The sequence below is a fragment of the Phocoena sinus genome, chromosome 1, assembly GCF_008692025.1.
Source record: "Phocoena sinus isolate mPhoSin1 chromosome 1, mPhoSin1.pri, whole genome shotgun sequence".
Taxonomy (NCBI): domain Eukaryota; kingdom Metazoa; phylum Chordata; class Mammalia; order Artiodactyla; family Phocoenidae; genus Phocoena; species Phocoena sinus.
Genome location: NC_045763.1, coordinates 141,348,114 through 142,501,546, shown reverse-complemented (window position 1 = coordinate 142,501,546; position 1,153,433 = coordinate 141,348,114). Strand labels below are relative to the sequence as shown.

At 37.3% G+C, this 1,153,433-nt stretch overlaps 8 protein-coding genes, 1 long non-coding RNA gene and 2 pseudogenes across 14 annotated transcripts; 6 read left to right on the top strand and 5 right to left on the bottom strand.

Moving 5' to 3' along the window:
* The first annotated feature begins 62,707 nt into the window (after positions 1–62,707).
* On the top strand, positions 62,708–70,448 carry PTGS2 (prostaglandin-endoperoxide synthase 2). The gene is made up of 10 exons (XM_032643408.1): positions 62,708–62,884; positions 64,302–64,418; positions 64,535–64,678; positions 65,364–65,507; positions 65,933–66,114; positions 66,746–66,829; positions 66,942–67,188; positions 67,443–67,729; positions 68,211–68,358; positions 68,506–70,448. The coding sequence occupies exons 1-10, from the start codon at positions 62,833–62,835 to the stop codon at positions 68,913–68,915; spliced, it is 1,815 nt and encodes a 604-aa protein (XP_032499299.1). The 5' UTR covers positions 62,708–62,832; the 3' UTR covers positions 68,916–70,448.
* Positions 70,449–101,866: 31,418 nt separating this feature from the next.
* Positions 101,867–196,706, bottom strand: LOC116759549. 2 transcript variants are annotated; one of them, XR_004351470.1, is made up of 7 exons: positions 196,511–196,706; positions 194,212–194,380; positions 150,345–150,403; positions 134,108–134,253; positions 112,717–112,850; positions 107,714–107,782; positions 101,867–102,389 (listed from the first exon to the last, which is right to left on the bottom strand). It is a non-coding gene; the product is annotated as an uncharacterized LOC116759549 (long non-coding RNA). The 2 variants fall into 2 exon arrangements; XR_004351472.1 differs by having other exon boundaries at positions 194,235–194,380.
* Positions 196,075–237,796, top strand: PDC (phosducin). Its single transcript, XM_032643433.1, is given in 7 exon segments — positions 196,075–196,126; positions 231,967–232,051; positions 234,341–234,492; positions 237,269–237,439; positions 237,441–237,545; positions 237,547–237,621; positions 237,623–237,796. Coding segments are annotated over 6 exon segments (738 nt in total). The 5' UTR covers positions 196,075–196,126; positions 231,967–231,990.
* On the top strand, positions 199,076–200,481 carry LOC116759541 (telomeric repeat-binding factor 2-interacting protein 1-like). Its single transcript, XM_032643422.1, has one exon. It carries the CDS (start codon positions 199,076–199,078, stop codon positions 200,264–200,266), a length of 1,191 nt encoding a protein of 396 aa, XP_032499313.1. The 3' UTR covers positions 200,267–200,481.
* A 40,192-nt stretch (positions 237,797–277,988) lies between the features above and the next one.
* ODR4 (odr-4 GPCR localization factor homolog) lies at positions 277,989–319,723 on the bottom strand. 3 transcript variants are annotated; one of them, XM_032648255.1, is made up of 15 exons: positions 319,587–319,723; positions 316,703–316,823; positions 314,364–314,498; positions 310,664–310,759; positions 307,972–308,078; positions 306,911–306,947; positions 305,867–306,007; positions 304,757–304,852; positions 303,855–303,923; positions 300,012–300,140; positions 299,257–299,346; positions 293,204–293,240; positions 292,107–292,292; positions 283,375–283,485; positions 277,989–282,167 (listed from the first exon to the last, which is right to left on the bottom strand). In XM_032648255.1, exons 2-15 carry the CDS (start codon positions 316,799–316,801, stop codon positions 282,100–282,102), a joined length of 1,401 nt encoding a protein of 466 aa, XP_032504146.1. In that variant the 5' UTR covers positions 316,802–316,823; positions 319,587–319,723; the 3' UTR covers positions 277,989–282,099. The 3 variants fall into 3 exon arrangements, 2 of the variants coding, with proteins under 2 accessions (XP_032504146.1, XP_032504157.1); XM_032648266.1 differs by lacking the exon at positions 293,204–293,240 and having other exon boundaries at positions 299,256–299,346; XR_004352150.1 differs by lacking the exon at positions 293,204–293,240 and having other exon boundaries at positions 304,757–306,947; positions 319,587–319,722.
* Positions 319,724–319,861: 138 nt separating this feature from the next.
* Positions 319,862–384,955, top strand: TPR (translocated promoter region, nuclear basket protein). Of its 3 annotated transcripts, none has more exons than XM_032633097.1 (52): positions 319,862–320,004; positions 320,370–320,678; positions 322,211–322,315; positions 324,237–324,310; positions 325,863–325,959; positions 327,060–327,163; positions 327,498–327,662; positions 335,098–335,190; positions 335,631–335,711; positions 335,792–335,879; positions 336,615–336,755; positions 337,164–337,255; positions 337,689–337,886; positions 340,007–340,114; positions 341,115–341,341; positions 342,008–342,171; positions 342,614–342,747; positions 342,836–342,984; positions 344,003–344,165; positions 345,693–345,827; positions 346,339–346,479; positions 347,446–347,611; positions 348,645–348,811; positions 349,802–349,954; positions 350,374–350,490; positions 352,278–352,481; positions 352,592–352,776; positions 353,228–353,375; positions 354,962–355,099; positions 355,201–355,332; positions 358,474–358,604; positions 359,798–360,008; positions 361,460–361,603; positions 361,971–362,169; positions 363,152–363,357; positions 363,564–363,625; positions 364,304–364,512; positions 365,606–365,878; positions 366,735–366,883; positions 367,543–367,626; positions 370,264–370,461; positions 371,280–371,411; positions 371,623–371,713; positions 374,243–374,427; positions 375,637–375,705; positions 375,817–375,911; positions 377,871–377,977; positions 379,219–379,314; positions 379,455–379,611; positions 381,297–381,415; positions 384,034–384,129; positions 384,752–384,950. In XM_032633097.1, the coding sequence occupies exons 1-52, from the start codon at positions 319,935–319,937 to the stop codon at positions 384,805–384,807; spliced, it is 7,317 nt and encodes a 2,438-aa protein (XP_032488988.1). In that variant the 5' UTR covers positions 319,862–319,934; the 3' UTR covers positions 384,808–384,950. The 3 variants fall into 3 exon arrangements, with proteins under 3 accessions (XP_032488988.1, XP_032488997.1, XP_032489006.1); XM_032633106.1 differs by having other exon boundaries at positions 319,883–320,004; positions 375,820–375,911; positions 384,752–384,948; XM_032633115.1 differs by having other exon boundaries at positions 319,975–320,034; positions 335,631–335,879; positions 384,752–384,955.
* On the bottom strand, positions 384,151–405,324 carry PRG4 (proteoglycan 4). Its single transcript, XM_032633127.1, has 12 exons — positions 405,249–405,324; positions 402,220–402,342; positions 400,804–400,923; positions 392,810–392,956; positions 392,163–392,276; positions 388,944–390,725; positions 388,290–388,367; positions 387,594–387,730; positions 387,161–387,317; positions 386,504–386,701; positions 385,906–386,031; positions 384,151–385,103 (listed from the first exon to the last, which is right to left on the bottom strand). Exons 1-12 carry the CDS (start codon positions 405,322–405,324, stop codon positions 385,006–385,008), a joined length of 3,156 nt encoding a protein of 1,051 aa, XP_032489018.1. The 3' UTR covers positions 384,151–385,005.
* A 54,602-nt stretch (positions 405,325–459,926) lies between these two features.
* Positions 459,927–492,159, top strand: LOC116739470 (elongation factor 1-alpha 1-like). The gene is given in 4 exon segments (XM_032603799.1): positions 459,927–460,121; positions 490,764–491,436; positions 491,439–491,461; positions 491,464–492,159. Coding segments are annotated over 4 exon segments (1,587 nt in total).
* A 73,415-nt stretch (positions 492,160–565,574) lies between these two features.
* On the bottom strand, positions 565,575–1,087,281 carry HMCN1 (hemicentin 1). The gene is made up of 107 exons (XM_032606174.1): positions 1,087,014–1,087,281; positions 977,446–977,516; positions 960,282–960,440; positions 959,353–959,475; positions 907,703–907,874; positions 905,831–905,937; positions 895,094–895,214; positions 893,879–894,142; positions 892,424–892,568; positions 888,422–888,543; positions 883,335–883,610; positions 860,386–860,527; positions 859,163–859,290; positions 849,070–849,183; positions 843,970–844,128; positions 830,988–831,182; positions 828,254–828,349; positions 826,930–827,057; positions 825,434–825,578; positions 821,480–821,592; positions 819,398–819,557; positions 818,599–818,767; positions 815,443–815,570; positions 813,342–813,614; positions 812,262–812,357; positions 809,519–809,713; positions 808,442–808,572; positions 808,129–808,276; positions 806,053–806,179; positions 803,526–803,680; positions 794,208–794,486; positions 793,411–793,692; positions 792,581–792,689; positions 791,095–791,264; positions 789,766–789,920; positions 785,926–786,049; positions 769,979–770,080; positions 768,910–769,086; positions 768,215–768,366; positions 766,945–767,068; positions 762,463–762,638; positions 760,001–760,097; positions 756,564–756,686; positions 755,645–755,806; positions 752,872–753,153; positions 750,047–750,214; positions 745,746–745,859; positions 745,102–745,188; positions 736,477–736,668; positions 732,791–732,964; positions 731,398–731,511; positions 730,396–730,541; positions 725,670–725,820; positions 724,135–724,329; positions 722,531–722,644; positions 718,045–718,232; positions 716,387–716,483; positions 710,464–710,625; positions 709,621–709,734; positions 709,303–709,505; positions 708,928–709,009; positions 708,687–708,818; positions 707,826–707,975; positions 702,909–703,068; positions 700,685–700,809; positions 700,268–700,451; positions 699,597–699,694; positions 698,428–698,706; positions 692,551–692,747; positions 686,074–686,155; positions 684,343–684,479; positions 680,286–680,427; positions 679,103–679,247; positions 678,591–678,718; positions 678,155–678,311; positions 676,330–676,451; positions 675,964–676,128; positions 674,029–674,136; positions 673,451–673,588; positions 673,202–673,336; positions 669,728–669,997; positions 660,707–660,897; positions 656,536–656,749; positions 655,261–655,395; positions 654,667–654,857; positions 653,012–653,093; positions 648,881–649,150; positions 647,905–648,075; positions 647,601–647,771; positions 631,927–632,097; positions 631,583–631,753; positions 630,777–630,947; positions 630,438–630,608; positions 621,402–621,551; positions 620,974–621,111; positions 619,679–619,800; positions 618,830–619,067; positions 613,503–613,565; positions 611,959–612,078; positions 610,942–611,076; positions 601,409–601,522; positions 594,858–594,983; positions 586,531–586,659; positions 584,263–584,613; positions 580,549–580,668; positions 568,704–568,830; positions 565,575–567,171 (listed from the first exon to the last, which is right to left on the bottom strand). The coding sequence occupies exons 1-107, from the start codon at positions 1,087,279–1,087,281 to the stop codon at positions 566,805–566,807; spliced, it is 16,908 nt and encodes a 5,635-aa protein (XP_032462065.1). The 3' UTR covers positions 565,575–566,804.
* On the bottom strand, positions 690,602–691,223 carry LOC116740531 (annotated as a pseudogene).
* On the top strand, positions 1,079,619–1,079,994 carry LOC116740539 (annotated as a pseudogene).
* Positions 1,087,282–1,153,433: the final 66,152 nt, after the last annotated feature.

Genomic DNA, 1,153,433 nt, shown 5'->3' with positions numbered 1-1,153,433 from the left:
ATTTAACAGACATGTTCTTTGTTAGGTATGTTTTTTTATTCCTAACCTGTGGTCTTACTTTTCTTTCTTTTTATTTTTAATAGTGTCTTTTGAAGAGACAATGTTTTTAATTTTCATAAATTAGAATTTATCTCTCTTTCATTTTTTAAATGATTTTGCTTGTGGTGCCCTAAGAAATCTCTGCCTGCTTCAAGGTCAGTCAGTTTTGTTTTGTTTTGTTTTGTTTTAAGTTTTATAGTTACAGCTTCTACACTTAGGTCTAGAATTTATTTTGAGTTAAATTTTGTTTAAGGGAGTAAGATAAAGGTTGATGATTTTTTTTTCCATACAGATATCTAGTTGATCCAGCACCATTTGTTGAAAAGGTTTTTCTTTCCTATTGAATATATGTTGCATTTTTGCCTAAAGAGAAAGGATTATATATGTGTAGGTGGAGTCTAGTCTGTTCCACTGATTTAGATGTCTATCCTTTCCCTCAGACCACACTGTCTTGATTACTGTAGCTTTACTGTAAGTCTTGATACCAAGTGGTATTATTATTCTAACTTTATTCTTCCTTTTAAAAACTGCTTTGGCTAGACTAAATTGTGTTCATATTCATTTAGAATTAACTTGCCAATTTCTATTTTAAAAGCCTGCTGAAATTTTATTGGAACTGCATTAAATCTCTACATCACTTAGGTAGAATTGACATCTTAACAATATTGAGTCTTCTAATTCACAGTCATGGTAAATCTCTCCATTTATTTATGTAGGTCTCTTTAAATTTAATTCATCAAGATTTGTAGTTTTCAGTATATAGTTCTTGCACATATTTTGTTAAATTTATCCCGAAGTACTTTGTTTCCTCATTCTATTGTAAAGGAAATTGTTTGTTACTAGTATATAGAAATACTATTGATTTTTATTTAAAATTTTTGAATATTGTGTCCATGTTAAATTAATTTAGTTTTAGTAGACATCTCGAAGGATGGCTTTTACCAGAAACACAGTGGAAACTATAGGACCCCAACCAAGACAGGACCCCAACCAAGACAGGACCACCAAGATCTCAGATCCTACTGGAAAGAAGGTTTTGGCACCCCCATCAAGTAAAGTTCCTGACCAGCTGAGATCCTGGCAGCAGGAATAAGTGGTGGAAGAAGAAATAATTTATCAACTTAAATCAATTAGTGAACTTGTGGCCAGCTACAAAAGCAACAATAGCTGCTACCTTTTACGTTAATTGTTTTTTCACACCTCTCCACCTTTTTTTTAACTACTTTATTTGAATAGCACTAGTGTAGCTAATATTTTAAATTTGAGATGAGAATATGACAAAACAGCCATCATCCTACACTGATATGGTGATAGACTTTTCTATCCTGTAGATTGAGGATGTAAATTCTTCACCCAGACAAGAATTGATTATGAGCAACAAAAGGGGTTGGAATGGACATATTCAGCTACACTCTGTATCCTACTTTTTGCCCAAGGAATCTGACCCAAAAGGAGTGACTGGGTGGAGCCCGTGGGAGGCACTGGCAGAGATACAAAGGGTGTGAGAAAAGTGAACTTACGGTAGTTTTCTCTTGGGTTTCCTCCATACTAAGTGGTCTCAAGGAGACTGCTTTCCTTTAAAGAGGGCCAAGCTTCTCTTGAGTGGCCATCTCTACATAACTCTCTCGGGGTCCTGATAATTCCTTTTATCCCTTACCTATCCCTTCAGGCTGAAAGATGATAAAGGCTCCCCACAGTATCGCACACACCTTTTTGCTTTTCTGAAACACTGCCCACATATTTGTAAATGGTCCCTTTATTAGACTCTCCTTCAATCACTCACTTTTATCAGGTAATCTCTTACTGTGACCCAGCTGATATGCAGATTATAGTTTTGTGCCTTAACAACAATTCCTACACGTAGTTCAGCTCACAAGTGTCAGCGTGTGTGTATTTATGTGTTTGGGAGTCTGTGGGTGTGTTTAGGGGGTAGTCATGGGTCTGAAGCCAATATTCAGCTGCTTCATCTCCTAAAGGGCAGGTAATTCTGAGCCCAAGAGGTGGGAGCTGGCAGGTCAGCGGGACTCTGCTAGACTCTGTCTCTGTCGAGGGGTTTTTGAGCCCAGGTTGCCCTTGCAGGGAGGCCCACTGCTGCCAGTTGCCAGGAGGTCCCAAAGGAATAAAGCTGAGTAGTCAAGGCTTTCTAATATCCAGGGATTTCAGTGCATTGGTTGCTTTGGTCAGTTTTACCGCTGATACAAATATAATAGCTTCTATCATCTTCTTTAGAATAAAGTTAAGAGTTTATTGAACAAAAATTTAATTATTAAATAAGTTAATAAAGTTATGCGAGTAACTAGAAAACAGCCAAAACCAAACCAACAAAAAAGCAGAAATACGACTAAGACTTGAAGTTCTATTACGTAACTGATGCATAAATGCAACAAGGCCAGAATGGAAAACTGTCAGAAATCTGCCAGTGCCTATCCCAGTTTCTGCAATTGCAAATAAGCACAGTTAGCATTTATTGAGCAGTTATTACATGCCAGCCACTTGTTCTAAGCATTTTGTGTTAGCTCATTTAATTTTCACCACAAGAAATTGGGACTCAGAAAGGGTTTAGTAATTTGGTAAGTGGTAGAACTCAAATTTGAACCCAGGTAGTCTGACAGTAGAGCCTGTGTTCTTAACCACTGCCCCATGCTGCTTTTTTCACCTGAACAGGGAGATGGTTGGTGTAATGATCTTCCAAGTTCTCTTTTAGCTTGAATTTTCTGTGCCTCTGAGTCTGTTTCATTCCCTACACAGAAAGTTAATAATTTCCCTTTAACATCAAGAATAGCCTAATTTCTCACATCACCAATACACAGTGCAGTGCCAGTGAGTGCATTGGGCCCCCCACTCTTCCCCTACCTCTATTGGGGTCACCCATTACACTGTGTAGTAATTTGCACTTGAAATCACTACTAGTAGATTGTGAATCTCTGTGGTCACGGACTGTTTATCTTCTCTGAAGCTCAATTCAGAAAATGCCCTTAGGCACTTACCCCAACTCTTCCTACAAACCTTACCATTCTCAGAGGTAGACCTGATATGACACCAAATTTCCACTGGAACCTAAAGGTCTAATAATTCCATGATGACACAAATGCCTGTCATACCTGTCATACTTCATCAGTGTCCAAATGTAGTTAGTATGGAATATCCAAATCTTTCCTGTTTACTTTATCTCTTCCTCTTATAATGCCTTTCCACCTGCTCCATTCTTCCATTATTTCCTCCTCCAAACCTTTCCACATGAACCCATAAGATTCTCCACTCAGGTGAACAAATTCTCCTGCCTTCTCAATCTCAGTGGAGTAACTAATTTTTTGAGATCATCTTTGACCCAAAGCTACCCATATGCTGTAAAAAGTGACAGCAGAATTTCTGGAGAGGTGAAACTAGCATTCTGATGGTAAGATTCAAGTGTGGTGGACCATTTTACAATGAATACAATTGTTCTTTAGAGACTAGACGAAAAATAACTGGCTCATAGATTAAAATAAATATACCTCTTTCTTGAATAGAGCCAGCCTTTACACAAGTGCCCCAGCTGAAATAGCACTTTGGAACTTGATGCCTCCTGGAAAATACAAATGAGCAGCCAGCTCTTCAGTCTGATCATACTTGAGATAAAGGAAGCATATTTAAATGTGAACAGATGGATCTGTTATCAGAGCGTCATGAACAAAGGCTATCATAGATTTTAGAATGATTAGTTTACATTCTTCAAGTTTCTTTAGATGTGTGGCCAGTGCTAGGGTACTCATCTTTCAACTCTGGTGGAAAACTACGTGCAGCATGTGCTGTAATATCTAAAATTTTGTTCAAAATAAAAGTTCAAGAAATGATGGTTGCTTGCTGAGGACTTTCTATTTTGGAACCCTTGGTTATGACTGTTAAAGAAGAAAAATCTTTAAGTTCTATCAAGAATTATAATTTTTTTGTTGTTGTTTTTGTTTTGTTTTAAATTTATTTATTTATTTAGTTTTGGCTGCGTTGGGTCTTCGTTGCTGCGCACGGGCTTTCTCTAGTTGCGGCGAGCGGGGGCTACTCTTCGTTGCGGTGCACAGGCTCTAGGCGCGTGGGCTTCAGTAGTTGCAGCACGCAGGCTCAGTAGTTGTGGCGCACGGGCTTAGTTGCTCTGCGGCCTGTGGGATCTTCCCGGACCAGGGCTCGAACCCGTGTCCCCTGCATTGGCAGGTGGATTCTTAACCACTGCGCCACCAGGGAAGCCCCAAGAATTACAAGGTTTTAATTAACAGTCTTCACCCATTTGCGTCTTAGCTTAGGTGAAGTGTGAATTCCTCGAGAAGTAAGTTAACTTCATTTCATTAAAACAATGTTGTTAAGAATATCCTAAACTCTAACTCTTTCACTAGACTCTTTTCCAAAGCATAGTCCAAATTTACAGAGTATAACATTTAATAATATATTGATCTACTACATTAATGGGCATATATTTAGTGGCACCCATTATGGTTAGGAATGATTCTAGGACCTAAGAACACAGGAGTGAATAAGCCAGGATGTGAGGGTCATGTTGGAAGAGACCTAGCTATACTTAAATTTGCACACGGCAATGCGTGGTGAATGGGCAACACCAATGGATAAAGAAAATGGATTAATAAGTCACAATGATTAGGCAGATGCAGGGGAAGCTAGAGAAAGTTGCACACAAAACTGAAATGTTTTAGGTAAGTTTTGAAGGATAACTCAGAGCTCTCCAGTTGGACAAAAGGGCTAAGAACATTTCAGATGGAGAGAATCCATGCATCCTGTGAAATTAGATGGCCCTTTGAAACCAAACTTTCTGATTCATCCAATCAGCTTTCCCCAGTATGAAACTAGGTATTCTAATAAGATAAAACACTTGGCCCTTGTATTCCAGTTCTGTGAAATCAAGGGGGAAACAACTCAACGGAGTCGGAAAGCAAATGCTTGTTTGTACAAATTGTTTATCTAATAGAAATTAAAATTAGTTGAGACTGGGTGCTCCTTTAACCGAGGACTGCATTATGACTTCCATTGCACCTAAGCACTTGCCTCTGTGGACCCCTCCCTCCATTAAAAAAGTGCTAAAAATTCTATTTTACAACAGTGCTAATAAAAAGACATACGTTACTATCACATATTAAAACATTTTTCTAAAAATTCATTTTTTTCTTCTGATTTTAGAGGAAATTAAAACATTTTCTTGGGACCCTAAGCACTATGGCTACTGAGCCTAGTGATAAATCACCTTCAGGTATCCTCTGCCATATTCCATTCTGCATTTTGTTGCCAAAAACACTTCCAAAATTTTCCCTTTCATTGGATCACAGAGAACCTTCCAGGACAGCCATTCAATGTCGTGATCCCAGATCCTCTGCCTTGAACTCAAGGCTTCACTAAGTCCTGTTTTGCCTGGCAATTCAACCTGACTCCCAAATGTACCTTAGACTTCATCAGGCCAGTTCTCCTAGTCCAATGCTGTGATTTGAAGTAAACTAAAGAGATATTTTTTAAAATTTTGTTTTGTTTTAAATTCTGCTTCCAAAACCAATCAAATCAGAATCTCTGGATGTGGAACCCAGAAAGCCATACTTTTTAAAGCTTCTCAGCGATTCCAACTTGCATACAGGTTTGCGAACCAGGGCTCTGAGTAACAAAAAAAGATAATCATTCTCATGTAATGTGCTCTATGCATGTATGTATGTATCATATTGCGTTGTAATAGCTTGTTTACACATGAATCTCTTTAGATGGAAAACTCCAAGCATCATTTCTCAATCATTTTAGTTTGATCAACCACCTAGTTCAATGACTAGCATCCAGTAGACACTCAGTGAAGGTTTTTATTGAATGAGTAAATGGGTGAGTGAAATGATGCAGGCACTTAAACTGTTACTTTCCCTTTTCCTTTATTCTTCTTCATTGTCTTACTCCAAGCTTCTCAACCCTGCCTGCACGTTAAAATCACCTGAGAGCTTTCTAAAACAATCCTGGACCCCGCCCCAGGCCAATTAAATCAGAATTTCAGAGGGTGAGGCACAAGGAATCTTTAAAATATCCTTAGGCAATTTGAACACACAGCCAGGGTTGAGAATCACTGACTAAGATTTACTCACTCTTAAAGGCCCTCTTTAAGAGCCAACTTTTTCAGGAAACTGTTACTCTGCCACATGTATCTTTCAATTTCTTAAATTCTGGTTCTTAAGAGAAAACTATGTAATTTCAGTCTTCACTACTTTCTCGGTGCATCCATGTGTATGTTCTCACTTTCAAGCTAGCATTTGAGGGCAGGACTCACGCTTTGTATAGCTTTGCTTTCCTGGGAGACATGAGAACCGTGCTGGGCCTAAATTCTAACGCTTGGTGACGCAAGGCAGGTATACAGGGATTTTATGTGGGCATATCATGTTTCTTAGATCTTTAGGTGATCAATAAATTGCTAGACATTTTCAATGTGCTGTAATAACCAATTAATTTTCTCAACTTGTCCCTGGTTTAAAAAGCTTTGATTTAAACTATGACTTGAGTTTGATACCACACTGATGGACAACTCCCTCAAAGGCATTAATTCAACTTACTTTTCAAATGAGGATCAACAGACTGAATTCAGTCTATGAAGGAACAAGGCAAAGAGACTCAAAATTCAAGTTACATGGCAATCCTTGATGGTTCTAACCCTTAACATATTTTCCCAGGGGAAATAAAGGTAGTATAAGAATTTGGGAGGCACCTTTTAGAACTCACCTTGGGCATGTGAACACCTGATTATTCTTATGACCAAATCAGAGAATACATTAATGCTTATTAAAAATGCTGATTTTTTTTATTAGTCAGCATTACTGTGCTGAGTGGTATGAATTTGGTAACAGCAGTTGATGAATATACATTTACTAATGACTGGGAACAGTTTCAGTGCAGGATTTTATATACATATTTCAGCTATATATTTTGTAGGACTCTGATGTTTTGAAATTTCCCTTGTCTGTTTTTAAATTTAGAAATAAATATTTAACAAATAAGTGGTTTCCCAACCAGGAAAAATGCACGTGCTTCATCTGTATTGGAGAAGCAGAAGGCAGACAAAATGAATATGGGGATTTCGTCATTCTGTGATGAATGGACAGTATCTGACTCTTGCGGGGAAAAGTCATACATTTATAATTGCATAATGTAGCTGCAAATTCTGAGTTAATTTTAGCATCCAAAAACTTAACTTACATGAAACTCTTGCTAAATAAAATCACTAGAAATGGTGACTTTCATAAACCTCTGTAGTGTCTATAAGTTCTCACCAAAACCAAAGAAATTATAACTTTACAAGAGGAATTCAGTGAGACATTTCTTTTTACAGTAAAGATACCTGTTTTCCATTTATAAATGTTGTTCTTAAAGTTAGTTTAATCGTAATAAGTACAAACTCTTGGATGTGGTTGATGAACATCCGCTTGGGAAAAAAAAAATCTGTTAAGTACCAAATATTTGTAAAACACTCAAACCCACACAGATATACACAGACATGCACAAACACAACCAAAAGAGGGGTTTTGGTTTATATTCTGAGATCCAAATGAAGAAATGAATATATGATAAAAATTCCAGTTTGGCACTAATTATGCAGAAGTGTTTGAGTGGAAATACTAATTCAAATGCCTTGTATTAAGTTAAATATTTAGAATCCTGTGTCTGTGCAAACCCACAATTTTTATATACCAAAGCAAATAATGAAAACATAGAGATTTGTACTGAGTCACTCATTTCAGTTTTCTTGAAAGAGATTAACAATAGATGGTTTTATTCATAATTAAAACAATTCAGCAATTTTTTTATTGGTATTTTACTCATATGGTTTAGGTGGCAATAGTCAGAAAAGAAGATGAAAAGCCAATTTCTTCATCCTTCTGTATGTACCAGATAATAAGAAGACCCAACATGTGCTTTACCTTTTTAAAAGCATTTTAATAAACATTGTTTTTTATTTTCCTTACAGTGACTTATAAGATTTACATATTTTTTCCTTATTTGTCAGAGGTAAGGTAAATTAGATTCACAAAGTTTTAATGACTTTCCCAAATTTTCACAATCTTCAAACTCAATGCCAGTTAAGTTTATATCTATTATGTACACAGCAGCTTTATAACAGACAGATAAGAAGATAACATATTTTAATTCTCTGTCATAAGAAACACAATACTGAGACTTCCCCTGTGGCAGAGCGGTTAAGAATCCGCCTGTCGGGCTTCCCTGGTGGCGCAGTGGTTGAGAGTCCGCCTGCCGAATCAGGGGACACGGGTTCGTGCCCCTGTCCAGGAAGATCCCACATGCCTCGGAGCGGCTGGGCCCATGAGCCATGGCCACTGAGCCTGCACGTCCGGAGCCTGTGCTCTGCAACGGGAGAGGCCATAACAGTTAGAGGCCCACGTACCAGAAAAAAAAAACAAAAACGAATCCGCCTGCCAATGCAGGGGACATGGGTTCGAGCCCTGGTCTGGGAAGGTCTCACATACTGCAGAGCAACTAAGCCTGTGTGCCACAACTACTGAGCCTGCTCTCTAGAGCCCACGAGCCACATCTACTGAAGCCCGTGCACCTAGAACCCGTGCTCCGCAACAGGAGAAGCCACCGCATTGAGAAGCCTGTGCACCACAACGAAGAGTAACCCCTGCTTGCCACAACTAGAGAAAGCCCACGAGCAGCAATGAAGACGCAACACAACCATAAATAAATAAATAAATAAATAAAATACTGATGAATTAAAAAAAAGAAACACAATACCATTTGCTTTCAGATCACAGCCTGGCCACTTTATTATATAGTCAATACCTTTCACTACTTTCTGAAATACCTTGAGATGAGAAAAACCTTTCACCAAGATTCTCAAACACTCCTGAAATGTTTAGAAAATACTGGCTGCCTTAGCTCTCTCATGAACTAGTAATTGCTGTAGTCACTCCTGAATTAAAGTCTAGGTAACCCCGTAGATGAGAACAAAGCCCATTCATGCTTAGTGTCAATGAGTCCCTTCAGCCTCAAGAGTTGGCATGAAGTTGGCAGTATTTCTACACAAAGTGGTTTTTAATAAGTGTTGGTTCCTAACATCATGGTGGTTGTAAATGCTAATAAACTTCCTACAAGGGAAGTAGAAGTGGAAAATTTTATTTGTTAAACAGTTTATCGCTGTACTTGGTTAGCATGGATAATTACCCCAGTTCCCTGAGGCACTTATTCCCTGAGTGTTTAGCAGTTAATGAATATAAATAGTAGCAAACCAGCAATTTTCAAAACCATAAATAATTTTTCCTCTGAAAGCTCCTGCCAATGGAAAAAAAGTAAATGAAAAAAACTAACATAGCAAAAATATTACTTATTAACTTAAGGCCAAAACTGAGGTTCAAAACTTTTCTAATTGTACCATCCCAGGACACTATAAATCTATTCAATTAATTCACAGGTGAAGCTTTATAAATGTAAGTTTCTTTTCCATCTACAATATTTATTCTTTATGGAAGTCTCTAAAAAATAGACTATAATAAAATGTCCATCAGCAGGATACTGTTCATTGATGATCAATAAATTTGTCTGGATTGATATTTCTAAAATAATTCTTTATTACATTTTTGAATTTAAAATATTCCTTTAAGAATACAAGTTCATGGGGAATTCCCTGGTGGTCAAATTTTTTAGGACTCAGCGCTTTCACTGCCATGGGCCTGGGTTCAATCCCTGGTCAGGAAACCAAGATCCTACAAACCGCTGGGTGCAGCCAAAAAAAAAAAAAAAAGGAATACAGGTTCATATAGCAAATCGAACAAAGAAGTAAACAAAGAAAACCTAACAATTTCCCACTTCTTGACTCTCCATCAATAAATGCAGTCATTGATTTAACACCTTACATTAACATAGCAAAGTATCAAAAACATATTAAAACAGCACATTAACTCAGGATTTATTTTTGAATTTTTAAATTTTATTTTATTTATTTTTTATACAGCAGGTTCTTAGTAGTCATCCATTTTATACATATAAGTGTATATATGTCAATCCCAATCTCCCAATTCATCCCACCACCGCCCCACCCTGCCCTGCTTTCCCCCTTGGTGTCCATACGTTTCTTCTCTACATCTGTGTCTCAACTTCTGCCCTGCAAACCGGTTCATCTGTACCATCTTTCTAGGTTCCACATATATGCGTTAATATATGATATTTGTTTTTCTCTTTCTGACTTACTTCACTCTGTATGACAGTCTCTAGATCCATCCACGTCTCTACAAATGACCCAATTTCGATCCTTTTTATGACTGAGTCATATTCCATTGCATATATGTACCACATCTTCTTCTTCTTTTTTTTTTTTGCGGTACGTGGGCCTCTTACTGCTGTGGCCTCTCCCGTTGCAGAGCACAGGCTCCGGACGCGCAAGCTCAGCAGCCATGGTTCACAGGCTCAGCCGCTCTGCGGCATGTAGGATCTTCCCAGACCGGGGCACGAACCCGTGTCCCCTGCATCAGCAGGCAGACTCTCAACCACTGCGCCACCAGGGAAGCCCACGTACCACATCTTCTTTATCCATTCATCTGTCGATGGACATTTAGGTTGTTTCCATGACCTGGCTATTGTAAATAGTGCTGCAGTGCATATTGGGGTGCATGTGTCTTTTTGAATTATGTTTTTCTCTGGGTATATGCCCAGTACTGGGATTGCTGGGTCATATGGTAATTCTATTTTTAGTTTTTTAAGGAACCTCCATACTGTTCTCCGTTAGGTCTCCATAGTGGCTGTATCAATTTACATTCCCACCGACAATTCCACTGCACACCCTCTCCAGCATTTGTTGTTTGTAGATTTTCTGATGAAGCCCATTCTAACTGGTGTGGGGTGATACCTTATTGTACTTCTGACTTGCATTTCTCTAATAAATAGTGACGTTGAGCAGCTTTTCATGTGCTTCTTGCCCATCTGTATGTCTTCTTTGCAGAAATGTCTATTTGGGTCTTCTGCCCATTTTTTGATTGGGTTGTTTGTTTTTTAATATTGAGCTGCACGAGCTATTTATATATTTTGGAAATTAATTCTTTGTCCGATGATTCATTTGAAAATATTTTCTCCCATTCTGAGGGTTGTCTTTTCATCTTGTTTGTAGTTTCCTTTGCTTTGCAAAAGATTTTAAGTGTTATTAGGTCCCATTTGTTTATATTTGTTTTTATTTCCATTACTCTAGGAGGTGGATCAAAAGAGATCTTGCTGTGATTTATGTCAAAGAGTGTTCTTCCTATGTTTTCCTCTAAGAGTTTTATAGCGTCCAGTCTTACATTTAGGTCTCTAATCCATTTTGAGTTTATTTTTATGTATGGTGTTAGGGAGTGTTCTAATTTCATTCTTCTACATGTAGCTGTCCAGTTTTCCCAGCACCACTTATTTAAGAGACTGTCTTTTCTCCATTGTATATCCTTGCCTCCTTTGTCATAGATTAGTTGACCTGGGTGCATGTGTTTATCTCTGGGCTTTCTATCCTGTTCCATTGGTGTATATTACTGTTTCTGTGCCAGTACCATATTGTCTTGATTACTGTAGCTTTGTAGTATAGTCTGAAGTCAGGGAGTCTGATTCCTCCAGCTCCATTTTTTTTCCCTCAAGACTGCTTTGGCTATTAGGGGTCTTTTGTGTCTCCATACAAATTTTAAGATTTTTTGTTCTAGTCCTGTAAAAAAAATGTCACTGGTAATTTGATAGGGATTGCATTGAATCTGTAGATTGCTTTGAGTAGTACAGTCATTTTCACAATATTGATTCTTCCAATCCAAGAACATGGTATATCGCTCCATATATTTGTGTCATCTTGGATTTCTTTCATCAGTGTCATAGTTTTCTAAGTATAGGTCTTTTACCTCCTTAGGTAGGTTTATTCCTAGGTATTTTATTCTTTTTGTTGCAATGGTGAATGAGATTGTTTCCTTAATTTCTCCTTCTGATCTTTTGTTATTAGTGTATAGGAATGCAAGAGATTTCTGTGCATTAATTTTGTATCCTGCAACTTTACCAAATTCATTGATTAGCTCTAGTAGTTTTCTGGTGGTATCTTTAGGATTTTCTATGTATAGTATCATGTCATCTGCAAACAGTGACAGTTTTACTTCTTCTTTTCCAATTTGTATTCCTTTTATTTCTTTTTCTTCTCTGATTGCCATGGCTGGGACTTCCAAAACTATGTTGAATAATAGTGGTGAGAGTGGACATCCTTGTCTTGTTTCTAATCTTAGAGGAAATTCTTTCAGTTTTTCACCATTGAAAATGATGTTTGCTGTGGGTTTGTCATATATGACCTTATTATGCTGAGGTAGGTTCCGGCTATGCCCACTTGCTGGAGAGTTTTTATCATAAATGGGTGTTGAATTTTGTCAAAAGCTTTTTCTGCATCTATTGAGATGATCATATGGTTTTTATTCTTCAATATAATAATATGGTGTGTCACATTGATTAATTTGTATGTATTGAAGAATCCTTGCATCCCTGGGATAAATCCCACTTGATCATGGTGTATGAGTTGTTGGATTCTGTTTCCTAGTATTTTGTTAAGGAGTTTTGCTTCTATATTCATCAGTGATATTGGTCTGTAATTTTCTTTCTTTGTAGTATATTTGTCTGGTTTTGGAATCAGGGTGATGGTGACCTTGTAGAATGAGTTTAGGAGTGTTTTTTCCTCTGCAATTTTTTGGAAGAGCTTGAGAAGAATGGGTGTTAGCACTTCTCTAAATGTTTGATAGAATTCCCCTGTGAAGCCATCTGGTCCTGGGCTTTTGTTTGTTGGAAGATTTTTTAATCCCAGTTTCAATTTCATTACTTTTGATTGGTCTGTTCATATTTTCTATTTCTTCTGGTTCAGAAGAAATATAAGGTTATACCTTTTGAAGAAATAGAAGGTTATACCTTCTATACCTTAGCAGGTTATACCTTTTGAAGAATTTGTCCATTTCTACCAGGTTGTCCATTTTTTGGCATAGAGTCACTTGTAGTAGCTTCCTAGGATGCTTTGTATTTCTGTGGTGTCCATTGTTACTTCTACTTTTTCCTTTCTAATTTTATTGATTTGAGTCCTCTACCTCTTTTTCTTGATGAGTCTGGCTAAAGATTTATCAATTTTGTTTATCTTCCCAAAGAACCAGATTTTAGTTTTATTGATCTTTGCTATTGTTTTCTTTGTTTCTATTTCCTTGATTTTTGCTCTGATCTTTATGATTTCTTTCTTTCTACTAATTTTGGGCTTTATTTGCTCTTCTTTCTCTAGTTCCTTCAGGTGTAAGGTTAGATAGTTTATTTGAGATTTCTCTTGTTTCTTGAGGTAGGCTTGTATTGCTATAAACTTCCCTCTTAGAACTGCTTTTGCTGCATCCCATAGGTTTTGGATCATCATGTTTTCATTGTTATTTGTCTCTAGATATTTTTTTGATTTCCCCTTTGATTTTTTCAGTGATCTCTTGGTTGTGTTGTAACATACTGTTTAGCCTCCATGTGTTTGTGCTTTTTACGTTTTTTTCCCTGTAATTGATTTCAAATCTTATAGCGTTGTGGTCGGAAAAGATGCTTGATATGATTTTAATTTTCTTAAATTTACCGAGGCTTGATCTGTGACCCAAGATATGATCTATCCTGGAGAATGTTCAGTGTGCACTTGAAAAGAAAGTGTAATCTGCTGTTTTTGAATGGACTATCCTATAAATATCAATTAAATCTATCTGCTTTATTGTGTCATTTAAAGCTTGTGTTTTGTTATTAATTTTCTGTTTAGATGATCTCTCCATTCGTATGAGTGAGGTGTTAATGTCCCCCACTATTATTGTGTTACTGTCGATTTCCTCTCTTAAAGCTGTTAGCAGTTGCCTTATGTATTGAGGTGCTCCTACGTTAGGTACATATATATTTATAATTGTTATATCTTCTTCTTAAATTGATCCCTTGATCATTATTTAGTGTCCTTCCTTGTCTCTTGTAACATTCTTTATTTTAAAGTCTATTTTAACTGATATGAGTATTGCTACTCCAGCTTTCTTTTGATTTCCATTTGCATGGGATATCTTTTTCCATCCCCTCACTTACAGTCTGTATGTTTCCCTAGGTCTGAAGTGGGTCTCTTGTAGACAGCATATATATGGGTCTTGTTTTTGTATCCATTCAGTGAGTTTGTGTCTTTTGCTTGGAGCATTTAATCTATTCACGTTTAAGGTAATTATAGATATGTATGTTCCTATTACCATTTTCTTAATTGTTATGGGTTTGTTTTTGTAGGTCTTTTTCTTCTCTTGTATTTCTCACTTAGAGAAGTTCCTTTAGCATTTGTTGTAGAGCTGGTTTGGTGTTGCTGAATTCTCTTAATTTTTGCTTGTTGCTAAAGGCTTTTTATTTTTTTAATTTAATTTATTTATTTATTTTTATTTTGGCTGTGTTGGGTCTTCGTTTCTGTGTGAGGGCTTTCTCTAGTTGTGGCAAGCGGGGGCCACTCTTCATCACAGTGCAAGGGCCTCTCACTATCGCGGCCTCTCTTGTTGCGGAGCACAGGCTCTAGACGCGCAGGCTCAGTAGTTGTGGCTCACGGGCCCAGTTGCTCCGTGGCATGTGGGATCCTCCCAGACCAGGGCTCAAACCCGTGTCCCCTGCATTAGCAGGCAGATTCTCAACCACTGTGCCACAAGGGAAGCCCTCTAAAGGTTTTAATTTCTCCTTTGAATCTGAATGAGATCCTTGCTGGGTAGAGTAATCTTAGTGTTGTTTCTTCCGTTTCATCACTTCAAATATATCATGCCACTCCCTTCTGGCTTGTAGAGTTTCTTCTGAGAAATCAGCTATTAACCTTATGGGAGTTCCCTTGTATGTTATTTGTCATTTTTCCCTTGTTGCTTTCAATAATTTTTCTTTGTCTTTAATTTTTGCCAATTTGATTACTATGTGTCTCGGCCTGTTTCTCTTTGGGTTTATCCTGCCTGGGGATTTCTGTGCTTCCTGGACTTGGGTGACTATTTCCTAACCATGTTTGGAAGTTTTTGACTATAATCTCTTCAAATATATTCTCAGGTCCTTTCTATCTCTCTTCTCCTTCTGGGACCCCTATTGTGCGAATGTTGTCGCATTTAATTTTGTCCCAGAGGTCCCTTAGGCTGTCTTCATTTCTTTTCATTCTTTTTTCTTTATTCTGTTCTGTGGCAGTGAATTCCACCATTCTGTCTTCCAGGTCACTTATCCGTTCTTCTGCCTCAGTTATTCTGCTATTGATTCCTTCTAGTGTATTTTTCATTTCAGTTAGTGTATTGTTCATCTCTGTGTGTTTGTTCTTTAATTCTTCTATGTCTTTGTTAAACATTTCTTACATCTTTTCGATCTTTGCCTCCATTCTTTTTCCGAGGTCCTGGATCATCTTCACTATCGTTATTCTGAATTCTTTTTCTGGAAGCTTGCCTAGCCCCACTTCATTTAATTGTTTTTCTGGGGTTTTATCTTTTCCTTTCATCTGGTACAAAATCCTCTGCCTTTTCATTTTGTCTGTCTTTCTGTGAATGTGGTTTTCCTTCCACAGGCTGCAGAATTGTAGTTCTTCTTGCTTCTGCTGTCTGCCCTCAACTCGATTTTATTGATGTCCTAATAGCTCCTAGAGAAAGAGCAGCAATCAGCTAAATAAAAAAACCTGGAATGATAGCTAGACAACCCTTGTAGAATATTTAAATTTGTTCATTATTAAAGGACATTTGCTGAAGTATGTGTACCAGACTCTAATATTAGTTATTATATCACCAGAAAACAGATTTCAATTATGATTACCAAAGAAACAGGGTTATAATATTTTGACAAATATCTGCAAAGTTGTAGGAGACATCAAACTAGAATTCAGTGGTTTTTATTTAACATAATCTTTTTCAAATTTTTAAAATAGTTTTAGCGTTACATAAAAGTTGCAAAGATAGTGCAGAGAATTTTCATATATAACACTTCCAGTTTTCCCTATTGTTAACATCTTACATAACCACAGTACATTTGCCACAGCGAACCAACATTGATATGCTACTATTAACTAAACTCCAGACATTATTCGTATTTCACTAGCTTTTTCTTAATGTCCTTTGTTCCTGGATCCCATTCAGGGTACCACATTGCATTTGGTCAACATGTCCCCTTAGTCCTCCCTAGTCTATGGCAACTTGTTTTATTTTGATTTTGATGACCTTGGAACTTTCCCTGGTTAGGTAATTTGTACAATTTCCCTCACTGTGGATGTGTCCAGTGCTTTTCTCATTGTTGGACTGAGCCAATGGGTTTCGGGGAAGAATATCACAGAAGTCAAGTGCCATTCTCATCACATTATAGCAAGAGTACATACTATCAACATTGCATCACTGAAGGTGTTAACCTTGATGTTAAACTTAAGGTAGTGTCTGCCAGGGAGTTCCCCAGTGGTCCAACAGTTAGGACTGGGCACTTTCATTACTGGGGCCCAGGTTCCATCCCTGGTTGGGTAACGAAGATCCTGCAAGCCTCAAGAGCATGGACAAAAGATAGCATATGCCAAATCGTTCCACTCTAAAGTTACTTTTCCCTTTTCCCATACTCTATTCTTTGGAAGCAAGTCACTAAGTGTAGGTCACACTCAAGGAGAAAGGAGGGATGGGGGGTGGGGTGGATTCAATATCTTTTTGAAAAACTCTCCAGATATATTTGTCCAGTTTTCCTGTAGCAAGCATAGGCAATAGAAATCAAGTTACTAATCTTTGTCTCTGATTAGGAAGTTGGAATTCTCTCCCCCTACTCTGAGGAGACCTTTATTTGCTGCCTGATTTTGAAGAGAAATGGAATGATCCAAGAGGAGATAGGCATGGAAGGAAGGGAGAGAGGAAAGAGAAAGAGGGGAAGAAAATTGAGATATTGGCCTAATTTTACAGCTATGCAATGCAAACCTCAGTACATTGAAGATGTTTTTATTAGGGAGTGTGTTTGAAATGGAATTGGAGAAGTATTTGGGAAAGGAGATAAAGAAAAGTAAGCATTGGTTGATGTAAAAAAATCCTTGAGGTTACTATGTGACTACAGAATTTTACTGCTCTCTAGTATTATTTCAGAAGCCAATAGCATTATGAAAGAAGCAATAATGTATGTAGCATTTTATTTTGTATATAATTTGAGTATTTATTTATTCACATCCTTATTCATTCAACTCATATTTACTTAACACTCAGTGTATATTAAGCATTATTCTGGGCACAAAGCGTAAGGGAGAGAACAAGAAGTCACATCTTCCTAAAAAAAAATGTTGCTTTCAGGAAGCAACAATCCTTGGGAAAAAGAAAAGTAGCAGGACCACAGAGATAGACAATAAACAAGCAGGCAAATAAATGAACTAATTTTGATGGGCAAAAGTCTGAAAAAGAACTCCGTAGATCAGCAGTCCCCAACCTTTTTGGTACCAGGGACTGATTTTGTGGAAAACAATTTTTCCACGGATGGGGGTGGGGGGATGGTTCAGGCAGTAATACTAGCAGTGGGGAGCACAGATGAAACTTGCTCACCCACTGCTCACCTGCTGCTGTGCAACCCATTTCCTAACAGGCCTCCAACTGGTTGGGGGTTGGGGATCCCTGCCATAGATAATAAAACAGGGATGGGTACGGGGAGGGGCTAATTTATGTTGAGCGATTTAGATTCTGATAATAAGTTCACAGTTTGTGCTGGTTTTGCCAGTGTTCTGGTTTGTCTGTTTGTGTTTTGGTTTGCAGATGTTGTCAGTCTTGTCTCATCCACTTCACTGTGCTGCGGCACAAGTTCTAGAACAGAGGGGAGGGAAGTAGGAAAAGGCAATACAAGCAGAGTGGATCCTAAAGTGAACTCTACCATAAGATTTCTCAATCTCATGTAAATGAAATGATCAAAGATTATGCTCTGAAACTGGGACCCCACTATACAGATATTTAAAGAAGTCTGCATAACCATAAAGAGGTACAAGGATTTTTAACCCTAGTACCAATGCATTCAAGTGAATATGTGGTGGTACATGAATCCCCTTAGCATATTAAACATTTACTGAAATGATACTGTACTACTCAAAATTCCCAAAGAGGACAGAAAATTTTGAACAAGCAGCGAATAAACTCTATAGCCACCAAAAATACTTCTTGGGAGGGACCAATATACATTTAGATGAATAATTTCTGGTAATTTGCTTTTTAAAAATGAGTTCTCTTACTTTGAAGTCACTCTTCATATTCTTCTATAAACAACTCCTAAGACATTTTAGAGACCTTCCGCTTTTTATATTTTGTTATTTATGTCATGCTGTATGGCTATGCTCAACCTAGCAAGAGTTTTTATAGCTTTAATTATTTTTTAATTAATTAATTAATTTATTCACTTTGGCTGCATTAGGTCTTCATTGCTGCGCATGGGCTTTCTCTAGTGTGGCGAGCGAGGGCTACTCTTCGTTGTGGTGCGCGAGCTTCTCATTGCAGTGGCTTCTCTTGCTGCAGAGCATGGACTCTAGGTGCCTGGACTTCAGTAGTTGTGGCACGTGGGCTCAGTAGTTGTGGCTCACGGGCTCTAGTGCGCAGACTCAGTAGTTGTGGCACATGGGCTTAGTTGCTCTGTGGCAATGCAGGGGACATGGGTTTGAGCCCTGGTCCAGGAAGATCCAACATGCCACAGAGCAACTAAGCCCATGCACCACAACTACTGAGCCCGCGCACCACAACTACCAAAGCCCACATGCCCTAGAGCCCACGTGCTGCAACTACTGAAGCCTGCGTGCTCTAGAGACTGCATGCTGCAACTACTGAGCTTATATGCTGAAGCTACTGAAGCCTGCGAGCCTAGAGCCTGTGCTCCGCAACAAGAGGAGGCCCCGCTCGCCACAATTAGAGAAAGCCCACACGCAGGAATGAAGGCCCAACACAGCCAAAAATAAAATAAATTTTAAAAAGTATATATATATATATATATATATATATATTTTTTTTTTTTTTTTGCGGTATGCGGGCCTCTCACCTTGTGGCTTCTCCCGTTGCGGAGCACAGGCTCCGGACACGCAGGCTCAGCGGCCATGGCTCACGGGCCCAGCAGCTCCACGGCATGTGGGATCTTCCCAGACCGGGGCACGAACCCGTGTTCCCTGCATCGGCAGGCGGACTCCCAACCAGTGCGCCACCAGGGAAGCCCTAAAATATATTATATAAATCTTTAGAAAGGCTAAGGAAACCAATTCATACTTCTTGATTCCAATAAAAACATTTGGTTTCAGTGAAGCCTTGGACAACTTTTCAGTTAGTAGATGTGTAGAATTGAACTGTTCACATCTCATTCCCTTAGTTAAGAACTCTTCCATGAAAAATTTAGGAGAATTACAAGCTATCCATTGATAAGGTATTGTTGAGATGGGCGTGGCTGACTAATGACAGCTGCTCACTAATTTGCTTACATGACTTTGGGCTGTTCTTCTGCCCCCAGGTAACCGGCACACCTAAATATTCTATTAGAAGCTCATTTTGGATTGTCCTAACAAGCTTCTCCGAATCTTAAGTAAACCAAATGAGGTAAAAACATTAGTCTTTGTCATCCAAGGATGCGTCATTGTTACTTGCTAGACCTGGCTACTCCCTGTTATATCCTTCCTCTTTTTTCTTTTTCCACCTGGCCTTCTGGCACAAATGATAGGCAATTCAATTAAATTCTTCTAGCAAATATCGTCCAAAATTTGGCAAATACTCTTTGCCAGTTACTGTGCAAGGTACAGCAGTGATCACACTCAAGTCTGTCCTTGAGGCATATATGGTTTAGAGGAGAAGACAGATAAGTAAAAGGGCAACTTCAAAACCTTAGGATGAGTATAAAATCACAAGTGTGATATAGCACACGTTAGGAGTCCTTAATCCAGTTTTGTAGGATCATGGAAGACTTCTGAAAGGAGATAAAGTCTAAACTGAGACCTTAAAGTAGAATCTAACTAGCCAGGATCACCATTGTCCTCCATGGTGCTAAACCTGAAGGTCAGTTCTCAGTCTTCATCTTACTTGACCTGTCAGCAACCTTGACATAATTGTTTGCTTCCATATCTTTGCAAAGCTTTCTTCACTTTACTTTTACAACATCACATTCTCCTGGCTTTCCTACTATCTAATCTCAATCTCCTTTGTTCCTTAGATGCTCTGAGGAATATTGGTGTACTTCCAGGCTCAGTCCTTAGACTATTACTCTTTTATTTCTACATTACTCTTTTATTTCTTGATTATGTATCCAGTTTCATGATCTTATATTTCATCTATATGCTAATGATTTCCAAATTTATATTGCCAGTCATGAATCCAGACTTGTCTACTGAACAGTCTACTCAGACTCTCCACTTAGATTACAAATAGACATCTCACACTTAACATATTAAAAAAATAGACATCTCACACGCCCTCCCCAAATCTGCTCTTTCTGCAACCTTTCCCTCTTAGGTAATGATAATGCTATACTTCCTGTTACACAGGACCAAAACCTTGATGTAATCTTTGATCCCTTTCTCTTTAATCTCACATAAATCTATTAACAAATAATATCCTTAAACATACATCTACAGTGGAATCATTTCTTACCAACATCATTACAACAATCTTAGACCAAGCTACCTTCATTGCTCGTCTGTATTATTTTAATAGCTTCTTAATTTGTCTGCCTGCTTTCGTCCTTGGCCCCCTTCAGCCTATTATTTAAAAAGAAAGTAGGTCACGTTATGCCTTTAAGACCTGCAGGCCTTCCCATGGCTTCCCGTTTCATCCAGGGACCTTTGTGATATGGCCCTTCCTTACCTCTCTGACCTTACCTCTACCTAGTCTCCCTTTTGCTCACTCAGCTCCAGCTATAGGGATCTCTGTGTCGCTCGGAATTTTTTGACAAGACCTAATGGTTGATTTGGATATGGATGGACGAGGGAGAGAAGGAATTAAGGATAAGACTGAATTTGTGGCTTGGGCCACTAGGGGTATGGTGATGTGTTCACTAAGGAAGGGAGCATGGTTGCAAGACTGGCTTTGGAGTTGCCGTACGTGGGCCTCTCACTGTTGTGGCCTCTCCCGTTGCGGAGCACAGGCTCCGGACGCGCAGGCTCAGCGGCCATGGCTCACGGGCCCAGCCGCTCCGCGGCATGTGGGATCTTCCCGGACCGGGGCACGAACCCGTGTCCCCTGCATCGGCAGGAGGACTCTCAACCACTGCGCCACCAGGGAAGCCCAATGAGCACTTTTTGAAAATGTTGAATTTGAGCTGCCTCTGAGACACCTGTGGAGATACAATAGTCATTTTAAATATGCGTTGAGCTCAGAAGAGAGATCTGTGTTATACATTTATATTTTGAAGTCATTATTATACAGTAATTGGGGCCATGAAACTTGATGAGGTGACTGGGGAGTGGGCCTAGCAGTTATGATTCCCTATAAGCCAAGGGATGGACAGTGCTTGAAGCACCTTCAAATATGACAAAGAGGAGAAACCAAAAATACAATAAAAGAAAACTAGGACAGTGAGAAGGGTAATTTAGGATGCTTTCAGTGGAAAATAACAGAATATACTACTAGATATAGCTTTAAAGGTAGGGGTTTATTATCTACAAGACAACTTATCTGGAAGTGGGCATTTCAGTGGCTAATGATGCCTCCAGAACCCAGACTCTTTCCCGCTGTCTACTCTTCACTCTATTGGCTTTTGTCCTCAGGTATTTTTTAACAAGTACCCTATACCAGTCCCACTGTTTCAGAAAAATTAACTTATTTAAGCCTCACTTTAACCCTCTTAGCCAGTTAGAAATATTATCATCATTTCCAGTTTACAGGTGGGAAAGTCAGTGCAGAGAGATTAAGTAATTTACCCAAGTTATAAAATAGCATACTGGGGAACTGGAATTTGAACATCGGACTCCAGAGTTCATACTCTCAACCACAGTGTCATACTGCCTCTCCTTTTTACTTATAAGATGACAATCAGACATCACTCCTTCACACAACTCATTCCAGGGTTGAGAGAGCTTGCCAATAGCCCTCTACCACAGATCTTCTTATACCTTATAAGCCAGAACTAGGTCACATGTACTCTCCTAAATCAATCACTGTTAGTAGAAAATGGGATAACTTTGCTTGAATACAGCATCAGCAGATATTTGGGGAAAAATTCAGGTTCTGTTGAAAAAGAAAAAGTATGTGTTGGGGAAGAGACACTAATATTATGGAAATCTAGGGAGGACTGTGCTTTAAAAAGAAGGGAACATTTAAAAATTTGAAGTGTTACGGTGAGGTTAGATAAGGCCTTAAAAGTGTTAAGAGGATTAAGTGGCAAGAACCCTTCACTGGTGACCTTTTTGACAATAGTCTCTAAAGAGTTTGGGAGCGCAGTGGTTGAGAGTCCGCCTGCCGATGCAGGGGACACAGGTTCGTGCCCCGGTCCGGGAAGATCCCACATGCTGCGAAGCAGCTGGGCCCATGAGCCACGGCCGCTGAGCCTGTGCGTCCGGAGCCTGTGCTCCACAACGGGAGAGGCCATAACAGGAGAGGCCCGTGTACCGCAAAAAAAATTAAAAAATAAAAAAAAATAAAGTACACGTGGAGGAAGTAAACATCAGGTAGTTACTCTTCCATTGATATGAAGGAAAAAAGAAAACATATGTAGTTTTAAGAAAATTTGTAAACATAATGTTAGGACTTTGAGGTGGCTCCTGTTTAATGACTACACTTGCATCCAGGTGGCAGTTTTTAAGGTGGCAGGGCTTTTCCTAGACTTGGTCCAAAAGTAAGAAGTATTGTGGGAGCCTATTAAGACCGCTCATAAAAACACTCACAGGGGAATTCCCGGGTGGTCCAGTGGTTAGGACTTTGTGCCCTCACTGCTGGGGCTCTGGGTTCCATCCCTAATCGGGAACTAAGAGCCCACAAGCTGCATGGCCAGAAAAAAAATCCCTGCAACACTTATAAGATTGATTCCAGTAGAATGCAGCACCTCAGATCTCAGTGACTTGCTTTATCACAGATAAGTCTTTAGACACATTCATTTAGAACTTAATATAAAGATAACTGTATTGTCATTTTCACTTTTTTGTATTGTGTGTCATGTGTGTTCCTGATTAGATTTTCATCTCCTCAAAAGTAGGATTTCTTTTTGTCAGTTCCTAATACTGGACTATGTAACTAGTGAATGGCCAATAAGGGTCAACTGATGAGTGACAGTGATAATGCTGGTTTTAGAGTAAAAATATGACAGACTTTATAACCCTTCTTTATCATGCAGGTAGTAATGGAGAGGAAATGCCCAACTGACCTTCATATTTTATTTATTTATTTATTTGGCTGTGCCGCATGGCATGTGGGATCTTAGTTCCCCAACCAGGGATCGAACCCGTGCCCCTCACAGTGGAAGCACGGAGTCCTAACCACTGGACCACCAGAGAATACCCTGACCTTCATATTTTTCAATAACCATTCTGGGTTGTCCACATAAAGGTTAGAATTTTATAAATTAATTTTACCAAGTGCAATAAATAAATTCCTACTGGCAAGTAGCCATAATACCTGTGATTTATGGGCAGACAAAATTGGGCAGTGTCAGAACTGGAAAAGTTATTCCAAAAATGATAGGTCATCTGGGTGTAGCACATCTCTGAATCACCTAAGGGTGCCCACCTGAATCATCATCAACCAAAAGTCAAATTATGCCCAAATAGAAACAGTAATCTTTAAACAAGTAGGATAGGTGGGAATGAAAGATAGGTGAAACATACAAGTAAAATTTCTCCCTATGCAAAACTAATCATACGTCATTAAATGTCATTGGATAATTGATTGATTCCAGCCCCGTCATGTTCCGAATTTAATTTTAGTGTAACAATTGGAGAAGACGCTTATTGTTCTACTGGCAAGTATGCCACTTCCAGCTCTAAAACAGACAGGAAGCGTAACATTCATTCATTCCCTTATTCACTGATGTTGTGTTGATTCAGCAGACATTTAGTGAACACCAAGTATACACCAGGAACCAGGAATTCAGACAAACGTGGTCATGAACTTTGTCTTCAAGCAATTCACAAGCCAGTCCCGTACCTCACAGTCCAGCTGTGAATGATTTTAACCGGACAGGAGCCATTTAATTAATAATTTCTTCTTAAATGATTCGTTGCTCTGAGCTTGTTTAATTAGTAAAATTCTCCAAAATTTCTGTTATTTTCATATTTGTATAAAGTGCAGATAAAGAAAAAAAAAAGCCAATGTAGAATGTGGGTTTTAAAAAAGAAGGGTGCTGCCCTTTCAATGATTGTATAATTAACTAAAAGACATTTGCATTCCTTTTCTGGAAAGAAATGCATAAACCACTGTGAATGATGTACATGAATTATTTTAGGTATGAGGCAAATCTCATATATATAAGATGCCTAAAGAACAGTTAAAATATGCAGAGAAAGAAAGAATTAGATGAATGGCATTGGCAGACCTCGAGATAAAAAGCAACTGCACATAGGCTTTAATACTCTAGCCTATTCCTGGAAATGTTTTCTAAAATATGTTAAATATAAAGAGTATTTCAATGAATTAATTCATCTAAACCAAATCCATTTAGTTTGATGTCTCGTATTTTAAGTGAATTCATTAATCTGAGTATTTTTTCTGCTTCTGAAATTCAAATAACCATTGATATTTTCTGTGCTTACCAGTAACCATAGCTAATTAGCTATGAATTAACAATCAGGCACGGTGATAATATTCCTCCTATTTTTGTTCTTAATTATTTACCTAAAAGTGCAACTATTTTACAACTTTTTTGGCTTATAATCCTCATTCATTTGTTTAAACAATATTATTGAGCATAAAATATATGCAAGGCAGTATGTTAATCAAATTTAAGAAATAAGAGATGCTTTGTTTTCAACAAGCTTATAATTTAACAGAGGCCATAACTCATGCAACCACATTGCCACAAACCAAAAACAGAAAATGCAGGAAGTCATGACAGAGATTTAATGTATAACTTGAATTGAGGGGAAGGGAGATTTATACTGAAAGGGAAGCAGGAAAGAGAGAAGGCTCTGAAGAAGCTGCCCTTGAGCTTGATGTTGACAGAGGTGGATGAAAGGATATCCCAAGTTGAGGAAAGAGCATGTTGGGAAAAGATGAAGTGTTCTAGGATGGCAAGAGCATAATATAAGATAGAAGATTTGGAAGGCAGGAGTGGGCCAAAGAATTGATTATATGAATATTAAGTACTAGAATTTTGAGTCTAGGCAATAGAAAATAAATTATAATTGAAGAAGAGAGAAAACTCTTCCAAGTTCAATCAAGGAAAACAAGTAGGGCTAAAAACATCATTTTTCCACTTTGCAAATAGGTGTCTTGGTTTTAAAAATACAGTTTTTCTTATTGCCTTCCCCCTGCTTTTGAATCCTACAAAACAGTAGACAACTACACAGGGACCATCATTAATCACCCAAAAGATGCTGCTGAAGGTGTGGTTGGTGTCTTTTTTTTTCACGGAGTACATTCATACTAAAATTATTCTAAATCATTGCAATAACTACATGACAGGACTCATCTCAATGATTCAGTGTATGAGTCATAGCAACTCATTTCATGATCGGTGTGTTTTTCATTGCAAATACATGAAAATTTTCATCAATAGAGGGTATTCAATGCAATGGTACATCCATACAATGGTTTATTATGTAGCCATTGAAAATAATGATTTTTTAAAAAATAGAAAATAATGATTTAGAGCTATACAAATTGATTTAGAGGGATTTCCTCAAGGTGACATGGTAACAAATACTAATTACTGACTGCTTAGTATATGGCAGCATTTTCCATATATTATTTAAAATCTTCAACCAAATCCTACTGTTGTTATCTCATTTTAAATTTAGAAATTATGGCAGAGTAAGGTTAAGAAATTTGCCCAGGATCACACCCGTAGTAAGTGACAGAACCAGGATTAGAGCACAGGCGGTCTGCCTCTATAGATTCCAACCTTTCAACTACCACCCACTTAACTACACTGTTGTCCAATCTAGCGTTGTGTTTGCTAAAATTTTTTATGAGGCTAGTCATGTGTTTTGTTTATTTACTACCAAATGGCACTATAAGAGCAGTAAATATCAGGCAATGTCAAGAAGACATTCTGTTTTTATGGAGAGCTTTTTAGCTTTAACCCTCACGTTTAGGTCTATGATGCATGCTGTGAGGTTCCATAGGGTTAGGGTTAGGGTTAGGTTTCATAGGGGTATACAGTTGCTCTAACACCATTTATTGAATTACATTGGCACCTTTGTAAAAAAGTCAAGTGTTGGTATATGTGTAAATCTGTTTCTGGACTCTCTGTTTTTTTCCGTTGATCTATTTTTCTATGTATAAAGCCAAACCAATGACTTCATAGTAAGTCTGAAAATATGGTGGTATTAGTTCTCAACTTTATTCTTCTTCAAGCTTATTTTGCCTGTTCTAAGTCTTTTTTTATTTCCATATAAATTTCAGCATCTACTTGATAATTTCCATTAAAAAGGCTGCTGGTATATATACCAATATATATGTATAAAGTCTGCTAGGATATATATCAATATATCTATATATCTAGATCCAGATCTTCCTGATAGATTGTCCAGTTCTATTTTTCATCTTCTCATCCTCTGAGCCACCTCTTCTTGGTAGGCACTCCTAAGAGAAGAGAAGCTCCAAATGTTGGAATTATTTCTCTGTGTTTTCTTCTCTCAAATGTTGGCCCTACATATTTTCAATGCTTTGTTAGCTTTCTCATGTCATTAAATTAATAATTTTAAAGTATTTTGGCCATGCTTTCTTGTTGTTCTCAGTGAGTAAGTTGGTTCCTTTTCCTACCCCATTATTCCTGAAAGTGGAAACTCCTCCCAGAATGTTATTGTTTTCCCTCTTCCATTCACTAGACTGCCTCTGATTCCTCCAAGGTTGAAGAAGGGATGGATAGAGAGCAGAAACAAGAGGTAGGAAAAGTCTTACTTGACTGACACCAATATAATCTAGTATTAGTTTCTCCTATCTGATGCCAGAGTTACAAATTGTTTTTTTTCCCTCTTGAGCACTCTAGTGGACTTATCATATTGCACCCGACTTTGATTTAGGCAACACTCTTCAGCTAATAACGCATGACCTTTTCAATTTACGATTTTTCTGCTGAGGCTGCCTGGCCCCTTATAAGAAGCCTTCTTCTGTGGGATCTCTTTCAAAATAATTCCAGGATAAAATTTCTACTTCAGATTCCACATCTACTCCCTAAAAAAAAACCCCATGAGTTGTTGACCCATTCTCAGGGAATGCGCTTCCCAAACACTCCTCAATTCCTTTGCCATTGAGAGTTTAAAATTGGGTAAGAAAATTAAGAAATAAACAAATGTAGAAGGACTAAAATTAAGAAACACAGTAAATTAAGAAAATGTGTTTTATATATTTGACTTAGAAATAGCATATATTTTGAAACTTCTTCAAACTGTTTCTTAAGCTGAAAGTGAATTTTCTGCCTGCAATCTAGTCTGTTACACAGTGGGTGAATTACATCAAATAATATTTGTCTTTGTCTTCCCTGTGTTCTCACAGTCACAGTGCCCTCTTTATCCTTTCTCATCTCCATTCCCATGAACTCACTAGTTTGATTCAGCGTGACCACATTCTGCATTAACAAAGTAACTTCCTGGTTGATTTCCAGTTCTAGTATTATCCTCTTTCAATTGTCCCTGAACTGAACGCTGCTTACAAGACTAACCTTAGAGCATACTGTTTTAATCATATCACTCTTTAATCCAAAAAATATACCAAGACATCCTCCTTTTTTTTTTTTTTTTTTTTTTTTGGCTGCACTGCACTGCTTGTGAGATCTTAGTTCCCCGACCAGGGATTGAACCCAGGCCCTCAGCAGTGAGAGCACAGAGTCTTAACCTCTGGACTGCCAGGGAATTCCCAAGACATCCTACTATTAGTTTTATCTCCTGGGAGAGGTAATTAAGGATAAAGCCACTAATTTTTGACTAAGCATTTGCTAGATACCTGCAAAATACATAATACAGACCAACAAAATATATTCTACATTTTTATCTTGAGTCTTGGATCAAGTCCCAATTTCAACCTACCCTAATGTAGTTTTGTTCCATTTAGCCTAGACAACTCAGGTCCACACAGTATTTCCCTTGGCCTCTACTCTTTTCCTCCTTAGTTTTGCAAGAACAGGAATCATCACTCTGAACAGGAACCTACCCATTGACTGCCTACAATTCCATAAGAATTCCATGAGACAGAAATGCAATAGAAAGACTTGGGGAAAAGACCCTCAACTCAGTTCTGTTTGTAATTCCCTTACTACTCACCCCCCAAAACTCCAGACTTAACAGAGGCTCGTGTTTCCCTGAGCTCCCCCTGAAGTTCAGAGCATTCATTAGCATTTGTTATCTACCAAAACAAATTCACAACTCTCATGGCACTTAGAGAGCAGACCATGTTAATCTCAACATCATTTGCTTGCAATTGAATAGCAGAAATACAAGTCGAGTACAGAAGATATTTAAAAGTCTTCTTCTAAATTTTAAAAAATATTTATTTATTTATTTGGCTGTGTAGGGTCTTAGTTGCAGCGCGTGGACTCCTTGTTGTGGCGTGCAGACTTCTCTCTAGTTGATGTACATGGGCTCCAGAACACGCAGGCTCAGTAGTTGTGGTGCGTGGGCTTAGTTTCCCTGCGGCATATGGGATCTTAGTCCCCCAACCAGGGATCGACCCTGCGTCCCCTGCATTAGAAGGTGGATTCTTAACCACTGGACCACCAGGAAAGTCCCAAAAGTCTAAATAATTAGGGAAAGGTTTGATTGATTGTTTCATCCTTCATTCAATAAATGCCTTGGGCTGGAGCATAAATACTGCCTTTCAGTTTTAGCAGAATTGTCTTTCCAATAGGTATAAATTATAGGGACAAGTAGAAATAAAGGGCAAATTATATAAGTATCTGGAAAGGGGAGTGTACCAAAGAAAAACATCTTCAAACAATAAAGACTCAAGTTGCCTGTTTAATTCATTAATTTATTCATCCAGTCAATATATTTTAGTGCTTTTTTCAAAAGTCATTTGACACGAGGATTGAACAATGAACAAGATATGACATCTGCCCTCAAGAGATTAACAATCCAGTGATAGCTGACAGATGACAAGAAGGGCACCACGTGAAAGATAGCAGAAAGAAAAAGGAGACAGGTATTTCAGAAGAACGTGACATTTAATTGAAATTTAAAGGATGAATAGATTTAGAATAGTTGGCAGTAGGGGAAAAGGTTACTGGGTGAGGTCATGTAAATGTATCATTGATGTATTAAAGACCAATAAATAAACTGGAAATTTACATTTTAACTCCAGTAAGATTTTTATTACAGAATTTTTTTAACTTCCGAGAAAAGTTAGGAAAGAAAAATCTCTCAAATGCCTCTCCAGTGGCCCCAAATGATCTGAAACAAAATAGAAACTCAGAGGAAGAATACAGAGAAGGAATGGGGTACATTAACAATAAAATTAACAATAAAATTTTCCTATTTAAATTATGATTTGGGACATCTTTGATTATTGCTATGGTATCTTAAGGGCCTCAAAAAAAAATTCCAGTCAAATTCAGTTCATACAATAAACAAGTTTTCTTCCACCCATACAACCTTGTAAATAAGCTAATTCCTTGTATTTGTAGAGATTTGAAAGATCTTACCTTGCACATAAGAAAACAAAGAGTCTTATCTTGCACATAAGAAAACAAAGACCCAGTGAAATTAAGTAAACAAAGTTACACAGGAGTTGGTAGCAGGGGCAAGTGAGATATAATTCAGTGCTTCATCTACCATACCAGACTGAAAATATCAAAATATGGCAAGAAGGAAAAATTATGCAGAGCTTCATTTTCTTTCCACAATCGTTATGTTAAGCTAAGCTTTAAAATTTCCCTCCACTACTTATAAGAACTGCTAGAGCATGTCAGCAGCAATAAATCTTTGAGAAATTTAAAAGCACACAATTTTAGTTAAATAGTTTTTTAAGAAACTATCTCTGAAGATTTGGAATTTTCCACTTTCCAAGTTCTCACCATGTTCAAATAAGAATGGAAAAACACAGATTCATTAAAAATCTCTTCACAGAAATAATGCATTCTCATTCAAAATATATAAAGTTGGGCTTTTTCATGTAATTTTTGTAAATTATAATTCAACAAAGATTTATTGAGCACTCAATGTGGGTAAGGATTATACCAAATGCTAAGGATAAAACAGTAAAAACAAACATAAAATGGACCTATATCTTATTCTTGTGGCAAAAACAATCTTGTGAATAATGTGTCTCAGAAACAGTATGTTTTGAAAACTATTTATTTCAAGCATAAGTCTGTGTTGCCTTTCAATGTTTCAATAGTTTTAACTGAAATTAAGGAAACAGGTTCTCTAATTACAGATTATATCCTTGCCCTCAAAATACTGACTTTAATTTTTGACAATCTGATGACTATAAATGGTATAGCATTGGGTTTGTAATTTGCATATACCAGATAACTAAAGAGCTGGAGATTTGCATATATTTATTGGCCATTTGTACTTCTGTGAAATGTCTGTTTGTCCCTGTGTTTACTGAATTTTTTTAAAATAAATTTATTTATTTATTTATTTTATTTTTGGCTGCGTTGGGTCTTCGTTGCTGCGCGCGGGCTTTCTCTAGTTGCCGCGAGCAGGGGCTACTTTTCGTTGTGGTGCGCGGGCTTCTCATTGTTGTGGCTTCTCTTGTTGCAGAGCATGGGCTCTAGGCGCGTGGGCTTCAGTAGTTGTGGCACGCAGGCTCAGTAGTTGTGGTTTGCGGGCTCTAGGGCTCAGGCTCAGTAGTTGTGGCGCATGGGCTTAGTTGCTCCACGACATGTGGGATCTTCCCGGGCCAGGGCTCAAACCTGTGTCCCTTGCATTGCCAGGCAGATTCTTAACCACTGTGTCACCAGGGAAGCCCCTGTGTTTATTGAATTGTTGATCTTTTTTTCTTTTTGAGGTTTAAGAAGTCTTTATATATTATGGATAGTAACCCTTTGTTATTATTTATATTCTTATGTATGACACAAAAGGCTGGAATGCTTGATTTTGCCTGTGTTCTTTAGTGAATCCACTCTTGCCTATGTGTTAGTCTAAGCTGCTCTTACCTTTACATGCTCAAATTACATTTATATTCTACCCCAAAGTTCTTGTCCTGAATTTGCCACCTACCATTAAGGGACATTCATCCTATTCTAGAAGTCCTCATAATATTTCAAATCTATTATGACATTACTGTATCCCCATCATCTAGAGGAGTGTCTGACACCCCGTGGTTATTTAATAGCTTAGATGAATGAATGAATGAATGGCACTAACTGTCCAGGATCTGCATCTTCCAACGTTGGGGCTACTTTATCATTTTTTTCATACAACAAACATATGTTTATTATTTACTTATAATAAGTAATTCAGAAACTAGAAAGATAAATTTAAAAATCGATTCAAAGCCTTGTGGAAGAAATAAGACATTAAAAATTATTCTTGGGGGTTCCCTGGTGGCTCAGTGGTTAAGAATCCACCTGCCAACGCAGGGGACACGGGATTGAGTCCAGGTCTGGGAAGATCCCACATGCCGCAGAGCAACTAAGCCCGTGAGCCACAACTACTGAGCCCACGCGCCACAACCACTGAAGCCCACATGCCTAGAGCCCAGGCTCCACGACAAGAGAAGCCACTGCAATGAGAAGCCCGCGCACTGCAACGAAGGCTAGCCCCCACTCGCCACAACTAGAGAAAGCCCACGCGCAGGAACGAAGGCCCAACTCAGCTAAAAAATAAATAAATGAATAAATTTATTTAAAAAAATTATTCTTAGAGTGATAAGAATGATAGTAGGATGGAATCATTTGCTTGATTATCTCCTACTTCTTCCTGCAAAAGATCCAAGTGGGGTTTTCAGGAAAAAAAAAAAAACTAGAATAAGTGTAAAATGTAAATATGAATTAAAAAATCAGAATCCAGTAAATATGAATGAAATTAGTGTGTCAAAATCAGGAACCCAAATATGTAGATCATGAGATTATACACAATTGATTTTTCAGATTTGATTTTAAAGTTACTGGCAAACAAAGAAGAAAGGGATATAGTATCAATTTCAGATCTTTGATTATCAAAATGGAGAACACGTAACAGTGTTTTAGACAATATTTTTCTAGAATTTAGCTCTAAATAAATTTCCCAAATGGCATTATTGGAAGCAATAAATAATGTCCTAGAAAATGTCCTCCACACAGTCATTCACGGTGCAGCAAAGAGTTGGGTAGAGGAGGAGAACCTTCTTGTGCAGATAATAGGTACATACCAGGGGCTTTGGGAGAATCTGGGAGAAGTTTACCCACTCTGTCAACTTCTGTCCAGGGGATGGGGATGGGTGAGAGGAATTCCAAAAAGAGTAATAGGTTCAATTTGAAGAAGAAAAAGGGACAGATCAAGTGCCAAAACCAACTCTACGGATTGAAGATAGAATAGGCAGAAGCCCAGCTTTGACAGTAGAAGAACAAAACAAATATAAGTACAAGTGAGGACAAGGATCTGGGTTGTGTGGAAATCTGAGGTCAAGGAGATGATAGATCAGTTAGTGTAACAGGTCACCAGGGCAGCAACTTTGTTGCTTCAGGATTTCTTTTGAAGTCTCTATTTCACGCATTGGCCTACCCAGGGTTTAAAGATGCATGCTTCAGAATATGGAAACCACTGGTTCATCCCATTCTCCACTCCTCAGAACTAAGCTGAAGAAGCCAAGCAGTGTTTGAGAGAAGAGGACAAATATTTTTATTCACTGACTTCCTATCATGTGCCAGGCATTTTTGATATATTATGACATTTAATACTCAATCTATTCCTGTAAAGTATAATCTTCATTTTGCAAAAACAAAAAACAGGGAATGATAAATTTATAGTTATTTAGTTAAGATTACTGTGAAGAATTCAAATGATATAAGGAAAGCTAAAGAAGGATAAGCTACTTGTCTGAAGTGACTGGCTCGTGACCTGGTGGAGCCACGGTTCAAAAATAGGTTTTATCATGTTGAACAAGTATGACAGGGTTGATTCTGCATCAATCCATTCTTAATGGTAATCTATCCCTGACCTTGTGCTCAAGGTTTTATAACTAAACTTCTACTTTGGACCAGAGTTTGCCTTCTAATAAGAAATATTAGAAGGACACACCACCCCCCACCAAGCCTCAGGCTCTACTTTACCTTTAATAACCATGCCCCCTTCTCAGTGTTATGATCCTGAGAGATTGCCCACTAAGTGAATTAAAGCCTTACTTCTTCCTTTCTGATTTTCCTGCACTAACAAGTTGCTAGGCAGCCAGGATTTTCAAACACAGCATCACTTAGAGTTCCCGCTTATTATTCACTCCCCATCATTAGGATCTGGGGTTTGAAACTGTGTTGTTTTTGTGAAAAGCTATGCTCTCATATCCTATGCTTTGAGCATCACACCTTGCCTAAAAATTGAAATTTTTATTAGTGCCTCTAGAAGAACAGTGTCTCCCTACCCCATAGCTAACATATGCCACAATAAAACTCACTCCAAATTTCATACACAATAAAAACTATTTTTAAAACTAGTTTTCTTACTATCATCTAAGAAATCTTAAGGAAGATATATTTTCTTAGATATTGAAGACTCTAAGAAGTTAGAACCCAGATTAGTGAGCAGTTGATAAATATTATGCAGTGAAGCTGTTGAGAGACTAAATATTTTATAGTCTATCATAATCTCTTTTAATGTAAAATTAAGCCATAATAGGAAAAAAATATCCATACTCACCTTTACTATTCAATAGTATGATATTACATTCTTTGATAATGACCTATTAAACATTTTAGTATATGTAAGATATTTTGTTTGATTCCTCTTACCAGCTTTTTCCTCTGCTTCATCATTTCTTTTTTTCAATTAATTAATTAATTAACTAATTTGGTTGCACTGGGTCTTAGTTGTGGCAGGCGGGCTCCTTAGTTGTGGCTTGCAGACTCCTTAGTTGTGGCACACAAACTGTTAGTTGTGGCATGCATGTGGGGTCTAGTTCCCTGACCAGGGCTCGAACCTGGGCCCCCTGCATTGGGAGCACAGAGTCTTATCCACTGCGCCACCAGGGAAGTCCCTGCTTCATCATTTCTGATGAATGACATTTTTACATAAACTTTATCTTGAGATTAAGGTCCCATTAGAACAACCACACCTGAGAGAAAATTCCAGCTGGTTTACTGAATTGAGTTCTCTATTGAGGATAAACTAAGTCACAGGAAATTTGGTGCCTATCAGCTGAGTCAGATAAACCTTTCTTTTTTTTTTTTTTTTTTTTTGTGGTACACGGCTCTGAACGCGCAGGCTCAGCGGCCATGGCTCACGGGCCCAGCCACTCCGCGGCACGTGGGATCCTCCCGGACCGGGGCACAAACCCGTGTCCCCTGCATCGGCAGGCGGACTCTCAACCACTGCGCCACCAGGGAAGCCCCCAGATAAATCTTAAAGATCATATTTCCAAATGTTTCTTTAACTATGACTTATCTAAACAGTCTGTCTTCTAGACTTTGTTTGAAAATAGATATAGAACTTAGAGGAAATTTTTCAAAAGTTTCAACTATTGAAAATGTTCATAAAAAGCTGTTAGATTCTTGGAGATGGTAGTAACTGATCTGAAAAACAGCTTTCTTCACAGAGGGCTCAAAACTTTGATTCTCTGTTGCTGATAACCATCGATTTTTTAAAAATTACAATACTGATTTAACATAGAGACCAGAGCTACACTTTAAGTAGTAATATAGTTCAAGGTTATCAGGTAACTCCTGTCCTCAAAACTTCAAGAACTTCTGAAAAATCTAAACATCTATGATTGTGAAACTCTGGTCTTTTAACCAGCATGTCACAAAAATTGGCAACTTTAGTCAAGGGTTCCCTTCTCTCATATTCCTTATAAATTTAGTATTAAATTATGTTACTGGCTCATGTGAAATGTCTAGTACTCATCCCCTCCCCAGCTAACTTCCTTCTTCATTCTTTATCTAGGAAGGATGTAGCTTCTGTTTATCTCAGGGCAACTAATGTTCTCAGAAAACAAGGATCCATATGTTTAATTATTTTAGTGCATGACAGGAATTTTCTTACCATTTCAGTTTTAAGGAAGAACGCGGGACACACATACCTTAGTTTGTATTTAGCTCTCTGAAAATAAATGATATGATGATTTGTGAAAATGTACCTAAATGCTCATTTAACCAGCCTGTTTCTAAAGTCCTACAAAATGCTTACTGGTGAGAGAATTTAAAAATGTAAAACTGCCTAATCATTCATTAAACATACACACACCCACTCACATGCGTGTGTGTGCGCACACACTCTTTTTGTACTAGAATAATACCTGATTAAATGAAAGTGTAAGGAGTCATATTGCTTTGTACTTACAATTTATCTTACTGGTAATGCTTTAGTCCTTAATTCTTGAATTAATGAGAGGTGACCATATATATATATTTATTTTTTTTGCAAGATTAAAAAACCCATATAATACCACCTTATACTGATGTGGCATTTCATATTACTTTCTCTCATTATCACAATAAACCTCATGAGAAAATCTTGCAATCTCATGTATTATCTGTGTTTGACAATTGAGGAAGCTAATTGAGGAAGCTAAGACTCAGACCACTTAATAAATTTGCCTAAAGCCACAAAGATAGAGTGTCAGAAGTGGGAACTCATTCCTGGTCTTCTGTCCAGAGTCTGATACTACTCAATCCATAAAGGCTGCCTCATGTTTCCTATGTATGGCAACTTCTCATATATCATCCTAGAATCTCCCCGTGGTACAGAACTTGAGCAAGTTACCAATAGTACATTTTTAAATGAGTGAGAGAGAAGATGTTTCACAGAATAATAAAGAAAATGAGCTTTGGAGTCTATTAACACTTGATTCACACCCTATCTCCTAAATTTACTAGCTGTGGAACCTTGGACAATTTATTCATCTTTTCTGTACCAATAATTATGGAATTATTGTGAGTAATAAAAGTAAAGTACCTGGCTCATCACAGGCACTTATTAAATGGCAGTTATAAAAATAGTGAAATGCCCCAGTAGAGGTCGAAAAGTTTGGCTTACCATCAGAATCACCTGTAGAGCTTTGGAGAAACATACATCTTTGGGCCCCAATGCAAAACTGTAGAATCTGAATCTTTGTAGATAGAGCCTGAGAATTTGTCTTTTTATAAAGGTTCCGAGATGATTCTGATGATCAGCCAGATTTGGAAACTTTGATTAATTCATAAAATATAAATGTTTCTTTTTATTTGTCATTAAAAAGATAATGGAACATAAGGGAACCACGTTAAATTTCTTCTATAAAACAGAAACCAGGCCAGCCACTTGATAGCAATTTATCACAGAAACACGAGAGAAAAATTATTTTTTTCAAGTTAAAGAAAACTGACACTTGAAGAATTATGAAAGAGGGAGCCAGAATTGGAAGTTGTCTGTCTAAATTTTTTCACTCCACATATGTCTACATATTCATGTTTGCTACAACTATGACATATGTTGTCACTGAAGCTGCTCTCAAAGTTAATGTGATTATGGCAATGACATACTTCTGAACCATCAAGTTGTTGATTCTGATTAATACCACATGAGGGGAGTAGAGTGGAAATACACAGCATTGTGTAAATTGTTAGATTTTCTTTTTAAGGGCCATGGTTGTTTACTTATTTCTCAAGATTGGCCTTCTAAATATAGATCATTTGACTGAAGTGAATCATCTCTTTTAATGATATTTAGTATAGATGTAATTTTCAAGTAGAAAATTCTGCAGTTCAACCCTTTCCAGTAAAATCCTATCTTTTATGCAGAGAAAGCTCATCAACACAAAAAAGTGTAGTTGTAAATTTACATACAATTCATGTTGCAGGGTATTCACCATTTTTGTAGGAATTTTAACTGTTACAATGAGACATTTGCAATGTTAAGCTTCAATATGATACTTTAATACGTGGATAGAACTCATAGTCATTTAACATCCATTCAATTATTTATTCAATCTTTAGATGGATCATACAAATTATGTTAAGAATACAAAGGTGAATAAAACCATTGGGGTCCTTCTTATGAAGCTTACAGTCCAGTTAGAGAGAGGGTGCTTACTCAAATAATCACACAAATAAGTGTAAAAAATGTAACTGTCATAGCACCATGAAGAAAAGGTATACAGTGCCATGAGGAGTGTGATGGTTATTTTTTTTTTTTTAAAGGGCTTCAAATGCTTGGCTTTTTATTTATTTATTTATTTATTTTTGGCTGCATTGGGTCTTCATTTCTGTGTGAGGGCTTTCTCTAGTTGTGGCAAGTGGGGGCCACTCTTCATCGCAGTGCATGGACCTCTCACTATGGCAGCCTCTCTTGTTGCGGAGCACAGGCTGCAGACGCGCAGGCTCAGTAGTTGTGGCTCACGGGCCTAGTTGCTCTGCGGCATGTGGGATCTTCCCAGACCAGGGCTCAAACCTGTGTCCCCTACATTAGCAGGCAGATTCTCAACCACTGCACCACCAGGGAAGCCCATGATGGTTAATTTTATGCATCTACTTGACTGGGCCACAAGATGACCAGATATCCAATTAAACATAGTTGCTAGGTATGTCTATCAAGGTGTTTCTGGAAGAGAGTAACACTTGAATTGGTTGATAGAGTAAGCAGATGGGCCTCCCCAAAGTGAGTGGGCATCATTCAATCCACTGAGGGCTTGAAAAGAACAAAAATATGGAGGAAGGTTGGATTCACAGTCCCTCTGCCTAACTGAGCTGGAATATTGATCTTCTGCTGTCCTCACCACTACTGGTTCTCAACCCACCACCACCTTTCTTGGGTCCCTGGCAGATCATAGGACTTCTCAGTCTCCACAATCAAGTGAGATAATACCTTATAATAAATCTCTCTATATATCTTATTGGTTCTGTTTCTCTGGAAAACCCTGACTAATATAAGGGGTTATAATTGGAAGACTTTTACGATAAAGTGACATTATTAAATGAGGTCTGAAGGATGAGTAAAATTTATTAGGTAAAGAGAAGTAGGAATAATATGCCAGGCAAAGGGAGGAGTCTGTATAAATGCTCAGTTCTAAGAACCAGAAAAATGTGAGTGTGAGTAACAGAGAGGACGCTGGAGCTGGAAGTAGGTGAGACCAGGTTATGTAAAGCCTCACAGGCTGTGTGGATTTTTCTATATGCTAAGAACATCTACAAACACCAAAGCATTGTAAGTGAGGGGATAATTTGTCAAATTTTTATCTGAAAAAGATCATTCTGGCTGCAGGGGGGAACATACAGGAAGAAAACAGAAAGAAGAGGTAAGTGAGAGGAGATTATGGCTTGAGCCAGGATAGTGGTGGTGGATATGGAAAAAAATTACACAAATACAAAAGATATTTCGGAAGTAAAATCATGAAAGAAGGCTTTTCTAACTAGATGGATCATGCTATTTTTCATCAAAATGGGAAAAAAGACAGGCAGATTTAGTGAGGTGGATAGAAAGAGGGTAGAGGAGGCTACATGAGTACCATTTTGGACATGCCAAGTTTGAGGTATCATTGTAACATTGAAGGAAAAAAAGTAGGCTTTTAGATATTCAAGTTTGGAGCTCAGAGGAGAAGTCTGAGCTAGAGATATAAATATGTGAGGCATCTGCATATCATGGGGCTTAGGGAGAGGGCAAAGAAGGGAGAAAAGAGGGCCTAGGATCAAGTGTGGAGGAAGAACAAAATAGGACAGGTGAGGATGAAGCTAAAAAGATGAGTGAGTTAAAATAAAATAATAAAATAAAATAAAATAAAAGGATGAGTGATGAAGAATCATCAAAGATGACGGAGAAAAACCATGAAAGTGTTATTTCCAAAAGTCGAGGAAAAGGGCAGTTTAAAAGAGAAAAAGGGGCTTCCCTGGTGGCGCAGTGGTTGAGAGTCCGCCTGCCGATGCAGGGGACACAGGTTCATGCCCCGGTCCGGGAAGATCCCACATGCCGCGGAGCGGCTGGGCCCGTGAGCCGTGGCCACTGAGCCTGCGCGTCCGGAGCCTGTGATCCACAACGGGAGAGGCCACAACAGTGAGGCCCGCGTACCCCAAAAAAAAAAAAAAAAAAGAGAAAAAGATCATTGGCCACTTGTGCTGAGGGAGTTAGTATCATGAGGTCTGAAAAATGTCCAAACTTGTTATGTTTTTACTCCATCTTCCATAATATACGCCTCTTGTCTTTTATTACTTTAAATATGTATATACATATATTTAATTTCCAAAATATTCTGTGGCTAACCAGGCATGTGAAACTTTTGTAAACAAGGGAATTGTTTTGGATCCTGAGAGGTAACAACCAAAATAGAAAGCTATGCTTCCAGATTATACTTCTCAAATTAGACAATGAATTGTTGTCACTAGGTACTAATAACATGCACACATAATCTTAGAACCACTGAACTGTAAAATGTGATGTGGAAGCAAAAGCATCTTGGAAAGAGATTTCAAAATTCCTCAGAGCCAAGTGTATTTGTTGTCTAGAAGTTAAGCAAGAGGTGTATACCGCCAGTTAGATCATAAAACAAAACCTTTCTATGCAATATGTAAAACACATGTCTTAAAAAGTTAAGGACAACCAAAAGTTAGAGAACAGGAAATAACATGGCAGGCAAATGCAAAGAAATAGAAAGTACTGGTCAAGATATTAATATGAAACAAAATTAAATACAAAACAGAAGAAAATGAAGAAAAAAAAGGAGAAAACTTTATTATAGCAAAGGCCAAGTAAAAATGAAGATCCACTTGTTGTGAATCTTTATACGTGAAATAAAATAGTATTGAAAATTATAGAACAAAATTAAAATACATTTAATACAAGAATGAATACACAGAAAGCAATGTTAAGAATTTTAACTTGCTTTACTGTATTAGTTTCCTAGGACTGCTGTAACCAAGTACCACAAACTGAGTGGCATAAACAAGAGAAATTTATCTCACAGTTCTGGAGGCTAAAAGTCTGAAATCAAGATGTCAGCAGGTTGGTTCCTCCTTAAGTCTGTAAGTGTGAATCTGTTTCATGCCTTTCTCCTAGGTTCCAGTGGTATACCAGAAATCTTTGGTGTTCCTTGGTTTGAAGTAGCATAACTCCAGTCTTCAAATGGCATTCTCACTGTGTTCTATCTCTGTGTCTAAATCTACCATTTTTGTAAGGAAATAGTTATGCTGGATTTAGGGCCTCTTCTTACCTTGATCATCTGCAAAGACCCTATATCCAAATAAGGTCACATACACAGCCTCTGGAGGTTAGAATTTAAACATCTTTTCAGGGGAGACAAATTCAACCGATAATACTTACCCAAGCTATAATAAATAGGCTAAGAATATATAGATACTATCTAATATAATTAAATAACAAAAATAAATACAGGGGAGGGGGAAGGGTAAGCTGGGAGGAAGCAAGAGAGTGGCTTGGACATATATACACTACCAAACGTAAGGTAGATAGCTAGTGGGAAGCTGCCGAATAGCACAGGGAGATCAGCTCAGTGCTTTGTGACCACCTAGAGGGGTGGGATAGGGAGGGTGGGAGGGAGGGAGACGCAAGAGGGAAGAGATATGGGAACATATGTATATGTATACTGATTCACTTTGTTATAAAGCAGAAACTAACACACCACTGTAAATCAATTATACTCCAATAAAGATGTTAAAAAAATGGTTTTCAGAAAATATAAATACCATGTTTGAATCAAAAAATAGGAAATTCAGACTGACTTTAATGGAAAAAAAAATGAGCAAGAGGTCAAACACCTACATCCTAAAATGACATCAAATCTACACGGTTTCACAGATAAACACAGATAAATTATATCAGTTACTCAAATAAGTAATTTCAATAATATTTTACTTATTCCAGACCTTACAGAGAAAAAATAGGCTTCCTGTTTCTCAAGGGCTGGGGTCTTTGTTTTTGTTAGTCAACACCGGAGCCCATGTCAGTGACTGAGGATTCTCTATTCACCACACAGGCCATTTCTGCAATAGAAACCAGAAGAGCCAGACACACACTTTCCCAGCCTCCTTTGCAGCCAGAGCTGGGCACAAAACCTAGGAATGTACCCAGGAGGGCCTGTGAGTCAGCCGGCTGCTCAAGAACCAGAGCCCCTGTCAAATAAAATCTGACAACGGGTATCAGAATTGGTTTCAGCCATTCATTTCCAGAGATAACAGTGACGGCAGACCCAGTGATGCCATTGGGAGGCCTGTGTTCATTGAATGGGGCTGTTCAAGTCACAATATGTGGTGCTCAACAGCAGCAGAAGTGCTGTTTTCTTCTCCTCCATACCAGCCTGGAGGGTGCCTGGAGGGTGCCTGTGGGGCATCGATCCTGACAATGTAACTTCCTAGTCTAGTTCTCAATATTTTAGAGGTTTTCTGAGCCTCCTAAATTCTTCCATGAATCCATTTTACTACTGTTAGTTAAAATAAGTTTCCATTTATTCCAGCTGGGAACCCAGACTGACACACAATAAAACACTGGCAACAGAAGCTGAGAGAGATAATCTTTTAAAAGTATAGCTCCATCTCACACGTAAGTATCCATGTTAATGTAAAAATCATTTAATAGAATCTGGCAGCTTATAAAAAGAATAATTTACCATGACTCAGAGGGGCTTTCCCAAAGGTTTTTATTATTAGGAAATCTACTGCTATAATTAATGTAATTAAAAGGTCAAAGGAAATAAGCCATTTAATCATCACTATCGATGCCAAAGAGACGTGATAAAATTAAACATCCATTACTGATTCAAAATTAAATTTCATAAAACTGGAAGGATAGATTTTTTCAACATAATAAAGTATAAATTTTTTCAAACTCAAATTACAGCATACCCAATAGGGAAACTATATTCATAGTCTCACTAACATCAGGCACAAGATAAACGTGCCCACTACCTTAATTATTGCCATAATTTTTGAAGAACTGGACAAAGTAATTAGAAAAAGGAAGAGTCCTCAAAAACTGAAGAACAAGAGAGAAAATGTCACCTATTTCACATGGTACGATTGTATATCTGTAAATTCTATCAACTGATATTCAATTGCAAGCTAAGAAATCATTTAGCTGGCTAGATACAACTTAATATACAAATATCAAAGTCAGTGGCTTTCTTACAATGACTTTCCTTACAACCCGTTAGGAAAATATATTAAAGAAAGAAAAGGTCTTGATTTACAATAGCAACAACAATAAAAATATCTAGGAATAAGCTTAAATGTGTAAGAATTATGTGATGAAAACTTTAGCCAAAGATACATTTAATAAAGTTGAGTAAATAGTGACATATACATTTTTTTCAGAAAAGAAGTTTCATTGTCATAGTTGCATTTATTTTCCTTACGTTATTTTATAAACACAATGCAATCTCAATAAAAGTATAAATATGTTTTTTTGAGGGAACAAGAAAAATCTATAAAATTCATGTAGAAAAATAAAGATAACAGGTAAAGAAGCGATGAAGGCCTAGTCCTATCATATATGTAAATCTGTAATTACAGTGATTAAAGCAGTATTACATTAGCAAATAAAAAGATCAGTACAATAGAGGCATTCATAAAGAGACCCAAAGAGATGGAGGGATTTATATATAACAGGGCAGCATTTTGCAATAGTGGAAAATGGCAAACTATTCACTATATGGACAATTTGGCTATCTGTTTGGGCAACTGTTTAGCTATTTGAAAAAGAAAAAAACAAACTGTACTCCTATCTAATTCCTTAGACCATGATAAATTCCAAATATATCAAATATTCAGTGTAAATACCATGAAAAAGTGAAAATTTCATATAAAAACATGAGAGAGGGCTTCCCTGGTGGCGCAGTGGTTGAGAGTCTGCTTGCCGACGCAGGGGACATGGGTTCAAGACCTGGTCTGGGAAGATCCCACATGCCGCGGAGCAGCTAGGTCCGTGAGCCACAACTACTGAGCCTGCGCGTCTGGAGCCTGTGCTCCGCAACAAGAGAGGCCGCAATAGTGAGAGGCCCGCGCACCACGATGAAGAGTGCCGCAACTAGAGAAAGCCCTTGCACAGAAACGAAGACCCAACACAGCCAAAAATAAATTAATTAATTAATTAAAAAAAAAAAAAAATGAGAGAATTTTACTGGGGAGGCCTTTCTTCATATTCAAACTGTAGAAGCCATAAAAGCATTTGACAAATATGAATGCATTAAAGTGAAACATTTCTAAAAAATGACAACAATGTATATACAAATATAAATATGGGTATATATACATTTTATATGGGTGTGTGTGTACATGTATGCATGTATAAATGCCAGTAACTGTGTCAGATAAAAACACATTGAGAGCGAGTCTGGCAGGAACTTACCCTGAGAAAGCTTAAGCCACTCAAGTGGCCAACCGCTGGCTGGGGTAGAAAGGAAGATAATGAAGCTCATTCTCTGTCATTCTCTTCCCAGCATCTTCCCGAGGGGGAACATGAACTATCACACCGCCCATGAGAAGGAGGTAGCAAGAGCACAAGGAGAGCAGAGGCCCATTCAAAAGCCTCAAGCTCCAGTCTTAACTGTCTGACCCTCCAGCTCCAGTGTCCCTGCTGGGTACAAATAAACAGTGCTTTAGCTCAGGGTCCTCAGGAAACTGCCTCTGAGATGGAGACTTTCACAAAGGAAGTTTACCTAAATATGCTCTGGGGAACAACATCCTTAGAGCAGTTCCAAGGAAGTGGTATTGGGCAAAAGGGAGTCACTGAACTTCAGGAAACTTAGCAGTGGGGTTCACCACCACCACTCCAAGCAGCTGAGGAAATGAGTTCCTCAGTCCTGCAGGGGTATCCAGGCAGTGCACTATAGCATCTACCACAGAGAGCAAGAGTGCCTATGAAATGCCTTGCCTCAGGGCAGAGGTGAACAAATGCTGAATAATTATTTTCCAGATATGTAACTTTTGTCATTCCAGTCTATCGAATGGTCTCAGATTTGTATTTTATTCACTGCTATATCCCCATACATACATAGATACACATATGAAACAATTCCTTAGATACAACAGATGGCCAGATAATAGTATTAAATGAATGAATAAATAAGACAAATTTTGATTTCCTTAAAACATAATGAATTCTTTCTACCAGTTGGCCAACATCTATCAGTATTTTAAATGTATAAGTCCTTTGGCTTTATAATTGCATATCTAGAAATTTTTTCTGTAGTTATAGTCACATAGATGAATAAAATATATGTGATAGAATATTACTTGCACCATTATTTAAAATATTAAAAGACCGGAAACAATAGAAAGTATATAAATATGGAACTAAGAATGAATAATAGATGGATACAGTTGAACACCATGCTGTTCAAAAGGAGGTTATAGGATGCACTGAAAACAAATTATCTCCTATGCATATTTTGTAGTGATAAAAAGTGTGATGAAAACAGTGGGTATAAAGTTCTCATGTTTGATAAAAATAAAAAATATACATACATAAAAATCAAAATCAAGAATATAATAAAAACTAAGGCTCTGCAAAATATCAAAAATATTTGTCATTAAAAAAATTAATTAATTTATTTATTTTATTAGTTTTGGCTGTGTTGGGTCTTTGTTGCTGTGCACGGGCTTGCACGGGCTTCTCATTGCAGTGGCTTCTCTTGTTGCAGAGCACGGGCTCTAGGTGCACAAGTTCTACAGGCTTCAGTAGTTGTGGCTTACAGGCCCAGTTGCTCCATGGCATGTGGGATCTTCCCAGACCAGGGCTCGAACCTGCATCCCCTGCACTGGCAGGGAGACTCCCAACCACTGTGCCACCAGGGAAGTCCCTGTCATGTTTTTTAACTTCACCTATTAAAAGGGTTTATAGGGGCTTCCCCGGTGGCGCAGTGGTTGAGAGTCCGCCTGCTGATGCAGGGGACATGGGTTCGTGCCCCCGTCCGGGAGGATCCCACATGCCGCGGAGCAGCTGGTGCCGTGAGCCATGGCCGCTGAGCCTGCGCGTCCGCAGCCTGTGCTCTGCAACAGGAGAGGCCACAGCAGTGAGAGGCCCGCGTGCCGCAAAAAAAATTAAAAAAAAAAAAAAAAAAAGGTTTATGACTACCTCCCTTCCAAATCTTATCAGAGTAGGGAACTCCCTGGTGGTCCAGTGGTTAGGACTCCATGCTCTCACTGCTGAGGGCCCGGCTGCACGTCTCAGCCAAAAAAAAGTATTCAAATCCTATCAAAGTAGTTTTTCTGAGTAGCTTTACTACTTTGCCAGGCAAAGGGGGACACAGTGCCTGGAAAAACTATGTGTCCCCACCCAGGATGCCAAGGGTGGGGTTGCTGACAAGGTTAGGGTGTGTGCAGGGCCTCAGGTGGTCTCCTAATCTTAATGAGCTTCTTGGTCCCTTTAATCTTACCTCACGTGGTTTCTTGGCTGTTCCTCCCTTGATTAGCAACTGTTCGAACCTGCCCTTCAGATCTCAGGGAAGGTCATAGAGGCTGGAGTCTTGCCTACAAAAAGACAAAAAGGCCTCCGTGCCCAGGAGCCCCACAGTGCCCCAGCTCAGTTTCACTCCCTGCTTTTCTTTGATACCCCTCACTATCAGAGTAGTTACATCATACTTAAAGTCTACATTTGTAATAATCATCACTGGTTAGGGGCATTCTTTAACTTCAGCACTCTTCTAATTTCAACTTTACAAATTAATAAATAAATGTCTTGGTATTTCACAGTATATATAACCAATAGAGTTTTTCTTAATTTACATAAATTTTCAAATGTACTCATTTTTAATTTGATTATTTACTTTTTTTTCTTTTAATGGTCTACTGCCTAGGAATAGTTTTCCTTGAGCAGATTACATTTATTTATTTATTTTTTATAAATTTATTTATTTATTTATTTTTGGCTGCAATGGGTCTTCGTTGCTGCACACTGGCTTTCACTAGCTGCAGTAAGTGGGCTTCTCATTGTGGTGGCTTCTCTTGTTGCAGAGCACGCGCTCTAGACACACGGGCTTCAGTAGGTGTGGCACACGGACTCAGTAGTTGTGGTGCACAGGCTTAGTTGCTCTGCAGCATGTGGGATCTTCCAGGAGCAGGGATCGAACCTGTGTCCCCTGCATTGGCAGGCGGATTCTTATACCCTGGGCCACCAGGGAAGTCCTGAGACAGCATCACAGACATTTTTAAAGCTGAAAGAAACTTCAGGAAGCCTTTTAGATATGAGGAAATTTGAGCCCATAGAGATGAAAAACATTACCGAAGATTCAGCCCTAGTTAGTAGCAGAAGCTGCGGAACGCCACATGTCTGACTGCTGTCAAGATGTTCTCTCTAAATAAAAACAATCTTTTAGTTAGATTTCATCTATCATGAGTTTTCAGATCACGTGAGACATCTAAAAATATATTGTGACTTGGTGAAAAGAAAATATAAATCATCTAGTATAAATTTATTTTCAAAGATAGTATTTACAACCAAAGTAATCATTTATCATGTAGTTTATACCTGGGCTAACTAGGGTGATTTTTCCAGTGTGGACCTGCATAATATAAACCTCCTGAAGAAAACTAAGAAAATTTTTCTAGTAGGACTTTATTAAATAAATCCTTATTTAAATGTTCCTCAACATCTTTTCTTAAAAGAATTTATATTTCTGTTTAAATAGGATGTTTGAAAAATGTATGGAGTGGTGCTGTGATGAACTGGGAGATTGGGATTGACATATATACTAATATGTATAAAATAGATAACTAATAAGAACCTGCTGTATAAAAAATAAATAAATAAAATAAAATCCCCCCCCCCAAAATATATATATAAAGCCTTCTCTAAAAAATCTGCCGGGACTCAAGGTTTACTTTATACTCAACAAGAAGTTTTTGCCCTTTCATTTGATCACAGTGGTGAAGAGCACACACTCTGGTGTCAGATTGCCCTGGTTCAAATCCCAGTTCTTCCACTTAATATATGTCTGACCTTCCTTGTACAAATGAGGTGGTCTTTCTGCACCTCAGTGTCCTCATCTGTAAAAGGTATATGATAATACTAATCTCTACGAGTTGTTTTGAAACTTAAATGAGTTAATATAAAGAAGCTCACAATAGAATCAGTTAGATTGTAAGCCTATGTAAAAGTTAGCTGTTTTTATGAGAGAAGCAGCCATGCTCTCGAAATTCTGCAGTAATAGGAGATGTCTATAGTGGTCGAGATTCTTCCCCTTTCCTTTTTCCAACCTTCTTCAATAAAAATGTATCGAGCACCTACTTGGTTCAATAGACTTAACACCCTTGGGACAAGTGTGCTTCTGTGTGAGGATAACCAATTGTGTAGTCTTCCTCATGACTGAAATGAGAATGAGAGCCATGCACAATCTGTCATTTGCCAAATATCTACTGAGTACTTACTATGAGCCAGAGATTTACAACTACCCGCATTGGTATGTTTACTCATAAAAGCAGGCCATTGATTTGCTTGCTTCAAAACCAAGCTCTGAATTTTGACTCTGTTATAAACTTTGTATCTCCTACCCACAGAAGACACCTAGTAAGTATTTTGTGAAAATATATACAGCAATAAAAAAGAACAGATATTGCATTCAGTGACTATAAAATAGATGAAGATTTAGCTTAATGTATTAGGATTACTCAAAGTTAAAATTTGAAAACAAACAACAAATGGTCTAGTAAATATTAATGCACCCATTAAGCCACTTTACGTTTTGTTTTGTTTTTCTAAATTCTGTTTTACATAAAACTTTGGTAAGGAAGTTGGGGGCGGACACCTTCTTTAAATAGATTTTTTTCCATTTGCTTCTAAAATAAATTACATGTATCACTTATAAGTGAAAATAGCTGATTTACAGAGTAAGGTTTTACTTAAATGCTAACTGAAGAATGTAAATTTATAAACAGTATTTGCAACTATTCAAATAATAGCGAAATGGAAACAGCTTAAACCACAAAAAGGAGACATATTCTTTTTTTTTTTAATGGATGACCACAACAAAAGCAACAATGATTGCAATTACCAAACACGAAACACACTCATACTATGTCATAATATTGACATTCAGTCCAGTAATCCTCCACTGTAACAGCTCCTTTACTTTGCAGTGAAAATTGATTTGTATACTTTTTGCCTCTGAGTCCTTGTGGAATTTTTTTTTTTATTCAAACAGAAAGTCACAAAAATTATAATCATCCTCATCAGTTCACTCAGTCCCATGTAATTAATTTTTTTCATCTCGACCTTTTGTTAGCATTTTTATGAATTCATCAGTTTTTCATTAGAGTTCTGAAAATGCTTATTCATTTAGTTCAGCAGTATAGTCAGTTACCAGAAACCTGTACTTGTCAGAGTCTTGTCCATGAATTCCTTGAAGATGAAACCCTTTCATAGGAACATTTTTGCAAAAGCATCAGAGTACACCCAGAACTGTCTGTAAATGACAAAAGACTTAAAAATGACCATGGTTAAAGATTTGATGAAAGTTCATAATAATGCAATTGACAAGGAAATTTAGTTATTTCTGGGGAGACATATTTTTGATGTTGAATGTCATATCAGCCCTGTGATCATCTCTGCAGCAGATAAAAAATTTTAACAACAGCCAGCAGCCCAAGGATTGACCTGAGAATAGTTCAAAGTATAAAATTAGAAAGATGAAAATGGAAGAGTGGAAATGCAAAGGCATGTGACATCTCATGGCAGAGCAGAACAATGACCAAATTGCGTTTGAAGTAACGGATTTCAGGAAGCCTAGATGTCCCGGATTTAGATGTCTTCTGATAGTTCAAGGAGTTTATATGTTTTACATATCTTCATTACCAACTTATGAGTAGATGAAGAAACTGAGGAATAACAAATATAAGACTGGGCTTCCCTGGTGGCACAGTGGTTAAGAATCTGCCTGCCAATGCAAGGCACATGGGTTCGAGCCCTGGCCCAGGAAGATCCCACATGCTGTGGAGCAACTAAGCACATGTGCCACAACTACAGCCTGAGCTCTAGAGCCTGCAAGCCACAACTACTGAGCCCACATGCCACAACTACTGAAGCCTGCATGACTAGAGCCTGTGCTCCGCAACAAGAGAAGCCACAATAATGATAAGCCCGCACACTGTAACAAAGAGTAACCCCCACTCACTGCAACTAGAGAAAGCCCACGAACAACAATGAAGACCCAATGCAGCCAAAAAAATAAATAAAATAATTAATTAATACAAAAAAATAAATATAAGACCTGTCCAAGGTTGTAAGATCAGTCTCTCAAATTAAACACTCCTTTCATTAAACTATTTTGGAAATATTGATGGTGTCTTGACATAAATCAGTTTAGATCACATCAAATTAGGCTATGTAAATAAGGAATACATAATAAAAGGATATTTATTTTTATTGAAATACTTATCCCTTATTATAAAAATAATGAGCATTTATTTAGAAAATACAGAAATAAAGATTAGCAAAAAGATGAAAATAAAGATTACCTTAGGGGCTTCCCTGGTGGCGCAGTGGTTGAGAGTCCGCCTGCCAATACAGGGGACACGGGTTCATGCCCCGGTCCGGGAAGATCCCACATGCCGCGGAGCAGCTGGGCCCATGAGCCATGGCCGCTGAGCCTGCATGTCTGGAGCCTGTGCTTCGCAACGGGAGAGGCCACAGCAGTGAGAGGCCCGCGTACTGAAAAAAATAATAATAATAAAAAAGAAAAAAATAAAGATTACCTTAGTCCCACCACTAAGAGATAGTCACTTAAAAAAAATATATTAAGTGCCTACTAACTACCAGATCCCAATATCTCTAAGATTTCATTTTCTAAGAGCTCCTTGACTGCCTTTCTACCAGGCATACTGGCCCTCTTGCTGTTCCTTGAACATTCTGACAGTGACCATTCTCATTCCATTACAGTTATGTATGTCAAGATGTAAAAACATTAACAATTATTGGCATATAGTGATAATTCAATACACAAACACCATTAATAGTATTTATTTATTTTATTACTAAATTATTAATTTCTGAGCAAAATGATCTTTTGATTTTATTTGCAGTTCTTTGCTTCTTAGGGCAAACTATTTTTTTCTTATGATTACTAAGCAATTCTATATTGAATTAATTCATCATGGCTTTTGCTTGTTTACCTACTGGTATATTTGATTTTTAAAATTCAATAAAGCGTTTTTTGTTTAGTAAATGTTATAATTATTTGCCAAAAGAATTTCCTTAGTGTAATTTTTCTTTTTCATTTTGATTATTGTGGGCATTTAAAAAAATAAATAAATATTTTAAATGATTTTATCTAGTCCACATTTCTTATATAGTCCGCATTTTTATATAACCTCTTCAGCATCACATATTTTTATTGTTCAAGAAATATTTTGAGCACAGACCGTGAATTAGGTACATGTACTAGGTACTGTACTAGGTGTTAGAGATACAGCAGTGAACTGAAGAGACAAGGATTGTCTTATGATGAGCACATTTGAGAGAGGGAAGGAGATAATAAGCAAGTAAGTAAATAAATTTTAAAAATTAGATTGTAAAAAGTACAATGAAATAAAAAAGCAAGAATATATAATGGAGAGAGTAACTGGGGGAAGTAATATTGGAGCTGATCACTGAGAATAAGAAAAATCCAGCCATATAGAGGAAAACCACTCTGAGTAAAAATAACATCAAGTGCAAAGGCCTTTGGGCAGCAAAAAGTTAGATGTGATTAAGACACTCAAAGCCCTGTATGACTGGATCACAGTGAGGAAGAGAGTTGTATAAGAAAGTTGGGGAGGTAAGCAGCACCTTAGAGGCCATTGTAAAGAGTTTAGATTTTATTTCAAAAGCAACAAGAAGCTGTTAAACTTGATAGATGAAACATGATGTCTGACATCCTTTTTAAGAGTATACATGTTTAAAAAGTGGGAATATAAAAATTGGCAGATGTTGAATCCAGCTGCTTATGTGTAGCTGTTGGAACACATTAACAAGAAATCCATAAATAAGGGAAACTCCGGGGGAAATCATTCAGGACTCCATCTCAATAACACCACCAAGGACTCAGGTTCTTTTTAACATTCCTTTCTTGTATCATTGATCTGTTGACCTGTAAAAAGGGCCACAGCAGTTCCTGGTGGCAGGGGACTCCAGCAGTTCCTGGTGGCAGAGGACTCCAGCAGTGTCAGCCATAACCATTGCACTTAAAAAAAAGCTTTAACGGACTTCCCTGGTGGCGCAGTGGTTAAGAATCTGGCTGCCAATGCAAGGGACACCTGTTCGATCCCTGGTCCGGGAAGATCCCACATGCCTCAAAGCAACTAAGCCCGTGTGCCACAACTACTGAGCCCACGCATCTCAACCACTGAAGCCCGCACACCTAGAGCCCGTGCTGCACAACAAGAGAAGCCACCGCAATGAAAAGCCCACGCACAGCAACAAAGACCCAAAGCAGCTAAATAAATAAATAAAAGCTTTAAAAATATAGATACCTTTGATTTGGAAATTCAAATTTTAGGAAAGGACTACAAGATGAAATGAAGGTCATCTAATTATTAAAGCTGATTTTGAATCCAAGCAGGACCCTGTGGGGCTCCTGGGCACAGAAGCCTTTCAGTGTCTCCGTTTCTTGCAGGAAATAGACTTCAGCCTCCATGACCTTCCCTGAATTCCAAGGGGCAGATTCAAACAGTTACTAATAGGGAAGGGAGAAAATGCAGAAACAAAGGAGGAGTAGGCAAGAAACAATAGTGCACTGGTAAAGCAGGGTCTTGGTTCCTCTGCAAAGGATATGCATATCTTTGAGATCTTCTTTAGGAACTAAGGCCCCCCACCTCAGTGGAGGATGGCAACTTCAGGCTGAGCACAAAATTCCTGGGACACCACACTATTGCCTCATCACCAACCAGTCAGAAGAAATTCACATGCCCTTCAGCCCACACCCCAAATTTTGCCTTTAAAAACGCTTCCCCCAAACCATTGAAGAGTTCAGAGTTTTTGAGCATGAACTGCCTGTGTTCCTTGCTTGGTCCTTGCAATAAACCTCTCTCTACTCCAAACTCCAATGTTTCCATTTATTTGGCCTCACTGTGCATTGGGCACAAGAACTTGGGTACAGCAACATTTCAAAAAAGAGAGAAAGAGGTCTACATGAATACAATCTCTGGATATGAGAGGAATGAGGGAAGGAATAAATTCTTCAGATGTTCACAAGGGAATTATTGTCCCTAGGGTAGAGTGATATTTTAGTTGAGAAATGACCATCTGTCATTTTTCAGCCTGCAGCATTCAGCCTTGAAGATTTTTACCAATGATTATGAATAGTCGTCAAAAAAATATGCATTGCCTTTAGCAAAACAGTCTTGTGGCTCATATGGTGGAGGTTGTTTTCATACACCACTAAAAATAAAGTGAAACGTGTCAGGAGAGTAGAATTAATACATGAACAAGTGAAAAAGAAACAGCTAAAATCAAAAGCCCTTATTTATGGGCTGAAGTTTTGTTTTTTTCTTAATTGATAAACTTTATTTCTTACAGCAGTTTAAGGTCTCAGCAAAATTAAGCACAAAGTACTCATATACCCCCTGTCCCCACACATGCACAACCTACCCCACTGTCAGCATCCCTTACCAGAATGGTACATTTGTTACAGGTGATGAACATAAACTGACACAGCATTATCACCTAAAGAGGTTATTCTCGTTCTCTTTTTTTTTTTAATATAAATTTATTTACTTAATTTTGGCTGCGTTGGGTCTTCTTTGCTGCGCGTGGGCTTTCTCTAGTTGCAGCGAGAGGGGGCTATTCTTCTTTGCAGTGTGTGGGCTTCTCATTGCAGTGGCTTCTCTTGTGGAGCGTAGGCTCTAGGCACATGGGCTTCAGTAGTTGTGGCTTGCAGGCTATAGAGCACAGGCTCAGTAGTTGTGGCGCACAGGCATAGTTGCTCCATGGCATGTGGGATCTTCCTGGACCAGGGCTCAAACCGGTGTCCCCTGCATTGGCAGGCGGATTCTTAACCACTGTACCACCAGGGAAGTCCTCTTCTCATTCTCTTGACAGTGTCTTTCACAGAGCAGAAGTTTTTAATTTTAGTGAAGTCTATATTATCAGTTATTTCTGATTTCACGGATCATGAAATGGTGTTGAATCTAAAAAGTCATTGCCATAACACAGGTCATGTAGATTATCTCCTATATCTTCTCTTATATCTTTTATAGTTTTGCATTTTACATTTAGCCTATTTTGAGTCAATTTTTGTGAAGAAAATTAGGTCTGTGTCTAGATTTTTTTTTTCTTGCACGTGGATGTTCACTTGTTCATGTCCAGTATCATTTGTTGTAAAGACTGCATTTCTCTATTTTTTCTATATTTCTCTATATTACTTTTGTTCCTTTCTCAAAGATCAGTTGGTTCTATTTATGGGTTCTATTCTGGGCTCTCTATTCTGTCTTATTGATCTATTTGTTCTTTTGCCATACTGCACTGTCTTAGTGATTGTAGTTATATACTGTCTTGAAGTCAGTGGTATCAGCCTTAAAATCTTGCTCTTCTCCTTCAATAGCTAAATAGCCTGGGTCTTTTCCATTTCATAATCTTTAGAATCAACTTGTCTATATCCACAAGATAACTTGCTGGGATTTTGATTGAGATTGCATTGAATCTATCAAGTTGGGAAGAATCGACACCTTGACAATAATGTATTTCTATCGATGAACATGAATATTTCTCCAATTATTTAGTTCTTTGATTTTTTTTCCCCATCAGAGTTTTGTAGTTTTCTTTATATAGATTTTGTACATATTTTGTAGATCCTAGCTTGCATACTTGGAATAAATTCCACTTCATTACGGTGTATAATTTTTATACATTGTTGGACTTTGCTAATAATTTGTTGCAAATTTTTGCACCTATATTTATGAGAGATATTGGTTTGTAGTTTCCTTTTCTTGTAATGTCTTTGTGTGGTTTTGGTTTTTGTTCTTTTTTTTAACATCTTTATTGGAATATAACTGCTTTACAATGGTGTGTTAGTTTCTGCTTTATAACAAAGTGAATCAGCTATACATATATCCCCATATCTCCTCCCTCTAGGTGGACACAAAGCTGGTTTTGGTATTAGGGTAATGCTGACTTCATAGATTGAGTTAGGAAGTATTCCCTCTTCTTCTGTTTTGTGGAAGAGACTGTAGAGAATTAGTATAATTTCTTCTTTAAATGTTTGGTGGAAATTGGTAATGAATCCATCTGGGCCCAGTGCTTTCTGTTTTAGAAGGTTATTAATTATTAATTCAAATTCTTTAGTAGGTATAGGTCTATTCATATTTTCTAACTCTTCTTCCTTGAGTTTTGGTGAATGTGTCTTTCAAGAATTTGTCCATTTCATCTAGGTTATCAAATTTGTGGTCAGTTATTATTTAGCCTTTAATTAGCCTTTTAATTTCCATGGGATCTATAGTAATGTGCCCTTTCTCATTTTTAATATTAGTAATTTGTGTCTTCTCTCTCTCTCTCTCTCTCTCTCTCTCTTTTTTTCTTAGCCTAGCTGGAAATTTTGATTTTATTGATCTTTTGAAACAAGCAACTTTTGGCACATTGACTTTCTCTACTGATTTCTTATTTTTGATTTCACTGATTTCTGCTTTAATACTTGCTATTTCATTTCTTCTGCTTGCTTTGGATTTAATTTTCTCTATTTTTTTCTTTCTCTTTTTGGTTTTGTTTCCTCAGGTGGAAACTTAGATTACTGATTTTAGATCTTTCTTCTTTTCTAATATATGCATTTAATGCTATAAACTTATCTTCAAGCACTGCTTTGGCTAAATCCCACAAATTTTGTGTTTTTATTTTCACTTAGCTCAAAAAATTTAAATGTCCCTTGTTATTTCTAATTTGACCCATGTGTTATTTAGAAGTGTGTTGGGTAATCTCCAAATATTTTGGGATTTTCCAGTTATCTTTCTGGTTATTGATTTCTAGTTTAATTCCACTGTGGGCTGATACATTATATGATTTTTATTGTTCTAAATTTGTTAAGGTGTTTTTTTTTTATGGCACAGAAGGTGGTCTATTTTTGTGCATTTTCCATGTAACCTTGAGAAGAATGTGTACTCTGTTGTTGTTGGATAAAGTACTCTACAGATGTCAATTATATCCAGTTGACTGATGGTGCTGTTGAGTTCAACTGTGTTCTTACTGATTTTCTGCTTGCTAGATCTGTCCATTTTTGATAGAGAAGTGTTGAAGTCTCCAACTATTATACTGGCTTCATCTATCTCTCCTTACAGTTCTATTTCTATCAGTTTTTGCCTCATGTATTTTGACACTGTGTTGTTAGGCACATACATATTAAGGATTGTTATGTCTTCTCAGAGAATTGACCCCTTTACATTATGTAATGTACTTCTTTGTCCATGGTACGTTTCCTTGCTCTGAAGTCTGTTCCATCCGAAATTAATATAGCTACTACTGCTTTCTTTTAATTAGAGTTAGCATGGTATATCTTTCTCCATCCTTTTACATTACATATGTCTTTATAGTTAAGGTGGGTTTCTTGTAGAAACCATATAGGTGGGTCTTCTTTTTTAATCCACTCTGATAATCTCTGTCTTTTAATTGGTATATTTGTACCATTGTAGTTTAAAGTGATTACTGATATAGCTGGATTAATATCTACCATATTTTTTTATTGTTTTCTACTTGTTGCCCTTGTACTCTGTTCCTATTTTTGTCTTCCATTCTTCTTTTTCTGCTAATTGTGGTTTTCATTGAGGATTTTATAAGATTCTATTTTCTCTTCCTCCTTAACATATCAATTATACATAACACAATTTTTATAGTGGTTGCCCTATACATTTACAACTAATCCAACTCCATTTTCAAATAACATTACACCACTTCATGGATAGTGAAAGTGCTTCATGACAAAATATTCCTAATTCCTCCCTCTCATCCTTTGTATCATTGATGTAATTTACCTCCTATACATATGCTATCATCCTCAAATACACCTTTGCCATTATTATTTTGAACAAACTGTAACCTGTTAGATTAATTAAAAATAATAAGAATAAAAGTTTTTATTTCACCTTCACTTATTCTTTGCTAATGCTCTTTGTTCTTCTGTAGATCTGAGATTCTGACTTATGTCATTTTCCTTCTCACTGAAGAACTTCTTGCAAGGCAGATCTAATGGCCATAAATTCCCTCAAATTTTGTTTGTCTGAGAAAATTTGTTCCTTCACTTTTGAAGGATAATTTCCTAGGTTGATGATTTTAATTTTTTTGGTTTCAAAACTTTAAATATTTTATTTCATTCTCTTCCTGCTTGCATTGTTTCTGAGGAGAAGTAGGATGTAATTCTTATCCTTGCTCCTCTATATATAGTAAGGTATTTTTTTTTCTCTAACTTCTTTCAAGATTTTTTCCTTTATATTTTATTTTCTGCAGTTTTACTATGATACGCCTAGGTATGGTTTCATTGGCACTTTCCTACTTGATGTTCTCTGAGCTTCCTGGATATGTGGTTTGGTGCCTGACATTAACTGAGGGAAATTCTCAGTCAGTACTGTTTCTGTTTCTTTCTCTCTTTCTTCTCCTACTCTATTCCCATTATACTTATGTGAGACCTTTTGCAGTTCTTCAACAGTTCTTGACTGTTTTTTATGTTTTTTACAGTATTTTTTCTCTTTGTATACTTTTCCTTTTCAGTTTTGGAAGTTTCTACTGACATATCCTCAAGCTCAGAGATTCTTTCCTCAAACATGTCCAGTCGACTTAGAAGTCCATCAAAGGCGTTCTTCATTCCTGTTATAATGTTATTGATCTCTAGCATTTCTTCTTTATTTTTTCTTAGAATTTCCATCTCTCTGCTTATATTACCCATCTGTTCTTGCATATTAACTACTCTTCTATTGGCACTCATGATCTGATTACTTCCAATATCTCTGCCATATCCCTGAGTCTGGTTCAGATGCTTGCTCTGTCTTTTCAAACTGTTCTTTTGCCTTTCAGCATGACTTATCATTTTGGGCAAGGTGTACTGGGTGAAAAGAACTCTGGTAAATAGGCCTTCAGTAATGTGGTAGGGAGGTGTGGGGGAGGGGAAGTCTTCTAGGGTCCTGTGATCAGTTCTCAGTCTTTTAGTGAGTCTGTGCCTCTGAGCTGTGAATGTCACAAGTGCTAAGTGGGACATGGCTAGAGGGTGATGGAGTTGAGTATATCCTTCCCCCTAGGTCATTTAGGCTCTGATAAAATTCCCATAGTTTAGGCTCTGGTAAAATAGTTTCTTTTGAGTGTAGGCCTAATTAAAAAGAACATAATGCTCTGGCATATTTCAAAATGGTTACTTCCCCCCCCCACCATCCCCCAAGGGGATTTATTTTTTTCCTGATATTGACTGTGGGAACCTGGTAGAGTTTCAGGAAGTAAAACTCACAAAAATGAATGGACCCCCTGGAATTTTTAACTCTCAGATTTATGCAAGTTGAGCATCCAGCAATTCCTCAATTACACTTCGACATTTCCTACATAGGCACTGGTATCTATGGAGGTTTCTGCCTGTGGCTTTCTGTTCTGGTAAATTGTGCTTCTCTGTATGGCCAGTCTCTCCAATTTTGAGGGCAGTTTTTTATCCTGTCACCTCACTTCTTTGAGGGATCTAAGAAGAGCATGGAGTTTTCAGTTTGTTCAGATTTTTATTTGTTAGGATAGAGAGGCAACTTCCAAGCTCCTTACAAGCTGGGTCAGAAACTGGACATGCTAAACCTGATATTTAATTGGTGAGTGTGCTCTCATCACGCTGGCCCTAGCATACCCTACTCACACTCTCTTGCACTTCCTTATCCCCTTTTGGGATTCCTAGCTCCGACACAAAGACCATGTTCAATCTACCTTGGCTCACCTTAGTAGCTATGATATACAACCATGAAAAGTGAATTAAAAGAAAAATCTATCAGGGAACTGAGTAGAGAAAAAGAAGATAATTTTCTTTTTATAAAACTCAGAAGTAGATATTATTTGGTATTTCTTCATTGGTTTATTTTAACAAGGATTATTTTTAATTAAAAAAATGTTTATCCTTGTCAACTGAAAAATCAAAAGCACAACCTAAAAGTTGAGAATTATGTATTATTCGGTGGACTTAAGCCCAGGACACAAAGGTAAGAGAGGAGCCAGGATAAACAGGAGTTTTTGCAAAAGACAAACAAATAAACAAAACCAAACCAAAAGAAAAAAAAACCAAATCCCAGGTAGTGGAACGTCAAAAGATTCCTGCTAACTGAAGAACACCAGACATCTCAAGTTAATGAATTTTGTGCTTTCCACACATGGGAAGATGCAAGAGTCTGGTTTATTGAAATTATTCCTTTGATAGGGCCACTATCCTATTTTTCTGCACCCTGAATCCCCTCAGGGTACACAGTCAGTGCAGTGGAAGCCTGTTTATCTCCATCCTGAATTCCCCTCGGGGTGCACTGTCCTGCACCATGGGGGAGGGGAGTGGGTCAGTGGCTGAGGGTTTTACATCCTTTGTTTACTGAAATGATAGGTGATTCTTTGTCCACATGCTCTTGTTTTTAGCTTTGAAAGTGTAGCCAGGAATGGGTATATAGCAAGGATTTACTAAAAGACTAAAGTAAGGGTCTTTTATGGGTATTTTTTCTGCCCTTCAGGAAACAGACATACTCTGTGGCATAACCTTGCTAAAATGTCTCTTAAGGCAAGATGCAAGATAGCAAAGCTCTTTTTCTAGCCAGCCTGTCATGAATAAAAAAGACAAGTGGGACTTCCCTGATGGCACAGTGGTTAAGAACCTGCCTGCCAATGCAGGGGACATGGTTTTGAGCCCTGGTCCGGGAAGATCCCACATGCTGCAGAGCAACTAAGCCCGTGCGCCACAACTACTGAGTCTGCGAGCCACAACTACTGAGCCTGCGTGCCACAGCTACTGAAGCCTGTGCACCTAGAGCCCGTGCTCCACAACAAGAGAAGCCACTGCAATGAGAAGCCCATACCACAACGAAGAGTAGCTCCCATTCGCTGCAACTAAAGAAAAGCCCACGCGCAGCAATGAAGACCCAACACAGCCAAAAATAAATTAAAAAAAAAGACAAGGGGCAATCGCCACTCTCTCTGAGTGAATCACTAAATCAGCCAAAGGAGAAGGGAGGGAAATAGAAAGAAGCTCCATGACTAAGACAGTGGATATGAGCAACCTTCCACGTCTGAATGGTAGAATCCTGCTCAAAGCAGTAAGATATATCTCCCTTGAAAATGTTAGCCCATTTAGAATTTTGGGTATTAATAGCCTTTATTGTTCATTTTCTTTTAGCTCATATGAATGGCTTATCATTTCAATTAACACATATTTCATTCCTTTTTAGAATATTCATGAAAGTTAAATTTCAAATGAACACTGCATATGTGGACTTTTAAGAACATTATAACATCACTCACAAAATCTACTTAGTGATTTTCACAGCAATCAGAGAGAAAAAGAAGTTGATAAAAAATGAAGCAGCAGAAGGGGGCAGTAAAACTCAAAAGAACGCTCTGGAAGATTTTTAATATGCTTTCTTATTTTCGCTTTATACAGAGAATTTCCCAACAAATTTCAGAGACTAATAAAAGAAATTTTATATAACAGATACATATATTTGTCTAAAATGTACACAGAAACACTAAATATATACCCAAATGAGAGTTAAAATTTTTACATAATCATAACCTTATTTTTTATGGTGTGACATACAGCATAATAATCATAGTACTTTTCTACATAAGACAAGTTTAGCCACTTTGATTTGGTTTGGAACATTTAATATTCCCCCATGACCAGCATCCCCAAATATACTTTCCATTTTATTTTATTGTCTCAGACTTGTCAAAATTAATAAATCACTATTGTTTTTCCTGAAGCCCATAATTGGACTTCCTTTCTAAACTGCACCCATCCTTAAAATGTCATTTTCTCCTTGAACTATTTTCTGACTGCATAGGTACATGTAACTCTCTCTATTGTGCTACAGAAGTTACAGATTAAACCAAGTACTTTAACCAAATAGATGTTTTTTAATTGAATTTCCACTATGAAATGGAGTTCAATTTCTTTAAGTTCCAAGTAGTCTAAACGTGATTATTCTCTACACTGTTTTGTTCTCGCCTTTGAATTCAGCCTCTCTGCAAACAGAACACACTTATATACACAGTAGGTATATATACTTATATACATAGTAGGTATACAATTAAGCTCTGATGAGGACAATGATGATGACTTCAAAATGAATTCAGGATTACAATATAAAATTTTAGTATACTTAAGAATTCAGGGCTTTCCTGGTGGCACAGTGGTTGAGAGTCCGCCTGCCGATGCAGGGGACACGGGTTCGTGCCCCGGTCCGGGAAGATCCCACATGTCGCGGAGTGGCTGGGCCCGTGAGCCATGGCCGCTGAGCCTGTGCGTCCGGAGCCTGTGCTCCGCAACGGGAGAAGCCACAACTGTGAGAGGCCCGCGTACCACAAAAAAACAAAAACAAAACAAACAAAAAAAAAAAAAAAAAAAGAGAATTCAGAGTATGAATTCTTCCCTTGCATCTAACCAAGCTCAAATTAGTAGTCTTAAATATCAACTTAAAATTTGAGTAGATACATCCTACTCACTTAAAATGAAACAGGAAATTGGAATTATTAAAAGAAATTATTGGGCTTCCCTGGTGGTGCACTGGTTGGGAGTCTGCCTGCTAATGCAGGGGACACGGGTTCGAGCCCTGGTCTGGGAGGATCCCGCATGCCGCGGAGCGACTAGGCCCGTGAGCCACAAGTACTGAGCCTGCGCGTCTGGAGCCTGTGCTCCGCAACAAGAGAGGCCGCGATAGTGAGAGGCCCGCGCACCGCGATGAAGAGTAGCTCCCGCTTGCCACAACTAGAGAAAGCCCTCGCACAGAAACGAAGACCCAAACACAGCAAAAATAAATATAAATTAATTAATAAAGTGTCTCAGATTGATGTGTTTAATACCTTAAAAAAAAAGAAATTATTTTTTTAAATCTATGCTCTTAGTTGAAATTTCATGTAAGACTCAGTACAATAAATGGGAGTGTCACAAATGGAATGATTAACTACGTCTAGAGGAGAAAAGCTTCCTGCGTGAGATGGAATTTTAGTCATTTGTGTCTCATGTAGAATCAGATAACGTGTACATTAAGCAAAATACTTTTTTTAAAAATCCAGTGTCTTTTTTTAAAGGCTCTACAACGCTGCTACTTTTTTTTTCTTTTCTTAGCATTTTACCCTCACACACCCTCCCAGCCACTACCAAAAGATAGATGTTAAACAAAAGCAAAGGATGATGAAATTCAAAATTGTCAAAATCACCCTTTTACATCCGTTCCATCCAAATTCTTCATCAAATTACCTTCCAAAATGAGAATAGAAAATTGGCCCTAATAAGCCCAGACAATTGAAAAGTAAACGTAATGTATTTTAATCCTTTGTCACAACTCATTATCCTGGAAAAGTAGGCAGAAAAGACAAAAAAGCAAACTTTAAAAATCTACTTCCTTCTATTTGTATCTCCTGTGAAGGGCTGGCGACCCAAACACTGGAAACCAAGCGGCAGAGAAAGAAATGCATTAAAGCAGAAGTTTTGGACGTTTAGCATCCCTGCAGATCCTAGTCACCTCCGCTTCCCTGGTTCATCGGAGAGGAAAGTTTATAGCGGTGACCCTTCGATCCCAGATTGACGATTTACAGGATAAGAACTCAGGATCGGTATTGAGGAGAGGAATTTACTTTATTTCCCCTCTCCAAGAAGCAACGTCGGGGTGGTGGCGTGGAGAACAGCATTTATGTTAAAAACAACAGCTATAAAGAGAAGCTACAGATATGTATGCTGATTATAGCTATCACATTTCATTAGGTCAAGTAAAAATATTTTAAAAATTTAAATGTATGTATGTGTGTGCTGAACCTACACGAGGCTGAGTGGTCACTGAAATCATGACACGTCTGAAATACACGACATGAGTAAAACATGTCAGCCTTTCTTGGACCCACTCTCCCCAGTCTGTCCAGACTGTGTCTTCTTCGGCCCCCCAAAGCCTAGGGACCAGACCAGGGGGCGGGGGCGCGCAAGGGGATTCCCTGCGCTCCGGAACCTCCAGGCTCCTCTGATTCCGGGAAAGGAAGACCAGGGGGCCGCCCTTCCCCCGCAAGAAGATCTGCCTCGGCATCGGGTCTTGGAAGCCTGGGTCAAAGACCCGAAAGAAGGAAAGGAATCTGGCGCGAAGCCCGGCGCCGAGGGCGGAGAAACCCAGGGAGGGAGGGGCTCAGGAAGATCGAAGTGGGGAGGGGGCGATCCGCTTTGCACCCACCTTGGGGAAGCCGAGCGCAACCTCCCAGGTTTCCGATTTTCCAGTTTCCGTGGATAAAAAAAATCCTACCCCGACCCGGGCGGGTCTTACGCAATTATTTAAGTGGAGAGACGGAGGAAAAGTTTTGGAGGGGGGGAAGGAAAGGCGGAAAGAAACAGTCATGCCGTCACGTGGGCTGTTTTCACGCATAAAAGGAAGGTCCTCTCCGTTAGCTTCCAGTTGTCAAACGACTCGCAGCGACCGTCAGAGGACGCTCAGGAACTCCGTACCGCGCCTTCCTCCAACTGGACAGGCGGGACTCACACAACGCATCGCCTCTGCCGGTCCCGCGCCCCTCCCGCAGCCGAGATGCTTGCCCGCGCGCTGCTGCTCTGCGCCGCCCTGGCGCTCTGTGGTGCAGGTGAGTGAGTACCTGGGCGCCCGGCACCTGGGACTCCGCGGCTCCGTACACCCGGGTCGAGTTTCCGCTCTGACCTCTCCAGGGAACTCTAGGTATTCTGAATACCCTCGGAAGACAGAGGCTGTATGGCTTTGTAAAGAGGCTGGACCACTCGAGTCCAAATAAACTGGACGGACAGCTCAGCTTTGCCATCAGCTCTGATCATCATGGGTCACTTACTTAACCCGTCCGAGTCTCACTTTTCTCATCTGCTAAATAGGAATAGTGATACTAATTTGCAGGTTGTCATAAGACAGAATCTGATCAATATATGCGAGATGTTTTGTTTTTAATAGTACCTACTGTTATTGAATGGAAATAATTGTGTGTTAAATGCCCTAGTTAGTGCTTTCCTGCCCCAGGGAAGTCCAGATTGTTTTTTCAGGTAAGCAAAATGTTTAAAAATGAAGCTGTTTTTACTTTGAAATTTTCTCTACTTTTTTTTTTTTTGGCTGCACTGCGCAGCTTGCGGGATCTTAGTTTCTTGACCAGGGATGGAACCCAGGCCCTCAGCAGTGAGAGCAGTCTTAACCATTGGATGGCCTGGGAATTCCCTGTTTTGTTTTTGTTTAATGTAAATTAAGTCATGCCACTTTAATACTGTAAGCCATTCAATGATTTCCCTTGACACATGGAATAAAACCCAAATTCCCATAAGACCCACATGATCTGCCTTTGCCTTTTCTGAACTCACCTTCCACCTCTCCTCCTAGCTTTGCTTCTGCCACACTCTCTCAAACACGCCTCAGGGCCTTTTCACTAGTTTTCCTCTCAACTTGGAATGTTCTTTGTCCAGATCTTTCAACAGCTTTGAGTTCTGACAAAAACAAAAAGGAAACAACAAAAAAAACACTTAAATTTTGATTAATGTACTAGATCAATTAACTTTAATTTTGGAAGTCCTACTTCTTTGAGCCTCTTAAAAAGGCTAATTTGAACATCTAAAAAGTTACAAAGAAAAGCTTAGCAACATTCCACCAATATGTCTGGTGGAATATTCTGTTACCTTTATTTAGAATAGGAAGTTGGTATTTCTACATTATAACCATTCTGTGAGGCAAGCCAAAAAAAAAATTGTTTTCCCATGACTACCTGTATATTTCTTGAACTTTTTTATCATAAAGTTGAATCATAGTAAGTAAAACAATTAAATGTTTAAGTCAAGATTAAGACACTGAAGAATGATTTACTCACTGTCTTTACTTTCTTTTTTTAAAATTCGGGTATAGTTGTTTTACAATGTTGTGTTAATTTTTACTGTACAGTGAAGTGGAGTTCCCTGTGCAATACAGCAGGTTCTTATTAGTTATCTATTTTATACATATTATGTCATATATATGACATATATATCAATCTCATTGTCTTTACTTTATTGTAGCAAATCCTTGCTGTTCCAGTCCATGCCAGAATCGAGGTGTATGTATGAGCATAGGATTTGACCAGTATAAATGTGACTGTACCCGAACAGGATTCTATGGTGAAAACTGTACCACACGTAAGTTTGTTTTTGGGTGCCCTCATTTGGAATGGGGATATATACAGTTATCATTTTACAGAATTGTGTCTTATAATGAGGTCCCATTAATTTCTCTCTTTTTTTTCTCTTTGCAGCTGAATTTCTGACAAGAATAAAATTATTCCTGAAACCCACTCCAAACACAGTGCACTACATACTTACGCACTTCAAGGGAGTCTGGAACATTGTCAATAACATTCCCTTCCTGCAGAATATGATTATGAGATATGTGTTGATATGTAAGTACAAATCACTTTCTAGGGCTTTCAGCGGCCTCAAAGAAAAATGTACTTTATAAAACTTTAGATTTTTAAACTTAATCCAAAACATTTAAATATACCATTTTAGTTTACCTTCTGTCTTAATGGCCAGAAATATTGACATCTGAATCCCTTCAAGTTTATAAAGTTCTGTCTCACAGTCAGAATTCTACTTAAAATCCTGCATACCTGCATACCTCTTCTAACCTTCACTGTTCTTGACAGTTTGTGAAGGAAGTGTGGTCTAGTTGTTTATTGAATGCCCATGGGCCACAGAATTGCACCCATTAAAATAAATGGACAATTTGGATTGGGGTCAGCAAGAAAATACCTTTATTTCTAAAGTGAGTGTCAAGCCCAGACATTCCTCATAGGCCTCTTCAGCAGTAAGTGGATGGTTATTTGAAAAATCAAGATGGCTGGACCATACTGTCTTCTGTAAAGTATATATACGTTATCAAAGATGCATGTTAATGAATCATTCTTTCCTCTTTTTTGAGTACCAGTGGCCGTTGGCTTTAAAGTATAACTGCTTTAAAATAGAGTATCTTTGTTGGAATTAAATTCACTCTAGTGCCACTTTGCATATTTTACAATAAAAATGAACATTGATTTGCCTTGCATATGGGAGCAAATAATGTTTTTTTTTCCCCTCAAATTTCAGCGAGATCACATCTGATTGACAGCCCGCCAACTTATAATGTGCACTACGGCTATAAAAGCTGGGAAGCCTTTTCTAACCTGTCCTATTACACCAGAGTTCTTCCTCCTGTGCCTGATGACTGCCCAACACCCATGGGTGTCAAAGGTGAGTGAGAGGAAGCAGTTAGAGATGTATTAACTGTAACTGGGATTGGATTGCTACCTAGAAAATTTGACCATAAACTATGATTTATTTGTTAATAAAACCATTTTTTCCTTATGGATATCTCTGGAGATTTTTTGAAAGTGTGAGTCCATGTAAACTACTCCATGAAAGTGAATGGGCATTTTGGTACAATGTCATGATGTTTTCAAATTCTATCATTAAAACTGAATTAATATTAAACAAAATAGATTAAAATATTCAATAAGAAGTTGTTCCCCTGTGTTTTAGAACTTCCATTTATATTATGATCCTGTTCAAAGTTGTACTTCTCCTGTAAGTGAAAAAGTCCCTGGTTAATTGACAGTCACTCTCTGCTTCCTTGAATATATAGATGGATTCTTACCTTAGGCTTTCTCATTTTTCAGGGAGGAAAGAGCTTCCTGATTCAAAAGAAGTTGTGGAAAAAGTACTTCTAAGAAGAAAGTTCATCCCTGATCCCCAGGGCACAAATATGATGTTTGCGTTCTTTGCCCAGCACTTCACCCATCAATTTTTCAAGACAGATCATAAGCGAGGACCAGCTTTCACCACGGGCCAGAGCCATGGGGTAAGACAGAGTTAAATCAAAATTAGTAGCAAATCATAGTTCTATCTATAAAAACCTTAAATGGAGTTTCCATTTTAATTCACTGGTTTGGTAAAAATACAAAAACAAACACACAGACACACATACTTACATACATATATACAGATTATTATTTGTAGTTTGGCTCTTATATTTTTAGTTTAAAATATTGGCACTGCAAAAGGTTGTCTTCAAAAACATTTGTACCCTGATTATGCTGCCTTAAATATTATAAGGTGAGATTTTTGCAGCATTATTATCTCTTGGATTTCAGTGACATAGCTTCAAGTTATTGATAAGAATTTTATATCAAACATTTTCTGCTTCTTTTTAAAAGAAATACCATATAGTTATAGTGAAACTTATGATATAAGCTCCATATGAGACACTAATAGGTGACATATTTAGGAGACATATTTAGGTTTGTAGGTTTTAGTAGCTTCAGTGGATAAACAAGTTAATTTATTATTTTGTGGCTGTGAAAAATGTGTTATTGAAAAATTTTAATTAAAGCAAACTAAATCATCAAGTTATTTAGTGATAAATACATCATAGACACTTTACATAAGAATAAACAACAGCAACAAATTAAAAATTTTCCATAATCTTCTAGGTGGACTTAAATCATGTTTACGGTGAATCTTTGGAGAGACAGCATAAACTGCGCCTTTTCAAGGATGGAAAAATGAAATATCAGGTTTGTTCCATTTAAAAATTAAGAATTAGTTATGACTCACTACCCACCTATGTTCAAAATCTCTTATGATTAAAATTTGTTTCTTACCTCTTTTGTTACTGTTATTTTTTAGATAATTGGTGGTGAAATGTATCCTCCCACAGTCAAAGATACTCAGGTCGAGATGATCTACCCCCCTCATGTTCCTGAACACCTGCGGTTTGCTGTGGGGCAGGAAGTCTTTGGTCTGGTGCCTGGTCTGATGATGTATGCCACAATTTGGCTGCGGGAACACAACAGAGTGTGTGATGTTCTTAAACATGAGCATCCAGAATGGGACGATGAGCGGTTGTTCCAGACAAGTAGGCTAATACTGATAGGTAAGCAAGAAGGGCAAATCATTTAAATAAAATCCTCTTCCCCAGAGAAAACTAACTTTGCTAGGTTTTCAGTAATTCTGGGGGAATGTAGTACGTGTAAAATCACCTGCTCCATATTCATTCAATTCCTGAGCTTTTGATGGTAAAAAAGAAAATATAAAAGTGAAGGAATGGCAAATTAACAATTGCATTTTGGTTTCTTGAATGTTTGTGAGAAGAAATTCATGTTCTAAATTTTTCTTTTGTGCCAATAGGAGAAACTATTAAGATTGTGATTGAAGACTATGTACAGCACCTGAGTGGCTATCACTTCAAACTGAAGTTTGACCCAGAGCTGCTTTTTAACCAACAATTCCAGTACCAAAACCGTATTGCTGCTGAGTTTAACACACTCTACCACTGGCATCCCCTTCTGCCTGACACCTTTCAGATTGATGGCCAGGACTACAAGTATCAGCAATTTGTCTATAACAACTCCCTCTTACTGGAACACGGCCTCACTCAGTTTGTTGAATCATTTACCAGGCAAATTGCTGGCAGGGTAAGCATTATTATTGAAAAACAAAACAAAACAAAGGACTTGTCAGTAACTAGAATTTCTGCTGCAGAAATGATTTTTCTTAAACTTACTAAAAGAGTAATTATTTGCTAGTAATATTCTTTCCTTGAAATAAGAAGCCTAACATATAATCTCGATTATAATATAATGTTACCATTATAATCTAGATCATAGAAATATTCTATAAATATTCCAAACTTACAGTTTAGGTCTCAGCTGGGAGCTGGGGCATCAGTCTTATGTACTTGGTACCCAAGGGATGCTTTTAAAATAGAAATCTGGGAATTCCTTGGTGGTCCAGTGGTTAGGACTTCACACTCTCACTGCCGAGGGCCCAGGTTCAATCTCTGGTCAGGGAACTAAAATCCTACAAGCTGTGCAGCACGGCCAAAAAAAGAAAAAAAAAAATCTTAAATATGCCTAAAACTCAATTGTGTTCTACAATGTAATTCATTTTCAACAGGTTGCTGGTGGTAGGAATCTTCCAGTTGCAGTAGAGAAAGTATCAAAGGCTTCAATTGACCACAGCAGAGAGATGAAATACCAGTCTTTTAATGAGTACCGCAAACGCTTTCTGCTGAAGCCTTATAAATCATTTGAAGAACTTACAGGTGAGAAACAGTTTCTAAACTTCTTCAAAGAGTCAAGGGGCAAATGAAAACAGCAGAAGTTGAAAGGAAATTGAGCAAAGGGTAAGACTTTTTTTATTTTGTAAAAGTTTTACATTGGTTGTATCTCTGTCCTTGTCACCTTCACAGGAGAGAAGGAAATGGCTGCGGAGTTAGAAGTGCTCTACGGTGACATTGATGCCATGGAGCTGTATCCTGCTCTTCTGGTAGAAAAGCCTCGACCAGACGCCATCTTTGGGGAGACCATGGTAGAAGTTGGAGCACCATTCTCCTTGAAAGGACTTATGGGTAATCCTATATGTTCTCCTGAGTACTGGAAGCCTAGCACTTTTGGTGGAGAAGTAGGTTTTAAAATCATCAAGACTGCCTCAATTCAGTCTCTCATCTGCAATAATGTGAAAGGCTGTCCTTTTACCTCATTCAGTGTTCAAGATCCACAGCTCACCAAAACAGTCACCATTAATGCAAGCTCTTCCCACTCTGGACTAGATGATATCAACCCCACAGTACTACTAAAAGAACGTTCAGCTGAACTGTAGAAACTGATTGATCATATTTATTTATTTATATGAACTATTTCTTTTAACTTAATTATTTAATATTTATGTTAAACTCCTTGTGTTACTTAACATCTCTGTTAAGGAGAAAGGGGTCATACTTGTGAAGATTTTCATGTTGATTTTAAAGATGTCTTCAAGTTAAAGGGGGAAAACAGTTTTCATCCTTTTGTACAATCCAATGAGAAATGAGTGTGACATCTTTTTACTTGAATTTCAACTTATAATAAGAACAAAAGCTAAGATGTTTGAACATTTAAATGCTGTTACAAGATGACAAAATGCTGCACATTTCTTTCTACACTATCGATATTTCCAAGGTGTCTTCCATGATGTGTGAGAAGCAGCTACCTACTCAATGATCATTTTATGATCTTTTAGCCATTTTCTGATCAGTTTACTTCTATTTTGTTTTCCTGGTTTTAAGGTCTGAGTTTGTCTTTCTTTGGACTCTATACTTTCTTACCTGAACTTATGCAGGTTTTCAGGAAAAGCTCAGCTCAGGACTACTACAGAAGGCCTTTACAAGAAGGTATACACTCATTTTAAGTGAAAGGCAGAGAACTTTGTGAATAATTTAAAACCAAAGTAGCCTTGTAGAGGCTAATAGCTTAGAACTGTAGGGGGTTCTCACTTAAAAACAAAACTTAATTGCTGAATAGTTCCCAGGAAGACAATGCTTCTTTTCCACAGCTCATTGTCAGCTGACATTTTCTGGTACTGTATATTAATTTAATTTATTGAAGACTATTATTTATGTCTTCTTAGGATGGTTATTATAAACTGGGTTTAAGGCGGCATTGATTTTTTTTTCTGCATTATATCAGAATCAATGTATCTTTTGGGATTACCTCTGAATTATTAATACAAGATAAGTAATTGGCTTAAGATTTGTGAATACATTTATTTAGGAATCCAACTTTGGTATACTTAGATGTAAAGTTGGAATTTGTCTTTAAGGTTTACCTATACACCAGCCCACAGAGAATGTTGTGTCTCATTAGCCTGGATGTGCTATAAGACTGATATTTTGTACATTTTTGAGGGACCTGTGGACGTTTCATTAATTCATTGACCCATAACTTGCTGGGGGGACATTCCGTGCAAAGAACTGTGGGTTTTAATATTTTTAAATCAAGCACTGACTACAGACAACATCAGTATTTATGTAAATAATTGAAAAAGTATGCCTCAGGCAGAGGGAGAAAATAAAATTTCATTAAAGATAAATAACTCAGGGGAACTTTTAAGGTTTTATGTTATTGTTAAGAAAGAATCAATAGTAGATGGGCTTGTATAAAAAACTGTTAACTTGATTTAAAAAAACTGATTTGTTAATATCTGAATGACTGAATCTGGGAATTTGGAATATGTGTTGAATGTTTTGGTGCCTCAGACAAATGTATGATTAAATTAATTTATGTAAACTGTATGTGTTGAAACAAATGTCTGTTTATTTTTGTACTATTTAAGAACTGAAAATCTCTTCTAAAATAAACTTTGACTGTTGCTGTATATCTTTGTCATGAGATGATTTCTGTAAGGCATTATTATTCTCCTATCTCCAAACTGGACTGGCCCTTAATGAAATGGTTCTGCCCTCAGTCATACAGAGGCTTCTTAAGGTCACTATAATCTCTCATTCACGGCAACACTGTATTAGAAAATGTGTGCTCTGTGCTATAGGGGATAGCCACAGATTTGTTTTCATTGCCTAGTCTTAGGAGAGGAAAAAAAAAAAAAAAGTATACAAAAGGCAAAGAATAAGAGAAAGTTACTAAGGAGGTACAAAATTTTTTTTTTTTTTTGCGGTATATGGGCCTCTCACTGTTGTGGCCTCTCCCGTTGCGGAGCACAGGCTCCGGACGCGCAGGCTCAGCGGCCATGGCTCACAGGCCCAGCCACTTCGTGGCATGTGGGATCTTCCCGGACTGGGGCACGAACCCGTGTCCCCTGCATCGGCAGGCGGACTCTCAACCACTGTGCCACCAGGGAAGCCCAGGAGGTACAAAATTTAACAGGAAGTTCAAAGAGGGAAAGATTATGTTCAGTTGGGTAAATAATTGAAACCTGGCTCATTGGCTTCTGTCATTCCCTACTCTTGACATCTTGGTAATTTCAATATCCACATAGACTGCATACTTAACATCCTGCTTGGGCTCTCTTGTCCTCAACTCCAGTATTGCCTTCTTCCATAGTTCCTATGGTCATACAGACCTTGATCTCATCATTAATTACTGCACCATTTCCAAAATTTTCATTTCAATCATCTTCCTTTATTCCCAACACTTCCAGCTCACTTATTTTAGTACTTACACTCTAACATCTAACTTCAGTTTCACTGAGCCTATTGATTCACCAAACCTCATCACTATCTTTCACCTCTTATCTCCTCATTTCCTTCCTTATGCATCTGACTCAGATTCCATTGCCCATGTTTGGACTCCCTCATTTCTTGGTCTACTCTCCACTGTACTTAACTGGCACAACTTAACTTCATCCATAAACAGATTATTTGACTTCTCAGTAGCATTCAACACAAATGTCTAGCTTCTTTACTGAAAGATTGTTTTTCTTGGCTTCATGGTTTCATACTCTCATCTTTCTTCCCTTTCACAGTGTTACTATTCAGAGGGTTGTTTGGTTTTTTTAATATATTTATTTATTTATTTTTGGGTGCTTTGGGTCTTCGTTGCTGCAGGCTTTCTCTAGTTGCAGCGAGCGGGGCCTACTCTTCGTTGTGGTGCGCGGGCTTCTCATTGAGGTAGCTTCTCTTGTTGTGGAGCACGGGCTTTAGGCGCACGGGCTCAGTAGTTGTGGCCCACGGGCTTAGTTGCTCCGGGGCATGTGGGATCCTTGTGGACCAGGGCTCAAGCCTGTGTCCCCTGCATTGGCAGGCAGATTCTTAACCACTGCGCCACCAGGGAAGTCCCTATGTAACATTTTCGAACTAACAAAAGTATAGGGATGGAGAATCGATCAGTGGTTACCAGATTAGGGATGGTGGGATGGGTAGCTATAGCTATAAAGGGGTAGCATGAGGAAGCCTTGTTCTGGGATAAATGAAACTCTCATAAATTGCTAATGGGAGTATAAAAGTATACAGCCACTTTGGACACCAATCTGGCAGTTTTATATAACGTTAAACATAAACATACCCTATGATCCATTCATGGCTGCTTTATTCATAATAAACTGAAATTCATTTTAAAAATGCAAACAACTCAAATTCCATCAATAAGAGCATGGATAAATAAATGGGTGTATCTCCATACAATGGAATACTTCTCAACAATATAAAGTAATGAACCACTGATAAATTCAACAACGTGGGTGAATCTCAATTACATAAGGAGAAAAAAAAGTCACAAAAGAGTACATACTGTGCAATTCCAGTAATATAAAATTCTTAAGAAAGATAAAACTAATCTATAAGGAAAGTAATCAAGAATCAAGGCTGGGGGAAGAGGGAGTGGCAAGGATTACCTGGAAAAGTACATAAATAAGCCAGCTTTCTGCAGCAGTGGAATCATTTTATATCTTGATAATGGTATAAGTGACATGGACATATTCTACTTTAAAAATGTATTATAATTGTACACATAACTGTGTACATTTTACTGTATGTAAATTATAGCCCAATAAAAAGTGAAAACATAAAAATACACTGGGACTAAATGATAGATCCCACCAATGCTTTCTTGTTCTACATTTATTTTCCACTCATATTTGCTATCTATTATAGTAATCATTTTTCTGTAAATTGTATTTAATTTAGTTTGTATCATAGTCCTATGGAGAAAATATAATTATTTTATTAATATGGAAACTGAGGCTTAGAACTTTTATTTATTTTTTCGCCACACCTAGTGGCATGCAGAACTTCCCCAACCAGGGATCCAGCCCACGCCCCCTGCACTGGAAGCTTAGAGTCTTAACCACTGGACCACCAGGGAAGTCCTGAGGCTTAGAACTATTAAGTTATTTACCCAAGGACCAAATCTGTCTAACTCCAAAGCTCTTTCAATCACAATGTTGCAGAATGAACAAAACCAATCCTTTATGAATATTTTGAGGGTTTCACAAATATTTCCCCGGCTGAAAAACATCAAATTTTTATCTTGCATTTTTCACTTCTTGAGGGGTATTACAATATATAACCTTATTACTTTACTAAAGATAACCAAATAAAACAATTACATCCTCTAGTCACTGGATACATCACTTTAAAACTTTGTCTAACAAGAGACTTGCCAGTGCTCAAACCACTTCCTTTTATTTTGCCTTTAGAGATATGAATAAATAGCTAACAAGGAATGTTGATGAAATGCGCAGTGAGTGCAGGAGTCCTAACCACTGGACCTCCGGGGAATTGCCAAAAGGCAATTTCTTTTTGATTAGGGTACTTGCTGATAGCCTGGTAATTAGAAAGATGGAGAAAATAGAAAAGTAAATAAATACACATCCCAAAATTTAAATCTAAGTGATATGTGGCAATTACATATTTCACATTTTTGAATGATCACTTTAGTAATCAAGAAACTGCTACTTATCATTTTCAAACTGGATCCCCTGATGTTTCCTAACTTTCCTTCGTCCCATAGATATAGATACAGATAGCTTTGGCACGTGTTGTAACTTATTTAATAATTATATTTTAACAACTTAATATCACAGACTTAGGAAATTCAGTGCTTTTTTTCCAAAGTTGATATTTAAAAAAAAATTTTAAAATCACAATTATCCCCCAACTTGACCTCCGATTCCAATGTATTATTAAGGACTCAAGCTTTTGCAGAGCTTAGCCACAGTCTGGGTTTGAAGTAGAAGGAAGTAGTTTAAGATGAATAGTAAACAGTTTGGAAAATTATTCTGTTTTTTAAACCAGACAAAAGGCATTACTTCTAAGGACCCTCACTAAATGCAATCGGCATTCAAAAGTGATCAGATAACAGTACTCTCACTATAATAATTAATTTAAATGCCTTAAATTAAGTAGAATGTATTTCAGCATTCTATGTAAAGTTGCTCAGAAAAATAAACAGCCAAATTACCTGTGAGATGAACCCATGAAAGAACTTCAGAAAATAGATTGTTATTTGATAAAATAAAGAACACAGGAAGTTACCTTCCGTTTACTTCCCAAACAATTTCCTTCCTAAATGACTCATCATTGAAACCAAATGGAAGAAGCTTGAGATTTGGGTGGGTCTTCTGTGTCTTCATTCAAGTGGACTCTGTCCAGATAGCATCCACTTGCCCTTTCATGTTCCTGATTGTTCCTAATAGGTGATGTGGAAACATCACGGTGTGACTTTCCCTGGCTATTATTCAATATCTGTTCAAGATGGCAACATTCACAAAACACAGGGTGGAGTATATTTTACATGCTCTTGAAGGAATGGAAAACACGTACATCGTAATCTGAAAGAAGCAATGAAGAATGGCCAATGGGTAAAAAATCTTATCCTCAAACAAAAAATAGTTGGAAATGATGCAAAGGAAAAGAATGTTCCTTTCACCCATGCCCTGAAATCTACTATTTAAAATGTATGTTTTCTATAACGTTATCATAGTATATTTTATTTAGACTTGACATTGCTGTTGAGAAATGTTTTAAGTATTGAGTTATCTGAAATGCTGTTTCAGTTGGAAGATGCCTCCTTCAAAGAGAGAGAGAGAGAGAATGAAAGGCTTTGAATGTTAGAAACAATATAATTGTATTAAAGCTCCAACTTTGGAGAGTTTAACACCAAATAGATTGCTGCAGCTCTCCCTTTTCTCATATTAATTCTCTTTATTCATTTAAAAGATGACACATATTATAAATATTCTTAATAAAGTGAATTCACATAAATAGGCTCAGTTAGAGTATGACTTCTACTTTTACAGCATTACTTGAAATGATGTTATGTCCTTAGAACATAACATCATTTAGAAATCTACAGCATCACTTGAAATGATGTTATGTCCTTGGGAATTATAAAACAATTGTGAATTTCTTTTTTTTTAATATTTATTTATTTGGCTGTGTTGGGTTTTAGTTGCGGCACACAGGATCTTCATTGAGGTATGTGGGATCTTTAGTTGTGGCATGTGAACTTCTTAGTTGCAGCATGTGGGATCTAGTTCCCTGACCAGGGATCTAGAGTGTGGGCCCCCTGCATTGGGAGTGTGGAGTCTTAGCCACTGGACCACCAGGGAAGTCCCAACTGGGAATTTCTAAGCTAAATTTCTTAATTTAGATCCTACAAGTCAAGAACAGGACTTTTCACATTCCTGATGATAGTTGCCTGGTGGTGGACTGGCTAGATGCTTGCAGCCAGGGCATGGGCTTTGGAGCTGGGCAAATGTGGCTTCTGCCCCTTCTAGCAGTGTGTTTAATAAGAGTCCCATATGCCTTATCTTTCAAAGGTAAAACGAGAACAGTAATGACTACTATATTCCTAGCTCAGGATTGACGTACAATTTAAGAAAGCAATTTTTCTTTTTTTTTTTGGCTGTGCTGGGCGACTTGCAGGATTTTAATTCCCTGACCAGGGATTGAACCTCGCCCTTGGCAGTGAAAGTGCAGAGACCTAACCACTGGATGGCCAGTGAATTCCCAACAATTTTTATTTTTCTATTTCAAACTATAACTCAAGGCAAATGACTTTTCAAGAAGTTTTTCATTTCTCCAATCATATAACAAATGTGTTGATCATAATATTGCATTGAGAAAATAAATCAGAGACAGTGGAGGTAACTAGATGTTCTAACATTGGTTTTCTGTGATATCAAGAACTAGGAATCTCTCTGAGTTTCATTTGATTCAGTTATACTATAAGAAGTTTTAGAGGGCTTCCCTGGTGGTGCAGTGGTTGAGAGTCCGCCTGCCGATGCAGGGGACACGGGTTCGTGCCCCGGTCCAGGAAGATCCCACATGCCACAGAGCGGCTGGGCCCGTGAGCCATGGCTGCTGAGCCTGCGCTCCGCAACGGGAGAGGCCACAGCAGTGAGAGGCCCGCGTACCGCAAAAAAAAAAAAAAAAAAAAAAAAAAAAAAAGAAGTTTTAGAGAGGGCTACATAATTCCTCTTCTCATATATGACTACTGAATTAACTTAATATTAACGCATCCTGTGGTAACTTAATATGGTTCTTTGTTTCTCAGTTGGTTTAACGGGTATAAGAGACAGAGGATAAGAAACTTTACAGCTCAGGAAATGTCTACCTGTCATGCTGTGACACAAAACATTAATTAGGGCGTTTTTTTTTTTTTTAACTTCCTAGCTGTATTAGACAGAATCATGTCCTCCTACCCAAAGTTGTCCAGGTCCTAATCCCCGGCATTTGTCATATATTATATAACAAAGTAGAATAAAGGTTGCAGAGGGAATTAAGATTGCTAATCATCTGACCTTTAAATAAAGAGTTTATCCTGGATTACCCAATGTAATCATGAGTTCTTAAATGTGAAAGAGGATGGCAGAAGGGTCAGTGTCAGAGTGATGCAACCTGAGAAAGACCGGACCAGCTATTAATAGCTTTGGAGATGGAAGTGGCCAGGCATGCAGGAATGTGGGCAGCCTCTAAGAGGTGGAAAAGGCCAGAAAACTTGCTCTCCCCTAGAGTTTCCAGAAAGAATGCACACCTCGATTTTAGCCCAACGTGGCCCACTTAGGACTTGTGAACTACAGAGCTATAAGATAATAAATTTGTATTGTTAAAACCACTAAGTTTAGGTAATCTGTTACAGCAACAATAGGAGACAAATATAGTAGCTAACGTGAATAAAAGAAGAATAGATTGGGAGTGATGGGACCCACCTCCTGCAATGGGAAGTATACGTAAATCACTCAACATAGATAAATACAACAAACCATATAGTGCATTTTGAGCTCTCATTAAGCATGTTAATGTTATGGTCCTTTTCAGACCTGCTTCTGGCATCCCACATAGACTGCCAGGTGTGTGCTTTTTGCTTCAAGGCCCTTATTACTTATTTCTCTTAGGTCTTGTCTTATGCCTTTGCTTTAAATACAGTCTTTAAATCCATAAGTCATCACTGCATTTTTTCAGAGATTTTCCCTTTTTCTGAATTTTCTGTGCAAATACTAGCTATAGAGTTGATTCATTAACTTTCTTACCTATGTGTTCACGCTCTGCTCTATCTTTGCTGGGATCCACTCTAGTCTATACTGTGTGTATATTGGATTGGAGGGAGATTTTAAAGAAGAATGTGTAATTTTCTTCTCGGAATTAAAATTGAAAATGAAAGCCTCAACTTGCAAAATAATTGGGACATCACTAAACTTCTTCCTTTACCCAACACAATGTTAGCTCACAATGAGAAAAAAAAAACTGGTTGGATACTTCATGCCCAATATCCTACAGCTTTAATAAGATCCAGAAGGAGGGAGCAAATCAAATTGGGGATAATCATGGCATGGTGAAATGAAACAATAATAGGTTTTGGAGTCAGAGAAACTTGTATGTTCAATAAATTTACTTCTCTACAGCTCCTCCTTATCATTTTGTCTTTCACTAAGTCTTTATTACAGAATTGTGATATTCATTGTTTCATTCTTAGCATGAAGCTCAGTACTGGGAGCATCCAAAATACTCCTTACCGGTTTTTGATTGAGTGGATATGCCTCATCTAGTGTCGAAAGAGACTTATGAGTGAGAAGACTAAGTCGCTCTGATAGGATACAGAAAATTACTGTTTAGTGGATGGACACTTTTGTTATCATAGATTATTTTGAGGATCTGATAAAAGCTAAACACCTAAAACAAAGAATAACACAAAAATTATCATAAAACGTCATATAGTTCTCAAGCCCTTGAACATGATCCAAGTTAAAAACCTAGGGCAGTGGATCCTCCTTCAGTAAAAGGGAATTAGTAACAACTTGGAAAAGACTGAAGAGAATTATGCAAGAAAAGAGGGCAGAAATGTCATAGAAAGAACTTTCGAGCTTCCCTGGTGGCGTAGTGGTTGAGCATCCGCCTGTCAACGCAGGGGACACGAGTACGAGCACTGGTCGGGGAAGATCCCACATGCTGTAGAGCAACTAAGCCCGTGAGCCACAACTACTGAGCCTGCACTCTAGAGCCCATGAGCCATAACTACTGAGCCCACGTGCCACAACTACTGAAGCCAGTGTGCCTAGAGCCCATGCTCTGCAACAAGAGAAGCCACTGCAATGAGAAGCCCACACACCACAACGAAGATTAGCCCCCGCTAACCGCAACTAGAGAAAGCCCATGTGCAGCAACGAAGACCCAACGCGGCCAAAAATAAATAAATAAAATAAATAAATTTTTACAAAAAGAACTTTCAACTGAGAATCAAGTAACTAAGAGATCCAGTTTTACCAAGAATTTACTTTATCAAGTTATTTTAAATGTTTTGATAGAAAAATCAGAGGAAGGGTTAATCTTAACAATCTTTAGGTCTCTTTTCATTTTGAATTTCTATCATTCTCTCTGATCTGTTTTTACTTTATAAAATGAGGGTATTAGTGTTCTGGGTTAAATGTTTGTGTCCCTCCAAAATTCATATATTGAATTTCTAACCTCAAGTGTGGTCGTATTTACTTCTCAGGAAGTAATTAAGGTTAAATGAGATTATAAAGTCAGGGCCCTGGATAACAATAAGGTCCTACTGTATAACACAGGGAACTATATACAATATCCTGTGATAAACCTTAATGGAAAAGAATATTAAAAGAAAAGGGACTTCCCTAGTGGTGCAGTAGTTAAGAATCCACCTTCCAATGCAGGGGACATGGTTTTAAGCCCTGGTCTGGGAAGATCCCGCATGCCATGGAGCAAGTAAGCCTGTGCACCACAACTACTGAGCCCGCGCACCACAGCTACTGAAGCCTGCACACCTAGAGCCAGTGCTCTGCAACAAGAGAAGCCACTGCAATGAGAAGCCCGCACACCACACCGAAGAGTAGAGAGTAGCCCCCACTCGCTGTAACTAGAGAAAGCCTGTGTGCAGCAATGAAGACCCAACCCAGACAAAAAAAAAAAAGACTATTTTAAAAAAAGAATGTATATATGTATAACTGAATCACTTTGCTGTACAGCAGAAATTAACACAACACTGTAAATCAACTATACTTTAAAATAAAGTATAGTATATAGTATAGGGCCCTGATCTGATTACATTACTGTCCTTGTAAGAAGAGACACTACATGGTACATCCAGACAATGGAATATTATTCAGCACTAAAAAGAAATGAGCTATCAAGCCATGAAAATACATAGAGGAAACTTAATAGCATATTACTAAGTGAAAGGGAGACTTCTATAAGCCAAGAAGAGAACTTTCATCAGAAACCGAATTTGCCAGCACCTTGATGTTGGATTTCTCGACCTTCAGAACTGTAAGAAATAAATTTATGTTGTTTAAACCACCTAGTCTGTGAAATTTTGTTATGACAGCCCAAGCAGACTAAAACAACTGGGTAATCGCTAAGGTTCTGGTATTGTTTCTATTTCCATAATGTTATAAATCTCTAATTAGTCCAATTTGGGGACCATTATAAGAAACAACTATGGATGACTTTCGTTTGTATTATGAGATAATACATCTAAAAACAACATTTTTTTTAAAAAACACAGTCTTGAACCATGCCAACAACTTTGTGTTATAAAATGGCTTCAACAATTAATATGTTTTTACCTCTCTATTGTTTTTTAAATTTTAGGTATAGAAATTTTATTAAAAATTTCCAATCCAAAGACAAAAACTGTCCAACTTCCTCAATAAATCAGTAAGTCTAAAGGATATCCATATGCTTTAGACATTCACTAAAATAAAATATTTTGTTTGTTGTTACCTATTTGGGTGAGATATTGTTAATTTTATAATGTCTATTTTCTCAATGAAAATGAGAAAAAGAATACAATTTCACACACAAAATTATAAAATCACTAATTATAAAATCATATTCATAAGAATAAATATAAAAGTCATGTCAAATGTTCCTGACTTAAGAGTTATAACCATGCATAAAAATGATTAAAGAAAAAGTGAAAAAAGGACACATAGCTTTAGGCAATTTTAAGTTTGTTGGAGGAATCAAGTGTTAACAGTTTTATTCATAAATATTCATATAATTTAATTTTTGTTAAAAAAAGTTGTTTGACTTTGTTTTATCCTAATATAGAAGTTTTAATATACATGGTGTAATATAGATCTACACATACTTTATATGGAATTTTTACAGTCATTGATTTAAACTCAACATATTCCCAAAGACAATTTGATATTGACTATAATAATTAGGAATAATGCAATTTTTTCCAAAATAATTAACAAATGAAAACCAAATAATGCAAGTCTAAAGAAGAAACCAAGAAAAGAAAGACAAAAAATTTTTTTAAAAATTGAGCTAACTCTACTCTTTGACAGGATTTTTTCAGGGTGTTTTTTATTAAGTGTTTTGGGATGGGGGTTTTTTTTTAATTTAAAATTATTTATTTATTTTTATTGAAGTATAGTTGATTTACTATTAAGTGGTTTTGAACAACCTAATTTGTGATGGCCTGTAAAATAATTGACAAAAGACAAAGAGATTGTCCAAAGATGACTGTTGCCTAGAAAAGTTCTGAGTGAAAATCATCCACATAATATTAAAATATATTTCTGTGGGCTTCCCTGGTCGCGCAGTGGTTGAGAGTCCGCCTGCCGATGCAGGGGACACGGGTTCGTGCCCCGGTCCGGGAGGATCCCACATGCCGCGGAGCGGCTGGGCCCGTGAGCCATGGCCGCTGAGCCTGCGCGTCTGGAGCCTGTGCTCCGCAACGGGAGAGGCCACAACAGTGAGAGGCCCGCGTACCGCAAAAAAAAAAAGAAAGAAAAAAATATATATATATATATTTCTGTTAAAGCAATTTGATCCAGAACTAAAGTTGTACAGCGCAGGTAAATAGACAGATCTCCAAGAATAAATATTTCTAGATTAGGAGCAGGTTGATGTCTTTCTCAATTAAATGGGAAAGTGAAACAGGAGGGAAGGGGGCAGGGCACAACCTTTGAAAGAATGACATAGCCCAAGGACATGACATAAACTGATTAGCACCAAATGGGTCCAAGATGGCAGACAAGTCGACTTCCACTAAACCTTGAGCCTCAGTACACACTCACTAAAACACATCAGCAAGCTAAATGACACACCCACAGACACCATGACAGTTCCAAGGTCAACCATAAGGATCAAAAACTGGGCAATGACCCAATTCCTAGAAATCCCCCCCCTTCCCAAAATAGCTTGAATACTCCTCCCACTCTTTAGCCTATGAAATTACCCACCCCTGTAAAAACGAACAACCCCATACCCTGGTGCCTTTCTCACCTCCTAAGATGGCCCACACTCCGTCTGGGGAGTGTGCTTCTCTCTAAATAAATTCAGTTCTTACCTATCACTTTGTCTCTCACTGAATTCTTTCTGGGATGAGATATCAAGAACCTGAGCTTCATTAAGTCCTGAAACCAGGTGTGTGATCTCAGTTGGAAGACTGTGGGTTTTGGCCGGGTTTGAGTCCCGGCACATGGGTTCAAGTCCTAACCTGAGGTGCATGGTTTCACAAGGAGTCAAACCAGAATAGGATTCTGAATTGTAATGAGATATCGACTTTCTGTAACATATAAATCTTTAAGAAATAAATATGCCTATGATGCATGCCAAAATTTACCAATGCTTTACGCTTATAAAGCAGCAAGTAACATAACAACAATAAAGTAACCCAGGGTTTTGTGAGTCAAATTTGTACCCTTCTTGTATTAGTCAGGGTTCTCCAGAGAGACAGAACTAGTAGATTTATCTATATCTCCTACAATGCCAGTTAATTTTAAGATTCTATCAACCATAAAATACTAATTTCTGGTATATTAAATGCAAATATAAAATGTACATCTAATAATCTATAAAATACTGTTATGAAATTCATACTTATTGTTTGATATTCACTACCTGCAGAAATTATTTCAGGAAGAAGACGACAAGGGCCTAGAAATCTCATAAAATATGGCAAAATGTGAAAGAAACTTGTGACCTAGTTGATGCTTCTAACTTACTGAAGAGAATATGTTAACCAAAAGGGTGTGCTCTGTTTGTAGTTTAGAAAGAGGTGACCCAACAAACAAAAATGTGCCTGCACCCTATCTATGATTCAGAGCTATTTTTTTTTTTTTTTTGCGGTACGCGGGCCTCTCACTGTTGTGGCCTCTCCCGTTGCGGAGAACAGGCCCTGGACGCCAGGCTCAGCGGCCATGGCTCACGGGCCCAGCCGCTCCGCAGCATGTGGGATCTTCCCGGACCGGGGCACGAACCCGTGTCCCCTGCATCGGCAGGCGGACTTTCAACCACTGCGCCACCAGGGAAGCCCCAGAGCTATTTAATTGTTAAAATTCTTGACGACTGTGCTCCTCAATTCAATTACAAATTTAAATTTTAAAAAATGTGCCTGCAGCACCGTTGACACAGTTTTATAATAAAACAGAACTCTGTTCCACTGGGGGATTATATTCTCATAGCACCAGGTTAATATCAGTAAATGTTCCTGAATCTGTGAACTGTTAAGCAACTCAAGCTCACATTTTATCACAGAAAAATACAGTTACAATATGGAAGGAATACCAGCAGACTATTAAATTTGTAAGTTACAGAAGCTAAAAAACATTAAAAAAAAATATGTGTACGTGTGTGTGTGTATTACATATAAAAACCAGTCTGCATTTTCGTGATGGGGACTAGAAGTCAGTGGAATTGAAAGAATTCATGTATCAGATGTTCTCCCCAGGATGTTTCCTTAGTTTAAAGCAACTGCTACTACTTAAACTGTATGTGTTCCCAGGCCCCATTAGGGAGAATCCTAGTTAATACTGAGTGAATATTAAAGGACTATGGGGACGGAAGAAGAAACAGACTTCAGGATTGAATGAAGGGAGGTGTATACTAGCAGGATTACTTTTACTGCATGTCATAAGAGGAAAAAAACAGTTCTAAAATCTATACCAATTATGGGCAATAATCACAAACATTGCACCACCCATGGAGAACTAGAAAACAAATCTGTTTCATTATTACTTTGGTGGGGTTTTTCGGGGGGTGTGGGCTGAGGGAGGCGAATATGGATGGTTTAGGTAAAGGGTAGGAGTGGAAATGTTTATAAAGGAACATAAGTAAAATGAGGGTTTTATTTTCATTTTTGGGGGGGTGGGTTTTTTGGCCGCGCTGCACAGCTTGCAGGATCTTAGCTCCCCAACCAGGGACCCAGGCCACGGCACTGAAAGTGCTGATTCCTAATCACTGGACCACCAGGGAACTTCCAAGAGTTAAGTAACTTCCTCCAAATGAACCTGACTAATCTTGCCAGTGTTTTCTTGGCATCCGAGTAACCTTTAGCAAACCAGGAAGTGAGTTAGGCAGACCTAAGGTAGACAAGACAATCAGTTGGTATATAAACAATGGAAAGACTCTGTACATCAGTAGGGGACGTGTAACATTTCTTAGACTTAAAAGGTTGCTTGTCATATGTCCGAGTTTCTCCCCACCTTTTCATCTTCCTTTACCCTGAATTCACTGATACAATTAGGTATGCACACAAATTAAGAGGTTGAAATATTAAAGAACAGTCAGTTTAGTAAGAAAGCGGAGATTTTAACACTATATAAAATGTCTACTACACAGATGAAGCTAAACAGAAGAGAGATATAGTTGGATTAAGCACAACATAATGATCCTTTGTTAAAAATATGACTCCTCCTAGGTTGATCCTAAGAGTTGCCATTTATGAATAACCAGTTTTAGATTCAGGTGAGAGTATGATGGAATATTTCTTTGAATAAAGTAGCAAATTCTAGAGGTGTGGTCTACCAGTTCCCTAGTCTGTAATATCCTTGGACAATCCTTAATCAGACATTGAGGGTTTTGATAATGGCTCAGACTCTTGCACTTCCCCACAACTCTGCCCACCTTTTAAAAGATTACAGGGATTGTATAGCTAATCTCTTCAATGGCCCATAATTTTCAGCACTACTCCATTTCAACCACCATCCACCCATTTCCAAGGCAAACTTTATCACCATTTAGCACTGTACTAGCTCATAACATTTAACTTATTTCCATTCACTTCTGTACCAACTGTTATCTCCCACCTTAACTCATACCTCTTGTGGACCTAATTCCTTATTCCTCTATTTTATTTCAGTCAGTCTATCTTCTTTGGAGTTTTCTTTCTTCCCTAGGATACATTCTCACCATCCAGAGACAACTATTCCTAATATTTTGGTATATAAGAACATCACAATATTATCTTAACTTGAACAGAAATTTTGTTTTATGAAGTCAAAACTATGAATTCCTTGTTATTTGTGATTTTAAACCTTGTTGAAAACTTCTTCACTCTAAGGCCTACATATTATTCTACTAATTGTATAGTTTTGTGTTTCACAATTAGGTCTTCAGTACATGAGGAGTTCACATTTGTAAAAGTAGAGTACAAGTGAAAACTCCTTGAGGGGCTGATAACTGAGAGGCAGCAGGGAAGGCAAGAGGCACAGATTAGGTAGATTTGCTAACATGCACCCACCCTCTGTAGCCAAGCTACTACTCAACTCGTCCCTCACTTAGCACAACCCCTACCTTAATTAATATGTTCAGAGGAGAAACTATGACATTCTTAAAGCAAAAGACAATGCTATGAAAATGAGCCAATTATCAAATAAAGAAGCTAAACATAACTAAACATATGATGCTAAAAGTAAAGAACTCAGTATGCGTAGAAACTCAAGACAGGGCTTCCCTGGTGGCGCAGTGGTTAAGAATCCACCTGCCAAGGCAGGGGACATGGGTTCGAGCCCTGGTACGGGAAGATGCCACATGCTGCAGAGCAAATAAGCCCGTGCACCACAACTACTGAGCTTGCACTCTAGAGCCCACGAGCCACAAGTACTGAGCCCATGAGCCACAGCTACTGAAGCCCGTGTGCCTAGAGCCTGCACTCCACAACAAGAGAAGCCATGGCATTGAGAAGCCCGTGCACCGCAACGAAGAGTAGTCCCCGCTCACTGCAACTAGAGAAAAGCCCAAGCGCAGCAACAAAGACCCAATGCAGCCAAAAATAAAAATATATTAAATAAAATAAATTTTAAAAAATTAAAAAAAAAGAAACTCAAGACAATCTTCTGGAAAGTAGAATAAAAGATATGTGAGGGAAATGGGAAAGAAAAGATAAAAGGATTAGAGAAATACAGGAGGGCCAACTTCTAATACACAGGAGGTTTAGAAAGATAAAACAACAAATGTATAGGGGAATTTTGTTTAAATTATAATAAAAGGTGCTATAGTGGAAAGAGGTTAGTTAGTACAGGCCTAGAAAATGAAAACAGACCTGAACCATAATGTTATGAAATTTCGGAACATTTAGTGTGTTTTTCCAAAAACATGACACTAAAATCAAGTCAGATAAAGGATGAAAAGTAAGTTACAGTTAAAAGAAAAAAAGTTAGGTAGCATTGGACTTCTCAGGAGCAGCACTAGACACCAGGAACCAGTGGAAACATACCTTTAAATTCTGAGCGAAGATTATTTTCAAGATGAAATTCTATAGGTAACCACATATGCAATCAAATGTGAGGCTAAAATAAGACTTTTTTCAGCCACTCAAGGACTAAAAAAAGAACGAACATAAAAAAAAAGTGGACCTCTTGAGTATTTGTTCACAGGAAGCTATTAGAAGATGCTACAGTAAAATAAGAATGTAAAACAAGAAAGGGGAAAATAATGGGTCTTGTTAAACAAGGTATCCAATATAATAAAATGATTAAAATTCAGTTCTACATGGATGGATAAGCTTGAAGAACCAGGACGAGACACTCAGCAGGCCTAGAAGCAACTGGTTAAATTGAAATAAGAGGACAAAGGGGTTGAAGTCTGGGTATCTAGAAAAAATATGGAATTGAGAGATTATCTGACATGTTTAAGATTTTGGAAAATAATATTGATAACAATTTAACAGACATGATGGAATATTTGCAAAAATGAAGCATAGATGTTAAGAAAAAAAAGGAAAACCTAAGCAAATGAAAAAGCTAAGTAAATTTGAAGGAAAGAAAAGCTAAATTTGGGCCAAATAAGGAAAGGTAATCAAGATTTCAGTACACTGCTTTGTTTGGAGGCTTTTTGTACAGTCCCAATAATGTAAGCACTGTGGATATGACCAAAACTTGTGATAAAGTTACATTAGGATGATGGAAGAGGAGGTGAACAGAGAGTAAGAGAGTAAAAAACTCATTTGCATTATAGGAGATTAATAGAAAATATATAAAACTGATAAACCAAGAAATAGTATAAGGATAATATCTAGAAATAAGAAGATTAATCCTAAAAGAAAAATCCAAGAGCTTTTTAAAGGGGTTGTTTCTGTGGAATAGTAATGGTTCAGAAAGGAAGACAGCTTTTCTCACTATGAGACTTCTTATTTGATATTCAAACTTTGTACATTTATAATTTCAGTAAAACCTATACTTAATTTAAAAATGTTACTTCACATATCTTTCCATTCATCAGATGGTGAAACCTGAATATATCACCCTAGAGGTAATGTAGAAGGATGAACAGAGGCAATTTTGAAGGAATGGTGATGATTTCATTTTAGGGCATGTTGACAGGTTGGAACTGTTGGACATGACACTAAAATCTAAATCTGCAGACCATGCCTTTGACCTTCAGCCTCATATGTCTGCTGGCCATATTTCCTTGCATGTCTTCTTTACCTCAAGTCAGTCTTGCCAAAACTACCTTTGTGATTATCCCTGCCTCCACACCACCCCCTCTTGTATTCTCTCTCAGTTGGTAGCATTATCATCAACCATTCACCCCAACCCAGAAATATGGAGTCATCCTTGACTCTTCCTTTAACTCACTCCTGACAGACATTTCCCAAGTTCTGCTGATATTACTACATAAATTTTAAAAATATGCACCTTTATCCATTTCCACTTGCCTAATTCAATCTTTCATCATTCAAAGCCTGAATTACAATAGTCTGTTTACAGTTTTACCTCCCTTAATTCTTTCCTTCACTTAAAGTGATCTTAACTACATTTACCTCTCTACCAACTCAGTAGTTCTTACACTTGTGTGTGTGTGCACATGAAGAATGTTAGGAAAGGAAAATGTTTAGTGATGTTAACATAAAATTTAATAAACTCAAGGAACTTTGAAGAATTCAGCAATAATTACAAATCAATTATTAACACAATGCCACACTGAAGGTCACAATTACATTCATTCGTTCAAAGAACAGCTGTTTTTTTTGGGTTTTTTTTAATTTTATTTTTTGGCCTTGCATCATGCAGGATCTTAGCTCCCCGACCAGTGACTGAACCCATGCCCCCTGCAGTGGAAGCGTGGAGCCCTAACCACTGAATCACTAGGGAATTCCCCAAAGAATAGTTTTTGAGCACTCAGCAGATGGTACAGGGAATCTGCTATGGCCAAAGCAATAGAGTTCTTGCTTTCACGGAGCTTACATTACAGTGGAGAGAGACAGACAATTAACAAATAAATAGGTAGTGATAAGTACTATAAAGAAAACAGCACATAAGTTCAGGTAGGTTGCTTTATTTAGGGAGGGCAATAAAAGCTTCAGTGATTTGTTGACAACTGAAATGATACTATACATAGAGAATCCTAAAGATGCCACCAGAAAACTACTAGAGCTAATCAATGAATTTTGTAAAGTTGCAGGATACAAAATTAATACACAGAAATCTCTTGCATTCCTATACACTAACAACGAAAGATCAGAAACAGAAATTAAGGAAACAATCCCATTCACCATTGCAACAAAAAGAATAAAATACCTAGGAATAAACCTACCTAAGGAGGTAAAAGACCTGTACTCAGAAAACTATAAGACACTGATGAAAGAAATTAAAGATGACACAAACAGAAATTAAAGATGACACAAAATTAAAGATGACACAAACAGGTATAGAGAGATATACCATGTTCTTGGATTTGAAGAATCAATATTGTGAAGATGACTCTACTACCCAAAGCAATCTACAGATTCAATGCAATCCCTATAAAATTACCAATGGCATTTTTTTTTTACAGAACTAAAACAAAAAATCTTAAAATTTGTATGGAGACACAAAAGACCCCTAATAGCCAAAGCAGTCTTGAGGGAAAAAAACGGAGCTGGAGGACTCAGACTCCCTGACTTCAGACTATACTACAAAGCTACAGTAATCAAGACAATATGGTACTGGCACAAAAACAGTAATATAGATCAATGGAACAGGATAGAAAACCCAGAGATAAACCCATGCACCCAGGTCAACTAATCTATGACAAAGGAGGCAAGGATATACAATGGAGAAAAGACAGTCTCTTAAATAAGTGGTGCTGGGAAAACTGGACAGCTACATGTAAAAGAATGAAATTAGAACACTCCCTAACACCATATACAAAAATAAACTCCAAATGGATTAGAGACCTAAATGTAAGACCAGACACTATAAAACTCTTAGAGGAAAACATAGGAAGAACACTCTTTGACATAAATCACAGCAAGATCTTTCTTGATCCACCTCCTAGAGTAATGGAAATAAAAACAAAAATAAGCAAATGGTACCTAATGAAACTTAAAATCTTTTGCAAAGCAAAGGAAACTACAAACAAGATGAAAAGACAACCCTCAGAGTGGGAAAAAATATTTTCAAATGAATCAACGGACAAAGGATTAATCTCCAAAATATATAAACAGCTCATGCAGCTCAATATTAAAAAAACAAACAACCCAATCAAAAAATGGGCAGAAGACCTAAATAGACTTTTCTCCAAAGAAGACACAGATGGCCAAGAAGCACATGAAAAACTGCTCACCATCACTAATTATTAGAGAAATGCAAATCAAAATATAATGAGGTATCACCTCACACCAGTTAGAATAGGCATCAACAGAAAATCTACAAACAACAAATGCTGGAGATGGTGTGGACAAAAGGGAACCCTCTTGCACTGTTGGTGGGAATGTAAATTGTAAAAGCAATCTAAATGTCTGTAGGCAGACGAATGGATAAAGATGTGGTACATGTATGCAATGGAATATGACATGGATGGATCTAGAGACTGTCATACAGACTGAAGTAAGTCACAAAGAGAAAAACAAACGTATGTTAACGCATATATGTGGAACCTAGAAAAAGGGTACAGATGAACTGGTTTGCAGGGCAGAAATATAGTCAGATTTAGAGAACAAACGTATGGACACCAAGGGGGGAAAATGGGGTGGTGGTGGTGGTGGTGGTGGTGGTGGTATGAATTGGGAGATTGGGATTGACATGTATACACTAATATGTATAAAATAGGTAACTAATAAGAACCTGCTGTATAAAAAATAAATAAAATAAAATTCAAAAATAAACACAATCTGATTAAAAACTGACAAAGGATCTGAACAGAGATTTTCTCAAGGAAGACGTACAGATGGCCAGTGTACATACGGGTACATGAAAAGGTTCTCAGCATCACTAATCATCAGGGAAATGCAAATCAAAATCACAGTGAGATATCATCCCACACCAGTTAGAATGGCTATTATCAAGAAGACAAGAGATAACAAGTGTTGGCAAGGATGTAGAGAAAAGTAAAAGCTTATACATTGTTGGTGGGAATGTAAATTTCCCACCAATAATGTATAAATCTCCATAGCCACTATGGAAAACAAAAAACTAAAAATAGAACTACTATATGATCCAGAAATTCCACTTCTGGGTATTTATCTGAAAAAAATTAAAACAGTAACTCAAAAAGATATCTGCACATTTTTTTGAAACATTATTTACAGTAGCCAAGACTACTGAATGGATAAAGAAAAAAATATATATATACACATATATATTTGTTATTCAGTCATAATAAAAGGAAATCCTGTCACTTGCAACAATGTGGATGGACCTTGAAAGCATTATACAAAATGAAATAAGTTAGAGAAAGACAAATACCATATATGAGCTCACTTATATGTAAAATCTAATAAAAACCACTGACCTCATACATAAAAAGAACAGACTGATGGATTCCAGAGGCAGGGGGTGGAGGGTGTGTAAAATGGGTTAAGGTGGTCAAAAGGTACAAACTTCCAGTTATAAAATAACTATGTCCTGAGGACATAATGTGCAGCATGGTGACTATAGTTAATAATACTATATTGTATATTAAAAGTTGCTAAGAGAGTAGAGCTTAAAAGTTCTCATCACAAGAAAAAAAATTGTAACCATGTATGGTGGAAAAAAGAGATACAGAAATGTTCCACCAGCATACAGTAACTTCGCATGCTCTTCTTTTATAGTCATACGTTCCCACTCCTGTCCCAGTCCACTCATCTATTCTCCACCTTCATAGTTTTGTCATTTTGAGAATTCTATGTCAATGAAACCATGTACTATGTAACCTTTGAGACTGGCTTTTTTCACTAAGCATGAGTCCCTTGAGATCCATCCAAGTTGTTGCATGTGTCATGTGTTAACAGTTCCTTCCTTGGGCTTCCCCGGTGGCGCAGTGGTTGAGAATCCGCCTGCTAATTCAGGGTACACAAGTTCGATTCCTGGTCCAAGAAGATCCCACATGCCACGGAGCAACTAAGCCCGTGCACCACAACTACTTAGCCTGTGCTCTAGAGCCCGCGTGCCTCAGCTACTGAAGCCCACGCGCCTAGAGCCCATGCTCCACAATGAGAAGCCACCGCAATGAGAAGCCCGTGCAGCGCAACAAAGAGTAGCCCCCGCTCACTGCAAAAGTTGCAGCAAAGACCCAGTACAGCCATGCGCAGCAGCAAAGACCCAACACAGCCAAAAATAAATAAATAAAATAAATTAAAAAAAAATAGTTCCTTCCTTTTTATTACTGAACACTATTCCATTGCTATAGATTCCACTGTACCAATGTTTCCTTAACCACTCACCCACTGAAAGACATTTCAGTTGTTTCCTCTCAAATTTATTTTTAAAGAAGTAAACATTTGCAAACCTTGGGTCTTTCACTTTTATAAATAACTTAAATCTGCCTCAGGAGTGATGATGAATTCACTGATTAAGAATCTCTGAACAAGAGGAATGCAGTCAGAGGTAGGAGCAGGTGGGTCATGAAAGCTGCTATTATTTGTAATGAGCATCGCATGGGATGTCTATCCAAATAAATATGACTTTACATGGGTAACTTTTAAAAGTATCTAAGCATTAAGCAGTTGATAGCTTAATCCTAAACTGTGTCAAGTCTAAGGAGACCATAGGGGGAGGGGACCAGAGATGGTGGGCATGATGCAAAGACGGCTGGCCCAGTTGAAATGTTATACAGGAGTGAGGAGGAGGGGTGACGGGGAAAATGGTGTGCAAAGGAGTGGAGCATCACCTTTCCTGTGGTTTTGAAACAGGAAATGGAAGTCATTTACATGGAAGTCATTTACACTTCCCATTTCCCTCAAGTTCCCAGTGGCTGGACTGTCACTGCCACTTACTACCATGCCCCTTTGAGCCTGCTCTTATGTCTGGTGATAGCCATTTCATTACCAATTTTACAAAACCATATATGGAAAGAAAACCCACGCCAAAAGCCATGTTCTGTGCTACAACAAATTCAGGAGAATGTGTCTTCTTTTAAGTTAACTAAGTTTCTGTTCACTTGAAGTTAGTTTTAGCTCATATGGGGTGATAATTTACCCTATTCAGAACTTCTGTTGCTCTACCTGCCAAACAGGATAATTGCATCTTATCTTCCTGAAGGCAATGAATTTACCCTATTCAGAACTTCTGTTGCTCTACCTGCCAAACAGGATAATTGCATCTTATCTTCCTGAAGGCAATGAAACCGGTCAAAAAGAAAATTCTTTGAATTGCTATTTTTATTATTTCATTAAAATAGTGCTGTATCTACCAAAATATTCCACAGGAAAGAGGTTTTGTGAGGCTCTAGGTGAACAAAAATATATTTTATATGCAGTCTTTGCTCTCAATGCGCTCCCAATTTAACTCAGTGGAGAAAACAAACATTGAAATTATAAAGCATGGAGCTATTGTAGCAATTACAAACAAATATATCACGGTTCCTTGACATTCTCTTCTTCAATAAATTTTCCTCCACTCTTCCTTAGTGGTCCATTTCCATAATCATCACCTAGACAAAGTCATCAGGCTATTAAGTCAAGCATCTTGCTCTGTGACCATATCCTTCTATTCTTCCAGATTACTTGCTTGATTAATCTGCTCCCCCTTCCCATGGGACCACTCCTGGATCCCCTTGGGCTCTCCAGTGCTTTAGCAACTCTACTGTATCTCTTCTTCAGCTCCCTTTTGTCTTTTGTTCCCTGCTTTCCCGGAATAAATGGTCCATCACCTCAATAATTCTCTTGCCAAAACATTAAGCTTTCTCGTCCCTCTTTTCATTCCTTTTTTTATGGTAAAATCCCTGGAAGCAACTAAATATTCACTTTCTCCACATTTTCTCCACACTCACTCCATACTTTCCTCATGCTTTCTCGACACTTGTTCCATACTCACAGGAGACAAAGCTGGCATCCTTACAAATTCATGATTACTAAATTAAAACGTGACTTCAGTATTCCTAGGGATTCCATTGAGTTTCCTCTCCTTCCTTTCCAAGAGGGCTTTTTCACACCTTCTCTCTCTTCAAACTTCTGCCCTGGACCCATTCTTCCCCTTTCTCCCTGAAGATGACCTACTTCCACCTTAACAGAGAAAACAGAGGCCAGCATAGGTGAACTCCAACAAGTTCATCCTATCATACCTAGGAAACGTCCCTGCACCTGGGTCTACTATATACTCTTTCACTCCTATTTCAGCAAATGTGCCCTTCCTCCTATTCAAGGCCTAGCCTCAACCTGGATTCCCATCCCCTTGTTAGCCCAACACCAACCATTGTCTTTTCTTTCTCTGGTCTCTTTACCTCTTCCCATATATTAGTCCTTCCTATCAGCACTTAAACATGCATGTCCATTTTAGAACCAACCTCCTCCCTTAATCTCACTTCCTCCTTACAAGTTACCATCCTCCTTCCTCCTTTCCCATGGCGGGGGAAAAAGAATTGTTTTTTACTATGATGACTATAGTTTTTGTCTCATAGCTGTTCACTAGTGTCATCTTCCTTACGTATCCCTTTCCTAGTAAAAGACCCAGCTCTCAGCTGCAGAAGTGGGCTTATGTCCCAGAATTGACCAACTGTGGTCATTCTCTAGACTCAGCAATTAGTGATCGGCTCTGTGACCTGTGTATCTCAGGGACCAAGAAAGTAAACAGAAACTACACTGGGTATTTCAAAGAGAGAGGAATTAATCCAGGAAACTCTTTTCTTAAGTATGAGAAGGTTGAAAGAGCAAACAGGAGGTTAATAACTGCTAGATCTGCAGAAGCAAAAAAGGGATGAGGGGTAAGGATGTAGGAATTCATGGGAGGAGTCCTGTAGATCTGTTGCTCCAAGTTTTAGGGGAAGACTCTCCACTACTGGGGTGTGGACTTTTGCAGAGGATATTTGTCTGGGCAGATCGCCGAATGGCCTGGAAGCTACAGCCTAGTAGGTGACGTGCATCAGAACTGTTACTCCAACTGAAAGGGGATATGTCCTGGTAGTTGCTGGTTCCTCTAAGGAACACAATAAAAGGGGGTGCTGGGTGTTCAGAAAGGAGCTGGAATCTTGCATCACTTTCCCCTGCTGCTGAAATGATGAGATAGGAACAGAAAAAGGGGAAGAAATTCCTTTTTTCCCACCTCTTGCCCTCTAATTTTCCTCTCATGCCTCCCATTGATAGACCCTCATAAGAAACCAGCTGACAAAGAAGTCTGAGAGATGTAGTCCCAGACCCAGCATCACAAGACAGAATATAAAAGTTTAGAGTTGGTAAAAACCTGGAATATGACCTAAGTGAGATTCGGCTTAGAAATCCAGATCAATAGGAACCTCTTTTTCTCCTCAACTTCTGGTGCTGTGCAGGCAGCACTCTGCCAAAGAATGGCAGAATGAATCAAGCAGGAATAGGTGATTTCCAGCAGTATCACTGCCCAGCTTCTAAGTCCCTGAAGCTCTGAGACGTAACAGCAAAGGAATAGGATCTCCATCAATTTTCATCTAGAGGTAGGGGAAGTTTGCCCTATAAATAAATTTTAAAGGTTCTTTTAAATAATAAATGTTTACAGATTTTTTGTTGGTGGCCATTCTGACTGGTGTGAGGTGCTGGAGAGATTGTGGAGAAAAGGGAAACCTCTTGCACTGCTGGTAGGAATGTAAATTGATACAGCCACTATGGAGAACAGTATGGAGGTTCCTTAAAAACCTAAAAATAGAACTACCATATGACTCAGCAATCCCACTACTGGGCATATACACTGAGAAAACCATAATTCAAAAAGAGTCATGTACCACAATGTTCATTGCAGCTCTATTTACAATAGCCAGGACATGAAAGCAATCTCAGTGTCCATTGACAGAAGAATGGATAAAGAAGTTGTGGCACATATATACAATGGAATATTACTCAGCCATAAAAAGAAATGAAATTGAGTTATTTGTAGTGAGGTGGATGCACCTAGAGTCTGTCATACAGAGTGAAGTAAGTCAGAAAGAGAAAAACAAATACCGTATGCTAACACACATATAAGGAATCTATAAAAAAAAATGTTCATGAAGAACCTAGGGGCAGGATGGGAATAAAGACGCAGACCTACTAGAGAATGGACTTGAGGACACGGAGAGGGGGAAGGGTAAGCTGGGACAAAGTAAGAGAGTGGCATGGACATATATATACTACCAAATGTAAAATAGATAGCTAGTGGGAAGCAGCTGCATAGCACAGGGAGATCAGCTCGGTGCTTTGTGACCACCTAGGGGGTGGGATAGGGAGGGTGGGAGGGAGGAAGACACAAGAGGGAAGAGATATGGAGATATATGAATAAGTGTGGCTGATTCACTTTGTTATGAAGCAGAAACTGGCACACCATTGTGAAGCAATTATATTCCAATAAAGATGTTAAAAATAATAATAATAATAAATGTTATGTCTTGATCATGGCAAGAAGCAGGCTTGTTCAATGTAACAGTTACTTCAACAGCTTTGAAGAGGAGACTGGAGGAGGAAAAGTCAGGAAACGAGACAGAGAAGCTCTTGTCAAGGAGGCAAGAGAGATCAAAACAATGTCTTAGAAGTCAAAAGCAGAGAGAGTTTCAAGAGCTGGAAAAAAATGTCCAATGTCCCATATCCAATGAATTACTGAGTGATTTGATTAGGCTAACACTAGTTGTAGCTATTGGTCCCATGCTAAATTTTGCAATCAATAATTCATTAATAAGTGCCCCAAACCCCCCCAAAAAACCCTTTTAAAAAATTCTTTCTGGATTCCTGAATCAAATTGAGGGCAATATTCTTGGTTTATTTATAGTTTGCAGAATTCACTTCTCCTATTGGAAAAATCAAAGAATTAAGTTAAAGAGTGACGGGACTTCCCTGGCAGTCCAGCAGGGTGGGCATTCAATCCCTTGTCAGGGAACTAAGATCCTACATGCCGCGTGGTCTAGCCAAAAAAAAAAAAAAGGTGAGTACCAGGACTTCGCTGGTGGTCCACTGGTTAAGACTCTGTGCTTCCACAACTATAGGTCAATAAAATGGACAACCGGGAAGAAATGGACAAATTCTTAGAAAAGTACAACCTTCCGAGACTGAAAAAGGAATAAATGGAAAATATAAACAGACCAATCACAAACACTGAAATTGAAACTGTGATTAAAAATCTTCCAACAAACAAAAGCCCAGGGCCAGGTGGCTTCACAGGCGAATTCTATCAAACATTTAGAGAAGACCTAACACCTATCCTTCTCAAACTCTTCCAAATTATAGCAGAGGGAGGAACACTCCTAAACTCATTTTATGAGGCCACCATCACCCTGATACCAAAACCAGACAAAGATGTCACAAAGAAAGAAAAATACAGGCCAATATCACTGATGAATATAGATGCAAAAATTCTCAACAGAACACTAGCAAACAGAACCCAACAGCACATTAAAAGGATCATACACCATGATCAAGTGGGGTTTATCCCAGGAATGCAAGGATTCTTCAATATATGCAAATCAATCAACGTGATACACCATATTAACAAATTGAAGAATAAAAACCACATGATCATCTTAATAGATGCAGAAAAAGCTTTCAACAAAATTCAACACCCATTTATGATAAACCCCCCCCAATAAAGTAGGCATAGAGGGAACTTACCTCAACATAATAAAGGCCATATATGACAAACCCACAGCCAACATAGTCCTCAATGGTGAAAAACTGAAAGCATTTCCACTAAGATCAGGAACAACACAAGGTTGTCCGCTCTCACCACCATTATTCAACATTGTTTTGGAAGTTTTAGCCACAGCAATCAGAGAAGAAAAAGAAATAAAAGGAATCCAAATTGGAAAAGAAGAAGTAAAACTGTCACTGTTTGTAGATGACATGATACTATACATAGAGAATCCTAAAGATGCTACCAGAAAACTACTAGAGCTAATCAATGAATTTGGTAAAGTAGCAAGATACAAAATTAATGCAAAGAAATACCTAGCATTCCTATACACTAATGATGAAAAATCTGAAAGTGAAATTAAGGAAACACTCCCATTTACCATTGCAACAAAAAGAGTAAAATACCTAGGAATAAACCTACCTAAGGAGACAAAAGACCTGTATGCAGAGAACTAAAACACACTGAGGAAAGAAATTAAAGATGATACAAATAGATGGAGAGATATACCACATTCTTGGGTTGGAAGAATCAACATTGTGAAAATGACTATACTACCCAAAACAATCTACAGATTCAATGCAATCCTTATCAAATTACCACTGGCATTTTTCACAGAAATAGAACAAACAATTTCACAATTTGTATGGAAACACAAAAGACCACTAATAGCCAAAGCAGTCTTGAGAAAGAAAAACAGAGCTGGAAGAATCAGGCTCCCTGACTTCAGACTACACTACAGAGCTACAGTAATCAAGACAGTATGGTACTGCCACAAAAACAGAAATATAGATCAATGGAACTGGATAGAAAGCCCAGAGATAAACCCACGCACATATGGTCACCTTATCTTTGATAAAGGAGGCAAGAATATACAATGGAGAAAAGACAGCCTCTTCAATAAATGGTGCTGGGAAAACTGGACAGCTACATGTAAAACAATGAAACTAGAACACTCCCAACACCATACACAAAAATAAACTAAAAATGGACTAAAGACCTAAATGGAAGGCCAGACACTATCAAACTCTTAGAGAAAAACATAGGCAGAACACTCTATGACATAAATCACAGCAAGATCCTTTTTGACCCACCTCCTAAAGAAATGGAAATAAAAACAAAAATAAACAAATGGGATCTAATGAAACTTAAAAGCTTTTGCACAGCAAAGGAAACCATAAACAAGAAGAAAAGACAACCCTTAGAATGGGAGAAAATATTTGCAAATGTAGCAGTTGACAAAGGATTAATCTCCAAAATTTACAAGCAGCTCATGCAGCTCAATATCAAAAAAACAAACAACCCAATCCAAAAAGGGACAGAAAACATAAATAGACATTTCTCCAAAGATATACAGATTGCCAACAAATACATGAAAGAATGCTCAACATCATTAATCATTAGAGAAATGCAAATCAAAACTACAGTGAGATATCTCATACCAGTCAGAATGGTCGTCCTCAAAAAATCTACAACACTAAATGCTGGAGAGAGAGTGGGGAAAAGGGAGCCCTCTTGCCCTGTTGGTGGGAATGTAAATTGATACAGCCACTATGGAGAGCAGTATGGAGGTTCTTTACAAAACTAAAAATAGAGCTACCGTATGAGCCAGCAATCCCACTACCGGGCATATACCCTGAGGAAACCATAATTCAAAAAGAGTCATGTACCACAATGTTCATTGCAGCTCTATTTACAATAGCCAGGACATGGAAGCAACCTAAGTATCCATCGACAGATGAATGGATAAAGAAGATGTGTGACATATATACAATGGAATATTACCCAGCCATAAAAAGAAATGAAATTGAGTTATTTGCAGTAAGGTGGATGGACCTAGAGTCTGTCATATAGAGTGAAGTCAGAAAGAGAAAAACAAATACCGTATGCTAACACATATATATGGAATCTAAAAAAAACAAAAGGTCATGAAGAACCTAGGGGCAGGATGGGAATAAAGATGCAGATCTCCTAGAGAATGGACTTGAGGACATGGTGAGGGGGAAGGGTAAGCTGGGACAAAGTGAGAGAGTGGCATGGACATATATACACTACCAAATGTAAAATCGATAGCTAGTGGGAAGCAGCCACATAGCTCGGTGCTTTGTGACCACCTAGAGGGGTGGGATAGGGAGGATGGGAGGGAGGGAGATGCAAGAGGGAGGAGATATGGGGATATATGTATATGTATAACTGATTCACTCTGTTATAAAGCAGAAACTAACACACCATTGTAAAGCAGTTTTACTCCAATAAAGATATTTAAAAAAAAAAAAAAAAAGACTGTGCTTCCATTGCAGGAGGCACTGGTTCGATCTCTGGTTGGGGAAATAAGATCCTGCACTGTGTGGCCAAAAAAAAAAAAAGAGTGAGTGCCTAATAGATGCTATTACCCAGGGAATGCACAAAAAAGAAGAACAGGGTTCAGCTTCTTTTCTGAAGGAATTTACAGGCCAGCCAGGGAGACTCTTATCTAAATTGAGGAGCTCTGCAACTTCAGCCAACTTCAGAAGAAAGTCATATATTTTATTCTGTACAGGGAATAAAAAAAATAATATTGGGAATTATTCTTTTAAAATATAAGAAAATATGAGGTCATTTTAAATTTCACACACTCTGCATTAGTTTGCTAGGGTTGCCATAACATAATACCACACACTGGGTGACTTAAATACCAGAAATTTATTATCTCACAATTCTGGAGGCTAGAATTCTAAGATCAAGGTGTCGGAAGGTTTGGTTTCTCCTGAGGCCTCTTTCCTTGGCTTGAAGATGGCTGCCTTCGGCCAGTGTCCTCACCTGATCTTTCCTCTGTCCATCTGTGTTCTAATCTCTTCTTATAAGGACTTCAGGCATACTAGTTTAGGGTCCACCCTAATGACCTCATTTTACCTTAATCACCTCTTTAAAGGCTTTAACTCTAAATATAATCACATTCTGAAGTACTGGGGGTTAGAATTTCAACATATACATTTATTGGGATACAATTCAGGCCATAACACCCTGAAAACCTATTCTTCATAAATGCAGTGATTTGTACAGTCAGTTAGGATGATTCATAAGAGCACTAGATATTCCACATGGATAGTTTTCTAATTCAGCAAAAAAGTTATTTTTTCACATTACTTCAAACCAAAATATTAAGAAAACTGTCTAGAAGGAAATATCATCTACCTAATAAATATGAACACTTATAATGGTGTTCCCATAACTTTCAACCTGTTGACATGAATCTTCTGGTCCTGGGTTAACTCCTTTGATTTTCATGGCAACAGTTTGATGTGATATCTGCTGTTCTCATTCCAATCCAGATCCTTTAAACAAGAGCCCCAGGAGTGTGTATACTGTTCACTTTTTTACAGCCTTGCACGGCAACAGGATTTTTTTAAAAGCTCCTTTCCATGCCACTCACAAGGCCGTGTAGGAGAAAAACATTTTCCACGTATTCTGCTTATGTATCTTAGTAGCTGATTATACCTGTGTGTTTGTTTCCAAAACACTGCTTGTTACAGCTTGCATAACTTGGAAGCAGGTATATTATGCAAAAGTCTACATTTACATGAAAATTTGTCTCCCTTTTCCTGCAGGCATCAAGTTGCAGTGCCCTGCCCTTCAAGTCATTCATAGGCTTGAAGCCCCTCATACATCATTGCCCTGGCTGAAGAACTGGCTGGTCTTAAGGCTCCCCAAGGGAAATTATGTGTCTTCTACTAGAAGGCAGGGAGGGAACCTTACACCTCTTACTCTAAGAAATTCCTTTGGAGAACTGGATGATGCTATAACCTGCCACATAGGATGAGACTGTGCCTAGAAACAGTGAAAGCCAAACAAACATGTAAACAAAATCTTTTTTAATGGCAAATCATGACACTGATTAACATCAAAAGTGAATGACTATGTAGATAGTCATTCTACCGTATATGTTTTTCTACCAGATTTCTGTTAAGTTCAAAGTTGCAAAGAGCATGAGGTTTGTACTCATTAATAAATGCTTGGAGTTCAGTTATTCAATGATGTGTATTAAAAGAAAACCCATAGAAGTGCTAGAGGCAAAGTTGAAATTCAACAACGTAATTTTAATTAGGTCATAAATCTAAATAAAAGAATACTGAGTTTCCAAATAAAAGTAGATGCCTGGGCTTCCCTGGTGGCGCAGTGGTTGAGAGTCCGCCTGCCGATGCAGGGGACACGGGTTCGTGCCCCGGTCTGGGAAGATCCCACATGCCACGGAGCTGCTGGGCCCGTGAGCCATGGCCGCTGAGCCTGCGCGTCCGGAGCCTGTGCTCCGCAACGGGAAAGACCACAACAGTGAGAGGCCCGCATACCGCAAAAAAAAACAAAAGTAGATGCCTAAGTCAGTATTTTATTTTAATAAATATATCTTACCAAAAAAATTCCATAAAATCTTATTTGCATTTAGCCCCTTTTCAAAGTTTGCTTATATGAGTGATGAGAACGTAAGTCTAGAAGATTTGTGACATCATCACTTTCCTTCCAAATTCCCAAATTAACATTATACCAAACACTAGTGTCATCTTGGACTTAAGGAAAATTACATAGCTTTTCTAGCCCTTGGTTTTCCAATCTGTATAATGAAACTGATAATAGTACCTACTTCATAGAGTTGTTTTGAGAATTTAGTAAAATTGCACATATAAGGCAATGACCAAAGGCTGTAGCACAGAGTAAATGTCCAATAAGTGTTAGCTGCTAATGTCACTATTGTGATTATTATTATGATAATAATCTTTAATGTCATTAGTCTGTCATTATCTTTTCCTGGTAGTCTTTTATAAAAAAAATAAATTTAGTTAGTTAGTTAGTTACTGGCTGTGTTGGGTCTTCGTTGCTGCACACAGGCTTTCTCTAGTTGTGGCGAGCGGGGGCTACTCTTCGTTGCGGTGCACAAGCTTCTCCCTACGGTGGCTTCTCTTGCTGCGGAGCATGGGCTCTAGGCGCGTGGTCTTCAGTAGCTGTGGCACGCGGGCTTAGTTGCATGGGTTTAGTTGCTCCGCAGCATGTGGGATATTCCCGGACCCATGTCCCCTGCATTGGCAGGCGGATTCTTAACCACTGAACCACCAGGGAAGTCCCTAGCCTTACATTTAATACCATCTCACCTTTCAGTTTCTTCCAACATTTTCGTAATTCTTCTGCAATTTCAGCCATGAGAACTCTGAGTAATATCCAAATCATGATGATGATGATGATGACAATAACTCTTATAATGAGGACAATAAAAACAAAGTCCCCGGGCTTCCCTGGTGGCGCAGTGGTTGAGAGTCCGCCTGCCGATGCAGGGGACATGGGTTCGTGTCCCGGTCCGGGAGGATCCCACATGCCGTGGAGCGGCTGGGTCCGTGAGCCATGGCCGCTGAGCCTGCGCGTCCGGAGCCTGTGCCCCACAACGGGAGAGGCCACAACAGTGAGAGGCCCGACTACCGCAAAAAAAAAAAAAAAAAAAAAAAACCTACAAAGTCCCCAAAAGCTTGTTATGAGAGATCATGAGAGTTTGGAGAATCCTTAAATGGTATTATTGCCAACAAACCCCAAAATTCTTCAGTCTAGTCTTTGCCCACTCTTCCCTTCTCCCATGATTTCCACAAAGAAGAAATATGCACAAGGATCCAAGGGAAATGGCAAAAAAGTTACCATTTATTATTAAGTGGTCCTGTACTTAAATTCCAATGCAGAGATATCTGGTTAGCCAGATTAGAAAATGTGACCTGGTGAAAAGGATTACTTTAAGTGCCTTTCTCACCAGTTTAAGTATAAATCCATACCTCAGGGTATGGATTCAGGTTGATCACTTAGTACAAAAGATTAAAGAGATGAGAATGTTTTGTGGATGCTAAGAAGGGCAAAGAAGGAGAGTAGGATGGCTAGGATTACCTTTGGAGAAGATCCTTTGAAAGTTTCTGTGGCTCTTGCTTCAAGGAGCAAAAGGAAGAAGAGAGATTCACAATTAGGTGCAGGACCTTTCAATACACCATAACCCCATCCACAGGTAGATGTGGTCCAACATGTCTGAGACTTGGATCCAATCGGATTAATATTCCTTTGGAAGGTTAGTATTTCTTTGGAAGAAGGAATAAGAGCTCCTTCTCAACTCTGTTTCCCAAATAGTGGTTCGAAAACACTTTGAGCCTATAAATAAAGAGAAATTAAATGTCGGACTACAACATATCAAGAAGTGATAATTGCTCAAAAATGTGTGAAAAATAATAATGAAATTTTGAATTCTTGACTTTTAAGTACTCTAGAAAATTATGTTTTTAGGAACTAGCTAGAAAAGGCCTAACATTTCTGAAACTATGATCTTTCCCTGGACAAACAGCTCTGGATAATAGAAATGAATAGATTTTTAAAGATCTTGTTTATTGGTTTAGCTCTCAACTAATCAGTGAAATACAGTAATTAATCATCAATTAATATTTCTATATACACAAAGATGAAAGACTTCCTCCATGACAGCATGAAATTCAAAAGAAAGAATAGAAGTTGAATATTTTGGTGAAATCAACATATGATACCTGACAGCAGCTAAAAGACTATGAAGATAATAAACAACCAAGTGGAAAAATATCCTCCAAGGCACTTGGTCTCTTAAAATCTTCTGGCCAAACAACCACCTTAGTAGCACATAAGCAACTCTTAACTGTATCTATAATTGGCGATTTTATTCTAATCTTTTTATTTCGAACATTAGATATATTTCCAGAAGTCCTATAGACTACAAGGCATAACCTAAGATTTTCCTTGTTTAATTACAGAGAATAAGAAAAGAAAATAAGAAGAGAACCTTTCTGTCCATTTTTGAGTTGGTGCTTGTTAGGGTTGAATCATAATAGTTGGTGTTTCACAGACTTCTGGAAATATCAGTTACATTTCAATAGTTCAAACTACTTTTATATCATAAAAGGGAACTAAAATTGGCTTAGACTCCCTCATTCATTCATCCATTCAAGATATGACCCTCAAGAATACACAGTCTATGGGGCAGAGGATTGTTATGTAAGAAGGTAATTAGTGCAATGTTAATGTAGAAAGAAGGTATTATGGGAGTAGAAAAGAGGGAACAACTCACTCTGCCTGGGGGAAGGGGAAGGAGGTGTGGGAAGGATTCAAAGAGAAGATGCAAAGCTGTTTTTAAGTGTGACTAAGACAACCGGGTGGACAAGGCAGAGTATGAGGTGTGGCAGAAGTGGAGGAAAGGGCATTCTAGGTGCAGGGAAAATCTGTACACATGCATGAAAGTATGACAAGGTATGGTATGTAGGGGGAGTTGACAATCCTTTTGGCCTAGAAATCATAAGAGAAATGAAAATAAAATGCAAGGGAGAGAATGATGGGAGATGAAGCTAGAAAATTAAGCAGTAAACAGATGGTAAAAATAAGCCATAGTAAAGAGTTTGAAACTAATTCTCTGATGATTTCTGAAGGGGGAATTACTGGCAGTTTACTTGAAGAGTATATTTTTTAAATAGAGAAAGAAGACTAATAAGGAGGCCGTTATAAAGAATTCCCTGGTGGTCCAGTGGTTGGGACTCCATGCTTCCACTGCAGGGGACATGGTTTTGATCCCTGGTCCCTGGTTGGGGAACTAAGATCGTGCAAGCCACGTGGAGAGCCGTGCCTCCCCCCAACCCGCCCCCCACAAAAAAAGAGGCCATTATAAAAAATAATGTGCAACTGAACTTTGACAATGGGAACAGAGCGAAGGAAATGTCTAGGAGATAAAAGGATAGAAAAACAGATTCGATGTTGAGGATGGAGGAGAAGGAATCAATATAAGATGTATCCCTAGTATGATACTAATTAATGAATTATAGAAATACAGGGAAGACTAAATTAGTGGGGAAATCTATGAGCTCACCTTTGTGTATACTGAATTTGAGATGCTTCTGGGACAATGATGAGAAGTTGTTCCATTGTCAATTATGTAAAGGAGTCTGTGGCAAGAGAAAGCTTTTGCCAAGGGATAAAGATTTGCAAGTCATTGACAGTAAGTTGGTAGTCTAGGCTATGGGACTGGAAAAGACAACCCAGAGAGAAAGTGTAGACAGAAGAGAAGTGAATCACTCTCATTGCCACTGCATAAGAGGTGAGTCATCAGATGGGATATCAGGTCTGTCTACTGATTGTACTTTAAAAAGACTCGGGCAGGGTTGGATTGTCCCAAAAAGCAAGGAGTGATCTCTTTAGTGCCCTGCTGGTAACGGTGGAGAAGTTAAGTTTCCTGATTTTTTTTTTTTCTTTTGAACTCTTCCCATAGTTTCTATCCATTTTGATTTCATGCTTCTTCCTGGTCTACTGGTCCCTTTCGTACCTGGTCTCTCTACATAAGCCTCTTCTCCAATCCATCCTACACATTGTTTCCAGATCAGTCTTTATAATCACCACTTCACCACTTCCAATCATCATGCTCCCCCCTCCCATACACACACCTCTCGAAAATGGCCAATAAATAAATTTCAGACATTTTGCAGAAAAGGCAGTGCTTCAGAGTGAAAAGAGTCAAGCTTTGGAACTAGACCAATCTGAAATCAAACCTCAGTTCATAAAAATAGAATTATGTAGAACCATATACAACCTCCATTTTTGTAGGCTAAAAATGGTTGAATATTGGTACTGAGCAGGACCCTGTGGGGCTCCTGGGCACAAAAGCCTTTCTGTGTCCCCCATTTCCTGATTATGAGAAATAGGCTTCATTCAGCCCCCATGACCTTTCCTGAGTTCCAATGAGCAGGTTCAAACATTTGCTAATTAGGGAAGGGAGGGGATGCAGAGACAAGGGAGGAACAATCAAAAGAAACAACAGTGCAGCCTTGGGGTAGGGTCCTGGTTCCCCCACAATAGATATACATAACAGTATCTTTGAGCCATTTTGCAGATTCTGAGACCCCCACCAGGTGGGGAAAGTTAACGGTAGGATGTTTCCAAGCACTTAGAGCCCAGACTGTTGGAAACAGAAGGTTGATGATGCTGACTCCCACTTACCACCAACCAATCAGAAGAATGTCCATGAGCTGATCATGCCCTCTTTGAACCATTCTTATAAAACTTCTCACTACCGCCTCCAAGTTGGGACACACAGTTTTGAGGGCATTAGCCCGCCATGGTCCCCACTGCCTGGCAAAGCAATAAAGCCGTTCTTTTCTACTTCACCCAAAACTCTGTCTCCAAGAATTAATTCAGTGTCAGGATACAGAGGTCAGATTTGGCTTTAATATCAGCAGTTCATATGATCCAGGGCTCACTAGCAAGTCAAATTAATCTACCAGAGCTTAATCCCCATTGTCTCCTGTGTTCACAGAGCCAGTGATCTCTGTCTCAAAGGTGCATTCCCAGGTCAGTTTGCTAAATTTGGGAGGCAATGAAAGATGGCTTTAACCAGTATGATTATCAACCCCTTCTTCCTTGGGAAGAAAACTTCCTTCTCTTTAGGTTGAGGCAGAAATGTCAGGAGAGGAGGAGAGAATCTGGGGCCCCAAAAAAGTAATCTGATGGATGCATTTGTTTAAGTCTTCCTGTTCAGAGCTGAAGATGGAGAAGTTTCTGTCTTTTATTTTTCCATGGTCTATTACTAATCACCCTATCCTTTCTTCAGTCTTTTTTGAGGGGCACGTTATTTCTTTAGAAACATAAATCTTATGGACTTTGTTGAGTCATATATTATTCAGACCTGAGAACCATCCTCTTCCAAATAATTCTGCCTATTTCTTACCTCATTCCTTAATTTAGATTTCATAGATTAACTCTCAGAAATCAACTTCATTTCCAAGTTCTTGGAGACAGCTCACTATTTCTCATGTACAATTTATACTAGTGGCTTTTGAAAATTTTTAAAGCAGGAGTTCTGGAGAAAGAGAGTGAGAGAGAGAGAGAGGGAGGGGAAGATAGAAAGAGAGAACACCATGTAAAACACATAAAAGGAGTTACTCTAGTTGATTAATAGGATTGGGAGGAATAGGATTGGGGACAAAGAACCCCCTGACCTGAAGCAGGAAGGAAGGGCACAGGGCACAACCTTTAGAAGAATGACATAGCCCAAGGACACGACATAAACTGATTAGAACAAAATAGGTCCAAGATGGTGGACGAGTCGACTTCCACTAGGCTTTAAGCCTCAGTATACACTCATTGTAACACATCAGCAAGCTAAATGACACACCCACAGACACCATGACAGTTCCAAGGTCAAACGGTGGGCAGTGGCCCAATTTCTGGAAATTCCCACCCTTCCCCAAAATAGCTGGAATACTCCTCCTACTCATTAGCCTATGAAATTACCCACCCCTGTAAAAACCAACAACCCCATACCCTTATCCTGGTACCTTTCTCACCTTCTGAGATGGCCCACACTCTGTGGAGTGTGTTTCTCTCTAAATAAATCCACTTCTTACCTATCACTTTGTCTCTCACTGAATTCTTTCTGTGACGAGACGTCAAGAACATGAGCTTCACTAAGTCCTGAGATCAGGTATGTGATCTCAGTTAAAAGACTATAGGTACAAGTCCCAATCTGGGGTTTTGTTGGTTCAAGTCCCGGCTCATGGGTTCAAGTCTCAGTGGTTTCAGACCCACCTCTGTCTTGCCCGTGATGCACCCAGGGTTCCATAGAATATACCATGAACCCTGTAGTGATATCTGAAGATCTTTCAGCTTACTCTTTTGATTGAATTTCTACCAAGTGTATGTGTATGTATGTGCATGTGTATGTGTATGTGTTTATGTGTATATGTGTTCATGCATATTTTCCATAGACCCCAATCAGAAATTGGTAGACAGAATCCGTTGATAAAACAATTCTTTGTCCAATGACCCCTTAAAAAATGTTATGATACATTGAAGAGCTATTAATGATGAAAAAACTTGACAAATTTAAAGTCAAAAAACCAGAGTATTATTTACTTTAGAAGTCTGTCTATAGTTACTGTTCATTAAACTTTCCAAAACAGTGTTCTCTCCAACTCACATCCTGACTATAGCTACTGTTTACTGGTTAATGTTAAGTTGTTATGCAACTGTTCACTGATGAAGGAATCTACAAATACAGGCTTCTATAGTGGTTGTTCTTAATCTTATATGGGTTATGGGCTTTCTTGGGGAACTAGATAAAAACTATGAACAGTTCTCTACCAAAAAAAAAAAAAAGAAAACGAAACTTGCATGGCCAAAAACCTCAAAATATTTTGTATAGTTTAAGGAGATGACAAACCCTCTGAAATCCTTTATAAGGTATTAAGAAGTCCTTTCTATAGTGAGGAAAGTCCATCTATGAACTGAACAAGATTTCATGGTAAGAGGGAGAGAAAACAGCTTCTAATTGTGCCCTCAAAGATACTGAAATTAAATGCTGGTTTAAAGTTCAATTACTACATCAGCAGAATGTACTAGGTTATGCTGCATTAACAAACAACCCTCAATCTCAGTGGTTTAGTACAAAACAAGGTATATTTCTCACTCACCTGTGCGATGTAAGTTGGTACATGTCTTTGGTAATCACTGGCACTCAGAAACAGGCTGATGGGGCACCACTGTCAAGGCAATATTTTCTGATCACTAAGATAGGAAAAGCCAGTGCAGTTTATCACACTCTGACTTTCAGAGTTTCTGTGTGGAAATGACATGTAATGTATCTACTCAAATTTCATCAGCCAAAGTAAGCGATACAAAACATACAATGTAACTTTAAGAGGTAAAGAAAAGGAGAGTGAGAAGTAAAGTACTGTCTTTGTTTCAAGAGTTGGTTTTATGTGTTATTCACTATTTCTGAACTTATTTTTTTTAAGTTAATTTATTTTATTTAATTAATTAATTTTTAATTTTTGGCTGCGCTGGGTCTTCGTTGCTGTGCGCGGCATTTCTCTAGTTGCGGCAAGTGGGGGCTACTCTTCATTGCAGTGCGAGGGCTTCTCATTGTGGTGGCTTCTCTTGTTGTGGAGCACGGGCTCTAGGCGTGTGGGCTTCAGTAGTTGTGGCACTTGGGCTTCAGTAGTTGCGACAGGCTCTAGAGTGCATGCTCAGTAGTTGTGGCACACAGGATTAGTTGCTCTGCAACATATGGGATCTTCCCCGACCAGGGCTCGAACCCGTGTCCCCTGCATTGGTAGGTGGATTCTTAACCACTGTGCCACCAGGGAAGCCCTATTTCTGAACTTCTATGAACATGATCTGTCCTATTTCTTTTTTTTTTTTGCGGTACGCGGGCCTCTCACTGTTGTGGCCTCTCCCGTTGCGGAGCACAGGCTCCAGATGCGCAGGCTCAGCGGCCATGGCTCACGGGCCCAGCCGCTCCGCAGCATGGATCTTCCTGGACCGGGGCACGAATCCGTGTCCCCTGCAACGGCAGGCGGACTCTCAACCACTGCGCCACCAGGGAAGCCCTGTCCTATTTCTTTGTAATCAAAGATGTTAAGCTTTTAAAATTGATATGCTTCATAAGGATTCTCATCAGATATTGTTTATAATTATGCATGGGTTCTATCAAAGAATTCTTTAAATTCTTCTTTTGAGCTATATTCAGACTCAAACCTTCCACAATTGGAAACTTAATCCCTCAGCATTATGGAACTCCCAATATAAAAACATGCTACCATAGTTTGGGGAGAGATGCACACTCTCTGTCAATTTCTATGAAGTAAAAATTATGTAAAAATCGCTGATAATGTAAATTACTGATAATGTAAAATTTATCAGTGTTGTGGTGCCTACTTTTTACCACTCTGATGGTGTGCAGGCACAGGTAAATATTCGACTATCATCTCTTGCTGAAGCCATCCCTGGCCCTCCAATTCTCCCCATAGGACTCTGTATGCCTTTTTGCACTCAATTCCCTGGCCCATAATTGTCTACATGCCTTTCTGTTCCATTGACTGTAATCTCACTCATTCATTCAGTAAACAAATATTTAATTTTAATCTACTTTACGTTTCTGCTCTTAACACAGGGGCTAGTACAGATGGGAGTTCATAAATTATAACTGAATTAATGAATAAATGTAAGAATATTATTGTTAGAGATAGTGCTATTTTTATAGTGGCAACTACTGTTTATTGAAAGGAAAATACGTACTTTTTATACATTCTGGGTTTTGTATTAAATGTTTTACATGTATTATCTTCTTTAATCCTTATAATAAGGTGATAGACATTATTATCCTTATCAGATGACTCCATTCTCCAACTCAGCCACTCTATTTTCAACTGTATCTAACTGGTTTTCACTTCCTTCCTGAGTTTGGGAGTTTGCTATTAGCAACTTTCTACCCCTTACATCTAGGAATGTCACTCTATAATGAGTTGAATTGTGCCCCCTCCTAAACTGATAGGTTGAAATTCTAACTCCTGAGAACCTCAGAATGTGACCTTACTTGGAAATAAGGTTATTGCAGATGTAATTAGTTAAACCAGATAAAGTTACAAGAGTGTATGTAGACCCCTAATCTGACAGGTGCCCTTCTAAAAGCAGGAAATTTGGACACAGACACACAAACAGGGTGAATGCTGTGTGAAGACTGGGGAATTGGTGACAAAGGGACAGATACTGCAGAGTGAAAATTTAGGGATACTTGTGGCTTTGCTCTTGTTTTTGGCAATGCCACGCAGCTTGCAGGATCTTTCAGGGACTGAACCCAGGCCAAGGAATGCCCTAGGGATACTTGTTTTATACTGAAAAAAGCTTTGGTAGAACTTGTAACAGCTTGCACACAAACTATATGCTAACAGAGTCTACAATCCAAGTGGAAATAATTGGAAAAACTTATAATATCAGTGTGAGTCAGCTGCTTCTTGCCTGTTACCAAAGTTGTAAGAGAGTCATGAATGCATGCTAGCTCTAAGAGGTGGTTCTGGTTCTAGAGAGGTGGCACAGGAAAAAAAAAAAAAAAAAAAGCTGTAGCCCAGCCTTTCTCAAGGATCCCCATTAAGACTTCCCAGACAGGACCTCCCTGGTGGTGCAGTGGTTAAGAATCCGCCTGCCAATGCAGGGGACATGGGTTCGAGACCTGGTCCGGGAAGATCCCACATGCTGCAGAGCAACTAAGCCCATGAGCCACAACTACTGAGCCTGCGCATTAGAGCCTGCAAGCCACAAGTACTGAGCCCACATGCTGGAACTATTGAAGCCTGTGCGCCTAGGGCCTGTGCTCCACAGCAAGAGAAGCCACCGCGATGAGAAGCTCGCGCACCTCTTCAACGAAGAGCAGCCCTCACTCACCGCAACTAGAGAAAGCCTGTGCGCAGCAACAAAGACCCAACCCAGCCAAAAATAAATAAATAAAATATTAAAAAAAAAAAAAAGACTTCCCACACAGATAACTGGAACTTGCTCATGGTGAAATTTATCCCTGGCAAGAAGATTCTGGTTGCTACCTTCCTACTCAAGGCTTTTCTTCCAGACAGCTTCAATTTAGGGGTGAGTGACAGGTGTGGATAGAGCACCAAGGGCAGGAAATTAAAGACCAGAGGTTTCAATCACCCTATGCCTAGATGATAGGCTTTGCTGTGGTTACCTGGAAACACAAGAAACCTATTAAGGGAAATTAACTGCTAAAAAGAACTTACAGGCTGGCTCACAAAAGCCTGTGATTTTTTGATCTCTAAAGCAACCTCCAGTTCCCAAATCTGCACCAACAATAAGCAGGGTGAAAGATGTTTAGCCTCCTAAGGAGGGCATAATCCCACTACCCACTTTAAATACAATCACAGAAAACAGAAATCCCTTCCAGAGAGCAGAATCAGGGGTTGAAAGATAGAGTAACCAAACCTACTTTATAAACTCAAAATGGATTAAAGACACCTAAGACCTGAAACCATAAAATTCCAAGAAGAAAACGTAGGCAATACTCTTAGCAATATTTTTTGGATCTATCTCCTCAGCAAGGGAAACAAAAGCAAAACCAAACAAATGGAGCCTAACCAAACTTAAAATCTTTTGTATATCAAAGGAAACCATCAACAAAATGAAAAGGCAACCTACTGAGTAAGAGAAGACATTTGCAACTGATATGTCTGATAAGGGGTTAATATCCAAAGTATATAAATAACTCATACAATTCAATATAAAAAAAAAAAAAAAAAAACGAAAACAAAACCCAAATAACCCATTTAAAAAATAGGCAGAAGGGCTTCCCTGGTGGCACAGTGGTTGAGAGTCCGCCTGCCGATGCAGGGGACACAGGTTCGTGCCCCGGTCCGGGAAGATCCCATATGCCACGAAGCGGCTGGGCCCGTGAGCCATGGCTGCTGAGCCTGCACGTCCGGAGCCTGTGCTCCGCAACGGGAGAGGCCACAACAGTGAGGGCCCCGCGTACCGCAAAAAAATAAAATAAAATAAAATAAAATAAAATAAAATAAAAATAAAAAATAGGCAGAAGACCTGGAGAGATATTTTTCTAAGAAAACATACAGATGGCAAACAGGCACATGAAAAGATGCTCAGCATCACTAATCATCAAGGAAATTCAAATCAGAACCACAAAGAGATATCACCTCACAGCAGTCAGATGGCTATTGTCAAAAAGACAAGAACTATCATCAAAAAAACAAGAAATAATAAGTGCTGGTGAGGATGTGGAGAAAGGGGAACACTGTGCAATGTTAGTGGAAATGTAAATTGGTGCAGCCAGTATGGCAAACTGTATGGGGGTTTCTTAAAAAATTAAAAATAGAACTACCATATGATGCAGCAATTCCACTTCTGGAGTATTTATCCAAAGAACACTAATTCAAATATATATATGCACCCAATGTTCATAGAAGCATTATTTTCAACAGCCAAGATATGGAAACACCCTAAATACCAATCAACAGATGAACTGATAAAGATTTGGTATACATATACAATGGAATATTACTCAGGGTAGGGAGTTTTTATAATTTCTGCTAGTGGGATTTAAAAATTGCTAGAGATCAGTGATTTTTATGCATTTCCAGTTCTTTCACTTTCAAAATGCTTCAGTTTGTACTGAACTTATTTGGTTCCCATCCTTTCTTTGTATACTGGTTGGGGCAGACGTTTGTGGAGAAAGCATTTCTTTTAGTTTACAGGTCATTGGATCATAAGACATACATCCCATCCTAATTGAAGGACATACATCACGCAGAGATATTGGACATCACCCAGCAATCTTGGACTTGAAGCGAATGCCCTACAGATAATATGCAGGGACTGTCTCCCTGTCATAGGGGTGAATGTTCTATGTATGAAAAATTGGTACACTCAGATTTTTGGGTCACCAAAGTGGTTTTGGCAGAGGTTGTTAGTTGTGCCCTCGATATCTGTTTTCCATTTTATCTGTAGTAATAAAAGTTTCAGGTAGGAAACTTCTATTAGGCTGCTGAGCTTAAGATTCTCTCATAGCTTCCTTTGTAGCTAGGCGTGACCACGTAACTAGGTTCTGTCTAAGGGATGTGAGCAGAATTAATGCGTGTCACTGTTATTCATGGGTTTAGAAACAGAGTATACTCACCCTTCTCCTCCATTTCCTGCTGGTCAAATGTGAAACAGTCACCTTGGAACTGCAGCCACACCTGAGGAAACTGCGTCCTTGGGTGAACTTCATGTGCAAGCTGCACTCTTTGCCAGGAACCACCTGTTAAAGAACTTCAGATGAGAGAGAAATTGTTACCTGAAAACTGGATTCCCCTCCTGGTTGTTGTTGAGCTGAAAGACACAACCTACTCAAAAAGCTGGAGAAAGGAGGATTTATTACTTGCAGCAAGTAAGGAGAACACCAGGGATCTTTCCCAAAGAAGCATCTATCTCCCCAAACAGCAAAATCAGGGACGTTTTAAGCTAAGGGTACATGCATCTTCATGAAGGGTCCTGAGCAGAGGAAAATTCAGCCTAGAATTGAGACAAAGGTCAACAGAGTCCATGCTTTAGTTGACTGAAGTCACGAGGGTCAGAAGAGGTCAACATCATCATCCCTTAGGTTCCGCTTGATCTGGTGGTTGAGCACTCAAGGGGGCTTAAATTCTGCAAAACAGCTCAAGAAAGTGCTTCAGGTTAATCTTTGCCACTGAGACAGAACTGGGAGTCTTTACAAGTGGTTGTTATCTTTGCTATTGTTACTTCTCTTGCGTAATAACAGTCCTTTGTTTCTGCATTCTTTTGTTCCCTTAAGATTATTAATTACTGAGACCTGTTCAAGGGCAAGCTAATTATGGTCAGGCTTAGATCACAAAATTGCTTAAGCCGAAAATGGCTTCTTTTATGTCAAGAAAACCATGCCTGTTTCTCTTCCTCAAGGGCGGGCCCAGGGGTGGGGGTACCCTATCTGCTTACAAAATGAATTGAACCTGATTAAGTCACTGTTACCTTAGCCTTTGTTACAGAATTAGAAGCAATCTTTTATCACCCAGTGCCTTCTCCTAGTAATTCCTCTTCCCACTACTCTGTTCCATTCTACTCACAGATCCTGCTAACGTTTTTAAAATTTCCCTTCCTTCCATACTGGTTTAGATGTGACTCCCTTCCACCAATGCCCACTACCACCTAAGGTTTTATTCTGTTACTCCTCTTGTGTAATTCCATATAATAATATTCAATTCACTGTATCAATTTTTTTTTTTTTTTTTTTTTTTGCTTTCTTAGCTATCTTCCTCACTACAGTATAACTCCTTGAGGCAGTAGGGACTATCTCTTGTTTATCATGGGTTACTAGTGATTACTGCCAGGGATGTAATAAGCACTGAATACATAGATGTTAAAAGGAAGAAAAAGCCCATTTTTGGACCTAATCTACATTTCTCAGATGGCTTTCCTTAGACACTGCTTCACTCGTAACATGTTTCTACTGCATTGACCTGAAGCATTGCAGTATAACAGGATTAGAAGGTATATAGGGTGTATTAGGTAAGTCTATAGCTGAACCTTAGTTTTGTATGCAGGCCATGATAATCACTTGTTTTTCAAAAAAGAAACAACTCAATGAATGCAGAGATAAGAACATGGTGTTTAGGAAAAAGCCTAAGGACCTTCAGAAGACCTGGGGGTGCATCTCAGTGCTATCACCTACTAGTCTTGGGTAAATCATCAATGATTATAGTAACATCATTACCTGATAGAAACCAGTGATCTCTCTTACACAGGTCACAGAGTTAGGAAAACTGTTTAGCACTTTGCTTTTGTTTCATGCTCTCTTTATTTTTTGAACATATTTGCTTTAGAAATAATATGATAAAAAATCTGAAGGGAAAAACGGACTACTAAATTATTAAATTGCATTATGAGCACATTCATTTATTCCCCTTAGATTGATGGGGGGAAAAACCTGTTTCCACTCTCAGCTTTATTCTCAGTTATATTTTACACTGAATTTAGGCTCTTCAATCACTATATTAAAACTAATAGAAAGTACTTTGAGGTCTATATATTTTCTTGCTGGCTTCTATAAAAATGTTGTTTAAACAAATAACCTGTTTTGTATTAGAAAAAGAAGTTTGTTTGGCAAGTAAAATCATAATGAAGAGAAAACTCCAAGTCTTTCTAGGAGAAAAAATTAAATAAATGGTTTGAAAGAAAAGCTAATATGTTCGTTAAGAGTCACATTGCATCAAAGTGAAAAATTCCTGTTTCCGCAAACAACTATAGTGAATATATAGAAAATGCAAATTAGGCAGAAGTTTTTATTAATTTTGATCCAAAACTGTGCAAAATACACAAGATGAGTCTTAATTTGTTGAAATTTGTTCATTATTTTGAAAGTAAAAACTGCCATCAAATGGATTTTCCTGATTAAACCAGTTACCTGATTCATTGTATCAGTGTTTGTTTTGGTATCATGTAGATAAGGAATTTCAGGAAAGGATTTAAAATCTGAAAGAGTCATTACGGTCTACTCAGAAAAATTCCCGGCTTGTTTGAGTATAAATTTAGGACCAGAGGTAGAAGGGCCCTGGCATCTCCTGGGGGAACACATGAACAGTTCTGGCTTCTGTTAATGAAAGCACAAATGAAGTAGGTTGTATAAACATGCTGAGTAACTGAAAGTGGGGTTGCCCTAAACTAGAAATAGCATACCAGTTTTACTGAATATCCCAAAAAGGACAGACAACATTAAATGCCTCTAATTAGCAAGGGTTAATATTACAATTAGAAAAAAAGTTATTTTATTCTGAGAGGTACCACTCAAACAAGGCATCTATAAAGTGATTCCAAAATGATTTTATAAGCAGTGGCAGAAGGGTATATTGAAAATGCACAACCCAGATTGGGACTTGAACCCACTGTCTTTTGAGATCACACACCTGGTCTCAGGACTTAATGAAGTTCAGGTTCTTTATGTCTCATCGCAGAAAGAATCAGTGAGAAAAAAAAGTGATAGGTAAGAAGTGGATTTATTCAGAGAGATACACATTCCAGAGACAGAATGTGGTCCATCTCAAAAGGCAAGAATGGCTTTAGGAGAAACACATCCACAGAGTGTGGGTCATCTCAGAGGGCAAGAGGCCCTGAAATATGGTGCGGTTAGTTTTTATGGGCTGGGTAATTTCATAGGCTAATGAGTGGGAGGATTATTCCAACTATTTTGGAGAGGGGTCAGAGATTTCTGGGAATTGGGCCACTGATCACTTTTTGGCCTTTATGGTTGGCCTTGGAACTGTGATGGTGCTGGTGGGTGTTTCATTTAGCATGCTAATGCATTACATTGAGCGTATAATGAGGCTCAAGGTCTACTGGAAGTCAGATCTTCTGCTGTCTTGGATCTAGTTGGTTCTAACCAGTTTTTGTTGTGTCCTCAATGGCTATGTCATTCTTTTAAAGGTTGTGCCCTGCCCCCTTCCCTCCTGTTTCAATATGAGTTCACAATCAGAAAAATTATTGAAAATAACTGCAGCCAAGTTCAGAGACCTGGAATCACAGCTCTGGGAAGTAGTAGGTATGACTATTGTTCACTGGCCTAGACTAGATTGTGCCACGATTTTAATACCTCTATGTTGCTAAGAAATAGAGAAAGTATGGAAGAAAGTTTTGCTGAACCATAAAACCAAACTGGGCAAGCGGATAAGAGAATTGTAGAAGCTCGGTTGAAAAAAAGACATCGACTCAAAAGAAGCTTGCTTAGAGTTTTATCCTTGGAATGGCTACAGAGAAAAGGAAGGAAAGAAGGGTGAGAGGTTTGATGGTGCAGGCTTTGAGAGATTGGGGCTTCAGTCTGTTCTAGGGAAGAATGGTAATTAAGACCTTTCTAAACCTGTGACTCTTAAATGGTATGATACTGAAAAAAAAAATCTAATATAATTTGCTTGGACTATTCCTTGAACTTGTTGCTTAAAATTTTGTAAGCTGATAGGGTAGGGGGAGCTCCAGAGAAAGAGAACAAGGGATGGCTGTCTTGACATAAGAGAAGCCATTTTTGGCCTAAGCCATTTTGTGATCTAAGCCTGACCACAATGCTTGCCCTTGAACAGGTCTCAGTAATTAATGATCTTAAGGGAACAAAAGAATGCAGGAACAAAGGACTGTTATTGGGCAAGAAGAGTAACAATAGCAAAGATAATAAACCACTTGTAAAGACTCCCAGTTCTGTCTCAATGGTAAAAATTAGCCTGAAGCACTGTTTTTTTAAAATAAATTTATTTATTTATTTTGGCTGCGTTGGGTCTTCGTTGCTGCATGTGGGCTTTCTCTAGCTGTGGAGCGGGGGCTACTCTTCATTGCGGTACGCGGGCTTCTCATTGCAGTGACTTCTCTTGCTGTGGAGCACAGGCTCTAGGCGCGCGGCCTTCAGTAGTTGTGGCACGTGGGCTCAATAGTTGTGGCTCGTGGCCTCCAGAGCGCAGGCTCCATAGTTGTGGTGCACGGGCTTAGTTGCTCCGTGGCATGTGGGATCTTCCCGGCCCAGGGCTCAAACCCAGGTCCCCTGCATTGGCAGGCGGATTCTTAACCACTGCGTCACCAGGGAAGTCCCCAGTGTTAAATTCTTAATATGTATGCCAGCCCTCTGCTAGACCTGCGGCAATTCTATGCTGAATTCTCCTTTGCTTAAACCCCTTCATGAAGATGAATGTACCCTTAGCTTAAAACGTCCCCGATTTTGCTGTTTGGGGAGACACTGCTTTGGGAAAGAGCCCCAGTGTTCTCCTTACTTGCTGCAGGTAATAAAGCCTTCCTTCTCCAACTCTTTGAGTAGGTTGTGTCTTCTGGCTCAATACCCGCCAAGAGGCAAACCCAGTTTTTGGGTAACACTGACTATAAAAAACCCAGTTATGAATTATTCTGAGTACTATAAATTACCTCTTTAAAACCAAATATCCCACATGATTTTATTGTCCATGTTTTCATTTGTGCTTATGATCATGTTGTTACAATGTGGAACTATTTTACTTATCACTGGCTTTATCAGACAGAAGGTTCAGAGAGTCAGGACCGTCAGGGATCTATCCATTTGTCTGTCTGGGTATCTATCTATCTACCTACCTATGGGATTTGAACTTACATAACTGTGGAAGCTGTTAAAGAAGCAGTCTCAATTAAGTCTGTTATCTTTCTGTGTGATGCTGGAGCTTAAAATCCATGAGACAGGCAGGCAGGAAAAGAAAATGGATGTAAAGTCAGGGAGACCAAGAATAAGCTAGAACCCATAAGCACAAGGTGGAACCTGCAAGGATGGACTGAAACTGGTGTCAGTTCTTGTTGCCTCTGTCCTTAGAGGTATGGGTATCCTGCAGTAGTCGGGGCTTCTCCATGGAGCTAAACAAAAACACCTCTCCCAGGAGTCAGAGAAGCTGTTGGAGGATCCAGGGGAAGGTGGAGGAGTTGCAGGCTCAGCCACTGAGTGAGGTGAGCCAGCTGATAAATGATAATGTGTGGGAGCTACAAAATAATTGCTGGGTTTCCCTGGTGGTGCAGTGGTTGAGAGTCCGCCTGCCGTTGCAGGGGACACGGGTTCGTGCCCCGGTCTGGGAAGATCCCACATGCTGCGGAGCGGCTGGGCCTGTGAGCCATGGCCGCTGAGCCTGCGCGTCCGGAGCCTGTGCTCCACAACGGGAGAGGCCACAACAGTGAGAGGCCCGCATACCGTAAAAAAAAGAAAAAAATTGCTGCTTCACTTCTTTTTTTTTTTTAATTAATTAATTAATTAACTAATTTTTGGCTGCATTGCGGTGCATGGATTTAGATGCTGTACGGCATGTGGGATCCTCCCAGACCAGGGCTCAAACCCGTGTCCCCTGCATTGGCAGGCAGATTCTTAACAACTGAGCCACCAGGGAAGTCCCTGCTGCTTCAGTTCTGCCCTCCAAATCTTGCACAAGAATATCTCTTGTGGCTTACCCTAACGAGAAACATACAAGGAAGGTCATTCTGAGAAACAGATTTCAGGCTAGCCAACTTGACACATTGCAAAGTCTCACACAAGCCTACGCAAATTAAATTATAAATGATGCGTGTATGCCAAATGACATCACAGCCTGGTTTATAAATAGAAACACAACTTTTTGAATATTTTCTGTGTTCTATTCTTTGGGCATTAAGTCATTGAATTATCACAACTCAATGCTGTAGGGGCTATTTTTTCCCCATTTTCCAGATGTGGAAACTGAATCAAAAATAGTTAAGTAACTCATGTAAGGCCATAGAGCCAATAAAAGCAGGATTTAAACCACCCAGACAGTCTAGCTGTATAGCCTCTGCCCTTACCTGCTACCTCTCTGCACCTTCCAAGAGACAATGTAGGAAAGCTCTGGCAGAATTGAGTCAAAAGGGGATACAATGTAGTCTAAGCCTGATAAGTGCAAAAGGACTTGGGCCATAGCAGTCAGCAGGGATTTCCTACTGTGAGCAGCACAACACTATACACCTGATTAAATCGATGATTTAAATTTTGCTTGAATTTGCTTTTTACAGATTTCTATCTGCATGTATAATTTTTTTTGTTTTGCTGCAAGTAATTAATAGCAATACAGCTCTTAAATAGTGAACAGCTTAACTCATCTGGGGACCAGTTGAACTGTTTCTGATAGGGAAAGGGGATGTATGAGGAACCAACAACTCTTAGAACATCAGTAATAAATTAACGAGGGGCTTCCCTGGTGGCGCAGTGGTTGAGAATCTGCCTGCCAATGCAGGGGACACGGGTTCGAGCCCTGGTCTGAGAGGATCCCACATGCCGCGGAGCAACTAGGTCCGTGAGCCACAACTACTGAGCCTGCCCGTCTGGAGCCTGTGCTCCGCAACGAGAGGCCGCGATAGTGAGAGGCCCGCGCACCGCGATGAAGAGTGGCCCCCGCTCACCGCAACTAGAGAAAGCCCTCGCACAGAAATGAAGACCCAACACAGCAAAAATAAATAAATGAATTAATAAACTCCTACCCCCAACATCTAAAATTAATTAATTAAAGAATAAACAAGTGCATTAACTATAAATGAATGAAGCATTAGTTAAGGCCATAGAGAAATGTTTTTTAAAAACCCTCAATCCCTACTAAATGAGAGATGCTTTTGCCAGATATATTAAGTTCTTGAATTAAATGTGCATGCAGTTTTCCTCATCCATTTGCAAAACGGCAGATTTTCACAGCAAAATGCTTCCTCTTTGTCCCTGGAGGAAGATTTTTTTAAATGTCCCACATATGTTCTTGGAGGGAAAGGCAGTGGGAATCGAGGTACGTCAGGATGATTATGGCTGTCTGGCTGGAAGCTTTCTGAGACTGCCCTTGTGCAATTCTGTGTGTAATTCAGCATGTAAAAATTGAAACGCATTTGGAGTTTTCTGTGACAATGGCTTTGTATTGCACAAGTCCCGAACTGCTTTCAATCACTCAACCACTTCCCCCTTGCATGGACGGCAGGCATTTCCTTTAGGGCATGCTATGCTCTGGGAAAGGCATCTTGTCTATAACACATGTCTCACCTGCCAAACACAGCAGAACCACACTTGGCACCGAGACCACTCCTCACAGATGTTCAGCGGCTCTCTCCCGAAAAGCTAATTTGTGTGAAATCCTGAAACTACAACTCTCTACTTTACATAAAGTGTATTTTCCCAAAAATGGTTCATGAAAAGCCTTGTCTGCAGATCATCTGCTGGCCCCGGACCCAGAGCATCTCCTGGTCTGTGTTGGACTCTGACGGCCACACAACCACGGGTGCCACCAAGTCTAGGAATCTTCTCTCAACCTCTACTGAGTCCTCTGAGTCCCTATCGATTCCCCACAAAACTCTTCCAAACTTTTTAAATTCCCCTAAATTAAATCAGCTTTCTCTCCTTCTCACCAAACCCTGACAAGTCCCATCCACTGTCCTCTATCTTATTTCAAACACTTTGGATGTACCCGTACTTTTTCAGCCTTTATTTTAGTCTCAAGGAACTAGTGAGCAGCTCAAATGCAATCCTTTCCTGACTCCACCAGGGAGTTAATTATTTTTCCCTCAATGCTTCCACAATGTGGTTTAGATTTCTTTTTTTTTCTTTTTTAATATTCATTTATTTATTTACTTATTTATTTGGCTGCGCGGGGTCTTAGTTGCAGCACACGGGCTCTTCAGTTGCGCATGCAGGATCTAGTTCCCTAACTAGGGATTGAACCCAGGCCCCCTGAATTAGGGGCATGGAGTCTTAACCACTGGACCACCAGGGGAGTCCCCTAGACTTCTTTTTCTTTCATGTTCTGCTTTTATTTCTTATTTTTTAATGACACTAGGTACTACTATGGCCTCTTGGGGTTTTGTTTTTGTTTTTGGCTATGTCGGGTCTTTGTTGCTATGCACGCGCTTTCTGTAGTTGTGGTGAGTGGGGGCTACTCTTCGTTGTGGTGTGTGGCCTCTCACTGTGGTGGCTTCTATTGTTGTGGAGCATGGGTTCTAGGTGCGCGGGCTTCAGTAGTTGTGGCTCGTGGGATCTAGAACGCAGGCTCAGGATTAGTTGCTCCGTGGCATGTGGGAACTTCCCAGACTAGGGCTCGAACCCGTGTCCCCTGCATTGGCAGGCAGATTCTTAACCACTGCGCCACCAGGAAAGCCCTATGGCCTCTTGTAAAAGATCAAAGCTGTGGATTCCAGTTCTGCCTCCTCCGCTAACCATGTGACATTGTTCAAGTCACCTGATCTTTCTGGTACTCAGTTTTCTCATCTGCAATGGGTTAATAATAATCATGATAAAATATAACAATAGTTTTAATAAGATCTAGCATATACAGTGCTTCCTATGTGCCAGGAACTCTTTTAAGAGTGAACATACATTAATTTTTTAATAATGCAGAAGCATGATTAAATCATTTTTAGCAAATCCATACCATAGAGTATTAGGTAGCCATTAAAAATAATGAGGTATAATAACATTAAACTATGTCAATGATATAATATTAAGTGGAAAGTATTTGTCTCTCACTCTTTAAAAATATATTCACAGACACATATATGGTTTGAATTTTTAAAAACAGGTGTTTATATATCTGTATAGTTTAAATTTTTCAATGAACATTTTAAAAACAAAAGAAATAGAAAAACTTGACTAAAAATAAATTATGATTTTAACGAATATACTGGAACTGGCAATTTAAGTAAATTAATGTTACCACTCATGAAAGTAGAAACTGCTATGTATTATTCCTGTTCCAATCACAATTTTTAAAATATTTTGATATATACCTTTAAGAACTGCCAACTAAACAGGATTGCAGTTTTCTGAATATCCCCAGTGAGAGTATAGATTTCTAATTTGGGGACGTTTGATATTTTTTAACAGAAAATGATTATTTGCCATCATGCCTGATGAATTAAGTTGCTAATCAGGGTGGGTAATGTTGATTTTAGTCAAAACTATCACAGACTTCTCTCATCCTAAGCCCTGTCATTTTAAAAAAGATGTCATAGGGGCAAGAGTTCACTCCTTTCACAGGATATGGAGCCCCCAAAATGTTTCCAGGGTCTATTTCAAAATAAGAAGCTTAATTATGTTTTGTAGGAAGAAATCTGCACACATCAAAATTATGCTGCTCAGGTTCCATTCTTTTAGTTAGCTGCCAATTGGAACCAATCTCTAAAACTTTTCAGTAATTTCATCAGTCCTAGAAGTTACTAGATAAATGCCTTATTAATCACGTTAGAATTTTTTTAATCTTCTTTTTATAATACACTTCTGTCATTACTTCATCTCTATAATAAATTTTTAAAATAAATTTATTTATTTTATTATTTTTGGCTGTGTTGGGTCTTTGTTGCTTCACATGGGCTTGCACGGGCTTCTCACTGCTGTGGCTTCTCTTGTTGCAGATCATGGGCTCTAGGCGCACAGGCTTCAGTAGTTGTGGCACGTGGACCCAGTAGCTGTGGCTCACAGGCTTAGTTGCTCCATGGCATGTGGGATCTTCCCGGACCAGGGCTTGAACCCATGTCCCCTGCATTGGCAGGCAGATTCTTAACCACTGTGCCACCAGGGAAGTCCCTATAATTTTTTTTTAACATCTTTATTGGAGTATAATTGCTTTCCAGTGGTATGTTAGTTTCTGCTTTATAACAAAGTGTATCAGCTATACAAATACATATATCCCCATATCTCTTCCCTCTTGCATCTCCCTCCTTCCCAGCCTCCCTATCTCACCCCTCTAGGTGGTCACAAAGCACCGAGCTGATCTCCCCGACCTATAGGTAACTTTTGAATGTAAAATATCTCACTTACATACTTTACAACTTATTCTTGATTTGAAATGAAAAAAACTCTTTTAGTTTTGCCTGTAATTACTACCATCACAATGAGTAGCAAATCTTAAAAATGCTGTTCCTTCAAGCTGAAATCCAATGCAGCAACTTCCTGCTCCACCTCCAACAAGTAACTGGCTCTGCACTGTGGCTTGTCTACATCTCTTTTATTCAGTAAAAGAGGGGAACTTCTCCTGCCCAAGATAAATGCCTCAGCCCACTCTCAGAAACTTGCTCCACCATTTACATTAATTCATCTTTCTCATCAGCCCCTCTTTTCACCCAGATTTTGCCCCTCAGCACTTAAACAAGTCAAGTCTCTCCCACAGAGACTTGAGAGAGAGAAGGAGACAGAAAGAGAGACAAAGAGACAAACATGGAGAGAGAGAGAGAAAACACTGATCCCTAGGTCTCCTTCTAGCTTCTGAACAATCACTGGACTCCGTCTTTAAACCAACCTTAGTACTCTGTTAAATTATTCACTCTCACATTCTTCTCAAGCCATAGCAGTTAGGGTTTTTTCCCAATCACTCCAATGAAAGTATTAGTGATGGTCACTAATGACCATCCAATTGTCCAAACCCAAGGGATCATTTTCAGGCATTGTACTTGAATTCCTTGGCATTGTACATTTCGTCACTCTTCATCACTTCTTCCTTGAAACGTTTAGTTTGTCTTCTGTGAAATCACACTCTTCCTGTTCTCTTTCTACCTCCTGTTCCTTTTTTTGTGTATTTTGGAGACTCATTTAAAACTTGATGCTCCCCAGAATTCCATCATGGGTCCCTCTCTCTTCTCCATCTGTACACTTATCCTTATCATCTCTTCTTTGTTCAAGGCCTCAAATAGTACTTCTGCCTGCTGCCATCCTAACCTTTGGGCCTAAACTGAGCTTTGTCCACAAGTGTCAGTCTGAACTCATCATGTGGCTCCACAAACCCTCTTATCCTCTGTGCTCTCTTTTTGGCAAATGGCACCACCCAGTTGCACAAATAAAAAACATGGAGTCCTCCTAGGATTTTTCTCTCTTCCTTATTTTCCACATTCATTGATCTTCAAGCCCTGCCAACTCTATTTATTAAATGCGTCTTCAAGTATTCATTTCGGGCTTTTCCACTTCTTATCTAGATTCCTATCATAGCTTCACTGCACTTCTCCCTTTAGTTTCATCTCTTCCGGTACAACCTCCCCAATGCCATCAAAATAAAGGTCTAATACACAAATCAGTAACTCCAGATAAAACCCAAACCTAAGGCTTTAGGTAATCTGGTTCCTGCCTGCCTTCCCAGTCTTACCTTCTCTGAACTCCACAGGCATCCTGAGATCTGGCCACACTCAACAACTGCAGTTTTGTAAACATGTCATAATGCTCTTTTCCCACACCTTCCCATTATTTTCCCTCTCCCTCTTTTCTTCTCAGCATTGCTAATTATTACTTCCTCTTGTAAAACATCTCAGTTTCACTTCTATCAAGGTTTATCAGGGCCTCCCTGGCGGTCCAGTGGTTAAGACTCTGTGCTTCCAGTGCAGGGGGTGCAGGTTGGATGCCTGGTGGGGGAAATAAGATCCCACATGCCGTGCGGCGCAGCCAAAAAAAAAAAAAAAAAGATTTATCTTATCTGAACTTTTCATAAAATTGCCGAGAATTGAAATAAGTGAGCTTCCCTTGGGGATCCGTAGATCTTTGTCTCTCTTATTACGTTTATAATACCAGGCCTCTTGTTCACCTGTTCTGAAACTAAACCCAAATCAGATTTACAAATAGGCAAGGGATTACCATAGTGAATGTATTAAGTAAAAGCTAGTGGAAAAGCCCACGAAGTGAATTTTAAAGAATAGCTGAATACAGTGGCTTAACCAATGTCCTCAGGAGTCTGTGTATTTTTTCCATCTTTCTCTTTATTTTTCCCTATATTGGCCTTATTCTCAGACAGGCTGTCACTACATGGTAGCAAAGAAGGCTGTCAGCTTCTTTCTTGAAATTTCTGTCAAAAATCCTAGGATGAAAAAAAAAAAGAAATCCTAGGATGGTTTCTCATTGACCTAACTGTGGCCACATGTCTGTTTTACTGAATAATTGCTTTGGTTAGGACAATGAGATAACTTGACGGGCCAGGCCTAGGCCACAGGCCCACCGTAGGTGCTGGGGTAGTGGGTAGGGTCATAAACTGTGAATGGGAGAAATGATTCCTCCAAATAGATGCTGGACATAGAAGGGTACATATGTCTACTGCAACCCTTCTCATACTATAATAATACAGTGTGTTTGTCTGCCTACTCACCGATTTGTGAGCCCTTTCAGGGTAGGTATAGATTATATTTTCACATATGTAACCCAAACACAAAGTATACCACATATCAGTGTTCTTGTGAGAATTTCATGAAATAATGTACTTAAAGCCTTTAAAGTATCCAGCCATAAAAAAGAATGAAATCTTGTCATTTGCGACAACATGGATGGAAGTTTAGGGCATTACGCTAAGGGAAACAAGTAAGAGAGAAAGATAAATAGATCTCACTTATACATAGAATCTATAGATTCTATAAAACAAATCTATAGAATCTATAAAACAAAACAAAATAAACAACAACAAATAACAAAACAAAACAAAATAAAAGCCAAGCTCATAGCTATGTACAGAGAGCAAACTGGTAGATGTCAGAGGTGGGGGAGTGGACAAAATGGGTGAAGGGGGTCAAAAGCTACAAACTTCCAGTTATAAAATAAATAAGACACCAGAATGTAATGTACAGCATGGTGACTATGGTTAACAATGTTGTATTTTGTATACTTGAAAGTTGGTAAGAGAATAAATATTTTTTTATACTTTTAAAAATTCTTTTCCATTATGGTTTATCATAGGATATTGAATATAGTTCCCTGTGTGTAGGACCTTGTTGTCTATCTATCCTAGATATATACTAGTTTGCATCTGCTAATCCCAACTCCCAACCCTTCCCTCCCCCACCTGCCCTCCCCCTTGGCAACCACAAGCCTGTTCTCCATGAGACTCTCTCTGTTTCATAGATAGGTTCATTTGTGTCATATTTTAGATTCCACATATAAGTGATATCACGGTATTTGTCTTTCTCTTTCTGACTTATTTCAGTTAGTATGATAACCTCTAGTTGTATCCATGCTGCTGCAAATGGCATTATTTTGTGTTTTTTTTTTTATGGCTGAGTAGTATTCCATTGTATATATGTACCACATCTTCTTTTATCCATTCATCTGCCAATGGACATTTAGGTTGCTTCCATGTCTTGGCTATTGTGAATAGTGCTGCTATGAACATAGGGGTGCATGTATCTTTTTTTCAAATTAATTAATTTATTTATTTGGCTGCATCAGGTCTTAGCTGTGGCACTCGGGATCTTTGTTGCGTCATGCGGGATCTTTCATTGCAGCACACAGGCTCTTTGTTGCAACACACGGGCTTCTCTCTAGTTGTGGAACGTGGGCTCCAGAGTGCATGGGCTCAGTAGTTGCAGTGCCTTGGGCTCTCTAGTTGTGGCACAAGGGCTTTAGATCTAGCTCGCAGGCTTAGTTGCCCTACGGTATGTGGGATCTTAGTTCCCCAACCACGGATCAAACCTGCCTCCCCTGCAATGGAAGGTGGATTCTTAACCACTGGACCACCAGGGAAGTCCCACTAAGAGAATAAATATTAAAAGTCCTCATCACAAGAAAAAAAACTGTAACTATATATGGTAATAGATATTGACCAGACTTATCGTGGTGATCATTTTGCAGTATATACAAATATCCAATCATTATTTTGTACACCTGAATCGTATATATTGTTGTATAACAATTATATCTCAATAAAGCATTTATCACAAAGTCAGATATATAATAATAAATATTAGCTATCATTATTGGTATGATTTCATATACAGAGTGAAGAAGGTAGTATGAAATAAGCTTTATTTGTACAGTCAATATACTGAAAAGGCTCATATGCACGATTTTTTTTTTCTTTTTTGGCCACACCTCGTGGCTTGCAGGGTCTTAGTTCCCTGACCAGGGATTGAATCTGGGCCCAAAGCAGTGCAAGCTCAGAGTCCTAACCACTGGACGGCCATGGAATTCCCATCGTATGCATGATTGTCATAAGAGAAAACAGTTTCACCTCCAAGTAACAGAAGAGCCATCTACAAGTGAATTAAACTTACGAGATTTATTATCTCACATAGCAGGGAGTCTAGAAACCACATGGCTATAAAGAGATGGTTAAATCTGTGGCTAAAAGAAATAATCAAAAATCCAGAGTATTTACATCTTTCAGTTTTGTCATGCTCAGAGGGTAAGCTAATTCTCTTCGTGGTAACAAGAGATTGTTGAAGCTCCTAGCAGTACATCCTCACATACAAGTGGACTAAAGGCAGAAAAAAGGAATACCTCTTCCCATGGTTCTCTTTTTAAGAACAAAGAGTTTTCTCAGAATCCTCCCTGTCCCCAGCCAATTACTACTATATATCTTTGGTCAGAATGGGGTCAGAGTGAGATCACTTTGATTCTCATAGATCAAGCAAGGCTTTTTCAAAGGAGGAGGATGTGCTTTCTAACACTGTTGGGACCCTGCCTATATGGAGGGGGGTGGGGATACAGCTATAGTGTTGGCAAAAAATGAAGTCTGCCACATGTTGTAGCATTTCCAAAGTAATATGTGCTCACTGTTGCAATTCAATACATCAACAGTGTCTACAGCAAAATTACTATTCTCCCCTTTTGTCCCCTGATTTTATCCCTTGGTATACATACAGTTCACAGTTTGGGGGACTGGGTATGATTCTTACTTTCATTTGCTCCTACAAAAATAAGAGCATATTGGTGAGTTGGCTCCCCCAAATTGAAACATGCTATATATATTCTACGACATTTTCTTTCTAATTCATGCACATTCTTTCCATAGTATAGTGTGTCAGCTATTGACTTATTGCCTTTTAATTCCAAATCCACCCTTCTTTGCCCTGTTTTGTGATTCCGGAGCTGTTTTTTTAAACATTTCTCCTTTGACACCTGGCTCAGTTTTAGACTTTGTCAATAGAGGGTGCTGGAGGGGCACCACAAGGCCAGCAGGAGGAGGGGCTTCCCTTCCTGCATCCAGAGTGGTATTTTTGGCATGGCAGCCAGTTGATGGGCCTGGGAGAGGCCTAGTAGTTCTTGCATTATCAGCTCTGCTCATAGACACTCTGAGAAGTTTTTCTGCCACTCTGCAGGTGAGTCCTGTGGACCAGCTGTAGCTACACCCTCAGCAAGTTTCTTGCCACCAGCAGGCTGCATGTTCCTTTGGTAGCCACACCCTCTCCAGAGGTCTGAATCTGTCTTGGGCAAAGGGAGGAGAGGTCTTCTAGATTCTTACTTCCTTCCTTCTTCGAGATTCTTTAGCCCAAGGAATAGTAAATTCTTTCTGTATTTGCTACTTCTGTACTTAGACTTTTATTTCCCCCTTTTACTAGTTAACCACCTTTTACTGGTTAACAATTTTTCATATCAAATTTTCTCTGTTCAAATTACCATTGTGGTTTCTTTGACTGGATTCTGTCCCAGTTCACTCAACATTTATGGTTTTGTTTGAGTGTCTTATTTTAAAATTCATTACTTAATAAATATTTATTGAGAATCTATTATGTGCATATTAGTTTAGTATTAGTTTGAACATATTCGTTTAAATACTAGGAATAACGTGGTGAACAAGACAAAATCCTTAATTCATGGAGTTTACAGTCTAGTGCAGAGATTCAGGTGATAAAATTAAATAAATATAAAACTCAAGATAGTGATCAATACTATAAAGAGAATATGACTGTTTATGAGACTAGAGAGTAAAAATAAATCAGGGGATAGGAGACCGTGAGGGTAAGCATGATCAAGAAGGAATTCTCTGAGGAGGTGACATTTGAGCAGAGATCTGAATCATGGGAAGAAGCTGACAGTTTGAGGGACAGCAAACATCCATTGCGGCTGGAGCATGGTGTAAAAAGAGTAGAGTGGTAGTGTATGTGGTCAGAAGCCAGCAGATAATGCAGAACCAATTAGGTAATGAAAAGTTTAAATGTTATTCTATGTATGGTGGGAAGCCATTGGAATGTCTTAAACGCAGAAGAATAAAACAAACTACTTTATGTTTTAAAAAATGCCACTTTGGCTGCTGTATAAACTCACTGGAGTCAAGAATAGAGGTAGGTATACAAATTAGGAGGCTATAACAGTCATCCACAGAGAGATATTGTTGACTTGGGCTAAAATGGAGGAGAACAAATGTAAGATAGAGCCTACAGATGTTGCTGATTGACTATTTGTGGAGAATGAGAAGAAGTGAAAAATCAGAGATAACTCCCAGGTTGGGGGCTGAGTAAACGGTTAATGTATGTGAAAATTTGTGGGCTTTACATCAGCAGTTCTCAACATTTTTGGTCTCAGGACCCTTTTTTACTTTTAAAAATTGAGTAATTTTTAAAATGTTTTCATGTATAGGGAATACATATATATTTATTATATTAAAATTAAAACAAAAATATTTAAAATACATATTTATTAATTCTTTTAAAATAAAAATAATCCATGGCATGTTGGCATAAATAGCATTCCTTATGAAAAATACTATATTTTAAGTAAACTATTCTACATAACAGAAACTGTTTAGTGAGAAAAGAGGCATAGTTTTATATTTTTCAACTCTCAGCGTCTGGCTTAATAAAAGACAATTGTGAGGACTTCCCTGGTGGTTCAGTGGTTAAGACTCCGCACTTCCAATGCAGGGGGCAAGGGTTCAATCCCTCATTGGGGAACTAAGATCCCACATGCTGCACTGTGCGGCCAAAGAAAAAAAAATTTTATTCTTAAATCTGCTTTCTTATTCAATCTGCTGTGATATATTGTTTTAGTTACACCACATGAAAAAAACCCCACCTCACACAGATATGTAGTTAGAAAGGTGACGGTTGCTTTAATAGCCTTTTCAGATAATTACAAATATTCTTCTTTGACCTTACACTAAACCTTAAGAAGTGTTTCTTAAAGATGATCTGCAATGTGGACTCTGAAACCATATCAAAGAACTTTTCATGCTGTTATGTTAAAATCTACTGGTCTACTTGTACTTCGAATGAATCTTTTATCTATACATGATTTTGACTTCATGAATGCCCAGAAATCCCCAGAACACACTTTGAGAACAACGGGGTAACATAACAGTATTCATTAATTTAACACATATGTATTGAGCTGTTACCATAGATCAGCCACTGTTCTGTAAACAAGAGATACAAAGAAATGATTTAACATGACCCTTTCCTTCTTACATAGTTTTGAGCACATTATCTTTGAGGGCTCTAGGCCCTATGACGATACCAACTGGGGGACAGTTTCTTTCCCAAACGGTATTTTGTAAGCCAAAAATTTCAATTCCAAACGATACTAGGGAGTACTTACTCTACAAAAAAATAAACAACAACAACAACAAAAATAACAACAAAAACCCTGGCACTTTCTCAGGGATGCAGCTAAATGTAAGGCAGTAAAACATGTTTATACACATACTTCCTGTATTGATTTGTCACTTCCACCATCATGATAAAATACCCATATAGATTACTAACTCTAACCTCTTCACATGTTAAAGTCAGATGTCAACATCTTGCTTTCCAAAAACTGCAGAATCTCCTGTATCACCCTGAACGTTCTTTATTCTTCCAGATACAAATTCACAACAAATTATTACTTCATAAAGTGACTTCATGTCAACTCCTTGAACTCTGTTTACATTAATGAAGCCAGATGATGTGAGATTAGGGGAAATCCCATATACTTTCTGTAGTTGATGACTTCTTTAGTCGTGCCAATTTTTTTTTTCTTACCTTAGTCAACAGTATGATATAATTACAATGTTCAACTACAGTACAGCTTCCTAATCTGGATATGAAGATGAATAGCTTAATCAGAAAAACAGAAAAGTTGGTTTCAGGCTATAATCCTTAAAATTTAGTCACGAAAATATGGATCAAACATTAATATTCAGAAGAGAAACTGCCTGATACTGGAGAGCAGGGATTATCTTTGTGATCATATTTGCAACTACTACCTTTTCTACTTTAATTAAAGCAGATGCTACAGTAACTTTTGTCAAGTTGAAAACAAGAGGGGAGTCCAAATATAAGGAAACAGCTTCATAGCTTTAATTGAAAAGTTTAGAGATAAAAACTTATCTAGCAAGAAATTACACTAAAGATGGAAATGACATGAAATTGCTAGTCTCATTAAAGGATAATCTTTAATAAACCTTTGAAAAATAATTTCAGTTCTTCCTATTTAAAATGAGAGAAGCAATACCTTCCAGCTCCAGCTGTTAAAGGACTAAGTGAGATATTGGATATAGAGCACCCAGTGCAGTTCTGGCACATCCTGGGACTTGACTAATGTTAATACCTTTCCTTTCCTTCTTTCTGAACCTCCTTTGCAAGGATAATCCTTGGAATAAACTATTCTTGATTGACTAGAACAAAATACTAAACATAACCATGCTATTAATGAATCTAAACTTTTTTGAAATGTTTTTCTCTATGTTTTTAAAAGCAGGAGTTTTGTAGCAGCATCTCTTTCCCCAGTGAATATTTACTGAGCATCTACTACATGCCAGGTGCTGCCAGGTCCTGGAGAGATGGCTTTGAACATGTCCAATACAGCTCATGAGGAAGACAAGCATCCATGAGGAAGACAAGCATCCACCAAATAATTATGCAAATAATTAATTATAATTATCCCTATTTCTTATTTTTTCTCCTTAATTCTTCTCACTGAGTAACATACAATATACTTGGCCTACTTACCTAGTTTATTGTCTGTCTTCCCCACTAGAATATTTGTTTTATTCCCTGTTGAGTCCATCAAGATTAGTACTTGACACACAATGGACATTTAATGAATATTTGTTGAAAGAAATGTATGAATTATAATTTTAATAATCACTTTGAAAAAGTTAAGGATGCTATGTGAGCCTATAATGTGGAGGTTAACCTTGTGTTTCATATCAAGGATAAAAGAAAGAGATTTCACTGTATATGAAAAAGGAATAAAAGGACTGGTCATATAGAGATATAAGAAGATAACTGATGTCTTCAGTTTGAGAAGCCATAAGAAACTTGCTTAAGTGCTGAAGTTGAGTTTAGAACACAGAGATTCAGGATGAGTGAAAAAGTTTATAACTTAGCACTGGTATGAAAAACTGAAAAGGAAAGGTATAAGTAACTCACTAAACATTCAGAGGAAGATATAAATTCTGTATGTTACTTTGAAAGGATCATACCCTCTAATGAAGCAAGTAGTGAAAGAAGAAGACAAGCCTATTTGACCATTATTTTAATTAAAAACTTATTTTTAACAGGCTAAACACATAGTTGAAGCAATTTCTTAAATATCTATCTTGGGGGGAAAAGATGAACCCTTTGGCCCAAGGAAGTCAACGGTAAGCTGATAGCTCCCTAAGCTGTTTGTATAGCACCTGAGAGTCAATAGTCAATTTTTATAGGGCTGCACTTAAAATGGAAATTAATGCTAAACACACACATTACTATACCTAGTCTATGTGAATCTCAAGAAAAGTACACAAAGGAAACCCGGGACAAACAGGAATGTGTTACTTTCTCTAAAAGTTCTGAGGAAGTAATGTTCAAAAACACATCTGCCTCTTAATGTCCCCAAAGGGAAATGTTCACATATAACAATCCACCCTGTTATTGAGAATTTTATTAAATACGAGGCTGTGTCTATATAATTAATCAAAATCTATACAAATTTTTGAAATGTGAGAAAGGCTCCTTTCTAATAAATTCATTTAGCTGAGAGCATTATTTATTGTATAATGCATCAAAGCTGATTCATCATTTAAGCCCTTATGGTAAATATAAAGGACAGAGTTCTATAATTTCAACATAAACACAGCATATTCTTTGTGTGGTCAAACTTGTCAAAGAAAAGGAGAGACTATTAATTCTTTTTATTTGTTTGCTTCTGTAAATAGGCTTCTGAGTCACATCAGAAGATCTTGGAAATTAACAAGATATGTATCTGACACCATGGATGGATGGGACAAACAGAAAACTAGTTGACACCGAGGCTTATTCTTTGTGCAAATGATCAAACAAAAGTAAAAAGCTTGCATCTAACATTATGTGTATTTACTGTGAATATAAAATTTTCTCTTCTTTTAGTCTAGACCAGAAAATTATTTACATGGAAGGAGAAACCATTTAACTTATAGTTGGGCCATCCTCTGCAAGGTTATGAAAATAAGAATAATTAAAATAACATTAAATAACATTTACTGAACACTTATTACGTATCAGCATTTGTGCCGAGCCTCATATTATTATTATTGACTTTTCACAGAAATTCTTTGAAATGGGTAGAATTATCATAAGCCCACAATTTTTTATTTGGTCTTAATTAAAATTCATCAAAGAGCACAAATTTTAATAATATGAATTGTGTCAGCCTGAGAAACTAGACTATGAAACTTAAAAATTAAAATTATAATGCACTGAACTAGCTGTGATAATCTTCTTGTATAAATACGGGTAAAAGCTAGAAGATATTTATATGACTGATACTTTGAAAACCTAAGAATATAAACGTTTTAGCCAGTTTAGAGATGGAAGTTCTTTCTTATGAGATTATACTTATCTTTATTATCATAAAAATGAGTTGTTTATTCATATGAAATTCTTTTGAAAGTGTTAGTTATTAACTAACACTGAGACTATAAATACTTGTTTAATTTCTTGCCTCTTTTTTTCTTTGTTTGTTTGGCCACACTGCGCAGCTTGTGGGATCTTAGTTCCCCAACCAGGGATTGAATCTGGGCCCTCGGCAGTGAGAGTTCTGAGTCCTAACCACTGGACTGCCAGGGAATTCCCTTGTTTAATTTCTTGAAGAAAATTATGTTTACTCATGGTATTGAGCTTTCTGATATTTACCCTCCCAGCTATGATTTCTCTGATCTTACTATAATTAACTTGAAAAGCACAAAATCTGTCCAAGTTCTTTTGGAGTTTGGCAAAACTGTTTTCCTTTTTATCTCAATTAAGGTATAAGTAAAAATACATGGTGCTTATGGCAGAAATACTCTCAAACCACAATAAAGAATCTTGACTTCTTTTCAACATAACATTTAACATTTATTAAATCCTGAATTTATAAATGTTAAATTACTCACCTCGTTAGAAAAGGCTAAGAAAGGGAAAGCTGGTGTTTGTCCCAGGGCTGCTTTGCTCCTAAGCCCTGACTGGTATTAAAAACCACTGGACTGCCAGGGAAGTCTTGGAGAAAGATTCTTATTAAGTTTATTTGAAGTCTGGTAACCTGAAAACGAAATGGCAGTCAATAAAGTTTTATACTGGATACATATTCCATATATTTAATAAGTGCTGACGAAGTTTATTACAGCATTTGAAGTCATGATATATATGATTGCACCGAGTGATGCCTGTTTCATGCAATATCTAGTTTATAGGTTTGTAACTCCATGTAATAAATACAGCAATGGTTAATTTTAGAATTGAATGTTGAACATAGATTAAGGCAAAAATCAATGTCTACAAATATTGCTTTGGAACGCTAACTCTTGAATGTAATAGAATTTATATCCTTTTTTAAAAAAAATACAGGGACTTCCCTGGCAGTCCAGTGGTTAAGATTCCGTGCTCCCAATGCAGGAGGTCTGGGTTCCGATCTCTGGTCCAGGAACTAAGATCCCGTATGCCACATGGTGCGGCCAAAAAAAATCAATTAATTTCTAAGGGATTCAACTCTAGTGTGTTGGGGAAAATGTCAAAGTATGATATTGGAATAAGCAGGTGGATGTCATATTATTAAAGTCCTTTGCATGCCATATATATATTAGAAAACCAATGAAGTTCGAGAAACCCTCAAGATGGTGGAGGAGTAAGACGTGTAGATCACCTTCCTCTCCACAAATACATCAGAAATACATCTACATGTGGAACAACTCCTACAGAACACCTACTACTGAACGCTGTCAGAAGACCTCAGACCTCCCAAAATGGCAAGAAACTCCCCACGTACCTGGGTAGGGCAAAAGAAAAAACAGACAATACAATAGGGATGGGACCTGTACCTCGGGGAGGGAGCTGTGAAGGAAGAAAAGTTTCCACACACTAGGAAGCCCCTTCACTGACAGAGACTGGCGGGGGGCGGGGGGTTGGCGGGGGGTGGAAGCTTCGGAGGAGAAGCACTGAGGAGAGCGCAGCAACACGGGTGCAGAGGGCAAAGTGGAGAGATTCGCACACAGAGGATCGGTGCCGACAAGCACTCACCAGCCCGAGAGGCTTGTCTGCTCAACCGCCGGGGTGGGTGGGAGCTGGGAGCGGAGGCTCGGGCTTCGGAGGTCGGATCCCAGGGAGAGGACTGGGGTTGGCTGCGTGATCACAGCCTTAAGGGGACTATTGCACCACGGCTAGCCGGGAGGGAGTCCGGGAAAAGGTCTGGAGCTGCCGAAGAGGCAAGAGACCATTGTTTCCGGGTGCGCAAGGAGAGGGGATTCCGGTGACTACCTACGCGAGCTCCAGAGACGGGCACGAGCCGCGGCTATCAGCACACACCAGAGACGAGCATGAGACGCTAAAGCTGCTACTGCAGCCACAAAGAAGCCTGTGTGCAAGCACAGGTGACTATCCACACCTCCTATCCCGGGAGCCTGCGCAGCCCGCAACTGCCAGGGACCTGTGATCCAGGGACGACTTCCCGGGGAGAACACATGGCGCACCTCAGGCTGGTGCAACGTCATGACAGCCTCTGCCACTGCAGGCTCGCCCCGCATCCATACCCCTCCCTCCCGCCGGCCTGAGTGAGGCAGAGCCCCCGAAGCAGCTGCTCCTTTAACCCTGTCCTGTCTGAGCGGGAACAGACACCCTCAGGCAACCTACACGCAGAGGCGGGTCCAAATCCAAAGCTGAACCCCGGGAAATATGGGAAGAAAGAGAAATAGAAATTTCTCCCAGCAGCCTCAGGGGCAGTGGATTAAATGTCCACAATCAACTTGATGTACCCTGCATCTGTGGAATACTTGTATAGACAACAAATCATCCCAAAATTGTGTTAGACTTTGGGAGCAATGATGTATATTTTTTTCCTTTTTCTTTTTTTGTGAGTGTATATGTGTATGCTTCTTTGTGTGATTTTGTCTGTATAGCTTTGCTTTTACCATTTGTCCAAGCGTTCTGTCTGTCCATTTTTTTTTTTTTGGTAGTATAGGTTTTAGTGCTTGTTATCATTGGTGGATTTGTTTTTTGGTATGGTTGCTCTTTCTTTCTTTTTAATTTTTTTTACTTTTAATAATAATTAATTTTTATTTTAATAACTTTATTTTATTTCGTATTTTTCTTTCTTTTTTTCTCCCTTTTATTCTGAGCCGTGTGGCTGACAGGGTCTTGGTGCCCCGGTCGGGTGTCAGGCCTGTGCCTCTGAGGTGGGAGAGCCTAGTTCAGGACACTGGTCCACCAGAGACCTCCCGGCTCCACATAATATCAAATGGGGAAATCTCTCCCAGAGATCTCCATCTCAACGCTAAGACCCAGGTCCACTCAATGACCAGCAAGCTACAGTGCTGGACACCCTATGCCAAGCAACTAGCAAGACAGGAACACAACCCCACCCATTAGTAGAGAAGTTGCCTAAAATCATAATAAGGTCACAGACACCCCAAAACACACTACTGGACGTGGTCCTGCCCACCAGAAAGACAAGATCCAGCCTCATCCACCAGAACACAGGCATTAGTCCCCTCCACCGAGAAGCCTACACAACCCACTGAACCAACCTTAGCCACTGGGGGCAGACACCAAAAACAACAGGAACTATGAACATGCAACCTGCAAAAAGGAGACCCCAAACACAGTAAGTTAAGCAAAATGAGAAGACAGAGAAGAACACAGCAGATGAAGGAGCAAGGTAAAAACCCACCAGACCAAACAAATGAAGAGGAAATAGGCAGTCTACCTGAAAAAGAATTCAGAGTAATGATAGTAAAGATGATCCAGTGTCTTGGAAATACAATAGAGAAAATACAAGAAATGTTTAACAAGGACCTAGAATAACTAAACAGCAAACAAACAATGATGAAAAACACAATAAATGAAATTAAAAATTCTCCAGAAGAAATCAATAGCAGAATAACTGAGGCAGAAGAACAGATAAGTGATCTGGAAGATAAAATAGAGGAAATAACTACTGCAGAGCAGAATAAAGAAAACAGAATGAAAATAATTGAGGACAGTCTCAAAGACTTCTGGAACATTAAACGCACCAGCATTCGATTATAGGGGTCCCAGAAGAAGAAAAGAAAAAGAAAGGAACTGAGAAAATATTTGAAGAGATTATAGTTGAAAACTTCCCTAATATGGGAAAGGAAACAGAGAATCAAGTTCAGGAAGTGCAGAGAGTCCCATACAGAATAAATCCAAGGAGAAACACACCAAGACATACATTAATCAACCTATCAAAAATGAAACACAAAGAACAAATATTAAAAGCAGCAAGGGGAAAACAACAAATAACATACAAGGGAATCCCCATAAGGTTAACAGCTGATCTTTCAGCAGAAACTCTGCAGGTCAGAAGGGAGTGGCAGGACGTATCTAAACTGATGAAAGGGAAAACCTACAACCAAGATTACTCTACCCAGGAAGGATCTCCTTCAGACTCGACCAAGAAATTAAAACCTTTACAGACAAGCAAACGTTAGGAGATTTTAGCACCACCAAACCAGCTCTACAACAAATGCTAAAGGAACTTCTCTAGGCAGGAGACACAAGAGAAGGAAAAGACCTACAATAATAAACCCAAAACAATTAAGAAAATGGTAATAGGAACATACATATTGATAATTACCTTAAATGTAAATGGATTAAATGCTCCAACCAAAAGACATAGATTGGCTGAATGGATACAAAAACAAGACCAGGAGACACAAGAGGGAGGAGATATGGGGATATATGTATATGTATAGCTGATTCAATTTGTTATAAAGCAGAAACTACTACACCATTGTAAAGCAATTATACTCCAATAAAGATGTGAAAAAAAAAAGAAAAGCAATGAAGAATTACAGTGTTGAAAAATCTTGGGCAGGGGACTGATTACAGTTTGCAAAGTAGAAAGAAAATGATGAAAGCAATATGGTGTGAAAGTTGATTAGGAGTAATGGAGAGAAGTGTGGTTCTAGATTAATGGTATCACTAGACTAGAGGAAGCTAATAAATAAGGTATTTAGTAATGAGAACCTGAATTAAGGAATTGCTATCAGAAACAAGGCTGGAGCATATCTGGGAAATAATTAGATATATAAATACGTATTTTTTGTTAGAATCTACATACATAATTCCTTTCATTTAAAAAAAAACCCTGCTAATTAGCTATACAACCTTTATCCTCTTTTCTTATTATACCCCTAGAGTCTTGCTTCCTCTCTGCCACTCCTCAATCGTTCTTTTTTGACATTCCTGGTTTCTAATTCTTCCCAGAATGTTAATACACTACTTAGCTACCATGATACAGGAATACTATACACTCTTTGAGGAGAAGAGCCAAGTTTTGCTTGTTCGTCATCCAAACATCTGTCAATAGTCTCTAGTACATAGTAGGCACTCATTATATTTTTGTTGAATAAGTAAATAGATAGCTTCCCTTTGATGACATTTGGAAAGTCTACTGTATGTATCAGCTGAAGTTCTTTGTTGCTAAGTACAGAAACCATCTCTGAAGGGACAGTGAGGATGCAAGACTCTGGGGTAATAATAAGGAAAAAGGTAAAAGTCCCATGCTTGATTAATGGGTTTTTTTCTTTTTAATATTTATTTACTTGGCTGCGCCGGGTCTTATTTTCAACATGCAGGACCTTTGTTGCTGTGTGCAGGATCTTTGTTGCAGCATGTGGAATCTTTAGTTGCAGCATGTGGAATCTTTAGCTGCGACATGCGAACTCTTAGTTGTGGCTTGTGGGATCTAGTTCCCCGACGAGGGATCAAACCCGGGCCCCCTACATTGGGAGTGCAGAGGTCTAGCCACTGGACAACCAGGAAAGTCCCTAGCAGGTTTTTTAAACTAAGCAGTAGGAAAATACTGGAAGGCCAGTGGGAGGTTACGAAACCTAAAGAAAGGCTAAGGCAAACTCAGGAACCAAAGCAAATCTTTGAGGTCTAAAATGTAGGAAATATACAAACTTTCTGGGTTAGAGCATTAAAGCATCATTAATGGAATGAATAAAGTTCAATACTTTGTCACCTTGTTCAAGATCAAATTACAAGGTAATAGCATCTAATTGGCAGAATTTGTGTGAAATGCCTAACCATAATTAAGGCTAAAAATCTAAAAATCTGGACACCTAGGATGCAGCCTAGACAGAGTGAAGTCTCAACAAACAGTTGTTCAATGTTCAAAACATGCTCGACCTTTGGTTAGGGAGGGCAAAGCTGATGACTGTCCAATCAGATTATATCCAAAGGGGAAAATGTTAATTCCCTAAAAGCAAATCCCTTGTTAGAAGTAGAACAAGATATTGGGCAGCCACAAACCAATAAATATTCGCCATATCTAAAAACTGCTAAGAACACACAGCTTTCATTATATTCAGAGTAGTCAGGAAATCCTGTAACTAACGCTAGGAAATCCAGTAGCATTAAAAAAAAATAAGGAAATTGGTGAGATTAAATTATCTTTATCAATAAAGTTGGGGTATAAAACCATGATTCCCCCCCCCAATTTCTCTATTTCCTTATTTTTTGATTTCCTTTCCTATTTAGTGCGAAATTAAGGCAATGTGACTTCTGAGATACTACCTACATGCCTTACTTTGTTATTACTCTTTGCAGCTGTTCATACACTCTTTATTCCCTATTCTCCTTCCTCCTTGGAAAGCAAGGAAAGAGATTATTTTCTAATCTGATGATAATTTTTCTCATGTCATTCTTTCTTTCTCTGTTTACTTGCTTCACTCTGGAATTTATCTCCTCCCCCTACTCTAACCCAGCCCCAGTTTATTAACCTTCAAGATATGGTGTAATACTAAACATTTTCTCAACTGAGTCATGTAAATAAGGGTAGTTTTTACTATCAAGTTTAACAATTTGCTATTTGTAAACCTTTGACCTTTGCTAGATCCACATAATATGGGATGTGATCGAATATTATGAAGAGTAAAATTCCCTTTTTACAGAAATAAAAATGTGTTCTATTATTTTAATGTATCATGTGTGTGGTGTCGGTATGATAGCCATGAGTTTTATCTAAAGCCCGGCAACTACTGATTATTATAATGTCATCTCTACCTTGTTGAAAAGCAACACGAGAGGAAATGAGAAAACTCATAATGATATTCACAGTTCAGGATTTTTTCAGAAAAAGCTCCCAGTGAATAATTCTTAGAAGTAGTTATTACAGGCTGACTTTCAGGCTATGAAGAAACAGGGCAGAGTGAAAGGGACACAGTTAGAGTTTAATGGTGGAAGTGTCCCCCAAGTAGTATCCTTGAATGATGTGGAGAATTTGATACTTCCAACAAATCGGAATGATCAAGTATTGTATCTCAGAACAGTGGAAAAGAAAAATGTAGCAATACTGACATTCTGATATACCTGAGACACTATTAATGACTTGTCTGACTACAGTATAGCAATGGTTATACAAACTTGGGTTAAATTCCGCTCTACTATTTATTAACTGCATGGCCCTGGGTAAGGTTTCACTTCTTTTTTTTTTTAATTGTATTTTATTTTATACAGCAGGTTCTTATTAGTTATAAGGTTTCACTTTTTAATCCTCAATCTCTAACATGGAGGTAATAATGCTCTCTTTTCAGAGTTGTTGAAGGAATTAGTAAGACAATATGTGTAACGCTCTTGTCAAGTTACTGACGCATAAGAACTTCATAATAACATGAAGTGAACATTTGTTTTCAGAACATTATCCACGGAGATGTCCAATGGACAACGTGATTTAACACTAAGGACTGAAGAACTTCCTACATGAGAAGATAAAACTTCCAGCTGTACAACACTGAAATAAAGTACATCAATGAGAAAGTAATTTTTTTTAAACTAGAGTGTAATTTCTTTAGAACTTCTAGAGAATGCATCAATTGTCTATCATGATTCTCTCTTGATTTGGGTGAAGGAGAAGTGGCATGATTCTCTTTTTTTATTTAACTTGATTCTGTGAAGATAATTATATATCTAGATTTTAAAAATAGAGCAAATGGAACATTTCTCCAGATTAAAAGAAGATAAAAGGCCATAAAAATAGTAATGAAATAGCACGTCTCTGCCTCTGTCTCTCAGCCACAAGCGGAGGGGCTCTATTTTCTCCCAATTTGTGATTGGAAGCATCTGAGTTCATCATATTTGTGCTTCACAATTAGCACACACACAAGACTTTTCCCTCCTCTAGTCCTTGGTTTCTGTTGTGTCATCTCTGAGAGTGACATCCTCTCCTGCTTCTTTTCCAGGTATTGTGTCTGGTCCATTACTCAATGTGCTCCAAAATCAACCGCAAGTTGAGAAATGTCCCTTATTCTACAGCTTTCCTCCACTCTGTTGCATAGGAACAGAAGGATACAAGGAAGTGTTTCCTTGTCCCCTCAAGTTCTTAGAAACATTGATTTTTATCATCTCCTCTTTTGGGGCTCTGGCACAAGTGTCTGGGGACAAAGGTAAAATAAAGGGGCAAGCTCAGCAGCAAATCCTCAGCTTTACTCAGAATTGCCCTTCCATTATGACACTGATCCTTTGACTTGGGACTGACTCACATTCTCTTAGAATGAGTTCTGTTCCTGGTGGTCCCTCAGTCACTTATGCAAATAGACTCTTTTGGGTTTTTCCAACCCAGTCTTACAGACAACTCAAATATGTCTAAAACCTATGGGGAGCCCAGAAGAAAGGTTCCACTAACAAAGATATTTTTTGCTTCACAGAAAAGGGAAAATTCCCTACAGGATGCCCAAATGCCAGTATAGGGTGTCTACCTTCTGATTACACTCTTGCAGACCATACTGAAGAGCCCTTATTGTCTGATTCACTGGGTCTTTTCAGTTTTCATCTTGTTTGACCTCAGTGTTGTATACTTGGCACCATCTCATTGAAACTTTGTTTTCCCTTGTCTTTGCCAAAGCCATTCTCTCCTGGTTTTCTTTCTGTTTTGTTCCTCGGATAAGAGTGATGATTTCCATGTCTCTAGTTCTGGTCCTGATCATATTTATAACAAGAAGGACATTTATTACTATATCTCTAACTGCTTATTGTACATGTAAAACTGGGTTGTTCCAAAGCTTCTGTCTTACATTTTCAAAACCAGCTTCTGTTTCCTTATTCATTCAGTTCTGTATTTTGTTTCTGTTAATATTGCCATCCATGTACTTCCCTGTTTAAAGACCTCAGACAGCTTCAACTTTTCTTTCTTTTGCTCCCAACATCAGACTCTCATCAGTTATTACACAACGGTGATTATACCCCCAAAGTGCCTCTGAAATACAATCCTTCTTGTGAATTCCACTGTTGTAGCCTTAGTTTGGTCACTCATCATGTCTTAAATAATCAACAATAACACTTTTTGGCCAGCATCTCCCATTCACAGACATCCTTCACAGTAACCCTAAAGTTATCTTTCTAAACACATATCAATTTGGGTCCCTCGATTGGTTAAAAACCTTCACTAATTTCAGTTGCTCATGATCGTTTACAGTGTTTCCAACCAGTATTTCCACCTTCATATCATTCAAGTTTCTTACATTCTAGTTAAAAGAGTCCATCCACCATTTCCTGAATATACTATTCACCTTTCTTCATACTGGTAACTACCCTGGAATGCCTTCTTCCCTTTTTCTATTACATATCCTTATTCAACTTTGTATTCAAATTCCATTTTATAGTCTCTGCCAATGTGCTTCACAAAGTCCATGCTGTCAGAGATTTACACTAGTTTTTGCAGCAAATCAGGCCTACACATTATTTCATTATCTTTGTCTAGAATGTAACAGCATCTTGTTCTTATTGTCTGGCACACACCTGGGAAAGGATAAAAACAAGATGGCAAAAGCAGACTAAACTGAAGATGAAATTTTAAAATAAAAGTATATACTCAATATTTTTGTTAATTGATTAAACAGTGGTTTTCTCAAAATAATAGCTTATTTAGGGTTTTCTATAAACTGTGCCTATTAAAAGGATCTGGATTTAAATATTAAGTGCCAGTTTAAAAAATAAAATCTAAATTTTCTATGGATACCATGATTGTAATGTTAGATTGGCATAAATTAGATGTAATACTCAATAATTGAATTGTTTATGCTTAGATGAAGTAATGACAATTCTTTTGGTTATAAGTAATGGAAACTGACTCTGACTGATTAAGCAAAAAGGGGACTGTATTATAAGGAATTAGTTTTCTTACTGAACACAGGGACAGGCTATGGCTGGCTCAAGCACAACTGAAATGGGAATTTAACTCAGTCAGGGTCTCTCTCAACTTTTGTCTTTGCTTATCTCTGTGAAACTTCACTGGTCTCCTTCTCTTCTCCTCTCCTCCCTCCTCCCCCCCTTCTTCTCTCTCTCTCTTTCTCACCTTTACTCCCTGTTTTCCCCCTTTACTTTTCTTGTTTCCAAGCGCATGTGACAGAAAACAAAACTGCCAACAGAGCCTAAGGTTGAAGTTTAGTCATTTAGTGAGTAACCGTTTTCCCTTTTTCTGACAGTCTAATACCATATTCTTTTTGACCCAACTTGGGTCAGGTGGCTACCTAAAATCTGACAACCGTGGCCAAAACCAAAAGAAAATCAAACAAATCAAAAGCTAGAGCTACAAGTAATTAGCAAAATAAACTGCTTTAGGTTTTATCTCTTCACCTATGATTTAGTTGAAATGACTTGTCACGATTAGCAATATAGAATAGATGATGGTAAAAGAGATAGGATATCTTAAAAGTTGGCCAATCAGTACCTGAATAAGCAAAAATTGACAGCAGAGCAGAATTTACTGAAGGGAATTCTTTGAAACACTAATCCAATCAAATGTCCCAGGGCAAAATTGTTCCAGCATCAATGACATTTTGAAAAATCAGTGTACTACAGCCCTCTACTGGACAGTCACAATACGTATTTATGTTCTAAGGACTCTGGAAAAATAATTCTCTATAAACTCCAGGAAATTGTTCACATTCTAAACTTATTCCTTTTTAATGATTTTTGAAATTATTGTTTTTCTAGCTACCATTTTATGTTATCATTATGATTATTTCGGTTGAGCTGCAAGCCCTTTTATGCTCTTAAGTCCCTGGATATTCTCCAAACTCAGGATGGGTAAGGGCTTGGTTTCCTTAGACAATTTCCAAGAGTCTAGAGCAAGCTGGGGAAGCTAAGAGAAGCTGAGTGTGTTCACTCAGGGGCAAGGTCATTGTCATCACTTTTAATCAACCCTTTGTCAGACTCTACAAATCCTATGTCATATAAAGTTCTGGATAATTTATTATCCTTGTTTTATTATAAAGAAACTAGGATTTTGGAGAAATCTGGTCCAATTTAGCAAAAGAATATTAAGTCAGTTTTCAGGCTTAAGGGTTAAAAATGTATCTAGGTATATTGTTTGTAAGATTGTTAAGTTTACTTTTGTTTTGGACAAAGAATTTATTGTCCAAACTTTGGAAGTTTATTTAACCATTATTACGTGTAATTCTTCTAAGATATAGAAAAAACTGTGGCATAAATTATTTTTATAGGGAAAGTCAGGGGGCAACAGAATCATCCACTAAGTTCTGAATTTTTCATTAAACTCTTAATTTTGATTGGACTTTCCAACTCTTCACCCTCCCCATAAAGCTTTATTTGTAAAAACTTTTTTAAAAAATTAGTTACCCTGGAAGGTGACATATGTTAAAGAGTTAGGCATACATTGTATTTCAACATATATTAAGTCATCATATTGTACAGCATGTTGACACAAAGCCTATAGTGTCATAGGAAACTAAGAATTAATGTATTTTGCATAAGGAGGAAGATGGAATTTTTCCAAGGCAGCTACAGCTGCAAGACAATTTTATAGTTAGGCTGAGTAGTTTTTGCTTTACTGGTGTTTGGGTCTAAAATGTTACTTGTGAGTCACCGAACACAGAGAAGGATCTTAGTGACCCTGAAAACACGCCCTGCCAGGAGTTTTCTGTGTCATTTAAAAAAGGGTCATGGGGCCATCCTACAATGTAATTATGTAATTATGAGAAATTTAAAGGGAAATATTTGAAGATTAAAACTCGGAAAATCCCAAATGCTTCCACTGTGATGGAAAAATCCCATGAACAAATAAATGAAGGATGTATCCAAACGGAAGTCACAAGTAAATTATCAGCATAGGTGTAAATCATGCCCATGTAAATACTGTAAAACAGAGAAACCCATGGGTAGGAGGCAGGGAAGTCTTTCTAAATAGAAATATATTTGCAATCAATAAGAAAAAAAGGCAATTTTTTGCTGTAATCTATACATATGGCTCTAGAATAAGAAAGTATAGAATTAATTGCAAAAACTATTTCAGAATAAGTATAACGATTCCTATGGAATCCTATGACTTCCTTCCTAACGCATTTAGAAATACACTGAAATGGCTAGATTTTATCTGTCTCCTGTATTTTATCTGTGTTTATTTTATGAGAACTTTAATTAAGCTGTATTCTTTTTGAAAGTGAAAATTTGGCTAAACTTCAGAAATTATTTAAACTTCATCTGCGTCTGAATCTAGCAACTTTTTATATTCAGGTTCTTTATAATCTGGGTGTCGGAGAGTAGGAGAATGGTTGGGAAAGCAATTTCCATTTATTTTTACATTCAAACAAAACAAATATTTGTTAGGTCTCTACCAGTCAATTACTCTCTATCAGTCAATATTCTTGGCACTGTGGAAATGGAGGTGACAAGAGGGACAAGTCCCTTTTTCTCACAGAGCTCACTTTCTATTAGGGAGACCAAGCAGTTAAACAAGTAACAAATTTAGACAAGATAACTAAACTGTGATAAGACCTAAAAAAGAGACAAATAGGATAATATAGTAGCATACAATATCTCTGAGACGTGATGTTTGAATTAAGACACAGCTCCAGCCACTTGAAAAAGCTTGGGTGAAAGGGTTTCATTTACAAAAAACAGCAAATGCTAAGACCTCAAGAAGCAAGAGTTTGAATTTATTCTAGGAAAAGAAGAGATTCCAGGGTAACTGCAGCATCAGGAGCAAGGTGACTGGTGTGAAATGAGTCTGATGATGAATGTAGAGCACAGGCTATTGCAAGGAGTTTGTATTTTATTGTAAGTGCAGTGGCAAACCATTGAAGTTTCTTGGTTAGACTCAGTGAATAACATCATAAAACAAAATCATGAGTACTTCAAGACATCAATTAACACTTAGATTATGAGATTATGAATTATTTTGTGAAAGATTTTTTTCCAATCACGAAATCTAACATTTGTCTTCTATATTCTAGGTCATTGCTGAAGACATGAGTGGATCTTTGTTATTAAGTATAGCTATTATTTTAAAGGATATCATTTGGAAAATTAAGGGTTTACCTTTCGAAATGATTAATTTTATAGATCATGAATAAAGAACAATCTAGGTGGAGGAAATGGTTATGGGGTAAAGAGGTAAGAAGGTTTAAGAAGTTAATTCATTTTTATTGTTTTGAGATGAACTAAGGAAGGCTTTCTGAACTAGAGGGTAATCATATTTATTATTTTATATCTGAGTAAAAGTTCATTAGATGCTAATTTTAGTGAATTTGGCAATTACAGAAAGGTACAAAGAAGAAAATAATAATCACCATAATACCATTACTTTCCAGTCTTTCTTAATCATTGTGATATAGATTAGACAAAACTGAAATTTTATAGGATATGAAGTTTTTCAACCCAATTATTTTCACTTAACATTATATTTTTGGTAATAATACCAAAAATTATTGATTGATTCTGAATTCAAAGTGCAATTCCCAGCCAACAGAGAAGTCCTATATTTCTGCTTGCCAAGGATTGGTCCCATGTACCCTAATGTAATGGGACACATTTTAAAAGTAAATAACTGCCATAAGTAAAAAGATCTTTCTGGAGAGAAAAAAAATAATGCTGGAGTTTTTATTAGAGTTATCTGGCTTTAGTCTAAAGGTCAAATGCCATTTATATATTTAATAAATATTATTTATCATGTACTATTTGCCAAGAAAAGTGATCTCTACCCTGATGGAGCCTTCGTTCTAGTGGTGAGACAGGTATCAATCAAGTAATCATACGAATAAACAGTTACGGAGTGTCTTAGGAAAGACACTCAGCACTAGCAGTACTATGAGAAGGACTAACAAGGGACTTGACTTAGCCTAGAGAGGGTCAGGAAAGCTTTCCCCAAAAATGTAACATCTGAGCTGAGATCTGAAAGAGAAATAGAAGTTAACTAGGTATAGAGGAAAACCTCCCAAATAGGAGGGACAATAAATGAAATACTCATTGCTTGAATAAGAACTGTTACGAATCTTGGGAAGGAAAATTTTTCACTAGTTCAAACTACTACCTAAGATTTCGCTAGAGCCTAGTCAGTTTATTAGTCATATTTTATGTATTTACATTAAAGGGCCATGTCGTTTACTAGGCAACCAGCACTAACTCCAAACAGTGATATATAAATACTAAAAGATAATAAGAAATAGCACTGGTTTTTCAGTGCTCTCTTACTTGAAGTATTTGAACCAGAGCCTCAATTAAAATAAAGACCCATGCTTCATACTGTATTATATGTCATTAGGGTATAATTGTGGGGAATGGGAAAGTACAAATACAATTCACCTATTGCTTTCTTTTTTTTTTTTTTTTTGCGGTACACAGGCCTCTTACTGTTGTGGCCTCTCCCGTTGTGGAGCACAGTCCCTGGACGTGCAGGCCCAGAGGCCATGGCTCACGGGCCCAGCCGCTCCGCGGCATGTGGGATCTTCCCGGACCGGGGCACGAACCCGTGTTCCCTGCATTGGCAGGCGGACTCTCAACCACTGCGCCACCAGGGAAGCCCCACCTATTGCTTTTAAAATGGTTTTAGCTGCAAAAATAAGTTATTTTAGCTTTTTACCCACAGTTTATCACATCAATTAGAAAGAAGCCAAATTGCTTAAAGACTTAAATATAAGACAGGATACCATAAAACTCCTAGAAGAGAACATAGGCAAAACATTCTCTGAAATAAATCATAGCAATATTTTCTTAAGTCATTTATCAAGGCAATAGAAATAAAAGCAAAAATAAACAAATGAGATCTAATCACACTTATAAGCTTTTGCACAGCAAAGGAAACCATAAACAAAATGAAAAGACAACGTACAGACTAGGAAACAATATTTGCAAATGATGCAACCTACAAGGGGTTAATTTCCAAAATATATAAACAGCTCATACAACTCAATAACAACCAAAAAAAAAACCCAATCAAAAAATGAGTAGAAGACCTAAATAGACATTTCTCCAAAGAAGACATACAAATGGCCAATAGGCTCATGAAATTCATTTTTTCTCTCTCTCTCTCTTTTTTTTTTTAACATCCTTATTGGAGTATAATTGCTTTACAATGGTGGGTTAGTTGCTGCTTTATAACAAAGTGAGTCAGCTATATGTGTACATATATCCCCATATCCCCTCCCTCTTGTATCTCCCTCCCACCCTCCCTATCCCACCCCTCTAGGTGGTCACAAAGCACCGAGCTGATATCCCTATGCTATGTGGCTGCTTCCCATTAGCTATCTATTTTACATTTGGTAGTTTATATATGTCCATGCCACTCTCTCACTTTGTCCCAGCTTACCCTTCCCACTCCCTGTGTCCTCAAGGAAAGATTCTTGACATCGCTAATTATCAGAGAAATACAAATCAAAACTACAATGAGGTATCACCTCACACCAGTCAGAATGGCCATCATTAAAAAGCCTGCAAACAATAAATGCTGAAGAGGGTATGGAGAAAAGGAAGCCCTCATACACAGTTGATGGGAATGTAAATTGGTGCAGCCACTATGGAAAACAGTATGGAGCTTCCTTAAAAAACTGAGGGGCGCGGCCAGGAAGGCGACCACCTCCTTACCCGTCATGTATCACGTGTTCTTGGGGAACCTGGTGCTAAACCATTCGTAGATGACTTGCTTCTGGGTCAGGGTTTCATATGTAGCAGGGAAGCTCCCTAGCTGCGATCTATTGAAAGTCAGCCCTCGACACAAGGGTTTGTTTCTTTTTAAGTGTAAAAAAAAAAAAAAAATTTTTTTTTTAATTCTATTTTCAGGGAAAAAACTGAAAATAGAGTTACCATATGATCCAGCAATCCCACTCCTGGGCATATATCTGGAGAAAACTCTAGTTTGAAAAGATACATGTACCTCAATGTTCATTGCAGCACTACTTACAATAGCCAAGACAAGGAAGCAACCTAAATGTCCTCAACAGATGAATGGGTAAAGAAGATGTGATATATTTATAGAATGGAATATTACTCATCCATAAAAAAGAATGAAATAATGCCATTTGCAGCAACATGGATGAACCAACAGATTATCGTACTAAGTGAAGTCAGACAGAGAAAGATAAATACTGTGTGATATCACTTACGTGTGGAATCTAAAATATGACACAAATGAACTTATTTACAAAATATAAACAGACTCACAGACACAGAAGACAAACTTATGGTTACCAAAGGGGATAGTGGGGTGGGGAGGGCCAGGAAGAGGGGAGATTAGGAGTTTGGAATTAGTAGATACAAACTGCTATACATAAAATAGATAAACAGCAAGGTCCTACTGTATCACACAAGGAACTATATTCAATATCTTGTAATAATCTATAATGGAAAAGAAAAAAAATATATAAATCAACTATACTTCAATAAAAAGAAAGAAAGAAGCCAAATTGCAAGTCTTTGTCATGGATAAGTGTGTCCAGAAATATGCTTATGATTATCATCAACATTAGAAGTCCTTTGGTATACATTTTAACCAAAGTATCTGAAACTGCCAATAAATAGAAGGAGAATTAGGGTTAGTAGTAGTAGTAGTCGTAGTAGTAGTAGTGTTAGTAGTAGTAGTAATAATAACAGTAATAGTAATAGCAGCAGCATTGTAGTGGTGGTGGTAGTAGTTATAGTAGTAGTAGTTGTAATAGTTACTACTTTATTTTGAATTTACCAGGTTAGTGATTTATTGCAAATACTTACAATTACTGTCAAAGACACATATTATGATTTTTGCTTTACAGAAAATATAGTAGTTTAGGTTCAGAGAGTTTAAATGAGCTATGCAAGATCACACAGTGAGAAATGGAGTGAAGACTCAGCCCTGGTCTCCCTGGCTCTCTGTTCTCGATGAATGTTGCTTGGAGCCAGAGGACTTACCTGGTTCTCTTCTAAGAACGTCAATTTCTTTCAGGGTCACTCTCTGACTGTTTTCATAGCTGTAAAACAGTGATGCCCCGTTTACATTCCATGTAAATTAGGTTAGAGTAAAGCAGAAAATTCACTTAAAAATTATAAAAAATTTCTTCCAAAGTGCTAGACCAATGCTCAAGAACATGTTTATTAATAGAATGTCTGAGGAAAGATATATAGATGTTTCTGGTACAAAAACAGATAAAATGCTCTACAAAAAGGGTGTTATTATATAAAAATAACCAACAATATTTGCAAGAAGTACCAGCACAGTAATGCTTTTGATAATCATTTCCTTAATTTTTGAAATCTTACCTAGTTCCTATAATCCCCAGATAATGAGGACCATTTTCTAAACAGAAACAACAGTTAAAGAGATATTAGATCTTATTTTCATTGAGCCAGAAAGGAGAGAATTAGAAATAGAATGCTGCAGAAACTTATTATAATGTAATACTGGATTTATTAGCAATAAGGGTCATATCCAATTCAAATTAAAAGACATTTTCTATAAAAAATTACAATGTAATATCCTTTCAGCTGGGGAGTGATAGAACCAATGATTAAAACCATGGGACTTGGAAGTCTAGAGACTTCCCTGGTGGTCCAGTGGTTAAGACTCTGCCCTTCCAATGCAGGGGACATGGGTTCAATCCCTGGTTGGGGAACTAAGATCCCACATAGCCAGAAAAAAAAGAAAAAGAATGAAGAGAAAGGAAAACCATGTGTCTAATCTGGGTTTGCTGTTTTTTATCCATGTCTTTAGTAAATTTTAGACTAAGTGACAGGCAGATTTTATTGGAAATAGATGAACTAAATTCCTCACACATGTACAAACTTAGCAATGTCACATAATTTAGTCTGGGTAAGGGTAGTAGGTGAAAATACAGTTATATACAAGGAAAGATGAAAAAAAAACAAGCATTAACAAAATTCTGTTTCCTCTAGGTAAAATGGAATATAAACAAAAAAAGGTTATAAGAAGATACAGTTATCATAAAAATTATATTAGGAAGTTTTACCATCATTTCTTGAAAATCACTAGTGAAGGAAAAAATTGCCTTATCTTTTCTCATTTATACAAAACCAGTATGAAAATGAGACCATTGCTCATGCCAGAACCTGAGTTTGATCTGGTAATTCCCTCTCCTTCACATTATGCAACAGTCCTGCCTGTAATAATCAGACTGAGAGTAAGAGAGAGAGAGAGAGAGAAAGGAAGAGAGAATAAGACTGAGTATATCCTAGTAAGAATTTGTCAGAATTAGGCTGTTAAGATAGTTACATGCCATAAAGAGAAAGCTTCCTCTCTATAGGACCTGACTACTTATCCAGGGCCACAATCTGACTTAAGTTTGAAAAGAGGCTTTTTATTCTGACAGTGCTACACAACTGCAAAAAAACTTACCCAAGCCAGTTACTTGTATTAATAAACATAGACCTTTTTAAAAATTGAAGTATAGTTGACTTATAATATTATATTAGTTTCAGGTACAATATAATAATTTGCTATTTTTATAGCTTATACTCTATACAAAGTTATAAAATATTGACTATATTCCCTCATAACTTATTTATTATGCATTACATCCTCATAACTTATTTATACTATACATAGAAGTTCTACCTCTTAATCTCCTTCACCTATTTTGCCCCTCTCCCACCCCTCTCTCCTCTGGTAGTCACTAGTTTGTTCTCTGTATCTCTGAGTCTGTTTCTGTGTTGTTATATTTGCTCATTTATTTTATTTTTTAGATTCCACATATAAGTGAATGAGTCAAGAATATACAGTGGGGAAAAGACAGTCTTTTCAATAAGTGGTTTTGGCAAAACTGGACACCTACAGGAAAAAGAATGAAACTAGAACATTCCCTCACACAATATACAAAAGTAAACTCAAAATAGTTTAAAGTCCTAAATATAAGACCTGAAACCATAAAACTCCTAGAGGAAAACATAGGCAGTATGCTCTTTGACATTGGTCTTAGCAATATTTTTTGGATTTGTCTCCTCAGGCAAGGAAAACAAAGGCAAAAATAAACAAGTGGGACCAACTCAAATGTAAAAGCTCTTGCACAGCAACAGAAACCATCAATGTAATGAAATGGCAACCTACTGAATGGGAGAAAATATTTGCAAATGACATGTTCAATAAGGGGCTAATATCCAAAATATATAAAGAATTCACACAACTCAATATCAAAAAGGCAAATCACCCAGTTACAAAATGGACAGAGGATCTGAATAGGCATTTTCCCAAAGAACACATATAATTGACCAACAGACACACGAAAAGATACTCAGCATACTAATCATCAGGGAAATGCAAATAAAAACCACAATGAGCTATCACCTCACACAGTCAGAATGGCTATCATCAAAAAGAAAAGAATAAGTGTTGACGAGGGTGTGGAGAAAAGGGGACTCTTGTGCACCGTTGATGGGGATGTAAATTGGTACAGCCACTAAGGAAAATAGTATGGAGTGTTCTCAAAAAATTAAAAATAGAACTGCTGTATGATCCAGCAATTCCACTCAACATAGACTTTTATTCATAAATCTGATCATTAGACATTTGAAGAAAACAAAATGAAGAGAAAGATAAGATAAACTAAGAGAACAGTGAATTCAAAAGGAAAAGATCATGTAAAAATAAAAGAAGGAAAGTGTTGAATGTTTAATCATTGTACTCAGAGAAATTAGAGAATATTGCATTCATGAAATAAAAACAGTATTACACTAAAGGAGCAATCAGAGAAAAATAAACAGATTTTAGATAGTGAAATATTGACTAAAAATTAAACAGAAAGGCAAATTAAGAGAATTAATAGGCTTGAAAAGCCGAATTATTAACTGGGAAGATAAGGAAATATTCCAGAATATAGAGCAAAATAATGAAGAAAATAGTGGGACTGTTAAGAAACAGGATAAACATAAAAGGCCCAATTCATCTCCAAGGTTGCAGGATACAGGTTAATATACAATAGTCAATTGCTTTCCTATATACCAACAATGAACAAGTAGAATATGAGACTAAAAAATACAATACCATTTACATTAGCATCCCCCCAAATGTAATGCTTAAGTATGTCTAACGAAAATGTACAAGGTCTATATTAGGGAAACCAAAAAACTCTCAGGAATGAAATCAGAGAAGAACTAAATAAGTGGAGAAATATTCCAAAGTTATGGATAGGAAGACTCAATATTCAATAGTGTCAAGATGTACTTCCCAAGTGTCCTTTAGATTCAGTGCAATCCAAATAAAAATCTCAGCAAGACATTTTATACATATATTGACAAACTGATTCTACAGTTTATATGAAGAGACAAAAGACCCAGAATAGCCGACAATATTGAAGAAGAGCAAATTTGGAAGACTGACGCTGCTTGACTTCAAGACTTAGTTTAAAGCTACACTAGGAGGAGCTTCAAGATGGCGGAAGAGTAAGACCCGGAGATCACCTTCCTCCCCACAGATACACCAGAAATACATCTACACGTGGAACAACTCCTACAGAACACCTACTGAACGCTGGCAGAAGACCTCAGACTTCCCAAAAGGCAAGAAACTCCCCACTTACCTGGGTAGGGCAAAAGAAATAACAGGGAGGGTGCTGTGAGAGAGGAAAGCTTTCCACACACTAGAAGCCCCTTCGCGGGCGGAGACTGCGGGTGGCGGAGGGGGGGGAGCTTCGGAGCTGCGGAGGAGAGCACAGCAACAGGGGTGCGGAGGGCAAAGTGGGGAGATTCCCACACAGAGGATTCGTGCCGACCAGCACTCACCTGCCCCAGAGGCTTGTCTGCTCACCCGCCGGGGCGGGCGGGGCTGGGAGTTGAGGCTTGGGTTTCGGTCGGAGCGCCGGGAGAGGACTGGGGTTGGCGGCGTGAACACAGCCTGAAGGGGGCTAGTGCGCCACAGCTAGCCAGGAGGGAGTCCGGGAAAAAGTCTGGAGCTGCCGAAGAGGCAAGAGACTTCTTGCCTGTTTGTTTCCCGGTGAGCGAGGAGAAAGGATTAACAGCGCCGCCTAAAGGAGCTGCAGAGACGGGCGCGAGCCGCAGCTATCAGCGCAGACCCCAGAGACGGGCCTGGGACGCTAAGGCTGCTGCTGCCGCCACCAAGAAGCCTGTGTGCGAGCACAGGTCACTGTCACACTTCCCTTCCCGGGAGCCCGCCACTGCCAGGGTCCCTGGATCCAGGGACAACTTCCCTGAGAGAACACACAGCGCGCCTCAGGCTGGTGTAACGTCCTGCCGGCCTCTGCCGCCGCAGGCTCGCCCCGCACTCCGTACCCCTCCCACCCCCGGCCTGAGTGAGCCAGAGTCCCCGAATCAGCGGCTCCTTTAACCCCGTCCTGTCTGAGCGAAGAACAGACGCCCTCAGGCAACCTACACACAGAGGCGGGGCCAAATCCAAAGCTGAGCCCTGGGAGCTGTGAGAACAAAGAAGAGAAAGGGAAATCTCTCCCAAGAGCCTCAGGAGCAGCGGATTAAAGCTCCACAATCAACTTGATGTACCCTGCATCTGTGGAATACCTGAATAGACAATGAATCATCCCAAATTGAGGAGGTGGACTTCGGGAGCAATGATATATATATATATATTTCCCCCTTTTTCTCTTTTTGTGTGTATCTGTATGCTTCTATGTGTGATTTTGTCTGTATAGCTTTGCTTTTACCATTTGTCCTAGGGTTCTCTCTATTTTATTTTTTTTATTACTTAAAAATCTTTTTTTAATAATTATTTTTTATTTTAATAATTTTATTTTACTTTATTTTATTTTATCTTCTTTCTTTCTTTCTTTCTTTCCTCCCTTTTGTTCTTAGCTGTGTGGAGGACAGGCTCTTGGTACTCCAGCCAGGCGTCAGGGCTGTGCCACTGAGGTGGGAGAGCCAAGTTCAGGACACTGGTCCACAAGACACCTCCCCGCTCCACATAATATCAAACGGCAAAAATCTCCCAGAGATCTCCATCTCAACGCCAAGACCCAGCTCGACTCAATGACCAGCAAGGCACAGTGCTGGACACCCTATGCCAAACAACTAGCAAGACAGGAACACAACCCCGTCCATTAGCACAGAGGCTACCTAAAATCATAGTAAGGCCACAGACACCCCAAAACACACCACCAGACGTGGACCTGCCCACCAGAAAGACAAGATCCAGCCTCATCCACCAGAACACAGACAACAGTCCCCTCCACCAGGAAGCCTACACAACCCACTGAACCAACCTTAGCCACTGGGAACAGACACAAAAACAATGGGAACTACGAATCTGCAGCCTGTGAAAAGGAGACCCCAAACACAGTAAGTTAAGCAAAATGAGAAAACAGAGAAACACACAGCAGATGAAGGAGCAATGCAAAAACCCACCAAACCTAACCAATGAAGAAGAAATAGGCAGTCTACCTGAAAAATAACTCAGAATAATGATAGTAAATATGATCCAAAATCTTGGAAATAGAATGGAGAAAATGCAAGAAAGATTCAACAAGGACCTAGAAGAACTAAAGAGCAAACAGTGATGAACAACACAATAAATGAAATTAAAAATTCTCCAGAAGGGATCAATGGCAGAATAACTGAGGCAGAAGAATGGATAAGTGACCTGGAAGATAAACTAGTGGAAATAACTACTGCAGAGCAGAATAAAGAAAAAAGAATGAAAAGAATTGAGGACAGACTCAGAGACCTGTGGGACAACATTAAATGCACCAATATTCGAATTATAGGGGTCCCAGAAGAAGAAGAGAAAAAGAAAGGGACTGAGAAAATATGTGAACAGATTATAGTTGAAAACTTCCCTAATATGGGAAAGGAAATAATCGAGTCCAGGAAGCACAGAGAATCCCATACAGAATAAATCCAAGGGGAAACATGGCAACACATATTAATCAAACTATCAAAAATTAAATACAAAGAACAAATATTAAAAGAAGCAAGGGAAAAACAACAAATAACACATAAGTTAATCCCCATAAGGATAACTGCTGATCTTTCAGCAGAAACTCTGCAAGTCAGAAGGGAGTGGCAGGACATATTTAACAAAATGAGGGAGAAAAACCTACAACAAAGATTACACAGCAAGGATCTCATTCAGATATGATGGAGAAATTAAAACCTTTACAGACAAGCAAAAACTAAGAGAATTCAGCACCACCAAACCAGCTCTACAACAAATGCTAAAGGAACTTCTCTAGGCAGGAAACACAAGAGAAGGAAAAGACCTACAATAATAAACCCAAAACAATTAAGAAAATGGTAAAAGGTATATACATATCAATAATTACCTTAAATATAAATGGATTAAATGCTCCAACCAAAAGACATAGATTGGCTGAATGGATACAGAAACAAGACCCGTATATATGCTGTCTACAAAAGACCTACTTCAGACCTAGGGACACAAACAGACTGAAAGTGAGGGGATGGAAAAAGATATTCCATGCAAATGGAAATCAAAAGAAAGCTGGAGTAGCAATTTTCATATCAGGCAAAGTAGACTTTAAAACAAAGACTATTACAAGAGACAAAGAAGGACACTACATATGATCAAGGGATCAATCCAAGAAGAAGATATAACAATTGTAAATATTTATGCACCCAACATAGGAGCACCTCAATACATAAGGCAAATACTAACAGCCATAAAAGGGGAAATCGACAGTAACACATTCATAGTAGGGGACTTTAACACCCCACTTTCACCAATGGACAGATCATCCAAAATGAAAATAAATAAGGAAACACAAGCTTTAAATGATACATTAAACAAGATGACTTAATTGATATTTACAGGACATTCCATCCCCAAACAATAGAATACACATTCTTCTCAAGTGCTCATGGAACATTCGCCAGGACAGTTCATATCTTGGGTCACAAATCAAGCCTTGATAAATTTAAGAAAATTGAAATCGTATCAAGTATCTTTTCCGACCACAACGCTATGAGACTAGATATCAATTACAGGAAAAAATCTGTAAGAAATACAAACACATGGAGGCTAAACAACACACTACTTAATAACCAAGAGATCACTGAAGAAATCAAAGAGGAAATCAAAAAGTACCTAGAAACAAATGACAATGAAAACATGACAACCCAAAACCTATGGGATGCAGCAAAAGCAATTCTAAGAGGGAAGTTTATAGCAATACAATCCTACCTTAAGAAACAAGAAACATCTCAAATAAACAACCTAACCTTACATCGAAAGCAATTATAGAAAGAAGAACAAAAAAACCCCAAAATTAGCAGAAGGAAAGAAATCATAAAGATCAGATTAGAATTAAATGAAAAAGAAATGAAGGAAACAAGAGAAAATATCAGTAAAACTAAAAGCTGGTTCTTTGAGAAGGTAAACAAAATTGATAAACCATTAGCCAGACTTATCAAGAAAAAAAGGGAGAAGACTCAAATCAATAAAATTAGAAATGAAAAAGGAGAAGTTAACAACTGACACTGCAGAAATACAAAGGATCATGAGAGATTACTACAAGCAACTCTATGCCAATAAAATGGACAACCTGGAAGAAATGGACAAATTCTTAGAAATGCACAGCCTTCTGAGACTGAACCAGGAAGAAATAGAAAATATGAACAGACCAATCACAAGCACTGAAATTGAAACTGTGATTTAAAATCTTCCAACAAACAAAAGCCCAGGACCAGATGGCTTCACAGGCGAATTCTCTCAAACATTTAGAGAAGAGCTAACACCTATCCTTCTCAAACTCTTCCAAAATATAGCAGAGGGAGGAACACTCCCAAACACTCCCAAATGGATTAAAGACCTAAATGTAAGGCCAGACACTATAAAACTCTTAGAGGAAAACATAGGCAGAACACTCTTTGACATAAATCACAGCAAGATCCTTTTTGATCCACGTCCTAGGGAAATGGAAATAAATGATGGATATATGTCCAAACCCATAGAATATATAGCACTAATAGTGAACCCTAAGGTAAACTGAATACATTAGGTGATTAAGATGTGTCCATGTAGATCATTCTCTGTAAAACTATACAATTCTGGTGAATGATGTTGATAATGGGTGAGGCTCTACATATGTGTGGGCAGGATAATCTCTGTACCTTCCTCTTAATTTTATTGTAAACCCAAACTGCTCTGAAAAACAAACCAACCCACAAAAGTTCAATTTGAAAAAGCCCAAAGTGCCAAGCAAGGTGAATGAAGAAAAACCCATACTGAGGTGACCAGGCCTGTACTCCCCTCTCAAGGTGTAAGCCCTCCTGTGCTTGCACCATCTTTTCCTTCTTCCCCCCCTCTTAGAAAGGAGGATGCATCCGTCCCCATCTCAAAAGCTAATCTCCCCACTTGTACCCTGGTCTGAGAACTCACATCTGCTCAAGGTTTACCCGCTCAGTGAGCCCCTTTCCCTCCAGCTGTATTATTTCCATCAATGGGCAAATATGTTGTAGAATTCTTATCCTAAAGCAACAACAAAAATCCTCCCCTTACTTACATTCTATTTTATATCCTACCTCATTTTTCAGCTCTTCTTGGGAGCTTCCCTTTGCTGTCAAAATGTTTAAAAAATAAGAGATAATTTCTTCCCTCACTAATGTATATTTTTAAAAAAAGAATTGTATTTCCTCCAGTTCTTCATTTACCACCCACTTATCAGCCCACTTCTATCTGGATTCCACTCCCGGAAGTTCACTGAAACTACTTTTTTAAAGGATACTGGAGGAGTTTGAATTGGAGTTTGATGCAGCTGATCACTCCTTCCTTCTCTGAAATTTACATGCTCCTGACTCTTAAATAGTTGGCTTCTCTCCTTCACAGTCTCCTTTGCTGATTCCTTCTCCCTTACTAAACCCCTAAGTGATAGATTCCTTCAGATCTTACACTCTTCCTGATGTCTTCTCTTTCTCTGCTCTTTCTAGTTTATCTCATAATCCCCATGGTGTAGCTTCTACAGGTGTGCTGTCAATTCCCATATCTATATTTCTAGAGAGACTTCTCCACTAAGTGCCAGACTTACATATCCAGTTTCCTCCCTGACATCTCAACCTGTATATCTTACCAACATTTCCAATTTAAAATGTTCAAAACATGAAATGAAATGAAACCTGGTTCTCACCTACAGCTCAAAGCTTCCCTATCTCAGAAAATGAAATTACAATATACCCAATAGCTCACATCAAAAACTCTGAGTCATAATTGATTTCTCCCTTACCCATACTCTCTATATCCATTCTATTCTTCCTCTAAGATAGATCATCACCCTTCCCACCTCTCTGTATTTCCTCTATTATAAATTATCTATTATAGTGACTTGTGGAATTATAGTCTCATTCAGTTACACTGTGATGTTTATAAATATAATCCCATGTAATCTTCATAATAATCATGTGATGTGGAGTAGAGAGAAAATGGACTCTTATTCAAGGTAATTAATTTGACCAGGTTCCCACAGTAAGTGGTAGTGGTGCAGATGAAACACAAAACTAGCGTTTCCAAGTATGTGAACAAATGATAACTAACATTTGATTACCTGCTGTGTGTTAAGCATTTTCCATATTTTGTCTCATTTAGTGCTTAGAAAAAGAAGGTATAATTGTTATCATTTCTTAAATAAAATTCAGATGCATTACATCAGTTGTCCAAAATTAGAGTTCTCTGCTCCCAGTTTCAACTTCCTCTTTTCCATTCTTCTCAATCCTATCATAGACAATTGTCAAAACTCTGTAATGGTTCAGAATTGGCTACAGAATAATATCCTTCTCATGGCATTTAGATGCTTTTATGACCTGGCCCCTGCCTTTCTTTCCAACTCCATTTGTTACTACTTCTCACCACATCTCCTGGATTCCAACCATATCAACCGCTTTAGAGATTCGGTTTGAACATTCTGTACTCCTTCTTTATGTCTTTATCTGAGCTATTTTTTCTGCCTTGAATGTGCTTCCTACATATAATGGCCATTGCGGTTGCCTTGCTACCATCTGTTTTGTTTCTTTCTGTAGCTATTCCTCTTTCTGTTTAAATATCCACACTTCCCTAGTGATATAGATTAAGCTTGGCTCAACCCTAGCTAAAAAGCATGATTTTATATCCTGGTTACAGTTCTTCATTCAGATGAACCAGTTACAGACAGTGAGAGATAAGATGAGGTTTATGTGAAAAATATTTCCTGACTCTTCCGAGGGGGTCTTGAAATTGACATTCTTTCCTCCTCTCCTGCAATTGATGTGTAGTGTGTAGCTGTCTTATGAACCTGAAGATGAATGAGTCTTAAACTGAAGCTTGAGTCTTTGGAAGGCAGAGGAGAGGAAGGATTATATCGGGTCCTTCCTTGGTGATGTCACTGAGCGGCTGAAACAAACCAACGCCGAAGTTCACTTTGTCTCTTGACCTTCCAGTTTTGCTGATCACTTTTATTGACAGATCTTTCTGCTACTTGCAAGTGAAAACTAATGTAGCTAAAAGTTATATTACATTTTATCATATAAATATCAATTAATAATAGGCCTCCTTTAATTTCTCAGTCTAAGTTAGGTATTCTTCCCTCAGTGAATGTTCCTTCTGCATAACTCTACCAAAGCCTATACTACATTGATTTACTTATTAGCCTGCTTCCCCAGGAGACTGAACATCTTCAGGAAAAGAGTTCATGTTATATGCTGCTCTATCAGTTTGTTATAAGACAATGTGCACAGAAACAGCCCACCATCCCTCCCCCAAACATTCTTTTTTAATACAAGGTTATCAAACTCAGCACTATCGTTATTTGGGGCTAGATATATCTTGATTGTAGAGGGCTATCCTGTGCAATGTATAATATTTTGTAGCATCCTTGGACTCTACTCACTAGAGGCCAGTAACACTACCCCTCCCCTCAATTTGTAACAATAAAAAATGTCTCCAGGAATTAACGAATATCCCCTGGGAGGTAAAACTGTCCCTAGCTGGGAACTACTGGCCTAACATAATGACCAACAGTTTAGATTTTATTATAATCATTCTCTTGGGGTTTTAAGCCAATGGCAACTTATAGAAGTTAATCCTTCAAGGATCATATTATATCCACCCTTGAATATAGACAGAAAGGTGAAGGGCCCCACAAAGGGCAAAGTATATTGGTTTCACATGAAACTATTGGTTTCGTAAGTAATAAAGGAGTGCTAGGGTAAACTCCACCTTTACTGGGCACAGCATGTGATCTCACACGCCAAACCTGCTTTTCTCATAAGCCAATCCTTCTCCAGAAACTTCTCATTCCAAAGGGATAGGTCACTTTCATCATTGGAAAAGGAAGAACCAAAAAGAGGAGAAAATTTCCTATATATAAGAAATACTATACTAGGCACCTATAACAGAATTTGGCACCAAACTTCTTTCATCACCTCCTCATTTCTTACACATACCCAACCTAATCCCTAAATTGTTTCTTCCCACTTACAGTGAGATCTTTCAAACTGTTACTAATTATAAATTCCTTCAGAGTTGAGGTGTTTTCACTGAGAGTGAACATGCAGGTTCCTGAGCCCACACAACCTCCTTGGCCTCAGGGCAAGCACTTCTGCCTTGAAATGCCTTCTCTAATAGACAGGATGATGAAAACGGAAGCTGTAGAACTGAGTGAACCAAGCCAAAAACCTTGTTTGAATGATTAAGTGTTCTCTAATATATAAAGGATTCAGAGATGGTGCAAAATGAATGCACCTGGCTATGATCTGACACAATAATCTGTAGTTCTTATCTTTATGTCCAAGGTATGTTTGTATTTCTACCAAATCACTACTTGAATACCTCATTTTGATAAATGTGAAAATTAATTATTGTAGGTGAAATATATAACTTATAAACATACATTCTGACTCTCTTTTCCCCTATTAGGTTGATGCAAACACAATGTTTGCCTTTGAACCTAGATGTAGATTTGAGATGTAGAAAATATTAATTTTCATATATATGTTTATTTAAAAGTTTATAAGACCTCAATTGAAAGTCTTAATTCCATGCACAAGGAAACAAATGAAAAGCAGAAAGTTATATATAACATTAATAATAAGGTCATCGATGTACTTAAGAATGATAGTAATGTATGGTATGGTTCATTCCCCAGATATTCCAGGAAACAATATAATTTTGGCAATTGATCTAACCATAGATGGAGGTTCTTTCTGTAGAACAGAGATTTTACATTGAAAAAATTAGGTCACAACCATAAAATAATTTCCCTGGAACCTGAAATGGAAGACTGTAATGGGCATTTTTATGGTTTGCTTTGTAGAAGACAAAATTCTTTAGAATTAGCTTGGGGGTAGATGTCTAGTCTAGATATTTTTACTGTCCTAGAAACCTATGAATATTTTGAATAGTTAACAGCACCAAAATATTAACTGATATAATAAATTCTCCTATTTTATTATGATTCTATATCCTGATTCATGTGAAGGCACTTTTCTCTAGCTTTATATCCTGTCTAATAATAACCATCCTATCTACTAAATTCTTATAATATACCAAGAATGCATATATTATGTCAATTAATTACTTTCCCCCCAAATAATTCTGAGGTTGTACTATTATTTCTATTTTACAGATGAGAAAACTGAGCTTAGAGAAGTCAATAACTTTCCCAAAGTCATAGAGCTTGCAAGAAACAACAACAAAAAAGAAAGGCAATCAGTATCTTGTCCATCAGATAGACTCATAAGCCAAAAGGGATCATATGAGTCCTTGTGTTCCACTGAAAGAGGAGTCTTACTTATCAGATATGTAGATGACATAAAGCCGGAAGTGAAATCTAATAAAAGTTACAATGAACATAGCAAGCTAAAAAAGCAGATCCAAAGTCAGCAAGATGAAATTATTATAAAGGTGGATGTAGTGGCTTAGATTTACCTCTAGAAAACATCCACAAAGAAGTGAAGAATGAATGATTAATTTGGGGTGAAGCCCCATCTTTTAATGCTCATTGGTTATGGGTAGCTTACCACTATCACTTTGTCAAGTGTCTTAGGCCACTGGAGTCACATGGTGTATACAGCAATCCCCTCATCTGTCAACCTAGTAACCCTAGCAGAAATAAAATTGATTTGTTTAGTAAGACTTGTTCTTTTGGAACTCATGCTGGATTCTCACTGGAAATTACATTACCTAAGTTTTCCTAAGCTATCCATTTAATAATATATTCTAGAAAGTTTTCCTAATGATTGATGTGAAGTTGACTAGCTAGAAATCTCCTAGCTCTATCATCTTCCTCTTAAAAAAATCAGAACAACTCTTCTTCTCTAGACTTTGGCTACTCCTACACAATATTTTAATGACAATCAATTGAGAGCTTTATGGTCACATCTCTAGTACTTTCAGACACCAGGATATTATTCAACTGGTCCTGTACTTTGAACACAGGCTAAAGTTATTAGTTATTAGTTACTAGGTTAGGAAATGAAGGAGAAAATTTAAGCATCCAGTAAGTTTCACGTATTATTTCATTTGATCCTACCTTACTAATCCTCAAGTAGGTATTATTTCCACCTTAAAAATGAAGAAAATGAAACTTTAGATACCACTCAGCTTGAACAGATCAAATAGATTGCCTTGTCATGTACCTAGTAAGGCATAAATTCAAACCCTACTTTAACACCAGACCCTATATTTTGCCATTATTATATACTGGCATTGTTCCTCTTAGTCTCCTTCCTCAAATTTCAATTTTCTCCTTATAATCACCAATTAACATATGTCAGCATGTCAGTTTAAATATCATTTTCTTAGAAGAAGATGAATGCAAAATAGTAATGGAGTGGCTGTGTTTTTTTTCTGTGATATGTTAAATTTAGTTTCCATCCCGAAATAGTAGACCGAGCTCTGTATTACTCTTCTTACCCTGAACAGAGAGAGAGAGAGAGAGAAGAGAAGGAAGAGAGAGAGGAGAGAAGGAGGGAGGGAGAGAAGACAGGGAGGAAGGGAGAGAAGAGAGGGAGGAAGGGAGAGAAGAGGAAAAAGACAGGGAGAGAGAGAGAGAAAGGGAGAGAGAAGAGAAAGAAAGAGAAGAAACAAATTTTTATTTATCATCATTTTGCAGTTCTCCATTGACATAGACATATTCCCCCAAGTTCCATGTTATTCATATACTTCTCAACCAGTTCTTCCTCATCATTATTAAGTCCAGAGAGGTTCTCTTATCAATTCCATGTAAGACATGTACTTTTTAAAAAAAGTCAATAATTTTTATAAACTACTTTAACTCTAATCATAATGACATAAGATACCTGATTTAGTGGACATTGCCCATAAACACTATATCTTGTTTATATATAATAGTGTGTAGCAGTTAGAGTACCTCAATGCAGAGATTGTGTTTCAAAGTCATCTTAAAAACAGTCAGCTCACTCATAACATGTTTTTACTTCCAATAACCCAGGCACAGAACCAAGAAACCAAGAAATTCTGGTGCTAATAGGAAAGTTAAACAGGCCATTCACCAAGAAAACATTTGTGATTGGTTAGTTAGTGCAAGTTTTCCCTTAAAATGTATCTGTTTTTTTTTACACTTGTAAGGAAGAATTTACCCATCTTTGTCACAAGATTATTTTAAAACATCTGTTTTAGAGGCAACATTGATTTAACACATCATCTGGGAATGGCTAATATTTGACGTATGAACATGCTACAATAGCTGGCCATTTAAAAATACAGTCACTGTTTAATAAATTCTGAAATATAATTTGAAGGCAGTGTTTGGGGAAAAAAAAAAACAGTTGTGTTTCCTCCTTTCCTGTGTATCCACTCTAATTTACTAGGTTATTTCCTGCCCCCAGCCACCTCTCACATTAGAACAAATACCTCTTCCTCACTCCATTCTTCCAACAACCAAGAAACAAGGAAGATTATCCTGTTTTTTTGTTTTGGAAAGATTTCCTGTGCCAGAACTTCTTTCCCACTGACTTGATTTAGCTCTCTCAAAATCTCTCACCAGGATAATAGAAATGGTCTTTAGTTGGACTCCTGCTTAACAGTATTTGTCCATTGCTGTCCAACATCTACACTGCCATATCTGATATCTTTCTTATTTTAATCCACTGGATCTCTATTGCCTTCAAAATAAACTGGTGCTGGAGTTCATGACTGGCTTCCAACAATAACTTGAGCCACATATGACCCCACCCCTACTCTCCTACCCCTGGATAAAAAGCAGATAAAATTCTCAGGAGCTGTGAATGCATCCTCCCCTGAATATGCCATGTTCTTTCACAGCCAGCTACTTTTTTTTTTTGACATCTTTATTGGAGTATAATTGCTTTATAATGTTGTGTTAGTTTCTGCTTTATAACAAAGTGAATCAGCTATATGTATACATATAGCCTCATATCCCCTCCCTCTTGTGCCTCCCTCCCATCCTCCCTATCCCACCCTTCTAGGTGGTCACAAAGCACCGAGCTGATCTCCCTGTGCTATGTGGCTGCTTCCCACTAGCTATCGGTTTTACATTTGGTAGTGTATATATGTCAGTGCTACTCTCTTACTTCGTCCCAGCTTACCCTTCCTCATAACCCCTGTGTCCTCAAGTTCATCCTCTACGTCTACATCTTTATTCCTGTCCTACCCCTAGGTTCATCAGAACCATTTTTTTTTAGATTCCATATATATAGGTTAGGTGGGAATGTAAATTGATACAGCCAGCTACTTTTGATTAATTTTGCTCAGCCTAGAAATGTGTTCTTCTTCTCTTCTCTACATATATCTTCTGATTCTTCAAGCCCACTATAAATGTCACTTCCTATATGATTTGACTTTCTTCCTCAGTAAAATTTAACCATACTCTCCTCTTAGCCCATAGCACTCTATGCATAGCACTCATATAATATTAATTTCAACAAATATTAATTTCAAAATGATGAGGAAATCACTCTGATAGAGATAGATAAATCATATAGACTGGCAAGGAGAAAGGAAAAATTAGCACTTGGTCTCCTGAGTCCTGTAAGCTATGATGAGTTCACTGAAGACAGCAACTTGGATTTATTCATTATCCATTCACTTGTATGCATTATTGACACACTCTGAGTGTTCAATATATTTTTCTTAAATAGTCTCCTTCCAAAAAAAGTTAATTACTAATCTTTACCATTGTTTTAACGTTGGATTCATGTACTTACATTTTTTTTCAAACTGTTTAATGTGTACAAGCTTAGTCTACCCAATAGAAGCCTGTAAGGTCCTAGAGGTGAGGCATCTAAAAGATTCATACTGAATTAAATAATAATATTAACAAACTACCTTTACCTCAACATTAGCTTCCTGAATTATGGTTTCTGTCACTTCTGTATAAAAATACCAAAATTTGATGTCATCTGTTATGTGGCCATTACTCAGTCTACTTGGAATATGATTTGAATATGTTAATAATTTGGGGAATTTTTTCCACACAGATGACACATGAGGTGGATGAGTATCACGGAGTTGACACAACAAATCAGAATCGCATTTAAAGGTACAGTGGAACTACCTTTAGTTATTTGAATCTCATTAGTTATATGATAATCTAGAATAAAGCAGAAAAAGTAGCCAATAAACCACACCATTTTAGAGTTTCCAATGTTACCATTATTTATACCATTTTAAAACCTTAATAATATCCTAACACTCTGTGTATGCTTTTTGTTCATTTTTATAATATAAAACCAGGTAAATTCTATTATTTTATGAACTTTATCTAAAGTTGACAGATTTTAATCTTTTTAAAAATCACTGGAAATAATTTAAAATGACTCCCAAGGTGGCTTGGGCAGTTTTTAGTTTCTTTGATGTAGGTCTATGAGAAATGTTATTTTCAATAATTTAGAATTTTTGATTATTTAACTTTGGCTGAAGAATAACTTAGTTTCCTTGACACCTAACACTCCTAATTAGAGTCACTTGTAATGTGAAGTATCTGATTATATAATTACATTGTCCAACATCTAAAAAATAAAGTCTGCGATCTATCCTAAGGAAACAATTCCAAACTATAAAAAATATGCAAAGTCGTTTATCACATCATGATGTGTACTACAAAGTTAATACAGCTTCAATTTCTAAAAGTAACGTACATTTTATAAATATTAGACTGGATGTAATATTACAGAGTTTAAAAGGCTCTGTAGCAATGTGAAAAATGATTGTGTGAATTAAAAAATTTTATCAGAATATAAAATTGTATGTTTATTATGATTAAAAATATGTAAAAAGTTCACATATTTGTAATGAATGGTTGGGGAACTTTCAGGAAGAGACTTCAAAATCAGATAGTTGATTTACAAATGTTGTGTTAGTTTCTGCTGTACAGCAAAGTGAATCAGTTATACATATACATATATCCACTCTTTTTTAGATTTTATTCTCATATAGGCCATTACTGGGTATTGAGTAGAGCTCCCTGCGCTATACAGAGGGTTTTTTTTTTATATACAACAGGTTCTTATTAGTTATCTATTTTATACATATTAGTGTATATATGTCAGTCCCAATCTCCCCTGACTACTTCTTAGCAGTGTCAAGCAGTCTTCCTGTTTTCAGCTTCACCTTCACCCCCACTTTCACAGGTACCTGGTGCCAATAATTTCTGAGCCTTTGGGGATCCATAGTGAAAAAGAAAAAAAGATTTCTTCTTGGATTTCCTCACTGCTAGTTTAGGATTCAGGTTTCTTGGGTCTATTAAGTGAGCTACAACTCATAATATGTTTCATTATTTCAACTTTTAAAATATTGCACTCCTGCCACCACTTCCTTCTCCTTCTTCTTCTTTCCCACTCCCTTTCTGCATTCCCCCCACAATATCTTGTTGTGAAATAAAATAAGCACGCCTAAAGTGAACATGTATCTGTGGTAGGCAAATAATGACCCCAACACATCCATGACCTAGTCACCAAGACCTGTGAATATGTTACTTTATATGGAAAAAAGGACCTTATAGATGTGATTAAGAATCTTGATATGGGGGGAATTCCCTGGTGGTCCAGTGGTTAGGACTCTGCTTTCACTGTCGAGGGCCCGGGTTCAATCCCAGGGTGAGGAACTAAGACCCTGCAAGCTGCGTCATGCGGCCAAAAAAAACCCCAATTCTTGATATGGGGAGTTTATCCTGGATTATCTAATATTGGCCCAATTATAATCACAAGGGTGCTTAATGTGAAAGAGGAAGAAAGAAGAGGAGGTAGGAATGATGTTGTGTGAGAAGCTGTTGCTGGCACTGAAGATGGAGTAAGGGGGCCAGAAGCCAAGGAATGTCAGTGGTCTATAGAAGCTGGAAAACGGAAGGAAATCCTCCCCAAGAGTCTCCAAAAAGTAACACAGCCCTGTTGATTCCTTGATTTTTGCTTAGTGAGGCCTACATTGGACTTCTAATTCACAGAACTATAAGAAAATAAATTCGTGTTACTTTTAGTGACCACATTTCTGGTAATTTGTTAAGGAAGTGTTAAGAAATGAGTACAGCACAATATAAAAATAATCAAAAGTTAATAACCATCATCCAAGCCAAAACATAAAACATTGCCAGGCCCTTAGCAGCAACCTTCCTGCCATATATCCCTTCTCCAATGTATCTCCTTTGTACTAGATGTAACTACTGTCTTGATATTTGTTATACTCTTCCTTGCTTTTCTTTATATTTTTACAACCCATGTATGCATGCAAAAATATAGTTAAGTTTTGCCTGTATTTTTAGCTTAACAAAGATGGGATCACACCATATGCATTCTTTTGTGTTTTACTCCTTTAGCTTAATATTTCTATATTATTCATACATGTTGTTGTATATAATTCATCATTGTATAATTGCTGTGTATTTTTTATTAACATGTATTTTATCTGATATAGTTACACTAGCTTTTTTTGACTGGTTTTTATGTGCTACTTAATTTTTCCATCCTTTTCAAATTCTGTCTCCTTATGTTTATAAATGTCTTTTTTCAACAGCCTACAAGTAGGCTTTTTAAACAGTCTGATAATTATTCTTTTAACTGGCACATTTAATCCATTTATACTTAATGTAATAAATGATAGATTTAAATTTAAATCTACCACCGTATTTATTTGTACCATCTGCTCTATTCTTTTCCTCTCACTCTCTTTCTTGCCTTTTTTGGTGGGTCAGTCAAGGGAGTTACTGAGTGTTTTTTGTATTACTCCATTTTTTTCCCCTCTATTGGTTTGAAATAAGGCACTCTTGTTCTTATTCTTTTGTTGTTGCATCCTTAACTTATTCAAGTTAAATGTCTCCTAATAAAATAATAGATGTTATCAATGGATAAAAATGCTCATGGAAAACTGGACAGATCAAGTGGACATCATCTGATCTTAGCTTCACCAAATGCTAGCCCAGACATATTCTCATGGCATGATAAAATATGAAGCACAAGAGTTTCACCTTGTGCAATATTGTTGCCAATAACCAAAGCCACTGAACTGAATTGCTATGGATTGAACTGTTTCCCCCAAAATTCATATGTTGAAGCCCTAACTCCCAATGTTATGCTATTTGGAGATGGAGCCTTTGGGGTGTAACTTGGGCTAGATGAGGTCATGAGGGTGTGGGCCTCATGATGGGATTAGTACCCTTTTAATAAGGCACCAGAGACACCAGAGAACTTGCTTGCCCTCTCCTTGTGTCCACAAACAAGAGGTTATGTGAGCACACAGTGAGATGGTAGCTGCCTACAAGCCAAGAGAAGAAGCCTTAGAATGAAACTTATCTTTCCAGCACCTTCGTCATGGACTTCCCAGCTCCCAGAAGGGTGAAAAAACTACTATATATTATTTAAGTCACCCAGTCTATGTTATGGCAGCCTGAACTACTTACTACATTTTCTTTTATTTTTTTTTCCCTTCATCCATCTCCCCAGCATGTTATTTCATAGATGCCAACATAACCAGTATGGGGATAAACAAAAACTAGACTTTTTAGGTGATCAAGATTTACTTTTATCTCCTGTAATGGAGAAAAGAGATTCAGAATACTATAATGACTGTATGAATCAGACAATTAATCATTACTATAACCTAATCAAGTGTTAACTGTAAGTGAAAGTATTGAATCCAGAAAAAAGTAAAAAGTAACATTTTTCCAAATTAAACCCATTATCTGTCTTTTAATGACACTATTTGTTTTTGCTCTCCCAGATTTCCTTTTGACCTCACTCTCTCCATCTATATAACAAATACTAAAACATATATTCAGAATTAGTTTTAAACAATTTATAGTGGTTAAAGCTTTCAGACTCGCAATATTATGAAAATCTAAGGATTACTAAGAAAAGTAACATGGTCCAGTGACAAGAGCTATGACCTCTGACTCAGAAGCTGGATTACTGAGGGCTAAGTGACCACAAAAAGGTCACTTTTAAGTCCACAGTATTATAATTTCTCATTCTATAAAATGGGGGTAATATAGAATATATATATACCTAACATTAATGTAACTAGGATAATATTGTAATCCACTTCAATTAGATTCACAAATATTTTTGAGCTGCCTTTTATATCCCAACCATTGTTCTAGATACAATAAAAAAGATGTGTATGGTCTCTAACCTCATGGAATTCATACGAGTCTGATGGGCATGATGAGTCAAAAAAAGTATGATGGGGACTTCCCTGGTGGCGCAGTGGATAAGACTCCGCACTCCCAATGCAAGGGGCCCGGGTTTGATCCCTGTTCAGGGAACTAGATCCCACATGCTTGCTGCAACTAAGGAGCTGGTGAGTTGCATCTACGGCGCCCGCCTGCTGCAACTAAGACCTGGCGCAACCAAATAAATAGTAAAAAAAAAAAAAAAGTATGATGAATGCTATCAAAGGAATGGTAAGAGCTGTAGAGCAAGGGAATTTACTTATTTTTAAGAAAGCACTATTTTTTTTTCTATTTTTATTTATTTATTTTTGGCTGCATTGGGTCTTCATTGCTCTACGTGGGCTTTCTCTAGTTGTGGTGAGCAAGGGCTACTCTTCTTTGTGGTACGTGGGCTTCTCATTGCAGTGACTTCTCTTGTTGCAGACCACAGGCTCTAGGCACGCAGGCTTCAGTAGTTCTGGCACGTGGGCTTCAGTAGTTGTGGCTCGTGGGCTCTAGAGCGCAGGCTCAGTAGTTGTGGCACACGAGCTTAGTTGCTCTGAGGCATGTGGGATCTTCCCCGACCAGGGCTCAAACCTGTGTCCCCTGCGTTGGTAGGTGGATTCTTAACCACTGTGCCACCAAGGAAGTCCTGAGCAAGGGAATTTAACTATGAAGGGAGTCTCCTGAAGAGATTAGAGGCTAGGGCCTAGGGAGAGGTGGGTAATGAAAAGAAGGACTAGAGTCTTTAAGAATGAGCAATCTGGCTGCCTACAGGAACAATAATAGTAAGCAGAACTTGATTTATTGAGTTTTGGAGTGCTTAAAAAAATTTACTGCCAACATTTAAGAACTTGGAGATTACCAGAAAAAGAAACCAGATTTCTTAAAAAATGAGATCTAACACATGGCAACTTTCAGCAGAACCAAGGAGCAGCTGCTTCCATGAGAGTATGTGTGATCCAATTTGCCAGATACCATCAGTCTACATTTGTTTCACTTTACCTTACTCTGCTTCTGTGTGTATTTGGGTTTTAAATATCTGATCTAGAAAGAAGACTGTACACTGAAGAACAGAAGTAAGTCCTTTGTGGCTGATGCACAGAGACAAAAAAAAAATCAGATTGGAAGTCCAAGATGGAGTGGTAAGTATGTGCCAGACTGGGGCAAACCTGGTAGGTTTTGGGTCAATGGAAGAGCCACTAAGGAGTCTTAAGCTGGAAAATTACATGCTCATATTTGAGTTTTAAAAATACTTTTCTGGATGCAAAGTGAAAAGGAGATTTCAAAATATATTTTAAAAGCTGAAGACTAGGGGACTTCCCTGGTGGTCCAGTGGCTAAGACTCCACACTCCCAATGCAGGGAGCCTGGGTTCGATCCCTGGTCAGGGAACTAGATCCCTCATGCCACAACTAAGACCTGATGCAATGAAGACCTGACGCAGCCAAATAAATAAATATTTTTTTAAAAAAGCTGAAGACTATAAAGTATCAATCTGGCTTATCTTGTCAAGTTTCAGATGGAAACCAAGAATGAATTTTAAGTTTTGTGCAGAATAGGTTCCATTCTGATAGAAGAAATCCATCGTGACTCTTTTAACTTTTTCTAAAGACAATAAAATAAAAGTTACTCATACCTTGAAAAAAAACATTGACCAAAATTATTCTAACATGAAGGGGGAAAAAAAACTTGCATAAAAAGTGAAAAACCAGACGATAAAACCTGAGTGATAAAAGAAAACTTTCCCGTATGTTACAGAAAAGTCTTCCCCTTGCTCAATATAGTACATCCTACTATTATACAAATAAACATAAACTCATACAGACACACTGAAAAAGTTATAACTCAGAATGACCCATGGGGCTTATTTCCTGTGAGATTCTGTGTCTGGTTCTGCTCTCTAATTCTCTTTGAATACATTTCAACAATGATTCATTTTGTCAGTCTGCCAATAGTCTTTCCTACTGAGTGAGTAGCATGTACTTCACGTACGTTAGCCGAAACACAATTGAGAAGTTTGCTCAGATTGCCCACGATTACCTTATTTGCTATTCAAAAATGTCATGCTTTTTTTTTAATCAGTAATATGCCTAAGACTACATATCATATGACAAACAGTGAAAGTTAATTTAAAACACCAAGGGAACATTTATCTAGGAATGACTTTGACCTGCATTTGGGGGACCTGGCCTCCTTCGGTGAGGCCCACTGCCTTGGATCTGCGTGGAGCTTGCCTCTGTTGCCCAGGGTAAGCCACTACTTTCCAAATCCAGCCTGCCCCACTGGGCACCATGGTGTGTCTGACAACACACACACACTCCTGTTTTTGTGACTCTTGTGCCCTAATATATTTGTGAGATTTTAGTCAAGAACATTATTTCATTATTGTTTTCTCACCTACTCCTTGTCACCCCCATCTCCTCCTCAAGGCTCAAGTCTGAAGTCTGTGAAGAGCTGAGCTAAAGAAATAATAATATTAGCTAATATTTATTGACTCACTGTGTGTCAGAGACTGTTAAGTGCTTTGTATGGATTAATTCATTTAATCCTCTCAACCACCCAATCAGACAAGTAGGAAAGTTATCCTTTTTACAAATAAGGAAACTGGACCATACAGTGGTGAAGGTGGAATATGAACTCTTGCTATTAACCATCTACAACTATAGCTCTACAACCCATATTTTTAACCTCTATGCTACAAACATTTTACTGTACTCAGATTCACCTTTTTTTCTATAATATTTAAGACTGTATTAAATGTGCTTTTTCTAGGAGGCTTCTAGGCTCCTGGTAGACACATCCTATCAGTCTACAAGTCCCACCAGACATAGCTGGGTAGAAGTGGCCCCAACTTAGGCTCAAGCTGGGATCCCAACTCTCCCCAACTCCTGGGTAACACCAACCCACAGATCTTTCTTTGTCATCCCTTCATCTCCATCAAGTCAGACTGACAGCTTGAATTTTTTGCTTCTACTTAATGCCCATATTGGAGATAGCATTCCCTCTTCAATTGGGGATGAGCACATAAAAATCCTCTCTCTTTACTGAGTCAGAAACAAGAAACAGAAGGAAACCCTATTATCCATACCAGTGTCTTATGGAAGCTTGGCTGTCAGCAAGGACCAAGTCTTCCTAAGATCAAATTTTCCAGCAGCAACTATTTCCCTCTAGAGAGAGCTGATTAGGCCAAATCCAGAGTCATCTCTTGATCCACCCTTTTCCTAAACCTTCTCACTTCCTTACAAGCAGCACTTTTAAATTGTTGAATTCATCCATTTCCCTCAATACTCTCTCACCTAAATTGCTGAAAATATGTTACCTGGTTTCCCAGACTTCTCTATCCCTGACAGTCCCTTTCATTTTTCACACTCTAGCCAAAGAATCTTTGCAAATTGCAGACCTAGTCAAGTTACTTCCATGAATAAAATCCTTCAATGACTCTCCATTGCTCTTAGGATAAATTTAAAAGTTTCAACATTGCATTAGTTCATCTTTCCAGATTCATCTTTCATTATCTTTCCCAAAAGTGACGCTACATTCTCTTCCATCCCATCATTCATAACTTCTCTTCGTTTCACTAAGGTGATATATTTCTTGCCTACTGGTGTTTACATACCTTTTCTCCAATGCCTCTCATTGTTCCTTCTCCTTTGTCAGGCTAACCTCTTCAGGTTTTTTGTGCTTCCATATCTCCCTGTATTTCTTCATTGTTTTCATGGCTGGTTGAATTTTCATTGCTATTGCTTGTATAGTTTGTATCTCTAGCTAAACAGTAAGCTATGCAAGAACAGGAACCACTTTATTTTGATTATTATTGTGTCCCCAGCAACATTTTACAGTGCCTGGCAAATAATAGGCACTTGGTAATCATTTATTGAATAAATGAGCATATGAGTAACCTGCTACATTATGAGTTAAATAGGTTCCCATGTTCCCATCAGTCTATTTGAAACCTAAACTTTCAAATTAACTTCTGGAACAGTTTGTTAATAATTTGGGATTTAGCTCCATTTTGTCCATTTGTTTATTTAGAAAAGGAATGTATTTTACACAATCATCTCTCCCCTTCCTCTCTAATGATTGCTTCTAAATCCCATATATTTGTTATTCAATCAGACAGGAATATAGAGTAAAACCATGATCCGAGGTAGAGAAGTTAGAAATGGCAATAAGAGAACTAGAAAGATTGGAAAATTAAAAAATTAAATGTTATTTATAAAGTTGTGTCAAATTACATAGTGTTGATTAAGTGCCTAACAAGCACGGTGCCTAGCACTTAGTAGGCACCCCCAAAATGTATGTTGACTTTCTTAATGAATGAAGCAACTTTTCAGAGTTTTATCCCAATGTCCTTGATAGAAGTATCAGCAATGCATATACCTACAGAATCAAGTCTAAGTATTGACTTTAAGAATTTTATTTCTAGCACTCTTGTGAAATAAGTTCTTTTTTGTGGGATCTCCCCCTACAAAATTACAAGCTATGTGTAGGACAGAGTGAGGCATTGTGAGTCTTAACAAAGGTTTTGGAAATTCTCTTGTCATCTTTCTGGGAGGAGGAGTGGTTGTGGGAAGAGTTAGGTGTGGCCAGAGCTGGGAGCTAGAAGTAGTAGACAGACAAGAGGGGTCAGGTTACCCTGAGAATATGGGGGCAGATGCTGGTAGCAGCACTGCTATTGGGACACTGAGCCCTAGGCCAGCACTGAAATATCGAGTTGAGCCTAAACTCTCAGTGATCCAGGATTGTTAAAGGGAACCATAGTTGTCCTTAGCTGTTGGAACTACTTGGGTATCAGCAGAAGCGCAGGTGAATCCTCTCCACTCAAACAGTTGTCTAATTTAGACTCGCTGGAATGTCACATAGTTAAGATTAGGCAGTTCATCACAATCAAAGGTTACAAAGAAAACAGCAGTTAATATTAGTCAGTAAAAACAATAAACAACAGATTTAGACTCCCAAGATTTTTGTATATATTTATAAGATAAAGAATTTTGAGCAAATATGTATGAAATGTTTAGAGAAATAAAAGATTCCATTACAAAGATAACCAATTAAAAGTTATGAACCCTATATTTGAGGGGAGAGTGAAACATCTAAAAATTAAAATATAACTGTTGAAATTAAAAAATCAATGGCTAAGCAGTAAACACATCTAAAGAGAGAATTAATGATGATGATATTTCTTGAGAAATTACACAGAATGCATCACAAACAAGGATATGAGAAATATGAAAGAGATATGGAGGACAGAAAGAAAAGATTAACATAGACCTAGACAGAATTCCAGAATAAGAGAATAGATAGAAAGGAGGAATAACAAAATTTAGAGACATCATGGCTGTAATTATTGAGATTTAATAAAAGCACAAATCTCTACTGATTCACGAATCACAATATGTTCGAAGTAGGTTAAATTGTTTTTTAAATCCTGGAAACATGAGACAACATAGAAAGAAATGACAGTCAGAATGACAGCAACAGCACTAATAGAGGGAGTGGAATAATGTCTTTAAATGGTTGAGAGACAAAACTATCAACGTAGAATTATGTATTCAGCAGAACTATCTTTCAAGAATGTCTAAAATAAAGACATGCTTAGCTTAACTCAAACTGACAAGCTTTATTATTAAGAAATCTACATTATAGGGATGTCTAAGAAGAAGGAAAATTAACCCAGAAGCATGATCTGAAATACAAGAAGAAATGATGAGCAAATAGAGTAGTAAATGTGTCTGTGTCTGTGTGTGTGTGTGTAAAACAAAGCATATATTGACTATATAATTTAGAAATAGCAATGTTTAAAAAAAAGAAATAGCAATGTTGAATATATGGGGCTAAAGAAAGGACAGGATTAAAATCCTGGACAAAATTAGCATATAAGTGCAGGGAGGAATAGAGTTAAAGTGTTCTAAGGTTTTTTATATTTTAGGGGTTAAGATATTGATTAAATCTGATTTCTGATAATGATATGTTAGGTTATTCATATAAAATCCTTGCTAAAAAATAATGAAAAGTGTTCAATAAATTATAAATAAAACAACACATTTTAAGTATTGAATATCTTAAAGACAGTGGCTAATTTGGAGAAGAAAATCTCTAATTGGAGAGATTGAAAATACTGCATTAGGGGCTTCCCTGATGGCGCAGTGATTGACAGTCCGCCTGCCGATGCAGGGGACACGGGTTCATGCCCCGGTCCGGGAAGATCCCACATGCCGCGGAGCTGCTGGGCCTGTGAGCCATGGCCGCTGAGCCTGCGCATCCAGAGCCTGTGCTCCGCAACGGGAGAGGCCACAACAGTGAGAGGCCCGCGCACCGCTAAAAAAAACAAAACAAAAAAACAAAAAAACAGCATTAGATCACGAAAGCTGTAAAAGCTATAACCAGTATGTGGTAAAAAATATCCAAGTGGGCTAGACAAAAAACAAACAACAACAACAACAACCCAAGAAACAGAGGCAAAAAAAGGGCATGAATTTGCTCAGTAAATAAATATTTACCATGCAGTTACCATCAGGAAGCACTATTTTTGGTGTTAGGGACTGTTCTAGGAGTTGCAGAAACAAGACAACAACAGCAACAAAAACAAAATAGACATGCAAAGCCTTCAGATGTTGGGACAATCAGTCAGATTTTAAAACAATGGCACTTGACATATTTAAGGAACTAACTCACAAAGTTACAAACACCTGTGGGAATCAGGAAATCATGAAAAGTGACCTATCAGATGTGAGAAAAAACCAAACAGAGTGTCTAACTGAAAAATAAAATAAGAGAAATTTTTTAAAGCAACGGAGATGGCAAATAAGCATATGAAAAGCCACATCATACTCATCAGGGAAACATAAATTAAAACAACGAGATACTACTACATACCTATGAAAATGGCCAAAATGTGAGACACTGACAATACCAAAGCTGGTGAGGATGTGAACCAACAAGAACTCTCATACATAGCTACTGGAAATGCAAAATGGTACAGCCACTTTCAAAGACAGTTTGGCAGTTTCTTATAAAACTGAACATACTTTCACCATATGATACAGCAAAACGTGTTCCTTGTTACTTCCCCAAAGGAAATGAAAACTTATGCTCACACAAAAACCTGCACATGGATATTTATAGCAGCTTTTTTCATATTTGCCAAAACTTGGAAGCAAGCAAGATATACTTCAGTAGATGAGTGGATAAATAAACTGTAGTCCATCCAGAGAGTGGACTGTTATTCAGCATTAAAAAGAAATGAGGGGGCTTCCCTGGTGGTGCAGTGGTTGAGAATCCGCCTGCCAGTGCAGGGGACACAGGTTTGATCCCTGGTCCAGGAAGATCCCACATGCTGCGGAGGAACTAAACCCATGTGCCACAACTACTGAGCCTGCTCTCTAGAGCCCATGAGCCACAACTACTGAGCCCATGCGCCGCAACTACTGAAGCCTGCGCGCCTAGAGCCTGTGCTCCGCAATGAGAAGCCCGTGCACTGCAACAAAGAGTAGCCCCCGCTCGCCACAACTAGAGAAAGCCCACATGCAGCAACGAAGACCCAACACAGCCAAAAATAAATAAATAAAATTAATTAATTAATTTTTTTAAAAAAAGAAATGAGCTATTACACCATGAAAAGACAAGGAGGAAACCTAAAAATGCATATTACAAGGTGAAAGAAACCAATCTGACTACATACTGTATGAATCCAACTATATGACATTCTGGAAAACGCAAAATTATGGACACAGTAAAAAGATCAATGGTTGCCAAGGGTTGTGGCCAAGGGGATGAGGAGAGAGAAGTGAATAGGCAGAGTACAAAGGATTTTTAGGGCAGTTGAAAATACTCTGCATAAAATTATAATAATGAATATATGCCATTACACATCTGTCCAAACCCACAGATTGTACAACACTAAGAGTGAACCCTAAGGTAAACTATAGACTTTGGGTGACTGTGATGTGTCATTGTAGGTTCATCCTACATTCTGGTGAGTGATGTTGATAAAGGGGGAGGCAGTGTATGTGTGTGGGCAGGGATTATATGGGAAATCTCTTTACCATCCTCTCAATTTTATCGTAAACTTAAAACTGGTCTAAAAAGTAAAGTCTTTATTAAATAAAAGTGACCCTATGTATCTGTATGTATTTGCCTGGCACAGATAAAGAGATGAAAAATACACACCAAACTCTTAATGTTGGTTACCTGAGTGCAGGTTTAGAGAAAGGAGAGAGATGAAGAGAAAATAAACTTTTTCTTTATATAGAAAAAAAAGCATAGCTGGCAATGATTGGATACAATAGAAGAAATAACAGTTGGTGAAGTAAAAGAGAAATTTGAAGAGATCAAGAACACAAGATGAAGAGACAAAGATAGAATGAAGCAAAAGTGAATAGGAGGTGTGAAGGTGACAATGAAAATGTCTATCATATGTTCAATTGGAGAACCACTAGAAGAGGAAAGCAAAAGTGCAGCAGATTCATGGTTTGAAAAGATAAAGGATGACAATTTCACGGATCTAAAGAAAGATAATATACCACAAATTCAAGAAGCCCAATAAATCCCAGAAGACAATTATTTGAAAATACACACTTAAAAGCATCATAACAAACTATCAAAACTCAAAAACCATAAAAAGTTTTCAAAACCAGTCCCCCAAAATAAACAGTTACCTTCAAGGAGCCACAGGTCCCCTGAAGCTGACTTATCATCAACAGTAATGAAAGGAAGAAGGCAATATCATTTATCTCCAAAGTAATGAGGAAAAAAATATCAATCAGGACTTTTACAGGAAAAATAAAAGTGAGAGTGTTGTTGCCAGCAGGCTTTCACCTGAATTGAAATTCTAAAAGATGAAATTCAGACACAAAGAAAGTGATCCTAGATGGAATGTCTGAGATGCAGGAAGTAATGAAGGGCAAAGAAATTGGTAAGTACATGAACAAATTTAAATGTACATCAATTGTATTTTTAAAAGTAATAATAATATCTTGTCACTTTTGAAAAAATATTAAAATACCAGATAGTAATGTATTAAGTGGAAGGTAGGGATGCTAAATGGAATTAAAGTGTTAATTAAGGAGCTTGACTTCTGTGTTAACCATTTCTAAACTAGCGAAGAGAAAAACAATAAAAGTATAAAAACCAATTTGACAAATTAAAAAAATAAGAAAAAGAAATATAAACACTTGGGACAAATAAAAGGTAGAACATACAATGGCAAAAATGAATTCAATTATATCAATAACTACCTTCAATGTACATGAACTAAATACCTTAGTTAAAATGAAGTTTGACAACTGAATAACAAAAAAAATTATATGCTGTTTATAGAAAGATTAAAAGTTGCAGGATTGAACAAGATACACCATGCAAATTCTAATTAAAAGAAAGCTAGTTTAACCACATAAATATGAAAAAAAAACTAACTTTAAGTCAAAACATTAGTACAGAAAAAGAAAGTCAAAATGATAAGAAGGTTTAATTCATAAGGAAAATGCAAGTCTAATTTTGTATGCTCAAATGCTATGGTCTCAAAATATATCATTTATGAATAATAGCACTTTTATTTTTCCTTCCAAATCCTTACTTCTTTTGTTTGTTTTCATGTCTATTTGCACTAACTAAACTATCTAGTAGAAGGTTTATAGAAATAGTGAAAACAAACATCCTTGTCTGATCCTGGGTCAAAAACAGGAAGTCTTTAAAAATGTCTTTATCAACTATGAGATTTACTGTATGTTTTCATAAATACCCATTTTTGTGTGTGTGAGGATAAATATATATATTTTTATTTTTAATCTTTTAAAAAGTTAATTATTTAAAGCAAAAAAACATGTAGAATGTGTTGTGTGATATATAACAGATGTCCAAGTAAAATGTATGTATTCAGTAGCACAAAATATAAAAGTGTACCGTTACAATATTTTAATATACCTGAAGTGGTGTATTAATTTTTTTAACATATTTATTGGAGTATAATTGCTTTACAATGGTGTGTTAGTTTCTGCTTTATAACAAAGTGAATCAGTTATACATATACATATATCCCTATATCTCCTCCATCTTGCATCTCCCTCCCTCCCACCCTCCCAATCCCACCCCTCTAGGTGGTCACAAAGCACCGAGCTGATCTCCCTGTCATATGTGTCAGCCTGTGCTTTTAATGGATATTTCTATTTTTGTAGAAGAGACAAATGGTTCTAATTCTCCATTCACCAGGGAAATTTCAGGAATTAAAGTCACTATGAATGCCCAAATTAGAGAACATGTGTTTCCAATATAGGGAGGCTTCTGACAATGTTCCCAGAAGAATTATATGCGCATGTAATTGCTTATACTGTCTCACACTGTTTATAACCCATTCATTCCCTCCTTTCACTCACAGCTCTGTTCCAGCCATAAGCATTAGTAATAGTTCAGTAGCATTTTACACTTTTTTCCTAGGGCATTTTCTTCTGCTGTGGGCCTTAATCAAAATTGGCAGCTTTTCGGGTTACCTGGTAAATGGCTAAATCAGGATACATTAAGTGGGTATTGGGCCAAGGTGTGCCAAGTATTGGGTCTCTTTCTTAATAGTACAGGGCCAAAAGGCACAGCAAGTTGTTTCTCCCTTTGGTGGAGCTATCTTGATATCTCCCAAATGCACTTTTAGTGTTACCACAGGATCTGACATCAAAGTTGCCTGGTCTTCCCTTCATTCAAGGGGATCAGATAGTGTAAACAATTAGGTTAAGGAACTGGCTAAAGGATTTGATCATGAATTCTTTTCATGGCTTAAGTCAGATCTCTGTTTACTTGACTTGGAGTTTTTATTTGGTTTTATATTATGTGGTTGCTCCACTCCCAATTTTTTTCTAAGGAACTCATTCATAAACAAGTAGGCATAGCCAGATAGCGCGTCCAGATAGTCCAGTCTGATGATCATACCAGTCTCACTGCCTATGATGGTCTTGCCTCATCTCAGCCACCCCCATGCTGCTGCTCATTTCCAGTGCAGTATTTCATACCAGCATTTCTGGCCTATAGAGGACAGCTATTTTAAGTAGATGTTTAAAAACTGATGCTTTTAAAGATATTGGTGATTCCTTCAATACATATTTCAGGTGTTTGTTGAAGAGACTATCATCTAAGACCCCCTAGATGGCCATTTTTATAATTTCTAAAATAAGATATATCTAAAATTCTAGTATCCAACTTTCATTAACTACTGAATGCATTTTTAAGTGTGTGTTTGTGTACATGTGTTAACCAATTTAAAGAAAAAACTGTTAGTTTTCTCAACCCAGCTAGTCTAGTTCATATAGAATCTCTGATACATGAACCACATTGACAAATTCAGTAAAACTAAAATCATGTTGTACTCTGCTTAGTCAAGTATCCACAAAATCATTTCCCACATATACTTCCCACATTAGGGTTAATATACACTGGCATGTTCCTGCCTGCTATTCTTTTGTTATGTAAAATTTTAATTTGCCTAGGTTGATCTGAGGCATGCCAGGGTATAATTCTGATTAATGGTCTATGGATGAAAAGATATGGGGCATGAGGAAGATTGCTGACTACTTTCTCAATGTGAATTCCCTCAGATGAAGGTATACAGGCATCTACAAGCATGAAAGGAAATAGCTTTTCAGACAACAGGGAAGAGTTGCTCTTCTGTCAAGGAAAGTTCAGGGGGGATTTACAGGGGCTTGGAGGTTCGAATTACTCTGATGCCTCTAGTTCACGTTTTCCTAATGGATGTCTGAACTTTTGTGTAAGAAATCTAGCAAAGTTTTGATAGTGATCATTAGTGCTGTCCACCAATTATTTCCAGTTCTCATACTGAGCAAAACTGTACCTCCTTGTCCCTTTGAAGTTATGAAAGGCCATATGACTTGCTTTGGCCAAATATATATGAGAAGTGATGTTTTTCATTTCCCTTCAGAAGCTTTAAGAGCTAGTTCACAATTCATCACACTTTCTTTTTTGCCTTCTGCCACAATCACCAGCAATGGTCCAGATAGCAGAGGCTATATCAGCCTGAGTAGTGGAGTGAAGGTTATGCAGAGCAGAACTGCCAACCAACCTGCAATGAATATGTAGTATGAATGAGAAACAGACCTTATTGCTTTAAATCACTGAGATTATAGGGTTGTTTTGTTACCAAAGCATAACCCAGGTAGCCTATCCTGACTGATACAACTCTGAAATGGTTAAACACTGAGTTTGATTCTTGGCTATTTCAATCCAATATGTGCAAGATATAGGAGATTCTTTCAATATATTCATATAAAGTCCCTGAAATTATATCCATTTTTTTAAAAACTGATACTTTAATATTTTGAGTCTATAAGTCCTCTGTTACCATTCATCCAGTGCCATCAGGAGCCTCCCTACCCTGCCATCCTCGAATTCCTCACACTCTTTATGTTGTTCCATGATAGAAACTATTCTAAGCCCCCACACTGTATTGTTTATTGAGAAATTTGTTTTTCCAGATAACTTTCTTAGCTGCTTCATCAAAGGGCACAGTACTTGATATCTCCCCTTCCCTGAGGATCTGTATCTTGAGGTTCATCATCACTTATGTTCCTTGGTTGAAATTAGCAGACACTGACTCTGTCTAACTTTCAAAAGGGGAGTTTATGGGAAGGATATTAGGGTCTTAAAGAGGAGACAGGAAGTTAGAGGACCAAACTTGGCAAGGGAAAGAAACTGGGGCAGCTCCAGAAAAGAAAAAATGAAGAATCAGGAGGAAATAACTACCATAATGCTGGAATAGCTGTTGCTGCCAGAAAAGATCTCTGGCTGTTCTTTCTGACCTTGCACCACCCCCTCAGACTTCAAAATCTTCCAATTAGAAGGTCTTAGATCATAATCTCACCCACTAGCAGTTCTAGGGAGTGGGAGAGGAATGGTCTAGCCTTTCAAAGTTTCACTGTTAGAGGCATAGGCTTGAAATTCCCTCCCAACATGATTATACACAGTGGGAGAGAGGTAAATCCTCAAAGAAATCAGGTTCTACCAGGGAGAAGAATTGATGCCAGTCAACAACACCACCAAAAAAGATAGTCATCTAATAGGGAAGTGAGAAAAGGAGAGAATAATATAGTACTTTTTTTTTGGCCACGCCATGCAGCTTGTGGGATCTTAGTTCCCCAACCAGGGATCAAACTTGTGCCCCCTGCAACGGAAGCATGAAGTCCTAACCACTGTACAACCAGGGAATTCCCTAACATGGTCCTTAATAAAAGAAAGGTTTATGGCTACATTATCTTTTTAGGTTACTGTAGGAACTCTGGAAGTATTCACTTATGAAATTCATTTTTTTTTTCTTGCAGAGTCATTAGTTGAAGGCACTTTGGAATGATAAAAACCCTAATTCAAACGAGGGTCTGTCATTTACTAGATATTTTGGGGCAAGTTCCTTAATTTCTTTGAATCTCCATTACCTCCTAGAGTTATCTGAGGATTTTGAGTTAATATCTAGAGAAGGCCTGACACACACCCTGCACTAAATAAGCATTAGCTTCTATCCCCTGTGTATTAGAGTTCTCCAGAGAAAAGAACCAATAGGATGTGCTTATATGTAGAAGGAGACTTATTTTAAGGAACTGGTGATTATTCTAAGGATCACACAATTATGGAGGCCAGCAAATCCAAAATCTGCAGAGTGGGCCAGCATGTTGGAGACCCAGAGAAGAGACAATGCTGAAGTTCAAGTTCGAAAGCCATCAGGCTAAAGACTCAGGAAAAATCCAATGTGTTGAAGTTCAAGTGCAAAGGCTGCCTGTTACAGAATTTCTTCTTGCTCAGAGGATGTCATTCTCTTGTTCTATTCAGGCCTTCAACTGATTGGATGAGGCCCACCCACATTATGGAGAACAATCTACTCTGCCCAAAGTTCACCAAGTTAAATGTTAATGTCATCCAAAAACATTCCCACATAAACATCCAGAATAATGTATGACTACATATCTGGGCATTGTGGTCCAGCCAAGTTGACACATGAAATTAAAAGTGGTCAAATAATAGCAATTTCAGGGATGAGATCACACCCTGAGAGATGCTATTTTTCAGGAAAACAGTTTTCCTTCTTTCTCTGCATTCACTAAAGCACTTTATAAGGCTGTTAAAACCAGCTGGGGAAGGGCTGCCTGTGATTGGGCCTATGGGAATGATAGGGATGGCAGGTGTGAGACATGAAAATGTAGGTCCCAGAGGTTAGGTACTCAAGCTTTAGAAGAGGCTCACCCCCACGGAGACCTCTGCTGTGGCAAGAAAAAGATATGGTTAGACCCCCAAAGAAAATAATAACGTTCATCAATACCAATTCCTATCAGCAAATCTTGAACCTGATCAAAAATGAGTTAATCGTGGGCTTCCCTGGTGGCACAGTGGTTGAGAGTCCGCCTGCCAGTGCAGGGGACACGGGTTCGTGCCCTGGTCCGGGAAGATCCCACATGCCGCGGAGCGGCTGGGCCCGTGAGCCACGGCCGCTGAGCCTGCGCGTCCGGAGCCTGTGCTTCGCAATGGGAGAGGCCACAACAGTGAGAGGCCCGCGTACCACAAAAAAAAAAAAAAATGAGCTGACCATCTGCAAGCTTGTGACTATCTACTCTTAGAACAATGCCAGAATAGCGCTTTGGCACACTGCCCGTGGACACATATAAGCAAAATATTTGTGGCCAATATTCAAATCCTCATGATGACATAGGTGAGAAAGATAAGATTTCTGCAAGGACTTCTCAGAAGATAGATTAAATGCAAAGAGACTAATGGCTATATGTAACATGGCACATACCTGGAGATGAATGAATGTTCAAAATTAAGATTCTCATGAAACACATGCCCAGGCTAAACACAGACAGTGTCCACAAGAGACTGTTGGATGACCATGCTGAGGCTACCTGTGCTATGAGGAGCAGCTACAGGCCAAGAATGAAAAGATCATCCAGACTCTGTCCAAGAAGGAAGAAATTAAGAAATAAATCTCCTCTTATCTGTACATAGTAGCCTCAACAATAGATGATCCAAAAAACTCAATCCTTTACCTGGGGAATAAATGGTTAAAAGAAAGAGACAGAACATCTAAGGAATTTAATAAGTGACCAGAATAATATCACTAAATAAAAATTAATTTAATATTTAGGTTTAACCGTATGAAATTGCTATTTTTTTAATTAAATTAAATTTTTTTTGGCCACACTGCATGCAGGATCTTAGTTCCCTGACCAGGGATCGACCCCATACCCCTGCATTGGGAGTGCAAAGTCTTAACCACTGGACTGCCAGGGAAGTCCCTGAAATTGCTATTATTTGACCACTTTTAACCTACAACAATGGCCATTTCTTATGGTTCTGTTTAATATGTGTAGGAGTCAAGGTGAAGTCAAGATACAATCAGCAAACAGGAAAACTCTGCCCTATAAGTTATTATATCCTCATTCTAAGTCTAAGGAGATATAGCTGCTAATTGTGAAAGGGAAGCAGAATTGAAAATTTTGGTTTTATTGTTTTTTTTTTTGTTTTTGGCCACGCTGTGCGGCTTGCGGGATCTTAGTTCCCCTACAAGGAATTGAACCCTCACCCTCAGCAGTGAAAGCATGGAATCCTAACCGCTGGAATGCCAGGGAATTTTCTGAAAATTTTAATACTGACAATTCAAAATTATAAAATCAGGGCCTTGAGATCAGTAGAACAGCTATTAAAGATTATGCTGGTGCAAAGTGTAATATGTATCATGCATAGTTATACAATGGAAAGAACTCTTTTCTCTTGCACATAGGACAAGTGGTTTGGCTAAACAAAGATAAGATTCTTTGAGGGCAAGGGCTGGGGGTTGGGGGAGAAAAATACTTATGCATGTATATGTATATGTAGGTGTACGTGTGTGTGTATAAATATAGGAGTGTGTGAGTTTATGTGTGTAAGTGTATTATGTGTGTGCATACTTATGTACATGGGTAGCTATGTATGTGTGTGTAAGTGTAGGTATAGGTGTATGTGAGGTAAAATTTTCCAGTCATGACATTTACAATATTACAAAGAAGAGAAAACTTAGTCCTCGTCATCTTATTACTGTAGGTCTAGGTGCTGTACTGACTAGGTGTATGTGAGGTAACCTTTTCCAGTCATGATATAAATGAGATTCCAAAGAGAAAGGTTATGCCTCATTACCTCATTACCGTTGGTCTAGGTGCTGTCCTAAGGTCTCCCCTGGACATCCAAGACATTGCAGAATTGAGAATGATGGGAAATAGACTGAAGTCTGAAATAAGTCCATCTTCCTCCTTTCACCTTCCCCTTGCCATTTCTTCACTCTCTCTTTTCCTCCTCTCCTTTCCAGAAGTATGGGAGTAGGGAAAACCTTTCATATGGGAGATGCTGACTGCCCTAAGGGAGAAGCTGCTCCTGCTCTAGTTAACTCACAAGTTTTGCATCTTCTCCCTTGGCCTATGACTTCTTCTGGAAACTGATGCACTAGCTCCTCCTGGTATATGAAACCTGATGGGATTTACCAGGATAACTGCTTTACCAGGTTTTGTGTGTGTGTGTGTGCTTTGTCACCCAGCTTTCAATTTTTCTCAGTTGTGTATATTCATTTCAAATAAGGAGGCTTAATTTGTAAATTGTTAATTAACCAAGATAAGAAAAGAATAATTAATTCTACAAAGCCTAAAGGCTTGAATCTAAGGTATTCTTAAGAACTGTATCATATGTTTCTCCAAAGCACTTATCATCTAAGCTTATTACTTCACAAAGATCTTTTAAGCTTTGCAAATATCATTCACAAACTGAAAGATTAGATTCAGGGAAGTAGAGAATGGCCAAAGTCCAAGAAAATATCCTTGATCTGGATAACTCTACAATGTTTTGGAAGCAGTACAAAGAAAAATGCATAATACTAGTGTTGGCCTACAATGCCCAGATTATGAGTCTGATTACTGCCTTAATCACCTCACTTTCTATTCATACTATTAGGGGATATTTGACAAAAATGAATTTGAATTAATAAAAGGTGTAACAAATTCAAAAGAGGCAAACTTCTTTTTAACTTAACAAGTATTTAGCATCTAATATACACCAAGTAGTGCAGGAGAAATAAAATTAATATAAAAGAGTAAAGCTTTAAGGAGTTCAAAATGTTTTCTGGGAAGTGGAAATTCCAATTTTGGTAGCATCCCTATGAAGTCTTGGTTCAAAAAGTTCCACCAAAGCCAGACATTCCAACATACTTAACTCATGGCTTTTGAGACTGCTTTAAAAACACCTATGCCAGGAACATGAACACACCTACGAAAGAAACAAGGGAAGTAACCATCAAAGAAACCTTGTGGACCCCTGCTTGGGTTCTGCAAATATTGAAAAAACAACCACCTTGAGTTCAAGGAGGACAGAAATGAGTACTCTCTGAACCAGTCTGTCTCAACACGTAGGCGTTCCAACCCCAACCTGCTCTTGCAGCTCTCCTTCCTTCCATCATGATCCTGGATCCTAGATTACTCAGCCAACACTGCTTCCCTGGAAATCAGTCCTCTTTGGCATAATAGGCTGACAGGACTTGATTTTGCTACTACAGGTTTCCTTTCCCTTTTGATTCCACAGATTTCCATCACAGCATCTGATTCTACTTGAATGGGCATGCATTGTTGGAAATTTGACACTGGAGGCAAATAAATAGAGATGGCCTGGTGCCTGGTCAACAAAACTACCCTGTTGTCCCTGAATAGATAGAGCAAGAGAAACTAAAGATTTGGCTTTTATCCTTGAGGAGCCTACATATAGAGGAGAAAAAATATGTGTACATGTATTATTTTACATTATATATAAATATGAAAGAACTCAAGTATAATTAGAGGAACAAGAAATAACACTGTCAAATAAAAATTGCCATGGAAAAGGGGGTAAAAGAATGATCAAAATGATGTGAAATAAATATGAGGAGGCTTCCTGAAGGAAGAGAAGTACATTCAAGGTACAGAAAATGGGGCTTCCCTGGTGGCGCAGTGGTTGAGAGTCCGCCTGCCGATGCAGGGGACCCGGGTTCGTGCCCCGGTCCGGGAAGATCCCACATGCCGCGGAGCGGCTGGGCCCTGTGAGCCATGGCCACTGAGCCTGCGCGTCCAGAGCCTGTGCTCTGCAACGGGAGAGGCCACAACAGTGAGAGGCCTGTGTACCGCAAAAATAAATAAACTGTTAAAAAAAAAAAAAAAAAAAAAAAGATACAGAAAATGGGTTGGGCAAAAAGGCATGGAAACATAGTTCATTAAGTTTTAGGCAATCATAATTTTTATATTCTTAAAAAGCATATAGGGCTTCCCTGGTGGCACAAGTGGTTGAGAGTCCGCCTGCCGATGCAGGGGACACGGGTTCGTGCCCCGGTCCGGGAAGATCCCACATGCCGCGGAGCGGCTGGGCCCGTGAGCCACGGCCGATGAGCCTGCGCGTTTGGAGCCTGTGCTCCGCAACGGGAGAGACCACAACAGTGAGAGGCCCGCGTACCGCAAAAAAAAGAAAAACAAAAGCATATAGCAGTTCTAGAATAAAACAAATTCTGGAGAAGGATGTTTATTTATTTATATTTCTCTTTGATTTGATGGAGAAGGAAAACAGGAATAATACAGATATAGAAGAGAATTTTAATTCTGAGTAGTAGTTTTGATTATGAATCCTAGATTTTAAATGAAATCAATATTGGCATTATCTAAGTCTAAACTCATGAATGTCACTAAACCTGTAGCTCTGGCACAACCTTAATTTGGGAAGAATGCTTATTTTACTCCTCTCCCTTCCTTTTTAATAGTATCTTAAAAATCTAATAAATATTTATGTTGTACATTTTATAAAAATAGATGGTTATGTGAAGAGCATAAATTTCATCTCATTACATGGACGAACACTGTAAGGCTTAGAACAGTCCAAAGTGAGGACTGCCACAGGATTGAATAAATTTCAATCTACAGGATTGAATACACTTCCATTAGTGGAAATGTTCAAAAATGACTATTAAAGTCCTTATTGAGTCTGTTACAATATTGCTTCTTTTTTTTTTTATGTTTTGGTGTTTTGGCTGCAAGGCATGTGGTATCTTAACTCCCCGACCATGGATCAAATCCGCACCCCCTGCACTGGAAGGCAAAGTCTTAACTACTGGACCACCAGGGAAGTCCCATTAAGGGCACTTCTAACTTTGATCCTGTGATTTCATGGCTCTAGCTGAGAGATTTCCATATGAGCAATCATCTTTATTCATGCAGAGTCTTCAACAGAGGTAAATATTCCACTTTATTCTAGCAATGAGCTACATAACCGTCTATGTCCTTCCCAAGAGCACCACCAGGGATTCTCGGCATTGCCTAGCATTTCACAAAGTTTGGCTCTGGAAGCATCTGTGTCACAGTTGCGGGAATGATTTCTAAACTTTTAGATTCCTAGGCCCCACCTCAGACCTACAAAAGAATCTTTATGGGTGAATCCCAGACATCTACATGTTTAACAAGCTTTCCAAGTGACTGATGTAACACTGTAATTTGTGAACCATTGCTTTAATCTTTGACATTCCTGCTGTAAAGGGAGACCAGTGAGGACTATTTGCAGTTATGGTGGCAGTTGTAGAGTCATCCGTTCCTTAAGGAGTGAGTTAAGCTTGCAAATATCTCAAACATTATTTAAGCATTCAACCACCTTTGGAGAGTAAACTTACAGCATATAAAATGTTCCATGGTCTTTTCCTTACAAAAGACAATTTTCTACTTTCATGGACATTACAATTACTAACAGTAATCTTTCTCAAAATTCTTTTTCTCACCAAAGAACATTGAGTGAATAAGGCCTCAATTATCAGCAGTGTCTGGTCAAGATTTGAATCTATAAATATTTTAGCCTTTTTCATTTCTATTTGATATCAGAAAAGAACACAGTATTCAGATCATATTTGCAACCTAAACCACAGAACACTAGTTAAGAAATCCAAGGAAATCACCTCACTTATCTCCATTTCACTGTAAAAATAATTAGCTATTTGGTTGTATTACCAAACCATAACTGCTTTATCATCTGTCCTATAGTTTATAATGGCATTAGCAAAATTGAAGATCCTAGACTCTCACCTACTATTTTTTCCATTACAGTTTTTTTAACTATATGGCAAAGATTTAGCTATTAGTAGTAAAAATATGGCTAAACTGGGCTAATTGAGAGAAAGCTAGTCCAAATTAATTTAAAAATTGATCATTAAGCCTTTTATAAAATATTATTTTCAATAATATATATCAAATTTAAAATATGAAATGCTAATAGTGAGCATAAATAATCTTTTTAGGCACATGAAAGTAAAGAAAAATAATTAATATTACTTAAGTTTTTGCAGATTTATTCTATAAATAGACCAGGTCCAAATCCTGTCTAAATTATCACAAATTCCAAATAAAAGGTTTTGAATTTGTACTATGTATCTGTCTTTTGGATATTAATCATCAAATTATTGTGTAGATTAGTTACCTTTCATGCCTACCTCAACTTATCATCTAAGGATATTTTTTATTAGACTAAGAGTTAAAATACTCTTTAGACAGAAAATGTATTTTTATTCTTTAAGTAATTACTATAATACCCCTTAGGTACAAATTAAACATAAAGAAAATGTTAACATTTAAAGGTTACAAAATTTTCCCACAGGAAATATTTGAAAAGATCACTTCAATTTATAAGAATACATTTTGCCAAAGTTAGAAACATAATTTACAAATTCTAAATTTTAATTGGCTGCTGAAACCTAAGTTTCACTTATTCTAGAAAAGGAGTAGTTTTGGTTTGGGAGGCTAAACAAGATCATAAAAGAAAATAATTATTCATAGGAAATACTCTATTAGAACCCCATTTTAGGGGACCAGCAAAGTAAAATATTCTGAAAAGAATATATGTTTTGTTAGAAGTGTGTTAAAATATGTCCTAAGTAAATAACTAGTGTTTCTTTGGTTATATAACTTGATTTAACCACTCAGATAATGACAGAACTAAAATGGGGCAGAGAGTAAGGTAGTGTAGTATGATATTGGTAGACAAAATCATACAAATCTTGGAGGCAGAAAGCCCTTGTTTGGGCATGGACATATATACACTACCAAATGTAAAAGAGATAGCTAGTGGGAAGCAGCCGCATAGAACAGGGAGATCAGCTGGGTGCTTTGTGACCACCTAGAGGGGTGGGATAGGGAGGGTGGGAGGGAGACGCAAGAGGGAGGAGATATGGGGACATATGTATATGTATAACTGATTCACTTTGTTATAAAGCTGAAACTAATACACCACTGTATAGCAATTATACTCCAATAAAGATGTTAAAAAAAAAAAAAGAAAGCCCTTGTTTGTAATCCTACTCTGTCACATGACAGCTGTATCACTTTGGACAATTTACATCATCTCTCTAAGTCTAGGTTTCCCCCTTTGTAAATAGGGATAAACAGTATCTACTTTCTAGAGTTTTTATGGAGACTAAATGAAATAACAACCTCAATGCACTTAGGACCAGATTTACTGTATATGAAGCCTTCAATATATATTAACCATTATACACACACACACACACACACACACACACACACACACACAAATATATATGCCTGTGCGTGAAAACTCCAGAAAAAAATATAAAGGTATACACAATAAATTGTTACTAAGTTCTGAGAAATAAAAAATGAATTCTAAATAAATCCATGTAATAGAATATTATAGACATTACATGGTCATTAAAAATCATATTTTTTAAAAATAATAAGTAACATAGGGAAATGGTAATGTTATAATGTTAAGTTAAAAAGCAATACATAAAGCCATAGATTCTGTGAAAAAAATGTATGCATAAGAAAAAATATTGGAAGGAAATGCCTCAAAATGTCCAGTGGTACTCTCTCTTTGGGGCATTACAGACAGTATTACACATGGTTGGATTTCCATCATCACGGTCACTGTCCTTCTGACATACTCCTGTTCATTCAAGTCCTTTAAAAAGTATTGATTTTTGATGCCCCAAATTGACCATAATATTCCACATGTGTTTTAATACAGTAGCCACCAACACATAGATTGAAGCCATGAGAATTTGTGACGTTGGTAAAAGTGAGTATGAATAAAGAAGCAAGACTATGATCCACAAACAGAAAAAGGACAAGAACCTCAAAAATATGCATTAGGGATGTAAAAAGCAAGAGGCGCACACAAATAAAAGCTGAAAAGAAATGATTAAAAATGTAAAATAAAAACCAAACTAGAGCTGATGAAGAAGCCCTGTATGGAGCTTTTAAAGAAGGAAGGGGGTTGACGGTGCTAGATGTCTAGTAAGGTAAGACATGCAACGAATTCAAGGCAAGGATAAAGGACACAGCACACACTGCTGATAGGAATATGATATAATTCTCCATTTTTTCCTATCAACCTGGAATAACTGATCTCCCCTTTCTTTACGGCCCCATTTTATAAAACCTATAACATTTAATTGCATTTTATACTCTTCATGTATAACTCTCCATTTGGTGTACAAGGTTTCTGAGGATAGGGACCCAGTCTGACTAGTCTCTATTCTCATTAGTCTCTAGCTTCCATCACAGGACCTGACTCATGGCAGGTACTTAAAAGATGTTTGTTAAATGAATGCATAAGGACCAGACTTCCTGTTCCAATACATGTTATTCTAGCTAAAATTGACAAAATTCACCCCAAATTTGAATGTCATAATGCAAAGAAATTAAGCCAGAAGAAATTATTTCCTTTATGAAATTCTGATAATGTCTGTGTAATCAGATATAAAAGTGGGTACATATGCTATGCATATCATGCATATCCACAAATATTTATGCTGTCCAGACGTTCCTTCTATTTTGTTATTTTAATTCTCTCAGGGTATTTTCCTTTTTTCAAGTCTCTACTTATCACTTCATCATTCTTTGAATATAAATTTTAAAAAGCTATCCAAAGCTGCCTAGTCAGTTTAAGACAGTCACACCCTCAGCAGTTCAGCTGGACATATGACTAAAACCATGTCTAACAAGTTGATTGAAATTGATGAAAGTGGAAAAAGTATAAATTCAGTTGGTATTTGAAGAAGTGGGAAAGTAAAACATGAGTAGGCTTTAAAGTATATTTTTAATGTCTTCATATTTCCTAAACTGTAATTTTAATGAATCATCAGAAATTATTGTGTCTGTATGTACTATTCAGGGAATCTCAGGAAAAGTACAGTCATCACTGGGCGGTCGGGAAAACAGGTATAAGATTTTATGATACCTCTTCCGTGAGAGCCAACGTACCCCCAGTGTCAGCATTACGTGGTGTGATTCTTCCAGGACTGAACACCACCTGAAGAGTGAACCAAGCAGCTCCTTCAAAAAACTTGACAAGTTTCTTCAAATATGCCAAAATTGCACCATTATTCTTTTGTTTGCTCCTGAAAATACTGAAATGAAGACAATTTCTCTTATTATGCATTACTACCCTTTATGTGCTATATCAGTGGTACTCAACCAGGGCAATTTTGCCCCCCAGAGGACATTGGCAATATGTGGTGACATTTTTGATTATCACAACTCAGGGTGGTGAGGAGGGCTGCCACCAGCATCTAGATGATAAGGGCCAGGGATGTTGCTAAACATCCTGTAACGCACAGGATGCCCCCACCCCAACAAAGAATTATCCAGTCCCAAATGTCAATAGTGCTAAGGTTAAAACACCCTGTGCTCAAAGATAGAACGTGTACAACATTCTGAGAACCCTATCCATCTCTTGAGGCTCAACTAAGCTACCAGCCCTGTCATGAGGCTTTCTCAGATCAATTCACAATGACACCTTCACAGCTTAGACTTTCCATAATTTAGGTTTCATTTGATGATGACCCATCTCAAAGAGTTTTCTGAGGGATCAAATGTTCAGTATTCACTGCTGTTACATCTTACTCGCCTTTTCGTAATTTGCCTGTGTTCTATGACAATAGTACTAGATAGTTTTATAAATCAAGAGACTCACTATTATGTTACTTTCTCTTTCCAAATTGTCTGTTTTGTTTGCTTGTTTTACTTTCCCAGGATCTTTACAGTAATACTGGTTTCAGAGATAATAAGTTTTGAAGTGGGAAAGAGTAACTAATTATCCCATTGTTTTTCCAGCTAAAATGTTTGGGTGATATTTCTAGTAACCCATATTGTTAATGTCTATTGTTTGGTGATTCAAATAAGAATAAAAACAAACAAAAAGGCTATGCTTTTTGGCCTCTGATCAATCATGTAATTCTCCTCCAATTTAAAGTTTGAAGATTTGGTTTGTTATTTCAAATACCAGGAATTCACACCCCCATGGGCCAATAGTGGTAGGAATGGGAGACATGAAAAAAAAAGTTCTGAATTAAAGTCAACAGTTAAATAGAATTCATTAGCAATACTCTTATGAAATATGTGATTTTCTTGAAAAAGAAAGGTATTTTAATAAGTCACTGCCATCTTTTTTCCCCCTGATTCTTGAAAGTCCTTTAATGTGTTGGTCATGTACAACCATAGAACGTCTAAGTGCACATGGAAGTTTGTCAAGGCTATAAATCGTTATGCAAGGTGATAGTAAGACTTACAATAATTATTCTCAACTCACTTACCCATTTTTTTTTTTAAGCTAGCTAGATAGCCAGGTTACTTGGTTGTACATTTCTAAGAAAGGAAAGGCCAGGATGAAAAGATCTCAATTTTGCCTAAGACTGAAGGGGATGGTGGTAGAGTCATTAGCAGAGGCCAGCTAGAAGATTTCAGTTTTCATACTGAACTGAAACCTGCTTTCCTGTTACTGCCATGCTGCTCTCCTTCTGAAGCAACCCAAACCAGGTCCAATCAGTCTTCCACAGAAAATTCCTTCAGATACTTAAAGACAGCTGCCCTATTCTTCCCTTCTTCTCTTTGAACTCATTTTGATACATGAAATGTCTATTCTAACAAAAGACAGAACAAATTCAGAGAGCCAGTGCTCTGTGGTGCTGACACCTGAGTGTTACCCAAGAGTGAGCAGTCTGTCTTTCAAGATTTAAGTGCAATTTGACTTGAACTACAATCCCCATATGTTGGAGGGTGCCACCTACAGCTGCCTTCGGGGATTCTTAGATGGGGAGGGGAATTGAAGATTCACTTTTCTCCTGGTTACCCCTGGCTCTGAGCTTATGTTTTCAGTGAGTATTCAGTCTTACTTGATTATCACCTTCTGTGAATGTTCTTTCTCTTCTGTCTTTAGCACTAATTCTAAAATTAAATAGTAGACATCCTTGTTCTTAAAAGTCCTTTCACCCTCCTGTTTAATCCTCTGCCCTTTTAAATGCTCTCCCATAGATTTCACCCATTCTTTTAGCTCCAGCATCAACACATGACATTCGTAGCCTTGAACTCTAGCCTGTCTCATTACCTCCTATGAGACAGGGTCCAGTTTCAGCACATTTGCATTATCAACGGTACCACTACCACATTCGTCAACTTGGCTCAAAACCACTTTAGTGCATTTAGGTATTCCTTTCTTTGCCATCAAGTACTGCCCATTCTTACTTTAAATTACAACTTACATATAACCCGACTCCTTCATTTGCAAATGCTGGTTGTCTTTCACCACATATGTGGCTTCTGCTTTCAGTCTGTGTCTGATGGAAGCCGTCACACCACTGCCGGATTCAGCTTTCAAAGACAGGGCATCCATAGTCCACCTCTGTTCCAAACCTCTGACCAGATCCTGCTGGTTTAAGTCCCACCTCTTTCAGGACAGTATCATATCAGCTTGCTTCTCCAACAAGCCAACTCAACATTTCCCAATACCAAACCACTATTTTCTTATTAGTCCTCCTCCAAGGAAACACATATTTCTGCTTCCACACTTGGTTCATAATTTCCCCCAGTGTTAGCTTGCTAGCACTACCACAACAAAGGACCACGAAATGGGTGACTTAAACAACAGAAATGTATTTTCTCATAATTCTGGAGGCTAGAATTTCCTCTTCTTATAAGGATAGCAGTCATATTGAAGTAGGCCCCACCCTAATGACCTCATTTTAACATTATCTCATTAAAATCCCTATCTCCAAATGTAGTCACATTCTGAGGTTTTGGGGGTTAGGAGTTTAACATATGAATTTGAGGGGGATACAATTCAGTCCATAACACCCACCTAAGTTTTCTTCTTCCTCCTTCTCCTTTCCAAATCCCAAACAATATTTAAGGCCACATTAAAATCCCACTTCCAGTTCTTTACCACTTAATCATTCTAGCTCAACTTTCTTTTTCCTCTAAGTTCCAACCTCATTCACTCTGGTACTTGTATAGCTTCACCTTCATGGGTGCAGGTCTTCTATCTCCAGAAAGTTTAAGCTCGTTTAAGTTCTCTTAAGTTCTTGGTAAGTGCAGACTGAATTTGGATTCGGAACTCAAAAAGACTGTTTCCTCAATTTGAATTGTCTTTTTGTTAAGGTTTTTTCAGGTCTTATTTACTGCGATATTGCTTTCATTAGTAACAGGTGAGTTCCTGAGTAGGAAGGAGCCACTACTCTGTTACTGACTAAAAGGTACTGGTTCAAGACTTTGTGAAGAAGGGAAATTTCTCTTCCACATAAGCACTCGTGAGACCTCTCCCCTAATTTACACTTAAACTTAAATTTCTTTTCGTTAATATTTTTGCTCTCCTCTTAAATAGCTTCTTCAAACGTATTTTTTCCAGGATCATTATGACCAACGACCATAAAATACAGTGTAAGCATCTCACTCAAATGCTTTCTTGTGTGCTGATACTCAGTTGAGGTCTTTTAACTTGAAAAGGTCAGCATTTACCTCATGAATATAATCCAAATTAACATTTACATTGCACTTACATGTACTGTATATGTGTATTAAAATTGGTCATTTCATCCTTAACAAACCTATGAATGCATACTATAATTCCCCCTGTGTTGTATTTGAGGAAATTAAGGCATAAATATGTTAAATAACTTGCCCAAAATATCATGGTAGGTTAAGACAAAGAAGTCTGACATTAGTGCCAAATGGCTTAACTACTATGTATGGTTCCATGCACAGACAGGAAAGACATCATTCATTCTTCCACCCTGCCCCCCCACCCCTTAAACCCTAATTTAAAATTCATAATTACAAATAATTTTCTAATGCAAATCACATATTCTTTGGATAAGGATTTTCAATTATAGAAAAATAACTGTTCTTTCTAATACGCTCACCTTGTGTTTCAATCAGTTGAGCAGTGTGTATGAAAAAAAACTTGACCTGATTTTCATGTTCGTGGGCTCTGTGGTTTGCTCTGCAATCAGTTCTTCCTTGTTAAACCAGACATCAGGTCTGTACGTATGTCATTATGCTGCGCCCAAGTGACAGATATTGTGAACTGCAAGTAGGGTGGACTGCTAGCTGAGACTATGAAGCTCAACGCAGAGGAGCTGAGAGTAGCTACCCCACAACTGTTCACTGACCACTTTCAAACCCACTTTTACCTGTGACCTCAAAAAGCCAATGCAGTTTTCACATGTAGTAAACTTGTTTCACAGGAGAAACAAAGTGGGAGACTATTCAATCAGTGCAGGTATTTACAGTACTGTGCATTTACAGGTTTCATACGCATTTTCAATTCAGTAGTAGGAAACATCAGAAATGCTCTCTCACAATCCTGCAGCCTGTGGAACAAAAACCACATTCACAGAAAGATAGACAAGATGAAAAGGCAGAGGGTTATGTACCAGATGAAGGAACAAGATAAAACCCCAGAAAAACAACTAAATGAAGTGGAGGTAGGCAACCTTCCAGAAAAAGAATTCAGAATAATAATAGTGAAGATGATCCAGGACCTCGGAAAAAGAATGGAGGCAAAGATCGAGAAGATGCAAGAAATGTTTAACAAAGACCAGAAGAATTAAAGAACAAACAAACAGAGATGAACAATACAATAACTGAAATGAAAACTACACTAGAAGGAATCAATAGCAGAAAAACTGAGGCAGAAGAATGGATAAGTGGCCTGCAAGACAGAATGGTGGAATGCACTGCTGAGGAACAGAATTTTAAAAAAAGAACGAGGGTCTCTGTACGCCGTGTGCTGGCAAGACGGCACCTTCTTCTGGTGCTCGGCGTGAGCTATGGCTGAGGCGATGGATTTGGGCAAAGGCCCCAATGGGCCAACCCATTCCTCGACTCTGTTCGTGAGGAAGGATGGCAGCTCCATGTCCTTCTACGTGCGTCCCAGCCCGGCGAAGCGCAGGCTCTCGACGCTCATCCTGCACGGAGGCGGCACCTTGTGTCGCATGCAGGAGCCCGGGGCCGTGCTGCTGGCTCAGCCCGGGGAGGCGGCGGCCAAGGCCTTGGGCGACTTCATTTCCACGCAGTACATCCTGGACTGCGTGGAGCGCAACGAGAGGCTCGCGCTGGAGGCCTATCGGTTGGGCCCGGCTCCAGGGGCCGACCAGGCCCCAGAGACGAAGCCCGGGGCTCAGGCTGGGAGCACCGCCGCCACGGAGCCCAAGCTGCAGCCACAGGCGGGGCAGATCGTCTTCTCGGACGTGGCCATCTTGAACTATGTGAAGGAACATGCCTGCTCGCCCAGCTCCGTCACCGGCAACGCCTTGTGGAAAGCAATGGAGAAGAGCTCGCTCACCCAGCACTCGTGGCAGTCCATGAAGGACCACTATCTCAAGCGCCTGCGGGTCCAGGAGCATAAGTACCTGTTGGGGGAGGCCCCAGTGAGCCCCTCCTCCCAGAAACTCAAGCGGAAAACTGAGCAAGACGCCGAGGATGCTGATAGCGGGGAACCACAGAATAAGAGAACTCCAGACTTGCCTGAAGAAGAATTTGAAAAGGAAGAGATCAAGGAGAATGAAGAAGCAGTCAAAAAGATGCTTGTAGAAGCCACCCGGGAGTTTGAGGAGATTGTGGTGGATGAGAGCCCTGATTTTGAAATACATATAACAATGTGTGATGATGATCCACCCACACCTGAGGAAGACTCAGAAACACAGCCTGATGAGGAAGCAGAAGAAGAAGAAAAAGTTTCCGCACCAGAGGTGAGAGCTGCCATTAAGATCATCCGGCAGTTAATGGAAAAGTTTAACTTGGATCTGTCGACAGTTACACAGGCCTTCCTAAAAAATAGTGGTGAGCTGGAGGGTACTTCCTCCTTTTTAGACTCTGGTCAGAGAGCTGATGGGTATCCCATTTGGTCCCGACAGGATGACTTAGATTTGCAAAAAGATGATGAGGGTACCCGGGATGCACTGGTCAAAAAATTTGGTGCTCAGAATGCAGCTCGGATGATTGAATTCCGAAAGAAATAATTGGCAAGATAATGAAAAAAAAAGCTTTGGCAGATAAGGCATTAAAAAAATTTTTTGTGACTATTGAACTTCAGAGATTTTTACATTGGAACTGACACTCATCTTTTGACCAAATGCTATTGTTGCTCTGTGAGTCCTAGATTTTGTAGCCAAGCAAAGTTGGAGGATGAAAATAAAAGAAATTGGATATATTTAGAGCTGTTCCTGGCAGTATCAATGTGTTTGTAAAAGGAAAATCAAAAACAGAGAGGTTGGTTTACATAGTAATAACCGCTTTCTGGAATGGAATCCCTGCTGTATTGGTGAGAGGAGCTAGTGACAAAGTCAAAGGCGGAAAATTAGATGGGTCTTTTCAGAAAGCATAAATAAAGAGCCTCCTATCCTTTGGCAGAAGCTTCTCTAGATTATGATAGATTCCAAATCAAGAATCTAGGAATGTGGAAAGATTTAATTACAAGGCCTTGGAACATGGACTGTCCCAAACCCTTGCATCCCCCAGTGAACTCTGATTTCTGGGCTGCTTTGAAAACCCCGTATTCCTTTTGCCAACTTATATTTGGGGAGCCTGTTTGTTGGCTGTTCTTTTCTTCAAGTCTGTGTCAGTTAAGTCTCTAGCATGTGTTTCTTTATCTACCATCCAGTTTTGTTTAAAACACAAAAATTTAGACAGTCTTGGGAAAAGTCTTACTTGGTTACTAGTAATGTGTTTCTATTTATTGAGGATAGTTTTGTGCTAAGAATAGGTTAGATTTAAAAATTAGAGGATTAATTCCTCTTTGTTGTGTTGATTTCATTATTGAAAATAAATAGAACTTTGTAAAAAAAAAAAAAAAGAACAAAAAGAAATGAAGACAACCTAAGGGACCTCTGGGACAAAATTAAACACAACAACATTTGCATTATTGCACAACATTTGCATTATTGCACAACAACATTTGTACCAGAAGGAGAAGAGAGAGAGAAAGGACCAGAGAAAATATTTGAGGAGATTATAGTTGAAAACTTCCCTAACATGGGAAAAGAAATAGCCACCCAAGTCCAGGAAGCAGAGAGAGTCCCATACAGGATAAACCCAAGGAGATACACGACGAGACACATAGTAATCAAACTGGCAAAAATTAAAGACAAAGAAAAGTTATTGAAAGCAGCAAAGGAAAAACGACAAATAACATACAAGGGAACTCCCATAAGGTTAACAGCTGATTTCTCAGAAGAAATTCTACAAGCCAGAAGGGAGCGGCATGATATACTTAAATGGATGAAAGGGAAGAAACCACAACCAAGATTACTCTACCCAGCAAGGACCTCATTCAGATTCGATGGGGAAATCAAAAACTTTACAGACAAACAAAAGCTAAGACAATTCAGCACCACCAAACTAGCTCTACAGCAAATACTAAAGGAACTTCTCAAAGTGGGAAACACAAGAGAAGAGGACCTACAAAAACACCCCCAAAACAATTAAGAAAATGGTCATAGGAACATACATATCGATAATTACCTTAAATGTGAATGGATTAAATGCTCCAAGCACAAGACACAGGCTTGCTGAATGGATACAAAAACAAGACCCATATCTATGCTGTCTACAAGAGACCCACTTCAGACCTCGGGACACATACAGACTGAAAGTAAGGGGATGGAAAAAGATATTCCATGCAGATGGAAATCAGAAGAAAGCAGGAGTAGCAATACTCATATCAGATAAAACAGACTTTAAAATAAAGAATGTTACAAGAGACAAGGAAGGACATTACATAATGGTCAAGGGATCAATCCAAGAAGAAGGTATGACAATTACAACTATATATGCACCCAACATAGGAGCACCTCAATACATAAGGCAACTGCTAACAGCTATAAAATAGGAAATCGACAGTAACACAATAATAGTGGGGGAATTTAACACCTCACTTACATCAATGGACAGATCATCCAAAATGAAAATAAATAAAGAAACAGAAGCTTTAAATGACACAATAGACCAGATAGATTTAATTGATATTTATAGGACATTCCATCCGAAAACAGCAGATTACACTTTCTTCTCAAGTGCGCAAGGATTATTCGCCAGGATAGATCACACCTTGGGTCACAAAACAAGCCTCAGTAAATTTAAGAAAACTGAAATCATACCAGCATCTTTTCTGACCACAACACTATGAGACTAGAAATCAATTACAGGGAAAAAAATGTTAAAAACACAAACACATGGAGGCTAAACAATACGTTACAAAATAACCAAGAGATCACTGAAGAAATGAAAGAGGAAATCAAAAAATACCTACAGACAAATGACAATGAAAACACGACGATCCAAAACCTATGGGATGCAGCAAAAGCAGTTCTAAGAGGGAAGTTTATAGCTATACAAGCCTACCTCAAGAAACAAGAAACATCTCAAATAAATAATCTAACCTTACACCTAAAGGAACTAGAGAAAGAAGAACAAACAAAACCCAAAGTTAGCACAAGGAAAGAAATCATAAAGATCAGAACAGAAATAAAGGAAATAGAAACAAAGAAACAATAGTAAAGATTAATAAAACTAAAAGCTGGTTCTTTGAGAAGATAAACAAAATTGAAAAACCATTAACCAGACTCATCAAGTAAAAGAGGGAGAGGACTCAAATCAATAAAATTAGAAATGAAAAAGTAGAAGTTACAACAGACACCACAGAAATACAAAGCATCGTAAGAGACTACTACAAGCAACACTATGCCAATAAAAGGGACAACCTGGAAGAAAAGGACAACTTCTTAGAAAGGTATAACCTTCCAAGACTGAACCAGTAACAAATAGAAAATATGAACAGACCAATCATAAGTAATGAAATTGAAACTGTGATTAAAAATCTTCCAAGAAACAGAAGTCCAGGACCAGATGGCTTCACAGGTGAATTCTATCAAACATTTAGAGAAGACCTAACACCCATCCTTCTCAAACTCTTCCAAAAAATTGCAGAGGAAGGAACACTCCCAAACTCATTCTATGAGACCACCATCACCCTGATACCAACACCAAAGATACTACAAAAAAAAATATTATAAACAAATACCACTGATGAATATAGATGCAAAAATCCTCAACAAAATACTAGCAAACAGAATCCAACAACACATTAAAAGTTTCATACACCATGATGAAGTGGGATTTATCCTAGGGATGCAAGCATACTTCAATATATGCAAATCAATCAATGTGATACACCATATTAACAAAATGAAGAAGAAAAACCATATGATCATCTCAATAGATGCAGAAAAAAGTTTTGATAAAATTCAACACCAATTTATGATAAAAACTCTCCAGAAAGTGGGCATAGAGGGAACCTACTTCAACGTAATAAAGGCCATATATGACAAACCCACAGCAAACATCATTCTCAATGGTGAAAAACTGAAAGCATTTCCTCTAAGATCAGGAACTAGACAAGGATATCCACTCTTACCACTATTATTCAACATAGTTTTGGAAGTCCTAGCCATGGCAATCAGAGAAGAAAAAGAAATAAAAGGAATACAAATTGGAAAAGAAGAGGTAAAACTGTCACTGTTTGCAGATGACATGATACTATACATAGAGAATCCTAAAGATGCCACCAGGAAACTACTAGACCTAATCAATGAATTTGGTAAAGCTGCAGGATATAAAATTAATGCACAGAAATCTCTGGCATTCCTATACACTAATGATGAAAAATCTGAAAGAAAAATTAAGGAAACACTCCCATTTACCATTGCAACAAAAAGAATAAAATACCTAGGAATAAACCTACCTAGGGAGACAAAAACCTGTATGCAGAAAACTATAAGACACTGATGAAAGAAATTAAAGATGATACCAACAGATGGAGAGTTATACCATGTTCTTGGATTGGAAGAATCAATATTGTGAAAATGACAATACTACCGAAAGCAATCTACAGATTCAATGCAGTCCCTATCAAATTACCAATGGCATTTTTTACAGACCTAGAACAAAAAATCTTAAAATTTGTATGGAGACACAGAAGACCCCGAGTAGCCAAAGCAGTCTTGGGGGAAAGAAACGGAGCTGGAAGAATCAGACTCCCTGACTTCAGACATACTACAAAGTTACAGTAATCAAGACAATATGGTACTGGCACAAAACCAGAAACATAGATCAATGGAACAAGAGAGAAAGCCCAGAGATAAACCCACGCACCTATGGTCAACTAATCTATGACAAAGCAGGCAAGGATATCCAATGGAGAAAAGACAGCATCTTCAATAAATGGTGCTGGGAAAACTGGACAGCTACATGTAAAAGAATGAAATTAGAACACTCCCAACACCATACACAAAAATAAACTCAAAATGGATTAGAGGCCTCAATGTAAGACTGGACACTATAAAACTCTTAGAGGAAAACATAGGAAGAACACTCTTTGACATAAATCACAGCAAGATCTTTTTTGATCCACCTCCTAGAGTAATGGAAATAAAAACAAAAATAAACAAATGGGACCTAATGAAACTTCAAAGCTTTTGCACAGCAAAGGAATCCATACACAAGACGAAAAGACAATCCTCAGAATGGGAGAAAATATTTGCAAATGAATCAACAGACAAAGGATTAATCTCCAAAATATATAAACAGCTCATGCAGCTCAATATTAAAAAAAACAAACAACCCAATGCAAAAGTGGGCAGAAGACCTATATAGACACTTCTGCAAAGAAGACACACAGATGGCCAAGAAGCACATGAAAAGCTGCTCAACATCACTAATTATTAGAGAAATGCAAATCAAAACTACAATGAGGTATCACCTCACACCGCTCAGAATGGGCTTCATCAGAAAATCTACAAACAACAAATGCTGGAGAGAGTGTGGAGAAAAGGGTACGCTCTTGCACTGTTGGTGGGAATGTAAATTGATTCAGCCACTATGGAGAACAGTATGGAGGTTCCTTAAAAATCTAAAAATAGAATTACCATATGATCCAGCAATCCCACTACTGGGCATATACCCAGAGAAAACCATAATTCAAAAAGACACATTCACCCCAATGTTCATTGCAGCACTATTTACAATAGCCAGGTCATGGAAGCAACCTAAATGCCCATTGATAGATGAATGGATAAAGAAGATGTGGTACATATATACAATGGAGTATTACTCAGTCATAAAAAGGAACGAAATTGGGTCATTAGTTGAGACGTGGATGAATCTAAAGACTGTCATACAGACTGAAGTAAGCCAGAAAGAAAAACAAATGTCGTATATTAACACATATATGTGGAACCTAGAAAAATGGTACAGATGAATCGGTTTGCAGGGCAGAAATTGAGACACAGATGTAGAGAACAAACGTATGGACCCCAAGGGGGGAAAGCCGCAGCCAGGTTGGAGTGGTGGTGTGATGAATTGGGCGATTGGGATTGACACGTATACACTAATGTGTATAAAATTGATGACTAATAAGAACCTGCTGTATAAAAAAATTAATTTAATTTAAAAATTAAAAAAAAAGAAATAAATGCTCTCCCTGTGAATGCAATATGTTAATAGAGAAGTGGGTATATGAAATTGAAAATTATATTTTAAAAAACTGGGGTAGATAGCTGGGGGGAAGCAGCCGCAAGGCACAGGGATATTAGCTCGGTGCTTTGTGACAGCCTGGAAGGGTGGGATGGGGAGAGTGGGAGGGAGGGAGACGCAAGAGGGAAGACATATGGGAACATATGTATATGTATAGCTGATTCACTTTGTTATAAAGCAGAAACTAACACACCATTGTAAAGCAATTATACCCCAATAAAGATGTTTAAAATAAATAAATAAATAAATAAACAAAAAAAAATAAAATAAAATAAAATAAAAAACTGGTAAATTTTTGAAATTTCTCCAGTGGTGTAGATAATTTACCTATTTGATTATACATCCTGAAAAGGCTTGCCATTTTTCAATCTTTTTAATATTAATCTTAGAAACATGGAATTTAAAACATTAAACTTAAATCCTCTATTCATAATTATGAATATGGAAACAGCCTATGTTGATTAAATAAAACAGCAGAAAAAAAGAAAATAAAACAGCAGAGACTCTGCCCTACAAACAAACCCAAGACAGATCTGAAATAATGTCCTCTTTACCCTTTGATAAACTGTCTATTGGCTTGCAAAGGCAGTGGCTAAATTCCCCCTTGGTAATAATTTCACATGATAGTCTCACTGAGTGTGGTGTTAAAAACCAGAAACAGAGCATCAAAATTCCACCTCAGATGATGTAGGAAGCCGCCTAGAAAATGTGAATCTGAGGCTAGCAAAAGGCCTCCAAATTGCCTCTCAAACTGGCCTGCACCCAAGCCTAGGATTCCTGCCACTAATACATTTTTTCCTACTTACATGATGTTTCTTGGAGTTTCTCTGGCAGTTGCATTTTGAAATATCACAACACAACATTATCTAGAGAAGTAAGACACTATAAATCACAAATTCTTTAGAATAGATTAATCTATCAGAATATTTATTGTCAAAAGGGAAGCAGTAAATAATGAGAGAAGAGGTGAAGCTACAGGGAGTGTTGAATGGCCAGGAGGCTGGAGGAATGGTACATACAGCATACAGCACTGCTAGAATAACAGCCAGTGTGTGCTGTAGGAGTGGGAACAAGGCAAGATCAGCTAAGCAAAGAAGCCAAACATCAAAAGGGAAAGGGAGCAGAGGCTAAACACAAAACTCGTACAACTTGCTAATTCTCTGTGGGACTGGCCTTGTTGACCAAAACTAAAATATGGAAATTATGCAATAAGGAGGGAAATTTCATCAGAGTTTACAAATTAAATTAAGCAAAAAGGGTAGAATGACTGAATTTGTTTTAAAGAATTTTAAAATTGACCACTTTACTACAAATAAATTCTCACAGAGATACTGAAATGCTAACTCCTCTGCTCAGTATTGAACAGGTTGTTCCACCTCTTCTCAACCAGGATTAGGAAAGGCCCTTATTGTGTTGCTAAAGATCCTATTTATAGGATCTTTATATCTTGAAATGTTTCAAAAAAACTAAATAAATGTAAAAAAAAGGGGTGGGGGAGGAAACATAACTAAAATAACGTACTGCCAAATAAGGAAAAGAGGTTGCTGACTCTTTTAAAATCTAAATAGAATCCTCCCAAACTGTAAAAAATGAGCACTAGAAAGTTAGCCACGTTAAGTGATAATGTAATTTAGTTTGTTTTGTTTTGTTTCTATACATCTGACAAAGCAATCGTTAGTTGGTCCTTTTCTGGTGATGTCCTCTTCCAGGTTACACACTGATTTGCCTCATAATAGTTCTTTCCAAGGAAATACTGATACAGTGATACTCATCGCCCAATGAAACTTACGTTTCTCTCAGTGATTATGATAGCTCTTTAACATACAAAGACAATATTCTGAGATCCCTTCTGCCTAACTCCTTCTCTTCCATGACTCGGAAAGACCTCAAGAAACAGTAGGAATACAAACTTAAACAAGGGGAAAATAGCATCAGATTCCTTGAATGACTAGCATCTGAACCAGAGCAAAGACAGCTGGCAGCACTGCTCCTTCCAATAAAGGGCAGTGCAGTGTCCTAAGCTGGGTGCTCTTTTATCTCTGCCCTTTTCCCCAGTTAAAAGACAATACACTTTAGGTAAAGGATCAATTTTTTATTTAAAGTCCCTAAAGATGATATTCAAAATATTTTCTTTAAAAAAGGAAAGGCAGAACAGATTCTGGATACAAACAGGTATTTGGCTATCTTATTGTTTCCTATACATTTTGCTCAACCTCAGTTCCATATTTCATTCTTATTAGTTTTCAATTTTCATAAAACGTAAATACCATGATTTAAATGACACCTAATTTGAAAATAAAGCCAAAATATGTGTTGCTGAATATTACAGCCAAAATCTACTAGTAACTTAGTTAAGCTTAACATAGCCATGCAGCTACAGAAAGAAAGAAAAAAGAAAGAAAGAAAGAGAAAGAAAGAAGGAAGGAAGGAAGAGAAAGAAGGAAAGAGAAAGAAAGAGAAAAGGAAAGAGAAAATCAAACAAGAATCAACAACCTTGACACTATCAATATGATGAGTTAACACACAGACTTTTTCCTAAGGTGTTGATCATATTTTAATAGCACATTTACCATATCAAAAGATATGTCAAGAATTTTGAAGGTGGAAAACAAGAATATATATAGTCTATTCATTTGAGATCATACAAGGAAGAATATTAAATATCAGATGTAGAAATATTACTAGAAAAAGTAGAGACATGTAATAGGAATAAAAAAGCCCATCTGGAGCCAAGTTAATGTCAAAGCCCTGGTTCCAACTCTTATTGGCTCTGGGATCTTGAGCAAATTACTCAACCTCTCTCAGTCTGTTTCTTCACCTATTAAATGTAACAACTCTGCCTCCACTTGAGTTATTGTGAAGATCAAGGTGAAACCATGTCAGTAAAAGTGTTTTGTAAATTATTAAAATTTATTCAATGTAATAATAAGGTAATATCTTTATATGGTGACACATAGTAACTACACTTATCACGGTGATCATTTTGAAATATATAGAAATATCAACTCACTATGTTGGTAACAGGAACCAACTAGTGTCATAGGTTAATTATACTTCAAAAACAAGTAAACAAACTCATAAAAAAAAGAGATCAGATTTGTGGTTACAGGTGGGTTGTGTGAGGTGGATTGGATGAAGGTGATCAAAAGATATAGACTTCCAGTTATAAGATAAGTACTAGGAATGTAATGTGCAACATGATTAATATAACTAACATTACTGAATGTTCTATATGAAAGTTGTTAAAAGAGTAAATCCTAAGTGGTCTCATCACAAGGAAAAAATATTTCCTTCTTTTTCCTTCATTTTTATTTATCTGAGATGATGGATGTTCACCAAACTTACTGTGATGATCACTTCATGATATATGTAGGTCAAATCATTATGCTGCACACCTTAAACTTATACAGTGCTGTCATGTCAACGATATCTCAAAACTGGAAGAAAAAAAGTGACTCAATGTTACCCGATTAAGCATTGGAATAATAACAATACTAATAATAAGCTAAATCCTAAAACAGGTTCATATTTCCTCCAAGAAAAGTTGTTTTCTTCACAAACTATGCCCTAAGATATTAGAAATGTGACAAGAATGTAAAAGCTTGACAAATGCGCTAGGAACTAACTCTGAATTTAAAAAGGTGGTAGGCTAGACAATCTCTCATTGCCATAACTACACCTTTGTATCTCACACTTGAAAATGAATGTTATTTATAGATAAAGCCGTTCAGTTAATTCTCACAAGAGGATTACCAGATTGCCAATCAAGCAAAGGCCCCAGCAGGTGGGGTTTATGTGAGCTAATAAAACAGGTTCTGTCAAAGCAGTTGTGGAGTGTATTCCAGAATCATTGATCCTCCCACACCCTATTCTTAATCCAAAAAAATTATATCTTCTGGCCAAGAACAAAAATTAAGGGCCGGGTATTAAATAGATGTATTCCACCTAAAATACACTGTAGGTTATACAGAGATTATGTGTGTTCCATACACCTAGATTTTAGAAACTGTACTAAGAATTCAAAAGGCCACCTGGTGTTTTCAAGGGTATCAAAAAATAAATTCTATTTCTCTGTCAACTATAAGAATCATATTCTACATCCAAACTTAGACTCTTTACTTAAGCTCCAGGCTCAAATTTCCATGTGTATTTAGGACAAATCTACTTGGACTAGCAAATAGTCTATACTCACACTAGACTGGACTATTTCATACTCATTATGTCCAGAAATATACGTACCCAAAACTCCTTCATGAAGGTTTGGTCTCAGTGAATAGTATCACTATTGTTCTAGCCACCTGGTGAAAATGTTACATCATATTTGACACCTTCCTCAGCCCTACTCCCACCACAGCCATTAATAAATGAATGTCTCTGGCTGATATCTCCAAAATGTCTTTTGTATTTATCCAGTCCTATGTTCTATTCCTATTGTCACTACCCTTGTCTAAGTATTCATCGATTTCCACTAAATCATCTGGTCAATGTCTTAACTGTTCTCACTGACTGCCTCACCTTTCCAAATATATTTTCCATATTCCTAATGGAGGAGTCTTCTAAACAGTAAGATTAAAAGTTCTTAGCGAGGCGTTTAACAATCTAGGCTATATCTGTCTTTCAGACTTATTTCTAAGTTGATGTCTCCACAAACTCCATTCTCCAATCATACAACACACCATAATAGTTACTATTCCATGTGTACTGTACTCTATAGTTCAGGGCAGTTACTCATGCTATTCCCTGCATAAAGAAAGCTCTTTTCTCCCTTCTCCAAAAAATAACATATTATTTATATTTCCAAACCCAGTTCAGGTACTATTTTCTCCACCTCCTCTCACTTGAGCTATACCCCAACACTCAGAATTTATCTCTATCTCCTACAACGTTATAAAGCCCTGTTTGTATTTCTTAAAAAGTATTTCTTTCATACATGCATGTTCCTTTCTCATTAAATTATAAATCCAAATACTGTAAGCATATTAATATTATCTTTTAGTTTGTCTAGGCTTTTTGTTTTACATCTTTATTGGAGTATAATTGCTTTAAAATGGTGTGTTAGTTTCTGCTTTATAACAAAGTGAATCAGTTATACATATACATATGTTCCCATATCTTTTCCCTCTTGCGTCTCCCTCCCTCCCACCCTCCCTATCCCACCCCTCTAGGCGGTCACAAAGCACCGAGCTGATCTCCCTGTGCTATGCGGCTGCTTCCCCACTAGCTATCTACCTGACGTTTGGTAGTGTATATATGTCCATGCCTCTCTCTCGCTTTGTCACAGCTTACCCGTCCCCCTCCCCATATCCTCAAGTCTGTTCTCTTGTAGGTCTGTGTCTTTATTCCTGTCTTACCCCTAGGTTCTTCATGACATTTTTTTTCTTAAATTCCATATATATGTGTTAGCATATGGTATTTGTCTTTTTCTTTCAGACTTACTGCACTCTGTATGACAGACTCTAGGTCCATCCACCTCATTACAAATAGCTCAATTTCGTTTCTTTTTATGGCAGGGTAATATTCCATTGTATATATGTGCCACATCTTCTTAATCCATTCATCCGATGATGGACACTGACGTTGCTTCCATCTCCGGGCTATTGTAAATAGAGCTGCAATGAACATTTTGGTACATGACTCTTCTTGAATTATGGTTTTCTCAGGGTATATGCCCAGTAGTGGGATTGCTGGATCATATGGTAATTCTATTTGTAGTTTTTTAAGGAACCTCCATACTGTTCTCCATAGTGGCTGTACCAATTCACATTCCCACCAGCAGTGCAAAAGTGTTCCCTTTTCTCCACACCCTCTCCAGCATTTATTGTTTCTAGATTTTTTGATGATGGCCATTCTGACTGGTGTGGGATGATAACTCATTGTAGTTTTGATTTGCATTTCTCTAATGATTAATGATGTTGAGCATTCTTTCATGTGTTTGTTGGCAGTCTGTATATCTTCTTTGGAGAAATGTCTATTTAGGTCTTCTGCCCATTTTTGGATTGGGTTCTTTGGCTTTTTGTTATTGAGCTGCATGAGCTGCTTATAAATTTTGGAGATTAATCCGTTGTCAGTTGCTTCATTTGCAAATATTTTCTCCCATTCTGAGAGTTGTCTTTTGATCTTGTTTATGGTTTCCTTTGCTGTGCAAAAGCTTTGAAGTTTCATTAGGTCCCATTTGTTTATTTTAGTTTTTATTTCCATTTCTCTAGGAGGTGGGTCATAAAGGATCTTGCTGTGATTTATGTCATAGAGTGTTCTGCCTATGTTTTCCTCTAAGAGTTTGATAGTGTCTGGCCTTACACTTAGGTCTTTAATCCATTTTGAGCTTATTTTTGTGTATGGTGCTAGGGAGTGATCTAATCTCATACTTTTACATGTAGCTGTCCAGTTTTCCCAGCACCACTTATTGAAGAGGCTGTCCTTTCTCAACTGTACATTCCTGCCTCCTTTATCAAAGATAAGGTGATCATATGTGTGTGGGTTTATCTCTGGGCTTTCTACCCTGTTCCTTGATCTATATTTCTGTTTTTGTGCCAGTACCATACTATCTTGATTACTGTAGCTTTGTAGTAGAGTCTGAAGTCAGGAAGCCTGATTCCTCCAGCTCCGTTTTTCGTTCTCAAGATTGCTTTGGTTATTAGTGGTCTTTGGTGTTTCCATACAAATTGTGAAATTTTTTATTCTAGTTCTGTGAAAAATGCTGGTGGTAGTTTGATAGGGATTGCATTGAATCTGTAGATTGCTTTGGGTAGTACAGTCATATTCACAATGTTGATTCTTCCAATCCAAGAACATGATATATCTCTCCATCTATTTGTATCATCTTCAATTTCTTTCATCAGTGTCTTATAATTTTCTGCATACAGGTCTTTTGTCTACTTACGTAGGTTTATTCCTAGATATTTTATTCTTTTTGTTGCAATGGTAAATGGGAGTGTTTTCTTGATTTCACTTTCAGATTTTTCATCATTAGTGTATAGGAATGCCAGAGATTTCTGTGCATTAATTTTGTATCCTGCTACTTTACCAAATTCATTGATTAGCTCTAGTAGTTTTCTGGTAGCATGTTTAGGATTCTCTATGTATAGTATCATGTTGTCTGCAAACAGTGACAGCTTTACTTCTTCTTTTCCAATTTGGATTCCTTTTATTTCCTTTTCTTCTCTGATTGCTGTGGCTAAAACTTCCAAAACTATGTTTAATAAGAGTGGTGAGAATGGGCAACCTTGTCTTGTTCGCGATCTTAGTGGAAATGGTTTCAGTTTTTCACCATTGAGGACAATGTTGGCTGTAAGTTTGTCATATATGGCCTTTATTATGTTGAGGAAAGTTCCCTCTATGCCTATTTTCTGCAGGGTTTTTATCATAAATGGCTGTTGAATTTTGTCAAAAGCTTTCTCTGCATCTATTGATATGATCATATGGTTTTTCTCCTTCAATTTGTTAATATGGTGTATCACGTTGATTGATTTGTGTATATTGAAGAATCCTTGCATTCCTGGAATAAACCCCACTTGATCATGGTGTATGATCCGTTTAATGTGCTGTTGGATTCTGTTTGCTAGTATTTTGTTGAGGATTTTTTCATCTATGTTCATCAGTGATATTGGCCTGTAGTTTTCTTTCTTTGTGACATCCTTGTCTGATTTTGGTATCAGGGTGATGGTGACCTTGTAGAATGAGTTTGGGAGTGATCCTCCCTCTGCTATATTTTGGAAGAGTTTGGGAAGGATACGTGTTAGCTCTTCTCTAAATGTTTGATAGAATTCACCTGTGAAGCCATCTGGTCCTGGGCTTTTGTTTGTTAGAAGATTTTTAATCACAGTTTCAATTTCAGTGCTTGTGATTGGTCTGTTCATATTTTCTATTTCTTCCTGGTTCACTGTTGGCAGTTTGTGCATTTCTAAGAATTTGTCCATTTCTTCCAGGTTGTCCATTTTATTGGCATAGAGTTGGTTGTAGTAATCTCTCATGATCTTTTGTATTTCTGCAGTGTCAGTTGTTACTTCTCCTTTTTCATTTCTAATTCTATTGATTTGGGTCTTCTCCCTTTTTTTCTTGATGAGTCTGGCTAATGGTTTATAAATTTTGTTTATTTTCTCAAAGAACCAGCTTTTAGTTTTATTGATCTTTGCTATTGTTTCCTTCATTTCTTTTTCATTTATTTCTGATCTGATCTTTATGATTTCTTTCCTTCTGCTAAATTTGGGGTTCTTTTGTTCTTCTTTCTGTAATTGCTTTAGGTGCAAGGTTAGGTTGTTTATTCGAGATGTTTCCTGTTCCTTAAGTTGGGATTGTATTGCTATAAACTTCTCCCTTAGAATTGCTTTTGCTGCATCCCATAGATTTTGGGTCATCATGTCTCCATTGTCATTTGTTTCTACGTATTTTTTTATTTCCTCTTTGATGTCTTCAGTGATCACTTCGTTATTAAGTAGTGTATTGTTTAGCCTCCATGTGTTTATATTTTTTACAGATCTTTTCCTGGAATTGATATCTAGTCTCATAACGTTGTGGTCGGAAAAGATACTTGATACAATTTCAATTTTCTTAAATTTACCAAGGCTTGATTTGTGACCCAAGATATGATCTATCCTAGAGAATGTTCCATGAGCACTTTGGAAAAATGTGTATTCTGTTATTTTTGGATGGAATGTCCTATAAATATCAATTAAGTCCATCTTGTTTAATGTATCATTTAAAGCTTGTGTTTCCTTATTTATTTTCATTTTGGATGATCTGTCCATTGGTGAAAGTGGGGTGTTAAAGTCCCCTACTATGAATGTGTTACTGTCGATTTCCCCTTTTATGGCTGTTAGTATTTGCCTTATGTATTGAGGTGCCCCTATGTTGGGTGCATAAATAATTACAATTGTTATATCTTCTTCTTGGATCAATCCCTTGATCATTATGTAGTGTCCTTCTTTGTCTCTTCTAATAGTCTTTATTGTAAAGTCTATCTTGTCTCATATGAGAATTCCTACTCCAGCTTTCTTTTGGTTTCCGTTTGCATGAAATATCTTTTTCCATCCCCTTACTTTCAGTCTGTATGTGTCTCTAGGTCTGAAGTGGGTCTCTTGTAGACAGCAAATATATTGGTCTCGTTTTTGTATCCATTCAGCCAATCTGTGTCTTTTGGTGGGAGCATTTAGTCCATTTACACTTAAGGTAATTATCAATATGTATGTTCCTGTTCCCATTTTCTTAATTGTTTTGGGTTCGTTATTGTAGGTCTTTTCCTTCTCTTGTGTTTCTTGCCTAGAGAAGTTCCTTTAGCATTTGTTTTAAAGCTGGTTTAGTGGTGCTGAACTCTCTCAGCTTTTGCTTGTCTGTAAAGGTTTTAATTTCTCCATCAAATGTGAATGAGATCCTTGCTGGGTAGAGTAATCTTGGTTGAAGGTTTTTCTCCTTCATCACTTTAAATATGTCCTGCCACTCCCTTCTGGCTTGCAGAGTTTCTGCTGAAAGTTCAGCTGTTAACCTTATGGGGATTCCCTTGTGTGTTATTTGTTGTTTTTCCCTTCCTGCTTTTAATATGTTTTCTTTGTATTTAATTTTTGACAGTTTGATTAATATGTGTCTTGGTGTGTTTCTCCTTGGATTTATCCTGTATGGGACTCTCTGTGCTTCCTGGACTTGATTAACTATTTCCTTTCCCATATTAGGGAAGTTTTCAACTATAATCTCTTCAAATATTTTTCTCAGTCCCTTTCTTTTTCTCTTCTTCTTCTGGAACCCCTATAATTCGAATGTTGGTGCATTTATGTTGTCCCAGAGGTCTCTGAGACTGTCCTCAGTTCCTTTCAATCTTTTTTCTTTATTCTGCTCTGCAGTACTTATTTCCACTATTTTATCTTCCAGGTCACTTATCCATTCTTCTGCCTCAGTTATTCTGCTATTGATCCCATCTAGAGTATTTTTAATTTCATTTATTGTGTTGTTCATCGTTGTTTGTTTCATCTTTAGTTCTTCTAGGTCCTTGTTAAATGTTTCTTGCATTTTGTCTAGTCTATTTCCAAGATTTTGGATCATCTTTACTATCATTATTCTGAATTCTTTTTCAGGTAAACTGCCTATTTCCTCTTCATTTGTTAGGTCTGGTGGGTTTTTATCTTGCTCCTTCATCTGCTGTGTGTTTTTCTGTCTTCTCATTTTGCTTATCTCACTGTGTTTGGGGTCTCCTTTTTGCAAGCTGCAGGTTCGTAGTTCCCGTTGTTTTTGGTGTCTGTCCCTAGTGGCTAAGGTTGGTTCAGTGGGTTGTGTAGGCTTCCTTGTGGAGGGGACTAGTGCCTGTGTTCTGGTGGATGGGGCTGGATCTTGTCTTTCTGGTGGGCAGGTCCATGTCTGCTGGTGTGTTTTGGCGTATCTGTGGCCTTACTATGATTTTAGGCAGCCTCTCTGCTAATGGGTGGTGTTGTGTTCCTGTCTTGCTAGTTGTTTGGCATAGGATATCCAGCACTGTAGTTTGCTGGTCGTTGAGTGAAGCTGGGTGTTGGTGTTGAGATGGAGATCTCTGGGAGATTTTCGCCATTTGATATTATGTGGAGCTGGGAGGTCCCTTGTGGACCAGTGTCCTGAAGTTGGCTCTCCCACCTCAGAGGCATAGCACTGACTCCTGGCTGCAGCACCAAGAGCCTTTCATCCATACGGCTCAGAATAAAGGGGAGAAAAAGTAGAAAGAAAGAATTAGTAGAAGTAGAAAGAAAGAAAGAAACAAACAAAGAAACAAAGAAGGGAGGGAGGGAGGAAGGAAGGAAGGAGGGAAGAAAGGAAAAGAAGAAGATAAAGTAAAATAAAATAAAGTAAGGTAAAATGTAATAAAGTTATTAAAATAAAAAAATAATTATTGAGAAGAAAAAAAATTTAAAAAAAAGAAAAACAAAAAAACAACAACAAAAAAAATGGAAGGATAGAATCCTAGGACAAATGGTGGAAGCAAAGCTATACAGACAAAATCTCACATAGAAGCATACACATACACACTCACAAAAAGAGGAAAAGGGGAAAAAAATCATAAATCTTGCTCTCAAAGTCCACCTCCTCAATTTGGGATGATTCGTTGTCTATTCATGTATTCCACAGTTGCAGGGTACATCAAGTTGATTGTGGAGCTTTAATCCGCTGCTTCTGAGGCTGCTGGGAGAGATTTCCCTTTCTCTTCTTTGTTCTCACAGCTCCCAGGGGCTCAGCTTTGGATTTGGCCCCACCTCTGCGTGTAGATCGCCGGAGGGCGTCTGTTTTTCGTTCAGACAGGACAGGGTTAAAGGAGCCGCTGATTCGGGGACTCTGGCTCACTCAGGCCGGGGGCAGAGAGGGGCACAGAGTGCGGGGCGGGCCTGCGGCGGCACAGGCCAGCATGACGTTGCACCAGCCTGAGGCCCGCTGTGTGTTCTCCCAGGGAAGTTGTCCCTGGATCCAGGGACCCTGGCAGTGGTGGGCTGCACAGGCTCCCCGGAAGCAGGGTATGGATAGTGACCTGTGCTCGCACACAGGCTTCTTAGTGGCGGCAGCAGCAGCCTTAGCATCTCATGCCCGTCTCTGGGGTCCGCGCTTTTAGCCGCAGCTTGCGCCCATCTCTGGAGCTCCTTTAAACAGCACTCTTAATCCCCTCTCCTCACGCACCATGAAACAAAGAGGGAAGAAAAAGTCTCTTGCCTCTTTGGCAGGTCCACACTTTTCCCCAGACTCCGTCCCGGCTAGCCGTGGCGCACTAACCCCCTGCAGGCTGTGTTCACACCGCCAACCCCAGTCCTCTCCCGGCGCTCCGACCTAAGCCCGAGCCTCAACTTCAGACCCTGCCCGCCCCGTTGGGTGAGCAGACAAGCCTCTCGAGCTGGTGAGTGCCAGTCGGCCCTGATCCTCTGTGCAGGAATCTCTCCACTTTGTCCTCTGTACCCCTGTTGCTGTGCTGTCCTCCGCGGCCCTGAAGCTTTCCGCCTCCGCCACCCGCCGTCTCCGCCCATGAAAGGGCTACCTAGTGTGTGGAAACCTTTCCTCCTTCACAGCTCCCTCCCACTGGTGCAGGTCCCGTCCCTATTCTTTTGTCTCTGTTTATTCTTTTTTCTTTTGCTCTACTCAGGTACGTGGGGGGCTTCTTGCCTTTTGGAAGGTCTGAGGTCTTCTGCCAGTATTCAGTACGTGTTCTGTAGGAGTTGTTCCACGTGTAGATGTATTTCAGGTGTATCTGTGGGGAGGAAGGTGATGTCTGCGTCTTACTCTTCCGCCATCTTCCCGGAAGCCTCAGCATATTATTTTTCGCTTAGCATTTCCTATGGTCTCTAGCTGTGTGAGTGTGTGTGTGTGTGTGTGTGTGTGTGTGTGTGTGTGTGTTTTATCCATCAGTAACTCATTGCATGTTGATCAAAAATAATGACCACCATTAAATGAGTGCTTATTATGTGCCAGGCTCTATCATTTTACACTATATTAATTGAGTCACTTAATCCTTAGAATAAATCTATGAAGTAGTTAACATTAGCCCCATTCAATATGTAAAGTAATAACTTCCCCCAAAAGTTAAGCAGTTTACCCAAGGTCAACACTAGAGTCAGAATTGGAACCAAGATCTTTCATAATTCACAGCTTGTGCCCTCAACCAATTCACTACACAGCCTTCAATGTATAGCTCTGAACACTTAACCATGAAAAAACTATAGTAGATAAAAAGGCTACTATATGAATACTGACTAAAAACATTGAGAACATTGGTGCCTAAAAGGTAATATGATTAGAATCCATAAATTTAAACTCTCTCTTTAAAGAATAATATTTCCTACCTCATAAGACTATTTTGAAGATTAAATGAAATGAAGTATGTAACACGCTTAGAACAGTACTTGGAACACAGTAAGAGTTCAAACAAGGTTGTATTTTTTTTCAGTTGTGAATAGTATGGAAACTACACTCAAACTTATTTCCTAAATCATAAAATCCTAGGGCAAGGATACATGCTTTAAATTCATAGTGGCCTGAATGTCAGATAAAAGGTAATGTTTTAAATTTAAACCTAAATTTATAAAACATTTCCCAGTATATCTGCTATATATAGAAAATATAAATCTATTAACAATTGTTTGGAAAAAGTTATGAAAGATGTTCTCACAGATGAGATCACAAAGAGATTTACTAAACTTTCAAGGCTCACGGCATCTTCCACATTTCTACATTCCTCTCCTCATTTGCTGGGAATAGGGCACTGGAGTCTGTGAAATTTGGACCATGAAGTTCACCCAGCAACAATAATCATACCAATGACTATTCATTGAGCAATTATGCAGTTCATATGTATCGACACTTTTACTTTTTGCAAAACACCGATGAAGCTGGTGCTGCTATCATTATTGCTGTTGTCGCTATTATTATTATTATTCAAATAAAGAAACCAGGGTTTGAAGAATTTAGGTAATTTGCCCCAAATTACACTACTGTAAGTGACATAGCCAGAATTTAAGTATGTGTCTGTCTGACTCTGAAGCCCAACCTCTTAATCACTCTATTTTCACTCAATCTCAAATCTACAATTGCTTTGGATTTTTTCTTTTATAAAGAGAAGTTTTTAGTGTGATTCATGACATTACAAATACTAGCTTTTTAAAAAAAAAAACTCATTCAAGCAAAACACTCAGTGTCTAGGCAATCCAACTTCTTTTAGTTTAACACAAAAAGTAGGCATAAACAAATTATAATCTGTGTAGTCTGAATTCCAATACCATAAAACCAGAAGGCATGATGTACACTTATCTGTCCACAGAGTCTTTTCCTAGAATGGTCTGAAACCAGCAATGACATCACTAGGGGGTAGACTTACTTCATTACCATATGACTGTATGGTGATGCATTCTGAGTATGTTTTTATCTTGCTTTTTTAAAATATCATATGGGTAATACATCAAATAAGGTATTTTTAAAACTTCAGCTTTTCCCAGCTGTTGTCCAGTCTTTATATATTTGCATTGCCGTTTTCATGGTGATTCTCTTTTTCTAATTTGATACCTACCACTGCTTTCTTTATGGTCTGGGCCCTCACTTTAAAAAATGCCCCTGTATATAATGGTTCACTTGAAAATTCCATCCCCTATATGAGAATTTAAGTTTTGAATATTTATATTGGACCTGCTCACTAAAATAAAAAAGGGAAGCACTCAGACTTTACCATAACTATTCCTGAACTCTCCTTTCTCCACCACATAAAGAAGCAGAAAGATAAACACAGAATTCAGAGGGTTTAATTTAACATGATGCTGGTTGGGGGCCCCAGCATCTGATGACAGTAATTATAGACTTCTCTTGTGAAATTCAGTATTTTGAAGTTGAGACAAGCTTTCATTTAAACCTAACTTTCAACTAAGCTTTCAAGTTTAAGTTATTTTCATTGTTTTGTCAGACATCTCAAATGATGTTTCTCAGTGATTATCCTGAAACTCCACAGATACCCACTAAAAGATTCTTTTTTCCTTAAATAATTTGAAGTGTTGTGCTTTTGTGCCACTACCCTTTCATCATTTCCAGCTTCGTGATTCTGATTCTTTGATCAGACCTACAGTCATTAAGACCTAAAGCTATTCCAGAGGGAGTTAAGATTCTGGGAAAATTACATTGCATGCTCTTTTCATGCATTCTGTCCTAAAATACTTTATTTGGATGAAATACTTAAATTAAAATTTAAATTGGAAAATTGCGAAATGGCAAGACAGTCCAGAAGGGCATACATGGAAGGGAAGAGAGGCAGTACTCTTGCTGAAAATAGGACATGTGGAAAGAAAATACTGCCCGCCATATCAATAAAGGATGTTGCAGCCATCAGCGATTATAGCCACCCCCCATGGTGAGCCTTGAGAGAACTGAGGATGGGAGCAAGGAATACCTGCCATCTAGCAGCCATCAGACTGCGCTCACACCTGATGGTGCAGTCTGAGGAAACTCAGGATGAGAAAACACAGGATAACTGGTCCCAGACAGCTAAGGTGAATATCCAAGGAATGAGGTGAATATCCAAGGAATATCCGAGCCCAGAATCTTGCATCTTCCCAAACATAGAAGAGCACTAAATTCCTTAATTTGAGATATCTAGTTTTCTTTTGTTAACAGTAATCTTTTGTTTCAGCTACCTGGTGCTGTTGCAAAAACTTCTATATATTCTGGTTTCCCCCTCCTCCTCTTCGGAACAGTTTTCTCAGCGTTATCTGAGAGGCTGTGTCCTGGGCTTGAAGTCCTAAGAATGTCCGCCAAATAAAACATAACTCTCAAATCTTAGGTTGTGCATTTTACCACAGGACTTGAAGTTCTTTGGTTTTCTTCCATTTATTTTTTTGTTTTTGCCTTACTGTTAGTAAATAGGCTTTGTTAATTCTCTTACCTCAATCCTATTACTTGCTCAGAGCTATTTCTGTAAAGGTCATCAATATCCAGGGATCTTAAATCTGAGCTTAAACCTGTTCCACTTCGAGAGGAGTTCAGCAGACAGTAAATCTTATCCACTGAACACAATCGAGGACACCAGGCACTAAACTGTGAGTCTACAGGTAGTCTTCTTGATAATATAATTTTTTAAATTTTACCTTAGGGGAAAAATAATGATTTCACTGTTGATATATTATTGTGTGTTCTTTTAAAATATTGCAAAGTAACATTAAATAATATTTATCTACTATGAAGATAACTAAATACTGTGTATCTTTCCATTTTAAAGTTAATTTGCACCAGTCACCTTCACTAATGTAAGTTCAGAGTAAACACACAATTTTGAGTCTGATACTCTAGAAAGTTAAAACCATGAATAGAGTATTAATTTTGAAATTTACAATTCTTCAGTCCTTCCTTTAAGTGAAGGGAGAACTGAAAGAAAGAAGTGATGATTCCTTGAACTTTATATTTGAAGAGTTGACTCCCAAGCTGGGAGAGGGAGTATTAACGTTCAGCACTAAAGCACTCTCAGACCTCTGAACCAAATACTTAACAAGTTGTGTGTTCTTGGGCTTTCTTCTTGATATTTATTTTTTGTTTTGTGTTTTGTTTTTTAATCTTTAAAGTGGGAAAATGTTGTCTGTTTCAAGAAGTTTACTTCAAAAATTTAATGAGACAGAAACGATGTTTTTAAAAGAAAACACATGGAGTTTGTTGATATTTGTTAAATTAGGTAAAATTTTTCTTTCAGTTTTTTTTTTTTTTGGCATTTTGCTCCTGTGGAGGTGATTATTATTACTAATAAACCTTACAGTTTGCATCATGAAAATGAATGAAGTTAGGTTTTCCCATTCTTTTGTCATGGAATATTTTTATTAACTGCAAAAATAGCTCAATTATAGCATCCATTTTAAATATATATATATATTTTTTTGACGATTATGCATGCTACTTAGAATTACCTAATGTTAAAGCTAGAAAAAATTTTAGAGATCACTTAATTCTCCACAGCAATTTTTTGCCTAAATATTATGTTTATAAACTGGATTTAATATTACATAAGTTATTGTCAAATATATATATATATATATATATATATATATATATAAACCATCTGTGATGTCTATAATGGAATTCAAATAGTATGTCCTGGTATAGTGTTTTTACAAGATACAGAGATTATTCAAAACAAGATATATATGCTCTGAATTTCCCACCAGGTTCTGACATTTCTATTTTCTTCAGAACAAGTAAGATAATATCTGTATGTAGTAAGAGCAAACCTGGATAAGTTAATGTCTTCTTCATTTGTTAGGAGCAATAATTCAGTTATAATTTGAAAGCTCCTATTTTCCCAGAATATTTTTTACTGATGATACTGGTTGACAAATATGATTGTTATTTGTTATACATTCCTGACATACAAATTGTTCAAAAGCCTCCCTACATCTCTCACTTGCCTGTCTCATTTGTTGAAAAATCAAAACTATTTGAGAAAGGTAGAAGCTAAGAAAACATTCTATCTGCTCTGCAGTGTCTTACATTAAAGTTTCTATCACAGTTCTTCTATCAATGTTATTATAAACTTTAGACACTAGGGAGGAAAAAAGTAAAAAATAAAGTAAGGGATGTTTTCAATAGCATCAATATGTGAGTTTTATATGTAAAGAAAAGAAAAGGAACATTTGCTTAGAGCCAACCATTTGCTCAGCATTATTTGTTACAGCCATTTTGAGGATGGTGTGTCCTATGCTCCATTCATGCTTCTGGGGATTTATTTCTAAAGAAAACTCTCCTTATGATATAAAAATGTAAAAGTTGACCTACCCCCAAATTAACAACTAGAGTGACTAAAGGTGGCAGCAGAAAGCCTGAGTGTTGTTACTGTCTCTTTAAAGTCCTACTCTACTAGACAACTGAAATTCAGAAAATATATATGAATCACTATGACATAAATGCTGAAAGGAAATTCAAACAGAAAATCACTTATAAGCTGAAAAATCAGAGTTAGAGAGGTAATTCATTGGAAAACAAGTATGTCACATTCGAATTAATACTCATCTCCCATTTTCCACATTTACAGAAAACCTTTCTACGATTGTTTTCAAAGCTATTTCATGTACATTTTATTAGCCTGTATTTCATGACTTCAAATTAATCTCCTTTTCAGGTTTCACATTCTTAAATGCCTTGTGGCAAACAGACCTAACTAGAAGTAAATCAAAGTATCATGGTAAAGGACCTTAGTCAGTAATGCGATAGGAGAATGTAAAACAGCTTTGAGATAAATGTACAACATGAATGTGGATATGTACATACACACACACAACACACACACATACACACATATATTTGAGTGAGGGAGATAATTAGACATAAGCAGTGCATATACATATTGATTCCAAAATGAAATTTATATTAGTTTGACAATGTCTGTTATTAATTTTAAATATTTGGTTCTAGTATCTAAAATTTTAAATTATTTATTAATTATCATTCTACTAAATACCTATTAAGTTCCTACTATTAAATACTATATATTTTACATAATACATTTTATATCATTTAATCCTTACACAGTCATTTGAGGTAGACACTATTATCACCCTAATTTTACAGATAAGAAAACTAAAGCACAGAGAATTTTAGTGATTTGCTCAAGGTCACACAGCCAATAACTGGCAGAGCTATATTTGAACCCAAGTGTTTATGTGTTGTTAATCATTATGCTATACTGTCACTTGGAAGCATTGCAATGCATGGTTCCTGCCCACAAGAAGCTAATTCCTCACTGGGTAGAAGACATATATAAATAAACCAATTAGAGAGTAATTCAAGAAATTAACTGATATATTATGAGGCATAAAATCCCCTGTATATTAATATTAAACCTAAGACCACATCACTCTTACTAAAAATCTCTAGTTCTCAAAGTCAGTAAATAAAATAGTGGGGTGGGGTAAAGAAAGAGGAAATTATGGCTTGGGTGAAATCGTCAGAGTTAATTTTGTGATTTGAGAGATAATGCAGTCTTCACAAGCCCAGTAATAGCTCCCATGATCTGAGGTGGTGCTGTCAGACCTATCTGAAGTGAAATTCCCACCACTGATGACTTTTTTTTAATAAGTAAGAAAAAGCAGAACTGTTTTCTGCAGGAGCCCAATATGACATTGGGGAAGACAGTCGTAGCAGGGCTTAAAGCATCTGACGTTAATATATTAGCATTGGTGAGAACATTAACCTGGCTTAGTTGATCAGATTAGCTCACAGTCACCTTGGAAAACAAAGGAAGGCACAGATCTATGAAGATTTATGGTTAGAGGTGGAAAAGGGTAGAACATGAAGCCCTGCAAGGGTGAGCAGCACAGTGTATTACCCTTATGGAGCATAGACCAAGACACAGAATCTAGGTTTCTATCAAAATTGAAGGTGAAGCAGAATTTCTATAGATTTTTCTCACCTAGCAGTTTTGCTTGGTTTCAGCCACCTAATAACACAGTATGTTCCAAGTATGCCTTAAAGATACATAATTTGCTACATTCCACTTCAGTTAAGTTAAAGAATTGTTTTAATCAAGCATTTCAGTACTTTACTCCCAGTTGGTTATCTACATTCCATGACTAATCATGTTCAGACAAAATAATGTCATTTTTAGTATAGCACCTTCTCTAAAACAGCTTCTTATTCCATGTTTCCAGAAGGGAACATATGCGTTCATGTATAAGAGAGAGGGAAGGTTATTTGTTCTAAATTGCACAACAAAAAAATATTTTGAAATTCACATTAAAGATACTTTAATGTTCTTTTTTACATTTTTTATGTCCATGGAAAGATGTCATGTATGTCATGGGAAGTTCATTTTAATCTTTGGTTGTTTAACCTCTTTACTTTGTACTTAAGGAAACCAGTATCAGAATACAGAATCTAAAACCTTAAACTACAATTAAAATAAGAAAAAGAATGAAAACACATTTACCTGAACCTCAGCCCTACTAAATAAAATGGAATACTTCTATTGGGCCTTTTCTTTCCCCTGGCATTTATAGCTTTTATTTCTCAACAGAAAATAATAGTTATTGTAATGCTTAAAACAGTTTTTTCCTTCTGTATGGAAAATACTGATACACAGTGTATTCTTAGATCTACAACTAGTTATTTGATCTGACCTAGATCAAGGTGAACCCATACATTCTAACCGAAGTCTATGTATCACTCTTCTGATTTACTTTTACACAACACTCTAGATTGTATTGCAATTAGTATAGAATGCCAATGTTTTCCTAAGGACATCAGAACAACCCAGAGACTGGCCAAGAAAATAACTGGCATTTGTATTATTTGATATGTAGGGGTTTCCTGGCCTATATTTTTATAGGACCTTCTGTGGCAACCCAGGAATGCGGGGTCCAGAAGCAAGGAAAGAACTAATAAACAACCCAAAAATTGGACAACATAATCCTAGGTATGCCTCATTTCCCTACCTGCAATTCTTAAAGGATAGATGGGGAACCCTGAAACATAGAGGCCCCAAAGCTTTAGAAATTAGGGAAAAGATGGGCTATTCAGGCCCAAAGCACAGAAATAGTGGCCACCATCTATTACATAATTTAGATAATTCTTTACAAAAGTAAGAGCCAGGTGCTATGAACTGAACTGTGTTCCCGCAAATTCATATGTTGATGACCTAACCCCAGATGTGATGGTATCTTGAGATAGTAATTAATAAGGAAATAATGAGGTTAATGGTTAAATGAGGTTATGAGGGTAAGACCCTGATCCATAGGATTAGTGTCCTAACAAGAAGGGATACCAGAGCTCCCCCTCTCTCTGTCATATAAGACACAAGGTGTCTGTCTGTAAGCCAGGAAGAGGCTTCACCAGAACCCAACCCTGCCAGACCTTGATTCTTACCTACAGAACTGTAAGAAAATAAATTTCTGTTGTTTAAGCCTCAAAGTCTGTAATATTTTGTTATAGCAGCCCAAGAAGACTCAGTTACCAGGAAACTATGTTTACATGTGATTTTTGACAAATAGAAAAGCAGCATAAAGTTTGAAAGATTAAGTGTTAGTTTCCAAAGATATGCCACACACTGAGAAGATTTTTATATAAAAGTTGAGCTACATAAAAACAGGACTAAGAAACAGGCTTAATTTTAGAAATTGATCTTAAAGATTGCTGAAGCAATAGAATTGTTACTTCAATTACATTTAAAAATTCAAATGTTGTTCTTTGGAGTACAGAATTAATTCTTTCAAAAAGGTTGAGATGAGTCCTTGAGTGAAGTATCTCACTTAGTTGCACAAATCTCCACACAAAGCTCAGTGTAATAGTTCCTTAATTTTGCTACACAAGGAAGAGTAGTTCTATAAAGAGCGTTTTGTAGTTTTATTTTGATACATAATTGATGTATATTGCCTATTACACTTGCTTTTATGAGTGATCCAGAGACATAGGATTGATGATAAATTCTCAGTCAGTATGTATGATTGTCAAGAACCAACAGCAGGCAAAGCCATTTTGTCTTTTGTATTAACTTTACAGTCATTATCAGTCATTTAGAATTAACTCAGATAACTTGGAATAAATAGACTCTTCTATTACATTTAGTATAAATGAATGAGGTTTAATCCAAACAGAGACGTATATAATTCATATAAGTACTATCTCAAGAAAAATATAATTTAAATAAATACTATCTCAAGAAATATATCATTAGAATAAACACTATCTCAAAGAACAAGGACATGGTGACTTACTGATCTGTTATTTTTCATATTCTTATCTTGGTTTAATGCTTATGCAAAAATTAGGTTGATTTGTTTCATTCATTCATTCATTAAGCATGCTATTGAATAGGTGATGGCATAGTGGAAAAAATAAGTATTTTAGAGATTTGAAAGTCAGAGAAACCTGGATTTGAAATTTAGCTCTATCTACTCCATACTACCTCTGTGAGTGTTGGCAAGTCACTGAAACTCCCAGAACCTGAGAATTCACATCTGAAAAATGAGGAAAATTGTTCTGTGAAAATTTAAAACAGTATGTATAAAGTACCTAGCACTTATATTCTTTCAAAATTGCTGCTGTCATTTATGGATTTTTTGTAACATGTGAAACAGTTATAAGAAGTAAGGCAATGACAAGTGAAGACTAATCTCTGTCCTGGAAGAACTTACAGTAGTGAAGCATGTAAAAATAAGTTCTACAAATTGCTGTGGATGCTAGGAGAAAAATCAGTTTAAGGTATGAGATGAGCCCATACCTTAAACAGTGATGAGATGAGCCCACTATTTGAAAACCTGCCAGTAAATTACAACAATTAGTACTGAAAGCAAAGCTCTTCTGGACACTGAGAATCTACAGTAAATTCTAAACTAGATGTTCTGATTAGATTAGATCAACATATATGAAAAGATAAATGTCATCATCACGGTATCATGTGAACAAGAATAATGATGATAATGAAATATTCTAGGGGTGGATTTGGGGATTTTAGAGAGTTTTTTAAAACAAATACTTAAGAATTTTACTTACTTCCTTTCTATTCTAGATTATCACTATTATGTGCAAAACAGGAACTAAAAGAAAAATTGTTTTAAATTATGTCATTTTATTTCTTAATAATTACTAAACCATGGATGGGAGGTATTAGAGTTTTGAGGACAAAGTTCGAAAAATCTTATCCCACATAAGCTATTATTTTAAACTACTATTAAAATCCTAAATTAAGAGGAAAATAAAGACTAACTTGGTAGAATTATACTTTTAAACTATATTTCCCAATATTTACTTTTACTTTTGAAGTTTGGTATGTAAAATTTATGGCTAGTGGGAAGCTGCTGCATAGCACAGGGAGATCAGCTCAATGTTTTGTGATGACCTAGAGGGGTGGGATAGGGAGGGTGGGAGGGAGACGCAAGAGGGAGGGGTATGGGGATATATGTATACATATAGCTGATTCACTTTGTTGTACAGAAGAAACTAACACAACATTGTAAAGCAATTATATATACTGCAATAAAGATATATAAAAAAAAGGGCTTTCCTGGTGGCGCAGTGGTTGGGAGTCTGCCTGCCGATGCAGGGGACACGGGTTCGTGCCCCGGTCCGGGAAGATCCCACATGCCGCGGAGCGGCTGGGCCCGTGAGCCATGGCCACTGAGCCTGCGCGTCCAGAGCCTGTGCTCCGCAACGGGAGAGGCCACAACAGTGAGAGGCCTGCATACCGCAAAAAAAAAAAAAAAAAAAGAGTTTGGTAGTACCCATTTGAGTGAGTGACATTCTGTCAAAGGTCATCCAAAATTAATTTTTACTTAACACAGATTTTATTAATTGAAACAGTATTATAACTGTCTAAAATCAAAAAGGAACCACATCACAGATTTTTATAATATATCATATGGAAAATACAGTAACTCTTGAACCACAGTAAATCTTGGGGAAGGTGGCAGAATTTTTTGTCTTCTTGCCCTACTTTATCACTAATTTCCAATCACACAGCATATGTTTACAATAACCCAAAGTCTTGTAATAATCCTATTGTTACTTTAAATCCTTTAACCTAAAGCAGACATGGAATTTATTAGCCACTAATAATACCATTGCAAGCCAAATATTGATCATATTTTTAAAATGACTGTTACATTATATATAGAAACATAAAAGATAGAAATGTAAAAGATATATTTTATTTTACAGACTTATATAGCACTTACTATGTGTAAGCATCTGAGTACCTTCCAAATACTAACTGGATTAATTTTAGGATATTAAAGCAAATTTTGAAGAAAAATTATTTGAGGTAATCAGAAAGCCTCATAGTAAGTTAACGATGGGGGATATTAACAGGTGGGCAGGTCAAATATATCAATAGCTAATTACACTAGATTTGTGTCTTCCTCTACAGTGTCTTCAAGCAGTGAAAGCAAATATGCCTCATATTTCAATATTTTTCTTCAAATTTCTATCTCCGTTGATTGGTTCCCTTAGTAGTAAATTTCACCAATCTGTACTCTAACTCAAATGGAGGCATTAGGTAAGGAACAGACTCTGTCTTTTACTACATAGGTAACCCAGCTGACTTCAGTCTTAGTATTTGTTAATGCCATACTAGAAGAGTTTTGTTCTTCATGTAATTCAGAGCCCAGAGGAATGCCTGGCCCATAGTCTATTCCTAACATATGCTAATCCAATCAATGAAACAGGTTTTCCCCCATGTAACTGGATTATCTCTTCAGTAAAGGAATTCCTTGAAATTGGTGAAAGTCTTTTTGAAAAGTGAAATTTCTTTTTTTCTCCACTAGATTGCCAATTAGGTTGGCAAGAAACAGGTCAAGAAATAAGCTATGCTTCTGTCTCTTCACCATTTGAAATAAAATTATTTTTAGGATTTCTTAAACTTATATATATTTATTGTGAATAGTAGCTACCCCAAATTATCAATCTACTTTTGCAAAATAAAAGAGACTGTCTTGAGTCTCTACTTTTCTGGGGACGAAATAACTATTGAAGTTATGAAATAGTTTCCATTACTTTGTTCTGCAGTGGTTTTTTGTTTTGTTTTGTTTTGTTTTTGCGGTACGCGGGCCTCTCACTGTTGTGGCCTCTCCCGTTGCGGAGCACAGGCTCCGGACGCGCAGGCTCAGCGGCCATGGCTCACGGGCCCAGCCGCTCCACGGCATGTGGGATCCTCCCGGACCGGGGCACGAAGCCGTGTCCCCTGCATCAGCAGGCGGACTCTCAATCACTGCGCCACCAGGGAAGCCCTGCAGTGGTCTTTTGAAGCAAACTTATAATACTCATTTTTCTTAGATGCAAAAATTATTTTTAAATAATTGCATTAAGTAATTAAGTAGCCTCTTTTGTTCAACAATATGTATTTATTTCCATTTTCTCTTATTTTCATTATCTTTTATTCTTTTTCACTACTAAATCCATTCAGATTTAAAATTCTCTATTTCATTTATAGCTACATAAATACTGTGGAATGGACTGGCATTCCCTTGACAGCCTTCTCTTAAAAGTCTTTTCTTGTTCAAATTGGCAAATCAAATTGGCAAAGACCTTTGACCTCCTCTGATTCTGGGTAGGAACTGTAATGAGGGAAACAATAAAATTAAGATACCAGTCCAAATGTTGGGCAGAAGTCCCAGCCAAAAAGGAATCAAGACAAAGAGTTCTGTTTTACCATTCTGTGCCTCGGGAAATCACCAAACAGACCAAGCTCAGGGTTTATCAACAAAAAACTAAGATGGGATCAAAGCATAAGCTGGGTGATATCATTGCTTAAAACTGACTTTGAGGACTTCCCTGGTGGTGCAGTGGTTAAGAATCCACCTGCCAATGCAGGGGACAGAGGTTCAAGCCCTGGTCCAGGAAGATCCCACATGCCATGAAGAAACTAAGCCTGTGTGACACAACTACTGAGCCTGTGTGCCACAGCTACTGACACCTGCGCATCTAGAGCCCATGCTCCACAACAAGAGAAGCCACTGCAATGAGAAGCCCGAGCAACGCAGTGAAAAGTAGCCCCCGCTCGCCAGAACTAGGGAGAGCCCATGAGCAGCAATGAAGACCCAATGCAGCCAAAAATAAATAAATTAATCTAAAAATAACTTTGAAAGAAAGAGGCAAAGGGGGAAGGGTAGAAGAAGGAGAAAGAGTAAAAAGATAGCATATCCCCTGTCAGTATATCCTCCTTGACTTGAAAATTTCAAGAAAGTCACAACTATATGGACCTTCTTGGGGAATGTGTCAGTATGTATAATAGAGTTTTCCAGATAATGGAAAAATAAATAGGCAAATAAGTTGGATTTGAATGTGAACTAGGAATAAATAGGTTCTACATGAAGGCATCATGGAGTTTCCTAAGAACAAAACTCCATGTGCTTTTGGTAGATTTGTGACAAATTTTAGCTTCTCAAATTCTATAGGCATAGTTCTGGCTGTTTTCATTTGCTTGGTGGGTAACGTCACCAAAACGTGCTTTATGGTATGGAGAGAAGTTATAGTGTTAGGCTTCGAATCACACTATTCCTTAGATCATAGTTCTTTAATGCCAGTTCAGAAGCTGGATTTGTCAAATCACACTGAGAAAAAAATGATACAGTATTTTAACTTCCATTAATAGTGTAATGCTTTAAGACAGCTCTAAAATCAAATGTAGATTCAAATCCTTGCTCCACCACTTACTATGTGATCTTAGGCAAGTAGAACTTAAACTCCCTGTCCTTCAGCTTCCTCACTTGTAAAATGGCATTAACAATTGTCCCTGCTATATATGGTTGTGTGAGAATTAAGTGACTTTTGACACAATAAAATGATTGGTACAATGCCTGGCACATACAAGTGTTCATAGTAAGTATATAATTATTATTAATTAAAACATTATTATTATATAAAATGATTAGAATATAATTTTATGAAATTTGGTAACAAACAGTAATAAAAAAGAAAATCAGTAATAAGTAATGTTTACTAAGTACATAGACCCAAGCTGAAGGCTTTTTAAGTAAAAAAAGACAAACTATAAATTATGTAAAATTCTTAGGTCCAAATATCTTTAAGGACACAAATATTAAATTATGTGCTTTTAACAAGGTAGATAGAAAACTAAACACTGCATCACTTAGTGATAACCCTTAACTTACATGAACTTGGCAGCAGAATACTATACATATATTTCTCCTAGAATTCATCTGCTGTCATTATTTCTTTGTTTATCCTATAGATTATATCAAATCTGAATCTCTAAATGGAAGGAGCCAAAAGGCAAAGTTTGGAGGAAGACTCTGAAGGACAGGCCACACACACAGGTAAGCAAGTTAAAAGAAAAAAATAATTATAAAATTAAAATTAGATCCGGAGATCTCTAATGTTCTTATTGTCACTATTCAGTATGAAATTTAAGTAATACCTTTGAATGGGTTGTGGAATCATCTAAAAAATACTTGACTGGATAAATTAATGTGAAATCAATACTTTTAGAACAGATTTAATTAGATGTCAATTTGAGTTTGAATGAATTCATATGAGTACTAAACAAAAATGCATGAAACTAATTTCATAGTGGCAGTATTTAGAATACCTTCTAAGTATGACACAAACCAAGAAACAATAAGGAAGATTGATAAATTCAGCTATAGAAATGAGGAAAGGAAGGAAGAAAGGAAGGAAGGAAGGAAGGAAAGAAGGAAGGGAGGGAGGGAGGGAGGGAGGGAGGAAGAAAGGGGGGGAAGCAAATATCTGCTGTCTGTAAAAGTCATCAGGAGCAAAATCCAAAAAAATTTAACAAATTGAGGAAAAACATTTGCAACTAACTGACAAAGGGTGAATTTCCTAATATATACTAAAATTTCTACAAATCAATAAGAATAAAACCAACAACCAATGGAGAAATTGGCAAAATATAGAATAGACTATTTAGAAAAAAAAATTATAGGCACTTACAAAGTTAGAACTATATAGTGAAATATGTTTTTTTCACATGGTTTGTAAAAGTAAAAAAGTTTAATATCACACTTTGGAAAGAAGCATACTCATACATTACTGGTAGCTACAACCTCTTTAAAGGTAGTTTAGCAATATTAAAATTAGAAATATATAATGTTTTGGACCAAGCAATTTTACTACCATTACCTATATGTGGACCTGAACAGAGAGGGAAAAAAATGTATTTGTAGGGTTCTTCACTCAGAATAATACGTCAGAGAAAAAATGTGGAGCAACCATTTACATCAATAAGAAACTAAGTAAATTAATATCTACACAGTAGAATACCATGCCTCCATTTTTAAAAAAGGATGTTTATGTATATATGTGAAAAAAATCTCTAAGATATATTGTGAAGTAAAAAAAGAAAAGTGAACAGAAGTGTGCATAATATACTACCATTTGTAAAAAAAGAGGAAAAAAAGGGATTCCTCTTTTCTTCACACATAAACGCATGCTATACACATGCATATTTTGTATATGTGGAAGACACATCTGGAAAATGAAGACTATGCAAGTAAGTAAAAAAAAAATTGATTGAACATAATATAAATAAATTTATATTAAAATTGTATATTATTATTATATAAAAAAAAATTATTAGGAAATATGTGGGAGAGAGAATACATCTACATACATAATACAATATTAAAGTATGGATATGGTTAAGTTTTAGTGAAGGATATTTAAAACTCCATATTTTCAAGGACTTAGACCTTCTTCCAAATACTGTTATTATTTATCAGGGCAACTGAACATCAGAACTTCAGTTAGATCATCCTTGATTTAATTAATATTCTTAAATCTGCAAATTCCATCTTTTCTATATTTGTAAAAAGATTCTTAGGATCTTAGAAAGAATTGAATGGTTATATAATAAGTTTCTTAAAACCATTTTAGTTTTAATTGAAGTCAGGCCTCCCTCTTACTGGTTGTCTTTTAAGTGCTATTGTCATTATTGTTCTTTGGATCTTGATAACATTTCAATCTGTTTCCCCCAAAATCCTAGTTTCCTTTGTTAATAGTGTGCTTCCAGGTCTTCCCTGGTGGCGCAGTGGTTGAGAGTCCACCTGCCGATGCAGGGGACGCGGGTTTGTGCCCTGGTCCGGGAAGATCCCACATGCCACGGAGCGGCTAGGCCCGTGAGCCATGGCCGCTGAGCCTGCGTGTCCGGAGCCTGTGCTCCGCAACGGGAGAGGCCACAACAGTGAGAGGCCCATGTACCGAAAAAAAAAAAAAAATAGTGTGCTTCCAATTTTAGTTTATTGCTGAAGTTTCTTTCTTATTTAATGACAGTACTATTTTTCTAAAATTCTAGTTTCCTCTCTATACTCTAATTTTTAAATATCTTTACCCACAATTTTTTCCAATAGCTCAAAGTACATAATTTCTATTTTCATTAACACAGATGTTATAGAAAGATTCTTAGTCAAAACCCACTTAACAAGATTAATGTGGGAGAACATTTCTATGAGCAAGGCAGTCAGAAATTTCTAGCCCAAATAATTTTTCTGATACAGAAGATAGCAAGTCTATTCCCATGGCAATATCAATTGTGTAAATAGTCCTTGGAAAGTAAAAAGGAAAACAATTTGTTTTAAATTTTATTCCAGGACCCAAAGGAGTAATAAGTGATTGGAGAAAGTTTAAATTGGAGAGTGAAGATAATAATTCATTCCCACCCAGTAAGAAGGAGATTCTCAGACAAATGTCTTCTCCTCAGAGTGGAGATGACAAAGACTCAAAAGAAAGATTCAGCAGAAAGGTAAGATAAGAAGAAATCAAAAATAAACAATCTGCAGGGTGTTTTTATTATAGTATTGTTTGTATAAGCAAAAAAAAAGGAAATGCCGTAAACGCCTATGCCTATAAAGTCATCCCATACTAAGAAATACATGGCAACTGTTAAAAGAATGAGTTACAAATACATGAGTTGACTTAGAGGTAGTTCCACAACATGAGAAAGTAAGATACAGAGAATTTTAAGTTATGTGATCCCATTCTCTACAGCAATTGAGAACAAACACTGTATATGTGTTTATGCTTATGATTATGTTTATGTTTATGATTATATGAGCATGTATGTAGAAAAGTATGGAAAGACACTCACCAAATTGACAATATTGGTTAATTGGAAGGGTGGGATTGGTTGACAGTTCTCAACCTCCTTTCCAAGGAGGAGGAAGAAGGTAAGCAGAATAAGCCACACTATGAAAAAATATATCCATAATTTTTTAAGAGCAGCATTTTTTAAAATTCTCACTTATTTCTTATTATATAATGTGTATGTCATACATACATAAGAAAGCGAAATATGAAAAGATGATCTATAAAATCTTGATGGAGATTATCTTAGAGTATCAGAGTGGTAAAATTTCAGTATTTATTACTTCCTTCCTTTAGCTTTTAGTTCAGTTTTGAATCTTTATAATTAGCACATATTATTTATATAAAAACAATAGCAATACTAAAGAAATACTAAAAGAAACCATAAGGTGATTTTCATTGTGGGGAAAAATCACTTTAGTGGTTTATTTATCTCCAAACCAGCATATATGAGTTGTTGTATATTGATTGTTGTATATTGATTCTCAACAGACAGTCTCTGCATCAGAAATATTCTTGGTTCTAGGCTTCTGGCCATTGTAAAAAATCTTCAAATCTAAGATCTCATTTTCAGGGACTTCCCTAGTGGTCCAGTGGGTAAGACTGTGCTCCCAATGCAGGGGGCCTGGGTTCAGGGAACTAGATCCTGCATGCATGCTGCAACTAAGAAGTCCTCATGCTGCAACTAAAACCTGGCGCAGCCAAAAAAAAAAAATTAATGCAGTATAATGTTTGTGAGGGAAGTGGAAAAAAAAAAAGATCTCGTTTTCAGATTTTGGTTCCTTCACTGAATCACTATGTGATGTGGATGAGACAATTAAATTTTCCTATCTGAGGAACTATAACAATACCTCCTTCACTTGTTTTAAAGGGATGTGAAGAGAAAATAAATGAGAACGTATTTTGAAACATGTAAAATGCTATACAAATGTGAGACATTATAATGATTAAAAATATTGTATTAAGGTTAAGCTTTAGAAATGTATCTGAATGCCTAAATATCTATTTGCCTGAAGATGTGAATGGAACAAGTTCTCATAAGAATGCTCAAATGCATATGTAAATCAGTATTTTGTGGTTCAGCCTGTTAAATTAGCAGAACTATGGTAGCAACTTAAAAATTATATAAAACATTTAACAATGTTTAGGATTAAAACAAATTAAGTTGGAACGATAATTTTAAAGCAGAAAACAATAATAAGAATGAGGACATTAGAAAAACAAATATAGGAGGAAGAAACAAGAAAAGGAAATAATGAAAGCACCAAATACTTCTACTTAATCTCAGTATCTTCTGTAAAAAAAACTACCTGATATGTTTATTCTGAAGATTAAGAAAAATAATCTATGTAAATTGTCTAAGACATAGTAGATTTTCCATAAATTTGGGAGTCGTCCAACTTCCCTGGTTCTGGGCTGCTCCACATCTCTTAGTCACACTATGTCCCATCATCACTCTTTTATATCTTGTGTGTGTGTGTGTATGTGAAGGGAAAGGGTGTTTAACATTCTATTGACTAAGTTAACAATGACATAGCTATTAAGAAAGGCTCTGCAGGTAATTTTATATTCTACCTTCAGTGAAAAGTAGCTGTCTTGGAAGATAGAAGTTAGGTCTTTTCTCATTCTAGCCTAAACCAGTGCATATGAATCACCTAGAGGGCTTGTTTAAACATGTCTCACTCAGCTCACACAGAGTCTGATTCAGTAGATCTGGGGTGGCATCCCAAATTTGCGTTTCCCAGAATTTCTCAGGTAATGGTGATGCTGCTGGTCTTTGTGGCTAATCTGGTGAACTCCAAATAGTAGTAAAAGCTGTCTTTCTTAAATTCCATCCTACATATTCCAAAAAAATTAGTAGTCTTTTTCACAACTTTTGTGGAGGAGACAATAATGTCCAAAGGCATTTGTTGAAAACACATTTAAGTGCATGTACAGGTACTTGTGCATGTATGAGCATGTGTATACACTTTTATGAAAGTCACTCTAGAGTAGACCTTGCTGGATTTTTTTCACCCAAAGTGGCACATTTCATGACCATCTCATAGCTCAACTATATTTAGCAATACTTATGCATGTATTTAGTCATGAAATAATTACTGAACCCCCTATTATGTGCCAGACACTAATTCTGCCCCCATACAGCATAAAAGTTAGAAAAACTAATATTAAACAATGAAACATATACTATAATATCAAGTAATGTTTATTGCTACGAAGAAAAATAACCAGCATAAAGAACATGGGGCAGGGACACTTTTAGGTAGAATAATCAAAGAAGGTGACATTTGAACAAATGAGGTGAAGGAGAAGGCCATCTCAGGAGGTAGGGGGGACAGCCAACGCAAACTCTTTAAGTTGAGAATGGGTTCGGTATTATAAGGAATATAAATTTCTGACTGAATGATCTCTATCATTTCTTCATCTATTTCCAGATGAGCGTTCAAGAATATGAGCTAATCCACAGAGAAAAAGAAGATGAAAATTGCCTTCGTAAATACCGTAGGCAGTGTATGCAGGATATGCACCAGAAGCTGAGTTTTGGGCCTAGATATGGGTTTGTCTATGAGCTGGAATCTGGGGAGCAATTCCTGGAAACCATTGAAAAAGGAGAAGAAAATAATCACAATCATTGTTCACATTTATGAAGATGGTATTAAGGGCTGTGATGCTCTAAACAGTAGCTTAATATGCCTTGCAGCCGAATACCCTAACGGTCAAGTTTTGTAAAATAAAAGCTTCTAATACAGGTGCTGGGGACCGCTTTTCCTCAGATGTACTCCCCACCACTGCTCGTCTACAAAGGTGGGGAACTCATAAGCAATTTCATTAGTGTTGCTGAACAGTTTGCTGAAGAATTTTTTACTGGGGATGTGGAATCTTTCCTGAATGAATATGGGTTATTACCTGAAACAGAAATGCATGTCCTAGACCAGAGCAACATGGAAGAAGATATGGAATAAAGATTCACTATGTCAGTGTCTCATATTTCTCCTTTAAGCATTGAACATTGATTTTGGTAGTATTTATATTCCTTTAGAGAACACCAAGTGTAGTAATGGGCTGTTCTAATTTGGGGAAAAAAAAAAAACCAGACTGGACACTAAAATTATATGATTAGCATTTCTTAGTATTATTTACTCAATTGATATAATGCTTTACTTCAAAACATTGTAGTCTTGCAGTAATATTTTAGTGGACAGAAGAGGATATGGATAATATTGTGACACGTTTTCAAAAATTCCCTTTCAAGTTATAGTGTTGGCTTTTTTACTCCATGTTTTATCCTCATTGTTATTACTGTGTTTTTCAAATTATATTTTTAATATAATTTTTTTTCTTGTGTAATAAGAATAAAGTCTCATAAGAAAATACATTTCCTATTTAAAGTCTATTCTTTCTCAAATATTACATTATCAAGGCCTTAAAACATTATATAACTCAAAATACAAAAATTTATCATTCAGTAAGATATCTTATATTCCAACCAACTAATACATAAGAAACTTAGAAACATTGTGGCACATTAATATTGTTTAAAAAAGTATTTGTTTAAAATTACAGTTTCAGAGTTTCAGAAGCTAACTTTATCTAGGAAAAAAAGCAGGGTAGAAGCAAGGTCTTTTATTCTTTAGACAAAATAATATTTAGTGGTAATAATAATTACAATTATTATTTATTGATTGTCTTTTATGGGTCATATTTTATACATATCATTTCTAATAGCTAACTACAATTCTGCAAGTAGATATTACTCCCATTTCATAAATGATGAAACAAATTCAGAGAAGTAGAAGTTCTACTTCCATAATCCCTTGAAAACATTTGGAAAACTCTCCTCCTACACAAAACACATACAAATGCAAAATAAAATATAATTTGAAAAAATGTTTTTAAACGCATGAATGAGCTGAAGAGCAAGATAAAAGAAAATTCTAGGTGTCTGAATCAGAGTGGAAAATGACAGTGAGTGAGAGCCAAAGTGATATAGCCTATCTTTGAAAAACATGGTGCTTGATAAGTAACCAAGTGTGGGCTCTCAGAGACAAGTGTGCTTAAAACAGGTTTGCACATTTTTCTCTGGTGAACCATGTTGAAACCAGACATATGTCACAAATTCTAGTCTCCACTCTCCTAAACGACTATTTTATGGCTTCTCTTTTTTCCTTAAAACATTTTGACCCCATGCCAAACACTTCACCTTGCCCATATTTCATTGAGAAAACAGAAATTATCAGATGAGCCCTACCTCACCTTTCCATTACCAATCTAAAATGTGCACCTTCATGTAAACACTGTTTCCGTTGATGTTAAAATGGAAGAAGCTCACGCAGCTCAGCCCGACTGATCAAACTGTGCTATGGATCCTATGCTCACCCACACAGTAATTTTATTCCTGAAATTATTTCCCTCTACCCGCATCATGTATTTCTCACTTTCTCTATGGCTGTATTATTCATACTGGCTTACAACTGAGTTTTTAAATTGCCCACTATTTAAAATATGCCCCTTATAATTTAAAATTTCCAGCTATTCTTCACCTCTCTGCTTCCCTTTAAAAATCACATCTCTTGGGGGACTTCCTGGTGGTCCAGTGGTAAAGAATCCACCTTCCAATGCAGGGGACGAGGGTTCGATCCCTGGTTGGGAAATAAGATCCCACATGCCATGGGGCAACTAAGCCCACATGCCACAACTACTGAAGCTCTAGCGCCTCAACGAGAGAGCCCACGTGCCGCAAACTACAGAGCCCATGCACTCTAGAGCCCGCGCCACAAGAGAAGGGGAAAACCCGCATGCCACAACTATACAGGAAGCCTGTGCACCACAACAAAGAGCCCACGCGCTGCAATGAAGATCCTGTGTGTCGTGACTAAGACCCAACAGAGCCACAAATAATAAATAAGTAAATAAAATAAATATTTTTTTAAAAATTTTAAATAAAATCACATCTCTTGAAAGAAGTGTCTAAAGTCATCATCTTTATTCCTCATTTCTATTTTTTCATCCCATTCCCATCAGGCCTTTGTCCCAAGCACTCTAATTACAGTTGTAATCACCTTGTCAAACTTAAGTTTATTCCTTATAAGTCTTACTGTAACAGGGAAAGACAAATCTGACTCCATATTGGATCTATTTCTTTTACTTTAACCTTTGTATTATACTGTTTTTGTTGCAAGTTAATCACTAAAATATGTTGCTTATAGCCTGAAATACACAGGATAGCCCATTCTCAAGGTGTTGACCTTTAAAGGTATAACACTTTTCCATTCATCTAGAGATATAAAGTTGCAGAATTGAGTATAACATTTGTCTTGTTGGAGGTTTATAGGAAGTACTGTGACGGGACTTACATGGACAGATGCAAGAACAAAGGATTCTGGCACCAAGAAGTTTGCAACAATCTACCACCACCCTTTCCCTTTTAGTATAAAACAAACCTGAATTCTAACTCAGGTGAGATGGTTCTTTGGGACATTAGTCCACCATCTTGGTCTGCTGGCTTTCTGAATAAAGTTGCTATTCCTTGTCCCAACAGCTCATCTCTCGATTTATTGCCTGGGTACAGTGAACAGTATGAGTTTAGACTCAACATTATTCCTTATTTTATTCTATCTCCTATAAGCATGTGTCAGATCTGACAACCTCCCCTATTTTTAAGTCACTTCCTTTGGCTTCTTTGAACACATCCTGCTTCTATCCTACTGACTATTCCTCTAAGTCTCCTTCTCTAACTTCTCTAAACATTCACCCTAGGTAACTCCCTCCTGTCTATAGTCTTAAATACCATTTATATTCAGACTGCTTTCAAACTCACATTTCCAGCTCTACCTCTCTCCTAGACCCCAAAATCCTATGTCTCAACTGGAGGAAGAGAAGAAAAAGGGAAAAGAAGAATGGGAAAGAAAAAGAAGGTCTGCAATTATACTAGATATTGGTGATTCAAATATGGGTGAGATAGAATTCCTAACTGTGACCAGCTTACATTGACCAGTCTTTAACATGTAGTTACTGCAATAGTTAGTTTCTGCTTATGAATCCAAATTTCCATCTTCTATTCCTCTTTACCAATGGGGAAAGGAATTTTAAATACCCTATGGCCTACTTCTAAATTGATGAATGGTAGGAGGGAGACTGAAGGGTAATTATATATAAAATGAGGAGCTTTTAAAAAGAGTTCCACATGTTTTCTCCTACTGAGTAACTGCTAATGAATTTATTAATCCGTTACAGAGTTCTCTGTTAGGGAATTACTGGACTTAAAAACCATAGCAAAAAACAGGATCCTTATATGTGATATTTATCATTTAAAAACTCCTTAGTGGAACAGGTCTTTTAGGGTGATATTAATTCGATGGACTGGAAGTAAATACTTAAAAAGATGATCACAAGGCAGTGGGGAAGGATAGTCAAACATGTATCTCAAAAGAGAACAATATTTTAAGATTAAGGTATAAGTTCTTTTCAATCACCAGTCATTATTAACTGCAGTGTAGTGTAGCTTTGTAGGGCAGAGGGAGAAAAGCATCACTTAATGGTGAAAGAAGACTCTCATCTATGGAAAAGAATAAAAATGAGTGCTTTGAAAGATTCCTGTTTAATGAAAGCTTTACTCTTGTAAGAAATGACCCACTGTGCATTAATTTAAAATAGAGAGCTAGCAAGCTTAAGCAGGACTAACCCCTGGAATGTATTTAACCCATAATTGCCAAAACAAAAGTAACTAGGTGGCACCTTTGTAAAGGGAGTAGTGATGATAGCAACCATTCTCAAAATAAGCACTCAGTGACTAATAGATGCCAGAGTGAAGCTTTGACGATAACACTCATCAGGAAGAGTCAGAAAAAAGGCAGGATTTGACTAGAATATTTGAAGCCCGCTGCTGCAGAAATCCTGGACTAACAACTCCCCTCATGTAAACACTTAATCTGCTGTGATATTTGGCAGGAGGAGAGGAGAGATAATTTTTGTCTCAGCAAAAGAATGAAGTTTTAGATGTAGAGATTTAAAATGTCATAACATGTCTCACAACAAACCACCCAAATAATAACTGGAATAGACTTGAAAAGAAAAGCCAAGAGTGTTAGTTGAAAAGTATTATAAATATAATAGGAAAATCTGTAGGACACAGCAAAATTATCTTGGAAAGTGAGAAGATTTTCATTAGTTTACAATATTTGTTGATAAGCTGCAATGTGCCATGCAATGTCCTTGACCTTAGGGAGCTCAAGGTAAAGAAAACAGACATGTAAGCAGCAGATGATAATGCATCTACATTTGTATCTAAATCTATGTCTATATTAGTAGTGGTAGTTAATATCCTGAGCACCGGTGCCAGACTTCCTAGGTTTGAATCTACTCACTAATTTTGTGATCTTAGGCAAGTTAGTTAACCTCTCTATACTTGTTTCTTCATCTGTAAAATAAGAATAATAATAGCACAGTTTGGAAATATGAGTAAATCGTCTAAACTATTTAGAACAGCACCTGTCACATGATAAACAATACCCAATGTTGTTATTATTGTTATAATTACTAACAGTTATATATGAAGTAAAATGGTAACACAGTACAATAAATATAGATCTTAAAGGTATGCTTACATAAATAGAAGCTCATTTATGATAGAAGTTTGAATGCGATTATCTATCCCAAACACACCACTCACATTCCTCTATATAAGGAACTTATTTTAAAAATCTATATATTTGAATTGAAAGAGAAAGATCCTAAAAACAACCTGCCATATCAAATTGACTGTAGATACCACAATAAATATAAATTAAATTAGTTCTGAAAACAGAAGTGCCAAACAAACATTAACATCAATAAGAAAGAAATTTACAGAATTTGAGGAGTTTTATACTGAATTTATTGCAGAATATATTACAATCATATGCCTAGCTGCTCAAATATATCTAGTAAGCTATTATCTTATAATGAAATTTGATGTGTTTTTCTTTGTTCTTTTTTCAAATACTCTACAAATATTTGAGTATCTAATACATGCACGGAATTATGTTAGATAATAGAGGGTGGTAATTAAAATGGGTAAGATATAGTCATTTCAGGACTTGCAATTAGGAGCACATATTTCTGAATTTAAAAGATGGGGATTTATTTTTATTTTGTTTATTACTGTCTAAGGTCTTATATTCTGGAACCCAGCTGATATAGAATTTCAGTGAAGAAATTGTCATCCACTCATGCCTCTCTGATTAGCTAACACACTGTCATATCTATTCAGTTCCTCCTTTACTTTCACTACTCTTTTAAAAATCTTCAATTTCATTATACCATTCTCTGATTACAGGCATCTACCCCTCAAGCTCTCTCAGTCCTTTACTCCCAACACACATTCTTTAAGACCTCCAATTTCTCAATCTTGTCTTTTTAACACTATCTCCATTTTCAAGATTTCTGTCCTTCCCATGTAGCTTAGACACTTGGAAGATGACATCAACCACCTTCCTGTTAGCACACTCCATATTTCATCCTGTTATTCTTCCAAAGCATTTCTCTTTTAAATCCCCAAATTTCTGGACATTTCAACTAGAGTCCATAGCTTATCCAGCAAATAATTCCCTCTTCCATTTCCCACAGTCACCATTTCATCCTTTATCATTCCCTGTCAGTCTTCCTCTCACAAATCCTTCCCCCTCTGAACAAATGACATTGCCTTCAACATCACAGAAGAAATCGAGCCTCCTCAGCAAGAACTTCCCTAATGATTTACCCCACATATATTAATCCTCTATTCACCATTTCATTGTTCTCAAAGATGTCTCTCTGTACAAGGCTAATCCTGCCATCTGTGATTTTAATCAGATTATATCACATTTAAATTTCACAACTTTTTTGCTTATATTATACAATTTTTCTTCTCCTTCTATACTAACTTCTTATTCACAACCTAAAATTAAGTCTACATCTCTCATTAAATTTATTTTCTCTAGTTCTTCAGAATTTTCACTAGCTATGATGCTCTCTAGCATTCTCCTTTCCTTCACTGCCACACTCTTGAAAAAATAATCCATGTCCTTAATCTTTTTCTTTCTTTCTTTCCATTTACTTCTCCACCTCTCTTCCTCAACCACTCCACTAAAAGTGATTCTAACAAAGATCAACAATGACCTCTGTGTCAGGCAGGTTTCTGGCAAGAAACAGCACAAACAGAAAAGGTATGATTGAAAGGAGTATAATGAAGAGACTGTGTGCATACAAGAATGTAGGCAGGAAACTAACAGGGGATGGTAAAGCACCACAGGGCTAGCAACAGGTGAAAGTGACTACTACCCCCAGGCCTTGAGGAAACCAGAGAGACATAGTTATAGGAAAGTGCTGCCCAATAGGAGCTTTAGTTGTTGGGAGAGAACACTGCCCCTGCCAATCTGTGACCTAGGAGGGAGAGAGATATCAAAATAAATAACAGGAGTTACCTCTCTTTCTGTTCTCTTATCTCTCCTCAGTGCCTCACATTGTCCAAACCCAACCAGAAGCCAGAGGGAAAAAGAACATTGTTGATGTGTGTTAGGCCAACTTTCCCTGGGCACAGAGCAGGTTGGAGAAGGATAGAAAGTCATTCTTAAGGGGCAAATGTGGGATATAAAACACAGCCACCTAACACCAAACACACTAGACTCTATAATCCTCATCTTGGCTTTTGGCTTCATTGAATGCTGGTGACCATTCTCAAATTCAAATCCTTTCCTCCCAGGTTAACACGACTCTTACAACAATGGACAAATCATCCAGCCAGAAAATCAATCAGAGAACACTGGCCTTAAATGACACATTAGACTAATGGACTTAATAGATATATATAGAATATGCCATTCAAAGCAGCAGAATACACATTCTCTTCAAGTACACATGGGATACTCTCCAGGATATATCACATGCTAGGCCACAAAACAAGCCTTGGTAAATTTAAGAAAAGTGAAATCATGTCAAGTATCTTTTCTGACCATATAGCTATGAGACTAGAAATCAACTACAAGAAAAAAACTTCAAACACATGGGGGCTAAATAATATGCTACTAAACAATCAATGGATTGTTGAAGAAATCAAAGAAGAATTTTAAAAATACCTGGAGACAAATGAAAACATAAATACAACAATCAAAACTCTATGGGAGGGGGGACCTTGAAGATGGCGGAAGAGTAAGACGCGGAGATCGCCTTCCTCCCCACGGATACACCAGAAATACATCCACACGTGGAACAACTCCTACAGAACTCCTACTGAAGGCTGGCAGAAGACCTCAGACCTCCCAAAAGGCAAGAAACTCCCCACGTAACTGGGTAGGGCAAAAGAAAAAACAGAGACAAAAGAATAAGGACGGCACCTGCACCAGTGGGAGGGAGCTGTGAAGGAGGAAAAGTTTCCACACACTAGGAAGCCCCTCCGCGGGCGGAGACTGCGGGAGGCAGAGGGGGGAGTTTCGGGACCGCGGAGTAGTGCACAGCGACGGGTGCGGAGGGCAAAGCGGGGAGATTCCTGCACAGAAGATCGGTGCCGACCAGCACTCACCAACCCGAGAGGCTTGCTGCTCACCCACCGGGGCGGGCGGGGCTGCGAGCTGAGGCTAGGGTTTTGGTTTTGGACGGAGCTCAGGGAGAGGACTGGGGTTGGCGGCTTGAACATAGCCTGAAGGGGTTAGTGCACCACGACTAGCCGGGAGGGAGTTCGGGGAAAAGCCTGCACCGGCCGAAGAGGCAAGAGACTTTTTCTTCCCTCTTTGTCTCCTGGTGCGCGAGGAGAGGGGTTTAAGAGCGCTGCTTAAAGGAACTCCAGAGACGGGCGCGAGCCGCGGCTAAAAGCGCGAACCCCAGAGACGGGCGCGAGCCGCGGCTGAGGGGCGCGAGCCCCCGAGACGGGCGCGAGCCGCGGCTGAAAGCGCAAACCCCAGAGACGGGCGCGAGCCGCGGCTAAAACCGCGGACCCCAGAGACGGGCGGGAGACGCTAAGACTGCTGCTGCTGCCACCAGGGCCTGTGTGCGAGCACAGGTCACTCTCCACACCCCTCTTCCGCGGAGCCTGTGCAGCCCGCCACTGCCAGGTTCCCGGGATCCAGGGACAACTTCCCCGGGACAGCGCACGGCGGGCCTCAGGCTGGTGCAACGTCACGCCGGCCTCTGCCGCAAAGTCACGCTGCCTCTGCCGCCGCAGGGCCGGCCCCGCAACGCAGTGCCCCTCCTTCCCCCATCCCCCAACCCCCTGCCTGAGTGAGCTGGAGGCCCCGAATCAGCGGCTCCTTTAACCCCGTCCTGTCTGAGCGAAAAAACAGACGCCCTCCAGCGACCTACACGCAGAGGCAGGGCCAAATCCAAAGCTGAGCTCCTGTGAGCTGTGAAAACAAAGAAGAGAAAGGGAAATCTCTCCCAGCAGCCACAGAAGCAGCGGATTAAAGCTCCACAATCAACTTGATATACCCTGCATCTGTGGAATACCTGAATAGACAAGGAATGATCCAAATTGAAGAGGTGGAATTTAGGAGCGAAATCTATGATTTTTTTTCCCTTTTCCTCTTTTTGTGAAGGTGTACGTGTATGCTCCTGTGTGACATCTAGTCTGTATACTCTAGCTTCCACCATTTGTCCTAGGCTCTATCCGTCCATGACTTTTTTTTAAAAATTCTTTTTCTTAATAATTAAGTTTAATTGTAATAACTTTATTATACTTTACCTTCATTCTTTCTTTCCTTCCTTCCCTCCCTCCTTTAGACAACGAATCACCCCAAATTGAGGAGGTGGTCTCAGGGAGCAGGATTTATGATTTTTCCCCCTTTACCTCTTTTTGTGAAGGTGTATGTGTATGCTTCTGTGTAAGATTTTCTCTGTATAGCTTTGCTTCAACATTTGTCCTAAGGTTCTATCCGTCCCTTTTTTTTTTCTAAATATTTTTTAATTCAATAACTATATTATACTTTATTTTATTTTTACTGTATCATCTTTCTTTCTGTCTTTTTTCCTTCTTTCCCTCCTTCCTTCCTTCCTCCCTCCCTCCCTCCCTCCCTCCTTTCTTTCTTTCTTTGCTTCTTTCTTCCTTCCTTCCTTTCCTCCTTTCCTTCTTTCTTTCCTCATACTTCTACTAATTCTCTCTACTTTTTCTCCCTTTTATTCTGAGCCGTGTGGATGAAAGGCTCTTGGTGCTGCAGCCAGGAGTCAGGGCTCTGCCTCTGAGGTAGGAGAGCCAACTTCAGGACACTGGTCAACAAGAGACCTCCCAGCTCCACATAATATTAAACGGCGGAAATCTCCCAGAGACCTCCATCTTAACACCAGCACCCAGCTTCACTCAACGACCAGCAAGCCACAGTGCTGGACAACCTATGCCAAACAACTAGCAAAACAGGAACACAACCCCACCCATTAGCAGAGAGGCTGCCTAAAATCATAATAAGGCCACAGACACCCCAAAACACACCACCAGACGTGAACCTGCCCACTAGAGAGACAAGATCCAGCCTCATCCAGCACAACACAGGCACTAGTCCCCTCCACCAGGAAGCCTACACAACCCACTGAAACAACCTTAGCCACTGGAGACAGACATCAAAAACAACGGGAACTACGAACCTGCAGCCTGCAAAAAGGAGACCCCAAACACAGTAAGATAAGCAAAATGAGAAGACAGAAAAACACACAGCAGATGAAGGAGCAAGATAAAAACCCACCAGACCTAACAAATGAAGAGGAAATAGGCAATCTACCTGAAAAAGAATTCAGAATAATGATAGTAAGGATGATCCGAAATCTTGGAAGTAGAATGGACAAAATGCAAGAAACAGTTAACAAGGACCTACAAGAACTAAAGATGAAACAAGCAACGATGAACAATGCAATAAATGAAATTAAAATCACTCTAGATAGGATCAATAGCAGAATAACTGAGGCAGAAGAACGGATAAGTGACCTGGAAGATAAAAGTAGTGGAAATAACTACTGCAGAGCAGAATAAAGAAAAAAGAATGAAAAGAACTGAGGACAGTCTCAGAGACCTCTGGGACAACATGAAACGCACCAACATTCGAATTATAGGGGTTCCAGAAGAAGAAGAAAGAAAGAAAGGGACTGAGAAAATATTTGAAGAGATTATAGTTGAAAACTTCCCTAATATGGGAAAGGAAATAGTTAATCAAGTCAGGAAGCACAGAGGGTCCCATACAGGATAAATACAAGGAGAAACACGCCAAGACACATATTAATCAAACTGTCAAAAATTAAATACAAAGAAAGCATATTAAAAGCAGCAAGGGAAAAACAACAATAACACACAAGGGAATCCCCATAAGGTTCCCAGCTGATCTCTCAGCAGAAACCCTACAAGCCAGAAGGGAGTGGCAGGACATACTGAAAGTGATGAAGGAGAATAGCCTGAAACCAAGACTACTCTACCCAGCAAGGATCTCATTCACATTTGATGGAGAAATTAAAACCTTTACAGACAAGCAAAAGCTGAGAGAGTTCAGCACCACCAAACCAGCTTTACAACAAATGCTAAAAGGAACTTCTCTAGACACGAAACACAAGAGAAGGAAATGACCTATAGTAGCGAACCCAAAACAATATATAAAATGGAAATAGGAACATACATATCAATAATTACCTTAAATGTAAATGGACTAAATGCTCCCACCAAAAGACACAGATTGGCTGAATGGATACAAAAACAAGACCCTTATATATGCTGTCTACAAGAGACCCACTTCAGAACTAGAGGACACATACAGACTGAAAGTAAGGGGATGGAAAAAGATATTCCATGCAAATGGAAACCAAAAGAAAGCTGGAGTAGCAATTCTCATATCAGACAAAATAGACTTTAAAATAAGGACTATTAAAAGGGACAAAGAAGGACACTACATAATGATCAAGGGATCGATCCAAGAAGAAGATATAACAATTGTAAATATTTATGCACCCAACATAGGAGCACCTCAATACATAAGGCAAATACTAAACAACCATAAAAGGGGAGATCAACAGTAACACATTCATAGTAGGGGACTTTAACACCCCACTTTCACCCATGGACAGATCATCCAAAATGAAAATAAATAAGGAAACACAAGCTTTAAATGATACATTAAACAAGATGGACTTAATTGATATTTATAGGACACTCCATCCAAAAACAACAGAATACACATTTTTCTCAAGTGCTCATGGAACATTCTCCAGGATAGATCATATCTTGGGTCACAAATCAAGCCTTGTAAATTTAAGAAAACTGAAATTGTATCAAGTATCTTTTCCGACCACAACGCCATGAGACTAGATATCAATTACAGGAAAAGATCTGTAAAAAATACAAACACATGGAGGCTAAACAATACACTACTTAATAATGAAGTGATCACTGAAGAAATCAAAGAGGAAATAAAAAAATACCTAGAAACAAATGACAATGGAGACACAACGACCCAAAACCTATGGGATGCAGCAAAAGCAGTTCTAAGGGGGAAGTTTATAGCAATACAAGCCCACCTTAAGAAGCAGGAAACATCTCGAATAAACAACCTAACCTTGCACCTCAAGCAATTAGAGAAAGAAGAACAAAAAAACCCCAAAGCTAGCAGAAGGAAAGAAATCATAAAAATCAGATCAGAAATAAATGAAAAAGAAATGAAGGAAACAATAGCAAAGATCAATAAAACTAAAAGCTGGTTCTTTGAGAAGATAAACAAAATAGATAAACCACTAGCCAGACTCATCAAGAAAAAAAGGAGAAGACTCAAATCAATAGAATTAGAAATGAAAAAAGGAGAAGTAACAACTGACACTGCAGAAATAAAAAAATCATGAGAGATTACTACAAGCAACTCTATGCCAATAAATGGACAACCTGGAAGAAATGGACAAATTCTTAGAAATGCACAACCTGCCAAGACTGAATCAGGAAGAAATAGAAATATGAACAGACCAATCACAAGCACTGAAATTGAAACTGTGATTAAAAACCTTCCAACAAACAAAAGCCCAGGACCAGATGGCTTCACAGGTGAATTCTATCAAACGTTTAGAGAAGAGCTAACACCTATCCTTCTCAAACTCTTCCAAAATATAGCAGAGGGAGGAACACTCCCAAATTCCTTCTACGAAGCCACCATCACCTTGATACACAAACCAGACAAGGATGTCACAAAGAAAGAAAACTACAGGCCAATATCACTGATGAACATAGATGCAAAATCCTCAACAAAATACTAGCAAACAGAATCCAACAGCACATTAAAAGGATCATACACCATGATCAAGTGGGGTTTATTCCAGGAATGCAAGGATTCTTCAATATACGCAAATCTATCAATGTGATAAACCATATTAACAAATTGAAGGAGAAAAACGATATGATCATCTCAATAGATGCAGAGAAAGCTTTCGACAAAATTCAACACCCATTTATGATAAAAACCCTCCAGAAAGTAGGCATAGAGGGAACTTTCCTAAACATAATAAAAGCCATATATGACAAGCCCACAGCAAACATCATCCTCAATGGTGAAAAACTGAAAGCATTTCCACTAAGATCAGGAACAAGACAAGGTTGCCCACTCTCACCACTCTTATTCAACATAGTGTTGGAAGTTTTAGCCACAGCAATCAGAGAAGAAAAGGAAATAAAAGGAATCCAAATCGGAAAAGAAGAAGTAAAGCTGTCACTGTTTGCAGATGACATGATACTATACATAGAGAATCCTAAAGATGCTACCAGAAAACTACTAGAGCTAATCAATGAATTTGGTAAAGTAGCAGGATACAAAATTAATGCACAGAAATCTCTGGCATTCCTATATACTAATGATGAAAAATCTGAAAGTGAAATCAAGAAAACACTCCCATTTACCATTGCAACAAAAAGAATAAAATATCTAGGAATAAACCTACCTAAGGATACGAAAGACCTGTATGCAGAAAATTATAAGACACTGATGAAAGAAATTAAAGATGATACAAATAGATGGAGAGATATACCATGTTCTTGGATGGGAAGAATCAACATTCTGAAAATGACTCTACTACCCAAAGCAATCTACAGATTCAATGCAATCCCTATCAAACTACCACTGGCATTTTTCACAGAACTAGAACAAAAAATTTCGCAATTTGTATGGAAACACAAAAGACCCCGAATAGCCAAAGCAATCTTTAGAACGAAAAAAGGAGCTGGAGGAATAAGGCTCCCTGACTTCAGACTATATTACAAAGCAACAGTAATCAAGACAGTATGGTACTGGCACAAAAACATAAAGACAGATCAGTGGAACAGGATAGAAAGCCCAGAGATAAACCCACGCACATATGGACACCTTATCTTTGATAAAGGAGGCAGGAATGTACAGTGGAGAAAGGACTGCCTCTTCAATAAATGGTGCTGGGAAAACTGGACAGGTACATGTAAAAGTATGAGATTAGATCACTCCCTAACACCATACACAAAAATAAGCTCAAAATGGATTAAAGACCTAAATGTAAGGCCAGAAACTATCAAACTCTTAGAAGAAAACATAGGAAGAACACTCTATGACATAAATCACAGCAAGATCCTTTATGACCCACCTCCTAGAGAAATGGAAATAAAAACTAAAATAAACAAATGGGACCTAATGAAACTTCAAAGCTTTTGCACAGCAAAGGAAACCATAAACAAGATCAAAAGACAACTCTCAGAATGGGAGAAAACATTTGCAAATGAAGCAACTGACAAAGGATTAATCTCCAAAATTTACAAGCAGCTCATGCAGCTCAATAACAAAAAAACAAACAACCCCATCCAAAAATGGGCAGAAGACCTAAATAGACATTTCTCCAAAGAAGATATACAGAATGCCAACAAACACATGAAAGAATGCTCAACATCATTAATCATTAGAGAAATGCAAATCAAAACTACAATGAGATATCATCTCACACCAGTCAGAATGGCCATCATCAAAAAATCAAGAAACAATAAATGCTGGAGAGGGTTGTGGAGAAAAGGGGACACTCTTGCACTGCTGGTGGGAATGTGAATTGGTTCAGCCACTGTGGAGAACAGTATGGAGGTTCCTTAAAAAACTACAAATAGAATTACCATATGACCCAGCAATCCCACTACTTGGCATATACCCTGAGAAAACCAAAATTCAAAGAGAGTCATGTACCAAAATGTTCATTGCAGCTCTATTTACAATAGCCAGGACATGGAAACACCTAAGCGCCCATCATCGGATGAATGGATAAAGAAGATGTGGCACATATACACAATGGAATATTACTCAGCCTTAAAAAGAAATGAAATTGAGCTATTTGTAATGAGATGGATAGACCTAGAATCTGTCATACAGAGTGAAGTAAGTCAGAAAGAAAAAGACAAATACCGTATGCTAACACATATATATGGAATTTAAGGGAAAAAAAATGTCATGAAGAACCTAGGGGTAAGATAGGAATAAAGACGCAGACCTACTGGAGAACGGACTTAAGGATATGGGGAGGGGGAAGGGTGAGTTTTGACAGGGCGAGAGAGAGTCATGGACATATACACACTAACAAACGTAGTAAGGTAGATAGCTGGGGGGAAGCAGCCGCAAGGCACAGGGATATTAGCTCGGTGCTTTGTGACAGCCTGGAAGGGTGGGATGGGGAGAGTGGGAGGGAGGGAGACGCAAGAGGGAAGACATATGGGAACATATGTATATGTATAGCTGATTCACTTTGTTGTAAAGCAGAAACTAACACACCATTGTAAAGCAATTATACCCCAATAAAGATGTTTAAAAAAAAAAAAAAAAAAAAACTCTATGGGACAAAGCAAAAGCAGTTCTAAGAGGGAAGTTTATGGTGACACATGCTTACCTCAGGAAACAAGAAAAATCTCAAATAAACAACCTAACCTTACATCTAAAGGAACTAGCAAAAGAAAAACAAACAAAACCCAAAGTTGGTAGAAGGCAAGAAATAATAAAGAATCAGAGCAGGAATAAATAAAATAGAGACTAAAAGAACAATAGAAAAGATCAATGAAACTAAGAGCTGGCTCTTATAATAAACAAAATTGATAAACCCCTAGCCAGACTCATCAAGAAAAAAACAGAGGACCAAAATCAGTAAAATCAGAAATGAAAAAGGAGAAGTTAGAACGGAAACCACAGAAATACAAAGGATCATAGGAGACTACTATGAGCAACTCTATGCCAATAAAATGGACATCCTAGAAGAAGTGGACAAATTCCTAGAAATGTACAATCTCCCAAGACTGAACCAGGAAGAAATAGAAGATATGAATAGAACAATTACCAGTAATGAAATTGAATTAGTAATTTTAAAACTCCCAACAAATGAAAGTCTAGGACCATATGGCTTCACAGATGAATTCTATCAAACTGTTCCAAAAAATTGCGGGGGAAGGAACACTTCTGAACTCACCCTATGAAGCTATCACCGTAATACCAAAACCAGACAAAGATACCACAAAGAAAATTACAGGCCAATATCACTGATGAACATAGATGCAAAAATCCTCAACAAAATATTAGCAAACTGAATCCAATAAGACATTAAAAGGATCATAAAACTTGACCAAGTGGGATTTACTCCAATGATGAAAGGATGCTTCGGGGCTTCCCTGGTGGCACAGTGGCTAAGAACCTGCCTGCCAATGCAAGATACACGGGTTCAAGCCCTGGTCTGGGAAGATCCCACATGCCATGGAGCAACGAAGTCCGTGTGCCACAACTACAGAGCCTGTACTCTAGAGCCTGTGAGCCACAACTGCTGAGCCCGTGTGCCACAACTACTGAAGCCTATGCACCTAGAGCCCATGCTCCACAACAAGAGAAGCTACTGCAATGAAAAGTCTGCGCACCTCAACGAAGAGTAGCCCCCACTCGTCAAAACTAGAGAAAGCCTGCACACAGCAATGAAGACCCAACACAGCCAAAAATAAATAAATTAATTAAAAAAAATTTTTTTCAAAAGAAAGGATGCTTCAAAATCCACAAATTAATCAATGTGATACACCACAATAAAAAATTGAAAAATAAAAACCATATAATCACTTGAATAAATGCAGAAAAAGCTTTTGGTAAAATTCAAGATCCATTTCCAGAAAGTGGGCATAGAGGGGACATACCTCAACATAATAAAAGCCATATATGATAAGCTCACAACTAACCTCATACTTAATGGTGAAAAGCTGACAGCATTTCCTCTAAGATCAGGAACAAGACAAGTGTGCCTATTCTAGTCAATTTTATTCAACATAGTATTAGAAGACCTAGCCACAACAATCAGACCAGAAAAAGAAATAAAATGAATCCAAATTGGAAATGAAGAATTAAAACTGTCACTGTTTGCAGATGACATGATACTGTACTTAGGAAATCCTAAAGACACCAGCAAAAAACTACTAAAGCTCATCAGTCGGTAAAGTTGCAGGACACAAAATTAATGTACAGAAATCTGTTGCATTTCTATACACTAACAATAAACTATCAAAAAGAGAAATTAAGGAAACAATCCCATTTGCAATCACATCAAAAAGAACAAAATATCTAGGAATAAACCTACCTAATGATGTAAAAGACCAATACTAAAAAATTAAGACACTGATGAAAGAGATTGAAGATGACACAAACAGATGGAAAGATATACTATGTTCATGGATTTGAAGAATTAATATTGTTATAATGAACATACTACTAAAGGCCATCTACAGATTCAATGCAATCCCTATCAAAAACCAATGGCATTCTTCATTATTTTAAAATTTGTACTGAAACACAAAAGACTTTGAATAGTAAAACAATCTTGAGAAAGAACAACAGAGCTGGAGGTATCATGCATTTTAACTACAGACTATTACAAAACTACAGTAATCAAAACAGTGTGGCACAGGCACAAAAACAAATATAGATCAATGGAACCGGATAGAAAGCCCAGAGATAAACCCATGCACATATGGTCACTTTATCTTTGATAAAGGAGGTAAGAATATACAGTGGAGAAAAGACAACCTCTTCAATAAGTGGTGCTGGGAAAACTGGACAGCTACATGTAAACAGAGATACAGAGAACAAATTAGTGGTTACCAGTGGGGAAAGGGAAGAGGGGAGGAGCAAGATAGGGATATGGGATTAAGAGATATAAACTATTATGTAAAAATAGATAAGGAACAAGAATATATTGTACAGCACTAGGAATTTTAGCCATTATTTTCTATTAACTTTTAATGGAGTATATTCTATAAAAAGTGTGAAACACTATGTTGTATACCTGAAACTAACGTAATATTGTAAATCAACTATACCTCAATTTAATTTTTTTTTAATAAAAAAAAATACTTAACAGCAATGATTTAGTCAGCTTTCAAGAGTTTGATCCCTAACTGAATGTTGGAATCCTAAAAAGATTATAAAGACTACTATGGTATTGACACAAGTTTAGATAAAGACCTGCAGGTTTTATGACAAAAGTTATTATTTTTACAGCAATTAGACTTGAAAAAATTTGGTATATATATGCTATTTCAATAACTCTTGTGACTTTAGCAAGAAAATTTGAGAAGTTATTTAAGAACAACTACATTTGTCATAGGCAGCTGTTTGTATATCCTGTTATGAAAGTAAAGCACCTCACAAACAAATTAAATATTAAATTACTGAAACAAATATAAAGGCAAAAACACCATGTAAGTTGTGATTACTAAAGAATTCATGTGAAGGTAATACTATCCATACTATGCAGTAGTAGCTTTGGAGATTCCAAATAACATAGCTAACCTTTTTATAATGTGTTATAAGATCGATAAGAATTTCACATACATTACCTCATTTGATTCTCACAATTCCTCTATGAGATAGGCAGAGCAATATTTTTAATACATCCTGCTCAAGGACAGAGACAATTTTTTTCAGCTTATTTGGGGTATAATTGACAAAATTGTAAGACATCTAAAGTATACAACATGATGGTTTGATATACATATACACTGTGAGAGGATCTCCCCCACCACAAATCAAGTTAACTAACACAGAGGATGGAGGAATTGAAGTGTTTGTGGTTAGTTCACTTGTCCAGGTTTATACAGCTACTAAGATGTAGAGTTTGAATTTAATGCCTACTGCCTACACTATTCACATTACATCACACTCCTCACAAAGCAGTCACCAGTACAAAGAATACAGGAACAACCAAATATGGGATTCTGTAAGATTAGAAAATATGTTTTAATATATTCAAGTCCATATGGCAATTCTACAGAAAAAACAAAACAAAATTTACCTGGAATCCAGACAAAGCTTCAGTAAGTCTCACAACTCCAACAACTAATGCAGTGGCCATAGCCCTGGGCAGAGAAAACAAGGTTAAGTATACACTAATCTCAGTTTTCAATTGTAGGTTTTCCTTATTTGGGCAATAGCATTTAGAGAAAACATTGCATCTTATCTTTACTTGAGGTTCTCAGTTATAATGAGTGTCAAAGTCCTTGTATCTTTCAGGGCTCTTTTACTTTGCCATAGTATGTAAGACAATGCTTCAAAAATTAGTTTTCACAAAACCAGGTGTTTCACCCTAGGCAATTTTATTTCTCAGACTGTCCATCCCCACTCCCAATCCCTGAACACATACTAGCTTGATTTCACCATGGTATCTCAAAAATAATAATTCGTTTTTAAACGTTCACATTTGTTCATTGCTGACAACATATAATTAACTCCCCTACACTGTTCCTGTTCCAATAAATTAATGTACTTTCAACAGGCAATGATAATCACACATGAAATTCAACTGACTAGGCAACTTAAATTACAGAGGCTTACATAATAAGCTACATAAGTCTCAAGAAGTTCAGAAGAATAAGACCATGGCTTTACACTATATTTATCATTTATTAAAAATACAGATGCCATTTTTGCCCATCATGTTCCTACTTTGAGTGTTTAAGGAGAAGAGGGATTTATAAATAATTTTGTTGTAGCTTTTGTTTTGGTGGAGGAATGGAAAGGAATTTTAAACCTGATTTGACTTTTCCTGAGGTGAATAGCAGTGAATTGCTATCCATTTAAAATGAGCATTATCTTCTAAGTGGCAAAGTGAAAATTTAAAGTAGAAACAGTTCCGAACATAACAATAGTAACAAAAACATAAATGATTTAAACTCACTAGTTAAAAGGCACATATTCTCAAATTAGACTTTAAAAATCAAGGTACTTGATATTCAAAAGAAATACATTTAAAACATAATGACACAGAACCAAAAAGAACTACAATCCTGCAGCCTGTGGAAAGAAAACCACATTCACAAAAAGATAGACAAAATAAAAAGCAGAGGACTCTCTACCAGGTGAAGGAACAAGATAAAACACCAGAAAAACAATTAAATGAAGTGGAGATAGGCAACCTTCCAGAAAAAGAATTCAGAATAATTATGGTGAAGATGACCCAGGACCTCAGAAAAAGAATGGAGGCAAAGATAGAGAAGAGGCAAGAAATGTTTAACAAAGACCTAGAAGAACTGAAGAAATAACACCTAGAAGAATTAAAGAACAAACAAACAGAGATGAACAATACAACAACTGAAATGAAAAATACACTAGAGGAATCAATAACAGAATACCTGAGGCAGAAGAATGGATAAGCGACCTGGAAGACAGAATGGTGGGATTCACTGCTGTGGAACAGAATTAAGAAAAAAGAATGAAAAGAAATGAAGACAGCCTAAGAGACCTCTGGAACAACATTAAATGCAACAACATTCGCATTATACGGGTCCCAGAAGGAGAAGAGAGAGAGAAAGGACCTGAGAAAATATTTGAAGAGATTAGAGTCGAAAACTTTTCTAACATGGGAAAGGAATAGGCACCCAAGTCCAGGAAGCGCAGAGAGTCACAGGCAGGATAAACCCAAGGAGAAACAGGCAGAGACACATAGCAATCAAATTGGCAAAAATTAAAGACAAAGAAAAATTATTAAAGTCAACAAGGGGAAAACAACAAATAACATAGAAGAGAACTCCCATAAGGTTAACAACTGATTTCTCAGCAGAAACTCTGCAAGCCAGAAGGGAGTGACATGATATATTTAATCTTGCTGGGAAAGATTACTCTACCCAGCAAGGATCTCATTCAGATTCTATGGAGAAATCAAAAGCGTTAGAGACAAGCAAAAGTGAAGAGAATTCAGCACCACCAAACAAGCTCTACAACAAATGCTGAAGGAATTTCTCAAACTGGGAAACACAAGAGAAGAAAAGGACCTACAAAAACAAACCCAAAACAATTAAAGAAATGGTGATAGGAACATACATATTGATAATCACCATAAATGTGAATGGATTAAATGCTCCAACCAAAAGACACAGGCTCGCTGAATGGATACAAAAGCGAGACCTATATATATGCTGTCTATAAGAAAGTAGGGGGATGGAAAAAGATATTCCATGCAAATGGAAATCTAAAGAAAGCTGGAGTAGCAATACTCATATCAGATAAAATAGACATTAAAATAAAGAATGTTACAAGAGACAAGGAAGGACACTACATAATGATCAAGGGATCAATCCAAGAAGAACATATAACAATTATAAATATACATGCACCCAACATAGGAGCACCTCAATACATAAGGCAACTGCTAACAGCTATAAGAGAGGAAATCGACAGTAACAAAATAATAGTGGGGGACATTAGCACCTCACTTACACCAATGGACAAATCATCCAAAATGAAAATAAATAAGGAAACAGAAGCTTTAAATGACACAATAGACCAGATAGATTTAATTGATATTTATAGGACATTTCATCCAAAAACAGCAGATTATGCTTTCTTCTCAAGTGTGCACAGAACATTCTGCAGGATAGATCACATCCTGGGTCATAAATCAAGCCACAGTAAATTTAAGAAAATTGAAATCATATCAAGCATCTTTTCTGACCACAACTCTATGAGATTAGAAATCAATTACAGGGGAAAAAAGCGTAAAAAGCACAAACACATGGAGGCTAAAAAATACGTTACTAAATAACCAAGAGATCACTGAAGAAATCAAAGAGGAGATCAAAAACTACCTAGAGACAAATGACAATGAAAACACGATGATCCAAAACGTATGGGATGCAGCAAAAGCAGTTCTAAGAGGGAAGTTTATAGCTATACAAGCCTAAATCAAGAAACAAGAAACATCTCAAATAAACAGTCTAATCTTACACCTAAAGGAACTAGAGAAAGAAGAACAAACAAAACCCAAAGTTAGCAGAAGGAAATAAATCATAAAGATCAGAGCAGAAATAAATGAAATAGAGACAAAGAAAACAATAGCAAAGATCAATAAAACTAAAAGCTGGTTCTTTGAGAAGATAAACAAAATTGATAAACCTTTAACCAGACTCATCAAGAAAAAGAGGGAGAGGACTCAAATCAATAAAATTAGAAATGAAAAAGGAGAAGTTACAATGCACACCGCAGAAATACAAAGCATCCTAAGAGACTACTACAAGCAACTCTATGCCAATAAAATGGACAACCTGGAAGAAATGGACAAATTCTTTGAAAGGTATAACCTTCCAAGACTGAACCAGGAAGAAACAGAAAATATGAACAGACCAAACACAAGTAATGAAATTGAAACTGTGATTAAAAATCTTCTAACAAACAAAAGCCCAGGACCAGATGGCTTCACAGGTGAATTCTAAAAACATTTAGAGAAGAGCTAAAACCTATCCTTCTCAAACTCTTCCAAAAAATTGCAGAGGAAGAAAAACTCCCAAACCCATTCTACAAGAACACCATCACCCCGATACCAAAATGAGACAAAGATATTACAAAACAAGAAAATTAGAGACCAATATCACTGATGAATACAGATGCAAAAATCCTCAACAAAATACTAGCAAACAGATTCAAGCAACACATTAAAAGGATCATACACGATGATCAAGTGTGATTTATCCCAGGGATGCAAGGATTCTTCAATATACACGAATCAATTAATGTGATAAACCATATTATAACCCTGAAGAATAAAAACCATAAGATCATTCTCAATAGATGCAGAAAAAGCTTGTGACAAAATTCAACACCGATTTATGATAAAATCTCTCCATAAAGTGGGCATAGAGGGAACCTACCTCAACATAATAAAGGCCATATATGACAAAACCCACAGCAAACATCATTCTCAATAGTGAAAAACTGAAAGCATTTCCTCTAAGGTCAGGAACAAAACAAGGATGTTCATTCCCGCCACTCTTATTTCAACATAGTTTTGGAAGTCCTAGCCACGGCAATCAGAGAAGCAAAATAAATAAAAGAAATACAAATTGGAAAAGAAGAAGTGAAAGTGTCACTGTTTACAGATGACACAGTACTATACATATAGAATCCTAAAGATGCCACCGGAAAACTACTAGAGCAAATGAATGAATTTGGTAAAGTGGCAGAATATAAAATTAATGAACAGAAATCTCTTGCATTCCTATACATTAACAACTATAGACCAGAAAGAGAAATTAAGGAAACAATCCCATTCACCACTGACACAAAAAGAATAAAGTACCTGGGAAAAACCTACCTAAGGAGACAAAAGACCTGTATGCAGAAAACTATAAGACACTGATGAAAGAAATCAAAGATGACACAAACAGATGGAGAGATGTACCATGTTCTTGGATTGGAAGAATCAATATTGTGAAAATGACTATACTACCCAAAGCAATCTACAGATTCAATGCAATCTCTATCAAATTAGCAATGGAATTTTTTACAGAACTAAATTAAAAAATCTTATAATTTGTATGGAAACACAAAAGGTCCCGAATAGCCAAAGCAATCTCTAGGGAAAAAATGGAGCTAAAGGAATCAGAGTCCCTGATTTCAGACTTACTACAAAGCTACAGTAATCAAGACAGTATGGTACTGGCACAAAAACAGAAATATAGATCAATGGAAATCCCATTGCATTAGGACAGAAATCCTAGATATAAACCCATGCACCTATGGTCAACTAGTCTATGACAAAGGAGGCAAGGATATACAATGGAGAAAAGACAATCTCTTCAGTAAGTGGTGCTGGGAAAACTAGACAGCTACATGTAAAAGAATGAAATTAGAACACTCCCTAATACCATACACAAAAATAAACTCAAAATGAATTAGAGACCTAAATGTAAGACCGGACACTATAAAACTCTTAGAGGAAAACATAGGAAGAACACTCTTTGACATAAATCACAGCAAGATCCTTTTTGACTGACCTCCTAGAGAAATGGAAGTAAAAACAAAATTTAAAAAATGGGACCTAATGAAACTTAAAAGCTTTTGCACAGCAAAGGAAACTATAAACAAGAGGAAAAGACCACCCTCAGAATAGGAGAAAATATTTGCAAATGAATCAGTGGACAAAGGATTAATCTCCAAAATATATAAACAGCTCATGCAGCTCAACATTAAAAAAGCAAACAACCCAATCAAAAAATGGGCAGAAGACCTAAACAGACATTTCTCCAAAGAAGACATACAGATGGCCAAGAGGCACATGAAAAGCTGCTCAACATCACTAATTATTAGAGAAATGCAAATCAAAACTACTATGAGGGATCACCTCACACCAGTTAGAATGGGCATCATCAGAAAATTTACAAAGAACAAATGCTGGAGAGGGTGTGGAGAAAAGGGAACCCTCTTGCACTATTGGTGGGAATGTAAATTGATACAGCCCCTATGGAGAACAGTATGGAGGTTCCTTAAAAAACTAAAAATGGAATTACCATATGACCCAGCAATCCCACTACTGGGCATATACCCAGAGAAAACCAAAATTTAATAGAACCCATGCACCCCAATGTTCATTGCAGCACTATTTACAATAGCCAAGTCATGGTAGCAACCTAAATGCCCATCAACAGATGAATGGATAAAGAAGACGTGGTACATATATACAATGGAATATTATTCAGGCATAAAAAGGAACAAAACTGGGTCTTTTGTAGAGACGTGGATGGATCTAGAGACTGTCATACAGAGTGAAGTAAGTCAGAAAGAGGAAAAGAAATATTGAATATTAACGCATATATGTGGAATCTAGAAAAATGGTAACAATGAACCAGTTTGCAAGGCAGAAATGGAGACATAGATGTAGAGAACAAACGTATGGACACCAAGGGGGAAAGCGGGGCAGGGTGGGGTGGTGTTGGGATGAACTGGGAGATTAGGATTGATATATATACACTAATATGTATAAAATGGATAATAAGAACCTGCTGTATAAAAAAATAAAATAATATTCAACAAAAAAGAAAAAAATATTAGGACACAAAAGTTGGAAGTAAAATAATGGAAAAGTTATAACAAGAAAATAATTTTTTAAAGCACAAATCACTAAATTAATATCAGACAAAATAAGCTTAAAGAGAAAAAGCATTATTATAGAAATGGTCATCACATAATGATAATATGGTACATTTCACCAGGAAAATCTATCAATTTTAAACTTACACGTACCTAATAAAATGTCATAAAATATACACAGTACAAATTAATAAAATACAAGGAGAGGAACTTCCTGATGGTCCAGTGGCTAAGACTCCATGCTTCCAGTGCAGCGGGTGTGTGTTCAATCCCTGGCTCGGGAACTAAGATCCCATATGGTTCAGCCAAAAAAAATTTTTTTTAATTAAAATTTTTTAATAAAATAAAATGCATGGAGAAAGTGACTAATCCACCATCAGAGATTTCAGTTCAGTTCTTTCAATCTTTAATAGATCAAATAACAAAAAATTATCTATGTAGATATTTACCACATAAACAAGCTTGATCTAAGGGACATATAAAACAGTGCAACCAAGAATTAGTGAATTAACCATTTTTTCCCAGCTAGCACACAAAGATTTTCAAAAGTTGATAAATTATGTCACTATTAGACGGATTACATTTTAGCACACTGAGATTAAATCTGCCATGATTCTCAAGCTTGCATTCAACACAGTCAACAACCAAAGCGAAAGCTCCCCAACCTCTTCCCATTCATTACTGCTTGCCCACTCCCAACTTGCTGTTTGCCATAATACTCTACTGTACCATTATCCCCATTCACTTACATTTCCCCTCTAAAAGCAGCACACTTCCCTTTATTTTCAGCCTTTTCTCTAAGCATTCCTTCTACATCTTTGGCATAAGTAAAACCTAGTTCTTCAAAGAAAGTACCCTTTCCCTTTATTGCTTTCAAGTGGTGATTGTTTATTCTTTCAAAATCCAAACAGCATTTACACTGTAGATCATTGTTCCCATTTGCTTCTGTAAAAGATCTTATGTCCTTTTTAAAAGGGTCACGCTGCTTGTCTGTATCATTTTTCCTCCATTCTTGGAACTGTCAAGTAATGATATTCTAATCACTCTCCCTCATTTATCAAAATTTTGATACTCAATTCACACAGCCTTCTCTTATGCTTCAAGTTCTATTATCATGTTGGGTATTATCATTATTCTAGCAGACCACCCTTCCATAATATGGACTCTGCTCCTTGACCTCCTCATCTCTTGACCTCCAATAACCTACTTTACATCAGCCACTCACTTCGTTTGCTATCATCTATGTGTTTCTTCCCAAATCACTATTACAAGCATTCTTGCTTATGATCACAATCATGTCTCCATATTTACCTGTCAACTACATGCGGGATCTTAGTTCCCCAACCAGGGATTGAACCTGTCTGTGCCCCCTGCAGTGGAAGTGCGGAGTCTTAACCACTGGACTGCCAGGGATGTCCCTCAACTATCAAAATTTTAAGTCTTTTATTTTTTCTCGATCTCCATGGCACTGATGCACTTACAATTCACCAGAACATTCTCTTTCTTTCTCTCTCACGGTGTTCTCTCCCATTTCTCTCTCTTCAATTTTTTATTCAGTTTAGATTTCATAGTTCATCCTTTAAATAATATCCTTTAAATAACAGTATTGACAATATCTTACATTTCTTAGCCTTTCTTTGCTTTCAGCTTATCTGTCGGACGAGACCCTCAAATGCTATTTACTTTTTCTATTCTTAAAACTGAGAAGTCAAAGACTACTGGGGGCAAAATAATATAAGTTCATTCATTTATTATTACTAACCTCAAATGGGACTTTACCACTGTCTGGTAATCCTGCTATGTTTGTTTGTTTGAATTGACCTCCCATTATTTGCAATAAGTCTTTGAAATCTTCTCTATGCTCCTCTTTCTTCACTCACAGTAGATGACCTTGCCAACTTCATAGAGATCTGAAGCCATCAGATAAAATTATCTTTAACTTTCCACTACTGAACCTATAAGTCTATATACACATGCACTAATTTTCTTCTCTCTCTATTACATTAGAATAGATGTTCCTTCTCTCAAGGCCAATGCTTTAGAGACTATCCCCTTCCACCTTTGCAGGAATCTTACTTTCATGTTTTCTTCTGTATGGTCATCCCTCTTGCTTCTGCATATTCAATCCCTCCCTTTCATCAGTAGCTTTCCCCTGAATATGTATATGCCCCACTACTATGTTTAGCAAATTACTTTCCTGAACCTCAATTTCTGAATTGTTAAAGTATGATAAAAATGAAAATACTTTGTAAACTGTAAAGCACTACATAATGAGAGTTAGTTTAATGTTAGAATTTGTTTCAGCCTAAAGATCAAAGCAATTAAGTGATTTCCCAAGGTTTTGTTTCCTAATTGAAAGACCTAGGGATACAACTCAACTCTCCATTATCAACAGCTATTATTTCATTTATAATTAAAATCTAGAAAATTATTTTCAGTAGTACTAACTTGAAAGAACAGAAATATTTTTTAAATGACATAATTTTTGTTTAGATATAGATATTGCAGTCAGCATCTTAGTTTACTGACATTCAGAATTTTTTTTTTTTTTTTTGTGGTACACGGGCCTCTCACTGTTGTGGCCTCTCCCATTGCGGAGCCGCTCTGCGGCATGTGGGATCTTCCCAGAATGGGGCACGAACCTGTGTCCCCTGCATCGGCAGGCGGACTCTCAACCACTGCACCACCAGGGAAGCCTAACCTTCAGAATTTTAATCATGGTGACAGGCATCAGGCGTATCTACAACTAAATTGGATTTGACTAAAATAGAATCTGAGCTGATTAAAGTACCTTCATCTGTATCATCAAGTTTCCCTTCACAATTCTGTAAACATAAGATCTCCTTAACAAACTGAACAAATGGATTGAAAAATCGTTTCCTAAAAAGAGTATATATATATATACGGGTAGGAATAAGTTAGGAGTATGGGATTTACAGATATGCACCATTATATATGAAATAGATAAACAAAAAGGATTTACTGTATATAGCACAGGAAACTATATTCAATATCTTGCAATAACCTGGAAAATCTTCTGAAAAAAAACTATATATGTGTGTGTGTGTGTGTGTGTGTGTGTGCATGCACGTATAACTGAATCACTTTGCTGTATAGCTGAAACTAAAACATTGTAAATCAACTATATTTCAGTAAGAATTTTTAAAAAACACAAATTCACATATACACACATATGCACACACAAAAGAAAAATATTTTCCTAAAAGGTAAGCCTTTCTAATTAAAAATTTTTGTACAGGGCTATTTTGGGATCAGAATTTAAGTAGTTCCACAGTACAGTATAAACTCTACCTTTATTTGATGGGGCTAATTACGTAAAATATTTACAAAATATTTTTACAAAGATGAAAAAATAAGGAATAATCTGATTATTGAGATAGGTAATAGTTACCCAAATGTCTACTCTTCCTAACTATATGTCCTTGGATACAACATATAATAATCAATGTGTGGGGACCTTCAAGATGGCGGAGGAGTAAGATATGGAGATCACCTTCCTTCCCACAAATACATCAAACATACATCTACATGTGGAACAACTCCTACTGAACACCTACTGAATGCTGGCAGAAGACCTCAGACTTCCCAAAAGGCAAGAAAATCCCCACGTACCTGGGTAGGGCAAAAAAAAGAAAAAGAAAAAACAGACAAAAGAATAGGGATGGGACCTGCACCTCAGGGAGGGAGCTGTGAAGGAGGAAAAGTTTCCACACACTAGGAAGCCCCTTCACTGGCGGAGATGGGGTGTGGGCGGGGGGGATGCTTCAGGGCCACGGAGGAGAGCGCAGCAACAGGGCTGCAGAGGACAAAGCAGAGAGATTCCTGCACAGAGGATCAGTGCTGACCAGCACTCACTGGCCTAAGAGGCTTGTCTGCTCACCCTCCGGGGCGGGTGGGGGTTGGAAGCTGAGGTTCAGACTTCAGAGGTCGGATCCCAGGGAGAGGACTGGGGTTGGCTGTGTGAACACAGTCTGAAGGGGGCTAGTGCGCCACAGTTAGCCGAGGGAGAGTACGGGAAAAAGTTTGGACCTGCCTCAGAGGCAAGAGACCACTCTTTCAGGGTGTGCGAGGACAGGGGATTACTTTCCCGTCTGACCACAGAAGGCACAGTACCACCTAAATGATCTACAGAGACATGGCTTTCAGCTCGGACACCAGAGACGGGGATGAAACGCTAACGCTGCTGCTGCAGCCACCAAGAAGCCTGTGTGCAAGTACCGGTCACTATCCACATGCCCCACCCCTCCCCCCACCACAGGAGCCTGTGCAGTCCACCACTGCCAGGGTCCCGTGGTACAGGGACAACTTCCCCGGGAGAACACACAGCATGACTCAGGTTGTTGTAACGTCATGCTGGTCTCTGCTGCTGCAGGCTCGCCCTGCATTCCAGTTATAACTATCATACCCCTCCCTCCCCTTGGCATGAGTGAGCCAGAGCCCCCTAATCAGCTGCTGCTTTACCCCATCCTGTCTGGGCAGGAACAGAAGCCTTAGGACAACCTACATGAGGAGGTGGGGCCAAAACCAAAGCTGAATGCCAGGAGCTGTGAGAACAAAGAAGAAAAAGGGAAATTGCTCCATGCAGCCTCAGGAGCAGCGGATTAAATTGCCACAATCAACCTGAGGTACCCTGCATCTGTGGAATACCTGAATAGACAACAAATCATCACAAAATTGAAGCGGTAGACTTTGGGAGCAACTGTAGACTTGGGATTTGCTGTCTGTGACTGACTTGTTTCTGATTTTTATGTTTATCTTAGTATAGTTTTGTTTTGCTTTTGTTTTTGTTTTTCAGGTACACGGGCCTCTCACTGTTGTGGCCTCTCTCATTGCGGAGCTCAGGCTCCGGACGCGCAGGCTCAGTGGCCATGGCTCACGGGCCTAGCCGCTCTGCAGCATGTGGGATCCTCCCCGACTGGGGCATGAACCCGCGTACCCTGCATTATCAGGCGGACTCTCAACCACTGCGCCATCAGGGAAGCCCTATCGTAGTATAGTTTTTAGCACTTGTTATCATAGGTGGATTTGTGTATTGGTTTGGTTGCTCTCTATTTTTAAATTACTTTTTTATTTTAATAAATTTATTTTATTTTATTCAAAAAAACTTTTTCCTTTCTTTTTTTCTCACTTTTCTTCTGAGCCATGTGGTTGACAGGGTCTTGGTGCTCCAGCCTGATGTCAGGCCTGAGCCTCTGAGGTGGGAGAGCTGAGTTCAGGACATTGGACCACCAAACACCCCCTAGCCCCATGTAATATCAATCAGTGAGAGCTCTCCCAGAGATCTCTGTCTCAATGCTAAGACCCAGCTCCTCTCAACAACCAGCAAGCTGCAGTGCTGGATGCCCCATGCCAAACAACTAGCAGGACAGGAACACAAACCCATCCATTAACAGAGAGGCTGCCTAAAATAATACAGACACCCCAAAACACACCACCAGACACAGCCCTACCCACCAGGAAGACAAGATCCAGCCCCACCCACCAGAACACAGGCACAAGTCCCCTCCACCAGGAAGCATGCACAACCCACTGACCTAACCTTAGCCACTGGGGGAATACACCAAAAACAATGAAAACTACGAACTTTCAGCCTGTGAAAAGGAGATCCAAAACAAAGTAAGTTAAGCAAAGTGAGAAGACAGAGAAATATGCAGCAGATGAAGGAGCAGGTAAAAACCCACCAAACCAAACAAATGAAGAGGAAATAAGCAGTCTACCTGAAAAATAATTCAGAGTAATGAGAGTAAAGATGATCTAAAATCTTGGAAATAGAATGGAGAAAACACAAGAAAGGTTTAACAAGGACCTAGAAGAACTAGAGGGCAAATGAACAATGCTGAACAACACAGTAAATGAAATTTAAAATTCTCTAGAAGGAATCAATAGCAGAATAACTGAGGCAGAAGAACGGATAAAGTGACCTGGAAGATAAAATAGTGGAAATAACTACAACAGAGCAGAATAAAGAAAAAAGAAGGAAAAGAATTGAGGACAGTCTCAGAGACACTGGGGACAAGATTAAACACACCAGTATTCAAATTTTAAGGGTCCCAGAAGAAGAAGAGAAAAAGAAAGGGTCTGAGAAAATATATGAAGGGATTATAGTTGAAAACTGCCCTATTATGGGAAAGGAAATATTCAATCAAGTACAGGAAGTGCAGAGTCCCATACAGGATCAATCCAAGGAGAAACATGCCAACACATACTAATCAAACTATCAAAAATTAAATACAAAGAACAAATATTAAAAGCAGCAAGGGAAAAGCAACAAATAACATACAAGGGAATCCCCATAAGGTTAACAGCTGAGCATTCAGAAGAAATTCTACAAGCCAGAAGGGAGTGGCAGGACATATTCAGAGTGATGAAAGGGAAAAACCTACAACCAAGATTACTCTACTCATCAAGGATCTCATTCAGATTCGATGGAGAAATTAAAACCATTACAGAGAAGCAAAAGTTAAGAGAATTTAGCACCACCAAACCAGCTTTACAACAAATGCTAAAGGAACTTCTCTAGGCAGGAAACAACAGAAAGAAAAGACCTACAAAAATAAACTCAAAACAATTAAGAAAATGGTAACAGGACCATACATATCAGTAATTACCTTAAATGTAAATGGATTAAATGCTCCAACCAAAAGACACAAAATAGCTGAATGGATTAAAAAAAAAAAAAAGACCCATACATATGCTGTCTACAAGATACCCACTGCAGACCTAGAGACACATAAAGACTGAAAGTGAGGGGATGGAAAAAAATATTCTATGCAAATGGAATCAAAAGAAAGCTGGAGTAGCAATTCTCATATGAGACAAAATAGACTTTAAAATAAAGACTATTACAAGAGACAAAGAGGGACACTACATAATGATCAAGGATCAAACTAAGAAGAAGATATAACAATTGTAAATATTTATGCACCCAACATAGGAGCACCTCCATACATAAGGCAAATGCTAACAGCCATAAAAGGGGAAATCGACAGTAAGACAATCATAGTAGGGGATTTAACACCCCACTTTCACCAATGGACAGATAATCCAAAATGAAGATAAATAAGGAAACACAAGCTTTAAATGACACATTAAAAAAGATGGACTTCATTGATATTTATAGGACATTCCATCCAAAAACAACAGAATACACTTTCTTCACAAATGCTCATGGAATATTCTCCAGGAAAGATCATATCTTGGGTCACAAATCAAGCCTTGGTAAATTTAAGAAAATTGAAATCATGTCAAGTATCTTTTTTGACCACAATGCTATGAGACTAGATACCAATTACAGGAAAAAGAACTGTAAAAAATACAGACACATGGAGGCTAAACAATAAACTACTAAATAACCAAGAGATCACTGAAGAAATCAAATAGGAAATCAAAATATACCTAGAAACAAATGACAATGAAAACACGATGACCCAAAACCTATGGGATGCAGCAAAAGAAGTTCTAAGAGGGAATTTTATAGCAATACAATCCTACCCCAAGAAACAGGAAAAAACTCAAATAAACAACCCAATCTTACACCTAAAGCAATCAGAGAAAGGAGAACAAAAACACCCTAAAGTTAGCAGAAGGAAAGAAATCATAAAGATCAGATCAGAAAGAAATGAAAAAGAAATGAAGGAAAAAATAGCAAAGATCAATAAAACTATAAGTTGGTTCTTTGAGAAAATAAACAAAATTGATAAACCACTAGCCAGACTCAACAAGAAAAAAAGGGAGACTCGTATCAACATAATTAGAAATTAAAAAGGAGAAGTAAAAACTGACCCTGCAGAAATACAAAGAATCATGAGAGATTACTACAAGCAACTATGTCAATTAAATGGACAACCTAGAAGAAATGGACAAATTCTTAGAAAAGCACAACCTTCCAAAGCTGAACCACGAAGAAATAGAAAATATGAACAGACTAATCACAAGAACTGAAATTGAGACTGTGATTAAAAATCTTCCAACAGGGCTTCCCTGGTGGCGCAGTGGTTGAGAATCCGCCTGCCAATGCAGAGGACACGGGTTCGGGCCCTGGTCTGGGAAGATCCCACATGCCGCAGAGCAACTAGCCCCGTGAGTCACAATTACTGAGCCTGCGCGTCTGGAGCCTGTGCTCTGCAATGGGAGAGGCCACGATAGTGAGAGGTCCGCGCACTGTGATGAGGAGTGGCCCCCACTTGCCGCAATTAGGGAAAGCCCTCGCAGAGAAACGAAGAGCCAACACAGCCAAAAATAAATAAATAAATAAATAATTTAAAAAAAAAAAAAAAAAAAAATCTTCCAACAAACAAAAGCTCAGGACCAGATGGCTTCACAGGCGAATTCTATCAAACATTTAGAGACTAGCTAACACCTATCCTTCTCAAACTCTTCCAAAATATAGCAGAGGGAGGAACACTCCCAAACTTATTCTACAAGGCCACCATCACCCTGATACCAAAATCAAAGATGTCACAAAAAAAGAAAACTACAGACCAAAAACCATATGATAATCTCAATAGACGCAGGAAAACATTTCGACAAAATTCAACACCCATCTATGATAAAAACTCTCCAGAAAGTAGGCATAGTGGGAACTTACTCAACATAATAAAGGCCATACATGACAAACTCACAGCCAACATTGTTCTCAATGGTGAAAAACTGAAACCATTTCCTCTAAAATCAGCAACAAGGATGCCCACTCTCACCACTATTATTCAACAGTTTTGAAACTTTTAGCCACAGCAATCAGAGAAGAAAAAGAAGTCAAATGAATCCAAAATGGAAATGAAGAAGTAAAGTTGTCACTGTTTTCAGATTACATGATACTATACATAGAGAATCCTAAAGATGCCACCAGAAAAGTACTAGAGCTAGTCAATGAATTTGGTAAAGTAGCAGGTTACAAAATTAATGCACAGAAATCTCTTGCATTCCTATACACTAATGATGAAAAATCTGAAAGAGAAATCAAGGAAACACTCCTATTTACCACTGCAACAAAAAGAATAAAATACCTAGGAATAAACCTACCTAAAGAGACAAAAGACCTGTATGCAGAAAACTATAAGACACTGATGAAAGTAATTAAAGATGATACAAACAGATGGAGAGATATACCATGTTCTTGGATTAGAAGAATCAACATTGTGAAAATGACTATACTACCCAAAGCAATCTACAGATTGAATGCAATCCCTATCAAAATACCAATGGCATTTTTCACAGAAGTAGAACAAAAAATTTCACAATTTGGACAAAACATAAGACCCCAAATTGCTTTGCTTTCTCAAAGCAACCTTGAGAAAGAAAAACAGAGTTGGAGGAAACAGTCTCTGTGACTTCAGACCATACTACAAAGCTACAGTAATCAAGAGAGTATGGTACTGGCACAAAAACAGAAATATAGATAAATGGAACAGGATAGAAAGCCCAGCACTAAACCCATGCACATATGGTCATCTTATCTTTGATAATGGATGCAAGAATATACAATGGAGAAAAGACAGCCTCTTCAGTAAGTGGTGCTGGGAAAACTAGACAACTACATGTAAAAGAATGAAATTAGAACACTCTCCAACACCATACACAAAAATAAACTCAAAATGGATTAAAGACCTAAATGTAAGGCCAGACACTATAAAACTCTTAGAGGAAAACATAGGAAGAACACTCTTTGACATAAATCATGGCAAGATACTTTTTGACCCACCTCCTAGAGAAATGGAAATAAAAACAAAAATAAACAAATGGGACCTAATGAACCTTAAAAGCTTTTGCACAGCAAAGGAAACCATAAACAAGACGGAAAGACAACTCTCAGAATGGGAGAAAATATTTGCAAATGAAGAAATGAACAAAGGATTAATCTCCAAAATATACAAGCAGCTCAGGCAGCTGAATAATAAACAAACAACTCAATCCAAAAATGGGCAGAAGATCTAAATAGACCTTCCTCCAAAGAAGATATACAGATTGCCAACAGACACATGAAAGGATGTTCAACATCACTAATCATTAGAGAGATGCAAATCAAAACTACAATGAGGTATCACCTCACACCAGTCAGAATGGCGATCATCAAAAAAATCTACAAACAATAAATGCTGGAGAGGGTTTGGAGAAAAAGGAACCCTCTTGCACTGTTGTTGGGATGTAAATTGATACAGCCACTATGGAGAACAGTATGGAAGTTCCTTAAAAAACTAAAAATAGAACTACCATATGACCCAGCAACCCCACTACTGGGCATATACCCTGAGAAAACCATAATTCAAAAATAGTCATGTACCACAATGTTCATTTCAGCACTATTTACAATAGCCAGGACATGGAAGCAATCTAGGTGTCCATCAACAAATGAATGGATAAAGAAGATGTGGCACATATATACAATGGAATACTACTCAGCCATAAACAGAAACGAAATTGAGTTATTTGTAGTGAGGTGGATGGACCTAGAGTCTGTCATAGAGAGTGAAGTAAGTCAGAAAGACAAAAACAAATACAGTATGCTAACACATATGTATGGAATCTGAAAAAAAAAAAAAGGTTCTGATGAACCTAGGGTCAGGACAGGAATAAAGATGCAGACATAGAGAATGGACTTGAGGAAACGGGGAGGGGGAAGGGTAAGCTGGGACAAAGTGAGCGAGTGGCATGGACATATATACACTATCAAATGTAAAAGAGATAGCTAGTGGGAAGCAGCCGCATAGCACAGGGAAATCAGCTCGGTGCTTTGTGACCACCTAGAGGGAAATAGGGAGGGTGTGAGAGAGATGCAAGAGGGAGGGGATATGGGGATATATGTACACATATAGCTTATTCACTTTGTTATACAGCAGCAACTAACACAACATTGTAAAGCAATTATACTCCAATAAAGGTGTTTTTTAAAAAAATCAATGTGTACTTCAATTGTATCCATCAAATTTGGATCCATTCAACAAATTCTTGCTCTGCTTACAACAGAAGAGTGTTGTAAAAATCCAAGGAGATAACGTATGTGAAAACACTTTAGAAGTGGCAAAAGCCAAGAAAAATAACTGTCGTTTCTAACTCCACTTTTTTCTCCTGTCTTTAATCAATTAATCAAAACCCATTAAAATATTAATTTTCCTTTTAAGAGGTTATGAATTATATGAGAACTCATTGACTACCTTTAGTTAATATTTAATACCATATTTGATATTCCCAATATAATCACTTATTAGGTTAATATTAGAAATCAAGAAAAATTTACTATTTTGGCTAATTTATATTTAGACAAATCCTTTAAATAATAGTCAACAAGCATTTTAATAGAACTTGATGATCCCCAACAATTATGGTAATATGGTTTTGAACCAGTTGGCATTTGAGCATTACAGGAATAAGTAAAAGGGGAAGATATTTTATATTTTCACAGAAATGTCATAACAAAAAGAAGACAGACAAATGCATTTTAGTAAAAGGCAGACTATGGTAAATATAATATTTGGATTATGCTTTTAGGTAATAGTAATTATTTCTCTGGGAACTTCTTTAATAGTCTCCCATTTCTCCTGCATTTTTGATCATTTTTATTATTTTACTTATTTATTTATTTATTTTTACGTATTTAGTTTTGGCTGAGTTGGGTCTTCGTTGCTGCACCTGGGCTTTCTCTAGTTGCGGTGAGCAGGGGCTACTCTTTGTTGCGGTGCACGGGCTTCTCATTGAGGTGGCTTCTCTTGTTGTGGAGCATGGGCTCTAGGCACGCGGGCTTCAGTAGTTGCGGCACGCAGGCTCTGTAGTTGTGGTGCATGGGTTTAGCTGCTCCACGGCATGTGGGATATTCCCAGATCAGGGATCAAACCTGTGTCCCCTGCATTGGCAGGCGGATTCTCAACCACTGCACCACCAGTGAAGCCCCTTGACCATTTTTAAAGTTTGACATATACTAAAGTATATATATATGTGTAGTTAGTCTTCAGTGATGAATGCCATCAACTTTTTCCCTCTCTGTATGCATGTGCTCCTCCCCTGAGAAATGTGCTTTTTCCCCTCCCATGGAAACTAGGCTGGTCCTGTTTGCTCTGACCAATAGAATATGGAGGAATGACATTCCAGCACTTTTGAACACTGACCTTAAGAAGTTAATTTCTACCTACTTCCTCTTTGAACATTGATTTTTTGGGCTTTTTTTTTGGAATTCAACCACCATGCTCTGAGAAGCCTAAGACCTATGCAGAGGTCATGTGGAGGAGAAACAGATAAACTGCCAACCATGTGGATCAGGTATTTTGGATGTCACAGTTCTTAGGTAATTGAAGCCCTGGCCAACACCATGGGGAGAAGAAGAACCTTTCAGCTTAGCCAGTCTACTCACAAAAACATGGTATTTTAATGCCAACAAGTTTTGAGGTTGTTATGAAGCCAGAGATAACCAATAGATGTTGATTCATACCTAGAAATAGGATTCTGTTGGGCCAAACCCAAAACATGTAGCTTTAACTTTGGAACTGAGAAGGAGATGGCTGTACAACCTTCAGGAAACAGTGGTGGTAGAATAACAATGAGGAAATTGTCATTAAAAGGCAATTGTTGTTGTGAAAGGCAACACTTTCACCTACAGTAATGCGAAAGGTAGAATAAACTTGTGGAAATTGCTAAGGGGAAGAAGTAACCTAATAAACTTGTGGATCTGGTTGAGGAGATTTCCAGGCAGAATATTGAAAATGCCAACTGACTTCTTTTAGCTGGCTAAGATCAAATATGAGAAGAGAGAGATGAACTAAATCAGAAACAGTTGGGTTTTGGAGAAAAATTTATAAAAAGTTTTATGAAGGACCCAGAACACCTTTTCCAGACAGCAAAAGGTTCTCAAGAAGGAAATGCCTTATGGGCAAAGACCAAATCTAGGGAATTGCTAGTGAAACAGAGCATCAGGGTAAGTTAGGATCAAGGGTGCAGCTGTAATAATCTTTAAGACTTCAGAAATATTTAAGCCAGTGCCTCACAGATCTCTTAGCTATACAAAAAGACTTACAAGAATCTTATGAGCAAAGACTGTACTCCTCTTAGCTAGACAATGGGTATCTAAGATTTTTAAGGGTATCGTCCTTCAGCACCTTGACTCTCTGCTCAAAGTAGAAAGAGAGAGGTCCGTCTTGAACATTTGTGGGTGTGCCTTTTGTCTAATGGAATGGATAATTTGATTCATAGTAAATACATGATTTTAAAAGGAATTACATCAGTTTAGTCTAAAAGGGAGAGACAGCTCAAAATAAAAAGATGCTTCTGGGCCTTGAACCTTTCTCAACCTGCTTCAATAGGAGGCAGGTTGAGAAAGCTACTCAGCTTCAAATATAAGCCATTTCTCATGGAAAATGACTGAGAGTAGAGCCAAAATCTTGTATGGAAGAGCCAAGAGATGAGGGCCACTCTCAAGAAGAATTAGGTTCTAATTGACATACATTCTCTGCTCACAGAATCATGACGAATTAGACATGTGTCCCACTGGAGTTCAGAATTGTTATGGAGCATTCACTGCATTGTACCTCCAATTTTCCCTCTTTTTGAACAACAGTGGCTCTTACCTGTCTTGCCATTGTATGCTGGATGAGTATGGAGAAGAAAACTTGGTTCTTTAGTTCATGCATCTTTAGATTGAGAGCAACTGCAGTAAAGGTTGCCCATGTGTACCTGAAACCAATTTAGATGACAAAATTATGAGCCTTGAGCCTGAATCTGATAACACAAGATGAGATTTTCAGGTGTCTGGGGAGGTGGTGAATGCATTTTCCACATTTCAGGAACATGAACTGCTATAACCCGGGGTATATTATGGTAACTAATTTCCAAAGATGGCTTCCATCAAGCCCTTTTCTTCTTGCATATGCATAACCATTGAGAGGTAAAGGTTCTTCCCTGTCCCCTTTGAGATAGGCTGGTCCTGTAGATTAGTTTGACCAATACAATATAGTGAAAATGATGTTCTGAGACTTCCAAGCCAGGGCTTCAAGAGAACCCACAGCCTCTACTTTTCTCTTCTTGGAACTCTCACACTTAGGATGCTACTTCTTGGCTCCCAGCCATCATGACAGGAAGAAGTCCAGCCACCATGATAGAAGAACCACAAGACACATGGAGAGAACTGAGGTGTGATAGCTGAGTTTCCAGCAAACAGCCAGCATCAACTGCCAACCATGTGAAAGAGTTGTCTTGGATGTTTCAAGCCCTATCAGGTTCCTAGAAAATTGTAGCTCTAGACAACACCATGTAGAGCAGAATCAGCCAACTGATTCCTGTCAACTCAGAATTATTAGAAAAATGAAATGGTTGTTGTTTCAGTTAAGTTTGGGGGTATTTTTTTAGTAACAGACAACCAAAATAACACATACATAAATGTCATGAAGTAAATAAAATGATCAAGAAACTCATTTCAAAAAAGAAACAAATGGAACCTAATCAAACTTACAAGCTTTTGCACAGCAAAGGAAACCATTAAAAAAATGAAAAGACAACAGAGTGGGAGAAAATATTTGCAAATGATGCAACCGACAAGGGCTTAATCTCCAAAATATACAAACAGCTCATACAACTCAACAAAAAAACAAAAACCTAATCAAAAAATGGGCAGACCTTAATAGTCATTTCTCCGAAGAAGACATACAGATGGCCAGTAGGCACATGAAAAGATGCTCAACATCCCTATTAGAGAAATGCACATCAAAACTACAATGAGGTACTACCTCACACTGATTAGAATGGCCATCATTAAAAATTCTACAAATGACAAATGCTGGAGAGACTGTGGGGAAAAGGGAACCCTCCTACAACGTTGGTGGGAATGTAAGTTGGTGCAGCCACTATGGAGAACAGTACGAAGTTCCTCAGAAAGCTAAAAGTAGAGTTACCATATGATCCAGCAATCCCACTCCTGGGCATATACCTAGACAAAACAATATTTCAAAAAGACAGATGCACCCCTATGTTCAAAGCAGCACTAGTCACAATATCCAAGACATGGAAGCAACCTAAATGTCCATCGACAGATGAATGGATGAAGAAGATGTGGTACATATATACAAAGGAATAATACTCAGCCATAAAAAGGAATGAAATATCACTTGCAGCAACATGCATGCAACTAGAGATTATCATACTAAGTGAAGTCAGTCAGAAAGAGAAAGACAAATACCACATGATATCACTTATATATGGAGTCTAAAATATGGCACAAATGAACTTATCTACAAAACAGAAGCAGACTCACAGATATAGAGAACAGATGTGGTTGCCAAGGGGCGGGGGAGAGAGAGGGATGGACTGGGAGTTTGGGGTTAGCAGATGCAAACTATTATATTTAGAATGGATAAACAAGATCCTACTGTACAGCACAGGGAACTATATCCAATCTCCTGGGATAAACCATAATGGAAAAGAATATAAAAAAAAGAATGTATGTATGTGTATAACTGAGTCACTCTGCTTTACAGCAGAAATTAGCACAGCACTGCAAATCAACTATACATCAATTAAAGAAAAACTCATTTCAACTCAAGAACTAAAACATCACCAATACTGTTTCATTTGTTCATTTGTTCCTTCTTGCCTTCCTATCCTGCCATCACTCTCACTCTGAAATCGTAACCATGAATTTTTACATGATCCTTTACTTAAACAACAAAAGAGTTTACACAAATATATGTATTCCAACATAATATAGTTTAGATTTGCTTGTTTTTAATCTTTATAAAACTGCATGTAGGCTTCTAAGACTTGCTTTATTTAATCATCACTTTATTCTCAGGTCATTCTCACTGCCAAATAAAATTACAAAATCCACAATTTATTTTTTATTCTCTTGTCAGCGAACATTTGGGTGGTTTCAAACAGGGCTGCCTTGAACATTCCCACACACGTACTCTTGTGCACAAATGCAAGAATTTCCTAAGGTATGTATGTAGAAGTAGAATGGTTAGGTTTTAGAGTACACAGATGCTTACCCTTACAAGATAATGCCAAATCGCTTTCCAAAGTTTATTAGTTTACAACCCCACCTTTAGATATCTTCTTGATGTACATCTTCTTCATTGGTATTGCATATTTCTTAATTTTTCAATCTGTCAGGTGAAATATTATTCATTGTGATCTTAATTAGTTGATCACTTGAAATTAAACATCTTTTCATGTGTTTCATGTGTTTAAGGGTACCTGGTTTCTGTCTTTTACTCATTTTTTTATAGGACATTGATGAATAGAAGTAGTGATAATAGGCATCCTTGTCATGTTCCTGATTTTTAATGTATGCAACTTCACCATGATGCATTATCCTTTTTTACATAATGTTGAATTCAGTTCATCAATAATGGTTTTGACTTTCAGATCTGTCTTAATAAGTGCTATTAGTCTGTAATTTTCTTTTCTCCTACCAAATGTGTCTGGTTCTAGTATCAATAAAAGTTATACAGGCCTCAGAAAATGAGCTGAAGAGTATTCCCTCATTATATATTCTTTGGAAGAGTTTGTATAATATGTTGAAATAGTATGGTCGTTGAAAGAGTAAAACATCTGTAAGCATGAGCTAGATGTTCTTTATCAAAAATTTTAAAAGTATTTTCTATTCAATACTATTAAGTCCATGTAGCTTGTGTATTTCTTCTTCAGCCAATTTAAGGAAATGGCACTTTTCTAGACCTTGGTCTATTTTGTCTGTTTTCATACATTAAGATGCTCCTGGTAGTCTCTTATCATTTTCATCTCTGCTGTGGGTTAGGACCCATTTTTCAATCTTTATATTGTTTACTTTAGCTCTGTTTTCTTCTTGTTCAAATATGCCAATTTGTTTTGTCATGAAAACAACTTTGACATTGTGATTCTATGTTTTCTAATTCATTGATTTCTTTCCTTTCCTCTGACTCCTTGCTTCTATACTGTGTTTATTCTGTTGTCCTTTTCCTAAGTTATACACTTAGCCTTTAATTTAAGCATTTAAAACCATTCCCCTCTAAGCGCTCTTTCTGCTGCATCACCCAATTTTTCCAAATGTAGTATTTATAATTAGGTACTAATTATGGTTTTTTTTCATCTATGAAGTTTTTTTAAACTTGTAAAACCATGATTAAAAAAAATTAACCTAAGTTATTTCTTATTATTTAATACTAATTTTTTGAAATTTATTGTAACTTACTTCATACCTAATACATGGTCAATTTTTGCTAATACACAATGCTTAAGAATATTCTGTTGATTATTCTAAATATGTTCATCGAATCAGCATTGTTAATTGCATTATTCAAAACTGTGTTTTCATTCATTTTTTTGTCTAGTTGATTTATTAGTAATTGAGAGCTGTTAAAATCACCCACTGCTGTTCAATTTGTTGGTTCAGCCCTAGTTTATACATTTTGAGGCCATTTTATAAAGCATATACAAATCTAAAATTGTATATATTCCTAATAAATTGATCCTTTTACCATTATTTAGTGGTCTTCTCCATCTTTAATAATAATATAATAAAGTCTAATTTTGAGTTGATAGCACCAAAGCTACATAAGTTTTCTTTTACTATTTGCCTAGTGCATTTTTTTATCCTTTAAAAAATCCCATATCAGCCTATAGCTGATTTTTAAAAAACTGAAATCAATGTTTTTAACTGGGTTTAGCCTATTCATAGTTATTTTAATTATTTGACTTGTTACTATTTATCTTACTAATTTTGTACTTCCCCCACCCCTAATTTCTTTCCCTTTTTTTTGTATTGAGGTATTGTCTTCTTATTCCATATTTTTAACTTTTTTCTTTGGAATGATTCATCCCATATCTATTATTTAGCAGTTACACCTGAAATTTTACTACACATATTTAACATAATTTCAAAGTTAAACAGTACCTTAACCCATTTTCTGAATAATAAAACACTTCAGAACACTTTAATTCTAACCACCCCCCATCTTATAAGCTACTGTCCAGTTTTTCAATTATATCCTATTTTTAAAGTCCACATTAATGTTGCATAAAATGTTTATTTAGTTTTACTTAGTTACACTCTTGCTTCTTATAAACACTTCTTTCATTACGATTGTTTTATACAAACAATACTTTTGATTTACATGTTTTTCATTTATTTGCTTACTAGTTCTTCAATTTCAGATCCTTTTGGAATTATTTTCCTTCTTGAAGATAATCCTTTTGCAATTTCTTTAAAGAAGTTCCACTGATGGTAAAATCTGTTTTTCACTTGAATATATATTTATTTCAGTTTTGCTTCATACAGATTCCAAGTTGACAACTGTTTTTCTCAGAATTTTGAAGGCACTATTCTACCACCTTTGGAGTACATTGTTGCTGTTGAGAAGCTTTCTGAAGTATCTGTCTTGCCTTCACTGATAATCTTTTTCCCCCTTTGATTGCTTTAAGAATCCTCTGTTTGGTATCTCACAGTTATACTACACTGGGTTTAGGCTTGGATTTTATCTATATATGCTTGGGATACATTGTGCTTCCTGAACTTATGAATTCGTGTTTTTCCAACAAATGTGGAAAATTCTGTTATCTCTTCAAATATTGCCACTCCTCCATCCTCTCTATTCTCTTCTGCTGGTAATTCTAGTATTCATAATTCTTCCTTCTATATCTCTTATCTTTTCCTTAATATTTGTATTTTCTAGCACCTTGTTTCTCCTGGCTGCACATTGGGTAATTTCCTTATATCTAGCTTCCAGTTTATGTATTGTCTCTTCAGCTGAGTCTAATATGATATTCAACATGTCTAAGGGTTTTTCTTTTTTTAAATTGCAAGTAACATATTTCTCATCAAGCAGTTCCACTTGTTTCTTTTTCAGATCAGTCTGTGGTTCCATCCTTCATGTATGTTGATGATAAGACCTTGGAAAATTGAGTCCAAAGTTTATATCTACAGGTTCTTTCTCAAGCTAGCTAGTTTCAACTTGCACCTGGTCATCTCCAGCCATGAATAATATTGCTTATCTTAATCTATGGGAATCTGGGGCCTACATCTTGTTTCTGCCAGGAACTATAGGGTATTACAAACTGAGGCCCACTTCAACTGTCCTGGATGGGACATCTCAGATTCAGATTTATCTCCTTGTTTCTGGTCTAAGGAAAACTGCATATGGCAGTGCTGCAATTGGTATTTGTCACCCAGGCAACCACTGTCAACCTTATGCTTAATATAGTTTTCACAATTTCCATATCAAAACGTGTTCATTTTGTCAAGGAGAAAAAATAGAGGTGTAGTTCTTGGAGATTTCCCCTACTTTCTTTGAGCCTATTAATGTATTCAAAAGGAGATTTTATTCAGGATCTAGCTGTTTTGCAGTACCTAATATATTACTGGAAGCAAAAGTCTTATTTAATATATTAGGTTATGATATACTAACCAGAGAAAGCTCATGATTTATGACAATCCTTGCTGATTCAAGAGGTCTGGAGAGGTTTCCTACCCCTCAGATGGAACTCAATCAGTATTTTGGAATCAGTATAGAAAGGTCCTAAACTATGAACTTATCCAATAAGTTTTTGCCCCACTTTGCAGAAATTTCTATTGTTCTATTACTAATATATTCAGTCAACCCTGACTATTCAAATTTCCAATGTCCTGATCAATATGTGGTTCAGGTCAACAGGACTAAAACCTATGAAAATAAACCATCATTTTGAACATTTTAAAAAATAGATAATAACGATTTGTTACATGCAACTTCCATCTAGATTCATAACTTTATTCTTGGAAGCCTGAGCCACCTATAATATAAGCAGGGCTAAACAAGGCAGCTGGTGATTTCATTTTAGTCAGAAACACACCTAATAGGCATTATGGCAGCAGATCTGACTGCTATTGTCTTAGACGCAGATGGATTGTTTGCATCATTATTATTCATAATTGTTGGTCAGTGTTCTCTGGATGATCAGGAAGCTCTTTGTGCCTCACCCTAATCACTGAAGTAATGAAAGGAGATACCCGCAGCAAGGGCTGCAACTGCAAATGCTGCAATCACACCTAAAAGTAAAACAAACACAAAACAAATGGAAATGGAATGAGCAAAAGAAAGGCTTAAGTGATCCTAGGCTTTGAAATGTCGGTAACTGATGGGCCTAAACAACAAGAACAACATACACACACAAATACACATACTTACACACACAAATATACAGGCATGAAAAGCCAGCAAAGTCTTAGAGGAAAATATAGCAATAGGTTGAAAATTATATTTTACAAAGTTGGACTGGTAATCATATACTTCACCACCTTCATTAACACCTTAAAATAAAAAATTATCTTTCTTATACATGAGTGCACTCACACACATCTAAGAGACAAACTAATACATACTTTAAAAGGCTTCTATAAATATTTATATTGACATTTCAGCTGTCTCATGCTACTTAGCTTAAACCAGAAAGACATCTCCAATGGGCAGGAGTCCTCAGTAATTACCATGTGAAGTCATTTATATAGCTATTGAAAACTACAGAAACTAAAATCTAAGAATTATTAAGCTTGGGTTGGTAACTTTTAATTTTTTTTCCTATTTTTAGTTAAAAAACAACAACAAAAAGAAAACTGACCATAGTAGTCCAGACAGACAGACAGACACACACACACACACACACACTTAGGTACAAAGAATTTAGGTAATTAACTTAACTTATGAGTAACTGACATGAAAAATAACCAAAGTTTCTGGCTTCTCTCAGTCAAAAATCTTAATGCTTATAAAGCATTTCTCAAATTGGCATTCAACTAAACAAAAGTCTACATGTTCTTTGATCAATAAGTCTGAAAAATGTTAAAGTGACTGCCACACTTCTTGGAGCTTTTAAAATACTAAAATACATTAGGATTTCCAGACTTGAATTTGACTTTTTTCATAGAGCACCTATCAAAATCTTCCACAATAGCAATCCTGGGAACACCAGCTTGGAAAACACTGGCCCTACTATACTAATTGATTCCCAAAACTCAACATGTGTTTCTTCTAAAAACACCAAAACATTTCATAGGAAGTGTCATCTTTTAGGGCACTTGAGAAAATGCTTTATTTATAAATCTTTCTATCTCTCAGGGTGTACCACTTTCTATAATACTCAATAAATACTAGCTTAATCTAGCTCTTTTAAGAAATGAAATGAAAATAATTTTAAAGTAACAAGAAAACTCAAATCCAAAATACCATCTTTTCAATGTTATAGAAGAAATATAATACCTATGTTTTGCTGAATTTTCAACACTATTGTAGTTTTAATTGGCTGTTTTGATGGTTCATCATCTGTGTTGTCCAATGAAGCTTCAGTATTCATAGAGGAACTTACACAGGCTGCAAGAGGATAATAAAAATAAATCCTGAATAAAATAAGAATAATTACTGCTTAAAAATGAGTTTTAAAGAACATTATAAAAAACATACAGTGAACTCCATTTTCCTTCAACTTGACTTTTTTTTTTTCTACTTTACTTTTTAAACTTGCTCTTTATCAAATTCAGGCGAATTAAATTTCATGGACTATATATCAAACTGATGTACTTTTTAAAATACTTTATGGGGACTTCCCTGGTGGCGCAGTGGTTAAGAATCCACCTGACAATGCAGAGGACATGGGTTCGAGCCCAGGGCCAGGAAGATCCCACATGCCGCACAGCAACTAGCCCTGTGTGCCACAACTACTGAGCCTGCACTCTAGAGCCCGCGAGCCACAACTACTGAGCCCACGTGCCACAACTACTGAGGCACACGCAGCTAGAGCCTGTGCTCTGCAACAAGAGAAGCCACCGTAATGAGAAGCCTGCACACCACAACGAAGAGTAGCCCCCACTCTCCACAACTAGAGAAAGCCTGCGCCCAGCAACGAAGACCAAATGTAGCCAAAAATAAATAAAATTTTAAAAAAAGATAGAACGATTCAATTCAATGACCTCAGCTTCTATCTTAAAAAAAAATACTTTATGTACTTTTATAACTGATCAAAACCAAGGAGCCACAGAGCCAGTTCTGAATGACTCCCACAAATTATAATCTGATTACTATATGGTAGTGGAGATAAATGAAACCAAAAATCAAACTAGATAGGAAAGGGTAAATTTTGCTCTTAATTGGGATTAATTTATAATATTCTTATTGATGGTTTTGGCAATTAATAATTTTAAGTAATCAGTAATAATAAAAGTAGGGATCAGCAAACTGTAGCCATGGGCCAAAGTGCAGCCCATGGGCCAGACCTTACATGCTCTGCAAAGCCTAAAATATTTACTATTTAGCCCTATACAGAAAAAGTTTGCTGACTCTTGATCTAACCTGAATTACATAAGCAAACTGGGACCATAAGTTTGACCTTAAAACAATTCAATGTTAAGCAAAGTAAGTACACTATCTCATTTATAGTTGGAAAATAAAACCTGGGACATTAAGTGCGTATTTGAGGGTCACAGGCAACAGAATGAGGATTCAAATACAAGTTCTCTTTCTACTTCATTATGGTGACAATAATTTGCGTAGGTTAGCCAAGCTGAATTTATTTAACACTGACTAAAAGTGTCTGAACTGAAAACATCCTTAGGGATCACACAGACCAATGGTTTTCTTTTTTTAAACTAGTGCTAGAAAATCTGACAGAAAATCCCAGTATGTAAAATAGATGAAAGCAGAATTACTCTGGTTGAAGCAGGGATGAAGGACTCCTGGAGCCATACTCCCTCCTTCCCCTAAGAGGTGACAGCAGAGTGCTGTTCTATAGAACTCAAGGGAACTATGTTTGAAAACAATTGCAGTTGATACTTAAACAACATGGGTTTGAACTGCATGGATCCACTTACTCATACACAAATTTTTTTCCACTAAATACATACTATATGATCCATGGTTGGTTGAATCCATGGATGGGGAACTGCCCATACGGACAGTCAACTGAAGCTGTATGTGGATTTTCGAGTGCGTGAGGGTCAGTGCCCCTAACCCCCATGTTGTTCAAGGGTTAACTGAACTTCATGTTGATCCCTTTATTTACAAAGAAGAGAAGAGAACCCCAGAGTGACACAGTAAATACTACTGTTTAAATTCAAAGTAAAATAGCTTATTGCTTGGATTTAAAATATCTTTTATAGACATCTTTGTATACCAACATACTGGCACATGCAGATGTGCTCACAAGGATGACACATAACTTACTGAAATAATTAACTGTGGTACCGAAATGGATGAAAAAAAATTTGCCTGCTTCTCATCAATTTCCCATGAAGTTTGCCATTTTGAGAAATAATCCTTAGTAGTCACCTCATTAGAATCACGGCAAAACTGTTCTTTTTTTCCCTCTTTGAGCATATGACTAAAGTACTTTAAAAACAAACACAAAACGTTCTTCTCTTTTGTTCTACTCCCATATCAAACTAGTCACAAAGGCCAACAAATTCTCATGAACGGTCTCCAGAATTATTCAGTCTTCCATATTTCTACAGCATCCAGTTTTCTCGGGGGCTGTAACACTTTACTTCTAGAATACATTAGCCCATCAGCTTAAAATTTCCCCTAACTTCATCCATATGTCTAAAAGTTGAATGGAGAATACAATTTTATCCATTTTAAAAACATACACTCACACACACACAGAACTTCGGCTTTTTCTTTTAGCAAATATCACTGCTAAAAAGCTTTTTCTTTGGGCCACTAAAATCCTTATCTCAGATAAAAACAAAAATAATGGATGAAGCATGAATTATACCTATTTGCTACAGGAAATTTTTTACTTTTTTACTTGAGTACCTATAGATAAAGAGCACAAAAATGGTTTTATTTGTCATGTCATATTACTCACACATTTAATACTAATTTGTTATTTGTGAAGAAGAGCATGATCTAAGAGGTCAAGTCCTCTGTATAAACAATTTACTTCTATTAAAAAAAGACATTCCATTGCTCTGCTACTTCCATTTTAAAATCTGTCATTCAAAATCATAGATTTGATACAAAGCTAAGACAATTTTACTGAAGCAGAGCATTTTTCAAGGATGAATAAATCCTTACCATAACAATTTGTTTGTCTGTTTTTGGTGGGGCCATGAAGAACTTAATTCAAATCTCAGATACTGTCATTTTTACCAATACCTTAACGTCATCTGAACTTTAAATGCAAAGGACATGGGATTCAATAGGAAATTAGATCTTAACCATTCCTTAAAACCAGGTAATTTTAACTGCAGACAAATCTCAAATTATTCATGTAAGAAAGCAACCTTTCTTAAGCAACTGTCAACAAAGGAGAAGACAAGGGCCATGATGAATGCATGTTAAATTGTATATATATTCAATTTCATTCCAAGCTGCTGATAGGTAGAACTATTTAGAAGCTTAAAATGAAATGCTAGCACTTGAACTCCTTAGTTAGGTGTCATCTTCCAGATCCCTAAATCCTAAGTTAATGAGGTTTCACTAGTCAGTGATTTAGCCATTAAAATACATCTTCAGCATTACTTTTTTTCCTTTATAATTGAATTATCAATGTTTAACCAAGCAATGAAAATTAATTTCACCTCTGATATCAAGACAGAATTGGCAAAGATAGGTTTCACCAGATTTTAAATGTGTGTCTCCAAATTTGCTGATACTGTGGATAAAGTACATCTGAATTATTAAGTTAATATCTACCAGGAGATGACTAATACATTTAAGAAATTTTAAAGCCACAGTTATCCCTCACCTTAAGTGAGTCATTTTGACAAACAAATTGTTCTTCATTCCTTAAATCATTTTAAAGTATGTTATTTTAAAATACTTACTTGGCAAAATACATATTTTAAACATAGCAACTACATTACAGAACAGAAATAAATAATCAAGCAAATAGTAACATCAAATACTTGGAAAATAAAGCTTGATACTTATAACAAGTTTAACAATCCTAAATGTACAGTAATTGACTTCAAGTTTGAATTTGAACATTTGAACTCCACTTTTCATGGTTTATTTTACCTGGAAACCCTAATTTCAAATAATTAGGAAAATCTATGCACACTATATAGCACTATTCTTATACTTTAATGTTTTTCATTATAATTCAGAAGGTCCATTATTTAAAAGTTTTATAATAATTCTAGTAAATATCACCTTACATTTATATATCTCTTTCTGTTTAGAAAGTATTTTCCCTAATGTTTTTACTAAATTCTAGTACCAACACCAAAAGAATTTGGGGTTCAGAGAGGACTTGTTCAAGGTTACACAGCTGTAAGTGGAAGACCTGGACTCAGCTAAAACATCTTGGTAAAATTATGCATCTAATATTTTTGAATAAATTAATAAATGAAAGAATGAAAAAGTGAACATAATTCTAAACCAACTGAATGTATATGTAAAAGCACGTAATTTTTCTATTAAAATGTTTTTACCCTATCCCATAATTTGGAATGTGTTATTTTGCTACTAAATAACTATATCATTCCTTCTAATTCAACAAATACTTGATGAAGCAAAAATAATATAATTCTAGACAAGTCCTATTCTTGGCCACAATAAATCTGATGCCAATGTTCAATTCCTAAACAGCTTAGAGTTACTTTTACTGTATTCATCCCTGAAAATGAACTCAAATGTTATCTGCTCTGAGAAGCTTTCTCTGAATCACTTACAGGGATAATTGCCTGTGCTAAATATTCTGATAATTCTCTGTTCATTCCCATATTTTTGAACTAACCTCTAGTTAAAGTGATATGTAATAGTAATAATAAAGAAAGAAAAAATGGAAAGAATTTACTAAAATTTGAAAATACTAATGTCAAACCTTTCTTACTATAGATTACAGGTTATTGCTAACCTACCATCAAAATATTTTTCTGAATAAATTATTAGCCAAATCACTAGAGACCCTAAAATTATGATCATTAATCTTGATGTTCTTGAGTTCTTAGTTACTCTTTGGACCTTACTACATGCCCTGCAATAATTAATAATGCATACAATTCTATCTTCCAAGTCAGATTATAGGCTTCTTGAGGAAAGGAATCTGGCCATTGATTTGTCGTCTATAACACTACCTTGAACAGAGCAAATGCTTAATAAACATCTAACAAATAGACATACTAAATGCTATAAACTAGAATTAATATTTACGGGGCAACAATTAGTGTTACATGTTGTCATATGTTTTTAATGTTCTATATCCCTTAAAACATTCTGAACTATTGAGCCATAGAGCTATGACCATTATATCCTTTTAAAATCTTCATCATGTTCAGTGTAGTGCACTACACAAACCTTAAAAACCTTATATCTTGCTTGGCATAAGCTTACAATTTTCCAAGCATAAAATAAGTATTTAAAAAAGCTGTGCTATAGTTTCCTAAAAATGACCAATTCAGTATATGTCAGTCAGTTAGGAACAAATATTTATGAATACCTATCATGTTTTAGGCATGGAACTCAGATAGAGAAATAAATATTCTCGAGAAACTTGCAGTCTAATATGAAAGATTAATATTAAACATGCAACTGATGAGTTCAATAATTACAAGAATGGAAACTAATGCAAAAAAGCAGCAAAAAACTATGATTAAGTATAATGGAGGCACTCACCTAGTCTGAGCACATAAAATTATCTACCCAGGTTAAAAAAAAATTCTATTTAGCTCCTTGAAGGCAGAATCAGTATCTTATTGAATTTTGGTTCCCAAACCCTAGGACTGACAAAATCAATAATTTGTTCAGTCAACAATTATTTACTGAGTACCTACAATGTGTTAAGGCTAGGTTCTTAGGAAAGTGCTAGAAATGACAGCAGTGAGCAAGAAAGGATAAGTCCCTTTCCTTGTGAACCTTATGGAAAAATCAATAAATGTTTGCTGAAATGCAATATAAAATTGTTTCATATGGGTTTTAATTTATTAGGTTTTAGTTTTATTTGGGGGAGGTTGTCAAGCAAGGCTGCCATAGTTGCCTCTTTAAGAATGTATTACAGTGGTGAAAGCTACTTGGATTTTTATTTTAATCTGTCTTAGCAATTTAAACAATGGATATTAATCTGTTATTAATTGAGATTAATAACTGTAACTATTTTTAAAGTATTACTTATAAAGTATTGAATAAAATACAAACTAGTCTATAAATGCTTATGTTTAAAATATGACACAAAATTAAACAAGATAAAAATATTTCAGATGGTAGTCTTTAAAAAATCTAAATGAAATCTCTCTCTTCCTATTCTTTTATATCTGATTTTTAAAGTAAGCTGTGAATGGGGCAAGTTTTGCATACAGTGCTTCCCTTAGTCATACTTAATTCAGCAACGTAATATGCACTAAAAGTGTGACAAATAATTCAAAAGAATATGAAAACTACATATAACAGATCCAAGCTTCTAGCCAACAAGTGAGAAATTACACTGATATAAGATGAAATTAAATGAGGATGATGTAACATCATTTATTTAAGTTAAAAAAATTGTTTTAAATGATGGAATTAAGAGGGCTAGGCTAAAATAAGTACCTAGATCATGGAAAGTAATAACCCTATAGTCTGTCCTGGTTAAGTGTCACAGAAAGGCAGTAAAACAAAACTGTCGGAAAAAAAGCAGACTCTAAAACCAAACTGCCTATGTGTAAATTCCAGCTCCACCATTTATTAGCTATGTAACCCTGAAAAAATTACTTGACCTTTCTGAGCCTCAATCCTCTTATTGGGAAAACTGAGCTAACAATAGTATAATAATCATTATAGGGTTCTTATAAGGACTAAATGATTTAGCATCTGTAAGGCTCTTAAAACAGTGCCCGGCACATAGCAGGTTCTATAAAAACAATAGCTAATATTATCGGAGTATTAGGTTCAATTCAGGGTAAGATATCTCAAGAAAGGCAAGCCAGACTATACTGATATTTTAAAAAGCAGTTTTTAATCCTTCTTAGGTCACCAACCCTTTGAAAGCTATAGACCTTTCCCCTAGAAAAACATTATACAATTATGTTCAAGCGGTTTAGGGATCTCCTGATAGCCAACTATGACCCCAAAATTTTGGACACCACAGGTTAAAAATGTCTAATCTAAAGAAAGGTAAATAAGGCGGTAAGGAAAAATGAGGTCTAGAAACTGTAATAATGAGAACAGTTAAAGGTATATGGGAGTATTTGGCTTTGAAATATTTAGAACATGACAACTGCCCTCAATTTAAACTTAAAGCAAGGCCTCAATAAAGAAGCAGTACAGTTGACACTTGAACAACATGGGTTTGAAATGCACAGGTCTACTTATACTTGGATTTTTTTCAATAAATACATACTACAGTACTACACAATCCACAGCTGGCTGAATCTGTGGATGTAGAACTGCAGATATGGAGGGCCAAATGCAAAATTACACATGAATTCTCGACCACATGGAAGTCAGTGCCCCTAGCTCCTGTACAGTTCAAGTGTCAACTGTACTCATGTTTAATTGCTCCAGATTACTGAAAAAGTAGAGGTTTCAGGAAGGCAGACTGGAATTCAGAATAAGGAAGAAAAAAGTCTAAATACCCACAGATTTCAGTATTATATGAAAGAGGATGAACCAGGCCAACTCTAATGATCCCACGTAAAACTAATTCAAGTTATCAACAATAGAGTTGGTCAAGAACTACTGTTAGGCACTAGTGACAGAAGTAAACAAAAGCAAACAAAAATCTCTGCCCTCATGACTCTAAGATTAGTTGGAAGAAACAGCGTAGTCGCTAATCTGGAAAAACATATTTCACAAAGTAGCAAACATTTCTACCAGTCTACTCCAAAATCTATCACTTAGAGAATATTCTATAGCTATACCTTTAAAAATATTAGTTTTCAGGGGACTGAAACATAGCTGCAGCTTTAACATCTTTTACTGAGCAATTTAGAGGTTGTTTTTTTTTTTTCCCTTTAAAACAAACTTACTATTCCACATGATTAATATGAACTTGGAGTTGTTGAAAAAACAAGCCTGGTGATCTCCAACTAACCTGAGGCTTTACTGACAGATTTGAAATTCACCAACCAAATACTTACTTGATTCACCATAGAAACAACAGGACTCAATCACTCTACTCTTGTGGGGAATGGGAATTAGTTAAGCAATAGAAGACTAACTAAGAAATTAGAATTAGAAAAAGCACTTAAAAATGGTTATATTCAAATTTCATAAACATTTATATTCAGAAGTAACCTAAAGACTTTCTACTATGATATCAGAAATTTCAAGACTGATAAATGTCTAGATACTCAATATTTATGGATACTTGCAAATAACTACTTTTACCACATATTTTTAAAATGTTTCAGGAAGACTGTCAAACACATTTATTTATAGACACGTTTTCATATCCTACTCTCAAAAGAAACAAAAACAAAGCAAAGCAAAGCAAAACAAAAAAAAAACCTTTTAAAATATAAGATGAAATATGAAAGTAATGGTTAGGGGAAGAATATGTGTACACAATTACATAGTATGGCAAATCTATGCTTTGTAAAAATAATCTTGATCTAATTTTTGGAACTGCCCATTTTAGCTTAGTATCCCAATTATATGAAGGGGACAGGAAAATAACAGCAAATAGTATGGAGATGTTTAATAAAGTGTTTAAACAAACTTCTGTAACCTGATGCTTAACCAAATAATTAAAATAACAGATTTTGAGAAAACTTCTCTTATAATAAAAAAAATCCTTTAAAGCTATATATTTCTACCTGTTTAAGACTGAACTTGTTTTATGAAGATCTACTTGCTAGGCTTGGAAAAATCTAAAGTATCTTAAATTTTGGTACAATTTTCCAGGAAAACACTGCATGTTTATATACTGTGTAGAAAAACAGACACATTTTTAAATGCCTCAAAAGTATCAAAGAGACCTAGCTTTAAGGAAATCTAAAGACATGATACTTAAACTAGATGTCCCATAGGTAACCTCAGCTATAGTCTAATCTGGTTCTTAAATAACCTCATATAATTACCTGTGTTTATTTCCTCTGCAATTTCCAAATCTTCTATTTGAATCATATGATCTAACATCTCTATAAAATGGTCTCTAATTTCTTCAGCTGACTCATCACCAAATTTATAATCACATAACATTACAGAGGATCCCGGAATGGGGACAAAAACTCGGTGAGGGAGGATGTGGAACTCTTTTTCAGAATCTAAAAGGAGAAGAAACAACATCAGTATTTAGACAGGTCTGTCACTGGTATCAGTGATAAATATTGTGTAAGTACATGAAAGCATATGCCAAAAGAAATAAAACCTTAAAAGGTCTTTTCATTTTCTAATTGATCTCGCACAAAATTGCTTACTGAATTCTTTAACTCAATACCTAAGGCCTCTGCAAGGGACATAAATGATACTCCCATGAAATATAAACTCACCACTGCCTTCAATGTGAAGACATTGTTGATTATACATTCTTATATTATCCACTGTCCTATGAAGGAATACCTAGGAGATAATTTTGTCTCAGAAGTTGTTTTTCTTTGTTTTAACCTTACAAGTACTGAATTTTCTAAACAATTTTTCCCTTTTTCATGCAAGCTTATAGAGCCAAATTAGTGGCTCACCTACATCAAGTGTATAGGTCGTGATAGCATTCATTTCTGTACTAATCTCACCACTGACTTCATCTTACATGATGTAGCCCCCTAATCAAGCATGTGTAGGACATTAAGATACACATTTTCTGTACTAATCTCACCACCAACTCCATCTTGCTTTCTTTTTCATTTTCCCTTTGCCTCGTTCTCATTATTAATACCAACTTTACCTTCTTAATTTGTAATGCCTTTTTGTAAATAGCCTTAAATCATTTTTAGAAAAAATAATCTGGACCTAAGTAAATAATGAATATTTCATTCTTCTTTCAACATACACATTTCGCTCAATTTCTAACATAAACACATAATTATTGTTTGGCTCAAAACCATAACTCTGATGAAGTATCAACAAAGATAGAGATTTTGTGTAAAGAATGACTTTTTTCAGCAATGGATATGATTTAAAAGAGCTGTCAATGTACAAACCAAGTAGAAAATCAGGGCTCACTTTAACAGTAAACTACCTTTCCTCGTCAAGAAGCAAGTGGTAGCTTTATATAACTGCAAACAGATGACAATGAAGAATGCCTTAAGTGTCATAGGAAATGCCATGACTTAAATATGTGTTCCTGCCAGATTCTGCTTAATATATTGTTCTCAAATGAGAACTGGGAGAATTTTACTCTTTGACCAGACTGCTTCCTAGCTGTAAAATTATATTACTGCAATTTGTCTTATAGCATGTAAACTGTCCACACATTGATATTAGGAATATAGTATTTTATTTTGGGCCATAGTTTCTTAAAACAGGTTAAGTTCAAAACTTTCAAAGGTGGCCTAAGTGTAATTGGCATGCAAAATTTTAAAACAATTTCAAACTGCATTAATTCTAGGTTTGCCTGAAAAAGAGACAAATATGCTTGCTTATAAAATCAAATGTTAAAGAATTGGTTGCAATGAACTTGTATTACTCATTTTAAAAAAAAAGCGCTTACAATTTTCAAGTTAGAGTTAAATTAAACATTTATTATCTAAATAAGACCAAGTTTTCTAGCTGGTCTGAGGTTTAAAATGGGAGAGGAAAGCTTTAAAAAAAAACATACATCTTAAAAAGTATTCAAAAAAAGAATCCTTTAGGCGTATTCCCATAGCAGAGTATTTTGTTCAAAATTATTTAAATAAGTTCAAAACAGAGAAAAAAATTTAAAGTTAAGCCAATATGATAAGAATTGAGATTTTGCTGGTTAAGTTTAGAATCCTAACTCATACTGGAATATTACAGAAAATTTTGTAGAATAGGCAATATCTGAGCTGACTCTTAAAAGATAAACAGACATTTGCATGAAGGGATGAGAGGCGCGATCCAGAGAGTGGAACCATGACTACAGGCAAAGAGGAATATAAATGTTCTGAGAGGACAGGCAGTATGGATGGATGTGGATGTAGGGATGGAAGAAGGTAAGAGATTTCATAGTTGATGACCTCAGTTTTCACAATGAGTATGTCATCTACTTAGAGTAAGTTGGGCAGGACTGAATGCAGGCTGATAGAGAATAATGAAGAAAGTCTGGAATACTTCTTAAGGGAAAGAAAAGGGGAAGACCAGAATAAGTAAAAGGACTGACTGGAGTTCATATTTTATTTATTATTATTATTTTTTTTACTGTCACCTGAAGTATTAAGTTCTTTCATCTGGATAGCCAGAATTAAAAAACTATGTTTACTTTAAAGATTAAGAATGTAATGTTAGTATGCCCTTTGCAGACTTCCTTATGCATGCAAAAAATATTCTAGTTCAGGTTAATTTCATGGCATGCATTCTAGATTTTACCATATTACAAACCTACAAGATTTTACCAGTATATAAGAAGCATAAGCAAAAAAAATATTGTATATTAACACATACATGTGGAACCTAGAAAAATGGTACAGATGAACCAGTTTGCAGAGCAGAAATTGAGACACAGATGTAGAGAACAAACGTATGGACACCAAGGGGGGAAGTGGTGGGGGAGGGGTGGTGGTGGTGGCATGAATTGGGAGATTGGGATTGACATAGACACATTAATATGTACAAAATCGATAACTAATAAGGACCTGTTGTATAAAAAAATAAATAAAATTCAAAAAAAATAATATTGTGTTAGCTATTCTAGGTCTTGTGCCCCTTTATACAAACTTTAGAATCAGTTAGTTGATATCCATAAAATAACTTGCTGAGATTTCAATAGGAATTTCATTTAATCTATAGATCAAGTAGGAAAGAACTGACATCTTAACTATATTGGGTCTTTCAATCCATGAACAAGAAATATCTATCCATTCATTTAGATCTTTGATTTCTTACATCAGAGTTTTATAGTTTTCCATACACAGTTTCTATGTATATTTATTACATTTATACATAAGTTTCATTTTTGGGGTCCTATTGTATTGTATATGTTATTTTTTCATTGCAAATTCCAATTGTTCATTTACATATATAGGAAAACACTGACTTTTGTATATTACCTTGTACGCCGTGATCTTGCTAGGTCACTTATTAAAGAGTTTTTTGTATATTTTTTGTGACTTTTCTAGATAATCACGTTATCTGAAAAGTTTTATTTTTTCCGTCCCTATCTGTATATATTTTGTTTCCTTATTGCACTACCCAGGACTTCCAATAAAATGATGAACAGGGAATAAAAAAAAAAAAATGTCCTGCTGGGATTTTGATCTGCATTATGTTGAATCTATAGATCAATTTGGAAAAAGTTGACGTCTTAATAACATTGAGTCTTCCAATCCATGAGCATGGCATCTTTCTCCAATTATTAGGTCTTTTCTAATTTGTCTTGGCAGTGTTTTGTAGTTTTCAGTACATAGATCTTATATATATTTTGTTAGATTTATCTCTAAGTATTTTATGGTTATTTGAATGCTATTATAAGTGGTATTTAATTTTTTTTTAATTTCCAGTTTTTTCTTACTATAGAGAAATATAATTGAGTTACGTATATTGACCTTGTATTCTGGGACCTTGGTAAATTCACTTATTAGTTCTAGTAGTTTTATTTTTAAAGATTCTTTTGGATTTTGTGTGTACACAATCATGTCACCTGAGAATAAAGACAGTCATTTCTTCCTTTAAAAAAGAAAAGAAAAAAGAAAGATAAGCTAAGTAAAATGAGGACTAAATTTAAGATCTAACAATTGGGTGTATATATAGTCAACTTCAAATTTTACATGTTCATATTATTATACTTGCAATATATTTTTTAATCTTGATATCTTAAGATCTACTAACATGTTGCTGGAATAATTATCCTCTTACTACAGTTCAAAAAATGTATACTTACACTTGGTTCATTTTTGAAATATAAGGCTACATTCCACAAAACTTAAAGTTAAGAAAGTTTAAATACAACCATTGTTAAGTAATTCTCTTCCTTCAGTACCTCCAACTTAATAGTAACTACTACTTGATGAGGGCTTGGCCTACCAACCTGTATTAGGGACTTTAAAAACATCATCTTCTTTCATCTCACAGGCTCGAAAAATAGCTACTATAATCCCTGTTTTTCACATAAGACAGTGGATGCTTAGACAGGCTAAATTATTTGCCTGAAGTCACTCCAGTAGTGTTAGAGTAGACACAGAACCCAAGAACTTCAGTCTTTGCTCTTTCCACCAAACTACATTGCCTATTCTCTCTTCCCACAAGCTCAAAGGCCACTCAATTATCAGTGAAAATATTTTTTCATTTTGTAAAAATGTAAGATTAGATGATAACATTAACTTCTAATATATCAAATTTAATGTATAAACCACTGTTATTAGAAGTAATTAATTTTACTGATTGGACGTCAGCAAAAATTTCAAAATACGAATTTACTAAATAGAATACTAGAGCAGTCATTTGATACCCTTTTTATGAAGCATTTGTAATGGAAAGGAATATTTAACTAATGTGTGTGATAAGGTAGATCTTTGGCATTATTGGTGGATATATCCCAATGTCCCATAAAATCCTAAAATTCACAGTTCAGTTGTAACACATACTGTTACTCAGAAAGTGAAGTAGTGTTTAATACCATGAGAGTTATCACACACAAAGTCAAGCAGCAAAAACAAAGCCACAGAGATGACACTGCTAGACTAACTGGGTGGCTAAGTGACCAGGTTTTACATACTTCACAAAACAAAACTCTCAATCCAATTGCTGAAAGTAAAATTCAAATTCATGTCTCAGCAAAACTATACATTATTAGTGGATGGGTTATTCCACTAATAATAACTTCAGGGTTATTTGTGAAGTACATGAAGGACAGATGTTAAACCTGGAAATTCCAGGTATCTATCATACTAGGAATAGAAAAAAGATTATAATCAGTCCACCAAACCTGATATATGGGCTATTATAACTAAAAGCAGTTAGTTAGCACAGGAGCTATGCTTTTCTCCTATAAAAATAAACATATTCCCTTAACAAGCTAATAACGTATGTTTCAATTATGTACATATTCAACCATGAATTGCAAATCCACCTGAATAGTAGAAAGGCAGATAGATGTGTAGCTTCAAAAAGCATACTCAATATTATACTTGCTTTTTGAGTAAAACAAAATTTTTCTAATACAAATTACTGAAAAGGTATAAACTGTTCATGTTTCTCAAAAGATGTAATAGTTATAAAAGGTTAAGACACCATGACCCAGCCTTGTTAAAATCTAGTAAAGTCTGTTAGAGAATAGATGAGAAGTATATAAACTAGTACACACACAAAAAAAATAAATTGGAAAGAAAAAGAAAGATCAATTGCATATACACCTATTAAAGACTCTATTATACATAATGGTCAACACTAATAAATTAATGGCTTTAAAATGGTAACACACACAGTCTCTTCCATAAGTGGTGGTGGGAAAACTGGACAGCTACATGTAAAAGAATGAAATTAGAACACTCCCTAACACCATACACAAAAATAAACTCAAAATGGATTCAAGACCTAAATGTAAGACTGGACACTATAAAACTCTTAGAGGAAAACATAGGAAGAAAACTCTTTGACATAAATCACAGCAAGATATTTTTTGATCCACCTCCTAGAGTAATGGAAATAAAAACAAAAATAAACAAATGGGACCTAATGAACCTTAAAAGCTTTTGCACAGCAAAGGAAACCAATAAACAAGATGAAAAGACAACCCTCAGAATGGGATAAAATATTCACAAACGAATCAACGGACAAAGGATTAATCTCCAAAATATATAAACAGCTCAATATTAAAGAAACAAACAACCCAATCCAAAAATGGGCAGAAGACCTAAATAGACATTTCTCCAAAGAAGACATACAGATGGCCAAGAAGCACATGAAAAGCTGCTCAACATCACTAATTATTAGAGAAATGCAAATCAAAACTACAATGAGGTATCACCTCACACCGCTCAGAATGGGCTTCATCAGAAAATCTACAAACAACAAATGCTGGAGAGGGTGTGGAGAAAAGGGAACCCTCTTGCACTGCTGGTGGGAATGTAAATTGATTCAGCCACTATGGAGAACAGTATGGAGGCTCCTTAAAAAACTAAAAATAGAATTACCATATGATCCAGCAATCCCACTACTGGGCATATACCCAGAGAAAACCATAATTCAAAAAGACACATGCACCCCAATATTCACTGCAGCACTATTTACAATAGCCAGGTCACGGAAGCAACCTAAATGTCCATCGACAGATGAATGGATAAAGAAGTTGTGGTACATATATACAATGGAATATTACTCAGCCATAAAAAGGAACGAAATTAAGTCATTTGTTGAGACGTGGATGGACCTAGAGACTGTCATACAGAGTGAAGTAAGTAAGAAAGAGAAAAACAAATATCGTATATTAACACATGTATGTGGAACCTAGAAAAATGGTAGAGATGAACCAGTTTGCAGGGCAGAAGTTGAGACACAGACATAGAGAACAAATGTATGGACACCAAGGGGGGAAAACCGCGGTGGGGGTGGGGATGGTGGTGTGCTGAATTGGGTGATTGGGATTGACATGTATACACTGATGTGTATAAAATTGATGACTAATAAGAACCTGCAGTATAAAAAAACAAACAAAGAAACAATAAAACAACTACTACTAAACTTTCTTTGGGTTATTTGTATGGAAATATGTTAATATAAATGTTTCAGACATTACATGCAATTTCTAAAAATCTTATGTGTTCTGGTATAATGTTATAAGTCATAATTCTAGTTATTTCTTTAAAATGTATATCTCAGAAATAACTAAAAAAAAAATGGTAACACAGCTTATCTATTCTGGCAAAAATTCACACAGAATTTTTCTTTTTAAATCCTCCCTGAAATTATTAAATGTTGACAGATTTACTATTACAAGGTGTTCAAAAACTTTTTTTTAGGTGGCAACTGAAAATTTTCATTCAATAAGAAAAGTAAAGATTACATATTGTTTTAAAAAAGATATATGCAGTTAAAAAGATAATATTATCTATTATATCTTGATATCTTAATATATCAATTGAACACATGCAAAAAAGTACTTAATATTATACTCATAACTTTTTTTTCTGGAATTTCATTCAAAAGCAGATCCTCAAATAGTATTTCACAACGATCAGCAACTGTATTCAATATATCTCTTTTCATGGCCTATGGAAAACCAAAACAAACCACAATAAGAAGTAAAATCCATTTCTTTAAATTTGCATTATTTTATTACCAAAACCTGCCACATAAATGACTTCCTTGTATAATCATGTCCACTAAAATAACTAGTATGTCATTCCATTTCCCAGACTTCATCTAAACAGTAAATTTAAACCAAATAAATGAACAAACTTTTGCATCTGAACAAATAATGCTAGTGGTCCAAATTAGAAAATGCATAACTATGATAAAAGTGCCAGTCATCATTTTTTAAATTTCTAAATTATATTGATTATAGAACAATACCTAATAATTCTTTGTAGGTGTACTTTTCCTGTTATTTAAAAAGTTCAATTTCCCTCAGAAGAAATAATTTCAAATATACTAATATGTTACAACTGTGGAACACTTAATACACTTGTATAATCATCACTTCAAAAAGGTATAAAAATAGACATTCTACATATGAAAATCTTGGGACCAATTACCTGGTACATTTGGACTGCCCAACAGACTGGACTTTTATCAGTTAAAATCAAATGAATAATTATGAAATTTGAGATTGATAAAAGGTAAGATTTTAAGATTTTTAAATAATTATGTTAACATGCTTCTGTTTTTCATATACCAGTTATTCCTTTTTTTTTTTTTTTTTTTTTTTTTTTTACCTGTACAGCATCTTTAACCTTGGGTTTATTGCTATGAATATAAGCTCTGCATTTCACAGCACCCTTAAGGTTTACAGAGCCACTGCAGATCTGGACTGTGGCTGTGGATCTGTGGTCTGAATTCAGAAGCTGAAAGACAAAATCTGTTTAGATTCTAATAGCCAATGACTATTAATTATGTGAAACATTTAAACATTATATATGTGAGTCACTTCATGAAGCAAGAAGGAATTTTTAACTGAACCAGGTGTCTGAAAATATTCCCCATAAATTTTTAAAAGGCCTTCATATTTCTCCTTATAAGTTACATGTTATTTTCTGAGTATTTTGAACATACTCTGAAATTAAATACACTATATCTAATTTTTTTCTTACTAATATAACCATCTAAAGTACCAATATTCATTAAACATACATTATTTGCAGATTACTCAGGTAAGTACTATTAAGATGAAAAGATGTAAAAAGAAGATATGATCTAGTAAGAACTATTAAGATGAAAAGATGTAAAAAGAAGATATGATCTAGTAAGAGAAGGTACACTATGCAAGACTTGCACAAAAATAACTGGAATACAAAGCAGGATGTGATAAATATGATAAAATTATAAGCAACATATAGACACTCATTTATTTATACATTTTTAACTCATAACTTTTATAGACTGAAAGTAATGCTATAGGTTTCACAGCAAAAAAAAAAAGCAAGTCAACTATGCCCGTCACCAGAAAATGATACCAGTGATTGTCATTTTCACCTCACAGACCCATTCTTATTTAATCTAAGTAGGGTTAGTTTATGCTTGGTTTTGAGCTTTTTCACAGACATTTTTAACCTTATCATTTCAATAAGTGCCAAAACAAGGAGAGGATCGAAACTTTGAAAGTACTACTAGAGGCCCATAAAATCACACTGGTACCGAAAATTATGATTAAAAAAAAATGGACATAGTAAAAATATATGTTCTAAGTGTACCTGAAATAAATATTCAACAATAGGGTCAATTCTGAAGAACAGAAACAAATCATACAACTTGTGACCAGTGCTAACTAACCATGTGCCTAGGCAGTAAGAAACAGTCAGGAAGTAATGAGGACAAATGGTGAATCAAAAGACTTGAATATGCAGCCACTGAAAGAGCATGAATAGTCAACATCTAATGTAATTCAGGCAAAGGCTAAATTTTTTTTAAGAATTTAAACTTAAACACAGTCAAGGTCTTGGTAAAAAATTTGTCACAGACCAAATAAATAGTCCAGAAGATTCCAGGTCCACGCAAAAATGTCAATCATCAAACCAAGCAAAAGGGTGATGATGCTGATACTCTATTTGGAATAAGCCTCTTATGATACTTGTAGAGATCACTGATATATCAATAAGTGGAGTGGAGGAGGAGTAATGGGCTTCCCTCATCCACTAAACAGAACTTTACTATAGAAAAATAATGCTCTATTTTACATACTTAATATCTAACGTACAATACATATTATATAACACATTTATAGCATATATATTATATATGCATAAATTAGAACATTTTTTTCCAAATGGACTAGACTATATATATAAAAGACTACACACACACACACACCAAGGAGAAGACTTTTTAAAGAATAAAAGGACTGCTTCACTCCTTTTCGGTGGAAATGTATCTGGGCTCTATACAGGTCAACTCGCCTTGGTTTCTTTGGACTTAGGAACAAACTAGCTACTTTGGGAATCTAACCTATTCATAAGTGGAGGAACTTCTGTGATGCTGACATGATATTTTGGAAAAGGAAAGATCCCTCTGGTTATGGAGACCAAATGAAACCTTACCAAAATGGTAACATTTGGGCTAGATCTTCATGTACAGAATAGGAGTTTGACAGTCTGGATGAGAAGGGAAAAAAATGGCACTGGTAAGACAGACGGCTTGGGAAACACACAGAACTTTGAAGGCATAGAAAGCATACCTCTAGAACAGTAAGTTAGAAAATAACAGAAAGGCATGTTGAGGTCCTGAAAAGCCTTGAATTAGACTTTCCTAACTAGTCAATATAGAGCAATTAAGGAATTTTAATCAAGCAAAGTAACACAATCGGTGTCTAACCCTTATACACAATAAATACTAACTGAAAAAAAAACTAATAAGTAAATGAACAGTGAATGAATGCAAACTGTGATTCAGAAAGGATAATCTGAGGTAATATGCAGGATAGATCAGAAATACGGAAGATATTCCAAGAGATATACAAACAAAGGTATCAGGATTTCAGAGAATGAATCACTTTGGACAAGAATGAATAGATGGAGAGAGACTAGTTAAGAGTTACTTGTGATAAAATAGGTAAAATAATTATGTTGTAAGGCTAATGGCACTGGGACTATAAGGAAAATAAAAGAGGTGCTATGCTGCAAAGAAAAAATCAACAAGACTTGATGAAGGGTGACTGGGAGGAAAGTGGTATCAAATACTTATTGACTACTTATTATATATTGGTCATTTTAAAGTTTCCAGCTGGCTGACCGGTGGAATTATTGACAAAAATATTTGATACCATATACTATTAATTATAATAAATTATCTCATGATATTATCTTCTACTCTTCTCTCTATATTCCCATCCTCTACACATCTTCTAACTGCAATTTTATAACTAAAATAATTTTAACTGAATTGTTTAATAAACTGAGAGATCACATAAGCATAACTAGTAAAAAGCATATAGGTAGAGGAATAGCCTTAAAATAAAGAACACTTCTAAAATCAAAAAGGAGGAGGAAAACTGAAGACTTAAAGTACTTTTGAGATACTGAGAAGAGAAATTGAGAAATGTTTAGTGGCATAAGGCCAACAACAATTTAGTAATGTTGTATTGCTAAACACAGAAAAGGAAAAGAAGAAATTAAAGCATCCTCATATGACAAACTGCTTTTGAGTCTATTTTATTCAGTTAAAAAAATATATAAGTCCTGGTAGTATTTCCCTGTTTCAACATTTTCAGTGTAATTTTTCTTTTTTTTTTGCGGTACGCGGACCTCTCACTGTTGTGGCCTCTCCCTTTGAGGAGCACAGGCTCTGGACGCGCAGGCTCAGCAGCTATGGTTCACGTGCCCAGCCGCTCTGCGGCATGTGGGATCTTCCCGGACCGGGGCACGAACCCGTGTCCCCTGCATCGGCAGGCGGACTCTCAACCACTGCGCCACCAGGGAAGCCCCTTCAGTACAATTTTGAAATGAAAAGTTTTCTAAAAACATGGATGTACTTTATACCCTATCTGGCCTCTAGGATAATGTCCAGCAAGATTAAAATCAAAAGTATGCATACTTTTAGGAATAATTATGTAACGTTAAGTTCCAGAAAAGAGATGTATAATTTAAAACAACCATATAAAAACATAAACCTTGCTAATACTGTGTGGGTTCTGTCAAATCAGAGGTATAAATCTGCTTCAAATTAGGTATATAACAACTCTTGGCACATCTGTGCACACGTTTTATTTTTAAGTTAAGAATTGCAACTTTGCTCATAAAACTTACAACACCAAATATCATACACATGTATATATGTATATGTGTGTACATATATATGTGTATGTATACATATATACATTTTTTCCCAATTGCTACCTACTTGATGTTAAAATTTTAATAGGATTGAGGCAATAGACCCAAATAGGTTTTATTAAAATGTTTCTTGGGAATAACTTTCTTAGAACTGAACATTTTTTATAGTTCTTTATGTCTCTAAAATTCTTTGACTCTCTAACAATCACCATAAAAACAGAAACAATTTCATTAAGCTTATTCTAAGAAATAATGTATTTTAATTTTAGATAAGGAGTATGTTAAAATATTTACCAACTGTGTTAGCACTCTGACATCAAAAGAATGATTAATTGCTTGAGTATTTCCTCTAGAAGATTTTTTCTGAAATAACACAAAAATTTAAAAAATGAGATTGTTGAGGTTGGAGTGGAACATAAAAGACAATTTAGGGACTATCCAACATACACTAAGTAACTCAGAGGGAAAAAAGTTCTTATTATTTGTTTTACTTTAGCTTTTTCTATAGATGTGTAACTTTGTGTCGTCTACATCAATCAACGTGCACTCTTAAAAACCATTAATCTCCTACTTTTATTCCTCTAAAGCAAGGATTGGCAAACTATGGCCTATGGGTCAAATCCAGACTGCCACCAGTCTTCGTAAATAAGGTTTTACTGGAACACAACCAGGATCAGTCATTTACATATTGTCTATGGCTGCTTTCATGCTACAACAGCAGAGCTGAACAGTTGTAAGAGAGAACACATGGCCTGCAAAGCCTATATTTACTATTTGTTTTTTTACATTAAGTTCACTGATCCCTGCTCTAAAGGGAGAGATCACCAAAGTTCCTCTTCAAATCAAAGATATTTTAGAAGCCCATATAGACCCCTCCTATAAAATGGCCAAACTTAGTTTTTAAACTGTTATCAGGGCAGAACATGACTTTAGTTTTAAGCAAGCAGTTTACATTGTAGAAATTAGATGTTATTTAGATGACACTCTCTCCTTTAGGTTTCAAAATTCCTATGATTTCAGAAATAATCTCCTATCATTTTCTGAGAAAAACATTTGCACTTTAGTTTAAAAGACCTTAGAAATAAAAAGTAGATGAATTGTTTTCATGAAGGCAAGGCCTAAAGAACTAAAGTCATCTTTTATTTTTCCTTAAGCACAAATAATTTCATAAGTAAGATGATGTTCTCTTAACTCACCTGTCCTTCTAATAGGTCACAATCTTCATCTTTAACTTGTCCATTAATCAAATAAATACTATTTTCTATTTGCTTGGCCCAGTGTATAAGTCCATTCTTAAAAGAAACACAACATGGATATCATTCAAATATAATGCCATCTCAATTAAACTCCCTCGAGTCGACTTTTTTCTACCTAGTATACTGAAATATTAAAAATCCCTAAGTATCAGCAATATGGCATTTAAATTCAATATCATAAACAACAAAAAAGTATACCCCCAATTTTTAGCACTTCACCCATATTTAATAATAGTTTTTCTAATCTTTTTCCCAAACTAACGTTTATGTCACAGACCTAGGAGACTTAATAACCACAGTCAAATAAAATTCAATAATTCCTGTTATCTTAAAAAAAGTGAGAAAAGAGAAAGCGCCTCAAACAAATATATAAAGCAGTATTAAAGAGGAAAAAATAAGCAAGTTCCATTTACCTCTTTCAATAGGAAAAAATAAGAGAAATAAGTTATGAACAAAAGAATGGTACAGAAATACAAAAAAGAACTGGAAGATGGAAAACAAAACTAAAGATGAAGATAGTTCCCTGTGCTATACAGTAGGACCTTGTTGTTTATCCATTCTATATATAACAGTATGCATCTGCTAATCCCAAACTGTCAATCCATATTCAATACCCTGTGATAACCCATAATCAAAAAGAATATGAAAAAGAATATATGAATCACTTTGCTGTACAGGAGAAATTAACACAACATTGTAAATCAACTATATTTCAATGAAATAAATTTTTAAAAAAACTAAAGACGAAGAGAAAGCAAAAAGACCAAACAGTACATCTTCCTACATAATTATATTTTACAATGTACATAATTACATGTTAATTAACAAATATTTATGGAGCACTTATTACGCTAAATACATTAGTATGATAACAATGTCCCACCTCTAATTTTTTAATCTGGGTAGAGTAACAAATTAGTTACCCATAACAATATTATTATAATTAGAATGCAGTTTTTGAGGATTATAAAATGAATGGCATAGACAACCAGAATAAAGGCCCATCATCTATTCAGCAATCACTAAAGAAAATTCATTTTACCCTGATACCTTTGTATTTTTCTCCAGAGTATAGCTGACAGAAGTAGTAGACAGTGGGACATGAATATTAATATATACTGTACACTCTAAAGAAAGCCATGAAGCTGATAGTCCATTTTGATACTTCCAATCTGCTGGTTTTGCAGAACTCTTTAGCAAAGGGGGAAAAACATAAAATATGTGATTTACGTAAAACACACAGAGCAAGAAAACATCATAAAATGTACAACCCAGTAACTTATGCAAGCTGTTATCTAATATATATGGCCAAATTCCTTCATCAAAGGGTAATAGGTTAGAACTAAATAAAAATAAAGCATGCATTAAAAGTTCAGTATTCTTCAGCACATCCCAGGCAATCTTGGCAACTCCCTCGCCCAGTGAAAGGCTTGCTTAAAATCCTGACAAGTCCTCTGGTCCCGTAGGTCCCATATGTAGCTTCAACAGTGTCAATTCTGAAGCTTCTGATGGAGAGTAAATAATCACTGAGCAAATACTAGGTGCCAGACATTTTCCTTTCTGTTCTATCCTTGCTAACAGAATACTGCATTACTTTCACACTGCTTTTTTTTTTTTTTTTTTGGCCACACTGCATGGCCTGTGGGATCTTAGTTCCCTGACCAGGGATCAAACCTGTGCCCCCCTACAGTAGAAGCATAGAATCTTAACCACTGGACCACCAGGGAAGTCCCTCACATTGCTTTTTAGACACCTTGGCAAAATGTTAGTCTGGATCCTGCTGAGTACAGACAGCTTGTTTACTGGGCACTGTGGCTCCCACAAGCCTAGACACTTTTACTGCTAGCCTCTCAAATATAATACCAGACACATAAACAAAGTAGGGAGAGCTTAACAAAAATATTTTAACAATTAAAAAAAAAACACAAATTGTCCTTGTCTGTAGTGAAAATCATATTTCAAAATAAAAAACTACAGGTGGTTGTGGACATTAATAGGAAGAGATAGCACTGAAAATTATTAAAACTAAAAATTGAATGTTATTTAAAAATAGTTTGCAACACAGAAAAATCTATAAAGAGCAGTTTTTCTTACCTTTGGATTATGGATATCATAAGTTCGACAAAATATTCTTTATTAATTAAGGATAGAAATAACCAAAAAAATAAGAAAGCAATTCTTGATAATCAAAAGAAAATAAACCATCAAAAAATAAAGTATATGCATCCAAGAGTTTTTACAAAATCATACCACTTCATGGCATGACACTTAAAGATATGTATACACATATATATGTATGTATATGTTTGTGTAAATACATATACTTACATACATACAAATTCCTCTGACTATAATACTTGTGGTACTTTAAACTATTTCCTACTGCTTATAAATCCTGCTAATCACAATGAATAGAATGATGGCTCTTACAAAACTGTCCTCAAATACAGACCCTTTTTAACAAATAGGAGTGCTGTTCTGAATGAAGTCAAGCCTGGAATGTTTATTGGGTCAAAGGGTCTGTACATGAAACTTTCTAGTTAAATACCAAAGGAGTTAACAGCCCACCTTCTACAGGAATGATCACTTTTTGAATTTTGTCTTTTTGCAGGTCCTAATTTATTGGGCCCTTGCATTGCTTCACTCCCTTAGTGAGGCTGCCTCATGCTTGGGAGGTACTTGCCCTGGTAATATGTAGAGGAAAGAAGCTAAGAAGGCCCTATAAATGGCTTTTAGTGTCACTTGATCTTGGCCAAAGATATAAAAATTGCCAGCTCAGTGCACCTGTGCTTTGCATTGAACATTTTATCTATAGGAACTGGAGGTAAACAAAATAAAAGCATTACTTTGCCTAAGCTGTACCTTTCTGTAGGGGCCCTAGTGTATTTTAATGTACAGGGGTGGAGAGCTGGTAAAGAGTTCAGAATGCCCAGTCCTTGCCACCTCTCTCAAACTCTTTACAACCCTGATACATGATTAACAACCATTATCACCATTATTATTGGCAGTCCGAATTATGTGTTATTTACAGAAAAACGTACAAACTAAGCTTATTTTTTAAATGATGACTTAAATAAGTGTTTGGGGAAAAAACCTGCAGGAACATTATTTTGGTATCATATACTTTAGAACATAAACACCTAAATAAAAGATACTTTTTTGTAGAAGAGCAAAAGTGAAGTGTCACTCGTTCTGAGACCTCCTCGTCTGTGAAATTCCACAGTCTCTTTTTATTCATAGATTTTTCCACAGCAAATACTAGCTGAAAGAGAGGAAAACACATCAACTGAATGCAAAATAAAATAAGAAACAGAGTGCAGAAAAAGACAATTATAATATCCTTACGCACTCATCTAGCTTTAAAATTCCATGATGCTATCATTAAATTTCCTTTTTCTCAAAAGAAAGAGTGAAACTGATTATTAACCATTTAGATTCCATTTTTAGGGATATATAAAAATTAGGTATTAAATAAAAAAATATAATTCACTGTCATTAACGATCAACTGAACATGATTTTGGGCAACTACATTTAAGTGAAGTACAGAATAAAGACTTTAATTAGAATGAGAAGTGACAAGTGATTTTTAACCTGTAAAAATGGAGCGTGTCACCCATTTGGCATTTCTTATTTAAATGTCACAAAAGATGTAAGGTAATAATACATAAGGGCACATAAAATATATAATAACATAAATTCTAAGTGAAAAAAATCAGAAATAGTGACAAAAATCTATGCCACATGTAAGAATTATAAAAATGCATACTTGATATGGAGACAGGGTTCATAAATTTGGCTCTAAGCTTTCTAAAAATAATGTGCACAGAGAAAGCCAATCAGTTCCCTAATTCACAGTCCATAAGCTAAACAATTGATCAGAAGAGGCATAACTAACTTTTTTTTTTTACATCTTTATTGGAGTATAATTGCTTTACAATGGTGTGTTAGTTTCTGCTTTCTAACGAAGTGAATCAGTTATACATATACAAATGTCCCCATATCTCTTCCCTCTTGCATCTCCCTCCCTCCCACCCTCCCTATCCCAACCTTCTAGGTGGTCACAAAGCACCGAGCTGATCTCCCTGTGCTATGCGGCTGCTTCCCACTAGCTACCTATTTTACATTTGGTAGTGTATATATGTCCATGCCACTCTCTCGCTTTGTCACAGCTTACCCTTCCCGCTCCCCATATCCTCAAGTCCATTCTCTAGTAGGTCTGTGTCTTTATTCCTGTCTTACCCCTAGGTTCTTCATGACATTTTTTTTTCTTAAATTCCATATATATGTGTTAGCATATGGTATTTGTCTTTCTCTTTCTGACTAACTTCACTCTGTATGACAGACTCTAGGTCCATCCACCTCATTACAAATAGCTCAATTTGGTTTCTTTTCATGGCTGAGTAATATTCCATTGTATATATGTGCCACATCTTCTTTATCCATTCATCCGATGATGGACGCTTAGACCCAGCAATCCTACTGGGCATATACCCTGAGAAAACCATAATTCAAAAAGAGTCATGTACCAAAATGTTCATTGCAGCTCTACTTACAATAACCCGGAGATGGAGGCATAACTTTCTTAATAATGATATCAAAAGAAATTTCTTCAAAGACAATATTATGTAATATAACAAAGTTCTTAGCAATGACCTTATGGGAGACAGTGACAAGTTTTATAAGGTTACTTCATATATTGTCCCTCAATGCAGGTCAATGGAAACAAAGTTAGATAATTAAAACGCTACAATTTCTGAAATAGGGCATTTCTAAAATCTTACATGCTTCTTAGAAACAAAAGAGATACAAAAAGCAAGAGGAAGGAGGATCTACTGTATCCCTCTAGCGCTGAGCCCACATTCAACCCAACCACAAGAGGATGCACAGCCAATGCTATTAAATACACATGGATATAGATTACATTTCAAAATGCCAAATAGGATGAATGATTGTGAAAGAGGTACATTTATTCAAAACGGTAAAAATGGCAGAAGGTTGAATAACTTGCCAGGGGAGGGATTATCACCATTTTCTTCCTTTACCCCCATAAGTACAAATATCAAAGGTTTGAAGGTGGGATATTTGATGGGAGAGAATGTTACAAAACTGGAAGAATCTGTAGCACCTGGATTCTTAGCTGTACACTTTTTACTAGAAAAAGGTTTGGGAGGATTCTGTGGGGTTTTGCAGTTCTCAAGATAATGAGGTCTCCTTCTCTCTTGGGGTGGAAAATAACTTTTGAAGGCTTATTTGGATCTTGAGTACTAAAAGAGATGAAAACTGGCTGCACAGAGTTTACTTTAGGTCTGGGCTTAAGGGGAAACAGCTTGTGGACCCTCACATTTACTTGTAAACCACGTTATCCAAATGACTGACATAGGAATTAAACAAAAAGCAGGGGATTCATAATAGGTACTCGGTCCAGAAATGAAGAATAAGTATCTGACTGTTGTTATTTTATGTATTACTCTCAGGATCCTGAGAGAATTGAAGAGGTGAAGAATTGCAAAACCTATTAATTTCACATTACAGCAATCACTTGGAACTAAATGGAAGGTCTAGCAGAATACTGCTACGGCACAAGAAAAATTGTTAAACCATTATAACTTGTTTCACAATAGTAAAAAGTTATCTTTAAAATAACGACTATTTTAAAAATATGTAGCATTGGTTGAAAATATAAATACTGACATATATTACACTCAAGATACAAAGCAATTGGGTGGAAAAAGCTGTTTCAACATAATCCCAGCATAGAGAATTAATCTAAATATGACTAGGATCACTGTATACAAGTATAATCAATTAAGATATAACTTTAAGAATTTTTGATATTTCAGACTTACTCTATGTAGGGTATTTTGAAATTCATTCCCCATTTCTAAAGTTGTAATAATAAATACTCCAAGAACTAAAAGTCCCCCTGGTAGCATTCTGGATACCTGTAAACAGAAATATAGTATTAGCTAACAAAAGCATTTGACATTATATGCAATCTTTCGTGTTTGAGAAGCTAAATATTAAATCAGCAAATGCCTACCTAGTACCAACTATATGCAAAGCATTGAGGTAGGGGCTTTGAAAAAAATGGTCAAAATATTGAGAAATGGGGACTTCCCTGGTGGCACAGTGGTTAAGAATCCGCCTGCCAATTCAGGGGACATGGGTTCGAGCTCTGGTCTAGGAAGATCCCACATGCCATGGGGCTACTAAGCCTGTGCACCACTACTACTGAGCCTGCGCTCTAGAGCCTACAAGCCACAACTACTGAGCCCACGTGCCACAACTACTGAAGTCCACGCGCCTACAGCCTGTGCTCCACAACAAGAGAAGCCACCGCAATGAGAAGCCTGCGCACCACAACGAAGTGTAGCCCCCGCTCACCGCAACTAGAGAAAGCCCGCGCGCAGCAACAAAGACCCAACGCAGACAAAATGGATGAAAACCAAGATGAATGGGGTGTTATTATGCACACAATCTTCCTAGAGTGTCCTTAACTTTTTACCTTAAAACTACTTTATAAATAAAACCATTTAATAATGACACTCTTTAGCTACATCAATAAATAAACTCCTTTATCCTAAGATCGAAAAGTAAAATATCTCCTAAAATTTTCAAGGGCTTCCACTATCAGCTAAATAAAATACAAATTTTTATCTTAGACTGGTATTGCAGACTCTCTAAAATCGGGCTGATCTGATATTCAGAGCCTCATTCGATACTACTTCCCATGAAATATTCAAGCAACAATCACAAACTTCTCACTGTTCTCCACATATATGGTTAGGCTTTCTAACTCTATACCTTTACTCAGGCTGCTCACTCAGCCTGAAAAGACTTTCTCTTACACGTCTACATGTCTGAACTCTACGGAATACCTCGAAGTCAGCTTGAGGAAGCTGCCTTCCCTGATCCTTTGATCTCCAAATTCCTGCAGGACCTCAGTGTAGTTTTCCCATGGAGCTTATCACATGAACCTGTACTATGGTTATGTCTGAACCTTACTAGTTGATCTGAGAGCTCCTTAATGGAAGAAGTTAATTCTCAACTACCTTTGTATCCCTATAATATTCAGCAGAGTCTGGGATTTGAGCAGAGGGGGTCCAACTTGAAACTCCATTGTTTCCTGTTGTTTAGCTTTACCTCAGTTTTTAAAACCTTCTTATTGATATTGGGCATTTATATTATTTCCAATTTTTCTGTACCTTAAAATAATATTGGTTAAAAATCCTAGCAAGTTTCTGTGTTCACAGGATTATTTGCTTATAATAAATCTCCTGAGGTGGATAACTAGGTTAAAGGGTCATACATATTTTTAAGGATTTTGACACATCCTACCAGTTTGTCCTGCATAATATCTGTGATTTTCCTTCCACATCATTGTAGCTAGTTCTTAGTGCCACATGTATTCCTTTCTACCATCTATACTCATAGTGCTCTGGTTACCTTTTATGTACTTAATGTATGAGCAAACTGATCACAAAATTAAGTCTTCAGAAAAGTAGATACCATAGTCTAACCCCTAATATTATTATCTAACCCCTAGTATTATGTCTGCTGGTGGTTCCCTCTGATTTCATAAATTCTATTTACTACAGCGATACAAGCTTGACATACATAAATAAGGAATAAAGTTTTCATACTTAGCATGGGGAACTTGCACATCTTTTCAAAATCATCAACAAATAAAATTAACCATTTCTTGCTAGAGGCAAAAAGATTATCTATTTTACTACATAAATTTTATGTTTGTGTATATAGATGTATATAGACTAGACATAGATATAGATACAGGTATGTAATTTTACAGAAGGCCAAAAGCAAAATTAGAGTAGAAAGTTATTTACAAACCATTGGAAATATAAGTTTAAAATATTTAATAGTTCATTAGAAGATGGTATTAAATATTTATTGCATTTTTCAAAAATATAACTACATACTACCCCCCATCACAAATGCAGATAAACGTGTGTGTGTTTGAAGATTTAAAGATAATTGGAGAAGGAAATAATTTTTACCTTACTTTAACATACTTTATTGGATGATATAATCCATTCAATAACTACTTTTAAGTGAATTTACTCATCATTCTCTCTGACTCACCCCAAATCTGCTTCCTCTTCATGTAATGGCAACGCCATCTTCCTAGACCCAGGCTAAAAAAAAAAAATCTCAATAATCTTTAGCAACTCTCTCACAATCTCTTTTTACTGCCAATCTACTTGGTCACTGAATCATCTTAACACTAGCTCTTTCTCTGAAATGTTTTGGCAATGAAGTTTTAGCCTACTGCTTTAGTTTACTTATTTATCCATTCACTTATCCAACATTTTGGAGTTCTCATCATAAACCATGGGAACACTATGCCTGACACTAAGGATATGGCCATAAACAAAAAAGACGTGACCCCATCCTCAGGAAGCTTAAGAGTCTAGTCACTAGCTCATGCCACCTTTTTTTGAACTATTACTGTAACTATATTTTCTGCTCTCTCTCTCTCCAATCTCTCTACTCTCCATCTACACTGTACCAGGGCACTCAATTACTTTCTCAATTATTGGCAGGATTATTTCTCAATCCTTCTCAAAATAGGGAGCTCTGAAAGTCTACCATAGAGCTACTGGCTCCAAAAGAACTCCTTCCTTCCTTTGAAGAATGACACTTCAAAACCATCCATAAACTGGCCCCATACAGTCTTATGTCTAAAAGCATTCTTTTATATACACCATGCTTCAATTACACCCAATTGCGTGCTATTCTAACATACCTTTAAATTTCATGCCGTTGGGTCATTTATCCACTGTCCTTTGTGCATTCAATGTGCTCCCTGACTTCTACTAGCAAAGTCCTATTCATCTTTCAAGTTCAGAGCCTTCTGTGAAGCTGTTTGAATCCAACCTTTGACAGATATTTAATCATTCCCCACTCTATATTCCTATAGTACTGTCCTGTTTTTATTCACTTCTCTTACAATTTGTTTTGGTAATAATGTCTTTCACTTTGCTTAAAATATAAATTCTAAGGACTTAAAGAAAAATTTAACCATCATTTTATTTCCTCAGTACCTGGTTTAAGTCTTTAAAACAATCTGATCAGCAACAATGTTACCAATAACTAGTATAATTTTAAAATAAGGAAAAATTGGAAATAAGGTAAATGACCAATAACAGGATATAGGTTAAAAAACACAACAGATAAAAGTTAACAATGGAAAAGCATAGTGTACAAGATCAAAGGCTTTCAAGTCACACCACCTGGGTTCAAATCCCAGTTTCACTACCTATTACGCTAATCTTGGGTGGATTACTTAACTTCAAGTAAGAAAATGCTTTTTTAAAAACTAGATGCAAGTAATCAATAAATAAAAAATATAATCATGGAGGAAACAGAGCAGAAAATACTTCTATTTTTGACATACAACCCAAGTTTTGAAAACTTAAGAATGAGTACTCTGAAATCCTAGTCTAGTAACCTGAGGATAAGGTACTTTTATTTTGTTAGTCAATAAACACAAACTTAATTATATAAAGAAACAAACGTGATGACCTGGTTGGCATGTTCTGTGGCCCATTCTTCATCCAAGTTATCCAACTTAGCTTTGGAATGTTTGGAGCTCTCATCTTGTTCCTCTTTGGGTGGCGTTCTAGTGGCAAGAATCACGTAATCCTTTTGTGAAGAACACTTAAAAACAAATTAGAAAAGCTTATTAGGGTGATAACTGACTGAGGAATGCAAAGCCCTTATGACGTGCAAAAACTGAGCAATATTTATAGCAGCTTAAATTGTTAATACCTGTATTATACCAGAATCTACAGAGAAAACGATTTTCATGAATAGCCTTACAACATTTTCCTCACATGTTATTTATCTTTTAATATATTTAATACCAGCTCCTTATTTGTTTGGGCAACCTGAATGTGAATCATGCAGTGGTCCTTAAAAATAGCTTACTGGAACAGATTAGACAGTTCAACAAATATAAAAACCCAATAAAATAAAGCAACAAATGACCTTGTGCATCTTACTTTCATAAAAACAATGATAGTGGGGAACTTGTTCATGTGTGTCCACAGAAAAACAAAGGTGAAGTGATATTAGATTTATGTTCCTCAGTTTTAATAGCAATTAAATGCTAACCAGAAGTGGGAAACCTGAAGATAAATTTAGGGAAAATTTAATAGCTCAGTCTCATTACAGTGAAAATTTCCTATAAAGAAAGAGTAAAAATACAAGTTAGCATGATGTTATCCTCACACATGACCTGAAATTCTAATCGCTAGTGTCATCCTGGAACAGAAAATAAAGGAAGAGAAAGTATTTCAATAAAAGTTATTTCCAGAAGGTTACATTGAAGTGCACAAAAGGAAAAGGTAGGTGCTGATTAAGAAAGCTCTTTCTTTTCATAAAATCTATGATTTTGAAAAGAAAAAGAAACTGACCCTAGGAGTAGGAGACAGGCAAGCCTGAAAGCTTGAGGGGAAGGCAAGAAAAGTGATGAATCCTGGAATAAAGAGAAAGAAGAAGCATGTAGAATACTGAAAGGAATGAAAAGGCAGCATGAAGAGAGATTGGAATTCTCCCTAAACTGTGGGAGACTTATACGTAAGATGGTGGTTTTGCTGAGTTCTAGAAACAGCCTATGTGCTGTAAGGCAAGTTTGGAAGAGGGTATTTCTCCCTGACCTTTCACCTTTACTGATCACTTCTGTTCCTAGCAAAAAGAACCCCACACTAGATGTTAAGTAACCTGAATCTAAAAGAAGTTCAGATTGTTGCCAGGAGAGGTCGTCTGGCTGTCTAATGAGAAGCCTCAGAGGGTGGTATTACCTGGGTAAACAGTGCAGGGTCTGCCCTCTGTCTTACAAGTTAAGAAATCGGATTTGTGAAAACTCTGAGAATGTACCTGTCTCTCAGGGCTACACTAACATTACCTAAGATCATTCAGAATGATGCTAAAACTAGAATACCATGAAGGGATGTGAACATGTAAGTCCTCTGCATGGTGCATTCTTTATAAGTAGGCAACATAAGGCATCAAATTATGAGAAAGTAGCTTGGGAATGTGGATAGAATCAGAACAAGTTAATTATCCAATTTGAAGGTTCTAAGGCATCATGTTAAAATATCCAGAAAGAAATCTGCCCCCAACAGGGTTTTATTTGCTATTAGGCCTCAAAATTAATCTTTGGACCAGAGTACACTCTCCCCTAAATAGTGTTTAGATGTATGTAGCCAGTTTGTTTGTGTGACTCTCCTTTTTTCATTTCTGTGTACTGCTGACAAGTCCTCCCTGCTGATTAACACATTCTTCCTTCAATTATAATAAATCAGTGGGTGCTTATGCTTTTTAAAGTAACTGTCCAAATATCTGTTCCATTTGGTTTGATTTTTGAGCCTTAACTCTAAGACGGAAATAAAATTTGTGTAACGTCCAAATTTCTCTCAGTCCCTTTCCCTCAATCTCCACTGAATCAATATTAAAAAAAAATTCAATAAATGGATATGATAATATACAATAAAATATACGACCTATATTTGCTACAAGTCTGAAATACGACAAACTAGAAATAAAATTGTAAAAAGCTACCTTTGTAAAGAATGGGACAACCTGGAATTAAAGATTAAAGGGGTGCAAAAATCACTTTGGAAAGACAATAAAACATGAATAATCTGGTCCGTAAAATTCTAATTTTGCAGTGTCTACCTTATAAGTTAGTTTTACATTGTCAAAAGGGAATGTGTTCTGACTTGGGCAAACCTGGGCTACATTATTCTTCTTCATTCCATCCCTCCATCCCCTAACATGAATTTATTGTTAAATAGCATATTTTAACTTTAAATAAACAAATTTGCTTTATCAGTAAATACATAGGAAAAGATACATACCTGTCCTATTAAAAGACCAGAGACAAAAGCTTTTCCTTGGAGACTGATGTTTGAAAGATACTGGCTGACAGTCTCTTCTACAATGTAGGTTCTTCCCATTATTAAGAACTAATTCAACCTCCTAAATTACAAGAAAAAATATAGAGCATTTTTAGGCAAAAAATATAATTTGCAATGTTTTCCTCATGGGGGTAGTATAAAGAGAGAAGTTGTACTACCCTGATACTACCCCATACCTTACAGTGATTGCTTATTCAATAGGGTATTCTTTCTTGCAAAGTTTGAATGTAGCTTCAGAATTCTCAACAGAGTGTTGCAGGAAATGACTACCAATCAACCAGAGTTGACATGAGCGATAAAACCTACTCCCATACCTCAGATAATGAAGAGAACACTAAACTACTAGTAGCCAACACACCTGATTTCTTATTTAGATCTATTACTCCTTAGTTGTATCATCTTTGGTAATTTACTGCTGAGCCTCACTGTGTCCATTTCTAAAACAGAAAAGATGATAATTTCTGAGTTGCTCAATGGGAGGTAAACGGAATCAAATTCATGTATTCAGTAAGCACACTATAAAGAACTACTATGTGCAAGAAGTTGTGCCAAGTGGGATGGCACGAAGATGAATAATACTTGGCCTCTGCCCTTGAGTAACTCAGAGTACAACTGGAATGATGGAAGTAGACAAACAGCAATACAATAATAAACATTTGTAGAGCTTCCATTTTGTGTAAAGCATTGTTCTAAGTACTTAACATATGGTAACATTTAATATTCAGAAAAATCCCCATGAGGTAGGGGACATATATACACGCTTGTTTTATAGATTTAGAAACTGAAACGAAAAAAGGTAACATAACTTGCCCAAGCAATAAAGCTGGTAAGTGGCAAAGGTAGGATTTCACTTCAGGCAGTCTGGCTCTAAAATCCATTTCTTAAATAGTATTCTTAAATACTGTGCTCATACTAAGGAGTCACACCCAGTCTCTCAATTAAACTTTCACTAAGGGGGACTCCTGTTCTACCCTCTCGCCAGTTTGGGGATGAAAATCAGCATATTCCTCTGACTGGCTCATACTCCTTTGATTTGAGTTTCTGTAGCTTAAAATCAAAGATGCTGAATAAAAGAGGTAGGAAATAATAAATGATTATCTCAAGGAGTTCACATTCAGTGTGGGAGAAACAAATGTAAAGACATGATTCCAAAAAGCTATAAAATAGCCACAGAGAGACTGAAGAAACACAGTTGCAGCATTCTGAATAGCGCTAACAGTCACTTAGGTCCTGCAAAAAATCCCAATCTTATTCAGGACAACAAAATCCAGGCAACTCTAGATGTGCTGGGGTGGCTTATCTGACATCAGTAAAATAAACTGCCAGTCACAATGACTTGCATTACTCTAAAACTAAAGCCCAGAGAATCGCTTCCAGTTTGAAATGGCCTATTAGATGGTCTTTTTTCAAAGTTCCTGTTCGGTTTTGTCTCAAAATGCATTAAATGTCTTCTTAGCTCTCAGGTTTGCACTTTTTTTTTTCTGGCGAAGTCTAGGACTGCCTGTCTAAATCATTAATGCCTCTATAAAGTTAAGGGCTTTCCACTTTTACCACGTTAAGGTATGCATTTCTGTGTATTAAACTTTCTTCTACTTCATCATGCTATTCTACTCTTTTTCCTTCTGCCCTAAATAATTCTTAATTCTTACAAGAAATAGCAGTTAACAGTGACTCCAAGGTTATGATATGTAACTTTCTAATCTTACTTTTTCCAAGGTGTCATCTACTAGTCACGTTAATGTGTAAGAAACTGAATGCAACAGAAAGATGAAAATCTTTGGGTTATGAAATCTGGTTGACTGTCGGATATTTTTTTTCTTTAGTGCTCCTTCAAAACTTTGAAATGTATCTAATCGTACTTTATAAAGGACGCTAATAAAAATGTAGATCTTCTCTTATACAGTTCAGTTTTTCCTGAAATGCTGTGTATCAGCAGAAGCTTTGCAAGTTGTCCAAACGCTGACTTGAGACCACTCAACTTCCCTGGACTCTGATTTCCTAGTCTACAAAATAAAGAATTTGGATCATAGCAGGTCGGAAAATCTAATTTTAGGATTCTCTAAGTCCAAGTACAGAACATCTGCATTTTCCAAATGGTAGATCAATAATGATAATATTGTGGGCCTAGGACATAATACAGTACTGCACATACCAGCAACCTTAATTAAAGTGCTTATATAAAATATTTTGGGGGAAAGAAACAACCTTCAGCTCCTTACTGCTATTCTCAAAGGTTTGCTACTGTGGGAACTGTAGGGAGGATGACATTAGTAATACTTTATTTTCAATAAAGAATTTAACAAATTCTTTTAGAAGAGTAATCAAAAATGAAATAATCTACGGATTCTGCTTAGAAGTCACAGAACTACAATTTGGAAACAAGTAGTTCTGTTACGGTGGCAGGGTAAGAAATGGTTTTTAAGAACGAACGTGTTCAACAACTTCTGTTCCAAAAGTTTTTCAATTTTAACAATATAAACACAAGGCAACATTTTCTGTAACGTTACCTTAAAACATACAAATAAAAGCTACACTCAAACTCCTCTTGGCTTTTTAAAATCCTCTTCCTGGAAAATAAACCGAGCTCCTTAAATTCCTATTAAATCACTGTTACCAATTCCGCCACCAAAAAACCAAAAAATATAAGTAAGATAAGTCTCATAACTGGACTTGAGTGTGTCGCACAGGAGTGACCGTCCATATATTTCCTATACGCTATCCCTTTCTGTCCTCCTTGAAAAGGCAATTCTCTGTGCCCGAGTGCACACACATCACACACACACACACACACACACACACGGATTCCACCCTCAGGCTGACTCACCTGCACTCAGACTGTGCACGCGTGGCAGACAAATCTGTCGAACTGTCAGACCACCTGAGAAAGGTGTTCAGAGTGCAAGTACCAGCCTCCAGGAACCAGATTCCACACCGGTCCCAATTCCACAGTCAATGAATTCATCAGAAAGCGACGAACTTCCCGTACCTCACTTCCTACTCCACACCCGGGGTCTCTGGAGTCAGTTGGCTCAGATTGATGACGCACGCTGGCCCCCTCCTTTCACCGCAGTGCCTCAGCCAAACCGACTGCTGTCGCCACCCCGCCCCCTTCCGGGCGCCATTAAGAGCGTGGCGGTAGCCCGGCGTCTGCCGTCCGGCCCTGCCGGGACCGATGCCCTCTAGCGGCCCAGTGTCTAAAAGCCGCCAAAGAGGACGACCCATGGCATCCCGGAGCTGTGACAGTAAGGTCGCCCTCCTCTTCAGGGAGGAACGTAGGTTAACGGGTACTATGTGGCGCCACCTCGCGGATAAGTGGTCGCGCGGCAGGCAAGGAGAGCCGGGGGGCGGGGAGAAAGGAGGAAGCGGACTTGGTGGTGCAGAATTGGGCTCACGGAAGGGATTGGGGAAAACTACGTTTCCCTGAAGCCTACGCGGCTAGAAGCGGGTTGAAAAGGGGGCCGGAAAGCGGAGTGCACGACAGGGGTCAGAGACTGCCTCTGAACTCGGATTCCCAGGGTGCACAGCTTCCGGTGATTGCGCGCGCACCGCGGACGTGGGCGCTGCGGCGCGTCTGGTGCACCACTTAACGCGGGACTCGATTTCCCAGGGTCCCGCCGCTTGAGTCTCCGTCGGGCGGGCGCGCGCGAGACACCGAGCGAGGTGGCAGAGGCGGCAGCCCAGGCTTCTGGGTCCTCTTCGTCTTCGCCTTTCTTCTCCGTTTCTGCTCCGTCGGCCGCTGCCGCCACGGTCCCCGGCCCGATCGACATGGCGGCGGTGTTGCAGCAAGTCCTGGAGCGCACGGAACTGAACAAGCTGCCCAAGTCGGTCCAGAACAAACTTGAGAAGTTCCTTGCTGACCAGCAGTCCGAGATCGATGGCCTCAAGGGGCGGCACGAGAAATTTAAGGTGGAGAGCGGTAAGTGCGACGCTCTTCGCGCCCTTGTTTCTGGACGCGACCCCAGCGATGGCTGGTCTCCTCCCCTTGCAAGCTCGCACCATCCACGGCTTCACTGCTAGCTAGCATCGCTTCTTCGGCTCCGTGGGCACCATAGGCCTTCTCGTAACTGCTTCCCTCACAGTTTGATACGAAGGAGCCTGTTTGTTTGTTTTTAAAATGTGAATCCACATTGAGTTCCTGTTTTCTTTGTAATTAGGGTGGTCTCATTTAGGGACGCCTAACGTTGTCTGGCAAACAGAAATTGTGAAGATTTGGGTCTGTTTACACCGGACTAGGGGTCTGCGACTCCTAACGCTTCTAAGCCTAGAGTACCCTGTCTGTATGTTGCACGTTAAATGATAGTAATTTCTGCTCTTCTAGTCGTCTGCCTTCAAAGGCCTATGTCTTTAATGATAACTTCCTGCACTTGTTCTGAGTCTGTCTCGCTCTGGTCCGTTTTGTGTTCACAAGAACGAGTAGATGCATAAGGCAGCGCTGGAAACACAGTGCACGTGCAGTAAATGTTTAATATATACGACTTCTTTCTAAAAGTTGGCCTTTGATAGAAAATATATTAAGACCTTATAAATACCTGTAGTAGACCCTCAAATAAGAAAGTTCCTCACAATGGTGACTTGAATATCATTGAAGAAATATTAAGAGCATAGTAATTATCATTAGTAAAATACAAATCATCTGTTGTGTGTCCTGGTTTACCAGGTTGTGTGTCTTGGTTAACCAGGTTTTTTTTGGGGGGGGGGGGGGGGCGGGCGGTGCGGGATTGGTAACTGGTTTTTGCTAAGTGGATTGAAAATTCTGAAGAAGTTTTCATTTTAAAAAAATAAATAAAATTACTAAGCAGAACTGATGTTGAAAATTAATTCTCTGAATCCCAACACTGAATATAGTGCACTGCATTCTATGTGTTAATTTACACAATAAATATTGAGCGTCTTCTATGTGCTTCTAATGTGTTGAACAGGACACTATCAGTCGCTTCCCTTGGAAAGTTAACATGTTTATTTTTACATAAATTTAGTAATTTTATATGTTCAGGCATTATTTTGGCTATTTTAAGACAAACCTTTTTAAAGCAAAGTAGTTTTTAACCTAAATAATTTTTTCTCCATTTAATAAATATATTTTTTTGGTCTGCTTTATGCTAAGAAGTCTACTGATGTGTGGGGAAAATACTATGATAAATGAGACATGTTGCCTGCCTTGAAGAATTTCATAATCTTGTGGAATAGGCAGAAAAATAATTTGTTAAAACCTTCTCAGGCCTTATTTTCTTTTGTCACTTTACATATGTCAGTTGGAAATGTTGGATTAAAGTCCTTTTCTGTATTCGATCTATTTATCTTTACTCAAATTCTCTCTTATTTGGAGTGTGGGTCCCAATACTATGTCTTAAATTTTAAAATCAGGGTTATCAAAAATAAGTAGCAGTGTCGACAGTGTGTAAATGTATGTTTGATTTTTTTTTTTTTTTTTCCTCTGATCATCTGTAGAACAACAGTACTTTGAGATAGAGAAGAGGCTGTCCCACAGTCAGGAGAGACTTGTGAATGAAACCCGAGAGTGCCAAAGCTTGCGGCTTGAGCTGGAGAAGCTCAGTAAGTATTTAATTATATCTTTCTAATATTAGAGTATTGAGGTCTTCAGATCCTCCTTTGTATGCTTTGGAAACATTTATTTACTGTATATCAAAATACTGATTGTCCTTGTTTTCATTTCTGGTAATATCATGTTTTTTTCTTTCAGTGTGATTTTTTTTCATTCAGTGGTAAAGACTTTGAAAGAGTCCAGGGCTTAATAGTCAGGAGGCATGTGTTCTAATTCTGACTGCTATTAAAAACTCTTATGTCATATGTAAATCATAACAGTGTTTGATTATTGTTTATAAAATGGCTAGAGCCACTTGTCTATCTACTCAAACAGCTGTACAGGTCAAATGAGGTATATATGAAAGCATTTTGAAAAGGCTAAAGCATTATCCAACTGAAAAAGTAAAGAGAGTGACTTAATTATTTTTATGTTGTTGAAAAATTAAAGCCTATTAGTTCCATTATTATATTCATGTTTTAACTCTTGTTATGATATTTATAACTACTTATGAACCTCAGGATGTAATTTCCTCTTTAAGGCCTAATTCAATTGAAAGATGAACAGCTATTTTGCTTCTTAATTAATTTTCTTACATCATTAAGTTCTAGAAAGTACACAAGATCTTAAAGGTCCTGACATTTCTTGGGAGGATGATGTGTTTTTTGTGCCTTGTTTACAGAGAAAAAAGCGAATGTCAGGAAGATCTTTATAGAGTATGGGCATAATATTTGTTATTAGGTATAGCTGGATTTTAATTTCATTGGGAATGCAAGAAGCTAATAATTAAGAGAATGGCTGAAACATTAGTCTTCTTTCTTAACCAAGTCCATGCCCATCGGCTGTATGTTTGAGTCGAAACACTTTTCAACTAATTTTGGCACATCTCATTTTTAAAACATGTGATGTATACATATGATGGTACGTATACATGTGTAATGAGGGTATGAATACTTGAGTAGCTACATCTGATTTATCACCTGTACACAGTTTTGTCTTGGCATAAAAAAAAAGGTTTGTAGAGCAATAGTGCTAAAAAATTTCAAGAAAATGACTGTGATCCCAGCTTCTTTTATGAGATCTGGAAAAGGGAGAGGGAGGAGAAGATGGGGATAAACCTAGATAGACATGCCTTCCTGGGGTTTACAGTTTATATTTTTATATTTTTTTAGTTTGGAAGCAGTAAATAACATTAAAGTGACATAGAAAATTTGTACAAATTTAGCAGGTTTTTTGTTTTTCTTTTAATAAACGAATTGTTTAACTTGGAAGTAATAATAATGTATTTGTTCATTAAATTACCAGCACATAACATAGACGTGTTTCAGTGGAAGAAAGTTTCAGAAAGTATAATCTTCCTAATTATTGGAATATGTTTAGAAGAGAAACTTTAGGGGAGATAGCCCATTATGAGTAGAGATTGTGGGACTGAAAATTCAGTATCAAGCATAGCTCTTTTTAGCGTGGTAAACCAGCTGAATTAGTTATCCATTATTGTGATTTACTCTGTATGCATTTCATGTTTGAAATGTATACTCTGTATACATTTAAATGTTATTATTTATTCTCTTGATTTTGTCTTTTTCCACTTAATTTTTGAATTTGCAAATACAATTCACTTTTTTATGATTGATTTAGAAGATGTCATTGAAAAATAAGGAAATTGGTAATTGCAAATACTTTTTCCTAAAAATGTTGGCTAAAATGATCACAAATATGATTTTGAAGACAGGATAGCATATTTAAAACTTTGTACTAGAAATACAGTAAATTTGGGTTGTACTCACGAATTTGGAACGCACTGTTGTGCAGCTCTACCTTTCTGAAATCAGTTTCTTAATTTCAAAACGTGTGTGGGTGGCCATTGAATACAAACTGTCATCGCAAATTTTAAGCTTATGTACGTGTGTTCATAAAATTCCTTTTATCCAGACAGTCAACTGAAGGTGCTAACTGAGAAAAACAAAGAACTTGAAGTGGCTCAGGATCGCAGTATTGCCATTCAGGTAAAAGTTATTCCTGTGAATAAAGCTAATTGTAAACCTGATACTTGAGGAAGTTTTCTATTCTGATTGTGCTTATTGGTTATTTAGTCAGGGGGAAGATGAAATATGTTCAGTTAGGAGAAGCTACTAACAAAAATGTATGTACATAAATTCCTTAATAGGATTTTATGTTTTAATGATTGATTAGATATTCCTTTTACTTATTAGAATATGTAAGTTCTTGATATAAAAAAACACTTGCTTTTAGCTGGGTAGCTCTTAAGTCATGATTTAAAAAAAATTTTTTGCATTATAAGTGCCATAAATCTGTAAGTAGGGTAGATATTCAAAGATCCATCTGGCTGTCTATCCACCCACTTACCTACCTATCTTCCTTCCATTCTTTTAGAAATTATCTATTTAATGCTTACTATTGCCTAGGCATTATTTCAAGTATTGTGATACAGTTGGGGATATGTGTGAATCCACATTGGTAATCATTTCCTTAGAGTAGTGATTAAGAATAACAGATTGAATATGATTACAAGGATTGCAGGCCAGTTTGTTTAATAAAGTGGTCATACCCAATGATTCTTTGATCAGATAGACCTTTAGACTCTTGCCATTGCTTTTTAAAAATTTGCGTTTGATTTGAGGTTAAAAAATATTTGATATATGGAAGATACTTATAGTGGGAAAGAGTGATAGACTTGATCCAATAGAAATTTAAAATTTTCTACATGAAAAGAATTAAAAAGCAAATAAATCATAGAAAGTATTTTCTCAATAAAAATATGACTATATATATCCTTAATACATGACTACTTTCAAATTATAAGAAAAATTATTCAAAGGGGGAAATGGGCAAAGGTTTTTAAAACCAGACAGGAAGCTGTACAAATAGCCAATAGCAATATGAAATATTATTCTACTTCACTTGTAATCAGAAAAATGCAGATAATGCAACAATGTATTTATTTTTCACTTCCCTATGTTAACACTGATTTTTTTGTTTCTCCTTTTTTTTTTTTTTTTTTAAGCATAATCTTCACTTCTGGCATAAGTGGCTTCACATTGGCAATTATGACTTCAAGAAGAGCCTATAAATTGCCATTGTCTTGCTGCAAAACAATTTGACAAAATATATTAAGAGTTTTAAATAATTCTGTTTCTGGGGATCTTTCTTGAGAAATAATTTGAGCCAAGGTGCAGTGATATTCATTAAAGTTTTATTTTATAACAGCAAAAATTAGAAGTAAATTAAGTTTCTTATAAAGGCTTATTGAAGTAATTATATAATTATATGGCACTTTCAAGTGATTAAAAAGCGGCATGGGAAATTTTTTTGTGAGTCTAGGAAGAATAATTTTTAAAAACCCAAAATATGAACAGAAGTGTTGAGATTATGGGTAGTTTTTAAACATTTTTATGTATAAGCCATAAGTAAGAAAACCAACCATTTTTAAACCACTGCTAATGTTAACTAAGGTGCCAATTCCATGTTCATTTCTATATATTTGATCAACTTGATTTTCTTATTTAAATGTTTTATGCTTACTCCTTTATATGACAGAGCCAGTTTACAAGGACAAAGGAAGAATTAGAAGCTGAGAAAAGAGACTTAATTAGAACCAATGAGAGACTATCTCAAGAACTTGAATATTTAACAGGTATGAAAAAGGACCTTAGTCTCTAACTTCACTCTTTCCTTTCTCTTCTAACAGTGCTAAGATTTAATCCCCAGTCCATTTCTATTAGCTGGTGTTTGTCATAGCTCAGAATAGAGTTCAGAGAAATATCCTGTTGTTTCTCCTACTCATTTATCTCTAGATCATTCTGAGCCCTTAAAGAGGTGTCTATAGACAAGTACACAAATGAAAAACATCTGAAGGAATTTGGACCAAGGTTTATGTACTACAATATTATTTATAGTATCAAATTGGAAACTGTTCAGATGTTCAGTTGTAGAAGCTGAACTCCTTTTGATACAGACACACTTGCTGGTATAAGCTGTCCACAAGCATTCAATATAAGAACCAAAAAGGAGAGCCCATATTTAAAAGCACAGGCTGAAAGAATTAGGAAGCAAGAATATAAGATATTTAGACATAGAATATAATATGTAATACAGTTGATGTATTCAAGTGAATATGACTCTTAAGCAGTTTAATGGTATCCAGTTCCCTTTGGTTCCTTTTTATAAGATTTTTCAGAATTTTTATTTCTACTGAAGGAAGAATTTTCAAATACTTATGTTACTGTACAATAATAGTCAATTAGTAACTATTCTCAGAAAAATTAATTCAAAGTATTTGTTGATGATTTTGATCAGCTAATGGGTAAAATTAAATTTTTTCATAAAAACCTTCATGTAAGGAATACAAAAATAATTAAGTATGTATATTCCTGCTGTTTTGAGTGTAAGGTTTTAATATGTACCATTGCTTTTTAACTTAAGAAATGGCTAATTTGTGACATTTTAATAGACTTTTGGTTAATATGAGGGAATTAATGTTGTATATTTAGCTTTAGATACTGCATTTAAAATAAGATAACCAGTATAATTTACATGCTTGGTTGGATGCATGAATTTGACTTCATCATCTATTTGTTAAAATTAAATTTGTGATTAAGTATGGCAGAAACAAGTTAAAATAGAAGAGTTGAGAACTACTTATATAAATGTTTGTATTCCTAGAGATGCATTTTTGATGTTTGGTTCCTCTGACCATTCATTAGTCATTTTCACATTCTTTTCTGACCTTTCTAGAGGATGTTAAACGTCTAAGTGAAAAACTTAAAGAAAGCAATGCAACAAAGGGTGAGCTTCAGTTAAAATTGGATGAACTTCAAGCTTCTGATGTTTCTGTTAAGGTGAGAAACAATTTCTAATGCACAGAATACAACTTTTGATTAAAACTCACCTAAATTAAATTTTAAATATAAGCAAGTTATCTATAAATGAATTAAAAGCTGTATTTTTTAATATCAGGGAATTAAGTTTTAAGACAATTTTAATTGAACTGTTTTGCTTATATGATGTTTGTTTCATATTGTTCTTACCTGATTCTCTTTTCTGTTAAGAGTCCATGCAAATACTTATTTCTGTTGTAAAAGTTCTGCTTGTGTACCTTAGCTATACACAAAATCTTTTGAATAACCATATATTATATTTAACTGTAAACCTTCTTTTCTTGGATTTCCTTAGTATCGAGAAAAACGCTTGGAGCAAGAAAAGGAGTTGTTACATAATCAGAATACTTGGCTGAATACAGAGTTGAAGACCAAAACTGATGAACTTCTGGCTCTTGGAAGAGATAAAGGAAATGAAATTCTTGAGCTTAAATGTAATCTTGAAAACAAAAAAGAGGAGGTAATTTAGTAAAATTGTATCTTTATGTTAGTTACAGTTTACATTTGTGTGCCAGCTTATACAAATTTATTCAGTGGAGTACCAAATTAAATATATTGTAAGATTAGGGGTCAATGTGAAGGACATAACTCATAAATATTTGGCCTAGGAAATTAACCAGTTACTTTTTTTTTATCAGATTATAATTGATTTACAATGCTGTGTTAGTTTCTACTGTACAATGAAGTGAATCAGCTATATGTATACATATATCCCCTTCCTCTTGGACCTCCCTCCCACCCCCCATCCCACCCATCTAGATTATCACAGAGCACTGAGCTGAGTTCCCTGAGCTATACAGCAGGTTGCCACTAGCTCTCTTTTTTACACATGGTAGTGTATTTATGTCAAACCTAATCTCCCAGTTCATCCACCCTCTGCTTCCCCCACTGTGTCCACACATCCATTCTCTACATTCCTGTCCTGGAAATAGGTTCATCGGTACTATTTTTCTAGATTCCACATGTATGCGTTAATATACGATATTTGTTTTCTCTTTCTGACTTGCATTTAAATAAAGAACTTACATATCCTTGGATGAATTTTCATACTATCTACTGTCTTATGGTGTGTCCTTCCTAAGACACATGTTTAAGAAGTGGTGGTGAGTTTCTCTGAGCTAAAACTAAACATGTTGTTCTGTGAGCTATTTTTCATTTTCTTAAACATTCATATTTTATGCAAAATGCTTTTTTGGGTGTGGGGGATTATTTTGCTTTTACTTGACAGCTAAACTTTATTTTTAACATCTTTATTGGAGTATAATTGCTTTATAATTGTGTGTTAGTTTCTGCTGTATAACAAAGTGTATCAGCTACACATATCCCCATATCTCCTCCCTCTTGCGTCTCCCTCCCACCCTCCCTATCCCACCCCTCTAGGTGGTCACAAAGCACCAAGCTGATCTCCCTGTGTTATGCACCTGCTTCCCACTAGCTATCTATTTTACATTTGGTAGTGTATATATATCCATGCTACTCTCTCACTTTCTCCCAGCTTACCCTCCCCCTCCCCGTGTCCTCAAGTCCATTTTCTACATCTGCGTCTTTATTCCTGTCCTGCCCTTAGGTTCTTCAGAACCATATTTTCTTTTTTTTTTAGATTCCATATATACGTTTTAGCATACGGTATTTTTTTTTTTTTCTCACTTGCTTCACTCTGTATGACTGACTCTAGGTCCGTCCACCTTACTACAAATAACTCAATTTCATTTCTTTATATGGCTGAGTAATATTCCATTGTATATATGTGCCACATCTTCTTTATCCATTCATCTGTCGATTGACGCTTAGGTTGCTTCCATGTCCTGGCTACTGTAAATAGAGCTGCAATGAACATTGTAGTGCATGACGCTTTTTGAATTATGGTTTTCTCAGGGTATATGCCCAGTAGTGGGATTTCAGGGTCATATGTTAGTTCTATTTTTAGTTTTTTCAGAAACCTCCATACTGTTCTCCATAGTGGCTGTATCAGTTTACATTCCCACCAACAGTGCAACAGGATTCCCTTTTCTCCACACCCTCTCCAGCATTTATTGTTTGTAGATTTTTTGATGGTGGCCATTCTGACTGGTGTGAGGTGATATCTCATTGTAGTTTTGATTTGCATTTCTCTAACAATTAGTAATGTTGGGCATCCTTTCATGTGTGTGTTGGCAACCTGTATATCTTCTTTGGAGAAATGTCTGTTTAGGTCTTCTGCCCATTTTTGGATTGGGTTGTTTGTTTTTTTAATATTGAGCTGCATGAGCTGCTTGTATATTTTGGAGATTAATCATTTGTCCATTTCTTCGTTTGCAGATATTTTCTCCCATTTTGAGGGTTGTCTTTTCATCTTGTTTATGGTTTCCTTTGCTCTGCAAAAGCTTTTAAGTTTCATTAGGTCCCATTTGTTTATTTTTGTTTTTCTTTCCGTTTCTCTAGGAGGTGGGTCAGAAAGGATCTTGCTGTGATTTATGTCATAGAGTGTTCTGCCTATGGTATCCTCTAAGAGTTTGATAGTGTCTGGCCTTACATTTAGGTCTCCAATCCATTTTGAGTTTATTTTTGTGTATGGTGTTAGGGAGTGTTCTAATTTCATTCCTTTACATGTAGCTGTCCAGTTTTCCCAGCACCACTTATTGAAGGGGCTGTCTTTTCTCCATTATATTCTTGCCTCCTTTATCAAAGATAAGGTGACCATACGTGCGTGGGTTTATCTCTGGGCTTTCTATCCTGTTCCATTGATCTGTATTTCTCTTTTTGTGCCACTACCATACTGTCTTGATTACTGTAGCTTTGTATTATAGTCTGAAGTCACAGAGCCTGATTCCTCTAGCACCGTTTTTCTTTCACAAGATTGCTTTGGCTATTCAGGGTCTTTTGTGTTTCCATACAAATTGTGAATTTTTTTGTTCTAGTTCTGTGAAAAATGCCACTGGTAGTTTGATAGGGATTGCATTGAATCTGTAGATTGCTTTGGGTAGTATTGTCATCTTCACAGTGTTGATTCTTCCAGTCCAAGAACATGATATATCTCTACATCTGTTTGTATCATCTTTAATTTCTTTCATTGTTGTCTTATAGTTTGCTGCATACAGGTCTTTTGTCTCCTTACGTATGTTTATTCCTAGGTATTTTATTGTTTTTGTTGCAACGGTAAATGGGAATGTTTCCTTAATTTCTCTTGCAGAGTTTTCATCATTAGCAAAAGAATGCAAGAGATTTCTTTGCATTAATTTTGTATTCTGCTAATTTACCAGATTCATTGGTTAGCTCTAGTAGTTTTCTGCTAGCACCTTTAAGATTCTCTATGTATAGTATCATGTCATCTGCAAACAGTGACACCTTTACTTCTTCTCTTCCGAGTTGGATTCCTTTTATTTCTTTTTCTTCTGATTGCTGTGGCTAAAACTTCCAAAACTATGTTGAATAATAGTGGTGAGAGTGGGCAGCCTTGCTTGTTCCTGATCTTAGTGGAAATGGTTTCAGTTTTTCACCATTGAGGATGATGTTGGCTGTGGGTTTCTCATATATGGCCTTTATTTTATTGAGGTAAGTTCCCTCTCTGCCTGCTTTTTGGAGGTTTTTTTAATCATAAATGGGTGTTAATTTTGTTGAAAGCTTTTTCTGCATCTAGTTAGATGATCATATGGCTTTTCTCCTTCAGTTTGTTAGTGTGGTGTATCATATTGATTGATTTACATAATTGAAGAATCCTTGCATTCCTGGAATAAACCCGGCTTGATCATGGTGTATGATCCTTTTAATGTGCTGTTGCATTCTGTTTACTAGTGTTTTGTTGAGGATTTTTACGTCTATGTTCATCAGTGATGTTGGCCTGTAGTTTTCTTTTTTTGTGACATTTTTGTCTGGTTTTGACATCAGGGTGATGACGGCCTCGTAGAATAAGTTTGGTAGTGTTCCTCCCACTGCTGTATTTTGGAAGAGTTTGAGAAGGATAGGTGTTAGCTCTTCTCTAAATGTTTGATAGAATTCACCTGTGAAGTTATCTGGTCCTGGGCTTTTGTTTGCTGGAAGATTTTTAATCACAGTTTCAATTTCAGTGCTTGTGATTGGTCTGTTCATATTTTCTGTTTCTTCCTAGTTCAGGCTCAGAAGGTTATGCTTTTCTAAGAATTTTTCTATTTCTTCCAGATTGTGCATTTTATTGGCATATAGTTGCTTATAATAATCTCTCATGATCCATTGTATTTCTGCAGTTTCGGTTGTTACTTCTCCTTTTTCATTTCTGATTCTATTGATTTGAGTTTTCTCCCTTTTTATCTTGATGAGTCTGGCTAATGGTTATCAATTTTTTTTATCTTCTCAAAGAACCAGAGTTTAGTTTTATTGATCTTTCCTATCATTTCCTTCATTTCTTTTTCATTTATTTCTGATCTGATCTTTATGATTTCTTTCCTTCTGCTCACTTCGGCATTGTTTTGTTCTTCTTTCTCTAATTGCTTTTGGTGCAAGGTTAGGTTGTTTATTTGAGATGTTTCTTGTTTCTTGAGGTAGGATTGTATTGCTATAAACTTCCCTCTAACAACTGCTTTTGCTGCATGCCATGGGTTTTGGGTCATCATGTTTTCATTGTCATTTGTTTCTAGGTATTTTTTGATTTCCTCAGTGATCTCTTAGTTATTTAGCAGTGTATTGTTTAGCCTCCATGTGTTTGTATTTTTAACAGATTTTTTTTCTATAATTGATACGTAGTCTCATAGCATGTGGTCGGAAAAGATACTTGATATGATTTCAGTTTTCTTAAATTTACCAAGGCTTGCTTTGTGACCAAATATATGATCTATCCTGGAGAAAGTTCCATGAGCACTTGAGAAGAAAGTGTATTCTGTTGTTTTTGGATGGAATGTCCTATAAATATCAATAAGTCCATCTTATTTAATGTATCATTTAAAGCTTGTGTTTCCTTATTTATTTTCATCTTAGATGATCTGTCCATTGGTGAAAGTGGGGTGTTAATGTCCCCTACTATGATTCTGTTACTGTCAATTTCCCCTTCTATGGCTGTTAGCATTTGCCTTATGTATGTACGTGTTCCTATGTTGGGTGCATAAATATTTACAATTGTTATATCTTCTTCTTGGGTTGATCCCTTCATCATTATGTAGTACCCTTCTATGTCTCCTATAATAGGCTTTATTTTAAAGTCTATTTTGTGTGATATTGGAATTGCTACTCCCACTTTCTTTTGATTTCCATTTGCGTGGAATATCTTTTTCCATCCCCTCACTTTCAGTCTGTATGTGTCCCTAGGTCTGAAGTGGGTCTCTTGCAGACAGCATATATACTGGTCTTGTTTCTGTATCCATTCAGCCAGTCTCTGTCTTATGGTTGGAGTATTTAATCCATTTACATTTAAGGTAATTATCGATATGTATGTTTCTGTTACCATTTTCTTAATTGTTTTGGGTTTATTATTGTAGGTCTTTTCCTTCTTTTGTGTTTCCTGCCTATAGAAGTTCCTTTAGCATTTGTTGTAAAGCTGGTTTGGTGGTGCTGAATTCTCTTAGCTTTTGCTTGTCTGTAAAGGTTTTAATTTCTCCGTTGAATCTGAATGAGATCCTTGCTGGGTAGGGTAATCTTGGTTGTAGTCTTTTCCAATTCGTCACTTTAAATAGGTCCTGCCACACTTTTTGGTTTGCAGAGTTTCTGCTGAGAAATCAGCTGTTAACCTTATGGAGATTCCCTTGTATGTTATTTGTTGCTTTTCCCTTGCTGCTTTTAATATTTTTTCTTTGTATTTAGTTTTTGATAGTTTGATTAGTATGTGTCTTGGCGTGATTCTCTTTGGATTTATCCTTTATGGGACTCTGTCTTCCTGGAGTTTATTCAATATTTCCTTTCCCATGTTAGGGCAGTTTTCAACTATCATCTCTTTAAATATTTTCTCAGTCCCTTTCTTTATCTCTTCTTCTTCTGGGACCCCTATAATTTGAATGTTGGTGAATTTCATGTTGTCCCATAGGTCTCTGAGACTGTCCTCAATTCTTTTCATTGTTTTCTTTATTCTGCTCTGCAGTAGTTATATCCTCTATTTTATCTTCCAGGTCACTTATCTGTTCTTCAGCCTCAGTTATTCTGCTATTGATTCCTTATAGAGAATTTTAAATTTCATTTATTGTGTTGTTCATCATTGTTTGCTCTTTAGTTCTTCTTGGTCCTTGTGAAACGTTTCTTGTATTTTCTTCATTCTATTTCCAAGATTTTGGATCATCTTTACTAACATTACTGTGAATTCTTTTTCAGGTAGACTGCCTATTTCCTCTTCATTTGTTTGGTCTGGTGGGTTTTGCTTGCTCCTTCATCTACCCTGTGTTTCTCTGTCTTCTCATTTTGCTTAACTTACTGTGTTTGTGGTATCCTTTTCGCAGGCTGCAGGTTTGTAATTCCTGTTGTTTTTTGTGTCTGCCCCTAGTGTGTAAAGTTGGTTCTTTTTTTTTTTTTTTTTTTTTTTTTTTTTTTATTTTTTTTTATTTTTTTGGTACACGGGCCTCTCACTGTTGTGGCCTCTCCCGTTGCGGAGCACAGGCTCCGGACGCGCAGGCTCAGCGGCCATGGCTCACGGTTCTAGCCGCTCCGCGGCATGTGGGATCTTCCTGGACCGGGGCACGAACCCGCGTCCCCTGCATTGGCAGGTGGACTCTCAACCACTGCGCCACCAGGGAAGCCCTAAAGTTGGTTCTTTAGGTTGTGTGGGCTTCCTGGTGGAGTGGACTGGTGTCTGTGTTCTGGTGGATGAGGCTGGATCTTGTCTTTCTGGTGGGCAGGACTGCATCTGGTGGTATGTTTTGGGGTGTCTGTGAGCTTATTGTGATTTTAGTCAGCCTCTCTGCTAATGGGTGGCGTTGTGTTCCTTTCTTACTAGTTGTTTGGCATGGGGTGTCCAGCACTGGAGCTTGCTGGTTGTTGAGTGGAGCTGGGTCTTAGCATTGAGATGGAGATCTCTGGGAGAGCTTTCACCATTTGATATTACGTGGGGCCGGGAGATCTCTGGTGGACCAGTGTTCTGAACTTGGTTCTCCCACTTCAGAGGCTCATGCTTGACACCCGGCCAGAGCACCAAGACCCTGTCATCCACACAGCTCAGAAGAAAAGGGAGAAAAAAAAAGAAAGGAAGAAAGAAAGAAAAATAAATTAATTAAATTAAATTAAGTTATTAAGATAAATAACAAAAAAATATTGAAAGTAAAAAATGAAAAAAGAAAGAAGAGAGCAATGAAACCAATAAACAAATCCACCAATGATAACAAGTGCTAAAAACTATACAAAAAAAAGAAAGAAAATAGACAGAACCCTAGGATAAATGGCAAAAGCAAAGCTATACAGACAGAATCACAAAAGAAGCATACACACACACACTCACAAAAAGAGAAAAAGGAAAAATATATATATACAAAAAAAAAAGGGAGAGAGCAACCAAATCAGTAAACAAATCTACCAGTGATAATAAGTTCTAAATATTAAACTAAGATAAACATAAAACCAGAAACAAATTAGATGCAGAAAGCAAACCCCAAGTCTACAATTACTCTCAATGTCCACTGCCTCAATTTTGGGATGATTCGTTGTCCATTCAGGTATTCCACAGATGCAGGGTACATCAAGTTGATTGTGGAGCTTTAATCCGCTGCTCCTGAGGCTGCTGGGAGAAATTTCCCTTTCTTTTCTTTGTTTGCACAGCTCCTGGGGTTCAGCTTTGGATTTGGACCCACCTCTGTGTGTAGGTCGCCTGTGGGCATCTGTTCCCCACCCAGACAGGACAGGGTTAAAGTAGCAGCTGATTAGGGGGCTCTGGCTCACTCAGTCCTGGTACTTGGCAGCTAAACTTTATACCAAATCAATTTCAATTAATACAACATCCTTCCCCCCAACCAACTCTACTTCTTTGTTTCTAGGTTTCTAGAATGGAAGAACAGATGAATGGCTTGAAAACATCAAATGAGAATCTTCAAAAGCATGTAGAGGATCTGTTGACCAAACTGAAAGAGGTGTAGTTGACCAGTTTAAAATGTCTCTTTTACAAAAATATTGTAACACTTAGGAAGCTATTGATTTATAAAATGATTTCATATTTTGAACCATTCCTGGCACCACAAAATGGCCAGGGCATTTTCATATGATGTAACTAGGCTAAAATTGCTAGAATCAGTTACATACTATATCCAAAGTACTGTCTAAAAATGAGTATGGTTAATTTTAATGACATTTAAATATCCTACTTTAAGATAAAAATATCATTAACATTTTGTCCTTAAGATAACTTATCTCTATAGTAATGACAACTGATTTTAATTTTAGTGTTTTAGTCTTCATCTCTTTACTTTCAAAACTGAATTTTTTATCTTGGCATTTGATAAGCATTCTAAATTCAGTTCAAATCAGACTGTTCTAATTTGGTTTTTGGTGTTGGCTTTTTTTTTCCCCTCAGGCCAAGGAACAGCAGGCCAGTATGGAAGAGAAATTCCACAATGAATTAAATGCTCACATAAAACTCTCTAATCTTTATAAGGTAGGTACCGTACCATATGCTTTAGTGTCCTAATGTTGCATTATTGGATGTTGGGTAACTTTTTTAAGATTAAATTTTAGAGTGCTGCTGATGATTCAGAGGCAAAGAGCAATGAACTGACCCGAGCAGTGGATGAATTACACAAACTTTTGAAGGAAGCTGGAGAAGGTAAGACTTTCCAATTATGGGAAGATTATTTTGTTTTTAGATAGAAGGTACTGTTTTCTTTACCCTTCTGTAGATTTTTGGATTTGGAGGTCAGATACCTTATTAGGAACAAAATTTGATATAGAAGAAAGATCCTTAGGTCAAGAAATTTTAAATTCTATTTTCAGCAAATATTTGAAAATATATGTAGCTAACATTTTTCTGTTTCTTTCATTTGATAACCTTGTATATATATTCTGATTTGTAATAGGAAATTTTTCTTCCATTTTTGAAACGTTTCCTTTGATAAATACATATAGGTTTATAGTTTGGGTACTCTCTTAATCCATAAATAAGCCTTACTTTTTAAGTTATAATGTATTTTAAAGTCTTTGATTTCATATATTCCTGCTTTTTTTTAATGTAAGTTATTTATGTATGATCTTTTCCAGGCATTTCCTATGTTCTAGACATCTAAGATCAGATTAAAACCAAAGAGACACTTAGAGCCACTTTTTTTATAATTTGAGTTCCCCTATTTTCCCCTCTTATAAAAGGGACATCAAAAGGAGAAATAGATTGACTAGGCCAGGACACCTCAGGAATTATAAGTACATCAAGAGCTTCCAGTGGGTAATAACTGTCAACCACAGCCTCTGTAGAATTTAATATTGTCTGCTGACTATTCTGTTACATTCTGTAACTCAAAGATTTTAATTATGTGCTTGATTATTCTGTCTCTAAAAATGTTTTTAGCCAATAAAGCAATACAAGATCATCTTCTAGAAGTAGAGGAATCTAAAGATCAAATGGAAAAAGAAATGCTTGAGAAAATAGGGAAATTAGAGAAGGAATTAGAGAATGCAAATGACCTGCTTTCTGCCACAAAACGTAAAGGTATGGATTCATAGATGCTTATTAAAGGTTTGAAATACTAGAACTTCCCTACATAGTCCTCACTTAACTTCACTAATAGTGTTTGTCCTATTGTGATGTAGGAAACTCATTAAGTTATAGCATTACGATTTATTTATTTTTAGTTCAGCATTACTTTATCTGTATCTTTATTGTATTGTTAGGTATAAGTACCATTTGATCACACATAATTGTGTGTCAATTTCCAGAATAGCTTTAACTATAATTACTGCATGGTTTTTAGAATTGTGTTACTTGTCATATTTTATATAGTCTTCATAGGAATTTATATGTAATGTACAGTAGGTATCACTTTTACTTGTAAGAAATATTAGTGGCTTTACTTTGAAATTTTACAAAAATATACTCGATTTCTGTGTGTTGGCACAGGGGCCATCTTGTCTGAAGAAGAGCTTGCAGCCATGTCTCCTACTGCAGCAGCCGTAGCTAAGATAGTGAAACCTGGCATGAAGCTAACTGAGGTAAAAATGGTATTAAATCTTGTTATTTGCCTTCAGCAAAAGTGTTCACATCTCTCTGACACTTATGCCCCAGAAAAATTATTCTTAAAGTTGCCTAGTGATTAACAGATCATTTTAGGGAAAGCTTTCTTACTTTGTTTTGTTTGTTTGTTTGTTTTTAGTTGTGCCTCATGGGCTCCTTAGTTGTGGCATGCAAACTCTTGGTCCCCGGACCAGGGATCGAATCTGGGCCCCCTGTTTTGGGAGTGTGGAGTCTTAACCAGTGTGCCACCAGGGAAGTCCCCAGGAAAGGCTTTCTTGGTTCCTGGTTCTGTGTAACATACAGTAAACATTTCCATCTTGTGTAATTGCTAATGAATGTTTATGAAGAAGCTAGACAAACTGTATATATCTGTTATGCTTAGGTTTGAAATGACCCCTCTTCTTCTTTCAGCTGTATAATGCTTATGTGGAAACTCAGGATCAGCTGCTTTTGGAGAAACTAGAGAACAAAAGAATTAATAAGTATCTAGATGAAATAGTGAAAGAAGTTGAAGCCAAAGCACCAATTTTGAAACGCCAACGTGAGGAGTATGAACGTGCCCAGAAAGCTGTGGCAAGTTTATCTGTTAAGCTTGAACAAGCTATGAAGGTTGGTTCCATTCCTAAATTTTAACTGTAGAAAAAATACATATGAGAAACCATTTACTAGATAGGGTAGTTCTTTCTTAGAATTAAAGAATTTAAGTTAAAAGGCTAACCACTTTTTCAGTGATAGGGTAATTATATATTTTAAAACTTGTCATTACATTATTAAACATCTGTAATTGCAAAATGTTTTATCTTTATTCAGCTAACATTGAAAACCTTTAGCATTTTTTAAGACATTTGGGATGATTTCTGTAGGGTTCTCTAGTGGATGATAAATAGCCAGATCTCCCTGGGCTTCAGATTAAAATAACAATCTCTGTTAATAGAACCTTTCTAAATTTAGCAATAGGCATTTTTTGTCAGGCAATTCTGATATTCTGTCTAGAAATGATAATATTGTTTGACTTATTGAAAAGAATTCCTTTTTTTAAATATCGTTTCACAATTTGGCAAATCTTTATATACATTATTTTGTTACTGTTCCTTTGCATATTAGAAGTACTAAAGAAGCTTGTAAATATTCTTTACCTCTTAAGATTCCTTTTTATAGGTAATGGTTTAAAAAGAGTATTTATATGCTGATAATGTTGTTTTTAGGATACAACTGTTATTACTGAGAAATCTTCAAGATTTGTTAAGCAAGTTTTATTGGGGAAAATCAGTTAAATCAACTTGTATCTAAGCTGATAAATTTTTTTGAGAGTATAAATATATTGTATAAATAAATTGTATCCTTAATTCAACTTAAACTTTTGTTGCTGTTGTTATTACAATTTAGATGTCAGTTTAAATCAGGGTGTATTGTGTCTAATGGTCTCTTTCTCCTAAATCAGATGATGTCTAGCAGTCTTGCCTTGACAGAATATTAGGTTTTAGACACACCTCTGCCCCTTTGATGTGGTTTAAAACGAGGTCCTTTGGATCTACTTGACTTTCTCACTGTTGAGAGTGAGCATTTTGCTTGGAGCTTATTGTCTGAAGGAGGTAGTAAAGTAGAGGGGCTTAAAAATCAGATAATAGCAGCTGTTCATTGTGGGGAAAACCGATTTGTTAATTCATCACTAACATACAGGTACAGTAATAAATACAGACTTTTTTCATAACTGCCGAAGACTTTAAAGATAATTTCTGTATGTTTTTCATCGCTGAATCTTCTGTCCATAACATACATCATGTCCAGTCTAGATTCTGTGGTGCTTATTTGTTAGATTCTTAGAGTTTTATAACCAAATTACTTCCTTCCTTGGCATCTTAATTTATCCCAGTTTGAACTCAGTAGATTTGTGTCGTTACCATCTTTCATGAATATTTGCCTGCTTCATTTTGTCAGCTGAAATTGGTTTATCCATATTCCCTGAGGGCGCTGTGCTCAGAGGTACTTTAAACACCAGGAAAAATATGAGCCATCTTTCACTCGAATAGTGTGTAAAACATTATTATGTGAAAACAGTACATTAAGAAGCAAATTTTATATGAATTTGAGATAAAACATAAGATTTCAAAGATATTTTTTGCTTACATCAAGCTCCTCAAAACTGTGCCCCTAAATCCCTAATGATATTGTGATGCTCAACTTTACAGAGCACTGCAATATGCTGTAATTTCTTTCCTTTTTTTAACAGCCTTGTTACATTGGCTGCTGCTTCTTTAGAATTAATTCCTGATGCATTTTTAATAAAACCAAGTTTTTTATGCATCTTACCCAACATTTTTTACTTTTAACATTTATTTCCAGATAGTATAATAATGATCATCATTGTAATGCAGTCCTTTGTTTTTGTCTTAGTAACGAAGCTTTTGAGAGTATTTCTCTGATATCATTTGATAATACACTATGAATTTGGTGTGGCTGTAACATTGTAGTTCACAGTTAACTTGGGAATTCCTCATCGTTATCGTACAGTGATGAACATTATGAGCAATATTTGAGATTAAGAAATACATGTATTCCTATTTTTAAGAAATTTCTCTTTAGAGGCTAGTATATTATGTAGAATATTTTTTATTTATAAGTTGATTACTGTGGTATTTGAGCACTGTATATTTTTGTTGTTTGTGTAACTAATATTTATATAGATCTTAGAAAGAAAAACAATTTTCATTTGACTTTTCATTTTAAAGGAGATTCAGCGATTGCAGGAGGACACAGATAAAGCCAATAAACATTCATCTGTGCTTGAAAGAGACAATCAAAGAATGGAAGTACAAATAAAAGATCTTTCACAACAGGTTAGAATTTTTTGTTTCTTTTCCTGTATTTTTTCCCTGAACTGACTGCCTAGTAGTGTTTGAATCTGTTTGCAGGTATGTAAGGTAGAACTAGCACATATGAAATTCTCATCAACTAAGAAACCACTCTAGCAGAATTGCAGCCTAGTCATTGTTTTCCCGTAGCTGCTCCCCCTTTTCTTTTCCTTACGTGTTTGATAAATTTTCAAATTGAAGGTACTGGTTGTAGTAAATGAAGTAATTCAAAGGTAAATAAAAGTTTTCTTCCCCAAGTCCCAGAGTTAACAGAATGGTGTTATTCTTTCACCAATGGTGTATTCTTTCACGTCTTCTTATACGTACAGATACACAAGAGCATATGTAAACATATGTAAACATTCTTTGTTTTTACTAAAATAAAATCATGCATTTTGTATATGCATCTATAAATGCATTACCTTACCACTTTTTTTTTTAACTGAACAGGTTTGGAAATGTAGGTCTGTTTTGTTCATATATTTTACCCTAATTTTTGTGTGTGGGTATATACACGTACACACAAACATAGATAAAAATTTCACATGAATGAAATTAACATCTATTTTCCATGCTCCCCTTCTGCCCCACCACATAACACATATAAAAGCATGCGAGTGCAAGTATACACACACACACACACACACACACACACACAAAATGAGTATATATTTCTGTGTGTTTTATTTGGTCTTTGTTTTAGAAAAATGGAACCATGCTTCTGGAATCTGTTTTTTAAAAAAATAGTAGTTTTCATTATGTACGTCCATAGAAATGAAAAATAAATTTTTTCATGAAGATTTTCTTTATTTAGGCCTTAATATCTAAAATGTTAAGCTTGATGTTTTGTTTTTCAAGATAATTTAATACTAAGTTGACAGTGTTCATAAAGTAACATTGTCATTTGAAAATTTTTACTTTTCTTCTAAACATTTCCAGAATCAAAGCTAATACTATTTGATAACATATTAAAACCCTTTTTTAGATTAGAGTGCTTCTAATGGAACTTGAAGAAGCGAGGGGTAACCATGTAATCCGTGATGAGGAAGTAAGCTCTGCTGATATAAGTAGTTCATCTGAAGTAATATCACAGCACCTAGTATCTTACAGAAACATTGAAGAGCTTCAACAGCAAAATCAACGTCTCCTGGTGGCCCTTCGGGAACTTGGGGAAACCAGAGAAAGAGAAGAACAAGAAACAACTTCATCCAAGTAAGCAATAGACTACTTTGGTTTATTCAGCAAACATTTATTGAAACCTTTTGTGTGCCCCTAGCAGTGCTGGATATTGGGAATATAGTGATTTAGGAGAAAAAAAAACAGCTGAGCAACAATACCCAAAAAAACAAAAATTCTACTCTCAGGGACCTCAGTTTGTGGATGAGACTGATAATAGATAAAATAGATAATAAAATCAATAAATAGATAATTTTAGTTCAGTGTGATTAGTGCTGTAATAGATGAGCCTATCCATGGGAGCGTAGGGTATGAGACCCAGCCTAGATTTTAGGGAACAGGCCAGGCTTCATGGAGAAGATATTTAAGGAATTACAGTAAAGAATTTTTGGGGAAAAAATGGTTTTGGTACTAGAGGAGGAAGAATGGCTATGAAGGTAAGAAGACTGGAGTTTGGACTCAGTGGAATTGGTTTAATTTTTGCAAACAAATTTTTCAGATGACGTTGGTGAGTGTCTGTGTCCTATATGGTGGGGGTTTTAAAAGTGATTCTTAAAATAGCAGCAGAAAAAAGAAAGGATAAGAGAGATGAAAATACTGTGCTTAATGATAGGTGATAAAATGCTTAGTCAATTTGCAATAGAAATTATGACTGCCTCTCAATCTCAGTCCTGTGAAATAGACTGATTTCTTTTCCTGCAGAATAACTGAGCTTCAGCTCAAACTTGAGAGCGCCCTCGCTGAACTGGAACAACTCCGTGAATCGCGGCGACATCAAATGCAGCTTGTTGATTCCATAGTTCGTCAGCGTGATATGTACCGTATTTTGTTGTCACAGACAACAGGAGTTACCATTCCTTTACAAGGTAGGTTTTTATACGTATCTTAAAAGTTTCCAAGTATTTTGGGGAAATATTTCTGAAATGTATATTAGAGAATGGATTTTGCAATATAACTAGTATCTACTTTAACAGTGCTAACTTCAAATTTGACTACCATATATGAGTGATCATAGCACGTCATCAATTCTAAAATATATTAGGTAAGAAAAATGCTGATCATTGTTGAAAAATATGCATCTGAGAGGCAATGAATTACAGTGTTTATTCTGGTTATGTTTTGACATTTAATCTGCAAAAATTACCTTTTTTAACTAGAAGTCATAAATAACTTTAATAAGTTGTTTAGTAGGTTCTTTATCTCATAATTTCTATAATCTTATGATTTCATTTAAATGAGTCAGCTTGTTTTTTGGTAATGACGTATTTTGTGAAGAAATGTTACATCATTCTTTTTACGTTTCTGAAGCTTCAAGCTTAGATGATAGTTCTCTTGTGTCAACTCAAAAACGTTCAAGTACATCACAGACTGTTGCCACTCCTACTCCAGTACCTGTAATTGAGTCAGCAGAGGCTATAGAAGCCAAGGCTGCCCTTAAACAGGTAAAGACCCCACCTTTACAGCTTTATCTTGGGTCAGGTTTTTTGAGAACATGGACTATCATCTTCTAATAATTTCTCCAATATTTAGTTGCAGGAAATTTTTGAGAACTACAAAAAAGAAAAGGCAGATAATGAAAAAATGCAGAATGAGCAGCTTGAGAAACTTCAGGAGCAAGTCACAGATTTGCGATCACAAAATACCAAAATTTCTACCCAGCTAGATTTTGCTTCTAAACGGTAAATTTTCTTTTCAAAAATTAAGTCTAAATGGTATACTTAGTTTTCAGTTGAATCAAATTCAAGTGTTAATTTGCAATAGTGTTACTTTTTTTTGGTGGATTCTGATCCAGGATGAGATGTACAGGGGTTCATTTTTTACTTTTGGTTAATGATTATCCTGGATATTGCTAAGGAGTCCAGGTAGTTATTTAGTTAAGTTGAAGTAGTTCATGTAAGGAATGTTGCTATTTTTCCTTCCTGAGATTAAAGAAGATACTGTTTCCATAGGAGTTAATTATTTTAAGTAAGGAGATAAGAGAACTATGAGCAAATTCAGCCTTTTCTAGTCTAGGTAGAAGAGAAGCAGGCTCTAGCGAGTTAATTTTGGGAAAATTCACTTTTGGTCACTTAACAAAGGAATAATGGTAAATTTCATTCCATAGTTATTACCAGAGCCATTGAATACTTGTTAGTTTATTAAGTTAGGAAAAAACTTATTTCTTTGTTTACTACATGGTCAAACTGTTTTTGTAAGTATATAACAAGCAGTTGTTTCTGTACATTCCAACAGTTTGATATCCCAATAAAAGCACCTTTTTTTTTCCTATGTTGATAGCTCTAGCCAGCCATTTTCTAAGCTTTCAAGCACATAAGAGAATAACATGAAAAATTTGAGAGAAAAAAAGGACTGGCAAAAATCCATCACTAACCATGAGTGAATATCTTAAATTGCATACTGTATTGTGATGGGTGTCTCGTGTATCAACATTATATGGCATTATTTTGAATATGATTAGAATACTTGTAAATGAGTAAGATTAAAAAGTTAATTCAGCATGAAATACTGTGCTTAATTAGAATTTGAATTTGACTGCTAAATGTGGAATTTAGAAAAAAGAATGGAGATTTTTACATTATTACACAAGCCACTGTTTTCATATTATTAATCATGTAAAATTAAGTTCTTGTGAAAATCAAGGAACTAAGCTGGGATATAGTACTTCAGTTGCTTATGGAATTTTTTTTTTCATATAAGTTATGAAATGCTACAAGATAATGTTGAAGGATATCGTCGAGAAATAACATCCCTACACGAGAGAAATCAGAAACTCACTGCAGCAACTCAAAAGCAGGAACAGATCATCAACACAATGACACAAGATTTGAGAGGAGCTAATGAAAAGCTAGCTGTTGCAGAAGTGAGACCAATTTCCGGCATCTCACTTGCGTTATAAGTTGCATTTGACGCTTGTTTTTTAATTATTACTTTGCTTTTACTGGTTGGTGTAATGTAGGTATTTGAGGTTTGTGAATTACATGTCCTTATCAAATAGTTTCCAGGCATCCACTTGTGCATCAGATTAGTTGGGTGATTGTTTCTAATAAAACTAGAGAGGGAAAGAAGTTTGTTTGTCTAGACTAAGATTGTCTTACAGATTTTCCATTTCAAAATAAATTTGTAAGTCACTGTTGCTCTAGTTGCAACAAAGGCAGTGGGTGAATATTTTATCCATTCTTATTTCTGATAAAGGACAGTATAAAAATTTCATTAGGGGCTTCCCTGGTGGCGCAGTGGTTGAGAGTCCGCCTGCCGATGCAGGGGACACGGGTTCGTGCCCCGGTCTGGGAGGATCCCACGTGCCGCGGAGCGGCTGGGCCCGTGAGCCATGGCCGCTGAGCCTGCGCGTCCGGAGCCTGTCCTCCGCAACGGGAGAGGCCGCAGCAGTGAGAGGCCCGCGTAACGCATAAAAAAAAAAAAAAAAAAAAAAAAAAAAAATTTCATTAGCATTGAATTATATTTCTGAATTTCAATGAATAAAATATAATTGATGAAATGAATGATGAACATAAATGTCAATCAGAAATTGACAGTACTTTCAACTAACTTCTAAATTCTTTGAAGGTAAATTTTCATACAATGCTTTACTTTTTATAAAATTGTCTCTCACAGCTTTTTAATCATTACTTATGAACTAGGTACAGTTGTCCCCCATTTGGCCTATCGAGAAACAGACGCAGAAGCTAAGTAATTTGCCTGTTTTGGGGCCATGATGAGAGATGGGTTGGTGGGGACTTAAAACCTAGCTTTTCTAATTCTGTTGGCTATATTCTTTCATTTTTGTCTTGTACCCACTCCTTTGTGGAGACTAGACAGCAGCGCTTTTTCAAACTGGTGGAGTAAGTTTTATGATTGATAGTTTTTGACTCATCCTGAAAATATGAATATTTGAGGATATTGATTTTCAGTGAACCCTCCTATATCCCATGAAACTCAGAGTCTTTATGGGGAAAAAAAGTTTAAATAGATCAGTCAGCACTTTCAAACAGATACTTAGAAACCAAGCTTAGATTCTAAACTTGCGTAATTTAATAGTATGCAGTATGACTATAGCACAATTTTTCAGTTTTGCCTCTTACACTCTGGCATTTTAGATTTTTTTATTTGTTTTAAAGTCTGATTTGTTAGAGCAAAGATAGTGTAAGTATTTGTGGTAATTGCAAGATTTTTTCCTTTGATCTATTAGTATTTCCAATATTTGCTTCATATTTCAATACATGAAACTAAGAGTTGTATTTCCTTATATAGTGAAGAGATATAGTCTCTACTGTTAGTTTCTAACATTAAGAAATATGTAGTAATGAAGAATCATTTTAATTTTATAACTGTTATTACATTTGACACATTGCTTTTCAATATTTTTTCTTTAACTTGTATTTGCCTCAAGGTAAGAGCAGAAAATTTGAAAAAGGAAAAGGAAATGCTTAAATTGTCAGAAGTTCGTCTTTCTCAGCAAAGAGAATCTTTGTTGGCTGAACAAAGAGGGCAAAACTTGCTGCTAACTAATCTGCAAACAATTCAGGTAACCAAATGAAAAAGGACATGTAGAAAAATTAAGTTATATTTGAACAATTTTGACATTGTATTGTCTCAGGTTTCTTAATGAGAAAATTCATGTCATTTTCGTCATGCATTATGATCACTGAATTTGAAGTTTATTAAGACGTCAATATTCTAAATAAAACATTTAAAGAAAACTGACTGAAGCCATGCAATTGGCAGTTTTAATCTTCAGGTCTATATTTAGAGTCCTGTACAGTTTAATTGTGTACAGGATTAAATCTTTGGTTTATAGTCTTTAAAACTTCAAGAAATCTGAATGTCCATTGGTAATATGGTTTTTATTTTCCCTATTAAATAGATGTTTTAGTATGGAAAATGTCAAAATACCTTCTTGGTAAATGTTTTAGATATTAACCTCTTCATGTAGAAATGAGTTGTATTCCCATAATTTTCTATTGCCTTTGGGTTTTCTTTTTGGTGGGGGGGTTTACTTTTTTCTTAAGTATAACAAAAATCTTTTTTTACCTTAGGGAATATTGGAACGATCTGAAACAGAAACCAAACAAAGGCTTAGTAGCCAGATAGAAAAACTGGAACATGAGATATCCCATCTAAAGAAGAAGTTGGAAAATGAGGTGGAACAAAGGCATACACTTACTAGAAATCTAGATGTGAGTCTGTGTTCTGAATTTCTATAGAATGTTTATGTTTAAAAATTAAGCTGGTGTGTAGGTAAACTGTCATCTCATGTTGAAGCATAGTTTTGAAGAGATCTCTTACAGACTCTTAAGTTTTTCTTGCCTTTTTGTATGCTTAGTAATTTTTGATTGGGTTTTATCCTATTGGGTGCTGGATATTTCTGTATTTCTATAAATCTTGAGCTTTGTTCTGGAATGCCGTAAAGTTCATTGAAAATAGTTTGATTCTATTGAATATATTTTGTACGATTTATTAGGCAGGCCCAAAGCAGTGCTCAGTTTAGAACTAATTATTCACTGCTACCAAGCCAGTATCTTCCTGACTACTAGTCCCAGTGCCCAGTGAATTAAGAGCTTTTGCAGTCAGGCTGCTGGAAACAGGCATTATTTATTCCTAATAACTCTCTCTGAGCACCAGAGAGTCTTCATTCAGTCTCTTTGGGAGATTCTTTACCCTGTCTAGGGTAATTTCATAGGCATGCACTGATCACAATTTTGCTGAATATTCAAGAGGGATCCTGTGCAAATCACAGTACTCTGTGCAGCTCTCTTCTCTCTGATAGTCTGTCTTATGAATTCAAACTAGCCTTCTTCTACTCTCAGTTCTATGTTCTCAATTCAGGAATCCTGTGGGCCTCATTTCCCTTTCCCTATGCCTTAGCCTGCACACTCTTAAATCAATAAGCTGGGAAATTGTAGGGTTCACCTCTTTTGTTTCCTGACTCAGGTATCACAGTTGTTCTAATGTGTTTTGTCTGGGGTTTTTTGTTTGGTGTTTGTTTTTTTGATTTTGGTTGTTTCAGATGGGGAGGTAAATCTCATCTCTGTTACCCTGTTTTAGCCAGAGTGTTAAAGTTCTGTAAAAAGATAACTTGAACCTCTAGTTACTTAAGAACTTAAAGGTAAGTGTTTGTAGGGTTAATGTATTTTTTCTTACAGGTTCAACTTTTAGATACAAAGAGACAGCTGGATACTGAGACTAATCTTCATCTTAACACAAAAGAACTGTTAAAAAATGCTCAAAAGGAAATTGCTACATTGAAACAGCACCTCAGTAATGTGGAAGTCCAGCTTGCTTCTCAGTCCTCACAGAGAACTGGTAAAGGTAAATAATTAAGTAGGCTGATAAAAAGTACCTCTTTAGGTTTATAACATATCCTGTAGATAAATAGCCTATTCTTTGTGGATACTAGCAAAAGATTTAAAAAACAAAAAACCTTTATTGTTCCTATAGTAAAGCTCAGTTTTCCACTTAAATTAATAAATTTGCAGACTTGGAAGACTCAGAATAGTTGTACATATGGCAGCTGACCAAGATATGCTCTTAGTTTTCCAATTATTGAAACCATTTTACTGATACTTTAAGAATGTTTCTCTTGTGGAGGGTTAATATTTGAATTTTTAACTCTCCCTTTCGAGATGAGGTTATTTGTTGAATTTGTAATGATATGGCTCACTTACAGAAATAATTGATTAGCTTGGTCTCTTTTAGAGCAACATTTCTAATCTTTGCTCATTGATAGCCGCAGTTAAAAGATTTGTCTCATTAGGTTTTGCTTCTCTTTGTCAATACATTATTTCAAATGCAAAGCCATTGTGTCCAGATTTTCTACATGGTTTTATTTCTTAATAGAAGAGAAATTTAAAACATAAGTATATATGTGTATATGTGATATATATAGTATATATATATATATAATTATCCAATACTTCTTTCTTGTTATCATATGGTATGAAAACATTCTTTCTAATCTGCAATTTCTTCCTTTTCCATGAATTTTAGAATGAAAATTGCACTAAATGATTAAGGTGTAGTGTTTTGGAATAAACAACGTTTAAATAAATTAAGAATGGTAATTTCTGCAAGTAACTGTCTCAGTTTAGTGGAAATATTTTGTATTCTCTTTTTAAGTATCTTTTTTTAAAAAAAATATTTGTAACAGCAAAGTTCTTTTGAAGAAATAACATACTGACAGTAACCTGTTTTTATTTTGGTATTCAGTATGGGTTGAAATATACTTTTTAGGTAGTTAACTACTTATTTCAGCCTTAATCCTAACTTCACAGTCAGGATTGATAACAGTCATCTCTAATATCTTTTAAAATGTTCATTTTAAGAAAGCTGTTAAACCTTTTAGGTCAGCCTAACATCAAAGAAGATATGGATGACCTTCTGAGTCAGCTAAGGCAGGCAGAAGAGCAGGTGAATGACTTGAAGGAAAGACTCAAAACAAGCACTAGTAATGTGGAACAGTATCGTGCAATGGTTACTAGTTTGGAAGAGTCCCTCAACAAGGAAAAACAGGTATATACAATTTTGAAATCGGTTTGCGTGCACTTATTAACTTTTTTTTTTAAGTTAGGTTGTTGCTATGTGTAAGGCACTGTGTAAAAGTATGGATTTGACTGACATCATTGCACTTACCTCTTAAGAGTGCTTGAGTCTAATAAGCCAAATAAAACAAACAAAAAGATCACACAAAATTTGTGAAACATGAAAAGTGTATTGCTGTAGAAAAGGTATAGATGAAATGTTGATGTGAGTGGGAGGTAGGTGAGATTATTTGTCTTTTGAGTATGCATAACTTCACAGGAGAGAAGGCATTTGTGTCCAGCCTTGAAAGAAAGCATCATTTGGATAGTTAAAGGTAGGAAGTTATTCCACGTAGAAGGCACCATCAGCCAAGATAAAAAGGCTAGTTAGTGTGTTGCATTTATGAAGTGAAATAGTGAGGAATATAATTATAAATGTAGTTAGGAGCCAAATGTGAAAGCTTTTCAAGTCACTAAATTATACGTTGTAAGATTATTGAGGCATTGATTTTTTTCCAACATGTCATAACCAGAATTTGCTTTAACTAGAAAGATTAACGTAATAGATTGGAGGGTACGAAGTTTGTTTTGGAGGCTATAGCAATAGACTAGGGCCACAGTTTTAAAAGATCCTTTCGTGGCTGGCATCATGGAAATCAAAATATGTGGGGAGAAAAACCCCTTTCAGTGGTAGAATGGACAGATTTGGCAAGTGGATATGAAGAATGAGGGGAAAATGAAAATTGGAAATTTCACTTCAAAAGAGAAAAATGACCAGTAAACAGGTAGAGAGGTAAATTATGCATAGTTTTAAGTGATGTTTTTGAACTCTTGAATCCGCATTTGATGGATTTTTAAAAAAAAAATACGAGGCAAACATTAATTTAAGTATTTTTTAAATTTAGTTTAGATTTAGGGAAAGTAGCTGTATAATTTTAAATATGTATATTCTTTGTATCTTATTGTTTGGTTGATGGCGAAGGTGACAGAAGAAGTACATAAGAATATTGAAGTTCGCTTAAAAGAGTCAGCTGAGTTTCAGACACAGCTGGAAAAGAAGTTAATGGAAGTAGAGAAGGAAAAACAGGAACTTCAGGATGACAAGAGAAGAGCCATAGAGAGCATGGAACAACAGGTAAATTAAGTTATTACCATATCAATCACTTTTTCTGTGGTAAGAATTTAAATTCTTTTAACTAGCTCATCAGCTACTATTCAGTTCATCTCAACAGATATTGAATGAACACATACCCAACAATTTTAGTTTTAAGTTTTACTCTGTACATGTTTCCTTTTGGATATTTAAGACTACTTTATGGTACTAGGTATCAGTGCTGCTTTTTAGAAGCCTCTGCCTAAAAATTGACTTTTGCAGATAGTAATATGGGGTCAACATAGACCTGCAAAATTTGTCCAGTAGATTATATCAGGTTATGACTATTTTAAATTTAGTAAGAAGTCTTTAGGCTACTTGTATTTTGAAAAATCTATCTTCAGTATTTTTAAAGTAAGTTTGCAATTAACTCTGGTTTTAATCTTGTTCTTCTGATTTAGTTATCTGAGTTAAAGAAAACACTCAATAGTGTTCAGAATGAAGTACAAGAAGCTCTTCAGAGAGCTGGCACAGCTTTGAGTAATGAGCAGCAAGCCAGACGGGACTGTCAGGAACAAGTAAGTGTCACTCTTAGAGCCAGTTATTGAGAAGTGAGCTTTGATCTTAGGGAACAGTTCTTGGAGTATATTAATGCATTTTGGGGATTGGTGAATCTTACAGAAATACAGGTTTATTTCCACTCTTGTGGAACTTGGAATAACATCAGTTGAAAAGTATAGATGAAGGCTAAAAGTAAACACAGGTTTCCCCTGCTGTCCAAAAGTAGAAAGTTCCTTTGAAGCCGTGTGTAAACTGCAGTGTCATGAAGTGAAGAAACAATTATCTTAGGACACATCTTGCTAATGGAAGCACAAAATAAATTGAGATAAAGCATAGATGCTCACAGACACAGTTCAAAGCTCTGACAGCTTGATATTGAGATTCTCAGTGTAGTTCTCAGGGAGGGAGCTTGGCGGTGCCTCTCTTGCTACTTGGGGTGCGCACAGCCTCTATAATGGCTCCTGCAAAACAAACGCTGAACACTTTTCTCCTTTTTTTGTAAAAGCAAAAATGCTCTTTAGATTTCTTTTGGTTAGCAAAAACAGACGCTAATGTAGGTTTTTCATAAAAGCAAAGTGGCATAAAGCAAACTTTCAAAAAGTAGGAGATACCTGTAGAGCAATATCCATTAACAAAACAAAGTTGATAAATGGGAAAAATAGGAGTAGTAGATTACATGTGTACTTGCTTTCACTTGCAAACATTCTTTCACTATTGTAGTCCTTCACTAATTCTGGTTGTAAAGCTGTACTACAGACACGATAGAGATACTTTTCTCAACAAAACAATTTTAATACCTTTTTAATGCATTACTGAGCTTACACAGATTTCTATACACCACTGTTTATAAGCTTTAAAAGTACAAAACCACATTATTTAAGTATACATACAGCATGCACACACACATATATGTGATACTGCTTTTTATGATTTTTTACGAACAAGAAATGGTAAAACAATTCAGGAAAATGGGGATTATTGAAATGGTAGAATGGGAAGGAAAGACATGTAAGGATATTGGAAACATTCTCATTTTTATGTTTGGTGGTATATTAATAGCCATTCGTTGGGTTTCTATTCTTTATTGCTTACATATTGCTTATATACATAACATGTATATGTATCAGGATTACTTTAAAAATGGAATACAGGGGAAAGTGCTTCAAATTGAAGGTAAATTAGACAAAAATGAATTGTCTTTGGCTTATTGCCAAACAGCATAATATTGGAAATTAGAATCAAAGAATGTATCCATTTTTCAGTACTCAAATAGATTATTTTCATTTACCTTCATTCACTTTGTGTATATATATGTATTTTATGTAACTCAGTTATATTTAGTCTTTTTTTCATAAAGGCTGGTCCGAGTTACTATATCATCTTCTTAAGTTTCATTTTGAGCAGATGTTTAATATTTCATTAAATAGATAGTGTGATTATTTTCAATTTTTTAACATCTTTATTAGAATATAATTGCTTTACAATGGTGTGTTAGTTTCTACTTTATAACAAAGTGAATCAGTTATACATATACCTATGTCCCCATATCTCTTCCCTCTTGCGTCTCCCTCCCTCCCACCCTCCCTATCCCACCCCTCTAGGTGGTCACAAAGCACCGAGCTGATCTCCCTGTGCTGTGCGGCTGCTTCCCACTACAGTGTGATTTTTAATTATTCTCCTATTTTGGTACATTTAGAGATTGTCTTCACTTTTATTATTTTAAATAATACAATGTGCATCTTTTCAAAGACTAGCTTTATGGGTTTTTAATCATCTGTGTCGATGGGGAAATAATTCCTTTCAGGCTAAAATAGCTGTGGAAGCTCAGAATAAGTATGAGAGAGAATTGATGCTACATGCTGCTGATGTTGAAGCTCTACAAGCTGCCAAAGAACAGGTTTCCAAAATGGTGTCAGTGCGTCAGCACTTGGAAGAAACAACCCAGAAAGCAGAATCACAGTTGTTGGAGTGTAAAGCATCTTGGGAGGAAAGAGAGAGAATGTTAAAGGTATTATTGTACATCATAATCATATTGTACATCAGAATGTTTAGAGAATTGAAAGTTTTTTTTAATGTACATTGGAAAATCTGCTATTATGATAGACTCTTGGATTATAGGATGAAGTTTCCAAGAGTGTGTCTCGCTGTGAAGATCTAGAAAAACAAAACAGATTACTTCATGATCAGATTGAAAAATTAAGTGACAAAGTCGTCGCCTCTATGAAGGAAGGTGTACAAGGTCCATTGAATGTATCTCTCAGTGAAGAAGGAAAATCTCAAGAACAAATTTTAGAAATTCTCAGGTAAATCCAATATATTCTTAATGCTTTTTACTTCTGTGGTTAACAACAATTATGAAGTGACACTATAAATGTATAAATTAGACAAGTGGGAGTTACACGATATTTAGGAATAAAGCTCATTTTGTCTCTTATTAGTCAACAAACCCACTATCACCCAATTAGTGATCACTTTTGACATTTAGACATATGCCAATTTAAATAAATTAGTTCAAGTTGAATCTAATAGTAAGAACTTGAGTGGGTTCTTCAGAAAATTAATTGCCTTTTGGATTATTTTAAAGATAGAAGCCACTGTCTGTAATAAAATATATCCCCCATTATTTTTTAATGAAAGCATTGTGTAAAAATAGTTTTTAAAGTGAATGATTTTTGTCATCTTAAAAATTATCCAAGTTTTGAAATGTTATGTTGTTGGTATTTTTCTATTCAAATAAAATACATATTCTTGTAGATTTATACGACGAGAAAAAGAAATTGCTGAAACTAGGTTTGAAGTGGCTCAGGTTGAGGGTCTGCGCTATCGACAAAGGGTTGAACTTTTAGAAAGAGAGCTGCAGGAACTGCAGGATAGTCTAAATGCTGAAAGGGAGAAAGTTCAGGTATGTATCCTAAGCTTTAAGAAAGCACTTGTTAAATCAAGAGATGAGCTCATTTCAGTTTCTAATAACATAAAATTTAGTTTGAAATAAGCACTCTTTAAACGTGTAAATTCATTAAACATTAGTAAACACTGGCACAATACAGTGGTGAGAGACTAATGGTAACCAGACTGACTGGTTTCAAATTCTAGCTTCACACCATGAGATGTGTGCCTTGGATACATTGTTTCACTTCCTTGCTCTTAAACTTCCTTGTCTGTAATATTGGGGTGATAATAATAGTGAGGATTGAGTTAGTGCACATGAAGCGTTTAGAATCATGTCTGGTACACAGTGAGTGCTTAATAAATTTCAATTATCTTAATTTATTACTGTAGTTTTCATTATAGATTGATAGTCATTTTAGAAAAAAAGGTAGGTTGAAACTGCTACAGAATATTCCTTTCTCATCAGAGGTGCAAAATGTAGTCAAAACAATTGACCAAAGGAGAAAAAAAGATGCTTAGTGAATATGTGATCACAACATAAGCTTATTAACTCCTAGTCCACACTACCACCCAAAGGCTTACTATTGCATAACAGCTCTACATCTGGAAGGAAGGAAATTAAGACCTTGAATCATTTATCTTCTTTTAACTGATAGTTGGAATGCCTGCTAGAGATAAACCGTTGAAACAGGGGAAAGTGAATAAGAACAATTAGATTTATGGGATTTACATTTTCAGACAGAAATTTAAAATTCCAGAGTTATATCCTATTGAGAAAACAACCCAAATTCAAACATTTCTCATTACGGAAATAATAAACAGACCCTGTAATTCAGTGGAGTTAACACTTGGAGGAAAAGACCAGAATCGGGGTTTCTAACAAAGACTGTATATTCTCTCAGTCTCTTCTGCTTTCTTTGCTGTTCCTTTGGGCTGCAGAAAGGCAAATAATACTAGTAGAAAATGCCCAGCTCAACAAACTCTTACATATAGTCAGAGGAGAGTCAAGAAGTAACATACATTATATCAAAACTAATAGAATGTCTACCAGAGATGAACAGTGTAGCATGGCAGTCATGAACCATAGATTTTAAAATGGTGAAGGAATAAAGTAACATGTGCAAAAGATGGATAATTATACTCAATGAGAACAGAAGAAAAGGTCTTCACAAATGAACAAATATTCAGTAAAATTTCTCAGAACCAAAGTGATGAAATAACTGAGTGAAATAAAAAAGAGTTTCTGAAAAAGGGGGAAAAAACTGAGGATCAAAATAACATTGTTTTAGAACTATTTTAATTCAGTGTAGCAAGAAAAAGAATAGATACAGAAAGATCTGGATTGATGTTCTTACCTAATGTAAAAACTATTTGTCAGCAGGATTTGTAGTATCTTTTTACTTTCATCTTTTAATTTCTAGTATTTGTTTAAACTCTGTAATTAGCATGAATTACAGAAAAACATGTAAGACTTCTAAGAATTTGTTTTAAAAGTTGACATTTAAAACCTTTTTACTTTTGTAGGAAAGACTAGAACTGGTAGGAAAAGGTAGGTCTTAATCTATTATATGTTGCTATATACATGTTTGAAATCTTTAGGTAACTGCAAAAACAATGGCCCAGCATGAGGAACTGATGAAGAAAACCGAAACAATGAATGTAGTTATGGAGACCAATAAGATGCTGAGGGAAGAAAAGGAAAGGCTAGAACAGGATCTACAACAGATGCAAGCCAAGGTTTGTAACTTACTAATGAAGAGAAGAGGCACGTTATTTTTAATAGTATTTTAAATAAACTCTCACATCAGGTATTAAAAAAATACTGGAACTATTTTCAGGTGAGGAAACTGGAGTTAGATATTTTACCCTTACAAGAAGCAAATGCTGAGCTGAGTGAGAAAAGCGGTATGTTGCAAGCAGAGAAGAAGTTATTAGAAGAGGATGTCAAACGTTGGAAAGCACGTAACCAGGTAAGTGCAGTTAAACCCATTCCAAAATATGGAAACGTTGATTTAAAATAATAGGGTAAAACTTAAGGGGATAAAAATGTTTGATGAGCTAGTGGAAAGTATTATGCATTTATCAGTAAAAGTCTAACGTGTAACCTCTACATACGTGACAGGCATTAAACTTATAACTCAGTTCTTAAAGTTTTGGTTATGTTTTGAATTTTTTTAAAAACAGCTAATTTATTTACTTGGATTCCAAATTTAGCCTTTTGCTTTATCTTTAAAATGCTTTGTTATGTGATAAATGGATTTATGTAGTTTCCTGAATCACTTTAAGAAGACTTGTTCACTGACTGCTACCTTTTTAGGAGGGACAAAACCATATAGCATAGTATGGTTAGAAACGCCAGCTCTAATAAATGAATTTAGTAAAGTAGCAGGATACAAAATTAATGCACAGAAATATCTTGCATTCCTATACACTAATGATGAAAACTCTGAAACAGAAATTAAGGAAACACTCCTATATAACACTGCAACAAAAAGACTAAAATACCTAGGAATAAACCTACCTAAGGAGACAAAAGATCTGTATGCAGAAAACTATAAGACACCGATGAACAAAATTAAAGATGATGCATATGGAGAGATATACCATGTTCTTAGACAGGAAGAATCAACATTGTGAAAATGACAGTACTACCCAAAGCAATCTACAGATTCAATGCAATCCCTATCAAACTACCAATGGCATTTTTCACAGAACTAGAACAAAAAATTTCACAATTTGTTTGGAGACACAAAAGACCCCGAATAGCCAAAGAAATCTTGAGAAAGAAAAACGGAGCTGGAGCAATCAGGCTCTGTGACTTCAGACTATACTACAAAACTACAGTAATCAAGACAGTGTAGTACTGGCACAAAAACAGAAGTATAGATCAATGGAACAGGATAGAAAGCCCAGAGATAAAACCATGCACATATGGTCACCTTATTTTTGATAAAGGAGGCAAGAATATACAATGGAGAAAAGACAGCCTCTTTAATAAGTAGTGCTGGGAAAACTGGACAGCTACATGTAAAAGAATGAAATTAGAACACTGCCTAACACCATACACAAAAATAAACTCAAAATGGATTAAAGACCTAAATATAAGGCCAGACACTATGAAACTCTTAGAGAAAAATATAGGAAGAACACTCTATGACATAAATCACAGCAAGATCCTTTTTGACCCACCTCCTAGAGAAATGGAAATAAAAACAAAAATAAACAAATGGGACCTAATGAAACTTCAAAGCTTTTGCACAGCAAAGGAAACCATAAACAAGACAAAAAGACAACCCTCAGAATGGAAAAAAATATTTGTAAATGAAGCAACTGACAAAGGATTAATCTCCAAAATATACAAGCAGCTCAATTATCAAAAAATAACAACCTAATCCAAAAATGGGCAGAAGACCTAAATAGACATTTCTCCAAAGAAGATATACTGATTGCCAACAAACACATGAAAGGATGCTCAACATCTCTAATCATTAGAGAAATGCAAATCAAAACTACAGTGAGGTATCACCTCACACCAGTCAGAATGGCCATCATCAAAAAACCTACAAACAATAAGTGCTGGAGAGGGTGTGGAGAAAAGGGAACCCTCTTGCACTGTTGGTGGGAATGTAAATTGATACAGCCACTATGGAAAACAGCATGGAGATTCCTTAAAAAACTAAAAATAGAACTACCATACGACCCAGCAATCCCACTACTGGGCATATACGCTGAGAAAACCATAATTCAAAAAGTCATGTACCACAATGTTCATTGCAGCTCTGTTTACAATAGCCAGGACATGGAAGCAACCTAAGTGTCCATCGACAGATGAATGGATAAAGATGTGGCACATATATACAATAGAATATTACTCAGCCATATAAAGACACGAAATTGGGGTATTTGTAGTGAGGCAGATGGACCTAGAGTCTGTCACACAGAGTGAAGTAAGTCGGAAAGAGAAAAACAAATGCCGTATGCTAACACATATAAATGGTTCTGAAGAACCTAAGGGCAGGACAGAAATAAAGACGCAGACATAGAGAATGGACTTGAGGAAACAAGAAGGGGGAAGGGTAAGCTGGGACGAAGTGAGAGAGTGGCTTTGACATATATACACTACTAAATGCAAAATCAATAGCTAGTGGGAAGCAGCTGCATAGCACAGGGAGATCAGCTTGGTGCTTTGTGATCACCTAGAGGGGTGGGATAGGGAAGGTGGGAGACGCAAGAGGGAGGAGATATGGGGATGTATGTGTATGTATAGCTGATTCACTTTGTTTTAAAGCAGAAACTAGCACACCATTGTAAAGCAATTATACTTCAATAAAGATGTTAAAAAGAAATGCTAGCTCTATATTCAAACAAAAGGTTGGGAATTGGCCTTACCACATACTAGTTACGTGATTTGTGAAAATGAGGACATTAATCTTTCTGAGCCAATTTTCCTTATTTGTGAAAATGAGGACATAATACCCCTCTTCATGTTACAAAAATTAAACAATAAATGAAGCAGTTCACACAGCACCTAGCACCTGGAAAATGCTCTAGAGAACCACTCATATCTGAAGAGGACTATAGAATTTTAGAGTGCATTTATTCTTTTTTTTTAATCAAACAAGCAATCTGAAAAATCAAGAAAGGAGGATAATCTGCCCAAATCTAGATACATTCCTGTTAAATTATGCCTTCTTTCCTAGTTAATGGAATCAATTATTTAGGATTATCTTCATATTTTTGTTTGGATTGTAATACATTATGACATTTTTTCCCTTGTATATGTCACTTTAATGAAATTAGGTATTTAATATTAATATTAAAAGCTTGTAGATTCTTTGGATCCCTTTTTTGGCTCCATTGTAACGATTCTGAAATGTTCCTTTGCAGCTATGAAAAATAATAGTGAATGACATTTATTTTATTTTCCCCTTCCATTTTGGCTAAACATCTTAGCTAAACAAAGGAACTAAATCTTATTTTCTTGTAGTTTGGTGCTTGATCACTATGTATGCAAGTAGCAAATTTGTAAACACAAATACTCTGATATTTTGTTATAGCACATTAGTTTCATAAAACCTATAAAACCATATTATGCATTTTTGCTGTTGTAGCATCTAGTGAGTCAACAGAAAGATCCAGATACAGAAGAATATCGGAAGCTCCTTTCTGAAAAGGAAGTTCATGCTAAGCGTATTCAACAATTGACTGAAGAAACTGGAAGACTTAAAGCTGAAATTGCAAGGTATATGGAAGAAACCTTAAGTTGTATACAATTCTTGAAATCTTAAAGAAGTTTGTTTCTATTCTTTATGTGACCCCCTAAGTGCTTCCTGATTTTATAAAGAATGGAAAGTGCTGGAGCCCTTACATGTGGCTTTCCCTTTATTACTTTATAGAGCAAAGCAAGCAGTAATTTAGTTTTATGCCTTCATATATGCATTATTTCTCAATATTTTATTACTTTTTAAAAAACTACATAGTTGGTATGAATCTAAACCAAACTTTTTAAAATAGTCAAAATGACTTTTGCAAGTAGATTTATCTTTTATTTTTTGGGTTAACATATATTCATGAATCTATTTTGAAAGTTTTTAATAAAGTTTTTAAATGAACTTATAGTGAAATATTGCCTTTTAAAGATAAATGTAATATTAAAATTAATGTTTCTGGTTTACCTCTTTTAAGCTTCAATGTCCTTTGTCCCTGTCATAGCCCCTATTTATGTGAGACTTGATAAGCTTACAAATTTTTGTCATATTTATTCTCTTATTTTTTTCATAACAGTAGTCTGGCATTTTAAATAGGAGAGATATTACTTAATTTTAAAGTTGAGGAAGCTAAGATTCAGAAAGGTACCCAAGCTCATAAGGTTAGTAGCAGTTAAACCCATGTTCTTAATTCAGGTCATCTGATTTCAAGTTCTTTTCATGATAACAGTACAGGGGTTGGCAGACTATAATCCACAGGTCTTTTTTTGTACAGCTGGAAGCTAAGAATGATTTTTACATTTTTTAAGTGTTGTAAAAAAGGAGGAAGAGGAACATGTAACAAACATTGTATGTGGCCTATAAAGCCTAATATACTTACTCAGCACACAGTAGAGTGGAAAGAGTATAGATTTTGCTATCAGACAGATGTGGATTAAACTCTGTATACCAACACAGAGTAAAAGTGTGCATGTTACTTGACCATTTGTAGCTCAGTTTTTCTCATCCCTAAAATGGGCATGTATGACATAAGTAAATCAGATCTTTCTAAAGGACCACAGGTTCATAAGTTAAGGAATTATCTTTTGAAGTGTGTATGGTTTTCTTAGAATTTTCTAAATAAAAAACAGACTAAAGCAACACAATAAAAATGTAACTTAAAGGATTTTAAAATTTGGGAAGTTCCAAATATTTAGTCTTTCTCCTTTACCCCATTTTTTTTGCTTAGATCAAATGCATCTTTGACTAACAACCAGAACTTAATCCAGAGTCTAAAGGAAGATTTAAATAAAGTAAGAACTGAAAAGGAAAGCATCCAGAAGGACTTAGATGCCAAAATAATTGATATTCAAGAAAAAGTTAAAACTATTACTCAAGTCAAGAAAATTGGGCGTAGGTACAAGACTCAATATGAAGAACTTAAAGCACAACAAGATAAGGTATTTTGAACTGGTTTTTTTAATAATATATTCTTCATATATATATCATCATTATTTGATATACACAGTTTTGATATACACAGTTTACACAGTTTTATGTATATATTTGGATATATGGGTGGATATATATTTGGATACATATATAAATATTTGGATAACTTAAAACACCTTATTCACAATTTTTAATTATTGGTTTTTAGATTCTAAGCAAGGGTAAGCTTATATGTGATATCTTTATTTGGTTTAAGATTTGCTCTTGGGGCTTCCCTGGTGGCGTAGTGGTTGGGAGTCCGCCTGCCAATGCAGGGGACACGGGTTCGAGCCCTGGTCCGGGAAGATCCCACATGCTGCAGAGCAGCTGGGCCCGTGCGCCGCAACTACTGAGCCTGTGCTCAAGGACCCGTGCTCTGCAACAAGAGAGGCCACCGCGATGAGAGGCCCGCGCACCGCAACAAAGAGTAGCCCCCGCTCACTGCAAGGAAGCCTGCACACAGCAGCGAAGAACCAACACAGCCAAAAATTAATTAATTAATTAAATTAAAAAAAAAAAAAGATTTGCTCTTTAGTATGTCCCAAAATGAACTATAAATTCATATAGAGATAGTAGTAAATGCTAGATATTTTAATTCAGTTTCCCAATTTCAAATATTGCTCCTTTTCAAAACTATGTTCTTGTAACTCATTGCTGACTGAAATTGTGTATATCAAAAAATACTTGTTCTTGGGCTACCCTGGTGGTGCAGTGGTTGAGAGTCCACCTGCCAACGCAGGGGACTCGGGTTCATGCCCCGGTCCGGGAGGATCCCACATGCCACGGAGCGGCTGGGCCCGTGAGCCGTGGCTGCTGAGCCTGCGCTTCCGGAGCCTGTGCTCCGCAACAGGAGAGGCCACAACAGTGAGAGGCCCGCGTATCGCAAAAAAAAAAAAAAAAAATACTAGTTCTTTTTAATTGATCAGGTTGTGTTACAGTTTTAAATAAGTAGTCTGTATTAACCACCTACCAAAAAGATTTTTTAAATCCTTGTTTTACTTTGGATCTGAATTTTGTTTTTAATTCCCAGTGGTAAAGAACTTGTATATTGACTTTATTGTGTATTTAGCACATTAGACGAAAAAACATATAAAGAAAAAATTTCAAAATTCTTACCTCTCAGTTAACCATTGTTAGCACTTTAGTATGCTTTCGTTTACATATGAGTGATTTGTTTTTCCAAATAATTCTGTGTTAAATAATGCATCAGCATTTTGATTAGCTGGTTAATACCTAGTTGTATGGAAAGCCCTAACCTGTTTAATAGCTTACGTTTGGACATTAAAGTTGTTCCATAGAAGATTTATTTATGAATACCCTTAAAAATAAATTTCTTTACATACTTATGATTATTTTCTTAGATGAATTTGCAGAATTGTTGACTAATGTGCAAGTATATTATTACTCTTTGTCATCTTAGGTCATGGAGACCTCAGCTCAGTCTTCTGGAGACCATCAGGAACAGCATGTCTCAGTCCAGGAAATGCAGGAGCTCAAAGAAACCCTTAACCAAGCTGAAACAAAGTCAAAATCACTCGAGAGTCAGGTGGAGAATCTGCAGAAGGTATGAGCAGAAGAGTAGTGGAAGGTGTTGAAGGAATTGTTCTCTTGTTAAAAAGCTAAAGAAATACAATGGAATTTTACTCAGTCATAAAAAGGAATTTTGGAAAAAAAAATGTGTTAAACACTGATACTTTCTCTTATATGGAAAGGTATATATTTTATCCTTTTACTTTGAATGACTTATGTATGTAAATAATACCTAATCATCTTTAAGTGTTCACTTACTTGGTTTGACCACCATTTTATATTTATACTTCCATTTAATCTAAATAAGCAAATTAATAAGTTTTACATTTGAAGTCTGTAGGGCATACAGTTATATTGATTTCGTTGAATTACATGGTGCATACTTTATCTTCCTTTAAAAGACATTATCTGAAAAAGAGATGGAAGCAAGAAATCTCCAGGAACAGACTGTGCAGCTTCAATCTGAACTTTCACGACTTCGTCAGGACCTTCAAGATAGAACCACACAGGAGGAACAGCTGCGACAGCAGATAACTGAGAAGGAAGAAAAAACAAGAAAGGCTATTGTAGCAGCAAAATCAAAAATTGCACATTTAGCTGGTAAGTTTCTGTATACTTTAAGATTTGAACTTGATAGTGAAAGTTGGTTACTTGATTCAGGCTAAAAATTAAATAGAAAAGAAAAGTAAATACTATAAAGTGACTTCTGTGTATGTGCATGTGTGGTTTAGGTATTTAGGTTTATTTAATTAGACAAATTACAGCAATTTTAATTTTCAAGTGATGAGGATGTCAGTAATTTATTTATGAAATCTTTCTTAATTGTTAACTGGTAGTAGATAGTAGATAGGGAGTACAGCCATCCTTCTGCTTTACTGTGTAACTATTACTACCTTTTGATGGTGATCCTTTGGGTCCACAGTATACTGTCCAGAAGCCTTCTGTAAATTCCTAGACAGCATCAGATCTTACCAGCCAAATGAGTTTTCTGTGCCTCACTTCACTGAGGGCCCCTTTAGCCCTTCAGGGAGAATATCATGTCAAATTTATGAGGAGCCCAGTGCTACAATGCTCAGGGCCTTACTGCACCTTGCTTACCAGTCTGCTAGTAGGTAAATAAAATGCCAAATCAGTTGAGTTTTATCATGTGCAGCTTTCTAAATGATCTCTAAGATAGTGCCCCTGGCAACTTATTTCATAAAAGAAGTTTCTTAATTATTCTTGAGTATATGGTGTAGGTTATATGAAATGAAAATTTTATAATTCCTAATATATTAAAATATTAAAGGCCATATGAAAGGGCTCCTGCTGACTAGTTTATGGTAGATCCTTTGTCTTTTTGAGATCTTAGGAAAAGTAAAATGTTTTATTTTGGAGTATATTTTATATTGGGGTAATAAAGCAAATACAGATAGGTTTAGAACTTTACTTATTGAGATGTGTATCAGAATTATTGTGGATGTTAAAGTTCAGGAATAGAATCTGATACGACTTTTGAGTACTCATTACGCACATAAATGCATTTAAATTATTTCCAGTGTTTGATTTTGATATTAATAGAATCATGTGGTTACTTCTTTAGGTGTAAAAGATCAGCTAACTAAAGAAAATGAGGAGCTTAAACAAAGGAATGGAGCCTTAGATCAGCAGAAAGATGAACTGGATGTTCGTATGACTGCTCTTAAGTCCCAGTATGAAGGTCGAATTAGTCGCTTGGAAAGAGAACTCAGGGAGCATCAAGAGAGACACCTTGAGCAGAGAGATGAGCCTCAAGAACCTACTAATAAGGTAATTAGCTAATTCGGTTTAAGTGACAAATCATTTTTGCCCTGTGCATTTTACTTGAAGATGTCTGGTGATTTAGGAGCCTTTGTCAGACTGAATTTTGACTAAACCAGGTATATAGAGAGAATTAACAAGTAAAATAATTTGATGGCATTGTTTAGTGGACTCTTGTGGGATAGGCACAGTAATCCATAGTTTTCTTTTTACAGGTCCCAGAACAGCAGAGACAGATCACGTTGAAAACAGCTCCAACTTCTGGTGAAAGAGGAATGTGAGTTTTGTTCTTTGACAGTCTGTTTGCAGTCTGTTCCCTGTTTTTCTTTTAAAATACGGGAAGGATCTAGTGATCTTTGGGGAGAAAAAATAAAAATATGTAACTAAAGAGCCATTTATCCTTTGCAAAACTGCATCATGTAGTTGTTGAGATTTTTTTTTTCCAGAAGTCTTGTTTTCAGTATACTTTCAGTCCTATCAGATAGGTAGAGCTTTGTGACAGAGAAAGTGTCTTTCATCTTTTAGTTTGTGATTGACTTCTAAGATAGGCTACTAATGTTCCCTGTGATGTTATATGATACAAGGATAAAAGACTGAGCACAGTTGAATACTTTCTACATTGTCAGGATGCACCACTGCAGAACATTTCCTGCAGTTTTTAATGCTTAAGTTCAAAACCTCTTCAATAAGAGTTTTGTAATATTTAGTGAACAAAAAATGTAGAACTATACTGAACTGTCTCTTTAATTTTTTTTCTAATCTGCCAAAGGTCTACCCAAAGCAGTGTTAGGAAAACAGAGTTAATAAGGTCCGAATGCATATTAAGGTCATAATTATTAGACACTCACTTCAAGAAGCATATGTGCTTTGCTTTTGATAGAGTATATGTATTTTATAAGGAATATTTTTAGTAATTTTTTATGATTTATTATTCTTGCATTTTCCCCTCTGTAAGTGCCAGCACATCAGACCCTCCAACAGCCAATATCAAGCCAACTCCTGTTGTGTCTACTCCAAGTAAAGTGACAGCTGCAGCTATGGCTGGGAATAAGTCAACACCCAGGGCTAGTATCCGCCCGATGGTTACACCTGCAACTGTTACAAATCCTACTACTACCCCAACAGCTACAGTGATGCCCACTACACAAGTGGAATCACAAGAAGGTAAGTAAAATAATAACAGGTCTGATTGAACTGTTTACTTAGATTTATTACAAGAAGATGACAGTAACTTCAAGGATAAATGAGGCTTCCACTAAAGCTAAAGTCAGACATCATGTAAAAGTGGGCATTTAATATTTTCAGGTGTATGCCTCCTGGGATACTTGTTAATGTAGCATATTTCCTCCCTCCCTTCCTTTTTGCCTTTTGTGTTTTGAAGCTAAAGAAGGAGAGAAATACACCCCTATAAGTATATGGCATGCTTTTCCAGGACCAAATTTTTTACCTCTATTAGCTAAGAAGGATGATATGAAATCCACTTTAGAAAACCATATTAAATCACTGGTTCAACCCAAACATCAACTTCTTCCCTGATAAACTGTCTGACCTTGTAATTGCTTTCTGCACTTTCTTCCCATGTCACTTTCTTACTCATTACAACAATTACAGCCACATTTTATTCAGTTGAATACATGTTTTTTTATTCCGCTAGATTGAGCTCCTCAAGGGTAGGAATTTGTTTCTCATTGTTTAATCCCTTCACCCAACCCCAAGATAGGTGTCAGTAAAAGTTACTAAATACAATTTTCTTAGATCCTTGTCTTAACAAATGTTAGAATTCAGTAAACTAAGTGTTTAGAAATATGTAACATGTATATATGCTGTGAAAGGACAGAATATTTTATTTGAACTACATTCAGTAAAATAATTATGAGATATATTACCAGTTAAACTTAACAGTCATTTTATATTAGTTGAAAACAAAATGATAGTTAATAAAAACTTATAATTTGACTTTGAGTTTCTTAATGTCATTTTATTTGGTCATCATTTACATAGAATAATAGATGCAAAAACAGTTTATTTATTTAATTCAGCCAACAGTTTACTGCACACTCTGTGTCTGTCACATAGGCAATACAAAAATGCATAATACATTACTTTTACCCTCAGTGTTTTTTGTCTAGTGAGTGGAAGAGGTACATGTACATAAATAACTATGCAAAATGTCACTTATAAGAGAATAGGGAAGGACAATTCCAGCTTTGGTAAAAGTAGAAAACTTAATATATTAAATGTTTTAATTATTTTTCAGCCATGCAATCAGAAGGGCCTGTGGAACATGTTCCAGTTTTCGGAAGCACAAGTGGATCTGTTCGTTCTACTAGTCCTAACGTCCAGCCTTCTATCCCTCAACCCATTTTAACTGTTCAGCAACAAACACAGGCTACGGCTTTTGTGCAGCCCACTCAACAGAGTCATCCTCAGATCGAGCCTACAAATCAGGAGCTATCCCCAAACATAGTGGAGGTGGTTCAGAGTTCACCAGTTGAGCGGCCTTCTACTTCCACAGCAGTGTTTGGCACTGGTAAGATTAATTTTAAAATGAGGTTAGAGTAGACCTGTGCATTTATAGTTTCTTGAGTATAATACATAGTTTGAATGTTCTTTGTACCTACTTGTTTTCTACCAGGTATTAAAATGGATGACGATATTCCTAACATCTTATTTTATGTTTACTGCTGACTTCTATTTTAGGTCACTCGTTTTTGTCATTAAGATCTTTCTTCCTTTCCAGTTATTTTTTGACTAATTTTAAAGGTGATACAACCTGAAACTTATTTTATATACAGTTGACCCTTGAACAACACAGGTTTGAACTTCGTGGTCCACTTAAATGTGGATTTTTTTCAATAGTAAACACTACAGTACTATACATCCTCAGTTGGTTGAATCTGCAGACACGAAGGAATAGCTGATATGGAGGACCAGCACCCCTAACCCCTGAGTTATTCAAGGGTCAGCTATAACTTAATACAAGTCCTGAGAACTAAAAGATATCTAGAAGAAGATTAAGTAAGAATTTTCAAGTCTAAACATACAAGGAAAATTTTTTTATCCAAGGAGTCCTGGGTTTTATAAATTATAAGATGGCCCTATATAAACTTTGTGAGTAGCAATTCTATATCAGTACAGTCACAGTGAGTCAGATGTATTGTTGTAGAAGTTGATTGGCTTTATTAACCAAAGGTTAAGACCATTGATTCAGAGCGTAAATTGCTCTTTGTTTACACATAGATTAGCAGGAACAAATTATGTTGTTCTGTCCAAATTTTTACCATGTTTTATTTAGTTAAATGACCAAGATATTTTTAAAATTAACTTCGTCTAAATTGAGTGATTATCACGCTCTAATTCAAGGTTTAAATTATGTAATTTCAAAGTTTCAGCTACCCCAAGTTCTTCTTTGCCGAAGCGCACACGTGAAGAGGAAGAAGATAGCACCATAGAAGCATCAGACCAGATCTCTGACGATACAGTGGAAATGCCTCTTCCAAAGAAGTTGAAAAGTGTTACACCTGTAGGAACTGAGGTGTGTAAAGATCTTTCTGTTTACTTTTACTTCTACCGATAGACCCAAGATATTCTTTCAGTTACAACATTATTAAGAGAATGGACCTTTTGGGATCAAAATCCAGAAAACTCTCTTGTTGAACTTACTGTAAAATCTCCACTGAAAACCCAGGTATTGTTGCTGTTGCCAACACTCTTTTATATTCTTTGAGTATGTTTAATTGAATTAGTTCCCATTTCAATTTTTAAAACACAGTTACAAAAACGTAGGATGAATTCCATTTCAATTTTTTTTTTAATTTAAAGAATAAGGGTTATAGTCTCATGGGAATTTTAAACTGGTACCTGCCATCTTTTTCTCTGATTGACCAAAATGGTATTCCTTTATTTTCTTTTGTTGAAGATAAGTTGTAATGAATTGTTTTATTATCAAGCATTGAGACTACTAAATTAATTTCACTTGCATATATTTAATTAATGTTCATAAACCTTATTTTGTATATACCAAAGAGGAATGTGATTGTTTATATTTTATAAGTAAATATAAGTGAACATTTCTGATGTACAGCTTCATAAAATTACAGATTTGAGTTTTGTTTTATTGGGAGAACTCACTGACCAGGTGATGCTTCATCTAGTGAACTGATATGGTTACCACACTTGTATGTCATGATTCAGGAAGAAGTTATGGCAGAAGAAAGTACTGATGGAGAGGTAGAGACTCAAGTATACAACCAAGATTCTCAAGATTCCATTGGAGAAGTAAGTAAAACATACTTAAACAAATTATTGCTTTTAGTGAATGAAATGAGCTTTGACAAATTGAAATATTATTTGGACTTCTGTTTTCAATTTGCTGCTTCTATGTTTAATGAAATATTGTTAGAATTACCAATGCAATTTCTGCTTTACTTCTAATTAGTATCCTGCCTTCTAAACTTTATTAAAGTAATGTTTTTGTTTATAGTTAGCATAGATTTTCCAAGCTAAGGTTGTCATGAGTAAAGATTACCCACTCTGTTTTATTTGGAAGGATGAGCTGGTTGAGTCTTGAGTTAATCCATAAGTGCCCCATTTGGTATCCTTTGTTGCTCCCCTCTACTGCTTCCCTTACTGAATTAAAATAATCTGTGAAAGGAAACGCATTTGTATACCTCTTCATCTTTTGAACTCACATTGAGGCTTCTCCAGAGGCAGCCTAACTAATGGGAATGCATAGACTCTGAAATTACAAAGCTCTGGCTTCTGTTCCTAACTCCACCACTTAGAAGCTGTGTGACTGTAAGCAAGACATTAATTCTCTCTAAGCCTCAATTTTGTCATAAGATAACATAATATTTAGTTTTGTAGAGTACCTAAAATAGTACCTGCCACATATTAGGCACTCAAATTATTGCTTTTCTTCCATTCCTCCGCCCTACAAATTGAGAGTTCATAATTTATAGTAATTCATATTTATAGTAATATTATAATATTAGTTAACACAACTCATTATTATATGCCAAGTGTGGTTCTGAAATATTTGCATTTATTAACTGATTTAATCCTCATAAGAAATCTTGCAACAGGGTTCCCTGTTTTACAGGTGAAGAAAGCAATGCCCAGCTAAGTCATGCACCCAGGTTTTCATAGCATTGGAGCTAGGATTTGAACTCAGGCTGTCTGGTTTCCATTTGTCTTGTTAAGCTTGAAACAGTACTTTCTGTCTGGATAAATTTTTAGGATCATTTTATTCTAAAATTATTTTATCTGTATAAAATAAATGAATTGTTTCAGGCTAATCATAAGCAACCATAGATTGCAAGTAAATGTTAGTTTCTTAGATGCATTAATTTTGTAAGTTAATTTTTTCCGTTTTCCTTGGTTAAGAACAGAAAACTAAACCTCCAAGATGAATATGTAATATTCTAAATGACATCGATTTTGTGTATATTTCAGAGCAGGTCATATCTGAAGAGCATAATAACAATTTTGAAATAAGATGTGAATTTCTACGTTATTGCCAGGCTTGGTTAAATTATACTGAAATCTTTTGTGCAAAGCTTTTTCTTGAGATTGGCAAAATTGTCTGTGACTCAGAAGTGCCTTTGGGCTTTCCATTTTGTCTTCTTGCACTGTCTACTTAGTGTGTGAAAGTGTAACAGTTCATTTTTCTAATTTTCTGACAATGAGGCAGACGTTCTAAGTGTTGCTTTTCTTGAAATAAGCATGTTAGTTTGTTACGCTTTTAGTTATACCATGACTTCCTCATATTTTCCATTACAGTAAACATCTTTATGAATCATTTAGTTCATAAGACATTGTTTCTGGCTTGTATAAAAGAGATTTTGGAATTCCCTGGCAGTCCAGTGGTTAGGGCTCCTCGCTCCCACTGCAGGGGGCATAGGTTTGATCCCTGGTCACGTAACTAAGATCCCACATGCCGCATGGCATGGCCAAAAAAAAACAGATTTTGCTGAGTGCTGAACTAAAATAAAAAGTAAACGTTTAACTTTTTATAGTAAATATCAAAAAATAAAGTTAAATTGCAGTTTATTTCAGTAGCTAAAAAAAGGAATTGTGAGGAAATAGATTAAGGGAAGAATTATTTTTACGTCTGGTATATCTTTAATGCAGTTTAAAGGCTTAAGATAGAGTTTTGAGAGGGGGAGAAGTATTTTTGTAAAAAGACAGTTATAATAGTTTGTTTTATTTAGTGTGTTTTACACAGTATTTCTGATTTGGGGAAAATTTTTTGTCTTTTTTAAAATTATATGTTGCAGTTCCATGGATAGTCTTTTTTCTGCCTTTGGTCCGCACTGTTAACTAACCATGTTGGCTGTTGAGCGCTTGAAATATGGCTAGTCCAAACTGGCATGTTCTTAAGTGTGAAATATACGTTGGATTTTGAAGACTTATTACAAATTTTAAAATGTAGGATTAATAATTTTTATATAGGTTACATGTTGAAATAATTTTTGGCTATATTAAGTTATTATTAAAATTGATCTCACCTGATTTTTTTCTTTTTTATGTGACTGCTAAAAAGTTTTAAATTCCATATGGGAAATGTATTGTGGCTCACATTATACTTCTGATGGACAACACTCATCTACAGTACCACACTGGTAGATTTGACACATATATACATGTGTGTCTACATAAAGTATTTTCTCTCTTTTATTGGAGTATTACCCAGTGGGATTTATAATAATTCTTCTATAGGAAGACTGTAAAGAAACTCAAAGCATTTATTTTAAATTAATTCTGCTTTCAAAACTGTATTTTTAAAAATAAAATTCTGGTAGTCCATAAGTATTCTTTAGCCTTTACTTATATCTACAGTATGTCACTGATAGTTTTAAGTATACTTGACTTTATTTATTTGTTTGTTTATTCATTTATCTTTTGCTTTTAAAGGGAGTCACCCAGGGAGATTATACACCAATGGAAGACAGTGAAGAAACCTCTCAGTCTCTACAAATAGACCTTGGACCTCTTCAATCAGATCAGCAAACAACATCATCACAAGATGGTCAAGGCAAAGGAGATGATGTCATTGTAATTGACAGTGATGATGAAGAGGAGGATGATGATGAAAATGATGGGGAACATGAGGTAAATTTGGATTTGAAATCACATATTGTTTTAAACTGCTGGATGAAATGCTGAAATCCTTGGGAATACTAATGCATCAACCAGTAAATTCTGATTCCCCGTCACTTTAAATAGATTATTATGCTTTTCTTTTATCCTGATTAGTTATGCACTTAACATTTTGCATAGAACAAGTGATGGAAAATCTCATTTTTTTTAAATGATTACTGAGTCCTTTAGGATTTGTTCGATTAATTAAACTTAATCTTAAATCTCACTGATAAGTGACTATAGACTTAATTGTAAGCACTGTGGTTTCTGGAAATAAAAAGGGTTTTTTTTTTTTCTTGTGGAGCCCTTATAGTTCTTTTCAAAAGAATGTCATGATAATTAAAACATATTCTAAGTGAAACTTGGCATTTTATTTTGGGAGTTAATCCTATATTGACAACTTCTCATTTTTAGATTCTTTTATTAATCAATGTTTTTTAAAAGCTTATAGCATAGTATAATTTCACCATTTTCTTATTCAATGCCACATTTTAAATTTAGAATTAAAGTGGACCACTTGACATTCTGTAGACATCTGGGAGCTTTAATCTTTGAATTGATCTCATATGAATAGTTAGAATTCAGAGTTGATTATTACTGTACTAATTCCAGTAAGCTTCACAGTTTTGATACTTGCTGCCACTGAAGTAATCCCATATAACTTTCAGGACAACTCCTGTATCCTGGTCAACAATGAGTCACTTAAATTTCTGACCATGGTATCAAGATATGCAGAACACGTGTACCATGTCCTAGATCTTTATTTATACTTGGGGGGTTTTCACTAGGATTATGAAGAAGATGAAGAAGAAGACGATGATGATGAAGATGACACAGGGATGGGAGACGAGGGTGAAGATAGTAATGAAGGCACTGGTAGTGCAGATGGCAACGATGGGTATGAAGCTGATGATGCTGAGGTAAACTGGCTAGAATTTTGACCATCAGTTTTCTTTAAGAACTTGCTTGGTATTGTTTTTCAAGAATATAAAAAGGCTTGTATTCTCAGAACGCTACAGCTTTTCTTATCTTTGGGTTTTTGTTTGTTTCTACTGTGGTTTGGTTTGGTTAATTATTTTTTAAGGTAACTACTTGATTTATTTGCATTTAGCATTCATATTTTGTTTTTAGGGTGGTGATGGGACTGATCCAGGTACAGAAACAGAAGAAAGTATGGGTGGAGGTGAAAGTAATCAGAGAGCAGCTGATTCTCAAAACAGTGGTGAGATTTGATTTTGTTTTTCTTTCTTTATGTTTTGTTTTGTTTTTTTAGTCTCTTTTTAATTGAACACTTTTAATATTTTAACCTGACGTTTTCTAAACTAGGACTGCACTTAATTATCACATAGGTAATAAAACTTGGTTAATAAACTGGCAAGCAAAAGATTGGCTCTTGTTCTTGCTTTGTCATTATCATTCTCATAAAGTCTACTATGTTTATATCTAAAATGTAGTCATTATACTATTTTTTGTACCTCATTGGTCTGCTGTAAGATTCAAAAATTTTAAATCTATAAAGCATTATAAATGCCATGTGTTGCTGCTGCTCTTAAGTAGAAATTTAAGTCAGGGACTTCTAATAGTAATGGGAGTTCACAACCAGAAGAGGTCAGTCTAATCAGGCTACATGTTTCAAGATTTGTGGGTGTAGGAGTTTTGCAGTGTTGTCCAGTTTTCCAATGAATAAAAGATTTTTTCATCAATATAGCACACCTTTTGTTAATTCTTGAAAGGATGAGTCCTGGAGGTCAGCTGAACTGTTATAGGCAGTAAAGAATTATGGAATTCATAGAAAATAATTTTATTTTAGAATGGTTTTAAAATGTTTTTTTTAAAGAATTGGTGATCGTCTAGTATGCCATTCTGGTTTTAACAAATACTGAGCCAGAATCATTAATAGTAATATAATAAAAACTTTATATATGTAGACTAGTGGGAAAACAGTATATCTGAGTTTCTGTGTAGGCCTGTATATTTAAAAGTGCAAATTGTATGCTCATTTGAATTAAAGAAAGCAAAGGCAGGCAATCTTTTCAACTTTTAATTGTTTAAGAGAAAAATAAACTAATGAATACTGAACCATATAATGAAAATAGTGTTGCTTTTTAAGGGAGATGAGCTAAGGAGAGAGATTAATTATAATAATTTACGTTTTCTAAAACATTTTATGGATTTAAGAAACACCTTTTTTGTGTCATATAATTGGGTTATAAAGGGAAATTTTTTTGCCTCTTTAGGTAATATCACTAAAAGCTAAGTCTTGTGAGGGTGGGTGTTCATAGCCATTTTTCCTAGATACAAAACATATAACAGATGCTCATTGAATACTTGTTGGAGACTTCCTTTTATTTTTTACAATCAAGCAAAAATATGCCTAGTAGTCTAGATAATTTTAAGTTAGTGGATGGATTTGGTACATTGCTAGTAATTACAAAATAAATGCTTTTTCTGAGCAGCTATACTTGTACTGAACTATTTAATTCTTAAAATAAGCCTATCAGATTCAGGTACCAGTGAAGAATCTGAGAAGCAGAAGCAAAGTGATATAACCAAGATCACATAGCTATTAAGTGTTAAAGCTGGCTATTTACAATAGCCAGGACATGGACGCAACCTAAGTGTCCATCGACAGATGAATGGATAAAGAAGATGTGGCACATATATGCAATGGAACATTACTCAGCCATAAAAAGAAACGAAATTGAGCTATTTGTAGTGAGGTGGATGGACCTAGAGTCTGTCATACAGAGTGAAGTAAGTCAGAAAGGGAAAAACAAATGCTAACACATATATATGGAATTTTTAAAAAAAGGTCATGAAGAACCTAGGGGCAAGATGGGAATAAAGACTGAGACCTACTAGAGAATGGACTTGAGGATACAGGGAGGGGGAAGGGTAAGCTGGGACAAAGTGAGACAGTGGCATGGAGTTATATATACTACCAAACGTAAAATAGATAGCTAGTGGGAAGCAGTTGCATAGCACAGGGAAATCAGCTCGGTGCTTTGTGACCACCTAGAGGGGTGGGATAGGGAGGGTGGGAGGGAGGGAGATGCAAGAGGGAAGAGATGTGGGGATATATGTATAACTGATTCACTTTGTGATAAAGCAGAAACTAACACACGATTGTAAAGCAATTATACTCCAATAAAAACGTTTAAAAAACAAAAAGTGTTAGGGCTGGAATCTGATTCTAGACCTCAGACTTTTAAACTACTAAATTGATATCGTATTCAACTTTTCACTTCTGTTGTTTTACTTTGTATGTAGAAGACCTAGACATCTGAAGGGCCGTTGAAATTCAAAATTTAGGAAAACCAGAATATGAAAGTTATTGTAAGACTTTTTACCAATCTCCTTCACTCTGTTTGAGTGTAATACTAATAACTGTAGTGGTCTGATCTTTAGGTAATTTGCCTATTTTAATAATATGAGCCAAAATTTATTAAATGTTTATTTTATCATGTGTTAAGCTAGGTGCTTTATGTCCATTATTTGATATCTTCAGAAAAATGTTTCTTGTACATTACATTTTTGTTGCATTAACCAACTAAATAAATAGAAGGGAGTTGCTAAGGCCATACCACTGTTAACTGCACACCCAATATCTCTGGGTCTACCACACCTCACTACTTTTTTTCTGAAAATATTAGGTGAACATTCCTTGTGGTAAGATTTATACTTCTAGGGATTGTCCAAGTTACTCTGTGGTAAACATAATTGTTCAAAGTAAGCTTCTCTCTTCCTATAGGTGAAGGAAATACTGGTACTGCAGAGTCCTCTTTTTCCCAGGAGATTTCTAGAGAACAACAGCCATCATCAGCATCTGAAAGACAGACCCCTCGAGCACCTCAGTCACCAAGACGCCCACCACACCCACTTCCCCCAAGACTGACCATTCATGCTCCACCTCAAGAGTTAGGACCACCAGTTCAGGTATTAAAAATACTAGTCATTCTGAAAATTTTACTTGAAAAAATGTTGGGTTTTTTTCTCCCTTTCTTTCCATTAGCAATTACTTTGTTTTCCCCCAGAAATTAAGTGAACCTTCTAATGTTTGGTATATTTTTGTAAAATTTTTGAGCTGAAACTAATCTCTGAGTTATTTTCCCTGAAATATGGCAGTAATTTACTTCATAGAGGAAGTGAACTTTGGAAAGGCAAGGCTTATTAAAGTTGTATATAAAGTGAGATGATTATATTCATAGAAAATAAAGGTCTCCTCGCTGTTTTTACAGGTTAAAGAAAATTTTCTTGGATTTTAATTAAAATAAAATGTATTTCAGCATCTGTCCACCATTTGTTTTGAAGGTTTCTTTCTCTAAGGTGCACTTCTTTTAAAAAAAAAAAAAAAAAAGGAAATTTCTGTTCTGCTTAACAGAACTTCTTTTCCTCTTATTTTTTTGCAATCACATATATTAATATCCACTATTAAAGTTCATGAAAGTGTGCATAACCCTTTCCATGTAACACTCTTTGTAGTAGGATTGGACATCTCTTATCAGAAGCTCTTGAAGAAATAGCAGGAAAAGTACAAAGGCTCTATTAATCATGTAGCTTGAGTCTTACTCTGTAGTGTACTAAACACTGTCAAGTGTAGATTCTACTAAAATACCACTGATGAAGATAACCTCATCTTCTGAAAATATAAAGTCTTACAGGATTGTTTGTGGATCCTGCAAAATATGCCAATTCTATCAATTTAGAATTGTCTAAATTGGGAAACAGTTTACAAGTAGTCAGTACGGCTGTTTGAGCTCCAAAGGATAATTAAACTTTAAGATCAAAGGATACTTACTAACACTTAAATTAAGGAGATAGGAACTAAGTTAGATCGGAACCTACAAATAGGATCAGAGTTTGGTTTTACATATTGGTTAATATTATCTACTGGCTAATAAAATATTTGTCTCTTGGTTAATATTATGGTCTATAATTAAAAACATGTTGTTTACAAAATGGATTTCTTTAGTACTGGTACAAGATTAGTAGCAGTTTTTCCTAAGAAAAATCCCAGTGATTACATTATCTGCTAACATTTCAGTTATTTTGTTACCAGCGTATAATAGGCCATATCTGTTAATATTTGGTGTTTCTTTCATTGCCTAATTCCTTAAAACAAATGAAATTCCTTTCTTGACATAGAGAATCCAGATGACCCGGAGGCAGTCTGTAGGACGTGGGCTTCAGTTGACTCCAGGAATAGGTGGCATGGTAAGTACCTACCTGTCGTGTAAAAGTGATTCATTTGTTCAACAGTTATTTGTGTAGTCCATACGTATGCTCCTGTCATGCCTGATTAGTACTTGTTTTCTGTCTTTTTAGCAGCAGCATTTTTTTGATGATGAAGATAGAACAGTTCCAAGTACCCCAACTCTTGTTGTGCCACATCGTACTGATGGATTTGCTGAAGCAATTCAGTAAGTCAGTGAGAGGGAAACCTACTTTGTGACTAATCAAATTCTTCCTGTTTCCCTGTTAACTTGATTACATTTGATTGATTCATTATTTGTTAAGTCCTATGCTATGTACTAAGCAGTTGAGGGTAGGAGGGTTGAGGGTGTAGTGTTGGGGAAAATCACATAGAGGTGAATGAAGTACAGTTGCTTCCATCAGGAATTTGAAATTTAAAGGCAGTATAACAATGGTTAAGAGCATGGACTTTAGAGTTAGAATGCCTGGGTTGGAACCTAGCTGTACTGCTTACTAGCTATGTCAAGTTGCTGGGTTCTCTGTTCCTGAGTATCTTCATTTTATTAATAAGAATAATAATACAATAGTTCTTACCTCATAAGTTGTGAGAATTAAATGAATTTATGTTAACATGTTTATAATATCACCAGGCACATAATAAATGCTTTATAGGTGTTGGTGAAGGTATTGGTAATTACAGTGATCATGATGGAAAATATTGTTGTGAAAGCTAAGCATATGCACAACTAACAATAACCTAAACAATCTAGGAGAATAGAGGCATAAGCAATAGGCTTTGTTTATATAAACGAGGGAGTGATTTATTCTAACACTTAGGGGAAGAGAATCTGAGAGGACTTAATGGGGACAACATTAAATTGAGTCTTGGAAAAAAACACCTAAAACTTACTGAGCATTCCCATGAATCAGTTTATTTAATCTTCCTAACTATGAAGATAGATACTATTATTTCATTTGCAGATAAGGAAGCACAGAGATGCTAACAAATTTTTCAGAGGTCAGACAGCTAGGAAGTGACTGTTTATTTCAAACCAGTCTGGCTCTAGAACCTATTTTAACGCTTGTGCTATACCAACTCCTTTTAAAGAATAAAAAGGCTTTCCATGTGGAGGTGCACATGTTTAATTGTGGCTGAAGTACCAGTTGCATGACAGGATGTACCTGAAGAATAGAATAAAAATGTTTCTACAAACGTGGGGAATGATTGATTTTTCTGTAGTATGTGGCAACATATGGCCGTCAGAACCAGTTTTAAACTTGCTCAGTTAACCACAACTCACCTCAGCTAACACAATTTTACAAGCCAACTGATCACTGTCAGCCCCATCCTTCCAAAAGTCAGCCAGTCAGAAACAGACGCACTCCTAAAGAACTGCTGAGTGCCAGCCAATCAACAACATTCTCACATAGCTCAGAAGAATTTAATGTCCTTCTAATAGAAGAATAACTTATGGAGACAGGTTTAAAAATTCACCTGAGACTGTCCTTAACTAAAGCAATAGTGTGAAACAGAAAAAAAAATAGATTCAAGAGTTACTACTGAGGTAGAATCCATAAACATCAGTAGCTGACTAGCCAAGAAAGGTTAGGGTAAGGAGTGGGCAAAGAGTGAGATAATGCTATTTTATATCCTGGATTATGGGCAGAAAGATGTATGGTAGTGTTATTAGGTCAGCGAGAAAACAAATTTCTAGCCATCTAATATTAAAGTTTTTTTCTAGACCTTGGGAGCCGCCTAGTGAATTCTTTCAGATAAGAAATGGGCTCGAGAGGTGACCTGACTTATCTATGACTAAACGTTGAAAACTGAGACAGAACTTTTTTCATGACTTTATTCTTTTTTTGTTACATTTCATGTTCAGTTTATGTTGCTTTCAATATATCTACATAGAGATTTCTAGCAGATTCAAGAAATGTGAGGTGTAGTTCAGGACAGCTGAAAGCTATTTATGTATAAATCATGTATATATAGATCACATAATATGAATCACACGATTTATATTGTTGCTAAATTCTTGACAACTGATATTTTGAAAATATTTTCATAAATGAGAATTCCTTTATCAACTTTATTTATGCTTATTCTTCCTTCTTCCTATAGTCTTTCCATCATTGCAGTTTAAACAAGGTAACTTTAAGTGTCAAATTAATTTTTGTCTGTTTAGTTCCCCACAAGTTGCTGGTGTTCCTAGATTCCGTTTTGGACCACCTGAAGATATGCCACAAACGAGTTCTAGTCACTCTGATCTTGGCCAACTTGCTTCTCAAGGAGGTAAATTGCTAAATAAAAGCTTAGCTCTCCTGGATTTGCATGTATTTTGATAATAAGCTGTTCTGACATGATTTTTTTTTAAGTGAGCAAATATTAATGTAAAAAAGTCTATATCTAAATAAACCTTATCCTAATTTATGGAAGAAGTATAATATATTTACTACTTATTAAGCACTGCCTTACATATTAGTCTTTCCAGCAAAATTTTCAGTTCTTTGGGCATAATGACTAGCTTTTACATTTGTATCTCTTTTGGCTTTTAGTATAGTATCAGGAGTATCTGTTGTGCTAATAAATATACCTAGGTACTAACCAGCCATTTTAAAGTTGTTGGAAGGAATACAGCATATTTTTTGTTTAGTTTGACATTTGACATTCCTAGTTAAGTGTATAAAACTAGTTAGATATTTTCCATTAACATTAAAAATAAGAAAAATAAAATGTTAAAAAAAACTTGGAATAAAATGACCCCTAACATAAGCAATAGCAGTTGGTTATTTGGACATGAATTGTGCTATTTCTGGAATTAATTACCTTTTAATCATTGGTTGGCATTCATAGAACCCGCTATATTTCTGGGAAGCAATTATGGCATTTTGTAAGTGAATAGGGAATGCATGCTGTTTTAGTAATAAGCCCAAAACAAAGATTAATCTGCAACCCTCGTGTAAGTCATGCAATACATCTTAGTCCCTGGTGGTTTAGGATGTGAGGTCTAACACTGCTTCCCTCCACCAATATGAAATTGTGAGTTGACTTCAGAGGAATTCACAATTTTATGTGGCTTTATTATAGGACACTTCCAAGACTTGGAAGTCAGATCTAGGCTTAAATTGGAATGCTACCAGTTTACTAGTAACTTTGGGAAAGTTAATTAATCTCTTTGAAATTCAGTTTCTTTAGCGAAAAGGAGACTAATAATACCTTGCTGTTTTGGTGTAGAGTAGATTCAAACACAGTACCTAGTTCATAGTTGGGCACTCAGTAAAGTTAGCTTGTACAAAACTTATAAGAGCATTTTAGCTGTTTTTTATTTAGGGTTACTTAAATTAGTGTTAGGGAGCTTAAAGGAAACATTTAAATTGTATTTACATTTTTGAGGGGTTGATTTTTGCTTGATGGGCTAATTGTGGGCTCCAACAAATTTGTGTGTCTCCACTGATTAGTTTTTTTCTTTTAGATGTCTGGGATATTGACAATATTTTGTTCTTTCAATCATTAATATTCAGAATTGTCTTTAGGTTTGGGAATGTATGAAACACCCCTCTTCCTAGCTCACGAAGAGGAGTCGGGTGGCCGAAGTGTTCCCACTACTCCTCTGCAAGTAGCAGCCCCGGGTAGGTATCAAAGGCAGATCAATAGATTATGTGTTATAATGGTAAAATGGAAACCTGTGATATATCTTCTAGCTAAAAATTAGAGAAACCACAAAGTTGTTAAAGTTTTCATTGCTTTTCTGGTCTTTCATTTTTTCAAGTGACTGTATTTACTGAGAGTACCACCTCTGATGCTTCAGAGCATGCTTCTCAGTCTGTTCCAATGGTGACAACATCCACTGGCACTTTATCCACAACAAATGAAACAGCAACAGGTGATGATGGAGATGAAGTATTTGTGGAGGCAGAATCTGAAGGGTAAGTGTTTACCGTGTAATTTTTGCTTGCTTAAACTTGTCAGACTTTTACTTTTTTTTTTTAAGCCAGGAAGCAACAGTCTCTTGAGCTGTGTTTTCAGTAGCATCCTGTTACAAAAGTAAACCAAACCATATATTTTGGAAAACTAATTTTTGCACAAAATAACATATTTTAAGACTTAAGACATTGTTATTACAGAAGACAAATAATTTTTTAAAAGGTTATCTCCTTGAAAATTGCATGATGCATTCTAGAACAAAGTATTCTTTAGAATCACCCTTCCAATAATATCGCTGCTTGAACTTTTCCCCAAGAAAGAAGGCTTTCTGTGAAAATTAGGGAATATTAGGAAATGACTCAATTTTCCATTTAGTAGTGGGCTCTCAAGCAAACCTCACCTATTTTTTATTTATGTGCATTTAGAACTTGGTCTGAAACACTAACTTGTTAAAAATCAGAAATCTTCAAGACCTGACTGTTTTTAGCACATCAGTTATAAACAAAGTTTAACAAAAGAAGTATTTCATAACAAATCATCTGGGCTTTTTTAAACCAAAGGAGGTGGAGTAATTTAATGGAAAGAACCATTGGACAGTGGATTTGGGGAAGTTTAACTTTCAAGGTGCAACCTGATTCTTCATAAAATAAAAAAAGTTGGACTGCTTCATAGTCAGAAGCATAGCTATAAGTAGAACCCAGATTTCCTAGGTAGAGCTCAGAGGTTTTGTTTTATTTAGCAACATTTTCTTAGTGTAATGACAGGCCAACTCTAGTATATAAGAAAAAAGGCAGGTCTATTATTATGCCTCTAACACAGTGCTGCTTAATTTGGGGAAAGTTACGGATCCTGCTGAAAATATTAGCTGCCTTTAATTCCATACCATGTATGCAGGTCCCTTTATATATGTCATTTCTAAACCACACAGTATCTCTGCAAAGTATTATCTCCGTTTTACAAATAAGAAAGCTCAGACTCTGAACATTAAAATAACTTGCGTAGGCTGCACTTCACCAGTTCTTCTCAACTTTAGCAGAGTCATGAGAGGTATCTTTCAGGTACATTGTTATTAATAAGTGTACTAAAGTTTGCAGACGATAAAAACTGGAACAGATTCAAGTTATTCTTGTACTCTTATCTCCCTCACTTGCTTTTTGATGTACTTTCTTGAATGGGAGAGAGAGAGAGAAAAATGGAGTTATAGCTTTGAGCCAGGAATTCACCTACCCTAGCCTGTCTCATCTGGGCTAGAGCCCATGGTGAAATAGTGGTATATTACTAATAGTTGTAACCGTTGTGAATTATTTTAGTACTCTGCTTCCCTAGAAAGTTGTTTTGTGGTGTATCAAAATCTGGATAATATATCTGTTGTGAATATCAGGAATGTGAACATCTTTTGTCAAAAAGAAAAAACAACAACAGCAAAAGAGAGGAAAAAGCAAAAATGAAAATTTAAACATGTCCTAGTGAGAAAAGGAGTGAGGAAAACGGAGCTTGAGCTCTCTTTTCCCCTGCCTTTTAAAAAAAGTGTATGGTTACCAATATCAGAGACTGCAGTTTTGAGTTGGAGGGGAGCTCTGGGTTATTTAAATGGTAGACTATCGAAAAATAAAGTTTGGGAAAAATTTAGGATACATTCTAGGATCAGTTTTGTATTTTCTAATCAATTTTTGTTTTCCTTTCTTAGTATTAGTTCAGAAGCAGGCCTCGAAATTGATAGCCAGCAGGAAGAAGAGCCTGTTCAGGCATCTGATGAGTCAGATCTTCCTTCCACCAGCCAGGACCCTCCTTCCAGTTCTTCTGTAGGTAAGTTCCTGCTCTTGACTACAGTACAGCTTTTATACATCAAACTTGTTTGCAAAAGATCCTGCTCTGTTAGTTACAATTGATAATTCTTTTTTCCTTGATTATTAAAATGCTTCATTTAAAAGAGAAATTTTATTTTATTAAAAGGAACTTGGCTTATATTAATGGGAATTGGTTACATTAGAGGTGCTATAGGGGTTGTGAGGGATGGGTTATTAGGAGAGAAGCTAAGGAGTAGTACTCCAGGCCTCCTGCCTGTGTTTAAACCAGAGCAGCTCCTTTTTTATTTCTTCTGCATATTAGTTTCTACATGAGATTTGGTATGGAGGGTTGAGGGTTGGGAGGCCTGTTGCTTCAAAAAAAAAAAAAAAAAAATTGAAATTTACTGATATAAATAGTTTTAAAGTTTGGTTTTTCACGTTTTTGAAGTTAACTTTGAAAAGGGCTATTTTATGTATCTTTCTTGCAATAAAAATTAATTATGCAGGACCTTTTAAAAAATAATTAACATTCATTGAGCACTTACTGTATATCAGACAGTATTCTAAGCCCTTTACCTATATTTACTCGCTTAATTCTCACACCAACCCAACGTGGTAAGCACGCATACCCATTTCATTGTAATGGAAACTGAGTCACAAAAGGTTGAAAAATTCCTTCCAGGTCACATAGTGAGTAAATAATGGGCAAGCCAGGATGCAAACTCAAGAAGTTCGACTCCAGAGACTCCACTCTTAAACAGTATACTACACTAGCTTATCTATCTCAAAGTTTTTAGGTAGGGAATTACTTTTATTATTGAAGAAATACATACTCAGTCATCCTCTCTGATTGTTTTCATTTTAAATTGTTTATAGCAGTAATCCTCAAACTCTGTCATAGAACCTTCAGGTTTTATGGAAGACCTGCTCAGTTACTACTTTTTTCAATCATGGAACTTTCCTATCTCAAGATATGTTCTCCCTTTTAGCCGCTTTTCTGTGACACATCAACCTATAGCCAACATCCCCAGGTTCAGATCCTGTATCTGCCTTTTAACAGCTAGTAACTTTAAATCTCTGCTCATTTCATTGTGTAATATGGGCATTCATAGCTCATCTTGCAGTCAAGATTTAAAATAATGTATGTAAATTATATCTCAATGCTTTACACACAGTAAGAAGGCCCCAAAAAATTGTAGCTGTCATAGTTACTAGTAAAACAGTAATATTATTAATAATACAATACAGTAACTGAAGTTCTGTGCCTCTAGTTATATCCTGATGTCCCATGAGAATTGTCTTTCCTCAGCAGGAGAATTGGTACTAGCTATATCTTATCAGAGCTTGCATAAGAAAATATGGTTCTTGTTCCCTTTTACAGTATAATATGAAATTAGGGTGTTCTTAAATTTATTTGACAACATAAAATACTAAACCTCCCCATCTAAGCAGTTATCCATTTGGTCAGCAAATACTTGAGTGCCCACCGAGTGCCAGGCAATTTCACAGAAACATTACTAAGAAAATGGTATTTAAGGAAAGACCTGAAAGAGGTAAGGGAGCAAAGCTGTGCAGCTATTCAGGGGAAGGTGTTCCAGGATGAGAGAAATAGTAGATGCAAAGTCCATAAGGCAGCGGTGTGATGTGTTCAGGGTCAGCAAGGAGGCCTTTGTGGCTGGAGCACAGTAAGGACAGAGAGAGACTAGCAGGAGGTAACAGGGTGGGGGAGGAAAGATCTAGGAGACCATTGGAATTTCTTTGGCTTTCGTGGATGTAGCAGGTTTTTGGAGGGCTTCAAACAGAGTGGTAACATGATCTGCTTTAAAGACTTAACAGTATCAGTTTTGCTGCTGTGTAGAGAAGAGACTGAAAGTGAGTAATGGACAAACAAAGAGAAAGTTTGGAGGATATTGCAATAATTCAAGGTAAAAATGATGTTTTAGACAGGGTGGTAGAGTCAAGGTCGTGAGAAGTAGTCAGATTTGGGATATATATTTAAATTAGAGCTTGCGGGCTTCCCTGGTGGCGCAGTGGTTGAGAATCTGCTTGCCGATGCAGTTCGTGCCCCGGTCCGGGAAGATCCCATATGCCGCGGAGTGGCTAGGCCCGTGAGCCATGGCCGCTGAGCTTGCGCATCCGGAGCCTGTGCTGCGCAACGGGAGAGGCCACAACAGTGAGAGGCCCGCATACCGCAAAATAAAAAAATAAATAAATAAAAATAAATTAGAGCTTGCAAGATTTTCTAATGATTGGATTGGGGACATCTGGAAAAGAGAAGAGTCAGATATGACTCATGTTATATTGTAATGGACTGTTGTTTCCTGAGGGATGTGGTATTTTGTTTCCCATTGTATTCCCCAACCCCTAGCACAGTGTCTGATAAATGGATAGGCACCAAGTACATATTTATTATTAAATTAGTAGAGTGAATGAATGAAAAAAGTCAAAAAGAACTTTTTTCTTAACTTTTTACCTTTTCTGTTTGTTAAATGTCCCTTGTTAAAAAAACATTTAAATATTGAAAGCAATGGGCACCTCTGCATTTTATCCATGCATTCATTTAGTAATTAGTTTTTGTCACTATAACTGCTTTCTTGTTTATTAACTTGCTTTCTTGTATATTAATGCTTTTCTTAGATACCAGCAGTAGTCAGCCAAAGCCTTTCAGACGAGTAAGACTTCAGACAACATTGAGACAAGGTGTCCGTGGTCGTCAATTTAACAGACAGAGAGGTAAATTTCTAACATACTGATCATGTGATAGGATGTGGGATAGTAATAAATGGAATGAGTTTTCTAATCCTTAACCTCCAATGTGTATCTAGTTTTTTTAAAACGTTCCAAGGGTTGATTAAATAAGTATACATTGAGCATATGATGTTTACTAATCTGTAAACATCTTGCAGACAAGTTTGTATACTATAGGTATATCATGAATATGTGCTTACATTTTATTTTTATTCATTTCTTCCTTAAATTCATGGTATAATCTGGAAAAGCTAAACTGTTACAGTGCTATGTAGATGTAACTACTTGTTACATCTCTGCCTATTGTTCTTATACTTTTTATACAGCAGAATAAAGCTTTGTGACTTGTTTAGCTAGTAAAAGAAATGTAAAATTTCAATATCTCTGTTTTCCAATGTAACTGTTAGAGATTGCATTCATGTAATAAAACATTAATCTGATTGTTGTAAGTTCCATTGAAGATGTCACATATCTAACAGCTTTTTGTCTACATGCCTGCACACTTGATCTTGAAAATTTTTATAATGAACTAGGGTAAGTGAATACTCTAGTTTTGAGCTAACTTTTTAAAAGATGCATTCAGTTTAATTCTTTTTCTCTCTTATAGGTATGAGCCATGCAATGGGAGGGAGAGGAGGAATAAATAGAGGAAATATTAATTAAATGTTCTATAAACTATAATAACTGTGAATAAGCTAGTCAAATCTGTTTTAGTGTAATGATTGTTGAGTTGAAAAACATTTTTGTATTTAAATTGGTATGCTTATATCAACATTCTTTATTAATAAAATGTGTTTCAGTGTCAATATTTATCATTCTTTTCTTCAGTTTAGTTAGTCGATTCTTCCTTTGCCCATCAGTCTAAGGACAGTTGTACCAGACATTAGATAAGGTCTGTCCAGAACGAGTAGTAATGCCTCTTGCAGTTCTAGTTGGCACATCGATGTTATAATATTGATCTAAACAGAAGAGAAGTCACTTTTTCAATTAAAAAGAAAACAAAACACTTGAACTTAAAAATAGTTTATATTTATTATTATACTCAAAGACAGTATTTATCATTTTAATATCAGGAATGTATTAATTAATTTGAACTTTCTGACAAAGAGAAAAACAATTGCCTTGACTGATCTTTCACCATCTTTCAATAAAATTAGGTTTAACTCTGCTTTTTCAAAGTAAGAATTTGAGAAAACCGAGTTAGTTTAAAAAATAATTCATTTGGGTTTTATTCTTTTTTGGGGAGGGGGGGTTTATTCTTTAAAAAAATACATTCTGATGACATTTATATAGGCAGAAGAACTTATATTTTTATGGATTTTTCAAGGAAAAATATCCCAGGTAATATAATTTTGTTAATAAAATTAGTTTCTCAGCAACTTCTTTCTGATCTTACAGACTGTGTAATGATGTAAATCAGTACAACTTCGTGGCAAACAAGACCTCTGTTAAATGCCACAGATAATAGAAGTAAAATATTGTTTTCAGTAGCAGTTTTACTCAATTAATTGGATGTTTCTTCATAATAGGCTTTAATCTCATGAATGATAGGGCAGAAATGAATTGCAATCCATTCAATTTAATTGAAAGTAAAGCAAAAATCTAAACTTTCTCTTCTTCAGAATAATTAGAATAAGTGATGTAATTTAATTTCTCACCTTCAGTCACCATTGAACACTTGTTTTTGCTTTGAATTTATTCATGTTTCAGAGATTAGATACCATCTTCAGAAAGCTATTAAGACTTTACTTAATAACTTACCTTTAGAAAAGGCATAGTAATCGTAGCCATCAGGTTTTCTGATGTTGGGCAGTGATATAGCTGAAGTAACCACATTTGGAAGTCCTCTCCACAGTGTACTCACTTTAACTTCATTATGGAGGAAACCTGCAGATGACACTTTAAAGGTTTCAGATTGAAAGGCAATGTACTGTATTGGAAAAAGCATCTGTTCGAGTCAAACAGACCTGGGTTTTAATCCCAGTTTGGTCACTCAGTAGCTCTGTTACCTTGGGTGAGTTAACTTCAATGCCTCAGCTTTTGCTATCTCTGATATGGTACAAATATCTACCTTTTAGGACTGTTTTAAGGATCACAGATTTGGATTTAATGTTCTTGGTTAATGGTATTATAATTAACAAACCTGAATAAATTGCCTTTCTTAGCCACAAAGAAAAAAATATTGATCTTTGGTCATTCATTGAAGCAAATTGATGTTTTGCATCAATTTATTATTATTAGAATAATACTAAGTATTAGGGTTATATGGTCAGTATTTATATTTAATAAGCCATACTCTGTAAGAAACTATTACATCTACTTCATGTGTAAGAATTTTTAACACAGTAAAAAATATTACCTTTGTCTTGATAAGTGACTCTGATGGGTGAATAGTGAATTCTGATGGTGTGTGTTTGGGAGGGCTCTATAGCACGTTCAAATCGACGTCTCCTAACCTGTGTCGTTTCTCCATACACTGGATAACTTAGAGCAAACTTTCTTCTAGTACACTTTTGGGTGGGTTCGTGTTTATAAGTATACTGCTGAATGCTGCCACCTATGATGAATTAGAAAATCACATACAATATGAAAATTAATTTTAATTCCCAAAAGAGATGGAAAAGAGCTTTTACAAGGTATAGGAAACAATGTTTTTCATAAAGTATGTCCAGACATTAATAATGGTTATTAGTCAAGGTATTATAAAAATAATCACTAAATCTCGAAGTACTTGTGAATAAAGCCAACAAATTGCATAGTTATATATTTAACTTTGAAAATAAATGACATTCTTTATATCAATGTCCTGAAAACTCATGAAATTGTGATTTGCATGTTGAGAGAGCTAAATACTTCTTACTGCCCTTTTTATTTTTTAATTGAAAATACTTGATTCTAGCCATTAAAGATATCTTTTGACAGTAAACCCTATAATAAATGGAAATATTGAATAAAATTTTCCTGGCAGATCACTCCTTAAAAGTTTTTTTAATTTTGTCAATTATGTAACACATACCTCTCTTGAAAAAATACACAGATTCAGGTCTGTTCTTGTATTTAGCTACTGAGAGAGCTGCCACTATTTTTCCATTTAGTCCTCCAAATCCTTTGGAAATTAGTTTGGGATACCCTGCATCTTTTATATCATTGGTGAAACGCCAGTACTGAGAATCCTGGTAATTAGAAAGAGGAAATGATGTGAACAGCTTTTTTAAAAGGTTAAAAAGAAAAAAAAAGGTTAGGAACTCATTCTTAGATTTAAGTATAGAGAGAAAGTTTTAACTTAGTTAAGTATTTGAATAAGTTGACAATGTTACCAAATTGAGTGTTAACTATTAAATTTTAATGGTAGTTTATTAAAATATGGAGACCCTTCTGAAGTGGAGGTTAAATTGTCATAATAAAGAATAACTATTTGCTGATTTCTCTCACAAAGATATTTTTCTTACCTTAAAGAAGAAAGTTTTTCCTTCACAGTTGCATCTAGTAAAAACAGTATCAATGGGGGAAGGAATGCCCCAAACTTCAGTAATTCTACGAGGTGGAGATGGTGGACTGAATGCATTTAGCATCCAGAAATAATGACCTAAAATTGAAAGTGATGATCAGCCTACAAACTGAATGAAGACTAAAACCTATCCCAGAAGAAATCAAAATGAAATCTTTTAAAAACAGTTTATCATAAAGAAGCAGATTGAATGTGTTAACAAGCATTCTATGATGTTTAGTCAGAATTTTTAGTACTAATACAGAAGGTAGTATTTGAACATTTCTGAGAGTAGATATTTCTCAAGTCTGAAATCTAGCATAACTTAAAATATTTTAGTTTCCCAGCTTCTCTAGGAAGAGCCTTCTGGCTTTGTGATTTACAGAAAATGACTTATCTCTCATTTTCTTTACCTGTTAGCATTAAGGAGTTATAATTAAATAACTTTATTTTGTTTGTTACTTTACTATGTCCAGTTTTGTTAATCCAATATTTTGGTATTTACCCTCAGGTCCTTATAATACTGTGTGAGGTAAGTTCATCAATCAGGTTTCCCTCCAGGAAGCTCAGCACAAACGTGTACTCTCCCATGGCTCTTGCTCTCATAAACACCAAGAAAAATACAAGGGGCAGAAAAAGAAATGTGTGCAAAACTCACCTCGAAATGCAACTAATGTCCCATTGCGCAAAGTAGTCAGTCCATCTACCGGCTTACCGTTGCATAAATTAGTCTCATCTAAAACGAATTAACACAAATTAAGCCAATATAAAAATGAGAAAAGTGTTCCGTTCTTTTCAAAATAGAACCCACTGGGTTCTATTTCCTCTGTTCACCCTTTCCTAAGCTCTTGAAGAGTATAATTTGAGGTACATATATTTCAGAGGTGAAAAAGAAGTGATATATTTCATAGTTGTTTTACTTAAAGGTGATATTATTCAAAAAGTGTTATATAAAAATAAATTATGAACTGGAATGGGTAAGGGTACCTGATCTTCTAAATTAGACAAGTATTGGATATTCGATCTCAACGTGAAATTCTGTTTCTCAATTCTGATTGCCCTGTGGAATTGGTTTGGAAAACAATATTGCAGATTTTTGCAATCCTAGGTTATTACTTGATTTTCCAAATAACAAAATAAACTTACTGTGATTACCCCTCTGCTTACCTGTAGAGAAGATGCAAAACTTCACAAGTTCAGGGTTCTAAATAATATATATCAATAGAATAATACTAAATCAGGGCATCCTGGTTCAGAAAGATTTAAGTTAACATTGTCAATTTTAAACATGAAAGTAACTGATTCATATTACCTGAAAACACAGGGTTGATGCCAATGCCTTGACTGGGTCCTCTCCCTATGAAATCAGTGCCTGGAATAAGAGTTAACACAGGGGGCCTAGGAATCATGTGAGGTTTTTCTCCTTCAGTAGCATCTGCATCTTCATTCTTTGCATTTACTTCGATTATTTCTGAGTTGGCAGTTTGGTTAGGGCTGGTGGTGGTTTGGAGCTTGGCTTCTGCTAAAGAGGTAGGGTTTGATTTAGGCATTGCTGATGTCATCTTTGGGGGAGTTGGTGTAGTCTTCGGTTTTCTCACTTTAGGTGTTTTTGTCTTTTTGGTACAAGGGAGCTTTTTGGGTGCTTTGGTTGGTTTTTGGGGTTTAGGAGTTGTCACTTGAGCGTTAGTAGCTGTACCTTTTGTTATAGCTGTTGTTGGTTCAGGTTTGCTTGTAGTCTCTTCAGTTGTCTTTTTTGTTGCAGTCATTACTTTGGGTGCAAGAGTTGTTGCTTTAAGAGTAATTTTGGATGATGCCATGGTATCAGTTGTGTCTTTTTCTGTGGCCTTGTCTTTAGCTGTTGTAGTCATTTCAGGTTTGGTCACTTTAGGAGCCTTGGTTGTAGGTACAGCAGGCTCCTTGGGACTGTTTTCAAGAGTCTTTGGTGTGGGTTCTACAGGAAACTCAGGAGTTGATTCAGCAGGGCCCTTAGGAGTAGTGGGAGGCTCCATGGTGATAGTTGAAGTAGAGGCCTCTGAGGTGGTTGGAGCAGGTGTATTAGGAGAACTTGGAGTAGGTTCCTTGGGGGTGGCAGAAGCTGGCTCCTTGGGGGTGGTGGGAGCAGGCACCTTGGTGGTGGTGGGAGCTGGCTCTTTGGTGGTGATGGGTGTAGATTCCTTGGTGGTGAGAGCTTGCTCCTTGGTGGTGGTGGGAACTGGCTCTTTGGTGTTGATGGGTGTAGATTCCTTGGTGGTGGGAGCTTGCTCCTTGGTGGTGGTGGGAGCAGGCACCTTGGTGGTGGTGGGAGCTGGCTCTTTGGTGGTGATGGGTGTAGATTCCTTGGTGGTAGGAGCTAGCTCTTTGCGGGTGGTGGGAGCTTGCTTCTTGGTGGTGGTGGGTGTAGATTCCTTGGTGGTGGGAGCTGGTTCCTTGGTGGTGGTGGGTGTAGATGCCTTGGTGGTGGGAGCGGGCTTGGTGGTGGTGGGTGTAGATTCCTTGGTGGTGGGAGCTGGTTCCTTGGTGGTGGTGGGTGTAGATGCCTTGGTGGTGGGAGCGGGCTTGGTGGTGGTAGGTGTAGATGCCTTGGTGGTGGGAGCTGGCTCCTTGGTGGTGGTGGGTGTAGATTCCTTGGTGGTGGGATCTGCCTCTTTGGGAGAGGTGAGAGCAGGGGATTTGCTTATAGTTTCAGCTTTGAGTGTAGATGTAGCAGGAACTTCAGATGTGGGTGCAAAGTCTTTAGTAGATGTTTTCTCTGCATTTTGTGTCTCTTTAGCTGAAGTAGTCTTCTCTTTTGCAGTAGTTGAAGTCTGTTTATTTGTTGTAGAAGTCTCTTTAGTTTCATCTGTTGTCTCTTTATTGGCTGTCAAAGGCGTCTCTTTAGTTGTGTCAGAATTAGGTGGAATACTGGGTTTAGAAAGTATTGGTTTTACTATTGTAATCTTGGGAGTTGTGGTAAATTTATTACGTTGAGTGGTGGGAATGTTAGCAGTTGGGGTGAGCTTGAAATCACCATTGTCCGGTCCACTTCCAGCTTCATCTATTACTGGTGGTTCTGGGGTAGGTTTCGTTTTAGGGGTTCTTTTCTTGTTGTCTTTTGCTAGTGAAAAAAATACACATCTTTTATTTTTGTATAGTTTTTTTTCTTTAATAGTGACATAAAGATGCCATCCTTATCATTGACTAGCTGTGTTGTCTCTAGGCAAATTGCTAATTTCTAACATGTCTATTAATTTACTGTAAAATGATAAATGCTCAACCTATCTTATTGGGCTATTTTAGGGAATGAATGGGATAAGGGGTGAAAAACACAAGTAAAACTCAATAGAATATATGGAAGCAAGTGGCAACTTTGAAATGATCAATATGATCAATAACACTAATTCTACTCTTTATGTCAGTGTTCTTTGCCTGTCACTTTCTCAACTCTTCTTATTCCTTATTGCTTGGTGCCACTTCCTTCCTACTGGAAACCTAGTTCCAACATCTTTTAGACTCACTGCACCAATTCCCTCAGAGACCTCTATAACTACATCCAAGGAATCTGTTCCAGTCACCCCCATGGTTCCTGCTTAGGCCTGTTTCTGTGCACATGGCTTTTAACTGCTTTCTTTCCTCTACCTGGATAAACTCAGCAGTCTCGGGATACAGAGAGGAGATTAGGATGCCATGGCAGCAAAAGGACCCTGTTTAACAGGATTTCCCCTAGCAGCTACCCCATAGGTGACATACAGAGCCCAAGAGGCACATCACTGAGATGAGCTCCATTTAGCAAACACTTCTATTGTGTGCAAGACTCTCTGGATAACTCAAAGATTAAATATCTGGCTATTCAGCTGGAAAGAAGGCTTCAGGGAAATAACCACCCAGGAAATGAGTTCTTCAAAACTCCAGTATCCAGAATCCAGTACTTCCTGGAGAATGAGGATGTACTTTAGAAATTCAGGAAATAATAAAAAAGCAGAACAAAGGGAATCTCTTTTTAGGAGGTAATAGCCAATTCTGTAGTTTCTCTACTACAGAAAAATCAGCCAGATACGACAGATAATTTATTAGGAAAATAATAAAGAGGATCTGTAAAATGTGGATAATAATATTGCCTTTCTCAGAAATGTATGAGAATTTAATGGATTAACATTTTAAAACACTTAAGGAAGTATATAAAAGTTAAATAAAATAAATCTGGGGAAGGAGAAATGAAAAGACAAGATAGAGGAAAGAGAAGAAAGCAATGATGTCAGGTAGACAGGACTTGAAATAGAAAACTTAATAGTCATATCTGGTGCCATCCTGTGGTTCTACAGTTGCTTCTATAGTATCTTCTTCCTTTGCTTTATAGAGTGGTTTCCTAGCTGCTTGGCACTAATTTCCTATAGGAAATTTTCACTGGTATCTTCTAAAGTAATTTTTATGAAGTTACATACCCCCCCCCAAATATTGAAATGTCCTCAAATCATTCTACCCACACGCCTTACTTTTAGGTCATTATTGTTAACATGGCATTGATATAGTCACTGATCTTTATCAATGCTCAAACCTTTGGGTTTCTTCTTTAACTCTCTATTAGCAGCTGAATTTTTGGAAAACTTGATTTTCCGAAAAGTTGAGGAAGAGGAGGAGGAAGACTCTTGATTTTCAGAAACAGAATGTTCTATAAATCAAATTAAAAAGTTGATCACACCAACTGTGATTTAAAGCAAAAAAGAACTGCCAGTTCAAATACAACAAAAAATGCTATTTATTGATCTACAAATGTCTGTGTTCTGCTTTTGTTTTATCAGTACTATGAGCAACAGCTCTTGTAAATGTCAGTTAAAAGCAAGGCACCTGAGCTTGTCACAGATAACTAGCGGTATAACTATATAACTTTCTCTCAACTTCCCCATATCTTACAGAATCAAATTGTTCTGCAAACAAAATCATGGCTTTTTTTTGTTTGTTTTTAAACAGTAAGACTTGTTTCTTCTGATTATTTTAACCTAGTCCCATACTGAGTTTGGTAAATAAGGAAAATAAATAACTGAGCATTTATACTTTGGCTTAAACTCTGCCCTAAAACAAGCAGTGTGATGAGCCTTTAATGACTCAGAAGATCACCCTGTACTATGAGGAGTCTTATAAAAGTCCACCTACAGGTTATTTCATCTCAGAAACCTCCTTTTTTTACATCTGTCATCTTCCTACCTTCTGTTATTTCCTCTGATTCTATAACTTTCTTAGTCTTCTTGCTTGATGATTTGGGTGAACGTTTGGTTGTTGATTTGATGGTCTGAGTTGCTCCTGGAGGTGGAGGTGCAGACTTTGAAGGTGGTGGTGATGCAGGACTGTGCACTGAGACCAAGCAAGATGGGTCAGTTAACTTCTTGTTCATATTCATCAGCAACTCTAACTGTGAAAGGCACTGATGCATCTGGCTTCAAGAGTAAATGCTGGTGAAAACCTGTATAGGCAGGCTCTTGGCCCAACACCAACAATTACTCCAAGCTATCTGAAGATGCATTGCTACAAAAAAAAAATTGGTTCTCAAATTGTAAATTATGATGGGGAGCAAAGGCTCAGGAGTCAGAAGACTTCCAGTTCTAGACCTACAAGGGTCTATCGTGACCTTGGGCAAATGGGCAAACCCTCCTGAACTACTCTTGCCTGTAAACAGAGGTGTTTCTTCTGGATGATTTCTGAAGGTATTTGCCTGCCTAAAAAATACTTTATGAGCTGTATACTTTGTGCCAGCCTCCTGTGATATCAAAATAATCACTGCATGTGGCTGACAGATGTTTGTGCTCTCGAGAAGATAAATATAAAAATTACATTTTCCTGTTTTCATATTCATTTAAATCAAATGATACCAATTTACGTTTCTTTTTTTCTTTTTCTTAATTACAAAAGTTCTACATAAATATTAACTCATGGAAGAATTTCACATTATGCTTTCCTCAAAATGTATTGCCCTTCTCCAAGATAAACAGCTTAGTGGTTTGATGTGTATCTTTTTAACCTACATGGAACATGTTTTGACCATTAGGAACCAGAAGAAAAGAAGGAATTCTGAAAGATAAGAAAGCAGAGAATGGGGTAGGAGGAAGCACTCTGGGTAGAGGACAGTGGTGATAAATCCTCCTGCTCTTACCAAACTTCTCCTCAGAACTCTGTTTTTGCAATCTGCATGAACTGACCACCATACCTTTCCCTCTTTCTCCTCCCACCCCACAAAAACACCAGGTACCTCAACTCAAGAAACAGTTTTATCACATTCTAACTAGTGATCTTGAGCAAACTATTTAACTTCTTGGATTGTTTTCTCACCCATATTCAGAGGCACTTGACTGCTTCAATTCTTGAAGTGTTATGACTTTGAGATATATAGATGCCTACAACTGGTATCTATAGCAATCTTAAAACAAGTAAGTGTTCCCTGGTGGCGCAGTGGTAAAAGAATCCGCCTGCCAATGCAGGGGACATGGGATGGAGCCCTGGTCCGGGAAGAACCCACATGCCGTGGAGCAACTACGCCCATGTGACACGACTGCTGAGCCCACATTCCACAACTGCTGAAGCCCACGCACCTAGAGCCTGTGCTCTGCAACAAGAGAAGCCACTGCAATGAGAAGCCCACTCACTGACACAAAGAGCAGCCCCTGCTCACCACAACTGGAGAAAGCCCGCATGCAGCAAAAAAGACCCAACACAGCCAAAAATAAATTAATTAATTAAAAAAAAAAAAGACTAAGGGGTGAGATGCAAGATAGTTTGATTATTTTTTTTAATGAAATACTAAGAAGAACTACAATCCTGCAGCCTGTGGAACAAAAACCACATTCACAGAAAGATAGACAAGATGAAAAGTCAGAGGGCTATGTACCAGATGAAGGAAAAAGATAAAACCCCAGAAAAACTAAATGAAGTGGACATAGGCAAACTTCCAGAAAAAGAATTCAGAATAATGATAGTGAAGATGATCCAGGACCTCGGAAAAAGAATGGAGGCAAAGATCGAGAACATGCAAGAAATGTTTAACAAAGACCTAGAAGAAGTAAAGAGCAAACAAACAGAGATAAACAATACAATAACTGAAATGAAAACTACACCAGAAGAAATCAATAGCAGAATAACTGACGCAGAAGAATGGAAAAGTGACCTGGAAGCCAGAATGGTGGAATTCACTGCTGCGGAACAGAATAAAGAAAAAAGAATGAAAAAAAATGAAGACAGCCTAAGAGACCTCTGGGACAACATTAAATGCAACAGCATTCGCATTATAGGGGTCCCAGAAGGAGAAGAGAGAGAGAAAGGACTGGAGAAAATATGTGAAGAGATTGTAGTCGAAAACTTCCCAAACATGGGAAAGGAAATAGCCACCCAAGTCCAGGAAGCACAGAGAGTCCCATAGAGGAAAAACACACCAAAACACATAATAATCAAACTGGCAAAAATTAAAGACAAAGAAAAAGTATTGAAAGCAGCAAGGGAAAAACAACAAATAACATACAAGGGAACTCCCATAAGGTTAACAGCTGATTTCTCAGCAGAAACTGTACAAGCCAGAAGGGAGTGGCATGATATACTTCAAGTGATGAAAGGGGAAAACCTACAAGCAAGATTAGCCGGCAAGGATCTCATTCAGATTTGATGGAGAAATCAAAAGCTTTACAGACACACAAAAGCTAAGAGAATTCACCACCACCAAACCAGCTCTACAACAAATGCTAAAGGAACTTTTCTAAGTGGGAAACACAACAGAAGAAGGGACCTACAAAAACAAATCCAAAACAATTAAGAAAACGGTCTTAAGAGCACACATATCGATAATTGCCTTAAACGTGAACGGATTAAATGCTCCAAACAAAAGACACAGGCTTGCTGAATGGATACAAAAACAAGACCCATATATATGCTGTCTACAAGAGACCCATTTCAGACCTAGGGACACATACAGACTGAGTGTGAGGGGATGGAAAAAGTTATTCCATGCAAATGGAAATCAAAAGAAAGCTGGAGTAGCTATACTCATATCAGATAAAATAGACTTTAAAATAAAAAATGTTACAAGAGACAAGGAAGGACACTACATAATGATCAAAGGATCAATCCAAGAAGAAGATAAAACAAATATAAATATATATGCACCCAATATAAGAGCACCTCAATACATAAGGCAACTGCTAACAGCTATGAAAGAGGAAATCAACAGTAACACAATAACAGTGGGGGATGTTAACACCTCACTTACACCAATGGACAGATCATCCAAAATGAAAATGAATAAGGAAAGAGAAGCTTTAAATGACACAACAGACCAGATAGATATAATTGATGTTTATAGGACATTCCATCCAAAAACAGCAGATTACACGTTCTTCTCAAGTGTGCATGGAATATTCTCCAGGATAGATCACATCTTGGGTCACAAATCAAGCCTCAGTAAATTTAAGAAAATTGAAATCATATCAAGCATCTTTTCTGACCAAAACGCTATGAGATTAGAAATCAATTACAGGGGAAAAAACATAAAAAACACGAACACATGGAGGCTAAACAATATGTTACTAAACAACCAAGAGATCACTGAAGAAATCAAAAAGGATATCAAAAAATACCTAGAGACAAATGACAATGAAAACACGATGATCCAAAACCTATGGGATGTAGCAAAAGCAGTTCTAAGAGGGAAGTTTATAGCTATACAAGCCTACCTCGAGAAACAAGAAAAATCTCAAACAATCTAACCTTACACCTAAAGGAACTAGAGAAAGATGAATAAACAAAACTGAAAGTTAGAAGAAGGAAAGAAATCATAAAGATCAGAGCAGAAATAAATGAAATAGAAACAAAGAAAAAAATAACAAAGATAAAAAAACGAAAAGCTGGTTCTTTGAAAAGATAAACAAAATTGATCAACCATTAACCAGACTCATCAAGAAAAAGAGGGAGAGGACCCAAATCAATAAAATTAGAAAGGAAAAAGGAGAAGTTACAACAGACACCGCAGAAATACAAAGCATCCTAAGAGACTACTACAAGCAACTCTATGCCAATAAAATGGACAACCTGGAAGAGAATGGACAAATTCTTAGAAAGCCATAACCTTCCAAGACTGAACCAGGAAGAAATAGAAAATGTGAACAGCCCAATCACAAGTAATGAAATTGAAACAGTGATTAAAATTCTTCCAACAAACAAAAGTCCAGGACCAGATGGCTTCACAGGGGAATTCTATCAAACATTTAGAGAAGAGCTAACACCCAACCTTCTCAAACTCTTCCAAAAAATTGCAGAGGAAGGAACACTCCCAAACTCATTCTATGAGGCCACCATCACCCTGATACCAAAACCAGACAAAGATACTACAAAAGAAGAAAATTACAGATCAATATCACTCATGAATATAGATGCAAAAATCCTCAACAAAATTCTAGCAAAGAGAATCCAGCAACACATTAAAAGGATCATACACCATGATCAAGTGGGATTTATCGCAGGGATGCAAGGATTCCTCAATATACGCAAATCAATCAATGCGATACACCATATTAACAAATTGAAGAAGAATAACCATATGATCATCTCAATAGATGCAGAAAGAGCTTTTGACAAAATTCAACACCAATTTATGATAAAAACTCTCCAGAAAGTGGGCATAGAGCGAACCTACCTCAACATAATAAAGGCCATGTACGACAAACCTACAGCAAACATCATTCTCAATGGTGATAAACTAAAAGAATTTCCTCTGAGATCAGGAACGTGACAAGGATATCCACTCTCACCACTATTATTCAACATAGGTTTGGAAGTCCTAGCCATGTCAATCAGAGAAGAAAAAGAAGTAAAAGGAATACAAATTGGAAAAGAAGAAGTAAAACTGTCACTTTTTGCAGATGACATGATACTATACATAGAGAACTCTAAAAATACCACCAGAAAACTACTACTAGACCTAATCAATGAATTTGGTAAAGTTGCAGAATACAGAATTAATGCACAGAAATCTCTTGCTTTCCTATACATTAATGATGAAAAATGTGAAAGAGAAATTAAGGAAACACTCCCATTTACCATTGCAACAAAAACAATAAAATACCTAGGAATAAACCTACCTAGGGAGACAAAAGTCCTGTATGCAGAAAACTATAAGACACATGTAAGAAATTAAAGATGATACCAACAGATGGAGAGATATACCATATTCTTGGATTGGAAGAATCAATATTGTGAAAATGACTATACTACCCAAAGTAATCTACTGATTCAATGCAATCCCTATCAAATTACCAATGGCATTTTTTACAGAACTAGAACAAAAAAATCTTAAAATTTGTATGGAGACACAAAAGTCCCCGAATAGCCAAAGCAGTCTTGAGGGAAAAAAATGGAGCTGGAGGAATCAGACTCCCTGACTTCAGACTATACTACAGAGCTACAGTAATCAAGACAGTATGGTACTGGTACTGACACAAAAACAGAAACATAGATCAATGGAACAAGATAGAAAGCCCAGAGGTAAACCCATGCACCTATGGTCAACTAATCTATGACAAAGCAGGCAAGGATATACAATGGAGAAAAGACAGTCTCTTCAATATGTGGTGCTGGGAAAACTGGACAGCTACATGTAAAGGAATGAAATTAGAACACTCCCTAACACCATACACAAAAATAAACTCAAAATGGATTCGAGACCTAAATGTAAGACTGGACACTATAAAACTCTCAGAGGAAAACATAGGAAGGGCACTCTTTGACATGAATCACAGCAAGATCTTTTTTGATCCACCTCCTAGAGTAATGGAAATAAAAACAAAAATAAACACGTCGGACCTAATGAAACTTCAAAGCTTTTGCACAGCAAAGGAAACCATAAACAAGACGAAAAGACAACTCTCAGAATGGGAGAAAATATTTGCAAATGAATCAATGGACAAAGGATTAATCTCCAAAATATATAAACAGCTCCTGCAGCTCAATATTAAAAAAACAAACAACCCAATCCAAAAATGGGCAGAAGACCTAAATAAATATTTCTCCAAAGAAGACATATAGATGGCCAAGAAGCACATGAAAAGCTGCTCAACATCACTAATTATTAGAGAAATGCAAATCAAAACTACAATGAGGGATCACCTCACACCAGTTAGAATGGGCATCATCAGAAAATCTACAAACAACAAATGCTGGAGAGGGTGTGGAGAAAAGGGAACCCTCTTGCACTGTTGGTGGGAATGTAATTTGATACAGCCACTATGAAGAACAGTATGGAGGTTCTGTAAAAAACTAAAAATAGAATTACCATATGATCCAGCAATCCCACTACTGGGCATACACCCAGAGAAAACCATAATTCAAAAAGACACATGCACCCCAATGTTTTTTGCAGCACCTTTTACAATAGCCAGGTCATGGAAGCAACCTAAATGCCCATTGACAGACGAATGGATAAAGAATTTGTGGTATATATATACAATGGAATATTTCTCAGCCATCAAAATGATCAAAATTGGGTCATTTGTAGAGATGTGGATGGATCTAGCGACTGTCATACAGAGTGAAGTAAGTCAGAAAGAGAAAAACAAATATCGTATATTAACACATATATGTGGAATCTAGAAAAATGGTACAAATAAACTGGTTTTCAGGGCAGAAATTGAGATACGATGTAGAGAACAAACGTATGGACACGAAGCGGGGAAAGCTGCAGGGGGGGATGGTGGTGAGATGAATTGAGAGTTTGGGATTGACATATATACACTAATATGTATAAAATGGATGACTAATAAGAACCTGCTGTATAAAAAGATAAGTAAAATAAAATTTAAAAGAAAATAAATAAAAATGAAGTACTGAAGATCTAGCTGATGCCTTCATTTTCAGTTGGACCCTGACTATCTCTGTGAATTCTGTAAATGATGCACTACCTTCATCAATTTTTTATCCTTGAGTTTTACAAAAACTTCAAGTAATCTGACCCACCACTTGGTAGCATAAACTATTGTCTTTATTAACATGTTCTCTCAATGCTTTGTCATTCTCTAACTATCTTCCCTCCCCATCCATCCTCTGCCCAAAATAAATTCTTAGTTTTTTTGTCTCACAGCCAAAACAACTATCAGAGTGATGAGTAAATATGGAACACTCATCTCATGTGTCCTTCTGAAAGCTGTAGGAACTCTGAACTCTGCGATTTTGATTACAGGGGGTTGTCTCCATTATTTTTGGAATGCTCTCCAATGAAAACATTGAAGAGTTAAGAAATATTCCTTAACTATGCTGATTAATAGTTTTCCACCCTATTTCTCCACTGTTTGAAAGAAGCAGAAGGTGCAGCCTTGTTTAAATAAAATAAGATTATGCAAGCAATGCTTATTTTCACTTTTATCCCCATAGATATTCTTGTTTTAACAGAGTAGGATTTAAGAACAAACATTTGGTAAAAGAAAGGAATTCATTATTTAAGTACATTGTTAAAAGTCCTTGTTTTTTTTTTTGTTTTTTTTTTTTTTTTTTGGTAAATCTGGAGGGTTTTATTATGCCCTCAAGAGTACTCCTTCAGGACCAAAACCAGAGAAGAGGATTTTAAAATGGAACTACCTATTTTTATTGACTCCTTCACACACAGGCATTTAGATAGAGACTACTGAGAGGACTGTAAAGATCAGAAGGGAAATACAATGGACAGTTAGCTTCTTGGTTTGCCTATCAACTTAGTACTTTAAACTGACTCAAATTTACTAGTTCAGAGAAGCTGGACGTGTTGATTCTGTCCTCAAATATACACTCAAAAACATTGAGAGCAAAAGCACAGATAGCTCAAAGGACAGGTGACTTTGTGGGGTCATCACCATAGGATTAGACAAGAAATCATCAAATGAGCTGCTTACTGTCGATTTAACCTGAAATTGAACCACACCTGGAGGAGAAAAGCATGTATGCCCAGCCCCTATCCTCTCCATTACTCAGCCTGCAATCACTTGCACTCCTGGAGCCTGGCTGAGCCAGGGAGTGCTTTAGAAGAAGCATTCCTTCTTTAATTCATCTTGGTGAAACAAAATTAATATGAAATAGCGTATATGTTAGTAAAATCACGACCTGAGTTGTACCGCATGTTAAGACATTATCAGTGAAGCTAAGACAGGTGCACAGATCTGGCTGTACTGAGAGGCACTGATTGGTACTGAGATGCTTACCTTTTTCACAAAAACTGTCATAATCGGAACAACACTTGCCGTACTTCTTACATTCTGAGTCACAGTCACACGCCCTCCCTCTTGAAAAGGACTCAAAGCAGCGGCCTTTACAGGAAAACTCTACCCAGAGCAAAACAAAACATTATGGATTATTGGTTACACAATCAGTCATGCCCATGTATTGATAGCCATTTCCCACCCTATAGCTGACTAGAGTTCCAAAAGTGCATAGCTAAGTCTTTTATTTGGAATTTGGAAGATAGATGGTTTCCCAAGTGGAGACAGCCCTGGTCAAGAAAGAAATATGGTGACTAAGGAAAATTTTCTTGCCCTTCAAGGCTCCAAGAGACAGCCCAATGCTGTCTGAGTCATTTCATGTATGGATAGTGGAAAATTGGGAAATGCCTAAAGAGGTAAGTACACTTCATATGAATTCCCACCATTCTCCCCTTTTGATACTGCTACTTTTTAAGTAGATTTTTGTCAATTGAGCATGCATATTCTACAACAATATATTCTAAAGAGCTGGCTTAATATAAATAGGTCACTGTTTAGGCTCAAAAGTCATTTATAATACAGAAATCTTTGTCATGACAAACTGGGTATGGTGTAGAGTTGAAAGATTTCAGCCTAATCCCATGATATGGACTATATAAGAAGCCTGCTCACTTCCAAAAAAGCCTTGGTTAAAGCCACGATGATTTACCCAGGCCTATTTGAAATAATTACCTTACTCAACAAACAAATTGTACAACAATATATTTATCAACTTCACATGAAAATTCTGAAGCAAATATAACTTTGAGCCACTTTTAATTATAACTTTCATAAATTAAATATGAAATATTTGCACATTAACAAGAAAATGGTTCAAAGTATGTTTAAATGAAGTATCATAATTTAAAATTCATACCCTTTGGGATGTAACTGAAATCATTATACACTCATTATTAAACACTTTTAAAGTGCCTTCTTCAGGTAATTTAGAAACATATTAATAACAAAAAGTTAAACAGCAAGATTATTTTATGTCCATGAATTTTTTGATGAAGCTATTGAAGGGCTCCATCCCTAAGCAATTACCTCTCTGGTTAATAGCAAAGAATTACTCATTACTATTTACTTAATGATTCCTGAGTCATAGTATTGTCTCTATTTAAAACAAGACATGATACTTGGCACTAGTCAGTAACCTTGTGCAAGTGACAGACTTCCAGGCTCCCCTTAACCTCCCCCAGTGATCACAAGCTTTGACACCACCCTCAGGCACAGCACACTGCAGCATTTATGCAAGGGAAGGGAAAGGCACTTCAGCACAGAGAAGTGAAATAGTGTGACAACAGCACTGCAAGGGGTGCAAGGAGACTCTCACAGGACATGTGCTTGACAGAGGAGACACCAGCTCTCAGGACTTACCTACAGCGCAGACTTTCTTGAAGTCAGGGCAGCACTCCATGTAGTGTTGACAGTTATAATCACAGTTGCAGGTGGCATCTCTAGAATACCCTTCCCCACATCTCCCTGCACAGCTTGATAAATCTAAAATTATACAATACTAGTGTAAACAGGGCCAAGCCACTTTGTAAAAAGGAAGAAATCTAGGGAGGAGGACAAAGCTGCTTGATGAGGCAGAATTTTATCAATTGGAAAGGTTGGGAATGATGGTAAGCAATGGGTCCAGGTGACTTTTGCCTGGTCTCCTAGGTGACCTTGATCATGCCATTTTATTCATTACTAGACTGAGAAGATAAATGCACTTTTGAAAATCAGGCTGAGTAATGGCTTTGCACAAAAGAGGATGGTATTCCTGGAGGAGGGCTGGCAGCTACAGCTCTACTGATACTGCTACTAGGATGATGACTAGTTGCCATTTACTGAGCATCTCTGTGCTGGGCACTGAGTCATACATTATCTCTAATGCTTATGAAACGTTGCCAGGAGAGTATTAGTAGTCTCTTTTTTAGAGGTAAGAAAGCTGAAACACGGAAATTTTAATAACTTGCTCAAGGGCACCCAGCTACTTAATAACTCCAGTATATATGTATTACAGGTCAATTAACACCTATTAATCATTCATAGTGGACTTCCCTGGTGGCACAGTGGTTAAGAATCCTCCTGCCAATGCAGGGGACACGGGTTCGAGCCCTGGTCTGGGAAGATCCCACATGCCTCGGAGCAACTAAGCCCGTGCGCCACAACTACTGAGCCTGCGCTCTAGAGCCTGCGAGCCACAACTACTGAAGCCTGCGCACCTAGAGCCCGTGCTCTGCAACAAGAGAAGCCGCCGCAATGAGAAGCCCGCGCACCGCAACCAAGAGTAGCCCCCACTCGACACAACTAGAGAAAGCCTGGTCACAGCAACAAAGACCCAACGCAGCCAAAAATAAAATAAATAAAATTTTAAAAATCATTCATAGTGACCTCTTTCACTCTTAGAAGTGTCTTGATTTGCATAGTAAATTATATGGTCATCCTAAGTAAACAGCCCACCTAGAATTTGAACTCTAATATATCTGATTCTGATACCCAAACTTGTCCTGATCACATTGCCTCTCATTTCTGATCATACGTTTACAGCAAGCTAGTCATGCCAGCACAAACTTCCCTAGGCCCCTGCTCCTCTCATGCGTGGGGATAACTGGGCGCTATGAGTGTTGGGGAAGTCAGATGCTTAAGACCACCACTAAAGAGAGTACCAAATAGGTGACTCTTGAAAAGCATCTGGACTTGAATAAAGGTCATGAACAGAGTTATTTTGGGTAAAACAAAACAAAAACAAAAGCATAATTATCCTTAAATATATTTTTTAAGTCATTTAGAAAACACCTTGAAAACCTCCCTGAAAGATAACCTCAGAAATGTAACAACTGAATCCATCTCTGGAATAGAAACTGGCAGGTGCAATGTCCTAAATCCATAGAGGGACGCAGAAGCACACTGAAAAATTACTCAAAATAATGAGTCCAGGAAAGTTAAAGTCTTAATATGCAAATAAAACAGTAAACATTAGGACAACTTTCAGAACTTTTTACATACACATGTGCACAATACATACAAAAATGCATATTATATATAGTGTATGTATATAAATACATATATATAAAGAAAAAAGAATGGGAAGAGGCTGAGAACGCAAGAAAAGCAGACAAGACAACATCAAAAGGTTATTCTTTTATAACTAGCAGATTTCTGAAATAGGAAGTCAATCATCTTTACAGGAAAATTTATTTCCATAGATTTAATGGCTGTCCTACTTTTATTGATGTTGATTTTAACAACTAATTTTAATTTCATTTATTTAAAGGAGAGTAAAACTGTTCTAGTGAACAGCCAATTGTATCACAGAGGAGAGGTAGCTCAGGAAATGCACCCAGTGTTATGAACCTTGTAATATTATTCTGAGAGAGCAGAGGGTTTGGATACACCCTGGTATTCGTCATTCCTGATTAAATATTTATATTTTCTTTCATGCGTTTTCCCACCTTATCTAAGTGATTCTGAAACTATGTCCATGGCAGGCAGCTATCTCACATGCTCAGGCTTATTTAATTATTTTACTGGAAATGTAAACAATGCCATAACAGTCATGCACCTTGATTTTTCTTCTCTCAGATTTTGCTTATCAAAGAAAAAGAAAAAAAGAAAAGGACATTGTAAAGCAACCATACTCCAATAAAAATTAATTTAAAAAAAAACCAATAACTTGAACCAAAAAAAAAAAAAAAAGAAAAGGAAACAAAAATCCAAAGCTTGGTGTTATTGTTAAGTAATTTATCTTGTGATGCTAGAGACTTCTGTTAAGGTGATTACACTGAATGTACCTTAACATTCTCTAAAAATGAATAAAAAGAACTGTTCATCCAGGACTAACTCTGTTTTTGGATGGCTGTGAATGGTTCAATATTATAATATAAAATGACATTCATACCTGTGTAAATTTATATCTGGATGAACAGTCCTTATAAGAAAGAAGGGGCATTTTCAAGATTAATAAAATGTCATTTGAAACATTGTAAATGTTCATTGTAATATATCGACATGATGCCATAATTTATTTGATGTAAAAGATTAAATTTCTTTGTAAACATGTAGGAAAAAATTATATGCTATATACATATTGTTCATTTCAGTTCATCTAATGATATTTTATCATTTCAGCATAGTTTTATTGTGTAAGTGTCTATATTTTTTTAAACCTTTGAGAGAACTATAGGAATAATTAGTACAAAATTCCATTGAAAAGCTCAAAACTTCTTGAAAAACTTCATAATACAAAATGCTTATAAATATGCTATATATTCTATACATAATTTTAAGGTTTTATTATGTATTAAACTCAAACAAATATACGTTTTTAGAAATCTATTTCTTTTGTTGTCATAAAAGTCAGAACTGAATGATTAGCAATAGTTGTTAAATAAAAGTATTTTTGATGGTTAAGTTACCTTGAGAAGAAACTTTCTGAATCAAGAAAACAGAAAGCAGCAACAAAAAGTAAATGGGAAGTATTTTCCTCTCCATAGTTGTTTTCGGGTACTGAGCCCTTGCTGAAAAGAAAAAAGTATCAGAAAACTGCTCTTGAATCTCACGACTAATTTATGCCTGTGTTACATACAGTGTTTCAGTAATTTTTAAAATGCAATTTGATGATAAAAACCATCTGATTCTTGAAACAAGACTTTTAAAGTAACCAGCCTTAATTTGTTGTAAATATTTGACCATTAGATTTAATCTTATGCAGAAAAAAATAATCAGATCACCATCACAGTCATGTTACTGACGATTTTAATACTTTAGAATCTCCCCAAATAGAAAACAGACTTATCTTCAAACTCTATTCAAATTACAGCATGTACTTACAGTGCAGGGTTTAAATCCTATCTTGGGGGAAAAAAAAAAATAATAACCAGATTCAGTAAAATTTAATTTAACAAACAAGAGTTATTGTTCCAACTTTCCCTTAACTCTCAAAATAAATTTATAAGCTTCCAGCAGGTGTATTGCATAAATGTGATCCTTTTCAAAACTTTCCAACCACTATCCTTATAAATCTTCTCAAACACCTTTAATAAGGTATATCCCTATTGAACTGAAAACACATTTAATTCCATGAAGCAAGTTAACTTTGACACTTACCCGTAAAAGGAGAGATGAATTTCTCCAATGTCCTGGAAGTCTTATATACCAGGGCAAATACATTGGGATGAACCAATTAGTCCAAAGGTTAGACAAAATCAACAGTGACAACCTATGAAATCAAACTTTCCTCATTTATTGGAAGAGGTCCCAGACGACTAGACTTAGGCAACATCTGAAAAACACTTCCATTAAGAAAAATGACTACTACAAATAAATTTAGATTTATTGGCCCAAACACACTTCTAATTTCTAAGTGAAGTGAACAAATTGTTCTGAGATGGTAAATTGCTCTGGCAGGCTTTGACTAGTGCAGCAACTTTAAAATAGTCAAATGCTCGTGTCATTTCTTTCTTTCTTTTTTTTTTCCCCCAGTTAATCCAGCAAAGAGTGATTTTGAAATTTATCTAGTGTCAGTTTGTGGCATAAATTTTCTGAACTTATACTATTAATTCTAATGTACGTTTCTTGAGTATTTTCATTTTCACCGAGCGCAAAAAATATGCTTTCGATTCTACCTATTGGTAGATGATGTACACTGTGGCTTTTATAACTTCCTTTACTATGTAAAAACCTGCTTAAAAATTGCATTGATATCTCCCTTAGCCCCTTTATTTAAGCCCAACATTGTTTGGAAAAGGTCTTTTTACTTACTAATTAACTTCCTTGCCACAGAGAAAATGTGAACTGTCAACCTTGCCGGGCTGGGTCAACTAGCTCAAAGTTTTACCCAGTTTGATATGCAGCGTTCCTGTTCAAGTCCTATCTACCTCCATAAGACCCAGTTTATGTCCTAGCACCCCCAAAAAACTTGTCAGATCAATCCAAAGCACATACAGAATCATTGAATTAACTGTTCATCTCTTTCCTCTCCACCCCCCCACCCCTCCTCCAACAGTCTGTGAATTTCCCAAGGACAACAAACACCTATGTTTAATTCTTTTGCCAGGATCTAGTCCAGTGCTTCACCAAGGATGTGTTTAATACAAGCTTGTTGAACCAAACTGGTTTAACCTGGATTCTGCTGTTTACTATGTGCTGCACTTAATTATCACCAAAAAAATGCCTTTAAGTTAAATGTAATCATCCATATTTTACAGATAAGATGAAGAGCCACAAATCAAGAATCTGTGACCCATCTAAGGATACATAAAGGAGGTTTCATCATGTTTCCACTATATTCAGCTCCCTTTCGATCAAAGCCATCAATTCAGTACTTAAACACAGTACTAAATTTTACTCCTTCATGATTACATGTGGGTTTATGAGATTGTAACCTTTGTAAAGACAGGGATTATAATATAAACATCTCTTTTGTTCCCAAAATTCTTATTCCAGGCTAAGTATATAATGTATAAGGACAATTTAGAGACTATCTGATCACCTCTAAATAATCTCCTTTCTCTGGGAACTACCTCCCTAACTTTAGGGTTATTTCCCTTTTAGCTGCTTTCGTATATGTGATCTTGCCACATCAGCCTCAGCTGGCAGGGTTGGCAGTAGAAACCTGAAATAAACTAGGCTAATATGTTTCCCTGTCCTGGAAATTTGAAATTGCAATCCAGAGATTACCAGTTTGTCTATGGTCGAAAGAAGTAGAGAAAGTCCTTCAGAATAAAGACATGCAAATAAACGAAGCAGTCACGCAGAGAGAGGCAGAGTGTTCTGAGAGATTTCTAGGTCTTGGTTGCTCCTTGTTCGTGAGACCCAGATGACTTCTTGCTCTGTATCTTTATGGCAGGCTCTCCATTTGGGGGTGAAGCCGGCTAAAGAGTATGAGTTATCTTACTTAAAATCACTAATCAATACTTAGTAGATGTACAGAAGATCCTGTTGGATGGAATTGAATTCTCTTAATTCTTAGCTTTCCTGAGGTCCAGAAGGGGACGCTAGAAGCTTAGTAATTTGTTCAAGTCAGACAGTGTTTTCTTATGATTTGTTTGAAATGCTGGGAATACCAAGAATATCAGATACAGATATACACACAGACACATATTCTTAAAACATAAATTGATTTCTGATTATTATTTTTAGAGCTATCTATAATATCATTTTCCTTCTTTGGACAAATTCATTAGAATGACGGCAAGTGACATTTTTAAAATGATTGAAAAATCTGCTCTAGTAACTCTTGTTAAGTTCACCTTCTAGGCTTGGAAAACTGACAAGTAAAACAATACCCACACACACAATTATGACCAATAATAATTTTAAACATATCCACTGAGACATTCTCATTGTCATCAAATGTGTTTTCTCTGCATACTGAAGTATGAAAAAAATGAGAGACTTTATTAAATATTAAGTTCATGAGGTTTAACCTGATTTGCATAATTCTATTGGGTAATGAGGCTATCTGGGTGAGTGAAGTTTGCCTTTAAAGCATGGCAGCATTTAAATTTTATCTACTAAATATATCTTTATGAATTGTACTAAATGCTTGATTCTGTGAATATTGGGCCATTTAACCTTCCTTGCTGGCCACATAGAAATTGTTCCATTAGATTACAGGTTCCACCTTTGAGATTTCTTTATTCATTAAATGTATTTTCTTAATGTTTGCTTAAATCTCATTTAATTGGGATAAAAATTATCTCAGGATTGGTTTTTGGTGCAGGAGAGATAGGGAGGAGGATAAAGAGAGGTGGAGAAAATGTAAATAATATTGGATCCTATACCCGTCTTCTAGGGATGTTCTTCATCCAGTTCACCCTCATGAACATCAGTTTCTGTGCTTGGCAGCAACACAGCGATGCTTTCAGAGAACATTCAAGTGTGTTTAGGGATACTTTCACTGTATTAAATTATCCCAGACCCACGTACCCTTCTGCTTGGCGTGCCCTGTCTCCCTCCCTGCTGTTAGCTGTCACTTTGCCCTGTAGCCAGCGTGTCTGTACCAATTGGCTTCTCTCGGCCTTTCCACGCTTTTGATATGTTTCATTTTCTTCCAACAGCAGCCTAGGAAAAACTGAAGGCTACCAGGGGAAAACCACAGATGCAAGCTTCCTCTCTATTGCCCTAATTTCGCTCACAATGTCAAATTAGCGTACTCTAGAAGTGCAACATCTCTCCTCTCCTATGGAATAGAGATGAGGATTTGGTTCTCGTCTGCTCTGTCTGCTCTGTTCATGGCATTTTCATTCACAGAGCTGCGGCTTTTTTTCTGGATGTGGATCAAAAGTCTGACCATTAGATAAGAATTATTGCATTTGCTTTTGGAGATCGTGGCCATCTGATAATTGCTCCGGATCTTTTCTACCTTTTTCTAGCTGTCCAACTAGAGATTCCATTGCCCAGCTCCCCCTTCAGTTTTGTGTGACCAGGTGACTACATTTTCTCCAGTGAAATGTCAGTAGATGGATATGTACAACTTCCACTCTGCTTTCCTAACAGGAAATTGCTTGACCTAAAAGTCCTCTTTTCCCCCTTCTCACAGGAGGCTACATGGCACATATGCATGGCTTAATTGAGCTTCCCAGTGATCTGATAATTATTATAATTAAACCCATTTTATCTTTGAGATAGTTGAGACACAGAAGATTAAGTAATTTGCTTAAGATGGAAAAACTACAAAGCCAGTACATGGTAAAGTTAATATTTTAACCCAGGCCTGTCTGGCTACAAAGCCCAAGATGTTAACGAACTCCATGGCCCATATGCTGTCATATCCAGGGTTAATAACTGCTTACTTTGCACTCCTATATAGCTTTATTTGTAATCTATAAGGCATTTCATACGTGTCAATATCCATTTTCCCACTAAGTCATAAGCTTCTGAAGGTTCCAGAGTGATTACATCTTGCTCATTTTGTAGCCTTTTCCACAGCTAGTGTAGATTCTTTTTGTACCTGACTGATACTCTATATCTGCTTGTTAAGTTTAACTCAAGTTTATTGTCTTTCTTCAAATGGCTCCTTTGCCATCATATCTCTGTTTTCTAACTGTTACCACTATAGCATTGTTATCACTCCACTCCACCGCACTTGGATTCCAGATGTCAAGGAAGCATATTATATGACAGCTCAGAAAAAATCATTACAAATTTATTTTCCAGGAGCCAACAACATGAGTAATTTCCACATAACTATTTAAGTGAGTGAAAGTGAATCAGAGTGCTTTAATAACTCAGTGTGACAAATACTTGAGATTGGGAAATTCAGAGAGTGGGAGCAAAGTTTGGGTGTGGATGAAGGACCACAAATACGTGGGACAGGAGGTAAGTCCCCCAAGAGACACCGTGGAGGACATTACATTGAGTCATTCCAAAGCAGGAACGCCAGGCTCTTCAAAGATACTGAGCATAATGCAGTTTTGGCTGTTTGTACAACATTGCATAATAATCCTTGTAAAATCCCTTTGTCTGCCATGGTAGCTAGTTTCTGTCAAAAGAATTAAGAAGCAGGACATTTGCAATGAATTGCCCCAATCAAGCTTTTATTAAGCTTGATATGGAAAACACAATCAGAAGCTTAAAATAAAGCTCAACATTTTTTCTCTCTTGACCCTTTTTGCTGATCCCTTATGAAACCCAGCACCAGAGGACCTTTACGTCTCTGGTGGCTCCATAGATGGTTGAATGAATTTATGAATAAATGTTACAGCTAATATTAGCACCTGTCCTACCTCTCCCTTGGACTGGGAAGGAGAGTCTTGGCTTCTTTGTATGTGTCAACTAGTCTGCAAGGATGAAGGGATGGAGAGGGAGAATCTTGGCTTCTTTGTATGTGTCAACTAGTCTGCAAGGATGAAGGGATGGAGAGGGAGAGGAGAAGAATGATTATTTATTTATCCTTCTATTCGTACTCTGCTCTTTCCGCAAAGGAAACATTTATGGCAGGGGTGTTGGTGAAGGCCAGATCTTTTTGTTCCCTCAAGCCCTCCCTGAAGTAGTATCATGAGGAGCTGTGCCCTTTATGGAGGTGAACTCGAGGTCAATGTCCTCCAGAGTGGGGTCAGGCTTTGGCCGACACTCCCACCAACTCCCATCCACGTTTACTGAGTACCAAATAGATATCAGGCACTGATTCTTCTTAAAGCAAAACAAACATAAACAAAAACACAAGACAAATAAAAAAGTAGGTTTTATTATTCTCTTTACAAGTAAGGAAATCAAGTACTAGCATTTCAGTAGCTTTTCCTGTGATTGGAAGGATCAGGATTCCAGCCTACAATTGTCTAAAAATTATAGAAGTAGACTTCTTTTCATATTACATTCCAAGTTCTAACACTGAACCACTGTAAGGACCCAAAGAAGCTTTGGGTCTTTAAAAAATTATTCCAGTTTAAAAGATAGATGTGGGGGCTTCCCAGGGGCTTCCCTGGTGGCGCAGTGGTTGAGAGTCCACCTGCCGGGGCACGGGACGTGGGTTCGTGCCCCAGTCCAGGAAGATCCCACGTGCCGCGGAGTGGCTGGGCCCGTGAACCATGGCCACTGAGCCTGCGCGTCCGGAGCCTGTGCTCCGCAACGGGAGAGGCCACAACAGTGAGAGGCCCGCGTACCGCAAAAAAACAAAAACAAAAACAAAAACAAAACAAAGATAGATGTGGCTTCCTCCTTCATAGATGGGCTGTCATCATAGATGACATCATAGGTGATGAATTCAGTAGAAAATGACAACTAAGTCTCAGCTTTTGATTTACTGTTTTATTTAATTAAAAATATTTTAATTAATAAAAGAAAAAACATTCACGTACAATTTTACCACCCATAATACGACTATTTACATGCTTACATATGCTCTTCAAGAATTTGTCCCTTCGCAATTAAAATTTTAAAAATGTATTCAAAATCAATAATAATTTTGTTGTTGTTGTTGTTATTGCTGTATGCAGGCCTCTCACTGTTGTGGCCTCTCCCGTTGCGGAGCACAGGCTCCAGACCCGCAGGCTCAGTGTCCATGGCTCACGGGCCCAGCCGCTCTGCGACATGTGGGATCTTCCCGCACCAGGGCACGAACCAGTGTCCCCTGCATTGGCAGGCAGACTCTCAACCACTGAGCCACCAGGGAAGCCCAAAGTCAATAATAATTTTTATTCTTATGTTTTAACTTATTGAATTAGCAAACACATTTATATTTTCTTCATAATTGTCATGTTAATTCTTCTATAATACTCCAGGTACTTTTTTAGGCTATTTTGTAATAAAAATGTATATTTAGCTTTTTTCTTCTATTAAAGACAACTTGGGGGCTCTATATAGATAACTTGAATGTTTTTGTATTTTTGGAGGTTAGAAGCAGTCATAGAAACAAGCTTCAGCTGCGTAAACTTAAACTTTGGATCCCAAAGAAAAATTTTATATCATGCAGCCTATAGTTAACTGTTCCCCCAAAACTTTTTTGTAATATATTATGGAGTCTCCTCTCTCAGTGGCCAGTGTACAATTCTAGTCTGTTTAAAAGAGATAGCCTCTCCTTGTCCTAATTTCTATAAACTCTCTGACCCTATATAATGATACCATACTTCTTAGGGTGTATTTATGCTTAAATCTGTCTGATTAACTATAAAAATGAAATTGAGCATGCCTCCATAATGAAATTGAACTTAGTTAATATCAGTGGTATATCCTTATGGTTAATCTTCCTATTTCATGTTCACAATTATTATTTTAAATGACAATATTTTATTTTAATCTTTACTTAACTATACTTTGTTACTGACCTCTATACAAGTTGTTTCCAATCCCTTTGGTTATGATTCATGCTGCAATAAACTCCTTTTTTCATGTCGTTTATATTGAATCTTACTTTTAAAATAAATTGTTGGGAGTAGTAACATCTTTATGACTCTTGATAACTATTGTCAAATTATCTTGCATCTATTATAAATTCATCAAAGAAAGGAAATTGTCTCATACACATTTGTATCCCCAGCACCAGCAAAGGAGTTGCACATAAGATGTGTTTAATGAAATATCAAGTTGAGTTTCGTGAAACTGTAGAAGTATCATCAGTATAACAGGCATTTTAAAAATTCTTTTTTCCCATCCCAACAAGGCAAATGAGTTGGTACTTAGATACACTCCTGTTTATTCTTCCGTATGACAGCATGCATTTGAAGAAATGAGACAAATGATGGATGTGACCCAGTAAGGTAAGGAACAGTGCTGGGAATCAAGTGACTTCTGAAGGAAACTTCCATTGAATGCCCCCAGAACTCAGAAAACTTAACAATCAGCCCTCCACAGCATTGAAAACAGAAACTGCTCTCTCCTTTGGTTCTTTTCCTTTCTTTCCTTTTTTTTTCTCATCTTAAAGTATATGGCTAGACATGAAAGTTAGCTGATGAATGCTGAAGGTCAAAGTTGAGGCGAGCAGCCAAAAACTACTATCTTTCCCGTCACCTTTTATCTCTTCCATGCTTCCTGTAGAAAAGGAATGTGGGAGACTTAAGGAGAAAAGAAGTAAAAAGCCAAAAAAGATAAACTTAGACGTAAATGGTTGACACAGTCTTGCACAGAACCATCTATCCTGATATAGTAGAAGGCAGGTAGGAATACCAGCGGGGGAAAAAGCAGAAAAATTTATCTGAATGCCAGTAAAACTAAAATTGGGATTGTTTAAAACTTTTGAGAAACCAATTGAACTATTTTGTGGCTCTGTTTTTGGATCTAAAAAATTAGTTTGACACGGGAAAGTCAAGAAACTACAGATTGTGTAATGCAATGATCTGGAAAATTACATTTTAAAACAACAACTTAAATTGCATTCCGATGTTGCTTTCCTGAGAGAGACTGTTTGGTTGAAATAAGAAAATATTTATTTATTTAGGCTGCGCCAGGTCTTAGTTGCGGCACATGGGATCTTCATTGCGGCATGCAAGGTCTTTAGTTGCGGCATGTGGGATCTAGTTCCCTGACCAGGGATTGAACCCAGACCCCCTGCATTGGGAGAACATAGTCTTAGCCACTAGAGTACGAGGGAAGTCCCAAAATAAGATTTTAATAAACCTTTAGCAAAGTAAAACCTGGCCAGCACCCAGGCACTCTGCATAGTAAAGAAAGGTAGAAGGAAGCAGAGGGAGTGAGTGCTGGGTTGGAGGGAAAAGGGAAAGAGAGGAAAGTATCTCCAATGGGAAATTTAAAAGAACAGCAACCAACTAATGAAGATTTATTGTCATGTGCTGTGTGGTGTGCAGTGTCACTCCTCCTTTCCCTGTTCCTTAAACAATCTTTAACAAATCCCACAATGTTCACAGAAACTTTTGATGTCAGTGGATTTGTTGACCATAGTCATGGTTGGCACTGGGTAAAACCAGAAGCTACATGTGGACTACTCTCATACTTGACCTCTAAAAAAACTGAAAACATGAGATGATGTCTAATACGTAAAATATTAGGAAAAGGCACCTCCTCATCAGAGCTGCTTTCAGAGGCTTCAGAGGCCGAGAGTCATGAGGAGGGGTATGGGTTGACAGCACGAATAGCTCCAATGAATTAAGGAATAGTTAGAGCTAATCAAAGTGTTTGGGAGAACATACCTGACCTGAAGACAGACATGGAGCACAGTGGGGCAGATCCCTGCCATCTTCCCTGGGGCCTCTGTCAGACACAGAGTCCTGGTGGGGCTAATTCTTGGTCTGTTTCATGTGGCAATTCCAGAGTCCTGTGCTGAGGTGTCTAGGACAGGAAAGGTAACAGTGTGGTTTTTTGTTTATATTTTATCATTGAACAATAGTGCATCATGATATAAAGAAAACATTTCAAAAACAAGTGAAAGGGGCTTCCCTGGTGGCGCAGTGGTTGAGTCTGCCTGCCGATGCAGGGGACACGGGTTCGTGCCCCGGTCCGGGAAGATCCCACATGCCGCGGAGCGGCTAAGGCCCGTGAGCCATGGCCGCTGAGCCTGCGCATCCGGAGCCTGTGCTCCACAACGGGAGAGGCCACAACAGTGAGAGGCCCATGTACCGCAAAATAAAAATAAAAAAAAATAAAAAAAAAAAAAAAACAAGTGAAAGTTTTCAAATATAGAACGGAAAAGGTAAGAGTAGCTCTTTGCTCTTTGCTCATGGATTATGGCCAGTTCCTTCTTCTTTGATGGTAATTCTTATAAGTGATGTACTGTTATAAACCGGAATGAAGTCTGACAGCCAGAGTGACTCACTGACAGGATAATGGGAAATTAGTCAACAAACTACAGCAACTTTTGGGTAATGGGTCACATTATATCTTCTGGTTTGAGCTGCTATTTCTCTCCCTTTGCTCTTGGAATTTCACCTGATCATCCTTTTCTCTTTCATTGCATCAAGGAAACTTGGGTTCAACAATAATTACAGGAAGCAAACCTATGAATCAAAGACTCAATGGGAGTGACCTAATCGCTAGTCCAAGCTTCCTGCCATTGGCAACGCTCGCAACCATTCACTCCTTCAGAAGATTTCTCTTTGGAAGCTGCTAGTGCTAATTATTTTCAACTGTTGCTGAATGACAACCAATGTGTTCACCCTAGGAGTCAGACAGACTGACCGGCATATGTGGGGTTATTGACTGAATCTCATGAAAACTAAAGGAAGGGGGAGTATAAAAGTTATATAGGAAAAATCTTTAGAAAAATCTCAGTAGAAAAGTGTATTTTCCCTAAAAGCAGTCAATTTCAGAGCTGCTAGTGTTAGTGAAGAAGTATCAGCAGAGAATTGTAGAACATAATAAAAAGGAATGATCGGTGAGGGGGGTTAAAGAAGGAAAGAATGAGTCATTACTTGAGACTTGGATCTGGGAAGATAATTGCTCTCCAGGGTGCAGGTTGGAGGTGGGTTGACAACCCAGCCCCTCTGAACATCCAGGAACAACAGCAGTCAGGGGATATTTTAGATGTGGTAGCGGATAAGCATGGGACAGAGCTGACCAAGGAAAGGAGGTGAGGAGGACACACTGAGGCCTGATGAGGTGGAGTGCCATCGGGTGGACACCCGACCAGATGCCTGGGAATACTTATTACTTACAGCCTTCCTCAACAGACAAAAGTGCTGTTTGGAGAACTGGGAAGTCAGGAGTGGTACCTTTTTTCTCTCCTTGATACTTTGTGAGGCTAATGCCTCAAAATATCATGTTTTAATTTATAAATTTTCCATTATTCATAATGGCAACAACAACAGCGACAGAATTATTGCAGGTGCGGTGAATGCTCAGCAACAGAAAAATCCAGATGTGCTGGAGTTGAGTGTTTGAGCAAAGGCACTTTGGTTTAACATTCAGGCAGAGGGGCAGGGTTCCTGAGGTGGTACAAGAGGTGTGGTACCACTAAAAGTCATCTAATGAAAAATATATAAAGAGAGAACTTTTTATAACATTGATGAGTTATATTTTTTTAAATCTATGTATTTTCAAAAATGTAAATTTTATAGTTCACATCAAGATAAGCTGAGGCAAGTCTATTCCATTTAGAGAGCAGATGTTAGAGTAAAATCATTCTTCCTAGTCAGTCCTTGTACGGTCCATAGGGAATTAGCAAATATCCTGAAATAACTGATGCACAGAGAAATTTACATTTTTTCCCCCCAAAAGTTAAGTTGCATTAAATAAGTAGCCTTCGGGCTTCCCTAGTGGCGCAGTGGTTGAAAGTCTGCCTGCCGATGCAGGGGACACGGCTTCGTGCCCCGGTCCGGGAAGATCCCACGTGCCGCGGAGTGGCTGGGCCCGTGAGCCATGGCCGCTGAGCCTGCGCGTCCGGAAGCTGTGCTCCGCAACGGGAGAGGCCGCAACAGTGAGAGGCCCGCGTACCGCAAAAATAAATAAATAAGTAGCCTTCTATAAAATGCAGAGACAATATACTATCTCATCCTTGGCTTTTAGAGCTTAGAGTCAGAGAGCTGGAGAGCAACTGTTTTATCCCACACATCAGTTTGCGTCCTGGGTCTCTCTTGGCTTTCTAATTATGTTACTGAGTGCATCCTCACTCTGCTCACCCCACGACAGGCCAATGAATCGGAGATGAGGTGCTGAGGCAAGGAATATGACTTTATTGGGAAAGCCAGCTGACTGAGAAGATGGCAGACTAGTGTCTCCGAAAAACCATCTTATCGGGGTTTGGGTGCCAGTTTCTTTTATAACACAGAGACGGGGAGGCGGTGAGGAAGTAAAGTAAAAAGGCCATAAATTTTGCAAATATCCCCTGGAATGGCCAGCCTCGGGGAGGGGATGTGTAAATTTCTTCTTTCTTGCAGCCATCCACAGATGGACAGGGTCCGGATGTTTCCCTGAACAAAAGCACTTTGGTTTAACATTCAGGCAGAGGGGCAGGGTTCCCCGATGCAGGCCATTACGTATAGACAGTATCCTTTTAGTGAACAAAAGCAAGGGGAAGCAAAAGTCACAGAAACAGATGCAACATGGAGTCAGATTTGGCTGTTCCCTGTTATAATTATGCTAACTTTTGAATCTAATCTTTTCTCCCATTAAGAGTTGCCCCCCTCTCCTCCCCTCAGGCATCAATGTCCTGAGGCTATGGCTTTCTATCAAAGCATCCTATCAAAAGCAAGCCTTTGGAAAGGAAATGAATAAATTCAACAATGAAGCTGATGAAGGTTTAAGTGTTATACCTCTCTCAGCTGAATTTGAATTTTTTAAAAAATCACAAAATCCCTTGAAAAGTATCTGTAAAGAAATTTCTCAGATGAAATCATTATAAGGAGTCACAATTTTATTGGAAGCCTGCTACGAGGGAAAAGTTCTCTGAGAAAACCAAGTGAATGATTTCTCGCCTGGTAGAGACATTTAATAGTCAAGTAGAGAGCTTAAACTCTTATACTTAGATAAGAAAATGAAGGTCTATAAGTCTAAGATCATTTGACTCTTTGAGAGTTTCTCCCAGGGCTGAGAGACAAAGGGTGGAGTTCACAGAAGCTGCTTTTAAACTCATTAAAATCTACCAAGTAGAATTCTAATTTCTTCTCAGAAGGAGCAGCTAATTACATCAGATATATCAATAAAATCTGCCCCAGTTTAGGACTGGGACTATTTTCTCTCTTATATGTGACCTGGATATTTTTTTCATACTTTCCCTTGACTTGTTTTTAGACATTAACAAATGTTTAATTAAAGAAAACTGTACTTTTCTAAAAAGAATGGAAACTCATAACTGCAATTACAGTGTCAAGCTTTATCAAAGCTGCTTTGAGTGATTTAATAAGCAAAGCTTCATACCTTGATTTTTTTTTTTTTTTTTGGCCACGCTGTGCAACCTGCAGGGTCTTAGTTCCCTGACCAGGGATTGAACCCTCAGAAGTGAAAGAGTGGAGTCCAAACCACTGAACTGCCAGGGAATTCCCTACACCTTGATTTTAAACTTTGGGAAAAGGAACCATGTCTAGCTTCTAACAAATTTATCATTAAGCAGAGAGCTAGGAGCCCACTTGAGTAGGTTTCTGATTATTAGGGCTGTTAACTTATATAATCATAAAACAAGGCACAGGAATATAAAGTTTGGAGGCAAATCCAGATATAATAGAAAACTTTATAAATTTAAATAAATGTAAGTATACTACGTGGTACCTAATATGTAAGCATATTTAGCAAAAATAGAATAAAGAAAATATTAACGCAAGATGAAATACAATAGATATTTGTTTTGTTCCACATAAGCTTTAAAAAGGTATTCTGCTATACTGTGAACTAACAGGGAAACATGAACTCATAATCTAATTGTTGAGCTTCAAAAACTTTTGAAAAGCTGTTGAAAACTGCCCCTGTTGATAGGAGAATACTATATGAAAATTCCTATAAAAATGTAACTCAAATCTAGGCTCTACCAATCACTAGCTGTGTAAACTTGGGTGACAATGCTGCCTAATTTGGAGGGAGGTTGTAATGCTCCACATGAGTTAATGCATATAAAGCACTTAGAATAATACTAACTACATAGTGAACACTCAATGAAAGTTACCTTTCAATATCACTGCTGTTTTTATTTCATGAGTTTTAAGAATTACTTGATGTGATACCAAATTCCATGGTAAAAAAGGCTGTCTCTGAGATGTAACAGATTATCCTATGAAAAAGTATGGGATTTTCCGATAGAAAGTGGGTTTACAGTAGAGAAGGAAAAATATAGGCTGGAATCAGAGGAGTTCATGGGTACATTGTACAGTTTTGTCACAGAATCTCATCTAGACTCTCCCTATTCTTGAACCCCATCCAAACCCCAAACCCCCATCAACTGCCTGGGTCAAATATGAAGCTCTATTCTTTCAATGTTTTATTCACAAAAAATACAATCTATGCATAGAGCATTTTTATAAATTTGTGAACTTCCATGACAAATTCACAGGAAGTCAAAAAGGGATTTGTGTTCAGTATCTCCTATCAACTCACTGGTTCTCTTCTCCATTCTGCCTACATTCCAAAATATTTTATGAAATGATTATGACGATAAATTATTAGGATCCGTGTAAGATCAAATAACCCTTTACTATTCATACTGATAACTAGAAAGTTTAAGGCTAAGTTTATGGCTTATTATAACAAGAGTCTCTTGAGTCACATAATTGTTTCTGTAAAGTAGCATGTAATTCCACTGCTTCAGTGAATTCTCTGCTACAAAATTTTTTAAAAGACATAGGAGATACGTTAAAATAGGTTTTGTAAATACCACTCATTTTCTTGTCTCCATATGAAATTAATATGAATAAACAATTTATGAGAAAGCAAATATATTCAGTTGCTTATGATATGTATCTAAAAGTCATGACGATATCCAGTTAATATCCAAATGACCGCCTACAACCAGAGCTAGGAAGGGAAAACTATGGCAACGACTGTCACAAAAAACATACTGGAATAAATCAGAAATATAGAGCCAGTTAATTTTAGTCTTCACATGGAAATTAAGGAAGAGAAACTGGGCACAGAGCTGGATTGCACTTATTTATCTGCATCATTTACAGTTAGGTGGAGCCACGTGGCTGTAATGGATCACGGGCAGAAGTGAAATATATCTTTCACTTGGCCCAACGCTGAAGACTCCAAGGCTCTCGATGATGGCAAGCTACCATGTGGAAGAAGCCCGGATCCTTGAATGACGACTATGGATTGGAGGACCCCCTCTCCTATTGCCTACATTAGATTGTGCCATGAAGAAGAAATAAACTTAATTGTGTTACAGAGACTTGGGAGGTTGGGTTTTTGTTTTGTTTGCTGTATAGCACTTAGCATAGGCTGACTAATACAGAAATCTTAAAAAACTAGTAAAACGTAAACTGATTGTTCTTCCGGTGAAGTAGAACACACCTGTCAGATGAAACTGAAAGACCTTCCCATATCTGGTGAGTAATTTTATGAAGTGCCCCTGGCAACTGATAAAAAGAGACCGAATGGAAAATCCCTTGTGTCAAATTGTGAGGCGTGTCAGGCCTTTCCAGCTTGGCCCCTCACATCAATCTTGAACTTCTCCAGTTTGGAAACCTCAAAATATTGTGGTGAGCCATTTAAATTACACCATTCCTAACTGTTTTTTTTTTTTTTTTTTTTTTTTAGATTCCATATATATATGCGTTAGCATACGGTATTTGTTTTTCTCTTTCTGACTTACCTCACTCTGTGTGACAGACTCTAGGTCCATCCACCTCATTACAAATTACTCAATTTCGTTTCCTTTTATGGCTGAGTAATATTCCATTGTATATATGTGCCACATCTTCTTTATCCATTCCTCTGTTGATGGACACTTAGGCTGATTCACTTTGTTATAAAGCAGAAACTAACACACCATTGTAAAGCAATTATACTCCAATAAAGATGTTGAAAAAAAAAATTACACCATTCCACAGTGCATTACATTTTTTTCCTCTTGACACTTTAAAACACTCTGCTATGTTGTTTGGATGGTTTCTGAGGAGGAGTCAGCTATAATTCTTATCTTTTTTCATCTATAGTAAGGTTTCTCCACCTGCCCTGCTTCTTTCAGGATTAAAAAAAAAAACAACAATATGCCTAGGAGTAGTTAGTGGGGCTACTTATCCTGCTTGGCATTCTATGAGCTTTCTGAATCTTCAGTTTGGTGTCTGAAATTAAGTTGCAAAAATTCCTGAAACTGAGCAGACCTGTGGGGTCCTTCTAGACACAAAAGCCTTTCTGCATACCCTGCTGTTTGTAGGAAAACAGCTTCATCCTCCTAGACCTTTTCTGGGTTTCAAAGAGCAGATTCAAACAAGTACTAATTAGGGAAGTGACTGGGATATAGAAACAAAGGGAAGGTAGTCAAGAAACAGCAGGGCAGAGATGGGGCAGCACCCCGATTCCTCCTCAGGGGTGTGCATAGTCATCTGATATATATCTCAGAGTTCTTCTACAGGTGCTGGGGCCCCCACCCAGGTGGAGGATGGTAACTTCAGGCTGAGCATAGGCACATGGACTCCAGACTGGTTGGAACCAAAAGGCTGCTGATTGAGATTCCTGGGACACCACCCTGTTACCTCACCACCAATCAATCAGAAGAAAGTCACACACCTGCAGCCCTACCCCCAAATTTGCCTTTAAAAATTCTTCCCTCAAACCCATCAGAGAGTTTGGGCTTTTTTTGAGCATGAGTCGCTCGTGCTTCTTGCTTGGCCCTCGCGATAAACCTTTTTCTGCTCCAAACTCTGACATTTCGGTTTGTTTGGCCTCACTGTGTATCAGGCACACAAAGTTGGGTTCAACAACATTCTCAGTCACTATTGTTTCAAATTTTTCTTCTGTTCCTTTCTCTCTTTCTTCTCCTCCTCCCACTATATATATGTTACATCTTTTGTAGTTATTTTATAGTCCTATTCTGTTTTTCTCAGTCTTTATTCTTTTTCCTTTTCGGTTTTTGAGGATACCACTGATACAGCCTTGAGCTCAGAGATTCTTTCTTTAGCCATATCCAGGCTACTAATAAGCCCATCAAAGGCATTCTTCATGTTTGTTACAGTATTTTTAAATCTCTAACACTTCTTTTTGGTTCTTTCTTAGGATTTCCTTTTCTCTGCCTAGATTGCACATCTATTTTTCCCTGCTGCCTGCTTTATGAACTTAGTATATTAATCATAGCTGTCTTATATCCCTGGTCTGATATTCCAATCATATCTGGTTCTGCTTGCTCTGTATCTTCAAATTGTTTTTTGCTTTTTTACTATATCTTGCAATTTTTGCTTATACCCAGACATGATGTACTTGGTAAAAGAAACTGCTGTAAATAAGCCTTTACTAATGTGATGGTGATGGGCAGGGGGAGCATTCTGTAGTCCTATGATTAGGTCTCAGTGTTTCAGTGAGCCTACAACTCTTGACTGTGAACTTCACAAGTGTTACTCTGATTCATCTCCTCTCCTGCACCCTCCATCACCTCCCCTCCCCTACATTTATGTGAAACTGGAAGGCTAGAGTGGGTTGGAGTTGGGTATTTCCCTTCCCCTGGCTCAATTAGCCTCTGATAAACCCCAGCTGGTTAAATGTGGTTAATTAGTTTCTCCTAAGGGCAGACCTTGTTAAGAAGAACTAGAGTGCGCTAGTGTTTTTCAAAATGGTTCCTTTTCCCTTCCCACTGCTGGAAGCAAGAGGATATTTTCCTCCAGTACACACTGTGAGGACCTGGTCAAGCTCCTGAAGGTGAGAGTCCCCAGAATGTGGTTGTGGTCCCCTATAATTGGATCCCCCTGGAGTTTTTCACTCTCAGGCTTGTCAAATCTAACAGATTGCCTCCAGCAATTTATCAATTACTGCTCTGGTTTTCCTAGCAAGGTATTTCTTCCCACGGAGGTTTCAGTTTGCAGCTTTCTGCTCTGGTAAGTTGTGATTCTCTGTGTTCCCCAAATTTAGGGGTAGCCTTTGCCCTGTGGCCTCACTTCCCTTATGGATCTAAGAAGAGTTGTTGATTTTTCAGTCTCTTTAGTTTTTACTTGTTAGGGTGACTCAAAGCTCCTTACACACAGACCTCGAAACCAGAAATCCCATTACATTTTTTTAAAAAGTATTGGGGCTTCCCTGGTGGCGCAGTGGTTGAGAGTCCGCCTGCCGATGCAGGGGACACGGGTTCGTGCTCCGGTCCGGGAGGATCCCACATGCCACGGAGTGGCTAGGCCCGTGAGCCATGGCCGCTGAGCCTGTGCATCCAGAGCCTGTGCTCCGCAATGGGAGAGGCCACAACAGTGAGAGGCCCGCATACAGAAAAAAAAAAAAAAAAAAAGTATTAATCACCATTATTTCCGTGAGGATATGGAGGATATTTACTTGCCATAAATCCCTGGATTCAGAGGCAAAGCCAGTTTCTACCAGGAAGGGAAAGAAGCCTGGGGACAGAGTTGGATACTAGTGTTCTAAGCAGGAAAAATCTTCCCAAAGACAATCTCCTTTGGTCTCCATCTTTGAGTATATCATGTAATCAACAGAGCTTTCCATAGGACCCAGCAAGTTGGGATGATCTCTGTTTTCTTTGGGACAGTATAGTCAGAAGGACCCTCTGACAGAGGTTCCAAAAACAGAACCATGCCTCTTTGTCCTCAGGATAATGTACAAAAACTCAGTATAGGATATGAGTCCTTCATGTGCTGGCTTTTGTGTACCTTCCAGTCTGACCTCTGTCCACTCCCCGCATCATTCTACATGGACCATACTGAACATTTTATAGTTTCTTCATTTATCCATGCTCTTTCTCAATTCCAGTTTTCTTTGTACATGTTGTTTTCCTTCTCAGAGCGGGTAAAAAAAAGATCTTTCTAACTTTCCCCATGACCGCTGAGTTGGACAGAGATTCAAGGAGGCAACTGGTTGTAATGAAAGAAATGACAATCTGAGGGGATTCAAAGAAATATGGTTAGAAATTCTAACCTTTTTAGTCTCCACTCAGATGTTCTTTCTACGTGGAAGATGTTAGGGAGGAAGAACCTCTAGGTTTCTCTGACTGGTCTAAGAATTAATTAACATGAGATAAATTAACAGGAGAAAGTAAAACAAAAGTTTAATAACATGTGTACATGGGAGGGACCCAGGAGAACTGAGTAACTCGTCAAAAAATACCATCCCCAGCTAAATATAAAAGAGGATGTTGGCGTCTTTTTAAATTCCATATATATGCATTAGCATATGATATTTGTTTTTCTCTTTCTGACTTACTTCACTCTGTATGACAGATTCTAGGTCCATCCACCTCACTACAAATAACTCAATTTAGTTTCTTTTTATGGCTGAGTAATATTCCATTGCATATATGTGCCACATCTTCTTTATCCATTCATCTGTCGATGGACACTTAGGTTGCTTCCATGTCCTGGCTATTATAAATAGTGCTGTAATGAACATTGTGGTACATGACTCTGTTTGAATTATGTTTTTTTCTGGGTATATGTCCAGTAGTGTTGTTGCTGGGTTGTATGGTAGTTCTATTTTTAGTTTCTTAAGGAACCTCCATACTGTTCTCCATAGTGGCTGTAACAATTTATGTCCCCACCAACAGTGCAGGAGGGTTCACTTTACACCACACCCTCTCCAGCATTTACTGTTTCTAGATTTTTTGATGATGGCCATTCTGACTGGTGTGAGGTGATACCTCATTGTAGTTTTGATTTGCATTTCTCTAATAATTAGTGATGTTGAGCATCTTTTCATGTGCCTCTTGGCCATCTGTATGCCTTCTTTGATGAAATGTCTATTTAAGTCTTCCGCCCATTTTCTAAGATGCAGACATAGAGAGTGGACTTGAGGACTCAGGGAAGGGGAAGGGTAAGCTGGGGCGAAGTGAGAGAGAGGCATGGACATATATACGCTACCAAATGTCAAATAGCTAGCTAGTGGGAAGCAGCCGCAGAGCACAGGGAGATCAGCTGGCTGTTTTGCAATGGCCTAGAGGGGTGGAATAGGGAGGGTGGGAGGGAGGTTCAAGAGGGAGGGGATATGGGGTTATATGTATGCATATGGCTGATTCACTTTGTTGTACAACAGAAACTAACACAGCATTGTGAAGCAATTATACTCCAATAAACATGTTTAAAAAAAATAGAAGCAAGTAAAATAAAATGATTGTTAATAGGAAATACCCCAAAGTATTTCTCAATCTTTCATCTTATTTCCAATTTATATCATAAGTAGAGAAGAAAAAAATGTAGACAGCTTTCTAAATTTGTCTATGCAATCTGGTTGCAAGTCATTTTGATAATGTTGTTCATGACATTCCTTTCTTCACTTCACCACTGTCTGGGACTGTTATTTGAATTGTTCCACAATTACATGGTGTTTCTGCCTAATTGTTTTACTAGTACTTTGGGGATAAAAGGGATATAATTCTGTATACCTATGGTTCCTGCCACAGGGCAGACACAGTGGATGCTCAAAAAATATTTGCTAAGGTGTAAAGAATGCTAAAGGAAAAAAGAGAACTTGGTTATTCTTTCACATAAGAATGAAAGAGAGAATACAAATTCACTTTTATTTATAGATTACTTCTAGAAAATGTAAAGCAGCTTGGTAAAAACACATGATAAAAAATATAATGTAAAGTAGAAGTAAGAGAGAAGGTTGATGCAAAGAAAAAACTAAGGTAGAGAAGAATTAAGGCTAATGCACAAAATATATATCTTGGTGATCTATACTTTTGCTGAGAACAGAAAGTAGAATTTTTTGTTTAATAGAGCACGATTGTAATGCCAATAATGAAAGCAGAATTGCTTATTTCTTCCAGATCATTTTGAGGCTCAGGTTTCAAGCCTAGAGGTGAAAGAGTATGTTTTTTTAAAAAAGGCAGTATGGCTACCATATTCTTCAATAATAAATTGCTTTCTTAATTTTAAACGGATGTTTAAAGGGCAAAGGGTGAATTTGATGTACAAAAATAAGTAAATAAAAGAATATCTTACAAAGAATGCGAGAGAATGTTCCACTCTTGACTTCCTTTGGCCTTTTTAGAGTATTGCTAAGAAATCCCATCTGTGCCAGCTTCTGAGTCTTTGCAACTTGACTCGCATCCCTGCTTTTCTTTTATGGAAAAAAAACAGTCTAAAACCAAACCCTCCTACAGGGAGAGGTTGACAAGCCATGTGGGGTCCCTCTGGGAACCAGAGCAATTTACCATAGCCCATTGCAGGCAGGCAGATGTGCTTACATAAAGACCAATAGCAGCCGAGCAAGGCAAAAAAAAAAAAGTGCAAATAAAAATAAAAATAATTAAAAATAGTTTTTATTGCAGTGCTTAAAGGAAAAACATATTTGGTCTCTGCACACTGAAGTTATACCTCCAGGAAAGCAACAAACTGCCCCCAAAGGCACGGTAATGCTCTGCATTAGTCCCCTGGGTTCCTGTGCTTTCATGTTTCCCTTACTATAGGCTACTCCAAGCCTTTAATATGCAGTTAATGGGCAGCATGACTTTCTAAAAGGGGAATGTTATATAAAGCACTTTCCAAAATATCTTGGAATATGTGGGGACATTCCATATTCCACACGGACATTTTGTAGTTCTCAAATTTCAGCACGTATCAGAATCACCTGGAAGGCTTGTGAATCCAAAATACTGCCCACCCTGACTGGAGTTCCTGATTCAGTCAGTCTGTGGTGGGGCCCAAGAATCTGTATATCTAACAAGTGTGCAGGTGATACTGATGCTGCAGTGCTCGTCCAGAGACCACTTCGGGGGCCACTGGCCTAGGTATATGGTACTCAAGCCATTTTGGTTTAAATATATTTTCAAGGGTCCTTTGTATCTTTCAACTCCCAGCAAGAGGCAAACTAAAAATTAGCTCTTACTTTGTTGGAATTTTTGTTGTTGTCATTAAACACAGTCAAGTATTTTCAGAAGTGTAGGACCGAGAACTACTAATAATCCACCAAGGTTCTCCAGGGACACACAGGTTGTTGTATTACAGCATTGACGTGTATAGTACTCACGGTCTGCGCTTCTAACAGGAAAGAAACATTGACTTATGGTATTCCATTGATTCGTGTTTCATCCCACGGGTGATTCACTAAGAGAAACCTTAGTCTTCTTACAGATGATGGTGGAGATCTTTGTATCAGAAAGTATACATTGTACAGACATGTGTTTATTTGGCTTTGTTGTTTATTTTTGTTTTTCTTTTAACCTTTTGGTCCCATTAAAAAAGTGTTTAGGAAAATAAAAAACATTTCTAAGCACTTCCTGGAGGTGCTAAAGTTTCTTTGTGGCTGTGATAGAAAATGGGAGATGGTAGATATATCAACAAAAACCTCTGAGAGCTGTGAATTCTGTGAATTAAGAACCACACATAGTTTACAAACCAACTTTAGGTCAGAGGTATCTGCATAGATCATGGGTAGTCCCTTTTGGTTCTAAGTGCCTAGGAATGCTTTCAGGCCAAGTAACCCCATAGTAGCCTTTTAATTAAACATGTATCTGTTCACTCTAGTCTTGGGCTACAAGAGGGAAACCAAAATTGAAGTTCAGTATTTGTCATTATGCAAGTGGTTATGAATAATAATCTAGGTTCATGGCTGTTATTCGAAAATCCCTGGAACCTGTCCTTAAGTATTCAGAATTGCTATCACTTTAGAATGGTAAAGAGCAAACACATTTCATAATATGTAACACCTGTAGCAGGGCCCAGGACAGCAGTTGATAAAGAAATGCAGTAATATTTCTGCAAGAAAATGTATGAATAGTTACACTAAGTGGCATAAAGAAAGACAATGAACAATTTTATAGTAGTTAGATTTTGCTATCAGATGAGTTTGTCATATTTTTACTTTTAAAAACAACTTTACTGAGATATAATTCACATACCATAAATTCCATCCTTTTAAAGTGTACAGTTCAGAGTTTTCTAATATATTCATGGAGCTGTGAAACCAGCACCACTCTCTAATTTTAGAATATATTCATCACTTCCCATTTCTCCCTTGCCTTTCCCCTGGCAACCACTAATCTACATTCAGTCGCTATGGATTTGCCTATTCTGGACACTTCAAATAATCAGAATTATACAATATGTGGCCTTTTGTGTTTGCCTTCGTTAACTTAGCATAATGTTTTTGTTTGTTTGTTTTAACATCTTTATTGGAGTATAATTGCTTTACAATGGTGTGTTAGTTTCTGCTTTATAACAAAGTGAATCAGTTATACATATACATATGTTCCCATATCTCTTCCCTCTTGCGTCTCCCTCCCTCCCACCCACCCTATCCCACATCTCTAGGTGGTCACAAAGCATCGAGCTGATCTCCCTGTGTCATGCGGCTGCTTCCCACTAGCTATCTATTTTACGTTTGGTAGTGTATATATGTCGATGTCACTCTCTCACTTTCTCACAGCTTACCCTTCCCCCTCCCCATATCATGAAGTCCATTCTCTAGTAGGTCTGTGTCTTTACTCCTGGCTTACCCCTAGGTTCTTCATGACATTTTTTCCCCCATAGATTCCATATATATGTGTTAGCATACGGTATTTGTTTTTCTCTTTCTGACTTACTTCACTCGGTATGACAGACTCTAGGTCCATCCACCTCATTACAAATAACTCAATTTTGTTTCTTTTTATGGCTGAGTAATATTCCATTGTATATATGTGCCACATCTTCTTTATCCATTCATCCGATGATGGACACTTAGGTTGCTTCCATCCCCTGGCTATTGTAAATAGAGCTGCAATGAACTTTTTGGTACATGACTCTTTTTGAATTATGGTTTTCTCAGGGTATATGCCCAGTAGTGGGATTGCTGGGTCGTATGGTAGTTCTATTTTTAGTTTTTTAAGGAACCTCCATACTGTTCTCCATAGTGGCTGTATTAATTTACATTCCCACCAACAATGCAAGAGGGTTCCCTTTTCTCCACACCCTTTCCAGCATTTATTTTTCTAGATATTTTGATGATGGCCATTCTGACCAGTGTGAGATATCTCATTGTAGTTTTGATTTGCATTTCTCTAATGATTAATGATGTTGAGCATTCTTTCATGTGTTTGTTGGCAATCTGTATATCTTCTTTGGAGGAATGTCTGTTTAGGTCTTCTGCCCATTTTTGGATTGGGTTGTTTGTTTTTTTGTTATTGAGCTGCATGAGCTGCTTGTAAATTTTGGAGATTAATCCTTTGTCAGTTGCTTCATTTGCAAATATTTTCTCCCATTTTGAGGGTTGTCTTTTGGTCTTGTTTATGGTTTCCTTTGCTGTGCAAAAGCTTTAAAGTTTCATTAGGTACCATTTGTTTATTTTTGTTTTTATTTCCATTTCTCTAGGAGGTGGGTGAAAAAGGATCTTGCTGTGATTTATGTCATAGACTGTTCTGCCTATGTTTCCCTCTAAGAGTTTGATAGTTTCTGGCCTTACATTTAGGTCTTTAATCCATTTTGAGCTTATTTTTGTGGATGGTGTTAGGGAATGTTCTAATCGCATACTTTTACATGTACCTGTCCAGTTTTCCCAGCACCATTTATTGAAGAGGCTGTCTTTTCTCCACTGTATATTCTTGCCTCCTTTATCAAAGATAAGGTGACCATATGTGCGTGGCTTTATCTCTGGGCTTTCTATCCTGTTCCATTGATCTATATTTCTGTTTTTGTTCCAGTACCATACTGTCTTGATTACTGTAGCTTTGTAGTATGGCCTGAAGTCAGGGAGTCTGATTCCTCCAGCTCCATTTTTCGTTCTCAAGATTACTTTGGCTATACGGGGTCTTTTGTGTTTCCATACAAATTGTAAAATTTTTTGTTCTAGTTCTGAGAAAAATGCCAGTGGTAGTTTGATAGGGATTACATTGAATCTGTAGATTGCTTTGGGTAGTAGAGTCATTTTCACAGTGTAGATTCTTCCAATCCAGGAACATGGTATATCTCCCCATCTATTTGTATCATCTTTAATTTCTTTCATCAGTGTCCTATAGTTTTCTGCATACAGGTCTTTTGTCTCCTTAGGTAAGTTTGTTCCTAGATATTTTATTCTTTTTGTTGCAATGGTAAATGGGAGTGTTTTCTTAATTTCACTTTCAGATTTTTCATCATTAGTGTATAGGAATGCCAGAGATTTCTGTGCATTAATTTTGTATCCTGATACTTTACCAAATTCATTGATTAGCTCTAGTAGTTTTCTGGTACCATCTTTGGGATTCTCTATGTATAGTATCATGTCATCTGCAAACAGTGACAGCTTTTCTTCTTCTTTTCCGATTTGGATTCCTTTTATTTCTTTTTCTTCTCTGCTTGCTGTGGCAAAAACTTCCAAAACTATGTTAAATAAGAGTGGTGAGAGTGGGCAACCTTGTCTTGTTCCTGATCTTAGTGGAAATGCTTTCAGTTTTTCACCATTGAGGACGATGTTGGCTGTGGGTTTGTCATATATGGCCTTTATTATGTTGAGGAAAGTTCCCTCTATGCCTACTTTCTGCAGGGCTTTTATCATAAATGGGTGTTGAATTTTGTCGAAAGATTTCTCTGCATCTATTGAGATGACCATATGGTTTTTCTCCTTCAATTTGTTAACAGGGTGTAGTCATGTTGATTGATTTGTGTATATTAAAGAATCCTTGCATTCCTGGAATAAACCCCACTTCATCATGGTGTATGATCCTTTTAATGTGCTGTTGGAGTCTGTTTGCTAGTATTTTGTTGAGGATGTTTGCATCTATGTTCATCAGTGATATTGGCCTATACTTTTCTTTCTTTGTGACATCCTTGTCTGGTTTTGGTATCAGGATGATGGTGGCCTCGTAGAATGAGTTTGGGAGTGTTCCTCCCTCTGCTATATTTTGGAAGAGTTTGAGAAGGATAGGTGTTAGCTCTTCTCTAAATGTTTGATAGAATTCGCCTGTGTAGCCATCTGGTCCTGGGCTTTTGTTTGTTGGAAAATTTTTAATCACAGTCTCAATTTCACTGCTTGTGATTAATCTGTTCATATTTTATCCTTCTTCCTGGTTCAGTCTTGGCAGGTTGTGCATTTCTAAGAATTTGTCCATTTCTTCTAGGTTGTCCATTTTATTGGCATAGAGTTGCTTGTAGTAATCTCTCATGAGTATTTCTGCAGTGTCAGTTGTTACTTCTCCTTTTTCATTTCTAATTCTATTGATTTGAATCTTCTCCCTTTTTTTCTTGATGAGTCTGGTTAATGGTTTATCAATTTTGTTTATCATTTCAATGAAGCAGCTTTTAGTTTTATTGACCTTTGCTGGTGTTTCCTTCATTTCTTTTTCATTTATTTCTTTTCTGATCTTTATGATTTCTTTCCTTCTGCTAACTTTGGGTTTTTTTTGTTCTTCTTTCTCTAATTGCTTTAGGTACAAGGTTAGGTTGTTTGAGAAGTTTCCTGTTTCTTAAGGTAGGATTGTATTGCTATAAACTTCCCTGTTAGAACTGCATTTGCTGCATCCCATACGTTTTGGGTCGTCGTGTCTCCATTGTCATTTGTTTCTAGATATTTTTTTATTTCCTGTTTGATTTCTTCAGTGATCACTTCATTATTAAGTAGTGTATAGTTTAGCCTCCATGTGTTTGTATTTTTTACAGATCTTTTCCTATAATTGATATCTAGTCTCATAAAATTGTGGTCGGAAAAGATACTTGATACAATTTCAATTTTCTTAAATTTACCAAGTTGATTTGTGACCCAAGATATGATCTATCCTGGAGAATGTTCCATGAGCACTTGAAAAAATGTGTATTCTGTTGTTTTTGGATGGAATGTCCTATAAATATCAATTAAATCCATCTTGATTAATGTATCATTTAAAGCTTGTGTTTCCTTATTTATTTTCATTTTGGATGATCTGTCTATTGGTGAAAGTGGGGTGTTAAAGTCCCCTACTGTGAATGTGTTATTGTTGATTTCCCATTTTATGGCTGTTAGTATTTGCCTTATGTATTGAGGTGCTCCTATGTTGGGTGCATAAATATTTACAATTGTTATATCTTCTTCTTGGATCAATCCCTTGATCATTATGTAGTGTCCTTCTTTGTCTCTTGTAATAGTCTTTACTTTAAAGTCTATTTTGTCTGATATGAGAATTGCTACTCCAGCTTTCTTTTGATTTCCATTTGCATGGAATATTTTTTTCCATCCCCTCATGTTCAGTCTGTATGTGCCTCTAGGTATGAAGTGGGTCTCTTGTAGACAGCATATATATGGGTCTTGTTTTTGTATCCATTCAGCCAGTCTGTGTCTTTTGGTGGGAGCATTTAATCTATTTACATTTAAGGTAATTATCGATGTGTATCTTCCTCTTCCCATTTTCTTAATTGTTTTCGGTTTCTTATTGTAGGTCTTTTACTTCTCGTGTTTCTTGCCTAGAGAAGTTCCTTTAGCAGTTGTTGTAAAGCTGGTTTCATGGTGCTGAACTCTCTCAGCTTTTGCTTGTCTGTTAGGTTTTTAATTTCTCCATCAAATCTGAATGAGATCCTTGCTGGGTAGAGTAATCCTGGTTGTAGGTTTTTCTCCTTCATCACTTTAAATATGTCCTGCCACTCCCTTCTGGTTTGCAGAGTTTCTGCTGAAAGATCAGCTGTTAACCTTATGGGGATTCCCTTGTGTGTTATTTGTTGTTTTTTCCTTACTGCTTTTAATAAGTTTTCTTTGTATTTAATTTTTGACAGTTTGATTAATATGTGTCTTGGTGTGTTTCTCCTTGGATTTATCCTGTATGGGACTCTCTGTGCTTCCTGGACTTGATTAACTATTTCCTTTCCCATATTAGGGAAGTTTTCAACTATCATCTCTTCAAATATTTTCTCAGTCCCTTTCTTTTTCTCTTCTTCTTCTGGGACCCCTATAATTCGAATGTTGGTGCATTTAACGTTGTCCCAGAGATCTCTGAGAGTGTCCTCAGTTCTTTTCATTCTTTTTTCTTTATTCTGCTCTGCAGTAGTTATTTCCACTATTTTATCTTCCAGGTCACTTAGCCGTTTTTCTGCCTCAGTTATTCTGCTATTGATCCCTTCTAGAGTATTTTTAATTTCATTTATTGTGTTGTTCATCATTGCTTGTTTCATCTTTAGTTCATCTAGGTCCTTGTTAAATGTTTCTTGCAGTTTCTCTATTCTATTTCCAAGATTTTAGATCACCTTTACTATCATTATTCTGATTTCTTTTTCAGGTCGACTGCCCGTTTCCTCTTCATTTGTTAGGTCTGGTAGGTTTTTATCTTGCTCCTTTATCTGCTATGTGTTTTTCTGTCTTCTCATTTTGCTTATCTTACTGTGTTTGGGGTCTCCTTTTTGCAGGCTGCAGGTTCATAGTTCTCGTTGTTTTTGGTGTCTGTCCCCAGTGGCTAAATTTGGTTCAGTGGGTTGTGTAGGCTTCCTTGTGGACGGGACTAGTGCCTGTGTTCTGGTGGATGAGGCTGGATCTTGTCTTTCTGGTGGGCAGGTCCACGTCTGGTGGTGTGTTTTGGGGTGTCTGTGGACTTATTATGACTTTATGCAGCCTCTCTGCTAATGGGTGGGGTTGTGTTCCTGTCTTGCTAGTTGCTTGGCATAGGGTATCCAGCACTGTAGCTTGCTGGTTGTTGAGTGAAACTGGGTGTTAATGTTGAGATTGGGATCTTTGGGAGATTTTCGCTGTTTGATATTACGTGGAGCTTGGAGGTCTCTTGTGGACCAGTGTCCTGAAGTTGGCTCTTCCACCTCAGAGGCACAGCACTGACTCCTGGCTGTAGCACCAAGAGCTTTTCATCCACACAGCTCAGAATAAAAGGGAGAAAAAGTAGAAAGAAAGAAAGAACGAAAGGATAAAATAAAATAAAATAAAGATAAAATAATTAATATAAAAAGTAATTATTAAGAAAAAATTTTTTAAAGTAAAAAAACAAAAACCCAACAAAGAAACAAACAAACAAAAATGGACGGACAGAACCCTAGGACAAATGGTGAAAGCAAAGCTATATGGACAAAATGTCACACAGAAGCATACACATACACACTTACAAAAAGAGGAAAAAGCGAATAAATAATATATCTTGCTCTCAAAATCCACTTCCTCAATTTGGGATGATTCATTGTCTATTCAGGTATTCCACAGATGCAGGGTACATCAAGTTGATTGTGGAGATTTAATCCGCTACTCCTGAGGCTGCTGGGAGAGATTTCCCTTTCTCTTCTTTGTTCGCACAGCTCCCGGGGATTCAGCATTGAATTTGGCCCTGCCCCTGCATGTAGGTCGCCTGAGGGCATTTGTTCTTCGCTCAGAGAGGACGGGGTTAAAGGAGCAGCTGATTCGGGGGCTCTGGCTCACTCAGGCCGGGGGGTAGGGAGGGGTACGGATGTGGTGTGAGTCTGCTGCGGCAGAGGCCGGCGTGATGTTGTACCAGCCTGAGGCCTGCCGTGCGTTCTCCCGGGTAAGTTGTCCCTGGATCACGGGACCGTGGCAGTGGCGGGCTGCACAGGGTCCCGAGAGGGGAGGTGGAGATAGTGGCCTGTGCTTGCACACAGGCTTTTTGGTGGCGGCAGCAGCGGCCTTAGCGCCTCATGCGCGTCTCTGGGGTCCGCGCTGACAGCCGCGGTTCGCGCCCGTCTCTGGAGCTCCTTTAAGCAGCGTTTTTAATCCCCTCCCCTCATGCACTGGGAAACAAAGAGGGAAGAAAAAGTCTCTTGCCTCTTCGGCAGCTCCAGACTTTTTCCCGGACTCCTTCCCGGCTAGCTGTGGTGCGCTAACCCCTTCAGGCTGTGTTCACTCCGCCAACCACAGTCCTCTCCCTGCTTCCGACCAAGGCCAGAGACTCAACTCCAGGCCCCGCCTGCCCCGGTGGGGGAGCAGACAAGCCTCTCGGGCTGGTGAGTGCCGGTCAGCACCAATCCTCTGTGCAGGAATCTCTCTGCTTTGCCCTCCGCACCACTGTTGCTGCGCTCACCTCGGTGGCCCCGAAGCTTCCCCCTCCGCCACCCGCAGTCTCCGCCCACGAAGGGGCTTCCTAGTGTGTGGAAACCTTTCCTCCTTCACAGCCGCCTCCCACTGGTGCAGGTCCCGTCCATATCCTTTTGTCTGTTTTTTCTTTTGCCCTACCCAGGTACGTGGGGAATTTCTTGCCTTTTGGGAGGTCTGAGGTCTTCTGCCAGCGTTCAGTGGGTGTTCTGTAGGAGTTGTTCCACATGTAGATGTATTTCTGATGTATCTGTGGGGAGGAAGGTGATCTTTGTGTCTAACTCTTCCGCCATCTTCCGCCTCTCCTAGCACAATGTTTTTAAGGTTTATCCATGTTATAGCAGATATCCATGTTATAGCAGATATCAGTATTCCATTGTATGGATATATCACATTTTGTTTATCCATTCATCAGTTGATGGATATTTGGGTTCTTTACTTTTTAGTTATAATGAATAATACTCTTATGAACAATCAGGCACATGTTTTTTTGTGTGAAAATATGGTATATACCTATGAGTGGAACTGCTGGGTCATATGATAACTCTGTTTAAATTTTTGAGGAACTGAATTACTTTTTTCCAAAATGGCTGCACCATTTTACATTCTCATCAGCAATGTATAGTGATCCCAGTTTCTCCTCATCCTTGCCTTGTCCATGTTTTTGATTGCTATCCCAGTGGCTGTAAAGTGGTTTTCATTGCAGTCTTGATTTTTATTTCCCTGACGGCTAATGACATCAAACACTTTTTCATGTACTTATTGGTAATTTCTACAATCTTCTTTGGAGAGATATTTATTCAAATCTTTTGCCCATTTAAAATTGGGTTATTTGTCTTTTAAATATTGAGTTGTAACAGTTCTTCATAAATGCTCCTTGTATTATTGTGAGTTTTGGCTATTCCCCAGAATTCTGAAAAAGTTGATTTGACACTTTTTGCCAATATTGTCATTGCCTTTATGGAGGAGCTGATTTTCAGAATTTCTTATTCTGCTATACCAAATATGCTTCTCAGGTCATATTTTATAGACTATGTAAAACTTTAAATTTTTCAGAACTTTTTTGAATTGTAGAATTGTGAACAGGTTTTGTTTGAATATGAATCATGTTCTCTTTTTTTTTTTAGCTAGTTCAACTTTTCAGTGAACATATGACCTGAATAAGGGAGACAAAAAAGTCATATGATTGAAATTACAACTTTCTCAACATACAGTAAAAAACTACTGATGAGGAGGTAGTAGTTAAGCATGAGTACTAATTTTTTATGTTGGTATTATGGAGTATCATTTTATGCTACCTCCGTGAGAAGAAAAAATAATATTACTGCTGATTTATACTTATTTTATGTTAAGAAACACTTGTTAGTTTTTCATAAGGACAAGCCAAAGCCACATGTTTTAGTTTTTACTGGCAGAAAGTAAAACCAATATAAAATTTAATTAAAGTTGTAATTTTTAATAAATTTACATGTATTGGGTGACAACTAATTACTCTGTTTTATATTTTCTGCCCTTTAAAAATATGGTTTTTAGAAAATATGGCTTAATTTAAAAAATTCATTGGAAAGCCATCAGATTTTTTTTTTTTTTTTTTTCCCCAGTACGCGGGCCTCTCACTGTTGTGGCCTCTCCCGTTGCGGAGCACAGGCTCTGGACGCACAGGCTCAGCGGCCATGGCTCACGGGCACAGCAACTCCGCGGCATGTGGGATCCTCCCAGACCGGGGCACGAACCCGTGTCCCCTGCATCGGCAGGCGGACTCTCAACCACTGCGCCACCAGGGAAGCCCAAGCCATCAGATTTTAAATACTGAACTGTTAAGAGCTTCAAACAGCAATGTTTTGCTTGTAGATTTTTAGATGTCAGAAGAGGATACCAGGAACAGGCTGGCTAGCAAAGTAGAAGACTCAGGAGCCCTAGAAACCAGTATTTATTGTGTGTGCTCTATAAGCCCTGCTATATATCTCTCTTAATTTTTCATTTATCTCACAAACGTGTTTGAACTGATCTAGGTAGACAGGAGTATTGAATAAAATGGACTTAAGTTCCTACCTTGGGAAAAAATATGCCACAATGTCAGATAGGTACTAGGAAGAATAAAAGAAATCGGATGGCATGGCTAAAGAAATACGGTGTATGTGGCAGGGGGCAGTTTGCTAAATATGATAGAGTGGCTCAGGGAAGACATCTCTGAGTAAGTGACATTTTAGAGACTTGTGTAAAGGGAGGGAGTGGGCCATATAGACATCTGAAGAAGGATTATTCCAGGAAAAGGTAACAACAAGAACAAAGGTTCTGAGATTGAAATGTATTTGTCACCTCACATGACCCCTCTTGCACTCCAAGCCCAGGCAAAACAGGTTCACCTTCAAGAAAAATATGGGTGTGGGTTTGCTTGGCCTGAAAGCCCTCCTAGATGCTTAGAGAACTGGGGAGACCCATGCAGATACCTTTTGATCTGACGTTGGTTTGTAGATTAGCTCACAGATTTGGTACCTAACTCACAGGATTTACATATCTCAGGGTTCTTTAGTGATATTTCCACCATCTCTGCTCTTCAATCATGGCCACAAAATAACTTTATTGCTTCCAAGGAAGTACCTAGAAGTTTGTTTGTTTGTTTTTAATAAAAGCTTTTTTTAGTTGAACCAAAACTTTAAAAACAAAAACCATCTCTAAGGTTTAAGACATAAAGAGAGATTTAAGATCAACAGAAAGTAATGTTTTGTCTGATTGTAAATTCCATCTTTTATATGCTTACAAGTCCATGTTTTTAAAAACAATAGAGGCTTAAATAAATTTCAAACCCTTAGGGAATATTCTGATGGTTTGGTTGTGCAATCTATGGTGTCATCTAGTGGTAATTCCTTTAAATTTCAACCAAATGTCCCAGAGGGTTATGCTAAATCATTAGAAAATACGTCTAAAGCAAAGTTCCTCTAAATTAAATGGCTGTCTAATTATAGTCACCAGTTTTTAAAAATAATTATAGATCAGAGGAAGTTATAAAGACTATACAGGGAAGACCATGTACCCTATATCCAGTTTCCCTTATGGGTTATAATTTATGTAATTATAGTACAATAGTACTATTATAATAGTATTATATTATAAATACAACAATACCCAAACCAGGAAATTGATACTGGTACAATGAACATTCATGTCATTTTATCACATGTATAGATTTGTGTAACCACCAACACGATCAAGATACAGAATAATTCTGTCACCCCAAATGTCTTGTGCTTCCCTTTCATTGTCACATCCCTCATTCCCCACCATCTCTAACCTCTGACAAATACTAATCTGTTTTCCATCTCTATAATTTTATATAATACATATAATATTTCAAGAATATTATATAAATGAAGTCATGTGGCATATGACTCTTTAAGATTGACTTATTTTTCCCACTCAGCATAATTCCCTGGAGATTCATAGAAGTTGTGTATATCAATAGTCATTTCTTTTTCTTGCTAAAAAAAGGAATATGGAATATTCCATGGTATGATGTACTACAGTTTGATTATCCACGTTTTGCAGTGCATCTGGGTTGTTTCAGTTTGGGGCTATTACAAATAAAGACGCAATGAACAATAGTGTGAAAGATTTTTGTGATCATTTTTCCATTTTTTTAGAGCAAATGTCCAGAAACATGATTGATGGGTCATATGGTGGGTGTATGTTTAGTTGTTTTTTTAAAAAATTTTATTTATTTATTTATGGCTGTGTTGGCTCTTTGTTTCTGTGCCAGGGCTTTCTCTTGTTGCGACTAGTGGGGGCCACTCCTCATTGCGGTGTGCGCGCCTCTCACTATAGCGGCCTCTCTTGTTGCGGAGCACAGGCTCCAGACGTGCAGGCTCAGTAATTGTGGCTCATGGGGCTAGTTGCTTCATGGCATGTGGGATCTTCCCAGACCAGGGCTCGAACCCATGTCCCCCGCATTGGCAGGCAGATTCTCAACCACTGCGCCACCATGGAAGCCCTATGTTTAGTTTTTTAAGAAACCGCCAAACTATTTTCCAAAGTAGTTGTACCATTTAAATTCCCACCAGCAACGTATGAGTGATCCAGTTTTTCTTCATTTTCATCAGCATTTGGTATTGTCACTATTTAAAATCTTTTGCTATTATAATAAAATTATGTGTATATAATATCTCTCTGTGGTTATAATTTGTATTTCTCTAATATCTAATGATTTTGAGCATCTTTTCATGTGCTTATTTGCCATATGTATATCCTCTTCAATGAAATATCTGCTCATGTCTTTGGCCCATTTTCTAATGGATTGTTTATTTTTTGCCGTTGGATTGTAAGAGTTCTTTATATATTCTAAATATGTCATTTGTAGTATAAATGGTTTGCAAATATTTTCTCCCAGTCTTTAGCTTGTCTTTTTTTTTTGCGGTACGCAGACCTCTCACCGCTGTGGCCTCTCCCGTTGTGGAGCACAGGCTCCCGACGCACAGGCTCAGCGGCCATGGCTCACGGGCCCAGCCGCTCCGCGGCATGTGGGATCCTCCCGGACCGGGGCACAAACCCGTGTCCCTTGCATCGGCAGGCGGACTCTTAACCACTGTGCCACCAGGGAAGCCCTAGCTTGTCTTTTTATCCCCTTAACAGAAGTTTTTCACAGAGCAAATATTTAAAATTTTGGTAAAATCCAATTTGTCAATAATGTCTTTTATGGATCATGTTTTTGGTGTCATGTCTAATAGCTCTTTACCAAGCCCTATGTCCTGAAGATATTATACTATGTTGGTTTTTTGGGGGGTGGGGATTTATCTTGTTTGAGGTTCATTTAGTTTCTTGAAGCTGTATGTTTATGCCTTTTGTGGAATTTAAGAAATTTTCAGTTATTATTTTTTCAAATATCTTTTCAATCCTTTTATTTCTCCTCTCCTTCTGGACTCTTATTACACAAATGCTAGATCTTTTGTTATAGTTTATTGTCCCACAGGTCCCTAAGGCTGTGTTCACTTTTTGTCAGTCTGTTTACTCTGTTGGGTAATTTCTATTGTTCTATCTTCAGGTTTTCTGATTCTTTCCTCTACCCCCTCCATTCTGTTGTTGAGCTCATTCATTTGGTTTTTTATTAAGGTTATTATATTTTTCAGTTCTAAAGTTTCCATTTGGTTCTTCATTTGACTGTTTTAAAATCTTTGCCAGCTGATCCTAGCATCTATCTACATCATCTTGGTTTTGGTGTCTGTTGATTCAAGTTGAGATTTTCCTAGTTCTTAGTATGACGAGGGATTTTTGTTTGAACCTGGAATTTTTATATTCTGTCATGAGACTCTGAATCATACTTAAATGTTTTGCTTTAGTAGGCTTCTTTTTATTGAGTTCTACTTGATGTATGATGAGGAAGGTCAGCCTTCCTATAGCACATTTTTTTTCTGTGCTGTATCGCTAGTTTAGGGCAATTATTGTTGGAAAGCTTTTGTCTTGCCAGGCTGTTTCTTTCTTGGTCCTTTGGATGGAGAGAGAAGTCTTTTCTTTGGGCTTTTTTTTCTTTTGGTCTGTACTACTGGGGTTTCCAAATTTCTGGCTTCTCCATTACCCAGTTTAAGATATATCAAGCACAAAGAAAACCCAAGGAATATATCACCATGTTGCTTCTCAGATCCCAAGGTCCCTAGACAGTCTGATTTTTTCTCTCTACCTTTCAGAGTCTCATCATGTTTTTTTTTTTTATTGGAGTATAATTGCTTTACAATGTTGTGTTAGTTTCTGCTGTACAATAAAGTGAGTCAGCTATATGTATACATATATCCCCTCCCTCTTGGACCTCCCTCCCACCCCCCACCCATCCCACCCATCTAGGTCATCACAGAGCACCGAGCTGAGTTTCCTGTGTTTTATAGCATGTTCCCATTAGCTATCTATTTTATGCATGGTAGTGTATGTATGTCATTCTTAATTTGTTTTATATATAACATCCAGGGGAGGAATTTATTTAGTAGGAGGAATGGGGAAAGTGTGTCTACTCCATCTAGTCCGGAAATGGAAGTGGAAGTCCGTCACCACGTAAAAAAACTATTTATTGAGGTGAAGTTAACATAACATACAATTAACCATTTCAAAGTAAACAATTCAGCGACAATTTACCTCATTCAAAATGTACAACCATCACTTCTATCTAGTTCCAAAGAATTTCCATTAGTCTAAAGTAAAACCCTTTACCTACTAAGCAGTTCCTCCTTTCTCCACACTGTCCCCAGCCCCTGGCAACTACCGATCTTCATTCTGTCTCTACAGATTTATCTGTTCTGTGTATCTCATGTAAATGAAATCACACAATATGTGATCTTTTACACAATATGTGTATCTGGCTTCTTTCACATAGCATAATGTTTTTGAAGTTCATCCATGTTGTAGCATGTATCAGTACTTCATTCCTGAATGATATTCCATTGTATGTGTATATCTCAACTTGTTTTTCTGTTGATGGACCTTTGGGTTGTTTCTACTTTTTGGCTATTGTGCATAGTGCTGCTATGAACATGTGTGTGCATGTACTTTTTTGAGTACCTGTTTTGAATACTTTTAGATATACAGCTAGGAATAGAATTTCAGGGTCAGGTAGAAATTATATGTTTAATTTTTTGAAGAATCAACTGTTTTCCAGAGGCTAAACAATTTTACATTCCTGGCAGCAATGTATGAGGGTTCCAATCTCTCCATATTCTTACCAACCAATCTAGCTTCTGGTGTTTGCTGGCAATCCTTGGTGCCCCTTGGTTTGTAGATACATCACTCCAATCTCTGTCTCTGTCTTCACACACCATCTTCCCTGTGTATCTGTGTCCAAATTTCCGTCTTATATGGACACTCTAATCCAGTATGAACACATCTTAAATTGATTACATTTACAAAGACTCTACAAATTAGGTCACATTTACAGGTACTAAGGATTAAGGCTTCAACATATCTTTTTGAGGGACACGATTCACACCGTAACAGTCCATTCCAGTTTCAAAGCACTCTAACTGTTAAAAATTTCTTACTTACGGACACTAGGTCAGCCTTCCTATAGCTATAAATAACATGACTAGCTTAAATCAGAAGCTCAGTATTGTATCTTCAACTCAGCAACTAACTGCCCTGTGACTTTAAGTCAGGGTTTTCATCTCCCTGAGCTAACTTTTCTGGTCTGCAGAATGAAGAACTTGGACAAGGAGAATAACTCTTCTAGTTCTCAAATTCCAGGTTCCAATAACATATTCACAGGACCTTGTGATATGTCAAGGCAACTATTATCTTCCCTGTAGGTTTTCTTTTTGTGCACTACAGTTATAAGCTTATTCATGCACTATAGTTTCCAGATCCTTCACAATCCTTATTGTCCTTCACTAGATATTCCTCAAATTATCCATGTGCTAAGATGTGGTAATCAGAAATGAAAAAATAAATGTTCCAAGTGTAGCCTGGCTCCTTAAGAAAAATAACCTTAAGAGGTTGAAAAAAGAGAGAGAGAGAGAGAGTAATGAGGGAGTGAGGAGAGAATACCAGGCAAATAACAGTCACAAGATAACAGGTTAAGGATTACAAACAAAACATTATTTAATGCAAAAAAAAAAAAAAGGAACAAGGAGAGAGAATCTTAATGGGAAATAGAATAATCTACCAAGAAGGCCATGAATTGTTATATAGCAATATCACAATATCACCTCAAAATATGTTAAGTAGTAACTAATAGAAATATAACAATGCATCATCAAGTCATAGAGGGAGCATTCATACACTTTTCACAGGAATCTACAAATCAGGTAGACAAAGCATATGAAACATATTGTGATAGAAAATAGAAGCTATTTGCTAAATGGCTTTAAAGTTGAAAAAAAATCCAAAGTGTAAATTAAAAACACCTCAGGACTGAAAAACTCTTGTTCACTATAATCCATTATCCATACTTTACTTATTATGATGTAGGTATTTATTTATTTTACTCTTTAAAAAAATTTTAGTTTTAATTAATATATTTTATTGAAGTGTAGTTGATTTATAATGTATTAATTTCAGGTGTACAGCAAAATGATTCAGTTTATATATATATATATATATATATATATATATATATATATATTCTTTTTCAGAATATTTTCCCTTATAGGTTATTACAAAATATTGAGTATAGTTCCCTGTACTATAAGTAGGTTCTTGTTACCTATTTTATATACAGTAGTGTGTATATGTTAATCCCAAACTCCTAATTTATCCCTCCTCCTCACATTTCCCTTTTGGTAACCATATGTTTTTTTCTTTGTCTGTGAGTATGTTTCTGTTTTGTAAACAAGTTCATTTGTGTTATTTTTTAGATTCCACATATAAGTGATATCATATGATACTTGTCTTTTGCTGTCTGACTTACTTCACTTAATATGATAATCTCTAGGTCCACCCATGTTGCTGCAAATGGCATTATTTCATTCTTTTTTATGGCTTAATAGGATTCCATTATCTATATATGCCACATCTTCTTTATCCATTTATCTGTCAATCGACATTTAGGTTGCTTCACGTCTTAGCTATTGTAAATAGTGCTGCAATGAACAATTGGGTGCATGTATTTTTTCGAATTATGGTTTTCTCTGGATATATGCCCAGGAGTGGGATTGCAGGATCATATGGTAGCTCTATTTTTAGTGGGTTTTTTTCAGTTTTAATATATTTTTAATTGAAGTATAGTTGATTTACAATGCTGTGTTAATTTCTGCTGTAAAGCAAAGCAATTCAGTTATACATATACATACAATCTTTTTAAAATATTCTTTCCATTATGGTTTATCGTAGGATACTGAGTATAGTTCTCTGTTCTATACAGTAGGACTTTGTTGTCTATCCATTCTATGTATAAAAGCTTACATCTGCTAACACCAACCTTCCACTTAATCCCTCCCCCAACCCCCTCCCCCTTGGCAACCACCAGTCTGTATTCTATGTCTATGATTCTGTTTCTCTTTCATAGGTAAGTTCATTTGTGTCATATTTTAGATTCCACATATAAGTGATATCATATGGTATTTGTCTTTCTCTTTCTGACTTATTTCACTTAGTGTGGTAATCTCTAGTTGTATCCATGTTGCTGCAAATGGCATTATTTCATTCTTTTTTATGACTGAGTAGTATTCCATTGTATATATGTACCACATCTTCTTTATCTGTTCATCTGTTGATGGACATTTAGGCTGTTTCCATGTCTTGGCTATTGTAAATAGTGCTGCTATGAACATAGGGATACATGTATGTTTTTGATTTATAGTTTTGTCCAGATATATGCCCTGGAGTGGGATTGCTGAATCATATGGCAACTCTATTTTTCATTTTCTGAGGAACCTCCATACTGTTTTCCATAGTGGCTGCACCAATTTACATTTCCAGCAACAGTGTAGGAGGGCTCCCTTTTCTCCACACCCTCTCCAGCATTTGTTGTTTATAGATTTTTGGATGATGTCTATTCTAACAGGTGTGAGGTGATACCTCATTGTAGTTTTGATTTGCATTTCTCTAATAATTAGTGATGTGGAGCATCTTTTCATGTGCCTTTTGGCCATCTGTATGTCTTCTTTGGAGAAATATCTATTTAGATCTTCTGCCCAGTTTTTGATTGGGTTGTTTGTTCAGTGTTGAGCTGTATGAGATATTTGTATATTTTGGAGATTAATCCCTTGTCAGTCATATTATTTGGAAATATTTTCTCCCTTTCTGTGTGTTGTCTTTTCATTTTTTTATGGTTTCCTTCGATGTGCAAAAGCTTTTAAATTTAATTATGTCCCATTTGTTTATTTTTGCTTTTATTTCCTTTACTTTAGGAGATGGATCCAAATAGATACTGCTGCAGTTTATGTCAAAGAGTGTCCTGCCTGTGTTTTCTCTAGGAGTTTTATAGTATCCAGTCTTACATTTAGGTCTTTAATCCATTTTGAGTTTATTTTTGTGTATGGTGTTAGAGATTGTTCTAATTTCACTCTTTTACATGTAGCTGTTCAGTTTTCCCAGTACCACTTACTGAAGAGACTGTCTTTTCTACCAGGAAGATACTTTTAAAACTTGAGCCAGATCATGTCACTTCCTTTCTCAAAACTTTCCATTGGTTTCACATCACAATTATAATAAAACCTAGAAATATTAACCATGGCCTTGCAGGTCCCATCTGGTTTCCTGTCCTACAACTTTCCTCTTTACTCTCTGTGCTGTTTCCACACCCACTTCCTTCCTCTGCAGCAAGTTACTTGCTGTTGTGCTTACTGTTTTTACTTACTGTTTATGCCTATTCTGATTTCCTTTTGGATACTTGTTTGGGTTTTTTCTCATTCTTGTTCAACTTTACCTAGTGAGAGGGGCATTTTCGGTTCAGTCCATCTAAAATAAGAGTTGAATGTAAGTTTCATGAGGGGAAGAACTATCTATTTCATTCACTGTTGTATTTTTAGCAATTAGGACAGTTTTTGGAACTCTGTAAGTGCTCAGTAAGTATTCACTAAGTCAATAAGTGAAAGAATGCACTATATAATAAGACCTGTAGAATGTGGCTAAAGTAGTATTTATAGGAGATATTTAGTGTAATGAAACCAAACTAACTGTTATTTGACAGCAGTGAAGCTCAAAATTAAATTAAGTAATCTTTCAATTCAAGAAACCAGATAAAGTAAAACAAAATAATCCAAAGAGAGAATAAACAAAGAAATGAAAAAGAAGAAATTGATGAAATAGGAAACAGACTAAAGAAATAAGAAAAGTTCCTCCATAAAACCAAGCCTAATATTAAGACTAAAAAGGTAGAAAAGAGTGTCAAAATAACCAAGTAAGAAGGAGAATCCACAAATAAGCAACATCAAGGAAGACAAATGAGATACTGAAGAGATGCTTTAAAATTATGCGAATACTACCTACAACATTATGCCAACAGTTTGTAAAATATAATTTAATTTATATTTTATTTAATGTTTAATTCCTAACATCAACTCATCAAATAGTAAAAAAGAAAAAAAACCTGAATAGACCAAGGTTCATATAAGAAACTTATATAGTAGTAAGAGATATCTCTAAAAGGCCCTAGATTCCTACAGAATTTGGGCAAGCTTTGCTTATCTTCAAGAAACAATTTTCATTTATACAAATGTCCCAGAATCTTGGTAAAGATAGGAAGCTATTCAGTTCATTTTATGAAGCTAGGAGAAACACTGTACCAAAATTGGACAGAAACTGCAAAAGAAAACTTGAAGCCAATTTTATTTATGAATACAAACGTAAGTGAAACATTAATGAATTGAATACTGCAATGAGTTAAAAGAAAAATACTTTATGGCCCAGATTTTTATGTTATATTTTTCTTAGAAATGTAAGGATGGTTCTACATTAGAAAATTATTATTATAATTTACTAAGTTAGATTAAATGGGGAAGACCATTTGATATCTTAATAGATGTTGAAAGTGGTTTGATAAAATCCAACGCCTATGCACAAGTAAAGACACACACTCACACTTAACAGACAAGGAATAAAGGAAATTTTCCTTGGCTGGAAAAAGCATATGCAAGAAAGACTAAAACAAATATATGTATTGGTGAAACTTTAGAAGCATTCCCTTCAAAGTCAGGGAGAAGAAAAAATGGCACTCTCTTCTCGACTATTCAACATTGTATTGGAAGTTGTAAGAAATGCAATGAGTTATACAGATTGGAAAAAAAGGAAAATAAACTGTTAATTTTAGATGATAATGCTCATCAATCCAGCTCATCGATCCAGCAAAACAAAATCGAGTGGCAGACTGTTAGCACTCAATGACATTTTTGACCCTACAGTGTAATGTGGCTCCTGCCTCATTTCTCCCTGACTCTCTGTGGTCCAAACACACTAAAAGTCATTCAGTTTCTTGAATGTTCTTCTCTTGATACTCAAAATGTGATCTGAGGACCAAAAGTATCACCTGGGAACTTGTTAGCAATGAAAATGCCAGGTTCAACTTTGGATCTATTGCTTTTTAATAAGACTCCCCCCAAAAATTCTTTTTCAATTCAACTGTGAGAAGCATTGCCCACATCACTTCTCTTCTTAGGGACATTGCACATGCTTTTCTTTTTTTCTGGGATATACTTGCCCTTCTTTTTAATTTCCCAACTCAAACATTTCAACTCAAACTCAAACTTCCCTAATATTTCAGACTGAGACGGGAGCCTCCCATGTGTTCTCTCAGAGCACTCTGTACTGTTTCTTCATAGCATAGCATTTGTCACAGATCATTCTTAAATACTTATTTATATGACTGTTTAGTTAATGTCTTGCTCTTTCTCTAGACCATAGGTCCTTGAGGGACCATGTCTGTTTGGTTCACTCTTGCTTCCAGTGCCCAAGGCTTGGCTTACAGTAGTCATTCAATAAATCTTTGTAGAATGAGAAAATATAGTGGAAAGTCTGATCTACATGGCACCTTCCTCTTGGTTATGAAAAGAACTTTTTATTATCATTGCAACTTAAACCTTGCTTCAATTATTTAGTTAATTTATACAACAGGATAATTTAACCTGAAAAAATGTCCTTCATTATCCTAAACAAGGCATTCTTTTTGTATTTGTTTTAAGATATAGAGCTGTAAACTTGTGATTCTCAATCCTGGATGAACTTTAGATCACCTGGAGGTTAAAAATGTTCCAATTCCTGGGTTCCATCCCAGAGACTTTGATTTCATTGGCCCAGACACTGATGAAAATGTTGTCCCTGATACTCAAGTGGATAAGTGTTCAAAAGTAAAGTCAAAGAAAATCAAATAATATTACCTTTCAGTATTCATATAAGTAAATTATGAACTGGTTACCAAGGCAAAGCTTATCGTAAACAAAAGTTGCTGAATTACAACTTTTAAAAAGTGAAGTAAAAAAAAATTATATAAAACTTGAAGGATTATATCATCTGGTGTTAGGTGCTCTAAACCATGATGTCTATGTCATTTTTTTGGGTTCCTTCTAGGAACTGATTGGTATTACAGCTTTAACAATCTTTGAATTATATTGTTATTAACTTCTTCAGATATGTGATTAGTAGGCACTAAATGTCTAGGGCTTTTCTCCATCATTTATTTATTTTTTATTAATTTGTATGGAGTATAGTTGCTTTACAATGTTGTGTTAGTTTCTGCTGTACAGCAAATGGAATCAGCTACACATATACATATATCCCCTAGTTTTTGGATTTCCTTCCCATTTAGGTCACCACAGAGCATTGAGTAGAGTTCCCTGTGCTATACAGTATGTTCTCCTTAGTTATCTATTTTATACATAGTATAAATAGTGTATATATGTCAATCCCAATCTCCCAATTCATCCCACCACCCCCCTTCCCCCTTTGTATCCATACATTTGTTCTGTTTGTTCTCTATGTCTGTGTCTCTATTTCTGCTTTGCAAATAAAATCATCTATACCATTTTTCTAGATTCCACATATATGCGTTAATATACGGTATTTGTTTTTCCCTTTCTGACTTACTTCACTCTATATGACAGTCTCTCGGTCCATCCACGTTTCTGTAAATGATCCAATTTTGTTCCTTTTTATGGCTGAGTAATATTGCATTGTATATATGTACCACATCTTCTTTATCCATCCCTCTGTTGATGGACATTCAGGTTGCTTCTATGTCCTGGCTATTGTAAATGGTGCTGCAATGAACATTGAGGTGCATGTATCTTTTTGAATCATGGTTTTCTCTGGGTTCCTCCATCATTTAGATGGCTCACACTACTCAAGAAAATTCATATTTCACACTCTTACTCTTAGATTATTATGTCTACAATTGCTAGAAAGTCATATCAGAGCTTTCCTATCCCTCACGGAGGGAAATGGTATTAAATCTTTGGCTGAATTGTGTCAAAGCCACCAGGCAAAGACTACAGGAAGTATATTTGTAGTTAAAATTAGGGTTTTTATTCCTTTGGCTACAGCAAAGAGAATGCACTTGGAAGGAACCATGGGGTGTGTCAGAAAGGGGGAGTGGGGAAGAGCTTCCCATAATGTTTGGGCTTGTGTTGAGTGGTTCTAAGGAGAGATTAGGGTAGAGGGAATACAGTCTGGATTGGCTAGTCTGGAAACAGAGATGCTTCAGCAACTTGATATTTCAGAATCCTTTCCCTTTCCCACCTGAATAAGCCAGCGAGCAAACTCTTTTTCTTTTTCAACAATTAGGAGTCCATGTCTGTTAACTTCACTCTCTGAAGCTTCTGCAGGTCTGGTTTTTCTTCTTCCAGTTTTTATTCATGTTATGTGTTTCCTTTATGTGCCTGGTTATTTTTGATTATGCCAGATTGAAATTGGAATCCTAGGAAGATGTAAACTTCCTCCAGGGTGGATTTAAATTTGCTTCTATTCGGGTCCTTCATATTATTCCAACTCTGGGCATTGAGATAATCGAAGCTGAGATACATTTTCTTCATTTTCTGGGCCGTCAACTTCTAGTTCACCCCTGCTCCTAGACTGCAATTCTCTTTTCTCGAAATTAAAGAAAGAAGGCTCATCAGACACACTTTTGGTAGGTTCTGGACCTCATTCTCTGTTTCCTTGTGAGGCTGTTAAAGCACCATTCAACCTCAGCCTCTGCCTCTGGGGTTGGTAAAGGAGTCCTCCAGGATTGGCAAACATCCCCAGGGGAAAAGTGACCCCAAACTCCAGACTTTCTTCCCAGGCCTATGTCCTCCACTGGCTTCTGGCTCAGTAATTCTTCCCCATTTTATTAGCTCTAACATTCTATCAAGTCATTAAAAAAGCTTTTTTTGTCTAGATTTTCTAGCTGTCTTCAGTGGAAGCCTTGGTCTGCCATTCCCAGAAGCACAAATCCATACCATATAATTTTTGAAAATTAATTATATTTTATTATACTTAAAGTCCTTGCATAAAATTGTCAAGCTAGGTATGGCATAGTTATAATTCTTTCTTAGTAATAATAAGTTGTTATCCAGTGCCTCACTCTCCCAAACTATGATAGATAACCAAATTAATTTTACTCTCTAGAAGATCAGTTTGCATTTCTTCAAAGGAAGAGTCGTATGAAATTTAATTTCTAGAGACTTGTTGTTACATCCCAAGGCTCCACGATTAAGTCAGCTAACTCTGCATTTCTCCTACTGGGTCCTCTTTAATTAATTTAGAATGCAACTCTCAATTTATGAAACATTAAGGCCCTCATGAGTAGAAATACCTGTTATAATCCTCCACAAATTGAAGTAACAAATTTATTCATTTAGCTGTTGCTTTTGCAAGACTTGCCACCAAAGAAGGTAGAATGTCAATGGTAATTTTAGAGACATTACTTCATTATAAATGGATCTCAGGCAATAATCGGTTTCTTTTTTCTAAACCATGTGTATCATGCACGTGTGTTAAAAGAAGGGTTGTTTGCATCAATGCAGTTTTGCCATTACAAAGGGGCACAGCAACAGAGTCCCTTCCAAACTTACAGTTGAAACATAATATTTTTCTTTACCTACTTTCCTGATGAAGTTAATTTAAACTTAAAGTAAGCTGAAGGAAGTTTATGGTTTGAAGGAAAATGCCCAGTTGGAGCCACAGGGTTGATGGAGCAGAGATGGAACCTTTCCAAACTGAAAATGTTTCATAGTATGATTTAATGGTGACAAAACAGGAGTTCCCAGAAAAATATAATTTCCATTTCCCTTGCTGCAAGTGTTCATCCAGTTTGAATTGTTAATATCCCTGAGCCTAGATGAACATCAGAAAGAGTCCTGAAAATAAGTCACTTTCCAGTTATTTTCCCCAGATATGGTAGGCAAAAATGCAGCAGAATAGAAATGAGCACAATTATTTGTATTACATGTATCTTGAAGAAATTGATTGAGGCCAGAAGTATTGAAAGATTATAAAGTATACATTTAAGAGTATTAGAGATATGTGAGATAAATGGGAATATTAACGGCCATCTTCACAACTGGGCAAACTTGGACTAGATGCTCATTCTGAATAATATTAACTAAGAAAGACATTAACAATGGAAACTTAACAAATCAGTAAGTTAGAAAACATGAAAGGAACTGATGGTGGCATTGGTTATATTTTTACCTCTCAGGATTGCAAACAAATGAACAACAACAAAAACACCTTGAAACACAAATATCTTTAATCACTCTAAACTCAAGAGAGGGAAAATAAATGACCAAATAAAAATCACATCTGACCTCCAGCATAGAGACTACATGTAGTTGCTGATCGTTGCCTGCCTGGTCTTTCCGTGTGGTTTCTGGAAAAATAGTCCCTCATTCTTTCCCTCCTGTAAGCAAGCTTACCAAGAAAACAGAAGCAACCCTTTAAAGGTTTTGTAAGAAGCTGGTACTGGGTCTAGGGTATATCATTTTATTATATTGCCCCTGTGAGCAGAGCTAATTCAGAGTGCATTATCATATAAGTCAGAAAGTTCCCTTAGGAATTGTGAAATAAATCAGTTTCAGTAAAGATGAATCAGCCTTGTTAGAAGTGTTGAGGAAATGGCCATGCTTTCACCCTTAAATATTTGGCAAGAAGTTCTACTCAGTCTTTTGTAAAGGCTCTGGGATTCAGCATGTATTGCACTTTCCCAAAGAAAGATATTTGATTTTTTTTTTTTTTTGGGCCACACAGTGCAGCTTTTGGGATCTTAGTTCCCTGACCAAGGACTGAACCCATGTCCTTGGCAGTGAAAGCACTGAGTCTTAACCACTGGACAGCCAGGGAATTCCCAAAGATATTTGATTTTGAATCATGGACCTATTTGAAGATATATTCCTTAAAACTGTGTTGATTGTCAGTTTGCTATAAGTTCTTGATCTTCCATGGTCAACAAAGTCCATACAGATGATTGATTTAATACTATCTCATGTGGTCAGATGATATTAACACACTTTTGTTGGGCTGATCATGTAACATGGATGGTATATGAGTTTCCTATTGCTGTTTTAACAAGTTACCACAAACTTAGTGGATTAAAATAACACAAATTTATTATCTTACAGTTTTGAAGGTTAGAGGTCTTATAGTTTCAAAGGGGGCTAAAAATCAAGGTGTCGGCAGGATTGCATTCCTTCTGAAGAATCCTTTCCTTGCCTTTTCCAGTTTTTAGAGGCTGCCCACATTCCTTGACTCTTGGCTGCATCAGTACCCCTGCTTCTGTTGTCACATCTCCTTCTCTCTCTCTGACGGTCCGGCCTCCTTCTTATAAGGACCCTTGTGATTTTATATTGGCTCACTGTCAAAGATAAATGCAGTCAGGCATCAGTTAAAGTGATAAAAACAGACTTTATTCAGTGACTACTGAGAATAGGGGAAAATGCTGAGCTCAATTCTAATTTGTGCAGAGGTGATTGGGTATTGTAAAGGGAGAATGAGGGAGTAGGGAGTGGCAATGGCTTGAGCAGAGTCAGAAAAATGAAAAACTATAAAGAGCAGGAAGTGAGGATTGGTTCATGTAAAACCCACCTGGGTGTGCTAACTGGTGTTCATCATAGTTAGGCTCCTAATTTCCCACAGAGATTGGGAGACAGGGGCCCTACCTTCAGAGGTTGGCTGGAACAAACAGTAAATTCTTCTGGCAGTCTTGAGTTTTCTCTGGCAGGAACTTTAAGGAGGGGCTAGTATCTTCCCTAGATGCACACTTGAGCTGTTAGAAACTATGTTAATGTTTGTTCAAGTCTTCACAGGCCATGGTTGAGGCCTAGTCGAGAAGAGGGCTTAGAGGAGCCTGACCAGAGTTTGATCAAGGAGAGTCTTTTTCACCACCTGGATCATTTCTCCATCTCAAGATTCTTAACCCAATCACATCCTCAAAGTTCCTTTTGCCGTATAAGGTAACATAGTCACAGGTCCTGAGGATTAGGACTTCTACATCTTTTGCAGGGCACATTGGTCTGCCTACCGTAGATAGCAATGACAGAACTCCACCCTCCAAAAAGTATATTTCTCTTATCATTTTTAAGTTTTGATAAATTTCCAATCTATGATCACTCCACTGAACCTCGTAACAGTCTTTTGAGACAAAAGGACAAATATCTTTGACCCATTTGCAAATGTGGGAGCTTAAACTAAGAGATACTAAGAACCTCTCCCAAAGGTGTGATGATGATGATTGCATTAAAACCTAAGTTTCTGATTTCTTAATTACAAGTTTTTTACACAATATATCACTGAGTTTTTAAAAAAATTTTAATTTTATTTATTTTTGGTTGCATTGGGTCTTCGTTGCTGTGCGTGGACTTTCTCTAGTTGCATCGTGTGGGGGCTACTCTTTCGTTGTGGTATGCGGGCTTCTCATTGCGGTGGCTTCTCTTGTTGTGGAGCATGAGCTCTAGGCATGTGGGCTTCAGTATTTGTGGCGCACGGGCTCCGTAGTTGTGGCTCTCAGACTCTAGAGCACAGGCTCAGTAGTTGTGGCATACAGGCTTAGTTGCTCTGTGTGGGAGCATGTGGGATCTTCCCGGACTAAGGCTCGAACCCATGTCCCCTGCATTGGCAGGCTGATTCTTAACCACTGCGCCACCAGGGAAGTCCCAATATGTCACTGATTTTAAAAGCATTGCACACATACAAAAATGTGAAAACAAAACAAAACAAATTTATGGCCTGAAAAAAAGGACCGCTTCAGTGCTTTAAAAGCATTTTCAACTTTTATCAAAAGCTCATATCTTTATATTCTGACTGCTTTTCATTTCTCTTAATTAAAAGTGCTGTTTTGTGCTTCCCTGGTGGCGCAGTGGTTGAGAGTCCTCCTGCCGGTGCAGGGGGCGCGGGTTCGTGCCCCGGCCTGGGAAGATCCCGCGTGCCGTGGGGCGGCTGGTCCCGTGGGCCGTGGCTGCTGAGCCTGCACGTCCGGAGCCTGTGCTCCACGACGGTAGAGGCTGCAGCGGTGAGAGGCCCACGTACCACAAAAAAAAAAAAAAAAAAAAAAAGTGCTGTTTTAATTCCTTCAAGATTTTAGGTCAACAGACCCAAGGAAATGTTCTCAACTTTTGAAATCTACTTTATGCTCTGTTGACCTAATCACAGAGGATATTATAACCACCAAAGTTTTTTTTTATGGCCAACTCTGACAATACTGAGTCTATCTAGCTTCCAAATTTATTTATTCGTATGATTAAAAAATAGTGAGCATGAACTATAAAATTTCTGTTTCTTCAAGGGGTTTTCAGATAGGTTTTATTTTCTTTACCTCCATATCCCTAGTCCTTAGCACAGTGTCTTGGACTTTGATAATCAATAATTGATGAAAATAAGTAAACAAATTCCACGCAGCTATGAGAGAGGTGAGCACAAGGAGATCTCCTATGGATATGGCAGCACTTAACACAGTCCGGGGGGGGGAACAGGGGTCAGTTAGGCCCATTAGATGAAGGGATCTCCTAAAGTGTACTGTGAAAGAGGAGTAACAATAGAAAGAATAATAACAATAGTTCAGATGGGGATGGGGAAGGGCATTCTAGGAAAAGAAGGGAGAAGATTGTAGGGATGAAATTGTAGAGACCCTCCTATGATTTTGGTTGTCATATAATATGATATTGAAATTTTTCTCTATTTTAATTTAAGAAGTGCAGGTTATTTTCTCAGGTGTGTGAGTGTGTAAAATAATTTGACTATGTGATGCTTGATAAGCCACAATTACCTAAGTTGCCATATAATAATATCATATGAATCTACTTGTAACTGTTAAAGTATGAGGTGTGTGTGACATTAAGACATTTGGAGATGACATCATCGTTCTTAAATTTTTTTATATAAATTTATTTGTTTTATTATTTTATTTTATTTTTTTGGCTGCGTTGGGTCTTCATTGCTGCATACGGGCTTTTCTCTGGTTGCGGCAAGCGAGGGCTACTCTTTGTTGCAGTGCTCGGGCTTCTCATTGCAGTGGCTTCTCTTGTTGCAGAGCATGGGTTCTAGGCACCGGGCTTCAGTAGTTGTGGCACGTGGGCTTAGTAGTTGTGGCTCGCAGACTCTAGAGTGCAGACTCAGTAGTTGTGGCACATGGGCTTAGTTGCTCCGCGGCATGTGGGATCTTCCTGGACCAGGGCTCGAACCCGTGTCCCCTGCCTTGGCAGGCAGATTCTTAACCACTGTGCCACCAGGGAAGCCCCCATAGTTCTTAACTTGAAGTGATCTTGTAAAAACCACTAGAAGTGAAAATCATAGAAGCAAAAAAGAGATTGGTTAGTCTTCACCATTGAAGTACAGATAATGGTTATAATTAGAGAATGCTTGGACCCTCGTAAAAATTTAGGCAAATAGTGAAAAAATGAATCTGGTGAAGGGATCTTGTAAAATGCCTCTCAAAAGCTTCCACACCGAATTCTCTTAGCATCTCAGGCAAATTAAGAAATTCAAACCTGAAGCTGCAAAGAGCTATAGAATCTGGAAATCCTTTAATTTTCTATTTTTTTTCCCTCTGATAAAAAGTGCTTAACTCATTACACTGAAATTTTCATAATAAAAACAAAGTTTTATTTTTTTTATGACTTGGAGAGAAATGGGGAGTTAGCTTTCCAGTGTATTCAACCAAGTGTCAGTCCTGCTGACACTTGTCCTTTATATGTGTATTTCACATGTATTTCTTGATCAGTAACCTCTCAACGCACTTGACAAACTTGGAACACTTTCTCCCTCTCTCAGTAAATGACACCATATTCTCAGCTGCTCAGACCATCTTGAGTCCGCTCTTCCTGTCTCACCCCACATCCAAACAAGCAGGGCTTTTTTTTTCTTGTTTATTTTCTGTCTCCTCTCCTTGAATGTAAGGTCTGAGGGAGAAGGGATGGTGTCAGTCCTGTTCACAAACAAATCCTCACTGTCTAGACGAGCAGATATTAAATGCATATTTATTGAATGAATTAATAAAAAACCTTAATGACGTCTTTTTGTATAAAATTTGCATTCTCGTGAGATTTTTGAAAGGCACAGAAAAGTGTAGAGCATAAAAAAATGTGTAAGAAAACTCCCAGGAGCCCCTATAATTTTTGTTTCCAGAGATAATCACTATTAATATTCTAAAATATTCCCTCCAAAGATCTGAGTTAATATTTTCAGACACTTTGTAATAGATGCCTAAAAGATGAATTAAAGCATCAAAGAAAATTAACTTTAAGGCTTTTAAGACATACCTGGATATTGTATAAGCTGTTTAGAATCTTGATTTTTCCTCTCATAACTTCATATAAGCATTTTCTCACATTATAATTCGAAGATATATTTTTAATGTTTGCATATCTCACTTCATGAGTATACTATAATTTATTTGTTTATATTTAATTAAGACATTAAGTTGTTTACATGTTTTGAATTTATGAGAGACATCATGATGAACATCAATACATAGTCTTTCTGAATATTTCTTCCAAAAGTAGAAGATGAATTACACCAAATGATAAAAACATTTTTAAGGCTCTTGATGTATGCTGCCAAATTATTTCCTAGAAATATAATGGTTAGTACCTAATAAACTGAACATGGGTACCTGATTTATTATCCCTTTGTTTTGTATGTAAAAATATGTATATTTAATTTTTTATTTGTGAATTCAATAGACAAACTTTTTTTTCATTGCTTTAATTTTCAGTGATTTGATCACTAGTGTAGCTGAATATTCGTTCAAAGGTTTTTCTTTATTGATTTACATGTGCATCTAACTAAAATATTATTAAACATATTGCACCCAAAAATATATATGTAATTTAAATGTGCACTCTTAAGAAAATCATAAATAGTAATAATAAACTAGACCCCTGTGTAGCCATAATTCAGTTTATGGAATAGAGCTCCTAAGATTTTTAAGATTCCTGTATATCCCACCCCAACCTATCTACTTTCCTCCCTACAGAGATAACCACTGTCTTGAACTTCTTTATTTTCTTTGTAGTGTTACCAAAATAAATTTTTTCCTAAAAATATTTTTGCTTAATTTATCTTTTTAAGACTATTTAATAAAATTATGTTTTATGTATGCTCCTGTCACTTATTTTCATAATTTAACAATCTCTTTGGAGAGTCATCTGTGTTGCTATATGTAGCTGCTATTTACTTATTTTTTTCAATTCTACATAACATTCCATCATAGCAATATCTCACAATTAATTTATTCATCATAATTTAGATGGAAAATTGAATTATTTCCATTATTTAGTTATTTTAATTGATGAAGTTTTATATGTATTCTTATAACTATAATGTGTATATGTATTTTTTTATAGGAGCGAGAGTGAGTACGTGTTTAGGATGAAAGAGCTGGATGTAGGATTTATGCGTCTTTAGCTTTATAGAGGAATCCCCAATTGTTTTCCAAAGTGACTGTACAATGTACACGTGGACCAGCATGAAAATTCTCATTGCTTCCCAACTTTGCCAGTACTTGGCATTGTCAAACTTTTTATTTTTTGCCAATCTGGTGGGTAGGAAATGACAAATTATGGTAATTTTACTTTTCATTTCCCTGAGTACAAATGAAGTTGATTATCTTTTCATACTTTTCCTCTACTGCAAACATTTTTTTGTCCATTTGACTATTGGTCTGTTTCTATTTTTCTTGTTGATATAAATGTATTCTGAATACTGATCCTATGTTTGTTCTGTCCACTGTGTATATCTTTTCTCTGTTTATGGATTAACTTTTCAGTCTATTTATGGTGTCTTTGAATGAATAGAAGTTTCTAACTTTAGTGAATTAGAATATATAAATGTTTTCTTATTTTGGGTTGTGCTTTTGTGTGCATTTTAGAAACCCTTCCCTTTCTTAAGGTCTTAAATTTTCTTCCAAATAAGTTAAAGTTTTGACTTTTCACATTGAAATCCTTAACGCATTTGGCATTTATTTTTGTGTGTGGTGTGAAGCATGGATTGAACTTTATTTTTTCCTGTATGAATAACAGATTATCTCAGCACCAGTTATTGATCAATCTGTCTTTTTCTGTCTGACCTACAGAGCTAACTCTATCATACCTTGTTTCCATAATTTATGACTCTTTCCTATCTCTGTGGTAACACCATACCATCTTAATTACTATGAAGCTTTAACATAAAGTTTTGCTATTTGTCCTACCGCCTTCTTTTTCTTCATAAGTGTTTTGAACATTATTCATAAATACTTTGTTCTTTTACTTACATTTTGATATCAGCTTGAAGAGTTTCATGAAAAACTACATTAATAACATATTTTAAAGTTTTACTTTAATAGTATTCTAACTAGGCTTTTAAATTTAGAATAATTTTAGGCTTATAGAAAAGTTCATATAAAAGGGAGTATGGAAAATTTCCCACATATCCTACACCTAGTTTCCTTTATTATTAACATTTTGAATTACTACATCATAACTAATGAATCAATATTGATACATTGTTATTATTATTAAGTAAACTTTATATTTTATTCATATTTTATTAGTTTTTTTTTCTAATGTCCTTTTTCTGGTCTAGAATTCCTTCTAGGATACCACATTACATTTAGTAATCATGTCTTACCTAATCTCCTCTGTGAGTTTAAATGTGACAGTTTCTCAGATCTTACTTGTTTTAATGACCTTGTTAGTTCTGGAGAGCACTATTCAGGTATTTTTGTAGAATGTCCTCAAATTAGTTTGGTTTGATGTTTTTCTCATGATTTAACTGAGAGGTTATTAGTTTTGAGAGGAAGATCATAGAGGTGAAGTGCCATTCTTCACACATCGTATCAAGAGTATATGGTATCAACATGACATGTCCTTAGAGTTAACCTTGACCACCTGGCTAAGGTAGTGTTTGCCAGGTTTCTCCACTGTAAAGTTACTTTCCCCCCGTTTTTCACACTCTTTGGAAATAAGTCCCTAAGTAGAACCTGCCCTAAAGGAGTGAGAAGTTATACTCCACTTTCTTGAGGAGGGAGTATCTACGTAAGTTATTTTGAAATATTCTGCATGGAAAATTTGTCTCTGTTCCCCCATTTATCTAGAGTTGGCCTTTGAACATCACAGGGCTTAGAAGCACCAAACCCCACACAGTCAAAAATCCATGAGTAACTTTTGACTCCCCCCAAACTTGCCTACTGTTGACTAGAAGTCTTACCAATAACATAAACAGTCAATTAACACATATTTTACATGCTATATGTATTATATACTGTTTTCTTACAATAAAGCAAGCTAGAGAAAAGAAAATCATAAAGAAAATATATTTATAGCACTGTATTGTTTTTATCGATACCGTAAGTTTACATGATCTATTTACAAGATGAATTATCTGTCCCTCAGTACCTACATCAATATTGTCTTATGTGATACAAATACTATAGACGTTTTATGTGTTACTAATACTAGATATCAGAATTGAAAAGATAGTGTGAAAAAGAAATTCATGTTTATTTACAGGTATAACCAATATATGCATTGATAACAAAGAAGCAGCAATACAATTGCTTTATTGTAGCCTAGTATAATTAATATGATTGCTTCCTGGTAGCCTAGCCTATATACTAGTGAAACAATCATTGTAAAATTTTTATAAAACTGTAAAAAACTGTCCCTTACTGACAAGGTACCTCCTGACTTCAAGTACAAAGCATCAATGCAACCAATCCAGAAAAAGTGTTCTCATTGTCCAAATCTTCTCGTACAATCAAAAGACTGGCAGCTGGTGTTTATCTTTTCCCTTCAAGCCTCAGGATTAACAGCTTTATAGATAAGGGAAGTCCTAGTCATAAACCTTGACTGCATTTACACAATACAGTAGATTTAGCCTATCCCTTCCTGCCTTTAAATCCTGATGCTTGCTTCTCTTCTTTAGTGATAAAATATCCTCTGTGGCTTCCCCCCACCTCCCCAGAATAGGGCAATTTCCTCTGATTAAAAACCTGTTCAGGCAGATAATCTTTCTCCTCCATGATATTTTTAGTGACATCTGGGAACTGGTCTGCTGTCTCTTGGTTGGCAGAATCTGCTTCTCCTGATATCGTGACATTTTAAAGCCAAATCTCTCTCTAAAATTATAAATTATCAAACCTTCCTTTGCTGGCATTAAATTCTCCAGCTTTAGACCTTTCACTTCCCTTTTGCGGTAAGTTATCATGTAATGACTTCGATTTTTCTGAAATCACAGTAGAGTCTATAGGTACGCCTTTCTTATAGCAATCCTGCACCTATATAAAAGCTGCGTTTTCTTCGATGATCTGATAAAGAAAGGCAAAGTGCTCTCAGATGAGCTGAAAACATTCCCAGGAAGATAAGCGTGGCTAGCACTTTCCCAATATGATTGGCAGACTAGAAAAAAAGTCCCTTTCCTTGGAGACTGATGTCCTGTGTGCAATAGAGAAGAGACGGGGAGAGTGCGGAGAGAGGAATGAGGCCATGCACTCAGCTGGCAATAATCACAGGAAGGTCGTGGCAGGAAGAAGAGCCAGCGCTGAAAAGCCTGTCCCCTATGGTTTCTACGGCCTTCTGATTGTACTATGCTAGGTACAGGTAACCGCTGTTCACTTTTCTTCTTCCTGCAGGAAGATTTGGCTATTCCTTGCAATATATTAGAAAAATACTCTTTTCCCGCTAATTAGAAGCCTCCTACATGGAAAGGCGACAGGTGGACCCAGTCTGCTGACCTAACCATCCGTGCACCCAAAGTAGCAAGTAGGGGTTTGGAGTTGCAGGAGAAAGACACTTAGGCATCAGAAGCATTCTATCTATTTATTTATGGCTGCATGGGCCTTAGTTGCGGCACTCAGGATCTTTCATTGTGGCGCGTGGGCTTCTTTCTAGTTGTGGTGTGCAGGCTCGGTAGTTGTGGCGCACGGGCTTAGTTGCTCTGCGGCATGTGGGGTCTTTGTTCCCTGACTGGGTATTGAACCCGCGTCCCCTGCATTGTAAGGTGGATTCTTAACCACTGGACCACCAGGGAAGTCCCTGTATCTTGTTTAAGCTACTTCTCCTTGTGCTCATATTTGATCCATTTATTTAAGAAAGAGAAGAAATATGATTATATGTAAATATAGGTGCTAACGTTAAGTATATGATAGGGTAAACCATTAAATTTTAAAAATATATTTACCAATAGGGAGTTTGAGTGAATAGGGTAGATGGAACAGGAATACAATCTAGACTTATGTGACTATAAGGGTAGATTTGCCCTTGGATCATGTAAATATATCACATACTTATAAGCATAAATTAAAATATCAATCACTTAATATAAAAAATAAGTGAAAACAATTGAGTGTCGTGTATTGAGTTAGTGACATAACCAAACAGGGAAAGACTATTTCAAATGACTTTGTAACACAGTAATTTGTCCATGGATCCCTAGTATGATATACTTTAAGAACAAAAAAAAATTGCAGAAATATCTTAAAACAATAATCATACTATTGTTGGTAGTGTTGATATTGCTATACATACAGTTGTGAGATAAATTTAATGGGCTATTTATGTTGGTGTTGTTTAGAATAAGGATACTTTTATGGGAGAAAGAAGATATAAATTAAGATTAATGATGTTAAATAAATATCCCATAGTCTAATTTAAACTGGAATTGAAAGTATGTATTCATGACGAATTTCATCTTAAAAATATGTGTTATCTAGTTCTGTTCACTGAAAAGTCCTGAAACAAAGGCCAACCCAGTAATACTGAACACTATTAGTACTAAAAGGCTTCTAAATACCCCTTCCCTTTAAAAGTTACCAGGACTTCTTGAAAAAAATGGCCGATTCTAGCTCTGGGGCAAAAAATGTACAAAATGAGACTGGAACCTTTTTTTTTTTTTTTTAACAAGTGTTTTTTACTATTGTTTTTGATAAACACTCTTAATTAAGGCCTAAGATATAAGGATATTTTCAGTCTTCTAATTTAATTTTTTTATATTTATTTTTTATTGGAATATAGTTGATTTACAATGTTGTGTTAATTTCTGCTGGACAGCAAAGTGATTAATATATATTATGTTACATATACATTATATATATATATGTATATATATATGCACATCCTTTTTTATATTCTTTTCCATTATGGTTTATCACAGGATATTGAATATAGTCCTCTGTGCTATATGGTAGGACCTTGTTATTTATCTATTCTATATACAATAGTTTGCATCTGCTAACCCCAAACTCCCAATCCACCCCTCCACTCCCCCCAGCCTTGGCAACCACAGATCTGTTCTCTATGTCTGTGGGTCTGTTTCATAGATAAATTCATTTGTGTCATATTTTAGATTCCACATATAAATGATAGCATACAGTATTTGTCTTTCTCTTTCTGACTTACTTCAGTTAGTATGATAAACTCTAGGTTCATTCATGTTGCTGCAGGTGGCATTATTTCATTCTTTTTTAATGGCTGAGTAGTATTGCTTTGTATATATATGCCACATCTTCTTTATCCATTCATCTGTTGATGGACATGTAGGTTGTTTCCATGTCTTGGCTATAGTGCTGCTATGAACATTGGGATGCATGTATCTATTTGAATTATAGTTTTGTCTGGATATATGCCCAGGAGTGGGATTGCTGGATCATATGGCAACTCTATTTTTTGTTTTCTGAAGAACCTCCATACAGTTTTCCATAGTGGCTGCACCAATGTACATTTCCACCAACAGTGTAAGAGGGTTCCCTTTTCTCCACACCCTCTCCAGCATTTATTATTTGTAGACTTTTTAATGATGGCTATTCTGACCAGTGTGAAGTGGTACCTCATTGTAGTTTTGATTCGCATTTCTCTAATAATTAGTGATGTGGAGCAACTTTTCATGTGCCTTTGGCCATCTGTATGTATTCTTTGGAGAAATGTCTGTTTATGTCTTCTGCTCACTTTTCAATTGGATTTTTTTGTTGTTGAGCTGTGTGAGCTGTTTGTATAATTTGGAAATTAAGCCCTTGTCAGTCATATTGTTTACAAGTATTTTCTCCCAGTCTGTAGGTTGTCTTTTCATTTTGTTTATGGTTTCCTTTGCACAAAAACTTATAAGTTTGATTAGGTTCCATTTGTTTCTTTTTGCTTTTATTTTTATTGCCTTGGAGACTGACCTAAGAAAACATTGGTACAATTTATGTTAGAGAATGTTTTGCCTACGTTCTCTTCTAGGAGTTTTATGGTGTCATGTCTTATATTTAAGTCTTTAATCCATTTTGAATTTATTTTTGTGTATGGTGTGAGAGTGTGTTCTAACTTCATTGATTTACATGTGGCTGTTAGACTGGAACATCTTATCATTCTGGAAAGCAAGATAGTACTACTATCAAATACCACTATGTTCATATCAAAAAGAAGCATGAACTAACCTAAAGATGGTATAATAAGGATACTAGTTGCAATTAATGCACATCAAATATGTTTACATCCACAGGTTAATAATGATGCCAAAAGATGAAATAAAACAAAAACTCTTGTCACCTTTGGAAGTTGTTAGTAAAACAACTCTTTATTTTGAAAGAAGTAAATAAAGGGAAAGAAGCACTTTCTTGCTTCTCCTATATGAAATATTCCTCAACGTAACTACACAGTTGATAAGAAAAAAAATCTCTTTATAAGAGTATTCCAGCTAATGATCCTGGAAGGAATGGTAAAATTAGCATTTCCCATTTCGTAACCTGAGTGAATTAGTGGATCTAGGCAATGATTTTTAGTAGCCAGCATCACAAAAAGAGACATCCGAACACTATATATGCACCACTACTTATGAAGTATTCTTGCAAAGAATTGAAGCTGAAGCCAAATAAATTTATCTAATTTCTGATAAATTAGAAACACAGGGGGCAGAGAAACACAGTAAAGAACATTACAGGGATATAATCAGCAAAATACAGACTATGGGAAACTTTACAGAAAACAAACTTTTTTCTTCAAAGAAAGATTTAAAAGAAAAGGACAGAGGATGATGGAGGGAGCACCCGTAAATTAGGAGTGACTAAGAAATTATATCCTCTGAATGCAAGGTATAGATCTTTGGATTCTGTTTAAAACATTAGTGAAGTAATAATCATTAGATAACACTGTCTGGATATCTGTCAATATGAAGGAATTAGGATTAATATTTTAAGGTGCAATAATGATATTGTGGTTTAGTTTTTAAAGAGTCCTTACTTTTTAGAGATACATATCAAAATATTTATAGATAAAGTAACATGATGTATGGAATTTTCTTTACAGTCATGTGGAGGTGGGGGAAAAAGCCATGATGAAGCAATATTGATAATTGATGAGTTGATAGTTGATGAAACAGAGTGATTCTTGGCTATTAAACTATATTTGTATATGCTTGAAAATTTTTTTAATGTAAAAAAAAATATTGATGCCTTGATTCTTTCCCAGATTCCAATTTAAGTAGATGATCTGGGTGGCAGTAAGTCCTTGAGATGATGAATTCTTATTTAGTCTGAGTTAAACAAGAAACCAGGAGCTGAAACTGCAGTTTCAGAGCAGATTGAAGAGTAGCTGTGTGATATAATAGAAAGAGCACTGGAGGGAGGTCGGGGGAATTTGATTGACTTGGTTTTACCAAGTCAAGTGGAACTAGACGAGTCAGTTTACCTCTTTGGGCCTAAGTTTCTTCATCTGTAAAAGGCAAGTTTAGGTTATTTAATTTCTAACTTTCTTTCCAGCTTTTGCTGTGCTTGAGAGGAGTGAATGATCTTGAGTGTATTGAGGTGCCCAGTCTTACACCATTATTTTCTTAACTATTTTTTTTCCCAACCAAATGATCCCTTTGGTCTTTGGGATAAATGTGTTTGCTTCTCCTTGGAACCTAACTGAACTCTCTTATACTCTTAGGATTGTTCACATTTAACTGCTCACCTCACTGTGGGGCTCAGCTAGTAGCAGCTGCCTGGTCCCCACGTGCGGTCCTTTTCTTTCACTGTACATACATTTCATGAGTCCTATAGAGTTAACGAAGGGTGTTAGAGACTGAGGCAAAAAAAAATTTTAAACCAAACAGACAATAATAAACCAGCATTTTTGTCCTTGTAGAATTTATGATTCTTGTGTGGAGAGTTATATAAACGTTAACACACAATGAGTTGAATGTGTAAAAAGTATAATACATGGACAGCTGGATCAGTGGGGAAGTATCAGAAGTTTGTCAACAGGGGAATGACAAGTGCATTTTTGTATATTTGATATATCTTTGTGGCAATGGTGTAAAGTGATCTCCGTTCAGCAAGGCAGCTCAGCTTGGTGGTTAAGAAAATGGATCTCTCAATGCGAGACTTTGTGCTTGAAAACCGGATCTGCTGCTTATTAGCTGGTGACTGGGACAGGTTATTAACTTCTCTTTGCTTCAAATCCCTCATCTGCACAGTGGAGATCATTATCCGTATGGTTTCCACTAAATGCATATCACTTTCATACTATCATAAAGTTGAAAAATTGGAAGTCAAACCATCATAAGTCAGAGACCACTGTAGTACCATTTTTCACGGGGCTGTTTTAAGTATTAAATGAGTTAATAAATGTTAAGCACTTAGGATAATACCTATCTCAGAGTAAATACTATGTAACAATGTGCAATACGAATAAACATTATATTTTATATAATATAAAATAATACTTCGCTATTATTATTCATTTACTTTATGGCATAAAAAATACTTCTACTAGTACCAATTCTGAAGAGAGTGGTCCCTGGAGAAGATATTTGGTTGTCATAATTCCGCTACATATAACGCAAAAGGGGGCATAAAATATACCTCCATCACTTATGAAGAAGTATAAAATAGAAGTATAAAGTAAAATAGTATAAAATAGAATGTGCAAAGCAAAGAAAATAATTCTGAGACGAAATGAAACAAATGTAGACAATTATAAAAATGTGTCTGGAGGGAATTCTCATTAGGTTGAAAATTATGGTGAGCAATTTATTTGACATATTTTAATCAAATGTCCTGAATTAGGAGTCACAGCTAAATATACCCATGATGAAATCTTGTCAGCTGGAAACACACAGACATATAATAAACACACATTTTTCTTTATTTTCAAAAACAGATGTTCTGAGGTTTTGAAATGTGTATTTGTGCCCACATATCACTAGGGAATATTAAAATTACTCCCTCCTTACAAGACTGGAAACCTGTTTCACTAAAAGAATCATGGCTTCCTTGGCTTATGTTTGGGAGGGCATTCTCAAGTTGGTCAGTTCTTGAAAACATGAGCCACATCTTCTTTTAGGAGGTTAAATCTTACCCTAATTAAATAGTAGTCACCACATACTTAGCCAATCATAACAAAAACATGTGGTGAAATATTTAAGCTGGAGAGAAAATGTATTCCTTGGGGGCCCAGTGGATCTCTTGAGGTGACAGAAGAGGCCATGTAGAGGAAAGCAAATATTCTTTGGCTCTTATGGGATAATTGGAGCCTTAACTATATTAGATAAATCAGTGGCTGGGTTGGTGATAGTGCTAAAAACTGTTAGTGTCTTTGGCCTTACACTTAGAGGATGCTTTTCAGGGCAACATCTCAGAAACATATACAAGTAACTTCTTAAAGGATGATGATAAAACATGTAGCCACCTATTCATGGAGATGAAGTGAATGTAAAGGAAAGGCCATTCCCTGGGTCCATATAAAGCTAAGATTGGAAAAAGGATTTCGATCAAGAAGGCTTCCTTTATTCATATACGGTTTCTTCGTTTAAAGACTTGAATTTTAGAGGCTCATTTTGTGAAAATTCAAGCTCCTTCCCTCCCTTCCCTCCCGAATCTCTACAGTCATCTAGCAGATTTCAGCACACTGAGGAACATTTTTTACTTTATGACGGTTGAGGAAGATGATTTTAAAATTACACATGAGCTTGTACCCTGTGATGATTTTTGCCAAACAGCAAGACTTCTACGGGAGCCCACAGAATGTGGTGTGACTGAGGGGTCCTGGGGAAAGCACCTGGGTCATGAAGGAGGTTTATTCCTTTAACTATTTAAATACATACCTTGCACAAGGAATGGTTAGAGTTATTGACTAGCTCTGTATTTGGGATCAGTCTACAACAAAGTAGTTCTTGTGAAAACAGGACCCTTGGAAGGGCTCTGGAGAGGACAGGTATTAGAAATCAAGGTATGAGGGCTTCAAAAATATAAGTGGAATGTCACAATGTAATCAAGAGCCTGACTGATTTTCTACGTGTATTTTTTCTACTTCTTGCCTGCCTCCTTTTCATCCTCTCCATGTGCACAGCAACTCACTCATTCTGTTCAGCTCTGTTACACACATTTACTCACCCTTGCCTTTCAATGGGAATGAGTATTGTACTGTAGCTGCCAACTAAGTGTCCACATCTTCATTAGGCTGTGATTGTACCGTCCCATGCTAAGGATGCCTGAGTGTCTGAGCTACCTTCCAGGTATAAATTTGTTCGTATTGTTTCCTCTTAAGCCACGTGGACTCCCTGACCTAGAAACCTGGGAAATAGATATCATTGCACATAGATGTCTAATCATGATGATGGTGATAATGATAGCTGATTAGAAACTATTATTATTCCCTTTTTACAGATGAGGGAATTGAAACCCTTGGAGCTTAAGTATCCTATCCAGCTCCACACCAGAGGTAACCCAGGCTGTGTGTTTCTGGAGCTCATGCTTTTAATTCATTACCTGTACTCGACTTTTACTTACAGATACTCAGCTCAAATAACTAAAGAATATTTATATCAAAATTTACAGATTGTTTTGTGCAACTTAGTTGAAAATAGCCTGTTTCTGCCTTTTTTTCTGTATGCCCTTGGGGAAACCTCAAGGTCACTTGCAGATCACCAGGGCCCATTGCTTTCTGCTGGCAACAGCCACTCATATGTTCTGCTGCTCCTGCGTGTACCTGTGACCTGAGGGATCATTTCACTGAGGCTCTCCTGGGAGTTGCTTGCATATCTCCTCATTGGGAATGGCCCCCTCAACCCTAGGGTGAGAAGATGTCAGGGATCAGACGTGTGATGCCTCTCCAGTGAGTCACACACCCCTCTCCTCCTGAGATCCTCTTGTCCTGCTTCTGCCTGGATATCACCAGCTGTGCTTCTCCACTTGAAGTTACTCATCCCTGCTGTTCCTTCAGTTCTGCTCAAAAGTGGGTGGCTGTCTGACCCAATGGAACAGTTTAACTGTCTTGAAATTTCTTTTCTTTAAAATGCTGAGGTACTTCAGGCAAACCAAGTACCTATGTAAACAACAAACAGTGCCCTTCCAAATAATCGCCATGGATAATCCATATACTTACCATACACTTTCAGCCCATACAGATCTGTACATGCTTTTATGTCTCCAAGTGTAGTGGCAGGTGGTAGGCACCAGAGAGGTCTTCACCACTAAACTAAGGCAAGACAGAGGTCGCCTTGGAACAGCTAAGGATAGCCCTCTTAGTTCTAGGAAGAGAGTAAAATTAAATCTATTGTATTTTGAGAGTTTTTAAAAATTGGGATTCAACTCTGAGAGGTAGAAACATTAGATCTAAGGCTGACTAATTCTCTTGGGATGACTTGTTCAGGTTCAGGGAAGTGTCTGTGTAGGTGAACTAAGTGAACTTATTGACAGAGGATACATCAAGTGTTAGTATTCAAATGCAGTATGGACAGAGGGTCCATGGTGCTAGAGATTTTCTTTCCCCAAGGCATTGTTGGGAAAGAGCCCTGTCCTGGCACCCATAGGAGCAGCTCTAGCAGAGGATTCTATATTTACCCCTGGCTTTAGATCCAACATGTGTGAAAGGCCTTGTTGGTACAAAGAATGTTTTTCTTCCCAGCATCTTCCATCCTAAGACTCATTCTGGATTGCCTTGTGTCTTCTGCCAAAGTGACTCCACTATTGTTATGTAGCTTGGTTCTATCACAGGCCAAATTTCTATAACTTCACACCTGCAGGAAAACTGGAAACTGAAAGAACTTCCATCAATAGGACCCTGGGCATCTTGTCTGGGAGCTTTTCACTGAGCATAACACTGAGGTGTGAATAGACTGCCATAAAGCAATTGGCTTCTGTGAGGAACTATGCTGCCCCACTGGCTGTGGCTTTTATTTAAGATTGGGGCTTTGCATTACTTTATGAACTTCAAGGCATGATTCACCAAGGCCAATTTCTCATCAGAATCAGTGACTGTCTACCATAATTGCATACATCAAGAGAGGTCTGAGATGGATTGGTCTCTCTCTCCAGACTCTTAAACATGAGGGGAATCTCTAGAGGTAGGAATCTGGAGGATGATAGTTTTGATTTCTAGATAATCTGCTATTGCCACAAGTGTAGGCTCAAGCATTTGCATTTTGGAAATAGACAGGGAGAAGCCAGTGTGAACAGATACCCCAGATATCATATGTTTACAGCCGTAGGTATGTATGCGGCTGTATATATATTTATGCATGTGAGGGGTAATGGGAAGGAAAAGTTTACTTTGAATAGTAACATATCGTCACTGGGAAAACAGAGTAGATACCAGACTGAGGTTCAAAAGTATGGAGTTGGTTCATCTTCTATAAATATAGAATGTCTATTCGTTCTTCCAGTAAATTCAAGCTTCTAGTTACACCTATAAATCATGACTCACCCAGTATAGACACAACATCAGAACCACGATTTAATAAAAATCAAGTTAAAAAGTTGAGCAAAATTTCAGACATGCTAAGCAGTTATAAGGATTTTACATGTCTCTGTCCTTACTTTCTTCCAAATTACTAAATATGAAACACCACCATGCATGTTGGTCTCAGTAACACTAGCTGCTGTAACAAATAAATCCCCACATTTCAGTGGCTTATCACAATAAAAACTTGTCTCTAGCTTAGGTAACATGCCAGTGAAGAGGCTCCTGGTTGGTAAAGTGACCAGCTGTCCTGGTTTACCTATGATGGAGGGGGATCCAGAGATGAGAGATTGTCAGTGTTAAAACTGGGAATGTTCTGGGCAAACTAGAACAAGTTGGTTACCCTACTGATCAAACAACTCTTCTCACAGGGGTGATCAGGGTACACGGGTTTCCTGCACTTTATGGATTCAACATCTTTACCATTTTACCTCCAAGGCTGTCCTGAGGGCTATGTTCATTCCCATCCAGCCATAAAAGGAAAAGAATATGGAAGCTCTCATGGGAGTTACACATAAAAAATGCAACATCTGTGAGGTGCCATAAAGCAAAGTGCAGTAAAATGAGGTCAGCCCATATATCACTTCCACTTGGCTGGAATTTGGTTACATGGCTACATGTAATTTTAACAGAGTCTGGAGGAAAATAACCTATTTGTGCTCCCAGGAGGAAAAGGAGAATATCGTCAATCTCTACCATACCTAAGGAGGTTGGACCCCAGGAGTCAGGGTTTCAACCTTGATAAAGATCCTAGCCCATAAATAAGGCTTTGGACCAGTGAAGTCACCCACCTTTGAGGGACCATGCTTTCATAGACAATTGTTTACCAGCAGTGACTTATGTGGACTAATAATCAGAGTCTCCAATGCTCTGTACCTTATGTAAGACCCCTGAGATCTTTGTGAAGGTGACATCAGTAATGACTCAGTTTGACATTTTCTCCATTCAGGGAAAAGGAAGACGTTAAGCTGACTCAGAGGATGTTTTAGCTATAGCTTCACAACAAACCACCACAAAATGTCAGTGGCTTAACACACGAGCTTTTCACTATTATGTGTTGGCGGATGGGTTGACTTTATCTGACCTAGGCTAGGCTTGGCTCTATTCTGTGGGTTGGATACAGGTCTGTTGCATGTGTCCCTCATCCTTCTTTGGGCCAGCAACATGTTCTCCTCATGGAGAAAGGCAGAAACGCAAAAGGAGTGAACAGAAACATATGGTTTTTCTTAAGGCCTAGATTCAAACCTGGTCCAGTTTCACTTCCCTCATATTTCATTGGTCAAAGCAAGTCATATGACCAATCCCAACATCTATGGAGTAAGGAAATGTACTCCTCTCATGGAGATGGGGAGAAGAGAGAGCGAACATATGCTTGTTAATAATTTAATATACAACAGAAAAATGAAGTAAAGATTATATATTACCTGAAGTTAGAATTATGTTTACTTCTTAAAGATAGAAGACCAAATAAGGAAGACTGGAAACTATCTCAGAAACAGCACAAACTTTTGGTGTCTCTCTCTGTGACAGGATGGAATATACAGCAGGACTCCTAAAGAACTGGAATGATGGTCCATCACCATTGAAGATAAAATAGCATGTCTACTGATCCAGCCATCTTCTGTTCCCCTGATGAGTGGAAGTCTATCATTCCCACTGCTTTTTCTGAATGCACTGAAGAAAGGGTCTTATTGAGTCATCAGTACTTGTTCCCACCCAGTATTGGGCTATGTTTCCTTCTCTGTTACCTCATGGCTTATTGAACTTCCTTGGGTGTTAGCACCAATCATTAACCCTACCAGTTAGCAGGGCACAAGACCATCTGTATAAAAAATTGCCTCTCAATGATTTCCTCAAAGGGAAGTACTGGGTATAGCAGAGATTGAAATGTTATAGATTTCCTGAACATTGTCATTCATTCATTCATTTTTTCATTTTCAATATTCATCAAATACCTGAGGATATGAGGATAAAGGCACAAAACATGTAAATAGGAAAACATAGTTTAATGGGAAAGAAAGAAATACAAATAAAACGGTGTTCCTTGAGTCTATAACATGTATCTCTTTTTACATTTTAATGTTTCTAAAATATAAAAGTATCTTATAATTGATATCCGTGAAACTTTCTAGGCATTAGGCAGTGAATAGGTGTGATATAGTTCTGAGTGTACAAACAGCTTCTTATCAAATCTATCAGTTTACTGCATTGTAGTCTTGCATAAATTGTTTATACTGGTAGCACAATCTCTGGTTTGAATTTCAATTTAAATCCTGATTTTAACTTGAACTTAAAACAAAAACTAACCTATGATGCAATATTAAAATGAGAAAGTATTGTATATCCAGAAGGTTGCCCACTGAAGCCAAAATATTTAATTACTGAAAATGTGAACTGCTAAATATCCTAGAATAGATTATAGATTATGCAAAATTGGGAAGATTTGGTGTGATCGATTAATGTATAGTGAAGAAGTATTACTCAGGTAATAATCATATTTGTCAAAACCTTCTGACTTTCAATAGGAGCTTTTAAATTCCATGATATTTAATTCATTAAAGAAGAGAAAATTATGAATTTAGTCCATAGGAAATGCAGAAGAAATTATGTTCTTTGATAAACCTCAAATTTATAATGTGATCCCTAAATACACTGTTGAAGTAGAGGTCATGAACACAAACTCTGGAAGCAGTGTTGCTGTGATGAGATGACTGACTACTGATTACCAAAGTTGATTTAAAAGATCTTAGATATTTTTTTTGAATTTATTTGATCCTTTATTTTATTTCATATGGAAAAGCTAATTTCTTCTTAAATTTATATTGCTTATGTTCTCACTAGCTACGTTCTACAATCCAAATGCTGCCTTTTAGTGTAATATCATCTAAACAAATGCAGACAAATGGAACGTTCTCTATCAAATTACAATTATACCTTGAAATATAAAAGAGCCTGATAAAGTTTTCTATTCAAAATGTGTTTCTTTCAACATTATTTTGCCCAAAAAACATAAATGAAGTTCCAATCAACCACTTTTTTCCCCTTGAACTTCAAGATAATTCTGTGTTAACTTTTCTAGATGTAGCTCCAGTTTATAATTCACTGTTATAAAATCAATTATTTCAGTTTTCTGAGAAACTAGTCCTTTCATTAACAACAGCAACAAAACTATTCAAGTTTACAACAAATAAGCTAAATTCAATCCATAAATTCTTTTTTAGAACTAAAGTTTAATATATCTTCATATAAAACTAATTATTCTCAAAAAACTTCCATTAAATATTATCTATCACTTTGACCAATTATCTATTCCCAATAGTCTTATTTAATTAATTATTTATTTCCCCCCGATAGTGTTTATTTATTTATTTATTTTTAACATCTTTATTGGAGTATAATTGCTTTACAATGGTGTATTAGTTTCTGCTGTATCAAAAAGTGAATCAGCTCTACGTATCCATACATCCCCATATACCCTCCCTCTTTCATCTCCCTCCCACCCTCCCTATCCCACCCCTCTAGGTGGTCACAAAGCACCAAACTGATCTTCGTGTGCTATGCGGCTGCTTCCCACTAGCTATCTACTTTACATTTGGTAGTGTATATATGTGTATATATGGCCATGCCACTCTCTTACTTCATCCAGCTTACGCTTCCCCCTCCCTGTGTCCTCAAGTCCATTCTCTACGTCTGCGTCTTTATTCCTGTCCTGCCCCTAGGTTCTTCAGAACCATTTTTTTCTTTTCCCTTTCTTTAGATTCCACATATATATGTGTTAGCATAAAGTATTTGTTTTTCTCTTTCTGACTTGCTTCACTCTGTATCACTGACTCTAAGTCCATCCACCTCAATACAAATAACTCAATTTTGTTTTTTGTTTCTTTTTATGGCTGAATAATATTCCATTGTATATATGTATATACATGTATATATATGTATATATACATATACATATATATGTATACATTCGATCTTCATCCATTTATCTGTAGATGGACACTTAGGTTGCTTCCATGTCCTGGCTATTGTAAATAGTGCTTCAGTGAACATTCTGGTACATGACTCTTTATGAATTATGGTATTCTCAGGGCATATGCCCACTAGTGGGATTGCTCGGTCATATGGTAGCTCTAGTTTTAGCTTTTAGGGAACCTCCATACCCTTCTCCATAGTGGGTGTATCAATTTACGTTCCCACCAACAGTGCAAGAGGGTTCCCTTTTCTCCACACCCTCTCCAGCATTTACTGTTTGTAGACTTTTTGATGATGGCCATTTTGACCGGTGTGAGGTGATACCTCACTGTAGTTTTGATTTGCATTTCTCTAATGATTAGTGATGTTGACCATCCTTTCATGTGTTTGTTGACAATCTGTATATCTTCTTTGGAGAAATGTCTATTTAGATCTTCTGCCCAGTTTTGGATTGAGCTGTTTGTTTTTTTGATATTGAGCTGCATGAGCTGCTTGTATATTTAGGAGATTAATCCTTTGTCAGTTTCTTCATTTGCAAATATTTTCTCCCATTCTGAGGGTTGTCTTTTCATCTTGTTTATGGTTTCCTTTGCTGTGCAAAAGCTTTTAAGTTTCATTAGGACCCATGTGTTTATTTTTATTTCCATTACTCTAGGGGGTGTGTCATAAAGGATCTTGCTGGGTTTCCCTGGTGGTGCAGTGGTTGAGAGTCTGCCTGCCAACGCAGGGGACATGGGTTTGTGCCCTGGTCCGGGAAGATCCCACATGCTGTGGAGCGGCTGGGCCTGTGAGCCATGGCTGCTGAGCCTGCACGTCCGGAGCCTGTTCTCCACAGTGGGAGAGGCCACAACAGTGAGAGGCCCACGTACAGCCAAAAAAAAAAAAAAAAAAAAGGATCTTGTCGTGATTTATGTCATAGAGTGTTCTACCTTTGTTTTCCTCTAAGAGTTTTATAGTGTCTGGCTTTACATTTAGGTCTTTAATCTGTTTTGAGTTTATTTTTGTGTATGGTGTTAGGAAGTGTTCTAAATTGATTCTTTCACATGTAGCTGTCCAGTTTTCCCAGCACCATTTATCAAGAGGCTGTCTTTACTGCATTGTATATTCTTGCCTCCTCTATGAAAGACAAGATTACCATATGTGCGTGGGTTTATCTCTGGGCTTTCTATCCTGTTCCATTGATCTATATTTCTGTTTTTGTGGCAGTACCATACTGTCTTGATTACTGTAGCTTTGTAGTGTAGTCTGAAGTCACAGAGCCTGATTCCTCCAGCTCCATTTTTTTCCCTCAAGACTGCTTTGGCTATTCGGGGTCTTTTCTGTTTCTATACAAATTGTGAAATTTTTTGGTTCTAGTTCTGTGAAAAATGCCAATGGTAGTTTGATAGGGATTGCATTAAATCTGTAGATTGCTTTGGATAGCATAGTAATTTTCACAATGTTGATTCTTCCAATCCAAGAACATGGTATATCTCTCCATCTGCTGGTATCATCTTTAATTTCTTTCATCAGTGTCTTATAGTTTTCTGCATATGGGTCTTTTGTTTCCTTAAGTACGTTTATTCCTAGGTATTTTATTCTTTTTGTTGCAGTGGTAAATGGGAGGGTTTCCTTAATATCTTTTTCAGATTTTTCATCATTAGTGTATAGGAGTTCAAGAGATTTCTGTGCATTAATTTTGTACCCTGCTACTTTACCAAATTCATTGATTAGCTCTAGTAGTTTTCTGGCAGTGTCTCTAGGATTCTTTATGTATAGTGTCATGTCATCTGCAAACAGTGACAATTTTACTTCTTCTTTTCCTATTTGGATTCTTTTATTTATTTTTCTTCTCTGATTCCTGTGGCTAAAACTTCCAAAACTATGTTGAATAATAGTGGTGAGAGTGGGCAACCTTGTCTTGTTCCTGATCTTGGTGGAAATGGTTTCAATTTTTCACCATTGAGAACGATGTTGGCTGTGGGTTTGTCATATATGGCGTTTCTTATGTTGTGGTAAGTTCCCTCTTTGCCTACTTTCTGGAGGGTTTTTATAATAAATGGGTGTTCAATTTTGTTGAAAGCTTTTCTGCATCTATTGAGATGATCATATGGTTTTTCTCCTTCAATTTGTTAATATGGTGTATCACATTGATTGATTTGCGTATATTGAAGAATGTTGCATTCCTGGGATAAACCCCACTTGATCATAGTGTATGATCCTTTTAATATGCTGTTGGATTCTGTTTGCTAGTATTTTGTTGAGGATTTTTGCATCTATGTTCATCAGTGATATTGGTCTGTAGTTTTCTTTGTGACGTCTTTGGTTTTGGTGTCAGGGTGATGGTGACCGCATAGAATATTTTTGGGAGTGTTCCTCCCTCTGTTATATTTTGGAAGAGTTTGAGAAGGATAGGTGTTAGCTCTTCTCTAAATGTTTGGTAGAATTCACCCGTGAAGCCATCTGGTCCTGGGCTTTTGTTTGTTAGAAGATTTTTAACCGCAGTTTCAATTTCAGTTCTTGTTATTGGTTTGTTTATATTTTCTATTTCTTCCTGGTTCAGTCTTAAAAGGTTGTGCTTTTCTAAGAATTTGTTCATTTCTTCCAGGTTGTCCATTTTATTGGCATAGAGTTGCTTGTAGTAATCTCTCATGTTCCTTTGTATTTCTGCAGTGTCAGTTGTTACTTCTCCTTTTTCATTTCTAATTCTGTTGATTTGAGTGTTTCCCTTTTTTTCTTGATGAGTCTCGCTATTGATTTATCAATTTTGTTTATCTTCTCAAAGAACCAGCTTTTAGTTATATTGATCTTTGCTATTGTTTCATTCGTTTCTTTTTCATTTATTTCTGATCTGATTTTTATGATTTCTTTCCTTCTGCTAACTTTGAGTTTTTTGTTCTTCTTTCTCTAATTGCTTTAGGTGTAAGGTTAGGTTGTTTATTTGAGATTTTTCTTGTTTCTTGAGGTAGGATTGTATTGCTATAAACTTCCCTCTTAGAACTGCTTTTGCTGAAACCTGTAGGTTTCGGGTCGTCGTGTTTTCATTGTCCTTTGTTTCTACATATTTTTTATTTCCTCTTTGATTTCTTCAGTGATATCTTGGTTATTTAGCAGTGTGTTGTTTAGCCTCCATGTATTTGTATTTTTTACAGTTCTTTTTTCCTGTAATTGATATCTAGTCTTATAGCATTATGGTCAGAAAAGATACTTTATATGATTTCAATTTTCTTAAATTTACCAAGGCTTGATTTGTGACCCAAGATATGATCCACCCTGGAGAATCTTTCATGAGCACTTGAGAAGAAAGTGTATTCTGTTGTTTTTGGATGGAATGTCCTATAAATATCAATTAAGTCAATCTTGTTTAATGTGTCATTTAAAGCTTGTGTTTCCTTATTTATTTTCATTTTTGATGATCTATGCATTGGAGAAAGTGGGGTGTAAAGTCCAGTATTATGATTGTGTTACTGTGGATTTCCTCTTTTATGGCTATTAGCATTTGCCTTATATATTGAGGTGCTCCTATATTGGGTACATAAATATTTACAATTGTTATATCTTAATCTTGGATTGATCCCTTGACCATTATGTAGTGTCATTCTTTGTCTCTTGTAATAGTCTTTATTTTAAAATCTATTTTCTGGTATGAGAATTGCTACTCCAGCTTTCTTTTGATTTCCATTTGCATAGAATATCTTTTTCCATCCCCTCACTTTCAGTCTGTATGTGTCCCTTGGTCTGACATGGGTCTCTTGTAGGCAGCATATATATGGGTCTTGTTTTTGTATCCATTCAGCCAGTCTATGTCTTTTGGTTGGTGCAGTTAATCCATTTACATTTAAGGTAGTTATCAATATGTATGTTCCTATGACCATTTTCTTAACTGTTTTGGGTTTGTTATTGTAGGCCTTTTCCTTCTCTTGTGTTTCCTGCCTAGAGAAGTTCCTTTAGCATTTGTTGTAAAGCTGGTTTGGTGGTGCTGAATTCTCTTAGCTTTTGCTTGTCTGTAAAGCTTTTAATTTCTCTGTCAAATCCGAATGAGATCCTTGCTGGGTAGAGTAATCTTGGTTGTAGGTTTTCCCCTTTCATCACTTTATATATGTCCTGCCACACCCTTTTGGCTTGCAGAGTTTCTGCTGAAAGATCAGCTGTAAACCATATGGGGATTCCCTTGTATGTGATTTGTTGCTTTTCCCTTGCTGCTTTTAATATTTTTTCTTTGCATTTAATTTTTGATAGTTTGATTAATATGTGTCTTGGTGCGTTTCTCCTTGGATTTGTCCTGTATGGGACTTTCTGCACTTCCTAGACTTGATTGACTATTTCCTTTCCCACACTAGGGAAGTTTTCAACTATCATCTCTTCAAATATTTTCTCAGTTCCTTTCTTTTTCTCTTCTTCTTCTGGGACCACTATAATTCTAATGTTGTTGTGTTTAATGTTGTCACAGATGTCTCTGAGACTGTCCTCAATTCTTTTCATTCTTTTTTCTTTATTCTGCTCTGTGGTAGTTATTTCCACTATTTTATCTTCCAGGTCACTTATCCGTTCTTCTGCCTCAGTTATTCTGCTATTGATTCCTTCTAGAGAATTTTAAATTTCATTTATTATGTTGCTCATCATTGTTTGTTTGCTCTATAGTTATTCTAGGTCCTTTTAAAACATTTCTTGTATTTTTTCCATTCTATTTCCAAGATTTTGGATCATCTTTACTATCATTACTCTGAATTCTTTTTCAGGTAGACTGCCTATTTCCTCTTCATTTGTTTGGTCTGGTGGGTTTTTACCTTTCTTCTTCATCTGCTGTGTATTCCTCTGTCTTCTCATTTTGCTTAATTTACTGTGTTTGGGGTCTCCTTTTCAGAGGCTGCAAGTTCGTAGTTCCCATTTTTTATGTTGTCTGCCCCCAGTGGGTAAGTTTGGTTCAGTGGGTTGTGTAGGCTTCCTGTTGGAGGGGACTGATGCCTGTCTTTTGATGGGTGAGGCTGGATCTTGTCTTTCTGGTGGGCAGCACCACATCCTGTGGTGTGTTTTGGGGTGTATGTGAACTTATTATGATTTTAGTCAGCCTCTCTGCTAATGGGTGGGGTTGTGCTCCTGTCTTGCTAGTTGTTTGGCATAGGGTGTCGCACTGGAGCTTGCTGGTTGTTGAGTGGAGCTGGGTCTTAGTGTTAAGATGGAGATATCTGGGAGAGCTCTCACTGATTGATAATATGAGGGGCCAGGAGGTCTCTGGTGGATCAATGTTCTGAAATCGGCTCTCCCACCTCAGAGGCTCAGGCCTGACACCTGGCTGGATCACGAAGACCCTGTCAGCCACACGGCTCAGAAGAAAAGGGAGGGGAAAAAAAAACAAAGAGAAAAATAAAATAATTAAAATTAAAAATTAAAAAATTATTAAAATAAAATATTAAAAAGTAATTAAAGAAAATAAAGAAGGGAGCAACCAAACCAATAAACAAATCCACCAATGATAACAAGTGCTAAAAAGTATACTAAAATAAAAACCGGACAGATGGGACCCTAGGACAAATGGTAAAAGCAAACCTATACAGACAAATTCACACAAAGACACAGACACATACACACTGCAAAAAAGAGAGAAGGAAAAAAAAGTGTATACGTATATATATGTATATATATATATATATATATATATATATATATAAAGGAAGAGAGCAACCAATTCAATGAACAAATCTACCAATGATAATAAACTCTAAATACTAAGCTAAGATAAAGATATAAATCAGAAACTAGTCAGTCGTATACAACAAACCCCAAGTCTACAGTTGCTCCCAACGTCCACCTCCTTAATTTGGGATGATTCATTGTCTATTCATGTATTCCACAGATGCAGGGTACATCAAGTCGATTGTGGAGCTTTAATCCATGGCTCCTGAGGCTACTGGGAGAAATTTCCCTTTCTCTTCTTTGTTCTCACAGCCCCCAGGGGCTCAGCTTTGGATTTGGCCCCGCCTCTGCGTGTAGGTCGCCTGATGGCGTCTGTTCTTCGCTCAGACAGGACAGGGTTAAAGGAGCAGCCGCTTCGGGGCCTCGGGCTCACTCAGGCCGGGGGTGGGAGGGGCACGGAGTCTGGGGAGGGCCTGCAGCGGCAGAGGCCGGCCGTGACGTTGCACCAGCCTGAGGCGCGCCGTGCGATCTCCCGGGGAAGTTGTCCCTGGATCACCGCACCCTGGCAATGGCGGGCTGCACAGGCTCCCGGGAGGGGAGGTAGGCATAGTGACCTGTGCTTGCACACACGCTTCTTGGTGGCGGCAACAGCAGCCTTAGCGTCTCATGCCCGTGTCTGGGGTCTGCACTGATAGCCTCGGCTGGCGCCTGTCTCTGGAGCTCGTTTAGGCGGTGCTCTGAATCCCCTCTCCTCGTGCACCAGGAAACAAGGAGGAAAGAAAAAGTATCTTGCCTCTTCGGCAGCTCCAGCCTTTTTCCCGGACTCCCTCCCAGCTAGCCGTGGTGCACTAGTCCCCTTCAGGCTGTGTTCACGCCGCCAACCCCAGTGCTCTCCCTGCGATCCGACCGAAGCCCAAGCCTCAGCTCCCAGCCCCACCCGCCCCTGCGGGTGAGCAGACAAGCCTCTCGGGCTGGTGAGTGCAGGTCGGCACCGATCCTCCCGGTGCGGGAATCTCCTCGCTTTGCCCTCCGCACCCCTGTTGCTTGCTCTCCTCCGTGGCTCTGAAGCTTCCCCCTCCACCACCCACAGTCTCAGCCCACAGAGGGGCTTCCTAGTGTGTGGAAACCTTTCCTCCTTCACAGCTGACTCCCACTGGTGCAGGTCCCATCCCTATCTTACGTGGGGAGTTTCTTGCCTTTTGGGAGGTCTGAGGTCTTCTGCCAGCGTTCAGTGGGTGTTCTGTAGGAGTTGTTCCACGTGTAGATGTATTTCTGATGTATTTGTAGGGAGGAAGATGATATTCACGTCTTACTCCTCCACCATGTTGAAGGTCCTCTTGATCTTAGATATTTGAGTGAAGAAGATTTAAACTCATATTTCAGAGGGGAATCAGGGAAGGCTACTGGGAAAGAGAAAAAAACCTGAATTAAATTTTGAGTATGAATGGCAGTTAGCTAAATAAATAAGTGAAGCAAGGACATTCTCAGCAGTGGTAATAGAATATGGAAAGGAATGGAGATGTGATGAAGGCAGTGGGGTTCAGTGAAGTACTTCTACTTAACCAAAACCTGTGATACAAATGCAATGGTGGAGAGAGATAAACAGGGAGAAACAGGACAAGAGTCAGGACAAGAAACATCTTTTGTCCCATAGTTAGGGTTTGGAATGTATAATGAAGGCACTGGGGAGGCACTTCACATCACTAGTGAAATGATCAGATCTGTTTCAGAAAGATCACTCAGGAAAGAGTATGGATGTGGATAATGGGTCAGCCTAGATGTCTCACCCCAGAGGAGGACTAGAGGCAAAAAGCCCAGGTAGGAAATGATAAACACAAGCCTAACCCAGGGCAATGGTCGTGGGGATGGAATGGAAGGTATGTATTTGAGAAATATTAAGAATATAGTGTTACAAAATGTGCTGGTGAGATAGTAAGACAGGTAAGGCTCCAGAATAACTTGGGTACATTGGTGGATGGTGATGCCATTCCCTCAAAATAGGGAAAAAAGGAGGTAGATCTGGGAGAGGTGGGAAGCAGAGACTATGAGCTTAATTGTGGACTTGTTTGAGGTGTCTATGAGACATCTAAGGAGAGACATCACATGTACTAAAAACATAAGAGAGTGCATTATTCTTGTCTGTCATGAAACCACAGTTCACACTTAGCATATTTCAATCCTAGTTACCCTCTTTCATAGGCACCTCACACAAATAAAACAATGTGTGTTTCTCATGAGGTCTAGATTCCAGGTGTTAGGCACCAAGAATTTTCCATGTGAATATAATTGGAATTTCTTTATAAAAATATGGAAAAAACATATAGCCCTAACCTGTAATATTTTAATGAAACTAGATGAGGTAAATTTTAACTTAATCAAATCTAGGTGAACTGAGACCTCAAAACATGGAAGTAGGCTAAGATGAAAACAGTAAAGTATTCTTACCCTAGAGGATAGTTAACTTATAGACCTAGGGTTACAAAGGTAAAATACAGGATGCTCAACTAAACAAATTTTAGATAAAAAAAAAGAATGTTTGTAGTATGTCCCAAATATTGAATGGGACATATTTATACTAAAGTATTACATGTTGTTTATCTGAAATTTAAATTTTACAGTGTAGGGGCTTCCCCAGTGGCACAGTGGTTAAGAATCTGCCTGCCAATGCAGGGGACACGGGTTCAAGCCCTGGTCTGGGAAGATCCCACATGCCATGGAGCAACTAAGCCTGTGTGCCACAACTACTGAGCCTGCGCTCTAGAGCCTGTGAGCCCCACCTACTGAAGCTCACGCACCTAGAGCCCACGATCTGCAACAAGAGAAGCCACCGCAATGAGAGGCCTGTGCACTGCAACAAAGAGTAGCCCCCCTCACTGCAACTAAAAAGAAAGCCCACGCGCAGCAATGAAGACCCAACACAGCCATAAATAAATAAATACATTAATTAATTAAAAAAAAATTTAACGGTGTACTCTGTATTTTTATGTGGTAAATTTGACACCCCTAATAGGAGGCATTCATTTTATGCTGAAAATATGAAATCTAGTAGCTGTATTAGTTTCCTATTGGTTCTATAACAAATTACTGTAAATTGAGTGGCTTAAAATAACACAAATTTATTACCTGACAGTTTTGGAGGTCAGAAATCTGAAATGGGTTTCACTGGGCTAAAATTCAGGCATTTTCAGGCCTGCATTCATTCTGGAGGCTCTAGGGGAAAAATCGTTCCCTTGCCATTTCCAGCTTCTAGAAGCTTCCTACTTTCCTTGGCTCTTGGCCTCTTCTTCCATCTTCAAAGTCATCAGCATTGTATGTTTCAATCTCCAACTGTTTCTGCCTCCCTTTTTTAAAGATTTTGTGTTTACAGTGAGCCGACCTGGATAATCCAGGATAATCTCCCTATCTCATGATTCTTAATCACATCTGTAAAGTTTCTTACATAAGGTATATTCACAGGTAAGGTTAAATATTCACAAATTCCAGGGGATTAGGACATGGGCATTTTAGGGGTCATCTTTCTACCTCCCACAGCAGCTTTTCAAAAACATTAGACTCATGGATGTCAAGTCTATAATGGACTAACTTTTTTATCCTGTATGATATGTCACCTCCAGTTTTCTGCGATTTTTCATCAGTTTTGTCTGCCAGTCTTAGGACAGAATCCTGTAAAGTTGCTGGTTTACTAGCATGGCAGTAACATCTTTCAAATCCTCCTGAGCTGAGTATGAGGAAATCCAACTATACTAGGGTACAAGACTATCTTGAGTTATAACAGGGCAATGGAGGTGATGGGCTGGGGGATGAGGCTGAGGGAGAGTACATTATTTTAAAGATGCCCTGAAGCTCCTCCTGGATGCTGCCAAAGCTATGGATATTAGAAGGCAGAGGGATGTGACTGGAAGGAATTCTAAAGCGTATTTCTCTTATTTTTACCTAAACTTTTTTTAAATTAAGAAAGAAAAAAGCATCAAGGAAGATGCAGACAAAGTAACTAACAGGCCGGTGTCTTATTCTATTTGGGCTGCTATAACAAAATGCCACAGACTAGATAGTTGATAGACAACAGAAATTGATTTCTCACAGTTCTGGAGTCTGGAAGTCTGAGATCAGGGTGCCAGCAAGATTGGATATGGATCGTCTGTCCAGTCTCAGACTTCTCGTTGTATCCTCACATTTTTAATTGTTCTTTGTTCCTCCCGAGGAGAAAGCCCTGTTGGTCACGTATAAATATCCTTCAGCTGCATGAGAACAGCCATGTAGCATTTACTTTACAAGGATAACCATGTCCCTTTATAGAAGAGAACAGAACTTTGCTTTCCATTCTCTTTGTAGCCCATCCCTTCCTTCCCCCACGTAGCTCAATATTTGCTTCATGAGGTGATTAGACTGAGGTAATACATTCTGAATGTTGAGGCATATTTTGGTCTGCTCTGGACGAGACATGGATTTCTGGCTCTCCTTCATGTTCCTGTTTTGTTCTTTGTACAGTGAAGCTCCAGGGAGCTTTCTCTTTTTTTCCACCAGGATTTCACTGTCCTGAGACATTCAGGGATTGAAAACCCAACACACTAGTGAGCCAGCGAAAGGCGTTGGCCCATAGTCAGACCCAACCCAATGACATAAACTGAGACAATCTCAGTCTGCTGCAAATGTGTTTTTCTGAACACACCCAAATCCCAAAGATTTTCATCTTCTCTTGGCTCTCCAACATCTGCTTTGTCAAATCACAGGCTATTAGAGAGAAGCAAAACCAGTCTAGATTCCCAGAGTCAATGGGTTTCAGAATCGTCTTTGAACATTTTATTGGTCGAAGATTTTCAAAATCATTTGTTTTGATTGAAGAATCCAGAGAAAGGGAAGCAGGTACAACGCTGTCTGAGTTTGGCAAATGCAAGGATCCTTTAGCAGCAAATGACTTAACAGAAATACATGGAATGTTTTGAAATGAACTTGGTGATTTCTTTTTCATTCTTGGCTTTCAGTTTTTTTTTATAAGTAGCTGCATAATTAGCTGGCAGGGAGGAGCAAGTTGGTACTTAAGCATCTATCAACATGGAAAGCAGCACAGCATGGGCAAGTGAGGCAAACCTGGGCTTCAGTCCCAGCTCTGTCACGTACTGACAGTATCACCCTAGATAAATGTTTGAACTTTTCACATCTTTAGCTTTCTCAGTTGTGACTTAATAATGCTCTTCTTGGGATGCTAACATGAAGATCTATGTAAGTTGCTTGGTATACAAGATGTAACTCAATATGCAGTAGCTAATATTCTTCCTTTTTGAAAAATATATTTATTTTTGGCTGAGTTGGGTCTTCATTGCTGCACATGGGCTTTATCTAGTTGCAGCAAGTGGGGCTACTCTTCGCTGCGGTGTGTGGGCTTCTCATTGCGGTGGCTTCTCTTGTTGCGGGGTACGGGCTCTAGGTGCACGGGCTTCAGTAGTTGTGGCACATGGGCTCAGTAGTTGTGGCACATAGGCTCAGTAGTTGTGGCTCACGGACTTAGTTGCTCTGCGGCATGTGGGATCTTCCCGGACCAGGGCTCGAACCCATGTCCCCTGCATTGGCAGGCAAATTCTTAACCATTGAGCCACCAGGGAAGCCCTATTCTTCTTCCTTTTTTTGTCCTCAGCACCTGGAACATAGTTGGACTTTAATCAGTTTTGGAGGAAAGGAAGGAAAGAGGATGATGCCTAATGTCACAAAAGCTTCCCTTCTTCCAAATGCCATTTCCCTTTCCCAAGCAATCATTGAGCTTCTCCCTTGTTCCTCCTTGCTTTGCTCATGCTGATCCTGTTTGCTATTGCCCTCCATCAACACTTCTTTACCTCTTGATTATGATGAATCAACATTCCTTGAACTTCTATGAAATAATTACTCCGGCATCGCTGAGAAAATAAAATAAGACAAAAATCCTTCCTTCAAAGCACTTACCGGTTACTGTTCAACAAAACGTATAAGACATAAAACTGTAATATGAAGGAGGGGAAAAGCATGTAATATAAGTCTACTAACATGCTTTGGAATAAAGACGGGGAAGGGCTTCCTATAGGCAGCAGCATTTGTGCTGGACTTAAGCAGGATTTGGACTTGCAGAAAAGGAGCCAAATGACATCCCAGAAAGGAACCATCAAAAGCCAATGGATGCTGCATAAAAAGGGTAACACAACTCATCATAATAACTACAAGGAACCAAGTACCTACTATGCATCAGGTGCTATTCTAAATGCTTTACATGTATGATTTCGTTTAATTATGAAAACAGACTATGAAGATAAATTATGATAGGCCCAAGATAGCTGTTTCTGTCTTGGTTAAAATTAATATGTACCCAGAGGGCACAGGCTCCAACAGAAGGAACTTAAAGGGAGTTAGAACAGTTGAGCTATTAACACAGTGCTTTCAGAATATAGACCACTAAGTAACCTTAACTTCCTTTTTATACTAAATATAAGAAAGAAGATGAGACTATTCACCATTCTGGTAGTTTGAATATATAAACACAGGGCCTGAAGGGGTGAAGAAACTTTCTTATCATATCTATACTTATCCCGTACCTTGACATTATAAAATTGTGTGGTTTGTTTATAAGAAGATCCCTGTGGGAATCATCTCCTCTAACTACAATAATCCTTAACTTCGAGTCTATGATACAGTTTTAAATTAAGAAATTATATTCATTGTTTGAGAAGATTGCATTTACTTATGAATCCTATCATAATAATTGATTTTCTTATACTTAACCTTATAAAAGGCCATCATATTCTCTTGGAGTTAGAAAAAGTTTGTTTCTTTCCTTGCAAAATTATGTAAGGAAAAATTAAATAGTGATGTTAAAAATTAAATTAAAAATTAAATAGTAGCGTTATCTTTAACAGACAATGCAGATACCTTGGCATTTCACTGACATGTGATTTTGGTACTACCCCATTCGAAAGACAAGGAAGCTGATTCAGAGAAGTTCAGTGTGGAAGCCATAAGAATGCACCTTGTAGAACTCCAACTAACTCCAGCTTTGTTGTAAAAAAACTGCTTTTGCATTTGCTTCCACCAGAGCCCTGCTTCTCAGTGGCCAGTGGCCAGTTCATCAGGGATACTGGCAGATCCATTCCTGAGAGACACAGGACTCCTCTGACAGCTGACTTTGACTTGAGGTTGTCTGATGGCCTTGCTGAGCTCTCCTTAGACTGCCAGTCATTTCCTTCCCTCCTTCTATCTGTTACTAAGGGTCAGGTTTGCACCATGGTCTGACAGCTCTTCCAGCCTTCCCCATTCCCCCTGTTTTCTCTCACAGATGTTTCCCTGACACAATCCTTGCTCATTTAATCCTGTGTGGACATCTGTTTCTGGGGGTCCTGGACTAACATAACCAGTGACTGACCCAAGGTCACATGGTGATAAAGTGTCAAAGCTAGGTCTTATGCCCAGCTTTTGCACCAGAACAGGGGGGTGAGTGGTAGGAAATATGGCTGGAAGAGTGGTTGCTAAAAATAATAATAATAATAAAATTCTGTCTAAATCTCCTTGGTGAAGAGGTTGGTCAAATTACAGTCAATAATTCCCCAAGACCTTATTTTAGAGATAAGGTAGTCAAACACAATTTGGGTTTCTGTCTCAGTGAGTTCCCTTTTAGAAGGTAAATGCCTGCTAGGTTGGTATTTCTTAAATCTTATACAATTTAGCTAACACTTTAGTTGACACATAGGTGTGGGTAAGCCTCTACTATAATTGACAAGAGGACTGACATGCTGGGTTTGGAAGTTGAGTACCCAGAGGGAAAGGATGAGGCTTGCTAGAGGTGGGAAGAACTTCCCAACAAAAGGGGAGATATTCTTTATTTTACAACTGTGCCTCAAGCCAACCTGAGGAGCCTTTGTAATAGCCAAAGCGAATCTTGCAGAAGCCCTAAAGGATTATGAGTGAGAAGTTCTACTATAAACTATTAAGCCCTACTCCTGAAAATTGGCCTAGAGTCTAAAAAATGAGTTCAAGAGCCCAAGTTATGGTTAAATCACAATGCATGTTGATGACCCTGAGACTGACAGGACAGGGACCTTTAGGCAAGCTGTAGGCAGGAATGTGAAGTTTGCCAAGTGGACTCTACTTGCCTTTTCGTGTTCCTTCTAATTGGCAATGATAGACTGACCAATCAGATTGCAGTTCTGCCCTTATTTGCTGTATGACCCTAGGAAATACACTAAACCTTTCAGAATCTCAGATTTTTCCACTACCTGTAGAGTGAGTAATTGTGAGGATTAGAAGAAAAAAAGAAAGAAAGGCTCTTGATCTACTTCTACCTACCACTCTTTCCCCATTTCCCTATCTTGCTCTGCTCCCCACACTTGTGTTCCTGCTGTTCATCAAATTGCTCAGCCCCTTGGTGTCTCGAGGCCCTTACACATGTCTATGACTTTTAATAGGGAAGACTCTTTGTACTCTATTACAAGTTAATCACTAAGGGGATGTTGCCTATGAGCTTAAATTATACATAATGGCCCATCTCTGGGAACCCTGCCTCCCAGGTAATGAGCATTAAGCGAAAATGCCTTTGTTTAGCTCACAGGGAACATCCTGACTAGATCCACCTGTGCATGACTGCAGGATGGCTGAAATTAACACATTCCCTCCCGGAGGCTGACGGGAACCAGGAAATGTTTGGCTTTACTCCCTCCCCTTTTAGTATAAAAGAAGCCTGAACTCTGACTCAGGCAAGATGGTTCTTTCGGACGCTGGTCTACCGTCTTCTTGGTCTGCTGGCTTTCTGAAAAAGCCAATATTCTTTGCCCCAGTAACTCTTCTCTTGATTTACTGGCCTGTATTGCAGCGAGCAGTACAAGCTTGGACTTGGTAACAAATATTTTTGTTTGTTTGTTTGCGGTACGCGGGCCTCTCACTCTTGGGGCCCCTCCCGTTGCGGCGCACAGGCTCCAGACGCGCAGGCTCAGCGGCCATGGCTCACGGGCCCAGCCGCTCCGCGGCATGTTGGATCTTACCGGACCGGGGCACGAGCCCGTGTTCCCTAAGTCGGCAGGCTACTCTCAACCACTGCGCCACCAGGGAAGCCCTGGTAACAAATTTTGAGGAGCCATCCAGGAGTCTTACTGCTCATGGCCAGCCAGCTCCACTTGGGAAGTTTTGGGCTAGGCCCTAGCAGCTGCTGGGACCACTTATTCTGAGGACCTGCCCTTCAAAATACCCTGAAGCAACACCTGCTGCTCCGGTGCTTGGCAGTTGGATCAAGGACTCGACATTTGGGAGACAATGGGCTCCATATAGTAGGGTAAGTCACTCTGGTGTGTACAGCCAGAACTTTATTTCCTCTCCATTTGGGGCTTTTTCTCTGGAATAAGTCAGTTTGTTTTGTATTTGGGTGGGTTACCCTGTTGGAGAGAGGAAAGAGTTGTTAGACTTTAGCCGATTTGTGAACTGGTTAGTTTGTTTCTTTGGATGCTAGCATTTGTGTGTTCCATTTGTGTTTTGTCTTGAATTTGTCTTTAAAAATGGGGAATATTTCAACTATCCCTAAAGAAAGTCCTCTGAGTTGCATTTTGGGTAAGTGATCTGATTAAAGCCGTGAACGCATGAGTGAGAAGATGCTATTTTATTGTAAAAATGTGTGGTCCAGTACCTATCAGGATCTCCACAAGGGGTTTATGCAGGGTTATTTTGGGACCCTGTGCACCATGTACTGCTACCCTTGCTGTGTCAATTACGTTGTTTGCGGTCTCCTGTGTTGTTGGCATATGTAAAACCCTGAGACCAAACTTGGGGGTTTATTTAGGATTTTGGTTGTTCCTTGGGTGTTTTGTTTCATTTTGTTGGATACTGTTTCTCCATTTACAGCCAAATAAATTTTGTGATATTTGAAACTTTTACTGATGTCAAATGAAGAAAAGGAATAGAGAAAAAAAAAAAAGACCTGTCTGTGGGATATTTACAGGGAGAAGAGAAAGGTTCCACTCGATTCCTAAAATCACCAAAAACCTCAGCCCATAATTCAGCCCAGCTGGTAGATGTTAAGGCAAAAAGGCATCCTTTTAGTGGTTGGACGTGATGAATTGCTATCTATAGTTTTATGGTGGCTAGTCTGTGAAGAAGAGGGGAAGAATGATGGAATTCTTTATGTATAAGCATTTGTGCTATTACATCAGGGAAAATAAGAAAAGGGGACGAGAGTGAGGATATGTTGCTTCAAACTTTAACTCCTCCACCTGAACTAGCTGTTCCAGTCACTCCGATATATCCACCCCTTCCTCCACCTTTCATTCTTACCCATCCCCAGTCCCGACACTGAGGCTCAGGACTGCCCTTCCTTATAGGGACCACTTAGAAAACCTGTGTTAGTTCCTTGGGCACAGGGTCTTGGTCTGATGTCACCACCTAGGACCTGACAGGCACTCAATTTGGGCCAGGGGTCGCTCCCAGGGCAGGGAACTTTCCCTTATGCCCTTATCTCATAGGGGGCTTAAATGCAAATGACCAGCCAGCTGGGTTTCTCAGACTTGTTTAATTGGAAAGATTGCAGCCCTCCTTTACAGGGAGGATCTTCTACACTTGAAGCCTACTTAGCAGAACCCACAGCTGAACCAAATTGGGACCCCAATGAGGGAGGAACACACTTATTAGGGCACTGGTTTTTGGTGCATCTTGGCAGGGCTTTGAAAGGAGAACCAAAGCAATAGAGTTTGAACAAAATTCAAGAAGTTCAGCAAAAACAAATGAAGACACCTCCAAATTTTTGGAAGAGATTTATCAGGCCTACAGATGTTATACTAATGCAGATTCCAGGGCCCCTGGAAACATTAGAATGGTAAATTTGATCTTTTTTGAGCAAAGTGCCTCAGGTATCAGGAGAAAGTTGCAAAGATTAGATGATGCATTTGGAATGAACCCTCTCAATGGGCAGATTTGCTTTTAAAGTGTTGAGCAGGGAGGAACAACAGAAGGAAGATGCAAAATGAAATGAAATGCCACTTTTTTGGCAGTGACATTGGATTCCCAGTGACCTGAAGAGAGGGGAGCCACCATTGAAGAGGAACAATGCACTTACTGTAAGGAAGAACATTGGAAAACAGATGGCCCTAGTCTAAAACATAAAAAGAAAAACAGTAAAAGATGAGAGCCTCCCATATGGTAGACAGATAGAAACACTCTGAATGAAGAGGCCCAAGGGCTCCCTTGGACTTGAGGTGCCTGTTCCCTACAGGAGCCCTTGGTGAAATTGAGTGAGGAATGAGCTGATGAACAATCTGATAGACCTCACCCTGAAGTTTTTCACCAAAAAAGCTTGACATCAGAGTCTCACCAGAACACACTTTAAGCCTACAACAGGTGATGCTCATGAAAACCCCAGGAAAAGAGACAGAGCTCTTTCCCCCAGAGGCCTAGGAAAAGGCAAGGCCAGAGTATGTGCTCACTGCACCCCAGGGAAGGCCAGAAACACATGGCCAATAGGAATCCCATTAAAAAGGGATGCTGGGACACCTAATCTAAAACCATATGCTCTGAGGCAAGAGGATCACTTCTCCCACAGATTGATTTGTCTGAATACCAGCCAGTGTATTCAGAAAGGACAAAGAAGGCCCAGAGCTGATTTCCCTTAGATCTCACCTTGCCAGGCTGGGAATGTAGTGCACAGTTGGTTTGATCCCTGAGGTGATCTGGGCCACTATGCTGCAGCATATTCGTAATAGTACCCACTATGGGAGAGATGCCACCTTACAGTGGACTCAAACGTATCATGGGGCCTAACCTACAAAAGACTATCCAGCGAGTCACTCAGAATTGCATGATTTGTGCTAAAAATAATGCAAAGGCTGCTGTTGAGCCTCCCCAGATGGGGATCCAATACAGAGAAACTTGCACCACTGAGGACTGGATGCAAATGTCTTGAGCTGTAGGAAATTGCAGATACCTGTTAATGATAGTGGACACTTTTTTCAGGATGTGTGGAAGCATATCCCACTTGGGCAGAAAGTCTCTGAAGAGTATGCCTGGGTCTTGGACAAACTGAAAGCTGAACAGGAGTATGGTTTCACCATTGACATCTCCCTGTGGAAATTGGAGACCAGCAAGTACTATGTGACCATCATTGATAACCCAGGACGCAGAGACTTGATCAAAAACATGATTATAGGCACATCTCAGGCTGACTGTGCTGTCCTGATTGTTGCCACTGGTGTTGATGAATTTGAAGTAGGTATCTCCAAGAATGAACAAATCCGTGAGCGTGCCCTTCTGGCTAACACTCTGGGTGTGAAACAACTAATTGATGGGGTTAACAACAAAGTGGGTTCCACTGAGCCACTCTGCAGCCGGAAGAGATATCAGGGAATTGTTAAGGAAGTCAGCACCTACCTTAAGAAAATTGGTTACAACCCTGGCACAGCATTTGTGCCAGTTTCTGGCTGGAGTGGTGACGACATGCTGGAGCCAAGTGCTAACATGCCATGGTTCAAGGGATGGGAAGCCACCCATAAAGATGACAATGCCCGTGGAATTATGCTGCTTGAAGTTCTGGATTGCATCTTGCCACCAACTCATCCAACTGACCAACCCTTGCGTCTGCCTCTCCAGGGTGTCTACATAATTGGTGGTATTGGTACTATCCCTGTGGGTCTAGTGGAGTCTGGTGTTCTCAAAACCTGGCATGGTGGTAACCTTTGTACCGGTCAACTTTACAACTGAAGTAAAGTCTGTTGAAATGCACCATGAAGCTTTGAGTAAAGCCCTTCCTGGGGACAATGTGGGCTTCAGTGTCAAGAAGGTTCCTGTCAAAGATGTTCATCACGGCAACATGGCTGGTGACAGCAAAAATGACCCACCGTTGGAAGCAGCTGGCTTCACAGCTCAGGTGACTATCTTGAACCATCCAGGTCAAATCGGTGCTGGATATGTCCCCGTGCTGGATTGTCACACAGCTCACATTGCTTGCAAGTTTGCTGAGCTGAAGGAGAAGATTGATCGTCATCCTGGGATAAAGCTGAAAGATGACCCCAAATTCTTGAAATCTGGTGATGCTGCCATCGTTGATATGGTTCCTGGCAAACCCATGTGTGTTGAGAGCTTCTCAGACTATCCTCCTCTGGGCCGCTTTGCTGTTCGTGACATGAGACAGACGGTTGCTGTGGGTGTCTTCAAAGCAGTGGACAAGAAGGCAGCTGGAGCTGGTAAGGTCACCAAGTCTGCCCAGAAAGCTCAGAAAGCTAAATGCATATTATCCCCAATACCTGCCACTCCAGTCTTAATCAGTTGTGGAGTAACAGTCTCAGAACTGTTTGTCTCAATTGATCATTTAAGTTTAATAGTAAGACTGGTTAATGATAACAATGCATCGTAAAGCCTTCAGAAGGAAAGGAGAATGTTTTGTGGACCCTTTGTTTTGTGTGTGCCAGTTTTAAGTTTTTAACACCAGTACCTTTTAATTGGTTAAAGCCCGTCTTAAGGAAATTATCCCCTGATTTGGATTAAGGCATTGGAATTACATTCATCCTGGAGACCACAATCAACAGAAAAACTAAAAAAATGAATACTAATTTAACTTGGGATAAGGCCTTGTCAGTTGTCCTGTTACAGATCCATGGCTCCCCAGAGCAGGCTTAAATTAAGCCTAAGCCCCTTTGAAATATTGTATGATAGGCCACTCCAGGTGTCTGCCCAGGCAAGAGAATCTATAAATTCTCTAAAAGACCTAGCAGTTGACAATTATGTTAAAACTTTGGGCACTATACTAACATATATACATACATATATATTATAACATATATAACATATATATATACATGAGTTTGCCTCCAACAGGTCTGCCTATCCAACTGAAGTAAATGGTGATTTCATTATAGCTGGAGAAGGGTCAGATCAACCTGTTTGCTTAATTTTGTCCAAATACTAAATTCCTGTGCCACTTATATGTATTGGGAACTGGAACTAAAACCCCAAGTTCAGTTACGAATTAGACAACAAAGTGCTAAGGGTTTTTATCAGGTTCAAATAGCTGTAGATAGAAAAGGAAAGCAGATTTTACTACTGACTAAAGTCTCTAAGGCAGCGGTCCCCAACCTTTTCGGCACCAGGGACCGGTTTCGTGGAAGACACTTTTTCCACGGACTGGGGAGGAGGATGGCTTCAGAACGATTCTAACGCATTACACTTCTTGTGCACTTTATTTCTATTATGATTACATTGTAATATATAATGAAGTAATTGTACAACTCACCATAATGCAGAATCAGTGGGAGCCCCGAGCTTGTTTTCCTGCAACTAGATGTTCCCATCTGGGAGTGATGGGAGACTGACACCCGAAGTGTGTTGTTTGTCTAGTCTACTCCATAATCTCCTTTCGGTTGCTGTCACTGCAGAAAACGCTGCTTCACAAAGATAGGATGTTGGAAATGGAAGCAGGCTTTTCAGGGCTTTTGCGGCAATCTCAGGATATCCTGCCTTGACGTTAATCCAGAATGTATGGAGATTTGAAGTTATCTCAAATATACTTTTAAGGCCACCGTCGTTTGCGATCTCAAGCAGTTGATCCTTTTCTGGCACGGACAAAGTCGATTCACCTGGCTTATTCACAAATGGGTCGTGGATCCATTCCTGCCCAGTTTGGGGGTCTTACTTCTTGGGAAGTAACGCTCAAACTCTTTTGAAAGCTGAAATAGGTGATCATGCATCAGCTGGGAGAAAGAAGGCCCTGGCTCAGTCTCTTTCAAAATCTCTGCTAATGTTTGAAACATGTCAAAAATCCCAATGTGCACTCATCGCCCCCAGAATTCCAGTTTGGCTTTGAATGAAGCCACTTGATCTGCCGACTTGAACACAGTTGTCGCTCTCCTCTGAAGTGACAGATTGAGTTCACTGAGCAGGTTGAATATGGCACACAAGTAAGCAAGTTTTGCGACCCATTCTGTGTCACTGAAATGTGCTGCCAGATTTCTAAAAGAAATCTCTAGAGCAGCTCTCATAACTCAGAAACTCTGGCCAGTGATCTACCTTTAGAAAGCCATCTCACTTATGTGTATAAGAGAAGACGTGTGTGCTCTGCGTCCATCTCCTCACAGAGCTGTGCAAACAGACGTGAGCTAAGGGCATGTATTTTAATACATGATAATATTAATTGATAATAATATTGATAATTGTTCATTATCAACTTAATCACATCCTGCAAAATGCTGTTAAGTTCAGTTGACATCTTTCGGCTAGCCAGCATTTCTCTGTGGAATGACTCAGTCTGTAGACTCACATTCAGAAGCGACCTCTTTGACCCGAGTAGTGAAACCAGAAAGCCGTCCAGTCATGGCAGCTGCTCCGTCCATGCATATAGTGACACAAAATGATCAATTCAGTTTTCCTGGTATGTAATCATTCAAGGACTTGAATATTTCTGCAGCTGTGGTGTTGGTTGGCAACAATAGTGCACATAACATATCCTCATGCACATCCTCCTGAAAAATATATCGCACAAAAACAAGCACTGTTGCCTTGTTGTCAACATCGGTAGACTTGTCAACCTGGATTGTGTACCACAGTGACTCACTAATCCTCTTTAACAATTGTGCCTCAATATCCTCTGCTATTTCATCAATTCCTCTAGTTATGGTGCTAGCTGAAGAAGGAACGCATACCGCCTTTTGAACTGCAGCCTCTCCTAAAAGTTCACGACTAATGTCCTTAGCAACAGGCAGGATCAACTCTTCACCAATAGTAAAGGGCTTCTTAGCTTTAGCAATGCAGTTAGCCACTAAGAATCATGCTCTCAGTGCAGTCACATTTGATGAAGTGGTAGCCTTTAATAATTGCTTCTGTTCTTCGTGTTAACGTTTTTTTCTTTGGAAAAATTTCAGAGGCTTGTCTTTTAATGCAGGGTGCTTGGTCTCCATGTGGCGAAGCACTTTTGAAGGTTTCATGGCTTTGTTGGATAGCTGGTTGCCACATATCATTCAAAGCGGGCTTAGAGAATGTGAATCACCTGTTGCAATGAACCTGTAATTTAGGTAGGACTCTTGGTATTTTCTTTTTATTTTTTTAAAAATATTTATTTTCCTTATATTTTCTGGCTGTGTCAGGTCTTAGTTGCAGCACACAGGATCTTTGTTGAGGCATGTGGGACCTTTTTTATTCACGGCGTGCAGTCTGCTTGGTTTTCTCTCTGGTTGCAGTGCTTGGGCTTCTCTCTAGTTGCGGCATGCAGACTTCTCCCTAGTTGTGGCGTGCAGGTTTTCTCTCTCTAGTTGTGTCGCGCAGGCTCCAGGGCATGTGGGCTCTGTAGTTTGTGGCACACAGGCTCTCTAGTTGGTGTGCGTGAGCTCAGTAATTGTGGTGCATGGAGTTTGTTGTCCCATAGCATGTGGGATCTTAGTTCCCCGACCAGGATTGAACCCACATCCCTTGCATTGGAAGGTAGATTCTTTATCACTGGACCAACAGGGAAGTCCCTTGGTATTTTCTTTCTTTTTGAGGGGGGAGGTGGTGGATTTAAACTTTTTAAAAAAATTTTTTATTTTTTTGGTATTTTCTTTTAAATGCAGCTTTCTTTTTGTTGGCAGTCTTAGAGTCTTCTGCTGTCTCATCATTGGGTCTTTCCCTGTTTTCAAAGAAGCTCTCCAGCGCCTTTTGTTTTTTACTCATTTTGGCTAGGATTAGTTTGTGGGCTTACCAAAACTGAAACTGAGACAGTGCACAGTGAAGGAAAGAGGTACAGATGGAAATGGTAAATAAAATAATGGGCAGGCCATGTGTGGACTAAAATAAGTGTCAGATTCTGACTTAAAGCCTGCCACCAGATGCAGCTTAATTGTCACTTGCCATTCACTGATAGGGTTTTGATATGAGTCTGCAAGCAGTTGATTTATTATGGACTTTGTGCAGTCAGACCTCTCTGCTGATGATAATCTGTATTTGCAGCCGTTCCCCAGTGCTAGCATCACCCCTAGCTCCACCTCAGATCATCAGGCATTAGATTCTCATAAGGAACCTAGATCCCTCGCACGCGCAGTTCACAGTAGGGTTCCCGCTCCTATGAGAATCTAATGCCGCCGCTGATCTGACAGGAGGCGGAGCTCAGGCGGTGATGTGAGTGATGGGGTGTGGCTGTAAATACAGATGAAGCTTCGCTCACTTGCCTGTCACTCACCTCCTGCTGTGCGGCCCAGTTCCTAACAGGCCACGGGCTGGTACTGGTCTGTGACCCAGAGGTTGGGGACCCCTGCTCTAAGGAATATTCATCACCCCTGTTCAGTAGGAAGTAGCTAGAGCCGTCTTCATCCCTTTCCCCACAGATTATGGAATGGACATTGACCATGGGGATTTGTAATAGGGAAGAATCTTTGTACTCTATTACAAGTTAATCACTAAAGGGATGTTGCCTATAAGCTTAAACTATACCCAATGGCCCATCTCTGGGAACCCTGTCTCCCAGGTAATGAACATTAAGCTAAAACACCATTTTTAGCACACAGGAAACATCCTGACTAGGCCCACATGTGAATGACTGCAGGAAGCATGAAATTAAGACATCCCCCTGGAGGGTGACCGGAACCAGGAAATGTTTGGCTTTACTCCCTCCCCTTTTAGTATAAAAGAAGCTTGAATTCTAACTGAGGCAAGATGGTTCTTTGAGACATGAGTCTACCATCTTCTTGGTCTGCTGGCTTTCTGAATAAAGTCGCTATTCCTTGCCCCAACAGCTTGTTTCTCAACTTATTGGCCTCTCGTGTGTCAAGCAGTGTGAGCTTGGTGTTGGCAACACTTTACCTGGATATTCTTCTGCATATCTTTGCATGACTTCCTCTTCCCTACCATTCAGATCTCTGTTTAAAATTTCTCTTCTGAGTGGCTTCCTTAGACTTTTTTAAAAATTAATTTATTTTATTTTATTTATTTTTGGCTGCATTGGGTCTCTGTTGCTGCACATGGGCTTTATCTAGTTGCAGCGAGTGAGGGCTATTATTTGCTGTGGTGTGCGGGCTTCTCGTTGCGGTGGCTTCTGTTGTAGAGCACAGGCTCTAGGCTTGTGGCCTTCAGTAGTTGTGGCTCATGGGCTCTAGAGTACAGGCTCAGTAGTTGTGGCACATGGGCTTAGTTGCTCTGTGGCATGTGGGATCTTCCCGGACCAGGGCTTGAACCCGTGTCCCCTGCATTGGCAGGCAGATTCTTAACCACTGTGCCACCAGGGAAGCCCCTTCTTGGACTTTTCTATACAAAATAGGAATCATTCACCCATCATTGTCTATTTCTTTAGTGTTAATTTTATTGTCTTCATAACTCTCATCATGAAAAGAAATTATATAATTTATGTATTCATACTTACTTGACTAGCTCTCCCACTAGCTGAAGGCAGGATGAAGAGGGCAGGGTGTTTTTTTCATTGTTGCATTGTTTTTCATGGCTGAATCCCTGCGGTGTAGGAAAGCACCTGGTATGTGGTAGAGGGTCATTAAATATTGTTGCATGAATGAACAAATAAATGAATAAAATGAATGTGCTCAGCTCGAAGTAGATCTTGTGAAAATCTTTGCTTCTTTCCCTCTGGCATCCCATTAAAGAGTTTTAAGTTTAATAGTTTTCCAAGAATATGTACATTTAAAAGGGAGTGTCTGAGAGGCAATGTCAAACCATAACCTAGTCGAATGACTGTCTAATACGAGCATTCAGAGCCTGTGCCTAATTGATATTTTTTAATATAAAAGAATTTATTTAATATGGATCAAATTTGTCTATCTACTTCTATTTTTATGGTTTTCATATATACAGACAGCAACTAGATAGAAACTATTTTAAAACATTAAAGTTTCTTTAATAATAGCAAAAGACATAAAATATATACAGAAAACTTAACTAGCAATGTAGACAAACTATACCAAGAGAACTGTAAAACTCACTTGATAAACAACGTAAACTTTTCTAATTGATATTTTTGAGCAGAGGTATTAACCCTTGTCTTCACACACCAGCTAACTGCTAAGCTATGTCAACACTAAGAGTCATAAAAGATGACAATGTTAAATTTTAACTGATCCTGGAAAACAGTGAAGGTTAAGAAATCGCCTCTACCTTTGTGTTCTGGAAAATGGCTTGTGTTCTGGAAATGTGTTCTGGAAAATGGCTTGTGTTCTGGAAAAGGTGCAAAATATCACCTTTCTTCTTATGACTTACATAAGACTCATGGATTCCCCATTTGTTTACCTATGACAAGGCCAGACACAGTCCCTTCAAATTCCCATTCTTTGTCTCATAAGTATTTAACTGAACTACTTGTCCCTATTGATCAATGAGAACAAAATACTTGTTAGCAAGTGATTTTGCACTTCTCTCCTTCCCCTGAGTGCCTGAACCTTACTTGCCCCTCACTCAAGTCGGCACACAGCCTCTTCTGAGAATGCACCAGGCTCAGGGTGAAACATTCTCTAATCTACCATCTGATCATGCCACCCTTTCATCCTGCCTCCCCACACTTGGTTTTTCCCAACCCTGTTTATGACTATCACTTTGCCTAACTCTTGAGACTTTTGCAGATCTTAGGGTCACAGTCCTCTTACTGCAACAGTCCCTCCCCCTCCCAGCTTGCAATAATCTCTTTCATAATAAAGTCTCTCCTTAATAGGTCTGAATTTGTTGTTATCTAACAAAGACTAAGAATATTGCTTTTTGATGATGGGTCATGGAGGGAAGTGCTTTGGTCAAACACTCATAGCTGAGACTATAGTGCTTTATTACAACACCACTCTTACACATTCTCTAGATTCTTTAGTTACTTTAATAGTGTCTCTATATCAGGGTTGCTGTGAGGACTAAAGATCTAAACACACATACATAGAAAGAGTGTTGCTGACACCTTCCTTCTCTGACGCCCACCAGTCCATAATGATGTCTTTGGGTTTTACCTTTCAAATATATTTGCTATTTCTCCATCTCCACTGCCATTGCTCCTTATAACTGCTTGCCATCTATCTACTCTTGTCAAGATTACTGCAGTGATCTGCTCACCGATCTCTTCATATTCCTTTTTATCCCACCCCAGCTAAAGCAATGGTACCAAAAAGCAAATCTGAGCAGGTCATTGTACTATGTTCAGCACTTTTGTAGGTGGCAGTATAAATTTTTGGAAGTATAATTTAGATTTATTTTTCCTCTTAGTTTTCTCCCTTTGCTTTTTTTTTTCCCCCCCCATTTGTAAAGGGAGCTGATTCTGGGCTTTTTTTCTTCAGAGGAGGTTTATGGCATGGCTCCCTGTATTTTTGTTTTTGTTTCACCAAAAATCCCGTCGAAGAGACTCTGAGAGGAATTCTGGCAGCTTTGAGAATAGAGGGAGTGTCTATGAGAGAAACTTGGTGAAGAATTCCTACTCCCCCCACATTCGCCCTCCTGCCCTGGACAAAATAAAATACAATAAAAGACCTGGGGAGGGGAGAGTTAGAGATCTAGGGATTCCAAAATCTCTAGGGCAGTTGAGCTGGGCTCTATAGCAGGGAGCTGGTATCAAAGGGCTGAGGCCAAGGAAGGACCTGGGCAAAGCCAGTGCTGGTGGGCAGCATGCAGCTGCTGTCAGAAGCAAAATGGTGTCCTACATGTGGATCTGGAGTCGGAACAACTTGGATTCCCATCCAGCTCTTGCACTAACCAACTCTAAAACAGTTATTTCACCTCTTTTGTTTTATAACCTTGAATTAATTTTTTTATTTTAAAATTATTTTAATGTTTAAATTTTTATATGATTTTTAAAAGTTACTTTCCTTTCACAGTTATTACAGAATATTGGCTATATTCCCCATGGTTTTTTGGGTTTTCTTAAATAAATTTATTTATTTATTTATTTTTGGCTGCATCGGATCTCCGTTGCTGTGCACGGGCTTTCTCTAGTTGTGGTGAGCAGGGGCTACTCTTTCGTTGCAATGCACAGGCTTCTCATTGCGGTGGCTTCTCTTGCTGTGGAACGTGGGCTCTAGGCACGCGGGCTCAGTAGTTGTGGCTCATGGGCTCTAGAGCGCAGGCTCAGTAGTTGTGGTGCATGGGCTTAGTTGCTCTGCAGCATGTGGAATCTTCCCAGACCAGGGCTCGAACCCACGTCCCCTGCAATGGCAGGTGGATTCTTAACCACTATGCCACCAGGGAAGCCCTCCATGGTTTTTTAATTTAATTTTTATTTTATATTGGAATACAGTTGAGTTACAGTATTGTATTAGTTTCAGGTGTACAGCAAAGTGATTCAGTTACACATATACATATATCTATTTTTTTCAGTTTCTTTTCCCATATAGGTTATTACAGAATATTGAGTAGAGTTCCTTGTGCTATACAGTAGGTCTTTCTTGATTATCTATTTTATATATAGTAGAGTATATATCTTAATCCCAAACTCCTAATTTATCCCTCCTCCCCCAACCTTTCTACTTCGGTAACCATAAATTTGTTTTCGAACTCTTTGAGTCTGTTTCTGTTTTGTAAATAAGTTCATTTGTATCATTTTTTTAGATGCCACAGATAAGTGATATCATACGATATTTGCCTTTCTCTTTCTTACTTCCCGTAGTATGATAATCTGTAGATCCATCCATGTTGCTGCAAATGGTATTATTTCATTCTTTTTTATGGCTGAGTAATATTTCGTTGTATATATATACCACATCTTCTTTATCCATTCCTATGTCAATAGATATTTAGGTTGTTTCCATGGCTTGGCTATTGTGAATAGTGCTGCAATGAACATTGGGGTGCATGTTCATTTCTTGAAAGAAATCTTTTTGAATTATGGTTTTCTCTGGATATATGCCCAGGAATGGGATTGCTGGATCATATGGTAGCTCTATTTTTAGTTTTTTAAGGAACCGCCATACTGTTCTGCATAGTGGCTGTACCAATTTACATTCCCACCAACAGTGTGGGAGGGTTCCCTTTTCTCCACACCCTGTCCAGCATTTATTGCTTGTAGATTTTTGATGATGGCCATTCTGACTGGTGTGAAGTGATACCTCATTGTACTTTTGATTTGCATTTCTCTAGTAATTAGTGATGTTGAGCAGCTTTTCATGTGTTCTTTGGCCATCTGCATGTCTTCTTTGGAGAAATGTCTATTTAGATCTTCTGCACATTTTTTGATTGGGTTGTTTTTGTGATAATGAGCTGTATGAGCTCTTTGCAAATTTTGGAGAGTAATCCCTTGTCGGTTGCATGGTTTGCAAATATTTTCTCCCATTCTGTGGGTTGTCTTTTTGTTTATGGTTTCCTTTGCTGTGCAAAAGCTTTTACGTTTAATTAGGTCCCATTTGTTTCTTTATGGTTTTATTTCCACTACTCCAGGAGGTGGATACAAAAAGATATTGCTGTGATTTATGTCAAAGTGTGTTCTGCCTATGTTTTCCTTTAAGAGTTTTATGGTATCTGGTCTTACATTTAGGTCTTTAATTCATTTTGAGTTTTTGTATAAGGTGTTAGAGAATGTTCTAATTTCATTTTTTAATGTGGTTTTCCAGTTTTCCCAGCACCACTTATTGAAGACTGCCTTTTCTCTCTTATATATTCTTGCCTCCTTTGTTGTAGATTAATTGACCATAGGTGCATGGGTTTATTTCTGGACTTTCTATCCTATTCCATTAATCTATATTTCTGTTTTTGTGCCAGTACCATACTGTCTTGATTATTGTAGCTTTGTAATATAGTCTGAAGTTAGGGAGCCTGATTCCTCTGGCTCCATTTTTCTTTCTCAGGATTGTTTTGGCTATTCGGGTCTTTTGTGCTTCTATACAAATTTAAAGATTTCTTTGTTCTATTTCTGTGAAAAGTGCCATTGGTAGTTTCATAGGGATTGCATTGAATCTGTAGATTGTCTTAGGTAGTATGGTCATTTTGACAATATTGATTCTTCCAATCCAAGAACATGGTATATCTTTCTGTTGTGTCTTCAGTTTCTTTCATCAGCATCTTATACTTTTCAGAGTGCAGGTCTTTTGCCTCCTTAGGTAGGATTATTCCTAGGTATTTTCCTCTTTTTGATGCAATGGTACATGGGTTTGTTTCCTTAATTTCTCTTTCTGATCTTTCACTGCTAGTGCATAGGCATGCAAGAGATTTCTTTGTATTAATTTTGTATCCTTCAGCTTTACCAACTTCATTGATGAGCTCTAGTAGTTTTCTGGTAGCATCTTTACTTTCCATTTACAGTTATTACAGAATATTGACTACATGCCACACGTTATACAATACATCCTTGAGCTTATCTTACATCCAATAGATTGCACCTGTTGCTCTCACCCTTCTATTCCCCACTTCCACTCCCCACTTGTAACCATGTGTTTGTTCTTTATATCTATGAGTCTGCTTCTTTTTTGTTTTATTCACTAGTCTGTTGTATTTTTTAGATTCCATATGTAAGTGATATCATACAGTATTTGTCTTTCCCTTTCTGACTAATTTCACTTAGCATAATGCCTTCCAAATCCATCCATGTTGCTGCAAATGGCAAAATTTAGTTCTTTTTTATGGTTGAGTAGTATTCCATTGTGTGTGTGTGTGTGTGTGTGTGTGTGCATGTGTGTGTGTGTGTGTATCACAACTTCCTCACCCATTCATCTGTTTTTTTTTTTTTTTTTGGAGTAATTTAAAGTTTTTATTTTCACAATCCACAAGTGCCATTTAGAAGTTACATGAGTATCTTAAATACACATCACACAATTAACATATTAAGAAAGATCATTAACTTTTTTTCCAGTAGCATTATTTAATCAAAATAATAAAATAAATATACAATCAAATCTACATGAGTAATTAGGCAAATATCACCCCACCTACACCAGTGAATTCTTTTTTTCCCAGCAACTCACACACATACACTGTATTTTATTTTTACAAGAGATAAATAAACTGGCATCAAGAATTGTAAATGGATGACCACAACAAAGGCAACAATGATTGCAATTACCAAACATGAAACACACTCATACTATGTCATAATATTGACATTCAGTCCAGTAATCCTCCACTGTAACAGCTCCTTTACGTTACAGTGAAAATTGATTTGTATATTTTTTGCCTCTGAGTCCTTGTGGGATTTTTTTTTATTCAAACAGAAAGTCACAAATATTATAATCATCCTCATCGGTTCACTCAGTCCCACGTAATTAATTTTTTTTTCATCTTGACCTTTTGTTAGTACTTTTATGAATTCATCAGTTTGCCATTAGAGTTCTGAAAACGCTTATTTATTCAGTTCAGCAGTATAGTCAGTTACCAGAAACCTGTACTTGTCAGTCTTTTCCATGAATTCCTTGAAGATGAAACACTTTTATAGGAAAATTTTTGCGAAAGCATCAGAGTACACCCAGAATTGTCTGTAAATGACAAAAGACTTAACAATGACCATGGTTAAAGATTTGATGAAAGTTCATAATAATGCAATTGACAAGGAAATTTAGTTATTTCTGAGATATACATTTTAAAGTAATAACTAGAATTATGACTTATAACATTATACCAGAACATATAAGATCTTTAGAAATTACATGTAATGTCTGAAACATTTATATTAACATATTTCCATACAAATAACCCAAAGAAAGTTTAGTATTAGTTGTTTTAATGTTTGTTTTTTTATACTGCAGGTTCTTATTAGTCATCAGTTCTATACACATCAGTGTATACATGTCAATCCCAATCATCCAATTCAGCACACAACTATCCCCACCCCACTGCGGTATTCCCCACCTTGGTATCCATATGTTTGTTCTGTACATCTGTGTACTTTTATGAATTCATAAAAGTCTGGTTCTGCCCTGCAAACCAGTTAATCTGTACCATTGTTCTAGGTTCCACATACATGCGTTAATATATGATATTTGTTTTTCTCTTTCTGACTTCACTCTGTATGACAGTCTCTAGATCCATCCACGTCTCAACAAATGACTCAATTTCATTCCTTTTTATGGTTGAGTAATATATATATATATATATATGTATGTATATACCACATCTTTCTTCTTTATCCATTCGTCTGTCGATGGGCACTTAGGTTGTTTCCATGAACTGGCTATTGTAAATAGTGCTGCAGTGAGCGTTGGGGTGCATGTGTATTTTTGAATTATGGTTTTCTCTGGGTATATGCCCATTAGTGGGATTGCTGGATCATATGGTAATTCTATTTTTACTTTCTTAAGGAACCTCCATACTGTTCTTCATAGTGGCTGTATCAATTTACATTTCCACCAACAGTGCAAGAGGATTCCCTTTTCTCCACACCCTCTCCATCATTTGTTCTTTGTAGATTTTTGATGATTCCTATTCTAATTGGTGTGAGGTGATACCTCATTGTAGTTTTGATTTGCATTTCTCTAATAATTAGTGATGTTGACCAGCTTTTCATGTGCTTCTTGGCCATCTGTATGTCTTCTTTGGAGAAATGTCTATTTAGGGCTTCTGCCCATTTTTGGAATGGGTTGTTTGTTTTTTTAATAGGGAGCTGCATGAGCTGTTTATATATTTTGGAGATTAATCCTTTGTCCATTGATTCATTTGCAAACATTTTCTCCCATTCTGAGGGTTGTCTTTTCGTCTTGTTTATGGTTTCCTTTGCTGTGCAAAAGCTTTTAAGTTTCATTAGGTCCCATTTGTTTATTTTTGTTTTTATTGCCATTACTCTAGGAGGTGGATCAAAAAAGATCTTGCCGTGATTTATGTTAAAGAGTGCTCTTCCTATGTTTTCCTCTAAGAGTTTTATAGTGTCTGGTGTTACATTTAAGTCTCAAATCCATTTTGAGTTTATTTTTTGTGTATGGTGTTAGGGAGTGTTCTAATTTCATTTTTTTACATGTAGCTGTCCAGTTTTCCCAGCAGCACTTATTGAAGAGACTGTCTTTTCTCCATTGGGTATGCTTGCCTCCTTTGTCATAGATTAGTTGACCATAGGTGCGTGGGTTTATCACTGGGCTGTCTATCTTGTTCCATTGATCTATGTTTCTGTTTTTGTTCCAGTACCATATTGTCTGATTGTTGTAGCTTTGTAGTATAGTCTGAAGTCAGGTAGTCTGATTCCTCCAGCTCCGTTTTTTTCCCTCAAGACAGCTTTGGCTATTCAGGGTCTTTTGTGTCTCCATACAAATTTTAAGATGATTTGTTCTAGTTCCATAAAAAATGCCATTGGTAATTCGATAGGGATTGCGTTGATCTGTAGATTGCTTTGGGTAGTATAGTCATTTTCACAATACTGATTCTTCCAATCCAAGAACATGGTATATCACTCCATCTGTTGGTATCATCTTTAATTTCTTTCATCAATGTCTTATAGATTGCTGCATACAGGTCTTTTGTTTCCCTACGTAGGTTTATTCCTAGGTATTTTATTCTTTTGGTTGCAATAGTAAATGGGAGTGTTTCCGTAATTTCTCTTTCAGATTTTTCATCATTAGTGTATAGGAATGCAAGAGATTTCTGTGCATTAATTTTGTATCCTGCAACTTTACCAAATTCATTGATTAGCTCTAGTAGTTTTCTGGTGGCATTTTTAGGATTCTCTATGTATAGTATTATGTCATCGGCAGACAGTGACAGTTTTACTTCTTCTTTCCAATTTGTATTCCTCTTATTTCTTTTGCTTCTCTGGTTTCCGTGGCTTGGACTTCTAAAGCTATGTTGAATAATAGTGGTGAGAGTGGACATCCTTATATTGTTCCTGATCTTAGAGGAAATGATTTCAGTTTTTCACCATTGAGAATGATGTTTGCTGTGGGTTTGTCATATATGGCCTTTATTATGTTGTGGTAGCTTCCCCCTATGCCCACTTTCTGGAGAGTTTTTTTTATCATAAATGGGTGTTGAATTTTGTCAAAAGCTTTTTCTGCATCTATTGAGATGATTATGTGGTTTTTATTCTTCAATTTGTTAATATGGTGTATCACATTGATTGATTTATGTATATTGAAGAATCCTTGCATCCCTGGGATTAATCCCGCTTGATCATGGTGTATGATCCTTTTAATGTGTTGTTGGATTCTGTTTGCTAGTATTTTGTTGAGGATTTTTGCATCTATATTTATCAGTGATATTGGTCTGTAATTTTCTTTTTTTGTAGTATCTTTGTCTAGTTTTGGTATCAGGGTGATGGTGGCCTCATAGAATGAGTTTGGGAGTGTTCCTTCCTCCGCAGTTTTTGGAAGAGTTTGAGAAGGATGGGTGTTAGCTCTTCTCTAAATGTTTGATAGAATGCACCTGTGAAGCCATCTGGTCCTGGACTTTTGTTTGTTGGAATATTTTTAATCACAGTTTCAAATTCATTACTTGTGATTGGGCTGTCATATTTTCTGTTTCTTCCTCGTACAATCTTGGAAGTTTATACCTTTCTAAGAATTTGTCTATTTCTTCCAGGTTGTCCATTTTATTGGCATAGGGTTGCTTGTAGTAGTCTCTTAAGATGCTTTATATTTCTGCAGTGTCTGTTGTAACTTCTCCTTTTTCGTTTATAATTTTGCTGATTTGGGTCCTCTCCCTCTTTTTCTTGATGAGTCTGTGTAATGGTTTATCAATTTTGTTCATCTTCTCAAAGAACCAGCTTTTCGTTTTATTGATCTTTGCTATTGTTTTCTTGGTTTCTATTTCATTTATTTCTGCTCTGATCTTTATGAATTCTTTCCTTCTTTTAACTTTGGGTTTTGGTTGTTCTTTGTCTAGTTTCTTTAGGTGTAAGGTTAGATTGTTTATTCGAGATTTTTCTTGTTTCTTGAGGTAGGCTTGTATAGCTGTAAACTTCCCTCTTAGAACTGTTGCTTTTGCTGCATCCCATAGGTTTTGGATTGTCGTGTTTTCATTGTCATTTGTCTCTAGGTATTTTTTGATTTCCTCTTTGATTTCTTCAGTGATCTCTTGGTTATTTAGTGATGTATTGTTTAGCCTCCATGTGTTTGTGTTTTTTGCATTTTTTTCCCCTGTAATTGATTTCTAATCTCATAGCATTGTGGTCAAAAAGATGCTTGATATGATTTCAATATTCTTAAATTTACTGAGGCTTGATTTGTAACCCAAGATGTGATCTGTCCTGGAGAATGTTTTGTGTGCACTTGAGCAGAAAGTGTAATCTGCTGTTTTGGATGGAATGCCCTATAAATATGAATTAAATCTATGTGGTCTATTGTGTCATTTAAAGCTTGTGTTTCCTTATTTTCATTTTGGATGATCTGTCCATTGGTGTAAGTGAGGTGTTAAAGTCCCCCACTATTTCTGTGTTACTGTGTTCGATTTCCTCTTTTATAGCTGTTAGCAGTTGCCTTATGTATTGAGGTGCTCCTATGTTGGGTGCATATATATTTATAATTGTCATATCTTCTTCTTGGATTGATCCTTTGATAATTGCATAGTGTCCTTCCTTGTCTCTTGTAACATTCTTTATTTTAAAGTTCTAATTAAATGTTCTAATTAAAAGTTCTAATTAAAAGTTCTATTTTAATGTTCTTTAACATTCTCTATTTTATCTGTTATGAGTATAGCTATTCCAGCTTTCCCTTGAATCCCTTTGCATGGAATATCTTTTTCCATCCTCTCACTTTCAGTCTGTTTGTGTCCCTAGGTCTGAAATGGGTCTCTTGTAGACAGCATATATATGGATCTTGTTTTTGTATCCATTCAGCTAGCCTGTGTCTTTTGGTTGGAGCATTTAATCCATTCAGGTTTAAGGTAATTATCGATATGTATGTTCCTATGATCATTTCCTTAATTGTTTTGGGTTTGTTTTTTAGATCCTTTTCCTTTCTTGTGTTTCCCACTTAGAAAAGTTCCTGTAGCATTTGTTTTAGAGCTGGTTTTGTGGTGCTGAATTCTCTTAGCTTTTGCTTGTCTGTAAACCTTTGGATTTCTCCATCGAATCTGAATGAGATCCTTGCCAGGTAGAGTAATCTTGGTTGTAGGTTCTTCCCTTTCATCACTTTAAGTATATCATACCACTCCCTTCTGGCTTATAGAGTTTCTGCTGAGAAATCAGCTGTTAACTTTATGGGAGTTCCCTAGTATGTTATTTGTCGTTTTTCCCTTGCTGCTTTCAATAATTTTTCTTTGTCTTTAACTTTTGCCAGTTTGATTACTATGTCTCTCGGCATGTTTCTCCTTGGGTTTACCCTGTAGGGGACTCACTGCACTTCCTGGACTTGGGTGGCTATTTCCTTTCCCATGTTAGAGAAGTTTTCAGCTATAATCCCTTCAAATATTTTCTCTGGTACTTTCTCCCTCTCTTTTCCTTCTGGGACCCCTATGCGAATGTTGTTGCATTTAATGTTGTCCCAGAGGTCTCTTAGGCTGTCTTCATTTCTTTTCCTTCTTTTTTCTTTATTCTGTTCCTCAGCAGTGAATTCCACCATTCTGTCTTCCAGGTCACTTATCCGTTCTTCTGCCTCAGTTATTCTGCTATTGATTCCTTCTAGTGTAGTTTTTTTCATTTTAGTTATTGTGTTGTTCATCTCTGTTTGTTTGTTATTTAATTCTTCTAGGTCTTCAACATTTCTTGCATCTTCTCGATCTTTGCCTCCATTCTTTTTCTGAGGTCCTGGATCATCTTCACTATCAGTATTCTGAATTCTTTTTCTGGAAGGTTGCGTATCTCCACTTCATTTAGTTGTTTTTCTGGTGTTTTATTTTGTTCCTTCATCTGGTACATAGCCCTCTGCCTTTTCATCTTGTCTGTCTTACTGTGAATGTGGTTTTTGTTCCACAGGCATCAGGATTGTAGTTCTTCTTGCTTCTGCTCTCTGCCCTCTCCATTCATCTGTTGATGGACACTTAGGTTGCTGTTATTCCCCCTCTTTGAGCTTCAACTTCCTCACAAGTAAATAGAGAGAATGATTTAAAAAATATATAACTTTCTTATAAGAAAGCTATGAGACAAATACATAACTTGGTGCTGGCATAGACTAAGCACTTAGTAAATATGAGTTCCACTTCCTCTATCAAAACCTCAAAGTGTGGTTTAAATAAACATGAACACGGGGGCTTCCCTGTTGGTGCAGTCGTTAAGAATCTGCCTGCCTCTGCAGGGGACACGGGTTCAAGCCCTGGACCGGGATGATCCCACATGCTGTGGAGCAACTAAGCCCATGTGCCACAACTACTGAGCCTGAGATCTAGAGCCCACAAGCCACAACTACTGAAGCCTGCATGCCTAGCTCCTGTGCTCCACAACAAGAGAAGCCACCACAATGAGAAGCCTGCACACCACAACGAAGAGTAGCCCCTGCTTGCTGCAACTAGAGAAAGCCTGCGTGCAGCAGCAAAGACCCAACTCAGCCAAAATTAATAAATAAATAAATTTATAAAATAATGAACATGAACACGGCTATGTCCCATTGAGCCGGTCAGAGGAAAGTCTTGTTCATATAGATCTTTCTCAGCAGAGATAAGCAGCAAGACTCTACTTAGATCTGTGCTATTTGTGAACAACTTTGTGTTCACCTCCCAAGGGGAATCTAAGCCACCCACCATTAAATGAATCTACAAGGACACGTACAGCATACATGCATTGACTCTTCTTGATTTGGAATCTCCCATAATATCATTTTTCTGGGCTCCTCTCTTAGATTCTCCAGTGTTTTGGATTGGGTGCTCATTTATTTTAGGGCTTTCTTATTCTGAGTCCCCACATTTTTAATGCCTTTTAGGCATGAAGGCATGAGTTTTTATCAATTCTGTAGCATTATTCATGCAATATGCTTTCTTTTTACTATAATTTCACTGGAAGACTGCTCTTTTTGTTTGTCACGCAAGCACAGACTTGCTGCGAAGAAATTTCTGTTGACCAAATACAGCAATACCTTGTATTTTCATGTTCAGCATTCTGGTATTTAATAATCCCTTCATACCAAACTGCTTATGCTAAATAATTGTTTTATTTTTAAGAATTTATTTTCCCTGGTATTAGTTTTCAATATGGAATGCAAAATACTGATTTATTTAGTCTCATATATTGTGCATATACTCTATATTTGAATTCTAAAAATAACTCAATACTCTGATCAGATTCCAAAGCAATTATAATTAGCTCATAAAGGTCAAATATCCAGAGTGCCTCAACTTGGAGTATTCAAAAGGCAATTATTGCCAGCAGCCTAATTAAGTCATGATAATTCACAACCTATGGCAGGTTTCAATGTATCTTAATGAGATTTAACAGAGATTTTCCTTTGGTACTTTTAGGTGTCCTACTCACTTAAGCATAGAGTACTTAAAAGTATGATATCTGGGGACTTCCCTGGTGGCCCAGGGGTTAAGAATCCGCCTGCCAACGCAGTGGACATGGGTTTGAGCCCTAGTCCGGGAAGATCCCACATGCCGCGGAGCAACTAAGCCCGTGTGCCACAACTACTGAGCCTGTGCTCTAGAGTCTGCAAGCCACAACTACTGAGCCTGCGTGCCACAACTACTGAAGCCCACGTGCCTAGAGCCCGCTCACTGCAACAAGAGAAGCCACTGCAATGAGAAGCCTGTGCACCACAATGAAGACCCAACACAGCCAAAAAAAAAAAAAAGAAAGTGTGATATCTGGATCACTTATATGTGGAATCTAAAATATGACACAAATGAACCTATCTACAAAACAGAAACACACTCATAGGCATAGAGAACAGACTTGTGGTTACCAAGGGGCAGTGGGGGAGGGAAGGATTGGGAGTTTGGGGTTGGTAGATGCAAACTATTACATTTAGAACGGATAAACAACAAGGTCCTAATGTATAGCACAGGGAACTATATTCAATATCCTGTGATAAGCCATAATGGAAAAGTATACAAAAAAGAACATATATATGTGTATAACTCAGTCACTTTGCTGTACAGCAGAGACTGGCACAGCATTGAAAATCAGCTATACATCAATAAAAAAAATATATGATATCTGGTTACCTTAGTCACCTATTTGCAAGCGGAGACTAATTTTTGATCTGTCATGTGCTTTATTCTGAAAGCTGATATTATAAATCAAATATAATAAGAATTCAGTAAACTCACAATTTTAATTGTCTATTAGTAGAGAAGACTGTAGCTCGCATTTAATTCCATACTAAACTGCATTAATCCATTTTGCGTGGATTAACGTTATCTTTATCAAAATTAAGCTGCCTTTGGTTAATCAATTAAGCATTGATTAAGCTGTTCAATCCATCAAGTCTGGAGAGATTTTTGGAAATGGTTGAATGTGAAACTGCATTGTAAGGACCAGAGACACATTCCACTGCTGTTAGAGCCTGTCCTAAATGCAACCCTGTTGAGCAGCAACCCCTTGAAGAACTTCTGAAGCCTCCAGGATCATAAGCTTTGGTTGTTATTTCAGTAATGCCAAAGCGGGGCGGGTGGGAAGCTCTGTGGGCAGCCGCAGGTATACAGAATCACACTATGTGTAATTGGAGGGTGTAGTCTCAGATTCCAGCTGCATAAAGTCAGAGCAGACTGAATCTCATGTCGTCAATGGTTGTATTAAAAAGCCTAGGTCTCTGACATGGGACTCCTGCCGCTTTCACCAAAGTGATACTTGCTTCCTGGGGATGATGACATAGAAGGAATTCAAGTGGATATTGAGATTGTTTAAGAATGTTGGTTTTTCTCAGAATGCATATGGCTTTTTAAAATTTTATTGAAGTATAGTTGATTTTCAATGTTGTGTTAATTTCTGCTGTATAGCAAAGTGATTCAGTTATACATACATATACATTATGTTTCATATTCTTTTCCATTATGGCTTATCACAGGATAACTGTGCTATACAGTAGGACCTTGTTGTTTATAGCTTTTATGTCCATTTTCCATTTTCTTGATTCCTACAAGCTACTTTCATTAGGTCAAACACAGTATTTATGCTGTTACTCCTCATGACTGGGAGCCTATTTTCTTAGTTATTATCTGGCCATCAGATTGGAATTGACATATAATTTAGTTAAGTAAGCCAAAGATCAGCCTTAGTAATGCTTTAGAGACAGAAATAACTCATATTTACATAAGACATTGTACAAAATAATTGTGTATTGTGCTTTGCATTGTCTTGTGTCAACTTAACCTAAGTTGGAACTAGGTTTCCCAGTATTTTCCATGGTTTTAGGCTAGTGTGGGTCATAAGAAACACCTTGCATGTGATTTGGAAGGTGTAAATAAGCAGCAGCCATATTATTTTTACACTCAGACAGTTGGTGCAGCTTGCACACATAGTTCGGGATCTGTTGGCTCGTCTTGTCGACATGGGACAACAGCTGAACACCTCTAGCTCCCACCACTTGTGCTTCAGCTCCTACTCCTGGGAAAATGCATGTCTAGCTCCATTATGAAGAGTGCCAGCTCCTCCTATAGGTTACTCGCATCATTGAAGTTGGAGACTTGGAGCGTGTAAGAGACCAACATGGTTTCCAGCTTGTCCTATGGGTTCCAATTTGTCATTGCTCTCCATCATTTCACAACCACCTTTCTTCCTTCCTGATTTCTTGCCTTGCTGCCCTCAGGCCCAGCAAGAGATATAGAAACAACAGCAGAAAGTAAACTATTTAACCAGCTCCCATAATTTTGTGAGATCAAGTCTCTACAATATAATCTCCTATTACATGCATAACTTTCTAGAGATTTTGCTTCTCTGATCAAACCATGACTGATACAACTGGGATTTGTTTTGGTGCCCAAGAGCATATAAGCCAGAATTTCTTTCCCTAGAAAAATGTGGCTCACAAGGAGTTACAAACTAAGGACCCATATTGATGCAACTAGACTGCTAATAGGTGAGCTGGAAGGAAATTGAACAAGAATCTGAACGTAAAGAAGAAAATGGCTTACCAATTTTGATGACTTTCAAGATTTCTTTTCCTATATATTTATAATCTTACTATGTCTAGTAATAGTTTTATGGAGGGATAATTTTATAGGAATAGAAATTCTCTACTGAATCTATGATAGATACATCCTTTTATAACATAAAATAAGATACAGGCTAGAAAGCCTGGAATAAACAGTATGCTTTGTCTTTGATTTATGAGCTAAGCTGATGGATTGCATTGGGTGGTAGTCAAGCTTGGGTTTTGGAATCAAGCCAAACTGGATTCAGACTTTTATTGTTTGTGTAACTGTGGGCAGGTCACTTAACCTCTCTGAGCCTTGGGTTTCCCATACATAAAATTCTGCTTACTCTAGAATTGTTGTGAGGGCTAAATTAAAATAATATATCAAGACAAAACAAGGTCACAGATGAATGCATGGCTTGCCATGTATTTCCATGTCCAGTGCATCTTTTTTTCCCCCCAATTTGAAGATGCCCTTGAGGATATGGCTGCGTCTTTTTCATCATTGTTCCTAGCACTGTGTGACATTCAGTTACAGGCATGTAGTTCATGCTCAGTATTATATGTGAGACAAATGAATGAATGTCCAGAAGCACATCTTTGTTGTTGATGCAGCACATCTAGACCTGGTGGTTATTCTGTCTTCTCTTCTGAGATTCAAAGTAAGTGAAGCTGGTTGCTATGTTTGGAAACTTAGGAGAATTCCATGGATGGATGTCTGAGAAGCACCATGTCTGATATAATGTTTAAGTTAAGGATTTCCTGTTTGCAGATCTTCGAAGCCCTGGCATATGCAGTTATGATTACACACCAGTGGATGTCACTCTCAGAACACACATATGTGCTCAGACCCTCTTTGGGAAGGCAAGGCAGACAGTCCACAGATGTTTGCTTCTTTTCCCAGGGTCATGTGAGAAGTAATGTTGGTCTCCAGATGTCACTCATCATAACAGAGCTCTCCACACTGTGTCTTCATCCAAGGGTAAAAACAAAAATTGTGGAATGCTTTGCAAAGCATGCTTTTATCTATAGGAATGGTGTCCATTGATGGATGGAATTTGGGGAATGCCTCTTAGTTAATTAATAGCACTTAAAAATGTTGTTTGGCTGTAATCATAGTTGCCTCTGGGAAGGGAAGTAGGAGATTCAGGCATAGACATGGGAAGAAAACTTACTTTTCACTGTAATCTGTTGTTTGTGGTTTTGTTTTGTACTTTGTTGATAATGCTAAAATCACTCATTCAAAAGTAAAGATTAAAGAAGAATAATATTTGGCAAAATGTTCATAGTGTACTCTTTCTTCTTTTGAATTGTTTGTCCTGTTACTTACTAAGGACATTTCTGTTGTGAAAAAAAAAAAAAACACTGATAATGTTCTCTGCAATGTTTCTTATTTCTTTTCCTCAAACTGGTCTCTCATTCATTTATTTAAATTCATTTATTCATTTATTTAAATTCATTCATTTATTTAAATTCATTTATTTAAATTTTTATTATGCACGTAACTATGTGTTACCTGTTAGACAGATGCTGAGGTACACTGGCAAATAGAAAAAAAACCACAAGATCTTAAAGAGAAACTCTAATAAGAATTAGAGTTGAAGAAATACATCGGCTGTAAAATTATCCTTGTCTGGTTTATAGTTTATAGGTAGATTTACAAATAGGTAAGTTTACCATAAAATGTACAGCTTATAATTTTATAAGAGTAAAAATATATTTCAAAGTTGACAAAATCAAATGTTTTCCACCTGGGAGTGTAAATTGGTATAATTTGTTCTCAGAACAATTTGGAGATTTTCTCTGAAACCTCAGGCGTTATCATGATTTTTGACACAGCAATTCCACTTCTAGAAATCATTCTTAGGTGACAGAGATATACTTTAAAAGTAGGTAAAAGAAACAACTATTTATGATGAAGAAAAATCAGAAGCAAGAAGGAAGAGGTATAGTAATCACACCTTAGCAGAAAAAAGCAGCAGGATGTAGCGGTTGACAAAGCGTAAATGCAAAGTTGCCTCAAAAAATCCAACCATCCCTTCCCCACTGGGTTGCTTTGTGTCACTTGTGCCTTATGTAAAGTCCCAGATAGGAGGATGGCAAGAGGTGAGTCCTTTTTACTTTGTCTTTTGGGGCAAGGACTGAATAAGGTACTGTGTGTGCCAGCAGTACTACACACAATGCAAGATACCCCACCAGATAGGCAGAGGTGTGTTTTCGGCAAAAAACAGACACAAGTCCACATGATTAGCTTGGGGAAATGGAACTTCTCCAGATCTAATTGGTTTCGGTTCTGTCTATTGATAAGATTAAACTTCAGGTTGAAGAAGATAGAACATCGTCAGGATGACACTACAGCGTGAGCATGGGTTGAGATTCACCTGGCTGCCTTCAATGAGTTCCAGTCTCTAGAACTGGAAGATTAAATCCTAGGCTACTGACACAGCTGGCAAATGAAATCATCAAGTTGGCTTCAGAGATCTCTGTCCCACTGTGAAGAAGTAGAGAGATGCTGAAAAGCTAAACATAAGCAAAGATTGTTTTGATTTTCCAAAGGGTAAAGATACTGACCATGTTAGGCCTTTGAGCTGAGGGGTGAAGCTCCTTAATTCTACTTCACAACAGGGTACAGTTGGATGACGTCAGGTGCAGGCTTCTCCTCGTGTGCCCCATATTAGTTTCCCAGGGCTGCTAAAAGAAAGGACCACAAACTGGGTGACAGAACAACAGGGATTCATTCTTTCACAGTTCTGGAGGCTTGCAGTCCCAAATCCAGGTGTCGAAAGGGCTCTAAAACCTGTAGGGGAGGACATTTCCTTGCCTCTTCCTGGCCACTGTTGGTGGCTGCCAATCCTTTTTGTTCATTGACTTGCAGCTGTATCACTCCAATCTCTGCCTCTGTCATCCTTTGACATTCTCCCTGTGTGTCTGTCTCTTCACATGGCACTTTCCTATTCTTATAAAAACACCAGTCACCAGATGAGAGCCCACCCTAATGACCTCATTTTAACTTCATTGCATCTGCAAAACCCCTATTTTCAAATAAGGTCGCTTTCACAGGTACAAAGAGTTAGGACTTCAACATTATATTTTTTGAGGGACAAAATTCAATCTGCAGCAAGCACCCTATTTCTTTTTTCTTTATCTCTGTCTTACTTTATTCTGCTCCATATTTTATAGTCTATTTCTTATTCTATATGTCCACACCCACAACTCCTACTACCTCCAAACTCTTTCCCATATTTATTTTTATTAGGATTATTTCCATTTTCCATACTCAGGTGACTGAGGCAAATTTTGATTTATAAGTGTAACCAAAAATGAAAAGATTGGGAAATGCCCTATTGAGTGGCATCCAGCTTAAGGTAGGACCTAAACAACTTGACCTTACCCATAGCAGTCACCCTTTCTGCCCTCAGCTTTCTCACGTTGTAAAATGACCTCTAAACTTGCCAGCTTGAAAAGTAATAGTATGTGTGAACAAACTGTGGTAGCCAACATTTCTGAAACAGAGGTCTTTGATTAGGGACAGAGATTAGGACAGCCTGAAACAAGCCCTACTCTTGGGCATACTGGGATCTGCAGATAAACTGCCTCCTTATTTGGTACATCCTCATTTCTCTATTGGAGCAGACGTATCAACAATCGTTCTCTTGTTGTTTTTGGCTCACACCTCAAGGTTTCCTCAAAACCAACATCTGAAGCAACCTGCAACAGAATGGAGGCACTGCGGAAGCAGCAGTTTGAAAGAACCTACCAGGCAAACAGTCAAGTTCATTCAGTCTGTAGGTCTGGTCATTGTTTCTGTTGCATATCAAAGATGCCTATTTTTCATCTCCATGCCATGTTGCCAAAGAGGTAATAATAACGAAGTGTGATGCTGTGAAGCAACAGCCCTTATATCAAACGCGTGTCCTTCTTTGATCGAACAGAGCCAGATGATAGTGATTTTGCTGTCAAGAGAACAATGACAAAAGGCCAGCCAGTGCTGCAACATTTTAGCTGAGTGTGTCAATTGAGGACAGATGCGTGTGCCTGTTCTAACTGGAGGCTAAGGAAGCTCAGCTTCATTTGCTCAGAAACCAGATGTAGCCATTGGTACTCAAAAGTCAGTGTATAGAAACGAAGCTCCTGAGGTGTGAGAAAGATTAAAGTGTCTCCAGTTTTTTACCTTTTGTCTATGGAATAATACCCTGAAGGCAGGAAGCTGAGTGGATCGATAGAAGCGTTACTTCTTGTTCATTCTCATCTGTTTTGAATGAAAGATAGTTTTTGTGCTACGAGGCAATAAAGCGTTCTCTCTCTATCTCTCTGTCTCTGTCTCTCTCTCTCTCTCTCTCTCTCCTTCCCCCCCGCTCCATGTATACTTCTACTTTTTTGAAGAACCATTTTCCTAGAGTGCAATCAGATATTGAGTTGTGGTTTACTTCACAGTTAAAAACTGCAAACAGGATGGATCACTACTTAGCTTGATAATGTCAATTTAATAAATTTTATCCTTGCTTTTAATCTTACTTGATAACAAGTACTTAGGAATTTTGCCTGCCTATTGTAATGGCTTTCCAAATGCTGCCGAAGTGCTCTATTTCCTTCTATAATTTTCCACAACTGTTGGTACCTTTGACCTCACACCAGGGATAAGAATTATCGTGAAGACAAACACCCCATGTATCAGCTGCAGCAAGGACGCTGTTTACCTTTTAATGACCAGATTCAGGCTTTTCCAGGGAAGCAGTGGTTGGGCAACCTCAAAATATTGAGGGAACCCCATTTCTTTTTTTTCTTTTCCCCAGTATGTGGGCCTCTCACCGTTGTGGCCTCTCCCGTCATGGAGCACAGGCTCCGGACGCGCAGGCCCAGTGGCCATGGCCCACGGGCCCAGCCGCTCCGCGGCATGCGGGATCCTCCTGGACTGGGGCACGAACCCGTGTCCCCTGCATCGGCAGGTGGACTCCCAACCACTGTGCCACCAGGGAAGCCCGAGGGAACCCCATTTCTAAGACAGAGAGTAGTGGTCTTCTGGTGCCAGTAATTCCACCTTTGGCTTCCCGGCCCCCTAGCTAAGTATCTGGTACATCTCATTTAAGAAGGATGAGACTAGAACTCGTTCGACTTTACCACCTAGAATAAGGGCATTCACTCTTGCTTTATGGAAAATAAATGAACTTTAGCAAAGGATGAAACAATCCATTCCTAAATTTCCTCGTTAACATGCCTCAGTTTGGGACAAGGACCAACTTCCCAGGGTGGGTCTCATTAAGTCTAGCCTTTCTGGGTCTCTCAAAACATTCTCTTTAACATTACTCTGGAAATAAAGTCAAAACTCCTTAAAAGGCTTTATGGGACCAATATTTTAGCATCTGCTTAATTCTCCAGCCTTTTAGCCACACTGAACTACTCACTCACCTCTGAGCCTCTACAAAACCGATGATCTCTTTAGAAAATGGCCTTTATCCACTGACTCACTATAATCTAGGAATAAATTACAGTCCCTACCTCAAGGAATTATTAAAGTATTCATTAACCAATTTAGGTAATATATGTAACTCATGTAGAACTGTGTCTGGCTTAATAAGGGTTAACTAATGCTACTGTGATTCAGATTTTCGCCTAGCTGTTACGTTCTTCGGGGACCACTTTGTCCTGGTTTAATGACCCTGCACGCGCCCTAATTGTTTTCTGTGATTACCGCTTTCATATCACTTATCATGCAGTATGTGAATGTGGGAAAGATGTCTATGCTGAGATGAGGTAGCACAGTCCTATGTGTGGTATTTAATACTGTCACCACAGAGTAATTATACTTCATCTCTTTTTACTCTCTCCTGTATTCAATAGTCAAGTCACTTAAAGGAATGCTCCTTAAATTCCCAAACCACTAACCTTCAAAGATACCACCTAAAAAGTTTTGCTTTCAAAGGAGGGCAAGATGAAAGCCGTATCTGTGAAACATCCTGTTTCTTTCCTGCTGGGTCCTCGGAACTTCTTTCATATGCTCATTCTCAACAGTGAGTCCAGGAAGCTGTGTTATTTCCTTGGAACGTGACATACTCTTTTTTACCAAGTTTCTCTATCCCAAAAGGATAGGCTGCTTTGCGGAGTTCAACCTCTGTCATGGATCTATTTCCAGTCCTACATCACACTTGATGATACATATTCAGGTGTATGTAGTACACAGGCAGGCACATATGTCTCATCACACATCTTCTACTACTGCTTCTAAGGCTGTTGTTCATATCCTGGAAATGCCATAGGATATACACAAAACCTTGCTCTGTTGGCAGCTGTGATCATTTGGCACTAGGAAATCACTGTTTTTCCAGCCCTGTGCTTACTGGGGGTCTGAGGCTTGACTGCCTCATCACACAAGAGAAACCCAGGAGAAAGATGAAGCATTCATCCACCCTTCTGAATGCTTTCAGATATTGGGGAGTGAGGTTTTATGTAGACCAAACATCTGGGAAAATGACTGATTTTTCATTTGCCATCCAGATGGTTCTATGTTCTGGCCAATTTCTTTCATCTCATTTGGTCTCCTTGACATCAAGACAGCTGATCCATTTAGTAACCACTCTTCTCCAACCTCTCACTAAATACTTCATTTGGTCTTACTCTGGACTCCCAAGCTCCTGCCTGTTCCACTTAATTGTTAACTCTTTAAACAGTTCTGATACTGTAATCTACATGGAAGTGAGTATGAAGCATGAAGTGAATATAATATGACATGGCAGAAAATTGGCAGCTTTCATCCCATTAGCCATAACTTCAGGGATCTTTGATTTTGGAGACAAAGATGTCATCCTAAAGAGTTTCTGAACAACTTTCAAGGATCTTTAAGTTAATGCTTAATACAGGTTTTCTCCTTCCACCTAAAACCAGGCAAATCAATAAACTTTCCTTACTGGGCTTCCCTGGTGGCACAGTGCTTAAGAATCTGCCTGCCAACGCAGGGGACACGGGTTTGAGCCCTGGTCCAGGAAGATCCAACACGCCACAGAGCAACGAAGCACGCCACAGAGCAACGAAGCACAGAGCAACGAAGTTGTGCCACAACTACTGAGCCCGCATGCCACAACTACTGAAGCCCGTGCACCTAGAGCCCGTGCTCCACAACAAGAGAAGCCACCGCAGTGAGAAGCCTGTGCACTGCGACCGAGAGTAGCCCCTGCTCGCTGCATCTAGAGAAAACCTGTACACTGCAACAAAGACCCAACGCAGCCAAAAATAAATAAAATTTAAAAAAGCAAAACAAAACAAAAACTTTCCTTACTGACCACAATGGGGTTAGGCATATGTACATTCACCCATACATTTATCAAAAGTTCATCAATCCTACTATATGCTGTGCTGAGTGCAGGAGATATATTTATTAAAAAAGGCATTAGTATGCACTTACAAGAATTGTGTAAACAGATAATTACCATATAGTATCATTAGGGACTGAATTATGTCCCCTCATATTCATTTATCAAAGTCCTAACCCCCAATACCTCAGAGTGTGACTGTACTTGGAGAGAGGGCCTTTATTTTTTTATTTCATGTTTTAAATTAATTTATTTATTTTTGGCTGCATTGGGTGTTCACTGCTGCATGCTGGCTTTCTTAGTTGTGGTGAGCGGGGGCTACTCTTCGTTGTGTTGTACAGGCTTCTAACAGTGGTGGCTTCTCTTGTTGTGAAGCACTGGCTCAAGGCACATGGGCTTCAGTAGTTGTGGCACGTGGGCTCAGTAGTTGTGGCTTTCAAGGCTCTAGAGTGCAGGCTCAGTAGTTGTGGCGCATGGGCTTAGTTGCTCCGCAGCATGTGGGATCTTCCCAGACCAGGGCTCGAACCTGTGTCCCCTGCATTGTCAGGCGAATTCTTAACCACTGTGCCACCAGGGAAGTCCTGAGAGGGCCTATAAAAAGGTGATTGAGTTAAAATGAGGCCAATAGAGCAGACCTTAATCCAGTCTGACTGGTGTCCTTATAAGACGCATTTTGAACACACAGAAACACCAGGGCATGTGTGCACAGAACAATAACCACATGAAGAAGCCAGGATGTCAATGACTTTTTTCACATTTATAAATGTATACTATAAGAAATATAAAGTATATAAACAATTAAGTAAACTCATGAAGAAGCTGACCAAGATACATGAATTAAGAGATACAAGTGGCCATCCAAATTTTCTATATTTCTTTTTTTTCTTTTACAGGATATTTGTTAAACTTGCTTCATGTACAATTTCTCATTTATCACTTCGGAAGTACTTTATTGTAAAGACAATTCTTTTGTCTGATGACAAAAAACAGCCACCTTGTTAGTGATTATGCTGGACCTCCATGGTGGAGTTAAGGAGTGACACATTTAATGAAAGCAACAGAAGGGTTAAAAGCTTGGGCTTCTATTTGGTGTGTTCTCTTTCTTTCTTTCAACTTTCTCCCTTGGGATTCACAATCTCTCTTGAATTCTATAGTCTATCTCCCATGCATCTATGGGAGCTACCCCTTTCCTAGAAATGCCCAGGAAAAAGAAGCCCAAAATATCCCTTAGTCTGATTTTGGTGAGGTCCTTGGACCTACTCATAGTGTAAACAAGTGTTCCAGCTCAAGAAGGGCCTATAGTGTGATCTTAACTTTGTATATCTCTCCATGTAAGCTGACTGTAATTGGGTGGCAAATGGTTGAGAATCATGCTTGTTGGCTTAATACCAACTCTACATCACGAGCAAGTATTACTGCAGGTTCCAAGGTGGGAGACAAATCCTAGTAGAGGTGATTCTGCTACTGAGTGCAGACTGATGTGAAAGGAGGGAGAACCTACAAAGATGGAAGTAAGCTGATGCAACTAAGATGTCTCATGGCCAGCATGAGGCTTGAGGTGGTAGAAATGAGGAGGGAGGAGCTCGTCCAGAAACTTCTGTGAAGAACTTCCAAATTCCCAGGCTGTTCCTCTGAGAATAGAGAATTTGAAACAGAATCTTGGCAGAAGACTGTGATTGGGAAACTGCATTTGTTCTGACCGGTTACATGTTCTACTGCTGCTCCAGCTTGGCAGTGAGCTTTCTGACTCAGTGGAGAGGTGAATACACACTGAAAACTTGGCTTCAGCTTCTCCCCTCCAAGGACCCCTGGGACGCTGCGGTTAATCAGCAGACTGGTCATCAAGGGTCACTTGACATTTTGCAAATGTGTCTTAGATACCTGGGCAAGTCTGTTGATACATTCTTTCAGTGTCCCTACAGAGTTGGAACAACCTGCAGCCAACGGGGCATGTCAGGCATTGTCTCCACACATGGAACCGCTTTACTGGGTAGCCTGGGCCAGAGCACAATGAGCTCCATCCTGCTGTCTGTCTCGGAGGTGGAGGAAACTGGGAACATCAGCATAGTGTGGATTACAAGCTTGAAATCAGGCCGTCTGGGAGCTGAAAATGAATAGGATAGGACAAAGTGGCTCAGGGTGCAAGGGTAGCCTCCTAGCACCAGAAAATCATGTAGACTTGGTCCCATTGGATCAAAGTCCATTATTATCGGGGCTTCCCTGGTGGCGCAGTGGTTGAGAGTCCGCCTGCCAATGCAGGGGACACGGGTTCGTGCCCCGGTCCGGGAAGATCCCACATGCCACGGAGTGGCTGGGCCCGTGAGCCATGGCCGCTGAACCTGTATGTCCGGAGCCTGTGCTCCACAACGGGAGAGGCCACAACAGTGAGAGGCCCGCGTACCACAAAAAAAAAAAAAAAAAAAAAAAAAAAGTCCATTATTATCATTGGGAACATTCTTATTCTTAGAGTGGCAAAAACACAGGGCTTCTCCTTGGGCTTGAGCCAAATAACACCCCTCCTCTAACACAAACACATCCACCTATTGGCACATTATTACTCTGTGAAATCGAGTAAGAATGGTCATTAGTCTTGATAAGAAAAACAAGTCTCAACAGGAGAGGGAGATAAAACAAAATGCCTTCTTGGCCATTTTTTCCATGAGACTAGTGAGTAGGTAGTTTGGGTGTTGGTTGAATGAATGTAAAATCATGGGAAGTCTTACTTTTTAAAGGCAGCTGGTGGAGTCAATACTTCTTCCTTTTCACAGTCTTCCTACTAGGCTTCATCCTCCCTGTTCCCCATCAACACCCATGCTACCTTATTATCTACCCACTCAAAGCAACAAAAGCAGAGGATCCCAGGCAATCTCATTCTCTTGCAGAAAGACGTCTTCAACCTGTAACTCTTTTTATCTTTAGTTGCCTACATAGTTCAGGGCATAGAATAATAAATGCCAATATGACAGTCATAGCTAAAAAGAAACACTGTGCTATGGGCTTAATAGGAAATGTATCTTTGGATCTGAAGAAGTAGAAGCAGGTATTATTATTATTAGTTTAATTTTTGAATTTTATTTTTTATACAGCAGGTTCTTATTAGTCATCAATTTTATACACATCAGTGTATATATGTCAATCCCAATCGTCCAATTAAGCACACCACCATCTCCACCCCCGCGTGGTTTTCCCCCCTTGGTGTCCATACTTTAGTTGTCTACATCCGTGTCTCAACTTCTGCCCTGGAAACCAGTTTCATCTGTACCATTTTTCTAGGTTCCACATACATGCGTTAATATATGATATTTGTTTTTCTCTTTCTGACTTACTTCACTCTGTATGACAGTCTCTAGATCCATCCACGTCTCAACAAATGACTCAGTTTTGTTCCTTTTCATGGCTGAGTAATATTCCATTGTATATATGTACCACATCTTCTTTATCCATTCATCTGTCGATGGGCATTTAAGTTGCTTCCATGAACTGGCTATTGTAAACAGTGCTGCAGGAATATTGGAGTGCATGTGTATTTTTGAATTATGGTTTTCTCTGGGTGTATGCCCAGTAGTGGGATTGCTGGATCATATGGTAATTCTATTTTTACTTTCTTAAGGAACCTCCATACTGTTCTCCATAGTGGCTGTATCAATTTACATTCCCACCAACGGTGCAAGAGGATTCCCTTTTCTCCACACCCTCTCCAGCATTTGTTGTTTGTAGATTTTCTGATGATGCCCATTCTAACTGGTGTGAGGTGATCCCTCATTGTAGTTTTGATTTGCATTTCTCTAATAATTAGTGATGTTGAGCAGCTTTTCATGTGCTTCTAGGCCATCTGTATGTTGTCTTTGGAGAAATGTCTGTTTAGATTTTCTGCCCATTTTTAGATTGGGTTGTTTGTTTCTTTATTATTGAGCTGCATGAGATGTTTATATATTTTGGAGATTAATCCTTTGTCTGTTGATTCATTTGCAAATATTTTCTCCCATTCTGAGGGTTGTCTTTTCATCTTGTTTATGGTTTCCTTTGCTGTGCAAAAGCTTTGAAGTTTCATTAGGTCCCATTTGTTTATTTTGTTTTATTTCCATTACTCTAGGAGGTGGATCAAAAAGATCTTGCTGTGATTTATGTCAAAGAGTGCTCTTCCTATGTTTTCCTCTAAGAGTTTTACAGTGTCCAGTTTTACATTTAGGTTTCGAATCCATTTTGAGTTTATTTTTGTGTATGGTATTAGGGAGTGTTCTAATTTCATTCTTTTACATGTAGCTGTCCAGTTTTCCCAGCACCACTTATTGAAGACGCAGTCTTTTCTCCATTGGATATCCTTGCCTCCTTTGTCATAGATTAGTTGACCATAGGTGCGTGGGTTTATCTCTGGGCTTTCTATCTTCTTCCATTGACCTATGTTTCTGTTTTTGTGACAGTACCATATTGTCTTGATTACTGTAGCTTTGTAGTATAGTCTGAAGTCAGGAAGTCTGATTCATCCATCTCCATTTTTTTCCCTCAAGACTGCTTTGGCTATTCGGAGTCTTTTGTGTCTCCATACAAATTTTAAGATTTTTTTGTTCTAGTTCCTTAAAAAATGCCATTGGAAATTTGATAGGGATTTCATTGAATCTGTAGATTGCTTTGGGAAGTATAATCATTTTCAAAAAGTTTATTTTTCCAATCCAAGAATATGGTATATCTCTCCATCTGTTGGTATCATCTTTAATTTCTTACATCAGTGTCTTATAGTTTTCTGCATACAGGTATTTTGTCTCCCTAGGTAGGTTTATTCCTAGGTATTTTATTCTTTTTCATGCAATGGTAAATGGGAGTGTTTCCTTAATTTCTCTTTCAGATTTTTCATCGTTAGTGTATAGGAGTGCAAGAGATTTCTGTGCATTAATTTTGTATCCTGCAACTCGACCAAATTCATTGATTAGCTCTAGTAGTTTTCAGGTGACATTTTTAGGATTCACTCTATATAGTATCATGTCATCTGCAAATGGTGACAGTTTTACATCTTCTTTTCCATTTTGTATTCCTTTTGTTTCTTTTTCTTCTCTGATTGCCGTGGCTAGGACTTCCAAAACTATGTTGAATAATAGTGGTGAGAGTGGACATTGTTGTCTTGTTCCTGATCTCAGAGGAAATGCTTTCACTTTTTCACCATTCAGAATGATGTTTGCTGTGGGTTTGTCGTATATGACCTGTATTATGTTGAGGTAGGTTCCCTCTATGCCCACTCTCTGGAGAGTTTTTATCATAAATGGGTGTTGAATTTTGTCAAAAGCTTTTTCTGCATCTATGGAGATGATCATATGGTTTTTATTCTTCAGTTTGTTAATACGGTGTATCACATTGATTGATTTGCGTATATTGAAAAATCCTTGCATTCCTGTGATAAATCCCGCTTGATCAGGGTGTATGATCCTTTTAAAGTGTTGTTGGATTCTGGTTGCTAGTATTTTATTGAGGATTTTTGCATCTGTATTCATGAGTGATATCGGTCTGTAATTTTCTTTTTTTGTAGTATCTTTGTCTGGTTTTGGTATCAGGGTGATGGTGGCCTCATAGAATAAGTTTGGGAGTGTTCCTTCCTCTGCAATTTTTTGGAAGAGTTTGAGAAGGATGGGTGTTAGCTCTTCTCTAAATGTTTGATAGAAATCACCTGTGAAGCCATCTGGTCCTGGACATTTGTTGGAACATTTTTAATAACAGTTTCAATTTCATTACTTGTGATTGGTCTGTTCATATATTCTGTTTCTTCCTGGTTCGGTCTTGGAAGGTTATATCTATCTAAGAATTTGTCCATTTCTTCCAGGTTGTCCATTTTATTGGCATAGTGTTGTTGTAGTAGTCTCTTAGGATGCTTTGTGTTTCTACGGTGTCTGTTGTAACTTCTCCTTTTTCCTTTCTAATTTTATTGATTAGAGTCCTCTTTTTCTTGATGAGTCTGGCTAATGGTTTATCAATTTTGTTTATCTTTTCAAAGAACCATTTTTTAGTTTTATTGATCTCTGCTATTGTTTTTTTTTTGTTTCTATTTCATTTATTTCTGCTCTGATCCTTATGATTTCTTTCCTTCTGCTAACTTTGTGTTTTCTTTGTTCCTCTTTCTCTAGTTCCTTTAGGTGTAAGGTTAGATTGTTTATTCGAGATTTTTCTTGTTTCTTGAGGTAGGCTTGTATAGCTGTAAACTTCCCTCTTAGAACTGTTGCTTTTGCTGCATCCCATAGGTTTTGGATTGTTGTGTTTTCATTGTCATTTGTCTCTAGGTATTTTTTGATTTCCTCTTTGATTTCTTCAGTGATCTCTTGGTTATTTAGTGATGTATTGTTTAGCCTCCATGTGTTTTTTACGTTTTTTTCCCTGTAATTCATTTCTAATCTCATAGAGTTGTTGTCAGAAAAGATGCTTGATACGATTTCAATATTCTTAAATTTACTGAGGCTTTATTTGTGACCCAAGATTTGATCTATCCTGGAGAATGTTCCATGCACACTTGAGAAGAAAGTGTAATCTGCTGTTTTTGGATGGAATGTCTTATAAATATGAATTAAATCTATGTGGTCTATTGTGTCATTTAAAGCTTCTGTTTCCTTATTTATTTTCGTTTTGGATGATGTGTCCATTGGTGTAAGTGAGGTGTTAAAATCCCCGACTGTTACTGTCAATTTCCTCTTTTATAGCTGTTAGCAGTTGCCTTATGTACTGAGGTGCTCCTATGTTGGGTGCATATATATTTATAACTCTTATATCTTCCTCTTGGATTGATCCCTTGATCATTATGTAGTGTCCTTCCTTGTCTCTTGTAACATTGTTTATTTTAAAGTCTATTTTATCTGATATGAGTATAGCTACTCCAGCTTTCTTTTGATTTGCTTTTGCATGGAATATCTTTTTCCATCCCCTCACTTTCAGTCTGTATGTGTCCCTAGGTCTGAAGTGGGTCTCTTATAGACAGCATATATATGGGTCTTGTTTTTGTATCCATTCAGCAAGCCTGTGTCTTTTGGTTGGAGTATTTAATCCATTCATGTTTAAGGTAATTATCGATATGTATGTTCCTATGACCATTTTTTTAATGTTTTGGGTTTGTTTTTCTAGGTCCTTTTCTTCTCTTGTGTTTCCCACTTAGAGAAGTTCCTTTAGCATTTGTTCTAGAGCTGGTTTGGTGGTGCTGAATTCTCTTAGCTTTTGCTTGTCTGTAAACCTTTGGATTTCTCCTTTGAATCTGAATGAAATCCTTGCTGGGTAGAGTAATCTTGTAGGTTCTTCCCTTTCATCACTTTAAGTATATCATGCCACTCCCTTCAGGCTTGTAGAGTTTCTGCTGGGAAATCAGCTGTTAACCTTATGAGAGTTCCCTTGTGTATTATTTGTCATTTTTCCCTTGCTGCTTTCAATCATTTTTCTTTGTCTTTAATTTTTGCCAATTTGATTACTATGTGTCTCAGCATGTTTCTCCTTGGGTTTATCCTGTATGGGACTCTCTGTGCTTCCTGGACTTGGGTGGCTATTTCCTTTCCCATATTAGGGAAGTTTTCAACTATAATCTCTTCAAATATTTTCTCTGGTTCTTTCTCTCTTTTCTTTCTGGGACCCCCATAATGCGAATGTTGTTGCATTTAATGTTGTCCCAGAGGTCTCTTAGGCTCTCTTCATTTCTTTTCATTCTTTTTTCTTTATTCTGTTCAGCGGCAGTGAATTCCACCATTCTGTCTTCCAGGTCACTTATCCGTTCTTCTGCCTCAGTTATTCTGCTATTGATTCCTTCTAGTGTAGTTTTCATTTCAGTTTTTGTGTTCTTCTCTGTTTGTTTGTTCTTTAATTCTTCTAGGTCTTTGTTAAACATTTCTTGCATCTTCTCAATCTTTGCCTTCATTGTTTTCCCGAGGTCCTGGATCATCTTCACTATCGGTATTCTAAATTCTTTTTCTGGAAGATTGCCTATCTCCACTTCACTTAGTTGTTTTTCTGGAATTTTATCTTGTTCCTTCATCTCGTACATAGCCCTCTGCATTTTCTTCTTGTGTATCTTTCTGTGAATGTGGTTTTTGTTCCACAGGCTGCAGGATTGTAGTTCTTCTTGCTTCTGATCTCTGCCCTCTGGTGTATGAGCCTATTTTGAAGCAGGTATTATTAATACCTCCATTTTAAAGATGAGGAAATTGAAGTTTAGAGACATAAACTTGTCCAAGATTATACATGGGAAATAGAACTAGAGGTGAATTCAGGTCATCTGACTCCAGTATTTATTTTGCGACCATTTCTCTATGATTCAGGAATAGTTTTAATCTCCCAAATTTATCTATAGCTTTAATATAATCTCTACCAAAATCTCACAGGCTCTGTTGCAGAAATTGACAAGCTAATCCTAAAATTTATGTGCAAATGCAAGGGACACAATATAGCTAAAATATTGAAAAGGAACAAAATATTAGAGGACTTGCACGTCATGTTTACAAAACTTACTATAAAGTGACAGTAATCAATTTTTGGTCAATTGATTTTTGACAATAATACCAGGGCAATTCAATGGGAAAGAGTAGCTTATTCAAAAATGGTGCTGGGACAACTGGGTATCCTTACACAACAAGATGAATTTAGATCTTTACCTCATAGCATAAACAAAATTAAATCACTGTATCATAAACATACATGTAAAATCTAAAAATCTAAAGTTTCAGAAGAAAACATAGGAGAAAAAATTTGAGACCTTAGTTTAGACAAAGATTTCTCAGCTACAGCAGTAAATGCATGATCCATTATGAAAACAGTTAATAATATGGACTTCACAAAAAAATAACATTTTTGAACTTCAAAAGACACTATTTAAAAATGAAAAGGTAAGTGACAGACTGGGAAAAATATTTCCAAATCAGATATCTAACATATATAAAGAACTCCTACAATACAGTAATTAGACAACCCAATTTAAAATGGGCAAAATATTTGAATAGATACCTTGCCAAAGAAGATATCCAAGTAACCAATAAGCACATGACAAAAAATGCTCATAATTCGTAGGGAAAGGCAAATTAAAATGAGATACTACAAAAGGATTTCTGGACCCATTTCCAAGATATGTTCATGGAGGCGTCCCTACACCAGCAAGCAATACTTGGACTCCAGCAGGGTGTGTGAGAATTCAATTCAATTCTATATACCTGGGATATTGGTTCAAGATGGTGGAGTAGAAGGACGTGTGCTCACTCCCTCTTGTGAGAGCAGCAGAATCACAACTAACTGCTGAACAATTATTGACAGGAAGACACTGGAGCTCACCAAAAAAGAAATCCAACATCCAAAGACAAAGGAGAAGCCACATTGAAACAGTAGGAGGGGTGCAATCACAATAAAATCAAATCCCATAACTGCTGAGTGGGTGACTCACAAATTGGAGAACAGTTATACCACAGAAGTCCACCCACTGGAGTGAAGGTTCTGAGCCCCAAATCAGGCTTCCCAACCTGGGGTCTGGCAATGGGAGGAAGAATTCCCAGAGTATCAGACTTTGAAGGCTAGCAGGATTTGATTGCAGGACTTCGACAGGGGGAAACAGGGACTCTGCTCCTGGAGGGCACTCACAAAGTACTGTGTGTACCAGGACCCAGGGGAAGGAGCAGTGACCCCAGGGGAGACTGAAGCAGACCTACTTGCTAGTGCTGGAAGGTCTCCTGCAGAGGTGAGGGGTGGCTGTGGCTCACCATGGGGACAAGGACACTGGCAGCAGAAGTTCTGGGAAGTACTCCTTGGCGTGAGTGCTCCTGGAGTCCACCATTAGCCCCACCAAAGAGTCTCTAGGCTCCAGTGCTGAGTCGCCTCAGACCAAACAACCAACAGGGTGGGAACTCAGTCCCACCCATCAGCAGACAAGCTATTAAAGTTTTACTGAGGTCTTTCCACCAGAGCAACACCCAACTCTAGCCACCACCAGTCCCTCCCATCAGGAAGCTTGCACACACCTCTTAGATAGCCTCATCCACCAGAGGACAGACAGCAGAAGCAAAAAGAACTACAATCCTGCAGCCTGTGGAATGAAAATCACATTTACAGAAAGATAGACAAAATGAAAAGGCACAGGACTATGTATCAGATGAAGGAACAAGATAAAACCCGAGAAAAACAACTAAATGAAGTGGAGATAGGCAACCTTCCAGAAAAAGAATTCAGAATAATGATAGTGAAGATGATCCAGGACTCAGAAAATGAATGGGGTCAAAGACTGAGAAGATGCAAGAAACGTTTATAAAAGGCCCAGAAGAATTAAAGAACAAACACCTAGAAGAATTAAAGAACAAACAAACAAATATGAACAATACAATAACTGAAATTAAAAATACACTAGAAGAAATCAATAGCAGAATAACTGAGGCAGAAGAACGGTAAGTGACCTGGACGACAGAATGGTGGAAATCACTGGCATGGAACAGAATAAAGGGAAAAGAATGAACAGAAGTGAAAACAGCCTAAGAGACCTCTGGAACAATATTAAATGCACCAATATTCGCATTATAATGGTCCCAGAAGGAGTAGAGAGAGAGAAATTACCCAAGAAAATATTTGAAGAGATTTTAGTCAAAAACTTCCCTAACATGGGAAAGGAAATAGTCACCTAAGTTCAGGAAGCGTAGAGAGTCCCATACAGGATAAACCCAAGGAGAAACACTCTGAGACATTTAGTAATCAAATTGACAAGAATTAAAGACAAAGAAAAATTATTAAAAGCAACAAGGGAAAAACAATAAACAACATACAAGGGAACTCCTATAAGGTTAACAGCTTATTTCTCAGCAGAACTCTACAAGCCAGAAGGGAGTTGCACATTATATTTAAAGTGATGAAAGGGAAGAAACTACAACCAAGATTGCTCTGCCCAGCAATGATATTCACATTCGATGGAGAAATCAAAAGCTTTACAGACAAGAGGAAACTAAGAGAATACAGCACCACCAAACCAGCTCTAGAACAAATGCTAAAGGAACTTCTCTAAGTGGGAAACACAAGAGAAGAAAAGGACCTACAAAAACAAGCCTAAAACAATTAAGAAAAAGGTCATAGGAACATAAATATCAATAATCACCTTAAATGTGAATGGATTAAATGCTCCAACCAAAAGACACAGGCTTGCTGAATGGATGCAAAAACAAGACCCGTATATATGCTGTCTACAAGAAACCCACTTCAGATCTAGGGACACATACAGACGGAAAGCGAGGGGATGGAAAAAGATATTCCATGCAAATGGCAATCAAAAGAAACCTGGGGTAACAATACTCATATCAGATAAAATAGATTTTAAAATAAAGAATGTTACAAGAGACAAGGAAGGACACTATGTAATGATCAAGGGATCAATCCAAGAAGAAGATATAACAATTATAAATATATATGCACCCAACATAGGAGCACCTCAATACATAAGGCAAATGCAAACAGCTCTAAAAAAGTATATCAACAGTAACACAATAACAGTGGGGGACTTTAACACCTCATTTACACCAATGGATAGATTATCTGAACAGATAATAAGGAAACAGAAGCTTTAAATGGCACAATAGACCAGATAGATTTAATTGATATTTATAGGATATTCCATCCGAAAACAGCAGATTACACTTCCTTCTCATGTGCACATGGAGCATTCTCCAGGATAGATCACATCTTGGGTCACAAAGCTGCAGTAAATTTAAGAAAATTGAAATCATACCAAGCATCTTTTCTGACCACAGCGCTATGAGATTAGAAATGAATTACAGGGAAAAAAACATAAAAAACACAAACACATGGAGGCTAAACAATACATTACTAAATAACCAAGAGATCACTGAAGAAATCAAAGAGGAAATCAAAAATTACCTAGAGACAAATGACAATGAAAACACGATGATCCAAAACCTATGGGATGCAGAAAAAGCAGTTCTAAGAGGGAAGTTTATAGCAATACAATCTTACCTCAAGAAACAAGAAAAATCTCAAGTAAACAATCTAACCTTACACCTGAAGGAACTAGAGAAAGAAGAACAAAGAAAACACAATGTTAGCAGAAGGAAAGAAATCATAAAGATCAGAGCAGAAATGAAAGACATAGAAACAAAGAGAACAATAGCAAAGGTCAATAAAACTAAAAGCTGGTTCTTTGAGAAGATAAACAAAATTGATAAACCTTTAGCCAGACTCATCAAGAAAAAGAGTGAGAGGACTCAAATAAATAAAACCCTGGTGGCACAGTGGTTAAGAATCTGCCTGCCAATGCTGGGGACACAGGTTCAATCCGTGGTCCGGGAAGATCGCACATGCCACAGATCAACTAAGCCCTTGCGCCATAACTAATGAGCCTGTGCTCTATAGCCTGTGAGCCACAACCGTTAAGCTTGTGTGCCACAACTACCAAAGCCCACAGGCCTAGAGCCTGTGCTCTGAAACAAGAGAAGCCACCGCAATGAGTAGCCCACGCACTACAACAAAGATTAGCTCCCATGTGCTGCAACTAGAGAAAGCCCGCACACAGCAATGAAGACCACTGCAGCCAAAAAAAATATTTTTTAATTAAAAAAAAAGAAATAAAAAGGAGAAGTTACAACGGACACCAAAAAAATACAAAGCATCTTAAGAGACTACTACAAGCAACTCTATGCCAATAAAATGGACAACCTGGAAGAAATGGACAAATTCTTAGATAGGTATAACCTTCCAAGGCTGAACCAGGAAGAAACAAAATATGAACAGACCAATCACAAGTAATGAAATTGAAACTGTGATTAAAAATGTTCTAACAAATAGAAGTCCAGGACCAGATGGCTTCACAGGTGAATTCTATCAAACATTTAGAGAAGAGCTAACACCCATCCTTCTCAAACTCTTCCAAAAAATTGCAGAGGAAGGAACACTCCCAAACTCATGCTACAAGGCTACCATCACCGTGATACCAAAACCAGACAAAGATACTACAAAAAAAGAAAATTATAGACCAATATCTCTGATGAAGATAGATGCAAAAATCCTCAACAAAATACTAGCAAACAGAATCCAGCAGCACATTAAAAAGCTCATATACCCTGATCAAGTGGGATTTATCCCAGGAATGCAAGGATTCAATCAATGTGATACACCATATTAACAAATTGAAAAATAAAAACCATATGATCATCTCAATAGATGCAGAAAAAGCTTTTGACAAAATTCAACACCAATTTATGATAAAAACTCTCCAGAAAGTGGGCATAGAGGGAACCTACCTCAACATAATAAAGGCCATATATGACAAACCCACAGCAAACATCATTCTCAATGGTGAAAAACTGAACGCATTTCTTCTGAGATCAGGAACAAGGCAAGGATGTCCACTCTCACCACTATTATTCAACATAGTTTTGGAAGTCCTAGCCATGGCAATCAGAGAAGAAAAAAAATAAAAGGAATACAAATTGGAAAAGAAGAAGTAAAACTGTCACTGTCTGCAGATGACATGATACTTTACATAGATAATCCTAAAGATGCCACCTGAAAACTACTAGAGCTAATCAGTGAATTTAGTAATGTTGCAGGATACAAAATTAATGCACAGAAATCTCTTGCATTCCTATGCACTAATAATGAAAGATCAGAAAGAGAAATTAAGGAAACAATCCCATTCACGATTGCAACAAAAAGAATAAAATACCTAGGAATAAACCTACCTAAGGAGGTAAAAGTCCTATACTCAGAAAACTATAAGACACTGATGAAAGAAATCAAAGATGACAGAAACAGATGGAGAGATATACCATGTTCTTGGATTGGAAGAATCAATATTGTGAAAATGACTGTACTACCCAAAGCAATCTACAGATTCAATGCAATCCCTATCAAATTACCAATGACATTTTTTTACAGAACTGGAACAAAAAAATCTTAAAATTTGTATGGAGACCTAAAAGACCCGAAATAGCCAGAACAATCTTGAGGGGAAAAAAACGGAGCTGGAGGAATCAGACTCCGTGACTTCAGACTATACTACAAAGCTACAGTAATCAAGACAATATGGTACTGGCACAAAAACAGAAATATAGGTCAGTGGAACAGGATAGAAAGCCCAGAGAAAAACCCACGCACCTGTGGTTAACTAATCTATGACAAAGGAGGCAAGGATATACAATGGAGAAAAGACAGTCTCTTTAATAAATGGTGCTGGGAAAACTGGACAGCTACATGTAAAAGAATGAACTTAGAACACTCCCAGGCATCATACACAAAAATAAACTCAAAATGGATTAGAGACCTAAATGTAAGACCGGACACTATAAAACTCTTAGAGGAAAACATAGGAAGAACACCCTTTGACATAAATCACTCTTTGACATAAATAACATAAAGATCTTTTTCGACCCACTTCCTAGCATAATGGAAATAAAAACAAGAATAAGCAAATGGGACCTAATGAAACTTAGAAGCTTTTGCACAGCAAAGGAAACTATAAACAAGATGTAAAGACAACCCTCAGAATGGGAGAAAATATTTGCCAACGAATCAACAAAGGATTAATCTCCAAAATATATAAACAGCTCATGCAGCTCCATATTAAAAAAACAAACAATCCAATCCAAAAATGGCCAGAAGATCTAAATAGACATTTCTCCGAAGAAGACATACAGATGGGCAAGAAGCAGATGAAAAGCTGCTCAACATCACTAAAATGCAAATGAAAACTACAAAGAGGTATCACCTCACACCAGTAGAATGGGAATCATCAGAAAATCTACAAACCACAAATGCTGGAGAGGGTGTGGAGAAAAGGGAACCCTCTTGCCCTGTCCGGTGGGAATGTAAATTGATACAGCCACTATGGAGAAGAGTATGGAGGTTTCTTAAAAAACTAAAAATAAGAGCTACCATATGACCCAGCAATCCCACTACTGGGCACATACCCAGAGAAAACCATAATTCAAAAAGACACATGCACCCCAATGTTCATTGCAGCACTATTTACAATAGCCAGGTCATGGAAGCAACCTAAATGCCCATCGACACACGAATGGATAAAGAAGTTGTGGTACATATACACAATGGAATATTACTCAGACATAAAAATGAATGAAATTGGGTCATTTGTAGAGACTTGGGTGGATCTAGAGACTGTCATACATAGTGAAGTAAGTCAGAAAGAGAAAAACAAATATTGTGTATTAATGCATATATGTGGAATCTAGAAAAATTTTACAGATGAACTGGTGTGCAAGGCAGAAATAGAGACACAGATATAGAGAACAAACGTATGGACACCAAGCGGAGAAAGTGGGGGTGTGTGGTGGTGGGATGAATTGGGAGATTGGGATTGACATATATACACTAATATGTATAAAATAGACAGCTAAAAAAAACGTTCTATATACCTGCAGATAGAATCAGATTCCACAGTTAAAGGGCTCAGTCCCACAAGACCACCCTCCACTTTAGATGCCAGTTGCAAGCCCAGGTTGTTACCCGTGCTTCTGACAATTTGGATATCAGACGTTCCCACAACCCGATCCTTGGGTTCGATTAATTTGTTATCGTGGCTCACAGAACTCAGAAAAACTCATTTACTTACTAGATTATCAATTTATTATAAAAGAATAATAAAGAATGCAAAACAACAGCCAGATGAAGAGGTACACAGAGCAAGGTTCTGAACAAAGGAGCTCTGTTCCTCATAGAATGTGGTGGCATGTGGAGGCTTTCTGGTTCCCCAACGTGAAAACTCTCTAAAAGAGGCCAAGAAGCTGTCTTTTGGGGGTTTTTATGGAGGCCTCATTTAGTCTTAGTTGAGCAAATCATTGACCAATGGTGATTAATTCAACCTCAAGCTTCTCTCCCCTCCCTGGAAATGAGGGAGTGGGACTGAAAATTCCAACCTTCTAATCACAAGGTTGATGCTCCTGGCAAACAGCCTCCATCCTTAGGTGCTTCCAAAAGTCACCTCATTCACATAACAAAAGACTCTTTTATGACTCTCAGCACTTAGGAAATTCCAAGGGTGTGGGAAGCTTTGAGCCAGGAACTGTGGACAAAGACCAAATATATATGAGAATGACCTGAATGATCAAATATATATTTCTTATAAATCACACTATTGGAGATACCACTCCATACCCACTAGAATAGGTAATAACTAGTGTTGATGTGGATGTGGCGAAACTAGAATCTTCATATATTACTGATCAGAATATAAGCGTTGCAGCCACTTTGAAAAACAGGTTGACAATTTCTTAGAAACGTAAACATAAATTTACGTATTAAGTCTTTGTGTAGACATCTCTTGCATAGATACCCAGGAGTAAAATTGTTAGGTTCTTGGGTATCCAAGGTACCTATGCAAGAGAAATGAAAATATATGTCTTCACAAAGACTTACGTGTGAATTTTCGTGGCAGTGTTATTCATAATAGCCTACATCAGGAAACTGAGTCACAGATAAATAAAAGTGGCATATTCACACAATGGAATACCATTCAACAATAAAAAGGAATGAGATACTGACAATATGGATGAACCTCAGTAATGTTGTGCAAAGCAGAATGAGCCAGATGCAAAAGACAACATACTGTATAATTCCATTCATATGAAATGTCTAGAAAAGGCAAATTTATAGAGACAGAAAATGAATTACTGGGTTGTATAGTGTTAGAGGTAAAATTAGGGAATATCTGCAAATGGATATGAGGGATCTTTTTGGAGTGATGGAAACATTCTAAAATTAGATTGTCATGATAGTTGCACAACTGCAAATTTATTAAACATGATTAAATTTTACACTTACAATGGGTAAAATTTATGATTTATAAATTACACTTCCAGTAAAGCTGTTGAAAAGAGAAATAGTTTTCAAATGAGCAAATTAATAAATCTTCATGCCTTTAACTTTTCCTTGCTTTTTTTGTCTATTATTTATTTCTTGGTTCCACATTTTTTTTCTCTCTGGCCTACAATCCATCATGCATTTCTTTAGACATCGCTCTCAGTAGCACCATCAACTCCATTGCCCCAACTTTCCTGCACTTTACCTGGTCAGAAAAGCTCAGATTGTGGACAAATTGAATCATCTACATTCTTCCCTCCATTTCAGCTGCTGACACAGCATTATCTGTACTGTTGTCCATAAATATTCAAGTTTTCTGATGATCTCTATTATGCTCTTAACAACATTTGCCAATTTTAGTGCAGGTCCCTGTGATTCTGATTCTTCTTGGCTGCTATTCCACAACTTGACTCTTCTTCTCAAACCCCCAATTCCTCTATTTTAACATCTATTTCACAGAAAAAGCAGAGGCTGTCTAGTATGAACTCTTAACTTCTTGTCTTCATAATGACAATGATGTATCCATTTGTAATGCAATTATCACTCCATACATCAAACATTCGTTGGGTTTGACAATGTTTCTCCTCTCTTCAAAGCCGTAAACCCTTAACTCTGCATCAAAATATCTGAGGAGGCTCAGAGTCTCTTGTAAGGGCTTTAGGAGAGGCCATTACGGGCTATTTAGACAAAGAAGACAAATTTCCTCAGAGGAAGCACTGTCTCTATTGGTGGAAAAGACACATCAGATTTGGGATTTGAGTTTTCTAGCTTCATCAAAATCTGCTCATACGCTTCTATCCCAAGTTTTAGGATCACACTTCTTTTTCAATCAGCTCTCTAACTTTAACATAAGAGATTGGGAGTTAAGTTTGTACTATAATCTAAGCACTCTCAGAGCTAGACCTTTGTTTTGGTTTTTGGAGAAATTGGCTCTGCAGTTATAGGACATAAAGGTTTCTTTTTGGTCATCATTCAATTTTTTTTTTTAATAAAGTTTTAATTTTAATTTTACTTTTGGCTGCATTGGGTCTTTGTTGCTGCGTGCGGGCTTTCTCTAGTTGCGGTGAGTGGGGGCTACTCTTCCTTGTGGTGCGTGGGCTTCTCATTGTGGTGGCTATTCTTGTTGTGGAGCACAGGCTCTAGGCACGTGGGCTTCAGTAGTTGTGGCACACGGGCTCAGTAGTTGTGGTTCATGGGCTTAGAGTGCAGGTTCAGTAATTGTGGTGCACAGGCTTAGTTGCTCCGCGGCATGTGGAATCTTCCCGGACCAGGGCTCGAAGCTGTGTCCCCTGCATTGGCAGGCAGGTTCTTAACCACTGCACCAGCAGGGAAGCCCTCATCATTCAATTTTATATCATTTTGCAGAACTTTAGGTGGGTATTTAAAGCCCTGAACTCACTATTTTCTTTCTCCTCATTCTCCAGTGCACTAAGAAGCAAGCAAGCAACATACTTTCCATTTTCACCAAAATGATCTGTGGGAGTAAATACTTGACTGTTCAAAGCCTTGCCTTCCATAAACACTTGATAGAAATGTCTTTTGGAGACAATTTGAGTACCATTTTGGCACTGCCTCCCATGAACTATCAGTGTCTACTGTACCACTTGAGGCAGCTTATTAATGCTATTAAATCTGACTAGATCACACAACCAATTCAAGTTAACTCAGAACCAATTCAGAGAATCCATTTAAAGTCTGTATCATCTTTATCCATTCATCTGTCCATGGACACTTAGGTTGCTTCTATGTCCTGGCTATTATAAATAGTGCTGCAATGAATATTGTGGTACATGACTCTTTTTGAATTATGGTTTTCTCAAGGTATATGCCCAGTAGTGGGATTGCTGGGTCATATGGTAGTTCTATTTTTCATTTTTTAAGGAAACTCCATACTGTTCTCCACCGTGGCTTTATCAATTTACATTCCCACCAACAGGGCGGGAGGGTTCGACAGATGAGTGGATAAAGAAGATGTGGCACGTATATACAATGGAATATTACTCAGCCATAAAAAGGAATGAAATCAAGTTATTTATGAGGTGGATGGACCTCGAGTCTGTCATACAGAGTTAAGTAAGTCAGAAAGAGAAAAACAAATTCTGTATGCTAATGCATACATATGGAATCTAACAAAACAGTACTGATGAACCTAGTGGCACGGCAGGAATAAAGATGCAGATGTAGAGAACAGACTTGAGGACATGGGGTGGGGAAGGGGAAGCTGGGACAAAGTGAGAATAGCACTGACATATGTACACTACCAAATGTAAAATGGATGGCTAGTGGGAAGCAGCTGCATAGCACAGGAAGATCAGCTCCATGCTTTGTGATGACCTAGAGGTGTGGGATAGGGAGGGTGGGAGGGAGGCTCAAGAGGGAAGGGATATGGGGATATATGTATACATATAGCTGATTCACTTTGTTCTACAGCAGAAACTAACACAACATTGTAAAGTAATTATACTCCAATAAAGATATTTAAAAAAAAGTCTGTATCAGGTTCTATCACAGAGACTTAATCACTAGGAGATTTTGTGTGTGTGTGTGTGTGTGTGTGTGTGTGTGTGTGTTTGAGCTTTTGCAATTGGAGTATGAATTAATATCACTATAGAGGCCCTATAAAACATTGCCTCTGGGGTGGGAGTTGGATGTCAGCAGAGCAGGGACTTGGGAAGATGGATGTGCAAGGGAGAGCAAGGCAAAGCTGAAATCCACAAATATGAGTTGGAACCCATGAGGACAGACTGGAAACGGTATTAGTCTCTCATTTCCAATCTTCTGGCTTTAGTGGTGTGGGTCTCTTGCAGGAAGAGATGGGGCTCTTTGACACAGAGATAAATACTTATGTGACCCAGAGGTTTTAGAAGGAGATCCATTGAGAGGTAGGATAGCTGACCTGCACCAATGACTATCATACCAGCAAGGGGAGCCAGACTATAGTGACAATGTACATGAGTTGCCACGGTACCTGGGACCCCTGCACTGACCTTCAAAGTATAAAAGCAGTTGACTGTATCTTCACTTCTGCCTCCCAAGTCTTGTGAGAAATGTCTCTTGTGGACACACTCTGAACTGTGCAGAGAAAGGATAGTAGTTCCAGCTTATCTAAGCTGACACATTAGGGAGGAACCAGATCATATATGAGTTTTAGCCATGAAAGAAAAGAATGGAAAGTCATTGATGGAATGACATGGTCTCATGTTTTTAAAAGATCAGTCTGGTAGAAAAATGGAGTATAGCAGAGAAGTGGAGAATGAACCAGTAAGGAGTGTATTGTGTGAGATGATGGTGGTCTTGCTTAGTGTCTTAGTCAGTTCTGGCTGCTTTAACAGAATATCATAGCCTGGGTGGCTTATAAACAGAACTTTATTTCTCACAGTTCTAGAGTCTGGGAAGTCCGAGGTCAAGGCATTGGCAGATTAGGTGTCTGCTGAGGGCCTGCTTTCTGTTTTAGAGATGGCTGTGATTATGCTGTGTCCTCACATGGTAGAAGGGGCTAGGGATCTCCCTGGGGTCTCTTTTATAAGGGCACAAATTCTATTCATGAGGTGGAGTCCTCAGAACCTAATTATCTCCCAAAGTCCCCTCCTGCAAATACCATCACATTGGGGGTTAGGTTTCAACATATGAATTTGGGGGAGATACAAACATTCAGTCTATAGCACCTAGGGTAATAGCAGTAGAGGTGGAGAGGTATCATTTCATGAATTGAATTTGGGGAGTTTGGGTGAGTGAGACATTATGAGTGAATCCCAGGGTTTCATCTGGAGTAACTGGTTGAATTGTAGTACCACTAACTTAGTTGGGAAAGACTAGGGAAGGATTAGATTTGGAGGGTCATGCCCTAGGCATGAATGTATAGACAATGCAACAAACAAAGGATTGAATAAGCAAGGGGTTTATCGCCCTCATACAACCAGAAGTTATTCCAGTGCTTATAGGGTGGTTCAACAATATCTCAGCTCTTTCCGTTTTTTTTTTTTTTTTCTTTTTTGCGGTACGCGGCTTCTTACTGTCTTGGTGGCCTCTTCCGTTGCGGAGCACAGGCTCCGGACGCGGAGGCTCACGGGCCCAGCCGCTCTGCGGCATGTGGGATCTTCCCTGACCGGGGCATGGAGGCAGGCAGACTCTCAACCACTGCGCCACCAGGGAAGCCCTCACCTCTTTCCTTCTTTCTCCGCCCTTAGTATGTAGGTCTTCATCCTCAGAGTTGTTGCCTCATTGTTGCAAACTGGCTGCTACATTTCTCTCCACGTTCTGAGCATGGAAAAATGGAAAATGGCAAAAAGCCAAACTAGCATGCCACCAAAACTTTTATTTGTTTTGGAGGGGTAGAGATGTCATTTTTTAGGTGTGCCTGGCTTCTTTTGCTTCTTTTTTTCTTTTTAATTAATTATTTGAATTGAAGTATGATTGATTTACAATGTTGTGTTAGTTTCAGGTACAGCGAAGTGATTCAGTTATATATATTTTTTCAGATTCTTTTCCGTTATAGATTATTACAAAATATTGAGTATAGTTCCCTGTGCTATACAGTAGGTCCTTGTTGGTTCTCAATTTTATATATAGTAGTGTGTTTAACTCCTAATTTATCCTAAATTAGGAGTTTGTGATTAACAAGACCCTCCCTTTTAAAGCAGTTTCCCCAAAATCCCACCAAGTGACTTCTGCTTACATTTTATTGGACAGAATGGAGTCACATGACCACTGTCGTAACTCGAATGTTGCTAGGGAACAGGGAATATGTAGACAGGGTTTGGGTTAACCATATGTTGGATTATAAATTTGAGTTGATCAGGAGACAATAGCAAGTAGTCAGTTTGACAAAGGGTCTTGGAAGGGAGTGTCATATCTCCTCCCTACCTTGTTCACCCAGACGGACCGAAATGTAAAATGAGTTCTGGAGAGTGTGCTGTTATATAGCCCTGCAAAGCATGTTCCTCTGGGCATGGCTGTGTTTATGAAGGCAGTGTGAGGCTTGAACGTGATTGCTAACTTAACAACTAAGTCTACGGACTGGGATAATGTAAAGATTGAGAATGGGTTAGAGAGATGCGGTAGGATTGCACATGCAGACTCCTGTTACAAAACTTGATCAGAGCCATTGCCTATACTTTGAGCTTGGATTAGGCTGAATGATAAAAAGAATTATACTTATTGTGTAGAGCATAGGTTCAACTATGTCCCACAGGCCAAACCCAGCCTGATTTTGTAAATAAAGTGGAACACATGTATACATACTATCTGTGGCTGTTTTTGTGACAAAACAGGAGAGTTGACTAGTAGCAAGAGAAACCATATGGCCGAGAGAGCCTAAAATATTAACTATTATTCCCTTTACAGAAGAAGTTTGCTGACCACTGGTATAGATCACACTTCTTTGTATGTTAGCATCAGATTACTTAATTATATCATAGGTAGACTTCCTATGACATATAAGGAATTGTAAATATGTGAGTCTACTATTACCTATTAGATTTCTCACTTGCCCCTGGGTTTCCTGCCCTTGGAGACCTTCCCTTTTATGCTATTATGATTGTAATAGCAACATACAAGATGTGGACTTGCTCCTTACAGCTTTGCTAGATGCCATGGAGGGCTTCAACACCCTGTCCTGTCATCTTAAGGAAATAGTCAAGCTTGATAATTGCTATCACTGTCAAACTCTGCTCAACCACTAAGGTTGTAATAGGGAAGACTCTTTGTACTCTATTACAAGTTAATCACTAAGGGGATGTTGCCTATGAGCTTAAATTATACATAATGGCCCATCTCTGGGAACCCTGCCTCCCAGGTAATGAGCATTAAGCGAAAATGCCTTTGTTTAGCTCACAGGGAACATCCTGACTAGATCCACCTGTGCATGACTGCAGGATGGCTGAAATTAACACATTCCCTCCCGGAGGCTGACGGGAACCAGGAAATGTTTGGCTTTACTCCCTCCCCTTTTAGTATAAAAGAAGCCTGAATTCTAACTCAGGCAAGATGGTTCTATGGGACACTAGTCTACCACCTTCTTGGTCTGCTGGCTTTCTGAATAAAGTCACTATTCCTTGCCCCAGAAACTGATCTTTCAACTTTTTGGCCTGTTGTGCATCAAGCAGTGTGAGCTTGGACTTGGTAACAAATTGTGTGGAGCCAGCCAGGAAACTTGCTGCTCGTGGCCAGCCAGCCTGTTGGGGAATTTTCAGGTCAGGCCCCAGCAGCTGCCAGGACCACTTGTCCTGAGGACCTGCCCTTCAGAATTCCCCAAAGGGCACCAGCTGCCCCAGTGCTTGGAAGTTGGATCAAGGAATCAATATTTGGGACCCAACGGCCTCCATCCATTAGGGTAAGTTGCTCCGGTGTGTACAGCCAGAAACTTTATTTCTTCTCTGTCTGGCGCTTTTTTTTCCCCCCTGGAATAAGCCAATTTGTTTTGTATTTGAGTGGGGTACCCCACTGGAGAGAGAAGAGAGTTGTTGGACTTTTACCTGATTTGTGACCTGGGTCATGATTCAATGGATGCTACATTTGTGTGTGCCACTTGTGTTTTGTCTTGAATTTCTGTCTATAAAAATGGGGAATGTCTCAACTATTGCTAAAGAAAGTTCTCTGAGGTGAATTTTGGATAAGTGATTTGATTCCAGCCATGAACTCATGAGTGAGAAGATGCTCTTTTATTGTAACCACGTGTGGTCACAGTACCTGTTAGGATCTCCACAAGGGGTTTAGGCAGGGTTATCTTGGGACCCTGTGCACCATGTACTGCTGCCCTTGCTGTGTTAATTATGTCCTTTGTGGTCTCCTGTGTCATTGGTATATGTAAAACCCAAGACCAAACTTGAGGGTTTATTTAGGATTTTCTGTTTGACCTTTGGGTTGTTCATTTCATTTTGTTGGGTACTCTTTCTCCATTTACAGCCAAATCAGTTTTCTGATATTTAAAACTTTTACAGGTGTCAAATAGAGGAAAAGAATTTTTAAAAAGACCTGTCTGTGGGATATTTACAGGGAGAAGAGAAAGGTTTCACTTGGTTCCTAAAATCACCAAAAGCCCCAGCCCAGAATTCAGCTCAGTTGGTTGATGTCAAGGCAAACAGGCATCCTTTGAATGGCTGGACATAATCAATTGCTATCTATGGTTTTATGGTGGCCCTTCTTGAAGAAACAGAGAAGAATGATGGAATTCTCTAATATGCAAGCATTTGTTCTATTACATCAGGGAAAATAAGGAAGAGAATGAGAGTGAGAATAGATTGCGTCAAACCTTAACTCCTCCACCTGGGCTAGCTGTCTCAGCTGCTCCAGTATATCCACCCCTCCCCCACTATCTGCTTCTATTCAACCCCAGTTCCCGACACTGGGGCTCAGGACTGCCCCTCCTTATAGGGACCACTTAGAAAATCCTGTGTTAGTTTCTGGGGCACAGAGACTTGGTCTGGTATCGCCATTCTAAGACCTGACAGGGCACCCATTTTGGGCCAGGAGTCACTCCCAGGGCAGGGAAATTTCCCTTATGCCCTTATCTCATGGGGGGGCTAAATGCAAATGACCTACCAGCTGGGTTTCTCAGACTTGTTTAACTGGAAAGATTGCAACCCTCCTTTATAAGGAGGATCCTTTACACATGAAGCCCACTAGGCAGTACCCAGAGCTGAACCAAATTGGGACCCCAATGAGGGAGGAACACCCTTATTAGGGCACTGCTTATTGGTGTATCTTGGCAGGGCTTTCCCTGAGAAAGTTCCCCTGAAAAGGGGAACCAAAGCAAAAAGTTTGAGCAAAATTCAAGAAAATCAGCACAAAACCAAATGAAGACCCTTCCAAAAATTCGGAGAAAATTTTTGGAAAAGATTTATCAGGCCTACAGACATTATACTAACGCAGATCCCGAGGCCCCTGAAAATATTAGAATGGTAAGCTTGAACTTTTTGCGGGCAAAGTGCCTCAGATATCAGGAGAAAGTTGCAAAGATTAGATGATGCATTTGGAATGAACCCTTCTCAATGGGTAGATGTTGCTTTTAAAGTGTTGAACAGGGAACAACAACAGAAGAAGGAAGATGCAAAACGAAATGAAATGCCACTTTTTTGGCCTTGGCATTGTCCCAAGAGAGGAAAGCCACTACTGGGGAAGGTATAATGTGCTACCATAGGAGGAAGGACATTGGAAAACATTGCCCTAGAGAAAAACATGAGAAAAAAAAACGAGATGAGAGCCTCTCTTATGGTAGAAAGAGAGGGTCACTCTGATGAATGAAGTGGCCCAGGGGCTCCCTTTAACTTGAGGCACCTAATGCCCCACAGGAGCCCCAGGTGAAACTAACAGTGAGGAATGAGCTGATGAACAGTCTGATAGACCTCACCCTTGTAAGGAACGGCACCAAAGACGCAGGAGAGCTTAAACAAGCTTTATTAGGGAGCGCTCCCGGGCGAGGTTCACTGGTCCGAGAGAAAGGGGCCAGAGAAGTCGCGCCCGGGCGAGGGTTTGGGCAGAATTTATAGGGGAAGAAGGGAAAGAGGTGTGGTGAATCCGGGAGGGCGCAGGGTATTCCTTATTTGGTGGTCTTTTCGGGTATCGTGAGGGACCGTTAATCCCGCCCCTTGAAAGGCGGGAAGGCTGGGCCGGGTGGAAAGTCCCCAGGTCAGTTCCTGGAACTGAGTGGTCCGGAAAGTCTCCAGGTCAGTTCCTGGAACTGGGTGGTCCGGAAAGTTTCGGTCTGATGCAACCTGTGAGTCTGATTGCGTTCCCCTGCCTCGGGCCAGTTGGCCTTACATCCCAACATCTTTGGTGTAATGGGGTGGCGTTCTGATCTCTGGCTACTTCTTGCTGAATGGGGGCGTCAAAAGGGGAGTCGGGCAACCAGAGGTCCGAGGCTTAAGGGAGACCAGTGGGGGGTCCTGTAGGAAGCAAAGTGTAAGGCCCGAGGAGCATTTGGTTTGTGGCCACCCGAGAGACTTCCTCCATGCGCCTGCAAAGGAACCTAAGAAAACAGGGAGCAAGCATGCTACGAAGAGGGTGCGGTCCGGGTTTGAAAGAGGGGTGTCAAAGAGTCCCTCGCTCGGCGGGCTGAGGGCCTCTACGACTTCGGGGCAGGAGTGGGAAGGGGAGGTCCCGGTATCGGAGATAGGCAACAGGGAGGCCGGGTTTAGGCGGTGTGTGGGCGGGGGGAGGTCGAGGGAGATAGCAGGGATTTCAATGAACAGTAGGTGGAACTCCTGGATGCGGGAGGGGCCCAGGAGGGAGAGAGACTTGTGGCCTAGGAGGTCGACCAGCCGGTGGGAGGAAAACACGGTTAGTGGGTGGGCCAGAGTCAGTTTGAGTGTTTGGTCATTTTGGCTGCCGCTGCTAGGGCCCGAAGGCATGGTTGCCATCCCCGAATGGTTGGGTCTAGCTGTTTGGAGAGGTTAGCCAGAGGTGAGGGGTCCTTGGGTTTCTTTAGCGGCTAGATATAAGGGTTTAGCGAGGAGAGCAAAGTTAGGGATCCAGTGTCGGAAAAATCCTATAAGGCCCAAAAAGGAGAGAATTTGTTCCGCTGTTTCCGGAGTCTGGAGTTCACAGATAATCCGGGTGCAGTCGGCTGTTAGACCTTTTGTGGTAGGGGTAAGGTGGAGCCCCAGGTAGGTTACAGAAGATACAGATAACTGAGCATTGGCTGGGGAGACCCGATAACCGCGAGAGCCAAGGTAATTGAGGAGATCTGCAGTGTGTTATCTTGAGAGGCTGAGAGATGGGCTACAAAGGAGGAGGTCATTTGCATATTGAAGGAGTGTGCTGGGGGTAAGGGAGCAGGAAGTGAGGTCCCGTACCAGCGCCTGACCGAAGAGGTGAGGACTGTCGCGGAAGCCCTGGGGAAGAACTGTCCAGGTGAGCTGACTGGAAGTATGAGTATCCGGCTCCGTCCAGGTAAAGGCGAAGAGGAAGTAGGAGTCGGGATGTAGGGGGATAGTGAAAAAGGCATCTTTGAGATCCAGAACCGTAAAGTGGGTTGTGGATGGGGGGATATGGGAGAGCAAGGTGTATGGGTTTGGTACTACTGGGTGGAGAGAAATTATGGCCTCATTGATTAGTCGGAGGTCCTGGACCAGGCGATAATCCCCAGAGGCCTTGTGGACAGGCAGGATGGGGGTGTTGCAGGGAGAGTCACTGGGGATAAGGAGTCTATTATGGGCTTAGAAGTATCCCAAACTTGGGGATTGATTGGGTTCGGTGTGATTGGAAGAGGGGAATAGGAGGGGGAGGGTTCTAGAGACAGGCCGAGAAGAGGAAGCAGGAGTTGGGAGGAGGGGACCTTAGGGTCAAGTCTAACCAGCTGGAGGGAGGTCCCTAAGTGGAAAAGGACATCTTGGCCTAGCAAGGGAACTGGGCAGGATGGTATGACTAAGAAAGAATGAATAAAAGGGAGTCCTTCGATAAGACATGGGAGTGGACCAGTCTGGAGTGGGAAGGATGGTTTGCCATCAATACCCATGACCGAGATCTGGGAAGGAGAAACTGGCCCGGAATAGGTAGGCAGGACCGAATAGGTAGCCCCCGTGTCTACCAGAAATGAGATGGACTTACCCGCTACCTGTAGCGTTACCCTGGGCTCGGCGAGGGTGATGGGGGTCTTCGAGTCCCGGGCGCCGTCAGTCGTCAGCCAATCCCAGCAGTTCAAGTGGTAATGCCGTTGGGTCGGCCTGCCCCCCGCATGGAGACGCTGAGGGAGGGCCAGTCGTAGGGCAGTCACTCTTCCAGTGGCCTGTTAGCCCGCAGCTGGGACAGGGCTTAGAAGGAGGTCGGGGATTGGGACATTGGCGAGCCCAGTGGCCTTCTTTTCCGCATTTGAAGCAGGCCCATGGCGGGGTTGCCTTTTGCGGACCCCGTGGATGCTGTGATCCATGGGATATGGCCGGCCGCAGGGCGGCTACAACAGCTTGGGTTTGGAGGGCCACCTTTTGGTGCATCCGAGCCTGTCGGCTGGATTCTGCCAAATCCTCACGGCCATTATAGACTTTAAAGGCCATCTTTACCGGATCTCGAATAGGGGTCTGAGCGCCGTCTTCTGCCCGTTTTAATTTCTTTCGGATGTCCAGGCCTGATTGGGTAATAAAATGGGTGGCTAGTACCGTTGCTCCTGCCGGGGTGTCGGGATCCAGCTGGGTGTAGAGAGTTAAGTCCTCTGTAAGGCGATTGAGAAAGATAGCTGGATTTTCGTTGGGTTCTTGGGTTATCTCTTTTAGTTTTTCAAAATTGACTACCATATGAGCGGCAGCCTGCGTGCCAGCCAGGAGGCGTTGGATCATGAGGTCGCGTTTACGACGGCCATCTTGGCCATCCTGGTAAGTCCAGCCTGGATCGGTGCCAGATACGGCAGTCGCTCTGACGGGCATGGAGTTGTCGGTAAGGTGAACCTGATCTGCATGGTTTCGGGCAGCAGTTTGAATTCTTTCCCTCGTCAGGGGTCAGAGTAGAAGATAGGATCACAAAGATATCGTGCCAGGTTAGATCGTAAGCTTGAGAGAGATAACGAAATTCTTTGATGTAGCGGGAAGAGTTGGCAGAAAAGGAGAGATCTTGGAGGGAAAAGGGAACATGAACTCTAATCCTTCCGTTCCTGCTACCTCCCTTGGAGGGCAGTGGAGATTTGGATCTTGGGAGTCGTGAGAGCGTGTACGTGCACTAATTGGCGAAGCAAGGGGCGTGGGAGGAGAAACCGTTGAGGGAGGCGGGGAAGCGGGTTCGGGAGGAGGAGGGATCGCTTCAGGGTAGGGTGGAGGTTGGAGAGGAGCTCTGGAGGGAGGAGAGGCGAGAGATTCGGGTGGGTTGGCTAGTGGAGAGGGGTCATCGTCAAAGGAAGTTAGGGGCTTGGATGTAGGAGATGTGGCAAGAAGGATCTGGGAAGTGGAACAATCGACGCAGAGGGAAGGGCGGGAGCGTAAACACCAGAAGGCCTGGACGTAGGGGACCTCGGACCATTTGCCCGTCCTGCGGCAGTAATTATCTAGATCACGGAGGACGTTAAAATTGAAAGTCCCTTCAGGAGGCCATTTGGATTGACTGTCTAGAGGATATTGTGGCCAGGCCACAGTGGAATAGAAAATGAGCCGTCGGCGACGGAGATCTTGGGAGAAACCGAGGGCTGTAAAATTGGCTAGGAGACACCCCAGGGGCGTCTTAGGATCTGGTTTCGAGTGTGAGGTTCCCATGACCCCCGGTCTGTTCCTGTGTGAATGGAGAGGGAGAGAGGCGTCCCTGGGTCTCAGTCTCCAATTCACGGCAGGTCGGAGGGCGGTCAGGCGATTGGACGTCTCCACAATCACCCGAGGCCCTGCGGGTCGGAGAGCAGTCAGGCAATTGGGACGTCTCCACAGTTGCCTGAGGCCCGGAGAGAAGACGGAGGAATCCCTGACGCGGCCGCGATTAGGGACAGGGAGTCCGGTGGGCAGGGACTCTGGGGGTCGGAGGGAACAAGGGAGGGGGACTTACCGCGTTTTCTGCCGGATCGGGTGGATGAGTAGAGGTTCCCTGGTTGTTTCCTGGGGGAGGGGAGGAGCGGCCTGCATGGTAACCCGCGGGGCTTAGTACCCCTCCCGGGTTTCGGCACTAAATGTAAGGAACGGCACCAAAGACGGGAGAGAGCTTAAACAAGCTTTATTTGGGAACGCTCCCCGGTGAGGTTCACTGGTCTGAGAGAAAGGGGCCAGAGAAGTCGCACCTGGGTGAGGGTTGGGCAGAATTTATAGGGGAAGAAGGGAAAGGGGTGTGATGAATCCGGGAGGGCGCAGGGTATTCCTTATTTGGTGGTCTTTTCGGGTATCCTGGGGGACCGTTAGTCCCGCCCCTTGAAAGGCGGGAAGGCTGGGCCGGGTGGAAAGTCCCCAGGTCAGTTTCTGGAACTGGGTGGTCCGGAAAGTTTCGGTCTGATGCAACCTGTGAGTCTGATTGCGTTCCCCTGCCTCGGGCCAGTTGGCCTTACAACCCTGAAGTTTTTCACCAGAACAGCTTGATATCAGAGTCCCACCAGAACACACTTTAAGCCGACAGATGGCGATAGTGAAAACCCCAGGAAAGGAGACACAGCTCTTTCCCCCAAAGGTCTAGGAAAAGGTAAGACCAGAGTGTGTGCTAACTGCACCCCAGGGAAGGCCAGAAACACATGGCCAATAGGAATCCCATTAAAAAGGGATGCTGGGGCACCTAATCTAAAACTGTATCCTCTGAGTCAAGACGAACACTTCTCCGACAGATTGACTTGTCAGAATACCAGCCAGTGTATTCAGCAAAGACCAGAGAGAGGGCCAGAGTGGGATCTGACTTGGATCACACCTCGCTGGGCTGGAAATGTAGTGCACTGTTGTTTTGATTCCTAAGGTGTTCTCAGACACCATGCTACAGCACAGTCATAGTAGTACCCATTACGGGAGAGATGCTCTTGCAGGAGAGGGAGATGTCACATCCTGGGACCTGCAGGAGTCCTTAGGACGGACCACCAAGTGAGGGTTCTTGGATCTGAGCAGGAAGGAATTCAAGAGCAAGCAGGACTAAAGGGAAAGCAAGTTTATTTCGAGAGACACACATTCCATAGGCAGAATGCAGGCCCTCCCAAAGTGAGAGCAGCCCCAGGGTATGGGGTCATAGGTTTTTATGGGCTAAGTAATTTCATAGTGGGAGGAATATTCTTGCTATTTTGGGGTAGGGTGGGGATTTCCCAGGAATTGGGCCACTGCCCACTTTTCGGCCTTTTTTGGTCTTCCCCAGAACTGTCATTGTGTAAGGGGTAGTGATTTTTAGTATGAAAATGAAGGTTTATAATGAGCTAAATGTCAATGCCTGGACTATTCTCTGCTAGCGTTCAGTGGGTGTTCTATAGGAGCAGTTCCACGTGTAGGTGTATTTGTGATGTATCTGTGGGATGGAAGGTGATCTCCGCGTCTTACTCTTCCACCATCTTCCTCAACTCCTCTCCCTGCCTGGACTATTCTCAAAGCCCCCTTGGTTTCAGCTGGTTCCAGCCAGGCTTTACTGCTTCCTAATGGCTGCACCCCTTCTTCAATATCTAGTGTTTGTGTCCTGCCCCTTTCCCTCCTGACGCATTCCTCCCTTGAAGATTTTACTCCTATTCTTATGGGAAGCAGAGAGGCAATAGTGCATCTTCAGTAGTTGCTTCAGGGCTGGGCAGTGGTGTTGACCCTGCCTGTCAGGGAGTGAAAATCTCTGGATGCCTGGTCTGGGGTCCCAGGGGCAGGACAGTTTCTTGTTTTAAGTCAGGGTTTTAGGGGTTGGAATCCTCACATCGTTTTGATGTGGAACTGTTGTAACCTGGAAGACACGAACTTAACCAAGAGGTTAAAGATGAAGGGTCCAAAGGGGAGGAGGAAGAGTATGACCCTTATTGGGTCCAGGAGGGGCAGGAACCAAGTAAGCCTAGGGAGGGTGCTCTTAATCATGGACCACATGGCGTTAGGGCCTGACCCCTGGTTGTAGTGGTGTAACCATGATGCTTGTTCATAAATCTTTTTGATGTCATCTCAATCTGGACCAAACTATTAACATGGGTACAGCAGGTTTTGTTTATGACCGCACAAACACCACCCTGCTCAGTCAGCAATAATCCAAGGCCAATCTATTCTCCTAACTACATTGGCCAGTGAGCTTAAAGTAGCTGAGTCTATTTAGGGCATTTTCAGTGGTCAGGGCTAGGATCTCCCAAGTATTGGTTAGATTTTCTAGGGTTACCTCATGGTAGGCAAAGCCTCCCTGTAGAGCTGCCAATTCCTCTGCCAGTCCTATTCCCGCCAATATTAATCTGATGGCCCCCCTAGGATGGTGTTGACTATTACGTATTGTGACTGTGAATGAGACCAAGTGTCCTAATGTACAAGCTTACTTGTGCCACACATGATTGATATAAGGATAAGCAGTTACATAGGGGCCAAATATTCACTGGCGTGCCCTTGTCTTTGGGCCCTCATTCTAGGGAGTGCTACATAACCAGATATATCCTGAAGGTTCAGTAAGAGATATGGGAATAGAAGAATTTAACAAGGAAGCAGCTATCCGGATCCATGGAAGGGACAAGTTATGAACACAATGTGGAGACGAGGGCCCATTAGTATATTAAAAATCATGATGTCTGGGTGTACTCCATGCCCTCGGCTTAGATGAGATGGTGAAGCAAGAGGATTTCACCCATTGTTGCCATGGAGCCTGGCAATTTCTAGCCCAACTTTTAGTCCATTCCATCCCTATCCAGTAGGCACCTTGGTTCTGGTCTTCATTATAAGCACACAGAGTAGAGTTATTTGTGGGAATGCAGTTTTGGTCTGGGTTCCAAAACACTGGTGATATTAGCATCTGGTGGCCAGGGGTTGTTCCAGAGAGGCTCACCATACCCAAGAGAACCATTAGAGGTGTAGTGGCATTGGAAGCATGACTGGTTTTCTGAATAACAGAAGTAGCCATGATTAATGCAAAAGGTATGAAACCCTTTTAAAAGGAGTCTAACATAGGCAAGGTATTGGGCCTGACGGGGATATTGCCCACTGTGCTCGAATTGGTGGAGAGGCGGATTTTCCCTGTGTTTGAATGGATAAAACTCGTTGTATGAACATATTTGTACCTGTAAAGGTTGTTGTAAGCCAGGATTTTTATGGCAGACCTGACAATTAACTAGTTTTTCTCCCTGGGGCACTATTTTAGGTGTTTACTGAAGCATGATTTTCCATTCTCTCTGAACTGCAACCATCATCAGAAGTCCTACTAGGAGTATCATGGCTTTTGACATCATATTACGTATTTTTTTTCAGACCCAGCAGGGGCAAATGTTTATCAGGGGGAGGGGGTTCTGAAAAGCAACAGAATAAGTGCATGGTAGTGAGGAACACAAGGAATACTAGGCCTGCCCACCACCATGGCCACATGGAGTCACTTAACTGTTTGTTTTGTTTTGTTTTTTGGGGCTCACTGCACTATTCATTTGTTAATTGAAGTATAGTTGATTTACAATGCGTTAGTTTCAGGTGTATGACAAAGTGGTTCAGTTGCACATATACATATATCCATTCTTTTTCAGATTCTTTTCCCCTATAGGTTATTACAGAGTATTGAGTAGAGTTCCCTGTGCTCTACAGTAGGTCCTTGTCAATTATCTATTTTATATATAGTGGTGTGTATATGTTAATCCCAACCTCCTAATTTATTCCTCCTCCCTTTCCCCTTTGGAAGCCATAAGTTTTTCTATGTCTGTATATAAGTTCATTTGTATCATTTTTTTAGATGCCACATGTAAGCAGTCTCATATGATATTTGTCTTTCTCTCTCTGGCTTACTTTGTATGATAATCTCTAGGTTCATTCATGTTGCTGCAAATGGCATTATTTTATTCTTTTTCAAGACTGATTAATATTCCATATATATATATATATATATACACACACATATATATACACACACACACACACACACCACATCCTTTTTATCCATTCATCTGTCGATGGACATTTAGGTTGCTTCCATGTCTTGACTATTGGAAACAGTGCTGCAATGAACATTGGGGTGCATGAGTCTTTTAGAATTATGGTTTTCTCTGGATATATGTCCAGGAGTGGGATTGGTGAATCATATGGTAGCTCTATTTTTAGTTTTTTAAGGAACCTCCACACTGTTTTCCATAGTGGCTGCACCAATTTACATTCCCACCAACAGTGTAGGAGGGTTCCTTTTTCTCCACACCCTCTCCAGCTTCTATTACTTGTAGATTTGTTGAAGATGGCCATTCGGACTGGTGTGAGGTGATACATCATTGGAGTTTTGGTTTGCGTTACTCTAATAATCAGTGATACTTAGCATCTTTTCATGTGCTTTTTGGCCATCTGTATGTCTTCTTTAGAGAAATGTATATTTAGATCTTCTGCCCAGTTTTTGATTGGGTTGTTCCCATACTGAGCTGTACAAGCTGTCTGTATATTTTGGAGACTAATCCCTTGTTGGTCGCAGCATTTGCAAATATTTTCTCCCATTCTGTAAGTTGTCTTTTCATTTTGTTTGCTTTCTTTGCTGTGGAATAGCTTTTAAGTTTAGCTGGTCCCATTGTTTACTTTTGTTTTTATTTCCATTACTCTAGGAGATGGATCCAAAAAGATATTGCTGTGATTTAAATCAAAATGTGTTCTGCCTATGTTTTCCTCTAGGAGTTTTATATTATCCAGTTTCACATTTAGGTCTTTATTCCATTTTGAGTTTATTTTTGAGTATGGTGTTAGAGAATATTCTAATTTTATTCTTTTACATGTGGCTGTCTAGTATTCCCAGCACCAATTATTGAAGAGACTGTCTTTTCTCCACTGAATATTCTTTCTTACCTCCTTTGTCATAGATTAACTGTAGGTGCATGGGTTTATTTCTGGGCTTTCCATCCTGTTCCATTAATTTATATTTCTGTTTTTGTGCCAGTACCATACTGTTTGATGACTGTAGCTTTGTAGTATAGTCTAAAGGGAACCTGATTCCTCCAGCTGTTTTTCTGTCTCAAGATTGTTTTGGCTATTTGGGGCCTTTTGTGTTTCCATACAAATTTTATAATTATTTGTTCTAGTTCTGTGATAAATGCCATTGGTAATTTGATAGGAATTGCATTGAATCTGTAGATTATTTTGGGTAGTATAGTCATCTTGACAGGAGTGATCCAATCTGAGAACACAGTATATCTTTTGATTTGTTTGTATCATCTTTGATTTCTTTCATCAGCATCTTATAGTTTTTGGAGTATAGGTTTTTTGCCTCCTTAGATAAGTTTATTCCTAGGTATTTTATTCTTTTTGATGTGATGGTAAATGGGACTGTTTCCTTAATTTCTCTTTCTGATCTTTCATTGTTAGTGTATAGAAATGCAACAGATTTCTGTGTATTAATTTTGTCTCCTGAAATTTTACCAAATTCATTGAATAGCTCTAGTAGTTTTTTGGTAGTATCTTTGGGATTTTCTATGTATAGTATCATGTCATCTGCAAACAATGGCAGTTTTACTTCTTCTTTTCCAATTTGTATTCCTTTTATTTCTTTTTCTTCTCTGATTGCTGTGGCTAGGATTTCCAAAACTATGTTGAATAAAAGTGGTGAGAGTGGACATCCTTGTCTTGTTTCTGACCTTAGAGGAAATGTTTTCAGCTTTTCACCATTGCATACGACGTTAGCTGTGGGTTTGTCATATACGGTCTTTATGTTGAGGTAGATTTCCTCTATGCTCACTTTCTGGAGAGTTTTTTTTTATCATAAGTGGATGCTGAATTTTATCAAAAGCTTTTTCATATGGCTTTTATTCTTCAATTTATTAATGTGGTATATCACACTGATTTGCAGATATTAAAAAATCCTTGCATCCCTGGGATAAATCCCACTTGATCATGGTGTATGATTCTTTTAATGTATTGTTGGATTTGGTTTGCTAGTATCATGTTGAGGATTTTTGCATCTGTGTTCATCAGTGATGTTGGCCTGTAATTTTCTTTTTTGTGGTATCTTTGTCTGGTTATCAGGGTGATGATGGCCTCATAGAATGAATTTGGAGATGTTCTTTCCTCTGCAATTTTTGGTAATAGTTTGAGAAGGTTGGGTGTCAACTCTCATCTAATTGTTGATAGAATTCACTTGTGAAGCCATCTGGTCCTGGACTTTTGTTTGTTGGAAGTTTTTATTTTATTTTTTAAAATTATTTTTGTTTATTTATTTGGCTGCATTGGGTCTTTGTTGCTGTGCGCGGGCTTTCTCTAGTTGTGGTGAGCGGGGGCTACTCTTCGTTGTGGTGTGTGGGCTGCTCATTGTGGTGGCTTCTCTTGTTGAGGAGCATGGACTCTAGGTGCACAGGCTCAGTAGTTGTGGTGCATGGGCTTAGTTGCTCTGTGGCATGTGGGAACTTCCTGGACCAGGGCTTGAACCCATGTCCCCTTCATTGGTAGGCAGATTCTTAACGACTGCACCACTAAGGAAGCCCCAGTTGTTGGAAGTTTTTAAATCACAGTTTCAACTTCAGTACTTGTGATTGGTCTGTTCATATTTCCTATTTCTTTCTAATTCAGTCTTGGGAGATTGTACCTTCCTAAGAATTTGTCCATTTCTTCTAGGTTGTCCATTTTATTGGCATCTAGTTGCTTGTAGTAGTCTCTTATGGTCCTTTGTATTTCTGTGGTGTTGGTTCTAACTTCTCCTTTTTCAATTCTGATTTTACTGCTTTAGGCCGTCTCCTTTTTTCTTGATGAGTCTGGCTAAAGTTTTATCAATTTTGTTTATCTTTACAAAGAACCAGATTTTAGTTTCATTGCTCTTTTCTATTGTTTTTTAGTCTCTCTTTCACTTATTTCTGCTCTGATCTTTATGATTTCTTTCCTTCTACTAACTTTGGGTTTAGTTTGTTCTTCTTTCTCTAGTTGATTTAGGTGTAAGGTCAGGTTGTTTGAGATTTTTCTTGTTTCCTGGGGTAAGCTTGTATCACTATAAACCTCCCTCTTAGAACCACTTTTGCTGTGTCCCACAGGATTTTGGATCATTGTCTTATCATTTTCATTCGTCTCTAGGTATTTTTTCATTTCCTGTTGATTTATTCAGTGATCAATTGGTTGTTCAGTAGCACATTGTTTAGCCTCCATGTGTTTGTGTTTTTTGCAATTTTTTCTCTTGTACAGTAAGTCCCCTATATATGAACCTTCAAGTTGTGAACTTTCTTTTTTTTTTTTACATCTTTATTGGAGTATAATTGCTTTACAATGGTGTGTTACTTTCTGCTTTATAACAAAGTGAATCAGTTATACATATACATTTATTCCCATATCTCTTCCCTCTTGTGTCTCCCTCCCTCCCACCCTCCCTATCCCACCCCTCCAGGCGGTCACAAAGAACCGAGCTGATATCCCTGTGCTATGCGGCTACTTCCCACTAGCTATCTACCTTACGTTTGGTAGTGTATATATGTCCATGCCTCTCTCTCGCTTTGTAACATCTTACCCTTCCCACACCCCATATCCTCAGGTCCATTCTGTAGTACGTCTGTGTCTTTATTCCTGTCTTACCCCTAGGTTCTTCATGATATTTTTTTTTCTTAAATTCCATATATAAGTGTTAGCATACAGTATTTGTCTTTCTCTTTCTGACATACTTCACTCTGTATGACAGACTCTAGGTCTACCCACCTCATTACAAATAGCTCAATTTCATTTCTTTTTATGGCTGAATAATATTCCATTGTATATATGTGCCACATCTTCTTTATCCATTCATCTGATGATGGGCACATAGGTTGTTTCCATCTCCTGGCTATTGTAAATAGAGCTGCAATGAACATTTTGGTACATGACTCTTTTTGAATTCTGATTTTCTCAGGGTATATGCCCAGTAGTGGGATTGCTGGGTCATATGGTAGTTCTATTTTTAGTTTTTTACGGAAACTCCATACTGTTCTCCATAGTGGCTGTACCAATTCACATTCCCACCAGCAGTGCAAAAGTGTTCCCTTTTCTTCACACCCTCTCCGGTATTTATTGTTTCTAGATTTTTTGATTATGGCCATTCTGACTGGTGTGAGATGATATCTCATTGTAGTTTTGATTTGCATTTCTCTAATGATTAATGATGTTGAGCATTCTTTCATGTGTTTGTTGGCAGTCTGTATATCTTCTTTGGAGAAATGTCTATTTAGATCTTCTGCCCATTATTGGATTGGGTTGTTTGTTTTTTTGTTATTAAGCTGCATGAGCTGTTTGTAAATTTTGGAGATTAATCTTTTGTCAGTTGCTTCATTTGCAAATATTTTCTCCCATTCTGAGGGTTGTCTTTTGGTCTTGTTTATGGTTTCCTTTGCTGTGCAAAAGCATTGAAGTTTCATTAGGTCCCATTTGTTTATTTTTGTTTTTATTTCCATATCTCTACGAGGTGGGTCAGAAAGGATCTTACTGTGATTTATGTCACAGAGTGTTCTGCCTATGTTTTCCTCTAAGAGTTTGATAGTTTCTGGTCTTACATTTAGGTCTTTAATCCATTTTGCGCTTATTTTTGTGTATGGTGTTAGGGAGTGATCTAGTCTCATACTTTTACATGTATCTGTCCAGTGTTCCCAGCACCACTTATTGAAGAGGCTGTCCTTTCTCCACTGTACATTCCTGCCTCCTTTATCAAAGATAAGGTCTCCAAATGTGCGTGGGTTTATCTCTAGGCTTTCTATCCTGTTCCATTGATCTATTTTCTGTTTTTATGCCAGTACCATACTGTCTTGATTACTGTAGCTTTGTAGTATAGTCTGAAGTCAGGGAGTCTGATTCTTCTAGCTCCGTTTTTCGTTCTCAAGATTGCTTTGGCTATTTGGGGTCTTTTGTGTTTCCATACAAATTGTGAAATTTTTTGTTCTAGTTCTGTGAAAAATGCCAGTGGTAGTTTGATAGGGATTGCATTGAATCTATAGATTGCTTTGGGTAGTAGAGTCATTTTCACAATATTGATTCTTCCAATACAAGAACATGGTATATCTCTCCATCTATTTGTATCATCTTTAATTTCTTTCATCAGTGTCTTATAATTTTCTGCATACAGGTCTTTTGTCTCCTTAGGTAGGTTTATTCCTAGATATTTTATTCTTTTTGTTGCAATGGTAAATGGGAGTGTTTTCTTGATTTCGCTTTCAGATTTTTCATCATTAGTGTATAGGAATGCCAGAGATTTATGTGCATTAATTTTGTATCCTGCTACTCTACCAAATTCATTGATTAGCTCTAGTAGTTTTCTGGTAGCATCTTTAGGATTCTGTATGGAGAGTATCATGTCATCTGCAAACAGTGACAGCTTTACTTCTTCTTTTCCGATTTGGATTCCTTTTATTTCCTTTTTTTCTCTGCTTGCTGTGGCTAAAACTTCCAAAACTATGTTGAATAAGAGTGGTGAGAGTGGGCAACAGTGTCTTGTTCCTGATCTTAGTGGAAATGCTTTCAGTTTTCACCATTGAGGACGATGTTGGCTGCGGGTTTGTCATATATGGCCTTTATTATGTTGAGGAAAGTTCCCTCTATGCCTACTTTCTGCAGTGTTTTTATCATAAATGGGTGTTGAATTTTGTTAAAAGCTTTCCCTGCATCTATTGAGATGATCATATGGTTTTTCTCCTTCAATTTGTTAATATGGTGTATCACATTGATTGATTTGCATATATTGAAGAATCCTTGCATTCTTGGAATAAATCCCACTTGATCATGGTATATGATCCTTTTAATGTGCTGTTGGATTCTGTTTGCTAGTATTTTGTTGAGGATTTTTGCATCTATGTTCATCAGCGATATTGGCCTGTAGTTTTCTTTCTTTGTGACATCATTGTCTGGTTTTGGTATCAAGGTGATAGTGGCCTCGTAGAATGAGTTTGGGAGTGTTCCTCCCTCTGCTATATTTTGGAACAGTTTGAGACGGATCAGTGTTACCTCTTCTCTAAATGTTTGTTAGAATTCGCCTGTGAAGCCGTCTGGTCCTGGGCTTTTGTTTGTTGGAAGATTTTTAATCACTGTTTCAATTTCAGTGCTTGTGATTGGTCTGTTCATATTTTCTATTTCTTCCTGGTTCAGTCTTGGCAGGTTGTGCATTTCCAAGAGTTTGTCCATTTCTTCCAGGTTGTCCATTTTATTGGCATAGAGTTGCTTGTAGTAATCAGTCATGATCTTTTGTATTTCTGCAGTGTCAGTTGTTACTTCCCCTTTTTCATTTCTAATTCTTTTGATTTGAGTCTTCTCCCTTTTTTTCTTGATGAGTCTGGCTAATGGTTTATCAATTTTGTTTAGTTTTATTGATCTTTGCTATCGTTTCCTTCATTTCTTTTTCATTTATTTCTGATCTGATTTTTATGATTTCTTTCCTTCTGCTAACTTTGGGGATTCTTTGTTCTTCTTTCTCTAATTGCTTTAGGTGCAAGGTTAGGTTGTTTATTCGAGATGTTTCCTGTTTCTTAAGGTAGGATTGTATTGCTATAAAGTTCCCTCTTAGAACTGCTTTTGCTGCATCCCATAGGTTTTGGGTCATTGTGTCTCCATTGTCATTTGTTTCTAGGTATTTTTTTATTTCCTCTTTGATTTCTTCAGTGATCATTTCATAATTAAGTAGTGTATTGTTTAGCCTCCATGTGTTTGTATTTTTACAGATCTTTTCCTGTAAGTATTATCTAGTCTCATAGCATTGTGGTCAGAAAAGATACTTGATACAATTTCAATTTTCTTAAATTTATCAAGGCTTGATTTGTGACCCAAGATATGCTGTATCCTGGATAATGTTCCATGAGCACTTGAGAAAAATGTGTATTCTGTTCTTTTTGGATGGAATGTCCTATAAATATCAATTAAGTCCATGTTGTTTAATGTATCATTTAAAGCTTGTGTTTCCTTATTTATTTTCATTTTGGATGATCTGTCCATTGGTGAAAGTGGGGTGTTAATGTCTCCTACTATGAATGTGTTACTGTCGATTTCCCCTCTTATGGATGTTAGTATTTGCCTTATGTATTGAGGTGCTGTTATGGTGGGTGCATAAATATTTACAATTGTTATATCTTCTTCTTGAATCGATCCCTTGATCATTATGTAGTGTCCTTCTTTGTCTGTTCTAATAGTCTTTATTTTAAAGTCTATTTTGTCTGCTATGTGAATTGCTACTCCAGCTTTCTTTTGGTTTCCATTTGCATGGAATATCTTTTTCCATCCCCTTACTTTCAGTCTCTATGTGTCTCTAGGTCTGAGGTGGGTCTCTTGTAGACCGTGTATATATGGGTCTCATTTTTGTATCCATTCGGCCAATCTGTGTCTTTTGGTGGGAGCATTTAGTCCATTTACATTTAAGGTAATTATCAATATGTATGTTCCTATTCCCATTTTCTTAATTGTTTTGGGTTCATTATTGTAGGTCTTTTCCTTCTCTTGTGTTTCTTGCCTAGAGAAGTTCCTTTAGCATTTGTTGTAAAGCTGGTTTGGTGGTGCTGAACTCTCTCAGCTTTTGCTTGTCTGTAAAGGTTTTAACTTCTCCATGAAATCTGAATGAAATCCTTGCTGGGTAGAGTAATCTTGTTTTCAGGTTTTTCTCCTTCATCACTTTAAATATGTTCTGCCAGTCCCTTCTGGCTTGCAGAGTTTCTGCTGAAAGATCAGCGGTTAACCTTATGAGGATTCCCTTGTGTGTTATTTGTTGTTTTTCCCTTGCTGATTTTAATATATTTTCTTTGTATTTAATTTTTGATAGTTTGATTAATATGTGTCTTGGCATATTTCTCGTGGATTTATCCTATATGGGACTCACTGTGCTTCCTGGAGTTTATTAACTCTTTCCTTTCCCATATTAGGGAAGTTTTCAACTATCATCTCTTCAAATATTTTCTCAGTCCCTTTCTTTTTCTCTTCTTCTTCTGGAACCCCTACAATTTGAATGTTGGTGCGTTTAATATTGTCTCAGAGGTCTCTGAGACTATCCTCAGTTCTTTTCATTCTTTTTTCTTTATTCTGCTCTGCTGTAGTTATTTTCACTATTTTATCTTCCAGGTCACTTATCCGTTCTTCTGCCTCAATTATTCTGCTATTGATCTCATCTAGAGTATTTTTAATTTCATTTATTGTGTTGTTCATCATTGCTTGTTTCATCTTTAGTTCTTCTAGGTCCTTGTTAAATGTTTCTTGCATTTTGTCTATTCTATTTCTAAGATTTTGGATCATCTTTACTATCATTGATCTGAATTCTTTTTCAGGTAGACTGCCTATTTCTTCTTCATTTGTTAGATCTGGTGGGTTTTTATCTTTCTCCTTCAACTGCTGTGTATTTTTCTGTCTTCTTGCTTTGCTTATCTTACTGTTTGGGGTCTCCTTTTTGCACACTACAGGTTCTCAGTTCCTGTTGTTTTTTTGTGTCTGTCCCCAGTGGCTAAGGTTGGTTCAGTGGGTTGTGTAGGCTTCCTGGTGGAGGAGACTAGTGCCTGTATTCTGGTGGATGAGGCTGGATCTTGTCTTTCTGGTGGGCAAGTCCACCTCTGTTGGTGTGTTTTGGGGTGTCTGTGGAGTTATTATGATTTTAGGCAGCCTCTCCGCTAATGGGTGGGGTTGTGTTCCTGTCTTGCTAGTTGTTTGGCATAGGATGTCCAGCACTGTAGCTTGCTGGTCATTGATTGAAGCTGGCTGCTAGTGTTGAGATGGAGATCTCTGGGAGATTTTCGCTGTTTGATATTATGTGGAGCTGGGAGGTCTCTTGTGGACCAGTGTTCTGAAGTTGGCTCTCCCACCTCAGAGGCACAGCACTGACTCCTGGCTGCAGCACCAAGACCCTTTCATCCACACAGCTCAGAATAAAAGGGAGAAAAAGTAGAAAGAAAGAATTAGTAGAAGTAGAAAGAAGAGAAAGAAAGAAAGGAAGGAGGGAGGAAGGAAGAAAGGAGGGAAGGAAGGAGGGAAAGAAGGAAAAAAGAAAGACAAAGTAAAATAAAATAAAGTAAGATAAAATAAAGTTATTAAAATAAAAAATAATTATTAAGAAAGAAAAATTAAAAAAACGAAACGGACGGATAGAACCCTAGCACAAATGGTGGAAGCAAAGCTATTCAGACAAAATCTCACACAGAAGCATTCACATACACACAGAAAGAGGAAAAGGGGAAAAAATCATAAATGTTGCTCTCAAAGTCCACCTCCTAAATTTCGATGATTCGTTGTCTATTCATGTATTCCACAGATGCAGGTACATCAAGTTGATTGTGAAGCTTTAATCCGCTGCTTCTGAGGCTGCTGGGAGAGATTTCCTTTTCTCTTCTTTGTTCTCACAGCTCCCAGGGCTCAGCTTTGGATTTGGCCCCGCCTCTGCATGTGTGTCGCCGGAGGGTGTCTCTTCTTCGCTCAAACAGGACGGGGTTAAAGGAGCACGTGCTTCGGGGACTCTGGCTCACTCAGGCCACTGGGAGGGAGGGGTACGGAGTTCGGGGCGAGCCTGCGGCGGCAGAGACCGGCAGGATGTTGCACCAGCCTGAGGCTCGCCGTGCATTCTTCCGGGGAAGTTTGTCCCTGGATCGCAGGACTCTGGCAGTGGCGGGCTGCACAGGCTCCCCGGAAGGGAGGTGTGGATAGTGACCTGTGCTCTCACACAGGCTTCTTGGTGGCGGCAGCAGCAGCAGCCTTAGCGTCTCATGCTCGTCTCTGGGGTCCGCGCTTTTAGCCGCAGCTCGTGCCCGTCTCTGGATCTCCTTTAAGCAGCACTCTTAATCCCCTCTCCTCGTGCGCCAGGAAACAAAGAGGGAAGAAAAAGTCTCTTGCCTCTTCGGCAAGTCCAGACTTTTCCCCGGACTCCCTCCCGATTAGTTGTGGTGCACTAGCCCCCTCTAGGCTGTGTTCACCCTGCCAACCTCAGTCCTCTCCCTGCTCTCCAACCGAAGCCCAAGCCTCATCTCCCAGCCCTGCCTGCCCCGGCGGGTGAGCAGACTAGCCTCTCGGGCTGGTGAGTGCCGGTCGGCCCTGATCTTGTGTGCGGGAATCTCTCCGCTTTGCCCTCCGCACCCCTGTTGCTTGCTCTCCTCCGTTGCTCCGAAGCTTTCCCCCTCTGCCACCCGCAGTCTCCGCCCAGGAAGCGGCTTCCTAGTGTGTGCAAACCTTTCCTCCTTCACAGCTCCCTCCCACTGGTGCAGGTCCCATCCCTGTCCTTTTGTCTCTGTTTATTCTTTTTTCTTTTGCCCTACTGATGTATGTGGGGAGTTTCTTACCTTTTCGGATGCCTGAGTTCTTCTGCCAGCGTTCAGTAAGTATTCTGTAGGAGTTGTTCCACGTGTAGATGTATTTCTGGTGTATCTGTGGGGAGGAAGGTGATCTCTGCGTCTCACTCTTCTGCCATCTTCCGGAAGCCTAAGTTGTGAACTTTCAAATATGTGAACATGCATTTGTATGTCCAGTCATGTAAGTTAGTTCACATGTCTGGTGTACATTGTCATGTGCATGCTTCCTCTACAAGTGGTTGTGCTTTTGTGTACTTTACTGTACAGTGCTGTATAGAGTACAGTAGCACAGTATCTTTATTTCAAGCCTGGGATGTCCAGAAGCAATCGTGAAAGCAGTAGTGATGTAACTGGTCCTGCTAAGAAGTGCCAGGAATTGGAGGCCCGGAGAAAGGATGAAGAGAGACAAGAGAAAGAAGTAACTGAAGAGATTCACAATGCAGAAAATGGCAAGGGAATTTTCTTTATTTGAGGAGGCACTGTTAGTTTTTGAGGCACAGGACCCAGATGTAGAACAATACATGAAGGTTGCAGCAGCCATCCAGAATGTAAACCAGGGCTACCATGTCATCTGCGATGAGAAAAAAAGAGCTACCACCCAGACATCACTGGATGGTTTTTTTCAAGAGGGTAAATTGAATCCAGCAAGGAACCAAAACCTGCACCATTGATGTCAGGCTTGAGTGAAATTGCAGCTTGCCCTTTGCTCTCCATCTCCTATTGCTGATGATCCTTCAGCTCTACCATTTCCCACCTCCTCTCCTGCCTCCAGTAACTCTTCTTGCCTGTTCACTCGATGCTGGCCCCTGTATGCCATCTGTTGTATTACTGTAGTTTTAAAGGTACTGTAAGATTAAAAGTGTTTTGTTTTTTGTGTTTTTTTATGTATTATTTGTAAGAAAAGTATTATAAACCTGTTACAGTACATTACTATATAGCTGATTGTGTTAGTTGGGTACCTTAGGCTATCTTTGTTGGACTTACGAACAAATTGGACTTGTGGACGTGCTTTTGGAATGGAACTCATTTGCATGTAGGGGACTTACTGTAGTTGATGTCTAATAATAGTGTTGTGGTCGGAAAAGATGCTTGATAAGATATCAACTTTCTTAACTTTACGGAGGTTTGCTTTCTGGCCCAGCATGTGATCTATCCTGGAGAATGTTCCATGTGCACTTGAAAAAAATGTGTATTCTGCTTTTCCATGGAATGCTCTATAAATATCAAGTCCATCTGGTCTAATGTATCATTTAAGGCCTGTGTTTCCTTATTGATTTTCTGTCTGGATGATCTCTCCATTGATGTAAGTGGGGTGTTAAAGTCAGTGTGGTTCAATTAAGAAGAAGCTCAATGGTCAAAGTCACGTGCTGGAATTGTTTACCAAAGTAGGCTGTAAAGTATCCTTTCTAGGGACTAAGGAGTTGAGCAGATATCTTGACTATATTAAACCAGCATTCTCCAAATGTTCAGTGATATATTACAATATATTGGGGACAAATGTTTGTGATTAAATATTTTGGTAATTGTGGACTTGAACAATTTAAATTTGTTTACTACTGAATTTCTAAGATTATTTAAGTATCAGTACTCATAGTAAATATTTAATAGGGGGATATGATATATAGTGTTTCACAAACTTCTTGATATTGGAACTCAGTTGACTCAAAGTACCTTCCCTGGGCTATTGTTCTGTAGAATATTCTTTGGCAAACATTGATTTAGGTAATCACCCTCCTGACTGCCTGGCTGTGGACTAGATGATTTTTCCAGGTTTCTTTGAATAATGCGAGCTAGGTAAACATTCTTCAATCATAGGCCATGATCAGACCTTTGCTAGCTTATTACCTATCACAGGTAGATGAAGTCACATTGTGTGATACAAAACTGTTCAGCTAGGTGAGAAAACTGTCATGAAATGGAGATACTCTTTAACGTGGAGTCATGGGAGGTAGAAGGTATGACATTTTTGTGACTAATTAGCTGTGTTGTCTTAAGGAAGTTACATAAGTTATCTGAATCCTAGGATCCTGACATATAAAACGTGAATACTACTATCTCAAGAGCTGTGATGATTAAATTATGATATGTATGACATACACATATATGTATGTGCATCTATAAACTTTAATACTTCAGCTATAAGGAAACAAATTTTAGGTTTTCAAAAACGTTAAGAAAAAGGATGTGAAAATTTTATTGAGGCAGGTTTTACTGTAACAATGTTATTTTTTTATAAAATAACTTTATAAAAGAGTCCATCAAGATATTATATAGAAAATACACACGAAGGAAATATATGTACACTTCATAAAAATAGAATACATCCTGCCAATTGCTTCCAGAGTCTGTTACCACCATTTACAGTGTATTGACGTTTAACGTTTATGCTAATTTGAACATACAAGATTTTCAAGAAAAACAAAACTGTCCCACCTGTATTTAAAATAAATTGTTTCCAATTGACAGGAAAATTAAAAAAGTCTAGAACGTAAAAGTTATGGAGATGGGACTTCCCTGGCAGTCCAGTGGTTAGGACTTTGCCTTCCAATGCAGGGGGTGTGGGTTCAGTCCCTGGTTGGGGAGCTAAGATCCCACATGTCTCATGGCCAAAAACCAAGACATAAAACAGAAGAAGTATTGTAACAAATTCAATAAAGACTTAAAAAAAAAAAAGTTATGGCGCTAACTGAATGGAAGGCCATGTCAAAAATGTTAGAGCAAAGATCCATGCCATAAATAATCACTGAGGACAAAAATATTTTTTCCTGTTATCCTAACTGGTTCAGCTGGTTCCACAAAGTCACTGAAAATAATCTCCTCATTTTGGATGTTCAATCAAGGTGAGCATCATTTGGTATCAAAACTTTCTAGAAGCTGTACTATATTTCTACAATGAGTGGTATTTCTTTCCTAAGTGAACATAAGTATGTAAGTCCTATTATAAAGTATTAATACATAAAAAAAGCATCTTCATAAGTTACTCGGTAAGCTTTGATCAAAACACATAGCAACCAGTTTTATTATTCTAAAAATGGTTAAATGCTCAAATCCACTTGGCTTTTTTTTTCTTTTTTTTACAGGAAATTATCTTAGCTACTATGTTACTATAACACATCACTGATGGGTCCTGTTAGATGTTCAGAATAATCTTTGCGAAGTATCTGCTCCAGTGTAATAAATAAAGAAAATACTAAGGGACTTTTCTAGACCTTACCAAAAGATATGACCATGGTGGGATCATGAAAATACCTCAGCAGTACCAAGGAAGGCACACAAAAGAGCATAGCACCATTTTCAAGTTGCCAAGATTGCAACTGCTCAGGAGACAGTAATCTGGAAGAGAACTTGATTCCCATGATATATGCAGTTTAATTATGTGGATTAGGCTTTGGAGAGCTGCTTAGTATGGATAGGCAGACACAGCTATATAAACTATGAATGTGGTCTGATAGTCAATGGTCCCGTTGGCACTGTAGGATAAGGCTTGAACCCTCATGCGGTAGGTCTCTGGTTCTCGTAGAGGTCGTGTTGTGTACACCACTCCTTTAAGGTTTTCATCCCTTAAGGCAAAAGGAACAGTCTGTTCCTCATCTATCATGAGGAAAGTTGTCCTGGGATGCATCACTCCATCCTGTGTGTATGCAACCAGCCGGATCAAATCCTGATTGGCGTCTATTCCAAATGGGAGGGAGACAAGTTTGTATTCCAAGGCATACGGGCTCAAGGCACATTCCAAATCATTGGGTGGACAGTTCTTGAGGCAGAACCTGAGGACCACAAACACATGAAATGTATACAGTTATCTTGGCTTGGAAGCAGGAGAAAGCATGATGCAGGTGATCATGATCCATGACAACTTTTGGGCATTAAAGGCAGGAGACAGTCTGACTACAAAGCACTAAGGCTCACCCCATGTTCTGTGTCATTAACGGAAACCAGATGCCAGATGGCGAGGAGACTGTGCTGGTCTGGAGTCATATATCTCTTCCTCAGCTCTATTAAAATCAGAAGCTTTTGAACCATTGAAAAAAGTATGAGTACCACAAGATTGCCTTTAAAATGAAGTCAGTTTTGGAAAGAGAAGCATCTGCACATATATTGGAAACAAGGACTTCTTAAAGAGAAGAATGTAAATGATTTAAAAATTTTAACATCTACCCTAAGACTATTTGAAAGCGGAAATAGAATATCTTGATATTTGGTTTACTTTTCTAAAAATAATAAAAGGTCAATTAGGACTCCTGAAAAAAAACTTCCTTCTGTATTTGCCTTCCACATGATTTTAGATTAAAAATACTATATTTTCTTTTTCCAGGGCCCACAGTGGTTGTTTTTGAGTCATCATGACTTTTAAATTGTCTGCCAGAAATCACTGGTAATAAAGAGTAAAACTAAAAAAAAAAAGTACAAAGGATAATGTTCTGAAGATTAGGATTCTTCAGTCATAGTATTTTTAAAAGTATCCTAAGTCTGCACTTTTAATTTTTTCCCTTTCCTTCCTATTACCCTCAGACAGATTACAAATAGGTTTTTGATGGATCCTGGCCAGTCCACACTTGAACATGTTACAGTAACATGGTAGTCACCGCTGAGAGGAAAACGAAGTGTGAGATCCAACCAGCATTTGGTTTCAGAACCACCTTATTAGTGGATCCTATTCATTATGGCTATTATCTCATTTTCCAAGCACCCCACTAACTTGGTACCTAAACAGAATACAACATTTCTGTAAGGGGAGGGAGAAAATAGAAGAGTGGTTTATTCAGGACCCAGAAAAGACAGTGTTTCAGACAGCAGGATACGTAAGCAAGATGAGATGTAAATGGACAGACCACTGACTCATCTTTGCTCTCCTCCACGCTCTCATGGAGTCATGTTGACTCATCACCATAACAGCCATGATACTTCTTGGAGCGCTCTAACGTCTGAGAGCCCTGAAAACCCTGAGGCAACACCAACGGAAATGAGACAATTTCAAAGAAAAGCAGGCTCTATCACCCTATAAAATGTTTCCTGATGAGGCAGAATTATAGATGTTGCTTGGTGGATTACATGCTGGGGAGACATGCTCCAAGAAACCCTGCAGCTCAAAGTGATGGTTTCAGCTGCAGTGGCTGCTGCAGGATGAGCTCATTTTTTGCCAGTTCACTGAAGAAGGAACACATCGTAACTCTCTATCCCCTGGGGGGCTATTGACTTCCTGTGAGTGAAACATGACTGCAGACAGGGGTTGTTGGTCAAGGAGAGAGAGGAAGAAGGATTTTCAAAAGCATGTCCGGGAAGAGAAGGCAAGACATACCCTGACACAGGATCCCGTTGGTAGTCAGGTGGACAGGGCGTCTGGATGCACTGGTAACTTCCTCTCATATTGAAGCACATGCGATTCGGTCCACAGTGTACATTCTGCTCCAGACACTCATCAACATCTACAATAGCACAAGGAACATGCACCATCAGCAACTTGGGTCACAACACACCATCAGGGCAGGCATTGTGGATACTGGACTGGAACGTTGAGCGCTAGCTTTCTCCTTGCCATGAATGAACTTGGTAGCTGCACTTAAGCTTCTTCACCCACCAAGTGGGGATCCTGATTCCTGGTGTGCTATTTCCCAGACTCCTCTAAGTTTTTTTTTCTTTTAACATCTTTATTGGAGTATAATTGCTTTACAATGGTGTGTTAGTTTCTGCTTTAAGACAATATGAATCAGTTATATATATACATATGTTATGTTCCCATATCTCTTCCCTCTTGCGTCTCCCTCCCTCCGACCCTCCCTAACCCACCCCTCCAGGTGGTCACAAAGAACCGAGCTGATCTCCCTGTGCTATGCGGCTGCTTCTGACTAGCTATCTACCTTACGTTTCGTAGTATATATATGTACATGCCTCTCTCTTGCTTTGTCACAGCTTACCCTTCCTGCTCCCCATATCCTCAAGTCCATTCTCTAGTAGGTCTGTGTCTTTATTCCTGTCTTACCCCTACGTTCTTCATGACATTTTTTTTTAAATTCCATATATATGTGTTAGCATATGGTATTTGTCTCTCTCTTTCTGACTTACTTCACTTTGTATGACAGACTCTAGGTCTATCCACCTCATTACAAATAGCTCAATTTCGTTTATTTTTATGGCTGAGTAATATTCCATTGTATATATGTGCCACATCTTCTTTATCCATTCATCCGATGATGGACACTTAGGTTGTTTCCATCTCCTGGCTATTGTAAATAGAGCTGCAATGAACATTTTGGTACACGACTCTTTTTGAATTATGGTTTTCTCAGGGTATACGCCCAGTAGTGGGATTGCTGGGTCATATGGTAGTTCTATTTGTAGTTTTTTAAGGAACCTCCATAGTGTTCTCCACAGTGGCTGTATCAATTTACATTCCCACCAGCAGTGCAAGAGGGCTCCCTTTTCTCCACACCCTCTCCAGCATTTATTGTTTCTAGATTATTTGATGATGACCATTCTGACTGGTGTGAGATGATATCTCATCGTAGTTTTGATTTGCATTTCTCTAATGATTAATGATGTTGAGCATTATTTCATGTGTTTGTTGACAGTCTGTATATCTTCTTTGGAGAAATGTCTATTTAGGTCTTCTGCCCATTTTTGGATTGGGCTGTTTGTTTTTTTGTTATTGAGCTGCATGAGCTGCTTATAAATTTTGGAGATTAATCCTTTGTCAGTTGCTTCATTTGCAAATATTTTCTCCCATTCTGAGGGTTGTCTTTTGGTCTTGTTTATGGTTTCCTTTACTGTGCAAAAGCTTTGAAGTTTCATTAGGTCCCATTTGTTTATTTTTGTTTTTATTTCCATTTCTCTAGGAGGTGGGTCAAAAAGGATCTTGCTGTGATTTATGTCATAGAGTGCTCTGCCTATGTTTTACTTTAAGAGGTTGATAGTGTCTGGCCTTTAATTAGGTCTTTAATCCATTTTGAGCTTATTTTTGCTTATGGTGTTAGGGAGTGATCTAATCTCATAGTTTTACATGTACCGTCCAGTTTTCCCAGCACCACTTATTGAAGAGGCTGTCCTTTCTCCACTGTACATTCCTGCCTCCTTTATCAAAGATAAGGTGACCATATGTGCGTGGGTTTATCTCTGGGCTTTCTATCCTGTCCCATTGATCTGTCTTTCTGTTTTTGTGCCAGTACCATACTGTCTTGATTACTGTAGCTTTGTAGTATAGTCTGAAGTGAGGGAGCCTGATTCCTCCAGCTCCGTTTTTCGTTCTCAGGATTGCTTTGGCTATTCGGGGTCTTTTGTGTTTCCATACAAATTGTGAAATTTTTTGTTCTAGTTCTGTGAAAAATGCCAGTGGTAGTTTGATAGGGATTGCACTGAATCTGTAGATTGCTTTGGATGGTAGAGTCATTTTCATAGTGTTGATTCTTCCAATCCAAGAACAGGGAACATCCATCTATTTGTATCATCTTTAATTTCTTTCATCAGTGTCTTATAATTTTCTGCATACAGGTCTTTTGTCTCCTTAGGTAGGTTTATTCCTAGATATTTTATTCTTTTTTGTTGCAATAGTAAATGGGAGTGTTTTGATTTCACTTTCAGATTTTTCATCATTAGTGTGTAGGAATGCCAGAGATTTCTGTGCATTAATTTTGTATCCTGCTGCTTTACCAAATTCATTGATTAGCTCTTGTAGTTTTCTGGTAGTATCTTTAGGATTCTCTATGTATAGTATCATGTCACCTGCAAATAGTGACAGCTTTACTTCTTCTTTTCCAATTTGGATTCCTTTTATTTCCTTTTCTTCTCTGATTGCTGTGGCTAAAACTTCCAAAACTATGTTAAATAAGAGTGGTAAGAGTGGGCAACCTTGTCTTGTTCCTGATCTTAGTGGAAATGCTTTCAGTTTTCACCACTGAGGACGATGTTGGCTGTGGGTTTGTCATATATGGCCTTTATTATGTTGAGGAAAGTTCCCTCTATGCCTAGTTTCTGCAGTGTTTTTATCATAAATGGGTGTTGAATTTTGTCAAAAGCTTTTTCTGCATCTATTGAGATGATTACATGGTTTTTATTCTTCAATTTGTTAATATGGTGTATCACATTGATTGATTTACGTATATTGAAGAATCCTTGCATCCCTGGGATTAATCCCGCTTGATCATGGTGTATGATCCTTTTAATGTGCTGTTGGATTCTGTTTGCTAGTATTTTGTTGAGGATTTTTGCATCTATGTTTATCAGTGATATTGGTCTGTAATTTTCTTGTTTTGTAGTATCTTTGTCTGGTTTTGGTATCAGGGTGATGGTGGCCTCATTGAATGAGTTTGGAAGTGTTCCTTCCTCTGCAAGTTTTTGGAACAGCTTCAGAAGGATAGGTGTTAACTCTTCTAAATGTTTGATAGAACTTGCCTGTGAAGCCATCTGGTCCTGGGCTTTTGTTAGTTTGAAATATTTTAATCAGTTTCACTTTCAGTACTTGTGATTATTCTGTTCATATTTCCTATTTCTTCCTGATTCAGTCTTGGGAGATTGTACCTTCCTAAGAATTTGTCCATTTTTTTCTAGGCTGTCCATGTTATTGGCATATAGTTGCTTTTAGTATGGTCCTTTGTATTTCTGTAGTTTCAGTTGTAACACCTCCTTGTTCGTTTCTGATTTTATTGATTTGGGCCCTCTAACTTTTTTTCTTGATGAGTCTGAAGGTTTATCAATTTTGTTTATCTTTTCAAAGAACTGGCTTTTATTTTCACTTTAATACTTTCAATTATTTTTATTTTATTAAAAAAAACTTTATTGGAGTATAATTGATTTATAATGTTATGTTAGTTTCAGGTGTATAGCACAGTAATTCAGTTATACATATACATAGGTTCATTCTTTTTTAAAGAACCAGATTTTAGTTTTACTGATATTTTCTACTGTTTTCTCTTCATCTCTATTTCATTTATTTTTACTCTGATCTTTATGATTTCTTTACTTCTACTAACTTTGGGTTTTGTTTATTCTTCTTTCTGTAATTGCTTTAGGTGTAAGGTTAGGTTGTTTGAGACTTTTCTTATTTCCTGAGGTAAGCTTGTACAGCTATAAACTTCTCTCTTAGAACTGCTTTTTCTGTGTCCCATAGGCTTTGGATCGTCATGTTTTTGTTTTCATTTGTCTCTAGGTATTTTTTGATTTCCTCTACTTTCTTCAGTGATCTGTTTGTTTAGTAGCATACTGTTTAGCCTCCATGTGTTTGTGTTTTTTGCAGTTTCTTTCTTGTAGCTGATTCCTAATCTCATAGCATTGTGGTCAGAAAAGATTCTTGATTATGATTTCAATTTTCTTAAATTTACTGAAGCTTCCTTTGTGGCCCAGAATGTGATCAGTCCTGGAGTATGTTCCATTTGAACTTGAATGTGTATTCTGCTGTTTTTGGATGGAATGCTCTATAACCATCAATTAAGTCCATCTGGTCTAATGTGTCACTTAAGTGCTGTGTTTCCTTACTGATTTTCTGTCTGGATGATCTGTCCATTGATATAAATGGGGTGTTAAAGTCCCCCACTATTACTATGCTACTGTCAATTTCTCCTTATATGTCCATTAATAACTGCCTCACATATTATGGTGCTCCTATGTTGGGTGCATATATTGGATTGGCCAATAAGTTCGTTCGGGTTTTTCTGTAACATCTTAAGGAAAAACCTGAAAGAACTTTTGGTCAACCCAATATAGTTACAATTGTTATCTCTTCTTCTTAGATTGATTCCTTGATCATTATGTGGTGTTCTTGTCTCTTTTAGCAGTCTTTATTTTAAAGTCTCTTTTGTCTCATATGAGTATTGCTACTGCAGCTTTCTTTTGATTTCCATTTGCATGGAATACCTTTTTCCATTCCCTCACTTTCAGTCTGTATGTGTCCCTATATCTGAAGTGGTCTCTTGTAGACTATATATATACCAGTCTTGTTTTTCTATCAATTCATCCATTTGTAAACATGTCTTTTGGTTAGAGCATTTAATCCATTTACATTTAAGGTAATTATTTATATGTATGTTCTTACTGCCATTTTGTTAATCCTTTTGGATTTGTTTTGTAGGTGTTTTTTCTTCCCTTCCTCTTTTGTTCTCTTCTCGTGATTTGATGACTATCTTTAGAATTGTATTTGGATTCCATTTTTTTTTGTTTGTGTGTGTGTATATCTATTATAGATTTTTGGTTTGCATTTGCCATTAGGTTTTCATATAGCTGTCTATATATATACATGATTGTTTTAAGTTGCTGATCTCTTAATTTCAAGTGCACTTCAAGTATCCTGCATTTTTACTGTCTTCTCATGATTACTGGGTTAGATATCATATTTGAACGTGGATGATTTCCTACCTTTACTGTAGGTTTGCCTTTACCAGTGAGCTTTCCCATTTTGTAATCTTCTTGTTTCTAGTTGTGATCTTTTCTTTTTCACCTAGAGACGTTCCCTAAGCATTCGTTGTAAAGCTGGTTTGGTGGTACTGAATTCTTTTGGCTTTTGCTTGTCTGTAAAGCTTTTGATTTCTCCATCAAAATCTGAATGAGAGCCTTGCTGGGTAAGAATCCTAGGTTGTGGGGTTTTCCCTTTCATCAGCTTATTCACCACTCTCTTCTGGCCAGATTTTCTGCTGAAAAATCAGCTGATAACATACAAGGGAAGCCCCATGAGGTTATTTGTTGCTTTTCCCTTGTTGCTTTTAATATTTTCTCTTTGTCAGTTTGATTACTATGTACCTTGGCATATTCCTCCTTTGGTTGATCCTATATGGTACTCTCTCCACTTCCTGGACATGGGTTACTGCTTCCTTTTCCATGTTAGGCAATTTTTGGCTATTATCTCTTTATATCTCCTCAGGCCCTTTTCCCCTCTCTCCTCCTTCTGGGACCTCTACTATGTGAATGTTGGTACGTTTGATGTTGTCCCAGAGGTCTCTTAAACTATCCTCATTTCTTTTCATTTTTTTCTTTATTCTGTTATGTGGCAGTAATTTCCACCACTCTGTCTTCCAGCTCACTAATCCATTCTCTGCCTCACTTATTCTGCTACTGATTCCTTCTAGTGTGTTTTGCACTTCAGTTATTGTATTCAACTCTGGTTGTTCTTTATATTTTCTAACTCTTAGTTAAAAAGTTCTTGTAACTTCTTGCTCTGTGCATCCATTGTTTTTCTGAGTTCTTGGATCATCTTTATGATCATTACTCTGAACTCTTTCTCAGGTACATTGTCTATCTCCACGTCACTTAGTTGTTCTTCTGGGGTTTTATCTTGTTCCTTGGTCTGGAACATACTCCCCTCTCCCTCGTTTTGTCTAGATTTCTATTTGTATTTTTATGTATGTGGAAGGTTAGTTATGTTTCTTGACCTTGGAGAAGTGGCTCCCTGTACGGGATGTCCTATGTGTCCCAGAAGTACACTCCCTTCTTGTCACCAAGGGCCAAGGACCAGCTAGTCCTGGGGTAGGTTCTTATCTGTGTCTGTGGACTCAGTTCTGCAGGCTGCCAGACTGTAGTTTTCTTGCTTCTGGTGGGTGAAGCTGGGTCTTGACCCTCTGGTGGGTAGGGCCATGTCAAAGGGCATGTCTAGAGGTGGCTGTGGGCTCAGGAAGTCCTTATGCAGCCTGTCTGCTGATGTGTGGGGCTGTGTTCCTGCCTTGTTGCTTGTTTGGCCTGAGGTGTCCAGCATTGGGGCCTACAGGCTGTTGGGTGGGGCCAGATCATGGTACCAAGATGGCAGCCTCTAGGGGAGCTCATGCTAATAAATAATCCCCCGTACCTCTGCCAGTGGTGTCCTTGTCCCCACAGTGAGCCACCTCCTCAGGAAATCCTCCAGGACCAGCAGGTAGGTCTGGCCCAGGCTTCTAATGAAGTCACTGCTTTTGCCCTGGGTCATGGTGTACACAAGACCTTCTATGCACCCTCCAAGAGTGGGTCTCTGTTTCCCCTACTCCTGTGGAGCTCCTGGACTCAAGCCCTGCTGGCCTTCAACATCAAGTGCTCTGGGGGCTCCTTCTCCCAATGCCAGAACCCCAGGCTGGGAGCTTGACATGGGGTTCAGAACTCACTCCTATGGGAGAACTTCTGTGATATAACTGTTCTCCAGTTTGTGGGTTGCCCACCTGGGGGTCATAGGGTTTGATTATATTGCGAGTGAGCCCCTTGTACCGTCTTGTTGGGTTTCTTCTTCTTCTTTTTTTTTTTTAACATCTTTATTGGAGTATAATTGCTTTACAGTGGTGTGTTAGTTTCTGCCTTATAGCAAAGTGAATCAGTTATACATATACACATGTTCCATTTCTCTTCCCTCCTGCATCTCCCTCCCTCCCACCCTCCCTATCCCACCCCTCTAGGCGGTCACAAACCACCTAACTGATCTCCCTGTGCTATGTGGCTGCTTCCTACTAGCTATCCACTTTATGCTTGGTAGTGTATATATGTCCATGCCTCTCTCTCACCTCGTCACAACCTTACTCCTCCCCCTCCCCATATCCTCAAGTCCATGCTCTAGTAGGTCTGTGTCTTTATTCCTGTCTTACCCCTAGGTTCTTCATGACCTTTTTTTTTCTTAGATTCCATATGTGTTAGCATATGGTATTTGTTTTTCTCTTTCTGACTTACTTCACTCTGTATGACAGACTCTAGGTCCATCCACCTCACCACAAATAACTCAATTTTGTTTCTTTTTCTGGCTGAGTAATATTCCATTGTATATATGTGCCACATCTTCTTTATCCATTCATCTGTTGATGGACACTTAGGTTGCTTCCAACTCCTGGCTATTGTAAATAGAGCTGCAATGAACATTTTGGTACATGACTCTTTTTGAATTATGGTTTTCTCAGGGTATATGCCCAGTAGTGGGATTGCTGGGTCGTATGGTAGTTCTATTTGTAATGTCTTTGGATGTAGACTATCTTTTTTGGTAAGTTCCAGTCTTTTTTTAAATCAGTGGTTGTTGAGCAGTTAGTTGTGATTTTGTTGTGCTTTTGAGAGGATGTGAGCTCAAGATCCATCTACTCCACCATCTTGTCCAGAAATGCCATTTGCATTTCTGTGTCAAAAATGATCATTTTTAGATTTGGTTCCAAATACCATTTCTTAAGGAAATGATATACAATGTAATTAGTTTCTTTAAACTTAACAGTAGTCTGTACAAAGTCAAAAGATATTAAGCTAGAATGATATGGAGTAAATCACTTACTTGACTTTTTAGTTACTTAGATGTGCTGATAATGACATAATGTGCTTTCTATTACTCGTTTTATATTAGGACTAGTTTTCCTCCAGGAATGGAACAGAGTGAAACATGTTTTATTTCAGTTAAATCTTGCCTTTTGTCTCTGTAAACCAATTTCTAATTATGATTTTATCTGCCAGTAGTGCTCCATCTCCTTGACAAAATGAGATTGTCTCAGAATGAAGTGAAAAGCCCTTTAGGAAAATGTGAAAGAAATTCAATTAACCTTATCTTCTTTTCTCTCCATAAAAAAAATTCCCTGCCCATCCATACTCCAAATTTCATTTTAGCTTTAATTTTTAGAGTGAACTCATGCAGAAACGTGGAGGCCAGTGGGCTGCTAGGGTCCATGCAAATGGTGATTGGAGGCCAGAATCTGGACACACGTCCAAGCATAATAAGAAGAGCTACCTTATCACAGATTTTCATTGGCTGAAAATAAATCTATCAGAGATATGAGGATCTAATATACAAAGTGTTTTTCTCTAGCTCCATAATAATGTACACTTCCTATAGAAGAGCTTTCATAAAGTATTTGAGCTTTGGGGAAGGTAGCCCTCCTTTGTCTTCTGTCTACTGCTATCTCCTCAGGAGTAAGTATCCTGTAGGCATTCACTCTAGTCACTCTGTTCATTCACTTTACTCATTGGTCTTAAAAAAAGAAGCTAGAAAAGATGGAGAAATCAGACTGTCTTCTGTTAACTGACAGTGTGGTGATGTCTGGTTTTTATAAAATATTATTAGAAAATTATTATGATAAAAATTAAAGTATAGGGATTTCATAACATAAATATTATTGCTACAAGAAAAGAATACCAAGATGAGCTGAAAAACTTTCACAATAATAGCTTTAGAACATATGAATGCATTTAACCAAGTGCTCTGGATACATTAAAAAAGTAGTTTAGGATAAGCATACTTGAAACATTTGTCTTATAGAGGGTGTAGAGTAATTCAGATTCTTGACAAACATTATGAATTGCTTCTTAAAAACTTGGATAGATTAGAACACTCATTTCGAATGCAATGCCAACATGTAGTGTTCTTACAGTTTTAGAATTAGATTAATGGTGCTTAAAATTAGCATACGGATTTTTTAGTTTCTCCTCTCTGCTTCTGGGGCAAATTATAATTGGTCATGTTTTTTGTTTTTCATTTTGCAGTCTGGTGACTTCCACTTTAGACTAGTTTTTGTCCTCATTCAATGTCAAATTCACTTTAATATCCCTTTTATTACTGACGTTTCTATCACTAATGTATAAAGATTCAAAAATTTATCTGTGAATGAAAAGTAGCATTTTGTTCCTCATAAATGCCTCAAACACTTTCTAAAGCTATAAAGACTCCAAGTTATTCTTTAGAGTAACGACTTCCTTAAAGGTCATAATTGTGGTCTCTGATGTCTTTTCTTAGACAACTTTTTAAAAAATTAATTAATTATTGGCTGCATTGGGTCTTCGTTGCTGCGTGCAGGCTTTCTCTAGTTGCGGCGAATGGGGGCTACTCTTCATTGTGGTGCACGGGCTTCTCATTGCAGTGGCTTCTCTTGTCACAGAACACGGGCTCTAGGCACGCGGGCTTTAGTAGGTGTGGCACGTGGGCTCAGCAGCTGTGGCTCTCGGGCTCTAGAGCACAGGCTCAGTAGTTGTGGCACACGGGCTTAGTTGCTCCATAGCATGTCGTATCCTCCTGGACCAGGAATCGAACCCATATCCCCTGCATTGGCAGGCAGATTCTTAACCACTGTGCCATCAGGGAAGTCCCTCATGTCTGTTTTTAAAACCACAAAAATATGTAACTCATTTAAATTGCAAACATTTAAAATGACACCTGTTTCTGATTTGTGCACATCATTTTACACTCTCTGGAGTACAAGTGAAAGCTGAAAAATGTTTTGAACTGAAGGAGTGACAAGGGCAACGAACTAAAAAACAAACTGGAATAATTTACAGGAGAAAAAATCCTCTAATGAGAATATGACATAATATAACCCTTAAAAATCTGGCTAAAGGGGCTTCCCTGGTGGCGCAGTGGTTAGGAATCCACCTGCCAATGCAGGGGACATGGGTTCGAGCCCCAGTCCGGGAAGATCCCACATGCTGTGGAGCAAATAAGCCCGTGTGCCACAACTACTGAGCCCGTGTGCCACAACTACTGAAGCCCACATGCCAAGAGCCCATGCTCCATAACAAGAGAAGCCACTGCAATGAGAAGCCCGTGCACCACAATGAAGAGTAGCCCCCACTTGCCACAACTAGAGAAAGCCCACGCGTGGCAACAAAGATCCAATGCAGCCAAAAATAAATAAATAAAATAAATAAATAAATAAATAAATAAATATAAAAAAATCTAGCTAAGGAGTTTGCAGTCTGGCTGGTTATTCCAAATGCTTAGTATCTACCCCCTTCCTTCCTTGGTGCCTGGTGCACCTGCTGGGAGTGTAATGTTAGTGTTGTGCACTGCCACCTCTTCAGAAGGATTCTTGGGTTGAAGAGCTGGAGAAGTTATAAAATATGGACAATGTAAGTGCTCTAATCTCTGTCTGCTCCCACAATACAATGACCCTGGTGTTCACAGCATCACAGGAGAGACAAAGGACCATTCCTGACATTGTGAGATCTGTGATCAAGTCCTACCCTTGCTCTTGATGGTTCTAGGACATTGAGACTCACATAACCACTCTGAGAATTAGTTTTATCATCTGTAGAATGGGTACAAATTATTGTTCTTGAAAAAACTATACTGCTGATTAAAGTGAGATAATAGTTGTTTTGGAAAAACATAAAACTATAATGTACATATGTTCTTCCAGTATTTCAAAACTTAGTAAGATGTTCCTCAAAGGGTAAGTTCTTCATAAATGTTTCAGTGATGGATGGGAGTAAAGGTTATTATTGAGTTCATTTTCCTTCTCCAGCCCACAGGATCAGTGGGGGCTCTCAGGGAGTGTGATGGGTGAATGGGTTGAGTAAGCGTGTGGAAGCTCATGGTAACTCAGGTGAAGCCATTGTGCATCCTGGTCTTGGCTTCTGGAACACATTTCCATGAGCTGCATCCTAGCAAGTCTTTTGTGAAGGGAAGTCTTTTATACATGACAGAAACTAATAAAATTCAGAGGCTTATTAAGACCTATATAATATTCTTAGATTTTGTCCGTGGAATTGAGGTGGTTTCTTAGAAGATTTTAACTATTTATACAAGTTCATATTCTTTTGATCAAGAACACGTTACAACATACTAAACCTCATCAATACACAATGCTCCTTTCACATTTCTGTTTAACAATTTTGCTATTGAGATTGATTTTTTCTACCATCACTACACATTATCTAAAACAGTTATAACACCTACAGCCTTGTATGTTGATTATGCACTTATTTGCATGTCTGTCTCCACTAGACTCTAAGATCATAAAGGGAAGAGAGTGTACATTATTCATCTGTTTTAACCTCCTGCATCCTGCAACTCTGTCACATGATTGTTACTCATCATTTGACTCAAAGAATGAGTGGATTAATCAATTACCCACTGATCACTAAGACAAAGTATAAAATAATACCTAATACTGAGGTACATTTACTGAGCACTCTTCTCATTTCTCCTTTCTTAGCTGAACTGTGAAAACATGTTTGAAGAGGTCTATTTCCATTTAGTTTTAAATATATATATATATATGATATGAAGTGGCTTAGGCATTCTTGCTCCTTCTAGTAAGACCATACCAAAAGTGTTTCTCAACTCTTCCTTTGCTTAATTGCTTTCTCCTGCTTGCAAAAGCAAGGATTATAGATAAGTCTGACCCATGGGAATGTGAGAGGAGAGGAAGCAACTAGAAGAAAAATTATTCAAAAAAAGAGACATTTCTCACACTATATTCATTTTACGTTAAGTTGTAGCAATAAATGTCCCAACGTTTTCTCACCTTGACATGTCTTTCCATTGAGCATGAGTTGATAGCCAGGCGGGCAGATACACTGATAGCTCCCAAAGGTATTTTTACACTCATGCTGGCAGGTGTCTCTATTTTCACATTCATCAATATCTGTGCAGAAAAAAAGCAGTGTGTATAACGATGCAAAGCAAAGGCAGAAACTGTGGCAGAATCAACTATAAACAAGTTGTTGACATAAAACAGAAAACTTGATTTTATACTTGTGCTTAAAAATGTTCAAAGCTGTTTCATATCAGTATATTTTTAATGGAGTACAATATAAACTGTCCTGTATTATAAAATATGAACATCTCTTCTGTGTATAAGCATATATGAGCTGAAGCCCCAAACTGGGCAACTGCAGTATTAGTTAAGTAATTAAGATTGGAATGACAGATGAAACAGACCTGTACAGGATCCTAAACCACCAAGGTACTAAACTCTTGACAACACAGTAGAATTTACCTAAAAAATAAAGTTTCTATTGAGATTAATTGGGAAAAGAAATACTCATTTCTATTTTGTTTAAAGTTTAGTGGCCTCTCTCTCTCCAACAGCCATCCTATAGCTTTCCCATATGCAGATATCATTAAGTGGAGGCGGTTTTATCTTTGTGATAGGAATATTCATCCAACTTCATACAACTGTAAAGTACTAATGGCAACTAGATATACATATAGTTGCTATATTACTTTGGGCCAGCCACTTAACTTCTCAGGATCTCAGTTGATTCTTCTGCCAACAGGAGTCACTGATACAATCTCCCTACTTCACAGGCTTGTTGGAAGGTTCAAACACGTAATATATGAAAAACATTTTATAAATTATAAAGAGCTAAGCTACCTGCTATTACTAAACAAAGTCAAGAAAACAGCAATAAAAAGAGTGGGAATAGATAGTAAAAAAATTAATTGATATTTGCTTTCAGAATCAGGGATGGGATTTGAGAGGCCTCAGATTTCTTGTCTCAGTTGTGTTTTGCCTAATATTAAAATGTGCCAACCAGTGTTAGAAGGAAGAGAATGTGGTATGAAATGGAAGCAGGAGTGCTCAGGGCTGGAAGTAAAGGGAAGACAAAGTGAAACCCTGGAGATGGCTCAGCAGAAGGACCTGTTCATTGTGCATATGCTCAGACGATAATTGCAATGACTCAAAATCTGTTAATGACAAACGCTCATCCAATATTTGTCATTGTTTTTGCCCCAGTTTGGTTAACCAAAGCACTCACTGGAGAACTTTTGATATATTTTTACTTTTCCCCTTTATAATCGGCTTTAACCTAAGATAACAACAGAAATGTAAATGACATTGAACTCCAAGTAGTAGACATCACACTTTCCAGAGTATGAATTTTAAAGTGGCCCCAAGTGTGATTTTGGTGTTCAGAAGCAATGCAACGTTTGTTTTCCCTATTAAGCTTTGGAATCAATTCCCTAAAAAGCTAAATCTTAGCCCAAGTCTAACAAAATTCCATGGTGTTAATCTGAATCCTTTGTAAACTGTCTATCCTAGATGGTTAATTAAAGGCATTTGGTGTTTACTGCAGGTTGCTTATTACATAATTCCAAAGCTGTCTGCAATCTTAGTGTAAATTTCTTTATTAGTACCAACGCCAGAAAATACTCACCATATTTTAAGAAATATTTCTAAATATCTTAGTCTATTTATTGCCCCCAAATAAAACTTAAATATACAGTCATAGACTAGTTATAGAAATTTACTTTAGAGTCTCCATGATTGGTCCTCACTCTGAAATAGTAGCTGCCTCACATAGTAGATGGTTTTGGGAAGGTAATTCATATAAACATATTAGTGTAATATAAACACAAAGGCACAGAAAACATTCATAAGACTCTACTGTGATGAAACTACAGGGCACAGATTGTGATAAAGAAATGGAGAACTGGTTATTAATCAGGGACTCTTTCTTCAAATGGCTTGGACCTTCAGATGATCTAGAAATCAACTAGATGGTATATGGTGTGGGAAATACCGTTTCACTCATTTATCAGAGCATAAACAAGGATTTTTGGAGCAGGAGAGTAAAGGTAGAAGAGAAGAGTTGTCTAAGACGAAGGCAGAGAATGGAATGTTAATAGGATATGAAAACCCTTCAGTGGGAATGATTATTTAGAAGAAACATTGAAAGACAAAATGTCAGATGTTAATTCTGTCAATAAAATAGCGAAAAGTTTCACTAACAGAGGTAAAAATTGGCATGAAAAATTACCAAAATTACCAATGGAAAAAACCCAATAAGAATGGTTTGGAGCAGGCTGAGAGCAATGTTTGACATACTCCCAAGGACAGTGGAGTCCACAGGTTTAGTAATTAAGTAGTGTTTGACCATATGGGGCAAAATGTTGAGAGTTGTTAATGAACCCATGAATGTTTCAAGTTCAAGGAGTAAAAGAAACTAGCACTGTCCACAGTTCTAGGAAGCTGATCACAGGGAGGAGATTCCATGTGCATCATATTACACTTTAGGTACTTCAAGACAGCCAGACAGAAAAGTTCTGGGAACATCTGGGCCTAGAGACTAAAGGTTAAAGAGTAAGGATCCAGAGGGTCTGAAGGTCCAGCTGAGTGGAGATAATGTGAGAAGCTGAGTCCGCCTAAGAGTGACTAAGGAATCATGTCTAAGAAGGTAACGATGCAGGAACAGGGCTTGGAGAAGGGTAGAAAAAGATATGACAAAAACTGAAGTCAGAAGATATTTCTTTTAAATATCTAAAAAATGTTTAACAGAGCATATCTGGGAGAGAATAAGCAACGTGTGGAATGCTTAAGAAAAATTCAAGAACGTGAGGTTAGCATAGGTCTTCAAATTTAAACAGAATTTCCTTCTTCCCTCCCCTCTTGCCTCCCTCCTCCCTTTCTTCTTTGGTTTCTCATTTCTTCTAACAAACTGTGGGGCTAATTTGTGTTTGCTAATTCCCCTTGGTGCATAGCTCAGTGACATGCAAACTGTGGCTACTCACAGAAAATTGAATTAAATGAATGACAGATGGAATTGTTTGCAACTTAACTGAAGACAAGGTCTCAATTCTTGAGTTGGAAATTACACTTCACTTTTGCAAACAAATTAAATTACAGACTTGAGTTTAGGTAAAGATACTGAAAGCACATATGTTAGAACAATGGAAACAAGTTAGTTTTGTCCTGGCTTACATTGTCTTTTCAGTGACTTACATATATACAAAATAATTGAACTGAGAGGTTCCATGGGGAGTGGGTAACAACAGGGCAGTGCTGGTTGCAGACAGAACAAGCAGTCGACACAGTAGCTGAGAGTTTCACTTTTAACCCACTGCTTTGGCATCCATCAGATAAAGCCATAATCTGATAGTATTATATTATGGTGGCAATATGCATATTCTTTTTTTAAGAACCATATCCTGGATGCCACTGAATTTTGTTTCTATATAGCATTAAATTTAGTAACACTTTCAGGGGTGATCAAAAAAGAGAAACTGCCAATACAAAACAATAAATTATCAGAATGTACACATGTAAATACATCATTTGATAAAACTGGTAATAGTTTTAGGTGCCAGAGTAAATGTCTTGAAACTTGGGTCATCCCAGATTTGAGATCAGATGTAGTTCACTACACCCAAACTCTCACAGGTGCTGTATATATGCTTAGACTCTGGTCCGTTAAGTGAGCCCACAGAAAGGAAATGGAATATGGCTGACATTTACCTATACATGTGTCATGGCTCGCCTCAGAGCCTTCAGGGCAAGTTTTTCTAATAGTCCTTCTAGTCCTGGAGAGAGACGTTCTGCTGTTCCTATACTCTGAGTAGGAGCTGTAGAGATGTGAGTACTGTCTGTAATGCTGTTGAGGTTGATAGTTGTTTCTCATGGGGGAGAACCGTGCAAGGTTATAGCTATTGTACTGAGTGCCATAATTTGGCAGCCTCTCCAATCCAGCGCAAGATTTCCCGTCCCCTAATAAATGTTGTCCTGGTGGACAGATACACTTGAAGCTGCCGGGGGTGTTGGAGCACTGATATGCACAAGGCTTAGGCACTTGTTCACATTCATTAATGTCTGCTCGTGTGCCATGATACATAAAAAAGAGAAAAAAAAACATACACACATATACACACAGAAAACACAGGAATAAAGAATCAGTCTGTGAAACAAACTGAAGACATTATGTTACCCTCCAAAGTAGGGAATACAGTAATTTCTCAGCTGTTGTGAACTTTTGAAAAAGCTTTCATCATTCAGCTATGAATAAATAGAAAGATTCTATGACTGTCCCTGAAGATTGTTTTACATGTACAGTAGAATCATATAGGGTCATAATGGAAAATGTGGTCTTGAATCCAGAAAAACTAGAGTTCAAAGCTAACATATAGATCTTAATTTTGTTGGTGGAGTGAAGAATGCAGTCAGATCTCTAGTTCGCATTTAATTACAATATTGATCACTAGTGCTTCTAATCTTTCATATAATTACAAGTTTCAGATGCAAGAATGTACAATGTACACCTACAGTTTTATTTTCCTTTGTTTCTTTTGCATCAGTAATTATTAATGAATAATCATATCAAGCACATTTTCTTAAAAAAATTAAAAAGGAAATGAAGATACAGAATCATTCTTCCTAAGATAAACTCAAAGTTCAAAAATTAAAGTTATTTTTCTTTCTATTCCTAGGTCAACACAGAGTATGTACTCCTAACTCTTCTTGTAAATTGAAAAAGTGAATAAAGACCAGAGATCAAAACCAAATTCCTTAATTCATTACCACAGTGGCATGAAAGAAAACAATATGAATAAGTAGAATAAAAGTAGTAAATTGTGCTTTAAAAATTATTTTAGTAGGCAAAAGTTAAAATTAACATTTTAAATCTCTTTAAGGCAATGGCCCTACCTTCTTCACTGATTTATCCCCCAGCCCAATTTCTGACATTCAGCTTCAAGTCAAACTAGTGAACAAATAAACACATTTCATTCTGCTAGGTCACTGTAATGACTGATCAAAATGTTAAATTATATACAAATTACAATATCTAAATAGAAGACTAGCATGATATATATTCCTGCTATTAAAAAGTATTTATTTTAAAACCATTCATAATATTGATACTACGTTAAACATTTTCTATGTGCAAAGTACTATGCTAGGGACTACATAAAGATAGAACTAAGTCTTTATGGAAGAATTTGCTATAAAGAATTAAATAGACAACCAAGGCATCCAATTTTAAAAGTATTGATATGATAGCATGCAAACCAAAAGCTAGTATTTAAAAGCTCACACAGTTTTTTTCCTGCATATAAATGTAAATATTCTGAGGTGAAATATAATTTTAGAGGTCAGTTTCTTGATTGTAAATGTATTAATTAAAAAAAAAAGCATGTGGTTACCTTCTTATAGACATCTTCTACTATCGTTACCTGCCTTACTTTACATTCAACTATAACTAAGATGGAAACAAATAGGCAATTGGGAGAATTAAATGAGACTCTTAGCACAGGGAATGGCATATAGTATGCACTAAACATATGGTAGATAAAGTAATAACTATCAATTCACTTAAAATGTGTGTTCACATTTTAATCCTTCATAACTAAACCTTCATAGTACATACAGATATACTTCATATTCAAATAAAATGTATCTATGCAAACATTTACATCACATGCATAGAGAGATAATCAATGAGCTAATCTTCATAATTAAGTTGTCGTGGTAATTATACCACAGCCTCACTTTGATATGTACAGTGCATAGTAAGCACTCCGTAAGTAGTTATTATTATCACTTGAAAGTCAGTGTAAATTGAGCTCAATATGAAGTCTCTTAAGAAGTAATTCAACTTATGTAATGGACTCCTTAAACCAACTTACAAATCTAATTGTAGCAAGAAAGTATTTGAGGATAGAGTGGTCCTAACCAAGCTGGTAAAATAGTTACCCAGCCTTTATTACTCAATAAGAGTTCCTGTTAACTTACCCATACAGGGTCTTCCAATTCCTTGAGACCGGTAACCTCTTGGACATACACAACGATAGCTGCCTCTCGTATTCTCACATATTTGGTTATATCTGCACTGATGGGTCCCATCTCTACACTCATCAATATCTAGAGACATGGAGGGCAATAAAAAGCAATAACATTTCTTATTTCAAAACCTAAAGTCATTATATTTATTTATTTATTAACATCTTTATTGGAGTATAATTGCTTTACAATGTTGTTAGTTTCTGCTTTATAACAAAGTGAATCAGCTATATATATATACATATATCCCCATATCCCCTCCCTCTTGCATCTCCCTCCCAACTCTCCCTATCCCACCCCTCCAGGTGGTCACAAAGCACTGAGCTGATCTCCCTGTGCTATGCGGCAAGTCATTATATTTAAAATGAACATTTTAATTGCTTAGGATGTTGCATTTCTCGCCACGTGGTTGAGACCTGGAGTCAGAAGACCTGGGTTCAAGTCCCAGCTCTGCCACTTGTTAACGGGCCCCTTTTCCTCTTCTTGCGTCCTACTACGGGAAGAGTTTTCTTCTCAGCTTTCCCCCCTTCGCTATATCCCTCCTTTTTTGGCCATCCTATTTATACTAGTGACGCTAGTGAGCTTGCTGATGTGGACTTCCAGCAACATTTCCACATTGCTACTTATCCACAGTCCCATATTTCTAGCTGCTGGCTGCTCATCTCCATCGTCATGTTTTACTAGTACTTCAAACTCAGCATGTCTCCAGTATCTTATCACTACTCACTACTCCCTTATTTATAATAACAGTATTCTTTTATCCCCAGTCAACCTGGCTGCGAACCTCAGAGTTATCTTTAAACGTATTCTCTGTTTCCAAGATTGGGTAATTCTACTTTCTTCAAACAAACCCATATATATATCCCCACTTTCCATTTCCTCATTTAGCTATATTTTTGCTGTAGCTTCTTAAACATCTTCTGATACTTCAGCTTCTCTCATTTCTAATTAATCTTATACATAATTACAGGATCAATATTCTTAAAAATACTTAGTTACACATAACTGCATATGATGCTGTGAGTTGGCTACTATTCTTAGGAATTAAGAAAAATATTTACCTATATCCATATTGCTGAGGAGTCTTTGAAATCTGATAGTCCACACCCTCCCCATGTTTTTTTTAAGTATACTAAACTTCCATTTACCTCAACTATTATCAACAAGTGGTCAATACTCCCTCATTTACATCTGCACTCTCCCCTCACTCTTATATTATTTTGAAACAAATCCAAGACAGATTGTAACTTTATTAATAAATACTTCAGTAAGAAATTCTAAAAAGGTCCCATTTTTTAAAATGAGAAACTTACACTCAAATTTCTGTGTCATCTTAAGACTTGTTCAAGGTCAGATAGCTGTCAAGAAGGGAGGAAGAATTTTAACATGTTTTCTCTAAGTCCAGCTCTTTCCCCCTCATACAGGGCTATTTTTCTTTCCTTTTTCTACCACCTCCATCTATTAACATTCCATTCAAGACTATATTTAAATGTGATCACTTCTATGACACTGCTGATAGTCACTCCTATTAGATATGATCATTCTTTTGAGTACTCTGGTACAATTTTATTTGTACCTCTTTTATGGTATTTCATCCCAACTTGCATAATAGTTTTTTTTTTTTTTTCTTTTGGTGAGGGGAGTGGAGTTGCCCAATCTATCCCAGTTGATTGTTTAACTACATGAGAGCAGGAATGCTATAAGTTTCAGTTTTGTATATTGTGCAGCTCATAGTTCTGCTAACTATGGCAGACTGGTACAGAATAGGCACACAAAGAACAAATTTAGGGAGAAATATAATTTACTTTATTGCCTGGTTATTGATTTGACATTTAAAGAATATTTGGTTTTAAAATAATTATATTTTGAACTTTTTTTTAAAACATCTTTATTGGGGTATAATTGCTCTACAATGGTGTGTTAGTTTCTGCTTTATAACACAGTGAATCAGTTATACATATACATATGTTCCCATATCTCTACCCTCTTGCATCTCCCTCCCTCCCACCCTCCCTATCCCATCCCTCCAGGTGGTCACAAAGCACCTAGCTGATATCCCTGTGCTATGCGGCTGCTTCCCACTAGCTATCTACCTTACGTTTGGTAGTGTATATATGTCCATACCTCTCTCGCTTTATCACAGATCACCCTTCCCCCTCCCCATATCCTCAAGTCCGTTCTCCAGTAGGTCTGTGTCTTTATTCCTGTCTTACCCCTAGGCTCGTCATGACATTTTTTTCTTAAATTACATATATATGTGTTAGCATACGGTATTTGTCTTTCTCTTTCTGACTTACTTCACTCTGTATGACAGACTCTGGGTCTATCCACCTCATTACAAATGGCTTAATTTTGTTTCTTTTTATGGCTGAGTAATATTCCATTGTATATATGTGCCACCTCTTCTTTATCCATTCATCCGATGATGGGCACTTAGGTTGTTTCCATCTCCGGGCTATTTTAAGTAGAGCTGCAATGAACATTTTGGTACATGACTGTTTGAATTATGGTTTTCTCAGGGTATATGCCCAGTAGAGGGATTGCTGGGTCATATGGTAGTTCTATTTGTAGTTTTTTAAGGAACCTCCATACTGTTCTCCATAGTGGCTGTACCAATTCACGTTCCCACCAGTAGTGCAGGAGTGTTCCCTTTTCTCCACACCCTCTCCAGCATTTATTGTTTCTAGATTTTTTGATGATGGCCATTCTGACTGGTGTGAGATGATATCTCATTGTAGTTTTGATTTGCATTTCTCTAATGACAAATGATGTTGAGCATTCTTTCATGTGTTTGTTGGCAGTCTGTATATCTTCTTTGGAGAAATGTCTATTTAGGTCTTCTGCCCATTTTTGGATTGGGTTGTTTGTTTTTTTGTTATTGAGCTGCATGAGCTGCTTGTAAGTTTTGCACATTAATCCTTTGTCAGTTGCTTCATTTGCAAATATGTTCTCCCATTCTGAGGGCTGTCTTTTTGTCTTGTTTATGGTTTCCTTTGCTGTGCAAAAGCTTTGAAGTTTCATTAGGACCCATTTGTTTATTTTTGTTTTTATTTCCATTTCTCTAAGAGGCGGGTCAAAAAGGATCTTGCTGTGATTTATGTCATAGAGTGTTCTGCCTATGTTTACCTCTAAGAGTTTAATAGTTTCTGGCCTTACATTTAGGTCTTTAATCCATTTTGTGCTTATTTTTGTGTATGGTGTTAGGAAGTGATCTAATCTCATACTTTTATATGTACCTGTCCAGTGTTCCCAGCACCACTTATTGAAGAGACTGTCCTTTCTCCACTGTACATTCCTGCCTCCTTTATCAAAGATAAGGTGACCATATGTGCGTGGGTTTATCTCTGGGCTTTCTATCCTGTTCCATTGATCTTTCTGTTTTTGTGCCAGTACCATACTGTCTTGATTACTGTAGCTTTGTAGTATAGTCTGAAGTCAGGGAGCCTGATTCCTCCAGCTCCGTTTTTCATTCTCAAGATTGCTTTAGCTATTCGGGGTCTGTTGTGTTTCCATACAAATTGTGAAATTTTTTGTTCTAGTTCTGTGAAAAATGCCAGTGGTAGTTTGATAGGGATTGCATTGAATCTGTAGATTGAGTTGGGTAGTAGAGTCATTTTCACAATGTTGATTCTTCCAATCCAAGAACATGGTATATCTCTCCATCTATTTGTATCATCTTTAATTTCTTTCATCAGTGTCTTATAATTTTCTGCATACAGGTCTTTTGTCTCCTTAGGTAGGTTTATTCCTAGATATTTTATTTTTTTTTGTTGCAATGGTAAATGGGAGTGTTTTCTTGATTTCACTTTCAGATTTTTCATCATTATTATACAGGAATGCAAGAGATTTCTGTGCATTAATTTTGTATCTGCAACTTTACCAAATTCATTGATTAACTCTAGTAGTTTTCTGGTAGCATCTTTGGGATTCTCTATGTAGAGCAGCATGTCACCTGCAAACAGTGACAGCTTTACTACTTCTTTTCCGATTTGGATTCCTTTTATTTCCTTTTCTTCTCTGATTGCTGTGGCTAAAACTTCCAAAACTATGTTGAATAAGAGTGGTGAGAGTGGGCAGCCTTGCCTTGTTCCTGATCTTAGTGGAAATGCTTTCAGTTTTTCACCATTGAGGATGATGTTGGCTGTGGGTTTGTCATATATGGCCTTTATTATGTTGAGGAAAGTTCCCTCTATGCCTGCTTTCTGCAGGGTATTATCATAAATGGGTGTTGAATTATGTTGAAAGCTTTCTCTGCATCTATTGAGATGATCATATGGTTTTTCTCCTTCAATTTGTTAATATGGTTTATCACAGTGATTTATTTGCGTATATTGAAGAATCCTTGCATTCTTGGGGTAAACCCCACTTGATCATGGTGTATGATCCTTTTAATGTGCTGTTGGATTCTGTTTGCTAGTATTCTGTTGAGGATTTTTGCATCTATGTTCATCCGTGATATTGGCCTGTAGTTTTCTTTCTTTGTGACATCCTCGTCTGGTTTTGGTATCAAGGTGATGGTGGCCTCGTAGAATGAATTTTGGAGTGTTCCTCCCTCTGCTATATTTTGGAAGAGTTTGAGAAGGATAGGTGTTAGCTCTTCTCTAAATGTTTGATAGAATTCGCCTGTGAAGCCATCTGGTCCTGGGCTTTTGTTTGTTGGAAGATTTTTAATCACAGTTTCAATTTCAGTGCTTGTGATTGGTCTGTTCATATTTTCTATTTCTTCCTGATTCAGTCTTGGCAAGTTGTGCATTTCTAAGAATTTGTCCATTTCTTCCAGGTTGTCCATTTTATTGGCATAGAGTTGCTTGTAGTAATCTCTCATGATCTTTTGTATTTCTGCAGTGTCAGGTGTTACTTCTCCTTTTCCATTTCTAATTCTATTGATTTGAGTGTTCTCCCTTTTTTTCTTGATGAGTCTGACTAATGGTTTATCAATTTTGTTTATCATCTCAAAGAACCATCTTTTAGTTTTATTGATCTTTGCTATCGTTTCCTTCATTTCTTTTTCATTTATTTCTGATCGGATTTTTATGATTTCTTTCCTTCTGCTAACTTTGGGTTCTTTTTTGTTCTTCTTTCTCTAATTGCTTTAGGTGCAAGGTTAGGTTGTTTATTCGAGATGTTTCCTGTTTCTTAAGGTAGGATTGTATTGCTATAAAGTTCCCTCTTAGAACTGCTTTTGCTGCATCCCATAGGTTTTGGGTCATTGTGTCTCCATTGTCATTTGTTTCTAGGTATTTTTTTTTTTTGCGGTACGCAGGCCTCTCACTGTCGTGGCCTCTCCCGTTGCGGAGCACAGACTCCAGACGCGCAGGCCCAGCGGCCATGGCCCACGGGCCCAGCCGCTCCGCGGCATGTGGGATCCTCCCGGACCGGGGCACGAACCCGCGTCCCCTGCATCGGCAGGCGGACTCCCAACCACTGCGCCACCAGGGAAGCCCCTCTAGGTATTTTTTAATTTCCCCTTTGATTTCTTCAGTGATCACTTCGTTATTAAGTAGTATATTGTTTAGCTCCATGTGTTTGTATTTTTTACAGATGTTTTCCTGTAATTGATATCTAGTCTTGTAGCGTTGTGGTTGGAAAAGATACTTGATACAATTTCAATTTTCTTAAATTTACCAATGCTTGATTTGTGACCCAAGATATGATCTATACTGGAGAATGTTCCATGAGCACTTGAGAAAAATGTGTATTCTGTTCTTTTTGCATGGAGTGTCCTATAAATATCAATTAAGTCCATCTTGTTTAATGTATCATTTAAAGCTTGTGTTTCCTTATTTATTTTCATTTTGGATGATCTGTCCATTGGTGAAAGGGGGGTGTTAAAGTCCCCTACTCTGAATGTGTTACTGTCAATTTCCCCTTTTATGGCTGTTAGTATTTGCCTTATGTATTGACGTGCTCCTATGTTGGGTGCATAAATATTTACAATTGTTATATCTTCCTCTTGGATCGATCCTTTGATCATTATGTAGTGTCCTTCTTCGTCTGTTCTAATAGTCTTTATTTTAAAATCTATTATGTCTGTTATGAGAATTGCTACTCCAGCTTTCTTTTGGTTTCCATTTGAATGGAATATCTTTTTCCATCTCTTTACTTTCAGTCTATATGTGTCTCTAGGTCTGAAGTGGGTCTCTTGTAGACAGCATATATATGGGTCTTGTTTTTGTATCCATTCAGCCAATCTGTGTCTTTTGGTGGGAGCACTTAGTCCATTTACATTTAAGGTAATTATTGATATGTATGTTCCTATTCCCATTTTCTAAATTGTTTTGGGTTCATTATTGTAGGTCTTTTCCTTCTCTTGTGTTTCTTGCCTAGAGAAGTTCCTTTAGCATTTGTTGTAAAGCTGGTTTGGTGGTGCTGAACTCTCTCAGCTTTTGCTTGTCTGTAAAGGTTTTAATTTCTCCATCAAATCTGAATGAGATCCTTGCTGGGTAGAGTAATCTTGGTTGCAGGTTTTTCTCCTTCATCACTTTCAATATATCCTGCCACTCCCTTCTGGCTTGTAGAGTTTCTGCTGAGAGATCAGCTGTTAACCGTATGCGGCGTCCCTTGTGTGTTAGTTGTTGTTTTTTCCTTGCTGCTTTTAATATGCTTTCTTTGTATTTAATTTTTGACAGTTTGATTAATATGTTTCTTGGCGTATTTCTCCTTGGATTTATCCTGTATGGGACTCTCTGTGCTTCCTGGACTTGATTAACTATTTCCTTTCTCATATTAGGGAAGTTTTCAACTATCATCTCTTCAAATATTTTCTCAGTCCCTTTCTTTTTCTCTTCTTCTTCTGGAACCCCTATAATTCAAATGTTGGTGTGTTTAATGTTGTCCCAGAGGTCTCTGAGACTGTCCTCAGTTCTTTTCAGTCTTTTTTCTTTATTCTGCTCTGCAGTAGTTATTTCCACTATTTTATCTTCCAGGTCATTTATCTGTTCTTCTGCCTCAGTTATTCTGCTATTGTTCCCTTCTAGAGTATTTTTAATTTCATTTATTGTGTTGTTCATCATTGTTTGTTTCATCTTTATTTCTTCTAGGTCCTTGTTAAATGCTTCTTGCATTTTGTCTATTCTATTTCTAAGATTTTGGATCATCTTTACTATCGTTATTCTGAATTCTTTTTCAGGTAGACTGCCTATTTCCTCTTCATTTGTTAGGTCTGGTGGGTTTTTATCTTGCTCCTTCATCTGCTGTGTGTTTTTCTGTCTTTTCATTTTGCTTACCTTACTGTGTTTGGGGTCTCCTTTTTGCAGGCTGCAGGTTCGTAGGTCCCATTGTTTTTGGTGTCTGTCCCCAGTGGCTAAGGTTGGTTCAGTGGGTTGTGTAGGCTTCTTGGTGGAGGGGACTAGTGTCTGTGTTCTGGTGGATGAGGCTGGATCTTGTCTTTCTGGTGGGCAGGTCCACCTGTGGTGGTGTGTTTTGGGCTGTCTGTGGACTTATTATGGTTTTAGGCAGCCTCTCTGCTAATGGGTGGGGTTGTGTTCCTGTTTTGCTAGTTGTTTGGCATAGGGTGTCCAGCACTGTAGCTTGCTGGTCATTGAGTGAAGCTGGGTGCTGGTGTTGAGATGGAGATCTCTCGGAGATTTTCAGCATTTGATATTATGTGGAGATGAGAGCTTTCTTGTGGACCAGTGTCCTGAAGTTGGCTCTCCCACCTCAGAGGCACAGCACTGACTCCTGGCTGCAGCACCAAGAGCCTTTCATCCACATGGCTCAGACTGGTATATAGTTCATTGAAGTTACAGCAACGCTGTGAGATGTTGGACCAGAAAGTCTCTGAGTGACTCAGTGAAGGTTTCCAACGCTTTCAGACACAGATGTCCCTGACCCGGGCTATCTTCAAAGAACCTATTGTTCCGGCTTTTGGAGGAGGTTGTGGGGAGGATGTGATGGCTGTTTTTTCTATTTTGAACTTTTAATAAATCTCTACAAACATAATTTTTTTCTTCATCCTTCCAACAAAATTCTTAATATATATTAGAAATTATATGACATAATATTAATGTATGTGGATATGAAACTATATAAACCAATTGTGTAACTGATGGGAGTTAAAATGGGCTAAGTCTCCCTGGTGAGCTTTCATTTCCTGGTATAGCCATGACCCTGGGACCCCAGAGCTCAACAATACTAGAAGTTGGGAGTAAAAAGCCTTTAGAAAAAGATATTTCCTTGTTAGATTGTATTTATTCTAATCACTTGTTTTAAGAATGAATGCCTTATTTGGCTTGTTGATGGTAAATGAATCACAGTAGCTGAGACAGCCAGACACTCACCAATGCAGGTTCCGTTTTCTGCCTTGGTCATTCCGTTTGGGCAAAGATCAATGCATTTATAGCCACCGCGGGTGTTCTTGCAGTGCTGATCTGGTCTGCATACATTCTGTCTACACTCATTTACATCTTGATGAGAGAACAAAGGTAATGCAGATTGAGAAAGTGATTTCTTCCGACTTTGCATAAAAATTATACCTTCAGATTTTAAGGATATCATAAACTAATATAGATGATTATATAATCATGGTGAAAGGTTAAAGTGTTTAAATCAAGTTATGTAACGCACTTTATTTTAAAATGTTACGATAAAAAAATATTACTTCACATAGCTGGTAGCCATACCAACCACTTCCTCCTCCTAGAAAAAGAAAAATTATATATTTATACATTATATATAAGTATATATATATAAATTATGATTTTGTGAAAAAATTGGTAACAAAATAGGGGAAATGTTAAAAAAAATGGTTATGTAATTAGAAAATGAAATCTGTAATGTACAGCATTTGCTTCCACTTTGTTTTTGCATGGATCACATACATGATGCATGGTATTACAATCTAGCCCAGGACACGGCACATGGATTAGATAAGGCACCATTAAGAAGTTACAAAGGGAGAGTGGAACCAAGATGGTGGAGTAGAAGGACGTGCTCTCACTGCCTCTTGTGAGAACACCAGAATCACAACTTGTTGCTGGATAATCATTGACAGGAAAACACTGGAACTCACCAAAAAAGATACCCCACATCCAAAGACAAAGGAGAAGCCACAATGAGACATTAGACGGTATGAGGGGCGCAATCACAGTAAAATCAAATCCCATAACTGCTGGTTGGGTAAGTCACACACTGGAGAACACTTATACCACAGAAGTCCACCCACTGGAGTTAAGGTTCTGAGCCCCATGTCAGACTTCCCAACTTGGGGGTCCGGCTACGGGAGGAGGAATTCCTAGAGAATCAGACTTTGAAGGCTACTGGGATTTGATTGCAGGACTTTGACAGAACTGGGGGAAACAGAGACTCCACTCTTGGAGGACACACACAACGTAGTGTGTGCATCGGGACCCAGGGGAAGGAGCAGTGACCACAGGGGAGAATGAATCAGACCTACCTGCTAGTGTTGGGAGGTATCCTGCAGAGGCGGGGGGTGGTTGTGGCTCACCGTGGGGACAGGACCCTGGCAGCAGAAGTTCTGGGAAGTATTCCTTGGCGTGAGCCCTCCCAGAGGCTGCCATTAGCCCCACCAAAGAGCCCAGGTAGGCTCCAGTGTTGGGTTGCCTCAGGCCAAACAACCAACAGGGAGGAACTCAGCCCCACCCATCAGCAGTCAAGTGGATTAAAGTTTCACTGAGCTCTGCCCACCAGAGCAACAGTCAGCTCTACCCACCATCAGTCCCTCCCATCAGGAAACTTGCATAAGCCTCTTAGTAGCCTCATCCACCAGAGGACAGACAGCAGAAGCAAGAAGAACTACAATCCTGCACCCTGTGGAACAAAAACCACATTCACAGAAAGACAGACAAGATGAAAAGGCAGAGGGTCATGTACCAGATGAAGGAACAAGATAAAACCCCAGAAAAACAACTATATGAAGTGCAGATAGGCAACCATCCAGAAAAAGAATGCAGAATAATGATAGTGAAGATGATCCAGGACCTCAGAAAAAGAATGGAGGCAAAGATTGAGAAGATGCAAGAAATGTTTAACAAAGATCTAGAAGAATTAAAAAACAAACAAACACAGATGAACAATACAATAACTGAAATGAAAGCTATACTAGAAGGAATCAATAGCAGAATAACTGAGGCAGAAGAACGGATAAGTGACCTGGAAGACAGAATGGTGGAATTCACTGCTGCGGAACACAATAAAGAAAAAAGAATGAAAAGAAATCAAGACAGCCTAAGAGACCTCTGGAACAACGTTAAACGCAACAATCTTTGCATTATAGGGGTCCCAGAAGGAGAAGAGAGAGAGAAAGGACCTGAGAAAATATTTGAAGAGATTATAGTCAAAAACTTCCCTAACATGGGAAAGGAAATAGCCACCCAAGTCCAGGAAGCACAGAGAGTCCCATACAGGATAAATGCAAGGAGAAACTCTCCGAGACATATAATAATCAAATTGGCAAAAATTAAAGACAAAGAAAAATTATTGAAAGCAGCAAGGGAAAAATGACAAATAACATACAAGGGAACTCCCATAAGGTTAACAGCTGATTTCTCAGCAGAAACTCTACAAGCCAGAAGGGAGTGGCATGATATACTTAAAGTGATGAAAGGGAAGAACCTGCAACCAAGATTACTCTACCCGGCAAGGATCTCATTCATATTTGATGGTGAAATCAAAAGCTTTACAGACAAACAAAAGCTAAATTATTCAGCACCACCAAACCAGCTCTACAACAAATGCTAAAGGAACTTCTCTCAGTAGGAAACACAAGAGAAGAAAAAGACCTACAAAAACAAACCCAGAACAATTCAGAAAAGGGTCATAGGAACATACATATTGATAATTAAGTTCAATGTGAATGGATTAAATGCTCCAACCAAAAGACACAGGCTTCCTGAATGGATACAAAAACAAGACGCTTGTATATGCTGTCTACAAAAGACCCACTTCAGACCTAGGGACACATTCAGACTGAAAGTGAGGGGATGGAAAAAGATACTCCATGCAAATGGAAATCAAAAGAAAGCTGGAGTAGCAATACTCATATCAGACAAAGTAGACTTTAAAATAAAGAATGTTACAAGAGACAAGGAAGGACACTACATAATGATCAAGGGATGAATCCAAGAAGAAGATATAACAATTATATATGCACCCAATACAGGAGCACTTCAATAAATAACACAACTGCTATCAGCTATAAAAGAGGAAATTGACAGTAACAAAGTAATAGTGGGGGACTTTAACACCTCACACCAATGGACAGATCATTAAAATGAAAATAAATAAGGAAACAGAAGCTTTAAATGACACAATAGACCAGATAGATTTAATTGATATTTATAGGACATTCCATCCAAAACAGCAGATTTACACTTTCTTCTGAAGTGCACATGGGACATTCTCCAGGATAGATCACATCTTGGTTGACAAATCAAGCTTCAGTAAACTTAAGAAAATTGAAATCATATCAAACATCTTTTCTGACCACAACGCTATGAGATTAGAAATCAATTACAGGCAAAAAAACATAGAAAACACAAACAAATGGACGCTAAACAATATGTTACTAAATAACCAAGAGATAACTGAAGAAATCAAAGAGGAAATCAAAAAATACCTAGAGACAAATGACAATGAAAACACGATGATCCAAAACCAATGGGATGCAGCAAAAGCAGTTCTAAGAGGGAAGTGTATAGCTATACAATCCTACCTTAAGAAACAAGAAAAATCTCAAATAAACAATCTAAACTTACACCTAAAGGAACTAGAGAAAGAGGAACAAACAAAACCTAAAGTTAGAAGAAGGAAAGAAATCATATCAGAGCAGAAATAAATGAAATAGAAACAAAGAAAACAATAGCAAAGATCAATAAAACTAAAAGCTGGTTCTTTGAGAAGATAAAGAAAACTGATAAACCATTAGCCAGACTCATCAAGACAAAGAGGGAGAGGACTCAAATCAATAAAATTAGAAATGAAAAAGAAGAAGTTAGAACAGACACTGCAGAAATACAAAGAATCCTAAGGGACTACTACAAGCAACTCTATGCCAATAAAATGGACAATCTGGAAGAAATGGACAAATTCTTAGAAAGGTATAACCTTCCGAGACTGAACCAGGAAGAAACAGAAAATATGAACAGACCAATCACAAGTAATGAAATTGAAACTGTGATTAAAAATCTTCCAATAAACAAAAGTCCAGGATCAGATGGCGTCACAGGTCAATTCTATGAAACATTTAGAGAACAGCTAACACCCATCCTTCTCAAACTCTTCCAAAAATTGTGGAGGAAGGAAGACTCCCAAACTCATTCTACGAGGCCACCATCACCCTGATACCAAAACCAGACAAAGATACTACAAAAAAAAAAAGTTACAGACCAATATCACTGATGAATATAGATGCAAAAATCCTCAGCAGAATACTAGCAAACAGAATGCAACAACACATTAAAAGGATCATACACCATGATCAAGTGGGATTTATCCCAGGGATGCTAGGATTCTTCAATATACGCAAATCAATCAATGTGATACACCATATTAACAAACTGAAGAATAAAAACCATATGATCATCTCAATAGATGCAGAAAAAGCTTTTGACAAAATTCAACACCCATTTATGATAAAAACTCTCCAGAGAGTGGGCATAGAGGGAACCTACCTCAACATAATAAAGGTCATATACGACAAACCCACAGCAAACATCATTCTGAATGGTGAAAAAGTTAAAGCATTTCCTCTGAGATCAGGAACAAGGCAAGGATGTCCACTCTCACCACTATTATTCAACATAGTTTTGGAAGTCCTAGCCATGGCAATCAGAGAAGAAAAAGAAATAAAGGGAATACAAATTGAAAAAGAAGAAGTAAAACTGTCACAGTCTGCAGATGACATGATACTATACATAGAAAATCCTAAAGATGCCACCAGAAAACTACTAGAGCTAATCAATGAATCTGTTAAAGTTACAGGATACAAAATTAATACACAGAAAATCTCTTGCATTCCTATATACTAATGATGAAAAATCTGAAAGAGAAATTAAGGAAACACTCCCATTTACCACTGCAACCAAAAGAATAAAATACCTAGGAATAAACCTACCTAGGGAGACAAAGACCTGTATGCAGAGAAGTATAAGACACTCATGAAAGAAATTAAAGACAATACCAACAGATGGAGAGATATACCATGTTCTTGGATTGGAAAAATCAACATTGTGAAAATGACTGTACTACCCCAAACAATCTAGAGATTCAGTGCAATCCCTATCAAATTACCAATGGCATTTTTTACATAACTAGAACAAAAACTCTTAAAATTTGTATGGAGACACAAAGGACTCTGAATAGCCAAAGCAGTCTTGAGGGAAAAAAATGGAGCTTGAGGAATCAGACTCCATGACTTCAGACTGTAGTATAAAGCTACAGTAATCAAGACAATTTGGTACTGGCACAAAACCAGAAACATAGATCAATGACACAAGATAGAAAGCCCAGAGATAAACCCCCACACCTATGGTCAACTAATCTATGACAAAGGATGCAAGGATATACAATGGAGAAAAGACAGTGTCTTCAATAAGTGGTGCTGGGAAAACTGGATAGCTACATGTAAAAGAATGAAATTAGAACACTCCCTAACACCATACACAAAAATAAACTCAAAATGGATTCGAAACCTAAATGTAAGACTGGACACTATCAAAGTCTTAGAGGAAAACATAGGAAGAACACTCTTTGACATAAATCACAGCAAGATCTTTTTTGATCCACCTCCTAGAGTAATAGAAATAAAAACAAAAATAAACAAATGGGACCTAATGAAACTTCAAAGCTTTTGCACAGCAAAGGAAACCATAAATAAGATGAAAAGAGAACCTTCAGAATGGGAGAAAATATTTGCAAACGAATCAATGGACAAAGGATTAATCTCCAAAATATATAAAGAGCTCGTGCAGCTCAATATTAAAAAAAGAAACAACCCAATCCAAAAATGGGCAGAAGACCTAAATAGACATTTCTTCAAAGAAGACGTACAGATGGCCAAGAAGCACATGAAAAGCTGCTCAACATCACTAATTATTAAAGAAATGCAAATCAAAACTACAATGAGAGATCACCTCCCACCTGTTAGAATAGACATCATCCGAATATCTACAAACAGCAAATACTGGAGAGGGTGTGGAGAAAAGGGAACTGTCTTGCACTGTTGGTGGGAATGTAAATTGATATAGCCACTATGGAGGACAGTATGGAGGTTCCTTAAAAAAGTAAAAATAGAATTACCATATGATCTAGCAATCCCACTACTGGGCATATACCCAGAGAAACCATAATTCTAAAAGACACATGCAGCCCAATGTTCACTGCAGCACTATTTACAATAGCCCGTTCATGGAAGCAACCTAAATGCCCATCGACAGTTGAATGGATAAAGAAGATGTGGTACATATATACAGTGGAATATTAGTCAGCCATAAAAAGGAACGAAACTGAGTCATTTGTTGAGATGTGGATGGATCTAGAGACTGTCATACAGAGTGAAGTCAGAAAGAGAAAAAAAATCATGTATTAACGTATATATGTGGAACCTAGCAAAATGGTACAGATGAACCGGTTTGCAGGGCAGAAATAGAGACACAGATGTAGAGAACAAATGTATGGACACCAAGGGGGAAAAGCGGTGGCGGGGTGGGGATGGTGGTTTGTTGAATTGGGTGATTGGGATTGACATGTATACACTGATGTGTATAAAACTGATGACTAATAAGAACCTGATGTATAAAAAAATAAATAAAATTAAATTAAAAAAAAAAGTTACAAAGATGTTACTGCTTTGAATTCATAGCCCTCTTCTTACCCACACATTTTCTGCCTTTGAGTTGATACCCAGGTTCACATCCACAGTGAAAACTTCCTATGGCATTGAAACAGTGGTGGTGACAGGGGCTGGATTCTTGACATTCATTAATATCTGTTAAAGAAAACAAAACTTGCTTTACATGCTGTTAGAAAACTTGGCTTAATTTATCCCAAATGTTAAATATTTTAGTGATCATGATGTTTAAGATCTTCCCTAAAAAGAATCCAATTGAAGTGCTCTCAAAGGATCTGCTAGATAATTGATAGAATTAACTGCTGGAGAGGGTTATTCTCTTCAACACTACTCCAAGGTAGAAGTTTGCTAGTGATTCAGAACTATGTTGATGCAAAACTTCTCTATTTTAACTATTTTATTTACCATATGGCTCCCATTCCAGTTTTAGGAACTTTTAGCCCTGGAATGTTGCAGACAGACTGGAGTACTGAAGGTAGAAAAAAAAAAAACAATAAAGTTAAGTCTTCTGCAACAACTTTTGCAATTTGACCCTTCTTCCCAATTTTTGCTGCTATTAGTCTGATGCAGGTGTTTATTACCTTGCACTCAAATGACTGCAGCAACTTTAGCTTTTCTCCTCATTTGTAGTCACTGCCAAATTAATCTTCCTGAACACCATCTGGGTCATAGTGCAATGGAAAAAAAACCCTGCAGGCATGAATTCACCAAACTTGTGTGCACCTGCCTGTATTTTGTAACTTCTCCCCTTTCCTTCCTTTCATTCCAGAAAAAGGGAGACCACTCCTTCCATTTAAGAAGAGTTCCTCTATTTCAGTTTTTGATCTCTGCAGCCCATCTCCTCCTTCCTCATCATGATGACTGTGGTCCACTGATCATGCCCTCCTCTTCTGTATTTTTAATGCCCTTCTCCTTACTGTCATCTTTCGCACAACCCTGTAGACATAATCAAATCTTTCCTATCCCAACAAAATTCCTCCCTCAGGTCTCTACTCACCTCAAGCTCCTGCCACTTTTCTATTGTTCTATTACAAACCCTCAAAAGAACAATCTCACCATATTTTAGGCTCTCCATGTTCTAATCTTACATTCCCAAGTTTGAGATTTCCAATGTCTTATTTTGTTCTTGTTTTCTATTTCAGATTTTCTAATTTAATCTTTCAAAACCTGTACATGTCACATAAATGCACAAATGTGATAACATGTTTTTAAGTTTAATTTTTATTTTATATTGGGCTACAGTTGACTTACAATGTTGTGTTAGTTTCAGTTGTACAGCCAAGTGGTTCAGTTGCACATATACATATATCCATTCTTTTTCAGATTCTTTTCCCATATAGGTTATTACAGATTATTGAGTAGAGTTCCGTGTGCTATACAGTAGGTCTTTTTCAATTACCTATTTTATATATATTAGTGTGTATATGTTAATCCCAAACTCCTAATATATCCCTCCCCCCACCACCTCTCCCCTTTGGTAACCATAAGTTTGTTTTCAAAGTCTGTGAGTCTGTTTGTTCTGCAAATAAGTTCATTTGTATCATCTTTTTAGATTCCACGTATAAGTGATACCATATACTATTTATCTTTCTCTTTCTGACTGACTTCACTTAGTATGATAATCTCTAGGTCCATCCATGTTGCTGCAAATGGCATTATTGCATTCTTTTTTATGGCTGAGTAATATTCCATTGTATATACGTGCCACATCTTCTTTACCCATTCCTCTGTCAATGGACATTTAGCCATTCCATATCTTGGCTATTGTAAATAGTGCTGCAATGAACATTGGGGTACATGCATCTTTTCGAAGTATGGTTTTCTCTGGATATATGTATGGTTTCTCCATACAGTTTTCCATAGTGGTTGTACCAGTTTACATTCCTACCAACAGTGTAGGAGGGTTCCCTTTTCTCCACATCCTCTCTAGCAATTATTATTTGTAGACTTTTTAATGATGGCCATTCTGACTGGTGTGAGGTGATACCTCATTGGAGTTTTGGTTTGCATTACTCTAATAATTAGTGATATTTAGCATCTTTTCATGTGCTTTTTGGCCATCTTTATGTCTTCATTAGAGAAATGTATATTTAGATCTTCTGCCCATTTTTTGATTAGGTTGTTAGTTTTTTCATATTGAGCTGCATGAGCTGTTTGTATATTTTGAGGTTTATCCTTTGTTGGTCACTTTGTTTGTAAATATTTTCTCCCATTCTGTGGGTTGTGTTTTCATTTTGTTTATGATTTCCTTTGCTGTGCAAAACTTTTAAGTTTAATTAGGTCCTATTTGTTTATTTTTGCTTTTATTTTCATTACTCTAGGAGGTGGATCCAAAAAGATGTTGCTGCGATCTATGTCAAAGAGTGTTCTTCCTATGTTTTCCTCTTAAGAGTTTTATAGTATCTAGTCCTACATTTAGGTCTTGAATTCATTTTGAGTTCATTTTTGTGTATGGTGTTAGAGAATGTTTTAATTTCATTCTTTTACATGTAGCTGTCCAGTTTTCCCAGCTCCACTTATTGAAGAGACTGTCTTTTTTCCATTGCATAGTCTTGCCTCCTTTGTCATAGATTAATTGACCATAGGTTGTGTGGGTTTATTTCTGGGCTTTCTATCCTGTTCCACTGACCCATATTTCTGTTTTTGTGCCAGTACTATACTGTTTTGATTACGGTAGCTTTGTAGTATAGTTTGAAGTTAGGGAGCCTGATTCCTCCAGCTCTGTTTTTCTTTCTCAGGATTGCTTTGGCCATTCAGGGACTTTTGTGTTTCCATACAAATTAAAAATTTTTTTTGCTCTACTTCTGGGAAAAATGCCATTGGTAATTTGATAGGGATTGCACTGAGTCTGTAGATAGCTCTGAGTAGTATAGTCATTTTGACAGTATTGATTCTTCCAATCCAAGACCACAGTATATCTTTCCATCTGTTTGTGCCATCTTCAATTTCTTTTATCAGCATTTTAGTTTTCAGAGTACAGGTCTTTTGCCTCCTTCGGTATGCTTATTCATAGGTATTTAATTCTTTTTGATGCGATGGTAAATGAGACTGTTTCCTTAATTTCTCTTTCTGATCTTTCATTGTTAGTGTATAGAAATGCAACAGATTTCTGTGTATTAATTTTGTATCCTGCAACTTTACCAAATTCATTGAGCTCTAGTAGTTTTCTGGTAGCAAAATCTTTAGGATTTTCTATGTATAGTATCACTTTACCTGCAAACAGTAACAGTTTTACTTTTTGGATTTTTTTACTCTTTGGATTTCCAATTTGGATTCCTTTTACTTCTTTTTATTCTCTGATTGCCATGGCTAGGACTTCTAAAAGTATATTAGATAAAAGTGGTGAGAGTGGACATCCTTGTCTTGTTCCTGACCTTAGAGGAATGCTTTCAGTTTCACCACTGAGTACAATGTTAGCTGTGGGTTTGTCATATATGGCCTTTCTATGTTGAGGTAGGTTCTCTCTATGCCCCCTTTCTGGATGGAGCATTTTTATCATAAAGGGGTGTTGAATTTTGTCAAAAGTTTTTCTGCATCTATGGAGATAATCATATGGCTTTTATTCTTCAATTTGTTACTGTGGTGTATCATACTGATTGATTTGTGCATACTGAAAAATCCTTGTATCCCTAGGATAAATCCCAATTGATCATGGTGTATGATCCTTTTAATGTATTGTTGAATTCAGTCTGCTAGTGTTTTGTTGAGGATTTTTGCGTCTATGTACATCAGTGATATTGGCCTGTAATTTTTTTTTTGTAGTATCTTTATCTGGTTTTGGTATCAGGGTGATGCTGGACTTGTAGAATGAGTTTGGGAGTGTTCCTTTTTCTGCAATTTTTGAAACAGTTTCCAAAGGATATGTGTTAACTCTTCTCTAAACGTTTGATAGAATTTGCTTCTGAAGCCATCTGGTTCTGGACTTCTGTTTGTTGGAAGTTTTTAAATCACAGTTTCAACTTCAGTACTTGTGATTGGTCTGTTCATATTTCCTATTCCTTCCTGATTCAGTCTTGGGAGATGGTACCTTCCTACAAATTCGTCTGTTTCTTCTAGGTTGTCCATTTTATTGGCATCTAGTTGCTTGTAGTAGTCTCAGGATCCTTTGTATTTCTGTGGTGCCCATTGTAACTTCTCCGTTTTCATTTCTAATTTTATTGATTTGGGCCCTTTCCCTTTTTTTTTCTTGATGAGTCTGTCTAAAGTTTTATCAATTTTGTTCATCTTTTCAAAGAACCAGCTTTTAGTTTCTTTGATCTTTTCTATTGTTTTCTTCATCTCAATTTCATGTATTTCTGCTCTGATCTTTACGATTTCTTTTACTAACTTTGGCTTTTGTTTGTTCTTTTTCTAGGTGCTTTAGGTGTAAGGTTAGGTTGTTGTTTTTGAGATTTTTGTCTCTTGAGGTAACATTGTATTGCTATAAACTTCCCTCGTAAACTGCTTTTGCTGCATCCCAAAGTTGCTGGATTGTTTTGTTTCTGTTTTCATTTGTCTCTAGGTATTTTTTGATTTCCTCTTTGATTTCTTCAGTGATCCATTGGTTGTTTAGTAACATATTATCTAGCCTCCAGGTGTTTCTGTTTTTTGCAGTTTTTTTTCTTGTAGTTGATGTCTAATCTCATAGCATTGTGGTTGTTAAAGATGCTTAATTTCAGTTTTCTTAAATTTACTGAGGTTTGCTTTCTGGCACAGCATGTGATCTATTGTGGAGTATGTTCCGTGTGAACTTGAAAAGAATGTGTATTCTGCTGCTTTTGGATGGAGTGCTTAAATATTAAGTCCATCTTGTCTAATGTGTCATTTAAGGGCTGTGTTTCCTTATTGATTTTCTATCTGAGTGATCTGTCCGTTGAGGCAAGGGGGGTGTTAGAGTCCCCCACTACTATTGTGCTACTGTCGATTTCTCCTTTTATGGCTGTTAGCATCTGTCTTACATATTGAGGTGCTCCTATGTTGGGTGCATATATATTTACAATTGTTATATCTTCTTCTTGTATTGATCCCTTCATCATTATGTAGTGTCCTTCTTTGTCTCATATAACAGTCTTTATTTTAAAATCTATTTTGTCTGATATGAGTTTTGCTGCTCTAGTTTTCTTTTGATTTCTTTTTGCCTGGAATACCTTTTTCCAACGTCTCACTTTCAGTCTGTACATGTCCCTTAGTCTGAAGTGGGTTTCTTGTAGACAGCATATGTACGGGTCTTGCTTTTGTATCCATTAAGCCAATCTATGTGTTTTGGTTGGAGCATTTAATACATTTACATTTAAGGTAATTATCAATATTAATGTTCTTATTGCCATTTTGTTAATTGTTTTGGATTTGTTTTTGTACGTCATTTTCCTTCATTTCTCTTCTCTTCTGTTGTGATTTGATGACTATCTTAGAGTTGTGTTTGGATGCTTTTTCCTTTTTGTATGTGTATCTATTGTAGATTTTTGGTTTGTGGTTACCATGAGGTTTTTTTTTTTTTTTTTTTTTTTTTTTTTGTGGTACGCGGGCCTCTCACTGTTGTGGCCTCTCCCGTTGCGGAGCACAGGCTCCGGACGCGCAGGCCCAGCTGCCATGGCTCATGGGCCCAGCCGCTCCGCGGCATGTGGGATCCTCCCGGACCGGGACACGAACCAGCGTCCCCTGCATCGGCAGGCGGACTCTCAACCACTGCGCCACCAGGGAAGCCCTACCATGAGGTTTTGATATAGCAATCTCTCTCTCTCTCTCTCTCTCTCTCTCTCTCTCTCTCTCTCTCTCTCTCTCTCTCTCTCTCTCTCTCTCTCTCTCTCTCTCTCTATATATATATATATATATATAAAAGATTATTTTAAGTTGCTGGTCTCAGAATTTCAAATGCATTTCTAATGTACTGCATTTGTACTCTCCTCACGATTGCTGGTTTTGATGTCATATTTGTGTATAGATGATTTGCTACCTTTACAGAATGTTTGCCTTTACTGGTGAGCTTTCCCATTCATAATTCTTTTGTTTCTAGTTGTGGCCTTTTCTTTTCTGCCTAAAGAAGTTCCTTTAGCATTTGTTGTAAAGCTGGTTTGGTGGTGCTAAATTCTCTTAACTTTTGCTTGTCTGTAAAGCTTCTGATTTCTCCATTGAATCTGAACAAGAGCCTTGCTGGGTAAAGTATTCTTGACTGTAGGTTTTTCCCTTTCATCACTTTAAATATATCGTGCCACTCCCTTCTGGCTTGCAGAGTTTCTGCTAAAACATCAGCTGATAACTGTATGGGTGATTCCCTTGTATGTTATTTGTTGCTTTTAATATTTTCTCTTTGTGTTTAATTTTTGTCAAGTTGATTAATATGTGTCTTGGTGTGTTCCTCCTTGGGTTTATCTTGTATGGGACTCTGTGCTTCCTGGACTTGAGTGAGTGTTTCCTTTCCCATGTTAGTGAAGTGAAGTTAGTGTTAGTGAAGTTTCTGGCTATTATTTCTTCAAATATTTTCCCAGGCCCTTTCTCTCTCTTCTCCTTCTGGGACCCCTTTAATGCAAATGTTGGTGTGTTTAGTGTTGTCCCAGAGGTCTCTTAAACTGTCCTCATTTCTTTTCATTCTTTTTTCTTTATTCTGTTCTGCAGCAGTGATTTCCACTCATCTCTCTTCCAGCTCACTTAATCGTTCTTCTGCCTCATTTATCCTGTTATTGATTCCTTCCAGTGTATTTTTCATTTCAGTTATTGTATTGTTCAACTCTGTTTGTTCTTTAAATCTTCTACCTCTTTGCTAAACATTTCTTGTATCTCAGTCTGTGCCTCCATTGTTTTTCTCAGATCTTGGATAATCTTTACTCTCATTACTCTGAAGTCTTTTCAGGCAGATTGCCTATCTCCACTTCACTTAGCTGTTCTTCTGGGGTTTTATCTTGCTCCTTTGTCTGGAATATATTTCTCTTCCACCTCATTTTGTCTAACTTTCTGGTCTCCTTTTCTCAGGCTTCAGTACCGTAGTTGTTCTTGCTTCTGGTGTCTGCTCCTTGGTGGGTGAGGTTGGTCCAGAGGCTTGTGAAGGCTTCCTAATGTGAAGGACTGGTGCTTGCCCACTGGTGGTGGAGCTGGGTCTTGTCCCTCTGGGCAGGGCCATGTCAAGGGGTGTGTTTAAAGGTGGCTGTGGATTCAGGATGACTTTAGGCAGCCTGTCTGCTGATGGGTGGGGCTGTGTTCCTGTCTTGCTGGTTATTGGGCTTGAGGTGTCCCAGCACTGGAGCCTACAGGCTGTTAGGTGGGGCCAATTCTTGCTGCCAAGTCCTCTTGGAGAACTCACATTGATGAATATTCCCTGGGGTCTTTGCCTCCAGTGTCCTTGCCCCCACAGTGAGCTACAGGTGACCGCCACCTACCTGGGAGATCCTCCAAGACCTGTAGGTAGGTCTGGCTCAGGGTCCTATGTAGTCACTGCTTTGCCCTGGGTCCCAGTGCATGTGAAGCCTTATGTGCATCCTTCAAGAGTGGGATCTCTGTTTTCCTCAGTCCTGTGGAGCTCCTGCACTCAAGCCCCAAAGCCAAATGTTCTGGGGGCTACTCCTCCCAATGCCAGACCCCCAGGCTGGGGAGCCTGATGGGGAGCTCAGAACTATCACTCCTGTGGGAGAACCTCTGTGATATAATTATTTTCCAGTTTATGAGTCACCCACTCAGTGGTATGGGGTTTGATTATATCATGGAAGCACCCCTTCTATCATCCTGTTGGGGCTTCTTCTTTGTCTTTGGATGTAGAATATCTTTTTTGGTAGGTTCTTTTGGTAGGTCATTTTTGTCGATGTTTCTTCAGCAGTTAGTCATGATTTTGGTGTTTTCATGAGAGGAGGTGAGCTCAAGTCCTTCCACTCTGCCATCTTGTCTCCTCCCTGATCTGTGATCATATACTTTTAAAAGATTTTCTTAGTGCAGTTTTTTCTTCTTCTTTCACTTGGCTTCCCTTGTCCTCCCCTTGTCCACCAAAGCCAACTTACATTAACAATCTAATAAAAATAATAACATATCTCTTTTATGTAAACCTATATCTCCTCCTAAATATATAAGTCCATTTCCTTTTTCTTTGGTTATTGTTTGTTTTCCAGTCACATAATCTTTTCTACACAAGTTGCATACACTCTTTCATATCTTTGTGTTCTCACTCAACAACGCCTGATGGAAATTCTAAGCCAAACGGTTGTTGGCTATTTGTCTAAGCCAAATAGTTGAGCTTCATTCCATTCTTTTTAATGGCAGCATAGTGGTTCATGGTATAGATGTACCATAATTCATTCATTCTTTCTACTATTAAGAATTTCATTTTGTATCCAGTGTTTCTTCCTCTGGAAAATCCTGATAGCAGCTTTATTCATAATTGCTAAAATTTGTAAGTGCCAAGATGTCCTTCAGTAGAATGGATATATAAACTGTGGTACATTCATACAATGGATTATTTTTCAGCACTAAAAAGAAATAATCTATCAAGCCATGAAAAGACATAGAAGAATCTTAAATGTATATTACTAAGTGAAAGACGCCAATCTGAAAAGGCTACGTACTGCATCATTCCAACTACACGACATTCTGGAAAAGGTAAAGCTAGAGAGACAATGAAAAGATGACGGGCTTCCCTGGTGGCGCAGTTGTTAAGAATCCACCTGCCAGTGCAGGGGACACGGGTATGAGCCCTGGTCCGGGAAGATCCCACATGCTGTGAGGCAACTAAGCCCATGTGCCACAACTACTGAGCCTGCACGCTACAAATACTGAAGCCTGCGTGCCTGGAGCCCAAGCTCTGAAACAAACAGAAGCCACTACACTGCAACAAAGAGTAGCCTCTATTTGCTGCAACTAGAGAAAGCCCGGCACAGCCAAAAAATAAATTTATATATATATATATATATATATATATATATATATATATATATATATATATATAAAGAGGAGTGGTTTCTGGAGGTTGGGGGAGGAAAGGATGACTAGGTAGAACACAGAAGATTTTTAGGGCAAGGAAACTATTGTGTATGATACTATAATGGAGGATATATGACGTTATTCATTTGTCTAAACCCATAGAATATACAACACCAGGAGTGAATCCTAATGTAAACAATGGACTTTGGGTGGTAATTATGTGTTAATGTAGGTTTATCCTTGGTTAAAATAAAAAAAAAAAAAAAGTACCAGTCTGGTGCAGGATGTTGGTAGCAGGGGAGGCTGTGCGTGAGTTGGGGCAGGGAGAACATGGAAAATCTTTTTATGTTCTACTCAAATTTGTTGTGAATCTAAAACTGCTCTAAAATAATAAGTTCTATTTAAAAAGTCCTGCAGTAAATATTCAGTCTTATGAAATGAGTTTTATTAAATGGATTCTATTAAGATCATGCTGTATGATCTCTTCTCTCAAATATTACAGGCAAGTTTTATTCAAAACCACTTTGTTACAAATACTTAAAATAGCCATGGCATATTACATTTAAACATTTTACTAAGAAGCTCAATCTATTAAAGAGCGTTTACTCTAAGTGATTCAACAGGCAGGGGTTTTAATTTGTAATACAATGAAGATAAAGCAAGGGCCTCCATTTGTATACCTTGACAACTCAGCCCATCACTAGTTCTTCGAAAGCCAGTTCCACAGCGGACCACACAGTGATAGGATCCAATGGTATTGTCACAATCCTGACCAGCATGGCAAGTGTGTCCACTCAAAGCACACTCATCAATATCTGCAACAAAGTGAGTCATTCAACTAGGGGGAACTGAAGAAAACCAACCAAAGAACCTGTTGCGAAATGGGGATAGGAAAAGCAATGAATGACACTTGAAATATACAAGAGCAAAAACGGCGAATTTTGGGGGTGTGTCATTTCAGGTGGGTTGAGTAGCTGACAAGCTCATAGCAGGACAGTGTGATGTCTTCACAGACCAAGCCATCCAACAGACCACTTATAAATTAGGTGGCTGAAAAAAGGTACTTCTCCTTTCTGACATCTCAGTTTTTTCATCTGTAAAATGAGGATAATAATATCCACCTCTCAGCATTGCTTTGAAAATTAAATGTTTATGAGGTGCCCAATCCATACTGGACATTCCATAAAAGTTACTCCTATGCCCCTGCTCTCTCTCTCTTTAGCATTTAGAAGGGGGTCTCCTTGGGCATAGAGGGAGAAATCCTTTCTTCTTTTCATCATTTTTAGTTTATTATACAACTAGGCTTTTATACAAGTTCTAACTTTGAAGCATACCTGGAATCTGATAGAAAAGTGCGTTTTTCTTTAACGTACCATGATTGTGCAACTTACTAATTTCTTTATAGCCTCTTCCTTCCTACTTTTATCCCTGTAAAAGGAGTACGGTAATAGTCCTGCCTGCCTCTTCTCATTGTGTTGTGGGGATTGAGTGAGTCACTACAGGCATTGCTGTCCACAGAGCACCCCATATGAAGGCAGTGTGTGAGCAGTATTCCCTCTTCCTTACTTTTTCAACTTAATGAAGGTGGGGGCAGAAAGCATAGGAAAGAAGAGCACTGGTCTACCACGCTTTTCCTAGGTCAGAGACTGCCATGTCCACTGCTTAAATGTGTTGATTAGACTTAGCTTTGTGACTACCTTGACAAGTTCTTCCATCCACAGCTATAGTGAGGCCTTTTGGGCAGGAGCAATAATAAGTTCCCATGGCATTGTGACAGATATGCGAGCAGGGATTCCCTGCTGCACATTCATCTTCATCTGAAAGAAGAAACAAAAAGACCCAATTAGTATCAAGAAGCCCTACTTTGAAGAAGCCCTACTTTCAAGGAGTTATTAAAGTTGGTGAGAAGAGTTGCTTATAGAGGCCAATGAATGAATCAAATGTAACAGGAAATGCTCTAAGTGCCACAGGATGGAAACACGAAATAAAAATTAATTTGGGGTCCTCAAATTATCTCTGAGAGTGAATAAATGGTTAGATTAATTCTAAAACAACGATGACAGCTGAGATATAATGACAATTTATTGTGATCTAAATGCTTTTTACCTACATTAACTCATTCCTATCCTCATTTGTATGATAAAACTGAGGAACAAAGAGGTTAAGTAAATTGCTCAAGGTCACATAGGTCATTATTCTCAGAGCTGGGATCTGAACCTGGGCAGTGTAGTTTCTAAAGACCACCTTTTTACCACTATACTACATTACATTGCCTACCAGCAAGCAAAAAGAAAGGCACTGTGGGGCTTCCCTGGTGGCTCAGTGGTTAAGAATCTGCCTGCCAGTGCAGGGGACAGGGGTTTGAGCCCTGATCCAGGAAGATCCCACATGCTGCAGAGCAACTAAGCCCGTGTGCCACAACTACCAAGCCTGCGCTCTAGAGCCCGCGAGCCACAACTACTGAGCCTGCACTCTAGGGCCCGCGAGCCACAACTACTGAGCCCTTGTGCCACAACTACTGAAGCCCGCATGCCTAGAGCCCGTGCTCCGCAACAAGAGAAGCAACCACAATGAGAAGCCCGCGCACCGCAACGAAGAGTAGCCCCCACTTGCTGCAACTAGAGAAAGCCCGTGTGCGGCAACAAAGACCCAACGCAGCCAAAAATAAAAAAAATAATAATTTATTTAAAAAAAAAAAGAAAAGCAAGGCACTATGTATGCTAACTTGAGCTCCTCAAGTCATTTACTTAGCTATTTACTTATCTGTGACCCTCTTGCACAGGTACTTGGATGGCACAAGGCTGGTTTAGTCATTAGTCCTCCATCCACAATCCAGCCCTATCCTACGATTAACCAATTCTCAGCTTAGGTGACTTAGAGTTGAATTACTGCTGTTCCACATTCATGGCAATCAGGTGGCCAGACGAAGTCCAGTGTTTTGTCCCTGTGTTCCCTCTACCCCTTTACTTGATCATGATCCTTGACACACTTGACTGTGGACTAATCGGAAGAGAAAGGGCTTTGTATCTATCTTAAATTCAAATCTAGCTCTGCCACTAGATAGCTGAGTGATCTTAGGCAGTCAACTTCTTCACATCTCAATTTCTTCACCTGTAAAATGGGACATTTGTAGGACTGTTGTGATTCTTAAATATCTAGCAAAATGACAGTAATGTCCATTAAATGGTAGCATTAATAGCTTAATAAAAAATAAAAATGAATAATTTATTTCCATACTTACCAGCACAAAAGGGTCCAACTGAATCTAAGGCAAACCCAGAGGGGCACTGATTACTGCGATCTCCTACCATAGAGAGAAAAGCAAAATTAACTGGCTCGTTAGAACATTAGCATCTTGTTTCTCCCCAGGACCATCTTCTCTGGGAACATATGCCAAGGATGGAACACATGACACAGCAAATGCAATAGGTGAAAACAAGCAGAATGGAAAAGTTTTACTGTTTCTCAACCAAGAACTAAATGAATCATAATACAGAGATTGTTGGCAAGCAGCCAGCCACTGGAAGCAGATTTTCTGTTTAGGTTGTTTACATTAATCAAAAGAAAATTAATTACTCTTTGATAATGAAAAAGGATCCAAATCAATATGAATGCCAGGCATAACCACAGGCAAAGTCCTATTCTTCCAGCCATTTACTTATTCTGTTTGTTCTAGAAGTAGGATTGCTATTTTGAAGCCACTTAAAATAACTTATACCAGTGAAAAACAAACTCTAGTGAAGAAACCCTCTCCTTTTGTAGATCTCCTCCATTTGTACTGTGAAGAATCTGGGTCTAAGTCCTCCTAGGTGTAACCAAGGGTTTTCCTTCCTGGTAGTCAAAGCAAGAAGAAACAGGCATATCATTATAGCAACAGAATAGATTTAAGTTAGATGTCAGAAAAAAAACTATTAACAAGAATAAATAGGTTAGGGAACCTCCTTGGAAAGTAACTCTGTTTTGACTGGTGTTAAGCCGTTTAGCAAATATTTTTGAAACATTATTGAGATGCAAAAACTTAAATGAAACATTTTTCAAGTTAACAAAGTAATCTCACACACACATACACATACCTTAAAAGACAATCTTTGATGTAATAGGTATAGTAGATTTCTCTCAAGGGAAATTTTATGTTCAGTTCATATTCAATCTCTTAGAAATTATCTTAGATTTTCCTTCAATTCTAAATGCATGAAACTGTTTGTTTATTTTTACTATTGTTTTAGGTGCTCTTCATAGAGGGAGTCTGGGCATTCATTAATTTTTCAGATTCATTCTACTTTGGAGAGTCTCAATTACAATATTATTTAAGCCCTGCTGAGAACATGAAACTGTTCAAAACTCTTCTGTACATTTATATATTTGAAGGGTGGAAGAAACATGCTCCAATGAAAATATTTCTTTGACTAGAAAGCTAGAGCCCTACTTGCTATTTCTAGGCAATCAAATTGCTATAAACCATGAAGCGAAAGTAGAGAGGCTCATGATCCATTTCCACCCTGAGTGTAAACATGACCCTGAGAGCATCCAAGCCTTCCTGCACCTTCAAGGGAATGGGGACAGGATGGATGGGATAGAAACATCCGGAGCATGTTGCTAAATGATTGTTGAGTGTCATACAGTACTGTGAGCTTCACGTGCTGTATTTCATTTAAACCTCAGAACTGCCCTACTCCCATCATAACCAATTTTCAGATGAAGAATCTGAGACTGAGGACATGTAAACTGCTTGAAGTCAAAGTGCTAATATAATCTGGAGCAAGGATTTAGATGCAAGTCTGTGTGACTTTCAACCACTGAACTCAAGAATACAATTCAGGTGGTGATTATAATTCATGCTTCATTTTTATTTACTATTCAAACATTCCTTAATGCAGCCAGTATGTTGTGTACAGTACTGTGTTGGGGACGTAGTTGTGGAAAAATGTGTAATGTAAACATAAATTATTATCTGATAGAAGCTTTAGATTTCTGGTTCTAAATGGGGAGATATCTTCCATTGAGTGGCATCTGGGAAGGTTTTTGGGAGAGACTTTGGTTGTCATTATAATGACATGATTTAATAGGGAAGCCTATTTAAATTTAGGGGGTGGGGAAGACCCTGGGGAAGGTTTTAAGTATTGCAATGTGTGGGATAACGATGCAAGATGAAGATGTGTCCCTTGCCCTGAAAAATTGTCATGGAAGCGAGAAAGCTGTTTGTAATTATCTAAGGCTAGAACCCATCTTCCATATATTAAACTGTTTCTTTGTGTGATTAAAATATACAATGAACTTTCCAGAAATGCAGCTGTCATATAAATGGGTGGTTGATTGTACATTGTTTTATTCAGAACATTACCAAGAATTACTCAATGTTTTTTAAAAAAAATCACACTGGGCCTCTAAATATTGGTTCAGCCATGTAAATACTTCTCTCTTAACTTCCAGTGTAGTAATGTCTAAAGATTTTCATATTGAAATACATAATATTTTGTTATCAACTATTTTCCTTTTATTTATTCTTTCTGTTGTAATTAAATCATGTTATTTTGAATTATATTATGGTTTACTTTTTGACATAGTAGGGAGACAATACAAAATATTTGTTTGTGTTACAGTAATGTATAATTGTAGAAACTTTAAAAAGTATAAAATTCCCTGTAACCTTGTCACTTGGAACAAACTACTGCCAAGATTTTGGTGCTTTTCCCTGCAGTCACTTCTATCAATCAGTATATACTTGAAAAAATTAAGTTAGGATCCTTTACAGACTAACAGTTGCCAAACTTTACGATCGTAAAATCTTTTGGAGAGCTTATTAAAAATATAGATCCCTCTGGTCCTACCCCAGTCAGAATTGCCAAGGAAGAAGCCTGGGAATCTGTGTTTTTAACCAGTATAAAGGTTTCCTTACAATCACTGTGATGTGGGCAACCCAGGTTTGGATCATATTGTGTACTATTTTTCAATGATTGTTATGTCATGTACATTCTCCTTTGTCACTTGTTTATAGCTATATTGTCAATACCTAGAGCAGTATCTGGTATACAGTAGGTACTCACTAAATATTTTTAAATGAATAAGCAATCATTAGAATACCTTTGAAGGAATATTTAGTTTAAGAGTTTATCATACATCTGTGCCATCATTTACATATTTACCTCTTTCAGGACATTTATTCTTGGCCATTTCTGTGATTTTCTTAGGGCAGACTCCTAGAATGAGATAACTAAAAAGATGTGAACATTTGAGAGGCTACTGATACATACTGTTTTCCAGAAATGTCAAATCTACAATCTCTGCTGGCAGTGTAGGAGGGTATTTGTTTCCTATACCTCTCCAATACTGAGTGGTTATCCTATATTTTAATCTCTGACAATGATAACTGGAAAACGGAACCTCATTGTTTTAATTTACATTTCTTTGCTTATTAATGAGGTACAGTTTTTCACATTCATTTTGTCATTATTATTTCTTCCTTTGTGAATTTCCTGTTCACAGACTATATATTTTTCTATTGGGGTATTTGCCTTCTTCTTATTGATTTTTAAGGTTCTTATATATATTAAGGGTAATCATAGTTGTCCATAATATGTAATGCAAATAAGTTTAAATATACACAAAGAAAAACTATATATTTTGTTTTTCTCCCATGAGGAAGCTTTAAAAATTTTATTTGTAGCTAAATTTCTTTTATCTCCTTCTGATTAATTTGTAAAACTATAAATATTTTTTATAACTATATTTTGAAAATAATTTAATTAAGATATGAATTCATATAATTTTTTAAAATTTCTATATTTGTGAATTGTCTTGACTAGTAGTTTCCAAATGCCAGAGTAAAGACCGGTTACAATTCAATCATTTAGGGGCTGTGTTAAAAATACAGACTCCAAGGCCCTACCTTAGACTAGCTAAACTAAAATCTTTGTACCTAGAAATCTGAACTTTCTTCAAGCTCTCTGCAATTCCAATTGCATTGTAACCATAGGTTTAGTCTAGACCCAACAAAGAGAACATGCTGGTCAAGCAACCTGGTCAAGCAACTAAGAATGCAAGCTTGCTCCCTGGTGGTCAAAGAAATTGCAGGTACACAATTCTTGCAACTCACAGGAACAATATCAACAACAAATGGGCACCTACATCAGATGTAATTCATAGAATCACAGCATCCAAGATAGTAAGGGGTTTTAAGTGTCCTATAATGTTTCCTTCTATTGTGGGACCCAAGTCCCAAGGAAGGTCTTAAACCATAAAGACCCATAAAGACCTTCAAGCACGACTGGGTAGAAAGTGTACATGACTTTTCAAAAATCACTTCAATGTCTCTGGTCCCAGATGATATAAATTCATTTTTAACTAAAGTCTTGTGCTAAGTTATCTTTTAAAAAATTATATGGAGTACTGGAAAAAGTAGAAACAGAGGTTAACTTTGAAAAGTAAGTATTACTGGGGAAAAGAAAACATAATTCTTCATTCCAGTGGCTCTTTTCTTTTGTCCAAGTTACCTTAACATGCATGACAATAGTAAAATGAGGTGGTGGTGACATGTGGTTGGAGTAGGTGTAGGGCTGCGGGTTCTACTGGCTACGAGGCTTCGTGAATCTGTGATTAGCTCAAAAAAATGTGAGTATACTCCTATATTACTATGACCTTAAATTTGATGAAGCAGTTCTGATAGATGCTGAAGAAGAAAACAGTCACATGCACAACTGATGAAAGCAAGAGTAAACAGTGAAAATGAATTTTAAGTGTATGAGCTGAGCATGATAAGCAAAATGATGGTTAAAATCTACTTGCGTCTATTTTAGGAAAGCCAGCACACAGCAAAACACATACATTCACCAGGCCACTCTGAATCATTTGAAGTGTCTCATGGGAGCCTAAAGTTCAAAGCTAAAGTCATTCAAACAGTTAGTGCCTGTAACATAACCACATGCAAGTATCTCCTAGCATCAAAACCCCGCGGGATATAGAATGCTAATTGTCGTGTTGCCTCTTACAGCTGAAAAGGAAATCTCAGAGTATAGACACATCAAAGCACCACACAGCATAGGGAGACTGCTGAGATCAAGGGAAAGCAGTTCAAAAGTTATAATTTCCAAGAACAATAAATGGCAGCTGAAATGATTGCCTCCCGGGTTTTAAAAGCTGCTTTTAAAATACGGAAACTTTTTTTGGCTAGTTTAGGTTAAGATACACCTTTACATCATGCTTCAGGAATTAAAAAAATTCTGTCAAATATAAGATTCAGAACAAGAACAAATGGACTTTATTACCCAAAGAAAAATCGTTGACAGAGGATATATTTTTAAACCTCTCTGTGTATATAGGCTAGAACAGTAACAACTCCACTATGCCACCTGAAGATGCCTATTAGTAAACTAAATGTACTAGAATGCCAATGGGATTGGCCTTACCACAGGACTTCACCTACGAAACATGGGCAACACACAAGAAAAACATGTCATCGTGTTCAGTCTATACCTTAATATCCTTATTTTGAATGGCATCAATGGGATTCTTTTACCCATTTAGAAAGGACTGCATAGCTTAAAGAGCTGTACTTTCCTTTAACCAGATTACCTTTGGAAATTGAAGCATGGATTTTAAAACCCAATGTCTCTTCTAACTGGTTGTAGTCAGATTCCACAGAGGATGCATGAAGTGTTTCTACCAAGAAAGGCATTCTTCCCTGTGCCTCATCATAGAAAACAGTGTGGTTCCATGTGTATGGGACGCTGATGCCATCAACGGTGAACAGCCGGGTTGAGTAGGCATACAGCTGCCCAGGACCTGTTTGAATGTAGTCCTCTGTGTAATCCTAAGAAAGACAGTACAGATTTGAGGATTAGCATGGCTCATCCTGTTTTTTTTTTCTTGAGGGTACTATGAGATGTAGAATGAGATAAAAAAAAGGCTTAGGGGATAAAAATATATAATTCTAAATAAAATTGTAATTGTACAGTAGTGTTCAGGAACTAAAATTTGAACCTTTTAATTGTAAATACCTTAGTTTCATAATTTTAGTGTCATAAGTTATAGTTTAATAAGGGACTCAGTTGTAGGTCAAAAAAATGTGAAAGGGTGATTGTTACCATTCTTTAATTTCTGGAATACTTCTCAGGATGGTCTACAAAAACTTTAATGCAAGAATTAGTACTCTCTTTGTCTACAGAAAGTTAAACAAATGGCTTAAATCAACAAAGCTGTGATCTTGGTCCTGATAAGCAGGGTACTAAAACTAAGAGCTTATAAAGGCTTGTCCGTAAAGATTTTTAAACAAAGACCAGATAGCCATTCCTAACTTCGGTGGTTTAGACATTTACTCCCCAAAATGAACAAGGGAAACTACACAAGTTTTCTGCACTCTTTTACTCCTACTCTTATTGTTACTCCAATAAACAGCGAAGGCAAGTTATCCTAGCATTTTACCTTCACAGTGACTTCAGCAGGTGACTGCAGCTGCAGGACATAGCCACTCACAACGATATCTACCAGCAAAGCTCCATCGGAATCCAAGCCCCGGGCAATGTGAGTCATCCGCAAGATTTCTCCTAGGAATTAGAATTCGTTCATTTCAATAGTAGTATATATATATAACCATATATATATATGGTTTGTGTAAGCACAGAGCAGATTTACTTTTTATATACCAGTTCAGCTATGTTATTGTACTTCAAACTTGATTAAACACAGATCATAAGAGAATTAAATTAGCACTTCGTCCCCAAATTAAAGACTTAGGTTGATTGAATTAAGTTGATTCTAAAATCTTTTTTTGTGGCAAAAATGTAGCCTATGATTAGGTGAAGGATTCCACACTTTTAACTCACAAGCAAGAGAAAGGCAGTTCTACAAAAATGGATCGCTTGTCTGTGAGAAGGGATAGAAAGCTTGACCAGGCAGACTGGCAATAGCCACAAGTCTGGCCCCAGGGCTTTGTTCTTTCGGATGCTTTAAGAAGTTGCAAAGGGGATCCTCATTGCCGCGTGCGGGATATCCCATGTGCCACAACTAAGACCTGGCGCAGCCAAATAAATGAATATTTTAAAAATGCTTCAAGAAAAATAAGAAGTAGCAAAGGGGCATCTTTGTAAGTGGATTGCCATACAGAGACCCACATGTCTTCTGGGCTTATTAAAGCTATGCCCTCCCTCAGCCCTTCTTTCTCAAAGATCACTGCTGCTGAGCTTCAAAGATGTTAGAAATGGAGGTCTATAAAAAGCTGTAGACCCTTGGAAAGGGCCATGAATTGCTAATAAGTATTCATTAAGACTAAGGATAAAGCGAAAAGTGTTTAGATTTGCTTGTTTTCATTTCCATTTTTTTGATTAAAGACTCTCTATATGATATCCTAATTGACTCTCAGTTTCATAGACAAAAGCCTTTAATTAATATTAGCAATGGCTCATCTTCCTGCTGTTTGGCCTTCAAAACCCTCTCTAAGGATTTAAAGAAAACAGATACAGGAAAGATGATGAAAAAAAAGCTTTCAGACTATAAAAATCACTATACTATTTGAAAACACATGGCCTCTTATAGACCCACGTCAGTAAAAGTTTATAGGAAAATATAAACTTGCTTTTATATCATTTATGCTAAGATGGCAACAAAACTTTGAAATTATTCTCTGTGGGAAAATATAATGTATTTTTTCTTAACCATCAACATTTAAAGCAATCATATTTTTAAATAGTAATAGAATAATAAGTTCAGCTGGTACTAACCAGTTGCAAATTCCACTTGGGTTTCTCTCTTGAAGACCGCATTGGTGAGGGTGAAGCCATTGACTGCTTCTCCTATTTCCTTTGCTGTTGTCCAATAAATGGGATTTAGAATGGAAATTATCTTTCTCATTGCTGGACCTAGAGAAAAAGGGATAAATAAGATATCAGAGCAAAATATTTACAGTCCATTATTATTATTCATAGCATGTTATTCAAAAGGATGAATCCTAAATAAACTTGAATAACAGCAAAATACATATCAGTATCTCATGTGTCTTTAAGTGTTTACCACTGGGATAAAACTAAGGACTATTATACTGATCATGTAGTAGTAGCATCGTCTAGAAATTTTAATAATAGATGAAAAAGAAAAATATATGTTTTTTAAAAGAGGCTCATTAACAACTTTTGTAAGCAAAGAGACTTACCGAGACTGCGAGGTACATTGGTAATTCTGGCATGTATTATTTTGGTGTCAGAGTTTGGGCTATCTGTTACCGTGGCATTAAGGAAAGCAATTCCAAATTCGACATCATTAATACTTCCAATAACACTTCCTCTGGCTCGCTGGGGCCCACCTATTGCGGGAAGAAAAAACATTCTTGGATAAGGAAACAATTTCATCAACATTACATGGGAGAAAAGAAAGCCAGTATTCAAAGATGCTCCAAGTCTCCTCTCAAACATTTAAAAGATCATATGACATCTGAATTTAAGAGTGAAATACGTAAGATTTCAAAACATTCTACTCTCATGTAACACTCATCAACCCATATAAATCTAGGACCCTTCCAATCTACGTACATCATAGTATTATTTCACAACCCAAAGAATTCATTCGGCACCCGGTCCCAAAGCCAAAATAAAGTATGTATTTGGTGATGAAATCATGATAATAATGAGAGTTTACTGAGCATGTCATGTGTGCTACAGTAAGCACTTAATATGCATTAACTCTTTAAATTCTAGCAAACATCCTATAAGGTAGTTTTAAACAGCCACAGTTTGCAGACTAGGAAAATAAAGTTCAGAGAAATCAAGTGACTTTTCCCATGATTACCCAGCTAAGAGGCAGTAGAGTGAGGATATGAACACAGATCTGCTTGTCATCAAAACACATATTCTTTCCTCTATTGCCTCCTTCAAGAGAACACGGAGGGGAAAGGAGGGATTGCCAACAAAACAGCTCCAAAGTCTTGTGACAGGTCACTGTCAACATAAATGTGAAGTATCTAAGGGTTATTGTTCGTCTTGAGTTTCAGATCAAGGGCTTACCAAGCTCTTCATATTACAAACATATTGGAAAATGTTTAACTTGAGAAAAATTTGAGAAGAATATTGTACTTTTAACATTGTTGCAAAATTCGTACCAAGACAATTATGTTGAAAAATAATCATACAGTCTTTTAAAAGTAACTCTACAGTAATTTTATGCCTTCTTTCCATTGTTCAACAAAATTATTGGTTACTAACACAGAACTGGTGGTTAAGGAGTACATGCTTTGACAAGAGAGGGAAATGTACTGTGAAGAGGCTAACAGTTAAATTTTAAAATATTCATTATTTAATGCCTTTTAATTGAATATATTTTTAAACAATCGCTAGGTGGTTCAGATACTGTTATCATGTATTATATACTGGGGAGAAATACAATTGTATTCAGTCTGAGAAAAGTCAATAAGTGTTTCACCATTTTAATTTACATTATTTTACTAGTGAGAGGAAACATTTTTTTCACATTGATTCACCCTTTATGTTCTGGATTATATTAATTTGTTCATCAAGTACTGAGGATAGAATGGTAAGAAAGAAAATAAAAAAGACATGAAGCCTGCCTTCACAGCACTTATGTCTGAATAGGGGAGATAAACATTAATTAGAATTCCACAAATAAATGTAAAAATGAAATGTATATCTTAATGAATAGGATATCTACCACTCAGGGAAGTCTGAGAAGGAGGTAAAAATAGATTGAAGATCTGAAGAAACTTAAGGTCTTAGCTCAGTCAAGGAAGGCAGGAAAAGGGCTTTCCTTGTAGAGGAAACAGCATGTGTCACCCTTTTGGGAGGTGGTGGCATGTCACATCTGAGAAGCCAAGAGTAGCGAGCTTAGTGAGTGAAGGGAAACATGCAGCAAGATGATGCAGGAAAGTACACAGGAGGGCCAGTCAGGACCTGGTTGGCTCCACTGGTTCTTATCCTTAGTCCTAAGCAGGGCGAGAGAAGGGTAGAAGGATTACTAATTTACTTAGTTCTCTGGATCATTACTAAGGAGCATGGCCCTCTCGTCTCACAGAGAAACCTCCATTAGCAGAGAGGCTGCCTAAAATCATAATAAGGCCACAGGCACCCCAAAACACACCACCAGACGTGGACCTGCCCACCAGAAAGACAAGATCCAGCCTCATCCACCAGAACACAGGCACTAGTTCCCTCCACCAGGAAGCCTACACAACCCACTGAACCAACTTTAGTCACTGGGGACAGACACCAAAAACAACGGGAACTACAAACCAGCAGCATGCAAAAAGGAGACCCCAAACACAGTAATAAGATAAGCGAAATGAGAAGACAGAAAAACACACATCAGATGAAGGAGCAAGGTAAAAACCCACCAGACCTAACAAATGAAGAGGAAATAGGCAGTCTACCTGAAAAAGAATTCAGATTAATGATAGTAAAGGTGATCCAAAATCTTGGAAATAGAATAGAGAAAATGCAAGAAACATTTAACAGGGACCTAGAAGAACTAAAGAGGAAACAAGCAATGATGAACAACACAATAAATGTAATTAAAAATACTCTAGAAGGGATCAATAGCAGAATAACCAAGGCAGAAGAATGGATAAGTGACCTGGAAGATAAAATAGTGGAAATAACTACCACAGAGCAGAATAAAGAAAACAGAATGAAAAGAACTGAGGACAGTCTCAGAGACCTCTGGGACATTAAATGCACCAACATTCGAATTATAGGGGTTCCAGAAGAAGAAGAGAAAAAGAAAGGGACTGAGAAAATATTTGAAGAGATTATAGTTGAAAACTTCCCTAATATGGGAAAGGAAATAGTTAATCAAGCCCAGGAAGCACAGAGAGTCCCATACAGGATAAATACAAGGAGAAGCACGCTAAGACACATATTAGTCAAACTGTGAAAAATTAAATAAAAAGAAAACATATTAAAATCAGCAAGGGAAAAACAACAAATAACACACAAGGGAATCCCCATAAGGTTAACCGCTGATCTTTCAGCAGAAACTCTGCAAGCCAGAAGGGACTGGCAGGACATATTTAAAGTGATGAAGGAGGAAAAACCTACAACTAAGATTACTGTTACCAGCAAGGATCTCATTCATACTTGATGGAGAAATTAAAACCTTTACAGACAAGTAAAAGCAGAGAGAGTTCAGGACCACCAAAATAGATTTACAACAAATGCTAAAGGAACTTCTCTAGGCAAGAAACACAAGAGAAGGAAAAGACCTACAATAATGAACCCAAAACAATTTAGAAAATGGGAATAGGAACATACATATCAATAATTACCTTAAATGTAAATGGACTAAGTGCTCCCACCAAAAGACACAGATTGGCTGAATGGATACAAAAACAAGACCCATATATATGCTGTCTACAAGAGACCCACTTCAGACCTAGAGACACATATAGACTGAAAGTAAAGAGATGGAAAAAGATATTCCATTCAAATGGAAACCAAAAGAAAGCTGGAGTAGCAATTCTCATAACAGACATAATAGATTTTAAAATAAAGACTATTAGAACAGACGAAGAAGGACACTACATAATGATCAAAGGATCGATCCAAGAGGAAGATATAACAATTGTAAATATTTATGCACCCAACATAGGAGCACGTCAATACATAAGGCAAATACTAACAGCCATAAAAGGGGAAATTGACAGTAACACATTCAGAGTAGGGGACTTTAACACCCCCCTTTCACCAATGGACAGATCATCCAAAATGAAAATAAATAAGGAAACACAAGCTTTAAATGATACATTAAACAAGATGGACTTAATTGATATTTATAGGACATTCCATCCAAAAACAACAGAATACACATTTTTCTCAAGTGCTCATGGAACTATCTCCAGGATAGATCATATCTTGGGTCACAAATCAAGCCCTGGGAAATTTAAGAAAATTGAAATTGTATCAACTTCTCTTCTCTGACCACAATGCTGTAAGATTAGATATCAATTACAGGAAAAGATCTGTAAAAAATACAAACACATGGAGGCTAAACAATACACTACTTAATAACGAAGTGATCACTGAAGAAATCTAAGAGGAAATAAAAAATACCTAGAAACAAATGACAATGGAGACATGACGACCCAAAACCTATGGGATGCAGCAAAAGCAGTTCTAAGAGGGAAATTTATAGCAATACAATCCTACCATAAGAAACAGGAAACATCTCAAATAAACAACCTAACCTTGCACCTAAACCAATTAGAGAAAGAAAAGAAAAACCCCAAAGTTAGCAGAAGGAAAGAAATCATAAAGATCAGATCAGAAATAAATGAAAAAGAAATGAAAGAAACGATAGCAAAGATCAATAAAACTAAAAGCTGGTTTTTTGAGAAGCTAAACAAAATTGATAAACCATTAGCCAGACTCATCAAGAAAAACAGGGAGAAGACTCAAATCAATAGAATTAGAAATGAAAAAGGAGAAGTAACAACTGACACTGCAGAAATACAAAGGATCATGAGAGATTACTACAAGCAACTCTATGCCAATAAAATGGACAACCTGGAAGAAATGGATAAATTCTTAGAAATGTACAATCTGCCAAGAGTGAACCAGGGAGAAATAGAAAATATGAACAGACCCATCACAAGCACTGAAATTGAAACGGTGATTAAAAATCTTCCAACAAACAAAAGCCCAGAACCAGATGGCTTCACAGGCGAACTCTATCAAACATTTAGAGAAGAGATAACACCTATCCTTCTGAAACTCTTCCAAAATATAGCAGAGGGAGGAACACTCCCAAATTCATTCTACGAAGCCACCATCACCCTGATACCAAAACCAGACAAAGATGTCACAAAGAAAGAAAATTACAGGCCAATATCACTGATGAAGATAGATGCAAAAATCCTCAACAAAATACTAACAAACAGAAGCCAACAGCACTTTGAAAGGATCATAACCATGATTAAGTGGGGTTTATTCCAGGAATGCGAGGATTCTTCAATATACGCAAATCAACGTGATACACCATATTAACAAATTGAAGAAAAACCATATGATCATCTCAATAGATGCAGAGAAAGCTTTCGACAAAATTCAACACCTACTTATGATAAAAACACTGCAGAAAGTAGGCATAGAGGAAACTTTCCTCAACATAATAAAGGCCATATATGACAAACCCACAGACAACATCGTCCTCAATGGTGAAAAACTGAAACCATTTCCACTAAGATCAGGAACAAGGCAAGGTTGCCCACTCTCACCACTCTTATTCAGCATAGTTTTGGAAGTTTTAGCCACAGCAATCAGAGAAGAAAAAGAGAGAAAAGGAATCCAAATCGGAAAAGAAGAAGTAAAGCTGTCACTGTTTGCAGGTGACTTGATACTCTCCATACAGAATCCTAAAGATGGTACCAGAAAACTACTAGAGCTAATCAATGAATTTGGTAAACTTGCAGGATACAAAATTAATGCACAGAAATCTCTGGCATTCCTATACAGTAGTGATGAATAATCTGAAAGTGAAATCAAGAAAACACTCCCATTTACCACTGCAACATAAAAATAAAGTATCTAGGAATAAACCTACCTAAGGAGACAAAAGACCTGTATGCAGAAAACTATAAGACACTGAGGAAAGAAATTAAAGATGATACAAATAGATGGAGAGATATACCATGTTCTTGGATTGGAAGAATCAACATTGTGAAAATGACTCTACTACCCAACTCAATCTACAGATTCAATGCAATCCGTATCAACTACCACTGGCATTTTTCACAGAACTAGAACGAAAAATTTCACAATTTGTATGGAAACACAAAAGACCTCGAATAGCCAAAGCAATCTTGAGAATGAAAAATGGAGCTGGAGGAATCAGGCTCCCTGACTTCAGACTATATTACAATGCTACAGTAATCAAGACAGTATGGTACTGGCACAAAAACAGATAGATCAATGGAACAGGATAGAGAGCCCACAGATAAACCCACACACATATGGTCACCTTATCTTTGATAAAAGAGGCAAGAATATACAGTGCAGACAAGACAGCCTCTTCAATAAGTGGTGCTGGGAAAACTGGACAGGTACATGTAAAAGTATGAAATTAGAACACTCCCTAACACCATACACAAAAATAAACTCAAAATGGATTAAAGACCTACATGTAAGGCCAGACACTTTCAAACTCTGAGAGGAAAACATAGGCAGAACGCTCTATGACATAAATCACAGCAAGATCCTTTTTGACCCACCTCCCAGAGAAATGGAAATAAAAACAAAAATAAACAAATGGGACCTAATGAAACTTCAAAGCTTTTGCTCAGCAAAGGAAACCATAAAGAAGACCAAAAGATAACCCTCAGAATGGGAGAAAATATTTGCAAATGAAGCAAGTGACAAAGGATTAATCTCCAAAGTTTACAAGCACCTCATGCAGCTCAATAACAAAAAGACAAACAACCCAATCCAAAAATGGGCAGAAGACCTAAATAGACATTTCTCCAAAGAAGATATACAGATGGCCAACAAACACATGAAAGAATGCTCAACATCATTAATCATTAGAGAAATGGAAATCAAAACTACAATGAGATATCATCTCACAGCAGTCAGAATGGCCATCATCAAAAAATCTAGAAACAATAAATGCTGGAGATGGTGTGGAGAAAAGGGAACACTCTTGCACTGTTGGTGGGAATGTAAATTGATACAGCTACTGTAGAGAACAGTATGGAGGTTCCTTACAAAAGTAAAAATAGAACTACCATACCACCCAGCAATCCCACTACTGGGCATATACCCTGAGAAAACCATAATTCAGAAAGAGTCATGTACCAAAATGTTCATTGCAGGTCTATTTACAATAACCAGGACATGGAAGCAACCTAAGTGTCCATCAACAGATGAATGGATAAAGAAGATGTGGCATATATACACAATGGAATATTACTCAGCCATAAAAAGAAATGAAATTGAGTTATTTGTAGTGCAGTAGATGGACCTAGAGTCTGTCATACAGAGTGAAGTAAGTCAGAAAGAGAAAAACAAATACCGTATGCACACATATATGTATGGAATCTTAAAAAAAAAAAAAAAAAAAAGTTTATGAAGTACCTAGGGGTTAGATGGGAATAAAGACACAGACCTACTAGAGCATGGACTTGAGGATATGGGGAGGGGGAAGGGTAAGCTGTGACAAAGTGAGAGAGTGGCATGGAGATATATACACTACCAAATGTAAAATAGATAGCTAGTGGGAAGCAGCCACAGAGCACAGGGAGATCAGCTTGGTGCTTTGTGACCACCTACAGGGGTGGGATAGGGAGGGTGGGAGGGAGGGAGACACGGGAGGGAAGAGATATGGGAACATATGTATATGGATAACTGATTCACTGTGTTATAAAGCAGAAACTAACACTCCATTGTAAAGCAGTTGTACTCTAATAAAGATGTTAAAAAAAAAGACACTTCCCAACTCCTTTTATAAAGCCAGCATTACTCTGATACTAAAACAAAGAAAATCACAAGATAACAACAGACCAATAGCTCCTACAAATATGGGTGTAAAAACCCTCAATAAAATTGTAGCAACTGCTATCCATCAACATATAAAAAAAATATCACCATGACCAAGTGGGATTTATTCCATGAATGCAAGGTTGGTTCAACATCCAAAAATTAATTAATGTAATACATCATATCAGAATTTAATAAGTGAAAAGCATATGCTCACCTCATTAGACACAGAAAAAGCATTTGGCAAGATCAACACTTTTCATCATAAAATCATTCATCAAACTATGAATTGAAAGGAACTTCCTCCACATGTGAAAGAACATCTATGAAAAAACCCACATCTAACATCATACTTAATGGTAAAAGAAAGGATGCTGTCTTCCTTAATCAGGAAAAAATAAGGATATTTGTTCTCATTACCTCTATCCATCATTATAAGAGACCTTCCAGCCAGGGCAATTAGGCAAGAAAAACAAAAGCCATATCCATTGGGAAGAAAAAGAAGTAAAATTATCTCTATTTGAAGATGACATGATCTTATATATAAACAATTCCATGGAATCCACTAAAAAATAAACTGACAAATTCAGCAAGATTTCAGGATACAATATCAGTTAAAAACTTCATTGTATTTTTATACAAAAAAAAAAAAGATATGGTTACATCTGACTGATAGATACTTGCCCTTTCAGCATGCCTACGTCCTATAAATCTTTTCATGTAATTCCTTTCTCTCACTCTGCCAAATGGGCCTTCTTGATTTTCAGGGATATTTTATTTCTAAGGCAACCTTAAACCTTTGGAAAGTCCAATGGTATCTCAATATTTCAACAATGTGAAAATATTCTTTTTGGTCTTCTTATAGCACTTAGGAAGCCTATCCTTTGAGATAAGTACCCTTAGTATTATCCACCATCTCTTGGTACTCCAATAAACTCTTTTTTTATTTTGCAGTATGTGGGCCTCTCAGTGTTGTGACCTCTCCCGTTGAGGAGCACAGGCTCCGGACGCACAGGCCCAGCGGCCATGGCTCACGGGCCCAGCCGCTCCGCAGCATGTGGGATCTTCCCAGACCGGGACATGAAACCGTGTCCCCTGCATCAGCAGGCGGACTCTCAACCACTGCGCCACCAGGGAAGCCCTCCAACAAACTCTTTTTAAGGTCCATGAGTTCTAGAATTCTGACTTTGTTCCTTCTGAATTTTTGCATCACTTACAATATCTAGCCATATTGCATGACTGACTTGAATTATGGTAGTTGAACTCCCCCTAATCTTTTTCCTTGAGCTGAATTTGCCCTATTTTACTGTCTACACTCATGTTCTCCATATTTCCATCTGTGAAAGAACAGCCTCCAATTGTGTATTTCTATTAGATACTCAGTTTCTACCCCACCGTCATTTTTCCGCTTGGAACCTCAGCCTGGCTTTCCCACTCTTCCATGCCCCTTTACCCCTCAAGCCCAGGACTACTATACGGCTGTGCAGACTCTTTTCTTTTACAAGGGAGCCTGGAAGACGGCAATCAGAGACTAAAATCCAGCATGAACTTTGGTGTAGAGCTGCACCAACGAGCGGGAAAAAAGCGCACTTTTCCTATTTCTTCCTCCCAGAGTTGGTGCTATTTTGTAATTTGAGGGCTCAGAGTGACCCCTTTCTTCAATATGTGGAAAGCCTGTAAATATGGTCCTGCCAAAGTCTAACTTAGTTGCTTACCTGGGCATGCTTGTATATTGCATCTGGATACCTGAGTAGCATCTCCTAGGCAGGGGCGACCACTTTTGGATGGTACTGGATTGTTACATTGTCGTTTTCGAGTCTTTTCACCTCCTCCACAAGAGGTAGAACACCAGCTCCAACTATGCCAGTTTCCCCAACTTCCATCCACTATGAACAAGAATAGAATGGTCGATATTAACAAATAGGTTTTAAAACCTACATTTAGGGTAACTCTGCCTATACAACTTCCATTTTAAGATCTGAAATGATGGGCTACTACAGTGAGCACTAAAGAAATGCTTTACTTGTTCTACTGCCAGGAGTTGGGAAGCTCACCAGGACATATGTCAGTGTTGCATCTCTGGATCTGGGAGTCTGGGCCCCCACAAGCTCTTCCTCCATTGGAGGGACGAGGGTTATCACATGTGCGGTACCGCCGCATCTGCCCCCCATTACACGTCCGGCTGCACATTCCCCAGCCACTCCAAGGACTCCAGTTACCATGAGCTACAACACAGAATCATTGGAGAAGTGCTAAAGAATGACATTCATCCTAAAAATATGGAAAGACTCTCTCCAGGAACTGAAAAGAAACACACAAATCTATAAATAAGCAAATTCCAAAGGCAGGTGGTTTGGTTGCTGGTTTGACTAGAAACAGAATACATTCCAATGACTGTGCAATTCCATTTAACCTACCTTTACTGAGCATTAGAGTTTTCCAGGAGCTGGAGGATAGGAATGAGAAAAGATCTCTGAGGAGTCAAACTATAACGTTCAGGATACAGTGAATTCAAATACTGCTATGGTCTAAAATTCTAGCTTGGTGACTAAATTAAGGCAGAGAGCCACCTGTCTGCCTCTATAAAAGAATCAACACCATTACCAGTTAGCGTGGAAGGGCGCCCTAGTCCCTGCCCTCTGCAGCTGGTCCTGTAGAGCACGTGAAACAGGACATAGCCCCTGCCCATATAAATCAGTGGCATCTATGGTATTAGACAAAACAGCAACCATGCAACATTTTGATATCCTAAACCAGAGGAAGACAAATCAAGTAACAGACTATTTTATAACTTTACTGACTTGAGTCCATAATGAAACTTAAGAAAGTATAATGTTGACTCACTATTTCCAACACTCACTTGGACAAGAGTCACTATTGCAAAAATCACTCTGCACATCACTCCCTTCACACTTGTTGCCTCCATACTGGGGAACAGGATCAGAGCAGTCCCTTGTTCGTTGTCTGGCACCTCCTCCACAGGACACAGTGCAGGTACTCCAACTGGTCCAAGTGGCCCACTTGCCATCAACTGGGTTAAAGAAAAACATATGTGCTCTGTTACTACTTAAAAATGACCAAGTTAACCTCTGGGCATTGATATGTTGAGTGATGTTCTTATTGACCATGATTCTTATTGAAATACTCCCTAGATCAGAGATAGATGTTATTTTATTAAGGGTACAAACATTGTATTTCTCTTACCTGGACAGTGTCTTTCATGGCAAACTTGCATCTGTGTTTCTGCTCCATCACAGTAGGATCCATCAAACGATGGTGGTGGGTTATTGCACAGTCTTATTCTTGTTTGGGTACCCTTCCCACAACTTACGCTGCATGTGCCCCAAGGCTGCCAAGTACTCCATGCTCCATGAACTGCAAACATCCCAAGAGACAGAGTTTCAAGTCACAGAACCATGTTTGTTAAAAAAACAAAATTATACAAATAAATAACTCAGTAATGAGTTACATTAGCCCAGAATCTAAAATAATTGAAATTGAACCAAAGGAAAAGTAACAAATGATGTTGTTCCTTTCCCATCTGGTTAGATTTTCATGAGAATTAGTGTCTACCAGGAAATTCAGAAGGCTACCTAGAGCCAAAATAAATGCTTTAAATTATTCAAAAGGGCTAGTTTATTCTTTTTTTTTTTTTTTTTTTTTTTTTTTTTTTTTTTGCGGTACGCGGGCCTCTCACTGTTATGGCCTCTCCCGTTGCGGAGCACAGGCTCCGGACGCGCAGGCTCAGCGGCCACGGATCACGGGCCCAGCCGCTCCGCGGCATGTGGGATCTTCCCGCACCGGGGCACGAACCCGTGTCCCCTGCATCGGCAGGCGGACTCTCAAACGCTGCACCACCAGGGAAGCCCAAAGGGGCTATTTTATTAAAATTAAGGCGAGACAAGGGGAAGATGGTGGAAGAGTAAGACGCGGAGATCACCTTCCTCCCCAAAGATACACCAGAAATACATCTATACGTGGAACAACTCCTACAGACACCTACTGAATGTTGGCAGAAGACCTCAGACCTCCCAAAAGGCAAGAAACTCCCCACGTACCTGGGTAGGGCAAAAGAAAAAAGAAAAAGCAGAGACAAAAGGATAGGGACGGGATCTGCACCAGTGGGAGGGAGCTGTGAAGGAGGAAAGGTTTCCACACACTAGGAAGCCCCTTCGTGGGCAGAGACTACGGGTGGCGGAGGGGGGAAGCTTCGGAGCCGCGGAGGAAAGCGCAGCAACAGGGGTGCGGAGGGCAAAGCAGAGAGATTCCCACACACAGGATCCGTGCCGACCAGCACTCACCAGCCTGAGAGGCTTGTCTGCTCACCCGCCGGGGCGGGCGGGGCTGGAAGTTGAAGCTCGGGCTTCGGTCGGGAGCGCCGGGAGAGGACTGGGGTTGGCTGCGTGAACACAGCCTGAAGGGGATAGTGCACTACAGATAGCCGGGAGGGAGTCAGGGAAAAAGTCTGGACCTGCTGAAGAGGCAAGAGACTTTTTCTTCCCTCTTTGTTTCCTGGTGCGCAAGGAGAGGGGATTAAGATCGCTGCTTAAAGGAGCTCCAGAGACGGGCGCAAGCTGCGGCTAAAAGCGCAGACCCCAGAGACAGGCATGAGACGCTAAGGCTGCTGCTGCCGCCACCAAGAAGCCTGTGTGCGAGCACAGGTCACTATCCACATCCCCCTTCCGGGGAGCCTGTGCAGCCGCCACTGCCAGGGTCCCGTGATCCAGGGACAACCTCCCCAGGAGAATGCATGGCGCGCCGGCCTGTGCCGCCACAGGCTCGCCCCGCACTCGTGCCCCTCCCTCCCCCGGGCCTGAGTGAGCCAGAGCCCCCGAATCAGCTGCTCCTTTAACCCCGTCCTGTCTGAGCGAAGAACAGACGCTCTCCGGCGACCTACACACAGAGGCAGGGCCAAATCCAAAGCTGAATCCCCGGAGCTGTGCGAACAAAGAAGAGAAAGGGAAATCTCTCCCAGCAGCCTCAGAAGCAGCAGATTAAATCTCCACAATCAACTTGACGTACCCTGCATCTGTGGAATACCTGAATAGACAACCAATCATCCCAAATTGAGGAGGTGGACTTTGAGAGCAAGATTTATGATTTTTTCCCCCTTTTCCTCTTTTTGTGAGTGTGTATGTGTATGCTTCTGTGTGAGATTTTCTCTTTATAGCTTTGCTTCCACCATTTGTCCTAGGGTTCTATCCATCCGTTTTTTTTTCATTTGTTTTCTTAATAATTTTTTATTTTAATAACATTATTTTATCTTACTTTATCTAATTTTACTATATATTTTCTTTCTTTTTTCCTTCCTTCCCTCCTTCCTGCCTCCCTCTCTCCTTCCTTCCTTCCTTTCTTTCTTTCTTCTAGTAATTCTTTCTTTCTACTTTTTCTCACTTTTATTCTGAGCCATGTGGATGAAAGGCTCTTGGTGCTGCAGCCAGGAGTCAGTGTTCTGCCTCTGAGGTGGGAGAGCCAACTTCAGGACACCGATCCACAGGAGATCTCCCAGCTCCACATAATATCAAACAGCAAAAATCTCCTAGAGATCTCCATCTCAACACCAGCACCCAGCTCCACTCAACGACCAGCAAGCTACAGTGCTGGACACCCTGTGCCAAACAACTAGCAAGACAGGAACACAACCCCACCTATTAGCAGAGAGCCTGCCTAAAATCATAATAAGGCCACAGACACCCCAAAACACACCACCAGACGTGGACCTGCCCACCAGAAAGACAAGATCCAGCCTCATCCACCAGAACACAGGCACTAGTCTCCTCCACCAGGTAGCCTACACAACCCACTGAACCAACCTTAGCCACTGTGGACAGACACCAAAAACAACGGGAACTATGAACCTGCAGCATGCAAAAAGGAGACCCCAAACACAGTAAGATAAGCAAAATGAGAAGACAGAAAAACACACAGCAGATGAAGGATCAAGATAAAAATCCACCAGACCTAACAAATGAAGAGGAAATAGGCAGTCTACCTGAAAAAGAATTCAGAATAATGATAGTATAGATGACCCAAAATCTTGGCAATAGAATAGACAAAATGCAAGAAACATTTAACAGGGACCTAGAGGAACTAAAGATGACACAAGCAACGATGAACAACACAATAAATGTAATTAAAAATACTCTAGATGGGATCAATAGTAGAATAACTGAGGTAGAAGAATGGATAAGTGACCTAGAGAATAAAATAGTGGAAATAACTACTGCAGAGTGGAATAAAGAAAAAAGAATGAAAAGAACTGAGGACAGTCTCAGAGACCTCTGGGACAACATTAAACACACCAACATTTGAATTATAGGGGTTGCAGAAGAAGAAGAGAAAAAGAAAGGGACTGAGAAAATATTTGAAGAGGTTATAGTTGAAAACTTCCCTAATATGGGAAAGGAAATAGTTAATCAAGTCCAGGAAGCACAGAGAGTCCCATACAGGATAAATCCAAGGAGAAATATGCCAAGACACATATTAATCAAACTGTCAAAAATTAAATACAAAGAAAACATATTAAAATCAGCAAGGGAAAAACAACAAATAACACACAAGGGAATCCCCATAAGGTTAACCGCTGATCTTTCAGCAGAAAGTCTGCAAGCCAGAAGGGACTGGCAGAACATACTTAAAGTGATGAAGGAGGAAAACCGTCAACCAAGGTTACTCTACCCAGCAAGGATCTCATTCAGATTTAATGGAGAAATTAAAACCTTTACAGACAAGCAAAAGCTGAGAGAGTTCAGCACCGTGAAACCAGCTTTACAACAAAGGTTAAAGGAACTTCTCTAGGCAAGAAACACAAGAGAAGGAAAAGACCTACAATAACAAACCCAAAACCATTAAGAAAATGGGAATAGGAACATACATATCGATAATTACCTTAAATGTAAAAGGAATAAATGCTCCCACAAAAAGACACAGATGGGCTGAATGGATACAAAAACAAGACCCATATATATGTTGTCTATAAGAGACCCACCTCAGACCTAGAGACACATACAGACTGAAAGTAAGGGGATGGAAAAAGATATTTCATGCAAATGGAAACCAAAAGAAAGCTGGAGTAGCAATTCTCATAGCAGACAAAATAGACTTTACAATAAAGACTATTAGAAGAGACAAAGAAGGACACTACATAATGATCAAGGGATTGATCCAAGAAGAAGATATAACAATTGTAAATATTTATGCACGCAACATAGAAGCACCTCAATACATAAGGCAAATACTAACAGCCATAAAAGGGGAAATTGACAATAACACATTCATAGTAGGGGACTTTAACACCCCACTTTCACCAATGGACAGATTATCCAAAATGAAAATAAATAAGGAAACACAAGCTTTAAATGATACATTAAACAAGATGGACTTAATTGATGTTTATAGGACATTCCATCCAAAAACAACAGAATACACATTTTTCTCAAGTGTTCATGTGCACATTCTCCACGATAGATCATATCTTGGGTCATAAATCAAGCCTTGGTAAATTTAAGAAAATAGAAATTGTATCAAGTATCTTTTCTGACCACAACGCTATGAGACTATATATCAATTACAGGAAAAGACCTGTAAAAAATACAAACACATGGAGGCTAAACAATACACTACTTAATAACAAAGTGATCACTGAAGAAATCAGAGGAAATAAAAAAATACCTAGAAACAAATGACAATGGAGACACGACGACCCAAAACCTATGGGATGCTGCAGAAGCAGTTCTAAGAGGGAAGTTTATCGCGATAGAAGCCTTCGTTAAGAAACAGGAAACATCTCGAATAAACAACCTAACCTTGCACCTAAAGCAATTAGAGAAAGAAGAACAAAAAACCTGCAAATTTAGCAGAAGGAAAGAAATCATAAAAATCAGATCAGAAATAAATGAAAAAGAAATGAAGGAAACGATAGCAAAGATCAATAAAACTAAAAGCTGGTTCTATGAGAAGATAAACAAAATTGATAAACCATTAGCCAGACTCATCAAGAAAAAAAGAGAGAAGACTCAAATCAATAGAATTAGAAATGAAAAAGGAGAAGTAACAACTGACACTGCAGAAATACAAAAGATCATGAGAGATTACTACAAGCAACTCTATGCCAATAAAATGGACAACCTGGACAAAATGCACAAATTCTTAGAAATGCACAACCTGCCAACAGTGAACCAGGAAGAAATAGAAAATATGAACAGACCCATCACAAGCACTGAAATTGAAACGGTGATTAAAAATCTTCCAACAAACAAAAGCACAGGAGCAGATGGCTTCACAGGCAAATTCTATCCAACATTTAGAGAAGAGCTAACACCTATCCTTCTGAAACTCTTCCAAAATATAGCAGAGGGAGAAATACTCTCAAACTCAGTCTACGAGGCCTCCATCACCTTGATACCAAAACCAGACAAGGATGTCACAATGAAAGAAAACTACAGGCCAATATTACTGATGAATGTAGATGCAAAAATCCTCAACAAAATACTAGCAAACAGAATCCAACAGCACATTAAAAGGATCATACACCATGATCAAGTGGGGTTTATTCCAGGAATGCAAGGATTCTTCAATATACGCAAATCAATCAACGGGATACACCATATTAACAAATTGAAGGAGAAAAACCATATGATCATCTCAATAGATGCAGAGAAAGCTTTCAACAAAATTCAACACCCATTTATTATAGAAACCCTCCAGAAAGTAGGCATAGAGGGAACTTACCTCAACATAATAAAGGCCATATATGACAAACCCACAGCCAACATCGTCCTCAATGGTGAAAAACTGAAAGCATTTCCACTAAGATCAGGAACAAGACAAGGTTGCCCACTCTCACCACTCTTATTCAACATAGTTTTGGAAGTTTTAGCCACATCAATCAGAGAAGAAAAGGAAATAAAAGGAATCCAAATCGGAAAAGAAGTAGTAAAGCTGTCACTGTTTGCAGGTGACATGCTACTCTACATAAGGAATCCCAAAGATGCTACCAGAAAACTACTAGAGCTAATCAATGAATTTGGTAAACTTGCAGGATACAAAATTAATGCACAGAAATCTCTGGCATTCCTATACAGTAATGATGAAAAATCTGAAAGTGAAATCAAGAAAACACTCCCATTTACCAGTGCAACAAAAAGAATAAAATATCTAGGAATAAACCTGCCTAAGGAGACAAAAGACCTGTATGCAGAAAATTATAAGACACTGATGAAAGAAATTAAAGATGATACAAATAGATGGAGAGATATACCATGTTCTTGGATTGGAAGAATCAACATTGTAAAATTGACTGTACTACCCAAAACAATCTACAGATTCAATGCAATCCCTATCAAACTACCAGTGACATTTTTCACAGAACTAGAACAAAAAATTTCACAATTTGTATGGAAACAAAAAAGACCCCAAAATGCGAAAGCAATCTTGAGAACGGAAAATGGAGCTGGAGGAATCAGGCTCCCTGATGTCAGACTATACTACAAAGCTACAGTAATCAAGACAGTATAGTACTGGCACAAAAACAGAAAGATAGGTCAATGGAACAGGATAGAAATCCCAGATATAAACCCACGCACATATTGTCGCCTTATCTTTGATAAAGGAGGCAGGAATGTACAGTGAAGAAAGAACAGCCTCTTCAATAAGTCGTACTGGGAAAACTGGACAGGTACATGTAAACGTATGAGATTAGATCACTCCCTAACATCATACACAAAAATAAGCTTAAAATGGATTAAAGACCTAAATGTAAGACCAGAAACTATCAAACTCTTAAGAGGAAAACATAGGCAGAACACTCTATGACATAAATCACAGCAAGATCCTTTTTGACCCACCTCCCAGAGAAATGGAAATAAAAACAAAAATAAACAAATGGGACCTAATGAAACTTCAAAGCTTTTGCACAGCAAAGGAAACCATAAACAAGACCAAAAGACAACCCTCAGAATGGGAGAAAATATTTGCAAATGAAGCAACTGACAAAGGATTAATCTCCAAAATTTATAAGCACCTCATGCAGCTCAATAACAAAAAGACAAACAACCCAATCCAAAAATGGGCAGAAGACCTAAATAGACATTTCTCCAAAGAAGATATACAGACCGCCAACAAACACATGAAAGAATGCTGAACATCATTAATCATTAGAGAAATGCAAATCAAAACTACAATGAGACATCATCTCACACCAGTCCGAATGGCCGTAATCAAAAATTCTAGAAATAATAAATGCTGGAGAGGGTGTGGAGAAAAGGGAACACTCTTGCACTGCTGGTGGGAATGTGAACTGATACAGCCACTATGGAGAAGAGTATGGAGGTTTCTTAAAAAACTACAAATAGAACTACCATATGACCCAGCAATCCCACTACTGGGCATATACCCTGAGAAAACCATAATTCAAAAAGAGTCATGTACCAAAATGTTCATTGCAGCTCTATTTACAATAGCCCGGAGATGGAAACAACCTAAGTGTCCATCATCGGATGAATGGATAAAGAAGATGTGGCAGATATATACAATGGAATAAGAAATGAAATTGAGCTATTTGTAATGAGGTGGATAGACCTAGAGTCTGTCATACAGAGTGAAGTAAGTCAGAAAGAGAAAGAAAAATACCGTATGCTAACACATGTATATGGAATTTAAGAAAAGAAAATGTCATGAGAACGTAGGTGTAAGACAGGAATAAAGACACAGACCTACTAGAGAATGGACTTGAGGATATGAGGAGGGGGACGGGTAAGCTGTGACAAAGCGAGAGAGATGCACGGACATATATACACTACCAAACGTAAGGTAGATAGCTAGTGGGAAGCAGCCGCATAGCACAGGGAGTTCAGCTCAGTGCTTTGTGACCGCTTGGAGGGGTGGGATAGTGAGGGTGGGAGGGAGGGAGACGCAAGAGGGAAGAGATAAGGGAACATATCTATATGTATAACTGATTCACTTTGTTATAAAGCAGAAACTAACACACCATTGTAAAGCAATTATACTCCAATAAAGATGTAAAAAAAAAAAGCACCCGCCCCAAATTAAATTAAATTAAATTTAATTTAATCAAACTACTATATGTAAATAAAATCTGAGCTTTTACCCCTAGCTAAGTATTTGTACTCTTAGCTCTGGAGAAAGTGGAAGGGACCAGAAGCTAAGAAGCAAAGCTGTATAACAAATCTAGATGCGGTTATGGACAATACAAATGTCTCCATAATGATAAGCTGGACCCCAGACTGCAAGGCCACATCTTTAAGCGTGATTCACCTTCACATTTAAAATGTACTTGGACTTTTCAACAACATGATGATTTGCACAGTTGTAGCTCTTTGAAAAATTTTCCCCATTACATAATATTCATGAAATAAGAGTTCTAAATAACACTCACCTGCTTCCTAAACAACAGTAAAAATTGACCAGGAGTTTCCAAGGAATGATATTAAGGCCTTCCTTTTGGTCACTAACATATTACACCATCTGACCACAAGACTGGAAGGACATTATGTTTCCTACCAGGTGCAGGGGCTGAGAATCAACATTATGGTTTCTCTTATGTATAAGTCAGTATCAGGTCATAGTTTTGTTGAGGGGTATTTTCTAGATGTAGGGCTCAAAAAGTTTGTTGTTGTGGTCACCCAGTTTAATCAAGATATGAACCATAGGGCTGTAAGGTCTTGTCTAAATATTCTCTTAACGCAATCTATAAGAATAAGTTGAAAAACAAGGAATGGAATTATCATTTGTTGCTTTGTTTAGAAAATATTTTAAAACATATCTTGAATTTTCTTTTAATTAACTGTTTTCTAGTTGAACTGACTACATATTCTTATACTTTTTAGACACAGTCACACAAATTTATTTCAGCTGACAAGAATCTGCACTAAAAGTTATTTGATGAAACATAAAAGGAAAGAAGAAGGCCTTTAATTAAATGGCAAGTATTACTCAAGACTACTTCTTTATTAATTCAGATTACTGATGCTCATGGATCTTATATATGGACTACGGGATTTCAAAATTCTGCCATTCCTATCATTTTAATATGTTCTATTTCTAAGGCTGTTGGTTAACAAAAGTCTTTATCTCTTACAATATAAAGACTTATGATACATGCATTTTTTGGAGGACCACAATTAGGTGACATTTGTTCATTTATTATCTGGGTAGTTTCTATTATATATGAATAGAGGTTTCCAGCTTAAGGTCCTTTTAATTTTTTAAAATCAATACAGAAAACCCTAACCAAAATTAAATTTCATGGCATAAGATGCGGTAGAGTTGAAATGTTTCTTTGATGTGAGTGGAATGATAGCAAGAAAAAAGAGGAAAGACAATATAAACCAGAGAAGGCATAAAACATCATGGTATCTAAATAATATAATACAAAAGAAAACAGCTATGGAGGAATTAGTACATTGAAAAAAAGAGTAAAATATAATAGATGAGTTGGTTGTTATACTATGTTGCAGTTCTGATTCTGGAAAGGTAGGAGAGTACGGTGCTTATGAGCAGGGATTCTGGAGTAGATGCCCTGGGCCTGAATAACCACTCTGCCCTTACTAGCTGTACGATCCTTGACAAGTGACTTGGCTTCTGTGCACCTAGTTTCACCATCTGCCATATGTGGATAAGCAAAGAACCTACCTTATTAGGATGGGCATGAGGAATAATGAGTTGATAGATGAAAAGTCCTTGAGCAGTATAAGACAACACAGTATTACATGAGTGTGAGCCCTGAGCTAGTACTGCTATTCTTCACTCAAAGTTCTCATCGATTTTCAGAATAACACTTAAAAAAAGGCTCATTCTTTAAGTAATCTGTAACAATATATTTTTTATGATTGACTCAAATGGCAGCAGGATGGCCTACCCCAGAAGATACCCATCTTTTTTAGAGGGAGGATTGTCAGTTTAGAAATATCTTCTAACTGGGGGAGGACAAGATAGGCCTAAAATATCAATTCGTACCAGAAAGTCGAAGCGTTCATGAAATGATGGGAACATATCAAGAGGACACTGAAGCTAGGATCCCTCAAGGGATCTCCACTAACCAAATCTAGGACAATTTGTGCATCACAATAAATGAAGACAGTAGTGCATTATAAACCACTGAATGAAATGATATTTGAGTTCTTACTGATATAACTGAAAAATAAAGGAGAAAGAGAAAGAAACTTCTTTCTTACAATAGAAAGCCAGTAGGGGACTTCCCTGGCGTTCCAGTGGTTAAGATTCTGTGCTTCTAATGCAGAGGGTGTGGGTTCAATTCCTGATTGGGAACTATGATGCCACATGGTGCACAGCATGGCCAAAGAGCAAAAAAAAAAAAAAAAAAAATGCAATTAAAAATAAAAAAAGAAAGCCAATAATAGATGTAGAAGATATGACGGAGTTATAAATGTTTTGTAAGATCATAGCAATAGCTGATTTAAAACAAAAATAAATCATAAGTAGATGCTAAAACTAGTAGATAAAAGATTGATAAGAAACAAGATGTTTATGAAGTCTTAAAGTTTCCCTACAAAATACTTATTAGTTACAAAGGTAAAAATAGTAACTACACAGTGGAAGACACCACTTTAAACAAGTGAACAAAGTTAACATCACCAGCTTGGGACAGATTCTGACATCATGCGCTATCTCATATGATGCACTGAGAAGGACACAAAACCACTTCTGTGATGTTTCTGCCAAAATGCAAAACCTGAATCTAATCATGAAGAAATATCAGACACATCTAAATGGAAACTCTTTTAGAAAATGATTAGCCTGTATACTTAAAAAATAGCAAGGCCATAAAAGGTAAAAAGTGACTAAGGAATTGTTCCAGTTGAAAGGGACTAAAGAGACTTGACACATAAACACAAGTGTGATCCTGGACTAGATCTTGCAGTGGGAAAAAGAGTTATGAAGCATATATGACTGGGACAACTAATAAAATTTGAATGTGAACTGTGGATTAGGTAATAAGGCTTAATTAGTATTGTATGAATGTTAAATTTCTTGATTTTGATAACTGTTTATAAAAGAGAATGTTCTTGTTTTAGGAAATATACACAATAGGTGAATCTGGGTAGGGGTATACAGAAGTTCCTTGTACTATTCTTGCAACTTTTCTATAAGTTTGATTAAGCACAAATTTTTACTAAAAGAAAATCTCATTAAACCATGTGAGGCAAAAACTAACAGAACTGCAAAGAGAAATGGATGAATCCACCATAATAGACAGAGACTCCAATACTCCTCTATCAGAAATGGACAGATCCAGCAGGCAGAAAATCAGTAAGAAAATGATTGAACTCAAGAACAACATCAATCAACTGGATGTAGTTGACATCTATATACTATTTCATCCAACAACAGCAGAATAAACAAACATTCTTCTTAGGCTCACATGGAACATTCACCAAGGCAGAACACATTCTGAGCCATAAAATACACTGTAACAAATTTAAAAGAATAGAAATCATATAATGTTTGCTCTCAGATCACAATGGACTCAAGCTAGAAATCAATAACAGAAAGATAGCTACAAAATCCCCAAATATGTGGAGACTAAACAACACACTACTAAATAATACCTAGGTCAAAGAAGAAATCTAAAGAGATATTAAAAATATTTTGAATTAAATGAAAATGAAAACATAAGTTATCAAAATTTGTGGGATACAGCAAAAGTAATGCTTAGAGGGAAGTTCATAGCATTGAATGCATATATTAGAAAAGAAGATCAAAATAAATTATCTACATTTCTATGTTAGGAAACTAAAAAAGAAGAGCAAATTAAATCCAAAGTAAGATGAAATGAAATAGTAACAATTAGAGCAAAAATCAGTGAAAATGAAAGTAGGAAATCAATAGATAAAAATCAATGAAACCCAAAGCTGGTTCTTTGAAAAGATCATAAAATCAATAAGCCTCTAGCCAGGCTAGCCAAGAAAAAACGAGAGAGAGAGAATACAAATTATTAATATCAGAAATAAAAGAGGGGGAATCTATTAAAGAAATTGAACCAATAATTAATAACCTTCCAAAACAGAAAACACCAGTACCAGATGGGTTCACTGCTGAATTTTACCAAATGTTTGTGTTAAAAATTATACCAATTCTCTACCTTTCTTTCAGAGGATAGAAGCAGAGAGACTACTTCCTAACTCATTCTATGAGACCAGCATTACCCTAATACCAAAACCAGACAAAGACATTATAAGAAAAGGAAACTACAGACCAATATCTCTCATGAACGTAGATGTAAAAATTCTCAACAAAATATTAGCAGGTTGAATCCAACCATGTATGAAAAGAAAATCTCTTCAGTCCCTAAGATGCTGACATACCCCCTGGATGAAAAGGACTATCTTTGGCTATTTGCCCATTTTGCAGTGGTATACTGATAAATGTTTAACAACCAGCTCTCTGGGAGTAGGGAGGGAAACTCTGAATTATAGCGTCTGCAATTTTTGTGGTGCAAAACACTCCCACTGTGGTCAATATCTACCTACTAATATGATGTCACTAAACTCTCAGTGGGAAGAGACACATGCTCTCAGTGGCAAGATCCAGAACACCACTGACAATATGCCAAAATAACAGCTAAATTCAATCAATATAGAGGCTGGGCGATAACCAAAGAAAGTCTGAAGAACAGTAAGCCAATAGAAAAGTGAGCAAAACAGCAGTAAGCCAATAGTTACTCAACATGAAGAGAAAAAAAATCCTGACTTTTGTTTTATGACATTTACTAATATCATTTAGCTTTTCATTATATAGACATTAGATATCATAGCTGACAAACTGTACAAATCCAGTATTTCTGATTCTTTTTGCTTTGATATATTATTCTATTATAATTAGATTTCTAATTTTTCAAGATTAAAAAAACTTGGCTTTTGGTTTATTTTAAGATTTCATAACAGATTAATTTTTGTAACGTAATAGGAGTTCTGAACTGCAAATCAAGATACCCAGGATCTAAGCAAACTGGCTTGGGAATCAGACAGACCTGGGTTCAAATCCTTACTTTACTTTTTAGTAGGTATGTAACCTCAATGAATTAATTATCATATATTTTCTGAATCTTAGTTTCCTTTTCTGTACAACAGAATGCAATATCCAATGCAGAGGGTAACTACTACTCATTTTTGTTTGTCAATATCCCTTTTTTAGACCATCTCAGCTAAGTGGCTCTCCCAGTTATGCTCTATCACTTCAACTCTTTGAGTTTGTCCTGTATGCTTATCAATATCTGAATGATATTCTAATTATAGCAGTTAGAATGGTGCTCAATAAGTATCTGTTGGATGAATGAATGATTAAAAGAATGAATTAATGAACAAACAGCCACTCTTCTATTCCATATGATTTCTTTCAGGCTGTCAAACAAGAAACCCTGCCCGGGCTTCCCTGGTGGCGCAGTGGTTGAGAGTCTGCCTGCCAATGCAGGGGACACGGGTTCAAGCCCTGGTCTGGGAAGATCCCACGTGCCACGGAGCAGCTGGGCCCGTGAGCTACAAATACTGAGCTCTGCGCGTCTGGAGCCTGTGCTCCGCAGCAAGAGAGGCCGCGACAGTGAGAGGCCCGCGCACCGCGATGAAGAGTGGCCCCCGCTTGCCACAACTAGAGAAAGCCCTCGCACAGAAACGAAGACCCAACACAGCCAAAAATAAATAAATGAATAAATAAATTTATGAAAAAAAAAAAAAAAAAAAAAAGAAACCCTGCCCCTCTTGATACAAGGTGGGCAAGTAGCCCAAGCTGGCTCTCAGAGCAGTATCCTTCTCCTGGACTACCTGAGTTCAGAGGTGACACTGGAACCCAAACAAAATCAAAGAGGGTTCTTTCTCAGAGGCTGATACAAATTATGAGAGAGAGAGAGAGGAACTTTTTTCCTCTGAGGCCTTAGATTATAAGGCCGCTGTGAGCCAGCTGCCGGAAGTCATATTTCCCACCACATGGAAAGAGCTTAATGGAGAAATAAAGGCAGAGAAAGGAAAGCTGAGATGACAGATGGAAAACATGCTAGTGAAAACATGCTAGTAAAAACATTAGCCAAATCCCTGGATTCAATCATACCTGAAAGTAGAATTTTCTATGTAAGCTACATATTTAAGTTTGATTTCTGTCACTTTAACCTGAAAGAGCCCTAATATACCACACCCAGTAAATTCACTGTAAGAATATTTGCCCCAAACAGTTTTGCCACCAACTAATTGGCTGTAGGGCAATTTTGCTGTGAAAGGTAGAACAATGATCAACAGGTTCGACAGTTTGGTTTCAACTATTTGACAGTGGTTTCATTTCTCCATTGACTCAGTGCTCCCATTTTTATATTATATACATCTTAGGCCTCATAATGGTCACTACAGTGACGAGCAGATGTGAGGGTCTGAAAATAGTGGACGATAACAACTATGTATAATGACTTGATAGAAAATACAGTGATAAGAAAACTTACTGGAAATGTGAAATGAGACAGTGTAAAGCCAGATCGCATACTATACTAAAATGATAGTATATCAGTTTGCAAATCCTTTGGTGAGCACAATCATCCCTCTCACCTGTCAAAAGCAAAAGTTTGCCAAGCTATGGCAAATATAAAAGGGGCGGCTAGTAATTCATAACGGTCTTCAAGAGCATTGATTATCGATTCTTTAGCTAATTCAGATACTACAGATTGCTCTCCAAGCTGTCTTTATAAAATCTATCACACAATATTAGAAGTTGGAGGCAAAAGAATCAAGCTCCTCTTATCGCCGCAAAAGGAAACGGTTACATGCTTCCCGGTAAGTTTCCTGAAAATGGTGAAAATTTTTGCTATTTGATAGTGGAGAACATTATGTAGCCAGAATTTTGGTATTTGGGACAGAATCTGGCTTAGATGATTTGGTGAAATATAAGGACTGAAATTGTGATGGAACATTTAAATGTAGTCCAGATATGTATGACCAGTTATGTATGTTACATATATTGATAAGGAATAGCAGCATCCCTCGTCTGTTCATTTTACGTTCAGGGATATCTGAAAAGACTTACGGTAGATTTTTTGTATATCAAAAAGAATTTATGTCCAACAAAAGATCCTGAATCCTTAATGATCAACTTTGAGAAAGGAAGTATCATCGTTTTCTAAGACATACCCCAATACAACTATAACATGAATTTACACACATTTTAAGTGTATTCAAATATTTTCATTTTTCGTGACAAAATGTTTTAAAAATTTTGTTTTTAATTTTTCATCTTAATTATATCCTTTTAAATGTCCCTCTTTTATTTTATCTTTTACAACAAAATTGTCTTATGGTCTGTTTAGTTGTGCAGCAAAACTGCCTGCAGCAAAGGTTCTTACAGTGAAGATACCTAGAACCCTAAAATACCTATGTTGTAGTGTTGTTTCACAAAGTCAAAAACAACATGTAGATAAAGTACTGAGCATGGTTCCTAGCACATGACACATATTTAGTGAATGGCAGCTAATATTATTTTACTCCTCACCAGCTGTGTGTTTCTGGGCAGGTCTTTAACCTCTCTAGGCTTCATTTATTTCATGTGAAAACGAATGACTGGATTAGCTGTTATCTAAGGTCCTCATTATCTCTAAAATTCTATTAATTTGATTAAATCTACATGATTAAAAATACACCACAGTTTAGAGCCTTTTATCATGTTCAGTTATATCAGGTATTTGATGTAACACTGATTAATGTCATACCTTCACAAGTTCATCCATGAGACAGGACTAAGAACACAGAAAATGAATATGTTCAAGGGTTGAGGCCATAACATCTCTTCACAATAAAGAAGAAAAGGTAATTATAACTCCTTTGTAGGAGTTAGAAAGATGCAAGTTTTGCTTATTGGTGGATTCTCACCTGGGCAAGGTCTAATGTTGCACATGATTATTTCCACAGCATTCCCTTCACATGGCTGCCCACCATGCTGAGCTGATGGATTATTGCAAGTTCTGGTCCTGGTTCGGTTGCCATGTCCGCAGCTCCTTGTGCATTCTTCCCAAGGGCTCCACTCTGACCAATTACCATCCACTATCCAAAGGTGACACATTACACCATTAGATATATTTCAGTTGAAAGAACTAATAGTGAGACAAGCCATAGTTAGGGAACAGAAATGCGTATCTACTGAACACATGCCTGTCCGGTGAATAAAGAGGTTTACCTGGACACAGCTTATGTTGACAGTTCCGCATTTCTGAATCCGATCCCTGGCAAGGCTTCCCACCATTGGCTGGAGAGGGGTTGTTGCACACACGACTCCTCTTTTGGATGCCTTTCCCACAGGTGACACTGCAGGATCTCCAGGTTGACCACTGGGAAAAGCCACCATGAACTGCAAGTAAAACATTGTACTTGGTCTCTGTTTTTGTAAGTAAAAAAATTGTAAGTCAGATTTCATTTAAGATATGCACTGGGTCTAGCGCTGAATCTATGAAGGCTGAGAGATTGCTTATGGAAGCTCTTCTTTACTGTAAAATTAAAACCTAAGCAAGAGAGAAGAACTTCAAACTGCTAACTAGAGTTTCTTCCCAGCTCCAGTCCTGACTCATCTGGACATGGCTGTTGAAAGAGTCAGTGACCAAGAAATTTATATGCTATTTACCTTTTGGAAATAAGTCATTCTTTAAAGCAAAAATATGCATTGATTTTTTTTTTTTTTTTTTTTTTTTTTTTTTTGGGGTACGCGGGCCTCTCACCGCTGTGGCCTCTCCCGCTGCGGAGCACAGGCCCCGGACGCGCAGGCCCAGCGGCCATGGCTCACGGGTCCAGCCGCTCCGCGGCACGTGGGATCCTCCCGGACCGGGGCACGAACCCGCGCCCCCTGCATCGGCAGGCGGACTCTCAACCACTGCGCCACCAGGGAAGCCCGTGCATTGATTTTTGAGAATAAATTTAACCTAGTTTTGAATACAAAATTCAGTTTGGGATTTTGAATTATTAACTTGGTATTCTGCAGCTCTCATCTGTATTGTTTCAGTCCTTTCAGTTTGTGATGTGATTTTTGTCCTAGCCCTATAATCTAGAAGTATCTTAAAGGTAGAGGAGACTTGGACTAAGATGCTTAATGATTTTCATGATTTGGATCACTCCAGGTGCTGTTTAACATGAATATCCCAGAGTGAACGAATCACACTCACCCTGGACTATTACTGGCACTCTGACAAGGACAGAACCCATCAAGTTTCGAGCAACACATTCATATTCGGATGTATCTTCTTTCTGAGCAGCGGTGATATATAATGAGTTGTTGGACAACACATTAATTCGCTCATCCCAGGGGATAGAGTGCCCCTGACGGGACCATGTAATGGTTGGATGAGGCTCTCCAGTTGCCTGACAATTCAAGACGACTTTGCCACCAGCATTAATAATGGTTTCTGTTGGCTCAAGAGTGATAACAGGAGGACCTATGGAAAAAAGCACATAGTATTTCTTAGCTTTTGTGGAATTATATTAACATTTTAAGCCATATTATATAGTAACATTATTTTGAAAAAAGTTAGGCTGATTCTTTAATACACTGTAGCTTCTCAACTATTAAGGTTGTAATGGCTATTGATAGAATGTTTTATTTAGTAAATGGCAAAAATTTAAAATCCCCAAGCAGTCTAGCCTAGAGCATGGGCTCTGCAGTCATGCTTTTCTGGATTCAAATTTTGTCTCTGCTCTTTACTACCTTTTTGAATCATTGTGTCCTTAAAAATGGTCCCTAGTTCACAGGATCTTGTTTGACTCGACTAAGATGATGTAAGCACAGCTCTTCACAGGTAAGCACACAATATTATTAGTACTGTTGCTGTTATTATCATTGCTTTTGTCTGTGTTTTACATGGTGAACATTCAGTTCTTTCACTTACATTATTTTTGAGGTAGGGAGTCATTATCAACTTATTCTTTCACCAGTGGTCATCATTCTTTAATAAACGTATATTAAGAACCTACTTTTTGCCATTGTGCTAGATGCTGGGGGCACAGATATAATTTCTAGTCTCAAGGAGCTAACAGTCCACTTATAAGACAGACAAATAACCCATTATTGAGCTGTGCTATAATATACCTGTAGAATTTGGTAATAGAATAGGTAGAATAGAATTTAATATACAATAGGTAAATGTGTGGTAATCTGGGAGCACAAACAATAGTGACTCAATAGATCATACAAAAGCATGTCACTGGAAATGAAGAGGAAAAGGAAAATGTTCAAGAATTGTTAAGAAGGTGGGAGTGATAGAACTTAGCCATTGAATGGTATGGCATAAAGGGAGGAATTGATGACTACAGGGTTTTGATTTGGGCGATATAGTATATCTCTGGGCAATCCAGTAGAACATAGGAGAAAGAACAGATTTGTTGGGAGGGAGTAAGGAATGATAATTTGCATCCATTTAGAACTGCTGAGCTTGAGATATCTGTAGGACATTCAAATGGAGATGTCTACACCACAGTTGGATATTCATATCCAGAGCTCAGAATAGAGATATGGGCTAGAAATATAGATTTGTGAGTCTTTCATGAGTGGATAAGATTGCTTCAGAAGTGAGTCTAAAATCAGAGGAAGAGATCCAAAGACATAAACTATTACAACATCATTATTTAAGAAATGGACAGGAAATGAGCCTGTAATTGAGTTTCTTCCTTGAAGAAACTCAGGAGAAAAGGGTATCCTGGCAACCAAAGGGAGTTTCAAGAAGGAGGAAGAGGTTAACAGTATCTATACTGGATGATAGCTGTTCAAATAAAGTTGTTGGAAAGAATGTAAAAGGAATTGCAAAAAACTGCTGACAGAATGTTTATCTTTATACTGGTCCACAGTGTCAGGATAGAATATGAAAGACTTCATGGAGAAGGAGCCTGGACTGGATTTTTAAGAATGAGTAAGATTACATATAGCAGAAAGGAGGCTCCCTGGAGAGAAGGAAATAGCATAGAGATGGGTTTAGTTTTGAAAGGATGATTCATCCAGGAGAGCAGTAGCATGCACGTTCTAAACATTTGGTTAAAATCTTATAAGAAAATCAGAAGGCTTTATGTTTGAATAGGTAAGCAAAGGGGACTGTGCTTACTCTTGATAGAGTATGTCGGGACGACAGTGGTGTTTTAGTGAGACTGAATTGAATGGTGGAATGATTTGCTCAGTGAGAGTTAATGCAATCATATAACTCAAGGCAGTGGCTGCACATTATAGACCAGGAAATGTATCTGGAATGATGGAACATAAAACAAAAATAGAAGTAAAATGTGTTATATTGTGATATTCCTATGCTAGTATTTTATGTAAAGGTACCACTGACATGTCTTTTACAAAAGTAATTATTTCATATGAGGTTTGAATCCCTCAGTGAGTGTTATTAATGTATTATTCATATATATGCCCACATCATCCTATACAATTGCCTTCTTACTTGATGTTTACATAGGAACTTTCAGGGCTGGTGCTTTTCCTTCTCTCCCAGTGATGAGATTACATTATGTATTCAATAAACTGTTGCTGAATAAAGTAAATGCCTCAGACCAATCATGTAACACTAAATAACAACATAATGAATAGACGAGCTTGCCTGTTCATATTATTATGGCCAAAGAAAGTGTTAAATAAAACTTAGAATCTTAATTTAGATTGCCCATTTGAACCTTTCCAACTGCACACAAGGCTATAAATTAATTCAACAATAAAATTCCATGTGTACATCTTTCAAAGGTGAATTAATTCTATCAGTCACATAATGATCAGTTAAATACAAGCATTTTATCTAAATGAAGACATTCCTTCTGGTGCTTTAATCTTAATTTTAAACAAATTATATTTTTGGCTTTTTTATATCCCTCATTTATTACAATGAATTTATTGTCAGTATGTAGATGAGCTAATCTAATCTAATGCAGCTTTTCTTAAACTGTCAGTGGAACATTCTTCCAGGAGAGATTAATCATGAGATGACCTACCTACACTCACCCAACAAAGGGGTGAGGAAGGTTTCATGGAAATAACATTTTTTAGGGGAAATGTAGAATATTATATTTTCCTCTTGTTGAGTTATAACTAGCTCACATCTGCATATTAACATTTCTGGAAATATCTGCGGTAAGGAAATCGGTGCACCTAAGCAGGGCTTGGCATATACTAGGTGCTCTTTATATATTTAATAAATGAATAAACCTTGTTTAATCTATTTTTTTCTCAGACTTATTCAATCATGGCACTCTACTTTTTTCCTAATGACATCCCACAAAGTTATCATTTGGTAGATATGTATTTTAATAAAACATTGTCTTAGCAAGACATACAAACAACCTGAGTGTGTCTTTCAATGGATGAATGGATAAAGAAAATATGGTATATATATAGTAGTTTGGCAAACAGCCGTTAGTAAATGCTAGTCTACAGCATCTCTCAATAGTGAATAAAGAAAAAGTAAATAAATTCATCCCGTTAATTACTGAGCCTAGTCTCAAAATAAGCTGATTTCCTTAAATTGTCAACCGAATAACATTGTTCTCGGGTCAGCCCCTGAAGTGGTTCTGGGGACTGTCCAGGGAGCCATTGGAGTCTTTCATGTTTTTCTAATTATGAAAACCTGTCTTCCAATGGTTTATACTGAGGGCCTTCATCATGAACATGATAATCCTGCTTGGAGCACATAGTTATTTCACGGCAGATTGACAGCAGTCGAGCTGGAGCACTCTTTTTTTTTTGCGGTACGTGGGCCTCTCACTGTTGTGGCCTCTCCCGTTGCGGAGCACAGGCTCCGGACGCGCAGGCTCAGCGGCCATGGCTCACGGGCCCAGCCGCTCCGCGGCATGTGGGATCTTCCCAGACCGGGGCACGAACCCGTGTCCCCTGCATCGGCAGGTGGACTCCCAACCACTGCGCCACCAGGGAAGCCCCAAGCTGGAGCACTCTTGAGTTCACTTACATTAGTCTTTATTTTCAACACTTATTTTTCAAGTGCCAGAAAATGATATTTTTGTAAGTTCATTACAACAACCGTGAGGAGCTATACGAAGGGTACTCGATTGAATATATTGCAAACAACACAAAAAGCTCTGCTACCGAGCAACTGCAAGTGTGAGCTGCATGTGTTAGATAAAATATACTGCAAAATTATATCAGTCTTACGCTTGGTAACAGCTGCTCCATCAGCAGCAGAAAAGCAAATTAGACAGACTCTGAAAGCTACCATTAATGTATTTGCTAGAAAGTTAAATGAACAATTAAATGGACATTTCTTAAAACAAGTGTTTCATTAGAGTTTGATTAAACAGCTTACTCTGCAGAGTCAGACTCATGCTGCGCTCCACCACCCCAGCTTCATTGGTAGCTACACATGTATAGTCACCGGCATCTTCATTCTACGGAAATAAGCAGTGTTTTATAAAAATATGTGCCTATAGAATAGTGCAAATCACTTTTTATTACCATGATGCTTGTTTATATGCAATTTTGTTTTTGAGACAGTATTTCAATGGAAATAGAGAAACTTACATATATTTAACCACATAAATAGATTTTTCTTTAAAGAAAAGAAGAGAAAGACATTCCTAGCTTAAATTTTTTCTGAACAACCTATCATTGCTCTCAGGGGACAATAACTGGCAGGAAACCTAAGCAGAAAATCACATTTTTTACAATCATTTATCCAAAATTATCTTATTAAAGAAAAATGCCAACATTATTCTTATAGATAGCTTAAAAAGCATTAAATAATCAGAACAAATCAACGAATATCTAGTTCTTTCTTATGGGGGTTATTAAAAAAAAACATTAAGCTTAGCCTCCATTTAGAAAGCTTGAAACGTAGGAAAGAAAGTGAGGAACTAATTTACTAATGATGACAAATCACAGAATGTAAGTCACAAATTTATACATATATGTTATAGAAAATAAGGACCTCATGAGTTTAGATTTGATGACTAGAGACACAGATTTTGCTAAGGTCTTGTGAACAGAAGAATTCTGGTCTTGTTAATAGAAAGAGTAAGTCAGTTAAGAGGAACTAAATTGAAGGAAGTGGAGGAGGGTGGGAGGAGAGAGACAGATGTTGATTTAGGTGTTTAATCAGGGTATCAATGCATTATCCAAATAGAGATTTCTAGTAGGAAACTGTAAATGGAACTTGAAAGAGTTTCAGGGTTGAAGGTACAGGGTTAGGAATCTGAAATTGTATGGTAGAAAAAAATTAGTATTAGTATTAATATTGATATTAGAAGAAGTACCAAGGACTTCAGAAGTAGTAATGTTTGTGTAGAGGAAAAGGGGGGTAAAGCAGTAATGAAGAAGCCTGAGACTCATTCGTGTAGCTAGAGGTAGCAATCATCTCAAAATTGAAGGGATGATCAATAACATCTAAGGTTGAAATAAAGCCAAGGAGAAGAAAAGACTGAGAGTGGCCCATTGGAGCAGGTGATTGGATAGTATGTACTAATTAATTAATTCCACAGTGGGTTAACAAATTACCCTCATTTAGTCTAGTTAAGAATTTTTCAGATAAAATATCTCATTCACTTGACCCCCAAATTAGAATAACTTAAAGTACTAATCACTGTCTGAATTACTGAAGCTTTTGGACAGCCTAATATAGTTATCGACTTGGTGATGAAATCTAACATTTATTTGTAATTTACAATGTTGTAATTCTTCAATTTCCGCATTCTAAAACAGATTTGAGGAAGTTATCTTCTGATGTTGAACAATAGGTCAATGATGGAGAACAAAGCAGCAAAATTATTTTATTGCTTGTACTTCTTTGAAGGGCTAAAAATCATCAATTTGAACCACTGTTTCAGTTTTTTAAAAGAACCCATTGATTCAGATTTTATGATTAAAATAGGAATGCATGAGAAACTTTCCCCATCCATGGCACCTATAGAGAGGCATTGATTGTGACAGTTAAAAGTGCATACTGACAATTCCAGTGTGACTTACTGTAGTGCCATAAATGGCCAGGGAGCCATTTCCAAGTTGCCGAATTCTGTGGCTAATTTCAATATCCATCCCCCTTCTGCTCCACTGGATAGTTGGGGCGGGATCACCTTTCACCTCACAATTCAGGATTGCATTACCACCAAGTGGTTCAATCCAGTTAGAAGGGTAATCACCTTTGAAGACTGGAGGTTCTGGGGAAATAACAAAAGATGAGTATAAGAAAAAGGAAGCTCCAATAATTTCTTTGTGATTTTGATCTACTTAAAAGATAATTTAGTGAAGAGGGGAAAAGCCACTTTTGAGCCCCATGGATCTCCCAGAATTAACTGCTCATGGTAATCAATGAGATAATTTTGTCCATTTCAATAACCTAAGTGGATGATTCCATTTTGTGCCAAATGATCTCTTTACATACTGCTTACCTACTTTTGAGTTGAATGTTCATAATTTTTTTTACGTCATGAATTTGCATATCTGTGAAATAAGACTAAATGGATTAATAAATTGAAGTTATATTGTATTACTATACAATAAGGAGGCAAAACACAAACCATTCATCATAAATAAATTTAAAATATAAGACTTTTTATCTACCTTTCACATAAACAAATCCAATTGCCTTCACAAAACCAACGCTGTTCTCTGCAGTGCACACATAAGTACCCGAATCTTCTTTTGACATCCTTTCAATAACAAGTTCGCTGTGTCCATTTACACTGTCAAAGTGGGCTGAAGGAAACAAGGTAGAAAGCAACATAAATACCTCTCAGTAACCTAGGAAAATAATCAGTACAGCTCAATATTTTGCAGGTTAGATTTATGAATTGGTCAGCAACTGAACCAAAGAGATCTCATTATGACATAGGAGGAGAGAGCCTTTTCCAGGGATTTCTTCCTGAGCTATTTGCTGTGTCTCTAGACACTTGTTTGAAGAATGAAAAAAAAAGAAGGAACAGGAGAAGAGAATGAAAACAAACATCTTTCAAAATGAATTTTCGATTTGAAGTACACCTTTCATCTCAAAGGGTTGCCTAAAGCTGGCTCACAGTCTCTCTGGGTTTTAAAAAATCTTTCATTCAGAAATATGACATTTTCCATTTCATTTCTCACACCACTTTTCCTCCCAGACAATTTACATCAAAATATAATTCAACTGACCTGGCAGCTCAGACAGGAAATCATGAAAATATACACTAGGTAGGTAATAAATAATAACAACAAGATTAACTTTGTAATAATTTGAACTTCTCCATAAGTGATGATGATATAAATATTTACAAAGGTATTTACAATACTTGGAATAGAGTATAAGATAAACATGCTAATCCTAAAATAATCAATACTAAATAAGGTTTTGATTAGACCAGCCAATATCTGATTATGTTAAGTATGTTTACCTTGCATGTTCTCTCCCATTCAAATTATATTTTAAAGTTTCATACTGCTGAATATTATGTGGAAAATTAAGCTTTAAAAATTTAAATAGCTAAGTTAGTATTACGCCTTCAGAAAAGAGTACTGATTAAGTTTTTTAGAGTTTATTTTTCTTTAGTAAGATATACTATTATTGTTAAGGTGATACAGTTGGTGAATTTTAGTGATTAACATAAATCTTTATAGCAGAGAAAACTCAAGCTTATTACTAATTTTCCAGCAAGGCATTTGTAAATGCAGTACTTCAGAACTCAATTTTGGGATGCAACAATTTCTCTTTACAGACAATATCTTTATGCTGGCCATAAAGTCTAACAAATAGGGACACTTGTCCTCCCAGGGATGAGGGCTCCTGGGCTTTAAAAAAAAAAAAGGAGATTGGTTTTGAGTTCTCTATGGGTGTACTATTCACTTCTTAAGAATTAAATTACCAACCTGGGATAATATTGTTATTGAAGGTCCATGTTAACTTGGGCAATGGAATACCAGTTGCTTTACAGTTTAATCGTAGCTGTTCTCCTTTATTTAATGACACATCTCCAGGAAGTTCAGTAAAAGTGGGGAGAACATGCACAGTCAGGCTGACGGTGTGTGTGTCTTCACCTGCAGCATTGTTAGCAACGCAGGTATAGGTGCCAGAATCCTCTGGCTTAAAGAAAGAAAAATCATATGGCTTAAAATTACATAATCTTACATTATACTACATATAATACATAAAGTTACATAGCTTGGTCCCCAAAGGAGCACTCTTGTTTAAAGACAGCTTAAATTTCCATCTTGTAGTCTGAACCATCTGGCTAGCTTTTAAATAACATAATTTAAAATGTATAAGAATTTAAACAAAAGCCCATACCTTATAGAACTATAGAATTTATAATAAGATCTCAGAAAACTTTAAAGTTGATTAAACATCAACTGCTGTACTGAAATGTACAAATAAAGAGCAAATAGTCCCAAAGGCTGTTAGAATCTTAACAGCATAGTTGGCTCTCTGGGTAATGTGGCACCAAAGTCCACCAAAATTATCAAAGGAAATGGCAAGAGTAAGGGCAATAACACCTGCAATTCCAAAATTTCACCTGCTAAATCCAGCTCTTGGCACTCACTTTATTAGATGTATTGGCAGCATTTGACACAATTCTGGCTTCCTTCTTTTTAAAACCATGTCTTCACTTGTCTTCCAGGACAACCCATTCCCCTAGTTTCCTTCCTACTTCACTGGTTGCTCCTTTTCCAACTCCTTTTGCTGGCTTCCCCTCCACATTAATGTCTTTATGTTGGTATGTGAGAGGGCTCAGTCTTAGTTCTCTTTTCTTCTGTATCTGCACTCACCTCTTTGGTGATCTCATCCAGTCTTATGGCTTTAAATATCATCTATCTACTGCTGAGTAACAGGATGTCCAGCCCAGATCTTTCTTCCAAATTCCAACTACATTAAACTTTTCATTCCAACTCTCTGCTTAGATGTCTAAAAGACATCTCACACTCATGTCCAAAACTGAACTCCCCATTTCCCCTTCCTGTTCTATCTGCAGCCTTCACACCATCTCAGTTGATGGCTACTTTGTTCTTCCAGTTGTTCATGCCTTTGTTCTCAGACATTTGAGTTATCCTTTATTCTTTTTTTTTTTCAGACTCTACTTGCAATCTAGCTAGGAAATCCTAGCTTCAAAGTATGTGCAAAATCCAATCACCTCTCACCCCTTCTCTGCTAATGTTCAGCTTTTTTTTTTAAATTAATTTTTATTGGAATATGGTTGCTTTACAATTCTGTGTTAGCTTCAACTGCACAACAAAATGAATTAGCCATATGCATACAGATATCCCCTCCCTTTTGGACCTCCCTCCCATTTATGTTACCACAGTGCACTAGGTGTGTTCCCTGTGCTGTACAGCATGTTCCCATCAGTTGTCCATTTTACACATAGTATCTGGATAAAGAAGATGTGGTACATATATACAATGGAATATTACTCAGCCATAAAAAGGAATGAAATTGGGCCAGAGATGAGGATTGACCTAATGTTCAGCTTTGAGTCCTATAATCTCTCCTCTGCCTCCAGACCATCTTCCCAACTGGTCTTTTCTGTTTCTATTCTTGCCTCCCTACCGTGTATTCTCACGGAATAGGAGGAGGAGGAAGAGGGGCAGGGGGAAGGGGGAGGAGGAGCCAATGCAATGTTGCAAAAACATAAGGCAGACCACATTGTTCCCCTGCTCAAAACCTGTAACGGATTCTGATTTTACTCAGAGTAAAATGCAAAATTGTTATGACCTGCAAGACACTACCTGTATCTGGCTTTCATTTTTCTCTGACTTCTTTCTCTCTCTTTTCATTCTTTTTCTTCTTTGCTTTCACTGGCCTTATGTTTCTCAAATACATCAGACATGTTCCTACCTTACATTCTCGCGTTCTTTGCACCCACCTTAATTTCTTTGCCCCTAAAATCTGGGGGAAGAGCATCCCAGTTTTCTCTGCCTGGGATGCTCCTCTTCCAGATATTTGCTTAGCTAACTCACTTCCTTCAAATTTTGCTCAAAATATCTCCTTCCCAAAGGACATTTACTCTGACTATGCTATTTAAAAATGTAACCTGGGGCTTCCCTGGTGGCGCAGTGGTTGAGAGTCCGCCTGCCGATGCAGGGGACACGGGTTCATGCCCCGGTCGGGGCAGATCCCACATGCCGCGGAGCAGCTCAGCCCGTGAGCCATGGCCGCTGAGCCTGCGCGGCTCCGCAACGGGAGAGGCCACAACAGTGAGAGGCCCGCGTACAGCAAAAAAAAAAAAAAAAAATGTAACCTGTACTCCTCCAACTTCTGATCCCCTTTACCCTGCTCTTCTTTTACTTTTCATACCAGTTGTTTTCTTTTGGCAACTGGTATGAAACAATACATTGTTTATTTTTATTGTCTATCTCCCTCCTCTAGAAATAAACTCCACGAGGGCAAGGATCTTTGATTCCTTTGTTCCCTGATGTATTTATTCCCAGTGCCTAAATCAGTGTTGATCACACTGATAAATAAATATTTGTTGAATTAATGACTGAATGCTTCTGATTGCGTTAAGGTCCATATTACAGACTTTTTCTTCTTTTGCATTGAAGCATCAAAAAACTGATTGGAAATGCAGCATAAAAACTGTAATTACTCATTATAGATATAATCTAAATTTGGTTGGTTGTATACTAATTTTTTTAAAGGCAAACAGGAATAAATCATATTCCATGTAAAGGTCTCCCCACTCTGACACCACTTAGCTATTCTTAAAATTCCCAGGTTATAAGAACTTAAGTTTAAAATCAAGGATTTTATGGAAGTAAAGCTTTTGAAAATCTGGATTGCACATATTATTCACAAATAGACTTCTTATCATTTGTGTCCTTCATCCAGTTTTTATAAGCTACCTTACTGTTGATATATTTCTTAATGTATCTGAGTCACTGTCTCACTAAAAGTCTAAACTTTTCTTACTTAATTTCTTCAGGTCTAAGAGTGATTAAGGGGCCTAATTCAACATTCTCGAAACTGGGAGTATTCCTTACTGGAGATATTTACCAGCTTAAACAAATAAGCAAACAAATTTATCCTTATTTTATCAATTCTAAAATCCATAGTTTTAACTTTTAATATCTCTGAATTTGGGATACAACTTAAAAATTGATGATCTTCTCTAGTTTACTTGACTATATATTTTTGTCTTAGTGGCACATAAAATATTGGTGCATCTTAGAATTGATGGAAACTTAGATTTGAATAAATACAATTTCCAATAGCACATGAGACAGAGTTAACCTATCACTAGAGCTATTTATCTGGTAATTCCAGGAGTCTGGCTAAAGGCTGAAATTATACTGTGAAGTGAATGTGATGAATTTATCATTTTAATTTGTTCAAATTTAATTCTATGAAGACTTTGTAATGAAATTTAGGCACTTTGAAGGGTAATGAAAAGGAATAAGATAGGCACAAAAGCTCTGAAAGTGATTCACATTTTAATCATGTTTAATAGTTAGTACCAAGTGTTGATACTCTCAAACCACATGGTAATTTTTTTAAAAGTCATGTGGTATGCATAGATACAGATTCCTCTTCAAGTGGGCTCACACTGAAAAACTGAGATGCTTCCCATAGCTACAATTTTGCAGACTGGCGAAGTACCACCTAAGAATATTCAAAAACCCCAGCCTACACTGATCCCTAAGACTAAGAGTTATTTAAAAACCTGAAAAGAGCAAAAAGCCTGCTTTTTGTATTTGCTTAATAATACATCAGATATTCTTACATCTCTACTCTTCTAACCATCCTCATGCATCGTTACAAACATGGAATATAACAGAGGCTTAGAATTTTTCCTGATAAACACAGATTTCCACAAAAATAAAATAATTTTAGAAGGAGGCCACTTATGAGTTCTCACGATCTGCTAAATACTATTCTCGGGGACATAAAATGAAATATGTGTAAAATTAATTTTTTGACCTGAATTTATAGGAGTACTTTCTTTCATTCATTATTAAAAAATACATTTCCAAGCTAAGTCACTAGATGTAAAAAGGTGAATTAATAATCTGGCTTAATGTATCTATTCGTGTCTATTAAACTTACCACAACATTTTCCAGAATGAGCTCCCCATAGGGTTCGACAGTGTGTTTTCCTAACAAGTTAGCCAAAAGAACATTGTCTTTTTTCCAGTTAATTGCTGGTGTGGGGATTCCATCAGCCACGCATGGAAGAACGGCTTGTGAATTCTCATTGACGGTGTAATGTACTTCTGTACTTTGAATTCTAGGTGGTACTATGAAGAGTTTAAAAATGATAGGTATTCAGGATGTTGAATTCAATAATATCTTTATTCACACTGAAAATTAACACACAATAGACTTTCTTGAGGGTAACTTGCTAGAAATACTAACAAAATTTATCAAGCCGTTTACTTGTTTCTTACTATGAAAGCAATCCATATTTTTGATTCTAGCAAGAATCCTAATGCATCTGTACTTGTTGAATATCAATTTCTGAAAAAATGACAGAACTGGTGAGAAATATTTAGATTTTATTTGACTTCCTGACTTTTCCTTACTTGAGTTTCTTTTGCTTATCGCAGTGAAGTAAAATGAACAAGAGCAACTAAAACCAAAGATGCTTCTATAGTTGTATAATTGCTAGATTTGTATCACAGAGATCTCGTGAGGATAGACTAATAAAAGTCCCTAGTTAAAGACACTGTAAAATACCCACCCCATATTAAATATCACAAAGTGCTAAAGAAAAAACTATTTATTGCAATATTTCACATGTGTTACAACAAATGCAAGTAAAACCAGAAAAGACATTTAATTCAGTTTTTATACTGTCACAGAGAAATTTTTACAGTGATTTCATAATTCTGTGCAAATACTGCCTTTGCCTCAAATTTTTCTGAAATAGAATTTAGGCAATATAGAAAGGACAATTGACTATTTCAGGGTACTAACAAATACTTTAGTGAACTTGGAACTAAGAATATTCACTTCTAAAAGAAAGGCATAGGGGCTTCCCTGGTGGCACAGTGGTTGGGAGTCCGCCTGCCGATGCAGGGGACACGGGTTCGTGCCCTGGTCCGGGAAGATCCTACATGCCGTGGAGCGGCTGGGCCCGTGAGCCATGGCCGCTGAGCCTGCGCATCTGGAGCCTGTGCTCCGCAACGGGAGAGGCCACAGCAGTGAGAGGCCCGCGTACCGCAAATAAATAAATAAAAAAAATTAAAAAAAAAAAAAAAAAAAAAAAAAGAAAGGCATAAAAAATATTAAGAATACTTGGCTCAAAAAGTAAAAATAGAGATTGGTTCAAGACGGCAAAGTAGAAGGACGTGTGCTCACTCCCTCTTGCAAGAGCACTGGAATCACAACTAATTGCCGAACAATCACTGACAGGAAGACATGGGAACTCACCAAAAAAGATACCCCACATGCAAAGACAAAGGAGACGCTGAAATGAGACGGCAGGCAGGGTGCTATCACAATAAAATCAAATCCCATAACCGCTGGGTGGGTGACTCACAAACTGGAGAACAACTATACCACAGAAGTCCACCTACTGGAGTGAAGGTTCTGAGCCCCATGTCAGGCTTACCAACCTGGGGGTCCGGCAACGGGAGGAGGAATTCCTAGAGAATCAGATTGTGAAGGCTAGTGAGATTTGATTGCAGGACTTTGACAGGACTGGGGGAAACAGAGACTCCACTCTTGGAGGGCACACACAAAGTAGTGTGCGCATCGGGACCCAGGGGAAGGAGCAGTGGCCCCACAGGAGACTGAACCAGACCTACCTGCTAGTGGTGGAGGGTCTCCTGTAGAGGCGGGGGGCACCTGTGGCTCACCAAGGGACAAGGACACTGGCAGCAGAAGTTGTGGGAAGTATTCCTTGGCGTGAGCCCTCCCAGAGTCTGCCATAAGCCCCACCAAAGAGCCCGGATAGGCTCCAGTGTTGGGTCATTTCAGACCAAACAACCAACAGGGAGGGAACCCAGCCCCACCCATCAGCAGACAAGCAGATTAAAGATTTATTGAGCTCTATCAACCACCAGTCCCTCCCATCAGGAAACTTCCACAAGCCTCTGAGATAGCCTCATCCACAAGAGGGCAGACAGCAGAAGCAAGAAGAATTACAATCCTGCAGCCTGTGGGACAAAAACCACATTCACAGAAAGACAGACAGATGAAAAGACAGAGGGCTATGTACCAGATGAAGGAACAAGATAAAACCGCAGAAAAACAACTAATGAAATGGAGACAGGCAATCTTCCAGAAAAAGAATTCAGAATAATGATAGTGAAGATGATCCAGGACCTTGGAAAAAGAATGGAGGCAAAGATCGAGAAGATGCAAGAAATGTTTAACAAAACCCTAGAAGAATTAAAGAACAAACAAACACAGATGAACAATAGAATAACTGAAATGAAAACTATACTAGAAGGAATCAATAGCAGAATAACTGAGGCAGAAGAACGGGTAAGTGACCTGGAAGACAGAATGGTGGAATTCACTGCTGCTGAACACAGTAAAGAAAAAAGAATGAAAACAATTGAAGACAGCCTAAGAGACCTCTGGGACAACATTAAATGCAACAACATTCGCATCATAGGGGTCCCAAAAGGAGAAGAGAAAGAGAAAGGACCCGAGAAAATATTTCAAGAGATTATAGTTGAAAATTTCCCTAACATGGGAAAGGAAATAGCCACCAAGTCCAGGAAGCACAGAGAGTCCCATACAGGATAAACCCAAGGAGAAATACGCTGAGACACATAGTAATCAAACTGGCAAAAATTAAAGACAAAGAAAAATGACTGAAAGCAGCAAGGGAGAAATGACAAATAATACACAAGGGAACTCTCATAATGTTAACAGCTGATTTCTCAGCAGAAACTCTACAAGCCAGAAGGGACTGGCATGATATACTTAAAGTGATGAAAGGGAAGAACCAGAACCAAGATTACTCTACCCGGCAAGGATCTCATTTAGATTCGATGGAGAAATCAAAAGCTTTACAGACAAGCAAGAACTAAGAGAATTCAACACCACCAAACCAGCTCTACAACAAATGCTAAAGGAACCTCTCTAAGTGGGAAACACAAGAGAAGAAAAGGACCTACAAAAACAAACCCAAAACAATTAAAAAAATGGCAATAGGAACATACATATCAATAATTTCCTTAAAAGTGAATGGATTAAGTGCTCCAACCAAAAGACACAGGCTTGCTGAATGGATACAAAAACAAGACCCATATATATGCTGTCTACAAGAGATGCACTTCAGACCTAGGGACACATACAGACTGAAAGTGAGGGGATGGAAAAAGATATTCCATGCAAATGGAAATGAAAAGAAAGCTGGAGTAGCAATTCTCATATCAGATAAAATAGACTTTAAAATAAAGAATGTTACAAGAGACAAGGAAGGACACTACGTAACGATCAAGTGATCAATCCAAGAAGAAGATATAACAGTTATAAATATATATGCACCCAACATAGGAGCACCTCAATACATAAGGCAAATGCAAACAGCTCTAAAAAAGGATATCAACAGTAACACAATAACAGTGGGGGACTTTAACACCTCATTTACACCAATGGACAGATCATCTGAACAGATAATTAATAAGGAAACACAAGCTGTAAATGACACAACAGACCAGATAGATTTAATTGATATTCATAGGACTTTCCATCCAAAAACAGTAGATTACACTTTCTTCTCAAGTGCGCATAGAATATTCTCCAGGATCACATCTTGGGTCACAAATAAAGCCTCAGTAAATTTAAGAAAATTGAAATCATATCAAGCATCTTTTCTGACCACAACACTATGAGATTTGAAATCAATTACAGGGAAAATAAATGTAAAAAACACAAACACATGGAGGCTAAACAATACATTACTAAATAACCAAGAGATCACTGAAGAAATCAAAGAGGAAATCAAAAAATGCCTACAGACAAATGACAGTGAAAACATGACGATCCAAAACCTATGGGATGCAGCAAAAGCAGTTCTAAGAGGGAAGTTTATAGCTATACAAGCCTACCTCAAGAAACAAGAAACATCTCAAATAAATAATGTAACCTGACACCTAAAGGACCTAGAGAAAGAAGGACAAACAAAACCCAAAGTTAGCAGAAGGAAAGATATCATAAAGATCAGATCAGAAATAAATGAAATAGAAGCAAAGAAAATAGCAAAGATCAATAAAACTAAAAGCTGGTTCTTTGAGAAGATAAAGAAAATTGATAAACCATTACCCAGACTCATCGAGGGAAAGGACTCAACTCAATAAAATTAGAAATGAAAAAGGAGAAGTTACAACAGACACCGCAGAAATACAAAGCATACTAAGAGACTACTACAAGCAACTCTATGCCAATAAAATGGACAACCTGGAAGAAATGGACAAATTCTTAGAAAGGTATAATGTCCAAGACTGAACCAGGAAGAAACAGAAAATATGAACAGACCAACCACAAGTAATGAAATTGAAACTGTGATTAAAATTCTTCCAAGAAACAAAAGTCCAGGACCAGATGGCTTCACAGGTGAATTCTATCAAACATTTAGAGAAGAGCTAACACCCATCCTTCTCAAACTCTTCCAAAAAATTGCAGAGGGGGCTTCCCTGGTGGCGCAGTGGTTGAGAGTCCGCCTGCCGATGCAGGGGACACGGGTTCGTGCCCCGGTCCGGGAAGATCCCACATGCCGCGGAGCGGCTGGGCCCGTGAGCTGGGCCCGTGAGCTGGGCCCGTGAGCCTGTGCTCCGCAGCGGGAGAGGCCACAGAGGTGAGAGGCCTGCGTACCACAAAAAAAAAAAAAAAAAAAAAAAAAAAAAAATTGCAGAGGAAGGAACACTCCCAAACTCATTCTGTGAGGCCACCATCACCCTGATACCAAAACCAAACAAAGACACTACAAAATAGAAAATTACAGACCAGTATCACTGATGAATATAGATGCAAAAATCCTCAACAAAATAGTAGCAAACAGAATCCAACAACACATTAAAAGGATCATACACCATGATTAAGTGAGATTATCCGAGAGATGCAGTGATTCTTCAATATAGGCAAATCAATCAATGTGACACACCATATTAACAAATTGAAGAATAAAAACCATATGATCATCTCAATAGATGCAGAAAAAGCTTTTGACAAAATTCAACACCCGTTTATGATAAAAACTCTCCAGAAAGTGGGCATAGAGGGAACCTACTTCAACATAATAAAGGCCATATACAACAAACCCAGAGCAAACATCATTCTCAATGGTGAAAAACTGAAAGCATTGCATCTAAGATCAGGAATAAGACAAGGATGTCCACTCTCACCACTATTATTCAATATAGTTTTGGATAGCTATGGCAATCAGAGAAGAAAAAGAAATAAAAGGAATACAAGCTGTAAAAGAAGAAGCAAAATTGTCACTGTTTGCAGATGACATGATACTATACATAGAGAATCCTAAAGGTGCCACCAGAAAACTACTAGAGCTAATCAATGAATCTGGTAAAGTTGCACGATACAAAATTAATGCACAGAAATCTCTTGCATTCTTATACACTAATGATGAAAAATCTGAAAGAGATATTAAGGTGACACTCCTATTTACCATTGCAACCAAAAGAATAAAATACCTAGGAAGAAACCTACCTAGGGAGACAAAAGACCTGTATGAAGAAAACTATAAGACACTGATGAAAGAAATTAAAGATGATACCAACAGATGGAGAGATATACCATGTTCTTGGATTGGAAGAATCAATATTGTGAAAATGAATGTATTACCAAAAGCAATCTACAGAGTCAATGCAATCCCTATCAAATTACCAATGGCATTTTTTACAGAAGTAGAACAAAAAAATCTTAAAATTTGTATGGAGACACAAAAGACTGCAAATAGCCAAAGCAGATTTGAGGGAAAAAAACGGAGCTGGAGGAATCAGACTCCCTGACTTCAGACTATACTACAAAGCTACAGTCATCTAGACAGTATGGTACTGGCACAAAAACAGAAATATAGATCAATGGAACAGGATAGAAAGCCCCGAAACAAACCCATGCGCCTATGGTCAACTAACCTATCACAAAGGAGGCAAGGATATACAATGGAGAAGAGACGGTCCCTTCAATAAGTGGTGCTGGGAAAACTGGACACTAATATAAAAGAATGAAATTAGAACACTCCCTAACACCATACACAAAAATAAACTCAAAATGGATTAGAGACCTAAATGTAACACCGGACACTGTAAAACTCTTTGAGGAAAACATAGGAAGAACACTCTTTGACATAAATCACAGCAAGATCTTTTTTGATCCAACTCCTACAGTAATGGAAATAAAAACAAAAATAAACAAATGGAACCTAATGAAACTTCAAAGCTTTTGCACCGCAAAGGAAACCATAAACAAGATGAAAAGACAACCCTCAGTAGGGGACAAAAGTATTTGTAAATGAATCATCGGACAAAGGATTAATCCCCAAAATATATAAACAGCTCATGCAGCTCAATATTAAAAATACAAACAACCCAAAACAAAAATGGGCAGAAGACCTAAATAGACATTTCTCCAAAGAAGACATACAGATGGCCAAGAAGCACATGAAAAGCTGCTCAACATCACTAATTATTAGAGAAATGCAAATCAAAACTACAGTGAGGCACCCCCTCACACCAGTTAGAATGGGCATCATCAGAAAATCTACAAACAGCAAATGCTGGAGAGGGTGTGGAGAAAAGGGAACCCTCTTGCACTCTTGGTGGGAATGTAAATTGATACAGCCGCTATGGAGAACAGTACGGAGGTTCCTTAAAGAACTAAAAATAGAATTACCGCATGACCCAGCAATCCCACTACTGTACATATACCCAGAGAAAACCATAATTCAAAAAGACACATGGGGCTTCCCTGGTGGCGCAGTGGTTGAGAGTCCGCCTGCCGATGCAGGGAACGTGGGTTCGTGCCCCGGTCCGGGAAGATCCCACATGCTGCGGAGCGGCTGGGCCCATGAGCCATGGCTGCTGAGCCTGCGCTCCACAACGGGAGAGGCCACAACAGTGAGAGACCCACGTACCGCAAAAAAAAAAAAAAAAAAAAAAAAAGACACATGCACCCCAGTGTTCACTGCAGCACTATTTACAATAGCCAGGTCATAGAAGCAACCTAAATGCCCATCGACAGACGAATGGATAAACAAGATGTGGTATATATATACAATGGGATATTACTCAGCCATAAAAAGGAACAAAATTGGGTCATTTGTAGAGACGTGGATGCATCTACAGACTGTCATACAGAGTGAAGTAAGTCAGAAAGAGAAAAACAAATATCGTATATTAACACATATATGTGGATCCTAGAAAATGGAACAGATGAACCAGTTTGCAGAGCAGAAATTGAGACACAGAAGTAGAGAAAAAAATCGTATGGACATCAAGGGAGGAAGCCTGTGGGGTGGTGGTGGTGGTGGTGGTGTGATGAATTGGGCGACTGGGATTGACATGTATACACTGATGTGTATAAAATGGATGACTAATAAGAACAAAAACAAAAATTAAAAATACACTTCCCACAAAACAATAAATTTTGGAATTATTCAAATACATTGCTGAGAAATGGATCAATCTTAATGACATTTTTTAGAACAATTGGTTTCAGCAAAAATTATTTTTTTATCATTCTATGAGTAAATATGCAAAGATTATGTGAATGATTATATGCATAAACAACAGATAATACGGAAAATCAAAAATCTATTTTGCTGAATGGTATGTCACAAATATTCAGTTTTCATTAATATATGCTATATTTTTATTATCTCCTTTATCCTGGTTTCCTCGGAGTTTATACTTCAACTCTTCTAATGGTTACAAAGTTGCAGCATTAGTACATTTACTTAAATTCATTCTTTTTCAAAATGAGAATTTTAAGGCTGTGATTTTATATTTGATTATAGTTTGGCCACACACCATACATTTTGATATGTGGTGTCCTTATTTTTATTATTTTCTAAATAATCTGAAAATAAAACCATATTCTTTGACCTACTTGTTGACTAGAATGGTATTTTTTAATATGGCTGGGGTTGGGGTTTTGGCATTAAAAGTTCATTACACATTTCTAGCTTTATTGCATTGTGGGCAGGAATTGTGGCCTATACTTTTAAATTATTATTAACAATTTCTTTGTTGTTTAGTATATGGTCAATTTTGGTAAATTTTCTACGAACACTTGAAAGAAGGAATATTATTTACTTGAAACTAAAGGACTAATGTGTATTAATTAGTTCAATTATATTAACTGAGAGCAGGTATAAAACTGTAGAAAATTCAAATACACCTGAAAGATAAAAAACAGCTTTCACAAATTTTTTAAAAAGGGAAAAAGTAGAAACTCATCATTAAAACAAGAGTTACCTCTGAAAATAGTAGTTGGAAATAGTTTAATTTACTTATTGTTTCTTACCACTGATATTAATAGGTATTCTACCTTTAGTCTTAAAAGTATACAATTAAAAAAATAACAAAATAACTAAAATATTTCAATGCTGATCTTTAGGTATTTTGTTAGTTGTCTGAATGCAAAGGAAAAAATGGTATTTTTTCTATTATTCAAATATACCTGTAAATATTTTGCTACATACTTTAAAATAATGAATCAAATAGATCTCCAATTCTCATTAGATTCACATTACATCTATAACGTAGGTCACATGGTGATTAGTTTTGAGCCAAGATGACTTGCAACTTGAAAAGTAAAGCATAAGAATAACAAAACAAATGGACTCTTCATAAGCCAAATTAAAGATCCCAATAATCACATTATGAGGGGATTGGCAACACATTAATTATCCTGGCTTTATTAATAAAATCTCTCTTTGTCACACACATATGTGCACACACGAATAAACATAGCCTACCAAAAACATATCTGAAGGGCAAGCGTACCTACATACCACATTGAACACACACACTCCACTCTTCATTACTGTTTTACATTGTTTTGATTTTCATCGTATTTTTTTTCCTGGTGTTTTTTTTCTTTGCCATGGTAATGTAGCACACTAAAAATGATTTATGCTAAACCACCTACCATGGACAGTGAGCTTGGTGCTCGTGCTGCTTGATCCTGCCACATTAGCTGCTGTGCACGTGTACTGGCCAGCATCACCAGGCTGAGCAAATGCTATTTGCAGAGCTCCAGAGCTGAGGACGTGCTGGCGGATTGATTCCATAATTACATGCCCATCTTTATGCCACGTAATGTCAGGTGGTGGGAGGCCATCTGCCTCACAGGGTAGCATGATGGGCTTATCCACAGCAATGATATATTCCTTAGGATGGGGGCTAATGACTGGAGGAACTAAAAGATACAAGGTTTGAATGTTATCTTAAAAGCAGGAATGTACCATTTACACACTACAGTATTACTCTAGCAAAGTGAAGTCACATTGACAAGAAACAAAGCCCTGACGTTACCATATCATCACCAAAGGATTGCTATAGCTTGTTTGCGTTGGAAAAGAAAATTCATTGAACCCATTGTAGAAAATTATTCTCTATCTAGTTAACAAATATAAATGATAATCAATTTTGAATAAGGATATAAACATGTACTCATGAGGGATTTCATGTCTAGAAAACTTAGACTGTGTTGACAGAGGTATTTTCTTTAACATACATGTATTGTGATTCATCAGCTACTTAAAACTTCCAAAATAGACCCCTTCAAGGTTTGGAAATTGTTCACCTGCTCAAAGATCCTTTTATTCATGTGTTTCCTACAGTGCTTATGATCTCATATACAGTGGCCATATTTAACAAGGTATTTTGTTAATGGATAAAGGAATAAAGAAGTAGAATATGGAAAAGAATTACAATTAACCCTTGAACAACGCAAGGGTTAGGGATGACGACCCTGTGTGCTACCGAAAATCAATATAACTCATAGTTGGCCCTCTGTATCCTTGTCTCCTCTGTATCTGTGGTTTTTGCATCTGCAGATTCAACCAACCTTGGATTGTACAGTAACGTGGTATTTACTACTGAAAAAAAATCCTCGTATAAGTGGACTTGCACGGTTCAAACTGTGTTGGTCAAGGGTTGACGGTATATAGATAGAACTCTTTCCACTTCTTCAGAAAATGGTGGAAGGGCTTATGATTAGGATTTCTCTTCCTAGTGTTTACAATAGATTCCTAGTGTTTACAATAGATTACACTAAGGATATTCTACTGAGCTTTTCTTACCCTTTCCTGCCTTGGGGCTATTGCACATGCTGTCCTCTCTTCCTTGGACACTCTGCTACTTTTACATGGCTCATCCTAGCTCATCATTCAGGTCTCAGCTCCAGTGGTACCCGCCTCAGCTCCAATAGTATCCTCCCCACCAACAAGTAGTTGTTAAAGCTTACTTTAACCACTAGTGTAAAGTGGTCCCCACATTTTCCCATTTTGGAATATTGAAATGCTGTTAATTGTTCAAAGTGTTTCTTTTTCTTTTTTGAATAAAAGTGTTTCTTTTTTTCATATCAATAGTTTTAATCAATTAGTGAAGGGAAAAACCCTCACTAATTCTTTTCTATGACCTCAGTGTTGCCAAAACCGATGAATATTTCTTGGTCATCATCCTAACTGACCTTTCGCTTGCATTAAAAAAGCTGTCTACTCCCTTCTTGAAACACTGTCCTCTCCTAGCCTCCATCTAGTTTTCCTCTGTCATCTCTTCCCTCTCCTTTGTATTCTTTTCCAGTGTTCTCTCTTTTCGCAGACCTCTTAACAATGCAGAGTCCTGGGGCTTTGTCCTTAAGATATTTTCGGTCCAAATTCTCATCCAGTCTTATAGACTGAAATACCCTGATTACTTCCAAATTTATATCTTAGACTATACTTCTCCCTTGAGTTCTGAATTCATAAATATTCAACACTTTTTGACATCTCTGCTAGGATTTCTAATAGTTTTCCACATCTAACATGATTAAACAGAAGTCACGCTTTCCTTCCTCCCAAACCAGTTCCTCCCCTTGCATCCCTCACAGCACTATCTCCCATCTCTAGCTCAGGCCCAAAGCCCAGGAAACATCGTTAACTCTTCTCTTTTCCTAACCTCCCAATCTGATTAATCAGCAATCCTGGCAATTACATCTCCAAAGAGTTCTTGAATCCACCACTTCTTGTTCATTTTCCCCTGCAACTCACACACCCACTCGCACTCCCAGCCAGACCGTATCACATGATGCCTAGAGCACTTTACTAGTTCTTCCAGCTCTAGTCTTGTGCTTTCTCGAAATCATTATCTATATACCAGCAAAAGAGGTCTTCCTAAAACCAAACAAGAGTCTTGGTTAAATCGTTAAAAGGCTTCAACACTGCACACAGAAGGAAATCTTACCCCTCCTCTGGTCCTTCGGGCACTCCGTGCACTGGTCCCACTTTCTCTTCTGACCTCCTTCACATTTTCCCAGCCTTCCCAGGTTCATTACTGTCAGCCACACTGGCACGCTCCTTTTCTGCCTTGGGGCCATTGCACATGCTGCCCGCTCTTCCTTGGACACTCTGCTACCTTTACATGGCTCATCCTAGCTCATCATTCAGGTCTCAGCTCCAATGGTAACCCCCCTCAGCTCCAATGTACCCCCATCAGTAGGTTAAAGCCTAATTTAACCACTAGTGTAAAGTGGTCCCCACATTTTCCCACTATTCTCCATCTCAGCCTTTTGTTTTCCCTCTGCATAGCATATGTCAGAATTTATCATAATTTCATTTATATGGTAGTTTCATTTTTTTCCTTCTCCACACTATAAGGAAAGGATCGTATCTATAATGGTCAATGTATTTCTACTTATTATCCCAATAAACACTTGTTAAAGAAGTGTTGAAAAATACAAATAAATTAGATTTACAATCTGCAGGTAAGTAAGCTTTACTACAGTTATTAATTCACCATAAGAAAATCACACTACAAGGAAATTCAAATCCGCCATGCAAACTGAGCAGCTCGGAACCCATCTCTAGGTCACGTCTTGATCCACAAAAACAATGCATGTAAGATATGAATATTACATCAAGAAAATATAAGTTAAATGTGAAAGAAGCCACACTGTCTTCAGAATATTTTTTTCCATCAAGCTGGTTTAATTGCAATTATGATTTATTTTTTTTGTTTCATGACTCTTATTGGTGAGTCTTTAAAATTTAAAAAATTTATGATGTTTTTTTAAGTGGATATTACAATCCAGTATTTTGTAATGTATACAAAGTAGTATTACAGAGAGAATAGTTTTAAAAATCACCTTAAATATGTGCTACAATGCAAGTACCAAATAGAGGTTCACAGAAATTCAAAATATCATGAGATGCCTCAGTTTTCTTATACAAATAATGCCCCAAAACACCCAAGCACTAAATTTTTTCCTTCATGAGGTTAATAGAAAAACATATAGGATAATATAAACTAAGAATGTTAATTAAGAACTATGGTGGCATCATTACTTTAGATATATGAATTTTGATATACACTATCATAAGCATCTTTGCAATGAAGACATAGAGATTTATTATTTAGGTACCTTGGACATTTAACTTGATTTTGCCCAAGGCTGTACCAGCTGGATTCTGAGCCACACACATGTAAGTACCCGCATCCTCTCTGACAGCTCTGGAGATCTGCAAGCCACCACGAGGAAGAACTGCATGGCTTCTACCTACATCATAGTTACAAAAGCAGAGTGAGAAGAATTTTTATTTTCATTAAAAAATCATACCGACTTCTGAATAATAAAACTGAATTGCCATTATTTTCTTGATTGAAACGGTACCTGAAGTGATGACATTGATACCTTCCTTTTGCCAAGTGATGAAAGGACTGGGAGTCCCTGTTGCTTCACATGGTAATAAAATGGGATTGTTTAGAATGACGGCTAGTTCACTTGGCTGAGGCTGAATGACTGGAGGCTCTATAAGAACCAATCAGCAGAAATAAGCAAAGGTTCTAGTTAGTAGCATAAATGTCTATAGTAGCCATGAGGTTAAACATGCCTGAATTCAAAATTCCAAAATATTAGTGATTTCATCGTCCCAGGGAAAAGCAAATAGCGGTCATATCACATTTTTTGAGTCTTGTTACTATAGCCAGGTTCCATTAGAAGAACTCCATAGAAAAGACTAAAGTCAGAAACAGATCATAAAAATTCAAGAAGACAAATAATTTAGGGGTTGTTTTGTGTGGTTTGTCATCTGTATGTTTTCTTTAGTCTATTGAAGAACAACTAACAGGCTTTCATATCCCCAAAATATTACTGTGGTTTATGACTCTAGATGGTACCACCTGTCAAGAATAAACATGACTTAGAAAAGTACAACAGCAAAATTTTAATGAATAAATAACCTTTCATACCTTGGACATAAAGGCTCACATGTCGATGTGCAGAACCAGCTGCATTCCTGGCAACACAAGTATATCTTCCAGCATGGCTTAATTGAGTGGCAAATATTTCAATTGCTCCTAAAAAGGAAACATTTTTCATACACAGTGCATCCCTGTTTTTCTGGTTTGATAAACCATGTCTCTTTGATTTTGTGTGAGTCTGCCCCCTAGCACAGTAGTGTGTGGCTTGTACTTATACTTGTACCCCCTGTGCTTACCTACCACAGTATTTTTTAAAAAATCACTATTAACAGCTTTATTTAGGCAAAACTTACCATAAAATTCACTGATTTAAATGTACAATATGATGATTTTTAGTATATTTACAGAGTTGTACAATTATAATTTAATTTTAGAAAATTTCCATTATGCCAAAAGAAATCTCACTCCACTTATAGTCCTGCCTCACTCTCAACCCCAAGTGTAAGCAATCAGTAATCTAATTTCTATATATATTGGCCTTTTCTGGAAATTTCATATAGATGGGATCATACAGAAGGCTTTTGTGTCTGACTTCTACTGTAAGCATAGTTTTTGAGTTTCATCTGCTGCAGCAGGTGTCAATATTTTTGTTCCATTTTATTGCTAAATAGAATTCCAGCCTGTGAATTATCCACATTTTGTTCATCCATTCACCAGTTGATGGACATTTACACTGTTTCTATGTCTTTGGCTATTGTGAATGATGCTGTATGAACATTTGCATATAAGTCTTTGGGTGGACATATGCTTTCATTTCTCTAGGTAGGGACCTAGGAATGGAGTTGCTGGGTCATATGGTAACTGTTTCACATTTTGAGAAAAGTTCTAAACTGTTTTCTTAGCACAGTACTTTGTGCTGAAGAGTAGTTAATTTTTTTTTTTGCCGTATGTGGGCCTCTTACTGTTGTGGCCTCTCCCGTTGCGGAGCACAGGCTCCGGACGCGCAGGCTCAACGGCCATGGCTCACGGGCCCAGTCGCTCCACGGCATGTGGGAATCTTCCCGGACCGGGGCACGAACCCGTGTCCCCTGCATCGGCAGGCGGACTCTCAACCACTGCGCCACCAGGGAAGCCCAAGAGTAGTTAATTTATATTTTATGATTTTACTTGCTACCCATTTATGCAGATTTCTGAGATAGCCAAAATACTATGCTTTGAAAGCCAAGTTCTATCCTGAGAACAAATCTTTCATTATTTCCCTTCTACTGAAGAAATAAACAAATTCTCTTTGAATAATATGCCCACACTCATAAACCCTCAGGATGTTAGTTGCTACTTTAATCTCCAGTGTACCTCCCCAATGCAGGATGAATTTCCAGAAACACAAATGTGAATCACTTATACTTCCATTTAGGTGAATTTTTTTCTCTCTAATATTATAAAATTTTCAATACTTAAATTCTATAAATGATGGTTACTACCACCCTCAAAAATTATCCATATCATAGCACTTAACACCCAGCCCTACTTGCTAAATTATTGAAACCTTAAAAGCAAGAACCTTGTCTTAGTTTTATATCCTCAGAAACTCAGTGGAGTATTTAGCCTATTTTAGGTACTAAATGTTTGTTGAATGAATGGACATTCTATTTGGCCAATAAAAGAAGTGTGGTTCACTCAAAGGCAACCGGTAAATTTGTTAAGCCTTAGGTTTAGTAAATATGCACATAAAATCCCAGTGGTCATGCTTAATATATTCATATCAGTCCTAGATATTATTTGTTATTTTGTTTTTAGACTTTTTTTCTATCCCTTTCCCAAGTTCCCCCTCCCCATTCTTAAGTGCATTTTTTCCCAGATGCCTAAGACCAGGAATACAGATGTACTTTATTCTTTTATTTTGGTGCAACAGAAGTCCAAGTAAGGCCATCCAGTAAAAACGAATCCAATCAATAGCTGTGTAATCACTGAGCTGGGTCTTACCTGAGGACAGAATTTTATAGCCCTCTCCTCTGGGAAGCAGTCTTATACCATTTTTCGCCCAGTGAATTGAGGGAAATGGAACTCCTGAAGCTGTGCAGGTGATCACGGTGGGGGCGTGTGTGGTTACTAAGAAGTCAGTAGGCTCATCAGCTATGGAAGGTGGAACTAAAAGAAAAACAACAAAAAGAAAGAAAACGACATGTTCCCAACCTTTACAGATTTCCAAAGCCTCCTCATATATCCTTCTCTTTCTACACTGAAAGTGAATGCTTGGTCAGTGGAAAAGGAGGCTCTCTTGTGAAGTAGAGGAATGATGGAATGATATCATTATAATAACTTTCAGTCCACATACTAAGCCAGTTCTACCTTGGACAGTGAGATCCACAGTTCTCTTATCCTCTCCGGCATCACTTGTCACAGTGCACTCATAGGTCGCCGTGTCATCCACAGAAGGGGAAATAATTACTAGTGAACCTGAAGAAAGGAGCCTAGAAGAGAGATTCCAAAGTAATGAGGTGCTATATATCAATTTTCATAAATGTTTCTAGTTGGTTCAACATGGTACTATCTTGTGAATTGAGGGAAATGGAACTCTTTCCTCATGTTAAAATGAGCATCATTTTATGCATCAGACTTTAAGTTTATATGGCAGTGGGTTAACAGGACCTCAACCTTGACATCCGCAGGAAGCAGTGGTGTGGAATGATTGTGTTAAGAGGGAATCTTGAATTTTCTGAATGCTTATGGCATAATCAACCATGTTCTCCCAGGTGAAATACAGTGAAATGAGCACACTGATGATAGCCATTGTTTACTGACCACTGAACACATTCCCGGCACCATCTCAAGTGCTTCACATTAATCATCTCTAAATTTCACAATAACTTTGCAGATTGGTATTTGATTATTTCTACTGACAGATGGGTAACTACAAGTCTGTCTGTCTTGCACCTTTCCCTACTTCACACGTCTCCTTACACGTGGTGGATACCTTGGAGATGCATAGTACATAAATCAAAGAGTCTTTTCCTTAACTTTGAATCAACTCAAAACTAAAGTGATCTGAATCACTTCAAATGTTCAGAAGGTTGAGTAAATACACATACATTATTTAAAGTAATCTAATGAATCACTTTGCTGTAGAGCTGAAACTAACATAACATTGTTAATCAACTATGCTCCAATATAAAATAAAAATTAAAGAAAATATGTATCAAAATGAAAAATCAATAAATCTTTTAAATTTCTAGTGGTTGAACACACTAAAAAAATTAAAATAATCTAAATAAGAATATCTGTATTCTTACTTCAAACTGTGCAATGATGAATGGAAATGATTTGATTCAATGGAAACATACTTGACCTGCTTTTTTATTCAAGGGCATTGTACATTTTCCCCATAGTATATGCTTTCAAGTCACTAAACGCCCAATGCCAAAAGATTAAAAGGGTGAGAAAGAGGGAGAAGCAACAGAGTTTCAAGTGAAACACTCCTAGTTTCATATTTCCTGATATATCAGAACTGGTAGGTCTATGAGAACATTTGCTTTCAGTACTATGGCAAACCTTTTGCAAGATATCTATTAACTTGAGATACAAGAAATGATGCTTATCTAAAGCATCAGAAATTCCGAGTTTTTTTTTTAAAGGTTAGTCTTTAAAAAGTATGATGTCATATTGAGAGCAATGGTAATCAAGCTGGAAGAGCAATGGTAGTCAAGCTGGAAGAATACAAAAAACTGGGAGAAAATGCTGTTCTTCCTCCCTCCACATGCTGCCAAATACCTATGCTGTATTTCAAGGTATAAAATTTGATTTTTATTCTGCAACTAAAACTTGTATTATTTCTACAGAATAGTTTTTCTTTTATACCAAATGATGTTTTTATCTTTTGTCTTTATAAAATTCCAAAAGATACTAAAAAAAACAGAATGGAAATCTAATTTTTTAGAGCTCAGACAGTTATCTACAGGACTTATGAATACAGAAGTTGCACCTATAATTCAGAAATAAGATTTTAGGTTGAAAAACTAATTCTACATTAAGAAAAAATAATATGCTCTCTACATACTAGCTAATTCTTCATACTTTATATATTTGCTGCCCCCATTGATAGAGTTTAAATGTTAATTCTTTTCAAAATTATGTTTCTAAATAATAGGTGGGATTTTCCAGTTAAATTATTCCTTACCGGTATGAATTCTGATTTTGATCCACATTAAGAAGATGCCCATTTTTTCTCCAGTTGATTGATGGTTTTGGTATCCCAGTAGCCTCACAAGCCAGAGTGGTTTGAACATTTACTGTTACAGTTATGTTGGTAGGACCCAGAGCAATAGATGGAGGAACTAAAACGAAGTCACCAAGTAAGAAACACGTTCAGTAAATAGTATGCCATTCGAAGTTATCTCTGCCAAACTGAAATTAATCATTGCTAACTTGCTTTATAGTTATGAATACAATAAGGTTCTGTGAATTTACACAGTGTTGTGATGACGCTTATAATATAGTGTAATACATTTAAATAGCACTAGATATGAAGGTCTTTATGTTATGACCTCACTGGTTTAGGCTACCAAAGAATATCTGACCCAAAGATTGCATGTTGTTCATAAAAGTACATTTACCATGGACTTGTAAATCTATTCGCCTGCGATCTGTTCCAGCAGCATTGGTAGCCATACACAAGTATCTCCCACTATCAGTAACATGTGCTGACTGGATGTGAAGGAATCCATTTTCCAAGATGGAGTATCTATAAGAAAGATCACAAGTGAGGTCCTCCAGATCAGCCTTTCTGATTATGCACATTTTGACTGAGAACATTATAAAATACCTAGTTAAATCCATTTTTAGTCCTTTTCCTACTTCAGAAATTTATAATACCCTTGATGGAAAAAAAAGGATATTCTGCAAAGGTGCATAGCAGATGGGCTTGTGATCTTGGATAGATTATAATCATTACATTTTGAACATAAGCCTTAAGAATTATGCTTTTAAAATACTATATTCTGATCCTCATTTAAGATGAAGAGACTCACTTTAGAATGAAAAGACCCAAATAATGCACTGGATCAAAGATTTAAAAACGTATATTTCAGTTCTTACAGTATTTTTTATCCTTTTCCAGAATTGTTACCTTGCATGATTCTCAGATAGAACAGCTCCATCCTTTCTCCATGTTATCCTTGGGGCTGGCACACCTTCCGCAAAGCATTCCAATACAGTAGACTTATTTAAGTGAATGACAAGACTCTGGGGGCCACTCTTTATGCTTGGAGGAACTGCACAAGAGATGCATGTGGAAAACTTCCTTTATATCAATAACATAGCCTGAACTAAGACTCTTAAGAGGTAATACAAAGTGAGATTTGAGTTAAATGTATGGCTTTGCCTACAGCTAATTCAGGTTAGTATAAATAGAATTGGGGTTTAATTCCTAAAGTCTTATTCAAGGTAAGATTTTATTAAAAATTTACTTAAAAATGAAGAGTAAATGGGTGGGGAAGCTTTAAATCCCTGATATGGTGTATGAAATCTGGCTTTCTAATGAAAGAGGCTTGAATAGAATAAAAGTCATCTCTGGTATGATACAAATTAAAGATGATATTTCTTATTTCTCTTTGGCCAAATAATGGTCAGAGAATGTTAATACTGGAACAACGTCACTTTAAATAAAGGATAGAAAGTGGGGTGTTATAACAAAGCACATCTGTGATTAATTATGCAAGTCTCAGAGTGTGTATTTTATTAATCATTGAGTTCATATGGGAATAGAAAACTTGAATTTTAATTTTAGTGTTAGAGATATTAGCTGCCTGGGTCACTCAACTTGTAAAGTTTCGTATATTAAAAATCCAAAGGGACGGTTTTGAAAAAGTCTGTATCATATTCTTGAAATTTGGCAGATTTTAGTGTTTAGATTTTACATTTGAGAAAATTACAGTCCCATGGCAGTCTCTGTCTAGCACATATATAATCAAACACCAACATCAACAAAGGTGACTAAATAATTGGCTACTTGTCATCCAGAGATTTAGTGTATTAACTTCTCCGATGGCTCTGATCTGAATGACGCAAAACATCAGGATATGCTGATAACAACTGGACATACATTGTCCTCTAAGAGAAATGTATCTTTTTTTTTTGAAATTGAGTTAGTTTGAATATAGTGATAGTACAAATATCACATGTTGTCTTTATGAAAAGAAATAAGATAAGCACAAGAATTTGTTTAGTACGCTCATAAAAAATAAAAGTTATCTCTTTAAATGCCCTTATCTAAATTTTTAAATTGTGAAACAGTGATTAATTTTTCTTACCATTTACAGTGAGAATAAATTCTCTTGTAGTCTTTCCTGCAATGTTGCTGGCAACACAGGTATAATTGGCTGTATCACCTAGATCTGCATTATTAATTTGCAAGTATCTCCCTCCAGATAGGATTCTTACTCGAGGTGTTGCCTGGATTCAGTAAGTAAAATTTACCATTAAAATGTCGGACAAATAAAATAAAATAAAATATTAATCATCAAAAGTAACTGTAGGGAACTGTAGTGCACCTGTCTCCCAGTATCTTTGTCTGCTCCCCGCACCACTATCCTGGTATCAAAAACTCTTGGGAAATATTTCTATGAGTGTAGTTAAAGCAAGAGCACAATCAGTGTCTCCAGTTCTCCACAGTGACGGCCACAATGAACCTCTCAAGGATGAAAAGGTGTCTCAAGTTGGGCCCATTCGAGCTCCCCAGAAAGACACTGCTGGAAGTGTTGGAATAAGGCATATTTTTACTGGGATCACTGGTAGTGAGGATGACATAGCTTGGTGGCAGTCTTACCACCATGTGGGGACAGCTTGCTCTGAATCTAAGACATTAGCAGAGTTGGGATTCAGAGAAAGGACAGAGATGCTTGACTACATGGTTAGAGCCTCTGGATCTAGTAATGCCTAAAGCTTAAGTTCACCAATTACTATAGCTAATAAATATCTTTTTTTTCCCATTTAAATTATTTTGAGTTTGAATTCTGTCACTTAAAGCTGAAAGTCTCCTGACTAATAAATTAACTTTGGTTAACTTACAGGAAATAATTATCCTTCAACATATTTAACATAAGTAAATAAATTATTTTAGTCTACAAATAGTTATTAAGCACTTATTTTGCACCCAGGCATGGGACCAAGAATTATGAAAATGCAGAGACCTATATTGAAATGAAATACTGAAATATAATGAAATCTAACCTCTGCTATAATGTCCAATTGGGGATTATTCATAGACTTTAAAAAATGCCAGGTAACATCAAAGACTGATATTTTCTGATTGTGCCTAAGTGGAACTACTTCAGGAAGAGCCCAAATAAGATTTTTCTACCATATGGGTTCTGTCCCAGATAAACATATATTTCTCATGAAAAAAGCTGTTCACACTAACATAGACAGTTCAGGTCAATTTATCTTGAAAGTCCACACATTTTCTCTAGGCCTTTCCTTGCTACAGGGGCTATTAATGGTAAACTTTTATTACTTCTGATGAGAATAAGTGATTTCTTAAACATACATGGTAAGTTCTAGGAAACGTTTAAATTTTGATATGGGTATAGCAGGATTTTAGGCTAATAAAAAAATTCTGAGTTGATTCTCATGTCTTTCTTCCATGAACATCAGTAAGTTCTGCCAACTTATTGAGTCTCACTACAATTTTCTCTGGTTCTCTTCTCATTTACTGCCAGTGATTCTTCCAAATTTGATTTCTTTCCTCAGATAGAACATCATTCTCAGCTGATGACCTTAATTCCTACTTCATTGAGAAAATCAAAACCAGGCGCCTGCAATTTCTCCCTCTCATCTCTTGCATATGAATGCAACCTTCCTTCCTATTTTTCCATCTCTGTGGAAAAAGGTCAACGCTTCTGTCCAAGGCTAATGTCTTCACCTGTCACCAGGGTCCCAACCCTTCCCCACTCAACACACTTAGTCCTGTATCTTCCATCTCTTTCAGTAAATAAGCATATACAAGTCTCTTTTGTATTTAAGTAACAGTCCACAATCATTTCCACTTCCTCTTCTTTAACTCCCCCAGACAGCTGTAACCTGTCTTCTACTTTGATCACTGTATTGAAGAACCGTTGTTCAGATCTTTAATCAAGTCTATGTATTGCCAAAGCCAGTGAATACAACTTAATTTGTATCTTAACATGGACTCTGTTAACCACTCCCTCTCTCTTCCTTGGCTTTCAGTACACCAATGTCTCCTATATTTAATCTTATTTCTCTGAGTCCTCATTCTCAGTCCCATTCTTCTCTTCTTCCTTTGCTCACCTTTTAATTGTCAATGTTGCCTTAGGCTTTATTCTCATTTACAGGTCTTCTCACACTGTGTGCTTTCTGGCTGACCTCATACAAACTGATGGCTTCAGCAACAGGTTACACCATTGAGGACCACCAAATCAAAGATGTTTTTGATGAAATATGGACCCATATGTCTTAGTGCTTCTTAGAAGCTCCACTTAGATAATATATAGGTAATTCAAACTCAAAATATCTAAAACTGGACTCATTTTTTCCCCCATAACTGTTGAAATCAGTCTGTCCCAGTACTGACATCACTTAGTCATATATGAGATTAGCCTGAATTTCTGTATCATCAACATTCACTCAGTCCCTATCTGAACACCTAATGGTCTAGAGTGAAATGCACACATGGGAGATAAGACTATGGAGGAAAAGTCAGAGCATGAAGGGCTTTGTGAGCTAAGCTGGGCAGTTTAACCCGAATCCTGAAATCTATGGAGAATCATCAAAGGATTTTAATCAAGGTCTACTTCAACCATACCAAGCTACCTGCAGTTCCTGGGACAGCAGCATTCCTTCTCCTGTGATGTCTTTGTACATGCTATCACGTATGTTTGGAATCCCCTTCTTCTTTCTCACCCAACATCTACCCAACATTTAAACTGAACTCATCCTTTCCAAGAGGCTCCCCTGGGCTATTCCTTACCCTTCAGTCTGGATTACTTGCTTCTCCCCTCTGTTTCCATAAAATGCTGTATATCCCTCTAAGATATTGTTTATTGAATCTCAGCAGTATCAACTTTCTACAATCTTTGATATACTTCTATATATTTTCAGATAGTCTGTGAGCTCCTTGAGGATCAAGATTATTCTCAGGGGCAATCATAGTGCCTAGCATTATAATAGGCACACAATAAATAGAGAAACTGAGGCACAGGACTGTTAAGTGACATGCATGATGATTTAACAAGGAAGCAACTCTCAGCACCCAGTCTCTCTGTGTTTGGCATTTGTGTGATTTGATGATGGTGAAAATCTTTCTGCCATGTGTATTAGGGACACAATTTCCTTTTATGTAGGCACAGTGTACCACAATAGGTTATACTAACAGGATGAGGAAGAACAAAGGAGAAACAAAAGGATAAGTAAGTACTAGGATAAGGACAATCAGAGCATTCAAAGTCACGGCTTTGAGCCAACCCTAAAAGCCTACTTAGGATCCTGGGCTGTGACACTATAGGGCAGCAGACAGATATCACCCGAGCATGGGAACCTTTAAAGAGCCAGTAACTGTGTTTTCAAAGATTCCAGTCCATATTCCTGGTGTTGCACAGATCCTAGGGGTCACTCCTGAGGACCAAGTTTAGACTAGGGAAATTCAGTAATAGGTTTGCCCTAGGGAGTTGGCAGGACAGGTCAGGTCTTTTGAGACTCTGATGGTTTCTTCCCTCTCAAGTAAAGACAAATGGTACAGATGAACCTATTTGCAGAGGAGGAACAGAAAGGCAGATGTAGAGAATGGACATGTGGACACAGTGGGGGAAGGGGAGGGTGGGATAAATTGGGAGATTAGGTTTAACATGAATACACCACCATGTGTAAAATAGCTAGCTAGTGGGAACCTGCTGTATAGCACAGGGAGCTCAGCTCGGTGCTCTGTGATGACCTAGATGGGTGGGATGTTGGGGTGAGGGAGGTCCAAGAGGGAGGGGATATATGTATGTATATGGCTGATTCACTTCACTGTACAGCAGAAACTAACACAACATTGTAAAGCAACTATACTCCAATTAAAAAAAAAAGACATAGCTGAGTGTTTTAATTCAACTTTAATCCATGGGCTCCAGGAGATATATACTTGGGCCAATTTACAGAGTATATGAATCAAAATACCTGTCTTTTGCCTCATAACTAGCTACTAACTACTCCAAGAAGGCTGAGAAAAAGGCTGATTAAAGGACCCTGTGCCCACCCCTGTAATGTTGAATAACTAGTAGTCTGACACTGTTTGGTTTTATCTCCCTAGCTAGGACTCTATTGCTGATTTTTTTGTCTCACAATGAATCTGTGGAATTTAGCAAGATTTACCTGTAACCGTTCTCCATTTTTAAGCCAGGTGATTACAGGTGGGGGCACTGCATCCGATTTGCATTCCAATGTCACTTGTCTGTTCCGTAACACAGTGAAATCCTGGGGTTCATCAGTTCCAGCAATATTAGGGGGGACTGGGCATGAGAACAAATACACCAAAGGCTTTTAATAAACAGCATATAAAATGATATGGATTATCTGAGGTGTTCAACAAATGTTGCTTCTGCTGTATGAAATAAAAAGCATAAACTTAAAACATTACTCATTCAATTTATAGTACAATGATTACAAATAGTGAAAATTTTTTTACCTTCCTCAGTACTTTCACATACATCAAGTAATGAAATTCTTCCAATGGCCACGTAAATGACAGGATAAGTAATATAATCACAGTCTAAGTACAAAGAAGGAATTCCTTGTCTAGCTCTACACTTGGTAATAATTTTCTCTGAACATCATATTTTAAAACTTCTAAATTAGGGTCTGCCTATTATAATATACAGAAATATATACATTTTTCTTAATATGCAGAAAGGGGGAGGGGCAAAATAGGGTTAAGGAATTAAGAGGTACAAACTACTATGTATAAAATAAATAAGCTACAAGGATATATTGTAAAGGGAATACAGTCAATATTTTATAATAACTTTAAATGGAGTATAATTTATACAAATTTTCAATCACTATGGTTTACACCTGAAATTAATATAATATTGTAAATCAACTATATCACAATTTAAAAACGTACCTTTTTTATGTGACTCTTATATACAAATTTACATGTCAATTAGTGGCAGGTCTAATTTTTGTGTAGGACTGGCAGGGTGAGGGGAACACTCCTATATTACACCAGCCCTACAGTTTGTGTTGCCTAGTCATTTAGGCTATGGGGAGATAAAGATCTTCCGTTAAGTTCTTTTAATGTTCCTCTCCATGAAGAGTAATTCCCATTTCTATGTCAAAATAGTATCAGCCACAGTCTAATTGGCCCAACTTTTCTAGAAGGTAATTTGGCCTTAAATGTTGTGTGTGTGTGTGTGTGTGTGTGTGTGTGTGTGTGTGTGTATGTGTACATGCATGCGTGTGTACTTGCATATAATCAGGTAAATATACCTACAGAAATTTATCAAAACAAAAAAATTAAAGGAAGAGGCCAACACACATGTACAAAGATGTCTATAATAGTGTGGCTTATATTGGTAAAAATACAAAACAGCTTAAATATCCAAAAATAAGGAATGTATTAAATAAATAATGACATATGCATAAAATGGGACATCATGGAATCACTAAAAAGTAATGTTATAAAAATACATTTTTTGACATGAAAACATGTTCACCATACCACTAAGATAAAAAAAGTTAAATAACTATATGCTGTATGATCCACATTTCTGTGACAATATTTATATGTAAAAAGGTCTTATCTTTGTGTGATGAGATTATGATTGATTTAGATAATTTATACTCTGTGATTTAAAACCAATGAAGATGAATTATTTGTGTAGGAACAAAACAAATAACTCAAAAAATCCATTAAACTATTCCCAACAATAGTTTAATGGACTACTGTGATCAAATATAAAAATCAGATTTGCAAAATACATTTTTCCTAATATATAAACATAGTTTTATGATATGTTAGACAGTTGCTCTATGTTCCATAAATTATGCCTTTTAATTAGGTATTAATGTATGATGGACTGCAGGACATTTTGCCAACTTTACCATGCACTCTCACTAAATATTCTTTGTCATCATCTCCTGCAGGACTGGATGCCAGACACGTATATCTTCCTGTATCTTCCACCTATAAAATTTGAATAAGTGAATGACACAATGTTAACATGCTGGTTTTGGTGATGAGAATAAATATTAGAATGAATATAGAAGTCTCACACAAAGCAAGATATCATTAAGAGTACAGTAATAAAATTTAATAAATGGTTTTAACATTTGTGATTAAATGTAACTTATACATTTAATCAGTTAAGTGTATCAGTTACATTTGATACTGATACTGAGCATGGCTTGACATCTGTTACATGTAAATCTATGTATTTGACATAGATTTAACAGGGTTTTGGTATTTGATCTCAGAATGTTTGCATATTAGGTATATTTAATGATCTCAGAAAGGGCAGATACATATAAGACCTACCACCATACATGACAGACTAGATACTACAGTATTTATTGAAGAAATAAGTATTTATAAATTTAAATTGCAGACTGAAAATTCTACTGGAGTCTTCCTGAAGAAAATAAAATACATTAACTAACCAATCAACTAACCAACCAAAAAAGTAAATAAAATATCAGGTTATTTTAATAAAGCACATTAATACCACATTTTTAGTCTACCTTTGATATACATGGTGAAACAAAATAGCTATATTATGTAATTTGGCTGTAAATAGGTCAGGCTGACAGCAAAATCTACTATTTTCTGACGAAAACCAGAAACATTTCTTTAAAAATCTCCATACATAGTTTCCACTGGAAGTGTTAGTCTTCATTCATATTTGACATTGTGTAGAGGATGTCTTATGTATGTGTAAAGGATACACTGAAAAACAGATGATCTTACTACTGTGAAAAATATATTTTTGAAAAGTAGAAAATCCTGTTTTCATTTATTACTTGAATACTCCTAGAACACTGGGAATTTTAAACTTCTTCATTCAAAACTGACTTTATAGTTTATGGAAAAACGTTTTGGTAGGCTGCAAAAAGTCCACTGAAAACATTTAAGACTAGTATGTTTGGAAAAGTCAATATGACTTTAGAAGAATGACTGTCTCATCGTCCTTCAATTAAGAATTGGAAGTGATGCACTACTGCCTAGAGAATAATTTCTAAATTTCTCATCGTATCTTTCAAACCTCTAAAAGTCAACTCTTACTCCACCAATTCAGTTTATTCCCAAATCATATTGCCCTCTCCACTTGTCATGACTTAGCCAAACTTGCACTATCATTCATGACTGTTTTGAGATCTTGCCTTCTCCAAGAAACATTTCCTGACAACTTATACCCTTCTGAATATTGACAGTTACTATTAGTAGCTACACTTCCTAAAGTGTGTTCTGTTAATAGGGTGTTTAAAAAATTATAGTTAGTCAGGTTTCTTTGGAGTAAGAGTTTGCAGAGTTGTTGACATGCATTATGGCTCACAAAGGAGAGGAAGGTACAGTATATAAAGTTTTTCAGATCTACTTGGTCACAGAATTTTTCTCCCTTTGGAATAAATTACAGAATGAGGGTTTAATGGAAAATGTGTTAGCAAACTCTTGTCTTTACCACACAGTTTGGAATTTGCAAAGCATCCATTAGGTAGCAGGCGTAACTACATGCTATAGATACATACACAAAAAAACACAGGTAACTAAGATATAATTTAGTAATAAGTGCTTTAACAGAGATATGTACTAAATGTTGTGAAAACACAGAGGACCAGAGAAACCAAGAGCAGTCTTGAGACTTGATAATACTTAATTTTTCAATTCTATAATGTTTTTCTTATTGTTTTCCTAATTTGGTCCTATGTAGTTTTATTTTTCTTAGAAAATTGGAAATTCCTTGAAGGCTGAGAAACATCTTATGTATTAGATTTGTATTCTCCACAAAAGCTAGAATGTGTGGGTCACCATTTAACACTCTATGGAACCTTTGTCTTGTTATAACATAAGTTTTCATTCTTACACTTAAGACCTAGTGTAATGTGGCCTTAATTTCCCTCTAAAGCTTTATTTACCATGATTCCTTTATACTTATGGTTCTACTGCACACACTTCCCTGTCTCCGTGCTATTCCCTATGTTACAAAATTCTTTTGCTTCCTTTTTGGTCTGTTGAAATTATAACATTCAAGGGTTTTGATTCAGTATGTGGTTTGACAGTTGGACCTGAGTTTTCTCTGGGTTATTGAAGTGCTTGACAGAGGGAAGAGGGGAATGGAAGCTGTGTTCTCCTTGATGTTAGAAACAAGAACTGGGCTGAGTTCCACTGGCTATGCTTATGCTTTTTTTTTTTCATTCTCCAAATATTTATTGAGCACCTAATATAAACCAGACAAGGTGCTTGAAATATACTGTTAACAGGATGAAGAAGCTCCTTAACCCAAGGAACTCAAGAGTCTAGCCTAAAGGCAAATATTAATCAAACAATCCCACAAATAAATCATCACAGATCATGATAAATGCTGTTTATTGTAAAAAGTCATGACAGGATATCACCCGAGGGCTTGATGTTCTCAGACAGTAGTAGGTGAGGTTTCTCCATGGAAGAGACATTTACGTTCTGAAGCATGAACAGGAGTCGCCTAGGACAGGGGTAGGGGTAGGGGAAGGATGGCGTGGAACTGTTCAAGCAGAGGAACAGTGTGTGCAAAGACCCCAGGGCGGGAGAGGGTACAGAGCACCTGAGGGCCTGAACTAGACCAGAGTGGCTGACAGCAGACAGCAAACAGGAGAGTGGCCCGAGATGAGAAGGGAGCAGGGTAAGGGCCTTGGCCTTTATCCCAAGAGAAATGGGGGCCACTGAGGTTTTTAAGCAGGGGACTGACATGATAAGATGTGTACTTCATGACCACTCAGCCACTCTGTGGAGAATGAACTGGAGAGGGCCAGAGGGGAAGTGCAGAGGCCAACATGGGAGATAAACAGAAGGAAAAGAGAAAATGAGAGGGTGTGAGCAACCCCATGTCAGTCGGGAGGCAAACCGGTAGAGATTAAGAACATGGGCTCGGAATCAAGCTGCCCAGTTTGTGTCCTGACTTTGTTACTTACTCTACGATCTTGAGCAAATTACCTAAGCTCATCTCTAAAAGAGGGATAGTATCTGCCTATGTCCTAGATGGCGTGAGGATTCAATGACAAATACACCTCAAGAACTCAGAACGGTATCTGGCACACAGGAACGTGCTGTGGCCCAAGGCCACACGGCTACTACTAGAAACAGAGAAATACTGGACTGCTCTGATTAAAGCTGGGGGTGGGCGGGCCGGGCCCCAAGCCTCGTCCACTTGTCCACCCCTAACCACCACCTTGTCCTAGTCCCACCCACGCAGCCCTAAATGCCTGGGACTTCACAGACTCCCTCTCTGCCAAAGAAGGTTGGCCTCAGAGTGGCCTGTTGGGAGCCTGTCTCCTGGGCACTGTGTGAAAAAATGGGGTGACAGCAGCTGACCTGTTTAAGAGTTCTGGCACGCAGGGCCACGCTCAACTTTATAATATAACTAGACTAGAACCTCAGAAGGCTTTTGCTTTCCATACTTCATCTACCAAAAGGAAAAAAAAGTCTAAACACTCTTCTGCTTGCTGACGTATATGTAAACTGTTTTATTTTTTAAGTAACGATGAAGGGGAAAAAGGCCACGAAACAGACAAAAATAGCCTCGAAGGAACTCGAAGGAAATGTAGATCTCAGAAGGGTATGGTTAACAGAAATGCCTTTGAAGGAACTCCTGAGAAGTTTATGGTGGCCCTCACTACCTGCCTGCTTTATTCATTCTGTCTCCCCTCTCTGCCCCTCCTAAGCCATGGCTCTGATCCGGTTTCGAGCAGAGACTTAGTCATCTCTAGGTTCTAACCTCCTAGAGATTTGCTTGGGGACAAGGAACTCCATGTATCAACCACAGGCCCCACTGCAGGAATGGCCCCCTGAGACCTCATGGCCTGTGGCTGGCCAGGGTCACTGGGGGGTGAAGTCAGGGTCTGTGAACCCACAACCCAGCCAGCTGTTCCAGAATTAGGTCACAATGAGAGATACCTGGAGTCCCTGTGTGCCAAACACCTGTCCTGAGCCATTCCCAACATTCCTGACCAGACGCAGCCTCCTGATGATTCTGGTTTACACGGATGGGACTATGGGATCATAATGGCAAAACGGCTTCACGTATCTGAAGACCAGGATAGCTGATAAAGCCGGAACTACCCCAGGACAAATGAGAGCTCTCACCAGCCCAAAGGTCAAAAAAGCTGGGACGACTTGGGCAGGGGAGGCCCTCTCCAGACAAGGTGGGCTGCTGGACAGCACAGATACACACAGACAAAACGAGAAACTGACAGGAGCGCTAAAGATTGTACAGACAATACTTGTTCATTGGCGGTGTGTGTGGGGGGGAATAAGGGGAGGAAAACTGGCAATCGGCCAGTTGTCCCCAGCTGCCCCGGGGAAAGCATGGAACTTCTGTTCCAGAGAGACCAGAGCTGGTGGAGCTGTTCTTCAGGACAGCACAGCCTTCTCCGCCTCACCTCAGTCAGCCGGGGCCAAGTCTGTGGCCTGCAGTCGCTCCGTCTCCTGGGACGCTTTGCCCCACTGTGTCACACTCGGCTGGGAACGCCTGAATCCTTTTCACCAAACCCTTCCTTTTCATTCTACTGTCTTTGCAATTTTCTGACAGCATTAGTGTGTCGATCTCTTCCAAGATCTTCATAAACTGCTCGATTGTGGCTTTTACTCTCCTATCGAGTTTGCAGAGAGCTTCAGCTTGCAAATCCTTGGCTAGAAAACCCTGCTGGATTCCGGAAAGCTCTTTATTCTACTCTTCCAGTTGGTCAGCTATCTTCTCCACAGACTTCTCCAAATCTTTCAACTTCTTTAGTTCAACTTCTTCCTCTGGACTGTTCTTTTTCCCAAGTAACATGACCCGGCAACCATTTTGTATTCCAGGTGCTGACACCAGCGCCTCCATTTCCTTCAGAGATTTCCCCTTAAATATGGGTTTCTGAAAAGGCAGCGGGACCCCTGTGGCCTCTGCAAAAACCTGGGCCAGGTCTTGAACCATTGGTTCACTACAGCCCTCTTGCGGGATAACTTGAAGATCGTGCTTCTCATTAATGGGGGTGATGGTCCCGCTGGGCTCGGCAGCTGCCATTTCCTCGCTCGGGGCCGAGCGAGGCCATGCTTTCTTCTATACCCGCGGCCCTCAAGCGGCGTCCCTGGTGGATCTGGCATGCCCTCTGGTCGCACTCCAGATGGCAGATTGCTGGGAGGAAGGCGGACCGCCCTCGGCTTGGGTCACCGACTAGGGCGGCTCCCGGCCCTGGCCAAGGTGTGCGCTTCCGGGGGCCCCGCCGCTCCCGGGTGGCGGTGGGGGGGGGTCGCCTCGCAGTCTCCAAGCTCTGCCGTGCTCCGCCGGACCCGTGCTTTGGCTACGCCTTTGAACCACGCCCAGGATTGAGCAGTGGTTAAGTATTTGGCAGGTGAATACTTAATCTTTCTGTGTCTGTTTCTGGATTTGTAGAAAGGGGATAAAGACACTGCCTCACAGAGTTGTCATGATGGTCACGGGTGTGATAGCGCCCATAGCTGAACATAAGACTGACACGATTTACAACCCTTAGCTCTCTTTTCCAGCTCCCTTTCTTTTGTTTCCTCAGTGAAAATGTACTTGAAATATGATTAAATAATGTATTATTCTACTTTTAAAGAAATGATGATTATAATAACAATAAAATCAGCAACAACAGCAATCATTCTAACTCCGTTTTAGCATCACTTCATGCCCGTGGCACCAGTCTAAGCACATCAAGTTAGACTGGCTCTAAAACCCCAAGTATATACGTTCAGTATTATTACTGTTTTTATCCCCAGTTTACAGATGAGGACGTTAAGGAACACATGGATATTTGTAATATAAGGTTTGCCTTTGTTTGTAGAACAGTATATTGTTACAATAAGACATCCCAGACATACTTCTCTTTAATATATTTACATTTCAGATTAATTTCCTTAAACACAAACTAAAAGAACAATTTTATTGAATTGATCATTTTTTGAAAAATTGTGTCTCTTCAGATTTTCACATCTGAGATTTCTTTCTAGAGATCAAAAGTGCTCTCTGAAGCCTCACATATACGTATGTTGGATTGCTTTTTGCCATTTCTGTAAAGGGCTACATGGCACAAATTAAGGGCTTCGGGAAATATGTTATCACTTATAAAACTGTGAAAACTTGCAAAAATTAATGTGAAGGTAACTTGCTTTCTTCTGTGTTTAATATGATAATTTCACTTCTTCCTTCTAGGCATGTTACTTTGTGAGTGTCTACCCAATCATGCATGTCATAGAACCAATCTACCCTTGCTAACGTTACAGAGATCTGTGATATATTGACTCCAAGACAACTTGTCCAACATTTCTCATAGATTAGCAAGTAAGAAGTCTAACCCGGAAAATAATTGTATGAACTCTGAACTTACCTGAGCATTAGATATTCGAAGAACCTCTCCTCCTCCAAGAGTTTGCATCTGATCCACCTGTGGAAGGGGCCGTCCGTCTTTCATCCAGGTAATTTTAGGAGCTGGGATTCCAGAAGCAATGCAGGTAAGTTCAAGTGGATTATTAACAATTACTGACATCTCTACAGGTTCTTCAGATCCATTGATATGAGGTGGTTCTATTTAAAAGGAATGAAAAACAACAACAAAATAAACTTGCTGTTTGATAAAATACTGCAGATCAGAAAAACTTTAAAATTCAACACAAATATGTTCGTACAATGCAAACTGATCTGAACAAGGATACCAAAATAATTCCTAGATGTTGTTATCATTTGTCACTGGAACTATTTTATTTTTTCTGCAATTTATTGAGGGACAATTTATTAAATGCCAGCACTATGTAAGTCTTTGTGCATTATCTTTTCACTGGCACTATTTTTTTTTAAATAGATTTACTTATTTATTTTTGGCTGCGTTGGGTCATCGGTGCTGCGCGCGGGTTTTCTCTAGTTGGGGTGAGCGGAGGCTACTCTTCGTTGCGGTGCGTGGTCTTCTCATTGCGGTGGCTTCTCTTGTTGCGGAGCACGGGCTCTAGGTGCAAGGGCTTCAGTAGTTGTGGCCCGTGGGCTCTGTAGTTGTGGCTCGTGGGCTCAGTAGTTGTGGTACGTGGGCTTAGTTGCTCCGTGGCATGTGGGATCTTCCCAGACCAGGGCTCGAACCCGGGTTCCCTGCACTGGCAGGCGGATTCTTAACCACTGTGCCACCAGGGAAGTCCCTACTGGCACTATTTTAAAAAAGATGGATCATGCCTGTAATAGATCATGAAGTAAATGGCAAGCTATTTAAGGTAATTATAGCTCAGCAGTTGGGATTCAGATAATTAGAGCAGTCTTACTTAACTGTAAAGATTTGAAAACTATAAAAACTAAACTAATCTTGTACTATTTTTAAAAGAGAGTTACTTAAATACAGTAGTGTATTTTTGCACCTTTTAAATATCTATTGGTTCTACAAAAGCAATGGGCAAATGTTATAGAATTTTGCAATCATTTTTTCCGTGCAGAACTTTAAGAGGAAACAATGACTAAGCAGAAGAAAAGACAGTTACATTTGGAGACCATTTCTGCATAAACCACATTTGTTATGTCTGGGCAGAAATAACTTCCTTTTTTGTTATTTATACTTCTAAATTACCTTTCTCAAGAGGATGTTACGGAATCTAAACACTTGGAGCAAACAGTAAAGTTTCTTAGTCCAACTATTCCTGAGTTTAGGAATCACTTTAAAACAGATTTCCCTTACATAGATCATTCAAATTTTCTATTAACGTTTCCAGCTTACTATTTCACAAGGCAGCAAAAATAGCTGTTGGACAGCTCCAAGGATTAGCTGTGTGTGTGTGTGTGTGTGTGTGTGTGTGTGTGTGTGTTTAAAGTGAGGCACATAGTTTAGAGCAGAGGTTCACAGCAGAGGATCTGGAATCAAATAGCCTGAATTTGGATCTTAGCTCCAACAATTATTAGGTTAGTGGATTTGGGCAAATCTCTAAACTAAGGATTGTGAGGATTCAATGAAATAACCTATAAACTACATTTCTTTTGTGTTTCTGAATCTGTTTTATTTTATAATTAAAGGTTTTAAGAAAGTTTAACTACTACTAAGTCTACTACATCTGTTGGCGTTATTATTAAAAACTGCCTCCTAAAAATTTGTATCTTTGGTCCTCGTTTTCCTTTCTGGAAAAAGATAATATATTTAATACATTATAATTAAGAAGTCAGAGTTTCTTAACTATGGTCCCACATGACTACTCTTTTTCACTTTCATGCATCTTATTACGTTTTGCTGTCAAAATACATTCTCTTAAGTGCATTTTAGATCAATCCAAGATTTCTTGGTTAAAAGATGTCAGTGCCTCCATGTTGCTCATTGAATTAAATACAAACTCCTCATCATGGCTTCCAAGCCTTCCACAACATAGCCTCAATCTCTCTTTATAACATTATTTACTTTTAAAACACTTTATGTAACCTAGGCTTCAAACTAGACTACTTTTCTCCCTCAACAAGTTCAGTCCCTTCTTGCTCTGTGACTTTACTAATGCTATTCCTTCTACTGGAATATCTCCAATAGTCCCACCATCCCCTAACTGAGCATGTTCAAGTACTCTCAAGGTCACTTTAGTATCATTATGTTCATTTGTAAAAACCATAAGTCCTTTCTTGATTCTCTCAACAAACTATAAAATTTCTATCCCTTTTAATTTCCATAGCACGCTGGATGGAAAAGCACTTATCTGATTCTCCATTTGACTACAGTCAATTCTTTATTCCTCTCACTTATTGGTTATTTACTATGTGTCTGTCACTGTGGATACAAAGATTATTTAAGCACGCCCTTAATCTCAAAAGCTTATAGTACTAGATTTAAAATAACAACATGTACCCAACTGCTTCAAATACTAGTCATCAGATCTTACATGTGTTAAGTGATTGTGAACCATTTTACTCTGTATCTTGTCCATATGTCTTGTACTTTGAGCAGAATAGGAGTTGTCCATACTTTGATGACTCCAAAACTTATATTTCTAGCCTAGATCTCTCTCCTGGGCTCTAGATCCATATATATGATTATCACATAAGCATCTTCAGTGGGTTGTCTGAAAACAACTTCAAGCTCATCATGTATTCAGACGGAACCTGTTACCTTTTCCCTCAAAACCTGGTCTTTTTCCAGCATTCCCTGCATTTACGTGATGAAACCCACCAACTGTTCAGTCACATAAACCAGAAGCTGGGAGTCATCCTCGATATCTTCTTCCTTGTCATCACTCTCATATGGCCAAATCCACCACCAAGTCTTAATACTTCTACCTGCAACTAGTTCTAGAATACATCTTTTCCTCTCACTTGCATCACTAATCTGAGCTATAATACCATTTACTTGGACTAATATCTCCTCCTTCCTGGTTGTAGCTGCCTACCCAATATCATTTACTTGTTTCTTTCTTATTAACAGACCTCAATTTTGTTAGGGCTGTCAATGTGCTAAAAACTACATTTCCTAGCCTCTTTAGTAGATGGTAGATGGAGTGGCACGTGAAGATTCTGACCAATGAGATATAAGTAGAGGTAGTTTTGTGGAGATTCTAAGAAAATACTGAAAGGGGCAGTTCTTTGCCTTTCCCATTTTTTTCTGCTCTATTGTTACCTATAATGATGCTGGGGGTGAGCAGCCAATGCACGATCACGGTCTGACTATGATATAAATAAAGGCCAAAGGCCAGGAGAACTGTTAAGATCTGAACTGCAGAACCAATGCAACTACTGCCCACCTCCAGACACCTCATTCAGTGAGAAAAACAAAAGTTCTTTAAGTCACCATGTTTAGACTCTCTGTTAATCACAGCCAGACACAATTCCTAATAACACACTGTCTCTCAGAACCCACTCCAAGCCGCTCTCCACTTTGCAATCACAGAGTGGTCATTCCAAACTGCAACTCTACTCATGGCATTCCACTTGTTAGAACTTTTTATGGTTTCCCATTGTTCTAGGACAAAACACAAAATCCTTAATGTGGTCAACAGTCCCTTCATAGCCTGAACCCTGTCAACTCCCGTACCCACTAGCTTTATTTTGCATGATCTTCTCCCTTGTTTTTAGTATTTTACCCATAGTGGACTTTCAGAACCACTAATACACCATGACACCTCCCAGCAGGTGGATAGAATTAAGTTGAGATTAGTGCTTCATCAAATTAGGACACTTAAATTCACATTTCTATTGTAATATAGATCAGAGTGAAGTTTTTCAGGTTTTAATGGAATTAGGTTTCAACAGATGCTGAAATGCTAAAACTGCTCATCCTTCTGTTAAGCCAGTTTTCAAATCTGTTTTAAGAGAATATCCTTGTAAACCCTGCAGGTGGGAAGGTTGTTCTTTGTATGTGCCTCTAACAACATTGGTGTTATTTTTCTTTTTTTGTGTTCTACATCCAGAAATGTACTGGGCCGTGATTCTGCTCCTGGGTTCTAGAATTCCTGCAGAAGTCTTCCTTCTTTTTTTCCCCATTGCCACATGCTACACCAGGCCCCTGTACTTTTAGGCCTGTGTGAGTGTAACAGACTCTTCGATTCATTCTTCACTCTGTCATTAGAGGGAATTTTTTGGAAGTGAAATCTGACTGTAACATATTCCTGCTTAAGCTTCTTCTACTGCCTTCGTAATGAGGCCCAAATTCTCTAACTGAGGCTCTTCACAGTATGGCTTCTGTCCAGTTCCAGTTATATTTCCAGTCTTGTCTTCTACTCTTGCTGTTCCACTCAGCTTCAGTAAACACAGATAGACAACTCAAGGTTTATCATTTCTAGGTAAAAGATGTAGGCATCTCCTCACTCATCTCTGTAGTCTTACTTTTTAAGGCTTAGATGTATCCTTGAAGAGACCTTCTTTGACCCTTCCCACAGACTTTAATTTTCGCCATATCATCCTTATCACACTCATAAGTAATTACTTTTTCAATATCTATGTTCCCTGCCAATGCAGGAACTTGAGGGCTGAGACCACATCCTTCCTATTCAGTGATGCAGTCAAGTACTTGTCATACCATATGTCACAGAGTAGGTGTCCAATAATTATTTGTTACATGTTGACTAGAAACATGCCTGGCACATAATGTATAGTCAATAATTAACAATTAATAGGTGAATAATTAATGTACAAGATGTCATCTCTTGATATTCCTCATATTCTGTGAATTGGTATATGGGAATTTGTTATCCCATCCTTCCTTACAAACACATGCTTTCTCCTGCCTTTTGTCTCTAAATATTCTGGTGTACTGCCTCCACTACTACCTTTCATTCTATGGAATACTAATCTACACCATAGTATTTCTGTTTTGTTTATTTAGTTATTGTTCTGTCTCCTGCTACAGTTAAAACTCACTTCAATCCACCTGATAAGTACGTAGTTCCATTCAGTTCAAGCCAACAGATAAATATTATGTGTCAAATGCCATGCTAAGCCCTGGGAATACAGCAATAAGTAAAAAGGGTACTGATCATCACAGAGTTTAACTAAGGATGAAACAGACTTTTAAGGTTACACAAATACTTAAAATTGTAATAGGTGCTACAAGAAAGATTATAGGATGTCCTGAAAACATTTGGCTAGACTCTTGCCAAAATTCTTATTTTTCCTTGTGGGGTGCATTTTGTTAGAAAAAATGTAAAGAGCCTGAGGTTTTACCTCAATCATCGTGAAAAAAAAAACTCCAAAAAATTATTGATTATTGAAATAATTCATTTCATTCATTTTCATTTCTCTTCCGAAGTCAAATTGTTTTACTTCAAGGAAAAGATGTTTTCCCTTTTTACTATTTATTTGCATGTAGAACACTGGAATACCTATTTAAAATACTTATTTTAATACACAAAAGAGTAAATAGAACTAGACTATTTGAAATGACCATTACAACTATAATCTACAGACTGGATCGTTTAAAGATTGTTTGGAATAACATAATAGTATAAGTATCATGCTTTTCCATTAAATTACTAGCATCAGAAGTGATTTCAGTTCTTCGAAAAAGTTAAAAAGCTACTTATCAACTGGTTGTATGGCATTGCCAATGAATAATGTTTTACAAGTGGGAGTGTTCATCCTTTTACACAGATAAGAAACACAATAACTTAACATGCTTCAGATACTAAAAGTAAACCTAGGTGAATTACAGAACAGAAATATGAAGTACAATGAAGTTTTTACAAATTTTGTCCTATAGCCAATGATTCTAAGAATTATACTTACTTATTGTCTTTATTATCACTTATTTCCCAATTATTTTACTTACCTAGGACCTTCAGGATAAAGTGTTTACTGATTTCTCCTGCTTCATTTGAGGCAATGCAGGTGTACCTTCCTGAATCTTCCGTTTCTGCTTTGATGAGCTGAAGGACCATTTCTTGAGAGCTTATTAACAGATGGGCATCAAGCCCCAGAGGCTGGCCATCTCTAAGCCAGGACATCCTGGGAGTTGGGGTTCCATCAGTAAAACATGGCATGGAGGTGGAACTACCCTTGACAATTGTGATTTCCTCTGTTCCCATCCCATTGTCCAATTTTGGTGGTACTGTATAGAAAACAAAACAAAATTATATATCTATTATAATTTGAGATCAATTTAGATTAAAAGATTTAAATGGTTCAATCAGTTCTATAGTGTTTCTATGATCTATAAAAATATAGAATTTAAAATACCATCAAATTAGTGTATGACTTTACTATAAAAGCATGTGTTATATAGGCTAATTTTTAACCTTCCAAAATATTAGCAATAAGACCTCAATGCTGTTTCCTTGTAGAACATACAAACTAAATGTGTTTTAAAATTTGGCCATTTTTCAACATCTTAGGTTTTTCCTTTTAAATTGTTATAATGTATATTATTACAGAAGTATACTTCCAGCTACTTTATGTAGAATAAATAAAATAAGTTCCAGAGTAAATTGTATATAATCCAACATAAATCATTTGTAGGCTAGAGTAAATAGTTACTTAACTGTTCTGAGAAATTCTTGGGGATCGTGAACTCTGGTCTAGCAAATCTTAATAATTCAGAAATTGAATGTTTTGAGTTCTATCTCTACCTAACATACACACAGAGATATTTAGTATATATGCACACATCCATTCATACTTTAAATACTCTCAGTGAGACACTAACATTATTAGAAAACAGTCTTAACTCTCTCTTTGTATGAAAAGACTGGTCTCGTGTCTGGATTGAAATACTGTTTTAAAAAATTTAGATTTCACTGAATGCAAAATTCCAGGTTAGAAAAGTACTTTGACAGACAGTATGCTCCAATATATATGGACCCCTGGGGAGAGCAGGCATTCTAGAAGCCCTAGTTAAGATCCTATTTTACCACTCCTTCCTGATACGTCAATATTTAAATTAAGGCTGTTGTTTAATATTGGACACACAGTATAGTACTAGGATTGTTTCTGGTGACATACCAAAGACTTGAAGACTGTAATGTTTATTATCCACCCCAGCTCTGTTGGAGGCCACACAAGTATACACAGCATCATCAGACACCTGAGCTCTCACAATCCTGAAAAACAGTTTGACCCAACGCTTCGTAATTTGATCCCATTCAACATATACAAATAAAACATTTGTGATAATACAAAGATTAAGGAAGGGGATTTATTTTGGGAAATTTTAGTTATAAAGCTTATAACCACCCATCACAAAATATAGATGCCTCCAATGCCATTTATTCGACAGAGCCACTGAAAATATAACACAATATGAGAGGTGAATCTTTTTCAAATACATATTAATAAAGAATGATGAAAATCATGAAAATCACGATTGTAGTAAGCATCTTCCTATCATTTTGCCATATAGTTTTAGCTATAATAGTAGTTCTTGAAAAAATATATGATACATGTATGTCTATGAAAGACTATGTTATACAAACTTACTAAAACATGAGCATTTAAATAAGAATAATAAACCATGCCAAACTTATATTTGCTATCCCTCCTCTTCTAAAAAAATACTGAAAGGGAAACAAAAGTAAAAGCTTAGGGAAAGACATTTTAAAAACGTTATTTAGATGAAGTTGAAGTTTACAATCACAGTAACTTTGTCTAGCAAATCATACACAATGAAAGCTGACCTGACAACTTGTCCTCCAGACAGCAACCGGACATGGGAGGAGAGAGGCAGAGGAAGTCCATTCTTTAGCCAGTTTATCTGTGGTGGAGGCATCCCTGTGGCTCTGCATTCAATATTTATTGAAGTATCTACCAAAGCCATTAGTTTCTCTGCTGCTTCTTTATTACCCCTAATTGCAGGTGGAACTACATCATATAGAAAATGAGAGAGAAGGGGGTGGGGTGGAGTGGGATGTGTATTACCAGTTCCAATCATTTCAACCACATTTACCTATATTTCTGCCTTGTATCCCAAAAGGAAACAACAAGGACATCACATTTTAGAACTAAATGCTTCAGACACCTACTGCTGGACCTTCATTTCTTCTGATCGATTCCTAAGGCAGCATAGTCAAAAGAGGGTGAAATTTCGTATTTACCATAGACGTTCAAGTTAAAAATTCGGTCTTCTTCTCCAGCAGGATTAGTAGCAACACACGTGTATTTCCCCATGTCAGATGGGAGGGCTTCGTAAATGTTTAATGTGCTGCCATCTGCAGTCACCCTATAGAAAAGATTATATCAGAGGCACTGAGATGATATATATGGAGCTATTTCTGGAAAACTCATTCCAGATTATTATATTCTTTAAAAAAATCATCCTAAAATGCATCTTCATTTTGGATATAATGGTTCAAATCTTTTCCACTAAGTACATGGAAGCCTGTTAAAGTCAGAGCTAGTGAAACTGGTAGAGATTTCAAGCAACCAGCTAAACTGCTACAGTAATGGATCTCATATATCCACTGCCTCCTTATGAGAAAAAAGGAAGTGAACAAAATCAGGTTAGGAACTTTCTATCCAAATCATGGGCAAAGAAATGTTCTTCTCAGAGATAGAATGTTTTGTCCTTAGTTGTCAATATAAGCTGGAATTAAAGGAAAATTATAAAAACTCTGGTAGAAAAATTAAAGAAAGTTACAGCGATAAATTAAAGTGAAAAATCTAGCTATAAACAACTTACTAATACTCTTAATGAGAAGGAGCAGGATATGATAATTTATTTAAACACTGACAACAACTTAGTATTTATGTACGGGTATCGTTTGCAAAAATTTTTCTACAAATTGCTAAAGCTTTTCCTTTGATTTACATAATAGTGAATACTAACTATTCAACTAGGTTATCAATGATATCTAAATTAAGGTTATTGCATTATTGATTCCCTTCACACACCATTAATTATCAAATAAAACTTCCTGTGTTTTATAAAGAGATTAAATTGCTATCTACAGTCATTCTTACAATAGTGATTTTATTAGATTCTCCCAGTGTCCAAAGTAAATACTCCATTTCTACTATATCATGTTATTAAATATAATTATTGATAATTACAATCTTATTATCTGGGTCTATTTTATTTTTTCTTTTTCAAACTACGAATTTTAAAATTCCATGAGTTTAACCATATGAATAAACAAAAAGCAAGTTGCCATGACCAAAGGAAATTAGTAAGTTGACTTTGGAAAAATTACTGTATTTGACTGACAAATTGGCCCATTTACAAACCTACACATATTGTGTAGCTGGGAACAAATAATAAAGTGGATATAAGAATAAGTATATTTGGGATCTTAATGTGAGAGGAGAAGTAATAGATCCTAAATTCCTCAGTACAAATATTATCTTAAAGATCTTGAGGTCCCACCAACTATCTAGTACTTGGTTTAGAATAGGGTTGATACCAGCTGATTTAATAAATAACTAAATATTTAACTATTCAGAAATGTCCACACCAGAGAATTGAAACTCAAAATGTACCTCTAAGCTAAAACATTGTTTGGCAATTTACCTAATCTTGTAAAGGGGACAAATGTCTAAGTTTTAACATAAAACGATTTCAAAGAAAATAACATTTTTCTTTAAGTTATGTATATTCAATTCATTGATTAGAAAATATCCTGCAAACCCTTAAATTTAAAATACTGGTTCAAAATCACAAAGTTTGCAATACATTTAATTAATGCCTTCTGAGGTATATATAATTCTTTGAGTAATTATAATTATTCTGGTATGTGTATATTATAGGGCTTTGTGATGAAATAATAGAGTGTAGAATTCTGCAGTGTCCTTCAAAAGGCATTTGTTGTTGAAAGTAGCAGGAATCCCTTACCACATTATCATTCCATCTCTATGTGGTTTGTGGCATGAAGTGTCAGCTGAAAACGGGATTTGGACAAATCACTATAGGAGATGGACCAGGTTATGATGATAGTATCTTTTCTCAAAATGAGCCAAGCACTATGGCATGTCTGGTGGTTTGGTGATTTCAGGACACAAAACCATATCTAAGAGATGACTGATGAATCTTTTGTAGGATGAAATTGGTTTCATGTTAGCAAGAAAGAAGAATGAATTATTTTATGATGTGGACTTTGGTATAAACGTTCTGAAATTAGAGGAATAAAATCTACAACAGTTAACTAACACTTGCAGGAATGAACATGTGAGGAGATTTTATAACACAGAGTTGATAAATAAGGAACACATACACACACAGACAAATACTTTTGAGTGATTCTCCAAGGAGAATATCTGTGTCCAACTCTCTAAAACTGTAGAACACATTACAATTAATGATGCAGAAATTCTTTTCACACATACCGAATTCTTTCTGTTTCACTGTTAGTTATGGGCTTTCCATCTCTAAGCCACTGAATAAGAGGGGTAGGAATGCCATTTGCATTGCAGACCAGCTCAACATTTTCCCCAAGAAGGACACTGACTTCACTTGGAATCTCAGCACCAGCAACATTTGGAGGAACTTTGGAGAAAAAATTGACTTTCATTAACAAGGCACAAGAATATAAATTCTAATGAATGCAACAGAATCATAGAACAATATGCATTTTTATTTCACATTCTTTCTAGGTTGTGGTTCAAGATCAAACTCTTGTTATTGCCATAAATTATTTTTAAATGAGGAATAGGTAGAGGAATCACTTCAATATTCCTATTATATTGTAAGTTGGTATAATTATTTGCTCATGGTGGTTGGTGACATATCTACCTCATGGGCACCCCTCCTGGCCAAACAGAATCGCTCTTAGATTAAATCCTCAATAGATAGCTCAGAATTAATACAGTTCAGGGGAATCTGTTTTATAAAATTTTGGCATAAACATCTGAGAAAAGTATCTAAGTTGGTTAATTCTTTCTCTATTTAAATATTATTTATTCTGAATGATAGGTTTATTATTGGTTTCAAGATTTAATCATTTCTATTCCCTTTTTCTAGCCATCTTTGTTTTTCACCTTAATGATTCATTTAAGAAATAGTGTGTACTTAAAAGCTTTTGCACAGAAAAGGAAACCATAAACAAGATGAAAAGACAACCCTCAGAAGAAGTGAAAATATTTGCGAACAAAGCAACTGACAAAGGATTAATCTCCAAAATACACAAACAGCTCAGGGAGCTCAGTATCAAAAAAAAAAAAATTTAAAAATCCAATCAAATAATGGGCGGAAGACCTAAATAGACATCTCTCCAAAGAAGACATACAGATGGCTAACAAACACATGAAAAGATGCTCAACATCACTAATTATTAGAGAAATGCAAATCAAAACTATAGTGACGTATCACCTCACACCAGTCAGAATGGCCATCATTAAAAAATCTACAACTTTGTTATACAGCAGAAAGTAGCACACCATTGTTAAGCAATTATACTCCAATAAAGTTTTTTTTTATAAATCTACAAACAATAAATGCTGAAAAGGGCATGGAGAAAAGGGAACCCTCTTGCACTGTTGGTGGAAATGTAAATTGGTGCAGCCACTATGGAGAACAGTATGGAGGTTCCTTAAAAAACTAAAAATAGAACTACCATATGACCCAGCAATCCCACTACTGGGCATATACCCAGAGAAAACCATAATTCAAAAAGACACATGCACCCCAATGTTCACTGCAGCACTATTTACAATAGCCAGGCCATGGAAGCAACTAAATGTCCATCAACAGAGGAATGGATAAAGAAGATGTGGCACATATATACAATGGAATATTACTCAGCCATGAGAAGGAATGAAATTGGGTCATTTAGAGATGTGGATGGACCTAGAGACTATTATACAGAGTGAAGTCAGAAAGAGAAAAACAAATATTGTATATAACACATATATGTGGAATCCAGAAAAATGGTATAGATTATCTTACTTGCAAAGCAGAAATAGAGACACAGACATAGAGAATGTATGGACACCAAGGGGGGCAAGAGGGGGGTGGGATGAATTGGGAGATTGGGATTGACATATATACACTACTGATACTATGCATAAAATAGAAAACTAATGAGAACCTACTGTATAGCTCAGGGAACTCTACTCAGTGCTCTGTGGTGACCTAAATGGGAAGGAAATCCAAAAAAGAGGGGATATATGTATACATATAGCTGATTTACTTTGCTGTACAATAAAAAATAACACAGTATTGTAAAGCAACTATACTTCAATAAAAAATTAATTGAAAAAAAAGAAATAACGTGTACATACAACTCAACAACAAAAAAACAAACAACCCAATTGAAAAATGGGCAGAAGACCTAAACAGACATTTCTCCAAAGAAGACATACAGATGGCCAACAGGCATATGAACAGATATTCAACATCACTAATTATTAGAGAAATGCAAATCAAAACTACGATGAGGTATCACCTCACACCAGTCAGAATGGCCATCATCAAAAAGTCTACAAATAACAAATGCTAGAGAGGGTGTGTAGAAAAGAGAACCCTCCTACACTGTTGATGGAAATGTAAATTGGTGAAGCCACTATGGAGAACAGTAAGGAGGTTCCTCAGAAAACTAAAAATACAATTACCATATGATCCAGAAATCCCACTACTGGGCATGTATCTAGACAAAGCTATAATTCAGAAAAATACATGCAGGACTTCCCTGGTGGCTCAGTGGTTAAGAATCTGCCTGCCAATGCAGGGGACATGGGTTCGATTCCTGGTCCGGGAAGATCCCACATGCCGCAGAGCGACTAAGCCCATGCACCACAACTACTGAGCCTGCGCTCTAGAGCCCACAAGCCATGACTGTTGAGCCTGTGCACCACAACCACTGAGCCTGCGTGCTACAACTACTGAAGCCCACGTGCCTAGAGCCCATGCTCTGCAACAAGAGAAGCCACTGCAATGAGAAGCCTGAGCACCACAACGAAGAGTAGCCCATGCTCGTCACAAGTTGAGAAAGCCCGCGTGCAGCAATGAAGACCAAATGCAACCAAAAATTTAAAAAATATATATATATTAAAGAAAAAAGATACATGCACCCCTATGTTCACAGCAGCACAATTCACAATAGCCAAGACATGGAAACAACCTAAAGAAGATGTGGTACATACATACAATGGAATACTACTCAGCCATAAAAAAGAATGAAATATGCCATTTGCAGCAACATGGATGCAGCCAGAGATTATCATACTAAGTGAAATAAGTCAGAAGGACAAATACCATATGATATCACATATATGTGGAAGTTAAAATATGACACAAATGAACCTATCTATGAAACAGAAACAGAATCACAGACATAGAGAACAGACTGGTGGTTGCCAAGGAGGAGGGGGGGTTGGGGGAGGGATGGAGTGGCATGCTGGGGTTAGCAGATGTAAGCTTTTATATATATTATAGAATGGATAAACAACAACGTCCTACTGTATAGCACAGAGAACTATATTCAATATCCTATGATAAACCATAATGGAAAAGAATATTTTAAAAAAATGAATGTATATGATGTATACCTGAATCACTTTGCTGTAGAGCAGAAATTAACACAACATTGTAGATCAACTATACTTCACAAAAAGAAATATTGATTAAAAAAAAGAAATAATGTGTAATAAAAATATTGACAGTAGTGTAAGTCAGAAATACATTTTAATTCTTTCTAAATAATTATAGTGGTGTGCTGGAGGCAGCTCATACCAGCTTGCAAGAGCCAATTTTGCACATCTTTCCTACTCCATGTTTGGTGCCATCATATTCATACCTTGAAATGTGCCACTGTGGGAATACTTACACCACAGAAACTGACAAATGATTGGTTACAAATCAAGACCTTTTTGTCTGCAGAGTCAACTGTTAAACATTTACCAACACATTGCTATATAATATCTCCAAATCTCATTTTAGTCGTCCAGAAGATGATAACAATTATATCAAATTTGTACAATTTAGAAGTTGAATCAATAAGAATGTAAATGAGACATCCTATAACAAGTATATAATATAGGAAAAGTGCAGACTAGGCCCTATGTCTATATACAATTTCTAGTCCTAAGACATAATAACATATATAAAAAGTCTGGCAAAATGTTTGGTCATACCACATACCCCATGATTGGCATCTATTATTATTAGTGCATTAAACATAATTAAACATGCAATTTCTGACACTGAATCTCTGAATAGCAGTTTTTCCCTTTTTACTTCTGAAATCTTAAAGCATCACTAATAGGAGAAACCACTATGACTCATAAACATCTTAATTTTTCTTTAATTTCAGTTTTTAGGTGATGGGTTTTAACTAATCTTATTGTGATCACTTTGCAATATATACATGTATCAAATCATTATGTTGCACACCTTAAACTTATACAGTGTTATATGTCAAATTATATCTCAATAAAACTGGAAAAAAATTTCAATTTTCTGGAGTTAGCTTTAACAGAGCATGCAACAGGTAGATAATACATATTCACAACTGCATTTATAACTTATGAGAAATTCTTTTCAGTAACTATAATAAAATTGGAAAAAGCAAGCATTTCAACTTAGTTTCAAGTTAGAATTCCATTTCAATTTAAACATTAGGCCAAAAGTAATACCCCAAAGGTTTGCTGAAAATCAAAAGGATGCAAGTTCTCCCTGCAGTGCTCAATTCTATGCTGGAACATAGTAAGTGTTAATTAAATATTTCTTGGGTGAATCAATGCTCCTTATCCTCAAACCAAAACAGTATAAGATTCATGATTATTTAAGCTCACCTAATCCTTGGCCAGTAATTAGAACATATTTAATATCTTCATGAGATAAATCTTATCTATATCAATAGGAAGAGACCTATAGGCTTAGCATCAAAATAAGTTATTCCAGTTTTAAATAAACAAGTAATTCAATAGAATATATACTATAGGAAGGTAAACATTTCAGGAAACATGAAAAAAAAGAGATTTTGAAATTTCTATTCTTTTCTCCACATTTATGTCCATTTTCATGAAAATACTATCTACTGGCAAATGTAGGACAGAAAATTGACAGTATTTTTTGCTTATCTAATGATATTTTGTAAGTCAAATCATTATGCTGTGCACCCTAAAATTATACAGTTCTTTATATCCCTTATATCTCAATAAATTGGAAAAGAAATAAAATATCCAAAATATGCAAAAAAGAGATATTTTGAATCAATTATAAATGATCTATTTAGATGTACACTTATTTTGTACTACAGATAGAATGTAATAAACTGAAGACAGATCAGCGTGTACCACACATACCTTGAATTGAAAGAATGTAATTTTTCTGTGCTTTTCCCTCCATATTTGATGCAATGCATGTATAGTTTCCACTGTCTGAATGCTGGGACCGGGCAATTTGGAGTTTGCTACCTCCCGACAAAATATGAACTTCAAGTGAGTCAGAATTTTCTAGAGGTAGAAACAAAGCCAAACAAAACATAAAAAAGCTTTTATTTTAACATCTCTACAAGTCACTGTAAAAATGTCTTTATGTGACAAATGTATTTTTTTAAGTTTTCCCCTTGTACTTTGATCCTTTCATTACTATTTATTCTACTTCCTTATAAAAGAAGAAATTAATAAAATTTTCTCTCCAGTAAAATGGAAAGGAGAAAAATCTCTGTAAGATGAAGAATCCTTTTGTAGGGCTTCCCTGGTGGCGCAGTGGTTAAGAATCCGCCTGCCAATGCAGGGGACACGGGTTTAAGCCCTGGTCCGGGAAGATCCCACAGGCCGCGGAGCAACTAAACCCCTGAGCCACAACTACTGAGCCTGCTCTCTAGAGCCCGTGAGCTACACCTACTGAAGCCCGCGCACCTAGAGCCTGTGCTCCGCAACAAGAGAAGCCAGCACACTGAGAAACCCGCGCACCGCAAGAAAGAGTAGCCCCCCCTAGCCGCAACTAGAGAAAGCCCACGCGCAGCAACAAAGATCCAACGCAGCCAAAAATAAAAATAAATTAAAAGAAAAGGAATCCTTTTGTAAGTTTATATTACAGTACATTAGGCTTTATGAACTAAACACAGCTATGTGCGTAATACTGAAAATGTGCTAGTTTATTAACCTAGTGAGTCAAGAGCAAAAGAAAACAATCATAAAAAAAATGCACAGCTACATTACCTATGGGTTTGTGGTTCTTTAACCATGCTATCATGGGAGGTGGGATTCCAGTGGCATCACATGTTAAAGTCACAGGATTGCTGATTGCCTCCACAATGACTTCTTTTTCAGGCCCTTCAATACTGGGTGGCACTGTAAAAAGACAGAAGAAAATCATGTGTCCTCATTAAGTTAATTCAGGATACTTTCTGGTATTTGCATATCTGGGGGAAAAAGACTTATATTAGAGGCAGATGCTCACCATATACATTGAGGTGGAAATTTTTATCATCCCGTCCTGCTACATTTATAGCTCTACATACATACTGGCCTGTGTCAGATACCTAAAAGAAAAAGATACTATTGTATGTGCTCCATTAAGTTATAGATGACCAATCACACCGTTCGAGTGTAGATTAAATCATCAGTCATCTTTATGCTTAAATGCCCCAGTCCTAATTGCCTTCTACAATCCTGCTTTTTTTTAAATGAAAAATGAGGATAACGGCATTGATGATGTTATTTTTTTAAATGAAAATAATTTTTCACTGTAGTAAGGGGAATACGCAACTTCCAATTCTCCCTTCCATAATCCCGCCAAGGAGTCATGACACACAAACAAGAATAAAAGATGCACCTCAGCTTTCGTGATGTGCAGCATTTGTCCATCGGCCAAAATCTCCAGCTGAGTAGACTCTGTTAGCATCCGCCCATTCTTATACCAGGTGATGACTGGAGGTGGGACAGCATTCGATTCACACTCCAATGACACTGAGGTGCCCTCTCTTACATTAACTACAGAAAGAGATTCGCTGCCATGATCTTTAATGCTTGGGGGCACTGAAGGAAGAAAATAAGAACAGAGGATTTTTTTTTTTTCATAGAATGCTCAGATAGAAAATATCTAATACCAGTTTAAAAATGAAAAAATCTTATGAAAAAAGTAGAAGCAAACCATAAACAGTCAGGGAAACTTTTTTCTTGCTTTCACCAGCTTGGTTGATGGCTATACAAGTGTATTCACCACCATCAGATACCTTGGCCCGGATAATTTGTAAAGTTCGACCACCTGTGGGCAAATATAATGCAAACTGAAGTTTGGTACAGAGGTTGTTGTAATAACTACCTTATCAAGAAGATAAATAGCAAAATATATCCTTTCCCTTAGAGGAAAATCTAAGCATAGATAGAAGCATTTCATATATAAAATGAAAGAATTTAATCAGTTTCCTTTGATCCTTTCATTACTATTTATTCTACTTCCTTATAAAAGAAATTAATAAAATTTTCTCTCCAATAACCAAACATGGATAATAGAACTGTTTCATATAGATTCTAGTGAGCAAACCATAATTGTACTATAGTCAGTATATGTCAACAAGTATTTCTGGGTTTAAATCTCCCACGGTGCAGAAGTGGCTGTCTGTCTGTTAGTCTATATACTGATATTAATCTATCTTCAAGGAGCTTTAGGATCGATCGAAAACAACCAGTGATTTTATCCAATGAAAGCACTATTTGCTAGTCTATCACCCCCAAGTAATTGCTAAGCAGTTCTGTTCCTAAATTTCATAATTTCTTGAAGTAGACCTTGTTACTGTACATTCCCACTGAAATCATAAAGTCTTTACAGTCTTATCCTAATGGCCCCAAATGGCTGAAGAGAGGCATTTAATGTGACCAAATAAATGCAGCAAGACAAAAGTTTGGAAAGAGACTAAGTTGAAATGCCATTTGTATTAAATAAAGAAAAATGAGAAAGTGTTGCCCACTTCATAAAGAGTTCTAAGTTCCTTACCGGGCACAATGAGAGCATTTGTGTTTAGCTTGATAGGCTGTTCATTCTTGAGCCAGCTGAGATCAGGAGGTGGAAAGCCAGAGACCTCACAGGTCAAAGAGATGAAATTGTTCACCACAACAGTGAGATTTTCAGGGTTAGGACCAATGACACTTGGAGGAACTATAAGAGTAAATATATTAAAAGTGAAATATATTGGTATTAATAGTAAACATATTAAATGTGAAAAGTGATATTATCAGGAATACATATTCCAATTTATTAATATAATCCCAACTACTGTACTCTGCTAAAACACTGAGTTAATGATACTGTTAATTAGTTACCTTTCTTCTTAGAATTCCCTAATGCCTTCATCAAACTCATGTCCATCAGTTTTGTTTTTCCCAACTGAAACAGAATACTAGAATTTTCAGACAGAATTATTCTGCATTTTACTTGTAAAATGTAGTTGCCAGTTCTGAGATGGTTTTGTCAATGTACACAGACCTCATACTGCTTTTTATTAAATACCTGTGAATATTCTTGTTTTTAATATTATATCCTTAAAGTTTTTATTTCCTTGCTTATAGAAATAATAGAGTAGACTTGTTATTTTAGGGTCTCTATCAATAAATTATACAGGTTATTTCAACAATGTAAATCACTGACTTTCAAGATAAGCAGAAGATTTAAGAAATAAGCAATACAATGGCTTATTGTCCAAAACCAAAAAAGAATTCCAAAAGCAGAAGCAGTACAGAGAAAAAGTAGAGTAAAAATGCATAAGATTAGTAATGCAATGCCAATTATGCATGTTAAAACACACGCAGATGGAATAATAGATTTTTTACAAGAACACATGCACGTGGAAGGAATAACATCATACATATTTGAATGGTTTCTATGTGGGGGGTGGGAATAGGAGCGAGGAATGAGCATAAAAATGAGTGAATACATTAATGAATGAATACATTAATAAATAAAGGCACAGGTGGGTTTTGCTCAGGCCAATGAAGATAGTAAGACATGAAATAAAGAACACAACTAATGTAACACTCTATTATTATATTATACTCTCTCTCTATTATACTCTCTATGTTATATTATACTCTTTTATATTAAGACTGAGGTCTTAAAACAGCATCAAAAACAAAAGCAAAAGATCAAAAGGCAAAATTGCTTTTTAAATTTTACAAAATTGCTTTTTAAATTTTTTTAAATTTATACATGTTTTTTTATCCACCAATTTTCATATTCATTCATCTACTCATTTATCAAATATTTATTAAATACCTACTGTATTTCAGATGTGCTAAGTGCTGATACAGTATGAAAAATATAATAGATAATATCTATAAAGAATTAATAATTTGGTGATAGTGACAGACATTGAACAAAAAATAACAGCTAACATTTTTTTGAGTGGTTATGCTGTGCCAGGCACTGAACTAAACACTTCATGTATACCATTGGAGGCTCAGAAACCTTATGTGTTAGATACAGTTCTTATCCTCTTATTTATTATAGATGAGCAAGCTGAGACAGAGAGAGGTTAGCATCTTGCCTAAGGTTTCACAGTTAGATACTGGAAGAAACTGGAAGACTGCTGTCTGGCTCTAGAGCCCTGTTCTTAGCCACTGTCTGATACTGCCTAGTAATTACAAGTGTGATGAGTGAGTGTCAATCAGAAGAATAGGGTGACAACAGGGACATAACCTAGTTTGGGGATCAGGAGGAAGAAGTGACATTTAAAAAGATGCTGAAGTATGACCAGGAATAAGCTAGCAGAAGACAGATAATGGACGGGTCTTTCAGAAAGAAGGCATGGCACATACAAAGGCGCAAATGGGGAAAAGAACATGGCACCAGAAGGCTGACATGACCAGAGTCTGAAGAGCAAGGCTGCTGGGGAGTAAGGTGGAGAAGGCAAAGATTAAGGGACTAAATAGTATAAAATCCTAGAGGGTCTTCTGGGCATCATTAGAATGCTGAAATAACAGCCTAAGGAGAGGAAAGCAGAGGAGTGGTTTACTCAAAAATTAGCTTAAAAGTTATCAATCTGGCCACAGTGGAGGGAACTGGTGAGAAGGCTAGAAGGGACTCAGAAAGACCAGTTAGGAGACTATTGCTGTAATGAGTGCAGAAGATGATAGTGCTATGCCTAGGATGGTGTCAGAAAGGACAGAAAAGTGAGTAGATCCAGAATATTATGTAGGTAGAATATTTAGGATTCAATGCTTTGGGGGTGAGGTTTAAGGAGGAGGAGGAATCCAGGATGACATTCATTTTACTGGCTCAAACAATGCGAAGATGGTGATTCCGTTTACTGAGACAGAGATCCCTGGAGGAGGAACACATTTCTGGGAAAAGGTAATGAGCTCAGTTATATACACATGGTCTTAGAGTGACTATTAGGCATTTGTGTCATAAGAAGTACATATTTGAACAGAAGCGTCTAGAGTTCCTGAGGCAGCCCTGGCTGAAAATAAAAATTTGCAAACTATTTTGCACATAGATGGTATCTGAAATTTGGGAATTCGTGAGATCACGTAAGAAAAGAGTGGGAAGAATAAAGTCTAGCGCTTGGAAAACGAAAGTGTAATAGTCAAGTAGAGAAGGAGGAACTAGCAAAGACAACTGGGAATGCGAGACCGGAAAGGCAAGATTATCAATAAGGGGTGTGGGCATCACAAAAGCCAAAGGAAGTGAATTTTTGAAAAAGTCAAATGTTCAAGGATGTTGAATGCTCAGAAGAAAGAAAGATAAAGCCTGAAAATGCCTGTTGGACTTCTGATGTCATTTCATGAATTCAGTGAGCAGTTTCATTGGAGTTGGTGTGAAATCCGATGAGCAATGGTGGGAGGAGTGAGGAAAAGGAGACAGTAAATATATACGGCTATTAGAGAAGGTTGCCTTGAAATGGGGAAAAAGAGAAGGAGGCCTCTGAAGAGAAATACTAGGTCTAAGGGAGAGTTGTTTTGGGTTTTTTTTTGTTTGTGTTTTTGGTTTTTGGTGTTTTTTTAAGAGGCAAGAGATGAGTAAATTTAAATGCTCTTGGGAAGGAGCCAGTAAAAGTGCGAATTTCAATACTGGAGAGGAAGAGAGGAGATTGTGAGATTTTTGACCAGGCGGTCGCCAGGGATGTAGAGTCAAGTCAGTCTTTAGAAGGTAGAGGAATGCTCCCATCTTGTGTTGTAACGGAAGGAAGAAATGGCAGCATCACATGCAGCTAATATTCTCATTGTGATGGTAGGAATTTGAAGTGGTTTCAGCCATATGCCTTCTCTCTTCCCTGTAAAACAGGAGGTAAGGGCACTGACTGAGCGAAGGTGAGAGGCGACTGTGATTGAATGTTTGCGTCCCCCCAAAATTCATACACTAAAGCCCTCTCAGTGTGGTTGTATTTGAAGATGGGGCCTTTAAGGAAGTAACGAAAGATAAATGTGGTCATAAAGATGGGGCACTCATCCTATAGGATTATTGTCTTTATAAAAAGAGACACCTGAGAGCTTCCTTGCTTTCTCTGTCCATGCGTGCTCAGTGGAAAGGCCTTGTGAGGACAAAGTGGCCATCTGCAAGCGAGAAAGAGCCTTCACCAGAAATTGAACCCTGCTGGGACCTTATCTTGGACTTTCCAGCCTCCAGAATGGTGAGAAAATAAACTCCTATTGTTTAAGCCATGCAGTCTCTGGTATTTTGTTAATGGCTGCCTGAGCTAAGACAGGGGCCATCTGACATTCAAGAAGGTATGAGTCACTGTGGAGTAGAGCCATGAAGAGGCAGTATAAAGGGCTCATTTCAAGCAGTATCTATGAATTTATAATAACACCAATATTCCTGACACCAGGAGTTCCTCTAGCCATAGTTAGCTACCTAGGTGCAGGTATGGAATTCAGTGAGAGGTAAGACAGAAAAGCAGCTAAGTTTAAAGCCTCTGGAATCAGACTACCTAAGCTAAAATCCTGGTTCTGTATTTGCCAGCTGTGTAACTTTGGGTGTGTTACTTAGTCTCACTGAGCCTCAGCTTTTTTATCTGTAAAAGAGGTATAAAATAGTACCAACCACCTGGGGTTATTGAGATAATTAAGTAAAATAACATATATAAAACACCTGGCACAGCACCTGGTAGGTATCAAGCAGTCAGTGTGTTGTGTTGTTACATGCAGAGTTGAGCCTTTATTAAGCAACAGTGCTGAGAAGGCATGGGCTAAGAGAAGAGATTGATATGCTGGTCCATGAAAGTTAAACTGGATGTGAAGGAAAGTAAAGACACAGAGGGTCGAAAAAAACCTGGGAGGTCAACAGACTGAAGGTTAGAGTCCAAAAGAAGCAAGCGATATTGTACAGGGAGATAGCAAATGGTATGGTTTTAAGTGAAAACAATTTAAACTGTTTCTCTCCCACATGAAATTTCCAATTTTTAAGCATGGGTTCCTGACTGCAGGCAGGAGCTCAAGACACTGTTAACCGGTAAAAGAGGAAACCCCCCCTCCTGAACTCCAATTCTCAATAGTAAACACGAGTGGCTTCTGCCTCTCAAGTCAGGCAAGGCTCCTACTTCAGTTATTTTTCCTATGCATTACAAAGAAGAAACGGATATGAAGGAAATATAATAAAGGAACAACAAATATTTATTTAGCAACTACCATGACTTTAGACAAGGTTTAGGAAAACCAAGGTCCATAAGAGATGACCATTTGCCTACAGCATTTATAATAAAGTTATGGGATAGAGGTGAAGATACAGATGTATAAAGATAAAAAGGTAGAATATGTAACTGCTAAAACGGGGGTATTTACAAGAGGCTTTTGACCACATAAAGGAGGAAAAATTAATTCTGCCTTGGGGAATCAGGAAAAATGATCAACATTTTTATTTTTCAACATTTATCCTACTGTACTTTACAGATTAGAATACAAATTAGATTACAGATTACTTTAGATTACTTAGATTAGTACAGTATACTTTCACAATGATTATATTTGCTTAATTTATTCTTCCGGGGAATTCATAACACATTTCTTCTATTTTGGTCAGATTTACTCAAAAAAAAACTTGCTAAGCACTGGGAATAAAAAAAGGTAAGAGTGCTTCAAATATCTGTTACAGAAACACCAAACATTGCTAGACATCAATACTCCCTATGTATCGCACCAAAAAAAGTATATCCATTTATGCTAAATAAGTCTTTTGAAGGAAGAAATTTTTCAGTAATGTTAAATTTCAGCTATTTCCAAAATGAGCTAGAATTTTGCATATGAATCACATGTTTAAAGAAAATCTTTTATAATAATTGTTCAGCATTTCCAATTTAATATTCTGGAAGCAGCTGTGCATGATGAAAATAAAACTAATTATTTATGGCTGACACCCAACTGCTTTTTTAGCAAAAAGTTAGTATTTATGGAGTGTCTAGCATTTATTGAGAACTTAGAATCTAATAAATAAATTAGGTGTACTGATGGTTTTCAGGAATTATTTAACTCTATAAAGTTACTTTTTCTTCTTCAGGAAGTATATTACATACCAGAGGGTGTAACTCAACATGAATTCTACAATTGAGGACAGAAACTGGTTCCAACCAGGCCCAGTGGGTAAATTTTTATGGGTAGAAGAGCTATATTTGGTTCTAACTTCATATAAACTTGTAATCTTTGGGATTTCAAATTGTGATTTTTTTCTTTTTTTACTTTCAAATATGTAGGAGTAACTATGTTTTCTTAAGGGACTGAAATAATATAAAAACAGACTCCCTAAAAGATTTGTACTTTATAAATCGCACAAGCTGTGGTAGAAAGAAAGAAGGGGAAAGGTTGAATGAATGCAGGCTCCACACATTATTCAAGTTAAAAAATGCAAAATAAGCATACATAATCTAGAATACAGTTTTCCTGCTTTTTCAAGCATACTCTAACAGATGTTTTTGGAACTGAGCTCTTACCATGAACATTGAGGTTAAAATATTTTTTGGCACTTCCAGCTGTGTTCTCAGCAATACACACATACCTGCCGATATCTGTTATTTGAGTGTTTAGAATCTAAGGAAAAAAATGAACAAATTCCAACTGAAATTTTTTTATAAAGCAACTTGTCAATTTTTGAGAATAAACAATACATACTCTTTCTAGCTAATACCGGATAAGCATAGGAAAAAAATTTTGCACATAATAGTGCTGATGCTGGTTTTTATTAGTCAGGTCAATCAAATAAATATTTATAAAGATTCCTAATCAGAAAAGGCAAATTTATACATACTTGTATACTGGCTACGAAAAGTCCCAAATCATTCTCCCACTTTCCAATCTACATCCCTGGCGGTGTGACTGTGAAGCTTCTCCCATCAGGGAGTGGAGTAAAGATGGAGAATTTGTGTTGGCCTTGTGACCGGCTTTTATCAATAGAGTGTGATGGATGTGACAGTCTTCCATTTCAAACCTAGACCATGTGCACCCTGCCACCACTATGTGAGGAAACCAGGACTAACCTGCTGGAGGGCGAGAGATCATGTGGGAAGAGTCAGCCTCATTATTGCAGCTGAGGTCCCAGATATGTATAAGAGCCCAGCCAAGATCAGCAGAGCCACGGATTCAATCCACAGCATGCAGACACTCGAGTAAGCCTTGCCGAGACCAGAAGAATCACCCAGCCAACCAGAAAGCTTGTGAGCTAAATAAATGCTTATTGTTTTATGTTGTTTGGAATGGTTTGTTTTATGTAGCAAGAGTTAGTTAATATAGCAGTTATATTTTCTTTTTTTATTATACAGAAATTTCTGTCCATCTATATATCTTTTGGCTCTAGCCAACAGAAATATTTAAGTATTTAGCTAGAGGTTGTATGAGCATCAAAAAGAAATAGTCATGGTGTTCAGAAGATACTTTGAGAATTAAAGGTTATTTACAAGCAGTGAAACTCATACTTTTTTTTTTTTTTTTAAATAAAGAACTCCATGGGATAGGTCCTGTGTTGGATACACTGATGCTTAGATTCTTGGGCCTATACAACATCATTAATATGTTTGGGAAATAATTTCTTAAGTTGCATCCTAACAAAAGAGTTGGTGTTATTTTTACAAGTGCCTATCTTCCTTTTAAAACCCTTGAAAAGAAAAATATAGACATGCCCATTAGTGAACAACAACTCAGGATATTTATGTGGTTTCCATTATTCTTTATCATCAATTCTTTGCCAATAGAGGACAAATTTTAATCTATAGGGAATCTTAAACCATCTAGAATTTAATCGTCAGAAATCTGCAATGGAAAGAATTGTAATAATTCGGTTTTTATCACAGAGGCCATATTGTAGTAAATTTAGGGTGTGTGTGTGTGTGTGTGTGTGTGTGTGTGTGTGTGTGTGTGTGGTGTGCTGAACGTACAGATAACCTCTGGAAGAATTCACACAAAACTGTTAATGGTGGTTACCTCTGATAGTGAGAAAAGAATGAGTAAGAAGAATTTTATTTTATATATCCTTTTTATGATTAGTTATTTTTGCCAATATTTATAAACCAAGACAAATTATTTTTAAAAGCAAAAAGACAATTATTATAAAATACAAAGTCAAATAGCTATTTTTAATTAGATTTTTTACTTTTACCTGCAGAATTCTTCCATTAGATAGAAATTTATGATGCTCATCTTCTAGCAAGAACTGCCCATCTCTTTGCCAGGAATTTCTCGGTGTGGGGCTGCCACTGGATAAACACTCCACCAGCATGCTCTTGTTCACCAGCACGGTGACCTCTTCAGGCAGATCACTGTCTGCTCCCTGGATAACTGGCGGCACTAATAAGTGATTGTAACAGAGAGATAATGACAGGAAACAAGGTCTTTTCTAAATTATTCTAGCTTTCTGACAATTTTTAAAAGTTTGGGATAATAGAGGGACAAAAGTTGAAGAGGAATCCATGATTCTGAAGTAACACTTTACACTAATAAATTAGGGGGGGTGATAAATCTATGTGAATTTGGGTTTATTCTCTTCCCTTTCTTTACCTATCCTGGACTAACCCCTCCCATAGTTCCTTCGCATTTAGGTTAATCCCAATTCTTCCCCAATACAGCTTGTCTAGTTTCTCTCTCAGCCCCTTCCACGGGCCCTCTGGGTTTGCAAGCACACACGCAAGTGATCTGCACAAATTAACAGTTAAGTCTACTTGGTCATCTAGACAAGCCAGGTAAATCTTTAAAGTGTATTTGAAATGTACAGGTTTGGTCTCATTTGCAAGGGAATTGTCTGGGCTACTCAAACTGTGTTTCCCCAGCCTCGGTATCAGTGGTATCACGATAAGCATCACCTGGGAGCGTGGCTAGGAATGCAGATTTGGGGGTCTGACTGAGCCTTCTTTAGTTGGCATCCCTAGGAGAGCCAAAGAAGTTTGTGTTTTAACAAGCTCTCCACGTGATCCTTATGCATGCTAGAGTTTGGGAAGCCATGCTCTAGATCTTTCTACATATATTCATTCTCATTTAAAACAATAATATAGAATCAATCTAGGTTCATGCCCACCTGATGTTAGACTAGTCAGTTATGAAACACATACTATCTGTAGAATTTTTTAAAAAATGGAAATGTTAAACCAGGAATGCATGTGTTGGCTGCTCTTGTAAATGTAGAAATTCATTTTCAAAACGAATAATCACTTTGTTTTGTTTTGAAAGCTTAGGTATTTTGTTTTACTCTCTTAAAATGTGCCGTATCTTTATCAATCAGTAAAGAATATATGTTTAATGCAGATGTCTTCTTGTAGTATTTGGGTCTCTCCAAAACTAAATTGAAAGTCTGTAAGGCAAATAATCAAGGTTACAAGGCCCCATAATAAAATTTCAGTGTTATTTTGAATGCAAACTTTCACAGTCAGAATTATATGATTTTTTGCTGTACTTTAGATAACATAGAACATATAGGTTGAACTGCAGATTAGTAAATAATAAACTTGAATTTCAGATTAAATGAGGCTATCAGTACCTCCACACCATGAAAACTGATCAAATGAAATGTTGGTACATAAAGATTCAATGTTTTCTTGAAAGATTTCAATGTTTCTGGAGCTGAATCATTAGGAGCTACCAGGAGATACACTACAGGCCCAAGGTCTGACCTGTAGAGGCCTCCACCGAAGCTCTTTGCTCTGACCTGCCCTCCAGCTGGATTACACCTCTCAGAATTGTTCTTAGTGGCACTTAGGAGGTAAGCATCAAACACTGTGAAGTATTCCTAATTTAGACAGACTTTGTGGGCTCTTTTTTTTTGCTTTGTTCGTACTTCTCTAAACTCATCTCCAACATGCTTTCCAACTTCCTCCTAATTAAAAATAACAGACTGAAGACATGAACATCTCCCTTTGACAATCAATCCCTAAATTCCATTTCAATTTAACCACATTCCAGTTCTTCCCAGCCTATAATATCTTGCTACTTTATCAGATCCTTCCACTCAGTCCTAAACTAAATTCCTTCCAAACTTAGGTCAAATTAAGCCAGGTGGTCTAAGATATTCCTTCACTGCTCTTGATGATGTTAGCACTAATTTTAATTGTCTTCTTATCACTACCTTGTAGACTTTAAAATCTATGTTGATGACCCATCCCACCCTAGTTTCTCCTCTACCCCACTTCAGCCAGCCACAGACTGTCATACCTTGGACCATTCAACATAAACACTTCTGCCCTTTGCAAGTTCATAAGCTCCTTGAAGAAGGTCTGATGTCTACGGTATTCACTGCTGTATCCTCAGTGCCTGGCATAGTACCTGGCACACAGTAAGCGATCAATAGATATTTGTCAAATAAATGAATTTTGAATTCTTGGGTTTTCTCTATTTCACGTCTTTTCAGGCTTCCTTCATAAGCTGGCTTTTTGTTTGCGCTGAAAACTCTAGCCCTTCCACTCCTCCCCCTTCCAATCCATCTATCAGCCTTCCTGCAAGCTCATTTTTCTTCTTCTTCTGCCTAGGTCTCAGAGTGGGTCATTTCAGCGATGCTCTGTCTCACTGCACATGCTATGTCCCTTACCCTCCAGTGCTTCCACAAAGTGTACCTTTGTTACCTTGTGGCACTGCCTCCATGGCTCCCCTCTCCCCACCCTTAGGTCACATCATCTGTTTTTTCTACCTCTGATCCCGGGTTAATGAGGGTGGGTGCAGAAAGCTATGACTAAGCCAAATAGCTCCAACTTCAGTGTTTGACTATCACACCCCCCATAGTGGCAATCTCTAAGGTTCTCTGTTTTCCACAGGCCCAAATACCAGCCCTGCCACTGTCTTTCTTGTTCTCATACTTAAGGAAAGGATTCAATACATTTGATATACATTCCCACATATCCCTTCTTACCATTCCAAGGTATGGCAATTCACTACCATGAAAGGCTAGTTGACCCCTCTCGGTTTCTTGATTGCATTTTTCCCCTGTTCTAGAACTTGCTCCATCAATCCTTGCCCCCTCCTCCCATCAACACACATACTTGAAACTTTAACTGGTCTCTTTCTGTTGGATCATTTTCCCTGGTCTACAAGCAAGTTCAAATCTCTCTTAAATATGTTTTTTCAAAGAAGCTCTCTTCCTAAAACTCTATTTCACCTCTTCCTGCCTCTTCAAAATGTCTTAAGAGTACTCTACATTTGTTTCCTTTTCTTTCTGATTATTTGCTCGATATTTATCTTTTTGTTCTGTGGCTTTGTATCACACCATACTATACATAAATTGATCTTCGGAATTTCACTAATGATTTCTTAGTTTCAAATGGCCTTTCCCCCCCAGTTTTTATTTTCTTAAACTTACTTTAGCATTCCATACTAAACCCACTTCTTGATAACCTTTTCTATGCCTTGAATAGGTGATATGGTAGTTTACTACTTTTCATTAACTCCTCAGATTGTTTCTCCTCTATTTTCTTTTTCCTGTCTCCTACTTGTAAATGATCCCACAATGATCTTTTTTTTTTTTTTATCTTCTCCTAAGCTATCTATAACCCTTTCTGTTGGAAAGCTCACCTTTGAATATCACCTGTTTGTGGATAACTCTCAACTCTATATTCTTAGTTCAATTCTCTCTCCTGTAGTTGTAGTTCCATATTTCCAATGTCTCATTCAACATCTTCCTAAGTATATTGGTATCATTCCAAATTCAATACGTCCAAAACAAAATTGACTTCCTTCTTCCCAAGTTATGTTGTTTTCCCAAATCTTCTATTTTTATTGCCCTTGCTATAATTTTCTTAATCACCCAGGATAAAAATCTCAGTGTCATCTGATCCTCTCAGATAAGTGCCTAATGCTTCATATCACTTAATCACTTCCTCTGTAAAACCTTTCATACCAACTGCTTCCTATACATTCCTACTGCTACTTCTCTAGCTCAGCTCCTTCTCATGGAAGCATCTATTTGTTCCTGCTTCTAGTAGCATCACCTTTCTTTGCCCTTAAAGGTGCAATACTTCTACTCTCAGTCCCTGCATTCATAATATGACTTTGATCCAAGGGTGGACATATGTATTACACCTTAACAAATAGGCCTCTTGGCCTCTGTAATTGGTTCAGAAATGGATATGTGAGTCATGCTTGGCCAGTTAAAGCCACGGAAATCCAATTCTGGGACTTCAGTTGTAAATACTGGATAAGAAGAGCTTTCCCTTTGGATGTGAAATTAAGAAGATGTAAAATTATAGAGTTTCCGGGGGCCCACTTGCTATCCAAAGGGACTCCCCACCTGAGAGTGATGCTAACAGAGAAAAACAAAGCCAAGAGAAAGAGAAAGGTAAAGTTTGGTGGACCTCTTTTGAGCCAAAGAAGTCAGATATGACTTCAGTCCCAGCTCTACTCTGGGACTTTTCAGGCTCATGAATCAGATTCTCTCTCTCTCTCCCTTTTTTTTTTTTTTTTTTAAGCTAATTTGTTATTTGATACTTCAGGAGTCCTAACTAATGTACTTTCAATTTGTATAAGACAGCTCCCTGGGAATGCTATCAGTTTCTGATTAACTTTATGTCTCTAAAATGCTTAGCACAACATCATGCAAACATTAGTTCCTCAAAAAACTTTTGCATGGAAGAATGCATAATAAACAAAAAAACGAACGAAAAACTCACAGAGTACACGGACATCATACTGAAGGGAATCTTCTCCAGCCTCATTCACAGCCACACACATATATCTCCCAGCATCTTCCACTTTAGCCCGGGGAATCTGTAACACTCGCCCTCCTGAAAATATATCCCAATACATATTTTTACTTCTCTAAATCTTAGAGTGAAAGTGATCATAAACAGAGATATAATTTTTCAGGTCTAATGACTTCTTTACATTTCCTTTTAAGGCTCTTGCTTCATCCAGTGTTTCAGTGTTAATCCCACATACCACATTTAGGACAAACACTGCATTATTGAAAAGTGACCCAGCATATGAATGAGACCTCCTGAGAACTAAATAGCTTGTATAGAGCAAGGGAGGAATGTTGCTCCATGTCCCTCTCACATTCCATGTGGAATGTTGCTATGTGGTGACTTCTTGCTTTTACAGTTTTGAACAGATGTAAAAGAAGTTTACACTGTTGGAGGCAAGTACTGATTTGAGAAAATAATAGCCAAGGACATAAAAGGTATAAAGTATACCTTTATACATATGAATTCTTGAAAGAATAACTGTGTATTTTTAAACTTTTCATGTTGATGTAATATCAAATTTAGAGAAAAGTCGCAATAATTATATTAAAAATTTTACCTGTGTTTATCAGTAATTTGTATTTCAATCCAATTGTTTGATCTGTCATAAAAATGTACATATTAACTTTATTTATATATATAAATGAGTAATACTCTCAAATGATTCAGAAAAAGACTGAGAGTATATTGGAGACATGATGCCCCTTCACCCCTAAATATTCATAAATATGTATTTCATTAAAACAAGGTATAATGATCAAAATCAGAAAATGTAAAATCTGTGAAAAAAGTACTATTGAACCATAGTCCATATTCAAATTTCACTATTATTACAATACTGTCTTTAATAGCTATTTTTTCCTAAGCCCAGATCCAATTTAGGATCACATGTAGTTGTCATTTCTATCTAGTATCTTTTCTTTTTTTGCCAAGATATTTTTTTATTTAATTGAGATGAAATTTACATACATTGGAAGGCACTGGGCTTTAAGTGTACAATCTGATAAATTTTGACAAGTCTATTTGAATGTTTGCTAAAAGTAAATAGAAGCCTTGAAAATATTATTTTTCCACAATTTAAAGATCTCCTTTTCCATTGATAAACATGTAATAACTAAAATATTTGAAACTAAAATCTTTACTATTGATTTATGAGAACTGCATTTAATAAACTGAGTAATAACTATTTGCAAATATATTCTAGAATTTATCATTAATAATGTACAGAAACAAAACTGATTATTTCCTCACACTATTTAGAAAAATGGAGGCACAAGGGAGCCAAAGGACTTTCTTAAGTTGATAGAATGATCCCATAGTAGATATGAAAATTAACTAGGTATTCTAGCCTATGTCAAATTCTCAGCCTAGACTCTCCTAGCTTGAAGCTACATAGATACCAGTGGCATTCAGTATCCTGTGTCAGTTAAATCACAAGGCCAGAAAGTCAATCAATTTGACTGGTCTAATAAATGAGAAGAAACACATTTGACAGAGATTCAGATTTTCACCCTGTTCCTAGCAATCTTTACCTGGTAAAATCAATACTCTATCACTTGAGGTCAGAGGGTGACCATCTTTATACCATGTCAGTGTAGGAGGAGGAGCAGCATTTGTCTCACAGTAAAGAGAGATGGGATTGTTGATGATCACATCCTTGGCTTCACCACTCCTGCCAGTATCCAGCATGTTTCCTATTTCCCAGAGCTTGTGAAAACTTGGAGGAACTATGGAGAAAAGACATGAAATTTTGGACTCATGTAAATGACAGTGTCAATCCATTAAAGAAAGATCTTGGCTGTATTTTCACAAGAGTGATTTGTACATGTAATAAATTAGACAATGTGAAAATATTTTCAAGTACTTACACACCTACCAACTTAGCCCTTAGCTAAAAAAAGTAATAGACAGAAGTCAGAGCTGGTTCTCCAGTGGAAAAGCAAGAAGTATGGAGCTCAGAATGTTGTGCTCATGCTTTGCTCTCCATTTCTGTTCAAAGGCTCTAGCATTTAGAAGATAAAATGTCCTGCTCTCAGGAAGGACCTACTATGATAAACATGGCTAAAAAATATGATCATAGCAGGGAAAACTAATTTTGTGTTTTCACACAAAATTAAAAAATACTGGCTCAATAGAGCATTTCCCAAGGATTTGTCTTATTCAGAAAACTAAAGAAGTTATGCAGCCAAGATTAATAAGTCTATTAAAAAATATAATGGGACATTCTCAAAGTTTTCTGGGTGACAAGTATGAACTTTCTAGAAGGTAATTTGCCTGTACATCAAAAGCACTGCTAAAGTGTATAACACTTGACCTAAAATTTCCATCATTAACAACTTATGAAAAATAAAAAATGTGTAAGAGTTTTAGGTATAAAGATGTTCAATGAAGCATTATATATGAGTAGTAAAAGCTTGGACACACCCACACATTCAACAATAGGAGTCTGGTTAAATAAAGGTTTGGATACTCAACTGATAAAACAGGTATAGTTATTAAAAATCATGTTGAGAGTAATAATATCAACAAGAATAGCAAATATCAGTTCTTAAGCATTTTGCTAAGAGTTTTATATACTTTATCTTATTTAGTACTCACCACAATTCTACAAGGCATTAATTCTAAAAGTGAGAAAATGGGGTTTAAAATATTTAGGTAACTTGCCCAAGTCACAAAGCTTGAAGGAGCCTAAATCATCATTCAGTTCCAAGTGTGACTACTTTAAATTCTGATACAATGTTACATTAGGTTTCTGATAAACTTCATGATATAATGTTAGGGGAAAGCTAACGTAACAGAGAAGTACGTATTGTGTGATCCCAATTTATAAATGAAGTATACATTTACAAAAATATATCAGAAGGAAACACATAAAAATAACTGAGGTAATCCTGAATGATGGGATTATTTTCTTCTTTGTTAATTTCTTGAGTCCAAGTTTTCAATAATGAATTTATATTATTGTCAACAGAAAAAAAACACTATAATAAACCAAGCCAAATCTCTTTTTCATTGCTTTGCCGGATCATATAAATTAAATTACATACAATAAACATATTAGTATTACCTTGTATATTCACATCAAAATCCAGCTCATCTTCACCTGCGATATTAGACGCTATACACGTGTATCGTCCAGTGTCTGATATTTGAGCCTCCCTGATTTGAAGTGTGTGTCCACTGGCAGCAATAGTAACATGATCATCTGCTTTAAGGGGCTGTGATTCAATTATAATAATGTTATCATTAAGTACTCCAGTAATAAGCCTCTAAAGAGAGTGAGAAAAGAACTACATATGTATATAAGAAAAAAAAAACAAACAGCTTATGGTGTGGATTTTTAAATTTAAAAATTTTCAGTCTGATAGGAGATACAACGTTCATTCTGGAATACTCATTATTTTAAAAACTGGAACCAAAAGGGAAAGAGGAAGGAAGGATAAATTAGAAGGTTGGGATTAACATATACACACTACTATATAAAACAGATAACCAACAAGGACCTACTATATAGCACAGGGAACTATACTCAATATTTTGTAACAACCTATAAGGGAAAAGAATCTGAAAAAATTAGATATAGATAGATAGATAGATAGAGGATAGATAGATAGATGATGAACTGAATCACTGTGCTGTACACCTGAAATTAACATGATATTGTAAATCAACTATACTTCAATTTAAAAAAAAATCTGGATTCAAAGCTCATTTTGCAGCAGAATGAACTATCTAAATCAATTAGCTGCTATCTTTGCTTTCAATGGTAACAGATATTTGCCACATATATCATGTGGAGTATAATACCAAATAGGACCCCAATATTAGGAAGAATAAGCAGGTTGGGGGTCCTCTATATTATTTATACTTGATCTCCTGAGATTAAACCAGCTTTAAAAAAAAAAAGTATAATCCTCTAGGAGTTAAATGTATAACTGAGTCCTATAAACTTACCCTATTTCTGTAGTTTGTGATAGTGAAATTGAGCCAGAGAACAGTTTTCTTTATGTAAAGAAATAAATAATAATGTGCAAAAAAAAAAAAAAAAGTACTCCAGTAAATCCTCTAGGGCACCATGCAGTTGAGAGCTTTTATGATTCTTTAATAAGTAAAAATAAAAATTTAAGTGAAATACTCAAGACAATAACAATTTACTTTGAATAAGCTGTTTTTGAGTAATCACGTCTTTATTTATTGAAAATTGTAATTCCTATAGTTTACATCTGTGCCCAGTGTTTCTGAGTGGTGCATTTATAAATTATTTATGATTAAAAATGTTCTTAGGTGCCATATCCATTTATCCATGTTGGAGAAAAATAACTTCAGCTGATCCCACATTGTAGTAAAAAAGTGTATCTTTTCCTACTATTTTGTAGCAAATGCTAGAGTTTTACAATGAAAGATTGAAGGCATTAGCATAGTCTGATTTAAAAATCACTACTGCTCGTTCAGAAACATCATTACTTCATAAATGAGAAAATTTAACCTAGATATATTTATATTATGATGTTTTATTGAAAACATTACCAACATTTAATAGGACATTTCTCATCTTCTAAACATTTCCGAATATACTAAATTCCCTCTTATTCCTTGAAAATTTTAGTTCCTGGCTCACTGTTACTCCTTCCAATGACACTCTTCTCATAATTCTTGGTGATTTCAATACCCACATAGACAGTCACCAATGCTTTGTGCTCTCAGCTCCTTGACCTCCTTTCTATTTTTTTTGCCCCAACACTCTCTCAGCCACTCAATAGGAGAGTCATACCTAGAACTTATAATTACCAATAATCACATCTCTTCAGAATCTCAGTTTCAAGTTCTCACCTTCTGACCATCGCCTCTTAACTTACTCTTTTCCTCTAGAATCCCAACTCCCATTATTTTTTGATCCCATGGGAGGACCCAAAATTCACTGAACTTGCAATCTCTTCCCTATCACTCACTCTCCTCCTGACCCAGAGAAGGTCTATTATGGCAATCACTCCTTGTATAAACTTCTATAAAAAAAACAACTCTTTTGCCCCCTCTCCCTTTATTTTATTCCCCTGGAAAAACTGGTTAATACCAGTTTCTGTCCATTCTGAACATCCCCTGATCTACTCAAGAACATTCCTCCAGCAACTGTGTCCTCTCTCATGTGAGTCATCATCAATTGCTCTCTTTCCACTGGATGATTTCAGTGTGTATACAACAGTATAATTTCCGCATTAAAAAAAAATCTCATTACACTGCAGCCTAACTCCACATTCTTCTATTCTGCTTTATAGACAATGACTTTAAAAAGTTTTCTACCTTTGCTGTCTCCATTTCCTTCCATCTTTTCTTGAATCCTCCAATAAGGCTTTCACCATCTCTACTTGACCAAAATGATGTTGTCAAGGTCACACGACAAGTGACATCCATGTTGCTAAATTTACTGATCAACTCTCAGTCTTTAGTTTACCTGATCAGTGGGATTTAACACGGCTTAACTGGTCTTTATTTTGAAAACTCTTTTTTCCTTCTTTTAGGACACATCACTCTCTGCCCCACAACCTCTAAATGTAGGAGAACCCCAGGGCTTGATCCTTGGAGCTCTTCTCTTTCTACCTAAACTCACTCTTCTAGTGAAAACCTTGGACTCATCTTTGACTCATCTCTTTCCCTCACATCCTGCTACCACCTTCATCCAAGCAATCACCATCTATCTCCTGGACCACGGCAATAAATTCATTTCTTCTTCAACTAGTAAAGAAGCCAATATAATCTTTTTAAAGCCTTAAGTCAGATCACATCACTCCTGTGTTCAAAATTTTCCAGAAGCTTTCCATCAGAATAAGGCCAACTGATCTACAAGCAGTATGATTTAACCCTAGCTCTCACCTTTCTCTGTGTTCCCACTGATCACTACACTCCAGCCAAATGCCTCAGGGCCTTTGCCCCTTGCTAGTCTCTCTAGAATATTTTCCTCTCAGATATCTTATGTCTGCTTCCTTCAGTTTCTGTGAGTTTCTGCTCAAATATCACCTTATCAGTGAGGCCCTCCCTATTGTAAGAGATCACACCCTTCACACTCTCTATTCTTCCTGACTGAATTTTCTTCATAACATTTACCTTATCTGGCACACTGTACGCTTTACTTGTTTGTTTAGTTTTCCCCTCCCCCCAAAACTCCGTATGAGCAGAGATTTTTGTCTGTTTCCTTCATAGCTGTATCACCTGCACCTAAAATAGTGTTTGGCAAACATTATGTGCTCAATAAATAATTTGGGATGCAATGTATCATTATTAACATTATATCACATATAAAAAATAGTATAATTTAAACTTTCCATGTCAAAGAAAAACTTCAGAGCATGAATAAGCAAAACACATAGATTCTATCAAAACTTATTGTGGTTAATGCTGCCAATATTTTTGGTGGCTTTTCTCAAAAACACTGTTTCACTCAAGTAGTGTTGCTTATCTGAGAAATGAGCTAGCAGAAGAAAGGATATGGAAAATAAACAAAACCCAGTATTTTTTGTACACATTTTAGGGGACCAATCCCAAATCTTGAAAAATTCAGCAGTTTAACTAAAGCCTCATAATTGGATCAATTTCAGTCTGGATGTGAAACTAATTTAACTATTCATTATGAAATTTTAAAAAGAACAGCCCTAATTCCTAGTACAAATCTAGACTTTACCCAACTTTTATGTGCGTATGTGCTTGTGTATATGTGTGCATGGGTATAAAATGCAAGGAATGAAAAGGTTTTAGGTAAAATTAAAAATAAAATATTAAAATTTGAAAGGTGAAAGGAATTGTTTCCATGCAAACTCACATAGAGTTGATATTGTACCATGAAGTGTGCTTGTAGTCAGAAAAGAAACTGTAAACAGAACATGGTGGGAGTTCCATATTTTTCCTTTTGCAATGGCTTCCAGATGAAATTTGCTTATTTTATGAGATATATTTTTCCTGGCTGCCAGGATTGCAAAATCCACCTATGATCTGAAATAATAAAGTTATATCTTTCTGCATCTTAAATCATGACTCTGACCTGAACGTCTACAACTGGAATTTGACTGACCATTTTGTTGATTATGTGTAAAACAGGATAAACATCAGCTTAGCTATGTCACATCTGTATTAAGCAGAGTGTTAACAGCAGCTAAAAAAAATCTATTTTGGTCTTAAAACACCAGCACATATGTTTTTAAAACATGCATGTTAGAAAATAAGTTGAATGAGAAATAAGGGCGTGTGGTCTGAAAGCCAGATTATGTAACTGAAGGATGTGTCTTTTATTGAAAGTTCTTCATTGCCCCCAATTAATTGTATTGAGCACTTAATCATCACATTTAGCTTATTTTTTTCATCTTGGAACATTAAAAATGTTACCCTTTGTAAAAGAGTTAAAGGTGTTTAGAGAAAGTTCTGAATAAACTTAGCACCTGTGTTATACCTATCATTCTAATCTGGCTCAGCACTGTCTTTGCATTTCTTCTCCACAAAGTTTACTTACTCTGAAAAACCACAGAGCACAAAAACCATTCCCCAGTGGGAAGGTGGCTGGATTTTCCAAGACAATTGCTAACGTGTATTAAAACAGTCCTTCAAACTTTAGAGTGATGAAATAATACTAAAATTGTTGAACACGGTTCAATTTTTTTGCAGTTTTATACTCTAGGAGCATGGGATTGTGCTAATTTTAAGGTCACATTGATTCTCTGAGTTATCTGTGTCTGGGTGTTTTGTTTTTTAATTTAACTGGCCATTTTAGTCTATAAAAAAACATCAGCAAATGAAAAAACTTGACTGGCCTGTCCATCCTTGTACCAGCTGAGAGAGGCAGAAGGAATTGCATAGGCTTCACATTCCAAGGTCAGGGTGTTGTTTACTTTGATCTTCACTTCTTTGGGGGAAACACCTGGCCCCAGGAGGTCTCTTTTACTGATTATGGGTGGAACTGCATAAACACGAATATTAAAGTATTAAACATTAGTTCTTTTAAATGGAATGACATGGAACACAGTAAGGATCACTTAATAAGAAAACAAGGAAATAACGTAGGCATCTTCTATGCTCTCCTTTCATCAAGGACCCAAGTTAGCATCTTATGAAATGGCAGTGTTCATATACAGAATGTGAAGAAAACTACCTTTCCCTCCTCGTCATTATAATACTGCCAATGAGGTTAATGTCCTTCACAGAACAGTTAGTTTAGGTTGTTCCGGGTCCCCAGACACAGTCTGAGTATGACCCATAGAATGCATTTTATTAGTCACTAAGGGGAATGATTCAAAGAACAAAAGACAATAAAAAAGATACTCTTCCTTTTTAAAAACAAAATTCTGAAATTTATTGCCTATCAGTGGTAGCATAATTTTTTTTGAATAGGTCAATGTACAGTGGATTAGCCCAAAGTCAATGACAAACTCATCGTAGGCTGCTGAATAGAGCATATATATTTAAGGAAGAGTTTCGTGCATGCAAGTACTTATATGCAGCAGAATTCAGAAGAGGGTAATTCACGAGAAAAAAATAGAGAAACTTAAGGAAGTGCCACTGACAAGTTCTCCAAAAAGTTGAAGAGAGCAGATTCAGTGGCCTTTCACGTATTTAAGCAACTGAAGTCATGGGCACATTGCTTAATTCAACTTCCATCTTAATGAAGCGAGCTGGATAAACGATAAACTTTAATTATGAATATAAATAATTATGAACCCATAATGAAAAATTAAATTAGTTAGAAATTAGATTAGAATTAAAAAAGTTAGAAAACCTGGGGAAAACTAGGAACACAGTGTTCTTTCGGGACTTACTGTAGACCTTCACTTCATAGTACTTTATCATCTCTCCAGCCTCATTAGTGGCTACACAAGAGTATCTCCCAGCACTGTCCTCCTGTGCATTTAGGATCTGCAGAGTCCTACCTCCTGAAAAGCAATGGAACACCAAAGAATCTCTGAAGTCACAGTGGCAGCAGGGTTTGCACAAACCATCAGGTTTTAGTTCTTACTATTAACACATTTCTTCTTCTCTATGACAATTCTGTAAGAGACATCTGACATAGGCAAACTACAATACAGATGGGCATTACTTGCCGGATGGAGACATTCACTAAGTCCACGATGGTCCTCCGTGGTAATGACTCTCGTGCTCACTCTGACCCTCCCCTACCTCTCTGCACACACTGTAATTAAGGTTCTTATTTTACTCTCTTCACAAATAGGTCTTCTGCCTTTGTCATCTTCTTCCTCTCATCTACCTGGCCTATCAGTAGAGACTGATCTTGCTAAAACACCATTTTTATTATGGTATCTTTCTTCCTAAACCTCTTCAGTGGTTCTCAATTGACTAAAGTATAAAGTCAAACCTCTGAAATCCAGGTATTTAAAACATGACTCCAATATTCCTTCCTGATCTTATCTCCTACCTGCCCCCTTCCCTGCCATACCCACCTGTACACACAATGTCTCCACTCAAGAAGGAGGTGAGGAGTCTGTTTATTATTACTTGCACATAGATATGCCATTCTCCTTTGTACTTTCCCACACTAGACATCCTGAAGGATCTGAAATCTCTCCTTTCCAACTAACAAAATTCTATAACTTTCTTTAAGGTTTGGTTCAAGTTCTGTCTATGACAAAGCATTTCCTGACTGCTTCAGCCCACAGTGGCCATTCCTTCTTTTGAATTCTTATAAAACTTGTCACTATCCCATTTGTCATAACCTATGACTATTAGGAACCCATGATTATTCATGGATTCCTGTTGTTAATTAACTTTCACATGTATTATCTCTATACATTTCTTACAGCCAGTGGTCATATTTTTAAATTCTTTCTGTTTTCATACATATTGTCAGGAATTAAAGAGGAATAAATAAACTCTGTCAATCTAAATACTAACCTTCAAGGGTCAATTCAACAAAAAGTGAATTTCTACTCTTTTTGGCATTCTACATTATATTTGAGCAATTAATTACACTGTAGTATTTATTTACTTGCCTTTTATTTACTTTATTGGTCTTTCAAAAAGTAATTTTAGATAACTTAGATTACAACATACATACAAAATACTAAAAAATAAGACAGCAATAGTACAATACCAGCAACAACATTAAGTATTTTTATAAAAATAGTCAATGATTCTGTTCTTCTGAAAAAGTAAATGGCACAAATGCAACTTGGGCATCTGAAGTGAGCTAATTACCTGGAAGAATACGGATATTTCGGTTGGATTCTAAAGGAGTTCCATTCTTAAACCAGGTGATGGTGGCTGGGGGATATGAATAAGCTTCACAGACCAAAGATGTGGGGCTGTTAAGGATAACAGTGACATCTTCAGGGATGCCATCACTATCAACACCAGCAATTGTAGGAGATACTGAAAAAGATTTAAAACTTGATCAAAGAAATATATTCAGAAATTTCTTTATTTGTACATTTCTAAGTTTCCATAGTACTTATTTGTGTAATTCCATTCCCTAACAATTACAGAAACAATTCATTAGTGTCCTCATTCTACACAAAAGCAGTGAGAACCTCACAGAGTAATGGAGGAGATGACACATAAAAAGGAATCATAACACAATGTAGTATGGGCAATACTGGGAATTTTGGTGCAGGATATATGGGGGCATGGCATCCAATCCAATCTCAGGTGTGGGGTGGTGTGTGGACTCTCATCAGGGAAGATCTCCTAATGGAGATTTCAAACTGAGCCTCAAAGGACTGGTGGTGGTCAGAAGGTGAAAGAAGGGAGACTACTAGGAGGAGGAAACATATTGGGAGCAGAGTAGTGTAAACAATGAGGGGCAAGCAGGAAATATATAGAGGATGGATTCAAGGGGGTCAATGCTGGAAGCAGGGGAAAGACAGACAAGTACATTTGTTCCATAAAAGATAGTGAGGGCCTGAACTAGAGCAGTGAATAAAGGCATAAAGAGGCGGGAGCAACTAAAGAAAAATTTAGGAAATCAACTGGCAGGATTTGATGATAGAATTTAAGGGGTAAAGAAACCAGCGTCAAATATAACTTCCAATTTTATTGCTTGGGAACGAACCTAGGTAAACTTCAACAAAGCAAAATAAATAGAAAATATGGAAAGATTTGCTCACTTAGGAGGGGAAGATGATTTGTTCAGTCTGAATATCTTGAATTTTAAGTGCTTGTGAGAAGTCCAGGTAGAAATGTCCAACAAGCAACTGTATATAGAAATCTGAACCTTGGGAGAAGGATCAGGGTTGCAGGTATGGATTTTTAAAAGTCTCCAGTTGATAAGAGATGATCATTAAACCTCCGGGAATTAAGTTTTTGTTACTTGATGAGAATATCTAGAGTGAAATGAACACTGAAGTAAGGACAAAATGTGAGGGGACTTAACGTTTAAGAGACAGATTAAGTAAGAGTCCATAAAGGAGGGAGAAAGGGAGCAACCAAAGGGGGTGCAAGGATAACTGGGGAAAAGCAGTGTCCAGGAGAAAGTGATACATAATATCCAAACATTAAGATAAGGACTGAACAATGTTTGTTGGATCTAACAACAGGGTAGTCTTCACCACAGCAGTGTCAAGAATGGTGTGGGCAGAAGCCCATATTTAGTGGGACAAGAAGTATAGACAGGGAGTAGTGACTGTATGAAGTGATGGAGACAGTAGAAGGCAAAGCTGAAGGTGAGGCAGATGGTGGGCATGACTGGCAGACCAAAGAAGGGGGAAAGATATAGGATCAAGGGCATAAGCAGAAGCAGTAACTGTGAACAAAAAGGATAACACCCTCTGGGAAAAGAAAGGGTAAATACACTGAATTATGGCTGGTAGACTGGAAATTGCCAGTGCACACACCTGAACAGCCTCAACTTTATATGAAGTTGGTGAAAAGAAGACTTGAATTCAGATCCCTCATCTTCAATCAATGAGGGAAAATGATAAGAAATAAGTAACTAGGAAGCGGGTAGGAGGCAGAGGAAGGAATATAGTCAGAGAGCATGACTTGAGATGCCTGGGGTAAAGAATAAGTGATATCCACTGGAGAGAGTCCCCAGGGAGCTAATGTCTCTTGGGAAGTCAGATTTCAGTTACTGAAAGGAGCCAGAAAGAGTTTTAAATCAGGTTTCCAGAGGACAGGGATAGGATGTGGACATGAGCCAGTACTGGGAGGTGAGTCAGTGGTAGGAGGAAGGAGGCATGAGGAACACAGAGCTCTGTGAGAAGCAATGGGCTACAGGAGAGGAGAAGAAATCCAGGGCAGGGCATTTGCCTTTCATTCGCTGATGGGTGTGCAGGGAAGACAGGTGTGTTAGGAGACAACTGGCTCACGAACTCTCATTCTTACTTATCCACGCATCTGTTATTCACTGCTATGTTAGGTGCTGGGGCTATATCCTTTTCAAGATAAAAAGGGTTCTGTCCTAGGGAGTTTATAGTTTTATGGAATTATTACTTATATATACTATTTATTTGACACTTATTAATACATTATCCAGTATTCTGACTTAACATTTCTGGCCTATATATCTCTTCTACTCAATTAGACTGTAAGCTGCCTGAGGACTGTGTCCTGTATGGGAGTTTCTATGTATGGGACTACATATTCCCCCAGTCTAGCCAATAACTATCAAAACATACAACAAATAAAAAATTGCAAAAATCGCATCCTCAATTATAGGTCAGTTTATTTAAGTAGAAGGAAATGTGTTTTGATATTAGTAATCAAATACAATACATTTAGGTGGTGTATTTTAAATTTCTAACGTGAGCAGAAATTAGGAATCTATTTTAATATCATTTCCAAGACATAAGTATAACTTTAATGTTGCAGAAACTGAATGTGTAGTTATTTCATCATTCCTACTCTTTATTTTTTCATGGTGTAGTTTTTATTGCTCTCAAACGGCTTGATATTCAAATGTACAAGCTAATCTGTATTAAATCAGAAGGAAACCATGTGAGATTTAAAACCTACACTTGTAGTTGCAGTCTACATTTTAATCTAGGAATCTTCACAGCTTATCACTGACAAAATAGAATTTACACATTATATATTAATTTCAAGGGGAGGGGATTTATCTGGGAAAAATAACTATTAATTAAATGGCAAAATATCTAAATTTGCAATGTCCAGGTAATTTACTGCACAGCAATACCTGTCAACATTCTTCCTTTAAGATTTTTTAGGGATTAGTGAGTTAGCAAATGACACAGATAAACACACATAAAGACAGATGAGCAGCATATAATGTTAAGAAAAAGAAAATCTACGGTAGTTGCTCACCCCAGCAGGAGCAGATGTTCTGCTCACAATACTGCTACATAAGTTGGCAACGGGAAGGAGGGGAAATGTGTTTTAAGACAGAGGAAAGCACAATCCTAAAATAAAATCATTTTAATGATGTTTTGTTTTGTTTGAACCCTTCAACCTCCCAAGGGACTGTGTTAATTCACTACCGCTCATGAGCAAGCATACAGTTTTGGTGTGCTTGTCTGTATCTCCTCTCCTTCATCATAGTTACCAACAGAGATTTCAGTATGGGCAATTACCAATAATGGCAGAGTCCCACAAAGAAATGATAAAACATCTCATGGTGATCCTCTTTCACTGTTGACCTGCTTCTTTTTGACCAGTATTTATTTTTCCTTTACTACTGCTTATTTAATATCTATCTTGTTCATAGTTGTACTTCGCACAAAACACAGTACCTGGAATATAGTAGGTATGCCAAATGCAATGAATGAATGTATGAATTAATAAAAGAAAACCAGCAAATGTACACAAGCACTGGTCCTTCTGAAATAATGAAATTCTATGGTAGAAATATTAAGTAAACAGAAAAAGAAGAGAATTTAGCCTATTGCCGTGGCTGATTCTTCAAGATTTGCAGCAATGCTTATACCTACCCAACACATTAAGACTGAAACTTCTGCTCTTGTCACCAGCTGTATTAGAAGCCAAACATGTATATCTTCCAGTGTGTGACACTTGGGCATTGGTAATCTGAAGAAAACGGCCACCAGACATAAGATGATGGGTGTCATCTTCTTTGAGGAACTGCCCATCTTTCTGCCATGTAATTTCTGGCACTGGATTCCCTATAACAAAAAGTCATTTCTGAGAGTTGGCTAATAATCACATGTCTACAGTTGGTAACTAAAAGGATGCATTTTTATTCATTTCCCTTTTAAAATATTCCACTTCTGAAACAATGCAGTAGCCATGCATTTTAAAATAAATTTGCAAACATAGCTGAATTTATAATAATAATCATGCTATGATTTTAAAAATCTATAAGTGAAAGAATTATGTTAGTCTCTGTGTTTAACTAAATTTATACCATACCTTAGGCTATTACAATTAAATATTTTCATAGTAAAATACACTTAAAAAATAATGGAGTATACATGTTTACTAAAATTATTACTTATGAATACCTTTGCACTCATATTAAATTTTTAAAGAATATTTTTATTTTTGAGGGAAAGCTGTATAAAAAGGAAAAAAAGACTTTAAACAATTCAACAAGCAGATATGTATGCCAGGATTCTAGCATAGATACATAGATAGGTAGAAAGATAGAAATATATATTAATTATTCCTTTAATATTTATAGCCTAGAGAAAAAAGATCTTTCATATTTTTCATGGGACTTTTGTTAAATATTAAGTTTTAAATTGCTCATTTTTTTTTGAAAATTTAAAACTATAAAAACACGTTCTGTTAGGAAAGAAGATTAGGATGATATCATATTAAGGCACAGCTGTATTGGCCATGGAGCTTGTTCTATGGCCCTGCCTGGGCAGGAAAGCAAATTCACAGGCCTACCCAACTGCTGAGTATAGCACACAGTCTTATCCAACTAGGAAGTATGACCAGAGAATCCAGGTAACTCAGGCCTATTCTACAGTTGCACTTGGGCAGGAAACCAAACCATCAGTCCTAACCAACTGTTCCCAGCCAATGGCACCCCCCGTCCCAACCTCACATCTAAGGCAGAGGCAGTGGCCTCACCCAAATAGAGACCCTGAGAGAAAACCCCACCTGCCCAAGGATGCTACCAGCTGACCCATCCAGAATCCCAAGTTGAGTTGAACGGTGAAGGACAATCTCTGCTCAAGCAAACCTGTAAAGTCTGGAATCAGAGACCCTTTACTCAAGTGTGCAGATACCAATACAAGGAATTAGGTAAACATGACACCTCACAGGAAACTAATAAAGCTCCAATAACTCAATAACTGACCCTAAAAAATGGAGATCTATGAACTGTGAAATCAGAATAATACTCTTAATCAAGTTTAGTAACAAAATGAAGAAAACAATGCACGAACAAAATGAGAAGTTCAACAAAGAAATAGAAATCGTAAAAACACCACAATCAAACAAATGAATACTAGAGCTAAAGAATAGAATGACTGAACTAAAGAATTCAAAAGAGAGCTTCAACTTCAGAGCTGACCAAGCAAAAGAAAGAATCAGTAAACTAGAATACAGTTCATTTGAAATTATCCAGTCAGAGGATCAAAATGAAAAAAGAATGAAAAGTGAAGAAAGCCTACAGGAGTTATGAGATACCATTACAAAAACAATATACACATTATGGAAATCCCAGGAGAGGAGAATGAGAAAGGAACAGAAAGTATATTTAAAGTGATAATGTCTGAAAACTCCCCAAACGGACATCCAGACTCATGAGGCACAAAAGATCCCAAATAGATTGAACTAAAAAAGGGCTACACTGAAACACATTATAACTAAATTTTGAATGTAGTAAGAAGAAAGCAACACATCACATACAAGGGAACCCCCCATAAGAGTATAGGCAGATTTCTCATAAGAAACTTAGAAGGCTAGGAGAGAATGGCATAAAACGTTCTAAATATTGAAAAAAAAGCCTGTCCACCAAGAATACTATAGCTGCCAAAATATGAAATGACAGATAAAGATTTTCCAAGTAATAGCTGAGGGAAACAAACAAAAACGAAAAAACACACCAGACCTGTCTTACAAGAAATTCAAAATGGCATTCTCAAGTAGAAATAAAAGGATGCTAATTATCATTGTAAAATCACATAAATGTATGTGCAAAACTCACTGGTAATGGTAAATATGTAATCAAAGTCATATTCTCTAATACTGTAATGGTGAGACATAACTCACTTTTAAAATTTAAAAAACAAACATTTAAAAAATAGCTGTATCTATAATTTGTTATTAGATACACAAAATAAAAAACATGTAAATTTTAACATTAATAACCTAAGATGTGAGAGAAAGAGAAGTAAAAGTAAAGTTTATGTATGCTATCAAAGTTAAGTTATTATTAGTCTAAAATAGGATGTTCTACATATAATATATTTTATGTAAGCCTCTGTTAACCACAAAGGAAAAGAATCTTTAATAGCTACACAAAAAGTTACGATAAAGCACTCAAAGCATATTGCTAAGAAAGTCATCAAATGACAAAAGAAGAGAAGGATAAGAAGCAAGGAAGAAAGGATCTACAAAACAATTAAAAAACCCCAATAAAATGGAGATAGTAAGTCCTTACCTATCAATAATTACTTTAGATGTAATGGATTAAATTCTCCAATCAAAAGACATAGAATAGCTAAATGAAGAAAAAAAAATCAAGATCCAACAATATGTTGCCTACAAGAGACTCACTTTAGTTTTAGAGGTACATGTGAACTGAGAGTAGAAGGATATAAAAAGATATGTCAAGAATATGGTAACCAAAAGAAAGCTGGGGCAGCTATACTTATATCAGCCTAGACTTTAAGCTAAAATTGGTCAAAAGAGGCAAGAGACAATGAAAAAGGGGTCAATCCATCAGAAAGACATAATAACTGAAAATATTTATGCACCCAATATTGGAGCACCTAAATATATAAAGCAAATACTAACAGAGATAAAAGGAGAAATAGGCAGCAATAAAATAATAGTTGGGGGGGGGGCTTCCCTAATGGTGCAGTGGTTGAGAGTCCACCTGCCGATGCAGGGGACACGGGTTCGTACCCTGGTCCAGGAAGATCCCACATGCAGTGGAGCGGCTGGGCCCATAAGCCATGGCCGCTAAGCCTGCGTGCCCGGAGCCTGTGCTCTGCAACGGGAGAGGCCACAACAGTGAGAGGCCCGCGTACCACACACACACAAAAAAATAGTTGGGGACTTTAATACCCCACTCTCAACAATGGATAGATCATCCAGTCAGAGAATCAATAACAAATCAGAGATTTGAAAATTACCATAGACCCAATATACCTAACAGACACATACAGAGCATTCTGTACAACAAAAGTAGAATACACATTCTTTTCAAGCACACATAGAACATTTTCTAGCATAGCTCATATGTTAGACCACAAAACAAATCTCAGTAAATCTAAAGTGATTGAAATCATACCAAATGTCTTTTATGACCACAATGATATGAAATGAGAAATCAATAACAGGAAGAAAGCTGGAAAATACACAAATGAATGGAAATTAAACAACATACTGTTGAACAACCAATGTATCAAAGAAGATATCAAAAGGGAAAAAAAATTTCTTGAGACAAATGAAAATGGAAACACAACACACCAAAACTTAAGGGATAGAGCATAGGCCGTTTTAAGAGGAACACTTATACTGATAAATGCATACTTCACAGAAGAAATAAGATCTCTAAAAAAAATCTAACAGTACACCTCAAGGAACTAGGAAAAAAACAGACTAAGTCCAAAATTAGCAGAAGGAAGAGAATAATAAAAATTAGAGGCTTCCCTGGTGGCACAGTGGTTGAGGGTCCGCCTGCCGATGCAGGGGACACGGGTTCGTGCCCTGGTACGGGAAGATCCCACATGCCGCAGAGCGGCTGGGCCCGTGAGCCATGGCCGCTGAGCCTGCGCGTCCGGAGCCTGTGCTCTGCAACGGGAGAGGCCACAACAGTGAGAGGCCCGTGTACCGCAAAAAAAAAAAAAAAAAAAAAAAAAAAAAAAATTAGAGCAGAAATAAATGAAACAGAGTACAAGGAAACAATAGAAAAGATTAGTAAAACTAAGAATTGGTTCTTTGAAAAGATAAAATTGACAAAACATTAGACTAAGAAAAAAAAAAAAAAAGAGAGGACCCAAATAAATAAGATTATAAATGAAAGAGGAGACATTACAACCGATACCACAGAAATACAAAGAATCATAAGAGATTACGCTCAACAACTACAGCCAACAAACTGGACAACCTAGGAGAAATGGGTAAATTCCTAGAAATATACAACCTGTCAAGACTAAATCATGAAGAAAAAGAAAATCTGAACAGACCAATTACTAGTAAGTAGATTAAACCAGAAGTCAAAACCTCCCAACAAGGAAAATCTAGGACCAGATGGTTTCAGTGATAAATTTTACCAAATGTTTAAAAAAGAATTAATATCAAGTCTTCTCAAACTCTTTCAAAAATCTGATGAGGGAACATTCCCAAACTCATTTTACAAGGCCAGCATTACCCTGACACCCAAGTTAGGTAAGGACACCACAGGAAAAGAAAACTACAGGCCAACATCCCTGATGAATATAAATACAAAATTCTCAGAAAATACTAGAAAACTGAATTCAGCATCAAATTAAAAGGATCATACACCATGATCAAATGGTATTCATCTCTGGGATACAAGGATGGTTCAAGATACACAAATCAATATAATACATTATATCAATAGAATGAAAGATAAAAATCATATGCTCATCTCAATAGATGCAGAGAAGCACCTGACCAAATTCAACATCTATTTATGATAAAAAATCTCAACAAATTGTATATAGAAGGAACATTATTCCTCAACATAATAAAGGCCATATGACAAATCTGCAGCTAACATCATACTGAGTACTGAAAGACTGAAAGTTTTTTAAGGTCAAGAACAAGATGAGGGTGCCCACTCTCAGCATTCCTATTCAACACTTTATTGGAAGTCCTAGCCAATCAGGCAAGAAAAAGAAATAAAAGGCATCAGAATTGGAAAGGAAGAAGTAAAGTTCTATTTGTAGATGACATGATTATTTATATAAAGTCCTAAAGACTCCACCCAAAAACTGTTTGCTTTAATCAACAAATTTAATAAAGTTTCAGATACAAAATCAACATTAAAAAATCACTACATTTTTATACACTAACAACAAATGATCTGAAAAAGAAATTAAAGAAACATCTCATTTACGATAGCATCAAAAACAAAAACAAAAACTTAGGAATAAATCTAACCAAGGAGGTGAAAGATCTCTACATTGAAAACTATAAAACATTGATGAAATAAATAAAAGAAGACACAAATAAACAGAAAGATATCTTGTGTTCATGGATTGAAAGAATTAATATTGTTAAAATGTCCATATTACCCAAAGCTATTTATAGGCTCAGTGCAATTTCTATGAAGATTCCAATGGCATTTTTTACAGAAATGGAAAAACAAATCTTAAAATTTGTTTGGAATCACAAAAGACACTGAATAGCCAAGGCAATCCTGAGAAAGAAGAGCTGGGAACATCATACGTCCTGACTTCAAAGTACATTACAAAGCTACAGTAATCAAAACAGTAAGGTACTGCCATAAAATAGACACATATACCAATGGAACAGAATCATAAGCACAGAAATAAAGCCATGCATATACGATCAACTAATATTAGTAAAGAGGGTCAAGAATACTCATTGGAAAAAGAGTCTCTTCAGTAAATGCCAGTGGGAAAACTGGATATTCACATGCAAAAGAAGGAAACTAGACCCGCGTCTTATACCACTCATAAAAATTAACTTGAAATGTATCAAATGTAAGACCTGAAACCATAAAACTCCTGAAAGAAAACAGAGGGACAGGGACTTCCCTGGTGATGCAGTGGTTAAGAATCCACCTGCCAATGCAGGGGACATGGGTTCAATCCCTGGTCCGGGAAGATCCTACATGCTGCGGAGCTGCTAAGCTCGGGAGCCACAACTACTGAGCCAGCATTCTAGAGCCCATGAGCCACAACTACTGAGCCTGCATGCCACAACTACTGAAGCCTGAGCACCTAGAGCCTGTGCTCTGCAACAAGAGAAGCCCCCACTCGACACAACTAGAGAAAGCCTGTGCACAGAAATGAAGACCCAATGCAACCAAAAATAAAATTAAAAAATAAAAACAAATTAAAAATAAACATTAAAAAATAAATAAAATAATAAAAAAATTTTAAAAAGCAGCTGAAATTAAAAAAGAAAACATAGGTACACAGCTCCTTGACATTGGTCTTGGCAATGATTTCTGTGATATGACACCAAAAGCATATGCAACAAAAGCAAAAACAAATGGGCCTACATCAACTAAAAAGCTCTATACAGCAAAAGAAGACATCAACAAAATTAAATGGCAACCTACAAAGTGGGAAAAAATATTTTCAAAGCACTATCTGATAAGGGGGTTAATATCCAAAATATGTAAGGAATGCATATAACTCAATAGCAAACACACACACACACACACACACACAGAGGATTCAATTAAAAAAATGGCAAAGGACCTGAATAGACATTTTTCCAAAGAAGATATTCAAATGGCTGACAGGTACAAGACAAGCTGTTCAGCACCACTAATCATCCAGGAAATGCAAACCAAAACCACAATGAGATATCACCTTACACCTGTTAGAACAGCTATTATCAAAAATACAGGAAATGACAAGTGTTGATGAGGATGTGGAAAAAAGGGAACCCTTGTGCACCTTTGGAGGGAATGTAAATTGGTATAGCCCCTATGGAAAACAGTATCAAGGTTGCTCAAAAAACTAAAAATAGAACTATCGTATGTGTAGCAATTCTACTTCTAGGCATATATCCGAAGAAAACGAAATCACTATCTCAAAGAGACATCTGCACTCCCATGTTCATTGCAGCATTATTCACAATAGCCAAGACATGGAAACAGCCTATGTGTCCATAGATAGGTAACTGGATAAAGAAAATGTGACATATATAAAATTATACATATAATTTAATATTATTATTAAATACTAAATATTACTATACAATATATAATACTAATATTATTTTCTATATATATATAATTTAATATTATCCAGCCATGAAAAAAGAAGGAAATCCTATCATTTTTGACAACACAGATAAACCTCGAGGACATTATACTAAGGGAAATAAGTCAGACAGAGAAAGACTTACTGTATGTTCTCACTTATATGTGAAATCTAATAAAACCAAACTCATAGAAACTGAGAACCCATTAGTGGTTATAGAGGTAGGAGGTTAGAGGTGGGGCAACGAGTGACGGTGGTCGGAAGGTTCCAGTTATAAGATGATAATTGTGATTACAGTTAACAATACCATATTGTATAACTGAAAGCTGCTAAGAGAGTAGATCTTAAAAGTTCTAATTACAAGAAAAAAAGTTGTGTAGCTATGTGCAGTGATGGATGTTAGCTAAACATGGTGATCATTTTGTGTGTGTGTGTATGTGTGTGTTTGTGTAATCACCTTAAACTTATGCAATATTATATGTCAATTATATATCAATGAAACTGAAAGAAAGAATAAAAAAGAAATATCTTAAAAAACCAAATGTCAACGTTAAAAAAAACAAACTGGAAGGCTCAAGATGGGATGATACAAAATTTAGGCAGCTGTTCTCTATGCAATAGTTGTTACCACATCATTGCAAGAAAAAAAGAAAACAGGTTAAGTAATAGTTTATGTGACACTTTTTATATCTGTCTTTCTTGCTTACTTAAATGTATTGCTCATGCAAGGCATGTAAACAACGAAATAAGAAATTAATTGAATCTTCCTTAAAACACTTGCTTTCTATAAAAAGTATGGACTGCTCTAGTCGTTCCATTAAAACTGCAAGGCTGTGCCTTTACTGAAAAGACAGTCTTGAACACATTCTCTTAGAGATCTGTTTATTTTTATTACATGCAACACAATGATTCACTGGTAAAGCCGGTGAAATTGGGCTTAGAATTTTCATTTTTATTTTTACTCTTCTCCATTTCCTTTGTAATATGCAAACATGCTTACAAAAGGTGACAGTTTTGATCTTGGGTAATTCCCACTATCAGTGATGCTATACTTTCACCAAAATTCCTATTTCTTTGAAATAAAATTTAAGAAAACAATAAAAAGGAAAGGAAGGTACAAACATAGGGAAGGAAAGAAAAAATAAGAGGAGGTGGGACAGGAAATCTTACCCACAAGTAGGAACAGGATTAAAAAAAAGAATCATTTATTGAGTTGAAAGAAAAGACTAATGTGTCTTTTTCTGTCTCTCTCTCTTCCTTGCTTTCCTTCCTCCCCTACTCCCTCTCTCCTTCCTTCCTTCCTTTTTTCAGTGTAGGAATTTCCTTTTTATCTCCACAGAATCTGAAAGGTTTCCTCCTATACTTCTACCATCTATATTGGGCTAGAATTCAAGGTCAAATGCTTGATTTTTCTCAACTAAGAGATAAGTGGAGGCAATGAATAACCAGTGAGTTGAGCAGAAATGCAAGAAATGAGCCCCTTACCTGTCACTTCACAAGTCAATGCAACACTCTGTTTCTCTTTTACCTTCACATCTTCAAATGTATTTTCACCCACAATGTGAGGTGGTACTAAAAAAAAAAAAGACAGAAAAAGTAACAGTTCTAACAGCAAAATGGTTATTTATAGGCATCTATTTTCATATTTTTTATTAGGCTGTACCCTTTAAAACAATCCCTCCAAATTCTCATTATTATTTGTTTACTAGAATGTTATCATATTGTTTGATCAATTCTAAGACATACTATAAAGTTATATGTCATAAATTCAATTATAATGAATTTTATTGTATGTAAATCATAAATATGTCAACAAGTCAAAGAATAACAAAATCTATTAGACACATTTCTCCCTCTATAACTCTGATAAGCACTCACATTAAACAAGTTATCAGAGTCTTAGAACATTGTTGAACAATTGTGAACTGATAAGACATGGCATTTCAGCCATTTTAATCCAACTGATTTCGTACAAACCATTCTAACATTGAATTCTTGCCAAGAGTGACAGTCCAGGGGCCAAAGAATACATAAATGTAAGTTCAAGCTGCAGATAAATTTTAACTCTGCTTCCAGAATGTATTTAAGACAATTTTATTTTGTCTAGATATTATAAGTTATATAAATACCTAATACTGAAAGCCCAAAGGTTTTTCTTTCTTCACCAGCTGCATTCCTTACTACACAAGTATACTGGCCAGCATCTTCCATTCTGGTCTGCATCAACCGCAGAGTCCTTCCTCCTGGAGAAGCAAACCACCAGATGACGCAAAAAGAAATCTGTAACTTTACAAGTTAGCCGTGTAGCGCTGAATTTTGGGAAAATTTAATCAATTCACTTCAAAGGCCTTTAAAATGCATTTATGTCAAGCTTTTAAAAAATATCACATGTTTTAAGGCTATATGAAGCAGAATAGATAATTCAGAAGAAATTTCTGATTTAATGGATAAAAAAAGTTAATAGAAACCTAGGTGACAGCAAGTAAGAAATGGAGTTTCACAGAGGTACGGTTTGAACATAATCTTGAAAGGTTAAGTATTCTTTAACACAGAGAGGAGTTAAGAGACACTGCTGTAGGTAGAGTATGAATGAGGATCTAGAGGTAGAAAGTAGATGAGAGGTGTGGCACCTAAAACAGAACAGGCGGAGAAAACAGTGAGAGATGAGACTAGTTGGAGTATGACCAGATTCTGTGGGCCTTCGAATGCTATGCTAAGGAATCTGGACTTTACTGTGTTCACTAAAGGCCATGGAAGTACATAAACAAAAAGTCATGCTCTGATTCGTGCTTCAGAAAAACAACTGTGACAGGATGTTTACGAAAAGATTCCCAGTTTGCAGTGGAACACATGAACTGGGAACGTTAGAAAGAGGACCACACCAACTACCCAGATTGGGATGACATCAATATACAAGGGATGAATGGAACCATGAAGACTGACTACCAGTTTTCAATTGAGTTTCATGGAATTCTAGAACTATTTATATCAAAGTTTACGAGGGTCACTCTGTTCATTAGCACGACTCTGATTTTGTTCCTCTTTATATTTTGAACTTCTATGTAATGAAGAAAGATTCTGGTAGACTGGGAATGAAACTGATATGCTGAAGGGTGTAATTTGGAGGAAAACTCCTATTAAGGACCAAGGAAGAGGAGCCAGCAGATGAGACTGAAACAAAGCTGGCAGAGAACAAACAGACACACTGAGAGAGTAGAGTCCTTGAGGACAAGGGGAGGGGGAAGGGTAAGCTGGGATGAAGTGAGAGAGTGGCATGGACATATATACACTTTGTGTGCTTTGTGTCCACCTAGAGGGTGGGATAGGGAGGGTGGGAGACACAAGAGGGAGGGGATATGGGGATATATATATATATATATATATATATGTATAACTGATTCACTTTGTTACACAGCAGAAACTAACACACCATTGTAAAGCAATTATACTCTAATAAAGATGTTTTAAAAAAAGTGTAAATCATTTCTTAGGTTTTGTAATAATTTTCCACTCGGTGTATTTTTGCTTAGTACCTTGAATTTGAACTAAAAACACTGAAATGGTTAAACATAAAATTTTCATGTAAATATTCACCTGGATCTGAATTTATCAGGAGTTTCCATCTGCTTTATGTTTTTATAAACACAAGCCCTCATTGAGCTTTTCCTATAAGCAACCTACTCATCCTCAAACCAATGAAAGGTGAACTTAGTAATATCTTACTTAGACAGACAAAACTGATTATCTAAACTCAGTCTTTTTCCCCAGTTGAATTTAAGTAAGCAAAGTTGAATACAGAAATGCCCTAAACATGTCAAAAAACTTATGTTAATTAGGAAAGGATTCAAAAGCACTCACTGCTACTTCAGATTAGTGAGACCATAATATGATTCCAGTTGAGAGATATTAAAAAAATACAACGTTTATGAGTCATTGCTGGCTCTGCAAACCTCAACCTCATAAATCTCATGATCTTTCCTTTCTCTTTGTTTCCTGGTCCTCTCCCTTATTGCAGTGAAAGACAAAAAAGGGTTGGACAGTAAATTATACTTAGATGGAGACATTTCTCGTACCTATTAAATTTTTATAGCAGCTATCTGTTCTTGGCAGATAACTTCATAACAGTGATAGGACCTTCAAGAAAGTACTTCTTTCAGAAAAGCCTGACTTAATGTCTCAGGAGGACTAATCTTAATGAAACAGAAATGTGCAGCCGATCAAGGAACAAGCGAGTCATACGCCATTCATCTGATTCTCAGTCATCGATTGCACAACACACATGTTCAGACTGTAAAACTGAATGACTCTTCTGGCAGCGCCACAAGGTGAAGTACATTTAATGTGTTCGCTCTGGGATCTCCAGCTGCTAGTCAAACAAAACAAAGCTATACAATAAAACCAAAACACTACTCCTGTGGATCTATAATAAGCCAGAGTACCTAATTTTATCTTGCCTTTTTCGTTTCCAGGAACCCTGATGTAGTTATTATATTTAAAAAGAGTTCCTACTTTTTCATCAATTGAGAATTTAAAAAAACACAATAATATAAGGATGACTATTAAGAGAAGAAGATAATGTGTTCAGGTTTTTGGTAACCAAACTGCAATGAAATCTTTGCCATCAGTATGCATTCCTTAAGATCAACAGAGGAAGGCAGTCCTTCAAAAATGAAAGCATTATAGGACATAGGAAAGTCTCCTAGGATAGGGAAACCCAAATCTTTTACCAGGTTGTCTATGGCAAATAATAACAAACATGTATTGGATGCTTAGGATATAAGCAGGCACTGTGTTAGCTGCTTTACACATATTAACTCATCTTTACAAAACCCCCTAAGAGGCAAATGCCACTAGTATCCTCACTTTACAAGTGAAGAACTGAAGTTAGCAAAGTTAAGAAACTTGCCTGAGGTTATAAATCTAGTATTATAGGCGATAGATATAATAATTATAGCAATGTATATTCCTCGTTAAGCCCCTATCATTTACAGACCAAGATCTTGAAGAAACAGAGGGACCTTAGGCTATTTAGACCTAATTCAAATACTAGGAAAGTATGTTTTCTGAAAAAGCCTTCAAAAGTGAGAATTTAAACTTTGAACAACTTTAGGGGCAAGAAGCTTGTTACCTCCTAAAATAGCTCATCTTGACTTTCAACAATACAAATATTTTTTAAAGTTGTTTGGATTCAGACCGAAATCTGTCCCTAGAATTTTCCCTACACTGGTATTACTTGGCACTAGACGGAACCAACATCATCTTTTCTACGCCATGGCTCTTCAAGTATTTAAATGTAATTTTCACTACGTCGTCATGAGTTACACAAGGTTTATTTTTCCAGGTTAAATAGAATTGGACGTATAGTTTACTTTGCAATCCTTTGCCATCATGGTTATCCTCCTTCGAAAATACTGTCAATAAATCCTTCTTCTAGTCTTCCTAATGAGTAAGTTAAATCCACAATACAACTGGTGTTTTACTCGTTTTATTGGTGAAAATATATTTTATTCATGTGGCACAAAACATCGCATCTGTTTTCCTGACAAACACATTATCTTGTCAATGCATACTCAATACCCAAAGCAATTCAGAGATCTTTTCATATGAAGGATTCTGAAGCTATTTCTCACCCTAATTTTCACCATTGGTTTCTGAATGTGAGTGCAGGAGTTTACTTAACTTTCATTTTGTCAGGTTTACTTCAAACGTTCCAGAGTGAGGTGTGTTTGAATTCGGATGCCTTCATTCAACACATTAGGTATTCTTCTAAATATCCAAGCTTTGTATTACCCATAAACTTGGCAAGATTATTTTCTTAGTCTGTACCCAAATTATTACTGAAAGGGGCCAAGTGCAGATTCCTGTGGGCATGCCCCAAGACACCTCTCCCGACACTTACACTGATCCATAAAGAATAAGCTAATAGATTTTCCTACATAATTAGATAAGGAATAAGAGGAATATCTTTTTTACAATAATGATAAAATCTTAGCTCACTTAAAACTATTCCATCTTGGAAATATAAATCTCACTCAGATTAGAGTTGTGAAAAAATTTAAACTCGTGGTTATCGAAATTGTTATAGAACATTATTCACTCTAGGCTCTGGCTTCAAGTATTTCTTTTCATTCTTCACTTTTCAGATTGGCGGGTACTCATTCCAACATGAATGCTCTGACATCCCCATGATTTAAGTAATAAGCGAGTGCAAAGATTTCTTTGTCAAAAGGATATAGAGATATTTAGAGATTTTCCCCATTGTCATATAGCTTCTGATGTCCTAAAATTTTTTCTTAATATGATCAGTGGGGATTATAGTAAGCAGCTAGATCATAAAGAAAAGAAGAAGACATGGAGTTATGAGAAATTAAGGAGAAACTGTGGCCACAGGAAGCTAATCAGGTTACCAGGTTACAAGAATTTCTAATACCTGAGAGAATTCTCAGAGAACTGCTAAAGTTGACAGGACACCCATCTTTAAGCCAGGTAATTGAAGGCAGGGGAATTCCTGAAGCTTCACAAGTTAGGGACACTGAGTTTTTTTCCACCACACTGATATTTTCAGGTGTCCTGTGGTTTCCTATGATGCTTGGAGGGGCTGTAAGACAAAACAAAACAAACAAGAAATGGAAAGGAGGGTGGTTAGTACGTAACAAACACCAAATTCTGAACAGCTTATTCTTAAAAATAAGGCTTCCATTTTCTAGTCAACAGTAAGCAAAATAAGCAATCACAAGATGATGATGATGATGACGACGACGACGAGGACAACACTCCTGGAAGTAAAAATGTCACTTCTTCCTCACTAATAGCAACATATGACTTAAAAAAAATTTTTTTTGTTGTTAATTTTATTTATTTATTCTTGGCTGCATTGGGTCTTAGTTGCAGCGCTCGGGCTTTTCGTTGCAGCATGCGAGCTTCTCTCAAGTTGTAGCGTGTGGGATTTCTCTCTCTAGTTGTGGTGCAAGGGCTCCAGGTTATGTGGGCTCTGTAGTTGTGGTGCGCGGGTTCCAGAGCGCGTGGGCTCTGTAGTTTGCGGCACGTGGGTTTCTCTAGTTGAGGTGCCCGGGCTCAGTAGTTGTGGCGCGTGGGCTTAGTTGCCCCATGGCATGTGGGATCTTAGTTCCCTGACCAGGGATCAAACCTGTATCTGCTGCGTTGGAAGGTGGATTCTTTACCACTGAACTACCAGGGAAGTCCCCATATGACTTTCATATTGTTATTCTAATAGTGGTGAATGATTTTCTGTGAGTCACTCATCTTTTCTGGTAATATGGATTCATGACTTTCTTATAGGCAGAATTTTCTAACAAATAATTCTAGTATTAAAAATTAAAAACAGGGCTTCCCTGGTGGCACAGTGGTGGACAGGTCTGCCTGCCGATGCAGGGGACACGGGTTCATGCCCTGGTCTGGGAGGATCCCGCATGCCGCGGAGCGGCTGGGCCCGTGAGCCATGGCTGCTGGGCCTGCGCGTCCGGAGCCTGTGCTCCGCAACGGGAGAGGCCACAGAGGTGAGAGGCCCGCGTACTGCAAAAATAAATAAATAAAAAATAAAAACAATCGAACAAATTAGAAGCTCAAAACCTCGTGAAACACACCCGCTTTCATGTTATCTATACTAACTATATTTTTGTTCCTTGGGCTAGTTGCTTCCTTGCTGGTTTTTTGCTTATTTTCACCCCAATCCAGCTCATGGAGACAAATGTGGTTTCAACTAGAACAGGAGCAGTAGAGTTGATGGGACTTAGTGACACCAGATATGAGAAAAAGAGGAGTCAAGGATGATTCCTAGGCGTTTCCCTTGCTCAATCACATTAGGGGGGTGGGATTGGCACAATCACCCATGAGAGGGTGTGGATAGAGAAGCAGGTATTGCCCATTTCAGAGCCTTGGGGCATTCTAACACTACAGTCTGGAAGAGTAGGGAGAAACAATAAGAGAGGTTGAGAGGAAGGAGTTGCCTGAGAGTTAGAGACCAACCAAGAGGGGCAGGGGTGGGGCAGTTCCAGAAGCCTAGAAAAGACATGAGTGACCAGCTCCTCGGGTCAAATATGCCTTGTGAATGCAAAAATGTGAGACACACAAAGTGGGTTGAGAAGATGGGTTTGGGCAATGAGCAGAGCAGACTCAGGATAGTCTGAGGATAGAGTGACAAGTCACATTGACCCAACAGGCCTGGACAAGTGCAAGGGCTGGGTCAGAGGAGAACCAGTGTTAAAACCCAATTAAGCCAGCACTGGAACATAGATAAAACAAGGCTACACAGAGGCCTTGAGTTCCTCTATGTCCCTCATTCGCCCCATGGAAAGTTACCCCTCCATCATGTTTTCCTTCTGCACAGAGAAGGGCCAGTGACACCCTCCACTTTCAATGGTCTTGCAGAATTGAAGTACATGGAAGATTGAGCCAACTGGAATTTGGCATAATCTGAGACCTTGATTTCTCAACATTAGTCTTGCCTAGGAAATTTTATGACAGAAATTCTTGTTAATACAACTGACCTAAATGTCCCTACCTAGAGAACTGATCAAATAAAGTATGAAACATTCAAATAATGAAATAGTAAGCACCTGTTAAAAAGAATGAAAAAACCACAATCTAACAAAACGATACATAGGACTGATTCCTTTTCAGTCTCTAGCTTTGGCTTACACATTGGCTGCAAACTACAAGATATTAATACTGGACTTTGTGCATGTTCTAACTGGATTTAAGTTACAAGACCATGTCTATTAGATTTACCATTTCTATAGATTTTAAAAATGCAATTCAAGTTGTATGCATACAAATAGGTATCCCTGAGTACATGTATGTTTGGTCCATTCCTATGGACATTTATTGCTCATTACTTAGAATTTTAAAGCTGACTTCAGTACAACTTATGCCCATCTGATGCTCAGTCAGTAAGCTCTAAGGAACCTAGACTTACACTAGCCAAGTCAGCTAATGTGGAAAACATAGAATTATGGAATGTTACTTGGGATAGCACTGGATCAAAAGTACTTGAAGAAGATAATTATCTACTTTACTATGTGCTTTCCTAAAAGAATATCCAATATATGCTTATTTCAGCAAGGTAAGATATGGAAGGTCAGGCATAGTAGGAGGAGTGATGAGACTAATCTAAAGAAGTGGTGCAAATGTAGAAAATAATCGACTATAAATAAAAGACTCAACACTTGAGGTCTATATCTCCCATCCAGGAGGCTATAGCCAGTGAATGGACCTATTGAGCCTGTTTATACTTACTGTGTACACTTAAGTCATATTTTCTGTCAGTCATTCCTGCTATATTCACAGCAACACACACATAACGGCCTGTGTCAGACACATGGACGTTCTTCAGTTGAAGGATATGACCTTCATCCGTTACTTCCATTCCCCTTCCCTTAGTTAAAGGGCGGCCATCTTTCATCCAGGTCACTGTCGGTTGAGGAATACCCTCCACCTCACACTCTAAGGAAATGCTCTTCCCTCGAGTTACGATGATTTCAGTAGGGTGGCTGCCACTGTTGGCTATAGTTGGTCGAACTGGGGAAAAAAAAGAAAAGAATAGGAAATGTTTGCCTAAAGTCTTATATAAGAATTTTCATCATGCAAAGTTAAATTCTTTTTTTTTTTTTGAAAGAAAATGCTTTATTGTTTCTTGTGGTCATACAAGCAGTACAAATTTACAGCAAAACAAAAATCACAAAATTCAGAAAAGTATAAAGCTCACTCACCATGCTATAATCGAATATACCCACTGAAAACATTTAGGTCTTCATGAAACCAACCATTACAAAATGAAATTTAAGAAAACCTACTAAGCACAATAACATAAAAACAAATATCTAGGAATAATATGACAAAACATACTGAATTCATTTTTTTTTTTTTATCTCTTTTTTTTTTTTTTTTTTTTTTTTTTTTGGCACACAGGCCTCTCACTGTTGTGGCCTCTCCCATTGTGGAGCACAGGCTCCGACGCGCAGGCTCTGCGGCCATGGCTCACAGGCCCAGCCGCTCCGCGGCATGTGGGATCTTCCCGGACTGGGACACGAACCCGTGTCCCTTGCATTGGCAGGCGGACTCTCAACCACTGTGCCACCAGGGAAGCCCCTAAATTCATTTTTGATGTCAAAAAATTAGCTACTAAAGAAAAGACCCAGGACTAATAGACATGGCATTGCTGTACTGAGACTCAGGTAGAATTCTCCCATGTACCTAAATGGGTTCATAACTAAAATAAAGCTATCAATATGGTAAGGAAAGAATACTGCATTAGCTACTTTCCCTGCTTTTGAGAAGTTATACAACTATTTGAATTATCATTTGTAGCTCTAACCCAGGGGAGTCTTCTAGTACTAATTTTAAAGTAGATATGATAGCCTAGCTCATGACCTAATGTCTGTTACCAATTCCTTTCTTCCCTTCAGTAGAGGAGTTGGAAAAGCTGAGACTTTCTCAGCCTTCTTTGGAAATTGAGGTGACCCCAGGAATCACTGTAGAACTAAAAAGTCTAAATGGAAGTCTGCTGGCAGGGGTGAGGTGAGGGGGTGGGTTTGGGAAATTTTTTGCTCTCCTGCCAAAAGAGAAAGATAGCATTCCTTTCCCTTCCCACACTGCCTTCAATGTGGACTTGATACTACAAATGCAGCAACCATTTTCCGATAACAAAGGAAGGACCAGGAGGATCCTAGATCTCCTGTCCTGGTAAGAGTAAGGTGCTGACCAACTCCAGTGACTGCCAGCCTCAGGCTTCTCATTATGTGAGAAAATAAACCTCTATTTGTTTAAGCCACTGATGGCCAGTGATTCTGTAACTTTATAGCTAAATTCACCTAGTGGATACTGATTCCAAGAAAGAAGATTAAACCAACTCAAATACACATGTGTGTGGGAAAGAAAATGGACCAGTGTTAGTAATCCTGTGTTCCAGGGCCAATCCTGTCACATACAAGCCATGTGACCTCAGCTGGTCACGGAAACTTCTCTGGGCTTAAGTTTCCACATACTTTTTTTTTTTTTTTTTTTTTTTTTTTTGCGGTACACGGGCCTCTCACTGTTGTGGCCTCTCCCGTTGTGGAGCACAGGCTCCGGATGCGCAGGCTCAGCGGCCATGGCTCACAGGCCCAGCTGCTCCGCGGCATGTGGGATCTTCCCAGACCGGGGCATGAACCCGTGTCCCCTGCATCGGCAGGCGGACTCTCAACCACTGCGCCACCAGGGAAGCCCTCCACATACATTTTGGAGGCAATATTTTTGTCTCATACCACAGCTATGTAAAGATTAAATGAGGTAATGTAAATATTTCAAATACTTTAAAATCTTATATAAATTAAATATTCTTTACAATGAGATATTTTTACATACTGTAAATGTACCCTATGGTACAATGCCATCTTCTCCATTCTGCACATACACTATCCTGCCCCCCAAAAGTTACAGCCACATTGATATATCTGCCAGCAGCAAGCTGATGCAGATGTTCAGCTGTATTGCTGAATAAATAACAGCTAGAAATAAGTAATTACTCTTTATTACGTCAGCACAATTAAAATTTGTGGGTCTTATGAAAGGTATAGTTGTCCCTGGGTATCCATAGGGGACTGGTTCCAGGACACCCTCAAATACCCAAATGCTCAAGTCCATTCTATATAAAATGGCAGAGTATTTGCATATAAGCTATGTACATCCTCCCTTATACTTTAAATCATCACTAGATTAGTTATAATACTTAATACAATGTAAATACTGTGTAAATAGTTGTAAATACAATGTAAATGCTATGTAAACAGTTGCCTGGTGCGTGGAAATTCAATTTTTGCTTTTTGTAACTTTTGGGATTTTTAAACAATATTTTTCAATCTGCAGTTGGTTGAATCCATGGATGCAGAATCTGTGGATATGGACGGCCAATTACATACTATAACCATACTACTTTGAATGACTCTTAAAGATATGAAGAAAAAGTAAAAGGGGAGGATGGAGAGGTTTTTAAAAAAAAATTGTGCCAAAGCCTGGCTAACTAATAACTTACTGTAAACTTGCAGATTGTAGTCTTTCTTTGCTGTTCCAGCAACATTTGATGCCACACATGTATAGAGCCCTGCATCAGATTCTTCTGCAACTGAAATCTGCAACTGCCTGCCTCCAGATAAAGTTCTGACCCGCCCTGCAGAATCAGCCAGCACTGGGGAACCTGCAAAGAAAACCAAGTGGCAGAATGCGAAGTATAAATGTAAGGTGTTTTGTGTATATACTCTAATGAGTATATATACATATATATTTACTTCCTAGCTCACATACTTAAAAGGCAGAGGACACTGTATAATAATCTACGCAAAAAGGAGGAGGAGGAAGATAGAGAAGACTATCTTCTGCAAATTTTTCTTTCAATCAATACTGCATTTAAAAGAAAACATACTTAGTAAAACAAACAAAATAAAATCTTTAAGTAAAACAAGAATTATTTTTTAGATCAGCTAAAAATTTAGATGATCTGATACTTAATGGAAACAGATATTTGTTGATGAATAACTAAAAATCTGTTCAACTGCAGAATTGAATCTTAACGTACATTACAAAACTCACAAATACAGCAAAACTGTTTGCTTTAAAAAACAAGAAAAATTTTAAACCTATTTTAAAGAAGAAAGAAAGAGTTCATTGAATGGTGGATTCTTGATCATTATAGCTGCCTTACAATGCATTTGATTAAAAAAGAATTAATGGAGAAAATTAATTTCTTCTTGGGAGCAGTGAGTCTCAAAACTGACAATTTTCAGGTTGATACTGTAGAAATATCACATATGGCACATTTAACACAAAGCAATTCTGCTGTCTGGTATTTTTGCGTGCAAACCTTAAGAAAGTTCGTTGGCATGTTTCTCAAACAAAATATAAATTGACTTAATATTTATATTTAACTTTATAAATGTCAAAGGGTGAAAACTGACCTTTCTTCTTCCAAATGAGATTTGGGGGTGGAATACCACTTGATTCACACAATAGACTAATAAGATGCCCTTCAATGACTGTAAGTTGAGCAAGTTCATCAGAACCATAAATATTCGGTGGTACTGAAAGATTAAAAAAAGGAAAAATACTATTTTACACTCAAAAATAAAATTTCCCTAACACTTTGCATGTAAAAATCAAAAAGGTTCCCTCTCAAATGGTACATGTAAATAATTTAGCACTTGAGGTTGACCTATCAACACCACATTACAAGTCAACTGTAAGACCTAGAATAAATACCTAATAGCAGACTTCCCATTTTCACAGATAGAAACTTAATTATCAAAATACTCAGAGTGATATAAAAAGGAGATACAGTCTAGATATTTAGACATCTTGCACCAAAAGAAATGAAGACACTTAGCAAATTTAAATTTAACCCAGTCATTGTGCCTCTCCAGCTTTGATATCTCAGATGTTGAACAGAATGGAAAGACATCAGGCATATAACATATAGTAAAGAACAGAGGTAAGGAATTTGATCTGAGAAACAGACATGCTACCTGTCCTGGACTGCACAGTTTGCATACCCCCACTGATCTCCAGCTTCTGCTTGGAACTCTCAAAGTGAATTCTGACTACCCACACTTTACTCAAAGAGGCTGAACCTGCATTTGCTGGTTGAACTCTCCCTTGGGACACTTTTCTGGCTGCAGTATTATCACGTGATAGATGCTTATCCTCCCAAGCTCCTGGGAGTTGAGGAGTGGGAGAATCCTCCTCACCGCCAATGCTGCTTCCAGCCATTGTTCAAGCACCCCCATGAAAGTCTCTATTCTTTTGAGGCTCATGTCGTCCATTTACTTCTTTTTTTCTTCTCACCATCCGTGAACCTGCCATTCTTTTTCCATTCACTGAACAATCTGGTACTTGTTTTTATCCTTTCTCTTTATATGAAGACCTGCCACATTCTGTATGAACTCAATATCCACACGTCTAAACACCTGGCTACTCAGTTCCTTGATCTGCTCATCCTGTTCTCCATCAGAGGCCATACCCTTTTCACCATCTAGAACATTTCTCCTATTAATTTATAAATTTAGGCCACTTTCTGACAGCTGCTCTATCCTTATAGCTCTTTCACTCAACTATTCCCAATTCTCAGTTCAATGACCTAATTGAATCTCAAGTCCTTAAACCTCTCAGAAGCCTCCCAACCTAGCTGCTTACTCTTTTATTTACCAACTTCACTATCCAACTTAGATTTCATGATCAGTAATTTCAGCTAGTCCTCTGTCAATATTTTCAACTGCCTGGCACCATTGCTCTTCCTTTTTGGCAATACCCTTAACTTGGGATGAATCCTATAGTTCACTCTGTCATCACCTATCCCACAGATGAAAATTCTACAGAAGAAAATGACAACTACACAAATTGCCACCACTATAAATTCATGATCTCCAGCCCAAACTCCACTTCCTCTACTCCCATGGCTTCCAAATTAATACAAATACTTGCAAATCTGTACCTGTAATGCAGATACTCTCTGAGATCTGGACTTTTATATCTGACTACTTAACATCTCATCTTGGATGCCTTTGAGGCACTGGTAAACTCAACTTGCCCCAAACTGAACTCAGTAACCAGTGTCATTGTCTTTCTTCTTAAGCTCTCTATGCCTACATGTGGCATAGTACCTAGAACACAGAGTCATCTATAAATGATTTTTGAGGTCTCAACTTTCTCTCCCCTATCATTCATTCTTACATTGACTGCGACCTGTTTTCCTCTTTAAGAGGCATTGGTCTACTCAGTTGTAAAGTACACTTCGTATTTTATGTCTCATTTGGCTTCTCTGCAACGTGTGCCATTATTCATTCATTCATTCACTCATCTATCTAACCACGTCCAACTTATTTGTTGTCCGTGTTCTTCTTCTGGGAACACCATTGTCCCTTAGTTTCCATGACACAAGCTTTACCCAGTTTTCCTCCTCCCTCTTTGACTGTTCCTTCTCAGTTTCCCATTTGGGGGTCTCTTTTTCTGTCTCCCTTCTTATGTGATATGTGAGGGTCATTCTATACAGTACTCTTTTGTACACATTCTTCTTATTCTCGCTAAGGGATCTCAACTACTACATATACACTCATGTCTCTAACCTCACATTTTTAGCTGTTATCTCTTTCTCCTGAGCTATAGGCTCATAATTCTGATGGCACAGAGGACAGCTTCACATGAATAGTCTACAGGTATCTCTAATACAGCATTTTAAAAATGAATTCTTCATCTCACTTTCTAATTGATCACTCCAAATTTTTCTTTTTCTTTTCTTTTTTTTTTTCAACCTTTACTTGATAAGACTTAGCTCACTGTTGTCCATATTGGGAGTTATACGAATATTTTCCCCATTTGAAAGAAATGAGAAGAGAAAGGAAAGAAAGGAAATATGAAGGGAGAAAAAGGATGGAAGGAGGTAGGAACAGAAGTGAATGATACATAACAAATATGTAGTAAATATAAATGTACTGCATAGTAAACGCTGTCGTTTAAAAGTAAATCCTTTTACAGATGAATGATAATACTTCTTACAATTTTCCTCAAGATTTTAAAAAATGATAATAATGATTTATAATTAACAAGTCATTTTATACATAAAATATTTATTCTCTATTGGAATTAGATTACTTCCTCTACCTATTTTTATTTTAAAATGTGTTTTTGAATTAACTTTTATAATCAAAGGTAAATTTCAGGTTATTATCTCAAAAATTAAAAAGTTTAAACAAATACAATCAGAATTAAGAGAGCTTAATACGTTATAAATGAATTTAAAGAAGTACTTAAAATAAAGGTGAATATGTAGGAAATGGGAACACTTTTGAACATAGTGTAACAACTACAGTGATATAAAAGTTGTGACTACTCCTAAGAATTATCTTGATTAGTAATAGTAAAACTTCAAGCAAGAACAGCTTTGCACATTCGTCAGCGGAGTAATCCCATCTCCCACCCACAAGTGCATGTGTCCTCTTTCTCTCACACAAATATAATTCACATACACAATTTAGCCTTTTGACTCATTTTCAATTGACCAACACACTCTCTGTTCATGGAGAACACTCAATCATTAGAGGATCTCAGTTGTAGAAGCTAAAAGGCATGTTAATCAGGCAGGAGAGCAGAACTGTTCTACATCAAAGTTACAGTGACCAACACGTTTAGGTTCAAGAAATCTGTCTAGTTGCTCTTGAATTAATTATATAAGCTGATATTCAGGACAGTTCAGCATCATTTAAACATATTAATTAGTGTCCATGTCTGTATTATGATCAATTTTAGTTACGTGGTTGGTTATTTTAAGAACTGACACAAAGAATCACAGATTAAACCACAAGCTGTATCATTTGCTTTACAATCAGGGGCTGATCCCACTTACCCCAAATGTTGACATTATAGTTTTTCTCAGTTTTTCCAGCAACATTTGTTGCCTCACAAGTGTAACGACCACTATCTTGAACCTGAGCATCTTCGATCTGAAAACAAAATCATGCTTTGAAACCACAGTTTCTATTTTGTAAGTAACTGGGGCTTTTCTATTAATGTTATTTGTGATCTCTGATTTTTCATTTGTGTTCTGAAGGTTTTCAAACATATAAAAAATAGAGGGAACAGTAAAATGGATGGCTATATGCCCATCACCCACATTCAACACTTATCAAGATTCAGCAATTCTTTTATGTCATACCTTATTTGAATCTCATCAATTTTACTGGTTGAAGGTCTAGAAAGGCCTTTTAAATATGATTCAGATAAAATAACAAAAAAGTCACAATTAATTTATGAATGTGTTATTCAGGGCTTTAAATATACAATCTTTCCATGCCCAGGTCCTTGTTCAGTAAAATAATACCCATACTATTAATTTATTATGTCTTCTCCTATATTGGGTTTGTAAGCTTCTTCAAGCCAGGTATTATACTCAATTAGTCTCAATCTCCTAATACCCAGTTTGGTGCTTGGTAGATAACTGAATACCAGTAAATACTTTCCATATATTTATCTGCAACATACATTAATACTCATTTATCATTTATTCATAGACCTTTCAGCAATTATTGAGAATCTTGTACCAGGTACTATAGGTAAAAGATACAAAGAAGTATGGTGTTAATATATGGTTTCTGACTTGAGTCTTCAATCTAGTTGAGAATATAATGTATGTGAACATAAAAAAAGGGTTTAATAATAAACAAGGTATAAATAAGAATATAAGATAATCTAAGAGGTACAACAAACAGTATATAATTGCTGAAAGTTTTGAAATCAATTGCTAAAACATTCAAAAGAGAATCATTGGAGTTGGAGTTATCATTAAAAGTATTTAGTACAGCAGGGGTACACTAGAAGTTTTTATTTCCATGAGGTCTTCGCCCTATGTTCCTTCCTATGGACCCACACATTCCAGGGTGCCTGGCTAGCCTCAGTGGTGGAGACTCCGTGGATCCTAGGATTTCTTCACCATCACCTCTCTCCTGGCTTCCCAACTCTATTGGGATCCGTGCTCTGAAGAAATGAACTTCTCTACTCACTAAAATTTGCTAGGAGAGTTCTAATCACGTATAGCTCTCCCCTATCAGTGCTGGGACCTGTGGTTTGTACAATCGTCTCCCTCTATCATTCAGTCAGAGCTGAGGTTTGAGAATTCTACCAGCTGCTTTCTTGAACTCTGGGGTCTGCCTCTGAGAAGGGGCAGTGCTTTTTGCTTTTTTTTTGCTTTTTTTCCCCCTATATAGCTCAATTGACTTATCCTACTTTCCTCCATCAGTGACTCCGGCCTTTCCTTCCTCATTGGCTCCATCGTTACAGGATCATAATTCCGAACAACTCCATCCTCTTGCCTCCAATATACACTTTTACCTCCCTCTCACTCTCTCCTATACTTCTATCCTCCTTGTGTAAGCGACTTAGTTTCCTTTGTGTTGAAAATCATTATCCGTTCCCAAGACTCTCCTTGTTGGACAGTAATAATATTCCTTTACCAAGAAACTATGTGGTGTAGTGGTTAGCAGCATGGATTCTGAAGCTATACTCCGGTATTCAAATCCCATTTCTGCCTCTGAGTAACCGTAGGCAGATTACTTAGCCATTCTTTCAATTCTAAATACGGTTATTGAGGATTTTATAAATACTCCAATGGCCTGTTGGCTTCCTGAATCCTAATTCCTTAAGTTGGCTTTCAATGTTAGCTCTTATTTCGCTTAAATCAACGTAGTCCACCTTATTTCCAAAATTCACTTTGTTAAATTGTTTCAGTCACACTAGCTTACTTGCTTCCCGTAATCAGGCCTTTTGTCCTATCTCCCCATAAAAAGCCAACTAGCTTTCCAAGACTATTCTGGACAACCACAGCCTTACGTTTTGCTATCTTTCCCAAATGTACTGTCTATATCATCCACTTGGTAATTAACTTAGAGACTTGGAGCACTCATTGCATTTTTCATGAGCTGTTAAATTTTCATATATTTGCATTTTGCATAAATGTGTCATACTTTTTTGCATCCCTATGCAGAGCACCTAGAATGGGTATTTGCTGATCGGCTGAATGACTGAAGATGATGCACTCCTTAGAATATTTCTATAATATTTTCCTAGAAGTATTTTTGAATGGCTTCTGGCTAGAAACACGAATTGACAGTTAAGTATAATATTCAAACCTTCCTAAGCATAAAACTGAAAAATATTACAAACCTCACTAATAAAAGGGTTCCTGGAATTTTATAAGATGAAATTAGTAGAATACTTGTAAAGTTTAATAGGGGTACTATTTTGATAGTGGTAATACCAAAGCCATGAGCTTAGGAATAATATAAGAAGCAATAAATGAATCTATAGGCTTACCTTTAACACACTTCCATTTTCAGTGACACTGAGGCCTGGTTTCTTCAGCAAGGGGTGGCCGTCTTTTAACCAGGTCAGAGTCGGTGGGGGAATTGCATCACTTTGACATAGTAACTCCACAGCTTGGCTAATGAGGATAGAGACGTTCTGTTCTTCTCCCATAATATTTGGTGCAACTAAGTGAAAGATGGGTTTTCCCTCAGGATAAAAGAGGCCAGCATACTGCTTATCTTTATTAGTCATCAGGACATATACTGAATAACTTTATTAGTTCTTTTAAGATGTAGGATCACAGTAATTCTAACATACCCTCTGCACATCATTTCGTTCAGAATCAAGCGTTCATAAATCACTGATTAATGTGTTCCTGTTGAACAGAAATAGTTTTTTCACTAACTTTTCATGTAAAAAAGTTTTAGAACTGGAAGTTCTCACCAAGTGCCCACTTAAGAAACTTCTTGAACTAGATGTCACCACTTAAGATTTTCAAAGTATTAAACCACTCATGAAATCTTTTGGAAATAACAATGAATTAAAAGCAAACACATTTTTGATGTTTATTTCTGCAAAATAAAATCAATTTCATAAATACAGAGGCAAAATAAAAAAAGAGAGTTGAAAGAGATCATCCTGTCCCACCTCACAGTTTGCAAAACATAAGATGGGTGATGGATAAGAGCTTATTTGAAATAACGTGACTAATTGGTGGCAAAACTAGGAGTCTTCTGACTTGCAGTTTAGAGCTCATTTTGGTTTTTCATGGTGCCTTGTCAGTTTTCTATGGAATAAAGACCATGTGGGATAAATGATACATTAAAGACCAAACTAAAACAGTGACCAGCTGTATAGCATACAACTTACATAAAAAGAAGAAATGAGTTGAAATTTTAATGAGATTAAAATTAGAATTCCCTGGCTATAAGGCTTGTCAAATCCTGAAATATGTTCTTGGAGAAGTTTAAGGAACTGCATTCCCTTGGGTGTATTAAAAAATAGAGTAAACAATCATTTGTCTCAGATGGTCGAGGTACAGCCCTGCCAAGAATTAGACGGTGGGCTCCATAAGCTCTCAAGGACTCTTTCAGGCTTATATTTATAATAATTCAAAATCATGAACTAATGATAAAATCAGGCCTGTTATAAAAGGGCCACTCCAAAAAAGCACAGAGGGGAATTTCCTCAGCCATTTCTCACTAAATCCCATAACTATTTACGATTGTAGGAAACATACCATATTTGTAGTTTTTTTGGTTTTGGTTTTTTTTTACAAGAAAGGTTAAGTTTCATTGAAATGAATCCTAAAGAATTTTCCAAATGCTTTGGTAGAAATAAGATTTTTGTGGTAAGGAACATTATGATAGTCCATTGGCCAGTTTCCAGCTTGGTACTGTTGCATGTGGCAAAATGACAATGAACGCAGGGTACTTAAGCCAGTCCCTATAGCTTAAGGGGCTATAACCAGGAGGTTATATAACCGTGTTCTATAACCAGGAGGTTTCTCTGCTACCATGTCTTTTACACAGGGAAAGGCATTTGAACTAGAGGGTATTTCTTATGCTGTTTCTGGATGCAGGACTTGTGCTAAACCCAAAGGAAATGAGGCTAACAAAAGAAACTCCATGCACAATGGCTGGAACAGATCAGTGGGACTTTTGGGCAGAGATCTGTGATGCCCATCCTGGTAAATTCAACAGCACAACAGACATGTGGCTTTCCAAAAGCTTAAAGTAATCTGCGGGTGACAGAAAAGAGTGGGATTCTTTTTAACACGTGAGACAACAGATAAAAGATATACAACTAGTCTGTTTGAGATGAAAACTTCTATAATCTCAGCAAAATCAGCACAGTGAGTGCCATCTTCTAAGATATTATGAAAAAGAGATATATTCACCAGTCTTAGCATAGAGAGTCCTAAATACAACTTCACAGTTGGAAATAATTTCAGGTTAAGTCTGTCCTCTGTGGATAAAAATGTACCACAACTATATAAAATATGTTTATCTCAGATTATTTGTAGAATTTACAAAAGAGCACGGATTCTTTATGACTGCTTGTAGACGTAAAAGTCAGAAACAATTCAAGAAAGCAGAATGCTAATTTATTTCCAAATTTTTTCCTTCAATTACTTTTCTTTAAGCTAAATGAGTTGAATCAAGCTCAATTTTTTTCAATTGAGAGGAAAAATACAAAAACAGTGGAGTATTTGTTTCTTAAAGAACATAAATTAAAGCAAACCTAATTACAGTCAAGGATATATATTACCTCAGCACAACTATTCTTTTCTGCCCTGTCTTTCATTTCCCACTTTTTGTTTAGTCTGAGAAGAGAACAAGCTTCTACCCTTTAGATCCTCAGCTTCCTTAGATGTTATCCCTATACTGCTTTGCAGTCATGTTGCTTAGGAAGCGGTGTGTTGTATCTGTGTCTCATCCTACGCATTATACGTGTGAAATGTAATTACACAAGTCAGAACTGCCACAGCGTTATGCTTGTTAAAACACGGGGGAGCGTGTGATCTCTAAGAACGTTCTCAGGGCTTCAGTTTAAAGGTAAGGTACTACAGGAATCCAGAGCACTTAAAAACTCTATTCTCATGTTTCAGCACCTAAGGGTATGGTGATGCACACTCCAAATTGATACCAGGGAGAAACAGTTTGAATGAACTACTCTTGTAATCGTAGGGAAAGCTATTTTACACAGTGTCTGCTCCTCCTACACCACCACGCTCTACAATGTAAATCTGATGGGGACTCAACCTCTGAGGCTGCAGAACCACCATGCACCAAATAGATCCAAGATTGCCAAGGTTACTATCACAAATTTAGCAATATAATTTAGGGACATAATACGAATAGTAGAGCATAGATGGGAAGCTAATTTCCCATTCAAAACCTGTTTTAATCTGGCACTTCTTTAACATTCAAAATATATACACACAGCAAGCTACTAAAACACATACGCACATTCTAAAACATACGTATGGGCTGGCTAGCCACTTGACTTTTATAACAGAGGGAAGATTCTGGTTTTCAGACTAAAAAGGTACTATGGGGGTACTTAATAAATGATAAAAAGTAGTGACGCACATCTTCATAACTCCTGAAAAATATCAACTCTCTATCACCTCCCAGGTCCACTTTTGACACTAACCAGTGCAGAAATGGAAGCAGCCAATCCCAGATTTTCAGTGCTGACTAAAACCCAGTGAATACCGATGTCTGCTTGCTCATCTGCTTGCTTGTTCATGATTGAAGGAGCTATTGTGTCACAAACTTAGATTGATGCATCATTCTCTAAGGATAGTTTAGATTGGAAACATTCCAGTTCTTCATAAAGCACAGAAGTGACCCATTAAGGGAAGGAGTTAGATTCCTTGCAGTTGGGCATTTTAGACCCTCTGTTATCTCAGACACAGAGCACCAGCTGGAGGCTAGATACAGACCCATGCCAACTGCAGAAGCAACAAAAAAGAGGGATGCATAATGAGCCTTGGGTAATTTATTGATGCCAACTGGGATTTTTTGGCTTAATTAGAGATGCATGGCATCCATGTTGAAACAAGGGGCCTTTTTATTAAAAAATTTGGACTTATTATATAAGTTATTTGTGATGATTGCATTTGTTTTGGCAAACTCAAAAAGGGAAGTCAATCCACATGGCCTGGAGGTAAAAAAAAAAAAAAAAAAAAAAAAAAAGTAATATATTTTGAACAGGAGTAAATTATTTGGAAGTGAGGTAGGACTTAGAAGAGAAGGCCGGCATTAAACAGATACTCTTTGAGGACTACAGAACAAATCCACTATTCCAGGAACCAAGAATATAATGCAAGTAAAACCCTGAAAAAGTTCTAAATGCAAAGGTATACTAAAATGTGAAATGACAAGTGTAATCTATGAATGGAGGCCATTGAGGCCCCAACTTTGTTCCAGGGGCCTCTTGGTGTGATGGAATCAGACCTTTCCTTTTGTACCTTACAGCTGCATCATAGGTAGGAAGAAAAAATACTTGAGTTTTGCCTAAGTTTATGTTTAGTTTAACTTTTGCTTCTCAAATATCCTTTAATTCATAGACATAGTACTGACTATAAAATATGCTGATTATACATATAATTGAAAAGTAAGAAAATCCAGGCTTCGAGTAGAATAGATCAAGAGAGCTACTTGAACAGAGCCTTGCTTTAGGGAGAAGAATGTCTTCCAAACTGCAAAGATCTCTCCATAGTCATGTTCTTCAGGGTGCTCCATAAAAACAACACCCTACATGCTGGATGTATGCATCTTTATTTCTCAGAACTTCAATAAAGGAAAATCAAAGTCAAATATAAGGCAGAAAGGGTGACTCTGATTTAATTAACCTTGTAATATTTTGATAATTTCTATTGTTCATAGCTCTTTATTGTCAAAAACTTTCTTAACTTCCTCAATGATATTAGGACTTAAACACAGCTGTATCAGAGCAGAAGTAATTATTAAAATGTCTCACCATATACTCTGAGGTCAATGTCCCTTTGTTTCTCCCCAGCAGCATTTACTGCCACACAGGTGTATCTCCCCGTATCACTGATTTGCGCGCTGGTCAAGGCTAGGATGCGGCCCCCAGACAGAACCTGTTGATGAATAGAAAGCTAAATAACCAACATATCTCCTGAGAATTGTAGGTGTAAACATACTTTTTCAATTATTTTCTGAGATTGATCAACTGAACATTTGCCTCTAGAAGGATTTCTACTTGGATGTTTTAAAGAGGGCAAGCATCATTTAATCCCCTTCTCATCTTATCTGTGGAGGATGACAAAGGCTAGACCCAAACTTGGTAATAACCACTGAACACATACAGGATCTCTACATACAGGATCAAGTGAAGATCCAACTTTATCAATACTTACTACAGAAAGAGAAAAAGCCACCAGGGGAGAAAGATAAGAAGAAGTGGGAATAAGAGGAGGAGCTAATCCTCCTCTTAATTTTTCTTTGAGAGAAAAAGTAAGAAGGTAAAATTAACAGCATGGTAGCAGGCAAATAAATTAATTAGTCACATTCGTTGTCCTTTTATCCCACTGATGTAGTTGTACCTTTAATATTGACATGGACTCTGGATAGTCTATGATCCCAAATTCTGCAAGCAATGGATTTTCAAGAAAAGTTCAAGAAGTAGAATGGTGGAATAACTATGCTCTCTGCTAAGCATAGCAAAATTGAAGTACACTTTCAATGAGATATATGTGTTTCATATTTTAAATTTTGAGTCAGTGCAATGTACTTAAATTTTTTTCAGACTCAAATTTCACTTCTCATAATTCTGCCTTTATAATTTTTCTTTATATGATGTTTTAGTAGAAGTAAATATACTCTGTGTAAATATTTACTCTGAAGTAAATATTCTGATTATTTCCAGACATTTAAATATAACGTCTACCAAAAAATTCCTGTTTTTATTGTTGATGTACATTTCTTTGCATAGGGCATCTTTTATGGTGGTGGCAGAGAGTGGGGGGGGAGTAGAAAGTATATAAAACAATGACCAAAATACAGCACTACATATGAGATAAGGGAACTCTTAGATATACTGAGCTTTTAATGAATTGTTTAGAAATCACACCTGTGTGCCCATATTTATGGATGTACATGTGTACATGTTTGGATAACATTTGTGAATCCTTGCTCTCCAAATCCCTTTAAGAGTTTTACTTGTTTATACTTCCTGTATTGAATACTTAGATGGTAGATTTCACTTAAGGAATGACAGAGAGTACCTGTATCCCATTAGTGAAACTAGCGACAGGGCTCCCATCTTTCAACCAGGTCAGACTTGGGGCAGGGATACCTCTGGCTTCACATTCTAACCTCACCAGGTTATTAACTACCACTGCCACCATGTTATTGCTGCCAGAAATTGATGGGGGCACTGAAAAGGAATAAAAAAATAAATAAAATTAAGATATGTTAACATCATGGAATATTACATCTCAGAATAATAAAACTATATGTTGTGTCCACAGCAATGTTTTACATTTTTATTTCTTGATTTCCAGGCTTTGTGTGTATCTGTGTGTGTTTCCTTACACTGTATCTACTCTAGTATGTTAACTATGAACTCCTCTTAAAAGCATTATTAGAGATAATAACTTGGAAACATTTCTTGAACTAAAACCTATGATTCTGACAGACAATATTTACAAACAGGGCCATTGTCATTAGCTGATAAGATTGTTGATGACTATTTGCAGCAATTCATCTACAGAAAACTTAAGTTCAATAGCATGTGAAAATAGAGCATTTAATGGGAATCAGAAAATACAAACGCTTATCAGTTTTAGAATACTGCATTCTTAAGTAAAGATGACAACAACACATTCTGTTAAATATTTACACTAGCATTTTATAGATGCACTTAATCATTTTGAATGCTTCTTCGCTCCAGGATGAATCTAGGAGAAACAGCACTAACCATGGACCTGTAGACTATAAAATAACTCTGTAGCTCCAGCTGAGTTGATGGCCACACATTTATATATGCCAGCATCTGTGATCTGGGTGCTTTCGATATTGATGATCTGTCCTCTGTTCAAGAAAGTCATGCTACTGGAACCTAATAGTGGACGATTATCTTTGTACCATGTAATAGCTGCAAGGGGAAGAGGACAGAAACCCATCTTTTTAAAACTTTTCATTTAAAAGCTCAATACACATACTAAATCGAAGCTTAACTACAACAGTAACAATTGCTTTATTCTTATGCTTATCATCTTAGTTTAATCTGTTTAATTATCTCTCTAGGGTTGATTTTTAGGAGGAGGTAAACTTTAGAAAAACATGAATAGCCAAGCCAATATAAGAGTCCTGAAGTGAACTTATAAAAATAATATTCTTTACATTATCTCTAATGTATTAGGTTGGCCAAAAAGTTCATTTGGGTTTTTCCATACAATCTTACAGAAAAATCTGAACGAATTTTTTGGCCAATCCAATATCAGTATTTGTTTGATAGCAAACTTTTATCTGATTCTATTTCTTTTGGTGTAGTATATATTCCTCTCATCTATAAAATTTTGTTTATGCATCTAATCAAAACCAAACATTATACATACTATTAGCCTCAAAATTTTTATATTATTATTGATTAGTATGAATAACTTACTGGTGATGAAAATCAACAATAGTCTCATCAAATGAATGATTTATAAAGATAATCAATTGAGACTAGATAAAAATATATTTTTCAACAAAAATTTATACACAATACCATTGTGGGTTTTCTGGCCATAGTAAGGACAATAAGATAATTATTCACATATTTCTACATTGTTTAAATGAGTAAATTATTTCGTGTAGTTAAAAGCAATGAAAATTCAAAAATACCATCCACCTAATGATATCCTTAACAATATTTTACCCTTGAAATATATTCTATAATATTTCCCTTATTAGTGATTACTATATTATGCTTATAAACAGATTTAGCAATTCGCAGAAATCTTAAAATGTTAATAAGCTACAGAGTCCACAAACACACCTACCAGGTGAGGGATTTCCAGTTGCCTTACACTCCAGCTGTATGGGGTTGTTCACTACCACGGTCTCATTCAGCATCTTCCCTGCATCCTCCAGACTGGGTGGTTCTGTAAGAAGCCCAAACAGATAATTAGCAAACACAAATAGGATATTTAAACTGAAATCGGTTGCTCACTGGGAATTGTCATTTCTTTCTTTCTTTCTTTCACTTGTATACAATGATATATTTGGAATAAAACTAAAGTATACTATTAAGTAGTACTGAAGAACAGGACGGAAAAAGATGTTAATAAGTCTTCTGGATCATCCATTTCTCTATGCCTAGACAGGAAAAGCCTTAGAACTGTAGATTAGTAGAGCAGTAAAAGAAAGTTAAAGGAGTACTTTTTTTAATTCCAATAAATCTGACTGGTCTGATGATGAATTGCCTTTACCAAGAAGTAATCTAACACATTTGAACTCTTTCAGGGAAGGACATGGGTATTCCTCAAAATACCTGACTTTACCTTAGTACAGTACTATCTTAAACCATTTCACAGGGATTAAAATCATTTTTGTTTGTTTATTAGAGTTTTTTCTTTTGATATTAAAGTTACAATTAAATTGTTAGTAAAATAAAACAAAACTAAATTTTCAACTTTAAATAATCACAGATAATGCTGCTCTATTTTTAATGTATTTATAAAGTAGGAATTCAGAAAGTCTAAGAGGCATAGTGTAAAAGTAATGACAACTTGGAACAGCAATGCCCTACATCTTCTCCTGTCTCAAGGAGTGTAGGAGGGATGCCAGGAGAAAAAAAAAATTACAAGTAAACTAGAGATCTTACCTTGGAAAAGATGCTACAGATATGTTAGCTTTAAGGTTTACATAAAAATACATTTTAAAGATTTGCTAAATTTAACTTATCCAATGCATGAGAGCCCCTGACCTCTGCCTCATATACAATTAAAAAATTGATCCATTAATCTAGCAAAAACAGAGAAAGGGGAAAGGAGAAAAGGGAACAAGAAAAATGATGAGAACTAAATAAGATGGCAAAAATAAAATCAAATATATAAATCACGAGCATATGTGAATTAGTTCATTTTCTTGGTCAACAGAGAAAGATTTAACACTATTTGAGGGTTAACAGTATTTTTTAAAATTAAAAAGCACAAGTAAAACAACTGCAAAAATGTTGACAATAAAGAGCTGGACAAAGGTATACCAGAACAACAAGTGTGATATCAATTTCTGACATACTGTTATACAAGACAAAAATAATGCTTTCTATTGACTGAACTGTTACAGTTCAGAAAGAATCCACTATAATGATAATGCTTTATGCACTGAATAAAAAAGCAAAAATTGTTAAATAGCAGAGAAAATTTGAAAAACTGAAGAGTACTATATTTTAGTACACCTTTCTTAGAAATTGACTATGCAGTGAAACAAAACATAAAGTTACAAATAATTTGAGAACTAAAATTACCCATCCATTCTGTATGTGTGTATATATATTACATATAATATACACATACATATGTATTTGTGTATTTATGGTTAACAAAGAATACGTATTATTTTCAAGTGCCAACAGAATATTTTCAAAACAGACTATATATTAGGCCATAAAAAATGTCAATAAAGCATTTATAACCACAATTTAATAAAACCATAAAAAAAATAACAGAACTCAGTAATAAAATATAAAGTTCGCTACATGGAGAAAGAATTTATTAAAAAGGAAATCAAGACAAAAGTGTAGAAGTAGAAAAAATAAATTAGAATGAGACTGATTAAAAACTAAAACCTATGGAATGTCACTAAACAGTAAGTACTCAAAAAAAATCTTAAAGCCCTAATTAATATATTAAAAACTAAGAAATAATGAAAATAAATGTTCCAATCATTCAACTCAGATTCCAGAAAAAGACCAATAAAATAAGCCAAAGAAGTCAGGAATAAAGAAATAATAAAAATAAAAGCAGAAGACTACACCAAAGAAAACAAACAAGCAAAATAACAAAAGAAGACAATAAAACTCAAAGCTGTTTCTGACAAGTTTAAAATAAAGTCTGTCCTCAAAAGTAGATGTTCTTTTGAGTCATATTTATTTTCTTGGAAGTTGTTCCTAAAGACAAAGCCTAGACTCCACTCCTCCTTCATACCTGTAGTTCCTTTGTATCCATCTGATGCAATGTATTAACCCCTCCTGCTTGAAATGCCTAGAATGTTTCTGTTTTCTGCACTAAATTCTGATTTATGATATGGTATTTAAGGACAAAAGACCTTTAAATATGGCTATCTGACTTTTCCAACTGGAAAGGAAAAATAATTAGTCCATGGCGCCTTCTTTCAAAACAGTTATTTAAATACTAACTTGAAGCCTTCTGCACTAAAGTGATCACTGAAGGCTTTGACAGACTATGTAGCAGCTGCAATAAAACAACATGGTAAGAATGAGAAATAAAAGAGCTGTGGAGGGGGCTGGCTATTTTTCATTCCACTAAAGGACTGAAAGAAAAAGAGATTAGATATCAGCAAGAATGGCAGAGTAAAGACTGAAAATACATGCCTCCATTAAAAAACAAAAAAGAACACTGGAAAAATTATCAAAACCAACTTTTTCACAACTCTGGAAATTAAACAAATGCTAGCAATAATTAAAGAAGTGATTATTCAAGAAAAACAGCAAAATCTAATTAAGAACAGTGAGGTTTATGACATTTTATCTCACTCTATTCCCATCACTCTCTGCCTACCTCAGCAGTAAGCTTGAAAGCAAAGAGCTCTGCAACCACAGTGAAAAAAGCAGCCAAGTAGAATCTGGATAGTAGAATGCATTTGGGTTCCTGGAAGGACCTTCAAGAGGGCCAAGGAGTAGGACGTGGAGATCAACTTCCTCCCCACAATTACATCAAAAATACACCTACATGTGGACTAACTCCTACAGAACACTTACTGAACGCTGGCAGAAGCCCTCAGACTTCCCTAAAGGCAAGAAACTCACCACGTACATGGCCGTGTGGCTGACAGTCTTGGTGCTCCAGCTGGGTGTCAGGCCTGAGCCTCTAAGGTGGGAGAGCTGAGTTCAGGACATTGGACCACCAGAGACCTCCCAGCCCCACATAATATCAATCAGTGAGAGGTCTTCCAGAGATCTCCGTCTCAATGCTTAGACCCAGCTCCACTCAATGACCAGCAAGCTTCAGTGCTGGACACCCTATGCCAAACAACTAGCAAGACAGGAACACAACCCCTGCCATTAGCAGAGAGGCTGCCTAAAATCATAATAAGCTCACAGACACCCCAAAACACACCACTGGATGTGGTCCTACTCATGAGAAAGATAAGATCCAGCCTCATCCAACAGAACACAGGAACCAATCCCCTCCACCAAGGAAGCCTACAAAACGTGCCAAACCAATGTTATCCACTGGGGACAGACACCAAAAACAAAGGGGAACTAGGACCCTGCAGCCTGCGAAAAGGAGACCACAAACACAGTAAGTTAAGCAAAATGAGAAGACAAAGAAACAAGCAGCAGATAAAGGAGCAAGGTAAAAACCCACTAGTCCAAACAAATGAAGAGGAAATAGGCAGTCTACCTGAAAAAGAATTCAGAGTAATGATAGTAAAGATGATCCAAAATCTTGCAAATAGAATGGAGATAATACAAGAAACGTTTAACAAGGACCTAGAAGAATAAAGAGTAAACAAAAATGATGAACAACACAATAAATGAAATTAAAAATTCTCTAGAAGGAATCAACAGCAGAACAAATGAGGCATAAGAACAGATAAGTAACCTGGAAGATAAAATAGTGGAAATACCTACTGCAGAGCAGAATAAAGAAAAAACAATGAAAAGAACTGAGGACAGGCTCAGAGACCTCTGGGACAACATTAAACACACCAACGTTCAAATTATAGGGGTCCGAGAAGAAGAAGAGAAAAAGAAAAGGAGTGAGAAAATATTTGAAGAGATTATAGTTGAAAAATTCCCTAACATGGGAAAGGAAATAGTTAATCAAGTCCAGGAAGCACAGAGAGTCCCATACAGGATAAATCTAAGGAGAAACACACCAAGACACATATTAATCAAACTAATAAAAATTAAATACAAAGAAAAAATATTAAAAGCAGCAAGGGAAAAGCAACAAATAATATACAAGGGAATTCCCATAAGGTTAACAGCTGATCTTTCAGCAGAAACGCTGAAAGCCAGAAGGGAGTGGCAGGACATATTTAAAGTGATGAAAGAGAAAAACCTACAACCAAGATTACTCTATCCAGCAAGGATCTCATTCAGATTTGATGGAGAAATTAAAACCTCTACAGACAAGCAAAAGCTAAGAGAATTCAGCACCACCAAACCAGCTATACAACACATGCTAAATGAACTTCTCTAGGCAGGAAACACAAGAGAAGGAAAAGACCTATAAAAACAAGCCCAAAACAATTAAGAAAATGGTAATAGGAACATACATATCAATAATTACCATAAATGTAAATGGATTAAATGCTCCAACCAAAAGACAAAGACTGGCTGAATGGATACAAAAACAAGACATGTATGTATGCTGTCTACAAGAGACCCACTTCAGACCTAGGGACACGTACAGACTGAAAGGGAGGGGATGGAAAAAGATATTCCATGCAAAAGGAAATCAAAAGAAAGCTGGAGTAGCAATTCTCATACCAGACAATACACTTTAAAAATAAAGACTATTACAAGAGACAAAGAAGGACACTACATAATGATCAAGGGATCAATCCAAGAAGAAGATATAACAATTGTGAATATTTATGCACCTGACATAGGAGCACCTCAGTACATACGGCAAATGCTAACAGCCATAAAAGGGGAAATCGACAGTAACACAATAATAGTAGGGGACTTTAACACCACACTTTCACCAATGGACAGATCATCCAAAATGAAAATAAATAAGGAAACACAAGCTTTAAGTGACACATTAAACAAGATGGACTTAATTGATATTTATAGGACATTCCATCCAAAAACAACTGAATACACTTTCTTCTCAAGTGCTCATGGAACATTCTCCAGGATAGATTATATCTTGGGTCACAAATCAAGCCTCGGTAAATTTAAGAAAATTGAAATCATATTAATTATCTTTACTGACCAAAATGCTAGGAGAGTAAATATCAATTACAGGAAAAAAGTGTATAAAATACAAACATAAGGAGGCTAAAGAATGTGCTACTAAATAACAAAGAGATCACTGAAGAAATCAAAGAAGAAATCAAAAAATACATAGAAACAAATGACAATGAAAACACAATGACCCAAAACCTATGGGATGCAGCAAAAGAAGTTCTAAGAGGGAACTTTATAGCAATACAATCCTACCACAAGAAACAAGAAAAATCTCAAATAAACAACCTAACTTTACACCTAAAGCAATTAAAGAAAGAGGAACAGAAAAACCCCAAAGTTAGCAGAAGGAAAGAAATCATAAAGATCAGATCAGAAATAAATGAAAAAGAAAAGGAAATGACCACAAAGATCAATAAAACTAAAAGCTGGTTCTTTGAGAAGATAAGCAAAACTGATAAACCATTAGCTAGACTCACCAAAAGGAAAAGGGAGAAAACTCAAGTCAACAGAATTAGAAATGAAAAAGAAGTAACAACTGACACTGCAGAAACACAAAGGATCATGAGAGGTTACTACAGCAACTATATGCCAATAAAACGGACAACCTGGAAGAAAGGGACACATTCTTAGAAAAGCGCAACCTTCCAAGATTGAACTAGGAAGAAATAGAAAAGAGAAACAGACCAATCACAGCACAGAAATTGAGAGTGTGATTAACAATCTTCCAACAAACAGAAGTCCAGGACCAGATGGCTTCACAGGAAAATTCTATCAAACATTTAGAGAAGAGCTAACACCCATCCTTCTCAAACGCTTCCAAAATATAGCAGAGGGAGGAACACTCCCAACCTCATTCTACAAGGCCACCATCACCCTGATACCAAAACCAAAGATGTCACAAAAAAAGAAAACTACAGGCCAATATCACTGATGAAGATAGATGAAAAAATCCTCAACAAAATACTAGCAAACAGAGTCCAACAGCATATTAAAAGGGTCATACACCATGATCAAGTGGGGTTTATTCCAGGAATGCAAGGATTCTTCAATATATGCACATCAATGTGATACACCATATTAACAAACTGAAGGAAAAAAACCATATGATCATCTCAACAGGTGCAGAAAAAGCTTTTGACAAAATTCAATACGCATTTATGATAAAAACTCTCCAAAAAGTAGGCACAGAGAGAACTTACCTCAACATAATAAAGGCCATATATGACAAACCCACAGCCAACATCGTTCTCGATGGTGAAAAACTGAAACCATTTCCTCTTAAATCAGGAGCAAGACAATAATGCCCACTCTCACCACTATTATTCAACATAGTTTTGGAAGTTTTAGCCACAGCAATCAGAGAAGAAAAAGAAATAAATGAATCCAAATCAGAAAAGAAGTAAAGCTGTCACTGTTTGCAGATGACATGATACTATACATAGAGAATCCTAAAGATGCTACCAGAAAACTACTAGAGCTAATCAATGAATTTGGTAAAGTTGCAGGATACAAAATTAATGCACAGAAATCTCTGGCATTCCTGAACACTAATGATGAAAAATCTGAAAGAGAAATTAAGGAAACTCTCCCATTTACCATTTCGACAAAAAGAATAAAATACCTAGGTATAAACCTACCTAAGGAGACAAAAGACCTGTATGCAGAAAACCATAAGACAGTGACGAAAGAAATTAAAGGTGATACAAACAGATGGAGAGATATACCATGTTCTTGGATTGGAAGAAACAACATTGTGAAAATGACTATACTACCCAAAGCAATCTACAGATTCAGTGAAATCTCTATCAAACTACCAATGGCATTTTTCATAGAATGAGAACAAAAAGTTTCACAATTTGTATGGAAACACAGAAGACCCTAAATAGCCACAGCAATCTTGAGAAAGAAAAATGGAGCTGGAGCAGTCAGACTCCCTGACTTCAGACTATACTAAGCTACAGTAATCCAGACAATAAGGTACAGACACAAAAACAGAAATATAGATTAACGGAACCGGATAGAAAGACCTGAGATAAACCCACGCACCTATGGTCAATTAATGTATGTCAAAGGAGGCAAAGATATACAATGGAGAAAAGATAGCCTCTTCAATAAGCAGTGCTGGGAAAACTGGGCAGCTACATGTAAAATAATGAAATTAGAACACTCCCTAACACCATACAGAAAAATATACTCAAAATGGATTAAAGACCTAAATGTAAGACCAGACATGATAAAACTCTCAGTGGAAAACATAGGAAAAACACACTTTGACATCAACCACAGCAAGATCTTTTTTGACCCATCTCCTAGAGTAACTGAAATAAAAGCAAAAATAAACAAATGGGACCTAATGAAAGTTAAAAGCTTTTGCACAGCAAAGGAAACTAGAAACAAGATGAAAAGACAACCCTCAGAATGGGAGAAAATATTTGCAAATGAGTCAACAGACAAAGGATTAATCTCCAAAATATATAAACAGCTCATGCAGCTCAATATTAAAAAAACAAATAACCCAATCCAAAAATGGGCATAAGACCTAAATAGACATTTCTCCAAAGGAAACATACAGATGGCCAAGAGGCACATGAAAAGGTGCTCAACATCACTAATTATTAGAGAAATGCAAATCAAAAGTACAGTGAGGGATCACCTCATACTGGTTAGAATGGGCATCATCAGAAAATCTACAAACAAAAAATGCTGGACAGGTTGTGGAGAAAAGGAAACCCTCTTACACTGTTAGAGGGACTGTAAATTGATACAGCTACTATGGAGAACAGTATGGACTTTCCTTAAAAAACTAAAAATGGAATTACCATGTGACCCAGCAATCCCACTACTGGGCATATACCCAAGGAAAGCTATAATTCAAAAAGACACATGAACCCCAATGTTCATTGCAGCACTATTTACAATAGCCAGGTCATGGCAGCAACCTCAATGCCCATCGACAGACAAATGGATAAAGAAGATGTGGTACATATATACAATGGGATATTACTCAGCCGTAAAGAGGAACGAAATTGGGTCATTTGTAGAGATGTGTATGGACCCAGAGAGTGTCATACAGAGTGAAGTAAGTCAGATAAAGAAAAATAAATATCATATATTAATGCATATACATGGAATCTAAAAAGAAGTTACAGATGAACCAGATTATAAAGCAGAAATAGAGACACAGATGTAGGGAACAAACTTATGGACACCAAGGAGTGAAAGCAGGGATGGGTGGTGGGATAAGTTGGGCAATTGCATTTGACATATATACACTAATATGTATAAAATAGATAACTAATAAGAACCTGCCATATAAAAAATAAAGAAACAAAACTCAAAAAAAAAAAAAAGAGCATGGGTAGGGACTTCCCTGGTAGCACAGTGGTTAAGAATCCGCCTGTCAATTCAGGGGACACAGGTTTGAGCCCTGGTCCAGGAAGATCCTGCATGCCGCAGAGCAACTAAGCCCGTGAGCCACAACTACTAAGCCTGCACTCTGGAACCCACGAGTCACAACTACTGAGCCTGAGTGCCACAACCACTGAAGCCCGCGCACCTATAACCCGTGCTCTGCAACAAGAGAAGCCACTGCAACGAGACGCCTGTGCACCGCAATGAAGAGTAGCCCCCATTCACCACACCTAGATAAAGCTCACACGCAGCGACTAAGACCCAACACAGCCAAAATAAATAAATAAATAAATTACTTTTTAAAAAAGAGCACTGGTAGAGGTAACTAATGGTAAAGACAGTAAAACTATATATTTTGCATATAACATTTTTTCTCCTCTCGGAATTGAAATAGCATAAAGCAATTATAAATATGTATTGATAGGCACATGATGAGTAAAGGTGTAACTTTTAAAGGAGGGGAAAGGGAAGGGACCTATACAGTAGCAAAGTTTTTTATGCTATTGAAATTAAATTAGTATTTATCCAAATTATAACATTATTAATTAAGATGCTAATTGTAATACTCAGGGCAACCACTAAAAATGAACTCAAAAATATAGTAAAAAAAGAAAATATTTAACACAAAAAGGTAGTAATGGAGGAACATAAAAACAAAAATGACATAATACATATAAAAACATATAAATGGTAGACATAAATCCTGTCATATCAGTAATTACATTAAATGTAAATGTATTAAACACTCTAAGCAAAAGGCAGAAGAGACTAGCAGAATGGATTTAAGAAGCAATACAACAATAAAAACACGACCTGACTATATGTTGTCTACAAGTGACAAACTTTAAATTCAAAGACACAAATAGGTTGAAAGTAAAAGGATGGAAAAGATATACCATGCAAACAGTAACCAAATAAGAATGGAGACTCTATACCAATATCAAACAAAGTAGATTTTGAAAGAAAAACTGTCACTAGCAACAAAGTAGGACATTTTAAAATGATACAAAGTATCAATTTATCAAAAAACATATGAGAAAACAACAGAGTCTCATATATTCACAAAACAACAGAGTTTCAAGATACATGGAACTAAACTATGCAGAATCAAAGGGAGAAAGACAATTCAACAATAAAGCCTGGAGACATCAATATTCCACTTGCAATAATGAATAGAACAATTAGACAAAAATCAACAAGAAAACAGAAAACAGTATGAAGTTTCCTCAGAAAATTAAAAATAGAACTACCATATGATCCAGCAATCCCATTTCTGGTTATATATCTGAAGGAAGTAAAATCAGTATCTCAAAGACATATCTGCACTCCTATGTTCATTGTAGCATTATTCACCATAGTTAAGACATGGAAACAACCTAAATGTCCGTAGACAGATGAAAGGATAATGAAGATGTTATCTTTCTTCCTCTCTCTCTCTCCCCCTCTCATGTGTGTGTGTGTGTATTAGATGTATTATCATACAACATATACATATGATGTATGTTGTATATATACATATATATAGTGTGTATACACACACACACACACACACACACACACACACACATATAATGGAATATTTTTCGGCCATGAGAAAGTAGGAAATTCTGCCGCTTGAAGGAACCTGAGAGAATCTATAGGACATTTTGCTAAGTGAAATAAGCCAGACAGAGAAAGACAAATACTATATGATCTCTTATACGTGGAATTTAAAAAGAGTTGAACTCATAGAAACTGGTGGAATGGTGATTACCAGGGGCTGCGGGGTGGGGGAAATGGGGAGTTGCTGGTCAAAGGACACAAGCCTTCATTTATTAGATGAATAAGTTCTGGGAATCTAAAGTACAGCTTGGTGACTATTCTATTACTAATACTGTATTGCTAAGAGAGGAGATATTAAGTGTTCTCACTACACACTCACAAAGATGGTAACTATGTGAAGTGATGGATGTGTTAATTAACCTGATTGTAGTAATCATTTCACAAAGTATACATGTATCAAATCATCACATTGTATACTTTAAACATATACAGTTTTGTTTATCAATTATATCTCAATAAAGCTGGGAGACAAAAAGGAATAAAAAAGACAGAGTGGTACTGGCATAAGGATACACACTTAGGCAATGGAATAGAATTGAGATTAGAGAAACATACCCTTACATCTACAGTCAAATGATTTTCAAAAAGACTGCCAAGCCATTCAATGGGGAAAGATTAGTCTTTTCTATAAATGGTGCTGGTTCATTTTTAGGTTAAAAAGTAAATACAAATATAAATGCTATTATTCCCTTCTAGCATTAAAGAGATGGTCTTGGAAATCTGATTTAGGTGAATGCTGTTCTAGAAGAATAATTAGTAAGGTAATAATATCTTATGTTAAGAGTAAGAAGATGTCTGCATACTCCAAGCAGAAGATTGAATTCCATTCAACATAACTAGTTTTTTCCTTTCTTCTAAAAGTTCTAGGCGTATATCATGCCAAAACCAAAATACCTTCTTCTGGACGTACTGTGGGTCTAAATTTTGCCTATTATTTTAATCATTCAGAGTCATACATTCATTTTTTCAAACTCTGGTTAAATTTGAATTAATACACAACTGATCTAAAAGTGATTTGGGTGAGATAATACACCTTAACCACCAAAATTATAATATAGTAAATAATAAATTCATCTATACCAAGAAAATAGTATAGTAGCGCCCAGAACTGAAGTTATCCTTTAAAAAAGAAAAAAAAATTCCCTTATAATATTCTCAAGTCTCCTTTAAGCCACAAGTGAGTTATTAAGCAAAACACAGAAATGATATAGAAACCTTTTTTTAAGTGGGTGTTAGCAGATGTTAGCCAAGCAAATACTTTAAAATAATAAAATTAAATTAAGGGTTCTCTACTAATGTTTTAACCAGACAGCTAATACAGACTCAAGATGGTTCCCGGCCAACAGTAAAGACAGCAGGACTTTAGACATATTTGTTAAGATGTTGGTACAGTGAGAAGTGCCAGAAGCCAAATATGTGTTTGGCTGAAACAGTCATTAAGCTACTACTTACAGATGATGACTAGAAACCAGACACCAGGCTAAATTTTTCATGTCTAGTCTTGCATTTATTCCTCAGAACAACTTCCCTGATTATGGTATTATCTTCATCCTTCCCATGTTACAGATGAGAAAACGGGGCTTTTAAAAAGTTAACATCTAAGCCCACTGTCCTCCAGATATTACTTGAGGGTATAGGAGCCTAAATTCAGAGCCTTTAAGCACAATATTCTACTTCTGGGCACTTCACTTGGTTGTTTTTAGCTAGGAAATAATTAAGTGCAGATGAAATGAATGCTTGAGCCATTAGACCCCAAATAATCATTTGTTTGTGGAAACATCTGTCTCACTTGGCAAATATCTGAGGTTTAAATATAATTTCATAGTTCGGTCTAGAGAATTAGAACTTCCAGAATTATGAAACTTTGATCATCAAAAGGACCACCTACTGAGAGCCTCAGCCTTTTATAATTGACAGAACTCCGCCTGGAAAACACAGGGGATCATGAGACTATTCCCCTTCTCATGATCATGACTTCATCTTCTAGTCCAGGAGACCATGCACCCTTACTCCACCTTTTGGAAACACTTTTTTCCATGTTTGAGAAGAATGGAAGCTTCTACAATCTTTTTTATAGGAAAGCAAAATACTAAACAATCTGAAAGCTGAGTTTCTTTGATTAAATAAATTGATAAATGAACTAAGTTAAATAGGAGTTGCTTCCCTATAGATTTTTCAATGTCCCTCAATATATAGCACCAGAATTAGATACAACACTTTGGAAGCATTCAGAGGGCAAGAATATAAGAGGGCTACTATAAGCTTCTGTTACTGACTTCTAAGGTTGATTAGCTTTATTATGAAATTGAATTATCAAATCTACAGTAATTGGAGAGAGCCATTAATACCTCAAGTATTTCAATGTGTGGTATCTTTAAGCCATTCTGTCTCTATTCTTATGCAATTTTTCACGTCAGGTTAACTTGTCATTTTAACCTCTGAGGTCTTTTTGAAATCTATCAACCCTTAGAAATTCCTACACCTTTTTTAACAACTCCAGTTCTCACCGAAATTATTAATACAAGTATTGAAGAGGACAGAATCAAGTTTGGAGCCATTTTCATCCAACGTGACACTGCCGTAATGAGTGCCAAGATGATACACCAACTTTCTGTTCAGATTCCTATCACATGCTCTTAGCCACCTACTTCCTCCAAGTTGACCATTATCTGTATTAGATTAGAAATTCACTTCATCATTTATTCTCCCTTCAGGTTGATGAAATGGTATCCAGACAAGTCAAGATTGTGTTAGATTAAACATTTGCAGCTACTAATATATCTTACCTCTATCCTATTGGTGATTTGTATGCAGAAGATTGTTTTATATTCTCCATCTAATTTGGTAGTTTTTTTGGGGGGGGGCATAGTTGCTTTACAATGTTGTGTTAGTTTCTGCTGTACAGCAAAGCAACTCAGTTATATGTATACACATATCCCCTCTTTTTTGGACCCATAAACAAGGTGAAAAGACAACCCTCAGAATGGGAGAAAATACTTGCAAATGAAGCAACTGACAAGGGATTAATCTCCAAAATGTACAAACAGCTCATGCAACTCAATATCAAAAAAACAAACAACCCAATCAAAAAATGGGTGGAAGACCTAAATAGACATTTCTCCAAGAAGACATACAGATGGCCAAGAGGCACACGAAAAGATGCTCAACATCACTAATTATTAGAGAAATGCACATCAAAACTACAATGAGGTATCACCTCACACCGGTCAGAATCGCCATCATCAAAAAATCTACAAACAGGGCTTCCCTGGTGGCGCAGCGGTTGAGAGTCCACCTGCCGATGCAGGGGACACGGGTTCGTGCCCTGGTCTGGGAAGATCCCACATGCCGCAGAGCGGCTGGGCCTGTGAGCCATGGCCACTAAGCCTGCGCGTTCGGAGCCTGTGCTCCGCAACGGGAGAGGCCACAACAGTGAGAGGCCCGTGTACCACAAAAAAAAAAAAAAAAAAAAAATCTACAAACAGTAAATGCTGGAGAGGGTGTGGAGAAAAGGGAACCTTCCTACACTGTTGGTGGGAATGTAAATTGATACAGCCACTATGGAGAACAGTATGGAGGTTCCTTAAAATACTAAAAATAGAACTACCATATGGCCCAGCAATCCCACTACTGGGCGTATACCCTGAGAAAACCATAATTTGGTAGTTTTTAATAAATCCTTACAATGACTAACCTTCTATTTCTCTTTCTTTTCACATTAACTCAGACATCTTCTAGCCTGCATCCCCTGTCTCTGATGATTTTCCATGTCAGTATGTACACTAATTGCATCTCCTGCTAACATACATTGTGTTACCATATTCAGACAGCATATTTATAGACTTGTGTTTTCTTAGGTAGTGAATCTGTTTATTCTTTTCTGTTGTTGCTAGGTAGTTGATGGGATACTTGATTTCTTCTATGGATTCTAGTTTTCAGTCATTCCTGACTACACTGGCAAGTCTCTAGGCCAGTCTTTACAGTCTGAGCCAACGTACCTCCACGTAATGGCACAGACTACTTGCATCAGAGATGCTGTTTCAGGAGATGTGGGAATGGGCCCAGGAAGCTGTACTTTTAACAAGCAATACCTATGATTTTTATGAACGCAAGTTGGAGAGCCGCAAACACTGAAGTTTGGTTCTTCCCAGTTCTGGAGACATATATTCTGTTCTTCATTACAGAGTCTTCATTTAAGTAATTTAAACCAGTCTAGAGAACAAAACCAAATCTTTCTTTTTGATAACTCCTGAAAGAGTAAAAGTGGGAAATATTTTACATCTAATACCTCTAAACCTCAAAAGCACTCTGCAAGTCAGATACTCAGAGAGGTTAAATCGTTTGCTCAAGGTTACACAGATCATGTTTAGCATAGAATTTAAACTAAAGTCGGCATGACTCCAGTGCCTGAGATGACTACAACACATCATGCTATCCCACTCAACTATTTCCTTTAGCCAACAATGGAGATCAGATAAGGATTGAAACTGTTGGAAGGGAGGGAACAAATAGCCTGTATAAGGAGGAGAGAAGGAGACTCAGAGCAGAAAAATGGGGAAGGAGAACAAGCCCACCCCCAGCACACTCTTAGATGGAAGTGGAGGTCTGAGTATATGCTGGAGACAGCTGCCAAAGAACACTAGAAAGATATACAAGGCCCTATGAGGAACAAGGTAAATTCAAGGCAACTTAAGGGAGAGCAGGGTCAGCCTGTCCCCCAACCCTCAATTATAGTGAGACCATTCCAAGATGGTTACACTCAGATATTGGTCTTTAGGTTAATTATTCAATGAAAAAATAAAGGTCCTCTTAAGGAACATGGTTTGTGTGTATGACATCCATAAGTTAGGTGTTCATACTGGAAGAACTGGGGAAAGAAAAGGCTGGTTTATTGGAAACGTTTAGAGAACTGATGATATAAATCTTTTAACTGGGTGACTTAAATAAAAGAAAATATGTAAAGAAACAGATTAGAATTCAACGTTCAAACTAAATTTTTTCATTCACTTACTATTTACTCTTTCATTTGTTAAATATTTATTGACTGCCTGCTATATACCTGGAATTAAACTAAGTGCTGGAGTGTTCTTCTAGGTTAAGATTGCTCAGAAAATGTAGAGTAAATATATGAATGAATGGATGGACGGAATGAATGAATGAATAAAAGTTTAACAAGCAATCACGTGAATTAGAGAAAATGAACAACATGTACAATGAGAGCTTGGCTAGCTCTCTGCAAATATCCTTGGCTGAGTTAGGAAAGCTCAAGTCTACAATTCTTGGCCCTTTCTGATGAGCCTCTAGAGATGTGAAGTCTTACACTCAAGGTCAGGTAATCTTTCATGTTTACCTGTGAAGCTGCAGTATTCATGAAGTGTTCCACAGCCAACCAGACTTTTTATTAAAGCACATGAGAGAAGATCCTGAGTCAAGAATAGCTTCTACTCACAAAATCCATCTTATAGGCAAGCAGGATAATCACAGACAATGCGAAGGAAAAACCCTGCAACTTCTGGATTTTTTTTTTTTTTCAACAGACGTTATCTGTACAAAGTTATCAGTTGACAGAATTCAAATAATTAAAACACAGGGTGGTGCATTTATTTACTTATGAGCTCCAGCACTTCCTATTTGACAACCTGAAACCTGAAGACCTTGATATGAGCAATTATAATGAAAATAATGTAAAAAAAAAACTATATACTTTTTTTATACAGATTAAAATAAACACTTGCTTCTTCTATACTACAATTCAATAAAAATGGGCCCACTATGTTTTTAAAAAGCCACAGAAATACTCTTGTTAAGACGTGAAGATGCCATTACCATGCACATGCAGTTGAATGTGCTGTTGTGTTTCTCCAGCTGCATTGGTAGCCACACATGTGTATCTGCCAGCATCTTCCATGAGGGCTTTGGCAATTTGTAGAACTCGACCAGAAGACTGTATCTAATTGGGATCAGAAAGTACGGCAATATTTTGTACTTTATACTTGGACTTGAAAACATCTGCTGAATAGACAAACTCATTTAAATTTATAATATCTAGTTATATTTTTATGCCAGTATCTTAATTATCTTTTGATAGATTAGAGCCAGATCACTTCATCATGCACAAGAAAATAGACTATTTTGATTGAAAAGCTTTTCTTAGTCATTGGAAAACACAAAACAGTGTTACCTAAGGCAAGCCTGCTGGTACAGTCATAAAACTCCACTGAATAAAAGACTTTAGCACTGCAGCTATGAGGTATGTGATGAAAATTTAAGCTATTTGAAAAAAACATGGTCACATTTATGTAACACTTCATAAATAGTTTTAAAACAATCTTTTTTGATTAAATGGTCATGGGGGCCAGAAAAACAATAAAAATTATAAAATATGAGTAATGGAAATGCAGATAAATTTCCTTGACTGGTTTTCCTTATTTCCCTCTTAAACACATTACAGCTAGCCTCTACCATTTTGGAACTGGTGATTCAGTGGTTATTTTTTGAAAATGATTATTCAGAGGTTACCAGTTAACTTCTAATCACAGCATGCAGCCGCCTAGGCAATGAGCTCATACTCTCCTTCACCATCTACAGCATTTGTCGTTGTTGACTTCCTGCTCCTTCAGTCACTCTGCCCTCTGGGAGCTGAAGGTACAGCATTCCCTCAGTTCTCATTCTCTGACTTTCTTAGATTACTTTATGGAATCTGCTTCCTCTTCCTGTCCCATAAACAGGAAACTTAGCTTTCTGATAGTTTTCATCCAAACCCATGGCTGTGATGAAGAATCCCATGCAGACTCCTAAATTTACAGCATTGGCCTCAACTTCTCTCCTGAGCTTCCAGCTATCTGCTGGACAGGTTAGCACATGAAATTGAACAATACAAAACAAAGCTGTTTTCCTGTATTTCTAAACCAAATTCTCACTGCGTGTTTCCAATCCTGTTTAATGGCACCAGTCATCTGGGTTTCAGAGCCCACTTTGACTCTCTTAGCAATTATACCACTCTGTGTTTCTCAGACCCCCTGTCTCCATTCTCACAGCCACTGTGGGATTATAATGGCTCCTTAATTTATATGCCAGTGTCTCCAACCTCCCGCACTGTTAATCTGCCTTGCATACCGTTGCCAGAATAATTTATCTAAAATGCAAATTTGATCTTTTACCAGTCCCCCTTCAAAGCTCATTCATGGCTCCCCACTTTGCCCAGAATGAAATCCGAACTCAGCAAAGCCTTCCAGGCTTACCGCATTCTGACCCCGTAAGAGCTTCTCTCCATACACTCCCACATAAACTCCCACGTAACTTATTCTTCATCCATACTGTACTGAACACGCTAAGTAGCACATTCATATACTTACACTTATTCATATCCTTATATTCACTTCTAGACTTTTGCATACGGCCTTTAAGCGCAGTAATTTCTTAAGATTCTGAACTAGATCATTTTTTTCCTATTTCTTCTTACTCTTTATTCTGCCCTTGGATTAACTCATCTACGTCCATGCGTTTCAAATATGATCTGTGTGTCAATATCCCCAGCCAGAACTATCTTTTGAGCTCCAAGACCATATATTCAATGGTCTACCTGGCAACTCCACTAGTTTATTTCAAGGTCAACTCAACACCCAGAAGTCTAAAACTCAAATCACAGTTATTCCCCCTCAAACTTATCTTCCTCCAAAGTCTCCTTTCTCACTGGATGGCATCACTATTTATGTACTTGTGTAGATCAGCTTCCTACTAATTTTTCTTGATATTCTCCACTCCCTCGCCTTTCATCAACAATCTATAATCAAGCCCTAATGATTTAACCAATAAATAACTCTCAAATATAGCCATGTATCCTCATCTCTATGGCCAGCATGTGAGTCCAAATTTCTATCTTTTCTCTCTTAGACAAATGCAAATAAGTTCAATTGATTTCCACGTATCTACTCTTGACTCCTACAATTCATTCTCCAAACGGGCCTAGGTAACTACTGAAAATATAAGCCTGATCATGTCACTCTTCTCTTAAAACTGTTCAAAAATTTCACACTGTGAAATTCGCAAAGTGAAAATAAAATCATTAACATTACTTAAATGCCTCCTACCTGTCCTCTGGTCTCCTCTAATACCATTTCTCCCTTGCTCTTGGTTCCCTAATCCAATGGCTTGCTTTCACATTCTCAAGAGGTGTCATGCTCCCCTTTACTTTAAGTCGTTTGCCCATGCACATCTTCTCTGAAAGATTCTACTCACCTCTCTTCTATTAATTTGCCCACTTAACTCCATATGTTCTTCAGATCTCCGCTTAAAGACTTTCTCCATAAATTACCCTCCCTCAGGCTGTTGGAGGAGGTCACTGAGAGGATGTGACCACAGGGATGATCCGTGAGCTGGACTCAGGCATTCGGAGGCTCCTCATTCTCTCCCCATTTTTGGAATGTGCATTCCATCTTCTTTCCCAGTGCTAGAAACCGCCCAAGGACGCAGCCTTGAGATAGTAGTGTTATGTTGAGACCATCTGGACAGGATATATGACTGCACCCAGTTACGATCTCTATATAAACTTTTAAGATTTGGTGGGCACGTGAGGAGATCTACTCATCTTGCAGTCATCCGAGACAAGCCTAGTAAGTAAGTTCCCTTGCTTATTAAACCTGCCCCCTACCAATCTGGAGTGCTGTGCCTCTTTCTTAGATCTCTCTCTGCTCTCTCTGAATAGGGGGCCGATTTCAGATGACACCCGGGAAGCTCCAGGGGTTGCAAACCAACACACGCTCAAAGGCTTTCCTCATTATCTGTTCTTATACCTCTCTATACTGTCTCCTAAAATTACTCATCACAGTTTGCAATTATACATTTGTACGACTGCATGATAAATATCTGTCTCCCAGGTAAACAGCTGTTTACCTGCTCTGTGTTAGAAGGCTACATATTAAATCTTTTGTTAGCGCAAATATGTGAGATTAGTTCCATTGAATTTGCAATAGGAATGATAAATGAACAGATATCCATCACTTCTGCCGGGAGAAGAACTTGGCACATCCCTTGTTACTGAAACCTACCTCAAGCAAAGCTCAAACCCACGTTAGTCAATTAACTTGATCTTAGTAGCAAAATCCATTAATTATTTTAATTGTATCATGTAGATTACTCAGGTTTGCAATCTACCTATTAATTCAACAAATATGTACTGAGATATAGTTATATGCCCGGGACTATACTCAATATGAAAGATACACAAGTGAACTTATTCATAGAGACTGAGTCTCTGCCATCATGATGTTTATAAACTAAACTATGTTTTTCAAGAAACCATTTCACTTAGGTTTATGTATCAATAGATAAAATTCTACCTTAATCCTGGTCAATGGTGAATATACTGAGGATACTCTGACTTACTTAGTACTGATGAACTATTCATCCATAATATACTAGTTTTTAAATAATAAAAATACCAACCACTATGTTAAAATTAACATCATTGTTATTAGTCTTTAATTAATTCCATTTTTCAAATCAAAATATTAAGTTAAATTCTGAAAAATCCTAAGGAAAACACATATTGTTTTAGTACATTTCCTGCAAAATCTATCCAACAGGAAAATCTATAATTAAGAAAGGAGAATATGATAGCTCCATATATAGCTTTCTCATCTTGGGCAAAATAATATTCATACTTACTTTGAGGTTTCCTTGGGCAGTGTTGACAGGTTGGCCATCTTTTAGCCATGTAATGGATGGCTTTGGAATGCCATTGGCTATGCACTGCAAGGTGATGGGCTTATACCTTACTACAGCTCTCTCAGAAAGCCCTGAGGATTTGATTGCTGGAGGAACTAGATTTAAGAAAAAGAGAGGAGAAGAAAGGAAAGAAGGAAGAAAAAAGGAAGTGAGGGAGGGAGCAAAAACTATAATCAGTGGGATCAAACACTTAAAAGTCTGTATCCAAGAACTTGAAACTTCAAAGTTTAGAAAAGGGCAGAGGCCTATTTTAACAAACAGAATAATTTCATTCCATGCATTTCACTTATAACTTTTAGCAATTTTAGAGATTACTTATTTCTTAACTATGGGTCTCTAATTCTCCAGAGAATAAGTGAAGTGTATTTACAGCAACTGCAATCCACATGTATGTTTGGTTTACAACCTCTTGGTGTGTTTTCCCAATCTACTATGACCTGCCCTTTCTCTAGAACTGCCTCATTAAATTGGGGTGGGTTTCCAGTACCCATATTTATACCACATGACTCTGTCCCCAGCAAGGCTGATTAAATCCAGGATAGTAACTTGATTTAAGCCGGGCCTGCCAGATTCCCTCCCTCAAGAATTGGAATTGAGACTGAGAAACAGCATTAGCTGTATTCCATCAAAATGCAGGAAAAAACCAGTCCGCCTGGGAATAATGAAGTTGATGTTCATAGAAACCTCTACTTGTGGCTTCCAAACACTCTCCAGTTTCTCATTCCAGTCCCTCCCTTCCCAAGGTCTGCTGGCAAGTGAGATACCTAATACCCTGGCAGAGGGTTGCTTCTGTCATTAGACGAATGGTTCTAACCCTATTGTACCAGTTCCACGAGTGCACTTATGTGCCCTGGATCCTGCATAACACCCTCAGCCTCCATTTCTGGAAATGACTTTATTCACACTCCCTCCTGTTTTGGCTGAACCTTTGAACACTCGTATCCCCCCTTTATTTGAAATTTGCTGCCTGCCTCTTCTATCTTCTTTGATCTCATTGCTCAGACCCTCACATTCTATGCAGAATATACCTCTTACCATTTAAATCCTGTCTCAGTTCATTCGCATGATACCTCTTGGTTAAATCTTCTGTGTTAGTAAAGTGCCTTAAAATTTTCCAATATCTAATTCAAATTTGATCCAAATTCTCTCTCAAATTAGCACTACTCTCCACAACTCAAGATTTATCCAGATTACTGAGCTAAGTTCTGAATTAGATACTGAAACAATGCATAAATGAATTTTCAGTGAAATGCTCCTTCTTCAGCATACCATGAACAGTCACTTCAAATTCCTTCTTGTGGTCCCCAGCAGTGTTTGTTGCTACACACCGATAAAGGCCTGTGTCTGACACTTGAGCCTGGGCAATAACCAGTTTGTGTCCATTGAGTAAGATCTTGAATCCATCCCTTTCATCAATTAGCTGGCCATCCTTCAGCCACCTACAGAAATAAGGCAAAAAGAAGTCTGAAGACATATTTTAAATAACTATGTTCCTAACTATATCTTAAATAACTATGTTTCTAAAGCAATCTATCTATCTCAGAGGAACTACATTTATTCATATATTTGAGGTATATACTTACATATGTGTATGTATATGTGTATATATGTATATATGATACATTTATATATATGTATTCTCAATTATGTACTTGCCTAATTTCCCATCTGCTCACTCTAATAAAATAAACTGTAAATAGGGAAAAGAAAAAGGAAACCTAGTTTAACAAAGAAGCTGGCATATTATTGGAACCCAAGAACTATGTGTACAATTCTTCATTCTTCTATTAATGCTGGGCTACAGAAAGAGGCAAATGCCCCTACATATCACTCACTTCAAATGTTTAAATAATATTAACCAACAAAACACACATAATCTTAAAACATCTGTAAAATAAAATCCTAAAATCATACAGCATTATAATTTTTAATTTATTATGAATTATCACTTTCCGTTTAGTTTTATAATCATGTGTGAACATATTTTAGCCCCAAAGTTAGCTGAGTATCTGTTCCTTTGCATATCCCATAGCACTTTGGAAATGAAAGATAAGTGTTGAAGAAATACTTTGTGAATACTTTGTGAATGAAGGAATGAGAAAAAAGTATTAGTAATCCATGGTAAAGTATTGGTATTGGTAATTACCAAAGTATTGGTAATTCATGTTAACTTCCACTATTCCTTAATATGTCTGGCATACTGTTTTAAATTCTGTTGTTCATTTAACGTTTCAGTGCTTCAGGAAGATCTGACAGATACTGCTTAATAGTCTGTCTCTATGAACTGAAAATGTAATTTTTAAGAGCATATAACTAAGTCTTCTAATTGAGATTTATGGGCCCTGTGAGTATCAGATAAAAGTTGCCTTGAATATAGAGTACGTCTTTTTTTTTTTTTTTTTTTTTTTTTTTTTTCCCTTGTGGTACGCGGGCCTCTCACTGTCGTGGCCTCTCCCATTGAGGAGCACAGGCTCCGGACGCGCAGGCCCAGCGGCCATGGCTCACGGGCCCAGCAGCTCCGCGGCATGTGGGATCCTCCCGGACCGGGGCACGAACCCGTGTCCCCTGCATTGGCAGGCGGACTCTCAACCACTGCGCCACCAGGGAAGCCCTAGAGTACGTCTTTTAAAAGAGGGATACAATTAGTATAATTTTATAAATCACTTTTGAATGACACAGAACCTCTTTCAAGATAGCTCTAAAACACTCAAATAAAGAAGTGGGAGATATTTAGAAGACATACCAAAACCCTTACATGATAGTTGGTGGAGGAGAGCCTGTCACTTGACAATCTAGCTCCAGTAAGTTATTAACCATCACAATGAAGTAAGACATTTCATCTCCTCCTTCTATAGCTGGTGGCACTAGAAAACAGCAAGGATGTAACATACAAAGAAATGTTTACAAGAAAAAATACAGCATCACTTTAAGCAATACTGAGTTGCACTTAGAAGGCTGATAAGTATCACAGTCATTTGGTACATGAAGGAGACTTCAGAAATGTATTGTAAAATACCTTTTACAATACACATTTGCCACGATCAATAAATATACTTTCGACACACTGTGAATTTTTCTCAGTTAATCTAGCACTATGGGGCTGATGATGCCATCAAAACATAAAGTTGATTCATATTTTATGTTGCTTATTTTCATAAGAATAAGATAAGGGAACCTCAAAAATTGGGCCTGCATTGAAAGCCTTCAACTTATAAAGAAATAGAGATGTAAGGTTACAAGATGACTTTCCAAGTGCCACAGACTAAGTTTCCTATTGTTTAACACAGTGCTCATGACAAGAGACCATGCTGTCACTCACTAGAGTCAGATATTGTCACAAATGTAAAAAGGCACCTACCTACTTACAAAGTGTACCTATCAGGGCAAGTGGAAGATTTATGTGGGTTTTTAGATCTTGGGACTCTGGTGATCAATTCACCACTCAGTAATGTGTAGTCCAGAGTTGAACAGATCACTAAACCTTCTCTAAGATTGTTTTATTATTCCATGAACACAAAAGCATTTAATAAACTAGTCAGGTTTTGCTATGAATATGAGAATACAGGTGGCAGCATCCTCATTTACCTAGGACGTCAACTTCGTATTTGATTTCCTTTTCTCCTGCCACACTGGTAGCCACACATATATACTGTCCCCTGTCGACTTCTAAGGCACCCATGATTTCTAGTTTCTTCCCACCAGCTTCTATGCGGATGTTGTTACTCGCTTTCACAGGTACACCGTCTTTCAACCAGGTGAGAACTGGAGGAGGGTTGCCAGCAGCTTTACATTCCAGTGTCAACGAATGAGCAATAACCACTTGCTTACTGAGAGGCGCAGCCAAGTCACCTTCAATCATTGGAGGAACTACGTAGAAAAGAGTAATATTTCAGGCAATTCTTTAAAATCCTCATGAAATAAAGGGGATTCTTTTCATTTTTAACTCACGTAGTTTGACTACAGAAACTACCTATATGTCCATCTCCCCCTAAGCTACTGAGGAAAGAATTTCTTGGTTCAGCTTATCTGCAATTAGTCTAAATATTGTCGGATACTCTATACTGTGTCTGGCTTAAAAAGGACAAATTGGAGAGAATGAGCTTAGTCCTAAGAACTACTCTACCTTCTCCGTAAAAATCACATGGTCTAGATTCCCTAGTGCCATAGGCAGATGGTTGACTGAATGAATGGGCCACTTCTTGCTAACCTTAGCTTTTTAAAATATTTTTCCAAATCATGAGACAAATTCTTCTAATTCCAATGTATGCATATCGAAGACAACCCAACCCAACAGGGATTTATTAGTGAACAAATTGCATGTTGCCGTATTAGAAAGCATAGGCAGAAAAGTACATAATTAAAACATATATTTTTTTCCTTACCATAGACATCCACATGGAATGATTTTTCAGCAGTCCCAGCAACATTGGTTACTTGACACTTATATGTTGCTGAATCAGAGACCTGTGCTCGAGGGATATGAAGAAATTGTCCTTTATCAATATAAAGTGCTTGTGAGCTGGATATGATTGGTTGGCCGTCTTTATACCAAGTAATAACAGGCATTGGAAGTCCCCGTGTTTCACATTCCAGTTTAATTATGCTGTTGATCAGTGCTGATATTTCTGTGGTGACATTCCCTCCTTTAATACTAGGTGGAACTACAGAGGATTTCAGAACAGAAACAAGTCTTCTAAGTTTTAGCGTCTGCATCAAAGTCTCAAACGCTATAGATATTTAAATAATGCATTAAAGTAAATATGAATTAAAGACAATTAGGAAGTCTGTGATTTACCTATTGATAATTAGTTGCCTGTTTTGTCAAAACAATCTTCATCACTGTCCTTTTGGGTTTCAGATTTCAGTAAAAGCAGAAAGTCAGTTTTCATTTCAGGGGTTCATTTAAGCCCAATAGATCATATTACAGTAACTAAGAAAGTCGTGTTTAACAAACAAAGCAAAACAAAATAAATCCCACTTAAAGTAAATACAATAAGTTTGAAATGAGGCCAAGGGAGCAAAAATGTCAGATGAGGTACAACTGCATGCCCTTTCCCCAGGAAATACAAAAGGCCTAAGTGCTTTCAGATCCAGCTACTGGTAATAGCTGTGGAGTCTTTAACTTTTGCTTCTTCTTACTTTTTTTTTTTTTTAATTTGGAACCGCCACAGAGAGTTCATTCACTCAATTATACTCATCTAATTGGCTACATGTGTATCTTTCATAATTCAGTAACCACATGTCTGGCCTCTCACACCACATGAGGACTCTGCTGCTGGAAAAACACCACCACTGACTCAAGCTCTGCTACATGCTCTGAACACGATCATTCCAGGATTGTGCTATCACTGCAATAACTTAAAATAAATTAAATGGCATGTGCCTGAATTTGAGTGCTTTAATTTTTTAAAATAAACTTTTATTTTAGAAGAGAATGTTTTTCTTATGTTTGGACTAGGGTTATGGGTTTTGGAAGCACGATCACGGAGTACCACTCTCATCAGTCATATCAAGGGTACACGCTATCAACACAGCTTATCACTGATTATGTTGACCTTGACCACCTGGTTGAGGTAGATTTTGCTAGGTTCCTCCACTGTAAAGTTACTCTCTTTTGCCCTTTTGAAAAGAATCACTCTTCCCAGCCCATATATATGAGGGGGAGAGCTATTCTACTTCCTCGAGAAGGGAATACCTACATAATTTATCATCTGGAATTCTTCTGTATGAGAGATTAGTCTCTCTTCCCCAATTTATTTCTTTATATCAACATGCACTCATGGAGATTCATTTTATACTTTGGGTATAATCCAATACTACATTATTTATTTTATTGTTCAAATTGTTCCAGTTATGGCCTTTGGGAGCTATTCCAACCGGCCCTATGTCCCTTTGACATACTCACATCATATTATTTTAGTATTTTCTTATTTTCTGGCCCTACTACATGCTCCAGGCTCATCTTTATACTCTCTGCCCCAGCCTTAGAATTAACTATTTCTCCTAGAAGCTCTGGTTCTTTTTAGTGGAAAAGAATATTAGAAAACAGTATCTAGATCTGAGTGGAATTCATTAATGTTTTCTGATAATTGTTCTTAGAACTAGTTCATAGTGACAAACATTGATATACATAATTTTTTCCTCACACATAAATGAAGGCAAGATCTACTATACAGGCATACTTCCTTTTACTGTGCTGTGCCGACACTGTATTTTTCACAAACTGAAGGTCTGTGGCAGGTCTGCACTGAGCAAGTCTATTGGCACTATTTTCCAACAGCATTGGCTCACCTCCCGTCTTTGTCACATTTTGGTATTTCTATCAATATTTCAAACTTTTTCATTATTATTATATTTGCTGTGGAGATCTATGATCAGAGATTTTATTTTATTTTTTTTAGTGATCATGATGGATTCTTTAATAAAAATATCACATCTTTTTTTTTTAACATCTTTATTAGAGTATAATTGCTGTACAATAGTGTGTTAGTTTCTGCTTTATAACAAAGTAAATCAGCTATACATATACATATATCCCCCTATCTCTTCCCTCTTATGTCTCCCTCCCTCCCACCCTCCCTATCCCACCCCTCTAGGTGGTCACAAAGCACCGAGTTGATCTCCCTGTGCTATGCAGCTGCTTCCCATTAGCTATTTTACATTTGATAGTGTACATATGTCCATGCCACTCTCTCACTTTGTCTCATCTTACCCTTCCCCCTGCCTGTGTCCTCAAGTCCATTCTCTGGGAGGTCTGCGTCTTTATTCCCATCTTGCCCCTAGGCTCTTCATCACCTTTTTTTTTTTTTAGATTCCATATATATGTGTTAGCATACAGTATTTGTCTTTCTCTTTCTGACTTACTTCACTCTGTATGACAGACTCTAGGTCCATCCACCTCACTGCAAATAACTCAATTTTGTTTATTTTTATGGCTGAGTAATATTCCATTGTATATATGTGCCACATCCTATGTATCCATTCATCTGTTGATGGGCACTTAGGTTGCTTCCATGTCCTGGCTATTGTAAATAGAGCTGCAATGAACATTGTGGTACATGACTCTTTTTGAATTATGGTTTTCTCAGGCTATATGCCCAGTAGTGGGATTGCTGGGTCGTATGGTAGTTCTATTTTTAGTTTTTTAAGGAACCTCCATGCTGTTCTCCATAGTGGCTGTATCAATTTACATTCCCACCAACAATGCAAGAGGGTTCCCTTTTCTCCACACCCTCTCCAGCATTTATTGTTTGTAGATTTTTTGATGATGGCCATTCTGACTGGTGTGAGATGATATCTCATTGTAGTTTTGATCTGCATTTCTCTAATGATTAATGATGTTGAGCATTCTTTCATGTGTTTGTTGGCAATCTGTATATCTGATCAGAGATTTTAATGTTACTACTATGACTTGCTAGAGGCTCAGATGATGGTTAGTATTTTTTAGCAATAAAGTATTTTTAAATTAAGGTGTGTACTTTTTTTAGACATAATGCTTTTGTACATTTAATAGGCTATAGTATAGTGTAAACATAACTTTTATTTGCACTGGGAAACCAAAAAAAATTTGTGTGACTCGCTTTATTGCAATATTTGCTTTATTGTGGTGGTCTGGAACAGAACCTGCAATATCTCAGAGGTATGCCTGTATTGTGAGGTAAATTTGATGGTGGAATAATTTTTCTATAAGGTGGTTTACTATATAAATCAGGGCAGCCAATTATGGCCCACAGGCCAGGCATCAAGATGCTGAACTAAGCACAGTTTTTGCATTTTTAAATGACTGGAAAAAATCAAAATAATGATAATATTTTGTGACATGTAAAAATTATATGAAATTCAAACTTCAGCACCTATTAAGTTTTATTGGAATATGGTCATGCTCATTTGTTTATGTACTGTCTATGGCTACTTTCACTTCTACAATGGCAGAGTTAAATTGTTGCAATAAATACCAAACGTGGTGTTCTCACTGCTTCTCACTGTTGCTCAGCTCACCATAAATTTCAGTGACACAATTATAAGCCAACAGCATTTCAAGTACCATAAATATCACCATACCGTGATATTTCACTTTACTTTTATTACCAGTGCATACTCCCCATGTCAAAACACACAAAAGAAAGAAAAGTAAGCTTTAAAACGTGACATTTTTAAAGCACAGAACAGTGTGGATTATTTTGTTATTAGGTTCAATGGCAAAGCACTGAGTTTATTTTTGAATAATACTATAGCTGTTTTGAAAAAATACAGTGTACACTAACTCTATTAGCCTAAGCACTCATCACAATATATCCCATTCAAAGAAAAACAACCGATAAATTAATATAAAATGGAATGTCTCATTAGGCAGAATTTCTTCACAAAGATAAAAAGTCAAAATGAGGCTACCATCTAAGTTTCTGAGTGGCTCATTTGTTAGCCAAGGAAGGAGAGCCATTTACCAACAGTGATTTAATTAAATCAAGAATGACTGCATTAGCAAACAATTATGCCTAAACTAATCAATTTGTTTAAGATGATCAGCCTTTCCATAAGAAAAACTGCTTGAAGAGTTGAGAAAACTGACAATATCAATAGTCTTTTTTTTTTTTAAAGGCAACTTTTCTGAACAGTATTCTTGGCTCTTGACAAATTGACAGATGTTATTACTGATACTGCTTAGCTGTCTTTTATTTGAGGAGTCAATGCCATGGTGAAGAAACTGAAGAATTAGTCTCTAAGAATAGTCTGCATGGAACAACTACAGACAAAAATATTTTCAAAGAAGTTGAAAAAGCACTAATTTATTACAACCTGAAGTGGAATCTGCTAAGATGTGCTACAACTGATAGTGATAAAAATACGTGTGGGGCAGAAAAAGGTTTAGAGAAATTTACAAATTTTACATTTTGAATTTATTAAAATGTAAACTTCTAAAAGTCTATCGTTATTCCTTGTACTATTCATCAGCACTTGTGTAAAATGTTCATGTGTTATTGAATGGGGTCCATGGGGTATTTTACTTGCTCTTATGGACTTAAATATCATCAGTTCCATGAATTTTTGTCAGAAGTAGAAGGTGAATATAATGACTTGTTCTACCTTATAGCAGCTTAATGTCTTAATGGTGGTAAAGTTACATTTTAACTTTTGGAGCTTAGGACTGAGACTGAATTTTTTCTGAATGAGAATTGTCCTCAAACACTATTATTGAGTACTGAATGATTTTGGAATTTAGTTTTGCCATAAACTTGACAATGTTTCTTAATAAATTCAACCTAAACTTACCAGATAAAACCAGCACTTGAATGCAAAATCTATACTGTTAGTACTCATTCTGTTGTTTTAATCACAAGTAATGTCAAGCTCCACTAACACATTTTCCATGCTGTCAAACAAAACTCAGATCTTGATTCCCCTACAAATTTGCAGTGAATATATTTTCTGAGCTCAACTTTCAGTTTCAACAATGTTTGTCAAACCTTGATGCAAATGCAAATGAAATTTCCACATTTTAAGTTCTTTTATCTCTGAAAACAAGGGCCTTCCATCTAACCTTCAATTGGAATTGATTAATTGGGAGTAGAATGGCAGGCCAAAAGTCAAATATCAAGAGAATATAACAGAATTCTGCAAATGCCTTTCAAGTAATGAATATGATCAATTAAGATCTTATGTTTGTGAAATGATATTAGTATTTGACAGTATCTACAGTATCTGCATGAAAAGACATTTTCAAAAATGAAATACATAAAATCTCATTACATACCAGTATTAACAGATGAACATCTGCATTTAATTTTGGTGACAGGAATCATTAACTTTGAACTCTAATTAAGTAAAATGTTATCCCTCCAAAAGAAATCCATTCTCATTAGTAGACTTGTATTACAACAAATTTTACAATTTTTAAAATTACAAGAAAAATAGAATATCATGAATAAACAATTGGTAGACATTCCTTTCTATTTTGTTATGTAAGTACCTACATAATGTCCTTGATTTTGCCTCACAGTCTGCAAAGCCTAAAATATTTACCAACTTGCCCTTTATAAAAAAGGTATGTCAAGTCCTGCTATAGATAATTAATTAATTTCAATTCAAGCCACCATTTTGAAATCTTAAGAAAGAACATTTTACTCAGACTTTAAATTTTGATTTGAGCCTATTGATGGAATCTGGAAACGTACATCAAATTTTTAGCTGAAATTGTCTAAATAAACTGGCTAGCCTAATTAGTTGGATGATACATTAATGAAGTCAAGAACAGATGGGAACTCTACCTAATGCACTGTGGTAACCTAAATGGGAGGGAAGTCCAGAAGGGAGGGGATATCTGTAGATGTATGGCTGATTCATTTTGTTGTGCAGTGGTGGCTAACACAACATTGTAAAACAACCATACTCCAATAAAAACTAATAAAAATAAACAAATTAAATTAAATTAAAAAAATGAAGTCAAGAACATAGGTTCAAACAACGCCTTACCCTCCATGAATACTTTACAAAGGAATATCACTTGTATTGAACAGAGTTCATTTTAAAGGTTTGTATTTATGAAATTGAGAAACAAATTACTCAAAGAACATTTCCAGCTGAAAGCAGAACAATAAACCATCTACTGTTTAAATCTGCCAGATAAATAGTTCTTCCTGTTTCAATTTAATTCATATATACTTTTATGAGACCTGTACTTCTGTTTGAGGAGGGGTGTTACAGGTAAATGTTATGAACCCACTGCACATTAAAATGTACCATGTATATACACTCAAAGACTTTTACACCATTTGGGGAAACTCTCAGACCTCTGAAACTTATGCACGGACTGCAGGTTAAAAATCTTTGCCTCAGAACTACTAGCTATGAATCTGCAGTCTCCCCATAGGTCATTAAAAGCTCTTTATTTCCTTTTTTTTCACATTCATTCCCCACCCCCCATTTCCCCTCCATCTCTTTTATTTTTCATCATATTTTGTCTCCATTTCTTCCCTAATTCAGGCACAATGTGCATTTCTGCCTTTCAGATGCATCGGACCCACCTGCTTTTTCCTCATGTTAGTATGTAAATAAAGAAAATGAATGAATAAACTGCATTATGAACCACATTCTCAACCTGAAATCTATATAAATATTTCTCACAGTTAGCCCAAGTATGGCATCTGTTTCATTTATTCTTAGGAATAAAAGCATTTTCACAAGTGAAATAAAATAAGCTTAAGATTACCCACTCAGAGGTGCAGACAAGCTTGCTAGAGAGGAAGTGGCATTATTTCCTGAATTACTGAATACTTAAAACTTCACAGTGTTACAGTGCCTTTCATCTCAGACAATCTAAGAAGGTTTAATCATTACAAAGCCCTCTCTTCTCGGTGCCTTAGGGCATCATACCAAATGAACAAGAAAATCTGAAATGAAAGAACTCAACTCCTATGGAAATAGGAGTCTTATTGAATCACCAAAATGTATTCATCACATTCTTTGGCAACAATACAACAATGTAGAGAAAACTATTCGACAGCTTAGGGGAAATATTGCACCTATTGTTTAAAAGGTTGGTTCTGGTAGGAGGCCAATGGTAGCAATAACACTTTTGTTTCACTTGGATGCCTGTACAGCTAATCTTTCAGTAACATGACTGTTTTTTGGAGTACATGTCTGTTCACGACTGATTTCTTCCACAGGCTTCTATTTGTAGAAAGAAATGATTTAAAAGCCTGCATTAAATAAAATTTCTTTGATTCAGGAAAGCTATTTGAACTTTATATAAAGACAACTAACATTAAAAAAGGGAAATTTGCAATTCAGTGAAGTTATATAGAAATCAAGCCAGATTCTACATATATTTCAAGTTGTAAGACAATACAATCACTAAGTAGATAATAATAAATGAATAATATTCATTGAACTTTTACTGTAAGCTGGGAAATATAAAGTATCTAGCAATTGATCCTCACAATAATATTATTAAGTAGGTACTATTATTGTCCCCATTTTATAGATGAGACCGAAGCTCAGAGGGGTCAGGCAATTTGTCCAAAGTTGCAAAGTTAGTAAGTGGCAGAAGCTGGGTCTGAACCCAAGTCCACTTACCTCAGAAGCCCAAGTTCCTTTTTTAATTTTTATTGGGGTACAGTTGATTTACAATGTTGTGTTAGTTTCAGGTGTACAGCAAAGTGAATCTGTTATACATATACATATATCCACTCTTTCTGGTTTGTTTTTTTTTTTTAGATTCTTTTCCCATATAGGCCATTACAGAGTACTGAGTAGAGTTCCCTGTGCTATACAGCGGGGTCTCATTAGTTATCTATTTTATACATAGTAGCGTGTATGTGTCAGTCCCGGTCTCCCAATTTATCCTCCCACCACCTCCCCACCTAACCTCTGGTAACCCTAAGTTTGTTTTCTACATCCGTGACTCAAACCATCACCGTCCAACAGAATTATAATTAAGACCACATATATAATTTAAAATTTTCTAGTAGCCACATTAAAAAGTAGGAAAATAATACATTTTACTTAGTCCAATATATCTAAAATATCATCATTTCAGATGTAATCAATGTAAAATTATTACTTAGGTATCTTACATTATATTTCCATATTAAGTCTTTGATATCTGGTGTGTATTTTATACTTACAGCTTGTCTCAATTTGGACTAGCCACATTTCCAATGCTCAACAGTCATGTGTGGCTGGTGCCTACCATACTGAACAGTGTGTCACTAGACAATTCATTCACTGAGCAAGTATTTCTTGAGAGCTACTGTGTATCAGACATTAAAGTGGAGAACATGCAAAACAAGGCCCTGCTTTTATGAAGTGTAGCTTCCTTTGAGAGAAATAGCAAATAAGTAAATAAACCCATAAGTAAGCAACTACACTATCAGACAGTGATCCGTGCTATAAAGAAAACTAGGACAACGTAATAGAGAGTGATGACGTGATTGGTTTGGTTTGGGAAGATCCTACAAGGAAGTGACATTCCTGAGGTATCTAAACTTTCCTTGAGTGTCAAACGCTATACAAAGCAGAAGACAGTGCAGGAAGTAGAGCCACAATAAGCATGACTGGCCTAATGAGTCCTATTCCTTTCTATCATGCAATTCTTTGTGCCTGCAACCTAATGTTCAAGTGCCTTCCTATGGCTCCTGGCATAAAAAATAAATGACTTTGGCAGTCACCTTCCTCAGGGGATATTGAGAATTTAATGAAATGAGGGCTACATACCTCTGATGGGGACTTAACTGAGAGAAAATAGCAGCACAGCCTAAAACATTTAAAATATTACCATGTGGTCTGAATAAAGGCCAAGATGCAATGAAAATAGAATAATTGAGTTGTTCTCATACCATCATCTTCATTCTATTTCATGCATCTCTACTCTTTTTAGAGCTTTTTAAAAACCCCTTTAGGGATACAGACATTTGATTTATGTTACACTAACAAATCAGGGCATAACTTGACCTTTTAAGTGAGGTCATATGAAAATCACTAGACCCCTTGAAGAAATCCATACTTAATGATAAAATACATTAAAATTGGATGCAATGTTCTAGCCTAAAACACATGAAAATAGGCTTTTTCTTTTAAAGTAAGTAGCATTCCAAATTACTTATATTGAATCAAAGAGCAGTTAACAGTAGAGCAAACCCTGATTTTTAATGTATAATGAGAACTGATCATAACAGTAAAAAGCATAAGAACGTCACACTTACTATAGATAGTCAGTTTTATATCCTTGGCTTGTTTGCCAGCTGCATTAGACACAGTACACTGGTAGCGTCCCTTGTCACTTCTTCGTGCATTCTTTAAATGTAAAATTTGTCCTTTGTCTAGAAGTTCAATATTAGAGTCTCCCAAAAATAAAGGCCTAGAAAAAGTAAAATTTTATTCCATGGGCCCATTTTTGTTATCCTAAATGTTTTCTCTTTTATTAACCATAAAAAAAATCATTAAATCATATGAATTTAAAAATATGAATCAAAGTTGAATATTTTAGTATGAATCTAAAAATATACAACGATATGATTAAGTACTTCTGTTCAGAAGAACAGAATTATTAAACCACTTTACTAATGAAAGTAGATAATTATCACTTTGAGACAAAACTTCACTTAAACTTAAATTAAATGAATAATATTAAATTATTAAATTGAACTTCATTTCAAACTTAAATTGTTGAATAATATCAATACAAAACTTTATTTCTTTCATTCATCCCCCCACTTTTTTTTTTTGGTTTACAAAGCCAAAATTTCTACCATCATTCAGAAAAGAAAAACTAAGTGTACAGGAGCTTCAAGCTAAGCAATATTATTTGTAAACTAATATTATAACACCTGGAAAAATATTTACAATAGAATGAATGGTTATTACTTACTAAAGACAATGATCATGTCAATTTTCCTAAAAAGTAGATATTGTAATAAATATAAATGCTTTTATAATCATAAATACTGAAAGATATTTACCCCAAAGGCAGCTCATATATATTTGTCAAGGAAGTCTTCTTCTACTATACGGAGTCATTTACTAACTACTATAAAATGCTTACTTTATGTTTGGCAGCAGCTTTATTTAATACTTAAAACATCATGGTAATTAAAGTCTATGATATCTTAAGAGTCATGCCTTTAAAATCCATTGATCTTCTTTCAAGAAGACCCATAGCCAGTTTTTAAAAAGCTGCAGTGAACTAGCCCCATGATAAATAGATGCACTGCTATATTAATAAGCCACCAATCAGACTACAAGGTTAAATGGAAACACATTTAATTTTCTGTGGTAGCATCCCATACTATTCCTTGGTATGACTCTTAAGTTCTCTAAAGCTAAGAGAATAAAGTACCTTACTTTAATGCATTTTAACTGTTTAAAGAAGTGGAATACTTGATAATGCTACTCAAATTGAAGTAACTTTAAAACTTTCACTGATTGTTAGTTATGCAAGTAACACAAAAATTGAAACAAACAAAAAACCATTATAATAAGAAAAGGTCTCCTTGTATAACCCCTAATGTGAGTCTTTTCTCTAGACTTCCTACGATTGTCAGTTTAGTTTGTGTTCTTCCACGTGTTTTTCTAAACATTTTTCACCCATAAATGTATTGCTAGAGGAATCTAAAGTTGTTATACATAAATGGTATTGTATTATTGTTCTACTTTTCACTTGACAATAGCTATGGAGATAGTTTTGGTACATACAGCCTGATTTTGCTCTTTTGAATTGCTGTCCAGTGTTTCATAATAAGACAATGCCATACGTCATCTATCCTCTCTCCCAATGTCAAGCTTTAAGCAGTTTTCACTTTTCTGCTTTCACAGTGTTTCAGGGAGTATTCAGGGAGTCAAGCCTTCCTGCAGAACAGATGACCGGCTTCCCTGTCCTAGACACCAGAAGTGTCATTGCTACATTATAGCATATGAGCATTTAAATTTTAATAGATAATCAACAAATTGCCTTTCAGAGTACTAATTTACATTGTCCCATCAGAGTCCTATATCCTGATTTCCCATACTCTAAGCCAACACTTGATATTTTTCGAACCTCTACTTTTTCTTGCCAAACTAACCTATGAAAAACAAAATCATATTATTTTGCTTACCTTCTCCAAATTATTGAAGGTAAGCATCTTTTAATATATTTATTGATTAACTATATAACTTCTTAATTCCCTGTTTATACCCTCCACACATTTTTCTATGTTGTTTGTCTTTCTTATTGACATATAAAAAGTTTTTACACAATCCTTTATTTTATACACTGAAAACCTTTACTCTTTGCTATTTAGGTCTTAGACAGCTGCTTTCAGAAATTATAATAATACACAAGGGCTAAGAGAAACATCTAATTGCTCTTTTGTGGTTGTTCCTTTTTGACCATATATTAAACTAGCTTAAGCATGCATCTTGCTGTCATAAGCAAGTTTTCCTTTTTAATAATTCAAACAATTCCATGTAAAGACAAGATTATCTCTGTACTTGGATCTTGCATTTTTCATTCTTAGCCCTTAGTGTATATTTAGTGCATAATAAATGTGAGTTCCTCTGTGTCTCTGAAATAAATTCCCAGCATTTATGAAGTCCTACAATTCATAAATCTGAGACCATTTTTGAACAATATTGTTTTTCCTTCATGTTCATTTAATAATATTCTATGTGGTAAGATAATTAAGAGGGGGAAAATCCACATCTATTTCTAAACAATTGGATCCTTGTAACAAATACGGAAGAGGTACTCACTTGCCATCTTTGAACCAGTGAATAATGGGAAAGGGAGTGCCTTTGACTTGGCATTCAAGGGTGGTATCCTGGTTGAGGACAACTGAGACTTCACTTGGGGAGCTGGTACCTATTATGGTGGGTGGGACTTGAACAAAGACATTTTATCATTAAAATCTATGACTTAGCAAAAAGAGCGGGGAGTGAGAGAAGATAATGATTTCTATAATATTTCAACAAGATCTTAATGTTAAAAGTAAAATACCATAAAATAATCCCTTTCATATCACATCTGCAGACCCAGATGTCAAATTTAAACACAGGAACACGTTCATGAAAGATCTGATAGCAAGACAATTACTTGGAAGAATTATAGTAGTAAAGAACTCATTTTGAGGAGTATTAAATCAATGTACAAAAGGAGTTTAGAATATAAATGAGCAGTCAAGCTCATATACTGAAATTTACTACTGCTATACGTTTTTAGATAATGAATGACATAGTCAATGACAATCTTATAATGTTTAAATTCTACCATAGTACTGTTTGAAATATATTACCCTTGTCTCTTTTAAAGGGCTGCTATGCTAAAATTGTAAATGAGATATAATGTGAAAAGATTGTACTAGTTTTTATTCTCGGAATTATAAAGCATATTAAAGAGCTCCCATAAACTTCCCTGGTCTTTGAATCCTCCCCCTTTATATCACACGACGGTGCTTGATCTTAATCTTCAGAGCAATGATCAGCCATTAAAGGGTTTCAATAAGGGAGGGCTGTGATCAAATTTGTTTTAAGACCACACTGGCTTCTGAATGAAGATCGGATTCCAGTGGCAAATAATGGATGAAGGGGAGTAGTTAGGAGGTTATTACATTAATTCAGCTTATAAATTATAATTAACATGGAATTAAGAAGCAGATTTAACAGGAGGTAGACAGATTTACAGAGTCAGGGAGAGGGAGGTAGGAAGAATGAGTATCAGGTTGTGTCAGAAGCAAGTGGATGGATGGAGGTGCTGGTCACTATGATGGGGGGGGTCACTGAATGTGACCAGAACAGGCATTTACTGAGACCTTTCAGTTTTCTATGCCACTGAGATATTCAAGCCAAGATATTGTAGAGGAGAGCAGATATATCACCTGAGAGCTCAGGGAAGAAGTCTGAGTTGGAGATAAAAATGTGGGAGTCATCAGTGCACAGACAGCAGTCAAAGTCATGAGAGTAAATGAGTGCCAAGAGAAATAATGCCAATGAGACTAATGATAGAAAAGATCACTTGTTTTTATAACCTATACTTAAATATAATAATGGTAATTTTAGCAGAGGAAATTCAAAGTACTTCCAGCTTTGAGAAGACTTGAGAGAGAACTTTTATGTTTTAGCAGTTTACGAACGGTAATTCTAATGCAGCGTCATTCCCAGACCTCACTTCCACTCCAGACTTACAAATCATACGCCCTTTCGATGAGCAAAACATTGAAAAGGAAGGAAGTCATTTTATCACAAAGTAAGCTTTAGTAAGCAAATATAATCTCACGAACTAAACTTATAAAAATTTTATGATTATGATCAAAACATTTTAAATCCCAATTTATTACAGCTGCTACCCATTCTCAGCATTCTCCCCACTTAATCAGAATCAGGGCTGAGATTGTTTAGTTATAGGAATTAATTAGAATGCAGGGGAGGGTGAATTTACTACCTTCTTCAGTTCAAGTACAACCTAGCAGCTTTAGGAGATGTTGGCAACATGAATGAATTTTACTGTGCATCATCCTGTATAGTTACTTCCCAAAGAATTTCCTGACCACATCATTAGAGAAACTAACAAGAGCAGTAATTTAGTATTTTCTGTACAAGACAGTACCAAGTACCCACAGACATCGCTATATGATAATAACAAATACCTATAAACTTTCTATATCACATGGTTCTGATTAACCAATATTAAAGACAAAAATAATAATAGAATAAAATGAATGATATTTCTCCTATCAATTTATTTTTCATCTCTTTACTCTTTAATACAGTTAATGCTGTCCTATATAAGAAATGCATCTGAATTGCAGTTTTTTAAAAGAATGTTTTCCTTACCTAGCACATCGATGTTAAAATACTTTTGAGAAGTGCCTGCAGTATTAATTGCTTTGCAGGAGTATCTTCCTGCATCCTCTGGAGTGGCTTTGAAGAGCTTTAATATCTTCCCATTGCTCACAATCTGAATAGTGCTGCTTTCAGTCACCTTTTAAGGCCAAAAGGGTCAGTGTTATTTCCAATCCTAATAAAAATGCATAATTAAAATTTGAAGTAAAATTTTTATACTATTATTAATAAGAAAGTCACATTTGAATGATTTACTTCAGAGGGAGAGGCAAGGACCTATACATATTTGGATGTCTCCATTTACCTGGACGTCATCTTTATACCACATAATGATGGGAGATGGAGTACCTTCAACTTCACAAATGAGACTGGTCAGCTGGTTGACCAACACGGACACATTTGTTACTTGCTCTTTATCTTTAACTACTGGAGGAACTGCAAAAAGTGAGAAGTTGTAGTTAGATAGTTTTAAATAAATATTATATACAAAGTTTCTTTACAAAGGACTTTAGAAAGCAAATTCTGAGATACCTGATAGCTAGAAAGGCTGGTCATACTTAAGACAGCTTTTATTATCAAATGAAGAGTCTTGACCACTATAAGTAACTCATTGAATTTTTACTTTAATTATTTTAGAGTTTTGAATTAAGGATAAATTTAAGGGAGATCCTATTTATTTCACATACCACTCAAAATGCAAACTGCTAGAGTCTCAAGTTATGTGAGACTACTTTGCTGATGAGAATTAATATTGCCCAGTGTTTCTGGAAGCCAATATCCATCAAATTTCAAAATGCACATATCCTTTGACGTGCAAAGTGCCATATATACATGACTTAGAATAGTAAACAACTGGTACCAAATGCTCATCATTACTAGAAGAAGGTTAAGTAAATCATGGTATGGTGGGATGTTAGGTAGGCATAAATAAGAGTTAGGAATATTGAATAATCCCCAGGATAGAGTGTTTAATGAAATAGGCAAGGTGTGGAGTAATGTATATAATGGTCTACTATAAATGCTTTTTGTATGTAAAAAAAAGAGGATGAAATATATATTCATATTTCTTCATTTTTGCATAAAAATATCTCTGGGGAAATACATACATACACACATATACCTAACAGCTTTCCTTGCCCATAGGGAGGATAAGTAGCTCAGGTCCAGGGGACTTTTGACTATGTATCTTTTTCTACCATTTGAACTTTCAGTGATAAAAAATTAATCAATAAATGCAGTTAGACCACTACTTTTCTGGTTGATAACACGTCTATTCACATAAATATTAAATAACACTAGACTGAAAGAATAACGTATATAAAAGAATCTGAAAATGCCACATATTCAGTTACACGATTTTAGCATTTCTATCTGTATTTACCATGGACTTTGAGGTTATATTTTCTTTCTGTGGTTCCCGCTTCATTGACTGCCACACAAATGTACTCCCCATTGTCATATGGCGTAACGGAAGCAATAACCAACAATGTGCCATCTTCTAATATAGAAATACCAGGATCTCTGGCTGTCAGCTCTCTACCATTCCACAACCATTTGATGGTTGGTTTGGGGGTACCTAAATAAGAAATTAAAGCTTTGTGATATTTTACAACAAAATTAGAAGTCACTATTAAATATCAAATATCTTGAGGAGAAATAAAATTTGTTATGATTATAACATGTACCCTTAGGTACTATGCTTCTTTGAAGATATTGCTCCTGGCATGGGATTTCGACGAGATTATGGTATTTAATGCCTCTAATTCCTGATCAGTGTTAAAAGATATATGGTCTGTAGTGTAGAATTTGATTAAAGTTGTTTTTATCAAGACATTCAGATGACAGTAAGCAAAGCAAAACATTTTCTTGAGTGAGTTTATGGTGCTAGTGGGGGGAAAAACTATATTAATTAAATGGACTAGAAATGGAGAGAGTTTTTGGATGAAAATAAAGGAAGAGCAAAAATAAGATACTATCAGGGGAATATACATGAAGATTGCTCAGAGTACATAAATGATGTACAGAAATGATGCTTCATAAGTCACATTTTAAACAGGCCTGATAGAGCAGAGATGAGGAACGTCTACTATCCACACATCTTCTGGGGATCCCATTCTGTTAAACAGAGGGCAATAGATTAATTCTTGACTTTTTATACTGAAAAGAAAGCTGAGAAAGCAGTGAGCAGAACTGCTTTCCTCAATTTATTTATGACCAAGAGAGTGAATGGAACTTACATAACTCGTGAATGAAAGTGATAAAAACCATCTTAAAATGCATAATGGAGCCAAAAGGACGTACTTGAAATAGACAAACAGTAAACTCTATAATAAGAATGTATTTATTTAGCAAGCAATGTGCCAGGCACTATTCTAAGTACTTTCACATTTTACTTAATCCCTATAAAAATAAAAAAAGCACATTCAATAAAATTAATATAATTGTATAAGACATGGCTAATAATCTTATATTAAAGCATAATAAAAATATTAAAGAATGGTCATATATCTAAGTACAAAAGAATGGCAGGAATACATAGAACGTGTCATTTAGGTTAAACTCAAATTGAGTTAAGGAATTATAAAAATGACTGTGATTGACTATGAATGACTATGAACTAATAAAATGACTATACTTATGGGAAAAAATAAAACAAAAATATTCGCCTATTTCATCATCCTCATAGTAAGACGCTGACTGATGAGCAAGAGAAGAGAAAACTGATGGACTGCAGTTGTTCGTGTTGTCAAGGAAAAAAGGGGATTATAATCATTTCCCTACATCTTACTCATTCTTTTATGTGGTTCTCAAACTTCTCAATTAATATTTGTTAAGTTGATAAATGAAAAAGTAAATGAACAAGCAAAAGAAAGAAACTGTGTTCTATTTTATTTCTAAATGGTAGAACAACCATGGTCAAGATGAAATTCATGGCAAATAAAATGAAAAGGCATCTAGCTATTTTAAATGAACTCAAGAATTCTATCCCCGATGAGAATAGAGTACTAGGAAGAGGTGGTATTTCAAAATGGAAAAGGGAAGTCCAAGCCAGCTTGGGAGTCAGGGATTCAGCGGAGAGTACTGAGCAATAGTGCCACTGGCAGGGCTCCATCAGTAGTAAGCACCCACAGAACTCAGCTGAACTTAAACCTTTCTCAAGGATCCTTCTCCAGGCCTTGCCTCCCTCCCCACTGGCTCCAGGAATAGTTACTGACAATTCTTTAGATATCTGAAAATCTTGTTAAAGTTATCTTTCTTTTAATGCTGTTAAGAGAGGCAAAATCTTGCTACAGTAACAGAGACAGCCTTAAGGACCTTCAACTGCCACTGTCTCCAGGGACAAGAGAGTCAAGAGTTACATGTGGGAGCACTAATGCTACCAGTGGCATGGAGCCCTCCAGGAGGTCACGGAAAGAATACTGCTTGGTCTTTGCCAGAACTGCTACAGACTCATTTGAGTCATTGCAGATGAACGCATATGCGAAAGAAAGGATGTTCTTAACCATCTATTGGGCATCCAGAGTAAGGTGATAGTGACAGTGCCTTTTTCACATCCTCTAGAGGAGAGAGAATAACAATCTCCTGCCAGGAAACATGGTGGGATAGAAAACCCAGAAATTCAGGGAGAGAAGGAGTCTGGACAAGCATCAGAGAGCCAAGTTACAACCTGGCTCCAGAATTACCAGTAGAGGATAAATCTAGAAAGAGGTTTTTAGAAAAGAAGTATCTAGAACAAACAAGGGGATTGCCCTAATTTATACCCCTGACTGAGATAAATATGCAAAGTTTGAATAGCCCTATCTGTCACGTTTTAAAGAGAATTCTTGTCAAAAATACAATGAACTACAAGAAGTAACAGGAAGAAGCATGGACGACCTGGAAAACATGCTAGATAAGGCAAGTTTGAAACAACAGAAGGTATTTCCAGTGAAGGAAATAAAACACCTGGGAGGGAAAAATACCTATTCAACCTAGTTGTTATTTGGAAGAGGGATTAGTTTCCATTATGCCCAAATGTTATAACGAGGAATGACAAGTAGAATTTTATGATGTTTGGGGTTCAATATAGAATTCTGGAAGAATACAACATTATGCCAATGCCCATGTGTCCGAGTATTCCACACCTTTTGCAGGACATGGAAATGCAATGCGTTGACTGGCCACTCTTTCTTGGAATGGAGTGTTATATGGAGGCTCCAGATCTTCCAGCGTAGGTGGTTCTGTTAGAAAAAGAAATGCATTATCACAGGCTTTCCTTGGGCAATATCGAACTCTTCTGAGGCTAAGTATGACACCTGCTTCTCTATTCCTACCTTGGCAATGGTATTCTCTCTGACAGGAGTGCTTTTTCTCCTGATTGGACATGGCTGGTTCCCGCCAGTCAACAAGATTTCACTATAAATATTACCTCCTCAGAGAAGTCCTACATGACAATTCAGTCTAAAGTAGCCAACTGCTGGGAGCATCACCCTATTTTAATTTTCTACACAGCATGTCTCACGATCTGTATTTCTTGCTTGCTTGCTTGCTTTCTGCCTACTTACAGAACCGCTCACAAGAGCAGGTGTTTTACCTTTGTCACTATTTCCTCCTCACTGCCCAGATCATGACAGACGCCTGTCAGGAACTTGATAAACACCTGTTGCTTGAAGGAATAAAGATTCATCTTTTTTTTTTCCTGGCCGTGACACGTGGCCTGTAGGTTCTTAGTTCCCTGACCAGAGATCGAACCCATGCCCCCCTGCAGTGGAAGCTTGGAGCTATAACCACTGGACCACCAGGGAAGTCCCCAAGCATTAATATTTAAACCCTCAAAATAAGGCCTACATCATTACAGGGAACAGTGGACCTCGATTTCTAGGGATTAATATTGAGTGCAAATTACCACTATGAGGTAAATCCTACTCCAACCCACTCTGCCCACAATTTCTTCCAAACCAAAAGTAGCGGGTGGGGCACTTATCTAGGATTGTTTCCACTGTCTACATCATCCAGGGCAACTCTATTTCCAAAGGTAAACAGTTTTGTAATGTATAGTTTCATTTCTTTCTGGAATCATTCTCCTTTCAAAGTTAACTAGAGAGTCATAAAAGTTATAGAGAAATCTTCTGAAAGTGATCCAAGACCATCCAAGACTATATATTCTGTATAGACTCCAGGGTTTTTCCCCCACTGTACAAATATTTTCCTAGGCCAAAAATCACCTTGGACATGTAGCGTTATCTCCGTCTCATCACTGCCTGCTATGTTAGTAGCGACACATGTATATATGCCAGCATCGGAGAGCACAGCTTGGTCGATGCTGAATGTTCCATCTGGATGACTAATATGCTGCAGTCCATCAACCAAAATGGCGCTTCCACCTGTAAACCAGGTGATTACAGGAAGAGGCGTCCCTTGAGCACTGCATGGGATGTCCACTCTTTGACCAACTTGGACCTTCATAATTGTAGGTCCACGCTGTATCTTTGGAGGCACTGGAAACAACAACTGAGTATTAATAATCCAAGTTTTTAAAAATTCCTCCTTTTCTCACTTTAAACGAGAGCTCCTCACCAAGAGGCAGCATAAGAAAGTGGAATAATCTCAGGATTTGGATCCAGGCTCAGGCCACTTAACTAGCTGTGTGATCTAGGGCAATTCAGTAAATTTCCTGAGGCCTGTTTCCTTGATAATCCAGGCAAAATAACCTTTTAAATACCAATACACTGCAAGGATTATGGGAAATAATGAATATAAAACTCCTCATTCCAAACTCGAGGAAAAGGAAGCATTTAATGATGTCAGATTTCTTATAATATGTAAATAACTTAAGGTTTAAAGCCCTCTTAAATGGCAATCCAGTTAATTTCTATCATCTAAGTGAGCAAAACAAAAAGCATTTCTCTCCATGTATTCTTAGTTTTTGTTCTCTTTGTGGAAGGTTTAGCCAGACAGTACGAAATATTTCTAATAAAAGCTTTGGTTAATTTCAGAGAAGAAACTCAAGATAAAGCCTCTATTATTTCCCTTTATCTACATTCCTTCAGAAATTTAAATGAGATAATTTATCAAAACACTGGCAAGTAGTATTGCGTTCCACATACAAGCATTATGAACTATAGAATCAAGTTGACTCATAAGAATATGATTAGAATTTATGTACTTTACTTCCCTAACAAACCCCATTCCTCTGTCCTTTTGTTAAAACTTAATGTTTAACCAGTATATTCTAAAGGTTTTCCCTTACAGCAAACTTTTAAGTTTGATAGTACAGGCATACTTTATTTTATTTTATTGTACTTTGGTTCACTGCACTTCACAGATATCGCAATTTTTACAAATTGAAGTTTTACGGCAACCCTGCATTGTCAAATGACGGTTAGCATTTTTTAGCTATAAAGTATTTTTAAATTAAGGTATGTACATTATTTTAAAAGACAGAATGCTATTGCACACTTAATGGACTACAGTACAGTGTAAGCATAACTTTTATAGGCACTGGGAAACCAAAACATTTGTGTGACTGACTTTATTGCCATATTTGCCTTATTGAGATGGTCTGGAACTAAAACAGTAATATCTCCAAGATATGCCTGTATTATTATCATCATTTTACGAAAGAGAAAATTAAATATAGAAGAGGGGAGGCAATATGCCTAATGCTAGTAAATGACAGAACTCTCATTGGATTTCATATCCCACAGTCAAGAGGACACTACTGCAGTGACTGATCTGAGAGTGAAATCAGGTCAAAACTATTTGAGAAAATTTCTTCTGATATTTGAATGCGTGGCTTACAGTATGCGCTCACTAAGCATGTGTTGAATGAATGAGTAATTATCAATAGATAGACTATGGCAAACTGAGAGAAGAAAGCAGACTACCTAGAGAGTTTTAAAGTAGTTAAAGAATCCCAGGAGCAGAATGTTTTCAGTGGCTGAGCTCTATAAACATTGAAAATGACCATTTATATGCTATTAAGTTCTTCCTTAGGCATTCACATTCACTTCAACAAAAAGCCACCGGTCTAAACACATTTTCTTTTTTTATGGTGTATCAACATATTAAGTGACTGCAGACATCTAGTAAAATTGAGATCCAAAATTTTAATACTGTGCATCTGAGGAAAAAGGGGAGAGTTCTTGACAGATGGCAGATAAAGATTTCAGAGTAAATGAAAGAAAATCACAAGTCTCAGATTTTAGAAAATTTTTCTATAATTACTCTCTATACAATTTGAGGTTAATTATCAAAGAAACTGGGACAATAGGTCTCCCTGTGGCCAGTATATGCCATAGCATACGCCTTCATTTCAAAACTCACCATGGACATTTAATTTAACAGACTGAGTCACGTTCCCAGCAATATTTGTGGCAACGCAAAGATACATCCCACTATCTGAAACGCGGGTCTCAGTGATCTTCATTGAACCAGAAGGAAGGAACGTGTGTCTAAAAGAAAGAAACCAGACAGTAGACCATAAAGTATGAGGATTTAAATATCCGCTATGCAGCTACAATTCAATGTGAAACTACTACTCTGCAAGCTCTTTTTCAAACCATTCTCCCATCTATAATGTCATTTCTACACACCTTAAAAGTCAGGAATTTTCATAATTATCGAAATTGTCTTGTGTATTCTGTATGATGTTCTTACAAACACCAGATCAGTTTTCTTTTACATTTAAATCTAATGTAAGGGCCTGACATCGTCAAATAATTGTACATCTCTCTGCTTTGCTAAGTTGCAACTTTACAAAGCAAGTGTATATTTTAATAAACTTTAAATATACTCTGAACACATTATTGCTTTTTTCTACAATGCTTCATTTAAAAGTTTAGTATCCTAAAATAAAGGCAAAAAAAGGTATATATGCAATTCTCAGATATATACTGAATATATTCCTCTTATATAGTTAGGTAAACCAGATCTACATATAAAAATGTTATTATGTTAATTGTGCTAAAATAGCTTTAACAGGGAGGGGGTCAAATAGACCCACTTACTATCAAGATTTCTTATAAGCTAAGACAAATAAAGTGTACTATGGGCCCAGAGACAGACAAATAGATAAACAGTTAAGGATGGAACCCCTCCCTTCAAAAAAAAGACTTAAGCATGTATGAGAACTCAACATGTAATATGCAATATCAGAGGTGGTGTTACAAAAAGTCAGGAAAGGATTGACTATTCAAAAATGGTGTTGGGCAAGTGGCTCTCCACATGGGAAAAATGAATAAATAAAATTAGAGCACTACCTAATACTACACACAAAATAAAAATTCAGATGTATTAAAACCCAAAATGTGAAAACAAACTTAAAAATTGCAATAAAACACTGGAGTTCTGTTTATGATCTTCCTAAAGTACAAATCTAAAAAAATAATAGATTAACATCTTGAGCTACATAGAAATTTTGAAATTCTGTACAACCAGACACCATACATAAACCTGAAAGGCTAGGAGTAGACTGAGAGAAGATATTTTCAACACATACAACAAACAAAGGATTGTTATTGAGAACAAAAACCAAATTTCTACATTTAATAAGAAAAAGAGAAACAAGTCACCAGAACATTGCAGCAGGTTTAAAGAGGCAATTCACAGATAACACAAATGGCCAACAAACAAGGGAAAACATTCCAGGCTCACTAGAATTCAGTCACGTGAAAAGTAAGACAGTTGCAAGACACCATTTCACATCCAGACGAATGGCAAAAAATTTTAAGTCAGTCAACACCACGCAGTGATTGTAATGTGGCAAAAGGTACACTTATATTCTGTTGATGGAAGGTAAATCAGGATTGCCCCTTCAGAAGGCAGTTAAGCACGGTCTACAAAGGTGAAAACAGTAATTCATTCTAACTAGAAATTGGGGTTCTAGGTACAAGTCGCAAAGAAACATGCATATGCATACCAAGAGAGATATAAAAAGATATTCCCTGATGGGCTTCCCTGCTGGTGCAGTGGTTGAGAGTCCGCCTGCCAATGCAAGGGACACGGGTTCGTGCCCCGGTCTGGGAGGATCCCACATGCCACGGAGCGGCTGGGCCCGTGAGCCATGGCTGCTGAGCCTGCGCGTCCGGAGCCTGTGCTCCGCAACGGGAGAGACCACAGCAGTGAGAGGCCCACGTACCGCACAAAAAAAAAGAAAAAAAAAAAGATATTCTCTGAAAAGCCGTTTCTAAAACCAAGAAAAAGAAAAGAAGAAAATGTAGAAAGACAAAACAAACAAGAACATGAATGTCCATACACAGGGAAATGTATAAATAAAATGTAGAATACGTATATGGTAGTTAAAATGAATAAACTGAATATATGTATAAAATGGCTAAATGTTGGCTCAATAAAGCAAGCAGTAGAATAATAATATAGAACATGTTACAATGGTAAATTGGAAACAAGTACACAAAACAAAATCAAAAATAGAGAAAACAATATTCTATACTATTTAAGGATGTATGCATAGGATATACACCAAGTCTGTGTCAGTGTTTGTGCCCCTGGGAAAGGAGAAAAGAGATAATGACTGAGGAGGGGAACAATGAAACTTCAACTTTATCTGAAATATGGTATTTCTTCTATTCAAAAATATTCAAGGCAAATATTTTTTCAAACAAATAGTAAAGTAGTTCTTAATTGTTTACTTTTTTTCTCACCAGTGGTAGAGAAACTACTGTGGCATGAATTTATAGCTTCATAACCATACATCAACAAGTCTAACAGACAATAGCTAGAGACTGTAATTCTTATTCCGCCAGTAACTTCTGGCATGATGTTGAGTTAAAACAGTAATTGCTACCATTCTTTGAGAACCAGAGACGGGATATGGAATGTACATTATCTTATATCATCCTTTCAGGTATTATACCCATTTTATAAACAAGAAATCTGAGGTTCAAAGAGGCCCACTGAAAAAAACTGCCTATGTTTCAGGTAAGCTTTAAGTAGCGGAGGTAAATTAAAACTCACATCAGCATGGCAACAAAAGTTGTGCCCTTAAGGGCTCTGGCATTCTGCTTTCCACGTCACTTAGTCTATCAAGTATATTGTTTCAGTGGGCCTTTATTTGTATAAGGGTTTAAGTTCAATCAAGAAGATTTTTACAAGTCATCTAATGAAAGTCAAATCCTAGATATTAGAGAATGTATTATGTTTTATTGCTCCTCTGAGATTACTGGAATTTTATAATATGCACTTTGTGCTAACCAGAATCTACATACAAATCCACTCCATTTTCATAACTACCTTGTAGAATGCACCAGTGGGAAATTACGTCAAGGCTGGATGTCAGCATTTCTGCTATTAAAGAATGACTTAGAAGGTATATATATTTTCTGTAGGCTCAAATGTACGTGTAAATTATCTCAAATTTAAAAGGTTTTTTTTTTTTTGAGACATTTGAAAACCTGAACAAGTACAGTCACCTGTCCCAAGAGATTATGTTTCACATGTTTCGATTCATCCCAGGTCCCCTACCTTGGAGAGAATGGCGAGATGAGCTGGGTTTCTTTGGCCCAGGTAATTATGGGTGGGGGTAAGCTCTTCACTTCACATGGAAGTGTCACCTCTCCCCCTGCAAGGACTGAGATCTCAATAGGCTTATCCTGGGACAGTCCTCGTTGATCTCCGAACACTCTGGGCCTTACTAAAATAAACACAAGTTTTGAAAGGGAAACAGTACATTGAAAACAAAGCACACTTTAATTCACACTAAAATGGGGACTACTAATATTCTTCAGTAATTTGCAAAAAGATGCTGTTTGTTCCAAAGTCTCAGGACGTATCTAAAGCTTTCCATTAACACACATCGTGAGAGCTTAAAGGAAAAGGACTAGAAAGTTTTCCTTTTTAGCTCCTTCTTTCAGAACACAATGCAGAGGTCAGCTGAAATGCCCTTTTGGAATCTAGCATCTGTAAAAGCAACCCCTCAAGGCAGAGCACTAACCAAGATATAGCTGAGGTTTGGCTTTGTTTTAACTAAGTTTTAACTAAGTGGTGTTTCTAAAGAGGGTTGGGTGCCATAAGCATACTCCTTGGGAAAACACCATAAAATTTTTCCGAAAGGCTATACAATTCCTCTCCCTTTAAATCACAATCTAAGTAGAGGAGATGTTGGTTGGCAGGAAAAATGCATTTTTTGTACAAAACTATAAACTTGGAAAAGTAGTTCACTTTAGGGGTACAGCCCTCTAGTAACATTACTTGGGAGAGAAGTGTGAGTTTTGGCACAGACAGACAGCGTCAAAGAAAAACATTCCTCCCCAAGGGCTCTCACCATAGACGGTCAGCTGCACTTTCCTTTTGGCGTAGCCGGCTGCATTGGTGGCAGTGCAGACGTACTCCCCGCTCTCCTCACCTCCAGGGGACACCACATATAGACTTCCGTCAGCCCCTGCGGAAAACTTAGCACTGCTGGTGGAAATCCGCTCGCCCTTCTGCAAAACAACACAGAGCAAAAAGTGTTTTCTAAGATAATAAAGGAGTGACTTAATGTCTGGAAGAAAAGAGAGGAAGAAAAAAATCTCTAAAGGGAAAAATACTAGATTGAAAGAATGCTAATTTGAAGAAAGCTCTTTGTAAGAAAAATTAAACAAACAATGCAAAGGTGACATTTCTTCATACCAAACTAGATCCCCTTCATTCCAAAGCTACTTAAAAGTGGAGGGGATGGGGTTTCTCTGGTGGCACAGTGGTTGAGAGTCCGCCTGCCGATGCAGGGGACACGGGTTCGTGCCCCGGTCCGGGAAGATCCCACGTGCCGCGGAGCGGCTGGGCCCGTGAGCCATGGCCGCTGAACCTGCGCGTCCGGAGCCTGTGCTCCGCAACGGGAGAGGCCACAACAGTGAGAGGCCCGTGTACCGCTATAAAAAAAAAAAAAAAAAAAAAAGTGGAGAGGATGAGGTAGCAGCAGACGGGATGAGTGTTTATGCTAAGCCAGGTACCGTTTTGAGCACTTCACATGAATTAATTATGTTAACGCTCACACCAATCTTATGAGTAGGAACTACTACAACCCCTGTTTTACAGTTGACAGCATTAAATCTGGGGGCTTGGCAGAGTAACTTGCCCAGGGCCAAAGAGTTAGTCAGTGGTAGAACTGGAACTCGAACCCAGGCAGGCAGGCTTGGGGGCCTAAACTCTTAACTTCTGTGCATGATCCCAGCTCAAAGGCCATCCTGTAAAGAAGATTTCATTTTTGTATTTCCCTAAAATGCATTAAACTTCTACTCAGTACCAGACTGTGCAGTTTGGGGGCCCAGCTTCACCACCATATTTTTGTGCCCAGGATGCAGAAATCTTAATCTTTCAATTTAATTTATGGATGTCAAAACCAACTTCTCTATATTTCAGAGATTTTTAGAAGTATAAAATTAGATGTTATGACAAAATACTTTGGTTGTGACCCTAAATATACAAACGCCATATTTCATTATTATGCCGTCATTTTATATTACTTTCTCTCTACCAGATTTAATCTACAGAAAATATGCCACCTTCATGGCTGTTAAAAGATGGAAAGGACTTCCTCAGGAAATGGAAGAAGGAAGTCCTTCTCTCCTCACTGCAAGAACATAAGGAAAAGCCAGAGAACTTCACGACAGGGATACTGAGGGGGATAAATGAGTTCATCCATGTGTCTTATTTTGGCTTCCAGAAGAGCAGAGTCCAAGATAAAGATTTGGAGTCAGGAAGTTTACTTGGAAAGTGATTCCCAGGGGCTTGAAGAAGACAGTTGGAAAGTGAGGCAAGAAGGAAAGAAAGCTAATAAAGGGTTTCACTGTCCTGGTTTCCTCCGTGGCTGGGCTTATAAGCTCAGTGTGCTCAGGGCCCTCTGAGAAACTATGTAGATGCACCCCAGAAGGATTTTTCTGATAGATGAGAAGTGGGACCCTCTCCCAGGATTTAATGTTCTTGTACTCCCTGACCACTCAGCAGGCTAAGTGGCCTTGTGGGGTTTTGGAGAAAGCCCTCAGTCCCCAAACTAGAGAGGTACATGCATGAAGAGTGACCCTGGCAGAGAGCATGGAGCAGTCCACCAGAGCTGAGCTTAAGCCAAAAGGGTTTAGGGGATGTGGCAAGGAGTAAAAAAGGATCTGCTACAACATGTGAAGTGCTTAGAAAAGTCCCCGGAACAAAGAATGTGCTGTATTAGTGTTCACTGTTGTGTTAATACTATTTAAGCATCAAGTAGTTGAATGAACTAAGGACATTTTAAGGTCCATTCTAAGAGGTATGACTATGGGTTTTCCTTTCTGTAAGGTTCTATGGTACAGTGACAAGTTCCATGTACGAAAATATTCAAATATTGTTGTAGCAACACATATTATTAACAAACATCACTAGATACGTCATTTACCTTGGACCAGATGATAGATGGTTTGGGGATTCCACTTGCCTTGCATGGTAAAGTTACTGGAATGCCTTCAATGGTACTGAGTACCTGCTGTCCATGCTGAATGGTTGGCAGAACTGGAAAAGGAAGCAATATGCAGAATCTGAGCACCCGTCCTTCCATTTAGCTTCACAAGTTTAAAGTTGAACATTTTCAGGATATACGAATATTTCTAAAAACTAGCAAAGACAACCTTTTCTGTTAGAAATGTATGGCAATTTGTAAGGGAGTGTAATAAAGTAAATAAAATAGTTGCAATCTGAAGAATTTAATAAACACTTAAAATCAAGTAGTAAATTAAGTTGATTTTCCTAACAAAAATAAGAGAGAACTGAAGGAAATCGTATTTTCAGGAAATTCAAGCTAGAACTACAGAGTTACACACTTAACATATCTTACACCATTCTCCATTACCCCATTAAGCTGCAGTGAGCTGACTTAACCTCACCTCCAGAGAAATGGGCTGTTTAACCACTACAGATTAAATACCTGTCTATACACAAGAATCACTTAGCAAGCTACTAAATTTAACCTCGAAAATAGAATCTATTTTCGTAAAAGGAATTCAAAAGTAAAGCTTGAAAGGCCTCAGGAGTTTACATTTAAAAGTCTAAAATATGGGCTTCCCTGGTGGCGCAGTGGTTGAGAGTCCGCCTGCCGATGCAGGGGACGCGGGTTCGTGCCCCGGTCCGGGAGGATCCCACATGCCGCGGAGCGGCTGGGCCCGTGACCCATGGCCGCTGGGCCTGCGCGTCCGGAGCCTGTGCTCCGCAACGGGAGAGGCCGCAACAGTGAGAGGCCCGCGTACCACAAAAAAAAAAAAAAAAAAAAAAAAAGTCTAAAATACAAGATTCTAAGTCAATATATATATATATTTTTTGCGGTACGCGGGCCTCTCACTGTTGTGGCCTCTCCCGTTGCGGAACACAGGCTCCAGACGTGCAGGCTCAGCGGCCATGGCTCACGGGCCCAGCCGCTCCGCGGCATGTGGGATCTTCCCGGACCGGGGCACGAACCCGCGCCCCCTGAATCGGCAGGCGGACTCTCAACCACTGTGCCACCAGGGAAGCCCAGTCAATATTTTTCACTAAGAATGCATATCTTTTGACTTTAGAAAGCAACTAAAGAATTGACATTATATGATTGGAAGCAAAAGGAAAGGGAAGACTTCATCATTCTATTCTGTATATATCTGTTCATCATAACCAACTTGCATACAAAAAATTATCAATACTCAATGTTCTCAAAATAAAGAATTTGATTAAAGAAGCTCCCAGGGACTTCCCTGGTGGTCCAATGTTAAAGAATCTGCCTTCCAATGCAGGGGACGCGGGTTCCATCCCTGATCAGGGAACTAAGATCCCACATGCCACAGGGCAACTAAGCCCACGTGCCACAACTAATGAGCCCGGGTGCCTCAACTAGAGAGAAGCCTGCGTGCCACAAACTACAGAGCCCATGCATTCTGGAACCCACGCGCCACAACTAGAGAAGAGAAAACCTGCACACCACAGCTAGAGAGAAGCCCAGGCTCCACAACAAAGAGCCTGTGCGCTGCAACAAAAGATCCCGCATGCCGCAACTAAGACCCGACGCAGCCAAAAAAAATTAAAAATAAATTAAATAAATATAAATCTTTTAAAAAAAAAAAAAAAGCTCCCATACGTGAAAGTACCTAACATAGCGCAAGGAATGTAATGAAAGACCAATATATACCAGGAATTTCCTTTCCTTCCCCCAGAAAGATGAGACTGGAGCTGTTCCCTAGAGCTCAAGCACTCACTGTGGCTCTTGTTTTTAAGTCAAATTTCTCTAGAATTCTCCCAGCTACCCTGGAGTAGAAGTTTGCCAGAACAAGAGAAACCAGAGACCTCAGTGCAAAAGCTTCCTTTTGAAAGGCTTAGATGAGCTTTGCTACATCCTTGTATTTTCCTAAGGCGGGGATTATTCTTTAGATCACATCTTCTTAAAGAATTGGCAGTAAATTCCCAGCCATAGGCAAGAATGCCAGGCTACTCTCTAAAGCGAGAAATTTAATTTCCAGAATCATCATGGAATAGTCAACTTTCAACTTTGCTGTCATTTTATGGCAACATGGAATAAGCCATTTTCTTAAATACATATTCAGCTCGACAGCTATAAAGGCAAGTGGCAAATTTAGGCAATGGTTTTCAAATCTGATGACATTTGAGTATGAAAGAGTTTTTCTTTGCAGATTGTCAATCTATGTAAATCAACATGACAATTAAATAGTTTGTCATTTTAATTTGCACATATTTATACGGGCATTCGTTAATTCAATTCTAAGAATTCTTTGAGAGCCTTTGATTTACAATGTGGTGTTAATTTCTACTGTACAGCAAAGTGACTCAGTTATACATATATATATATATACAGTCTTTTTTTAATATTCTTTTCCATTATGGTTTATCTCAGGATATAATAAATACTCTTAAAAGTGGAGAGGCAGAGTGATGAAATTAACATAAATACAGAGGTATACAGAATTTGTGATACTGGATCACATCCAACTCAAAGGCAAATCTGTCCTCTAAACAGCTGTTTGGTTTAGTTCACGTCAAATGCTGGGTTAATTTTTCTTAATCTTATTAACTAAATCAGTTACTCATTTTGGCCTAAGATGGATGAAACGATGTTGTGAAATGACCTTTTAAACTTTTAACTGTTAAAATCTTTTGCATCTTGATAAACCACATCATTGGTTCCGCTGTCTTCTCCATACTCCTCGGATCTGGCAGACATCACAACTAATCATGTCACTCTTTCACCCAAGTGAAAATTTATATCAGAATTCTTCTCAACACAATATTCTAGGCAGTTGCTAGATGCCAAAGGGAGATGACATGAATGCATTTCTACCGTAGATTCTCAAACTGGTCCATAAGCACCCTCTGCAAAATGTATGGACTGATCTTCTTTAAAAAATAGTTAAATACAGCTATATCCAATTTGACATTATGTATTTACTCAACTAATTTAATGTTACTTTGGTATTTCTTCAAGAATATCTCACATAATGTTGGTGGAGATTGGTACAAGACTGGTATAGGACTGAAAGAGGTAGAAGAGGCTATTTACAATGAGAAGCACACATTAAAAAGATGTCCTGTATCCACTGAAAATTTCAACAGAACAAGCAAAATTTGGAAATTACTGGATTCTCCAATCCAGGCCCTAAAAAAGACTGAATCAACTACTAAAAATAAATGTTCTATTCTACTTTTATCCCTGTACACAGAGCTAGTTTTTAATACAACACTTTAAAAAGCAAAGTCTTTAAAGGAGATATACAAAAAAAGTTACGACAATTTCTTAAGCTATGAAGCTGTTATTTATTGAGATGTAAAAAGTTGGTAACGGTTACTCACGAATGGAAAAAAGATGGTTTCTGGATTTTTTAATTTGTGACCTTTAAGTTATTTAACACGCAAAAAGATTGTTTGGAGCACATGAAGTGGCCTTTAGAAAAGTTTAGGTCGTTTCTAGCAAACACACAAAGGGGTCATTAGTAAGAAAATGCTTGTGGCACAATCCGAGAAGAAGAGGCAATTTGGATGGCACAATAAGTTCAGCTTTCCTGAAATTAAAATGTACTTTTAAACATAACTCTTTGAGAGCTGAGTTCACTTTTATCAATTAAGAAACCACTTACAAAAGCCCCTGGAGAGACTCAGCAAGTGACTCCCAATAATGTCTTTTTGTATATACAGAAAAGGGAAATCTGGAAACAGGCTTAACAATGTAAATATTGTTCAAGAAATAAGGCTTTTTGTTAAGAATAACAATTAGGAAAGATATCTGCTTCTTAAAACTAGAAGAACAGAGTTATTTGATTTAAAGATATGAACCCAGCTTTGAACATGGTTTGGAGAGAATTATGATGGGTGTGCCTCTTACCATGCACGTCCACAGTGGTAGTTTTGCTAATGGTTCCAGCAACATTACTGGCCACACAAGTATACTCGCCCCCGTCCTGCAGCCGAGCTCTTTCAACATGGAGACTCCCGTCACTGCGTACAGTGATGTAAGGATTTTGGACCAACTTGAAGGAAAAAAAAAAGCCATTTTTAATTAAACAGGCAATATTGTGTAAGCCCAAACCAGATCTGCTTTCTTCTCCAACTGGGTTATTAAATGTGTTATAAAATAACAAAATATTTTAACACCCTTAAGTGAAAAATGATGAGAATAAAATGTTACCAAGAGTAGCATCAATTGTATGTCACTGTGATATACCACCAAAAATTCTCCCCACTAACATCTGTCAGAATTATGCACATATTGGAAAGGGAAAGAAATAGAAACAACACTAATTCCGTTTCTGTAATTTTTGTTATCACGAAGGACCCAAATTTCACTTTTACTTTTGGCTTAATTTTTTCTTTTTCAAGAAGGCTTTACTACCACTTCCAAGCCATTTGACATTTTCATTCTGGCAAACAGGCATCATTCAAGCTGAGAGAATGTGACTTAATCTCAACATGCACCCTTTTCAGTGACAGATACAAATAATATTAGAGGGCAATGTATGATACAGGAACTGCATGAGAGAAGGCTGACAATGGTTTCCGTTAAGAATCATCACCTCTAACTCTGTAACATTTATGCATTTTGTTCAATCATAGGGTACTTTAGTGCTCAAACAGTATCATCCTATGTTATAAGGGCATTTATTATTGAGTGAGGTGCACTCATTTTTCTCAGGTTTTTATGCAAATACAGACAATTTTACATCTTATCCCATGGAATCAATTCACTTTTAATTGGTACTTCAATAAGGGAGTAAGTCTAAATACTCTGGAAAATGGAAGGAAAAATGCTCTGGACTAGGTGAAAATTTATTGCTATAGATAGCATGTTTACAGAATAATTCCTTACAACTGTGAAAATTTTTCACATTCCTTCATAATCAAAAGTTATGCATTGAAAAACAATGACACAAAGTAGATCCACATTTTAAAATAGTTCACAATAAAAGAATGTTTGACGATAACAATAAAGATTAATATATAAAATGAAAGAATGTTATGAGAATATTAACATTTTATTATGTCCTGTAAAGAAGGATATAAAATATTTAAATCCTATGGAAAAAAACTTCATACTTGCTTCAGTTATTACATATTCTGAAGAGAGTTTACTAGTTACAAAATTATAAAAATTACACCATTGACTATTTCTCCATCATACTAATTTCAAAATAATATGAACTGCATAAACATGCTAATACTGAAGAAAAGTTTTGGTACACTTAAAAAATATATGTTTGTATATTTATTACATTAAAATTTCAATGTTTGGAATACATTGCCTCTTACACAAGAGGCAATAGATGAATATGAATTCATATTATGCAAGAGGAATATGAATGCATGGATTTAAAATGTTCTTACCATGGCTGAGTTCTTAATCCACCGACGTTCTGGAATGGGATTTCCAGCCAATAGAACACAAGGCAAAGTCAGCTGCTGTCCTTCAATTACACTGGTCACTGAAGGGCTGATTCCAATGAGTGGAGCAACTAAATCAGAGAGAGAACACAGGCACTGTCAATGCTATTTCATCCAAAGGAAGGCAAACTCTTTTATAGGCAAAGATGACTACTAACTATGCTATTAGAAATAGAGTTTTCAAGAACAAGATTTTTAAATGTACCTGGGTATGAATTGGAAGATAGAGATAAAGGACCCTTCTAAGCAGAGGGAATGGCAAGAGGACAGGTAAGAGCAAAGAAGTAGAGAAAGTAAAAAAGAATAAGTCTATGGCATGAAAGGGCAGAAAAGTCAAGCCAAGAAATTTGCAATGTATTCAAATGGAGAGTGACTGAAAGCATGGATAAATAGAAGAGTGGAATCATCAGAATCATTTTCAGGAAATATCAATCTGAGAACTTACCAGACAAGGGTAAAGTGGAAGGGATGAGATTAGTGAGGAGGCTGTCATAACAGCTCAGGCAAATAAAATGAGGTGGACTCTTAGATGGAAATCAGGGAAGTAATTCTACATAAATCAAAGCAAAATCTCTAAGAGAGTCTTCTTGGAAAATTTAAATATACGTAGATGAATTAAGGGAGATACATAAAGAAAATTTTATAGAAGTGTATTAATGAGGTTTAAAAATCACAATAAATGGTGTAATAATTTAAACAATGTAGGACTAGTGCATAAATAGAATTCCAAGGAATAGACATAAGATTATAAATTTAGCATGTGACCAAATGGGTATTTTACTCAGTGGGAAGAGAACATGCAATAAAAATATTAAAACAAGCGTCTTACTACTTGGAAATAACGGATATTATATTCTTACTTCATATCATACACAGAAATAATTCCATGTGGACTAAAATAATAAGTGTAAAGAAAGAACTAGAAAAGCACACCACCACCACATGTGTGTGTGTGTTGTGTGTGTGTGTGTGTGTGTGTGTGTGTGTGTGTGTGTGTACTCATACTTAAGACTTAAATGAATTTATTCAATTGACCTTCATTTCTTCAAAGGAAAGATAAGGAGCTCGAAGAGGATGATCTCTATTTCCAGTTCTAACATCATGAAATATGAAATAGGGTGGGGAGAAGGAAGGCTAATGTAGTAATCAGATGTTTACCTGGGTTTTTTTTTTTTTTGGTTTTTAATGGTACAGGCAAGACATGACGTACTAAGAGGAGTCTGATGTTTTCAAAAAGTGTGGTGTCTAAGTACTTAATTGATCTTACCAAGTCCTGTCACTGTTACTGTTGCCTGGGACTGGATCTTTCCAAACTGGTTTTCAGCTTCACAAATATATGTTCCTTTATCACTTGCCCATAAGTCTAAAAAGAAGAGATTATTTACTCATTCAACATCATCTGTGGAGGATTAACTATGTGCCAGGCACCATGCTTGTGATCTGGGAGTTCCCATTCTAGGGGAGGAGACATACCTTGAAAGCAACAATCGTACCATAGTGTGATGACTGCTCTAATTTGAGCTTCAGACAATGAGCTATGGGGGCACAGAGACAGAAGTGACTGATGGTGCAAGGAGGAGTTCGGGAAGGATTCACATAGGAGGTAATACCTAAGCTGTACCTGAAACAGTAGGTAGAACAGAGGAAGGGCAGTCCAAACCTAATGGGCTGCAAAGGCAAGAGCATGACTTGAAAAATCATGGTCTGTTCAAAGAATGGAAAGCTGCAGTACCACCCTGGGGGCGTTTGGAGGTTTGCAGGGGAGATTGCTTTCATTGGTCCAATGATCAGGGGAGTCTACTGGCAAAAACTAGGGAGACAATGCATGGGGGGGATTCACGAAAGGAACAATATCCCAGGTTCACCAAGACTTTTGAAGGCCCCACTGGAAATTCATGGATGTGATGACTTTGTTTATAATTATTTGAGCCTACAACCTAATTCTGAATAAGTGGAAGAAAGAAAGAACTCTTGCAAGAATTGCCCACCATTTCAGAAAATCACTTCACCAGCCTGGAGTTTTTGAGTCATCAATCCCATATTTCTGTATCAGTCTACATTTTAGCTCTCAAATTCATGGTGATATACATAACATGTATACATATTGTATGAGCATTGCCAGAGTATTATCTATTTAAATACATATTATTTTAATAAAAATTACTTTCCTTTGTTTTCCTTTGTACTATATTTTGCATGTTAAAATAATTTTTATTATGTACGTTGATCAAATACATAGAATTTTCAGAATAATAAAAAGGATATTTATAAAATATTTAAAATTAAAGAGTGTGTTGGGGACTAGGATGAGGATCGCTGGGTTACAGGCCGTGTGGGCACAGTCAGGAGCCTGAAGATGAAGAGGTAGCCTGGTGCCTTATAAAACAGCAAAGTTTTACCTTATGAGCAACTGGGGAGTCAAGAGAAGATTTTTAAATAGGGGATTGATTGTCACCTTTGCAACTATCTTAACTAAAATAGGCACAGTTTAATCTATTGATAAGACGTTGGCAGAGAAAAACACAGCTTTCCATTATGAATAGTTCCATACTATCCCAAATAAAGAGCAGTGACCAAGTTTCTACTCTGTTAACCACATGCATATAACTGCAGAACTGCATCTGGTGAGCACAGTGTTCACTCTCAAAATTAGCAAACATTCATTTGCCAAGGAAAGCTCAGCAAATCACCTGGTTAGTAAGTTATACATTGTTTCTAACCAAGACAGTCTCCATATTATCAACTCGGGCTAATTTCTGTAGAAATACAAAATACCAGTGAGAGCTAAGTTTCTCATCACTAGCTTCCTTTTAGATGATTTAGTTTGAACAACTGGGCAACCATCGGTGAATACGCTGCCCTCCTGTATTCTTACTTTTCTTTCATTTCTGCTAACTGATTTGTTTTCAGGTCTCATTTGTTTCCCTCTGGGTTGTTTCTCATCACCACCATCACCCTACCTATATGATCCTCCCCATTCTTCCCTCCCGCTCCTGTCTCATATCCTGCAGGGGAGCTGTTCTGAAACAGTACTTTCACATGCCTTTTCGTGCCTATGAAGCTTGGGGGTCTATTTTCTACCTCACCAACTACATTTCTTCACCTGCACATTTCAGTTCCTGCACAATCTGACCCAATCTAATGAGTAATTCTGGTAGCTTTTGTGACCATCCACTCAGACAGTAGATTGTAAAATGCCTGAGGAACCCCATATTTGACTTCTGTCTTCACCTAGCACAGAGCTGTAAGCACTTGTAATTAGACAGTTTAATTTGTATTGAAAGTTTAAGTGGCTAATGCACATTTAATATTGTTAATAAACATGAAAATCACTTATTGGGGACGTTCTACAAAATACCCTAAAAATGTAATTTTATTAAAAAAAAATCAATTAATCATCTAAATGTTTTTACTCCTCTGGTGCCAGTATCCAAATATTCTTAACAATATTTGAAAAAGTACTAAGGGTTTACAAATATCTGAATGCTTAATAGCTTACAGGTAAAAGTTTGGGATGATGGCATACTTGACTTTTTAAAAAATGCTTTGCTCCAGATAGATACAGCTTTTAATCAAAAAATTTTGATAGTGTATAGTGTCCCTATGATGTGGTTACGTATTCTTGGCCCAAAATTAACATTAACTAACTACTAGTAATATTTTACCTTTCTATACAACAGGTGGTACAAGAGTCAATAAAATGTGATTACTTATCCACCTATAGGCCCAGGAGACTCTATTTGCAATAAGAAACAGTGAGATATGAAGAAAGTCATATTGCTTCATAAATCTATGATATAGTAATGACATAAAATTGAATAAAATGTTATTCATCTATGACAATTCCTAGATATGAGTTCAGTATTATTTTAAAATGAAATGCAACAAACAAAATATGTTGGCACGATTAATTCACTATTTTAAGCATAGCAACACCTATGTACAAAAAATGTATAATTTATATGTATATATTTGTATAAAATATATTTCCTTTAACCTACTTGAAATAAAGAGAGCTCCTGTTCTTAGTTGGCTGATGGAACTCACTGAAAAAGGTCTTGAGTAGATGGGCATGTTGTCTAATCTTCGCCATTTAATCTTTGGTTCTGGATAACCCTGGACATAGCAAGGTAATGTCACATTTGAGCCAATTTCCATAGACACATCAGCAGGTTCTTGTATAAAAACTGGAGGTGCTAGAAGATATTTAAAATGAAAAAAGTGGTCATTGGTATAGTATACATGCGCATTAAATATAAATTAATTATTAAACTATCAACAGATTGAATTCAAATCAAATCATGGTTCATATATTATAAATATATGCTTTAAGTATTCCTGTCTGCTACTGAAATAGATTTTTTAAATAAATGAATAGAGCAACAAAGAAGTTCAACTATTTTCTTAAAGTGATAAGATGGAAAGGGTGGGAATTTAAATCAAGATTTCCTTAACTAAAGGGAATCTTTCATTTTTGGAATTTGTTTTCAATTTTATTTTATGCCATACTCCTCAAAACTTAAAATTTTCTTACAAATAAGTCTGTCTTGCAATGAAATATTTTTGACACTTTCCAAAACTTACTTCTTTAGGCTGAATTTTTAAATAAACTAATTATATCAGAGTTCATTCTTCAATAGATCACCATATAACAAGGTAACAGTATTTAATCTTAAATTATATTCTTGGTGTATATCACATTCTTGCTTCTCAGTATCTTTCACATTTTTTTTTGCATTTTTGAGTTAAAGAAATTGAAGCTTGAGAATCAATAATTCAAATTAAAGTAACAGAATAGCATTTGATAAATGGAGAATATGGAGTGCTTAATGTTAGAGCTAAGAAATGATTCAGAAATTATAAACTTATAAGTAAGAAGTCTACACTTATCTACATAATTTAGGTAACCACAGAAGCCAGGGGGGAAAAATCAGAGGTAACAGGCATACCCTGGAAAACAGAGGAATGCAATATAGAGAGGATGCTGTCAGAAGGCCCAAATAGATGAGGCTATCAGTATGTCCCACGGAACTTATGAGTAATAATGTTTGAGGTATCAGGCAAGGAGAAATACATAAGATACTATTAGAGGTAATAGATGAAACCTGCTCTTGTAGGACTCTAAGAGGAAGTACCCTAGGGATGTCTCCTTGATAATGTCAAGATTAAACAATGGTTAGGAACTACAACAACTATCACTTATAGAGCCAGAGACTCTGTTAAGTCCTCTTCATTAATTACCTCATTTGATCTTCAAAATATCCCTATGATGTAGGTACTGTTATTACCCCAATTTTATAAAACTGAGACAGAGATAGTTAATTTGCTAAGTGTCACATGGAGTTGAACAGTGGAACTAGGATTGAAAACCAGGTTGATCCAACTCCAAAGTCACAATTCTTTATCATTTTATCAGCCTCCCCTTTTCCATGGGTTCTTATAATTGCCCATACTCAAGCCGGTTTTCAGGCTAGTAAGAATGGGTGTAGAGATCACTTCTCTCCTTCTCAACAGGAATTCTGGGACTTGGATGTACAGCTATCTCCCAAGTAGCATTAGTGCTTTATTAGCCTGGGCCAAACGACCTCCTTTAACTTTACAGCCACATTTTCGATTATTTCTCCATACAAATCTTATTCTCTGGACAATCAGAACTTACTCATCTCCAGTCAAGGATGGACCTTTCCGAAATCAGCAACTGTGTTACCACCACCCCTTTCAAATGTGATGTCTGCTGTTGATCTCTGGCTACTGAAATACTGACAATTCTTGAAGGCAGTTCCTCAATGCCATCTCTTACCATCCTAAATGTATATGATTTCTTGCTTCTCTGAGCTTTCACAGAACTCACTCTACACCACTCTCATGGCAATGGCTAAATTCAGCCTCTTACTAGACTATATGTTTGACTTCCCCCAGAGAATTTATATTTGTAACCACATTTTTACCTTTTATAGCAACTAACATGGTGCTTTGTGTATTATACATGGCTGCTAGATATTTGTGAATGATTGAATCAGTATTAAAACACTTCAACAATAACCTTGTGTGTGTGTGTGCATTAAGTGTATATGATGATAACAACATTGATCCAGTACATTTGAACCTGCAGTTTTGAAGAAACATGGCAATTTCAGAAGTGTAATTATTTGTTTTTTGAAACTACATAAAATTAAGTTAAATACTACAGCTGAGCAATATGTTTTTAAAAAGAAGTTATGTACCTGTGTTTAGATTTCTCTTACATATATATGGGAATTTGACTAATAAAAATAATAGGTAAAATAAACGTATTTAAAAAATAGTTTAGAAAGCAGCTGACTGTGCTTATCTTACATGTGTAAGGCCTAGTTACTTTTCTCTGGAGTGATACTAGTCATTTATTCCAGAGCCAGCTGCTTGTCTGAAACAGAGAGGTATAAAAATCCCAGGATATGTTAGGCTCAGAGTGTGAACAGGTGAATATGGAGATTAGACAGAAAATAAACTCCAGAAGAGCAAAAAGATATGCAGAAGTCTGGGATTGTTCAAGTATTGGGGAGGAAACCAAGCTTACTGACATAAAGAACATGGCCATCAGTGAAAATGGAGACAAAATGAGAATGTTCAGATGTAAGAAAGCCAAGAACAACTAGATTTAAAAAGGATAGGGGGCAGAGTCAAGATGGCGTGTGGAAAGACATCAAGTTAGCATCTCCCCACAACTAGGGTGCCTGCCGGTGGCTGGTGAAGGACCCTGACACCCAAGGAGATGGGAGGAACCCCCCAGTGAACCAATAGGACGTGGGGGGACTGAGGGGGGAGAAGAAGTAGAGGCCAGACAGGATTGGCACCCCTGAGGCTGGGGAGATCAGGAGAGGCAGGTGGGAGGGGCCCTCTGGGAGGAGCAGGAGAAGAGAGGAGGGCATTTGCCCGGCCCACTTGAGTCCAGGAAGCCTGCTGGGCTCCCAGGTGAGGTCCCCCACCCTCTGAGACCAGGGATAGGGGGCAGGCCTGGGCCACTTCTGTTCCTTGAGCCTAAGCCCCAGCCCCCCACAGCCCCCAGGGCCTATTCCAGCCCTGTGGGTCCTAAGCATAGGTGCTGCCCACCGCCCTAACCTCACCCTTGCTTAGGTCCCGCCCTCCACAGCCAAGGCCTTTACCCCCCTTTTTTTTCTTTCTTTCTTTCTTTTTTTTTTTTCCCTTTCCCTCCTCTTTTTCACTATTGTGGTACTGATGTACCTTCCACTTGTTGATTCATCTAGATTTTTATTTTTATATTCTTTCTAACATATCTGTTAGTTTCCTAGCCTAATTTTATTTTTCACTTTGTTATTGTTTTCTCTTTTTTAATTTCTTTATTTCTTTTATTTTTTTTTTTTTTTTGCCACTCCATGCGGCTTGTGAGATGTTGGTTCATGAGCCAGGGGTTGGGCTGAAGCTCCTGCAGTGTGGACTCCGAGTCTGAACCACTGGACTAACAGAGAATAGGGGTATTCCCTCAGACCCTAGGGAATATTCATTGGAGTGAGGTCTCACAGAGGTTCTCATCTCAGCACAAAGACCCAGCTCTACCCAAGAGCCTACAAACTCCAGTGTTGGAAGCCTCAGGCCAAACAACCAGTAAGACAGGAACACAATCCCACCCATTTAAAAAAAAAACAAAACACACATGAGTAGGCAAAAAAATATGTCACAGTTGAAGGAGCAAGGTAAAAACCTATAAGACCAAACAAATGAAGAGGAAATAGGCAATCTAACTGAAAAAGAATTCAGAGTAATGATAGTAAAGATGTACCAGAATCTCAGAAATAGAATGAAGGCACAGACTGAGAAAATACAAGAAATGTTTAACAAAGATCTAGAAGAACTAATGAACAAACAAACAGAGATGAACAACACAATAACTGAAATGAAAAAAACACTGGAAGGAATCGATAACAGAATAACTGAGGCAGAAGAACGAATAAGTGAGCTGAAGACAAGATGGTTGAAATAACTGCCGAGGAGTAGAATAAAGAAAAAAGAATGAAAAGAACTGAAGACAACCTTGGAGACCTCTGGGACGACACTAAACGCACCAACATTTGAATTATAGGGGTCCCAGAAGAAGAAGAGAAAAAGAAAGGGTGTGAGAAAATATTTGAAGAGATTACAGTTGAAAACTTCCCTAACACGGGAAAGGAAATAGTCACCCCAGTCCAGGAAGCACAGAGAGTCCCATACAAGGTAAACCCTAGGAAAAACACATCAAGACACATATTAATCAAACTAATAAAAATTAAAGAAAAAATATTAAAAACAGCAAGGGAAAAAACAAAAAATAACATACAAAGTAATCCCCATAAGGTTATCAGCTGATTTTTCAGCAGAAACTCTGCAGGCCAGAAGGCAGTGGAAGGATATACGTAAAGTGATGAAAGAGAAAAACCTACAACCAAGTTTACTCTCCCCAGCAAGCATCTCATTCCGATTCAATGGAGAAATCAAAAGCTTTTCAGACAAGCGAAAGCTAAGAGAATTCAGCACCACCAAACCAGATTTATGACAAATGCTAAAGAAACTTCTCTAGGCGGGAAACACAAGAGAAGAAAAAGACCCACAAAAACAAACCCCAAACAATTAAGAAAATGGTAATAGGAATATACATATTGATAATAACCTTGAATGTAAATGGATTAAATGTCCCAATCAAAAGACACACACTGGCAGAATGCATACAAAAAAAGACCTATATATATGCTGTCTGCTAGAGACCCACTTCAGACCTAGGGACACGTACAGACTGAAAGTGAAGGGATGGAAAAAGATATTCCATGCAAATGGAAAACAAAAGAAAGCTGGAGTAGTAATAGTCATATCAGATAAAATAGACTTTAAAATAAAGACTGTTTTAAGAGATAAGGAGGGACACTACATAATGATCAAGAATCAATCCAAGAAGATATAACAACTATAAATGTTTATGCACCCAACATAGGAGCACCTCAATACATAAGGCAAATGCTAATGACCATGAAAGGAGAAACTGACAGTAACACAATAATAGTATGGGACTTTAATACCCCACTTACACCAATGGACAGATCGTCCAAACAGAAAATAAATAAGGAAACACAAGCTTTAAATGACACAATAGACCAGATAGGTTTAATTGATATTTATAGAACATTCCACGCAAAAGTGGCAGAATACACTTTCTTCTCAAGTGCAGCCAGAACACATCTTCTCCAGGATCACATCTTGGGTCAAAAATCAAGCATTGGTAAATTTAAGAAAATTGAAATCATATCAAGCATCTTTTCTGACCACAATGCTATGAGATGGAAACCAATTACAGGAAAAAAACTGTAAAAACCATAAATACATGGAGGCTAAACAGTACATTACTAAATAACCAAGAGATCACTGAAGAAATCAAAGAAGAAATTAAAAAAATACATAGAAACAAATGACAATAAAAACATGATGACCCAAAAACTATGGGACACAGCAAAAGCAGTTCTAAGAGAGAAGCTGATAGCAATTCAGTCTCACCTCAAGAAACAAGAAAAACCTCAAATAAACAATATAACCCTATACTTAAAACTAGAGAAAGAAGAACAAAGAAAATCCAAAGTCAGTAGAAGGAATGAACTCATAAAAATCAGAGCAGAAATAAATGAAATAGAAACTAAGAAAACAATAGCAAAGATCAATAAAACTAAAAGGGGTTTGTTTGAGAAGATAAACAAAATTGGTAAACTCTTAGCCAGACTCATCAAGAAAAAAACGGAGAGGATGCAAATCAATAAAATTAGAAATGAAAAATAAATCACAACTCACACCACAGAAATACAAAAGATTATAAGAGACTACTACAAACAACTATATACCAATAAAATGGACAACCACGAAGAAATGGACAAATTCTTGGAAAGGTACAATTTTTCCAAGACTGAACCATGAAGAATTAGAAAATATAAACATACCTGTCACAACTATTGAAATTGAAACCATAATTAAAAATCTTCCAATAAACAAGGGTCCAGGACCAGATGGCTTCACAGGTGAATTGTATCAAGCACTCAGAGAAGAGCTAACACTGATCCTTCTCAAACTCTTCCAAAAAATTGCAGAGGGAGAAACACTCCCAAATTCATTCTGCGAAGCCACCATCACCCTGATATCAAAACCAGAAAAAGATATCACAAAAAAAGAAAATTGTCGACCAATATCACTGATGAAAATGTATACAAAAATCCTGAACAAAATACTACCAAACAGAATCCAGCAACACATTAAAAGGATCACACACCATGATCAAGTGGGATTTATCCCAGGGATGCAAGGATTCTTCAATATATACAAATCAATCAATGTGATATACCACATTAACAAATTAAGGAATAAAAACCATATGATCATCTCAACAGATGCATAAAAAGCTTTTGACAAAATTCAGCACTCATTTATGATAAAAACTCTCCAGAAAATGGGCATACAGGGAACCCACTGCAACATAATAAAGGCCATATATGACAAACTCACAGTAAGCATCATACTCAATGGTGAAAAACTGAAAGCATTTCCACTAAGATCAGGAACAAGACAAGGATGTCCACTCTTGCCACTTTTATTCAACATAGTTGTGGAAGCCATAGCCACAGCAATCAGAGAAGAAAAAGAAATTAAAGGAATACAAATCAGAAAAGAAGAAGTAAAACTGTCACTGTTTGCAGATGACATGATACTACATATAAAGAATCCTAAAGATGCCACCAGAAAACTGCTGGAGCTAATCAATGAATTTGGTAAAGTTGCAGGATACAAAATTAATGCACAGAAATCTCTTGCATTACTGTACATTAACGATGAAAAATCTGAAAGAGAAATTAAGGAAACACTCCCATTTACCACTGCAACAAAAAGAAAAAAATACCTAGGAATAAACCTACCTAGGAAGACAAAAGACTTATATGCAGAAAACTATAAGACACTGATGAAAGAAATTAAAGATGATACCAACAGATGGAGAGATATACCATGTTCTTGGATTGGAAGAATCAATATTGTAAAAATGACTATACTACCCAAAGCAATCTACAGATTCTGTGCAATCCCTATCAAACTACCAATAGCATTCTTCACAGAATTAGAACAAAAATTTTTACAATTCGTATGGAAACACAAAAGACCCCAAATAGCCACAGCAATCTTGAGAAAGAAAAATGGAGTTGGAGGAATCAGGCTTCCTGACTTCAAACTATACCACAAAGCTACAGTAATCAAGACAGTATGGTACTGGCACAAAAACAGAAATATAGATCAATATCTTGCACCTGATAGATCTATCAGGTACAAGATAGAATGCCCAGAGATAAACCCACACATATATGGGCACCTAATTTACAACAAAGGAGACAAAAACATACAATGGAGAAAAGACAGCCTCTTCAGTGAGGGGTGCTGGGAAAACTGGACAGCTACATGTACAAGAATGAAATTAGAACACTTCTTAACACCATACACAAAAATAAACTCCAAATGGATCAGAGTTAAATGTAAGACCAGACACTATAAAACTCTTAGAGGAAAACAGAGAAAAAATACTCTTTGACATAAACCACAGTAAGATCTTTTTTGACCCACCTCCTAGAGTAACGGAAATAAAAACAAAAATAAACAAGTGGGATTTAATTAAACTTAAAAGCTTTTGCACAGCAGAGGAAACCATAAACAAGACAAAAAGACGACCCTTAGAATGGGAAAAAATATTTACAAATGCAACAACAGACAAATGATTAATCTCCAAAATTTACAAACAGCTCATGGAGTTCAATATCAGAAAAACAAACCATCCAGTTAAAAAATGGGCGGAAGACCTAAATAGACATTTCATCAAGGAAGACATATAGATGGCCAAGAGGCACATGAAAAGATGCTCCACATCACTAATTATTAGAGAAACGCAAATGAAAACTACAATGAGATATCACCTCATGCTGGTCAGAATGGCCATTATGAAAACATTAAGAAACAGTAAATGCTGGAAAGGGTGTAATGAAAAGGGAACCCTCTTGCACTGTTGCTGGGAATGTAAATTGATACAGCCACTATGGAGAACAGTATGGAAGTTCCTTAAAAAACTAAAAATAGGATTACCATATGACCCAGCAATACCACTATTGGGCATATACCCTGAGAAAACCATAATTCAAAAAGAGACATGTACCACAATGTTCATTGCAGCTCTATTTACAATAGCCAGGACATGGAACCAACCTAAATGTCCATCAACAGATAAATGGATAAAGAAGATGTGGCACATATATACAACAGAATAGTACTCAGCCATAAAAAGAAACAAAATTGAGTTATTTGTAGTGAGGTGGTTAGACCTAGAGTCTGTCATACAGAGTGAAGTCAGAAAGAGAAATACAAATACCGTATGCTAACATATAGATATATATATGGATCAATCTAGTTGCAGGGCAGGAATAAAGATGCAGACATAGAGAATGGACTAGTGGACATGGGGTAGGAGGGGGAAGCTGGGGCAAAGTGAGAGTAGCATCCAGATATATACACTACCGAATGTAAAATAGTTAGCTAGTGGGAAGCAGCAGCATAGCACAGGGAGAGATCAGCTGGGTGCTTTGCAATGACCTAGAGGGGTGGGATAGGGAGGATGGGAGCGAGGCTAAAGAGGGAGGGAAAATGGGGACATATGTATGCATATGGCTGATTCACTTTGTTGTACAACAGAAACTAACACAGTATTGTGAAGCAATTATACTCCAGTAAAGATCTATTTAAAAAATAAAAAGGTTAGGGCTTCCCTGGTGGTGCAGTGGTTGACAGTCCGCCTGCTGATGCGGGGCACACGGGTTCGTGTCCTGGTCCGGGAAGATCCCACATGCCGCGGAGCGGCTGGGCCCGTGAGCCATGGCTGCTGAGCCTGCGCGTCCGGAGCCTGTGCTCCACAACAGGAGAGGCCACAACAGTGAGAGGCCCGCGTACCGCAAAAAAAAAAAAAAAGGGTAAGTGAAGCTCAAGTTGTGCCCATAAAACTCACTTAAGATGAGAGAAGTCACCAGTGGTGAAGAAGCTTTGGGAAGAGTGTCAGGCACGAGACAAGCACAAGGTCAGGGAATAAATGTACTGGTACCGGAAAACAAGGCAAATGAGAGTACCAGGCACTAGGTAAGCAGCCAGGACAGCATCAATGACAAGCAAACATCAAAATGAAGCAGCTCCTCCTCAAGCCAAGAAGCCTTTTAAGTACTTCCGACTCCTGAGTGTGGTCAATTCGGACTCCAAGTGAATTAACATTGGGTGGATGGTAAACAGATTAACAAAACCAGTGGGAAAGGAAGCAGAAGTGATTATAGTACAAAATATGGAACTTGTACAGAGGAGCTGCTTAGAGAAGTAGCTTAGGGAAGGTACCGCCCACCAGGTGGTTTCAAATCGCAGCTCCACTATTTCTTAGTCTATAACCTTGGAAAATGATTTTACCTACCCCAGTTTAAATTTGCCCAGGAACAAAAGGGCGATAACATATCCTATCTCACGTTGTTAAAAGAAAGAATCATTATTAATCATTTAACGTGTAGCAATCACCCAACTATAAACTATCAACGATCATAAATATTGTATAGTTAATTTATTAAATCATAGTTCTGGAGTTTAATGTATCTAATGTTAGTTTCAATTTTGGCTTCTGCATACAGTCTGTTGGATTTATCATGCTAGATCCTCTGTGATCCCCTAAATATTTGTGTGCAAGCACTTTGAGGACTGCACAGGGTTAAAGCGCGGTACAGCTCTGTTGTCACTTACAGGTGGATATGGCTGTGTGCACACATCATTTTGAAAATATAAAAGTTACAAACAGATTGACCATCTTGTTCTGACACCTATTCTATAAAATTATTCTAGTTCCTTTAGTGATAATTAAATCTATCCCCACCATGGCAACTCTTGCATTAGATTAGTCAAACTGAGATTTTCTTTCCTAAAATGGCTGAACATACTGTTTTGGTTCTACCAAACCACAAAACATGAAACCACAGTCTAAGTCTAAAACATCACCCTCTGTGGTGTGGAATGCTGCAAATAAAGTCACTGCCAGGCCAACTTTTTGTTTGATGTAGCCAATCTTCTTCTCTTCCAATTGACACCCTTTTAAAAAAGGATGAAAAGCATTGGTAACATTCCCTGAACATTGACCTGAAATGTCCATAACGGAGACTCACTACAAGAAGCTAGAACTCATGAATAACATTAAATGATCTTTTTATGATTATTTTTTGATCTAGTATTGTTTATGTGAAATAACAGGCCCACAAAAACAAACTGAAAGTCTAACTATTTACATGATATGGATAAAAGCAAGTTTTTCTTCTTAAGTCATATCTACTTAAATTTATGCCCAGTAGTTTTGGAACTCAAATGAATAATCTGATGCACCACTAATAGTAGTACTTAAATTGTCTCAAGCCCTTTTATAAAAAAAAAATCAAGTTGAAACAGTGACTATCGTATTAAAAGCACAATGCTTAATCTTAAATGCTATACCACTATTATATATGCATTTCTATATTATTTTTCAAGACTCAAAGAATCAAAGTGACCATTCAGTTTGTAAAGTTACTACTCACCTATTTGATACACGTCCATGAAGCAGCTTTGGAGGAAAAGCAGTAACTGCTGACATACTGAATGCACATAGACGATAATACCTCATTTCATCTTTACAACCAACCAATCAGGTAGGTACTGTTAAAAGTCAGGTAGAAAACCCAGTCCCTTTCTAGAGTTCATTCTCTTAAACACTATATAAATTCTAGGGAAAACTTGTTCTTTTGTTTGTTTGCTTTTAAACCTAATAGCAGTAATCACAACTATCACTGCAACTGTGATTTGCACGGTGCTTGGCAGTTACATCCTCTATCTGCTAGGATATGTAACAATAGTTTTATGTGGACAGAAAAGGTCTAGTCAAACTTTGTAAGCTACAATGATCAGAATTCTAATGGTGAATAAGGAAATAGTTAAGGCATAGCAGAAACATGAATGGTACTGATGTTAATATTAAGTTATTTGGCAACTTTTAACAATGATCAAGGTTACAGTAAGCAAACAATAGAGTTTATGTTAGTAGTTCCATCAGGACAATTACTGGAATAAAAGTTAAGGAAGCCATTGTTTTAGAAAGGGTCGTTGAGAGTGAAGATCTTGAATATGAGTGGAGATAAAACAAAATTCAGTTCAAGGAATAAGGGATAAATATAAAACTTTTGTTAGGATGTTTCCTATCTACTCCAAGTCACTCCAGCACAGACAGACCTAACCCTTATATGGTTTGTCACTAATCCGAAGAGAGAACCTGGAAAGTTCAGAAGCTAAAAAGATTTTCAAGAAGACAGTAAGTAAGCAAAGAAACATGTAAGATGTTTAGATTTTCTACAGTCTTGGAGGGGTTGAGGGTGTCATTCCCTTTTTGTTGGGCTATTTCACTCTTCCTTCTAGAGCTAGACAACTCTACAAGAACATTGGGTGAACAGAAAATATCTGTGCAGGAAAGAGAGAGAAGCAAAACTAGAAAATGTTGAGAAGTGAAACTTTGTATATTTCTTGAAAACAAGAATTCTGTATCTAATCACCCTCTTCATTTGGGCCTTATATTTCTAAAAGCATTTCTTGTATTTCATACTCTGCTGGTAGATTCAGAGACCCTCCACCCAGAGATTCCAATCTTATTTCCAAGGCACTTCTCTTAATAACCACAGAGTTTAGTCATGGTTCAAACGCATCTTGCTGTGCCCTAGACAGATTCTACAGTGGTCTTTGTGGCCATTTTCAGCTTTGTTGATTCTACCCCAAGGGCATAATCACCAAGAATGCAGAGTGTTCACCAGACAGCCTAGGGGCATGGGGATCATAAAAGATCCCAGCTGGAAAAAAATTTTCCTTTATATGAAAGAAAATACGAAGCTTAGAGGGTCATGATTTTCATTTAAAGAGCAAAGATAGTAGAACTAAAATGTTTTGTGTTAACTTTATTCTAAATAAAAAATGCATTTTTCTTTATAGTTCTTAACTTTTGTTTAAAAAAACAGCTTTGGCATGAAAATCATCATGCGTAAATGAAAATACAATTTAATGAAATGTCATATTTTATAAATTTAAGTGATGCAAACATTTGACTTATCTGTTAAAATTAAGCTGCCAGGTTCTTTTCCACATGAAACAAGCTCTGTTTTATTTCATGTGTTACCAAACTGTGTACTTTTATTTTTCAAGAAACATGAGATGGAGAGATGAAGGAGGGAGGGCCAAACTTCTTGAGTAATCCGACCTAAGTTGTCATGCACATGCTGTATCATTCACATTGTGATTGACATTTATTTGTAGTTTGTACTTTGTTTTACACATAGAGGAGTCATTGCTAGTGAATTTTTTAAAAGAAGTAAGATAACAATCTGCTACCTTTGCTGTCATCAACATCTCCAAATTATGGTCTAGGGCCAAAGTCTAAGTTTTGGCCTCCAGATGTTAATACTTAGGAATTTGGTGTCCAAATGGATGACTCCTGATAGGAAAATGTTTGGCAACAGATGATAGACCAGTGAAGCCTACAGTTTCTGAAATCAAACAACCTAGATTCAAATATCTAGGCTCTGTCCCTCCACAGCTCTTGACCCTGGTCAAGTAGCTTAGCCTTTTTAAGCTTCCGTTTCCTTACCTATATAACAGAGAAAATTATAGTATCTTCCTCTTAAGATTGTTATGAGGGTTTAATGATATAATGCATATACAAGTTCTTAGCACAGCGCATGGTAAATAGAAAAAAACTTGGTACATGCTAACTACCATTATTATATCAATAATCTGAAATGCTAACTCTAATTTTGCCATTCTGACAAATATTTCCACCAACTGCTTCAAAGTTATTAGTGTCAAAAAATACCAGGTCAATTTCAATACAAACTTGTCTATCAGAGATGGGATGCTTACAGCCAACATCCAGAGTTATCTTGCCAGTTGCTCTTCCGGCATCATTGACAGCAACACAGGTATAATCACCAGCATCCAGATCTTGAGTTTCTTGAATCTTCAAAAGTCCCAAGAGAGGGTCAATGATGAGAAATGGGGAGGGCCTCAACTCAAGATCCCCTAAGTCAAAACAAAGCGGAGAACGTTAAACAGTTAGATGTTTACATAGTTTGCTATTGGTTTGATTGCACAACTTCTGAAGAAAACGATTGTAAAGTTTTTAAATACAAGTGTCTTGCACAGTGCAGACACTTAAACAATGTTTATGCAATGAAAGAATGAAGTGTTTCTTGGTAATGAGCTGACTTATTAGTCTGTATAATTCCACAGGCTAATCTAGAGTCAAAAATCAGGTCCTAAATGAATTACGTACAAATATTTCCTACCATATATGTACCTAAATGAGAACAAACTCTTTGAAGCTATTTTGGGGGACTGGGAAAGAGTGGCAGCTGTCACTGTGGCTGTGTTAGGTAAGAAGGGAATGGGAAGATGAAGGTTGAAATGAGGTTTCTACCATCTTTGTGGCAGGATGAATTTCAATTACCCAGGAAATGCTCCAGAGACTATGGGTGTTCTTATAGTTTGGCTAATGACCAGGTTTCTGGTTGGCTGAATGTTCTCAGTCAGATTTTGTCTTGTGAAAGGTATGAGCTGCCTGAGAGGTTTCTAAGGATGGCTCGGGAAGTAGGAACCATAGCTGGCTAGAGAGGGTAGGGAACAGCTTGCTGAGAGAAGAGAAAGAATGGATGAGGAACTCTTGACAATGGCCAGAGAGGAGTATTGCTATATAAATCTCCCAGGATACCTCTATTAAACCTGTATTAGGCATCAAAGTTCTTTAAGCTGGAGTTAGAGGTTTTTTTGGAAGAAGCAGGCAGGGGATAAATGAGTGGAGGATGGAACCTGATACCGAATTTGACCTCGGTATGAGGGTAGAATGACCCAAGAAAGATGAGTTATTTCTGGGTTACCTGTCCCTGCAGTGCCTCAGATCTCCTGAGAACCATTTCTATTTGAAGGCAGGCAATGCCTCAACAAATCTCTAAGTTGGGTTAGCCTTTCCTTAGGCTTCCCTTCCTCCAAGGTTTCCCCTCATCGAAGAATGAATTTCACCAGGATGACAAATATCATAAAAAATTACCTAGTCCATATCTTTTTTGTTTGTTTTTGTAAAGGGTGATGTCAAACTCTTTGTGGGGATCCTAAAAAATTCCAGGAGGTGTAAGGGCCATTGCCTTAGGGTTTCACAGCATGCCCAGATGTCAAGTCTGAAGAGGTACTCTCCAAAATGCCATATACTAGCTTAGCCATGTGCCCTGGGACTAAGGACTGTGGAAGTAACTCCCTTAGCTTTTAACAGGCTAAAAAGCCAGAGCTAGTAATTCTCCAGGACACTACATAAAGCATCCACCAACAGACTCAGAGCAACAAACAATTCTCCTTTTGTTTTTATTTGGGGAGGAGAAGAGGTCAAAGGAGCCATAAATTTAAAAACAAAAAAATTACATTAGCAACTGTCAGTGCCAAAAATAAAGTATTTTTCAGCATTCCAACATTTAAAACCCCAATCATCCTTTTAAGCTTGCTACTGGATACCACGCGAGAATGAGAGAAGCAACTAAAGCCTCGTCTATGTGCCTCTGGGAAACTTTCATAAGTAAAAGCAGATGATGTTGACATAAACTTTCCTCCCTCTAGGGGAGGATGCAATGTGACCAAGCTGTTCATCAAGCATTAAAATGTTTGGACTAAAATGCATTTAGACTTTTGGATTTTACTTCTCCTTTACTTCTTCTGTATATGTCAGAGCACATACAGGATGAAATAAAGACTAAAAAGCTACTTTTTGCTAGTAGCTTTTTTTTTTTTTAAATAAAAGTGTTTAAGGAATAGCAGTAATGAAACAAAATATAAATTGGAAAACACTGGCTATGTCAAGTTTGCATTTTGATCACATTTTGGTCATCTCTCTTGATTTCTACTGAACAATTAGTAATCAAATTATTGAGAAGCCATAGAGAAATACAGAACTTTGAGATGAAAATGACTGAGGAAGTATATACTTTTAATATTAGATAAGATTAGAAGAATGTTTACACACATAGTAAAATATATAAACTTGGCCGACAATCTATTCTAGGATTGAACAATCATTACCATTAAGGAGGATTCTTTCTGCTTTAGTTTAAATTCAATTCTGGCCTCTGTGGATGCAAAGACTAACAGAGAGATCATTATCCCTGACATAAGACCCTTTAAATTGTTGAAGGTTGTTTAGTGGTTCTCAAAAATGTTTGTCTCAAGACCTTTTTATACTCTTAAAAATTATTGGGGACTTTAATGAATTTTTGTTTATGTGGATTATATTTATTTGTACTTCGCATTTTAGAAAGGAAACTGAAAAATTTTAAAACATATGTATTTATTTTCTAATAACAAGACATTTTAACATAAATGTATTTTATAAAAAAAAATTTCCCTGAACAAGAAAAACTTAGTGAGAAAAGTGGCATTGTTTCACATTTTTGCAAATCTCTAGAATGTCTAGCTTAATAGAAGAGAGCTGAGTGTTCATTTTTGCTTCTGCATTCACTTTATTGGATATCACATATCATGTAGCTGAGATGAGTGTGAAAAAGCCAAATAACATCCTAGTATCATCAGGAAAATAATTTTGATCTCATGGATTCCCTGAAAAGAATTGTGGGGAACCTCCAGGGATTCCCAACTACACTTTAGCAACAACAGATCTAAAGAAACAAATTCAATTTCTTTACTATTTTACCAGAAATATTCTTTATACGACATTTTAATAGTGTCCCTGATTGAACCCACTTTATGTTGCTCATTTCTAAAATCTAAAATTTTGGGGGGCACTTGTATGTGCGAAATTCCTTTTCTCAAATGGTCTGAATGAAATACAATTTATTAATGAATGATGGTTGCCAAGGGCTGCAGGGCAGGAGAAATGGGGAGCTGCTGTTCAACAGGCATAAAGTTTCAATCATACAAGATGAGTACGTTCTAGAGATTTGCTGTACAACAGTGCCTAGAGGTAACAATAGTGTACTGGATGCTTAAAAATTTGTTAAGAAGGTAGGGCTCATGTGTTCTTACCATAAATAAAAAATAAACAAATGACCACCTACTTTATTCAATAAGAACTGCCTGAAAAAAAAGCTATGAACAAAAAGTTATTCTTACGGTTAGGGAAAGAACTATTCTTTCCCCCTGTGGTTTCCATAAGGTAGGATCTTCCTAACCTTGCTGCTGTCTCATCCCCAGCAGAGGTGGCAAAGAAACGTCCAGCTCCCTCCTCGTCCCTTTCTTTTTGGAGCCAGTGTGCATGTAGAAGAGTTTGTCCCCTGGCTTTTCTCTTTATGATCCAGATTCTGCTTATGGAATAAATTGCCTGCCTGGGACTGGGAGAAGAAGTGATACTGGGGTTCAGGGCAGCTCTGCATATTGGAGATGAACATCCATCGAAGCAGGTCCTCCTACATGATCTGTCAGGGCTTAATGCCCACATGCTAGCTCTGTTGGTGCATAACTCGAACAGAGAAATGGGATATGATTTACTAGGCGCACTGAACTCCAGTGTCTCTGGTTGAGAAAAGAAACTACTAGGCAGTCAATTCTAGAATCTTCCATGTGGTGGCTGCATAGCTCCCTAACTCCTCATTCACCTCCCAAGCCATTTGTGGGACCAAAGCTGACATACAGACTATTCAGGAGAGTAGCACCTATTTGGGAGAATAAAAGTCTTTCTCTCTGTGACTCAGCTATTTACAGGCAGAGAAATCAGCAGGTTCCATTACTTTAAAGATTTTTTTATTATTAACATAAACTACTGATTGATATTTTTCTGGATTTATTTAATTAAGATGTGAGTTTGAAACTTTTATCTACTTCATTTGTGAGTTAAAGATTTAAGTTTTTCAAATAAGGAAAATTAGTTGCTGTTGACTGAAATCTAATTAAGAAGCAAATCGAGAAATGCTTTCTTTTCAGAGAAAACATGAAGACTAAATCATTTAACATGGAAAACTATGAAAGTGACGTTATCTCCTAGTTTCCCTCCCTATTTTTGATTTGTATTATTGAAAAGTATTTGTTTTCCACATAAAGCCTTTCCTTTTCACCTCGTGTTCCCTAAGAGTTTGAACCCGAGGTGAATTCACAATTTTGTAATTATGACATCAACCTGTTGCTATGGGAATGTCTGTGATTTAACAAACAGAATCATAACAATAGTGCTTTGTACTATTTAGCATTTTTCATCTGAAGATTAAAGAGTATTTTGCAAACAGCATCTCAATAATCCTAGCAACCTCCCTCTTAGGCTGTTTGTGGGGATTTTTCTTTCTCATAGATTGGAAAAACTAAGAGAAAAACAGAAGCAGGACATTTTAGACAGATATCTACTGTCAGCATTTGAGCGTAGACCAGGACCCAAGGGCATTCTCACCAAGGACAAACAGCACATTACTGTTATTTTATTATAGAATCACAGAGGTAGAATCTTTGTATCACAGAGGCAGATAATTTCTATACTTGATATAAACAGCTACCATGCATGATGAAGCTGACCATAAAATACGTTTGTCTTTCAGTCAAATGTCATTCAGCTGTAATTTTCGAGGTATGTCTTTATTTGAGCTCTTTATAGAAAGCGTCCTGGAGAATCTAGAAAACTTCCTAATTGTGAGAGCCTAAGCAAAGTGAACTGAAATAAGTGAAGCTATTTTAAACATTAACTGAGTATTCTTGGACAATTTTCTACAGGAAACAATCCTAAACTAATAAAGAGAACGTTCAGCTGGATTAGCACAGGCGAAGTTTTCCTGCTTTGATTTTCACAGTCCTATAATCCACACCAGATGTCAAATGCTGAAATTCAGAGTGCAGAATTTTGAACTATCGTCTCTAGTGAGACCATAAGCACATTTTATGGAGCTGCTAAGTCACACACCAAAATAAATTTTTAACAAATTATCTTTATCTAAAAGAGAAAACAATACTAAATGAACCAGACATGAACATACTTAAGAAATGTACCTTTGAACCACTTAACCTGAGGTGGAGGAACACCAGACGTTTTACATTCCATAACTGTTGTATCCCCAAGGGCAACCAAGAGCTCACTCTGAATTACGATCAACTTCGGGGCTTCTGAAAACAATAAACATGCAAATAATTAACGCCTTGCACAATGCCACTTACATCTTGTTTCTGTTTACTAAATGAACCAATAATAATAAAAAAAAAACCTTATTATTTACGTGCTTGTGGCTATCTCAGTTTTTACAAACAGAAATAAACTCTTATGATGTATATGCACACAGATGTGTGTGATGAAAAGATCATCTATAAGGCCAAAAGAATATTAGGAAAAAATAATTCTGATGAAACAGTGTCCAAAAATTTAGGAAATTAATCGATGCACATTTTCTAGGTGACTTTAAGGATATTCATGTCTATCTACAGAGAGACGGTTGTAGTCTAAGGCTAAAATTTGCATCTATAAAAAGTAGAGTCTCCCACTTTTAACTCTATTTTTCCCTTTGATGTTAAATACAGACATTCTCTAAGTTTCTCTCCTTGGCTCTGATTCACGCCTTTGCCTAATGCTTTAGTTCATGCACATATTTTTCTCTTAACTGAACATTTCAGGACTTCCTAACTTCAACTGAGGTAGTTTTAAACAAAGCCAAGAGTTAATTTCTCAAATATCATGTTACTCCTTGGCTAGGAAACTTTGGTGATTGCATTTCATAATTCCCTAGTTCGGCTTTCAAAAATCATAAACGGGTGCATGGCTTTCTTTTGAACTTCACGCTCCATTACACCTCCTTACTTATCACAAGGTATGGAGCTACACTGGCACTCCAAAACATGCCCTATTCCCTCCCATCTTCCTGCTTTTGCTAAAGTTTCTTCCTCTGCCTGAAATGCCCTTTGCCACAACTTTTCAAATCCCACTCATTCTTCCGGGCTGAGCTTAAATCCTCTCTCCTTCAAGAAGTGTTTGCAAATTCCCCAGTCAGAATTAATCTTCCCCTCCACCAACCTTCTACTTTTGCACTTATTTGTCTGCCTTATATTTATTTACATATATCCACTCCCATTATTCACACTCTTGAAAAGTAAGGACCTCATGACATACATTTTTTATACTACATTCCACAGTCTCTAGCACAGCATTTTACATAATTTGGGTGATTACTAAGTTAAATAAATGGGTGGAATATTTTGGTTTCTTTGTGAATGAACCCAAATTCATTTCTGCAATGCAGAATCTGTTTCAATCCCCATTCCCAACTGTTGGTTCCCTCTCCACATGGCTGTTCTATGAACGTTTTTAATTGTCATATCTAAATCTGAGCCCATCTTCCCTTCTAAACTTATTCACCACGTGCCTTCCTCATTTCTATAAATGAGACTTCTTCCCAGGCTTTTAGGTCCAGTATTTGTGACATTTTTGTTACCTCCTTCATCTATACACACCATCTACAATTCTCAATCTTTTTTTTAACATCTTTATTGGAGTATAATTGCTTTACAATGGTGTGTTAGTTTCTGCTTTATAACAAAGTGAATCAGTTATACACACACATATGTTCCCATATCTCTTCCCTCTTGCATCAATTCTCAACCTTTATTGTGGCTCTTTTACACTCCTTCCTCGCCACTGCCAATTTTACTACCTTACTATGAATGATGAAGAAAAATGAGAGAAAGGGTGGATTGCTAGTCATTAATTATTCACAGTTTACAAAATGACACTGAGCATATAACCCTTGTCCTTTATTTGCCTAAGAAAGACCAAAGTAAAAGAAATATTGGGGCTTCCCTGGTGGCGCAGAGGTTGGGAGTCCGCCTGCAGATGCAGGGGACACGGGTTCGTGACCCGGTCCGGGAAGATCCCACAGGCCATGGAGCGGCTGGGCCCGTGAGCCATGGCTGCTGAGCCTGCGTGTCCGGAGCCTGTGCTCCACAACGGGAGAGGCCACAACAGTGAGAGGCCCGCAAACGACAAAAAAAAAAAAAAAAAAAAAAAGAAATATTGTATTCTATATTACATATTATTAGAATATATGGTTATGTATTATAATAGATTTGATTATACTATATATGTTAGAATGTATTATATTCTACTATATTATGGAATATTAGAGTATAGAATAAGTTGTCATAAAGTATATCTTCAATAAATGCTTCAGTTTGGAGGGGAAAAACTGAAGATGAAAAGCAAAACGTAATACCTAGATAAGTGACAGAAATGTAAATATTTAATCATAACAGAAATATTATAACGTTTCATATGAATAAATATATTTATATATATAAATTCATATATATATATATGAACATAACTGGAAAATGTAAAATGAAAGTTGAGGTGAAGTGGAGAGGAGGAAGATGGCGGAAGAGTAACATGTGCAGATCACCTTCCTCCCAACCAACACATCAGAAATACATCTACATGTGGAACTGCTCCTACAGAACACCTACTGAATGCTGGCAGAAGACCTCAGACCTCCCAAAAGGCAAGAAACTCCCCACGTACCTGAGTAGGGCAAAAGAAAAAAGGAAAAACAGAGACAAAAGAATAGGGATGGGACCTGCACCAGTTGGAGGGAGCTGTGAAGGAGGAAAAGTTTCCACACACTAGGAAGCCCCTTCGCGGGCACAGACTGCGGGTGGTGGAGGGGGAAGCTTTGGAGCCGCGGAGGAGAGCACAGCAACAGGGGTGCGGAGGGCAAAGCGGAGAGATTGCCGCACAGAGGATCAGGGCCGACCGGCACTCAACAGCCCAAGAGTCTTGTCTGCTCACCCGCCGGGGCGGGCGGGGGCTGGGAGCTGAGGCTCAGGCTTCGGTCGGAACGTAGGGAGAGGACTGGGGGTGGCGGCGTGAACACAGCCTGAGGAGGTTCATGCACCACAGCTAGCCGGGAGAGAGTCCGGGAAAAAGTCTCCAGCTGCCGAAGAGGCGAAAGACTTTTTCTTCCCTCTTTGTTTCCTGGTGCATGAGGAGAGAGGATTAAGAGCACCACTTAAAGGAGCTCCAGAGGCGGGCACAAGCCATGGCTAACAGCGCGGATCCCAGAGACCGGGATGAGACGCTAAGGCCGCTGCTGCTGCCACCAAGAAGCCTGTGTGCGAGCACAGGTCACTATCCCCACCTCCCCTCCCGGGACCCTGTGCAGCCCGCCACTGCCAGGGTCCCGTGATCCAGTGACAACTTCCCTGGGAGAACGCAGGCACGCCTCAAGCTGGTGCAATGTCACGCTGGCCTCTGCTGCTGCAGGCCCACCCCACACTCCGTGCCCCTCCCTCCCCCCCGGCCTGAGTGAGCCAGAGCCCCCCAAAATCAGTGGCTCCTTTAACCCCCTCCTGTCTGGGCAAAGAATAGACGCCCTCCGGCGACCTACACGTAGAAGCGGGGTCAAATCCAAAGCTGAACCCCGGGAGCTGTGCAAACAAAGAGAAAGGGAAATCACTCCCAGCAGCCTCAGAAGCAGCGGATTAAAGCTCCACAATCAACTTGATGTACCCTGCATCTGTGGAATACCTGAATAGACAATGAATCATCCCAAATTGAGGAGGTGGACTTTGAGAGCAAGATATATTATTTTTTCCCCTTTTCCTCTTTTTGTCAGTGTGTATGTGTATGCTTCTGTGTGAGATTTTGTCTGTAGAGCTTTGCTTTCACCATTTGTCCTAGGGTTCTGTCCATCCGATTTGGGGGTTTTTTTTTTTACTTTAAAAGAAATTTTTTTTTCTTAATAATTATTTTTTATTTTAATAACTATTTTTTTATCCTACTTTATTTCATTTTATCCTCTTTCTTTCATTCTTTCTTTCTACTTTTTCTCCCTTTTATTCTGAGCCATGTGGATGAAAGGCTCTTGGTGCTCCAGCAAGGAGTCAGTGCTGTGGCTCTGATGTAAGAGAGCCAACTTCAGGACATTGGTGCACAAGTGACTTCCCAGCTCCACGTAATATCCAAAGGCAAAACTCTCCCAGAGATCTCCATCTCAATGGCAAGACCCAGCTTCACTCAACGACCAGCAACCTACAGTGCTGGACACCCTATGCCAAACAACTGGTAAGACAGGAACACAGCCCCATCCATTAGCAGAGAGGCTGCCTAAAATCATAATAAGGCCAAAGATATCCCAAAACACACCACCAGACGTGGACCTGCCCATCAGAAAGAAAACATCCAGCCTCATCCACCAGAACACAGGCACTAGGCCCCTCCAACAGGAAGCCTACACAACCCACTGAAACAACCGTAGCCACTGGGGACAAACACCAAAAACAACAGGAACTACGAACCTGCAGCCTGCAAAAAGGAGACCCCAAATACAGGAAGATAAGCAAAATGAGAAGACAGAAAAACACAGAGCGGATGAAGGAGCAAGGTAAAAACCTGCCAGACCTAACAAATGAAGAGGAAATAGGCAGTCTACCTGAAAAAGAATTCAGAAAAATGAGTGTAAAGGTGATCCAAAATCTTGGAAATAGAATAGAGACAATGCAAGAAACATTTAACAAGGACCTAGAAGAACTAAGGAGAAAGCAAGCAATGATGAACAAATGAAATTAAAAATACTCTAGAAGGGATCACTAGAAGACTAACTGAGGCAAAAGAACGGATAAGTGACCTGGAAGATAAAACAGTGGAAATAACTACTGCAGAGCAGAATAAAGAAAAAAGAATGAAAAGAACTGAGGACAGTCTCAGAGACCTCTGGGACAACATTAAACGCACCAACATTCGAATTATAGGGGTCCCAGAAGAAGAAGACAAAAAGAAAGGGACTGAGAAAATATTTGAAGACATTATAGTTGAAGACTTCCCTAATAGGGAAAGTAAATAGTTAATCAAGTCCAGGAAGCACAGAGAGTCCCATACAGGATAAAACCAAGGAGAAACATGCCAAGACACATATTAATCAAACTATCAAAAATTAAATACAAAGAAAACATATTAAAAGCAGGAAGGGAAAAACAACAAAAAACACACAAGGGAATCCCCATAAGGTTAACAGCTGATCTTTCAGCAGAAACTCTGCAAGCCAGAAGTGAGTGGCAGGACATATTTAAAGTGATGAAGGAGAAAAACCTACAACCAAGATTACTCTACCCAGCAAGGATCTCATTCAGATTTGATGGAGAAATTAAAACCTTTACAGACAAGCAAAAGCTGAGAGTTCAGCACCACCAAACCAGCTTTACAGCAAATGCTAAAGGAACTTCTCTAGGCAAGAAACACAAGAGAAGGAAAAGACCTACAATAACGAACCCAAAACAATTAAGAAAATGAGAATAGGAACATACATATCGATAATTACCTTAAATGTAAATGGATTAAATGCTCCCACCATAAGACACACACTGGCTGAATGGATACAGAAACAAGACCCATATATATGCTGTCTAGAAGAGACCCACTTCAGACCTAGGGACACATACAGACTGAAAGTGAGGGGATGGAAAAAGATATTCCGTGCAAGTGGAAATCAAAAGAAAGCTGGAGTAGCAATTCTAATATCAGAGAAAATAGACTTTAAAATAAAGACTATTACAAGAGACAAAGAAGGACACTACATAATGATCCACGGATCGATCCAAGAAGAAGATATAACAATTGTAAATATTTATGCACCCAACACAAGAGCACCTCAATACATAAGGGAAATACTAACAGCCATAAAAGGGGATATCGACAGTAACACATTCATAGTAGGGGACTTTAACACCCCATTTTCACCAATGGACTGATTATCCAAAATAAATAAGGAAACACAAGCTTTAAATGATACATTAAACAAGATAGACTTAATTGATATTTACAGGACATTCCATCCAAAAACAACAGAATACACATTTTTCTCAAGTGCTCATGGAACATTCTCCAGGATAGATCATATCTTGGGTCACAAATCAAGCCATGGTAAATTTAAGAAAACTGAAATTGTATCAAGTATCTTTTCTGACCACAACGCTATGAGACTAGATATCAATTACAGGAAAAGATCTGTAAAATATACAAACACATGAAGGCTAAACAATACACTACTTAAAAACGAAGTGAGCACTGAAGAAATCAAAGAGGAAATTAAAAAATACCTAGAAACAAATGACAATGGAGACACGATGACCCACAACCTATGGGATGCAGCATAAGCACTTCTAAGAGGGAAGTTTATAGCAATACAATCCTACCTTAAGAAACAGGAAACATCTCGAATAAACAACCTAACTTGCACCTAAAGCAATTAGATAAAGAAGAACAAAGAAACCCCAAATTTAGCAGATGGAAAGAAATCATAAAGATCAGATCAGAAATAAATGAAAAAGAAATGAAGGAAACGATAGCAAAAACCAATAAAACTAAAAGCTGGTTCTTTGAGAAGATAAACAAAATTGATAAACCATTAGCCAGACTCATCAAGAAAAATAGGGAGAAGACTCAAATCAACAGAATTAGAAATGAAAAAGGAGAAGTAACAGCTGACACTGCAGCAATACAAATGATGATGAGAGATTACTACAAGCAACTCTATGCCAACAAAATGGACAATCTGGAAGAAATGGACAAATTCTTAGAAATGCACACCCTGCCAAGACTGAATCAGGAAGAAATAGAAAATACGAACAGACCAATCACAAGCAGTGAACTTGAAACTATGATTAAAAATCTTCCAACAAGGGCTTCCCTAGTGGCACAGTGGTTGAGAGTTCCTCTGCCGATGCAGGGGACACGGGTTCGTGCCCCGGTCCAGGAAGATCCCACATGCCATGGAGCAGCTGGGCCCGTGAGCCATGGCCCCTGAGTCTGCGCGTCCAGAGCCTGTGGTCCGCAACGGGAGAGGCCACAACATTGAGAGGCCTGCGTACCACAAAAAAAAAAATCTTCCAACAAACAAAAGCCCAGGACCAGATGGCTTCACAGGCAAATTCTATCCAACATTTAGAGAAGAGCTAACACCTGTCCTTCTCAAACTCTTCCAAAATATAGCAGAGGGAGGAACACTCCCAAACTCATTCTACGAGGCCACCATCACCCTGATACCAAAACCAGACAAAGATGTCACAAAGAAAGAAAACTACAGGCCAATATCGTTGATGAACATATATGCAAAAACTCTCAACAAAATACTAGCAAACAGAATCCAACAGCACATTAAAAGGATCATACACCATGATCAAGTAGGGTTTATTCCAGGAATGCAAGGCTTCTTCAGTATACGCAAGTAAATCAACGTGATACACCATATTAACAAATTGAAGGAGAAAAACCATATGGTCATCTCAATAGACGCAGAGAAAGCTTTCGACAAAATTCAACACCCATTTATGATAAAAACCCTGCAGAAAGTAGGCACAGAGGGAACTTTCCTCAACATAATAAAGGCCATATATGACAAACCCATAGCCAATATCATCTTCAATGGTGAAAAACTGAAACCATTTCCACTAAGATCAGGAACAAGACAAGGTTGCCCACTCTCACCACTATTATTCAACATAGTTTTGAAACTTTTAGCCACAGCAATCAGAGAAGAAAAGGAAATAAAAGGGATCCAAATCGGAAAAGAAGAAGTAAAGCTGTCACTGTGTGCAGATGACAGGATACTTTACATAGAGAGTCCTAAAGATGCTACCAGAAAACTACTAGAGATAATCAATGAATTTGGTAAAGTAGCAGGATACAAAATTAATGCACAGAAATCTCTGGCATTCCTATACATTAATGATGAAAAATCTGAAAGTGAAATGAAGAAAACACTCCCATTTACCACTGCAACAAAAAGAATAAAATATCTAGGAATAAATCTACCTAAGGAGACAAAAGACCTGCATGCAGAAAATTATAAGACACTGATGAAAGAAATTAAAGGTGATACAAATAGATGGACAGATATACCATGTTCTTGGATTGGAAGAATCAACATTGTGAAAATGACTCTACTACCCAAAGCAATCTACAGATTCAATGCAATCCCTATCAAACTACCACTGGCATTTTTCACAGAACTAGAACAAAAAATTTCACAATTTGTATGGAAACACAAAAGACCCCGAATAGCCAAAGCAATCTTGAGAACGAAAAACAAAGCTGGAGGAATCAGGCTCCCTGACTTCAAACTATACTACAAAGCTACAGTAATCAAGACAGTATGGTACTGGCACAAAAACAGAAATACAGATCAATGGAACAGGATAGAAAGCGCAGAGATAAACCCACACACATATGGTCACCTTATCTTTGATAAAGGAGGCAAGAATATACAGTGTAGAAAAGACAGCCTCTTCAATAAGTGGTGCTGGGAGAACTGGACAGGTACATGTAAAAGACAGCCTCTTCAATAAGTAGTGCTGGGAGAACTGGACAGGTACAGGTACATGTAAAACTGGACAGTACATGTAAAAGTATGAGATTAGAACACTCCCTAACACCATGCACAAAAATAAGCTCAAAATGGATTAAAGAGCTAAATGTAAGGCCAGAAACTATGAAACTCTTAGAGGAAAACATAGGCAGAACACTCTATGACATAAATCACAGCAAGATCCTTTTTGACCCACCTCCTAGAGAAATGGAAATAAAAACAAAAATAAACAAATGGGACCTAATGAAACTTAGAAGCTTTTGCACAGCAAAGGAAACCATAAACAAGACCAAAAGACAACCCTCAGACTGGGAGAAAATATTTGCAAATGAAGCAACTGAAAAAGGATTAATCTCCAAAATTTACAAGCAGCTCATGCAGCTCAGTAACCAAAAAACAAACAACCCAATCCAAAAATGGGCAGAAGACCTAAATAGGCATTTCTCCAAAGAAGATATACAGACTGCCAACAAACACATGAAAGAATGCTCAACGTCATTAATCATTAGAGAAATGCAGATCAAAACTACAATGAGATATCATCTCACACCTGTCAGAATGGCCATCATCAAAAAATCTACAAACAATAAATGCTGGAAAGTGTGTGGAGAAAAGAGAACCCTCTTTCACTGTTGGTGGGAATGTAAATTGATACAGCCACGATGGAGAACAGTATGGAGGTTCCTTAAAATACTAAAAATAGAGCTACCATATGACCCAGCAATCCCAATACTGGCATATAGCTTGAGAAAACCATAATTCAAAAAGTGTCATGTACCAAAATGTTCATTGCAGCTCTATTTACAAGAGTCAGGAGATGGAAGCAACCTAAGTGTTCATCATGGGATGAATGGATAAAGAAGATGTGGCACATATATACAATGAATATTACTCAGCCATAAAAAGAAACGAAATTGAGCTATTTGTAGTGAGGTGGATGGACCTAGAGTCTGTCACACAGAGTGAAGTAAGTCAGAAAGAGAAAGATAAATACCGTATGCTAACACATATATATGGAATCTAAGAATAAAAAAATGTCATGAAGAACCTAGGGGTAAGATGGGAATAAAGACACAGACCTACTAGAGAATGGGCTTGAGGATATGGGGAGGGGGAAGGGTAAGTTGTGACAAAGTGAGAGAGTGCCACGGACATATATACAGTACCAAACGTAAAATACATAGGTAGTGGGAAGCAGCCGCATGGCACAGGGAGATCAGCTCAGTGGTTTGTGACCACCTAGAGGGGTGGGATAGGGAGGGTGGGAGGGAGGGAGACACAAGAGGGAAGAGATATGGGAACATATGTATATGTATAACTGATTCACTTTGTTATAAAGCAGAAACTAACACATCATTGTAAAGCAATTATACTCCAGCAAAGATGTTAAAAAAAAAAAGAAAGTTGAGGTAAACTCGGAAGGATACAGAATTTATTAATTTGTAAGTAAAATATTACAAAGAAGAGATGAATCATGGAAGGATAGAACTCTGTGGACATTCTGGAACTCTTCCATAATCTGGAAGCTTCCTTGATTTCTGTTGATTACTGAAGGTATTCACTCCCTGAACTTTTAACTTAAATTAGTTACACTATTTGCTTTAATCAATGTGTGAAACGAACAATAAATTATACAACTGGGTATAACTCATTCCTAATATTAATTTTCAAAAAAGTACTTTTACATTGCTTGATATGATATTCATACTATTTGTACTGCCTTTTAAACTGATTATACTTGCCAGTGTATCTGAGGGTAGAAGTCTGTTTATCCATCCCAGCTGAATTACTTGCCAGGCAACCATAGATCCCTGCATCTTTGGGAACTGCATTTTTGATAAATAAGATACCTTCTGAGGTCATCCTATACCTACAGACAAAAAGAAAGTAAAATTGAAAATACTCTAATAATAGTATCAAGGAACTATAGCACCTTCCTTTCAAATATTTTAGAGTTATGTTTGTGGTGCTGATTGCAGAAATGATTAACATCATCATTTTATAAGCAGAAATGTTATAATGATAATAACAATAGGTCCCACATATCTAGTACTTGCCATGTATCAGGGCTGCTCTAGTACCTTTACATTTATCAATGTTTTGAATCTTCCTAACAACCCAATGAGTTAGATACTATTATCTCTGTTATACAGATGAGCAAAGAGGTTATACACCTTGCCCGGAGTCAGGGTTAGTAAAGGGAAGAAGTGGAATTTGCACCCAGGCAATCTTGCTCTGTGTGAACTTCTAAGCCAAACAGTTCTTCAAAATGAAAACCTGAGAGATGCAATGCCTCACATCTCAAGTGAGTCTGTGAAGAGACCAGGAATAGAATCTGGCTCACAGCTAAGCCCTTCTCCCCCTGCCAAACCCAGAGTAATGGAAGCCCGATGGCTGGAAACTTCATTGCTAATGCCCCTCGTGTTCAGTACTCTCTTTGAGCATAAGAGGATTCATTTTCTTTTAAAAGCATCCAGCAGAATAAAATACCTCTCAGTGTACGATAGTATGGCAGCAGCAAGCAGGAGTTACGAAGAATGTCTGCATACACTTTAATTAGAGCCACTGTTCTGTCCTTTGTCTCTCCCTCTCTCTTCTGTTAAACCTCAGGACCAAACCTCTAGTAGATGGGTTAAAACTACACATTACTTTACCCACAGAAAGTTTATTATCCCCATTTCAATTATTCAAGGTAAACCAACTGTTACAGTGTTATGTTTGCAAAGCAAAGTATTAGGAAGCACTTAGTCCCAGCTATTGAATTCAAGACTTAAGAACCTCAGACTCTATACATTCATCATTTATTATTTTACTGACATTTCCTGGCCTATTGAGAAAATCTAAAGCTGTGGATTTGGGTCAAATCTCCCTTAACCTTAGGGATTTGGTCAGATTAATATTGTCCAGAAATTTCACCAACTTCTCTCACTCAGTAAAAACAAAGAACATGATACAAACCCAGTACCTGTGTGAACCCACAATAAACATATCATTCATGGTCCAGGTGATCTTTGGTTTGGGATAACCTGTTGCAGAACACATGATGGAGACCTCAGATCCACCTGTAAATGACTGATTCTTGGGCATAACAGTGACTTTGGGCGGTTCTGCAAAGGAAACACACAGAGTGAAATGTCAATGATGTTAGCAGATTTGCAGGCTTCTCACTGCCACACCTTTACTTTTTTTTTTGCGGTACGCGGGCCTCTCACTGTTGTGGCCTCTCCCGTTGTGGAGCACAGGCTCTGGACGTGCAGGCTCAGCGGCCATGGCTCACAGGCCTAGCCACTCCATGGCATGTGGGATCTTCCTGGACCGGGGCACGAACCTGTGTCCCCTGCATCGGCAGGCGGACTCTCAACCACTGCGCCACCAGGGAAGCCCCACACCTTTACTTTTAAAAAATTATTTGTTTATTTATTTTACACTTTCAAGACTGTACAAAACTGGGGTCTGCTCCTTCCAGCCCCCCAGAGCTCCTCCTCTCCCTGAAAGACCGAAGCAGGCTGTGGCTGGGCCCCCAAAGCGTGACTCTGCACCCCACAGGCCCAGGCAGGACCACAGAGGGTCTCATCTCTGGCCATTCACCCCAAGGCCTTGCAGCCCAGCCCAGCCCTGTCAGCCCATCTGGAGCCCCAGGCCTGCTCCTACTTTTGGACCTTGGAGGCATGACAGTGGGCAAGGCTTTGCCTTCAAAGCTTGGTGAGGGTCTGGCACACTCTCCTTTGAGGGGGACATCAGGGGCCTGGGTCTGAGGCCAATGACAGAAAGAGGCTTCCACTTTCTGGGGCCTGAATGCAAGGGGGAGAGAAGCAGGACTATGACATAGTATTATACGGCAGCCAGGGCTGGGGTCCCTCTGTCCATTCTCTAGCCAGGTCCTTCCCTCAGCTCCTGACCCACCCATGGCCTTAGCTACTGGGCTGGCTGGGCACCAGGCCCTGCAGTGGCCCCATTTTTCTGGGGTATCTTGGACATGCAGGAGAAGGTGGTCCTCAAGGTAGTCCTTGGGACTTGGATGTTCCCAAGCTCATGGCAGCTGGTGTCCATGAGCTTGGGAACATCCAGCCACAGGGTGGCTGCTGGTGGGGACGGCATCCAGCACCTTCATCTTGACCATTCCTGAGGTGAAGAGCTTCCTCTTGGGTTTGTAGAAGGAGATGGTAGAGTATAACACAGAGGTGATGGGCAACCAGACTCAGATCACCAGGTAGAAGGCTCCTCTCTTGAAAAGCAGCAGGTCCTATTGTCGTTCCACATGCCCTCAGGGCAGAGTCACACTTCAAGGTTCTCTCTGACCATGCCCAAGCCCACGTGTGCCATCATGGTCCTGGTATTTTGTTAGTTGATGATAGAAGAAATTTTCACAAATTAAAGTATGGGGAATTCATCCTAGTTTATACATGATTTGGCTTGAACTTTATGCTAGTTAGAACAGCCTGTCTATGTACTGTCAAGCATGCATTGTACATGGGCTTTAACCATTAAAGAATGTATTTAAAAAATAAAAATGGAGTAACTGTTGTTCAAACATTCAAAATGGAGCCAGGCGGCCATTGTGGGTGTGGCTTCAGACACGCTCCTGCATCACTGAGAACTGGAACTTTCTGAACTGTATCAAACTCAAGGACACCACCAACTATTCTCAAAACAACATCTGCTAGCAGTTGCCTGCTGCTACCTTATGGTCTCAAGGTCTCCCCTTGTAACTATGCAACCATTCAGTCCCCAAACAATCCTTGCTTAACAAGCACCCTTTCTTCTTGCCGGTTCTAATCCTAATTCTTGGCAAACAACTTATGCAACTTGGTGGGTTTTGCCTACATAAGCCTCCCTCATTTTGTGGTCAGGCAGAACACAATTCAAGTGCTTCTTGGATCTGTGTCTCCAGGGCTACAGTCCTCAGTTTGGCTTGAATAAAACTCTTTTCTATTCCTATTATAGATTGTTTACTGATTATTTGCATTGGCAATGAAGATGCCCCAAGGTACACAAGATCAGGCCCATGCATCCTATGAAGAACAGCTCCTGCTTGGCAATCTGCATTCAGGAAGGGCCTCCATGAGACCACTATGCCCAGGATGCTCTATGACACAGGGGTGGTCCACCTCCAGCTTCTGGCGGCCCTTAATCTCAAAGTGAATGCAGTGTATGTACTTGAAGGACTGGATGCGCCAACTGATGAGGCTCACATTCTCCGCTATCTGGCCACGGCGACACAGCAGGCAGGTGACCATGGCCACGGTGACGACGATAAAGCAGTGCATGCAGTACAGGGTGATCTTGGCTTAGAACTTGGCCGTGCAGCTCAGCTGCACAAGCAGCAACAGGAGCAGCAGCTGCAGCAGTGTGCAGTCAGCCACGGCCAGAGTTCCATGGCCAAGGCCGCCCTGGGATCGTGCATGTATGGTGGCCCCCTTGGAGCCTCGATGGCACAGGCCTCAGGCTCCCTCCTTGGGCTCTGGCTGGAGAGGAGCTCTTTGGATAACCCCTATCAGAGATCTGGTCCAATCAGTGCAAGAGAGAAACCAAAAGTAATGAAAGCACGGGAGGTAAATTGCTTTTGAGAGTAAAATGAATCTGATCCCAGTGTTGTGTTTCTGCATCTCCACTGGTTACTATGGGGCCCCTTGCTACTTTGCTCCCACTAGCTGACTACTGGTTTCCATCTGCTCATCTGGAACTTCAATATAAACCTGTTTTCAGGCAAAGTCTCTATACTGGGCCTTTTGCTACTTTCTATCTAGTGAACATAGGTTTGGAGCCAATCTTGTCCTGACTGCTGCCTGTTTTGAGTTGCTCTTTCCCTTTTTATTTGTTTGATTATAAGTTTGCTGAGGTCGAGACCATGTCTTTCTTATTATTCCATTTCCAATATATTCCACAGTACATAACATCTCTTTCATGTTATGCAGTAACTTGTAAATGAAAGACACTTAAAGCCATGGATGGAATACAGGTCATTCCTAAAATGTAACTTGGCTCTGAGAATTTTTATGCCTGCCGGCCTCTGGAGATCCTGCTATACTGATCATTTGCCTCAAGCCCATGGATTCATAAGACCTCAACTTAGAAAATATCAAAGTGCCTATTGCATTCCACTTTTACGGCAGAAAAAAGACTTTTGAAAATGAAATATTAAATCAGAAATTTATTGTCAAAAAGAATACAAGAATTCTCTGGGGTAGCAGGATGTTGATATATCTGGTCTAACCAATTATATGTACCATCAAAGAAATATTTAATCATTTTCTTTCTCTTTAAAGCCTGTTTATTTTTTTATTTTATTGAAGTATAATTTACTCATAATATTATAATAACTTCAGGTGTACAACACAGTGATTAGTTATTTACATAGATTAGGCACCATACAAAATTGTTATAATAGTGACTATATTCCCTGTGCTGTACATTATATACCTGTGACTTATTTATTTTATAACTGGTAGTTCAAATAATTTACTTAGTGTAAATATCCCCCACTCAATCAGCTAGAAATAAATTCATTTCCACAATTTTTGAAATAGATGTCATGAGTATTAACAAAAATAAATTAATTCAATAATGTGCTTTTTGCACAATTATTATGTTCCAGGCTCTGTCCTAACTTACAGGGATACACTGATGAGCCAAACAGACATGGTGTCAGCTTTCCATTCAATTGGGTTTTTACTATAAAGGAAATTGAGAATTCAGTTAGTCAGTTAGATCTGGATATATTTATGATGTACCTTTATTATAAGTTAGTCGGCAAACTGTGGTTTGGTTTCACTAAGAGGAATCCCCAAACATTTGAAAGAGATACAAATGATGCTGCTGAACTGGGCAGCTAAAGAATGGAACAAACCAAATTAGTGCCTAATTGCTAGCAGCTTATAATCGCCCTTCTTTTTTCTCCCGTTTACACTGTGTTTTTCAAATAATGTTTGCCTTTGAAGTTAATGTTTAAAGGATTTTTCCAGCCAGTGGACTTGGTTGACAAACTCATTATTCCATGGTTTCTTCTTGGTGAACATAGGGCTAAAGAAACATGTGAGGCCAAGGGCAGACTGGCCATGGCCAGTAAGTTCAAATTGTGATTGCATCTGGAGTCCATCAATTCCGAAATGCTGGAGTACTACACATGTGGGGATGCTGCAGACAATCTTTAGGGGAAGAGGTGGAAAAAAATGAACAGTTGTTTTTCTTTGGAATTTTTTGAATACCCACATTTATTCCCACCTTCCTAAAATAAAAGGTTTTTCATGTCTACCTCATTTTGACATAGGATTGCTGCAAAGACTCGGCAGCTCTTGGGAATTCTGTCTAAACATGATGCCTTCCAATGCCGTCTGCCAGAACTGGTTTGGCATATCTCCCAGCGAGAATCCCACTGGTGGGCTCTGTAGTTCACATATTAAAGTGGAAATAAATGTCAGTTACCCAAGCCAGGATGTAGAGAGCTAAGAGGTCATTTCTCAAATAATGCCTGGGTATAGGGTGCTGCTCAGGGTCATGAAATAAGTCTGTGTGCAACATACAGACGGGATGACATCATCCCACAGAAGGTGAGAAATTTACCACTGCTCTGGAAAGAATATTTCTCCTGATAATAAAATTAGAAAGGACATGAACAAACACAGGGAAGCATAATGGGATTTCAACCAAATAACTGTTGAATAAAGATGATCAGAATGATTCAGGCTTTACCTGATTACGTTAAATAAGGATATAATAGACCTCACTATAATGATTTCAACTGTTAGATTTCTTTTAATCCCTAGAAAAAAGCTCAACTTGTTTTTAAAAAGTAGTTGTAATGGAGCAAGGACAAGGTATTGAAGAACCATAGTTCAACTCCATCAAAGTCCAGAGTCCAATTTTAGGCTTTAAGGAGAAGTAATCCATTCTCAGTTGGTTTTCAGTCTCATTTCAGCATCACAATCATCACCATTGTCATCACCACCACCAACACTAACCATCTGCACCACCATCACAAATAACAACTTGCTGTTCATTAGCCAAAGCAATGGGAACAGGGCACTCTATTAGGTATTAAGGCATTAATTCATTCTTTATATTTGAACCATAACGAAAGAAAAATATGTGAGTTTTTATAATTCATCACCAATGATTTTAAAATGTTAAACATAAATTAGGATACTAAGAATAAAAAATACTACTTTAAGACTTAGGTGTCTTTACATAACATTAATGCTAAGGTTGCAAAATGCATTATAAGAGAGCATGAAAACAGCCATTGCTCTGACTACAAAGACCAAGGAAGATAATAGAGAAATGCAAATCGAAACTATAATGAGATATCATCTCACACCTGTCAGAATGGCCATCATCAAAAAATTTAGAAACAATAAATGCTGGAGAGGGTGTGGAGAAAAGGGAACACTCTTGCACTGTTGGTGGGAATGTAAATTGATACAGCCATTATGGAGAACAGTATGGAGGTTCCATAAAAAACTAAAAATAGAACTACCATACGACCCAGCAATCCCACTACTGGGCATATACCCTGAGAAAACCAGAATTCAAAAAGAGTTATGTACCAATATGTTCACTGCAGCTCTATTTACAATAGCCAGGAGTTGGAAGCAACCTAAGTGTCCATCAACAGATGAATGGATAAAGAAGATGTGGCACATATATACAATGGAATATTACTCAGCCATAAAAAGAAACGAAACTGAGTTATTTGTGGTGAGGTGGATGGACCTAGAGTCTGTCATACAGAGTGAAGTAAGTCAGAAACAGAAAAATAAATACCATATGCTAACACATATATATGGAATCTAAGAGAAAAAAAAGGTCATGAAAAACCTAGGGGTAAGACAGGAATAAAGACACAGACCTACTAGAGAATGGACTTGAGGATATGGGGAGGGGGAAGGGTAAGCTGTGACAAAGTGAGAGAGTGCCATGGACATATATACACTACCAAATGTAAAATAGATAGCTAGTGGGAAGCAGCCGCATAGCACAAGGAGATCAGCTTGGTGGTTTGTGACCACCTAGAGGGGTGGGATAGGGAGGGTGGGAGAGAGGGAGACGCAAGAGGGAAGAGATATGGAAACATATGTATATGTATAACTGATTCACTTTGTTATAAAGCAGAAACTAACACACCATCGTAAAGCAATTATACTCCAATAAAGATGTTTTAAAAAAAAAAAATCTCACCGAACTTGAAAATCTCCAACATCACCTTCATACGCAAGACGCATATTTCCTGTTAGGTCAATTGGGTCTGATCTGTTGCTGCTATGCCTCTGGTAGGAAACTCTCAAAGACAAGACCTAAGGCCTTTTTCTTTAAGGTGATGTAATTCCCATCAACAAATTAATCAGACAATGGTAATGATTTGAATTACTTAAGCAATAATTTAAAATATTTTTCAACACTGGTATATTTACAGTACTTGGGCAAACTTCTTTGGGCTTTCATTCTTTCACAAAACAAACATTCATTGAGTACCTACTGTATTTCTGACACTTTATGACCTCAAAGATCTCACAGAATATCGTATACAAAGACATATTATGTACAATTAGGAACTAAATCTCTTTCTAGTAGTCAGTTCATTGAAATAGAAAGGTGGGCAGAAGTTACTGAGTATCTATGTGCCAAGAATCTAACTCTAGACCCATCATTTATTTTTCTCAATAACCCTATGAAATATTACTGCCATTTTACAGATAAAAAAACTAAGGCTCAAAATGGTTAAATAATCCATGGTATCTGGTTTATACTTCAATGGAGATAATAATGGTATCTATACACTAATATGTATAAAATAGGTAACTATTAAGAATCTGCTGTATAAAAAAATAAAATAAAATTCAAAAAAAAATCAAGATGAGTGTTTTTACCTTTGTGTAAAAAAAAATAATAATGGTATCTAACTCATAGGGTCATTGTGGATTAGCTAAACTAATATACATAAAACATTAAAAAAATTCCTGGCACATAGTAGGCACTATGTAATTTTTGCTATTATATTCCATTATATGGTAAAGTATAACAAAGAATGATAAAATAAGTATACAGTATTTACCATATATGTGTACAAATGTATTATCTAGACATTTACACATGAAACTTGATCACAATTCTCACACTTGCATATAGTATTTAGGTTACACATCCTAGTAATAAATAATACTTATTATATATTATTCTATTCTTCCGAAATTTGAGATGTCTCTAGACACTCAAAATGTATTAGAAATTTCAATAAAAATAGATAAATTTAGTTTTACTGATGGAAAAAAAACTCACCAATACCTATGTCACCTGGCACATGTTAAAAAAGAGTTATGATGATGTAATGAACATATGGTTATGATAATATCAATTTCATTCTTAGTGAAGTAATTCTGGTCATTAGGGACTTACTTCATCAATCAGTTTGAAAACTATTTCCTTTTTTGTTGCTAAATTCTCTCTAGTGACCTAGACTAATTAGTGACAGACATCTACCCTTTCCTGACACCACAGAAGACAAATGAATCCTTCTCATATTCATACAGACATAGAAGGAGGAAAGGAGGCTTTGTCTGGCCCTTTGCGTTTCATGTGGCAGCATGTGATTATGGAAGAAATGTCAGCTCTATACTGAATACACTCAAATTTAACCAGGACACCTGTGTTCATCTTCAGCTTCAAAAATCATCCTCATAAAGGAGCAGTCAATGGGATCAACAGAAGATTGTCTGTTTTAAACAAAAGTTTAAGGTCACATCATATACATAAATACCACTACACTTATTCTGATTTTTATTCCTAAGTCTGACCAATACAAGCATTTGGAAATTTAGCGGCCACTGTGCCACCTTAAAAGTGATAAACTGTTCTGGCCGATTTCACAAAGTTTTGCAAAAGTCACCTGACAGAATTCTTAAATTAGGGTGAACTAGTTTAAACACTACTTCAAAAATAATACCTGTATAAATATTTTCACCAGGTAATTATCAGATTTTGTTGTAAAATATGGTTTTAAATGTAAGCAGTCATATGCTGTCCTGTGCTATAACAGGAAAATAAAGTACTTATATAATGAAATCTAAAATTGTTGATGTGATTCAAATAAGCCACTGAAGTTAACATGGAAGCATGAAAGATAAGGTCGGTGACCTCAGTTTTCCTTATAGTCTGCTATTGTTACTTTGAGGTCCATTCAGCAATTAAGGAGCACACATCCATTGGGTACAATTGTGTTTTTCTCTCTGTGCAAGGCATTATGATTTTTTTTTAAAAAAAGGGCAATAAGTATCACAGTGCGTATAATATGATTGGGGAAAAACAACTAGACATATGAAATTGATCATGACTAAGTGTAGACTCGTGTGGCAAAATATTAAATAAAAGTTCTACAGGATACCAGAAAAAAGAAGCCAACAATTTTCAGAAAGGAGGTGTTTTATGAGAGGGGCTTAGCGTTATAAGGAGGATACAGGTAGGGGACATTAAAGTCAAACAACTCTGTGAGCTAAGTCACAGAACTAGAATGAGAATGAAGTAGTTTGGAGGCAGTCAGAATGCCCCTGTGACTCAAGTATGAGAAGTGGAGTTGGGGTAAATTACGGAGGGATGGAAAATAACAGGGCAGGGGCTAGAGTTGAAGCACTAGGAAACAGAAATTCACTGAAGGTACAATGAACATATGGAGCTTGACAGAAAACATTCAGTGGCCATCAAAAACTCAATTCTGGAGACAGAAGACAGGATAAGTGTAGTACCTATCCATCTTTTTGAGAAATTTAATACAAAGAAAATTCAAACCTCATATACGACACCAAAAATTATTTACCTGATACTACTCTGACATATAAAATGGAGCAGCATCAGTAATATTTTATGGACAAAAGAATTATCTACCAGTTTCTCTACTTTTAATCAATAATTAGAAGTGAAGCCTTAACAGCAAGTTCAAGTATTCAGTTATCCATATTAAGGAAACATGAATGATGGATAAATATATGAATATCTAATTATTTTAAGGTAAACAGTTTTCATGTACTGAAAGGAAACATTTTTATTCCTTTTTGCTTATCCATACATGGTTTTATGTGGATAAAGGGTGAAGATCAAATGTTGAAAGTATTATGAAAGGGTCAGCTTGTGGAGGACTGAGGGGTGTAAATTTTATTCTGGGGTAATTAGGAAACCACAAAAAGGGTTTGACTAGATGGATACAAAGTGATATTTAGGGAAATTTCACCTGATGGTACTATGGAGTAGAGTGGGGCAACAAAATCAGAAGAAAGGAAGCCCCTAAAAAGAGGATTTTTATGGATTTAGTTTAGGCATGTGAATCAGGAGGGGGATGAGGGTGGTGCCAATGGAGATAACAAGAAAGGGAGTGATGTGAGAGGCAGTAAAGAAGTGAACTAACCCATGCATAGGGAAAGTGAGAGGCGCCTCAGCCGAAAAATATCATTACAACTGGGATAATTCCATTTGAACTCTAAATTTCCCATTAGATCATTCACTCTGATCCCTATTAGCATAGCCAATCATCCGCTGATTCCAGCATCAGTGTCACATAGAAAATGTGTCCCATATAGGTGTCCATAAATAAAAAGGATGTGGGAAACTCAATTTTAAAAACTGATGCACTGTGTTTGTGTGGTCTGGGGTAAAGAACAGAAAGACAGAGAGAGACAGAAAGAAAGAGAGAGAAAGAAATAAGGCATGATTCCTGAAAATAGATCTCAAGTACCGTACTTCCTGGTCTAGAGCTTTTGTTACCCCAAAAAGCAAATTAGATTAACAGAATCAACCATGAAAGGATTTTTATCTCAAAACCTTTTTGTGTTCAAAAGAAATAGGGTTACAAAGTTTTAGAACCTTTTATTTCCCAACTCCAAAAGGATCTGCGCCCAAAAGGAACCTAGTGGAACAACTGATTATCAATTGCTGTTGTTTAAATAGGCATTAAATTACATTCTGGACAAAAAGTATTTCAAGGCTTTCAATAGATCTCTGTGATATAAGATTCCCAGGCTTCTAAATGTTCCTAATGATAAACTTTATGTCATGAGGAATTAAGACTCTGATGAGAAGAAAGATACTCCATTAACTAGTTTTTAGTATTAAGTTTCCTTTCTTACTTGAGTTCTCTCCATAAAAGCTAAGTAAAGATCCTCATTTTGGAGACTGTTTAAACCTACTTTCAGCCCAACCACCTAATTGACTTATATTTCTGAAAACATATTAGAACTGTTTTACAACTGTTCCCCAAAATATTTTTCATTGCGGATAATATATTCCCTTAAAATGTTGCATGGTCTAACATCAAGCCATGCTACATGAGAAATTGGAAAGTAATTAGTATTTAATTACTGAACCTAGGTTCCGTTGAATCCTACAGCCTGAAAATGTATTTTACAGAATCTCTGACCCTTCTAAATATCTGTATTTACTATAGAAAAAGCTAACTTCAAAAGGTTACATAATGACTATTACTGAGCCTGCTGAGAATTGTAATTAGTAGTTGCTGTGTCCTGTTTTAACAGATGTGTACTTACTGATTTACCTCAATAAGCTTATTTAAAACGTATTGACATTGTTCTAAAATGCATTACTTCAGTTTCTGATTAGGAAGGTAACTCTAGCTAGTTCTGATGGTAACTAACTTTTAAGTGTGAAGCTTGCAATAATGAGAGTAACAAAATTTCACTAAGAATGATTTACAGTGGATAGATGTGCTTGCTCACTTAATTTTTCCTGAATCTTCAATCAGTAGAAATGCCAACAAACACATGAAAGAATGCTCAACATCACTAATCATTAGAGAAATGCAAATCAAAACTACAATGAGGTATCACCTCACACCAGTCAGAACGGCCATCATCAAAAAATCTACAAACAATAAATGCTGGAGAGGGTGTGGAGAAAAGAGAACCCTCCTGCACTGTTGGTGGGAATGTAAATTGATACAACCACTATGGAAAACAGTATGGAGATTCCTTAAAAAACTAAAAATAGAACTACCATATGACCCAGCAATCCCACTACTGGGCATATAGCCTGAGAAAACCATAATTCAAAAAGAGTCATGTACCAAAATGTTCATTGCAGCTCTGTTTACAATAGCCCGGAGACGGAAACAACCTAAGTGTCCATCATCGGATGAATGGATAAAGAAGATGTGGCACATATATACAATGGAATATTACTCAGCCATAAAAAGAAACGAAATTGAGCTATTTGTAATGAGGTGGATAGACCTCGAGTCTGTCATACAGAGTGAAGTAAGTCTGAAAGAGAGAGACAAATACCATATGCTAACACATATATATGGAATTTAAGAAAAAAAAAAAACTGTCATGAAGAAACTAGGGGTAAGACAGGAATAAAGACTGTGTCCTACTAGACCTACTAGAGAATGGACTTGAGGATATGGGGAGGGAGAAGAGTAAGGTGTAACAAAGCAAGAGAGAGGCATGGACATAAATACACTACCAAACGTAAGGTAGATAGCTAGTGGGAAGCAGCCGCATAGCACAGGGAGATCAGCTCGGTTCTTTGTGACCGCCTGGAGGGGTGGGATAGGGAGGGTGGGAGGGAGGGAGACACAAGAGGGAAGAGATATGGGAACATATGTATAACTGATTCACTTTGTTATAAAGCAGAAACTAACACACCATTTTAAAGCAATTATACTCGAATAAAGATGTTAAAAAACAAAAGAAATGGCAATGGAATATATTTTTAAGTTTTTCCAGGACTACTAGACAGTTTGCATAAGTGGCCAGGGAGTCTTTCCAAACAGCAAAGGAGGAAAACTTAAAACTAACCAATCAGCCAAATGATCAAAACCAATGAAACCAATGCATTTCTCTATCAATGGCCTGGGAAAGAGGCAAGGGTCACTGAAATTCCAAAGATATGGAATCAAATGCAACATTTCCAAATGAAATCTCATCAATGAAAATATGAAGACCTGGCTACAACTTTCCCAAAACGGTAGAATTATTCCTGAATGGCAATAATTCAAATGAATTACGATAATGGTTAGTCTACAGGGCAGTAGAAATAAGTTTCCTAAGACTTCGGTTCTTGCTTTTTCTGCCTTTCTTTTTTCTCCAGAAAAACTGGAGCTGTCTCCACTGGCTACATGCCTATTTAAATTTAAAATTTCCAAAAATAAGTCAAATTTCAAAACAAGCTCCTTAGGTGCATTAGCCATATTTCAAGTGCTAAGTTGACACATACAGCTAGTAGCTGTTATGTGGGACAGCACAGATACACAACATTTCCATCATTATATCAAGTTTTACTGGACAGTGCTGGACTAGAGAGCAAGAGAGAAGGTCGCTAATTCTTTGACTTACCAGTAAGTGGGTACAGTGGCAACAGAACACAAAGGCAAAGGCTAAATATTGACAGTTACATGCTAGATTTGCAAAAAAATTCCACACCCAAATTTCAGTGTGGTTATGAAATTCAGTTAATAAGAGAAAGGCAATAATTTCAGAGACAATGATAAATTTAGGCTACATTCTATTTTAATGAAAAAATCTTAATGGCAAATATGCATCAAGATTTCTTTTCTTCAAAATTTACAACTTTTATTTTTCCAATATAAGATATAGGAATATGTAAATGTATCAAATGTTTGCTGCCTTTATACCCATTTTAAGTAATTCCTAATGTAAAATTATTTATACATTAACATTGTTTCTATTTAATGCTATATGCTTTCTTTCCTTAACAACAAGAAGTCATGAATTCAGGAGCTTCTTTGGATGATTAGCTAAAACAGATTAAGACAATAAATATGGTTGATCAGAGGAAAGAATTTTTAAAGTTTAGTTTTTTCTTACTTAGAAAATCTTGTAAATCAAGTAACTCCAATAAAAGTTTTTTAAAAAGAAAATCTTCAAGTAAATGATGACTAACATTGCCTATTACATTGCCTTTTTTTAGTGGGTCCTCTTTATAACAATTTTCCAAAATCAGAGAATTTCCAAACTAAAGAGGAAGGCCAGAGCTTAGACTTAACATTCTCATTTGACTTGGAGAAAAGTATCAAATTACCATTATTACTTCTTGGCATATTAGCAGGATACTATTAAAGCTTTACATATATCTACTTGCATCTCCTGATTCAGAATCAATTATAGCAAGAATATCTTTTGACTATAAAAAGCTGATTATGTTCATTCAGACAACAGAATATTATTCAGTGCTAAAAAGAAATGAGCTATCAAGCCATGAAAAGACATGGAGGAATTTTAGTGAAAGGAGCCAATCTGAAATGGCTAGTTATTGAATGATTCCAAGGATATGACATTTTGGGAAAGGCAAAACTATGGAGATAGTAATAAGATAAGAGGGTTCCAGCGGTTGGGAAGGTGGGAAAAACAGATGAACAGGCAGAGAAGAGAGGATTTTTAAGGCAGTGAAAATACTCTGTATGGTTACTATGATACATGTTATTATACATTTGTCCAAACCCATAGACTGTACAACACCAAAAATGAATTCTAATGTAAACTATGGACTTTGGGTGATTATGATGTGTCAATGCAGGTTCATCACTTGTAACAAATGTACCACTCTGGTGGGAGATGTTGATAATGGGAGAGATTATGCATGTGTTGGGGCAGGGGGCATATGGGAAATCTCTGTACCTTTCTTTTAATTTTGCTGTGAATCTAAAACTGCTCTGAAAAAAAACAGTATTTTTAAAAATGTGGCTGCACATTTTACAAAAAAGGGATTATTTTTACAAATTATCATGCAACAGGCATAGAATCAAAAGTATATGAAACTGCATCTACCTAGCACTTCTTGAAGGAAAGATTTTTAAATCTGGTAATTAATTTATCTTGCTAGACAAATTCATCTGTTACCTTAGTTATCTTATCAGGGAAGCAACCCACAATGGGATTGGAAGAATATTTAGTCTTGGGAGTCCAGTATGAGTCACAACCTCCCATCCTTCCAGCTGTCACTTCCTGACTCCCATACTTTCCTTCTCCAAGTTCATCATGGCCTCAACTCCTTTGAAACTTCTTTTTTATTCCAATCTATCAGACCAGGCCTTTAACCCTCTCTTCTTTCTTTATCCAGCCTAAACTCCACGGAGCGTCACTACAAACACTTTCTTTCCCCCAATTACCTTGTCTTTTGCTGAACCAACATCACAAAACCACAAACCTATGTGATCCTTCTATGTATATTTTGAAAAGATTATTGAAGACAGCACAGGAAAAAGAAAATCACACCTTCGTGAGGACAAAGCTCCCAACTCAGTCAGACCCTCTACTCTCAGCAAGCTCACATTTCTGTGCCCTCATTTTTCCATGACTTTGCATGTGTAGGGTTCTCCATCTAGAAGGAGTTTCCTGACTTCTATCTGGCAAATGCTGACTCATATTCCAGTGGATACCTCAGACACCATCTCCTGTGTGAAGCCCTTCTCAATCTCCACTCATTACTGAGACAGTATTCAAGGCTCCTATAGTACCTTGGTGAAGTTCCTATCCCATTGGGTAATAGATATTTATTTTTTTAATTTAGTTATGTCTTTTTTTTTTTTTTTTTTACTATGGACTTACTGAGGGGAAGGATGTTATTTTCTTCTCATTTATATCCTCAGCAAGGAGCAGAATGCCTGACATTTAAATTTTTGGTGAATACATGAGTGAACAAATAAATGTACAAACAAATGGACAAACAAGATACCACCTCTGACCTTTTGTAAAAATGTGTTTTAAGTCAAGGCACTTCATACATTTCAGGATTGGTTTCATTATTATGGAAAAAATATATACCTGACATAGTATGATTTAGATAGTGCCGTGGGAAATAGCATAAATGAAGATCTCATCAATATAACAGCTATCTATCAGCTTTGCAGTCTCAATAATCAAATGTTCCTCACATATCCTACCCTTCTGAAGATGCAGCCATAAGTACTCCTATTTTGGGTATTAGCTCTAATTCAATTTTTATTCATAATAGTCAAATATCAAAGCTCCTTCCTCATGTATAAAAATAGTAAGTCATTATGTTTTTCCTGTATTACAAATATCTTTAGAAACAGAATTTGCTTTTTAGCTGGGTCATTAATTTATAAAACAGTAACTCAAAGAAACATTAATTAACATTTCAAGGGAATCTGAATCAAGTCAATTTTTACTACATGTTCTGACATAGGATTTTTCAGACTTGGCAATAGTTCCTTTGCCTAGCTAAGCACTCTGCTTTTCATTCAGTCTTCCCACAGACATTCATGCACACAAAACTAAGTGCTAGATATTATGTCAGGCACTAAAGACCCCAAACTGAAGAAAACTGGGTCCTGCCCTAATGTAGCTTACAGTCTAGTCATCTTACATGGTCTCTGTGTGCATATTCCCAGTTCTCTCTTTCCTCTAGGCTGTTCCTTACCAGCTGCTCTATCAGAACTTAGGTCAAAGGATTCACCAAACTTTTTATTTATTTATTTAGATTTAGATTTCCAGCTATTCTTTACCCATGTGACAGGAACTTGCAGAGACTTTGTATCTTTTCTATTTAAAAAAAAATTTATTTCAGTACTCTCACTTTCCTATTCATACTCAAGGACCCTTTATTTTATTTATTTATTTTTTTTTTTTTTTTTTGCGGTACGCAGGCCTCTCACTGTTGTGGCCTCTCCCGTTGTGGTCTCCCGTTGCAGAGCACAGGTTCCGGACGCGCAGGCTCAGCGGCCATGGCTCACAGGCCCAGCCGCTCCACGGCATGTGGGATCTTCCCGGACCGGGGCACGAACCCGTGTCCCCTGCATCGGCAGGCGGACTCTCAAACACTGCGCCACCGGGGAAGCCCAAGGACCCTTTATTTATTTTCTCTTTTTATACTTTCTTCTACCCACCTGTACCTTAGACCTGTTAATAGCATGTGTAGGCATTTCTGTACACTATTTAGAATGATGGAAAGACCTAGTTCAAATCTGGGCTTTGCCACTTGCTGGCTTTGTAACCTAGGGCAAGCCACTAACCCCGCAGATACAAATACACACAATTTGTGAGGGTTAGATGAATGTATGTCACGAATTCTCAAAAGTTTTTAAATGGATAACAGTGGATTGAAGTGCTTCATTTGGATTTGGATAACTTCGTGGATTGAAGTGCTTCATTTGGATAACTTAGTGGATTGAAGTGCTTGCTGATTCCTCGTCTGTTCTATCTCTTCCCAGCAGTCCCTGAACTGTGAAAGTTATCACAGTCCATCATTTAACCTCTCCAACATCTGGACATCTTTCTAGCTCACTTAAATCCACCAGGCTTGGCTTAATACACATTTTCTAATGGTCCATTTTTGCTGGAAATTAAAATGTCCTTGGTGTAAAGCTTCTTTATAACAATTTCTCATATACTTGAAGTACTTATTAGGCCATCTCATCCCTTTTTTTCTTTTTACAATGTAAATAACTCTAATTCTTTACCCTTCCTTATAACTTCTATTTAAAGACATTTTAATAATGTTTCTGTCTTCCAAGCTTTAGAGAAATATGATTCTTTCTATCTACAAATAAAGTGGTCTAAGATCTATATACCACATAGATGCCTTGCATGAAAGACAAAAGAATGAAATGCATAATATTTATTTATACATTTTACTGCATGGAATTGAATCGTATTATAACAGAAGCTTGCTCCTAACCATGGAGTCAGCAGAGTACATTCGTCAGATAAAGTAAGTGAATATTAAACTTTTCTCTTCATAAAGTTTACAGTCAGCCTGGAAAGAAGTAGGAAAGCAAACATTTCTGTACGAAAACTACACATTTCGTGGATATCACTGCAGGATATACTTGATGTACAATTTCACTAGAATATTTTCCTTCAAATCTAAAAGCCTCCAACTCACTCCTTATTAGATCCCTAGGATTCCATAGACAACAAAACCCAGTATTTTAACAGAGCATCTTATTCATTTGTGCTGATTCACACTGAGACAGCAAAGAACCAAAGCAGTGAATAAAATTAACTTTTGACAACAAGTAACAATTTAGGAGTTTTAAGTATACGATTTCATCTCATCTAAATGAAATCCACAAAGATGGCACTAGTATCTGAAACAGACATATACATGTCTCAGGTCAACCTCCAAAAATAAAAAGCTTAACTACCAAGACTTCAATGTATTAAAATGTCTAGGAAAACAGATGAGCTAATTAAATTCAATTTTTATTATTCAAACATAGATACAGACTTCTGTAAGTCAAAATTTATTCCTGTGAAAATCTTGCAAAGGGGAAAGTTAAGGGGATTTTCATGATTCTCTTACTGGACTATTAGTTATAAGAAAATCTAATGTGATTATCAATTAATATTCTGCATTTCTCCTTTTTCTCTTACCTCACTTGGGCTCAGAAATGATTTAAAACAGATTACTCTGTGATATAATCCTATAAAATTCCAGACCTTTAAGCTTTCAAATATGATTTTTTGTACTGTCAAAATTTCTCACTTGATACTTTTTGAGAGGCATTATTTCCTAATTTTTCTTAATTATTCCTTATTTTTAAATTATCTCCTATTTACTTTAATTATATCTTAATTATTTTAAATATAAAAGCAATAAAGCAAATTTATAGAATATTTAGCAAAGAAAGAAAACATATACCCACACATAATTTGATCTCCCCAATAAAATTAATGTCAGCATTTTCAAAACTTTTAAAGTCCTATTTACACAAAGGTTTAAGATAATTCATTCCTATTGAATACTTTTTCCAAGTACAGAAAAGCATAAGTAAAAAGTCACTTATAGGTCCATTGCCACCAACAATCACATTTTTGTATATATCAATCTAGTTTTTTTTTCCTCCTAGCAGAACTGTGTGTGGTTTTTATTTGATTGTTATTTTGTTTGCATAGCTGTACTTCTGAGTCTTGTGGTAAACCCTGCTTGAGGTAAGCAGAGTTTTCTGAAAAGTTTCCTATGTCTAGTTATACCTTGATCTCCACAGTAAGGAATTCTCATAATGAAATAAGCGTATCAACCCATTCACATTCTCCCATGCTCATTAGTGAGACTGACTGAACAGCCACAGTTTCTGCGATCAGCATTTCTTTTCAAGGCTCTTCTGATAAATTGATAATGAGCCTATTAGTCACTGAGGAAAATTAGAGTGATGGAAAAAGGCCACTGGGACATTTGCTTCTGCTGCTGCTGGACTCAAAATTCCATGATGCTGCCAAAACTGAAGTCTTTTAAATGTCCATGGTCTTAGTAAGAACTAAAATCCCACAGGAACATCTGAGCGGCTGACTCTAGGTAATGTGACCTGCAAGGGTTTAGGGAAAGGTAATTATCTGATCTCATTTGTTTTCCACCTTCTTTTGTTTTTTATTGAAGTATAGTTGATTTACAATGTTGTGTTACTTTCTGCTGTACAGCAAAGTGAATCAGTTACACACATACATATAGCCACTCTTTTTTAGATTCTTTTCCCATACAGGTCATTACAGAGTATTGAGTAGAGTTCCCTGTGCTGTACAGTAGGTCTTTATTAGTTATCTATTTTATATTTAGTAGTGTGTATATGTCAAACCCAATCTCCCAATTTATCGCCCCCCCTTCCCGCCGGTAACCGTAAGTTTGTTTTCCAAGATAGTAAATAATTCCTCTTCAAATTACAGAACATGTTCAGACCCTAAGAGCCAAAATATGACAGATATCCACTTTAATTACTTTCCAGGCTTGAGCATATCTGAGAAGTTTGACACCAGTCTGATTTTATCACTCTGTTTACAATGTATTGGTTTAGTCTGTATACTGTGGAGTTTTTCCCCCTCATAATAGTAATTTGAAATTTCAGCCAGGATGTGTCTAGATCAAGTTCTCCCTTCACTGACCTTGCTTGATTTGCTCACTCAGGACAATTTTTTTTTCCTCCCTAGTGCACTTTTCTTCAATTATATCTTTGACTATTTCTTTAGTTTCAGTTGTCTTTGCTGTGTACCTATATATGTTATATACCTATAAACCTTAAAGTTCCATTCTTTGTTTTTATTTCCACTTTAAAAATCATATTATTCGAGTCTTAGTCCTTTGCCTCAATATTCTGAAAGAACTTCTCAAGTTTATGCAACACATCCCCGATTTTATTATATGTAGTACAAATTCTGTTCTTCAGTATTTCTGATTCAGACTGAATTATAATATTGCATTTTTAACATCAAATCCCTTTTTATTTCTTCCATCGCACTTGCTATTGTCCTTTCATCTTGGCCAGTTCTTCCTTTATAAATATATACTCCCACTTAAAGGAGGATAGGTCTTTCTGAAAGACTGGTGACACTAAACATATTTTTTTCCAGTCTTTAGAATAAACTACTACTTTCAAAGCATCAATTTCTTCTAAGTCTTTCCCCGCCTTGTTTTGTTCCCCAGTATTTTTTTCTTAGGTCCTATGCTTTATTTTTTCCTGTTCTGCAGCATCTGTTTCGACAGTCTTCTGTTTATTAATCCTCAAATGATGTGGCATCTCCCCAGACTCAGTGTCAGTCAACAAAGTGTTTGAATGGACCTAACTTCATTCTCTATCTACTTTTGTTCTAGTTGAACCCTCTTTGCAGCTCTGTGGCTAAGAATCTGATGTGCATAGCTCCTTACCTGATTCTCACCCATGATGCCCTTCTGGCTGAGATGGGATGCTCCCCTCTGCTACCATTTGTCTCTAAAATCCCTTCTGACATACCCATCAATGTTTCTCTTGCTTCCAAATATTTTCACTTGGTGAGAAACATATCTTAGGTTCCAATTTTTTACATGGTGCCAGGTTGCTTGTCCACTTCTTGTCCTACTGTTTTCCTAACTAGATGGTTATAGCTATTGATAGGTTTAAGGAGATAGAATGCTGGCTCCCTAAAGAGTAACATTTTCTTTCTGAAGCAAACTATGAAATGAAGGAACAGAGATACATCCTCCCTGCTTTCATGTGAACATAAGAAAAGACGGACCACTGATTGAAATTTTCATTCCATTGAACTTAAAATATAAGTGAAGACTATATACTTATTTATACAAATAAGAATCTTTATATATAACCTATAAAATTCCTCCCCAAATTTTTGCCACTGTATATTGCAACTGGTTTTTAGTATTGTTCAGTTTTGTCTTTTTGAGATCTTTACAGATATTCTACTGTTATTGAGAAGAGATTGCAGTAGCTAGACATACTATTTTTAACCAGAAAATCCTTGCTAACTACTACCAAAATTTGTAAAATCTGGATGCTTAACTTTTAAAAGTATTCCAGGACTTCCCTGGTGGCACAGTGGTTAAGAATCTGCCTGGCAATGCAGGGGACACGGGTTCGAGCCCTGGTCCGGGAAGATCCCACATGCCCTGGAACAACTAAGCCCATGTGCCAGGACTACTGAGCCTGCGCTCTAGAGCCTATGAGCCACAACTACTGAGCCTGTGTGCCACAGCTACTGAAGCCCTCGCGCCTAGAGCCCATGCTCCACAACAAGAGAAGCCACCGCAGGGAGAAGCCCGTGTACTGCAACAACAAGTAGCCCCCGCTCGCCGCAACGAGAGAAAGCCTGCGTACAGCAACGAAGCCCCAATGCAGCCAAAAATAAATAAATAAAATAAATAATTTTTTTAAAAGAAGTATTCCAGATAGAAACAGTTTCCAAACAGATCTGTGGAGGCAGAATAACATAAATGAGGTTATAAATTAAGCTACTGATTCCCCTGTAAGCAAGAAAAATATTCTTAAAGTGCATATTCAATCCAAGTAACTATTGTCTCTTTTAAGCTTTCTTGAACTATTTTTTATTTTTTAAAACAGTTAACTGCATAAAAATGAAATTAATATACAATTTATGATTCAATGTCAATAGCAAACATATTCGCAGGAATTATAATCCTAGGTACAGCAGTTTATTTCATCAAATATCCACTGCTTTTCAATAATGTATAACCGTAAGATAATCAGATGGCTACAGTTGACTAGAATCTCTTATTTTTTATTAAACAGTGCCATCAATTCTAGAACGTATTTTTGTTAGACTTTTAAAAACAAATTTTTCATCAAAATTGTTCCCTCAAACTCAAGACCAACTAGGCAGGCCATAAAATAATGCCTCTAAACAGATTTACACCACTAGAGATTATACAGGCTAGCCAGTAATCATGTAATGACATGTGTTTTTTGTATTTGTATTTTGTACATTATGTAACATCTTACCTCAGAACTTAAATCATTAGATAATAATGAGTCTATTTTACCAGAAAGAAGAGAGTTTAGGGTTTCCTTTAAAAGTATGCATTTCTATATCATAGGATTCATACTTTGGAATAGATTCAAATGCTGTTTTGGAAAATGTTGTCCCTGAAACCACCTGAGAGGTCTGTTATAAATGCAGATCCCCAGGCCCTAAACCAGGCCTGTGAAATCAGAATCTCTGGGTGTGGGGTTAGAATTTCTGCTTTTTCAAAAGTTCCTTGGATAATTCTTTATTCATGAAAGTCTGAGAATCACTACTCAAATTGACTAAACAATACTAAAGGATTAAAAGTTAATCTGGGGAAACAAGGAAGGCTCTGATTTTATTTTACAATCCCATTCTAAGGGACTCCAGGGAAAGAACCAAGGTCACATTTCAGAAATCCATGAGCATTTATCCTATCTGAAACAATCAGTTTGGTAAAAATACTTCCAAAACTCTAGTAACTCAAGTTACTACTTGTATTGACTCAAATGATCTAGGTAGTTTACCACGTAGAAATGCAGTGAATCATTTACAAGAGTAATGTTCCCCCAGAGGTTTCAGCAGATCAACTAACAAAAGACACACAGCCATACAGTCGGATTGCAGAATATATCTCAACTACCAGCGAGAAAACCAGAATCAGATGTCAACCATTTTATTAAGTCTCGTGGCAGTTTCACTTTTTTGCCATTAATAACATTCCAAGAGCTAGCCTCCAAAACTCAGTGGTCACTCTCTTAGATCACCATGCTAAAAAACCGTCTGACAGTGTTACTTGAGGCATGTTATAAAGTTGTTGCTAGTAGCACAACCAAGGAGCCAGACCCGATTCCAAAGCAATCAGTCTCCCACATCAAGGATTTGAAATGAAATATTCTGCTAAGGCAGCAACCGAATCTTTCAGCTAAACTGTGTAAAACTGCCAAGAGTAAGTTGCTCATTACATTAAGACTCTAGAGACATTTAGAAGCCAATTATGATTCTACTGAAAGAGATACTTAGGAATAGTTTCTGATCTTCATTTGATGGTAGCGAGTAGACCACATTGTTAATGCACTTGTTTTCAGCTATCTGAAACTATCATTTAGTCTATATAGACAATTCAAGTTTGGCTTACCATTAGCTTACCTTCAGTAAGTACTGTGTGTGTGTGTGTGTGTGTGTGTGTGTGTGTGTGTGTGTGTGTGTGTGTGTGTGTGTGTGTGTCTAACATAAATAAGGTAAAAACAGCTCTGCTAAAGTTTCAATAAAATTTCACCTAGATGAGAAACATCTTAAAACTTAATTAAACCATAGAAGTAAATTAAATATGCAAATAATGCACTCAAATTGGGAAAAAAAGTTTTTTATCAATTATTAACAATTAGTTTTTTTTTAAAGTTCACAGGATAAATGAGAGAATTTAAAACCATTAAATCATCCAGAGACAATTTCTATTTCTATTTGCTTAAAATAAAGGTCTTCAACTACTAGGATTAGCTGTGTTTGTTTTAAAGTCACCTATTTGGTAGTGATGTTTTAGTTTCCAGTTTAGTCAGCTTCAGACCCTCAAGGTCCACAAGCATTCTATCTTTCAAAACTGTAACTGTTTGCGTAGATACCCTCAGACAGACAACTTAAGGGAATAGAGAACAAAGAAGGAAGACAGAAAGACGCCACAATTCAGAAGTCACCATAAGCACAGTACCTTGCACTGTGAGGAAAACCGATGCAGCCGATAATCCTCCTTCACTGGAAACCACACAGTGATATTCTCCGGCATCGCTGAATTTCACACTCCTCAGCTCCAGGGAAAGGTTGGCCAAGATCCTCATTCCTGCTGGATCTGCCAGCCTGACATCTCTGTCATTCCTCCGCCAGGTTAGATTGTAATCCACTGCACTGATGACAAGACAGGTCAAAAGTGTTCTTTCTCCAGGAGCGACTGTAACATTATTAGGCACTTGGATGACTGGCGGGGGCTCTGTGTGAAATGAAAAGATTCAAATTGAAAGACCCAGAAGTCGTTTTGCTCACTCGCAGAGGTGGTTTAAAAATTTAATGAGCATGTGTTGAGTATCTAGTAGGAAAGATGCAGTACAACGGAACGTATTCATTAATACGTATGTCTGTCACCCCAAGAAAATTATCATCTAGTTGAAAAATGCTTTCAGTAGGAGTGCATGTTTACAGACCGAAGTACACTCAAGTCCAAATCTGTAAATTATAGATACGGATCAAAGAGGCATGGCAAAATGATATGACTAGACTGATTCAGGATTGCAGAATGAGTCAAATTTTGATTTGAATTTTGAAGAAAGTAGCATTTATGGATTTTTAAAATTTAAAACCATTTACTTAGTGTTTTAAAGAAAATAGCGCATGAATATGGTAGATATGGAAAAGATTCAATGGTATCAGCTTTAAGGGGATTATAAACTCATTAAGACACAGTACATTAGAGTAAGATGAATTTCTCCCAGTGAAGATGAGGAATGTTTGATTTAAGAAAGGCAAGTTAACAGTAAGGCATAGACTTTTAAAAAAATTATACATGTAGGACCATGTACACAAAAGGCATTGAGTAATGCATGCGCATTTCAGATGTGGTCAAAAGGCACTCACTAATTAAATATTTAACTACATTTCTAGAGAAAATCACATATTGCTCTAGTTAGGTTTGAGAATACTGTAAATCCAAATGCCCCTGTAAAGCTCACTCTGCCCAAATGCTTTAAAATAACCTGCCACAGAAAGCCATTATTGACCAATAATATAGCAATAAAAACTAGCTGGAAACCCATGTGTCTGTTTCAGTTTAAATGTGAAAGAGTATCAGATATTCAAGATCCAACTTTATACTTCTTTATTCAAAACTATATATACGTGCAGATGAATAACATGAGCCTATAATAAAACCGAGAAGTAATACGCCAAAACCATAGTGGTCATCTCTGAGAGAGAGAAGTGTGTATATTTTTCATATTTTCCTTTATATTTATCTTTGCTTTCCAAACATTTTTAGAGGAGTATATGTTATTCTAAATCATTTTTAAAATCCTTAATTTTTACAATTCTGCTATGTTTTTAAAATCTCTTATGAAAATAGCTAATGAATCAATTGGGAAGAGTACAGGAGAAAGTTAGGAAGGTCTGACTGAAGTCTGGTTAGGTTTGACAGATAAAATACAGGATGGTTTGCTAAATTTGAATTTTAGATAAATATCAAATAACATTTTAGTATAAGTATGACTCATGAAATATTAGAGACACATTTAACTGGGCATCTTATGTTTTTATTTGCTGAGTCTGGCAAACATAGGCTGCCTAGCTTTATCCCTAACTAGCTGTATGACCTTAGATAAGCCAATTTATTCACAATGTTTGTTTCCCTATTTGAAAAATGAGATGATTAAATTAGGTAATCTGAAAGACCCCTTCTAGCACTAAGGCTCTGTGATGCTAACATACAAGATGGTATGGACCATCAAAGACCCGGAGGCGAGTACTTGTGAACACGTGTTGACACTGTATCAAAATCTTTTTGAAGACCACAAAACATTTTGTGTGGGTTTCTTTTTTTGTTTTTTTAAACAAACTTCTTCAACTAGACTAGGGAATTTTAGAAAATGTAAAATCCCATATTATGGGCATACAGGGGAGGCTGGGTGCACACCTAGATCCTTCTCAAGGACTTAGGCACTCATTTCCCTAGCTGCTCTGCTTTCTGGCTACTGAGCTCATGGCCAAGGGAGCTAACATGCTCAGGTTAGATGCCCTTTCCAGTGCAGCCCACTTCCAGGGACCACTTAATGAAGGAAAAAGATGCAGCTCTCTTGCCTCATTTCAGGGTCACCCCAGCTCCAGAACTCCCTGTAGGATCAGCTGAGGCCCCTGTTGTGATTATATCACAGTTTAACTTCTTCCACTCCCTTACAGGTGTTCTTTCCTAGGAAACTCAGCAATAACCCTCTTGCGTGCAAAATCTGCCTCAGAGTCTATTTCCTCTTCAAATATAAATTCAAATACGTAAAATGCCAACTTTCTGCTAATACCCAGGAGGAGAGGAGATTTTAAATATGACATACAATACCATCACTGCATAAATATCTACAGATAATAGTATATGCACTGAAATATTTATGCACACATCAATAAATCTGGTGGTGATGGAGGAGATGATGGAGAAGTACAGCAGTTTGCAAAAAAGGTCAAGATAACAAATTACCGGAAACAGCCTGGTCCCGGGAGGATGAGGGGCAGTCATTCTTAAGTGAAAGAATGGCTATGGCTAGGATTAGGGGACCAGAGATGAAACCTCAAAACTGAGAAAGAATGATAAGCATAGGCCTTGTGACATTAGGTAAAGATCACTGGACTGAGAGTCAGGAGGCTAAGAATCTACTTCTCACTACCTATCCATCTGATCAGAAATGGGGCACCTGCCTGTTCTGGGCTCCAGTTTCTTTAGCTATAAAATGATGAGGTGGTATAATACTATTTCCAAGTCTTACCCTGTTCTAAAAGAATATCCTGAAATTAAAATTTAAGATTGCCTGTCACTGACATGCCCTTGACAAGTTTTCTCTTTTCAATTTTACTTAAAGCCAAAATGTTGGTATTGTATGTATGTGTGCATTGCAGGTGGGGGACATTATGCTAAAAAAATAAATTCAGTAGAGAAAATTAATATAAAGTAAAGTACAAAATATCATTTGTAAAGAATTTTTTCCTGCTTCTGCAGTTCTATTCATTGTTTTCTATATGTTTATATGCAATAAAAGAGGTATAATTCTTTTTACACCCATTTTGCATTTAAAACCAATATATCAATAACCAATATCTCCAATGAACCAAAAATCCTTAAAAATGTTGTCTAGAAGGAAATGCTGAAAAAAAAATGAAGTAACATATTGCTAGAACTTTTAACTTTTCTTGAAACAGTTCTTGGGTGCTATTTGACTTTATAAATGTTCATCCAGTGATACAAAAACATCACCATTCCATAATGCCGTGCTTTCCCAACACTCCTGTCCAAAGTATGAGATCTAATTATCCTGTGAATTCAAATCTGATTCTGGTGTGCTGGTTAGTAGTGACAGTAGGGTGGCTGAGCCAGGACCTGGGTGGAGGTTTGAGGCTGGAAGATTAAACAAAAGTTAGCCCAGAAAGAAATGTCCACTCTTTCAAGTCCAAAGGGGCACTTGCTTGCTACTTCTGCTGTTACAGTCATTGCCATACAATCAATCCATGCTTCTGCCCTTCTTTCATAATTAACCAGTAAGACACAATTCCTGAAAAGTGGCTTTGGTACAGTAAAACTTCCTAGCAATACCATGGCTCGGCTGGCACAGATTAATACTAGAAGGGCACGTGTAGAGTGTATATTTGGAAGTTACTGACACCACAGGGCCAAATTCTTAGCAGTCAGTTCAGGAGTTCTTTCTGGTACTTTCCAGTTATTTATGCAATATGTCTGAATCAACTCACTCAAACCTCTTTCCCTATTGTCCTTCCCTTAATTAATATTGCTGGGAAAAAAACCCTCAAGTGCTCAAGTGTTTGTTTCCCCAGAAGCTGAGGAATGTTGACACGATTCCAGTGCTTTTCATAATTACGGGAGATGAAAAAAATGAATAGTTTATGATGCATGTCAACTTGCTAAATTGTTTCAGAAGACGAACTTTATTTTTCTAAGAATAAGAGAAAATGAATAATTTACTGCAAGAAGAACAGGCTTGCACGCCTCTGTTTTAAAGTTCAGCTTAGACTTAATGATAACAAACATAAATCCTAGGCTTCTAAACAGCCCTACAGTTATAAAGCTACTTTTGTCTTAAATTTTCCAAAGAAAATGCACATCAATACTAAATTGACAATTCAGACATTGTTATAAACTCAACAGGCACATTTACGTCAGAACAGGCTTACTATTAAACACAGCAACCCTAGGCTAGGAGGCAGGTAGAAAATAACTGAGTCAAAACAAAGTTTCCAACAAATTCTAGATATATGCTGAGTAAGTGGCTTAAGTCCTGATCAATGATAATATATGGTAGTCTGTTTGGTTTCTAATTGATAATGGTAGTCTTTTGGGTTTCTAATCTGGGAGATTAGAGGAAAAAATGAATTTTTTTCACTAAAATATATTCTACCTTGTAAAGTAATCTGAGCCTTGCCCATTTATTCATAGGAAACACACTATTTAAATGTAACTTAATTAGCATGACTTCTGCCCTTCTTAATACCAATATTGTAGCCACTGAGGTCCTATGTTTTTTGAATGTGATACTTTCCTTATTGTCTTCAACTTAGATGTCAGAATCCATTCACAAAAGCACTCTGCTCTTTATAAATATGGGAGAGGGAAAGGGAAAGTTGAACATTGCTATAATCAGAATGGATCTCTCCCTTTTCTGATATTTTATTTTTTCAATGGAAAATACTATATGGAGATCAAAAAATATTTATTGAGCCCCCATAATAATAATAATGATAATAACAACAGCAATAATAAAAACAGCTAATGTCTATTAGGTGTTTCTATGTGCCAGACTCTCTTCTAAGTGCCTGACATACACTGTCTCATTTAATCCTCAGTTTCTCCATGAGATAGAGACTGTTACTCTTATTGTCATCATTTTATAGTTAGGGGGTCCAAGGCACTGAGTTCTTAAGTAATTGGCCCAAGGCAGGTCACACAGTTAATATGCAGTGAAGCCTGGATTAACAAACATCCCATTTCCATAGCTACATTAATATTTAGGCAACTGCAAAGCAATTAGGAATAATTACCTGATACGTCAAAGAACGTCTCTGCCCGTCCAGTCCCTGCACTGCTGACGGCAATGCACTCATAGGAGCCTTCATCAGACAAAGTGACCTGTTCAATATCCCAGGTCACACTGGCCGATTCTCTGGGGTAAGGAAATAGAAGCATGTTTAGTTACTACAAAAACAAGACCAAATTGAAAACAGTGATTCCACTATTTGTTTTATGCATTCAAAAGAACAGCTTAGGGCTTCCCTGGTGGCGCAGTGGTTGGGAATCCGCCTGCCGATGCAGGGGACGCAGGTTTGTGCCCCGGGCCGGGAAGATCCCACATGCCGCGGAGCGGCTGGGCCCGTGAGCCATTGGCCGCTGGGCCTGTGCGTCTGGAGCCTGTGCTCCGCAGCAGGAGAGGCCACAGCGGTAAGAGGCCTGCGTACCACAAAAACAAAACAAAACAACAAAAAAACAGCTTAAAAAAAGTTATTTTAGCTTAAAATTATACAGAGTTCTTTTATTATCATAATTACCATAATTTTATGATAAAATTATGCAGAGTTCTTCACAGCTTAAAATTATACATCTTTTGTAGTTTAATTAGAAAGTTAAGCTTTGTACTCTGAGCAAAAAACATAAAGGCAGTAAGTTTTGTTTTGTTTTCTATTGCTCTTCATAGGTTCTAACAAAAGAATTCACTTCCAAATGTGAGAAAAACTTTAAAGAGGTAGAGGACAGAAGAGTGGGACTTTTTTACTGAGAAAATATCAGGGAGACATCTTTAATCTTCCCTCAAAACTCATTTAATTCAAACTAATGATCATTTTACCAATTTTTTTTTTCCCACATTTTCACATTCATATGTCTTTTTTTCTTTTTTGAACAGGCCTGTAACTTTGCTGTTGAGAACTATAGCCTGTGCCTGTGTCCAGTTAGGGTCACTGGAAATTTCTTTGGGAGACCTTCTATGGCTACGTCAAAACATAAGATACAAAGTTGGCACAGAAACACTCTTTAAATCCTCTCTCCTTCCCCTCTCATTTCCAGGTTTTGGTCATGTTCAGTGAGGTTCTAGCCAAAGCAACTCAACCAGTAATTTACAAGTGTGAAGGTAGAAAACAAACGTTTTGGTCCCCAAAAGATAAATCCTCTTTAACTTTCTTATATATAAGCTCTACATAAGGCTATATACCATAACTGGTTCAATCTATGTATATAATGAGTAAAGAAAAAGATTATCAGTTTTACAGTCAAAGTTGTCATTTAGGTAAAATAAATCCCTTTGCTATATTACATATTCATTCATTTAATAAATATCTATACTTTGTCCTCTAACACTCTTCAAGTTGTTTCTCATTTTTTGGAAATGTCTTAGTAATAGCTATTTAATCCTTATTTAAAACATTAAAATAATCTATAAAACAAGCATTATATTGTTTTAAAATATGATTGCAATGTCATAAATATTTTCATAATTTTTTCTTATAATCAACCATAGCTATTTATAAACTTTTTAAACATTCAAGATACAGATGAGATGAAAAGCCCACTGCAGTCAAGACACCTTCCACTGAAGCTGAAAGTGGTACAAGATGTGATACCTCACAGTAATAACTCCAGATCTCTCCCCATCCGAATGAACCACACCCATCACCAAACCACTATGAAGAATTCACTGAGCTCTTAATGTACATTTACCACTAACCTAGAGTTTGTAAGAGAAAGTCAAGACACAGGTTCCTGTCATTAGGAAAGCGAGAAAATAAGCCAGGTGATCCTTCCATATATTTTAGTAACTGAGAATATTCACTTAATACTGTTTCCTTTCACTTGCGTCTGCATTAGGTGTCAGTGGTCCTTACTGTCACGTTCAGATGAAAACGGAGAATGACTTATTCTATGCTGCATTGATCACCTAAGATGTATCATGAATGCTTAAGAGCAGTAGGCTAAGCCCAAATTTACAAATGCCATTGTCTAGGAGGTACTGGTAAGTTCCAGGAAGGTAGGAGTTTGAAATACACACATCTTTCATGTCTTCTGCAGTGCCTACTTCAGAGCCAAGCATATTTTAGGATTCATCAAAAACTGAGACATGCAGAAATTTTAGAACAGAAAATGACAATTCTTCTAGTCTTAAGGCCCTTTATTTAAAAACTAGAAAGTTGAGGAAGAAGGACAAGTAATTTATTCAAAGGCACAAAACTACTGTATGGAGTGCTTAGAGAATATTCTTTACAGTTATACTTGTTCCTCTCTTATTTATGAAATATTACATGGGAAACAATTCTCTTTTTCATGTACCCTTATCAGTTAGCATTAAGATTATATGGCCATGATAAAAAGTTTTGAAGGGATGACCCTTGGAACAGGGGAAGGAACATGTCAGATAGAAATGTGTCTTGTTACTGATGGAAACTAATTCTCTCCTACATCCCCTAGAGACCATAGTGACTCACATAACAAAGATTCAGTCATGCAGCTGGAGTTATTAGGAAATCTAGGGCAGAGATGTGCAAGTGAATTGGGATTAGAGAATCAATCCATCATCACCCATGCCCAATTATGTCGTTAGCCTCTTACATCCAAAGAACTTAACAAATGTCAGCAAGGCATGTCACATCTCTGGGCCACAGGGCTGGAAAAATGAAAGAAAGAATCCTTGTAGTTTACCTCAGAGGAATTGTGTGGAATTAATAAATTAATGCTTATAAAGAATCTCCAGTGTCTTTGAAAATTGTTACTATTTAAACACGAAGCAGAATTGTTTGATTTCATCATTCAGTTTTGTAACTTCATCATTTGATATCTTGGTCAGTTATGTTGCTGGTTATTAAATATGCAGCTAAGGAAATCATCAAGATGTATGTTAAGCAAATAGCAGAAAATAATACAGTCCAATGTTTAAACAATGGAAAATGTTCTCAAGTTATAATGAACATTCTTGCCATAGCTTCTGCTTAAAATGACCCCATAAGGAGACTGTATAAGCTAAGACTGTCAAATATTTAACATGTCACACAAGTTATTTACGTGAATATTGAATTACCAGTGTAAAAGCTTTGTAAAATAATTCTTAAGAGTTTTTCCCCCAAATGTAGTTTCATAGTAAGTTAAAAATAAAGTTTGCCAGAAATCATACTCTAGTTTTCAAGGCCTACTTAATTTTTATCATTAGATTCCTTAAACTTGTCTAGAAAATTCAGCCATCTTCACAACGGAAGTTGGTGCCCTCTAGCCCACTTCCCTTCACTGTTGGCTGCGGTAGTGACCACACACGCTTCTGCTCCATCTGGCCCACACCCCCAGCACACACCTCATTTCTACTCTTCTCCTCCTGGCTCCCTGGGCTAGAACTACACTGGCTTCCTTCCCGTCTTTCTTTCCCACGTGCCTGGTGGACTCTGGCCTTAGTGCATTTGCACTGCCTGTTCCTGGCGTGTGAATGCTCTTCCCTGGATATCTGTGTGACCTGGATATCTCACCATGTTCAAGTCCTTGCTCAAATGCCCCTACTCTGAATTTTAAAATTGCAACTTGGCCAAAACCACATGTACTCCACCAACCAGTAGTACTTGCCCCAATTAACCTGCTCTACTTTTTGCCATAACACTTTAAATCAGATTCAGAGACATGTTTATACTCAAGCCACTAAAGCTTAAGTTTCATTTGCAAGGACTCTTGCAAAATTCAGGACCTAACTTTGTATTCATAATTTTGTATTCTTTGTCTTATCCAGGGGCCCTTAAACTGTGTAAAATTCAGATTCTATAAAACCTGAATCAACTCTTTAATGTATTCTAGCATTTATTATATTATCATATTATATTTATCACCTGCTTCTATCTTCCTCCTTTACAATATAAGCTCCACAAAGGTTCAGAATTGTGTCTGCTTTGCCCACTGCTACATTCCAAGACTATGAAGCAAATAAATAAGAATGTCTAATGAAAAAGTACATTAAAATAAGTATCTATTTGTATTTAGATATTTAGTGCTATAAATTATTACTAATGGAAACATTTACACACTTTAAGTACTGGTCTACTCCAAGTGTAACTCCATTTCTGGCAAAGCTCAAGGTAAAGGGCAAAAGACTCTCAACAGAGCAGTGAATTTGGCCCGGCTGCAGGTAGTATCCCGGGGTTTTCTCAGGCATTGTAACTTTGGGAGCATCTGGGAAAAAAAGAACATGGGCAAGAAGGTCACAATAATATTTGGTACTTCCTGTTAATCCATTCAAAAGCTTCATACTTAAATTATTCCAGTAAATTCTCTGCATTCCAGTTAATCTAAATCATGAAAAATCACTTTATCTTTCTTTGTTCAAAGGTTATTAATTTCTGGATTATCTCCATGGACCCTTTACTAAGGTACTCATTGAATCTAGGACTCCACTGACCTTAAGACATAACACTTTTTGTACCACCAAGATAGAAAACAAAGCTACCAGATAAGTTACAATACATCATCAATTGTAGAACATAGTTCAATTTCAAAAATGTAAAACTATGAAAACAACACACATATCCTAGAATTGAATTCATAGGGTAACTGCTTCCAAAAAGGAACGAAAAAATTGATTTTTAAGAATCCAATAGCTTTTTTAAGCATTCAATTCAGGGGCTAACACAACTAACTTTGAATACTGCATATGAGGAAATACTGAGGTTGGTTCTATTATTTCCTTTCTACAGCTATTAACCAATAGCTACAGAGTGGTTCCTGAACTTCCCAAATCATAACCTTATGTATAAATGATAAACTGTTATCCCTCCACCCAAAAGTACAATATTAGAAACAATCCTTCTGTATCCTTGTCAGTCCATGGTTCAAGTTACATACAGTTCTAAAGTTTTAGTCAGAATCCAGTCATCAGCCTTGAGAAATAATAGCAAATATATAAGTAACTAGCTTACTTATTAACTAACTAACCAAAAAAGGCAAAATCATCACCAGTTATTTGCAGGGAACTACTGTTCAAAGTAGAAAGGTTTCTGACAATTGTATATAAACATTTAGCCAAATCAGATAGCTAATCAAATATTAAACACATATGCCAGGGGGAGTAAGAGCACAAGAACTTCCCAGTTCAAATTCTCACACTGATTGAAGTAATCAAAATTCTCAGATCTACAATCAGTGAGACTTAACATGAAACTTTGAATGTGCTATTTTATGGTTAGGAAAGCTTGTGTTACTAAGTGTAAATGCTCTTCTACATGGTGACCCAGTAATAATGTGAGCACATTATTTTTGACTTTAGAGTCCATTCTTCTTATTTTTCTTTTTTTTGGCCACACTGCGCAGCTTGAGGGATCTTAGTTCCTTGACCAGGGATCGAACCAGGGGCCCCTGGCAGTGAAAGCCCAGAATCCTAACCACTGGACTGCCAGGGAATTCTCTAGAGTCCATTCTTTACTCATAGGACCATATCAGCCCCTTAAACTATCAATACTCCAGTGCTGAGTAAAGTGATATCTTACCTGGGACGATACTAGAGAAGGAAACACCTGATACTCTCTGGAAGAGATAATCATCCTTATCATAGCCTGTTACTTTGAGAAAGAAAGCTTCATTTGGTGGTGTAAAGTCAGAAATATTCCATATGCCATAAGGTTTTCTATCTGGATAATATTTAATAGGAATTGTCTTAAGAGAGCTGCCTGAGATACTCAGAAGTTCAAGACGATCTACTCTAGCTGGGATGGAAATTCCAGAAGTATTCAGCAGCACATAGGTAGGCATTCCTACAAGAGAAAGGAACTGTCATCATTTGCAAGTAACATGCACCTGAGGTTATCTATCAAATAAGTTTTGTATTTATAATAACAGGTAATAAGGACATACATATGAGTACTACAGACTGTGCCATAAACTGTGGCCCAGTTGTAGAATCTTCTCTACATAAAAGACAGTTTATTCATGACCAGAGAAACTTAGGAAACCCTAAGTAATTATTTTCATGGTATTTAATCATGTTTATATGTAGAAAGAATAGAATTATGAATATTGCGTTATATGATATTTGTTACATGAATACTTTTAAAGATTCACTATTCTGTATCCTTCCAGTAACTGCAGCAATAAAAATAAAAGAACTATCAGAAAAAAGAAATTTAAAGTCACAGTAGAATTGAGCCTTCTTTTTAACTATAAATCTTGTTGCATGAATAAAACAAGAGGAAGAAGCACCTTTCAAATCAACAATAATTTCACCTTGGAACATATAATGCTATATGGTATCTTTAATGTTTTAACTACACACACACACACACACACACACACACGCACGCAGCATTTTCACCTTGACAACAGGCAAGTAAGATGCTAGTAAGGAAAAAGTCTCAAGATCTAGGTCATCAGTTTTCAAAGTTTAGTAAGTGTAGGAATCAATGAGGTGCTTGTTAAAGTGCATATTCCTGGGCCCTACCTTCTGTGATTCTCATTCAGGAGATCTGGGGTGGGCCCCAGGAATCTTAATTTTTGATAAGCTCCCTGAGTGATTTCAATATCACTGGCCTCGGGATCACACTCTGATAAACAGTTACTAGGTCAAGAGTGCAATCATATTTAAAATAAAGATGCTATGTTTCCCAATTTTATTGAATATCACAAAATTATAAAATCACAGACAGTCTGAGAACTCTTTTGCACTTCAATATCTACTATGCCAACTGAAGTAATGAGAACATACAAACCTTGCACCGGTCTGCTGACTGTGTTTTTGAAGTCCAGGGTGGGCTTTCGGGAAAAACCAGCTCGAAAATCAATAGTACTGAGGCCGGTGATGCGAACAGAGTGCCTTCCACTGCTAGACGTCTGAAAAATGTTTAATGACAAACTCTATCAGAAGTTGATCCAGGATGCAGGTCACACTAGACACTAACCAGTATGGGAAACTGCAGAGTGTTTAACTAGGATTGATGTCCGATCACTGAGGTTTTTGATCTGGCTGTTTTGAACTAAACTGTGATTCTGTAACTTCAACTCAAGTTTTGTAATACATATCCCAGGGGACTAAAGTACAGCTGAGTTTTATAGTTCATGACCAGTGGTAAAAGATAGAGGGGTGTAGTCATAGTGAATGGACTTGGTTCACATGGTGAATGTTCAGGAAATATTTGTGAAATGAACGAATGACTAAATCTTCTCCCCTAAGCACCATCCAGGTTCTATTATGAAAATATTTCCCTTCTCTTTGCTTCTGGGAAGAGACAGCCAGGACAAGCACAAGAGCCGACCATTCTCCAACTTTTAGCCAAACGGCATCCTCAGCTCAGCAGTGTCCAGCCAAGGCACTCAGTGCTCAAGATACAAATATGAGTGAAAAGAAGGTCCTGACCCTGTAAGGGTCTATGGCCAGTGAGACAGTCAGATGGAGAAAGCGAAATCTTCAAGAGGATGCAGTAAATGCAGTGACAGAATTACAGAAAAGGCACATAGAAATATGTATATGAAAGCACAGACTAGCCTGTAGTTCAGTTAACACCTCCTAGGGGAGATGAACAAGATATTGAATAGCTAAGCACTGAAGTTATCCATATGTGCATAAATAATAAATATTGATCATTTGGATTAGAGTCACAGGATAAAACACTAACATTTATTGGGCACTTCCTCTGTGCCCAGACTGTTTGAATACTTTGGCTTATTTAATCCTTATTACAACCCTATAAGGTAGATATCATCATTACCCCCACTGCACAGATAAGGAGGTTGAGGCACCAAAGCTATTCAACAGCTTGCCCAAGTTCACAAGGTTTCCTAACTTGCAGAGGTGGCTCTGGGCTCTTCCCCACCATGCTACATTGTCTCCCAAGGGCAAGGTAAGTCAGAGTTAGCCTCTACATCAATATCTCTCTAAATATGATTTAAGGACCACCTATATCTACACCTACACAAAATCACTTTGGTTGTTTGTAAAAATATGGACTCTGAGCTCCAGCCAAGATTTACTGATTCAGAATCTCTAGTGAGTGGAGTTTACGAACATGTATTTCAAAAACCATCTAAAGGCTTATGAACAAGAGTTCACCATTATTTTATAACATTGATCACTGAGATTTTGTCTCAAAATAAAATGATTATATGATAGCAGCATTTAGGTAGAAGCAGAATATAGGAGTAAGAGAAAGCATTCACATGATAACACCAGTATGCCAACATGGCTCTCCATCTCAACACTGAGAAACACATATTTAGTTATCATAGCATGACAGAAGGTGCTAAAAAGATAGATAGATATATATGATTTTAATATCGTGAACAGCTAGATTAAGCCACAGCATTGTTAAAGATAAGCCAGCTCCAAGGCTCAGCAAACCACACAGTTTTCCCTACATCACTGTGACTCAGTATTTGGCAATGAGGACAGAAAGGGTGAGGAGATATGTCCCTGTTGCTACCAATCATGTTCCTCATTGAGCAGAACTTGCAGGAACTCAGCGGAAAGGAAAATGAAGGTGAGGAAAAAGAAAAACAACACATCTTCATGAAAACATTGTTGTATTCTTAGTATAAACGATGCTGCTTATTACTATCGCTCATTTTCATAGGGGTAACAAAGGATTCTAAGTGTAAGTGTAGGAGTCTCAGTACCACCACTTATTGCATTATTTCTAAAGGAAAATGTGTTCTGAATTTCACATAACAGACAAGAAAAAAAAAACTACAATCATAAACCAATTTTAAGTCGAGGATTTCCTACAAGGCTATACAAAACCTTGCTAAGTCTACTTTCAACTGCTTTAGATAATGTAGGGCTATAGTGAAGACACTATTGTCTACCGGTTTCTTGTAAAAGAGAAATTAAATGGTCAATATTATGAGTTGATTTAGATTTTTTCACTGACATCATCTATTGCTGTTAGTTGTCTTGTTGCTCAGAAAGTCCCTTATGATAAAACAGCTCTTGAGGCTACCAAGGGTAAATATAACACGCAATCCGCCTAATGACTGTTGTTAAGCGCTAATCATCTACCAAGTGTCTGTGCACAAATCAACTGATAACGAGTCCATTTAAAAAATGTTGCTTAGGGGCTTCCCTGGTGGCGCAATGGTTGGGAGTCCGCCTGCCGATGCAGAGGGCACGGGTTCGTGCCCCGGTCCGGGAAGATCCCACATGCCGTGGAGCGGCTGGGCCCGTGAGCCATGGCCACTGAGCCTGCGCATCCGGAGCCTGTGCTCTGCAACGGGAGAGGCCACAACAGTGAGAGGCCCGCGTACCGCAAAAAAAAAAAAAAAAAAAAAAAAAAAAAAAAAATGTTGCTTAATAGCTAAGTGAGAAACTTAAAAATTACCTAAGTGTTGGAAAATATGCTATCCTGTTGCTAAATAATACATTAAAAATAAAGCTGAGTTGATGAAGAGGGAGTCCTTTACAATCTCTATAAAATTATTGGAAAATAAATTAATTTTGATCCAAATAGCATAGCAAAAAAGTAGGTGGAGATAAGGACATAGTTTTACTATTCTCTGAGAAATGCTAAGAATAGGAAGCGTAATTAGTTAAGAAAATCTTAATTTATTTATATATTATACTGTAAACAGTAGGAATGCCTGCATAGAATTTAAAAGGGTTTGTAAGTAAAAGATATTTCCAAGCGAATCACTTTTTATGCACAATGACATCCAACTCTGGGTTAATCAGAGTAATGGAAGCAAGGGACATCACAAATAAACCAAAATTATAGTTTAAAAATAAAATGCAAAGAAAAAATTTAAGCTAACTTATTTTAAAATTACCTCTAATACTCATGCCTGCATTTATCATTCCCGAATCATTCTCTTAAAAGAATTACAACAATACTTGGACATTATTTTAGGAACACAATATAACACGAGAAAGTGCCAATAATTTATTATTTTAATCTGTTTTCTTAAAGTAAGCTATTATTTTAGTCTGTTTCTTAGCTGAGTTCCCTTTTTTCAAGTATTATTGACATAGGAACAAAAAGATTTTATGTATAACGATGGTTAAACAAACAAGTAAATGGATGAAGGAGAAAAGTGCCAACGTATACAAAATGCATTCTGTGCAGCAGGCAAATCTTTTATGTAAATTATCACGTTTAATCCTCACAAAAGTCTCTGTGAGATAATACTATAATTATCTTCATTTCACAGATCAGAAGGGTAAAGTGACTTGCTCAAAGTCACAGATAAACAGTGGGTAGCAGACCTGGGATGTAAACTCAGTGAGGCTCCAGAAATTGACCTCTACTGCTACCCCATGCATTTCTCATGATCATCTCAGTGAATTGGATTATGCTGGTTTCGAGCTAAAAGCTGAAATATACCCAACTGCTCTACATAATAGAAGAGTAATATGGAATTTCTGAGTCTATCCACAGGAGAGAAGCAGAAACAAAATGGGGAGAAAGAAGGATGGGGGGCAAGGAGAGAGCGAAAGGACACAACTCACTTCAAGATATGTCCCCAAATCTATAGGCAAATCTACTAAACTCACAGAAGATTCTTGTTAGTGGATTTCCTATGAAATTTTTGAAGGGCTGAGCTTTACCCTCCATCGAAGTACAAAAGATTAGAATCAACACACAAATAATCAGGAGGCAAGGAGACCAAAAGAAAGTAAGTCTTCAGGAAACTCCAGAAGCATTAGAAGGCTTTGGATTCTCACGTGTTATGGACAGAGTGGTGTTGGAGGAGAAATAAATGATAAGAAGGTCTCGGAGGGGTGAAGAAAATTCAGCTAATTCCGTAACGAAGTTCAACAGAGGGGAAGCCCAGCTGTGTATTTCCTATTCCTCTCTTCCCTTCTGAATTATTTAGCTATCTTAGCACCATGTTCTACATATATAATTAAATTAGTAAGACAAAAATTACTGATTTAATGTTTTTCTATTTGCTCTTTATATCATGTAGATTTAAACTGTGGGTTATAACAAAATTAGAATTTGGCTCCAAAAAGCATCTCTCCACCACAGAATACCTAGAAGCATCACTCTGGCACAGAGCCATCCTCACCTCATGCTTTCCGTAGTTAAGAAGAGGGAAACCTTATGCTTGGAACACAATGGTTCCAAACGTAACAGGAAATTTCCTAGGCACTGGACACTGAACTGGGTTTGTATTGGCTTGAAATTCTGAGAGTTGTATTTTAAAGAGTATATTTACTCATACAATTTATAAAGGTTCATAATGAGTTACACTACTATCCTGAGTTAGAATGTCATGTTGATCAAGTTGCAGGAGAATCTGAATCAGGAATACAGAGGCTGCTGTAGTATGAGCAGACCTGAGGCAAAGATGAGGTTAGACTAGATACCCACTGGCATTCTATAATTGTAAATAGGTAGCCATGATCCACAAAGCAGTAAGAGGAAAGAAGGAGCAGAGTGGACCAGAGTGTAGGCTTCTAAATTGGAGTGAGTCTATGAGGAATGAAAAAGCAGGACAGGCTGAAGTACCATGAAGCAAGGACCATGGACAGCTCCAGGGAAAAGTAGTTGCTCCTCTGATAGCTTCCTGGTCAGTTCTATTGCAGATGGATCTACTTTTAGTTTAAGGATAAAGGCTTATTAAATATGAAAGCCCTCTCTACACTGAAAGCCCCTGAAGTCAATAATTATATCATATATATCACCTATAAAATCTTACTCAATAGGCACTTAATATATGTAGGTTTAATAAATGATACTACATCATCCAAATGCTTAATGTTGGCACTTTTCCTTAGATTCCCCTAGGACCAACTAATGCCAGAGTCATCAAGAATTCATTGAATTTTTCTAGACACATTATGCTAAGTGTGTTCACACATTATCTCACAAAATACTGTTACATCCAAAAATGATTTTATAGCACCATAAAGAAACTGGGGCTCAAAGAAATGATTACTTGCTTAGGTTTAGACAGGAAGTTAAATGGCAATTACTCCAAGCTCAATACTCTTTCTAGGTCTATGCACAGCATTTTAGGATAACATAATCTCTGAGTTGATTTGGACGCTATGGCATAGAAAACAATAATACCACCCAACTATTCATTTGCCTTTCTAAATACACTCCCATTTAGGAGGGGTCAAGTCAGTGGAGTGTTGGTAAAATTCTCTCTGAAAAGAGAAAGCCCTAATTTGGGGTATTTGCCAATTTCTGTGATGTAAATACTACCACAGTGGCTGACTTCAAGCTCTCAACAGGATGTCACTGAACACAGAGCTGGGAAGAGAAAGTGCATAACTGACTCTACACGAGCCATTTATGAGCCAGCTCCAGCAGACCATTAGGCCATGACAATAGTTCTGGCCAATGGGTTATAAAGGAAGTAAAGCGTGTCTGTCACTCACAAAAAATTCTCATCAGAGAAGTGACACAATCCCTTCCTTTTTTCTATTCAATGCACATGGTCTAGTCTTTTCCCCACTAAGAGAAGCCACGTGTTCAAAATATGATGGTGCCTCCATCAGCTTGGGTTCCTGAGTGACCATGTGAAGTAGAACACCTGTCAGCCCTCACATATGACATTATGTGTCATTATGGACATATGACATTAGTGAAGAATGAACTTTCTTGTATTAAGCCGGGAGAATTCCTCCTGGTACTAAATGTGAGTCGTGCCCCGTTATAAACTGAATTAAAGTGTGATTGATAGAGTTGGCTTTAACTTCTCTCTCCTAAGGAGTTTCAATGTTTTATAAAATAATAAATAAACCAAGTAAAAAATAAAATCTTTATGTGTATCTGAATTGATAGAAAATATAGGTACAATTTACACACATTCAGGAGAATAACAGATTTAACTAATTTTACCATTCATGTGTCAGAAACCATTTAAACATTTTACCAACATCTAAATTAATCATGACAATATTAAGTAGGTATTATTTTCCCCCATTTTTCTCAGACTTGGAGAGGTTTAGGTAATTTCTTCAAGGTCAAAAAGATACTAAGTAGTGTATCTTGAATTAAAATAGACATCCATCTCTTTTTAAAGTTTTTACTCTTATATGACATACTGTTCTTTACAAATTAAAGAATATTATGGTTTTAATCAAATACTTATTGAGAATCTACTGTGGGCTAGGCATTGTGCCAGCCATAAAGATATAATAAAGCCAGCTAGATTTAAATACTATCATTTTATTAGGTATTATATTTTTAAAGAAATGTGATACAAGGAGAGAAATGTACCCAAAACAAAGAGTAAATTCTGTATATGTTCACACACACACACACCTCTACACATTTATACAAAAACACAAGAGTACAGGTATGTCTTTAAAGGAAACATTCCATTTGGTTGACAATCTGATATTGGCAGACCAAAATAACTGGGAAATATTCCAGGAAAAAATCTGTTATACAGCATTCCTAAACATTGAATTAATGCCATATCTAATCCATTTAAATAACCCACCTGGTGTAGTCTGAAGGCTTATTCAAAAGAGGCACCAGGTAAGAATAATTGGAGGCCAGCATAATATTCTACTTGTGCAGTCCTTTGTAGACTTGAGGCTTATTTAATTATGATTCCTTAGCAAGTTTGTGTCACTTGAGTATGATTTCTAAAATATCCTTATCCTATAGAAAATGCATTAGTAGGCTCTGGCAACCAAAATAACTATCTACAAACAGAATATTTCTACTAGTCTCAGAATCTCAATAGAATCATGTGGTTGGGTACATTCCCTTCTCTCCTTAGGAGATTATATAAGGACAGTTTAGCCAAATTTACTTAATGGAAACACCCCAGGGCATGTGCTAAATTACATGATCACATTGATAATCCGAGACTAATAGAAAGTCTGTACCACCTAAACCTAATGGGTGCTGACAGTTATTTAATGTCTTTGCAGGAAGTTTCCCTTAAGGAGCAGAGCACACAGTTTGGCCTGAGAGTTTCCGTGGTTATGTTCAAATACTCTATATACAGATACAGCTGCCCGAATGGAAAATTTATATTTTTTCTCAGAAATTAGATTCAGGATTTGTAGCTTCCCTACAAATGAAAATTTAGGGGCATAAAACAACCTTCTCTTTTGTTTTTAATAATACTTGCAGCTCATTTCAGTGACTTCTTTTTGGCATGCTTTTCCCTGCATCACAGGCAACCTAAAACATCCAAGTCACTTATAGGAACTGTACTGATGAGTTGACTCATTGTCTATGTTTAGTGAAAATGTCCTACTAAACCACAGAAAAGAAATTACCAGGGTTTCAGAGGAGAACCACAAAAGAAAAGAAATTGCCACTCTCATAGCATTTCAAATCATGGACGTAATAAAATGTTCTGCATCAGTGTATCAACTGTGGGTGAACTAAACCAATGCTTCCGCCTGCTTCCCTGGGTATCATCAGAGTAAGTGTATTAATTTTTATTCATGAATATTTATACAGTTCTTTCCCAGGCACTATGGCATATATTGGTGACACAGTCTGGTCTATAGCAAAATTGGAGGACAAAATCTGTACAGAAATACATATGACATAAAGGGGAAAAATAATGCAAAAGGGAGGTGCAGAAAAATCGCAATAGAAAGCCAGAGGGAAAAGAGAATGTTCTGGATGAAAAAAGTCAGAAAAATCTTGATGAAAGTGTTGCCATTTGAGCTGAGCATTAGTGGGTAGTTATCAATCAGACATAAAGTAAGAAGAGCATTCTAGAAAGAAGCAACAGCTTGAGACAGAGCATGGACCATGAGAATGTGGTAAGAGAGAGGGTGAGAGACACTGCAAAAGCATATTAGAGTGGTTGAGGTTCAATTAGGTGGTCCTTGAATACCAGGCTAAGGTCAATTAAGAGACAGGCTGTGCTCCATACTTGAGATTAAAACTGTTATGTGAAACATTCAAAAAGCCATTATTAATTCCATTGATAGAGCAGACACTTGCCAGATAGCAGAGTGCACAGGAGACGGCACCAGGGATGTGCTATCTTATCTCAGACATTTCTCCGCTTGAGAAAGCACACGTGTAAAACGTTATCATTCATTAGCCATTCAAAAGGGAGATCCAAAGTCAACAGCCATATTTATGTCAGTAGATTCAGCTCAATTTCCTTTTCACCAACCCAATACATTATTTTGGCATTTCGTTTAGGAGCAAAATAAGTTTATTATCTTTACTTGCATTGTAATGCTTATCCTTTGTTTAGTTACCACGAATTGTACTCTAGAAATTGTGTAACATCAGGACCAGAACCTTTTTGGTGATGACTAGATATAAATTTAAGGTAATATGATAATAGATACTGTGTCTTTTTATTGTTTTCTTAATTATAGGAGACCGAGCTTAGAAACGTGTCTACAGTGTTCCCACCATCTTATCCTCTCTCTCCTTACTCACAGACTAATCCTCAGTGCTTCTCTGTTCTAATTATCAATTAAGATATACTCAGTGCCCATTAAGTATCATGGAACATGGCCAAAAGCAGATGCTCAGTAAATGTTTACTGAATGGAGACTGAATGAATAGGTGTGTTAGGCACAAGGAAAACCATCAGACATATAAAATATCCCTCTTCTAGGCAAGAGTTTTACTAGAGAAAATACCACTGCTAGTAATCCAAATCACCTGCAAAATGGATTCAAATACTTTACAATAAGTTGCTAATAATACGGAAGAGTGTCATCACTTGTACATATTTCAAAATCAATGATAAACAACTTAATGTCACTATTCAGAGAGCAAGAATGAATTACCTTAGTGAACTTGCTAGCTCAGGACACTGCTGGCTTAGGTCATGCTTAAATTAAAGTGTTTGAGGGATAAGGAGACTCAGAACTTCTTATACTCCTTCTTACTGTGGTCACAGAAAGTCAGACTCAATCTAGTCATATTTTGGGCAAGTTGGTCAAAATAACCATAACATCAAATTTGGCCACATTTATTTAAAATATAACAGCAAAACACTTCATTGTTGACAATCTAATGCACTCAATAAATATTGAGCAACTACTATGTGCAAGGAACTGGGTGAATAAAACAGGCAGATGGGACCATTTCTGATCTATTCAATAAAAAATTACTAATTTTATTTCACATTGCCTTTTTACTTACACCCTTATCCCATATTATCCATGTTTAAAAATCCATATTGCACTTTCTATTTTCCTTATAAGGCTGAGAGTTCTGAGAATAAAAAATTGATATTCTAGGATTTAAATGGAGTTACAATGAAAACTTTCATTCCTTAAATTGGTAAAGTTAATATAAGTATTCCTTAAAAAAAAACTGGCAGGCAAAAATGGCACCTCGAATCTCTACAGTGTAACACCTCCACATACTTTCACAGAAGCTAAATAATTTGAACTATGAGCCCAATGATCCCATTTTTTTATGGAGGGAAGCTGAGACAATGAAAGAGTAAATGACGTAAGCGGTATCTTCATTTGAATTGTCCCGGAAGGATTCTAGAGTAAGTTGTTCATTTGGGAGGTATGACGGATGCTAATAAGCAAAGAGCAGGTAACACAGGAAGAAGAATGCAGCCCATAAAGGGTGTGCTTTTAAGCCTGCTCTCACTGGAGCTTATTCCTGCAGGGGATGAAAGCTGCTTTTGAGGGGCTTCATCCTCCAGAAGAACAGCCTTCTCCTGTTCAGGTTAAACAAAAAAAAAACCTCTCAGACACAGAAACACGGGTACCTGAGTTGGAAATAGGCCAGAGCACACTGAAAATTTTGAGAAATATGGGCAAGCCACTCAGACCACGTACTAGAGTGGGTCCCACATATAATGTGCAACAGAACTAGATCTCAGATTTATGGCATCCTGAATTTTGAGGGTATGTTCTTTCCTCCATACTGCCAAAATACAGTGCTTTCTTAGAGTGAATATATACTACTTAATTTAATTCTAGGATACAAATACCATTCTGTGTTAAAGTACACAATGAATGTGCATCCACCAAATACCAATAACCAGCAGTGCTTGAGAGCTTATTTTGTAGCAGGAACTATGCAAAGTACTTCATTTGTACCATCTTAATTTAATTCTCAGCACAATTCTATGAAGGAAAGGACTATTATTGCCATCCTACATTACAGAGGTGGAAAGCAAGGCACAGAGAAGTTATAGTTCTGATGTAATGCAGCTTTTAAGTGGCGGTGTTGAGATTCAAACTCAGGGCAGTTCCATACTGGGGCCTATGCCCCAACCATCATTCTCTACTGGCTCCATCTCTGATTGTTTTGGAAGCAGACAGTGGCTAACACAATCAATCTGCCGATTTGATGATAGGAAAATTATCCAAGAATTTTAAGTCTATTTATAGTGGTATTGATGCCTTTCGTGGTGATCAAAACTTAACACTATCAATTCATGTGATCGAGACACCTCCTACAAACGCACCATGTATATTGCTTTTTAGTAAAAGCGTTCTCTATGATTGCTAGAGAAGATATAAATAAACTATTGTATACACTCTATAACACATGCCAACACCAAAATAAAATAACAAATAGACTATAAAATACCTTCACTGTCCATATTCCAGCCTCTGGCTCTTTAACATTCACCACCTTGGCAGAGTTATGAATATTTAATAGTTCATTCAGGCCAAATCCCTTTTTTATCAGCTTCCCTGCAAGATAGACATAATGGTAACAAGCATAATCTTTCTTTCAGCTATGTATATTAGCTGTATACATTTCCAGTACAAATTACCTGATGGACATTTGTGCCTCTAGCTCAAAACATTATTTTATTTATATCTAAAATATACTCAACTTTAGCATTTCTGGATATTGGAATTGAAGTAACATTCCTATTTGCTATGCTGATTTGATCTTATAAAGAGAGTAACAAATGACAGGCTGTAATCATATTTCCAAAGCCAGACTAGGTAACTATTATGGCTACCAAGAAGTTATGTGGAGTCCCCAGAGACATTTACACTTGATAGATGGCAAAAACAGTAAAACAGAATAAATGTCTTTTGGAAGATCACTCAGGGTATTACTAACATAAGAGCCCTGGGCATATCTTTGCATAAAGTGTACAACTTCAGTTTTCCACGAAGCACAGCTTGAAGGCTTTTACTTGTCATAGGAATAGTTAAAGGAGGCAGTGTAATGAAGTAGCATGATGGGTGGAACTTAGGAAGAAAAGCAAATTTGGAATTAAGCCATAGTTTACTTAATTCACTTCACTCTTGGCTCTCCTATGGACTACTTCTGCAGTTATATAAACAAATTAATTATAAGAATTCTATGTTTGCATCAAAAGCTTTACAATCACTGTAAATGACTTTTAAAATATCAGTATCAATGACTTTTTAAAGTAGCAGAAACTTAAGGCAATGGTTACAGGTACTTTTAAGTATCCAGATAATGAAAAACACAAATCTTTCCTGGATAGGTAGCATGGATGGTATTAGAAGAATGCTACCTAAAAAGACAAATCCATTTCTAAAGACAAACCCATTTTTAAGACCAAACCTGTAGAAGTCTTGAAAAACAGATTTTGCTTGCTTGTAAATTTCAATTTGATTGTTAGTGTGGATGAAGCCTTTGAGGACAATTTCATACGCTATTTTCTTTAAGGTATTAGTTATTTTCTAAGACTCAAATAAGTAAGAAAGATAGTTACTCCCTCCCCATTTATAAATATTCACAAATAGGTAAAAAAAAATGTAGCACATACTAAAGCTACAATGGGAATAAAAATATTTTGCAAACATCAATAGGTTTAAAAATTTTTTCTAATGCAAATATTAAGAAAAATGAGGTTTCTGTGTTTATTAGATTACTATTCAACATTAAGTCTTATTGTAATATTCAACTGGCAATGGAATCAAGCCAAAACTTAGGGTTATACTATACAATTACTGAGGAAGCAAAGTAAATTAAAACATTCTAATGAGAACATGAATTTGTTTTTTAATGATTGTCTCCTATAAGATTAAAATTTATCAAGAAAATGATACAGTAAAAAAATTAATCAGTGGTTTTAAGAGGAGTTTTTTCATGTGATTCACTTAAAAATAACATAAAATACTGAATTTTACAGAATAAGTTATTGTGAAGTATTTCCCCACATAAAGATGAGGAAAATATGATTTCAGGTTCAATTAAAATATTTTTTATTTTGGATACTTTACCTACAATTAAGTTAGTACATGTGATCTGTTTAAATTATTAGGAGTTCTAGCTTTTTGAATCTCATGTTAAGTCAATAATACTTATGACTAAAAACATTCAGTTTTAATTTTTAAACATCTTCGCTAGTCACTTTTGGATTTATTGAATTTATTCATAAAGTTAGCATTAATTTGAACAAGTGTACAAAAAATCTTTTACCTTTCATGGTTTTTCTATTTTATTATATGAATGTACCATATATCTCACCTAAAGGATTGCGAATTTCAATCACTGGAGAAGGGCCACTCAGAGACACAGTAACCTCTTTTAGACTGGGATCAAAAGGAATTTTCCAAGTGTTTACAGCCTGTTCCAAATGATCTGTTGACAAGAGGTGAACTTTGGAAGCCTGAACCGCTTCCTCTACCCATTTTAACACCTATAAGAGAAAAAAAGAAGCATGAGTAATATCAAAACATTTACAGCTTTATACTACCTCGAATTCCTGGTGCAGTAGTTGACTGTGCTTAATTACACGACTCCGTCACTTTCTGTACTGGTGTGAGGTTTATTTCCATCACAGTTAAGACAAACTTTCCCAACCCTCAGAATGGGAGGAAATATTCGCAAACGATAAGACCAACAAGGGATTATTCTCCAAAATTTACAAACAGCTCATGCAGCTCAATATCAAAAAAACAAACAACCCAATGGAAAAATGGGCAGAAGACCTAAATAGACATTTCTCCAAAGAAGACATACAGATGGCCAAGAGGCACATGAAAACATGCTCAACTTTGCTAATTATTAAAGAAATGCAAATCAAAACTACAATAAGATATCACCTCACACCAGTCAGAATGGCCATCATCAAAAAATCTACAATTAATGCTGCAGAGGGTGTGGAGGAAGGGAACCCTCCTACACTGTTGGTGGGAGTATAAATTGGTAGAGCCACTATGGAGAACTGTATGGAGATATATATACAATGGAATACTACTCAGATGTGGTATATATACAATGGAATACTACTCGGCCATAAAAAAGAATGAAATAATGCCATTTGCAGCAACATGGATGGACATAGAGATTATCATACTAAGTGAAGGAAGTCAGAGAAAGACAAATATCATATGATATCACTTATATGCGGAATCTAAAAAATGATACAGGCAGATTATCAACTTTGAAGAAATAAATTTTAAGGAGGTATGGGAGGAAGGAATACATTTTATAAAATGTTACAAGGAAGCTCATGAATGACCTTTGAATAGTAGGAGTTTTAAGTATGCTGTTAAAAATCTGTAAGGGACAGTTCAGAAAATGATCAGACTGTAAGAGAAATGTGTGAGCTTGCCAAAAAAGGATTTCAGTATAGATTTTGTCTTTGTCAAATGAAGTTAAAGGAACAAGTTACAGTTAAGTTTGAATGGAAGAGCCTGCCATTGTTGTTCCATATCTGGTTGTTGCTGTGTGCATTCCTTTATTGAGCCTACATCTTCATAATCTTTTTGGCAGGTATATGTTGAACACTTGTTTTGTGCTCAAGACAGGATCAGAGAGCATGGATACTGACAACTGATTTGTCAGTTTTCTTCTTTTTCCATGACTGTATCTACTGCCTCATCTTGATTTACAAGCAAAACCTAGAAAACCTACAAAGATAAGTGTGTCGTGGTTTATCTAGGAATAATACAGAAAATATTGCTGTTATTTTTGGTGAAGAAAATCAATTTTGTATAGTTTATTTCAACCTAAAAAATTTGAATTTTGTTTAAAATTTTTTTTTAAATGATACAAATTAACTTATTTACAAAACAGAAACAGACTCACAGACTTAGAGAATGAACTTGTGGTTACCGGGGGGAAGGGAGTGAGGGAGGGATAGATTGGGAGTTTGGGACAGACATGTACACACTGCTGTATAAAAAAAAGAAAAAAAAGACAAACTTTCCCTACATCCACTTATTACAGTAGGTTCAGAATAAAATGCTAGTTTAACTCATGCACAAATTTCAATTTTTATATCTTGGAATAATATATTCAAAATGAGATTACAGTGTCCAAAAACCAGTTGTGCAGAGATATTACATGCAGAGGTATTACAGACAGTTCTGTTTCTCAAGAGAAATGAAAAGAACCTATAAAAAACATGGTAATGGCGATACTGAGATTCTTTATCCCTCCATTCTTTCTTTCTGGATTTCTTTTAAGGTCCAATTTATAAAAGATAATTAGCAAATTATCAAATCCAATTTCAATATATTGGGTATTGAATTATTGTAATAGAGTATACTATAATTATATATTGTATATTATAATATATATTGTAGTATATTAATTATTGAAAAATAATTGCCATGCCAGCAAAATATTCATTTTTATGATAAAATAAATAAGTAGAAAATAATGGGAAAAGTAACCACTGTATTTTTTTAAAATGGAAAAATATTTCACCACCAATTTAAGTAGTGTGTCCTTGAAAACTAGGCTTTGGGAAAATACTAAGAAACTGTGTTATAATAGGGTATTAATAACTCACTGTGAACAAGGAAACCTTCCAGTCCACAGAAATGTTCTGCAACAGCAAACACAGTTGCTCATTAAACAAAGAGGTCATGACTGGACAGGTACTGCTTAGTTAAACTTACACAATTACTTCTAAATCATACTAAGCTTTAATCCATCTCAGATCTTTCTCTGGCTCATATATCCTTTAAGACTATATCCCTTGTAATTATGCATAAAACACTGAACAGTGCTGGATATTAAGCTACAGCCAAGCTACTCAAAATAAACAAAAACATATTTGAAATTTCAATAGTAGTAGCCACAAATCAATGAATGAAACAAGTATTGTGTAATAACTTAATTCTCTGTAAAAAGGATCCTCCCATTTTTTTTTTTTTTTTTGTCCTCAAGGATGAGGAAAGTGGCTAAGACATATTATCATAAAATTAACAGTGTGAGGCAATTATGTTCATTCATTAAATAAAGGTTTATCGTTCAAAGTACTCTTCCAGGTACTGAGTGTTGATGAACATATTTTTAGTCAATATTTAGTAATCACACTTCTTCTCTGAACTAGTATCTTTTTGCATTATTTTGTAGTCTGCATTATTCGTTTTTAATAAATCTTCTTATCTTTCCTCCAAGGTCAAGAACCCCAGCTCCTTCATCATTGTATACCCTGAACCAAGCGACCTGCTCTACACATAATAAAGGTGGGATATGTACTAATGTCCATGAAGTTGGTCATAATGATGATAATAACGATGTCTTCTCAAATAAAAGACTGTTATGGGAATTCATGAAACAGGGAGCCTTTGCTGAAATAATGTATGTAAGGTGCCCATCACAGTACTTGCCCCATAGTGGATATTCAGATGTTTTCCTCCATCTCCAACTAAATTCCCTTCTCTTCCCCTAATTGAATATTTCAATAATGACTTCATGGGCAAAGTGAAAACACTTATCCACGAAAGTCAGATAAGATTTCTGTAAATGAAAAAGAGACACAAAGTCATTCCAGGTAGAAGAGAAGTTCTGAAGAAACACAGAGAGACAGAAGTACTCATATATGTTAGGAACATGAGTGCATCCAACTGCCTACAGTTAAGTGCTCAGAAAAGGGAGAAGCGGAAGATGAGGTTGGAAGCTCGTGTCAGGGGCAGACTATGTATGGTCACAAAGTAAAGCTACGACAATCGGATTTTATCCTAAAGACCCAAATGAAAAATTCCTGAAGGACTTTATGCAGAGGAGTAATACATTGAATGTGGTATTTTACAAAGACACACCTGTAGTGGTATCATCAACTGAGCACAAAAAACAAATCTATTACAGTTAATTACTCCATAAATCAAATGATATATTTCCTCAAAGTTTAACCTTATAAAGCACCTGGAATTTTATGTATGAAATAAAGCATGTATCAAGATAATTGTCTAAAGAAGCAGATGCCATATTTTGAAAAATGGGTTCTGAGTGACCTATCATGCTTGAACAGAAAGGTATGAATCATTCTGCTCACCAAATCTATCCATACGGCTATAGAAACCAGACTGATTATCACTAATATTTGATCTTAAATAGAACACATGTTTTAATAATCAGAGTGTTGACATTCTTATGTCTTAAACATAGAATATGACTGCATAACTCAAGGAAATGCAAAGAACTGACTTATTGTCTGAGAAAGCACTTGATAAATTTGACTGGGGATAAATAACTTTGAGGATAATGTCTGATTTAGAGACTAAAGAAGGCAAAGGACAAGAGAAATCAGATAAATAGAACATTTGTTTTAAGGACAAGACACAAAATGTAGCCATAAATAATTCTCAGTGTAAGGGAAGAAAAGAATTAGAAAACAAGGATAGTATAGAATCTCAAGTTCAACAATGAAATGTAGTAGTGTTAAGTAGAAAAAAAAGTGAAATCAATTTTTTATATACCTTTACTTAAATGTATAGTGTATTCTGGGTGACTCCTCAAACATACCTCTCCTTCAAACCCAATGTAGAAAGGTTATGATATATCACTGGAAATCTATCCTGTTGTCTGTTAGTTATGGATGGAAAGCATTAAGTTCTAGGCATTCTTATGAAAATGGAAAACTATTTAGTTGCATTTTCATAAGACAATTGTGTTTAAATGGTACGAAATATAAGCAGGCTTTTGGTTTATTCTTAATACTGTTTCCAATTCATCAACATTTATGACGCTTTCACAAAGGGATTACCATGTATCATGATACTACTTGTTGGGAAAGATACTCATGATACTTTTTTTATCAACTTACAGAAAAAAATCAAATTGAAAACAGATGCAACTCACTTTGTTAGAAAATACAGATATTACCTACATGGGAGTAAAAGTAGATCCCTGCAAGCCACAGATCACCATAAGTGAGGTTTCTGGCCTCTCATGTTGCCACATACAAGAAAAAAACAACAACTTTGTCTAACCATGAGAAATGTTCTCATGAGACTGGAAATGATCTTATACTGATATTATAATGACAAAAAGAAGTGAACTAGAATAATGTGAGATCCTTTGAATCAGTACCTTTTCACTAACATAAAAACTGTTTCAACTCACTAGGGCACCATTAATTGTACATTAAGTTTTAATGTAAAAATAGTCTCTCATGATATGTAGCAGCTTAAACCTCAAAGGGTCTTTGAAAACATCTAACCCAGCTCTTTTATTTTATAAATGAGGGAAACTGATATTTGAAAGAGTTCTTGTACCTTTTAAACACCTAACCAGACTGATTCTGGCTCAGTAGTTATTTTTTACATAAGTCCCTTTGTTCCTGAATACACTCTCTTAGTTTAAATATTTTGCATCCTATGTAATAATCAATATTTTAAAATAAGTTCATATTTCTATTCAACTCAGGAAGGAAATGCAAATATTATTGCAAAACACAAAACTAGTCTACATTATTATGCATTATGAAATACAATGCACAGTATTAAGTAGAAATGGAAGTGAAATAAATTTTGCATACATCTTCAAGAGTAGAATTTGAAGAAAACTTCGTTTGGAAGGATTTTTTTCTTTTTTCTTTTTTTAATCAATATATGGTTGATATGTAACATTACATTCATTTCAGATATACAATATAGTGATTCGGTATCTGTACATATTGCAAAATGATCACCACGATAAATCTAAAGAACACCCATCACCACACATAGTTACAATTTTCTTTCTCTTGTGATGAGAACTTTTAAGATTTACTGAGCATCCTTCAAATATACGACACAATATTATTAACTATAGCTACCAGGCTGTACATTACATCCCCAAGACTTACTTATTTAATAACTATAAGTCTGTACCTTTTGATCCCTTTACCCATTTCGCCTATCCCACCAAACCCCCGCTTCTGGCAACCACCAATCTGTTCTCTGTATCTTATGAGTTCAGTTTTGTTTTTGTTTTAGATTCCACATATAAGTGAAATCATATGTTATCTGTCTTCTTTAGTCTGACATTTCACTTAGCATAATGCCCTCAAGGTCCATCCCTGCTGTCAAAAATGACAAGACTTCCTTCTTTTTATGGCTGAATAATATCCCAGTATGTGTATGTATATATGCCACATTTTCTTCATCCATTCATCTGTAGGTGGGCACCTGGGTTGCATCTATGTCTTGGCTACTGTAAACAGTGCTGCAATGAACACAGAATGAATATAGTTTTGAGTTAATGTTTTCATTTTATTCAGATAAATACCAGAAGTGGAATTGCTTGATTATAAGATCATTTTTAATTTGGGGGATAACCTCCATACTGTTTTTCATAGTGGCTGTACCAATTTACATTCCCACCAACAGTGCACAAGGGTTCCCTTTGCTCCACATCCTTACCAACACTTGTCATTTCTTGTCTTTTTGGTAATAGCCATTCTAACCAGTGTGAGGTGATATTTCATCATGGTTTTGATTTGCAATTCCCTGATGATTAGTGATGTTGAACACCTTTTCATGTACTTGTTGGCCATTTGTATGTCTTCTTCTTTTTGTTTTTTTTTGCGGTACGCGGACCTCTCACTGTTGTGGCCTCTCCTGTTGCAGAGCACAGGCTCCAGATGCGCAGGCTCAGCGGCTATGGCTCACGGGCCTAGCCGCTCCATGGCATATGGGATCCTCCCGGACCCGGGCACGAACCCGCGTCCCCTGCATTGGCAGGCAGACTCTCAACCACTGCGCCACCAGGGAAGCCCTGTATGTCTTCTTTGGAAAAATGATTTTTCAGATCTTTTGCCCACTTTTTAATTGATTGTTTGGGTTTTTTTGCTATTGAGTTGTATGAGTTCTTTATGTTTTCAATATTAACCCCTTACCAAATATATGATTTGAAACTACTTTCTGCCATTCAATAGGCTGCCTTTTCATTTTGTTGATGGTTCCCTTTACTGTGCAGAAGCCTTTTAGTTTGTCGTAGTCCCACTTATTTTCGCTTTTGTTGCCTTTGCTTTTAGTGTCAAATCCAAAAAATCATCACCAAGACCTATGTCAAGAAGTTTATCACTCATGTTTTCTTCTAGGAGTTTTATAGTTTCAGATCTCACATTCTAGTTTTTAATCCATTCTGAGTTAGTTTTTGTGAATGGCGTAATATAGTGGTCCAGTTTCACTGTTTTGCATGAAGCTCTCCAGTTCTCTCAACAGTATTTATTGAATAGACTTTCCTTTCCCCATTGTATATTCTTGGCTCCTTTGTCATAAATTAACTGACCATATATGTGTGGGTTTATTTCTGGGCTCTATTTTGTTCCATTGATCTATGTGTCTATTTTCACATCCATACCATAACTGTTTTGATTACTATAGCTTTGTAATATAGTTTTAAATCAGGCAGCATGATGCCTCCAGCTTTGTTCTTTCTCAAGACTGCTTTGGCTATTTGACGTCTTTTGTGGTTCCATACAGACTTTATGATTGTTTGTTCTAGCTCTGTGGAAAATGCCATTGGAATTTTGACAGGGATGGCATTGAATCTATAGATTGCTTTGGGTAGTATGGACATTTTAACAATATTAATTCTTCCAACCCATGAGTAGGGAATATCTTTCCATTTATTTGTAATTTATTTCATCAATGTCTTATAGTCTTTAGTATACAGCTTTAAGCTCCTTGGTTAAATATTTTTCTGAAGTATTTTAGGTATTAAGTATTTTATTTGTTTTGATACCATGTGGAAGGATGTTTTTAATGTAAAAAATTATATCCAAATGAATTTCTCCAGAACATCTTTTGGCGGGAAAATGGAAATATGGTAAAGTGTTAGATACAACTTGTAATTATGCATATATCTGTATCTTTGTTGTTGCTGTTTATCATCTGTCATCTCTACTAAACTGTCCCATGAGACAGAAGCTATGGATGACATGTTCACTACTATATCTCCTCAACCTAACACAATGCATGAGATATAGATACAGTAAATTCCTAATAAATATGTATGAGAAGGAGGGAAAAGAGGAAAGAGGGAGGAAAGAGAGAGAAATTGTATATCAGATCTTTACCCTCAGAGTTAAGAGTATGTGAAAAGGTAACATTTGGGCCCTGTGTTCATTTGTGACAAGCCCTCTCTCAGCACTAAATTTTCAACACTGAGCTGAATAGGGTACAAACTTGCAGGTGTGGTCTTAAATGTGAGCATCAGGCTCTAATTAGTTTTGATTTATTTGGTTAGCTAACTTGGGATTTAAAAATGCAGTGGAGATATCTCTAGAATTAAGTCCATTTTTTAAAAAATGCCAATGTATGCTTTTCAGTAGCACTGGATGAAGATTTTTCAATCTCAGTAGTGGTAGAAAGTTGTTCAGTAAATGAATGCAACAAAGCAAAAGTAGTTTAAAAGGCTGGGTTAGGCATAAGTGCACCCACCTAATAATCAGAGCCTACCCAGAAAACCATCCATGTAATATTACTATTAATAATAGAAAGCACTTTTATAGTGTTTATTACATGCCAGATACTTTTAAGAGCTTTACAGTGAACTTCACAATAGCTCTTCGACATAGGAATGGTTATCTCCATCTTACATACGGAAAACCTAAGGCACATTCTCAAAGTTCATAAGTCACACAACTAGTAAGAAGGCAAGGCTGGCCTTTTGATTTCAATAATCTTGTCTATTTTCTAAATTTATCATAAGGAAAAATCACAATTTTCAAGAGTGAATCAGAAATAATAGCTAGTGAAAAAAATCAATGCAGCTGTTTTAAATGAGAAGTGGCTTGCAAAACAGTGATTTGATTATCTGTATATTATTATCACTACTTGAACAGTAAATTGTCAAGAATTAACTTACATAAAAATATTAAAGCCTTTAAATCTATATTGAATTTGATGTGAGAATGACTTACTACATTTCCAAGACAACCATTTTGTGATAAACCCTACATGATAGCAGAGGCAGGCTTCACTCCACTCTGATCTGGCTAAGAGACAGAGACACTCCTCTGGGTAACCAGGAGAGCCTTTCCCCCAAGGTTCAAGTTCATTTTTACCCTGCAGTATAGCATAGAACCCATAATTCAGAATCTGCATAGAAGTCACTAAGCATTTACTGAGCATCTACTGAATATAAAGGATAGTATACGATATTATAGAGAACACCAAAGAAATAGAAACACACTCCCTGCCTTATTAGACATGACAATCTAGTTGGAGAAATGAGACAAAGACAATAAAAACAAATTAACTAGCTTACCTTCAAGTAATAAATTAAAAAGATCAGATTTATAGTCTCAATTTTATATTATAAATGATCAATTTATAGTCCTAAACTGTGATGCACTTTTCTACTCAAAAATTTTAATGATTCCCTGTTACATTCAGAATGAAGCCCAAACCGGGAATATACTGAGGGCTGGCAATGGGAGTAGTCTACCCTGGATGCAGATAACAAAGGGGTGCACTGTCTGTGGAAAATTTAAAAACAATTAAAAAAAAAGGACTAAAAGTTGCTCTGCTTTCTAATATCATGTCCTAGTAATCCTAACCAATTCCCCCTTAAAAAAAATTGTTTGCCTAAAGTCTAAGCAACTGCTGTTATTACCGTTGAGTTTTAATAATACATGTAAGCTTCAAATTAGCACGTTTTTATTACTTTCCCTTTAAGAAACATCATATTCTGCATAGACATTAATTCAGAGAACTCCCAGTTATCTATCACATACATGGTCATGCTAACTCTGTTACTCACTTTCATTTCAAGAGTATATGTAGTACTGTGATCCTACATTTTCCTGTATTTAGACAGTAGATCCAAGCTATACCTTCATAGCTCAGGAGTTACATGATATGACACGTGTTAAAAGGATCACTCTAGGCTCTGTGTTGAAATTACACTGTAGGGGATGAAAGGTCAGAAGCAAGGAGATCAGATATAAAGCCACTGCATTAATCCAGGTGGAAGATGATAGTGACACAGACCAGGGTTGTAACAGTGGGGCAGAAAGAAGTGGCCAGTTTTGGATGTTTACTGAAGCCAGAGTTGGCAGGGTTTACTGAAGACCAGAAGTGGAGCTTGAGGATGATACCTCAGTTGCCATTAACTGAGACAGTGAAGACCGCAGGAAGTTGATTTAAAGGGGTGATGGACTGAGGAGGAGAATGTAGGCTCTCAGCTTGGGCATGCCAAATTGAGACGTCTATTAGACACCAGGTGGAAGAAAGAAGCAGGCAGTCAGATATATGGATCAGAAGTTCAGTTAGGAGGTCCAGATTGGAGATATAATGGAATTTTAAATCATGAAGCTCTCCTCGCAGCCCCTCCCCACCAACAACTTACACAAAGGGGGAAGTACACCAGCCTGTGAAAATAAACTTAGACGTTAATACACAATGGCCCAGAAGAAAGCCTTGGAACAAGTCTTCCCTTGTTCTGACTCCAGGCAACTTTCAGATGACAAGGTACCCCCCAGATTGTATATGAGTCTGTAGGGAGTGAATGCACTAGTCATGCCAATACAAGTGTTGTAGACTTATGGCAATGAGATTTCTCATCATAGTTAAATGAGTAGCATTCTAATCTTATACAACACTGCTCTGAGTTTGGCTAATGAGAGTCCATTCCTGAGGAGGATGGGTCCACTTTTGGAGTGCTGACAAACCCAGTTCCATAGTTTGCAAATCTTAGCAAATCTACCACAGAAATGTCACATTTTGAGGTCTCTTAAGAAGGTCTTTTGGGCTTCCCTGGTGGCGCAGTTGTTGAGGGTCCGCCTACAGATGCAGGGGAGGTGGGTTCGTACCCCGGTCTGCGAAGATCCCACATGCAGCGGAGCGGCTGGGCCGTGAGCCATGGCCGCTGAGCCTGCACGTCCAGAGCCTGTGCTCCGCAACAGGAGAAGCCACAACAGTGAGAGGCGTGCGTACCGAAAAAAAAAAAAGGTCTTTTGCTGATAATATCCATTTTTATTACCCTCTGTGTACCTTATCCCTATTTAATTTGGAAAATTCCAGAGTGAGCTTTTCCAGCAGTAAGTGCCCCAAAACAAGTGAGGTTGGTAATTCATGGAACAGACCATAAATGCTCGTGCTTGAAGGTAGGCAAAATAAGAAATAATTTATGTGTTATAAGGTTTTTGTCAAGAAAAGGCTTTCTGGTGGAACAAAATTTTACTGAGTTCAATATAGAGAATATGGGTTGGGGGAGGGCTTAGAAATTGGAAGAGCATTAGAAAATTTGGGTTCAACAGGGACACTACAGAGGATTGATGACAAAAGTGACAATCAACCTCAACTCTATGAACACCTAAAACTTGTGTAAAACTACCACAACTTCAACATGATGAAAGTTCTCTAATGCAAAGCAGCTGAAAAAATAAAAGCACACTTCAGACATTTCTGAACGGTGAAATCATTCCTGCTGTTATAAAGTGTAAAAGTATATTTCACTAATTTATCTTCATAAAATTCTTACGTGTCAAAGCTCAATGCGCTACAAAGAACTGAGGAAATTTATCTTGCCAGATTATTTAAAATAATAAAAATATAAAGGATGGACTTTTATACATTAGATCCTCAGACCTTATTTATCATATAGCTAAAAGCTGGTATCTTTTTACCAATCTCTGCCTGTTTTCCTAACCACCCAGCCCCATTGGTGAAAGTGGGGTGTTAAAGTACCGTACTATGATTGTGTTACTGTTGATTTCCCCTTTTATGGCTGTTAGTATCTGCCTTAAGTATTGAAGTGCTCCTGTGTTGGGTGCATAAATATTTACAATTGTTTTGTCTTCTTCTTGGATCGATCCCTTGATCATTATGTAGTGTCCTTGTCTCTTGTAACACTCGTTATTTTAAAGTCTATTTTGTCTGATATGAGAATTGCTACTCCAGCTTTCCTGTGATCTCCATTTGCATGGAATGTCTTTTTCCAACCCCTCACTTTCAGTCTGCATGTGTCCCTAGGTCTGAAGTGGGTCTCTTGTAGGCAGCATATATACGGGTCTTGTTTTTATATCCATTCAGCCAGTCTATGTCTTTTGGTTGGAGCATTTAATCTTTTTACATTTAATGTTATTATCAATATGTATGTTCCTATTACCATTTTCTTAATTGTTTTGGGTTTGTTATTGTAGGTCTTTTCCTTCTCTTGTGTTTCCTGCCTAGAGAAGTTCCTTTAGCATTTGTTGTAAAGCTCGTTTGGTGGTGCTGAATTCTCTTAGCTTTTGCTTCTCTGTAAAGGTTTTAACTTCTCCATCAAATCTGAATGAGATCCTTGCCGGGTAGAGTAATCTTGGTTGTAGGTATTTCCCCTTCATCACTTTAAATATGTCCTGCCATTCCCTTCTGGCTTGCAGGGTTTCTGCTGAAGGATCAGCTGTTAACCTTATGGGGATTCCCTTGTGTGTTATTTATTGTTTTTTCCTTGCTGCTTTTAATTTTTTTTCTTTGTATTTAGTTTTTGACAGTTTGATTAATATGTGCCTTGGTGCGTTTCTCCTTGGATTTTTCCTGTATGGGACTCTCTGTGCTTCCTGGACTTGATGAACTGTTTCTTTTCACATATTAGGGAAGTTTTCAACTATAATCTCTTCAAATATTTTCTCAGTGCCTTTCTTTTTCTCTTCTTCTGGGACCCCTATAATTTGAATGTTGGTGCATTTAATGTTGTCCCAGAGGTCTCTGAGACTGTCCTCAATTCCTTTCATTCTTTCTTCTTTATTCTGCTCTGCAGTAGTTATTTCCACTATTTTATCTTCCAGGTCACTTATCCGTTCTTCTGCCTCAGTTATTCTGCTATTGATCCCTTCCAAAGAATCTTTAATTTCATTTATTGTGTTGTTCATCACTGTTTGTTTGCTCTTTAGTTCTTCTAGGTCCTTGTTAAACGTTTCTTGTATTTTCTCTATTCTATTTCCAAGATTTTGGATCATCTTTACTATCATTATTCTGAATCCTTTTTCAGGTAGACTGCCTATTTCCTTTTCATTTGTTAGGTCTGGTGGGGTTTTGCTTTGCTTCTTCATCTGCTGTGTGTTCTTCTGTCTTCTCATTTTGCTTACCTTACTGTGTTTGGGATCCCCCTTTTGCAGACTGCAGGTTCGTATTTCCTGTTGTTTTTGTTGTTTGTCCCCAGTGGCTAAAGTTGGTTCAGTGGGTTGTGTAGACTTCCTGGTGGAGGGGACTAGTGCCTGTGTTCTGGTGGATGAGGCTGGATGTTTTCTTTCTGGTGGGCAGGTCCACGTCTGGTGGTGTGCTTTGGGGTGTCTGTGGCCTTATTATGATTTTAGGCAGCCTCTCTGCTAATGGATGGGGTTGTGCTCCTGTCTTGCTAGTTGTTTGGCATAGGGTGTCCAGCACTGTAGCTTGCTGGTCGTTTAATGAAGCTGGGTCTTGGCGTTGAGATGGAGATCTCTGGGAGATTTTCGCCATTTGATATTACATGGAGTTGGGAGGTCTCTTGTGGACCAGTGTCCTGAACTTGTCACTCCCACCTCAGAGGTACATCCCTGACACCTGGCTAGAGCACCAAGAGCCTTTCATCCACACGGCTCAGAATAAAAGGGAGAAAAAACAAGAAAGGAAGAAAGAAACAAAAGAAAGAAAGAAAGGAAGGAAGGAAGGGGGGGGGGGAGAGAGAGAGAGAGAGAGAGATAAGAAAGAAAGAGAGAAAGAAATAAGATAAAATAAAATAATATAGAATAAAATAAAGTTATTAAAATAAAAAATAATTATTAAGAAAAAAATTTTTTCAAGTAATAGGAAAAAAAGCCAGACTGACAGAACCCTAGGACAAATGGTAAAAGTAAAGCTATAAAGACAAAATCACACACAGAAGAATACACATACGCACTCACAAAAAGAGAAAAAGGGAAAAAAATATATATATATCTTTGCTCCCAAAGTCCACCTCCTCAAATTGGGATGATTCCTTGTCTATTCAGGTATTCCACAGATGCAGGCTACATCAAGTTGATTGTGGAGATTTAATCCTCTGCTCCTGAGGCTGCTGGGGGAGATTTCCCTTTCTCTTCTTTGTTCACACAGCTCCTGGGGTTCAGCTTGGGATTTGGACCCGCCTCTGCCTGTAGGTCGCCTGAGGGTGTCTGTTCTTCTCTCAGACAGGACAGGGTTAAGGGAGCAGCTGATTGGGAAGCTCTGGCTCACTCAGGACGTGGGGAGGGAGGGGTACAGATGCAGGGTGAGCCTGCAGCGCAAACTATTGACTTTTTCATTCATATCTCCCATTGAATCCTTTGCTGTTTGCTTGGGTTTTTTTGTTTTGTTTTTTTTTTTTCATTTTTTTCCCCTCTACTAACTACCTTTCTATTTTAGAATAGAAAAATCTCAGTGAATTCAATTTTCCCATTAAAATTCTTCCTAGTTATGAAAGGAAAAGAAATTATAAAAACACCTGAGTATATAAATACATACATTCATATACCTACATACATACACAAATACATGCAAACATACGTAGACTCATTCAGGTCTTACTCCTGGCTACAGTGAAAGCAGGTAAAAGTCCAAAATTTACTCAGGCTCTTTCTGAGTAACAAAATAACCCATAGTTAAGAAGTTACTTGAATACTCTTAAAATTAGCTTTCTTAGCAAAATTTATTTCCAAAATTATATAATTATGCGGGCATAGTACATGGGAGGCAGATTCATAGTTGGCCAGATTCTCAAAAGTACATAGGAGGGGGGTTTTGAAAAACAACTTTGCAGAGGTACCGTCTCTTCTTTAGAACAATCATTTATATTACTAAACAAAATGTTTCTTTTAAAGTATCTGAACATCTCACTTAAAACAGATAAATTACAGCATGAAATAAGTCATACTGTGAAGGAATTCCTCACTTCATAACTGAACTACAGGCTCTTTTCAAGTGTTTATATATAGTCTTTAAATAATTAAAAGAAGTATCTATGAGCTAAAGTATTCCAGAGTATGAAAACAAATTTTAATTTACAGTGACTAAGAAAAGTAGGTATTTATGTGTCCTGATCTGCCCTCCACCCCCTTTCTACCAGAACAAAGCTAAAATACAAGATTGTCTGGTTTATACTTGACATGTAAAAATCCTATCAGTCCCTTACAGCATACATGTAATGAAAATTAGCAAGATCTTTCCCCCAAAACCTCAAAACAGACTTTGTTCCCAAGAAGAATTTAGAAAGGGGCAAGATCTGGCTCTTAAATATAGAATAATCTGTGGTGGACAATTTATTCCTCTGGGGCAGACACATATACACTGAATCTCCAGAATTGATAATGTCAAGTCATACATTTACAAGGAGGAGGAATTAGAACAATTATGGCTACAAGACTGCTCCACTGGCTTCAAGATGCAGACTTACTTATTCCGGATTCCAAATCATAACTGAATGGTTATTTTGATGGCTGCCATTTAAATAGCACTTACATGCTAAGCCCCACGTTAAGAACTTTACAAATTTTACCTCATTTAATTTTTCCTATATCCTGAAAGTATTTAAATTTTACAGTAACACACTGCTAAGTATAAGATATAAGATTCCCAAAAAAGCATAGGACCCCAAATCACATGCTCTCAACCACTGTAATGTAATATAGGATAAAGTTGTTTGGGTGCCCATTGCCCCACATTCCTATGTTTGAAAGAAATCTCAGATTCCAACTGGACCAGGACAAAAAAAAAAAGAGAAATAGAGAGGGGGCTGAGGAGAAGGGAGAGAAAAAGGGAAGGAAGGGGAGGGGAAGAGAGTGGGGGGAAGAAAGAGAGAAAAGGGAGGAAGGGAGGGAAGGAGGGACAGGAGGAAGGTAAAGAAATAAACTAGATTTTGAGCTTCTAAGCCTAAGTCCTAGGAATTTAAAAGTGATTCAAAAGATTTCAGGGGACTTCCCTGGTGGCGCAATGGTTGAGAGTCCGCCTGCTGATGCAGGGGACACGGGTTCGTGCCCCGGTCCGGGAAGATCCCACATGCCGCGAAGCGGCTGGGCCCGTAAGCCATGGCCGCTAAGCCTGCGCGTCCAGAGCCTGTGCTCCGCAACGGGAGAGGCCACAGCAGTGGAAGGCCCGCGTACCACAAAAAAAAAAAAAAAAAAAGATTTCAGGCATAATTTTGATTATATGCAAAGTTAAAATTATGTCCTGGTCTAAGATGCACCCCTATACACACTTAATATGTAAATCTACCGTACTGTCATGTGCTTGTTGAGTTTGGGAATAAGACAGAGGAAGTGATTCAGATGCATTAAACACCAATAGCATTTGGTTGATTAAGTTAATCTCACAATAGATCTGCTCTTATCAGTGAGATGGGAAAATCTCACAGTCCATAGACTACAGCTCTTTCATCACTAATCGGAACCATATAAGACCAAACAGACCCTAACTCAGCTCATGGAGGCTCCCTCACTTTTAGACAGAATGTGGATGGGCACTGCAAACATTTATCTTAATGACTTAGCGTGTTGATTTGTACCCATTCTGACACATTATTTAGATATTTTAACACATTCAGTCAAGTTACAAGCACGTTTCACTGACCCCCAGACCATTCAGTCACTAAAAGGAGTCTTTTGTATACCTCTGCTCTGATTACGTGTTGGTTTTAAAGTAAAGTTCTCAAGATCTCATCATACTTTCCGTATTTCCAAATAGCCTCCTAAGAACTAATAATGTACGCAAAAACAAGAAGCTTTTGGAAGTATATATTCAAATGTCATACAATATAGCTTTAAGTGCATTTAGTGAGGAGATAAATTGGAAGATTTAAAGATCCAGTTATTTCCGAGGTTCCACAAGGTACAAATGCTAGTAACAATGTGTGCCTAAGACAGTCAAGAAGAGGAGCCATCGGTGTGGACTAAAATTATTGAGAAACTCTTTATAGGAGTGGTAAAACTTCAATATTATACAGTTTTTAAAAATCTGGCACCATGCACAAAAATCTCAGTAACACTAACTCTTTCCAGATTCCCTGTAATCTTTAGTAAGGACCCTTAAATTTATATAACAGCCTGGGTTTTACTGGTAACACTTGAAATAATATAGGTGAATATTCAGTACTTGCAAAGCATCTTCAGTCTCACTTTGAAATTACAGTGAAACTTTATTAGCCCCACAACTAAATCATCACTCCAGAGACGGTAGTTGGAAACAACTGTACAAATCTTAGCAGCTCCCAAGGGGGAAAGAGAAAAAGTAAAGCAAGAGTCTAAATTTGGGAAGTAAATGAAAGCGATGGATTAAGAAAGAGAAATCAGCATACCAAAAGGTAATCTAGATGTCTGAAAAAGAGATTGGAAAGTAAAGGTGATACAGAGGCAGGAAGACATTTTCAACACTGGGTGGGGGTAGTGAAGGAGGAGGTAAAAAAGAAAAAGCATCCAATGAACAATCTATTAAGGTCTTTAGAGTATATACTATTTATGTAATATTTATTTTAAATAGAATTATCACAGTTTATTAACAACCAAAGAAAAAATGACAGTGATTAATGGCCTGAAAATAGATTTTATACTAAGTTGATAAACATTTAAGTACAGTCATTTTATCAAATACTAGGTTCTGCACTAAATCCATAAGGGAAAAGGTGTGTTCCCTGCCTATAATAGTTTTCAAAGTCAGATGTGAATAACTAAAGTACAGGCATTTGGCATTTGCTATTATAAACTAGGATAACATATCCTCTCTGTTTCACCCCTAGTAAATTCATGTTTTTTGAGCAGGGGGACAGTTCTGGGTCTCTGACTAAGAGCAGTGAGAGATGCCTCAGCAAAACATAATACATCATAAATGTTTTCCCGAATACCTCCTACTCAGGGACAGACACAGGTTCTGTGGGCCTAAAGCTTATACAATTTGGGGGCCCTCTTTAAGAGAAATACAAATTCACAGCTATGAAAGTAGGTATAAAAACAGTCACCTGTAATAAGAAAATAGTTCACATGCATTTCAAATTATTAAAAGCTGACAAATACTGTAAATCCCACAAAATCTAGAAATAATTAAAAGAAAGTTGCTATTGTTAACTGACAAGAGGCTATTATATTTTCCCCCTTGCATATTTGGCTTCATACTCTTTGAATGTCTGCTCCCATGACAAAAAAAAATGTAATATTTTATGTAGAGAAAACAGAAAGTCTTTAATATAATTTATCAAAAAAAAATTTTTATTATCTGGGATGCTTTAAGAATTTTGACTTCATACATGACGTATTTGGTTTCTGAAGTATTGCTAGAGCTATGTATCCCAACAAAACAGCCAAAATTACCCCAGTGTCACCGGACACAAGGGCACATGTGTCAGAGGGGAAGCTAAAGTTGAAGGAGACAGTGGTCTTAATCAATGATGGTTTAAATATCTTACCTTTGCAAACATCCCCCCTCAATTTTTAACTCTCTGAACATGTTTCAGTTCATTTCCCAGAGCCTTGGAAGGGATTCAAATAAAGAAAGTGCCTGAATTTAAATTTTGTTACCGTCAATGTAATCCTGCCTCCACTCCCATTTTTGGAGGATTCATTAATTGCAACTTCCTTGCCCATTTACTTCACCACTCAAATGGCAACCAACAACGTCAAATTTTTATTTATTTATTTATTTTAGCTGCCTGAAGACCAGTCAAGAGTGAGTTTCACTATCTCCTTGCTTGGTAAATATTGCTATACATTGCAATTATACCACAGTCTTGGACTGATTATTGACTAAATGATCAGGGACCATTTTAAGTAATTGCCATTAGGTTCTATGAAATTTCTAAGATGAACTAAGCTAGACATGCAGCATTCTCCTGAGAGATCAGCAATGTGGCAGTTAAAATAAACCAGGCTAAAAATAATGAAGCACCAATGGTACTGGGAAGGAAGAAGAAATAGAAGTCAAAGATATCTTAGATTCAACATAACCTCAGTGGTAATTTAATGTGGACATGAAAAAGAAGGAAAATCTGGAATGACTCATGATACTATACACAGAGAATCCTAAAGATGCTACCAGAAAACTACTAGAGCTAATCAATGAATTTGGTAAAGTTGCAGGATACAAAATTAATGCACAGAAATCTCCAGCATTCCTATACACTAATAATGAAAAATGTGAAAGAGAAATTAAGGAAACACTCCCATTTACCACTGCAACAAAAAGAATAAAATACCTAGGAATAAACCTACCTAGGGACACAGAAGACCTGTATGCAGAAAAGTATAAGACACTGATGAAAGAAATACAAACAATGGAGAAACAAACAATGATGAAAGATGATACAAACAGATGGAGAGATATACCATGTTCTTGGATGGGAAGAATCAATATTGTGAAAATGACTATACTACCCAAAGCAATCTACAGATTCAATGCAATCCCTATCAAATTACCAATGGCATTTTTACAGAACTAGAACAAAAAACAATCTTAAAATTTGTATGGAGACACAAGAGACCCCGAATAGCCAAAGCAGTCTTGAGGGAAAAAACACAGCTGGAGGAATAAGACTCCCTGACTTCAGACTATACTACAAAGCTACAGTAATCAAGACAATATGGTACGGGCACAAAAACAGAAATATAGATCAATGGAACAAGACAGAAAGCCCAGAGATAAACCCACGCACCTATGGTCAACTAATCTATGACAAAGGAGGCAAGCATACCCAATGGAGAAAAGACAGTCTCTTCAATAAGTGCTGCTGGGAAAACTGGACAGCTACATGTAAAAGAATGAAATTAGAACCCTCCCTAACACCATACACAAAAATAAACTCAAAATGGATTAGAGACCTAAATGTAAGACTGGACACTATAAAACTCTTAGAGGAAAACATAGGAAGAATGCTCTCTGACATAAATCACAGCAATATCTTTTGTGATCCACATCCTAGAGTAATGGAAATAAAACCAAAAATAAACAAATGGGACCTAATGAAACTTAAAAGCTTTTGCAAAGCACAGGAAACTACAAACAAGACAAAAAGACAACTCTCAGAATGGGAGAAAATATTTGCAAACGAGTCAACAAACAAAGGATTAATCTCCAAAATATATGAACAGCTCATGCAGTCAATATTAAGAAAACAAACAACCCAATCCAAAAATGGGCAGAAGACTAAATAGACATTTCTCCAAAAAAGACATACAGATGGGCAAGCGGTACATGAAAAGCTGCTCCACATCACTAATTATTAGAGAAATGCAAATCAAAACTACAGTGAGGGATCCCCTCGCACTAGTTAGAATGGGCATCATCAGAAAATCTACAAACAACAAATGCTGGAGAGGGTGTGGAGAAAAGGGAACCCTCTTGCACTCTTGGTGCGAATGTAAATTGATACAGCCACTATGGAGAACAGTATGGAGGTTCCTTAAAAAACTAAAATAGAATTACCATATGACCAAGCAATCCCACTACTGGGCATACACCCAGAGAAAACCATAATTCAAAAAGACACATGCACCCCAATGTTCACTGCAGCACTATTTACAATAGCCAGGTCATGGAAGCAACCTAAATGCCCATCGACAGATGATGGATAAAGAAGATGTGGTACATATATACAATGGAATATTACTCAGCCATATAAAGGAATGAAATTGGTTCATTTGTAGAGATGTGGATGGATCTAGAGACTGCCATACAGAGTGAAGTAAGTCAGAAAGTGAAAAACAAATACCGTATATTAACGCATATATGTGGAACCTAGAAAAACGGTACAGATGAACTGGTTTGCAGGGCAGAAATAGAGACACAGATATAGAGAACAAACATATGGACACCAAGGGGGGAAAGTGGTGGTGGGTGGGCGTGGGGGTTGGATGAATTAGGAGATCAGGATTGACATGTATACACTAATGTGTGTAAAATGGATAACTAATAAGAACCTGCTGTATAAAAAATAAATAAAATTCTAAAAATAAAAAAAGGAACATTTATGTCCATGAATTTTAAGAATTAACATTGTAAAACATCCATATTATTCAAAGTAGTATACAGATTCAATGTAATCCCTATCAATAATATTCACTATTGTACTACCTGTAAATAGTCACTGTTCAATATTTTGATATTCCCTTCTGTATTTGTGCATTTGTGTGTGTGCTTATACACACTTATTTACATAATTAGGATTATTACACATTTAGTTTTCTTTTTATTTTGAATTTTATTTATTTTTTTATACAGCAGGTTCTTATTAGTTATCTATTTTATACACATCAGTGTATATGTGTCAATTTCAATCTCCCAATTCATCCCACCACCACCACCACCACTACTTTCCCCCCCTGGTGTCCATACATTTGTTCTCTACATCACACATTTAGTTTTCTTATTTCAATACATATTTATAAACACTTACTCTGTACTCACCCATCAGGTAAACATTTGGGAATACAAAAGAAATTAGAGTTCATGGCCAGAAGCAGATTTTTAAGGTACTAAATTAGATTGTAATAAGAAACTTAATGTTGGAGTCAGGAGACAAACTAAAGGCAGTAATTTGTAGGAGATGAATTAATCAGTGTCCAGCCTCCCAGTGAAAAAGGCAATCCTAAAACTAGATATTCTTCACCCAATGACAATGTAAGAAAGATCTTACATACGCTCATTCAGTAAGAGGCTCTTAACATGCAATCCATTACAGACTGGTTGAACTTAGCACTCTGAATTTCTAGACCACTAAAGAAATACTTGCAAATTAACCATGGTTTCATAAAACTACTGCACTGATCTTTGGTTATTTTTTAAAGCCTTGTTTTGTAAATAGGACAGTGTGATAGAGTGAGTACACCTTTCTCATTTCTGAGACATAATTAATTTTTACAGTAATTAGTCACACAATCTGTACAAACCTCTGGGGTGAAATATACTGAAGTCAGTATCTTTGATTTCAAAACAATTAAAAAATATAGCTTTATGATTCAGTAAGAAACAAGATGTCTTGGCCAGAAAATGAACAGGAAAGAATATTGACAAGAAAAATGACCACAGTGTTTCTCTCAGCAATCACAGGGTAAAGAAATGGAATTACAGGCTAATTACCTAGTACTTCAAGCACGTAAAACATTTTGGAGCACATGAAAAATCAATGAGAAATATTAGTTCATTAGAGATTTAATGCACAGATTTGAAACTACGGCTTTCACTTGCAACATACAATCACAGTAGATAATAGTTACAGTATCAATGGGGCTCAACATTTTATTACTAACTTTACCTACACAGTAAACAATGCTGGTATTAATTAGAGATATTTATAAACAAAAGAAAATAACAAATGATATTAATCTAAAGAGGTAATCAACAAAATGTTAATTAAGTTGTCCCCAGCTCCTAGGAATTAGCATAACTAATTCTAAACTCAAGAGTTAGGAGAGCCAAATAGATAACTCTAGAGATATATGAAATGCTCGGTAAGTTTTCACAAAGACAAAAATGATTACAGTTAAATATCACCAGAAAGATATCACTAGAAACAGCTCCCAATACAGTGTTTACTAGTCACACAGGCATTGAACCATAGCCAAGCAAATATCCAAAGTGAGTAATGGTAACAGCTTTAGTAATTATTTTCATGTGAATTCCTAAACTCAACCCAAAGTGTTTATATTCAATAACTGTCACATTTCTGAAGGAAAATCCAAAAATTTTGCTGTAAGCATTTTCTTATCTGTACAAAAAAAAAATAATGATGATGATACCATACACATCCATCATAATGGCTAAACTGAAAAAGACAAACACCAAGTGTTGGTGAAAATGTGGAACAGTCAGGATTCTTACATACTACTGATGAGAATATAAATTGAACCAACTTTCAAAACAGGTGGCATCTACTGAAGGTGAATTTATACTCTGTGACAGAACATTCTTTCTCCTAGATATTTAACCAAGAGAAATTAATGCATAGGTACAACAAATGAACATCCTAGAATGTTCAGAGCAGTATTATTTGTATTAGATCAAAACTGGAAATTACCCAAATATATATCAACAATGGAATGGATAGATTGTGATATATTCATAAAAACTGAACTCAACACATGAATGAGGATGAATGATTTACAACTATGGGTAACAATGTGGCTGAGTCTCACAAATAACAATGCTGAACAAAAGAATCCAGACATTAAAGTGTGCGTGCTGTATGACTGCATTTATGTAAAGGACAGAATGAGCCAAAATAATCTATGTTTTTCGAGGCCGGGATATAAGGGTACCCTTTGTAACTGGAAGGTGGCCTGAAGAGGGTTTCTGGGGTCCTGGCAATGTATTGCCTCTCGATCTGGGTGTTGGTTACCTAGGATGTGTTGAGGTTGTGAAAATGTATTAAGCTGCAGGTTTATGTGTACTTTTCTGCATGTATATAATACTTCAGTGAAGAGTTTATAATAAAAGAAAAATTAATAATGATTCACAAAAGCCCTTTTCTAACCAAGCACATGCTTTTATTTATTAAGTTTAATTTAACTGAAATAAAGTTTCACTAATTAATTTCAAGAAATTCAACTATACACATAAAACTAAAGGGGACTCACGAGAAGACAAAAAAAAAAGATTTCCATGGTAAAAATTTACAATAACACTGGATAACACATCAGATAGATGGGAAAACAATAAATAAAATATACACTGATTTTTTTCAACTCTTAAAGTACCATAAATTATAAGATGCACCACTATGTTATGTGCCAATTAGAAAGGTAAAACACCTGTAATCGATCTGTGACATGCCACTGATTATAAAACAAATTCCATTAAAAACATTAAGTTTTTTTAAGTGTCTCTTATAATGGATAAGAAGTGTACCATAAACAAATAGTAATAACCGTGGGTACGCAGACTAGGAAAGGCTCCACACGGCAGGTATCCTCTGGGAAGGGGTTATCTATGAAGTGGGACAAAAAAAAAAAAATGGTCTTTGAAGGGTATAAAGGAAAGAAGTTAAGAGCTGGAAGGTGAGGTTATTCCAGGTTAAGGAAGCTTTAGAAGAAGAAGTGCAGAGGCAGCAAAGTACCCAACTTTGTGTGGAGTTAGAGAAGAGATAGCCTAATTAGAGTAGGGAATGGAGTATTAGGAAATATCTGGAGATATATTTGGATGGCAAGGTGAGGCCAGATTATAGTAGGTTGGAATTCCAACAAAAACTGTTTGGATACCATTCAATTGGCAGTAACTGTCGGTTTTTACAGCAGCGACCAGATGTGATTAAAGTGATATTTGAGGAAGCTTATCTTACTGGATTGGGTGGGGGAAACTAGAAGTAGAGAAAGAAGAAATTATTGCAGTAATACAGGTGTGAAGTGATGAACACTTGGACTAGAGTGCTGACATTAGAAAATGCATTAAACAAAAATTTCCACAGTGTATCTTTATGATGCATTCCATATGTAAAACTAAGTTTGATGTTGTAGTAAGCACAACTTCCTAAAAGTAAACTACATGCTTTTCTTTTTTATAAGACATTTGACTTATGATTAGAAATTTGAACATGAGTTTGATTTATATTTTGTGCAAGTAAAAGAGTTACAATGAGAAATAAATATTCCCAACCTTCTCAAAGGAGATTCATTCAAGCTTCATCTCTTTAAGACCTGAAATTTCTAAACACCTAACTAAACAAACTATTGGGTATTTACCTACTTAACTACATATGTTGGATGCTTACTGCATTTAGATCATGAATGACTATTAGCTATTTAATAACTGCATAACTGGATTTCTCCTTCTCGTTCTCTCTCTCTATCTTGATCCCTTTTTCTCCTCTAGCTACTTTTCTTCCAACAGAACCTGCACAGCACAGGCTCTCAAGTGTTTATAATCCTTATACTAATAGTAAGACTTAGAATGTTTAGTAAAGTTCTTTGCTCAATGAAACAGGGAAAAATCTGTGTGGTCTTCTTCACTGAGTTATGCAAATAACGATTATCTGTCTTTAGACAGGATCTTAGGTACACAATAAGCATTTGGGCTTATTACTTAAAAAGGTAGATTTCCAATTGGTGAATCATTATAGAATAACTACAAAACTGTCAAGAGACTATTTTTAGATTAAATTTGGTGTAATCATTCACTTCACCCATAATGCTATGAAAAGCACAGTATTACCAACACAGCAAGAGAGACAAGTGGAATCAATTTTTCTCTTAGAAGTTTTATGGTTTGCAGGGTAGAAGACTGGCTGCTACCCCTCCTTTACTCAGGGTAGATATAATTAAAGGGGATAATGTGTCTGGAATTGGGAAGTAGAATTTCATATCTACTCATTCAAAATCTTCTGATTCATTTAGTTATAGGCATGTATTTGTGTTTATAAATCTTAATAACAGAGCAATAGGAGCAAAGCCTATACCTTAAGAGACCTAATTGAAAGGACAGAATATAGGAACACAGTCTTTTACTGTAGTGACATGTAGTATAATCATGCTGGCAATTTAGAAAAAAAGAAATACTTTGGTCACAACTTCAAAGTAAAAAGGTAGTTTTTAACATAGCTAATGATAAAAGACTTACTATTTACCTATGGAACATCATAATTTCAGAAAAGGATGGAATCAGATTATCTAGTTGTCTGCTTCAATTACGTCTCAAACTATCAAGAGAGATGGTGGTAAATGTTGCTTAATGATTTTTAAAAACTGTATAATCGTGGTCTTTATGTCTGCATGCATTTTTGAAAGTAAACTATGGTTATTCTCATTCTTCCCTGTATGAATTTGTTGAAATATTATCTACCCTTTTCTCTATATTCTCTATATATTTATGAAGTCCCTTAGTGATGTAACTACATTCTTAAGCATAATGAATATTTTCTAATATACTGAATTTATAATTCCTTCAGTAACTTTTGCTTCTCTGGAATTCCTCAAGTTTTTCACAGTTCTTCTGATGAACAAGGATTACTATCACACAAAATAGAAAATATAGGCTTATTCAAGGATGGCATTTCTCCATTGATTATCATAAACCATTCCTTAAGATTTACTAGTGTATATTACTTAACCATTAATGCTGAACTTTACACTTTAAAATTTTAGGTTTTCTGTCATTTATAAATCGCCTATTTTACCACTTAATATGTAGTAGTTTGCATCTGTCTCAGCAAAATCACTATTGTTGAATCTTTTAAAACAACAAATGCCATTTTTTGCAAGATGACCATTATACAACATGATGAAGTAAAACAGCTTTATCTGATTCTGAGGTATCATGCCCTTTGCAGTTTCCTCCATTTGGTCTCCATGAGCCTTCTATAAAAAATTCCCTGCAAAGTAGTATGTGCTTTCCAAAGCCGACACAACGTTTTATCGATGCGCTTAGTAACCTGTTTCAGACACTTTCAAATCAATTTTGTTTCATCAGGGAGTACCAAGCTAGAAATTACCCTCTCCAAAACAACTAAGACTACTAGACAATAGAGAGAATAACTTTTTAGAAAACAGAATCCAACAATAGCAAAGGATTGTGATTCTTAAAAGATGACAAATGAGAGAAGCCTAGGATTACTAGCTGGAGGCAATTTCTGCCCTGAAAATGAAATCGAATTGAGGACACAGAGATCTGAGTTTGGAGAGGCTGAAACAACTAGAATTTTAAGAAAAGAATTCTAGAGAAGAGAGACTTTTGAAAACAAAAAGATCCAGATATTTGCATAGGAGGCCTCTTGAGTCTTGTCTGAGTAACAATCTGTGCATGCCTGGGTAAACCACATGAGGACAAGACAGAACCACTTCTCACAAAAGAAAATTTTCTTGGGATAAGTAAGATAAAAATTCCTAGAGATCACACAGGACCAGTAATTATATGAGTTCTTTTTTGCCAGAGCAGAGAGACCTTGTTGAATTCATGGTGAAATCAGTACAGACAATAGAAGGGCCATCCCTTATATGTAGGATTAAATTACCCCTAGAATAATGGCATTTTTCACTCACTCTATTAGAGCTTAAATACAAGCCTCAAGGATCAACCTAATCCATAAGCAACTTAACTCCCTGTCATATAAAGTCCAATAATTCTTAAATGAAAACCACAATATCCAACACTCAATGATATAAAATTAACAATGTCTAGCCTATAGTCCAAAATCACTAAACATACAAAGAAGCAGGAAAACATAAATCATAACTGGTCAACTGAAACAGACCGAGAAATGACAGAAATCATAAAACTAGCACACAATGATGTTAAAACAGAAGCTACAAATATACTCCATATGCTGAAGGATACAAAAGAAAACATGAACATAATGAGAAGAGAAATGAAAAATATAAACAAGAACTAAATGAAACTTCTAAAAAATGAAAAATACAATATCTGAAATGAAAAATACACTATATGGAATTAACAAAGGATCAGACACTGTAGAAGTAAAGAGAACCTAAAGAAATAGCAGTAGAATCTATTCAAAATGAAACACAGAGAGAAAAACTATTAAATAATACAAACAAAACTTCAGTATTCTGTGGGTTAATATCAAATGGTCTAAAATATATGTAATTGAAGTCCCAAAAGGAGAACAAGAACAGAAAAGTATATATAAAGATATAATGGTCAAAACGTTTCCAAATTTGATAAAAAACTGTGTATCCACAGATCCAAAAGGTTCAACAAGACACAAGCAAGGTAAACACCAAAAGAGCTACATAAATAAACTGATGAAAACAGGTGATAAAGAGAAAATATTAGCAAGCAGAGAAAGGGGAACATTACCTACAGAGAAAGAAACCTAAGCGTGACTGCAGACTTCTCAGCAAAAACTAAGCAAGTCAGTGTTAGATGGAAAAAAGCAGTCAACTTAGAATTCCATATACAGTAAAAATAGGAAAGGCAAAAGGAGGAAGGAAGGGAGGAAGGGAGGAAGGGAGGAAGGAAGGGAGGGAGGGAGGGAGGGAGGGAGGGAGGAAGGAAGGAAGGAAGGAAGGAAGGAAGGAAGGAAGGAAGGAAGGAAGGAAGGAAGGAAGAAAAGCTGAGATACTTTGTCACCAGCAAACCTGCAGCACAAGAAATATTAAGGGAAGTACTTTGGGCACTAGGAAAAAAAATACCTGGTTGAAACGTGGACCTACTCAAAGAAATAAAGAGAGCCAAAGATGACATATCTAAAGGTAATTATAAAACACTATTTTAAAAACTTATTTAAAAGATAATTAGCAATTTAAAACATTGTACATTAGTAGCAATATATTATGGGTTTCATTAAATATGCAAAAAAAATTAATGACAAAAATAGCTCAATAGATGAAAGGAGAGAAATGAAAATATACTATTGTTAACATTATTTTATAATATGTGAAGTAATATTACTGAAGGTATATTATGATAAGTTAAAGTTGATATTAAACATTAAATCAACCACTAAAAATATAAAGCATTGAGCTGTAGTTAATAAGCCAACAGTGGAAGTTAAAGGAGCAATAAAAATATGTTCAATTAATGCAAAGGAAAACAGAAAAAAAGGTTTTAATGTAGCAAAGAACACATGGAACAAAAACAAAAACAGATAATGAGCTGATATATATAAGCCCGTGCATATTGATAATTATATTAAACATGTATGGTCCAAACACTCCAGTTTTTAAAAAGGGAGTATTACTCATGATACAAAAAGCAAGATGCAATCATTTGCTGTCTACAAGAAACACACTTTAAATATGAAGACACTGGTAGATGAAGTGCAAAAGAATGACAAAAAAGATGTATCGTATAAACATTAAACATAAGAAACCTGAAATTGTTTTATTAAAATAAGAAAAACTAGATTTCAGAATAAAAAACATTTCCAGAAATAAAAGAGAGTGTTCAACATGATACAGGGTCAACTCATCAAGAACACATAACAATTCTATATAAATATGCACCCAATAACAGAGCCTCAAAATACATGAAGCAAGACCTAACATAACTTAGAAGACAAATATACAATTAGATTTTAGCATTTCTCTTTTGATAACTGATAGAACAAGTGGACACAAAATCAGTAAGTATATAAATTTGAAAAACACTACCAAACAATTAAACATAATTGACATTTATAGAACACTCAACCTAAAAACAGAAAAATACACAATCTCAAGTGCAAAGATCCAAGTATGGATATTTGAAAATTAAACAAGATACTACCCAGGAAATCATGGATCAAAGAAGAAGGCACAAAAGAAATTAGAAAATGTTTTAAACAGTACAAATGAAAACACAATAGATTCTAATTCCTGGGGAGTCACTAAAACAGTGCTTTCAGAAACATTATAGCATTAAATGCTTACCTTAAAAAAAATGTCAAAAAGGTCTCAAAGTAAAATAATGATCTAGGTTCCCAGACTGATCAGACAAAAGGTGCTTTAACCAAAATAAACACTGGAAGCACCCAACAGTCTGACAACAGAGAAATGGATAAATTGTGGTCTATTCATGAAATAGAATGCACTAAATAAAAAAGAATGAACTAATGTTACACACAAAAGCATAGATGAATCTAAAAAACATTAAATTAAGTGAAAAAACTAGACACAAAAGTTTCCATCTACATGAAATATTAGAGAAGACTAAGCCAATCAGGTGACAGAAAGCGAATCAGTGGCTGACAGGCTGAAAGGCAAACAACAAAATTGACTGGGATGGGGCATAAGGGAAGTTTTAAGGGTGATGGAAATGTTCTATAACATGATTGTGGTGGTGGTTACACAAGTGTATAAATTTGCCAAAATTCAACAAAAGGTACCCTAAATATGGTTGCACTTTAGTTTATGCAAACTCTACCTCAGTAATATTGGCTGAAACATATGTGAATATACAGCAGGTATAGAAATATGGTTAGTGTCATAAGAATGCAAAGATATATATACGTTATAAGCATGCTTTGTGTTCATATGGGGTAAAGTAGTAAATATATATGCATATATATGTATATAACTGTATGTGTGTATACTGTGATTCATTCTCTAATTCACTGTTCAGAAAGCATGTGATTGAAGTTCACAGGAGGATAAGATGCTCAAAGTGTTTAAGACAAAACCCCTGCCCTCAGGGGCTCGCCACCTGGCACCATAATAGAGATGAGAGAAACAGGAGAGTATGAGGAAAGGAAAGATTAATTCAAGTGGGCCCAAGGATTCAAAAAGCAGCTACGGAGAAAGAGAACTCAACTTTTTGTCATCTTTATAAATGGTCTCCCTCATCAACTATAAAACATACAGTTTTTTAGCCCTTGATTTTGCCAAATATGAGCGCAAATTTTCTTTTGATAACCACTGAGGAGTTGACATTATAAATAACTATTTCTTGTAGTTGAAGACTCAAGCTGATGCTAGCACTGACATAGACATCAGAGAAAAAAACATTCATAAAATCAACATCATTTGATATTTCAATCTCCAAAGCTAAATGTTATTTTTACCATTCTTTATATTCTAATTTCTGAATTGGGAAGAAGTGGCTCCCAGACCTGTGGTTTTCCATGAATGAATCCCAAATAATTTCAGTTTTAGTGGCAACTGACAACCGTATCAATGCTCCTCAATTTTTTTTTTTTTTGAAACAGCCTTATTTGTCAAATCAAGCCTTATGCAGAAAAAACACAGAAAACAGGTAAAGGCACAACTGTTCCAGTAGAAACGAGAGTGCAGTCCACTGCAGAGCCCCCAAGATCTACCCCAAACAAGCTCCAAGAAGCACAGTTTATGAGAAAAGAATCTAAAAAACAGTGGATATATGTATATGTATAACTGATTCACTTTGCTGTACAGCAGAAAGTAACACAACATTGTAAATCAACTAGACTCCAATAAAAATTTTTAAAAATAAAATATAAGTTTTTAAAATATGATACAAGATTTAATTTTTTTCACAGATGGCCTTTATCAATTGTGAAAGTTTCTTCTATTTCTAATTTGCTGAGTTATCATGAATATATGTTGAAACTTATCAAATGCTTTTTTAAAATGTATTGAGATGATCATATGTTTTCTACTTTTTATTCTGTTAATATGTTGAGCTACACTGATTTTTTTTTAATGTTAAGTCAATCTGGCATTTCTGGGATAAATCACACGTAATCATAATGTAGTACCGTTTCGTATATTGCTGGATTCATTTTGCTACAATTTGTTAAGATATTTTTGTCTATGTCATAGAAAATGTTTCCTTGTAATTTTCCTTTCTCGTAATGTTTTTGCCTTGTTTTGATATCACAGTAATTCTGATTTTATTAAATGAATTGGGATATCTCCCTTTTCTACTATTTTCTGCAAAGAAAAAAAAAGCAGCACAGTTTAAAACTTCTTTGCTGCATAATCACAGAATAAAATTATAACAAAAAAACAACTCATTCATTTATTTGATACAGGCACAAAAACATTAATTTGCTTATTATTCTTCCAGGTAGGGAATAATAAGCTGTGGATGCCCCATTAGAGTTTATTCAATGAAGGGAGGCTCACAGAGTCTCTCCACGTGGGAGTCAGCTTTGCTTTGTTCCACAACTGCAAAAATCAATGTACACTTGAAAAGTCTTCTATGGTCAATAGAGCTAGCCAAGCATGTTTATGTGCCCTTTAAAATAACACTTAAATACTTATAGTCTAAAGAAAAAATAAGTTTAAACCTCTTGAAGTTATTCAGTCTGACAAACCTTCAAATATGTAGTGAGCGGTTTTCCATTAGGGTCCTAGTCTTTTCTACATCTGTTTAGGCTAGAAATTTCTAAAAGAACAGTTCTTTTGTGAAATTCTGAACTTCAACTTCCAGGCCCCAGCTAAAAGAGGAAGTATAAGGAATGAGTGAAATGAAGAAATACTATAAAACTTATGCAAATATTTTCGAAGCTGCAAAAGTATTCAGGGTAAGTTTGGAAAAATTACAAACTGGTTTTTATTTCATAAAAACTGACAGTTTCTATTGTGCTTACTTTGGAAACCTCTTCTGTAAATGAGCTTTTTTGTTTGATATTGCACCCTGAATTCATAAATGACATTTGTCTAAATCCACATACTGAGTATTGTTTTATAATACATTTCTAATAAAAAGTGAAGAACATTGCAAAAAAAAAAGCAAAAACAAAAACCAAAAAATCCAGGAAGCCAGGATCAGAATACCTATTCTTGTGATAATTCTTCTACTACAAAATAATGGAAATTCAAGACAAGTTATTTATTTCCTAAAGAAGATACGAAAGTGAATTAAATTGACTAACAATCAAATTCGTCTTTTTGTCTGATATTTCCCTATCTGTAATTTTCTTAAATATATTGTGTAAGACAGTATTATGTCGTTAAAAACAGTAAAGTGTTAGGTATTACTGATGACTTTCTCCACCACAACAGACTATGCTAATGTAGATATTGCTACGAAAAGTTCATCTTTGTCATATATCAATTACCTCATATAAAGTACATCCATGTAACAAATTCTAACAGCACTATGATATCTCTGCATATTTACTTTTTTAACGCTATACTCTTTAGCGTTGGTTATCCTATCAGGAAAATAGAGAAGTCCAAAGCAGAGGGAAAAGTATATTCACTGGCAAGAACAATCTGAACAACTGAATCTGTGATGTACAAAGAAAACAACATCAACTGATGGACAGGTTGATTCAGAAGAATTAAGGAAGGGTTCAGAAGGGCTTCTGAAGGGTGGCAGAATATGGTACCTCCACATATGCTTCTTTGGCACAGCTGATTATTTTGAGAAAAAGCAGACACAGAAGAGGCTCTGAAAACAGAGTAGAGGCTACCCTTTTATAAGGGAAATTTACATTTATAAAGGAAATCTCCATTTGTAAGGGTGTCTCCCTCTCCACATCAGGAAGACAAAGATGACTCTAAGTCACAAGAAATTCCTCTGACTTAAATCTGCATAACAACCTTACCTTTGTTAACCTTGCTTTTCCTGGTCACCTGCCCAAAACTGCCTCCCCAGCCTTTCCTTCTTTTGACTTATCCTGAAAATAGTATTTAGGCCTGAGCTCTAAGCCATCTTGGAGAGCAACTAATTTTTTCCCCTGGGTATCTCCCATGTGTACATAAGGTATACATGTTAATAAACCTCGATTTGTTTTTCTCTTGTTAAATTGTCTTTTGTTACAAGGTTCAGCTGAGGCATAGAAGGGTAGAGGAAAATTTGTTTTCCTCTCCTCACCTCCAAGATCCCACTGAAGTAAGTTCCAGGTTTTTGGCAGAAAGGACTAATAGAGAGAGCCCTGGACACTAAGTCAGAGTACCTGGGTTCGACATCATCCTCTGACTTAGAATCAGCATCCCTGCTTAAATGAGATGTGACTAAATTTAGATACAGGTTCTCCCTGTGTGCAGTGAAACTACCAGCCAAACAATTCCTTTCTTCTTCAATTTTCTATAGCATAGAGTAGAAGACCTGAGATTTTATGTAAATGTGGAAATCACTGGGGATTTCTTCTAGTCCGAATCTCAATGTAATTCCACCATTTTAATTCTTCATTCAATCAGTCAACAGATATTTTAATATCTGCTGATATTAAGTTTCTGCTAGTTTACTATATGCTTGGCACTCTGGCAGGCAGCAGAAATATAAAAACAAAAGCAGTTCTTGCTCATGTGAAGCTTATAGCCTATTACAGTAGATACACTGTTATAATAATACAACATGATGATACAGTAAGAGAGGGACAAAGGACAGGCACCTAGCCCAAATTTGGGGATTCAGGGAGGTCCACTGACGGAAATCACTTCTAACACGAGATTGAAGGATGAATGGGAATTAGCCAGGTTAAGGGAGGATGAGGGATTGATGGCTATGGGTACAGAGTCTGGAAAGTTTTCTGGGAGGAAAGAACAGCCTGTCCAAAGTCTCAGATGACAAAACAAAATGCATCAGAGAAACTAAAACAAGTATATTCTCTAATCAAAACAGTATGGTACTGGCACAGAAACAGACACATAGATCAATGGAAAAGAGTAGAGAGCCCAGAAATAAACCCACACACTTAAGGGAAATTAATTTCAACGAAGGAGGCAAGAATATAAAATGGATAAAAGACAGTCTCTTCAATAAGTGGTGCTGGGAAAACTGGATAGCTGCATGTAAAAGAATCAAATTAGAATATTCTCTAACACCATATAAAAATAAACTCAAAATGGATTAGAGACCTAAATGTAAGACCGGAAACAATAAAACTCCTAGAGGAAAACATATGCAGAACAATCTTTGACAAAAATCGTAGCAATATTTTTTTGGATCTGTCTCCTAAAGAAAAGGAAATAAAAGCAAAACTAAGCAAATGGGACCTAATTAAACTTAAAAGCTTTTGCACTGCAAAGGAAACCATCAACAAAACAAAAAGACAACCTACTGAATAGAAAATATTGCAAATGATATGACTGAAAAGGAATTAGTATCCAACATATATAAACAGCTCACACAACTCAACATCAAAAAAACCCAATTAAAAGATGGCCAGAAGATCCGAATAGACATTTTTCCAAAGAGGAAATGTAGATGGCCAACAGGCACGTGAAAAGATGCTCAACGACGCTAATCATCAGAGAAATGCAAATCAAAACCACAGTGAGATATCACCTCACACCTGTCAGCATGGCTATCATCAAAAAGAACACAAACGACAAATGTTGGCAAGGATGTGGAGAAAAAGGAACCCTCCTACACTGTTGGTGGGAATGTAAATTGGTACAGCCACTGTGGAAATGAGATGGAGGTTTTTCAAAAAACTAAAAATAAAACTACCATATGACCCAGCAATTCCACTCCTGGGTATATATCTGAAAAAGGCAAAAACACTAATTCAAAAAGATACATATACCCCAATGTTCATAGCAGCATTATTTACAATTGCCAAGATATGGAAGCAACCTAAGTGTCCATCAATAGATGAATGGATAAAGAAGATGTGGTGTGTATACACACACACACACACACACACACACACACACACACACACACACACACACAATGGAATACTACTGAGCCATAAAAAAGAATGAAATCTTGCCATTTGCAGCAACATGTATGGACTTGGAGGATATTATGCTAAGTGACGTAAGTCAGACAGAGAAAGACAAATATTGTATGATATCACTTCTATATGGAATCTTAAAAAACAATAAACTAGTGAATATAACAAAAAAGAAGCAGAATCACAGATGTAGAGAACAAACAGAGTGGCTACCAGTAGGGAGAGGGCACAGGGGAGGGGCAAGATAGGAGGAGAGGATTAAGGGGTACAAACTATTATGTATAAAATGAGCTACAAGAATACATTGTACAACATGGGAGATACAGTTGATGTTTTATAATAACTGTCAATGCAGTGTAACCTTTAAAAATGGTGAATCACTACACTGTACACCTGTATAATGCTGTACATCAACCATACTTCAATTGAAAATAGGAAGAAGTACATTGTAACTGAACCCACATGGCTCACTCTACATTAAACCTAGTCATCCTCTAGGATTGAAGTCCCCTCAATTATCAGTCTCTTTTTGTTCTGTCACCCTCAATCTGTTCTATGCTTTCTTCCCATTAACTTTTCACTCATCTTTCTAGCCCAAAGCTTCCACTGTGATTTCTAAAAACTCCATTTCACTTATGGACTCCCTTACTTCCAGTCTTCACCAAAAATTCAAGGTACTTCCTAACCTCAAGGGAAATATGTCACTTAGGCTAGTTTCTTCTCCAATAACTTTCTTTAATGAAGGCTGTTCATTCTCCTGTACCCCATACATTTTAGAGACGTGAGGCAGCTTTCTCTTTCCTCACTACTGATTTCCCCGCCCTGAATAAAGCCCTGCTCCTTTGAAACCTACATCAATCCATCTTTATTGCTCTGTTGCTGCTGGTCCTTACTTATTGAAGACTTTGGCACCTGGCCTGCTGTCTTTCTCTCTATCCCAAGCCTTGTCACCACAGTGATTTCCACATTCACACAGATGACTTGTCCCCTGCTGACTCCTGGTCTCCTATAACCACATCACTACTTCATTTCAGCCACAAACCCCCAGAGACACATCATGGGACTGGCTATCAACTAGGGCAGCTCCAGACATCTTACTTCCTCACCACAGGCTCTAAATCCTTCAGTCTCTATACTTAGTTGCTCTCTCTAAAACCATTTTGCACCATGAGAATGTGTACTACATCTATTTTCGCTTAAAATTGAATCCTTAAAGCCTAACATATAGTAGGTAGGCCTCAACATTGTTTGTTGAATGAATAAATGAGTGAAGTGAATAAAGCAAAGAACGAAGATATAAATAAATAAGAGAATGACAGAGAGACGAGTAAAAATGACCCATGGCCACAGACTAAATGAGCCATGAGGTGAGGAAAGCATGCACTGACTGGGAAGGCTAGTATGAAAATATAATGGAAAGCATTTTAATAACTGACTGAATGTGAACAGCAAAGGAAGGGAAAGTGTCAAGGATGACTCAGGCCACCTGGGCTGGGATGACTGCAAGAAGTGTGGTAGGGCTTCCCTGGTGGCGCAGTGGTTGACAGTTCCCCTTCCGATGCAGGGGACACGGGTTCGTGCCCCGGTCCGGGAAGATCCCACATGCCGCGGAGCGGCTGGGCCCGTGAGCCATGGCCGCTGAGCCTGCGCGTCCGGAGCCTGTGCTCCGCAATGGGCGAGGCCACAACAGTGAGTGTGAGGCATGCGTACCACAAAAAAAAAAAAAAAAAAAAAAAAAAAACCAAGAGAAAGAGTATGTTCAGAGGCTAGGCAAGGTTGGCACACAGACACTTAGAATAACAGGAGGAAGAAGTACCAGTAAAGGAGACAGAGAAGGAACAGAGATCCACTGGGAAAGAACATCAATCATATCATGGATGCTCAGGGCAAGAGGGTTGCAAAAAAAGCAAAAACGATCAGCAGTGTCACCTTTTACAAAGAATGAGGACAGAGGCTACAGTCTTGGATTACATGAAAAGAACAGTTCTAACTGGGTACAGAGAGTGAAAATTAGATGCCAGAATAAATAGGTAGGAGGGGACAAAAGAAGTAATTATCCCTCAAGAACGAAGAAGCAAAATTTAGAAGGTGAAGTTTGGGTCTTGATTTTGCTTTTGGATAAGCAAGACTTGATCCCTCTCCTCTTAGATTCCAGAATCTGGCATCTTTAGACACTAGGTCTAGGTGTGATTCATCCTTGCATCCCCATAGCTCACAGCATAGAGCCTTGTCTATAAACCTGGTCTGTAAATATATTGAGTGCATTTGAAATTTTCTTTTTTGAGTGAAAATGCCTTCACTGCTTTTGTTTTTAAAATAATACATACTCATTATTTTAAAAATCAAGAAAGCACATAAAGCAAAAAAATATTAAAATTACCTGTCCCATAATTGCCATCAACATATTTGGGTATGACCTTTCCAATTTTTCTAGAAATATGCATATATATGTAAATGATCAATGTATTTTTAAAACTGTAATCTAACATATAAAATTTTAATGATCATTTGAAGTAACAATAATTTAAATTACTTGTTTTTATTAATTTATTAAATTTTAAAATTCATTATCAAATTATTGAGTTAATATATTAATTTAATAAATATTATTTGAACAATGGGCAAAGGTTCACAAATGGGTTCCCTAATGCCGAGGACTTCCTATTCCCAGAAGAAATTTTCAAATTTTACATGGTTTAACCAGACTATGTGTTTTTTCCTAAGTTCATAATTGTTAAAGGTGATAAAATATCCCAACAATGATATTTTTAAAGTAAATTAATTATTTGTACCTGTTTAAAATTATAATCAAGGATTCTGAAAATTTTTTTCCTTCACACCACAGCTGTTTAAATTGTATGGTAAATGACCTTAAAATACAGTTTTCTTCTGGGGCCTTTAGCAAGAAAGAGAAAAGCTATTTGTAATTTTTGCCACAAAGCCAAATCACGTCCAAGATGTAACAAGGGAGCTCTCAAAAGTAGCTCATACCATCTCTCAAAGATTTTGCTTTTATAACCCTATTACAGTTGGCTCATTCCAGGGATGCATAAGGAAACCTGGAAAATATATGAAGCATGGACTCTGTTTCCATTTATCTACCCTAGATCATAAGGAAATTTCTTATATAAAACTTCCTCTGCTTTGACTCTTAACTGTTTCATCTCCTCTTTGCTACGGCAGAAGAGAAGCAAAAATTAGATTGCCCCTGACGAATATTTCTAATTTATGCTGAAACAAGTGCAAATAAGGATAAATCATGATATATATTTGGCATTTACAGAGCACTTGCAACCTAATATCTTCATGGAACTTCTTACCACTTCACTAAATAAGCCTACTGATTTCAAAGTTGTCTGTTGGTTTATTATTAAATAGAAATATTAGAAGTAAAATCATGGGTTTTCTTCATTCTTTGTACATGAAATCCTTTAAACTGCCTTTCAAAGAAGCAAATTCATATGTTTTCTCCAGAGGTATTAAGCTACTTTTAATTGATACAACTATTTCTGCCAAAGGTACTAACCAAGTCTTTTCTTGCAACTGTAAAATAATATTTATCTAATGTGTTTAGTCCACAAGTTACGACTTTTTTCTTTCAGATCAATAGTAATTATATAACAGGACTTCTGGATAGGTAATTAAAAAAAGAAAATTAGAAGATTATATAAACTCTTCTATATCTAGAGATTAGCAACAGTCAATTACCTTGGGCCAAATTATTTAATTATCATTATTAAAGGAAAATACTAGCAGTAGGTACCTCTTGACCTGGACAATATATGTAGTACCCAGACCTTCTTATTTCCCCCCTTCTATGATAAACTAAAGACTAACTTTTGGTATCCTGGTCACACAGATTTCTTGGTCAGATGGAGCACTTGGCCTACACATTCAGAAGCCTTCTGGGAAATAAAGGACTAAGATTCCAAAATTCTTCTTCCCAAGATTCAAGATTAGGTCCTTTTCAAAATAATCTGGGCACATGATTTCACTCAATTTCCACCAAAAAAAACCCCAAAAAACTTGCTGCCCTTAATAATTCCTAGATTGGATGATTAAATGATAATTGCTTTCTTTTTTTCCATTAATTTTTTAAATTGAACTATGGTTGATTCATAATGTGTTATTTCGGGTATACAACATAGTGATTCAGTTATATATATAAACATATATATATATATATATTCTTTTTCAGATTCTTTTCCATTATAGGTTATTACAAGATATTGAATATAGTTCCCTGTGCTATTATACAGTAAATCCTTCTTGTTTTGTAATTGCTTTCTTCACAACGATATAAAAACTTTACAATACATAAATACAATATTTTTGGAAACAACAGGTATATAAACTCTTAAATGTGTTAAATCTCTTGTTCTTTCTGAATTAATGTAAGATCAGATATACTCTGGTGTGTGTTTGTAAAGAGAGAAATCATGCCTACTATTTTACCACAGACATATGCCTTCTCTAAACAAAAAACTTTAAAAGGAACCTTTAAAATTTAAATAGATAAAATATGAAGGGAAACATCCAAGTTGTTGAGGCTCTCTGAAAATGCCTCAATAGAATTTTATTTGCTTCAACACTGCAGATTTTCTTCATGTTTTCTTGTGTTCCTTTGTGGTTCCCAGCAGGAACTCTTCAAGAGATCATGGTCGATGACTTTAAAGGCTAATTAGTAATCTCACTTTTAAATGTCAAGCATTTGGGACATTTTTTTTTCTCAACTCAAACCTTTAGTTTCCATCACAACTCCAATAAAAATAAAGACCAAGCCTTCTAAATGGAGATAAAAGATCATTTCTTTCAAGTCAGTGCAGATCTGAATAAATTTTTCAAAGACTTTGAGTCTGACACTGTAATTTTTTGATAGTTAAGACTCTTGCAAATCCAGAGTTAGCTATATAAGTAATTGATTGATTAGTTAAAACTGACAACTCATAGTCAAAATTAATATTTTATTTCAGCTTCTAATCAAAATAGAGTCAGCTAAGTAAACAGTTTTATTTCTTTTTCTATTTATTTTGGTCCTGTTGAATGCATGTAACCTATTGGCTAACATTTGCTCTTAAATAACATTTTTTTTTCTTTAAGAAATATTTTTTTCAGGGCTTCCCTGATGGCGCAGTAGTTAAGAATCTGCCTGCCAATTCAAGGGACACGGGTTCGAGCCCTGGCCTGGGAAGATCCCACATGCCACGGAGCAACTAAGCCCATGAACCATAACGACTGAGCCTGAGCTCTAGAGCCATCAAGCCACAAATACTGAGCCCACGTGCCACATCTACTGAAGCCTGCACGCCTAGAGCCCGTGCTCCGCAACAAGAGAAGCCACTGCAACGAAAAGCCCGCACACCACAACGAAGAGTAGACCCCGCTCACCGCAACTAGAGAAAGCCCGTGCACAGCAACGAAGACCCACATAGCCATAAATAAATAAATAAATTTACAAAAAAAAAAAAGAGAGAGAGAGAGAGAAATATTTTTTCAGGCATTCTCTTTGCTTTTTGGTATTTTAGAAAGACGCTTTAGTGAGTTGTATCCATTCTGTTCTGAGTTTTGTAGACAAGTAATACCAGGGGTCAAATATCGTGACTGTCTTTGGAACACTTTCATATTGAAACTCACATTTCATAACTAGTGAGTTTTGTTTTGTGGATATGACTCCCACGGCCCTTATGGAATGTACTGCCACAGTTTGTAACTAGTACTTCAAATAGTTCCCAGAGCCACTATATACAAGAAACCATGAAATGAAAGATGGAATTCCCATTTTTTTACAGAGTGTATCCTTTTAAACACTCGCTATTCCCCACTATTTCCCATTGCAGAAGGGCTCCATTTGACTCGGTATATTTTGCCTAAATAAGATTCTATTGAGAACAGTCTTTTTTTTTCCACTTGCAAGGAATATTATGTATTATGTATACTTTAAATGTCATTTTGAAAAACTGTTCACTTTCTCAGAGGTCTATTGAGCAATAAATAGTTTTTTAAACCATAAATTATGTTATGTTTTGTTTTTTTCTAAACAGACGGAACCATACAGTACATATGGCTTCATTTAACCATACTGGTGACCTATAAAGCACTCCCAGGTGCCCTGGAGTGATAACTACAGGAGCATTAGTTCCCAGCACACACTCATGACATGTCAATCTTAGCATAGTAATAGAGGAAGAAATCATTCCACTGGAACTAAGGTACGTATTCCTTTTTTGGTATTTTTGTGGATGTAGAGACATCTGTATTATTTTAAAGTACGAGGTCTGAGCTCTCCAATTCATTTGCAACATTTAATTAGGTGAATTCAAAGAAGGGATAAGTGGAAACACTTATGCCTTGTTTTCATAAATTTCCTGAAGCTTTCTAGATGTTATAATTGTCTCTGATACATTTTCAAATTTCAGAGGAAACACCCATTTCTACTTATTTTCAAGGTCAGCAATAAGGTTATGTTTTTGAAATAATGTCTGGAGTGAAACTTGAAATAGAGGAAAACAAAATGGCACATGCCTCACTTCAGAGCGCTAACTGTTCAAAACCCTGAGTTTCAGAGTCTCATCATTAAGCGCATATAAAGAAAACTCTTGGTCTGAATTCTAGTCACAAGTAGGCTTTAGCCAAAATTGCAGGAAGCGGCTGTGCTGAATTCATACTCCAGCAAAGCTTACAGTTTTTCTTTTTTCTTTCTTTTTTTTTGGCAGGGGGAGATGCACTGCATTTAATTTCCATGAAGATGTGGGAATGGACAGAGTCACAGCTGCTTTTAAATTTGTACATGCTACTCTATTCTCACTGGTTTTAAGGTAATTAGTACTTGATTTTTAGGAATCGATCAATACAATTCTACAGATTTTATTTTTTATTGATATTGCTACACTGACAATCAAAACCAACTTAGGCTTGCTTTTATTTCACAAAGTTGCCTACAAATGAATGGGGCGTGTATGCAGTGTTAACATCAGCCTCCATACAGTTTTTCTAATATCAATACTGACCCCTATGAAAAGGAGCATGAAACTAGCAAGAGAAACACATCCAGTAATTTCTAATCAATGAGGATTTTTGTTGCCAGGTTGTTGGTATTTTGCACCGATCAGTTACAAGATTGTCATTTCATTTTCCTCCGCTTTAGTTACTTCCTCTGAAATATCTAGTGAGTTCAACTCTTCCCTTCCCATTGGAAATTCCTTAGTGGAAAAAAATAAAGATGTTTTCTTTATCTTAGAGTCTCAATTCATGTTACAGACAGAAAGATGATCATCTGCTCTGTCTTCCTCTAGAAGAACTCCATGGACCTATTTCTCAGCTCCAGGATACTACTCCCAGCCAATCACCCCTCATCTTACCATGCAGGACACCCAGGGACTCTGCATACTTTCCTCTCCTCTCAGTAGCTGCAACTATACATGCTGACTCCAGGAAGACTCCCAGGGGAGTGGGATTTATTCTGCTTGGGGCTTCTTATAGAGTGCTTATCATGTTATTATTATTACTAGTGTTTTATAGGTCACTGATATGGGTAAATGAAGCCATGTGTACTTTGTTTCCATTTGTTTAGGGAAAAAAAACCACATAATTTATTGTTCAAAACATTATCTATTGTCCATATGTCTGTGATGATTAAAGGAATGCACTCAGCATAGCGCCTGCAATAAAATAAGCACTCTATAAGGCTGACCTATATTATTATGACTATAATCAATGTTATTATTATTCCCAAAATAAGGAGTTAAATCCTTTACCTTTAAAAGGCTTTACTGCAACGTGAAAATAAGGAAACATGACAAATACAAGGAAACTGTAAATGTTTGAGCATCTTACAGTCTTTAGTAGTTCTGAGTCCATTCTCCCTTAGGTATTTATTTGTAAATGTGGGGCTCACTGAGCCCTCCACAGAAAAAGGTCATCCAGGACCTACAATCAAAGCAAAACCATAGGTCCTCTCTGGCATCAGAGGACCTCCAGGCTCGCTGATTTCCATTTTCCTGAGACTCTATTCAGCTTATTATACGTATTCCTTATTTTATTTAAGCTTCAGAACAATCCTGTGAGTTAATTAGTATGCCATTTTTTACATGAAGAAACAGTCTCAGAGACGTTATATAAATTTACATAAAGTTGTCCAACTATTTAAAGACAGAGAAGTCATTCCAACCCAGATCTCCCCGATTCTAAAGCCCCATCACAGCATGCTGCCTTTGGCCATCTCAACACAGATGGACAGTAAATATATATTTCTTTGTTTTAGGAAAAATTATACAACTGTTGGTGGGATGTTTTGACTAACATGTACCACTAAATAAAAACATTTAATATTTATTGGTATGTTCTAAATACAATAACCTTATGAGGTAGGTACCATCATTCTCCCCATTTTCAGATGAGGAAACTGAGACAGAAAAACTACGTAACTTATCTAATGTCACATGGCTGGGATATGAGCCACAGTCCCAGAGCCTGGAGTCTTTACTGCACAATACTGCTTGTGCTGGATACTTTCATTTTGCCCCTCCAGATCCATTCTCTGCCTTTCTCCATTAGGCTCTGTGTCCAGGGATACTGATCTTTATGGACCGCCTCACTAGGGGCTCCTTGGTCTTGAGGCAGGAGATAGATGGGCCCCAGGCTTAGCAGCTTGTTCCCTGTGGACAGATACTCCAAGATGAAGAGGGGGAGGAGCTAAGCCCTGCCCATAGAGACCACATATTTCTAATTCTCGAGGTCAAGGAAACCTTCCCGACTATACATGAGCAGAGAGGCTCCTTGGAGGTCAGAAAGGGAGTGATGTCAACCTACTCATAGGCCTCTTAGCTAGAATCCATCTTGGCTAAGAGATGCGCGCGCACACATGGGAGGACCCAGAGATTAACCAAATACGGACTCGGAACCAGACAAAGCAAGATGATTGGCCAAAGGAAACCTGGAATAAAGGTCCCAAATGAGTGATTCAAACTACCAAGAGGGCGCGACTCTTTCTCTGAGTCCGCCCGTGTGTCTATCCACAGGTATTCTTTTTCCTTCTTATAAACACTTGACTTGTTTCACTACTTTCTGTTTCTTTGCGGAAATTCATTTTCTGCAAAGCTGTACCGGCCAGGGCCTTGTCACTGGTCTAGTGGCTAGGATTCAGCTCTCTCACTGCCACGGCCTGACTTCAATCTCCGGTCGGGAACCGAAATCCTGCTTCAAATCGCTTCAGGCTGAGGGCACCCAAGATCAGTGGCCCAGCTTCCAATCAGATTGGGTGAAATGAAAGGGATAAAGAGGAGCTGGGTATTTATCCCCCTGGTTCCATCCTCCAGGGCTGCAGTTTGCCGATCAGAGGTCCTTAGCCTTGATCTCCCTGGGTGCTGGTCCAAGCTCTCTCTCCTCTATTGTTGCTGGACTCTTAGTGCTTCACCATTCCCTGTTGGCTGCCCTTAGGCCTACCCATACCTCGGTAATCTGCTATTCAGTAAACTCTCTTTTGCCCCTGTTGAGCGAGCCATCTGTTTTCTGCCCAGATGATTACTGATATCCTGCTTCTTTAATCATTCTTAGAGAAAAATTCTGGGATGACCTCTCCTCTCTCCTTGCTGTTGTAAGAAAATTGATGGTAAACTCCCAGAGCATGTTGACTTTAGCAGCGGTTGGTCTTGCCTAGGAGGGAGGAGAACTTAGAATGGAGATTCCTAATGTCCTGGACTTTTACCACCCTGCCACATATTCAGAGAAAAGTAGACACCCTTTCAGTGCCTTTCCAGCCACTTATAAGGTAGACGGTAGTAAATTTAGATCAGATGCTCAAGTCTATTGTTAAGACACAGAAAGGACGGGGGGAATGGGGTCTGCAGTTTTGCTACTTGAAAACAAACATTAAAAAATAAACATAAAATGTTTTCAAAGGCTTATTATGTGCTGGGTACTACTGAAATTTCCCTATTTGCTTAATCTTATGTGGTTGGTATTATATGTATCCTATCTATCAATGAAGAAATTGAAGCACAGAGGAGGTAGATAACTAAGGGCCATGAATCTAGTAAGTGGTGGAGCTAAGATTCAAATCCAGAGAATCTGGCATTAGATGCCCTCTCTTCACTCCACTGGCCAATGCAGCAGTTAGGACCCTGAGGAACAGAGTGTGTGCCCTGGTCTTCAATGAGACCCACAGTCCTTCTAGAGTGAAATCTCTGGCTGGTTGAGGAGTTGGGATGGTATCCATCATCTATTGTCACCCTGTAGTGTAATTACATCCCCTTTCCTCCTCTAGGCTCCTTGAAAATCAGGACAGCATCTGTTAGTCTTTGCTTTCCCATGGTGTTTAGTGTGGTGACTAGCATCAAGTAGACCAAACATCTGCTGAACAAATGAATGGGGATGGAATCTCTGATGTGTCACTGTATTGTTAAAACTGCATCCTCTGATGAAAACAAAAGACAAAATCAGAGGCAGGACTCACAGTGGTTAAGGGTGCAGTCTCGGGAGAAAGAATGCATACGCCCCCTATGTTCAGACACTTAGCAGCTAGCAGCAGTTTAACCCTGAGCAATCTGCTTTGCCTCCCTATGCTTCATTTCCCTCATCTGTGAAAAGAGGGTGATGATCATGGTGCCTTCCTCATAGGCTGTGGTAAGGATTAAGTGAAATGAAATGAAATGAAGTGAAATAAAATTCTACTCTTGTTGAATGGCGATAACAAGCACACAATCATTCTGATCTGGTATTATTTTCTTAATCACAGGGCAATCACCAAAGAAAGGAAAGAGTCGTGGGAGTCTTTCACATCTAACAGAGAGTGACAGTCGAGAGGAGTATGCCCGTGCCAAACAGAGGAGCACAGGGAACCACTCTAGAAGAAAGCACTAGGTGTTAAAAAGGAACGCTGGAACTAAAACATCCTACACCAAAGACCTGCAAGTTATATGATAGGATAGTCATTAAGATACATTCTCATGGGACTTCTAAATATCATCATTGACCTCCTTCAAAAACTATAAATTTCTTGACAGTTATTTCTTTATTTGATAAAATTTCCTTCTGATATAACATAGCCAGCTAGCCAGCATTACTTAGAAGTGGGAAATAAAACCAATCCACAAGTCTGGGACATCCAGGGAGGTTTTATGTGGGGTGGGGGGATTGGAAGGGGAGATGTTTGAAGACACGAGTTGAGAGAGGTGGAGAGAAAGGATGGGGAAACTCAGAACAAGTGAATTATCCATTTGATAATGGATTTTTCTGTGTTAGGTTCTTGGACACAAGAGTATAATATCTGTGGGTAACTTTGAGATTTCAAACTTGGACTTTGCTTAAACCTAGGAAGCATTAATTAGATCATTGACAATCACCCAGTTTACAAAGAAATGAAAGAGTTAGTCCGTTTAGTTCCTTTCCATCTTCAAAGGTGAATGGTTTAAGTACATTCTTTAGATGTGTCTTAACTTGTATTTCCAAACTGTAATACCATACAATGATTTATATGCCCCTGATGTTCAGCCAAATAATTTCTTTACTTTGGTTTCTCTTTTATGTTAAAAAAAGATGAAAGATACCTAGATCTTCTTTAAAAAAAGAACAGGAAGAAAGAAAAAAACTACAAGTTATCTCAAGAGAGAGTTGATACAAAATATATCCCACTAGGTTAGGAAATTGGTGAACAAGGTTAAGAGAGTAAAAGCATAATACTCTATAGATTCCTTTAGAAACAGTAGATGAAAAATCGCTCTAGTAAAATGAAAGGACTCAGTGCGGGCATGGCTTCACTGCAGTTCTTAAATCTATTAAATGTGCAGTTATCATTAAAGCATCTATATTCTCTAGAGTTTAAAATATTTATATAATAGGAGAATCTGGAACAATGAGAAAAGAAAAATGGCTAAATTATATGCTAAAAATTTTGCAAATCCAATTTTAACACTGTCACTCTGCTTTTTGTTAACAAAATCTTTTACTTTGGTGGCTTTAAAGCACATATTGGCTCATACAATTCCAGTAACCCCTCACAGTACCTTTTTTCACACACATCAAAAAAGAACCATCTCTCCAGCCTTTTCCTAGACTCGAATTTACTTCCCAGCAACCAACAACTAGCCACCTGGTTTCTAACAAACACAGTGGCACAATTTCCCCACTTTGAAAGCAAAATAACAACATTATGAGGATTGTAACAATACCAGTTAACATTTATTGGGCACTTACCCTGTATCAGACCTGTGTAGAACATTTTACATGCATTATCTCATTTAATCTTATAACAACTTCCTGAAGTGTATAATTCTATTATCCTCATTTTACAAACAAGGAAACTGGGACTTACAGAGACCATGTCACAAAGAAATATAGAATTCTTATCAGTTAGAATACATTTATCTTTAGGTAACTTAATACTCAACTCTAACTGGCTTAAACAAAAAGATCACTTCCCTGATTCAGAGGCTTAGAGGTAGGATGGTCTGAGTGTTGACTTAAGCCAAAGGCTCTGGATTTGCTTAGCTCTTTCCTTCCCCTTGTATTTGTTTCATCCTCAGACTTCTATGAAGATGCCTGTACCAGATCTGGAATTCACATCCATGCAGGACAATATCTAGAAGACAACTTTTCCAAGATACCCTTAGCTAAACTTCCCTGCATCTCAGTGGCACAAAGTATATGAGGTGACCTTTCCTGAACAACCTGGAAGGCAGATTGGAAATGCTATGGTTGACATATGAATTAAAGCCCGTCCCCGTTGGCATCAAACTCCAGCTTATAAAAACGGACGATTTTAGCAATGCTTTTTGCTAGCCCTTTTCTACCTAGCTAAAGTTAAAGATCAAAATATCAGTTGATGATCTGGGAGAAAAACACTATTAAGATTCCAGTGGGTTAAATTTATGTTATATACATATATCTATAAAATTTTCTGTAATTCACACCAAATTTTAATTGTTCCTATAAATTACTTGGTAATTGTCAGAATTATTAGGACTATAAAAAATATGCATTACCCCATTTCTTAATAAGTAAGCCTGTACCTCTGTAGGGCTCATATTCTCCATTTAAGACAACAGTATTTTCTTTACTTTTTTTTTTAAAGATTTTTTTTTTGATGTGGACCATTTTCCTTTTCAAGTCTTTATTGAATTTGTTACAATACTGCTTCTGTTTTTTTTTAATTTATTTATTTTTATTATTTATTTTTGGCTGCATTGGGTCTTTGTTACTGTGCGCGGGCTTTCTCTAGTTGTGGCAAGCAGGGGCTACTCTTCGTTGCAGTGCACGGGCTTCTCGTTGTGGTGGCTTCTCTTGTTGCAAAGCATGGGCTCTAGGTGTGCAGGCTTCAGTAGGTGTGGCACATGGGTTTAACTGCTCCGCAGCATGTGGGATCTTCCCGAACCAGGGCTCAAACCCGGGCTCGAACCCGTGTACCTTGCATTGGCAGGCAGATTCTTAACCACTGGACTACCAGGGAAGTCCTAACAACAGTATTTTCAATTTTGCATAAATCAATTTTCTCTGAGTATATGAATATAGAGTTACATTTATGGGACAGACGAGGTTATATTCTAGCTCTATGGCCCAACTCCTAAAAAAGTCCTATGGTTCCCCCTAAAAGTTTACCCAGTTTGTTTTGAGAACTTCCAAGTTATGCCTGACTGCTCACAGCAGGTTCAAGCAACGGTTCTTTCAAATGCTCTAGGTGCTGACCACGGCCATGTCTCTTCTCACCTCTTCTCTAGTACCTTCTGCTGAGAACCACCCTGTCTACTGGGTATCCTCTGCTGGCAGCAATGCCCCATCTGTCTACGTTGAACACCACTGCCACTTCTCCCAAAAGCCTCACAACCCCCTAAGCAGATGGTATCCCCATTGATGCAAGAGAGAATGTTGCTTTTCCTCACTTATGCCCTACTTCGTGCTGATGATACTGACTGTACTCCAGAGTCTTACATAATTCCAGGTTAAAAAGCAACTTCAAATAGTGGCCTTTTTTTTTTTTATTGGAGTAAAATTGCTTTACAATGTTGTGTTAGTTTCTGCTGTACAATGAAGTGAATCAGCTATATGTATACCTCTATCGCCTTCCTCTTGGCCCTCCCTCCCCTCCATCCCAGAGCACTGAGCCGAGCCCCCTGTGCCATACAGCAGGTTCTCACTAGCTATCTATTTTACACATGGTAGTGTATTTATGTCAAACCTAATCTTCCAATTCGTCCCACTCTCCCCTTCCCCACCATGTCCACATGCCCATTCTCTACATCTACGTCTTGATTCCTGCCCTACAAGTAGGTTCATCTGTACTATTTTTCTAGATTCCAATATATGTGTTAATGTATGATATTTGTTTTTCTCTTTCTGACTTACTTCACTCTGTATGACACTCTCTAGGTCCATCCACATCACTACAAATGACCCAATTTTGTTCCTTTTTATGGCTGAGTAATATTCCATTGTATATATGTATCACATCTTCTTTATCCATTTATCTATTGTTGGACATTTAAGTTATTTCCATGTCCTGGCTATTGTAAATAGTGCTGCAATAAACATTGTGGTACATGTGTCTTTTTTGAATTACAGTTTTCTCAGGGTATATGCCCAATAGGGGGATTGCTGGGTCATATGCAGTTCTATTTTTAGTTTTTTAAGGAACCTCCATACTGTTCTCCATAGTGGCTGTACCAATTTACATTCCCACCAACAGTGCCAGAGGGTCCCCTTTTCTCCACACCCTCTCCAGCATTTATTGTTTGTAGATTTTTTGACGATGTCCATTCTGGCCAGTGTGAGGTCATTAGGGTCAAGCACAGTGTATGGGATGGGACAAGAAACCCAGTTCCTGAGATGGTCCTGCACTCTTCTCCAACTCTTCTCTTCCCAGGCTCCCAAATTCTCATGCAGATGTTTATTCAAATAACTGCTAAGGGCTCAGAAGTTGAATAGTTGTCAGACCTGCCCAGGCATTTCTGGATCACTACAGTGGACACAATATGGACTCAAGCCACATATCACTCTAAGGCTGTTTCTTGCAAGAAAAAAAAACATTTGGACTAAAGTAACCTCCCAGGTTTGTATATCACATATTAATAAAAAATATTTTTGCTAAAATGTTTATTTTAGAAATACGCAACGTCCTATTAGTTCCACCATGATGTAATAGGAACTCTTTAGTTATAAGAGGACTACTGAACCACTTCTTTCAAGACAAGGAAGTTTGTCATGAAATTCACAGAACCTGTATATTGATTATATTCCCTGTGCTGTCCATTATATCCTTAAAACTTATTTTTTTTATACTTAGTAGTTTGTACCTTTTAAACCCCTTCATCTATTTTGCCCCCTCCCCCACCCATTCCCCTCTGGTAACCAATAATTTGTTCTCTGTATCTGTGAGTCTATTTCTGTTTTGTTACATCTGTTTGTTTTATTTTTTTTAGATTCCACATATAAGTGAAAATATACAGTATTTGTTTTTCTCTGTCTTATTTTACTAAGCATAACACTCTCCAGGTTTTATATATATGTATACATATATTTATACATATATATATAAAATCCTGTCCTACAAAGAGAAACCCATATTTTTAGCTCACATCAGAAACTTAAATATCTACCACATATTAGATCACAAAGAAAGAGGAAAAAAAGGGCTTCCCTGGTGGTGCAGTGGTTGAGAGTCCGCCTACCAATGCAGGGGACACGGGTTTGTGCCCCGGTCTGGGAAGATCCCACATGCCACGGAGCGGCTGGGCCTGTGAGCCATGGCCGCTGAGCCTGCGCTCCACAACGGGAGAGGCCACAACAGTGAGAGGCCCGTGTACCGCCAAAAAAAAAAAGAAAGAGGAAAAAAGAAAACATACACACACAAACATATATCTACATATATGTGCATATATATATGTGTGTTAAGTATCTGTGAATATATATATATATATATATATATATATATACAGTCAATCATGCTTGTTATCTTTCAACCAATAGTTGAAAAATTGTTAAGAAAAATTTTAAATAATACTAATTGCAGGGCTTCCCTGGTGGCGCAGTGGTTGAGAGTCCGCCTGCCGATGCAGGGGACACGGGTTCGTGCCCCGGTCTGGGAGGATCCCACATGCCGCGGAGCGGCTGGGCCCGTGAGCCATGGCCGCTGAGCCTGCGCGTCCGGAGCCTGTCCTCCGCAACGGGAGAGGCCACAACAGTGAGAGGCCCGCGTAACGCATAAAAAAAAAAAAAAAAAAAAAAAAAAAAAATAATACTAATTGCAGTAATGACAAACAAAAAACAATAGAATTTTTTCGATACACTGACCACATCAAATCAAACGTGAATTATACCCACGTAAAATTTTATCTTTGTTCTGGCATGTTCCTAGAAACTTAAGTGGGAGCCAAATAAATAAGTAAACAATATTTTATCATCACAAGTAAGGTCAAGGAAAGGTTAACAAAAAGAAAGAAATAATCATGACAGTTCAATATATCTCAAACACTTCTTTAGAAAGCACCAAGATTTTCTTAGCATATAAGTTATAGATTTTATTATCATAAACATTTTTAGATAAGTATATAGTTACTGAGTTATAGTTTTTTACTTTTAATCTTAGAGATCAAACTTCATTAGAATTTGGCTTAATAACTCACTTTTTTATATTCTACTTCAATAAACGAATGTAAAATGAGTCAAGTAAAAGTCAAATCAAGCCTCATTTTACCAGCTATCCAAAAGCTGTACATCAGAAATACAAACTGACCTTACTAAACAACAACTACAAAAATTTTCAAGTTCCACTAAATGCATTTTAAATAAATGTATGCTTAAATCTAAATAATTTATCAGTATAGCATAATACAGTCTAGAAATTAATACCAGATAAATCTATGTTTCTCCACATTATTTTAATGACTTTATTGACCTGTGGGGAATGGGGGAAAATGTTTTTTTGTTTGAATTGTTTCTGAAATCAAAACTGACACAATTAGGTTTGCCTAACTGATGTTGGTAAGGTAGCTGGTAATAAAGTAGATCCACTTTATTAAACTGACCTCATTAACTTGTTTTTTGTCCAGATGGAACACTTGACCAGAACTTGTAGAGGCAATTTCTTCATAGACTCTATATCCAATATGGCCCCTGTCATCACAATCTCCAGTGAGCACAAATACCACCTATGATTTTTGAAAAAAGAAGATAGTTTAAAGGGTTCTCAGAAATCAATATATACTTATTGAGCACTTACTATGTATTTACATACTACCAAGCAAGTGGAAGATATATAGATATAGATATGCATTCTACTGGTTCTAAGCCTGAACTCAAGAGGCCTTGGGTATTTCCACTTGCTCTCTAGTGTTTCTGCATTGGTCATGAGAAGAACATGCCTAAACTAGCTTCCTGGTCTCAGAAAGAGGCTGAGAAACCTGAAAGGCAGAGCCAAGTCACCCCAAGATCACCTAGATAAGCCAAACCCAAACTATGCCCAGATACACAAGTGAGCAAGCATAGTCTAGCAAAACTGAAACCTGCAAACATGTGAGAAATAAATGATTATTGTTTTAAGTCACTGAAAGAACAGCTTGTTATGCAGCAATAGCTAACTGATACAATGAGTAACTGACTCAGACAAGATTCCACACAGGAGGCGATATTTGAAATACAGGCCTTTTCTGTCAGGGCTATGTTTTTGTCAGTTATAAGGATAAGATGGTAACGAGCATCTTAATTAAACCCTAATCATTTCTTCTCCATATTATGAAACAAGGCATTCATATGCTATATACAAATATCACATATCCATTTAACATGTTTAGATTAAATGACACATACATATTGGAGTCCATATATATGGATCAATAGTTGTAATTATTGACATCTGTCACACATAGTATAGTCAGGGAGGGGAGGCAATCTCTTGTATTTCTTACAGCTGTGTTCAGATGGAAAATTCAGTGGTGGGGAGTTGATTCCTACTCACTTGTGACTGTTTCTGTTGGATAAGCTGCAGCACCTCATGGGTGAGCCGATAATCCTTGGACCGTGCATCAGTGAAAACATAGATGAAAGAACCAGGAAGAGAAATTTCCAAGGCAGTTTTTATAGCTCCAATACTCATTTCTGGACAATCACCACCACCCTGTTGAGGAGCAGTGAGAAAAAAGTCAATTATTTCATTAGCAGAAAAGAGATACCTTAGTTATTATTACAAGTTGCTGTAGGAGCTCTAGAACTGAGCGGTTGTCTTCACTTTTATTTTCTGTCAGTTTGCCACTGGATTAACCACTTTGGTTACAAGGAGATGGAAAAGATATAAAGTGATGCAGAGTTAGAAAAACCTGTACTTATGCATAAATTAAAAATTCACCCATATGATCCGACAATCCCACTCCTAGGCACATATCCAAAGAAAACCATAATTCAAAAAGATACATGCACCCCGATGTTCACTGCACCACTATTTACAACAGTCAAGACATGGAAGCAACCTAAATGTCCATCGACAGATGAATGGATAAAGAAGACGTGGTGTGTATGTATATACAATGGAATATTAACCGTAAAAAAGAATGAAATAATGCCATTTGCAGCGACATGGATCGAACTCGAGATTATCTAAGTAAAGATTATCTAACTCGAGATTATCTAAGTACACTTTGCTGTACACCTGAAACTAACACGACATTGTAAATCAACTGTATTTCAATAAAAATAAGTAAATAAACTAAACTTAAAAGAGTCAGGAAAAGAAAAAAAATAATAAAAATTCACCAAAAATACAGAAAATAATAGAAATTGTTATATGCTTTTTAACTAATATTGATTGACTCCCACTCTCACACATGACTATTTTATACATTCCCTCTTTTCTTATCCCTTCTCACTCTTATTTGATGACTTTTCTTCTATTGTACTGAGAAGATAGAAGCAATCAGAAGAGAACTTTCGTAAACTCCCACACCGACACCTATTAACGTCCAGCAAAAGCAGGCACATGCCCTGCCTTCATGGTGAAGGAATCATTTACACTCACAGCTTAGGCTAACTTCTCACCTGGGCCTAGTCAAGGACATGGCTCCTATGGCTGTCCCTTCTCCCCACTCCATTGTCAAACATTCTGTCTTTACTGGATCATTCCCACCAGCAAACACACACACTGGTTCATCTCCTATACCCAAGTTTCTGCCCAAATGTGACTTATCAGAGAAGCCTTCCGTGACCACCTTATGTAAAATACACCCCCTCTGTCACTCTTTTCACTCTGCTTCATTATTACTATTAACACATGATCTCTGTGTTTTATTTTGTACTCAATTAGGCTCAATATACCTTCCTAAACAAAAATAGCCCTCACCCTAAGAGGAATTCTTGTCACACTTATTTCCTTCCAACACATGTGTATTGATAGATAAAACTGTGAGCATGCTGTAATTACCATTTTATACATTATATTTTAAATTTAGAGCTATATCCTGCTTATGTTATCATGTCATCAATGTTCTTCAAAATCACAGGTTTTAATGATTGTATAATATTCTGTCTACATCCCATAATTTAGTCAGGCATTTCTCTATTGTTAAATATTAATTCTCTTTCAAATTTTCCTGTTATAAATAAATAAAAATCTATTATTAATATGCTTATATTTATAATATATATAATATATTACAGTATTTTTTTTCCTTATTAGCAGATGTCAATAACTACAGGGCCAAGGAAATGGACTTTTAACCAATATGTTTTGAGCAATGAATAACTGCTAAACACCCTGCAAGGATTTAGGTACACAAAGATGAATAAGCCAAAGTATCTTGTCCTTAAGGAACTCATGCCTAGAAAAGACAATCAAATAAAAAAGCAGGGCAGCTTGGGATCCTGGGGGGCCTTGTGGTTCCACAGTCCACTAGAACCCAGTGAGTAAGAGCTCTTTCTCAAAAAGAAAATAATTACTTGATGAAAGGGATAAGGTTTTACCTTTAAACTCTGAAGATTCTACTTGATTATCCTATTGGGGCTTTCCCTAGGCTCCAAACAATCTCTGATTCTGATACAGATACCCTGAGCACCACAGATCTAATCAGGGTCATAAGAACCAAGCACTAGAATTGTTTACACTTTAGCCTGGACCACCTGAAGAATCTTTTCTTGCACTGGATGCCACTCAGTACTTACAGCCTTTAAACATCATTTATTCAATGAGTTGGAACTGAGCACCAACTGTTACAAATTACTTCTAAAGTTGAGACACCCATTAAATATTATGCCACTTTCTTAATAGTAGAGGGCTGGACACTGCAGTAACTTTCGAGAAGATAACAGTTATCGACTCCCAGAAATTTTATTGAGTTAGCAGTTCCTTCTATTTTTTCAGTAAATATCTCCTATCCTCTTTTACTTATGTGCATTTTCACAGGATCTAGCTTAACAGATAATACTGTTCTCAAAAACTTGTATACTTGTATCCTCAGACTGTACTCATCTCCCAAATTCCAATTTTCTATTTACAAGTGCTTGTTAGACATCTACTCCTAGACGTTTTACAGGTGTCTACAATTCAGTGCATCTACTATGGAACTCACTGTATTTTCCCCAACCATATCTTCCCTATTTTTGTTAATGGTACCATCTGCCTAGATGTTCAGTTCAAATCCTGAGTCATCTTTGACTCCTCCCTCTTTCTTCACCTAATCAGTGGTCAAACCATTTTCCTTCTACACCCATCATGAATCTGTCCCCTCCCTTCCTCTTTACTTCCTACAATTCACTCTTCTTATCATTAATTTTATTATAAGTATAGCCTCCTATCTCATCTGCTCTTCCTACCACCAAACTTTATACTTCCTGAAGTAAAGAGCTGTCTATATCACATTCCTAGTTAAAATCTTTCACTAACCACTGTGTTGGATCAAATTATCTTTCTGGCTTTCTATCTCCTGATGCTCCCTCTTCAAAAATTGCTTCCTTGGTAATTAGACTTGGTGATCATTGTGAAATGTACAGAAATATTGAATTAATACGTTGTGTAACAGGAACTGTGTTGTAGGTCAATAATACTTCGAAAACAAACTCACAGAAAAAGAAATCAGATTTTGGTTACCAGAGGCAAAGGGAGGGGGAATTAGCTGAAGGCAGTCAAAACGTACAAACTTCCAGTTAACAGTAAGGGAAGTACTAGGGATGCAATGTACTACATGATAAAATATAGTGAACACTGCTGTGTGTTATATATGAAGGTGGTTAAGAGAGTAAACTTTAAGAGTTCTCATCACAGGGGAAAATTTTTATTCTATTTCTTTGATTTTATATCTATATCGGATGATGACTGCTTACTAAACTTACTGCAATAATCATTTCATGATGTATGTAAGTCAAATCATCATGCTGTACACCTTAAACTTAATACGGTGATGTATGTCAATTATATTTCAATAAAACTCGAAGAAAAAAATTGCTTCCTTTAATCTGAGGCTATTTCCTGTTCTGTAACTATGCCCCTTGCTTCACATCTTAATTCCTTTAGTACTTTCATTCAAGTAATCTTTCTACTGCTGCATCTCCACCATCAAACATTCCTTACCGATGTATGCATGTCTAAAATCTCCCATTTTCTGTAAGCTATTTGATGGCAGGAACTGTGTGCTAAATCCTTGAGAACTCAGTTCATAGCATTTGCTGACATACAGTAATTATTGAGTAAATATTTGTCAAACTGAATTATTTTTCTTCCAAGGTTGAGATAATATGCCTTCCCCTCTTTAAAACGTTCTCTTTTCTCCCATTCAGATATACTTCCTCACTCTTCAGATGTACTCTAATTTGCTTTATTCTTTAATAATGAAACATATTTTCCTTGGCATAACAGTTATTTGGAGGGATTACCGTGTGCAGCAAATGCCCCTGAGTGAGCATTTGTGGGCTAGGAAAGTGGGAAATAGCTACTGGGCACATTGGTAACTTTAGTATGTTGGATAGGAATAATTGTTACTTGTAGCCAACTCTGTATATCTGTAATGAATACTCTGGACTGCTCAAAAATGTATTAGATTCCTACTGTATTTTCAGAAGCTTAAGCAAAAAACAATTTCTCACCTGCACTTGACATTGTGCACCTGAGTGGAATCACAATATAAGTTATCTACTCCACAGCATTTGTTAAATGGCCAAGTACACAATAATGCTCTGTGGTAAATAACTCTCTGGAGAGATGAATTGCGTTTTGCTCATTGTCACCTAGTATCAAGGGGCTAGGAGAAGTCATCTGTCTGTGGGCCAAAAATCAGAACAGCTAAGTCATCTTCAGAGATATTTGTTAGGAATGGCAAGAATGATAAATCTTGTCCAGTTACTGAGTGGAGAACAATCTTTGAGCCACTTGACTTGCATTCAAATTTACTCTAAGAGAACTTCGGGATGCTCATCCCTCAACATCACCCAGGAGTAGACTCTAAAGACCACTAGAATCCTTGGAAGTTTGCCTATCTCATTGTACATGTAGGTTCTTGAAAAGAAAAATAAGTTTCTTTTTTCCAAAAGAAGTTAACATATAATGTTATAGCCTTATAAAGGTCCCTCTCTGATACTTGAGTTTAATTTTCTCATCATTTTAAATCATAAATAACCATTAAAATGATCTATAAAGGGAAGACTTCAGATATGTGCTATCTACTATAGTAGCCACTAACTAGCCCAATGTGGCTACAGAACACTTGAAATAAGATTAGTGGAACTGAGGAACTGAATGTTTTATTTTATTTTAAAATTTAAATTTGAAAACTGAAGTACTGATTTTTATCCTGATGACATGTTAAATTGATAATATTTTAGATATAATGGGTTAGATTATTTAAATTAATTTCAACTGTTTTTTAAGATTACATATGTGGCTCACATTCTACTTTTATTGGACAGCACTGCTTTAGAATGATGTTTGGTTTAGTTATGTAGGCTTCATTCTAGACTATTATTTGTAAAGCTGTTGATTTGATCTAAAAGTCTTCCGTGAACTTTGCTTCCTGGAAGAAGTTATTAGAAACAAAAATTCAAGTTGTTTTAATTTACTAAGGTTTAGGAATCAAGCTAAAATCTACTCCAAAAATCTATAAATCACTTACTTTGTTTAAATATACACACACACACAGAGTTTATAATAAAGTTTTTATATATTTACATAAACATATAAAATATCTTAGAAACTTAACTCACAGGTTGGCTAATAGTGTTTCCCAAATCATTAACTGATCTTCTGATCATTAAATTTAGCTAAAAGGTAAATTTGTCAGAACAGGACTGAGAACCACTGTCAAAATGTCCACGCTCATAAATAAGCCTAACAAAGTCGGACACTTTAGGTTAATTTGGGTCAAACTCATGTACAGATTATAAAATTAGTGCAATGGGATTGTGACTGAAATTATAAAAACAAACTGTTTTAAGTGTTTAGTTCCAAACTTAAAAAAAAAAAAGTAGTCCTTTAAAAGTCTTAACATTTTCTGTTTTGACCTGAATACCAAATGGAAAAGTAAAATAATATTCTATAAAACACCTATGATGAAGAAATTTAGAATAGATGAACGTGAATCTATGAAAAGTCTCATTTATTTAACTGATACTTTGTTGGTGATGACACTCTACTTGTATTAACTCAATGGATATCAATTGTGCACCAAGCACTGAGACGGTATTGTCACACATGCTCCGCTATTTACGCTTTACATCAATTGATGGGGGAGGTATCACTTTTAGCATATTTTATTGACAGAGCACTAAATCTTGAAAACCCCTTTCCCAGGATCACACAACCAGTATGTGAAAGAGCAGGGATTAGGAACTCAATTCTGCCTGGCGTCACACAAACAGCAGTGTGGCATTTTATTTCATCTACTTCTGTGGCTGCAAGCAGCTTGTCAGGGACAATGTAAAAGCAGCAGAAGAAAGATTCTCCTTCTTCTGGATGCCCACAGAATATTGTTCATTCTATTATAGCATTTGCTGACTTGTACGTATAACTTATGTGCTTCCTCCCACTAGATCACTGTTCCTTGGGGAACTTAGTAAGTGTTCCATTGTTGTTTGATGAATGAATGGGTAAATGAATGAATAGTGGGTAAATGGGTGAATGAGACTGTGCAAAGCAATCCTGACACAATCTAGACACACTTGCTGTATTAAGTCTTAGCTTTGCTCAAGCCTGGACCATCTCATTTCAAGTAGCAAAATTCCAGAGCTAAGTCTCCTGAAAATACAAGTGCCAAAAGTTGTTCTTTAAGTAAGCAATACATATATGAATATATATGTGTGTGTGTGTGCATGTGAGTGTATATATATAAAACTAACTCCCCCCATGTCTTCCCTCTCCCCCTCCTCCCTCTTCTTCCCTCTTATCTCTCTCTCTCTTTCTCCCTCCCCACCTCCCTCCCCCCACCCCACATCATGAGGTCAATTTTTATATTTAACAGAAAACAAACACAGCAATGTATATGCATCCCCCGAAACCACATCAACCTGCACAGATACATGAAAATGAAAGCTGTGAGGGAGATAAAGTTGCATAATGCATTGAATTGCATAATTCCCTAAAGGTATATAAGAAGGGCCTGACTTTCTTAAGAGTTTTTATTTGAATTCTGAAATATAACTAATTTGTATCAGTAGTTTCATTCATCATTTTGTCTTTATAATTCTACTGATTGTGACAACTTACCAAGTTGCCAAAGACACTTCAGATAGAAAAAAATGTTTACAAAAAAACAGATGTGCCCTTTCACAGGAAACACTGCTCTTGAAATTAAAGGGGAAAAAATGGTAACCTCAGAATTACAGTGATAATTATGTTCAGAAAATAAATTCCTGTCAACAAGATTAAATAAGAATGAATAGAAATGCTATCAGTCAAGGGAGTAATAAAACAGATTACCATGCTGTCTTTTCTAAATACAAGACAGTGTGGGAGCGGTACTGGAAGAAACTGAACCTTTAAACCCTGAGAGGAGTTGGAGAAAAATGAGGTCTCTGTCCAAAACCTAATGGGAAAACACTCATCAAAAAAGGGATCAGAGAAGGAAGAAGGCTAATCTCAAAGCAGGCCCTTGCCATGCCTTATTATTTCTCTTCCAACCCATTTCAATTCTTCTATTCTCATCAGCCATTTTCAATGAATTAGTGTTTATACCAGTTGTTTTCCAGTTACGCCTAACTCTAAGCCATCAAAAAATGAAACGTTTTTGGTAGGCTCATGCCTGAGTCCAAAAGAATGTCTATTGGCATTACAATATTTACCCTTATTCTAACATGACTACAACCTACTAAGCCTAGTTTCAGAGTCAAACTGTATTTTCCTTTCACATGGAACACCCATTGTTTTGGATGTCTTATTTGCATAATTTTCCCTTTACATATAAAATTTAGAAATGAAACTCAGTTGCAAGCTGCACAAAAGTTTACAACCCTCAGTTCTCTTTCTAAAAATACAGCTGTGCGATTCTATAACCCAGAAAACAGAATGTACATGTGGAAACCATTAAATTACATTGAATTTAATTAAAAGTTGCTCACAATCAAGTATAAAGTAAATCAAAATGACTGTAGAATCCTAATGCATCAGTGACATTTGGTATTCATCACTTGTAGAAAATACAGCAGTGATGTACTGAGGGACAGAATATTTCAGAGTCCAAACTTCAAATCTCCATAATCAAAAAAAGAAAATGATGCATCCCAGGCAGTCCACCATGCTGCCCTTTACTAGTCTGAAGAAGGTGGAATACAAATCAAGGCATTAAAGAACTGCTGATCTCGATTCCAGGAACATTAAAGGTTAACAATGACAACCCTTTCCAGGCTTTCAGGTTATCACCTGTCAGTAGTAGGAGTCTAATGCTTCAGAAATTGATCTTTCCAGTTATTGGAACTTATTTTATGTTGAGCCTTACAAGGATATTCAGTTCACTTCCATTTAAATAATCATAAAGAAGAGACTATGTACCAGACGCTCAATATCTTGATTAATACATCAGAAAATAATGTGCCTTTATACCTTAAAATATTTCAAAAGCTTCATAATTTACATGAATTATAATAGACCATGGTCCTTTCGAGAGGGAAACAGCGTGGAAGCAACCAAGCATAACAAAAACACCACCGAATAGCTTCTCGTGATCAGGAGACATATAGAAGTGTGCAGGGTTAACTCTAGGCAAAAATGGGAAACTGCAAAATGATATCTTGGAATTCTCAGTAACCACTTCAGTAATTCTCCTCTTCTCTGCTACTTAGAGAATTCCCTCCTCCTTCAAGGATTCCGTACCTTTTTATTGGGACCTTTTCTTTTCCCATCAAATTAAGACACTGGCTTGGTCTCTGGTTGGAAAGGACTCCTGGTCTCCAAATATCTCTTTGAGAGAGATTCAAATGTCTCTCTTGCTTGCTCAGTGAGAAGGAGCCAGAAGAGGGCAGGGGCATGGTCTAAGGAGGCCCTTGTAGCCAATCATCATTTGCTTATTCAAGGACTAGGCATTCACCCTGCTTGCACTTCCTCTGGGAAGGCTTTCTTTCTCCCTGTCTTCTCTCTGCTATGACCCTTTCTCTACCTTTCCTCTGTACTACCTCAGACTCTACCTGCCCACTTTCTCTTCCTTTCTGTTCCAACATTCACGTATGGAATTTACATGCTTTCCAGCACATCTGGCATAATCTTTGTTACTAATTGAAGAAGCTGTAATGTTGTGATTCTTTTTATGTAAAGTGATAAAAATACATTTATATTATGTAGGCTATAATAGGTCTTGACAAAAAAAATTAATAGAATGTATTTTTACTAATAAAATCATTATAATTTGTGAATGTTACATTTATATAGAAGTTGGAGATAGATACGTGTTTTTTTTTTTAGAACAAGTAAGTAGTCATTAAACAAAATTGGTGAACTAAGATCTAGGTCATCTCAAAGGAGGAGACTAATACATAGAGAGAGTAGATAAATGAGGAGTTTTTAAAATCAACATGAATAAAGAAGAATGGAGACCCGGTTCAAAGTTTGCATAAGGAAACCTGAGGGACTTAGCTGGTGACTGGACCAGTATTCAATAATGGGATATTCCTGCCCAAGAAAGCCTGTATCAGCCTTGAACATCAACAGAGGCTCCCAGATATTGCTCCACAGGAGCCCCAGGTATCATCTGCTGAGGAAGGCCAGTGCTATCAAATCTCTAACTGATGCCAGTTCATGCCTGGGGTACTGATAAGTTTCTGGAAGGGATCCGAACATCTGAAGGGATAACTGAACAAATACTACTCAAAGTCAATACCAAAACCAAGACTCTACTAGTCTTCTTGAGACTTTTTCAAGGCCTAAGAAGAAAAATAGATGGCTTCTTGAGAACTGCTTCAGATCAATTTGGATTGAGAAGAAACTCTTTAATTTCCCTTAAAGAAACTCTTTAATTTTCCATTTTGTTGAAAGTGAGGTTTATAGGTTTTTTCTAGGAGTCATGGCTTTAGATCAAGAAATATTCTCCCAAGAAAAACATTTTGACCTCCATCCTCACCATCACCTAAAACCTGACAAAATCAGGTATAGTACTTATTGCGGGGAACAGAGCAATCCCTTGATTGACTTAATACCATGAATGGAATAAATCCAGGCATCATAGGTCAAAGGAGTCCTCTTCCTAAATGTTATTCTGTCACATATATTTGCAATATTTACTCCACATTGACTTATGTATGTACCCTTAAGAACATCCCCACACATCCACACTTTGAAAAGAAAATCAAGAAATGTCCCATCATAATCCACACCCACCCCATTCTAAATATCTGTATTCTGCTTTGAAAAAGCAATGCAACGGTCAGGATACCCTTCTATACTCTTTGTCCTTCGAAGTGCACACAAAAGATCATTAAGAAATCAGCCAACTATTTGCTTCTGGATAGGGATACCAGGATGGATAGCTAGAAAGGAGCCAATCATTCCCAGTGCCCTCCAGTTACTTATCTTAGTTCCCATCCCTCACTTCCTGGGGGTATAGGATTGTTTGTCCTTCTAGTAGAAAACTCCAGCAGCAAACTGAAGTTTGAATAGATGCTTCATTCAGGCACCAAGAAATTTCAACAATAAAAATAATCAAAACCGCCTACAAATACAACTGCAGTATAAACACTACCTTTCAATCTCTTAAAATGCATCTTGTTCTCGAGTCTCTCCAAGGTGACTGTGAGGTTACACTTAAATAAGCTTAGCACGCTAAGTAGCAAGAACACATGCTGAGCAAAGGGAGTCATTTTCAGTTTACAGTTACCATTCTCATTGGCCGCTCAGTAACTTTAGGTGAGCCGATAACCCAAAGTGACTGGAGGTAGAAGAGGAAGTCGAAATCTTTAAGAAAGAAATTTGTTTCATTGAGGATGAGACCAGCCCTAGACCTACATCTGTCTTTAATTCTCTACTTTCCTACTTTGAAGTAAAATACAAAGAGAAATTATATAAATAAACGTGAATTTGATTAGCTTAATAAGGTTACTTAAACCAATCTTTAGAAGAAAAGTAGCAAAGTGAAAAAGGACACTGGCTTTGACATTAAATACCTCCACTTTTGAGACTAACCTCGCTCCTTGCCAGTTTGGTGACCTGAGGAAGACATTGCCTAAGATCTCAAAGCTTGAGTCTCCTCATTTGCAAAAAGGAAGATTAATATTTGTGTAGGTTTGAAATGAGAGGATGACTTTAAAATACATGCAAAATCTTTCACAAGGCACAAGTTCCATATTTGTTCATTTATGGTATAATTATTTGGTGATTATTTCTGCTAAAAGAACCTCGGAGTACTAGAGATAGTAGTAGTAATAGCAGTAACAATAGCTAACATCGATCAAGTCCTTATTTTGGGTCAGATGCTGGTTCTACTACTCTTGTAGCTTTCACACGTATTATGAATTGTATGTATTGGACTCTATCTCACTTTCTTCCCTAAATTAAATACATGCCATTCCTCCTGTAAAAGTGTGTATATGTATATGCTGATATATATGCATTTGTAAGTTAAATGCATATTTGTAAGTCAAATGCATATTAAGAAAACTTAAATGGAAATGAAAACTGCTTTCTTCAGTTGAATCATGTCCAATACCAAACATGAAAATGACATCTCTTACAGCTCTACATTATATTTATCCTAACATATAATCCTTTCCCTTTTCTTGTTCTAGTCAATTTTACTTTCTTAATTTTTTTGGTTATATATCAGTTTTGTTTTTTAAATTCATATAGAAGACTTCTATAAATATAGAAATAAAAATAAAAAGGACACTTTTGCACAGTAGCGTGATTTAGAATACTTGAAATTAAATAAAATGTATACTGAATAGACATCATAAATCAACATTATCCTCTATTTTAACAGTCTTTGCCTATCTGGCCACAGTTTTTCATATTCTCTGTTGGCAGTTAATTCTAACATCAACTGTTCTTATACTACAGCAGAACATTTTTTCCCCTTAACATCAGTTTGTCTATTTATTCTTCTGTTTCAGTTAAAGAATGACAATAATTGGACCTTACCCTAATCTTCATAACTCTATCTTGTTGCTATGTCATGATGCTGTTCTACATATTTTTACTCTTATTCTTGCTTTAATTAAGGTCAATTTTGTCAAAACACTTCTCAAAGAAAAACTAAATTATGTGTGAAATTTTTCAGGTCTGGGGATCAACCATCTATATGAAAAAATTATAATTCCATTACTGTAGAAATATCTTCCTTCTCTACACTTCAAATGTTTGACTAATATGCTTTTTGTTCTTTAAAATGTTTGGATAAAAGGCTTGAAAGCATATCATTGCCAATACCATTTTCTAAAAATCAACAAGCTTTATAGTTTCTTACAAAGACTGTGACCTGAGGCAGGCCTTCGCACTGCACATTCACAAGGATATTAATTCCCAAAGCTCTGTGTGATTTGAATACCATTGCTGTCATTTGTCTTCCCTTCTTTTCCCCAGAGAGAAAGCTCAGATACTTTTCAAGTTACTTCTCTGCATTCCAGATGAAAGAAGATGAAGGAAAACGAAATTAATGTTATAAACTTAATGATTTAAGTTTAGTGATTTTTGTTACGTTTTTCTTGGAAATTTTTAAATTGCTTTTCCCCAAGTTAATTCCATATCTCTACAGGAAAAATAGCTGAACCTAGTAAAAAGTTAATGGGCAATTATTTAATTTACTTCCAACTGAATTTACTTTTCTTGTTTTCAAAACAAAGTATGAAAGGAGTATTTTTAAAGTTTTCTTTTTTAGGAAATCCAAGTTAATTTTAACAAGATAGCAATCCTTGTTGCTCTTTATACCAGTGATTTGGGGGGAGTTACTAAAAATGGTAGAAGGGCAACTGAAGAAGTGTCTGGAAATTATACACACACACACAATTTAGTATTATTCTAAAATTTTATGAAATTTGTAAATTTTAGTTTCACAGAGTGATTTATGAAATAAAATATTCTCTACGAAACACTGAAGAGAAAACAAAATATATTCTTTAGGTTAGATGTTAAGCGATAATATAGCCTAGTGTCTTGTCATATTTGACCCTTACTTGGTGACATTTTTTGCCATTGATTAAAAAAGGAATAATTCACTAGAAACTTTGAAAGTAAAAACACTTCCGTGGTATTCCCAATGCCTATAACAATGCCCGATTTTGAATGAAGAGAAAAAGTAAATATTTGATTTCTTCCCTGGCTGGTTGTTCTAATTAAGCATCCCCTTGGATCCTAAGACAATTTAAAATTAAATTCCATAAGATGCAGCCAATAGAGGAAATCTCCAGAGAAATGGACACCAGCTTTCATTCCAGGGGAGAAAGAAAGATTATTTTCTTGAACAGAGATGTTATATGACCCTATAGAGTGTCTGTATCAAGTTCAATTCCAGAGCTTGGCTGGGAGAGAGAATCAATGGAGTATGATTAAGAATCACAAGCCTTCACCCTGGAGACAAATGGAGCAAGGAGGATAAGGGTACTCCCTGAAGATCCGTCAGAACAAAAGAAGGGGAGAGGCAGGAAATCAGGAAGTGCCAGCGCCAGGTCTCATTGAGAATGTAGGCATTTTCATTCTGGCCAGATTTCCAAGAATATATCCCAGCTGAATTCTTTTTCGCAGAGAAAAAAAATGAATACAGTAAATCTCTTCCTAACATTCTATCAGCTAGAAATCTCCATTACTTGGCCCTTCTGAATCTTTATATAATGAAAACTGATGATTAGGTTTTTAAGTATCCTTTGTACCATCAAAGTAAAGTTTGTATTATATTTGATATAGTTTAACTGTTAAATATACATTTTTAAAAGAAGCCACCCATGTATGACATTCATTTATAGCTATTTAAGTCCACTCTACTTCAGACACTTGTTCATCCCACAGTGGACCAGAGGCTCAATGAGAGCTACGAGGCTCTTGCCCTCAGGAGCTCATGATAAAATACCAGAACATAAAAAGTTTAAACCATTAGGGCAGTACAATTTCTAATTCCTATGATCCATGTACAGGATAGAAATTTTTCTGTAAAATTTTTTTTCAAAGAATGTGGACATCCAAAGCAGCAAAGAAGTTGCTATATCAAGGGATAGAAAAGTAAATTGTCAGTAAGTATCAAGATAATGACTGAAAAAGAGTGACATGGTATAAGAGAAAGGAAATGGAGGATTAATGAAAAAGATTATCAGAAGAAATTGAATAAAAGAGAAAAACAGTCAAGGGATAACTATATACACCTATTTAGATATTTATGAAACATAACCCAATTTAGTATGCAATTTAAAAATAAAGACAGTCACAATAAAAGAATCACGATGGAATACATATTTGGAATGCCAAACTTCTGAGTTTTTTCATCCTATGCCCCAATTATGCTCATACCGTATATAGTTCCAAATCAAGTCATGCACCCTACAGTGAACCAATAAAGTATTAAACTTCAAACTCTAATTTGGACTCTGTTAATTTGTACATAATGGTTCGTTTGTTCGTTTGTTCATTCATTCTTGCATTCATCAAAAATTCAGCACATTCTACATGCCAGGCATTTTACTAAGGGATTCACTGATGAGCTAAATCAGACATAGTTCTTCACTGTGAAATGCCAACTAGTTTGTGATGGAGAGAGGCAGTGAGATATGACCGAGCCTGGAGGATAGGGCAGGATTTTCTGAGGAAGTGGTATTCCAGATGAGATTTTGAATACAGGATTTTAAACTAGGTTAAAGGAGCATGGACGTGAGGGCAGGATGAAGAACAAGAACTTCCTATGCAAGGAGAACAGCATGTGCAAAGGTCCTGTGGGGAGACAGGTGGGGATACAGACAGGAGGAGGCTCTATGCAAGGCCCCTGTGGCAGAGCTCAGGGTCCAAGGGAGAGAGCAGCTCTAGGAAGGGCTCTAGGTTGACAGGCCTCAGGTCACTCATGAACTTGGGAAGACTTTGATGAGATGGGGGTAGGAGGTAAGTGGACAGGGTATTAGGGAGAAATGTTCAGAGATGTACTTTGAGATTATTTTGTCTGCCTGTCAGAGTAGAGAAAGGCCTGGAAAAATAAAAAGAAGAGTAAACGCAGGAAAATCACTTAGAAGCTGTTTTGCATTAATTTAGCCTAAAGATACAGTAACTGGGACTAGGACAGTGCCAATAGAAAAGGAGAAAAGTCAATTGATATCAAAGTTATTTAGAAAGTTAAAAACCAAGACTTGATTCATAGTTTGTATATTGGGGTGGGGAGGGGGGAGAGAGGCAGGGAATGGATATAGTAAGGATAACTCAGATCTTTGGTAGTATAACCAGAATATTGTAGGCATCATTCACAAAGATAACAAATACAGAACAAAGAGCAAGGATTTAGGACCAGATTTGGGGCAGTGGAAAGAGAACATTTGTGAGTTTCACTTTGGAGGGCCACTGTGACATCCAAGAGCCTGACATAAGGGTCTATTTCTCAGAGGAGAGGCCTAGGCTAGAAACATATGTATGTGGGTATGGATGATTTCTCCTAAAGATATAAAAATGAGAGAAAAAATAGGGCCACTTTCAAAACCTCCTAGGATCCTAAACATTTAATGGTCAATTGGACAGAAATGAGCTGCCTAGGAAGCTGAGGAAAAGTGGGAAACAAAATGAGAGCATACATAAGGGAAGAGAATGTCTCAAGAAGAAGGGAGAGGCCAGTATTGCCGAGAATTACAAAGATGTTACTCTAATATGCTGACAAGTGAAATGCTACCACTGCATTTAGCAAAATACAAATCATGTATCACCAACTAGAGCTACTTTGACAGAGCAGGGGTGTGGCAACTAGATCAAAACAGACTGAGGAGTAGATGGGGAAGGGATGTGAAGAAAAGATGGCGGTCAATACAGACAATATTCTTGACACTGAAGGAACTGAGAGAGATAAGTTATTTGTAAGAGGATGTGAGAAAAACAGAGATTTGTTTATTTTGTTTTGCTTATAATGGTTTGATTTGTTGGGATCCGTTTGTTTTGGGGGAGACTGAAACATATTTAAAAGTAAATGGGAACCCTTAAGCAGTTGAAAAAAAAAAAAGAAAAATACAGTTTGATAGGTTAAGATCCTGAGAAAGCCAAGGAGTTGTGATTAAGTAGGGAATGAGGATGGGATGGATACCAGATGTAGGTGGATTACATGCTAGGTATGAGGAAGCAGAGGGCTTCCATTTATATATGCCTGTGTGTGAAACAGTAAGTGAGACAGCTTGCTCAGACTAGACCATTAGCTGAAATAACCAGTAGTGAAAGGGTAATAGGATAGAGATTTAAGAAGAATGGATAAGATTTGCAACTGTCACTGAGAGGAATGGGAGATATGATTGACCAAAGAAACATAGTAGGATCATGGAAGTATTAAGAGTCCAGTGAAAATAGGTGGTTATGTATTTACAGTGGAAGCAACCTGCCATGCTGTGAGGTTTCAACGGCACTTGGCCATCGGTGGACATAACTGCAGTCATTCAGGAATGAGGTTTTGCCTTTTGAACAGAAAAGCAATGGACAAGAAAGAAAAGGGAGTGTTTTTGAAATGACAGGGCTCTGAGCAAGACTGGAAGAAAGTGAAAAAGGAGAGATCTGATGGCCTGGGAGACAGGATAGGGGTCAATGGACTAGAGTGCTTGATGAGGGTGAAGGAGCAGTTGTAGGGTAAGTAGCTGCAAAAACAAGCTTGTGGACCTGCTTGAATTAGTGATCTGAGAGACGGAACAGATTGGGGTGATCATAAGATCCAGAGGGTGTGTGTGAGAATAGAAGACTGAGATGGAGTACTGTAAAGGGCGTTGAAGACAAATAGCATGTCAAACAACTGAGAGGAGAAGGTTCTGACAGGTCATTCCCATCAATGCTGAAGTGCACCGGAATGACGGCAGCCCGAAAGGGGAAAGGCAGCCAATGATTCAGGTATCAATAGCTTAAATGAATGATGAGGATTGGCCAAAAGATCTGTAGGTGATTGCAGCAGAGACTATCCATGGAGGATAGGACAGTAAAACAGCCTCAAAGAAGCAATTCTTTTTTGACTAATGGATTTGGGAATAATGACCTCAAAGCAGCAATGAGGAGAAGGTGCATATCAACCCTATCCCCAAGTCCTGTTTTCAGAATAACATTTAAACCGATTATTCATCTTCTCTACTAACAAAATTATACTTACAGTCAAAAATTTTGTAAAGATGACTTATAGCAAAGAATATCAAAATTACCGTAATTATACCATTACTATTACAGGGAAAGAATTAACTGCTCCTTATGATTCTCAGGGAAAGGAGTCATCTGGAACAAGAGTCAGTAAACTTTTTCTCTAAAGCATCATACAGTAAACACTTCAGGCTTTGTGGGCCAGTGTGTCACAACTATGGAATTCTGCCATTGTTGCATGGAAGCGGCCATAGAAAATGCAGAAATGAAGGTGATATTTTGAACCCAATCTGTCCCACTACCATATCTATCATTCAAATCAAGTCAGAAAAAGTGGTATTAGAGTTTAAAAACCAATAACCACTGCTTTCAGACTTACAACTAAAGAAAATCAGCCAGAAGTTCATGATTTTCCTTTCCCTTAAAAGAAATAAAATTGAATGCAAGAACTCACCTGAACATAGAGTTCTCTGAGTTCATACTGAAATTTCTTGGGATCTGTGGTAACTGTTACTGGGCCAATTTCTGTGGAGATAAAAATGACATAGGTCAAAAATAGTGATCAATAGCATTAAAGACTTTAATGTACTATGTCTGCAAGTGTCTTTTCACTATGCACTACATGGTTATTTAACAATTAGAAATAGCCAGCAAAACAACAAAGACCACTTCTCAATTTAGAGCAACCAAATAATACCTTAAAATTTGCTGTAAATTATGCATACCTTAAAAAGTGGATTTTTAGCCTCAGAAAATGCAAAGAGATAGTGAAAAAGGTCACAGGACAAAGAGTCAGGAGACCCCAGTTTCAGTCTCTCTTTACTCTCACCAGTCAGTGATATTAATTGGGCACCTACTTTGTTGTTGAAGTCTAAATGAATCACTTATTCATCTTTTAATTCTTCTTTCTCAACTATAAATTGTAAATTTGTCTGCAAATAAAAAATTTAATACTAAACAAAAAGAAAACAAATGACCCTTCCCTGTCTATCCCACAGGGTCTTTAAGAACTTATAGAAGCACAGATAAGAGGATATTAAAAGTTCAGAAAACAGTCCCTATCACTTCCTTCACCATGGCTGGTATTGCTGTCCATCACTATCACCGTTCTCCTAAGCTGGCTTTGACCACCATAATTATCTTTGGGGTCACTGACACCCTCATAACTGCCTTAAGGTACTGCACAAACCATTGTTTCATGTGGAAACAGGTGAGCGGACCATTGCATTCCTTGGAAAACCAAGATCTAAGTCAGGTGAAGAGAGAGAGCCCAGATACCAGTGTGGGTTAAATTGACTGATTGATTGATAGAACGATAGTGAGACAGATATAAATATATAGATATAGATATATACAGCAGGTTTATAATAAACATTTTAATGTGCCAAGACCATTTTCTAAAAACAGAAAATCAACCTTTAAAATAGACAAGCAGAAACTGGCCTTTACAGGTATCAATTACTTCCCACAGGAAACATTCATATATTTAAGTAATAGTATTAAAATTCATCCAAGTATCATGTGTACAGACATATCACCTTAAATTCCCAGGGTGGATGAAAATTTTTCTATTTTATCTAATGAAGATAACAATACAAAATTATAAAAATACTTAACATTTAGTTTTTACAAGACATTATCTAGCTTCAAATGCTTACTGCTAGAAAAGGACTTTACGACTTCAAAGGCTAATAGTTAATTAGCCAGGCCTTCTATAATATGCTAAATGTGATATAAAAACAGGCTTTTAGAATTTTAGAAATAAATGAGGTAAATTGGAAAGGAAGCATGATATGCCTGTCATAAGGCATGTAATTTTTCTTAGAAATTACATGAAAAAAATGTCACCATCCTTCACCATAGATTAGACACCTTGCAGTATGCAAAAGGAATGCAGAGGCGATTGAAGAAACTGTGTGAAAATGCAAACATCTGCATTCTATACAGAGCAGAACAGTCACTGGCTGTGTAAAAGTCATGTCCTGAGTATATGGAAAATCGGAGAAGCCCACTCCCTCAAGATTAAACAAAGGCATACTTTGCAAAGGAATGCAAAACAGCAAAGAATATGCTAGGCAGTTACACCCTGACATATAAATTGTCAGCAGCACTGTCAAGCCAAGCTTCTATGTTCCTACATGGTATAATACTGAAGTAATTCTAGAATTCAAAACTCAAGAAGTAGAAAGAAATACAAAGAATACTAGAAAAAAAGTATATGAAAAAAAAAAAGTATATGAAAATAAAAAGTACAGACATGCCAGAACATTCCCTATAATAATAATTTTTAAAATAACCCTGATATATGTCTGTTCTTCAATAGTGGAGACTGAGGGATGCTATTAAAATAGGAGGACTGATTCGCCTTCATTTAGTTATTGAGAGATTCAAATATCCACCTGTTTTCAACAAAGATAGGAAATATCTCCTGAAGCTCATTAATGTACATTTTTGCAAATGACACTGGACAGCTGAGGTAAAACTTCTATCAGTTATGAGCAATACTCAGGAGAGGTAAAGGCCCACTGAGCTGCCACATCCCTCCAGGTGTAAGCATCTTTTCAAACTCTTTTGAATTGAATGATATAACCATTTGGCAAAATCAGCCCTCCTCCCTCTCAGGACTTGTGTCCATTCCAGTCTTTCTCTTCATTTAACAGAGCCTTATGCCAGCTGTGTCATGAGCAATTTCCTCTTCTCTTCCTTTTTTCTCACGTTGGTTTCATCCCCTGCCAAGCCTTTGATGACATTCAACAGGTACAACTTTGTCTTCTCTTCCTTCCTGAACATGGTCCTCTATTGCTTATAAAATTAAATGGGAACCCTCCAAGGCATTTCAGGCCCTCTCTTCTATTTATCTAATCTTCCAACTTCGTCACATCCCTTAGCATGAAGCTACTGCTCTTCCTCATCCATGGCCATCCCCATGTCCATGGCCATCTGCCCATACACCTCTTATTCTATAAAGCCTGATTCAAGTCCTATCTTCTTGAATGTTTTGCCTTTTCTTCAATATGCTTTAATGTTGTTTGACGTCTGTATAATAAAGACATGGGAAGAATGAAGGTGAATAACATTTAACAGAATGCAGGGATAATATATGTTATTCAACCATCAATCTCCAAACAGAATCCTCAAGCTAGATGGGGCATTAAAGATCATTTGGTTCAATTCTCTTATCTACAGACAAGAAAACTTGAGGTTCAGAGAAGATGACCCTGAAAGATTTTGGTAGTGAAGAAAGAGGTTAAGATATCTAGAAATATTTTCTACACTGAGCAACCTCCACACCTCACTAACATTTCCTCTTTTCCAAGATCTCCATTCTGTCAATGATTACATCACTATTAACTTCCTTCTTTCCTCTGGACCATAGGCAAGACAGGCCATGTTCGGAGTGCCTAATTCATGCATACAATATCTAGAATTCTTTACTGTCACATGCCTGGATATTATCTTTAATAGAACAGAGAAAATTATCTCTCTTGCCTAGTAGATATTATAATTAAAAACACAAAGAGGGGCTTCCCTGGTGGCGCAGTGGTTGAGAGTCCGCCTGCCGATGCAGGGGACACGGGTTCGTGCCCCGGTCCGGGAAGATCCCACATGCCGCGGAGCGGCTGGGCCCGTGAGCCACGGCCGCTGAGCCTGCACGTCCGGAGCCTGTGCTCCACAACGGGAGAGGCCACAAAAAAAACACAAAGAAACCTCACTAGAAAATTCCTTCTCTAATCTATTTAACAAACACACATTGATCATGGACTATATATGGTTGCCACCGGTAACATAAGAACGACCAAACATGAACCCTGCCCTCAAAGTCCTGACGGATCTAGTGGAGAAAATAAAACTAATATGTAATTACAGTACAATACAATAAATGCATAAAGAGAAGTATGGAAAAGGTAGTGGGGGAGTACTAATTAACATAGAAAAAAATGTTTTTCAGAATGAACCATGGGGATTTCAAAAAGGAAATGAAAATTTAGGATTTCATATTAGAGAAAACAAGAACGTTCTTTATTAAAACTAATTTCTTTTTAAATTCTATATATCAAGTTTTCACGACAGCCCTGTATTTTATCAAATTACTATTACCTATAACTATCGATATTTGCAAGCACAATTCACAATACTTTGTAACATATAGTGGCTTCCTTTGAGCCTCACAACAACCTCATGAAGAAGTTAAAATACATACAATTATACAAAACACTGAAGGTTGGATGATAAGCCAAAGCCAACCAGTCCCTTTGAAGGCTACCACAATACTGTGTACCTGTGACATGATGGCATCTACCAGACAATACTATGGCTGCCATTGCTTTTTTGTCTCCCTCACTTGACTGTCAGCTCAAGAGGATGAATTGTCTCAGTGTACCTATAATAGATTATCAGTAAACGTTTGAAGACGGGAAGAAGGGAAAAAAAAGAATAAAGGTTAAGCCCAGGCCTTCAGACCCTTTATTTTGTGCTCTTTTCATTTCACCATGGAGCCTCCACGCTATAGCTAAGACCATGCTACATGATCAGCATGATGACACTGACTAGTCAACTGAGAAAGTTTGTTGTTGTTTGTTCAGTTTACTATTTTAACCAAATGTTTTGCTCTTTAATCAAGTTCTTTTTTTTTTTTTTGCGGTACGTGGGCCTCTCCCTGTTGTGGCCTCTCCCGCTGCGGAACACAGGCTCCGGACGCGCAGGCTCAGCGGCCATGGCTCACGGGCCCAGCCACTCCGCGGCATGTGGGATCTTCCCGGACCGGGGCACGAACCCGTGTCCCCTGCATCGGCAGGCGGACTCTCAACCACTGCGCCACCAGGGAAGCCCTTTAATCAAGTTCTTGATGCAGATAATCAATAGATACAATTTTCCACATACAGCTTATCTTAAAAAGCAAAAGAACATTAAGGTAACACGTTATTAAAAGTATAAGGAGTATGTCACGCTTCAGAAGACTACATTTGATTTAAAAAAATAACTGTCTGAGACTAAAAAAAGCCTTTCCTCTTCTCATTAATTGTGTTATTTCCTGTTTCCTAGGGATTTATCAGATGGGTTGGATTTATTTCCAGCATCTCAGCCATTGTTCTCTTAACCCGAGTTGCTGGATTGAATTTGAGAAAATAGTGGAAAGAAGTTCACAGTGTAATATTTTCTTTCACTGCTTCACTTGGCCAGATCGATATCCAGTTCCTCACTTCCTTTTTCCTTTCTACTAACAGATTTCTGATCCTTACAGTTTTTCTTTACTCAAAGTGGCTCCTTGATAATAAGAGGAATATTTACTGCTGCTTGCTGGGGTCTCAAGACTGTCTGTGAATGATTTGATAACAATGTTCACAATTTCCTTGCTTTTTTGAAAAACATTATGTAGTTCTTGGCTTTATATTTATAGTTATACATAAATATGTGAAAAGTTAAAATGAAAACCCCTAAGCTGCATTATAAATTAATATTTGCAAAGCACTGTAAAAGAACAAAAGAAATATATAAATCACAAGGCTTGCCATAATGGAAATTTAAATATAGTTGAAAACTTAAAAAAACAGGAAGGTATGAAAAATTAAAGTTTAATCTAGCATCAGAGAAGCGCAAGTGATATAGATACAGAGGGACAGCAAATTTCTTCAGTGTCCAGAGAAAGACCTCCGAGCTCTAGGGAAATATACAGTGAAGGTATCAAGGAGAAGATGTGGTATGGCACTTGAAGAGAACACTGGATACAGAGGGTGACGTCAGAGCAAAGAAATTCCAGGCACTGTGATATGGCCTATTCAAAACGCCTTCCATGAACTGAATCTCAACACATTCCACTTTGTAAAAATTCCACTCTTAGTCAATAATTTTACACAAATCAATGTTGTTTTCTATGTGCAAAGTTGCTAACATAAATATATACATATTCAAAATATTAATATTGCTTACATGAAAATTAATAAATTATGTTTCTTGCCTTGGGATGGTACAGAAAATCAGATTCATAACTATATTTACTTTCACTGTTTTCAGTTGAATCTACAATACACTCTTTCCAGATTTCTCTCTCCTCACTTAATTATAATGTTGCTGTCCAGCACCATTTTTAAATGATTTGCATCTAAGCCACAAAAACAGAACTGTTTCCTGACTTTGAGCTGAGCCAATGCCAAGTATATTTCAGGCCTCATTTAATTGAGTACATGCCTACTCACATTAGAACAGGTAATTTTCAAGACCACTTAAAGGCCCTTAATGATTATTTTGACATGAAGTGATGTACTTGGTGTGTTTTATAAAATCTGAGTCAAAGATGAATTCATGTACAGCATGTTATCTAATATTGATTACATAGCATTCTGATTTAATTTCCAAAAAGATTATTCATTTAACAGTGAGTTGTATAACCTTAAATGTATGCACTTAGCAACACTGCAGATAATATATGTATAATGAAAGGCTCATTTCACTTGGACTGAACAGGATATAGAAAAAGTCATGAACATGAATTCCGTAATGTTTCACAGCTGTTTAGAGGAGGAAGCAAAGAAGAATGCCTTAATAATTGACAGTCCTCACAGGACTGTGAGGTATACTGAGTAGGATGTTATTGCTTAGACTGGACTTTGGCCAGGGCTCCAGCAAGCATTCTTACAACAACAGCCGTGGGATTTTTAATGGCCAACAAAATTCAGACGCTCAGTTTCACCTGTAATACTAAAAATGGCATTTTTTGTTTTTTGAGCAATGATGTTGCTGATTACACGGATCTGAAAATGAAAACTCCAAGATAACAAATTCTTTTTTAAATACATCTTTATTGGAGTACAACTGCTTCACCATACTGTGTTAGTTTCTGTTGCAAAACAAAGCAAATCAGCCATATGCATACACATGTCCCCTTATCCCCTCCTTCTTGAACCTCCCCCTCCCATCCTCCCTATCCCACCCCTCTAGGTCATCGCGAAGCACCGAGCCGATCTCCCTGTGCTCTGCTGCTGCTTCCCACCTGCCAACTATTTTACATTCGGTAGTGTATATATGTCGATGCTACTCTCACTTCGCCCCAGCTTCACCCTCCCACCCCATGTCAAGAATTCCATTCTCTATGTCTACCTCTTTATTCCTGCCCTGCAACTAGCTTCATCAGTACATTCTTTTTTTTTAGATTCCATATATATGTATTAGCATACGGTATTTGTTTTTCTCTTTCTGACTTACTTCACTCTGTGTGGCAGTCTCTAGGTCCATCCACCTCACTACAAATAACTCAATTTCGTTTCTTTTTATGACTAATATTCCATTGTATATATGTGCCACATCTTCTTTATCCATTCGTCTGTCAATGGACATTTAGGTTGGTTCCATGTCCTTGCTATTGTAAACAGTGGTGCATGTCTATTTTTGAATTCTGGTTTTCTCAGGGTATATGCCCAGTAGTGGGATTGCTGGGTCATATGGTATTTCTATTTTTAGTTTTTTAAGGAACCTCCATACTGTTTTCCATAGTGGTTGCATCAATTTACATTCCCACCAACACTGCAAGAGGGTTCCCTTTTCACCACACCCTTTCCAGCATTTATTGTTTCTAGCGTTTTTGATAATGGCCATTCTGACCGGCAGGAGGTGATAACCTCATTGTAGTTTTGATTTGCATTTCTCTAATATTTAGTGATGTTGAGCAGCTTTTCATGTGTTTCTTGGCCATCTGTATGTCTTCTTTGGAGAAATGTCTATATAGGTCTTCTGCCCATTTTTTAACTGGATTGTTTGTTTCTTTGATATTGAGCTCCATGAGCTGTTTGTATATTTTGGAGATTAATCCTTTGTCTGTTGTTTCATTTGCAAATATTTTCTCCCATTCTGAGGGTTGTCTTTTTGTCTTTTTTATGGTTTCCTCTGCTGGGCAAAAGCTTTTAAGTTTAATTAAGTCCCATTTGTTTATTTTTGTTCTTATTTCTGTTACTCTAGGAGATGGGTCAAAAATGATCTTGCTGTGGTTTATGTCAAAGAGTGTTTTTCCTATGTTTTCCTCTAACAGTTTTATAGTGTCTGATCTTACATTTAAGTCTTTAATTCATTTGGAGTTTAAGATAAACTCCAGAAAAAGATATCACAAAAAAAGAAAATTATAGAACAGTATCACTGATGAACATAGATGCAAAAATCCTCAACAAAATACTATCAAACAGAATCCAACAGCACATTAAAAGGATCATACACCATGATCAAGTGGGGTTTATCCCAGGGATGTAAGAATTCTTCAGTATAAGCAAATCAATCAATGTGATACACCACATTAACAAATTGAAGAATAAAAACCATATGATCATCTCAATAGATGCATAAAAAGCTTTCGACAAAATTCAACACCATTTATGATAAAAACTCTCCAGAAAAATGGGCATAAAGGGAACCTACCTCAACATAATAAAGGCTATAAATGACAAACCCTCAGCAAGCATCATATTCAACAGTGAAAAACTGAAAGCACTTCCACTAGGATCTGGAACAAGACAAGGATGTCCACTCTCGCCACTCTTACTCAACATAGTTTTGTAAGTCCTAGCCATGACAATCAGAGAAGAAATAAACGGAATACAAATTGGAAAAGAAGTAAAACTGTCACCGTTTGCAGGTGCCATGATACTATACATAGAAAATCCTGAAGATGCCACCAGAAAACTAATAGAACTAATCAATGAATCTGGTAAGGTTGCAGCATACAAAATTAAAGTACGGAAATCTGACATTCCTATACACCAACAACAAAAAATCAGAAATTAAGGAAACACTCCCATTCACCACTGCAACAAAAAGAATAAAATACCTAGGAGTAAACCTGCCTAAGGAGGTGAAAGACTTGTACTCAGAAAACTATAAAACACTGATGAAAGAAATCAAAGATGACATAAACAGATGAAGAAATATACCATGTTCTTGGACTGGAAGAATCAATATTGTGAAAATGACTATACTGCCCAAAGCAATCTACAGATTCAATGCAATCCCTATCAAACTATCAATGGCATTCTTCACAGAATTAGAACAAAAAATCTTACAATTCATATGGAAACACAAAAGACCCCAAATAGCCACAGCAATCTTGAGAAAGAAAAACGGAGTTGGAGGAATTAGACTCCCAGACTTCAAACTTTACCACAAAGCTACAGTAATCAAGACAGTATGGTACTGGCACAAAAACAGAAATACAGATCAGTGGTACAGCATACACTGCCCAGAGATAAACCCCTGCACATATGGGCACCTAATTTACGACAAAGGAGGCAAGAACATACAATGGACAAAAGACAGCCTCTTCAATCAGTGGTGCTGGGAAAACTGGACAGCTACATGTAGAAGAATGAAATTAGAACACTACCTAACACCAAACACTAAAATGGCATTTTAACATCAAAATATATCCAAGCATTGACAAGGTATACTCAGATAATAAAACATGTAATATTTTAAGTCATGCTATTTAATCAAACTTAACTAACAAGCTTTCCAATGTGATCAAGATACTCTGAAAGCAAACAAGAAGAAAATTAATACTATTTTCCAGAACATTTTAGAATTTAGATATGATATTCTTATAGGAGACTGTGTTTAAAACTTTAAAATGAAAAATATTAGAATTCATTTCAAAGTTTTAATTGTTCTCTTAGACAATTCTTTAGCATTAATAGTCTTCCAAATAAAAGTAAACATTGGGGGGGATAAAGAAAAGAAAAACTATAAAAGGAGCAGTAAAATGTTTTTGAAAAAGAAAGTAATATGCTTGAAAATCCTTAGAAAAGAATCATTAATATTGCTGAAATTTCCACATGTTAGGAAAACACACTTAACTTCAGCCCTGATTGTTTCCACAACTAAACAAATACATGCAGTCCTTTGATCGTGTTTTCAGGGAAAATACAATTCAGTGGTCCAAAACCATATTTACGAAGTAAACACTTTATTTGCAAACAATGAGAATCAGAGGCATGGCAAAATATAGATGATTTTCATGTGTCTGTATATATGTTATAATATGTGTATGCTTTTCCCTAAATACTTGCATTCATTCATTCATTCAACAAACAGGCACTCTATCCTTAAGCTTGGTTCAAATAGGCAGGAGAAAGCAAATACATTTAAAGAGTGGGGTCTTGAGTGTAAGAGTCAGAAGTATCTGGGTGTACCTTATAAACAAAGAGGTGGCTGAATGGACTTGTGACCAGTTGTACCAGGCCCTACTCTCAAAAGAACCCCTGCTTTGGGGTTTAATGCTTTGCAGTCACTGTCTTGAAATAATTTTATGTCTGAATTTATGTTTCGTAAAGCAAATTTCAATGGGAAGATGTTAACATGTACTCCAAGTTTTTAGCCTCATCTCATACATGGTCCTGCCCCTATCACCTTCTGGGGACAGGTTCTCAGCCACCTGTTCACCCACCCTCATATGCCCCCAGCCATACCCAGCACCCCAGTCCCTGCTTCTGCCATCTGCCCCAGTGAGGACCTGGATGTGAGGATTGGGAGGGTTAGGATGAGGGCACTCAAGTGCTGGCCAAGGTTAGAGGCCAAGTCTTAGCCTCTCAGCTAGGACAAGCCTTTTAATGAACTCCCAATCCATATGCCAGGCACCTCCCAGCACCAAGGTTTAAAGATCTCTGGGGATCATCTGTCTGCCAAGAGTTGAGGCAATGGGGCCAGACCCTGCTTCCAGCTTGAGCACAGTGCTTGGGTCCCAATGGCAGGAGGGGGAATCTGACAGCCTTCATCCCTAGGTGGGACCTCAGGGACCAGAGGGGCCAGTGTGGGTCTGCACTTGAACCACAGGTATCCTGCTACCCAGGGGCGCTCCCTTCGCAGGTGCCATGCCAGGAGGATCTTCTCTTCCTCCTTGCAACCCTCTGTAGCCTAGCTTCAACCACTGAGCGAATTTTACCATCCATCTTTATTTTGTGCAATGTCAATATTAGATGCAAATATCAGAGCATTTGACTATTATGTAGATTTACCCAAATTATACAATTTGTATTTCACGGCTGATACCAGATGGTGCCTCCAGCTTTCCAGAAGAGACACACAAGCCAGATTTGGGTAGGTTGAAAGAGGAACCATTCATTTATAATCCCAGCAACAGGATGAATGTTCCAGGTTTATCATGACATTGAATTAAATAGTACTCCTTATTGAAAAACATAAAGGATTTTTTAAATGAAAAAAGACCACGGTTACATAAAAGAAAGCTAAATATTAAAATGTTATTCTGCCCAGTTAATTTATGGATTTAATACATTAAAAATCTCAAAAAGAATATTTTTTTGTTTATGTTTTAGAATACTTAGCAACAATATTCCTAAATTTATTCTGAACAGCACATGGGCAATCATATCAATGAAAACTGGCCAAAAAAACTATAAACAGGACATCTTAAGCATGAATAACTAAGAGGATAGAAGTGTTGACATACAAATAAATATGTAATAAGTAGAAAAGAATAATTATATACAAACTAGCATCTGAAGACAAGATGCATAAAGTAAGATTATTTATTTTAAAAATATTTATCTCTAATTCATATTTTACAGTATCTAGTAAAAATAAGCTCCAAAGGGTTAAATGGTTCAATATAACCATTGTAATTATTTCAACTGAATATAAATTAGAATATATATCAGATATATATAGAAAAATAACATTCTCCTTTTCAAAGTAATAGAAGAAATCACAAGGGGAAATACTGACAGATATGAATATATAAAAATCAAGTAAAAATTAAAATCTAAAAAAGATATAAAGCCAGATTTGCCAACATTTATGTCATCAATTAAAATAAATTAAAATCTATACTATCTGAAGAGATCAAATTTTTACAAAAAAAATAATAAAGTACCAATCACTAAATGAAAGGAAAATTCATTAAAAGAAGGATAACAAAAAAAAAAGACCAGAAACAAACACTCATATTTAGTTATAGCAAAAGAGAGTGAACTGCAGCAAATTTGAAGTATCTTGTAAGAAAGAAAATGATTTTGTTGAATATTTTCACTCAAACCAGTATCATAGTAAACCTGCAATACTGGTACGGTTGTTAAGATTATAAGTGGCTGTAACTTTTGTGAAATTCACTGTAGTTATGTGTATGATATGATTATAAGTATGATAAGTCTTAAAGTATCTTGTGATAAAGTCATTTCCCACTTTGTTATAATCCGCTGAAAATAGATACTGATATTACTAGGATATCAATAATGCCAAAATAGAGAAATGATTATAAACATGATTCTCTAAATAATATTAGGCAGCAATTAAACTACTGTTCCATGTAGAAACACAAGTGAATGTTCATCTTACAACATTAAAAAGCAAAACATAGAATTATAGGTACCTTGACTGCAACCATCTACAAAGACACATATGCATAAAAACAAATTCTGAAAGGTCACACCACAGTAAAAATTGATTCTTGGAATAAGTGGAGTGATGATTACTTTTTTTCTTTCTTCAAATTTTTCAAATTATTTGTACTTGTAATTTAAGGAGAAAGAGAAGAATTTCACTTGATCACAGACAAGTATGAGGTTTTGTTCATAAATTCTGGCTGACTGTGGTTCTTAATTAGTTTAAATTGGTCACTGGAGAAAAGAGGCAAAAATATTTTTCAGCATCGGGCAACATAACAAGAAAAGCATTGATTTGAGACATTATCTGTTAATGTTGTGAGGCAAAATATTTTAACTATTTAGAATCTAACCAGAATAGTCATTGTCTGGATATGGTATTCTTTTCTAATCTTCTCACTTCCAGCTTCCAGCTTTCTTTCAAATGCCCAACTCTTGACAATGTCATCTCTTCCTACTGTTAGTTAGTCTTTATTGAATATACAAAGAATTTCTTTTGATTGGATGAAATAAAACACTCTCCACACTTGTAACACGGAAGCTCAATCACAGCCACATTTTGTTTCTCTTCTGCTTATTACTGACTTTTTTCTCTACACACTCTTGCAATGACGTGTGTTCATATACACGTGTCTTCTGTTTTGCTTTTTTCTCTTCATAGAAAAAATATGGAAAATAGGAAATACCCAGTATAATTGTAAATACTGAACATGAAACCAAATCATCACTGTGAATATGCATTTTAAATTTAAATACCACTCCTACTGGGAAGACGTTCAGAGTATTCATCTTAGTTGGTAACTAAAAGCATCCCAGATTTGGAAGTTACTATAGTCTAAGGTAATGAAGTTAATTTACTATGTGCCATTGTGAATAGACTCCAAAGGCATTTTCAACTCAAGACAAACCCGTGCATCGTACCCGTACCTGGTAAGAGGAAAGCATCTACATAGGAGCCATCTCACTTCTCCTCCCACAACACCAGCGCACTACTGCATTAGCAAGGAGAGGGATGTCCCCATAGATACCAAGAGGCTGTGGCACATATCCAAATCAAGAACAAGAGACACACTGTGGCATTTCTCTTGTATCACAGTGATCAGTCCTTTCTTACCATTCAGGGTTTCAATACCTCTGCTCCAAGCTCCCATGCTTCCCTATTTTACTCTGAAGAACATTCTTATTAACCAATTATATCAAGCCTTCTCTTTAAAACTTGAACTGCAAAAGGCAGGAGTTGTTTCCTTTTTGTACTACATTCCTCAAACCAAAATAATTAATATGTTTTACAGACATCCATTAATAAAAATTAGCAGAGACACTGAGAGGGAGATTTGGCCAAGTGAAATTCCCAACCAAACTGATTAATAATAGTGCTTAGATGAGTGCTGATCCAGACACCACTAGAAAATCTACATAGTCTAGAAGAAAAGTGACATTGGATTTGGGAAACTGTCCACTCACATGGCCCTCATTTACTAAATGTTTGACCTAAGAGTCAGTCGGTGGTCTTTCTTAAGAGCTCAGGCACTGGAATCAAAACTACTTGGGTTAGAAGCAAGGCTCTGCCACATAATAGTTTTTTGGTTTTGTTTTTAATTTTTATCTAGTTCCTAAATCTCAATGACTTTCAGTTTCCCCATCTATAAAGTGGGGAAAATAATCATAGCTACGCCACTGGGGTGTCGTGAGAGTTTAATCAGGATAGCATGCATGATGCAATGCTTGGAATGGATGAAACACGCTAACTCTGCTATTGCTACTGCTGCTACTGCCAGTAACTTTCATGACAATGTAAAATACATTATGCTATGTACTATGATTGCTTATATAAAAGTCTACCATAATATAAGGAACAAATTCAGTCTTGGAGTTTAGAAAAACATAATACTTTTCTTGTGCTTAGCACTGCTTAAGATGATTTAATGAATTTGAATTTCCAACTCAAATCGCATTAGTTATGTAAGGTGTGTTGTTGTTTTTTTTAAGTAAGGTACATTCTTATCAAGCCATGCCTCCTAAAAAAAAATCTTCTTATTTTTACCTTGCATCAGATGAAAAATGTCAAACTTTTAGACAAATAAAACTCTTGCTGGCCTTTGGAGATAACAAAACAACATTTCTCATACTTGTCATTAAATCAGATCTCAGAATCTGAAGTTACATGATCAAGCATTTCAAAAATATGTTTGATCTTTAATTTCCACTTCTCTGATACTTAAAAATATTAATACCCAAACAGGATTGAGATAAGAACAGCATTTATCAAAAAGAGAAAACAGGTATCTGATTTAGGGTTGCTAATTAATATAAGAAAATACTGTCAAGTTCTATTTTCTATTCACTCTTCCCAAAGTAATATAGAAAAATGTCCACCTCTACACCTTTGTTTATATTTTTTCTATATAAGAGACTGTTCTCTCCCTTATCAAACTTTTCTTTAAGATTTAATTCAGGTCCCAACTTTTTCGGAACAAATTCCTGAGTGTTTCAATCCTTAGAGGTCACTCCTCTGAATTCTTTTAATGACGTATCTCAACTGTTAAGTATTTACCCAATGTGGTAAATGTCCTCTAAAATGGCCTCCAATGACCCCCACCACCTGATACGCACACCCTTGTGTAATCTCCTCTCCTTAAGAATGGGCTGAACCTAATAACTTGCTTCTAATGAAGAGAACAGGGCAAAAGTGATGGGATGTCACCCACCACTGGGATTAGGTTGCAAAGAGACTATGGCTTCTGTCTTGCATGTACTCTCTTGCTCTCTGATGGAAATTACCCATATGAGTTTCCCTATTATCTTACGGAGAGGTTCACGTGGCAGGGACAGAGGGCATCCTCTGGCCAACAGCCAGCAAGTAACTCAATCCTGACAACAGCCATGTGAGTAACAAAGTGGCCCTTCTCCAGTCAAGCCATGCAATGACCACAGACTCAGTTAGTGCCTCAATTGTAGACTTCTGGGAGACCCTGAATCAGGGGACCCAGCTATGTTTTACTGGGATTCCTGACTCCCAAAAAGTATGATTTAATAATTGTTTGTCATGTTACAACACTAAGGTTTGGAATAATTTTCCACGCAGCAAGATTCATTTAACTCCATATTCAGTCTCCATAGCTAGATTATAACTGCTCTGATGACAGCAACTGTGATATTTTGAATCTCCATCATTTGGACAGTGACCTTCACTGTGTGATGATGGTAAAGTTACAGAAGTACTTAGACAACAATTTTGAACAATATATACAAGTATTACTTTAAAAGTCACTATAAATTGCAGTATCTTCAGAAATCTATAATTTAATTTGCAAAACAGAGAAAATATAAACATGTGTATGTATATATGCATGTGTTTATAATAAGTAAATGCCCACAATAGAAACAGATCATAAATGACCAAATTTAGAAGAGGCAAGAAGTAATAATTAAGGAAATGAAAAGTGTGATATCTGGAAAATCAAAAACAGTATGGCTATCTGAAAAATATTTAAGAAAAAAATACTAAGCATTACAAAATCTCTTAAAACAACTATGGCATTTAATCCTAAAAATTAGAGAAATAGTGAACATTAATAGAAATGATGTCATTCATACATTATCTCTAATGGTGCCTATGAATTTCATCATGATAATTAAAGCAATAGTTAGGTGGATGAATTAAGCAAAGAAAATTCAAAGAAATTGAAATTGAATTCAAGACTCTAAAGAAGTTATTAATAAAGCATACACTCTGCCAAAGAATAAATGGACAAAAATTTAAGCTCTCTTCTGGCAAACACTCTTCTTCTAACACTTTTTAATTCAATAAATCATCTTTCAGTCCCTACTAGGTAATCATACCCCATGCCTGAAGCTGACCACCGGAAGCCTGATAAAACAGTTCACATTGTAGCCCAATTGCTTTGTGAATTTGTGATGTTTTAATTCTGTAAATCTCAACTCACCTATCGAGTTTACTGTAAAAAAGCTGAATATCCTTGGCACAGGTCATAAGGAAGAAGGTTTAGAAGGCATATTTCTGAGATGGAATACAACAGACTAGCATAGAACAGAATTGTGAAGTGCACTGTTCTTAGTGCAAGGGATCCAACTGTGGAGGACACAGACGTGATCTCCTTCCCCGTGGATTTCACAGTATGAGAGAGAAAATGGACAATAAAACAAGTAAACGAGCAAAGAGGGAAAAAAAATAGCAACAGGTTGGAATAAGTGTTGTGATGGAAATAAGCAGGCTATGGGACAAATAATGGGCAGAGGGGCTACTTAATAGTACAGCATCAAGGAAGACCTCTTTCATTTCCTTTGTGCAAAACGAATGTCCATAATCTTTGTCCATTTTTTTTTTTTTTTTGCAGTCCGCAGGCCTCTCACTGTTGTGGCCTCTCCCATTGCGGAGCACAGGCTCCAGACGCACAGGCTCAGCGGCCATGGCTCACGGGCCCAGCCGCTCCGCAGCATGTGGGATCTTCCCGGACCGGGGGCACAAACCCGTGTCCCCTGCATCGGCAGGCAGACTCCCAACCACTGCGCCACCAGGGAAGCCCTGTCCATTTTTCATACTGGGCTGTTGCTCTTTTTGTGTCAATCTGTGAAAGGTGTTTATATGAAGTAAATGAGGTTTTGTCTGTGACATGAGTTGCGAAAAGTTTTTTCTACCTTGATGTCTCTTGTGGCAATTTTGGTCATGTAGAAATAGTTTTCTTTTATGTGGTAATAAAATTTATTACTCTTTTCCCTATGGTTCTTGGTTTTTATCATAGTTGGGAAAACTTTCTTCATGCTGAAGTTATACAGAGTTCTCCCATGATGTCTTCTAGTCCTTTTAAGGTTTATGTTTTAGATTTACATCTATGGTCCATTTGAAGTTTCTGCTGGTGTAAGCTATGAAGTATGGATCCACTTCTCTTCCAGAGGGCTACCCTGTTGGCTCATCATTATTTATTGAAAAATCAATTTTTCCCTACTGATATTACATGCCACTACAATTCATGTATGTATTCTACATTTTTTTCCATTAATCTTTTGCGTCATGCCCAGAACCAAATTGTCTTAAAAACTGAGGCATAATATGTTTTAATCTCAGGTGGGGCTAATTTCCACATCATCACTCTCCTTTTGCTGAATTTTCCTAGCTATTGGTGCTTATATATTTTCTATAACAATTTAAGATCAGCCTATCTAGGTCCAAAAACATCCTGTAGGTATTTTTGTGTATGTCACATAAATTTATAGAATGAATTAGGAGAAACTGACAAGATGCTGAGATTTTCCATGGTGTATTATTCCAATTATTAAAGTATTCTTTCGGGAATATTAGAAGCTTTTTATAGGGTTTTTTCCATATAGAAGTTTGCATATTTCTTGTTAAGTTTATTGCTATTTCATGCATACTTTTTGATGTCGAAAATCAGGGGTCTTCCTTCCATTACGTCTTCTAGATGTCTGTAACTTTGCATATCGAAAAGCTACTGATTTTGTATATTAATTTATTTTTTTACCACTGTTTAGATCTTTTTTTACTCTTTGTAAGAATTTTCAGTTGATTCTTTTGGTTTTCCAGGTATACAATCATATAAGCTGCAAATGATTTTCTATTTTTATATCTCTAATTTCTTTCTCTAATTGAATTGGTTAGTACTCCAGAACAATGTTAAATAATAGTTGTGATAATGAACATCATTGTCCGGTTCTAAAATTAGCAAGAATACTTCTAGTCTTTCCACATTAACTACGATACTGGATTTGGGATTAAAATATACATATGTTATCATATTAAGAAAATATTATCTAGTCACAATTACATTAGAGATTTTTCTTTTTGGTGTTAATTATAAACATTAAATTCTGTTGCTTTTTCATGTGTATGAAGATAATCATGTGCTTTTCTCCTTAAATGTAATGTTAATAGATTTCCTTTTATTGAACCATTATTATATCCCTGAAATAAACCCCCTTCATCAAGATGTTTTATTCTTTTAATGTGCGCTAGATTCTGTTAACATTTTATTTAGAATTTTTGTGTAGTTATTTGCATGAATACGAATGATGTAAAGTTTTCTTTTAATTGTAACCTTTATTAAATTTTGATGTTAATATCATGCTCATATTATTTTAAAAATTGATAAATTTCCTTTTCCTGTTCCCTGAAATAGTTTAAATATCACTGACATTAGGTTTTAAAGGGTTTGGTAGAATTCCCTTGTGAAATCATCAGGATCTAGTGCTTTTGTTGATGGGGGTACTATATATTTCTCCACCCTCCTCACCACCCCCCCAACTTAATATGTCTGTCTTTATTTTCTACATATTTTGGAGTATTTTAGTAAATTATCTCTCTTGAGATAATTTAACCACTTTATGCAGTTTTTCAAATTACTCATCTAGAGTTTAGAAAACAAAATCTCTTAAGGCTTAAATTTGCTGCATTTTGAGGTATTTTCCCTATTACCCTTTCTTACATTATGTATTTTTGCCCTCTACATTTTTTGTAATTTCATTAGCTAATATTTCAGTTTTCCCAGAGAAAATGTACTTCTATTCATCCCTTACCTAATTCATTTATTTCTGCTTTTATGTTTTTTAATTATATCATTTTGCTTTGCATAGACTGATTTTGTTGTTTTCTTCCAGCTTCCTAACTTACTACTGAAAGTAGCAAATGTATACTTTTTCTTCTGGGAGTTATTTATCTACATATCATAGATACTGATAGGCTGTATTTTTATTATACTTATTTTCTATATTTTAACAATTTTAGTTTGGATTTCCTTTTTGATATGATTTTGAGAGAAAGATTTTCTAATTTGATGAATTGTTTTAAATTTTATTCTCTTATTAATTTCTAGTGTTATTGTATTATTATTAGTGCAATTTTCCTTGTAGTACTGCAAATGTTTCATTTTTGTTAACATTCCATGCTCACTTGGGAAGAAGACATATTCTCTGTTTTAAGGAAACATAGTTTTATACATCAATTAGATCCATCTTATTAATTATATTAACTAGGTCTTATAGATTTACATGGTTTGGGCCACTTGGTCTGTCATGAACTATGGAAGAAAATCAAGGTTCCTCATTCTAAATTACTTATATTTCTTCCCTTAACATTACTTTGTTTTATGAATGGTACGAAGATATATTTCACTGTTATACCTTCACTATGAATGCTTCAACCCTTTATAAAGTATTATTTTACCTTGTTTAACATTATAGAGTGCTCTTTTTATTTCATTTTAGGTTAATTTGACTTAAAGTAAAACTTGCCTTATATCGTCCAGATCATGACCCTAGCTTGCTTTTAATTTGCATTTGAAATAAACGTACTTATTTTACCTGCCATTCTCTTTCCCTCTACCGTCCCACTTTTGTAAGGTTTATTATTTCTACGGTCAGCACAACTAACATTATAGTCTATTTTGTTGCTCTAATCCCCATATTTGCTCTACTGTTAAAGAGTTACGTGGATCTAGTGCTCCTGGCTAGTACTTTTGCTGTAGTTTTTTCAGACATCTTAAAAATTCCTGAAGGCATTTCATGGGAACAATCTTCCCTGAGTTGCGCATGTTCAAAATTGTTTACTATTGTTTTTGTACTTTAACAACATTTTGGCTGGCTATAAAATTCTTGAGTCACACTCTTTATCTGAAGATTCTGTAGATGTTGCTCCACTCTCTAGCACTGAACATGTTATAGAACAGCTTAAGGTCACATTAATCTTTTCCTTCTACAAGTGACTTTTATCTTGGCCACCCAAAGGATTCTTTCACTATCTTCAATGTTAAGCAATTTAATGTGGATGTTTTTACATGGATGGCTCTGGGGCAACTTCCATTGGGCTTGATATGTTTTTTAACATGCAAATGCAAGTCTTTTTTAATTTATGGAAGTTCATTTAATTTATATCTTTTATTTTGTCACATAATTTCTGTTTTATTTATTAGCAACTCCAGTAATATGCATGATTGACTTCCTTTGCCTGTATTCTATAGCTACCATTTTATCTCTAATCTTTTTGAACTCTTTTTATATTTGTTTCCTCTTGCTCACTTTTCTCACATCCATCCTCTAGATTTTTGCTATGTTTCAGCAGTGTTATTTCTTATTTTCCCGCCAACTTTACCTTTATTTCTGTGATGGTTTTATTTCACTCTTCTATTTCTTTCTTGAGCCTCCTCACTATTCACCTACCATCTCTTTTCTGAGTTCTTGTATTTTTCAGTAGCACTAACCCTACAGAGAGACATTTATTTCCTTAAGGTTTTGTTTTGCTTTATTTTTAAATTTATGGCACAATGTTCAGGAACAATTTTTGTCTCTTTCATGGCTACATTGTTTTGTTTGGTTTTGTTTTCTCATGATCTTTCCTTACCTAGCTTTTGGTTTTCCTCTTCACTTCCTCATACATTCCTTGTGATTTTCTTTATAAAAAAATCTTGGGCTGGTTTTTTTTTGTATCATAGTAGTAACACTGGTACTTTTTTTCTGTACCAGCTGTTTGCTGGAGATTCACGTGGGGAAGGAACCAGGGACATGTTCCAGGATAGTAGCACTTTCTCTCCTGATAAAGGATTTTGTTTGTATATTTATTTGCTCTTTACGTTTCCTCAGCCAATGGACATGGCAGCTGTGGCAGTTTTCTTAACTCAGCATTCTTTTCTCCACTGCAACAGAAACTGCCTGTTTGCTGAACTATTCCCTGTATTTTCTTATGATTAACCCATCTTCACTGCTGAGAACCAAACCAAACCAAAGGGTCTGAGAAAGCCCTTGCTATCTGCTGGTTCACCCCATGTGCGCTGTTATAAAAATGGAGGTCAAGCATTGCACCTCAGTATGTGTCCCCCTTCTTCAAAAATGGTCCTCTTCTAGAGCATCGGCTGCATCCTGTCTCCATTCTGTTCCATTTCCACATCCTACTGTACAGTGTCCATAGTTTTGGGTAGAAATTCATTTTGGGGGGTATCTGGGGTTTTAGTAGTCTCCTAGTTTCACCAAAAATGGTTCTTTGCAGTTTTCTCTTTCACCTTCTGGTTTTGGATAATTTCTGGGAAGAGGATGGAATAATGTGATTGTAAACTACCACATTCAAATCAGAGGTCCAATCCTAAATTCTTTAATTTTTAGTCTTAACAATTGAACCTTCTCGGACTTCCCTGGTGGCGCAGTGGTTAAGAATCCGCCTGCCAATGCAGGGGACACGGGTTCGAGCCTTAGTCCAGGAAGATCCCACAGGCTGTGGAGCAACTAAGTCCGTGCGCCACAACTACTGAGCCTGTGCTCTAGAGCCCAAAAGTCACAACTACTGAGCCCATGTGACACAACTACTGAAGCCCATGCTCCTACAGCCTGTGCTCTGCAACAAGAGAAGCCACTGCAATGAGAAGCCCGCGCACCACAACGAGGAGTAGCCCCCACTCACCACAACTAGAGAAAGCCCACATGCAGCAACAAAGACCCAGTGCAGCCAAAAATAAATAAATAAATATTTAAAAAAAAAAGCAATTGAACATTCTCAAAATCCACCCATTTTATATGGTTAGGGATTGAGTTGGAAGTACTAAGAAATAATAATAGCCATCTGCTTTGTATCTGGCACTGGGCATACACATATATTTATTTTATTCTGTAGTCCTTAAAACAGCCCTGCAAATGAGGTATTATTATCTTCATTTTACAAATGAATAGCGGAGCCCAGATTTCAACCTGGATCTATCTGACTCTAAAGCCCACATTCTTTACTCAAAACCACACACAAATAAATTCTTTTTCTCTAAAGATAATTTTTACATGTTTAATTGTTGTGGAAACAAAGGAATTCAGATTGATTAGATTATGGCATTATTTCCTTGTTCTGGGAATTAAATTTCTTTAGTCTCCTCCAAATACTTTTTTAAACCACTGGTTACATATAGGAGGAAAAATTTTAGAACGTAAATGGTTGCATGCTATCGAACAAGGACTGGACTTCCTAAACTGTAAAACCACAAAGCCCAACATAACACAACCAATATGCTGTTTGGTTTTGTCCCCTAAGCAACTGACCAAACATACTATAAAAGTGCCTGCCAATGGATTTGACAAAGATTAAGAATGTTGATATACCCCTACCTAAAAAGTAAACTTTGAATAAACATAAATAATAAACAGGCGAGCATTCAGGTGACAATCTGAGAGTAAATTACAAATGCTTCATTTTGGACACAATTGATAAAATTACTTCATGAACGTTTCAAACTTGCTACACATATGAAAACTACAGACACATTCACTATTTCAAACAGTTACAGACAGAAATTAGCAATTGCTACCATACTTTTCTTGCCATTCAAAACAAAGAAAGTACTGCACAAATCTTCCCTTCTTTCAAAATAATGTTTTATTTAAAATTTTTCATAGATAGCCTCTAAAGATAGCACTGAAGAAGACACAATAGAAGAGCACTGTGTTTCAAATTAAGACTTGAGGTTTTGGGGCTTCCCTGGTGGCACAGTGGCTGAGAGTCCGCCTGCCGATGCAGGGGACATGGGTTCGTGCCCCGGTCCGGGAAGATCCCACATGCCGCGGAGCGGCTGGGCCTGTGAGCCATGGCCACTGAGCTTGCGCGTCCGGAGCCTGTGCTCCGCAATGGGAGAGACCCCAACAGTGAGAGGCCTGCGTACCACAAAAAGAAAAAGAAAAAAAAAAAAGACTTGAGTTTTTATACCAGTTCTACACTATTAATGGTGTGAATCTGGGCAAGTTACTTAACCTCTAAACTTCAGTGCCTGTGTGTATAAAATAGACTTGGAAATACCTCTCCTCGGTGTTCCTGTGTGGCTAATACCTGTGTAAACTGGCTAGCATAGTTTCTAACACATAGTAGATTGTCAGTAAGTATTTACTGAATCTGAATAACATTATGAACAAGTTCTTGTTTCTCCATTCTGCTGCACTTATCTAATATAATAATAATTATATATCATAATATTATGATATTACAATGAATGATAACAAACTTAAGTTGCTATCAACTTAAAATAGACTGTTACAGACACAAGTTGACTCATCCATATGCTGCCTACAAGAGACACACTTTAGCTGTAAGGACCTACACAGGTAAAAAGTGAAGGGATAAAAAAGATATTCCATGCAAATGGAAACCAAAAGAAAGCTGGAATATCTATACTTTTATCAGACAAAATAAACCTTAAAACAAAGACTGTAATAAGAGACAAAAAAGGTGTTACATAGTGATAAAGGAGTCAATCCAAGAAAAAGCTGTAACATTTGTAAATACAATAGAGAACTTTAATAGCCTGCTTACAAAAATCAATAAAGAAACATCAGCCTTAAATGACATGTTAGAACAGATGAAATTAACAGATATCTACAAAACATACCATCCAAATGCAACAGAATCCACTTCCTTCTCAAGTGCACATAGAACATTTTCCAAAACAGATCACATGTTAGGTCACAAAACAAGTCTTAAGATTCTTAAGAGGATTGAAATCATACCAATGGTATGAAACTAGAAATTAATTACTTGAGGAAAACTGGAAAATTCACAAATATGTGGAGATAAAACAATATGCTAATAAACAACCAATGGGTCAAAGAAGAAATCAAAAACGAAATCAAAAAATGCCTTAAAAAGAATGGAAATGTAACATACCAAAATTTATGGGTTACAGCAAAAGCAGCTCTAAGAGGAAAGTTCATAGCAATAAATGCCACCTCAAGAAACAAGAAAAATTTCACATAAACAACCTCACTTTACAACTCAAGGCACTACAAAAACAACAAAGCCCAAAGTTAGTAGAAGGAAGGAAATAACAAAGATTAGAGCAGAAATAAAGACTTAAAAGAGCATAGAAAAGATCAATTAAACTAAGAGTTGGTTCTTTGAAACAAAAAACAAAATTGGTAAGTGTTTATTTAGGTAGACTAAGAAAAAAGTGTGAGGACTCAAATAAATAAAATCAGAAATGGAAGAGGAGATATTACGACTGGTATCATGCAACTACAAAGGATCATAAAAGACAATTACAAACAATTATATGCCAATGCACTGGGCAACCTAGAAGAAATGGATAAATTCCTGGAAACATACAACCTATCAAGACTGAATCATGATGAAATAGAAAATCTTGACAGACTGATTACCAGCAAAGAGATTGAATCAGTAATCAAAAACCTCCCAACAAACAAAAGTCCAGGACCAGACAGCTTCACTGGTGACTTCTACCAAACATTCAAAGAAAAATAAATACCAATCCTTCTCAAATTCTTCCAAAAAACAGAAGAGGGGGAAACTCTTCCAAATACATTTTACAAGGCCAGCATTACCCTAATTCCCTAGCCAGACAAGAATGACACAAAAAAGAAAATTACAGGCCAGTATCTCTGTTGAACACAGATGCAAAAATCTCAACAAAATGTTAGCAAAACAAATTAAACAATACATTAAAAGGATTATACACCATGATCAAGTGGTATTTATTTTAGAGATGCAAGAATGATTCAACACCTGCAAATCAGTCAATATGATATACCACATTAACAAAATGAAGGATAATAATCACATAGTCACGTAATCACCACAATAGATACAGAAAAGGCATTTGACAAAATTCAACAGCTATTTATAACTAAAAGCTCTCAACAAAGCGGGTATAGAGGAATGTACCTCAACATAATAAAGGCCATTTATGACGAGTCCACAACTAACATCATACTCAATGGTGAGAAGCTGAAAGCTTTTCCTCTAAAATCAGGAACAAGACAAGGATGCCCACTCCCACCACTTTTATTCAACATAGTAATGAAAGTTCCAGGCAGAGTAATTAGGCAAGAAAAGGAAATAAAAGGTATCCAAAATGGAAAGGAAGAAGTAAAGCTTTCATTATTTGCAGATGACATTATATTATATACAGAAAACCCTAAAGACTCCATCAAAAACCTGCTGGAACTCATAAACAAATCAGTGAAGTTGCAGGATACAAAATCAGCTTGCAAAAAATCTGTTCTGTTTCTTATTTACACTAATAACAAATTATCAGAAGAGAAATTGTTTTTAAATCTCATTTACAATTGCATCAAAGAGATAAAATACTTAGGAATAAATTTAACCAAGGAGATGAAAGACTTGTAGATTGAAAACTACCAGATAGTAATGAAAGAAATTGGAGATGACAAAAATAAACAGAAAGGTATTTTGTGCTCATGGATCAGAAATACTGATACTGTTAAAATGTCCATACTACCCAAAGTAATATACAGATTCAATGTAAATCCCTAATAAAATTCCAGTGTCATTCACTGAAATAGAACAAACAATCCTATAACTTGTATGGATACACACAAAAAACATAAACAGCCAAAGCAATCCTGAAGAAGAAGAAGAAAGCTGGAGACATCACACTCCTTGACTTCAAGTCATATTACAAAGCTATAGTAATTAAAACAGTACAGTGGGACTTCCCTGGCAGTCCAGTGATTAAGACTTTGCGTTCCAATGCAGGAGGTGCAGGTTTGATCCCTGGTCAGGGAGCTAAGATCCCACATGCCTTGCGGCCAAAAAACCAAAACATAAAACAGAAGCAATATTGTAAAAAGTTCAATGAAGACTTTAAAAGAATGGTCCATGTCAAAAAAATCTTTAAAAAAAAAAGATTTGCTTTAAAAAATTTTTTTAAAGAAATAAATAAAACAGTATGATATTGGCATAAAAACAGACATATAGATCAATGGAAGAGAGAGCCCAGAAAAAAACCTATGCTTATATGGTCAAGTAATTTACAACAAAGGAGCCAAGAATATACAATGGAAAGGGGAGAGTCTCTTCAATAAATGACGTTGAGAAAACTGGACAACAACATACAAATAAAATGAAACTGGACCACTATCTTACACTGTATACAAAAACTAATTTAAAATAAAAACTTGAACATAAGACCTGAAACCACAATTCCTAGAAGAAAGCAAAGATAATAAGCTCCTTGACATAATTCTTGGCAATGATTTTTTGGATCTGATACCAAAAGCAAAAATAAATATCTGATACAGAGCTAATATTCAAAATATAGAAAGAACTCAATAGCAAAAAAAAAAAAAGCAATTATTAAAAACTGGGAAGGGCCTCCCTGGTGGCACAGTGGTTGAGAATCTGCCTGCCAATCTGCCTGCCAATACAGACACGAGTTCGAGCCCTGGTCTGGGAGGATCCCACATGCCGCGGAGCACCTGGGCCCGTAAGCCACAACTACTGAGCCTGCGTGTCTGGAGCCTGTGCTCCCCAACAAGAGAGGCTGCGATGGTGAGAGGCCCGCGCACAGCAATGAAGAGTGGCCCCCGCTTGCCACAACTAGAGAAAGCCCTCACACAGAAACGAAAGACGCAACACAGCAAAAATAAATAAATTAATTAATAAAAAAAAAAAAAAAAAAAACTGGGAAGAATATCTGAATAGACACTTTCTGAAGAAGACATACAGATGGCCAACAGACACATGAAAAGACGCTCAACATCACTAATCATCAGGGAAATGCAAATCAAAACACAATGAAATATCACCTCACACCTATTAGCATGGCTTATCAAAAAGCCATTCTATTGGAAGGCACTGTGTACCCTGCAGAGAGGGCAAATTTTATTGGGTTATACAATTTGAGTATTCTCAGTTTTTTCAACCCCTGATCCTGAAAAGTCTACAATTTAGTAGGAAGAAAGAAATGAACCAAGTAAGTGCAAATAAGACTGTGTAAGATAAGTTTAGTGCAAACAAAGCCACAGGAGTCTAGAGAGTATCTCTTTTACCTGGGTCAATAAGCCTAGCAGTTACACACGTGGAGTTTGAAGGAGAGACAGCCTGTGCTCTAATCCTGCTCAACCACTTACTAGCTGCCTGGCCTTGAGCAATTTACTTAAACTCCTTTAGCCTCAGATTCCTCATCTTTAGAACTGGGGCTGTTGAGAGGATAAAACATACCAAAGCATAAGGCCCAGCACTCAGGACCCATGAGTTAATGATAATATCAGTCATCATCTAAGTCACACAGCTGAGGACAGAAAAGTTTTACATCTACTACCATTTCTATCAAAGATATGCTGTCAGTTCCCCCACAGAATGTTGTTTATGGTGATTTAAATAAACAAACAAAAACCTACTTGCTGTTAGTTCTAGCTCACATATGTTTGTAATAAAAAAAATAGACGAAGTAAGATATTATAAAGCAATAAAAATACAATAACATACTTGACTGCACTATCAACGAGGTAATTTAATTACTTGTTTCTAGGAGTCTAGATTGCTTTAATTCTAAATTGAAAATGCTGTTTCTTGTTTAAATTTCAATTCTTAATTTAGAAATAAAAAGACTTAAGGAAACACACACAGGTCCTTTAGGTAGTTTATTTTTCTAGAATGGGATATTTTACTTCGCTTCTAATCTTCTGGCATTCAGTCCTGTGAACTGCTAGACAGACCTGAGTTGGATTTTGCCAAAACCACAAAGCCAAGAGATGGTACCTGGGAAGTTCATGACTAACTTTAACCTAAAAAATAAGCACCTTTGCCAGAAATCTGTAGTAAAATGAGGCAACATCACAGTTGTAGTCAACTGAGGCAAAAACAACAAAAATACCTATCAATACTTAGAGCTATGAAATTAGCATTAAACATCATTTACACTTTAAATTTCTAAGAGCATTTTTTTGTTGCCCACTCTTTCACACTATCCATGTATGCCTTAGATATGACAGGAAGCTTGTGAAAATGTCAATATAAAGATTTTTAATTTTGATATTGACTATGGAATAAAAGAAAATGAACTACCTTTTCCCATAAAATGTCTCAACACAAGAACAGATTGTTTCCAACAAATTTTTCTAATCACTCTTTTTTTAAGGAGAAAAAATATTTTAATGTCCAACAGAAGATAATGAAATAAGTGATGATCCATATGTAATATTTTAAATAATGTTTTAGAGTAATGTTAATTCCTTCTGGAAATATTCATCATGTATGTGTTGCGGGGGGGAAAGTACAATACAAAATAAATATCCCATATACTGTCCAACTGAAACAAAAAGGCAAGAGAGAACAGTGAAGGGAGGAGAGAGAAAGACAGGAGACAAATGAAATATGCCAAATTTTAACAGTGAGACTGTTAGAATTTTGCTGATTTTGTTGTTCTCTATACTTTTATAGTCTCCAACTTTTCTACAGGGAACATATTTGGTTTCATAAGCAAACAAATGAAAAATCTTGAATCTGAAGTATTACCTGCTAAATGGGATAATTCCTGCCCACTACACAGACATTTTCCATCAAGAAAAACACTACCAATTCTTAAAATTATGAAATCATAAATGAGGAAGTCCAAATCTTCAGTTAAAATGTTATTTATTTTAGACGTATTAACTCTTGCCGGGCAACCAATATACCATTGAACCTTTGCCACTGAAACAGACTCACCAACAGGCTAATTTCTAACGTTAACCTAAGATAGATTTTTTTTTGAACCTAACCCTTTAGTTTAAAGCACTTATTGGTTGCAGGAAAGCACTCCTAGATATTCTAATGGACTCAATCAAGTACGTTAATGCAGTTGGGTAAGGAAGGGTTTGATTTAGTTTACACTGAACACTATCAAGTCCTTCAGGTTAATAAGAAAATGCTGACCAAGCAAGCAGAAGCTAGAATACTAGTTTTGATATGTTTGAAGCTCTACTTTCCTGGCACATGGAGAAAAAAACATAAAGCTTAATATACAGCAAAGCAATCAACAGGTAATAATTTCATATCCCAAGCCAGGACACACTATCTCTCATCCCCACAGAATCATCTCTGCCTGCTCAACTACACCCCAGTTGCCTAGCCTCCTCCTTGGCTTTCCTGAGCCCTCCCCAATTTGGCCAAGCAGAAGGGGACCATGGGCAGGCCCTGCTAAGCATCTTCCTAGACTCAGAAAATAAGATACAATCAGACTGGCCTCACAGCTCTCAGAAAAGCTGAAAATGCTGAGCCACACCAGGGCTGAAACTTACTTGTCTCACACACACACACACAAACACACACACACACACACACACACACACACACACACACATACACAGAATATGACTGTCACCAGACTCTCACAAAACTGATAAATGAATTACATTCTAAAAAGTTGGTTTGGTTGCAAGAATTACATATATCGACTCTGGGGAAACAAATTGCCCACCGCTGCCTGCAACTCAGTAGGGATTACAGTATGCTACCCTTAAGCTTGTTTATTACAACTATTCATTTTTTACTAATACATGACAGAATATGAGTTTCCTATACCTTTCTATCCATAAGAAAATTCATTTCTCTTAGATCAAACATATGTCAAATACCTAATGACATACAGTTACTATAAATTTAAAAAGAGAAAACGAAAGTTGAAGCTAACCTCAGAATTCCTCTCAATGTACTTATCTTTAGTTAAATTATGCCAGAGAATGCAATCCTTTACATTGGTGGTCTCTACAGTGAGGTACACATATCCCAAAGGGTGCATAAGAACATCTGTATGCAAGAAATCTCCACTTATATTTAATTATCTCAAACATTTATATTTTCTGGAGTGTTTTTCAGTTAACATAATTTATAAGAATAGTACATGCATGTGGTTTATAAATTAATATATATATTATTACAGTTATATACTCAATATTTTTATCAGTAAGGATGCTTGTTTTTAAAAGTTTGAAAGCTGATAATCAGAACTAGAAAAGGAAAATGTCTATATAAAATACTCTATATATAAAAATCAGTGTGTTAATCTCTACCTGAGCAAGAATCTTTACCCAGCTCAAGGCAACAGACAATCCATTTCACTTATAGTTTATCACAAGCACTTCACAACCAGAAAATATTGCTATAAAGCACTGAAATATTATATATTCTATCAATACTTCCCACAAAGTATCTCTGATGACTCAAATACATTTGGCTAATGGGCTGCAGCTTGTACCCTTTATCACACTTCATTGTGCATTTTTCCTTTCTGCTACTTCCTTTATCTACTTCCTGCTCCTTCTCTGAGTTTTTATTTTCTTGTCCTGTGCTTTACTACATATGTTTAACAGGCTATATGGCATGATACATTGTTAGTAAAAGGAAAATAAAACTACATTTCAGAATCTTGGTTGGAGTTCATAATATTGAATTGTTTTATTGAGTATTTCCATTGAGAAAACATCAGTGGTTCAATATACTTCCTTGATCTATTCTGGATTTCTCTTGTTTTTAAATATTTGGGGCAATTTCTTATAAGATTGCTTCTTTCTCCAATTCTTTCCAAACAACAAAAGAATATTTTTTAAAATAAAATATTTAAGAAGAATGATTATATGGAGGTATTTTTTTAAAGCCATTGTAATCAGAGAAGTACATACAAAATCATTGAAAAGACAAAAAGAGAATAATCAATCAATTTAAATAAGATATTTTTCTCCAATTTCTGACTAAACTACATTTTAGTTTCTTAAAGACCATACACAAGGGGGCAGACTGATGTAATATCTCAGAATTCATGGACATAAGAAAATGTAACAGAAAATGACAAATAGGAAATTTTTTTTTTTCAGAAGAGTGACAAATACTGAGAAGCATATATGGACTCATTAATTTAATTTTAAATTCAAGAAAATGTCTGAAATGGCCATGAATACTTAGAAAAAGATGTAGCTGCATGTGAATAAAAAACAAAATATATCAAACTAGCAGCAGTTCCTTTTTAAAACATGGTTTCCGTAGTGATAGATCAAGGAACTGCATAAAACAGCTTGATTTCAGAAAAAAAAAAAACTGGTAAAAATTTCTTAAATTATTCATGTTCAATGGGATGGCAATTTTAGCCCAAGTGAAAGGTTTTGCTTTGGGTTTTTATTTTTTAAATTGAGATATAATTGACATAAAACATCATATTAGTTTCAGGTGTATGGAAGGTTTTTAAAGATGGGATTTAGTTAGGATGAGTTCTACATTCTATCAATACATATGTTTTCAAAAGTACAGAATGGTGTTAGCTGGTGCCATTCATTTACTCATCCAAAACCACAGTTATTGGGCACATACCATTTCAATTATTATGAAAAATATATTTAGACTTTAGCCAATTGCAAGCTTTATATCATTCAATAATGTGAAATCACTAACAAAAAAGCTAAAACTCTTAGGGTTAATAAAGGTGTTGTATAATATCAAGGAAGGTAAGAATTCACTGCACTCAGTTCTACCCAATTCACCTTTGGAGAACTGTATGCCACTACATATTTTAAGACAGGAAAGTGACCAATTAAAGTATATCCAGAGAAGGGCTACAAGGTTACAAGATGTCTTAATCTGGAAAACATTTCATATGGATATTTAGTAACAGGAAAATCATCTTCAAACTCTTACAGCCATGTCATTTAGAATGAAAAGAATTTAAATCAACAGTAATAGAAACAGATAAACAGCACAATATAATGAGGAATTTTCTAGTATAGGCATACCTCGGTTTATTGCACTTCACTTTACTGCACTTCACAGATACTGTGTTTTTTACAAATTGAAGGTCTGTGGCAACCTGCGTCCAGCAAGTCTATTGATGCCATTTACCCAACAGCGCTTGCTCACTTTGTGTCTCTGTGTCACATTTTGGTAATTCTCACAATATTTCAAACTTTTTCATTATTATTATATTTGTCATGGTGATCTGTGATCAGTGATCTTTGATGTTACTATTGTAATTGCTTTGGGGTGCCACAAACCAGGCTCAGTGATGTTGTGTGTTCTGACTGCTCCACTGACCAGGCCGTTACCCTCTCTCCCTCTCCTCAGGCCTCCCTTATTCCCTGAGACATAATATTTAAATTAGGCCAATTAATAACCTTACAAGGGCCTCTAAGAGTTCAAGTGAAAGGAAGAGTCAATGGATGCAGCAAACTTTATTGTTGTCTTATTTTTAAAAATTGCCACAGCTACCCTCAACCTTCAGCATCCACCATCCTAATCAACACTGAGGCAAGACCCTCCACCAGCAAAAAGACTGACTCACTGAAGGCTCAAATCACGGTTAGCGTTTTTTAGCAATGACGTATTTTTTGATTAAGGTGTGTACATTTTTAGTCATAATGCTACTGCACACTTAATAGACTACAGTACAGTGTAAACATAACTTTTATAGGCACTGGGAAACCAAAAAATTCACGTCACTTGCTTTATTGCAGTGGTCTGGAACTGAACCCACAATATCACCAAGGTATGCCTGTAACTAAAACTGGTATAAGATGATATTTCAATCAGTCATTCGAAATATTTAAGGGCAATTTAGATGATCAACCTCAAGGATCAAATCAACTTCAAGGATCAACTTCAAGGCTTGGAATGAGAGAATGATTAATTGATCCATTCCTGAAATCAAAGATGATTACTGTGCAGTGAAAGAAATATGAGGAGAGGATACATTCAGGTGCAGACGTGGGTCCATTTGCCTCACAGATGTGGGTAAGCTGAAGGAAGGTTTCGGGAGAAGCACAGAAGAAATAACAAATGATCCGAGTTTTGATGAAAGGGTTGGGTTTAGCCACATGCAGGAGACGGACAAGAGGTGGCAAGAGGACCAAAGAAAACAACACAGGTAAAACCACTAATATTAGAGAAAAAATAGTAGCTGCAAGGGACTAAAAGTATTTAAGCTTGGTTCCATTGTCTTCTAACTCCTGAGCTTTTATGAGCCAAAAGAGCTTTTTGTGCTCCACACAGAGCGATGATTTTCAGGCTTCTCTCAATCTTCCTTCCCTGTGTTTCAAATCTGGATGTAGACTTACTTCTTGGGCCACTTTACAATGATTATATTAGATATAATGCATAGGCTTTAGTGAATTTAAATCTGAAACAATCTAAACAATTTTCTGAAACTGTGTAATATGCCAAGAGGTATAAACTGTGGCTAGTGACCTTCAGGATTTGAGAACTGACCCTTACCTTTACACTCTCTAATTCTAAGTAAAATCTTCACTGCCTAAAGTGTGAACTTCTTTATCATAGCTTTGCCAGCCCTCCATCATCTGGCCCCGGCCTTCCCCTTCAGCTTTCTCTCCTACCTTGTCCTCTTACTTGTCCTACCCTGGGTCCAACCTCTCTGCTTATTGCTCTGCAATCATGCTCTGACGCTTCCACCCGTCTTTGATCCAACTGTGCCATCAGCCTGGGTGCACCCTTTCCACTGCTGCCTCTTGCTGCCAACCTATCTCTGAGGACCAAGCAGAATGTCTCTTACTCCCAGGGAGCCCTGCAGTTCTACTCCTGAAGTTCCAGAGACTTCACTCACCACTGTGGACCCTCAGGGATATTCTGTGTTGTCTTATATGCACATGTCTTCCCTGCTAGGCTCTGGGCTGGCTGAGAAAAGCAGAGTTCTTCATTCATCTTTATTTCTCCTGTCACACCTACGAAATCACTTTGCACAGAGTCGTCTCTTGGCAAACTCTCTTATTCGATATTTTCACAAATATTTACTGAGCTCCTACTATGTACCAGGCTCTGTTCTAGACACTGAAGATACATAGGTGGGAGGGGAAAAATAAACAATCTGCAACCCCTGCCCTCATGGAGCTTCCACTGGCGGGTAGAGGGAGGTCTAAGCAGTAGACTAGAAAGAGGTCCAGGACACAGCATCAAGAACATCCTGCAATAAAGATATACTTAAAAAAAAAAAAAAAAGGACATCCTGCAGTCAGCCATCAAGCCATATGATAGTCAAAGATGAGGCCCTTGCCACCTTCTACTTCTGTCTCCTGGTTTCCCCTCAGCTAGACCCATGGATGTATCCGATTCCAGGCACTAACCAGACACAACATCTGACATTCCTAAAATCTTAAGACAAGATGTACTTAAATGCCTCATCCCCAACACTGGGGCATTGGTACTGAGTCACTCTGGCTGCTAGAATGTTACCCAATACTGACCACGGGGTTTTCCATGTTATGTTCCAATGTGCCTTTATTGCTAATCAGATACAGCTGACATTATCACACAAACGTCATCCATTGATATCTGAAACTTTCTCTGCTATGGGCATAGTAAATTGTTTCGATCTCTTTTCCTACAACCAATAAATTGAATGTATACTGGGAAGTCACAGTGGGATGAGCACTGTTTAAGAGATTTAAAAGCTGCGATCAAACTATGGTTATAAGATTCTGGGAAATTCCTCTCCATTAAACATACTACAAGCATCCGTCAATATACAAAACTGCTTTTCAAACATTAAAGTGGTAGAAGGCGATATTACTGACCACTTTACAAAGTCAGCTTAGCACATGGATTGATGAATCTGAGTTAGTAACTGCCTATAATTTATTATTTTTTGGGTCCCTTAACCTTCCAGTCTGACTAGATAGTGACACCATCCCATGACCATGCTAGATGCCCTTCCTTAAAAGGGAAACAAAATGGAATTTTTTTGGTTAAGGCAAAAGACTTTCCACTCTACCAGTCCCAATTTTTCCACATGTCAAACTTAGTCCATGAATTCTTGCCTGGATGCTGACCCCTGAGTACATTCATCACATAGTCTCATGGGTAAAATATTCCTAAAAAAATAGCATTATCACCAAGAAATGGAGTATACAGCAGCATCTGAAATTATAATAAACAGACCAAAATGGTGTTCAGCAATATAAAACAGTAAATCTTTTAGCAAGGAATTCCAACCATCTGCAAGTCTTAGGTGGCCAAATGTGAGAAGTGACCATCTGTGAAAACAGCAATAGTCTCAAAACTGAAGGGTTGTTTTCATAGACAACCAGGTTGATGAAGCCTAGTGGCATTACTATCAGTTATACTTACTTTCATGGATTAGTGTACATGCATTTTCAAAGTCAGAGGAAACTAATATTTGCATGACATTGTTACTGACTTGCTACCGAGCACACTAAACTGCTTGATTTGATGCTTTTAACACTATAGCAAAATTACCTCCACACCAAACAATCTAAATAATGAAAGTAAAGATTTGCAAATTCCTATTTAGAATAAACACATCCTTTCATTCACTTATCTTCCTGGAGTACCTTCGATGTGTAAACACAGCTCTCGGAAGTATGGATGATAAAACATGGTACCCATTTATAAGAAAACTAGTTGACTATAGGCACTTAAGAATAACTCATTCAGTTTGGAAACAACTGACACACCCACTTTTTACTTAGAAAAATCTCAAGCTTAGGACTTGACAAATTTATCATCCTACTTAATTTCCTTACGGTCCATGTTGAACAATGCTTCAAAAGTTAATTAGAGGGCTTCCCTGGTGGCGCAGTGGTTGAGAGTCCGCCTGCCGATGCAGGGGACACGGGTTCGTGCCCCGGTCTGGGAAGATCCCACATGCCGCGGAGCGGCTGGGCCCGTGAGCCATGGCCGCTGAGCCTGCGCGTCCGGAGCCTGTCCTCCGCAACGGGAGAGGCCACAACAGTGAGAGGCCCGCGTAACGCATAAAAAAAAAAAAAAAAAAAAAAAAAAAAAAAAAAAGTTAATTAGATCATTCTTAGGATACTGTGCTTCAAATTATCTATTAGTATTTCTGAGTAATCCAACTATCATTATACATGTAAAATTACTCAGATATAAAGCTTCTGCATTTGCCATTGGTTTTAAGCATGTTTTTCTGGACAAACTAATGACATTGTTCACTTTTCTCTTTTTTACCAAGATCTTTTTCAAAAGATCCTGATTTTTTTACCCTCCACAACCCCTAAATTACGCTAATTATACAATAATATTCAAAAAATACTAAGTATAACAATATAGTTAAAAGATAACCTCCTGAGAAACAATGAGTAGGAAAGATAAAATAGATGCCTTCGCTGCTAAGTGAGTCCCCAGGAGCTAACTGATTAAATATCGCCAAGCACCAAATTTGCCTTCTATTGAATAGATGGTTTAAATAAAAAAAGAAGCATAAAAACAGATGTTCATCTTCAACTATACTCAGGTAGGACTGGGAGTAATTTCTCAGAAACCAACTTTAACTGTCTATTAAAATTCACTGTATTGTGAAAACCAGTACACATTGGGAAATATTCCCTCATCCTTGTTTATAGCACTAATTTTCAATTTTATAGTATATAGGTGTTCCAGAAAAACATCATGTATTTAAGGCAGAAGAATAAACGTTTAAGTCAGAGACTTATCAACAACTGCTTCAAAAAGACAGCTTACACAATTACTGGTTTAAGGGAAGAAAACAAGACTCAAATTTGAAGGAAGGCCTTTTCCATTTTCATGTTGTCAGGATCTATTTCTCTCCCAGTTACAGGTTAAGCTTGGCTGTTCTGTTTTACTTTTTAGAATTCCAGTTTGTCATTCAGAAAAAAAAATATGCAGTGCCTTAAGCAGTGAATAACAAGACGCCATAAATGTAGAAGTGATGTAAGCCAAACATGCTTACATGAACTAACATCTAAAACTCCACTATAGCTTCTCTATCACTCATCTTTCTTCATTCTTTCTTCATGATGAGTCCATACTTGGCTTTGCAGTTACTTCTGGTATGTGTATTTTGTTAGTATACATTGAAGATAGATCAAATGTAATATAGCAAAATTATGACTGCTTTCATGATAGCAAACTCATGGTTCAAATCCAACAATGAAAAGGAGTAAAAAAATTTTTCTATTAAACTCCAAATTATCTTATATATATATATATATATATATATATATATATACAGAATTTAAGATGTGCACATCATACCATGATATACATAATCCCTTATAAAATTATTGACCAGGATTTTGGTCCTACCACATGAGTCAGCCCTCTAGAAGGGTCTGTTTGTTATTCAGCACTGGAATATAGAGCCACCTACAGGTACTTATAGATCCAAGTTAAAAAACTATTGTAGACTAATCTACCTAAATTTACGTTTATTCAAAACTGGCCTAAACCCTCCTACAGTAGTATATCTTACAAGAATAATTAGGATTTGATTTGCTTAAAATGTGTCCAAAAGTAAACTTAAATAGAAATTACTCTGCTCCTGTACTAAGTTTCTGTTCTGGCTTATATTTTCACATTTTAACTAGGTGGTCAAATAAAATCTCAGTAATTAAACTTTTACCCTGTTTCCATGTACCCGAGTTTCAATTTTAATAAAGGAACAAAAGTTACATAATTAAGTATCCATTGATTCATTCATTCATTCACTAATATTAATTGAGCATCTACATATAAAGAGCCAAGCTCCACATTAGACTCTGGGAAGCAGAAAGAAACAAGGCAGACCTGGACTTTATGGTGTAGTTCAGGTTGTCGCTATCACTTCAATCAGATGCAGTGAGGAAATCATCACAAAATGCTCTCATGAGGAAAGCATGTCAAAAATGTACCCATGCACACTGTGTAGAGAAAACTCATAATTGTATCTCTGTGAAAGTACAGTATGGACAATTTGGAAATCTTATAATTTTGTGCTATATATTTCCTCTTAGATTAAAAAAAAGTTAGGACTCAGTCCCATCTCATTTAGCATGATGCACAATGAAGGCATGTGTGTGTATGTACATGAAAGTGTTCTTACTGGGATAATTAAGAGCTAGGAAGCAATTTCGTGAATAACAAAATTGCCAAAAGGCATTTTCAATACTTTCCCTCAATTATTCTTACTTTATGTACAAATATAAAAACTATTTCAAAAGCCTAACGTCTGCACTAAATATTTACCTTTAAAAATTCACAAAGTGGGGGCTTCCCTGGTGGCCTAGTGGTTGAGAGTCCGCCTGCCGATGCAGGGGACGTGGGTTCGAGCCCTGGTCTGGGAAGATCCCACATGCCGCGGAGCAACTAGGCCCGTGAGCCACAACTACTGAGCCTGCGCGTCTGGAGCCTGTGCTCCGCAACGAGAAAGGCCACGATAGTGAGAGGCCCGCGCACCGCGATGAAGAGTGGCCCCCGCTCGCCGCAACTAGAGAAAGCCCTCGCATAGAAACGAAGACCCAATACAGCCAAAAATAAATAAAAAAAAAAAAAAAAAAAAAAAAATTCACAAAGTGGGCTCTGTGGGAAGCAGATCATTAAGTGTAATTTTCGTTTCTTAGATTTCAATATTATATGTTGTTAACACCCATAGATAACCAGAGAATGTGAAAAACTAAAAGGCATTTCAAATAAGAAATCACTTTAATTTTTCTGGGAGCTGAATATGGCAACGCAGTTTTTTTTTTTTTTTGTCAAAATTAGATTCATTTGTCCAGGTCAGCTAGCTCTTATGATGATCCAGTTTCTTCTATAAGTGTTTTCCATTGGTTTGAGTGTGTGAGTGTACGTTTTTCAGTCAAATATAATACTAAAATCAATATTTCAGTGGAAAGATATTGACTGAGAAAAAATCAGCCAAATAATTTGAGAGGACACAGCTGCAATCAGCCGACCCACCAACTACTCCTTGATATCATCGCTTGTATCTTGCCCTAAAAATACCAACATACTATTAAGCAGATATAAATTTTTTAAAGTTGACTATCTGAAACAACTGTATACTACCTAGAGATTAGCTGATGGGTTACCAAAAGCTGAGTATTCTAGAGCTCTGACAGGAGCTACCTTAAAATGAAAATAAATGACCTTTGTAAACATTATTAAATGTGTCTCTAGTTTTCTCTAACATCACAATTCTTAAGGAAATGCCCTAGAAACGACTTCATCTCATTAACTGAGGCAATCTTAAAATATCGAGCAAGTATTTAAAAGAAAAGTATGGAAAAATAATGTCAAGAAGGAAGTTCTAATAGGGTAGTTTAGTATGTTCAGTATTTTCTTTCAATCTTTTAGTTAAAACAATTCAATGAAGGCATCTGCATACGTGTTCATATATACATTTATTTTTTTCAGAGTGAGTGAGATCACATTGCCTTTCTTTCTTTTTAGTCTCCTAGCTTAAAAATCAGATCCATGAGAAAAATGTTATATCAACAGACACTCACACGTTTCTATCAAAATCCTATTTCCCTGTTTCAAGCAGACTGATATGTGGAGAACAGCATATTCATGGCCCTCCGTAAATGTGTGGAATTCAGTTGATGAAGCACCTTGGAGGGGGACATACATAGTTCTTTGTGGAGCCCATATAAGAGAATCTATCTACCCTGTCCCTCAGACCTAGACCCCAAATGATTACTTTCTTTAAGCATTTTTTTCAAAATTCTATCGTAAGTCCTAAATGTAAGAATACATGGAAATGAAATAAACAAAAACTCAAATGAAATAAGCAAATAAACTAAAACTCACAGATGCACAAAAAATGTGAGACTGACTTTCATGACACTTAAAAACATTTCGTGACAAACTTAAACTTGTTTGAGAGATTGGGGGTGTGGGGTGTTTTTTAATAAGCAAATGCAGATGTTGAGGGAAAAACGTTTAGATTTTTGACACTGTTCTTTGCTAACAGAATTGCAAATGTTTTCCATAAGCAAACAATGTTGAAATGTCTGAATATTTTTTTCTTAAACCACCATCCAGCTAAACTTTGAAAAACGGAATTTATCAATTTGCCATTATTGAGATTATACATTTGGTATTTTCTGATCAATATTTCTTTGTTGAACTTTAACTTATTCTCCATGCACTTTATAAATTTTAATCAATTATGAGAAGAATTCATGGGCTTCCCGTGTTGTATGCACACACATACAGATACACACACACACATACACACTAAGTATTTATTCAAGTGACACTCTCTAGGAACATACTGAAAGTTGTTCATAAATAGATTGTGGGCTGAAATATTTCATTTTACTACACACAGCAGTTTGGGTTCACATTTATATAACATGCAAAACTACCTGTATTTAAGTACTCACTGTCAAATCAGAAAAAAATACTCAACAAGTAAAACACTGATGCAGGTTTTCTTACACTTGAGTTTTACTTTCAGTCATTACTGTGATGCCCCTGAATCTTTTTATCAGGTCAAATTTTTTTTTCCTTTTAGACTTAAAATAGTCACTGATTACATTGAATAAGTTTCACTTGTCTATCTCTTCCCAAACTCTGTGTGCAAAATTGCCCCAATTATTAAGGAAAACTTTCTAAATTCAGTTATAATGCAATTCCCCTGTTGAGATCCTAAGAGCTTATTAATCAATGGAAAAAATGACAGATTAAAGCGAACTAAGTTGAATAATTTAACTGCAAAATATGTCTTCCCCTTCATTCCATTTAAGAGTGTGATGAAAACTCAAAGGAGTCTGACTCTCCTGTGCTTTGCAATGCTACAACCCAAGTATCAAAAGATTACTTTGCAATTACCAATAATCCCTAAAAAAGAGCTTCCGTGATGAGCTTGCCTTGCCTCTTCAAGAATTTATTTCCTCACCTCCAATCTCCTCACTAGATAAGACTTATGATAAATAGGGCCAAAGGAATTCCAGAATACAAAATAAAAATTTATACCAAGGAGGAAAATAATACTATAAAGACAGGCTACATTCTGCAACAAACATTTTGAAGTTTCTAGTGGGTAGTGGTAGGAGTTTGAATTGCTTTGGAAAGTATCTTAAGCCTTTCAAAGTGGTGATTGATTAATGACTGAAAGTAGTTTACTAAATCTGATAAGTATAGACAAGATCTAAATGCTTTTGGAGTACTTCATACCTGGCTGATCCCAACATCCATACATCAGGAAGTATGTCAAGATCCTACTTAATATTATTTCCAGAAATGTTAACTCTACCAGGGCAAGGATCACCTTTTCATCAACATTATCTTCCTATGTTCATCAACCAAGTACAAGATGCATAGTAGGCATTTCAGGAATACCTGACACTGTGTGTATGTGTGCGTGTGTGTGTGTACACACTAGGAATTTCTAGTGATATATATATATATATAAAATCACGTGTGCAAATATGTGCATACATATGATTGTGTGTGTATATATACAATTGTTAATGGAGTAAGAACATATTTTATTAATCATGAGTATCTCAAATATTCTTATTAATAAAGCTTATTAAAAGAAAGTATTTCAAAATTAAAATTCTTAGAGAAAACTGCCAAAGTCTATGTTCCAGAAAATGGCCTTATGGTCCAGCCCTGTCTGTAAAATGGGGTTTTTACTACTGTGAAGGAATAAACTTGGCATCTATCTTATTTTTAGACATATGTTAGGAATGAAGGAGATGTTAATACAGCGCTTATATGGCCTTTGGGAGAAAAATTCTATACCAAGGGCTATCATAAGGTAAGTCAAAATGTAATTTGACAAAAAGGTAATTACCATTTGAAACCTTTGGCTCTGGATCAGAAAATAGGAGGGTGGGTAAAGTAACCTTGAACAAGTGGTCTGGAATAAATTAATAGCTATCCATTCCAAAGAGCTAATCTATTACGTACTGCCTGTTGCTATTTCCCTTCTGAATACTTTTGACTCTTGTAAGAGTTGCCCAAAGATCCATGTTGGATGCCATCACATCATTAACAGTCAAAGACAGAAATATTGATCTGCCAAGAAAAATGGAACAGTTAACCTCTTATATCATTCAGATGCCTGAGAAGTAGAAGGTACTTTGAAGGATTCCATTATTTCACACAGTTGATCAAGTTGCAAAGATTGAAATATAATATGAAATGCAGCTGTAGGCTTATTCCCACAAAATCTTGTAGGAAGCATCATAACCCATTCAAAAATGTAATAAGTAGTCCATACCACATGCAATAACAAAGGCAAATTAGAGATAATTTGATGGGTTTTAAGTAATTATTCAATTAATTATTTTTATAATTATTTGGAAATTTCAATATAAACCAGAACTGTCTCTCTACACCCAAAAATTAGATCAGAAAAGTCCATATCTTAAATATTTCTAAAGGAGAAATTTTCTGTCACTTGTTCCTGAACATAATAACGTTTCAAGATGTTTACTTTTTAGAAAACTGGAAGAGTTTCTAATTTGTTTCTAAAGAGTTTCTAATTAGAAACTCTTCTAATTTGGAAGAGTTTCTAAATCTAATTTGTTATCTCTTATCTTTCAACTACAAGAGAAAAAAAGAAGACTTCTTGTCATAAAAGAATCTTTGCAGAAAGAATCCAATGTAAAGAAATATAAAATTCATAAATATGAAGGAAGTGATACTAAAGACAGGAATGCAAGGCTCATTCTCACAAATTATAAATAATGTTGGAAAGCTTATTTTAGAGGAGTTTTTGAATCCTTATACCAAAACACAGTCATCCAAGAACAGCCCTTTGGCCACAACTAGTCTTACTTTCAAATATGTGTGTATATGAGCATGAGTACGTATGTGAGTATCTATGTGCACATGTGTATATCTGTGAGTGTATATATGAGCATGCACAGGCATATGTGTGTGCACATGTATGTATTTGTATGTTCGTGTACATATGTATTTGAGTGTGCATGAGCATGTGTTTGAATCTGTGTATGAGTGTGGGTGTACATAAGCATGTGTGCATATGCATGAACGTGTCTGTGCATGTTTGCATACAAGTGCATGCTAATGTGCTAATCTGCTGCTCTCAACCATATTTATTCTTCATGTTTTAAGAAGCAATCAATTTTCTTGTTTGTGAGCTATGCAGAATGTGTACAAGCCATAATATTGCATGCAACTACTGGGTAGAGGATTGGGAAGGTGGAAAAAAGTCTGAACATTGATTCTTCAGTACCAAAATGCCACTGTTTATTTTGCAAGGACTGTGTAATCTTCCACAGGAAACAATCACACTGAAGTATTAAAATTTTTCATATCATTCAAGGTTTTTGAATGTTCCTAGGTAGTTGGGACAAGGACTTTAACAGAAAACCTGTTTCATTTATTTTACAATCTTCAACATATAAGTAGCTCAAACAAACATCCATCCTCTTACTAACTGCTGTTATAATCATAAATTCTAGTGAAATTAAAGTTATTTCAAAGTCAAATGCATAATTTTAAGTATCTTCATTCAGTGAGGAAAAACCCCAACTGTTTCATCAATGAAATGTTACGGGGGAAAAATTTACAAGACAGGAAATAAGAAGGGAAGGCCTCTCATAACAAGACTAATTAATTCAACCTTCTCAACAGATTGCCTGCATTAAGCCATGTCAAATAGCATAAACACAACCAAAACACAGTGATCATGAATACAAATCTTCGTAGTGGATTACACTTAATCTTCAAACTCTGAAACTTTAAAACGCTCTAAAAAGTAAGACAGTTTGTATAGGTAAATGAAGCAAGAAGCAATGCCAATGGACATGAGAGATGCTTGGTAAATATTGCTGAACGAAACTTCTGTTAGGCCTCAGAAACATAGTATGTAAATCTGAGAAAAGCACTCTCAAGTTATCAGAGGTGGTAAAGCCAAATGTTTAAGAATGTGGACTCTAAAGTTAGACAGTGTTCAAAACTCATTTCTGTCTCTTCTTAGCTTACCAAGCATTTAACCTCTTAGTGCCAGTTTCCTTACCGGCCAAATAATAAAACTACTCTGTAGAATCATTGTACATTTAAATGAGTTAATAAATGAAAGCATTTAGAACAGTGATCATTAGTATGTGCCAAGCTCACAACAAACTTTACCTATTATTATCATTATGTTAAGTTTGTTTATGCTTAGATTCACTCTACAGTCAGCTCTTCATTTTTTCAGCAATAAATTTTTTTCATGTAAAATGAGCCATGACACAATCATGAATGTGGCACCAAGTCGTAATTAGTAAAGCATATATTTGCCTGCACCAAGATCAACTAAAGAGCTGGCTGTACAAACACTGTAGCATTTCGGGAAGAAGGCAGAGCCGACAAAAATCTTCAGAAGTAATTTTGTACTCCATGGATGAGAGTTAGCCGTATGTGCTACAGAGACAGACAGAGATTGAAACAAAGAAATGGAGAGAAAGAAAGAAATACCACATATGCCACAGCAAAATCCTGCTTTCCCAGAATACTTTCACCAAAAGATCAAAAGGTTTAAATATTTTTTTACAAAAATAAGTTTCACTAAAGATAAAATACTCACGTTCCTTTTTTGATCTTTATTAATAATGATGGGTGACAAAAACTCAACAATAACTCTCACTAAAGTTAGGAAGAGTCAATCAAATTTGATATTTACTTTCATTTCACACACACAAAAACTAACATTTTTAACTAGATGTTATTAGATATCCATGATATTTTTACTATTCCAGAAGTAAACAATTTAACATTAGCCTCTCCACCTGATCACTGTGGAATGGGGGAGTACAAAACTCTTAGTCCTCCACTTTATAGGCATATGTAAGGGGTCGGATTACGAATTTTAAAAATACTGAAGATTGGTTCAAGATGGCGGAGTAGAAGGACGTGCTCTCACTCCCTCTTGCAAGAACACCAGAATCACAACTAGCTGCTGAACAATCATCGACAGGAAGACACTGGAACTCACCAAAAAAGATACCCCACATCCAAAGACAAAAGAGAAGCCACAATGAGATGGTAGGAGGGGCACAATCACAATAAAATCAAATGCCATACTGCTGGGTGGGTGACTTACAAACTGGAGGACACTTATACCACAGAAGTCCACCCACTGGAGTGAGGGTTCTGAGCCCCAGGTCAGGCTTCCCAATCTGGGGATCCGGCAACGGGAGGAGGAATTGCCAGAGAATCAGACTTGGAGCGCTGGTAGGACTGGATTGCAGGACTTCGACAGGACTGGGGGAAACAGAGACTCCAATCTTGGAGGGCACACACAAAGCAGTGTCTGCATCATGACCCAAGGGAAACAGCAGTGACCCCATAGGAGACTGACTAGACCTACCTGCTGGTGTTGGAGGGTTTCCTGCAGAGGCAGGGGGTGGCTGTGGCTCACCCTGGGGACAACGACACTGGCAGGAGAAGTACTGGGAAGTACTCCTTGGTGTGAGCCCTCCCAGAGACTGCCATTAACCCCAACAAAGAGCCCAGGTACACTCCAGTGTTGGGTCGCCTCAGGCCAAACAACCAACAGGGAGGGAACCCAGCCCCACTCATCAGCAGTCAAGTGGATTAAAGCTTTACTGAGCTCTGCCCACCAGAGCAACAGCCAGCTCTACTCACCACCAGTCCCTCCCATCAGGAAACTTGCACAAGCCTCTTACATAGCCTCATCCACCAGAGGAGAGAGGGAGAAGCAAGAAGAACTACAGTCCTGCAGCCTGTGGAACAAAAACCATATTCACAAAAAGACAGACAAGCTGAAAAGGCAAAGGGCTATGTACCAGATGAAGGAACAAGAAAAAAGCCCAGAAAAACAACTAAATGAAGGGGAGGCAGGCAACGTTCCAGAAAAAGAATTCAGAATAATGATAGTGAAGATGATCCAGGACCTCGGAAAAAGAATGGAGGCAAAGATCAAGAAGATGCAAGAAACGTTTAACAAAGACCTAGAACAATTAACAAACAAACAGAGATAAACAACACAATCACTGAAATGAAAACTACACTAGAAGGAATCCATAGCAGAATAACTGAGTCAGAAGAACGGATAAGTGACCTGGAAGACAGAATGATGGAATTCACTGCTGTGAAACAGAATAAAGAAAAAAGAATGAAAAGAAATGAAGACCACCTAAAAGAACTCTGGGACAACATTAAAAGCAAGAACATTCGCATTATAGAGGTCCCAGAAGGTAAAGAGAGAGAGAAAGAACGCGAGAAAATATTTGAAGAGATTATAGTCAACAATTTCCCTAACATGGGAAAGGAAATAGCCACCGAAGTCCAGGAGTGCGGAGAGTCCCATACAGGATAAACCTAAGGAGAAACATGCCAAGACACACAGTAATGATATTGGCAAAAATTAAAGACAAAGAAAAATTATTGAAAGCAGCAAGGGAAAAATGACAAATAACATACAAGGGAACTCCCATAAGGTTAACAGCTAATTGCTCAGCAGAAACTCTACAAGCCAGAAGGGAGTGGCATGATATACTTACAGTGATGAGAGGGAAGAACCAGAACCAAGATTACTCTACCCAGCAAGGATCTCATTCAGGTTCGATGGAGAAATCAAAAGCTTTACAGACAAGCAAAAGCTAAGAGAATTCAGCACCACCAAACCAGCTCCACAGCAAACGCTAAAGGAACTTCTCTAACTGGGAAACACAAGAGAAGAAAATGACCTACAAAAACAAACCCAAAACAATTAAGAAAATGGTCACAGGAACATACATATCGATAATTACCTTAAACGTGAATGGATTAAATGCTCCAACCAAAAGACACAGGCTTCCTGAATGGATACAAAAACAAGACCCATATACATGCTGTCTACAAGAGACCCACTTCAGGCCCAGGGACACGTAAAGACTGAAAGTGAGCAGATGGAAAAAGATATTCCATGCAAATGGAAGTCAAAAGAAAGCTGGAGTAGCAATACTCATATCAGATAAAACAGACTTTAAAATTAAGAATGTTACAAGAGACAAGGAAGGACGTTATATAATGATCAAGAGATCAATCCAATAAGAAGATATAACGATTATAAGTATACATGCACCCAACATAGGAGCACCTCAATATATAAGGCAACTGCTAACAGCTCCAAAAGAGGAAATCGACAGTAACACAATAATAGTGGGGAACTTTAACACCTCAGTTACGCCAATGGACAGATCATCCAAAATGAAAATAAATAAGGAAACAAAAGCGTTAAATCACACAATAGACCAGATAGATTTAATTGATATTTATATGACATAACATCCAAAAATAGCAGATTACACTTTCTTCTCAAGTGTGCATGGAACATGCTCCAGGATAGATCACATCTTGGGTCACAAATCAACCCTCAGCAAATTTAAGAAAACTGAAATCATATCAAGCATCTTTTCTGACCACAACACTATGAGATTAGAAATCAATTACAGGGAAAAAAACGTAAAAAACACAAACACATGGAGGCTAAACAATAAGTTACTAAATAACCAAGAGATCACTGAAGAAATCAAAGAGGAAATCAAAAAATACCCAGAGACAAATGACAATGAAAACACGATGATCCAAAACCTATGGGATGCAGCAAAAGCGGTTCTAAGAGGGAAATTTATAGCTATACAATCCTACCTCAAGAAACAAGAAAAATCTCAAATAAACAATCTAACCTTACACCTAAAGGAACTAGAGAAAGAAGAATAAACAAAACCCAAATTTAGCAGAAGGAAAGAAATCAAAAATATCAGAGCAGAAATAAATGAAATAGAAACAAAGAAAACAATAGCAAAGATCAATAAAACTAAAAGCTGGTTCTTTGAGAAGATAAACAAAATTGATAAACCATTACACACACTCATCAAGAAAAAGAGGGAGAGGACTCAAATCAATAAAATTAGAAACGAAAAAGGAGAAGTTAGAACAGACACTGCAGAAATACAAAACATACTAAGCGACTACTACAAGCAACTCTATGCCAATAAAATGGACAACCTGGAGAAATGGACAAATTCTTAGAAAGGTATAACCTTCCAAGACTGAACCAGGAAGAAACAGAAAATATGAACAGACAAATCACAAGTAAGGAAGTTGAAACTGTGATTAAAAATCTTCCAACAAACAAAAGTCCAGGACCAGATGGCTTCACAGGTGAATTCTATCAAACATTTAGAGAAGAGCTAATACCTATCCTACTCAAACTCTTCTAAAAAACTGCAGAGGAAGGAACATTCCCAAACTTATTCTATGAGGGCACCATCACTCTTATACCAAAACCATACAAAGATACTACAAAAAAAGAAAATTACAGACCAATATCACTGATGAACATAGATGCAAAAATCCTCAACAAAATACTAGCAAACAGAATCCAACAACACATTAAAAGGACCATACACCCTGATCAAGCGGGATTTATCCCAGGGATGCAAGGATTCTTCAATATATGCAAATCAATCAATGTGATACACCATATTAACAAATTGAAGAATAAAACCATATGATCATCTCAATAAATGCAGAAAAAGCTTCTGACAAAATTCAACACCCATCTATGATAAAAACTGTCCAGAAAGTGGGCATAGAGGGAACCTACCTCAACACAGTAAGGGTCATATACGACAAACCCACAGCCAACATCATTCTCAATGGTGAAAAACTGAAAGCATTTCCTCTAACATCAGGAAAAAGACAAGGATGTCCACTCTCACCACTATTATTCAACATAGTTTTGGAAGTCCTAGCCACGGCAATCAGAGAAGAAAAAGAAATAAAAGGAATACAAATTGGAAAAGAAGAAGTAAAACTGTCACTGTCTGCAGATGACATGATACTATACATAGAGAATCCTAAAGATGCCACCAGAAAACTACTAGAGCTAATCAATGAATTTGGTAAAGTTGCAGGATACAAAATTAATGCACAGAAATCTCTTGCATTCCTATACACTAATGATGAAAAATCTGAAAGAGCAATTAAGGAAACACTCCCATTTACCACTGCAACAAAAAGAATAAAATACCTAGGAATAAACCTACCTAGGGAGACAAAAGACCTGTATGCAGAAAACTATAAGACACTGTTGAAAGAACTTAAAGATGATACCAACATATGAAGAGATATACCATGTTCTTGGATTGGAAGAATCAATATTGTGAAAATGACTATACTACCCAAAGCAATCTACATATTCAATGTAATTCCTATCAAATACCAGTGTCATTTTTTACAGAACTAGAACAAAAACTCTTAAAATTTGTATGGAGATGCAAAAGACGCCAAATAGCCAAAGCAGTCTTGAGGGAAAAAAACAGAGCTGGAAGAATCAGACTTCCTGACTTCTGACTATACTACAAAGCTATAGTAATCAAGACAATATGGTACTGGCACAAAAACAGAAATACAGATCAATGGAAAAGGATAGAAGGCCCAGAGATAAACCCACGCACCTATGGTCAACTAATCTATGACAAAGGAGGCAAGGATATACAATGGAGAAAAGGCAGTCTGTTCAGTAAGTGGTGCTGGGAAAACTGGACGCTACATGTAAAAGAATGAAATTAGAACATTCCCTAACACCATACACAAAAATATACGCAAAATGGATTCGAGACCTAAATGTAAGACTGGACACTATAAAACTCTTAGAGGAAAACATAGGAAGAGCACTGTTTGACATAAATCACAGCAAAATCTTTTTTGATCCACCTCCTACAGTAATGGAAATAAAAACAAAAATAAACAAATGGGACCTAATGAAACTTAAAAGCTTTTGCAAAGCAAAGGATACTACAAACAAGACGAAAGGACAACCCTCAGAATGGGAAAAAATATTTGCAAACAAATCAATGGACAAAGGATTAATCTCCAAAATATATAAACAGCTCATGCAGCTCAATATTAAAAAAACAAACAACCCAATCCAAAAATGGGTGGGAGACCTAAATAGACATTTCTCCAAAGAGGACATACAGATGGCCAAGAAGCACATGAAAAGCTGCTCAACATCACTAATTATGAGAGAAATGCAAATCAAAACTACAATGAGGTATCCCCTCACACCAGTTAGAATGGGCATCATCAGAAAATCTCCAAGCAACAAATGCTGGAGAGGGTGTGGAGAAAAGGGAACCCTCTTGCACTCTTGGTGGGAATGTAAATTGATACAGCCACTATGGAGAACAGTATGGAGGTTCCTTAAAAAACTAAAATAGAATTACCAAACGACCCAACAATCCCACTACTGGGCATATACCCAGAGAAAACCACAGTTGAAAAAGACACATGCAGCCCAATGTTCATTGCAGCACTATTTACAATAGCCAGGTCATGGAAGCAACCTAAATGCCAATCGACAGATGATAGGATAAAGAAGATGTGGTACATATATGCAATGGAATATTACTCAGCCATAAAAAGGAACGAAACTGGGTCATCTGTAGAGACGTGGGTGGATCTACAGACTGTCATACAGAGTGTAGTAAGTCAGAAAGAGCAAAACAAATATTGCATATTAACACATATATGTGGAACCTAGAAAAAAAATGGTACAGATGAACCGGTTTGCAGGGCCGAAATTGAGACACAGATGTAGAGCACAAACGTATGGACACCAAGCGGGGAAAGTGGCAGGGGAGGGGTGGGAATGGTGGTGTGATGAAATGGGAGGTTGGGATTGACATGTATACACTGATGTGTATAAAATGAATGACTAATAAGAACCTGCTGTATAAGAAGATAAATAAAATTCAAAAATAAATTAAAATACTTTGGATATATAAGACAAAATACTATAAATCCTACTATAGTTATAACTTTTGTGTCTATATATTTAATGTGTTTGGAATGGAAGAAATGTGAATTGTTTTTCTCATACTTTTCTCATCCTCCCAGTCTAAGGCTAGGTAAGTAAACTTTGAATAAAAGCCTACCACAAATTTAAGGAAAAATCTACCAGCATAATCATTTTTCTCCACTAAAAATCTAATTGAAATGATTCAGGATACAGTTTCTAATAGAATGTGTCAGATATGCTCTTCCTTCCAAATGCCAGTCTCATCCATTTTCTAACCAAATAATCAAAGCAGGTCAATAGGGAAAGTATTAAAAAAAATTTTTTTTTTTGTTTAAATCATTAGGTCAACAGACATTATTTCAATAAAATGCACATTTTTTCCAAAAGCAGGAATCTTTAGTCTTGTCATAACATTCTAAGACCCCTCTGAAGTTTAGAGAGCAAGGATTTAGGAAGAGGAACTGCTACAGTCAGGACAGGAAACAATTAAGACATAAATAAGAATTTCCGCAGAATCAGGTCAAAGTGAGGACACATTTGACATGTCCCAGAGGTGAGAATAACAAATAATGAGGTAATGGGTAGAAGTGGGGATAGGTGATCTGTTTGGTGGTAAAAGAACCCATCTTCAACTACATGAAAGCTTTGAGTTGAAAGTCATAGAAGTTTTTTTTTTTTAATGCATAAGTACAACAAAATTTCATAAGGACTTTGGGTTGTGGGGTTCCATGGTCAATCCTGAGATTTTGCAAGAGGTGAAGTTATACTATAAGTTTGAGGTAAACTGGGCTTTCTTTTTCTTTAATTACTCAGTGAAGCACTCTCAAGATATTGTATTTAGAAGAAAAAGGTCTAATCATTTGCATTTAGGTAATATGCATTCCAGAAGCCTGTCAAGCAAACAGACAACCACTCAATAGACACCAAAACCATGAAGACTGCAGTTAAAATGTGCCAAGTAGTCAATATTTCAGTAAGCAGATGTTATACCAAAAAAGGGTTTGTTAGTGCTATTTTTGTGATGCTGTATGTATAATTATTGTTACTCCCTTTTGAAATGATCACAATCATTCTTTGATTACCAAAAATTTATCTTGAAAGCATGGAGTATACGTTGTGCACTCTTTAGCCATTTCTCTCAATTTTCAAATGAACATAAAAAACACACTGACTTGTAAACACTCTGTAAACCAGCTGATATAGGAAGTGTGGTGAGCGATGGATAAAAATGCCCTCCGTTTTCTGTGCCAATTTACACATCTGGAGCTTTAAGAGGGCTATTTCAGAAATAAAGAATTTATTTTTGTTGACAGATAACTAAAGGATCCAAGAAGACTTATTCTGAGGAAAACAAGTGACAGCCAAAAAGCAGTGACTAAAGTTTACTGAATCCTGGAATCCTGGATCAGGAAGGAAACTTGGATGTCTTCTCTTCCTTTTGTTTTAGAGATGACAAAATTAAAGGGACTTACCTAAGTTTACACAACTAGTTAAAGGGCACTATAGGAGAAGATAAGAAGGTTTTAACATAATTTTTTTTTAATTTGGCATGAAAAGCAATGTCTGAAGTATAAGGAAATTTTAAAACAGCTAGAATTATACTTAACTCTACTTCCTTCTTTCTAAGCAGGTACCAACTATCAAAAGTAACTTTTCCACCTCATTGTTTTTTGTCTTATTCTTTAAATGTTGGGAGAACATGTGCTGTTAGAGATTTGTTTTTCATCTCCTTCTGGAAGGTAAAACTGACTGGAAAAAAATGGCTATTGAAAAAAATAAATGGATCTTTCAGCTTAAATGACCAGATATTGCCTGAATTCCACAGATAAACATTCATCGACTTAAGTTACTATAGTGAGTGTTTATAATAATACTAATTTATAATTATAAAAAAGTTAAAGTAGACATATTTAAAGGTTTTTATGAGGGTTAAAGTAAGTTTAGAGGAATTTATCTTTCCTTTTCTTTCTTATCTCACCATTTTTACTCCTCAAAGGCATTTCCTCCTTGTTTTCTTGGTTCTGCTAATTTTAGTGGAGGCATTTAACAAAAAGGACAGCTTTTCTGGTGCAAATAAGCAATCAGAGTCTGATTAATAAGGGAAAAAACTAATTCTAAATACGCAGTAGGAGTCTTATTTTTTGGATTATTCGATTTTCTGCTGTATATATCTAAGGCATCCCTCTTTCCCATTAGCTTTTGAACTTTCAAATTCTCCAATTTAAACCAAAAAAGCACCTCCTGTTCCCCTCATTCTCCTCCACTGCCACCCTATATTCCTCTTCCCTTCTGTAGGCAAATTTATCAAAGTATTTGTCTATGCTCACCATTTCTTCACCTCCCTCTGAAGCCTCAACTTTAGCCAAATTCAGCTTCTTCCTCCAGCACTTCACCAAAACACCTCTGGGTGAAGTTACCAGTGGCTCTCCTCACAACCAAATAAGCACTTCTCAGTCCATATCTTGCAAGATCTCTCAACGGCATTTGGCAATGCTTGAAATACTCTCTATCCTTGGTGACCCTGACATCACATTGTCCTGATTTTCTCCCTCCTCTTTTATCATTGATTCTGGGTCTCTCGGCTGCACGTTCATTCTTCCTCACCTGGCCAATAACGATTTTGCAGTTCCTAAAGTCTCATTCATAGGCCATCTCATTGATACTTTTCCCTAGCCGATCTCATCTGTGCCAGTGACTCCAGTTAAAACCTAGGCCAACAGTGACTCACAAATGTACATTTAACTAAAATGTCTTTAAGTTACATATAGTTCAATATATAAAAGAAAAACTTACCATTTTATCTCTACCCTCCCATCTGGTCCTCTTCCAGAAAAGTACCTACATTCATCCAGTTGCACAATAAAACCTCTGGATTTATCATTACTCATCCCCCCAGCCTCACTCCTCCATTACCTAAACCATCACCAAACCCTGACCATTTTACCTACTAAATACCTCTTGAATCTTTTGACTTTTCCAAATCTCCTCAACCACAACCTTAGTCCTAGCTCTACCATCTTTTATCTCTTAGAGGACCTAGACTATAGAAAGAGCCCTGAACGGTTCTTTCATAATTCGCTATGAACTTCTCTCTCATCCGTTCCACACAGGGAGCCATAGTGATTTTTCTGAGACATAAATCTAATTATATCATCTACCAAATTAAACCTTTCCAATGACCTCCTATGGCTCATAGGATAAAGTTGCAATCCCAAACGTGGACTTTGTTGTTCCAGCATGGACTGGCTTCCACCTATTCCTCCAACAATCCCTAATCCTCTCCACACTTTTTATTTTCTTACTCACCTGCTCACTCTTATTCCACAGGACCTTCCCTCCGTGTCCCTACCCTACAGTGTTCTTCCCTCTACCCTTTTCTCTGGTTAACTCCTATTCCTCCTTGGCATTTATTTCTGTCTTCCTTACCTCGGGGAAGCCTTGCCTGAATCCCCCAACTACATCATACTCTCTAAGTTGCATTTTCAGCTGCTTAATTTGACTATTTAATCAATTTCTATCATTCCACAAGACTGTTAGCCAAAGGAGGAAAGGGCTGCATCTGGTTTTTTGTTTCTCAACCATCCCAGTGCCAAGTGAGTGCCTAAGACATTGTGGAAAGAATATTTGTTGAATATAAGAATACGTGACCAAACTAGAACCTCAGAGCACTGAACCATCAGAACAACCTGCAGTTGTTGGAGATCAGCAAGAAATGGAAGACAAATGTATCCAGTCATTTTGGCTGTTACTTTTCCAGAACATTTCTTTTTCTTAGCACACAAGTGATTATATCTTAGCCAATTGACTTTTTTCTGTTTCAGCACTCATCACTAACATGAATCATTCTGAATTACTGACCAAACTCTAACCAGGCAGGATTTTCATAATTGCAGTATATGATTTTTGTTCAGGAAGGAATAGTTGTTCTACTCAATTCAACTGAAAACAATAAGTGTTTCCTGTGTAACTGGTATTACACCATGTGCTATGCTACTGTGCTTATTTGTTTTCATGTAGTTGTTGTTCTGTTTTATTTTTAAATGTGCTGAAACCAGCTCATCTTTTGCTTTGTGTAATGTAGTTTACACTTCCTTAGCTGCCATATAAATCTTTTGTTTTTAATTTTTGGCTGTGTTGGGTCTTCATTGCTGCATGTGGGCTTTCTCTAGTTGTGGTGAGCGGGGGCTACTCTTTGCTGTGGTACCTGGGCTTCTCATTGCGGTGGCTTCTCTTGTTGCAGAGCACGAGCTCTAGGTGCGCACAAGTTCAGTACTTGTGGCTCACGGGCTCTAGAGCGCAGGCTCAGTAGTTGTGGCGCATGGGCTAGTTGCTCCGCGGCTTGTGGGATCTTCCCAGACCAGGGCTCAAACCCGTGTCCCCTGCATTGGCAGGCAGATTCTTAACCACCAGGGAAGTCCTGCCATATCAATCTATATTTAAATATTTTTTTTTTTTTTTTTTTTTTTTTTTTTTTTTTTTTATGCGTTACGCGGGCCTCTCACTGCTGTGGCCTCTCCCGTTGCGGAGGACAGGCTCCGGACGCGCAGGCTCAGCGGCCATGGCTCACGGGCCCAGCCGCTCCGCGGCACGCAGGATCCTCCCAGACCGGGGCACGAACCCGTGTCCCCTGCATCGGCAGGCGGACTCTCAACCACTGCGCCACCAGGGAAGCCCTATATATTTTTTAAATGCTTTATTTTCCACAAAAATAGAAGAGATGTTATCAGATACGTCTCATACGTGGCCTAACATATTTTCAATAGTAGGCATTTATTTTCTCTTTAACATAAACAATTCATAAGCAGTATAACAATTCATAAATTAGATATGGTTAATTCAATTATTTTGAGGCATGGAAATTTTTACTGAAGATCTAATTCATCTGCAACACAATATAATCATGAAACAAAGTTGCACTTATTCCATTTATAATTATTTATTAATAATATTTCCTACCATTTAATAAGTATCTACTATGTATTAGGTCCTTATCACTAATCTTCAAAACAACCTGTAAAATTAATATAATATAACATAACATAATGTCATACTTAACAGAGAAGGAGCTTGAAAATGTTAAAGACCAAACAGATGATTGGATGATTTCTAACATGTAGTTAAAAATAAGCTGACATAACTATGGAAACACCACTAACATTATTCTCTTAGTCAATCAACAGATATCTAGCAAGTGCTTATTGGGTGCGAGACCTCGGGATACCACAAGAAAAAAGACACAGTCCTTCACCCTCACCGGAGCTAATAACTGTATCTTTTAAAACCAGAAGAAGAAGAAATCAGTGTTGCAATTTAAAAGGGAGACTCCAAGGCCTTGGTTCTTTAAGGAGCTGTTTTCTAGGATTAAAGAGGTGAGAAAATTCTTATTTTTCATATGCTGGACATGCTCCTCTTCATGACCTTATCAATGTAAACAGAGATCTCATCTTTTTCTGAGAACTTTAAGCAACGAGGCAAGATCCTCACACTCAATACATTCCTGCGAAGAACCGTAAAGTAGAATTTGTCACCCAAATGTCACCCAAAGCCTGTCACGGTTTTCACGAGCTGAGTCTTTGGCATGAGGGCACCAAATTTAGTATGTTACTACAAGGTTATTTCAACAGTCAGAAATTGATTATTTGTAATACAACCAACTCAACATGCAGCTCCTTAGGGGATAAGAGGGTTTCTCTTGGGAAAATATTCTGAAACGATTCTGTAACTTATTATTTTAGAATTCAGTGATTATATGAAGTAACAAGATAAAAATGTACATTTCTTGGACAGTTAAGAGACTGAAATATTTGGGTTGGCAACCAAATGTTCTAAGTAAGTCAAAGGCCCTATAGCTTCTGTCAGCTTGTGGCCAATAACTATGGGAAAGAAATTTCACAAGTTCAACTATGACCCCTCCTACCTTTAAAACCCTACTATTTGACACTCAGCTGTGTGACGTTTTTGTAAAGTCCAGTGTGTCGTATACTATTAAGGTATACTCACTTCTTTCTAATGCAACACACACATACATTGTTCCTTCAATAGTAAGCAAAGATTTCTAGCTGCTTCCAGAAACAGACAGTGAATCTCAATGGAGAATGGAAACAATTTCCAAACTGATTAATACTCCAAAAGCTAAGGCTCTAATCTAACAATTCCTACTCTAAATATAGTGACATGACTTCCATTTTACTTACAAAAGTCATATCTTGGCATTGTTATTACAACACTTTTTAAAAATTAATGCCCCTCATACATTCCATTAAGACATAGCTAAATACGTAATTTGGGCCTGAGACTGTGGCTGCATTTCAGACTCGTTAGAATACCCCTACTATTTTCAACAAGATTTTTTAAAGTTTTCTCCTTTTAGAAAGAGAAACCAAAAACGGCAGGAGGATCTATCAAACAAAGACTAAACCCTGGAATAATTAAGGCAATCATAACATTCCCCGGGGCTGCCTACTTACTAAGAAGTTTGACAGAAATCAAATAACAACATTGGCGGTGGTAAATTAACACCATTAAAGTCAGAAATTATTAGCATTTGGAATACATGGATATTACTTACCTAAATACAGTTAATGGCTCAATCTTCTGATAGTTCCTAAAAATTGAATTAGCTGGTTCTGAACCATTTTTGAGGTCAGTATAGGGTTCATCCGCACAAGACACTCCAATTAGTAGTATCTCTCATTACACGCAGTGATTCTTAACGGAGGGGAGGGTAAGGGACTGCAACCCTTAACCTCCATGTGGAGTACATAAGAATCTTCTTAGAGGCACATATTATTTGAAAAATGCCCCCTCTAAAACCTAAATGATTCTTAAAATGCTTCACCATTCCCTGTTTTGAAAATTTCCAGTTTCAATATTTGGTATCCATCATCTTCTGATATTAATCAGCATTTTAAATGTTAGTTAAAATAATTCTTAATGATTTAGACACTTTTAAGGCATTTGTGATAGAATAACGGTCCCCTAAAGATGTCCATATCCTAATCCTCAGAACCTGAAAATATGTTACCTTGCATGGCAAAAGGGACTTGGCAGACGTGATTAAGGATCTAGAGATAGGGAGATTATCCTAGATTTTTCAGGTAGGCCCTATGTATTCCCCAGAGCTCTTACAAGAGGGAGGCAAGTAGGTCAGAGTCAAAGGAGGAGATATGACTATGGAAGGAAAGTTGGAGTGATGCAAGGGGCAAGTGGCCTCTAAAAGCTGGAAAAGGCAAGGAAATGGATTCTCCCATAGAACCTCCAGAATAAACACAGCCCTGCTGTTACCTTGATATTTGGATTTCTGTCCTCCAGAACTGTAACATAATAAGTATTGTTTTAAGCCACTAAGTTTGTGGTAACCTGTTACAGCAACAATAAGAAACTAATACAGTACCACTATGTCAAGAATTGTAAAATCTATCAGAGCCATGCTAGAACTGACATAAATTGCTAACTTGTGACAACCTGAACTTATCTAGACAAAACCATTAAAAAAGGTGTTGAAATCACAGCCATCAGTAGGTTACTTTTTCAATGAAACGCTGGCTCCTTTTATATACTAGATCATATATTCTTAATTCTAGACACTGAAAATATTGCTATAAAATGTAGTATTAAGAATAACTATAAAATTGTTTTAAAGTAATATACTATTGATCACCCATTTTTAAAAATCCATTCCTGTTAATAATCATAGTATGTTTGCTGTAGTGTGAGAGGGTGATCTTGACCTACCAGTGGTTGGCAGGTGATGTCACTGCAGCCCCAACCATGAACTACTAATATGAGGTGCAGTCACAGGGAGGATTATTGTGATGTGATTGCAGACTAACGGGGAAATTCCCAGTGGAAACCATTCTCAGTTATGTCTGTCTTTTAGCACGTTAACAATCACTTTGAGAGATTTAATGCTATCATAACAGCATTACTTAAACCATAATAATGAAAATAAAAACCAAGAAAATGCACAAAAAAAATGCTGAACTGAATGGGTCAAATTTATATACTGACATCGTGCCATTTTGGAACCAAGACATTTAAATACTAAATCTATCATTAATTCAAACAGCTCCTTAGCACTGACATGCTGGAGAAATTATTTTCTACTCAAAATGATGACAGTACTTAGGGCTTCCCTGGTGGCGCAGTGGTTGGGAGTCCACCTGCCGATGCAGGGGACACGGGTTCGTGCCCCGATCCGGGACAATCCCACATGCCACGGAGCGGCTGGGCCCGTGGGCCATGGCCACTGGACCTGAGCGTCCAGGGCCTGTGCTCCGCAGTGGGAAAGGCCACAGGAGTGAGAGGCCTGCATGCTGCAGAAGAGGAAAAAAAAGAAAAAAACAAAAATGACAGTACTTAGCCACCAACAATAACTAATAGGACACTTTGAACGGTTTTCCTTATAGTCATGAAGGACTTATGTCAGTCCATTAACATTTTATCTCTATATCTCACTTACCACAAGACTGTGATTGGGAATACAGATTGTGGTTATAGAATCGATGAATGTTAAATGGTCCATGCAAGTAAAAATAATTGCTCTTAGTAGCATAGTGATGGCCCCTTACCAAGAGAGCCAAGCAATTTTATCACCATACCACCTTCAGAGTTGTCCTTCTAAAATGACTTCTATACTTCCACTGCATGGCTTTTGAGTATGTATTATAGCTATTTTTTCATGTCTATTTACTCATCTCTGTACCCTCATTGCGTGTAACACAGTAGGCATTTTATAAATGTTTATTCAATTAATCCACCTACCCATCAGTACCATTCAACCACATTTTAGCCTACACCTGGGTGAAGCATCTCCCACAGCAAAGGACAGCAAAATCACCTGTGCAAGCTCAGGATTTATATGGGTTCACAGCTATTTAGGATTATCCTGAACCTTCGTGACATGTTAAAAATTACATCATTCAATTGGAATATACGAACCAATTTACAATATGAACTAATTCAGTCCTGAGTACTCCGTCTTTAAGACAAATATACTCCTAGGAAGCTAATGGTTCAAAAATTACTGAATAAAATCAGCAAGAAAGTATTAAGAAAAAATGAATTCACCTGGTTTTAAGCATTAAATAAGTTTTTGTTTCCAAACAAGTGGTTATATATATTAACAGTTAACTGCAGTGCTCTAAGGCAAAGATCTTTTCTAGCTTTCTTTACTACTAGAATGAGAAAACTACGTAAGATCCTTGGGCAATGATTTGGTTTATTAGCTACAGCACAGCTTTTATTGACAAAATTAGAACACTACTAGGAAACCAAATCAGCATCTTATCTCTTGAACCACATAAAATCTTAAATAGCACCCAAAAAATGAAGATTAGGGCCAGGTAAATACAAGCAGATATACTTATGCCCGTTGAGTAGCATCTAATATTTATCTGTGGGCTAAGGGAAAAAAAAGACTCCTACACAAAGCAGCTATGCCAACTATTAATAGCTAGAATAAAGTAACTGGACAGAGAATTGAAGACAGGCTCATAAGAGTAAATGGAATAGAATTTTGAGAACATAATCTGGCAACGAGAAAAAGCTAAGCTTTTTTTTTAATTGAAGTATAGTTGATTTACAATGTTGTGTTAGCTTCTGGTGTACAGCAAAGTGGTTCGCTTATACATATATATACATACTTTTTCATATTCTTTTCCATTATGGTTTATTACATGATATTGAATATGCTTCCCTGTCCTATACAGTAGGGCCTTTTTGTTTATCTATTTTATATATAGTAGTTTGTATCTGCTAATCCCAAACTCCTTATTTATTCCTCCCCCCAACCCTTCCCCTTTGGTAACCATAAATTTGTTTTCTATGTCTGTGACTCTGTTTCTGTTTTGTAAATAAGTTGATTTGTGTCATATTTTAGGTTCCATATATAAGTGATATCATATGATATTTGTCTTTCTCTTTCCGACTTACTTTGCTTAGTATGATAATCTCTAGGGCCATCCATGTAGCTGCAAATGGCATCATTTCATCCTTTTTTTATGGTTGAGTAGTATTCCATTGTATACATGTAGCACATCTTCTTTATCCATTCACCTGTCAATGGACATTTAGGTTTCTTCCATGTCTTGGCTATTGTAAAAAAGGGCTGAGAAAAAGCTAAGTTTTAAAATAAGGGTTTATTTTTTTTAATATCCTCAATGATAAAGATATGGGGTTCAGAAACTATGAAAAATAATTCTCAAAATCCATTTAAATCTCTGCATTAAAGAGGTACAGCTCATTGCTTTTTTTTAACTTACTCTTGTTATGAGGGACCCTAACTCTTCTTCCTTTCCCAACTCTGATCTTCTGAAATCTTTCTGAATAATCACAATCCTTCATGTTTCTGATTTCAACTTTATAGTTTTTTCAGTCTTGCACTGGGGTTTTTGAAAATGACTTGAATAAAAATAAGTTTACCATAAAGACATTCTTTCTAAGCTCAGATGGGAGCAGATGCTACTTCAAAGTCTGTTTATTCTCTGTTAACTCTCTCATTGTCACGATAAGAGCATTAAAATTTCCCTCCACATTCCAAGTTTTAACATAGCCCATCTCACTCTACAATGTTAATAACCAGTTAATATAAGCTCTTTCCACCTAAAAATTTTTCTGAATCTCATTATACTTTTCTTTTTGTTTTATTCACATAACAGTAAATATTTACTGGGGGTCTACAATATGCCAAACAGTATACTAGGCATGAACAAGATAGTCTCTGTCCTTGATTGTATTGAGAGAGATGGACGTGAAAATAGGCTGTGGATTTCAGTACGACAAATGCTCTGCAGGTGGTAAAGGGCGCTCACAGGAGGCAGCTCCTATATCTACAGGTCAAGGAGGTTAGGTCTTGGTATGAGTAGCATGATTCCGAAGTATGAGTAGGAGCTTCTCAAGCACAACAATTTCACATTAATTAAGATAGAGGCTTGTCCCTGGTGGTGCAGTGGTTGAGAGTCCGCCTGCCGATGCAGGCGACACGGGTTCGTGCCCCGGTCCGGGAAGATCCCACATGCCGCAGAGTGGCTGGGCCCGTGAGCCATGGCCGCTGAGCCTGCGCGTCCGGACCCCCACAACGGGAGAGGCCACAACAGTGAGAGGCCCGCGTACCGAAAAAAAAAAATAGAGGCTTGGAAGTGAAGAAAAAAATAAGTTTGGAAAAGTATGAATAGGATAATAGGTGCACATTTTGTGACAGAGGTAATAGAAATAAATGACGCTGGATCTTACATACCATGCTAGTCTCTCAAAAGAAATAAGTGAGTAAGGGCTCGTGTGTGATGTGAAGGACTCTGAGGAAAAAGCTAACCATAACCTCCCATTTCCCCTCAACCCAGGGCAGTATCACCTCTGCAGAAGACATTTGGAAAAGTGTGGGGCATTTTTTGGTTAGCACAATGGGGATCACACCAAGTCTGAGGTTCCCACCAAGTCTACCCGATCACAAAGCCCTGCTCCTTCCACGAGTCAGGATAAAGCTGTGGTTTGAAAGCCAAGCACAAAAGGCAGTGTGTTAGAAAGGACTGACGGTCAGTAGCATCACAGTCTACAAAAAAGGCAAGGAGAACGAGACTGACCAAATCACTGTTTGCTTTGGCAGCAAGCATGTTGTTGGCGACCGCTGGAGAATAGTAGCTTTTTTTTACAAGGAATACAGGAAGGGGTGATTAGGAAGTGGAAGTTTCAAGTAGATTTAAAATGTGCTTTCAATAAATGTGACAATGAAGGAATGCATGATATTAAAGTAGCAGTTTGAGAGAGCTGTTGCATTGTAGCTGCAAATTTTTGTTATTGTTGTTTTGATCAGGAGACTAGGATATGGTGTGTGTGTGTGTGTGTGTGTGTGTATGTGTGTGTGTGTGTGTTTCACAAATGATAGGAGAAACTGTTTGCAAGAGCCCATCAAAACTGACTGAAGAACAGTGTCTCAGAGGAATGGAACTAGAACAGATATTTTTCTAGGAAATATAGATCTGACAAATATTCAAGTATTGAAGATCTCTCAGACAGAAAGACTCAGGCAGATTCTATAGTTCTTAGCAGGTAGAGCCTAGAGATGGGACCAAAAAAAAAAAAAGAAAAAGAAAAAACACAGCATTAAAGACTATACCAGCAAGCTGTAAACTCAGAGATTATCTCTGACCCTGGAACAGAGACTCTTCCTGAGCCCACAGGAGCTAAGAGATAGCGAATAAAATTGCCTCCACCAATAGCCAGGACAAAGTCATAGAAAATATTAAAAGAACATCACGAGGTACATCGAGTATAATCACAAGGCCACAATCACAGAAATGGTCTCCACTCAGAAACATGGTAGAGAAAACAGCCAGGTCATATGCCATTCTTTAGATTGCCACCACAATTGGTGGCATAATTGAGTTAAAATTTACAATATTTCTGTGGTGTGTAACGTTTACAGTATTTCTGTTGCACAAAGTAATCAGCGTATATGACATGCTTCCTAATTAATGTAATCAGGCATGCTTTATCATGTCATAGTGAGAGTACGGTGATTTCAAAACGCAACCTGACCTATGCTGAGGATGCCATGTCCTGTTAACCCTCCCTGTAGCTATTGCCAGTGTCTCTGTGATTACTAGAGAGGGCACCACAAACCACCTCAAACTTAAGACCCAAAGAGCTAACTCTTTTCTCACACACCCTTGTTCATTCTGTTAACTAACAGAAAACCCATCCACCCAGCTGCTGAAGCTAAGAACATAAAATAACTGCCTTTCCAGTCACATTAATATCCAGTAAGGTACCAGTGTTTCTGATGGCTTTTTATTGCTTTATTCATATCAAATACTATATGTGAATTTTAATTTTATAAAAGTAACTTACAAGTCTTTGGGAATTTCTAATAAAAACAAGTGTAGTTAAAGGGTTTTATTTCTCTATCTCAAAATGCCTTATAAAGCTTTATTTCATAATATTTCAGAAAACCTTAGGTTAAGCAAATACTTTGAATTTGTTGCTTTATTATACAGGTATAAAAAGGCAAATAATGAATAATCAAATCCCCATGATTTCTTCAAACTAAGTATGGAACATTTTTACTGACTACATTACTTGAACTATTTTTTTTTCTGAATATATTTTTTAATATCCATTAAAAGAACTGCATCTGGGGGCAACATTTTTTCACAAAACGAAACAAAAGCTCTGTTCTTCTGAGAGGAGACTTGGGCATACCAATGTACAATTCAAGAGAGCTCAGGAAATGTTTTACTGATATTCCATTATCCCTTGAGACACTTAACTTCAGCTCATGAAAATACCAGTGTCTAAAGGGATGAAAATTACAATGGCTTCCTGCAAAAGCCCCCTCTAGGCTATGGGACTAATTTAAACAATATGCATAACTCCAACCAAACCACTAGCATAAGCTAAAACATCTATTATTTAAAAAGCTGATCTGTGCATTTATCTGTCAATACTAAATCTTTTCTTTTAGGTTTCCCATGTTTTACATGTTCCACAAAAATAAAAAGAAACTATCATGTATTCTAATGTAATATTAATTTACATTTACACTGTCTCTCTCTTTTTTTTTTTTTTTTTTTGGAGAAGGAGAAAGGGGAGGGGAAGGCTGGGCACAGTGCCTTACATATGTATGTACAGATGTGTTGAACTGGGTATTTTATCATGGCATTTGAGTAAATGCATAGATGAAGCTATGTCCTCTTTCTGTCTGCTGGCATTAGAGAAATGCCAAAACTTTGCAATAGTCCATAAAGTCTATCAAGAACAAAAAAATCAAAATAAAAGGCAATATCATACATTTCAAACTTACCAAACCGTCAGCCTAAACTTAATTTAATGTAATTCACTGGGTTATGGCCTTTAGGAGAGAGCAAGCTAAGCTGATGTTTAATATGGACAGACTTGCTACTTTGGATATCAGTACTTGGGGGTGAGCAAGGGGGAGAAAGGTTAAGTATATATTAGTCCAAACATACACTCTGAATCCAAATACTTGGGCCTGAATTCTAGCTACCATTTACCTACTATTTGGCCTTCAACAAGTCACCTGGCTTCTCAGAGCTTTGCCTTATTACCTGTAATTTGGTATAAAGAAACAAACAATCTCATAGAATTAAAAGAGAAAATGCACGTTAGCCCAATGGATGTTAGTTTCCTTCCTTATCTCTTCTCCAGCATTTGTTCCTTCTGCCCTGAGACATGCAGATAAAATATATTCTACCATTTTGCTGAGGATTTCAGTCACAGAGAGAAAAGGACTTGCCAAGGAGAGCTGAAAAATGGCAATGGAAGTGTTCGGGATTTTTGAGGCTTTACATGGCAGCTGATCTTACAATATTAGCATATCATGTGCTTTGGTCAAGCGGTGTCCCTGGGCCCTGGGTGTGCTTCTGCCAGTCTCTCCAGACTCTAATTCGGTGTGGCACGCACATGCCTGCTGATTCCCACCCTTCCAGCCCAGAGTAAGAAACCAAGCCAAGGTGAAGCTTATAGCAAGCAGCTTCTGAAAAGGGCTTTCTCTTGCTACCTTCAAGCCTACTCTTAACCTAATTCCTCTCATATCTGATAGAGAGGGTACCTCAGAAAGTATATCTTTTCCATCTGCCTCCTAGGCAAATCTGTTATCAAGAAAACTTACATATAACACCCAACCACACACACATGCACACATTCACCGCATAGGTTCAACTTTAAAGAAGTGTATTTTAACTTGTGAAATTACATTAAAAAGAGGAAGAGAAAGAGAAAACACTGAAAAGCAAAGTCATCTCATATTGCCAGAGGCAAGTCAAAAAAGCATGTCCCTTCATTCCATGTTTAACTTATAACAAGCCAAGCCTGGAGGGAAAAGGGCTCCCTATGCACGTTGGCCAGATGCAGCACTGAGGTGACACATAGTATAGGATACACTGATGCTAACCACAAATGGGAAATTAGGCCATCACAATGACCCAAACCTAGAGACTGGGAAAAATTCAATAGTTTTAATTTGGTTCTGCCATATTTGATTTATATGAAAGCTTCATGTTGGCTTGGTATCTGGAAATGTGTCCTTCTTCAAATAGTTTTAGCATTAATAATTTGCAGATCAAAATCTGTGGCTGAATACATCTTTAAGAGGGTATTTACAGCTAGCAAAGATTTGCACAACGCTACATCACAACTGCTGGAATCAGACTGAGTGGTAGAACAGATTTCCAAGGAAGTCAAAGAAAGCCAAGATGCAAGAGAATCCCAGATGAGGCAAAGGGAGCCAAGACACCACTTTAAATACAAAGCCCAGCCTCCCTTTGCCTATGTGCATTTTCATCTTAAAACAAAATTAGGATTACTTCTTATTGGCCAAACAGTGAGTGCCCTACAAAGAAATAAATGACAGGAAAAAAAAAAAAAAAGGATAATCAATGTTAATAGGGAAAAAATCAGGCTAAATACAAAGTAACAGGCAGGCAGAGAGAACATGGAAGAATACGTATCACATAAATTCAAGTTCCAAATACAGTTTTCTGCATTTCCATGGAAAACCTCATGTTAGGGAAAATGATTTCTGGGCCTTCAATTTGAAAACCAGAAGAGGCCTCCTTGGAGCCAGATAAATAACAACATTGTCACAAAGGCATTTTTCTTCGAAAATATCTCAAAATGTCTTACAGACATCTCTGTGTTTATTGGCATGGACTCCCTGAGATACACACATAGCATTTTACTGATGGAGGATTTCAATCACAGAAAAAATTTGTCACTTGCCAACAACAGCTGATAAGTGGAGACAGGACTAGGCACAAGGTCATCCAGTGTATAGAACAGTCATCTATCCAAGAGGCAATGCTGTTTCAAAGGCAAGTACATTCACAATAGAATGACTTAAAATCCTGCAAGTGAAGAGAATTACCCATGTATTTTAAGACATCCCACTGAAGAAGATGAATCTTTCTCAGAATTGTCCTCGGATTTGTTCATGTTAACGAAGTGTTTGATTTTTAAGGACAGAAAGTCTCCTACCAGCCACAAACTGAATCCCATTACATTTGTTGTTGCTGAAAAACTATTTTCCCTATTTGGCCACCAAAATGGATTTACTGGACTTCTGAGGGAAGATGGCAGAATAAAGTCAAATTCACTTTTAAAATATATATATCTGCTTTGAGAAATATATATAATGCATGGAAAGGAGAACTCTGAATTAGCTGAGCAATTTTCAATATTTTGTCTGCTGTACATTGGACTTCTAAGGAAAACTAGCAGTTTGAAGCCAGATCACAGAATCATCCTTCCCACAAGCCTAATAAATGAAACAAAAAAAATAGGCTAAAACGAACCAAGAAATTTATCACAGCAATCAAATAAAGTAGGAGGCACAATCTTAATGCCACTTTCTAAGAAGCATGTCCAGCCAATGTTTTCTTAGGTCAGTCTCCCAAGGCAATAGAAATAAAAGCAAAAATAAACAAATGGGACCTAATGAAACTTAAAAGCTTTTGCACACCAAAAGAAACCATAAACAAAAGGAAAAGACAACTTATGGACTGAGAGGAAATATTTGCAAATGATGCAGCCGAAAAGGGCTTAATTTCCAAAGTATAAAAACAGCTCACAGGGCTTCCCTGGTGGCGCAGTGGTTGGGAGTCCGCCTGCCGATGCAGGGGAGGTGGGTTCGTGCCCCAGTCCGGGAGTATCCCACATGCCGTGGAGCTGCTGGGCCCGTGAGCCAAGGCTGCTGGGCCTGCACGTCCGGAGCCTGTGCTCTGCAACGGGAGAGGCCGCAGCAGTGAGAGGCCTGCGTACCGCAAAAAAAAAAAAAAGGGCAGAAGACCTAAATAGACATTTCTCCAAAGAAGACATACAGATGGCCAATAGGCACATGAAAAGATATTCATCATCGCTAATTATTAGAGAAATGCAAATCAAAACCACAGTGAGATATCACACCTGTCAGAATGGCTATCATCAAAAAGAACACAAACAACAAATGTTGGCAAGGATGTGGAGAAAAAGGAACCCTCGTACACTGTTGATGGGAATGTAAATTGGTGCGGCCACTATGGAAAATAGTATGGAGGTTCCTCAAAAAACTAAAAATAGGGTTGCTGTATGATCCAGCAATCCCACTCCTGGGCATATATCCAGACAAAACTAAAATTCTACATTCATAGCAGCACTATTTACAATAGCCAAGACATGGAAACAACCTAAATGTCCATCAACAGATGAATGGATAAAGAAAATGTGGTACATATATACAATGGAATATTAGTCAGTCATAAAAAAAGAATGAAACAATGCCATTTGCAGCTACATGGATGGACCTAGAGATTATCATACTAAGTGAACTAAGTCAGAAAGAGAAAGACAAACACCATATGAAATCACTTGTATGTGGAATCTAAAATACAACACAAATGAACATATCTATGAAACAGAAACAGACTCACAGATATGGAGAACAGACTTGTGGTTGCCAAGGGGGAGGAGGGTGGGGAAGGGAAGGATTGGGAGTTTGGGATTAGCAGATGCAAACTATTATATATAGGATGGATAAACAACAAGGTCTTACTGTATAGCACAGGGAGCTATATTCAATATCCTGTGATAAATCATAATGGAAAAGAATATGAAAAAGAATATATATATATGTATAACTGAATCACTTTGCTGTACAGCAGAAACTAACACAACATTGTAATTCAACTGTACTTCAATTAAAAAAAAATTTTTTTTAAAGGAAACATTGCCAGAGGAGAGAAAAAGTAAAGATTCTAGAAAGTAGCTTAGTCATCCTAAACCACATTTTACATACACCAGAGCAGTAAGTAGTGACAAATTCCCAAGTTTTCCACTAATATCTCCAATTATTTTTTTTTAAAGAAGCAGCTTAAGCAATCCTAGACCAAACAATGCATTTCCAGATACTTATTCAAGAGAAATGAAAACATATGTCCACAAAAGGACTTATACAAAAATATTCATAATACTCAAAAACTAGAAGCAACCCAAATGTCCATCAACATAAGAATGAATAAATAAATTGTGGTATAATCATATATCTGAATATTACTTAGTCATGAAAAAGGAATTCATACATGCAAAAAGAAACTGAATCATGAAAAACACTAAATTGAGTACAAGAAGTCAGTCACAAATGAATACATATTCTTTTGACTTCACTTATATGCAAAACTAATCCATGATGACAGTTATGAGAAAAATGGTAGGATGACTGGCAGAGAAGGAGCATAAGGGAACATTCTGGGGAAATGGAAAAATTCACTACCTTGATTGCCCTAAAGGTTACATGGTGTAAACATCTGTCAAACTCATCAAACCATAATCTTAAGATGTGTACATTTTACTGTATGTAAATTATAATTGTTTTTTTAAACCAAAATAAATGAATAAAAGCAGCTGCTGAGGGGATAGGTAGACAGCCCAGGAAAAAGATATAGAAAACCCCTCACATGAACAAAGCCTCCCTACCACCACAGGGTCTCACAGGTTCAGAAATTTCCACTGAGTTGTCCAATGAGAACTATCAAAACCAACCCACTAAATTTCCATCAGTAAAGAAGGATTGGCAGAAGGAAAAATAAAAGGGAAAATAAGATGATTTTCTGAGGGGACAGGAGATGCTTCAGAGAGAAACACATAGAGGTCCCTATAGAAGTCCTGACACCTCTCTGAATTAACAGGCTATGGCCAAAACCCAGAGTTGTCGCTTCACGAACTGGAGAAAGGTCTGAAACCCCCCAAAATAAAAAAGTTCTCCCAAATAGGTGGAGGAAACTCTAGCCCATGTATTTTCATTGGCCTTTAGGCAAACAGAGATTGGTCCACCAATCACCATAGCCAGCCAGTCCCTTGCAAGTTCTACTATCCTCCATCCTCACGCAGTTAAAGAAAAGCATATTGAAGACTCAATATATCCAGTCCCAGAAGAGTAGTAAAGGGCACGACAAACAGGCCTCAAATAGGGTGAAGACAAGAGAATTGAACAAGGCCATATCACAATCAATTAGAGGCTGATGGAGTTGCCTGCATCTAACGTGAATAAGTTGTAAAGAAATGGCATATTGCACCAGAATTGTGTATACTGGAATCCCATTTTAACACTGTGTCAAACATCTGAATTTGAATAAGCTTTTATAATATAACTATAAGATTATAGAGTAAGTTATTGAACACAACCAATAGTGTCCTGCCTACTTTGAGATATCAGAAGATGAATTGCTCTGAGTTGACGTCGTAGAACAGAGGCAGGAGAGGAGACAGCAAGAAACCAACCTGTATACTCTTCTCTTCATCCCCACCTCTCTACGTCCTTATCTATCCAACGGGAAAAAGTAGAAATGAGGGATGGAAAAAGGCACTGGAACTTAAAGCAATTCCTGAGTACTGAAAATTATGCAAAATAAGGCTATAATAATAAATATTTTCCTGTATTGACCTACTGATTTCATATTTACACTTGAATGGTAAGTCAAAAGAGTAAACAAGCAGTATGACTGCATTCTCTCTTGTACTTATTTTTTAACTGGCTATGCACAAACCATACTTTCAAAGGCAGTGCAGACCCTATTTTTGACAATAAACAATAATACAACAAAGTGGGGTTCACCAAATGAAAACAGAAATTACTGAAATAAAATCTGTAAAGTCTTACAAAAAGTGAGTATTCCACCAGGAACAAGATAAAAGAAAAGCAAGCATTCTAAATAGGCAACCAGAAGACGTGCCATTCATATTAAGCATTTTGATGTAATCATACTGTCATCCTAGAATAAGTGAAGTATTTGTGGATGCTAAAAGCTTATGTATTTTTCCCACTCTCAAAATAATCTTATTTATTTTACCAAGCTTTCAAAACTATTTACCCCTAGCAGAGACCTAATGAAATGAGCTTCATCCTTAGTGAGATTTTTTTAATCAGAGAAAAAGGAAGCTATGAGAATGTAATTGTTTAAAAAGAGATTTGTATTTACTTGTATTTACTCCACATTATAGTATGGCTATGTTCACTGAGTGAGGAAGGAAGGAAGAAAGGAAGGAGTAGAGGTAAGGAGGGAAAAAGGGGGAGGGGGGGAGGGAGGGAGAGAGGGAGGGAGAAACAGAGAGAAAAACATATACAATTATTACTGATACTGAAAGTTAATCACCTCCTCAAGGGCATGTTCCTCACTTGCCCAAATGTGGGAAAATTCAATGACAACAACAGACATTCCACTGAAATAGTGAAGAAAGCATATGGCCCCTGAAAACAAACTATCTAATTAAAATGCAGAAAGACAGCTCAGCTCTCCAATTATTAAATACACAAAAGAGACCATTTTAAGGTTCATAAACAACTCTAAAAAGAAAGCTAGAGTTTACAAAGAATTTAAATATGAAAATAAACTAGACCTAATAATAAATATAAACAGGAAATACCAATGTCTGATCACTTAGTAAACCATATGCTCTGAGCCGTGATTTGGGTCACTTTAAAAAACAAACCCCAACTTTACAGTATTGCATTTCAACATATAGAGCAGTCAATAAAACCTGCAGGGAAAAACACACCTTCTCTCTCCATCCTGTTCCTACAAGCTTGTCGATTACTGTAGGGCACAGCAGAGGTTGAGGAACACAGCTGATCTCTTTCAACAATGTTAAGGCTTTCACCAGCCCAGCCTAATAAACACATGTTCCCAATAACTTCTCCAATGAATAAACCCCTTTCAAAAGAGAAACAGGACTCACATGAACACTAACCTCTTGATTAGAAAGCACATACTTAGCCAGTGGACTGTGAAGGTCTCCCCCAATTCACATGCTTCAGGCTACATTCCTAATCAATTAGTTACATCAAATCCCCTTTTGTTTCCCTCCAGTGACTTTTTGCCACCCTGTTTACTTGACTCCTAAGCAAATGCCTCACCTGGCTTTCATCCAGATTCCCTGCAAAGCTTGCCCTTCCCAGACCATGGGAGCCAGCCTCTAGAGATGTGACTAGCCTTCTGGAACTTCTACAGTATGGTAGAGAAATGTTTTCAAAACAATTCTGCAGAGCAACTGAGGCATTTGGAATATTTGTTCAACTGAAGAATCTGAAAGATACTGAAGAAAAGTATCTTTCTTTTATCTACTCCAGAACTGCTCCCGGAAGAGCATATTCAGCTGAAAACCAAGATATCCAGGTTATAATCTGTTTAGTCATTAAAAGCTACCTGACCTTGGGCATCTGCCCTTGGCATCTCTGAAGCTCACATTCTTTATCTACAAAGTGGGTGAATTTTGGTAAATCCATTTCTATTTTAAAACGTTGTTAATTTGTGAAACAGGACATCTAAGACATGATCTGTTGCCTTCAATTACACTTTATCCTGTTGTTGTCATTTTAAATAAATGTTCAAGCCCTACAACCACCCCCCAAACCTCATCCCTGAGAGATCACTTGATGCCTAATGATGCATTCTAACCATTCATAATTCCCACTGTGTTCTTTAATACCCTAAGAATCAGAATTTATCTGAATGTGTTTCTACTGACAATGTGACTGATGCTCAATAATACCAGCAACTTTCCTACCAGCATTTACAATTATTACTTTGCCATTTTACCTTCTATTCTACCCCTCCTTCCAATCTCCAAGTTTGGATTAATACAACTGTTTCCTTTCAAGAGTCACTGAGCATTGCCAAGGGGAATCACATAAATATGCTAATTGGATCCATCACAAATTTATTAGATTCAACTTCAGCTGCTCAACAATCCATTAATTTATTTCTCCTCTGCTCCGTTTTCTACTGCCTACAAGTAGCTATTCCAAATCTTTATCACTCACTTCAAGCACTAGACTCCCTGCTTCTGCCCTCCTCATTCCCAGTGGACAACTGTCAGAAAAAAAAAAAATCTATGACTTTAGCCAAGAACCTCCTCAATTGCCCTCCCTTTGATTTACATTGCATCCATTCTTCCCACCTTCCCTCCTGCAGTAGACCAACTACTGTTAGTGATGCTTCTTTTCCAAAGGTATACACTCCTTCAAGTGAACTCACATGCAACTTTTCACATCTCTTCCAAAGCTATCAATCACATCTTCCATTTCTTTTATCAGTGTTTCTCTTCCACTCCATAGCCTTTTTTCTCACCTGCCTGGGATATGCACTCAAAACTCCCCCAAACTGTGAATAACAAATTCTCTCCCATTAGACTTTCTTGAGGTTAGAGGGGTCTGGGAAATGTAGTTTCTGGCTGAGCATCTGCATCCCAGTGATTCTTCCACAGTATGGAACGAATAGCACAACTTTTCAGAAAATGTCACGTGGTCTCTATAACACTGTATCTCTCATTAGGTTTGGCACTTAGCTTTCCTGACTCCTTTCAGCAACTCTTTTACTAAATCTTCCTCTTCTCAGACTCACAATTTAAGATTCTACCCTTATTGGCTTTCCTTCTTGCTCTCCAAGCCCTGCCTGGATTTGAGTATCAGCTCCATGACTGTGCCTATCACCCTTATATGAAATCTTTCACAGCTCTAACTCCAGGCTTAACCTTTTCCCTAACTCTAATATCACATTTTAACACTACCATTCTGAATCATCCACAAGCAACCCAACATGGCAGTATCAGGATGCTTTAGCTTACAAGTAGGAAACTTCTACTCATTCTATCTTAGACCATAAGCAAATTTACAGCCCCATGAGGTAGAGCAGGCTACAGGTACTGCTGAGATATACATCAAGGCTCTGAATCCTTTTCTCTGCCCTTTTTTTTTTTTTTTGGCCCTGCCCTCCTCTGCATTGGCTTTATCCTCAAGCTAATGGCAAGATGAATGCAACAATTCTAGGTGTAATATTCAAACATAACATCATCCATAAATGAAGCATTTCACTTCCCTAAGAGAAAAACATTACAAAAGTCCCATTGAAAGAGATCCATGTTTATTTCTAAGCCAATCACTGGCAAATGGAATGAGAGTACCATACTTAGTTTAGACCAGGGTTTCTCAACCTTGGAACTATTGACATTTAGGGCCAGATAATTCTTTCCTGTAGGGGGCTATTCTATGCATTGTAGAATGTTTAGCAGCATCCGTGGGCTCTACCCACTACATGCCAATAGAATTTGCCACTCTTGACAACCAAAAATGTCTCCAGACATTGCCAAATATCCCCTGGGAGGCAAAATAACCACTGTCTGAGAACTCCTGGCTTAGACTAACCATGATATATCCTTAGAACACAAGTACTGGAAGGGTTATCTCTTAAGAAAGGAGATAGGAAATTAAAGTTGACTAGGCAACCAATAGTGGCCACTGCAATGTCCAAAAGCAAACTTGTTTTCTACTTCTCATGTCCAAAATATATTTCTCCTCCTGAATTTCTGATATTGATTAACATACCACTATCTAGATACTCAATGGCCCAAAATGAGAACAACAGCCCAAACTAAGAACTCTAGCATCATCTTTATACCTTCCTTATTTCCCATATCCAGTGGTTAACAGTTCTTATCAATACTGATGATGAAGCTTCTTGTGGATCTGTTCTCAGTTCTCCATGTCACCTAAATATCTCAGTGGTCACCTCCTTACTAGGTTTCCTGCCTCCTAGGCTTTCCTACAGCTTTGATAGTTATCTTCTAAAGGATAAATCTGGTCAAATCAACCTTCAACTTAAAACCATTTGATGACTCTTCCTCATTACCCACAAAACCAAATTGAAAGTCTTTAGCCTATTATACAAGGCCCACAATGATTTATCCATTGCCCAGTGCTGCAGCCTCAACTCCAGCACCTCCACTTACCTTATTGTGTACCACTCCAGATTACGTATTGTTCCTCAAACCAGACATCTATCAGTGATTTGTTTGTGTCAGTCCTTCTGTCTGGAATGACCTCTCCACTCTCACTTCCTAATCTGTCCTCAAGTCCTTCACACTTCTCATGCATTATTTCTTTTCTGGTAACTTCTACTCTCCCCATGAGAAAATTAATTACTCTCGCAGCTGTATCCCCATAGTACTTATTAAAAATATAATTCTGATTGAGCACTTAACACATCATATTATAGCTTTATTCATCTGCCCAGCTAGATCAGGGCTACTAAAGGTGAGGTATTATCTCTATTTATAACAACAATTTCTGGCACAGTGCCTAGAACGTAACGAAACAGCTCTAAATGCAGAGATTTTGAAATGAAGGAACTCAAATGAACTGACTTCAATGTATTTGCCCAAAGTTATTATAAGTTTCAGGGACTAAGTCTAACCAGTCAGTTAAAATACTTTTTCTCTAATAGTAAGCCAAATAATCTGAAAAACATATATACCATATAAAATACTAATAAATACCTGTTTAATAATTAAATAACAAGTCAAAAAGTGAAAATCAGTGTGACAAATAAAAATACGGCAAAATCACCTATAAAATCATTGAAGTGTTAAGAGGGATGATAATTTCCAAGTCTTTGCATGATTCAGAGAGTCTTCTACACATGTGCATTCCCACAGACTACCCAAATCCCTTCTCATACTTCACCCTCAAAGATGAACAGGGTCTGAGTGGGGTCTCTGAGAACAGGGGCTCGAATACAAGTGTCCTTGGGCCCCAAGAGATGCTGAACTAAAGAAATTAAGCAAAGCCACATTTCCAAAAGATAAGGAAGTTTTTTTTTGTTTTTTGAGTTTTGTTATTGTTGCTGTTGGTGTTTTTAATCCAAACCAAAGTAGAAACTGAGTACAAAGCAAAGGAGTCAGGGTAAACAGAGACTATCTGGGGAGAGTCACTAACAGAGGAATCACTGCTTTTGGTCTGTTGTTATGTTTCTTAGTACACAAGATGCCTGAATAGAAGATAAATAACAAGAACAGAATTTATAAAGCCCTACAGACGGGAAAAGCAATGGGGCAATATGTGTCGAGTCATATAGATGTGACTTCTCTTTGTCACAGAGGTTCTGCTTTGGGAATCTTTGCCAGGCAAATAATAAAAAACCCAGAAGGAAGTCTGTAAGCACCTTTGTTTATAAAAAAGAAAAAACAGAAGTGACCTACACATCCCCCTTAAAAGACTGATTACATCTTTTTACATTCTTTCAATTAAATTAGCTCTGAAGACTATGTAGCATCTACGTGAAAACATGAGGAAGTGCTTAAGACACCTGATACTTATGTCCCAGTCACAATTATATTGATAAAAAAATCATGTGTGTAAAGGCTCTACCTAAATATATCAGAAAAGACAATGGCTATACCAGAATGTAGCAATTTCTAAACTTTATATTTTCATTATCTTCTAAACTTTCTATACTGTGGTTATGTTACTTTTCAAAAGTTTAACTTCAAGTCGGCAAGAGAACCACAGAGGCTGTGTCACAAATAAATTTCATCCATTTACACACACCTTCAAGCACAAGCAGCACAGAACACCCATGTTCAGAAAGGCCAATGCAATTTGGGTGGAATGCCACTGAGAAAGATCTACATAGCCTGTTGGAGGCCCTGGCCAGTTTGATCTCACTTCTTGGAAAGTCACAAGAGCTTGGAATTCAACTCAGAACTGCAGTCATAAGCTTCATCAGCAGTGTCCCAAAGAATATGAATTAGTGGACAGAAGTTTATGAGGTTTCACAAAAAAAATCTAAAATTAGCCGCTCTGGCACCCTGATGGAAGCCCCAGCCTGGACAACCTACCCCGCCTGGTCAGGGTGAAGAAGCACCTGTGATTATCTGCCAAACCTTACTGACTGCTTCTCTTCTCTGCAGAGAACCTTAACTGTGTTAGCCTGTGGACCATGGTGCCCAGGAGTCAGAATTCTCAAATACGGCAGTTCATCTTACATCCAAAGTGAGATTTGTATAATAATGCTATAATGTGGCCCTGTTCTCTCTGTCCTTTAAATTTCTATTTAACCCTGTTTGTCAGGAATAGCCCAGGATCCAGCTCTTGTCCCTAATAATATAAAACTGCCACAGACACCAAGATAGAGGCAAGAGCTAATAAGATGGCCTGCGCTGGGCTGGGTGTGGCGTGATCGTATTGTCTTTAACTAACAGTCTGGTGACCATAAACACTGCCTTAATAAGGTCCCTGCCCTTAAATGTCCCTTGTATTTTTGTTTCCTGCTTAATCAGCTGGAATAGAGTGAGAGTTACTGCTAAATGACTGCTCCATGGTGGAAGCAACTGCATATTAGTGATGGGCACATAGAGAGTATAAATTCTGAAAAAGGGTGTTCCCCCACTGCCAGAACTAGAGGCAGTTTGTAGGGCTGAAGAGACACCACTTCTCCTCACTCCACCCTCACTCATCCTGTTTACAAGGGTAAAAAGATCAGATTTCTCAGAAATTCCTGTTTGCATCTGGGTATCCTAAAATGGAACTTATTGCCTTATAAAACAATAGTACCACATTTCTACAGGAAAAAAAAAATCATAGATAGCTGTATGTCATATTTATATTTTTGGATAGGATCTGGATTTTTTTTTCTGTGTTCCCTTTCTCTTCTTTTTTAACACTGATACACTCCACCTGACTTTCTCTATATTGCAATTACCCAACCACTGACTTCAACATTTTATCTAACTTAAAGTTTAACACGAATAATTTCTTTTCTCTCTGAAGTTAATTTCTTTTATCTGTAGAACACCTTAAACATATATTCTCTCTGAAAAAAATTTAAATCCCCATTTGCACCTCTCTTCAGTATTCTTCCCAGAGTTCCCATCAAGTTCTACATCACCCTTCTAGGCCTTTCTAACCACCACTGCTGGGAAAATTGTTGGGTTTGGTGAAATCAGTCTCTTATAGGTCCTCCTCAAGATCTTTTGTTCTCATCATAAAATCTACTAGAACTCACTTCCCTGCTGTAGCAGTTTGCAAAATTGGCCACAACTATCTACATGCATGCCCTCTGCAATGTGACTGTACCTCCCACCAGGAGGCAGTGTCTATTTCCCCCACCCCTAATCTAGACTGGCTTTGTTATTTGCTTTGGGCCAATAGAATATGGTAGAAATAATGGTGTGCCAGTTCAAACAGTAGACTTTAAGAGCCTTTGCCCACTTCCCCTCAGTCTCCTGGAACCCCTCATTCCCTTGGATGAACCCTAAGCTAGCATCCTGGATGATGGAAGACCACAAGGAGCAGAGCAAACCATCCCAGCTGAAATCATCCTAGAGCCTGGAAATCATCCAGGCCCTAGCTGACTAAGGAGCTTATCAAAGATACATCATTGAAGCCAGCCAAGAACAGAAGAACTAACCAGCTGAGTTCAGCCAAAACTGTTGGCCCACAGAACTGTGAACTTTAGTAAATGATTGTTGTTTAAAAATCATTTAAGTTTGGGGATAATTTGTCACACAGCAAAAGCTAACTAATACAGCTGCTCGTACATTCCTTAACAACCAAGCCTCCTCTTCTTTACCTTGCTACTTTTCTATTTATAGGATAGGGTAAAGGTTTCTCTTCAATTCTCTTCAATTATGATATCCTTTCATCTAGCACATATTATAAATTCCTATAGTTCAATGCAAAAATTCTCCTCATTCCCAAAGTATTTGGACAGGGTGTTCTTAGCTACAATGATATCATAGGAAGTATTATGTAAAAATTTCCCTCAAGAATCAAATATGTAAGATTATCCTACTCTGTAACAACCTAAATGGGAAAGAATCAAAAAAGAATAGATACTTGGATCTGCAAAAAAAAAAAAATTATCCTAGTTCATACAGCTGTCATATAATATACAAACAAATCCTTTTCTAATCCTTTTAGGATTATAACCTGCTATGTGCCAGATATTTTACAAATTATATCTCCTTTCATCTTTTCTGTGAGAAAACTGGTTAATTCATGTCTTCACGTCCTTCTGATTCCAGAGCCTATGCTTTTTTCATTAAACCATACTGGCTATTTTCACCTTGAGAGTATATGATTAATGTCCTAATTTCTTAAAAGACTTAGATATACTAAATTTTGCGTCAACTTATAGAACTAAAACCCAAATCCTTTACTTTGTTTGTTTACTCATTCATTCAAACGGCAGATGCAGCCTAAGAATGGTGCACTCTTGATCCCACCATTCTCAGCATTGACCTACCTACTTTCCTGCTTTTTCTCTTCTCAGAGGTCGTGACTGTGGACTAAGCCACTTTCATCTACTCATTTCTACAGGTGCTTTCCTGTCAAAAAAAAAATCAGCCATCTCCTCTGAAAGGTCTTTTTCCAGCCTCTCTTCTAATCTGTAACTGAGGTAGACAGAGGAGGAGAAAGATGGAATACAAATCAAAACATTCATTAAATGTAAGACGCCAACTTACTCTCACCTATGAGATTCATCCCTGGCTCTGGGTTACACATATTGTAAGCTTTCTGGACAAAGTCTACTTCTTCCTTTATATCTTGACATGACGGGTGTTCAGTATATGAAAGTTGAGGAATAATAATACCAAAGTGGAAACTATGGCCCCCCTCCCCACTGGCTTCATGTTGCATTCAAAAGAATTATCTTTTGTGGCATTTAACTTGAACTTTATGTTTTTTCCTTGCTAAGAGCTATTAACATTACTATTGCACCACAGAAGGGATTTTTGTTTTTCTTCTGATAGCCATCTTTCAACAAGTCTGGCTGCAAGTAAATGAGATCAGGATTTTAAGAGCCAATTATTGTGTGGCTTATTGTTTGTACTTGCTAAACTTTATTTTCCCCATAGTTTGCCTCCGTTTCTATCACTGACTCTATCTTGCAATGAAAATTAATGCTCTGATTTAAATGAGTGATATGAAACATGATCTATTACGCCTGCTGGCACACAGTATGTTTCACCTCATTACCACATTATTAAAGAATAATTAGCATCTCTAGGGATGAATTGGATATTACACATCCAACATTTGTAGATACATTTACTCACAGTTAGAAAATGGTGGTTCTATCCTTTCCATACACAAAGCCTCAATTATAAGTTTTACCAGTCCTGAAAATTGAAATTATTCTCTGGGGAACACAGATTGTGTTAACTGCTGAATCACTTGCATGCTAGTGGAACCCAGAAACTTTCCACTTGCATGCTTATATACTGACCCTATAGTCATATCTGCCTTTCTTCCAAAGTTATTTATACTCAAGTTGTTAAATAAAATGGAGACTGACACCATTTAACTTAAATATTTGGTCTCAAAATCCACAAGTGTTCATGATATATTCAGATAATTAAGACCAATTTAGGCTGCCATTGTTTAATGTATTGGAGAGGTCACTCATACATCTGTATCATTATCTATACTTCAGTTGAATGTAGAAACTGAAATACAGATTTAATGTAAGTTTAATGCACTTTGAATTATCTTTATGTATTGACGAGTTAGAATTTAAACATTAAAAATGTCATTTATTCATTAATTTCAAATAAATTTAAATCAAAAGTTAACCACATAAAATATAAGATCTCACAAAATCTACTCTTCTCAAAAATACAGAAGGTTATTCAGAGTATAAAATAGTGTAGTTTAATCCTTTGTTATCAGTCCCTTGGTTTAATTTTCTTTTTACCATTCTTTTCTTTTCTCTAAATTCTATTTTTTCCCCTCAAATCTGCTAGGCTTGCAGTTTCCTATTTCCTTAAAATATTTTCAAGTTCATCTTACCGCTTTAAAGATAGGACTGTGTCTTATACTCTGACAATTCAAAAACCTTACATTCTTGTGCGTCTGTTTTGGCAGCTGGTTGTTCCTGCTTGTTTTTATCCTTGGTGCCTGGCTTCCGTGAGTGCTTGATTAAATTTTACTGTGATTTTCCCATTTCACTCATGGAACTATTGGGTTGGCCAGAAGTTCATTCGGGTTTTCCACAACATCTTACAGAAAAACCCAAACGAACTTTTTGGCCAACCCAATATGTCTGGGAATTCCTGGGAGCCTAGGAGCTTCATTTGCTTCTACTAGGTACACACAGGGCACAACCAGTTCAGGACCACCTTAAACCAAATCCACACCTAGCATTCTTGAAAATTCCTAGGTGAGGTGTATTTAAAGCAGCACATCCTTGAGAACATAAGGGTTTGGCTGTAACTTCTCAATGATTTATTTCATTTTGGTTTGATTTTTGTGCCATCTTCTACTCAGCACTAAAGGTGGGAGGGCAGGGAGTCTTGACCTCTGGCTCACCCTTATCCTGAGGGGATAGCCTTGGGATCTCAGCTTTATGCAGAGAGGTTTCCCCTTTGACTCCCTATCACAGGTGGGCGCTGGGCTCAAAGCGACCAGGTTTTGCAACCTAGAATAATCCCTGCCCATGTCCTCAAGCAGAAGTGGCTTCAGTGTTCCACTTACCTTTCTGGGTTGTCATTTTCCTCTAAGATTTTAGCCAGGTAATTCCTTACTATTTTTTAGCTTTCTGATGCTTTTAAAATTATATACGTGTTCATCCCAGGTTTTTTAGCTATTTTCAGTGGAAGCATTGGTCTGTATCCTAGCCCACTGTTTCCAGAAATAGAACCCTCCCTAGATTTAATAAGCCCCATTAAAGCAAACGTATTCTACGTGTCTGAAGTGTGTGTGTATATATATATATATATATATATATATATATATCTTATATAAGGATACCGGTGCATAGGACCCCAGGAGTAACTGAACAATCCAAACCACAGAAAGAGAAGCTTTTTACGATGTGCCAAGATGGGAAGAACTGAAAACAGTAGGAGACTGTGAGCCTTCACTCCGCGTCAGAGGTTCTCAAACTTTAGAAAGACTCAGAATTGCCTGGACGGCTGTTAAGAACACAGATTGCTGTGTCCCACCTGCAGGGTTTCTGAAGTAGGGCCTGAGAATTTGCATTTCTACTGAATTCCTAGGTGACGCTGATGTTGCTGGTCCAGAGACCACCCTTTCACCACCCTATTGCAGGAAAGCTCTGGAGTTTCACTGCTTAGATCCCAATCCTAGTTGTCCCTCTACTACACCTGTGAATTTAGACATATTTTCTCACCTTCTCCACGCTTGTTTCCTGTCTCGGTGACTAAGATTCCTCACCTGTAATAAGGAAACTGGTAGTACTTGCCTCAAAGGGTTTGTTGAGAAGATTAAATGAAACAAAGGATGTAAAATGCTTAAAATAGTGCCAGTATTTAGCAAGCGCTTGGTAATATCAGCTATTACTAATATCATTAACACTCACCTATTTTTTTTTTTTTTTTTTTTTGCGGTACCCGGGCCTCTCACTGTTGTGGCCTCTCCCGTTACGGAGCACAGGCTCCGGACGCACAGGCTCAGCGGCCATGGCTCACCGGCCCAGACGCTCCGCAGCACATGGGATCCTCCCGGACCAGGACACGAACCCGCGTCCCCTGCATCGGCAGGTGTACTCTCAACCACTGCACCACCAGGGAAGTCCCAACACTCACCTATTTTAATTACATCATATTTCAGTATTTACTCTCTTTTTTACCTATGTCCAATCTTATTTTCTTTTGTGAAGTTGCTTTTGCTCCCAACTCCCTCCCTCCTGCATGTCTTTAAAAATATTCTAGCATAGTTTCCTTGCAACTTTAGTTTACATGACACTCACAGACTAGTAGTCACTATCCCCCTTCATGACTGTCTACTTTATGACTTCTCTATTGCCAATCTTTTGAGTTTATTAATGACTACTGTATACTTAGTTCTTAATTATACTTAATTACATACTTAATTCTGTCCATTTTTCCCAGTTTAAATTCCCAAGAGAGAATCTGACTAGCCAAATTATCATTTGCCGCCATGCCACATCACAATCCATGAACTCGCTGCCGTTGGACCAGGTCGCCTCCCTGGTCCAATCAGCTGTGGTGCAGCAAAATGAGAGTGTGAGTGGAATAAAATGAGGCTGCAGAGGGCTATCTTCAAAGCAGTGACTATGAATGGGGAAGATGCGCTAAGAAAGGCCTGGAAATGAAGCACACACCATGATTGACAAGTCTAAATACCACTGTAAGCTTAAAAACATTTAATGTTTTTGCTCAATTTGTTCTCATTAAAATTAAATACTGTGATTAAATTTCGTTATATCCAATAATTTCTCTTTTTATACAGACCCTATTCAGATATATCTGAGCTCTCATGTCATGTGCTTCACACATGTTAAGAACATTGGAGGCCGTCAGCAATAAGTATAGCAGGACCTTCATGAATGGGAATAGGAAAAAACTGATCCCATGACAGGGGTGAAGTTCTACTAAGTGTATATTTACACTATCTGCTTTGATATTACTATTAGACCCATCAGTCGGGAAATATGATAAAAGGGATAATTTTTGAAGACTGCCTGAGAGAGTGATATTCAAAAGAAAATCCGTAAGACAAACATGAAGAGCACAGCAAACATTAATAAGGATGAAAACAACATTGCAACTCTTTCTAGAAATGGCATCAGATAATAATTCTAGACAAACTGTGGGAGTTCCTTTAAAAACAGCATCTTGAAATATTAACCGTAACAGCCCTAACTTCTTACAGAAATACTAGTTGTGGATCCATCATCTATGAGTTTATTATGAAAATCTTCACTGAACCTATTTGTAATGTTGAAACGTTACATGTACACTTTTATTCTCCCTCATTCTCCATTTCACCATGCAAAGCAGAAAATGTAGGTTTCTCACCTCAAAATGTCCACTAACACATTATATGTACATATATACGGTATATATGTTCGTATATACTTATCTTTCTTGAATTCATTTTATGGGATTCCACCAGCTGTTTCAAGAAGTTAAGAGTTGTGAGCCATTCTTAATGATATACATTTGTTTTCCATTTAGGAAACTGGCTGGACCTTTTCTCATGGACCCCATCACAGGGTTAGCATCCAGCTCCTGGGTCCTAGAATATATTTTCTCTTCCTGACCTAAATAAATGACTTGCATAAACATTTTTGTTCAGGTATTCCTCAATTGTGTGAGACTGTCATAATTTGAACTCTAAATTACAAAATAAAAAATGTTACAAACATTACAGCACATAAAACTTAGACCATGACTAACTGTCCAACAGAGAGAACAGGTGACCAGCTGAATTAAGTAATCTCTCATAGCTTTATCCTTCTCATCTGTAAAATGTGTATACAAAGAACCTACATCAAGCCAAAATTGTGAGAGTTCAATGAGACAATGCATGTGAGCACTTGGCAGAGTATTTATTTTTATGAAATGTAAGTTCCTTTCCTTTTCTTCTACAATATATAATAGAAGAGAGAGCCTGCATTAAAATATGATGCTGCTCTTTATTTTTATTGAGCACTTAGGAGGAGACACTATAAAGTTCCTTGAAGAGCAACCACTAGCTTGTTCCAAAAGTTAATTAACATAAAGAGCCAGATTTCAACCAGGGGAGGAGAGAGCAACAGTAAAGGATATCATTTTATACAAAATCTTTTTTGTGTCTCTACGTTCAGCTAGATTGTTCTGATCCTCCCTCAAATGGATCCTTTCAGCAGCTAAATCCTCATTTTGGGAATGTGCCTTTGTGTCTCTGTAATTTCAGCCAACTCTTGACTCCACACTTCACCCTTGGAATTTTCCCTCAGGCCTAAGTTCATCTCTGTGGTTGTCGGCCTGTTTCTAGCTGTCCCAGTACTAGTTCTCAGGTTTCTGATACCATGTCTGGTATCAGCTCTCCCTCACATTTTGTTGCAGAACATGGAATCACTCCAGGCATGATCAATTTACCAGTGTCCCTGGGTTTGGGGGGACCTAGGTACTTCCAGTCTCAATGCTACCCTTTTCTAGATAACCTCCCCAGAGGACAGATCTCCTCTGTTCTTCTAATGCCCCTAGCCCTGTTCCTTAACCTTTGGGCTATAACAGCTTTAAGCATAAATAAAGGGATAAAAATAAGTTAACCAAAGAAGAAACTTCCATCATTTGAGGAAGACAAGAAGGAGGTGGACAATAACAGGTGGAAAAACAAAAACCACTGTAAAAGTCTTAAAAAGTTTTGCATAAACATCCCCAGTATTAAAACAACTGGGATCTTGTAGTCTTAACCAACATCCAATCCCTTCTACACTAAAAGCTTTCAGTTCAGGTTCTTGGGGTGTTTTTCCTTTAAGTTATTGTTGACACTTTTATTATCAGAACTAGTGTCAAAATGAATTCATTTCGTTACCTATCTTATGCTTCGGTCAATTGTGCTGAAATCCATCTGTCCTGTCCTGTTAGTCTCTCTGCCTGACTTTACCACTAGGAGGGGTAAAATGTGCTTCTCCTCTGATTAGTGAATGACAGATTGATACAACTTCTAGTTTCCCCAGTTTTCTTATTTGCTAGGAACCATGACTATGGGAACTAAAGTTTCAGGATTAACCTAAAAAAAAACAAGCACAAACTTCATTCACTTTGCTTTAATAACCACAGTGTCCAAGCTAAATATGAGCACCTTAACACAAGTTACAAGTACCCAGAAGATGTGCGCTCAGAAACGCCATGTGTGCTCAGCCGTCTGTAAATAAAGTCCTACATAACATCTGCAAATCTTTCCTGGTGAAACTGGAACTTCATTATAAAAAAAAAAACCCAAAAATTTGTTTTAAAGTGCAGAGACATATAAAACTGCTCACGGAAACCCCCTTCGAAAAAATAATAATGTCAGTTATTCCTTTCCAAACAGAATTGCAATGCAGGGTAGAATGTTAAGTCTTCCCCTAGAAAAAAGGAAATCGTTGTTCTAAAATACTCTTCCCCTCTTTCTTTTCTAGAGTACAAATCACACAGAGTATTCTACATGCAAGTTTTTCTGGTCCCCTAAAACTGGTAAAACTGAAACACCTATTATGAGCCTGTTTAAATAGGGTACCAGGCCAGGAAATTATCCTTTGTACACAGTCAACTGTAAAGATGGATAGTGTTTTAAGACATGCCTTCGTATTTATCACTATTTTTTCTCTCATGCTAACACTTAAAGTTAGCATTTTTAAGATTAATGATGTAAGACTTATGATCTTATTAATAGTCAAGTATCTCTCTCCTAAGACTTCACTTGACCATCTTACTCTCCTGGTCATGTTCTTCCTTAGTTTTTATGTGTCTACAGTCAAAAGTCTCTCCCCATGAACCTACTAACTTCATGTTGAAGCTCACACATCAGCCAACAAAAACAGCTCTACCACTCACCTTGATTGACTGACTGCTCTCCAATTTCACCATCTCCTTTTCGCCTCTGAGTCTTGAACATGCTTCCCCTCTGCCCTGTGCTATCAGCCTTTCTCCCCAGCTATATATCCATCCCTTCAGCCAAGTCTAACTGCAGTGCCCCAGATTGGGGGAGCGTCTCCTGGTTCCTTGTCCCAGTCCCACCACCTTCCACTGAAGACTGGAAAAATTAATAGGCCATGAGGGGGTAGGAGAGTATATGTACTAGGAGCTTGGATCCTGGAGATGAATCGTGGATTTCAAATCTCAGATCTACCATTGACTAGTTATGAGGCCCAGGGCAGGAAAACATCACTTCTCTGGGCCTCTGTTTCCTCATACACGAAATATAAACAATATCGTTATTTTGTGAGGATTAAATCTGTTAACACATGTAAAGCACTAAGAACAGTACCTGATGCACAGTAATTATTCAGTAAGCATTAGCCATGAGTATTACTGCCACAAAATCTGGATTTCCCACATCCTATTATATGATGTTATAATGTAATTATATTATTATAATAAAATAATATAATTACAATATATTATATTGTAATTGTATATTATATAATAATATATTGTAATATAATTAGAATATATTATAAGTATAATATAATGTTATTATATTATATGTAATTATATTATAATTCTTATTCTTATAGCATGATCTTCCAAACAGTATAAGCTCTGTAAGAGAAAGGATCATGTCTGACTCATTTATTGCATTCTAAGCACTAACTATTGTATAAGGCATAGAATAGGCACTCAAAAACATTTAATGATGCAACGAATAAGTGAATTATTGTCATACAGTGACTCTACCTCCAAGCCATGAATCCAATCTTCCATTTAGGGAACTGTCACAGTATCCCTACAAGCCCATGTCCCCCACTAACAAACTAAAGGGGTTCAACTGCCCTAGAATGACTTCTCAACTTCTCTCACACCAAGTTCCACTGTGCATTACCTTTGAGGCTTTTGGACTTGAGTCAGCCGTTGCAATACTCTAACTTGATGTCTTGGAATCTGGACTAAACTAGTTGATCCTTAGACTTGCTGAGTGTTTGCACTTGGTTTGTTTCCTGGACTATTTACAGGACTTGGTATCCTAGCTGTGCATAAGAAATACCCTGCTCCGGGTCACCACCTGAACGAGCATTTCCTCACATTTAGTCTATATCCTATTCCCACCAGGAACTGAGGAAATTGACAATATAACACCCCCAACTGTAACTTTGTTCACTAACTAGGTGGCTTTAAAGAGAAGAAAAATTGGGCTTCCCTGGTGGCGCAGTGGTTGGGAGTCCGCCTGCCGATGCAGGGGACACGGGTTTGTGCCCCGGTCCAGGAGGATCCCACATGCCGCGAAGTGGCTGGGCCTGTGAGCCATGGCCGCTGAGCCTGCGCGTCTGGAGCCTGTGCTCCACAACGGGAGAGGCCACAACAGTGAGAGGTCCGCGTACCGCAAAAAAAAAAGAAAAATTATCTGTTCTGAATATCAGTTGGTATTCTATTATTTGTTACTTTCTCATTATTATGGTACAATGACAATAGGTGTTAATAATGACTTGACTCAATACATTCATTATCAGTTTACTCTTCTGTGTTATATTAGTTGTAATGTTTAAGATCTTCCAAATTCATAACACCATCCTATTGTCCGTGACATGTAACAGAAAATGTTTCATGCTAACAAAATCATGGGACAATACTACAAGGTTATATACAAGTCCATATCAAGGGCACTAAAACAATGGTATTTCATCTGTTCATTCAAAAACATGTATTGAATTCCTACTATACTGTTGTGTATTAAAATAAAGGATAGAGATGTAAAGATGAATAAATCATATTCTATGCCTTTAAAAGTTCATAAATTAGTCGATTTAAATTTAGGTTAAAATAATACTGAAGCATTTGAAATTAAAGCAGTTTCCAGTTTTGCTCTTCACCAAAAAAAAACGGTGCCATCATGATCTTGAAGGATAGCTGCTAAAATCACCTCTTTTAAAGTATATTATTTCTATTAAATCTTTCTAAATATATGTAGAACAGATCTAAAAGGACTTTCTCTCCTTATGACCCTTCATTTTTCAGTCAGTATGGAGTCTAACAGAATAACAAATGCATTATAACGCTCTGGTCTTAATATTCAAGGAACATCCCAGGAAAGGCAGAGAGGGAATCAAAGTTCAACAGCCATAGACCTGCTCCCTCCACAGTTCTCCTCGCCTGTACAGCACACTCACATTTCTGCTACGTTAAAACAGTGAAAATGTGTTCATATGGCAAGAAGGAAATAAGGGGAAAGGACAACACTCTCAAGTGTTTATAATCATAGACAGTACAAAAAGCAGGCTCTGGTCAAGCTCTGTTTAAATGTATGCATTTTTCTTCCAATAGAGCTGTAGCCTGTCAGGAATAGATGTAATTTGCGCTCTTAAACCTCCAACCATGGCCTTCACTAATGCTTCCGTTCTGTTTTGCCTATTAATACACTTCCAAGGAACACTTTTGGGTTAGTCTACAGTCCTGACTTTGAAAGTAGAAATACCTGGATTTGAATCCCTCCCCCACTACTTGAGGACATCTTGATCAAGCTCTTTAACCTCTCTGATCTTCACTTACACAATGACAGAAATAACATCTACTTCATAAATAACATATGAAGATGCCTAACAAATGTTGGTCCTCTAACTGTTGAGTCAAAAATTAATTTTTAAAAAAGGAGAAGGAGTAAGACGATGAAGCCAGGAGGGGAAAAAAAAAAAAGAATAAGTCAGGGGGAAGTAACAGGAAGAGGAGGAGAAAAAGAAAAAGGAGGAGGAGGAGGAAGACAATGGAAAAGTTTTTTAAATCATGTCATCAAGCATGAAAACCATAACCCACTGGCTTCAAAAGCAGAACAGCTATAAAATTAAAAGAATAACAGGAAATAAAGCCATAAACTGGTGGTTTGCTTGAAATGCTGTGTATCAGTGAATAAAGAATGAATGAATTGTACCAACCTAATAGGGCTGAAAAAAGGCAGAGAGGCATGTGTAGAGCATTCCTAGACAATGTATATAGTTGACCCTTGAACAATGCTGGTTTGAACTGTGCAAGTCCACTTATCCGCTGTTATTTTTCAATAGTAAATACTACAGTACTACACTGCCCATGGTTGGCTGAATCCGGGGATGAAGAGGAACTGCAGATAATGAAGGCCAGGGCTAACTGTAAATTATAAGTGGATTAACCCCCACAGTTATTCAAAGGTGAACTATATATCTTCCAACAAGCCTAGTTACAGTCCAAATGCCACAGTTGCCAAAGAATATTGAGAAGTGGTAGTGAGACAGGCTATAGCCATTTTCAGGACTGCATCTTCTATCAGTATTTTAAATAAGGATGATTTTATTGTTTGTAATTGACTCATCAATGCAACCAATATTTATTGAATGCTTTCCCTCCAGTTCTGCCCTCCAGCACTCTATGGTCTAGTAGAGGATACAGGATAACATCCACAAATAACCAAAATACAGGATTTGTGATAAATATAGTGAGAAATGCAAATGAAATATAATAAAGACTCAAACGAAGAAAGAATTACCTTTGGTGGGAGTAGTCTGAAAAGGCTTCATGAAGGAAATGATATTCATTCATTCTTTATGCATTAAGCAAATACATTGTGGCATTTTCCCATATACCTGATACTATTTTAAGGAGTCAAGAAACACATCCGTCATCAAGACAGATGAAACAAACTTTCAAAGAAGAAAATAATAAACATGCATACAGATTTATACATATATAAGTAAGTTTAGACAATGACAATTGTTTTTGAATACTGAAATAGGGTAGTCTGATGGAAAGCAATTTCAGGCAAGAGGAGGCAACTTCGGGTAATGTAGTCAATAAAAATCTCTCTGAATTTTTAGCATTTGAGCTGAGAATTAAAAATATTCTTGGCAGGGACTTCCCTGGTGGCGCAGTGGTTAAGAATCCGTCTGCCAATTCAGGGGACACAGGTTCAAGCCCTGGTCCGGGAAGATCCCACATGCCGTGGAGCAACTAAGCCCGTGTCCACAACTACTGAGCCTGCACTCTAGAGCCCGCGAGTCACAACCACTGAAGCCCGCATGCCTAGAGCTGGTGCTCTGCAACAAGAGAAGCCACTGCAAATGAAAAGCACGCACACCGCAACAAAGAGTAGCCCCCACTCGCCACAGCTAGAGAAAGCCCGCAACAAAGCAACAAAGACCCAACGCAGCCAAAAATAAATAAATACATTTATTAAAAAAGAAAAGAAAATATTCTTGGCAGAAAGAATAGGAAGTGTAAAGGCCTTGAAATGAGAATGGGCTGCGCATGACAGAGCATTCGTAAGAAAGAAATTGAAAAAGAGTGCAGAGAGGTACTCAGGTGGCAGATCACATAGGGCTTCCTAGGTGAAGCAATTTACCAGAAGGGATTTACATTTTACTTAAAATCTGTAGGAAGCTGTTGAAATGTGATTTATTTCCATTGTTAAAAAGACTACCATGGCTTTTGTGTGGATGGAGGCAAGACTGACAGCACGGAGACCAGGTGGAAAGCTATTACAAAGTTAAGAGAGATGCTGCTAACAGTTGACAGTAGTGGCGACTGAGAGAAATGGACAGGTCCAGGCTGTATTTTGAAGTTAGAGCAAAACATGTTGAATAAGTGTGTGTGTGTGTGTGTGTGTGTAAAATTGACTGACCTGACCATTTAGAATGTTGGTAGAGAAAAAGGTAGAGAAAGAAAAGTGGAAAGGAATTCATGTTTATTGGTCACCTGCTATGTCTAGGCACTTTATATCAATTACTTCATTTAATGCTCACAACAATTGCAGAGGTAGATATTATAACCCCTCCCTTTTTTTTTCTGAGATAAAATTAAGGGAGAAATATGTTAGGTAAATTGTCCAAGGCCCCATGACTAGCAGAGAACAGTTTCAAATCCAGGTCCATCTGACGCAAAACCTGTGTCCTTTTTTGACCTAGTATCTCTCTGGGGCTGTGAAAAGGCATCAGTAAAGACACAAGGTAAGTAAAGGTATGCACAGGAAACATCAGTTTCTCAGTGTGACTGGAGAATGTTCACAGGGGAATAGTAAGAAACTGAACTGGTTACAGCCTTTAACAACTCTCTCTTCTCCCACAATTTCGCCATGATGTCCTGTAAAACTCTCGGCTTAAAGCATCTCTCCAGCTCCACCTCCCCAGCCATCCACACTTACTGACTTCCACTGCCAAAACTCCATTTGTGAGCATCTTCTGTCCATCCTATGGATGTGATTTTCTAGAAGAGCCCAGGTTTTCTGAGTGCTGCACAGGAGATAAGAAATTTGATTCTCCTCTGCTCCACTCATGGGGAGCCCCTTTGCTCCTATTCCCATCTCTCTGGAACCTCACCAGCCCCAGAGAGAATAATGGGGTTCCCAGCCTCCTGTGATTCTCAACAGGTATGGCTGCCCCGGCCTGCCAGTCCTCAGCCCGTTCCTGAACCCCAGACACGGTTTACAGAGCAGCTGTGATCTCCTCAGCCAGCTGATAAGGTGACACTTGAGACTTTTCACTCTAGGTTTCCCAGCCTCATACAGGAATGTCCAAGCAGCACATGATGGTCTCACAGTGGCCAAGGATAAGTTCTAGAGCCTTCCCCTAGCACTGCACCCCGAGGCTTAGCAGCAGCCTCCACTGGAAAACCAGTGAAAAACAGCCTTCCAGGTTTTGGCCAATCCTGATGCTGTTTGGCCTACACATCTCCAAACCACCCTGGACAACCTGCTGAGTTAGCCTTCGGCCAAGCTACCTGACCCACAGGATGTGGCTTTTTCTAATCTCCACAGAGGGAACTAGATCAGGTAGAGGTCCTGGATTAAGAAGGATACTACTATGTAATAACAAAATGGATAAATCCACCAGGTAAATAATTTTATATGCACACAACATTATAACGTTACAACAAAGAGAGTAAAGACTGGCCAAAGTACAAGAAGAAAAAAACAGATGATAGTGTGTGATTTCCATATATCGCTATCACAAACGTATAGGGCAAGCAAATAAAAATAATTAGAAGTACAGATTTGAACAACAGGATCTTAGACATATTCTGTAGCACTTAATATGTGCCAGGCACTACTATAAACACTTTACATATTAATTAATTTAACCCTGAAAATAATTCTATGAAAGGGTACTATTATTATGCATATTTTACAGATGAAGAAACTGAACATAGAGAGGTTATGTCCAAGTTCACAGAGCTAATAAGTAGCAGAGCCAGGCTTGAAACCCAGGCAGTCTACCCCAGAACCTATGTTCTTAACCACTATGTTATACTCCCTCTCTAAATAATACAATTAACAAACTTATCTAAATTATATATAAAGAATCACATATCCAATAAGCAGAGAATACTGTTTTTCCAACACACTCAAAATATTTACAAAATAATAATTGACCAAACTGGCTCATTCACAAAAGCAGTCTTTACAATTTTTTAAATAGAAAAAAAGTATGTATTAAAGTTAAAAGCCTTAAATGTCTGTATTATGAATAAGATAGGTAAAAATAAACATATAAATTTCAAAGTTAAAAAGAAACAACAGAACAAAACTAAGGAAAGTGGAAGCTAAGAAACAATAAAAATAGGGCCACAAATTAATAAAGTAGAAAACAAAAAAATAGAGATGATCAAAAATCCAGAGGCCATTTTCTTGAAACAGACAAACTGATCATGAAGAAAGAGAGGGCACAAAGAAATAACACTGGAAATAAAAACTGAGTCATTGGTATGGATACACTAGAGTTAAACTTCCTTTACTGCCATCTTTATCTTGGTTGCATTTTCAATGGGAAAAATTTTAGTTTAATCATCAAACATGATGATAACTTTAGTGTATTCTGAAGAGGTTTTTTTTTTCTTTTAGATTAAAGGAGTTATTGTATATTCCTAGTTTTCTAAGAGTTGTTTGTTTCCTTATTTGATAATGAATAGATATATAATTATATTGAATGCATCTACAGAGATGATATTATTTTTCTCCTTTTACTAATATGACAAATTACTATTTATTTTCTAGTGTTCAACTAATCTTCTTAGCCTTGGGATTAAAACAACCTGGTCATTACATATGTCCCTCTTTATATATTGCTGGATGGACTTGTTAATATTAATTTTTGCATCTAGATTTATGAGGGAAGTTGACCTATAATTTATTTATTTATTTTTTTTTTTTGCGGTATGCAGGCCTCTCACTGTTGTGGCCTCTCCCATTGCCGAGCACAGGCTCCGGACACGCAGGCTCAGTGGCCATGGCTCACGGGCCCAGCCGCTCTGCGGCATGTGGGATCTTCCCGGACCGGGGCACGAACCCACGTCCCCTGCATCGGCAGGCGGACTCTCAACCACTGCGCCACCAGGGAAGCCCTGACCTATAATTTTTCTTTCTTGTATTAGCCTTATCAAATATTGGTACCAGGGTTATGCCAGCCTCAAGGAAAGTGTTCCCTTTTTTTTTTTCATGAAGTGGTTTCATAGAATTTGATTATTTTCCCTTGAATACCTGATAAAGCTCTCCTGAGCAATCACCTGGGCCTAGAGTTTTCCTTGTAGGCAGATATTTTACTATAAATAAAACTTTTTTAATGGGAGAAAATTGGATACAGGAAAAGAATACAGAAGGAAAAGTATGAAGGTATGAGAAGTGACCTTTCAGCAACATGGCAGACTGAGTTGACAAGGAAGACACTCGCCCTACAAAACAGAAATGCTGGATAAAACATAAAGTTTCCTTTGTAATACAAAGCCAAGCTCAAGTAATAAAAATAAAGGGAAATCTCCCAAGTACCTAAAATAAAAAAGGAACTCAAACCAGAAGTAAGCTTCAGTTGTCACCATGTCAGCAAAAGAGGGTGTCAGATCCTGATACAGGGCTTGGCTGCTAAGATTTTAATGCCCACTGAGTACAGTTTGCAGAGTACCCTATTTAAAGCCAAGTTCTATCAATGAAACAGCGATCAGGAAAAATTCCTCACACTAACCTAGAAAATTGGCAAGAAAGTTTACTATCTATTCAGGTATATAATTGGGGAATAAATCTCCTCAGGCTAAATTGAAACCCTAAGCAAGAAACATATAAGGGTTTAGTAGGAATTGTACTAACTGCATAGTGCAGGAACCCAAAGCCAAAGAAAAGCTGCCCACAAGCTAATTTTAGGACCTCAACAAAATCAAATGCAAAACCACTCTGTAGAAACACTAGTAAGTACACAATCCAGGGTACGCTAGACTCCCTGCTGAGGATGCACTCACAGTCAACAATCAGCAACCACACAAGGAAACAAACCACAATGAGGGAGAGTCAGCAGACCAAACAGTTGGAAGAATCTGCACCACTCTAAGAGGTAGAAATAATACAACAATATTAAAGAGACTGTAATATCGAAGAGCATACAAAACAAAATAGGCAGATTTGAAAAAGAACCAAATGAAACTTCTGGAAAAAAAAAAAAAACTATGGTTATTGAAGTTGAAAACTCAATGCATGACTCAAAGAGTAGATTAGGAGCTTCCCTGGTGGCGCAGTGGTTGAGAGTCCGCCTGCCAATGCAGAGGACACGGGTTCATGCCCTGGGCCAGGAAGATCCCACATGCCGCGGAGCAGCTGGGCCCGTGAGCCATGGCCACTGAGCCTGCGCGTCCGGAGCCTGTGCTCCACAACGGGAGAGGCCACAACAGTGAGAGGCCCGTGTATGCAAAAAAAAAAAAAAAAAAAAAAGAGTAGATTAGAAAGAGTTGAAGAGAACTTACCAAAGATTTGAGAAAATCATACAGAATGTAGCGACGAGAGAAAAAAAAAGGAAACTATGAAAGAAAGAAAGATAAAGAGGCTTGGAGAATCAAATGAGAAGATCCAAAATGTACTTAATAAGATTTTTTTGAAGGGGATATTACAGAATAAAGAGAGAAATATTTGAAAGATAAGAACTGTCCAGAAATGAATACAAACTAAAGTCCTCAGGTTGGGGTGGCAAACCAGGTTCCAAGCAGGAAAAATAATATCAAATCCAAGCTTAGACAATAAAGAACTGCAGAAACACAAAGGCAAAAGAGATCAATCTTAAAATAACCAGAAAGAAAAGACAGCTTCCCTAAAAAGGAATGACAAACCGAGAGAAGACTTCTCATCAACAAGTCAGAAAACAATAAAATATCTTCAATGGGCTAAGTTAGGTACAGAATTCTACCTACCTACTAATCAAAAATTAAGTTGCTATAGACTCTCAAAAAAAATAAAAAAGACCAAAAGGATTTCCTATTATTGGAGGAGGTCACTGAGAGGACGAGACCTTGAGCTGGAGACTCCTCACCCCCTTCTCTCCTTAGAATGTATGTTTGTTCAGACCACTGTTACCACATTAGGAGCTACTTCAGGGGCAAAGCCTTGAGAGACTAATGTGTTTTTGAGATCATTCTGTACTGTATACATGACTGAACCCCGTTAAGGCCTCCACATAAACTCCAGTTGGTGGATGTAGAAATCAACTCATCTTGTAGCTACCCAAGACAAGTCTCGTATGTAAGTTCCTTTTCTTATTAAAACTGCCACTTATGAATCTAGAGTGGTCTTCCTCTTTCTTTGGTCTCTCCTTGCCCTCTGTATATACCGGGGGGTTCAAATTTCTCCTGGGAACTCCTGAGGTTGTGAACCAACACCTACTTATATACAATTCCTGAAGAAAACTACTAAAGAGTGTAAATAATTTAAGAAAGAATGGAAAAAAATACCTTGATATCTGTTATAAGGTAGAAGGGGGAAAAAAACAAGTGAAGTTATCAAAGGAACAAATTAAGTCCATATAAGGTACAGTTGATAGGTTGCATATTGAATGACACTTTTCCAATACTCCAGAAAAATTCCTTGGAAGAGGTGAAATTCTGAAAAAATCTTTTAATTACAGAAGAGAAAATGTGTGGCACACAGAGAGACACTCCAACATCGGGTGTGGCTTAGGAGAAAACTTCAAGGCACAAGCGGGATCACCTGACCCAAGGGCTAGTGAACAAGTTCACCTAAGAAAAACACGGAAGACCCTCTGGGAGATATGAAACAATAGAAATGAGGTTTTCTGTGCGCTCCAGCAAAGGACTCTGAAGTGGAAATAATGAACTAAACAAAAAGCAAAACAGGTTTCACTTTGAATCTAAAAAATTAATATTCCAAGTAGTACAGTATCTCTTTAGAATTTTGTTCTCTACTGCTTAATGAAACTATGTATTTTCTGGACCTTCTACTTGGTAAAAAAGAAAAAGAAAGAAAAGAAAGAGAAATATTAAATATTCATCTCATGTATTTATCTCTTCCCCATCAACCATCAGTCTCATTTAACCAGCCTCTCCCAGTCTGATCTAGGCCAGAACAGCTACTGAGTTGCCCTGAAGCATTTTCGATGACAAACAGTGAATTCCAGCCTGGGAACTTCCAGGAATTCCTCCCACCTAAGAATAAAACAATGCTTAAAGGGAACCTCTCAGAGATTTAGTGCTAATGGAAAAATTGCTCCAATTTGTGTGTTTGAAGTTTCCTAGAAAAGAAATCCATAGGTATACAAACCCAAAATATTTTGGAACACACACATAATTCCCAGAATCCCTAGCTTCTGTATAATTTCCCCCATTTCAAAATAAATGTCTCAACATCTCCAAAAGAAAAAAAATCAAATAAAGCTTTATTAAATGTTTTAAGAGCGAAAAAAAAAAAAGTTTTAAGAGTAAATGCTCTAAAGTATTAAGTGATTTAAGACTAAAATTCACCATTTTTTTTAAGTCAAATTATTTCAAGGACTTAAATAGCATCCTAAACATATTAATACCTCTCTCTGTAACTCCCACTGGGAACCCTGTTCCTATCCAAAGAGAGCTCAGAGCTTAGAGCCCATGATACTCCCTGATGCAAACATTTTTATTAGAAACTTACAGAATGAACTGAGTCTATAGCAAAAGAGTTAAGAGTTTTGTTTTATTCAGTGTTAATCACTGGATGGTCTTAATATGGGTTGAATTGTGTCCTCCTTAAAATTCATACATTAAAGTCCTATCTCCCAGCACCCTGGAATGTGACCTTTTTTTTTTTTTTTAGGATGTTTCAGATATAGTTAGTTAAGATGAGGTTAAGATACTGGAGTTGGGTGAGCTAATAATTCAGTATGACTGGTGTCCTTATCAAAAAGGGAAAACTGACACAGCACACAGGGAGACCACCCTGTGAACATGAAGACAGAGATCTGTGCATCTACAAGCCAAGGAACACCAATGAACACGAGCAAAGCACCAGAAGCTAGGAGAGAGGCATGAAACAGATTCTCCCCTACAGCCCTCAGAAGGAAACAACCCTGCCAACTTCTTGATTTCAGCTTTCTAGCCTCCAGAACTGTGAGACAATAAATTTCTGTTGTTTAAGCTACCCAGTTTGTGGGACTTTGTTATGGCAGCCCTCACAAACTAACACGGTGTTCCCTTTGCCATGCCTTCCTGGGCACATCTTCTCAATTTCACACATTTCTCAAAACAGAAGAAGGTGGCAAAAAATAACCTGTAGAAAGCTATTCTTTTTCAGGAAATTTTGTACATAATGTGAGAGTTCATATAAGCCTCAGTTGCCTCCTATATAAAATAAATTTAACATCGACCAGTTAGGTTTTTTGTGAGCCACACAATGTATCTAGTTCTGTGTCGGTCCATAGTAATGACTCAAAAAAATTAAATGGTAGCTGTTATTATTAGAAATAAAAATGATGCTACGAAGCCTGTGTCACTAAGATGTGTGAGCTGAAGTGTTCCCTCAGGAGTCCCTTCCAGCCATGCTGTCTGCAACAGATGACTTCATCAGGCTCCAACTCTCCCAGGGCCTGAACTGGTATCTTAAATGTATAGCCAAGTCTCAGACTTCGCAAACAGCATATCCTGCCCCGCTTTACATCACCATCATCTGCGATCACTGCCGCAAATGCAAATCATTCCTCTTCCCTTTTCCTATCATCCTGTTTCCTCTCTCCTGACCCATTCATTCACGTCCTATTTCCTCACAAATCCTGTGGCCTTCCAGACTATCTTCTCACAGGAACTCCGCATCTAATCCCCACTTTAGCTGAAACAAGGTTCTCCATAGATGACCACCTCTCCTACAGCCCTCCCCAGTGGAGTCTGCTCCTTCTTCAACATGCCATTTTGAGATGTGTGCCACCTGACACCCTCTAACCTTCTTCATCATTGTCATCTCCCATCTGAAGACATCTCAATGAATCCTTATTAAATAAAAATTTGATGCCTGACTCACTGGCTTCCTCAGCATTTTAAGCTCTGTTATTATCCAGGTTACTTTAACACACATGTTCAACGCCGCAGACTCAAGTTCCTTGATTTCAATCCCACAATCTTCATTTCTACTCAAGCTGAATTCTATGATCAATCACTCTGGCCATTCTTACCAATTAATCCCAAATTCTTTGTTATATTGTCCTTCACATGCAAAATCTCAACTCTTGTCAGTCCAGCACAACCAGATTTGACTCTATGATCTGTCACTTCAGACTCTCTCTTATCAATATTCTTCTCAACCATATCTTATTTCTTTAGCCACAACTGCTCAACGAAATCCCAGTCCTAGGTCAAACAAGTGATTAAACTCAGCGATTATACCCAGGCTGCCAAGAGCTACTGGAGAAAATCACAAAGGTAGGCAGTATTCAAGCATCACAAATTCATCTTCTGAACCACAACTCATCCTGGAAAACTGTCTCTGTGTCCACAGGTAACTTCTACCTCCAAAACTCCACCATTTTTCTACAATCCCTTACTTACCGTTCTGCCACTTCCCTCCTCTCAACAAATGATCCTCCTTTCTGTTTAAAAAAAAAGAGTCCATCAGACAGGAAGTCACCCAACATCCTGCATCCTCACCTACCACCTTGTCCATGACTATACCTATCAATGGTCTGCTTCTCTCCTATTACACTCAACCAAAGGTCTTCTCGTGCCAACAGCCAATCCTTCTACTTTGCATTCTGTCTCCTCTTACTTCCTCAAAGTCCTGGTTTTACAAAGTATCTGTTCTCCCTTTGGCATATTTTATCTCTTCTATTCTACTGACTTTTCTAGCAGTATTTAAATATTTATCCTCTCTCCCACCTTAAAAAATGTCCTTTCTCAACTCTAAATCCCAATAACTAATGATTATTGAGAATTTACTGTGTGAAAGGGATTGTGCTAAGTTTTGGACATCCAGTATTTCACTCCTCACATCAACCTTATAGAGTAGTAATACTATCCCCAATTACTGAAAGTGAAGCACAAAGAAGTTACAGTCACACAACAAGTAATTGGTGGAGCCAGTCTTCCAACCCAGGCATCAGACTCCAGAGTCTATGCTTTAAACCACAATGTTATGTTTCATGACAGAACCACACTGCATTCATTAGCTCCATTTTCTTACCTGTCATTTCAGCCTCCTGATTCCACAACTCCAATGAAACTGTCTATTTTATTTTAATCTTTTGGTTAAAAGCCTTTATTTTCAGTAACTTTATAAATGGATAGAGTTGACAACTTCTCCTGCTTTAAACTAACAACTTTTTAGATTTCCAAACCCTGCTCCTTCCTGTTTCTCTTCCTATTTACCTGGACTCTCCTTTGCAGAATCTTTTATGAATGTCCCTTCTATTAAATGCTTGCGTTCACCATAGTTCTTGCCTGTCTTCCTTCTTTTCTCAGCCTACATGCTCTCTTTAGATGATCTCATTCATTCCGATGGCTTCAGCTATCACCTATATAAGTTTCAAGTGGAGAGGACAGTTACCTGGCACTATTCACACTAACAGTGACAGCTGGAAATGCTGAGGGGTAGAACCTGGAGACTGAGAGGCCAGCCAAACAGATTCACACAGGGAGACATTTACTTCCATAAATTTACCATCAACCAAGATCTGGCTCTCAGACTTGCAAACTCAGAAACTTTAACTTGACACTGTCAGAATACTTTAAACAACAGAGGCAGATGTATAAAACTGGTATGCCAAAATATGACTTACCAACGAGGAATATAACTGTCTGTGAATCTGAGGTATATGCCAGTCTGACCAGAGCATTCTCTCACCATAAGTAAAGTTCATGAGGTTAAATTATTTGGAGGCTGTTTGGTGAGCATGGAACCAAAACAAGGAGAGTTAATAGTATGATCCAAATATGTAATGACATCATTACATATTTATAAAGATAAACAGTCTATCACCACAGTTGGAACATTGCTCATGATGGACTAGTTATTTAAGTGTAGAATGAACTAACACTCCAAACCGCAGATAGAACTTGGCAAAAATATATATATCTGATTTAAAAATGGGCAGAGCATCTGAAGAGACATCTTTTCAAAGACATGCAGATGGTCAACAGGTAAATGAAAAGTACTCAACATCACTAATCACCAGGGAAATGCAAATCAAACCCACAATGAAATATCACTTCACACCTGTCAGAATGTCTACTATCAAAAAGGCAAGAAATAAGAAGCGTTGGTGAGGATGTGGAGAAAGGGAACCTTTGTGCGCTGTTGGTGGGAATATAAATGGGTGCAGTCACTATGGAGAACAGTATGGAGGTTCCTCAAAAAATTAAAACTAGAGCTACCATATATATGATCCAGCAATCCCACTTCTGGGTATTTATCAAAAGAAAACAAAAACACCAACACAGAAAGATATATGAACCCCCATGTTCACTGCAGCATTATTTACAATAGCCAAGATATGGAAGCAACCTAAGTGTCTGTTAATGGATGAATGGAAAAAGAAAATGTGGCATGCATACACACATACACACACACACACACACACACACACACACACACACAGGAATATTATTCAGTCATAAAAAAATGGAAATCTTGCCATTTGCTACAACATGGATGGACCTTGAGAGTTTTATGCTAAGTGAAATAAATCACATAGAGAAAGACAAATACAGTATGTTCTCACTTATATGTGGAGTCTAAAAAATTTTTTTTAAAAAACTAATGGATACAGGGCTTCCCTGGTGGCACAGTGGTTAAGAATCTGTCTGCCAATGCAGGAGACATGGCTTTGAGCCCTGGTCCGGGAAGATCCCACATGCCGCAGAGCAACTAAGGCCATGTGCCACAACTACTGAGCCTGCTCTCTAGAGCCCGCAAGCCACAACTACTGAGCCCACGTGCCACAACTACTGAGCCCATGCTATTGAGCCCGCATGTCACAGCCACTGAGCCCGCCTGCCTACAGCATGTGCTCCGCAACAAGAGAAGCCACTGCAGTGAGAAGCCCACGCACAGCAACGAAGAGCAGCCCTCGCACACCACAACTAGAGAAAGCCCACGGGCAGCAATGAAGCCCCAACACAGCCAAAAATAAATAAAATAAATTAAAACAAACAAACAAAAAAACTAATAGATACAGAGAAAAGACTGATGGTTGTCGGGGCAAGGGGTGGGGCGGGCAAAATGAGAGAAGAGGGTCAAAAGGTACAAACTTCCAATTATAAAATAAGTAAGTCATGGGATTGTAATGTAGAGCATAGTGACTACAGTCAATACTGTATTGTATATTTGAACGAGGCTAAGAGATTAAATCTTAAAAGTTCTCATCACAGAAAAAACAGTTTCTAACATGTATGATCACAGATCTTGACTTATCGTGGTGACCATATCACAACACAGACAAATATTAAATCATTATGTTGTACACCTGAAACTAATATTATATGTCAATTATGCCACAATTTTTTTTAAAAGGAACTTGGTTGTACAATGTCTAAGTCTGTTTCTGTGACTCTTTTTTCATTGCTGACCTCTCATACTTTTGGTTGAGACTTTATTTTGGACAAGTTAATGTATAAGGAACTTATAACAAAGACTACCACCCTGAGAGTAACAGTGCATCTTAAAGCTAACTTTACATATCTTTTCTCTTTCATTGTATGCCAATTTCCTATTTTAATCTACAGAAGGGATTCATATTTCCCTTTTTTCCATGTTCTAAGGGCCAAGTCCAGTCTTTTGGACTTTATTAATAGCTCAGAAATCCATACCCTTCTTCCTATGCCCAAGTCCCCTCAATTTTCCTCCCTGAATTGCTATGATGGCCTCAGATTTCATCTCTCAGCTCTCAGGACTGCCTTACTCCAATCCATCCAAGACATAAAGATCTAAAATGAAAACCCAATCATGTCACTTTTCACTTACAATCCTTTCAGCCTCCCAAAAGCTTTCAGGATGAAATCCAAACTCCTTAATATTTTTGATTAAACTGCTTTTACTCGTGCACTTTCCCCAGGTAACACTTCTTCCAGAAAACCTTTGCTGACCATCACCCTCCTGAATTCGGGCAGGGACATGCTCTCAGCTCACACAATTCCCCATGCTGTTTTCCCCGCTATAAAATGTTTCACAGCATATAATACTGTTATTTCTCTTGCCTTTCTCCCCAAAGACTGTTAACTTCTTGTAAGCTATACCTCATTATCTTTGAATCAAAAGCACCTTGACAAACAGGGAGTTTATTCCCTATAAATAGAGATAAGCAGTCATAAACATCCTTGAGAATGGTTATTGTTTGCCTGATAAGAGACAAGCTATAAGCAAAACCAAATTCTGGTTTACTATCAATCAATTAAAAGGCTGTCCTCAACCTAATAAGGAAAAAAAAAAAAAAAACCTTCATCCTGTGGGAGCCATAGACGATTTTTCAAAATAGAAGCATCCCTCACAAACTTAACATATTTGATATACCAAAATTCGATTCCAAATGCTGGTAGCTGGCGTGATGGCTTCAAGTTTACTCCACAGAGCTGAAGCGCTGGCCATGCAGGCCCTGACGGCCCGCGGTCCCAGCGGAGTCTCCATGGTGCACTCTATGGCATCTGGAGGTGGCGTTCCTACTGATGATGAGCGGGCATCTGGGCTGGAGAGGGAGGTCATGCCGGCTTCACACAAGGGACTGGACCCGTACAATATGCTCGCCCCAAAGGCAACCTCAGGTACCAAGGAAGACCCTAATTTAGTCCCCTCCATCACCAATAAGCAGATAGTGGGCTGCATCCGTGAAGAAGACAACAGCGCTGTCATCTGGTTCTGGCTACACAAAGGCGAGGCCCGGTGGAACCCATTACAAGCTGGTGCCCCACCAGCTGGCCCACTGAGCCCCTGCACTAACTCACTCAAAATGTGATGTAAAGTTTCTTCTTTCCCATAAAAACTAGCCATTACATTGGCTCCTCCTCCCATTAAAAAAAAAAATTTGATTCCTACACTTGGAAGTTTTCATTGTGCAGAGCAAAACGTCTCCATATCCTCAGAAAACAACCAGTGACATGGGATCTACACTCTCAGGTTAAAATAGTCTATCATCCTAGGAAACAAAGTTATCATTATCATTGTCTAACCAAAATCTCTCACTCTTAAATTTTAGTTCATTTCTTTTAGTTAGATTTCTCTTTGACTTAAAAGACCAGTCCATTTCCTCATGAAAACCCTTTTCCTGTAGGATGTGCCAGAGGCAAAGGGAGACTAATAGCTTCTTGGCTCCTTTTTCTATATATACTGAAACTGAAAACATTCAACTTGAAGTTTAGTTCATATAAATTGGTATAGGTTTTCAAGGTCTGAATGTGCAATACTTGCCTAGTAAAAATCTTTCTATTCTATTGCTCAGAAAAATATTCTAAGAGAATCTTTTCATAAAAGAAGTCCTAGAGGTTTTTTTTTAACACTTTGTAGGTCCTGGAGAAACATACAAAGTCACTGAGGGCTCAGAAGTTTTATTATAATGAAACTTAAGCGCAGAGACATGTAATGCTGCTATTTCTCCCAGTGAATCAAGTCCTTGTCACTTTGAGTCTCTTTGCAGTCCCTTATCTTTCACTGTATTATGATCATTAAAACCATGGACTTCAGTAATAATCTACCAATGCACTGATTTTATAGATAAAGAAACAAGTCTGGCAAGGTTAAACGATTTGCTTAAATGACAAGAATAAGGAAGAGAACACAAATTTGTTCCAAATTGGACATTCTTTCTACTACATCGCATGGGCATTTTGTAAAATACTGGTTGAATCATTTATCAAAACTAGTTTCTATTTTGTTCTATTTTATATTTGTTCTATTAGCTTCATGAACAGAACAACCTTTCCAGTAGCTGGAAACAGCAATAAATTCCAAAGATTTCCAATTCCTCTACTCCCATTCTATTTTAAATTCTCTCCAAACAGGCTTTCACTCCCATCGTTTCTTGTTGAGACATCAATGATTTCCACGTTGCTAAATAGATTAGCCAATTCTCGGTCCTCTTCTTAACTAACCATTTAGTGCTTCTTCCTTGGAAAGCTTTCCTCTTTTGATTTCTAGTTATACTCTTCAATCTTCAGTTTCTCAGGCTACTTTGTTCTTTTATCATCATCTCTGACTGCTAAACATTGGAGTATTCCAAGGCTGAGCCCTTAGACCTTTATTAATTCTTCATTTAATCGGTCCTTTAGTGGTCCTACCTAGCCTCAGAGCCCTGATTACCATCCTATATGTGCCTCTGGATCCCAAATTTATGTATCTGACCCAGACCTGTCCCCTTGAATTCTAATCTTGTATATCTAACTGCCTTTGTAATATCTCCACTTGGGTAACAAAGGCATCTCAAACTTAAACATACCCCAAAATAACAGCCTCAGTCTCCCACTCTTTCTCAAACCTACTTCATGCTTGTTCTCCATCTCAGTAAATCGCTACACTATGCTTCTACTCACTCAAGACAAATCCTCAGGATCTCTCTTATCTTCTGTTATTTTTCTCTCACATCTAGTTCATCATTAAATCCTTTTGGTTGAATCTCCAAAATATACATAGAATCCAACTATTTCTCAAAACTTCCAACTACCAACTTTACCCAAGATATACCATCCTCTTCTGCACCTGGCTCTGATGACCAGGGAGACTGTGCCACTGCATCCCACAAGACACCTTCTATATAAGGCCACTCTTTCAAGACCAGGAGACACAGCTGATATACTTCATATATAGAAACAAACACAAAGAGTTAGGCAAAAGGAGAAGACAAAGGGATACCTTCCAAATAAAAGAATGAGATAAAAATCTCAGAAAAGAACTAAACAAAACAGAGATAGCAACTTACCAGATAAATAGTTTAAAGTAAGTAATAGTCATAAATAATTTTAACAAACTTGGAAGAAGAATGGATGAACTCAGTGAGCTTCAACAGAGCTTCAACAAAGGTTGAAGGTTAAAGAGAGAATCTTAAGGTTAAAGGTTAACCTTAAGGTGAAAGGTTAGAGAGAGAATCAAAGGTTAAAGAGAGAATCTTAAAAGAAGCAAGAGAAAAACACTTAGTTACATACAAGGGAACCCCCATAAGACCATCAGCTAATTTTCAGCAGAAACTGTATAGGCCAGAAGAAACTGGCACAATATATTAAAAGTGCTGAAAGAAAAAGCTTACAACCAAGAATACTCTACCTGGTAAGGTTATCACTCATAATTGAAGGAAATATAAAGAGTTTCCCATAAAAGAAAAAGCTAAAGGAGTTCATCACCACTAAACTGGCCTTACAAAAAAAAAGTATTAAAGGGACCTCTTTAAATGGAAAAGAAAAGCCCATAACCAAACCAAACCAAACCAAACAAATTATGAAACAGAAAATCTCACTGGTAAAGGCAAACATACCAAAGGTAGTGGTTCAACCACCTATAAAACTAGCATGAAGGTTAAAAGACAAAAATAGTAAAATCATTGATATCTAAAATAATCAGTTAAGCAATACACAAAATAAAAAGATGTAAATATGACATCAAGAGCATAAAACATTGAGGGTAGGGAAGTAAAAATGTAGTGCTTTTAGAATGTACTTGAACTTAAATGACCATCAACTTAAAATAGCCTCCTATATACGTAGGTTATATATGAACCTCATGGTAACGACAAACACAAAACCTATACCAAATACACAAAAAATAAAGAGAAAGAAATACAAACAGAGCACTAAAAACAAGTCATCAAATCACAAGGGAAGAGAACAAAAGAAAGGAACAGAGGACAACTACAAAAACAACCAGAAAACAATTAACAAAACTGCAACAATATTATTCTATGAATTATAATTATTCCTATGAATAATTATTCTAAATGTAAATGGACTAAATGCTCCAATCAAAAGACATAGGGCAGCTGAATGGATTTTAATAAAAAAAGACCTATATATACACTGCCTGCAAGAGACTCACTCACTTCAGGTCTAAAACACACATACTAAAAGTAAAGGAATGAAAAAAGACATTCCATGCAAAAAGAAACAAAAAGAATTGTTGGAGTAGCAATATGCATATCAGACAAAATAGGCTTTAAAACAAAGACTAACAGGAAACAAAGAAGAGTATTACATAATGACAAAGGGATCAATCCAATAAGAGGATTATAATACTTGTAGTATGCACCCAACACAGGCATACCTAAATACATAAATATTAACAGATATAAAGGGACAAATTGACAGTAATACAATAATATTAGGGGACTGAAACATACCACTTGCATCAATAAATAGATCATCCAGACAGAAAATCAATAAGAAAAAGTTGGCCTTAAATGACACATTAGACCAGATGGATATAATAGACTATTATAGAACATTCTATCCCAAAACAGCAAAATACACATTCTTTTTAAGTACACACAGAACATTCTCCAGAGGTTAGGGGTGGGACTGAAAGTTCCAATGCTCTAATCACAGGGATGAGTCTCCTGGCAATGAGCCCCCATTCTTCAGTGGGGTTCAAAAGTTACCTCATTAACATAACAGAAGATACCTTTATGGTTCTCATCACTTAGGAAATTTCAAGGGTTTTAAGAGCTCCTTGCCAGAAAAGGTGACAAAGCCCAAATATTTATTTCATATTACAAATCACAATATCACATATGTTCACAGAGAAAAATGCACACAAATGTTTATATTAATAGAAGCATTATTCATACTAGCCAGAAAGTGGAAACAACCCAAATATACATCATAGATTAAAAGATAAACAAAATGTGGTATATCTATAAAATGGAATATTATTTGGCCATAAAAATTACTAAAGTACTGATTTATGCTACAACATGGATGAACCTTAAAAACATTATGCTAAAGTTAAAGAAGCCAGTCAAAAAAGACCACATATTATACGATTCATATGATTCCATTCATATGAAAGTCCAGAAGAGGAAAATCCACAGAGACAAGAAGTAAATTAGTAGTTGCTTAAGGCTGGGAGGAGGATGATATGTGGCAGCGGAGGGGAGGGGTAGAGGACTGATAACTAAAAGGCACAGGGCTTTCTCTGTGCAGTGAGGAAAATGTTCCAAACTTGACTGAGGTGATGGTTGCATGTATATATCTCTGAATATACTATAAACCACAGAACTGTACATTTTAAATGAATGATTGTATGGTAAGGGAATTATATCTCAATAACGCTGTTAAAAATTAATGCATTAAATGTGATTCTAGAAGTGAAAAACCCATCTTAAGCGGAGGTAGCATCAAAAAGTTGACTTGGCTTGCCATGACCCTGGTCCTCTCTGGTACTTCCTCCTACCATGGGTTATGTTGTTGCCCCTCTAACAATAGCTTCCTACATACACATTTTCTGAATGATTTTATCACCTCCTTGTCAACTTGTTAGACTTATTGCTCTTGTATGTCTGTATTTTCCATGTATTTTCATTTTTACCCCCACCTGAAAACACACACCTTGCTCCAAACCATAACGCAGAGGTCCAAACAATCATCTGTAAAGGCTTGAAGGTCTTTGTCAAATGCCTGAGACTACAGCCCAGATCTTACCCATTATTGCATCTAGCTAAATGCAAAAGCAGATGTCAAAGGATTTTGAAAAGCTGTAAGTAGTCGAGGTGATTCATATAATTATATTAAATTACACACATCTTTTCTTTGCCTGTCAGTTGTGTCAGGGACTGTGAAAAACCACCACATGTAAAACAGTCGTAAAACGTTACAGTTGGACATGACCTTAGCGATGTTCAGATTCAATCCTGCCATTTTATAGTTGAGATAACAGATACAAAAAGGTAGATAGACTTCTCTAATGTCACTCAGTAAGCCAGCAAAACTCCATTCAAGACCCTTTCTGTCCACTGGTGAGCACAAGCTGATAACCAACCAGAAGTACAAGGGAATCAGAAACTCGTGATGACTGTACACACACACAAACAGAAAATGTCACACAAAGATAATATTACAATCCACTACAGTGAGTCAGTAGACTTAATTAAAGGTTATTAGTATGTTTTATTTCCCTCTTTATCTTCAAAAACACTTTTGGTCTTAGCCTCTCTACTTTGAATCACAATGGAACTGGAATTAATCATTTTTGCTGAATTATACATACAATTAATTTTATGGAACCAATTTAAGATAATCATTTTCTCATATTATTTAACTCAAAATAGCTATAATTTCTTAGCCATTTGTTATTAGCATACCACCTTTCCCTACTTTGAATCATGATTGCCAAAGTATAGGAAAGTCAACTACAACAAACTTCCCCATTTGGTAACAACTGGAAGGCGGCACACTACAATACAACTTATTACAATAACTTTTCAGATCGTATCAAAATATCATGGTGATCTAGTTTCCATTTATGACTAGAGGCAATTTTTGTGTTCTGCTTACAGCAACATAATTTCATAACAGTTTTTTGGAGGAAAGCAAATTGTGGTGTTAGAGAAAAGATTTTTTACTTTTTTTTAGCCTATTTCAGATTCATCCCTATAGAAGAAACATATTTAGCCTATTCCAAAATAGCAAAAGTCTTGGACCACATCACAATTGGCATCTTGACATTTAATAAATTAAAACATTATAACACATGAGGTATCTCACGGAGGCAGCTAACACAGTAAATGATCGTTCAATTCTTCATTCAAATATAAAGAACATATCACGTTTGATCAACGTAGAAATTACTAAGGTATATGTATATCCCAGAAGAGTAGGATAGGTTATGGTTTTCATCACTTAAAGAACAACAACAAAAATCCCAGAGTTCTATTTCCCTCTAAACTCCTCCTCCTGACAATTTTTTTAATAGCTGAAACCTGCCACATTTAATACCCAGCAATGATTTGAACTCATATATGCTTGTCAAATGCACGAGGAAAGAATCTGAGATTCTCAGTATCAAACTCTCACTGTGAAGAGGTTGTGTCAAGGTCTTCCAGTGAAGAGACAGATTTCAATAGAAATGTGGGAGAACAGTGGGGGAGGACTTTTAAGAAACCACTGCTTTATTTCTTCAACTGGGCAGCCACTTGTGCTAATGAAACTCAGGTGGATGCTATAGACAGCCAACCCCAGGGCTCCCCCGTCAGTGCTACCCTCAGCAATGACAATGAAGGCTCCTATGAGCCTCACAGAAAGGTGCCACTTTAAAGAGAAACAAAAAAGTAAAGAGGATCAAATTCCAGTGGAGCAGCTGAAACCCATGGATTTAGGGCAAAAAATAAAGTGACTGTGCTTCAACTACCTTTAAAGAGCACCGCCATACCAAATTTCAAGCACTTCTACTGGATGAGACATGGACATAACATTTATTACCATCTGTGAACCTAACTAAGGATGATCTGGTGCAAAGAATTTGAATAGATTCAATTAAGAAATGAATGGCTTCTTCTTATTTTCATCTCTTCAGTTCATTAGTAATCATTGCTTAACAAGCTTCCTTGTGTCTCACACTACAGGTTTTTCTCCCCCCTACTTGAGAGTTATCTTGAGTACGCTCTCAAGCTGATGTTAGCTCTTAAAGTATTGCTGCTGAATACCCATGTCCCAATCTGCCTTAATTAAACACTTTAGTTCTAAAATTTTTAAGTTAATTAACTGCTTTTGATGTCGTTGCTCTGGTTCTGATTTTCATAATTCCACATTTCCAGGTTTGGGTACCACCGTACAATCACCCTAAACAAGCCACCTCCATGGCTGAGACTTTAGGTATCAGAAAGCAAACCCAGATACAGGCGAGCAGTTCTTTGTTACAACTGTATTCAGCTACACATTTTTAAAAAATTGTTCTGAAACTCACACAAAATTTCACAGCATAAGAAACAATGTAATCATAAGGAATAACAAAGAATAAATATTTCCCTTACCTGGATCATGGAAAGGCACCAAAGCAAAGTTGAAAAGAGGTCTCTTAGGTCTTTTCAAAGACGTCTCCAAAATTTTGGAAGCCCCCTCGATAACCTGAACTAAATCATCATACATGGAACCCGTCACATCAAACACAAAAGCCAACGTGGAGGCCCCCTCGGGAATTTCCTCAGCCCTGATCTCTGACTGGGGTCTTGCTTCCTGAGCCTGGGAAGTATAAAGAAGAGTGAACAGGAATACTGTGCGGACAATGTCCCAGGAAATCATTTTGTCTTTATTTCCTTTTTTTTTTTTTTCCTGAGCGCCTAAGCACTGTGCTGAGTCCTCCTCAACAACAGGCAGCCGGTTTCTTCTCGGGGCAATTCATTCGACTCCCGAAACCTCTTTGAACTCGCAAAAAACTGGGCGCTGAGAATCAGATGGGGACAAGCACCAAACCCGAAACCCTGCAGGGGCCGGGCGGGCAGAGATGCGGCAGCTTTTGTCCAGACGCAGCCTCCTCCGGGACAGCCGAGTGCCCGCGGCCCGGGCGGCGTGTGGCTGAGTGCGGGCGGCGCGCCCGGCCCATGCCCCGGGGGCCGTTCCGAGCCAGCGGCGCCGCACAGAGTCCGCTGCCCTTGCCGCCGCCGCCGTCGCCGCCGTTGCCGCCGCCGCGCCGCTCTCCGCCGGGCCAGCCGTCGCGGATCCCAATTTTCCACTGCGCGCCTCCAGCCCGGGAGCTGGGAGGGGAAGGGAAGCCGGGCTCGGCCTCGCCTCCTGATTGGCCGGTGGACGCCCCCCCCTCCTTTGCTCTTGGGCGCCCCCACCTCCCGGAGGACGACTTCTCTCCACTGATTCTCGGGTCAATTCAGTACCTGGGAAGCGCTCCCAGTATCCCCTCCGCACCCGCCCTCGTTGTTTCTCACTTCCCAAACCCCAAGGTAAACAATGGCTTTCAAGAATGTGTGGCAAGAACCCGAACCGAGGGACACCACGCTAACCAGCACTAAGGGAATTGTATTTTTCTACGATGCGCAACGCTGCTTCAGACACCTCTATCATAATTCCCCTCCCCCACCAAGAAGCCAAGACCTCCCCCGCTCCCCAGCCCAGCCTCCCGCTCTCAGCCCGCAACTCAGCCCAGCCGGGAGGGGGAGCTGGAAAGTTCTCCCGGCTGGGCTGAAGCCACATTCTCACTCTTTGATCTCCTCAGGGACTGTAGAGCTTTGGGGAAGGGAGGGAGGACAGAGCTGGATGGGCCAGAAACGGGAGGAAGGGGAAAAGGGCTGTTGAGGGAAATGAGAGAAAGACAGCTGGAACTGGGTAGTCACTGATTGTAGTTAGGAAAGATGGTAAAAGGGAAAGCAGCTGGATGTGGAATACAGGGTGGCAGCTCAGTGCAAAGGATGAAGAGGGAGAGAGGGAAAGGAAGGGGGTGCGGGGGGAGGGGGAGAGAGATCATACTGAAGAGAAAAGTTAATTTTTTTAAATTTCACTATCAAGATTCATATTTGCTAAGCAATATGAACCCTCCCCTCAGCATAATGAGGCAGAATAATATCCTCATTTCACACTTCCTTCCATAGAACACCCATGTGCCAAGTCTCAGCCAAAGATCCATTGAAAAGGTGTTCCCTTCTATGGCATTTTCTTGCTGATAAGTAAGGAAACCTCGCCCTGTAAAACATTACAAAGTTTTTCCGTGTTGTAATTATTATACACATTTTGGTACTAATAACAGAGATAAGGGGGACAAAGAAAGTCAACCATAAGCTAAGGATTCCTTGCCTCTTTTTAATAAAAACATATTCACATCCTGCAAAAGGAGCTGTGGTCTGGATCCTGGCATTTAAAGAAGGGCCAGCAGGCATCTTGATCTGAGTTGGAATGTGTTAGACCACCCATCCAACACGGAGGTCGCCTGAGGAAGAGCCAGCTCCCCTGAGCCTTTTATAGTCTGCAACTGTCTTCTCTTTCAGACCCAGGGACTCTGGACCCTGAGTTTATGATACCTATAAGTCACGTCATTTAAAGGAAGCAGCCTGGCCACTTGGAATGAGTGGGAATATGAGAGGAAAGAGGGAACGTTCTTCCTTTCTAAATAGTATTTAGAAAACGCTATTTGAGTAACCTACTCCTTTGTTTATCTAAAAGGGATTGCATTCTAAATCCTGGAGATTTCACTGAGACCTGAGCTGTTCCAGGTGTTCAAGGGAGGTGGTAGAGCCTGGTGATTAAGGCTTCTGGGTCAGATAATCTGCATTCAACACCCAGCTGTGACACTTAATAACTGTATCTTCAGCAAGTTACCTATTTCTTTATGCCTTCATTGATTCAGCTGTAAATGGAAATAATGACAGTACCTACCTAATAAGGATTCAATTATCTATCTTGGTAATTGTTCCGTGCATACTTGAAAAGAATGTTATTTGGTGGAATGCTCCATAAATGTCAATGAGGTCAAGTTTCATAGTGTTGCTAGAACATTCTGTATCCTTACTGATTTCTGCCTTCTTGTTCTATCAGTTATTGTGAGTGGAATTGAAATCTATAATTGTGGATTTGCCTATTTCTTCTTGTAGTTCTATGAGGTTTTGCTTCATGCATTTTGAAGCCTGTAATTAGAGGCATAAACACTTAGGATTATTATGTCCTCTTGACTGACATTTTTATCATTATGAAGTCACATTCATTATCCCTGGTAATATTATTTGCTGTGGAATATGCTTTGTCTGATATTAATATAGCACTCCAGCTTTCTTTTGATTAGCGTTAGCATGATATATCATTTTCCATCCCGTCACTTTTAAACTATTTGTGTGTTTATATTAAAGTGTGCTTCTTGAAGTCGCCTTACAATTAGGTCTTGCTTTTTTCATGCAAACAATCTCAGCCTTTTATTGGGCTATTAGACTATTTACATTCAATGTGATTATGGATATGGTTGGGTTGAAATGTACCATCTAGCTATTTGTTTTCTTTATGTCCCATCTCTTGTTTGTTTCTTTTTTCCTGTTTTTCTGACTTCTTTTAGGTGTACTGAATATTTTTTATGATTCCATTTTATATTTATTGCTAGCTTATTAGCTATAACTCATTTTATTTGTGGTTGCTATAGTGTTTATAGTATATATCTTTATCACAGTCTTCCTTCAAGTTAATATTATACCACTTAACCTCAGAATAATATACTTCCATTACTTTCCTCCCAACCTTTTTGGTTAGTCATCCATTTTATTTTACATTACTGTATTTTAAACCCCACACTATATTAATGTAATTTTTAAAGTAGTCAATTATCTTTTTAAAAGATTTAATTAATTCTAAAATTAATATATTTACCCAGGTAGTTACCATTTCTGATGCTGTTCATCTCTTTGTGTAAACCCAGGTTTTCATCTGATGTCATTTTCCTTCCCTCTGAAGGATTTGCTTTAATACTTCCTGTAGTGCAGTTCTGCGGGTGATGAGTTCTTTCACTTTTGTGTGTTCAAAAAATTCTTTATTTCACCTCTGTTTCTGAAAGTTTTTGGGTTTTGTTTAGTTTGGGCTTTGGGGTTGTTTGTCTGTTTGTTTGTTTTGTTGGATAGAGGATTCTAGGTTGGCAGGTTTTCATCTTCCTTTCAGTACCTTAAAGATGTCACTCCACTGTCTTCTTGCTTGCATTGCTTCCAGTTGAGAAATGTCTCTCATATTTATTTTTGTCCTTTTATATGAACCACATCTTTTTGTCTCTTGATGCTTTTAATAGTTTTCTCATTATCACTGATTTTGAACCATTTGATTATGGTGTGCCTTGATGTGGTTCCCCTCATATTTCTTGTGCTTGCAGATTGTCAAGATTCTTGCATCTGTAAGTGTATGGTTTTCATCAAATTTGTACATTTTTGGCCATTATTTCTTCAAATATATTTACCTCCTTTCCTTTGCAGACCCCAATTCACACATATGAGGCCACTTCAAATTGTTGCATAGTAAACTGATGCTCTGCTCAGTTTTTTAAATTAGTATTTTCTTTTCTCATTGTGTTTCATTTTTTGATAGTTTTCATAGTTATTTCTTCAAGTTCACTAATCTTTTCTTCTCCACTGTTTATTCTGCCAATTGTCCCATCCAGTGTACTTTACATCTCAGACATTGCAGTTTTTATCTCTAGGATTTCTATTTGGATCTCTTTTTTTTTTTTAATATCTCCCATGTCTCATTTTAAGTGCATGAATACCTAGAAGACAGTTATAATAACTTTTTATGTCCTTGACTGGTAATTCTGACATCTGTACCAGTTCTATTACAGCTTCAATTAATCAGTGTTTCTCCTTATTACAGGTTATATTTTCTTGCTTCTTTTCAGGCTTCATATTCTTTGATTGGATGTCAGACATTATGAATTTTGCCTTTACATTATGAATTTATACTAGATATTTTTGTATTTTTATAAATATTCTTGAGCTGTGTTCTGGGACAGAGTAAAGTTATTTGGAAAGAGTTTGATCCTTTTGAGACTCACTTTTAAAATTTATTAGGTCAGACCAAAACAGTATTCAGTCTAGAACGAATTCCCCATTGCTGGAAAAAAACCCTTCTGAGTACTCTACCCAATGCTCTTTGAATCATGAGGTTTTCCAATCCGGCAGGTGGGGACAGACCTATCCCCATCCCTGTGTGAGTATGGGCACTGTCACCTTTATTCCTTCAAGTGGCTCCTTCCTCACATGCACATGCTGGTCAGTACTCAGCTGAATATACAAGGGGGACCCCCTCCACCTTGGTTCCACCTCCACACACCATGGCCTGTAAAATCTTTCTGAAGATGGTAAACCGGGACAGTTATAGGACTTGCTTCATTTGTTTCCCATCTCTGGAATCATTGTCCTTTTTTGCCTGAGAGTAAAATGAAAAACATGCTTACAATGCACTTGGCACAATAAATACTCAGTAAAGTTTGGTATTATTATTACCATTATATTTATTTGAAGTTACAGCATTGAGGGTTTGAAGCTATGTGTATATGCATTGAGGACACAATGCTTTAGAAGGGACAGATAAGTAGGGAGGCTTTTTGTTTATTTATAGAAGATCTTTTGTAGCTTCACTAACATCCTGAAATTTAAGTGGGTAGTAACACTTAAGAACTTAATGTTTAAGGTCCGGAAGGTACCATGACAGGGAAAGATGGGTGACAAAGAAAAGGAATATTTAATGTCTCAAAAGGCGTTTCTACTTACATATGTATATATGTAGAAATACACATTAACTTCCGTAATCCCAGTGCATCTCTCCACTTCAGTCTCATATAATTGATAACTGTATGATTTGGAACACGTGAGAGACATACATGGGCTCTCCTACTCCTTTTCAATAAAATTTGATCTTTGTTGAAATGCAGATCTCTGGGGACAGAATAGCCCTGTGGACAGAAATCTTATTTACACTTTAAAATAAATGAGTCCCTGAAAGTAGATTTTGGCAGGCAGTCAGCTGAGAACACCAAGAATGTAAAATGGGAGAAAGTAATTGGGTTAGGAAGAGGGCATGGCCCAGGACAGGGGTAGGAAGGGTTGGGCAAAAAAGACGGTGACGCTTAAGTCAAAGTACTGCCCAGAAATAACAATATATCCCAGCCTTTTTCCTGCTTGTGTTATTAAAAACAGTCTCTATGATGTTGGAAGGAACACTAGTTTATGAATCTAGTCTCTTCAGCCACTAATTGTTTCAGTCCTGTCACTCACAGCAGGTCATACTAAACAATTTCTAAAATTTGTTCCAGCTGTAACATTCTCTGATGGTCTTAGCTGAAGTTCCCCGGAAAGCAGAGCCAGAAATGAAGGGCTGGGGTGTGATTCCAGGGTGCAGGCATGACGGATAAGGGGAATGAAGCAGCAGAGAAGGGGGAGACAGTATAAAAGTGCATTATCAAGTTGGCCTCTGCTGTGAGCTACTAGTTACTGTGTCCTGTGGAACTGACTGAAAACCTTTATGTTAGGTGCCTCAAGACTGTGAAGGCGAAAGAGCAGTGAATGAGGTAAAAGGGCAAAGTACCTACTATCGGCAAGCATCCTCATTGGTCAAAGGCTTACCCCATCAGGCTAAAAACACCCCAAACTTTTGGGTCCCACTTATATGGGTGCTGATCTGGTTTCCTTGGCATCCTGCCCCAAGGCGTCAATAGAAAAGCCCAGGACAGAGACAAGAGAAGCACACGAGACACCTGAGACAAGACGCTCAAAATGCTGTCGGGTTGCACCTGCGTGAAGTTGGTTGGAGCTTGATTATATCCTGAAGACAAGAAAAGACACTGAAGGAATGTAAGCTGAAGAGCAAGAAGATTAAAACTTCAGCAAAATCAGACAATGAGTGGAATAAGGGAAGTAAGTTGGGGAAAAAGACAAAAATAGGAGTAGGCTGCAGTAATAATATTAACAACATCCTTCATCTAGCAAAACTGAGACTTGGCAAGTTTATGCAGTTTGCCTAGGGTCATTACTAGTGAGCAGCAGGATCAGGATTTGGACCCAGGCAAGCTGATTCCCAAGCCCATGTTCTTCACTGCTTTGCACTGCTGCCCTCAGGCTCCAAGTTACAAACTAAAATAATAGCAATGGATAAGACAAGGAGAAACTGTTAATACGTTAGGAGTTTGCGATTAACATATACACGCTACTATATATAAAATAGATAATCAACAAGGACCTACTGTATAGCGCAGGGAGCTCTACTCAATATTCTATAATAACTAAATGGGAAAAGAATCTGAAAAAGAATAGATATATGTATAACTGAACCACTTTGCTGTATACCTGAAACTAACACAACATTGTAAATCAACTATACTCCAATATAAAATAAACTTTTAAAAATGTCATTGCTTTTTAATATATTGACTTTGTATACTACAATCTTGTTGAATTTGTTATTAGTTTAATAAGATGTGGTTTTTCAGGCAGATTCTTAGGACTTCTTATATATATGATTATGTTGTTTGCAAATACAGTTTTACTTTTCAAAAAAAATTATCAAAAGTATGTGGTAGGGACTTCCCTGGTGGCACAGTGGTTAAGAATCCGCCTGCCAATGCAAGGGACAAGGGTTCGAGCCCTGGTCCGGGAAGATCCCACAGGCCGCGGAGCAATGAAGCCCGTGCACCACAACTACTGAGCCTGCACTCTAGAGGCTGCGAGCCACAACTACTGAGCCTGCGAGCCACAACTACTGAGCCTGCGCACCTAGAGCCCGTGCTCCTCAACAAGAGAAGCCACCACAATGAGAAGCCCGCGCACTGCAAATGAAGAGTAGCCCCCGCTCACTGCAACTAGAGAAAGCCTGCGTGCAGCAACGAAGACCCAACGTAGCCATAAATAAATTAATTAATTAAAAAAAAAAAAAGCATGTGGTAATTTTCTATTGCTTTTTATAAAAGATCTGCATAGGTAATTCCAAACAAGCACAAGTCAGAAACACCCTTTAAATTCTCTATGGACAGAGACAAGGATGAGAGGTAACAGTAAGTTTAATGGTAGCTGATACCTATCCTTCCTTGGTCTACCCTAGACACTATCTTAGATAACCTCCAGGATGTCCTAGAAGATCCTAGGAGGTAGGGAATAGGGGTAGAGAAGGGAGTAGCTCCTCTTGGAAATTAATACACAATGCAGGCTTTGCAGTGACATGTAGTAGTTTACAGAACATCTCCAGTTTTATGCTAACAATCACCAAATTAGCTCTCAAAAGTCTCGTTACATAGATTCTCATCTTTGTTATATTTTAGGGGGAGAATATGAAACGGTGATGTGTTTTAAAAAGTAGTCTAGCATATTTACAGCAACGTCAACACTAAAATCTTCTCTTCAATTCAGTTTTCTCCCTTGAAATTCTTTGACCTGCCCTCGAGAACATCAGACACTGCTCACTGGTTAAGTATTTCAAGAAATCACCTAATTGGAAGCATTTATCACACTAGGCCTGATAAAGCCTAGCTCAGAAAAACATTGCCTTAAAAGAGTGAGTTCTCAAAACGATTGCTGTAAAGTAGTGTGTCCATACACTGCTTTATTGTAAAATGCCTCCTGCAAATCACTAGATGGTTTGACATTATCCTCAATGATCTTTCCTAAAACGTCTAGTTCTCTATGTAATGAGGCCCAGGATTATTTTATGTTTACTTAGCACATTTCTACAGGGTAAGTAACGTGCTATTACAACTAAATTAAAAGTAGAGTACTTCTACACCAACCATAATGGTTGTACTTGGCACCGCTATGAAACTTAAAAAAAAATAAAAGTTTGATTATTTTTTCTTGTCTCCCTTAAGAAGGCAATAAAAGGACAGAAAGCCATCATGTTGTAACTGGAAAATTAATCACATCAAATATTCTCTTACACTAATCAAGTTATAAGTCAGGAATTGGCTTATATAAAACAGATGTTTACATTCTTATTCTCCTTTGGTACGAACGTCGAGAGAAGAAAGAACAGAATAACTCTGTCATGGTGTGCTTTGGAGAATGGAACACTCTAACTTTTTTAATGGAGCCACAAAGCCTGTGGTCAGCCAAGGAGACAGCCAGAAGAGGGAAAAGCACGGGGGCCAAGTCTTATATTCCTTATATAGGCAAAACTCCTGTTGTCTGTAATGGAATGGGAAGTACGCTGCCTGAGGAAGAAAGAACACGTGTCATCCAAAGGGAGCCCCACTTGTGGCTCAGCCGCTGCCCTAGCTCTCTAGGACTCATGATTCTGGTTTGCATTTCAATTGTGAGCTCTTCATAAGGACCACAGCTACCCACCCCCTCCTAAAATAAAGACCAAGAGACCTACAAGCTATCCTCAGACTACTTGGGGGGAAGTTTTGAAAGCTTAAGTGAATGCTTAATGGAGAAGAGAGGCTTGAACAAAGAATGCCTCAGCTTCCCTTTCTGAAAAGAATGGAAGAAATTAACATTTAGCCTCAATGACCTCTCTCCAGATGTCTTCTCAAACCTCCATCCTCTTTCACAGGTGGATGCTGTCCCCGTAAAGTCAGGGCAATATTCACACACCCAGTCTTTTCCGCTCCTTTATCCCAATTCAAATGCTGGAAAAGATTTTAGAGATCATTTTTCGACTCCAGGGCCTTCAGTTTACAGAGAGAAAACTGAGTCCCAGACAGTGACTTGTCCAAGGTCTTACTAAATTTTGAAGTAAGGCTGGAAGTATATTTTGGACCTGTAATTATCACTTTTCTATCTCACCAAATGTACTAGCTAATATTTATTGAGGACTTACCAGGCACTATTTTAACTATGTATGAACACAGTTAATCATCTTCAATTCTCATTCCAAAACTGTGAGGTAGCTAACATAATGATCCCCATTTCACAGAAGAGGAAATTGAAGATGAAATTCACCCAAAGAGGTTAGGTCATCTGACCAGGTTCTCACAGCTCATCCTTCTCTTCACTTTTATTCTCTTCCTTTTGCCTTCAGTCCACATTTTCCCTATTATTTTACAGTAAAATTGAAAATTTTAATAATCAAACTTTGAAGTATATAATTACTTTATAGTATATTTCAAAGTTTTATTAATAATATAATAAACATACTATATTGGCCTTTTCAGAGAAAAAAAAAAGATACTACAGTCTTAATTTCTTTTGCTTTGTCTATTATCCACGAAGCAGTCTTTGTCTTTGAAGGAGCTTTTCCTACCCCTAAGCCTACTTTTGAGCTTTCTCCCTCATGATTTATCAATTCAAACTAATTTTATATTTTTCCCACGATACCATGAATTCCTTGAGAATAAGGGCTGTATTTGAGTCAATTTTATAAACACATTGTGCCCAACATGCAGTAGGAATTCAATAATGTTTCTTTAATGAATTGCTATATTCATAATGATTAATAATAATGACAGCAGTAATAATAACCACTGCCATTTAAGGGGTAATTTAACCATGTTCCTGGCACATAGGTAAAATGAATACATTCAATATTCACAATAATCTTGTAAGATAAATATTTCTTTTTTTTGTTTTTTAACATCTCTATTGGAGTATAATTACTTTACAATGGTATGTTAGTTTCTGCTTTATAACAAAGTGAATCAGTTATACATATACATATGTCCCCATATCTCTTCCCTCTTGCATCTCCCTCCCTCCCACCCTCCCTATCCCAACCCTCTATGTGGTCACAAACCACGGAGCTGATTTCCCTGTGCTATGCAGCTGCTTCCCACTAGCTATCTATTTTACGTTTGGTAGTGTATATATGTCCATGCCACTCTCTCGCTTTGTCACAGCTTACCCTTCCCCCTCCTCATATCCTCAAGTCCATTCTCTAGTAGGTCTGTGTCTTCATTCCCGTCTTACCCCTAGGTTCTTCATGACCTTTTTTTCCCCTTAGATTCCATATATATGTGTTAGCATACGGTATTTGTTTTTCTCTTTCTGACTTACTTCACTCTGTATGACAGACTCTAGGTCCATCCACCTCACTACAGATATCTCAATTTCGTTTCTTTTTATGGCTGAGTAATATTCCATTGTATATATGTGCCACATCTTCTTTATCCATTCATCCGATGATGGACATTTAGGTTGTTTCCATCTCCTGGCTATTGTAAATAGAGCTGCAATGAATATTTTGGTACATGACTCTTTTTGAATTATGGTTTTCTCAGGGTATATGCCCAGTAGTGAGATTGCTGGGTCATATGGTAATTCTATTTTTAGTTTTTTAAGGAAGCTCCATACTGTTCTCCATAGTGGCTGTATCAATTTACATTCCCACCAACAGTGCAAGAGGGTTCCCTTTTCTCCACACCCCCTTCAGCATTAAGATAAATATTTCTATAACCATTTCAGAGATGATCAAACTAAACTAAGAATGGCAAGCAATTTGCCCAAGATCACATTGGTTGTACATGGTACAGATAGGAGTTAAACCCCGATCTTTTAGGACTCTTTCCAATACACTCCATTACCACCATGCAAAATAATTTCATTATTAGCCTGAACCTGACATTTCTAGGAAAAATAAGTGTTCTGCAGAGAAAGTTATTCATTTTAAGGCCAAAATACTTATTTAATTCATCTTGCTTACGTGAATCAATCTTTACTTAACTCTAGATACCTAATCAAAGAGTTGTAGAAGTGAGGACAATTTAGCAGGATGTAGCTTTGGAGAAAAAAAAAGGAATAGTATGAAGCTGTGAATATTTTATTTAGCTACTTATCTGTTTATTAGAAACATCCATAAAACATCTATTTTTATGGAAAGGGAAAGATCAATGTTCTAATATGGATTTACCTGATACTGAAAGAATATGAAAAGGTATTACAGTTCAGATGGTAGATATAACCCATTTTCTGTTTTCACTTTTATTCTAACTATGATATATTTTTAGGGATGAAACATCCTTTCTTCTCTTCTTGCAGACCTCCCTTCCATGTCTCCAAAATAGGGATTTTCCTAGGCTAAGGCTTTGATTATGGATGTAAAGAGTCCTAGAATTCAGGGAGGAAAAGAGCTGTGAAAATCAGAAAACACCTACTATTTTAGACAGCTGAGAATCTGTCCTAATTTCAAACAGAGGAAGAAATTCTAACTTCTTATCTTACATTCCAACATTCAGTAACTCTCTTTATCAGAATATTTCTCCTTACATTTCTTCTAATATAAGTTAAGCCTCTTTCTTCTTGTTCTGTTTTCAGAAGTACTACAGCTGGTCACAGCCTTCCAAATATTTTTTTCTCTCTGTAAAGTCATGAAAGCGTAAAGGTGTTGGCTTCAATAATAATTACCCAGATCCAGGTTTTCTGCCTTTACTTTTTTTTAATACCTTAATCCTATTCAAATCATATTAATCAAAATATGATAAATAATTCCAGGTTCCTCTGAAGAAATAAGGAAATATATCATAAGAATTAATCTTCTTTCTTTCCTTTTTATTTCCAGCCTATACTTAGTTTAAAATCAATATTTTTTTTTGAAAAGTTTTAATTAAAAGGCTAGAGTGATACTGTGGTGACAGATTAGAGGTGGAGACATCAAAATGAATCAAAGTTTGACTTCATACAGATGCAGATAGATACATATAAAAATATTTATAGAGATGTGTATATACACACATGTATCTCACACAGGTGTTAATATACACACATGCATTTCCTTGCTCTGTCAGCTGAGAAGACCTAAAAGCAATGATACACCAATAGCAATGAACACACTTAGTGCCTAAATGTTGGTTTCTGTGGCAATTTCCAGTAAAAGGAACCAGAGCTCCTTGGAGAAATGGCTGATTCTAAGGCTGGAACAGGAAATATATAAGATGAGCTTAGAGCATCTTATTGGGCCATAAATGAAGACAATGCAAGACAAAACAAAAAAGGTACACACACACACTCCACACACACACACACACACACACAAATAGGATATGTCAGAGGGACACAGAAGCCAACTGAAAAAACTCCCAGTGTCTAAGCTGGAACAATTTGAACAACAAAACATAATATTAAATTATAATCCAAAGTATAAAATAAATATCCTTCAGTCTAGAAGGATACAAATGATTGGATAAATAAGGGGTTCTTCTCCCATGCAGAAGAATTCCAAATAATGTATGTAGAAACGCCAGCCTCAAGGAGATGGAAGATAAATACCCACCCCTTAAATGTGGTAACTTGCTCCTCAAAAATAAAGAAAGCGGGAAAATAATTTTACAGAGGAGAAATCTAGCCAACATTAACTCCACCAGGTGATCAAGGTTAATTAACATCAACAATGATAAATCGTGTTGACAGCATGTATTCTTGATATGACGTGATGAGAATAGCATCTGTCATTTTCCTTCCAAGAATCCCCCCAAGACTTCTTGTTATAGACTAGAGAAGTCTAACGTGCAATTTGGTATCCTGGATGGGATCCTGGAACAAACAAGGAGCATTAGGTAAAAAACCTAGCAAATATGAATACAGTATGGTGGAGTTTAACTAATATTTAGTTACTACTGATTCACTGGTTGCAACAAATGTACCATACCCATGAAAGGTATTGACAATAGGGGAAACTGGATATGGGGTTTATGGAAACTTTCTGTTCTACCTTCACAACTTTTCTATAAATCTAAAACTGTTGTAAAATAAAAGGTTATTTATGAAATAAAATAAATAAATAAATAGCCAAAGTAGCCCCGAAACCATTTTTAATGAGGCATGAATATGATAGCATCAAAAAATACAAGTAATTTTTATTAGTCGTTTGTCGTCCATACAATGAAGTGAATTAAATAACTCATGGTAATTCATGAGTGTATTTTATCAAGCAGAATAATGCCTTGCACTTAAAAGACAGAACATCTGAAAGAAATTCTACTGGGCCTATTGGAAATCAGACTAAAGGCATTATACAGCATGAATAAGCATGGAAAAATGTACCCTAAAGCAAAAATACTGCCGTTGCTCATTGCCATACGGCAAATCACTGCCACTTAAGCAAGGCTATAGTGTTAGTTACTGAAACATTAAGGGTGGAAGACATTCATGATTACCTTTTCTTCAAAAAACAAATCCTATCTATAAGAAATTGCAACTGCTATTTCAATCAGAACAGCTTGCTAATGAACCCAAAGTCATTAGCATGTGTATCATTTAGTTTGACGACATTTGGTGACAAGCTCTAGCCCCATACCAGCTTGTTGCCTTACAGTCATTAGTCAATGTGAGACAAGAGTGCGCCTAGATCAGCATAAACCTAAACCCTTCCCTGGAAAAACTGCTTAAACGAATGCCTTATTAATGATAGATCAGGTATGTTACTATCTATGGAACCTGACCTGCGTTAACCTGGGAAAGAACCTGTGCAAAGGCAAAGCAAGTTCTACCATAAATGACTCTAGTGGGAGAACTTTGCTGAGATTTGATGGACAAATTTCAGCAAAATCCTTCCACTCACACTGCAGCTAATCCCAGATCTCTTGATAGAGGATTTTCTGTACTACATTTAAAACATCTCCACAAATTTCTTTTGCTGTGACTTACAGGCTGGCCAAGGAACTGAACATTAAGATTGTACAGACTAGGGTTTCTTCCCACTGGGCTTGTAGTTTACGGCTTAGGGTTGATTTTCTAAACACAAATGTACAATGAGTTGTTAGAAGCATGAAAACTCATTCATTCATCCTCAAAGAGCATTCTTTAATGCTAAATATTTAGCTATATGCCGAAACTGAGTATAAAATTAGAACCATATTTAAGAGATGTTGATAAAAAAAGGGTGTTACTCCAACTAATTCAAACTACCAACATTGCTGCTGTCAACTTATATAAAGATCAAAATAATAATAATAAAATAACTGCACACCAAAATTGACAAAATAAGATACAAACATATCCAGCAAACATATGACTTCCAATTTGTATCATATCTCTCAACGAAATTCATCCTAAAAGAAGTCACAGTTTCACTCTTTCTGACTTTAGTTCTTATGAAGCTGCTCATTTAGTTCAACCAGAAATTGATCAACAACAGTTTAATTTCCAAAGCTTGCTCTTCACAAATCCAATCTAGCCAAATATCTTTACCAATAAAGTAAAACTCAGAACGCTTCCATGGAAAATTCAGCAACTGTGTTTGTCTTCTACTAATGCACAGCTAGTTGATTTAAGGTTACCCTAAAATTTTTTCAAAATGGCCAGAAACTACTTTCCATGGTGCTACCAGAAACATTTAGAGAAACCATGCACAAAAATGATTACATTCTCAAAAAAAAAAAAAAAAAAAAGATTACATTCTCAATGAGAAGGCGGTGTGGGAAGTTTGCACCCTACCCTCAGTCTCTACCCTAACCCACACATGGATATATGTGGTCAGCATTATCTATTCATAAGTCATTCAATGTATAGTCATTGAGAAACTTCTATATGCTAGACACTAGAGAAATACCATAAAGAGATGGCAACCCTCCAGCCACATTATAATCAGCCAATATCTAGAGTTTTCATGGCAAGATAAATAAACTTAACTCTTATCAGAGATGTTAAGATTTTGATAATTAACAGTTGCCTGATCTTTGCTTCTGGTATGTTACTAGCCTTATTTGCCTAAGATTTCTACTAAATAGCTATTTTATACTTAATGGTTCAGGATCAGCAGAGGCATTAGGAAAGTGTGAAAACTAATATTGCCCTCTGCTGGCAGATTCCTCAAGTAAAAAGAATTGTGTTTGTTTTGCCATTTTACCTTATTCCTCAGTCTTTGGGGATACATTTTGACATTAAAAGATTAGAGTTTGCTTCTCATAAGTAATGCTTGGAATTCCTTCTGAAACAAAGTCCAAAATGTCCAGGCAATGATGATAAGCATAGTCAGCACCAACCAAAATAAATACTTTAAAAAATATAGTGCTATCCACATCATGTGAAGACATTATCTCACAGCATAGTGGTTCAGGGATATCTTCATCTCATCTTATTGAACCTGAACCTAATAAGCAAAGACTCTCCAGTTTCCTGAGAACTTAGGTAGCTCTGACACTTGAGAAGGCGTTGTCAGTCCACGTGACAGACAATCATGCCTCTCTTTTCACCATCGAGGTGTACGAATTCGCTCCTTCAGGTGCAGCATGAGATCTGGGGACGTAACTATCTCAAGATATTTGTATCAACTCTCAGTTTTAGATGATCCTATGTTAATAAGTTGAGAGGCATTCTGACATAGAAGCTCCTTGTTAGTGAAAAAGATTTGAATCATACTTGGAAGTTGATTCCAACATTCTTCAATGAATTTCTCTTTTTTAGTGAGTATAGTTGGATACAAGAAGCTTTGGTTGTGAGCAAGCACTCAATTTCATCTCTGTATTTCTAGTACTTATCACAGTGTCCTATAGTTCATACATATTTAAGGCAGGCTTGTTGAATAGATAAGTGAATTGGTCAATTACACTTATTACATTTAATCAAATTAAGCCTTGTTTCTCAATAATATGCTTCGGGTAGAATCCGGTATGGTGTGTAGGAAGAACACATGCTTTGGAGTTGAACACGCTTGGATTTAAATCCTAGCTTTGATACTCAGCTCTGCGGTAGGAAATTCACCTAACTTCTCTGTGCTGCAGCTTTCTCATCTGTAAATAAGAAACATATTTCTTCTTGTGCTGCTTTAGAGATTAAAGCAGATAAATGAGATAAAGTATGTAAAGTATCTGGCACATAATGAGCATTCAAAAATGTAGCTCTCTTCCTTTTCCTTTTAGATAAATTGCCATTTTTTTTCTTTTTAATCAGTATCACAGAACATTTAGCTCAGATACATCTTGAGTAGAGAAGAAAGAAAATGTGCTATAGTTACACTATTTATTTAATTTGCAAACCTTTCTTTTCCCCACCAGCAATAAGAAGATGTATACATAATCTCCCATGTTTTGCCTGCTTTAGGGCTTCTACCAACATCAAAAGAGGCTACCTACATTGGAAAAGGCACTAAGGAAATTTATTTTACTTACCGTCATTTTCCAATTAAGTAAAAGTAGAGAAAATTACAGATTCCAAAACACTTTAATCTATACTCCCTCACTTCAGTTTCACATTAGCCTCCGTTTTAAAGCTAAGGAAACTGGGAGGAGAAAAAAGGGGGCTGCCAAATATGGGGAATAAAACCAGAAACCATGTGTTCTGACTTGTTCAGGGATCATTCCTGACCCACCTGGGATGCACTGCTTCATGTCCTGACTCAACTGCAACTCCCGAGCAGTTGCCATTACATGCTCGCCAGCGCTCCCTGCCCTCCACTTTGGGCATTGCATCCTGGAACCCAGCCTTTTCCTGCTGCCAGTGGAATTGTGATCTCCTAGTTAAGGGAGACACCCGAATCATGAGTCCTGGAGCTCATTTTTTGTTTGTTTGTTTTCTTGGTAACTCACAACAAGATATGTGGTGAGTTGTTTGGAATTAACTACTTTTCCAGTGTTTTACAAAGGCTAAATGCCCTTGGTGGTATTTTTTTAAAATTCTGGGGAAGTTCTCAGCTTATTTTCAACATTAAAGATGCTACAGCAAGTGTGAGCAGAATGGAAAAGTTGAAGCTCTTGTCTGTAGGGCTACAGACTCAGAGTCTCCATTTGAAACAGCTGTGCCTTCAGTTTTCTTCTATGATGGATTTATTGACATTCTTGTGTTGCCAGTGCTAGCTGGTGGCCAGCTGTTCTCATAGTATTTTAATTAAAGACGGTCCCACACCATCAAGAAATATTCTGTGTAAAGATGTGTAACACCTTCCTGCCACTTTTCCTGTATCAAATCTATCTCCATGCCTAGACCTTAACAGTATAATTCATTCTTACCCTTGCTGTCCTACATCCCAAACAAAGTATATTCAACTGGGATACCTGTACCTTTAAGGGAATTGGATCCCCCTAAAACTGTATACAACTTTGGATTTGCATATTTTGATGAAGAGAAAGCTCATACTTTCAACAGATTTTCAGATGGATCTGTTATTTAGAAAAGGAATAAAGAAGATTGACTGTAGACAGGTACCCCTTTATATTAATTTTCAGTGGAAATAAAATAATACTTATTTCTCATCTTAAAACTTCAATCAGCAATGGGAGACTTCTGGGGGTAAGCTAAAGACTAAATAACGTAGGGACAAACATAGGAAAGGAAATTTAAGTACAAATAGTTATTTGTTAATAGGCAATAGATGATGAATTTCTTGTAAAGAGTAGGTTATAAAATAGAAACTTTTCTACCATAATTTTACCTTAGTCAACATATTAACAAGAAGTGTATGTAAAAACTTCTGGAAGAGGATTTCTGGAAGGCAAAGGTCATCTTTCAGGTTTACAAGCTCATGCTGCATCCAATCATTTATAAATAAATAATCATTTATAAATCAACAGATTATAATTTGCCAATATTCACTGTTTTTCTCTGCTTACTTTCCCATTTGTCAACTGAAGCAGCCAGTCCAAAGTCATCGTCCATCTTGCTTCTCTATCATAGAATAGAAAAGATCACAGAAGTTCTGAATTTGCCTAACTATGCCCAACACCAAAATATGATACGGTATTGGCCAAACATGTATTCCCCCAGTTGCCTTCAAACTCGGAATTCAATAAGAAATCTCATTTAAGTTCCTACTGATACACGAGGCATCCCACCCACACCGCTATTCTTTCCCCATCTTTCTTCAACATTCCTCCCTGGCCCTGCTTCTGCTGCCCACTTCCCCTCACCCTCTTTCCCCAAAAAAACAGGGAAAAAATGACATTAAGAGTAGACTTTCTCTGGGGGCAGAGGAGTCAGCCCAGGACTGACTGACATAATAATTGAACAAATATCCTTGAATATGTGACAACAATTTCTACCGCCTTGCCATTTCCACCTTCTTTTAAGTTACTTCTGTTGCCTTTCTCTCAATATTGATTGCTTTTAAGAAGCCCTAAAAAAAACCACTCTGTCACTAAAGCCATCTCAAATCCAATGTTTCTCACCACCTTCAATTTCGCCAAAATTAGAGTCTTTGAGAAGAGAAAGAATAGCACTTAAAAAAGGCAACTGAGAAAATCTTTAATGTTTTTCCCCTCTTCCTCTCTGAAAAAAGAAACTGTTCGGTACAGGAAAAGGAATGGACAAGTAAGGAAACAGCAGCAAAATGCACACACATAAACACAGCATAATGGTCAAACTTTCCATTGAAAAGAATTACTGAATGGTAAGATGAAGTCCATGTTAGTAATGAAGTGACAATTCTAGCACATAGTTTTGGGGGAAAGTTATACTTGGCTCACTTCTAGTAAAATCTCAATTTCTTAACTCTATGGATTTATTAGCACAATAATGGAGTACAACCAGGCAGTAAAAAGTTACTACTTTGAAGAGAAAAAGCTGATTCTACATTAAATTGTAAACTTTGTTTCTTCGGTGCCCGGGGTACTGTTTCCAGAAGATTTTTAGCCTAGCCCGCATATGCACATACAGAATACCAAAATAAAACTTTGAGTGGGAAACTTAATAATGTAATTTTTTTAAAGAGAAAACTAGTTTTAGTGTGAGATGCATGCTAGTCCTCACACTCTAAGATTTATTCCAACAGTAGTAAAAAATGTTCATATTTATAATCTGGTTCAGGACAAGTTAATAATTAGTCCTGAGTTCGACTATATTTCTATATTATGCCAATCTAACAAAATTAAGTCAATATGCAAACAAAATTCATCAACTGTTTTAAGACTTCCTGAAATTCTACCTCCTCCACAAAGACTTGCCTGAGTAAGGTAGCAATTTCCTGCCCTCTTATCCTATCCTTGTTTTAATATAACGTTCATAAATCTGATCCCATGGTCAGCACTTTTAAAGAAATGATGGAGCTGTGCCAGAGGACCGAAGATAGGCAAATCTCTGATTTTCAAAGGAATGGGGAACAGGAGAAACAAACGTATAAGGTCTTTGAAGTGAAAGGCTACATCTTATTTACTTTTTTATTGTCAGCACCTAGTACAGCATCTGTAACATGAAAGAATACATGAATGAATGAACAAATGAATGAATGAATGGCAAACTCAAATAGATTCTGAAAACCACAGGCTGGCAAATATAACATCTACCTCCTCTTGAAGTGAGAAATATGTAGATGAATTGTGACCCCTTAGAAAGAGAGCCTGGATTCACTAAAAACAAATCATGCCAGGCTAAATCCACCAGGATCTTATTCTCTGCCATGTCCTGATCAACTTGGATCAAAACATAATCAGCATACTAATCAAATTTGTGAATATTACAAAATTAATGAGGAAAGTTAATATACTAGATAACAGAATGGAGATTCTACTTTATCTCAAAGATCTGAAAAATGGACTGAAATCCATCTGTTTGAAATTTTAACAAAGAGAAATGTAAATGACTTTTTAGATTCATGAAAACAATTTTAAAATGTAAGAGGAGGGAATCTGGACTCAACGGTAAGAAAAATATGGTATGGTAGTTATGGTATGAAAACATAATAACAAAGGTTTCAAATGACCACGGATCAGTATGAGCCAATGATGTGAGATGGCTACTAAAAAGTTAATGTAAAATTTAGTAATAATAGAAGTCTTCTATACAGAACATAAGAGCAAATAGTCCACTGTATCCTGCATTAGACAGAAGCCATGTTTGCCCTCTGGTGTGACACTTTAAGAGAAATGCCGACTAACTGGAGAGCATTGAGAAGAGAATGACCAAGATGGTGAGAAGCTCTAAAGACACATCAGATGGGAAAAGTCTAAGAAAATTGGGGCATCCAAATGAGGTAGATAAATAGTAGCCTTCAGGTTTGTTTGTATCTGTTTTACTGGACTGCAGTGCACCAAAGTATGGTAACCATAATACTTTAAGACACATTCTCATCACCAGTTCATGAAGGTTCTTAATGATTTATTTTTATGTTTCATTGTTTCCTTGCCTACTTTTAATAATGTAGCACGATCCCATGAATCATTGCCCCAAAAGAAAATAAGAACCTTAGCAATAAGTTACTTCCACCTCTGACAGAGGCCACAAGGATATATCTCTGGCAGATGGCCACATAGATAGCCCCCATACCTTCCTCTTGAACCTGGTAGGACCACTGTAATGACCTTGACCAGTAAAGTCTGGCAAATGTGACACTATGCAACTAGCATAAATTATAAAACTATCACGCACTTCTGTTTTCTCCCTTAGGATGCTTGCTCTGGGGATCCAGTCATCATGCTGTGAAGAAGCTCAATTAGTCCACACTGAGAATCCATGTGGAGTGACCACATATATGTGGTCCAGCCATTAGCCAGCATCAACAGCTAGACATCACCAGATAATTCCAGCTCCCAACTGCCAAGAAAGTCAGTCCCATCCTTCAATCTTCTCAGTTGAGGCTCAGACATCATGGGGCAAACACAAGATATCCCCATTGTTTCTCATCCAAGTCGCTGATCTATAGAATCTGTGAACATTATTAAATGGTAGTTTTGTGACACTAGCTTTTGCGTTGTTTGTTACTCAGCAACAGTAACTGGATACCAGAATGTGGTCACCATCACTGCATTTCCCTGTCACACTCAAAGTAACCACCATCTGTACCCTGTGTTTATGCATTCCTTCTTTTCATTTTATATTAATTAGATCTCATCTGCAAGTAAGCTTAAAAGTATATTTTTAATTTTAATTGATTTTTGCTTTATAAAAAAGATATCATATTTAATATATTCTTTTAGAACTTTTTCACTTAATATTACATTTGTAATATCCATCCTTATTGTTCTTGTTCAATAATTTCTACTGCTAAATAATATTCCATTGAATGAATATACAAAGTTGATCATCCGTTTTCCTGTCAATGGGGCTGTTAGGCTGTCCCAGGTTTTTGCTATTGTGAATAGTGCTGCCAAGAACATTCTCATATGTCTCCTGGAGAAGTTTTACAAAGGTTGATCTGGGGAATATAAGAGAGAATGGGATTACCTGAAAGTAGGAGTTGTAAATTTTTGGTCAAATATTTAAAAGAGCATCGTAAGGAAGAGGACTACAATAATTAAGGCACAATATAACGAACTAGCCCTGGAGTCAGATGACTTTCAGGGTAGTCCAAGTTTTGCAGCTCAAAGGTTGTGTGACCATGGACAACTCATTTTGTTAATCTCTAAGAAATTCTTCTTGAGGTTTAATGTGATAATATAAAATCTCTTTGTAAATTACAGTGATATAAAATTATGACGTTTTAAAATAGACAACAGAAATTTACGGTTCACAGTTCTGGAGGCTGGACATCTGAGATCAGGTTGCCAGCATCGTCAGGTGATGGCCCTCTTCCAGGTTGCAGACTTCTCATTGTAAAACATGGCATTATTTTTTCAAATAGATATATTGTTTTGTGTGTTACTACAGAAAAAAGAAAAGAATTAGGACCAAATATAAAAAAGAACTCTTAACAATTTAACCTATACAAAAATAGAACAAGCTTCCTGGAATGGCTGAGTTAAGACTGGTTCAGGGGTGAGTCTGATCCGTGACGGTCTGGAATCTTTCTGAAGAGCCAGGTCAGGCAGGTAGGTGGTCACAAGGAAAGAATGATGGGCTAGGCTTCAGGACTGAATAGATGTGGAAGATTCTTAGCCACGAACCCAAGAACAGAAGCACAAGTAATGGGACCTACCCAGGGTACTCATTTAGCTCTTTCAGATACACTATGGATTATGGATTGAAATATAACACCCTCCCCCCAACCCTACCCCGACCCCTGCCAAAAATACATTGAAGTCCTAAACCTATTTGGAAATAGGGTCTTTGCACATGTAACAAAATTAAGTTGAGGTCATGAGGGTGGGTCCTTAATCCAATATGACTGGTGTCCTTATAAGAGGGGAAGACAGCCATGTGAAGAGACTGATACAGACAGGCAGAGACTGGAGTTATGCTGCCACAATAAGAAACATCCGGAGCTACTAGAAGTGGGAAGAAACACGGAAGGATCCTCCCCTAAAGGTTTTGGAGGGAACGTGGCTTTGCCCATACCTTGATTTCAGACTTGTAACCTCCAGAACTGTGAGAGAATAAATTTCTATTGTTTTAAGCCACCTAGTTTGTGTTAACTTGTTATGGCAGCCCTAAAAATCTAATACACGATGAATCACTGAGAGCCCAAGGAGGTATAGACAATTCCCTATTATTAGACAATTATACGGCAAGGATGTTGTGAAACAGATATCTTCATTGAAAGAGAATTTGGACATGATGATCTTGAAAGATCTCTCCTGATTTTGAGATTCTCAATGTATCCATCCAGCAAAATTTTCATGCCAATAAATATGTAAATTGCAGTTAAGGGGTTAGAAAGGTCAAACTATTTAACACGTGAATTCGTTTAAAACCCATAGATTTAAAATCAGATGTGCTCAGCTTCCCAAAATACCATAGGTGTCCACATATCTCTACCCATCAGTTCCAACATTCTCTTCTGACGAGGGATAAGAAGGGAATCGTAATAAGTTAACCCCATGAAAGCCATTTGGGATTATTAGCTACAATAAAAGTAAAAAATAAAATATGGATATGACAAATTTGTGCTTCTCAAGCCTTGTGTCCTGCCAAGAAATCTCCTGCCTTGAGATTTTTTTGAAATAAAGAAATATAAAGAAAGAATGTCAGGGTATATAACTCTACTTTCTGAATTGAGGACCAGGAGTAAGAAAGTCCAAATTATTGAACTAGTCTCTGTACCACCATAATAGAGCAAGCTCATGATTTTCCAAAAGGTAGAAGGTACTACTGACATATTTTTCTCTATGAAATGTTCACAGAGCTTTAGGAAAGCTACTAATGGCACATGATTTATATCTCTGTTTAATCTATGTTTCTGTTCAGTATTTGCAGTTTTATAAATGTCAGTACTTTGTTTTTGTTTTTGCGGTACGCGGGCCTCTCACTGTTGTGGCCTCTCCCATTGCGGAGCACAGGCTCTGGACGCGCAGGCTTAGCGGCCATGGCTCACGGGCCCAGCCGCTCCGCGGCATGTGGGATCCTCCCGGACCGGGGCACGAACCTGTGTCCCCTGCATCATCAGGCGGACCTCTCAACCACTGTGCCACCAGGGAAGCCAAATATTTTCTTACATTTACACAGTATCTCCTGGATTATATACTCTGAGAGGGAAAGAGGCTCTATTTTACAGCTACATTATGCCATAAGACAATTGGAGATTTTAAAACTAGAGCAAATGGTGAGTTAATTAAATATCATTGTGTTTTGCCTTGAACTGTAAAGTAAGGGTACTTTTTAATTACCCTCATGGAGCTGTTGGGATAATTAGACAACCAGGGCAAAGCACTTGCACACTGGCTAGCAATCAGTAAGTCTCCATTAAATATCAGTTCTAGGTTTCATACTGAGGAAAGGATTGAGAGTCCATATTTGTGCTTAAAATTAAACGTGTAAAATTTCAAGATCCTTACACCCATAATGATGTGGTGAGAGTGGCAGAGTATAGAGTAACCTCCCTAAAGCACAAGCTTTATTGGAGCCCAATAACTGAGGGTTTAGACTATGACTCGTATTCACTAACTGTGTAACCTCAAGTAAGTTATTTAATATTATAAAAGAGTTATTTTTTAGGGTCATTATCTGAGAATTAGACATGGTTCTAATAAAACACCTAATGTGATACCTGGTACACAGTAAGGATTTGATAGATAGTAGTAGTAAATCCAAGGGGGCCTACAGTCTATGCTGCTCCATCTCAAGGCTTCCTCTAAGTACTTTCCCACATAGTTATACACATATTTATATAATGTCTATATTACTAAAAATATACAATTATTGTTTAAAATTAAATGCCTTGTTAAGGAAAAGTATCCAGCACTGGAAAAAGGGGAAAAAAGTAGATGGTAAGTCTTGTCAGGATCATTTTTGTTGAAGACCCACCCAGTGATATCTAGGGGATATCATTGTTTAATTTACTATCTACTGATTAAAGGTCCTAGACTTAGTGATGTTACTATGAAACTTACAGATTTTTGTCCTGTAAAGATGCAAATAATGTCTGTTATGTGGAAATAATCCCAAAGGTCATGGTTATTGCCCAGTAGGATATTAACCAGTTTTTTGGGTATCCAGCAATCGTATCCTAACATTCTTTTATTAAATTGCCTGTAAGAACCTAAGTCCTCAACTGCTCTTTGAATGAGTCTTAACATCTTCCCAATTCCCTCATTAATAAATGAGTGAATTAAATCTTTGACATGCATTCATTTTATATTTGCATGTGAGTCATGGCTTTAATTTTCTAAAAATTATATGTTAGCAGCCTCAAGAAAGCTTATTAGGAAAGTAATTACCATCATCTTTTACATGATGAGAGATTATTTGGCAATGTGAATTATCACTTTCCAGTTCATCTGTTAAATCAATTCAGAGTTTTTCTGCATATTCTCCTATAGCTGGGCATTCCTGTGTTCAGGCCATTGGCACGATCAAACAGAGCAGCCACTCGCCACAGCAAGATAAGCTGGCAGAGGTTCTAAGGTCTCATACAACTGTATTTGCAATGAATTCAAGATCACTGTAGCAATTGCGATTGGCTTCCCTTTCTTGCTTATTCCAATCTTTAGTAATGGTCTGAAAGATAAGGCTCATGTTACCACATACTCACAATGTCTGGCCAGCTTCGCACATACAAAATACAGTTCCATTCCAGTTTTCCTGCCAAAAGAAGAGAACGAGCCACGCCAGACTGTGAAGGAGTGGGCTTGTTGGTTTAAGCTGTTTTGCACCTTGTTAATATGTGACGCTTATCGACACAGAAACCATTTGGCAAAACTTGGAGCCAACTTTCTCCTCAGTTTATGACTACTTTAAGCCATGTGAATTATCATAGGTTCACATACCCAAGGTTTAGAAGAAAGAAAGATGTGGACAATCCAGACTTGAATTTAAATTTGTATGAATAATTGAGTCTAATGATCCATGTTTCCATGGACAAAAGTTGAGGTATACAATGAATTCAATAAACTTAAAATAAGAAAAACAGAAAAGATACAAATGGGGAGAGTTATTCTCTTCACAGAAGGATTCTCCACTGTACAAAACAGTTCATAATAAGACCTTTCAGGAGCAAAACTCCCCAGGACTCTAAACTTTTCTTTTTCTTCCTTCCTTTATTTTTTCTCTCTTTCTCAATACAAACGCTTAAAGCAGTGCTGTAGAATGAGCAACGCCTTGGTACTACTGGCGGTGTGTGACCTTAGAGGAACCTATTCATCTCACTTGGATAGGATTTCCTTATCCAAGAATGAATGAGTGGGCCTAATGGAATTTTAAGACTCCATCCAAATTCATTTCGTGACTTACAGACAACTTTCAAGAGGACACATTACATAAGACATTCCTAAAGTAATTTGAGGAAAGTAATCGCCAGAAAACTTGCATAGCCTCAGCTCACTTAAGGAGAAAAGGACAGTGTCCTCTAATGGATCTACTCACGCTGCTGCCTTGTTTTGTCTAAGGAAACGGAGTGGAAAAGAACACCAAAAGAAGCAAGTTTTAAGGGTTCCAATCAGAGCTTTGCCAAGAACTAGTTGTCTGGCCTTGGGCATGTCACTTTGCCTCTGTAAAATGAGGACGCAGACCAGATCTTTCTCCCAGCACTACTTTTCATTATCTACCCAATTTACAGATATCTAGCAAGTTGCAAGGGTAGCTAGATCAAACCTACATTTTTCATTTATTGGCACTACAAAGAGGCTTTAGGGGCATGAATCCTAGCTTTGATGCTCACAAGTTGTGTAACTTTGGGCGAATCACTTAAACTCGCAAAGCCTCAGTTTCCTTATCTGTAAAATTGGGACACAGATACTACTTATAGCATATATTTTTGAAGGCTAAGTATATTTAAAATGCCTGATATAGTAACTACTATGCAGTTTTACTCAATGAGTAGCATTCATTTTTACTGTTACAGCCATGATTTGGTAAGCCTTCGTAGCTGAAGGAAAAATTTTGCATAATTATTTTTAAAAATTTATCTTCAAAGCTGTGTATGCCCTTTTTGATTCAGAGTAACTCACTTGTAACATCAAGATATCCTGTCTATAACTGAAATTAAATTTTGGATTTCACAATCATTCTCTCATGAGTGTGTAAAGATTAGTAATAATTGTAATATTTTATTACCCTCCAAATGGAAAATACTACATCTCTGTCCAAGGCTTTTTATTGTATTAAAAGTAGTAAAAATATTTTCATCAACAGTAAGACAGAATGACAATTACAGAGGATTACGATTAAACTACAGTTGTTGAAGGAAGTTTCCTTAGCAAACTGTAAAGTCTCTTCATCTGAAACAGCCTCTAAAATGTCTCTACAATGTCAGTATGAATATTAATTCAAATGGTATGTTACTGTTCATAAGCCCTGAAAAATATGAACAGTATGGACTTTTAGAAGTCAATTTGAGTTTCAACTTTAAAATTTTAAGCATCATTTCAAAAACATGAAATTCACTTTAATTGCCAAATTTTACAGATTCGTTTATAAAAGTTTGTTGTGACCATCATCTAAAGTAGTAAATTATTCTAAGGTTAACACTGGTAACACTTCAGCTTTAGTTACTGTACACTAATTTCTATGTAATAACATACCTCCCTCCAATTTACCACTCTCCAACTAGTATAGAGCTTATTACTGTTTGGAAGGGGAAAAACATCTCTCTTCAATGCATTGTGTCCAAAGGACACTTAGATTTTGAGGATAAAATAAGCCTTCAAAGTCATAAAAACAGGGTGAAAACAGTAGTATTACAGTCCATTGAATACCTACCTCTTATTGAGCCTTCACTATGGGTCTGAGATTATTGAGTACATGAGCATTGAATTTAATATTTATATATACAATTTAACAACCACAAAAGTAAACATTATTTCCCTAATTTACCAGACAAGGAAACAAGGTCAAGGAAGTTCAGTGACTTGCCCACAGTTGCAGAGCCTTCAAATGACAGGAATGCAAGTATTTCTGACCTCAAGTTTGTGCTTTCTCCACCACATCACATTCCTCATTAACAGATTACCGTAAAGCCCTGGAGCCTCTCATCTTCATTTCTACCCTAGCTTCCTACCTATACAAGCTGTATCTGCTGGCTCATCCCTGGGAGAGGAGGGGAAATGGAAGGAGAGAGACTTGGGTTGTTTCAGTTCATTCATTCAACTGTACTAGGATATGGAATGTTGTTTTTCCCATCATCCCACAATAGAATTTAAGTCTCAAGTCCAGAGCTGAGGGTAAAAGGCACTTCACACTTCCACATTTCAAGTTCCTAGAACTGCCAGCATTTAGGGTCAGCCCTACCACTATCAAACTCCATCATAATTTTAAAAATTCATCTATATATTCAGTTTTCTCTTGTGCAGAGCCTTCTGTTGATAGAGTGTCGTGGAGGCCCCAAAGGGAGAGAGGGTAGACTAGGACATGCACAGCCCTACAAGCAGGTTTGAGGTCTAGGCTTGATTTTAAATTTGGGTAAGGGGAAGGCTTTAAGAATAGGACATAACTGGCCTTGACCTGTGCAAAATCTTGGGGGTGAGACTGCAGATGGGGAGCCCAGCTGGAGAGATGCAGAAATGATGAATATGGGATGATGGTGGTGGTAAAGATTTGAATTTGAGCCAGGGCAGGGGGTGGTCTTTGTCAGGTGAGACTGAGTTGGAGATAGAAGGGCAGAACTCACATCTCTGGTGTGGAGAAAGAAGAGGAAAAGCCCACTTTGTGAGAGGTGGGGGCGTGGGGAGTGTTGCTTCATCCCTGGAGCAGGGACCAAGGAGGATGGACCATCACTCCTACCCATCCCTGGCTCCTTGCTTGGGAAGGGCCCTTTATCATCTTCCCAAGTTTAACATTTTGAGCCCGGGCTGAAACCAGAGAGAAATAAGGAGAAAAGGAAGGGCCCCAAATGGAGGCAAAGTCCACAGGATGGGGCCTTGCCAGGTCCTATAAGAGGAAGACTGAGAGAAGAGGCCATTGTCCATGGTTCTGAGGGTCAAGCGTCTGGGGGAAGGGGGCTATTCCCCCACTTTCTGGTGGGGAGGTAGAGGGAGATTTTTCTTCCAGAAGGCAGATGAGGAAAGCACTGAGAAAATCCCTAAAGGACAGCAGGTACCTGCAGAAAGGGGCATCATTTCCTGGCTGGATCCACACTGGGCTGCAGAGCCCACGGGTCCACATTCATCTCAGCACAGGAGCCAAGCTTGGCGAGACTATCCTCAGGATGAAGGCAACGCATTCTCAGAGAAGTGGCCCCTGTACCACGTTTGCTTTTACAGTCTCCTCAATCTGGGGATGAAGGAAGGGTCGCTTAACATCTGTTCCCATGTTAGGAGATCCCAGAAGGAGGCTACATCTGCAAGGTTTGATGGGACTGTTCTGTGACATGTCTAGGAGGAAGATGGGGTGACCCCTACCCAATCCCAGTTCCCCAGGGCCCTTAGAGGATATGTACTATCACCCCTCTCATTCCTTGGTTCCATAAGAAGGTACCCAGAGATTAGCAAAGGGGTAGAAGCCCTGGGAGCTGCCTAGGCAGCCCAATGTAGAAAAGAGTTTAGAACTTTTCCTCCTGGCAGCAATGAAGGGGCCCAAAAGAAGCTAAACTGTGACCCCTAAAAGCCACCAATAGTCCCTATGCAGAGACCACCATATCAACAGAGGCTTCCAGCATTAGGCAGAAACAAGGTAAACTGGAATGAGCAGAGGACTCCTCTATGCCTTGCTACTTACATGTGACTTCTGACAGACAGTCTGAGTATCACCTGGGAGTTATTAGCAATGCAGAGTCTCAGGCCCCACGCTCAACTTTCTGAATCAGGATCTGCTTTTTATCAAGACCAGTAGGAGTTAAATCTATACGTGAAAGTCTGAGTAACAGTGCTGTAAACCATGAATCTGTCACCAATCAGGGCAGCAAAGCTTCCACTCCCTTCCTGCTAAGTTTCTGCAGTGGGCACCTGTGGGAGTCCAGGGTCTGATGAGAAGCGAGAAGGAAGTTCCAAAGGGAAGAGAAAGAAGAAAGTATGTAAGACAGTCCACACAGCTTGGTTTTCAGCAGGTAAACAGTGTCAGGGAAAGGGGAGGAGAAAAACTTTAAAGTTTTAAAAATGAAGTTTTCAAAAGAACAGTTGTAGTTACTCAAAGACTGACCCAATAATTAGATCGACAAGAATAATAGGAAATTGGCCAAGATGTTGTTAAGGGGCAGTGCAACAGAGATCATTTGGAATCAGTAATAAGAAAAAATACAATCATTCCATGTTTATATGTTCAACAAGTTGAGAGCTCTCAGGAAGTTACCTTGTCAACAGTCATTCATTTATCCACCAAACAGGCATTAAAAATCGAAGTGCTGGGCCCTGTGCTGGGTGCCAGGACGCAAACAAACAAGATGCGGACCCAAGGAACTAAAGACCAATGGGTGAGACAGCCATTCATTCGGGAAATACCTACTGTTACCCCCCTGGATCCAGTAACTGTCGTGAGCACCGGGAATACAAAAGCTGACAAAATAATCAGAATCTCTACTCATGGTGCTTACATTCTAGTGGAGGAGATGGATGATACATGAGATAAATAAGTACAATACATAATAAGACTAAGAAAGTAAAATAAAGCAGTGAAGTGGGATTGGGGAGGTATGGGGAGTGTTGCAATTTCAAATAGGGTAGCCAGGAAAGAAACATGAATTTTAGGTAATGCTGAAGAGGGAGGGAGCACACCTCGTGGGTGTCTGGAGGGAGAGCACTCCAGGCAGACAGGGCAGTAATGCAAAGCCTCTTCTGTGCCCAGACTGCCGAGGAGGCCACCGTGTAGCTGCAGAAGGATGGCAGGTGACAGTCAGAGGACGTGAGGTTGGAGAGGTAACACCAGCCAGGTAGTGTGAGTCCTGAAGGCCACTGTGAGGACTTGGGCTTTTCCTCTGAGTGAAAGGGAGTCATGGAAGGATTCTAAGCAGAGGTGTGATGGGAATTTGACTTATGTTCTAATAGGATGTCTGGTTGCAATGAACAATGGAAGTAATGAAAGGTTATTAGATTCTGGATATGATTTTCAGGTAGAGTCACGGTTTGCTATTAGCTTCTGACAAAAAGATAGGAGTCAAGGATGATATGTAAACAAATAAGTATCGTAAAAGATTGTATCTTGTTAATCACATTCTGTAAAGCAAATCTCATGGAAATCCAAAGAGCTCTAATCTTGATCCCAGCACATCAGGGCTACCCTTAGCAGGACTTCAAGCTGGAACTCCCTGGTCTGTAAGCTGCACAAAGCCATGCTGTACAGCAGGTGAATGCCATACAGCTTTTCTGTAATGGTAACGAAGAAACCTAGAAAATGATATCATAGTATTCCTAGTTGTCACTTGTCTGCTTTCTTGAACCACGTTAAACCACATGTTTGAGTATTTTGTACATTTTCCCCCAGAGTTCGGAGGTCGTAAACTCTGGAACTGTTATAATCTACCCATTGGAGTTTACTGTAGGCAAAGGAAGATACTAATAATGAGGTGTCTCTTACGGGTTCCTTCTCTACCAGCCGTAACACAAAAACTGATCTCTGAATGTCTCTTCAATACTTCAGAAACTTAAAATTAATTTCTCAAGGTAGTTGAACCAAAAGAGACCAATATGTCCTTCAGAGGAAAAACTCATGCTGGAGTAAACTAAATCTGAATTATAAATTTCTAAATACCCAATCATAAGTCTCAGTTATTTTCAGACAATGTCATCTCATTTAGCTTATCTTCAGACAACATCCTTTCTGACTGCCTTTTAAAAAGAATCTATAAACCAGGATCATAAAATCCAAAGGGATTTACATTTCAAACATCTCACCACAAGGTGGAGATCTAAAGCAAAGATCAGTGTTCACAGCAGGGTTCAGCTTAGAATCCAGAATTTCTCACCTAAGATCAGAGTGGTGCGTGTTCTCAGATTCTGTCCGAAATTGACTTAAAATATTTTAAGCTAAAGGAAAACATTGCTTATGTTTCACTGTTGTTTTGTATAGATTGGAAATATACATGGCATGCAAGTATTTCAGGAAGCTCTAAGCAACACAATTTCAGGTGGCAAAGTGGAGATATTGTTTAGAAATGTCAAGTTTAGGTCTAAAGTAGGGAGAACACCATTGTTTGATCACTTGATCATGAGCACATATAACAAGGGGTTAATGTGATTATTTTAGTCCAGATATTTTATGGCTGGTATTGAATAAGGAAATCCCTTTACCTTGACAGATAGCAGTGCTAGACTAATGATTCTGAAGATTCTAAACCAAGAGTATGACTCAAAGACCCCTCTAGTTTTATTTCATTTTCATATGGTAGTGGGACCGACTTACCAAGTGAAGCCCTGGTGACAGCAGAAAACCTTCAGCTTCTTTTTATTTTTTAAATAAATTTATTTATTTTTGGCTGCATTGGGTCTTTGTTGCTGTGCACGGGCTTTCTCTAGTTGCGGTGACTGGGGGCTACCCTTCGTTGAGGTGCATGGGCTTCTCATTGCACTGGCTTCTTTTTGTGGCAGAGCACGGGCTCTAGGGGCACGGGCTTGCCTTTGATCCTGTGCACCTTGATTTGGAAATCAAATTGGAACTCTAACAAGAACGTAGTTGTGGTTCATGGGCTCGGTAGTTGTGGCTCATGGGCTCTGTAGCGCAGGCTCAGTAGCTGTGGTGCCTGGGCTTAGTTGCTCCATGGCATGTGGGATCTTCCCGGACTGGGGCTCAAACCCGTGTCTTCTGCATTAGCAGGCAGATTCTTAACCACTGCGCCACCAGGGAAGCCCCTCACCTTCTTTTTAGATGAGTGGGTTTTATCAGTTTCCAAAATTACACACCAAATGCACTTGTTTGATTCACAGATTATCTTCCAAGTTTACTCATCTAGAAGTCTCATTATTTTAAAAATAATCTAAATTTCCTTTGGTTTCTTGCAGTACGAACAATTATTCCTCCCTATAAAAACAAACAAACAAAAGACTAAAAGCAAAAATCTAAGCTAAATAATAAATAGAAAACATGGTATGATCTTTTTTACTCTGTTCCTTCTACTTCCATATGCCTTAACTTATGTTAGAGATTATATAACAGAAGTAAATTAACCAGTCTCAACAGCAGCTAAAATTCTTGGCAGGGTAGCTCCTTAAAGCTCTTCTGCCACTTTTTATCATAATGAAAGAACCAATTTGTGGAAATTGTTTTTCCTCCTAGTTTACTCAGGTTCTAAGACTTTTACTCTTCAATTTATTATAGGTTTTGATCACCTACACTTAAAAAATTAATAAGGAAGGCAACCACAAGCTCGAGGAATTTCCCCCTCATTCCTTAGGGCTGATTTATCTCTTTATCTCAGTCACCTATGTTACAACTAGTAGCACAGAGTCCCAAGCTGTTTATTTAGATAAGCATCAAAGTTTGGAATGCTGATTTGTACTTAAAAGGCCTTTGATCCTGTGCACCTTGATTTGGAAATCAAATTGGAACTCTAACAAGAAAGGTTTGTCTCTTCCGCTACTTTCTGGTCTCAGCCAGTCCGGAAATACCAAGAGCAGGTTTCATGGTAGTATTTAGAACTTCCGCTTCCTGTTCTGAAGGGATGCAGAAATGCAGAAACATGAACATGTTAACCGAGAAGAACAATGACCTTTTGCAATCCACCACAACATCCAAGTAAAATTTTGTTCAAATGTTGCCTGTTTACTTAACCAAGTGTAAGTTTATGTGACACCATTTCAAACCCAAACAAAATCTGTAGGTTTTCAGCTTTGGCTGCTTCCCTGGGGAACCTGAAAGAGTGAGAAACATTCTCCAGGAGTGGTGTCTGGGAAGGGAGTGTGATGTGTGGGCTATAATGTTTATGATCAGTTATAACCTTAGCGAGCTCAAAGGGCTGCTCAGTTCTTAATTCCTCCAGGCAGTGGTTCTCAACCTTTGTGTGCAACAGAGTCGCATGAAGGGCTGGTTAACATGCAAATCACTAGGCTCATCCCATCCCCATCCCAGTCACTGATTCAGTAGGCCTGGGATGGGGGTCAGAGAATTTGCACTTCTAACCAGGTGACTCTGATTCTTCTGATCTGAGGATCCCGCTTGGAAAACCACTGCTCTGAGTGATTTTACCTGTGACAAATGGGGAAAACTTAAACCTCAGCAAATGTTGAGATCTCATTTTGAAGAGGAAGTGAGACAAAACAGGAGCACAGAGTTTAGAACCAGTCACACTTGGGATCTGAATCTGGAAGCTGTCCAAAACTGTGAGTGCAGGCAGATTGCTTAACCTCCCTGACCCATACGTTCCTTATCTGTAAAACGAGGTTTAATAATCGTATCTGCCTCTGAGAACCAAATGAGATACTGTATGTAAGGTGTCTGGCACATAGTACTCTATAAATGCTTCTTTTTATTTTAAAAGTTAGACACAATTAGTAAAAACAAACAAAAAAACAGTTCGCTTGTAGGCAATAAGCTCTGAGATCTAATACAGGGGAAACTTTGGTCAGGATACAATATGTGTTTGTTTTGGATTCAGCTTAAATAAAAAGAGATTGATATAATCTGAAGAAAAACATTTCTCCTTTCAAATAAAATCTCTCATAAGATCCCTGGTTCGTTCTGGAAACCTATTTTTAATTCTCATTTCTTATTGCCATCTTAAAACTCATTCTAACATTTACTTTTTTATTCTGTCTCTTGCTGCTGTATTTCTCTACCCTGCTGTTTACACCTCCCCTCCCCCCAAAAGAATTTTTTTTCTAATATGGAAAGTGTCTGGGAGCCCTAAACTCTTTAGTGGAGTTAACCCTCTCCAGTTACCAAATTAGCGTTTGAACACAAGGGGATAATTAACAAATTGAAGAAAATGAAGGAAATTAACAACATATGTTAATAAACCACTCTAGTGACATTAGAATTAATTTGTACTGCCTAGTCTCCATCTTAATGAGGCATCTGTGCATTTCCACCAGAGTAATAGTCTATTACACCCCAAAACAAAGGGAGAACTAGAGGAAAATGATCAGCAGTTCTCCATCTCTTCCAATGATTAAAAATGGGTTCAATCCAAAGCATGAGCTGGTTGGTAGACAAAAGAAATAGTTCATTCATCTATTAGGCATATATTCATTGTGAACTAACTATGGTCTCTCTCTGTGGGAATATATTGGGAATGTACTTATGAGTAAAAGAGACCCAAGTCCTCGTCCCATGGAGCTTATAGTCTAGTTGGGAAAACGGACAATAATCAAATAAGTACCCAATATATTAATAAAGAGAAACAGTGATAGCTGCAATGGACCAAAAATATGGGTTAAAATAACACAGTGACAGTGGGGCTGGGGAAGCACAGATGAAAGCCTACAGGAGCTATTACAGCCTGTGCAAGGAGATACGAAAGGAGACTAGAGAGGCTGGAGGTGAGAGGACGAGAGACAGGCTAAGTCACGATTATTGAAGGGTCTTGTAGGCCATGCAGGTCTTCATCCTAGCAACAGCGGGAAACCACAAAACGGTTTTAAGCAGGGAATTGGCATGATCTAATTAGCATTTTTAAAAGGTCACTTGGGCTTCCGTGTACCAAACAGATTACCAGCTATGTGGGGATAGGATGAGGAGGGGGGAACAGATGGCAAAGGGGTAGCTGCGGCAGGAGTCAGTGATGTTTAGGGCAGTTACAGTCCAGTGAGAGAAGTGATGGTAGGTTGGACTTCGTGGTGAGAAAGTATTCACTATAACCTTCTTTAGTGGAAATTTGCGCAAAGAAGAAAAAAAATGTCCTTTCTCCTGGGGGTCAAAGTATAGATGTGCCTAAAAGCTTACAGAGGGACCACATGATCGTTCAAAATCCCTTCTAACACTCTGACATGATATAGTGAAGTTCTAATTCACACTGTCACATAACCAGCCTTATGAGTGATATTCCACCGTATTTCAGGGCTATTCAATAGATTGCCCAAAAGGCCCATCACCTTGGTGCCTGACCTCACCATTTGCATTTCATCTTTCGTGTGGTAAAGGCTTATCATTTTTCAGGAACTACTTGAATGCACAATTTTAATTTGTTTTCTGGTTAAGCGACCAGTGAGGATTAGATAGCAACTAGCTGAGGGTGAGCCTCTGGAAAAATAGGACCAAGGGTCTGCTTTAGTAGACCTGAGATGGCGAAAGAGGAAGGGGTGCTGAAGTAGGTTGGGAAAGAGGGGATGGGACACTAGGGACAAACTTTACCTCCTTCCTCAAGTTTGCCTGGGGCCAGCCTTGTAAGTGAGAAGCTATGGGAGGTTGCCACAGGTAGTAGGCTGCCATTTTAAACTGGTTTTACACGATATCTTCCCCCTATAGAATAACAGTCAAGAGTGAAGATGAATTCCAGTAACATATTTTCTAATCAGACCCTTCATTATTGGAAATGATCCCAGTAAAGGCAGAGGGATATGTCCATGAACATAGCCTTCCTGTCCACCACAGCTCAGGAGGTCACTACTTCTCCATTTCCATCCATTTGTGTGCTGAAGGCATCCCCATAAATTTCTACATGGTTCCTCTCTGGTGAGGGTGATACAGAGGGCTCATAAAGTGGCCACTCCCATGGGACCAGGCTGTTTATTTCTTCTCCCTTCAGATAAGTCTGCACCCTGACCCACTTGACTTACATGTGAAAGTCAAGACTACTGCTTTCTCTTCCTCTAATATAGCCCTCAACCTCTACTAAGAACCTTTCCCATCCCCTACATGCTGTTATTATAGGGAGTTTTATTGCCAGTTGGTCTGTAAGATTCTTCCTGGAGTTGAAATCTTCTAAGGAAGTATATATAAAAAGCGTAGAGAGAATGGATAAAGAAGATGTGGAATATATATATATATATATATATATATATATATATATGATGGAATACTACTCAGCCATAAAAAAGAATGAAATAATGCCATTTGCAGCAACATGGGTGAACCTAGAGATTATCATATTAAGTGAAGTAAGCCAGAAAGACAAATACCATATGATATCACTTATATGTGAAGTCTAAAATATGATACAAATGAACTTATTTACAAAACAGACTCGCAGACATAGAAAACAAATTTATGATTAACAAAGGGGAAAGGGGGTGGGGGAGGGATAAATTAGGAGTTTGGGATTAACAGATACAAACAACTATATATAAAATAGATAAACAGCAAGGTCCTACTATATATTATATATATATATATATGAATTACTTTGCTATACACCAGAAACTAACACATCATGGACTGTAAATCAACTATACTTCAATAAAAAATTAACAATAGATAAAGAAAGAAAGAAATAAAAGAAAAGAAAGGGTAGCAACTTGAATCACATTTATATGGAGTGATTCTGTAAAATGCAGGTCCTGAACCCTGGCTCAAATGTACTAGATCAAAATCTACACTGTAATAAACACTCCAGGTGATTCCTGGCATGCTACAGTTTAGGAACCACTGCTCTACAGCAGCTATGTTACCACCCTATATGAATGCACCACTGAGTCTCTAGCTAATGGGAGGGAAAGGAGTAGATTGCACATAACCCTCAGCCTTCCTCACCCATGCAGTAGCCTGAAGAGCTCCATTCATGAGGTCAGTCAAGTAGGTTGATCAGGAATTTCGCCTCTGACAAAAAGGTTGTGATCTTTCCTCTGGAATTCTTTTTACAGTGAGGTCTGAGTACAGGGAGGATGGTTATCATCTTGTCTCCACATGGGATGGAACCACCCCTCTACCGGGCATTTGGGAATGTAGGTGGGAAGGTCACATTGTTGACCCATGGGTGCTATGGACATTTTGTGGTCTGGGGCCAGAGATGCTAAATCTCTTGCCTTTGGGGGGCCTCCCACACAACAAAGAATTGTGCTGCCCAAATGCCAGTAATAACCCAGGTGAAGAATCCTTCAGTTTTGATGCCCGTATAATGAACATGGATCCAATGTTTAATATTTGCTATAGAATCTTCTCTTTGCGCTATGCATTGAATACAATATATGTGTTTCTATGTCGCTGAAGAGCGTGTACATAAAATCCTCAGCATGTTGCTGGTTTTATTCTAGGTAGCTCTAGGAGTTTCAGATTTACATTGATTTGATCAGTGCAAATGAGTGATTAAGGATTAATTAATAAGATTATCTTTCCCTAGGGCTTGCCAATTTGAACACAATCCAAAGTGGAAAAGACAGAAGAAGGTTGATATGACCTATTGTTAACTTATAAGGTCCATGTGAAACCTCTTAATTACTCAGGAAAGTCCAGTATCTGACCATGATTCTCCATCATCTTCCCATCATCTTCAGTAACAACATTATTCAACAGATTATGCAGAATTTTACTGAAAGCTGGGAAGATAGAGTGCTTGCCATTGAAATACTGTGCATCAGTATTTGGCCTTAGCTTTTATTACTGTTAATGGTAGTTTCCAAGACAAGTTGAGCTTTCTACAAAAATAAATCCCATTGTAAGGAATCATAATTTATACCAGATTCAGGAAAAAAGATTCTTGTACACACACACACAAAAGAGTGCAGTTGAAATGGTATTCTTGCCAGAAGCTATATACCATTCTGCAATTTATTTCCTTCTTGGTGGAAGAAAGAACTTCAAAGACATAAGTATACACATATGCTACAAGTATGTCTAAAATCTAAGTGTAGGAACCTCTGAACCAACTTCCACATGATATAATTAGCAAGCCTATCACTTATATTACTAGATAATATAAAAATATATTTACTACATAATATGTAAGGAGATGTAGTTATTGAGAGATGGCATAAATTATACAAGTGAAGAATAACTAGGTTTGGAAGATAAAACTTTCTAAAATTCAAATGTGATCAGTAATTCCCCAACACCTTTAAGATACAACTTCCTTTAACATGTCCTACAAGTTATCTGACATTTTCAAAACTAACAAATTAATATATATTTTAAGTACTCGTTTCAAAAATAAGGAAGAGCACGTGGAAACATAATATAAAAAAGAAAGAGAAAGCACTGCTCTGAGAGATGGAGGGTGTGATGTTCTAGTATCCATTTTGCCACTAACTTGATACAGGGTACTTTTCATCCTCTGTGAAATTGTGAGAGAAACTACACAATAGCTGAAATCAAGAGTGAGACTAACAATTTATTAACGCATTTGAATTTCTACTTCGTTGTCAGAATTGCTAAACATGTCAACAGGGCTTATGATTGGTCTGTTTCACCTCTTATTCTTTCCTTATGAATTGTGTCATGGATTAACATAAATTTAAGAAGTAATCGCTAAGAATAGTTTGAGCACTTATATCTTTTTAAAGTGGAAAAAGGACTTCTTTGGTAGTGGAAAGCAAGCAGTAAAACTCATGATCTCTTTTATTTTATTGGAACGTAAACGTTTTTAAAACTCTAAGTTTGGTACTTTACCCATCTGTTTCTTTGAATATTTGTTTGAGAAAAATCCATTAAATTTCAGTAAGTTTGCAAATAGTTGTTCTGATAATATATCCTATTGAAGCGATTCAAGTTCGTGCTGATTCAAAATGTAAGGAAACCTTCCTTGTAGCAGTTCATCAGAGGATATTTTTGGTGTCTTTCACAGTGATATTAAGAATTTTTAAATACGTGAGTTCTCCCACAAGGTTTTCAAAATAAGCATGTTTCAAAATAGGCTTTTAAAAGAAATCCAATAAAAGCAAAGATGGCAGCAGCTGCATAGAAAAGAAAAAAAAAACCTCATAATTGATCTATAAAAATTTCTTCTAAGAAGCCCATGTTGCTTAAATAAAACTCTAAAATAAGTATCAAGGTTTCATTCCTACTACACAAATTAGTAGACTATAAAATACTTACACAAATATAAAGTAACTGGCCCAGAATAGATAATCGCTATTTTGCCGCTAACAACTCTAAATTTTATCCAAAACAATCCAGTCCCCAGAAACAAGTTTGATACTAGGAGGATGCACTTTTACGCATTTCTAAAATCTGAATCCTCCCAGGAAACAGCTTCTTGGGCGTCTGCTCATAGCTTCCTGCCTGACGCCTCCCCAGCCTGCCACCCCTCGTGCTGAGCAGCTTCCTTCAAGAAAGAGCCCCAGGGTGCCTCTCACCACATGGGGGGCATCCAGGCAAAATTCTGAGACTTGAACAGTGACATTCCAAGTAACTGTACACACTGTGAAGGCACTGATGTTGGTATATTCTATTATGTGGCAGAGCTGTGTTCTGGTGAAACAGGAGAGAACAATTTTAAATATAATAATTAGGATTTTCAGTCTTTTGGGAAATAAGCATTAGTCAGAGTCTCATTGTCACCCAAATAGGTGTTGAAGAACCTAGAAAAGTTTGTGTCATGTAAGAATGACAGAGAAAAGACATTACTGTATAACCGTCTCTCTGCTCCCATCCGGCTGAGGATATGTCCATCTGGCCTGCTGGGCTTGGGGGGAACAGGAGAGGCCTGGCGTCCACCTGGATTTATATTAGAGGACAGGAAAGCAAAATAGATGAGAAAAGGCTAAGAGATGAAAGATCGAAGACAGACTGTGTGAACGCAGGGCATGAGAGAAATTTTAGCAGGAGAGAGACTTAGGAGAGAACATTTGAAGAGATTCCCTATGATGAATCTCCCCAGGAAATTTTCTTGGGACATTGCAATAAATATTAGGTTCCCTTTAAATAATTTTCATTGCTAGATTGGTGTGGTCTTGAATGTGACACCATCTGCAAGGATCTACTGATCCCTCAGGCAGAGCTGGAAATCACAACCTTTCCAAAATGCACATCTGATCATGCCCCTCCCCTCCTGAAAGTCCTCCAAAAGTTTCTAACCACTCTGCTTAGCACTGCATGATCTGGCCCCTACTTTGGTTCAGCCACATTTCCTATCGTTACCCCAATTCTAAGCTCCAGCCATACATTAAATGGATAGCTCCCCAAACGCACTGTGATCTCACAGGGCTTCAGACCTTCACACTCGTTGCTGCTCCCTCAGCTTGAAATGCTTCCCTACCCATTCTTTCATTCGTCCACTTATACAATAAATATTTGTTGAGAACCTATTATGTGTAAGCACTGTTCTAGGTACAGAGTGACCAAAACGGTGAACAACTACAAGAACGATTACAAAACAGTGAACAAAACACACAGAAAAGTCCTACATAAGTCACATATTATCTTGGCTACTTCTTTATGCCATTCAAACACACTCCGAACTCAACACAACACAGTGTGTGGATCCCATTTGAATCTTGTTTCAAGCATGCCATCTTTGTTCTGTTTTGTTTTTTATATAATGTATTTAAACTCAAAATAATAGTTCATCCACTTCTCCCACCCCTCACTCCCCGCCTCTGGCAACTACCAACCTGTTCTCTTTGTCTATGAGCTTGGTTTTTGTTTATTCATTTGTTGCTGCTGTTGTTGTTGTCATTGTTGTTTTTAGATGCCACATGGAAGAGAGATCCAATGGTATTTGTTTTTCTCTGACTTATTTCACTTACAATAGTGTCCTCAATGTCCATTCAGGTTGTTGGAAATGTCAAGATTTCATTTTTTTAATGGCTGAATAATATTTCATTGTGTATATATATACCACATTTTCTTTATTTATTCATCCATTGATGGCCATTTAGGTTGATTCCATATTTTGGCTATTGTAAACAATGCTGTAGTGAACACGGGCACATATATCTTTTCAGGTTATTGTTTTTGTTTTCTTCAGATACATATAGAGGAGTGGAATTGCTGGATCATATGGTAATTCTATTTTTAACTTTTTGAGGAACCTCTGTTTTCCATAGTAGCTGCTCCAATTTACATTCCCACCAAGAGCGCACAAGGGTTCCCTTTTCTCCAACAACACTTGTTATTGCTTGTCTTTTTGATAACAGCCATTCTGACAGGTGTGCAGTGATATCTCACTGTGGTTTTGATTTGCATTTCCCTGATGATTAATGAAGTCGAGCATGTTTTATATATCTGTGGCTATCTATATGTCTTCTTTGGAAAAATGTCTATTCAGATCATTTTAAATCAGATTGTTTGTTTTTCAGCTATTGAGTTATATGAGTTCTTTCTTTATTTTGAATATTAGCCCCTTATCAGTGCTATAGTCCCACTTGTTTAATTTTGCTTTTGTTGCCTATGCTTTTGATGTCAGATCCATCATTGAGCATAATGTTAGCTGTGGGCTTGTCATCTATGGCCTTTCTTATGTTGCAGTACATTACCTCTATACCTGTTTTGTTTGGAGTTTTTACCATAAGTGGATGTTGAATTTTGTCAAAAGGTTTTTCTGCATCTGTTGAGTTGGTTATATGATTTTTATTCTTCATTTTGTTATTGTGGTATATCACATAGACTGATTTGTGGATATTGAACTATCCTTGTATCCCTGGAATAAATCCCACTTGATCACAATGTATGATCCTTTTAATGTGTTGTTGAATACAGTTTGTTAATATTTTCCTGAGGATTTTTGCATCTATGTTCATCAGTGATCTTGACCTATAATTTTTTTTCTTGCAGTGTCCTTCTCTGGATTTGCTGGCCTCCTATAATGTGTTTGGAAGAGTCCCTCCCCCCATCTATTTTTTGAAAGAATTTGAAAAGGATTGGTATTAATTCTTATTTAAATGTTTGGTATAATTCACCATTGAAGCCACCTGGTCCTGGACTTGTATTTGTTGGAAGTTTTTTGATTACTGATTCAATTTCCCTGCTAGTAATCAGTCTCTTAAGACTTTCTATTTCATTATGATTCAGTCTTGGTGAGTTGTATGCTTCTAGGAATTTATCAATTTCTTATAGGCTTTCCAATTTGTTGGCATATAATTGTCCATTGTAGTCTCTTATGATCCTTTGTATTTCTGTGGTATTGTTGTAACATCTCCTTTTTCCTTTCTGATTTTATTTGAGACCTTTCTCTTTTTTTTTCTTTTACTTTTTTTTTGGTGACTCTAGCTAAAGGTTTATCAATTTTGTTTATCTTTTAAAGAACCAGCTCTTAGTTTCATCAAGCATGCCATCTTAAAAAATCATGAAACAATAGAGGAAATTTGAAACTGACTGGACATTTGAAAATATAATTATTATTAATTTTTAGGTGAGATAATAGCATTGTCATTTTGTTTTTTTAATAAAATAAGAATCCTTATCTTTTTTGTTTTTTCATTTATCATTTGTTTAATAGTATTTTCCTGCATAATAAAGCAAATTAAATGTACACACTTATTTTTGGCAATAGATACACATATATCTTAAACTGTTTAAAAACTTAGAAATATTAAATATCATTACAGAAAAATTTGAAATTATGACAAGATATATAGCAAAACCCACTTATTGAAAAGAGCATACATGTGGTAGTTAGTTGGTAAATGCTGCCTCTGTATCAGTATACACACTTTGAATATCATCCTTCTGTGCTATTGATGTGTTTAATATTTTTCTTATATCAGCAAATATAAATTTCACTAATATTTTCCCCTTGAAATAGAGAAAAATTCTGCACTGTTCCAGGGATCCCATATAGAGAAATGCTCTTTTGTATATACCATCTCAAGTCCTTACAAGCTCTTTATGCTCTTATAGAAATCATACATACTGTTTCCAAGCTGCACTATAAATTTTTTTTAATTTTTGTTTTATATTGGAGTATAGTTGATTAACGTTGTGTTACTTTCAGGTGTACAGCAAAGCGATTCAGTTATATATGTATCTATTCTTTTTCAAATTCTTTTCCCATTTAGGTTATTACAGAATATTGAGCAGAGTTCCCTGTGCTATACAGTAGGTCCTTCTTGGTTATCTGTTTTAAATATAGCAGTGTGTACATGTTAATCCCAAACTCCCAATCCATCCCCACCCCACCTGTAACCATAAGTTTGTTCTCTAAGACTGTGAGTCTGTTTATGTTTTGTGAATAAGTTCATTTGTATCATTTTTTTAGATTCCACATATAAGCAAAATCATGTGATATCTTTCTTTGTGTGACTTACTTCACTTAGTATGGATCTCCAGGTCCATCCATGTTGCTGCAAACGGCATAATTTCATTCTTTTTCTAAAAATATATTAATTAATTTGGTTGCACCGTGTCTTAGTTGCAGCAGGTGGGCTCCTTAGTTGCTGCAAGTAGGCTCCTTAGTTGCTGCAGGTGGGCTCCTTAGTTGCGGCAGGTGGGCTCCTTAGTTGTGGCAGGCAGGCTTCTTAGTTGCAGCTTGCCGGCTTCTTAGTTGTGGCTCTTGGGCTCCTTGGTTAGCAGGCGTGCTCCTTAGTTGTGGATTGCCAGCTTCTTAGTTGTGGCTTGCCAGCTTCTTAGTTGCGGCACTTGGGCTCCTTGGTTGTGGCATGAGGGGCTTCTTAGCTGTGGCATGCAAACTCTTAGTTGCAGCATGCATGTGGGATCTAGTTCCCTGACCAGGGATTGAACCCCGGCCCCTTGCATTGAGAGCGCAGAGTTTTAACCACTGTGCCACCAGGGAAGTCTCTATTTCATTCTTTTTAATGACTGAGTAATATTCCAATGTATATATGGACCGCATCTTCTTTATTCATTCATCTATCAATGGACATTTAGGTTGCTTCCATGTTTTGACTATTGTAAACAGTGCTGCAATGAACACTGAGTTGCATGTATCCTTTCAAACCATGTTTTTCTCCAGATATATGCCCAGGAGTAGGATTGCTGGATCATATGGTAGTTCTATTTTTAGTTTCTTAAGGAATCTCCATAATGTTCTTCATAGTGGCTGCACCAATTTACATTCCTACCAAGAGTGTAGGAGGGTACACTTTTCTCCACACCCTCTCCAGCATTTATTGTTTATACATTTTTGTTTGATTATGGCCATTCTGACTCATGTGTGGCAGTACCTCATTGTAGTTTTGATTTGCATTTCTCTAATATTTAGTGATGTTTAGCATCTTTTCATGTGCTTTTTGGCCATCTGTGTGTCTTCTTTGGAGAAATGTCTATTTAGATCTTCCGCCCATTTTTTGATTGGATTTTTTTTTTTTTATATCGAGCTGCACGAGCTGTTAGTAAATTTCGGAGATTAATCCCTGTTTGTTGCATTGTTTGCAAATATTTTCTCCCATTCTGTGGATTGTCTTTTTGTTTAGTTTTCCTTTGCTGTGCAAAAGCTTTTCAGTCCCATTTGTTTATTTTTGTTTTTATTTCCATTACTCTAGGAGATGGATTGAAAAGATATTGTTGCAATTTATGACAAAGAGTGTTCTGCCTATGTTTTCCTCTAAGAGTTTTATAGTATCCAGTCTTACATTTAGGTCTTTAATCCATTCTGAGTTTATTTTTGTGTATGGTGTTAAAGAATGCTCTAATTTCATTTTTTTACAGGTAGCTGTCCAGTTTTCCCAGCACCATTTATTGAAGAAATTGTCTTTTCTCCATTGTATAGTCTTGCCTGCTTTGTCTTAGATTAATTGACCATGGATGTGTGGGTTTATTTCTGGGCTTTCTATCCTGTTCCATTGATCTATATTTCTATTTTTGTGCCAGTACCATACTGTTTTGATGACTGTAGCTTTGTAGTATAGTCTGAAGTCAGGGAACCTGATTCCTTCAGTTCCGTTTTTCCTTCTCAAGATTGTTTTGGCTATTCAGGGTCTTTTGTGTCTCCATACAAATTTTAAGATTTTTTTTGTGTGTGTGTGTTCTAGTTCTGTGAAAAATGCCATTGGTAATTTGATAGGGATTGCATTGAATCTGTATACTGCTTTGGGTAATATAGTCATTTTCACTATATTGAAGAATCCTTATCTTTTAAAAATACATGCTAAAATACTTACAAATAAAGCAATATGAGGTCTGAAACTGGTTTCAAAGTGGTCCAGTGAGGGATTAGAGGGAGTGAAGAGAGTATGAATATTAAAAAACTGGCCATTTGTAGATAACTGTTAAATTATCTCCCTACGTTTGTATAGGTTTGAAAATTTACATTATACAAAGATTTTTTAAAAGGAAGAAAAAAAAGTAAGGGTATATTGGACTTCCTGTCCTCCAACAAGCCTTCCCTGGAGTCCCAATCCCAGCTCCACTCCTGAAACCCAAGGACCCCTTTTGCTCTCCTAGCCCCTTAGCTCACCTCATCATTACACCATTTTATGACTATCTGCATCCCCCCCCCCCCCCCCCGCCAAGACAGTCAGCTGCTTGGGGGCAAGGATTATCTGTGTCTGTCTAATCATTCTTTCATCAGCTTCAATTACAGGCCTGGCAGAAAAAATAGACACTAGACATCATCTCTGCAAGTGAAAAACCAAAGAATAAAAATCAGATTTCAATGCATGTGACACTGGTTTTAAGGAAACCAAAACTTGGTAGCTGTCTTCTGTCCTAAGTAAAATTATCTGGCATATGTGATTCCATTGACTCAACACACATTTATTGAGTTCCCCCATTGTGTGAGAGACATGGCGCTGGGGACCATATACTCCCTATTATTGATTGTTTTCCTTTGGAGTCTCCATGAAAGACTGGGGGAAGATGCAGGGGTGTCTGTGCATATGTGCGCATGCATGCGCACATAATTATTTTCTCATTGTTGGTCCTTTCGTCGGGGTCTAGTTGAAACAAAAAAAACCTTAGTAGCCCTATAGCAATATTTAGCATTTCTGTTTGCTCATTTTATGTACCATATTGATAAACAATATAAGATGCTTTGTTATTTAAAATAGTTTCTAGTCCTCTTTAATAAAGATAAGTTAGCTAAGGATAAAAACAACTTTGGTCTTTCCCCCAGGGTTTATTTCCTTCCTAAAATAATTAAAAGACAAAATATATATGTATGTTATTTATTCTACTAATAATATGAAACTTGCTAAGTCCTGACAGATTTCAGTAAGGGGTAGGTGATATGAGTCTCTACTCAATCTCTCCCAATCCCAAATTAAATATAAATAATAAAATCCACTTTATGATAAGGTAAGATGGATAAATCACTCTAGTTTTGAGATCGTCCTCTCTCCTTGGGAGGTTACTTGCCCTTCTTTGAGTAAAACCAAATCATCTGTCAAGAAAAATTCACATCACATAAAGCGTAATTCTCAAGGAATATATACTTAACTCACTTTATTCTTTTACCTTAATTTTGTTAAGTGTTTGAAGTGTGTCAGTATTTCAGAACCTGTGAAAATCTTGCTCAGTGGTGGCTCAGTCTGACAGCTAGAAATATTCTTCCACACATTTAATTCCATCAATTTAAGATAAAATATATTTTGCAAGAGCTATTAATGAGCCATGGGGTATAACAAAACATAAGCCAGGACTGCTGTTGCAAAATTTCCAGTACACCTGTAGCCAATGTATTGCGATATTCACTATCATAGGATCACACAGGGCACGCACCCCAAGGAAGCTGAATGCATTCTTATTGAATGAGTAAGTGAATGAATCTCATCAGTTTGGACTAATGAAGCAGAGTCCAATAGTAAAAGCCTATGTTATAGAAGAATATACATACATATGGTTATTAGTCTAAGAACGTACCAAAGTTGTATCCAGATAAAAGACTTTAGAGAAACTCCTTTAATAATGATAACCAAAAATATGTTTTGACTAATTATCCAAATATAAATACCTTTATATATTCTAGTATGTGTTTAAAATATTTCAGCATAGTAATTATAACATCAATTTCCATTATCTATGAAGAAATATTTTATTAAACCAAGAGAAATGCCCACCAATTAATTCTCCAATATGGAGGATGGCACGCAGGTGCTGATGCCAGAAACCTGGCTTGAACTCTATCTTGGACTCTCCCTTTTTCCTAGTCCCGTCTGCCTGATTACCAAAGTGTATTGTGCCTATGATCTAACCATCATTTCCTCTTGTCTGCTTGGAAAACTCCTACTTTTCCTTCACAATTCATAATTCTGTGTAGCCTAAACTGACTCTCCCAGACAGACTTAGGCCTTCCTAATGTCTAATGTACCTTAGTCATATTTCTATTACAGCATATTCATATGTTATAATATTGTCGTTATTTGAACTCCTCCTCTCAGGAATGGGGTGGATAAGAGCCAGTTCTGGCTAGATAAAACTGATGGGGCGAACCCAAGCCAACATCCACAAGAGGGAGCCATAAATCAGGAATCAGAGATCAGAAATGCCCTAGAATCAAGGGATCAGATTAAAATGGTACCTGGAGATGGAACTGCTATGTGGAAAATGCAGGAAAGACAGAAATGAGTGTAGGTTAGAAAGTGGAAGAGGGTCCAGAATGATTGCCACAAATATTGGTGGCCAGAGGCTAACATTTACCTGATTCTGATACATGGGGAATATTAAGCTATTTAACAGAGCCAAGTGATGGCAATCAGTCAGGAATGTTCTGTTTATGCTATTGGGAGAGCAGAGGTCTGACCTCCTCTCTTAAGTAAGAGGAGACAGGGCCTTCGTTCAGCTAGAATTCCACAGTTAGGAGGGTGTGGCAAATAAGTCTGGGGGTGAGCCGGTTGCTGCAGGGTGAAAGCAGAGGGTAATTGAATCTATGGCTCAGGACCCAGGAATAGTACTCATTAATTTATTCAACAAATATACATTAAGTGTCTAATGTGTGACAAGCACTGTGCCAGTGTCTTATTCAGCTTGGGCTGCCAAAACAAAATACCACAGATTGGGTGGCTTAAACAACAGGAATTTATTTCTCACAGATCTGGAGATGGAATTCCAAGATCAATGTTCCAGCAGGGTTGGTGTCTGGTGAGATCTCTCTCCTTGGGTTGTATATGGCTACCCTCTTGCTGTGCCTTCACATGGTCTTTCCTCAGTGTATGCCGGTCAGGGTGGGGGGAGAAAAAGCTCTCTTGTCTCTTTTTATAAAGGCACTAATTCCATAATGAGGGCCCCACCCTCATGACCTCATCTAAACCTATTTACCCAAAGGTCCCCTCTTCAAATACTATCACACTGAGAGATTAGAGCTTCAACAGATGAATTTTGGGAAACAGAATTCAGTCCATAGCAGCCAGGGGCTATTACATTCGTGGTAGAGAAGATCCTTCATGAGTACAAGTGAGAGAATGTTACAGAAAGGGAAAACAGGGTTTTAAGAAGAATGTATTTCAGGGTTGTTAATCTAGTCATCAAGTTTAAGGAAATTATGGAAGACAAGAATGGGACCCAAAACCAGAGTCAGGAGCAAAGGGTCAGTGAACTGAAAAGAAGAGCCAGTGGAGTTTAGGACACCAGCCTGGGAAGATGTACAGAGGCAGCAGGACATGGGGAGTGTGTGGCAGGGACAGGGAGTCTTTCTGGTGGCTGAGCCCAAGGGGAGGCCAAGTGAGGTGTTGGACCTGTTCAGAAAAGAGGGAAAGGGTCTTGGACACAATTTCCCCTCCAGGTTGTAGCAAACAAACAGCATTCAATAAACATTTGCTGAGTAACGTAATAAATATGACTGTCTTGCTTTTAACACTGACTTAATTGGTCTGATCCATGAGGAGTACTTTTTTAAACCAGTAATTCTTATCAACTTCTGTCCTGGTTGGCCAGTTTATAGATAATCTAGCTCCTTTTCTTCTTTCTATTACCCTATTTCCCCTCCTGTTCCTCCTGACTCTCCCCGAACATAAAAATCTTTTTGAATGTTATAAACCAAAAAAGAAAGGGAATGAAGCTGAGCAATCAAGTTGGATACTTTCAGGGAAGTCATAGCAAAAGACCTGATTCAGAAACAATCAATTGCGATTTTCATCTGGCTGTGTAATAATTCTCTCTGTACCACAGGCCGAGTAAAAATTGACTAACCATCATTTCCTTTTGCCAGTGGAGAAATTGCTGCAGTGGTTTTACAGTTCACAGCTAAATAAATGCTGTTCGGTTCTTGCTGAAGCCTTGTTAGGACGTTATGTAATAGAGGAGGAAGCCTAGAGGGACGGCAAGGTCATTTGATGCTCGGCAGCACGTATGATCTTCCCACTCATCGCCTTGCCAACTTGGGTGTGTGCATGTGGTCCTTCCCGGAGCTGTTCCACTGGGCTTGTGGAGCTGCCGCTTCCGTCCCTGGCTGTGTTGCTGGGAATCTGTCAGCTAGATGCCCCTCACCCCTAGAGGGGAGACGTCTGAGGAAGTTCAATCAGGGTCAAGGAGGCTTGTTTTCTCTTCCCCGTCAATGGATTGACTCTATAAACTGATTTGTCCTGCTGAATAGAAGGAAATCCTCATTGTCTTTTCACACTTGGGCTTCCCTAACGCAAGCACCAACTCAGGAGTCATGATTAAGTCGCAAAGCTATTTCACGTACATTTTGTTTTTTCCTGGAATGATGATGAGATCAAGGCCTGTATCTATGAAACAGTTTGTGAGAACCTCTGGAAATATAAGATGTTTATTGGGATGGATGGTGGGGATTTGAAGTTACTTTATTCCTTTTCACTTCTGTTATTCTCTAAGGATTTTAGGCATGTTGCCTGAAACGTCATCACACAAATGCTTTAGTGATACAACTTTCCAAAGAGCAAAATGTTGGAAAGCTCCAGTTCATGATCTAGCCTGATATTCAATTCCTCAAATTTTCAGCATTATTAAAAATGAGGCTTCCTAAAGTTGCAATAAACCTTTATGTTTCTTCAGACAATTGAAAGGATACCATATATTATTATTTATTTTATTTTATTTTATTTTTATTTTTTTTGCAGTACGCAGGCCTCTCACTGCTGTGGCCTTTCCCGTTGCGGAGCACAGGCTCCGGACTCACAGGCTCAGCGGCCATGGCTCACGGGCCTAGCCGCTCTGCGGCATGTGGGATCTTCCCGGACCGGGGCATGAACCTGTGTCCCCTGCATTGGCAGGCGGACTCTCAACCACTGCGCCACCAGGGAAGCCCCCATATATTATTTTTAAGTGCAAAAATATTAGATCTCCAAGGAGCTATGATCAGAAAAATAGTATCTACAGAAAAATAGTATCTAGAGAAAAACTAGCCAAAAGAAAAATTCCCATAGAATTTTTAAATAATAGAGTGAAAATGGTCCTAAAGATGAATAAAATAGTCAATACCATCCTGTCACTTTACAAGTGAAGAAGCCAAGGCCACACAGTTGACATGATGTGTACATAGTGACAAAATTCATGGAGGGAAAACCAGGACAAGAATACAGGCTTTCCATTCCTCAAAGTCCAAGTCTGTGCTCTAGAAAATTCTAGTCCACTGCACATCCTCCCTTCCAAAACTGCATATTTAGAAATACATGTTTCACATTAAAATTCCAAACCAGTATGCAGATTGAAAGATATTTTTCCACATATTTTCTTAAACATTTCAAAACAGGCTTTTTGTTTTCAGTTTTGCATTTGGCCTTTATTCTTAACTTAAAAGCTTAGCTTAAAAGCAAGTCTTTGGAATTTTTTAAAGGATGGAGATTTCCTTTGCTTCCGAGACCTTAGAGCTTCCTCAGACCTTATTTTGTCTTAGGTAGTTGGATTTTCCATTTTTAAACATCTTTGTTATCATTTAACTAAGTAAGTGTGTTCATCACTTACCTCTTTGCCACTTGAAATCATTGTCTTGTCCAGCCATGAAAGTCTAAATACAGTTTAACACCGAACAAGAAAAGAATTATAATTGGAAAGCTGTGACAATTTTGCTAAATTGAGCAGTACTTCTTAGAAAATCATAGGGAAGCTGAAGTCTCTGATTGTGAACTATACAACTTTTAGCACTGAATAATAGCTACCACCTTCTCTAAACTCTACCATTAAGGTGTCTAATCCCTATGACATTTTACCAAGGAAAGGTATGGTCATTCTCTTGGAGATCTGAAGATCACAAATATGTATTAAATTAGAAAGATGAAATTATTAGAGTGAAGATTTTATTTCTCCAGGCTGACTGCAGTTCCAAATAATAAATATTAAATGAAAATTATTAAAGAATTTTAATTCAAATCTACTTAAAATTCTTGAGAAGTTCATAAAAAATAACTGCTGACATGTCATCATCCAACAAGCTTAAAGCACTTCCTACTTGGTATAGAAGAGACCTCATGTTCTGTATAATCATGCTGTCTGAAGAAGAAAAAAGACTTTAATTTTATAGAAAGTGTTTTTCATCCCCAGGAATTAAAAGGAGGGATAAAACCCAAGTTGTTAAGTGGAAATACAATTGCTATAGTACCAGTATTAAATTTGCCTACAAACAATATCGATATAATTTATATCCAAAGCAGTATCATCAGAATTGCTATAATGGATGAATAGCTATTTTTCAATATAACATGTACTTTACCAAAACATCTCCCTTATGTAACAGAAAAGTGGGCAAGTTTAAACACAGTGACTCATGACCACCTGTTACTTCTAAAAGTCCAGTGATACGCATACCTATTATTCAGAGGTTAGTAATGCCCTCTAGAGCTCTCTTTTTCTTCTCCACCTTTGTCAGCCAACTCACTTTATGACTATTAAGTCCATAAAGCTTCTGAATCCTCTACAGCTCATCTCGTAACAAAAGTTGACCACCTGACATCCAGGCCTAGTTTTGTGAAAATACGTTAATCCCTCCCTAAGACCACGATAACCTGAGTCAACAGTGAGCACATTAGTGAAATACAATTGTTGGTTTATGGAGTAATTCCAGTTAGCCACTGAGCATGAGGCATCCTCTAGTTCTTCCATTGTTTAGAGATTCATTCAGTTTGAATGAGTGGGCATAAGAGAGGAGGCAATGAAATCATGAGTTGATCTGTCCATCTAAAATAACCCCCATTATTTAAAAAAAAATTTAACATTAATTCAGAGACTAGACAGAGACTTTGAACTATAAGTAACAATCTTCAAACTATAGAAAAATTACTAAAGTGCTTTCTATCAAATATTTTTATTGACCTTTGGGATAGTCTAGAGTTCTTGAAAGAAAATTAAACACCAGATAAGTTAACCGACTTAGAGGTAAGCATGGGTCAGTGGCTAATATGTGAATAAACTAGAGATAGACAACAATCACATGAATCTCTCTTCTCTGCTCTTTGCCTGTAGGACAGAGGTCACTGTCATCCTCCCACCTCCCCTTTTAGGACCCCCGCTCATGTCCCCTTGTTCCAAGTGCCTAGGCTATGTCCTGTTCCTAAAAAGTCTGGATTTCCCAGTTAACTATTGTTTGGAAAAAAAATCTCTTAAGCCACTATGTGGTCTTAAACCAAAATGTGTTCTGTGGCATAGGAATAGATGTTGCCTTACAAAAGTGGTCTCTGATCAAATTAGGTTTGGAAGTTCTAGGTTAAATAAATTTTTCCCAGCCTTTAACATCTCCAGATATTCATATCCCAACTTTAATACATCATTTTTGTTGTTTTCTAAAACAAAGTATATGTCACAGACACTATAATAAAATAAAACACAATTTGGGGGACTTCCCTGCTGGTACAGTGGTTAAGAATCCACCTGCCAATTCAGGGGACATGGGTTTGATCCCTGGTCTGGGAGAATCCCACATGCCTCGGAGCAACTAAGCCCGTGAGCCACAACTACTGAGCCTGCACTCTAGAGCCTGTGAGCCACAGTTACTGAGCCCACAAGCCACAACTACTGAAGCCCGTGAGCTTAGAGCCTGTGCTCCACAACAAGAGAAGCCACCACAGTGAGAAGCCTGCGCACTGCAATGAAGGGTAGCTCCCACTTGCCACAACTAGAGAAAAGCCCGTGTGCAGCAACGAAGACACAACACAGCCAAAAATAAATAAATAAATTTATTTTTTTAAAAAAAACACAATTTGGGAAACACTGTGACAGAAGCTAATTCCTATGAGCTTATCTAAGATGTGTCCTTTCCAGAAAGATATTATGAATGTCATTTTGAATATTTGCCAAATACATAGTAGAAAATTAAACTGACCTCTATTCATACTAGCCAAAGATAATAAGATGTCTAGAATATTTGCGTTTTAAATTTGCTTCTGGAAGGTTAAAAGGCTTTAAGATGTGAAGGAATTACAATTTAAGATGGCATTTCATGTACTGTGAATAAGATGCTCAAATTACTTCACTTACGTATCTTCCTTGGAAAGCTGATCCTAATAATAGAGGTGCCATTTATTGAGCACTGCATGCCAGGCTGTGGTAAGCATTTTTCATTATTCACAGCAGCCCTTTAAAGTAGACCCTTTTAAAATTCAAACCAAATTTGTCTAGTTTCTAGGCCTATGCTATTAACCTCACTATGACACACCTTCACCAGTCCATCCAATTACCAAAGTTCCAGTAATTCAAACATGAACTCTGCTTTTTCCTTCATACCACAGCTCCAGGAAGTGCCAGGATTTAAGCCAGGATTCTGTCTATATTTCAGAACCATTTCCCTCTCCTTGCATAGGAAATGTTGAACTTCTTTAGAGTATGTACTTTGATTTCTGCTATGGATAACAATGTAATAAACTAGGTAGGTGCAAGGCATGCAACCGAATTGATTCCACCCTCAAAGGGGCTCAGTGGTGACCCTGGTTAGTTCACTGCAGTCACAGTTTCTTCTTTGAGATGTGTTACTCAAAGTGTAGTCCTGCCACTCCCAAACTATGTGTTATGGGTCTGTGATAAGGGGCTTGTTCCAGAAAACAAATCAACTATCTCATTAAGCACATTATTTAGTTCAGCTGACATTTGCTGTCAAGGCAAGAGTTTATTGACGAAGGAAGCAGTGTGTAGATTTACATTCTGGTGCAAACTCCTTACCTCACTGCAGATGGGTACAAACAGTTCACAGACAGGCTATGAGCAACACTGTTCTAACTGACTTGGTTTGGCATTATTTTGTTTTGACCCTAAGGTCTAGGTGGTAGAATAAAAAGAGCATGGACTTTGGAATCATGCAATTTGGGTTCCCAGTGACAATTCTGTTGCTTACTTGCAATGTAATGTTGGGAAATTTATGTAAAGTCTTTGAGTCTCAGTTTTCTCATGTACAAAATGGAGAAATTCATTCTTTCCTCATAGGTCGGTTGCAAAGATTAAATCAGACAATGTTTTTAAAGTTACTAACCATATGTGGGTAATATATTTGTTAATATGTTAATAAACCTCACTCTGCTTCTGCCACATGGCTTCCAATAACATGTATTGGAATTTTGGTATTTTTGGAATTGGTATTTTTCATCGAGACAGGTTTTTCATTGCAATTTTGGACTATAGTAAAGCAGAAGGAAAAGGTAAGAAAGTATGGTGATGGTAGGAAAAAATAGAGCCTTAAAAATGCACAATTATTAAAATTTATACAGAATAAAAAATCATTCATTTTATTTGTTTTGACAGATCTTCTAGGGAAAGAAGTTAAGGATTAGAAAGAAATGTTAGCCTGTCTTTGATGATTTCTGAAATCCAGGGCATACATATATGCTGGTCTCTATTATCCCAAAGAATTATTATTCCTTATCTTTTTGCTTCAGTTTATTGTCCAAGAGTAGTGTATTAAATCTATTTAGAAAGATATGGGGACTGTGACTTGTCAAAGTTAATCAGAATTCATAATACTTAAAAAATTTTTAAATAGGCTCTAAAAAAATAAAAATATGTTCAAGTACACTTCCATAGCAGAGTTCTGGTGGGCTCTTTCTGTAATTGGCTTATTATTGGTCCAGGCTTAATTCATACAACTGTTATTGTTAATAAACATGAGGAGAATCTTTGGAAGACCATAGTAATCTTTCACATTTGAATAGCTATGGTAGGATGTTGCTAAATAAATCTACCTGAAGGAGTTTTCTGATGACCTAGAGTACAACTTTATGACATGGGCAATTCATATTTTGCTTTACTACAGCAATTGCTTGTGAGAAATTTTGCTTAAGTTTCAGGATTTATATTAGGACAGCACTTCCAATATATTCTCAAAATTTATTACTCAATATATTTATTATAGAATATATTTTCTTACTACTTAGAAGTATTAACACTACCACCAATACATAGTTCATTTTTAGGTACATAGTTTTAAATGAGAAGTGCAGTCTAAATAAAGAATAAAATAGAAGGTCAAATAGAGAATAAGAATTTTTATTTCACTCAATAAATGCCTATAATTTTAATTTTTTGAAAAAAATCAATCTAATCCTAAATGCATCTATTCAGCACAGTAAGGATAGACAAATACAATAAGAATAGACCTTTCTCAACACACTTATACCAATTCCACCTGTCTCTAGAAATGTTTTCTCAATCAGTAGAGATGGGATATAATGAATTAATTTACTTTACATGGAAAAATCTTTTGCTTAACACTCCATATAGCCTGAGTGAGTTAATTGTTGTAGCACATTTTTCTCATTCATTAAAAGAGAGACAAAAGAAACTTCTTTTGTATGCTCTCCATTCCTTTGTTTTAAGATTTCTCTGCAGGGGATTTAAATTCTCCAGGTGCTTGCATTACACATAAAGGCACTGTGGAGAACTAAGCCATCATCCAACTATGTCAGATTTTGCTGAATTTGCCTCAATAATCTGAAATTTCAGAAAAACAATATCTGTTCAGAATCACCTAAGTGGTTGCCTCAGTTTCTTCCACTAACTTTGTAGTACTCTGTACATAGTTCCATAACCTTTAAAATGGGATACCTTGAACCCTGTTACACTGTTGGTGGGAATGTAAGTTGGTGCAGCCACTGTGGAAAACAGTATAGAGTTTCCTTAAAAAAATAAAAATAGAATTACCATATGACCCAGTAATCCCACTCTTGGCCATACACCCAGACAAAACTATAATTCGAAAAGATACATGCACCCCTATGTTCACAGAAGCACTATTTACAATAGCCAAGACATGGAAACAACCAAAATGTCCGTCAACAGATGAATGGATACAGAAGGTTTGGTACCTATATACAGTGGAATATTACTCAGCCATAAAAAAGAATGAAATAATGCCATTTGCAGCAACATGGTTGTAACTAGAGATTATCATACTAAGTGAAGTAAGTCAGAAAGAGAAAGATAAATACCATATGATATCATTTATATGTGGAATCTAAAATACAACATGAATGAACATATCTACAAAACAAAAACAGACTCACAAATATAGAGAACAGACTTGTGGTTGCCAAGGGGGAGAGGGGTGGGGAGGGAAGGATTGGGAGTTTGGGATGAACTGTATTCAATATCCTGTGATAAACCATAATGGAAAAGAATATGAAAAAGTATATATATATAACTGAATCACTTGGCTGTACACCAGAAATTAGACACAACATTGTAAATCAACTATACTTCAATAAAATTTTTTTACAAAGTAGATGAGATTTAAAAAAATATGAGATCCCTTGAAATTGCATTTTAAAAATAATCTTAAAAAAGACTCTACTGCTGAATACTTCTCTCCAGTCTCTGATGAAGGAAAGCAGTAACCTTCATCCCTGAAGAGTTGTGACAATGTAAACATAAAGTATTTATCTAGCATTTCGTCAGACAGACAAGCACAAATAAGTCATTAGAATGTGCTACATCACAACCATGACTTAGAAAAAATATAATTAGTATATTAGTATATAAATACAGTATATAAATTACTATATTGTTATAAATGATAACAATAGAAATGTAAGGAAAAAACTTGTCATAAACTTATGGCCATGTTTTCACAGGGGTGGAGAAGCACAGAGAGGATGTATTTCTCTTCATTTATCTTGAGCAAATGTTTGCTTTGGTCTATTTTTGCTTCCCCTCCCACTTCCTACTAAACAAGTCATACCAGAATCAATCATGTCAATATTTAAGGGACTCATTTAGCAGCTGCATTGTTTCCACTTCCTGTAATCACCGAACACTAATGTGTAGCTATTTTCTACTTTCAAAATAAGTTTTAATCATAGTTATCCCCATCCTTATGCCCTCTTCCCACAATCAGCCTCCACATTTTCAAATTAAACAACTGCTAATAATTCATCAGTTCTAGAATTCTGCTTTGTCTGTGGTTCATACCTAGTGCTTCAAAGAAGCTGGAAGAAAGGTACAAAATTAATTCATTAATCCAACCTACTGACCTTCTGAATCAGAGCTTTCCAGCAATAAACCCTGGGCATCTGCATTTTCTCATACTTTTGATAATGTCCTTCTCTTATTTGGATCCCTCGTTAATCAGATATTGAATATTCTAGATTGACTCTGATCTTCTTATAATTCTTTTCCTATTGTCCCTTTCTATTTTTCTCTCTTTATTCTCCATTCCAGGATATGCCTCAATTTTATCTTCCAACTTTTCCACTGATTTCTTTATTTTGACATCTTTTTAAAAATTTTATGTTCTTTTAATTTTTCTTTTTTTCACTGTGCTCTGTTTTTTTTTTTTTTAATATATGCAGGAGCTAAACAAAACAGAAGTGCAAAGAGCTGAATATATTTAGGAGACTGTCATCCATTCTCTACAGCACAGCCAGAGTACAGGTATAGACTAGTGAAGATAAAGATGGAGAATACAATGAAAGCTCCGATTCTCCCCTCTTCACCTCCCCCCACCCTGTATTCAAGCCTGTTACCAAATGACTTTGTAATTCCTCTCATTAAACAGATGGAATCTGTTTCCCGAACCCTGATCTGGGCCAGTCTTATGACCTCCGTTGGTCAATAAAATTTAGCAGATATGAGAGCATACCGATTCTGAGCCTAGACCTCAAAAAACCTCGTTTGTTTCTGATTACGCTTTCTTTTGCACCTCTGTGGTCCCCATAAACCATGCCCAGGCTAGCCTGCCGGAGGATGAGGGACACATAGTCCCAGCCAAGCTGTCCCAGTTTCTCCAGCTAAGTCTGTCCTAGACCAGCCAAGGCCAGCCAACCCCCAGACACAAGAGCAATTCCAGCCAAAATCAAGAGAGCTACCCAGCATACCAGCCCTGACAAGATAGCAATAAAAGTTTCCTAAGTGTGTTTCTGAGATTTTGCGGTTGTTTGTTACATAGCATTGTTGTGGCAACAGACAACAGACACAGAAAGGTAGTCCTTAGCCAGATGTGGAGGATCATGTATGTTACTCTGAGGAATTTAAGTTTATGCTTATGAAATGGAAACCCCTGAAGGGTGTTCAAAGGAGAGAAACATGACTTAGTTTGCATTTTGGAAAAGTAACTCTAGCTACAATGCATAGGTTGAGTTGAAAGTGGAATCTCTTGCAATAGTTCAGGTAAGAGATGGCAAGTGTCTAAATGATCAACATCAGTGGGAGTAGTAAGGAGAAGATAAATACCAGAGACATCAAAGAGGTAGATAATCTAGCATAAGGTAAATGATTGGTTGAGGAAAGAGAGGGACAGGAGAGATTCTGGCATGTTTCCCAGGTTTTGGTGCCATGAAATGAACTCAAACTAGGTTCTGGGAGGAACTAGATTAAGTTCAGTTTTACTATATTAAATTACTATATATATTAAATTAGAGTCCCTATGGGACATTCAGGTAGATGTTTGGCAGTCAGTATTATGCATAAGTCCGGAGGTCAGGGCTGAGTTCTGGAGTTTTGATAGCATTACTAATTTAGGAAACCGTAATGTGTGGGTAGTTAAGTAGAGCCATGAGGTTGGATGAAATTGCCCAGGGAGAAGGCGAATATATTAAGAAGAGAATCAAGGACAGGCAGGGCACTAAGGTGAACAATGTTTAAGGCATTTGCTAAAGATGAAGAGGCAGCAGAAAGAGAGGGGACAGAAATACAAGGAGAACCAGGAACATTTCAGAAAGAGGAGTCATCATTATCTATTTGGTGTGAGTTGTCTCTCTCCCATTAACAATACATGTTTATCAAAATTTTAGAACCAGAAAGGGATTTAAAGATCAAGACTTCAACATTGCAGTGACATTTATAAAGTTATTTTTCAAACTAAGTAAGTAATTTTATAGGAGTTGGGCCTACCAATCCAACAGCAAAATGGAAAGTTAAAATATTTCTGAAAAATATTTAAAAGGTTCATTTTAATAACTGTAGAATCATTTTAAGTCCCATGAAATTTAAGAAAGAAAAGCAGAATTATTCTTAATATCATAATAAGCTCTATTCTTTCTAATTTCAGGTGGCATTCCCTAGAGAACACTAGAACAGATGTTCAGGGAACACAAAGGTCATCTCTCTCTAGTGCAGGGCACTCTGTTTCTCTGATTATTTATAACTTGTCATTCATATCAGCTGATTTAAAAACAAGCCAGGAAGTATTTAGACCAAATGTTCAAGGACTACAAGAAGCCTGCATATTTTTGGATCTTCTAATATAGTACCTCCATTTTAATCTTGCCCTTCTAAAGGACAGAGACTAAACATAGATAAATTAATCTACCATGTTAGGTTTTTTTTTTAAATTTAATATATACTCCTGAAAAAACTTATTTCATGAGCCTCCCCTTGTAAAGGAGTGTGAAATTAACCCTTCCAGAATATAAGAAGCTCCATCCTAGTATTTAGAAGTCATTCAAACTGTGATTTCTTAAACGATGCCATCTAAGTTGTACTGTTATCACTGCAGGCTAGTTTGTACAGTTTTTACCAACACAGTAAATATGAGGGGACAGTGGACTCTACAAGTAAGTCCTCTAAGGTTCATTTTATGTCTCCTACCTGAAGGCAGCTTCTTGAAGAAGGAGAATACAGCAGCTTCTCTAACCACCGGAGGGGGCCATTTCATCAATTTCAAGCCTGACTATAATTAAGCAAAACTGTTTTTTGTACCAGAAGGCTTCCCACCTGGTGGTGAAAAGAACTTGCTTACCAGCTGCAAATGAGAAGAGCCAGGACGCTTTGTTGGTTGCAGCTTGGGTTGGGAGAGTGCCTCAAGCCTGTGATCCCCCCTGTGAAGACTGGGAGAATTCTGGCAGCCAGGCAGGGCACCCCCAAACAGCTCTCCAACACCCCACAGCTGTTCTTGTCCTATTACAGGCCTTATTCACAACAAAGTAAGCACTCTCATGGACTTGCTTTCCCGTGGACAATCTAACACTTTGCTAAGTTGCCATACTAAGTATATTTTTCTTTAAAGGGAAGCTCCCAAAATATGGGGGCAGGTAGAGAGCGATTCTATTTTTATTTTTATTTTTTTTCTTTTGCGATACGCGGGCCTCTCACTGCTGTGGCCTCTCCCGTCGCGGAGCACAGGCTCCGGATGCGCAGACCCAGCGGCCGTGGCTCACGGGCCCAGCCGCTCCGCGGCATGTGGGATCCTCCCGGACCGGGGCACGAACCCGTGTCCCCTGCGTCGGCAGGCGGACTCTCAACCACTGCGCCACCAGGGAAGCCTGAGCGATTCTATTTTAAATTTACTCACGTTATTTCACCAGCATGCATCCTTGGAGATACTGGTGTTTAAGAACAGGAGATTTTTAATAAAAAAGAAAAAAAATTGTAAGGTCTGTGCCTATTCCGGTGGCCAAGAACAAAAGCCCAACTCAAACTAGCTTAATAAGGACAAATAGGAATTTCTTGGGCCACGGAATAGAGAGGCCCAACAGAATACTCCCTTCAGGAATGGCAGGCTTCAGAATTTCATGTCTTGAGGATGCTGTTGCTGCCTCTTCACCTCTTAGGTCTGCTTTCATGTGTGTTGACCTCACTGTCATGTCAGGTAGGGGCTCTTCTCATTGTAGCAGGTGCTCCTGGTCAGTTCCAGGTTAAATGGCGCTTACACCTAATGACCCCACCAGAAGGAGAGCAGCTCTTCTCTAAAAACTCCAGCAAAAGCCTAGGTCCTGGCATGGCTCAGTCCACCTTGGGATACATGCCCACTTGTAACCAGTCACGGTGGGCTCAGCCAGGCCTTGACCACTACCACCACAAAGCCTACGGGCAGTGGTGTGGAAGCAAGGAGTTAGAACGAGGAAAGGTTGGTTTCCAAATAGAAAAAAATAATTATTTTTGGAAGAAGAGGGAAGGGATGCTGACATTAAGAAATCCATTTTATCTTACAATCTGTAAATCACCACGGTGCTTGAAACATAAAAAGAACTTAAATAGTAGATAAAAGAAAGAATAAGAGTAATAAAATGTTCATGATTTATAACATTTCTGAGACCCAAATAGATGATGATGTAGATAAAGATAAGATCACTGTTATTTCAGTATATCACTTCACTGTTCTTTGTACAACTTACTTGGTCTATTTAGCTGCAAACTTGGATATAAATGATGTCAGTGCTGTGTGATTATTAATGAGAAATAATGAAAAGGTGAAGAAAGCATTTTCAGTGATGCAAGAAAATGGATATTTGGGCATAATAACTAATTTTGTGTTCTAGGAAATGGATAGTTGGTTTGTGGTCCTGTTTCAGCCATCCCAATGTATCATTGGGCAAATTTGCCTCCCCTTTACCTTTGAGAAGAAATCCCTATTCTCAGCAGGCCCATACAGCATGACTACCAACCACTGGGCCTTTGTTCAGGCTGCATTCCCAGCCTGAAGGGTTACTACCCTCCTCTCTGGCTCTCTAAGTCAGCCCACAATTTAAGGCCATCTCTGCCATAGACACCGCTCCAACTCTCATCCATCTCTCATCTATCTCGTAGCACTTTGTTAGCCTGTAAAGTCTTTGGGAAGACCAGCCAACTCTTACTTTATAGAATTTTGTGACTATAGCACAATTTGACAGGTAATGATGCTATTTTGTATTAGTCCCTGCATGTGAGAGACACAGGCTGAGCTACCTCTCATCCTACTCAGCTTTAAATGTTGTCTCCTCCAATGAGCCTTCCATGACCCTAAAAGTTAGGACGGGAATCCCCTATCATTTTCCAGAGCCTCTTCAGCCGTCCAGGTATGCATTTTCTTTGTGAATATTAACAATGCAAAATCTTCAACAAGCCTTTGATCTACTTAGCAGTTCAAAAATAACTCACAGGAAAAAAAATTACAGAACAATTTAATCTGAAATGACATTGTACTTAAAGTACATGAGGAATTCAGCAAAAGGAAAAAATCAGAAAGGTTTCAGGGAATGGTGTGATTTATTCATCACAGTATACTTAGCCCTATGCTCAGCACCTAGAATAGATAGAACGTCAGTACCTAGACAAACAGAATAATTTGGAGGAATGCCTGTGGGATGAAGGGGGGCATAGATGGAGGGGGGAGAGGGAGGAAGCACTGAACCAAGTGCTAAGCAGGAAGTGAATTTGAGCACACGGGGCTGAGTAGATTATTATTGTGTGTAGTTTGAATCTCCTGTGAAACTATATGAATCACACAATCCTTGATTTAAGGTAGAGGTAAAGAAGCACCTTTAAAAAGATGATAGAAAAAAAGACAAGAAGAAGAGACTAGAGGTTTGAAGCAGTGAGAAGGAGGGAAGCAAGAATGAATCACATCTACAGAGCTTTATAGTTTTATACTCATTTCTAGAATATCTAAAAACAAATTTATCACACCAAAGTCTGAGATTATCTTGCAATGGACTCTGTTTTAGAGAAGTATTGTTTTTAATTGAGTCAAATGCTTTAAACTTTGATCAGGAACTGAGAAATCATACAGCTTTTATCCCCAAAAATATCTCTCTGACAAATCTGGGATGTATTTCCTATGCAACAGAAAAAAGTCCGTTAGTGGCATGAACCTCAATAAAGAGTTTTGGGTGATCTATTATTTATCAAACCACTGGTCTGTGTACATGGGTCATAATGAAATAATCACTCCACAGGAACTTAATACACTCTGGGAAAGATCTCTGAGTGTTGTACCCAGGGAACCTAATAATGAAACTTGAAGCAACTGTGTAAGAGGAACAGGAAAACAACCCAAGCTGTTATCTCTTACTGAGACTATTTTCTCGTAGAGAATCCTGAGAAAACAAAAGACATCTTGTTTGAAGTGTTTTTGCCTTCTTCAAGTTTGAGGGGGAAAAAAAAATCCCTTTGAAGTACTTACAAATTAAACATTGCTGAAGACTCTTTTTCCTTCATATCTGAAATATTTACTAATTCTATATTTGGACAATTTTGCCTTTCAAAGAATTTATTTGTTTAATTAGCATCTACTTGTGCCTGGAGCTAAACATTGCAGAAGATACAAGAGATATAAAATTACATCAACATCACCTGGGAACTGACTGGAAATGCAGATTCTCAGGCTCCACCTCAGCCCTAATGGATCAGAATCTGCATTTTAGCCAGAGCCCCAGGTGCTCTGCATGTGCTTGAGAGTTTGAGAAGCAACATTATGGCTGTACGCTGGGATCACATGGACTTGTTTTTGTTTTTACTGCTGCTACCTAGATCTCAGTCCCAGAAATCTCTATTCAATTCGTACGGGGTGCATCCTGGGCACAGGGATTTTTCTGAAGATTCCCAGATGATTCTAACGTGCAACCAAGTTTAAGAATCATTGCTCTGGAGTCAACGCTCTGGTGGTTTTGATCTTTGTTGCAGCCTGGGACACTTGCTACAATGCAGGTTCTGATTCTTTAGGTCCGGGGTGGACCCTGAGAATCTGCATCTCTAACCAGTTGTTATGTGATATTGAAACAAGTTTTTTCTCTTGTATCTTCCTCCACAATACCTAGCTCCAGGCACAAGTAGATGCTAACGAAATATTTTTTCAGGTGCTTGCTTATTTCTTCCAATATAAAGATAATTATATTTTATGGCTTTTTTTTTTTTTTAAGTAATGGCAGCACAAACTCAAACCCCTAAGAAATAATGAGAAGGAAAATTAATGTTAGCTTAAATGTTACAGCCTGGTATGGGCTGACTTGTGTCCCCCGCAAAAGACAGTGAAATTGTTACCTCCAGAACCTCAGAACTTATTTGAAAACATATGTCATTGCAGATGTAATTAGTTAAGTTAAAATGAGGTACTAGGGACGTCCCTGGTGGTGCAGTGGTTAAGAATCCGCCTGCCAATGCAGGGGACACAGGTTTGATCCCTGGCCTGGGAAGATCCCACATGCCGCGGAGCAACTAAGCCCGTGTGCCACAACTACTGAGCCTGCGCTCTAGAGTCCACGAGCCACAACTACTGAAGCTCACATGCCTAGAGCCCGTGTTCTGCAACAAGAGAAGCCACAGCAATGAGAAGCCTGCGCACCACAATGAAGAGTAGCCCCCGCTCGCAGCAACTAGAGAAAGCCCGTGCACAGCAGCAAAGACCCAACACAGCCAAAAATAAATAAATAAATAAATTTATTAAAAAAAATAAAAGAGGTTCTACTAGAGTAGGGTGGGCCCTTAATCCAATGTGACTCATGTCCTCATAAGGAGAAGAGACACAATGACAGACCCACACATGGCTATGCGACAATGGAGGCAGAGATTGCAGTGATGTACCTGCAAGCCAAGGAAGACCAAGGATTGCCTGCACCCACCAGAAGCTAGGAAGAAGCAAGGAAGGATTCTCCCCTAGAGCCCTCAGAGGGAGCATGGCCCTGGTGACATCTTGATTTCAAACCTCTAGCCTCCAGAATTCTGAGAGAATTAATATCTGTTGTTCTAAGCCACCCAGTTTGTAGTAATTTGTTATGGCAGCCCTGGGAAACTGATACACAGCCTACCTTCTTAGTACTTATTGCAAAGGCCAGGATTTTTTTTGCTGTTTGGGGGATTTTTTTGGCATCCCAGACATGTGGGCCCCTGTATATTTACAAAAACTAGATTGATCTGCCAATGGCTACTTCAAAGTTGGCTCATCATTTACTATTACATATAACTAGGGAAGGAATTACAGACAAGAAGCAACTGAATAGAAAGAGTTCTACTGAAAAAAAATGAAACAGGGGATACTTTAAACTCAAGGAAAGAAAAAAGAATATACAGACACTTGTAAAGTTTATTATAAATAACCTTGAATTTGAGGAAAAGCAAAACAGTTCTCAGAATATTACCCTTTAAAGGAAATATATTGCTTTGATTTCATACTGATCTAGATTGAAAACCCAGCAACAACAGTATGATTTTAAAGGAGTCATGTAACGTTCATGATTCTGTACAATGGCAACACTAATGATACTATTTTTCCATAGATGTTGGTGTAAGAATTTTTAAAGGTTCTGGCAGTCTGTCAAAAACATTCAGTAAGCGGTAACTGTTATTATCAGAAGGCAGAAGAAAGAATATTGAGCGTAATTACTTTAAGAAGTGCCCCTCTACCACACTTTTCATTCATTACAAAATTAGTATGTTTAATCAGCTCAGCAAAATACCACCCTAAGCCCAATTCAGAACAGAAAATATGGAATTTGTTAAGTAAAAACAATGGTAGTGGCTTACCCTTCCCCCTCCCCGCGTCCTCAAGCCCATTCTCTATGTCTGCATCTTTATTCCGGTCCTGCAACTAGGTTCATCAGAACCTTTTTTTTTTTTTTAGATTCCATATATATGTGTTAGCATACGGTATTTGTTTTTCTCTTTCTGACTTACTTCACTCTGTATGACAGACTCTAGGTCCATCCACCTCACTACAAATAGTAGCATGGACATATATATACTACCAAATGTAAAACAGATAGCTAGTGGAAAGCAGCCACATAGCACAGGGAGATCAGCTGGGTGCTTTGTGACCACCTAGAGGGGTGGGATAGGGAGGGTGGGAGGGAGACACAAGTGGGAGGAGATATGGGGATACATGTATACATATAGCTGATTCACTTTGTTATAAAGCAGAAACTGACTCACCATTGTAAAACAATTATACTCCAATAAAGATGTTAAAAAAAAAAAAAGGTAGCAACAGCAGCGACCTCTGTGTAGGAGAGAATCCCCTGGAACCGTGGTCAAGTTCAGGACACAGGGCACTGGGGAGAAGCACCGGTGGGAGAAAAAAGCTTTCCAAGGGCATGGGGATGGCGGGGACAGGAGCAGTGACCCTGAAAACAAACTTCCCTTCACAATTTTCTCGTGTGTCAGTCTTGAGTAAATAAAATGGTTTTCCTTTCTGTGTATTCAAAACACATCTGATCTTATTTCTAAACTGTTTCGAATAAGAATGTCTGAGCAAAGACCACAACTGAT

What these genes read in the sequence shown, in the direction of transcription:
- ODR4 (XM_032648255.1), bottom strand. Translation starts at nt 316,801, where the DNA reads ATGGGAAGAACCTACATTGTAGAAGAGACTGTCAGCCAGTATCTTTCA. An exon ending in CTGGTCTTTTAATAGGACAG is followed by an intron (nt 314,499 to 316,702) that starts GTATGTATCTTT and finishes TTTGTTTTTAAG; the next exon opens with TGTTCTTCACAAAAGGATTA. An exon ending in TTGCTTCTTGACGAGGAAAG is followed by an intron (nt 292,293 to 293,203) that starts GTAGTTTACTGT and finishes TTCTCCTTTTAG; the next exon opens with ATTCTGAAAAAGAGTTCCAC.
- TPR (XM_032633097.1), top strand. Translation starts at nt 319,935, where the DNA reads ATGCCCTCTAGCGGCCCAGTGTCTAAAAGCCGCCAAAGAGGACGACCC. An exon ending in TAGAGAGCATGGAACAACAG is followed by an intron (nt 349,955 to 350,373) that starts GTAAATTAAGTT and finishes CTTCTGATTTAG; the next exon opens with TTATCTGAGTTAAAGAAAAC. An exon ending in TACAACAGATGCAAGCCAAG is followed by an intron (nt 355,100 to 355,200) that starts GTTTGTAACTTA and finishes AACTATTTTCAG; the next exon opens with GTGAGGAAACTGGAGTTAGA.
- PTGS2 (XM_032643408.1), top strand. Translation starts at nt 62,833, where the DNA reads ATGCTTGCCCGCGCGCTGCTGCTCTGCGCCGCCCTGGCGCTCTGTGGT. An exon ending in CCACGGGCCAGAGCCATGGG is followed by an intron (nt 66,115 to 66,745) that starts GTAAGACAGAGT and finishes ATAATCTTCTAG; the next exon opens with GTGGACTTAAATCATGTTTA. An exon ending in CCAGGCAAATTGCTGGCAGG is followed by an intron (nt 67,730 to 68,210) that starts GTAAGCATTATT and finishes CATTTTCAACAG; the next exon opens with GTTGCTGGTGGTAGGAATCT.
- LOC116759541 (XM_032643422.1), top strand. Translation starts at nt 199,076, where the DNA reads ATGGCTGAGGCGATGGATTTGGGCAAAGGCCCCAATGGGCCAACCCAT.
- HMCN1 (XM_032606174.1), bottom strand. Translation starts at nt 1,087,281, where the DNA reads ATGATTTCCTGGGACATTGTCCGCACAGTATTCCTGTTCACTCTTCTT. An exon ending in AGTGAAACAGAAAGAATTCG is followed by an intron (nt 700,810 to 702,908) that starts GTATGTGTGAAA and finishes TCTTTTCTATAG; the next exon opens with GGTGACTGCAGATGGCAGCA. An exon ending in TGATGGGCTGAGTTGTCAAG is followed by an intron (nt 601,523 to 610,941) that starts GTATACAAATGG and finishes TTTCTTTAACAG; the next exon opens with ATATTAATGAATGTCAAGAA.
- PRG4 (XM_032633127.1), bottom strand. Translation starts at nt 405,324, where the DNA reads ATGGAGAGGAAAATACTTCCCATTTACTTTTTGTTGCTGCTTTCTGTT. An exon ending in GAAAAACTTTCTTCTTTAAG is followed by an intron (nt 387,318 to 387,593) that starts GTAAGAAAAATA and finishes TCTAATTACCAG; the next exon opens with GATTCTCAGTACTGGCGTTT. An exon ending in TTACTATGCCTTTTCTAAAG is followed by an intron (nt 385,104 to 385,905) that starts GTAAGTTATTAA and finishes TCTTCTGTTTAG; the next exon opens with ATCAATATTATAACATCGAT.